General features: G+C 39.9%; 7 protein-coding genes, 1 non-coding gene and 1 pseudogene across 31 annotated transcripts; 5 read left to right on the top strand and 4 right to left on the bottom strand.

Moving 5' to 3' along the window:
• The first annotated feature begins 100,755 nt into the window (after window positions 1-100,755).
• Window positions 100,756-135,980, top strand: AADAT (aminoadipate aminotransferase). The gene is made up of 13 exons (XM_049864524.1): window positions 100,756-101,243; window positions 101,886-102,054; window positions 102,953-103,085; window positions 111,042-111,116; window positions 114,165-114,374; window positions 116,696-116,761; window positions 118,313-118,395; window positions 118,881-118,977; window positions 120,228-120,289; window positions 121,146-121,210; window positions 122,993-123,099; window positions 125,994-126,095; window positions 134,889-135,980. The coding sequence occupies exons 1-13, from the start codon at window positions 101,177-101,179 to the stop codon at window positions 134,928-134,930; spliced, it is 1,278 nt and encodes a 425-aa protein (XP_049720481.1). The 5' UTR covers window positions 100,756-101,176; the 3' UTR covers window positions 134,931-135,980.
• A 52,251-nt stretch (window positions 135,981-188,231) lies between these two features.
• On the bottom strand, window positions 188,232-189,347 carry LOC126064647 (translation initiation factor IF-2-like). Its single transcript, XM_049863823.1, has 2 exons — window positions 189,139-189,347; window positions 188,232-189,021 (listed from the first exon to the last, which is right to left on the bottom strand). Exons 1-2 carry the CDS (start codon window positions 189,345-189,347, stop codon window positions 188,232-188,234), a joined length of 999 nt encoding a protein of 332 aa, XP_049719780.1.
• MFAP3L (microfibril associated protein 3 like) lies at window positions 188,523-521,823 on the top strand. 3 transcript variants are annotated; one of them, XR_007514726.1, is made up of 5 exons: window positions 188,523-188,735; window positions 198,780-198,927; window positions 221,211-221,636; window positions 235,474-237,070; window positions 521,813-521,823. XR_007514726.1 is itself a non-coding variant. In XM_049864835.1 (4 exons), the coding sequence occupies exons 3-4, from the start codon at window positions 221,339-221,341 to the stop codon at window positions 236,403-236,405; spliced, it is 1,230 nt and encodes a 409-aa protein (XP_049720792.1). In that variant the 5' UTR covers window positions 188,523-188,735; window positions 198,780-198,927; window positions 221,211-221,338; the 3' UTR covers window positions 236,406-242,898. The 3 variants fall into 3 exon arrangements, 2 of the variants coding, with proteins under 2 accessions (XP_049720792.1, XP_049720793.1); XM_049864835.1 differs by lacking the exon at window positions 521,813-521,823 and having other exon boundaries at window positions 235,474-242,898; XM_049864836.1 differs by lacking the exons at window positions 198,780-198,927; window positions 521,813-521,823 and having other exon boundaries at window positions 235,474-242,898.
• On the top strand, window positions 466,563-490,305 carry LOC126065119 (histone PARylation factor 1). The gene is made up of 8 exons (XM_049864837.1): window positions 466,563-466,688; window positions 470,962-471,121; window positions 472,646-472,835; window positions 473,971-474,069; window positions 478,471-478,621; window positions 483,700-483,787; window positions 487,258-487,430; window positions 490,042-490,305. Exons 1-8 carry the CDS (start codon window positions 466,641-466,643, stop codon window positions 490,171-490,173), a joined length of 1,041 nt encoding a protein of 346 aa, XP_049720794.1. The 5' UTR covers window positions 466,563-466,640; the 3' UTR covers window positions 490,174-490,305.
• CLCN3 (chloride voltage-gated channel 3) lies at window positions 500,745-607,301 on the bottom strand. Of its 7 annotated transcripts, none has more exons than XM_049864827.1 (14): window positions 606,761-607,301; window positions 594,320-594,495; window positions 533,497-533,654; window positions 532,166-532,265; window positions 529,507-529,694; window positions 528,284-528,406; window positions 523,602-523,808; window positions 520,523-520,603; window positions 518,666-519,211; window positions 514,775-514,961; window positions 510,860-511,258; window positions 508,236-508,452; window positions 503,424-503,499; window positions 500,745-501,713 (listed from the first exon to the last, which is right to left on the bottom strand). In XM_049864827.1, the coding sequence occupies exons 2-14, from the start codon at window positions 594,477-594,479 to the stop codon at window positions 501,555-501,557; spliced, it is 2,601 nt and encodes an 866-aa protein (XP_049720784.1). In that variant the 5' UTR covers window positions 594,480-594,495; window positions 606,761-607,301; the 3' UTR covers window positions 500,745-501,554. The 7 variants fall into 7 exon arrangements, with proteins under 7 accessions (XP_049720784.1, XP_049720785.1, XP_049720787.1 ...); XM_049864828.1 differs by having other exon boundaries at window positions 606,913-607,301; XM_049864830.1 differs by lacking the exon at window positions 503,424-503,499.
• Window positions 607,302-621,078: 13,777 nt separating this feature from the next.
• On the top strand, window positions 621,079-815,101 carry NEK1 (NIMA related kinase 1). 15 transcript variants are annotated; one of them, XM_049864808.1, is made up of 37 exons: window positions 621,079-621,649; window positions 622,121-622,181; window positions 632,593-632,741; window positions 633,221-633,317; window positions 640,893-640,990; window positions 646,694-646,777; window positions 650,298-650,365; window positions 650,502-650,588; window positions 653,152-653,206; window positions 655,241-655,441; window positions 665,760-665,820; window positions 669,289-669,446; window positions 685,688-685,747; window positions 686,013-686,072; window positions 686,164-686,211; window positions 687,520-687,594; window positions 697,232-697,392; window positions 697,474-697,605; window positions 704,963-705,065; window positions 734,463-734,546; window positions 734,982-735,065; window positions 735,524-735,601; window positions 736,177-736,272; window positions 756,578-756,709; window positions 758,682-758,747; window positions 758,832-759,039; window positions 763,878-764,030; window positions 783,847-784,026; window positions 786,345-786,462; window positions 791,639-791,727; window positions 792,543-792,790; window positions 801,848-801,999; window positions 805,298-805,506; window positions 806,530-806,660; window positions 806,825-806,957; window positions 813,151-813,300; window positions 813,835-815,101. In XM_049864808.1, the coding sequence occupies exons 3-36, from the start codon at window positions 632,625-632,627 to the stop codon at window positions 813,252-813,254; spliced, it is 3,930 nt and encodes a 1,309-aa protein (XP_049720765.1). In that variant the 5' UTR covers window positions 621,079-621,649; window positions 622,121-622,181; window positions 632,593-632,624; the 3' UTR covers window positions 813,255-813,300; window positions 813,835-815,101. The 15 variants fall into 15 exon arrangements, 11 of the variants coding, with proteins under 11 accessions (XP_049720765.1, XP_049720770.1, XP_049720764.1 ...); XM_049864813.1 differs by lacking the exon at window positions 813,151-813,300 and having other exon boundaries at window positions 813,835-815,100; XM_049864807.1 differs by lacking the exon at window positions 813,835-815,101 and having other exon boundaries at window positions 813,151-813,812.
• Window positions 815,102-940,844: 125,743 nt separating this feature from the next.
• On the top strand, window positions 940,845-1,149,759 carry SH3RF1 (SH3 domain containing ring finger 1). 2 transcript variants are annotated; one of them, XM_049864825.1, is made up of 12 exons: window positions 940,845-941,139; window positions 942,698-943,179; window positions 1,074,711-1,074,986; window positions 1,076,016-1,076,111; window positions 1,099,931-1,100,233; window positions 1,109,585-1,109,695; window positions 1,120,307-1,120,458; window positions 1,121,624-1,121,794; window positions 1,124,362-1,124,621; window positions 1,125,482-1,125,843; window positions 1,135,865-1,136,229; window positions 1,147,355-1,149,759. In XM_049864825.1, the coding sequence occupies exons 2-12, from the start codon at window positions 942,793-942,795 to the stop codon at window positions 1,147,521-1,147,523; spliced, it is 2,652 nt and encodes an 883-aa protein (XP_049720782.1). In that variant the 5' UTR covers window positions 940,845-941,139; window positions 942,698-942,792; the 3' UTR covers window positions 1,147,524-1,149,759. The 2 variants fall into 2 exon arrangements, with proteins under 2 accessions (XP_049720782.1, XP_049720783.1); XM_049864826.1 differs by lacking the exon at window positions 1,135,865-1,136,229 and having other exon boundaries at window positions 940,848-941,139; window positions 1,147,355-1,147,492.
• On the bottom strand, window positions 1,057,031-1,057,719 carry LOC126065121 (leucine-rich repeat-containing protein 57-like; annotated as a pseudogene).
• A 1,030-nt stretch (window positions 1,149,760-1,150,789) lies between the features above and the next one.
• LOC126065273 (5S ribosomal RNA) lies at window positions 1,150,790-1,150,908 on the bottom strand. Its single transcript, XR_007514818.1, has one exon. It is a non-coding gene; the product is annotated as a 5S ribosomal RNA (ribosomal RNA).
• Window positions 1,150,909-1,153,433: the final 2,525 nt, after the last annotated feature.

The following is a 1,153,433-nucleotide window of genomic DNA, read 5'->3' as shown; positions in this document are numbered from 1 at the left end:
TTTTGAGGACTAAGGTATGCCTGACCCAAGCCATGGTATTTTCAATTGCCCCATATGCATGTGAAAACTGGACATTAAATGAGGAAAACCCAAGAAAAATTGATGCCTTTGAACTATGGTGTTGATGAAGAATATTGAATATACCATGGACTTCCAGAAGAATGAACAAATCTGTCTTGGAAGAAGTACAGCCAGAATGCTCCTTAGAAGCAAGGATAGCGAGATATCCTTTCACGTACTTTGGACATATTATAAGAAGGGACCAGTCCCTGGAAAAGGACATCATGCTTGGTAAAGTAGAGGGTCATCAATAAAGAGGAAGACCGTCAAAGAGACAGACTGACACAGTGGCTGCACCAATGGTGTAGCAATGATTGTGTGGATGCTGCAGGACCAGGCAGTGTTTCTTTCAGTTGAACCAACTCAACGGCACCTAACAACAACAGACTTAGAGAACTTGAGCTAGAAATATTTTGTTCTGTTTTACCTTTATGTGTCCCCCAGACAGTGGAGTCCTTTTTTTTTTTTTTTTGCAAGAATATAAAACTCATCATCAAATAAACCACCCCACTGCCATCATCAAATAAGTAAGGTAACATTTCATTTGAGATGTCAGTGGCTTATTCTGATTAATAAAAAAGTGAAAGGGAAACATTTCACCTTGGCTGTGCAAAAACTTGATGTCTTAGTTTATTATAAATTAGTGGTTTCCTTAACTCCCTATTCAACAAAAACAGAGCTTGTTATTTGATTAGATTTCTAGCCATCCCCAACCCCAACGCGCATGCACACATGCACACCCACCCACACACACACACAATTAAATTGGGGAATAGTATATGGGTAGCAATCTGTATTGTATTAATGACACTAATATTTGTAAATGTCCATAGCAGACATTTATCTGAATAGATATGAGGCCCCACTTCACAGGTGGAAGTCAGATAAGACTAAGCTATGCAATATTTTCTCTGATCCTCTAGAAGGAATAAATTCATTCACTCTTGAGAGAGGATAACAGGACTGAAAGAGGAAAGAACCTACCTTTCCCTTGTTTGCAAATCATATCACACGTTTCTCCTTCAATTCTTTATTCACCAGGTGTGCATGAACTCAAACACAAAGTATGCATAAGGAGTCCATGAGATATTGTCCTGTAGTGCACACCTCACCAGAAAGAGAGGCAAAATCAGGGTATCCTATGCCCAAATTCCAAAGGATACATCTATTCTGATGCATAAATGTGAACAGAATCAGGGTAACACAATGAAGTCAACAGAATGGTTTTATTTCCACCCATCTTTTTTTAGTAAGCATACTCTAACCACCGACACTTACAAGAGGTCATGTCTCTAAAGTGGTGAAGTGATGACTGAGAATTTCCTATATTTAAAACCTCAGTTGTCAAGAAGTTGCACAGGTGTGACCGCTGTAAATCATGGAACAAGACTGAAAATGAACTTGGCACACCCTTTCTGCCACACACAATAAAGATTTCTTTTCTCAGACTACAAAAATCATTGTTTGCAGAGCTCTTCAAGGCAAGCTGGAAAAGCATGTTTGGAAGACAAAGGACTTTTTAATTGCAGATGACATGAATAAACTCTCTGAAACAACATCTGTGTCTTGAGATTACAAGGCATGTGAGCTGGATGCAAAGCATCCCTACAAAAAAAGAAAGCCAAAGACACTTTTTATTGTTTCTGAAAATATTCCCAAGGCTGGGGTGCCTAACTTCAATTCCTGCAGGATGCAGCAATCATATGTTTTCAGAACGAAATTGAGAAACAACCTTTGTATTTTCTGTAGCTGACTTAAAAAAAAAAAAAATCTAGGTCAACAGTTGTTTGGGTAGAAGTAGGAAATCATTTGACAAGGTTAACCTTGTGCACAGCCTAAAAGTTGGTTAATAGCATCTGGCTATTAAAATATTGTCCCCAGATATTATTTCCTTTCTGTCTTTCTATTCATGCAATGTCTGCTGCTGGGTATAAATTATGGACAAAAGAACTCATTTGGAGAAATATTGACCCAGTCATACTTCATAGGTTTATTACTGCCCTTAGAGAAATGAACCTTGTGAAATTATAACTGCTGAACAATCAAGAGCCTTTCACAGATAGACCTCAAGGGGAAAGGAAGAGGAGGTTAAGGGTGAAGGAGAGGAAAATCAAGAGTACTTGAGGAAAGAAAAGGGCCATGGAGAGCGGAATTTAGTGAAAAGACCAAAGGATGTGACATCAAGGTAATTATTATAATACTATTTCTATAATTGTATTCATCAAGTAGCTTTATTTTAGACACCTAAGTCTTCAGGAGGGTAAGTGTTTCCACCGAAACTACATTCAAAATGTAATGAGTGTGCATTTTCCCGTTACCTTCATCAGATTCTGAAAATGTTCCATATACTAAAAAAGTTAAGAACCACTGTGCAGAAGATTAAAGAAAGTTGCAAAACCATTGACCATCCTTCCAAGGAGAAAAACCGGAAAAAACCAAACCTGCTGACTTGTAGTGACTCTACAGGACAGAGTAGAACTGCTCCATTGGGTTTCCAAGGAGTAGCTGGTAGATCCGAACTGCCGACTTTTTGGTTATTGGTTAGCAGTCAAGCTCTTTAACTACTATGCCACCAGAGCTCTCAAGGAGAGGTGGGACCTATTTCTCCTCCTCTTAGATCTGGGCTGGGCTATGACTCTTTTGACCAATAGGGAGCATCAGAATAGATGCCACTCCAGTTCCAGGTCCAGCCTGTAGAAGGACAAGTGGCTTGTGCCTTGGTCCTTTGGAGCCCTGAATTGCTATCCTGAGACCACTGTGGTATGTGAGAATCCCAGGCCACATGAAGAGGCCCTGGAGGATGAGACATTGTATGGAAAGAGAGAGAAGCCAAAGAGCACCAAGACACTAGATATGAAAGTAAAGAAGCCATCTTTAAAGTCAGTCCTCCAGCCCCAACCAGCCAGTTGTGGTGGAGTTGATTCTGACTCATAGCGACACCATGTGTTCACAGTAGAACTGTGCTGCATAGGGTTTTCAAGGCTGTGACCTTTTCGAAGTTGATCACCAGGCCTTTATTTGAGGGTGCCTCTGGTTGGTTTGAACTGCCCACCTTTTGGTTAGTACTTGAGCGCTTAACCATTTGTACCACCCGGGGACTCCCTTCTAGCACCATCTGATGCCAAATTGACCAGAGATGAATCACTCAGCAGGGCCCTTCCAGAATTTTTAACCCACAAAACCATGAACAAAATAAAATGGTTGCTTTAATTCATGAAGTTCAGGGATAAGCTGTTAAGGAGCAAGGAATAACCATAACACATTGTTTTAAAGGGCCTTAAGAATATTATGTATAACTGAAAACTTTTGGACAGTCTATGAAGTTATGAGCTAACACAATTCTAAGCCAAAGCTTTCCATAATATGTTCCTATACAATTGCTACCTCATCATATTGCTTAGTAACGAAGCATTTACAACTCTTTATGATCAAAAGCACTTGATAAAATAAAAACACAAAACAAAACGAAAAATCAGAACTCATCAATTCTCAAGCTACTTTTCTTCAATGAAAATGATTTTTAGTTTTTATCTTTCATAACTTTCCATCGGGCCTAATTTTCTGCAGGTCCCCTACCTAACTTCCTTGTATGTTCTTCTCACTGTTGTTCTTTGCTGACCTTACTTTTGATACCTCATTACATTATTTAGTCCCTAGCTGTTATAATGCTTTTGTTCTCAAAGGACTCACAGATGAGATTCTTTCTTGAATAACCTATAGATAGTTTACTGCCTCTTAGATAGTTATCACTTTATTTATTTTTGCTAAAGATTGGTCCGGGTAATTTGTTCAACACAAGGGAATAGAAATCCTGATTTTTTTTTAACTCATTCAAGTTTAGATCCTGCTACTTCTCCATGATTTCATATGACATTTTCCTTGTCCATTACTTTAAGTGAAACAAAAGGAAATATTAACTATATAATGCTCCCTGATTAAAGTTAATATACCAAAACCGAGAAACCAAACTCACTGTTGAGTCAATTCCAACTTGTAGTGACCTTATAGGACAGAGTAGAACTGCCCCATAGGGCTTCCAGGGAGAGGCTGGTGGATTCCAACTGCCGACCTTTTATTTAGCAGCCGAATGCTTAACAACTGCGCCACCAGGGCCCCAATTTCCTATCCTTCCACTTATCTGGAATGAAAACATAAGAGGTCATATAAATTTTGGATACTCTTAAATAATTAAAAAGTCCTAGAGCCAGTATGAAACTCCAACCACAGTTTGTTAAAAAATTTGATTGTTCAACTCCATATAACAATCAAAACTTCATCTTGGCAGAGCCAAGATGGTAGAATAGACAGACGCTTCCGGTGAGCCCTCTTTACAACAAAGACCTGAAAAAACAAGTGAAACGAGTATATTTGTGACAAACTGGGAGCCCTGAGCTTCAAAGGCAGGCTTAGAAAACGAACTGAGGGGCAGGGGGAGGGAGAGACTGTTCAGAAGCGGAGAGGAGTTACCAGACCTGAATCATGGGGAGCCCTCGAGCACCATTCCCAGAGCGGCAGCAGCAGTGGGCTGGTACTAGCGTTTGGCCGCAGTTTCCTCAGGTAGAAGCAGCCAGCCACACAGCCTACTCACACCTCCAGAACCTGAGGAGAATGGTGCTCTCAGCAAAAGCTAAGTACTTGCGTATATTGTGAGGCGCCCCCCCCCCCCCCCACAAACCGGCTTCAGCAGCTGAATTCCCTGGGCCTGAGATCAGCACTGTTGAGCACCAAGAGCCATCCTCCCAGCCTTGGGGAAGGGAAAAATTTGCATTTGGGGGAAAAGATAATTTGCTAGCTCCACTAACCGGGGGAGCTCAGGACAGAAGCAGCTCCTATCCAGGCATAAACCATCCGTGGACTTTGAGCACCTTTCCCTTCTGCTATGAGTCGTAATCGACTCAACAGCACTGGTTTTATGGACCTGTGTGGGCCTATTTTGGGAGAATAGGCCCTTGTTGGCAAACTCCAGTCATCTCAGCTGTGCAGAACAGAGGTGGGTGTTTGATGTTTGACATTGCTTTGCCTATTGAACAAGGTCCTCACCTACCCACATCAGGGACCTAAGGACTGGTACCTCCACTCAGGTCACCCAGTCACCAGAACAGGGGTCAAAAGATAACTGGTACCTCCCAGCCCTTACAACCAAAAACTTTGGGTGCCCATGGTCCGTCTGCAGAACCCACCCCCCTGCACGCTCTAGGCAACAGGGATTCGCTTTCCTCAGAGACACTCAGGGGTTGGTTCTCAGACCCCTGCCTTGTTCAGAGCGTGACTTCTTGATGCAATCAGATACCGGTATATATGCCAATCACCCCTGCCCCTCTAAGACTGTAGGACAGAGCCTGTACCACACACTTGACGATCAGCTACCTGGAAACCTGAGCTGAATTCATACAATAAAACTAAATGAACTCCTAGACTGATATACCTAATAACAACTCTAGCCATCTGGGGACAGGACATAAGAGCTCCAAAGGCGAAAATAATCAAACTAGCTCACTCAAGCAATCCATGGGGGTATACCAAAACAAAACAGAGCAAGAAGCTACGACACAGTAAGCAAGCATAAACTAATACAATAACTTATTGATGGCTCAGAGACAACAATCGATATCAAGTCACATAAAGAAACAGACCATGATCACCTCAACAGCCTCTCAAAACAAAGAATCCAGGGATCTTCTAGATGAAAGTGCATTCCTGGAATTACCAGATGCAGAACACAAAAGTTCAATATACAGAACCATTCAAGACATCAGGAAGGAAATGGACACTATGCAGAACAAGCCAAGGAACACACAGATAAAGCAACTGAAGAAATTAGAAAGATTATTCAGGAATATAATAAAAAGTTTGATAAGCTGGAAAAATCCATAGAAAGGCAGCAATCAGAAATTCAGAAGATTAACAACAAACTTACAGAAATAGAGAACTCAAGAGAAAGTCAGAGGAGCAGAACTGAGCAAGGAAAAGCTAGAATTTCTGAACTCGAAGATAAATCACTTGGCACTAATATATTTGAATGAAAATCAAATAAAAGAATTTTAAAAAATGAAGAAACCTTAAGAATCATGTGGGTCTCTATCAAGAGAAATAACCTATGTGTGACTGGAGTACCAGAACAGTGAGGGATAACAGAAAATACAGAGAGAATTGTTGAACATTTGTTTACAGAAAACTTCGCTGATATTGAGAAAGATGAGAAGATATCTATCCAAGATGCTCATCCAACTCCACATAAGGTAGATCTCAAAAGAAAGTCACCAAGACATATTATAATCAAATTTGCCAAAACCAAAGATAAAGAGAGAATTATAAGAGCAGCGAGGGATAAACGAAAAGTCACAGACGAAGCAGAGCCAATAAGAATAAGCTCGGACTACTCAGCAGAAACCATGCAGCCAAGAAGGCAATGGGATGACATATTTTAAAAATTGAAGGAAAAAAATTGCATGCCAAGAATCACTTATCCAGTAAAACTGTCTCTTAAATATTAAAGTGAAATTAAGACATTTCCAGATAAACACAAGTTTAGGGAACTCATAAAAACCAAACCAAAACTACAAGAAATACTACAGGGAGCTCTTTGGTTAGAAAATCAATAATATCAGGTATCAACCCAAGACTAGAACACTGGGCAGAGCAACTAGAAGTCAACCCAGACAGGGAAATCCAAAAGAACAAAGCAAGATTATTAAAAAAAAAAAAAAGCTCAAAAAAGGGTAATAGCCATGTTATTATATAAAAGACAACATTAGAATAATAAAGAGGGACCAAGAAATGCAATCATACACATTCCATATGGAGAGGAAGATATGGCAATACAAAGAAATAAAAGGTTTAAATTTAGAAAAATAGGGGAAAATAATAAGGTAACCACAAAGGAGACAAACTATCCTACACATCGAAATAAAATATGAGAAAAAAACAGAGACTCAGCAGAAACAAAATCACGAACAACAAATATAAGGAAAGGACAGTATATAAAGATAATCTACTCAGCACATAAAATTAAGTGGAAAAAAGAAACTATCAAAAACACAAAAAAAGACATCAAAATGACAGCACTAAATTCATATCTATCCATAATTACCCTGAATGTAAATGGACTAAATGCACCAGTAAAGAGACAGAGAGTGGCAGAATGGATTAAAAAACAAGATCCGTCTATATGCTGCCTACAAGAGATACACCTTAGACTTAGAGACACAAACAAACTAAAACTCAAAGGATGGAAAAAAATATATCAAGGAAACAACAATCAAAAAACAGCAGGAGTGGCAATATTAATTTCTGATGAAACAGACTTTAAAGTTAAATCCATCAGAAAGGATAAGGAAGGACACTATATAATGATTCAAGGGACAATACACCAAGAAGATATAACCATATTAAATATTTATGCACCCAATGACAGGGCTGCAAGATACATAAAACAAACTCTATCAGCATTGAAAAGTGAGATAGACAGCTCCACAATAATAGTAGGAGACTTCAACACACTACTTTCGGTGAAGGACGGGACATCCAGAAAGAAGCAAAATAAAGACACAGACAATCTAAATGCCACAATCAACTAACTTGACCTCGTAGACGTATACAGAATACTCCACCCAACAGCAACCAAATATACTTTCTTTTCTAGTGCACATGGAACATTCTCTAGAATAGACCACATATTAGGTCATAAAGCAAGCCTTAGCAGAATTCAAAACAACAAAATATTGCAAAGCATCTTCTCTGACCATAAGGCCATAAAAGTGAAAATCAATAACAGAAAAAGCAGGGAAAAGAAATCAAACACTTGGAAGCTGAGCAATACCCTGTTCAAAACAGGCTGGATTATAGAAGACATTAAGGATGGAATAAAGAAATTCAGAGAATCCAATGAGAATGAAAACACTTCCTATCAGAACCTTTGGGATACAGCAAAAGCAGTGCTCAGAGGCCAATTTATATCAATAAATGCACACATACAAAAAGGAGAAAAGGCCAAAATCAAAGAATTGTCCCTACAGCTTGAACAAATAGAAAGAGAGCAACAAAAGAAAACCACAGGCACCAGAAGAAAACAAATAGTAAAAATTAGAGCTGAACCAAACAAAATAGAAAACAGAAAAACAATTGAAAGAATTAACAAGACCAAAAGCTGGTTTTTTGAAAAAATCAAGAAAACTACCATTGGCCGAATTGACAAAAGAAAAAACAGAACAGAAAGAAAATCACCCGAATAAGAAATGAGATGGGCGATATTACAATAGTAAAAAAAAAAATTTTTTTTTTTTTTACAATAGACCCAAGTGAAATTAAAAGAATCATATCAGATTACTATGAAAAATTGTACTCTAACAAATTTGAAAACCTAGAAGAAATGGATGAATTCCTGGAAACACACTACCTACCGAAACTAACACAAACAGAGGTAGAACAACGAAATAAAAAAAAAAAATAGACCCATAAAAAAAGAAGAGATTGAAAAGGTAATCAAAAAATTCCCAACAAAAAAAAAAAAAAAACCTGGTCCGGACAGCTTCACTGCAGAGTTCTACCACACTTTCAGAGAAGAGTTAACACCACTACTACTAAATGTGTTTCAGGAGCATAGAAAAGGACAGAATACTAACAAACTCATTCTATGAAGCCCCCATATCCCTGATACCAAAACCAGGTAAAGACACCACAAGAAAAGAAAAGTATAGACCTATATCCCTCATGAACGTAGATGCAAAAATCCTCAACAAAATTCCAGCCAATAGAATTCAACAACATATCAAAAAAATAACTCACTATGACCAAGTGGGATTCATACCAGGTATGTAGGGATGGTTCAACATTAGAAAAACAATCAATGTAATCCACCACATAAATAAAACAAAAGATAAGAATCACGTAATTTTATCAATTGATGCAGAAAAGGCATTTGACAAAGTTCAACACCCATTCATGATAAAAACTCCCAGCAAAACAGGAATAGAAGGAAAATTCCTCAACATAATAAATGGCATTTATACAAAGCCAACAGCCAACATCACCCTAAATGGAGAGAGCCTGAAAGCATTCCCACTGAGATGAGGAACCAGACAAGGATGCCCTTCATCACCGCTCTTATTCAACATTGCGTTGGAGGTCCTAGCCAGAGCAATTAGGCTAGTTAAAGAAATAAAGGGCATCTGGATTGGCAAGGAAGAAGTAAAAGTATCTCTATTTGCAGATGACATGATCTTATACATAGAAAACCCTAAGGAATCCTCCAGAAAACTACTGAAACTAATAGAAGAGTTCAGCAGAGTATCAGGATACAAGATAAACATACAAAAATCAGTTGGATTCCTCTACACCAACAAAAACATTGAAGAGGAAATCACCAAATCAATGTCATTTACAGTAGCCCCCAAGAAGATAAAATACTTAGGAATAAATCTTACCAGAGATGTAAAAGACTTATACAAAGAAAACTACAGTACATTTCTACAAGAAACCAAAAGAGACTTACATAAGTGGAAAAACATACCTTGCTCATGGATAGGAAGACTTAACACTATAAAAATGTCTATTCTACCAAAAGCGATCTATACATTTAATGCAATTCCAATCCAAATCCCAATGACATTCTTTAATGAGACGGAGAGACAAATCGCCAACTTCATATGAAAGGGAAAGAGGCCCCAGATAAATAAGGCATTTCTGAAAAAGAAGAACAAAATCGGAGGCCTTACTTTATCTGATTTTAGAACCTATTATACTGCCACAGTAGTCAAAACAGCCTGGTACTGGTACAACAACAGATACATAGACCAGTGGAACAGAATTGAGAATCCAGATATAAATCCATCCACATATGAGCAGTTGATATTTGACAAAGGCCCCAAAACAGTTAAATGGGGAAAAGACAGTCTTTTTAACAATGGTGCTGGCATAGCTGGATATCCATCTGCAAAAAAATGAAACAAGGCCCATACTTCACTCCATGCATAAAAACTAACTCAAAATGGATCAAAGACCTACAACATAAAATCTAAAACAATAAAGATCATGGAAGAAAAAATAGGGACAATATTAGGAGCCCTAATACATGGCATAAACAGTATGCAAAACATTAAGAATGCAGAAGAAAAACTAGATAACTGGGAGTTCCTAAAAATCAAACACTTATGCTCATCCAAAGACTTCACCAAAAGAGTAAAAAGACTACCTACAGACTGGGAAAAAGTTTTTAGCTATGACATTTCCGATCAGCGCCTGATCTCTAAAATCTACATAATACTGCAAAAGCTCAACTACAAAAAGACAAATCACCCTATTAAAAAATGGACAGAAGATATGAATAGACACTTCACTAAAGAAGACATTCAGGTAGCTAACAGATACATGAGGAAATATTCACGATCATTAGCCGTTAGAGAAATGCAGATCAAAACTACAATGAGATTTCATCTCACTCCAACAAGGCTGGCATTAATCCAAAAAACACAAAAGAATAAATGTTGGAGAGGCTGTGGAGAGACTGGAACACTAATACACTGCTGGCGGGAATGTAAATGGTACAACTGCTTTGGTAATCAATTTGGTGCTTCCTTAAAAAGCCAGAAATAGAACTACCATATGATCTAGCAATCCCACTCCTTGGAATATATCCTAGAGAAATAAGAGCCTTTACACGAACAGATATATGCACAGCCATGTTCATTGCAGCACTGTTTACAATAGCAAAAAGATGGAAGCAACCAAGATGCCCATCAGCGGATGAATGGATAAATAAATTATGGTATATTCACACGATGGAATACTATGCATCTATAAAGAACAGTGAGGAATCTGTGAAACATTTCATAACATGGAGGAACCTGGAAGGCATTATGCTGAGTGAAATTAGTTGCAAAAGGACAAATATTGTATAAGACCACTATTATAAGAATTTGAGAAATAGTTTGAACTGAGAAGAAAACATTCTTTTGTGGTTACGAGAGGAGGGAGGGAGTGAGGGTGGGAGAGGGGTATTCACTAATTAGGTGGTAGATAAGAACTACTTTAGGTGAAGGGCAAGACCACACACAATACAGGGGGGGTCAGCACAACTGGACTAAACCAAAAGCAAAAAGTTTCCTGAATAAACTGCTTCGAAGGCCAATGTAGCAGGGGCAGAGGTTTGGGGACCATGATTTCAGGGGACATCTAAGTCAGTTGGCATAATAAAATCTATTAAGAAAACATTCTGCATCCCACTTTGAAGAGTGGCATCTGGGGTCTTAAATGCTAGCAAGCAGCCATCTAATATGCATCAATTGGTCTCAACCCACCTAGATCAAAGGAGAATGAAGAGCACCAAGGACACAAGGCTATTACGAGCCCAAGAGACAGAAAGGGCCACATGAACTAGAGACTACATCAGCCTGAGACCAGAAGAACTAGATGGTGCCCAGCTACAACTGACGACTGCCCTGACAGGGAACACAACAGAGAACCCCTGAGGAAGCAGGAGAGCAGTGGGATGTAGACCCCAAATTCTCATAAGACCAGACTTAATGGTCTGACTGAGACTGGAAGGACCCCAGTGGTCATGGCCCCCAGACCTTCTGTTGGCCCAGGACAGGAACCATTCCCAAAGCCAACTCTTCAGACATGGATTGGACCGGACAATGGGTTGAAAAGGGATGCTGATGAGGAGTGAGCTTCTTGGATCAAGTGGACGCTTGAGTCTATGTTGGCATCTCCTGCCTGGAGGGTAAATGAGAGGGTAGGGGGGTTAGAAGCTGGCGAAATGGACACGAAAAGAGAGAGAGGAGGGAGAGAGCGGGTTGTCTCATTAGAGGGAGAGTAATTGGGAGTATGTAATAAAAAAAATGTTTTTTTAACAAGGTGTATGTAAGTTTTTATGTGAGAGACTGACTTGATTTGTAAACTTTCACTTAAAGCACAATAAAAAGTATAAAAAAAACTTCATCTTTACTTTTAAATTAACTTTTCATGTATTTAGTTACAGCTTGCTGCAAACAAAAAAAAGCCTGCAAATATCTCTGCTCTGGCATGTTCTTTCTTTCCCACCTATTTTTCCCTTAGCCAACTATCTTTGGCTTCTTCATCTTCCAATTAGGTAAGGAAGATGTGGAGGGAGGGGGGTGTGGTGAAGTATAATTCTTACCTGATTAGTTTTGTTTAAAGTTTATACTCTCTGGACCTGACAAGTTTTTATAGCTCATTCTTTGTTCCATGGCTACTTTTAAGGGTTCTTCAGAAATTCCCTCATTTCTGCAGCTCCCTTGATGTGACCATGTACTCCCCTCTGGTTCATCGTATGCTCTTTCCGAAGCCTCCTAGAAATCTAAGAGTCCACCTCCAGCATCTTCTGCCAGTTCCCATCTACCCTCCAGGAATCTCACTCATATAGGATCTTGGACAATTCCACGCTGGACCTCTCATGAGCTTGGCCTGCCACTTGTTCACAGAAAACACACATTCTTCACCCAGATAAACTAAAGGAATCAGGCCTCTATTCAGCTGCCACAGGCCACTTTGATCAGCCTCTCACCTTTGGGTTCCTCACATGTGACCCAGACACCCAACCACTAAGTCTCTTAAGCTACAGGAGACACGCATTACATTTCCTTAACAGGAAACTTAATAGGTGAGAGTGAGACATCCTCATTCCTTATGTATTGAAGTGGGGGTGCTCACTGTACACCTAACACTCTCTCCAAAGAAATTGCCTTTGGAAACTCTTCTCCCTTAATCTCCAACTGACCAATGCCTTTATACTCTCAATGTAGATAAGAAGTTTGAGAATCTGAAATCTGAATTTTGAATACTTCCTTTACAAATTTGTTATTTGCTGTGACACTCACTTTGAAAAGTCAGATCTACTGCAGAATGGAAACCCTGGTGGCATAGTGATTAAGTGCTACAGCTGCTAATCAAAACGTCAGCAGTTCAAATCTGCCAGGCGCTCCCTGGAAACTCTATGGGGGAGTTCTACTCTCTCCTATAGGGTTGCTATGAGTCAAAATCGACTAGACGGCAATGGGTTTTGGGTTAATTGCATCGGAATAATTCAGTTGATATTTCCAACTTAACCTTCCCCCCAAAAATACAATTGCTAATAGATAAAACTCATGACAACCCTGCACTTACCAGAGTAAAACTGTACTCTACAGGGCTTTCAATAGCTGATTTTTTGAAGTGGACTGCCAGGCCTTTGTTTTGAGGTGCCTCTGGGTAGACTCAAACAACAAACCTTTCCGTTAGCAGCCGAACATGTTACCATTTGCACCACCAAGAGGCCATAGCTGTATTTCTTCTTTTACCTAACCATGAAGATTTGGATACCTATCTATATAACAATGCAGTGCAATTCCACTCCAAAATGTGTAAAATTATACTCGTATAATGCAACTACCATTATTCTTTTTCTTTCTTACTGCTATTTGGCCTCCCCCAAATTTTTCTCCTGCAAATAAATAATACTTACTGTTCCTGGTGGCGAAATGGTTAAGACCTCAGCTGTAACCAAAAGGTCGGCAGTTAGAATCCACCAGCCACTCTTTGGAAACCCTATGGGGCAGTTCTACTCCCTTTGAATTGGAATCGACTCAACGGCAATGGGTCATGGGTCATAAAAGGTTACATGATGACATTTTATAATCTGTGTTTAGTGGTATTGTGGGTCCACAGAGTTAATGTCAACTTAAAACCAATCTTTAGAGTTGGTTTTAAATGGCATTTCAATCATGATGTTGGTATTTTCAACCCTTTAACTTCAGTGTACAATTCCAATTACCTTGGCTGAGAAAAAGGTATAATGAAAGATATCTGCTAACCTCACCTTTCCTGGAACCAGTGCCTTGCACAAATATGTCTCTACCAGCTGCACAGAGGAAGTTCTAGGGAAAGCATTTCTTTTCATTATCTGATGATAGCACCTAAGGGAGACAGTTAACAAAAATTATGCTTTATCTCTCTTACTCAAACTTCGTTTTTTTTTTAATTCTACAAGTAAAAATAAATATTATGTGCACTTTCAGTCCTTTGGTGTTTTTCTACTCAGTATCAAAGATGGTGATTTATTTTCAGCACCTGAAACATGACACCCGTGTTGTTGTGGTGGTCATGTACCGTCAAGTCAATTCCAACTCATGATGACCCATAGGACAGACTAGAACTGCCCCATAGGGCTTCCAAGGAGGGGCTAGTGGATTTGAACTGCCGACCTTTTGGTTAGCAAGCAGCCTGAGCTCTTAACCACTTTGCCACCAGGGCTCCAACACCTGTATTAGCACTGTGGAATTTCTTGGTTGCCTTTTTCATTTTTCGCAGACCTTCTAACCCAACATGTAACATTCTCCAATGAAAAACACTTATTAAAACACTTATTGTTATTTAAGTTCTTCAAAAACTTTGTTACTCTTCTTGATAGAGAAACTTGTAAGAAACTTCTTCAACATGAAATAGCTATCTTTATCAAAATGCCAAGAATTTGAGTCTTCATATCTCATATCTTAACCTGATTTGACATGTTCAGACCACTCTTTAAATTATGAAAATATAGGAACTCCATCCTTCTGATGAAAGAAATATCATTCCCTTTTATGTGTTCAAGTCAAGAGATGCTGATCTTCAAAATCTTTTTTCCAAACTCAAAGAATTCAAATTCTACTTGTTTTCTTTTAATATAATGTGACAATGTATATCAAAAAAAAAAAAAAGACATAAATATGTTCCCTCAGCAATTTCATACCTGGTAATTTATTAAGAAAGTAATTTAACAGAAGGAAGAAGCTACTGGCAAAATATATTCATGACAACATTGCCTGTGGTAGAAAATTTCTAAGTGCCCAACGATATTGGAAAGGCTTGATAAAATACAATACTTCAACATAATGGGGTATTCACAATCACATTCTCTGTGGAAACCTGGGAAATGTTGATGCTACATTAAATTAAAAAGAATATAAAATATTATATGCATAAATATTAAAACAGTTTAAATATGGAAAAGAACTTCAAGGTAATATAAAAAGTAAAAAATACTTGTGTCAATTGATTTTTTATAAGTGTTCCAGGATAATTTAAAGGGGAAAGAATATCCTTTTCAACAACTGAATATACACATGCAAATAAATGAAATTGGATTCTTACACCATACACAAAAATTAACTCAAAATGGATCATGGACATAAATGTAAAAGCTAAAACTGCAAAACTCCTAGAATAAAAAATAGGAGTAGATCTTTGCAACCTTGGCTTAAGAAAATGTTTTCCTGATTTCTTAGGCAAAGTCCAAATGACAAGAGAAAAAATAAATAAATTGAATTTCATTAAAATTAAAAAACCTTTGTGCTACAAATGATACTACCAAGAAAGTGAAAAGACAACCCACAGAATGGGAGAAATTATTGGGAAATCATATATCTAATAAGACACTGGGTTTAGAATACACAGTGGTCCAGTGGTATCATTTTCGCCTTCCATGTGGAAAACCTGGGTTTGATTCCCGACCATTGCACGTCAGGCACAGCTACCACCCTTCTGTCAGCGGAGACTTAATGTGTTGGGTCAGCAGTTAAGCACTCGACTGCTAACCAGAAGGTCAGCAGTTGGAACTCACCAGTCCCTCCGAGGGAGAGAGATGTAGCAGTCTGCTTCAGTAAAGATTACAGCCTTGGAAACTTTATGGGCCAGTTCTATCCTGTCCTATAGGATTGCTATGAGTCAGTATTGACTGGTCAGCAATGGGTATGAGATTGAACAAGTTTTAGTGGAGTTTTCAGATTCAAATGGACTAGAAATAAAGACGGCTATTTCCTTCTGAAAAATCAGCCAATGGAAACCCTATGGATCAACAATGGTTTGATCCTATTGTTCGATTCCATTGTGCATGGGGTTGTTGAGTCAGGAGCCAACTTAATAACAGCTAACAACAACTGAGGAACAATTTAAAAATGGGCAAAGCATCTAAATAATCCTTTCTCCAAAGAATATACAAATGGCTAGTAAGAACATGAAAAAGTCATCAGGGAAATGAGAATCAAAACCACAGTTTGATACTTCTTTATACTCACTATGATGGCCGTGATCAAAAAGACAGACGGTAACAAGTATTCCTGAAGATTTGGAGAAATTGGAAACCTCATGCATTGCTGATGGGATTGTAAAATGGTGCAGCCATTTTGGAAAAGTTTGGTAATTTCTCCATATGTAAACATGGAGTTATATATGATCCAGCAATTCCACTCCCAGGTATATACTCAAGAGAAATGAAAACATATGTCTACACAAAATCATGTATGCAGCATTATTTATAATAGCCAAAAAGCATGTCCATCAACTGGTGAATGGATAAAGTGTGATAAATCCATACAACGGAAAATTATTCAGCAATAAAAAGGAATGAAATACATCTACAACATGGATGAGCCTCGGAAACAATATGTTGCACAAAAGAAGCCAGTCACAAAAGACCATGTCGTGCATTGAATTGTGTCCCCTAAAAATATGTGTCAACTTGGTTAGGACATGATTTCCACTATTGTGTGGTTATCTTCCATTTTGTGATTGTAATTTTATGTTAAACAGGATTAGGGTGGGATCGTAACACCCTTACTAAGGTCACATCCCTGATTCAACATAAAGGGAGTTTCCCTGGAGTGTGGCCTGCACCACCTTTTATCTTACAAGAGATAAAAGGAAAGGGAAGCTAGCAGAGAGGGGAGACCTCATACAACCAAGAAAGTAGTGCTGGGAGCAGAGTACATCTTTGGATCTGGGGTTCCCGCTTCTAGTCCAGAGGGAGATTGACAAGGGCCTTCCTCCAGAGCTGAGAGAGAAAGCCTTCCCCTGGAGGGGATGCCTCGAGTTTGGACTTCTAGCCTACTAGAACATGAGAAAATAAATTACTCTTTGTGAAAGTCATCCACCCGTGGTTTTTCTGTTATAGCAGCACTAGGTGACTAAGACAGACCACATATTGGATGATTTCATTTACATGTAACGTCTTGAATATCCAAACAGAATATAGATTAATGGGTGTCTAGAACTGGAGGGACTGGGAAGAATGGGGAGTGACTGCTAGTGACTACAGGGTTTCTTTTGAAGGTAATAAAATGTTCCAAAAAGATGGCTAAACAACTCTGTGAATATACTAAAACTCACTGAGTTATACACTTTATGTGGACGAATTTTATGGCATGTGAAATATACCTCAATAAGGCTGTTTTTAAAAGATGACAGATGGTTGTTTTGTTTTGTTTTGTTTGAAATGTTCTTTAAATTTTATGGAATCATATGTATTAATCTACATCACTATATGTAGAAACAAAAGTACACTGGTCACTAACATCCTAGAAGTCTATCTTTTTTTTTTTTAATCACTTAGTAGTAATTAGAAAGTTTGCTAGCAACTTAAATCCACAAAAATAAAAATATAAGAGAAGTCTAAGCTAGGTTTTGATGGAAAACTGAGGGCAATGAAAATATGGACTCGGAAAATTGGTTGTTCTAAAAATATGTAAGTAAAACTGTTTCATTCATGCAAAATTAGAACTGGCCCATAAAAAGTGGCAATGGAAGAAATGTAATGGCATTAAAGGGGCTGCATTCTTCCTTCCCTTCAGTCTTGCCTTCTTCATTACTTGTGGGCAGTCATATTCCACTATGCACTATCCCAATTTCCCACCTCTGTGTCATAAGGCCAGTTTCCTGTCTACATAATTTGCTGCCTTGGCATTCATTAATTCCTCCTAGTTACTCTTTCACCCAGTTCTGACATGGCCATTCCTATGTTATCACACAGCTTCTTAACAGTTGTAGTCTCTAACTGGCCCTCCCAGGCATGCCCCATACGGTCCCCTGTGATACGAACCCTTTGGTAATCTTATAGCCCACTCTTACTCCTTGCCCCTCCAGGTTGTATGGCTCCCATGATTAAAACTTCTCCCTTTTACTGCAGTAATGCACTAGAAATGTTTAAGCTGACCTATAAGACTTCAGCACGCACCAACCCCAAGACCCAATACATAAGCCCTGCTTGCCACACATAAGCCCTCTCCTACAGTTCCAGCTTATTGTCTTGTCCCAGTTGGAAACCCCTCCCCTACCCCTCCAAGTGTCTCCTCACTGAGGCGTGCCACAGTCTCCTCTCTGGGACCTCTGAGTACTAAATTCTATTTGTTTTCTGGCCTTCCTGTGCTAGCCCCACTTCATACCACACCTTGAGAGACCATCCATGACACCCACAGACCCTTTGGGTCAAATTAATACATTCTGTTTTACCTATGCTATTAGAAGATACAGCGCCCAGATATGATCTAGTCAGCATGGAACAGAATAGGGTGGTTACCTCTTTTGATCTAGATTAGCAGGTTGGCAGATGAAGGGCATGTATGTCACCACTCTCCTATCTCACATCTGTGCCTATAATATTCCTTCCAGAGGAAGTCTTCTAACTAATTATCACTGTCATATGCAACTAACTTCTGTCTGTTGATTTGTATCTGGGTATTTTTACTGAGAGACAGCTGACTGAGGGACAGGGCTGGGTTTAGCCTAGGGCCTGAGGCCCATGGAAATAGGGGCGCTCTGGGCACAGATGGCATCCCTTTCCTTGGGTGATAGCGTTGACGGTTTTTGAGACCTCGTATGTTGTTACTCTTGAGCTCACGGGCATAACTCAGCAATTTTCTGGAGAGAAGAGAGAACCCCTAACATCCCTCTGGGCAAGCTCTCGTTGGTAGGGGGACTGAGTAGGACAACTTGAAGTGACTGGATGATCACCATGGCAGCTGGAATGCATATGGATTCAGGCAGGGAATATCAGATGTTTTGAAAAGATTAATGCCATTTCTAAAGGAAGTGATCCACATGAAACTGAGACCATGAGCTGCTTCATATATGAGCAAAATTGCTCTGAACATGCTCTTTGGACAATTAATCGTAAGTACATCTGTTTCAGGGTAACTAGTATCCACTGAAAAGGGCATTTTCACATGACAAAGACAACGTGCGGTACCCAGGCAATAACTGTGTTTGATCCTTTCTGCCGGTAGTACAGTTGCAGTCTATCACAGTGAACCTGTTGGAGCTTTGGCCACTTTCTTTAATTTTCCCTTCAGCTCTGTACTCTCTTGTTTGCATATCTGACCTTCCTTCCTTGTGCCTTTGTCTTTGCTGTGTCATGGCTTGCCGCAGAGCCAGGCAGCTCTGCAGGGAAGTAAAATAAAAGAAATCTTAGATCTCGAGGATTCCCAAAGGCTAACAACTGACAAAGAAGGAAATGGCGGGGACGGGATGATCATTTCATCCAGTGAGCCATACCCTGTCCTACAGAAATGTCTATGCGCCAAAGATACGTGACCAGAGGTCATGACTCCCACCATCAGGACAACAGAAAGGGCCTTAGAAGTCAGCTCTTCCAACTACCACATTTTACAATGAGGAAACTAAAGCCCAGAGAGATGTAAATTCTAGTTACATAGCTAGTCAGCAACAGAGTTAGTGCTAAAATCTCTTTGTTTAACATACTCTCAGAAAATGTCCACTCTTACCACCTCACTCACACTGAGACCTGGAGGTGATCAAGACACGTACTAAGGGGCTGCTTCTCAATTTTTATGACAGCAGAAATTGCAGAGATACTACTCCATGTTCCCAATTATAGTCCCCATGTCTGTACAGACACCTTTATACACCAAAGGTCATAGGCCTAAACGTCCAAGGAGCACTTTTGATTTTTCCTTTGTATTACTTTTTAAGTCCCATCGGGACCAGTGGAGTAGGGGTCATTACGGTACTTGATTTAAGGGATAAGGAAATATTCTTGATGCCAAAGCATCTTCCTTACTATTCTGTGATAGTGTGTCATAAGAAAGTAAGTCCCTTAGGTTACGAACTAAGCTCTCCAGGGTCATCTTAAATACAAATCAACTGAGAAAGGTCATATATTCTTAAAACCTCTGTGTCATATGAATCAACCTGAGATTCTTGGGAGGAAAAAAAAAAAAACAGAATGTCCAAAGTAGGGCAGCTCTGAATAGGGGGCAATATGGTGTGATGGGAAGAACATAAGCCTTGGAGTTACAGAAATCCCAATTTAAATTGTGGTCCTGCAGTATGGCTCTGGGAAAACCGTTTACTTCTCTGAATCTCATTTCCTTATCTATAAAGATATTAATCTCTATCTCGCTGGGTTCATGTAATGGGTATAGATAATATATTGAAAACGTGTAGTTCATTCAGATATACAATAAATTAATGTGTTCTCTTGATACTATCATTATTATTTTCTTAAATCTCGGTCTGAGATAAAGATCATGGTGGAGAATCTAATTAAGTCTTCTCAGTTCTTCTCCTGTATTGGAATCGTGAAGCAGAGAACAGGGTGCTCTGCTTGGCTCTAGGTTTATCTGTCCTGGACGAATACACATTTCAGGAGGCTATCAGTGCAGGGATGGATGTCTAGCTGAATTCTGTCACTTAGACAGGGTTTGGTACATAGTAAGCAGTTAAAAAAATACTTGTTGCTTGTTGAATGTGTGCTACAAAATCAATTTTATTAGGGCTCACGATCTGACAATCATTTAAAATGGACAGATTAAAGATTCTTGTTCTAAAATACCACTTATTTTTGCCATAAAGGAGCCACAAGTACAAACTTCATCTAAGTTTATCTGGACTCCATCTTAAAAATAAATTGCATCACACTAGAATTTTCCCAAACCAACGCTGTTCTAATGACACGTTCCTTACCATCATATTTTAAAATAAATCAGTCTTCTGGACATAGAGACTAGGAATGGAATAGTCACACTTTTGGATGTCTTTTAGCCCCAAATTTGCATTCGAAACTTCCAAATACTCGTTCTCCTTCACATAAGCTCAGCTGCCTCCGATTTTAGATTGGAAATCTTCAAAGAAAATGCAACACACGAAAATTCAATACTTAACAACATAGAATGGAATCAAAACTAGTTACTGGGTGTTATTTTACTTGATTCTCAAATGCTTCTTTATGTCTCTTGCGTCTGTGTCCCAGTATATAACTTTAGGGTGTGCAGTACTTACTGTACTCATTCAGTTGTATCTCGGTTATATCCATTTCCTAACCGTAACACTCTCATCACCGTTATTTGAGGACTGTGACAAACAACCAAACAAAAAACCTTGTGAAAACACCGGAGCAGTCTTACTGTGGCTTTCAACAAAAACAGCTGAGAACACTGTGGTTGACTGCCATCTAGAGAAGGTTAGAGAGAGTGAAGTAAGCCAATGTAATCTAACATCTTGATGGATTTATTTTCTCTAACTCTTTGGCTAAAACCCATAAGGAAAGGCATTTTAAACAAGAAATGTCGAAAATATTTAAATGCTGGATTGTGGTTCAGGATAGTGTCATTAATTTTCTTTTTACAAAGCAATTTGCAGCTATTGTCTTGTTCTAAGGAGAAATGACACTATTAGCGATTGCAATCTGCTTGCCTTTGAATTGACTGTATGGATTCCTTGTAAAAATATACATCAAAGTAATGTAATTATTATATCTGTACATTTGGAATGCTGTAATTAAAACTGGGTGGTTGCTCACATTAAATTCCCTGGATTATTTGGGGTTTACTTCCTCCTGGCATATGAGTTTTCATCTTACAACAGATTTCAGAACCTCTCTATGTTGTTCTTGTTATATTAATATTGATAATACTAGACAATTTCTCTAGCTGTGTAACACTTTTTTTTTCAGCAATTGTATCATGAAGTGGCTTCAATAAAACCTAAAGTCACAGGAAATTTAAAATATGATTTCTCTCAGAAAATCGCGCCAACGTATCCTCTGCTTATACACACCAAATATGTGGCTTATCTGCTGCTTCTACTACCTACAAATCTAAAAGAGCCTGAGGCATTCACCGTTTTTTATACTACCCTAGGAATTATCAGTTACTCCAGTTCCAAAGAGTCAAAATGTGGGCTTATTGAAAGCCACGTTAAAATTCTCTATCATTTCCACAACAGGCTTTCTGTTTCTCACAGTCCTCAGATAGAGCGTTACGTTTAGAAAACGGACATAAGTGCTGCACACCATAAAGCTGTACATGGCGACATGGAGGTAGGGGACACAAAGAGGCCTTAGAGAATCAAGCAGAATAGCCACGAGCCAAATCTCAATCCCATCCTATGTTGCCAAGTATTGCATTTTTGTGCACTGGGGCCTCTTTAAGATTTCAGATCTAAAATCTGAGGCAGCTGAGCTTACATGGAGAGCAAGTATTTGGAAGCCTGTGGGTACAAATTTGGGGCTAAAGGATACCCAGAAAGTGTAACTATTCCATCCCTAGTCTCTATGTCCAAAAGACTCTGACTTGATTTTAATAAAATATAATTCTAAGGAAAGTGTCATTGAAGTACCATTAGTTTTGGAAAATTCCAGTGAGATGCAACATATTTATATGATGGAGCCCCAGGTAAACTTAGATGAAGTTTATATGTAGGGCTCCTTGATAGCAAAATTAATCTGAATTTTAGAACAGGGGTCGGCAAACTTTTTCTTGAAGATCCAGATAACGAACAGTTTTGGTTTTCTGGAAGACACAGCTGTGACTACTCAATTCTGCCACTGTACCATGAAAGCAGACTTAGATAACAAGTCAAGAAATGGATGTGGCTGTGTTTCAATAAAACTTTGTTTACACAGACAGTCATAGTTTGCGAACTATTGCTTCAGAGTAAGAATCTTTAACTTGCCCATTATGGATTGAATTCTGTCCCCTCAAAATATGTTTTATAAATCCTAAACCCCTACACCTGTGGAAGAAATCATATTTATTATGTTAATAAGATATCAGTGTAGAGTATGTGTTAAGCCAATCATCTCTGAGATATATATATAAAAAAAAAAAAAGCACATTGGGCGACAAACCAAACCCACGGCCATCCAGTCAATACTGACTTATAGGGACCCTATAGGACCAATTAGAACTGCCTCATAGGGTTTCCAAGGCTGTAAATCTTTATGGAAGCAGACTGTGCCACATCTTTCTCCCCCGGAGCATCTGGTAGGTTTGAATCGCCAACCTTTTAGACAGCAGCCCAGTGCTTAAACAGTTCTCCACCACGGCTCTTAGTAGATTAGGGGCAGAGATGTGTTATATTGATCATGCAAAGGTATTCGACAACTGTGTAGATCACACCAAATTATAGATAATGTTGTGAATTCCAGAACACTTAATTGTGCTCATGTGGAACCTGTACATAGACCAAGAAGCAGTCTTTCGAACACAACGAGGGAACTCTGCATGGTTTAAAATCAGAAAAGGTGTATGTCAGGGTTGTATCCTTTGACCATGCTTATTCTATCTGTGTGCTGGCCAAATAATCCAAGAAGCTGGATTATATGAAGAAAAATGGGGCATCAGGATTGAAGAAAGACTCACTAACAACCTGCGATATCCAGATAACACAACCTCACTTGCCGAAATTGAAGATGACATGAAGCACTTACTAGTGAAGATCAAAGACTACAGCCTTCAGTATGGATTACACCTCAACATAAAGAAAACATAAATCCTCATAACTAGACCAACAAATAACATCATGATAAACAGGGAAAATATTCAAGTTGTCAAGGATTTTATTTTACTTGGATCTACAATCAATATCCATGGAAGCAACAGTCAAGAAATTAAATGACATATTGCATTGGGTAATTCTGCTGAAAAAGACCTCTTTAAAATGTTAAAAAGCAAAGATGTCACTTTGATGACTAAGGTACACCCGAACCAAGCCATGGTGTTTTCAACCACCACATATGTATATGAAAGCCGGACAATGAAAAACAAAGACTGGAGAAGAATTGGTGCATTAGAATTATGGTGTTGGAGAAGAATATTGAATATATCATGGCTTGCCAGAAAAACAAATCTGTCTTTGAGGAAGTACAGCCAGAATGCTTCTTAGAAGCAAGTATGGCAAGACTTCGCTCGTGTACTTTGGACAAGTTATCAGGATGGACCAGTCCCTGGAGAAGGACATCATGCTTGGTAAAGCAGAGGGTCAGCAAAAAAGAGGAAGACCTTCGATGAAATGGATTGACACAGTGGTTGCAATGATGGGCTCAAACATAGCAAGTATTGTGAGGATGGTACACAACTGGGCAATGTTTCATTCTTTTACACGTAATGTCACCATTAGTCAGAGCTGACTCAAAGGGCAACTAACAACCACAGCAGGCACAGAGAAGGCAGCACATATGGAAGGGAAGATACACACCACTTGAAGATTTCCAAGGAACCAAGAACAGGAGCTGAAAAGAGACAATGACTTTCCTGCAGAGCCAACAGAAAGAGAAAGCCTTTCCCTATATCCAGTGCCCTGAATTTGGCCTTTTAGCCTCCTACACTGTGAGAAAATAAATTTCTGCTCTTTAAAGCCACCCACTTGGGTTGTTTCTGTTATGGCAGCACTAAGAAACTAAGACATTGCCCAATGTCATTGATTATCAGATTGTGAAGCCTAGGAATTACCAGTTATTCAAGTGCCCAAGGGCCCAAGGAATCAAAACTTAACATAGGAGACTAAGAGCAAGCTGGCATAAATACACCAGCTCTAACCCACCAGAAACTATTCTGAATTTTTTGTTCACACATCATAGTACATTTTCTAGCATTATCAAACTTAAAATGCTCTCAGGAAAAACAATTTTGCCCAGATAATGAAGAATTTAACCATGTACACACACACATACACACACTTTGATTAGTAACGGCAGCATAAGATGACAGATAAGTAAACACGAGGTAGAAATGTACTTTATTTATATTTATCTCCAAATTAATTTATTACTATTATCCTATGACCAAATTCTATATGAGGCATCATATACATTTTAAAATTTAGCTTCTGTTTTACAGTTGGCATTCTCCCATAAACCATGCCTATGAAAAAGACCATGGGGGGAGAGAAAGGGACTTTCACATAACAATCTAAATAGTCAAGTAACTGTGCTATGCTGGGAATTCTGCCCTGGTGCCTTCACAGCTGGTGATATGACATGGAACACATATTAGAGGTCAGGCTTTGGAGAAACAGAAACCAAGTCAGAGTCTGAGAGTTCTGCTTTAATCAAGTATGAATGTTTTTCTGGTTTTTTCAGACTGCTTTTCAGTGTGTCTTAACCCCTCAGGGATGGTAAAAGAAAACATGATTTCCAGTTTAAAAGACTAGATGTTCTGTCTTTATCTTTCCCCTTTATTTATATTATACTACTTGTTGTAAGTGTTTTGCCTGTTTTGTCCATAATTGCTCTTCTCCTCCATAAAGGTACATCACTGTGAACTCCCATAATCCTTCCCCAGTGACACTTTTTTCTCTCTGTATTTGAGTGGCCACCGTAGTATGCAGGAAGTGGACAGACTTTGAGTAGGACAGACCTGAGTGGAAATCCCTGCTCCCCTTCCTGCTGCCCTGTGGCCTCGGGAGTGCTACTTAACTACTCAGTTTTGTCTCCATAAAATAGAGATGAGTTTATGTACACTGCGAGACTACTATTCAGAGTAAACGAGAACATTTGTGGAAGACCTTGCACGTTGCTCAATAAATGTTATCTCTTCTCTCTCTCCCAGTCCCTCTCTAAGCTGGAGCATGCTGAAGTCAGGAACTGATTTATTCATGCCCTAAGAGCCCTGGTGGTGCAGTGGTTAAGAGCTTGGCTGCTAACCAAAAGCACAGCAGTTTGAAGCCACCAGCCACTCCTTGGAAACCCTATGTGGCAGTTCTACTCTGTCTTACAGGGTCACTATGAGTGGGGCCTCACAGCGTTGGATCTTGTTTTTGGTTTGGACCTACCAATAGTATCTGCAGCTACATTAGACACAGAGTAGGTTCTTCATAAATGTTTCCTGAACAAGCAGTGGGTTGTCATATTTTCCTTTACTATTGAAGATCTTACCGTACTAAACTGCTATGAAGATATGAAGATGAGTCAAAAGATTCGTTTGAAATTCTGAGTCTTAAAAACATGTTTCATAAATCCAAAAACAGAAGAACCCACTGATAATGCTGGTATGCTGTACATAGAATAAACCTAAACCAAATCCATTGCTGTCACGTCAATTCCGACTCATACCGACCCTATAGGACAGAGTAGAACTGCCCGATAGGATTTCCAAAGGGTGGCTGGTAAATTTGAACTGCTGACCGTTTGGTTAGCAGCTGACCTCTTAACCACTGCACCAACAGGTCTCCGTACATAGGGTAAAAAACCAAAAAACCAAACCCGTTACCGAGGAGTAGGCACTCAAATATTTGTTGAAAAATGATGACACCTAAGTGTGTGGGCTGCATTAAAGAGATACATTCACCATATTACCCCCTGCTCTTTTGGAAGATGATTTGACCCACAATATTATCAAAAGTGTGGGAGAACAAGGTGCTTTATCATGAGGTTTTATTGCCTATTGATAACTTCTGTAATTCTCATTACGATCTATCGGTCATATTTACATACTATTAGCATTGCCCAAGGAATCTTTTTGTTAGCCTTCCTGACAAAACCAGACTGACATTTTTATTTTATTTTACTCTATAGAGTTCTGCGTGCTGAAAAGTTTGTGGAAATGCCATCAGGGAATCATCAAAGTAAAAAAAAAACCTAGTAGTTGTGATTAATTTGTGGTCATCGGGCAAAGGAGTTTTAGTCAAAAGCAGAAACTGAGGTAAAAAATCTTCTTTGAGGGGTAAAAGTAGAAAGAGAATAGGACACAACAGGTTTTTAAGGGCAAGAGGAAAAGACATGGGAACAGGCTTTTTGAGAAAATTAAACAAATCACTAGCTGTGGGGCACATGAACAGAGAAGACAAGATGTCAATAAAAATAAAATGGGATTCATGAAATAGGAAAAGAGTAGATATAGAGTAAATCATTTAAATAGGAGTTTCTTCTTTGCTTTTCTATACCTATTCTGGCTCTAAGGTATAAACCCATTGCCATCGAGTCAATTCTGACTCATAGCGATCCTATAGGACAGAGTAGAAGAACTGCCCCATAGGGTTTCCAAGGAGTGGCTGTTGGATTTGAACTGCTGACCCTTCTGTTAGCAGTCAAAACCGTTAACCACTGTGCCACCAGGGCTCCACTTTAAGGGATAGGACCCGAATTTCTTTCCTTCCCTTTACTTTATCAGTTCTGTAAGACACTTAAAGACAAAGGAGAAGTAGTTTAAAAGTGATGAAAACAATATTGTTGTTGTTGTTAGGTGCCGTCAAGTCGGTTCCGACTCATAGCGACCCTATGCACAACAGAACGAAACACTGCCCGGTCACGCACCATCCTTACAATCGTTGTTATGCTTGAGCTCATTGTTGCAGTCACTGTGTCAATCCATCTCATTGAGGGTTTTCCTCTTTACCGCTGACCATGTATGATGTCCTTCTCCAGAGACTGATCCCTCCTGACAACATGTCCAAAGTATGTAAGACGCAGTCTCGCCATCCTTGCTTCTAAGGAGCATTCTGGCCGCACGTCTTCCAGGACCTGTTTCCAAGATTTGTTCATTCTTTTGGCAGTCCATGGTATATTCAATATTCTTCGCCAACACCACAATTCAAAGCCATCAAATCTTCTTCAGTCTTCCTTATTCATTGATTGTCCAGCTTTCACATGCATATGATGTGATCGAAAACACCATGGCTTGGGTCAGGCGCACCTTAGTCTTCAGGGTGGCATCTTTGCTCTTCAACACTTTGAAGAGGTCCTTTGCAGCAGATTTACAATACGTTTTTAATTAGTCACTTTTAAAACTTGAATTTTTCCCATAAAATATAGCTGCTGCCTATCCTAAGTATCACAGCATATACGATTTTCTGGAATATCAGCATAACAATAAAGCAAAATGTCCTACAAGTATGCTAATTATATTAACAGCCTTAAAAAGCTTGTATAGTCCATACTCCGCAACATATCCAACAAGGTCCCAATCTGGCCATAAAAGCCAGGAGATATTAGGAAAAGTGGTTTTATTTACCAATAATTATATATTACTGGGTCAGTTTTTAAAGATCAATATGTTCTCAGGTATATTTAAGTATGCAAAAAACATTAACACAATCTCCTGTCCCCCTGCAAGAATTCTAGCTGTTCACACCTCTCCCTGACTATCTAGAAGTCATCGTGCCGTTGATATCTAAACCACTAATTGAAATCATATCCTCTTCCACCATTTTAAAACTAACTAAACATTGCTTCTTTAAAAAAGCTTTCCCAGATTGGATAAAAATTGGATACCTTAATGGAAGAGAGGACCCAGGAAAGAGAAAAATTACAACCTTATCCACTGACAACTCTGCCTAGGAATAGTCATTTTTCCAGAGAAGTAAAATTCAATACATTCAGAAGACAGTCATTCAATATTGGCTATTCATACCAAATTCTTCAGAAGAACTCTGATATGTCCTCATCAATTTTCATCTACAATGATAAGAGCTATTACCTATTAAGATGTACTATGTGTCAGGCACTGTTTTAAGCACTTCATGCACCAAGTCATTCAATCCTCATAAGGACCTCATTAAAGCCAGAAAATCAAACCCACTGCCGTAGTCAGTTCTGACTCATGGCAACCCTACAGGACAGAGGAGAACTTCCCCATAGGGTTTCCAAGCAGCAGCTGGTGGATTGGAACTGCTGACCTTTTGGTTAGCACCCATAGCTCTTAACCACTGCACCACCAGGGCTCCAAGAACCTCATTAAAAAAAGGTTATAATTGTTGTTGCAAAGTACCTTCTGATTGGCTCTGACTTGTAGCTACTTTATATATAACAGAGAGAAATGTTGCCTGATTCTACACCATCCTCACAATCTTTGCCATGTTTGAGCCCACTGGTGCAGCCACTGTGTCAATCCATCTCTTTGGGAGTCTTCCTCTTTCTCAGTGACTCTCTACTTTACCAAGCATGATGTACTTCTCCAGGAACTGGTCCCTTCTGATAACATGTCCAAAGTTAAGTAAGACAAAGGCTCATCTTCCTCACTTCTAAGGAGCATTCTGACTGTACTTTCTTCAAGACAAATTTGTTTGTTTTTCTGGCAGTCCATGGTATATTTAATATTCTTCTCCAACATAATTCACGTGTGTCAGTTCTTCATTGGTCTTTTATCATTGTTGAGCTTTCTAATGTATATGAGGTGATTGAAAATATCACGGCTTGGGTCGGGTGCACTTTAGTCATCAAAGTGACATCTTTGTTTTTCAATGTTTTAAAGAGGTCTTTTGCAGCTTTTTTTTTTTTGCAGCAGATTTGCCCAGTGGAATATGCCAGTTGATTTTTTGACTGCTGCTTCCATGGGTATTGATTGCAGATCCAAGTAAAATGAAATCATTGACAACTTGAATATTTTCTCTGTTTATCATAATGTTATTCATTGTTCCAGTTTGAGGATTTTTGTTTTCTTTATGGTGAGGTGTAACCCATACTGAGGGCTGTAGACTTTGATCTTCATCATTAAGTACTGCAAGTCCTCTTCACTTTTGGCACGCAAGGTTGTGTCATCTGCATATCACAGGTTGTTAATGAATCCAATTCTGATGCTGTGTTCTTCTTCACAGAGTCCAGCTTCTCGAATTATTTGCTCAGCATACAAATTGAATAAGTATGCTCAAAGGATAAAACCCTGACACACACCTTTTCTTATTTTAAACCACAAGTATACCATTGTTCTGTTCAAAAGACTGCCTCTCATTCTATGTACAGCTTCCTCTTGAGCACAATTCAGTGTTCTGGAATTCCCATTCTTTGCAATGTTATCCATAATTTGGTAGGATCCACACAGTCAAATGCGTTTGCCAAGTTGATAAAACACAGGTAAACATTTTCCGGTATTCTCTTTCAGCCAAGATCCATCTGACATCAGCAATGATATCCCTTGTTCTACATCCTTTTCTGAATTCAGCTTGAATTTCTGGCAGTTCTCTGTTAATGTACATCTACAGCCATTTCTCAATTATCTTCAGCAAAATTTTGCTAGCATGTGATATTAATGATATTGTTCTATAATTTCTGCATTTTGTTCGATCACCTTTCTTTGGAATAGGCACAAATATGGATTTCTTCCAGCTGGTAGGCCAGGTAGCTGTCTTCCAAATTTCTTGGCATAGATGAGTGAAAGCTTCCAGCATTGCATCTGTTTGTTGAAGCATTTCAATTGGTATTCATCAATTCCTGAAGCCTTGTTTTTCATCAATGCCTTCAGTGCAGCTTGGACCTCTTCCTTCGGTATCATTGGTTCTTGATCATATGCTACCTCCTGAAATGGTTGAACGTCGACCAATTGAATGATGCAGGAATCATCCAAAAAAGATTAAAGAAATACACAGAGTCACAGAGGTTATAATTACTGTCTTCATTTTACAGATGAAAAAACTGAAGAAAATGATTAAGTTAAACTTACCCAAGCGCACACATCTTCTAACACAGTCGGAATAGAACCCAGGCATCCCTGCTCCAGAGTTCACATCTTAGCGCTGTGCTCCTGGGCAGACCCCTGGAGGCATCTAATATCTTAGGTTCTTAGAAACCAGTTTAGTAGATATCTATCCCTTGTTCTCGTAGGGCAGTGGTTAAGAGCTTGGCTGCTAACCAAAAGGTCTGCAGTTTGAATCCATCAGCCACTCCTTAGAAACCCTATGGCGTAGTTCTGCTCTGTCCTACAGGGTCGCTATGAGTCCAAATCGACTTTACAGCAATGGGTTTGGTTTTGGTTTGGTGTCCATTGCACTAAAATAAAAATCTTCAAAAATAGCAAGTTAGCTAGATTTAACATCTTTCTAATATGGTCCTGTAAAGAAAGAACTGTGGTTGGTGGATAAAGGAAAAGTCTTTACCGTTTGTGTAATGCTATACAAATTTCTCCTAAAGCCTATGAGTATTTTGCCTTACAACATCATGACCAAATTTCTGCGTGTCTTTAAATTAACCCATACTTCAGTATAACATAAAATGTACCACAACTAAGTGTCCTGAACTCTTACAAAATAGACCACAAACACAAAAAGGGCAAACTGTATTTGCTACCTAGGCAACACAAGAAACCAAACTGTGAGGGTTAGAATTAACCAAAGACCTTAACTCAAGTTGGTTAATCAGCAACTATGAATTCTTTTTTAAAAGATTTATTGTTTAAAAAGTAAATAATGGAGAAAGATCTACCTGCCCTTTTTCAGTTGGCATTTAACCAGTGCTACACAAATTTTTGGAAACCCTGGTGGCATAGTGGCTACATGCTACAGCTGCTAACCGAAAGGTCGGCAGTTCAAATCCACCAGGCGCTCCTTGGAAATTCTATAGGGCAGTTCTACCCTGACCTGTAGGGTCACTATGAGTCCGGAATCAACTCGGCCGCAAGGGGTTTACATAAATTTTTATCAACAAGTTCATCAGAGGTTTAAAGAAAGAACTCAGGCAGGTGAAAGTAACTTATTTCAAACTTAATTGCTTTTGAAGAGATACGTTTTACCCATAGCTTATTTTTTTTCACTTATGCCCTCTTTTTTTGAACAGGTGATCTCTTTTTATAAAACATTTTCAAGGAATTTTCCAATAATAATGATCTTGAATCTCCAAATTATGGTCTCAGCCTTGTTCACAGAATTCTTCCAACTGAATCATTCTGCATTGTTACACAAATGGAAAAAGGAACAATTACCCTCCATAGTATCCAAAAAACTCTATGTTGGCCCTGATTCGGGCTTGCTGCCAGATTAAACTAAGTAGTAGCTCCAAGCATATCAATCCTTTGAGCAAAAAAAGCTCCACTGAACTCCCACTGTCTTCATGATGAAATCAAACTACTTATCCCAATCTTCACATGATTCCATTTTCATCATTAGTTCCCATCACACTCTTCTTTGCTCCCTTCATGCTAATCAGAGGAAACTCTCTAATTTTCTATACATGCCTGCCTTTTCTCATTTCCATCCTTATGTTCATGCTGTTCCTTTCAGTTCAAATAAATATTCTTCCTCAACTCTTTCTTCAAAGTCCAGCTCAAATACAATTTCTTCCAAAAACAAAGCAAAGCAAACATAAAAATCACCCTTTTTTCACCCAGCCATTTGTATAACACCCAGTGCCCTCCAGGTGTCCAATTTCTCTCCTGGACTATCAGCTCTTCAAAGGCAGTCATCTTTCTACTCTTCAAAGAGTAATGCATTAGAAATAACATGTATTTATTTCATAAATACTAAATGAAGGCTGAATGTTTGGCCAATTGAATATTTGGTCAGTGATTGAATAAATGTTTGATCAATCCACCTCCCAACTACCTCTTGACTTAGTTTTGTTTTGTTTTCTTTTCTTTGGCAGTTCACACACTTATCCTCTTTATCTGTACTATTTGAGATTCCTAACAGATGGCTCTGCTTCCAGACTCTTCCCACCCTTGCCCAAATATCCTTCATACTGTGACTTAGGTTTCTGTCCAGTGTGGGGGCATGTACACACACACAGACACATTACCCTTTACCATGAAGTCGGTTCCAACTCATGGCAACTCCATTCATGTCAGAGTAGAACAGGGCTCCATAGGGTTTTCAATGACTGATTTTCCTGAAGTAGTTCCCCAGGCCTTTCTTCCAAGGGGCCTATGGATAGACTCAAACCTTTAAGCTTTCTGGGTGAACTCTCAAACCTCCAACCTTTTGGTTAGCAGGCTAGTGCACTAACCATTTACACTACTCAGGGACTCCACACATGTATTTGTCCTGCAGTAGAATGTGCAATGGTTTTCCATTTCCTACATCCTCTTTACAGCTCTCATCCATATCCATTTGTCTTCATGGCAAGTAACATCTTACTAATGCCTCTTACAAAAATGGTCTTACTAAGTTATCTGGTTAAAAACAAGTTTGTGTGCATATTATTTATCTCATAATCACCAAAGATAGCTGAATAAAAAGTGATTTTAAGTGATTTCCACCTCATAAGAGGTGCCTTTTATTGTACCGTTCCAAGAGGCCTGGGCATTTGAGCTGCATGCTCTAATACCTTGGGAGCTTTATCTACATGACAAATTCTTACTTATCTTTAAAGTACCAGGCCAGATGTCACCTCCTCTGTGAAAGCTTTCTTTGCTTCCTCAATTAGGTACAGGTTCCTTCCTCTAACTCCTGCACATTTTTTCCATGGATTTGTTGGTGTGTTTGTCTGCCTCACTAGAACATGAGTTCTTCCCACTTTCACTTATCTTTTATTCCCTAACATCTAGCCTATTGTCTGAATAATCCCCCAATCTCCTAACGCATTTTTATGTTTTATGGGCCTGCAGGACTGTGTTAGCATCAGCAGTAAAGCCCAAATTTCTGGCTCTTCTTTGGGAATTCTTGCCTAAAACTAGGGGAAAAAAAATAGGTAACATGAAGAAACATCTGATGCTCTGCACTAATGACAGACTGAATTTCTCCTTTTTCATCTGAGCATTTTGTCATGGGATAGAACCAGCTGGCAGTTCTGAAATTATAACTTCTGAATTTCTCATGCTTATTCCTGCAAGAATTCAAAGTATTGTCGCTTTTTCATCTAAGAGGACTGTTATTAGTCCCATACAATGTTTATTTAAGGCATGCTTTGTGGTGTCACATGGCCAGTAGCCATGAGTCTGTCAAGTTAACAGGTAACACTATTCCCTGGAAGTGTTTCTAATGAGTTCTGTTGTAAATGACTAACTTTTAATGTGGCTGAGCACAAACAAAGCCTGGTATAAAGCTGGAACCTTGAGTTGACATTAGAACACTGTTCATAGACTTTAGGATACAGTCCATGTCATCATTCTCAGCAAAGAAGCAATTGCTTCTTCTCAATACCTTGACAGGTCTATGAGTCCGTAGATTATCCCTGCACTCAGAGCTGTTGATCATGTTTTAAATCTGTTGCAGTATGCTTCACAAAACAGGATGATAAAAACGAATCTGACTGGAGCTGTCTTTGATTGAAGATTCTGAATCATGCCCCAGACAAGTCAAAGATGAGACTAGAAAGGGAGCTGAGAGTTCAGTGCAGAAATGCTAGATACAGCAATGGATTAAGTACAAGATGACATGTCCGTTCAGTCAAGGGTAGATGGCACTTGGACCCAAAACAAAACCCACAGTGCTTCTAAGCTGCAGTTAGGGCAGGTTTTTGCCTCCGTAACTTCCTTGTACCTTGACAATCAAGGTGCTGTAATACTAGAGTATTAAGCCAGCTCCGATACTCCTCCATCTTTTCTGTCATATTTCAGGCTTATTGAGCTGTTCATGGCTAATACTAACGAGAGACATGGACTTTCAATTGTTGCCTCGAAAATATGCCAACCCTGTTCTGATGTGCTCTCCAGCATTGTCTAATTTTCCATCAAAGAAATAGAGCTGCAGCTACTTGACTGATTTCTCATATTGAACCTTGAGAAATCAGAGATGCTTCACGCATCTGCAACACTCAAGGAAATAAAGTAGCTCACACTTGGTCATATTTGATATCTGGATTCACAGCCCTTTCATTTTTAACATAATTCATTACTTTGCTTTATATTTTATTTCCTCTGGTCTTGATTCAGTGGCCGGATTTCTATTTTTTTTTTACCTCAGAAAATTCCAGACTATGAAAATTCCCAATACATCAAGGTGTAAAATTAACATCAACTCCAATTAATGTTGCAGGAACATGCGTTTGTAGTATGTTTTGGTTTGGTTCAAGGGTGAGTTTTGCTGAGGTGTTGTTTTGACAATTTTGGAATTTGTTTGCAGGGTTTTTCAACAAAAATAGGCTCTGTGTAAGTACCTGATGCTTATGAAGAGAAAAGAAAAAAAGCCTCAGATGAACAGTCACAGGTTCTGTTATTTCTGAAATGGAAGAAACTTGATTTCTTTACATTTAGAAAAAAAGTGACCATGTGTAACTTTGGTGAGCTTGACCCCTTCCTTTCCTTTGTGTGATGTATATGCACACAAGAATAGTTAATAATAATAATAGGGAGGCAGAGCCAAGATGGTGGAATAGGCAGACGCTTCCAGCAAGCCCTCTTACAACAAAGACCCCCCCAAAAAAGTGAAACGAGTATATTTATGACAAGCAAGGAACCCTGACCATCAAAGGCAAGCTTAGAAAATAAACTGAGAGGCAGGGGGAGGAAGAGATGGTTCAGAAGCAGAGAGTTACCAGACCTGAAACACAAGGAGCTCTCAGGCACCATTCCCAGGAGCATCAGCGGTGGGCTGGTACTAGCGTTCAGACGCAGTTTCCTCAAGAGAAGCAGCCAACCACACAGATTACTCACTCCTCCAAAACCAGAGAAGAACAGCGCTCTCAGCAAAAGTTAATACTTGGGTACATTTTATGGGCCCCCTCTCCCCACGCTCCCAAGCCAGCTTCAGCAGCTAATTTTCCCGGGTCTGAGGTAGGCCCAGTTGAGCACCTAGAGCCATGCTCCCAGCCTTGGAGAGGGAATAAATTTGCAATAGGAGGGAAAGATAATTTGCCAGCTCCACTAACTGGGAGAGCTCAGGACAGAAATGGCTCCTGTCCAGGCATAAACTGTCCAAGGACTTTGAATACGGTTCCCCTCTGCATGGACCTGTGTGGGCCTACTTCACGAGAATAGGCCCTTGTTGGCAGACTCCAACCGTTTCAGCTGTGTGGCGAAGAGGTGGGTGTTCAATGGTAGACTTTGCTTTGCCTATTAAACAGGGTCCTCACTTACCCACATCAGGGGCCTAAGGACTGATGGCTCCACTCAGGTCACCCAGCCACCTGCAACAGGGGTCCATGGATAACTGGTACCTCCAAGTCCTTATAACCAGAAACTTTAGGTGCCTATGGTCCGTCTGCAGAACCCACCCACCTGTATGCTCTAGGGAACAGGGACACACTTTCCTCACAGACACATGGGGGATGATCCTCAGCCCCCTGCTTTGTTCAGAGTGTGACCCCCTGCTGCAACCAGATACCGGTACCTACACCAATCACCCCTGCCCCTCTAAGACTGTAGGACAGAGTCTGTACCACACACTTGATGATCAGCTCCCTGGACACTTGAGCTGAATTCATACAAGAAAAGTGAATGGACTCCTAGACTGATATACCTGATAACAGCTCTAGCCATCTGGGGACAGGACGTCAGAGCTCCAAAGATGAAAATAAGCTAGCTCACTCAAGCAACCCATATGGGCATTTCAAAACAAAACAAAGCAAGAAGCTACGACACAGTAAGCAAACATAAAATAAACTCATACAATAATTTACAGATGGCTTGGTGAAAACAGTCAATATCAAGTCACATACAGAAACAGGCCATGTTCACCTCAACAAGCTCTCAAAACAAAGAATCAGTGGGTCTTCTAGAAGAAAGTGCCTTCCTGGAATTACCAAAGGCAGAATACAAAAGATTAATATACAGAACCCTTCAAGACATCAGGAAGGAAATGAGATACTATGCAGAACAAGCCAAAGAACACACAGATAAAGCAGTTGAAGAAATTAAAAAGAATATTCATGAACATAATGAAAAATTTAATAAGCTGGAAAAATCCACAGGTAGACAAGTAATCAGAAATTCAGAAGATTAACAAAATTACAGAAGTAGACAACTCAATAGAAAGTCAGAGGAGCAGAATTGAGCAAGGAGAAGCTAGAATTTCTGAACTTGAAGATAAATCACTTGGCACTAATATATTTGAAGAAAAATCAGATAAAAGAATTTAAAAAAATGAAGAAACCTTAAGAATCATGTGGGACTCTATCAAGAGAAATAACCTATGTATGATTGGAGTACCAGAACAGGGAGGGATAACAGAAAATACAGAGAGAATTGCTGAAGATTTGTTGGCAGAAAACTTCCCTGATATCATTAAAGATGAGAAGATATATATCCAAGACACTCATCGAACTCCACATAAGGTAGATTTTAAAAAGAAAGTCACCAAGACATATTATAATCAAATTTGCCAAACCAAAGCTAAAGAAAGAATTTTAAGAGCAGCTAGGGATAAACGAAAAGTCACCTGCAAAGGAAAGTCAATTAGAATAAACTCAGACTACTCGGCAGAAACCATGCAGGCAAGAAGGCAATGGGATGACTTATATAAAAAGCTGAAAGAAAAAAACTGCCAACCAAGAATCATAAATCCAGCAAAACTGTCTCTCAAATATAAAGGTGAAATTAGGACATTTCCAGATAAAGAGAAGTTTAGGGAATTTGTGAAAACCTAACCAAAACTACAAGAAATACTAAAGGGAGCTCTTTGGTTAGAAAATCAATAATATCAGGTATCAACACAAGACTAGATACTGGGCAGAGCAATTAGAAGTCAACCCAGACAGGGAAATCACAAAAATAAATCAAGATAAAAAAATGCTCAAAACAGGGAAACAGTGATGTTATTATGTAAAAGACAACATGCTGAGCTTGTTCTTACCTTTTGGTTTTCTGTCTCCAGGTATCTGCACATGTCATCATAATACTTTACTTTGTCTTCTGAAGTTGCCCTTTGTTATCTTCTGCTCAGGTTTACACCCTAAATAAGGGCTGTAACACGAATAGACATATACACACCCATGTTCATTGAAGCATTAGTCACAATAGCAAAAAGATGGAAATAACCTGAGTTCCCATCAACAGATGAGTGGATCAACAAATTGTGGTAATACACAATTGAATGCAATGATAAAGGATAATGACAAATCCGCAAAACATCTCACATGGATGAATTTGGAGGACATTATGCTGAATGAAATAAGTCAATCACAAAAGAACAAATACTGTATGGGACCACTATCACAAAGAAATAAAAAAAGGTCTACACATTAAAAAAAAAAAAAACTTTCTTTGATTGTTACCAGGGATGGGAGGAGGGAGGGAAAATTACCAAATAGATAGACAACACATATTAATTTTGGTGAAGGGAAAGGCAATACACCATATGGGGGAAGTCGGCAAAACATGACCAAGGCTTAGGAGGATACTGAGAGGAACGCAAGAACAAAGGGCAACAACAGTAATTTCTATAGCACAGACAATCCTGCAATAATAGCATTAACAAATATTAATTTATAAATGGATACATAGCTAGATAGACATGGCATGAGGTGTGGAAGGGAACCCGTTTGCCTACAGTGATGGATATGTCTACGTACATGACTGTAGGTGATGCTTCTACATCAATATATACCATACAGCACACAAGGGCCACACTCAGGGCAACTTCTTAGACGTAACCAAACACCTCGTGGGACAAAGTTCCTAGGCTCAAAGGCGAAGGGCCATAGACTTGGGGGACGTCTACTTCAGTTGGCACAACATAGTACATAAAGGCAAGTTCTGCATCCTACTTTGGTGAGTAGCATCTGGGGTCATAAAAGCTTGTGAGCAGCCATGTAAGATACAACTCTTAGTCTCTTACCATCCACAGCAAAAGAGAATTAAGGAAACCAAAGACCCCAGGGAGCAGTTAGCTCAAAGGACTATTGGAGTACATGAAGCACAGCCTACACAACACCAAGATCAGGAAAATTAGATGGTGCCCAGCTACTACTACCGACACTATCTCTGATTAGGATCACAACAGAAGGTCCTGGACAAAGGAGGAGAAAAATTGCAGAACAAAAAAAAATCAAATTCACAGAAAAGACCAGACTTACTGTTCTGATACAGAATGGAGGAATCACCAAGACTGTGGCCGTAGGACACCTTTTGAACTGGAACTGAAGCCATTACTGGATACCACCTTTCAGCCAAACCACAGACAGGACTATAAAGTAAACTACAATACCCAAGATAATCTATGATACAAGATCAGAAGGGTAATATTTGCCCAAAAACAAAGATGAGAAGGCAAGAAGGGGTAGCAATTCAGAACAAAAGGAAACAGGGACCCTAGGATAGAAATGGAGGGAGAGTAAGCACATTGTGGGGGATGAAACCAATGTTATGGAACACTGCGTACAAATTATCAAATGGGAAACTCATTTGCTCTGTAAAGTTTCTCCTAATCCACAATAAAAAAATAATAATTGCTTTTCAAAAAATAAATAAAATTATACACCATTGCTTTCAGAATTCATCACTCTAAATGTAATATACACAGTACGTGAAGACGATTTTTGTGGTTAGACTTAAGAGCTTTTTCAATAAAACCAAAAAGGTGCTAAATTTAAGTAGTAAAAGTATTAAGAATGGAAAAAATAATAAAAGTATTAACAAAGGAAAAAATAATATAAGTGTGAAATTACGGTGACATTTTGATTCCAGATAAGTAATGGAGAAAAAAATCTGGGAATGAAGATATCATTATAAGTCTGAAAGATGAAACTACAAGACATTATTGCTCATCTGCAAAATGACCCAATCTCAAATACATCTATGCAAGCAGGTGAAGAGTACTGTGTAATTCATTTAATTTCAGTAACCCTATAATTTAGATGGAAACCCTGGTGGCGCAGTGATTAAGTGCTATGGCTGCTAACCAAAGGGTTGGCAGTTCGAACCCACCAGACGCTCCTTGGAAACTCTATGGGGCAGTTTTAACCACTTCATGTGGTTAAAAACAGGACACTAAAATTGTTGACAAATAGTTCCTTTTTACACTGCAATTTTTGGACTATGTTCAGGTAGTAAAGTAGGTGGGACCATTCTTATCAAAAGATTTACAGCACAAAATCATTGTTAAAATCTCTGTCAAGTCAATGAACTGTCATTCCAAGAAAAAACTAGGCGGTCTTGACCCTGAGATCCTATGTGAGCTGTAAATTCTAGGGAGAAAATGGTTTATAGCTGACCAGCAATCTGAAACTATGGTTCCTCATAAATTTCAGAAATCTTGTATTGGTTCACAAATTTTCTCATCATATGAAGTCCACAAAGTCCTAAAACACTAAGTAAGAAGATACTTCCAATATTGTACATATTTGTATTTTAGAAATATCACTCTGGAAGTGGTTTAGAGACAATGGATTGCACGTGGAGAGATGACAAGCAAAGAAAGTATTGGAGGCTCTATGAGATACACTGGACTTGATCTGAAGCAAAGCAAGTGAGGACTCAGATGTCTAAAATGTCCCCTTTTGTGCCTTTCGAAACATTACTTTCTCTGTGCTCGGACCTCCCTCCGAATGAATTCCACTGCAGCAGAGGTCACATGTTTCCTATCAACAGAACTCAATTTTTTGATAACTTACAAATCAAGTTATCATTCTTAGATTCCACTGATATTACACAAAACAGGATTCAGCACTCTGAGAAGTTTCATTTGGTTTCATCCTAGTTTTCTCTATGATTTTCATTTATTCTTTCCCAGAAGGCAAGGTGAAATTAATTAATAAATAAACATCTAAGAAAAACATTCCCTTCTGCTAGTAATCAAACAATTTGATGTATCATTATTTAGCTGCTTAGCAAAAAAATCATTATTTCCCAAATGACATTCAATACTTCCACAGATGAAGGGAAGCTGGTAAGCTCCTATCTACTGACTAAAAACCAAACTCATTGCCGTCAAATCGATTCCAACTCATAGTGATTCTATATGACAGTGTAGAACTACCCCATAAGGTTTCCAAGAAGCAGCTGGTAGATTCCAACTCCCAATACTTTTGGTTAGCAGCCAAATGCCTAACCACAGCGCCACCATGGCTCCACTAAAATGTACAGATACACTATAATTTATATGATGATTTCCCATGGTTGGAATTTCAGTTGTTACCAATATTTGCTATTTCACATAGCCCTGTCATACTCATCCCTGCACACAAGCCTTCATGTACATCTCCTATGAATTTTCAATGGTTTATGGTAGAAAATGTCAAATAGATACAAAAGAGGAAGAAGAGTGAAATGAATTCCTGCCTACCCATTACCCAGCTTCAACAACTATAAACTCACGGCCAGTCCTGTTGTATATATACACTGTACCCCCTGGTTGTTTTGAAGCAAATCCTAGATGTCATTAACATGTCAATATTATCTCTAAAAATGAAGGACTCTTAAAATTATAGCAACTAATAATTGGTCTTAAAATTATCACACCTAAAAAATTCACCATAATTCCTCAATATATGATGCTTTTTTACAGAGTAGATTTTTAGAAGTGAATTTTAGAAAAGCTTATAAATTTTTACTTCCACACCAGTATATGCAAATTTCTTATTTGAGTCCTTGGGTTGAACAAATTTTTAGGCACTATACTACAAAAAAAAAAAAAGTTTTTTTATACTACTAGCCAAAAGATTGGCAGTTCGAACCTACCCAGAAGTACCTCAGAAGACTGGCCTGACAATCTGCTTGAAAATCCTATGGAGCAGTTCTACTACGCACACATGGCGTCACCGTGAGAACATTTATATTCATAAAAATGCCAAATGGAAGCTCCTCACCAAGAGCCAGGTGACTAGGTACATCTGACTGTCATGTTACCAGAAAGGGCATCACAGAGGAGTTGTTTAATATGCACGCCTGTCTTGGCATTAACTTCCAGCCAATAAGAATATTTTCTAGATCACTGAATTCATCCTTAAAGAGGATGAAAAAGTCCTTGTCTCCAATGATCACATGGCCTTTGAACATGTGGACTCAGCCAAATTAAAAAATATAAGTTTAATCTCACAAGGGCAGCTTCAGTAAGAGTCTGGACTTTAAAATCCCTCTCTTGGTAGGTATTAAACTTCACACTCTGTGAAGTTAAACTTCACACAAAAGTGAAGCAGCTCCTCCCTATACGACAGTGCCTCAGCCAATTGGAGCATGTTCAAGTTACACCCAGTTCCTTTTGTTGTTGCTGCTGCTGTTAGTTACCATCCAGTTGATTCCAACTCATGACAACCCCACGTGTTACAGGGTAGAACTGCTCCATAGGGTTTTCTTGGCTATAATCTTAACAGAAGCAGATCACCATGCCTTTTCTTCTGCTGTACTACTGGGTGGGTCGAAACTGTCAACCTTTAGGTTAGCAGTCGAGTACAAACTGTTTGTGTTACCCAGGGACCTAAACTTCATCTAGAGTCATTATATACGTATATAAAAATCATTCTTTGTTGATTCCTCGGCATATAATCTTGATTTGTGCGGCTTCTGAAATGCTCAAAAAATCTATAAGCTCCATAGGCATTTTTCTCACCCTTTATTAAAAAATCTTGTTAAATAAATCCTGACCCTCAATCCTGAGGATGGTTTCTGTTTACTATCCTCGGGGAACTATTGGTTTACTCATACAAATTACAAATACAACTGAGCATACTTTTGAAGGGTGAAGCTTTGACACACTTAATGATTGCTGTCTATCAAAACTCTTAAATGCATCTGTATCAAATATGAAACAAAAAATCTACTTATTGCCAAAGGCTTCAGGTTGAATGAGTTCATTTTGTGAGCGATGTCTTCAAACCCAATCTTGAAGTTTTTCTATCAGAAGGAAAAAGTGTAGAAGGGGAGGGGGAAACTAAATTATTAATGGTTATTCTTTTAAGTAAAAGTGAAAATTAGGAATTCTAAAGTTAAAATTCCTCTTAGCCACATTGTGTCAGTTAAGGGAAAAAAAAAAAGAGCTCTGAATCAGTAAATGAATCAGAAATGCTCAGAAATACATTTCCTTTTAGAAAGCCCAGAATCTTTATAAACCAAATTATTGGACATCTGGGCCATGGAAGATTTATATATTAAAGTTCATTCTGCAAGTAGGGTTTCCCTACAGTATCATTTTCAAATGACAACCTGAGATTTTGTAAAACAGCATTTGTCAGAAGAAGTCTTCCATTTTTCATGATTCATTTCATTAATACCTTCATTAATACCATACAGTATTGGATGGATACTTTCTGAATCTTGCTTCATCTAATTTTAACCTTCACAAAATAGACAAACATTGGTTTGAAAGATAAGTAAGTGTTGTAATCTAGTCATCATTGGCAATGGTGATAGCAATAATAAAATTATGGTTCGTTAGGGTGTGGTATTAAGGTGAGCTGAAAAGAATTCCAGATTAAGAATAAAGATTACTGTTAGGTGTAATATCTTTTGTGTATACTTATGTTATGGATTGAATTATGCCCCCCAAAAATGTGTGTAGGAAGATGGGGCCAAGATGGCAGAAAGCCCAGAGGCTTCCAGCAATCCCTCTTACAACAAAGACCCAAAAAATCAAGTGAAACAATTATATTTATGACAAGCTATGAGCCCTGAACATCGAAGGCAAAGTTAGAAAATGGACTGAGTGGCAGAGGGAGAGAGAGACCATTCAGAAGTGGACAAGGGGTGTCAGACTTGAATCGATGAGATCCATCAGGCACATTCCTGGAAGCTGCTACAGTGGACTGATGGTAGCGTTTGGCTGCAGTTTTCTCAGGGAAAAGCAGCCAGGTGCACAGCATACTCACACCTCCTGAGTCAGAGAAGAACGGCGCTCTCGGCAAAAGCTAAGTACTTGCATATATTTTACTGCGCCCTCTGCCCCCAAGCCAACTTTAGTGGCTATTGATTTCCCTGGGTCTGAGATAGCTCCACTTGAGTGCCCTGAGCCATGCTCCCAGTCTTGGAGAAGGAATAAATACACAACAGGGGAAAAGATAATTTGCCAGCTCCACTAAACTGGGGAGCTCAGGAGAGAAGCAGCTCCTGTCCAGGCATAAACAGTCTACAGACTTTGAATACCTTTCTCCCCTGCATGGACCTGTGTGGGACTATTTCAGGAGAATAGGCCCTTGTTGGCCGACTACAACTGTTTAAGCTGTGTGGTGGACAAGTAGGTGTTTGATATTTGACACTGCTTTGCCTATTAAACAGGATCCTCACCTACCCCATCAGGGGCCTAAGGACTGGTGGCTCCACTCAGGTTGCTCAGCCACCCGCAACAGGGCTCCAAGGATAACTGGTACCTCCCAGTACTTACAACCAAAAGCATTGGGTGCTCATGGTTCACCTGCAGAACCCACCTACCTGTATGTTCTAGGGAACAGGGATGCACTTTCCTCAGAGATACTTGGGGGATGGTGTTCAGCCCCCTGTCTTGTTCAGACCATAACCCCCTGCTGCAACAAGATACTGGTACCTACACCAAACACCTCTGCCCCTCTAAGACTGTAGGACTGAACCTGTATGACATACTTGATGACCAGCTACCTGAACACCTGAGCTGAATCCACACAAGAAAAGTGAATGGACTCATGCGCTCAAATACCTGATAACAGCTCTAGCCATCTGGTGACAGGATGTTAGAGCTCCAAAGACAAAAACATATCCATTGGGCATAGCAAAACAAAACAAAGCAAGAAACTAGGACACAGTAAGCAAACATAAAATAAACCAATACAGTAACATATAGATGGCTCGGAGACAACAGTCAATATCAAACCACATAAAGAAACAGACCGTGATTGTTTCAACAAACTCTTAGCACAGAGAATCAAAGGAACTTCTGGATGAAGGTGACTTCCTGGAATCACCGGATGCAGAATTCAAAAGATTAATATGCAGAACTCTTCAAGACATCAGGAAGGAGATCAGGCAATACGCAGAACAAGCCAAGGAACACACAGATAAAACAGCTGAAGAAATTAAAAAGGATCTTCAAGAACATAATGAAAAATTTAATAAGCTGCAAGAATCCATAGAGAGACAGCAATCAGAAATTCAGAAGATTAACAATAAAGTTAAAGAATTAGACAACTTGATAGAAAGTCAGAGGAGCAGAATTGAGCAAGTGGAGGGCAGATTTGGTGACCCTGAAGATAAAGCAGTTAGCACCAATATATTTGAAGAAAAATCAGATAAAAGAATTTAAAAAAATGGAGAAACCTTAAAAATCATGTGGGACTCTATCAAGAGAAAAAAACCTATGAGTGATTGGAGTACCAGAACAGGGAGGGATAACAGAAAATACAGAGAGAATTGCTGAAGATTTGTTGGCAGAAAACTTCCCTGATATTGTCAAAGAGGAGAAGATGTCAAACCAAAATGCTTATTGAACCCCACATAAGGTAGATTTTAAAAGAAAGTCACCAAGACATATTATAATCAAACTTACCAAAATCAAAGATAAAGAGAGAATTTTAAGAGCAGCTAGGGATAAACGAAAACCCATCTACAAAGGACAGTCAGTACGAATAAACTGGGACTACTCGGTAGAAACCATGCAGGCAAGAAGGCAATGGGATAACTTATATAAAGCATTGAAGGAAAAAAATTGCCAGCCAAGAACCATATACCCAGCAAAACTGTCTCTCAAATATGAAGGTGAAATTAGGATATTTCCAAATAAACAGAGGTTTAGGGATTTCGTAAAAACCAAACCAAAACTACAAGAAATACTAAAGGGAGTTCTTTGGTTAGAAAATCAATAATATCAGGTATCAACCCAAGACTAGAACACTGGACAGAGCAATCAAATGTTAACCCAGAAAGGGAAATCACAAAAATAAATCAAGATTAAAAAAAAGCCCAAAACAGAAAAACAGCTATGTCATTATGTAAAAGAGGACCACATTAAAATCATAAAGGGACTAAGAAATGCAGTCGTAGATCTTTCATATGGAGAGGAAGACAAGGCGATATAAAGAAATAAAAGATAGGTTTAAATTTAGAAAAACAGGGGTAAATATTAAGGTAACCACAAAGGAGACTAACTAACCTACTCATCAAAACAAAATACAAGAAAAAAATACAGACTCAACAGAAACAAAATAAACAACGAACAAAAGGAAAAGTTAATACGTAAACTATGCAGCACAAAAAAATTAAGTGGGAAAAAGAAACTGTCAACAACACACAAAAAAGACATCAAAATAATAGCACTAAACTCATACCTATCCATAATTATGCTGCATGTTTATGGACTAAAAGCACCAATAAAGAGACAGAGAGTGGCAGAATGGATAAAAAAAAAACCATGATCCATCTATATGCTGCCTACAAGAGATACACCTTAGACAGAGACACAAAAAAATTAAAACTCAATTGTTGGAAAAAAAAAAAAACATATCAAGCACACAACAATTAAAAAAGAGCAGGAGTGGCAATACTAATTTCTGACAAAATAGACTTTAAAGTTAAATCCACTACAAAGGATAAAGAAGGACTCTATATAATGATTAAAGGGACAATACACCACGAGGATATAACCGTATTAAATATTTATGCACCCAGTGACAGGGATGCAAGGTACATAAAACAAACTCTACCAGCTCTGAAAAATGAGATAGACAGCTCCACAATTATAGTAGGAGACTTCAACATACCACTTCCGGTGAAGGACAGGACATCCAGAAAGAAGCTCAATAAAGACACGGAAGATCTAAATGCCACAATAAACTAAGTTGAACTCATAGACATATACAGAATGCTCCACCCAACAGAAACCAAGTATACTTTCTTTTCTAGTACGCATGCAACATTCTCTAGAATACACCACAAATTAGGTCATAAAGCAAGCCCTAGCACAATCCAAAGCAACAAAATATTACAAAGCATCTTCTCTGACCGTAAGTCCATAAAGGTAGAAATCAATGACAGAAAAAGAAGGGAAAAGAAATCAAATACTTGGAAACTGAACAATACTCTCCTCAAAAAAAGACTGGGTTATAGAAGACATTAAGGATGGAATAAAGAAATTCAGAGAATCCAATGAGAATGAAAACATTTCCTATCAGAACCTTTGGGACACAGCAAAAGCACTGCTCAGGGGTCGATTTATATCAGTAAGTGTGCACATCCAAAAAGAAGAAAGGGCCAAAATCAAAGAACTATCCCTACAACTTGAACAAATAGAAAGAGAGCAACGAAAGAAAACCACAGGCACCAGAAGAAAACAAATAATAAAAATTAGAGCTGAACTAAATGAAATAGAAAACGGAAAAACAATTGAAAGAATGAACAAGACCAAAAGCTGGTTCTTTGAAAAAATCAACAAAATTGATAAACCACTGGCCAAACTGACAAAAGAAAAACAGGAGAGGAAGCAAATAACCCAAGTAAGAAATGAGATGGGCCATATTACAACAGACCCAACTGAAATTAAAAGAATCATATCAGATTACTATGAAAAATTGTACTCTAACAAATTTGAAAACCTAGAAGGAATGGATAAATTTCTAGAAACACACTACCTACCTAAACTAACACAAACAGAGGTAGAACAACTAAATAGACCCATAACAAAAGAAGAGATTGAAAAGGTAATCAAAAAAACTCCCAACAAAAAAAAAGGCCTTGGCCCGGAAGGCTTCACTGCAGAGTTCTATCAAACTTTCAGAGAAGAGTTAACACCACTACTAATAAAAGTATTTCAGAGCATAGAAAAGGACAGAATACTCCCAAACTAATTTTATGAAGGCAGCATGTCCCTGATACCAAAACCAGGTAAAGACACCACAATAAAAAGAAAATTACAGGCCTATATCCCTTGTGAGCTTAGGCGCAAAAATCCTGAACAAAATTCTAGCCAATAGAATTCAACAACATATCAAAAAAATAATTCACCATGACCAAGTGGGATTCATACCGTTTATACAGGGATGGTTCAACATTCGAAAAACAATTAATGTAATCCACCATATAAATAAAACAAAAGGCAAAAACCACACGATTTTATCAATCAATGCAGAAAAGGCATTTGAATAAAGTTCAACACCAATTCACTCACACCAAAAACTCTCAGCAAAATAGGAATAGAAGGAAAATTCCTCAATATAATAAAGGGCATTTATAAAAGCCAACAGCCAACATCATCCTAAATGGAGAGAGTCTGAATTTATTCCCCCTGAGATCAGAAACCAGACAAGGATGCCCTTTATCACCACTCTTAGTCAACATTGTGCTGGAGGCCCTAACAAGAGCAATTAGGCTAGATAAAGAAATAAAGCACAACCAGATTGGCAAGAAAGAAGTATAAGTATCTCTATTTGCAGATGACATGATCATCTACACAGAAAACCCTAAGGAATCCTCAGGAAACCTACTGAAACTAACAGAAGAGTTCAGCAGAGTATCAGGATACAAGATAAACATACAAAATCAGCTGGATTCCTCTACACAAACAAAAACAACATTGAAGAAGAAACTACCAAATCAATACCATTTACAGTAGCCCCCAAGAAGATAAAATATTTAGGAATCAATCTTACCAGAGATGTAAAAGACCTATATAGAGAAAACCGCAAGACACTACTGCAAGAAACCAAAAGACACCTAAACCGCCCCCAAAACAAAGACACCTACATAAGTGCAAAAACATAACATACCTTGCTCATGAATAGGAAGACCTAACATTGCAAAAATGTCTATTCTACCAAAAGCAATGTATAGATACAATGCAATTCCAATCCAAATTCCAACAATGTTTTTTAATGAGATGGAGAAATAAATCATCAACTTCATATGGAAGGGAAAGAGGATCCAGATAAGTAAAGCATTACTGAAAAAGAAGAACAAAGTGGGAGGCCTCACTCTACCTGATTTTAGAACCTATCATACCGCCACAGTAGTCAAAACAGCCTGGTACTGGTTCAACAACAGATACATAGACCAATGGAACAGAATTGAGAATCCAGACATAAATCCATCCACATATGAGCAGCTGATATTTAACAAAGGCCCAAAATCAGTTAAATGGGGAAAAGACAGTCTCTTTAACAAACGGTGCTGGCATAACTGGATATCCATCTGCAAAAAAAAAGAAGCAAGACACATACCTCACACCATGCACAAAAACAAACTCAAAATGGATCAAAGACCTAAATATAAAATCTAAAACGATAAAGATCATGGAAGAAAAAATAGGGACAATGTTAGGAGCCCTAATACACAGCATAAACAGTATACAAAACATTACTAACAATGCAGAAGAGAAACCAGGTAACTAGGAACTCCTAAAAATCAAACACCTATGCTCATCCAAAGACTTCACCAAAAGAGTAAAAAGACTATCTACAGACTAGGAAAATTTTTGAGCTATGACATTTCTGATCAGCACCTGATCTCTAAAATCTACATGATACTGCAAAAACTCAACTACAAAATACAAATAACCTAATTAAAAAATGGGCAAAGGATATAAACAGACACTTCACTAAAGAAGACATTTGGGTGGCTAATAGATACATGAGGAAATGCTCACAATCATTAGGCATTAGAGAAATGCAAATCAAAACTACAATGAGATTTCATCTCACTCCAACAAGGCTGGCATTAATCCAAAAAACACAAAAGAATAAATGTTGGAGAGGTTGTGGAGAGACTGGAACACTTCTACACGGCTGGTGGGAATGTAAAATGGTACAACCACTTTGGAAATCGATTTGGCATTTCCTTAAAAAACTAGAAACAGAACTACCATTCAATCTAACAATCCCACTCCTTGGAATATATCCTAGAGAAATAAGAGTCTTTACACAAACAGATATATGCACACCCATGTTCACTGCAGCACTGTTTACAATAGAAAAATGACGGAAGCAACCAAGGTGCCCATCAACTGATGAATGGATAAATAAATTCTGGTATATTCACACAATGGAATATTACACATCAGTAAATAACAATGATGAATCTGTGAAACATTTCATAACATGGAGGAATCTGGAAGGCATTATGCTGAGTGAAATTAGTTAGCTGCAAAAGTACAAGTATTGTGTAAGACCACTATTATAAGAGCTCGAGAAATACTTTAAACAGAGAATATTTGATGGTTACGAGAAGGGGGAGGGAGGAAAAGTAGTTTTCATTAATTAGATAGTTGATAAGAACTATTTTAGGTGAAGGGAAAGACAACACAATATAGGAGAGGTCAGCACAACTGGACTAAACCAAAAGCAAAGAAGTTCCCTGAATAAACTGAATGCTTCCAAGGTCAGCATAGCAGGGGTGGGGGTTTAGGGACCATGGTTTCAGGGGACATCTAAGTCAATTGGCATAATAAAATCTATTAAGAAAACATCCTGCATCCCACTTTGGAGAGTGGCATCGGGGGTCTTAAACGCTAGCAAGCGGCCATCTAAAATGTATCAATTGGTCTAACCCACCTGGAGCAAAGGAGAATGAGCAACACCAATTGCACAAGGTAATTATGAGCTCAAGAGGCAGAAACGGCCACATAAATCAGAGACTACATTAGCATGAGACCCAAAGAACTAGATGGTGCCTGGCTACAATCAATGCCTGTCCTGACAGGGAACATAACAAAGAACTCCTGAGGGAGCAAGAGAGCAGTGGGATGCAGACCCCAAATTCTCGTAAAAAGACCAAACCTAATGGTCTGCCTGATACTAGAATGGACCCAGAGGTCAAGGTCGCCAGACCTTCTGTTAGCCCAAGACAGGAACCATTCCTAAAGCTAACTCTTCAGACAGGGATTGGACTGGAATATGGGCTAGACAATGATGCTGGTGAAGAATGAGCTTCTTGGATCAAGTAGATACATGAGACTATGTTGGCATCTCCTGTCTGAAGGGGAGATGAGAGGGTAGAGGGGGTCAGAAGCTGGCCGAATGGACACGAAAAGGGAGAGTGGAGGGAAGGAGTGTGCTGTCTCATTAGGAGGAGAGCAATTAGGAGTATATAGCAAGGTGTTTACAAATTTTTGTATGAGAGTCTGGCTTGATTTGTAAACTTTCACTTAAAGTACAATAAAAATTTTTTAAAAATGTGTGTATTAATTTGGCTGGGCCATGATTCGCAGTATTGTGTTATTGTCCACCATTTTGTCATCTGATGTGATTCCTATATGTTGTAAATCCTGCCTCTATGATATTAATGAGGGGAATGGTCAGCAGTTGTGTTAGTAAGGCAAGAGTCAACCTACAAGATTGGGTTGTGTCTTGAGGCAATCTCTTTTGAGATATAAATGAGAGAAGTGAGCAGAGAGACAGGAGGACCTCTTATCACCAAGAAAGCAGTCCAGGGAAAGACTGATGAGGACGCAGACAGAGACATAGCCTTCCCCTGGAGCTGATGCCCTGAATTTGGACTTTTAGCCTCCTTTGCTGTGAGGAAATAAACTTCTCTTTGTTAAAGCCATTCACTTGTGGTACTTCTGTTATAAAAAAAAAAAAAAAAAGTCTGTTACAGCAGCAACTAAATGACTATGACAACTCACATCTTCTCATGCATGTGTATGAAGATAAGTAAAAGTTTACATAAACTGCTCCACAAATCAGGATGACTATATGGTCACATCTTTATTTTTCTAATTAACTAATAGCTTGAGCACCACTTACCATATTAACAGAAAGTCAAATATTTATTCACTCAATAAAATATTTATTGTGTGATTAATTTGTGCCAGTCTTTGTTCTATGAATGGAACACACCAGTAAAAAAAAGCATGCAGAAATCCCTGACATCAGTTAGAATACAATATAGTGGATCTTTATTCGGAGGCAACTAGGCAACTCTCTGCCTACATTAGGAGTCCCTGAATGGTGCAAACAGTTAAGTGCTCAACTAGTTGAAAAGTTGGCGGTTCAAATGCACCCAGATGCACCTTGAAAGTCTGGCCTGGCAATCTGGTTTCAAAAGTCACAGCCTTGAAAGCACTATGGAACAGTTCTACTCTGCACACATGGGGTCACCATGAATCAGAATCGACTGGACAACAACTGACAACAAGCCTTCCTGAATTACCCCGTTCTAAAATTAAAATGGAAGATAAGTTATTTGCAAGGAAAAGGAAAAATCCATTATTCAGAAACAGACAAACAACAGAAATTACTCAAGTGAGGGACACAGCTGATTGCCTCAAGAGCGAGATCAAATTGAGTCCTCCCACTGATTATTCATACACCATTTTACTAGGATAAAGAGAGAAGGAAAATCACTACTGAATACAATTTGCTTCGTCAAGATGAAAAGGGGATTTATCAATACGTAGACTGTTTTACAAAGGATCCTCTGTGGAGTAGTTGACCTTTTAACTCGTGATATACATGTGCTTAATGGCTGTATTTCTCTTTTATCTCAACCACAGGCTAGTCACAAGCTGTTTTGGCTACAACTACCAGTGTTTTCAGTGTTTTGCCTCAGAGAAAAGATCTTTGAGTTAAAAAAAAAAAAAAAACCTTTTATCCTTAGCCAGCTCAATCCAACAACCAAAACCAGTTTGATCAGTTCTTCTAATAAGTCTGATTGCTGGAGAATTTGCAAATTTCTTAATACAATATTCAATCCCTCCTTTTGATCACTGAATTATAGGAGGTACATCGATGATCATGCAAAAGATAATGCCATAGGCTAAGGTGGCTCTTAGATGGCAACCACAGCAGGTACTTTAAACTCACGGCTCTATTTAGCCAGATACCATCTACTTCTTTGCTAGGGTGATGAAAGGACCCCTCAAAGAGCCCGACTGTTTAATACAAAGCAACCAAGCCATCCACAGTGTTGCAAAAGTGGGCAGAATCCACATACATCATTTGTTTGGCACTTCGATTAGTTCCGGAGTTTTGGCAATTGGTGACACAAAAAAACAGTGCATTTAATTAAGTCAATTACTATTATTACTAAAATTAAAATAACCAATATGCCTTGTAAAAAGGAACAAGCCAATTCCCTGAGGCAATCACCCAAATAAGTTAGGGGTCTGTAAGGGAATGATATGTAATGAGTAGCTTGTTCACAAATTTGATTAATATCTTGTTCTACTTCTCCTCTGCTATTTAACCAAGTACAAAAGGAAATATTGGCTATTGCACATACTTCTCCTTGTGCCAATAAAAAATCCAAGACTACTTTAACTAAAGAAACTAAGGCTTTTTGTTGAGCCACTATTTCATCAACAATTTGAGCCATAAGAAACAAAAGCCAAACCCTTTGCCATGAGGTCAATTCCAACTCATAGTGACCCTATAGGACACAGTAGAACTGCCCCATCAGGTTTGCAAGGAACAGCTAGTGGATTTCAACTGCCATCCTTTCGGTTAGCAGCCAAGCTCTTAAGCACTATGCCACCATGACAATGGATAAATTTCGTAAAGATTTTTTTAATTCAACTATTCCATATGTGGAACCGTGGCGGGCCAGGGGTGAAGAGCTTGGCTGCTAACCAAAGGTCAGCAGCTTGAATTCACCAGCTGCTCCTTGGAAACCCTACGGGGCAGTTCTACTCTGTCCTATAGGGTTGCTATGTGTCAGAATTGATTCAACAGTAACGGATTCAGTTTTTTAGGGCTTTAATACATATAGGTATTAAAGCCCCTAAAAAATGACCATCCCCACCCTACATATTCTACTACAGGATTATTTATAATTTCTCTTTTCACTAGGTTCGTTACTTATAGTTTACTGGTCCAGTGTAAGGTATCACTATAGCTATGATTGTCTAAGAGCAATCCTAGAGATCCCAAAGTACATTGTCCCCTCATACGCTGCCCATTAATACAAGGAATAGCCCAGGTATAAGAATCGTCTTTAGGAAAAGGATCATGGATATGAGTACAATTTGAACCCACACATAAAAAAAGGTGTATCCATATGGGGCACATATCACTTGATCAGAATGAGGGTACAAAATAGAAAAATTAGCATGTGTTAACCAAATCTCAAGCAAAGAATTATCACATATGGGTAGGCATTTGAAAAGCAGTTCTTGCTGTGAATAATTATGTAAATGTTCATTGTAATAAAGCATAGGAACACGTTGATTAGTGGTTATGCGTCTGAGACAGCCTTCATACCAATAAGAATAATAGTGGAGAGTACTCAGATGCTGAGTCTGAAAATATTCTCCATTGTTACAGGGTAGATCTGGATGAACCTCAATAATAATTCATCGCAGCTGTAATCAGTAAGTCGGATGGCAGTTAAATTAAAACAAGGAATTGGTGGTGTATGAATAACGGTCAAGGGCTTCCATAATTTTACCCTTATAGCCCTCTTAAGGGCTGAGCTAGCATTTATAGCAGAAGATGATATTACATGATAATTCAAAACTGGGGAAGCTAAGGGATGAGAATTTTCTTTAACCAACTTAGGATTTTGGTGACAAATCCAGCAACTTGTAAGCTTACTAGCATTGGCTTCAAATTGAGATAACCTAATAAAGGTATTTTCCTTTCAAGAATTGCTAACATCTGTGATTAGTAACAAAAATGCAATTACTTTAATAACTAACCTGATGCTAACTGGAGAACAGGCTATAAACCAATAATCAAAATTATAGGTCCAAGACTCATATACACAATACCAATGATTTCATACCAATGCATTGATTGAACTATGCTTCCAATTAATGTATGAAAAGAGTAATAAATGGAAACAAGTAAAAGTTAAATCTAAAAGTTCAGCTGGAGGCAGAGTCAGTTCTTGAGTCCCCTGATGTTTCCACGGAGGGATTTTCTGCATTCAGAGCAAAACAGTTGGTTGTGGTCTTAGGACAATGCTTAAACGTCAGCTTCAATACGCCTGCTGGTTCTACTATCCAGTCGGCAACTTTTGCCTTCTTAAGCCGTGAAAAATGGACCTACAATTTAACTCATAATTTTGCAGCATAATTGTTAGTTAACGAGACTAAATATGGCCCCTTTCATCTTGGTTCTAATTGATACCTTTTCCTATATACAAAATTTCTAGGCTTTAGTCTTCTGAACCTTGGGTTCTCTGTAAGTTTGTCAGTGGAAAAAACTTGTACTTGGTAAGCATGCTGTGCAGCATAGTGGATCAACATCTGACAATATTTGAGACGATTAGGAGCAATTAGATTAGGGTCAGTGATATTGGCTCCATAAGGAAAGAACACTGGTTACCCAGTCATAATCTCAAAAGGAGTAAGTTTATGTGGTCCAAAAGGAGTGGAACAAAGATTCATTAAAAAATACAGGGAGTACTTGAGTACTTGAAACTACGGCAGCCCTAAAGACGCAGTCAGCTTGGCCAATTGTGTTTTTAGAATTCCATTTATTCATTCTACGAAACCTGATGGTTGAGGATGGTAGGGGCAATGTAGTTGCTGAAGAATTGGAAAAATTCCACATATGGCAGAGATTATTTGCCTGGTGAAATGAGAAACTCAATCACTACACAGCAGTGCTGCTGTTCCCCAAGTGGGAATGATGTTTTCCAAACGTTTTTGGGCCACAAAGGTTGTGGTGACATTCCTGCAAGGGAAAGTTTCAACCCAATGAGGGTATTTGCATATCACTACTAGAACTTTTTTTTTTTTTTTTTACTAGAACGTATTTATATCCATGGAAAGTAGTCAATTGTATAAAATCCATTTGCCATTCCAACATGGGACCAGTTAGAAAGGGATATCTTCCTGGAGGTGGTTGATAAGTGTATCCAGGTTAAATTCTGAACAAACAGCACAACTTCTAAAAACCTGATCTGCTGCTTTCTAAAAGCAAGCCCAATAAAATCCATACCTTGAATTCGTATATATTGTTACCGTCTGGAGGCCATCTGCAGGCCGTGGTTAAAGCTATCAGCTCAGCCTGTAAATGTCACTTCTGGTAAGGGACCACTCTCCAAAACTTCTATGGAGGTGGTGACAGCATATTTTCCTTGAACCTAGAACTTGAGGTATCAGGCTTTAAATAAGACATATCTACGAATAATATTAGGGACTTACTGCAAATTGAGGAACTACTATTCAATTAATGGTTCTTAATTCTTGTACAAATCACCAGCCTAGATTGTTAGGCTTTCTGACAGGAAGCACAAGAGTGTTACAAGGACTAGTGCACGGAATAATAAATTCTTTATCTAGAAATCCTTGAAGAATAGGCTCTAATCCTATCTTAGTTTCTGATTTTAATGAGTACTGAGTTACTCGAGGTAAAGGCTTGGAAGAGTCTATCTGTACCTTAATGGATTCAGTTGACAGCACCCATCCCACATCAGTGGAAGAGGTCGCCCACAGTTGGGAAGGAACTTGATCTATAATTTTCCTTCCTCCCTGTTTTCTTCTTCTGTTCTTTCCTCTATAAGCCCTTGAAGCAAGCACAAGCATTGTTCAACCTCAGGTAGAGGTTCTACCGAGTTCCCTTCAGGATTGGGAAAACTCCACAGAATTTCTCCTCCTTTGGTAAATTGTATATGAAGCCTCCATTTTGATAAAAAGTCTCTGCCCAATAAATTAATGGGGGTATCTTGACTTAAAATAAATGGGTGAAAATCTTCAACTGGACCTAAAGAAATAGATAAGGAATAAAGTAAAATAGATAAGGGATGAAGTAAAACCTGTTCTTGATTACAGACTCCCATGACCTTAGATGTTTGGGTACTCCAGGGAAGGGTCTTTAGCAAACTCGTGGGATTTATAGCAGACAGTGCTGCCCTCATATCCACCAAGAAAGTGCAAGGCTTCCCATTCACTCAGAGAGCATTGCCTCATCTTGATGATTGAGGGGTACCACTAACAAAACATCTAAGAGCTCCCCAGGACCTAGTCACTGTGTTACGTAGAGGTGGGGCCAATGCAAAAGCTCACGTTTTGTTCTTTAACTTGAGACACTCCCTCCTAAAATGACCAGGTTTTTTACAATAATTGCAAACTTTCAGCACATTTGGATCATCTCAGTTGTGAGTCCTTGATTTGGTCACTGGTTGAGGAACTTGACCATCATGTTATAATTACTACAGTTGTAAAGCCACCGGCTTATCTTTTTTCTCTTTAGCTCTTTGCTTGGCTTCCTTAGCCTTTCATTCTATGGTTTGAGTTAATTTATAGGCCAAAGTAGACAATTTAGAAGTAGCAATACTCTCCCAGTTAAGCTGCTGTCTCTTTACCAAGGCTGCTAATTCAGTTTTAAATCCTTGAAGAGAGAATTAAAAGTGGCCCTTGCTCGTTGGTCTTCTAATTTTAACCTTGAATGTTCTAAAAATAATTTAGTTGGCCTATTGCAGTAATCATAAGCATTTTCATTCTTTTCTTGGGTGCAGGTCTGCACCTTTGTCCAATTAATCTTTGGTGGGAACACAAGAGGAAAGACATCTGTCAGGATTTTAACCAAGGTCTTAACTCATGTTCTAATTTCATTTCCCAATGCTCCAGTGGAATGGACACACATTGTTTTGGATCTTTCCACCTAGCCTCTTCCATCCATCTATGGGCATCCCCTGGTCCCAAAAGAATAGTTAAAAAATTGTACACGTCCACTGGACCTGGTTTTTAAGTTTCGGTTAATATTCTAAACTCATGTATAAATTTTTTGCAAATATTCTCAGGGGTCAGGGAATTCTTTTACAATGGCACAAAGTTCACCCTTTGACCAGGAAGAAAAGGTGACTTCTGGGTTCCTGCCTCCTATCCTAGGTTGTCTAATGACTAATGGCATTGTGGTAATAGGGGCAACAAAACTTGTATCTAAAGACTCTGCATTGGAAAAAGGTAATTCAGACAGAAGATTGTAATTTGAAGAAGATAAAGCTGGATAACAAGAAGCAACCACTACACTTCTTCCTTTTGATTCAGAAAGAGGGGCATTATTTTGTCCCTTCTGTAACTCCTGAATTTGCTGAGCTTGTTTAGAAATTGTCACCTGTATAGAGGCAAATTTATCATCATGTCGTCAGTGAGAAGGCTCAAAACACCAATTAAAAAATATTTCCCATTGAAGCTGAGTTACCTGAGACCTTCTATGTTCCAATTTGCATCTTAAAAATACCAATTTGGATAATTCAAAACTCCCGTGCTGGTGCTATCGCTCTACCTCACAGTCCTTTATAATACGATGCCATTTTTCTAGGTATGAAAGTATATAACAGGCAGGAGTCCCAGGTGGAGGCGGGGAGGGAGTCTCACATTGCTACCAGTATTTCCCATGATATCAACTTAAGATTTAACAGGCTGCAGTTCTCAAAAAGGTCACTAGATGTCACCTTAACGCTAAGCTTAGAGAAATAAATACACCTTAACAAGATTCTTCAGTCCTGCAAATGATCAGAGTAGCAAATGATCCGGTTACAAACAAACAAACAAAAAAAATACTAACACAAATAAAACCAAACAAGGATGATTCATCTCCTCTTTCTATTACTTTGAGTTATAAAAAACACAGGCTCATTTTCCAAGAACACATACCCTCAACCAGAACTTCCTGAAGGGACTCGGAGTACAAGAAACAGGGTTTAATGAACCCATAGTGTAGTGGCTGGCGCCTTTTGTCATCTAGGTCTCTTCGAGGTTCCTGGAAGAAGCTGCTTCAGAAAACCTGCGGTGACTACACCATTACAGTTCTGGAATTAAAGTGGAAGACACTTCATTCTGAGACAAACAACACAAATCGCTCAAGTGAGGGGCACAGGCTACCTCTCCTAGAGCAAGATCAAACTGAGTCTACAAATTGATTATTCATTATATAATTTATATCATTTTACCAGGATAAAGACAGAAGGAAAATCACAATTGGATACAATTTTGCTTTCTCGCGATGAAAAGGGGGTTTATCAACGTATGTTGTTAGTTGTTAGGTGCGGTCGAGTCGGCTCGAACTCCTAGTGACCCTATGCACAACAGAATGAAACACTGCCCGGTCCTGTGCCATCCTTACAATCCTTGTTATGCTTGAGCCCACTGTTGCAGCCACTGTGTCAATCCACCTCCTTGAGGGTCTTCCTTTTTTCCGCTGACCCTGCACTTTGCCAAGCATGATGTCCTTCTCCAGAGAGTGATCCCTCCTGACAATATGTCCAAAGTATATAAGATGCAGTCTTGCCATCCTTGCCTCTAAGAAGCTTTCTGGCTGTACTTCTTCTAAGACAGATTTGTTTGTTTTTCTGGCAGTCCGTGGTATATTCAATATTGTTCACCACCACCACAATTCAAAGGCATCAATTCTTCTTCGGTCTTCCTTATTCATTGTCCAGCTTTCACATGAATATGATGTGATTGAAAATACCACGGCTTGGGTAAGGCGCACCTTAGTCGTCAAGGTGACATCTTTGCTCTTTGACACTTTAAAGAGGTTCTTTGCAGCAGATTTACCCAATGCAATGCATCTTTATAGGTTACTTTATAAACAAAAAGACCTCTCGGGATTGGCTTTTAAACTAATGACATCAATGTATTTAATGGCTGTATTTCTCTTTTCTCTCAGTCCCACAATAGACACAAGATGTTTTGCCTTAAACTACCAATGGTTTGCTTAAAACTACTGTTTTGCCTCAAAGAATCAATCTTTGACTTAAAAAATTTTTTTATCCTTAACCAGCTCAATTCAACAACCAAAACTAGTTTGATTAGTCCCTCTGTTATGCCTGATTCTTGCATAATTTGCAAATTTCTTATTATAATCTAAATGACCCAAGAACTAAAGGGCTTTCTCAGTGAGAATGGAAGTCCAACTTCTACATCCAAGCAAAGAGAACCTGTGTACTTGTAATAGTTCCACCATAGTCATTGCTTCTTATTGACACATGGTGGCTGATACCCCTAACCCCACACAGTTCAAAAGACGATGCTGATACTAGATCTGATTCTGAAGTTGTTGTCAAAGAGAAAATTAATAACAAATATCTTACTTTGATTTTAAGATCTTTTTCCCACAAAACCAAATATTAACTGTAAAAAGGCTTGACCCAAGCTACAGAAGCATTGACTTTTTTTTTTTTTCCCACTAGAAGCTGCTCTACAGCAAGGTAAATTTGTCTTTTCCTGCTAGAAAAGTCTAGTCTGTATCAGGACCATTACCTCATGTTTAATGAAAAAGACTCCAGCCTACTTAATTAAATTTCAAAAGGTCTCATGACTGCAGGGCGGGTGGAGGGCCAAACTTTTAATGGCCAGGCAAGAGACCACCTAGTAATTTCATATCAGCTGATTTCAGTAAAAGGGAAAGGACAGGATTCATTCAATCACATTAAATTTAGCCAGTGGTTGATCTTTTATTTTCTCCCTTTTCTTCCCTTCATAATCTTCTTTATAGTCTACTTTGGGTCATTTGCTTTTGTTTAGAATCAGAATGGTCTCCTCATTTTCATATAGAATAGCTCCCCAGAATAAACCTTATTTGAGTTTTTATTATTTTTAATAATTTTTGGTGTCAGAAGTGGGATCCAAAGATGATCACCACGGATCTTCCACTGTTTTGGTGACAGAGCATGTTAACATACTCACATGTGCCCTTTTTTGCCCAATTATTCCCTCACCATGGCTGGGAAACTTAGTAAATCTCTCCTGAGTTCGTGTTCCACTCCTTTTGTGTTGAACTATCTGGATTTATATCTGAGCAGTTATGGACATCCTTTCCTTGGTAAATCATCCTTTTGTTGTCTGTTTGGGGAACTAGGTTTCCATCTGCTTTGTCTTTTCCTTTTCACTTTGGGGAATTTCTATTTGGCACTCAGATTTCATAATGTGTTCTCATTTGTCTTATCAGAATACTCTCCTTGGACTGGGTCCAAGGGATATCGAACTGGGTCCAATAAAAGAAATTGGACTGAGTCTGACAGAGGCCTCAGATAGTTCTTATTTATTTGAATATTATCCTTGGACTGGATCCAAGGGAAACCAGACGGGTCTGAAAGAGCCCTCAGATAGTTTTTTATTCGAATGCTCTCCCTGGACTGAATCCAAGGGAAATTGAACTAGGTTAAATAAAGGGAAATCAGACTGGGTCCAACAGGGGCCCTGCATAGTTTGTTTATTTGTTCGTTTGTTTGTTTGTATTTAAATGAATTGACCTTACTGAAAACAGCTTGGAATTGCAATAGTTACTTATGTGTATGTGTGTCGTGTTGCCTTGTTCTGTGTTGTGTTGTTTTAAAAGCATTATGGTGCCACCGATTGTCATAAAAAGGAAAATCATAAGATAGAACACAGGTATAGACCCTAATCCTGTTGTTCATGCTGGCCCCACAGACCAGTGAATTTGTGGCTTTCGCGTCCACATGGACAAATTGTGTGCTGAATCACTCATAAAACTGGATGAGATTTTGTCTTGAGAGCTTTGGCATTGATCTAGAGAAAGCTTTCTGTTTGGGGTTTTTTTCTGCCCATTTTCAGGTAGCGAGTCTGGGGTTGCTTTAGTCTCAACTCTCTTCCAAGAAAAATTGCTACTTGCACCTATCTTATGATTTGGGCCTTCAATAGCTACTTTGAGAATTTTTTTTTTTTTAATAAAAATTGGCTCATTTGAAAAGCATACTGAAAAAGGATAGATTACTTATTTTGACTGATATAACAAACCCTCCAAAAGACAAAATTATTCTAAATTTGCTTCTCTAAAAGAGTCTTTAAAGAGCACAGAAGACAAGGTTTTGAAAATGTAATATTTTCCTACCTCTGGATGGTATTATTAAATTAGATTATAATATTCCTTCGAAGAGCTTTATTTTGATTGGTTTAGTGATAAATAAGTTCTGGTAAAAATTTAGTAGTTCTAATATTCACAGGAATTAAGTAAATTTGTTCTGACAAAGATTTATATGTCAATTTAAAAGCAGTTTAATTTTGTCTTAAAGTAAACTGGTAGTTCCAGAATCAGAAAAAGGGAAGCCTAAGACAAACCTAGATGGAAAAAATTTTAAAAATTAGCTAAGAGTTGAAAAATTTATCTATAAGGAAAGGTTATGTTAAAGAAGATAAGGCTAAACTGCTTATCAAGAGAATAGTAAAGAGAGTGTCAAAGTATCCCTCCCAACAGGGTAGAAATATTTGAATGGTATTTTTAAAATAGAATAAATAAGGTGGGCATTAAAGTTAAAGCAGGAAAAATACTGTCTTAACACAGTTATCAGAAATTGGGTGGATCCAAAAAAAGACCAGACTTACTGGTCTGACAGAGACTGGAGAAACTCCAAGAGTAGGGCCCTTTGACACCCTTTTAACTCAGTACTGAAGTCATTCCTGAGGTTCACCCTTCAGCCAAAGATTGTTGTTGTTAGGTGCCGTTGAGTTGGTTCCAACTCATAATGACCCTGTGTACAACAGAATGAAACACTGCCCAGGGCTGCACCATCCTCACAATTGTCATCATGCTTGAGCCCATTGTTGCAGTCATTGGGTCAACCCATCTTGTTGAAGGTCTTCCTCTTTTCCCTGGCCCTCTACTTTACCTAGCATGATGTCCTTCTCCAAGAAATGATTCCTCCTAATAACATGTCCAAAGTATGTGAGATACAGTCTCCTCACACTAGCTTATAAGGAGCATTCTGGTTGTACTTCTTCCAAGACATTTGTTCATTCTTTTGGCAGTCCATGATATGTTCAGTATTCTTCGCCAACACTACAATTCAAAGGCGTCAATTCTTCTCCTGTCTTCCTTATTTCATCTTCATTTGGTCCAGCTTTCACACACATATCAGGCGATTGAAAACACCATGGCTTGGGTCAGGTGCACCTTAGTCTTCAAAGTGACAACTTTGCTTTTCAACTTCAAAGAGATCTTTTGCAGTAGATTTGCCCAATGAAATGCATCTTTTGATTTCTTGACTGCTGCTTTCACGAGTATTGGTTGTGGATCCAAATAAAATGAAATCCTTGACAATTTCAATCTTTTCTCCTCTTATCATGATGTTGCTTATTGGTCCAGTTGTGAGGATTTTTATTTTCTTTAAGTTGAGGTGTAGCCCATACTGAAGGCTGTGGTCTTTGGTCTTCATCAGTAAGTGTTTCAAGTCCTCTTCACTTTCAGCAAACAAGGTTGTGTCATCTGCATAACACAGGTTGTTAATAAGTCTTCCTCCCAATTTTGATGCCTCATTCTTCTTCATATAGCCAAAGATTAGACAGGCTCATAAAACAAAACGAGACTAAATGTGTACACCAGCCCATGGGCAAGGACAAGAAGGCAAGAGGGAACAGGAAGTCTGGACAAATGGTATTGGGAAAGCTAAGGGTGAGAAGGGGAGAGTGTTGACACATTGTGGAGCTGGCAACCAATGTCACAGAACAGTATGTGTGTTAATTGTTTAATGCGAAATTAATTTGCTCTGTAAACCTCCATCTAAAGCACAATAAAAAAAAACATAAATTGGATGGATTCCCAAACATAAAGAACCATAAACAAGTCCTCTCTATTGCAGAGAATTTTTAAAAAGCAAAAAGATAAAAATCACAATGAGTCACACTTGAAATTGCCTGGTATTTCCATCCCTAGCCAGAGACTTAGGATTATAACAATACCAATAAACTGGTTGGGTTTAGCAGAGATTTTGTGATTTCCAAAATTAAGGTGATAAAATCTTAAAAGGGCTAAGGTTAAATTGGAAAAATATGGGAAATGGGGAAATGGAAAAAATTTGAATAAAATGTTAAAATATTTAAATGAACTTTATTTCAACAGTAACTATGTTTTGCGGTATGTAGGCTTGTTTTTTTTTAGGCTTAAAATAATCTTAAGCTCTTAAGTAATGTACTAGTATTAAATTGAGTTAATGGATACTTGATACAATTTAGGTTTATACTTTTTTTTTTAAGCCAGACAAATGAAATATATTTGGATTTGTGAATGAATGTGTTCATTTTTTGCCCCTTTGGTAATCTGTGCTATATGTGTGACCAAGGAAAGTTGTATTATGATTATTTATGAACCAACCGGTCTGCTACAAAGATTTGTGCGAGACATACAGTTCATAAGCATCTACCCCTCCACCTCAGTTTTCTCTGTGAAATACAACTTATTTTTCTTAACAGTTATAATTTTTTTAGTGGTTGAGACTATACTGAGGAGAAATAACTTCAGATATCGACTGTGTACATTATTCTGTTTTTTAAGAAAAAGTGTAAGTTTTTTCCCCCACAAAAGAAATATTTGTTTTATTTTATTTTGTTGCCAAATAAATTGGGAACTTTCCCGTCCTTTTAACATAGTGTACTTTGAAAACATGAAAACTTCTGTTGACTTCAAATACTTGAATCAGAGAAACGGTAGGTTCTTTTCTCATTCACAGAATATATTGGGAACATCCCAGTGCTTGTAACACAAGTGTTTTCTGATTACAGGTAAAACTCTTTTGACTTTATTTACTTGAAAGGGATAAATCGAACATTGTTTTCTCATTCACAGAATGTATAGGAAACATTCCTGTCCTTATAACACCAAAGTATACTTTAAAAACACGTAAAAGCTTTTTACTTCATGTAGGGAACAGAAGACTCTGTACGTCGTTTTCTCATTCACAGAAAGTATAGGTACCACTGCCGCGCTTATAACACAAAGTGCTTTTGATAATACTTAAAACTGTTTTAACTTTATCTACTTCAACGATAAACTGCATGTTGGCTTCTCATTTACACAATGTAGTGATAATTTTTCATCGTTGTAAAACAAACGGTAACTTGCAAACATGTAAAACTCTGTTGACTTCATGTACTTGAATGGGAGAAACATACATTGTTTTCTCATTCACAGAAATGTATTGGGAACATTCTTCTGCTTGTAAAACGAAGTGTTTTTTGTTTTTGTTTTATCACAGGTAGAACTCTTTCGACTTCATCTACCTGAGTGAGAAAAACCGTATATTGGTTTCTCATTCACACAATGTTTTGAGAATTTTCATGCCCTTGTAACAGAAAGAGTACTTTGAAAACACATAAAACCCTCTTCATTTCGTGTGCTTAAATGGGAGAAACTGTATATTGCTTTCTCATTCTCAGAATATATTGGAAATATTCCTGTGCTTGTAACACAGTGCTTTTTGATAAGGTAAAACTCTCTGATTTCATGTACTTGAATGAGAGAAACTGTATACTGGTTTCTCCTCTACACAATGTACAGGGAACTTTTGCATCCTAGTACCATAAAGTGTACATGAAAACATTCAACGCTCTTCTGACTTCATGTACTTGAATGGGAGACACTGTACATCATTCTCTCATTGAAGAAATGTATTGGGAACTTTCCCGTCCTTGTAACACAAAGTGTACTTTGAAAATATTTTAAACAATTTTGACTTTATGTACTTGAAAGGAAGTTAACTGTACATTGTTTTCTCATTCACAGAATGCGTTAGGAATATTCTCATGCTTATAACACAAAGTGGTTTTTTGTTTTTGTTTTTTTAAATTTTATTTTGCTTTAGGCAAAAGTTTACAGTGCAAATTCATTTCTCATTCAAAATTATACGTAATTGTCTTGTGACATTGTTGCAATTCTTGCAATGTGTCAGCACTCTCTCCCTTTCCCTTTATACTCCAGTTCCCTGTGTCCACCCAACCAGCTTTCTTGTCCTTTCCCACCTTCTCGTCTTTGCTTTTCAGTACATGTTGTCTATTTTGGTCTCGTATACCTGATTGAACTAAGATGCATGTTCCTTACTTGTGTTGTTTTATAGGCCTGTCTAATCTTTGGCTGAAAGGTGGACTTCAGGAGTGGCTTCGGTTCTGAGTTAGCAAGGTATATGAGGGCCATAGTCTTGGGGGTTCCTCCAGTCTCTGTCAGATCAGTAAGTCTGATTGTTTTTTGTGAATTTGAATTTCGTTCTGCATTTTTCTCTAGTTCTGTCTGAAATACTCTATTCTGATCCTTGTCAGAGTGGTCACTGGTGGTAGCTGGGCACCCTCTAGTTCTTCTGGGCTCAGGTTGGTGGAGGCTGTGGTTCATGTGGTCCATTAATCATTTGGACTACTATTTTCCTTCTGTTTTGGTTTTCTTTATTCTCCTTTGCTCCAAACGAAATTGGACCAAAAGATGAATCTTAGATGGCCACTCACAACCTTTTAAGACACCAGACACTACTCACCAAAGTAGGATGTAGAACATATTCTTTATGAACTATGTCATGCCAGTTGATCTAGGGGTCCCCTGAAACCATGGTCCCCAGCCCTCAGCCCCAGTAACTTGGTCCCTCAAGGTGTTTGGATGTGTCTAGGAAGCTTCTATGATTTGTCTTGGTCTAGTTGTGCTGATTTCCCCTATATTGTGTGTTGACTTTCCCATCTTATATACTATCTAGTTAGTGATTTACCCTTCCCACCCCTCCTCTCCCTCATAACCTTCAAAGTTTTTTTTTGTTTTTTTGTTTTTTTCTGTGTGTAAACCTTCTCTTGGGCTTTTATAATAGTGGTTTCATACAATATTTGTCCGTTTGTGATTGACTTATTTCACTCAGACTAATGCCCTCCAGATGCAACCACGTTGTGAGATATTTCATGGATTCATCATCGTACTTTATTGTTGCGTAGTTTTCCACCGTTTGTATGTACCATAAGTTGTTTATCCATTCAACTGTTGATGGACATTTATGTTGTTTCCATCTTTTTGCTATTGTGAATAATGCTGCAGTGAACACGGGTGTTCATATGTCTATGCATGTGACAGGACTTATTTCTCTAGGATATATTCCTAGTAACAGGATTGCTGGATCATATGGTATTTCTATTTTTAGCTTTTTAAGGAGGTCCCATATCATTTTTCATAGTGGATGTGCCACTTTATATTCCCACCAGTAGTGCACAAGAGTTCCAATTTCCCTGCAACCTCTCCAACATTTGTTATTTTCTGTTTTTGTTCTGTTTTGTTTTGTTTTTTAGTGCCAGTAATGTCAGGGTGAGATGGTAACTCATTGTAGTTTTGATTTGCATTTCTCTAATGGCTAATGATCATGTGTCTGTTAGCCACCTTAATGTCTTCTTTGGTGAAGTGTCTGTTCATATCCTTTGCCCATTTTTTAATTGAATTTTTTGTCTTTTTGTTGTTGAAGTGTTGAAGTATTCTACGGATTTTAGACATTAGACCCTTGTTGGATATGTCATAGCCAAATATTTTTCCCAATCTGTAGGTTCTCTTTTTACTCTTTTGGTGAAGTCCTTTGATGAGCATAAATGTTTAAATTTTTAGGCACTCCCAGTTATCTATCCAGTTTATATTCTGGTGTTTGTGCATTGTTAGTTATGGCTTGTATTCTATTTATGCCATGCATTAGGACCCCTAGCATCATCAATATTTTTTCTTCCATGATCTTTATAGTTTTAGGTTTTTGATTCATTTTGAGTTAGTTTTTGTGTATGGTGGGAGGTATGGGTCCTGTTTCAATTTTTTACAAATGGACATCCAGTTTTGCCAACACCATTTGCTAAAAAGGCTGTCTTTTCCCCATTTAATGGACTTCGGTCCTTTGTCAAAGGCCAGCTGGCCATAGGTGGATGGATTTATGTCTGGATTCTCGATTCTCTTCCATTGGCCTATGTTCTGTCATTGTATACCAGTACCAGGCTGTTTTGACTACCATGGCCGTATAGTAGATTCTGAGATAGAAACTGAGATTCTTAAAGCTTTAGCAAATACAGTGAATTGAGCGTATAATTCATGGTATGGTATCTTGCATTAGTTATGATGGCCTATGTTATGCTGCGGTTACAAATTAATCTCAATTTATATCACACTAAAATGGAAGCATTTTGTGAAAATTTGATGCAAGAAAAAGAATCCCTAAAGTGAAATTAAAACAAAGCCAACAACATTGACAAGAATATTACGTAAGTTAATGACCAACTTGAGTTCTAGAAATGGAGGTCCTCAGACACCTGGAGTGAAAATATGTTTTCCTGGCAATTCTGTATTCTTATTAGGCTACGTGTTTGTGTTTTATTATTTTTGCCTTTCTTTACAATAATGTTCATTTTTTTTATTTGAATACAGATCAAATAAGAGAATATTTCACGCATTAATGTATATCTTACCTCCCTGAGTCTAACTGATAGGAATAGCCAAGGGGTTTGTTATGGTGAGCTTGGGAACACCTTCTGTCATTTCTATATCATATGAGGACACATTCCTTTTTCTTGGGAAGAAGATGGAATTAACAATCTATGACATGTAAGAGTCACAAAATTGTTTTGAGAAGTCCCTCCCTCCCTGTCTAGAAATTGTTTGTATTTAATATTTCTTTTAGAGAAGAGAGAGGACAGAGAGAGTTGTGCCTCTTGTTGCCTCAAATGAGGTAACCAAAACCAAGCCAAACCTGTTGACTTCAAGCCAATTCCGATTCATGATGACCCCATGTAGTACACAGTAGAGCTGCTCCTTGAGGTTTTCTGGGCTGTAATTCTAACAGAAGCAGGTCACCAGGCCTTCTTCTGCAGCACCACTGGTGAATCTGAACTGCCAGCCTTTAAGTTAGCAGCCAAGTGCAAACAATTTGCACGACTCAATGGCCTTTCAAATGAGGTAAGACCCTTGTTATTGGATACTACCATTGAACCCTGGCTCAAATGTACTTATAATGGAAATGGCAACTGAATGTCTTTTGGGGACCACGTTCCCCTCTCCCCCCAAAGGATATGATGAAAGTGGTCAGAACACTTTTCTCTTAGAACCTGTTACCATGGCCCTTGGTTGTGGGCTGCAGGCAGAACTCTATCCTCACCCCCTAGACCACCCAAGCCCCCAGCTTAGGGGTCCTGTTGGGCCGGAAGCATAGAGCTCTCTACCTTCATGCAGCAGGCAGAAGTGATGAGGCAGCAAGGGCATTTCTAGAATAAAGGGACTGGAAAATTCTCTTGCCCTGCCTCTGCTCCTGGTGTCCAGAAGTGTCTATTTCAACATCCTAGAGAAGAGAGCCAGTGCTGATCTTGGTTTCAAAACAGTGGAGCTCTGTAACCTATATGTAAAAAATCAGAACCTTATTTCAGACCGGGAAACCTACTTTCTACCACAGTGTGCCAGTGTGCCAATACAGTGCGTGTCTGCTAATTACATCGTATGATCTCCCAGAATCGTCAATTCTCACTTCTCTAACTGCATTCTCACATTCTAACTTCATCTCACACACTTTGAACATGTTATCAGAAGGGACCAGTCATTGGAGAAGGATATCATGCTTGGTAGAGGGTCAGCAAAAAAGAGGAAGACCTTCAGTGAGATGGACTGACACAGTGACTTCAACAATGGGCTCAAGCATAACAACGATTGTGAGGGTGGTGCAGGAACAGGCAGGGTTTCTTTCTGTTGTCACTAGGGTCGCTATGAATCAGAACCAACTGGATGGCACCTAACAACAACAAAAACAACAACTGCATTTTGTTAGAACACAGCCAAGCTTAATGTTTCAGACTAAGGTAGTAAATTCTTTTCAGAAGCCAGCATTTAAAATGCTTTTATGTAGGGAAAGTGAAGGAACTCTTTCCTGAATGTGTACCCGAACTTTTTTGAGTTAACGACTCCTTAATATGGTATAAAGATACCTGTACTGTTGAACATGGTGGCTTTATTGGCTCTTGAGTTCTATCCACATGTGGCTACGGAGAACTTGAAATCTGGATAGTCTGAATTAAGACATATTGTATGTATAAAAAAGAGCCCTGTGGCGGAGTGGTTGAAGCGCTCCACAGCTAATCAAAAGGTTGGCAGTTTGAATCCACCAGCAACTCCGTGGGAGAAAGATGTGACAGCCTGCTTCTGTAAAGACTGACTGCCTTGGAAACCCTATGGGACAATTCTATTCTGTCCTATATGGTTGCTATGGGTCAGAATCAACTCAATGGTAATGTGTTTTGGTTTGGGTCTGTGGTAAGCATAAAATACACACCAGATTTCAAAGCTTAGCACAAAAAAGTAAAATCCCATTAATATTTTTTATATTGGATATATGTTGCAGTGCTAATGATGGCATCAGTATGTCCTGAAAGAGCCTAGTTTACATAAAGCTTGCTGAGAACAAAACAGCAACTCCCTATTAAACTTTTAGAACAATAACCGCAAGAGGCCAGCTGTCAAATATCAACCTCGGCACCAGAAGCTTGAGCCCAAAGATCAGAAAATGGCTCATTAACATAGTAAAACTCACTCCCTTAGGTGGAGACGTAACAGGAATAATGAGACATGCTAACACTGTAATGAGATTAGGACTGTATGCCAGAAAATATAGAAAACTGTGATTGCATGATTTTTTAAGAACGTCCTCCTTCCTCAGAGTATAAAAGATCTGACCCGCGTAACCCAAGACAGGGCAGAATCTGAGGACTGCATTCCTCTCTGCCTCAGTTTGTGCACAAGCTCAGAATAAATCCTCTCTTTGTTCCTCACCCTGGTGGTGTCTTTATTGGCGAAAGTCGCACTGAGCTTGAACCCAGAACTTGAGCTGGGTAACAATAAATTTTAGATATATTCAGATATATGGGTTAAATAAAATACACTATTAAAATTAATTTTACCTGTTTCTTTTTACTTCTTATTGATGTGGCTATTGAAAAATGTAAAATTATGTATGCGCTTCGCGTTATTATATTTCTGTTGTGCTGGTACAGAGTATTAAACCACGACACTGTGAATTTATATAGCCAATGGCATTTCAGAATTCTAAAGAATGTATACTGGAAATGATGCTTCTTCGCTATTCCTCGTCTTCCCTACCACTGACTTCAGCCCCTCGACCCCCACCTGAAGCCCATCTGGTCCCCAGAATCTCGGCCTCGTTTGGCCAAATCCATCTTCTCCTTACAGGAGAAAGGTGGGGAGCGCTTTTCAGATACGAGGAAAGGGTGCCCTCATTATACTTGGGAACCCCTTTTCTCTCTTAGCATCTCCATCCTATAGGAGAGCTGAAGCTGCTTCTTAGGAAACCCAGAAAACTAGTTCTTTTGGAGATTTAGAAACCCAGGCATTCCTCATTTATTTCCTGTGTTAGCTACATTTTAGTATTTCTGGTCTTGGTTAAACAAAATGAGCATATTTGCTAATTAGACAAGAGTTCCTTTTCTTTTGATTAATTCTCTTTCTTCATCTCAACTTCGCAGATCCTAGAAAGTCCTCTGTTAATTTAACTTCATAAACTAGTGTGACTGCTGGATTATAACCTACGGCTTTCAGGTTTTTAACAAAATGGTCAGTAATAGGGAATCAGGTGTGTTCAGATTAGGTTAACAGTGTTTTGTATCAAAATACTTCCTCATTGTCAACAATTAAATCCACATTGCCTGAATAATAAGATGCCTATTGTTTAAAGGAATGCAACTGAGAAAGCTTTAAGAAAAATAAATGGATGAAGATAGTCAAAGAAGATCCATTTCATATCAACCTGTAAGTAGAGAGAAAGGGAGACTGTCAATACTTCTTAAATTACCTTCCCTGGTTTCCTTATACTTTCTTATAAGAAGTTCTTTTTGTGAAGATGCAAGCTTATTACTTTTTTTTCCTGTTTTAAAATTAAAGGAGATATTCAAATCATTTCACACAAAGGGAATTGTTCGGTGAAGAGGATATTCTAAATTTTAAATTTAGGGAAGCTTACAGTTCTCTCAAGAACTGCTATGGTTATTTTGCTGACTGGCTTTAGCTTGAACCAAACTCCCAGCTAAAATGACCGTGATATTTCTAAATTTATGATGCCTGCTGGCAGATTCTGGCTTTGGTTGTTGGAATGAAAGAAGAGGCAACTACCCCCTAAGACGCTGGGTCAGCAATTTTGTCTGAGAAGTGGTGGGAGCCCAGCAACCTGAGGTGAGCCAGGCGTCACAGGGCCTGATAGTTCCTGGCTGCCACTTACTGCTGTGCTACTGTGGTCAAGGGCTTTCATCTGAGCCCATTTACTTCATTAGTAGGATCACTATGAGTCGGAATCAGCTTGACGTCAATGGGTTTGGTTGTTTTTTTTTTTTTTTTAAGAAGAAAGGACAATGGGAAAATAGGTAGCATTAAAGTCACTGTGAACTGCTGTAGGCTTTGTAAGAGGAAGTTTGAAAATATATATCAAAGTTTAAAATCAGCATACTTCCTATTTTACCAATTCCACTTCTAGTAAGTTAAGCTTTGGAAACAATCTAGAATTATGCAAAGTGTCTTCACCAAGGTTTTTCCCTGAAGTGTTGAATGTTTTTAACAGTGAAAATTTTGAAACGATAATATCAATCAAAAGGCTATCGGTTATATGGATTATAGTACATCATTCAATTGAAGACTCACCAGCCATTAAATGATGTGTAGATTTATATTTATTGATATGTAAGGCTATGCAGTAGGACAAATTCTGAGATGGTCCCCAAGATTTCTTGCCATCAGGGCCAGATTAAGGCCTGTGAGAGCCCTAAACACTGCTAATCTGTGGTGCCCCCTCCTCTGCTTGAGTATTTGAACTAGATATGTGAGTTTTACATATGTATATAACCAAACCTGCTGCCATGAAGTCGATTCCAACTTACAGCGACCCTATAGGACAGAGCAGAACTGCGCCATACGGTTTCCAAGGAGTGGCTGGTGGATTCAAACTGCCAAACTTTTGGTTAGCAGCTGAATTCTTACCACTGCACCACCTATATATATGTGTGTGTGCATGTGTCTGTCATAACAATATCAATCAATTTCATAAAAGAAAGTCTATCTGAAGGGAAATAATAAAATACACTTATATAATTTTTATTATCTAAATGTTAATTTGGAAACCCTGGTGGCGTAGTGGTTAAGTGCTATGGCTGCTAACCAAACTGTTGGCGATTCAAATCAACCAGGAGCTCCTTGTAAACTCTATGGGGCAGTTCTACTCTGTCCTATAGAGTTGCTAATTGTTCAGTTTCCTTACATGGAGATACCAATGTAATATTCTGATAAATGCCCTTTTTTGCTTTCTTTTAAGACGAATTCAGAAATATTCATTGCTGCAAAACAGAAACATTTTTCATGATAAATACTGAATTTTGCATACTCTTAATGTGCCTAATTTTTTTTAATGTGCCTAATACCTCATTTATTAGCACGTATAGAGTAATATCAAGTGCTGTGTCCCACTCGACAAACAATAAAAAACAAAACTCACTTGATACGTAAATTAAAACTTTTTGTGTTAGATAAATATTAATATTTACATTATTTTTTGGACATTGCTATGTTAGTGTTATATTATTACCCATGTTACCAAAAACCAAAACCAAACCCAGTGCCATCAAGTCAATTCCCACTCATAGTAAACCTATAGGACAGAGTAGAACTGCCCCGTAGAGTTTCCAAGGAGCACCTGGTGGATTCGAACTGCCGACCTTTTGGTTAGCAGCCGCAGCACTTAACCACTACACCACCAGGGTTTCCTTACCCATGTTAGCATTATATTAAATTTACACTAGATTGCATCCACATATATGCCAAACATTTTAAAGTTAAAAATATTGTTTACAAAACTTAGGACATAACTTTACATGTAAATGCTGTACAGTTAAAAAGTAACTTGACTGAATTCCTGAATTCACGGCAGTGGCCACCTTATTCGAATTTCCTTGCTTTTGTGTGTCATCTGGGACTGGAGTTCCATCCGTTGTTTACCAAGACGTGCACAAGAGCATACTTGTGTGTTTACATCACGGTATTGATGGCCCACCTGGCTGGAGTTGCGAGGTCAGCAGACACAGACATATTAAGACAGTTCTCGCAGAATGGATTAGAGACCTGTTACTATTAATATAGTCTGTCCTTGCCCAGTAACCACTCACGTTGGATCTAGTTGCATATTCCGTGAATGTAGCAAGAGTTAGACTCGAAAGCCCACCCCCACCTCTTGTTTGTTTATTAGAAAAAAATAGTATACTCCCAAGCGACCTGCTGAGATAAGGAGTTTCAGTTACACAGGAGGGGACCGTAGGAGACAGATGTAAGTGAAGGTGTTGAAGTGGTAGGGGCTTCATAGCTCAAACAATCTTGCACATTCTTGTGACCCTACATGAACTATATTCCCAGCTTACAAATTCTCACACACAAAAGCTGGTATCAGTTTCGTTTAGTGCCCTGTCAGTTTCCTTCCAATGCTGTGTTCGCTTTTCCTTGTGCCCTGTCTGCTTGGCATCTATGGGTCTTTGCTGTGGGTAACCGGTGCCCCTGTTTTGTTGATGCCCTAAGCACTTGCTTACCTTGTTTATTGGGTAATGCCTCCCTGCTTGCCATAATCACTGAGACAGTGAATATGATAGATGTCCCTGGGTGGCACAAAAGTGCTTCACTGCTAGGTTGTTGGTTCAAACTCACCCAGCCGTGTCTCAGAAGACAGGCCTGACCATCTGCTTCAGAAAGCTCACAGCCTTGAAAACCCTCTGGAGCAGTTCTACTCTGCACGTGTGGCTGCCACGAGTCAGAACTGACTCAAAAGCAACTAACGACAACTGTGCGATTATGTTACTTTACTGGCAAAGGGGATTTTTCAGATGTAGTTAAGGTTACTAATCAGTTGGTTAGTAAACAAATATCATCTGGGTGGACCTAACCTAATCACATGGGCCCTTTAAAAGCAGAATTTTTTCTGCCTGTGGCATAAGCAAGAGTCAGAGATTCGAAGCACGGTGCTGGCTTGAAGATGGAAGGAATCACATGGAAAGGACTTGAGAACCACCCCTGGCCAAGTGCCAGTAAGAAAATGGGCACCTCGGTCACACAGCCCCAAAGAACTGGAATCTGCCAGCAGTAAGAATGAACTTGGAAGAGGATTTCTCCCCAGACCTCCAGATGAGAATTCAATCTGGACAACACCTTGATTTCTGCCTGTGAGAAAACAGAGGACCCAGCCGTGCCATGCCAAACTTCCGACCTCCAAAACTGTGAGCTAATAAACGGGTGCTGTGGTGTTTTGTTACACAACCATAGACAACTAGGCGCACATGGTTAATGTACTCAGCTGCTAACCGAAAGATTGGAGATTCAAGTTTACCTAGAGGCACCTCTGCAGAAAGGCCTGGTGATCTCCTTCTGAAAAATCAGCCACTGAAAACCCTGTGGAGCACAGTTCTACTCTGACACACATGGGGTCGCCATGAGTTCAAATCGACCCTACAGCAACCGCTGGTGATGGTGGTTATAACCAGATGCCATGTTATATATATCACATGCATTGACACGGAAAAATATCTCAAAGGATGGATAAGAAGACTGTGACGGCAGTTATTACTGAGTGGTGAGAGAGTGAGTGGTTTTTATTTACTTCACTCTTTATACTGTCTGGATTATCTAAAAATTTTAAAATGAGCATAAACCAAAAAAAACAAAACAAACCCACTGCTGTCAGTCGATTCCGACTCATGGTGACCTTATAGGATAGAGTAGATCTGTCCCATAGGGTTTCCAAGGAGCGGCTGGTAGATCCCAACTGCCGACCTTTTGGTTAGCAGCCAAACGCTTAACCACTGTGCCACCAGGGCCCCTTTTTAAAATGAGCATATATGACTTTAATGATCAAATACAAAAAATAAGATTTTTAAAAGAAGGAAAGAAAATCATCAAAAAAGCAAATCCTAAGTGTCTCACAGGGTTGTAGTAGATTTAAACTATATAGCAGATAAGAACGTGTTTCTGTGAATCATGTAGTATTATGGAAATACACTGTAGTTTATTTTTTCTAAGCCTATGATCTCCCCTCCTTACTGAGAACAAATTGGTCTGATTCCTTGAGGTATGTTTAATTTCAGAATTCTTCTTAAAGAGATTCATGTGGTATAACATAATGTCTGTTGTGCCCTTACTGAAAGACATTTATAATGGTCAAATTCTAACAATTTTAGCACATGCTCTCATCGAAATTTCCTACATATAAAAAAAGAACATATGTGCCATATTTAACTCAATTCTTTCCTTGAAATTTTAGAATAATTCATTGTAATATGTTAGACTCAAAGAAAATTTGTGTGGAGCTATAAAGCACCTCCAGAGTCCTTTACGGTAAAATCCAAGATAAGAATAATTTTTACATGCTGAAAATTTGTTACAAGGTATAAATGGATTATAAATATATTTTGACAATCTGAGAGATTGAAAGGCACTTTAAAAATTATATAGTTAAATTACAGATATGATATAATCGATTAAATCTAATTTGTAAGTCTAACACCACTCATCATTTCTTCTGGCCAAAACATAGAAATATTTTATCTAAAAAACCCAGTAGTTTTGATTAATTTGATTTCTTCATAAAGATTCTTTTATAAGTTGGGGAAATCTCTGGAAAGCCTAAAATAGAAAAGAGGTAAGAATTGATGAAATTAGGATGCTACTCTGCCATAATGTCAGAAATTCAAACAAAGAATATCCTTCTTAGGCTGAGATAAGGAAATGAAAAGTCAAGTTTAACGTTGGCTCTATCTGGGTAGGGTGCCGTCATATCTGCTCACATATGGAGAAATAAGCATACAGATTTCCAAGGGGGGTGGTGGGGGTAGGGGGGTGGGGGTGGGGGTGGTGTTGGGCCCTTGAGATCATCTTTTTTTCTCCCCTCCAAAAACCAAATTATTTTTATATAATCTCATAGAATTTTTATAGAATCTTATTTCATAGAATCTTTCACCTGCATGTGTACTTTACACAGTTTCAATTGTCCAGCTCTACTGATACATAAAAGCTGAGTGAGCTTGTGAAAAGTATTCTTAATGACACACAGAAGTGAGTGAAAAAAGCCCACACCAGAAAGGACCATCTCCAAGGACAACCACATACTCTTCTCAAAGTTAACAGCACTGTTCAATTTAGGGCTTTTCCGCTCCAATTCCCAGACACACAGTTCTTAGGATCTAGTTTATTTGCTTCTTGTTATTTTGGTTAAAGCTGGGTTTTGTGATTACCAGTTTCCGTCCAGTCAGCTCTGACTCGCGGTGACCCTTGTGTGTATCAGGGTAGAACGGTGCTCCTCAGGGTTTCAGCAGCTCATTTTTCAGAAGCAGACGACCAGGTCTTTCTTCTGAGGTGCCTCTGGGTTTACTTGAACCCCCAACCTTTTAGTTAGCAGCCGAGCACGTTAACCATTTGCACCACCCAGGGACTCCTGACTTTGTGATTGACTTAAGAATATTTTTCTATTTAACCCTAGCTGATATTATTTTCTTCAGAGAAAGGGACTGACGACTACCATGAATTTGTACTTTTGGTTCATGTTAATTCCATGAAGGAAAGAAGAGTTTTCTAGAAAACATGTTGGTAATCTCCAACACCGTAGCTTCTGAGAGTTTATTCACGAAGACAACAAAATTTAACTCCAACTTGTTCTCATCATTTGTCTACAGAAGTCTGGCAACAAAGTAAAATGTGTCTTTTCATGGTAGTTCATGACTTTTCAACTAATATTGGTTTTAGAAATCCAAGAAGACATTAATAATGTTGGAACTCACAAAATGAACACATGCACCAAAAACCACAATCGATACCAAGTGTTACTTGAAGCAAATCCTGTACTTACCATCTGCTCTGGAGAAGCCAAGGAGAAGGACGCTCGAAGGTAAGGGCTAGGAGCCAAGCGATCAATGAAGAAAGTGTATCTGGGTATCATTAACACCTGAGGGAGTTTATAGAAAATAAGTGGTTTACCCCAAAAGAAAAACTAAAAGAAAACATAGGTAAACCTGATGTCAGAGTAGGGAAGTACTTTATAAATTTAAAAGCAATTGAAGAAACCACAACAGAAAAATCAGTTTCTATAAAAATTCTGTATATCATACCATAAAAGTACAGAAAAGTATATCAGAAAAATATTTACAACAAATATGGCAAATGCTACGTCTTTACCATTTGTACAAAGTGCACACAAACTGGTAAGAGAAACACTGAAATTCTAGCATTAATGGGTAAGGACAGCTTACGAAAGAAATAAAACGGTAATAAAGATGGATAAATGTTTAACACGACTAGAAAAGTGATATCTATTCAAACAATTAGATAATGATTTTAAGTTACCAAATGTGGGAGTGACGTTCAAGCTGGGACCTGAAGGATAAGCAGGTACAGGCTTGGCAGAAAGAGGGAGAAGAGTGTTTTAGGGAGAATATATTGCATGTAAACGCCCTAGAATTCAAGAAAATTGGTGCATCAAAGAACTAGAAGAAGGTAAGCAGTTATGGACATAGTGGGAAGGAAGGAAAATGTTCAGTGAGTGCTGCAGGCAGTGTTAAGATGAGTGGTGGGAAAACCTGTGACCCCTGGTGGCAGAGACAGCTCGCTGGTTGCCAGCTTCACGTCCTCTTCTTCCTGACATGCAAACATACTCTGTTCCTCAGTCTCCCTCTCTAGCCAGGTGTGGCCCCGTGTCATCCCCTAGCCAGCAGATGTGAGCAGAAGTCATGTGTGCTACTTCTAGGCCTGGCGGCCCATAAAAATCTCCCCAGTGTGACCCGCCATGCTCCTTCCAATTTGCAGACCTTGGGATCCACGTGTTGAAGACTGAAGGGCAACAAGAGGAATCACTGCTTGGAGCAGAGCTGTCTGCAGATCACATCTTTGAGTTTTATATGAATCAGAAATAAACTTTTACCCTGTTGAGCCTTGGAGATTTGGGGTTTATCTTTTAAAGCAGTTAGTGTTAACCTGTATAATCATGATCTGCAAAAGCATGAAGTAACTGCTTGTTGTTACAACCTAGACACTGTCTGCTAAAACACGGTGAGTTGGGACTGAAATGATTTGGGACATTCTGGGGATAAGATTTCTAAGCAGAAGATGAGCTTCTTTGTCCTGAATAACAACAAAAAAAAAGCCATCATCTTCCCCAGTAGAGAGGAAAAGTTTGGGGATGTACTGGAAGCAGGGAGCAGGGAGGAAAACGGTAATCTCTTTGTAAAATGATCAAAATCTGGGCTACGGTAGTGGTTTTAAGGTTGGAGATTATTTGGAAAAAGCAAAGGCATAAGCAACAACGTTATGGAACAAGTGAAGAGAGCTGAAAGAAATTATAATACAATATTAAGTTTACATCCATAGCATCTAGCTGGGAGATACATGCAAATAGCCACTTACCAAATGACAGCCATAGAAAAGCAAACAGAGTATCAAATTGGTTACATTACAATATATTTCTCTGAAATAAGTCAGTTAAATATTAACTACCTATTATGTGCTGGTATGCTATGAGTCAAAATCGACTTGATGGCAGTGCATTTTTTTTTTTTTTTTGGTATGTGCTCTTACTAAGGAGTCCTGGTGATGCAGTGCTTAAGTGATCAGCTGCTAACCGAAATGCTGGCAGTTTGAAACCACCAGCTGCTCCTTGGGAGAAAGATGTGGCAATCTGCTTCCATAAAAATTACAGCCTTGGAAAGCCTATGGAGCAGTTTTGCTCAACCCTATAGGTTTACTCCCCCACATGTCTGTTAGTTTGTTATACTGTGGGGGCTTGCATGTTGCTGTGATGCTGGAAGCTATGCCACTGGTATTCAGATACCAGCAGGGTCAACCATGGAGAACAGGTTTCAGCTGAGCTTCCAGACTTAAGACAGACTAGGAAGAAGGACCAGGCAGTCTACTTCTCAAAAGCATTAGCCAGTGAACACCTTATGAATAGCCGCGGAACACTGTCTGATATAGTGCTGGAAGATGAGCCCCCCAGGTTGAAGGCACTCAAAAGATGACGGGGGAAGAGCTGCCTCCTCAAAGTAAACTTGACCTTAATGACATGGATGGAGTAAAGCTTTTGGGGTCTTCATTTGCTGATGTGGCATGACTCAAAATGAGAAGAAACACCTGCAAACATCCATTAGTAATTGGAACCTAGAATGTATGAAGTATGAATCTAGGAAAATGGGAAATCACCAAAAATGACGTGAAACGCATAAACATCAATATCCTAAGCATTATTGAGCTGAAATAGACTTGTATTGGCCATTTTGAATCAGATAATCATATAGTATACTATGCTGGGAATGACAACTTGAAGAGGAATGGTGTTGCATTCAACATGAAAAAGAACATTTCAAGATCTATCCTGAACTACAACGCTGTCAGTGGTAGGATAATATCCATACACCTACAAGGAAGACCAGTTAATATGACTATTATTCAAATTTACGCACCAACCACTAAGGCCAAAGATGAAGAAGTAGAAGATTTTTATCAGCTGCTGTAGTCTGAAATTGATTGAACATGCAATCAGGATGCACTGATATTCACTGGTGATTGGAATGCGAAAGTTGGAAACAAAAAGGATCAGTAGTTGGAAAATATGGCCTTGGTGATAGGAATGATGCCAGAGTTCGAATGATAGAATTTTGCAAGACCAACGACTTCTGCATTGCAAATAACTTCTTTCACCAACATAAAAGGTGACTATACAAATGGACCTCGCCAGATGGAACACACAGAAATCAACTGAATACATCTGTGGAAAAAGACGATGGAAAAGCTGAAAATCATCAGTCAGAATAAGGCCAGGGGCTGACTGTGCAAGTTCAAGCTGAAACTGAAGAAAATCAGAACAAGTCTACGAGAGCCAAAATATGACCTTGAGTATATCCCACCTGGATTTAGAGACCATCTCAAGAATAGATTTGACACATTGAAGACTACTGACCAAAGCCCAGACGAGTTGTGGAATGACATCAATGACATCATACATGAAAAAAGTGAGAGGTCATTGAAAAGACAGGCGAGAAAGAAAAGACCAAGATGGATGTCAGAGGAGACTCTGAAACTTGCTCACAAACAACAAGCAGCTAAACCAAAAGTAAGAAATGATGAAGTAAAACAACTGAAGATTTCAAAGGGTGGCTCAAGAAGACAAAGTAAAGTATTATAATGACATGTGCAAAGAGCTGGAGATGGAAAACCAAAAGGGAAGAACACGCTTGGCATTTCTCAAGCTGAAAGACCTGAAGAAAAAAATCAAGCCTCGAGTTGCAATAGTGAAGGTTTCTATACGGAAAATATTAAATGATGCAGGAAGTGTCAAAAGAAGATGGAAGGAATACACAGAGTTATATACCAAACAGAATTAATCGATGTTCAAACATTTCAAGAGGTAGCATGTGATCAGGAACCGATGGTACTGAAGGAAGAAGTCCAAGCTGCTCTGAAGGCATTGGTGAAAAACAAGGCTTCAGGAATTGATGGAATATCAATTAAGATGTTTCAATGTACAGATGAAGCACTGGAGGTGCTCACTCATTTATGCCAACAAATATGGAAGACAGTTGCCTGGCCAACTGCCCAGAAGAGAGCCATATTTATACCTATTGCCAAGAAAGGTGATCCAACCAAATGTGGAAATTATAGAACAATATCATTAATATCACATGCAAGCACAATTTTGCTGGAGATCATTCAAAAATGGCTGCAGCAGTATATCGACAGGGAACTGCTAGAAGTTCAGGTTGGCTTCAGAAGAGGATGTGAAACCAGGGATATCATTGCGATGTCAGATGGATCCTGGCTGAAAGCCAAGAATACCAGAACGATGTTTACCTGTGTTTTATTGGCTATGCAAAGGCATTTGACTGTGTGGATCATAACAAATTATGGATAACATTGCGATGAATGGAAATTCCAGAACACTTAATAGTGCTCATGAGGAACCTTTACGTAAATCAAGAGGCAGTTGTTCAGAAAACAGATAAAGCAAATGAAGAAATTAAAAAGATTATTCAGGAACATAATGAAAAATTTAATAAGCTGGAAAGTCCATAGAGAGCAATCAGAAATTCAGTAGACTAACAAAAAAAATTATAGAAGTAGAAAATTCAATAGAAAATCAGAAACAGATTTGAGCAAGTGGAAGGTAGAATTTCTGAACTTGAAGATGAAGCACTTGGCACTAATATATTTGAAGAAAAATCAGATAAATGAATTTTAAAAAATGAAGAAACCTTAAGAATCTTGTGTGACTCTATCAAGAGAAATAACCTACGTGTGATTGGAGTACCAGAACAAGGAGGGATAACAGAAAATACAGACAGAATTGTTGAAGATTTGTTCGCAGAAAACTTCCTTGATATCATGAAAGATGAGAAGATATCTAAGATGCTCAACGAACACCACATAAGATAGATGTTAAAAGAAAGTCATCGAGACATAATCAAACTTGTGAAAACCAAAGACAAAGAGAGAATTTTAAGAGCAGCTAGGGATAAATGAAAAGTCACCTACAAAGGAGAATCAATAAGGATAAACTCAGACTGCTCAGCAGAAACCATGCAGGCAAGAGGGCAATGGGATGACTTATATAAAAAAATTGAAGGAAAAAATTGCCAGCCAAGAATCATATGTCCAGCAAAACCATCTCTCAAATATGAAGGTGAAATTAGGACATTTCCAGATAAACAGAAGTTTAGGGAATTTGTAAAAATTAAACCAAAACTACAAGAAATGCTAAAAGTTCTTTGGTTAGAAAATCAATAATATCGGGTATCAACTCAAGACCAGAACACTAGGTACAGCAATCAGCACTCAACCCAGAAAGGGAAATCAAAAAACTAAATCAAGAAAAAAAAAAAAAAAAGCTCAAAACAGGGTAACAGCAATGTTATTATGTAAAAGAAGACAACATTAAAACGATATAGAGGGACTAAGAAATGAAATGTAGTCAGATCTTCCATATGGAGAGGAAGATAAGGTGATACAGAGAAATAAAAGTTAGGTTTAAATTAACAAAAATAGGGGTAAATAGTAAGGTAACCACAAAGGGGACATGCTATCTACACATCAAAATAAAATACAAGAAAAAAATAGAAACTCAGCAGAAACAAAATCAACAACAATGAATAAGAGGAAAGGACAATATATAAATATACTCAGCACATAAAATTAAGTGGGAAAAAGAAACTGTCAACAACACACAAAAAAAGACATCAAAACGATAGCACTAAATCCATACCTATCCATAATTATGCTGAATGTAAATGGACTAAATGCACAAATAAAGAGACAGAGAGTGGCACTGTTGTAGCCACTGTGTCAATTCATCTTGCTGAGTCTTCCGCTTTTTCACTGACCCTCTACTTTACCAAACATGATGGTCCTTCCCACATCACCTAGCACTAATCATATATATTCCATTTGACTGTATCATATTCCATTGACTGTTTCATTCATGTTAATTTTGACTCTGCACCTAGACTGTAAGTTCCTTGGGGCCAGACCATATCTTACATTTCTTAGCAGTCCTCACAGTATTTAACACAGTAGGCTCATAAATAGGAGCCCTAGTGGAGCAGCGGTTAAGAGCTCAACTGCTAACCAAAAGGTTAGCAGTTCAAATCCACTAGCTACTCCTTGGAAACCCTATGGGCCAGTTCTACTCTGTCCTATAGGGTCACTATGAGTTGGAATCCACTCGATGGCTATGGGTTTGGCCCACAAATAAGCATTCAATAGATGTGAAATTAATGAAGGGATGAATGGATGGATGGAGTTACATAAACAGTTTCACATCTTTCATCTACCTCTCCAGCCAGGAAGTTACAAATGAATCCTCTTGCTTCCAGAATGCATGCAGGCAGGCCTCAGGAGGAAAGAGATCCTAGAAAAGTGAATGTCAGCGTGGGATTCCCTGAGTCTCCATCTGCCAACAGTGTGCTGACACCTTTATTGCTCAAGCTGACCATATTCTCCCAGCTGAGAGGGCTGAAGAAGGGGAGACCCTGAGAGTTCCTAGGCACGTGTGGAGCCCCAGCATCCCTTCCTCCCCGATCGCACTGCTTGGTGGCTAAGTAGGCCTTCCTCTGGCCCAGGCGACCAGGTATGCTTCTGCTAGTGGTCTGGAAGTGCTTTCTCCCACCCAGACTCCCAGGAGGCCTTGAGAGAAGCAGAGTCTAGAGAGAGAATGTGGGCTGCTCACCGGCTCCTGGTGTCTGAACTCTGAAACACTAAGCAGATCCATGGCTGAGATAGGCCAGGCTTGCTAAGTGGGCTGACTGCGGACCTTGGGAGGGAGGCAAGGAAGAGGAGCCGAAGAAGGACCATTGAGAGATCTATCTCTTTGTAAGTTAGAGTGAGGCTTGCCTGCTGATGGAGCAAGGCTTTGAAATAATTCCTCTAGTTAGAACGCCTGCTGAGAATTTGCATTTCTAACAAGTTCCCAGGTGATGCCAATCCTGAGACCCACTAGTAAATCAGTGGCTCTCCACATTTATTATACATAAGGATCACCTGGGGATCTTGTTAAAATGTTGATTCTGACTCAGTATACCTGGGGCGGAAATGCACATTCTCAGCAGGGGTTCAAACCAGAACAAACCAGGTCGAAGCCCAGTGACAGAAGCAAAAGGAGGTGGGGCCTTCAGCAGAGGCTGCAGAAGGTCAAGCTGTGCACCAGACCGGCCTGCACTTGAACGTTGACCCAGCAGCTCATTGTATGACTTGGGCTGTTCCTTCCCATCTCTGAGCAGAGGATCAGAACCTGTATAATTGCGGGGCCCAGTACAAAATGAAAATGTGGGGCCTTGTTCAAAACTATTAAGAATTCCAAGACAGAGACAGGAGAACATCAAACCAAGTGCAGGGCCCATCTAAGCACAAGGCCCTGGGCTGCTACACATGTCTACACACCCACAAAGCTGGCCTTGTGTGACAAAGGTGTGAGAGGGGCTATGTTATTGTTGTTGAGTGCTATTGAGTTGATTCTGATTCATAATAACCCCATGTGACAGAGGAGAATTGCCCCATAGGGTTTCCTAGGCTGTAATCTTTACAGGAACAGATGGCCAGGACTTTTTCCCATGTACTCACTAGGTAGGTTAAAACCACTAGCCTTTTGGTTAGCAGCCAAGTGCTTAACCACAGTGCCACCTATAAACCAAAAAACCAAACCCACTGCCGTCGTGTCGATTTCGACTCATATCAACACTATAGGACAGAGTAGAACTGCCCTGTAGAGTTTCTAAGGAGCGCCTGGTGGATTTGAACTGCCAACCTCTTGGTTAACAGCTGTAGCACTTAACCACTACGCAACCAGGGTTTCCGTGCCACCTATAAAAAAAAAAAAAAGAGAGAATTCCCTGCTCCGGCAACTGCTCTTCAGTTAACCCCAACCACAGGCCTTGAAGGCAGGGACTTTCTTTCTTGGCCTTCCTCCCTGGGATCCAGAGGCACTCACCTCTGATCAGGGTGGGGGAAGGTGAGGAGATTTTTAGTCTGGTTGGTCCTGTGTGTGGTCTGAATCTACCATGACAGAGGCGCTAGGACCTAGAGTCTAGGTTGGAGGTCAAGCCCCGAACTCCCAGTGCCTTTTGGTTGAGTGAAGACACTACGAAGCCCCCTTTAAAATGTAATTTACCTGACTACCAAGGAAGGGGAGCCCTGGTGGAGCTTGGCTGCTAACCAAAAGGTCGGCTGTTCAAATCCACCAGGTCCTCCTTGGAAACCCTATGGGGCAGTTCTACTCTGTCCTATAGGGTCGCTATGTGTCGGCATTGACTCGACAGCAATGGGTTTGGGTTTGGTTTCTTTGGTACCAAGGAAGAGGTAACGTACTAGTCCCTTAGTGAGTAGGAGTCTACAAAATTGTTGCAAATGATCCATAATTATGCTGCAACTTGAACAAATAGAAAGAGAACAACAAAAGAAACCCTCAGGCACCAAAAGGAAACAAATAAGAAAAATTAGAGCTGAACTAAATGAAATAGAAAACAAAAACAATTCAAAGAATGAAAAGGACCAAAAGCTGGTTCTTTGAAAAAATCAACAAAATTGATAAACCACTGGCCAAACTGACAGAAGAAAAACAGGAGAGGAAGCAAATAACCCAAATAAGAAATGAGATGAGCGATATTTCAAGAGACCCAATTGAAATTAAAAGAATCATATCAGAATACTATGAAAAATTGTACTCTAACAAATTTGAAAACCTAGAAGGAATAATAAATTCCTAGAAACACACTACCTACCTAAACTAACACAAACAGAAGCAGAACAACTAAATAGACCCATAACAAAAGAAGAGATTGAAAAGGTAATCAAAAAACCTCCCAGCAAAAAAAAAGCCCTGGCCCGGAAGACTTCACTGCAGAGTTCTATCCAACTTTCAGAGAAGAGTTAACACCACTACTACTAAAGGTATTTCAGAGCATAGAAAAGGACAGAATACTCCAAAACTCATTCTATAAAGCCAGCATATCCCTGATACCAAAACCAGGTAAAGACATCACAAAAAAAAGAAAATTACAGACCTATATGCCTCATGAACACAAATGCAAAAATCCTCAACAAAATTCTAGCCAATAGAATTCAACAACATATCAAAAAATAATTCACCATGACCAAGTGGGATTCATACCAGGTATGCATGGATGGTTCAACATTAGAAAAACAATTAATGTAATCCCTCATATAAATAAAACAAAAGAATCATATGATTTTATCAATTGACGCAGAAAAGGCATTTGACAAAATTCAATATCCATTCATGATCAAAACTCTCAGCAAAATAGGAATAGAAGGAAAATTCCTCGACATAGTAAATGGCATTTATACAAAGGCAATAGCCAACATCATCCTAAATGGAGAGGACCTGAAAGCATTCCCCTTCAGATCAGGAACCAGACAAGGATGCCCTTTATCACCACTCTTATTCAACATTGTGTTGGAGGTCCTAGCCAGAGCAATCAGGCAAGGTAAAGAAATAAAGGGCGTCCAGATTGCCAAGGAAGAAGTAGAAGTATCTCTATTTGCAGATGACATGATCTTATACACAGAAAACCCTAAGGAATCCTCCAGAAAACTACTGAAACTAATAGAAGAGTTCAGCAGACTATCGGGATACAAGATAAACATACAAAAATCAGTTGGGTTCCTCTACACCAACAAAAAGAACATCGAAGAGGATATCACCAAATCAATGCCATTTATAGTAGCCCCCAAGAAGATAAAATACGTAGGAATAAATCTTACCAGAGATGCAAAAGACTTATGCAAAGAAAACTACAAAGCACTTCTGCAAGAAACCAAAAGAGACCTACATAAGTGGAAAAACATGCCTTGCTCATGGATAGGAAGACTTAACATTGTATAAATGTCTAGTCTACCAAAAGCAATCTACAGAGTTAATGCAATTCCGATCACATTCCAACAACATTTTTTAATGAGATGGAGAAACAAATCACCAACTTCATATGGAAGGGAAAGAGGCCCCAGATAAATAAAGCATTACTGAAAAAGAAGAACAAAGTAGGAGGCCTCACTCTACCTGATTTTAGAACCTATTATAACACCACAGTAGTCAAAACAGCCTGGAACTGGTACAACTGATACATAGACCAGTGGAACAGAATTGAGAATCCAGACATAAATCCATCTACATATGAGCAGTTGATATTTGACAAAGGCCCCAAAACAGTTAAATGGGGAAAGGACAGTCTGTTTAACAAATGGTACTGACATAACTGGATATCCATCTGCAAAAAAATGAAACAAGACCTATACCTCACTCCATACACAAAAGCGAGCTCAAAATGGATCAAGACCTAAGTATAAAATCTAAAATCATAAAGATCATGGAAAAAAAATAGGGACAATGTTAGGAGCCCTAATACATGGCATAAACAGTATATAAAACATTACTAAGAACGCAGAAGAAAACTAGATAACTGGGAGCTCCTAAAAATCAAACACCTGTGCTCCTCCAAAGACTTCACCAAAAGAGTAAAAAGATTACCTACAAGACTGGGAAAAAGTTTTTAGCTATGACATTTCTGATCAGCACCTGATCTCTAAACTCTACATGACACTGCAGAAACTCAACTACAGAAAGACAAATAACCCAATTAAAAAATGGGCAAAAGATATGACGACACTTCACTAAAGAAGACATTCAGGTAGCTAACAGATACATGAGGAAATGCTTATAATCATTAGCCATTAAAGAGAAAGGCAAATCAAAACTACAATGAGATTTCATCCCACTCCAACAAGGCTGGCATTAATCCAAAAAACACAAAATAATAAATGTTCAAGAGGCTGTGGAGAGATTGGAACACTTATACACTGCTGGTGGGAATGTGGAAACCCTGGTGGCGTGGTAGTTAAGTGCTACGGCTGCTAACAAGAGGTCGGCAGTTCAAATCCACCAGGCACCCCTTGGAAACTCTATGGGGCAGTTCTACTCTGTCCTATAGGGTCACTGTAGGGTCGCTATGCGTCGCAATCGACTCGACGGCAGTGGGTTTGGTTTTTTTGGTGGGTGGGAATGTAAAATGGTACAACCACTTTGGAAATCGATTTGGCACTTCCTTAAAAAGCCAGAAATAGAACTACTATACGATCCAGCAATCCCACTCCTTGGAATATATCCTAGAGAAATAAGAGCCTTTACAGGAACAGATATATGAACACCCATGTACACTGCAGCACTGTTTACAATAGCAAAAAGATGGAAGCAACCAAGATGCCCATCAATGGATAAGTGGATAAATAGATTATGGTATATTCACACAATGGAATACTACGCATCGATAAAGAACAGTGATGAATCTGTGAAACATTTCATAACATAATCTGGAAGGCATTATGCTGAGTGAAATTAATCAGTTGCAAAAGGACAAATATTGTATAAGACCACTATTATAAGAACTCGAGAAATAGTTTAAACAGAGAAGAAAATATTCTTTGATGGTTATGAGATGGAGGAGGGACGGAGGGTGGAAGAGGGGTATTCACTAATTAGATAGTAGATAAGAACTACTTTAGGTGATGGGAAAGACAACACACAATACAGGGGAGGTCAGCACAACTGGACTAAACCAAAAGCAGAGAAGTTTCCTGAATAAACTGAATGCTTCAAAGGCCAGCATAGCAGGGGAGGGGTTTGGGGACCATGGTTTCAGGGGACATCTAAGTCAATTGGCATAATAAAATCTATTAAGAAAACATCCTGCATTCCACTTTAGAGAGTGGCATCTGGGGTCTTAAACACTAGCAAGTGGCCATCTAAGATGCATCAACTGGTCTCAACCCACCTGGATCAAAGCAGAATGAAGAACACCAAGGACACAAGGTAATTATGAGCCCAAGAGACAGAAAGGGCCACATAAACCAGAGACTACATCAGCCTGAGACCAGAAGAACTAGATGGTGCCTGGCCACAACCAATGACTGCCCTGACAGGGAACACAACAGAGAACCCCTGAGGGAGCAGGAGAGCAGTGGGATGCCAACTCCAAATTCTTGTAAAAAGACCAGACTTAATGGTCTGACTGAGACTAGAAGGACCCTGGTGATCATGGCCTGCAGACCTTCTGCTGGCCCAGGACACGAACCATTCCCAAAGCCAACTCTTCAGACATGGATTGGACTAGACAATGTGTTGGAGAGGGATGCTGGTGAGGAGTGAGCTTCTTGGATCAGGTGGACACTTGAGACTATGTTGGCATCTCTTGCCTGGAGGGGAGATGAGAGGGTGGAGGGGGTTAGAAGCTGGAGAAATGGACGCGAAAAGAGAGAGTGGAGGGAGGCAGCGGGCTGTCTCATTAGGGGGAGAGCAATTGGGAGTATGTACCAAGGTGTATATAAGTTTTTGTGTGAGAGACTGACTTGATTTGTAAACTTTCCCTTAAAAAAAGCACAATAAAAAATTTTTTTTTTAATTTACCCCTATTTTTCTAAGTATAAACCTAACTTGTATCTCCCTATATCACCTTGATTTCCTTTCCATATGGAAGACCTATGCCTCCTGTATTTAGTCCCTCTTTATTGATTACTGTCATCTTTTCCATAATGACATCAGTGATTCCCCATTTTGAGCATTTTTTTTATTAATCTTATTTTATTTTTGTGATATCAGGATGCTCTGTTCTGTATTCTTGTGTTGTATTGATGTCTGACATTATTGATTTTCTGACCAGAGAATTTCCTTTGGTAATTCTCATAGCTTTGGTTTGGTTTTTGCAAAATCTCTAAGCTTGTGTTTATCTGTAAATGACTTAATTTCGCCTTCATATTTGAGAGAGAGTTTTGCTGGATATATGATTCTCAGCTGGCAATTTCTCTCCTTCAATGCTCTATATATGTCATACCATTGCCTTCTTGCTGGTATGGTTTCTGCCGAGTAGTCCGAACTTATTCTTATTGATTCTCCTTTGTAGGTGACTTTTCGTTTATCCCTGGCTGCTTTTAAAATTTTTCTCTTTATCTTTGGTTTTGGTAAGTTTGATGATAATATATCTTGGTGATTTTCTTTTGGGATCTACTTTGTATGGGGCTCTATGAGCATCTTGGATAGATATCCTTTCATCTTTCACAATGTCAGGGAAGTTTTCACCACCAAATCTTCAACAATTCTGTCTGTATTTTCCGTTATCCCTCCCTGTTCTGTAATTCCAACCACACACAAGTTATTCTTCTTGATAGAGTCCCACATTATTCTTAGTGTTTCTTCTTTTTTTTAATTCTTTTATCTGATTTTTCTTCAAATACATTGGTGCCAATTGCCTTATCCTCCATCTCCCCAATTCTGCCTTCCAACTCCTCAATTCTGCTCCTCTGACTTCCTATTGAGTTGTCTAGTTTTGTAATCTTATTGTTAATCTTTTGCATTTCTGAATGCTGTCTCTCTATGCATTCTTGCAGCTTATTATATTTTTCATTATGTTCTTGAATAATCTTTTTAATTTCTTCAACTACTTTATCTGTGTGTTCCTTGGTTTTTTTCTGTACATTGCCTGATTTCATCTCGGATGTCGTCCCTGATGTCTTGAAGCATTCTGTATATTAATCATTCGTATTCTACATCTGGCAATTCCAGGAATAGATCTTCATCCAGGAGAGATCTTGATTCTCTGTTTTGGGGGGTTGTAGAAGCAATCACGATCAACTTCTTTATGTGATTTGATATCGACTGCTATCTCCGAGCCATCTATAAGTTATTGTAATAATTTATTTTATATTTGCTCACTGAGTCCTATCTTCTTGTTTTGTTTTGTTTCAGTATACCCAGATGGGCTCCTGGAGTGTGCTAACTTGATTATTGGAGCCTTTGAAGCACTAATGTCCTGTTACCAGATAGCTAGAACTGTTACCAGGTATATGAGCCTTTGAGTCCAGTCACTATTCTTGAATAGAATCAGCTCAGGTGTCCTGACAGATGGTCACCTAGTGTATTGTGTAGGCTCTCACCTACTATCTTAAAGGAGTACTGGTGATAGTTGTATGCACTGGCTTCTGGTAGCAGCAAGGGGTCACACTCTGAGGAGGGCAAGGTGTTGACAGCCTTCACCCAAATGCCAGTGAGGGAAGAGTGTCTCTGTTCTCTAGAGCATTCTGGTGGGTGGGCTCTGCAGCTATACCTTAGGCACCCAATGCTTATACCTGTAAAGGCTGGTAGGCACCACTATCTTCAGACCCCTTTCACTGGTGGCTAGTTGGTGTGGATCCTCAGCCCTCAGTTCCCTGCTGTAAGTAGGTAAGGGCTCTGTTTAATAGGTAGAGAGGTGTCAGATCTCCAAAATCTGCCTCTCCACCGCTCAGCTGAAACAATTACAGTCAGACTTCTAACGGATTTGCCTCTGCATTATAATAGCCACCTGGATCCATGTGTAGGGGTGAAAGCCAAAGTCAGTGGATCTGTTACATGTGGACTGGAGCTGCTTCTGCTCTGATCTTCTAGTTTAGGGGTGTCAGGAAAGTATTTTTTCCCTGATTGTTAATTTGCTGCTTTTCCCAGTCCAGGAGAATGGGTCAGAAAAAATAGGGCACTTCTATCTCAGGCCAAGGGAACTTGAATGTTAATGAAGCCAGCTGGGGCAGGGAGGGGAGGGATCAGATAGACAGGAGAGAATGAAAAAGAAAAAAAGGGAGAGACTAGCAAGGTAAAATAGATAAATCACTTATCTTACGTAGAGATCACTGTTTTATCTGAGGTTCCAGAAGCGTGTGTAGCCTGTGTGCGCTGGCTGGGTCCCCTCCAAGATTGCCCCAAGGGGTTAGGGCTGAGTCCCCCCGTGCTTGCTGTGTCTCAGGAAACTAACATCAGTGCCACTGCATTTGCATCAAAGAACAGCACCAAGGAATCAAAGCTGGGGCACTGTGCGGGCTAGGCAACTAGTCACTGCTTCTGCGTGGTCCCTCACTCCCCTGTCACTCAGGTCGATTCCTTAGTTCTCTGTTTGATGGTCAGGGTTTGTAGATTGTCATATATGTAATCAAGTCACTTGTTTTTTCAGGTCTTTGTTGCAAGAGGGTTCAGCTGAAGCTTCTGCCTAGTCAGCCATCTTTGCCCTGCCTCAATATGATAATATTTAATCTTGTAGTAATCCTATAAGAAAACTGATGCAAATAAAGGTTGAGTAACTTGTCCAAAGATCTAGATAAGAACAGAGGTGTCTCCTTGGCCAATCTACTGATATCTAGACAACAGCCATTTGCCAGTGTGTCAATACTCACCCAGGAAGTACTTGATAAATGTTTACTGAATGAATGCATCCAGGTCTGAGTTTGTTTCAGATAAATGGCTTTTGTATACCCATCTAAGACAAAACAAAGAGATTGTCTCAAAATCTCTCATCAAGTGCTCATGTGGGACCCTGTGCATTATATTTTAGTGATTCAAGGAGAAACAATCACAGAAAAAGTTAGAGGTGAAGAGGAGGGACCTTCTTGAGAAAAGAGCGCAAGGTGCTACAATCAAAGAAATCCACTTTCAACCTAAGTCTTCCATAATGAAAGGTCAGAAAAATCCAAGGTGAGGGTAGCCGTTAAAATTTGAGGAGACCCGGTGGGGGCCAAGATGGCTGACTAGGTAGACGCTACCTCGGATCCCTCTTGCAACAAAGACTCGGAAAAAACAAGTGAATCAATCACATACATGACAATCTACAAACCCTGAGCAACAAACACAGATTTAAAGAGTTGACCTGAGTGACAGAGACGGAGAACCAACAACTAAGGGGAAGCAGCGACTGTTTTTGGACTGTGGAGCCAGCGTCCCAGTCAGGTAACCTTGGCGCCAGGCTTAGGACTGGGTGCAGGGGAGCTGAACACAACATCCTGTGACAGCGCAAATACCAGGCGCAGCGCTACCCCCCTAAACTGACCCCGGGAGGGGGCCCAGCTGGTCCACGCAGGCGGCGTGGTGACGTGGCTGGCGGGAGAAGTCACCGGGAGCCAGCGACTGATTTTGGAGCCGGGAATGCAGCGTCCCAGCCAGGGAACCGTGGCGCGGGGCTTAGGACTGGGCGCAGGGGAGCTGAGCAGGACATCCTGTGAAAGGGCAAACACTGGGCGCAGCCCGACCCCCCTGAACTGACCTCGGGAGGGGGCCCAGCCAGTCCGCGCGGGCGGCGCGGCTGACGGGATGAGAAGTACCCGGGAGGCAGCGACTGGTTTTGGAGCCAGGACTGCAGCGTCCCAGCCGGGGAACCTTGACACTGGGCTTTGGACTGGCAGCCAAGGAACTGACCGCGGCTTCTGCGGGCCAGACCCTTGGGGGCAATCCCTACCCAGCCAGCACACATAGGCAACACGCCCCTCGGGAATCTCAGATAAAATAGTCATCCCAAGCAAGATAAGCAACTTTGTCTATATTCCAGGGTGCTACTCTCTCCTGTTTTTCTGAACCGTCCCCCCTCCTTCCCAGGCAGCTTCATTAACATTGGAATTTCCTGAGCCAGAGGGAGAACGGCTCTGTGGCTTTTTTTTTTCCCCTCTTTTTTTTTGTTCTTTTCCTAACCCATTCTTCCGGCCTGACAGAAGCAACCAAAACAAACCCAGGGACCAAAAATCCTTCCCTAATTGGACTAAAAACACAGAACCAGCTCCAGCCAAGCATATGTGATCCATATCTCGGGCTTTCATCCCTACAGGGAACAAGGTGGCTATTATAATGCAAAGGCATTTCTGATAGGGATCTGACTGCATTTTTTTTTTTAGTGGATTTACTGGAAAAACAAGTTTCCCAGGTCTGATATCTCTGCGTATTCAACAGAGCCCTCACTGATCCACAACAGGGAACTGAGGGCTGAAGCTCTCCCCAGTCCACCTAGCCTCCTGCCTTAGGGGTCTAAAGAGGGTGACACCTACCAATCTGCAGAGGTACTTGCATTGGGGGCCTAAGGTGCAGTTGCAGAGCCCTCCCACCAAGGTGCTTTAGAAATAGAGGCACACCTACCTCACTGCCACTTGGGGGAAGCCTATCAGCATCCTGCCCCCCCGGAGTGTGAACCCCAGCTGCGAATAGAATCTGGTGCACACAACTATCACCACTACTTCTCAAGGTGGATAGGTGTTAGGGTGCAGCACACACTTGATGACCCAAAATCAGATTCTACTCAAGAATAGTGAATAGACTCAGGCATAAATATCTGGCAACAGCCCAAACCAGCTGGTAATAGGTCATGAGTAAGTCAAGGGCTACAACAACCAAGACAGCACAATCTAGTAGCCCATCCACGTATATTGAAAGAAAACAAAACAAGATAAGACTCAGTGAGCAAATATAGAATAAATCACTACAATATCTTAGTGATGGCTCGGAGACAGCAGTGGATACCAAACCACATAAAGAAGCAGACCATGACAGCTTCTACAACCCCCCAAAACAAAAGAATCAAAATCTTTCCCAAATGAACATACAATCCTGGAATTATCAGATACAGAATATAAAAAACTAATTTACACAATGCTTCAAGACATCAGGGATGACCTCAGAAATGAAATAAGGCAAACTGCAGAAAAAGCCAAGGAACACACTGATAAAACAGTTGAAGAACTCAAAGAGATTATTCAAGAACACAGTGGAAAAATTAATAAGTTGCAAGAATCCATAGAGAGACAGCATGCAGAAATCCAAAAGATTAACAATAAAATTACAGAATTAGACAACGCAATAGGAAGTCAGAGGAGCAGACTCGAGCAATTAGAATGCAGACTGGGACATCTGGAGGACCAGGGAATTAACACCAATATAGCTGAAAAAAAATCAGATAAAAGAATTTAAAAAAATGAAGAAACGCTAAGAATTATGTGGGACTCTATCAAGAAGGATAACTTGTGTGTGATTGGAGTCCCAGAACAGGGAGGGAGGACGGAAAACACAGAGAGAATAGTTGAAGATCTGCTGACAGAAAACTTCCCTGACATCATGAAAGACAAAAGGATATCTATCCAAGATGCTCATCGAACCCCATTTAAGATTGATCCAAAAATAAAAACACCAAGACATATTATCATCAAACTTGCCAAAACCAAAGATAAAGAGAAAATTTTAAAAGCAGCCAGGGAGAAAAGAAAGGTCTCCTTCAAGGGAGAATCAATAAGAATAAGTTCAGACTACTCAGCAGAAACCATGCAGGCAAGAAGGCAATGGGATGACATATACAGAGCACTGAAGGAGAAAAACTGCCAGCCAAGGATCATATATCCAGCAAAACTCTCTCTGAAATATGAAGGCGAAATTAAGATATTTACAGATAAACACAAGCTTAGAGAATTTGCAAAAACCAAACCAAAGCTACAAGAAATACTAAATGAAATTGTTTGGTCAGAAAACCAATAATATCAGATACCAGCACAGCACAAGGTCACAGAACAGAACATTCTGATATCAACTCAAATAGGGAAATCACAAAAACAAATTAAGATTAATTTAAAAAAAAAAAAAAAGCTCAAAACAGGGAATCATTGAAGTCAATATGTAAAAGATCACAATAAATCAAAAGGAGGGACTAAATACAGGTGGCATAGAACTGCCATATGGAGAGGGATACAAGGCGATATAGGACAATACAAGTTAGGTTTTTACTTAGAAAAATAGGGGTAAATATCAAGGTAACCACAAAGAGGTATAGCAACTCCATAACTCAAAATAAAAACCAAGAAAAACGTAACGACTCAGCAAACATAAAGTCAAATACTATGAAAATGAGGGATCACACAATTTACAAAGAAAAACATCTCAGCACAAAAAAGTAAGTGGAAAAATGAAATTGTCAACAACGCACATAAAAAGGCATCAAAATGACAACACTAAACACTTATCTATAATTATGCTGAATGTAAATGGACTAAATGCACCAATAAAGAGACAGAGAGTTCAGACTGGATAAAGAAACACGATCCATCTATATGCTGCCTACAAGAGACACACCTTAGACTTAGAGACACAAACAAACTAAAACTCAAAGGATGGAAAAAAATAAGCAAACAATAAGCAAAAAAGAAGAGGAGTAGCAATATTGATTTCTGACAAAATAGACTTTAAACTTAAATCCACCACAAAGGATAAAGAAGGACACTACATAATGATAAAAGGGACAATTGACCAGGAAGATATAACCATATTAAATATTTATGCACCCAATGACAGGGCTGCAAGATACATAAATCAAATTTTAACAGAACTGAAAAGTGAGATAGACACCTCCACAATTATAGTAGGAGACTTCAACACACCACTTTCGGAGAAGGACAGGACATCCAGTAAGAAGCTCAATAGAGACACGGAAGATCTAATTACAACAATCAACCAACTTGACCTCATTGACTTATACAGAACTCTCCACCCAACTGCTGCAAAGTATACTTTTTTTTCTAGCGCACATGGAACATTTTCTAGAATAGACCACATAGTAGGTCATAAAACAAACCTTTGCAGAATCCAAAACATCGAAATATTACAAAGCATCTTCTCAGACCACAAGGCCATAAAAGTGGAAATCAATAACAGAAAAATTAGGGAAAAGAAATCAAATACTTGGAAACTGAACAATACCCTCCTGAAAAAAGACTGGGTTATAGAAGACATTAAGGAGGGAATAAGGAAATTCATAGAATGCAATGAGAATGAAAATACTTCCTATCAAAACCTCTGGGACACAGCAAAAGCAGTGCTCAAAGGCCAATTTATATCAATAAATGGACACATACAAAAAGAAGAAAGAGCCCAAACCAGAGAACTGTCCCTACAACTTGAACAAATAGAAAGTGAGCACCAAAAGAATCCATCAGGCACCAGAAGAAAACAAATAATAAAAATTAGAGCTGAACTAAACGAATTAGAGAACAGAAAAACAATTGAAAGAATTAACAAAGCCAAAAGCTGGATCTTTGAAAAAATTAACAAAATTGATAAACCATTGGCCAGACTGACTAAATAAATACAGGAAAAAAAAAGAAAAGGAAACAAATAACCCGAATAAGAAACGAGAAGGGCCACATCACAACAGACCCAGCTGAAATTAAAAGAATCATATCAGATTATTACGAAAAATTGCACTCTAACAAATTTGAAAACCTAGAAGAAATGGATGAATTCCTGGAAAAACACTACCTACCTAAACTAACACAATCAGAAGTAGAACAACTAAATAGACCCATAACAAAAAAAAGAGATTGAAACGGTAATCAAAAAACTCCCAACAAAAAAAAGCCCTGGCCCGGATGGCTATACTGCGGAGTTCTACCAAACTTTCAGAGAAGAGTTAACGCCAATACCACTAAAGGTATTTCAAAGCATAGGAAATGGCGGAATACTACCTAACTCATTCTATGAAGCCACCATCTCCCTGATACCAAAACCAGGTAAAGACATCACAAAAAAAGAAAATTACAGACCTATATCCATCATGAACATAGATGCAAAAATCCTCAACAAAATTCTAGCCAATAGAATTCAACAACATATGAAAAAAATAATTCACCACGACCAAGTGGGATTTATACCAGGTATGCGAGGCTGGTTTAATATTAGAAAAACCATTAATGTAATCCACCATATAAATAAAACAAAAGACAAAAACCACACGATTTTATCAATCGATGCAGAAAAGGCATTTGACAAATGCCAACAAATGTCCAACACCCATTTATGATAAAAACTCTCACCAAAATAGGAATTGAAGGAAAATTCCTCAACATAATAAAGGGCTTTTTTTTTTTTATATACAAAGCCAACAGCCAACATCATTCTAAATGGAGAGAGCCTGAAAGCATTTCCTTTGAGAACGGGAACCAGACAAGGATGCCCTTTATCACCACTCTTATTCAACATTGTGCTAGAAGTCCTAGCCAGAGCAATTAGGCTAGACAAAGAAATAAAGGGCATCCGGATTGGCAAGGAGGAAGTAAAATTATCTCTATTTGCAGATGACATGATCTTATACACAGAAAACCCTAAGGAATCCTCCAGAAAACTACTGAAACTAATAGAAGAGTTTGGCAGAGTCTCAGGTTATAAGATAAACATACAAAAATCACTTGGATTCCTCTACATAAACAAAAAGAACATCGAAGAGGAAATCACCAAATCAATACCATTCACAGTAGCCCGCAAGAAGATAAAATACTTAGGAATAAATCTTACCAAAGATGTAAAAGACCTATACAGAGAAAACTACAAAGCTCTACTGCAAGAAATTCAAAAGGACATACTTAAGTGGAAAAACATACCTTGCTCATGGATAGGAAGACTTAAAATAGTAAAGATGTCTATTCTACCAAAAGCCATCTATACATACAATGCACTTCCGATCCAAATTCCAATGTCATTTTTTAATGTGATGGAGAAACAAATCACCAACTTCATATGGAAGGGAAAGAAGCCTCGGATAAGCAAAGCATTACTGAAAAAGAAGAAGAAAGTGGGAGGCCTCACTCTACCTGATTTCAGAACCTATTATGCAGCCACAGTAGTCAAAACAGCCTGGTACTGGTACAACAACAGGCACATAGACCAATGGAACAGAATTGAAAACCCAGATATAAATCCATCCATATATGAGCAGCTGATATTTGACAAAGGCCCAGTGTCAGTCAATTGGGGAAAAGACAGTCTTTTTAACAAATGGTGCTGGCATAACTGGATATTCATTTGCAAAAAAATGAAACAGGACCCATACCTCACACCACGCACAAAAACTAACTCCAAGTGGATCAAAGACCTAAACATAAAGACTAAAATGATAAAGAACATGGAAGAAAAAATAGGGACAACGTTAGGAGCCCTAATACAAGGCATAAACAGAATACAAAACATTACCAAAAACGATGAAGAGAAACCAGATAAGTGGGAGCTCCTAAAAATCCAACACCTATGCTCATCTAAAGACTTCACCAAAAGAGTAAAAAGACCACCTACAGACTGGGAAAGAATTTTCAGCTATGACATCTCCGACCAGCACCTGATCTCTAAAATCTATATGATTCTGTTAAAACTCAACCACAAAAAGACAAACAACCCAATCAAGAAGTGGGCAAAGGATAGGAACACCCACTTCACTAAAGAAGATATTCGGGCAGCTAACAGATACATGAGAAAATGCTCTCGATCATTAGCCATTAGAGAAATGCAAATTAAAACTACGATGAGATTCCATCTCACTCCAACAAGGCTGGCATTAATCCAAAAAACACGAAATAATAAATGTTGGAGAGGCTGCGGAGAGATTGGAACTCTTATACACTGCTGGTGGGAATGTCAAATGGTACAACCACTTTGGAAATCTATCTGGCGTTACCTTAAACAGTTAGAAATAGAACTACCATGCAATCCAGAAATCCCACTCCTCAGAATATACCCTAGAGAAATAAGAGCCTTCACACAAACAGATATATGCACACCCATGTTTATTGCTGCTCTGTTTACAATAGCAAAAAGCTGGAAGCAACCAAGGTGTCCATCAACGGATGAATGGTTAAATAAATTGTGGTATATTCACACAATGGAATACTACGCATCGATAAAGAACAGTGATGAATCTGTGAAACATTTCATAACATGGAGGAACCTGGAAGGCGTTATGCTGAGTGAAATTAGTCAGAGGCAAAAGGACAAATATTGCATAAGACCACTATTATAAGATCTTGAGAAATAGTATAAACTGAGAAGAACACATACTTTTGTGGTTACAAGGGGGGGAGGGACGGAGGGTGGGAGAGGGTTTTTTACTGATTAATTAGTAGATAAGAACTGCTTTAGGTGACGGGAAGGACAATACTCAATACATGGTTCCTGTCCTGGGCCAAGAGAAGGTTTGGGGACCATGACCTTCAATACATGGAAGGTCAGATCAACTGGACTGGACCAAAAGCAAAGAAGTTTCCAGGATAAACTTCAAACGTCAGCGGAGCAAGGGCGGGGGTTTGTGGACCATGGTTTAAGGAGACTTCTAAGTCAATAGGCAAAATAATTCTATTACGAAAACATTCTGCACCCCACTTTGAAATGTGGCTTCTGGGGTCTTAAAGGCTAACAAACGGCCATCTAAGATGCATCAATTGGTCTCAACCCACCTGGAGCAAAGGAGAATGAAGAACACCAAGGTCACACGATAACTATGAACCCAAGAGACAGAAAGGGCCACATGAACCAGAGACTTACATCATCCTGAGACCAGAAGAACTAGTTGGTGCCTGGCCACAACCGATGACTGCTCTGACAGGGAGCATAACAGAGAACCCCTGAGGGAGCAGGACAGCAGTGGGATGCAGACCCCAAATTCTCACAAAAAGACCATACTTAATGGTCTGACTGAGACTAGAGGAATCCCGGCGGTCATGGTCCCCAAACCTTCTGTTGGCCCAGGACAGGAACCATTCCCGAAGACAACTCATCAGACATGAAAGGGACTGGACAGTGGGTAGGAGAGAGATGGTGATGAAGAGTGAGCTATTTATATCAGGTGGACGCTTGAGACTGTGTTGGCATCTCCAGTCTGGAGGGGGGATGGGAGGATAGAGAGAGTTGGAACCTGGCAAAATTGTCACGAAAGGAGAGACTGGAAGGGCAGACTCATTAGGGGGAGAGCAAGTGGGAGTATGGAGTAAGGTGTATATAAACTTATATGTGACAGACTGACTTGATTTGTAAACGTTCACTTGAAATTCAATAAAAGTTAATAAAAAAAAAAATTTGAGAAGACCCTCAGCAATTCTTTGAAAATATGTATCAGCACTCTATTCTCATCCTAAGCTGCTCATTTCTCGGAGAAAGTGACGTGTGAATTCATTTGGGTCGCCTTGGTGGCCTCCCAGAATAGGGCCTACAGTTTGACTGGTGAGAGGACAACGCTTCCCACAGCAGTGGCTGAGGAGATGAATGAGTCGCCCGCGTTACCCCAGGGGGCGTCGGAGCGCAGCGTGCAGCGGCAGACTCAGCGCAGTTTAAGGGGCCTACTGCAGTGCACGGACGCGACCACCAGATGGTACCCAAGGATCAGGCTCACGGGGGACTTAAGCTTCCCACCACCCCAGGCGAAATCTTCAGTTAATCACACGGCAGCGCCTGGGCCAACCGGGACGCTTTCTTGCGGCGACTCCCACCCACGAGGTTGAGTCCTGCTCACTCGGAATTACCTCTAAAGGTGGCGTAGCGGGCTGTCGTCACCCTGCACGCCCGCACGCCGAGGGCAGCGACCTGGGCCCGGGCGGGGCGCGGGCCGGGCTGTGGCCATAGGCTGCGGCGCGGGGCGGTGCCGGGCTGGGTCTGCGGGGGCCCTCCGCGTGCAGCGCGGGATCGGGGCGCTGACCCTGAGGCGGCGCGGGACCTTGCTGTCTGTGCGCCCGCCGTGGCCCGTGTGGGCGCGGAGACCAGACGCAGCGGGCGGGCGGCTAGCCCGGCGTCTGCAGAGGCTCGGCTTGACGGGGCTCTTGGCGGCTGAAGAGGGAGCGCGGCGCTGGGGGGCCGGAGACATGAATTACGCGCGGTTCCTCACGGCCACCAGCGCAGCGCGCGAGCCTTCTCCCATCCGTGTCCTGTGTGAGTAGTGGGGACGGCGCCCTCCTCCGGGCGGGGGTGGCCTCGCGGGTCTCCAAGGATGGTGCCTACAGCCACCTCCTGGTTGCATTCATTTCATTTGAGAGCTCACGGTGGGCCGGGGTCTGAGTGCAGGAATTAGGCACGGTGTTTCTTGTTCTCAAAGAACTCAGGCTGGAGCGGGAGACGAGTAAGCGTGGTTTTCTGCTAGAAGCGCAGGAGTAGCAGTGATAGAGGCGCACAGGCTGTTGTGGGGCGCAGCCTGAGAGGGGTGGGGGGTGCCGTGGAGAAAGGATGCCCAGTGGGGAGGGCTTGGTGAAGGGGGAGGTGAAGGGATGAGGGATGAAGCTTGACGGGCGATGGGATGGATGGGGGTCACATGGCAGAAGCCCTCCTATTATTGTGGCCCTTTGCTTATCTTCCTGATCTCTCTGCCTTTGTGTTTGTTATCCCTATACCTTAGTACCTGTACCAGTAAAGTAGGCCCAGAAAAAAGTTATTCTAAATGTTCATTTTAGACCAGCATTCTATCAGTGTTCACTGTTAAACTTAATAGTTTCATTGACCATAATGCACACTGAGCTATTTCCGTTTGTGACTGTGTTCAATGAAAGTGCTTCTTCTTCTCTTCCCTGTTTATTGTAGCTGAAATAGTGAACAGGGCACCAAAATCGCTCATCTCCTTGGCTCCTGGATTTCCAAACCCGAACACTTTTCCTTTTAAGACTGCTAGTATCACCGTAGAAAATGGAAAGACCATCCAGTTTGGAGAAGAGATGATGAAGCGAGCTCTGCAGTATTCTCAAAGTGCTGGGTAGCTATCCAGCGATGCTACACCTTGGTCGGGTCGTTTTCGTGAGCAGTAAAGTGAGGCCCACTGATAGAGCGACTTGTGTCTTTTAACTAAGTGTTCAACAAGTAGGACGGTTTGGGAAAGAGCTCCCAAAGAATGAAAGCTCAACAGGGATACTGAATGCTTTTTAACACACTTCTCAATGGCTGCTTTTCTAGAAGGAAATGCCATTTGAGCTAGTCTTAAAAAATAAGATAGCTGGGTGAAGAAACAGGTTGGGAGAAGGAGGAGAAGGGTGATCCAGGAAGTGGCAACAGCAATTTTAAGCCCAGAGGCACTTTTCTAATAGTAATTTACTCTTTCTAGACAGACAGCTATGTGAATACATTGCCTTCATAGGCTAAAATTTCATTCTTCTAATAATGAAGGATATTTTATGGACTATCTCTAAATTATCCTTTATTAAAGCCTTTGTTCTGCTATTAACAAGTGTATTGAAATACTCTATGTATATGTATGTGTATATGTCTATATATTACTTATAAAGGCTTTTCTCTCATGATACAAAGAACATTTTGAGCCTGAGCTCAGCTAGGCTATGAATTTTTCTACGGAGAGCAAAGACTTGATTATGCAGTGAATGGTGTAGACTGAAAGAAAGAGTGCAGGCTGCAGAGTAAGAAAAATCTAGATTCAAATCCCAGCTCATTCGATCACTGGCTGAATGACTTTATGTGAACTTCTTAATCTCCCTGAGTCTGTTGCCTCATCTTTTAAACAGGGATAGCATTACTGGCTAGAAGTGTTTGAAAGTTAAATTGAAGGTATACAGAGCCTAGTATAAAGCAACCATTTATTTCTGTCTGCTGCTACTATGATTTTTACTACAATCAACTTAAAAATACACTTTATGTTTTAGAATTCCAGAACTGTTGGCCTGGCTAAGACAGTTACAGGTACGATTGCATAATCCTCCCACTGTCCATTATCCCCCCAGTCAAGGACAAATGGAAATGTGTGTCACATCTGGCAGCCAAGAAGGTCTTTCTAAGGTAAGACGGAAAGAAAAAAGTGCTCCATGGGTAGAATCAAATATGATCATAAATATGGGTGTCTTTCACCTACCCACAAGACGGCGGTATTCTGTAGATTGCAAGAGTCTTTCTTGTCTCCGTCTAGCTTGTGGACAGGGAGCTTAAAGACAAGACATAGGATGGGAGGGGTGTGTGTGTGTGTGTTTTGACTGTACTCAAAAGCCAGGTAGAAATACTTTAAGTTAATCTATCAGCGTTTCCCTCTAGTTTCCCTCATTGTGAGCCCACGGACTTTCAGAAATCACTGTTGTGTGCCACTGAGTCAGTTCCACCTCACAGCAACCCTATATAACAGAGTAGAAGTGTCTATAGGGTTTTCTCAGTTGTAATCTTTACAAGAGCAGATCATTACGCCTTTGTCCTGTGGAGTCACCGGGTGGGTTCAAACCACCAACCTTTCAGTCAATAACCATTGCCCTACGAGGACTCCTTTTTTAATCTACCTGTAATTTCGTTCACCAGCCTGATATTTCTTAACATATGTCATATGGTCAGTGACCTAGAGCTATGGGTCATTAAAGTAGGTTTCCTACTGAGGGAATACCCACCTCCTATGAAAATCTTAGTGAAAACTCAAAAACTTGTGGCCCTCGTCAATTCCAACTCATGGCAACCCCCATGTTTTACAGAGTAGAACTGCTCCGTAGGCTTTTCTTGGCTGTAATCTTTATAGAAGCACATCACCAGGTCTTCCTTCCGTGGTGTCACTGGGTGGCTTTGAACCACCAACCTTTAGGCTAGTAAAAGCCTGTTGCCGTCAAGTCGATTCCAGCTCATAGCTACCGAGTGCAAACCGACTGCACCACCAAGTGCTGCCACAGAGCGTAGTGAAGCACTGCTTTGTTTCGTCTGGCCCGAAGGCTCAGGTTCTATCAGATAACCTCCTGTAGTTATGAAAATCCCTTGTGATTTTTAAATTTCTTGGAGGGTATATCCTGATACTCCTGAGAAGAAAACATTCCTTTGCACATCTGCTTATGTCATCTGTGCCCATCATTTCTTGTATCTTGACTTCCTTTTGGCTTCTGCTTCTCTAGATCTCTGTCTGTCTGGGCCTCTGGCCTCTCTGGGTTAGTTCTCGCTCTCAGTTATCCCGTCTGTCTCCCTCCTGGGCCTCCTTTTCCATCCCTTCTCTGTCCCTCTTCCTCAACAGGACACAATGTAATCCTGAAATATATTTTATTTTTGTATTTAATAAATGAGTCTTTGTGTTACCTGTTCTTCATTTAGGAAGAAAAAGTAGGATATTTTATAATTCTGTCTACATCTTAATCTAGAGGTAGTCGGCAGTGAGACCTGTAGGCATAGCCCACATTTTCTTCAGGAAGGAGATCTGAATACATTCTATCCCTTGAACTTGGTTGAAAATCCAGAGATCCTCACACATGGCAGAAGTGGCCTGGATCAAAACATATACAGAGTCCACGACATCTGTGCTGTTTTCCCGGGGCTGTTGTAACACAGTACCACCAACTTGGTGGCTTAAAACAACAGAACATACTTTCTCACAGTTCTGGAGGTGAGAAGTCTGACATTAGGGTGTTGGCAGGGCCATGTTCCCTCTGAAGACGCTGGAGGACGGTTCTTGCTTTCTCTTCTAGGTTCCGGTGGTCCCAGGCATTCCTTGGCTTGTGGCAGCGTAACCCCCATTTCTGCCTCTGTTTTCACATGGCTGTCTTCCCTTCTGTCTCTGTGTCTCTTCTTTTATAAGGACAGTAGTCCTATTGGCTTAAGGCTTCTCCAATATGACCGATTGTTAACTAATTACATCTGCAAAGGCACTGTCACCAAACAAGGTCACACTCAGAGGCTTTGGACCAAAACATAACACCATCTATTGGAAGACATTTGAAAAACTCCACCCATGCACCCTCCAAGTAGTGAGCTTTCACCGTCGCTGCCCCCGATGCACCTGCGAGGGTGAACCGACTGAGGAATATTAAGTAACTCAGCAAATTATCCTGCTCTTTGGAGTAATTTTCTGTTGGCAGTTTAAATGTTGAAGCCTGTCTGCCAACAACAGTGATTTTGTTTTGTCATAGTTAATGTTTAGCCCTTCTTTCTGACAGTAGATAATAACAGCTGACATCTGCTAAACACTTGCTTTGTGCAGGCTTTTTCCTAGGCACTTTGAATATCTTCATTTAATCCTCATCACAAACCTATGTTGTGGAGACTGTTAGTAAGTAACCTCAGACATGGATCCCTCATGTTGCTGTTAGTTGCCATCAAGTCGGCCCTAACTCAGGACAACTTTATGTATAACAGAACATTGTGTTGCCTGGTCCTGTGCCATCTTCAGGATCAGTGGACTACCATTGATATTTCAAATACCAGCAGGGCCACTCATAGTAGATAGGTTTCAGGAGAACCTCCAGACTAAGACAGAGTACGAAGAGAGGCATGGCAGTCTACTTCTGAAAACCGTTCAGTGAAAATCCAGTGGGTTACAATGGAAACCCCTCATAGCAAGAGGAATTAACTTGACCTCTGCCATCTGTGTATCTCCCTTTATGCCAGATAAGGTTAAATCCTTAATCTTTGAAGGAAAGGGATGTGTCCCTTGCTGCTGGTGATATCTTACACATACCATTACCACAGATTATCTATGTCGATTCTGACAGTATCTTATTCTGACTGAAATCTAGCCTTTATGTCTACAAAATAATTCAACTTTGAACAGGGCCTCCTGTTTGTTGAGGAAACATAGAATTAATGCAGAAGTTTGGGAACACCATCCTAGAATTAATAAGAAGGTTGGAAAGGCCATCACAGAATTAATACAGAAGGTTGGGAAGGCCATCATGGAATTAACACAGAAGGTTGGGAAAGCCGTCATAGAATTAATACAGGAGTTTGGCAAGACCACCACAGAAATAATGCATAAGGTTAGGAAGGCCATCCTAGAATTAAAAAGAAGGTTGGGAAGACCATCACAGAATTAATGCAGAAGGTTGGGAAGGTCACGATACAATTAATGCAGAAGATTGGGAAGGCCGTCATAGAATTAATGCAGAAGGTTGGGAAGGTCACCATAGAATTAATAAGGTTGGGAAGGCCATCATAGAATTAACACAGAAGGTTGGGAAGGCCGTCATGGAATTAATACAGATGGTTGGGAAGGCCATTGTAGAATTAACACAGAAGGTCGGGAAGGCCATCCTAGAATTAATGCAGAAAGTTGGGAAGGCCATCACCAACAAAGAATCCTGAACTCTCCTGCCAGGGGTGTGGTTATTATCAGAGCTGAAACCACAGGCCTGAGCTTTCTGCTTCACGTATAAAGGTAAGTAAAAAAAACTTAAATAAAAAATAAAAGGATGATACTAGTACAAAAACAGTAAGATGGAACATTAAAAACAGACATGATAAAGAGGAAATGAGTTTAAGTTTACAGATAATTTAAAAGAGAACTAGTTAAAGATAAGCACTGAAAAAGAATATAAAATAACTTAGTAGATTAATGTATAGTAGTCAGGCTGACCCATTGCCATCGAGTCAGTTCTGACTCATAGCAACCCTACAGGGCAGAATAGAACTGCCCCATAGGGTATCCAAGGAGCGGCTAGTGGGTTTGAACTGCCGACATTTTAGTTAGCAGCCGAACGCTTAACTACTGCACAGCCAGTCAGGCTGAGAGACCCACAAATGTGTGACAAGCTTTCTAGTTAGATGACTTCTCAGCTATTCCGAACAGGTATCTTAAAATCTGAGAACAAAATTCTTGGCCTCTTGTCCCTTTCATAACATGTCTATTGGTGCTTTTATATCTGCTGACAGTAATAGAAACCGTGCTCGGAGCTCCTAGGTGAGCTGGCTTCAGGAACTCCACAGACGTGACATCTGCTTGGTGTTTCCCCACAGTAAGGAGACTGCGCTTACGGTCGCCAGCTTCCTCTGTTTGTTTTTCTTTTATTTTTTCATGAATAATTAGTCCTTGATAGAGATTCTTTATATTCAGTCTTCACATCTAGATTGAAATACGATTCTTATTTCTCTTAAACAGAGTAACTTTCTTTTTCTTTTTTCATGTAAATGTGAAAGCTCTAAGCTGGTTAGCTTTAATTACATTTTTATTATAGAGTAATACATTATAGCAATTAAAGTCTTTAGGATTTTTCTTCCCTCTTTTTGTATTTAATTAGGAAAAATAAAATCATTTGTTACTGTTTTAGATTTTGCTTGAAGAGAGACATTTGTGATCCGATGGACTGATATTTTAAAAGATCATTTCAGTGAAATTCTTAAGAAATCATAGTCTGAACTTTTCTTCCAGAAAGATGCTCAAGACTGTAGCTTCTTTTTCTGCCCCAACTTCAGTCATATCACAGAAGGAACATTGCAGGATGGCCAGATACATCAATCATGTTCTTATTCATGACCCAAAACACCCACTGCCATCGAATTGATTCCAGCTCGTAGTAGGCATGCCCGTTACAGGGGCCTTGGTGGGAACCTGTGTCTAATTTTTCTTCAGCTTTGTTCTCCAGGATAGGTGTTCTTTTGGGCTCCTGTGTTTCTGTCTACATCTATTAAATGGTAGTGCCAGATGATAAACACCCCTCCCTTTTAATTTAGATTATTTGACATTCACATGTCTCCTAATTGACATGGAAAACGTATATAATTAGGCTTTCATTTGCTCTGTTGATACTGTATGTGCCACCCAGGTAATTTCCTTGATCCCAGGATAACCTGCAAAGCCTGAATCAATTAGAAACTTTTCAGGAAATGACACTGTTTGTCGTAGGATGCCAAAAGCTCATAAAGAAAAGGTGAAATGAACACCCCAGGACAGACTGGGGAACAAAAGTCATTGATAGCTGTTTGTCATGAGATGGGAGTTATTAAAATGACAGGAAGGGGAGGCTTGACCTGGGGATTATGAACCGTCACAAGGTAAGAGGGATTATTCTGTGATTATAAGACTTAGTCATAGTAGACCCCTTTTCTTTAGGCTGGAAAAATCTGTTGTCTGGATCAGTGATGTCAGTAGGCATCAATTGTCTGCAGAACCTCCTAAGATGTGTCACACGCTTGTCTTCTTGTCCTCTGACCCATCCTTGCTAGAGCACTCTTGTCCTCTGGTCCCCCAGCACCCACGGTGTGGCTCTCCTTCAGCCACTTGTTCTGCTTCCCCTGTAGTGTCAGCCTCCTCCATCCAGCCATTATCTACTGGAGCTCCTCCAGGCTCTGTCCTGGACCTCTTCTCTTCTCAATCTGTGCACTTTCCAGGGTGCCTGCCTTCACACCCATGTGATCAGCCACATGCTAGTAACTTCCAAGCTCCTCTGATCTCCAAATCCATTTCCATCTGTTCACCAGACACCCTCCCAGGATGTCCAGGTCCATTTGTCCATCTGTCCACCAGACACCCTCCCAGGATGTCCAAGTCCATTTGTCCATCTGTCCACCAGACACCCTCCCAGGATGTCCAAGTCCATTTGTCATCTGTCCACCAGACAGCATCCCAGGGCATTCAAGTCCATTTGTCCATCTGTCCATCATATAACATCCCAGGATGTCCAGGTTCATTTGTCCATCTGCCTACCAGACAACAACCCAGATTGTCCAAGTCCATTTGTCCCTCTGTCCACCAGACACCATCCCAGGATGTCCAAGTCCATTTGTCCATCTCTCCACCAGACAGCATCCAAGGATGTCTATGTCCATTTGTCCATCTCTCCACCAGACTCCATCCCAGGATGTCCAAGTCCATTTGTCCATCTCTCCACCAGACACCATCCAAGGATGTCCATGTCCATTTGTCCATCTGTCCGCCAGACACCATCCCAGGATGTCTAAATCCGTTTGTCCATGTGCTCACCAGACACCATCCCAGTTCACCTTAGACTGAACATACCCTGAACACACTCATCATCTTCTCCCTCAGATACAGACTTTTTTTGGTTCTATTTTTCAGTGAGTGGCACCACATCTATCTAGTTCTATAGCCAAAAATCTTGAGTCATCCTTGACACCTTCTTCCTCACTCCTCTCAATTGTACCATCATGGTGGCACAGTGGTTAAGAGCTTACCTGCTAACCAAAAGGTCAGCAGTTCAAATCCAAACTGCCGCTCCTTAGAAACCCTATGGAGCAGTTCTACTCTGTCCTAGAGTTGCTATGAGTCGGAATCAACTTGACAGCAACGGGGCAGGGATGGGGGATCCTTAACCGTCAACACGAATGTGGCAATGACTTCCCAAATAATCTTCCCACATGTGTCCTCACTCTATGTTCTTTCATACTTTAGCCAGAGTGATCTTTTTAAAATGTATATCTGGTCATGTGACTCCCCTTCCTCATTTCTTGCTGAAATTTTCACGGGCCTCCCTTGGCCCATGTGACTGCATGGTATGGTCTCTGCCTACTTCTGGCTGGTCTCAGTCCACTCTCTGCTTCATGCTCTGCCTGAAGCCACAGAATCCTTTGGTTCCTCAAAATGTACCTATTGTCACTCCTTACGCTGACCCATCTCCTCCCCAGGGAAGCCTTCCCTGAAGGCCCCGACTGTGGCAGGTCCTCCTACAGGTGAGCTCCTAAAACACTGTGCTTCTGTACTTTGCAGCACCCACCTCTGTTTTTAATTAAGCCTTGATCTGGGTGATTGTCTGATCAGTGCCTGCCTCTCTCAGTGGACTGTTAGTCCATGAGGGTAAACACTATGTCTATTTTGCTCACTGTTTTCTCTCCAGTACCACACACAGGCCTAGCTTATTTTAAAAAAAAAGTTGCCATTGAGGAGACTCCAACTCATGGTGCCCCCATGAGTGTCAGAGTAGAACTGTACTCCACAGAGCTTTCAATGAATGGTTTTTCAGAAAGAGATCTCCAGGCCTTTCTTCTGAGGCACCTCTGGGTAGACTCAAACCACCAATCTTTCTGTTAGCAGCAAGCATGTTGATCCTTTGCACCACTTGTGGACTCCCACCTGGCTTATAGTAGACATTTAATAAATATTCAAAGAAGAAATGAATCTTAGAAGCCAAACCAGCTGTGTTGTTTTTCACATTACCCTAAAGTGTAGGGGTCAGCAAATGATGGCTCAAGAGTCAAACCCAGCCCTTCTGATTTTCTAAATAAAGTTTTATTGGCACCAGCCATACCCATTCATCTCCACATTGTGGCTACTTTTTCACTACAGCAGCACGGTTGAGTAGGTGCAAGAGAAACATACAGCCCACAATGCTAAAAATATTTGCTGTGGGCCATTTATATAAAAAGTCTGAGGCCACATAAATCAGAGACTACATCAGCCTGAGACCAGAAGAACTGGTTGGTACCCGGCTATAACTGATGACTGCCCTGACAGGGAACACAACAGAGAATTCCTGAAGGAGCAGGAGAGCAGTGGGATGCAGACCTCAAATTCTCGTAAAAAGACCAAACTTAATGGTCTGACTGAGCCTAGAAGGACCCTGGAGGTCATGGTCCCCAGACCTTCTGTTAGCTCAAGACAGGAACCATTCCCAAAGACAACTCTTCAGACAGGGATTGGACTGGACTGTAAGATAGAAAATGATACTGGTGAGGAAAGAGCTTCTTAGATCAAGTAGACACATGAGACTATGTGGGTAGCTCCTGTTTGGAGGGGAGATGAGAGAGCAGAGGGGGACAGAAGCTGGCTGAGTGGATGCGGAAATACAGGGTGGAGAGAAGGAGTGCTATCTCATTAGGGGAGGAGCAACTAGGCGTATATAGGAAGGGGTATATAAATTTTTATATGAGAGACTGACTTGATTTGTAAACTTTCACTTAAGCATAATAAAAATTTTTTAAAAATAAAGTTTTCGAAAGAAAAGAAAAAGTCTGTGAACCCCTGCCCTAGAATCCTACTGAGTGCAAACTAAAAAAGGGGCTTCTGGGGATGGAAACAATACTGTCTGAGCTAACCTATACTCCTTTTGTTAGGTGTTTGAAATGCTTATTAATCCTGGAGATAACATCCTTGTAAATGAACCGGTTTATTCAGGAACACTTCAAGCTGTGAGTACCCATTTTTACAAAAGGCACCTCTCTCTTAAATAAGAAGAAATGATTGCATATTTAGAATTATCTCTGTCCACCAAAAAATAAAATGGCTTCTTCCATCAGTCAACAGGAGAACCCTAAATGATACATGTATACTATGATAAATGTACCCACATGCTATATGAGTATGTTTGTGGTGGTGGTGGTGGTGGTGGTTATACTCACAATTGCAGTTCATTACAGAAAGGACACAGAGTAAGACCAGCAAAGGGAAAAGGCACAAAGGCTGGCAGAAACCAGGTGCAAGCTCCAGGTGGTCCCTCCCAATGGAGTCACCTGGGAGGGGCCCAGCATTGGAAATCCAAATGTATAGATGCTAAAATTACATTATGCAAAATCATGTCCAATTTTCTTAATATTTTACTTGAAATTTGACTTAATTTATAAAACCTTAGTTTTTCATCATCATCTTTTATTACCCTCAGTGTAAGTATTTTTGTTGTCAGGTGCTGTCAAGATGGTTCCGACTCATAGTGACCCTGTGTCCAACAGAAGAAAATACCGCCTGGTCCTACGCCATCCTCACAATTGTTGCTATGTTTGAGCCTATTGTTCCAGGCACTGTGTCAATCCATCCCACTGAGGGTCTTCCTCTTTTTCATTGACCCCCTACTTTACCAAGAATGATGTCTGTCTTAGGCTGGGTTCTCTAGAGAAGCAAAATCAGTAAAGCTTATAAATATACATAGAGCTATACATCAAGCAAATGGAAAATCCTAAGTCTGTGGTTCAGGCTGGAGGCTTCTCCTGCCTCACGCACCTGTAGAGGCTGGTGAACCCAAGATTGGCAGGTCAGACAGCAGGCCTCTGGTTCACAGGCTGTGGAGGCCAACGAATCCCAAAACTGGCAGGACGGCAGGTAAACTGCTAGCTCAGGCCCCAAGAACTGGAGGTCAGATGAACAGGAGCCAGCTGCAGGATCCAGAGCAAGCAAAAACCCATGAGCTTTGCCAGAAAATCCACCTATATTGTATGTGGATCACACCCCCAAAGAAACTTCCTTTCAACTGATGGGCCATGCACAACAGATCTCACTATCGAGGTGATTGCATTATATCAGATCTCATCATGGAGGGGATTACATAGCTGCCAAACTACATCATAACTGCCAAGTCACTGAGAATCATGGCCCAGCCAAGTCGACACTGAACCTTAACCATCACAATGTGCTTCTCCAGGGACTGGTCCCTCCCAAAGTACATGAGACGAAGTCTTGCCGTCCTCGCTTCTAAGGAGCTTTCTGGCTGTACTTCTTCCAAGACAGACTTCTTTGTTCTTCTGGCACTCCATGGTATAGACAATATTCTTTGCCAACACCATAATTCAAAAGCATCAATTCTTCACTCTGCCTTGTTCACTGTCCAGCTTTCACAGGTATATGAAGCGATAGAAGACACCTTGGCTTGAGTCAGGTGCCCCTTAGTCCTCAAAGTGACATCTTTGCTTTTTAACACTTTCAAGAGGTCTCTTATAGCAGATTTGCCCAATGCAATACATCATTTGATTTTTTTTGTATAGCTATAAAGTCAACTTAATATAACTATAAACTAATGTGGCATTATTAGGACTACCCACCCAGTATTAAATCAATGGACTGTTATATCCGAGTGAGGAAGCTGGTTATCAGGCTCTGCAGTGCGCTTCTCAGACCCCACTGCTAATGATTAGGTTCATTTGGCGTCCTGTCCTGGATTGAATTGCGTCCCCCCAAAATATGCATCAACTTGGCTAGGATATCATTCCCAGTATTGTGGGATTGTCAACCACTTTGTGATCTAATGTGATTTTCCCATGTGTTGTAAATCCTACCTCTATGATGTTAATGAGGTGGGATTAGAGGCAGTTATATTGATGAGGCAGGACTCAATCTACAAGATTAGGTTGTGTTTTAAACCAATCTGTTTTGAAATCTAAAAGAGAGAAGTGAGCAGAGAGTCATGGGGACTTCATACCACCAAGAAAGTGGCGCTGGTAGCAGAGCATGTCCTTAGGACCTGGGGTGCCTACACCTAAGCTCTTAGTCCAGGGGAAGATTGATGACAAAGACCTTCGTCCAGAGCCGACAGAGAGAGAAAGCCCTCCCCTGGAGCTGACGCCCTGAGTTTGCACTTCCAGCTTACTAGACTGTGAGAGAACAAACTTCTCTTTGTTGAAGCCATCCACTTGTGGTATTTCTGTTATAGCAGCACCAGGTAACTAAGACAGGTATCATACCTCAGGATAAAGATGTACACAAAGTAGGAGTCCCTGGGTAGTGCAAACAATTAACACTCTTATCTGCCAATGGAAAGATTGGCAGTTGGAGTCTACTCAGAGGCACCTTGGAAGACAGCCTGGTGATCTAGTTGTGAAAAATCAGCCTTTGAAAACCCTACAGAGCGCAGTCCTGCTCTGACACACATAGGGTCACCATGAGCTGGAATCAACTTGATGGCAACTGATTTGTTTGTTTTTATGAATGAGCTCTAATTATGAAGATAATCCAGTCAAAAGAAGCTAGGTTATGCTATGTAGCAAATGACCCCAATATCTCAGTGGCCCACAGCTACAAAGGTTTATTTCTCACTGAAACTCACACTCCATGTCCACCTCAGGTCAGCCACACCTTTGTTCCATGTCATCTTCATTCCAAGCCCAGAGTTGTGGAGCCATCCTCTCTCTGGAACACTGTCTGTCTTAGAGCAGAGGAAAACGAGACAAAGAGAACCACAGGCTGGGTCTTAAAGCTTCTGTTTGGAAGGGACACGTGTCACTTCTGTTCACGATTTATCAGCCAGTGCAAGACACATGGCCAGGCTGAACACAGTGAGGGAGAGAAGTGTGCTCCTTCCTCTAGGAGCACATACAACCTTGACCATCTGTATCTTCGAGCTGAGTGCAGGTTCATATATGTTTAAGGGTATAGATGGTAAGGTTCTCAGTTAGTAAAAGAAAAATCAGTGGCACTTAGATTTCATAATCATGTCTGAATCTTGGGTTTTCTTTTTTCTTTGTGCTCAACAGCTGCATCCAATGGGCTGTAACATTATTAATGTTGCCAGTGATGAATTTGGGATTATTCCAGATGCCCTCAAAGAAGTACTTTCTAAATGGAAACCAGAAGATTCACAGAAGCCCGAGAAAAACACCCCCAAATTTCTTTACACCGTCCCAAATGGCAACAACCCTACTGGATCCTCACTAACAACTGAGCGCAAAAAGGGAGTCTACGAGGTATTTTAGGAGAATGGGTCACGTGACCATATTCCTGTTTCCTTTTGACATTGTAGAATAATGCTGTGCAAGTTCCCATCTGCTTAACCTTTTGTTTTCACGGAAGATAATTTTTAATAAAAAGAAATCATCTATGCCAAGGATCCTAATACATTTAGACACAACAGATTACTGTATTCTCTGTTAACTATTGATGAGATTTTTCCCTTTCCCTTAATTGATGTTTTTGTATAAAAGAAATATTCTTGTTCTGGTGTTAAATTTTATGAAGTTATTAATATTTAATCCCAGTATTGATTTTCAGTGTTTTATGTGTGTTCTTAACTTGTCTTTTCTTCCTAGCCCTTGATGCCTTAGGTTACAAAGAAAGTCTTTAAGATATGAGGGGTTCTCCTTTTATAAACTCTCTTTCAGGTACCCAACTATGATGCCTAGCTTCTCACTATTAATATTAAGAAAATAAGTATCAAACAGATATTCAGCAATGCAGAAATCTTTTAAAAAGAAAAGACATGTGCCTTTTGTGAAGCCTCTTTTATGTACCTGACTCTGCTTCCTCTCCCTTCATCATAAATAGCTTTTTAAAATGAGTACCAAACACATGTTACGCTATGTGGAATCTAATCACGTGAAGTGGAATCATAAGAAAGACTTCAAACAATTCCTTCTACTCATTTTATATATGTACATATATATGTATATATATATTTATGTATTTGTTGTTATATCCCATCAAGTCGATTCCAACTCATAGTGAGCCTATTGGACAAAGTAGAACTGCCACCATAGGGTTTCCAAGGAGTGGCTGCTAGATTTGAACTGTCAACCATTTGGTTAGCAGCCTGAGCTCATAACCACTTCACCACCAGGGCTCTGTGTATATATATATATATATATATGTATATATTCAAAATATGATCTTATTCTTGTTTTGCACGCTCTCCAGGGCTCTGTCCTGAGTTTTCTATTTACAGCCTCCCCCTAGACAGCCTCATCTACTTCCACGGCTAGAACTTCCGATCTCTATCGTGATGGTTCCACATTGCCTAGGCCCTACCTTGCCTCTGAATTCCTGACTTCCGAGTCCAACTGCCTACTTGATAGCTGCAGTAGATGTCCAATAGCACTTCAGACTTCACATGGCCAAAATAAAACTCTTGATTTTCCCCAACCCCACCCCAGTCCTCCAATCCGCACCCATTCTCCAGCTCCATAAATAGTGTACTAGGAATTATTCCTATCTTTCCCTTCTCTCTTCCCTCCACCCCATTCAGTCCATACTGTGGACTCTGTCACCAGGCTTTTCCATTATGTCTCTCAGCCACATCCTTCTCTCACTGGACCAAGGCACGGGCACCCTCGCTACCCCTCCCTGCATTCTACTCTTGATCTCTCTCAGTTCGCTCTCCACCACCCCCCTGCCCCCGCAGCTGAAATCTCCCTGTTGAAATGTAAGTGGAAAGCCAGTCTCCTCATCCCATCCCCCTGTTTAAGGTCCTCTAGTAGCTTCCTCCTGCACTTAGAATAAGATCCAAATTCCTTCATCTGCTTTACAAAGCTCAGTGATCTGGCCTTCTGTTCTCTGACCTAGCTTCTGGTTGTCCTTGTTACTTCCAGCCATGCCTACTAGCTCCAGCCATGCTGACCTTCTTTCTGTTTCTTAAACATGCCAAGATTTTTTTTCTCACCCTGGTGCATTTACTTTCCCTTCCTTCAGTCTAGAATCCTCGTCCCTGATATTTGCACAACTAGCTCCTTCCTGTACTCTGAGCTCCAGCATTACCTCTTCCCGAGGGGCTTCACAATGATTCAGTCTGAGATAGTTGCCCTGTCACTCTCTCACACATCACGCCATTTTAATTAGCTGCTTAGGACCTAAAACCCGGCCATTTACTTTTCTTCTCTTTGTTACCCATTGGCTTATGTGTATCCTGTCTCCCCTTATTAGAGACACTGAATATAAATTCCATGAGAACAAGAGCCTTAGTGTCTTATTCATCTTTATCCTCACTTGTCTAGCACACTGTTGCTGTTAGTTGCCATCAAGTCAGCTTCGACTCTTGGCAACCTCACATATAACAGAATGAAACATTGTCCCGTTCCTGTACCACCTTCCTGATCATTGGTGTGTGTGAATTCATTGTTGCCGCTATTGTGTTAACCTATCTCGTTGAGGGTTTCCCTCTTGTTCGTTGTCCCTCTATCAGTTTCAGTAAATACTTGTTGAGTGAATGAATCTGTTAAAAAAAAATTACAATTCCACATGATTCTAACTTTAGATGGTTCTTGAGATAATAATTATATTACTTTAACTTTCTTAGCTGGCAAGAAAGTATGACTTCCTCATAATAGAAGATGATCCTTACTATTTTCTCCAGTTCAGCAAGGTAAGTGATGATATGAACTAATTTCACTGTTAGAAGTTAAGTTGTCAATTATTGCACTATATTTGATTTTAGCTTGGTCATTAAGTCAGAACTAATCTACTCTTAAATTGAATTGAAATAAATTATTATTTGCTGCTGTTGTTAAAGCTGCTGTCAAATCAGCCCCCGACTCATGGAGACTCCCTGTGTTTCAGAGTAGACCTGCTCCGTGGGGTTTTCTTGGCTGTAATCTCTACAGAAGCCATTTGCCAGGCCTTTCTTCCACAGACCCACTGGTTGGGTTCGAAGCATCAACCTTTAGGATAGCAATTGAGCACAAACCACTTGCACCACCCAGGGTCCTTATATTAATTTGCTACCACTTAGTTTTTACTCTTTTGGTTTTATCAAAGAATTTGTACTTTTCGTTTTTGGTATTACTGCTGTTTCCAGAAATTACTTACCTTCAAAACAGTAGCTGGCTCTCCATACCATGCATTTCAGGGTTCATGGTCTTCTTGAACTCAAATTCTAGTTCTTAGCTTCTGAAACATCATACCAGGGATGTTGAATGAGTTTCATCTTGGGTGTCACCTTTAGCCTCTTGGTAGTGGCTGACAGAAATACTGTCTAGAGTAGTATTAGGAAGCTGTGTTCAAGCTGAAGGAGAAAGGGCTGTGCTCGGTGAATGCTATCCACCAGGGAAATAAAAAAAAAAATAGGAGAGAGATATTCCAGGCAGCCTTCCCCACGTCCGCCATCCTTGTCATTTCCCTCCTGGATCTTGTCTGCAGAACTGCAGGTTTTCAGGGGTTTTTTCTTACCTTTTTTGCCTCCTGCTTCCTAATAAGACACTGTGGTGGTGCAGACTCCTAACGCCTGATTCCTCAAAACCCAACACCATGCATTCACCGTCTTTATTTGCGGTCAGTATTACGGAGGATATATATTTGGATTCCATCCTCCCTTTAAATTCCTGAAAAGAATCAAGAACTGTACGTTTCTCTGTAGAGTTTACCTGAGTATCATGTCTGCCTACCTTCCCTCCCAGCCTCAGCACAACCATGGCCCCTTTCCTGTTTGCATCTACTTTAAAAGTAGACATTGAAGTCAGTGTTCTATACTGACTAGATTTCCCATCTTCATTTTTATCTTTTTTGCCTTTCTAGTTGGTCCTGAGAATCAGCACTACCTCTGTAAGCTGTCCTGAATACTGCTGCCCTTCTTCATTTTGATCTTATCCAAACTAGTTTTTCTAGATCCTTCTTTCTATTAATCCTGGATTCCAACCCTTGGGGCAAGAAGGGACTGTTTGGGGTTTCCCTAAATTCGTAACAATGGCATCTTGAACAAATGAGAAATTCCTGGTGTGTGCGTGTGTGTATTTGGCAGAAGAAACCATGAAGACAGGCAGATGCTAATAAAAGACTGTGCGTCTCTGCTTCATATTCCTTTCTAAAGGTCATAGATTGTCCTGCTGTTATCCCAATCCACCCCCGCTCCACTCTATACATAGTATTTATACAGTGATTATCAGAGTTCTCAAACCGACAGTATTTTTTTTTTTTTCAGCCCTGGACACCAACATTTCTTTCCATGGATGTTGATGGCCGTGTCATCAGAGCTGACTCTTTTTCCAAAGTCTTCTCCTCTGGGTAAGGCCCCATGTCTCTAACTTAGGGTTCTGTGTAAAAGAGATAGAGCCTGTACCTCAGTGTCTTTTAGTCCACATAATTTTTTTCATTTACGATATTTGTATTCTACTTGCCTTGAAACACCAGTTTGATTATTAACATGAACACAGGCTTTTCCCCCTGTATTCACCTCCAGGAGCCAAAGGTACTAATCTGAAGTTGTGGTAGGACTGGTCAGGTTTTTGAGCTGATACATGAAAGAGCCAGTTGGAAATAATTAGGTCGGACTTGCATTATATTTTAAGTGTATGCTAAAACTTAAATTTGTATTTTAAATATGAAGTGGTTTTCTTCAAATGTTTTAATTGTCTAGATCAATTCATTCCCCAGGTCACAACTCTCTTCCTAATGAAATCAGGAGAGAGATGTGTATTGATTATTAATATGTGTAAATATATGATCATTAATTATTAATATGTGATCATTCCTTTTGTCTTTTTGAACAGGTTGAGAATAGGGTTTCTAACAGGTCCAAAACCCTTGATAGAGCGAGTTATTTTACACACACAAGTTTCAACACTACACCCCAGCACTTTTACACAGGTAAGGATAATTCAGGAAGTAGAATTTTTTTCTCTCAGATCAGAATAGAAAATAGATGTTGGCAAGTAAGGCTGAGTTACAGTGGCAGGGAGGAAAAATCACTGATATTGTGTCTTCAGTTCCAGTGTGGACTTAATTAGAAGACCAGAAACCACAGATGTTTACTCTAAAGAGCACATGAGAATTAAATTATCTTGGCGTTATTTAGAGGCATAGACCAAATTCCCTGATGGTCAAGGGAATCTTTTCACTGTGTATCCTTAGCATCTGGCCTAGGAACTCCATAAAATTTTGTTGAAATGGACAAGATGGAACTGAGCTTGGTGAAGTAGTTTAACTTTAGCTTCATTGTCTTGGAATCTGTAAGGAGGGCTAGGATTGCAGACTTGTTCAATGACTAATTGTTTGTTTTCCCTACACATGTACTAACCTCTCCTGAAGACACAGATTGGAATATATTTTAATGAAAATAGAGGAAAATTAATTTTTGAGAATGTATAAATTTCCTGACAAGCTTTGAGAGATTATTGAGTCCACCCCTAGTGCAATCTTGAGAATCAGATCTTAAGGATAGAGTTGCTACTGAAGAACTCAAAATGAATAGAAAAGTTTGTGTAGAATAGAGCACCTGTTTGATGTTGTGCGTTCCATAAAGTGCAAATGTCCATGAATCTCTCTGTGCTTTACCAGGCCGGGGACTAGTTCATATTTTTTGAATCTGCTATCAACAAAACTTCACTGTCTGCTTCTAATATTTAGAACTTCCAAATCTAAAATGTATTTGGAGATAAAGAAATCTCCAAATACATTTTACAGCTTTACATATGTATTAGATATTTTATATTTAGAGCAGCAGTGTGGTATGGTAATAGTAACATCTCACTTTGAATCAGGCTCTGACACTTGCTGTGTGCCCTTGGGAAAGTTAACCCTTGTGCCTCAGTTTCCTCATTGTAAACTAGAAATAGCAACCTGCCTAATATGGTTATTATGAAGATTAAATTAGTTAAAATATATTACTATATTAGAATAGTGCCTGGCACATAACAAGTGTACATATTTGTTATTGTTGTTGCCGTTGTTATTAATTAGCATTGATTATCAATCACTGACTGCTCTTAAAGCTAGGTTCAACATGTTATATCCTCTTATGGAGAATGACAGGTAATCGTGAGTGATTTGCTTTTACATTTGGCAAAAAACACATTCTAGGGGATGAACCGTGACGTGTGTTGTTTTATCTCTTTTAGATCCTGGTATCACAGCTGCTACACCAGTGGGGAGAAGAGGGCTTCCTGGCTCACATAGATAGGTACTGAACCATTTGTTAAAATGCTTATGAACAACACAGGAGCCCAGTGGACACGTACGCAGCCCTCCCTTCCTAAGTATCCTAACACTGAATAATAGGAAAAGTCCATTAGAAGCAAAAAGTCTTTACATTTTACTAGCTCCTCACCTACAAAGTCTTCTCAGGAGCATCAGGGTTGGGGTGGAGGGCGTATGGTTTGAAAGCAGGCCCTGAAATTCTCTCAAGTTAAGGTTCACTTATTTACCTGGTTGAGATGGTACGCACATGAGCACACATGAGTTTTGTATATAATAATAACAGTCAACCGTGAGGGACACAGGACCCAGGAATTGGCTCAGGTAACAGATGAGTGAGGACACAGTTTGCTTAAATAATCGGTATATTGGTGCAAGTTATGAATTACTTCAGTTATGGAAATGTGGCGCTTCCTAGGCCATGCTGAAATAAGGAAATATGGGGAATCCTTATTCCCAGAGCAGTGATTCATCATTTCAGGTGTTTTCTTTGATCCTAAGAATTCTCCTACCCCACAAATGACAATAATTATTTTGGAGAATGGAACAAAAAGATGGACCCTGCTACTTCTGTTAGAACTGCACTTTAGGTTCCGTATTTTACTTAGAAATTGTCTTTGCTTTACTTTTCATTTTTTGAATTATTCCACAATAAAGGAAAAAAATGCAATTGTAAAAAGTTTACCACCGGACAAGTCAACTAAACATACCCTGGTCTCTTATCAAGCCTTTAACATTTTAACCAAGATACAAAACAAATTCTTACAAATTGGGCCCCAGAGCCTTTTTAGTACCTATAGTCAATATACTGAAGACATCCTTTTCCTTGTTTCCTCTTCTAGGGTTATCGATTTCTACAGGAAGCAGAGGGATGTGTTACTGGCAGCTGCAGACAAGTGGTTAAGTGGTGAGTGCACCACATATCCGCCCCTGTGATGAGCAGTAGCACCTATATGAGGGGTGGGGAACACTGCATACTATTGCTAATAGTCCCAGTGGGGAAGAAACAAGAGCCCAGGATTCTTCTTGCCAAGAAATCATTATCTTAAAGATGATCTCAGAAATGACAGACGGCAAACCCTGGCTCAGCTCTGCCACCCTCTGTTCTACCTGCCTCCTGCAAAGACTTGATGGTTAAAAAAAAATTGGTTAGTTTAAAAATCAACCAGCAATAACTTAATTAAAGAGAAATAATGTCTATATGCAAAAGGTTTTAGGGTTTTTTCAAAATTTTCCCTCAAATAGAAGAAGAATTCTCAAACAAGCAATATACTCTGTTTCATATTAGGCTGTGTAAAGGCAAAATAGGCCTGACTACCACTACCAACTGCTCTGACTGGGTCCACAACAGTAGATCATGGACAGTGGGAGAGAAATGCAGAACAAAATTCAAACTCATAAATAAGACCGGACTTACTGGTCTGATAGAGACTGGTGGAACCCCCAAGTCTATGGCCCTTGGACACCCTTCAAACTTGGAACAGGTATCACTCCCACAGATCACATTATAGCCACACAACAGACAGGCCTATAAAATGAACAGTAACACCAGTGAGGAATATGCACCTCAGAACAATCAACTGTACGAGACCTAAGGGCAGCGTTTGCCCAAAAGCAAAGTTCAGAAGGAAGGTAGGGGCAGGAAAGCTGGTCAAATGGACACAGGGAACCCAGGGAGGAAGCGGGGAGAGTGCTGACACATTCAGGGTTTGCAACCAGTGTCACAAAACAAGCTGTGTATAAATTTTGAATGGAAACGAATTTGCTTTGTAAACTTTCACCTAAACAACAATAAAATGTTCCAAAAAAAGACAAAATAGGACAGTCTAAGGCAAATTCTCTCATTACAAATGATTTGCCTTCTAATCATTCACCTTATTTTTTGTCTAATATTATCTATTACTAATTTGATTGCAGAATGGTTTAGATTTAACTTTCTATTATGGAAGGAAGTCAAATGAATTACATGGCTTTAATGATATCAAAAATGCTTTCAGTATGAATAATAGAAACCAAAAAAAAACAACTCATTATTATAATCTTTTTAATAAGATTCTACCACTTTAAATAGTGTTAAAGAAAAAGTTTTAATCCACAGCAAGTTTTCTTTTTAAAAAAGATAGTAATTAAAATTGAAATAATTATCCTTCCTTCTTGATTTCTCTATCCTAATACTTAATGAAACAGAAAGTATACAAATACATCTGGAATTCTTGAATTTTAAGTACTTCTTTTCATAATTACCTTCTGATAAAAATTCTAATCCATTGAACTTTTAAGCTATTACATACATGCTAGGATTTATTGACACATTGGAAGATTCTAGAAAGAGGTCAAGAATCCTCCTGTAAAGTTCAAACAGCCGTATTTGTCTTAGGTGTAGTACTAACTGAGGGAAGGAAATATAGGCACTAGATGTCAAGGCTAAAATTGTAAAGACACACACATAAACTGCTCAGTCTCCATCCCTCCTTTCTCTCTCTCACCCCTGAACTCACTCCCATTTTGAAATAAAAACCAGAACATTAATTTTCAGAACTTACACAATTATATTTTTTAAAGTGCTATCATTGAAGAAACTTTTTCAGAAATAGTAGTTTACAATTACTGCCCTAATGTCATTAAGAGATATATTTGATATCATCGAAAATGGCTCCAGGGGATAGTTCTTCTCTTCTTTCGTCTATAGATTTGGCAGAATGGCATGTTCCTGCTGGTGGAATGTTTTTATGGATTAAAATTAAGGGCATTTCTGATACGAAACAGCTGATTGAAGAGAAAGCCATTAAGAATCAGGTAAAATGGGGGAAAAGGCCTAAAAAAAGTTATAGTTTTTTTCTTTAAAGTAATTCTTTATTTGAATAAAAATGGAGAAAGGTGCCCATTCGCCCAACTCATAATGTTTTAATATCATATATGTTACCTCATTATTAAATTCATAATCAATTTTGGGGCTGCATAATTATTCAGCTGGTCTACATTAATGGGAATACAGTCCTTAACGTCATTTTGACTATTGAGTAGCTTAGGGGTTAAAATCACAGTCTCTGGATATGGGTTTGAATCCTAGCTCCACCCCTTACTGGCTGTGTGGTTTTGGGTAAGTTAATTACCCTCTCTGTGCCTCATCTGTACAATGGAGATAATAAGAATCCTTCTCTCATGGGGTTACTGTGATGATTCAATGACCTAACATGTGTAAGTCACTTAGACTAGTACCTGACACACAGTAAAGGCTTGAAAGGTGTTAACTATTAGTATTTAAAATGGATTGGAAGGTAGTCTCTCACTGGCAAATTTGGAAAATGCATAAAAGCATAAAGAAAAATTTTAGAACAGCCCATAATTTCATCACCCAGATATTGAGACTGTTTGTGGTGTATTTTCTTGAAGAGCTTTTATATATTTTTCTAGTGCTTTTACTGCACAATTATTTTATATGGTTAAAATTACATAGAAAATTTTGTTTCCTGCTTTTTGTAACTTAAAATTAACCCACGAAAATCTCTCATAGGATTTTTATTTTCTCCTTTTGTACTTAGATCATAAATCTACTTAGAATTCATTTGGGGCATTGACTAAGCTGAAAAATCTAAATATTTTTCTGTGTTGATATCCAGTTTACCAAACAAATTATCCCTTCCTCATTAATTAAATCCTTCATCACGTTTTCAGCTGTTTGCTACACTCAGATCTGTTCCTAGAGTCAGTCTTTAAAAAAATAAGCAATGTTAAAGAGAATGGACCGTGTTGACAACGGCGTAGTGCCATCATAGTGCATACAAGATGAAGGGTATAGAGGTTAGACCTAGAGACAGACCGCCTGGACGTTAGGATTGGCCCCACTATCTTGGGGAAGTCATTATCCTCTAACCAGCTTACTGAAGGGCAGGCCTTGTGCTTTATTAATTAATTGTTGTAATTTCAGTATCAGCACATGCCAGTTGCCATCAAGTCAGTTCTGACTCACAGCAACCCTATAGGACAGAGTGGAACTGCCCCACAGAGTTTCCAAGGCTGTAATCTTTACAGAACCATTGCCATCCAGTCAATTCCGACTCATAGTGACCCTATAGGACAGAGTAGAACTGTCCCATAGGGTTTGCAGGGAGTGGCTGGTGGATTCCAACTCCTGACGTTTTGGTTAGCAGCCAAGCTCTTAACCACTGTGCCACCAGGGCTTCTAAGAGCACATAGTAGGTACTTAATAAATATTTAAGTGCCTTATTTCAGAGAAATACATTGTAATGTGATCAATCTGATACCCTCTTTGCTCTTCTATCAATGTCATTTGGTAAGTGGCTATTTGCATGTGTCTCTGAGCTAGATGCTATGGATATAAACAACATTTTATTATGATTTTTTTAGACCTCTTCATTTATTCCATTATCCTGTTGCTTATGCCTTTGCTTTTTCTAAATAATCTTGAAAACACTACTTTAGCCCAGATTTTGGTCATTTTACAGACATTACCATTTTCCTCCCTGCTAGGGAAGATGATGGCTTTTATTTTGTTGTTAATCAGGACAAAGAAGCTCAGCTTCTGCTTAGAAATCTCATCCCCAGAATGTCCCAGATCATCTCACTCCCAAATCACCCTGTTCTAGCAGACAGTGTCCAGATTGTAACAGTTACTTCATGCTTATGCAGATCATGGTTATACAGGTTAACATTAACTGCTTTAAAAGATAAAGCCCCAAATCTCCAAGGCTTAACACAGTAAAAGTTTATTTCTGATTCATATAAAATTCAAAGATGTGACCTGCAGGCAACTCTGCTCCAAGCAGTGATTTCTCTTGTTGCCCTTTAGTCTTCAACACATGGATCCCAAGGTCTGCAATTTGGAAGGAGCATGGCGGGTCACACGGGGGAGATTTTTATGGGCCAGGCCTAGAAGTAGCACACATGACTTCTGCTCATATCTGCTGGCTAGGGGATGTCATGGGGCCACACCTGACTAGAGGGAGACTGAGGAACAGAGTGTGTTTGCATGCCAGGAAGAAGAGGACATGAAGCTGGCAACCAGCAAGCTGTCCCTGCCACAGCCGCCACCAGAAGTCACAGTTGTTCCCACCACTCATCTTGACACACTGCCTGCACTGCTCACTGAGCGTTTTCCTTCCTTCCCACTATGTCCATAACTGCTTACCTTCTTTGAGTTCTTTGATGCACCAATTTCCTTCCAACTCTAGGGCTTTTCACGTTGCATCTCTTCCCTTTCTGCACAGCCTGTACCTGGTTATCCTTCAGGTCCTGGCTTGAAAGTCACTTCCACATTTGATAACTTAAAAACATTATCTCATTGTTTGAATAAATGTCACTTTTCTAGTGATGTTAAACATTTTTCCATGTTTATTACCATTTGTATTTCTTTTGTAAGTTGTCCTTTACCCATTAATGCTAGAATTTTAGTGTTTTTCTTATCAGTTTCTGTGCATTTTGTATACCTGGAGAAAAGGTAGCTTTTGAATATTTTGTTGCAAATATTTTTCCAGTATACTTTTCTGTACTTTTAGTTTTGTTTATTGTATGATATACAGAATTTTTATAGAAACTGATTTTTCTCTTGTGGTTTCTTCAACTGCTTTTAAACTTAAGAAGTCCTTCCCCACTCCAAGACTAGGTTTACCCATGTTTTCCTTTAGTTTTTCTTTAGGAGTAAGCCACTTATTTTCCGTAAACTCTCTTAGGTATTGATGGTACCTGGATGTGCTTTCTTCATTGATTGCTCAGCTCCTTGTCCTTACTTTAGAGCGTCCTTCTCTTTGGCTTCTCCAGAGCAGATGGATGTGGTAAGTAGGTGATTCACTTCAAGTAACGCCTGGTATCAATTCTGTTTTTTGGCACATGTGTCCATTTTGTGAGTTCCAACATAATTAAAGTCTGCTTGGGTTCCTAAAAACCAGATATTAGTTGAAAAGTTATGCATACCACAAAAAGACACATTTTCTTTGTTGCTAGACATCTGTACACAAGCAATGAGAACAAGTTGGAGTTAAATTCTATTGTCCTCATGAATAATTTCTCAGAAGCTATAGTGTTGGAGATTACCAGCATGTTATATAGAAACCTCTTCTTCCTTCCTTCATGGAATTAACATGAACCAAAGTACAAATTCATGGTAGTTATCACTCTCTTTCTCTGAAGAAAATAACATCAGCTAGGGTTAAATTCTTAAGGTAATCACAAAGCCAGGAGTCTCTGGGTCATGTAAACAATTAACGTGCTTGGCTGCTAACCAAAAGGTTGGAGGTTCAAGTCCACCCAGAGCCACTTCAAAAGAAAGGCCTGGTGACTTACTTCTGAAAAATGAGCCATTGAAACTCGTTGGAGTACAGTTCTACTCTGATACACACAGGGGTCATCGCGAGTCAGAGTCAACTGGACAGGAACTAGTAATCACAAAGTCCAGCTTTAACCGAAATAACAAGAAGCAAATAAACAAGATCCCAAGAACTGTGTATCTGGGAATCCAAGCAGAAGAGCCCTAAATTGAACAGTACCGTTAACCCTGAGAAGAGTGTGTGCTTGTCCTTGGAGATGGTCCTTTCTGGTGTGAGCTTCTTCCACTCGCTTCCATACGTCACTAAGAATACTTTTCATAAGCTCACTCTGATTTTATATATCAAAAGAGTTGGGCAGTTGAAACTGTAAAGTGCGCATGCTGGTGAAAGATTCTATGGAGTAATAAGATTCTATAAAAATTCTGTAAGACTTTATAAAAATAACTTGTGGAGGACTTTTAATGGCTTTCAACCCTGCCTAGACCTGCATGGGCCCATTCCAACAGTGTAGGCCCTTATTAGCATAGTACAACAGGGTATATACCTGAAGCCTGTTTTCAGCTTCAAAAGCTAAGAAGGTGTGGCAGATTGGTGACATTTGACACCACCCTACCATTTAAGCAGGTTCCTCATCTACCCACATCAGGGACCTGAGGACCAGTGGCTCCACCCCCTCCAGCTAGCCCCATGACAGGGGTCCACGAATAAGTGGTGCCTCCCAGGACTTAAAGCCAACAGCATTGGGTGCCCAAAGTCCGGCTGCAAAACCCACCCATCTATGAGTTCTAGGGAACAGGGACACGCCTTCCACCCAGGCACTCAGTGGCCTTGCTTGGCACATAACCTCCTACTACAGCCAGATACCTGTGCCAGCTCCAGTCACCACTACATAGCCCTGCCCATCTAGAACTGTAGGTGAGAGCCTGTACCACACACTCTGTGACTGACAACCTGGACACCTGAGCTGAATCCACACAAAAAAAGTAAATGGACTCCTGGTCTCACATACCTAGTAGCAGCTGTAACCACCTGGTGACAGGATGTGTGAGCTTCAAAGATGCCAATAATCAAAGTAGCTCACATGAACAGCCTATCTGGGCATATCAAAACAAGAAGCTAGAACATTTTCTTTTTTTTTTTTTTAAGCAAATATAAAATAAATATATACAATAACTTATTGATGGCTCAGAGACAGCAGTCAATATCAGATCACATAAAGAGGCAAACCATGATGGCTTCAGGAAGCAACCAAAAGAAAAAATAGAAAAACCTCCTGGAGGAAGAGGAGGTCTTGGAATTACCGGAGGTAGAATTCAAAAGATTAATATGAAGAGCTTTTCAAGAGATCAGGAAGGAGGGCAGGCGAAACACAGACCAAGCCACAGAGGAAGTTAAGGTTATACAAGAGCACAGTGACAAACTTAACAGGCTGCAAGAATCCATAGAAAGACAGCAAAGAGAAATCCAAAAGATTAACAATAAAATTTCAGAATTAGACAAGTCAATACAAAGCCATAGGAGCAGAATTGAGACAAGGGAGGTCAGAATTAGTGAGATTGAAGGTAATACCCTTGACACCAATTTATTTGAGGAAAAATCAGATAAAAGAATTTTAAGAAATGAAGAAACCCTGAGAATTATGTGAAACTCTGTCAAGAGGAGTAACCTATAAGTGATTGGAGTACCAGAACAGTGGGGAATAACAGAAACTACAGAGAGAATTGTTGAAGATTTGTTGGCAGAAAACTTCCTTGGTACCATAAAAGACGAGAAGATATCTACCCAAGAAGCTCATTGAACCCCACACAGGATAGATCCCAAAAGAAAGTCAACAAAAAAAACAAAAAACCAAACCCGTCGCCGTCCAGTCGATTCCGACTCCTAGTGACTCTATAGGACAGAGTAGAACTGCCCCATACAGTTTTCAAGGAGCGCCTGGTGGATTTGAACCACTGGCCTTTTGGTTAGCAGGCGTAGCTCTTAACCATTATGCTACCAGGGTTTCTGTGAAAGTCACCAAGACATATCATAATCAAACCTGCCAAAACCAAAAATAAAGAGAGAATTTTAAGAGCAACTAAGGATGAATGAAAAGTCATCTACAAAGGAAAGTCAATAAGACTAAGGCCTCACTACTCAGCAGAAACCAAGTAGGCAAGAAGGCAACAGGATGAGATATGTAGAGCCTTGAAGGAAAAAATTGCCAACCAAGAATTATATATCTAGCAAAGCTGTCTCTCAAATACAAAGGCAAAATTAAGGCATTTCCAGATAAACAGAAGTTAAGGAAATTTATAAGAACTGAACCAAAATTATAAGAAATACTAAAAGGAGTACTCCAGTTAGAAAATCAGTAACATCAGATAACAACCCAAGACTAGAACCCAGGACAGAACAACCAGATATCAACCCAGATAGGGAAGTCACAAAAATAAATCAATGCTAAAACACTGAAAATACGGAAACAGAGACATTAATATCTACAAGATGACAACATTAAAACAAAAAAGAACTACATAATGTAGTCACTGAATTTTCATATGGAGAGGAAGTCAAGGCGGTATCCAGAAATAAAAGATTGGTTTAAAGTGAGAAAAATAGAGGTAAATATTAAAGTAACCACAAAGGAAATAATAGTCCTACACATCAAAATAAAAAAGAAGAAAAACACAAAGACTCAAGAAATATCCAAATCAACCATGATGAGAAAGATGAAGAGAAGATACATAAAGAAAAACAACTCAGCACAGAAAATTAAGTGGAACAAGAAACTGTCAACAACACACATTAAAAAAAAAAAATCAAATGACAGCACTAAACTCACACCTATCAATAATTATGCTGATTGTAAATGGACTAAATACACCAATACAGAGAGAGTTGCGGAATGGATTTAAAAAAAAAAACCCAAGCCACCTATATGCTGCCTACAAGAGACACCCCTTAGACTCAAAGACACAAACAAACTAAAACTCAATGGAAAAAAATATATCAAACAATCAAAAGAGAGTAGGAGTGGCAATATATTAACCTCTGACAAAATAGACTTTAAAGTAAAATCCACCACAAAGGATAAGGAAGGACACCATATAATGATTAAAGGGCCAGTACACCAGGAGGACATAACCATAATAAATATTTACTCACCCAATGACAGGGCTCCAAAATACTTAAAACAAACACTAATAGCATTGAAAAAAGAAATAAATAGCTCCACAATAATAGTAGGGGACGTCAACACACCACTTCTGGTGAAGGACAGAACATCCAGAACGAAGCTCAGTAAACACATGGAAGATCTAAATACCACAGTCAACCAACTTGATCTCATAGATGTATACAGAACAGTCCACCCAACAGCAGCCAAGTACACTTTCTTTTCCAGTGCACATGGACCATTCTCCAGAATAGACCGCATATTAGGCCACAAAGCAAGCCTTAACAGAAACCAAATTGTTGAAATATTACAAAACATCTTTTCTGACCATAAAGCCATAAAAATAGAAGTCAATAACAGAAAAAGCAAAGAAAAAAAATCAAACGTATAGAAACTGAACAACATCCTGCTAAAAAACTACTGGGTTATAGAAGAAATCAAGTATGGAGTACAAGAAGTTCACAGAATCAAATGAGAAAGCTCAGAGGTCAGTTTATAGCAATAAATGCACACATTCACGAAGAAGAAAGAGCTGAAATCAAAACATTACTCCCACAAATTGAACAAATAGGAAGAGGGCAGCAAAAGAAGCCCATGGGCACCAGAAGAAAGGAAATAATAAAAATTAGAGTGGAAATAAATGCAAAAGAGAATCAAAAAACAGTTGAAAGAATTCACAAGACCAAAAGCTGGTTATTTGAAAAGAGCAACAAAATTGATAAACCACTGGACGAACTGACAAAAGAAAAAGAGGAAACGAAGCAGATAAACCAGATAAGAAATGAGATGGGTGATATCACAACAGAGCCCATGAAATTAAAAGAATTATAACAATACTATGAAAAATTGTACTCCAACAAATTTGAAAACCTAGAGGAAATGGACAAATTTCTAGAAACACATTACCTACCTAAATTAACAAAAACCAAGGTAGAACAACTAAATAAACCTATAACAAAAGAAGAGATTCAAGGAGTAATTAAAAATCTCCCAACAAAAAAAGCCCTGGCCCTGACAGCTTCACTGCAGAGTTCTACCAAACTTTCAGGAAAGAGTTAACACCACTACTACTAAAGGTATTTCACAGCATAGAAAAGGATGGAATACTCCCAAACTCATTCTATGAAGCCAGTATAACCCTGATACCAAATCCAGGTAAAGACATCACAAAAAAAAAATTACAGACCAATATCCCTCATGAACATTGATGCAAAAATCCTCAACAAAACTCTAGCCAATAGACTTCAACAACATATCAAAAAAATAATTCACCATGACCAAGTGGGATTCATACCGGGTAGGCAGGGATTGTTCAACATTAGAAAAACAATCAATGTAATCCATCACATTAATAAGGCAGAACATAAGAACCACATGATCTTATTAATTGATGCAGAAAAGGTATTTGACAAAGGCCAACACCCATTCACGATAAAAACTCTCAGCAAAATAGGAATAGAAGGGAAATTCCTCAACCATAATAAAGGGCATTTATACAAAGTCAACAGCCAACGTCATCTTAAATCAAGAGAGTCTGAATGCATTCCTCTTGAGGATGGGAACAAGACAAGGATGCCCTTTATCACCACCCTTATTCAACATTGTGCTGGAGGTCCTAACCAGAACAATAAGGCAAGAAAAAGAAGTGAAGAGCACCCAAATTGGTAGGGAAGAACTGAAAGTATCCTTATTTGCAGATATGATCTTATACACAGAAAAACCCAAAGAATCCACAAGAAAACTACAGAAACTAAAACAAGATTTCAGCAAAGTATCAGGATACATGATAAACATTAAAAAAAATCAGTTGGATTCCTCTACACCAACAAAGAGAACTTTGAAGAGGAAATCACCAAATCAATACTGTTTACAGTAGCCCCCAAGAAGATAAATCTAACCAGAGACGTAAAAGACCTATACCAAGAAAATTACAACACATTACTGCAGGAAACCAAAAGAGACCTACATAAATGGAAAAACATACCTTGTTCATGAATAGGAAGACTCAACATAGTGAAAATATCAGTACTATCCAAAGTGATCTACAGATACAATGCAATCTCGATCCAAATTCCCATGACATTTTTAAATGAGGTAGAGAAACAAATTACCAACTTCACTTGGACAGGGAAGAGATCCTGGATAAGTAAAGCATTACTGAAGAACAAAGTGGGAGGCCTCACAGTACCTGATTTTAGAACCTATTATACCGTCATGGTAGCCAAAATAGCCTAGTACTGGTACAACAACAGATGCATAGACTAATGGAACAGAATTGAGAATCCAGACGTAAATTCATCCACCTGTGAACATCTGATATATGACAAAGGCCCAAAGTCTGTTAAATGGGGAAAAGACAGTCTCCTTAACAAATGGTGCTGGCATAACTGGATATCCATCTGCAAAAAAATGAAACAAGACCCATACCTCACACCATGCACAAACACGAATTCAAAATGGATCAAAGACCTAAATATAAAATCTAAAATGATAAAGATCATGGAAAAAAAAAATAGGGACAATGCTAAGAGCCCTCATACATGGCATAAAGAGAATACAAAACATAACTAACAATGCACAAACACCAAAAGAGTAACTAGATAACTGGGAGCTCCTAAAAATTAAACACTTAAGCTCATTGAAAAACTTCATCAAAAGAGTAAAAAGACAGCCTACACACTGGGAAAAAATTTTTGGCTACGACATATCCCATCAGGGTCTAATCTCTGAAATCTACAAGATACTGCAAAACTTCAACAAGAAAAAGACAAATAACCAATTAAAAAATGGTCAAAGGATCTGAACAGGCACTTCACCAAAGAAGACATTCAGGCACCTAACAGATACATGAGGAAATGCTCATGATCTTTAGCTATTAGAGAAATGCAAATCAAAACTACAATGAGATTCCATCTCATTCCAACAAGGCTGGTATTAATCAAAAAAAACACAAAATAATAAATGTTGGAGAGGTTGTAGAGAGACTGGAACACTTACTACACTGCTGTTGTGAATGTAAAATGGTACAACCACTTTGGAAATCAATTTGGTGCTTCCTTATAAAGGTACAAGTACCATACTATACAGCAATCCCACTCCTTGGAATATATCCTACAGAAATAAGAGCCCTCACATGAATAGATGTATATATACCCATGTTCGTTGCAGCACTGTTCACAATAGCAAAAAGATGAAAACAACCTAGGTGTCCATCAACGGACGAATGGATAAACAAATTATTGTATATTCACACAATGGAATACTATGCAACGATAAAGAACAACGATGAATCCGGGAAACATCTCATAACATGGAAGAATCTGGAAGGCATTATGCTGAGTGAAATTAGTCAGTGGCAAAAGGAAAAATATTGTATAAGACCACTATTATAAGAACTCAAGAAAAGGCTTAAACACAGAAGAAAACATTCTTTGATGGTTTATGAGGGTGGGGAGCGAGGGAGGGAGGTATTCACTAAGTTGATAGTAGACAAGAATTATCTTAGGTGAAGGGAAAGACAGCACACAGTACAGGGGAAGTCAGCACCATTAGACTAAACCAAAAGCTAAGAAGTTTCCTGAGCACAACCGAATACTTGGAGGGACAGTATAACAGGGGGCGGGGGCCTGGGGACCATGGTTTCAGGGGACACCTAGGTCAATTGGCATAACAAAGTTTATTAAAAAAATGTTCCACCCAGCTACAACCGATGACTGCCCTGACAGGGAACACAACAGAGAACCCCTGAGGGAGCAGGAGAGCAGTGGGATGCAGACCCCAAGTTCTCATAAAAAGACCAGACTTAATGGTCTGACTGAGACTGGAAGCATCCCGGTGGTCATGGTCCCCAGACCTTCTGTTAGCCCAAGACAGGAACCATTCCTGAGCCAACTCTCCAGACAGGGATTGGACTGGACAATGGAATAGAAAAATGATGCTGGTGAGGAGTGAGCTTCTTGGATCAAGTAGGCACATGAGACTTCGTTGGCATCACCTGTCTGGAGGGGAGATGAGAGAGTGGAAGGGGTTAGAAGCTGGCGGAATGGACACGAAAATAGAGAGTGGCAGGAAGGAATGTGCTGTCTCATTGAGGGGAGAGCAATTAGGAGTATATAGTAAGGTGTATATAAATTTTTATATGAGAGACTGCCTTGATTTGTAAACTTTCACTTAAAGCACAATAAAAATTTTAAAAAGTGTTCTGCATCCCACTTTGGTGAGTGCTGTCTGGTGTCTTAAAAGCTAGTAAGCGGCCATCTAAGATGCATCAATTGGTCACAGCCCACCTGGAGCAAGAGAGAATGAACAACACCAAAGACACAAGGAAAATATTAGCCCAAGAGACAAAAAGGGCCACACAAACCAGAGACTCCATCAGCTTGAGACCAGAAGAACTGGGTAGTGCCCGGCTACCACCAATATCCACCCTAATAGGGAACACAACAGAGAGCCCCTGATGGAGCAGGAGAAAAATGGGGTGCAGAACTCAAATTCTAGTAAAAAAGACCAGATTCGATGGTCTGACTGAGACTGGAGGAACCCCAGAAGGCATGGCCCCCGAACTCTGTATTAACCCAGAACTAAAACCATTCTGGAAGCCAACTCTTCAAGGAATAGACTGGACTATAAAACATAAAATCATACTTGTAAAGAGTGTACTTCTTCATTCAAGTACATACACAAAACTAAATGGGCAGCTCCCATCCAGAAGTGAGATGAGAAGGCAGAAAGGGATAGGAGCTGATTGAATTGACACAGGAAATCCAGGGTGGAAAGGAGGAATGTGTGGTCACATAGGGATAGCAACCAGGGTCATATAACAATGTGTATATAAAATTTTGTGTGAGAAACTAACTTGACCTGTAAACTTCCACCTAAAGCACAATAAATGAATAAATAAAAATCTGTGGAGGGGGACAAAAAATAATCTTGAGGGCCAAACAACAACAAAAAACCCCTGGAAATTGATATGTTTATTTCTACACACGTGAGTGGATATGACGGCACCCCCGACAGAGCCAATGTTCAACTTGACTTTTCATTTCCTTGTCTCAGCCTAAGAAGGATGTTCTTTGTTTGAATTTCAGGTCTTATGGCAGAGTAGCACCCTAATTTCATCAATTCTTATCTCTTTTCTATTTCAGGCTTTCCAGAGAATAGCCCAGCTTATAAAAGAATCTTTGTGAAGAAATCAAACTAATCAAAACTACTCGTGGATTTTTCAGATTAAACATGTCTATGTTTTGGCCAGAAGAAATGATGGTGTGGTGTTCGATTTACGATTAGATTTAATCAAATATGTCATATCTGTAATTTAACTATATAATTTTTAAAATGCCTTTATTTTTTTTAATCCACCAGAATGTCAAAATATATTTATAATCCATTTATACCTTTTGATAATTTTCAACCTGTGAAAATGATTTTTATCTTGGATTTTACTGGAAAGGACCCTGTAGGTGCTTTACCCTCCCACTGCCATTGAGTCGATTCCGACTCAGAGTGACCCTACAGGACAGAGTGGAGCTGCCCCATGCTAATGTTGGTGTATAATCCAGTGCCATCCAGTCGATTCTGACTCCTAGCAACCCCTACAGGACAGAGTAGAACTGCCCCATAGAGCTTCCAAGGAGCGCCTGGTGGATTCCAACTGCCGACCTTTTGGTTAGCAGCCATAGCTCTTAACCACTACGTTACCAGGGTTTCTGTAGGTGCTTTATAACTCTCCACAAATATTCTTTGAATCTAATATTTTACGAGGAATTATTCTGTAATTTTAAGGAACAAATTAAGTTAAAAATGGCACATAATGTGTTCTTTTTCTGTTTGTAGGAAATTTTAATGAGCACTTGTGGTAAGATTGTTAGAATTTGACCTTATAAATGACTTTCAATGAGGCTACGACAGCCATTCTATTCTGCCACACAAATCCCTTTAAAATAAAATTCTGAAATTAAACATACCTCGAGGAATCAGACCAATTTGTTCTAAGTAAGGAGGGAAGATCATGGACTTTGAAAAATATACTACATTGTATTTCCATAATAGTACACAATTTACAGAAAAACGTTCTTATCTGTTATATAATTTAAATCTACTACAGCCCTATGAGACACTTAGGATTTGCTTTTTCAATGATTTTCTTTCCTTCTTTTAAAAACCTTATTTTTTCATCTGATTATTAGTCATATATGCTCATTTAAATTTTTCAGAAAATCCCAGAAAAGTATAAAGAATGAAGCAAATAAAAACTACTCACTCTCTCACTACCCGTAACACTGCTGTCAGCATTTTATTATCCATCTTTTGAGACATTTTTCTGTGTCTACGCATGTAATATATACAAGAGTGGGATCTCATTATAGCCGCCACCACCAACAGCTGCATTGAGTCCATTCCAACTCATGGCAACCCCGTATGTGTCAGAGTAGAACAGTGCTCCATAGGGTTTTCAATGGCTGATTTTTCAGAAGGAGATCACCAGGCCTTTCTGCAGAGGTGCCTCTAGGTAAACTTGAACCTCCAATTGGTTGATAATCAGCTGAGCATGTTAACCATGTGCTCCTAGTTGTCTGTTGCTATGTAACAAATCGCCACGGCACTCATCAGCTCACAGTTCTGTGGGTAGGAAGTCTGGCTGGATTCTCTGGTTACTCACAGGCAGAAATCAAGGTGTTGTCCAGACTGAATTCCCATCCAGAGCTCTGGGGAGAAATCCTCTTCCAAGTTCATTCTAACTGTTGGCAGAATCGAGTTCTTTGCAGCTGTGTGACTGAAGTTCCTGTTTTCTTACTGGCATTTGGCCAGCGGTGGCTCTCAAGTCCTTTCCACATGACCCGTTCCATCTTCAAGCCAACAACGTGCTTCAAATCTCTGACTCTGGCTTATGCCACAGGCAGAGAAAATTCTGCTTTTAAAGGGCCCATGTGATTAGGTGAGGTCCGCCCAGATAATTTCCCTATTTACTAACCAGCTGATCGGTAACCTTAACCTCGTCTAAAAAATTCCTTTTGCCATGTAAAGTAACACAATCACAGGAGCTGTTGCTGTTCGTTGCCGTTGAGGCAATGCCAAGCCTTGGCAGCCCCGTGTGTGCAGAGCAGAACTGCTCCGTAGGGTTTTCAAGGCTGTGGCCTTTCCGAAGCAGATCTCCAGGCCTGTCTTCTGAGACGCTGCTGGGTGGGTTGGAACCACCCATCTTTTGGCTAGTAGTCAAGCCCTTAACCATTTCTGCCATCCAGGGACATCCATCGTATTTACAATCTCAGTGACTATGGCAAGCAAGGACGAATTACCCCATACACAAGGTAAGCAAGTTCTTAGGGCATCAACAAAACAGGGGCACTAGTTGTCCAGAGCAAGGGCCCATAGATGCCAAGCAGAGGCGACACAAGGAAAAGCCAGCACAGCATTGGAAGGAAACTGACGGCGAAGAGAAAACCAATACCAGCTCCAGGGCTTAAGAATGTGCCAGCCAGAAATAAAGTTCATGCAGGGTCACCAAGACGTGTCTACGTGCAAGGTCGTCTAAGCTTTGAGGCCCCCACCACTTCATACTCCTTCGTAGACATCTGTCTCCTAGGGTCCCCTCCCATGTAATTGAAACTTTTTATCTTGGCAGGACTCTTGGGAGGATACTGTTTCTTTCAAATAAACAGGAAGTAGGGGTGGGCTGTTGAGCCTAACTCTTGCTACATTCACTCAATATGCAACTGGATCCAACATGAGTGGTTACTGGGCAAGGATGGATTATATTAATAGCAACAGGTCTCTAATCCATTTTGAGAGAACCGTCTTGTACATCCATGTCTGCTGATCCAACAGCTTCAGCCAGGAGGGCCAGCATCTTTGCCATGATACAAACACACAGGTGCGCGCTTGTGCACGTCCTGGTAAACAACCAACGGGAACTCCAGTCTCAGAACTCAAATAAGGCAGCCCTTGCAATGAATTCAATGAAGTTACTTTTTAATTGTGTAGCATTTACGTACAGAGTTATGTCCTAAGCTTTGTAAACAATGATATTTAAAACTTTCAAATGTTTGGCATACACGTGGATGCAATCTAGTGTACACTTGATATAATACATTTTTTAATAGTATAATACTAACATAGCAAATGTCCAGAAATACTGGAAATATTAATATTTATCTAACATAAAAAGTTTTAATTTGTGTATCAAATGAGTTTCATTTTTATTGTCTATTGTGTGGGCACAGCACTTGATATTTATGCTAATAAACAAGGTATTAGACACATTAAGAAGACACAAAATTCAATATTTATCGTACAAAATGTTTTGCAACGAGTGCGTCTCTAAATTCATCTTCAAAGAAAGCAACAAAAGGCATTTACCAAAACATTATATTTATATTTTATCAGAATATTTACGTATCTCCACGAAAGGAAATTGAACAATTCCTTGAGGAAATATTTAGATAATAAAAATTATATAAATGTATTTTATTTTTCATTTCCCCTCAGACTGACTTTCTTTTAAAGAAATTGATATTGTTATGACACACACACACCAATTCAATGGCATCACTTCTTCAGTCTTCCTAGTTCATTGTCCAGTTTTTGCGTGCATATGAAGCAATTGAAATTACCATGGCTAAGGTCAGGTGAACCGTGAACCTTAGTCCTCACAGTGACATCTTTGCTTTTTGACACTTTAAAGAGGTCTTTTGCAGCAGATTTGCCCAATGCAATACATCACTTGATTTCCTGACTGCTGCTTCCATGGGCGTTAATGGTGGATCCAAGTAAAATGAAATCCTTGACAACTTCAGTATTTTCTCCATTTACCATGATGCTGCTTATTGGTCTAGTTGTGAGTAAGCAGGGGAGGGGGCACAACAGATTATCAGTGTTTAGGGCCCTCACATGCCTTAATCCAGCTATAATGTCAAGAAGTCTTGGGGACTGTCTTAGAATTTAGCCTACCGCATAGCCTCACATATCAATAAATGTAAATCTACACATCATTTAATGGCTGGTGAGTCTTCAATTGAATGATGTACTGTAATTCATGTAACCAGTGTCCTTTTGATGAATATCATTGTTTCAAATTTTTCACTGTTAAAAACATTCAACACTTCAGGAAAAAGCCTGGTGAAGACATCTTTGCACAATTTTAGATTGTTTCCAAAGGTTAACTTCCCAGAAGTGGAATTGCTAAAACAAAGGGTATGCTGATTTTAAACTTTGGTACATTTTTTCAAACTTCTTTCTTCAAAACAAAAACAAAAAACAACTCAGTTGCTATCGAGTTGATTCTGACTCTTCGCAACCCTATAGAACAGGGCAGAACTGCCCCCGTCAAGTTCCCAAGGGGCGCCTGTTGGATGTGAACTAACGACATTTTAGGTTAGCAGCCGTAGCACTTAACCTCTAGGCCACCAGGGCTTCCTCTTCCTTCAAAGCTTACACCTATTCACACTGACTTCAACACTACCTATTTTCCCATTGTCCTTTATTTATAGGTATTATTTACTAATGAAGTAAATGAGCTCAGACGAAACCACTTGCACACAGTAGCACAGCAGCCGGTGGCAGCCAGGATCTAACAGGCCCTGTGACCTGGCTCACTGCACGGCACTGGGCTGCCGCCACTTCCACTCCTTCTCAGACAAAACTGCTGACCCAGCCTCTTAGGGGATAGTTGCCCCTTTTCATCCCAACAACCAAAGCCAGAATCTGCCAGCAGGTGTCATAAATTTAGAAGTACCAGGGTCACTTTAGCAGGGTATTTGGTTCAAGCTAAAGCCAGTCAGCAAAATAACCATAGCAGTCCTTGAGAGAACTGTAAGCTTCCCTAAATTTAACATTTAGAATACCCTCTTCACCAAACAATTCCCTTTGAGTGAAATGACTTGAATTTCTCTTTTAATTCTAAAGCAGAAAAAAAAAAAAAAAAGTAATAAGCTTGCATCTTCACAAAAAGAACTTCTTGTAAGTATAAGGAAACCAGGGAAGGTAATTTAAGAAGTATTGACAGTCTCCCTTTCTCTCTGTGTACAGATTGATGTGAAATGGATCTTCTTTGACTACCTTCATCCATTTATTTTTCTTAAAGCTTTCTCAGTTGCATTCCTTTAAACAATAGGCATCTCATTATTCTGGCAATGTTGATTTAATTGTTGACAACAAGAAAGTATTTTGATACAGAACACTGTTAACCTAATCTGGACACATCTGATTCCCTGATTACTGACCATCTTGTTAAAAACCTGAAACCCGTAGGTTATAATCCAGCAGTCACGCTAGTTTACGAAGTTAAATTAACAGAGGACTTTCTAGGATCTGGGAAGTTGAGAAGAAGAAAGAGAATCAAAGGAAAAGGAACTCTTGTCTAATTAGCAAATATGCTCATTTTGTTTAACCAAGACCAGAAATACTAAAATGTAGCTAACACAGGAAATAAATGAGGAATGCCTGGGTTTCTAAATCTCCAAAAGAGCTAGCTGTGAAGTTTTCTGGGTTTCCTAAGAAGCAGCTTCAGCTCTCTTATAGGATGGAGATGCTAAAAGAGAGAAAAGGGGTTCCCAAGTATAATGAGGGCACCCTTTCCTCGTATCTGAAAAGTGCTCCCCACCTTTCTCCTGTAAGGAGAAGATGGATTTGGCCAAACGAGGCCGAGATTCTGGGGACCAGATGGGCTTCAGGTGGGGGTCGAGGGGCTGAAGTCAGTGGTAGGGAAGACGAGGAATAGCAAAGAAGTGTCATTTCCAGTATACATTCTTTAGAATTCTGAAATGCCATTGGCTATATAAATTCACAGTGTTGTGGTTTAATACTCTGTACCAGCACAACAGAAATATAATAATGCAAAACACAGATAATTTTACATTTTCTAAAAGCCACATTAGTAAGAAGTAAAAAGGAACAGGTGAAATGAATTTTAATAGTGTGTTTTATTTAACCCATAATCTAAAATATCATTTCAACGTGTATTCGACATAAGAATTATCAGATATTTTACTTTTTTGTGCTAAACTTTGAAATCTAGTGTGTATTTTATACTTACCCAAAACTCAAAGCAAACCCACTGCCATAAAGTCCAACTCACATTGACTCTACAGGACAGAGTAGAGCTGCCCAAAAGGATTTCCAAGACTGTAAATCTTCATGGAAGCAGACTGCCACATCGTTCTCCCGTGGAGCAGCTGGTGGGTTCGAACCATTGACCTTTCTATTGGCAGCCAAGCGCTTTAATCACTGTGCCACCAGGGCCCCTTTTTATACTTGCAGTACGTCTTAATTCAGATTATCCACATTTCAAGTTCTCAGTAGCCACATGTGGATAGAACTCAGGAGCCAACAAAGCTGCTATAGTCAATAGCACAGGTCTCTTTAAACCGTATTGAGGAGCCATCAACTCAAACAGCGCAGGCACGTATTCAGAGAAGAGTTCCTTCACCTGCCCTACACAAAAAGCTTCATTAAACTCTGCTTTCTGAAAAGGATTCTCTACCTCAATCTGAAACATTAAGCTTGGCTGTGTTCTCAAACACTTTAGTTCGTGAAGTGAAACTTGGCAATTCTGAGCGATCATAAGATGTGGTTAGTGGTGCACACTGGGGTAGAAAGCAGGTTGCCTGGTCTGAAATAAGGTTCTGATTCTATACATTTAGAATACAGAACTTCACTGTTTTGAAACCAAAATTAGGAGTTGGTCTCTTCCCTAGGCTGGTGAGGTGGACACTTCTGGACATCAGGAGCAGAGACAGGCCAAGGGAGTTTTCCAGTCCCTTTATTCCAGAAATGCCCTTGCTGCCTCCCCACTTCTGCCTGATGCATGAGGTAGAGAGTTCCATGCTTCCGGCCCAGCAGGACCCTTAAGCTGGGGGCTTGGGTGGTCTAGGGCGCAAGGATTGAGTTCTGTCTACAGGTTCTAAGTAACACGTTCTAAGAGAGAAGTGTTCTGACCACTTTCATCATATCCTCTGGGGGGTGGGGGAGAAGTGGTCCCCAAATGACATTCAGTTGCAATTTCCATCATAACTACATTTGAGCCAGGGTTCAATGGCAATATCCAATAACAAGGGTCTTATTTACAAAAAAAGGAAGGAAAATGTAGAAAAAAATCTTGAAAAATCTAAATATCCACCTTGTTGAGGGGAATTCAAAACGCTGAGATTTTTGTGAACTACTTCCGGACTGGGGCCCTTTTCCTGATTGTGTTTTCCAAGCACCATTCACAGTTGTGCGAATTGTTTGTGCTTGGCTGTTAACCAAAAGGTTGGCAGTTCGAATCCTCCAGCTGCTCCTTGGAAACCCTATGGGGCAGTCCTATTCTGTCCTGTAGGGTGACTATGAGTCAGAATCAATTTGACCATAATGGGGTTGGGTTTTTTGGTTTTGGAGAGTGGAGTGCTGGTGGTGTAGTGGTTAAGAACTCAGGCTGGTGACCAAAAGGTGAGCAGTTCGAATCCTCCAGCTGCTCCTTGGAAACCCTATGGGGCAGTTCTACTCTGTCCTATAGGGTGGGTATGAGTTGGAATAGACTTGACAGCAATGGGTTTATTTTAAGGTATGAGCAGAGAATAGGTAAACCACAAGGGATAGTCCAAACACAGAGGTTAGTAAGAATAGAGCACCATTACCATCTCTAGGGATGAACAAGCAAAGGGGAAAGAGGAATTAGCAGGACCCAGAGAGAAAGGGTTATATAGAGAGAACAGGCTATATCGAGAGGGTCACCTAACAAGATCTGTAACCCTCAGTAAAAGGACAAAGTCAGGAAGAAAGCTGAGGAACAAATACCCAACTTCACTCCACATTTCCCTCCACACTCTGGCTAGTGCTCTACATTGGGCAAACCCAAATAAAAGCTGGAGGGCAAGGAAACCCATTGATATAGTCCATGTAGATTAGACTCCAGGGGCATGGACCTGAGTGGAAAGAAGTACAGAGTGGTGCTATATGAGTAATCAACAGAAGGTCATAACCTAGTGTTGGGGCCCAGGGCCGGGCTCTCTCAAAGTGGAATTTAAGCTGAGTCCTGTAGAATGAGTGGGAATTTTGTAGGTGAAGGGAATAGGACTGGGTGAGCAGTGGATGAGAGGCTGGTGTGACTGGACATTTAGACTGATGAAGGTCTTTAAATGACTCCCCTAAGAGAAATTCCTAGAGCAGAAATTGCTGGGTCAGAATGTATGCAGGTTCTCCTCACCTCCCTCTTTCCCTTCTTTCCTCCTTCCCTCCTTCCTGCTTCACTTTTCTTTTTTAAAAAAAATGTTTTGCTATGAATTAAGTTCAAGAATGATGGTAGTTTAGGTGTCCAAAGAATCCCAGGTCACTGATTATTTGGTTGCTTCCTTCTGAGATGGTTCAGACGGGGACTAGGAGAAAACCTTTGCCAGCTGAGGTTGGAAGTGAATTGCAGTGCCACAAGCGTGGGGCTCCTCAAAAGAGCTAACGTTCAAATCAGGTTCCCATAGTCCTGAATTATAGTAAGAAATGTTTTCATTTTCCTTTTACCTTCCTTAAATGTAAAATCACTAAGAGCCCCATTAGATTCTAACTTGATTGCTTTCTCAATGGCTCTAATGAATACGTTACTGCAGTATCTGGCCATCTAGCAATTTAAACACTAAGTGTTGCTGAAATGATGACCATGTATCAGGTTAGTACTTAAATTTTCCATTTCAGTTTTAAATTCCACGTAGAAAAGGCAATGAAGCAGCTAACAAAAATTACAATCAAATAAAATGGGAGCAGAAAAAAACTGAAAGTAGGGACAAGGAAAGAAAAGGGAATTGGGCAAGACAAGCTGAAAAGGGAAAACAAGATGAATTACATATTCAAGTTATATGAGAGGAAAAATTATGTAATCCTTGTTATTTTGCCTTACATTCGTTAAGTAGGTGCTTTATATTCAGTTTTTATTAAAAAGTGATTTTGCTTCTCTCCTTATGCATGAATTGTTCTTCCGTTTATTCAGATCTCACCTTAAATGTCAGGTCATAAGTCCAGTCTTTCCAGGTCACCTGGATTAAAACAGAGGCTTCCTCCCCGGACTTCTAACTGGGCTCCCAGCTTCTACCCCTGCTCAGCCCATTCTCAGTCCACTCTGGTCCATTGGCCAGGCTGCAGTCAGAGTGAGCTTTTGAGATCCCTGTCAGTGCATACTATTCTCCTGCTTAAAATGGCTTCCCATTTCCCTCAAAATTATATTTAAATTCTTGCATGGCCTGCAAGGCCCATCTGGTCAACTCCAACTCTCTGACTTCATCTTTTACCATTTTCTTTTATATAATCTCCTTCTTTTAGTCACTCTGGAGCCCTGGTGGTGCAGTGATTAAGAAATTGGCTGCTAACCAAAACGTTGGCAGTTCGAATCCACCAGCCGCTTCTTGGAAACTCTATGTGGCAGGTCTACCCTACCCTATAGGGTCTCTATGAGTCAGAATTAACTCAATGCAACAGGGGTTTTTGTTTGTTTGTTTTCTTTTTTTTGGAACAACAACATGTTTATTGTTAAAACAAAATAAAAGTGTGGTAATGGCAATGCATATGAAAATGTTAACAGACAATATTCTCTGAGTGACAAGATTAAAGGTAAGCTTTTTATTCTTCCCCTGTATCTTTTTGCTTCCTCCAATCCTGATGCCACACCCTTCCTCATATAGTCAAGCTTCTCGGATTATTTGCTCGGCATACAAATTGAATAAGTATGGTGAAAGGATACAACCCTGATATACACCTTTTTTGACTTCAAATCACACAGCATCCCCTTGTTCTGTTCAAACAACTGCCTCTTGATCTATGTGCAGGTTCCTCATGAGCATTTCAATGAAATGCTCTGGAATTCCCATTCTTCGCAATGCTATCCATAATTTGTTTTGATCCACGTAGTCGAATGCCTTTGCATAGTCAATAAAACACAGGTAAACATCTTTCTGGTATTCTCTGCTTTCAGCCAGGATCCATCTGTCATCAGCAATGACATCCCTTGTTCCACATCCTCTTCTGAAGCCGGCTTGAATTTCTGGCAGTTCCCTGACAGTGTACTGCTGCAACCACTTTTGAATGATTTTCAGCAAAATTTTACTTGTGTGTGGTATTAATAGGAAACCCTGGTGGTGTAGTTTGTTTTTTATTTGTGTGTGTGGTTTTGTGGTATTAATGATATTGCTCGATAATTTCCACACTTGGTTGGATCACCTTTCTTTGGAATGGGTACAAATATGGATTTCTTCCAGTCGATTGGCCAGGAAGCTGCCTTCCAAATTTCTTGGCACAGACAAGTGAGTGCTTCCAGTGCTGCATCCATTTGTTGAAACATCTCAACTGGTATTGTCAATTCCTGGAACCTTGTTTTTCACCAATGCCTTCAGCGCAGCTTGAACTTCTTCCTTCAGTACCATCAGGTCTTGATCATATGCTACCTCCTGAAATGGTTGAAAACTGACCAATTATTTTTGGTACAATGACTCTGTGTATTCTTTCTATCTTCTTTGGATGCTTCCTGCATTGTTTAGTATTTTCCCCATAGAATCCTTCAATATTGCAACTTGAGGCTTGAATTTTTTCTTCAGTTCTTTTAGCTTAAGAAATGCTGAGCATGTCCTTTTCTTTCCGTTTTCTCTCTTCAGGTCTTTGCTCATTTCGTTATAATACTTGATTTTGTCTTCTCAGGCCACACTTTGAAGTCTTTCGTTCAGCTCTTTTACTTCATCATTTCTTCCTTTACCTTTAGCTACTCTACATTCAAAAGCAACTTTCAGAGTCTTTTCTGGTATCTATTTTGGTCTTTTCTTTCTTTCCTATCTTTTTAATGACCTCTTACTTTCTTCCTGTATGATATCCTTGATGCCATTCCACAACTTGTCTGGTCTTTGGTCATTAGTGTTCAATGTGTCAAATCTATTCTTAAGATGGTATCCAACATTAACAACCTGCGACACAACCTTGCTTGCTGAAAGTGAAGAGGACTTGAAGCACTTACTAATGAAGATCAAAGACCACAGCCTTCAGTATGGATTACACCTCAACATAAAGAAAACAAAAATCCTCACAACTGGACCAATGAGCCACATCCTGATAAAGAGAGAAAAGATTGAAGTTGTCAAGGATTTCATCTTACTTGGATCCACAATCAATGCTCATGAAAGCAAGAAGTCAAATGATGCATTGCATTGGCCAAATCTGCTGCAAAAGACCTCTTTAAAGTGGTCTTAAAAAGTGGGTAAAGTGTTATAAAGCAAAAGTGTGACTTTAAGGACTAAGGTGTACCTGACTCAAGCCATGGTGTTTTCAATCGACTCATATGCATGTGAAAGCTGGACAAATAAATAAGGAAGAATGAAGAAGAATTGATGCCTTTGAATTATGATGTTAGCAAAGAACATCGAGTATGCCATGAGCTTCCAGAAGGATGAACAAATCTGTCTTGGAAGAAGTACAGCCGAAATGCTCCTTAGAAGCAAGGATGGCAAGACCACATCTGACATACTTTGGACATGTTATCAGGAGAGATGAGTTCCTGGAGAAGGACATCATGCTTGGCAAGGTAGAGTGTTAGTGAAAAAGAGAAAGACCCTCAACCAGATAGATTGACACAGTGTCTGCAACAATGGACTCAAGCATAACGAAGGCTGTGAGGATGGCACGGGACCGGGTGGTGTTTCACTTTGTTGTTCATAGGGTCGCTATGAGTCTGAACCAACTCCAGGGCACCTAACAACTACAACCTTTTTGCTGATTAACTGAAATGAGATTAAGCCCATGCTCTGCTTTTATAAGTAAAAATAGACATTATTAAAACCTCCCCCTCTAAATGCTTCAGCCATTGACCAGTGCTGACCTGAGGCTGGCTTTCAATTCCCAGGGGCTCAGGTCTAAGAAATAGGAAGTGTAGATAAAAGGCCCTGGGTGTCCCTTTCAGTTCCCAGACATCCGTTTACCTTGTCCTTATTCCTAAGAAGAACAAATTATCCACATCTTGTCTGCTGTTCCCAAACTTAAATTAATGAGCTTTTCAAAATTAAATGGTACCCTGAGAGCTTGGAAATTCATTTCAAAAATTCAATATTTCAAACAAATATTTGTGGAAGACTTTCTATGTAGCAAGAGCTTGCTAAACACTGCATTTAAAAAGATGAATGTGCTTCCCCAAATGCACATGAACTCTGTTTATTCGGAGTAACCGGAAACCCATGAGTCAGATGTACCTGTCAGCTCTACTGTAGAGAGGAGGCAAATGGAGAAAAAAATCTTGGAAAATCTAAATCTAAAAATCTAAATGTTACATTGTGTAATACCAACCTTGTTAGGGAGATTCAAAACGTTGAGAGATTTTTGTGAACTACTTCTGGACTGCGGCCCTTTTCCTGATTGTGTTTTCCAAGCACCACTCACAGTAGCTGCATGGAGTTAGCACTCAATTAACATTCATCACCTCACCTTCTCTTGCTTACTGAAATCATCACAATGATCATCTCCACTTTCTAGCAAATGCAGTTAGGTTTAATGAGCACAGACTCAGTCACAGACAAGTAAACAAGTCATCCAGGAGAAGCTTCAGATGTTCAAAGGACAGACGTGTACATTTCTCCCAGCCTTCAGATAATTTCTTTTGGGCTAACGTTGATGCTCTGAATTCCAAGTCCCGGGGATTGCAAAATCTATGTGTCAGTGAAGGGAAAACAAGATGCACAAAAGGGAAGAAAATATGAATAAGAAAAGTATTTGGCAATACAGATGAAAGAAAACTTCACATTGTCATATCTTGGTGACTCTTCCAACTACAGATAATAGGGGTGACAGGAGAATCGTTTAAAGCTTATGAAAAACAACAATGAATCCAAGCGTTTCTCATGCACTGCCTAATTTAATTCTCAAGACAACTGAATGCTGACTGATTAGCCCTATTTTACAAACGAGGAAATTGAGGTTCTGGGGGTTGCTACACTGGTAGCCAGGGTAGATAGAGTAGGTTTTCAAACTCAGGTTATCTGACCCCAGAGTCAAGATGCCAGACTGCCAGCTTCAGAGGTGAGCTGAGGAGGGCCTGTGTGATGGGTGACCACAGGGCTGGGCTCAGAGCTAGCCAGAGGAGTGGGAGGAGGCCGCAGGCTGGGATCCAGAAGAGGGCAAAGTGTTACCATTATATTTGTCAAATACTGGTCAGAAAAGTATGATTCTGCAGCAGGCTTAGCGACAGATGGATTCTCAGCTCACAGTTGCTCAACAGGAAGGAGCCTGAATCAAACTTCACCCACAACCAGCTGGCATCGTGTCAATTCTGACTCATGACAACCCCCTGTGTGCCAGACCTTTCTTCTGAGGCATCTGGTGGGCTCAAACAGCCAATTTTTTGGTTAGCAACCTAGAGCATTAGTCATCGGCACCACTCAGAGATACTGAACTGACCTTGTTAGATGCCAACTCATAATGACCCTGTGTATAACAGAATGAAACACTGCCTGGTCCTGTGCCATCCTCACAATCATTGCTATGTTTGAGCCCATTGTTGCAGTCACTGTGTCAATCCGTCTCATTGAGGCATTCCTCTTTTTCACTGACCTTCTACTTTAACAAGCATGATGTCCTTCTCTAGCAATTGGTCCCTCCTGGTAACATGTCCAAAGTAAGCAAGATGAAGTCTTGCCATCCTTGCTTCTAAGGAGCATTCTGGCTGTACTTCCTCCAAGACTAATCTGTCCATTCTTCTGGCAGTCCACGGCATACTCGGTATTTTTGGCAACACCACAATTCGAATGCATCAATCCTTCTTCAGTTCTCCTTTTTCATTGTTCAGCTTTCTCATGCATATAAGATGATCGAAAATACCATGGCACGGGTCAGTCGCACCTTAGTCATCAACGTGACATCTTTGCTTTTTTAACACTTTAAAGAGATCTTTTGCAGCATATTTGCCCAATGTAATACATCATCTGATTTCTTGACTACTGCTTCCATGGGTGTTGATTGTAGATCCAAATAGAATGAAATTCTTGACAGCTTCAATTTCTTCACCATTCATCACGATTTTGTTTATGGGTGCAGTTGTGAGGATTTTCTAATCAAACCTAGCTATCTCTATATTGAAGTCTCAGGAACACATAGCCAGAGATTCATCATTAGTCATCAGGAGTGTTATAGATCTAATTGTGTCCCCCCAAAATAGCTTTCAATTTGGCTAGGCCATGATTCCCAGTATTGTGTGATTGTCCACCATTTTGTCATCTGATGTGATTTTCCCATGTGTTGTAAATCCTATCTCTATGATGTTAACAAAATGGGATTACCAGCAGTTATATTAATGAGGCAGGACTCAATCTACAAGATTAGATTGTATTTTAAGTCAATCTCTTTTAAAATATAAAACAGAGAAGTGAGCAGAGAGACATGGGGACCTTCCTACAACCAAGAAACAAGAGGCAGGAGTAGAGCACATCCTTTGGACCCAGCATCCCTATGCTGGGAAGCTCCTAAACCAAGGGAAGGTCAATGACAAGGACTTTCCTCCAGAGCAGACAGAGAGAGAGAAAGCCTTCCCCTGGAGCTGGGACTCTTAATTTGGACTTGTAGCCTCCTAGACTATGAGAGAATAAATTTCTGTTTCTTAAAGCCATCCACCTGTGGTATTTCTGTTATAGCAGCACTCGATAGCCAAGGCAAGGAGGAAAGAATGGACATGAAAGGCTTGTGGGGATGACAATCTCAGAAAGCTCAAGCTTCGGTAATGTGTAGCAACCTAGGAAATCTCAAAAACCTGTGTGTATGACTGTTTCAAATTGTATTATGTTCCTATGTTGTAGTGAAAAACTCCAAGTTTGAGACGCAAAATAAAGTAGCACACCTTGACCAACAGGTGGCAGGCTTACTTCATGATGATATCTTTTAAAACTTACAGAAAGGATTATAATAAATTTTTTATTCTGAGTGATATTAAAGAAGTCCAAATATAACTCATATTTAGCAGAAATTATGAACACAGTATTATTTAATTATAATATTGCCTGGATTTTCATGACTAATGTTGACAAAATCTGTTCATTCAATTAATTGCAAGAAAAAAAATTTTTTTTAAGACTACAAGATAAATACAGATATTAAGTGAGTTCGTCATCAAGACATATTTCTGCCCACTAGATATAAAGTATACTGTCTATGCTATCTTAAATGGCAGGGGGAGGGTTAAGGCATATATTTAAACGTTGGTTTTCTCATTGAAATATTTAATATATCTTGCCTTCCTAGGCATACTCCTACAAGCCTTTAAAAAAAAATGTTTAAGTTTTAATCCATTCTAAAGAAATTTAAATCTTATTTTCAACTTATTAGAAAGGTTAATGTATGATTGTAATTTTTACAAAATTTAAAAGTATATTTCACATACCATTGAAAATTGGTAAACCATTTGGTAATCATGTTAAATTTATGTTTACTCTTGAAGTATTACTAAGTCTATTACATTAAAATAGCACCTTTTTTACGTTAAGAAAATCTCTCACTTCACAAATGAATGTAATGAATTAATAAGCACACCTCTGCCCCTGGCATTATGTTGAGCGCTAAGAAATTAAAGAGCTAGTTCCTGCCTTCAAGGAGTACATAACTTTGTTATGAAGACAAGACCGATAGTTTTATATCCTTGGAAACTTCCTAAATACATGATTGTATATACAATCCTAATAAGATGCTTACATCATCAAAATAGAATATGGAAGCTGGTTTGATTTTTGGATAACGAATCGGCAGCTAGGCACTCACTTATTAATCTCATTACTCATTACCACTTCACTCCGCAACCAACCTCCACACATTCATACATCTACTCTTTAACATCCAGAAGCTTCAAACTCTTATCTCAGAAAAATTCCCCGTGACTAAGTATCAGAGTCCCTTTTAATAACAGAACCAGACAGTATTAAATCTACAAATGTCAGGAGTCTAGTAAACTCATGGCATGATAAATAATATAAGGTGGCATATATGTTTCAAATGTCGATTACTGAAAATTGAGAGGCAGAACAGTTCTACTTACTAAGAGTTAGTGGTGCCTATTACAAGGGCAGAGAGTGGTGTGAGGTCTCTGCCAGTGTAAACAGTTAAAGAAGATTTCCTGATGGCCACGAAGGTAAGCTGGAGCTGAAGTGATGGGAAGAATTTAGAGACAGAAAGAAGAGAGACATGAGAAAACATGAAAGAGCTTTAACCATTATGGAACATTTGTAGGACCTTTACTTAATTTTATTTTTAAAATAACATGCACTTGACTGCTCAACTATCTCGTATACAAAATGAGAGAGTTGTACCCAAGGATCTGCCAGGATCCTACTGATGCTTAACCTCCATAAATTGTTTATCTTCATCCTAGCCACACCAACCCAAATTCACTATCTTTATCTCAACATTTTGTAAGTATTAACATACACAGGAAATTCAACATAAGTATTCAGATGTAATCAGCTCCTTAGAATTGCAGAGCAGGGAAAAAAACTGCTTGTCTTAGGCTGGGTTCTATAGAGACACAACACCACTGAAGCATATATATAGAGAGAGAGAGATTTATCTCAAGGAAATGGCTCACAGGGTCGTAAAGGCTAGCAAGTCCAAAGTCCATGGGTCAGGCGTCAGCCTGGAGGCTTCTCTTGACTCACGTAGCTGCAGGAGCTGACAAACTGAAGACCAGCAGGTCAGATGACAGGCTGCTGGCTTATGGGCTGTGGAGGCTGACAAACCCAAGATCGGCAGGTAAGATAGCAGATTGCTGGCTCATAGGCTGCGGAGGCCATTGAATCCCAAGATCGGCAGGCAATACAGCAAGCAACTGGCTCAAGTCCCAAGAACTGGAGGTCAGGCAATGACAAGCTGGATGCAGGATTCAGAGCCAGCAAAAGCCAGCACTCTTTGTCAGAATGTCCATGTGTATTGAATGCAGGCCACACTCCAGGGAAACTCCCGTTACAACTGATTGGTGGACAACATCAGATAACATCATGGAGATGATTACATTATATCACAAAATGGAGGATAACTACACCATTTCATAATTGCCAGATTGCATCATTCCATAACTGCTAAACTGCAGCATTCCGTAACTGCCCAACTACATCATTCCATAATTACCAAATCAATGAGAATTATGGCCCAGCCAAGTTGACACACAACCTTAACCATCACAGTCCACCCCTTGTCAAATTGGCACCTGTACACATCTCCTTAAACCATGCACAATCTCTAAATAAAGACAAACACAAAGTCATACTTCCACCTAACAATGATACAACTAACACACATACAACCACAAACACACTAGCCCTGTTTACATCTTACATTCCATAAGTGAAGAAAACAAAAATATTTGGTGCATGCATACAAGGAAGGAATACTCATGACAATTACAGTCCTCTTCCGTAACTGGTCAAGTGGTTGTAACTGGTATTTAGAACTACCTTCTTCTACCACCCATTCTGTATTCCCTTCGCCCTCAGCAAGTACCTCAGCTGGTCATGGTTCTTTACCTGGTGGGGTGACCCAAACCTTCATTCCTGAAGGAGCTGGGCCATCGGTAGTCATGTCAGAATTGAGTTGCTGTAGTTTTCCATTGACTTTAATCACAGGGCATTGTAGTACTCAGAAACACCCTAAGGGACCTGCTGCATTCCAGACATACTCTTCTTTATCTCCATTTTGTAATATCAATCCAATTTCCTCTTGGTAATCAGGATCAATCACACCAACCAGTATGGTAACTCCCTTCTTTGCCTGTTGATCTAGAGGCATAAGGAACCCAAAGTGGCCAGGTGGCATTCTTAACTTACAGTTCAGTAGGATCAGTGTTGTGTCTCCTGGTGGGAGCATTCCTCCTCTTGGAACTAAGACCTCTAGAGATGCAGCGCATAGGGTCATGGGGACAGGAAGCAAAAATTTTATGGGAGGGGCACGAGGGATAATTAGTGAAAGATGCCACCCCAATTTCCACCCCTTGATACCTGGAACCATGAATCATGACTATGGGAGAAACAGCACCATATAGTGGATGCTAGTTTAGAGCATATACAGCCTCCTGGAGAACATTACCCCAGCCCTGCAAGGTATTGTCACCATAATTGTGTCTTTAAAAGGCCATTCCATCATTTTATCAAGCCAGCTACTTCAGGATGATGGGGAACATGATAAGACCAGTGAATTCTATGAGCATGGGCCCATTGCTGCGAGGGTCCCTTGACCCAAGGGGATGTTGTGTGGGATGCCATGACAGTGGATAAGGCATTCTGTAAGTCCACAGATGGTAGTTTTGGCAGAATCATTGCATGCAGGGAAGGCAAATCTGTGTCCAGAGTGTTTATTCCAGTGAGAACAAAATGCTGCCCTTTCCATGATGGAAGCAGTCCAATGTAATCAATCTGCCACCAGGTTGCTGGCTGATCACCTTAAGGAATGGTGCCATATCAGAGACTCAGTATTAGTCTCTGCTGCTGGCAAATTGGTCATTCAGCAGTGGCTGTAGCCAAGTCAGCCTTGATGAGTAGAAGTCTGTGGTGCTGAGCCCATGCATAACCTCCATCCCTGCCACCATGGCCACTTTATTCATGATCCCATTGAGCAATGACAGGAATGGCTGAGGAAAGAGGATGACTGTTTTCCACAGAACGTGTCATCCCATCCACTTGACTGTTAAGATCCTCTTTTGCCGAAGTCACCATTTAATAAGCATTCACATGACACAAATATCTTCACTTCTTTAGCCAATTCAGAGAGGTCTATCCACATACCTCTTCCCCACACCCCCTTGTCATGGATTGAATAAAAACCAAAAAAAAAAAAAATACCCATTGCTGTCGAGTTGATTCCGATTCATAGCAATCCTATGGGACAGAATAAAACTGGACCATAGAGTTTCCAAGGAGCGCCTAGGGGATTTGAACTGCAGATCTTTAGGTTAATAGCCATAGCACTAAACCAGTACACCACTAGGGTTTCCACGGTTTGAATAGTGTCCCCCAAAAATATGGTCAACTTGGCTAGGACACGATGCCAGTATTGTGTAGTTGTCCTCTATTTTGTGGTCTGATTTAATTTTCCTATGTGTTGTAAATCCTAATCCATCCCTGCCTGTGGTTAATGAGGCAAGAATAGGTAATGGGTGCAGCACTCTTACTCAGGTCACAGCCCTGATCCAATGTACGGGAACTTCCCCAAGGGTGTGGACTGCATCACCTTTTGTCTTACAAGAGATCAAAGGAGAGAGAAGTGAGCAGGGAGATAAGGAACTCCTACCATCAAGAATGAGGAGGCAACCCAGCAATCCCACTCCTTGGAACATATCCTAGAGAAATAAGAGCCTTTACACAAACAGATATATGCACACCCATGTTCATTGCAGCACTGTTTACAATAGCAAAAAGATGGAAGCAACCAAGGTGTCCATCAACAGATGAATGGATAAATAAATTATGGTATATTCACACAATGGAATACTATGCATCAATAAAGAACAATGATGAATCCATGAAACATTACATAACATGGAAAAATCTGGAATATATTATGCTGAGTGAAATTAGTCAGTTGCAAAAGGATAAATATTGTATAAGACCACTATTATAAGAACTGGAGAAATAGTTTAAACAGAGAAGAAAATATTCTTTGATGGTTACGAGAGGGGGGAGGGAGGGAGGGAGGGAGAGAGGGAGGGGGTCTTCACTAAAATTAGATAGTAGATAAGTTTTATTTTAGGTGAAGGGAAAGACAACACACAATACAGCAGAGGTCAACACAACTGGACTAAACCAAAAGCAAAGAAGTTACCTGAATAAACTGAACACTTTGAAGGCCAGCGTAGCAGGGGCAAGGGTTTGGGGACCATGATTTCAGAGGACATCTAACTCAATTGGCATAATAAAATCTATTAAGAAAACATTCTGCATCCCACATTGGAGAGTGGCATCTGGGGTCTTAAACACTAGCAAGTGGTCATATAAGACGCACCAATTGGTCTCAACCCACCTGGAGCAAGGAAAAATGAAGAGCACAAAAGAAGGTAATTATGAGCCTAAGAGACAGAAAGGACCACATAAACCAGAGACTACATCAGCCTGAGACCAGAAGAACTAGATGGTGCCTGGCCACAACCAATGACTGCTCTGACAGGGAACACAACAGAGAACCCCTGAGGGAGCAGGAGAGTAGTGGGATGCAGGCCCCACATTCTCGCAAAAAGACCAGACTTAATGGTCAGACTGGGACTAGAGGGACCCTGGAGGCCATGGTCTGCAGACCTTCTGCTAGCCCAAGACAAGAACCATTCCCAAAGCCAACTCTTCAGACAGGGATTGGACTGGAATATGGGATGGAAAATGATACTGGTGAAGAACAAGCTTCTTGGATCAAGTAGACACACGAGGCTATGTTGTCATCTCCTGTCTAGAGGGGAGATGAGAGGGCATAGGGGGCCAGAAGCTACCCGAATGGACACGAGGAGAGAGAGTGGGGGAAGGAGTGTGCTGTTTCATTAGGGGGAGAACAGTTAGGAGTGTATAGCAAGGAGTATGTAAATTTTTGTATGAGTGACTGATCTGATTTGTAAACTTTCACTTAAAGCACATTAAAATTACTTTTTAAAAAAGAATGAACATGTAGGAATGGAGCACGTCTTTGAACCAGAGGTCCCTGTGCTGAGAAGCTCCCAGACCAGGGGAAGATTGACGACAAAGACCTTCCCTCAGAGCAGACACAGAAAGAAAGCCTTCCCCGTGGAGCCGGCACCCTGAATTTGGACTTCCAGCCTCCTAAACTGTGAAAGAATAAATTTATATTTGTTAAATCCACCCACTTTTGGTATTTCTGTTATAGCAGCACTAGCTAACAAGACACTCCTTGTCTCCAATTTTCCAATCATATTCCTTCCAAGTCCCTGACCATTCAACCAAACCGTTGGTCACAGCCCATGAATCAGTATACAATCGCACATCTGGGCATTTCTCCTCTCAAGTAAAGTGAACAACAAGGTGTATTGTCCAACGTTCTACCCATTAGGATTTGCATTCATGACTGTCCTTCAGGGAGGTCCCACTTTTGAATGGTGCCTGCATATTGTGCAGAACCATCTGTAAACCAGGCACAAGTTTTCTCTTCCTCAGTCAACTAATCATAAGAAACGCCCCTTGAGGCCATAGGTGCCGGAGAGGGGAGGTAATGTGGCAGGAATGGAGACCATGGCATTTGGGCCACTTCCTCATTCAACTTACTTGTGTCTTTAGCCATGCTCAGGCCTGATCTCATATAGACCACTTCCATTTAACAATGGAGTGCTGCAGTGCATGTATGACTTTACGGTTCTGTGGCTCAGCTAACACCCAGTTCATGATGTGCAAGTCAGTCTGCATGGTGATTTGGTGGCCAATGTTTAAGCATACAATCTCTACTAAGGACGAATAACAAGCCAAAAGCTGTTTCTCAAAAGGAGAGTAGTTATCTGCAGAGGATGGCAGAGCTTTGCTCCAAAATTCTAAGCCTGAACCGTGATTCACCAATAGAGGCCTGCCAAAGACTCCAAACAGCATTTCTATCTGCCATGGACACTCCCAGAACCATTGGATCTCCCAGGTCATATGGCCCAAGTGGCAGAGTGGCTTCCATCGCAGCGTGAACCTGTTGCAGAGCCTTCTCTTGGTCTGGGTTTCATTCAAATCTAGCAGCTTGTTGAGTAACTTGATAAATAGACCAGAGAAGCATGCCCAAATGAGGGACAGGTTGTCTCCAAAATCCAAAGGTGCCCATCAGGCATTGTGCCTCCTTTTCAGTTGTGGGAGGAGCCAGATGCAATAACTTATCCTTCATTTTAGAAGGAATATCTCAACATGCACCACACTACTGGACCCCTGGAAATTTCACTGAGGTAGAAGGCACCTGAATTTTTGTGGGATTAATTTCCCACCCTCTAGCATGGAAATGTTTTACCAAGAAGCCTGGAGTCATTGACACTTCTTCCTTACTAAGTTCAATCATCAATATAATGGGACAGTATGTCTTGTGGAAGAGAAAGGTGATCAAGGTCCCTGTGGACTAAATTATGACATAGAGCTGGAGGTAGGACAGTGAAGGTATATTGCCGGCCTTGCCAGGTAAAGGCAAACTGCTTCTGGTGATCCTTTGAAACCATAATTTAGAAAAGGGATTGGCTAGATCAATAGCTGCATACCAGGTGCCAGGAGATGTACTAATTTGCTCAAGAAATGAAACGACATCTGGAACAGCAGCTGCAATTGGAGTCATCACCCGATTAAGTTTAAAATAATCCACTGTCATTCTGCAAGATCCATCTGTTTTTTGCACAGACCAAATAGGTGAGTTGAATGAGGATGTGGTGGGAATCAGCACCCCTGCACCCTTCAAGTCCTTGATGGTGGCAGTAATCTCTGCCATCCCTCCAGGAACGCAGTATTACTTTTGGTTTACTATTTTCTTAGTTAGAGCAGCTATAATGGTTTTCACTTTGCTTTTCCTACCATAATAGCCCTTACTGCACGTGTCAGGGGTTCAGTGTAGGGGTTCTGCCAGTTGCTGAGTATATTTATTCCAATTATGCATTCTGGAACTGGGGAAATCACTACAGGATGGGTTCAAATCACTGGACCCACTAGGAGACAAACCTGATCTAAGACTCCATTAATAACCTGACCTCCATATGCCGCCGTTCTGACTGATGGGCCACAGTGACATTTTGGGTCTCCTGGAATTAGTGTCAGTTCAGAGCCAGTAACCAGCAATACCTGAAAAGTCTGATTATTTCCTTTACCTCAATGAACAGTCACTCTCATAAAAGGCCATAGATCCCTCTGGGGAAGGCTGGGAGAAAGATTAACAATATAAATTTTTGGCAGTGTAGTGGGCTCCTCCTCGAGGGGACTTGGCCCTCACTTCATTCAAGGGGTTATGGGTTTGTAAACAGGCTGAAGTCTGGAAATTGATTGAGGGGCCATGACTCCCTGTTCTGGTGATTGGAGTTAGACTAACATTCACTTGACCTAGAATTCTTCCTTTTGTACAGGTCAAGTAAATATTTAGTAGATTTTCCATCCATTTCATGTCTAGGGACCATAGCTAAGTAGCCAATGCCCTAAGTCCGTACAAGTCAGACTATTCTGATTACTGCTTTGATTCTGCTGTCCATCACAGTAACCACGCCCACCTTGTCTTTGCTGCCACTTGGGCCCTACCACCATGGAGTTCAATCAGTCCCACTGTAGTTAGGTGTCTTAATTCAGTTAGTGCAGTTCCCACTGTCAAGTGTGACTTACATAAAATAATAGTTACAGCAGTCTTCAAGGGGGCTGGGGCTCCTTTCACAAATCTGTTCCTCACTGTCGTGATATAAGATGTGTCCTCTAGGCACTCCATTTGTAGGTCTGTGTGTCTAACCTGATAAATTCACTTAAACATGCCAATTTCCCTAAGCCTTTGGATACCTTCTTCTACAGTACACCAAGGCAGGGCTGGCACTTCAGCTTAATTTAATGAAGGACACTGTGTAACCCATGCTTCAGTGAACCTAAGATGTAAACTATTAGATACTTTCCCAACTTCTCAAGCTGAAACAGTGAATGAAGAATCTGTGCTTAGTGGGCCCATATCTATAAATTCAGACTGATCCAATTTTATGTTCCTTGCATCATCATCCTACACCCTTAATAGGCATTCCCACATATATTCCCCAGGTGTCTGTTTGTGCATATTAGAAAAGTCAAGCAGTTCTTTTGGAGTGTAGCACACCTCCTGGGTCATACTTTGTACTTCACCTTTTGGGGCTCATTGGAACTTAAGTCTCTTTATAGGTCTAAAAGCAAATATGGGTGGTGGGGGTGTGTTCTGACAACATTCAGTAATGTCTTGTAAGGCTTCTGCCTCAGGCAATGCCCCAGGCAATGATTCAGATGCCTCCCCAAGCAATGAATGAGACAAAGGCTCTTCAGACACAACTGGGTTAAACTGATCAGATGAGGGTGGAGGGGCTAATGGTTCTACTGGGGAGGATGGCTTAGCAGACAGAGATGGAGTAATCTTTTAAGATGGGAGTGAGAGGGCTGGTTCTGTTGGCAGAAGCGATTGAACAGAATTCAGGGGCTCATTGTCCCCAGCCTAGCCTGATTATCTGCCCATATGTCCCCATCCCAGGTTTCAGGATCCCATTTCTTCCCAATCAGTGCCCTCACTTTAACTTCACACACCATTCAAGTTTTGGAATTCAATTAGGTTGTAATTCAGCCGCTCTTATGATAAGTCTCTGGGTTTGATTTTCAGCAAAATAAGCTCTGTTACTACAAGAAATAAGGCTTTCTTTCAGGGCACAAGTGGCAACTTTGAGGTTGTTTATGTGGCACATGAGCTATGATTCTGAAGTCCTGAGGTCATCTCTCTTTCACCACTTTTTCTAGCGAAAGTAGGACCAACCAACCAGCTTTCTTATAGCTCTCATGATTACAGACTTGTAGAAAAGTATCAGACATGTGATTCAGAGCCTCGATTCTCATCAATACTTGATCTCTTGCTGGTGATATTTTGTGTATTTCTACTGCCACTTCACATCATGGATTTGCAGCACCCTCTTTACTACTGGAAGCAGAGTCATCAACATCTTTAAGACTAAGCAGACTCTTGAGAACCATTTTAGAAAACTCATCCTTATAATTTTGTTTCTCTAGAACCACTCGTGGTACCAAGTGTCTTAGGTTGGGTTCTCTAGAGAAGCAAAACCAGTGATGTAGGTATAATACGTGTGTGTGTGTGTACAGAGAAAAGGGAGATTTATCTCAAGGAAATGGCTTACATGGTTGTAAAGGCTGGCAAGTCCTAAGTCTATGGGTCAGGTGTCAGGACGGAGGCTTCTCCTGACTCACATAACTGCAAGGGCTGACAAACCCAAGACTAGTAAGTAAGACAGCAGGCTGCTGGCTCACAGGCTGTGGAGGCTGACAAATCCCAAGATCTGCAGGCAATATGGCAGGCCACTGGCTCAAGTTCCAACTATTGGAGGTCAGATGGTAACAAGCTGGATGCAGGATCCAGAGGAAGCAAAAGCCAGTGAGCTTTGCAAGAATGTCCATATATATTGGATATAGGCCATACTCTCAAGGAAACTCCCCTTAAACTGATTGGCTGATCACATCAGATCAAGTCATGGAAGTGATTACATTACTTCACAAATGGAGGATAACTACATCATTCTAAAGCTGCAAAACTATTTCATTCCATAACTGCTGAACTACATCATTACATAACTTCCAAACTACTGAGAATTATGGACCAGCCAAGCTGACACACGACCTTAACCATCACACTGCTTCATGCAGAAACCGTTTAAATTCAAAGATTCTGAGTAAATCCAGTTTTGCCAATTTGAAATTAAACATGGCTGATTGTTAAGGACAGTGAAAAAGCAAAAGGGGCAGGATGACTTTTCACCAAGAAATACAGCTGGCCAACAAGCACAGGAAAAGATGCTCAACCTCATTAGCCATGAGAAAAAAGTAAATCACTTAACTTCCACTAAGATGGCTATAGGAGTCTCTGGGTGGTACAAACGATTAACATACTTGGCTGCTAACTAAAAGGCTAGAAGTTCAATTCCATGCAGAGGTGCCTCCGAAGAAAAACTTGGCAATCCACTTTCAAAAAAATCAGCCACTGAAAATGCTATGGATCACAGGTCTACTCTGACACATGCAGGGTCACCAGGAGTCAGAGCTGACTCGACTGCAGCTGGCTTTTTGAAAATTTTTTATGACACTGACCAAAATGAAAAAAGGAAAACAACAGATATGGGTGAGAATGTGGAAAAATTGGAATCCTTATCCATTGCTGGTGGGATTGTAAAATGGTACTGTGGAAAATAGTTTGGAGGCTCCTCAAAAAGTTAAACAGAGGAGGCGGAGCCAAGATGGCGGACTAGGCAGACGCTACCTTGGATCCCTCTTACAACAAAGACACGGAAAAACAAGTGAATCGATCACATACATAACAATCTACGAACCCTGAACAACAAACACAGATTTAGAGACGAAGAACGAACTAATATGGGGAAGCAGCGATTGTTTCCAGAGCCTGGAGCCAGCATACCAGTCAGATACGGCACAAGCACAGAGAGCTGCTCCACCCCCCGGAACTAACCCTGGGAGGGAGACCAGCCGGTTCCGTGGGCGGCGTGGGACGCAGCCGGTAGGAGAAGTCCCCGGGAGGCAGTGACTGGTCTTGGAGCAGGAAGAGCAGCGTCCCAGCCGGGGAACCGTCTCACCGGGATTTGGACTGGACGCAGGTACAGTATAAACACGGAGAGCTGCTCCACCCCCCTGAACTAACCCCGGGAAGGGGCCCAGCCGGGTCGCGCGGGCGGCGTGGGATGCAGCCGGTAGGAGAAGTCCCCGGGAGGCAGCGACTTGTATTGGAGCAGGGAGAACAGCATCCCAGCCGGGACACTCAGTCAAGGCACAAGCACGGGAAGCTGCACCACCCATCTGAACTAACCCCGGGAGGGGGCCCACCTGGTTCGCGGGGGTGGCAGGGCCACGCGGCTGGAGGGACGAGAAGTCCCCTGGAGGCAGCGACTGATTTTGGAGTTGAGAGTGCACCGTCCCAGTAGGGGAGCCTTGACGTTGGGCGTGAGGCTGGAAGCGGAGGATCTGACCGTGACTCCAGCGGGCCAGACCCCCCGGGGGCAATCTCCACACAGCCAGCACACATAGGCGATGCGTCCCGCGGGAATTTCAGATATAATAGTCATTCCAAGCAAGACAAGCAACTCTGGCTATATTCTAAGGTGCTACTCTCCTATCTCTCTGTTCCCTCCCCCACCCTCCCCAGGCGGCTTCATTAACATCCGAATAGCCTGAGCCAGAGGGAGAACTCTGATAGGGGTCTGACTGCATTTTTTTTTTAGTGGATTTTCTGGAAAAACTAGTTTCCCAGTGATGGCTCGGAGACAACAATCCATATCAAACCACTTAAAGAAGCAGACCGTGACAGCTTCTCCAACCCCCCAAACAAAAGAATCAAAATCTTTCCCAAATGAAGATACAATCTTGGAATTATCAGATACAGAATATAAAAAACTAATTTACAGAATGCTTAAAGATATCACAAATGAAATTAGGATAACTGCAGAAAAAGCCAAGGAACACACTGATAAAACTGTTGAAGAACTCAAAAAGATTATTCAAGAACATAGTGGAAAAATTAATAAGTTGCAAGAATCCATAGAGAGACAACATGTAGAAATCCAAAAGATTAACAATAAAATTACAGAATTAGACAATGCAATAGGAAGTCAGAGGAGCAGACTCGAGCAATTAGAATGCAGACTGGGACATCTGGAGGACCAGGGAATCAACACCAACATAGCTGAAAAAAAATCAGATAAAAGAATTAAAAAAAATGAAGAAACCCTAAGAATTATGTGGGACTCTATCAAGAAGGATAACCTGCGGATGATTGGAGTCCCAGAACTGGGAGGGGGGACAGAAAACACAGAGAAAATAGTTGAAGAACTCCTGACAGAAAACTTCCCTGACATCATGAAAGACGAAAGGATATCTATCCAAGACGCTCATCGAACCCCATTTAAGATTGATCCAAAAAGAAAAACACCAAGACATATTATCATCAAACTCACCAAAACCAAAGATAAACAGAAAATTTTAAAAGCAGCCAGGGAGAAAAGAAAGGTTTCCTTCAAGGGAGAATCAATAAGAATAAGTTCAGACTACTCAGCAGAAACCATGCAGGCAAGAAGGGAATGGGACGACATATACAGAACACTGAAGGAGAAAAACTGCCAGCCAAGGATCATATATCCAGCAAAACTCTCTCTGAAATATGAAGGCGAAATTAAGATATTTACAGACAAACACAAGTTTAGAGAATTTGCAAAAACCAAACCAAAGCTACAAGAAATACTAAAGGATATTGTTTGGTCAGAGAACCAATAATATCAGATATCAGCACAACACAAGGTCACAAAACAGAACGTCCTGATATCAACTCAAATAGGGAAATCACAAAAACAAATTAAGATTAAATAAAAAAAAAATACACATAACAGGGAATCATGGAAGTCAATAGGTAAAAGATCACAATAATCAAAAAGAGGGACTAAATACAGGAGGCATTGAATTGCCATATGGAGAGTGATACAAGGCGATATAGAACAATACAAGTTAGGTTTTTACTTACAAAAATAGGGGTAAATAATAAGGTAACCACAAAAAGGTATAACAACTCTATAACTCAAGATAAAAGCCAAGAAAAACGTAACGACTCAACTAACATAAAGTCAAACACTATGAAAATGAGGATCTCACAATTTACTAAGAAAAACGCCTCAGCACAAAAAAGTATGTGAAAAAATGAAATTGTCAACAACACACATAAAAAGGCATCAAAATGACAGCACTAAAAACTTATTTATCTATAATTACGCTGAATGTAAATGGACTAAATGCACCAATAAAGAGACAGAGAGTCACAGACTGGATAAAGAAACACGATCCATCTATATGCTGCTACAAGAGACACACCTTAGACTTAGAGACACAAACAAACTAAAACTCAAAGGATGGAAAAAAGTATATCAAGCAAACAATAAGCAAAAAAGAAGAAGAGTAGCAATATTAATTTCTGACAAAATAGACTTTAGACTTAAATCCACCACAAAGGATAAAGAAGGACACTATATAATGATAAAAGGGACAATTGATCAGGAAGACATAACCATATTAAATATTTATGCACCCAATGACAGGGCTGCAAGATACATAAATCAGATTTTAACAGAATTGAAAAGTGAGATAGATACCTCCACAATTATAGTAGGAGACTTCAACACACCACTTTCGGAGAAGGACAGGACATCCAGTAAGAAGCTCAATAGAGACACGGAAGATCTAATTACAACAATCAACCAACTTGACCTCATTGACTTATACAGAACTCTCCACCCAACTGCTGCAAAATATACTTTTTTTTCTAGCGCACATGGAACATTCTCTAGAATAGACCACATATTAGGTCATAAAACAAACCTTTGCAGAGTCCAAAACATTGAAATATTACAAAGCATCTTCTCAGACCACAAGGCAATAAAACTAGAGATCAATAACAGAAAAACTAGGGAAAAGAAATCAAATACTTGGAAAATAAACAATACCCTCCTGAAAAAAGACTGGGTTATAGAAGACATCAAGGAGGGAATAAGGAAATTCATAGAAAGCAACGAGAATGAAAATACTTCCTATCAAAACCTCTGGGACACAGCAAAAGCAGTGCTCAGAGGCCAATTTATATCAATAAATGCACACATACAAAAAGAAGAAAGAGCCAAAATCAGAGAACTGTCCCTACAACTTGAACAAATAGAAACTGAGCAACAAAAGAATCCATCAGGCACCAGAAGAAAACGAATAATAAAAATTAGAGCTGAACTAAATGAATTAGAGAACAGAAAAACAGTTGAAAGAATTAACAAAGCCAAAAGCTGGTTCTTTGAAAAAATTAACAAAATTGATAAACCATTGGCTAGACTGACTAAAGAAATACAGGAAAGGAAACAAATAACCCGAATAAGAAACGAGAAGGACCATATCACAACAGAACCAAATGAAATTAAAAGAATCATTTCAGATTACTACGAAAAATTGTACTCTAACAAATTTGAAAACCTAGAAGAAATGGATGAATTCCTGGGAAAACACTACCTACCTAAACTAACACATTCAGAAGTAGAACAACTAAATAGACCCATAACAAAAAAGGAGATTGAAACGGTAATCAAAAAACTCCCAACAAAAAAAAGCCCTGGCCCGGACGGCTTCACTGCAGAGTTCTACGAAACTTTCAGAGAAGAGTTAACACCACTACTTCTGAAGGTATTCCAAAGCATAGAAAATGACGGAATACTACCCAACTCATTCTATGAAGCCACCATCTCCCTGATACCAAAACCAGGTAAAGACATTACAAAAAAAGAAAATTATAGACCTATATCCCTCATGAACATTGATGCAAAAATCCTCAACAAAATTCTAGCCAATAGAATCCAACAACACATCAAAAAAATAATTCACCCTGATCAAGTGGGATTTATACCAGGTATGCAAGGCTGGTTTAATATCAGAAAAACCATTAATGTAATCCATCACATAAATAAAACAAAAGACAAAAACCACATGATCTTATCAATTGATGTAGAAAAGGCATTTGACAAAGTCCAACACCCATTTATGATAAAAACTCTTACCAAAATAGGAACTGAAGGAAAATTCCTCAACATAATAAAGGGCATCTATGCAAAGCCAACAGCCAATATCACTCTAAATGGAGAGAACCTGAAAGCATTTCCCTTGAGAACGGGAACCAGACAAGGATGCCCTTTATCACCGCTCCTATTCAACATCGTGCTAGAAGTCCTAGCCAGGGTAATTAGGCTAGACAAAGAAATAAAAGGTATCCAGATTGGCAAGGAAGAAGTAAACTTATCACTATTTGCAGATGACATGATTATATACACAGAAAACCCTAAGGAATCCTCCAGAAAACTACTGAAACTAATAGAAGAGTTTGGCAGAGTCTCAGGTTATAAAATAAACATACAAAAATCACTTGGATTCCTCTACATCAGCAAAAAGAACACCGAAGAGGAAATATCCAAATCAATACCATTCACAGTAGCCCCCAAGAAGATAAGATACTTAGGAATAAATCTTACCAAGGATGTAAAAGACCTATACAAAGAAAACTACAAAGCTCTACTACAAGAAATTCAAAAGGACATACTTAAGTGGAAAAACATACCTTGCTCATGGACAGGAAGACTTAACATAGTAAAAATGTCCATTCTACCAAAAGCCATCTATACATTTAACGCACTTCCGATCCAAATTCCAATGTCATATTTTAAGGGGATAGAGAAACAAATCACCAATTTCATATGGAAGGGAAAGAAGCCCCGGATAAGCAAAGCACTACTGAAAAAGAAGAAGAAAGTGGGAGGCCTCACTTTACCTGACTTCAGAACCTATTATACAGCCACAGTAGTCAAAACAGCCTGGTACTGGTACAACAACAGGCACATAGACCAATGGAACAGAATTGAGAACCCAGACATAGATCCATCCACGTATGAGCAGCTGATATTTGACAAAGGACCAGTGTCAATTAATTGGGGAAAAGATAGTCTTTTTAACAAATGGTGCTGGCATAACTGGATATCCATTTGCAAAAAAATGAAACAGGACCCATACCTCACACCATGCACAAAAACTAACTCCAAGTGGATCAAAGACCTAAACATAAAGACTAAAACGATAAAGATCATGGAAGAAAAAATTGGGATAACCCTAGGAGCCCTAATACAAGGTATAAACAGAATACAAAACATTACCAAAAATGATGAAGAGAAACCCGATAACTGGGAGCTCCTAAAAATCAAACACCTATGCTCATCTAAAGACTTCTCCAAAAGAGTAAAAAGACCACCTACAGATTGGGAAAGAATTTTCAGCTATGACATCTCCGACCAGCGCCTGATCTCTAAAATCTACATGATTCTGTCAAAACTCAACCACAAAAAGACAAACAACCCAATCAAGAAGTGGGCAAAGGATATGAACACACATTTCACTAAAGAAGATATTCAGGCAGCCAACAGATACATGAGAAAATGCTCTCGATCATTAGCCATTAGAGAAATGCAAATTAAAACTACGATGAGATTCCATCTCACACCAGCAAGGCTGGCATTAATCCAAAAAACACAAAATAATAAATGTTGGAGAGGCTGCGGAGAGATTGGAACTCTCATACGCTGCTGGTGGGAATGTAAAATGGTACAACCACTTTGGAAATCTATCTGGCATTATCCTAAACAGTTAGAAATAGAACTACCATACAACCCAGAAATCCCACTCCTCGGAATATACCCTAGAGATACAAGAGCCTTCATACAAACAGATATATGCACACCCATGTTTATTGCAGCTCTGTTTACAATAGCAAAAAGTTGGAAGCAACCAAGGTGTCCATCAACGGATGAATGGGTAAATAAATTGTGGTATATTCACACAATGGAATACTACGCATCGATAAAGAACAGTGACGAATCTGTGAAACATTTCATAACATGGAGGAACCTGGAAGGCATTATGCTGAGCGAAATTAGTCAGATTCAAAAGGACAAATATTGTATAAGACCACTATTATAAGATCTTGAGAAATAGTAAACCTGAGAAGAACACATACTTTTGTGGTTACGAGGCGGGGAGGGAGGGAGGGTGGGAGAGGGTTTTTTTATTGATTAATCAGTAGATAAGAACTGCTTTAGGTGAAGGGAAAGACAACACTCAATACATGGAAGGTCAGCTCAATTGGACTGGGCCAAAAGCAAAGAAGTTTCCGGGATAAAATGAATGCTTCAAAGGTCAGCGGAGCAAGCGCGGGGGTCTGGGGAACATGGTATGCGGGGACTTCTAAGTCAATTGGCAAAATAATTCTATTATGAAATCATTCTGCATCCCACTTTGAAATGTGGCGTCTGGGGTCTTAAATGCTAATAAGCAGCCATCTAAGATGCATCAATTGGTCTCAACCCACCTGGAGCAAAGGAAAATGAAGAACACCAAGGCCACACGACAACTAAGAGCCCAAGAGACAGAAAGGGCCACATGAACCAGAGACCTACATCATCCTGAGACCAGAAGAACTAGTTGGTGCCCGGCCACAATCGATGACTGCCCTGACAGGGAGCACAGCAGAGGACCCCTGAGGGAGCAGGAGATCAGTGGGATACAGACCCCAAATTCTCATAAAAAGACCAAACTTAATGGTCTGACTGAGACTAGAGGAATCCCGGCGGCCATGCTCCCCAGACCTTCTGTTGGCACAGGACAGGAACCATCCCCGAAGACAACTCATCAGACATGAAAGGGACTGGTCAGCGGGTGGGAGAGAGACGCTGATGAAGAGTGAGCTAATTATATCAGGTGGACACTTGAAATTGTGTTGGCAACTCTTGTCTGGAGAGGGGATGGGAGGATAGAGAGAGAGGGAAGCCGGCAAAATTGACAAGAAAGGAGAGACTGAAAGGGCTGACTCAAGAGGGGGAGAGCAAGTGGGCGTAGGGAGTGAGATGTATGTAAACTTATATGTGACAGACTGATTGATTTTGTAAACGTTCACTTGAAGCTTAATAAAAGTTATTAAAAAAAAAAAGTTAAACAGAATTACCAAATGATTCAATAATCATATGGGATATACCCAAAACAATTGAAAGGAGGAACACAAACAGATACATGTGCACCATTGTTCATTGCCACACTATTCACAATACTAAATAGGTGCAAACAACCTAAATGTCCATCAACAGATGAATGAATACAGTGTGGTATATATACTCAGTGGACTATTATTCTGCAACAAAGAAAAATGAAGTTCTGATACATGCTATAACATGGACAAACCTTGAAAACATTACACTGTGTGAAATAAGTCAGTCACAAAAGGAAAAACATTGTATGATCTCACATGAAATATGTAGAGTAGGCAAATGTATAGAGGCCAGAGTCTACCAGAGGTTACCAGGTGGGGTGGAGAAGGAAAGTGGGTCGCACTGTTTGGTAGACACTGAGCTTCTGATAAGACTGATAAGAAAATTTGGAAATGGGTAGTGGTGATGGTTGCACAATGTGATGAAAGTAATTTCACCATGTATGTGTAAAAAATGCTGAAATGGCAAACTTTTTGCTATATATATTGTTGTTGGTTAGCTGCTGTCCAGTTGACTCTAACTCATGATGACTCTAACTCATATAAACAGAACAAAATGTCACCTTATCATCAATGTCACAATCACCAGTATGTCAGAGTCCATCGTTGTGGATATTGTGCCAATCCGTCTCACCAAGGTTCTCCCATGCCCTCATTGGCTCTCTACTTCACCCTACATGATGTCCTTCTCTGGTGATAGACCCCTCCTGCTGACATGTCCAAAGCAAGAGAGTCAGATAATGTTCTGCTGTTATCCATAAAGTTTTCATTGGCTAATTTTTGGAAGTTGATCCCAGGCCTTTCTCCCTAGTTTATCTTAGTCTGGAAACTCTGCCAAAACCTGTCCACCATGGGTGACCCTGCTGAAGTACTGATGGCATAGTTTCCAGCATCATAGCAATACCACAATGCAACAAACTGAGAGGTGTTGGGTTTTAACATAGTTTTGAAAATAATAATACTTTTTAAAGGGGAGAAGAGGCCAGAGGAGGGCTCTGTCTAGGTCCTGCCTTATGTGGAAGACTGGTTATGCCACCACTCTATACACCATCAGGTGATTTGGAACACCAGGCCAACGCTGGGTATTCACACTGGCTTTACTTCAGTTGCTTTTCTTGTTCTGGATCAAACAGTGCACCAGCGGCATACGTACTGCCTTGTGTGGTGGAGCTGGGCTTTCACCTCCGACTGGCAACCGGGACACGGATGCAGAATGTTCCTGAGCCTGATCCTCAGACGTATGACTCTCCATCTTTGGTGGCAGTACTGTGTCAATTCTGGAAAAAACTGTCCATATCACCTTGTTCATGTGGTGTGCTTATTCCATTAATGGCAGCCCTATTTCTGAAAGGGACTTCAGATCATCTATGATAAAAACACCTGGTCAAGATGTGCGTTATAAACCACGTGGTCTGAAATGAGAAATAATAAACTACATAGAGGAAGTATACAAGAGACAGGGTAGTTACACATTCCATGAAGTCTCATTTTATAGACTTGTAAGGTCTATGCAGATACCTAATAGCCATGTACACCTGGTCTGTCCCATTACAACAACAATCACTTTCAAAGCCCGAAATAAGTTTTCTTTGTCATGGCGTTATACCCTTATGCATAGGAGATAATGAAAGGTAAATCAATCAGTTAAAATAGCAGAAAAAAGGTAAATAATAATAATAATAACAGTTTTAATTATTGGCTGACCATATTTCCCCATAATTTGAAACCTAAACTCCAAACACAATATATGCCTTCTGTGTGAAAACTCATTTCATGGAAAAAAAATATATTTTCTTTTCTGTGTTTCTAATCTGTTCTTCTACAGTCCCTAAAGGCAATAGAACTTCTAAAGATTAAATGAGACAGATGAAACTGTGATCAGAACCAAATACATAACAGGAAACAAAAAAGAAATCAAAACAAGAGAAATAAGTTAATTAAATGAGTATCTAAATAATGTTGTATTTTTTCTAGGGAAATAACTATTCAACCACTACAACTCTTTACAAGTTTTTTTTTACCCAGGGAAAACACACACACACACAGCTCAAGAAAAGAGAATCATTTCAGGGTGGGGGTGGGATGGGAGTGGGGAAAGACTTATAAACTTTAAGAAAGAAAAAAATCAGAGCCATAGAATTTATTTCAATAAGCACAAATAATCACAGGAATTTTCTGTAAGCTGTCTTCTGAATTATCCTTAAGTACCACCCCCTCAAAAAAAGGACCATTTCTTCAAAAGATAGAAAATGGTATGTTTGCATTTGAGCCACAATTCCGCATACGCCACCTACAAATTACTCAATGGCAACCTAGCATGCCCTGCTTGGAAAGCTTCACTGAATTGCAACCCTACAAAAAGGAAAACTTCCCAGGCCCTCATGCCAGCAGTACATTGCACTGATGTGACACTAATGTCAGCTCCTTCTTAAATTATTAATCAGTTGTCCTGCTATAAGCTGATTTTCATATACTGGAAGACATGAGACAGGTAAAAACTAATGAAAGATGACACTGTTTCCAGACAAATGTTTCCTAGAAACACACAGGAGGTATCCAGTTCTGTCCCCCTTTTGAAGTCCTCTTCCTTATGAATTACTCATGTGAGCACAGTACACAACTCAGCAGTCCTCAGATCAAAGGCTTTTTCTTCTGCGCCTCAGACTAAGATGGCGTAGCACATACTGCCACAAAAGTGAACGTACAATTTTGTGTAGGGCTTTACAGTGTATGTTCAGAACAGTACATTCAGCACTTTCACACACATGATGCAAGCATTCAAGGGAAGGACGGTTATCCTCCTTTTGTAAATGAAGAGCTAGCTACTCAAATGGTGGGAGTACACAGGTGGGCGGAAAGAAGTGTCCATAGCAGGCTGGCCAGAGGATGCTGGCAGGGTACACGAGGCATGAACACTGTTACCCCTGAGAATTCAGTGCATAGAGGTCCAGCAATTCTTCCACCAGGCAAAGCTAGGCCTGTCAGGAAAGAATCCATTATATTCCCCTCTGCCATTATTGTTGTTAGATGCCATCAAGTTGGTTCCAACTCAGGGTGACCATATATACAACAGAAAGAAACTTTTCCTGGTCCTGTGCTATGGCTGCTAACCAAAGCGTCGGCAGTTCGAATGTGCCAGGTGCTCCTTGGAAACTCTACAGGACAGTTCTACTCTGTGCTATAGGGTCGCTATGAGTTGGAATTGACTCGACGGCACTGGGTTTTGGTTTTGGTGCCATTCTCGTGATTGTTGTTGATATGTGTGAGTCCACTGTTTGTGCTATTGTGTCAACCCATCTCATTTAAGGTTTCCCTCCTTTTCACTGACCATCTACTTTCCCAAACACAAGGTCTTTTACCAGTGATTCTTCTACAATAAAAAATAGGTTGGAAATATTAAGTATGATGAAATGAGAAGAGTACAAAAATTTACAGAGCCCACAGAATCCATGGCCTCCACCGTTCAGTTCTTACTCAACAATATAGCAAGCATCAGTGTTCTTGCGACCCCCTCAAAAAAAAATCTTGAAGCTGCAGCTCTCCATAGTACTGTCAAGAATAAATCTAGGTAGGCCATCATGGCCATTGTTATTTGGGGCCTAAACTTAAGTCAGCACTCCTGGCATCTTAAGAGTCAAATTATGTGTAAACCTTGCACCAGCTTTGATCATCCAGGTTCCTTATGCAAGTTACAAAACAGGGCCCTGGATGGCACTTACATTAACAAGGCTATCAGTGAAGGAAGAGCTGAGAAATATACAGTATACTCCTACAAACACAATACAAATAATATACTCCTTTGCTCAAAAACATTGTTAATGATGAAATTCAGGCATATCATGAATTTAAGATTGCCCACCAGATTTTATAAGTTCTTTTCTAATAGTGGTGACAAATTAGACTAATCTGCTATGCCCTGCTTAATCCTCCTTGTGACTAGCAGAAAACTTTCATGAAATGGTTCAAAAGGCTTCCTAAAACCCAGAACAAAGTGAGATTAAACTCCAAACATAAATGATATTTTCATTTTACTACTACACCCTAGCATATTATGATCCAAGAGCCGTAACCAACCAAATAGGCCTCCACCCAGCAGTCCTTTACTGGAGCAAAATCTCTCTGCTCCAACCCTGCTCCAGGAGGCTAAGGCATAGAGCCACAGCAAGGCTGAAATAATTTAATTCAACCAGAGAATCACCACAGACTTCTGGTCTCCCTTCATATCAGATATAACTATATTTATACAACAAAGGGCAATAGAATCCTGGACATCAGTTGCTGTTCCCTCCCTACACTAACTAAAAAAAGTCCCTACACTAGATACAGAAAATGTTACTCTTTACCATGTATTAAAGTTAAAAAAACCAAAACCAAACCCATTGCCATCGAGTCAATTCCAACTCATAGCAACCCTATAGAACAGAGTAGAACTGCCCTATAGAGTGTCCAAGGAATGCCTGGTGGATTCAAACTGCTGACCTTTGGGTTAGCAGTTGTAGCACTTAACCACTACACCACCAGGATTTAAAAGCATTTATGTTACAAAGGCTTAATACTAACACAAAATGGAGTAAACCCTGCCAGCAAGCAGGAATCCCTTAAATATCTCTCTCTTGCTTGTTTTCACCTGGGCATTTGATAGGCATTATGAAGACAGGTCAGTCTGACTTCATAATGCAGTCTGACTAGCCAGACATCTGCATAAAGACATTCCTTTGGAAATTTTCTTTCCCCCCTTTGGAAATTTTTGTGTGCATAAGAACTAGTGTATGGACTGTAAACCAAACAAGTACATTAAGTGCTATGGTCAATTTAATGGATTTTCTAGATCAATTTTTACTACGTGCTGACTCAGGGACCTAACCGACATGAGAAGCCACCTCTCTGAACACCAACTTGCTTATAACCACATAATCATTCTAATTTTCAGGTAAACAACTATCCAAAATGAAGTCATTGCATTTCTTTCATATACCTCCTTTCCTGATATAGGCTAATGTATTCGAAAACTGTATAAATCACTGATGAGTTCATATTTTCATCAACAGACATTTAGTGAGTATCTATTACGTGTTGTTACGATGCTGAACAGGTTTCAGCGTTGCTTCCAAACTAAGACTAGGAAGAAAGGCCTGGTGATCTATTTCTGAAAATCAGCCAATGAAAACCCTATTAATCACAGGGGTCCAATCCACAACTGATCATAGGGGTGGTGCAGGATGGGGCAACGTTTTGTTTCATTGTGCATGGTGTTGCCATGAGTCACGGGCCAGCTTGACGACAGTACCGGCACTATGTGTGGGGTGATACCCTGGGTGCAGAGGCTGAAGGAACATGAGCCATGGCTTCTACCCTTAAGGGGTTTTAGCACTAGTTTGGGAAGATAGGCAATATACGTTAAATGCGGTTATCATAATAAAACAATTTTGCATGTAACACCAGACAAAAAAATAAAATCGCCTATTTTGCTCTCTAGTAAAATTCTTCAGACTAAAAGAAAATGTAAAATTCCTTTTAATTTTACTGTCACTGGTATTTGTTCTGGCTGTAATCCTGTCACTGGAAATTCATTCATCATGCTTAATATTTTTATTAATCCTCCACCATAGATAAATCATGGGCTAAGAGTCACTTTCCAATTTGTTGTATGGCTTTAAAAAAAGACATCCTAGTTCTTTCGTAAATGAACCGTCACTATAAATTATGCAATGTTCCTAGATTATTAGACAAATCTGGCATATTTATTTTACAATAAATTAAAATGTGTGTTAGACTTGATTTTCCCACTTATTCACAATATTAGTTTCACTGGTCCAAAATATCCTATCTACTGCATTCCAAAACTCATGAATTATATGGTTAATTCCTTGTGGTGATTTTAAAAGCAAATCACACTGAAATTCACAGAACATTGCCTAATTTACCACTTCATCCTGGACCTGGGGGTGATCTTAATTTTCAAAATGATGAAGTCTGATGGTTAATGCAACAAATGAAAAATAGCCTCACCCTAAAATGAGTAATACTATACCATACCCGTCACCATCAAGTCAATTCTGACTCATAGCAACCTTACAGAACAAGAGCAGAATGGCCCCACAGGGTTTCCAAGGCGCGGATGGAGGATTTGAACTGCTGACCTTTTGGTTAGCAGCCAAGCTCCTAGCCACTTCGCCATCAGGGCTCCAAATGATCAATATACATTTATTTATATTAAAGATATTGATTGCATTAAAAAGTTGCACCAAGTTGACAAGAGTATAGAATGAAGATATACATGTTTTATTAGCTGCTGTTCAGTGGGCCCCTGACTCACGGCAGCCCCATGCTCAATGGAATGAAATACTGCCTGGTCCTGCACCATCCCCGTGATCAATTGCAGATCGGACTGTTGTGACCCACAGGGTATTCACTGTTTGATTTTTGGAAGTAGATCACCAAGCCTTTCCTCCTAGTCTGTCTCAGTCTGGAAGCTCCCTGAAACCTCTTTAGCTTCATAGCAACATGCAAGCATCCACTGACAGATGGATGCATGGCTGCACGTGACCTGCATTGGCTAGGAATTGAACCTGGGTCTCCCATATGAAAGGTGAGAATTCTACCACTCAACCATCAATGCCCCCATGAAGATACCTGTCTTTTGCCACTCCATGGTGCCACCGCTAGCCCTCTCCCAAAGAGCTCACTGCTTTAACTGTACCCCCAGTTAGGGCTGTAACTCCAAGAGGCCTACTGGCTTTTGGAGGGGCTCTGTAGAAATCCCCAGGGATTATCCACAGGACCCCAGGTATCTCTTATAGGACCAGGTCAGGGGTCTAGGGTAACAGTGTCTCAGCAGTAGAAACTAGTGGATCACCAGTCCACGCTTAGTGAAGCAGGGACAATAAATTAGAGGACAAAAGGAGGGTCATTTCCACCCTACCACCAGGCTTCAACCTCTGATGACACACCACAAGGAGTTGGGAGGCTGAGGATGGATTTCAGGGTAGTGGCAAATGGTCACTACATTCTCCCATCATCCTCAATCCTGATGACAGTGAACAGGGGCCAGGAAGTAGCTGGAACATGAAGCATGACAGGACGCGCCTGACCAGAAGGCCCCCACTGCCCTGGTGCCCGTGGCTTCAGCCTCCTGCAGAAAGGTGCACTCAAACCATGGCTTTCCTCCTACAGGAATTAAGACCCAGTTGTCAGGAAGGGAGAGGTTGAACAAGGGAAGTCTAAAAAGGGTGCTTGATAATACAGCAGCCTCTTTGAAGCTGGCAATACTGCTTTCTTAAAATGGTTTCTTGGTGAGTAAACACATTTTGTAAGTGGACTTCACAAATACAAAAGAGGAATGTCTTAGTTTCCCAGTGCTGCTGTAACAGAAATACCATAGGTAGATGGCTTTGAAGAACAGAAATTTATTTTCTCACAGTCCAGGAGGCTAAAAGCCCTAGGCCATGTCAATTCCTTCCTTATTGTAGCCCCAGGAGTTCCTTGGTTTCTTAGCAATTCTCTCATGGTATCTGTTTCCGCCTGTGTGCCTGCATCTGTCTAACCTAACCTACTCTTTTCCTAACTCAGAAGGGATTAGATTTCAAACCTGAACTACTGAGGTATGATCTAATTAACATAACAAAGAAAATCCTATATCTATACAGGATTACGTCACAGGTATAGGTATTAGGATTCCAACACATAGTTTTAATACATACTAGACGCCATTGAGTCAGTTCTGACTCAAGGTGACCCCATGTGTGTCAGACTAGAATTGTGCTCCATAGGGTTTTCAATGGTTGGGTTTTCAGAAGTAGATCACCAGGCCTTTCTTGCCAGCAGGGGTTATATTCAATGTAGGTCAAAAAGCCCGTGAACCTTGAATTATGTAAACTCTGCATTCCTGACTTGCCCATCTGATCTTATTTTTAATGCTTTAGATTACAGAACAGTGCTATTTTCCTATCTTAAGGAAATCTATGCCTAAGCCAGTATCTTATAAGAAACTTATATTCATAGGAAATAAATCAATTCGACCACTTAAGAATTTGGTTTTGAAAACAGCCCTCAAAGTCAGACCAATAGGAATGCTGTTTGAGGGTTACAGTCTGGATTGCATCTGAGAAGTCCCTCGGATTCTTGCAGGAATGACTTTGGCTCTTTATTTCCCCATTGTTCTTCTCATGAGTCTTCCCCCCAACTATATGAAAGGAGACTTTTATAAGACTCTCAAGAAAAATAAATACGAGCAAAAACAAGAGGCAGAGACAGAAAACCAGATTAAGACCTTTAGAACCCAAAGCATCCCAGTACTGAAACAAGAACATACCAAAACCAAACCAAACCCACTGCCATCGAGTCAATTCCGACTCAGAGCGACCCTATAGGACAGAGTAGAACTGCCACATAGAGTTTCCAAGGAAAGCCTGGTGGATTTGAACTGCAGACCTCTTTGTTAGCAGCCGTAGCACTTAACTCCTACGCCACCAGGGTTTCCGAAACAAGAACACAGGCACTTTAAAATCCAAGCAATTACAAGCTGCAAAATGAGTGTAAGAAAGGGCGGGGGGGGGGGGGGGGAATGTGTGTGTGACTTTTCTATAGCTGATCATTTTGGTGCTCGTTTGTAACATTTTCAGAGCTGTCTTTGGTTCCCCTGCTTTTCTGGTGCCCTAGGCAATGGAGGGTCCTGTGCTTGTTGTCTCTTGTGGACAATAAGCAACAGTGGACTTTTAATGTAATTAAATGTAATATTCATGTCACAGTCAAAGATTCCTGAAGACTGGCTGCGTAATCCCCTTGTCAAGCTTAGTCCATTTCCAGTAATTAGTACTACAGACCAAAAGTACACACAGCATTCTAAATCACGGCGATCAATCATGTCCAGACTCTCACAGTCATTGCTAGCCAATGTCATTATACTTATTAGCAATTCTTAGCTGCACCTCTGAGCCACTTCACCCTACATTCCATACTTTTGAGAAACCAAAAAACCCGTTGCCGTCGAGTCGATTCCGACTCATAGCGACCCTATAGGACAGAGTAGAACTGCCCTATAGAGTTTCCAAGGAGCGCCTGGCGGATTTGAACTGCTGACCTTTTGGTTAGCAGCCGTAGCACTTAACTACTATGCCACCAGGTTGCTTTTGGGAAGCAAATTGTAATTTCCATTCATCTTAAGGAAACTGCCTTTATTTAGCTCATAAATACAATCACAACAACCGTCATGTGTCAGGGATGGTTAATTTCAACAACTTTTAAAATTCTTATCAAAGCGATAAGGAAGGCTCACTGAAATTAATAGCAGAAATGCTAATTTATCCTAACAGGGAGCCCATGAACCATGACAGGGAAAAGATAGCCACTAACCTATTTCCTAGTAACCTGCGTTTGTCCATACGTTCATCCAGGATTTGTCAGCAGCTTTGTCTCTTTGCTGGCTGACCCGGGTCAGAGAGAACACATCGCGTTGGTGGCTGACCTGAAAGGCTTCGACAGGAACAAAGGCGGAATCAACATCGTACAGACTGGAGGCCAAAGTCTGGCATTTCAGACCAGCCAAGTATGGGTCTGGGTAAGTATACGGGCCGTTCTCTGTGTTTTAAAATGCCTGCCTCCAGGATAATCCAACATGTAATCCTCACACCAATTTCCATCATGAAATGCAACATTTGTTTATTTATTCCATCTATTTTTTTATTATGTGCTCCTTGGAAACTCTATGGAGCAATTCTACTCTGTCCTGTAGGGTCGCTATGAGTCGGAATCGACTTGACGGCAGTGGGTATTATGTGCCAAGGAGCCCTGACGGCGCAGTGATTAAAAGCCTTGCTGGTATCCAAAAAGTCGACAGTTCAAATCCACCAGCCACTCCTTGGAAACCCTTTGGGGCAGTTCAACTCCGTCTTATAGGGTCACTATGAATCTGAATCAACTCAATGGCAACAGGTTTTTGTATTATGTGCCAAAAACTATACCAGATTTGATACAAAAGACTACTGTAGTGACGCTGCGGAGTATATGACTGAGAGTAATATCACACCAACCACACCCTCGCTAAGTAAAAAAAAAAAAAAATCAACAAAACAAAAAATTATTCAGAAGCGTATTCATCTATGATGGAGAACAAACCAAACACAATTGTTCTTGTAATTATGGGTGGAAATTGTATTTATTATTCGAGAGGGGAATAAAAAGAAGATCACGCTGAAAGTGAGCACATCTGGGCTATGTATTTTTGATACCGAACCTGAACCCGTTGCCATTGAGTGGATTCTGACCCATAGCGACCCTATGTAGGGAAGAGAAGGGTTTCAATTTGTTAGGAAACTGCAAGCCAAAATTGCAACGTCATCAAAGTCAATTTCAGTGTGGTCTCTTCAACCCTGTCAAATCCCCTTGTAGGTGTCCAGAGCCTGGGCGCTCCCAACTCTAGAGCCTCTCAGGGTGGAGCCTCGGCTTTAGGCAGTGGCTCCCTGCTCTCTAAAAACCTGGTCCAACAAAGCCATTGTTAGGAGTAAATTGTGTCCCTTCCCCACAAAACTATGTGTTGGAACTCTAACCCCTATACCTGTGGGTATAGCCCTGTTTGGAAATAGGGTTTTCTTTGTTATGTTAATTAGACCCTACCAGAGCATGGTGAGTTCTAGATCAAATCACTTCTGAGTTATATGAAGAGCAGATTAGACACGCAGACACGCAGACACACACACACACACACACACACACACACACACACACACGGGAAGGTAGAAGCCAGGTGAGGATTACTGTCATGGATTGAATTGTGTTCCCCAAAAATGTGTGTCAACTTGGCTAGGCCATGATTCCCAGTATTGTGTGATTATCCACCATTTTGTCATCTGATGTGATTTTCCTATAGTTGTAAATCCTACCACTACAATGTTAATGAAGCAGGATTAGAGGCAGTTATGTTAATGAGGCAGGACTCAATCTATACAATTAGGTTGTATTTTAAATCAATCTCTTTTGAGATATAAGAGAGAAGTGAGAAGAGAGGCGGGGGACCTCATACCATCAAGAAACAAGAGTCATGAGAATAGGGCCTCCTTTGGACCAGGGGTCCCTGCACTGAGAAGCTTCTTGGTTGGGGAATATTGATGACAAGGACCTTCCCCCAGAGCCAACAGAGACAGAAAGCCTTTCCCTGGAGCTGTCACCCTGAGTTTCTAGTCTCCTAGACTGTGAGAGAATAAATTTCTCTATTAAAGCCATCCACTTGTGGTGTTTCTGTTATAGCAGCACTAGGTAACTAAGACAATCACCGAGGAACCAAGGAACGCCTGAGGCTACCAAAGGAACTCAATCTGGCCCAGATCCTGATTTAGACTTTCTGCCCCCATAATGGTGAGTAAGTAAATTTTGGTTCTTTAAAGCCACTCACTTGTGGTATTTCTGTTATACCAGCACTGGGAAACTAAGATGCCCGTATAAAGCTTCTTTGTCATCTTAGCGTTCTTGAAATCCTACCAAACAAAAGCTGACTCTCTCCACCTACTTGCCAGGCCAGCATCTTCCTCTCCCCATTTCTGCTTCTGTAAGTTCGCTCAGCACGACAGGCCCGCTAAAGGGTTTTGTGCTCCCCTTTCCTGCTTCATCCGCCTCAGCCTCTCCCTCGCTGCCTCGCCACACCTAGGGGCTTCTTCTCAGCCTTTGCCTATGCAGGAGCCCTGGTGTCTACACGGAGACTTTTGTTGTCGTATTTACCCAAAAGATAAAATGTAGAATTCCTTTTCCCTTCTCTTAAGGGAAGCTGAGAAAGCAACTACTCAAAACAAGAGAGAGGTGTGGAAATCACCAGCACAGAAAGTTACAGGTCAACATTCCAGCTTTACTTTGGAATTCTCATCATGCAGAAAAGAAGTCACGGTTTTTCCTGCTGAGGCCACAGTGAAGCCTCCAGAACCTCACTGGCTTGGGATCCCTCTGTTCTAAGTGTCTTTCCAAGGTGGGTGGTGTGGCCGTCCTGTCAAGTCTCGGGACAGAGGGTTCTTTTGAGGATCACGATCCTGGAGAACAGGATGCAGTTTTTTCTAGTTTTTTCCCTTGTCAACCACTGGTTTATTTGTTGTTGTTGTTTGATTGCTTGGGTCACCCAGTTTTGACCTCCTCTATTTTTTTTTTTTATCCTATGAGGGAAACCCTGGTGGTGTAGTGGTTAAGAGCTGGGCTGCTAACCAAAAATGTCGCCAGTTTGAATCCACCAGGAGCTCCTTGGAAACCCTATGGGGCAGCTCTACTCTGTCCTATACGGTCTCTATGAGTCAGAATCCACTCGATGGTAATGAGTTTCGTTTTTTTGCCTGGGGAGGGGGGAGAGTTTATTCTATGATGGATATGGCCTTCCCAAGGAAATTAAAAGTTAGAAGAAAAGAACTTCAAGTTATGTAACAGATACAACTTTTCCAGAATCCAAGGGAAAGGCAGCTGAGAAGTCAAATTCTTTAGAAAGGGGTCCCCTCTAGGGCTCACCCAACCTTCCCAGTCAGGTTCCCCAGGTTTCAAATCTCTCTCATTAAGAGTTTCCTTCTTCTGATCTTCCCATGCAAATATCCACCCCCCTTTCAGGAAATTCCTCCCCACCACACAGGAGGTGATGTCCCAGATTCATCCCTTCTCCCTCCAAAAATTCCTGCCCCTAAACTTGAGTCGCTGTCTGCAATGAAGCCCTGGGGAGCTGGGGTGGAGGGTCCAGCTCTAATGGCCATTACTCTCTCAGGTTGGCAAACAGTCCAGGAGAGAAGGGCATTGGTGTGGTCTCTCAAGGAAGATCCAGGAAGGGTGTGACCCTTCAAGGTGGGCCTTTTGCTTCCTATGAGATTCAGGCAGGACATTTAATTTTCTGATTTTTCCAACTGGGTAACCAGTTAGACCACACACATGCACACACACCTCTAAAGGACCAACATCAGTCTAAACCCAGAATGAGGAAGGAAATATTTTTCTAATACTGACTCATATTTTTCAAGGGGCCTTGCTCTCTCCAGCCAGCAAGTCACAAGATCATACACAGAAGTATTTGCTTCCTTTCTTCTGCCTTGTCTCCCTCCCGAATTGGACCTCTGCAGACTCCCAGGAATAAGGAAAAAGCCTAATATAGGATTTTACCTCTTCATATCCTCTTCTAGGAAAGACATAAGGTCAACACTTCCACTGTCCCACTCACTCTGCTAAAACAGGCGGGATTTAGCACAGAGGTGCTAGAGAATGGCTCCTGGCTCACATCGGCATCGGCAATCGTGTAAAATCCCTGTGTGGTTCAATGAGTGGAAAGACAAGCAGCGACGTGACTCCTATATATTCTCTAAAACAAGCAGAGGCTGCTTAATAAGCACAAACCTGGTTAAAGCTTTTAAAAATTGACTGATACCCCCTCCCACCCACATACATCTGTCTGCGAAAGAAACCAATTTAGGGCTATTTAAAGTTCTAGGTCAACAGCGACGATTTTTCCTTTTAGCCACATGACTTAGAACGTCTCTTCTCAAATATATTGTTTAGAATCACCTGAAGGGCTTGTTAAAATTGCTGCCTCCTGGACCATGATATTCAGGACATCTGGGATGGGCTTCTTATCCCCCAGGTGGTTCTAAAGCAGGTAGTCATTCCCCTAGAGTTAGTACTTGATGCTCTCAGCAGACAATATGAGCTGGTACAATTGTAAAAATTATGATAACTCCTAAATGGTTAATCTGCTCGCCAGGAGGGTAGGTACCGTGTTTTGAACAAAAATAAATAAACAAAATTTACACCCACAAAATCTATTCTAAGGAGTAAACATATAATTAAACACCAAATTCATCGCCGTCGAGTTGATTTGGACTCATAGTGAACCTATAGGACAGGGTAGAACTGCCCCCTAGGGTTTCCAAGGAGCAGCTGGTGGATTTGAACTCCTGGCCTTTTGATTAGCAGCTGAACGCTTAACCACTGCACCACCAGGGCTCCAAACGTATAATTAGAAGGTTATAACTAAGCTGTGGAAGGAAACACAGTGATGGACAGCAAGGGAACTTGTGGACTAATTAGCAATACAATGCTGAGCTTTATGTCATTAAAAAAAAAAATTGGAGACTGATAAAACAAGTATGGCAAAATGGCCCACAAGACACTTCCTGACTTCTGAAGCTGAGTGAAATTCTTTGGGTATTAGGAGGTCAAATCTGAGATTGCTCTTGCATTATGCCAAGAAGCATAACCATTACAGTGGTTTGTATATGATGTGACTTTGTGTTCTGATATTTTTATTTGCAATCTATTCACAATTCTTATGAAGAATTTAAAAAATTAATAAGGCTTAAATATTATATGAATGCATACGACTATCATTCCTGTATTAAGTAAACTTTTATCGAGGACTAGGAACCAAAGACACAAAGAAGGTTGAGACATACCCTTGCTTTCAAGTTGCCTAGTGTTAGCAGAAATGAAGGTAAATAAATCAAGGCTAGGTGTCAAAATGGAGACAAAGTACATGGTTTGTTGTTGTTGCTAGTTGTGACTTATGGATTGAATTGGGTCCCCCAAAATACGTGTTGTATATCCTAACCCCTATACCTGTGGTTGGGGCCCTGGTAGCTCAGCAGTTAAGAGTTTGGCTGCCAACCAAAATAAGTAGTTTGAATCTACCAGCTGCTCCTTGGAAACCCTACGGGGGCAGTTCTACCCTGTCCTATAGGGTTGCTAGGAGTCAGAATCGACTCAACACCAACAGGTTTTTTTTTTTTATATATATACCTGTGGTTATAGTGTTATTTTGGAATAGGTTTTGTTCATTAAATTAATGAGACAGTATTAGTATAGGGTGTATCTTAAATCAATCTCTTTTGAGATATAAAAGAGCAGACCAAACAAGCAATCAAGCCAGCAAGCACAGATGGATGAAGATAGATGTCACACCCCATGAGGTCTCCAAAGAACCGAGAAACAGAAGCTGAAAAGAAACAAAGACCTTCACCCAGAGCCAAGAGAAAATCTTCCCCTAGAGCCAGTGCCCTAAATTTGGACTTCTAGCCTCCTAAACTGTGACAAAATTAATTTCTGTCTGTTAAAGCCACCCACTTGTGGTATTCTGTTACAGAAGCACTAAATAACTAAAACAGTGACCTTATGCATAACAGAGAAAAACATTGCCCAGTCCTGTGCCGTCTTCATGACCATTGGTATGTTTGAGTCCATTGTTGCAGCTGTTGTGCCAATCCATCTCATTGAGGGCTTCCTCTGCCTTTGCTGGCCCTCCACTGTAGCTAACACAATGTCCTTCTCCAGTGATTGGTTCCTCCTGATGATGCATCCAAAGTAAGCTAGTCAAAGTCTCAGAATCCAAAGTCTCCGCCATCCTTCCGACAGTTTGGCGTGCATGCTGCTGTGATGCTGGAAGCTATGCCAAAACCCAAACCAAACCCGTTGCCATTGAGTCGATTCCAACCCATCGTGACCCTATAGGACAGAGTAGAACTGCCCCATAGAGTTTCCAAGGAGCGCCTGGTAGATTCGAACCGCTGACCTTTTGGTTAGCACCCATAGCACTTAACCACTGCGCCACCAGAGTTTCTGGAAGCTATGCCAGTAGTATTTAAATACCAACAGGGTCACTCATTGTGGACAGGATTCAGTGGAGCTTACAGACTAGGAAGCGAGGCCTGGTGATCTACTTCCCAAAATTAACTATGAAAATGCTATGAACCACAGACTATTGCCCAAACTACTTGGTACGAGTGCAGCATTAAAGAAGAAATCATCTTGGGGAGGTCAGAGGAGACTTCACAACTTATGTGGCCTGAGCTGGGTCTTGAAGATTTAAGACTTTACCAAGTGAGCAAGGAGAAATTAGAGACAGAACTTACAGGTGTGGGGGCATGGAGGTGTTAATTCACATGGCAAGTAGTTTGGATTGATTAGGATATGGAAGGAAACCCTGGTGGCGTAGTGGTTAAATGCTATGGCTGCTAACCAAAAGGTTGGCAGTTCGAATCCACCAGGTGCTCCTTGGAAACCCTATGGGGCAGTTCTACCCTGTCTGATAGGGACGTTATGAGTCAGAATCAACTCAACGGCAACGGGTTTTTTTTTCGGTGGGTTAGGATATGGAATACAAGGGGGACACTTCTCTGATTGGGAAGATGATGTTGCGCAGTGTAGGTGGCAATGCAAGGGGAGGGTCCATAGTCAGAGATACAAAGGCAAAACGGACAGTGCCAAGTGACTACCTAGATGTTGGAGAAAAGCAGATGAATGAGTCTAGGATACCATCCAGACTGTACATAGGTGGCTGACAACATGGAGGTTCCCATAACCAAGCTAAGAAATACAGATAGAGGAGCAGCTGTTGCTCATGAGTTCTGTTTGGGACTAGTTGAGTCCACATTTCCTAAGGGATATACTAGTTAAGATAATGGGTCGATTATATATAAGGGGCTGAATTCAGAAAGATGAGGAGAGGAAGATATGGTTTGGGGAAAAATGATATTCTAAAAATTAACAACTACTATGGAAAAATGGAAAATCCTGGTGGCATAGTAGTTAAGTGCTATAGCTGCTAACCAAAAGGTTGGCAGTTCAAATCCACCAGGTGCTCCTTGGAAACTCTGGGGCAGTTCTACCCTGTCCTATAGGGTTGAAATCCACTGGACAGCAAGAGGTTTTTGGTTTTTATGGACAAATAGGTCCCTGGGAGCAAACAGTTTGCTCTTGGCTACTAACCAAAAGGTTGGCAGTTTGAACTTGCCCATCAGCACCATGAAGGGCAGAACAGGTGATCTGTTTCTATAAAGATTACAGCCAAGAAAATCCAGTGGAGCACAGTTTGACTCTGTAACACATGGGATCGCCATGACTCAACAGCAACAAGTTTGGTTTTTTGTTTTACGGACAAATAGTACAGCATACATACTGAGCAAACAGAACAGGTGCCTGGTCAACCAGAAAGTATTCCAGCAATAAACAACACAGCCATATGGGGGAACTGTGGCTGAATACCACCCTTGGTACTGACAATCATCAGAGTGAACAAGTGCTCTCAGGGAAAGCAGAAGAGAAGAGGCCACAGGAAGAGAACTTAGAGAAGGAGGGTGAGAAGGCATAGTCAGAAAGGTAGAACCTATAAAGTCTCCTATTGTAGAAGACTAAAGAGCAGAAAAGCTTTAGACAGCATGAGTGGCAATATGGGCTGTTGAAGAGAGTTTAACCATTCTTTCCCAGGCTAGAACTTTTGTGAGTGTGGATGTCTACAGGAACCTGGGTAAGTTCAAGAGCACTGCTCAAGAGGTACCAGCAATGATGGCTGAAGGCACCCCAGCCAGCACAAGTTTAGATTCTAGGGGAAGCACCTAAACAAACTTCTTCCCAGGAGTGACCTTTCACTAGAGACGATGTCTTCAACTATGCTGAAGCCGAACTGGGATGGGCAAAGGTTGAAATGAAGAGAACCCTTCCTGAGGGTATTCCCACATACCAAGCCTCAGGTGGGCAGCTGATCTAACTGCTCATCTTCCCCTTACTCAGAGAGAAAATAGACAACCATTCCGCTCATGTGCCTGGGCTCAATGAAAAGCTCTCTCTCAGTTCTTGAGTTTATTAATCTGAAGTCTATAAAAATCTTTCTCTGTAATCCTTCTCTTGGCGAAGAATATTGAGTATACCACGGACTGCCAAAAAAACGAACAAATCTGTCTTGGAAGAAGTACAACCAGAATGCTCCTTAGAAGCAAGGACTGTGAGACTTTGTCTCACGTACTTTGGACATGTTATCAAGACAGACTGTTACCAGAATAAGGTTCTTGCCTCTCACTGGTCAAGAATGAGCAGATAAGGCATGTAGAGTTTTCCACACGAGCAAAGCTTTATTGAAGAGGCTTGCAAGCGGAGATGAGGAGGGCCTAAAGCAACACTAACCTTTGTCTCACAGAACAAAAGACTAGCCTGGGTTTTTAGAAGTTCTTCAGTGGGAAAAGATTCATGTTTATTCACAGGCATAGGTGGGGATATGTTAACGATGTGCCCGCAGCAGCTTTCCAAGAAGGCCCCTGTCCCGGAGACCTCTGGGATTCGTAGCAGGACTTGGTATGGGGTGTCCTGCCTGCACAGTCTCCTGGCTGCTGCTGCAGCCCCTCACTGCCCTTGGTAGAAGGTCACACAGCCGTCACAGGTGGATGTTCTGTGCAAGTTCCTGGGGCTGGTTTTCTCCAGCTGCTCTTGAAAGACAGCTTTAAAGAAGTTTGCGGGCTATTTTCTGATACCTTGCCCCATTGCTCTGGGGAATGGCTTTGTTTCTGCACTCTGGCCCATTTCTTGTCACTTTGTTTGCAGATTTGGGGGGCCCTCTGTTCCCTGTCTTTACTACCAGTCCCTGGAGAAGGACGTCATGCTTGGTAAAGTACAGGGTCAGCAGAAAAGAGGAAGACCCTCAGTGAGACTGATTGACACAGTGCCTGCAACAGTGGGTTCAAGCATAACCACCACTGTGAGCATGGTGCAGGACCTGGCAGTGTTTCGTTCTGTAGTACATAAGATCCCTATGAGTCCGAACGAACTCGATGGCACCTAACAACAACAATCCTTCTCCATTTCTGCAATCTTTGTAAAAGAGGATTAAAAGCAAGTCCCCCACACAAAGTGTTTCTAAGATAGCACGAGAGCATTTTTACAGGTCACGTGACGATTTAAAAAGGAAGGGGACCGGAAAAGAGTCTAAGAGTGAATGCAGAATTGCCCTAGAAAAAGGGGGAATATAATACTGCGGAATTATTTGAGAGTGAGCACAGAGTTCATCTTCTGTTGAGGAAAAAAAAGGCTAAAACGTAGTGATCTAGTGCAAGTGTAGAGAATGTTTATTGAATACTTGAAAGACAGAAGGCTTAGGCTTCTTGAAAAAAAGACGGGCTGAGATTTCTTGGAACAAAACGTCCTATTATTACAGGTGCCATAAAACTAATTTTAAAATATGGTTTCTAATTTCAGTCTCTAGGATAAATCGGCTTTGATTCGTTTGTAAACCAGAATCCTCTACTGCAAAATGGCCCTCTGCATGAGTAACCTGTTCACGTGTGGAAGCTATCACGCACCTCTAGAGCCCTGCTTCCACCCCGCTCCAGACCTTCAACGTCGCGATGAGTTGGTGAGCACAGTTACATCAACCTTGGACAACCTGAAGCAGCCGCGTGTGGCAGCCTGGCACTGCCCGGAGCATGCTCAGTGGGGTCTTGACCCACTTTTACGGGTCGGAGCTCGGGGCGAGAGGTCGTGGACGCTACTTCGGTTAGTTTGCCATAGAAGGAGAGAAGGAGAAAAACTGGGAGTTGCTTAAAGCCTCCCCTCTCCTTGACAGCAATTCCTGACCAGGCGGCGGAATATGCCCAGTCTGGCTGCACGAGCCACTAGGAACGTCAGTCTGTAAAAATCCACTTTTCCGAGTTTTCAGAGCAACCAAGGAGGAAGAGGGAGGTGCTGGAGCGAGAGGGACGGGGCGGGGCACAGGGGGCGTGGCCAGGGGAGTGGTTTGAGTGAGGGGCGGGGCGAAGACAGGGGGCGCGGTCAGGGGCGGGGCGAGAGGAGGAGCCGATCCAGCCCCAGAAATTGACCAGCTCTCCGAAGTGTGAAAAAAGGCCGCTTTCAATATTTTTTTTTTTCATTGCAGAACGTGCTGCCAAACTTCTGCAGGTGCCTTTTTATAGTTTTAGAATAATCTTTTTTTTTCCTCTTTGTTTGTTAAAAGAGCAACATATCGTTCACTGAAGCCCTGGTGGTGTAGGGGTTTAGAGCTACGGCTGCTGACCAAACCGCTGGCGGTTCGAATCCACCAGCTGCTCCTTGGAAACCCTATGGGGCAGTTCTACTCTGTCCCATAGGGTCGCTAAGGAGTCGGGATAGACTGGATGGCAACGGGTTAACGGGTTATATTGTTCGTTAGAATTTGGAAACTACAAATAATCTAAAAATAGCCCCCCCCCCGGGGTTCCACCACGTAGAAGCAGCCAGTGAACGTACTTCTGTGTTTCCTTCCATCCCCTCTAGCTGTGGGCTTCACTTTAAAACGTCGTTTAGATTTAACCCCGGCGTCCCGGGAACGGCCTGAGAAGCTTTTAATTGCAAGGCGGCTTGACAAGCTGCCTGGGAGACCGGGTAGGTTTGGGGTCGGAAGGTTGGCGAGAACTTTGTTTCCCGTCCCAGGGTGGGACCCTTAGAAGTCTTCTCCCGGGTGCCCTCGAAGGCGACGCTCAGAAAAGTTGCGGCAGCAGCCCCGCGAGCACCCTGCCTACCGACCCTCTGCAGCCGCGCCGCCCCGGCAGGACGTCTGCGCCGAGCGCCCCGCCCACCCCGCCGGGAATACCTGGGCTGCTCGCGGCCCCGGCGGCGTGACGGACGGAGACCCCCCGCACCGGCCCCGCCCCGCCCCTGCGGACGATCCTGGCGCTCCTACTGGCTCGCCCTGGCCGCCCGCCCCGCCCCGCCCTCGGCTGCCACGAAAACCCGGTGGTAACTCCGGCCCGGGCCCCGCGCCTCCGCGCCGCCCGGCGGTCGCACTGGGCATGCTCGGCAGCGGCCGGCTCCAGCCCCGGTAGGTGGGAAGCTCCGCGCTCCCGGCCGCCCGTGGCGCAGCCCGCATCGCTGCGAGCACCCGCAGTAGCTGCTGTCGGGCCCCGAGCGCGGCGGTGCGGTAGCTCGCAGCTGGCCATGGCGAGGGGCGCACGGCAGCCACCTGAGTGGCGCGGCGGCGTCAGGTTAGCTGGGGCGCCCCATGAGCCAGGGCGGCGGGTCGCGGGCGGTGGGAGCCCCGCACCGAGCCGGCGGCCGAGTCTCTGCCGCCGGCGGTGCCTGGGCAGGGGCGGAGAGCTCTGGCCGCGGAACTTCGGGGCGTTGGGCTGGCAGAGGGGGCTGCGCGCTGGGAGGCGCCCGAGGTCCCTGCAGCGGTTCCTGGGGGGTCGCTGGATGCTGGGCGATCCGCGCGGGGCGGGACCCGGGCCGGTGGTTTGGGAATGGCTGCGTCCCGGGCTCGTGCCGTAACCTCTGGAAGGCGGAAAGCCTGTTGTCCCCCGCGCGCTGCGGGGGATCCTCCAGGTCTCCGGCGCGCCCGACGTTCCCCCACCCCCACCCCCTCGAGCAGCGGCGGGGGCCTTCGCTAACCTCCGATCGCTAGCATCCTCGTGCCTCAGTTTCCCTTGGGCAAGGGGAAGTGTCGCGGGGAGGATGTGCTGATGTGGGGGCCGAAGGCCGTGGGTGCGGGTGTAGCGTCGGGAGCCAGGAGGGCACCACGTCCCGATGCCGCAGGAGCGCTGAAAGCTGTGGTGCCGCGCGCCGCCGCCTCCAACTCCAGCTCTCAGAGTTTGTCGCATTTGACTCTATAGCAAGTTGACATCAAATTGCTTCCTGGCTTGGAACGGGAAAACATGCTTCATGGGCTTAAAAGACAAAGTAATTGCAGAGCCGATTTATTTTAATCTCCACCATTAACCTGCCCCCTCCAAAAAAAAAAAAAAAACTTGAGCTTGCATGCAAGTTGCAAGATTTAAAAAACAAGGTGGCAAAAAAGAAGAAATGTTTTCAAGATCATTATCTGCTCCCACTGTAGAAATTAACCTATTTAAGGTTGAATTGGTACTGTTTTTTAAGGGTACTTGAACAGAAACGTTTGGCTTCTGTACCAAAAAAAAAAAACCCTTGCCATCGAGTCGATTCCGACTCATAGCGATTGTATAGGACGGAGTAGAACTGCCCCATAGGGTTTAAGCAGTCTTTATTTTGTGTTATCTTAGTTTATATTAAAAGCTTGGAAATATAGCACTGCAGAAGCTTAATGTTTTTTGTAAAGTTTTCTCACTTTGTTTCTAGATGAAACACATTTTTTTCTCAGTTGCTACTATGTTGAACATAGTAAAATTGTTCAGGATGAAATGCAAGATGGAAGAAGATTGATTTTCAGAAGAGAATTTAAGTTAGAACAATGTAGTTCTACTGGCATTTTACTTACACAGAAAATTCAGTTTGTAGGTCCCACTGGGGTTTCTACTATGGATTCTACCTAAAACATTTAGCACTGCTACCACTGTTAGAATTATTGGATCTAATAGGGGCAAGAAAAACAATCTGTGTTCTAGTGGGAACTGGTTCTGTGTCTTACTGAAGCTAAATTCTTAAACGTCTGTTTCCGTAAGTACCACTTAGTGGGTTCAATTGTTTTATTTATTAAGCTTATTACAAAACTTCTTGTTTGCATTCTTAATAGAGCTTAATAAATGCATTGACTTTTCATTGGATTGTGAATAGCTTTTAATGTTTGTTCTTGCTTGTTAGCTCTAGCTCCAGTTCCAGATACATGGGTGATTTCCCCAAGTGGCTTCTATCCTGTGGTCATATATAACTAAGATCTAATAATAGAAAAGGCTTGAAATGTCCAGACAACACGAACAACATGGTCACTATTTCTACAAATTAGACCTTATAACCTTCATTTTAGCCAGATAGGTTGGTTGGTAATCTTCATTGTTTCTAAATGTATTTTCAAATATGTTCACAGAAAAAAAATTGAACTTTGTAAAATCCAACACAAATGTTGGGAAATTGTCCTCCCCTCTTCTGTAGGGGAGGGAGTCCTGGTGGTGCAGTGGTTAAGAGCTTGGCTGCTAAACAAAATGTTGGCAGTGTAAATCCACCAGGTGCTCCTTGGAAACCCTGTGGGGCAGTTCTACTCTGTCCTGTAGGGTTGCTATGAGTTGGAATCAACTCAATGGCAATGGGTTCTTCTACACGGAAGCGGATGGTGTTAAATGCATCGAGTTTAAGATCTGCTGTGAGGTGCTGTACGTATGTACAACTTCTGTCTCTTGTGAAGACTGCAGTCCCAAGTGGAATTCCATCAAGCCTCTTCTCAGCTTTGAGTTCTTGACTTAGAGGAAGCAGCTAGGCCTGTTTCCCTTTTGTAATGTGAAGTTTAACGTAGACCAACAGGCCCCCCTCTGGATTAAAAAAAAACTGTTTTCTGAGTGTTAGGAAAAGACAGTGGAGTTTAACAAAAGCCATATTTAAACACCGCTCTTGATTTCAAGAAGTCCACATTCTTCTAGGAAACCCTGGCGGCATAATGGTTAAGTGCCACAGCTGCTAACCAAAAGGTCGGCAGTTTGACTCTGCTGGGCACTCTTTGGAATTTGGTTTGCTTTTTTCTTTTTTTGGCATTCTTCTAACTTAACCTAAAACTAACAAAACCAACAGGATTTAAGTTGCTAATGAAGAAAAAAGAATAGCAAAGTACACTTAATATTCAAATTGGGAAACAGGCAGTAATCTCCTTTGAACTTTCTGTTGGGTTTTTGTAGTTGAGTGGCTAGACACATATTTTTTAGTTTTATTTTCTTGTCTTTAGATTTATATACTGTATGGTGTTGTAAGTGACATGAGAAATTCATAGCAAGTTCTTACCTTTAAAAGTATATCTTCCCCCATTCACGTGATCTCGATTTATTCAGCTCCTTTCTTGGCTGGCCGTGTATTTGAGCCTATTTAAACACTGCTTAATTTGGACTGTTTAATTATTTATTGATCTGAGTGCAGGGACTCAGATACTGGAATAATACCAAATCAATATTGTGGCAGAGTTGCTTTTAACTTCCAACACAGCTGAGTCAGATTTGTGAGGCCCGTGTCACTTTTTTGGAATTCATAAATCATACACATAATGTCACTTCCCCAGCCTGACCAAGTGCATGGGCCAGGCGGTATGCCCTTTCCTAGCCCGGCTCAGAAGGGTGATGAAACTTTGTCAACGTTTTGTGATCCGTGGTGAATGACGTTAAAGTTAGAAATAGATGCAAACGGCTGGTTTTAAGGTTGCTGTATATAATGCAGAATCCCTGGTGGCATAGTGGTTAAGTGCTGTGGCTGCTAACCAAAGGGTCGGCAGTTCAAGTCCGCCAGGTGCTCCTTGGGAACTCTATGGGGCAGTTCTACTCTGTCCTATAGGGTCCCTAGAGGTCGGAATCGACTCCACAGCACTGGCTTTGGTTTTTTTTTGGTTTGGTATATAATGCCTCCGTAGCTACTGCTGCTAACCAAAAGGTATGCAGTTTGAATCCGCCAGGCGCTCCTTGGAAACTCTGGGGCAGTTCTACTCTGTCCTGTAGGGTGGCAGTAAGTCGGAATCGACCCGACGGCAACAGGTTTGGTTTGGTTTTTGTTTCTATAATTGCCAGAGGATTAAGATGTTTGATTGATTATGTGATACTAACCACTTAAGAGCTGCCAGAAAGTTTCTTTAAGTTATACTCAAAGTAGAAGTCCTGTGAATTTATTGGTCTTGCCTCAGCCTCCACTTGAGGCCTGTACTTATTAAAATATCACATTCTTTTTTTTTCCCACGAACTTTAATGGTTAGGCCTCTGGGGCTGCAAAAATGAATAAGACAGAGTGACTCACGACCTAGTCAGAGAGATGTGCTTCAGGACAAAAAATTGGAGTACCAGGTAGTGCTGCGGGAGGGGGAGTCCTATGTACACTGGGCTGAGGAGACAGACAGGAAGGAGCCCCTGAGGCTGGAGGAGGAGGCAGTGGGCAGCCTCATGGAAGAGGTACCATTTCTGTGGGATTTTAACATGTGCCTGAGGAATGGGTAGGACTCGTCTCGGCAGTGAAGTGGATGCCCCAGCTCGAAGGAGCAGCATCATCGTGGTAGGCAGAATAGTGACACCCCCAAAGATGTCCACTTCTTAGTCCCTGGAAACCGAATATGTTACCTTACGTGGCAAAAGGGACTTTGTAGATGTGATCAAGTTGAGGATTTTGTGGTGGGGAGATTGTCTGGGATCATGTAGGTGGGCGCAGTGTAACCACAACGACCCTTTTAAAAAGGTCAGTGTCAGAGTGATGTGATGTGAGAATGGTGTGGCTGGCCATTGCTGACCTTGAAGATGGGAGGGGGCCACAAGCCAAAGAATGCTGGCAGCCGCTAACCAAAACCAAACCAAACCCAGTGCGGTCGAGTCGATTCCAACTCATAGCGACCCTATAGGACAGAGCAGAACTGTCCCATAGAGTTTCCAAGGAGCGCCTGGCGGATTTGAACTGCTGACCCTTTGGTTAGCAGCCGTGGCACTTAACCACCACGCCACCAGGGTTTCCTGGCAGCCTCTAGAGGCTGGAAAAGGCAGGGAACCAGCTTCTCCTCTAGGGCCTCCAGAAGAAACTCAGCCTGCCAGCACTTTTTCAGCTCAATAGAATGTGTTGACTTTTACAGAACTGTAAATTTGTGTTGTTTCAAGCCACTCAGTTTATGGTAACTTGTGGCAGTGGCAATACAAAGTTAATACAACCATATATAAACATAGAATTTGGTGTTGAGGGAGTAGTTGGCAGGGGAAGGAGAAGAAGGATGAAGGGGTCCTTTCACTGTGATGAACTGGATGTTATACCAGTCATGCCAGGGAGCCCTGGTGGTGCAGTGGTTAAGCACTCTGCTAACCAAAAGGTTGGCAGTTCAAATCTACCAGCTGCTCCATGGGAAAAAGGCCCGGCGATCTGCTCCCATAAAGACTGCAGCCTAGGAAACACTATGGGACAGTCCTACTGTGTCTAATAGGGTCACTAGGAGTCGGAATCGACTTGACAACACACAGCAACAGCAAAAGATATTATGCCAGAGAGCTTGGACTTTAGTCTGTTGTAGGTAGACAATGAGAAAACAGATAAGGATTATCAAATGGGAACATGACCTGAATAGATTGCTGCCAGATTTATCTTTCTAAAAAGCAAAAAACCAAACCCACTGCCGTCAAGTCGATTCCAACTTATAGCGACTCTCTCTGTAGGACAGAGTAGAGCTGCCCCGTAGAGTTTCCAAGGAGCGCCTGGCGGATTCGAACTGCCAACCTTTTGGTTAGCAGCCGTACTACTTAACCACTATGCCACCAGGCTTTCCTCTAAAATGCAAAGTATAGCTAAACCCCAAGTTTCCTAGAGCAGTTTGACAAAGGGTGTCTAGTCAGAGGTGGTCAGCAAGTTAATTGTTGTGAGATGCTGTTGAGTCGATTCTGACTCATAGCGACCCTATGTACAACAGAGGTCTGGAATCTCTATTGTTACATGTTATAATTCAGTTCTCTGTCTTGATCTGACATGACAGCATTTGTATGTGTGTGTGAAATTAACATCTTAAGAAAACTTTTATTCACAATTAGAAGTAACACCAGGCAGTAGAAGGACCAAGAAAGTAAAACAGAAGGGCAGAGTCCCCGTTTGACTACTTTGATTCTGCTTGCTTGTTGTCTGCTTGCACGCCGTCTGCATACCATGCAGACATGAGCAGGGAGCTGGGACAGCTGAAATGTCCATTGGGAATGATGAGGTCTCACCTGGGCCAACTCTGACCGCTTGGCAGTGGCCGCTTGCAGTGCCTGGGGACTTCTACTGGCTCAGCCGAGAAAGTGCCACAATCAGTTAGCACTCTCTGGTAAGGGCTCCGTATTTGGTGAGATGGGAACTGCCATAATGCTAGATGGCCTAACTTCCTTGTTCAACTATAAGTAATACAGTTGTTATTTCCAGACGTTTCCATGTAGTTTGTTTTATGTGCAAGGCCCCGATACCTGTCTTGTAAGAGCTTAAGTCCGGTTAAGTTGACATCTCCGTGTGTCTGGAAAATGCAGACTGAAGAAATCTTCCACCTTGGTGTTAAAACAGTGGCTCTGTCTTGAAACTGAACTATATGTAAGAAAAAATGAGTAAGAGAAAAACCAACTTTTCAGACAGCCTGGCAGAGGAAGCCCTGGACTAGCAAAATCTGATATTTGAAATTCTGGAAACAAGAGCAGTAAGTCTTAAGATTTATCTTAATAAGTTAGACAAAACTGGATCTTATATCCACGTAGTATTGCTTCCCTTACATAACTTCATAAGATTTTTGTTGAAACTTCCTTATATACAATGCAATAATTATTTTTCCACTGTAAAGGACTAGCTCAGTGTCAACCATTCCCTCTTTCTTGAACCTTTTCTGCCTTGGCCTCTGGGATTCTGTACCTTTAGTTCTCCTTGTGCTCTTTGGACTCCTCTTTCTTAGTTTCTTTAAGAGTCTGTCGTCTCTTTTCCCTCAATTCTAGTCTTGGTGTTCTCAAGTTGCGGCCCACTGTGCTCTCCCTGGGGACATATTTTTCTTCTTGACTGTGTCAGTGACGCACACACCAGTGTCTCCAAATCTGTATCTTTAGACCAACCTCCTTCAGGTCCATATTCCATCCACTCATTTAATTCATCAGTTCAGTCAGCAAATATTGAGAACCTGAGAGCTTACAGTCGAATGGAGGGCCAGATGTGCAGACAATTACAATGAAAATATGTGCTGTGGGTAAAGATAAAGGAGCCCTGGTGGTGCAGTGGTTAAGCACTTGGCTGCTAACCAAAAGGTCAGTGGTTTAAACCTACCACCTGCTCCTTGGGAGAAAGATGTGGCAGTCTGCTTCTGTAAAGATTACAGTCTTGGTGTCTTGGTTATCTAGTGCTGCTTTAACAGAAATATCACAAGTGGATGGCTTTAACAAGGAGTAATTTATTTTCTCATAGTCTAGTAGGCTAGAAGTCCAAATTCAGGGCATCAACTCCAGAGGAAGGCTTTCTCTGTCAGCTCTGGAGGAAGGTCCTTGTCATCAATCTTCCCCTGGTCCAGGAGCTTCTCCACACAGGAACCCTGGGTCCAAAGGATGCACTCTGGTCCTGCTGCTGCTTTCTTGGTGGTATGAGATCCCCATGTCTCTCTGCTCACTTCTCTCTCTCATATCTCAAAAGAGATGGGCTTAAGACACAATCTAATCTTGTAGATCTCATCAGCATAACTGACACTAATCCATCTCATTAACATCAATCATAGTGATTAGATTTACATCACATAGGAAAGTCACATCAGATGACAAAATGGTGGACAATCACATAGTACTGGGAATCATGGCCTAGCCAAATTGGTACACATATTTTTGGGGGATGCAATTCAATGCATGACATTCCACTCTTTGGCCCCCCAAAATTCATGTCTTTGCCGCAAGTAAAATATATTCACCCCATCATATCATAGCAGAAGTCTTAAATCAACTCCAAGCCCAAAATCTAAAAATTCTTCCTCGTCTGTGAAATCTAGAATACAAGTTATCTACTTCCAAAGTACAATGGTAGAACAGACACAAGCTAGACATTTCCATTACAAATGGGAGAAATTGGAGGGAAAGAAGGGATAACAGGCACAAAGTAAGTCAGCAGAACACATTACATTAGCCGTCAAGGCCTTGAAAACAATCATCTGTTCTCTGAGACCATTATATAATGGCCGGCCCTGCCCTCCAGACTCTAGATATTGGCCACACTCTCTGGATTGTTTATGGAGTCCACCTTGGCCCTGGGCTTCAGCTCTGCCTTCTAGCCCACTGGAACGGCAGCTCTGGTTCTTTGACTTTAGGTGCACCATTGTCTTAGTCTATCTGAGTGGTGACTACACCCTTAGAAACACCAGAGGCCATGGCTCCACCCTTTGAGACCCCAGAGGTTGTGGCCATGCCTCCTGTGTTCCTTGTTTCTTCACCTTCTGCTTCTTGGTTCTTTGGCCTCTAGGTCCTCACTGCCCAAATCTGCCCTGCTGGGGCAAGTGTTCCAGAGCTTTGTAGCTCTACCGCTAAGTGCCTGGAGGCACCTCACTTTACTAGTAAACTTCTGCTGGAAGGCACTCAGCTCTCTTGCTCCATGGGTCAGCAAGCCTAGCTCCTCCGATAAGTGCCCGGAGACACCCGACTCTGCCAGGAAGCCTCCTGCGCACAGGCAATGAACTCTCTCACTCTGTGGGCTGGCTGGCTCCAGCACTCTCTGGCGCTGGTCTCCTGGTTCTGCTGCTTCCAGTTCTCTTCTACTGTTGGTTCTCTGCTGCTGATTCTCACCATCTGCACCTTCTGTCTCCAGTGTAGCAGCTCTCTGTATTTCCTTTTGAGTCCTCTATCTATTCAGTTTCAAAACCGCTTCCACGTTTTCGGTATCTGTTAGAGCAGCACCCCGCTCTCCTGGTACCAAGTTCTGTTTTGGCTATTTAGTGCTGCTTTAACAGAAGTACCACAAGTGGATGGCTTTAACAAAGAGAAATTTATTCTCCCACAGGCTAGTAGGCTAGAAGTAAAAATTCAGGGTGTCAGCTCCGGCGGAAGGCTTTCTCTGTCAGGTCTGGAGGAAGGTCTTTGTCATCAATCTTCCCTTGATCTAGGAGCTTCTCCATGCAGGAACCCCAGGTGCAAAGGACAACCTGCTCCCGGTGCTGCTTTCTTAGTGGTGTGAGTTCCCCCTGTCTCTCTGCTCACTTCTCTCCTTTATATCTCAAAAGAGTTTGGCTTAAGATACGATCTACTCTTGTAGATCTGATCAACACAACTGCCACTAGTCTATCTCATTAACATCACAGTGACAGAATTTATAATGTATAGGAAAATCACATCAGATGATAAAATGGTGGACAATCACTGAATACTGGGAGTCATGGCCTATCCAAATTGATAGACATATTTTCGGAGGACACAATTCAATCCATGACACTTGGAAACCCTATGAGGCAGTTCTGCTCTGTCCTATAGGGTTGCTATGAGTCGGAACCGACTTGACAGGAATGGTTTAGTTTTAGGTTGGGTAAAGATAAGTGAGAAAAGGGGTGTCTGGGGCTACCTGGGGAAGTCCAGGAGGGCTTCTTGGTGGAGACAACTTTCAAACCTAGATATGAAAGCTAAGTAGTGGTTTGCCAGATACGTAAGATAAGAAAGGGAGCAGAGCCAGAGGCACAGAGGTGCTGTGGAGAACAACAAGGAGTTTTAGGAAAAGATATATGATATCTGGGGGGGGGGGGGGGGCCAGAAATTAGGAGATGTAAGTCCTGCTGAGGAACTTTGTTTTATACCATTGGCAAAAAGAAGACATGGAGTATGTTTTAGGTCAGGTCTTTTAGAGTCAGCTGACTTTAGCAACCGCATAGTGTGTGGATGGGAGGCAAGCAAGGCTAGAGGCAGATCAACCAGAAGGCAGCATCCTAGAGTGGTGCCAGTTAGAGATGATGTGAGCACATGAACCAGGAACTTGGTAGCGGGACATTTAGTACTGAGTTCTGGGTGGCATGAACAGTTAAGCACTGGACTACGAGCTGAAAGTTTGGTGGTTGGAACCTACTTAGGTGCTTCGGAAGACAGGCCTGGCAGTCTGCTTCCAAAAGGTCAAAACCTTGAAAACCCCGTGGAAGAGTTCTATCCCGCACACATGGGGTCTCCGTGAGTTGAAATCGACTCTAACCACAACATCATCACTAGGACAGGTCCCTGGGTGGCACAAACCCTAGAGGTTGATGGTTCCAACCTACCCAGCGGTGCCACTGAGGAAGGGCCTGGCGATCTGTTTCCATAAAGTGTACAGCCAAGAAAACTCCTTGGAATGTTCTGCTCTGTAGCACATGGGGTCACCATGAGTCAGAATCGACTCGATGGCAATAGCTTTGGTCTTTTTGGTTGTTGCTAGGGCTCGGTGAATTAACTAAATCTGGGCAGGGAAGGAAAGGGGGGCGTTTTAGGCAATTCTTACATAATTGAATTACCTGTGTCAGGTGCTGCAGAAATTCTGAATGCAAGCCACCTTGTGGCATTGCAGGTTTAGAGCTGTTCTCAGGTGCTCTCCTGCTGAGGGCAGGACTTTGCAGCACCAGAAGGGACTTCAAGCAGGGGAGGAGCAGTAAGGCCCAAACACACAGAGAGTAAATCGAAACTTTATCATCGCAGGGCTCAGGCATTATAAGAAAGGCAGAGAAGAAAGAAGGAACTCATTCCCTGATGGTTCTCCAGCCTCTCAGTAGAAGCAGTTGGGCTTCCAATGAGATGGCAAGAAAATTGGTGTCTGGGGAGTCTTTCCTAACCCTGGATTCAGAAGGTAAGTGATTCCAAAATTGGACTGCAGTTGACTTTTTGTAATCAGTGGGAAAGAGGAGGCTTGCTCAGCAGATATTTAAATATAATTCCAGGCCTTTCCTTCCACTGAGGATTTGAGATGGCTAATGGCAGGACTCGAGGGCAACGGGTATGGTAATGGCAGGAGAAGGAGAAGGGCAAGGTTTGCTCCTTGAGGAAGTAAATGGGTTAGAGTAAAGTGCTCTGAAATTATCCATTGAGGGGCCCACCCACTTCAGACGGGGCTGGAGGCCACAGGCTGGGGCTAATTTGAATTATTTTCATCTGTTCATTTAAGCAGTATATCTCCTAGACAAGATGGGACATGTCTGTACTCATGTCTCTGCCTTCCTGTAGCCTCTTGAAACTAGTGAGGGCTCTGTAATATCTGTGGCAGTGGGGACCATGCCAAGGAGGCCAGCCAATTCTTCTCTTCCCCAGAGGCCAGGCTCCCCTATAAGGAAGTAGATTGATATATAATGACTGTGTTTTCTTACAAATGTAAAACTCGTTCTCCCTGGTCCTGGGCAGGGGATAGAATTTGAGTGAAGGTTGCATTAGTGTTTGGCTCCACCCACCTTCACCCAGGACTTCCTTGTGGGTATTTATGTGCCAGGATAGCCAACAGCTGCCAGTAGCTTGAACTTCTAGCAACCATTGAGTTTTCCAGCTTCTCAACGGCTATTGGTGATCTCATTCTGTAAATGTCTGTTTACCGTCTGAAGCCGAGCACTGGGCTATATCGCCCTACTGCCTGCTTTTGTCCCTTCCCCACCCTGTCCTCCTGTTGTTCTTGTTGGCAGTCCCAAGGTGGAAGGAAGGCTTTTTCGTTTTTTCTTGAAGATTTGGACAACCCTAGATTGCTTGATCTCTGATCGAGCCCAGTTCAAGTTAGACTTCCCAAAGGCAACCTGCTTTTCTCAATTTTAAAACGCTTTTGAGGAACTTGAAATTCATTTCCAGGAAACATTAGAGGATCACCAATCCTTTGTCTTGTTGAGGGCTGAGCATTTCTTCCTGTATGTATGAACCCAGGTCCTGCAATGGGCCCTTGATCCCTTCTTGCCTTCTTAGGGCATCTCATCCCTACCTCCAGGTTATGGCCGTCTTCCCTTCTTTCACTTGGGTGTTAGTTTTTTTCTCTAAATAATGGACCATCTTCCCCAGAAGTCCTCTTCATCATTTCTGCTAAGAGGCCCAGGGTCCCAGAGTTCTTGACATGGACATGCACAGCAGATCCACGGAAGGAGCCTCACTAAAGCATTCCCACGTAGATTTGTATTTTTAATTGGCATGCCGAGTTTATTTCCACCCTTGCTTTTCTAAGCTAAGCTATCACTTCTGCTGGGAAAGCTTTCCAGTCCTCTTTACTCATCTTTCAGGACTTGGCCAACCCCAGGGAACATTCTGTGACCTTTCCAGCTTGCCCTTCTCTGAATTTCAGTGGCATTTACCTAGTTTAGTACCTAATTATATACCTTGTCTTGGATGCTGGTATCACCAAGATTCTAAAGTACGTTTAGGGTAAAGGTTTAGTCTTAAACTTGGTTAACCCCCACAGCAATTGTATTGAACAGGTAACAGTGGCCTCATAAATACTTTGAATTCAGTTTAACTGATGTGGCTGGCTCCTAATGGTTTTTATCACTTAGACAAATCTGACTGCCCAGGTGAGAAATCATTGTGAACACCTGGGAAGCGCACACACACAGCATAGCAGTACCCTTTCCCATCAAAGAAGAGAGAAAAGCAAAGCTCTTTCCTGTGAAAAAACCATTGAATCCATATTTCAGCTTTCCTCTCATGTTTTCATTAATATCATCTTTCATATTGTCACAATGGAGAACATCTAACTTTGGTGCAAGACTGACGTAAGGACGTGCATTAAAATCAGAAAGTTACTCAGATCCAACCACATTTTGAAAAGCATTGCTTTTATGTACAAAATTTTTAAATAACAGTTACCTGGACGTTTATGACAGTTTAGATATCGATGGCATTTAGAAAGTTTGCCCAGGCTGTGTCATTTCACGCATCGATAACTATATAAAGGTTACCTGAGCCCTGGGCCACAAGTCAGAAGACATGGGGTCCGCCAGGGTCCCTTGCACTCACGGGCTGGTGGCTTGGCCTCCCAGTCCTTCACCGTAATGTGCACAGAACCACGCAGACCCTCCGTGTCAGAGGGTGGTGGTGAGGCTCGGATGTGATCATGCCTGGAGGGAGTTTTGTAAATGGTAAACGCTGGTGAATATAAGGAAGGTTATTGCCACTATCTTATTAAGAATTAAATCAAGTACAGTTGGAATTGCAGGATCTCTACTGATCTGTTTTTTCAGTAAAATCTAGTTTTCAGTGAAAGAGGCTATAAAAGCATGACCCATGTGGGATTCAGAAGTGTTCCTTAGGCAGCTCCACTTTATGATAATGGTGTGGGTAAAGGAGGAAAAAGCTTATTTAAATACCCTCTCCAGTTATCAAGCACATTTTTTTAAGTAGATGAAATTTTATTCCTGTGAAAGAAGAAACCGCGGGTGATCAGTTCCTGTGCTGTGAATATGAATGGCCTTAATCAAACAACCAGACAGACAGGGAGCGAGGGATTGTTCCTCATTTTGAATTATAAATTAAGTGGGTGATTGCTTTTCATTTCAACAGTAATAATAATAAAAAAAAAAAAAAACCCATTGCCATTGAGTCGATTCCGACTCACAGAGACCCTGTAGGACAGAGTAGAACTGCCCCATAGAGTTTCTAAGGAGCACCTGGTAGATTCAAACTGCTACCCTTTTGGTTAGCAACCATATCTCTTAACCACTATGCCACCAGGGTTTCCCCAACAATAATAAGAATGTATATTTCAGGCATGATAAACATTACTTGCTTCAGGCAACAGCCCAGAGTTTTCCAACAGATCAGATTTCTGCAGCTTTTGCTTCCTCTTCCAGGTTACATTGAGTCCCTGCTCTCAAGAAAACCTGTTGCCCTCGAGTGGATTCTGACTCATAGCGACCCTATAGGACAGAGTAGAACTGCCCCGTAGAGTTTCCAAGGAGCGCCTGGTGGATTCGAACTGCCAACCTTTTGTTAGCAGCTGTAGCACCTAACCACTATACCACCAGGGTTTCTATGTCTAATTTAAAGGTATAAAAATACCGTAGAGGGTAGTGGTGCTTCACTGGTAGAATTCTCGCCTTCCATACAGGAGATTGGGGTTAAATTCCCTGCCAGTGCACCTCATGCAAGACCACCACCCTTCTGTCAGTGGTGCCATGTTGCCGTGATGCTGAACAGGTTTCAGTGGAGCTTCCAGACGAAGATAGACTAGGAAGAAAGGCCTGAGGATCTACTTCTGAAATTAAGCCAATGAAAGCCCTGTGGATCGCAGATGTCTGTCATTGTGCCTCGGTTTGCCATGGCAGCTAACAGGAACAACAAAAGTAATATAAATTCACTTGGTAGATATCGGAGTGCTTATTGTGAGCAAAACATTTTTCTAGATACTGGGGATATAACAGTGAACAATGGCAACAACAGAAGCCAAGCCCTCAGGCACTCACATTTAGTAGGGACAGACACAATACATAAATATATAGTAGTCAATGCTATGAAGGAAAAGGCAGGGTAAGGGGGGGAATGAAGAATGGCGGGGGGTGGTGACCACCAGATCAAGGAAGGTCTTGCTGAAAAGTTGATATTTGAACAGAGGCCTTAGCCAGGAAGTTTGGGAGTGAGCCTTGCAGGTATCTGGGGACTCATTCCAGACAGAGGGTATAGTAAACGCAAGGGTTCCGTGTGCCTGGTGTTTCCCAGGAGTATTGCCAGTAATTCCACTGTGGCTGGTGGGGAGTGAGGGAGAGGTAGAGAGGTTGGAAACAATGAAGTCTGCGAGGCAGCCAGGGGCCAAATCTCAGAGGCCATGTGTGGTAAGGCCGGCTTCAGCTTCTACACTGAGTCAGGTTAGAACTGCCGGACAATGTACGTTGCAACCATTGAAGAGTTTTGGTGTTTTAATTATCTTTGAGATATTCCCTGAGCACAAAGTGTTACTAATCAGAGGGAGGGAGGGAGGGAGGAAGGGAAGGGAAGCTAAGCATAGCAAAGGAAGGAGAAAAAAAAAAAATGAATGCTGCTGAGTCCTGGTGGTGTAGTGGTTAAGCTCTCAGCTGCTAACCAAAAGGTCAACTGTTTGAACCCACCAGCCACTCTGTGGGAGAAAGATGTGGCAGAATGCTTCTGTAAAGATTGACAGCCTTGGAAGCCCATGGGGGCAGTTCGACTCTGTTCTATAGGGTTGCTATGAGTTGAAATCTACTCTACGGTTTGGCAAGTTAAGCCCAGTCAACAAATATTTGAGCATCAACTGCATTTTGTTATGGTGAAATATTGTTAATGATAAAAATTAATCCCCAAATTGCTCGTGTAGGCCTAGGGCTTCTCTGTAGTGAATTATCAAGTAAAATGAAGATTTCAGGACCCAAAGTGGGGCAGTGGTGTGCCTCCGTCAGCCTCTCAGTGGAACAGCAAAGATGCACACAGCCAGCGGTCCTTGGTCTGAAGAGGAAAGGTTAACCAAAACCAGTTGCCGTCGAGTCCAGCTCCTGCCGAACCCATGTGTGTCAGAGTAGAAATGTGCTCCGTAGGGTTTTCAGTGACTAATTTTTGGAAATAGATCACCAGGCCTTTCTTCCAGGGCACTTCTGACTAGAACTCCCAACCTTTCAGTTAGCAGCTGAGCCTGTTAACTATTTGTATTGTGCAGGGACTCCAGAGAAAGGTTAGGTCGGCGACATGGCCATGTGTGCTAGGTTAATCGTCTGTTAATCCAGGTAGCACAGTGAGAGCTGTGAGGCTTAGCCTTACTCCTGGAGTGGGGTTGAAGGGAGAAGCCCATAGGTGTAGCCACGAGGAACCTCCCACCCTGGCAGCCTCCCACCCGACCCTGCCAGCCCATCCTGCCTACACAGAAAGGAACCCTGCAGGAATCTGGGCTGGTTCATAGCTGCAGGTAGATAGCATCTGGAGGAGGGGACTTCCAAATGCTTTTGGAGCTCGGGTCAGTTTTCTCCTTCATGTTATTGTCCAGGATGTAAGGAACACACACAAGAAGTTGCATCCTTATGGAGAACAAGTTATCACGTGCAGTGCAGTCTCTGTGGGCCATCCTGTAAGTCACAGACGGTTTGGTGATCACAGTACTTTACTCTGGTGTGTTAACTGCAATGGGACTTTTATCTGTGCATGAACGACTCCCTTGCTCTTTCCCTCTTCTCTCCACCCCTCAGTGTTTCTTCCCTTCGCCAGCCCCCCTCACCTCTGTGGTTGTCATGGTCATAGAATGGTAGAACTGGAAGGGACCTCAGTGTTGGGTCTACAGCTCAGAGGGATCAGCTGACTCCCAGAGATCACCTACTAGTGAACGGCAAAATTGAGGAAAGGACCTGGTATCCTCACTCCCAGCTTGGGTGTCTTAATCCTAAAATGCTAAACTGGTCCCCTCTTCGCCATCTCACCCCAGAACTTCTGTTCTTGACAACTTCAGGGCCCCATCCCTTTTCTTATCCAGAGAACCGGATTCTACCCCTATACAGTCTCAGCTTCCAAGCTACAGGGTCTGTGCAGTGTCTGGATCAGCATGAATCCAATCCCCAAATGGGGAGATGGTTCCAGTCCTCCCATTCCCTCATTGCCATTCACCCCACAGCACTCACTCTCCCTTTGACTCTAGTCACCCGCACTAGGTCAGAGCTCACCAGTTAAAAGGAAACTGTCCTTCAGACTGCCATCTTGCCAGCTTCAAGTTTGGTGAGTCTACATGACACCCCAACTTTCTGACCTGCTGGCCACCAGTTCAGGGCTGGTTTCCCCCATCCCTTCAAGATGGCAGCCGAAAGCTCGGGAGTCCACACAAAACCCTTACTTTCTGACCTGCTTGCTCCTGCTGCCCCTTTGGGTTTGATAATTCACTGGAACTACTCACCAAACTATTCACCAAACTCACAGAGCATGTACTGTATTCACTACTACAAAATTATTACAGCCGAAAAGTATACAGATGACAAGACACATAGGGCAAGGTCTGGGAGGATCCCCATTGGGAAGCTTTCATGTCCCAAGGGATACACTATCCTCCCTAGAGCAGTTGCTTGCTCAACAACCAGGAAGCTCTCTGAGCCTTAGGATTCTGGGCTTTTATTGGCCAGTCCTACATGACAGGCTAAATCATGCCTCTTGAGGGCAGTTAATATCAACCTCCCAGGTGAGTCTTTTCTGGTCTGGCCAACCCCCATGTGCCAGCACAAATCCTCAGGTGTAGCCTGTGAGTTTCAGACCAAGGCACCCCAGTTACTCCAAGGGTTATTTCTCAGGAGCCAAGGGCAAAGGCCACCTTAAAGGGGTAACACTAGGTCCTTTACCCCCACAAGGTCCAATACCAGAGCCTGAGATCTGAGCAAATTGTTCATACTGGCTGCCACTTGGAACACAATGTTTTCTTATTACTCTGTGTCTCGGTGGGACGTTATACTATCCTACAGGTTCATAATGAGTTAAATAGTTTTATCATGGGCTGATATACCCTAAAATAGCCAACCACCATAAGATTTTGGTGGGGGGGGGGGGCGGGGGGAACTGCTCTCCCAATTCCGGAAAAGTGAGTTACATTGGGAAGCTATCTACATTCAAGTTGAGAAAAAAGAAAATTGAGAAAAGGCATTTTGTTACCAGGGCCTTACGAGTTTACAAAGTATAAGAACTTGCAGGGAAACAAACTTGTAATTGCTGCAGGATATGAATCATATTAAGGAAAACGTGTTGAGAATATAGCTCTCAGATTTATAGACCAACGTGCTGTGCAGGCCACACAGAGGACGTGTGCTAGCCTCCTTCAGGCAGAGCACTGGCCATCCTACTTGTGGATGGGCAGCCTGGGGTCAGCACCTTAAAAAGACATCTCTCTGATACGTGGGATCCTCTGGCCATCTTTCCAGGGCAGAGAAGGATTCCGACTCAACTGATGTGTCCAGGCTTTCAGATGTCCATCTGCTCCTGCCTGGCTTCCCCTCCAGATGTAGGAGCTTATCTACTAAATACATCAAGAGTTTCTTGGGAAAAGAGCTTGAGGTAAAATAAAAACAAGAATTGGAAATTGATGGAAGTCATGCTGTAGATTAGCAGGTGGCATGACCATCCAATTGGACTAGAATGAAAATTTTAATCTCCCTCTCCAAATGAGTAGGGAGAATATTTTGAAAGGACACAATTTTTTTTAAGGGTAGAAAATGCTGGAAGAAATATTCTAGTGGCAGAAGCAGCTGGAGGTCTTCTGGACAAACTTGAGGCTAAAAGTGCAGTCTGATAATGATAGTGTCAAAGATTAAAGAAAAATCCCAAGACAGCATCCTAACCTTTTTATCTGTTTTGAGCATTAACCAGGCAGCATAAAGACACCATCTATCCCATCTGTATTCTATTCCCAGGTTAAGTGGATTCCCTCGACCACCAGATTTCTGAGGAAATGTCTCTCTGATCAATGAAGGATTTACATTCATTGGGCCAAAAACTATTTTAGGCTGTTTGTTTGGAATGAAAATTCAAAGAAAATTAAATACGTGCTCAGGCATCAATAAATGCTTCTAAAAATATACTTGGGATTAGAACAGCCTTCATTGTTTCATTGCAGGTCTCAACTGCTGGAACAGCTTAAAAATTGCTTTTATTTTTTTTTATGGAACATAGAGATTTTAACATAATGCCAGACATGATGTGGGCATGAATAGTCACTTGCTTTTTATTCTGGCTCTCAGTCACAAAATTAATTGTGTGACCCTGGACAAAGCATCTCTCAGCCCCCTCCCTTCTCATCTTATATAAAGAAAAACCTTTATAAAGAGACATTCAGGGTTTTTTTCAAGTTTAATATTCTAATTCTGTGGATAAATATATACAATAGACTTGTTTTTATCTTGTCTAATAGAAATCATATCTGTAAAGAAAAGCCGTTAACATAATTTTTTTTTCTCTTCTCTAGGGGGGTTTATGATTCTTTTTTTCTTTAAAATACTGTAATAACAGTTCCCTTCAGGACATCCTTTCTGATGATTGGGGTTAACTGACCCTTGTATTTAATAGGGTATCAGTAATATCACACCCTGCATATTAAAGCTATTTTTTTTAATGAGCTGATGACCCTGAGTAATTTAAACACTGTATTTCTGAGAGCTCTATTTTGTACCGTTTTTGCATTTAATTATATAAAACTTAACCATGTGGAAAAAAATGTAATGAAGATCCAGGAATGGTTTCTTAATACTAAGCATATTAAAAATGAAAGTGTTAAAAAGATGGCACCTCTAAGCTTGTAGTTCATTTTCGGGTTTGAAAAACAGTTTGAAACATTATATAATGATTAAAGGGACAATCCACCAAGAAGACATAACCCTAATAAATACCTAGGCACCCGATGACAGAGCTCCAGAATACATAAAACAAACTCCAACAGTGTTGAAAGAGAAATAGCTTGACAGTAGTAGTAGGAGACTTCAACAGACCATTCTTTGTAGAGGACCGAACATCTAGAAGGAAACTCAGCAAGATACAGAAGCTCTAAAGGCCACAATCAACCAACCTGACCGTATAGTCATATACAAGACACTGTACCCAACAGCAGCAAAGTACACATTCTTTTCCAACATACATGGAACATTCTCCAGAATAGACCACATTTTAGGTCACAAAGCAACCCGGAATAAAATCCAAAACATTGAAATAATACAAAGCATTCTCTCTGATCACAACACCATAAAAGTAGAAATTAATAACAGGAAGAACAAAGAAAAAAAATCAAATACATGGAAACTAGAGTAACACCTTGCTTAAAAACAACTGAATAATAGAAGAAACCAAAGAGGGAATCAAAAAATTCTTAGAATCAAATGAGAATGAAAACACATTGTTATAGATTTAATTGTGTCCCCCAAAAGTGTGCATCACCTTGGCTAAGGTGTGATTTCCACTAATTGCGTGGTTGTCCTCCATTTTGTAATCTGATATGATTTTCCTATGTGTTGTAAATCCTAACCTCTATGATATTAATGAGGCAGGATTAAAGGCAGTTACGTTAATGAGGCAGGACACAATCTACAGGATTAGGTTGTATCTTGAGTCAATCTCTTTTGAGATATAAAAGAGAGAAGTAAACAGAGGAAAGGGACCTTCTACCATCAAGAAAGAAGAGCTGAGAGCAGAGCAGACACTTTGGACCTGGGGTCCCTGTACTGAGAAGCTCCTAGAACAGGGGAAGATTGATGACAAGGACCTTCCCCCAGAGCCAACAGAGAGAGAAAGCCTTCCCCTAGAGCTGGAGTCCTGAATTTGGACTTACACCCTCCTAAACTATGAGAGAATAAATTTGTTAAAACCGTCCACTTGTGGTGTTTCTGTTATAGCAGCAGTAGATAACTAAGACATACATCATACCAAAACCTTTGGAATACAGCAAAGGCAGTGCTCAGAGGTCAGTTTATAGCAATAAACACACACATTAAAAAAGAAAAACAGGCCAAAATCAAAACATTAGCCCTACAACTCAAACAAGTAGAAAAGAATAGCAAAAGAAGCCCACAGGCACCAGGAGAAAGGAAATGATAAAGATAAAAGCAGAAATGAATGAAATAGTGATCAGAAAAACAATAGAATCAACAAGACCAAAAGTTGATTCTTTGAAAAGATCAACAAAATTGCCACATCACTGACCAAACTGACAAAAGAAAAACAGGAGAGGAAGCAAATAACCTGTAAGAAATGACACAGGGACCATTAAAACAGACCCAACTAAAATAAAAAGAATCATAGTAGAATACTATGAAAAACTGTACTCTAACAAATTCAAGAACCTAGAGGAAATGGGCAAATTTCTAGAAGCACACTGCCTACTTAAACTAACACAAGCTGAGATAGAAAATCTGAATGGATCCATAAAGAGAAGAGATCAAAGAGATTGAAAAAGCCCTGGCCTGGACAGCTCAACAACAAAAAGAGAAATAATCCAAATAAGGATATGAACAGACACTTTACCAAAGAAGATGTTCAGGCGGCTAACAGACACATGAGGAAATGCTCCCAGTCACTGGCCGTTAGAAAAATGCAAATCAAAACTACATGGAGATATCTTCTCACTTCGACATTACTGGCACTAACCAAAAAGCAGAAAATAACAGAAGTTGGAGTAGTCATAGGGAGATTGGAACTCTTAAGCGCTGCTGGTGGGAATGTAAAATGATGCAACCACAATGGAAAACAATATTGCACCTTCTTAAAAAGCTAAAAGTAGATGTACCATACCATCCAGCAATTCCACCCCTAGGAATACAGCCTAGAGAAATAAAAACCATCCCATGAATAGGCATATGCACACCCATGTTCACTGCAGCATGATTCACAATAGCAAAAAGATGGAAACAACCTAAGTGCCCATCAGCAGGTGAATAGATAAATTATAGTACACACACACAGTGGAATGCTACGCAACAATAAAGAACAATGACGAATCTGAGAAATGTAACGGATGAATCTGGAGGGCATTATGCTGAGTGAAATAAGTCAGTCATGAAAGGACAAATACTGTATGAGACCACCATTATAAAAACCCAAGAAAAAGTTTATACACACACACAAAATCTTTGATGGTTATGAGGGAGGGGAGGTTTGGAGAAGGGAAATTACTAATTAGGTAGTAGACAAATGTTAACTTAGGTGAAGGGAAAGACAACACAGTATAGGGGAAGTCAGCACAGCTTGACCAAGGCAAAGCCATAGAAGCTTCCTAGACTAATCTAAACACATTGAGAGACTAATTACTGGGGCTGAGGGCTGGGAACCATGGTTTTGGGGGACATCTAAGTCAATTGGCATAATATAGTTCATAAAGAAAATGTTCTACATCCTACTTTGGTGAGTAGCGTCTGGGGTCTTAAAGGTTTGTGAGCAGCATCTAAAATACATCTATTAGTCCCATCACATTCAGAGCAAAAGACAATGAAGAAAACCAAAGACACAAGGAAATGGACCACATAAACCACAGCCTCCACCATTCTGAGCCCAGAAGAACTAGATGGTGCCCGGCTACCATCACCGACCGCTCTGATAGTGATCACAATAGAGGGTCCCAGACAGAGTGGGAGAAAAGTGTGGAACAAAATTCAAATTCACACACACACAAAAAAGACTTACTGGTCTGACAGAGACTGGAGGAACCCCTGAGACTATGGCCCCCACACACCCTGCTAACTCAGAACTGAAGCCACTCTCAAAATCTGCCTTTCAGCCAAAGATTAGACAGGCTTATAAAACAAATAAAAGACACTTGAGAAATGTACCTCTTAGTTCAATCAAGTATATGAGACCAAGTGGGCAACACCTGCCCAAAAGGAATGATAGGAAGGCAGGAAGGGACAGAAACTGGACGAATGGACATGGGGAACCCCGGGTAGAACGGGAAAGGGGGAGAGTGCTGACACAATGTGGGGATGGCAGCCAGTGTCACAGAACAACCTGTGTATAAATTTTTGAATGAGAAACTAATTTGTGCTATAAACTTTAACCTAAAACACTATAAAATTAAACAAAAGATCAGTTTTTGAAAAATGTATTTTTTAACAAAAAAATTACCAAAGCATAAAATTTTATAGAGACCTTAACAATAGTGTAGCCAATACAGTAGTAATGAAACCTTATGTTCTAAACAAAAAAAAAAACAACCCCATTGCTGTAGAGTCGATTTTGAGTCGTAGCGACCCTATAGGACAGAGTAGAACTGCCACAGGACTTCCAAGGAGCAGCCGGTGGATTTGAACTGCCAGTCTTTTGGATAGCAGCTAAGCTCTTAACCGCTGTACCATCAGGGCTCCTTATGTTCTAGTTCCTCTAAATTTCTCAGTAAGCTTAAACATCTCGTCTGCTGGCCATTCACAGCAGTCCAAGTCAAGTTACATATTTTGTTCTACACGTTAAGTAGCTGGAAATCGCCTACCGCTACAAATAAATAAATGGCATAGCAAGAGTACTCCTTTTCCTTCTAGGGGCTGACGACTAATGAAACACCCCTAGTTCTTCCCATGGCATGCTTTCTTATAGCTATACATTTGTGATAGTTTATAAACTTAAATGTCATTACCACTGCCTGGCCTCACAGTATACTCCATCAGCCAGGAGTCCTTTCCTGAGTGAAGCTAAAAGGAGGGTTGAATAAAACAGGCAAGAGCTTTCATGGGCTCCCTTAGGCCACTGCTAGCAGACAGACCTTCATCTGACTGTGTCAGTGAGTTGGAAGTGCTGCCCAAGGGAGTTGTTAGTTGAAATTCTTAATCTAAGCAGTCATTCAATACATACGGAGCACCTAAGGGATTCCAGTTATGGTGCCGTCATTGTTAGCAGCCGTGGAGTCCATCCTGACTCATGGCGACCCCACGTGTGCAGAGTAAAACTGCTCCATAGAGTTTTCAAGGCTGTGTATAACCTTTGGAAGCAGATCATTAGGCTGGTCTTCTGAGGTGCCTCTGGGTAGGTTCGAACTGCCAACCTTTTGGCTAGTAGTCTAATGCTTAACCATTTGCACCACCCAGGGACCCCCGTTGCAGTGCTAGGTGTTGGTTTTGGCAAATGAAACACTCCTTTCCTCAGAGAGCTCTCAGACTAAGCATAGGCACCACTGTTTGGGAGGTGAGCTGTTGCCTCAGTCATTAAATCCTGTAAATTCTAATTCCTGTTCTCTCTTTTGAATCTTCCCACTTCTTTTTTCCCCCCACTGCTTTTGGTTCAGAAGTCTCTGGGTGGTGCAAACAGTTAAGCACTCAACTACTAACCCAAAAATTGGCAGTTCAAAGCCACCCAAAGGCAGCATGGAAGAAAGGTCTGCCAGTCTGCTTCTGAAAGTTCACAGCCTGGAAAACTTATGTAGTGCAGTTCTACCCTGTACATATGGGGTCACCGTGAGTCGGAATCAACTCAATGGCAACTGGTTTTTTTTTTTTCGTTTTTAAATCAGACCCTTGTTGGCCCTTTCTTTCCTGGATACTGCCGTAGGCTCCTTAACCACCTCTACACCATCAGTTAGGCTTAGGGTGATGTTTTAAAACACAAAACAACCATATCTCTTACTGTGAGTGCTCCCCATCCTTGGTGTTACATCTTAACCCCATCGTGATCTGGACCCAGCCTACCGTTCCCACCCTCTTCTGTCTCCTTTCTTCCACATGTCATCTAGAGGGCCCTGACAGTGTACCGTTGCCCCAGCTCTGCCAGCTTCTCTCTGATCACCGTTTTTTTGAAGATGCTTTTACACTTTTCGGGTCAGCTTCTTCTCCTTATCCACTTTAAAATTAAACCGAAGGACCATTTCTTCCAGAATGTCCTTCCTGGCCCTTCCAAGCCAGCTAGGTCTCTTCCCCTGTACCCCTATGGATCCTTGACCCCTCTCTGATGGAGCAGTTGTCACACAGTGTTGTAATTGTTGAGTTCCACCTCCCTCTCCCATGAGATTCGGGGATGCTCAGGAGTAAGAACCCTTACCTTGGCCCTGCTCACACCTGGCAGTGTGCCTGGCAGCAGGCAATTTGTCCATTTAATGTATATTGATTTAGATTGAATTGATCCCCTCTGGGTGCTTCTAAAAGTAGCCTAAAAAGATGCCCTTCCATGCTTTCATATAATGATTGCATTTTCCATCTCAGTGGGAGTTTACCTGTGTGTGATTAGAGACAACAAGAAGACCAAACAGACTCTAGAACATGTGTAGGGAAGAAAGGACAGGAAAGAAGACTAGATTCTCTTTCTGTAATAAAACTTTGGATGTTGAGATGAAACCTAGTTGATCTAGCACTTAAATGATTTGATTCTGGACTCTGGTAATTGCTACAGGAATAGTTTTCTTCCACAAACTTTCTGGCCTTTGAATTTGGATTTCCATATTCCATGTTCAGACATCACCTTAACTACCTACAAAACTTGTGGTATGTTGATCTTGAAAGAAGTTAGGGGAGAAAGAACAGACTAGTGAGAATTTTGTTGTCATTTTTCTAGAGAATTGCAAAAGAAAATCATTTTTAAGTTTGGCATATAAAAAAAAGGCTTGGGTGGATATTTTTCATGACTTACAGGGGAAGGGAAATTGCAGACATGAATCCATAAACTAAAATGGCTTCAGCTGACTACCAGCTGTGAAAGTTAGCATTTGTGATTTAATGAACGTTTTAGGGCCTCTCTCCATTTTGTGTGAAGTTAGGATTTCCCCTCCTCGTCTCATGAGTAGAAAGCCATCAATGTGTCCTAAACTGAAGACAGCTTTTGTGCCTGCGATATCTATCATTCACGCACAAATAAAAATCCTGGTAACTCTCAGTAGATGTTGTGACAAAATCCAGTCATATAACTATACAAATTACTCATCACAGCTGATAGGAAAATACCAGCATTAACCCTGCCAAGGAGAGAAGAAAAAAACAATAACCCATATTCATTTAGTTCAAAACACCCTTAAACAAAAGAGGTCTTTTTCTCCAAGTTTAGAAGTACATGGTCAGTAGTAATGTTTTGTTGTAAGTACAGAAACAAGAAATAAGACTCAGCAAAGCATTTGATCAGACATTTATGGATACAATTGTTGAGAGTTGGCAAGGGCTCATGTTTAAGGGAGAAATTTTGATGTTTGATAAGTATTTTTTCTTTTGTTTATGTATAGGAAATAAAGTATTATAGAAAAGGGTTTCCAAAGGCCAAGAGCAGACACATAAAGCTCAACAATTTGTCTATTGTAGCTTTTGTTAAACCCTTGTTTTGGAATCTGGGGGCTTTATTCTCGTATTTTGAAGGACTGCATTTTAAGCTGCTGGATTATCGTACTTGTGGTTTATTTCTTAGCGATGAAAATGCTTTTTTGCAATGTTATAGTGTTATTAATCAAATTTTTCCTGATGTCTGTAAGATCCTGATCTGACAAGCTCAAAAAACAACATTTGTAGAATATTTCTCCTGTGTCCAAAGTCACATGGTGTCTTATGGTTTTCAGGCAGCTCATTGTGAGTTTCCTCTTAAGCAGTTGCCCTCGGATTCCATGTAAGTGTGGCTTCATATGGCAAGGACACAAGCATTGCCTTAGGTGCCCAGTACTGTGCCGAGTATTAAGAAGACCCTCCAGAACTATATGCCAGAGTCCCTGCCATCAAGGAGCTCTCTTTGTGATTGAGAAGAAATTTCCTCAACACAAAACTGAGAAAAATACAAGATGATATAGCAGGGGAAACCCTGGTGGCGTAGTGGTTAAGTGCTACAGCTGCTAACCAAAGGGTCGGCAGTTCGAATCCACCAGGTGGTCCTTGGAAACTCTATGGGGCAGTTCTACTCTGTGCTATAGGGTTGGTATGAGTTGGAATCGACTCGACGGCACTGGGTTTCGTTTGGTTTGGTTTTGATATAGCAGGGAAGAGTGGAGAGTGGTATCAGCTGTAAGTGCCATGGGAAGCTTAGAAGGGCTGGAATCTCTGAGCAGTTGGACTCTCAGCCTAGGTCCTTGCAGGAAGGGAAGATGGAGGGAAGGGTGGATACTGAGTATAGGCAGTCAGCAGATATTGACTGTCACGCAGACTGGCCAGTACCCCTTCTACCTACCCACCCCAAGCCCATCATACCCTGAGCATATATTGACCTTATATCTCTCTCCCCAACTAAAGTGTAAGTGGATGGTGCCTATGACTTACTGAGCTTTTTAGTATGCCCTATGCCTGGCACCCTGGTGGCATAGTGGTTAAGTGCTACAGCTGCTAACCAAAGGGCCGGCAGTTCATATCTGCCAGGCGCTCCTTGGAAACTCTGTGGGGCAGTTCTGCTCTGTCTTACAGGGTAGCTATGAGTAGGAATTGACTCGACGGCAGTGGATTTTTTTTTTTTTTTTGGATGCCTGGCACATACTAAATTCTTTTTTTTTAAACATAAACTGAAAGGGCATGGTCTGAGATACAGTGAATTCTTACTTAAAAACTATGAGTTCATTTACTTTTCATCAATTCTCTGCTTTATTTTAAAAAAATCTTTTTCATAATTTTAGAGTAAAAACCATTACAGCCTGTAAATTATGCATTGTTTTCTGTACCTTCATAACTTATCAAAAATGAGAAAGGATGGAAGTGAGAATGGGTGTGGAAATCTGTTTGCTAATAGAAAATCCAGCATTAACATGAGAATTCCTGCCTCTGTACATCTTAAGGTCGCTAAGGGAACTAGTCGCTGTTTCAGAACGGTTACTGTGTTTCTAGCCCAAAGCACCTACTGACATTATTAGATAAAATGTTGTTAGGTGCCATGGAGCGGGTTCCAACTCACGGCAACCCTATGTACAACAGAACGAAACCTGCCCGGTCCTGCGCCACCCTCACAATTGTTGCTATGCTTGAGCCCATTGTTGCAGCCACCATGTCAATCCATCTCATTGATGGTCTTCCTCTTTTTCACTGACCCTCAACTTTACCAAGCTTGATGTCCTTCTCCAGGGACTGATCCCTCCTGACAACATGTCCAAAGTATGTGAGACATAGTCTCACCATCCTTGCTTCTAAGGAGCATTCTGGTTGTACTTCTTCTAAGACACATTTGTTCGTTCTTGTGGTAGGCCATGGTATATTCAATATTCTTCGCCGACACCACAATTCAAAGGTGTCAGTTCTTCTTCAGTATTCTGTACTCATCATCCAGCTTTCACATGCATATGAGGCGACTGAAAACACCATGGCTTGGGTCAGGTGCACCTTAGTCTTCAAGGTGACATCTTTGCTTTTCAATGCTTTAAAGAGGTCTTTTGCAGCAGATTTGCCCAATGCAATGCATCTTTTGATTTCTTGACTACTGTTTCCACGGTGTTGATTGTGAATCCAGATAAAATGAAATCCTTGACAACTTCAAATCTTTTTCCCCGTGTATAACAGAACGGCAGTATCCCTTCTCTTTATTTTGCTAACACAGTGAGTTTGAAAGTGGAAAACCAATGTGTCTGACCTTTGTCTGAAAAGCGCTCTTGGAGTAAGCATTTTAAGACTCAGCTTGATCTTCCATTTGTTGCATAATGGAATTTTTTCATAATTTTCCCTAATGATGAAAAAAACTTACAGTGTATTTACTGTACATATTTATTAGAACCTACCTCTCATTTTGTCCTGCCTCTGATTCTCCCCCAAGGTAACCAGGTGTCTGCTCTGGCCTAGGCATGAGGGAGTCAAAGAGGAGTGACCCCAGTTCTTTCCTTCAGGATACTCTGCAACGTACGCCTTTTCATGCGTTCTCAGACTTGAGTCCCTGCAGAGATACTCAGTGCTGAAAATCATTTGTAATTGCTTCTGGTGGCGGGATAACATTCAATAAGATATTGAACAGAACCAAACACAAGTTATATGTTTTATATGATATAATTTAAAATCAAAACAGACTCAAGAGGCATAATTTCAGTAAAAGATATTTTATACTTCACCGATATCATTTCTCAAGCAGGGCAGTGTGCAAGTGCTTATAGACAGTAGATCATGGCTCCTTGTGATTGTCCTGTATTTGGTAAATGCTTGACCAAGAACACATAGCCAGCAAAGGTGGTTAGATCCAGAATCCTGGCCCGGTCTGTCTAAAACCTGAGTCCATGTCCTTAACCACTATTCTGTATTGAATGTATCAGCTCTATATCTACTCCATTAAAAGGAAACCACACATTTTGCCAAGTAAAGAAAAACATTCACAAAGTCATAGCAGGTTATCTGTCATGCCGTTGCAGCCAGGGCTGTCTCCCTTAGCCACGTGATTTCTGCTTGCTGAGTAATGCACTGGCCTTACTAGAGGCAGGAAAGCACTCGATTGCAGAGGGGAGTATGGAAGTCTATGACACTAAGAAAACTCTTTTCTTTCCCACTAAATAAATATATAACGTTACACTAATTTGTCATAATCTCTGCCTTTGGAGAGAGCCTCAATCATTCAGCAGACAATCCACTGAGCATCTAACGGGTCAACTCTAGACACTGCAGATACAAAGGTAAATGAGCACAGTTCTTTCCCTCAACAAGCTCATGGACCAGTGGAGTAAACAACTTATAAGTAAATGAAGGTATTTAAACACACACACACACACACACACACCATTGCTATCGAGTTGATTCTGACTCTTAGTGACCCTATCAGACAGAGTAGAACTGTCCCATAGGGTTTCCAAGGAGCAGCTGGTGGATTTGAACTGGTGACCTTTTGGTTAGTAGCCATAGTCCACTGTAGCTCTTAACTACTGTGCCATCAGGGCTCCAATGATGGCATTGGAGTGTGATATGTACTCTTGTGGAGGCCTGTAGGAAGCACAATAGGAACACAGCAGGGAGCACCTGAATCTACCTGAGAGGAAAGGGAGCAGTCAAGGAAGGCTTAACAGAAGAGGTGATTGAGTCACGTCTTAAAGAATGAGGAGATGTTCACTAGGATTAAAAAAAAAAAATGAGGAACAGTATTCCAGCCAAGAGAGAAGCCCATGCAGAGTAACATATTCATTAAAAAGCATGACTTGTGTGGGAGTTGAGGAGTAGCTGGAGGTCAGACTACATGGGGAGCAGCAAGGGATGAGACCAGCAAGTGAGTGAACTCCAAAGAACCACAAAGTCTGCTTCTAAAGCCCTCAGTCTGCCAGCATGTGAAGAGTATTTTCTACTTTCTCTTTTGTTATAGTGGATACGGTTTGTTTTTTTTAAGAAATTTTAAATATTTTTTTGAGCTGGCATTAACTTTTTTTTTTTGTACTTTAGATGAAGTTTGCAGAACAGACTAGATTCTTATTAAACAGTTAGTATATATTATTTTATGACATTGGTTACCAACCCCATGACATGTCGACACTCTACCCTTCTCTACCTTGAGCTCCCTATTACCAGCTTTCCTGTCCCCTTCTGCCTTCTCGTCTTTGCCCCTGGACTGGTGTGCCCCTTTAATTGCATTTTGTTTTATGGGCCTGTCTGACTTTTGGCTTAAGGGTTAACCTCAGGAGCGACTTCATTACTGAGCTAAAAGGGTGTCTGGAGACCATATTCCCAGTGGGGGTGGCAGGGGGGCTTCTCCAGTCTCTATCAGGCCAGCAAGTCTGGTCTTTTTTTGTGAGTTAGAATTTTGTTCTACATTTTTCTCCAGCTCTACCCTCTATTGTGATCCCTGTCAGAGCAGTCAGTGGTGGTAGCCGGGCACCATCTAGTTGTGCTGGGCTAAATCTGGTGGAGTAGATGGGGTATTTTTGATTCCACAAAGGTCAACCAACTCCCAATTCTTTCACCAGCAGAATTTCTGTCCTACAGTGACTCCTTGCTCTCCTGCCTCATCAGGTTCCCTTCGTGTTTGGAATATTCCTATCAATATACAAACAACCTCTAATATCTAATTAAAAATAAATTAAGCCTTCTCTGGATCTCTTATCTCCTTCAGTTCTTAAGAAAAACTCCTTTCTCTTTGCTTCTTTGACTTGCCACATACCTAGTTTCTCTTCTACTTCATCGGTGGCTTCTTCTTGAGTTTCCTTTATTGGTTCCTCCTCCTTTGCCAAGTTGGGCCCTCTTTTCTCCTCTGGCCACAGGCTTCAAACACGTCACCACCACCAGCAGCCCAGGTGGTTTCATTTAGTGCCCATCTATGTAGATGACTTTCCAGTTCCTGTCCTCATTCCTTACCTTTCTCCCCTGCTCTGTGTTCATATATGTTATTTTCTACTTGATATTTCCATGGCAGCTAACCCTAAGATGACATTCTAAGGGGGATGAGGGAAATTGTTGAATTGAGGACTATACCCATGCATACTTGGGTAGACAGTGTGCCCTGAACTGAAGTAAAGGGTTCAGGAAATGTCGCATGTTTAATAGACAAGATAACGGGTTTGTTTTTGGAGTGTTAAATGTGAATCACCAGCAGAACATTCAGGAAAGATGTCCAGTAGGAAGTTGGTAACATCAGTCTGAAACTTAGGAAAGAGCTAAAGACATTGATGGGAGTTATTATGTTATAGGTGGTGTCTCGGTTATCCAGTGCTGCTGTAACAGAAATGCCACAAATGGATGGCTTTAATGCACAGATTTATTTTCTCACCGTTTAGGAGGCTAGAAGTACAAATTCCATGCACCAGCTCTAGGGGAAAGCTTTCTCTCTCTGTTGGCTGTGGAGGAAGGTCCTTGTCTCTTCAGCTTCTGCTCCCTGGTTCTTTGGAGATCTCCATGTCTTGCCATCTATCTTACCTGCCTTCTCACTTGCTTAATTTTTTGTTAATATCTCAAAAGAGATTGACTTAAGATATACCCTAGATTAATCCTTTTCATTAACATAACAAAGACAGCCCATTCCCAAATGGGATTATAACCATTTATAATCCTTTATAAACAGTTATAATCCTAACCTCTATAACAGGCATAGAGGTTAGGATTTACAACACATATTTTGGAGGGACACAGCTCAATCCATAACAGGTGGTAATCCAAGGCATCAGAATGGAACGTTAGGCAGAGCTTGTGGATGAAAAGAGAAGAGGGTTGTGATGGAACTCGAGGGGTTAACTCACATTTAAGGAGTGGGAAGAAGAGCAGGAACTAGTAAAGAGTAATGAGAGCAAAGGGGAGGGTAGGAGCAAATATGGAAGCCATGGAAAGAGAGAGCTTTGAGACATGCCAGTTAATGGCGACTGTCACAGAGACTTGGTAAGAGGAGGAGTAAAAACTTGACAACTAGAAGTCACTCATTGGTGACCTAAGCAAGAGTTTCATTAAAGAGTAGGCAAAATACAGAATGTAGTATTTTGAGGAGTAAATGGCCGATGAAAAAGTTAGAATAAGATAGAGTAAGCTTTCCAAAAAAGTGGGAAGAAGTATAGAAGGAATTCATGCCTGCAAGCCTGAAGGAGAAAGGTCTGTTTTTGAGAAAGAGGGGACTACAATGGGCTACGGTTCTTGATTAGAAAGTTGAAGATGTGTAGAGGCATTATAGAAAGACCATACTGAGCCATCAGAGCCCTGATACACAGATTGCCAGATGTCACTGAGGGCTAGGCTAGGGTTAGAGATCATTTATGTATTTCAGCAATAATTACATGGTTGTGTGATTCTCTTAGTAGAAACCCTGGTGGTGCAGTGGTTAAGAGCTTGGTGCTCCAGCCTCCAGGGTATAGGAGCCAGGACAACAAATGATCAACTTGATCAAGGTTATAGACTGGCAGAGTAATTGTGGCAGAAAAACAAGGGGCAAGGATGTTGGGGATTGGGCCCAGACTGAGTAGCAGTGAAGCATGCAGATAGGGTTTGGAAAGAGAGGCAGACAGAGACTAAGAGAAATAGAAGGGCTGGAAAGCCCAGAAAGGCCGAATAAGGGAAGTGAGAGATGTGGAAGAATGGTAGGTTGCAGTTAAAGATGGTTTATGTAGAACTTCAGAATTTAGAATTTCGAGAGGTAAAACGGCTAGGTGTGGCTGTAGGATTAGAGGATGACATGGAGTATGGAGGGCTAGGTGAAGGTTAAGTATTTGAACACAGAAGTGCAGTCACCTGTAAGGTCACCACATGCAATCTTGATGTTCCCCAGCCTCAGAGAGGCAGATGAAGATTGAAACCAGGTAATTCAGTGAGTGATCAAGCATTGATAGGTAACAGTAGCACAGAGCAGAGAGAGAGATGATGGTGAACCCAAAAGGACCATGGGTTATTGTGCGAGATGGAGGAAGGAGCACCCTGGAAGCCGAAATGGGGATTTAGGAGAATGCCAGCCTGACTCTGGTGGAGCTCTTCCAAATGCCAGCAGAGCCCAAGCTGTGACCCCTGAAATACACTGGAAGTCACGCTTATTGGAAGAGGTTAGGGAACTTCCCAGGTGAACAATCAGGTCATTCCAGATGAAGACAGGTGATGGGATGAAAAAAAGACCTTGTAATATGAAACGAAGGGAGCCCAGATTGGTTTTTGAACTCCACAAAGAAATGTGAAACACACTTAATGTAAGAAAGAAATATATTTTTTCCTGTAAAGAACTGTATGTTTCAATTATTAAAAATCAGAAAATTATATAATTATGATTTCTGTGAGAAATGTAACTTAATGCTTGGAACTGCTGAATTTGTTCTTTGTTTTAAAATTACTTAGGTTTGTATTTTTGCTAAACTGCTAAGATTTTATAAATAACATCTTTAAAGTGTGATTGCTAATATTTATCTGGCTGTATGTTTTTGTTTTTTAACAGGTTCTTAATCAAGTACCAACTCTGCGAATCCAGGACAGGTTTGTCCCATGGCCCCTGAACAGTCTGTTGTCTAATAGAAGATTCCGTTGGCAAACCATCTCTATTGCCTTACAGAGAAAGCAAAGAAGATGGATCGACTGAAGAGCCATCTGACTGTGTGCTTTTTACCTTCTGTGCCCTTTTTAATCCTAGTGTCCACTCTAGCAACTGCTAAGAATGTGACCAACAGCACTTTAAATGGCACTGATGTGGTCTTGGGATCTGTACCCATAATCCTTGCTACAGTGGACCATGTGATAGTCAAGGAAGGGAACAGTGCCTTGATTAATTGTAGTGTTTATGGCATCCCTGGCCCACAATTCAAGTGGTACAATTCCATTGGCAAGCTGCTGAAAGGAGAAGAGGATGAGAAGGAGAGAGGAGGAGGTAGGCTTTAAAATTGTATCAAATGTTGTAAAATATAACTGTGGCCTTTGGAGCCAGCATCTTTCACTAGGCACCCTTAATGCTAGTTGTTCTTATCCTTCTCAGTTTTAAAGATCTCTTTTTGTCTTGATTTTCTAAGGCAGGAGAGAGGAATATATATCTTTAAGGACTCAATAATGAATTCAACCTTTTTTTTTTTTTTTTACTCATTGGGCTCAGAAGACAAAGATCGAACATTATGTCTTGAAATTTTGTGGTATGTGTACAAACCGTTATGGGGACAAACGTAAAATGGGCTTTGACTAAGTGTATGTACCAGCTACAAAGGGGTTTTGTTTTACTTAATGGAAATAGCTTGAATAAGGAATTGTTTATAGTTAAATGTCAGTTGAATTCATTGACTACGGATTTAAAGGCCACACTTCTTAAAAGTCTCTGTGGAAGTTCTCAGTCGGGATGCTTCTGTACCCCTGGAGACCTGACTGAAGTTCCCCGACTACTGTAGCTGAGGCCAGGAAGGGAGGAGGAGGAGGCAGTGCCAAGAAATAACACGTGGCAATAGAATGCTTGGTTTTCAGTGAGTGAGTTGCTGGTGTTAGGCAGTGACCTCCTGGCCAAAAAGTGTGAAGCGCCTAGCTTACTTCAGGAAAGACTCCAGCTGCAGAGAGGACTGGGCCATCATGAATCGGTACCTACCACTGAACACATTTCTTGTTTTAGATGTGAGAAGTGATTGTCTGGAAACCCAAGCCTGATCTGATTGTGGTCTGAAGGAGCTAATGTACTTTCCTAAGCACTTAATGTGTGGTGAAGTACGGAATTGGAGATGGGGGAATAACAAGACCATTGTCCTGAGGTAGCAGGTTATGAGTTTCTATCGCCTTTTCATTCATATTGTTCTCCCCTTCCACAACCCTTTAGCCTATGAATGATCCCCAGAAGAGTTTCTGCTCCAGGAAAACCCACATTTTTCATCTCTTTTCCTCATTTTATCTTAATTGCTCGGGAAGGGAATAGAGGCTAACGCCTTGTGTCTCCTTGGGAGCTAAGTGAATGGAGTGTTAAGGCCATTACACACTTCTGGCTCACAGCTGTGCTTCTAGTGGCCAAGGCTGCTAGGAGTCTAACTTCTATGTGGGGTTTTACTGTAGTGTTGTCACTTGTGTAGGCTTTTGGTTGTAACCGGGCTACTTCTTCCCTGTAGTCAAAATATTATATATTATTCATGCTAACCTATTAGAGGGAAACTCTTTCCCTACAAAGTACAATTATGGTACTGTAGAATTTTTAGATTAGAAGGAACCTTAGAGAAAATGTAGTCCAAATCCCTCTTTTGCTGAAATTTGCCCAAGGTTCTGCTGTTACTAAGTCACAGAGTTACACCTAGAACCTTTACTACAGACAATAGAAGAATAAGGGCACACCACCTCTAGCCCACAACTGGTTTCCATTCCTATAGCTCCTTCTTCCCCGACTCCAAGTCAAGAGGAAGTGACATCACACTCGTAAAGGGTAGGTAGTAACCATGGCAACGTATACACACTCAGGTCAGGCCCCTGCACCTCCTCAGGTCTTCAGCAGGGCTGGGCCACTGCTAGGGATGTCAGGGTCACAACTGAGGTGAACGCGGACTCCAGGCCTGAATCTACTTTCACATGGACCCTGAAGCCAAGGTTATCCCTGGGTATTAAAAAGTCAGGGCTGGGGCCCTGAATCCTTGAGTCTTAGAGAGTAGGAAAACCATGGGAACAGCGTAGTGCTGGGGCCTGAGCTTCAGTCCCAGCATTTTGAGTATTGTCCCAAAGTGTAGTGCCTTACTGCTTCAAAGAGATACATGTGCTGTCTTAACTGAAAAATGCATTATAACTGTCGGCTCAATCTTGGCAAGTACAATTTGGACCTTGCCCTCTTCATCTGTCTATTGAGGTCGTTAAGTTAGATGACAGCCAGTCAGAAGCCTTTGGCACAGAGAGCTGTTCCCTTAGAACTCAGGACTCCATCGCATTTGTAGCCAGCAGCCTTGCTGATGAATCAATTAGCTATTTTAAAATCTCAGAAGATGTACTTTAGATTTTAAAAAGAACTCATGATATTAGTACTGGATGGTCCAGTTCAGTATAATAATAGTAATTTCAGGGGATAATTACCATGGGATAGTATACAGAGCACTGTACCTAACAGCTAAGCAAGACATGGAAAACAGCAAAAACAAGAATTTTAGTGCTGGAATGGCCTTTTGGAGAAGCCCTAGGCTAGCCTTCTTCATTTCTGATAGGGAATGCCCATATTATAACCATGGACACAAACTTCCATTTTCAGGAAGATAGGCTAGAAGTTTTAATGTAGCGGTGTTTAATGTATAACTCAACAAGGAGGTGATTGAATACAGGATGAAAAAAAGTATATTGATATCTCTTACCAGGAGAGGCTGGAACTACTTTTAAGACCAAACTAACAACATTGCTATAATTTTCAATAACCACTGCCATTTCCTAAGCCCCTATACCAAGTTACATGTATTATTTCTAATCCTTATAGTAAGAATGATAGTTAAGTATTATTAATCCTCACATATACAGGAGAGAAAACTGAAAAGGATATTCCATAGCCAGAGTGGGCTGAGCTGGTATTTAAGTCCCTGAGTAGCACACATGCTTAAGCACTTGACTACTAGCCAAAGGCTGGATGTTTGAAACCACTCAGAGGTACCTTGGAAGAAGGTCTGGCGATCTGCTTTCAAAGGCCACAGGCTTGAGAACACTGTAAAACCCCATACCCGTGTTGCTGTCAAGTCGATTCCGACTCATAGTGACCCCATAGAGTGGTTCTCTGCACACATGGGGTCACCATGAGTCAGAGTCAACTCAACCGCAACTAAGAACAATATGCCTGACTAGCATCTCCTTATCCTTCAGGTCTTGCCGTAACCGCCCTTTCCTGGGAGAAGCCTTCTGTGACCACATGCCCTCCAGACTAGGATGGTTCCCAGTGGTGTCTCCTCCCATTGAACACTATGCCTGACTAGCATCTCCTTATCCTTCAGGTCTTGCCGTAACTTCCCTTTCCTGGGAGAAGCCTTCTGGGACCACATGCCCTCCAGACTAGGATGGTTCCCAGTGGTGTCTCCTCCCATTGAACACTTAGCACAGAAGTAAATACCTGTGTTGTCTCGGATTAGTGCCTGCCTTCCTCATTGGATGCTAAGGATAGGGAACTTGTTCTTCTTGTTCACTCCTGTCTCTCCAGTGCTTAGTACAGTGTGTCTGAGACATAGTAGGTGCTCTTTAAATGTTTGTTGAGTGGCTTAAACCAAATAGTTCCCTTTTCAGATATATTTATTTGCTCTACAGATATTTATTGACAACCTGTTGAGACAAGCACTTTGGTGGTTGCCAGTGGATATAAAGGCAAACAAGAAGGGTCTGTGCCTACGATCGAATGGCAAAGACAGATAAGGAAACACAGTTTATGACAATCAGCAGGCAAAAAATGTTGAGGAACATCTAACCTAGACTGGGTGAATGAGGGAGGAATTCTTAGATGGAAAGTCACTGTAACCATCAACCTCAAAGTTAGTGTATACATTCCCAGTTATCTAGTGAGTTACTCTGGAAGGAGACTACTACCATTCAGTTTGTGATTAGCTTGGAAAGGAACAATTTCATTTCTTGTTCAGGCTGAAAAAGTGAGATAGCTATTATTCATGCCAGCCCCGCTGGTCCTAGAAAGAATGGGGTTATTTCCTGTCATTGGCAGGAGCAGTAGCTGCTGGTTTGCTTTGCTTCCCCAGTGCTTGTCACTTCAATTCCACATGGCCAGAAGAGGCTAATGTGCAATCTATTTCTAGGGGAAGACTTTTTTGGCGGGGAGAGGGGGTGGTAATTCACCAAAGGACATGTTTGAGGTATCCCACTAACTATTACAGAACTAACTCAGAATTCAAAGAACATCAATAACCACATATAGCCATGAAATTTACTGTTTTCAGTTTGTTAGAGGTGTGTAGACATGTATATAAACCTGTTGCCGTGGAGTCGATTCCGACTCATAGCAACCCTATAGGACAGAGTAGAGCTGCCTCATAGGGTTTCCAAGGAACCCAAAAACGCCTGGTGAATTTGAAGTGCCGACCTTTTGGTTAGCAGCTGTAGCTCTTAACCACTGTGCCACCAGGGTTACATGTATATAGTTGCCAGAAAGTATTATGAGAAAGTCCCAGTTATTTCAGGCACTAATTACCCAGTATGTGTCTGCTGTGGCTTCCTACTCTGGTTTCAAACCATTTAAATGCACGTTAGCACCTCTATCCGATGATAAGTAGCAAGCATTTCAAGAAAGTCAGCTGATATGGGCCCTTGGAAACACTTCTGGCTTGTTGAAGACTGAGTTTGAAAATGTTTACAGTTAGCTCTTGAATTGTTCTGTGAATTCCAGTTTTCCATGCTCCTGTCACCAAACACAGAGAAGCTAAGTGAATTATACAAAGTTCACGATTGTCACCACATCTACTCGAGTTTTGTGGAATTCATTGTTATAAATTTTGCATTTAGTTTACATTGCTTTATGGTTTTTTCTCTAAGTTTGCTAAATTCTCTGGATAGTTTGTGAAATGCCTTTTAACTGCTTCTGTGAGGGACAACAAGAAGCTATGGCAGCCAAGTTTTAAAACCATAGTGTGTCATCTCCATGCCTAGTACATCATCTATAAGGAGATCAGTTTCCACAGCATTGAGTGTAGGTTATCCTTTACCTCTGAGATCAGTGTGAAGTAGCATATTAACCTGTGAAGATACTGTACCGAGTACGCTTTTAGTACATTAAATATTTGAGATTAAAAAATCAGTTCATCAAAAGGCATTAAACAAAACTTATGTAATTATGAATGTATTATTGGAAATTCGAAAGAATCTCACTATAGCCATCTTTGAGCCAGCTTCTTAACTTTTCTGAGACATCATTTTCTTACCTGTAAATGGGGATAATCCTTTTTTTACTACTAGGTGGGGTTGTGAGTAATGAATAAAGTAACCTGTTAACTCATTGAACTCATTGCCATCGAGTCGATTCTGACTCATAGTGACCCTACAGGACAGAGTAGAGCTGCCCTATAGGGTTTCCAAGGAGCAGCTGGTGGATTCAAACTGCTGACCTTTTGGTTAGCAGCCTTAACTCTTAACTATGGCATCACCAGGGCTCCAATGCATAAAGTATTGTATATTAAATGCTTAGCGTAGTACCTGGAACATACCAACCTCTCAGTGAATGGCAACTGCTATTATTGTTGTTATTGTTAATATTGAACTATATTCTCACAATAATAGATTCCAAATATGTAAATCCCTGTATAATGCAGTATGTTGTATAAAAGAAGGAGGTAGTATTTTACTGTTTATCTCAATTTCTCAACCTTTTAAAAACTCAATAAGTTCACACCATATTTTTCTGCAAATATTGCCAACAGAGCCCTCCCCCTGAGGTATTTTTGTAAGCACTGCTATGCCAATTTTTTTTTGCATGCGTTGCTGTTAAAAAAAAAAAAAAATTAACATAGTGGTGCTTAGGAAGATACATGGGGGGGGCTCAGTTGGCAAACGTAGAAAGCATACGCTATTTGCATAAAAATACAGTGTGTGTGTGTGTGTGTGTGTGTGTGTGTTTATATATATACCTATATAGGTATATGGAAACCCTGGTGGTGTAGTGGTTAAGTGCTACAGCTGCTAACCAAGAGGTCGGCAGTTGAAATCCACCAGGTGCTCCTTGGAAACTCTATGGGGCAACTCTACTCTGTCCTATAGGGTCTCTATGAGTCGGACTTGACTCGATGGCAGTGGGTTTTTTTTTTTAATATATATATAAAACCCAAATATGTATATATATATGTGTGTATGTGTGTGTACATATATACACACACAAAAAACCAAAACCAACTCATTGCCATCAAATTGATTCCAGTTCATGGCAGCACTATGCATTATTTAAAAGATATATATTTAAAGGATATATCCTTTAAATGTTATTTGAAATTTCCCAGTGGTGTTGTGACTACTATAACAGCAAGTTTAGAATGCTCTCGTCAGTCAGCAGCCTTCCCATTCTCAGCACATCACTTCTGGGTACAGAAGGCCTGTTGGTGTCCAGTGTGCTTCTACCTCTGGAGAAAGCACTGTCTGTGGAAATTACAAAGTATGTACAGAATGAACTTTGCCTCTGCCTAACCCAGTGGTTTTCAACCGGGACCTATTTTCCTTTCAGGAGACATTTGGCAAAGTCTGGAGTGTTTTTCGTTGTTCCAGCCTGTGGGGAGGAGCTGTGTGCTACTGGCATCCAGTGGTTCTAGAGGCCAGGGATGCTGCTAGACATCGTGCAGTGCACAGGACAGCCCACCACTACAAAGAAGTATGCAGCCCATAATCACAGTGGTGCCAAGGTCGAGACACGTTGGTCTGACCCGAAGGAGCGCTCCTCAGCTCACCAAAGAATCATTCCAAAGTAGATTTTTGAGTCAGTTGTTTGAACCCATAATGTATTTTCCCATAAAAGTGGTTTAATATATGAAGTTATTGTTGTTAGGTGCCATCTAGTTGGTTCTGGCTCATAGTGACCCTGTAAGACAGAGTAAAACTGCCACATAGGGTTTTCAAGGAGCAGCTGGTGGATTTGAACTGCTGACCTTTTGGTTAGCAGCCAAGCTCTTAACCACTACACCACCAGGGCTCCTAATGTATGATATTTAGGCTCGTTTTCTAAATTGAGCCATATCATGAGTCAGTGTAAGCTGACTGTTTATAGTGTTTTTTAATGAGTTATGTTCCAAATGCTGAACGTGAGGCCAGATAGCTTCAGCCTTAGCAGTGGAAAGACCTTTTTCAGATCCATCTCAGATAAGAGCTGAGATTCCCAAAATGGAAGTTATTTACATGAATCGGGTGTAGAGTGGTCCTGTCTTGGAAGACCATCTGTAGCTATGCTCAGAAAAGACTACTGCTAGCCAGCGTGGAATTCGATGCGTGGCAGTTTCTTTAAAGTTAAGATTACCAGGTCACATTAGCCGAAGGGTCAGATGTTTCCTATTTGCTACGAAATAAAAAGACAGCGGGTTCTTTTCAGATTCTATTTAATACCTGCAAGCAGAGCGTAACTGCAGAATCTGAACAGCAAAGCCCTCCCACCGCTCTTCCTGATCTGAAAGCTGAGCTAAGCCTGTGTTATCCCAGGCCACCTTTGCTCCCCATGATATAGGAAATAGCTTATTAGAGAGGCCCTAGTACTCTGAAAAAAAAAAAAAAAAATTTTTTTTTTTTTTTAGTACTCTGAGAAGATGTGTCCGGGAGGGTTGGGGCGAGTGGAGCAGGGAGCGGGGTGGAATGTGGCACCAGAAGCTTTGCCCTTGCAGCCTGCGGCGTTCATAACCTGACTCCTTGGGTGGCTTCAGAGAGCCGTCATCTGCTACGGAAGCTCCGTAACAGGTGCAGACATACAGTGGTGAATTCATTTTTGAATTATGTTTTATAAAAAGGCATGGATCCTTTCTTTCTGTAGCCTATATTTCACATATTGGAAAATATGCACCACATTTATAGACACAAACAAACACACGCACACGTTTTGTTCTTATTTGAAGAACGCCCGTTCGGTGTGTTACTCATTCAAGTAAATGTTGTATTTCATTTATGTTTGTATTAGCATTTACTGGCATTCTTGCCACCTGAAAAGTTTTATTTAGGTAGGTTTCAAGAAAACAAAATTCTTGTAGAGTGAACTTTCTTTGGAAAGCATGGGTGTGTGAAATTAAGAACCGAAAGTAAAGAGGGTTGTGAATAGAGTTTTAATTTTTTCGTGTGCTTTAGATGAAGGTTTATAGAATAAATTAGTTTCTCATTAAACAGTTAATACACATTGTTTTGTGACATTGGTTGCCAACCCCGTGACATGTCAACACTCTCCCCTTCTGGACCTTGGGTTCCCCATTATCAGCTTTCCTGTCCCCTCCTACCTTCTCATCCTTGCCCCAGGGCTGGTGTGCCCCTTTAGTCTTGTTTTGTTTTATGGGCCTGTCTGATCTTTGGCTGAAGGGTGAATCTCAGGAGTGATTTCAGTACTGAGTTGAAAGGATGTCTCAGGGTTTCTCCAGTAGAGTTTTAATCTTTTTTTAATGCTCACTGGGGACATAGACAAACCATCAGCTTGTTTGGAAACACACGTTCACAGAAAGATGTCTCTAAGGAAAAAGAAATCCTTTTCTTCTAAGTAAATTGAGGGAAATTCTCAGAGCTTAGTATTTAAGTATAATGTTAATTTTTAATGCTCTGTAATCGTCAGGAAAAGCTGGCAAGATTTAGGATTTCAGTAGACAGGGTGTTTGGAGAAAAGCTATAATTACAGCATCTTTAAGGCTTTGCTCTCACTTTTCCTTGTGGCCCTTCAGTTCCAGAATTACTGATGCTACCCATTTCAACACAGCGGTAATTGGGTCAGATGCCATTTGTATGAGCAGTAGTTCTGATCTATATAGGGGGTCTTCATTGAGTCCCAAGAGACCCTGTAGCACAGAATTCCTTGGTATTTACAGTTTACCTGAAATCAGATGATACTGTTGATCTACTTCTCTAATTGCTAGATGGTCTGCCTGACGCTGTCCACTGAAATGACACGTTGTGCTGTGCCATGTGCCCTGCCCCCATGGTGAACACAGTGGTACAAGGTAGCCACCTTCCTGGTGTGGGACCAAGGCTATGGCTCATCCCGGAGAAGGCTGGCAGGAAGGAAAGCTCTGGAGCTGTATCACTGGAGAGAAAAACTTCTGAAAACCTTTGCCCTCATTTTTTAAACTCTCAGATTCACTGGCATCTGCTTCTGGACTTTGAGTTCTTCTCCACTGATTCAGTCAAGGATCAGAGAAGACTTTCTCAGGGAGTGAGGTGTCTTAACTGGGTTAAGAATGTGCTGGGTGGGGGACGTGGAATGTGATAGGGTGGGGGAGCTTTCCAGGCAGGCAGAGAGGAAGTTTATGGGAAGGTCCTGAGGCAGGAGTGAGCCTGGCACCTCTGAGAAATGAAATATGGCAAATCCGTCAAAAGAAAAGTCATGTAAGTTGAAATTCTATATTAGTGGGGCTCCAGTTCTCCCACAGGATGAGTGTGAAGCTCTTGAATATTTGGAGGGCTGCCTGTAATCTGGCCCTACACTCTTCTCAAGCCCTGACTCCATTCAAGCCTTCTTGGTTTCCTTCCGCCACACACAGGGTGTTCCCCTTTGCTCATATGCTCCCTCCCTTCCAACTTCCCTCTCTGGCCTTAAAGTGCCTTTCTCTTGACTCCCATTCCTCTCCCACCACCTGCACCTCCCTACCCGACCTGGCTTAGCACTGCCCTTGTCTAAGAAGTCCTCCCACTCTGTCCTGCACACCCCACTGCCACATCCCATCCCGTCACATCTGCCACATGTTACTGTCACCCTCTCTTGGAGTCGGGCTTCCTCTTTGGGCGGGAAGTTTTATGCAGCCCCGGATCATGTGTCACTCATCTTTGTGTTCTCAAAGTCTAGCATGGGGTCTGAAACGTAGACAACTTATTCCAGAATATTTGTTGACTGAGTGTACAAGGTAAAAGCAGATCGCCGCCCTTCTAAAAACGTCAGCTTTGTTGTGCAGCATGGCACATACACTGGGGTACAGCTAAGAAAGGACATCTGCTAGCTTTTCTCTTTGCAAAGGAGAGGTTGTCACCACAGGGGTCCTGTTTGTGTGAGGGAGATTTGCACGTGAGATGATCGTGCCTGGGGTTTCTTGGGGAAGACCGCGGTAGGTTTCCGGACCATCTCCAGTCTCCAGTAGAAATGCAGCGCCCTTCTCAGACTGCGTGTGTTAGTGTTTTAGCCTAAAGCCTTCAGGTGTGACCACCTTACAGGACGGGAGAGGGAGGGGAAGAGAGAGGAAGGGCATGGGGGGTACGATCCGGGCAAGGCCCAAGAAGTGAGGACGAGCATGGGGAGTGTTAGGTGAACATTTGACACGTGATCTTCCATATTATATCCAGAAGGTCGTGGTTAAACCAGAATGCCCTGCCTCTTTTATTTCCTCCAAAACCGTTGCTTGTGGGAGAGCTGACTTGGTCTCAGCCACTGACATTTCAGATGTTCATTTGTGCTGAAGTGATACAGTGTGATGAAAACTCAGCGCACAACTTTGATATTCCCACTCAATTATAGTTTAAAACACACAGGAAGAGCCCTCATATACCTCCTGCATTTGGGCAGCCCTGAAGGTTTCCTGTGACAGTTGTCGTGGGTGTTTTCATTTCTTTAACTTCCTGACGGCTAAACTCAGGACTCTTCCAGGAGGAGTCACGGGATGAGGTGTCTATAGACCGAGGTGAATGGTGGCACGCAGAACAGAGTGTTCTCACGCTCTCCTGGCTGGATGGGGCCTGTGGAGAGTCTTCTGAGCCCTGGTCAAAAGCTCATGTGGGAAGACCCCCAAAATGGAATTGGCGTCAACTTCATTGTTCTCAGGGCTGCGTGTGGTAGTAGACCATGCAGAAAAAAAAATTTTTTTTTTCAATAGTTAATGGTCAAGCCGAGGCTGAGAAGAAATATTTGGAGCCTGAGTTTCCAGAAAGGAATGAGTGTGTCAGCCTTTAATACAGAAAATACAGAGGAACAGAATCTCCAGGGGCAGAATCTCAGCTCCTCCAACTTTATGGTTTTTGGAAGTGTGTGTGTGTTTTGGCTTCCAAAGACTTGCTTTGCGGTCTGGTAATAGAAAAACCAAGGTTACATTTTCATTTTACCATAACACACCTGAGAGGGGGCCTACCTGGCATTCGTATTACCTTAATCCATGAAATAATTATGATCTTTGTCTCAAGAGGAATCTAGAAAGGGACTGAAAGCTAAAAAAATATCTCAGTGTCCTTGTCCTAGATTGGAAACAGGATATTGCTGGCAGAGAGAGATGTGATCTCAGTCATTTAACTGGGGCACTACAGCTCATATTATAGGTAATTACTCAACTGTGCTAGGATCATAAAATAGGTGTATGTATGCATATTTGTGGTGTTTTAGAGTTAAGGAGTTGAGTCCTTGAGTGGCACAAAGGGTTAAGTGCTGGACTGCTAACCGAAAGTTTGGCAGTTCAGACCCACCCGGAGGCATCTCAGAAGAAAGGCCTGAAGAACTGCATGCAAAAGATCACAGCCTAGAAAAGCCTATGGAACCATTCTACTCTGCACACACAGCGTTGCCAAGAGTTGGAATGGACTCAGCGGCAACTAACAACAACAGGAGTTCAATAAAAGCCATCACTTCAAAGATACATGGCTGGGCTCTGAACTCTAAGAGCAAATGAACTTAATTGTTGGATGAAGTATATAAAAGGTGTTAGTCTAAGAAGACACTGTCCAGGGCTCCCAGTAATATGATATAATAGTAATATGCGCCCCAATAATAAGTAAACTGCTGAACATCTCACAAGTTTCCCTGAACAAGTCACAAATGTCACCTAATCAGGTTGCGTTTGATCTTAAACTATGCCCCTTTTAACAGTGTGACAGGAAACTTTGAAGGTGGCCAAATTGTCACCTAAATTGAACCGCTTGATTCCAGAATGGATAAGTGCATGTCAGTAGACAGTTAAAAGCATGCCTGAAGAAAACTGTGAAGTTCAAGTTCAGATCTATTTTAAATATTCAATAAAGTATTGGTTCATTGTAATTGGTATGTTAGGATTTTAGTTTTCTGTAACATTTCCTACTAAAATTATTATGCAGGTGTAGGAATAAAGCTATCTGTATTATCACCAGATGCCTGGCTTAGTTTAGTATTTGCTTCTACTTGTCTTCTCTACCCAGGTGCTTCCTATATTCTTGCATTTACCCATAATTTTTCCACAAAAGGGGCAGGAGTGGGAATAGATTGACCTTAGCCACTCTCCATGCAAATAAACCCACCACCTTAAACCATTACCCTTCTCTACCCATTTCCTGCTGTGTTTTCGAATAAGTGATCAAAGGTAAAAATGAGAAACTACTACAGGTATTGTCTAATTCTCTGGAACCCAGTACCTTCCATATATAATACATTTTCAATCAACTAGTTTTTGTTTTGTTTTTTTTTTCTGTGCTTGCTGTAGTCTACTTTTATGAAACATACAAATTTAAAGAAGATAAACTGATAAAGCAGTTTCCCTGGCCGCAGGTCATTGTGTATTCGGATAATTCTGTAGCTGAAGTATCACAATGGTCATGTTCAGGGAATGAGAGGGATGGGAGGCTAGCCCATGCCTCGTCTGAGTGAGAGAAAATCTCACAGGCCCCATGCCAGGTTTGTCTGCGTACACATTCACGAGAGGCTGAGAATTCACTCCATTTTCCAAACCAGTGTTTTGTGCTCTAGGGGGAAGTACACTGGCTGAATTGTTAGAAAAGGGTTACTCAGGGACACCAGGAACTACTCTTCACAGATGTTCTTTCAGAAGCAAAGTAATGCGACAGCATCTCCAGAGAGAAACCCTGCCAAATTCACCACATCTAGCAAATGCCAGGAATTGTAGGGCCCTAGAAGGTACCTCATTGCTCTGTCTAGCTTCCTCTGTCATGCTCCGAGGAGCAGAGGATGCTGGAGTAAAGAAGGCCCTGTGTTGCCTCATTATACAGCCCATTGAGACATGAGATCCCCCCCCCCCAAAACAAAAACAAAAACAAAAAAAGAAACACGTTGCTTTCAGGAAATATTAGACTAAAAGGAGCAGAAACAAGTTAAAATACTGTTCAATAATTAGATCCTACAAGGATTTATGTGTTAAATTGCCCTATCAGGAGATAGGGCTTAGGAGACTAGACTGGTTTTATAAAGAATTATCTGCCTGCTCAGTAGAACCTCCGAGAAACTTGACCTAGGCCCTCCTTCTCTGTGGGACAGACTGGGGAGGTTATAGGATTTCAGAAAGCCTCATGCCCAAGACCCAAAGTTAAACTTAGAATCATGTTTCATAAAGGTCCTCTGACCTGTGGGTACACAGACAGACTAAGAATTAATCCAAACTAAACAGTTTCACCAGATTTAGATCCTTAGTCCCTAGTGTGTAGCTTTAAGTAATATAGACAATTCATTGTTGATTCTCAAAATTAATAACCCAAGTTATGTTTTAATTAACTGAGGTCACTCAAGGATAACTTTTATCTCAAATATGAAGAAGCCAGATAAACAATTAGAATTTAATGACTGACTGCAGATTTTAAGTTAATTCTAAAATACGTTATATTCTGAGAGGCTGTAAACTTTTTTAACCCTGGTGAACATATATTCAGGAGTCATGCTCATAAGCCCACTAGAATATCCGATGCTACAGTTAAGGCTGACACAGTGCTTTCCAAATTGTTTATTTTTTACTAGGATGTGGGGAGTTCCTGGGTGGCGCAAACAGTTAAGCGTTCGACTACTAACTGGAAGGTTGGTGGTTCAGACCTACCCAGGGGTGCATTGTGCAGTATAGTTTGATGGTTAAGAGTGTACAGATACTTGAGCTTGAGTTTATCTTCCAACTCTACTACTTCTAAACTGGTGACTTTGGGAAGATTGTTTAACCTAATTGTGCCTCAGTTTCCTCACCCTGTATTAATACCCACCCACAGAGTCGTGGTGAAGGTTAAATGAGTGAATATACACATAAAGCACTTAGATGCGGTCTGGCACGCAGTAAGCAGTTGAGTAAATGTTCATTGTTACTGGTAGCAGTACTGTGGTAGTCGTAGATGGTGTTAGGAATATAGAACAGCTTGTAGTAAGTACAGCGGGAGTTGTATGTCCTTGGTTGAATCCTCTCCTCTCCCTCTGACAGGAAAATGGCAGATGCACGACAGCGGCCTCCTGAACATCACCAAGGTGTCGTTTTCAGACCGAGGTAAATACACATGTGTCGCTTCTAACATCTACGGCACTGTGAACAACACAGTGACCCTGAGAGTCATCTTCACCTCCGGAGACATGGGCGTCTACTACATGATCGTCTGCCTTGTGGCCTTCACCATCGTCATGATCCTCAACATCACCCGCCTGTGCATGATGAGCAGCCACCTGAAGAAGACTGAGAAAGCCATCAACGAGTTCTTTAGGACAGAAGGTGCAGAGAAGCTGCAAAAGGCATTCGAGATCGCCAAGCGGATCCCCATCATCACCTCAGCCAAAACGTTAGAGCTCGCCAAAGTCACCCAGTTCAAAACCATGGAATTTGCCCGCTATATTGAAGAGCTGGCTAGGAGTGTGCCTCTGCCTCCTCTCATTATGAACTGCAGGACGATTATGGAGGAAATCATGGAAGTGGTTGGGCTGGAGGAGCAGGGGCAGAATTTTGTGAGACATACTCCGGAAGGCCAGGAGACCCCCGACAGGGATGAGGTTTACACAATCCCAAACTCTCTGAAGCGCAGCGACTCTCCCACCGCCGACTCAGACGCCTCATCCCTACACGAACAGCCTCAGCAGATTGCCATCAAGGTGTCTGTCCACCCACAATCCAAAAAAGATCACGTGGATGACCAAGAGGGTGTGCAGTTTGAAGTGAAAGATGAAGAGGAAACCGAACCATCAGCCGAACATTCCCCAGAAACTGCAGAACCTTCCACAGATATAACATCTACAGAGCTAACGTCTGAAGAACCAACACCTGTTGAGGTACTGGATAGAGTATTGCCACCAGCTCACCTGGAAACTACAGAGCCAGCAGTGGTGCATGACAGAAACACCTGCATTATTTATGAAAGCCATGTCTAATCACAACTCTGAAAAGCTATGCATATCAAGAAAATCAGGGGCTGCTCCTTGTAATAACAGTTGTAGTACGTACTTGCCGCTAAGCCTTACCAGGAGACTCTCGTCCACTAGGCAGGAGTGATGCCATCTTAAAAGGGGAAACACCTGTGTGCAGTTTACGTGACTGGAATTTCCCCAGTAGTGAAGGGTATGAGAAACATCAGGGTACAGGATTGATAATGCTGACAAAAGATGTCTGTTCACGTAACACGAATCATACAGGCTATTCTCTGCCAAATTCCTTAGTTGGTGATGCCTTTTTGCAAAGAGTACACTACTGTAAGATATTCTGAGTTCAAGAGCCCTGTCCAGTGCACACTGCATTGCTTTCCTTTTAAAAATGATTAAGTCTCCTACAATAGCAAATGCACGTTCGTGGGTTCGTCGCACTTTCTTCTCAGTTTTCCTTACTTTCACTGTTCCCTTGTATTGGAGTAGCTGTTATATTAATATTAATTGCCTTTTCTGGCTTAGTCATCTTTGTCATTTTTGTCCTTATTTTGCCCTAGAACATTTACCTCAGAGGCTTTGCTATCAGTCACCACTACCAGGGCTGATACCTGCAAGTCATTTGTAATGTTCCAAAATAGTTACTAGGCTCATTTTGTTTGTTTGTTTGTTTGTTTGTTTATTTGTTTCCCAGGCCTATTTTGATACATTGCTTTTTTTGTTTCCAATGAAGCTGCTATTGTGAAACTGAGAGAAAAAAAAAAATTTTTTTTTTTTTTTTTGGCCCAGGAAATAGCACTTTAATAGCCAAATAAAAATGCGTTTACTTGTCCAGTTCTGGGAGCCTTTGGTGAGTTCAGCTGAGGTGTGGAGGTTTATGGTAAAAGGCTCCATACACCACCTATGTTACACATGAAAACTGCTGTTTACATTTAAGTAACATCATCCTCCAAACAAAGACTTATTCTTTACCTGGAAAATGTGTTGCTTCCAAAGACAGAAGTGTTTGATGAGTTCCAGTAAGTTACAGAATACGGGCTTCCCAGAAGGGCTTGCAGGAACCAGTATGCCCCTGAGCAACTCAAACGTGATTTGGGACGGCAGATATAAGGATGTGTGAAGTCGTATACCCAGGTCCCCTTTTGTGAACTGTGAAGCCAACTTGTTGGTCCTTAAAGGGGAGCGTAAAGGCATAGAGAACTGTACCATCAAATTTCATGCCGAAATTATTGAATTATTATTCAGGCCCACAAGAAAGCAGCTATATGCAAGGCAGCATGATGATATAGCGAGAAGACAAAACTACTCATCCAGAGGCTTAATACCTTCCACAACTGTGCCAGTAATCAGCTGCCTGGCTTTGGGCAAGTCTGGGCCTCAGTTTCCTCACCCATAAGAGAGGGCAGACTGGATGAGTGCTGAGCACCATTTAAACGATCTCGCGCTCTCACAGAACCAAACTGTTGTATCATCCTTGCTCTCTTTCGCAGTTACTTGGAAGACGTTCATCCCTGGGTTTGCCTAATGTTCTCATGCTGCATTACTTATTAAAATAGAACACATCCATTTCAAAAAATCATGGCATTTTAAACAAGTGGGTTACCCTCCCCCACCCCCCAAAAAACTATCAGGACCACTTCCATTAAGGGATTTAATGGTGGCAAGAATGAGGGACATTTCATTTTCATTTATGAGCAGGAGATACAATAACTGTGAAGTAGTCCTCAAGTTCTCAGGGTCACGGCCACAGGGAGGGACAGATCATGATGGAGGTTATGCAGGGCACTTTGGTGATAAGGAAGTAGATTCAGATGTGTACTCCTCACTCAGTCACTGTCGGGGTGAGTGACCTGGGACAACTATTTTTTCCCTCCCTGGGGTTTAATCTTTGTCATCTGTAAAATATGCAGGTTGTACCTGATGGGCCAGAAGATCTCTTCTAGCTCAGACATTTAGTTTTATGGAAAGCTTAGAGAGCTGACGGCGAAGTGGTTAAGAGCTCAGCTGTTAACCAAAGGGTGGGCAGTTCAAATCCACCAGGTGCTCCTTGGAAACCCTGTGGGGCAGTTCTACTCTGTCCTATAGGGTTGCCATGAGTCAGAATCGACTCAACGGCAATGGGTTTGGTTTGGTTTGGGTTTGGGAAGCTTGTAATCTCCCACGGTGGCCCCCATTGAGACAAGCCCTTTTGGGAGCAAAAATGGGTACAAGACTGGATGTGTTTGCTGTCCAAACATTACAGCAAATGTATCTGGCTCTGTAACTTAGTGGGACTGGGCTTTACTGCAGAGGTAACCTTATAGATAACTGGTGTGACAGGTCCCTGGGTGGTACAAATGGTTTGCACACAGTTACCACCCTGGTGGAACAGTGGTTAAGAGCTTGGCTGCTAACCAAAAGGCTGGCAGTTCAAATCCACCAGCTGCTCCTTGAAAACCTTATAGGGCAATTCTGCTCTGTCCTATGAGGTCGCTATGGGTTGGAACCGACTCAGTGGCAATGGTTTTTTGTTTTTGTTTTTGTGATAGGCAATCTTACAGGCATGGAATTTGATTAGACCTTTCTTGACAGGGAATGAACTGTTGGGATCAGTTAGAAATGTCTTGGATGGTCACTTAAAGAAATTAGTAGTGAGCAATCAAGAGAAACTGCAAATCCTGTTTGAATTCTCTGGACCACGATTGCATGTATTTGGGTTGCAGGAAGTTTTATCTCCAGGTCTTAGAATATAAATGTTTTCCAATTGTGATGGAGGTCAACAAAATCTCACCATGGATCTATACGTCCAAAGCAGCAGCAGGGACTTACGAGGCTTGTTTGGCCATATTGTGTGTAGTTTTCCCCGTTTTGTTGAGTTCTCATTCCACCCAAACCCATGTGCAGAGTTCCCAGAAAAGAAGTGCATGTAGGCATTCGTTCTGTCTAGACATTGATTAGGGAGCAATACTAAGCTAAAACTGGCATATTTTTTACGAAGCAGAAGCAGAAATACATGACCAAAGAATGTTTCCAGATTGGTTTTCGCTTCTGTAGACTGGGGTGGGAGGAAAGGGCACACATAGATTCTCAAAGTATTTTCTCCTTAAGGCATCAAAATGCTTTTGATATAATAATAGCCAGCTGAAAGGGAGATTGTCTTATAAAGGGGATTTCTCTTTCCAGAAATTCTATACTCTTCCTTTCCATCTGATAGCTTTTTTTTTAAAAAAAAAAAAAAAAACAAGGGAGGCCCTCCTGCCGCATATGAAATGCAGAAGACATCGTGACTTTCAGCTGAATTTTCAAAAGACACGGTGAACTGTTAAGCTTCGTAGAAATCATAGAAGTATGACTGTAGCTGTGTGTGTCCGTGTGTGAGAGAGAGAGAGAGAGAGACTTAATTTGGACAGTTTTAAAACCTTAACACTAATCCCAAACTATGCCCTTTGGGTTCTATGAAGTCATTCTTAAAATGAAACCATTTCTGGTTTCTGAGTCATCCCATTCATATCTCTAGTGATTTTTTTTTCCTTGACGTTCTGAAAATGATTCAGCTGTGTGTGTATATTTGATTCACTTATATTAACTGTAAGCTCGGATGGTATTTATTCTAAATGGAAAAACACAGAATTTTATACTGAAAATCTATGTAATTTATAATGGTTTCATTTTATATATTATATTTTCATATCTTTAGGGCACATCTACTACTATTCTCATCTTTTTGTATATCATACTTGGCAAAAAGAAATACTAATACTTGACTAAGGAGCCCTGGTGGCACAGTGGTTAAAACGCTTGGCTGCTAATTAAAAGGTCTGCAATTTGAACCCACCAGCCGCTCCACGGAAGAAAGACATGGCAGTCTGCTTCCGTAAAGATTGGCAGCCTTGGAAACCCTATGGGGCAGTTTTCCTCTGCCTATAGGGTCGCTCTGAGTCAGAAATGACTCGACGGCAGTGGGGGAATACTTGACGAAAATCTCTAGGAACCAAATGTGGTCTGTAACATATAGAAATTTCTAAAAATACCTGAATGTTATCATTCATCGCAAGCATTGTTGTGCTGTCGTTACATCTGTAACGGTTTGTCTCAGATGTTTATGGGCATTCCTTTTTCAAGACTAAGACTAAATTTCAAGGCCTGACATCCCACACTGTGGATTCTGGAATCCTCTTTCCTTCATTATGGTTTTATTTGTTTCATTTTGAATTGTAGAAGTTTGCAAACTTCCCTTTGAAGGGCAAATGTGAGACATCAAGAAAGCAACTTTATGGAAAGACTGAATTTCACTGGCTTTGTACATTATTTTCAAGGACTGAAAACATGCTTGAATTGTTATTTGTTGGTGATCTAGGATCTGTACCTGGCTCTTTGGCACACTCTAAGAAGAAAATGTAAGGTACGAAGAATATTTGCATGTTCTGGACAGGAACGCTCTGCATGTTCTGCAGCCCACACGAACCAGCTTACCTGCAGACACGCCAGTCTCAGCCACTGGAGAAGACATGTTAGGAAGGCACATCGGACGCTTCTCATCACATGTATTGAAATACAGGTCGCATCAGTGCTCAGTGCTGAAACTCTTAATTGGCAGTCCCTGCCATCCCGTTAACTAAGGGTAGTTTTCTCAGTACTTCGTTTGGTAAGAAGAAAATGGCACCTTTGGCTTATCTTTCAAAGACTGTCTTTTCTCAGCACAGCTCAGCTACTGTCCTGTACCTGGCTTCACACATCCCTTTGGCAATCCTTTAAGATATAAACCCTGTTTCTATTCTTGATACTAATTTAAACTATTGATTATCTTTAAATACCTACCAAATCTCATCATATATTCACACATCTTTTGAGCATCTGTTATCCTCAAGATATTAATCACTTTTACTTTCAGTATTCATTTAAATATTCTTCAGTAGATCACAGAGTTTATTTCCCTAATGGCTTTGTATGGTTACCACAGTGATTAGCCAGGTTTGGATTAAACAAATCAGTGATGGGGGAAAAAAACAAATACAACACAATTGCTTATTATATTTTCCAAAGGATCAAGTGTTCATCTGTTATGCAAGAAAATATTACATGAGGGTGATAATGGTATTTAATGAGATTTTTTAGAGACGGAGTTTATAAAGGGGCAAATACTAAGAATGTCACGATTGAAATTGAAGCTAGACAATATGAAAATAGAAAGCAAATAATTCTAAGAATATTCTAGCGTAAATTATTTTTTATTTGACTAATAGTAGTAAAAGCTTTCAAATGTGTCTCTCAGATACCATGAAGCTGCTAACTGTGAGTTAGGGGCAAAGAAAACCCTTGCTTTTATGCTTGGTTTGCTGTATTTCAGTAATTCTGGGTGTCCTTTGTTAAAACTGGAAAATGAAAACATTTATCTGGGAAGAAATGTCAAACTGATGATTTTTGTGAACTATAAACTGTTCACTTTTTAAAAATAATTTAAAGATGTAAACAAATGCCTAATATTTAAGTTGATGTTACAGCCAAAAAAAAGTGATCCATCTTGTACTTTTAATTGTTGCTTTAATAAAGGGTTTGCGCAGGTGCATGGAGTGTGTGTTGTGTCCCACCTGAAGGGCATGCAATTGTGGCCTGATTTACCTTTTCCAGCAACATGGAACCTGAAGTCATTTCTTGTCCCTGCATAGTGTATCTGTGGTATTAAGAGGAAAACGAAATAATTTTTATGTAAAACTACAAAACCTTTTCCAAATCCAGCAGGCTTAACTCCCTCCTGACAAATTTTATGGCAATTTATTTTTATCTATATCGAGAAATAATTTTTTAGCGCATAACATCAAGCTTGCTCTAGAGAATCCAAAAGACCAGGGAACTCACATACCAGAACATTCCACAGGGAGAAACACTAGTAGCAGAATTGCTATGAAGCACGTTACCCAAACCCAGTGCCGTGAAACACGTTAAAAACGTTAGAGGACTCCAAATCCAAGTCAAGTCCAAGAATGTGCTTAGTAGGTTTCTTTGGTAATAGGAAACTGAAAGCTGAATTCTTCTTAGGTAGGATGAGATATGGGAAGTGTCAATGAACCAAGAGAAAAATACTTTCAAATGGAAAAGTAAAGACAAACGAAAAAGGCAGAAAGTCCGTGTTTTACTGTAGACAGAAGAAGCAAATAAAACAGCTGAGTGAGTTATACAATAAACTCTACATATAATCATCCATAGGTTCCCTCAAACAAAGAAGGGTTTAAGAGAAACACGTTCACATTAATGGAAAAATTAGCACTTTTGTCATCATAAAAAAGGGAAGTTTCATCCTGACTGGGAAATGTTGGCTGGTCCAGATTATCAAGATACGGAACAAACAGTGCTAATTTGTTTTTTTGTTGTAGGTTTTGGAATGCCATGTTCTGCATGGGCCTTAATCAAGGAGCTAGGTAAGGCTTAATGTTAGTTTGAGTGTTATCGAAGAAGTGAATTGTCTCACAGTTGGAAAATAAGTGCCAGGGTATCTGGTTTACAAATCTTTTCTACACTATCCCTAATAAATAGTAGTTCAACTCTGCTTGAAAATATCTGATAATGAAGAGATCATCACCTCACGCAGTAGTATATTCTGTTGTTGATGGGTTTTAAGTACTAAGTCAAAACCTTAAAAGTGCTACCCAACTGGTCCTTGTTGGGCCAGCTGGAGCTGAAAGCATGAGTACATCCTGCCACAGGAACGTTATCTTCTTCACTGTCAATGCAAAACTGAAATTATGACAGTACTCCCGATATACTACTATGTTAATTGTATGCCATGTGGTGCACACCCTTTTGCATAAACGATGTCTGCTAATAGGAATGTCGGGACAGAAGTTGGGTGCATCAGCTATTTCCCCTGCCCTGAGATGCTCTGAGCCTATAAGACCAAACCAAACCTGTTGCCATCGAGTCAATTCCAACTTGTAGCAACCCAATAGGACAGAGTAAAACAGCCCCATATGGTCTCCAAGGAGCGGCTGGTGGATTTGAACTGCTGACCTCTTGGTTAGCAGCTGAGCTCTGAACCACTGTGCACCAGGGCTCCATAGTGCATTAAGTAGATGACTAAATGAATGAAAGCATAGGTTTATTGCCTCAGTAGACTACCCTGTTTTTGAAGACCATTAGAATCGACATCCTGGACATAGGTAATTTTAAATAGTAATTGAATTATAGAAAAATTATAGCTGACATAAATTGCATTTACCCTATTAGGTAAAATGAAGACACCAAGGGTAGGATAACAATTTCCCTGTGATATTAAATAACTTTAAAAATATATATGAATGAAGGTTGATACAGAATATGTATTTTTCAAAACCAAATTTCTCACTACCCCTGTATTTTCTACCTCCAGCCCAGTGTTCATTGGGGTTACATGGGGTCACCATGAGTTGGAATCCACTCAGTGACAACAAACAACAGCCCAATGTTCATTGAAAAGGCAAGTTATTTTGGTGAGCACTTGGAACTGACTAAACAGAGCAGACTTTATTAAAACTGACTCATGTTTTAAAGTTGATTATGAAATAGGAATCCCAGTAGACATAAAAAAAAAAAATTATCTGAGCATAGAACTCTAACAAAATTAGGGGGCTTTTTGTTGTTCACTGTAAGAACTGTACAGCACCTATTTCCTCAACATTTCTTTTTTGACTCATATAAAGCTGGTGTGTATTAAAAACCCCATTGCCACTGAGTCAATTCTGACTCATAGCGACTATATAGGACAGACTAGAACTGCCTCATAGAGTTTCCAGGGAGTGGCTGCTAGATTCGAACTGCCAACCTTTTTTAACAGCCATAGCTCTTAACCACCAAGCCACTAGAGACCCCTAAAGTGATCAGTGCCTCTGGTTTTAAGCAAAAGAAGGCCTGATTCTTATGTGTGCTTGTGCTACAGATTTCTAGACATTCGGTGATGTGAACAAAGTTTGTCTCAAAGCTGTAAGAGGATTCATAATCCTAAGCATCAAGATTTTTACCTATAATGAAAAAAAGACAAATTTACCTGAAGGTGGTAAAGTTACTCTGTAACAGCTCTACACATTGCGGTCATTGTTGAATGTTGTTTTTTATTCTCTTGCCTGCTAAGATTACCTCAGCTACTTGCACAATATAAAATACTGTGGTCATAGAATGGATTCCGTGAGAAAATTCATCTGCCATGTAGTAGACACTTTTATCAGCTTAATATAAAACAGGTAAATTTTAATGTTGGTCATGTCTGAAACTATTTTAAACTGAAACATTACCAAAAACTGTGACTGAGTGTTATATTTGTAAGAATTTCTTCATATAATGAAGAAAAAAATTTGAGAGCTTTAAGATACCTCAGAAGAATGTAATTGCTTGGTCTTACACTATTTTGTAGGAATAAAGTGAAATGACAATGAATATAGAGAATCTGTGATTCTTAATTTTTTTTAATGCTCAAAATACAAGTTTCAGTATCAACTCACCCTAAATTCTTTGTCTTCACAATAATTTTTGAGATACGTTGATATTTCTGAAACCCTGCCAGATCCTGAAGAAATGCCAAATTTAAAAACTATATTATTCTTGGATCTTGCTATTGCGTATTACTTTTTCTCATTCCAGAATAGATTTGAGGTGATAGAGTTAAATATATTTTTATATTCTAAGAATTCTTTGAAGTTTAGGGAGTTTGCAAAAACCAAACCAAAATTACAATAGATACTAAAGGGAGTCCTCTGGTTAGAAAATCAATAATACCAGATAACAACCCATGACTAGAACACAAGATAGAGCAACCAGATATCAACCCAAATATGGTAGTCACAAAAATAAATCAAAGCTAAACACTCAAAACAGATTAACAGAGATATCATTATGTAAAAGATGACAACATTAAAATGAAAAAGAGAGCCTAAAAAAATGTAGTTATACTCATTCTATAAAGCCACCATATCCCTGATACCAAAACCAGGTAAAGACATCACAAAAAAAGAAAATTACAGACCTATATCCCTCATGAACATAGATGCAAAAATCCTCAACAAAATTCTAGCCAATAGAATTCAACAACATATCAAAAAAATAATCCACCATGACCAAGTGGGATTTATACCAGGTATGCAAGGCTGGTTTAATATTAGAAAAACCATTAATGTAATCCACCATATAAATAAAACAAAAGACAAAAACCACATGATCTTATCCATTGATGCAGAAAAGGCATTTGGCAAATGCCAACAAATGTCCAACACCCATTTATGATAAAAACTCTCACCAAAATAGGATTTGAAGGAAAATTCCTCAACATAATAAAGGGCATCTATACAAAGCCAACAGCCAACATCACTCTAAATGGAGAGAGCCTGAAAGCATTTCCCTTGAGAACGGGAACCAGACAAGGATGCCCTTTATCACCACTCTTATTCAACATTGTGCTAGAGGTTCTAGCCAGAGCAATTAGGCTAGACAAAGAAATAAAGGGCATCCAGATTGGCAAGGAGGAAGTAAAATTATCTCTATTGGCAGATGACATGATCTTATACACAGAAAACCCTAAGGAATCCTCCAGAAAACTACTGAAACTAATAGAAGAGTTTGGCAGAGTCTCAGGTTATAAGATAAACATACAAAAATCACTTGGATTCCTCTACATCAACAAAAAGAACATCAAAGAGGAAATCACCAAATCAATACCATTCACAGTAGGCCCCAAGAAGATAAAATACTTAGGAATAAATCTTACCAAAGATGTAAAAGACCTATACAAAGAAAACTACAAAGTACTACTACAAGAAACTAAAAAGGACCTACTTAAGTGGAAAAACATACCTTGCTCATGGATAGGAAGACTTAACATAGTAAAGATGTCTATTCTACCAAAAGCCATCTATACATACAATGCACTTCCGATCCAAATTCCAATGTCATTTTTTAATGTGATGGAGAAACAAATCACCAACTTCATATGGAAGGGAAAGAAGCCTCGGATAAGTAAAGCATTACTGAAAAAGAAGAAGAAAGTGGGAGGCCTCACTCTACCTGATTTCAGAAGCTATTATACAGCCACAGTAGTCAAAACAGCCTGGTACTGGTACAACAACAGGCACATAGACCAATGGAACAGAATTGAGACCCCAGATATAAATCCATCCACATATGAGCAGCTGATATTTGACAAAAGCCCAGTGTCAGTTAACTGGGGAAAAGATAGTCTTTTTAACAAATGGTGCTGGCATAACTGGATATCCATTTGCAAAAAAATGAAACAGGACCCATACCTCACACCATGCATAAAAACTAACCCCAAATGGATCAAAGACCTAAACTTAAAGACTAAAACGATAAAGATCATGGAAGAAAAAATAGGGACGTTAGGAGCCCTAATACAAGGCATAAACAGAATACAAAACATTACCAAAAATGACGAAGAGAAACCAGATAACTGGGAGCTCCTAAAAATCAAACACCTATGCTCATCTAAAGACTTCACCAAAAGAGTAAAAAGACCACCTACAGACTGGGAAAGAATTTTCAGCCATGACATCTCTGACCAGCGCCTGATCTCTAAAATCTATATGATTCTGTCAAAACTCAACCACAAAAAGACAAACAACCCAATCAAGAAGTGGGCAAAGGATATGAACACGCACTTCACTAAAGAAGATATTCAGGCAGCTAACAGATACATGAGAAAATGCTCTCGATCATTAGCCATTAGAGAAATGCAAATTAAAACTACCATGAGATTCCATCTCACTCCAACAAGGCTGGCATTAATCCAAAAAACACAAAATAATAAATGTTGGAGAGGCTGCGGAGAGATTGGAATTCTTATACACTGCTGGTGGGAATGTAAAATGGTACAACCACTTTGGAAATCTATCTGGCGTTATCTTAAACAGTTAGAAATAGAACTACCATACAACCCAGAAATCCCACTCCTCGGAATATACCCTAGAGAAATAAGAGCCTTCACACAAACAGATATATGCACACCCATGTTTATTGCAGCTCTGTTTACAATAGCAAAAAGCTGGAAGCAACCAAGGTGTCCATCAACGGATGAATGGTTAAATAAATTGTGGTATATTCACACAATGGAATACTACGCATCGATAAAGAACAGTGATGAATCTGTGAAACATTTCATAGCACGGAGGAACCTGGAAGGCATTATGCTGAGCGAAATTAGTCAGAAGCAAAAGGACAAATATTGTATAAGACCACTATTATAAGATCTTGAGAAATAGTATAAACTGAGAAGAACACATACTTTTGTGGTTACGAGGGGGGGAGGGAGGGTGGGAGAGGGTTTTTTACTGATTAGTTAGTAGATAAGAACTACTTTAGGTGAAGGCAAGGACAATACTCATACATGGAAGGTCAGCTCAACTGGAGTGGACCAAAAGCAAAGAAGTTCCCGGGATAAACTGAATGCTTCAAAGGTCAGCGGAGCAAGGGCGGGGGTTTGGGGTCTATGGTTTAAGGGGACTTCTAAGTCAATTGGCAAAATAATTCTATTATGAAAACATTCTGCATCCCACTTTGAAATGTGGCGTCTGGGGTCTTAAATGCTAACAAGCAGCCATCTAAGATGCATCAATTGGTCTCAACCCACCTGGATCAAAGGAGAATGAAGAACACCAAGGTCACACGATAACTATGAGCCCAAGAGACAGAAAGGGCCACATGAACCAGAGACTTACATCATCCTGAGACCAGAAGAACTAGTTGGTGCCCAGCCACAATCGATGACTGCCCTGACAGGGAGCACAACAGAGAATCCCTGAGGGAGGAGGAGATCAGTGGGATGCAGACCCCAAATTCTCACAAAAAGACCATACTTAATGGTCTGACTGAGACTAGAGGAATCCCGGCGGTCATGGTCCCCAGACCTTCTGTTGGCCCAGGACAGGAACCATTCCCGAAGACAACTCATCTGACATGGAAGCGACTGGACAGTAGTTAGGAGAGAGATGCTAATGAAGAGTGAGCTAATTTGTATCAGGTGGACACTTGAGACTGTGTTGGCATCTCCTGTCTGGAGCGGGGATGGAAGGGTAGAGAGGGTTAGAAGCTGGCAAAATTGTCAAGAAAGGAGAGACTGGAAGGGCTGACTCATTAGGGGGAGAGCAAGTGGGAGTATGGAGTAAGGTGTATATAAACTTATATGTGACAGACTGACTTGATTTGTAAACGTTCACTTGAAGCTCAATAAAAATTAAAAAAAAATGTAGTTACAGATCTTTCATATGGAGACGAAGTCAAGGCAATATAAAGAAATAAAAGATTGGTTTAAACTTAGAAAAATAGGGATAAATATTAAGATAACCACAAAAGAAACTAACAATCCTACATATCAAAATAAAAAATAAGAAAAACATAAAAAGACTCAGCAAATACAAAACAACAATGAAAAAGAGGAAAAGAAAATATGTTAAAAAAAATGATTCAGCACAGAAAATTAAGTGGAACAAAAAACCTGTCAACAACACACAAAAAAGACATCAGAATGACAGCACTAAACTCATAAAAAAAAAAGAGTCTTCTTTTTCTTTTTTTTAACCTATCAATAATTATGCTGAATGTAAATGGACTAAATGCACCAATAAAGAGACAGAGAGTGGCAGAATGGATAAAGAAAACATGATCCGTCTATATGCTGCTGCTTATAAGACACACATCTTAGACTCAAAGACACAAACTAAAACTTAAACGATGGAAAAAAATATATCAAGCAACCAACAATCAAAAAAGAGCGCAAGTGGCAATAGCAATCTCCAGCAAAACAGACTTTAAAGTAAAATCCACCACAAGGATAAGAAAGGATGCTATATAATGATTAAAGGGCCAATACACCAGGAGGACATAACCATAATAAATGTTTACGCACCCAACAACAGAGTTCCAAAATACATTAAAAAAAAAAAAAAATCTCTAACAGCATTGAGAAGAGAGATAGCTCCATAATAATAGTAGGAGACTTCAACACACCACTTTCGGTGAAGGACAGGACATCCAGAAAGAAGCTCAATAAAGACACGGAAGATCTGAATGCCACAATCAACCAACTTGACCTCATAGATGTATACAGAATGTTCCACCCACCAGCAGCCAACTATACTTTCTTTTCCAATGCGCATGGAATATTTTCCAGAATAGAGCACATATTAGGTCATAAAGCAACACTGAACAGAATCCAAAGCATTGAAATATTACAAAACATCTTTTCTGAGCATAAGGCCATAAAAGTAGAAATCAATAACAGAAAAAGCAAGGAAAAAAAAAAATCAAACACATGGAAATTGAACACCTTGCTCAAAAACTACTGGTTTATAGAAGAAAGTAAAGATGGTATAAAGAAATTCATAGAATCAAATGAGTATGGAAACACATCCTACCAGAACCTTTGGGACACAGCAAAAGCAGTGTTTAGAGGTCAACTTTTAGCAATAAATGCAAACACTGCAAAATATAAAAGGGCCAAGATCAAAACATTAACCCTACACCTCAGACAAATTGAAAGAGCAGCAAAAGAAGCCCTCGGGCACCAGAAGAAAGCAAATAATAAAAATTAGAGCAGAATTAAATGAAACAGAGAATAGAAAAACAATTAAAAGAGTTAACAAGACCAAAAGCTGTTTTTTTGAAAAGATTAACAAAGTCAATAAACCATTGGCCAAACTGACAAAAGAAAAAGAGGAGAGGAAGCAAATAACCCAAATAAGAAATGAGATGGGCGGTATCACAACAGACCCAACTGAAATTAAAAGAATCATAACAGAATACTATGAAAAACTGTACTCTAACAAATATGAAAACCTAGAGGAGATGGACAAATTTCTAGAAACACACTACCTACCTAAACTAACACAGACAGAGGTAGAACTACAGAAACCTATAACAAAAGAAGAGACTGAGAAGGTAATTTAGACACTCCCAACAAAGAAAAGCCCCGGCCCTGATGGCTTCAGTGGAGAAATCTACCAAGTTTTCAGAGAAGAGTTAACACCGCCACTACTAAAGGTATTTCAGAACATAGAAAAGGATGGAATACTCCCAAACTCATTCTGTGAAGCCCGCATATCCCTGATACCAAAACCAAATAAAGATACAACAAAAAAAGAAAATTACAGACCAATATCTCTTATGAACTTAGACACTAAAATCCTCAACAAAATTCCAGCCAACAGAATTCAACATATCAAAAAAATTCATCACAACCAACCGAGATTCATACCAGGTATGCAGGGATGGCTCAACATTAGAAAAGCAATCAATGTAATCCATCGTATAAATAAAACAAAAGACAAGAACAACATGATATTATCAATTGACGCAGAAAAGACATTTGACACAGTTAACACCCATTCAGGATTGAAAATCTCAGCAAAATAGGAATAGAAGGGGAATTCCTCAACATAATAAAGTGGGTTTATACAAAGCCAAGAGCCAACATCGTCTTAAATGGAGAGAGCCTGAAAGCATTCCCCTTGAGAATGGGAACCAGACAAGGATACCCTTTATCACCACTCTTATTCAACATTGTGCTGGAGGTCCTAGCCAGAGCAATTAGGGTAGAAAAAGAAATAAAGCACATCCAGATTGGTAAAGAAGAAGTAAAATTATCTCTATTGGCAGATGACATGATCTTATACACAGAAAACCCTTAAGGATCCACAAGAAAACTACTGCAACTAATAGAAGAGTTCAGCAAAGTATCAGCATACAAGATAAACAAAAATCAGTTGGATTCGTCTACACTAACAAAGATTACGTCAAAGAGGAAATCACCAAATCAATGCCATTTACAATAGCCCCCAAGGAGATTAAAAAACTTAGAAATAAATCTAACCAGAGACGTAAAAGACCCATAAAAGAAAACTACAAGACGCTACTGCAAGAAACTAAAAGAGACCTACAAAAGTGGAAAAATATACCTTGCTCATGGATAGGAAGACTCAACATTGTGAAAATGTCTATTCTACCCAAGGCAATCTATAGATACAATGCAATCCCCATCCAAATTCCAATGGCATTTTTTAATGAGGTGAAGAAACAAATCACCAACTTCATTTGGAAAGGAAAAGAGGCCCTGGGTAAGTAAAGCATTACTGAAGAAGAAGAAAAAAGTGGGAAGCCTCACACTACCTGATTTTAGAACCTATTATACCACCACAGTAGTCAAGACAGTCTGGTTTATGTACAGTAACAGACACATAGACCAATGGAACAGAATTGAGAATCCAGACATAAATCTATCCACATAGGTGCAGCTGATATTTGACAAAGGCCCAAAGTTTGTTAAATGGGGAAAAAAACAGTCTCCTTAACAAATGGTGCTAGCATAACTGGATATCCCTCTGCAAAAAAAAGAAACAAGACCCATACCTCACACCATGCACAAAAACTAACTCAAAATGGATCAAAGACCTAAATATAAAATCTAAAAGGATAAAGATCATGGACGAAAAAATAGGGACAATGCTAGGTGCCCTAATACATGGCAAAAACAGTATACAAAACATTACTAACAATGCACAAACACCAGAAGAGAAACTAGATAACTGGGAGCTCCTAAAAATCAAACATTTATGCTCATCCAAAGACTTCACCAAAAGAGTAAAAAGACAACCTATGACCTGGGAAAAAAATTTTGGCTATGACAAATCTAATCAGGGTCTAATCTCTAAAATCTACAAGATACTGCAAAACCTCAACAACAAAAAGACAAATAACCTAAGTAAAAAATGGGCAAAGGATCTGAACAGACACTTCACCAAAGAAAACATTCAGGCAGCTAACAGATATATGAGGAAATGCTCATGATCATTACCTATTAGAGAAATGCAAATCAAAACTACAATGAGATACTATCTCACTCCAACGAGGCTATCATTAATCCAAAAAAACACAAAATAATACATGTTGGAGAGGTTGTGAAGGGACTGGAACACTTTTACACTGCTGGTGGGAGTGTAAAATGGTACGACCACTTTGGAAATCAACTTGGTGCTTCCTTAGCAAGCTAGCAATAGAGGTACCATGGGATCCAGCAGTCCCACTCCTTGAAATATATCCTAGAGAAATAAGAGCCCTCACACAAACAGATATAAGCACATCCATGTTCACTGTAGCACTGTTTACAATAGCAAAAAGATGAAAACAACCAAGGTGCCCATCAAGGAATGAATGGATAAACAAATTATGGTATATTCACACAATGGAATACTATGCAACGAAAAAGAACAATGATGAATCCTTGAAACATCTCATAACATGGAGGAATCTGGAAGGCATTATGCTGAGTGAAATTAGTCAGTTGCAAAAGGACATATATGAGACCACTATTAAACGAACTCAATAAAAGGTTTAAACACAGAAGAAAACATTCTTTGGTGGTTATGATGGTGGGGAGGGAGGGAGATGGGTATTCACTAACCAGATAGTAAAAAAAAATTTTTTGTTTTTTTTTTTAGATAGTAGACAAGAATTATTCTAGGTGAAGAGAAGGACAACACACAGTACAGGGGGATTCAGCACAACTGGACTAAACCAAAAGCTAAAAAGTTTCCTGAATACAACCAAGCACTTCAAGGGACAGAGTAGCAGGGGCGGGGGCCTGGGGACCATGGTTTCAGGGGACATCTAGGTCAATGGGCATAACAAAGTTTATTAAGAAAATGTTCTGCATCCCACCTTGGTGAGTGGCGTCTGGGGTCTTAAAAGCTAGCAAGCAGCTGTCTAAGAGGTATCAACTGGTCCCAACCCACCTGGACCCAAGGAGAATGAAGAACACCAAAGACACAATGAAAATATGAGCCCAAGAGGCAGAAAAGGCCACATAAACCAGAGACTCCAACCTGAGACTGGAAAAACGAGATGGTGCCCAGCTACTACCAATAACTGCCCAGACAGGGAACACAACAGAGACTCCCTGATAGAGCAGGAGAAAAGTGGGGTGCAGAACTCAAATTCTAGTAAAAAGACCAGGCTTAATGGTCTGACTGAGACTAGAGGGACCCCAGAAGACGTGGCCCCTGGACTCTCTATTAGCTCAAAACTGAAACCGTTTCCAAAGCCAACTCTTCAGACAGAGATTAGACTGGATTATAAAACGAAATCACGCTAGTGAGGAGTCAGCTTCTTAGCTCAAGTAGCTATATGAGACTAACTGGGCAGCTCCTGTCCGGAGGTGAGATGAGAAGGCAGAGGGGGACAGGAGCTGGCTGAATGGACATGGGAAATACGGAGTGGAGAGGAGGCGTGTGCTGTCACATTATAGGGAGAGTAGCTAGGGTCACTGAACAATGTGTGTGTAAGTTTTTGAATGAGAAACTGACTTGCATTGTAAACTTCCACTTAAAGCACAATAAAAAAAGTCAAAAAAATAAAGTTAAAAAAAAAGAATTATTTGAAATTGATAATCCCTGTTGCATATAAATTCAGTAAATCTCAGTAACCAGACAACTTTATCAATTGAATATTCCACTCCCAGTTGTATTTGAATAAATGAGAGATTTACAGTATGATTATAAAAGCAGATCACTGGCTACTCTCTATATTTTTTTCTCACCTGTAGTTTAAAGTGGGACACTATGCTATAAGAATAAAACACGGTTATGCTTGCTCACAAACAGAATGCATAGTGGAGGGCAGGATGTGAGAACAAATCAAATAGGCAACCAATTTTCCTCCAAGTCCTCACAGATGGGTTTGGATTTTCCTTTTTAAACTTTTTTCATTATGAGATTTTTAAATCACCTCAATTTAATAATCAATACAGATATAGAATTATAAGCCATCAGACTTTTTTCCTTCTTCATTACATATTTACATTCACCAGCATAGGAAAATTCCAATATAGTCATGATTTTCTTGTTTGTGTGAGATCGAAAAACAGGATGGCTGTGCTTTATGGCACCTAATTTCAATTTGGTCCGTTATCCAAACATGAAATTCTCATTCCGGTTGAAAGCAAAAATGTATATGTACCCACTGTGATGGGTGAATCTTGACTACTGTGGTGAACTTAGGGTTTCCTTGTATGATGCACGTGTGAATTTTATCTAAGTACTCTGAGCCTGGATCATATAACACATTTTTAATTAGATTTCTTATTTTGAAATAATTGTGGATTCATATGCACTTGTAAGAAATGTTGTGGAGAAATTTACCTACTTTTCCCCAATGGTAACATCTTGCGAAACTATATCACACTATCACAATCAGGATATGGACATTGATACAATCCATCAACCTTTTTTCATATTTTCCAATTTTATATGTACCCATTTGTGTGTGTGTTCTATACATTTTTATCACATGACTAAGTCATGTATTTACCACAAGATCCAGAACAAAGATCCCTCATGGTGCCCTTTTATAACCACACCTCCGTCCCACCCCTAGAACATTTTTCTAATCAGTAAATTCTTCTTGATTAGGTAACTGACGTTTATCTGGAGCCAACAATAGTTAACTGTGTTTTTCCATAAAATGTGCCATCTATCCATTTCTTGAAGCCTGATTTCTGTCACATTGGAATGACTTGTACAGTGAAGACAAAGAGGAGGTTTCTGAAACAAAGGAAGAGAGATATTCACGCATGTGAAATCCTAGAAAACCCTGGAGAAGTAGGGGACCTGAAGCAGCAATAGGACACAGCCTTCTGGTAAAAGAGCTCTTGGACATCAAATTCACATCCTAAACTTTTACAGACAAGAGATGCAGATGATGGAACACAGTCATGGTTTCTACATATCTTTAAGTCTCAAAGAAAGAGTCTCCAAGTATCTAAAATGTCTAGTATCACTATCATTCCAGAAGTTCCAAAACTGACGCCATAGAGTGGTGGACAGAAGATCATGGGTAAAGACTCCTACAGCCTCCTTGATGGTGGTGCATACCGTGTTACCCCTGCATTCTTCTCCCTTGGATAAGGCAGGAGTAAGTATTAAATGCCTAGCACCTAGGCAATAACGAGTTATCTATTAATGGTGCTGTTATATTAAGAAAGCATTAAGGGCCTTGGTAAAAACTTAACGCAACTCACCATCCCAAGTATTGAAATTAAGACAACTGGCCACAGAGCTGAGAGAAAAAACCCTCAGCTCAAACTCCAAAGAAGACGGCAGGAGGCAGATTTCTGGATGAGGTCATGTGAGGAGTGCAGAGAGGCTGTTATTTGAAGCCACTGAAATGCCACCATGAAAGATTCATTCCTTCAGAGTAACATTTTTCTCATACTATGCAAATACCCTGAGCCTATAAAGACAATTAGCCCCTCTTGAGTTTTATTAATGTATAGTACGAATTGGTTTAATCCTATGACTATCTAAAACCGGCAGAAATACGAGTGCTAAGGGGGCAGGAGCTGAAGAGGATAGAGGAGAGGGATGAGTGATGTCAATTCCCCCAGCTGGAGATCTTGGGCAGCCAGAAAGCACCATGAATACAGACCTGGGGAGCATGGGAGGAGTTGTATAAGGGAAGCATGAGAAAACTGAAAAATAACTTCTACTTCATACCGTTACCCAGCCTAGCCATGCCCAGGGAAGAGTGAATTTTTTAAATATGGCAAACACTGTATATATCAGCTTATGTAAATTCATCATTAAAATGGAAAATGATATTCATTACCTAATTTCTAGTCAAGAAATTCCTCTAGTTTTAGTCCTGGTCATTTCCTCAATGACACAAATGCTTAAATCATTTTGGTCTAAGCTAATTTGGGTCCTGTTATAAAAATCAAGTTGTTGAATCATTTCCAGGAAATGATTCAACAACTTGGTTTTTATAACAGTTAAATCATTTCAAAGAAATGATTCCCAACGATGGTGGAGGGCAAGATTAAGCATCCTTATTTGTTCTAAGTGTGATGTATTAATTAGGACACTTTATTCCCATCAAGCTCAAAGATGTTCTTAATAGCCATGTTGCCACAGAACATTGCTATTCTGAATTTTCCCCCTCAAAACTCAAGACTATAAACAAAATGAGGTACTTACAGACAGTGCAATACTATACAATGATAAAGAATAATGATGAGTCTGCAGAACATAACATGGATGAACCTGGAGGACAATATGCTGAGTGAAATAAGTCAATCACAAAAGGACAAATATGATATGATACCACTCTGATAAAAAGTCAAGAATAGGTTTACACACAGCAACATTCTTTGATGGTAACCAGGAATGGGAGGGGCAAGGAGGGAGAATCACTTGCTAGACAGTAGGCATGTGTTGATTTCGGTGAAGGGAAAGGCAATACACAATATGGGGGAAGTCAGCACAACATGACCAGGGTAAATGAAGACACTGAGAGGTCTGCAAGAATAAAGGACAACTACTGTGGTAAATATTATAACACATACAATTCTGTAACAATAATAGTAACAGCCAAAAATTTGTGAGCGGTTACACAGGTAGTTACGTATGCTGTCTGGGTGTGGGAGGGCATATGGGAGTACCCTCACGTGCATATATAGGTATAGTTGTGGGCATATATATATATATATCTGTGTGTACTGCATATATACTCATATATATAATAGAACACATGGGGGCACAGTTATGGAAACTTCTTAGAGATATCCAAACACCTCATGGGACTGAGATACCGGACTTGAAGGCTAAGGACCATAGTCTCAGGGAACATCTAAGCCAACTGGCATAACATAGTTTGTTAAGGATAATGTCCTACATCCTACTTTGGTGAGTACTGTCTGGGGTCTTAAAAGCTCGCGAGCAGCCATCTAAGGTACAGCTATTGGTCTACTCCTGACTGGAGCAAAGGAGAGTGAAGGAAACCAAAGACTCAAGGAAGCAATTAGTCTACTGGACTAGTGGCCCACATGAATCACAGCCTCCTCTAGTCTGAGACTAGAAGAACTAGATGGTGCCCAACTACCCCTACTAACCACTCTTCCCAGGGACACAATAGAAGGTCCCAGTTAGAATGGGAGAAAAATGCAGAGCAAAACTCAAATTTATAAAAAAAAGACCAGTCTTACTGGACTGATAGAGACTGGAGGAACCCTGAGATTATCATCCTAAGACACCCTTTTAACCTGGAACTGAAGCCACTCCCAGAAGTTACCTTTCAACCAAATAATAGATTGGCCTATAAAATAAACAATAACATCCATAAGGAATGTGCTTCTTGGAACAACCAACAATAGGAGACCAAATGGGCAACATTTGCCCAAAAGCAAAGATGAGAAGGCAAGGAGGGGCAGGGAAACTGAAGGGATAGAAACAGGGAGACAGGGTGGAAGTGGGTAGTATGCTGCCACATTGTGGGGATAGCAACCAATGTGACGGGAACAATTTGTGTATGAATTGTTGAATGAGAAACTAATTTGCTATGTAAGCATTCACCTAAGACACCAAAAAACGTTTAAAAAAATAAACTCAGGACTAGGCATAGAAATTGTACACCATGCTTGAACCATGGCTTTCAGTTTAATTCTGAACTAAACTTTGTTTTCTTTTCTCTGCTCGTGACATATTTCACAGTCTTACAAAATCATTTATATTCATTTACCAAAAACAGGATAAAACATTTCCCATCCTTTCTGTATCAAAAAGCATTTAGATAAAGCCAAGTAAACCCTTAAGTCTTTTTGTTTTCCCCTCCATAATAGTACACACCCATGTTCCTCTCTTGAGCAGCTTAAGCTCAAGTGAAAGATGGTTCCATGTTCTAAAGAATAAAATATTTAATTTTTCCAAGGCCATAACATCAGTTACCATCGAGTCAGCTCCAACTCATGACGACCCCATCTGCGTCAGAGCAGAACTGTGCTCCATGGGTTTTCAGTGGCTGATTTTGGGGAAGTAGGTCACCAGGCCTTTCTTCTGATGCGTCTCTGGGTGGACTCAAACCTGTAACCTTTAGGTTAGCAGCTGAGCTTGTTAACTGTTTGTACCACCCAAGGACTCCAAGACCATAATAGCAAGTCCACAATAGATTGTACAGCTACTAGACTGAGCTCTGTAAAGACAAGAATCACATCCCACAGTGCTTCCCAGAGAAACGTAATTCTGGCCTTTAGTAAATGTTAATTAAATAAAAACAAATATGTCCTCCAGCTAATTAGGGTTTATTGAAATTGGATTAAATGTCTTCATTCATAGGGCCCTGTGAAAGTTAAAAAGTAAATGTTGAAGAATCTCTTTGCACTTAAAAGGGCACTTGTACAGACCTCTAACCCCAGGATGGTTTTTTCAGGTGGATTTCCTTTTTCTGGGTAGATTTCCTTTTTCCAGAACAGAATATAACTTTACATTTTTTCCCATTTTTTTTCTTTGCCACTTTAAACCAATATTTGAAAGGAATATTTAAAAGGCTTATGTCCACCCTGGTTCTGTCATGGTAAGACAGTTTTCTACAATTAGAACTCTACAGTGTACTCACGAGAAAAAAATTCTGACATTGAAATTACTTCTGTGTCATTATATGTCACGTTCTCTGCAAGCACTTTACAGTCACTGTGGAGGATCGAGCAAAATAAAACCACATCCTTTCTGCAGTGCAGGTATTGGCAGAGACAACAAATGCGTCCGAGGTAGAGTTTAATACACTAACTGTCTGGAGTGTCCTGTTTTTGTTCTAGTTTTTGTTTACCTCACAAAAAACAAGACAAAGTTCTAAGCAAGTGGGAGGAGGGAGTAAGATGTATGTAAACTTACGTGTGACAGACTGATTGGATTTTTAAATGTTCACTTGAAGCTTAATAAAAATTAATTAAAAAAAAAAGTTAGATCTGATCAAAAAAAAAAAAAAAAACAAGACAAAGTTCTAGTGAAAAATAGGGTTGGAGAATCTGGCTCCCAGGCCCTATACTTCTTGTTCTTAGTTGCCATCAGGATGGCTCCCACCCATAGCAACCTTATGTATAACAGAAAGAAACGCTGCCCAGTCCTGCACCATCTTCGTCATTGTTGGAATGTTTGAGTCCATTGTCGTTGCTATTGTATCAGTCCATCTCATTGAGGGTTTTCCTCATTTTTGCTGATCCTCCACTTTACCAAACACGATGTCCAACTCTAGCAACTGGTCTTTCCTGATGACATGTCCAAAGTCTGCAAGCTGAAGTCTTGCCAATTTTGTTTCTAAGCATTCTGACTGTATTACTTTTAAGGCTGATTTGTTCATTCTTCTAACAGTCCATGGTATATTCAGTACTTTTCACTGACACTTCAATTTGAATGTGTCAATTCTTCTTCTGTCTTCCTTTTTCATTGTCCAGCTTTAGCACACATATGAGGCAATTCAAAAGACCCTACACTACCTCCTCCTTAATCTTCGCCAAGGCAGATGCCTCTTTCTCCACAGATCTGAGAAGGCTCCCCAAACAGCTGATGAATTTAAATCTTCCTTTCCTAAATGATAAGGTAAGGAGCCCTGGGGGTGCAGTGATTAAGAACTCAGCTGCTAACTGAGAGGCTGGTGGTCCAAACCTACCACCTGCTCCATAGGACAAAGATATGGCAGTCTGCTCATGTAATTACAGCTTTGCAAACCATATGTGGCCATTCTACTCTGTCCTGTAGGGTCACTATAAATCAGAATCAACTCGATGACACACAACAATAACAAATGATCAGGTGTTTATCTTCCCATATTTGCTTTCAAACAGGGTAGCACTGCACCTAGACCTTGTCACAGGAGCAGAACATGCAACTCATATGTTAAGTAAGGGAATTATTTCAAGATTGAGAAGAGAGAGGGGATATAAACCCAATAACAACATACCAGTTTAAATGTATTGGCTCCCAAATCCTGAGTCAGTGCGTTCCAGTGTTGTCTACACACGTTCCACTGTATACTGTACACTGACCCTGCATGGGGAGACCAAGGACTTCAGCTTGCTGCTGCTTTATTTTCTCAAGGAGTTACCACTTCCTCCTCTTCCTGCTCCCTCAGATAAGTCCAGTTTCCCCCTCCCTTTTTATGCCTGTCTCTCTTGGTCTTGTTATGGTACAGGCTGGACCAGTCATCTGGTGTTGGCCTCAGTCCCCCATGGATAATGAATATCATGTTTTCCTCCTATCTCACAATTAGCCAGATGCTCCCAGGTAGGCTAGTGCTCAAATCTAGACAGTCAACAACTGAATATACCCTAGACAATACTACCTTTTACTGGTTCTCATATTTCTGCCATAATTATCTCTGGTCACCTCAGCCATTCTTAGTCATCCTGTGCATCTGCCAACACACGTAAACATGTCCAAACATTAACTGTTTTTCAATGCTTTGGATTAACTTTTCCACCATATTGTACAAGGACCTTTGAAAGATAAGCCTGCACTGGCATAATTCCACCTCTTTTTCTAAACTTCAGAACTAACCAGGCCTCGTTCACCTCCACTAACCTGATTCCTCCCTACTGTCTGGCTCCCTGGACCTCACAAACTTATTCTCCCCTTCTTGAGCCTACTGTCCACCACCATCAGCCTCCTCTGAGAACATCAGTTCTTCCTGCCAGTCATCTTTGTTCTCAGGACATTGAGCAAACCCCTCTTGGAGCTTCAAACTTTTGGGCCCTGAATCATTCCCCAATGACATTAAATGCTTAGGTACCCATTGGGCCTACTTCGCCCCTCACACCTGCACATCTGTTCATGTGTTTGCATGTACAGACTTTCATGTCCTCATGATCTATTCTGATCATTTTCAAAAACTAACTATGGAAAATCAAAAGAACTCCAAATACTAACAGCATTCTTTAATGAGATGGAAAAACTAATTGCCAGCTTTATATGGAAAGGAAAGATACCTGGAGAAGCAAAGCATCACTGAAGAAAAAGAACAAAGTAGGAGTCCTCACACTACCTGATTTCAGAACCTACTATACAGCCACGGTAGTCAAAACAGCCAGGTACTGGTACACCAACAGACGCATAGATCAATGGAACAGAATTGAGAACCCAGGTGTAAATCCATCCATCTATGGTCAACTGATCCATTAAATGAGAAAAAGACAGTCTTTTTAACAAGTGGTGCTAGCAAACTGGATGACCATCTATAAAAAGATTAAACAGGACTCATACCTCACACCATATACATAAACTAACTCAAAATGGATCAAAAACCTAAATATAAAACCTAAAATTATAAAGATCATGGAAGAAAAAAATAGGCAAAATGCGAGGGGCCCTAATACATGGCACAAAGAGAATATAAACCGTAACAAACAATGCACAAACACCAGAAGAGAAACGGGATAACTGGGAGCTCCTAAAAATTAAACACTTATGCTCATCAAAAGATGTCACCAAAAGAGTAAAAAGAGAACCTACAGCCTGGGAAAGAAATTTTGGCTCTGATATATCCATCAAGGGTCTAATCTCTAAACACTTCAATAACAAAAAGACAAATAATCCAATTAAAAAATGGGCAAAGGATATGAACAGACATTTCACCAAAGAAGACAGTCAGGCAGCTATGACCCATGAGGAAATGCTCGCAATCATTAGCCATTCCAAACCAAACCCCTTGCCGTCAAGTTGACTCTGAGTCGTAAAACCATAATGAGATACTATTGCACCCCAACCTTACTGGCAGTAATCAAAAAAACAAAATAACAAATGTTGGAGAGGTTGTGGGAAGATTGGAGCTCTTATGCACTGCTGGTGGGAATGTAAAATGGTACAAGCACTATAGAAAACGATATGGCACCTCATTAAAAACCTAGAAATAGAAATACCATACAATCCAGCAATCCCACTTCTAGGAATATATCTTAGAGAAGTAAGAGCCATCATATGAATAGACATATGCACACCCATGTTTACTGCAGCATTATTCACAATAGCAAAAAGATGGAAACAACCCAAGGTGCCCATCAGCAGATGAATGGACAAATTATGGAATACTGGGCAACAATAAAGAACAATGAGGAATTCTCAAAACATCCCACAACATGGATGAATCTGGAGGGCACTATGCTGAGTGAAATAAGTCAGTCACAAAAGGACAAATATTATATGAGACCACTGTTATAAAAACCTAAGAAAAGGCTTACACACACACACACACTCACACACACACAAAATCTTTGATGGTTATAAGGGAGGGGAGGGATAAGAAGGGGAAATCACTAACTAGATAGTAGACAAGTGTTAACTTTGGTGAAGGGAAAGACAACACTCAATATAGGAGATGTCAGCACAACTTGACCAAGGCAAAGCCATAGAAGCTTCCTAGAAACATCTAAACACCTTGAGGGACTGATTTACTGGAGACCATTGTCTCGGGGGACACCTGGTCAACTGGCATTAAGTTCATAAAGAAAATGTTCTATATCCTACTTTGATGAGTAGCATCTGGGGTCTTAAAAGCTTTCGAGTAGCTATCTAAAATACATCTATTGGTCCCATCCTGTTCGAAACAAGAATGAAAAAAACCAAAGACACTAGGAAAATATAAGTCCAAAGGACGAATGGACCACACGAACCACGGCCCCACCAGCCCAGAAGAATTAGATGGTGCCTGGCTACCACCACCGATCGCTCTGACAGGGATCACAACAGAGGGTCACAGACAAGGTGGGAGAAAAACATAGAACGAAATTCAAATTCACACAAAAAAAGCCCAGACTTACTGGTCTGACAGATACTGGAGGAACCCCCGAGACTACGGCCCCTGGACACCCTGCTAACTCAGAACTGAAGCAACTCCTGAAATCCACCTTTCAGCCAAAGATTAGACACGTCTATAAAACAAAGTTGTTTTTTTTTTTTTTATAAAACAAAGAGTACAGGTGAGGAACGCGTTTCTTAGTTCAGTCAACGATACGAGACCAAATATTCAACACCTGCCCAGGAGCAAAGATGAGAAGGCAGGAAGAGGGACAGGAAAACTGGAGGAATGAACATGGAGAACCTGGGTGGAAAGGGAAAGGGGGAGAGTGCTGACACATGGCGGGGACTGCAACCAATGTCAGAAAACAATTTGTGTACAACTTTTTGAATGAGAAACTAATTTGTGCTGTAAACTTTCACCTAAAAAACAAGAGAATTAAAACAAAATAAGAAAAGGTGGAAACAAATCAAGTGTTCATCAACAGATGAATGGAAAACAAAACATAGCATATACATACAATGGAGTATGAAACCAGTTGTCATCAAGTTCATTTTGAGTCATGCGACCCCATGTGTGTCAGAGTAGAACTGTGCTCCACAGGGTTTTCAATGGCTGATTTTTCAGAAGTAGATCGTCAGGCCTTCCAAGGCACCTCTACCTTTTGGTTAGTAGCCATGCACGTAAACCATTTACACCAGCCAGGGACTCCATTGGAATATTATTCATACATAAAAAGGAATGAAGTATTGATACATACCACAACATGAATGAACCTTGAAAACATGGTAAGTGAAAGAAAAAAAAAAAACCAAACCCATTGCCAAAGAGTCGATTCCAACTTATAGCCATTCTATAAGACAGAGTGGAACTGCCCTATAGGGTTTCCAAGGAGCACCTGGTGGATTCAAACTGCCAGCCTTTTGGTTAGCAGCCATAGAACTTAACCACTACACCACCAGGGTTTCCAAGTGAAAGAAGCCAGGCATGAAAAGTCATATATCGTATGATTCTATTTATATGAAATATCCAGAATAAAAAAAAAAAAAAATAGGTACCATAAAAACAGAAAGCCGACTGGTGGTTGCCAGGGGCTGGGGAGAGGAGGCAATGGGGAGGAACTGCGTAATGGGTATAGGGTTGTATTTTGGAGTGATAAAAATGTTTTGGAACCAGATAGAAGGGGCGTCTGCACAGCATTGGGAATTTACTAAATGCCAGTGAATTGTTCACTTTACCATGGTTAATTTTATGTTACAAAAATTTCACTTCAATTAAAAAAATGGAATCAAAAATAAAAAAGAGTTCTGATCTTATACTGGCAAACAAACAAAACAAAGCTCTAGTGGAAAATAGGATTGGCAGAACCACATCACTGTGATCTGGCAACAGCATGAATGACACCTGCAACCATGAAAATCTACCTATTCTCTCTCACGTCCTCAAAGATACACCATGTAGACCGAGATGCAATCACCCCCAAAGTGGCCAGTCCTTTTTCTTGGCACTAATACTACCCTACCATCCTAAAGGTTAACAAGCGTCTAAGGCAGAGGTGAGGGTGGAATTTGGAGCCAGATTCCAAAGCATTATTTCTGCTAGAGTTCGCTTACAGCCACGCTGTCCCTCCCCTGACTGGCTGAATTCCCTAATTACATCTCCGCAAATCTGAGAAGGCTCTCGAATCCTAGGGCTCTGTATCAGTCTGGCATCTGGCAGTGTGGCTCAGCTGCAGCTTTCTTACATAACAGCCTGACCACTCTCACTGCAAATCCTCTTTACGGCATTTGCAGAGTCACGAGAGGCTGGACCCTAGGTGTTGTTTAACCAAGTGGTAGAAATCCTTTTGAACCTTCTTTATGTCATTTCTTTCTTCTTATTTGCTGTGTTTCTCTGAGCTCCCCTCTGCCTCTTTATAACCACCTGATAAGGACGTGTTAGAACCAGATATGGAAAATGGGGAGCCCAGTTTTTTATTTTTATGAGACTATTGTGCAAATAAAATCTTAATCATTCTTGCGAAATACTCAGGAATTTAATTTTGCAATTGTGGAATGCATACTTTGTAAACTATCTTTAAACTCCGTGAGTCACAACAAATTCTATTATGGAATAGAGTTGCATTATCTTCTTACCCAATAAGCACTAAGTTCATGGAAATAAATAGGGCACATTTACTACACAAGTTTCCTGGTCTAATAGCCTCTGGATCTATTTCTATTTCACATGGTGTATTAAATTTAAGCTAAGTAGCAGGAAAACAACTTAAGGGTAAGAACATGTAGAGAGTAATCCCAGATATTTTTCAGGATCCCCGCATACGTGGTTGTGTGTTGCATTGTTATTCTGCAGACTGGCTGATTAGGAATTTCCGAGATTCAGCAGGCCCTCCCTTGTGTTAATTGGTAACCAGGTAATTGCACATCTCATTATGATACCTGCACATGAACAGCAGCACTCTCTCCTTGAAAAGTGGAAAAGTCTGCCCACGGAAGACACAGGCATTTCAGTTTATATATACCCAGTGATTAAGAGCTAACCAAAATGTCGGCAGTTTGAATCCACCAGCCCCTCCTTGGAAACCCCATTGGGCAGTTCTACTCTGTCCCATAGGGTAGCTATGAGTCAGAAACAGGTTTGGTTTTTAGATCCCTCCCCTTGAGAATGAGGAATATGATTTCTTGACACATTGAAAACAGTGTATTTCAGTAAATAAAAACAATCATTCTTTTGTAAAGGGGAAGTAATAATCTTCAGACGAAAGGCCAAATGGTACTTTGGGGAATATCTTGAAGTATGTATTTGCTATTTAAACACTCCTTCAGATTAAGAGTATCTCTGACATAAAAAAGTAATAGGTTATCTATTGTACTTGGTAGTTGACATGATTCTGAATTCATCTCTCTCCAAAGCACTCTCCCTTATGTGGTCTATTACTGACCAGCTGACTCAAATCATTTCCTCCTTTTTCAACATTTTATTAATTAATCCTATGATGATAAGGTTTGGACACAGAAGAAGATGCAACGGAAAGTCAGTCATTCCTTAGTAACTCATCAACTGTATTGGGCACTTGGTAACACTCAAGGAATTTTTAGGTGCTCGAAAGGTTAGCAATTCGAACCCACCAGCTGCTACTGTGGGAGTAAGATGTGGCAGTCTGCCCCCGTAAAGAGTACGGCCTTGGGGACTCTATGGGGCAGTTCTACTCTGTCCTATAGGGTGCTACGAGTCAGATTCCACTTGAAAGCAAAGAATAAGAACACAAATATGAACACAATCTGGTTCCTTCCCTCAAAGACTTCACCATTTTGGAGAGGGCGTAAGATTTGTAGAAAATTTCTTTAAAAAAAAAACCAGTTGCTGTTGAGTTGAGTCTGACTCCTGGCAACCTCAAGTGTGTCAAAGTGGAACTGTGCTCCACAGGGGCTTTCAATGTCTGGTTTTTCATAAGTAGATCACCAGGCTTTTCATCCAAGGCACCTCTGGGTAAACTCAAACCTCCAACCTTTGGGTTAGTAGCCAATCGCATTAACTATTTGCACCACCTAGGGAAAGATTTTAACTATACCAGATAGTAAAATGCAAAAAATACCTTCATTGGTAGATAAAATCCTGTCAAAACACAGAGGAGGGATAGCATACTTTCGACTGGGGGAAATCAGGAAAGCTTTGTGAAAGAAGAGAATAATTTCAGATGACCTGTGAAGGATATTTAGGATTTGAACAGATGAAGATAAAGGAAGGCATTCCAATATAGTGGCTCAATGTGACATAAGGGACCACGGTAATAAAAGACAAAGGTTATCTTGGAACAGAATATAGTAGAATGCCAGGCAGGCAGCTATGAGAGGGAAGGTTAGAGAGATGGGTTGGCACCAGCTCATGGGACTTTGAGAGTCCTGGTGTGGTACAAGTGGTTAACATGCTCAGCTGCTAACCAAAAGACTGGCTGTTCAAGTCTGCCAATAGGCACCTTGGAAGAAAGGCCTGGTGGTCTTTCTCAACAGCAACTGGTTTGGTTTTGGATGGGACATTGAATACTAATGTGCGGAGCTCGGTCTTTGTTCTTGGGCACTGTGGACTTAGTAAGGAAAGAGAGTGCATGACATACCTCTGCTTCAGAAAGAGAACTGGAGAGAAAGTAGAGGCACAGGGAGCCATTCAGGAGAGCCTGATAACTGTCTGACCTAGGTTAGTGGCAGCTGGGGTGGAACAAAAGGAAGGCATGTAAGAGAGGTAAGATGGCATCACTGGGGACTTGGTCACGGATTGTTTTTGGAGCAAGAGAAAGGGAGGGGCCAAAAATAAATCAGAGATTTTAAGCCTGAATGACTGAGAGAATGATAGTACCATTAACAGGAATTGGGAGGAGAACATAAAGGAAATAGAACATTTTGGAACAATTATAATTCATTAATGTTGTGAATTTTAAAAATCCATTTTAGCTGCTTCAGACTGACATATGTGTGTACATAAACACGTAATGTGACAGATATGTTTCGCTCTCTCAGTACATTTGGGATTACTAAATACCTTCTCCACTGGACTCCTTCACATGGCAGGACTTTGTTTTAAGAGCCTGCTGTGATATGTAAATATACAGTGGCATTTTGTATATTGAAAATAAAATACAAATAACATTGAATTCTCCAGCACTTAAAAAATAGAAACAATAATGTGTCTTCTGTTGGAAACAGACACCATATTTGAGATCTTGGCATATTAATTACAAGGTCTTATTATACTTCAGAAGTCCCCAAGCCATTGGAGAGAAGGGAATTATAAAGACATGTTGAGCAAACAAGTAGAAATGAAATGGTTCTGTTAGGATGCTTTGGGCTGCCAGTAGGAGAGAACCCAACTCAAAATGGCTTAACCAATAATGTTGTTAGTTGCTGTTGAATCGATTCTGCGACCCCATGTGTTCAGAACGGAACTGCTCCATAGAGCTTTCAAGGCTGTGACCTTTCAGAAGCAAGTCACCAAGCCTGTCTTCCGAGGCACCTCTGGGTGGGTTCGTTCGAATTGCCAACCTTTAGGCTAGTAGTCGTGCACTTAGGGTTTTTAAACCTCGCATAACAAGAACTCTGGAGGTGGGGAGGTTCCAGATTGGCTAAATCATCAGCATACTTGACTAAGTACCAAGGTTTTCTCCAGCCTTCAGCAGCGCCATTTTTTCTTGGTCCTCCAGCTAGGTTCCTTCATGGCTTCCAGATGGCAAAAGCAGCTGCAGGTATGGCCCCTTCACTTGCCTTTTGGAAACTAGAAACACAAAAGGGCTATTTCTTCTTATTCTTTTTAGTTTGTTTAAAGAAGGAAATGCTGTCTCATAAGTTCCCCTGACAGACCTCCCCGCACATCTCATCGTCCAGGACTGGGTGAAATGTTCATTCCTAAATCAATACACTGGCTTGTAGCAACCATAATAAAACACCCTGGGGTTGGGACCAGTCTCCCCTGAAATCCATAACTGTGAAGAGGGCTGAATAAAATCCAGATTATGTTAGAAAGGAGGATAGTAGGGATGAATGGTAGTTGAGGGCCAACCAATGGTATCTGCTACCATTTCTATGGTGGGTGTGGGGAGGAGGGAGAGAGAGAAAAGAGAGACTGCCCAGAGAGAAAACAATCCACTTGAGAGTGGATTCAGAGGGTGTGTTTTTTTTTTTTAACATTTATATCAATGAATTCAGAAATTGAGAACAAGCTGCCTTTATTTTCTGTCACTGTTTCAGGGGACTTTCGTAGCCATAGAAACTAGGACTGATTGGAATAAAGGTCTTGGCCTCTCCAGCCACAATCATCATTGGGAAGCAACTTCTAAGTCACCAGAGAGTTAATGCTTATTCTTGGGAGAATGTGAGAGCGAACCCTCTTGCTGCCAAACTGGCCCGAGATACTGCAGACATTCTGCAAACGAACAGTGTACAATACGCAAGCCGAGGGAGAAAGCTTAAAGTTCTAAATGCACTCTTGAGGGAAGAAAGAGGCAGTTCCTGGGAACAGTGAACAAGCGTTGTCAGAAAAGCGGACTCATTGAATGACTAAAGATCACTGTGGTGTGGTTTGGAATAGAAATGCAGCTTCTGCAGCCCGAGGATCTATCAGCCCTATCTCTTGTGATATCCATTTACAGTCGCCTGATAAAAGCGTCCTGATAAATTAGACTTGATTTGTTTAAGAGCGTCCATCTCAGATTCATGCAAGTATTTACCCATGAATCCAATTTCCATTTCTATTTGTGGCACCCTGGGACTTCTCTCACTCAATTAGAGATGGCTGATACATGTCTAAGGTTTAAAAAAAAAAAAAAACCAAACCCGTTGCCATAATCGAGTCGATTCTGACTCACAGCGACCCCATAGGACAGAGTAGAACTGCCCCCCATAAAGTTTCCAAAGAGCACCTGGTGGATTTGAACTGCCATCCTTCAGCAGCTGTACTACGTAACCACCACGTCCCCAGGGCTTCCATCTAAGGTCTGGGTAAGGTAAATGTTGATAGGCAGATGAGCTCTTGGTGTCTTCATGTCAATGCACCTGGAACTTTCAGCACACCAATTTTATGGATTTATGCATTTGCCATAACTGGGTTGCTATGCGTTGGAACCGACTCGTTGGCACCTAACAACAACAACAGGCAATGTGGAAAGCCCTGGTTTACAATGGTTAAGAACTCAGCTGCTAACCAAAAGGTCAACAGTTTGAATCCACCAGCTGCTCCTTGAAACCCCTGTGGGACAGTTCTATTCTGTACACAGGGTCATTATGAGTCAGAATCGACCTGACAGCAATGGGTTTGGTTCCAGTTTTTAGGCAATATGAAAACCTTAAAATCATCAAATCCATGCCATAGTGTCCAAACCTAACTGACCGGGCACCTGTCTTTACCCAGCAAGTTAACGGTCTGCCCTGTCAAGGATTACTACTCACTGAATCACATACAAGCACTACTACAGCTGGGGGTCAAGGACATCCCGGCTGACTTGCTGGCAGTACCATTCTCCATTCTCTTCTATCCAGGTTTTTTGTAAATCAATATAAAGAATATATATCAACACACCAAAATCAAAATATGACACCACAGTAACTAATAATAATTGTGATAATCATCATTCATTCATTTAACAAACTTTATTGAATGCCCACTAACTGTATGTGCTAGGTACTTTCTGTGTGCTCGAAGCACAGCAGTGAACAAGGCAAAGCTCCAGCCCTTGTGGAACTTACACTCTGGTCAAGACAAAGAGAAACGCATAACCCAATTTTAGAAAGCAATAGTGCTATGAAGAAAATAAATCAGCATAATGGTATGCTGTTATTGTTAAGTGCCATCAAGTTGCTTCCGACTCAGAGTGACCCCATGTACCACAAAACAAAACACTGCCTGGTCCTGAGCCATCCTCACAATTGTCGCTGCTATGTTTGAGCCCATTGTTGCAGCCTCTGTGTCAATCCATCTCACTGAAGGACTTCCTTTTCCTCGCAGACCCTCTACATTACCAAGCAAGCATGAAGTCCTTCTCCAGGGACTCGTCCCTCCTAATAACATGTCCAAAGTACATGCGACCAAGTCTCACCACCCTTGCTTCCATGGAACACTCTGGGTGTACTTCTTCTAAGACAGATTTGCTCGTTCTTCTGGCAGTCCATGGTATGTTGAACATTCCTTGCCAACACCATAATTCAAAGGCATCAATTTTTCTTCAGTTTTCCTTATCCATTGTCCAGCTTTCACATGTATATAAGGCGATTGAAAATATCATGGCGTGGCTCAGGCGCACTTTAGTCCTCAAATTGACATCTTCGCTTTTTAACATGTTAAAGAGGTTTTTTGCAGCAGATTTGCTCAATGAAATACATTGTTTAATTTCTTGACTGCTGCTTCCATGGGGCATTGAGCGTGGATCCAAGCAAAACGAAATCCTTGACAACTTCAATATTTTCTCTATCATGATGCAGCTTACTGGTCTAGGTTTTGTTTTTTTTTAATTGTACTTTAGATAAAGGTTTACAGAGCAAATTAGTTTATCATTAAACAATTAATACACATACTGTTTTGTGACCCTGGTTGCCAACCCCACGACATGTCAATGCTCTCCCCTTCTCAACCTGTGGTTCCCCATTACCAGCTTTTCTGTCCCTTTCTGCCTTCTCGCCCTTGCCCCTGAGCTAGTGTGCTTATTTAGTCATTTTGTGTTATGGGGCTGTCTAATCTTTAGCTGAAGGGTGAACCTCAGGAGTGACTTCAATACTGAGTTAAAAGGGTGTCTGGGGACCATACTTTTGAGGTTTCTCCAGTCTTTGTCAGACCAGCAAGTCTGGTCTTTTTTTGTGAGTTAGAATTTTGTTCTACATTTTTCTCCAGCTGGCTGGGACCTTCTATTGTGATCCCTGTCAGAGCAGTCAATGGTGGTAGCCAGGCACCATGTAGTTGTGCTGGACTCAGTCTGGTGGAGGCTGTGGTACTTGTGGTCCATTAGCCCTTTGGACTAATATTTTCCTTTTGTCTTTTGTTTTCTTCATTCTCCCTTGCTCCAGACTGGATGGAACCAGTGGAGTATCTTAGATGGCCACTCATAAGCTTTTAAGACCCCAGATGCTACTCACCAAAGTAGGATGTAGAACATTTTCTTTATAAAATATGTTATGCCAATTGAGCTAGATGTCCCCCAAGACCATGGTCCCCACAGCCCTCAGCCCAGTAATTCAATCCCTTACGGAGTCTGGATGTGTCTATGAGGCTTCTATGACCTTTGCCTTGGTCAGGTTGTGCAGACTTCCCCAGTATTGTATACTGTCTTACTCTTCACCAAAGTTAACACCTATCTATTGTCTAGTTAGTGTTTTTCCCTCCCCTCCCCATCAAAGATTATTTCTTTCTGTGTATAAATCTTTTCATGAGTTTTTACAATAGTGGTCTCATACAGTATTTGTCTTTATGTGATTGGCTTATTTCACTCAGCATAATGCCCTCAAGATTCATCCATGTTGTGAGATGTTTCACAGATTCATCATTCTTCTTTATCATTGCGTAATATTCCATTATGCGTATGTACCATAGTTTGTTTAGCCATTTATCTGTTGATGGGCACTTAGGTTGTTTCCATCTTTTTGCTATTGTGAATAATGCTGCAAAGAACATGGGTGTACATATGTCTGTGTGATGGCTCTTATTTCTCTAGGATTTATTTTCCTAGGAGTAGGATTGCTGGATCATATATTTCTATTTCTAGCTTTTTAAGGGAGCGCCATATCATTTTCCAAAATGATTTTAACATTTTACATTCCCACCAGCAGTGTATGAGAGTTTCAAGCTCCCTGCAGTCTCTCCATTTGTTATTTTCTGTCTTTTTTTTTTTTTTTTTAATTCTTGCCAGTAATGCCAGGGTGAGATGGTATCTCACTGTAGTTTTGATTTGCATTTCTCTAATAGCTAGTGATCTCAAGCATTTCTTCATGTGTCTGTTAGCTGCCTGAATATCTTCTTTGGTGAAGTGTCTGTTCACATCTTTTGCCCATTTTTTAATTGGATTATTTGTCTTTTTTGTTGTAGAGGTGCTAGATTTTCTTACAAATTTTAGAGATTAGACCTTTGTAAAATTTGTCATAGCCAAAAAAAATTTTTTTCCCAGTCTGTAGGCTCTCTTTTTACTCTTTTGATGAAGTCTTTTGATGAGCATAAATGTTTAATTTTTAGAAGATCCTAATTATCTAACTTATCTTCTGGTGTTTGTGTATTGTTAGTTATGGTTTGTATGCTATTTATGCCATGTATCAGGGCCTCTAGCATTGACTTTATTTTTTCTTCTATGATCTTTAGAGTTTTTGGTTTTATATTTAGGTCTTTAATCCATTTTGCATTAGTTTTTGTGTATGATGTGAACTATGGGTCCTGTTTCATTTTTTTTTTACAAATGGACATCCAGTTTTGCAAGTACCGTTTGTTAAAAAGATTGTCTTTTCCCCATTTAATGGACTTTGGGCCTTTCTCAAAGATAAAGTAACTGTAGGCGGATGTATTTACATCTGGGTCTGGATTCTGTTCCATTGGTCAATATGTCTGTCCTTATACCAGTAACAGGCTGCTTTGAATACCATAGCTATATAGTAGGTTCTGAGGTCAGGTAGTGCAAGACCTCCTACTTTATTCTTTTTCTTCAATGCTGGTTTACTTATTTGAGGCCTCTTTTCTTTCCATATAACGTTAATGATTAGTTTTTTCATCTTGTTAAAGAATGCTGTTGGTATTTGGACTGGGATTGCATTTTATTTGTAGATTTCTTTGGGTAGAATTGACATTTTCACAACGTTGAGTCTACCTATCCATGAGCATGGTATGTTTTGGACTTTTGTTTTCTTTATGTTGAGGTGTAGTCCATACTGAAGGCTGTGGTCTTTGATCTTCATCAGTAAGTGCTTCACGTCGTCTTCACTTTCAGCAAGCAAAGTTGTGTTATCTGCATATCACAGATTGTTAATGAGTCTTCCTCCAAACTTGATGCCACGTTCTTCACATAGTTCAGCTTCTTGGATAATTTTCTCAGCATACACATTGAAAAAGTATGGTGAAAGGATACAACCCTGACTCACACCGTTCCCAGTTTTAAACCCTGCAGTATCCCCTTGTTCTGTTCACACCACTGCCTCTTGGTCTATGTACAGATTCCACATGAGCACAATTAAGTGTTCTGGAATTCCCATTCTTTGCCATGTTATCCATAGTTTGTTATGATCCACAGAGTCAAATGCCTTTGCATAGTCAATAAAACACAGGTAAACATCTTTCTGGTATTCTTTGCTTTCAGCTAAGATCCATCTGACATCAGCAATGATATCCCTCGATCCACGTCCTCCTTGAATCTGGCTTGAATTTCTGGCAGTTCCCATAATGGTACAGAAATTTATAATAATAATTACAACAATAGCATGACCTGTTGTCTGTCTCTCTGTCTCCTTCGGACATACACACACACACTTGTGTAGAAATGATTACTAAAATCCTTGTTACAGATGTGCATGCTTCTGCATAGACACCTCATCTGAGATGGCCCAAATTTAAGACTTTATTTTACAACAATAACCAGTTTCCTCAGACTAAAGGCATCATACCTAACGGTTCTTTAATTTATTCAACAAACTGAGTACCTGCTATGTGCCAGGCACTGTTCTGGGCAGTGAGAACACACAGTGACCAAAACAATGTGCCATCATCTTCGTTCCTCCAGAAGCAACAGTGGCAAGGTCCTGTGTTCTCATCCATGCTGGCACATATGATTATAGTGGTACAAGTTGCAGGGTTTATACCCAGCCACAGAGGCGGTAGCACTGCTGTGGTTATCTAATGCTGCACAACAAACCACCCTATGACAGCTACTTTATCATACTCACAGATTCTGTTGGTCTGGAATTTGGACAGAGCACGGTGGGGGTGGCTTGTTTTTGTTCTGTGATGTCTGGCCTCTCAGCTGGGACAATATGGTTGTCTGGGAGTGATAACATGTTGTTGTGGTTAAAAAAAAAATTTTTTTTTTTTTTTTTTGTTGCTGCCATCAAATCAGCTCGTAATTCATGGTGACCTCACGTGTAAAAGAACAAAATGTTGCCCTGTTCTGTGCCATCTGCATGATCACTGGTATATTTGAATCCATTTTTTTGGCTATTGTGTCAATCCATCTCATTGAGGGTTTCCCTCATTTTTATTGGCCCTCTTCTTTACCAACCATGATGTCCTTTTCTAGCTGTTGGTCCTTACTAATGACGTATCCAAAGAAAGTGGGCCAAAGTCTCATCATCTTTGTTTCTAAGGAGAATCTGGATGTATTTCTCTAAGACCGATTTGTTCATTCTTCTGGCAGTCCACAGTATATTCAATATTCTTTGCCAACACTACAGTTTGAATGCATTAATGCTTCTTGTGTCTTCCTTTTTTATTATCCAAATTTCACATGCATAAGAGGCAACTGAAAAGACTATGGCTTGGGTCAGATGCAGCCCCGTCATCAAAGCGACATCTTTGGTTTTCAAACCTTGAAGAGGTTTTTTGGAGCAGATTTCCCCAGTGAAATGCATTGTTTGATTTCTTGACTGCTGCTTCTGTGGATGTTGATTGTTGATCCAAGTAGAATGAAATCATTGACAACTTCAGCTTCTTCTCATTTACCATGATGTTGTTTCTCGGGTTGATATCAGCACACAGTAAATGAATTTTGGTTAAATAAGTGAAAGAAATAGGCAATGAGTTTAGTGTCTGATTGGGTTTGTGCTAATTTATCCCAACCCCTTAATGCTTAAGTGGACATAGAAAAGCGTGAAATCACCAAAGCCCATCAGTCCCTTGGGTCTTAGCCTTTTTAATACAGAGAGCGAGCAGTTAATAAATAATGACAGAGAAAGTGTTGAGTAAATAATGGCATCTTCCTCTGCTGGAATACCAGAGGGTTTATGACAGTTCGCTGACTTCTGTGCTCTTCAGAAGACTTGAATTCTCTAAATTCAAGGCATTCCTATTACCATTGTCATCCCTGGAATTAGTTCATAGTTTTTGTAACTGTAGAACCTAGGGTCTATGAAAAGATACGTATTTTTTCTTGTCTCTGATCTAGCATTTTGACCGAAACAGCTGCCTCAGTTGCTACTGGAATGAAAAGAATTTCCAAAGGTCTCCACCAGATTTAAAACCTCCTTCCGTCTTTGCTGTGCCAAGCCACATAAACAAGCCACCTCAAGACAGCTGTCAAAGGACAACTCTTGGTCAGATTATTAGGTCCAAGAGCACAGAAACTGAGAATCAGTTGAAACAGCAGAAATTAAAAAAAAAAAAAAAAACAGGAAACTAGGAGGACATGCTATACTTTTTAACTATTCATGAAATTTAAAAGTTAACCACTCTCGTACAAAGAGCAAGATTTTACAGGGAGGCTCAGGGCTTTAAATCCTGTGTCTCTCCAGATTTATTATTTATGAATGGCTTTCCACTTAGATAGCCCCGTGATTTGTCTGGAAAAATGGCATTATCTCACCATTATCTTGTACTTCTCAGGGATAACTGTCTTAATGATCAGTGAGCAAATATAACTTGTCAGACAACATGAGCGCATAGAATATTAGAGATTTGTAACATTATCAACCAGGATTGTGACCTTTAATCTAAAATGCCGGAAAAAGCATGCTTTTTTTTGGTTTATTTGCGTGTGTGTGTGGTTTTGTTTGTTTGTTTGTTTTTGCCAATATAAGTATAAAAGTAAAAAATCAAGGAATAAACACACAGATTCACCAGATTGAACTCTCTCAGAGGCTGAGACACATTTCCATTGGTTTCTCATGTAACTATTTTAGACCATAGTATTTCTCAGTGATTGCATGCTTGGGACTTGTGCCTAACCATACAATCAGACTGCTTCTACCACCCAGATGCATATGGGCAAAAATAGTAATTCCACACCAAGTTATTATTAGCTTTTTGATGCCTGAATCATGGCTAGGATCTATTTGTTTTTAGAAATGATATTGACATAATCAAATTAGAACTAATTTGAATATCTTCTTCTCAGTTTGTGCTCCCATTAGCAGGTCTCAGTCAGAAATCCTTTCATAAATAACAACTATCATTCCTTAAGCATTGTCAGTTTCCTCATAAAACTTGAACCTTTAAGGAAGTCTGACCTACTGTGTAAGTCACAGTAACATGCTGTCTGTTTTAAAACATTGGTGTTAGATATAAGTACTGTAAGTCCTTGGCTCATAACCGAAAGATCGGCAGTTTTGAACGCACCAACTACTCCACAGGAGAGAGATGTAGCAGTCTGCTTCCGTAAAGATAACAGCCTTGGGAACCCTACGGGGCAATTCTGCTCTCTCCTATAGGGTCACTATGAGTCAGAAACTACTTGAAGGCAATGGCCTAGGGATGTAAAGTTGAAGCCTATCACCCAACAGGATAAGTGGTGAGAATTATACATTATAAAAGTATTAGAATTGGAACAGTCAAGTCCATGGTGATAGCATGACGATTGCTCTTTATCTAACAGGAAACATTAAGTACAGTTATCACTAAATAAATGTGAAGTATGAGAGTGTGTGTGTGTTTGTGTGTGTGTGTGTGACTGAAGTGATTGTCTGGGAAGTGTTATTTTATTTAGCTTTTTATAAGCTTCAAGTCTTAACATAACAATCCTGTTGTTGCTATTAGGTGCTGTCCAGTCAGTTCCAACTCATAGTGACCCTATGTCCTACAGAACAAAACACTGCCTGGTCCTGCACCATCCTCACAATCATTTTTATGTCTGGGCCCATTGTTGCAGTCACTGGTTCAATCCATCTTATTGAGGGTCTTCCTCTTTTTCACTGACCCTGTACTTTACCAAGCATGATGTCCTTCTCCAGGGACTGGATAATATGTCCAAAGTACATGAGACCAAGTCGTGCCATCTGTCATGGATTGAATTGTGTCCCCCCAAAAATATGTGTCAACTTGGTTATGCCATGATTCCCAGTATCATGTGGTTGTCTTCCATTTTGTGATTGTAATTTTATGTTAAGAGGATTAGGGTGGGATTGTAACACCACCCTTACTCAGGTCACCTGCCTGATCCAATGTAAAGGGAGTTTCCCTGAGATGTGGTCTGCACCACCTTTTATCTCTCAAGAGATAAAAGGAAAGGGAAGCACCAAGAAAGCAGCACTGGGAGCAGAGTGCATCCTTTGGACCTGGGGTCCCTGTGCCTGAGAAGCTACTCAACCAGGGGAAGATTGAGGACAAAGACCTTCCCCCAGAGCCAACAGAGAAAGCCTTCCCCTGGAGCCAATACCTTGAATTTGGACTTTTAGCCTACTTTACTGTGAGGAAATAAATTTGTCTTTGTTAAAGCCATCCACTTGCGGGTATTTCTGTTATAGCAGCACTAGATGACTAAGACACCATCCTCACTTCCAAGGAACACTCTGGCTATTTCTTCCAAGGCAGACTTGTTCGTTCTTCTGGCAGTCCATGGTATATTCAATATTCCTTGCTAATACCATAATTCAAAGGCATCAATTCTTCTTCAGTCTTCCTTATTCATTGTCCAGCTCTCCCAACCATATGAGGCAATTGAAAATATCATGGCTTAAGTCAGGTGCACTCTAGTCCTCAAAGTGACATCTTTGCTTTTTAACATTTTAAAGAGGTCTTTTATAGCAGATTTGCCCAATGCAATACATCATTTGATTTCCTGACTGCTATTTTTTATTTCCATGAGGGAAACCCTGGTGGCGTAGTGGTTAAGTGCTACGGCTGCTAACCAAAGGGTCGGCAGTTTGAATCCACCAGGCGCTCCTTGGAAACTCTATGGGACAGTTCTACTCTGTCCTATAGGGTCACTATGAGTCAGAATCGACTCGACGGCACTGGGTTTGGTTTTTTGGTTTGTTTCCATGAGCGTTGACTGTGGATCAAAGTAAAATGAAATCCTTGACAACTTCAATCTTTTTTCCGTTTATCATGATGTTGCTTATTGCTCCAGTTGTGAGGATTTTTGTTTTCTTTATGTTGAGGTGTAATCCATACTGAAGGCTGTAGTCTTTGATCTCCACCAGTAAGTGCCTCAAGTCTTCTTCGCTTTCACCAAGTAAGGTTGTGTCATCTGCATATCGCAGGTTGTTAATGAGTCTTCCACCAATCCTGATGCTACATTCTTCTTCATATAGTTCAGCTTCTTGGATTGAATAGATATGGTGAAAGGATCCAACCCTGACACATACCCTTCTTGATTTTAAACCATGCAATATCTCCTTGTTCTGTTCGAATGACTGCCTCTTCGCCCATATATAGGTTCCACATGAGCACAATTAAGTGTTCTGGAATTCCTGTCCTTTTTATTCACAGTATGATAATATTATTCACAGTATGACAAACTGACAGATGCGTGGTGGGTGACAATTCTAAGCCACTTAAAATCTTTTCTACTGGTGGACATAATCTAAATATATTAATTGGAAATATAGCTATAATAACAAAAGGTGTTTTTCATTATTCTGAAGGTGTGAGTTGGGTGTTACTTTTAAAGATAGAATCTGGTGCTTTCCCAGACTAGCAGTTCAGGTTTAACATGACTTACTGGCCCAACTAACCTTCTATTATGAAGTAGCTCTTGGTGGAAATCATGCCAAATTTAATACACACACCAATGAAAACCATACAAATTCTGGGAATTCCATGAGTTTCATTAAGCAATTACTATAATACTCTGGCTACATGAAGAGAACAGTAATCTAGTTACTTCTGAGCCTTTCCCCACAGAATGTTATTGGAAGCAGGAGTCATCCAAGGCTCAGGTAGACTTGGCTTGCCTCCTTGTCCTTGTGGCATAGCCCTCCCCAGCCTGAGGACCAGACCAGGCGAGGAAGGTGAAGTACGTAATCTTTGGTTTTGTCACCTTTCCATTTTCCCTTTCATTTTTCCCTTCATTCTTGATCCTCCTGCCCTCACCAAATGCCTATCTTGTACCCTGCTCCTATTCAGTCTTATGTTTATCCAGCAAATCTTTGTTTATATTCAAATCAAATAACTTTTAAACAAAATATTCAGAGAAATATTTCTAAGTGGAATTTCAAGCAAATAATTATAGGCAATTGGACCCTGTGATGGTTTGGATTGTGTGTCAACTTGGCTGGGCCATGATTCTCAGTGTTGTGGCAGTTGTATAATGTTGTCATCACCTCCGTATTGAAATTTGATATGTGATCACTCCCACGATGAAATCTGCTGAGTGGTACCAGTGAGTGCGGGGCCTGTGGCAGCTCACTACCTCCTCATCCTTCATCTCTCCGCCCTCTGCCACCAACCTCCTTCCTACTCGCCTTGCCAAGGCTTTTGGCTCATTCTGGATCCTGCAGCTTCCTCTTGTTCGTCCGACCTCTAGTTCTTGGGACTTGAGCTAGCAGCTTGCCTGCCAATCTTGGGATTCGTCAGTCTTCACAGCCTTAGAGCAAGAGCTCTGCTCTCTGACCTGTGGATCTTGGGTTTGCAGCTACGTGAATCAGGAGAAACTTCTGTCCTGATCCATGGACTTGGGACATTCCAGCCTCTACAATTGTGAGAGCTGTTTCCTTAATACAAACCTCTCTCTCTCTCTCTCTCTATATATATATATATATTTATATGCTTTACTGGTTTTGCTTCTCTAGAGAACCCAGCCTAAGACAGACCTAGAAGAGGTGGCCGGAGGGAATTGAAGAAGGTTTTGAAACCTGGCCCTTCTTCCTCATTCTGCCTACTCTTAAATTATAGGGGTATCATGGATTGAATTTTGTCCCCCCAAAATATGTGTCAACTTGGTTAGGACATGATGCTCAGTATTGTGTGACTATCCACCATTTTGTCATCTGATGTGATTTTCCTATGTGTTGTAAATTCTACCTCTATGATGTTAATGAGGCAGGATTACAGGCAGTTAAGGTTAATGAGGCAGAACTCAATCTACAAGATTAGGTTGTGTCTTAAGTCAATCTTTTTTGAGATATAAAAGGGAGAATCGAGTAGAGGGACACTTGGGACCTCATACTATGAAGAAACAAGAACCAGGAGAATAGTGCATCCTCTGGACCCGGTGTGCCTACAGTGAGAAGCTCCTTGACTGTGGAATATCAATGACAATAGCCTTCCCTCAGAGCCAACAGAGATAGAAAGTCTTCCCCTGGAGTTGGCACCCTGAATCCGGGCTTCAAGCCTCCTAGAGTGTGAGAGAATAAATTTCTCTTTGTTAAAGCCATCTACTGGTAGTATTTTTGTTATAGCAGCACTAAATGACTAAGACAAGGGGTAAGTGATCAAGAATGCTAAGAACACTCCTGTTTTTGCCTATCATGAGCTTTCACCAGACTAACATGTCCCCAATGCTCTTAAAATAGAAAAGCTCAAGACATTGGCTCACCCAGACCCATCATTCTTCTGTCAATAAAAATATTTTTAATAACTATAAATAACTTAGAAAGCAGTTACTGGGAAAAATGGCAAGGCAAAGAGCTCATTCTGCAGTGGCAGATAAACGTAACATTTTAAATTAGATCAGGTTGAAACACTGATAACTTTTAATAAAATGTTTCTAAGCAACAGAGTAGAAGAATCAGTTTCAATAGAGCTGACTTTAATAGAATAAAAAAAGAATCCAAAAATAGTCCCTTTTTCTTATAAGCAAGTCTCCCTGGAAGGTAAAAAAAACTTCTTCCCAAAACTCCATCTATTTAATGATAATCTCTTTCCAAACATGGTCTCAGCAAGAAGTAACTATGTTAGTAGCCAAGCTTTAACGTGTATGAAAAACTTGGAGAGTACTGATAAACAGCGATAATTTACATGCCCTGGCCACACAATAAACCCTTCCTCAATCCTTGAGTATTAATATAATTTACAAATAAAAAGGAATGCTCAGTATTCCCTTTTATGTATGCCTTGGGCTCATCTAAGTAGAACTTTTGATGTTCCATTGCTAGCTTTCACAGCAGGAAGATTTTATAAAGAGAAACCAAAGTATCTATAATAATCCTGAACTAATAGAGTCTCGTCTAGAAGAGAATATGTGATCTTCTCATGTTACCTTAATGCCACAAAACCAAAAACCCTTCAATACTTTGTAGATAAATTTTCCCAGCACTGTATCTTTGGAATCACAGCTTAGAAATCGGTGAACATTCTCATTACTTTATCCAAGAAGGAGAACAGTGTGTATGAATGTCCTTTTCAAAGAAGTCTGTAGAGAAGGCTTGTGGAATACAAATGTGTATTCTCAACGGTCTTGTACTCTACACACACACACACACACACACAAAACATGCACAGCAAGTCCAAGAAAGACAGAAAGGAGGCCCCTGTGCTGGGCATTGGTCTGGTTCGAAAACCAGGACTGGATACTTTGGTTTCTCCATTTCTGCTGCCAGCTGGACGTGGGTGTAGAGAGTCAGGGTGGGTGACTGGGCAGATCGTCTTATTAGAGAAAAAAGAACCGTATCTGAAATAAAGTGAAAAGTATCTCACTTTATGTGAAATACATTCATTCAAAGCATCATTTAAGAGTTGTTTGTTAGATGATTACCCATTTTTTTAGAACACTCACCCCCAAAATAATAAATTTGTGTGTGTGTACCTAAGCTCACCAGAGATGATCTGTAAGGTTAAGGGCACATGGCTTTGGTCCTACCCAAATTCCAGCCTAGTGGTTGCACAACTGCTACCAAATGAACTTGACTTTTCTCCCACATCATGTCTTTAAATAACCTACATACAAATTCTAGAACTATTGTTTTGCTTTTTTAAACTGCCTTCAATTTCTAAAGTCATCGGTATAACCTACTCCAGTCTTCTCTGTGAGTCTTCTTGGTGAACATTGTTGAGACAAGAGTTTGATATTATGATTTACATTATTTTTATCATTCCTATCACTTTTCTCTACCACCTGTCTGCCAGTTTATCATACTATGGTGGCTTGTGCATTGCTGTAATGCTGGAAGCTGTGTCATCAGTATTTCAAATACCGACAGGGTCACCCATGGTGGACAGGTTTCAGTGGAGGTTCCAGAATAAGACAGTCTGGGAAGAATGGCTTGGCAATCTACTTCTGAAAATTAACCAATGAAAACACTATGGATTGCAACAGAATATTGTCCATATGGTGCTAGAAGACAGCCCTCCTAGGACAGCAGGCACTCAAAATACACAGTGGATGCAAACATGCCACTGACCATGAAGACGGCACAGAATCAGACAACCTTTTGTTATGTTGTACGTGCAACTGCCATGAATCAGAGACTACTCGACAGAACTAACATCACTTTCTACTACATCTCAGTGAAATTTTAAAGTCATCACAAAGTAAAACATTTAAATTTCTTACAGAAAATGATTATCACAAAAGCCATTTAAAATCACTTCCACAAAACCCAAAATTAAGCTACCAACTTTCTCTACCATTTTTCTGGGAAAGCTGTTACAGTGTGCCCCCACCTTTTTTTTTTTTCCTTAACCGTCATGGGTCTTAGATTCTATCGTAAGTACGTGAGGGAGTCGGAGATGTGAGATTGAGTGCAAGGTTCATGTCTGACTCAGCTTCCATCCCTGATACTCTGCTTGCTGATATGGCCATTTTTCATTTAGATAACATAATAGTGTTTTCATTCAGGCATACTGCCTACATTAACACTGTCTGCCCTGATACCAGCATGTATATTTAAACGGCACCAGGTCATTCAGCAAAATATTAGGTCAGCTACCACTCATAGGGAAACCCTGGTGGCGTAGTGGTTAAGTGCTATAGCTGCTAACCAAGAGGTTGGCAGTTCAAATCCGCCAGGCACTCCTTGGAAACTCTATGGTACAGTTCTACTCTGTCTTACAGGGTCACTATGAGTCGGAATCGACTTGATGGCAGTGGGTTTGGTTTGGGTTTTTTTACCACTCATAGTAGGAAAAAAAAGGTGCTGAATGGATTAAGAAATCATTAAATTGCTCCTAATTACACACTATGTTTCATCTTTGAGAGTCAAAGTATAGAAGCATGCTTTGGGTTGTTCAAATTACCCATCAAACATCTCATTTAGGTGAATTGATCTAACCTGGGGAGTACCCTGCACGTAAACCTGAAAGCATCGCTAGGCTCTTCAATCATTATTTACATGATTCAGAAGTGGTGCTGAACCATAAAATACTCTCTCCGGGCACAAAAGCTTCAGGGAGTAGTGAAGAAGACTGAACTAAGAAGCAAGAGACTTGTTTTCTTTTCCGGCTCAACCAATAACTAGCTATGTGATCGCAATTTAGATCACATTTATTGCCGTTTTGAAGGCCTTAAGTGGCTCCCAGTTGCCCTGCGGATCCCATTCGAGCTCCCAGTGTGGCCTTCGGTTTCAGCCACTGCTCCGTTCCAGTTGTCTGAGAGGTCGCCCCTGTAGTGGTGAGGTGCCTAGATTCTGAAGCCAGACTACTTGCATTTGAATGCTGGGTCTGCAACTGACCTGCTGTGTGACCTTCATCAAGTTAATTAATCTCTCTGTGACTCAATTTTCTAATTATAACAATACCCCCACCTGGTGGGGTCGCTATGCGGTGAAATTGAATCACGGCATCTCAGCAGGTGGGGGTGTGGTAAAGATTGAGTGAGCTGAGACTGTCCTGCACAGTTCCTGCCAAAGCCTAAGTACTAGCTAAGAGTTTGTTAAATGAAAAGCAGTCCTTTTTATTTTAAATCCCGACAGTAAACCCATCTGTCTTCCACAATGCTTTCCCAGGTAGATGTATGTGGTTTAGAAAGCAATGGACAATTGTTGAATTGAGTTAGCTCAGCCATGTCGATGTAGACAAGGCGTCTGAAAGCAATGAAGCTGATTTTTCTTTGATGCTGGGCACTCCACAGTCGCTCCTTGTATTCCTTCTTGTATTTCTGTATGTCCTCTGTGTGTGTGTCTGTGTGAACCTGAATCATGTTGTTCCCTCTGGAGAATCACTTTTCTCCCACCCCAGCCCACTTGTCCTGGCAAATTTACTCTCCTCTTTCAAAATGCAGCACAAATGTCACCTCTTCTGTGGAGCTTTCCCAGACTCCCTGAGCTAGGAAGGTACTCCTTTTTCCCAGCAGTTTTTAAAAATGGCCACAACATTTTTTGACACTTCTCCCGCTGAGAGTTCCGGTCTACGTCCCTTCCCCTTGAATCTGGATGGGCTTGTAGCTACATCATCCATATGGCATCCGGCAGAAGTGACGCTATCGCCTTATGAGGCTGGGTCACGAAAGGAGATGCAGCCTTCACCTTGTTTGCTGGAATTAGCACTCCTGGAGCCCTGAGGTCGTGAGGCTATGAGGAGGCCTGGCCAAATGGAGAGGCCGTGTGTATGTGGCCTTAGTACTAACCATCATGTCGTCCCAGACATTATGGAACAAAAACAAGCCATCCCTTCTGCGTCTCTTCTCTGCCCTGTCCACATTCCTGACTGACCAAATCTGTGAGAATACTAAAATGATTGTTTTATGCCACTATTTTAATTATGTTCTAGGCTAATTTATTATACACACAAGTAATTGGGACAATTTTCTATGATTCCAAAAGATTTTTTATACACCAATGTAACAGTACTCAATCGCATTGCAGAATAATAATTTTTATGCATCCCACTCACTGGATCACAGGAACTGGGCTTTATTCGTCTTTGTCTGCCTAGTACCAAATATGGTGCCGGGCGCATGATAGATGCTTGATATATATTTGTAATAAGTTATTCCTTTGAGGATACAAACCTCAAATGATATTAGATAATTTATAATGAAATTTATATTTGTAATCACCAGGAACTTTTGTCCAGTGCCTCAAACTCTGTGAATTCTCAAAATTGCATGTACTAGATGGCAGTGCATGTAAATTTGTACACATGTGAATATGTACACATAGTTTATGTTGCTCTGTTCCCTCCCTGCCCCAGCCCCACCACCACCTCCATATTTATTGGGCTCTTCAGCACCTTGGAAACCCTGGTGGCGTAGTGGTTAAGTGCTATGGCTGCTAACCAAAGGGTCAGCAGTTCAGATCCTCCAGGCGCTCCTTGGAAACTTAATGAGGCAGTTCTACTCTTTCCTATAGGGTCACTATGAGTCGGAATCGACTCGGTGGCAACAGGTTTGGTTTTGTTTTTTTTTTGTTGTTGTTTCATTCACCTAACTTGGACTAGCTCAGAAAAAACTCTTCTTTCTTTCCTGCTACATAAACTGTACCTGAGCTTAAAGCCCTCTGTGAAGTCATCCCTGCTAGACGAGAACAGAACATGACAAAGAGCTGGCCTCTGGGCACCCGCACCAAGCAAGCAGTCACACTGTCAGACTCTTAACAGGTGATTTCATGGGAGTTGCACACACCCTTTAACTAGCAGTGGTTTGTACATTGTTCTTTTGATTGTCAAACACTATTTTTATTCAGCTTGGGTAAGCCAAGAAAGTACAGTTTTTGTTTTTATTGCCAGCTTTAGCTGACTATATATAGATACACATTATCTGCTCATATAGATAAGCAACATATATATGTATATTCACACTGAGTCTTCTCCATCGGGTTTGCAGCCTGATTTGGCTCCACTTTGTGGCTTAAAGCTCAGGGAATGCTGTTCACTTGCTCCTTCATGTGCTATACAGGAAAAATCTGTGCCAGCCATGCTAAATGCCAAGCCGAAGCTTCACTCTGGCTTACTTATTTATTTTAAATTTGGGGTGAGTCTTTGGTTCAGTGTTCACGTACAAACCAACTATGCCACTTTTCAGATGTCAATAGCATTGCAAGACACCACCTACGTCAACAAGCCGTGTACAGGGGCTGAGATTAAAATATGCATGAAATCTACACCAAATTTAAATCACAGACCCTGAGAGTTGGATTTATGGAGGGATGCCAGCTCATGAACCAGGGAAGTGAGAGGTAGGATTTTCCGGGACAGGGAGGTGTTGGGACCATCAGGAACACAGTGATAGAAGGTGGTGAGCCAAGCTGAAATGGAGACAGAGCCCGTTGGTAGAGCAGCCGTGACTCTGTGGCCTCTGTCTTGAAAAGAGTCCTTATCAAGAAGCCTGGCAAATTACGTGAAGTAAAAGAGGGGTCAAGCATTCATAGAACACCACTTAATTGTGTGCCAGGTACTTTACATGTTCTTTACCCCCATCCCCAATGGCCAGTCATTTGATGCCTCTGGAGCCTGTTTCCTCATCTGTCGTGATGGCTGTCCCTACAATGGTTATTCCACCCACTCCCACCTTCACTTTTAGCAATAATCTGCCCTCCCTTCACTGAGGTCAGGGCTGTCTGGTGTGAACTCTCTCCACTTTCGTATTCTGCATTATCTTTACTCATGTTTGTTGCCGTTTTTCATTCATAACTCCAGAAAAGCTTGCCAAGCCTCCATCCTTGATGCCAATTTTCCTCTTTCTTGTATCCTCAAACACCATGCCTATACTGCCCCTTTCCCTTCAACCTATAAATGTTGTCAAATCTAGAAAAATCTCAATTAACTGCTATCTCCTCCAAGAACTATCCCTTCATTGTCTACTTCAAGAAATATTGAACCCCTGAGCATAATGTTCAAAACCAAAAACCAAACCCGTTGCCATCAAGTCGATTCCGAATCATAGCAACCCTACAGGACAGAGTAGAACTGCCCCATAGGGTTTCCAAGGAGCGCCAGATAGATTTCAACTGCCGACCTCTCAGTTAGCAGTGGTAGCACTTAACCACCACGCCACCAGGGTTTCCGCATAACGTTCAAGGCACTCTAAATATGGCGGAAAGAATTTTACCAACCGAATCTTCCTCTTGGAGTCGCTGAATGGGGCAAATAATTAAGCACTTGGCTGCTAACTGAAAGGCTAGGATTCGAGTCCACCAGAAGTGCCTCAGGAGAAAGGCCTGATGACCTGCATCTGAAAAACCAGCCACTGAAAATTCTGTGGAATACAGCTCTACCCCAACACACATGGGGTCACCATGAGTCAGAATCGCCTCGACAGAAACCGGTTTTCTGGGTTATCTTCCACTTCCCTTATGCCTTATTTTTTGAATATATCAGATGACTTGTTATTCTGTACCCTGTGCCCCAAATGACTGATTTTGCCCACACCTATATCTTTACACATATGCACATACTATTCCCTCTGTCTTCTGTCCACTTAACTCCTACTTGCCCATTACATATTGAATCGTGTCCCCCAAAATAATGTTGTAAATCCTAACCCCTAGACCTGTGGTTATAATCCCATTTGGGAATGAGTTGTCTTGGTCATGTTAAGAGGCCACATCAGTGTAGGGTGTGTTTTAAGCCAATTACCTCTGAGATATACAAACAGCAGATTAGGCATAGAGAAGCAAGCTGAGATGGAGGAAGAGAAATGCCACAACATGTGAAGATCGCCCAGGTGCAGAAGCTCAAAAGAGAAAAGGACCTTCCTCTGGACTCACTACCCTGAAGTTGGACTTCTAGCCTCCTAAGCTGTGAGAAAATAAATTTCGGTTTGTTAAAGCCATTATAGCAGCACTAGATAATTAATACATTACCCCTCAAAATAAATCTCATATCGTACCTCCTCCCAGGATACTTATTCAAGATCTGCCAAAAAAATGAAATTTCTCTTTTCCACAAGCCCACCCAAATTCAAGCAGAAGGGACATAGACCCTAACTCTTACTGGGATAAATGGGTATCAAACTATCTCAGCGTGATAACAAACAACCCCAAAATCTCAGTGGCTCATTAAATGTAGGTTCTGGGTCTTCTCATTCAGGGACCCAAACTAAAAGAGCAATCTGATTTAGGTCATTTTTGGGATCGAAGGAAGAACATGGGAGCTGGTGGAAACTCACAATGAGTCTTTCTTCTCTGCTTGGAGATGACACATGGCTAGTTCTCCCACATTCCATTGGCCAAAGCATATCACATGGCCAAATCCAAAGCCTGGGGGTAGGGATGTCTAATCCTCTTGCAGGGAAAACCTGTTGCTGTCAAGTCCATTCCAACTCATAGCTATCCTATAGGAGAGAGTAGAACTGTCCCCCTAGAGTTTCCAAGGAGTGGCTGGTGGATACGAACTGCTGACCTTTTGGTTAGCAGATGAGCTCTTAGCCACTATGCCACCAGGGCTCCTTACAGGGAAAGGTGAAGTAAATGCCTGTAAAACTCCTACATATGATCTCATTGTATTTTATTTTAGGATCAAGGACAATTTACCTTATTTCACTTTCATTTGAGCTAAGAACTGAGTTTTTATCATCTTCATAACCTCCATATTTGTCTTATATATTGAGATATTGAAACAGAGACTTTAAATCAGTGTAATTTGCTCAATGTAATGTAAATGTACCACAGGCATACAAGGTGTTAATAATAGGAGAAACAAAGCTTAGGCGGAAAGGGGACATCTGGGAACTCTGTACTCTGCACAATTTTTCTGTAAACCTAAAACTGATCTAAAAAATAAAGGCTATTAAAAGGGGGGAGGTTGGAAGGGAGTGTCTGAGGGAGGCCACATTAGATACAGTGGTCACTAAGGGCCTCTCTGAGGATCATTGTAATTCCATTTCCTACATGTTTTAGAAGAAATACAACCATAGTGCTCCCTGAAAGCAAGAATGGCAAGACTTCGTCTCACATACTTTGGACATGTTATCAGGAGATACTGGTCCCTGGAGAAGGACATCATGCTTGGTAAAGTAGAGGGTCAGTGAAGAAAAGGAAAACCCTCAGTGAGATAGACTGACACAGTGGCTTCAACAATGGGCTCAAACCTAACAATGATTGTGAGGCTGGCACAGAACGGGGCAGTGTTTTATTCTATCGTACACGGGGCCACTATGAGTCAGAACTGACTCGACAGCACCTAACAAAAACACATGATTGAGTGTTGGGAACCCAAGTTTTCTGCACTGAATTATATAATGCTTTGAAAACTAAATATTATGATATTGGCTAATATTTATTTATTTCTCCTTAAAATAATATTAATGTATATTCCTGTTTTTTATGACTTTGGGCTAAGCTTCAGTTTTAGGTAGTAGGCAAGGAAATATAAACTTATACTTTATTACAATCTGTCATACACTGAATTAACTTGTATTTTATATCCTTAAAATATGGATGTTCCAATATAGAATTCATGTTATGTGAATTAAAATATATGCAAAATAATGTAAAGCTGTGTATCATCAGGATTTACTGGAAGGGCATAATAGTGTTAGCATGAAACAGCATGCAAGGTAGGGACCAGGCAATCATCAACTGTACCCTACTGCATTACAATTCCATCAACAGAACACAGAAATAACCCCTATTCCTTCTTCCTATATTCGGTTCCCATTGTGCTTTCGCTATCTATTGCTGTGTAACCAATCACCTCAAAACTCCATGGGTAAACCAAATGTGGCATATCCACACAACAGAATATTATTCAACAATAAAAGAAATGAAGTACAGATACATGCTACGATGTGGATGAATCTTGAAACATTATGCTAAATGAAAAAATCCACACTCCAAAGACTACATATTGTATGATACCATTGATACGAAATGACCAGAATAGGCCAATCCACAGAGACAGCAAATAGATTAGTGGTTGCCAGGGGCTGGGGAGGAGGGAATAGAGAGTGACTGCTAATGGATATGGGGTTTCTTTTAAGGTGATGAAAATGTTTTTGAATTAGATAGTGGTGATAGTTGCACATTTCTGTGAATATACTAAAAACCATTTGTATGCTTTAAGAGGATGAATTTTATGGTATATGATTTATATATCAAAAAAAACTTATTTAAAACAACTTAATAGTGGAAAACAATTTATTGTCATTTCTCACAGTTTTGTGGGATGACTGAGCTTAGATGGGCCATTCTTACTTGGGGTGATCAACAGCACAAGGCTGAGTCCCATGAGACAGAGACCAGACAAACCTCCTCTCTCTCCGCCATCCGTACCAATTCTGACACCTCCTACAGCACTCTCTATTTCCCTGCTGGGTTTGATAATTCATTGCAATGGCCACACAGAACTCATAGACAATACTAATGATTATGGGGTTTACTAGGGAAGTAACACATTACAATTCAGGTTCGGGAACACTCAGGATACAGTTCTTCCATCAGGACAGCCTCTTCCCAGTTGTGCTCACAGGCACACCTGTCCCTGGCCCTAGGCCTCTGCCCAAAGACATTAAACTTTCTCTCTCTGTGGGCTGGGAAGCCTACCACACCATCTCCTGGTGCTGGGTCTCTGCTACTGAGTCTCACTGCCTTCAGTGTTACTTCTCTCTCTCTGGTTCCAGGAGCTTCTCAGAGCAGGGATCCCAGGCCCATAGGCTGTGCTGGCTCCTGGCTGTTGTTATTCCTTGGTGGTGGTGGAATATTCTCTTTTCCACCTCTGGAGTGGCTCATTTCAAGGTCAGCAGAATGGCAAAACTGACCAGTCCCGTTGGTGGGCCACAATTACCCTATCAACAGTCTCGCCCAATCATCTGGATGGGAGTTACGAGACCATGGCTAGAAAGGCCACACAAAAGTGATCTGTGGCACCACACTCAGTATACTCAGGGATAGCATTCCTCATAACTCCAAAACATTTTCAGGCATTTCTCTAAGACTTTTGCTCAATGGCCAAAGTTCTAGCAGGTTACAACTTCAAGGACATAACCAGTTACCAGTTGCCTCAAGTCGTTTCCAACTCATGGTGATCCCATGTGTGTCAGAGTAGAACTGTGCTCCACAGGATTTTCAATGTCTGATTTTTCAGAAGTAGATCACCAGGCCTTTCTTCCAAGGTGACTCGAATCTCCAGACTTTTGGTTAGTAGGCAAGTGCATTAACTATTTGCACCATATTCAAACTCAAGGAAATATCTCAAGCATTTTCCTACCTTCGAAAATCTTAGGAAGAAAGGGTTCATGAAAGCTAACCTAAGTAGAACTCCAATTCAATAAAATACTTAGAGGTACATTGACACTCACCTGAAGCTTGTTTTGCTTGCATAATCACAACTTCTAGAGTTAAAAATACCATGTTGTTGTTGCTACGTGCCATCGAGTCAGGTCTGACTCATAGTGACCTTATATATACAACAGAGCAAAACGTTGCCCAGTTCTGCACCATCTTCACAATCCTTGCTAAATTTGAGCCTGCTGTTACAGCCATTTTATCAATCCATCTCACTGAGTGTCTCCCTCTTTTTTGCTGACCCTCTACTTTACCGGAAACCCTGATGGCATACTGGTTAAGTACTACAGCTGTGCTACCCGAAAGATCTGCAGTTCCAATCCACCAGGCACTCCTCGGAGACTCTATGAGGCAGTCGTACTCTGTCCATTGGGTCGCTATGGGTTGGAATTGACTCGACAGCAACAGGTTAATGGGTCCGCTTTACCAAGCATGATGTCTTTTTCCAGGGACTGGTCCCTTCTAATAACATGTCCAAAGTACATGAGATGAAGTCTCACCATCCTCACTTCTAAGGAGCATTCTGGCTGTACTTCCTCCAACAGAGATTCGTTAGTTTTTCTGGCAGTCCATGGTAAATTCAATATTCTTTGCCATCACCACAATTTGAAAGCATCAATTCTTCTTTAGTCTTTCACACGCATAGAGGCGATTGAAAATACCATGGCTTAGGTCAGGCGCACCTTAGTCATCAAAGTAACTTCTTTTTAACCCTTTAAAGAGTTCTTTTGCAGTAGATTTGACCAATGCGATACATCATTTGATTTCTTGGCTACTGCTTCCATGAACATTGATTGATTGACCCAAGAAGAATGAAATCCTTGACAACTTCAATTTCTTCGCAATTTATCGTGGTGGTGTTATTGGTCCAGTTGTAAGGACTTTAATTTTCTTTACGTTCAGATGTAACCCATACTGAAGGCCGTAGTCTTTTACCTTTATCAGTAAGTGCTTCAAGTCCTCTTCACTTTGGACAAGCAAGGCTGTATCATCTGCATATCTCAGATCATCAATGAGTCTTCCTCCAATCCTGATGTCATGTTCATCTTCATATAGTCCAGCTTCTCTGATTACTTTTTCAGCATATAGATTGAATAAGCAAGGTAAAAGAATATAGCTCTGCTGCACACCTATTCCAATTTTAAGCCAGGTCGTTTCACCTTCTTCTGTTTGAGCAACTGCCTTTTAATCCATTTACAGTTTCCATGCGAACACAATTAAGTGTTCTGGAATTCCCATTCTTTGCAATGTTATCCATAATTTGTTATGATCTACACGGTCAAATGCCTTTGCATAGTCAAAAAAACACAGGTAAACATCTTTCTGGTGTTTTCTGCTTTCAGCCAAGATCTACCTGACATCAGCAATGATATCCCTCATTCCATGTCTTCTTCTGAATCTGGCTTGAATTTCTGGCCATTCCCTGTCAGTGTCCATTTGCAGCTGTTTTTTTAATTCTCTTCATCAGAATTTTGCTAGCATGTGATATTAATGATATTGTCCAATATTGCACAACTCAAAATGAGAAGCAACAGCTGTAAACATCAGTTAATAATCAGAACATGGAATGTATGAAGTATGAATCAAAGAAAATTGGCAATTATCAAAAATGAAATGAAACAGTTGAAGATAAATATATTAGGCATTAGTGAGTGAAATGGACTGATATTCACCATATTGAATTTGCCAGGAATGACAAGAGGGACAACATTGCACACTCCCATGATTCTCAGTGTTTTGGGAGTCATATAATGTTCTGATCACTTCCCTGTCGAGATCTGATATGTGATCACCCCCATGATGGGATCTGCTGTGAGGTGCCAATCAGTTGAAGGGGAGTTTCCTTGGGTGTGTGGCCTGCATCAAATATAAGTGGACATTCTGGCAAGGCACAGGGGCTTTTTGCTTGTACTGGATCCTACAGCTGTTTCCTGTTTGTCTGAGCTCCGGTTCTTGGGACTTGAACTAGCAGCTTACCTGAGGTCTTGCCTGCTGATATTGGGGTTCATCAATCTTCACAGCCTTTGAGCAAGAGCCCTGCTCTCTGACCTGCCGATCTTGGGTTCACCAGCCCCTGAGGCTATGTGTATCAGGAGAAGCCTCTATTCTGACCCACAGACTTGGGACGTTCCAGCCTCTACAACCACGTGAGCCATTTCCTTGATATAAATCTCTCTCTCTCTCTAGCCTTTACTGGTTTTCTTCTCTGGAGAACCCATCCTAAGACAAGGAGTTTCTCAGCACAGAGACCCTGGGTCCAAAGTATACACTCTGCTTCTGGCTCTTCTTGGTGATAATGAGATCCATCTCCTCTCTGCTCACTTCTTTCTCTTATATCTCAAAAGAGATTGATTCCAGATACTACCTAATCCTGTAGATTGTGCCCTGCCTCATTAACATAACTGCCTCTAATCCCGCCTCATTAACAGCATAGAGGTTATGATTTACAACACATAGGTAATTACATCAGATCATAAAATGGAGGATAACCACACAATACTAGGAATCATGGCCTAGTCAAGTTGACACACATTTTGGGGGGACACAATTCAAAACAGTTAACATCCACATGCCTACAAGGAAGATGCAGCCCTGGTGGTGTAGTAGTTAAGAGTTCGGCTGCTAACCAAAAGGTCAGCAGTTCAAATCCACCAGTTGCTCCTTAGAAGCCACATGGGACAGTTCTACTCTGTCCCATAGGGTCACTATGAGTCAGAACCGACTTGACAACACCAAACAACAATAACAAGAAGACCAGCTAATACGACAAGTATTCAAATTTATGCATCAACCACGAATGCCAAAAATGAAGAAATTGAGGATTTTAATGAGCTACTGCAGTCTGCAATTGATCAAACGTGCAATTACGATGCATTGATAATTACTGGCGATTGGTATATGAAAGTTGGATACAAAAAAGAAAGATCAGTACTTAGAAAATGCAGCCTTGGTGATAGGAACTATGCCAGAGACTACACAATAGAATTCTGCAAGAACAATGACTTATTCATCAGAAATATTTCTTTTCAATGACACAAATGATTACCATACACAGGGACCTCACCATCACCAGATGGTTTACTTAGGAATCAAATCAACTACATCTGTGGAAAGAGTTGAAGGAGAAGCTCAATATTATCAGTCAAGACAAAGCCAGGGACCGACTGTAAAACAGACCATCAATTGCTCATATGCAAGTTCAAGCTGAAGGTGAAAAAAATTAAAGCAAGTCCAAAAAAGCCAAAGCATGACCTCCTGCCTGAATTTAGAGACCATCTGAAGAATAGATTTTATGTACTGAACACTAAAAATACAGTAATATGCATAATGAACAAGAAGCCTATCTTATTATGCTTTGGTGGTGACAGCAAAAACCATTTTCTCTTATGAATCATTTATTTAAATGATCACCCCTCTATACATTCCATTTTCTAACCTATACACTGAAATCTGGATTCTGACCCCCCTCCTCAACTGAAAGTGTTCTCAGTGTGGTCACCTAAACACTGACTATACCAAAATTTTAGGAGAGCAGGAAAGGTCTTCACAATCTGACCCGAGTTTAGTCTAGTCCCTACTGCAACCACTCCTGCTCTGACCCCTATATTCTAGCCATACTGAACTACTATGGAAAATTCCCAATACACCTTTCATACTTTCAAATCTTTGCACATGATATTCCCTTTACCTAACATTCCCTTCCTGTACTGGTTTACCTGTTGAATTCCACCTTAAGGACCAGTGCCAATGTTACATCTTCCTTTTTGCAGCTCTCCCTATTAGCTCCTTCTCTACCTTATTCATTGCTCCCTTATCTATGTTTCCTGTATTTTATATATACCTTTATTCTACCACTTATCACATAGTATTTTAGCTTTTTATATGCTTCTCACACTGCATAACACACAAAATGATAATGATTAATATCGGTTGAATTGAATTCATGCCTCCAGTTTTTGTTTGACTGAAAGTAACTGCCAGCACATTTTATCCTTCAACATCCAGTACCCAGTCTCAATAGGGAAGATAAATGTGAGTCCAAGCATGCACACATAGGAAGTATCTTAATCTCCAGTTTCATGGGGGGCAGAAATGCTAGAAGAAATTCTGCTTTGAACTGAGGTACATTTACCTTGTGAGTTATTGCAGTGAACGTAAAAAGGAAGTGAGATAATTTTTTATAGCTTGGGCTAGAAAAATAATGACACAGAAACCCAAGATGTGGGATGGTGAAGCAGGAACTGAGAGAGGTAGTAGCCACCTCCTGCTGTGCTTCAAGCACTATTGTATTAACCCAATTGCATTCAACATGAAGACACTAGTTGACTGGAAAAGGTAGCCATCATGTTTTTTCAGGGCTACCATTCAGTGTTCTAAGTTCTTCACCAACATACTTACAGAATTTAACTTCTAAAGTTAGCTCAGTAGAAAGCCTTTTGACAGAGGAGAGTAGAAAAATAATTTTAAGCACCTCTCTCATCTCTTGTAAGAGTTTGGCTGTTATCTAAAAGGTGGGCAGTTTGAATCTACCAACCTCTCCTTGGAAACCCTATGGGGCAGTTGTACTCTGTCCTATAGGGTCGCTGTGAGTTGGAATCTACTGGATAGCAACTGGTTCAGTTTTTTGGTTTTTTTTTAGTCCCTTGTAGGGAGCCCTGGTAGTACAGTGGTTAAGCACTTGGCTGATAACCGAAAGGTTGGTGGTTTGAACCCACCAGCAGCTCTGTGGGACAAAGATGTATGTGGCAGTCTGCTTCCTTAAAGATTACAGCCTTGGAAACCATATGGGGCAGTTCTACTCTGTCCTATAGGGTCGCTATCAGTCAAAATCAACTAGATAGCAACGGATTTGGTTTATCCCTTGTAGTTACTATTCATGCAAAAACCCAGCCCAGTGTGGTTCTCAAATATAGACTGCCTCACCCACAAAGATTCTGATTCAGTAGGCCTGAGATAGGGCTGGAAAATTCATATTTCTAGCTAGCATCACCCCAGGTGATGCTGATGCTGTTGGCTGCTAGTCCAGGGTCTTTGAGAACCACTGCCTTAGTTTTTCCCCATACTGACCTCCAGGCAGGATCAAGTAGGTCTCCTCTCCCAGGTCTGCATGCCTGCCAACCTGGTCTGATGGGAGGTAATGCCAGGCAGCAAGGATCAACAACAGCCAGGCAAACTGCATCTAAAATGACAAAGAGACAGAACTATGAAAAAGAAGTGAGGGAAGACATACATTTAATTAGTAAGAAAGAAAACAAAAAATAGATACTGCATGAATTTTTCAACAGCAAAGTGTCTTCCTTTTAGCTCCTCTGTAAAGACTTGCAAAATTATCGCACTCATAAGATTTCCGTTTGGTTCTTTACCTAAATATATCAATAACCCTTCTTCCAGGCCATCTATTGCTCCACCTAAAAACAACGCTGAATGTCTTGCAGTCATAATAATAATGATAACGATTATCACAGACATACATTGGATTTTCACACCTTGGTGTCAGCCGGTCTCACTTTGCGCTTTGATATTTAAATAAAATTGACTCAAATCACCAGCTCATATATTGTAGGAAATCCTCTGAACCTTCTAATGTCTCCATGGACTTCATGGTCTTATCTTTGTTTAGTTACCTCTAGCTACCATTTTCTCTTCTACTGAATTCTACGTCCCTCTCATGCCTACCTCTTGAATTTGATCACTCAAATGTGGAATACAGCTATCGCACCTAAATTTCCTCCCCAACTCTATTCATTGAAGGCTTTCTTGTATTATAGATTCTACTGAAGACTTATGGGTAATAGTAGGTTAGTAGTTTCATGACATAATGTAACTTAAAACTGAATATAAGACATCTGTTTTCAAAATGTGAAAAAGTTATCAACACGGAAAAGATGGGGGGAGTGTGGAGACACCCACAGATAGAGCTCCTCCTTTGAACTCTATCATTGCTTTGAATTGTCTTACCTCCAAAATACATTCATTCATTTATTCACAAATATTTATCGAGCAACTATGAAGCAGGTACTATAGAAGATGTAGCAGGTACAATATGATAGAATAGTATTGGAAACAGACAAATGAACAGGTTATTACTGGAGAATGTGATAGGATCATATTCCATAAGAGGCTGAACCTAGGTTTAGGGAGGCTTCTTGGAGGTAGTAACCTCTAAGCTGATTGTTGAAGGGTGAGTTGGAATGAACAAGGTGAAGAAGAAGAAATAGATAGAGATGAGGCTGGAGAGTTACACAAGGACCACATATGGAAGGTACGAATACACCATGCTAAAAGATTTGTGTTTTAACATATAAAGTCTGAATCATAGTGCCTGGCACAAAATAAAGTCTCAATAAATACCATCTTCCATTATTTATCATATAAGGTAAATACAGGAAGTCAATGAAGGATTTTGAATAGAGTAGGGGGGAATATAAAGACGAGTGTTGACATAATAATTGTCTTTTGCAAGCTCCCTTTCACTACAGAGGGGAAAATAGATTGTAGCCAATCAATATTAGAAATAGTGATACAGCTTAGAAAAGTGGCAATATAGAAAATAGGTACAATGCTGTAGATGGCATGGGGTGAAGAAAAGGTTGGTATCAAGAGTGACACTGAGTTTCCTGGTTGATGAAATGAGTGGATGGTGGTGCCATTCACTGAGATAGGGAACATTGGAGGAGCTGAAGGAGGAGGAGGGTGGGAGAGAAATGATGTTTTCCATGTCCAGCTTTGGTTATCAGGGGACATATAAGTGGGGACGAACAGAGGCAGCTAGGCTTAGGCTGAGACTTACGAGAAAATATGGACTAGAAATGTAGCTCTTAGAAGTTGGCAATCTTTGGAGAGTAATTAAATCCAGGGGAGTGAATGAAGTCACCCTAAGAGGTTAAGAAGAAAAGCAGGCCTAGGGAAGAACCCCAAAGATCACCTCCATTTGAAGGATGGGCAGACGGACAAGAGTGGATGAGCAAGACAAAGATTCTAGAGAATAGGTAGAAACCCGAGAACGCCTGTGATGGGAGCCAATGGAAGAAAACATTTCAAATGCTGCTGAAAATTCAAATAAGATTAAGAATTTTTAAAATTCTGTCTACTCTCACACTTCCTCAGTCTTCTTGAATCTATCTACCCTTTGCCCTCATGTGAATCTTCTGCCCTTCAAACTCTGTATTCTTACTTTTTTTTTTTTTTTTTGTACTTGACCTCATTTCCCTTCTTAAATAGCTAAAATCTCACATCCAGCCACTTTAACACTGTACCTAGCATTGCTGGCAAAAGTATAGAAATCTGGCCAACAGTTTACAGCATTTCACGTTGTACAATCTAAATTTGCCCTGTCTGCCATATGTAATCCTCCCTTCCCCCTATTTTCACCTGCAATCAACATCTATGACACTCCTATAGTATCTGTTTCAAATATTTTCCATTTTCCTCAAAGCACAAATTCCCCCTCAACTCTTAGACTCAGTGAATAACCCTGGCTCCTGCTTTATTAGAAGTTAGAGGGGCTTTCATATGAGCTTCGTCAGCAACTTAACCTCTTTCGCACTTCAAAACTTATCTTCTCCCGTTCCTTCGCTCTTCCTATATATTTAAAAAAAAAAAAAAAAAATCTCTCTTTCCAAGTCTAACTCTCTCACATATAACCTTGATCTCCATCTACCAGTTTTTCCCTGGCCTGTGCCTTAAGATGGAGCTTCCCTCTTCTGTGGCCATTGTCTTCTAGTCTGTGAACAAATTCAAATCTTCTGTGTTGGACAGACTCTAATGTGACCTTCATGACACCCAACTCTTGGTATTCGTGCTATTGTATGGTCCTTATCTTGAGTGTAGGTGGGACCTGTGACTTGGGTCTAATAGAAATAATACACCAAAGGTAACAGGATATATGTTACATAACGTCTATTTTGTGACAACACTCCCTGTGTCTTGCTGGCATTGAGGAAGCTATTGACCATGTCAGAAATGCCCATGTGGCAAGCACTGAGGGTGATCCCTGGAAAAACTGAAGCTCTTTGTGTAACAGCTCACAAGGAACTGAATACTGCTAACAACTACATAAGCTTGTTTGTATATCTTTCCCCAGTTGTGCCTCAAAGGAGACCAAAACCTCAGCTGACACCTTGATTGTATCTTTGTTAGCCCCTAAGACAGAGAATCCAGCCAAACTGTGTGCAGACTCTTGACCCACAGGGACTATGAGATAATGAATTGTGTTGTTTTAAGCTGCTAAACTTGTGGTAATATTGCTGTTGTGTGCCCTTGAGTCAATCTGGACTTGTAGCAACCCTATATGATAGAGTAGGCCTTCCCACAGAGTTTCCAAGGCTGAAATCTTTATGGGAGCAGATCACCAGGTCTTTACTCCCACAGGGTGGCTGGTGGGTTCAAAATGACCTTTCAAATAGCAGCCAAGTGCTTAACCCTAGCACCATAGCACTACATAACTATTGCATCTCAGAAAAAAATTACCTTAAAAAGCCCTTCCCTAAAAACTTCTGTGCTGTCAAACAATTATCCTTGCTCTTTTTTTCCTTTATCATGAACTTTCTTGAAATAATCTATATTAGCAAAATATAATCTATATTAGATAAATCCACATTCCTATCTATCATCCACCAGACAGTGATATAAAAATGGCCTCATGTTCTTGGCCGCTTCTCTCACTGAGAGGCAGAATCTATTCCCCCTTACCTTGAATCTGGGTGGGCTTGCTTTTATTAACAGAATGTGGTTGAAGTGATACTACGAAACTTTAGCTTTGACTTCTGTATGGTTGGAACACACCTTTTGAAATCCTGCCACCATCCTATGAGAAGCCAAAGCCCCCTGGATAGACTGTTTGCAAAATAATTAAGACTCTCTGGTCAACAGCCCCAGCTGAGCCTCAGCCAGCAACCAGCACTCACTGCCACTCATGTGAGTGAGCTATCTTGAACCAGGGCTTCGAGCTCCTTAGTTCCAGGTTCGAACCCCTACTGATAATTTACATTTCTAACAAGTTCCCTGGTGATGCTAATGCTGCTGGTTAGGACCAATTCCGAGAACCACTAGTAGAGCAGTGGCTCTCAAAATTTATTATATATAAGTACCACCCAGGATCTTGTTAAAATGTAGATTCTGATTCAGTATATCTGGGATGGAAATGCAAATTCTCAACAGGAATTCCAACCAGAACAAACAAGTTCAAAGCCCTGTTTCAGACATTCCCTCCATCAATCTTCCAGATGACTGCAGCCTCCCCATACCCCAGCTGACACCACTTGGAGCTGAAAAATCACTCAGTAGAACCCAGTCATCCCACAGAAATGTGAGAAATAATAAATGGTGTTGTGTTCTAAAACTTTACATTCTAGGGTGGTTTGTTAAGGAGCCAAAAATAGCTCAAATGCCCCCTTATAGTGATGTTCATCTTTACTTTTCTAGTGAAACAATTCCTCTGAAAGATCAATAATGACTTCAGTCTCAAAGTGCAGTGGCCCCTTCTCAAGGCTTACATAAGAAAAATGATAAATTTGTATGCATTCTGTGAAAGATGGAGGAGCTGCACTAGTCAAAGACAATTGGCCTGACGACTCTGGCCTCTCCAGACCCTGTTCAGCCCCCACCCTTGGGGATGATCAATATCTAGGCCCATCAGCCCATTAGTGGCACACCAATGGGAAACTCTAAGGTAAATGGTATTAATAGTGTCCTTATTTGTGGTCCTTAACTCTCTCCTGGGCTCCAGGCCCACAGTAACAACTCTCTGCTGGACACCTTCCACCACCCCATCCCAAAACCAGATGGTGGTTCTCAAAGTGAGGTCCTCAGGTCAGCAGATTTAGCCTCACCTGGGAACTGGTTGGAAAACCTGGTGCCGTAATGGTTAAGTGCTGCCGCTGCTAACTGAAAGGTTGGCAGTTCGAACCCACCAGGCACTCCTTAGGAACTCTATGGGGCAGCTCTACTCTGTCCTGTAGGGTGGCTATGAGTCAAAATCAACTCAACGGCAATGGGTTTGGTTTGGGTTTTTGGGGGGGAACTGGTTAGAAATGGAAATTCTCAAGGCCCACCCTGATCTATTGAACTGTGAGGATGGGGCCCAGCAACCTGTATTTTAAACCCTCCAGGTGATTCTGATGCAAGCCAAAGTTTGAGAACCAGTGACTTGTAGTGATCTCAGCTCTGAGCAGCCAAGCCTGATTCTTCCCCTTTGCTCCTTATTTCAGTTAATTACTTTCACTACCCTCCCAGCTGGGGCCCTTGTGGCGAAGTGGCTAAGAGCTTGGCTCCTAAGCAAAAGATCGGCAGTTCAAATCTACCAGTGGCTCCTTGGAAACTCTATGGGTCAGTTCTACTCTGTCTTATAGGGTCGCTGTGAGTCGGCAATGACCCTCCCAGCCACCTGTGCTCAAAATCTCAGATTCATTCTTGTATCCTCCATCCTACCTGTCTTCCACATGTAATCAGTCACCAATCCTATCCTTGCCTCCAAAGTTATTCACACCTCTTCCTTTCCCTCTCTGTTCCCCCCACCACTGCCCTAGAGGAGGAGCTAGCCAATTTCTCCAAAACCAATTCACTTAAAAGCCAATCTGCCTACAACCAATTTCACTAACAGCCAATTAGGATGAAGCTAATGTCTTTAATACTTAATTCCACGCAGTCAAATCCGTCCATTATTTTTCTTCATGAATTCTTCTTCCACGTCTATGTTATTAAGTCTTTTTCCTTCCAGATGTTTGATAAATGCCTGAGTCTGTTTTTGTGGTTTCTCTACACCTTAATTTTCTTACATTTAACTCTTGAATCATCTGGGGTTTGTTTTGGTTTGTGGTATAAGTGAAGGTCAAATTGGCTGCCTTCTGCTCAAAGAAGGTACAGTGGTTAAGAGCTATGGCTGCTAACCAAAAGGTCAGCAGTTCGAATCCACCAGCTGCTCCTTGGAAACCCTATGCGGCAGTTCAACTCTGTCCTATTCGGTTGCTAGGAGTCAGAATCCACTTGAGGGCAACAGGTTTGGTTTTTTGTTTTTTTTTTTTTTTGGCTCAAAGGAGAAAAAACTCATTCACACTTCTAAGTTCTGAGCTCTTAGCCATTTATAACTTGACTCTCCTCCAGGCCAAACAGAAAGATCAAAGAATATAACCAGAAGCTTGAAGCACTGAGATTGTTGTTTTACCAGGGAGCGACTGTCCCACTTCCTGCATGTGACTGACTTTATCTGAAGGACCTCACTTTCTTATTTGTAGCTTGAAATGGGCTTATTTGCTAGAAATTTAGGCAGAAGTGTCCTCCAACCAATTAATTTGAAAATCCTTAAATGCTCAAAAAATTAATGTAATGATATCTTTCAGGGTGACCCAGAAGGATCACCCCTTACTGTGAGGTGGTTTCTCTCCCTGCTCAACTGTCATTATGGCCTCAGGGAGGAGGCAGGAAGAAGGACAGATGGAATACAAGTCCCAACCAGATATGAAGAGAAAATGGCCGGCTCACCCCTTGTGCCCTACAGAGCGTGTGAAGGAGGAGGTAGTGATCGTGGAGACAGAGGTCAGATGCATTTGAGAAGACTGCTCCCCACCAGGCCTAAATCCTGCGGGGGTGGGGGGGGGGATCATAAACTTGTTGCTGTCCAGTGGATTCCTACTCATCGTGACCCTATAGGATAGAGTAGAACTGCCTCATAGGGTTTCCAAGGTTGTAATCTTTACGGAAGCAGACTGCCACATCTTTCTCTCGATCAGCATCTGGTGCGTTCGAACCACCAACCTTTCAGTTAGCAGCTAAGCTTTTAACCACTGTGCCTCTGGGCTCCTTTGAAGGGGAGCAACCCAAAACCCAGTGCCGTCAAGCCGATCCCAACTCATAAGCAGTATTATTACGTAAATCTCGGTGGAAAGTCAAAAACAGAGGGGAGCTCTGTGGAGAGGAGTCTGCTGTGCAGGGTGGTTCCAGGCAACATGGGCAGCTGTAGCTGAGTGAAAGGGGTAGCCTCTCCTGGTTGGACGGAGGGGAGAGCCTGACTTACCTTGTCCCAGCTACCTTCGGCTCCTCTGTGACAGGAAAGTTCCCTCATGTTCCATGATAGAGAGGAAGGTACTGAACTGGGAACACTGAGCCTGCCCTGAAAGCCCACGTGATGAGGGGAAAAAGGCTTCAGAGCAAAAATCTAGCTGAGGGCTTGGTGGAGATGTAGCTGAGACTCAGAGCAGTGTCTAGTACTCACAGGACTGGCGTGGTATCCAGTGTCAAAAGAAAAATCTGATCAATAAGTCAATTAGAATTAGAAGGTTTTATTGGGTGGGGAAAAAAAACTTTTCAAAAGCAGAAAGTATCTCCGGAGAGATGAGCTGGTCACATTATAATTTTGGTCAGCTTATACACAGTACCCTATAGGGTCACTATGAGTCGGAATCAACTCGACGGCAATGGGTTGGTTTTTTTTATTTTTTATATATAGTACAGACTGTTAGGGAGGTTTTCCAAAATGGAAATTTAAAATGATTGGTTGTCATTCAGTCGACAGGAGACGGCTTGGATTGGATAAGTTTGTACGTCTGCATTCCATAGGCTAGTTATGGCTTATCTCATTATTTAAACTTTTCCCAGGACTGTCTTTACCATACATCCCTGCTGGCGCAGTGGTTAAGAGCTTGGCTGCTAACCAAAAGGTCGGCAGTTCGAATCCACCAGTCGCTCCTTGGAAACCGTGTGGGATAGTTCTCCTCTGTCCGATAGGGTTGCTATGAGTCGGAATCAACGAAGGCAACGGGTTTGGCTTTCTTCTTCTTCTTCTTTTTTTTTTTTTTTCAGTCTTTATCATGAGTTTTTAGTTTCTGGGAATGGTTGAGAGTTAAGTTTAAACAGGGTGGTGTTGGGGTGGGGGGCATTTTCTTCAACACCAGTCAGCAGAGGAAACCCAGCTGGAGCTGTTGGAACCAGGAGGAAACCAGCAGTTCCCCCCTTTTCTCATGGGCACGGACCAAAGGCCCCTGGGGCCAACAGCCCTGTCCCAGACACCAGCAAGGCTCCAGAGAACAAGGTCTAGACTTGAGTTTTCTTCCCCCCATGCTCCATATACCCAGGAAATCAGGGGAAGGAAGAGGACGTCTAAAAGACCAAACATTTCCCAAAAGAGAATGAGTTACCTAAAAAAAGACAGTTAAAACCTACAGAGGAGCCTATTAAAAGACCTGACTGTGTCCCCTGTCCCCCGTGCCCAGCAGGGTAAGGATGGATTAGGAAAACTAGATCATTATAGAAAATAAAGAGCTGGTTTTCTTTGCACGTCTGAGTAGAGATTTGTAAACTGGCAGCCCCTACAACACACTAAAAATTTTTTTAAATAAAAATCTAAAAAAATCTAAATTTGTAAAAACTCTGAAAGGGCTGGAAAGTTGCTACCATAAATGAACTCTGTTTTTTTCCCATAAAACAGTACTACTTTATTTGAATTTTTTAAATTTTTAAATAGTAAGTAAATAAAAATAGTATTTATTAAATATATGTAATATATGAAAAATAGCAATTCAATAAAAACTCATGTACCCACAGACCCACTTGTAAAAAAGGACACCCCCTACCATTACTGAACATTTTGATCAAAGATTCTATAGAAATATCCTGATCAAAAGGGGGGATATGCAGAACAGAATTTCAAATTCCCATGGAGTCCATATTTTCTAGAGTCATGGAGGCTGGATGAACACCTGAAATTACTGCCCTGAGACAATTTTTAAACTTAAACCTTAAACAAAAAATATCCCTGAAGTCTCCTTAAAATCAAACAATAGTTTAGCATAGCCAGTAATGAATGTCTGCTTTGAGCATTGTGCTCTTTTAAGATCTATCTATACAGAATCAAATTGACAACAGCAACTCAAAAGATTAGATAGAAAACATAGGGGGCAATGAGTTTATGTTAATGGGGGAGTGTTATGGATTGAATTGTGTCCCCCAAATATATATAATTCCTAACCTCTATGTGTGTGGTTATAATCCCATTTGGGAATGGATTGTCTTTGTTATATTAATGAGGCAGGATTACTGTAGGCTGTGTCTTGAGTCAATCTCTTTTGAGATATAAAAGAGATCAAACAAGCAAGGGAGCTGGCAGAGATGGTGGAAGAGAGATGCCAAGCCACATGAAGATCACCCAGGAGCTGAAGCTCAGAAGAGACAAGGACCTTCCCCCAGAGCTGACAGAGAGAGAAAGCCTTCCCCTAGAGTCCAGCACCGTGAATTCGGACTTCTAGCCTCCTAAGCTGTGAGAAAATCAATTCCTTTTTGTTAAAACCACTCCCTGTGATATTTCTGTTACAGCAGCACTAGATAGCTAAGACAAGGGGGAATAACTCAGAAAAAGAGGGTGAGAATGGCTGCACAACTTGAAGAATGTAATCAAATGTCACTGATTTGTACACAGAGAAATTGTTGAATGGGTATATGTTTTGCTATATATATTCTCAATAGCAATAAAAATAAATACATTATTAAAAAGTTGTTTTTGTTTTTTTTTTAAGGGACACCTCCATAACTCTGAGGGCCCTTACTCTTCCCCCTCTGAGGAACCACTGAGTTCTCTGTTCTCTTCTCCTTGTTTTGCTTAATAGTTTTACCACAGATATTTGTCTCCCTGAATAAAATGTTTAGCTTTGAATTTTTTTTTAACTTTATATAGAATCTTTATTGTATGCATTTGGGGGGTGGGCTTTCTCTTGGGACAGCATTAATTGTAATCCGTTCACTTTCACTGCTGGTTAGTATTCTAGTGCATGCCTATACCACAATTCATTATTCATCCCCATTTGAGCTGTTCCAGTCTTTTGCTATTACCAGCAGCCCTGCCATGAACATTCTTGTATATGTCTTGTGTGCACGATCCAAGGGTTGCTCTAGTGGATATGCCCAGGAGCGTCGGCTCCATGCTGTGCAACCTGTACAGTCACTCAGGGCCCCACCTTAGAAGGACCCTGTGCTTGGTTTAAAGGTTTATTCTCACGGTCTTGAATTCTTAATTTTTGAATAAGTGGTCTTGCATTTCCATTTGCCCTACAAATAATGTAGCTGGTCCTGTACCTAGGAGAAGACTTTCTGGGTCACAAGGTCAACTTTAATAGATCATTGCACAATTGTAAGTTATGCAAATAGTTTCAAAAAGTATTAAACACATTTACATTCCCATCAACCATTGGTAGACGGAAGTTCACATTGCTCCACATTCTTGCCTACATTTATTGTCCCACTTTTTAATTTTGTCAATCTGGTGGATATGAAATGCACTTCATTGCATTACTTTTTAATTATACTTTTAATTTGAGATAATTATGGATTCACAAAATTTTTCAGAAACAATACAAAGAGATCCTGTGTACCCTCCAGCCAGCTTCCCCCCAATGGCTACGTCCTTGCAAAATATAGTACATTATCACAGCCAGGACACTGAAAGATACCATCTACCAATCCTACTCAGAGTTCCCCAGTTTTACTTGTACTGATTTGTGTGTGTGTGTGTGTGTGTGTGTGTGTGTGTGTAGCTCTATGCAATTTCATCACACATATAGGTTCATAAGGTTCCATCACCATAAGGATCTCTCCTGCTGCCCTGGCTGAATGCATCCACAACCTTCCCATTTCTCCCTTACCCCTTCCCTCATCCCCACACCCCCATTCTTAACCCCTGGAAAACACTAATCTGTTATCCATTTCTATAATTTTTTCATTTCAAGAATGTTATATAATATAGATGGTATATAACTTCAGGAGATTTTTTTTGTTACTCAACATAATTCCCCCAAGAGCCATTCAACCTGTTGCGTGTACCAATAGTTCTTTCCTTTTTGTTGCTGAATAGTGTTCCATAGTATGGATGTACCACAGGCTACTTATACATTCACCCACTGAAAGGCAACTGGGTTATTTCCAGTTTTTGGCTATTGAGAATAAAGCTGCTATAAACATTCATGTACATTTTTTGTGTGAACTCTCTTGCCCATTGTTCTTTGGATTCAAGGAATTTTTTTGTAGATTCTGATTCTAATAGTTTGCCAATAATACATGTTACAAACATCTTCCAGATTATATCATGTCTTTTCTCTCTATAGTGCTTTTAGACAAAGATAAAATTTTTATTTTAATGTGATTAGATGTATCCCTCTTTATAGCTTGTGCTTTTTGTGTTCTGTTTAAGAAATTATTCCTTACTCCAAGGTCATAAAGATAAGCTACACTGTCTCATAAAATTTTATAGTTTTGTCTTTTATGTTTAAGTCTTTAACCCACTTGCAATTTGATTTGTATGAAGAAGTTACGCAAAAGTCCAGTATCATTTTTTAAACACAAATACCGAATTGTCCCAGGACCATTTATTAAACAGTCTGCTCTTTCCCAGTGATCTACAAAGCCCCTTCTTTTACGTATCCAAAGGCCATATATTCTTGAGTCTGTTTCTGGGTTCTCTCCACTTGGCACTAAAAATGAGAAGGTTTTCCTTGCATTACCTCTGGGCGAGGGAATGGTGGAAGGAGAAGGGAAGATTTATTTCTAGGACCCTCTTAGTCCAAGGATGTGGCTCTTTGGGGTCCTAGCTTTAGACAAGTGGCAGGAGCATCTTTTTTTAGAATCCCTACCTTCAGAGGGCCCTGGGCTGTGTCTTCTGTCCACTATGTCTCAAGAGAGCCTCACAGTTCCTATAAATGTTCTTCACACGAAAATCAACTTCAGCGGTCCACTTACCTCTCTGGAAACTTGCTTCCACTTCATTTTGGCCTCTCATTATTCTACCTTCTTGCCAATTCAAGGATTTTTTAATAAAAATTTTTCTTCCTTCTCTTTTGGCTGTTTTCACGGGGCTCACTTTCAGGGTAGTCTGCCATGCTGCCAGAAACAGAAGCGAAGAGTGTCAATATTAAGCCAAATTGACAGGTCAACTGATTTTGTGAGACCTGATGTTAGACGAATTGATTTAGAGCTCCCTATATCTCTTTTTTTATACGGCTGCTAACCAAAAAGGTCGGCAGTTTCAAATATGCCAGGTGCTCCTTGGAAACTCTATGGGGCAGATCAACCCTGTCCTATAGTGTCACTATGAGTCAGAATCGACTCGATGGCAATGGGTTATGGGTACTTCAATCTCTTGTTATTCTCCTTTTGGGTCTTTTGAAAGCCTCCAGCCTCATCCCCCAATCTCTGATTTCTCTCCAGTTAAACCTGTTATACCCACGGCTGCCAGATTAATCTCCTTGAAGTGACTTCTTATCAGACCACAAACCTCTCCTCCGCCCTGTCCTCTCTCAGCTGCCAGGCAGCTCTAATGGATCTTCATTACTTCTAAAAGGAAGTCCAAACTCCTCAGCCTGGTTCCTGGAATTCAAATCTGTAGTGATGTTGTCCTTCCCACTAGTGCTGTGGTAACAGAATAGCTCCAAAAGATGTGTACGCCCTAAACCCTGGAGCCTGGGAATATGTTGCTTTGCGTGGCATAAGGAACTTGGCAGACGTATTCGAGGTTAAGGAATTTAAATTAGCGAGATTATAGGGAATTATGTGGTGGGCCTAATCTAATCACATGAGTCCTTAAAAGCAGAGACTTTCTCCAGCTGGAGGTAGGGGAGATGAGGCAGATTGGGAGGTTAGAGAGACTGGAAGCATGAGACGGTCACGCCTGCCATTACTGACTCTGAAGATGAAAGAGCCCGAAAGCCAGGGGTTGAGGAATGCAGGCAGCCTCCAGCAGCTAAGAATGACCCTTGGTCAACAGCCAGCAAGGAAATGCAACCTCACCACTACAACCACATGGAAATGACTTTTGCCAACAACCTGAATGAGCATGGAAGCAGACTCACTCCGAGCCTCCAGATAGTCCAGGCCAGCCAACACCTTCATTTCAGCAATGTGAGACTTGGAGCAGAGAAACCAGCCAAGTCTACCCGGACTTCTGACCTACAGAACTGTGTGATAATAACTTTGTGTGGTTTTAAGCAGCTAAATCCATGGTAATTTGATACTGCAGTAACAGGAAACTAATACAAGTCCCTATTAGTGCGAAGCCACCTCCGTTTGTCAGTTTGGTGTACTGTGGTGGTTTGCACATTACTGTGATATTAGAAGCTATGCTGCCAGTATTTCAAATACAAGCAGGGTCACCTATGGTGGGCAAGTTTCCATGGAGCTTGAAGACTAAGGCCAGGAAGAAAGGCCTGGCAATTTATCCCTGAAAATTAGCCAAAGAAATCCCTATGGATCACAACAGAACATTGCCTGACTTGCTTGCTTTGGACACGTCCTTAAAAAAAAAAAAAATTTTTTTTTTTTTTTAAGGAGGGATCAATTGCTGGAGAAGGACATCACATTTGGTGAAGTAGAGGGCCAATGAGGTCATAGGAGACCTTGAGTGAGATGGATTGGCACAACAGCCACAATGATGGGCTTGAACACGCTAGCAATTGTGAGGATGATGCAAGACTGTGCAAGGTTTTGTTCTGTTGTACACAAGGTTGCCATGAGCCAGAGTTGACTCAACAGCAGTTATCAATCTGTCTTTCTATCTGTTCATCTATCTATCTGCCTGTCTATTAATCGGAAGAGCTCCTATCTCTGTCATTTACTAACTATTGAACATCTGTGAACTTTTGTTTCTTCATCTTTACTCAACTTTAAAGAGTGAAAATTTCTATCTTGCGTAGGTCACAGTGTTTCTAAGAGGATTCAGTGAGATAACTTACATAACTCGTGATAGGTTTGCAAGGAACGACCTCCTCACACATGCCACACTCTCTCACCACCATGCTTTTGTCCATGTGGTCTCTCTGCCTAGGGTGCTCTTTTTTCATGTCTACATGCCACCCATTCTTCAAGCTGGAATGTCACCTGCCATGCAAAGTTTTGGTAATCTACTAACTGCAAGGAATGTCTTTCTCCTAAGAATTCTCACAGCATGCCATCTTTATTTGTCTCTGTCAGAGCAAGAGCTAGAACTTGGGCCTTCTGAATCTCACACTCTTTTCTCTGTGGACCCTTGGGAAATAACAGGAAATTTTTATGTTCCTATTAGGAGCCATTTGTTTCACACTGGGCTCTGGAAGGATGTGTAAGGTGTCTCAGCCCCTGAGGCAATGGCTCTACATTTCCTGAATCCTAAAAAAAAAAAAAAATTTTTTTTTTTTTTGATCATTGCCTCTCAGAGTCAAAACTATATATTAGGATTGGGAAAGATAAAACTACAGAATAGACATTCTACAATAGGTCATTGTTCAATAATTCATAAGGCATTGTTTAGAGTTGATTTATGGATTTATATTTAGGAATTTACATTTTTTGAAAAAATACATTTTATATCTATATCTATTTATCTATCATCTATCTATCTATCTATCTATGCTCTGGTGGCATACTGGTTAAGTACTATGGTTGCTAACCAAAAGGTTGGCTGTTCAAATCCACCAGGCACCCCTTGGAAACTGTATGGGGCAGTTCTACACTGTCCTATGGGGTTGCTATAAGTTGGAATAGACTCAGTGGCAACGGGTTTGGTCTTTCTCTGTCGGCTCTGGGAGAAGATACTTGTCTCACCTTCTGCAGCCTTGGCATTTCTTGGCTCCTTGGCCATCTGCACGTGCCTTCTATCTTTCCCCCATTGTGCTTGCTTCTGTGTCTAATCTGCTCTTTTTATATCTCAAAAGTCATTAGGTTTAAGGCAAACCCTACACTGACATGGCCTCCCTTACATAACAATGAAAAACCTATTCCTAAAAGGTCGGCAGTTCGAATCCACCAGGTGCTCCTTGGAAACTCTATGGGACAGTTCTACTCTGTCCTATAGAGTCCTTGAGTCAGAATCGACTTCACAGCAATGGGTTTGGTTTTTTATTTTTTTTATTTTTGGTTAGACTTTTGGAGCCCTGGTGGCACAGTAGTTAAGAGCTTGGCTGCTGAACAAAACGCTGGCAGTTCGAATCCACCAGCCACTCCTTGGAAGCCCTATGGGGCAGTTCTACTCTGTCCCATAGGGTCGCTATGAGTTGGAATTGACTTGATGGCAACAGGTTTGGTCAGACTTTCAGTTAAGCCTATGTGGAAGAATTAATAAACCCACCAGGTCTTCTTGTTCTCTTGGGAACGAGCAGTCATCTCTCTCTTTTTGCATGGGCACCTGAGCCGGCTGATCATTGCTCTAGGTCACTGTACCATAATCAGAAGAGAAGACTGCAGGATTTCAGTATTTAAGCTTATGAAGAAGTAAAGGCCTTAACATTAGTTTGTAGCCTCTGTTCTAGGAGCACAGACATCACATAACAATGAAGTGTTTCTTTGTTTAGGATGAAAAGAATACACCCCTTTATCATAGCCAGTTACTGTACAGTTTATTCTTTCTCTTTGTGCCCCTATCTGTATATGGCATGCTATAGAAAGAAGCTGGAAAATATCTGTTGGTCACACAACTCTCTCTGGAGGCTTATTTTAATATTGTCTCCCTCTAGCTCATGACTTTGGGAGCTGCCAGTAATAAAATGTTTCCTGGATTAGAAACTAAAGATATCTGAACCCTTGCACGGCGTGGCTAAACAACTTTTCCATCAGGTGATGCCATCCATGTTGGGGGTATCATGCTTAGACCAGGCTTAAAAAGTTGGTGCTGTTTCCAAAAGCAGGTTGTCTATTTCTTATTTAATGTTGTTCTTTGTATGAATAGCTCCTTTAGGAGCCCCGTAGGAGGAGTTATCCTCTAGCTAAATACCATCAAATAGCATTCAGTTTCTGACCTCATCCTATCGCACAGCTGATATTATTTTCATATAACATTGTACAATTGTCATTAACATATATCATGACTAATAACTATCAGAAAACAAAATACTAAATTGTGCCTCTCATGGACTACTTGCAAAATAATTTAAAGAAGCTTTATAATTTTTTTAAATGAGCCAGCAGTTAATCTAGGTTGTGGCAAATAAACACAAGCATAATTGTCATTTTGGAATAATCTAATAACCCTTTAAGGAGCCCTCGGGGCACAGTGGTTAAGCACTCCTTGCTAACCAAAAGGTCAGCAGTTCAAACCCACTAGCCGCTCAGCGGGAGAAAGACGTGGCAATCTGCTTCCGTAAAGATTTACAGCCTTGGAAACCGTATGGGGCAGTTCTACTCTGTTCTGCAGGGTCACTATGAATCGTAGTCAACTCGACTACAAGGGGTTGGGTTTGGTTTAGTTTGGAATAACCCTTTATAAAAACATCAGCCACAATTAAAATAGCAATAAGATACCACTACACACCTATTGTTTTGTACTGGCTAAAATCCAAAACACTGACAACACCAAATGCTGGCATAATGTGGAGTATCAGGAACTCTCTTTCAGTGGTGGTAAGAGTGCAAATTGGTACAGCCACTTAGAAGACAGTCTGGCAGTTTCTTACAAAGTTAAACTTAGGCTTACCATATGACCCAGTAATCACACTCCTAGGTATTTGCCCAAGTCAGTTGAAAACGTATGCCCACATAAAAACCTGTACACAAATTTTTATAGCAGTTTTATTCATAGTTGCCCAAAATTGGAAGCAACCTAGATGTCCTTCAATAGGCGAATAGATAAAAAAAAGTAGGGTACATCTGTACCGTTATGCAGCAATAAGAAAAAACCAGCTATCAGGCTATGAAAAGACATGGAGGAATCTTAAATGCACATTGCTAAGTGAAAGAAGAAGCCAATCTGAAAAAACTACATACTGTATGATTTCAAGTTTATTACATTCTGGAAAAGGCAAAACTATGGAGAGTGAAAAAAAAAAAAAAAGATTACCGTTATTTTACACAAATAACGTGCACTTCTATGTTTGTTTGCCAACTGCACCCTCCCCCCATAATGTATTTTTGTAAGCACCACTCTGCCAATTTTTTTTATCATATTGCTGTAGAAAATTAGCACAGCATGCTGATGAAAATACCTTGCAGGGGGAGGTCACAGCTGGCAAACAAACATAGAAGGAGCACGTTATTTATGTAAAATGCAGTCGTGGTTGCCAGGAGGTGGAGAGGAGAAGAGGGATGAATAGGGGGAGCACGGGCCATTTCTAGGGTGCTGAAACTATTCTGTGTGGTACTCTAATAGTGGACACATCCCTAAGACTGTACAACATAAAGGATGAACCCTAATGTAAACAATGGACTTCAGTTAATACTAATGTATCAATATTTGTTCACCAATTGCAACAAATGTGCTATAAGGGATGCAAGATATTAATACATAATAGAAGAAGAATGCGCAAATGTATATGGGGACTCTACCTTCTGCATGATTTTTATGTAAACCTAAAACTGCTCTAAAAAATGTCTATATGTTTTTTTTTTTAAAAAGCCACTAATTCACAAAGCCAATAGATTGAGAAAAGAAATATCAAAGCAAGGACAATGTAACAGCTTCTTGGTTATTGACGGGCATTTGGTGTTTGCATTTGCATATGGGATTTGCATGTATATTCCTAAATATGCATACATATTTGTATATATATGTGCACCTACATCAATATTTTTCATACCCACTCCAAGCAAAAGCCCTTATTTGAAATAAATTGAAACCCTCTCTCTTTATCTTTCCCCAGGTTCTAGAGGCTAAGGCCATGTTCAGTCAAACCTACCAGATGACTTAATAAACGCAGTATCAGGGGAAAAAATTAGGCAAGGATCCACCTCCCCCTTTACAAAAAGATCAAAATGGAAGTCTTCTCCAAAGGAGGCTCGACAACACCCCTCAGCAAGAAGACGTCCATTCTTTTCCTCGTATCAGCAGTTCGTGCAGCAACTCACATTGTATTTCAAGAAACTGTAGAGATTTTTCTGTTCCAAAGGCCTGAGGAAAATATATTTGGCATGAATCCTTATAGAAATAAGAAGTTGTCTTTCTCCATGGCCTAGCATATGTGGTTCCCCTCCTGAAATATCCCAGAATGCAAGGCAGGGCTTGGGACCTACTTTTCTTACACTCTGGAGGTTACTACTCTCACCTGGCCCCCTGAGTCTCTGCAAAGATTTAAGAGTTCTGCAGGCTAGTCTTCGCAGTTTAGCACCAACCCAGCCTGATTTTGATCTACCTTTCCCAGTTCTCCATGTCTTTTCTCCTCAGTTTGTATCAGCCACTGGTCAGTGTTTCATATCCTTTATTTCTCACTGTTGTCATTGTTAGCTTGTGCCATCTAGTTGATTCCGACTCATGGCAACCCCATGTGTTAGAGTAGAACTGCTCCATAGGATTGTCTTGGCTGTAATCTATATGGAAGCAGATCACCAGGCCTTTTCTTCCACAGTGTAGCTAGGTGGGTTTGAACTGCCAGCCTTTTGGTTATCAGCTGAGTGCAATTTGCGCCACCCGGGGATCTTATTTCTCACTAAACATGGCATTTTTCCCTCCGTATTTATACTTGAGGAATTCATTCAACAGTGTCAAAGCTTGTGGTGCAGATACAAGAAAATAACTCCCCACCAGGTCACTCCAGCCCACTATCTCCATCACTATCTCCATCCCAGGGCAATCTAAGTGAAGTGCTTCTCTCCGTACCCAACTTCACTCTTTAAGGAGATGATATCTGAGATCTCAGAGGACATTCTGAGTTTCAAGCTAAAGCCTAATTCAATGGAAGGGGAAAAATGAAAACTAAGAGCTTCTCTGTGTTTGCGGTTTTGGTATTTACACCTCAGCTAAAGCGGTGGCGGTATGACAGAAAGCAAAGCAACTGCTTGGCCCTACTTTTTATTGGTATTTTACAGCTCGTCGGGAGGCAGTCAACTGTGCCATGCCTGCCTCCTTTCCTTTCCACCTCAAACTAAAAATAACTTCTCTGAAAGCCAGCCTTGTCTTGCAGGTGTTACGCAATGTTGTTTTTAATGTAATTTATGTGGACGGATAATTATGCCGTGGGCATCTCCTTTGCTTCACGGTTGTTCATCGTACCCAAGTATTTGTTGGTGATAATGTGCCACTGGAGACATAGAGGGTTTCTATTTCAGTAAAGACCGAGAACGTACTAATGTTGGTCCCTGACTTTGATGGAGCAGAGGTCTAGATGCCATCAGAACAGAAATACAGGCCACGTTTTTGAAAGCTATCCCAGGGGAAAAACAAGCACACAACAGTAACTATTAAAAGAAACAAAAACACCTTAGCATTTATGCTATAAATATTAATGGTATCTTCTATTTGTATAAGCACTTTACGGTTACAACACCCCTGCCATAATGGAGGAAAAGCTATTATTATTTCTATTTTCCACATGGTACGACTGTGGCTCACAAGCCCAAGGTCCTATGGCTGGTAAGTCGCCAGAGCTTACTCGGCAGGCCCTGTAAGTTGGTAGAACCTAGGTCTAGCGTTTTTTCACCACATCACTAATAATGTGCTGTCCTTCAAATATGAGACCAAGGTCTTTATGCTGCTTTTTCCAGTAATCATGATGGTTCGTGATGAGCTATAAACATTCTGTAGCCCAGTTATCTTACATGTCCAGTGATGCAAATTGCTTAAAAGGCCATTCCCAGTTGGGAGTTCAGTCTATAAATGTGAACTAGATTGTTTTCTCTGGATGGCACTAGCTGGCTCATGGAGAGATCAAAACTGCGACCTTGGTTATATTAGCACCATGATTGAGCCAGAATATTTTTTTCCAGATAGCTAAAATAGCTTTATAGGTATCTATCCACATTCCTGTTGTGATGCAAATTTTTAACAAGAATGAAGATAGAATCTCTGACCAGAATGGAAAAACATGGGATTTCACTTACCACCGTAAGTATCAAATATTTGTGATATTCTGTTGAGATCGTGGGCTGTCTTAGTCAGTGATACGTACATATCACTAGTTCTGTACCTCTAGAGAAACCTGAGACAGTCCCCGGTATATACATGTATATATTTATAGAGAGAAAAAGAGAGAAATTGACTTCAAGGAGTCAAGGAATTGACTCACACAACTGAGGGGGAGGGGAGAGGACTGGCAAGTCCAAAATCTGTAGGGTAGGTGTCAGGCTAAAGACCCCTGCTGGCTTGCATCCCCAAATCTGTGAACGAGAAGAGTGAAGACTAAAATTGTTCTGGCAAAATGTCTATTTAGAGTACGGAGGCAGAACATACCCTAGGAAAACTCCCTTTTTGCTCTTACGGCCTTCCCCACATTAGGGAAGGTAATCTGCTTTACTTGAGGACAGCTGATTTAATCACACAAAATTACTTCATAACAGCAACTATGCTACTGTTAGATCAAACAGCTGGGCACCAATTTGACACATAAAATTAACTGTCACAGGGTCCTAATGGTACAACAACCTCCTCTCATCATCATCCACATTAACCAAAGAAGTATTTTAAAACCATTCTGCCCATCCGAATAACCCACAGGGGGAGAATATATTGCCTGAGAGTGCTCTTCAATGGATGGTAATTAATGGAATTAGAATTATGCTCACACAGGCTACAGAGACTTACCTCCCTTGACAGCACTCTTACAATTCTCTAGTTCTATGTATTTCTTCTTGCCAGAGAAGGCAACTGGTAATCATCTGCGTTCCATTTTAACTTAAAATACTGGTCTCCACTTTCCCCCTATTTCACATGTGGGATTATGTATTCTTCTCCCATACTTAGGTTGACCATTACTGTTGTTAGTTGTTATCCAGTCAGCTCTGACTCGCTGCAACCTTCTGTGTAACAGAACAAAACGTTGCCCAGTCCTGTGCCATCTTCATGATCATTAGTATGTTCGAGTCCATTGTTACGGCTATTGTGTCAATCTATCACATTGAGGGTTTCCGTTGTTTTCACTGACCCTCTACTTTATCAAACATGATGTCCTCTTCCAGCAATTGCTCTTTCTTGATGCTTGTCCAAATTAAGAGAGCCAAAGTCTCGCCATCCTCACTTCTAAGGAGCATTGTGATTTTTCTTCTAAGACTGATATGCTTGTTCTTCTGGCAGTCATGTTATATTCAATATTCTTTACCAACACTGCAATTCAAATGTATCAATTCTTCTTCTGTCTTCCTTTTTCAATGTCCAGCTTTTACATGTATAAGAGGCAAAGCTGACCATAGACAGGAAATAATACATGGGTGCAAATGATACCCTTGGTACAGGATATTCTTGAACCTATTTTGGATATTTCTAAAGCTCATGAAGGTCACAGGATACCTAGAAAAGGAGAAGAAAACAGTATTGGATACAATCTCTGAATTGAAGATAAAGCTGTATTTGCAGCTTGATTTCTCCCACCTATTTTAATAAGTCAATTTTTATAGCAGAGGGGCTAGGAGGACTATGCAAAAATATTTCCATAAGGAAAAAGTTTAACTTATACAAAAGTTTGTCAAAATATTCCTTTGAACTGGACGTGGGGCTTCACCCTGCTGCTCCCGTGACACCGGTGGACATCAGGAGGCCAGTCAATGTCTCTGACATCCCATACGCCACCCTGGTGTCTGCCCTCACTTTCTACTCTAGAACCCCATGGAGATTACAACAAAGGAGAAAAGATTTCAGCAGTGGAAACTGAATCCCTTTTTTCGATGGTGTAGCAGTGGGGAAAGAGAATAGGGATTCGTAGAGGAAGGAAGAACTCTGGGGGAAATGTTAAAAGTCTCAGAAGTGTTCTAAAGCAAGTCAAGATCAAGGTCACTGCCTGTGCTAGTTTTGCACCTAGAAACAGGCCAAAGAAGCAATCAAAATACAAATTACTTCTTTCTATGCATGTGAAAGCTGGACGATGAATAAAGAAGTCTGGAGAAGAATTGATGCCTTTGAATTGTGGTGTTAGAGAAAAAATATTGAATATACACCATGGACTACCAAAAGAACAAACAAATCTGTCTTGGAAGAAGTACAACTAGAATGCTCCTTGGAAGCAAGGATGGTAAGACTATGTCTCACATACTTTGGACATGTTATCAGGAGAGATCAGTCCCTGGAGAAGGACATCATGCTTGGTAAAGTAGTGGGTCAGGGAAAAAGAGGAAGACCCTCAATGAGATGGATTGCCACAGTGGCTGCAACAATGGGCTCAAGCATAACAACAATTGTGAGGACGGTGCAGGACCAGGCAGTGTTTCGTTCTATTGTACATACGGTCTCTACGAGTCAGAGCTGACTCGATGGTACCTAACAACAACAACATAGTAATATTCGGAGCCCTGGTGGTGCAGTGGTTAAGAGCTATGGCTGCTTAACCAAAAGGTGGTCAGTTCAAATCCACCAGCAGCTCCTTGGAAACCCTATGGGGTAGTTCTACTCTGTTCTATAGGGTCACTATGAGTCAGAATGGACTCAACAGTAACAGGCTTTTTCTTTTTTTGGTTTATAGTAATATTCATAATTATAACCACCATACGCTGAGCAATTACTGTATGCCCTGTACAAAGCACTTTACATGGTTTATTTCATTTAATTTGCACAAGAAGTCTATTAGTTAGGTGTCACGATTATCCCCACTGTACCAATGAGGAAAGCAATCTAAGTAACTTGCCCAAGGTTACACGTCTAGTAAGTTGGACAGACTCCTATCAATTCTGTACATTCCTGATTCTGGAGTCTTTGCAGCCTCCCACTAAACTTATGTCAGAGGATGTTTCGCGTGAGATGCTTGTGCTCTGTGAAGCTTTCCTAATTTGTGCCCTAAATACTGAGGCAGCTTCCCAGGCTTTAACCCTCTGCTGGGACTTAGATAAAAGTCAGCGATAGATCAGAAAAAGGCTCAACTAAGAGCCAAAAACCTTCATTTCCAGTGGCTTCGCTTAGTAGACACATGAACTTAGCTAATCATTTAGCCCATCGGAGCCCCAGATGAAAGATGGAGACAATATTTTCCAACTAACATGGTTACTGAAAAGAGCACATGAGAGAATACTGATAAGTGAACAAGCTTTAGAAATTATGAAGTGCTATCAGTGTATCATCAGTGTGAGAATCCGAGTGGGTTTGAGGCGCTCATATCTGCTTGGGTCATCTTACACATGATGCCTGCTAGGTGGGTAGCTTCTAGTTATTTCAAGCAATTCAAGGAATTTCAGCTGAAAATAAAGGCCAAATCGGGGCAGTCTTAGAACAGTAATGTACTCGATTCATTTATCTTCCTTCTTTTCCCTAATATTTCCTTAATGAAAACTGGTTGAAAATATTAAGAATCAGATCCAGAATGCTAGATGTGAAAACTGTCTTGGGCTTTTCACTTAGACTTCCTCTTGATTTCCTTATCTGCCAAATGAACATGATGAGCCACATCTCACCGTGCAATGCAGAAGTCATTAGCCACATGTGGCTATTTAAGTTGAAATTAAGTTAAATTAAAAAATCAGTTCCCCAGTTGCACCAGCTACAGTTCAAGTGGCTACATGAGGCTAACGGCTACCATATTGGCAGCAGACATACAAAAACATTTCCAACATCTCAGAAAGTTGTATTGGACAGTGCTGGTCTGGATCACTTATAAAGGCCAATCTAGCTCTAACTCTTATTAAATTATTTGAATTCATTAATTGTTTTTTATATGCTTTGAGTCAGGTCCTCCTGCATTTGATATATAAATATCTATGCACCCTGTATCAAAGGAGATGTTGATAGTTTAGTCAACAAAATAGATGATAACAACCTTGGTATATTATATATATTAAATTTTTTAAACTTCTAATTAAAAAATTTCAGGCAATATGTTTACATTAAAATTCTGAAAGGGCACTTTTACTGTGCTTAGAAAAAGATTCCTTATTTATAACAATTTTTTTCTCACTTCCTTTTGAACCTCGAAGGGGAGTTCTCTTATGTGTCTTTGTCATTCAAGTAACCTAACTCTATTTCAGAAAATAGGTAACAGGACCACTCTGTCAAATAGCCTTGTAATATAAAACCTGTAGCAGTTCTCTGAGAAGCAGCTGCTTCATCCCAAGGGGCATAAGGCATTTTTCAGTTACACTGGAGAAAAAAAGAGTGCATCCATTCCTATTGCATTTTCTAAAATGCTGATGCAAACATCACTCCGTCATTCATAAACAGAAAATAAACAAAGCATCTCTGTGTACTTCAAGACCAAAAGTCAAATGTTTAAAGTTTTTCAAGACAGTCATACCAGATTTTTTTCCTCACTATGCTATCTGACAACACTTAGGAATGTCCAAAGACATTAATATCTTTTTTATTCTCATTTATTTATTTTAATCTTAATGTTGATTGAGCTTATTTATTTATTCTGGTTACATCCTTTGCTTTCAAAAATTATTATAGACATAGTAACACCACATTATGGAAAGTTTTCATTTCACTTAGATCCATAATCAATGCCCATGGAAGAAGCAATGAAGAATTCAAACAACATATTACACTGGGCATATCTGCTGCAAAAGACCTCTTTACAGTGTTAAAAAGCAAAGTGGTCACCTTGAGGACTAAGATGTGCCTTACCCAAGCCATGGTATTTTCAATCGCCTCATATGCATGTGAAAGCCAGACAATGAGGAAGGAAGACAGAAGAAGAAATGATGCCTTTGAATTATGGTGATGGTGCAGAATATTGAATATACTAAGGACTGCCAGAAGAACGAATATGTATGTCTTGGAAAAAGTACAGCCAGAGTGCTACTTAGAAGCAAGGATGGTGAGACTTCATCTCATATACTTTGAACGTGTTATCAAGAGGGACCAGTCCCTGGAGAAGGACATCATATTTGGTAAGGTAGAGGGTCAACGAAAAAGAGGAAGACCCTCACCGAGATGGATTGACACAGTGGCTGCAAGAATGGGCTCAGACACAGCAATGATTGTAAGGATGACGCAGGACAGAGCAGTGTTTCGTTCTGTTGTACTGAGGGCCGTTATGAGCTGGAATTAATTCGGTGGCACCTAATAACGATGGAAAGTTTGGAAAAATAGAGAAAATGATGTGTATTTTGGGGGGGGGGGCATCTGTAACCCCACTACTCTTTCATGACTGCGATTAGCACCGTGATCTATTTCTTTTTAAGTGTTCTTACATAAATACTTGGTGTTTTGTTTTTGTTTTTTTTCCTGCAAGGCTATCATTACAATCTGCATACAACTGTATGGTACCTTTAAAAAAAAAAAAAACATTTCTGCCTATTTTTTACATTAATGAATGTAAAAGCTCTAAATAGAGTGCCTATTTTTCACTCATTCTTTCTAAAAATAGCCCTGATGGTTAGGGAGAGAACAAGAAGCACCTACCCCTCCTTCCGAGCAACATTTACCCAGATAAACTGCATGTTACAGACTTGCTCAAGTCTAATGTTGCCACACCACTAGATGGGCTTTCTTTGCGGGAAAGGAATTTCCCGCACTTGAGAAAGTATTATGGGTTCAGAGTGGTCAAAAGAAAGTATAGCCATTTCCCACCCACCTCTAAGAAAACACAAGGTCAGTCATAGACAGCCAAAGTATTTATTCAGATTCTCACTGGGTTAGTCCAAAACCCACAACTTCCGATGGTATATGTGGGCTGCAACTAGAACTCTTAAAGTTTTCAGTGGATTTTACTTAAATTTAGAGTTCAAATCTGCATAGTCCTCTCCTTCATCCCAAGACGCTTATATAATTAAGGTTCTCTGGGTTGCAAATAACAACTCACTTCTGGCTAACTTGATCAAAAATGGGATGGGGAGTTATTGGGAAGATACCAGAGTAGCTCATGAAACCCAAAGGTGAGTTGCAGTTCATGGATCTCCTCTTTAGACAGCTGCCATTGTCTCGGCTCTGAAAACTCCCAGACTCTGTGCGTCTCAAGTCCAAATTCCAAACTCCCAGGCGAGAAATTGAAACAGTTCAGAGGGTTCCAGACAGAGCTGGAGATAAATGTAGAACAAAATTCTAACTCCCACAAGAAAAGATTTACTAGTCTGACAGAAACTGGAGAAACCCTGAGAGTATGGCCCCTAACACCCTTTCAACTCAGTACTGAAGTCATTCCTGAGGCTCACCCTTCAGCCGAAGATGAGATAGATCCATAAAACAAAATGAGCCTAAAGGGGTGCAACGACCCAGGGGCACGGGCTAGAAGGTGGGAAGAGACAGGAAATTAGGTAATAGGGAACTCTTGAGAAAGGGAGAGTGTTGACACATCGTGGGGTCGGCAACCACTGTCACAAAACAATATGTGCATTGTTTAACGAGAACCTAATTTTCTCTGTAAACCTTCATCTAAAGCACAATTAAAAAAAAAGAAAGAAATTGAAACAGTTCAGTTAAAGTCATGCATGGATCTTATATTAACCAGCCTGGGGCAGGAGCAGTGTCATACAGAGCACCTGTGGGCACTGGAAGCTGCTGACTCCAAATGGACAGTGACCCCCAAGGATCAACTTGTATCTATCCTCAGAGAAAGAGTTCCATCTTATCCTGAACAACATATTTTATATTGGGTTTTACTAGACCTTTACGTTAGGCTAAATATAAATATTCACCATCCGTCTGCCGGTTTGCTGTACTCTGGTGGCTTTCACATTGCTATAATGCTGAAAGCTATGCCACCAGTATTTCAAATGCCAGCAGGGTCACCCATGGAGGACAGGTTTCAGCAGAGCTTCCAGACTAAGATAGACTAGGTAGAAAGGCTTGGTGATCTACTTCTGAAAATTAGCCAAAGAAAACCTTATGGATCATAACAGAACATTGTCTGATAGTGTTGGAAGACGAGCCCCTCAGACTAGAAGGCACTCAAAATAGACAGCGGCTGCAACGATGGACACAAACATACCAACGATCATGAAGATGGCTCAGGAGTGGGCAATGTTTTGTTCTGCTACACATAAAGGGGAGCCCTGGTGGCACAATGGCAGAAGTGCTCAGCTGCTAACAGAAAGGTTAGTGTTTTGAACCCACCAGCCATTCTGCAGGAGAAAGATGTAGCAGTCTGCTTCCATAATGTTTTACAGCCTTGGAAACCCTATGAGGCAGACCTGCTCTGTCCTGTCGGGTTGCTACGAGTCAGAATCGACTCAATGGCAACAGGTTTTTTTGTTTTGTTTTGGTCCAAGCTCTGAAGGGCATGCATTCTTGGACATTAAGAGTCAACACAGCAAGTTTCATTCAAAACCATGGTGCAGAGAGGGGAGTACCTGATAGATGGTGTCCCACTGGACAGGAATCTTGCTAACTAATATACCCTGAGATTACATTCGCATGTATACTACATGTTAGCTTCAGAATCCAAACTTATTCTTTCAGTCAGTACTTGGATATATTCTCATTTTAGGAGCCTGAGCAGTATGTGATTACAATAAAGATAATGGGGAAACTTCTTTCCCCAGTGGGTAATTTGCTATGCCACGCAGGCAACAGGCTTTGTCCAAATTGGTCATCGCAGCTGTCTACATTATCGTCCATAGCATTTGCCATTAAATATACCCAAGCAGGAAGAAGGATAACTTTGTATTTGTAAAACGTAATCAGAGACTATCTTTATGACCATTCTGCATCATTATCATCAGCATAATTATTACTTTAGATGACTATACTCATACATATGTGTAGTATAAATATCAGGCAGTCAAATACAGAAATGTAGATGAGCAAGGAGTAAGTGCCTGTGAAAATTCTACAGAAGCTGTAATTGTTGTTGAAAATTAACCAATTCACATAAACAACTTTGTATAGGATATTGTTAGTTCAACGGGTTCAACAATGAAGAAAAATTGAGACAATAAAAAACAAAACAACCTTGCCCAGTACATCGATGCCTGGAATTCCACAATTAGAAGTTAAGCATCTTTTGTGGGTTTAAGCATTCATCTCCAGTTAAAGTATAAACCTCTTTGGATTAAGATGTGCACTGAACCCCAGAGTGGTCACTCGTTAGTATCTGAGTATGCACATTTATATTGTGAAAGAGACTTGATATTCTGATACTTCCCTTCCTCATTTTCTTACAAATGACATTCCCCCTCTTCCACCAGAGGACTCTTATTTTGCCTTAGGGAGAATTAGACTCACCACTATGGGAATACAAAGAGACACAAAGCTTTTGACTTCCAGAATAGGGGTCTGAAACCCACAGAAACAAAATAGTCTTGAAAGCCCAGAAGCTGGAGAAAGAAAAGATATTGCTAAAACCTTAAATGCTTTCTTTACATCTCCTGAGCGGAGCTTGCAGGTCCGATCATAATTTTACTAGAAGCCATTGGCAAGAAGAACTTAGCCATAAAGTTCCAACCAAAAAGAAAGGCTTGCACTTAACATGTTGTTTTGCAACTATAAGTTTACGATGGGGGAGCTGTGAGAATTAATGAGATAATGTGCCTGAAGCATTGAGCACAATTCCCAGCAGATGGCAAATGCTCACTGGGTAGTATTCTTGTGCTCACCTAGTAAATATTACCTATTATTTCCTTGTCTGTTACTCTCCCGCTAGACTGTAAATGGATTTACTTTGGAATCCTGAGCTCTTATCACAGAATTGGTGGTCAGTAAATACTTGCTGGGTAAATGAATCTCACTGGCTCTCTTAAACAAAGATTAGATAGGCAGAAATAGTGAAGAGCCATGCTTGCTCTTTGTCATACATCAACATGACACCATCACTCAAGGCACCACCAGCCTTTGGTGGCTTGGGTAAAAGAAACAAAATACCTAAAATTAATCATCTGAGTTTAGATTGGATACAGAAGAGTGTTTTTTTTTAACTCACAAAAAAATGTAGAGGGCTCTTTATCCTTAGTAGGTCCTTGAAGTGTCAATCGCATCTGTATTGGGTGATTTCGACATTGCCTTGCCTCACTGGAGAGCTGTACCAGATCATCTCTGAAAGTGCCTTCAGCTCTATTATCCTACCATTCTATTAATCAGTTAATATTCACATGTTATTCACTGTTAGGCATGTGAAAGCTGGACCATGAATAAGGAAGATCAAAGAAGAATTGATGCCTTGGAATTGTGGCATTGGTGAAGACTACTGAATATACCACGGATTGTCAAAAGAACGAACAAATCTGTCGTGGAAGAAGTACGATCAGAACGCTCCTTAGAAGCAAGGATGGCGAGACTATGTCTCACATACTTTGGTCATGTTGTCAGAAGGGATCAGTCCCTGCAAAAGGACATCACGCTTGGTAAAGTAGAGGGTCAGCGAAAAAGAGGAAGACTCTCAACAAGGTGGATTGACACAGTGGCTGCAACAATGGGCACAAGCATAGCAACGATTGTGAGGATCGTACAGGGCTGGGCAGTGTTTCGTTCTGTTGTGCACAGGGTCACTGTGAGTCAGAACCAACTTGACGGCACCTGACAACAACAACAAGTCACTGTTAACCAGTTGTTGTACAGTCTGTCCTGACTCACGGCAAGCCATGTGTGCAGAGCAGAGCTCTGCTCCAGGGGGTTTTCATGGCTGTAACCGTTCAGAAGCAGATCACTAGGGCTTTCTTCCCAGACACCTCTGGCTGGGTTCAAACTGCCAACTTTTCAGTTAGTAGCAAGTGCTTCATCACATGTGCCACCCAGGGACTCCTAGCGACATCCCAGGTGCTTACATAGCACACAATGATGTAACATTAATATAATACCACGGAACGCCTCTGCTGCCTCCACCAAGGTCACTGATTAGCAACGCCGAGTAGCTACTCAAGGCCACCTTCTTTTCTTCAGCTAAACAAAGACGTGTCTATTATCTGCAGTGTGGCTTTAAATCAGAACATAACACACCCTTGATACTTATTAAAAATTCACCTGGAGTTTCAGATACTTCATTCAGCAAATTCTTGTTTTCTGCTTTCATCCCATCCAAATTATATTCTTTTTTGCTGTTAAGAATTAAATCAATTGCTAACCATAAGTGTTGGGTCAAAAATCTGAGTGCTACCATCATACTCCAAAACGTCTCAAAATGCCGGAAACTCACTGTAAGCCCGTGTAGACCTTTCCTCGGTAGCCCAGGCTGATGTCACCACCTCTGGTGGTGTAGTGGTTAAGAGCTTGGCTGCAGACCAAAAGGTCAACAGTTCAAATCCACAGGCACTCCTTGGAAACCCTATGGGGCAGTTCAGCTCTGTCCTATTCTGTCCTATAGGGTTGCTTTGAGTCAGAATTGACTTGATGGCAATGGGGTTTTTTTTTTTTTTTAGTCTAGAGAAGAGAATTCCTAGAGTCAGAGGATCAACATAGCTTGGTAACTTGTTTCTTTCCCACTCCCCAAACTTTTATCATATGAAAGAGCGATTAGAACTGATTTTTTAAACCTATTGAGACAATAGATGTCATGGCTTCACAAAATAGCTGAATTTTCCCTGAGAATTAAAATCTGTGTGGATCGTTTTGAAGCCTAAGTCAAAGGTGGTGCTTTCATGCCAACAACTTACACACTGTTCCACTTTGCCTCTGCTGGTCAGGTCGTCTTGACACCTTATAAATCAGGTGAATGGACATTCAGTGATAAAAAGAATAAGTACCATGTATTGGGTGTCTGGTCCCTGGGTATCGCAAACCACTAAAAGCTCAGCTACTAACCAAAAGGTTGGTGGTTCGAATCCACCCAGAGGCACCTCAGAAGAAAGGCCTGCTGATCTACTTCTGCAAGATTACAGCCATTGAAAACCCTGTGGAGCACAGTTCTACTCTGACACATTGGGGTTACCATGAGTCAGAATCAACTGGACAGCAGCTGTTTTTCTGGCAGGGGGGAAGGATTGTCTAACATGCACACGACCCACTAACCAGGGCCACTACACAGAGCCGTCCCCTGCATAATCCAGGAGTCCCGCTCACATCACAGTTCACGTGGATGGCAGCCCTGGCGGGGAACGGTGCTGTAGCCGGGCCCATCGCATAGCCATTTCATCTGATCCTTATAATCTTATAGGGTATTATTATCATTCCCATTTTACAGAGGAGGAAACAGGCTTATCCAAGGTAACTAAATTGACCAGGGCTGCAAAAGGAGTAAAGAGCAGAGCTGGGTTTGAAACTCAGGTCTGATACCAAAAGGTTGCTATTGCCCGGTATTGTCTTCCCCACTGTGGGATTCAAAAATAAGGAGGTGGGCTGGGTCTTTAAGAAACCTGAAATGCAGTTAGAGAAAACCGGACAGATTCATGTAAAATTAAATAGCAATGAAATATTGAAATAGTGGTTCAGGTCAAAAAAGGACATTTGTCACAAGGCAGAAGACCGTGATTAGCTGTTAGATGGATCATCGGGCCATAATTGACACAGCTGGTTAACGGAAAGGGCGGTCTGTAAATATTTTCAGGCATTGGTAAACACAGTCCACGTGTTAGGAGTTTCTAAATAAATCCCTAAGACTGGAGCAGGACAAAGGCAGAGAATAAGAGAAAAAATATGACCTTGTTCCTACTGTAAAAGGACTTTGTGGCGAGAAGGCAGGGTACAGTTGGCGGGGAAGAACAGCAAGATTTTGGACCCCAGGATTTGTCTGACTGATGTGATTTCTTTTCATTCTGAAAGTTTGGATTTCAGATTTAGCTGAAGGCTTTGAGAACTCAGTATTTAAAAGATGCAAAAGACATTATTTGAAGTGAGAATGTGGTATATACTTTGGGTTTTATTTCATAATTTTAAACAAAATTAGCTGAAAGAGCTGTACTTCTCAAAAAGGGGTCTGGAAGGATTTTTGTCTGTAAGTAGGAGTTGCACTGGTAAACTATAATTAGTGACTTCCCATTTCATTCTCATTTTGATGGATGTAACAAAGCATTGTGCTCTTCCATGATCCAGTCATGCGGGGAAAGGAGAAGCTACGACGTTACCTTTTAAATCTGCATGGCAGATAGTGGTCACGTGCAGTTTTGCCCAAGATCAAGTCAACTAGGGTTTATAAGAAGCCTAGAAATAGAACGCCAAATTTAGATGTGAATTTTGATCCCTTCCTATGCCAGAACGGTATTTCCTTTAAATAGTTCCCAAAGTGGTTTGTTTAGCAAAACACATTACAGGATTACTCAAAACCATGGGAGCAGTGATAAATAATAATGAATATTTAAAGTAAAATAATAAAAATCTATTATGAAAAAATATAGTCATAGATGTCCAAAGAAGAAGGGATAATACTTTATAGACCTGAGTATGCAAATCACTTGCTTTTCACACGCATTTAACCTTCACAGCCACCTCTGGGGTAAATATTATTATTAGCCCCATTTTATAGATGAGAAATTGAGCTCATAGAGTTAAATGATTTACCTGCTAAGTTGCAGAACCATACTTAAACTCATGTGTCCTGATTCTAACTCCAAGGGCTCACCACAGATCCTTGAAGGAGACTTATCCTATTAGAAATATACACGCCTCTTCTTAATTTCCATTTACTGCTGTGGAAAACTCTAGTAACACTTTTAGGCCAATATGCTAGGGATTGCTTCATCATTCAAGAGAAAAGGGGTTCCAAAATGTAGTTGCTTCCTGATCCATGTAAAGATTCAAAAGGAATGAAATTGGAGACAAGTCATTAGTGGTTAAAAAATACTGGCTGTGACGTCAGAGTGGGATCTGAACCTAGCCTCCAACTTTTACTAGCAATGTGACCTTCAGGAAGTTGTTTTCTCTCTCTGAGCCTCAGTTATTGCATATGTAAAATAGGGAGGATAGGACCTAACTCAAATGACAGTTTGATAATTAAAGGAGTTAGTGTATACCAAGAGCTTAGACCTTGGAATATACATGCTCAGTAAGTGGTCAGTCTACAGCCATTATTTATTAAAAATATTATATTGCATAATAGAAGATGGGAACATGGAAGGAGAAAATGTGGTTCCTGCTTTCATTACTACTTTATTTTACTCCCAGTCATCTCCACAATTTTTATCATGAAGCCAATTTTTAAAAAATTTCCAATAACCATCATATATATATTATAAAAAAATAAAATAAAAACCCATTGCCATCAAGCTGATTCTGACTCATAGCAACCCTAGAGGACAGAGTATAACTGCCCCATAGAGTTTCCAAGGAGCAGCTGGTAGACTATTCTAGAACAGACGATTCCAAACGATAAACTAGTAAATAAATACTGTAGTAAGTACCATGAATGAAACATAATATTTAATACAATGGAGAGTAAAGGAGAGGACACCAACTTTAGCTAAGGTGGCCAAACCAAACCAAACCCAAACCTGTTGCCATCCAGTCCGTTCCAACGCACAGTGACCCTATCGGACAGGGGAGAACTGCCCTATAGGGTTTCCAAGGAACAGCTGGTGGATTTGACTTCTGGTTAGCAGCTGAACCCTTAACCACTGCACCACCAGTCAAGAGGGCCACACTTGAGACTTGCAGGATGGAAGGAGGCAGTCCTGGGAAGGGCAGGAGGAGACCTTCCAGCAGAGTAGCGTGTAAACACGAGGTCCTGGGGTGGGAAAGAACTTGCTTGTTCATGCACTGAAAGGAAGCCCGAGTGGCATGAACTCTGAGTGAGGAGAAGGGTTCGGTGTGTTAGATGAGATCTGTGAGCCAGGCAGGAGCCTGTTTTGAAAATGATTTCCATGAAGTAAAGCATTCAAGGCAGAAATGTAGTTAGAGAAGATAAAATCAGCAGATTATACTCTTAGGAATGTGGACAAAGTGAAATAACATCTAGAAAGTGATGGGTCAAGGGTTGGCTCCTGGGGGTGAGGGTAGGGGATAAAAGTTAAAGAAAATGAGATTGTTTTGATTATGTCCTCAAGCTATTTAAGATAATTATTAAACCTATAATTTCTTTATTGCTTTTCAACCTTGAAATAAAATCATCACTGTGGCACAGGCTGGTTTGACTTTCATTAACAAAACCAACTAAGTTTAGAACAACATCCTCATAATCCCACATGTTCATTATCTAAAAGTTTATTCTCTTCAAATTAAAATTGCATTAAAGTGTCTTCCTTGGGAGACTATGCAAGAAGTGGAAAAAGTGATTGCCTCCAGGGAGGGCAGCTGGGTGTCTTGTCCGTGAGGTGGGAGAGAGAAGATACACAATGTATCCTATTGAACCTCCTGAATTTTGAACCTTTAGACTCTAGTACTTATTCAAAATCAAATAAATAAAAATTAACTGGATTTGAATTTTGAAGTTACACTTATTTTGTACAGCTGCAGAAAAGTGAAACTGTTCTCCAAATATTTATTTGACTGGGAAAAGCTGGCAATTTTGCCAATCCAATACTTTTTTCAAAACATGATTAAGGAGGCTAACAACTTTGCCAAGTGTGTATATATAGGGAACAGCAATGTGATACTTGGAAAATGTATAATTAATGAAAACGCTCTAAGAGAGAATGGAAGCAGAACAAGTAGTACTTTAAAAGTCAGCTTTTTTGTAAAACAGTTCAGCAGTTCCTCAAAAAGTTAAAGTTACCAACCATATGGCTCAGCAATTCCACTTCTAGGTATATGCCCAAGATAAATGGAAACATCTGTCCACACAAAATTTGTACACGAATGTGCACAGCAGCATTATTCATATAAGACAAAAAGTGAAAACAACTGATGAATGGATGAATAAAATCCACCCAATGGAATATTATTCAGTAATAAAATGAAAGGAAGTACTGATACATACTACAGTGTAGACGAACCTTGAAAATACTAGGCTAAGTGAAAGAAGCTAGCCACAAAAGATGACATATTGTATGTTCCATTTATATGAAATGTCCAGAAAAGGTAAATCCATAGAAAGAGATTAGTGGTGGTCATAGGGTCGCTAGAGTCAGGATCGACTCAACGCCAATGGGGTGTTTTTTTGGTTTATAGGGCCGCTATGAGTTGGAATCGACTGGTCAGCAACGGGTTTGTTTTTTTTGTTGTCGTTGTTGGAGGGCAGATGGGTAGGTGTCGGGGGGAGGAGAAAAGATGGGGAGTTTGCTAATGGGTCCAGAGTTTCTTTCAGGGGAAACAAAAGTGTTCTAAAATTAGATTGTGGTGATAGTCACACAACCCTAAAAACCACTGAATTGTATTGAATTTATATGGGTAGGTTGTATGAGAATTATATCTCAAAAAAAGGTTTGAAAAAGTCAACTTATAAGTCCTCAAGCACCATACTGTAATTTAAGATCAGGTGAATGGTCACTTAAAAGAAAAGACTAACGATTCCAATCTGTGAAGACTTGGGTTTATAAAAATGGAAACCAACAGGACATTTTTTGTTATGAAAATTTTAGTTTGGCTTTCTTGCCTCCTTGTATTGAGAACACAACCTCGTGAGTGTAGCTATCTGGGACACATCAAGTGTGCAGTGATCCTCTTCCCTAACTGCCCTTGGTTGTGCAAAGTATTGGGCTAAAGAGGTGAACACATTATGAAACTATCAACAGTCCATAGTCAAGGTGGAACAACCTTTTAGCAAGCAGTTTGCTACACACAGATACTCAATGCGTGTGTGCCAGGACAGCAATTTCCTGGTGCCTGTGAAAGGACACAGGTCCTGAAACTGAGTCCCTGCAGAAAATCAGCAAATAGAAAGTCTACCCATGAATGATGGCAAACTGGGAGCGTTGCGTATTTACAGCAGATTCCTGTAAAGTGCCCTCCATTCCTGACAGGCTGTTTTCCTGCCAAAGATGGGCAGTAGTTTTCTTTGTGTTATAAAAAAGATTCCTGTTATTTTACTTTCTACAGTCTTGTTTTGCCAAATTAAAAAAAAAAAAAAAAAACCCTAAAATTAGCCTTAGAGAGATTCATATGGTGACTGGTACCAGTATATACTGTCCCTAGTAAATCTATTTTTACCATATAAAATAATTCCAAATCAGTTATCATACAGGTCACATTGATATTATTGAAATCCCCTTTATGAGAATTATCTGGCTAGCAAGGAATCCAATTATTCTTCTCTCTAAAGCTACATTTTTAAAGACTTCACTCAGTCTTAATTTCATAATTTTCTAAGAGTATATGGTTTCAGGAATAATTTGTTCCAAGTATTTTTCAAACTTTTCACAGGCAGAATTGCAAGCCAAAACATATGCAAAGGTAGAGAGGTATATAATGGGAAGGAACTTGCTATAAATGTTGAGCAGAAATCTTACATTTACCATCATACCTGTTAATCTGTTGCCAACGAGTCAATTCCAACTCATAGCAACCCTACAGGACAGAGTAGAACTGCCCCGTAGGGTTTCCAAGATGTGGCTAGTGGATTCAAACTGCCCACCTTTTGGTTAGCAGCTGAGTTCTTAACCACTATGCTACCAGGGCTCCACCAATATCATAAGTTCATAGCTATTAAAAAGCAAATGATGACTTACAGTAGCCCTCATAAAATAATATAATCTATCATTTATATCTTTGGTCTGGTCCTCTTTTCCACACACCAGATCCATACATCCAGCTGCCTATGTGACATCTCCACATGGCTGTCTGATAAATATCTCAGTCTTCACATGCCCAAAGCACAGCTGCTGGTCCTTGCCCCCCAAACCAGGTCCTCCTGAAGTCTTCCCCACCTCAGTTAAGAACAACTCAATTCTTTCAACTGCTTAGACCAAAAACCTTGGTGGCCATCTTTACTCCTTCTCTTACACCACACATCCAACCTGTAAAAAAACCATTGCTATCAAGTCGATTCCAAATTATAGCGACCTTTATACGACAGAGTAGAACTGCCCCATAGGGTTTCCGAGGAGTGTCTGGTGGATTTGAACTGCTGACCTTGTGGTTAGGAGCTGAACTCTTAACCACTACACCACCAGGGTTTCCACACCACAGATCCAGTCTGTAGCAAATCCTTTCAGCTCTACTTTCAAAATATATACAGAATTTGACCACAGTATTTTCCCCACTTCCACTGCCACCTTCCTGATCCGAGCCACTATAGTCTCTCACCTGCATGTCTGCAATGGCCCCCTAAAGGACATCAGTGTTTCTCCCCTTGGGCCCCAGCAGTGCATTCTCAACAGCCAGAGTGAACTTGTTAAAACATAATTAGACCACACCCCTCCTGTTCCCACTCAAAGTAAAGGCCAAGTCTTTACTCTGACCTCAGAAGCCTACAGAAATCCCTGGGTGGTACAAATGGTTAACTTGCTTGGTTGGTTATTGAAGTCCATGCACAGTCGATGCAGAAGAATGGTCTAGAAATCTACTTCTGAAAAATCAGCCACTGAAAAGTCTATGGAGCACAGTTCTACTCTGACGTATGGGGTCACCGTGAGTTGGAGTAGTCTCAACGGCAACTGGTTTAAGAGGCCCTACATGATCCACTCCTACCTCCACCTGAGCTCTCTGACTTCACCTCCCTCTGCTCTCCCCCTTGTTAATGTTGCACTGGCCCCATTGTCTTCCCTGCTATTCTTAGAACACTCCTGGGGCAATACTCCTGCCCCAGAGCCTTTGTACTTCCTGTTCCCTCTGCCTGAAATGCTTCCTCATTTCCTTTAGGCCTTTACTTAAAGGTTACATTCTCAGGAGGCTTTTCCTGGCCACCCTAACTAAAATCTAACCCCCTTCCCACACTTCACATTGTTATCTTTGCTTTACCGTTTCTCCTTAGCACTTACTACTAACAGGTTACCACTAGCCTATACGATGCCTTTGCACAAATTACAAAAAGACATCCTCTCCCCAAGATGAAGCCCTGCTGGCACAGTGGTTAAGAGCTCAGCTGCTAATGAAAACGTCAGCAGTTTGAATTCTCCAGCCACTTCTTGGAAACCCTATGGGGCAGTTCTACTCTGTCCTATAGTGTTGTTACGAATTGGAATCAACTCGACAGCAATGGGTTTGGTTTTGGGGTTCCCCAAGACACCTACTTCCATCTGCCAGAACACTGTAGTAATAACCATGTAAAACTTGACATCTGCAATGCCATGGTCCTGCCTTTAATGTAACACCCTCACGCAGAGCACAACCTGCGTAATTGTGCAAGACTATCTTACTTTTAGCATATTACAGTTTTCCTTATTTATCTTGTTTGTGAGGACAGGGTTGATTTGTGTGTCTTACTCACTGTTGTACCTACAGCACCTAAACAGTGCCCATAATGTCATTGTCAGTTGCCGTTGAGTTAGCTTGAACTCATGTCAACCCCATGTACAACAGAACCAAATGCTGCCTGGTCCTATGCCATCTTCATAATCATTGGTATGTTCCGACCCACGGGTGAAGCCACTATGCATTTTTGAGTGCCTTCCAACCTAGGGTGCTCATCTTTCAGCACTGTATCAGGCAATTTTTCGTTGTGATCCATAGGGTTTTAACTGGCAAATTTTCAGTAGTAGATCATCAGGCCTTCTTTCTATTCTAAGTCTGGAAGGTCCACTGAAACCTGTCCACCATGAGTGACCCTGCTGTTATTAGAAACACTGATGGTACAGCTTTCAGCATCATAGCAACATACAAGCCACCACTGTATGACAAACTGACAGGTGCTAGTGGCTCATAATAAATACACAATAAATATTTGTTAAATGAATACTGAATGAAAATGTCCAAGGAACAAAAAGGTCACATCCCCAAAACCCCTGGAATTGCATCATCAGAGAATGCCCTAAATATTCTGAAATTACTTGATTAGATGCACATCACCGAGTACTATTTATGTGGAAAGGCTATTCGAACACAGGGCTTCTTTGGGTCATCAGTTTCCACTGCAGTGAACATTGCCCTAAAGAGAAATGTTCAAGCTTTTAGTAATTTATAAGCCCCAACTTTGCGGGTGGCAAGGTGTAACGGAAAGAGAGCTGGACTGGGAACTGGACAACAAGGACTCCCACGTCCAGCGCGAGGATAAGCATGGAGGCTAAAGACTGTGCTGTGATGAATGGAAATCCAGTTCTTCCACAGGAGAGGGGCAGGGCAAGTTGAGGATAGAGAAGCCTCAGAAAAAGTCACTACATCTAGCTGTGACCTTTAATGATGCTTTACTAAAGATTATAAAATTGAGGTAGGAAGAAGTGCCATAAACAATAAACAAATGTGTTTCCAATGCTAATAGAGTTTATCCTAAGTCTGGGAGTCTCTGGTGGCACGAATGTTTAAACACTTGGCTGCTGACCAACAGGCTGGTCTAAATCCGCCCAGAGAAGCCTCGGAAGAAAGGCCTGGCCATCTGCTTCTGAAAGGTCACAGCCATTGAAAACTGTACGGAGCACAGTTTCACCCTGACACACACACACTGTTGCCATGAGTCGAAATCAACTCAACAGCCAGCTGGTTTGGGTTCTTTATTATTGCTGCTGTTTTTCAATCTTAGGGCCCCGAGGCCCAACCTGATCCTTATGTCTGTACCGCGCTCTCAGCTGACCAATTCAACCTCCACTGAAAGGATACCCCTGCCGTCATCCATATCAGCTCTGCCAACACACACACACATTTATTTTTGAATTCAAATGTCTATTTTTGGGTTATCTTCCCCAGAATGATTGACAGTGGGAACAGTCAACCCCTACAAATAAAATCCCACCTTCCCCTCTCAGAGGTCTGAAATAAGATGGAACAAATAAGACAGTGTCTCCAGAATACTCCTCAATGTCTGAGTTAGTAACACCGCAAGGGATACCAGCATCCTAGCCCTACTTCCCTGCACTTGTCAAGTTCTTCTTCCTAAGTGCCTTGAAGAGCTGAAGGCGGCATATTTCTCCAGCGATGCTCTAGCTTCAGAACCCCTCCCCATGTGCAAGTGCCTAGAAAAAGAATCCATCAGCTGTCCAGATTTGGTGGGTGGGAAGGGTGTTCCTAGTTCTACAGGGGTCTCATCCTGTTAACATAATGTTGTTGTGTACTGTCAATTCTGACTCATAGTGACCCTATAGGACAGAGCAGAACTGCCCCACAGGGTTTCCAAGGAGCAGCTGGTGGATTTGAACTGCCAAACTTTGCCACCAGGACTCTAACATAATGGAGGCCGTATAACAGCCCTTAAAAGAAGAATAATCTCCTCAGAAATATACTGCATTAATGTCATTTCTCTTTTGCCTGCTCAGATGCTTTTTAACATATAATTTCACTAGCAATAATCTTATTCCTACAGAATGAATAATGGAAGCATGGCGAAGAGCCGGGACTTATCCCAAGTCGCACAGTTAATCAGCATCCATGCTGACTTCGACCCACTGTTACACTGAGTATACCGACGAGACGTTCAGGGAGCCCTTGAATTTCCATCCAGGATGCCATCCACTGAGATATTATTTTCATAAACGAAAGATAAGCCAATCCTAACTTTTGGGACCACTAGGAAGCAGAAGAAAAAAGAAAAGTAAATGTTAAATATAAGATCACCCCAGAAGTGAGAAATAAATAAAGTAAGTAAAAATTTTAATCATTCATACCAGAAAAGCATTACACTTTTATGGGCAAACATTTTTAGCAAATAATGTTCTCGCTGATGTTTTATAAAACACGAAACCCCATATACAGTATTTCTCTAGCCTCAAGAAGTTTCGTAGATCAATTATTTATAAAGCAGCGCTTTCTACAGCCAGCCTTCTCCCCTTTATTTCGTGTTTGTTTTTCCCAGGGATATATTGCCAAGGTTTTCTTTCACGCTAAAAAAAAAAAAAAACCTAGTAACTCTGCAACTGATGTCCCAGGGTCCCAAAGTAAATACTCTCAGATAAACAAACACAGACTATGTAATACTGCATGATATAAAACATTTGTCAGGAAAAAACATTAGTCTGATCTGGCATATCCAGGTGTATCAGGGGCCATAAATTTTGCTTTTTTCATCCATTAGGTTTTCTTCGTAAGTTTTTTCTCAAATAGACAAATGGTGGTTTCGACAAATAAACTATGTCTCTGCAACCACAACTTCAAGTACTGTCTGTCTCTCTAGGAAAAGTGAGCTGACTAAGCTTGAGCTTGTTCTTTCTATGCTTAGATTCCTTTCTTTTTTACTTCCCGACTTTCCCCATCCTCCAACGTCATCAGGAAGGAATCACGTAAGACAGAAATAAATATTTGTTCCAATGGCGTTTAGTAGGGATGGGTTTTGTTCTCAGACAGACAAGAGTATATCAGATCCAGCAACCCCAGGTGCTAATTAGACATGAATTTACGAGACACACAGAAGTGCACACGCTCACGTGTTCATCCCATAAACTGAAACAATAAGGAAGAAGGTCAAAACATCCCCCCTCCCTCAGGATACAGAAAATGTGTAATTAAAACAACAACAGCCCAAAGGTCCGTGTGTTCTTCTGTTTGTTTTTTCCTTTGAGCATCTCACTGAAAACTGATGTTTTTGTTATAATTTTATATAGGAGATCCCTGTACCTCTGGCTCAAGAAAAGTCACAGAGATGGACTTGGGCTAGAAAACTCTTGAGTTGTTGAAAACAGAGGAGATTAATTAAAATCGTATGTCAACCACAATGAGGTACCATTTCACACCCACTAGGAGAGCTATAATCAAGAAAACAGAAAATAGTTAAGTGTTGATAAAGATGGGGTGAAATTGGAACCCTCTGACATTGCTGATGGGAATGCAAAATGGTGCAGCTGCTGTAGAAAACAGCTTGGTGGTTTCTCAAAATGTTAAACAGAGAACTGCCGTAACCAAAAAACCCAAACCAAACCCAGTGCTGTCGAATTAATTCTGACTCACAGAGTAGAACTGCCCCATAGGGTTTCCAAGGTGCGGCTGGTAGATTTGAACTGCCGACCTTTTAGTTAGCAGCCATAGCTCCTAACCACTGTACCACCAGGGCTCCTCGAGTTGCCATATGACCCAGCAATTCCACAACTTGGTACATACCCAAAAGAACTGAAAATAGGCATTGAAACACATATATGCACACACATGTTCAGAGCAGTACTATTCACAATAGCCAAATGGTAGAAACAGCCCAAATGCTCATCAACGGGTGAACAAATAAATTGCAGTGTACACACAGTGAAATTATTATTCAGCTATAAAAAAGAATAAAGTACTGATACATGCAATGACATGAATGAGTCTTGAAAATACTATGCTAAGTGAAATAAGCCAGATGCAAAGGTTATATATTGTATGACTCCAATTATATAAAATATCCAGAATCAGTAAATCCATAGAGACGGAATGCAGATCGGTGGTTGCCAGGAACTGGAGAGATGGTGAACGACTAAAGAGCACAGAGTTTCCTTTGGGGGGAGGTGAAAGTATTTTCTAGATAGAGGTGGTGGTTGCTCAACATTGTGGACGCATTAAATGTCACTGAACTGCTCACTTTAAAATGGTTAGTTTTACGTTATGTAGATTTCACCCCAACTTATGAAATCCTAAACCAAGTTGGAAATCATAGGCATCATTTATTGGGCATTAACAATGTGCCAGGCTCTGTACTAGGGGCTTGTAGAAGCTACATCCTTACCAAAATCTACGAGATAGGTATCATTAACCTAACTTACAGATAGGAAGTCACCACCCATCTGACAGTTCGTCACTCTGTGGTGGCTTGCATGCTGCTATGATGCTGCAAGCAGGGTCACCTATGGTAGACAGGTTTCAGTGGAACTTCCAGACTCAGACAGACTAGGAAGAAAGGCCTGGCAGTCTACTTCTGAAAATTAGCCGGTGAAAATCCTATGGATCACAACAGAATGTTGACCAAATAGTGCTAGAAGATGATTCCCCTTGTTTGGAAGCCACTCAAAATTCACAGTGGTTGCAGCAAACATACCAGAAGCTTCGCTTTGGTCTGAATTTTGACAGTAGAGACAGCTTGATTTGTCCCTTTGATTGTTCCCGTTGAGAAATAATCCACCCTTTCAAGTCATCCTCCAATTCAGGCTATTTCTTCTTGGGTCCACGACGACATGAGCATTTTCATAGATTCATATTCTCCAGCCCCTTCTTCTCCTTTCTCCGTTCACAAATAGGTGGCTCTCTAACCTTGAACTCTTTCAGTGACTGACCATCTGTTGTTTGTTTCTTCCGTCCTCACAACGATTTTTCAGCTTGAAGTCGGTGGTGCAGGACTTGCATTTAATACCTGCTGTGATCCTAAAGCGTTCTAAGATTTAGGTTTATAAACTGAAAAAACATGCATAATATAATAGATAACTGGCTGTTTCTAGTAAAGAGATTGTAAAATTCAAATGTGAGGTGTACATGAAAAGTCTTTTTATATGCTGGAAAGCAAGAGTAAGGTGACTCACGATTATTGATCAAAGACATTGGCACTAGTAAGACATAATTAGACTATGAAATAAGCAGACCTCACATAGCTTAATGGTTTCACTTAAGATCACCTGATAAGGTTTTCCCATTCAACTGTTGAGCCAAGAGCGATCATGTATTAGTTTACTCCTCCAATTAAAAGCCAGAGTAGGAACATGACCGTGATAATTAAGTCAGTGCAAACTGAATCGAGGTCCCCATTGATAGTACTCAATGCCATTTATGCCAGTGCAGGCTTCGTTTTGTTTACACTTCCAGCTGATAGCACACGATTTATGGACAGGCTCCAGTAGGTTCAAGGTTCCCACTGATGACTCAAAAGCCATGGGGATATAATTATCAACCTACATTATAAAAACAACGGTACAGTTTCAATTGTTTATTTTCCAATCACAGGGGTACTACCAAACTCGATCCATGACTTCTTGACCATGGCTTATACCTTTATGATACAAATATGATCAAAGGTAACATTTCGGATTATTGAATGAGAATGAATGAGACCACAATTCACTTCTAGAAATGTCACAAGGTCTGCGTGGTATACACCTGGGTACGCTATGCCAGAACTTTTTACATAATTTTGTCATTTCCACACGTTATATGTATGCAGGTTATTCATGTGGGTGTGATATTTGCAAAAAACACTATACTTCATCCCATGACTCATACTGGAAGGGTCCTGAGTTTAGCTGTCAGGAAGTTAAAGAAATAAAAACATCCACAATGACTGTCACAGGAAACCTTCAGGGCTGCACACGAAGCAGGTATACAAGGGCTCTTCCTGTGTTTTTTAAACTATAATTGAGTGGGAATATCAAAGTTATGTGCTCAGTTTTCAATAAGCTGCATCATGTCCGCACAAATGAAAACCAAAAATGTCAGCAGCTGATGCAAAGTCAGTTCTCCCACATGCAATGGTTTTGGAGCAGAAAGTTTGGTTTAATCACTACATTAAAAGGTCATGTTTTGACCCTTTTAGCTCAGTAATGAAGTCACTCCTGAGGTTCACCCTTCAGCCAAAGATTAGACAGGGCCATAAAGCAAATCGAGACTAAATGGGCACAGCAGCTCAGGAGCAAGGACAAGAAGGCAGGAAGGGACAGGAAAGCTGGTAATAGAGAACCCAAGGCCAAGAGTGTTGACACATCGTGAGGCTGGCAACCAATGTCACAAAACAACTCGTGTACTAATTGTTCAGTGAGAAGCTAGTTTGTTCTGTAAACCTTCGTCTAAAGTACAATAAAAAAAAAATCATGTTTTGGTTTAACTGCTACGTTGAAAGATCACATGTGAAATATTCACCTAACACTCCCCATGCTCGTCCTCACTTCTTGGGCCTTGCCCAGATTGTACCCCCCATGCCCTTCCTCTTTCTTCCCCTCCTCCTCCTGTCCTGTAAGGTGGTCACACCTGAAGGCTTTAGGCTAAAACACTGACACACGCAGTCTGAGAAGGGCACTGCATTTCTACTGGAGACTAGAGATGGTCCGGAAACCTGCCGCGGTCTTCCCCAAGAAACCCCAGGCACAATCATCTCACGTGCAAATCTATTTTAGTGGGAAAAAAAGACAATAGACAAACAAATGTGTGTGTGTATACATAGATAGATATAGATTATATATGTATATAATATTTATATATGTAAGGAAACCCTGGTGGCGTAGTGGTTAAGAGCTATGGCTGCTAACCAAAGGGTTGGCAGTTCGAATCTGCCAGGTGCTCCTTGGAAACTCTATCGGGCCGTTCTACTCTGTCCTATAGGGTCGTTATAAGTTGGAATTGACTTGACGGCACTGGATTTGGTTTTTTCGTTTTATATAGAGTAAAATCTGCGAAAGCCGGAACCTATGTAGGGCAGAAATCTGTCCGAGAAGGAAACTTGAATATTTTCCACTAAAATGAGCAATAGAAAAGTGGTAACACTGCATCCTGTCAAAGGTGGAAAACTCAGGCCCAGTGAATTCCGGCTCTCACAGGTTTCACTATATATATACACATAGTGGGTTTAGTTTATTTCTATACATACACTGTATATATATGTGCGTGTGTGTATATATGTATATATAAAGAAACTAAACCCATTGCCATCAAGTCAATTTGCACTCGTAGTGATCCTATAGGACAGAGCAGAACTGCTCCTACAGGGTTTCCAAAGAGCGGCTGGTAGATTCAAACTGCCAACCTTTTGGTTAGCAGCTGAGCTCTTAATCACTGCACCAAATATATATATATATATATATACACATTATTTATATACATATATGTATACATACGTGTATATGTATGTGTGTGTGTATACACATAAATGTATGTATATATTTCCTGGGGTGGTGCAAACAGTTAAGTGCTTAACTACTAGCCCCAAAACTGGTGGCACCTTGGAAGACAGGCCTGGCCATCTGCTTCTGAAAAGTCACAGCCTTGAAAATGCTACGGGGCAGCTCTACTCTGCACACATGGGGTCACTGTGAGTGCAAACTGACTTGATAGCAACCAACAAGCAATGAGTGTGTGTGTGTGTGTGTGCGCGCGCGCACGCGCGCAGAGAGAAAGAGAGAGAGGGAGAATCAGGGAGTGAGGATTACCACAAAGAAAAATAAAGCCGACCGAGGGGAGGAGAGTGATGGAAAAAGGGGTGTGATTTTGCATGGTATTGCCAGGGAAGGCCTCTCTAGGGAGGCAACATCTGAGCAGGGCCTGAATGAAGGGAGAAAAAGAGTCATGTAGGTATCTGGGGAAAGTGACTTCCAAGCAGAGGGAACAAAAAGGGCAAGGCTGTGATGTGGTAGTTGGATATGTTAGAACAACAGCAAGAAGGCCCACTGACTGGCTAGAGCAGTGAGCAGGAGTGAGCAGGAGACGAGGCTCAGACACAGCCAATAGAAAGAACTCTGGATCCTAACATAACTGAGGAGAAGCAGTGGGGGGATGTGAGCGAGGTAGAGATGATCTGTTTCACCCCAAAACCAGAGCCCTCTCTTCTCTGCTTCACTTCCATCCCCAGAGTAGACAATTAGCCCTTCCGCCTGCCCAGTACCTGCTTCTCTGAAATTCATTCTAGGATCCAGACTGTGTTGGCCACGGGCCTGTTTCCCTGACCTCAGTCTTAAAACTACGGGGTCACTGAGGACTTGTTATTGTTACTCTCCCTTCTGCCCTGTGAAAACTTACAGGCTTCATATCTCATCCACTAAGGGCAGCTTTGTGGGTCCTCTTCTGGAAAACACCAACCCATGCTGACCAAAGAAGACCAGAATAGACTCTCCAAGACACAGCCCCGCTACTTCCGCTTCTCTGTACCTAAGGCATTTGTTCACCCAGCGTTTCCTCCCTGAGCCCCTATTATGCTCCAGATACCCCCAGGAGTTGGGGAAACAAAACGAACTCCCCCTGCATGGAGCTTACAGTCTATGTGCATCTGTGTAGCGATTCTCAATCAGGAAGAGGGGGCGGGAGGGTCTCGCGTAGCCTGATGAAGCGAATGAAACAAAGTATTGGCTTGGGGTTTAGACATAACACGTTTATTTTAAAATATTAAATAACAGTAAAATAAAACCAAACCAAACCCATTGCCATAGAATCAATCCTGACTCTTAGTGACCCTATTAAAAATATTAAAAGAGCGCATGTTTTACGTTGGCCCAGAGGCAACTGTTAAAAGGTTGACAAACAGTGGAATAGGAAGCTTTAGTAATATCTTAATAATACCCTCTAATGGGGGGATTTCACATGATTAACGAGGGAAGGAAATGTCATGATACACAGCTAGAGGGGATGATCTGAGGGTAAGCAGAGTCTCCTCAAATCACTCATGGACTCCTCTATGTATGCAAGGGCTGGCCCCATTCAAACAGAGCATTTGGGGTCCTGTCTATCCTTTTGGGAAACCCTGGTGGCGTAGTGCTTAAGTGCTATGGCTGCTAACCAAAGGGTCGGCAGTTCAAATCCACCAGGCGCTCCTTGGAAACTCTATGGGGCAGTTCCACTCTGTCCTATAGGGTTGCTATGAGTTGGAATCGACTCGACGGCACTGGGTTTGGTTTTGGTTTTCTATCCTTTTGAGAATCCCTAACTCAGGGTCAGACCTTCTGTTCTTACTGTTAGTGCTTCAAGTTATTCCCTAGAAAGGACCTAGATGTACCCAAGAAGTGCTAGTCACCTTTTTTCTTTATTAAAAACTGCTACTAAGTGCAGGACAATCTGGACATCTCATCCCTTCTGTTCATCCTTCAGAGCACCTAGCACAGGGCAGCCATTCAGCAGAGGCCCCCAAATTATTTATGACTGGTTTCGTCACCTACTTGTCAACTTCTTAGAGGACTCTGTGTGTGCATGATATATAATAAACCATGCAAACTATCAGTTACATGGGTGTGTATATATGACTGTGTACGTATATACACACCTTCGCGTGTATATATCTGTGTAAATATACCTCATATTCAGGAACTTTTTTTGGTCAGCATAATTTTTTTTCTTCATCAGAGCTGAAACTCCCTTTATCCTCTGGCATTGCTCATTATCCCCACAGATTTTGTGCCTTGATGTTTTTCATCGTGGAGTAAAACGAAGTCAGGTTCACAGTCACAGCCCAGCCATATCTTCCAGGACAAAGGACAATGCTCAAAACCACTGTTTCTCCATCACGTTCTAGCATGGCAAGGCATCTTGTGGATATTGACCAAAAATTTTCTTTCTTGCTTCCTTTCAGAAACAAAATATTGTCAAGGAAGACTTCCCAGTCTCTAAGAGCCTTGGGAGGGGTTGAGGTAGAGGAGGGGTTGAGGTAGAGGAGGTGAAGGGTGGGCCTCTGATCCTTGTCTTCCAAGGGACAGTAATGGAGAAGCTCTCTGCCACGCAAGGCTCCCCGAGTCCAGGAATGCAAGCATAAACCCAACCTACTCCTGAGAGAACTAAGCCCACAGGAAGGGCAGCCCAAATGGTCAAGGACCAGACAGACTGACGCCTGAGAAAGAAGGTTAAACAGGGACAATTTTACCCTTCAGCTGTTGGATGTGGAAACAAAGACGCATTCCACTATCCCCCAAGACAGGTGAAGACATTTCATAAGCAAATGGTCAGCCGGTTAGCCTGGGAGAGTTTCCCCGACCCCTCTACATTCCTGCTTCTCGCTCCTCTTCTTTCTGGCAGTAAATCCTTAGCCCCACCTGTTCTCTGTGACTCACCTTCCACAAATATTTATAGAGGAACCCTCTATGTGCTTGCTATCATGTGACTATAAAGACATTTACCAAAGACGCAGTCCCAGACTTTGAACTGCTTGCATTCTAGCTGGATGAAAACAAACAAACAAATAAGAAACAGATACTGAATCTGTAAAGTAGTGACAGAAAGGAGGCCAAAAGGATGGATTAGAAGGCATGTGGAAGACAGAGACCTGCTGGATTTAGAAGTGTTTGTGTCCTGGGGTGGCTAGACGGACATTCCAAGGGAGGCAAGAGTCAAGGACGAGCAAGATGATTGGGAAGGACAGTGCCTACCTTACCTGATTCCACCTGAGGTTACAGCATTGATGTTTGTGTATCTGTATGTGTGTAATTTGTGATGGCTCAATGGTTTTTACTCCTCTCAAGAGGAGATGAATGGAAGTGCACAATGCAGAAGGATTCATATCTTCTAGGGGAGGAGTGGAATAATTTAATATGGACAGAGATCCCGAGCCAGCACCATCCCCCCACCCCACCCCCAGGCCACCCCCGAGAAAGGCACAGAAACTCCTCAAAGTGAAAGACAAATCAGATAGGAAGGACCTTTCAACTGTGAATCTCACTTGGTTTATACACCCTTCGGGGCCTACATTTGTAGATGTTACTCTGTCCACAAAGCACCCAGAGGAAATTCCCCGGGTATGTGTATTTACTCCCCTCTCCTCTCTTTCACTCACCTTCACTGAAGAATGTTTGGCTGCCCTCTGGGCCTGCTCTTATTTTCTGCTTATATATCTCACCTATTCCTGTATCGTTTCAGTGAATATACATAAACTCTAAATCACAAGACTAAAATGCGCACCATTCCAAGAACCTAAATGTGCCTTGGAGATTCACAGCCAGGATATGTAAGCTGAGCTGAAAGCAAGAGCTGGAGTTCTTTTGTGATCTTGTTTAACACCTGCACCTTCTCACCCTCAGAATAGACTATTGTACGTCTCTGAGCTCCACGATTCACCAATCCTTGCACATAGATTGAGTTTGTTCTTTTGGAAGGGATTTTTTTTCTTTAGTGGGGGGAGGGAAGTCTGGAAACTCCAGGCAATAAGGAACTGCTAAAGCTGTACAATTTTTCAGAAAGTGAGAGCAATTCCCCCTTAAAATGTGACTAATGGCAACACCACATTGATTTTATCCAACTTGTTTTGCTAGTAAATGACTGCTAGATCAGCTGTGGCTTCTTCCTCCCTCACTGAAATCAGTTCTGGGCTCAAAGGGAAGAAATTCTGCTTGACCAGTGTCATGGATTGAATTGTGACCCCCAAAATATGTGTCAACTTGGCTAGGCCATGATTCCCAGTATTGTGTAATTGTCCACCATTTTGTCATCTGATGTGATTTTCCTATGTGTTGTAAAATCCTACCTCTATGATGTTAATGAGGCAGGACTCAATCTACAAAATTAGGTTGTATTTTAAGTCACTCTCTTGTGACATAAGAGAGAGAAGTGAGCAGAGAGACACGGGGACCTCATACCACCAAGAAAGCAGAGCAGGAGAAGAGCGCATTCTTTGGGCTCGGGGTCCCTGTGCTAAGAAGCTCCTAGACCAGGAGAAGGTTGATGACAAGGACCTTTCTCCACAGCCAACACAGAGAGAAAGCCTTCCCCTGGAGCTGGCATCCTAAATTCAGACTTCTAGCCTCCTAGACTGTGAGAGAATAAACTTCTGTTTGTTAAAGCCATCCACTTGTGGTTTTTCCGTTATAACAGCACTAGATGACTAAGACAACAGGTAATTAAGGAAACTGACAGGAATAACATTTGGCCTCTTTTAGGTAAGCTACAGTTTGTAAAAAGTGATCCAAATCTAATTTGCCCAAACCCCAGATGGCAAAGCTCAGAATAGCATTGCTCTGCATTAGGTTGATATGAAGTTGATCTTTCTTTACCTTTTATTATTCTTTAAATTTTATCTTTAACATAAGAAGGAAGGATGAAAATTCTGCAGAGCCTGAATTTGGAACGCAGTGGTTTCTGGGCTACTACTGGATATAAGAAGTGGAAACATTGATTGAGAATGCAGACTGCCTGGCTGGAATTGAGACTGGATTTACCAATGTCAAAAGAATAAGAGTTCACCCATGATGCCGAAGAATGAAGGAAGAAAGCAACAATTAACTGCAATTGCAGGAATAAGGAAAGAAATCTGTTTTAGGAACTTAGCTTCATCTTAAGTAACAGGAAAAGAAACACTATTGGTCCCATCTGCAAACCTCTATGGGGAGTTTTCCTATTCTTTCATCACTGTTAGGCCTGTCGATCTGCTTCTGAAAGGTCACGGCCCTGAAAGCCCTGTGGAGCAGTTCCACTCTGCACTCATGGGGTCGCCATGAGTTGGAAATGAGTCGACAACAACTAACAACAAGATGGTGGAAGAAAAGTATCTCATTCTCATGTGTGAGGAAAGAGTTACTTTTCAAAATTTTGGTCTCTCTGTGCATTCAGGAAACCCTGGTAGTGTAGTGGTTAAGAGCCATGGCTGCTAACCAAAAGGTCAACAGTTCAAATCCACTAGGTGCTCCTTGGAAACTCTGTGGGGCAGTTCTACTCTGTCCTATAGGGTCACTATAAGGTTGCTATGACTCACCAGCAACGGGTTTGTTTGGTTTATTTTCTATGCATTCAGGGGCCATATGGCTCAGATCTTCTAAAAAGGTACCAATTTCAGTTATTCAGATCGGGCCCCAGCTAGGACAGGGAAAGAGTGGGTTGGTAAGTATGCTGCTCGTCAGTCTGCTCACTGTCCCCAGTCACAGCCTACCTCTGTCTTTTGTTGTTAGGTGCTATCAAGTAGGTCCCAACTCATAGCAACCCTGTGCACAACAAAGCAAAACACTGCCGGTTCCCTTACCACCCTCACAATCGTTATGCTTGAGCCCATTGTTGCAGCCACTGTGTCAATCCATCTCATTGAGGGTCTTCCTCTTTTTCACTGACCCTCTACCTTACCAAGCATGATGTCCTTCTCCAGGGACTGGTCTCTCCTGATAACATGTCCAAAGTATGCTTTTTATCCCATTAAAAAACAAAAACGCTGACCGTCAAGTCCATTCAAACTCATAATGAGCCTGTGTGGGTCAAAACAGAACTGTGCTGCATAGGACTTTCAGTGGTTGATTTTATGGAAGTAGATCACCAGGCCTTTCTTCTGAGGCACCACTGTACGGACTTGAACTTCTAACCTTTCAGTTTGCAGCCAAGCAGGTTAACTGTTGGCCCCACCCAGGGACTCCTTCTATCCCACAGAAGTGGCTTCTTGCCCCACTTAATGTTAAGGAGAGACTCACTGGACACTGTCAGACACAGGTTCAAGGCTCCTGATAACTAAGGACAGGGTGGCTGTGCACTGCCTTCCCTTTGCTTGGGCCTGCAAAGCCAGGCGAGGAGAACTACAGTCCCCATCCCCAGGACCTTTGGGTGCAAGTAAGGGGGAAAAATAAAAAACTAATCTCCCTCTAGGTGTTTTTTATTAAATCTAATACATCAACATTGTGTCCCTAACCTAGGAGAAATTACATGTTATCACCAAGAGGAAAGTCATACAGTACCAACAGCTTGCTTTACAGAAAATATGTTTTTCTTCCTCATGACAGCTTTGTGGGAGAGCAAGATCTTGGTAGGCTTTGGGGGTGATCTAAGTTTTCATTTAAACATTACTGTTTGGGAGTGGCAAATAAGGTGATAGTCTTCTGTTTTAATGTGGGAGCCATCTGTTTGTCACCTTTCCTGTTGTTCCCCTTAGAAGGTAGAAGTGTGTGAGTGCCACTGCCAAGCCCATCAGCAGAGACAGGCTCAGATACCTCAAGGGACCACCCCTCCAAACCTCTGGCCCTCTCACAGGAAAGCAAACAGATCTTCAGGAGAAAAGAAAGAAGCAAACTCAAAGCACCCCCTCTCCACCTTCTCTGCCTCATGGAAGGATCTGCACCACGTTCTCTGCACCTTTGAGGGCCATGCCCACACTATCCTTACAAGTAGGTGGTATATATGGGGTCTCCTTGCCCACAGCATGATACCAAATCACCTGTGGCTGCATCATTAAGGCTTCTCTCTTTGAAAATTAAAGGATCTCCCATTTCAGAGTTCTCTATTAAAATTCAGAACCCTCTAGGAAAGGTGACAGCTTAAATTATTATCAGCTACTACCTTAAATATCAGTTAACACCTCAGCAAGGAAAGACAGCCAGCTGGCAGTAAAAGACTGTGACAATGGAAGTGTGTTGGAAAGTGAAGACATTGACTTGGAGGAGAGTGAAGGACCCTAAAGGGAAGCAACAAGCCCAAATATAGCACAGGAGAAAACACCAAAGACTGATTCTGCCTATTCCATGAGTAGAAAACTCAGAACTGTACAACTGTGAAACAGTAATAATAGCAGTCCTTGCCTTACAAAATCGTGGTATAGAAAGAATGGGATAATGCATATTCTAAAACTTTGTACTGTAATGCTATGTCAGTATTGGTTATCATGCTAATTATTTTTAATTTTATTTTAATTTTATTTTAATTCTACAACTAGCCCTTTTCTACCACTTAGGATCATCTTGCGGCCCTAGTGGTGAAGTGGGTAAGCGTTCACCTGCTAACGAAAAGGTCAGCAGTTTGAATTCACCAGCTGCTCCTTAGAAACCTAATGGGGCAGTTCTACTCTGTCCTATAGGTTCACCATGAGTCAGAATCGACTCGACGGCAAGGAGTTTGGTTTTTTGGTTTAGAATCATATTACTTGTCTTTGCTTGCCAGCCTCTCTTTGGAGAAAAAGATGACTTATATTTCAAATATGTAATTATATCACACAATCTCTTGGACTGATTCTTAACCTAATTGTAAACAGAATAAATGATAATACATTTAACTATTTCTTGTCTATATATGGAAACCCTGGTGGCGTAGTGGTTAAGTGCTACAGCTGCTAACCACAAGGTCGGCAGGTCGAATCCACCAGGCACTCCTTGGAAACCCTATGGGGCAGTTCTACTCTGTCCTATAGGGTAACTATGAGTTGAAATCGACTCAATGGCCATGGGTTTGGTTTGGTTTTGTCTATACATGTATATAAAACCCATGGCCATCGAGTCAATTCTGATTCATAGTGACCCTACAGGACAGAGTAGAACTGCCCCACAGGATTTCCAAGGAGCGCCTGATGACATATATGTATATGTCATATGTGTGTGTGTGTGTGTGTGTGTGTGTGTGTGTGTGTGTATATATATATTTTAATTAGATGGCTGCAAAAATGGCAGCTCCTTATATTCAGGGTATTTTCAGTGCCCATTTTAGTAAGGTGTCTGGGCAATTCTACTCTGGTGGATGGCCATCCTCCATCTTGCATAATCTTTCATCTGCACCACATTGATTGATCTTTGGCTTCTGACTATGGGCCGTAGCACTTATCATGCTTTTTATAACAAGAGACGGCCAGTGGACACCCAATAGCCTCCATGAAACTCTGCTTCTCCTTGTGTGCTTTTTATTTCCCATAGCAATTAATAACTCCAAACATTATGAACATTTCTGCCTCCCTGACCTTTCTCCCACTCTCTATCCTTGATGGAACTCTCTTTCCCATTCTTTATTACTTTTACAATTGAAAGAGCAAGAGCTTTCGGTTTCAGACAAAACAGGGGTTTGAATCCTAGCACAGTCACATGATACTTCTATGACTTCAAGCAGGTTACTTGACTCCCCTGAGCCTTTGTTTCCTCACCTGTAAAATGGGTTACTGTGGGATAAGGAGGAGCTCTGGTGGCACAGTGATTAGGCACTGGGCTGCTAACCAAAAAGTTTGAGGTTCAAATCCACCAGCAGCTCTGCAGGAGAAAGATGTAGCTGCCTGCTTCCATACAGATATACAGTTCTCGAAACCATATGGGGCAGTTCGGCTCTGTCCTATAGAGCCTCTGAGTCCGGGTCACTATGAGTCAGCATTGACTCAACAGCAGTGAGTTTTTTGGGTAGGATAAGGAAGGAAAGACCAAGTACTAGAAAACTTTACATGTTTTGTAAAGTCAAGGGTTAGTGAAAACAAGGGAAACCCTCTGTGAGATGGACTTACATGGTGGCTGCAAAATGGACTCAAACATACCAACAACTGTGAGGATGTCTCCAGATCAGGCAATATGTTGTTCGACTGTACATAAGGTCACCATAAGTCACAGCCAACTCTAGCAACAACAACATGAGATAAGAGAGAGACATAAGACAGATAACAATACAAAGCCAACAGAAGACACTCGATACACTTTAATTCTCTCCTTCTCTCTGACACCTCCAAGAAACTTTCCCTTACTGCTCCAGCATTCAGGGACCTCTCTCTCTTACTCTTTCTCTCTTTCGTCCTCTCTCCTCTCCCTTGAACCCCTCTATTGTGTACCATTTGCCTCCTTAATTCCATTCTGTGTATTTCGAGAGAAAAGACATGTGTCTTGCCTTTCTTCAGGACTGTTTGGTGCTTTACATGTAGTAAATTATCAACAACTGGATTCTGTTTATCTTTTTAATGATGATAAGTCATATCACTGTCCTCTGTCCACACATTCCTAAAGGTTGTCTCTTTCTCCATATTTTCCCCCCAGAAATACCACAAATAGTGAGAGCTGGACCAGTCAGAGCCACCGCAGGAAACAGTGCAGATACATAAAATGAAGAATCTTTAACAAAGGAACTACTTCCAGTGGTGGTTAAGGGAACCAACAAGGTGTTGAAGCCAGAGACTAGCAAAGGCAGGAAGCCACTACCACCCTAGGGCTGAGAAGGTAAGATGAGCTGGGTAAAAGCAAGAGCAGCGGTCATGGACACAGTCACTGCCAAAGACATGGGCTTAAGTAAAGTAGTGAGGGTGCAGGGGAATAAATACCCTGACCTCTCTCCTCCCAGCCTTTGATCTTTTGCTGGTACCTCCCATTGGCTGAATCTAGCCAGAAACCAGGAGGCAAAGGAGCCCAGCTGATGCAATCCACAAAAAGTAGCCTCCCAGGGAATGGAGGGGCCCTGGTGGCACCGTGGTTAAGTGTTTGGCTGCTAACCAAAAGGCCAGCAGCCCAAATCCACCAGCCTCTCCTTGGAAACCCTATGGGGCAGTTCTACTGTGAACTATAGGGTTGCTATGAGTTGGAATCAACTCGACGGCAATGGGTTTTCAGGGTATGAAACAGCAAAGAAGTACAGAGAATGCATCCACGATGGGAAGCAAATAGAGAAAAACCAGTAGAGGGCCACCTTCAATTTGTGAGTCTGACAGTCTCAGGAGTTACAGTTTTGCCTCACACTATGGAATAGAAAGCAGAATCTGAAGAACCTAGCCAAAGTTAACATCACACCATCTTGTGCCTCCTGAGGCAGTGTACCAAGGAGGACACAGCCTCACTTCCGTGGTATTCCTACCAAAAATCATAACCTGGATCTTACCATGAGGCAACATCAGGCAAACACAAACTGAGGGACATTCTACAAAGTATTCTTCAAAATTGTCAAGTTCGTGAAAGACGAAGAATGACGGAAGTGTTCCAGATTAAAGGAGACTGAAGAGATATGAAAACTAAATATGACATTTCTTCCTGGTTTGAATCCTGGATCAGAATTTTTTTTTTCCCTTTTGGTCTGAAAAAACACTAGTGGGACAACTGGCAAAACTTGAATAAGACCTGTAGATTAGATAAGTGCAATATCATTTGTTAATTTTCCTGATTTTGATAACTGTACTTTGGTTGTATAAGAGAATGCCCTTGCTGTGAGAAAATACACACTGAAGTATTTCATTGTAAAAGGCCATGATGTCTCATACTTATTCTAAAATAAAATGAAAGCTACTGCCATTGAGTCAATTTTGACTCATAGTGACCCTATAAGATAGAGTAGAACAGCCCCATAAGGTTTCCAAGGCTGTAAATCTTTACAGTAGCAGACTGACACATCTTTCTCCCACGGAGTAGCTAGTGGGTTTGAACTGCCCACATTTTCATTAGCAGCCAAATGCTTTAACCGCTGCACCTCCAGGGCTTCTCTACGCTCAAATGGTTTAGAAAAAAATGCTATATATATATGTGTGTGTGTAAATATATATATATATATATGTATGTATGTTGTGTGTGTGTATATAGCACACACAAGAGAGAATAACAAAATAAGCAGCTAGAACGTAATGTAAACAATTTGATAGATTTTGGTAAGGAATATTCAGGAGCTCCTGTTCTATTCTTGCAATTTTTTCTGCATGATGCTATATTTTAAGAGAGCAAGACAGACAGACAGGCAGACAGCTACTGGCCCAGGAAAAGGATGATGGTACCTACAGTGTCTCGTTCCCTGCAGACTGTTCCTGGGCACCCAGTATTTTCTCCTCTCGTTGAAGAACTCCCATAGGGATTTCTGTTCCTTTCACGAGGATTTGTTCTGTTTTTGTTTAATGGTCTGGCCTCAACATTTCAATATTGGAAGCTGCCTCTAATTCTCTTTATAAGTGTAAATTATCACTTTAAAATAGAAAGAGCCAAGTAAAGCCCAAAGCCATACCATGCCATTGGTGGAAGGCTTGGCATGAAATCGTGGAATTTTATGGCACCTCTGTAAGCAAGTGAGTGAGCGATGTGCACAATACTTATGCCAGCCTTGAAAATGGATCATTTTCCTCCTAGGGAATAGAACTGTTAGTATAACATTGGCTTTCTGAGGGAATGGCAGCAATTTGTTTGTTTCCCCACAGCCTCATCCTGTCCTCTGAGCGATTGCTTGAAAAGACTGTGATCACATATACAGTACACACATACGCCTTTCTGGATGTCTTAGGAAAAATATAACCGCAATGGTTTTTAATGTGTGAAAGACAACACTAAACCTATTACAACTTCAAGGAAAGTTAGACAATGATTCCAGATTTAAAGAATTCTGATATCGAGTGGGGTGTTTTGGTGGCGATTGCTTTTTGTTTGGAGAGACTGGGGCTGGGAACATGACCATGTTTTTCAGCATGCTATCTATTTCACCCAATTAATTTTACCTCAGGACTCTAAAAAAATGAAGAAATTCTTCATAAAATTGGAAAAAACAAACAAACAAAAAAATGGTGGTTCCAAGGACTAATGTTTTTGCTTTTAAGATTTAGACTACTACGCAAGTATCACTAGTTTAAGTGCCATTATTTTATGATACCAGAATTTTAGTGTGTCATTAACTCGACAAACATATATTAGATACCAATTGGGTACCATATACAGGGCTGGATTAAGGCATGTGAGGGCTCTAAACACTGATAATTTGTGGTGCCCCTTCCTCTGCTTCCTCACGCCTTTGAATGGGATACTTGAGTTATATATATATATATATATATATATATATATATATATATATATATATGTATGTGTGTGTGTGTCTTAGCTGTTGTGATGCAACTTTTTTTTTTGAGTATTGAATAAATTGTTTATTATTGTATTTAGATGAACGTTTACAGAGCAAACTAGTTTCTCATTAAACAATCAGTATACATACTGTTTTGTGACATTGGTTACCAGCCCCACAACATGTCAACACTCTCCCTTCTTGACCTTGGGTTCCCAACCACGTGTTCCTGACCCCTCCTGACTTCTAGTCCTTGCTCCTGGGCTGGTGTGCACCTTCAGTTTTGTTTTGTTTTATGGGCCTGTCTAATCTATGGCAGTGGGTTTAATCTTTGGCTGAAGGGTGAACCTCAGGAGGTACTCCATTACCGAGCTAAAAGTGTGTTTGGGGGCCATACTCTCGGGGTTTCTCCAGTCTCTGTTGGGTCAGTAAGGCTGGTCTTTTTCTGTGAGTTAGAATTTTGTTCTGTATTTTTCTCCAGCTCTGTTCAGGATCCTCTATTGTTATCCCTGTCACAGCAGTCAGTGGTGATAGCTGGGCACCATCTAGTTGTGCTGGACTCAGGCTGGTGGAGGCTGTGGTAGTTGTGGTCCATTAGTCTTTTGGACTAATCTTTCCCTTGTGTCTTTGGTTTTCTTCATTCTGCCCTGTTCCCAAAGGGGTGAGACCAGTAGACTATCTTAGATGGCCACTCACAGGCTTTTAAGACCCCAGGCACTACTCACCAAAGTAGAATGTAGAACATTTTCTTTATAAACTATGTTATACCAATTGAGATAGATGTTCCCTGAGACCATGGTCCCCACAGCGCTAAGCCCAGTAATTCAATCTCTTAGGGAGTTTGGATGTGTCTGTGGAGCTTCCATGATCTTGCCCTGCACATGTTGTACTGTCTTCCCCAGTATTGTGTACTGTCTTACCCTTCACCAGAGTTACCACTTATCTATTGTCTGTTTAGTGTTTTTCCATCCCCACTCCTCCCTTCCCTTGTAACCATCAAAGACTGTTTCTTTTTGTGTGTAAACTTTTTCATGAGTTTTTATAGTAGTGGTCTTATATGATGTTTGTGCTTTTTGTGATTGACTTATTTCACTCAGCATGATGCCCTCCAGATTCATCCATGTTCTGAGATGTTTCACAGATTCGTTATTGTTCTTTCTCATTGTGTAGTATTCCATTGTTTGTATATACCATAGTTGGTTTATCCATTCATCTGTTGATGGGCATCTAGGTTGTTTCCACATTTTTGCTACTGTGAACAATGCTGCAATGAACTATGTGTGTGCATGTGTCTATTCGCGTAACGCTCTTATTTCTCTAGGATATATTCCTAGGAGTGGGATTGCTGGATCATATGGTATTTCTATTTCTAGCTTTCTAAGGAAGCACCATATTGTTTTTCAGAATGGTTGTATCATTTTCCATTCCCACCAGCAGTGCATAAGAGTTCCGATCTCCCCACAGCCTCTCTGACATTTGTTATTTTCTGTTTTTTTGATTCATGCCAGTAATACTGGGGGTGAGATGGTATTTCATTGTGGTTTTGATTTGCATTTCTCTAATGGCTAGTGACTCTGTGTATTCCTTCCATCTTCTTTTGATGCTTCCTGTGTCGTTTAATATTTTCCCCATGGAATCCTTCACTATTGCAACTCAAGGCATGAATTTTTTCTTCAGCTTTTTCTGCTTGAGAAATGCCAAGCGTGTTCTTCCCTTTTGGTTTTCCATCTCCAGCTCTTTGCACATGTCATTATAATACTTTATCTTCTCGAAAGGCCCTTTGAAATCTTCTGTTCAGTTCTTTTACTTCATCAATTCTTCCTTTTGCTTTAGCTGCTCGACGCTCAAGAGCAAGTTTCAGAGTCTCCTCTGACATGCATCTTGGTCTTTTCTTTCTTTCCTGTCTTTTCAGTGACCTCTTGCTTTCTTCATGGATGATGTCCTTGATGTCATTCCACAAGTCCTCTGGTCTGTGGTCACTAGTGTTCAATGTGTCAAATCTATTCTTCAGATGGTCTCTAAATTCAGGTGGGATATACTCAAGGTTATATTTTGGCTCTCATGGACTTGCTCTGATTTTCTTCAGTTTCAGCTTGAACTTGCATATGAGCAATTGACGGTCCATTCCACAGTCAGCCCCTGGCCTTGTTCTGACTGATGATATTGAGCTTTTCCATCGTCTCTTTCCACAGATGTAGTCAATTTGATTTCTGTGTGTTCCATCTAGTGAGGTCCATGTGTATAGTCGCCATTTATGTTGGTGAAAGAAGGTATTTGCAATGAAGAAGTCATTGGTCTTGCAAAATTCTATCATTTGATCTCTGGCATTGTTTCTATCACCAAGGCCATATTTTCCAACTACTGATCCTTCTTCTTTGTTTCCAACTTTCGCATTCCACTCGCCAGTAATTATCAATACATCTTGATTGCATGTTCGATCAATTTCAGACTATAGCATTATACCAAAAAGAATTAGTCGATATTCAACCATTTCAAGAGGTGGCATATGATCAGGAACCAATGATACTAAAGGGAGAAGTCCAAGCTGCTCTGAAGGCACTGGCGAAAAACAAGGCTCCAGGAATTCATGGAATATCAATTGAGATGTTTCAACAAACAGATGCAGCACTGGAGGTGCTCACTCATCTATGCCAAGGAATATGGAAGACAGCTTCCTGGCCAATCGACTGGAAGAGATCCATATTTATCCCTATTCCCAAGAAAGGTGATCCAACCAAATGTGGAAATTATAGAACAATATCATTAATATCACACACAAGCAAAATTTTGCTGAAGATCATTCAAAACCGACTGCAGCAGTATATGGACAGGGAACTGCCAGAAATTCAGGCTGGTTTCAGAAGAGGACATGGAACCAGGGATATCATTGCTGATGTCAGATGGATCCTGAATGAAAGCAGAGAATACCATAAGGATGTTTCCCTGTATTTTATTGACTATGCAAAGGCATTTGACTGTGTGGATCATAACAAACTATGGATAACACTGCAAAGAATGGGAATTCCCGAACACTTAATTGTGCTCCTGAGGAACGTTTACATAGATCAAGAGGCAGTTGTTGGGACCAAACAAGGGGATACTGATTGGTTTAAAGTCAGGAAAGGTGTGCTTCAGGGTTGTATTCTTTCACCATATCTATTTAATCTGTATGCTGAACAAATAATACGAGAAGCTGGACTATATGAAGAAGAATGGGGCATCAGGATTGGAGGAAGACTCATTAACAATCTGGGTTATACAGATGACACAACCTTGGACTTGAAGCACTTACTAATGAAGATCAAAGACCACAGCCTTCAGTATGGATTACACCTCAACATAAAGAAAACAAAAATCCTCGCAACTGGACCAATGAGCAACATCATGATAAACGGAGAAAAGATTGAAGTTGTCAAGGATTTCATTTTACTTGGATCCACAATCAACAGCCATGGAAGCAGCAGTCAAGAAATCAAAAGACGTATTGCATTGGGCAAATCTGCTGCAAAGGACCTCTTCAAAGTGTTGAAGAGCAAAGATGTTACCCTGAAGACTAAGGTGCGCCTGACCCAAGCCATGGTATTTTCACTCACATCATATGGATGTGAAAGCTGGATAATGAATAAGGAAGATCAAAAAAGAGTTGATGCCTTTGAATTGTGGTGTTGGCGAAGAATATGGACTATGCCATGGACTGCCAAAAGAACGAACAAATCTGTCTTGGAAGAAGTGCAGCCAGAATGCTCATTAGGGGCAAGGATGGCAAGGCTGCGTCTTACATGCTTTGGACATGTTGTCAGGAGAGATCAGTCCCTGGAGAAGGACATCATGCTTGGCAGAGTACAGGGTCAGCGGAAAAGAGGAAGGCCTTCAACGAGGTGGATTGACACAGTGGCTGCAACCATGAGCTTAAGCATAACAAGGATTGTAAGGATGGTGCAGGACTGGGCAGTGTTTCCTTCTGTCGTGCACAGGGTCTCTATGAGTCGGAATCGACTCAACGGCACCTAACAACAACAATAATGGCTAGTGATCTCCGGCATTTATTCCTGTGTCTGTTGGCCGCTTGAATGTCTTCTTTGGTGAAGTGTCTGTTCATTTCCTTTGCCCATTTTTTAACTGGGTTATTTGTCTTTTTGTTGTACTGGTGTTGGATTTTCTGATATATTTTAGAGATTAGACCTTTGTCTGATTTGTAATAGCCAAAATTTTTTTCCCAGTCTGTAAGTTCTCTTTTTACTCTTTTGGTAAAGTCTTTTGATGAGCTAATCGTTGATTAATTTTTGTCTTTCCAACTAGAATGTAATTTCCGTGACTTTTTGTTTGCCATTTTATCCTGGTAACTAAAACTTGCTCATAGCAAATGCTCAATACATTTTGGTTCATGAATGGAGAAATGAATAAATGAACAGAATGGGAGATGAAGAGAGAGTAAATGACTCAAATCCTACATAATATTTTCTTCTTTCCCATTTTCACTGGTATTTTCCCACAAAACTGCCACCTATTTATTCTTATCCAGATAAATTTTAAAGTTAAAAATGTATATGTATTTTATTTGTGCCCATTAGCTGGGGAAGGCAGTAAGATTCAGTATGCTGAAGTAAAACCCAAAAGTTGACAGAGGGCCATGGTAAGAAGCAGGGCAGAGGGTTGGGACTCTGGGCCCAGAAACGGCATCCAAAGCAAGAAAATAAGCAAGGCTTTCCCCTTGGACTATGCTATTCAAGTTCCACGTATTAGTCAGAATGAGCTAGGTTATGCTGCACTAACAAACTACCCTTAAAACGTCAATGTCTTAAGACAAGAAAGGTTGGCTTCTAATTCACAATACATGACCACTGGTGCTCAGCTGGGAACTGTACTTTATACCACCTTCACTACAGGACCCAGGCCAATGGAGCAGCCACTGTTAGGGACCTTGCTAGTCTTTATTCCAGAGAAAAAGGGAATTATGGGAAGTCTCACGTCATCAGTGAAAATGCTCTGGCTTAGATGTGACTCTTGTGATTTCTGCTTTTAACTCATTGGCCAGAACTAGTCACACAGCTCCACACAACCACAAGGGCACCAAAAAATATGATTCTATCACCTGCCCAGAAGATAGAGAACTGAACATATTTGGCAAATAGCACAAATGACTACTAGTGTCTGCAGCGATTACGTCTCCTGCTCAGCAATCTCTACTATAAATTGGGTTTTATAGAATGGACTGATAAACGATAAGAATTTTACAGAAGCTCAGAATAAAGTCTTTGATTTTATTTACTCAAGTCCAAGCATTTTCTACCCACCTTATACTTCTCACCTCTCTTTGTTCTATTGCTTCAGTGACATCCCTAGTCATGCCCAGAAAGATTTAATTTTTAAAAGAAAGTATAACTAAACATTTGTTTGAAATTTTTTTAGTATTTATATTCATCCATGCATACATTCAACAAACATTTATAGCACACCTACTATGGACCAATAGAATAAGTCTTTCTCATTGCCAAAAATTAGCTGTAACAGCTGATCATTTCAACTCTAGTTTTTTAAACAAGATAATGACGTGGTAAAGCAGGAACAATCACTGCAGCAATTGGCTTTAATATTAGTATTAGATTTCAGATGGTAACTTCCATTGCCAAAGTTTGGTTATTTTAGTCAAACCAAATCATACTGAACTAAATCTCTAACAAAAACAGATAAGATCACAATTATAATCTTGATTTCTGTTTAATCATATTTGCAAGGCACAGCAAAAGCAACATTCAATACTCTTTGGCTGTGATTAGGCAGTAAACAGAAATAAGAACTGGATAATATTTACAGGTTTCAGTGGAGCTTCCAGGCTAACACAGACTAGGAAGAAAGGCCTGGCAATCTACTTCTAAAAATCAGCCAGTGAAAACGGTATAGATCACAAGGGTCCAATCCCACCGTACGTGAGGTCACCGTAAGTCTTGGTAGCTAACAACAAGAGAGAAACTTTTAATTACAAACATAAGGATTGTGGCAATTATCATAAAGCAATTGTTAAAGAAGAATTACTAACTTAGAAGAGACAATGCTTAAACATTTTAATTTCAAACCAGAAATAAAATCCTATATTACTTCAATAAAAGCTAAGCATTGAGTAACAGAAGGAGGAAATGAGTAAGAAACGATAAGCTTCTCATCTTCACAGTGACAAAAGAGGTTTCAGATATTGTTTAAATTTTTACTTTGCTAGAGAAATATTGTTCCCCCAAACAAGTATTAAAAATGTAAGCATATCCACTAGTAGAATAGAATTAGAATATATGATTTCCAAATGTCTAGAGAGGGAAAAGAAGAATAAAAAAGCATAATAAATCCTGGAAGAGTGAAAAAATCAAGACAGCATTATAAATACAAAACAAAAAAGCGTAAGACAGCAGAAGTAAGTGAAGTCATATCAGCAGCCAAAATAAACATGGATAAAGGCTTATATTAAAGGATGCAACAAAATCCAGGTACATTTTTACAAGATATACCTAAATCAAATGAGACAGGTACATTAAAGGAATTGAGTTTTTTTTAATATTCTAAACTAATACAAGAAGGGCAGCAGAAGTCAGCAGATTACAATCAAAATAGAATTAATTAATTTTCAAAGGGATGGTTGTAGTGATAAAAGTTACAATCTACCAAAACAGCATAGAAGTTATGAACTCTTTTGTACCAAGTGACATTTCATTGTTGAAAAACCGGTAGAATACAAGAGAATGATAAATTCACAATTGTATTTGGAGATTTTAAAGTACCTCTCTCAGAATTTGAATGATTATTCAGAAACAAATAAGGATAGGGAAAATGTGAAAAATAAAATTATCATTCTTGATTTCAAGGCTATATTTGGATTTTTTTAAATCAGCAAACATACAATTTTTTCAACTACCTATGTGACTTTTTTTTTATGTGACATTTATAAAAGTTGATTGTAAGTTAAGCTACAAGATAATCACAATAAATTATGGGAGAAAAAAAGACCATAGTGTATGATAAGACCATATTGTAGGACCATAATGAAATGAAGTGGAAATAAACACAGAAATAAATTCAGAAACATAAACCACTAGAAAATATAGATATTAGAATATATTATAAATTTATAGAAACTAAAAGTGTTTAGTATTGTCAATGATAGGGTGGATCAATATCAAAATAAAAATGAGAATAAAAAGTAGCATCTGAGAAGCAAATGAGTTAAGGTAAAAAAGTTATTCATTAAATTATGTTTTATAATTTATTATAGTCATCTGGGGATAAAAAGCTAGATTCCTTTCTCACCATTTACTTCACAATAAATTCCAAATGGATCATCAATTCAAACACCAAAAAATGAAATGATAAAATTACTAGGAAAAATATGAAAGTCGAATGAAGGCTTTTCTAACAAAACATAACAAGAAGGGATAACGAAAAAGATTGACAAATCTGACAATAAAATTTTTTTAATTTTTATACAAAAAAATGCAATAAACAAAATAAAGTAAAAAAAAACTGGGGGAATTTTTACAACATTTATGAAGAGAAGGAGTTAATTTCCTTAATATACAGGGAGCTTGTAAGTATCTGTAAGAGTAAGTCCAAGAAACCAACCAAGAAATTATACTAAAGACATACTCAATCGGTTCAAAGCAAAAAAAAATACTGTTAAAAAAAAAAATGCTGAAAATCATTTGCAATTAGAAACCAAAAAAAAAAAAAAGAGCAGAATGTAAAATTGTTAAAGGCAGATCTTTTGAAAATACTAATAAAATAGATAACACATTGCCGTCGAGTCAATTCTGACTCATAGTGACCCCATAGAACAGAGTAGAACTGCTTCATATTGTTTCCAAGGAGTGCCTGGTTGATTTGAACTGCTGACCTTTTGGTTAGCAATGCAGCCCTTAACCAGTATGCCAACAGTGTTTCCAATAAAATAAAAGACCATAATCCACCTAACACACAAATACACACCATAATCTATGTATACGATTTTACACCAATAAATTTGAAAATCTAGAAAAACTGGATCGTTCAAGAAGTGATTAGACCAATACACAGAAGCAATCAAAAAGGTTGTCAAAGTTCTAACCCTCAAACAATATCAAGGACACATGGTTTTACAAATGAGTTTTAAAAACCCTTCAAGGGGCAAATAATTCTTACATAAATTTAGTAGTTCAAGAGCATAAATCTTTTTTTTTTTTGGAAAGTGTCTCAATTCCCTTTATGACCACAATTCCAAAATCTGATAGAGGTGACTCAACGAAACTATATACCAGCTTGACTTATAAGTGTATATACAAAAACATTAACAAGTTTAATCAGAAATATGTATTTTTAAATACACTAAAACCAGTTCTGATTTACATCAGGGATACAAAATAGTTTTAATACTAGAAAATCCACATGTTCATGACAAAAATCACAACCAAACCATATATGCTTAAAAGACGTTTGATGTAATTTAATACTCATTACTGATTCTTTTTAAATTTAATAAATCAGGGATAAAGAAATACTATATCTGGATAGGAAACCCTGGTGGCATAGTGGTTAAGTGCTATGGCTGCTAACCTAAAGGTCAGCAGTTCAAATCTGCCAGGTGCTCCTTGGAAACTCTATGGGGCAGTTCTACTCCGTCCTATAGGGTCGCTATGAGTTGGACTCGACTCGATGGCAATAGGTTTTTTTTGATATCTTGATAAATAGTATTTATAAGAAACCAGAGCAAATGTCATAATACATGGTGGAGCAACAAAGCCATTTTCTTCCAAAGCAGGAACAAAACAAGGAAGCTCTCTATCATTCTATGCCTAATAATTCCAGTATCTGGCATCTCTGTAAATGGTTTTCCTGTTGGTTGTTTCTACTGATTCTTGCTCATGGAGTCTTATATCTTGTGAGTCTCCTCCTGATCATATTCTGGCCATTTTATTTGAAAAATTATTGGTAGAAACAACTTGAGACCTAAAATGATGTTATCGTTCTTCAAAGATTATTTTTCAAGGATCATCTTTGCCAAGCACCCAGGCACTAACAATCCAGGAGATCTCAGTCCAAGTACAGTGTGTGAGACTATTCTGGGCCACCAAGATCACTGGAATCTGGGCCACAACCCATGCAAGTGCTGGACTTTATCTGATTCTTTGCTCTAGTCGGGCAGTCTTTGAAGGAACCAACTCAAAGTGAAGGGTAGTTGACCAGGCCTCCATGCTTGGCAAGTCCTTTTAACTCCATGAGGGTGCCCTGGTTGCATAGTGGTTAAGAGCTTGGCTGCTAACCAAAAGGTTGGCAGTTCAAAGCCACCATCCTCTCCTTGGAACCTTATGGGGAAGTTCTACTCTGTCCTACAGGGTCACTGAGTCAGAATCTACTCGACAGCCATGAGTTTGATGTTTTTAACCCTATAAGACTCCTGAAAACACAGGACTCCTGAAAACACAGTTCAGCTCTCTGCTGACTCTCCCTCTAGACAAAAGCGGGATCGAGCGCCAGGCTTAACTTCTGGGTTCTCCTTCCGAATTCCTCACTACCTTCTTAGCCATTTGATGCTTTAGGAAGACTTTTGTTTGCTTTACATAGATTTTTTTTATTAGTCTCCAGAAAGAGGATTGGTCTGAATGACCAGGAAAAGTCTTATCATTCTATATTTCAACATTTTTCTGGAAGCTCTGACCAATGAACTAAGATAGGAAAACATTGTAAAAAATATAAATATTGGAAATGAAAATATTATTGTTTGAAAACTAACAAAAAACACTATTAAATACAATAAAAACACATGGTCAGTGTTTTAGTCATCTAGTGCTGCTATAACAGAAATACCACAAGTGGATGGCTTTAACAAAGAAAAGTTTATTCTCTCACAGTCCAGTAGGCCAGAAGTCTGAATTCAGGGTGCCGGCTCCAGGGGAAGGCTTTCTCTCTCTGTTGGCTCTGGAGGAAGGTCCTTGTCTTCAGTCTTCCCTTGATCTGGGAACATCTCAGAGCAGGAACCTCAGGCCCAAAGGACATACTTGGCTCCCAACACAGCTTTCTTGGTGGTATGAGGTCCCCATGTCTCTCTGCTCCCTTCTCTCTTTTCTATCTCAAGAGATTGGCTTAAAACTACCTAATCTTGTAGACCTCATCAGTATAATCGCCACTGATCCATCTTATTATATCATAGTGATACGATTTCCAACATATAGGGAAATCACATCAGAAGATAAAATGGTAGACAATCATACAAGGGAATCATGACCTAGACAAGTTGACAGGTACTTGGGGGGGACACAATTCAATCCATGACAGTCAGGTACAAGGAAAATATTCAAAATTCACTTGTTTTTCTATTTAAAATCAATAATCTAAAATATAGTGAAAGATCTAGAAGAACAAAAGCACACAATGTAGGTGTGATTGTCTTTTTGATGTGTTAACTTGGATAAGCTAAAAATCCCAGTTATTGAATCGGACACTAACCTGTTGTTGTTAATTGCTCTCTAGTCAATTCCAACTCATAGCCACCCCACATGTGCAGAGTAGAGCTGCTCCGTAGGGCTTTCAGGGATGTGACATCTGAGGTGCCCCTGGGTGGGTTCAAACTACCAACCTTTTGGCTAGTAGTAGAGTGTATAACCATTTGTGCCACCCAGAGACTCCTAAACACTAACCTAGGTGTACTTTGAAGGTATTCTGTAGATGTGATTAAAGTCCACAATGAATTGACTTTAAGTAAGGGAAATTATTCTAGATGATTTTGGTAGGCCTGATTTAATCTATTGAAAGGACTTTGTCTTAATTATCTAGTGCTGCTATAACAGAAATACCACAAGTGAATGGCTTTAACAAACAGAAATTTACTCTCTCACAGTTTAGGAGGCTAGAAGTCCGAGTTCACTGCACCATCTCCAGGGGAAGGCTTTCTTTCTTTGTCGGCTCTCAGGGAATCCTTGGCATCAATCTTCCCCTGGTCTAGGAGCTTCCTCAGTGCAGGGACCTGGGGTTCAAAAAACACATTCCACTCCTAGCTCTTCTTTCTTGGTGGCTGGAGGTCCCTCTCCTCTCTGCTTGCTTCTCTCTTTTATATCTCAAAAGAGATTGACTCAAGACACAACCTAATCCTGTAGATTGTGTCCTGCCTCATTAACATAACTGCCTCTAATCCTGCCTTATTAACATCATAGAGGTCAGAGTTTATAACACAGAGGATAATTACATCAGATCACAAAATGGAAGACAACCACACAATACCGGGAATCACGGCCTAGCCAAGTTGACACATATTTTGGGGGACAAAGTTCAATCCATGACAGCCTTAAAAGCAAAGCTAAGGATTTCTGGAAGAAAAAGAAATTTCAGCTGGAGGACAGCGGCTTCAGCTCGTGCCCTAGAGCTCCACCTTCTGATTCCTGATATCCTGCTTCACCACCACCCCCTGCCCACACACACACACACATAATCACATACTCCAATACCTTAAAATAAGTCTTTTAATATATATCTCCTACTCATTCTGCTTCTCTGGTTGAATCTTGACTGATACACTAGATAATAAACTTAGGAATTTGTATGGGGCTTTTATAAAGAAAAATGTAAAATATTGCTGATAAATGTGAAAGTAGATAAAAAGATTTGTCAAATTTCTGGGCTGAAATTTCAAAACATTCCAAAAACAGTGTGATTAAAAGTAAAACCCCAACAAGGCTTTTTGGGGAATTTAACAAGTTTCTTCTAAATAAAAAATAGTTATGGTGGTGCTGGGGATGTTAACCTATCAAATAATAAAGCATGCCATAAAGCTACAATAATTTTGAAAGTGTGAAGCTGGCAGAAAAAGAGACAAATAGATCAAAGGACAGAATAAGGAACTCTGAAACAGACACGTGTAAATAGGAATTTAGTGTGTGTTAAACGTGACATTCAAATCGTTATGGGTAAGATGGATGTTATGGGTAAGATAGCTACCTTTTGTTGAGTAATAAACCACCCCAAAACCCACTGGATTAAAATAAGAATCTTTTATTTAGTTAACAATTTTGTGGTTTGGCAATTTGGGCTGGAGTAAGCTGGATGGATCTTTGGGTCTTCACCAAGTTTCTCTGATCTTGGTTGAACTCACTCAACATTTCTGCAGTTAGCTGGTAGGTCAACTGTAGCTGACCAGTTTTAAATGGCCTCACTTATATGTCTCCCAACTGACTGGATATCAGTGAGGAATAACAGGGTAGGTTGGGCCACACGTCTCCTATCCAACAAGGTAACCTGAGCTTGTTCACATACAGCAGAATTCCCTGAGCAGCAAAAGGGTAAGCTCAATTGCACAAGAACTTTTCAGGTCTTTGTACCATGTTTGCTACTGTCTCATTGGCCAAAGCAAGTCACATGTTCAAGTGCAGAGTGAGTGTGGGAGGGTACTACCAAAGGGCATGGAAACAGGAAGCAGTGGGCAAATTGGGGTCATTACTGTAATCAACCTGCCACAATGAATTATTCAATAAATGGTGTTGAGAATATTCAACCATTTGAGGGAAAGGTAGATGTCTATATTACACCAAAATAAATTCCAGATATATTGTCTTTTAATGCAAATATTACCATATTTTAAAAACAAAGTGTCAATGTGCAGAGAATATTTGCAAAATATATGACAATGGATTAGTAGCCATAATATACGAAAGATGCTAGAAATAAATAATAAAAAGAAAAACACCTCTGTTGAAGCAGTGAGGGAAGAATATAAACAGACAATTCATAGAGGAAATACAAATGGACGTTACACAAAAATATGCTCAATAAATTAAAGAATCACAAATTGGAATAAAACTGAAGTATCGATCTATGCCAATTAGTTTGAAAAAATGTATTGGTGTGTCTAGGTGAAGGGCTGATGATTATGTAGGAAATAAACCCTCTCCTTGCTTATCGACATGGTTAGGTTCCAAATACCAGGTCATTATGTAAAATTGACATTATACAAAAGTGGAGGATGACCACATCAGATCATAAAATGGAGGATGACTACATCACTACATAACTGTCAAACTACATCATTATATAACTGTCAATCCACTGAACAATCATGGCCCAGCCAAGTTGACACAAAACCTTAACCATTACAGCCCGTGTTACTCTTGCCTTACACCTTGGCATTCGTTATTGTCAGACATACATTGTTAATGCACAAAATAGTCAGGTAGTAGGTGTCTTCCTATTGCTGTCAATGCAAAATGTCAGATAACAAGATAGTCAATAAGTGAGGAGAAGGTGTAGATACTCTCACATACCGTTAGTCAGAATATAAATTGGCATAAAATATCTGGAGGTTAAGTTAGTACTATATACCAAAATCGCCTCGTATGCATCCAAAAGCTGGACAGTGAATAAGGAAGACTGAAGACGAATTGATGCCTTTGAATTATGATGTTGGTGAAGAATGACTATACCATGGACTGCCAGAAGAATGAACAAATCTGTCTTTGAAGAGATACAGTCAGAATGCTCCTTAGAAGCGAGGATGGTGAGACTTTGTCTCACATACGTTGGACATGTTATCAGGAGGGACTAGTCCCTGGAGAAGGACATCATGGTTGGCAAGGTAGAAGGTCAGTGAAAGAGGAAGACCTTCAACAAGATGGATCGACAAAGCAGCAGCAACGATGGGCTCAAACACAGCAAAGATTGTGAGGATGGCACGGGACTGGGCAGTCCTGTGTTCTGTTGTACATACGGTCACTATGAGTTGGAACCAACTTTATGGCACCTAAGAACAACAGCATATATCAAAAATTCTAATGTATATATCCTTCGATCCATCAATTCAATTTCTGGGAATTTATTAAAAAAAAATTTTTTTTTTTTTATCCAAAGGGTAAGTGTGAAAAGATCTGAACGAAAGATATGTATATATAATAATATTTATGATAGCCCTTTTTAAAAAACTAAAAATTAGAAATAACCAAATTTCCATCAATAGGATTAAAATCCTACATACAGTGGAATACTATGCAGCCTTCAAAAGCATAAAATAGATCTTTATGAATTGCTACAAAAAGATGCTCATGATAGATTACTGAGGCACATACTTAACTTACAGAAAATATGCTCTGATTTATATGTAAGTTTTTGCATTTGCATAAAATTATGGAAAAATATTAACTAAACTATGAATCATGGTTATCTCTGGTAGGAAGGATTGCAGGGATCTTTCACTTTCCTGATTCTATTCAATTTTTTTTTTTTTTTTTGTAGCAGGTAACTATGAACAGAAAAAAATATATTTTGCAATGAAATTTAATTATATTATTTTGCTTTAAAAAACACCTCACAGAATTCTTGGACAGCAAATACTTTTATGTTACAGCATTCTGGTGATTTTTAACAATGTAGTTAAAAGATCTGTGAAAGTCTGCAGATAGAAACTACAATCATGGGCTTGTACAAATGGCTGCTCATGGTAGCAAAGCAGAAGAACAATGTTTGATGGTCTTGAAGATTACAGTTACTGCATTAAAAGAAAAGAAATTTAAAGCAAGTAAAAGCTAAAGGCCAATGAGAGGCTTTGGCTCATAGAACAGGAATCATCTTACCATTAAGTGGGCCTTAAATTCACAGAAATTAAGTCCCTGGGTGGCACAAATGGTTAAGCACTCAGCTACTAACCAAAAGTTTGGTGGCTGGAATTCAACTGAGGGGGCCTTGAAGAAAGGGCCGGTGATTTACCTTAGAAGGATCACAGCCATTGAAAATCCTGTGGAGCATAGTTCTACTCTGAAACACGTGGAGTCAACATGATTTGGAATTGACTCGATGCAATTGTTTTTCTTTTTTTTTTTTTGTAATTCACCCAAGGTGGTTACGATTAGGAGTGTAAAGAAGGGACATTATCGGAATCTGATCTTTCAGTGAAGTCTGTCTATAAATCTCTGCGGCACCTTTGGGACTCAAATTTCCATTCATCTCTAAAGACTGTGAGCCAGTTAGGGCCTACGTGTGTGAGCTAAACACAAATTCATGGCCCTAAAGAATTCCTTAAAGTCAGTCTGCACTTCCATTAACGCCAGAGATGCTTTGAGCACTGATGAAATATGTCTTCTCTCTCTTTTCAGGAAAGAGAATTTGCCACGTCATAGGAAATTGAGGGTTTTCAATATAGGTCAAGAACCACATTCTTCTATTTGCTTAGGCACAGGTCCACATTGATCAGGCTGCTAATTCATAAATTAGGAAATGACTGCCATGGGGAAATAAAGACCTCATCAGTCACGTTAACAAAGGGCCAAACTCTGTACCATTTACTAAATATGAACAAGATTTATAGAGGAGGAAGGTGCACTGCTTGGCAATCAGGATGAACCGAGAGTGACCCAAAAGGGCAATTTCATTTGAATAGCCATTGTGAATTCCCTGTGTTTCTGTTTTATCATTACCATTTATCAAGTGAGAACATCGCTCATTTTTAATCTACATGAAAGACTTGGAGATTGCTTTCTCAGCCTTTCACTTTTAAGAGAAAATGTCATGTACTGGGAAGATCACAAACTTGGGGATCCGAACCTGTGCCCAGATTTCCTCTTCTGAAAAATAGGAAAAATAATATCAACTTTACAGGATGCTATGAAACTCTATATATCCATAGGGTCCAACATATCATACATATTTAGTGACTGTTTTTCTTTCCTTTCTCTTCCTTTAGCCATTCCCACTTACTTATTAGAACTTCCAGGCTCTTCTTTGGCTATTCACACCCTACCCATACTTCAAGGCCCTGCTGAAAACCTACCTCTTACGTGTAGTTACTTTCCCTTCTCGTTTAATGTATGCACCACAGGCACTGTATGCTAAGAGGATGGGGAGAAATTCTTTTATTAATTTATCAAATACGTAATGAGCTCAACTTCATTGCCGGTATGGCCATATCTCTTCAACCAGATTATAAATTTGCCTTGCTTTGGGATATTACCTTAAACTTCTTTGTATTCGCCCACAGCCCCTTGCACATAGTAGATATCACAGATTAAATTGTATCCCCCAAAAATATATGTTGAATTCTTGGCCCTTGTACCTTTGGATGTGATCCTGTTTGGAAAAAAGTTTTTTAATTTTTTTATGTTAATAAGGTCATATGAATGTGGGGTGAATCCTAAACTTAAACACTTCTGATTTATAAATAGACCAGAACAGACACAGAGGCAAAGAGGGGGAAGATGGATGCCACATGAGGATCTTCTACAAGCCAAGGAATGCCTGGGGCTACCAACAACGAAGGCATAGACATGACCAAGACCCCGATTTAGACTTTTAGGCCCCAGAACTGTGAGAAAATAAATTTCTGTTCTTTAAAATCACTCACTTGCGGTATTTGTGTTACAGCAGCACTAGGTAACTAAGCTCCCCCCCCCCGCAAAAAAAACCAAACTCATTGCCATTGAGTCGATTCCAACTCACAGCAACCCTATAGGACAGAGTAGAACTGCTCCATAGAGTTTCCAAGGAGCGCCTGGTGGATTTGAACTGCCAGCCTTTCAGTTAGCAGCCGTAGCTCTTATCCACTACACCACCAGGGTTTCCATAACTAAGACAGTAGATATTCAATAATTAGTTATGAGCTTGATTGACTGAGAGATTTTATATAAAGCACCTATAACATTTGGGTAAATATTTTAAAGGTGATTTGGTATATCAATAAGGTCATTGTTAACCTCACGTACCAAAGCTATATGGATAGTTTGTGGAAAAAGAAAGAAGCCAGTTTTCAGTCTGTTCTCATGAAATGATAACCAAACCATGATCCTTTGAAGCTCTCTTTTCCTTCAATATGATTAAATGTTTCTCACGAAATCTCCTATATGTTTCTAAGGTTTGAGTTTCAGTTCCATGAGATTTACATAAGGGCTCTATATATTAATACTTCTTTCAAGTAATATGTTAGAAAAAATATTTTAATGTAACTGAAGGACTGTTTTTGAACATATATTATAATCATTGACTTAAAAAATAAACTATTAATCCAGAAAAATGAAAATTTTTTATAAACCTATTTCAGAAATTATATTTCATATGTAAATTTTATTAACCAGAATTTTTATATTTTCCATTAACCTAATGAAAAAGGCAAAAACAGCAATCTAGACATTGTGCCAACATTTTAATGATCATTATATAACAGCTATATCTACTAGAGCAACATCATGATAAAAGGAGAAAAGATTGAAGTTGTCAAGGATTTCATTTTACTTGGATCCACAATCGACACCCATGGAAGTGGCAGTTAAGAAATCAAACGATGCATTGCATTGGGTAAATCTGCTCCAAAGGACCTCTTTAGAGCGTCGAAAATCAAACACGTTACCTTTGAAGACTAAGGTGTACCTGACCCAAGCCATGGTATTTTTAATTGCACCATATGCATGTGAAAGCTGGACAATGAATAAGGAAGATCAAAGAAGAATTGACGCCTTTGAATTGTGCTGTTGGTGAAGAATATTGAATATACCATAGACTGCCAAAAGAACAAACAAGTCTGTCTTGGAAGAAGTGTGGCCAGAATGCTCCTTAGAAGCAAGGATGGTGAGACTGCGTCTTACATACTTTGGACGTGTTGTTAGGAGGGATCAGGCCCTGGAGAAGGACATCATGCTTGGCAAAGTACAGGGTCAGCAGAAAAGAGGAAGACCCTCAACGAGGTAGATTGACACGGTGGCTTCAACAATGAGCTCAAGCAGAACAACGATTGTAAGGATGGCACAGGACTGGGCAGTGTTTCGTTCTGTTGTGCATAGGGTTGCTATGAGTCAGAACTGACTTGGCAGCACCTAAAAACAACAACAACAAAAATATGTACTAGTGTCACAGGATTTGTACCTTGGCTTTTAAATGTACTGTTCATTACCTAGATATTTAATTTTTAGTTTTACATTTCCTATTTATGCTATGACTAATTAAGAGTAGATATTACCAAAGAACATTACAGAACATATCGTGTTGGCTAACTCTCGAGGACTAAGGTGCACCTGACTCAAGCCATAGTATTTTCAATCGCCTCATATGCATGTGAAAGCTGGACGATGAATAAGGAAGACTGATGCCTTTGAATTACGGTGTTGGCAGAGAATACTGAATATACCATGGACTGCCAGAAGAATGAACAAATCTGTCTTGGAAGAAGTACAACCAGAATGCTCCTTAGAAGCGAGGATGGTGACACTTCGTCTCACGTACTGGCCCGGTCCATGGAGAAAGTCATCATGCTTGGTAAAGCAGAGGCTCAGCAAAAAAGAGGAAGATCCTCCATGAGATGGACTGACAAAGTGGCTGCAACAACAAGTTCAATCATAGCAAAGATTGTGACGATGGCACAGGCCTGGGCAGTGTTTCCTTCTGTTGTACACAGGGTCACTATGAGTGGGAACCAACTCGACGGCACCTAACGACAACAGCAGCCCTTTAGCTATCAGCCTACTGAAGGATAAGCACCCAGCCATGCCAAATAAGTAAGCGAGTGTCTTTCTGTTAAGCAGTGAGGATGTTTCCTGAAAGCGAGTTCTGGGACAACGTACAGCAGCAGATCCAGGAAGAAGGGCCAAGAGTGAGATGAGGCTGGGGTGGAAGAATAAATTGAAAAACCAGTCCAAAGACTCAAAACCAGGATCCACTTTCAGCACTGAGGTTAAAAGAACATAGTGAGGAGTGTGTAGAGCAGGTGAACAGTGAGAAATCAGATTAGCTCTTTTAGGATGAGTACAACCGTTATAACGAAGACTCTGGGGAGTGGAAAAAGCTCGGATAATGGAGTTGGGAGGCATTTGGCATTCAAGAAGGAATATTTTAAAACATGCATATACAAACACAATTGGGTTGTAGTTGAAATAGCACTAGACTTGGCATCAAAAGAATTAGGGTCAATCCATAACTCTGGTCTTGATGACCTCTCTGAGGCTTACTTCCTTGCTCTGTGAAATGAAGGGAATAATACCTGCATCATTGAATGAAGAGAAGTAAATGGATCCTTGGGAAAACCCTTTATAAACATTTATACAGCATTGCTTTTTGTTTCTAATTGTATTTCCAGGCTACTGTCTGCTCCTCCTGCTCTCTTCCTTCCTCCTCCAAAGGTGGGTCATGGTTAAGGGCAAGGGAATTTTATTGGTTCTTGGTGTTAAGAAGTGGTATTTTCCCCATGAGAAGCTGAAGGATTAAAGCTCAGTCAATATGAGTGCAGTGAAAACAATTAATCAATGGACACTTTGGAGCCCTGGTGGTGCAGTTGTTAAGCACTCAGCTGTAACCAAAAGGTCGGCAGTGCGAATCTACCAGCAGCTCCTTGGAAATCCTATGGGGCAGTTCTACTCTGTCCTATAGGGTAGCTATGAGTAGGGATCTACTTGACGGAAACAGGTTTGGTTTTTAGTTTGTTTGGACACCATAACTCCAGTCATGCATCTTATAATTCCTTTGGCTTTTTAAGCAGTCAAATCATCTTGACAGCTTATATTGAACTTATAGTCATATAAAATTGTAAAGACTTTCCTTTTTCTAAGAAATCACCATACTTGTGATGCTTCTATACTTATGCTGATATTTAAAATCAATGTGCAACATTTTTATTCCTGTTACATTGTGTTTTACTGACTGCACCCTAGGGCCAGCCAGCTGAGGTCTGGCATCTTAAGTATTAGCTTACCCTCCCAGATGTGTACCATCCACGAGAGGCAGCAACTTTCCTGGAAAAACTGTGAAACAAAATAAAATAAAATGGCAAACTAAGTTTGATAAACACTCCATCCTGAATAGCCCTCTCGGAGAGTCACGATGCACATTACATATTAAAGGCCCTGAGATGATCTTCAGTAAAGGCACCTAGTTAGCTGTGTCTAACTTAATATTTCCTAATTTTATTGGACTAAAGGATACACTTAAGGAAATTCATGGCCTCATGGAATAGTGAAAAAAGGAGACTTTGGTATTTTCCTCTTTATTGCTTATACGGTATAAAGTATTTACATTGAGAATGTATAATAATTTGCTTCATAAACAAATTTTTTAAACTATAGGATGGTAGGGTAAAATGGGTCAATAATTTAGTCAGTGGTTATACATAACTACATTATTATATAGAGTGCCTGCCCAAAATATAATCACAGAAATCAAATAAATATGCATCTATCCTTTCTATAAAATCAAAACCCAAAACTGTGCTTCCTTCTCCAGTTTCTGAAGATTAGTAAATAAAGCTTTGTGAGACCAGTTGAACCTTTTTATAACATTTGGTGGAAAATATCTCTCACACAGTTTATTCAGATAAAAATCTGGGGACTATGTGATTCTTACAACCTGCTTGGCTGAGAATGATAACTGAAATATTAAGACACCAAAAAAAAAAAAAAAAAAAAACCCCAAACTCATTACCATCAAGTCAATTCTGACTCATAGCAACCCTACAGAACAATGAACAAATCTCAAAAAAAAAAAATTACTAAAGATTTAAATAAGAGGGCTTTGTAGAGAAGTGCAAAGAACTGGCTTTGACACTGGAAACTTCTGGGCTCAAATCCAAGTTCATTACTTGTTATCTGTGAGACTTTTTGTCATTGGAAGGAGCCCTGGTGGGGCAGTGGTTAAGTGCTTGGCTGCTAACCAAAAGGTTGGCAGTTCAAACCCACTAGCCACTCCACAGGAGAAAGATGTGGCAGTCTGCTTCATTATAGATTTACAGCCTTGGAAACCTATGCGCCAGTTCTATTCTGTCCTATAGGGTCATTATGAGTCAAGATCAACTCGATGGCAGTGAGTTTTTGAGTTTTTATCATCTATAAGATAGGGTTGTTTATATTCAACACTTTCCCCTTATAACAACTTCCTGTGTACCTTTTCGGAACAGGCTAGAAGTCTGAGAAAAATAGACCTCTCCTGGCAATGAAACCAAAAGAGAGACATGGAATCCAAGAAAAGCCATTTGAGTTTCCTTCTGAACAATTATTAATAGTAACGACACAGGGTTTACCAGTGAGTCATGGGTGAAAGAGGTCCGCCCTGCTAAACTCAAAGCTGGTCTCTGGGTCCTTGGTTATAAAACTCTGAATTCTTATGGAGGCAGCTGACCTGCTTGGGCCCTGGAAATGCTATACCCATTTCAAGTGAAATTAGAGCCTGTCATAAGTTGAATTATGTCCCCCGAAAAATGTGTGTATCAACTTGGTTAGGCCATGATTCCCAGTATTCTGTGGTTGTCCTCCATTTTGATTGTAATTTTATGTTGAGAGGATTAGGGTGGGATTGTAACACCACCCTTACTCAGGTCAACTCCCTGATCCAATGTAAAGGAAGTTTCCCTGGGGTGTGGCCTGCACCACCTTTTCTCCCTCAAGAAATAAAAGAAAAGGGAAGCAAGCAGAGAGTTGGGGACTTCATACTACCAAGAAAGCAGCACCAGGATCAGAGCGTGTCTCTTGGCCCTCGTGTCCCTGTACCTCAGAAGTTACTTGACCATGGGAAGATTGAGGACAAGGACCTTCCTCCACAGCTGACAGAGAGAGAAAATCTTCCCCTGGAGCCAGCACTCTGAATTTGGACTTTTAGCCTACCTTACTGTGAGGAAATACATTTCTCTTTGTTAAAGCCATCTACTTGTGGTATTTCTGTTATGGCAGCACTAGATGACTACGACGGAGCTAAAGATTCCAGAACCACAGCAGCTACACAAAAATGTGTTTATGAGAACACATGAGTTATGGATTAAATTGTGTCCCCCAAAATATGTATCAAATTGGGTAGGCCATGATTCCCGTTATTATGTGATTGTCCTCCATTTCGTCATTTGATGTGATTATCCTATGTTTTGAAAATCCTAACCACTATGATGTTAATGAGGCAGGATTAGAGGCAGTTATGTTAATAAGGCAGGACTCAATCTATAGGATTAGGTTGTATCTTGAGTCAAGATCTTTTGAGATATAAAAGAGAGAAGCCAGCAGAGAAGAGATAAGACCTCATACCACCAAGAAAGAAGCACTAGGAGTGGAAATGCGTCCTTTGGACCCAGGGTTCCTGCACTGAGAAGCACCTAGACCAGGGGAAGATTGATGACAAGGACCTTCCCCCAGAGCCAACAGACAAAGAAAGCCTTCCGCTAGAGCTGGCACTCTGAATTCAGACTTCTAGTCTCCTAGGCTGTGAGAGAATAAATTTCTGTTTGTTAAAGCCATTCACTTGTGGTATTTCTGTTATAGCAGCACTAGGTAACTAAGACAACATGTCTTAAGGGCTCCTTAACAAACGCAGTATATCTTTCTCAGGCTTTTAGGAACATAATAAGATGAGGCACTAGCCTAGAAGGATGAGAAAGAAATCAAAGAGGAGAAAAGGACTGGATTTATGAATGACCTAGGGGATCAGGACAATGAAAAGTAGATCAAAGTGGTCAGGGGATTGTGACTTAAAATGAGTACAAGCCAAAAGTCATGAGGGAAAAAAATTTTGATTTCAAGAAAGTAAATAAGAATAGTTTTTTTTTTTAAGTTCTAAATTTTAAAGAACGATGGATTCACCTCGATTAGCGTTAACTAAAAGATGACTTAAGATAGACACTTACGTGTTTCTGCTTTTTATCAGCCCTATTTTATGAATCTTACTGTCAACTTAAAAACCTAACCCTGTGGGAAGAAGAGCATCACTTCAAGGCATTCGGTAAATTGCATGTAATTTCTTCTCACAAGGACAATGGACTTGGGAAACTTATGTTCTTCTGAGCTACGGAGGTAGAGTCACGTTGCCAGGGAGACAAAGTGGTATCAGGGAAGAGCCCCTCCTAATCAGCCTTCATAAATGCTTCTTGTGATGAGGGGGCTGCATTGCCAGCACTGACAATCTTAGGGAACTGATCTGGGTATAAATTACCCAGGTTGAGGATTTTTCACTGCAAAATTTTTAAGCTAACTGTTTTTGCTGTTGGGTACTGTCAAGTTGAATCCAACTCGTAGCGACCCCATGTGACAGAGTAGAACTGCCCCCATAGGGTTTCCTAGGCTGTAATCTTTACAGGAGCAGATCACCAGGCCTTTTCTCCCACGAAACTGCTGGTTCAGTTTGTACCAACAACCTTTCGGTTCGCAGACAAGAGCTTAACCACTGCACCATCGGGGCTCCTTTTTGAGTTACCTTGTACCTCATATGGAGCCCTGGAGGTGCAGTGGTTAAGAGCTCAGCAGTTTGAATCCACCAGTTGTTCCTTGGAAGCCCTATGGAGCAGTTCTACTCTGTCCTGTAGGGTTGCTGTGAGTTGGAATTGACTCAACAGCAGCTGGTTTGTTTTTTGTTGTTGTTGTTTGTTTAGTCACTCATATATACCCCTAAGCACCTGTCATCTACAGTCAGTGCTGCTGAGGGGAAATAACAACTTGCCCTCCCGAGGTTTCCACAGGGGAGATTTTCCCCAAGTCTCTCTCTACCACTTATTCTGTCTGCCCTTAGGGAGCTGGAGGGATTTACTGACTGGTAAATTTAGGGAGTATATCATCATCTATAGCTTAGCTCTAGTTCCTCCTTTCTCTTAGAGGGAGCCTCCCTTCAAGAACTTCTCTTCCCCTCTCTTCTTCCAGGCCTTAGGACTCATCCTGGCTGAACTTGCAGCATGAGACACCAGCTCTTGTCAGGACTGCAGGGACCTAGATTGGTAAATCGGGATCATTCTGGGGTTCAGTTAGAAGAATGGTCTGGCTTTCCTATTAAGCCACATCCTCCAACTTGGCCTCTATTAGTAATACTTTTTTTAATGTTATAAAATTGTTGAAAGACTGGGTGGACAAGAGCCATGCTACCGATTGGAAGACTTCTCATAGACCCTAACAAAGGTGCTCAGAATTATGAATTTATTTTCATTCTAGCCCAAATACCACACAATTTAAAAGGTCTTTACCTGATGTTTTCGGATGGGCTCAAAGAGGTCCATGAAGATTCTATCCTAAAACTGAATGAACATCTTTGCATGTAAATGCATTTTTCTGTTCCTGAAAAGACTGAGAAACATCCACCTAATTATTGGCAGTAATTTTAAAAGGTCCTAAATAAAACCCTAATTATTGGCAGATATTTTCAGCAAACCTACCATTTTAGGTTATTCTCACTACCTCAAAGTTCCAAAAATACATAAAATCAGAAGTGATTCTATTTGTGCTACGTTTATGAATATAAGGCTTAGCTAAATGCTTCGTAGAAGAGAGCCTCTTTTTTATTTTTATTCAGCCTATAGCAATCTTTTTTTTTTTTTTTAGTGATGGATTCTTGTTCAATTTTTTATCATCCTCAGGATAAATAAAGTAAGGAGTTCTTCCTTAAGTTTTGGGAGTTTGATGGTTTTTGTTTTTTTGTGTTGTGAGGAAAGACCAAAAAATAAATCGTTGGCTGCATACTTTAAGATTACAATGCAGACATAGAGAATGAAAGACTCCAATTTCAGCAAAATTTGTATACAATATGCAGATTAAAATATACTTCACTGCTGTGGAGTCGATTCCAACTCATAGCGACCCTAGGGGACAGAGCAGAACTGCCCCATAGGGTTTCTAAGAAGTGGCTGGTGGATTTGAACTGCCGACCTTTTGGTTAGCAGCCAATCTCTTAACTACTGTGTCTCCAGGGCTCCAAAATATACAGATGAATTATATACAAATATATAATTACATATATTTGATCTATATCAAACACATACACAAGATGATCAAGTTCCTGAGGAGATCTTGCTCATGTCCTTGCCTGACAATGAGTCTGAGATCACTAACTTCTTCCTGGAGCCATTTCTTGAGGAGAAAGTCCTAAGGATGGCACCCTTTCAGAGACATAAAAAAGGTAACCAGCAAACCAATTTCAAGTATGCTTGGCTACTGGGGACTGTAATACTCATTGGTCTGGATGTCAACTGCTGAAAAGAAATTGCAACTGCCATGAAAAGTGTCATCATCTGGGCAAGGTATCCATTATTTGAGGCAAGACTACTGGGCAAACAATCATCCAGCAAACCCTCCTCTCTCCTTGCAAGGTAGCTGGCTGCTGCGGCTCTGTGCTTATGTATCTGATCCCTTTCCCCTGTGTCGGCATTCTATCTGTACTTATGCCCAACACACTGCTTCTGAGAGCTGATATTGATTGCTACCACCCTGGGTGACTTGGCTAAAGTCACCTTTAATACCATCTCCAAGACATGTGTGATGGTTACGGTTGTGTGTCAACTTGGCTGGGCCATGATTCTCAGTGTTTTGGCAGTTGTATAATGTTCTGACCACTTTCCTGTTGAGATTTGATATGTGATCACCCCCATGATGGGATCTAACGTGATTAGCCAATCAGTTGAAGGGGAGTTTCCCCGGGCATGTGGCCTGCATTGAGTGTGGGTGGACGTTCAGGCAGGGTTTGGGGGCTTTTGCTAGTTCTGGATCCTGCACCTTGCTCCTGTTCGTCTGATCTCTGGTTCTTGGGACTCGAGCTAGCAGCTTACCTGTGGTCTTGCCTGCTAATCTTGGGATTCGTCCGTCTTCACAGCCCGTGAGCAACAGTCCTGCTTTCTGGCCTGCTGATCCTGGGTTCACCAGCCCCTGCAGCTATGTGAATCAGGAGAAGCCTCTTTCCTGATCCATGGACTTGGGATCTTACAGCCTCTATGACTGCATGAGTCATTTCCTTGATATAAATATCTCTCTCTACATATTTATTTAAACGTTTTACTGGTTTTGCTTCTTTAGAGAACTCAGCCTGAGTGCGTCTGTCTTGCTCTGGGCTCTGTGAAGAGACTGCACTCAGGAATTCCCTGATCATCTTAAAAGATCCACACCCAGGTGTCATGGCAAAGAGCCCAACATCCTGCTGTGCCACTACAACGTATTTTTTTACACCAGCAAAATAAAACAAATTAAACCCAAGTGGGAAAAACAACATGTACCAGGCAAATTTTAACTAAGAATGACTTTTGGACCAAAAAACACAAGTAGGAAAGGAAAGGTTCATAACATGATGACAGGAAAAATTCACCAGGCAGATATAATAATCCCAAACCTGTGTGCTTCTAAGAAGTAGGTTCAAATTTTTTCAACGCAAAAATGGACAGAATTACAAAAAGAAATGGACACATCTACTATCTCATAGAAGTTTAATATACCTCTCTCAGCAGTAGATAGAACAAGTAGTCAAAAAATAAATGATGACATAAGAATTGAAAAACACTAAGTTAGGAACTCCCAGATAATGCCCTGTTAATGCCTTTTGAAGAATTTCCTGAGGAGAACTAAGAAAGGGCTAGACTTCACAGGACTAGCCAAATGAGGCCAGTTTTTCCTTGTGCCGCAGGCAAAGTAAGGACTAGAAATCTTGTGAGTCCCTGGATGGTGAAAACAGTTAACACACTCGCCCGCTAACCAAAAGGTTGGGGGTTTGAGTCCACCCAGAGGTGCCCCAGAAGAAAGGCCTAGTGATCTACTTCGGAAAAATAAATCAGCCACTGAAAACCCTACGGAGCACAGTTCAACTCCGACACATACTGTGTTGCCATGAGTTGGAATCAACTCAAAGGCAACTGGTAGAAACCCTCCTGTTGGTGGTTTAAGAAGCAACCTTAAAAGGAAAGCCCCGAGCCCAGCTGGACACCATAACAAATGAATAGTGACCGCAGCATTTCAGAAGGAAGGTCAGCACCCACAGACTCCATGGAGCGAGGTCTCTAGACCAATGGAACATGGTACTGATAGGTAAAGGCAATAGGTCTCAGGCTGACCAATCATGTCCCACAGAAGTTCAATTAGAAAGGGTGATTTGCACACTCAAGGCTAGGCCCTGGGGGATCATCTGAGTAGAACAGACACTTCCCGGAGAGGAGAGTTTACAACTTCTGCAAATCAGACTGAAGTTTCTCTTCCCATTTCTTTTCCCTAACCAGGCTTACAGGGAACAATAGATTCCTGGAAAATGGAGATTTTCATTCTTAACATACCACAGACTCCCTCTTTCCTGGGTCGCCCCAACCAATCTCTTAGAATACCTCACTTTAGAGCCAGGAAGAGGCTGACATGCTTTTATTACAGTCTTTAAACAGATGCTGGAATTATTAACTCAGTGAAGTTAATCCTGTTGTTAAAGGATCCCAATGATGTGGGGAGGAACAATAGGTTTTCAGACAGAAGGTGGGAAGGGATAAAGTTTGGTGGCCCTACTCCCACACCCACAAGCTGTGCGTCTCCAAACTCAGGTTACAGGAAATTAGGGCATAGAGAGATTCAATGTCTAGGTTAGCCATTGACCTGCACAGCCAAGATTAGAACTCCAGGCTCCCTGAGCCACTTCCCGCATATCACATGGGTTGCCTTATTTCCTGTTTTTCCACTCAAGCTAATCATTACTTGAAATTTGAAAACCATTCACTTGGCTGAAGAATGCAAAGCTTTCAGGTAATTAAGAGTGATATTTATAAAGAGCCAAGAGAATGCAATCTATACTTAAAATATTTCCTCGTATGTAAAATAAATAAATTTGAACTTCCTGCTTCATAATACATTTAGTTGATATTTCACCAAAAAAACAAACATGTTTTTAGTGAGTGAAATATGCTGAAGTGTTTTTTTTTATTGTTTTTAACTCTTCAACAAGACTCACTACTTGAAATGACAAGAAATGAATGAATCAATCAATCAATACACCAATCCAGGACTTATGTATTTTTGTCAGAGTAGAATTGCCCCATAGGTTTTCCAAGGAGCAGCTGGTGGATTTGAACGGCCAAACTTTGAGTTAGCAGCCAAGCTTTTGACCATTGTGCCACCAGGGCTCTGTAAACACATAGTAACTACAAAAAATAATAATGAATTCCCAACAGTAGCACCCTTAGACCTAGGGAAAGGGGCTCCTGCCTTCACACACTTAGAAAACATTTCAGGTGTCCAGGAGTACATGGTACTTCAGTCACTCAGGATCTGGGGCTCAGTGTTGCTGCAGTGTGTAGCTGGTAACCCTGAACTTACACTTTCTCTCTTGTATGAAAACGGGTCTTTACACCCAGGAGTATCAAGCGGCCATTTTCTTCCTTCTGTTCATGTTCTTATCCGTGATTTCGGGGTATACAGGAATTAGCACAGCATGCTTACCAGTTTATATTACTCTTAAATTTGTATGTACAGATATAGATACATATATCACACATGAAGCACGATAGTGATTCTTTACATTACTATGTGGTCCCAGATACTGCTTTAAGTGACAGCAAAAATCACAATATAAATGATAGCAATTGCCCTAGTTACCTAAGGCTGCTATAACAGAAATACCACAAGTGGATGGCTTTAACAAAAAGAAATTCATTCTCTCACAGTCTAGTAGGCTAGAAGTCCAACTTTAGGGTATCAGCTCCAGGACAAGGCTTTCTCTCTCTGCCAGCTCCGGAAGAAGGTCCTTGTCATCAATCTTCCCCTCATCTTGGAGCTTCTCCGTGCAGAAACCTTGAGTCCAAAGGACACGCTCTGCTCACGTGCTGCCTTCTTTGCTCACTTCACTTTCCTTTTATCTCTAGTAAGATAAAAGGTGGTGCAGGCCACACCCCAAGGAAATTCCTTTTACTTTGGATCAGGGATGTGACCTTAGTGTGTTACAATCCCACCCTAATCTTCTGTAACATAAAATTACAATCACAAAATGAAGAACGACCACACAATACTGGGAATCATAGCCTAACCAAGTTGACACATATTTTTGGCAGACACAATTCAATCCATGACAGCAATATATGCTGAAATTCAAACATTTCATAATGTTTCCTATGATGACAGTTTATCATATGTGACCCCACTGCAATATTTTATAATGCTGCCTGTGATAAAGATAGTTTATCATACGTGACCCATTGCAATATCTGAACATGGTATGGAAAATTCATGACTTAATTCCAAATCTAAGTGCTTACGGCTTAAGAATTCTACTGCCAATCCCAGTTGCTGTCATTTCAGTGCAGCAAAGTTTCTCCAAATTGATTAAAATTAATGAAAAAAAAAAAAAAAAGACTAAGAACTAAAATGGCTGAGAAAGGTTGTCTAATCTGGCATTATTGCCAACAGGATATAAATTATATGAAAATCTTGACTAGAATTAAAGAATCAGTGGTTTTGCAAACTGAAGCTGGGAAATATATATATGTGTAGACACAGCAGCTGCAAAAATGGGCTCAAGCGTAACAACGATTGTGAGGATGGCACAGGACTGGGCAGCGTTTCCTTCTGTTGTACACAGGGTCGCTATGAGTAAGGACTGACTCAACAGCACCCAACAATAACACAACATGAAATAAATAGGTAATAGTTTATCAGTTATGAATGTCCTGTTATTCATCCAAACATTCCAAACCTAGGTTGGTGAATCAGTTGAGCCAGACATGTATGATAACAGTGAAATGCCATCGTCTTTGAAATTTTGCTGGCTTTGAGTCATACAAAAATTATAACTTTGCATGCATTTTTAAATTTAGTTATTATAAATGTATACCTGTAAAAGTGGGAGGACAGCACATATTTTATTTGTGTTTGTTCGTTTCATTTATAGCTTTTAAATATTGAGACACATAACATGTGTGTCTCCATTTGAACTCTTGCCCTAAACCCTGCAAATGTTTGGGGCAGGCCTGATTCCGAACCCAGCCCAGTGCCTTTTACTATTCGGTAAGTATTGATTGGCTATGTGAAGTATTCAAAGTAGCAGCATCAGACGGAGACAGCTGATTCTATCAAAGAATTTTATTTTAGCTGAAGAACGCTAAACTAAGAATAGTCTGCTTCTTCTAGCACCTTGCTATTCCAAGTGTGGCTGCAGGACCCGAAGCTTCAGCATCACCTGGGAGTGTATCAAAAATGCAGAGTCTTCAGTCCCACCTTAGATGTACTGAATCAGAATCTGCATTTAAACAAGATCCCAGGTGATTTGCACAAGCTTTGAAGTTTGAGAAGCACTGTTCTGTATATTCATTCAGGTACCCAGGAGGGCCAACAACAAACAACTTAATAATAATATGTCATTGTTGTGTGTCGTTCTGTGGATTCCCACTTATCCAAACCAAAAAAACCATTGCCATCGAGTGGATTCTGACTCATAGTGACTCTACAGGACAGGGTAGAACTGCCCCATAGTTTCCAAGGAGTGCCTGGATTCAAACTGGCGACCTTTTGGTTAGCAGCTACAACACTTAACCACTACGCCATCAGCGTTTCCTGGCTGTTATCTTTATGGAAGCAGATCTCTAGGTCTTTTCTTCCACTGAGCGCTGTCAGGTTCGAACTGCTGACCTTTCAGTTAGCAGCCAAATGCTTAACAGTTGTGCCACCATATAAGTAAACTTCATTGAGTTACCATGCGTCAAGTACTTTTCAAGTGCTTTTCATCTATTATCTTAATTTACACAGCAAAAGGGCAAGGTGGGTGTATACACTTTTCACAGTTGAGAAAACTGAGGCACAGAAAGGTTATTTGTAGAAGGTCACAACTAGTAAGTGGTAGAGCCAGGATTTAAAGCCAAGAAGTTTGAAAACAGAGTCTTTGTCCATCACATGATATTCCATCGCTTAAAGGAACTAATAGCACGGGATCTGCATCATCGTATCCCCCGAGAGACACTACACGGCTTAGTCCTCTATCAGTCGCCTCCTACATCTCAGGCACATTACATCAATATTATTCCTAATTTTAAAAAGATTAGAAGAGTGACTTTTAATTCTCCATTTACAGAGAGGTTATAATTCGTGCAAGTCCTATTTAGAAGGTGGAGCCTAAACTCAAACCCAGCCTAACTCCAAACTCTGCTTCTTTTATCAAGATGCCTCCCATGTCTCCTCAAATTTCTCGGTCTCCTTGGTTTCCAGTGAAACAGTGACCTTCCCCCCGGGGTCTTCCCACTTTCACGATGGTAGAAGAATGTCTGAAATATGCAGCTGATGGGATAGCTATGTGAGAGCAAGGTCTGGGCTGAACCCAAGGCAAGGTCACAATACAGCAAGAGGCCGGTGCTACTTCATGTGTACTCCAGCCTTAGAAGTGACTGTTGGGCATGGAGCCACTATCCAGAGAGGCCTGTTCTGATGAATTCATCCCCTAATTCTATTTGTGTTACCTCTGTGTTTCTCATACTGAGCTTCGGAGTTCATATTCTCAAGGGACATAGGTGCTAAAAGAAATGTTTAACTTTGTATTTTCGTTTTGATAACTTTTAACTTTTTATATAAGATATTCTGGATGGTTTGGATGAGCATATTATGGTCAAATACTCCCGCAGATTTTTCCATGAGGTGTGTGCTCACAATCACATTAGTACTGCTAGGTGACTGGCAAGTGACACCATTTAGGGTTAAATCATTTAGGGTAGAGTCCGTGGACATGTATTCTAAGGAGTCTTAAAGTTCTTGGTAGGCTCCTCAGTCGTCTTCCTCACTTGCAGATAAGAATAACAACTCTATTCTTACCCCAGCAGTATTATCTAGAAGAACATCAAAATTCTATAAAGGATTCTGTAGAAAAATAGAGATACACCATCTTCCTACATCATGCAGACTATATGAATATTTTTAATTGTCTGGAGAAAAAGGCAGAAGTTTAAATGATGACACATTGACTGCCATTAATCTAAATCTTAAATGAAGTAGGTAACCATTGGGCAGTAGGGGGATTCATCTCCAGGTCTGAAACTTCCCTCTAAGTGGAAGGGAGCTTCACTAGTGAAACACTTCCAGTCTTCTCGTCAGTGGTGTGGAAGGAGTCACTGTCAGGTGTACCCCAGGCACTTCCCTGTCCCTCCCCTCTCCCACAGCTAGCCTACCTCCTTGAGAGAGGTTGTACAGGGCTAGGCCTGAGACTGGGTGGTTAGGTCTGATCATTACGGGGTTCAGTGCTACCAAGCCCACTTTTCACAGACATATACTACATTTTCTGGAATCCGATTTGGATCTCCCACCTGCCTTACTATTTTGTCATATTTCTCTCATTTCAGAACTTGACCTGAGACGAAGCATTCATTTTCTCAGGCTTTCTCAAACCCCAACATTCATCAAGAAACACACATTTTAAATACTACTTATTAATCACGTTTATAAAATTTCAAAGTATCAAGAATCTTTATACCAGCGACTCAGTGGAGAGAAGGCTTTACGCTCACCTAAGGATGATGCTTGACAAAAGATACCGTATCCGGTCACAGGGAGATGGCAGTGCAGGTTCCCCTCAGTTTAGATATGGTACGACATAAGAAGTGGTGATTGTTTTCACTCACATCCGCAGGAGACATTTATTTGCTTGCTAAGATGATACAGCAGGTGCAATTTATCGCTGTTGTGTAAACCAATTCTTCTGCATAGTCTTAAAGGGTTAACACAACCTCAAAACCAATTTATTTGAGGTGCACCTGCCTTAACAATCCAGGAGTAAACAAAAACAACAAAAAAAAAAAAATCCAGGAGTAGGGAAACCTTTTTTCTATGCGAATTACTGTGACTTAAAGGGTGTCTCAAGTGCATTGTATAGAGTTTACAACCCCAGTATCACAGGGTTGGAAGCAAACAACGGGTTAGCTATCAAGGAAACATACAAGAATTTGTTTGTGTGCTTGCTAAAAATTAAGATTAAAGGGCATTACATAGCTTTTATTTCTTCCAATTAAAATGGAAACAAACGAGGTGGTTTTTTAGTACCTCAAGCATTAGAGGTGTAGTCTTTTGGCTAGGACAATGATGATGTAAACATTGATGGTCACACAGTCAAGATCAGAGGTCACACTGCCAAGAAGCAAAAGGAAAGACACTAGAAGAATGCTTGATCAATGAGAAACTCTGCCAGTTTCATTTTTCTCCTGGATGATATAAGAGATAAAGTGAAACCCCAGGAACTAAGTCTCCCCAGTGCCTAGGTGAGAGACTAGGGAACGTCAAAGGGTCACAATCATATCGTTGCAATTTGTGAGCAGTCTTGAGGGGAGAAAACTTATTTTGGGGCTGTTAAGATTACAGAGGACATGAAAAGTAAGGGAAAGACTAAAAGCAAGCAATTAACACCTAAGGAAAAGGAAGCTTCCAAAGGATCTCTTCTTCATAGATAATCAGCTCTGTGGGGGAGCAGGGATCATTCTCATTGTGGCTGGATTCCCTGAATATAGTTATTTCCAAACTGCCCAGAATGCTCCTGGGCCACTGTCGCTATGAAACAAGCCATCAGAGATTGCTAAGAAAAAAAAAAAAAAAGCTAGTTCTGATGTTAGTCAAACCAAGTACCTGTTTCCATCCAGTAGATTCCAACTTACAGCGACTATATAGGAGAGAGTAGAACTGCCCCAAAGGGTTTCCAAGGCTGTAAATCTTTACGGAACCAGACCGCCACATCTTCCTCCCGTGGAGCAGCTGGTGGGTTCGAACCGATGCCATTTCTGTTAGCAGCCAAGTGCTTAACCATTGTGCCACCAGGGCTCCTTGATGTTAGCCAAAGTCATCAGTAACTATCAAGGTAAATCTGCTTGAAGAAAGATGTACAATGTATTCTCCACATCAAATATAAATGATTTGGGGAATATACACGCTGGTGTTTTCTTTTGGTAGCTCTAGAATGAGATCTTGCAATCCATATATAAACGCTGCTTCTGTAGAGACCTGCCCACAGACGACACCTGTTGCTGTGGGGTCAATTTTGACTCATAGCGAGTGACCCTACAGATGTTAGTACCTACTATTGAGTGGCGTCATTAGGGCCGGTGTCACCCAGTGTATTAACTCACGGTGTCACCCTCCATGGACTTCCTCCCATATCAGACCGTACAGAATCCTTAGTCATGTTTTTTGTACTAATGTTACTCATAAATTGTAATCCCATATATTACTACTTTTCCTTTAATACTTCACTCTCAAAAAGTTATTTATATAAGTTCACAAATTCTAATTACTACAATACTGTAGCTAAAACACCAGAAAATTTGACAACAGTGCGTGCTTGTAGCATGTGCAGATGCAACCACGTGATTTGAAGCTCACTGTAATTGGGTACTGATAACAGTTCTGACTGGAGGGTATTAGGAGGTGCAAGAAGTAAATTAGCATAGAGTTTGAGCCTTGTAGGTATATTGATTGATACACGTAAGTGAGCCCATGAAAAATGTTTTTGTTGTTATAACTAAGGACAGGGATATTTTTATAAAAAATAATAAATTTCTGCTGAAACACGCACAGAAATTTTATAGACGGTCCTTTTGGTGTCACCCCCTCTGACAGTGTGACGCCACTGCTACTGTTTATTGAAAGGAGTCCCTGGGTGGTGCAAATGGTTAAGTGCTCGACCACTATCTGAAAGGTTGGCGGTTTGAACCCACCCAGAGGTACCTCAGAAGAAGGGCCTGGCAATCTGCTTCAGAAAGGTCACAGCCTTGAAAACCCTATGGAGCAGTTCCACTCTACACACATGGGATCATCATGAGTCGGAATGGATTTGATGACAACTAACAACTATTTATTGAACACTTTGGCACTTTCAAGGAGCCCTGGTGGTGCAGTGGTTAAGTGCTTGGCTGCTAACCTAAAGGTTGGTGGTTCGAACCCACCAGCTACTCCAGAGACGAAAGATGTAGCAGACTGCTTTCATAAAGATTGCAGCCTTGGAAACCCTATAGGGCAGTTCTACTCCATCCTGTAGGGTCGCTATGAGTCGGAATTGATTCTACGGCAACAGGTCTGGGGTTTCTTTTTGGGGGGTGCGCGGTGGTTTACTTTCATTCATCTCCTTTAATTTTTGTCACATTTGCTGAGGGTAGATTTTATGTCCATTTGACAAATGAGGAAAGTAAGCCTCAGAGAAAGTTGGAAAGTTGACTGAAAATGCAGAAGTAGAAACTTGTGGAGCCAGACAGGCCCAAGGCTGCCGATGCCAAAGCTTACGCACTTTCAGCTCCATCAGGAGCCACCACGACATCTGCTATTTAGTGCAGATGAGTTATGCTTACTTCTTGAAAGGAAATATGCAATAGGTACGTGCCTATCAACTGCATAATGATTCCCACTTGAAAGAGGATTTCAGTCTCAAAATATGAAAATTGCACAAAAAAATGCCTAAAAAGACTGCATTTGTGAAATGTATAAAACTTGGGAAGAATGGAAGCCAAGAAACAGGTTTACTTGTATTCTTTCTTTAGCAGAATCATCAGGACAATAACATGATTTTCATCCCAGTCATACACTTCTTCGTTCACCTCCTCCCCCGAGAGCAGAGCCTTCTTCCACTTTCCTGACCACAGAAGGGTCTCCAGCTCAGGTCGACCAGCTGACTTCACAGAACTAGTTCTTCTGAGTCTCTGCTAGTCCTGTTTCTAAAGAATTCATTCAACCCATGCTTGCTGCAAAATTTCCATTCAGGAAGGGCTTAGAGACAACAATCTTGACCAGAAGAGGGATTTGAATTTCCAGTATTGTAGCAATTTACATAAGATGAAAAAGGCATCAATTGTCTTCATCTAAAGAAGGATTTGGAGCCCTGGTAGCAGAGTGGATAAACGCTCGGCTGCTAGCCAAAAGGTGCAGCTCAAATCCACCAGTTGCTTCTTGGAAACCCTATGGGGGCAGTTCTACTCTTGTCAATGCGTTTTGTTTTTTTTTTTTTTTAAACACCTCCTTCCTTGACCATAGCTCTCTCCTCTGCTCTCTTTCTTCACTTGTTGCCTCCCTCCACCCAGCACCTGAATCCTGTTCTTCTTGTATAACTATTTACATTCCCAGACTTGTTAAGATGCTGAGAGAAAAACAAGGTCAGAGCAATGTGGTAGGCTCCACCCTAGCCCTGCCTTTCTGGTTTTTCTTGAAAATAGGGGTAGCTCAGCCTGCAGTGATCAACAATACCTAGAGAAAGAGTCATCGCTTCCATCTGCTTCCCCTTCACTCTGCAAGTTTACTTTAAATTTTGATTTTCACCAATCTGCATACTTTCATTACCCGAAAGTTGTGTACACAGACTAAAAACACTGAAAATGTCCTCCCAGCCCAATGTGTCAAACGACCAAAGTCATTTCCTCCTAAAGCTGCCACTAGCCCCCTGTCCTTTTGGGTTCATCTTCAGTGTCTGCACTAGAACAGCCCTTTCCCCAGTGGCACCCACTACAAGGCTGAGAGGGGGACTGTGCTGCCCACCTGCCTGACCATCACAGAGCGGCTGCATGACCTTGGACAAGCTACTCAACTCCTCCAGCCTCAGTGGCCCAATCTGTCAAATGGGAGTATTAATAGTCCCCATCTCATAGAGTTTAGTTGTGAGTGTGACATTAAAGAGTGTCCCTGGAAAAGACTTAGCCCAGTACCTGGCACATGTATGAGCTCAATAAATGCTGCTATGATTAGTCATCAAATGGACATTTTCTAAAGTGTCCAGTAATAACTGATGCCGTCTATGAAAGAGGTGGGTGAGCATAAGCCAGTTTCCAATGAAATGATGCTTTCCAGTTCTGACTTCTGCTTTCTTTGGGGGCCAATCTCATATGTACATAAATGTTTTCAGTTCTACCAAGATTTCCCAGCCCTGTGAAAGTTAATCTCCCACATACTATTGACCCCTGAAATTCCTTTATATAAGAGCCAAGTCCTTTATCCCTTAATTGGAGATAATGCTTCAGTTATAAAAATGCCCTACCTGTCTCCCCCCACCACCATCATGAACAGAGGTGATCCTTTCTTTCCTCCTAAAACTAGTACAGTGAGTGAAGACAAGATGGGAGTTTAAAGGAAATAAATGAATACTCCACTCTTACCTGCCTCTGAATCTCTCTGCCCTGTTGCCCCTTCTAAGTGTTGTCCCTTCCCTTCTGCCTGTCATGGTTAACCCCTTATGATCATAAATGAGGAGAATCAGCCATTTCTTTTATTATAAGGAAGCTCTAAAGGGAGGCTGACCATTCTAAGAAGATGGTAAAAACCAAAAAAATCAAACCCGTTGCTGTTGAGTCAATTCTGACTCATAGCAATCCTACAGGACAGAATAGAAACTGCCCCACAGGGTTCCAAGGAGCACCTGGTGGCTTTGAACTGCCGACCTTTTGGGTTAGCAGCCAAACTCTTAAATGAGGGTGGTTCAATGAGGAAGATGTTATCTGGGTAAAGGAGCCAAGATATTCTCCAGGTCAACCTGGAGATCTCTGTGTAAGTGAGCCATTATTGACTAAAGCAGAGACTAAAAGCACAAAAAGCCTGAGGTCCCTGTGATGGTGTGAGCAGGTCAGGGCGGGCACATGCAAGGTGGGGCAAAAGGACAGAGAAAACAATGGCAGGAGGGAAAAGGGAGGGAGAGGCTGCTGGGACTTGATAAACTCTGCACCAGTCAGATTTTCACATAGTCCCAACCTGTGTGAATACCCAAGATTTACAGGTGTTTTAAACTCTTCTGGATGAATCTTTTTTTCTTTTATTGTGTGTCTTGTAAGAACAGAAATTTACTTATTGTGTTTTAGGTGAAAGCTTACAGCACAAATTAGTTTCTCATTCAAAAATTTAAACACAACTTGTTTTGTGACATCGGTTACAATCCTGCAACATGTCAGCAGTCTCCCCCTTTCCCTTTCCACCCAGGTTCCCTGTGTCCATTCGTCCGGTTTTCCTGTCCTTTCCTGCCTTCTTGTCTTTGCTTTTGGGCAGATGTTGCCCGTTTGGTCTCGTCTACTTGACTGAACTAAGAAGTATGTTCCTTGCATGTTATTGTGTTTGTTTTACAGGCCTGTCTAGTGTTTGCGGGAAAGGTAGACTTCAGACACGACTTCAGTTCTGAGCTAGCAGGGTGTTAGGGGTGGGTGAAACGAGTAAGAGCACATCTAGGTAGGTAGGGCCTGACAACACTCGCAAAAGTAGCTCAACTAGAGAGTCTTCATTTCCTGAGAGATGCCAGGAGAGTTGGAGATGAGGGATGAACAGTTTAAAGACACTCAGGAATCAGAACAGCTGAGGGATTTTCCTTAATGGAGAACAAAAGTCACCTCAAGGGATATCATTAAAATCTGAAGACAAAATGACTTTAAGTGTACTTTTTATTTAAAACTAAAACGTTACATTACATATGTTATTCTTCCTTAAAGGAGCCCTGGTGGCACAGTGGTTAGGCACTAGGTTGCTAACCAAAATGTTAGCAGTTCCAACCCACTAGTCTTTCTGTGGAAGAAAGATGTAGCAGCCTGCTTTCGTAAAGATTACCCAGGCCCACTGCCATTTAGTTGAATTCTGACTTGAAGTGATCCTATAGGACAGTGTAGAACTGCCCTATAGGGTTTCCAAGGCTGTAAATCTTTACAGAAGCAGACTGCTGCATCTTTCTCCCTTGGATAGGTGGGCTTGAACTGCCAACCACTGTTCCATCAGGGCTCCTTCCCCGTGAAGATCACAGCCTTACAGACCCTATGGGGAAGTTCTACTCTGTCGTATAGGGTCACTATGAGTCTGAGTCTGAATTGATTCGACGGCAATGGGTTTGGTACTAACCTAAAGGCTGGTGGTTTAAACTCACCCAGTGTCATCATGGAAGAAGGCCTGGCAATCTGCTTCCATAAAGATTACAGCCAAGAAAACCCTTTGAAACAGTTCTACTCTATAACAGATGTGGTCTCCTTGAGTTGGAAACAGCTCAACAGCAGTGGGTTTGGTTATTTGTTTGTTTTATTTTCTTTATTAATAGCTTTCAGAGAAGGTTTCACCCTGTGGTAAAACTCTAGGAGTCATCTGGACAGAGGCAATGAGGTTTAGGCCTAAGAGAACATTGTTCTCCACCGTTCACACAGTGCAGTTGTTCCTTGTGTCTCCCCCCCTCCCCCCACCTTTGGGCTGTAAAGAAATGCATCCTGCATAGATAAAGGAATTCCCAGTGTTAAATAACAGGAAAAAGTAACAATCCTGGAGCATTTGCAGGTATAGTAGAAACTTAATTACCAAAACAGTATGGTCTCTAATTTTAGCTACTTCCTTTTTTTCCTTTATTGAAGCCCACTTGCCCTTCCCTTCACCTATTTTTTTTCCCATAGTAAAGACTGCAAGTGCAGCTGTTTTAGAGTTAGTGACCCTCTATCCCACTAATTAGATTTATTTTGCCATTGGCTAAGGATAACACATATAAAGTTTTATTTTTTAAAAAAAAAGTATATTTAAACTCAAATGTCTTCAGATTTTAATGATATCCCTTGAAGTGACTTTTGTTCAGCAAAACCATATTGGGAAGCACTGGTAGAGTATATATTTGTTGGGTATCTTTCTGATTTTCTTCTTCCAGAGGAAATTTCTTTGAGGAACACTGTTACAGCTCTGCATTCCCTGACCCACGATTCCATAATACGAAGCACTCTGGCTACAACTGGCAGCAAAACCTGATCTGCCCTGGGCTCATCTGAATGCAAAACCTGGCCTGCGCTGGCATAAGCTTATTTGTAGTTTTTATTTATCCCACAACTTAGTGTGAATATAAATGCATTTCTCTGCAGGAATATTAATGTGCTTTATTACATGGTGCTGCTCTGGACCTCATTTTACATAGCATATGGGACATTAACGGTGTAAATCTGAAAAAAAAATTTTTTTTAAATTCTGACACACATCCAGCCCCAAGAGTTTTAGATTAGAAATCGTGCTCCTGTAAAGATTTGTTGAATAAATAACTGTGAATTAAGTGCTCGATGAGTGTATGCTTTCTTGTATTAACCCCTGACTTTATCTTCTGTTGAGCAATGTCTATGAGCCCCCTTGTCCCCTGGGTTCAAAAATATTAGACATTCATCTGAAGAGGAGCTCTGAGTCTTTGAAACTGCCTGGGGTTACTTTGGTTTCTTTTTTCAGGTTTAGTGATGAATGGCGTTTGAGCCCTGGGCGTTCATTGGATTGTTATACTACTTCATCCACTTATCCGCTCACTCCTCCTTTCATCTACCAAATATTTAAGTGCTACCAATAGGCAATATAACAGCATAAGAAATACAAAGATGAATGAGACAGTCTCTGCCCTCTAAAAACTCCTATTTTTAATATTAATATTATAAAAGGGAATGTTAGAACTCCAAAGTTATCTTCTCCTTTATGAAATAGTCACCCGTTCTTTCCAACAGACACTAAGGATACAAAAATGAACAGACCTTGCTAGGTTGCGTGTTGCTTTCTGGTCGGGGAGATCAACGTTCATCCTTTTGCAGCCATCCTTACACAACGGGCAGGAAGTGCCTATCTCTGACCAAGAAGGGTGGAAAGCTACCCCATAAGGAGGTGATATTTGAGCCAGAATGGGTGCTTATTTAGGGAGAGAGCCAGGGAAAGGTACTCTAAGGAGAAGGCTCAGCAGGTGGGAAGGCATTGAGACTACAAATAGCCTGGCACATAGAGCTCGAGTGAGTTTGGAATGGCTGGAGCTCAGGATACATGTGAAAGTAGAACATTTTGCAAGGTAGAGGGAAGCGAGATCATAAATGAGTTATGTTCCAAGCTGAGGAGTTAATACCTTTATCTATAGACAATGAACCTATACACAAGGAATCACTGGGTGGCACAAATGTTAAGCACTCAGCTACTGACCAAAAGGTTGGCAGTTAGAGCCCACCAAGAGGCATCTGGCAATCTGCTTCCGAAAGGCCATAGCCTTGAAAACCCTATGGTGTAGTTCTACTCTGCACATATTGGGTTAGCATGAGTCAGAATCTACTCGATGGCAACTGGCTTTGTAAACAATGACCACCTGAAGGATTTTAAAATGGATAATTGACGTGATCAGATTTACACCAGAGGAAGATCAGAATAGGAAATAGGTTAGAGGGGAAGGAAGAGGAGGATACTGAATTTCTGTTTTGTGCAAGATACCCTGAAAATATACAAGTAAGGGATGTTTGTGTCTTTGCAAGGCTGGCGCTAAGTGAAAGGCATGAGACCCCACATGAAACCATGCAGAAAACCAAGTGGATTTTATCCACCCTTCCACCATCCATGTCCCTACCTCTCACTTTCCCACAGAGGTTCTTAATGACACTGTGATGCCCAAACTAGCCAAGCTGCCTTGAGAAAAATTGTATGAAAATAGCGCTGCTGTGTCCCCTCATTCAGAGAGTGCTATAAAAACCAAAAACCAAACCGATACTATCAAGCCAGTTCCAAATCATAGCAACCCTATAGGACAGAGTAGAACTGCCCTATAGGGTTTCCAAGGAGGCAACAATTCAAACAAGTCTCTGTCAATCCCTCGATGTAAATAGGGAACAAATGTGTGTTATGTCTCAGGTAGAGCCCAGAGGCACTCAGGGGAAGTAAATATATATTTGCATCCTTTGATGGGCAGTATTTAGCAATGACTGTTCTTATTCCTTTGGCGTGAAAACTCACTCTAGCCTGTGACTGGCTTCAAAAGGATTGGGTGTGACCTGCAGAGCCTTTGTCACTTGGGTGGCTACTGACATGTGCACACATTGATAAACAGAATGAGGTTACTGATACGGTTTGATATGAGATGCTGTCCTGAATCATTTTCTTCATCTGCGTGCCATTTGGCACCACTGAAATTAGAAGTATTGCCTTCTTTATGTGTTCTCTTTTAAAGATATACATACTCCGGAATGAGTCCTACATGAAGCCTATCTTAGTCATCGAAGACTGCTATAACAGAAATACCACAAGTGGATGGCTTTAACAAAGAGAAATTTATTTTCTCACAGTCTAGTAAGCTAGAAGTCCAAATTCAGGGCATCAGCTCCAGGCGAAGTCTTTCTCTCTCTGTTGGCTCTGGAGGAAGGTCCTTCTTATCAATCTTCCCCTGGACTAGGAGCTTCTCTGCACAGGAACCCTGGGTCCAAAGGATGTGCTCTGCTTCCAGTGCTCCTTTCTTGGTGATATGAGGTCGCCCACTCTCTGCTCCCTTCCCTTCCCTTTTCTCTCTTGAGAGAGAAAAGGTGGTGCAAGCCACACCCCAAGAAAACTCTCTTTACATTGGATCAGGGATGTGACCTGAGCAAGGGTGTTACATCCCACCCTAATCCTCTTTAACATAATCTAACCTTGCCTCATTAACCACAGTCACAGAATAGGATTTACAACAAATAGGGAAATTATATCAATCACAAAATGGAGGACAACCACACACTATTGGGAATCATGGCCTAAGCAAGTTGACATATATTTTGGGAGGGACACAGTTCAATCCATGACAGAGTCTCATCCAGAGAGGTTGACTAAGTGGCTTAGAGTCACACCGCTAACGTGGAAAAGACCAAAATCTAGGCCGATTTTGGTCTTTTCCACGTTATTTATCCATTTGTTCGATTTGTTATTTATCCATATACTTCCTATTGTCTGATTATAACCTGAGGAAGAAGCCTCAATAGGAAGATGTTTCAAGACTCAAAGTTATGAAAAATATTTACTGAGTGCCCCATTGAATACGAAGCACTATTAGGTGTGGTCTTTACTCTCACAGATCTTAACACACATCTACTACCTGTCAACACCATGAATATAATTCTTCATCTGAGCTCTAGCTGGAAACAACTCAATTCTTCATAGAATAGTTTACATCAGGGGATGGCAAATTATAGCCCATGGACTAAATCTGATATACCAACTGTTATTGTAAGTAAAGTTTTATTGGAACACAAATACACTTATGTACTATCCATGGTTGCTTTAATGCTACAATAGAGTTGAATAAGTCCTTAAATATTAACTCTCTGGCCCTTTGCAGAAAAAGTTTGACAGTTCCAGATTCAGATGATCATTGTTTATGCGCAGAAATTTGCAGTATAGCCGATTTTTAAAAAATATCTTGTTCAGGAATAGATCTCAGGCTGGGCAGAAGGCCAGTTCTGGTAGAAGAATGGGACACAAAGAACGCAAACCTTTGATTCACCCAGTTGCATGGTAAACACTCAGGAGCATGTTGGAGTCGTGACCAGCCACTTACACCTGGTGGGTCTCTGGAGTAGTTGAGAAGGATCAGGAAGGAATCGAATATAAAAATAAATAAATAAATAGTAAACTTGAAAATGCTAAGGTATGAGTGTCTTACAAAAACTGACAGGAGCTTTCCCCTAAATGGCTGTGTACCTCACGGGAATTGGGGAACCAAATGGGCAAATAATTCAGATTGGGAATCCGCTGCTAAATTTCTTGCTCTGAGACTTCATCTTAGTGCATCTATGCCCAAATACTTTTTTTAAATTTAGATACAGTAGGATAAAGTACGCAACTCTCAAGTATTCACCTCGATGAATTTTTATCTATGTATACACCTGAGTAGCCAGTACCTAGATCAAGGCATACAACACTTCCAACCCTCTCGGACAGCTTTCTCAAGTCCCCACTCAGTTGATAACCCTCTAAAGGTACCAAATATTCTGATACCTACCACTATAAATTAGTTATGCCTGTTTTCTGAATATCACATAAATGGAATCAGATCACATATACTCTTTTGCGTCTGGCTTCTTTGCTGCAGACAAGCCACATGAATTTGAGATGGGTCTCTCTCTCCTGGCTGTAAAGGCAGTTTGAAACAATCCAAGTACAGAATTTGGGGCAGTCAATCCACATTGCCTACCTAGGTCTAGCACTGTCCCTTAACGCTAAAACCTCACTAGTGATCTTTAGCTCATGCAAAAATCAGCTGCATCATGGAACAGAATTTCAAATTCTCAAGGAATCCAGACTTTCTGGAGCCATTGAGGCTGGATGAGCCCCAGAACTACTGCCCTGAGATAATCTTTAAACCTTAAACCAAAAATATCCCAAAGTCTTCTTTGAACCAAAAAAAAAAAAAAAGCTTCTTTTAATCAGTAAAGTACACCTGCTTTGAGCACTGTGCTCTTTTAAAGAATTATCTAAGTGAGAGCAAACTGACAACTGCATCTGGAAGGGTTGGATGGGAAAGTTAGGAGGCAGTGGGTTCAAGATAATGGTGGTGGGATAATGTAGAATAGGATAGGGAGAATGGTAGCATAACTGGAAGAGTGTAACCAATGTCACATGTAGAAATTGTTGAAATGGTATATGTTTGGCTGTGTATACTTTCACCAAAACACACACACACAAAAAAATTTTTTTAATTAGCTGCATTGCATTTTAAAAAGAATAAATATTGGTCCGTTCCCTAATGGCTAGAAGGTCGTAAGGGAAAACTCTTTTCCCATTAATCAAACGCTTGCCCCTGCCTTCCCTGCTTAGAATAAAAACTGCACCCGCAGCAGTCTGCTCTCTAAGATTCTTACGGATTTGCTGAAGGCCCCCGTCTCCACTTACACCCTGGCAACGGCACCTCTGCCAAGAGAAGCGTGATCACCTTTATAAAACATGATCACCTTTATAAAACATGATCACCTTTATAAAACATGAGCCCTTTGCCAGTAGATGAAGCTGCCAAAAGCCACAGCCACTCACCCAGGTAAAATTCAGCAGCGAGTACAGAATGACTAAAGCTAAAGCCACCCAGCAAGTCAGAAGCCTCAAACCTCACACGGTTCTTTCCTCATAAACTACACTTCTTGCTAATGTCTTGAGACTCACAACCTCTCGACTCAGAAATGTTTGGGTCAGTGAGGTGGTCCGATAATGGGACTTCCTTCCCCGCTAAGTCCTGAACCAATTGAGAAATAAGACAAAAGAGTCAGTTGATGGAGAACCAAAATATCATATGTTTTACTGATAAAGTCTAGGTTGAAGGATGTAGATTATATTTGCGGGCAGAAACATTTTCCTAATACTGAACCTGAGTTGGGATCAACTCAACAGCACACAAAAACAACAGAGGACGTCACGGGTTCAGTGGTAGAAAACTTATTCTCCATGCTGGAGACCTGGGTTCAATTCACAGCCAGTAGACCTCATGCACGGCCAACACCTGTCAGTGGAGGCCTGCATGGTGCTACGATGCTGAACAGGTTTCAGCAGAGCTCCCACCCTAAGATGGACTAAGAAGAAAAGCCTGGCAACCTACTTCCAGAGATCAGCCAAGGAAACCCCTGTGATCCACGACAGCTGGATCTCAACTGACCTTGAGGGTAGTACAGGACCAGGCAGTATTTCACTTTGTCGTGCATGGGGTCGCCATGAGTCAGGGGCCGACTTGATGGCACTAACAACAACAATACCAAACCCTAGAATGAGACTTTTACCCATCCAAACACAAACAACATCACCTCAGGCCTTTCCTGACAGCATGGAAAACCTGAGGAGCATGTTTATTCTCTGTGGGCAGCGTTCTCTCCCTGGGAAGGGAAAAGGAAGGAGCTGGGTTATACTTGCCCAATTTCTCCTTCCAAACTCACCGAACAGATTAAATCGTTCTTCCTCCCTGGGGAGAAGTGAATGAGAGGGTGGAAAGAAGCTAAAAGCTTTATTATGAGTGGAGTTTCCTCCACATACAGGATAACATTAGAAGGGAGGAACAAGTATTCCTTTAATAGAAATGTAAACTACGAACAAACTGATAATATACTATTAGTGACTGTTAACACTGCTAAAATGTCAGACCACGTTTGTAACATGGAGTAAATACTAGCAGGAATATTTTATTAATTAATTCAAAACTCCTTTCACTGACTAATATAAATAAGAAGTTCATCATTTTACAAGTGGCTTTAGATATTAGAACAACAAAATAACTTACAAATAGGACATCTTATCTCAAACACACTATACTCATTTTCGGAGCCCTGATGGTGTAGTGGTTAAGAGCTACGGCTGCTAACTAAAAGGTCAGCAGTCTGAATCCTCCAGCCATTCCTTGGAAACCCTGTGGGGCAGTTCTACTCTGTTGTATAGGGTCACTGTGAGTCGGAATTGACTCAACGGCAACAGTAACAGGTATATTCATTTTCTGGACCCATTTTAAGAACGAAACTTTCTTTTATAAATACTTTCTATAAAATAGGAGATGGAGATCTAGAAAGGCCCCCAGGGACTAACTCCTCATTATAAGAAGAATTCAAAGAATTAACCTTACTTTTACTTAAATATTTTCATCAGCAATTATGGGTAAGAAATAAAATTGCTATATCGAATCAAAATATCCTTTAGATATTTCGCCATTTCAGCAAGTCTGAGTTCTTCATTACAGTCTAACCTGAACACATTACAGGGAAACCCTGGTAGCGCAGTGGTTAAGAGCTATAGCTGCTAACCAAAAGGTCGGCAGTTCACATCCACCAGGTGCTCCTTGGACACCCTCTGGGGCAGTCCTACTCCACCCCATAGCGTCACTGTGAGTTGGCAGTGCCTCCACAGCAAAAAGTAGTGACAGTACAGTCTCTAGAATATAACTTCACATCTAGGATGCTAATTATTCAAATGATATTTGTAAGACAACAATTTCCTTTGTTCAAAGGCAATCTCAAGAGATACCCTTTAAGAACAAAGAAAAGGGAGAAATGCTAAAATGTAAAGCCGGCCCCATCAATTCCAGACACTATAAGTGCAGTAAGCCCTATGTAATGTCAGGAACGTGGACTAGATTTTCCAATTTTGCACCTACTTTCATTACCCTGGTTCACCTTTACCTCTTTCTTTCATTACAACAAATGTGTATTATTCTTATTACTCTTTCTCTTTAATGCTTCAAGGAAAAAAAGAAACCTGTTCTTGGCTTGAGTCAAAGAGATATAATGAATTTTCTGTAATATCTGCAATTCCTAAAATACTTTTGAGCATATTACAAGGAACAATTAAATTACAATAAGTGAGTGTACAAGTAACGAGGTTTTTCATGATCAGTGAGTGCCTGTTTTAGTGGAAAATAAGGTTTGCTAGTAGTCCAAGATATCAGTTAGTTGTTCATTCAAATGTTATCTTTTTTTTTCCCCAGGAAAAAAACTTTATTTGTAACACTTTCTCTTCAATCAATATTACTTGCCCTTTATTCTCATTTTGTAAATTATTCTTGCCAGCATCACTTGGCCTTTTTTCATGCCACAGATTTTATAATAGCAAAAAATACATTTCAGATTTTAAAAAAATCTATTAATACTGTCCTTGAAGACAAAAGCCATTTTTCTTTTCTGTACCTCTTTTAAGTCATCCAGAATTGCTGAATACTGTCTACCAAGTCTAAAAGTTTGAATCATCTGCTCCTTAGAATTATAAAAATGAGCTTTTCATCTGCAAGCTTCAAAAACATTTTTTACATCTTTTCTTCCCAAGGCAGGTGGTGTTATACAACCTCCCACACTTAACTGTGAGACTGGCAAGAGTCTTGGTGAAGTGCCATTATCCTGGTTATCTAACATAATGTAGAATTCTGACATCCTCAAGGATCCAGAAACACAAGAAAATGAAAGTAACCAATCACCAGTATATGCAAAAATCACTGAGGAAAAGATAATTTATAATCAGTATATTGTTTATAAGATGCTGGCTTTGAATAATATATTTTTAGCTATCTCATAAAAAAACAAAAGTTGACAGATAAAACTTTGGCATTAAAGAGTTAAATACCTTCTACCAGATATTTAGTAGTCTGCCTTATTCCCCAACCATTTCAGAAGATTGAAATATTTAATTTAGTGAACAACATTTAAGTTCTTACTACGTGTCAAGCATTGAGCTAAGCACTAAAGCTATAATTGTGAGCAAGATGGATGGAGCTTCCAGTCCACCTGGGAAGACGGAAAATTAAATAAGCCACAGCAGTGAAGTGTAGGAAATGTGGCTGAAAATGCTACTATGCACGGGTCTGCCTTACACCACCCATTTCTTTTTCTTTATTTGTTCAAAGAATATATTCAACTTAACAACAAAAAGACAAACAACTCAATCAAAAAGTGGTCAAAGGACTCAAACAGACATTTCTCAAAAAAAGATATAGAAACGGCCAATAAGTCAATGAAAAGATGTTCAACATCATTAGCCATTTAGGAAAGGCAGAGCAAAACCACAATGAGATACCACTGCATACCCAATAGGATGGCTATGATCACAAAGTAACAAATGCTGGTGAGGATGTAGAGATATTGGAATACTCATGCATTGCTGGTGGGAATGTAAAATGGTGCAGCCTCTCTGAAAAATAGTTTGCTGGTTTGGTTTCTCAAAAGGTTAAACACGACCCAGAAATTCTACTCCTGGATATATACACAAAAGAATTGAAAGCAAGGGCTCAGACGGAAACTTGTATACCAGTATTCATTGCAGCATTATTCACAATAGCCAAAAGATGAAACAACCCATGTCTATCAACAGACAAATGGAAAAACAAACGTGGTATATATGTGAAATGGAATGTTGCTGTTGTTGGTAACTGCCGTCGAGTCAGCCCCGGCTCATGGCAACCCCATGCACAACAGAACAAAGCACTGCCCAGTCCTGTGCCATCCCCATGATCAGATGCAGCTCAGACCATTGTGATTCATAGGGTTTTCATCGGCTGATTTTCAGAAGCAGATCACCAGGCCTTTCTTCCTGGTCCATCTTAGTCTAGAAGCTTCATTGAATCTGTTTAGAATCATGGCAACATCCAAGCCTCCACTGACAGATGGTGGTGGTTGCACACTGGCCAGAAATCCTACCTAGGTCTCCCGCATTAAAGGCAAGAATTCTACCACTGAACCACTGACGCTTCACAATGGAATATTATTCCCCCATAAAAAGGGATGAAGTTCTAATACATGCTACAACATAGGTGAACCCTGAAAACATTATGCTAAGTGAAATACGCCAGACACAAAAGGACAAATATTGTGTGAGCCTATTTATATGAAATATCTAGAATAGATAAACGCAGGGACAGAAAGTAGATCAGTGACCACCATGGGATGGGGATGAGGGGAGACAAATGAAGAGCTGATGAAATGAGTTATATGATAATAGCAATTGCTTAACACTCTGATTGCCTAATAGTAAAGAGCTTCTGTACGGGGTGATGAAAAACTTTGTAAGTACTGATGACGGTTGCACAATATTGCAAGTGTGATTAATGTTATTGGACTGCGTACTTGAAAATGGTTAAAATGGCAAATTTTATGTTGTGTATATTTTACCACAATAAAAAAAATTTTTTTAAGGATATGTTATAAGTATTTTGTTAGTCCGTCCTTTTTTTTTTTTAATATTTTACCACAATAAAAAAAATTTTTTAAAGGATATATTATAAGTATTTTGTTAGTCCATCCCTTTTACCTTACCCCTTCCCCCCATGTCACCATCGTACGACATGTCCCCATCATTTCCCACCCATTTGTTTCTTCCCAAATCCATCCTCTCCACCATGCTAGTGAGATATTTTAAAAATGGAAATCTGACTTCCACTCCTTGGCTGTTAATACTCAGACATAAAGTACGGCGTGTTTTCCCTCATCATTTCCCACATCATTTCTGGACTCTGCTTTCCTTAATTCTGACACCATTCAATTCTGTGGGCCATTAATGCTCCACGGTTCAGAGACTGTGAACTTGGGCCCCTACTCGACCACTAATCAGCTGTGCTTTCAGACTGAAAGCAGGGACTTAAATAACTCTAGCCCCCTCTCTCTAGCCCCAATTTCCTCATCAGTAACATGAAGTCAGGAGACGAGATCATCTTCAAATCCTTTTCAGCTCTTTGATTTGGCAAAACCAGTAAAATATAAGTAAGGAGGAACAGATTTAGTTGCCAATTACTAGCTATGTGACTTTGTTAAAGTCGTTAAGCTCCTTTACACCATTAGTTTCATCATAGGTAATACGGAAATGTAACAATACTTTCCAAGCTGAGTTCTGAAGAAGATGAAATGACTTACATGATAATAGCAATTACTTAACACTCTGATTTCTTTTTCCAGTCAATCCTTGTCATAAGATCAATTTCATGCTCTATGTATTATCTGAGGAAATTTAGGGCTTTATATTCCTACCCCACAATGAAGCATGAATCACCAACAGAAATATTAAGTACCATAGTGTGGGAAATGTGAAATGTCATGAAAAAACATATACTTTGGGGGAGGTGGGTGGATGGGAATCTCTCACTAACTCCTAAACCCCAATAAAATCATTTTTGGATTATCTGTTATTTTAGATTACCCATGATTTGTCCTTTATTCTGTTGCAAACAATTAAACATGAACTACCTTGTCTAATTACCAAAATTACAATATTGGGAGTGATTCATTATTTAAGCATTGGTTGTAGATGCCATGCCAGATTCCGGGCCCATAAAACAAATGAGACACAGTCCTCGCCTTCAAAGAGCTCACAGCCTAAAATGCTGGTAGTCATGGCGTAGAATTACAAAAAGCACAATTCTGTCTTTCGAAGACTTGAAAACGGTATTAAAAATTGACAGCACAATTTTCACATCTATGGGAAAGATGCACACGGGAGTTTGAACTAAATGACATTAAGAACACTTCGAACTTCAAATTCGAATTCTGTGATTCAGCCTACATATCAAATGACCGAAAACAAACCTGGAGCACAATAGTCTTAAAATCACTAACCGGCTTTTCTGAAAGCAGCTGCCGGAGAAATATATTTCATGTGCTCTTCTAGGAGAAAAGAGAAAGGAAGATAGGATAAATGTACAACAAGCTTCTAAGTGGAAACGACCGTTTATCGATCGACATTTGAGGGATTTAAGAGTACTTTGAAGTGGTCCCTCAATGCCTTTATCCTTGACCTATTTGCTAACCAAAACTTCAGGGACTTCCTGAATGGGTAAACTTGATGGTTTTTATCCCCTGGGGCTAAAACTCTAAGAGAGGGTAATTTTTTTTTTTAACCTGTGATCTGCAAATTTGCCTTTTAATGCCAAATTAAGATCAATTAAATAAACCTGTTAAGGACTCTTTCATGCTAGAAAGTTATCCCTAATGGAATTAAGGAATTAATCATTCTTCTGAGCTATAAACGTATAACTGCATGTACGTACATGTGCATATATACACATGCATATGTTCTTTGCTGTGGTGATATGCTGTTCATAAGCTACAGATACAGCTTCTACTAATATCAATTGGACTTAAAGTCTACAAATGCTATTGTAAGAACGATAGGTAGGTAAAAAGCAGTAGGTATATTATTACCATTTTGTAGATTAGAAAACTGAGGTCAGAAGGGCTCGGAAACTTGTCCAGGATCACCAATCCTACAGAGCCATGTTTCAGAGCTGTCTAGCTCCAGACCTCCTGCCTTCTTCACTCCACCAAATTGTGCTTCCTGTGGAAGTGCAGATGGCCTGATGGAGCATTTCGTCCATTTGCATAAAAAGCCAGGACCTGGTGCAAAGATCATGCATAGAATGGGCAGATCATCCATGCATTTATCATTCATTCATTGAACAAATACTTTTAATGAGCCTACAATGAAAAAAACCAAACCAAACCCACTGCCTTCGAGTAGATTCCAACTCATGGCAACCCTATAGGTCAGAGTAGACCTGCCCCATACAGTTTCCAAGATTGTAATGTTTATGGAAGCAGACTGCCACATCTTTCTCCCACAGAGCGGCCGGTAGGTTCAAACCACTGACCTTTTGGTTAGCAGCCAAGCAAGTGCTTAACCACTGCACCACCAGTGGCTACCATGAGCCAAACACTGTTCAAGGCACTGAGTATAAATGGGTGAATAACAGACAAGGAACTTGCTGTTCTGGAGCTCATAATTCAGTAGTGAATGTTAGGCACTGGAGAGGAAACAAATAAGTGAACACAAAAAGTTCAATTAGTTCTAACTCATAAAAAAAGACCAGATTTACTGGCCTGACAGAGACTGGAGAAACTCTGAGAGTATGGGCCCCAGACACCCCTTTAGCTCAGTAATGAAGTTACTCCTGAGGTTCACCCTTTAGCCAAAGATTAGATAGGCCCATAAGACAAAACAAGACCAAAGGGGCACAACAGCCTAGGGGTGAGGACTAGAAGCCAGGAGGGGACAGGAAAGCTGGTAATAGGGAGCCCAAGGTTGAGAAGGGAGAGTGTTGACATGTCATGGGGTTGTTAACCAATGTCGTAAAACAATATGTGTACTAACTGTTTAAAGAGAAACTAGTTTGTTCTGTAAAGTTTCATCTAAAGTACAATTTTAAAAAATTCAGTTAGTAGTAACTATATTGAAGAAAACCAAAAGAGGTGATAAGACAGAAATTACTTAGATAGGGGAGCTACTTAATCATATAAGGTGGTCAGGAAAGATCTTTCTGAAAGGGTACCATCTGATCTGAGGCCTGAATAACAAGGAGTAACTAAACACTTAAAGGCATGGGGAAGAGAAAACTGCAAATGCAAAGGCCCTAAGACTGGACATGGCTGGGGTAATCCATGTGGCAGGAATGTGGTAAACGAAATGGGAAGAGAGGTAGGAGATATAATGGGAGAGGCAGGCAAGGGCCAGCTAACATAAGGCCTTGTGGGCCACAGTAAGGAGTTTGTGAAGAGAAATCACTGGAGAGTTTAAAGCAGGGGAAAGAGGACCATGAGCTTACTTACATTTTCAAAAGATGGTTCTGCTACATAGAAAATGATCATAGGGGCAAGAGCGGAAGCATGGAGAGCAACTAGGAGGCTATCGCAAGACTCCAAACAGGAGCTGATGGTGTACAGATATGAGATATATTTGAACTAATAGGACTTGATGATGGATTAAATGTGGGGAATGAGGGAGAGAGAGAAACTAAAGATCCTCCCTTGGTTTGGGGCTAGAGTAATTGGATGGATGGTGGTGCCATCTACTAGAATGGAGTAGAAGGGGGGAAATTACATGTCCTGTTTAGGACATATTAAGTTTAAATGCCTACTAGCTATCCAAATGCGCACATTTAATAGACAGGTATCCATGTCTAAAAGTAGGTGAAAAGATCAAGCCGAAAGGTATAAGTTTGGAAGAGTCATTGGCATATTAATGGGTTTAAGAGCCATGAGAGATCTCTCAGAAATCTCTTGGAAAGAAGGGAAGAAAGAATCAGTCCCAGGACTCCAATGCGTTGTTAGGTATACTTACTTCCTCAAAGAATTTCTCATTTATCGCTGATTTATAAGATGTCCCACATCTCTGAAAGCCACAGAGCATGCCATTTGTCATTTGATATTAGAGACATTTCTTCTACATCTTGATCCAATAATATGCAATTTATAATTACAATTGCAATGCTGCAGTGTTTTTAGCATTTCACATTCTTTAAATAGTTGCACAATGTCATATTAGTTGAGCAAAACTTTTTCATAGCCAAAAGTTTCTTTTAGTTTTCTTTTTTCAAGTCAGTCAGCTTACCAACTGTCAAACACATCATCTTTGTTTTTATTTACATATTGTGACCAAGTCTCTTCGCCAGATGCTAGCACTTCTCACCTCTTTCTCCATATACAGATATGGTCATGAAAAAGTATGAGGTGATTTTGAATATGTTGGCGTAAAAAAATAGAATTGTAGCAATTGTTTGAAAAGGTCTGTATAACCAAGGGGAAACTTAGAAAGTCTATCCCACACATTCTCAGAACTTTTAAATACATATGACAGTAATAGGCCCAGGACTTTATATTACACTCTGGGCAACTAGGTACCCTAGAATGTATCTACTTGATACCGTCCTTCAAAAAACTAGAAGTCAAGACAAGGTTGTACCTACCTTGTGGGCATTCATTTATTCTTTTAATAATTTACTATACTAACAATTATTGAAGAGCTAACATGTGCTGGGCAAAAAGTCCTAATCTGTGAGTTTACAATCTAATGTGGAGCACAGAGAAATAATCAAACCATCCATTCAATCTTATGCGATAGGTACTGAGATGGCACCACAGCCAGGGTGTGATGAAAGCATATCAGTGGAGGATCTATACAGGGGGAGGTCAAGGCAGACTCAGATTTAGCTTAAACTTTAGGACATCTCACTTGAAGAGGTCCCTTTCAAGACTCTGGCAATTTATTCACATGCTTATATGTTTTGATAAAATTTGCAAAAAAAAAGATATCTTTGTATTCTTTATCTTAAAGATCTTATAAAGGACTCCCAACATTATACAAGTTCATGCCCATAAAACCTAGATCTTCCCCTAAGTAGAGCTCAGAAACATCTTCTGAAAGAAGACGCTGGGTCCTGATGAGGATGAGTGTGTGGGAGGAGAAGTGGGGATGAATGGAGCAAACTGGAGAGGGGCATTGGCACATGGGGGAAGGTGTTTCAGGCAAAGAGATTAGCATATGCAAAGGCCTGGAGGGAAAAGCACGTGGCGCAATTGAGAGATCTGTTGGTATTTTACTATGGCTTTTCGTGGGCTGCAAGATGGGAAATTAAACATGAAGCTATAAAAGTAAGCAGGGACTGGATGGTGAAGGGCCTTGTATACCATCTAAGGAGTATTCTGAGGCTTCTTTAAAGGTCTTCAACAGGGGAGAAATTTAATCATATTATTTTTAGAAATATGCCTTTGAATTGTGGTGTTGGTGAAGAATATTGAATACACTATGACAGAAGAATGAACAAACTTGTCTTGGAAGAAGTACAGCCAGAATACTATGCCCCTTAGAAGCGAGGATGGTGAGACTTAGTCTCATGTACTTTGGACACTTTATCAGGAGGGACCAGTCCTTGGAGAAGGACACCATGTTTGGTAGAGGGTCAGCAAAAAAGAGGAAGATCCTCAACAAGATAGACTGACACAGTAGCTACAACAATGGGCTCAAACATGCCAATGCTTGTGAGGATCAACAGGACCGGGCAGTGTTTCATTCTGTTGTACATAGTTGTCACTATGAGTTAGAACTGACTCGATGGCACCTAACAACAACGACAACAACAACATTTTTAGAAAGATCACTTTGGCAACAGGATAAAGGACGGGTTGGAAGGGAGCAAGAATAGAGGGCACTGGTGAGTTCAGAGAGGTTGCTGAAGTAGACTGAGAAAAAATGATGGATGACTCACAGATTTCTGTTTGAGCCTAGCTGGTGAGAGAGTGATTCATTGGTATCCTGAATTCAGGAATAAGGACATAGAAATTATTTTATTGGGGGGTGTGAGTATAAAAATGGTATGGGAGTGTCATCTGACCTCCTCTAACTTCACAAGGGCGAAGCAGAATCAAGATCAACAGCCGAAGGCTGATTCCTATGAGGCAGAGGTCAGACATGCCTCCTCTCTCCACTATCTCTACCAATTCTGACACCAACTGTCCCTCCCACAGCACTCTCTACTTCTCCGCTGAGTTCGATAATTTACTGCAATGGCCATACAGAACTCACAAATAATACTCACAATTGTGGGGCTTATTAGGGAAGCCACAGGCTACAATTCAAGTTCATGCAGGCTCAGGATACAGTTCTACCATCAAGACAGCCTCTTCCCAATCGTGCCTGCAGGCATACCTCTCTCTGGCCCCTTGGCCTCTGCCCTGCTCAGGCAAGTGTTACAAAGCTCTTTTAGCTCTCTGAGGCACCCTACTCCACTGGTAAGCCCTGGCTCGAAGGTGCTCAGCTATAGATCCATGGGTTGGCAAACCTAGCTCCACCAAGTGCTTGGGGGCACCCTACTCTGCCAGCAAGCCTCCTGCCTGAAGGTACTCAGCTTTCTTGCTCTGTGGGCTGGGAAGCCCACTGTGCCATCTCTTGCTGGTCTCTCCGGCAGATTTCCTGCCTCTGCTGCTACTATTTCTCTGTCACTGCTTCTTGCCATCTTCAGTGTTACACCTCTCTCTTTCTCTCTCTCTCTCTCTCTTGATCTCCTGGTTCCAGGGGCTTCTCAGTGCAGGGATCCTGGGTTCAGAGGACTTGTTCCACTCTTGGCTCTTCTTTCTTGGTGGTGGTGAGATCCTCCCCTCCTGCCTAGGGAGTAGCTCGTTTTAAGCCTAGTAGCATGGCAAAACCAACCAATTCCCTCATTAGGGTTCCATATACCTTATTAGCATGGTCCCACCTGATCATCTGGTGGAGTTACAAAGATTATGGCTAGAAGGGCCATATTAAGTATTTCATGGCATTGCAGTGAGTGAGACAGATAGGAGTCCCAAATTGTATATGAAGGTTTCCAGATTCATACGTCTAGTAAGAAGTAGTACATAGGGTCCTGGAGGTTAGGGGATAAATCTGTGCTAGAGGTAACATAAACATAGGAGCCATTGTCACATGGATGGTAGTTAAAGTCATGGGAGTAGATATCTTACCCATAGGACAGTGTAGATCTGAGGTCAGCAAACCAGGACGTGAAGACCAGATCTGGCCTGCCCCCTGTTTTTTGTAAATAATGCTTACAGGAACACAGCCATGACAATCTGTTTACATATTATCCACAACTGCTTTCATACAATGACAAAGTTAAATTGTTGCAACAGAGACTATATGGCCCACAAAACCTAAAAATTTATGAACTGGGCTTTTATAGAAAAAAAAGTTGCGAGAAATTGGTAGAATCAATGGTGTCAGACTGTAGAAATTAGCCAAAGAGTTACAGCATCGAAGTAAACACTGAGTCAAGAAAAAGGTGACATATAAACATTAGGAAAGCATCGGTTCTCCACCCATGCACATCCCTCCCTGACTTGGCACAGGCATCTTGGGGCAGCTACATTGGCCAGCAGATCCAGGCAGGGAATCTGGTGTTGGAGCAGCCACAGTGGGTACTCCAGAAGGAGAGCCTGGGTTGAAGCAATGACAACCAGCAGTCCCAGACAGGAAGCCTGGTATTAAAGTGGTGACAGCCAGCATTCTCAGAGGGGGATGCTAGTGTTAAAGCAGACAGCTACAGCCTTCAACAACTGAACAAGAAGAAGAAGAAGGGTAAAAAGAGCAAATCCTGGGGAACAGGAAGAATCTGATTCCAGAGTTACTACATTATAATAATCAAATGTCCCAGTTTCAACAAAAAATAGTAAGCCATACAAAGAATAAAAAAAGTATGGCTCATGCAAAAGAACAATATGCTGTTATTGTGTGCTGTTGAGTCAATTCTGACTTATCGCAACCCTTTATGACAAAGTAGAACCACCTCATATGGTTTTCTAGGCTGTAATCTTTACAGGAGCAGGTCACGAGGCCTTTTCTCCAACAGAGCCACTGGTGAGTTTGAACCACCAACCTTTCGGTTTGCAGCTGTGTGCTTAACCATTGTACCACCAAAGCCCTTTAAAGGAGCAAAATAAAGTGACAGAAACCACCCCTGAGGAAGGAGAGATAATGGACTTACTAGAGAAAGAATAATCTTGTGAAGGTTGATATTAACGAAAAGCAGAAGTATTTGGTAGGGGAAAAGAACAGAAAAGAGTCATTCAAGAGGGCCAGGCTTTGAGGGAAGCCTGAAGAACTGTTCCAGGGTTTGAGAAGAGTCATGGAGAATCCTGGACAAAAGGAAATTCAAGAGCTGGAACCAAGTCAGCTTCGCATAGGGGCAGAGTCTACATTTACCCAAAGCCTTGGATCAGAACAACTAAATCATTCTAATAATCATAGAACAATAGAGATAAAATGTAATTTTTCATAATAAATGTGGCTTCTTGTTGTTAGGTGCTGCTGAGTAAGTTCTAACTCATAGTACAACAGAAAAAAATGTCATCTGGTCTTTGAAACCTAACCAGGTCAGTAAGTGAGGATAATACTATGTCTCAGAATTGTAAACATAAAAGAATATTATGACTGTAAAACACAACACAGTGATTGGTACATAGATAAAAAAAAAAAAATTGTAAACATAAAAGAATATTATGACTGTAAAACACAACACAGTGATTGGTACATAGATCCCAGATAGCAATAAATAAATAGCATCCACACCTAATCCTCACTTATTGACCTGGTTAGGTTTCAAAGGACAGGTCGTTATGCAAAAATGCATGACCACGCCAGATCACAAAATGGAAGATGACTACATGATTACGTAACTGCCAAATCACATCATTACATAATTGCCAAATCACTGAGAATTATGGTCCAGCCAAGATGACACATAACCTTAACCATCACAGCCAGTATTACTCTCCCCTCGCACCTTGGCATTCATTACTGTCAGACATACATCGTTAATGCGCAAAATAGTAGCAAATTTTTTACTAATGTTGTGAACACAAAATGTTGGATAATGAAATAGCCAACAAATGAGAAGTAGGTATATCATTATTAGAAAAAAATTATTTTCTTTAAGTCTTTGCACTTAATACTTTTAAGTATTTCCCAAATTGTCCCCATGTAAGGGCGTCTATTATTTTTATAATGAGAGAAAACATAATCTTAAAAGACAATAAATATTTTTAAAGCTATCCTCAGGCTTGTAGAGGTAATAAAAATATTGCTAAGACACTGGGGACCTCTTTCAAATTTTATTTTGCATGTAGCTTACCAACCTGGTCAAACGTATCTCAGTTATTTAACAATCCTCCTTAAATCATGATCTAGAAGGGTGGCCCCTAGGTTTGTGCCAATATAAAGCCAATCTTAGATAATCAACAAGCAACAGATAAGAGGGGTAAAACCACTGTCTTCAAGACGCCCAGGTAAGATTTACAGGAGATACTCAGAAAGCAAAAAAGACACAAGTAGAGTTAAAAAGCCTCTCATTTCATCTCATACTTTTATAATCTCATCAGTATAGGACGGAAATGAAAAGAATTTGATATGAATCACTTTCCAGCCCTAAAACATATATCCTAAGAGAGGTGAAAGGTGGAGTCGTAGCAGACTAACGATCAAATAGTTTGTGGTGTTGACTTCAGAGGTCAAGATAGAAATAAAATTTCTCTCAGACTTATGTTTTATCATTCAGTATTTCCAAGTTATAATCTATAAGCGTACTTAGAGAAATTTTCATCTCGTGTCAGAACCACTTTCCTAGGAAAATGGCAGGTGCCAAGCAGCTGGAGGACTCAGCCAAGCTTGGAAACGAGGAAAGAGAAGTAGGAATCACGACTCTGGAATCATACATGCAGGGTTTGAATGGGCCTGAAGTGAGATGCACTTAGAGTTGGTCATCTTTGACGAGGATTTACACAGATCTGAGAAAACTTACGCTGATAGGAAATTGGATGTACCTTCTCTTGGTGTGGCATCTTATGGTCACCAGCACCTCTCTACCTGGGTTTAGAATGTGTACATTCCTACAAGCTCCTCCACGACCAGAATTCTCTGAGTTTTTCATGAGCAGGAGCCTGACACTGTCACAAGTACTTTGGCATAAACGTTCAGAGAACTTGGTTTCCTCTTTATCTTACAGATGAGTCCATTCAGGCTCTGCCTCCAGGAGCTTTTTATCTAATAGCTTTGAGGAGCTTCAAAGCCAAATCAAAGATTCATATGATTTGTAAGGCAGGCTTGGTGGGGGAAGGGGTCAAATCTAATCTAGAATATGAAGACTTCCCTAGACACCCCAAAGGAAAAGCTGGATCAGCTTCTTGAGCAATCATTGCTAAAATAATTATTCTCATTGTGTTCACTTATGTGCTAAATATTAACAGCTAACAGAGACTCTGTGAACATTACTTTCTTCTGCTAAAATCTCTCAAATTGATTTCTAGCACTTAGACTAGGAGTCAAATATGTTTCAATTAAATAAAATAATATCTGCAAATTTTAAACTAATTCAAAAGTCTGGCCCAGAGAGATGAGTCCTCTAGTATCCCCAAAGGGCTGGTACAAGATTTGGCTAAAAATCGTTTTTAGATAATATTCTTTTCTATAAAGCAAATACAGACGCTACTAACAGAAGTGTTAAGTAAAATTCTGCTGACAAGAGGGTTGTCTTAGTTATCTAGTTATCTGCTATAACAGAAATACCACAAGCAGATGGCTTTGACAAAGAGAAATTTATTTTCTCACAGTCTATTAGGCTAGAAGTACAAATTCAGGGCATCAGCTCCAAGGAAAGGCTTTCCCTCTCTGATGGTTCTGGAGGAAGGTGCTTCTCATCAATCTTCCCCTGGACTAGGAGCTTCTCTGTGCAGGAACACCAGGTTCAAAGGCGCTGCTTTCTTGGTGGTATGAGGTCTCCCACTCTCTGCTTGCTTCCCTCTCCTTTTATTTCTTATAAGATAAAAGGTGGTGCAGGCCAGACCCCAGGGAAATTCTCATTACATTGGGTCAGAAATATGACCTGAGCAAGGGTGTTACATCCCACTCTAATCCTACTTACCATAATCAACTTTGCCTCATTAATCACAGGCAGAGATTAGGATTTACAACACATAGGAAAATTTTATCAATCACAAAATGGAGGACAACCACATAATACTGGGAATCATGGCCTAAGAAGTTGGTACATATTTTGGCGGACACAATTCAATACATGACAAGGGTAAAATAAAGTGAGGAAATCTCATGAAATCTAAGGTAACTAAAAAAAAAGGCAACTAGAACCTAGTAAATACATGAATCTATTCATCAATTAATATATTCATCTATACTGTGAAGTGAACTGCCCCAAAATATAACACTTCTCAGGGTATGGGTTTTTTGAACACACTTTCATCAAATCACCTTTCTGAAAATTTTAGAGATTAAAATTTACTTTCCACTCTGTTAAAGAGAAAAACAAGAAATTATTCTAAGACCAACAAAACCAAACCCGTTGCTGTCAAGTCGATTCCAACTGATAGTGACCCTATCAGACAGTGATTCCCCAATTCTTAAACCCCACTCCCAGAGATTCTGATCCATGTTATTTTAAAACGTTCCCTCAGATGACCCTGATACAGGGCCAGATTTGGGAACTAGGGTGTAACTAGGGAAGTTGTCTCAGCACATGGTGTCCCAGCCAAAAGAGGGGCAGGCCAACTGAAGCATAGAGGTTAAGCAAAAGCAAGTGAGGCATACGTCAGACCAGGTGAGGCAGGATGGAGCTTAAGCAGTAGGGGTGGTCTCCTCGTGAACGGAATGGCAAGTGTCAGAACAAGCAGAGCAGCAAAATAAGTACAGAGGGTCAGATCCACATGGTCAGCAAGTGTTGACAAAGAGTGCAGTAGCCTGGATAGATCCCTATTGGCAAAACTGATTCAAGCAAGTGTGAGGTCTTCTAGCCTCAGAAACCAGGGCTGATACAATAGGCTCTACCCCCAGGGGACCATGTTTGGCAAGTGAAAGAGCCTCACACATAAGCCAGACATAGTTCCTGCAGCATAGGAGAATTCCACTTACCACTAAAAGGGGAAGCAATCACAGGATTCCAGTGGGATGGCCAATAGCCTCAGGGGGTGAACATGTCTGCATTTCAGGGTACGTGGGAAATTTATCTTCATAGGGTTGTATCTTTCCTAGTTGAAATCCAGGCTCTGCCAGATTGTCCTTCCAATGACCTTTAACGCTGTCTCAAAAATATAACTGCTAGCTGAAGGATCAATATGGATAAATTGATACCGGGGCAGGTTTAATCAAGGATAATCATCGATCATGTCCAATGACACCTTCATTTCAATGGCAGGCCTCCAACTGAACAAAAGAGATTATGGTATGGAAAAGCCTCTTAATGAAATATAAAGGCTATTTTCACTATTCTCTCTCACACACACAAAAATACTGTTTTAGAAGGACATTGATATGGAAGCCCAAAAAGAGGCAATGGTTTTCTAAACACAGCATTATCTCCGAGTCCAGAGCCTTAAATATGAATGTATTACAGAGCACAGATATTCACAATGACAATTCAAACAGTAACCTTTTGGGTCATGTTTGTTCTCCTAACAGGTTTTAATTCAGTCTACAGCCAGCAGGCGATGTGATACAAACCAGAAAAAAGACTTATTTTGGAAACTGAGTTCCTGGAATAGGACTGTTAGTACTTAGCTCTGAAAAATCTGCTACCTCTCATGAAACCTCTCAAACAGTAATTGCTACATGTAATTTGGCTTGGAGACAGTGAATTCATCTTTTTAAGGATGCTTCATTTAAATAGGGTGGTAATAGGCCCAGATATTTTGAATGTAAAAAAAAAATTCTATAAAGTCATGATAGCCAAGAAAATGTATTTATAGCACCTCTAACAAAGCATGGAATGAAGAAAGAGACCAGCGTCTTCATATTCATAACCTTCGTAGTCTTCTCCTTCAGTTACCCTATTAAAGCAAAAGCCTAGAAGATCTGATCAGCCGCAGGTTTAGTCCCAAGTGGAGCAAACATAAATGAAGAGTGAAATCCATCTTTTGAAAACCCTATGGGGCAGTTCTACTCTGTGCTATAGGGTCACTTGAGTGGAAATGGACTCAATGGCAATGGTTTTTTTGTTTGGTTGTTATTCTGTTTGCATTGATTCTGAATCATAATCACCTGGTGTGAAATTAGCTGATTCCACTCCATTTTCTGGAAAATGTATAAAATCACCTCCATTCTGCCTATAATACACACTGATGATTGTGCCAGAAATAGCAGTACAGACACTGAGCTGACATTTGGAACACTAAATTATTGCCAAGGGGAACTGTCTACATCACTGCTGCCCATGCTGACACCCACACACTTGGGGCTTGATGGGGGGAGGGGGGCTTCTGTAAGTATTTAATTTGTGAAAACAAGTTCTTCGTCATCATAACTGATTTACATATTATTACCAACACTCGTTGGTTTACTAGTTTGAACAGCATTGGGGCCTTTGTTTTTTTACTATTTAGATATAGCATTTTATAATATACATTTTTAATTTTTTTCACATCCTAATTACTACTCAATTATAAGAGGTTTCCACCACCCAACCATCAGTTTTTCATACTGTAGGAGTTTGTGTATTGCTATGATCCTGAGGCTATGCTACCATATCTCAAATACCAGCAGGGTCACCCATGGAGGACAGGCTTCAGCAGAGCTTTCATACTAAAACAGACAACGAAGAAAGGCCTGGTGATCTACTTCTGAAAATTAGCCAAAGAAAACCTTATGGATCATAACAGAACATTCTTCAATTTGCTTGCATTGGACACGTCATCATAAAGATCAGTCGCTAGAGGAGGATACTGTGTTTGGTGAAGTAGAGGGCCAAGGAGGGTGTGAGAGACCCTCAGTGAGATGGACTGGCATAATAGCCACAAGATGGACTCGAACATGCTGGTAAGGATGATGCTGGACCAGACAACTTTTCACTGTGTTGTACATAAAATTACCATGAGTTGGAGTCAACTTGACGGCAGCTGTACATCTATCTATAAAAGGTTTTTTTTTTTTGAATTGTCAACCTGTTTATAGGGTAGCTGTACTGAATTTGATCACCACATCCACACAGTTTCCATGAATGGAATTGTTAATAAAACCTTGGCTGGTTTTATGTGATAACCATCATTTCACGACAGTGCTTCTCAAAGAGTAGTCCTCCAATGCCTCCATCAGAATTAGCCGGGATGCTTATTATACATGCAAACTCCTGGCCTCTGGCCTAAACTTACAAAAATCAGAGCTTCTCAGAACAGAGCCTGAGGAGCTAGGATTTTAGAAAGCTCCCTAGGGGATTTGTATGCACAGTCATATTTGAGGCCCATGGATATGAAGGCTGGGATCAGCTTGTGCTCCTTATTCGCTTAGCATCTTACTCATACAATAAAAAAATAGGGCTAACAAAAAAAAAAATTTAATGCTATACTTAAAGTTGTGCCTGCCTTGGCTTTTCATTTACTTATTCAACAAGTATTCACTGTGTAACCACCATGAATAAGGTACTTGGCTAGGCTCTGGAGAAAAAGCAGTACGCAAGAAAGAAATGTTCCCTAGAAGCATGAGGACAATTCTATCAGGGAAGACAAGCAACAAATGATTTCATGACTAACTGCTCAATTACAATTTTGACAGGTGCTACTAAGGGAAATAAAAGGTGTTAATACCAAGGGAGCTGACCTGGGGCTCACGGAGGGCTCCTTGGGTAAGAGGTGACTAAGGCCAGACCTGTCCAGGAAGAGCATCCCAGGTAGACAGATCCTGTGCCAACGCTCTAAGGAAGGACTGACGTGAAGTACCAAAGCAGCAGGAAATGCAGCTGCTAGGGTAGGCAGGGACTGGATCCTTTGAGCCTTTTGGGGATTTCAGATTTTATCCTAAGAACAACAAGGATCCATTTGTTGCTGCTCCTAGTTGCTATTGAGTCAGCTCCGACTCACGGTGACCCCACGTACCACATAACAAAACGTTGTCCAGTCCTATGCCATCTTCACGATCATGGGTATGCTCAAGTCCACTGTCACAGCCACTGTTTATTTTGAGTGCCTTTCAACCTAGGGGGCTCATCTTCCATCACTACAGCAGACAATATTCTGTTGTGATCTATAGGGTTTCATCGGCTAAATTTCAGAAGTAGCTCACCAGGTCATTCTTCCTAGTCCATCTTAGTCTGGAAGCTCCAGTGAAACCTGTTCACCATGTGTGGCCCTGCAGGTATTTGAAATACCAGTGGCATAGTGTCCAGCAGCATGGTAACACGTAAGCCACCACAGTAGGACAAATGACAGAAAGGTGGTGAAAAAATCCATTAGGGAGTTTTAAGTACATCTGCTTTGTCAGCCAATTTTGCAGTATGTAAATGAAGGAAAGGGACAGGAGCAGTGAGAATACAGTGCAGGCTCAGGCAGGGTTTGCCTAAGGGCCAAAGTATAAAACTACACGATACAAACCAGGCTTACGAGGGAAGACATTCAAAGTGTGTCCGATAAAGGCCATGCCCTGGACCATTTTAAGGATTTTAAATCTCAACAACCTAATAGTACTAATTTTAAAATAACTCTAACAACATACACTGCCCTTAATAATCAGTGACAGTTGTTCATGTGAATGAAGCTAAAAACAACAAGGCACATCCAAATTGTTCATTCCATCCTGTGTCATAGGAGGGTTTTATGTGGTTTGTGGTTTCAGCCTGGGCCTCTCAAAAAGAGGTTAGGTTTGGTTGGGGCCCCCTGTAGGGCCGGGAGTGCCACCCCTATTAGTATGCAAACAGTAATCACAGTAGAGTCGACAGAGCACCCAGACCCTGGAACCTATTATTGTACAGAGTCAAACACAGGTTTAAGTCAAAAGGCAATGTGTTATTTTAAAAGAATCATCTATCACTATTTTAGTCAAAAACACTGAGTTAGAGTAACCAGACAGCAGCTTCAAAGGAAACATGGAATGAAATCATTCTGGAGCTTCTAATCTACAATAGGTCAGCCCCTCTTTTTATCCTGGGCTGTAATAAACAACAAAGCCCTTTACTTTTCACCCTCAGCACACTGATAATGTGGTTTGAAACCTTGATGTGGATTATACGCTGAGATAGTTATACTCTGAAAACACAGTCAACCGCCATTGAGACTCTCTACTGATCAACACGTATTTATAACAACCAGACTTCAGAAACAACTTCATTTATTTGACCAGGACTAACTCCAAAGCTGTGAGATCCAATCTGATCTGAAGCTTACATTTTAAAGGATTATAATAAAAAAAGCTTATATTAATCAAACTTCTAACATGAACAAGATTGGAAGAAGGATGTGTGAGAATATATTAAAATAAGAAATAGTTTAAGAGCAGTCACTGAAAAAGCAATTAATATACTATTTACATTTATTTAATACAACAGGGCCAGTGAGATCTCTAATAAAGTACCTGAATATTTAAGAAGATACAGCAGGTTTTCTCTTATAGCCAGAATTAGATCATTATTCTAATTAAACATATGTACGTATATATATAGACTTGCCATGTATCCCACAAAGAAATTACCAGTTTCTGGAAAACTGAACAATAAAAAATATTATTTCCAGAAAACCATCTGAACATAATTGAACCTTCTTTTTTACGATTTATGTTTTTTGGTGTTCAGTTCGATGAGCTATAAAACATGCATAAATTCTTGTACCCACCATCACAGGATGGAGAACAACTCCAACACCTAAAGAATTTCATTGCGTTGACCCTTGAAGTCAGGCCCTCCTGCCCACTCCTAATCCCTGGCAACCACTCAACTGTTCTGTGCCCCTGTGGTTGTGCCTTTTTCAGAACGCCATATCAAGGGCTTCACACAGTAGGTCATCTTTTGACTATGGCTTCTCTCACATGGAAGAAAGCCCTGGCGATCTGCCTCTGAAAACTCAACCCCTGACAACCCTACGGGGCGCCGTTCTGCTTGGACACACGTGACGTTGCCATGAGTCAGAGCCGACTCCGCACCAACGGGCGGTTTTCCTCTGCTTAGCCTAATGCCTCTAAGATCCACCCGTGTCATTGCGTGTATCTTTTTTGATGATCCCCTAAGCAGTAGTTAAGAAGCCCTGGTGACACAGTGGTTAAGCGCTCAGCTGCTAACTGTAAAGGTCAGCAGTTAAAATCCACCAGCTGCTCCTTGGAAACCCTATGGGGAGGCTCTACCCTGTCCTATAGGGTCGCTATGACTCGGAATCAACCCGATGACAATGGGTTTGGTTTTTAGTCTGAGTTACGTAGTAGTTTACAGCCCCTCGTGCCGTTGATAGGTACAAGTTTTACATATAAAGTGACAAGCATGTAGAAAATGTAGAAAGTGCAGGAGAATTGGTGTAGTTAGTTCTGTGACACAACTTAATCGTTCTTTACGTGGACAAGCTCTCTATACCAGCCAGCTTGTTTGCCATTTGCTTCTTTCTAATAAAAGTGTCACAAAGAAAAACAATGCTAGTGATTTCACTGCATATCACCCCTTGCTTGGCTCAACAACTTTCAGGACTCCCCCGCTGCCTATCAAATTAAGCCCAAACTCCTCCTCAGCCAAAGTTCTCTCAGGGCATCTTTTCAATCATATCTTTACTGACTCCCCTAAATAACCTACTTTTCAGCCAAAATGCACTGTTCATTTGTCCCTGATACACTTCTCAGCTTGGCAACATTGTGCCCACTCATTCTTCAAGGACCAGTTTAAGTGCCACCTTCTATACGCAATCTTCCCTAATGCCTCCCTTTCTTTCCCCAAGGCTGGGCCCAAACTGGATTTAATCTCCAATTCACAAGGCATGTTTAGGTCTCTCTCATGGCACTATTTATACCCTGCCGTGTGGTAAAGGGATCATGGACCTGTCTTATCCCCTCCTTCCCCAGCCCCTCTGTTGCTCTCCCCTCCTCCTCTGCACCGTGTGCTCCTTTAGGGAAAAGGCATGTCTTTCTCGTCTTTGTAAAACACAGAGCACCCAGTATAGCATCTGAGTTCTTATTATATAAACTGAAGGGTCATATTACAAATAAATGTCTCTGGAAATGTCACGGCTCTAGAAGACATGAAAGAAAAGAACAGACATCTGAAAAAGAAAAAAAAAATGACAATCATGATTATAACACCACTGAAAAATATTCTGCAGCATATTCTCAGTATAATTTTTTGACAGCAATTCCTGGGCAAAAATTTAAAAATTATAAAAAAGTGTCTGTAAACTATGCTGTTTTATTTTTTTATTAAAGAAAGTCAGCTGTCAAGTTAATTCCGACTCAAGGCGACCTCAGGTGTATTAGAGTAGAATTGTGCTCCATAGGGTTTTCCATGGCTGATTTTTTGCCAGGCCTTTCTTCCAAGCCATTTCTGGGTGGACTCAAACATCAACCTTTTGGTTAGCAGCCAAGCTCTATTAAATAAGAAGCTCACACACTGGAGATGCTTAACCTCTTTATAAGCCACACGTGCCATCTCAATGGGACCAAACAGTTTTCCTCACTGGAGGGACTCACAGAAGCTGCTTCACCTGGGGATCAAAAAGATGGGCTACACTCAGGTTCTAAAACACCATTTAGCAGCTGGTTGCCTATAACCCAGTAATTCGTCATCCTCTCATTGCTCCCTGTGCGATTGTTTTTCCTGCCCCACTGGTTTATAAGCACGGTACAGGCAGGAATCATGATGTGGGCTTCTCTTTCATCTCTCACAGTGTCCACTGAAACCCTCCCTGTCCCAGCCTCTTCCTACAATATCCATCACCCATACATGCCCATTTCACAAAGGGATAAACTGAATTTAAAAATTACCCTGACTCTTAAAACATTTGGGCATTTAAAGTACAATCCCAACCACCATTTCCTAAGTTTACACTTGGCCCTGCAAGGATGATGGATGCTTCCTCCAGCTCCTCCTCTCCGAGTTTAAGTTCTCAGAGAATATCAGCTTGGCATTTGTGAAAGGACGGCAACTGTCATCTCACAAGATGAACAACAGCCTGGGCGACAAGAGAACAGGTTCTGATTCCAATTCCACCACTAACCAGATAGATGACCTTGGGGAAATCCCTAGAACATTCTAGGCCTCAGTTGCCTCATCTGTAAACTGACAGGTTATATTAGATGATGTATTATGTTGTCTCATTCCCGTTTCAATATATTCTGGTTCCAAACTTGGGGCATTCGTGCATCTCTCCGGAGCAGACACACCTTCACATTTGCCCTTGATCTTCACCCCTATCTAGGTTTTTCTCTGGACCAAACTCATCTCAAAAACTAGATTCTGGGCTGGCTTTTCCGTTCTCTGGCCTTTGCATGAAATAGAGGAATAGTAATGCTCTGCTCTGATGGCCCCATAGAGCAATCTCTAGAGTAAATAACAGGATGGAAAGGAAACTTCTATTTCTTTTTGTCCTGCTTTTCATGATTCACAGTTAGAAAACCGATGACAGCACAAAAGCCTCATCAATACTGCAGACACAGAGCTCTCAGGAGCTGCAGATCTCAGCGTTCACAAATCTTCAACATCTCAGCTATTAATAGATAATAAAGATGATTAGACCTTAAGTTCCTATTCAGTTGTCCCTTCTGACAAATCTGGGGCTCTGTATGAATAACTATTCTCCATAGTACAAAAGTCCCTCTCTAGGGGTGAAGGAGCCTCTTGGGCTCATTCATTAACTCCTGAAGGAGCCTCTGAGGAACTGTTTAGACAGCTGCCATATTCATCCCCAATAAGAGGGCCCCAGATCCTTTTCCTATCAACATCTGTGAGTAAGTGAGAGCTCTGGGCATTCTAGAGAGTGGTGGTGGCACACGCAATGTCATGGATTGAATTGTTTTCTCCAACAATATGTGTCAATTTGGATAGGCCATGATTCCCAGTATGGCGTGACTGTCCTCCATGTTGTGATCTGATGTAATTTTCCTATGTGTTATAAACCCTAATTTCTGCTTGTGATTAATAAGGCAAGATTCGATCATGTTAAAGAGGATTAAGGCAGGATGCAACACTTTCACTCACATCACAGCCTTAATTCTATGTAAAGGAAGTTTCCCTGGGGTATGGTCTGTATCACCTTTTATCTTACAAGAGATCAAAGGAGAGAGAAGTGAGCAGAGAGATGGGGGACCTCATGCACCAAGAAAGAATCACCGGGAGTGAAACATATCCTTTGGACCCAGGGTCCATGCGCTGAGAAGCTCCTAAACCAGAGGAAGATTGAGGACAAGGACCTTCCCCCAGATCCAACAGAGAGAGAAAGCCTTCCCCTGGAGCTGACACCCTGAATTTGGACTTTTAGCCTCCTAGACTGTGAGAGAATAAACTTCTGTTTATTAAAGCCATCCACGTTTGTGGTATTTCTGTTACAGCAGCACTAGATAACTAAGACAGGCGTGTAACCTGCTCAAAGGACCCAAGACAAGACTAGAGGCTCTTTAGCTCCATATTTAACAAGCCCTCAAGTCTCTCCCAACCATAGAGTAGATCTTACTTTTTCATACACCATTGAGCCGCTTGACCTTGGCCAAAGAACTTACCTTCCCTGGACTCAGAATCTTTGAATAAATGTATGTAATCAGAATATTGAGAAGAAACTCTATACTAAACCCTCTCCCTCTGTCTTCCTCTGGGTACTTTTTAAAGACCTAACCTTGGTAGTCATAGGACAAGGTGCTGTCTTCAGACCTCTATAATCCCTTAAAGCAGATGAAAGAACGTATATTCTCTGCCAGGTGTTTTCAGTGTCCTACCTCATTTAGTTCTCACAATAACGACATAATACTGTCCGCAGTTATTATCCCCCCAACTTCAGAGATGAGGGACATCTTTAGAAATCATCCCCAGCATTATCACCATCATAGCAGCTAACATTTGTTGGGTATTTATTTTACTCAATTACTAAGTGCTTTGGCATTAAATCATTTAATCCGGATAACAAACCTATGAGACGGGCGGGTTCTATTATTGCCCCTACTTTACAGATGAGAAAACTGAGGCACAGAGAAGCTAGGTAATCAGCTGAAGTTCACACAGTTGGCAAATCATCCCAGAGGTCTGGTCTCAGGGTCTGTAGTCTTAACCACTAAGCTGCATTGATCAGTGAGAGGAAAGAATGGGAAAGTAGAGCTGCCAGATTTAGTAAATACAAATACAGGATACCCAGTTAAATCTGAATTTTGGATGAACAATGAATAATTTTTTTAGTACAAGTATCCCTCCATATAATATTTGGGACATATTTATACTAACTACCACCAGTCGGTCAGTTTCTTGTATTCTGGTGGCTTGCATGTTGCTATGACGCTGGAAGCTCTGCCACCAGTATTTCAAATACCAGCAGGGTCAACCACAGTGAACAGGTTTTAGCCGAGCTTCCAAACTAAGACTTAGGAGAAAGGCCTGGCAATCTACTTTTGAAAATTAGCCAATGAAAACCCTATCGACCGCAACAGAATAGTGTTTGAAACAGTGCTGGAAGATGAACCCCTTACGTTGGAAGGCACTCCAAATACACAGTGGCTGCAACAATGGACTTGAGAGCACCAAAGATCGTGACGGTGATACAGGACCAGGCAATGTTTCATTCTCTTGTACAGTACATGGGGTCACCATGAATTGGAACCAACTTGACAGTAACTAACAACAACAACACTTATACTAAAAAATGATTCATTGTTTATCCAAATTTCAAATTTAACTAGGGATCCTGTATTTAAGCTGGCAACTCTATGGAAAAAGGATGCCCAAGATTTGAGCCAAAGCCTGTCTGGTCCCAGAGAAATTTTCATTCCTGCTGCCATATTTCAACACATGTTTCAAAGGTTAAAAACATAACGCAGTCCTGGTCCTGGTGCTGCTCTTGGTCAGCCACTGAAATTAAAAAGGCAACCAAGCTTTATCTTGCATTAACAACAGAAAATGTAGGAATCCTACAGCACCATGATTTTCACTCCCTCTTAAAAACTCATTCAAATTCTGTGTCTGGTTCATGAGAAACACTTGAGTAGAGGCCTGAGGAGACATTAATGGAAAGTAAAGGATGAGAAGTGGGTCATTTATTTTTATATTCAGGAATGACATTTTCTCATAAATACTCTGACAATAAAAATCAGCAATTTTTCTAAAGTACTTAGGAATAGAGACAAGGGAAAATGTTATGGATTGAATTGTGGCCCCCCAAAATGTGTGTCAAGTTGGCTGGGTCATGATTCCCAGTACTGTGCAATTGTCTACCATTTTGTCATCTGATATGATTATCCAATGTGTTGTAAATCCTATTTCTACGATGTTAATGAGGCAAGATTAGAAGCAGTTGTATTAAATGAGGCAAGACTCATATCTACAAGATTAGGTTGCATTTTGAGTCAATGTCTTTTGAGATATAAAAGAAGTGAGCAGAGAGAAGGGGGAACCTCCTACTACCAAGAAAGCAGAGCCAGGGACAGAGCACATCCTTTGGACCTGGGGTCCCTGAGCTGAGAAGATGCTAAACCAGGGAAAGATTGATGACAAGGGTCTTCCCCCAGAGCTGAAAGACAGAAAGCCTTATCCTAGAACCAGTGCCCTGAATTCAGACTTCTAGCCTCCTAAACTGAGAGTAAACTTCTGTTTGTTAAGGCCATTCACTTGTGGTATTTCTGTTACAGCAGCATAAGGTAACTAAGACAGCAAGGGTAAGGAGAAAATGCAGGAAGACAATAGAGGTTCATTAGAGGGAAGATTCTGGGCTCCCTTTCTCCCCATAACATATGGGTCACGGCCCTGCTCAGAGCCAGTGAAACAACATTTATGATTCTGTTCATAGAACATATTAGAATATTTATTCAAAACGTACGCTCAGGTGCTAGGACGATCAGACTACAACATAGCGTGTTTTAAAAATTTGTTTTAGAATATCTTCATGCCTTCTCCTTTAACATTAAATGACGTATGTTCTTCATTCTCAGATAAGTGTGTCTATGTTCCCATGTGGCTTGACATCACAGGAATGAGTCAGCAGAAAGCCATCTTTACTGCATTTACTGTGTACTGACAGCTTCCTAGACCAGGGCTTCACACTGGTTTGTTCTGGTTTGGCCCCCTGCTAAGAATTTGCTTTTCAACTCCAGATATTTTAATAAGTTCAGAATCTAGTTTAACAAGGTCCCCAGGTGATTCTTACGTATACATGCTGGGGGTCTTGCTAACATGTGGGTGCTGATTCAGTATATCTGGTGTGGAAATGCAAATTCTCAGCTGGGGATCTAACCGGACTCAACTGGTTCAAAGCCCTGTCCTAGATACATATACCGGATACAACTATAAAAGCTTTCCTCTCTCCTCTCAGTACCAAACATTTTAGGGGAAGAAGAGAATCTTAGCAGAGCCCTGGTGGGACCAAACAGTTTAGGGGAAGAAGAGAACTGTGGCAGAGTCCTGGCGGGACCAAACATTTTAGGGGAAGAAGAGAACTGTGGCAGAGTCCTGGTGTTCAAAATAAGGATAACAATGTGCAGATTTCATGCATTGTGGGGAGAGAAGACTTTTATGCAGAGGCCCAAGGATGTGACCCAACGATTAGTCAGATTTGCTAATTCATTAGAATTCCACTTTGGGAGCCTTACCCTGAATGGGGATTCAAATCCTGGCTCCACCACTTAATACCTTTGTGATCTTGTGCAAGTCACTTAACCTTTCCCTCTAAACCTCAATTTTCTCATTTATAAAATGAAAAAAATAATAGTAGCTGCCACACAGGGTTGTAAGGCATTAGTGAGTTAGTGCGTGCAAGATGCCTAGCACTGCGCCTCCCTATATAGACACTCAATGAACGTTACTGCTGTTTTGTTGCTGTCGGGCATTGACTCCAAACAATGCGCCTGTGTGCCCCCTCACTTGCCCCCTCAGTAGAAAAAGATACATCCGCCCTTCAGTCAGGTGCCTTTTTACAATTTAATTGCATTCTGAGGGTGACCATAAGTGTTGTCACTAAGGTATAACAGAATTAAATTAGTGGTATGTAAATATGTCTATAACTAGACTTCAGTGGTCTTAATAAATGAGTTCTCAAGCCATAATTTGTACATTTCTTTTAAAATATCTGATGATTTGCACAGATATTTAAATATTTTAAATCTTACAGGCTTATAATTACTGAAAGAATAGTATATACATATTTTATAAAAGCTTATTTATTCATGAGGCTATTTATTAATAGAGTATTTTGGAAATAGATTTTGTTTGAAAGGAGCTTTCATCTCTTTGTCACTTACTTGAATACATACACTTTTTCACACTAGTTAAATTAGGCTTAAAATTAGATTTTTAAGCAAAAACAATTCTCAGTCATTAAAAACACTATTCAAAATGCAAATTATGTTGCAGATAAAAAGAATTGGAATTTATGTAGTTGAAAAATAAATGGGATTCCAGAGTCAATGTCATATAAATAGGTGTCCATCTGGCCAACCTTATGATTGCCAAATCTCTTACAATTGTTTCCTGATGTTTAAAAAGAATTTGAGCAGCTCCCTCTTGTGGCCTAACAAGCCACTAGCAATCCAGAGTTTGGTCAATTCCTTTTCTGTTTTTTCAGTCACTGCACATTTATTTAGTAAATTTTTTATATACTGTGTATTTGCTACGGTGTTGGAGGAGGAGAGGAGGAACACGGGGCTGGGATGAATGCTGCCCGTAGATCTTACATGGACATGGTCAGCTTTCAAGTTTCAAACTGGAACTCTGGTGTGGCGCTTACCCTGCTTCTAATTCGGGGACTGTATTTCCCTAAAATGAAATATTGAGTTTTGGCCACAGCAACGCATTAAGTGCCTGGCTAGTTGATTGAGCTGCAAGGTGCTCATAAATTCTAAGACCAAATCTACCTACCTTCAGTGGAAAAGCTTCAGATTCAAAAGGTGTGAATGAAAAATCCTCTTAATAAATAGCCTGGTAAAATTTATCACAGCCCCTGACATTCCACTCTAGCCAGCTGTTCATTCCAGAAATATTTTTAGGCTGCCATATGTGTCAGGCACTGTGCTAGACACTGCGGATACAATAGTAAACAAGCCAGACATGGCCCTGTGGTGCTGCAGTCTAGTGGGAAGACAGGCATTCAACAAACAATCATGCAATAAAGATGTTGGTGTTAGGTGTGGCAATCAATGCAAAGGACGGTGACGGATGATTTCACGTAGACGGATACATCAGAGAAGGAGGCCTTTCCGGGAAAAGGCGGAGTAGGAGTTTTCCAGACTAAGAGGGGAGGGAGGGAACTATTCCAAGTAGGAAAAATAACACGGATCAAGGCTGAGAATGGGGAAGCGCTTGACCTTACTGAGGAACTGGAAGAACAGAATAGGGCTGGAGAAGGTGGTACGGGAGGGGACGGGAGAGTGTCAGGCAGAAGCCAGGTCACGCAGGGTCTCCTAGACCACGTGCAGGCTTTGGGCATTATCCTAAATGCACTGGGAGCCCATGAAATGTCTTAAGTCTGTGACTGGCATGATATAATTTTTTTTTTTTTTGAGTGTGTAGAAGAGATGGGAGGGAAGCCAGAGTGGAAGTGAGGATACTTCAACAGAAGACTCTTGCATTACTCCAGGGAGAAGTACTGCTGGCTAAAATCTGGGTGCTGACTGAGGAGGGGCAGAGGAAGATTTTAGATATATTTTGAAGATGACATTGACAGGAGTCAACGAAATAAAAGGTGAGGGAGATGGTGGTTTAAAAATGACTCCCAACACAGCAAAGACAATGAGCGAGCTAAAAAAATCAAAAGCACAAATGGATCTCCCAGATGATGCTGAATTGAAGAGCCAGCCAACAACAACAACAAAAAAAAAATGCCAAATACAGAAGAATATGTCACTGCAACTTCTACCACCTCCCCTCTCTGAAGCTGCTGGGTATCTAGTCAGGGGCTGCTTTGTGCAAGTCTTGTCTGTCTTGCCTTCTCCAGTCACTCCAAAGACAACTGACATGGAAAAATTAAAGCCTAGCATTGGAATGGTAAGAGCCAACCAACCAATGAAGAAATTTCTGTTTAGTACCTTCAATGTCCAAGGATCCGCTTAAGCTCTGAGCAAGACACAAACAGGGCATTCTTTCAACATAACATAACGTGAACATTCTGCTCAACAGGCTAAGGGAAGGGAAAAACAGAATTCACATATTTTTCTATAAGGATAGAAATGCTTCATGTGAATATCTACTATTACGCCACACAAAACCGTGAGAAATACTACTTTGAATTTCCTGCTTATTTTGTACCCATTGTATCACAAAGTTTTCAGTTGCTGGTATAAAATCAAAATAGATGTTCTGGTCCCAATGCAGAAGGCTTCTCAAGTCAGGAAAATGAACACCAGCCTTTTAAACTGTCTGAGCGCTAGGATTAGTTTGAATAAGGGGCCCAAGTCTTCCAGCTGAGGGAAACATGTGTGAATGTGGCAGTTCATTTGAGGACGTTATCCGAGAATTTCCCACAGAAACATCTGACAAGAAGGGGGAAGAGGGAGAGAAAACATCAGTTCCATATGAAACAAGAAACAAAATATAAGGAAGAGAACAGGAAGTTAACTGTGCACTTTGGTGGCTTAACTCGTAATTCCCTTGGAAAGTAGAGGAACATATTTAAATGAAAGTTTTTAATTTGTTCTAACAGTTCCCTCACTGAATCAGAAAGCTTTATCACCGCAGTCCCATAGACAGGAAAATTGTCTTTATCAGAGCACGAAAGAAATGTTCTTCTATTGACTTTAGAATGGGTATTGAGTCGCCCGCTTTCAGATTTTGGTACACTTGTCTCACTCTTCATATGGGTCTTCAGGAATAAAAGAAAAGCAAGAATATAAATACTCAAACAGAAGCTACAAAGAGAGAGGCTTAACAATATCATGACCCATTTTACTTACAACATTTAACATCACAAGCTGGAATCTCTTGTGCACCTGCTGGTTTTAAAGCAAAATCCCAGAAAAGCAAAATGGAGATGTAGTGGACCTGTGATTTGCCGCCCTAACCCCCCTTCAGGACTGAAGCCCCCATTCACCGAGCTGCTGGGAGAGCTGGCTGCTCATAGCCCTCATTGGAGTACCTCTCTGAGAATGATCTACAGCTGAAAAGAGCTACTTCATTCAAGCTCACGCTCTTCCTCAGGACAGCCAGTATCCAATGATTGATCAGCGTGGGGGTATAAAGGTCCAGCCCCCACCCCCACAACTTGGGAAAATGCAGAAGGGCCATCCCAGCTCTGCAATTCCTCATTAGGTCAGCTGAGGCCTTTGTGAAGACTTCATTACAGACTAACACAAACCATGGCCTCTTCTAACCTGAGAGCAGAAGAACTAGATGGTGCCCAGCTACCATTACCAACCATTTCTGACCAGGGACACGATGGAAGGTCCCAGATAGAATGGGAGAACAACGTAGAACAAAACTCAAATTCCTAAAAAAGGCCAGATTCACTGGACCAATAGAGACTAGAGGAACCCCTGAAACTATCGCTCTGAGATACCACTTTGAATTTGGCACTGAAGCCACTCCTGGAAGTCACCTTTCAGCCAAATAACAGATTGGCTTATAAAATAAGCCGTGAATATTGTGCTCCTTAAACACTCAACTATATGAGACCAAACAGTCAACGTTTACCCAAAAGCAAAGATGAGATGGCAAGGATGGAACGGGAAGCTAGATCAAAGGATACAGAAAAAACAGAATGGAAATAATGAAAATGCTGACACATTGTGAAAACTGTATCCGATGCCATAAAAATTGTTAAATGGGAACCTAATTTGCTCTGTAAACTTTCATCTAAAACACAATATTTTTTTAAAAGGCTTCATTAAGGCCAACTTCTTCCTTTGCCCAATCCTGCTTCTTTTCCTTCCTGTCCACAGGTGTAAATCCTAAGAGTACCCCCTGATAAATGTCCTATCTTCTAACCTCCATCCCAGAGTCTGCTTCCCAGGGAACACAGCCTGCCACACTGGAATTACCAAACTGGTGTTGTTTGTCTGACTAGATATTGGGGTAAGGAATGGGAGATTTTTAGGCATGACTTCTAATTGTCCTTCATTTTCATTTTCTTTGGGGAATTTGGAGGGGTGGAATTACAAGAGGTTCCACTTAGGAAAACATTCAGAATTAACTTTCATGTGATTCCAAACCCAGACAATCCTCAGTCTGTAAGATAAATCTCTATAAAAACAAGGACTCATCTGATACTGCCCTCCTTCCTGAAATTTGTTCTTCCTCTGGCCGCCATGACACTGGCATTTTCCTTCTCTCCTCCTATCTCCACGACCAACTATTCTTTTGTGCCTTTTCCTCTTCTCACCCTCTAATGTTTCTAAGGTGATAACTAAATCATCTTAAATTCTTTATACTCTCTTCCGTGGTGACCTAATCGATGGTTTTAACAATCATCTCTTGTGATATGATCCTCAAATCTATACAAGTCAGGACTCTTTCAGCTTCAAAGAACAAAAAATTAAAAAAAAAAACAACTGAAAACCAGAAACAGGCTTAAGGAAAAACAAACAAGCTGATTTTGTTTGTGAACATTGCAGTCTCTCTCCTCCTCTGTTTTAGAAGGTTCTGTGCTCAGGCAGGCTCTCTCCTGGAGGCAAAATGCCTGCAACCTGACTTGCGTTTTCTCTTTTAAACTCCAGTAGAAAACCTTTTAAAATGTTTCTTACAGTTATCTTCTTTTTCATTTCCATTTTCACTGACCTAGTTCACATTCTCACTAGCTTTCACCTGGACAGTGGGAATAGCATCTTGACCAGCCTCATTCATGGCCATTCTCTCACCTCCCTTGTACATCCTACACACAGCTGCAATATGAAGGGGTTGCTTTTATGGTCTGGGAAAAAAACAAAAACAAAAAACATAAAAAGTGTTCATACAAAAGAAAGAAAATCAAACCTATCCATCCTTCAAGGCCCAGCTCAAATGCTCTATCTCCTATATAATCTTTCCTGCCCTCCTGCACCTTCTCTTTTGCTCTTTACATCCAGGCTGGACCAAGCTCTTTTCTTTTTAATTTCTGTGACATTTTGTTGGCAATATTCTCTTATAGCGCCTCCTTTATTTTACCTCAAAAAAAAATTTTTTTACCTCATCTCCTAGTAATTTGCATACATGTTTTATCTTGCCTAAAGCTCCTTCATGGTAGGGAGTATAATCATTTCTTAAATCTTCCTGGGTTTCTACCCCCTACCCACTATTGCGAGCAGTCTTGCACATTGTAAGTCTTCAAACACTTGATAAACATTTTTAACAACTATTGGAAATTACTTCAAATGTACCATGATTTATGCATTAAAAAAATAAACCTGTTGCTGTTGAGTAGGTTCCAACTCATAGCGATCCGGTGGGACAGAGCAGAACTGCCCCATAGAGTTTACAAGGCTGTAATCTTAATGGAAGCAGTCTTCTCCCACAGAGCAGCTGCGGGATTCCAACCACCAACATTTTTGTTTAGCAGCTGAGCACTTAACCACTGCGCCATCAAGGGATCTTATGATTTATGCATAATATTCCCTTTTTTTCCTCTTCATCCTTTGATACTAAAATTGACAACAGGTTTATTGAGTTTTAATCTACATAGCGATGGGAGAATCCATTAGTATTTTATATTTTTAGACTCAGTTATAAATTAATGCTAAATTACTCAAAATTACACAGAATCAGTGAAAACGTTAATTTTGATACACAGCTATTACAACTTCTCCTTCTTCAGCATTGTCCAAATGATTAAAAGAATGCCTAAGTAAAGCATTCACTCAATTAACACTTATACACCAAACAACTATAGTGCCATGGTGGTTTTGAGTTTTGTAAAGAGATGTGACTAAGGAATATCCTTGCCCTTAAGAAGTTTAAGGTCTTGTACAGAGGATCTCAACCCTATCAAATTAAACATCCCCTTTTTAAAACAAACTTTTAAAAAGAAAACATGCTACTGTTATGATTCTGAAGGAAAATTCATAGGTAACAAAATCTACCTACAATTAAAAAAATAAATTAAATAATGCCTTAATTTACTATAAAAGATAAAAAGAAAACAGGTTGTAATTTTTTTAAATGTATCCTAATATGTAGATGCTACAAAAACGATCAGATGCCTGTGCCTTACACAGTTGTTGTTGTTGTTAGGCGCTTTCGAGTCGGTTCTGACTCATAGCAACCCCATGAACAACAGAACGAAACACTGCCCAGCTCTGAGCCATCCTCACAATCTTTGCTATGTTTGAGCCCATTGTTGCAGCCACTGTGTCAATCCGTCTCATTGAGGGTCTTCCTCTTTTTCACTGACCCTCTACTTTACCAAGCATGATGCCCTTCTCCAGGGACTGGTCCCTCCTGATAATATGTCCAAAGTATGTGAATAAAAGTCTCCCCATCCTCACTTCTAAAGAACGTTCTGTCTGTGCTTCTTCCAGGACAGGTATGTTCGTTCTGTTGGCAGTCCATGGTATATCCCACGTACTTTGCCAAGGCCATAATTCAAATGCATCAGTTCTTCAGTCTTCCTTATCCATTCTTTCTTTGCATAGTAGCACCTTCCAATCATTGCAATAGCCAAAAACTTCCAACCATTTTCTAAAATGCTCCCAAGGGCTGTTCTGCCCTCATTGTACAACACTGGTTTAACCATTTAAGAGGAGAAATTATTTGCTATGTGTTTGAAGATGGTATCTACAGCTAATTCCTTTCAAATTTATGTTCGGAGCTTAAGTATCTTTGATCTAAATCGAACAGGATTAGAGAGGGACAACATCTTCAAATAACAGTCTACATGGGACTCGGGAGGTTCCAATCGTCCTAGATCTCTTCCTGTCCAGTGAGAAGGATAAGGAAGGGAAAGGATTTAGAAGGATCACTTGAGTGGAAGTAGAGGTGTAGAAAAGAAGCCCTGGTGGCGCTATAGTTAAGCACTCAGCTGCTAACCAAAAGGTCGACAGTTCGAACCGCAGCTTTCGTAAAGATTAGATTACAGCTTTGGAAACCACATGGGGGCAGTTCTACTCCGTCTTATAGGGTTGCTATGCGTCAGAATCAACTCAATGGCAATGGGGTTCTTTTAAGACGGGTAGGAGGGCAGAATGGCTTTTTGTTTTTAAAGAATTGCTTTGCCTCCTCTTTTAATTGAGGCTTGAGTTCCACATTTGGAAAAAGAAAGGCACAAACCTCACAGAGAAGTCTCTGTTAACAGTAATTCCTATGTCAGAGCAGTAGAAGAGAGCAATTGTGAGCCAAACTCCAATTCTCAACCGCATTCTGAAAACGTAGTGCACGTAAGGACACACAAGGGGCACGAGGCAAGTAAATGTCTCATATTTGTATGGCTAGCAAAAGCTTACTTCCAGCAAAATTAAAAAAAAAAAGAATGAAGTACACTTAGTGTACACATGAATTGACAAGGACCCATCCGTAAAGACTTATTTTTTTGTTTCTGCATCCTGATCGTTGTGATCCAATCGGTGACAACCCATCCGACTGTCATCGCATTTTGTATATTTGCATCATCACCTCTGATTCACAATAGGTCTGAGCTGAACGACTGAAAGCCTCCTTCCTTACAATCAGCTTGCCAGCAAATCTTCACTCCTGGTGTCAGGATCACTGGCATGGCAGTGAGGTCTGTCTTCAGCATGTAGTAATTCCATGCCACCCACATTCCAGTGGGAGGGATGGAGAAGTGAGGGCGGTCGGTGGACTCATCTCTTCTACAGTTGAAATAGTACACAAACAAGAGGAAAGGGAATGCTACCTGAACTGAAAGGAAAGGAAATATTTGCTCCGTTGAGCTATTTCATTTTGCAGAAACAATTAAATATTAAGTCTTTATTATTTAGTACCAGTACCAGTTGCCACGGAGTTGATTCTTACTCATGGCAACCCCATGTATGTCAGCACAGAACTGTGCACCATAGGATTTTTAATGTCTGATTTTTGGGGAAGTGGATTGCCAGGTCTTTCTTTCAAGGTGCCTCTAGGTGGACCCGAACCTCCAACCTTTCGGATGGCAGCCAAGCACATTAACAGTTTGCACCACCCAGGTACCTGCTTCTTACATTCTGTTGTTGTTGTTGTTAGCTGCCTTCAGGTTGGCCCCTGACTCATGGCAGCCTCGTGCACAGCTGGGTCAGACCATTGCGATCCACAGGGTTTTCCCCTGGCTGATTTTCAGAAGTAGATTGCCAGGCCTTTCTTCCTAGTCTGTCTTAGTCTGGGAGATCTGCTAAAATCTCTTCAGCATCATAACAACAGGCAAGCCTCCACTGACAGATGGGTGGTGGCTGCTCATGGGGTACATTGGCTAGGAATCAAACCTGGGCCTCCGGATAAAACCAAAAACCCAAACCCGTTGCCACTGAGTTGATTCTGACTCATAGTGACCCTGTAGGACAGAGTAGAACTGCCCCAGAGAGTTTCCAAGGAGTGCCTGGTGACCTTTTGGTTAGCAGCTATAGTTCTTAACCCCTATACCACCAGGGTCTCCAGACAGAAGGTGAGAATACTACCGCTGAACCACCACTGCCCTCTATTATGTTCTGCTAAAGGGTGCAGAAATACTAAAGAAACATAAAACATGACTCCTACCCCTAAGACGTGACCATCTATCTGACCCCAGCACATATGAGGCAATTATTTAGAGAGCAATTAAATGCTAAACTCTAAGATACTGATCATAGGTCTACTGTGATGGGGGGGATCAGAGGCAGGATCAATCCTCAAGCCTAAAGAGTCAGCTCCTTCACTCAACAAGGAGCGTATGATTGAAGCACACCCAGATCTCTTCATGCTTACTATGCGTTGAGATGACACCTGTTAAAGTAAACTACATCGTTACAGTAGCAGCGAACATGTAAGCATCAATCATTGCTCCAGAGTTGCCTCAGCTTTGCTAATGATATCTCTGTCAGCATGTCCCATGATTTTACTTTGTTAAGAAGTAAGTACTGAATACGAAAGTAAGGGAAGTAGATCTGAGAGCTACAAGATGGAATCCCAAACCCTGAGCAGTAGCAATAAGTAAACAGCTTCCCAGCCTAGTTGTTGATCCTCATGGATGAGACCAATAAAGAATTTAAAGCATAGCTATTCATGGAACAACTCTGTGGTCTGGAAGGGATGAAAAAGATAATCTATTAAGAAAAGGAAATGAAAGCTAGAGCTCCAAAGAGCTACTCTTCAGGGTCAATTGATTTCATTAGACCTCTTTTAGTAGATAACTGGAGTCTCCCAAAGCCTTGCCAACCATTGCATACTGATGGGTCACATCAGGTTATAACTCAGGTAAAACGGATTCCTGTCCCTACCCTTACAGTGCAGGGCTTTGGCCCCTGAAACATTCCCCTTAATTTATTTCTGAGAGTCTTGGGGGATAGCTCATTGCGCATAGACAGGCCTTTCAAGTTCTTCTGTTTTGGCTGCCCTCACCAGCACTGGTTCTTCACCACCAGCTGGTGGTCTCTCCTGAAATCTGTACTCTCTCCTGAGGCTCCCAAAGTGACACATCCTGGAGGTTCTAAAGCTGGGAGTCTTCATGGAACCAAAATCGAAATCACCATATTCCTCAAGGTAACAAGAAAAAAATCCCCTTTCCTCTCTGAGTTCATACTTTGTCAAGTAGGAATAGGAACAGGGCTGCCCACACCCCTACATCCCACAGAGTCCCTCTTCTTACCCAGCAGAGAAGAGAGTCCCCTGGAAAGGGCTGGAGAAACAAACACTAGTACTAACAGCTGCCACTTACATTGCACATAATACGTGTCATGTACTGTTCTTTTTACACAAATTTTAATCCCTCTTCCAACCACCTCCCCCGCCCCTGCCAAGAGCATGTTACTACTAATGTCCCTATTTTACAAATGAATACAAGGCACAGGAGATTAAATAATTTGTCCAAGGTCGCCACCAGTCCCTAAGTGGTAGAACCGGGACCTGACCCCGGGCCCTCTGGCAGCAGAATCTGTGCTCTGAAACACCAAGCTTGACAAACATCAAACTGTCCTTGGTATTCCTATCTTTCCCTCAGGAACCCACACAGAAACCGATCTCCTCCAGCCAAATGCCTCATGAGCATAAATTTCTTGGGGAACCAACTCAAGCTGGCTGGCATCTTCCAGAGTTTATTTTACCCACTACAATTTAAAAACAATTCTCTCAAGCTCCAAACGTCATGCATTCACCCATTAACATTCAGTAATTGCCTGATTTATACGTCATATTTCCTAAGCACTAGTAAGTTACAATGGGAGGATGAGAAAGCTCTGGAATAGGGGCCACGGCCCAGAAAGTCCACCACCATCTGTCAGTTTGTCATTCTGTGGTGGCTTGTGTGTTGCTACGATGCTGGAAGCTATGTCACCAGTATTTCAAATACCAGCAGGGTCACCCATGGTAGACAGGTGTCAAGTGGGGCTCCCAGACTCAGACAGACTAGGAAGAAAGGCCTAGTGATCTACTTCGGAAAATCAGCAAGTGAAACCCCTATGGACACAACTGAATATCATCTGATATAGTGCTGAAAGATGAGCCCCTAGACTGGAAGGCACTCAAAATACACAGTGGCTGCACGAGCATACTAACAATTGTGAAGACTACGCAGTACTGGGAAATGTTTTGTTCTGTTGTGCACAGGGTCACCATGAGTCAGAGCCGACTCAACAGCAACTAACAACGACAACCCAGAAAGTACAAACTGACAGGGCTCTAAGGTAGGGAATCATGGGAAGCAGTGGCGACTGGTGAGGCAAAACAAGGCACAGATTGAAAAGTGGAGAGATGGCAAAGCAAACACTCTACCTTTGGGCACAGAACCAGTTGTTATTACGCTACAGCCATACCTCGTTTCTGTAATTATTACCCAAAACCCCCGGGAATTAAATGAAAGCAAGTCTACCTAGTTCCTATCTTCACGAGTCCTCCAAACACATCTTTGCTTCCCCAGGCCGATCCTGATCAATGGTTAAGTGAGAGTTCATAATTTCACCTGTAATAATTTGTGGGCGCCAGCCCGATGTGAATCTCAGGTGCAGATGGTAAATGGTTAAATCTCGAGGGCTTGCCAGCTAGAGGTGTAACCTGTAAACAATCTGGTTATAACAGCAACTCATTCTGTCACAGACACTGCATGATGACTTCTGTGAAAGCATCCCACAGAGTAAAAGGTCTCTGTTTGCACAGAATACCATGGCAACAGACAATTACATCCCAGTGGAAACATAAGAAAAACAATCCAGTAGAAATCTGAAAGAATCAGAACTCTCCTAAGAGCCTAGTAAGTTGGAGTGCTTGCTCCTGGCTCATGCTATGGGGCCCAAGAAGCAAAAGCCGGCAGTGACTCAGGGTGGTAGCTTGTAGAGGGAGATGGAGATGGATCTATTGCTTGGTAGCGGGAAAGACAGAGGGAGAGAAGTAAAAGATGACCATCGGTGAACCCATCCCACATCCAGGTACCATCAAGGCCATTGGATAGGGTGAGCTCATCCTAAGGCCGTGCATCAGGTGGTCCTTTCCCTTCTACAAAGACCTGGTCACCCTTTCACAACATCTCCTTCCTTCTAAAGGTTCTTATTCCCCTCATTGCAAATGCTTCTACTTCTAGCTGCTGTTCAACAGGCCAAAGGCAACGCTAAGTCAACCTCACGGAACTATTATATTAGCAAGCAGGACTCCTGGGGAGAAATCAGAAAACAATGTTGTTTCTTTCACTTCACCATTCACATCCACTCTGTTGGCTGGTTCTTCCTCTGTGTTTGGATGAAAACTAGGGAGGATCACATAGCTCTTACAGTCACTCTCAAATAACAAAGTCTTCCAGTGACTTCAAGTCATTAAAAATAGTTTATATTCACTAATGAGTACATCCAGTCTGGTGCAATAAGTAAAATTTCAAATCTTTATTCAAATTTAAAGTCTTTCCTCCTAGCTAGGGGCTTGAAAGTGGGGCTTGTCCTTTCTCTCTCCTTTCTTGGCCTCCCATTTCTATTCCTGGGCACCTACTCACTCAGGTGGGTGGCTCTGGCTCCCCAAGAGTTGAGTTCTCCAAAAATCTTCTTTCCTCCTAATCTTCTGCTCCAGACACTTTTATATCCTCCATGTGGGTAATGGATTAAGCATTTCAAAATGGGTTTTAACCACCGAAATCACTGATTCACTCAACCAATTCTTCAAAATATTCATTTGACTTTTTGATTTTTAATACTCATTTATGTGATTTTTCTGTATACAGAACACTGTACTACATAGTGCATAAGACACACTGCCTGCTGTCCAGAAATTTGCCCTCTAGTTCTGGTGAGAAAACAGTAAACAAAACCCAGACCTGAAGGCAGTGTATACTAAAGCTCTATTGGTCATGAGGGAAATAAGTGCTACATGAAATCAGCAAAAGAAAATATCCTTTTCAACATGGATTATCAGAGAAGACTTTAGGAAGAAGAGAAATTTGAACTTGAAGCTTGAAGGCTGTGTAATAATGATAATAATAATGTTGTCATTGTTGTGTGCCATCAAGTCGATTTCAACTCATAGCAACCCTATAGGACAGAGTAGAACTGCCCCAAAGGGTTTCCAAGTAGCAGCTGGTGGATTTGAACTGCTGACCTATTTTGGTTAGCAGCTGAGCTCTTAGGAAACCCTGGTAGCATAACAGTTAAGAGCTATGAGTCACTATGTGTCGGAATCAACTCAACAGCAATGGGTTTTTTTTTTTTTAAGTATGATGTATAACATGCATATAAAACACATAATGATAAGAATAATATAAAACATAATAATAATAGCTAAATATGATGTGTTTCGTGTGCATGTTATTACTTAATTTCTACAAAAACCTCATGAGGCAAGTACTATTAGTTAAGGATAACTGCAGCTTAAAAAAAATATATACAGAGGAGGAAATTAAAGCCTAGCGATATTGAGTAACTTGTCCAAGTCCACATAGCTGGGAAGTGAAGGATAGATGATTCAAATTCAGATTGTTGACTCTGGAGCCCTGGAAAGAACTTTCCAGGGTAGGAGGTGGAGATGGAGAAGAACGTGAACAAAAGAACAGAGGGAGGGAAGGTTAAAAGTATGGGCTAATGTAACATCCCATCTTGACCAAAGGGAGTAATCTCAGTAGGGTACTGGGAAATAGCCTAGAGAGTTAGATGAGGCAGTTTGAACTCAGTAATATCCCAATCTGGGTAGCCATTAAGAAGAACCTTTAACAGAAGACCATTATCTGGCAGGTACTTCCCATATTCATTTTCTCCCAACTCCCCTAGAGCTAAACACACAGTAAATTTTTTTCAAACTCAAGCCTGTCTTGATTTCACCTCTTCATTTCTTTATTACAGCAGAGGGATTTGATCTGACAGTTCGCATCTGAGGAGAGTCTATTTGTGCACTCCTGCGTTCAGGTACCTGGGCTGCTCCTTCTTGTTCCTCTCCTTTTCCACAACCCAGGTACATAAAAACGCCAATCAAAAGTCTCCAGTAGAGAAGTCTGCTTTAGTTTAATCTTTGGTGTGTTTGAAGAGGGAGGGGGTGGAGAGGAATCCAAAGAGTCATACTGGGAAATAAAATAGTGGGGTGACCTGGAGGTTACAGAGCTGTCAAAAACATAATTTATCTGCCCAGATGAAGACAATCCCTTCAGATTTGCTCCAGATTCTTAGGAAGTGTGATATGAACTGCCATTTAACCCAAGGATGCCTTTTTAGTTTAAGAGAACTGGATATTTCCTATTTGGTGATTTATAGAATGATGTTCTTGCAAAATGAGGACTAGTAGTTTTTCTTTAAAATCCAACAGTTCAGTGTCACACACTTCCATCTCTCCAGCATGACTATTTCACCCCCCAGAGCCAGTGTCTATCCTCCCGAGATTTTAATCCTCAAACATAGTCATATACGTTATTGAGATTTTGGTATCTAATGATCCCTCACGAATTTGACTAGACTCCTTGGCTAATTTTTTTTTTCCTAAATTAAAAAGAAACAAATAAATTGGCATGTGTAACCAGCGGCATCACTAGGGGCGTGCGGGGGGTGTGGGCCACACCAGGTGACACTGTCAGAGGGAATGACACCAAAATGACTGTCTATAAAATTTTTCTGGAGTGTTTCAGTGGAAATTTATTATTTTTATAAAAACATACCTGGAATTAGTTATAACAACAAAAACCTCTTTCATAAGTCCAGATTACATGTATCAATATACCTACAAGGCTAATTTCCTTTTTGAACCTTCTAAGGTGCTGCAGTCAGAGCTGTCGTTACTACCCGATTATAATGACACTTCGCAACACGTGGCTTCGTCTACGTGGGCTACAAGCACATGCTGTTGTTTTCATTGCTGTCGGTGTTTTTATGTCGCTGATTTTGTCAAGTTTTCTGGTGTTTCAGGTACAATGTTGTAGTAATTATTTGGGAACCTATATCAATAACTTTGAGAATTAAGTAGTAATTGAAGGACTAGAAGGACCCAAAAAAAAAAAAGGCTTTCCACTCAGTTACTAATACAGTTGTAACCAATTATGTTGTAATTCAACATAGAAAGAGTATACAAAACAATTTTGTTGTTTGTATTCATATAATCTAAGAAATATTACATTTAAGCAATTACAACTATATTTATTGTATATTATTCCATGATTAAAGTTGATAATAAACATTACTAAGGATTCTGTATGGTCTGGTACAGGAGGAGGTCCACAGTGGCGGGTGACACCGTGAGTTACTGCGCTAGGTGACACCAACCCTAGTGACACCACGGTGTGTAACCCTCAACAGTTGCAGAAAGAAGGAGCTAGAACTTCAAGACTTTGTGCATCCAGGTTGTTGCTGCGTCTAGTCCTATTATTATAATTCCTGTAGGGGATGCTGTAACTTTTCCAGCCAGTAAAGTGAAGAGAAAATGCCAAAAGCATCTGGCACAGATCAATTTATATTTTTGATTGTGGTTTCCACCAATTTCTCAGAAAAGATGAGGTCTCAAATTTTGGATTCTCTTTTCAGGCATCTTTTCCTGATACAGCAACTTTTTTAAGACCTGCTTTTTGTTCCTAAGAATTGGCAAATGTTTGAGGTAAAAAAAAAAAAAAAAAAAGTGAGTAAAATGTCCTTCAAAGGGATTCACAGTGAGGCGCTGATAAGTTCGTAGTAAAGAAACATGTTCAATTTTGTTTCACCTCCCATTTCCCACACTCTTCCTAGTAGCTATTATCATCCTGCGGAGCCCTAGCGGTGCAGTGGATAAAGCTTGGCTGCTAACCAAAATGTAGGCAGTTCGAATCCACCAGTTGATCCTTGGAAAGCCTACAGGAAAGTTCTACTCTGTCCTACAGGGTCGCTATGAGTTGGAATCGACTTGGAGGTAACGGATTTGGTTTTTTGGTTTTTTATTATCATCTTGTAGACACACGTTCAAAAGTACTGTTATAGATGAAAATAAAGACATGCAGCATCTGGCCCATCAGATTAGATTATAATTAAAGTCTTTTTGGCTGACAGGAAAAAAATGGATAATACATAACCGTAAGTGTATTTTTCATGCATTAGATACCTATACGTTGCATACCTGGCAGATAAAATGTTGCTGTGAATTCTCATATGCTTAAGATAAAAATAAATAAATCAGAGCTTATCATGTCAAGTCTCATTTTTATGCTATTTCCCACAGAACTATACTCTAGGTTTCCAGAAATTTTTTCAATGAATGTTCTGATAAAGATTTAACAAACATATTAATGAATGTTCTAAGTGTACCTGAGCTACCTGCTCCAGCTTCTTACATCACCTTTATAAAGAGGTCTGGCCATAGGAAACTGCAGAGATAACAACTGTGCGCCAGGAAAGCCCAAGTACAGAATTTTTTTCCCCAGAAACTGCAATGGGGCCCTCCTGTGGCTAATTTAATGCAGCAAAATTTCCCTGATCCAAGCAGAAAAGCATATCAAGAAGCAGCTTTACTGCAGCTATAGCCATGACAATGTGCTTTGAGTCTAAGAGCCCCGGGAATTACTAGGAATAAACAGCCCTATGACAAATACATATTTCCTTAAGAAAGAGGAAATAAAGCCCAAGGATGGATGGAGCCTAAGCTACTTCTTTACTCTGCAGACAGGATCTGAAGCTATTTTCATCCGTTTCACGGTAGAAGTTACCAAAGAAAAAGGCCTGGGATTTGGGAGCTCTCTGTGTCAGTAGTGGGAGAATAACAACCAGCTGCCACAGAGTCAGCTCCGACGTACGGTGACCCCCACGTTACAGAGCAGAACTGTACACCAGAGGGTTTTCAAGGGCTGGTTTTCAGAATTCGATCACCGTGCCTTTCTTCTGAGGTACCTCTGGGTGAATGCAAACCACCAACCCTTCAGTTAGCAGCTTAGTGTGTTAACTGTTCGTACCACCCAGGGATTCCAGTGGGAAGACAGATGTACCTAAACGAGGAATACCACTTATTTCCATGACTTAAATTTCCCAAATATTAAAAAATAAATAAATTATCCTTTTATCCAGAAATAATTTATCTGACCAGCCTCAATTTATCCAAGATACAGTTTAACACCAGGAGATGAGGTCAGAAAACCAATTCTGTCCTGCACTTGACTGACTTGGTGGCTGGTCCTTGTTAAGGGCAAGAAAAGGGCACTTCCGTCTTGCCTGGTGAGGAGCATCTGAGGATCTACTCAAGCATCTGCAGCATAAATGCAATGACCCGCTCCTCACCTAGTATTCCACCCTTCTCTCAATCGCAGCTCACTTTCTAATGATGTTTTCTAATCTCTTAGCTCAGTGCTTCTGTGGACTACACTCACAATGTCTGGATTCATTCCTGCCTGTGGAGAATCCTCTTACGACAAGCTCACTGCATGTGCAGTGGCCTCCCCCCACTTCTCTTATTTAATCTGTACGAAAGTGCATAAAAGGCACAATTTTGAAATCTCACCTTCTTCCTAGGGAAAGAGCCCCTAATAAGTCCACCTGGGGTGAACTGGGAAACCCTGGTGGCGTACTGGTTAAGTGCTACGGCTGCGAACCAAAGGGTCAGCAGCTCAAATCCACCAGGCGCTCCTTGGAAACTCTGTGGGGCAGTTCTACCCTGTCCTGTAGGGTCGCTATGAGTCGGAATCAACTCGATGGCACTGGGTTTGGTTTTTTTTTTTGGGGGGGGGTGAACTGCTACTGATTCTAGGTAGGGTGGTATTAAAAACAGAAAGAAAACAAAACCCATTGCTGTTGAATGGATTCTGACTCATAGCAACCCTACAGGACAGGGTAGAACTGGCCCATAGGAATTCTAAGGCTGTAATCTTTATGGAAGCAGACTGCCACATCCGTCTCCTATGGAGCAGCTGGTGGGTTCAAACCACCAGCCTTTCAGTTAGCAGCTGAGTGCTTTAACCACTGTGCCACCAGGGCTCCTTAGGGTGGTATACAGGGGCTAAATCATTTTGGGGGTCACTTAGATGTGTTTAGGAATTCATACAGACCAATTCACAACCAACAACATCAGACAACAACCCGAATCTGGCACAAAAGACAGCATCAGCCAGATACCAACCTAGATAATGAACTCTCAAGGATAAAACAAAACTAAAAAACTCACAACAGGGAACCAGAGACGTCAATCTGTAAATGACAACAACGTCAGAACAATAGAAGAGGGAATAAACAGTGTAGGTATAGAACTTTCATATGGATAGGAAGTCAAGGAGTTATCAAGTAATAAAAAACTGGTTTAAACTTAGGAAGATACAGGGAAATTTCAAAGTAACCACAAAGTTAACAAACATACTCATCAAAATAAAGAAGAAAAACCTAAAGTCTCAGTAAACATAAAATCTACAAAAATGAAAAACAGAAAAAAAAATGTAAACAAAAGGAATTCAGCACAGAAACAAAGAAAATGACAGCACCACACAAAACAATCACTACAGAATGTCAGCAACCAACCCACACTCATCGATAACCACGCTGAACACGAAAGGCTTAAATGCACCCACAAAGAGACAGAGTGACGAACGGATAAAAGAACAGGATCCATCAGTACGCTGTCTGCAAGAAACACACCTTAGTAACATAGACACAAACTTATTAAAAATCAAAGGATGGAAAAAATATATCAAACAGCTACCAAAAAAGAGTAGGAGTGACAATACTAATCTCAGATAAAATAGGCTTTAAACAAAATCTGCCATAAAAGACAAAGAAGGGCATTATATAATGATTAAAGGGACAATCCATCATGAAGACATAACCATAATAAATATCTACACACCCAATGACAGGGCTCTAAAATATACAAAACAAACTTTAACAGCACTGAAAGAAAAGAGAAATTTATAGTTTCACCATAATAGTAGGAGACTTGAATACGCCACTCTTGGTAAAAGTCAGAACATCTAGAAAGGAACTCGACAAAGATACAGAAGATCTAAAGGCCACAATCAACAAACTTGACATCGTAGACATATACAGAACATTCCAGCCAACAGCAGCAAAGTACACATTCTTTTCCAACGCACGTGGAGTGTTCTTCAGAATTGGCCACATCTTAGGCCACAAAGCAACCCTCAACAAAATCCAAAACATTGAGATAATATAAAGTATATTCTCTGATCACAACCCCATCAAAATATAAATTAACAACAGGAAGAGCAAGGAAAGAAAATCAAATACATGGAAACTGAATACCACCCTGCTTAAAAACCACTGAGTAACGGAAGAAATCAAAGATGGAATAAAAATTCATAGAATCAAATGAGTATGAAAACACATCATGACAAAACCTTTGGGACACAGCAAAGGCAGTGCTCAGAGGCCAATTTATAGCAATAGATGCACACATCAAAAAAGGGGTAAAAACAAAACATTAGCTACACGACAAATAGAAAGAGAACAGCAAAGAAGTCCACACCCACCAGAAGAAAGGAAATAATAAAGAGCAGAGCAGAAATAAGTGAAATAGAGAGTAGAAAAACAGTAGAAAGAATGAACAAAAACAAAAGTTGATTCTTTGAAAGGATCAACCAAATTGACAAACCATTGGCCAAATTGACAAAAGAGACCAATTCACAGTGCCTCACATGTAAGACGCTCCCAATGAATATTTGTTAAATGACTAGCTGGGTTGGTAGATGGATGGATGAAAACGTGCTGATCGGTGTTAGACATCAATTTTATTCATTAATTTTTAATTAATCCATTAACTTACTAATGCTCACTGTGATACACGGTTTCTACAGCTAAAAATATAAAAAAGAATAGGTTGGTGCTTCCATACCTGATAATCTTTTATGTGGATGCCTGTACTGGATAGGAGGCCCTGGGGTGGTACAAACAGTTAAGGTGCTCGGCTGCTAATAAAAAATGTGGAGGTTTGGGTCCACCCAGAAGTGCCCCAGAAGAAAGTCCTGGCCACCTGCTTCTAAGAAATGACTCACTGAAAACCTTACGGCGTCTGGCTCTGCTCTGACACTCACAGGGTCATAGTGAATCAGAGACTACTGGATAGCAACTGGTTTTTACATTGGATGGGATAATGGTAGCTGCTATAACAAATGACTCACTGAAAACCTTACAGAGTCTGGCTCTGCTCTGACACTCACAGGGTCATCGTGAGTCAGAGACTACATGACAGCAACTGGTTTTTACATTGCACGGGTAATGGTAGCTGCTATAACAAATGACTCACTGAAAACCTTACAGAGTCTGGCTCTGCTCTGACACTCACAGGGTCATTGTGAGTCAGAGACTACATGACAGCAACTGGTTTTTACATTGCACGGGTAATGGTAGCTGCTATAACAAATGACTCACTGAAAACCTTACAGAGTCTGGCTCTGCTCTGACACTCACAGGGTCATCGTGAGTCAGAGACTACATGACAGCAACTGGTTTTTACATTGGACGGGTAATGGTAGCTGCTATAACAAATGACTCACTGAAAACCTTACGGAGTCTGGCTCTACTCTGACACTCACAGGGTCATCATGTGTCAGAGACTACATGACAGCAACTGGTTTTTACATTGGACGGGATAATGGTAGCTGCTATAACCAATTAATGACATTTCAGTGGCTTAACATAATAGAAGTTTACTTCTTGCTTATGAAACAGTCCGATCAAGTCAGACAGCTTTCCTCCACACGGCCCAGCTTCCTTCTAGCTTGTGGCTCTGCCACCCTCTGGGGCCTCAGAGTCCCTTTCATTCAATGAGAAGACAGGGAACAGAAAATAAGGAGGCACATGTGCTTCTTAAGAAAACCTGCCTGAAGTGACCCCCATCTCCCCTACTCAGGTTCCACCAGCAACCGTTAGTCAAGTAGCCACACCACGATGCGAGGCAGGCTGGGGAATGTAGTCTCTGGCTGGACAACAGCCTCCTGGCCCAAACTCACGCTGTGGAAATGAGAGCACAAACTTTGGCTAGCTATCTCTCCTGATCAACCTCAATGTTAAAGAAATTGGTCTTTACTCACCTGGAGCAAAAGAGAGAGAAGGAAACCAAAGACTCAAAGAAGAAACTAGTCTATAAGACAATATGTTTACACAAACCACAGCCTCATCTATCCTGAGACCACAACTAGACGGTGCCTGGCTAACACTACCTACATTCTGACCGGGGACACAATAGATGGTTCAGGACAGAATGGGAGAAAATTGTAGAATGAAACTCAAATTCATTAAAAAAAAGAAAAAAAACAGGGCCAGATTTACTGGACCAGTAAAGACTAGAGGAATCCCTGAGACTATGGCCCTGAGATACCCTTTAAACTTTGAACCGAAACCTCTCTTGGAGGTCACCTTTCAGCTAATAACCAATTGGCTCATAAAATAAACAGTATCACCTATGAATACTGTGCTTCTTAAAAAAAAAAAAAAAAAATCATCTATATGAGACCAAATGGTCAACATTCACCCTGAAGCAAAGAAGAGAAGGTTGGGGAGAGGGAAGGAACAGGCAAGCTAGATTAATGGAAATGAGAATGCTTAGAACACTGACATAATCTGGAAAATATAATCAATGTTACTGAACAATACATATTGAAATTGTTAAATGGAAATCTAATCTGCTGTATAAACTCTGACCACAAAAAATACATTAAAAAAGAAGAGAAAGAAATACAAAATAAAATAATTAGCAAATAACGAGACTGCCCAATGCTGGTGTGAAAAGAGGACTCTCATATACTGCTTCTAACTGATTAAAAAAAAACAAAAAAAACACCTTTTTGGTTTTAACAAAGCAATCTGACAACGTATATCACAATACTTCTTTTTTTTTTTTTCATTTTGAATCAGCAATTCTGAGAATCCATATTAAGGTAATTTTCAAAAACATTTTTTTAAACTTATATATAAAGAAGGAATCCCTGGATGGCACAAATGGTTAAGTGCCCAACTACTAATTGAAAGGTTGGCAGTTTGATCCCACTCAGAGGTGCCACAGAAGACAGGCCTGGTGATCTGCTTCCAAATTGTCACAGCCTTGAAAACCCTATGGACAGCATTTCTACTCTGCAACACATGGGGTCACCATGAGTTTGGCAATTGATTTTTTTTATTTTATGCATAAAGATTTTTATCATAAAGTTATTACAGCAATGAAAAATTAGTAAATGTACAAAAAACAAACTTATTATTAAGAACAATTAATTACATTATTGAACATTTATCCAATGTTATATTATGTAATATCCAATGGTATTATTGTGTATATTGTGTTATGTAAGGTGCACCTGGCCCAAGCCATGGTATCTTTAATAACTTCACATGCATGCAAAAGCTGGACAATGAATAAGGAAGACCAAGGGAGAACTGTGGTGCTGGTGAAGAATACCTAATATACTAGGGAACGCCAGAAGAATGGACAAATCTGTCTTGGAAGAAGTACAGCTAAAATGCTCCTTAGAAGCAAGGATGGCAAGACTTTGTCTTAGGTACTTTGGACATGTTACCAGGAGGGACAAGTCCCTGGAAAAGGACATCATGCTTCGTAAAGCAGAGGGTCAGGGAAAAAGAGAAAGACTCTCAACAAGATGGATTGACACAGTGGTTGCCAACAACTGGCTCCAACATAGCAACAATTATGAGGATGGGCAAGACTGGGCAGTGTTCCCTTCTGTTATATGTAGGGTTAGACTCGCTGCCACCTAACAACATATAACGTACCCACTAAAATGTTTATGAAGCATTTCTAACAATGTTTATTTGTTATAAAGTTTTCTTTTTAAAGTAGATTACAAAATTTTGTGTGCATTATCTTGATTACGTAAAAAATATACAAAACTACATAGAAAACACTGAATATATCAAATATTAACTGAGGTTACTTTTAGGTAGCAGGGTTATGGTAATTTTCTTCTTTATATTTTTTCATACTGTTCAAACTTTCTAAAATGAATGCATATTATTATTTCATAATCAGAAAGAAATTTGGAGGATGGGGCAAATCAACTTGGACGAGACAGATATTACCTGGCAGAATTTGGTTGGATCTCTCTAGTAACTGCTCCCCAGGCTACCATCTTCTAGTTCCTTGGCAGTTTTTCCTATTCTTTGTTTTTATTTATTTATTTTTAATTGTGCTTTAGGTGAAAATTTACAGCTCAAGTTAGCTTCTCAGTCAAAAATTTATAAACATAGTTTCGTGACATTGGTTGCAATCCCCACAACGTGATGGCACACTCCCCCCTTCCACCTCAGGTTCCCTGTGTCCACTCATCCAGTTCCCGTCCCTTCCTGCCTTCCTGTCCTGCTTTTGGACAGGAGCTGCCCATTTGGTTTTGTACATTTGATTGAAATAAGAAGCATGTTCCTGTGTGTGTCATTTATATATATATATATATATATATATATATATATATATATATATATATATATATATATATATGCCAGTCTAAACTTTGAAAAGTGGGCTTCAGGAATGGTTTCAGCTCTGGGTTAGCAGAGAGTCCCTATTCTTAACCTTGGCTGCTACTTATGATGTTCCTGCTATCATCCGCAAGGAAACTCCTGGTATCAACTGAGGCTGCTCCCTGCAAAAATGCTCTCTTTTGTTGGGTCATTTGTTATTTCCCGGTACTACTACTACGTGCTTAGAACTTCAGATCTGATCAATTGCAATGCCCAAGGAATAAAATTATTAGAGCAGTGCTTTTAAGGAGGCTGATTTGGAGCAATGTGTCTGGAAGATTGGACTTACATGATTCTTAAACCTCTTTTATGTAAACAACCTGACTAGTGCCTGTACAACATTTAGTCTTTAGTACTCTTCTTCAGTAGACTATGAGCTCCTGGAACACAGCAACTGTATCATTTTGGTCTCTCTGCTTCAAACCTGGTAGTTCCATTTCGAAACCCTGCTAAGTATTTGCATTTCTAACAAGTTTCCAGCTGATACTAATGCCACTGGTTAGGGACCAATTTTGAGAACCAGTAGTAAGGCAATGGGTCTCAAATTTTGTTATACGTAAGAATCACTTGAGGATCTTATTAAAATATAGATTCTGATTCAGTATATCTGGAGTAGAAATCTAAATTCTCAGCAGGAGTTCCGACCAGAACGAGCCATGTCCTCTGTGCCTAACAGAGTTCTGATACGTAATTGACACTTAGTAAATGTTCTTGAATGAATAAATGACTGGACGGATGGAAGGATGGGTAACTAATAATGGTGATTGCTATCCACTATTGGATGTCAGCCAGTCAATATTTATTTAGCATCCATTATGTTTTTTTATGTACCAGTTTGTTCCTGGAGCTAGAGATTTCAAGATATTGTAGTAGGAAAAAAGTAGATTGGTGAATCAGCTGTACATTTCATCAGTGTAAATTAAGGAACAAACCTGTGGTGCCTTCAAAAGATGTGTCTGGATCATCTAGCTAGCGCTGGCTAAAGGCTACATAATCCACGGCTACTGGTCTGGATTAAACATAGTTGGGTAGACCAGTAGATCTAGCTTTAGTCGGGCGATTTCCCAGAATCAAGTGGTCACAGATGGAGTCAGAGTGTGGTGACTAATGCCACAGTCTCCTCTGCAGCCCATCAGTGTGGCAACCACCGAGACCAGCTGTGCCTGAGGCTTCTGCTGACTTTTAGTCTGGAAATTTACACTAAATTTTACCCTTCCCATCTCTCCATTTCCTCTTAATACAACCACCTGGATCTCCCCAATAGGTCCCTCACTATCAATAACCCCTAAAAGGAGATCTTTATTGGATAAACCAAGATTGAATGTCCTAGGGGCTCTGAGCCTTCTCAAAACTGCTGTCATCTTCCAGGGGTTCCACCTCATTCCTAAATGCCATGATGAATGGTTTCCACCATTCAGAGCCTTATGAATGAAATTGTCTAAGGCTGCAGTTCCTTAACATGTTCCACTCGAGGTGGTTACCATGTCCTGAATGCTACTCCAATGGTGCTACACTCCAAGACTGGGAATCCTACACAACATCCTGTCTTGTCTTTAATTTTCAGCAGCTCTCATAACAAAGACAGAAATATATGTTTATCCAAGAAGCTGGATATGACATATGATCTTGAAAGCATGCAAAAGATTGGGAAATAAATACTGTTTTATGAAAATTGCTCTTTGACCAGGAGGATAAGGTTAGATGAATACAAGAATCAGTCACTCTTTTAAATACATAGGACTTCTGGATTCTATTTTCTATGTCTTTTGTAAATCCATGTTTCAGTAACAGTAACAGTCTACCACCACATAAATAGTAAATCTAAAAGAGATATATATTTCATAACTACCACTGTTGCCGTGTGTATTTTCTAAATCTGTATTGTGGCTAGGATCCATTTCTTTTTACCATTTTATTTAGTCTAAGAAGCTTGAGCTGCTTCATCTTAACATTTCACTTATTCTGCTTATCGCTATGTAGCTCTGGTAGCCTACGCTTGAATTCTCGTTCTTTAGAATTCTACAGACTCATATTCTGTGTATCTTCTTTTACATAAATTTCTACAGAAACATTTTTAAAGTTTTTTTAATTGTAAATATATATATAACACATTTGTCAGTTCGGCATTTTTCACATGTACAATTTACTGGTATCAATTATATTAGTCACATTGTACAACCCTCACCAATAATTGTTGCCAGCTTTCCATCACCATAAACAGAAATTCACTGCTTCCTAAACAATGGCTCCCCTTTCCGCCTCCCTCCTGCCCCTGGTAACTACTAATAAAACTTTGGTCTCTGTTCCTTTGCCTATTCTGGATATTTCATATAAGTGAGGTCAAACAATATTTGTCCTTTCATGATGGATTTATTTCACTCAGCATGTTTTCAAGGTTCATCCCTATTGTAATGTGTACCAGGACCTCATTTCTCTTTATGGCTGAGTAATATTCCATAGTATGTATGTACCACATTTTGTTTATCCATTCCTCTGGTGATGGGCATTTAGGTTGTTTCCGCCTTTTGGCTTGTGGTGGATAATATTCAAACATTGGTGGACATGTGTCTGTTTACATCTCTGGTCTGCAGTCTCTTAAGTATACACCTAGGAGTATAACTGCTGGGTCATATGGTAGTTTATGTTTAGCTTTTTGAAGAATCATCATATTGTTTTCCACAGCAGCTTTACCATTTTACATTCCCACCAGCAATGGATAAAGGTTCTAATTTCTCCACAACCTCACCAACATTTGTTTTCTGTTTTTTTTTAATTTTAGCCATCCTAGTGGATGTGAGATGGTATCTCACTACGGTTTTGATATGTTCCTCCCTAATTTTAATGGGGAGCCCTGGTGGCGCAGTGGTTAAGAGCTACGGCTAGTAACCAAAAGCTTAGCAGTTTGAAACCTTATGAGGCAGTTCTGTTCTGTCCTGTAGGGTCACTGTGAGTCAGAACCAACTCAGTGGCACCTAACAACAGCAACAATGGCTAATGAGGAGCCCTAGTAGCACAGTGGTTAAGTGCTCTGCTGCTAACAGAAAGGTTGGCAGTTCGAATTTACCAGCCACTCCTCAGGAGAAAGACGCGGCAGTCTGCTTCTACAAAGATTTCAGCTTCAGAAACTCTATGGGGCAGTTTTACTCACTATGAGTTGGGATTAGCGTGACAGCAACGGGTTTTAGAATGACTAATGATGTTGAACATCTTTTCACGTGCTTGTTTTCCATGTATATCTTCTTTGGTGAAATGTCTATTCGAGTCCTTTGCCCACGTTTTGATTCGGTTGTTTGTCTTTTTGTTTGTTAAGTTGTAGGAGTTCTTTTCTTATTCTGGATATTAAATCTATATATGACTCCCCCAAATCTTCTTCAGGTCTGTCGGTTGCCTTTTCACTTTGCTGTTAAAATTTTTTGATGAACAAAAGTTTTTAATTTTGATGAAGTCCGATATATTTCTTTTCTCTTTTGTTGCAAAAACATATATTTTGAAATATGATATTATAATTCTTTAAAGGAAACGCAGAAGCACTGGCAATCACTAGTCAAATCTCCTGTTTTCACACTAAGAATTTTTCTGTAAAAGTTTACCATCAACATTTTTATTACCACAAAAAAAATGACTTTAAAGTATGTACATGATAAGCTGTGTTAACCCAGACTTCGCAAAAAAAAAAAGGAAGAAAGAACCACCACACAAATATAATTAACTCTCCCAGCAAAGTCAACAATGTTACACAGTTCTAGGAACATAAAAAAAAAAACTTTGGATTGCCTCATTGACAAACTTCTATAAAAAAAAAAATCTCAAAGATGCAAGTTTCAAAGGAGGATCTTATTTATGACGAACTCCCTAAAGCAAAACAAAGTGTTAGAGGGAGGATAAACAATTTGTAATTTCCAACCACCTCCTCTGAATTTTGAGAATTTTCCAGTAATCACGGGAAATGACTAACCTGCACTAGTGGCCAAAAAGATGTTATTCTCCCCAAAGTGGTAACAAAGAAGTCCCCGAACAACTTAGAGGGCAGCAGAAAATAATTGCTGTATAATCTCATTTCTTTTCTTACTATTTGGAAAACACGAGACCCAAAGTTTGTCTACCCTCCTAATTAAAGGGCAAAACAGAGGATGCAGTCAAAAAGATGCATCTTTTAGATACAGATTTTCTAAGTTAATTAAAATAGGATATGAAGGGCAAGTGGCTCTCAGCTACAGACCTTATGTAGTGCAATTACATAGCTCTGTAAACACCACTGATCACTGTAGAGACGGCATTACGTTGTGTAGAGAATACCCTGCAGCCTGATAATGTAGGTTTGAATCCTACCTCCAACACTTACTTGCTGTTTGACCTTGGACAGCTCAACCTCTCTCTGTTTCAACTGCTTCATCTGTAAAATGGAGATAAAGATAGTAATTACCTCATAGGGTTGTTAGGAGAATCCAAAAAGTTTACATATAAAGCCCTAAGAACAGTACTTGTTGCATTGTTGCTGTTGTTAGATACGTCGAGTCGGTTCCAACACATAGCAACCTGACAGGACAGAGTACAACTGCCTCATCACCTGCTAACCAAAAGGTTAGTGGTTCAAATCCCCCAGGTGCTTGCTGCATAGTAAATATTATATTATCATATACCAATATTAATATGCCAAATTTCACTGAATCCTATCAAAAACTGCTATACTTGTGCCTAATGGAAAATGTTTAACAATAACTACTTTGTTTCAAAATGGTGTACAATGATACCCTGAAGAATCATACCAAATTTGGTAAAATCTATCAGCTCCTTCAAAATCATTGTGAAATAAATATACAACAGAAAGAAATATACTAAATTCCAAATGTTTGAACTAAAATAGAAATTCCACTCAATTTCTATCAAAGGTGGTTACAAAATTATCTGGACAATTATTCAGAGCAAAGTGTTTAGGTGTGACCTTGAGAGCGGATAGTAAATGAGTTTCAATTGCCAACCCGGTGCTATTCAACTAAAAAAATAAAACCCAAAACCCACTGCTGTCAAGTCAATGAGATTTGAAATTCTATGAGATTCCAACTCATAGCAACCTAAATGACAGAGTAGAACTGCCCCACAGGGTTTCTAAGGCTGTAATCTTTACAAAAGCCAACTGCCACATCCTTCTCCCGCGGAGCGGTTGGTGGGTTCAAACCGCTGACCTTTTCAGTTAGAAGCCAATCGCTTTACCACTGTGCCACAAAGGGGTTAACATAGAATACCAAAAACTTCCATTTTCTTCCACTCCTTATGAAACCTCACTAAAATAATAATAAAGTGGATAAAGAACAGCAGAGGTCAGATACTCACAAGAAGAAAGGGAACAGAGAAAAGACAAGGGCAAAATGCCTAGAAAAGTTTTTGTTGTTAGTTGTCATTGAGTCAGCCCCAGACTCATGGCAACCCTATGCACAACAGAACAAATGCTGTTTGGTTCTGCACCATTCCCATGATAGGCTGTGTGGACTGAATCGTTATGCTCCATAGGATTTTCATTGCCTGAATTTTAGACGCAGATCACCAGGCCTTTCTTCCTGGACTGTCTTAGTCTGGAAGCTCCACTGAAGCCTGTACGGCATCACAGAACACTTAAGTTTCCACTGACAGATGGGTAGTGGCTACATATCAAGTGCCAGGAATTGAACCTGGGCCTTCTGCACGGAAAGCAAGAGTTCTACCAGTGAACCACCAATGCCTCCCACAAAAGTTTGGAAACTGGTAGACAGACTAGTGAACACTTATTCAGCAGACTAGAGAAAACTGAAATCCAGGTGTTTCACAAGGGGAGGCCGGCAAACAAGCTAATTGACCTTGCAGAACTTCATCAAGGCTCAGAAATTAGAAGCACCGTATCTTCCAGGTGGGGTGAGCGCAAAACAGACTGTTAAAAGCTCCAGAAAACCACTTCCGGCCAACATGGTGCCACAGACAGAAGCCCCACACTGTCTCTCTACATCAAAGACCCGAAAAACTAAGTACAACAGAGACAAACGTCATTCCTAGAACCTGAAGTGTCAAACGAAGAGCTAAAGAACTCAGCCGAGCACCAAGTGGAATAAGAAACTGACAGAGGACAGAGAGACACCTGTGGAGGGTGCCATCTCTAAGGCAGCACAGATCCGCCATTTTGGACGGGAAAGCAGCTTTGGGGAACTCCCAGCAGGAGACAGAGCACCAGGTAACCAGTGATACACGCTTTCCCACCCCATTCTCTCCCCGCTGCTCTACCTCTGAGCTTCCTGGCTGGCTGCAGTGACTCAGGCGGCCGGGAAGTTCAGCACCCCTGCCACTCGGATTCACCCCACGCATGTTGGAAATCCGCAGGTAGGGAGTATGGGAAAGCAGCTTCACCAAGTCCCCAGCAGGAGACAGAGCACCCTGTAACGGGTGATACACGCTTTCCTAACCCCCTCTCCTTCCTCCCCACTCCGGCCTGCTCAGCTTCCCGCCAGCTGCAGTCTCTTGGCCGAGAGGCAACTGCTTTGACCTCAGGCTGCTTGGATTCGCCCTGCCCACACTGGCCGGGCTCCTGAGCTGGTGTTGGTTCTTTCTGTCTCTTCTGGTTTCTTCTGTGCCTCCTACCACCTCCCCCTCCTTTCTCTGTAATACCTGGCTCCGTGTGTTATCTTTGCTTCTTCTTGAAAGGCTGTGAAGCCACGCTCACTGGGGAACCACACCCCCAGCCCGTGACACCCCACTGGTGGGATCCCTGGGGCTTTTTTTTTTTTTTTGCCGTGTTTTGCTTTGTTCTGTTTGTTTTCTTTTTCTTTTCCCAGCTTCGGAGCCCCTTCGAGCCAGACTGCACTGCCCGCTAGGAGCCACTCCCCCAATCTGCGCAGCGGTGTAGGTGGGATCCCTGGGGGCATTTCTTTTTTTTTTTTTCTTTTCTCTCTTTCCTTTTCTGTCTGTCTTCACTTCTCAGTTCTGGTCTCTCTACACTTACCTTCTTTTCCTGTCTCCTGAATACCTGGTGCTGTGTGACATCTATACCCCCTCTAGCCAGGCTATACCATGTAGCCTGGGAGCCACTTCCCCGCTCTTAGCACCCCCACCGGTGGGACTCTGGGACTCCTGGGGGCTTTTCTTTTTTTTTTTTTCTTTTCCAAATTTTTATCTAGTTATTTTTTTTCTTTCTTTTTTTTTTTCTTTCTGCTTTTCTCCATTTCTCGGATTCTTTTCTCTCCACGCCAACGGTAAGCTCCCTTAGCACTCTTTTTTCCTTCATTTATTTGTTTTTAGCTCCTGTTTCTCTCTCCTCTCTACCCTCTTTCCCATACCCCTATTAGCGCCACACATCACAACCTCCCCCCTCTTTCCTGCCTACCTGCCCTGTGCACTGAACATCACCCCCCCACCCCCCTGAACAGCACAGGCATGGCCTACTGGAACCTGCCCAGCAATGATTCCTGGCCTGCCCTGTTGGCCCTAGTACGTGCCACAAACAACCCATCCCAGTCCCTCCCCTTCAGCTGGACCTGCCCTGCTGCACCATAGCTGAATGATTGCCCCTGCCCATTGGACAAGGAGGTGAAAAGTACTGTGACTACAGATGAGCAAACAACAAAGAACGCACAGCCCACCTGCTCAGACATAACCAAATAAAACAAAAAAGCAGGACGAAACAAATCTGCAGTCAAGAAATGAAGAAAATAACTACTGAATGTCCCAAAGACAGCAGACAATATCAAAACATATAAAAAAAAAAAAAAGACAGGATGGTTTTAGTAGGGGTCCAAAATAAAACACCAGATGACTCTCCAGTAGAAGAAAAGGCACTAGAAATACCTGATGAGGAATTCAAATCTCTATATCCAGAGCAATCCAAGATTTGAAGCAAAAAGCAGACAAAAATGAGGAAAAAATAGACAAATTTATGGAAAATACAGACAAATTTATGGAAAATACAGACAAAAAAATGGAACAATTCAGGAAAGTAATACAGGAACAAAATGCCAAAATAAACTCACAACTAGAAATCATATGAAAACAATTATAAATCCAAAAGATAAACAAGATTTCAGAAATGGACGGTGTCACAGAAGGGCTGAGGAGCAGGTTTGAAATGATGGAAGACAGAATCAGCAAAATTGAAGATAAACACTTGGCTACAACTCTGAGGAAAAATCAGAAAAAATACCAAAGAAAAACGAAGAAACCCTGAGAATTATGTGGGATACAATCAAAAGCAAAAATTTGCAAGTGACTGGAGTTCTAGAATAGGGAGAAAAAATGGAAGACACAGAAAGGATCACTGAAGAATTGCTGACAGAAAACTTCCCTAATATCATGCATGATGAAAAGCCGACCATCCAAGAAGCTCAACAAACCCCATATAAGATAGACCCCAAAAGAAAAACATCAAGGCATATCATAATCACACTCGCTAAAACAAAAGACAAAGAAAAAATCCTGCAAGTAGCTTGAGAAAAACAAAAAGTCACATACAGAAGAGAAACAGTAAGACTAAAAAAAAAAAAAAAATTTTTTTTTCTCTGATTATTCAGCAGAAACCATACAGGCAAGAAGGCAATGGGATGACAAATATAAAACCTTGAAAGAAAAAAAATTCCAACCAAGAATAATATATTCTGCAAAACTTTCATTCTAATATGATGGTGAAATTAGGACATTTCCAGATAAACAGAAATTAAAGGAATATGTAAAAACCAAACCAAAACTACAAGAATTATTAAAGGGAGTCCTTCAGTCTGAGAACAAACAACATCAGATCACAGCCCAAATCTAGGAGGCAAGATTGTACCAGCCAAATACCAACCTAGGAAATGAACTCTCAAGGACTATCCAAAACCAAAACAATTGCAACAGGGAACCAGAGAGGTTAATCTATAAATGACAACAATGTCAGAACAGTAAAAGAGGGAATAAGCGGTATAGGCATAGAACTTTCTAAATGAGAGGAAGGCAAGGTGATACCAAATACTAATAGACTGGTTCAAACCTAGGAAGATAAGGGTAAATTTCAAGGTAACCACAAAGAAAGTTAACAAACCTACTCATCAAAATAAAGAAGAAAAACATAAAGTCTCAATAAAACCAAAAGAAAAAATCTACAAACAGAAGGAACTCAGCACAGGAGAGTAAGAGGAACAAAGAAAATGTTAACACCACAAAAAAAGCACTACAAAATGACAGCAAACTCATACCTATCAATAATTATACTGAATGTAAATGGTCTAAATGCACCGATAAAGAGACACAAAGTGACAGAATGTATTAAAAAACAGGATCCATCAATATGCTGTTTACAAGAGACACACCTTAGAAACAAAGACGTAAATTTACTACAAATCAAAGGATGGAAAAAAATATATCGAGCAAATAACTACCAAAAAAGAGCAGGAGCGGCAATACTAATCTCAGATAAAATAGACTTTAAAACAAAATCCACCGTAAAAGACAAAGAAGGGCACTATGTAATGATTAAAGGGACGATCCATCATGAAGACTGAACCATAATAAACATCTACGCACCCAGTGACAAGGCTCCAAAATACGTAAACAAACTCTAACAGTACTGAAAACAGAAATTGACAGTTCTACGATAATAGTAGGAGACTTCAACACACCACTCTCAGTAAAGGACAGAACATCTAGAAAGAAACTCAAAAAGATAAAGAAGAGCTAAAGAGCACTATCAGCCAACTTGACCTCATAGACAAATATAGAACACTCTACCCAACAGCTGCAAAGTACACATTCTTTTCTAACACACATGGAACATTCTCCAGAATAGACCATATCTTAGGACACAGAGCAACCCTCAACAAAATCCAAAACACCGAGATAATACAAAATATCTTCTCTGACCACAAAGCCATCAAAGTAGAAATTAAGAACAGGAAATACAAGGAAAAAAAAAAATCAACTACATGGAAACTGAATAACACCCTGCTTAAAAACCACTGGATAATAGAAGAAACCAAAGATGAAATCAAAAAGTTCCTAGAATCAAATGAGAATGAAACCACACCATACAAAAACCTTTGGGACACAGCAAAGGCAGTCCTCAGAGGTCAATTTATAGCACTACATGCACACATCAAAAAAGTAGAAAGGGGCGAAATCAAAATATTAGTTACGCAACTTGAACAAATAGAAAGAGAACAGCAAAAGAAGCCCACAGCAACCAGAAAAAAGGAAATAATAAAGATCAGAGCAGAAATAAATGAAATAGAGAATAGAAAAACAATAGAAAGGATGAATAAGATAAAAGTTGGTTCTTTGAAAGGATAAACAAAATCGACAATCTACTGGCCAAACTGACAAAAGAAAAACAGGAGAGGATGCAGATAAGCCAAATAAGAAATGAAATGGGGGACATTACAACAGACCCAACTGAAATAAAAAGGATCATAACAGTATTATGAAACACTATACTCCAAAAAATTTGAAAATCTGAGGAAATGGACAAATTTCTAGAGAGACACTACCTACCCAAACTAACACAAAATAACATTGAAAATTTGAACAGACCCACATCAAAAGGAGATTTAAAAGGTAAAAAAAAAAAACTCCCAGCCAAAAAAATCCCTGGCCCAGATGGCTTCACTGGAGAGTTCTACCAAACATTCAGAGAAGAGTTTACACCAGTACTGCTCAATCTATTTCAGAACACAGAAAAGGAAGTGATACTTCTGAATTCATTGTATGAAGCCAGCATAACCGTAATAGCAAAACTAGGCAAAGACACCAAAAATAAATAAATAAAATTACAGACCAATCTCTCTCATGAACGTAGATGCAAAAATTCTCAACAAAATTCTAGCCAACAGAATTCAGCATCATATCAAAAAAAATATACACCATGACCAAGTAGGATTCATACCAGGTATGCAAGAATGGTTCAACATTAGAAAATCAATCAACATAATCCACCACATAAATAAAAGGAAATAAAAGAATCACATGATCTTCTCAATCGATGCAGAAAAGACATTCGACAAAGTCCAACACCCATTCCTGATAAAAACTCTCAATAAAATAGGCATAGAAGGGAAATTTCTCAACATAATAAAGGGCATCTATGCAAAGCCATAGATGCCTTTGGCTTTGCATAGATGCCCTTTATTAAAGCCAATGGCCAACATTGTTCTCAATGGAAAAATGCTGAAAACATTCCCCTTGAGAACAGGGACAAGACAAGGATGCCCTTTATCACTACTCCTATTTAACATTGTGTTGGAAGTCCTAGCTACAGCAATAAGGCAAGAAACAGAAATAAAGGGCATCCAAACTGGTAATGAAGAAGTTAAACTCTCCCTATTTGCGGATAATATGATACTAAGAGAATCCAAAAGACTCTACCAGAAAACCACTGGAACTAACAGAAAGGTTAAGCAGAGTAGCAGGATACAAAATCAACATATAAAAATCAGTTGGATTCCTATATGCTAATAAAGAGAACAATGAAAAGGAAATCAGGAAAACAATACCATTTATGATAGCCCCTAAAAAAATAAAATACTTGGGAATAAATCTAACCAGGGATGTAAAAGACCTACACAAAGAAAACTACAAAATACTACTGCAAGAAACAAAGACATCCACATAAATGGAAAAGCATACCATGCTTATGGATAGGTAGACCCAACATTGTGAAAATGACAATGCTACCCAAAGCAATTTACAAATACAATGCAATACTGATCCAAATACCAACAACATTCTTTAAAAAGATGGAAAAACTTATCATTAACTTTATATGGAAAAGGAAGAGGCCCCAGATAAGTAAAGCACTACTAAAGAAGAAGAATAAAGTACGAGGACTCGCACTACCTGACCTCAGAACCTACTATACAGCTATGGTAGTCAAAACAGCCTGGTACTGGTACAATGACAGACACATTGACCAATGGAACCGAACTGAGAACCCAGATGTAAATCCATCCACCTATGGTCACCTGATCTCTGACAAGGGCCCCAAATCCATCAAATGGGGAAAAGACAGTCTTTTTAACAAATGGTGCTGGCAAAAGTGGATGTCCATGTGCAAAAAAATGAAACAGGACCCATACCTCACACCGTATACAAAAACTAACTCAAAATGGCTCAAAGACCTAAATATAAAGCCAAAAACTAAGACGTTCATAGAAGAAAAAATAGGATCAACACTAGAGGCCCTAATGCACAGTATTAAGAGGATACAAATCACAACCAACAACACACAAGCTCCAGAGAATAAGCTAGATAACTGGGATCTTCTAAAAATTAAACACTTATGGTCATCAAAAGGCTTCACTAAAAGAGTAAAAAGAGAACATACAGACTAGGGGAAAAAATTTGGCTATTACGAATTAGACAAAGGTCTGATATCTAAAATCTACAAGAAAACCCAACATCTCTACAACAAAAAGACAAATAATTTAATTAAAAAACAGGCAAAGGAAATGAACAGAGACTTCACTAAAGAAGACATTCGAGCGGCCAGACACATGAGGAAATGCTCATGATCTCTAGCCATCAGAGAAATGCAAATCAAAACCACAGTGAGATAACATCTCACCCTGGCATTACTGGCATGAATCAATAAAACAGAAAATAACAAATGTTGGAGAGGCTATAGGGAGATTGCAACTCTCATGCACTGCTGGTGGGAATGCAAAATGATACAGCCATTTTAGAAAATGATATGGGATTTTCTTAGAAAGCTAGAAATAGAAATACCGTATGATCCAGCAATCCCAGTCCTAGGAATATATCCTAGAAAAATAAGAGTCGTCACATGAATAGATATATGTACACCCCTGTTCATTGCAGCATTGTTCACAATAGCAAAAAGATGGAAACAACCTAGATGCCCATCAACAGCTGAATGGATAAACAAACTGTGGTACATACACCCAATGGAGCATTACACAACACTAAAGAACAACGATGAATCTGTGAAGCATCACATAACATGGATGCATCTGGAGGACATTATGCTGAGTGAAATAAGTCAATCACAAAAGGACAAATATTGTATGAGACCACTACTGTACAAACTCATAAAAAGGTTTACGTACAAAAAGAAATAATCTTTGATGGTTATGAGGGTGGGGAGGGGTGGGGATGGAAAAACACTTAATAGACAAGCGGTAACTTTGGTGAAGGGTAAGATAGTACACAATACTGGGGAAGCCAGCATAGACTGTACAAGGTAGGGCAGTGGTAGCTCCACAGACACAAACTCCCTGAGGGACCAAATTGCTGGCCTAAGGGCTGTGGGGACCATGGTCTCAGGGAATATCTAGCTCAACTGGCATAGCAGAGTTTATAAAGAAATGTTCTACTTTGATAAGTGGTATCTGGGGTCTTAAATGCCTGTGAGCGGCCATCTAGGACACTCCACTGATCTCACCCCTTTGGGAGCAAGGAAGAATGAAGAAAACTAAAGACACAAGGGAAAGATGAGTCCAAAGGACTAATGTACCACATCTACCATGGCCTCCACCAGACTGAGTCCAGTACAACTAGATGGTGCCTGGTTACCACCACTGACTGCTCTGACAGGAATCAGAATAGAGAGTCCCAGACAGAGCTGGAGAAAAATGTAGAGCAAAATTCTAACTCAGAAAGAAAGACCAGATTTGCTGGCCTGACAGAGAATAGTGAAACCCTGAGAGTATGGACCTCGGACACCCCTTCAGCTCAGTAATGAGGCCACTCCTGAGGTTCTGCCAAAGACTGAACAGGCCCAAGGAACAAAACAAGACTAAAGGGGCACACCAACCCTGGGGCAGGGACTGGAAAGTAGGAGGGAACAGGAAAGCTAGTAATAGGGGATCCAGGGTTGAGAAGGGACGGTGTTGACGTGTCATGGGGTTGTTAACCAATGTCACAGAACAATGTGTGTACTAACTGATGAGAAACTAGCTTGTTCTGTAAACATTCATCTAAAGTTCAGTAAAAATAAACAAAACTCCAGAAGACTAAGATTCCCAGATTCTCTCCCCTACCCAGCATGATCGGGAGAATATTCCCTCATCTCCCATCCCCAACCCAGAAGCTGCAGAATTATTCTTTCAGGAGATATTGAACCAAGAGGATTTTGGATTCAAGGACATTAGGCACAGCTGAAGGCAAAGATGCTGTAAGGGAATAAGTAAATGTGTATATGCTGAAAATATTAGACTCCCAACCTCTTTCTCCCATTGGGCTCCAAGGAAGCTGCAAGTAGACCAACAGTTGGGTCCCTGCCCTATCACCATAAAGAAAAGTCCAGCAGATAACAAGCCCTGCCCATGTACCCAGAGCACCAATTTTTTAAGAGTATCACTTTTATATATAAATTGACAGCCAAGGATCACCACACAGTTAGGAATGCCTTTGGAAGAAATGACAGAAACCAAATATAAGCAAAAGTAAACAATGAAAGACTCAAAATAATTAAAGTCAATGCAGAGTTATAAAGAAAGCATTTTTAAAACTGTATAATATATATTGTCAGAGCTAAGAGAAGACATGGCCATGAAAAAACAAAAACATGATGCTATAAAAAGAACAGAAAGTAGAGTGCTTAGAAATTAAAGTATAATAAAAGAAAATAATTTGATAGAAGAATTGTCTAATAAAGTTGAGAAAATCACCCAGAAAGTAGAACAAAAAAACAAAGGGATGGAAATTAGAACAGTAAAAAAACATGTCAAGAAGATCTAACATAAGAATAACAGGCATTTCAGAAAAAGATGAGATACAATATGGAGGATGGGGGGAGGGGGAATTATCAACTAAATAATACCAGAAAAATTCCCAGAACTGAAGAACATAAAAAAGAAGAGAGGAAATTATCAAATAGATAAAACCATAAAATTTCCTAGAACTAAAGAACATTTGTTTCAAGACTGAAAACAGGCAACCAAGTGCCAGCTCAATAAAAATGAGCTAAAACCAAGGCATATCATTGTGTCTCAGAACACCAAGAATCAAGAGCAGATCCTAAAACTTCTTGACAAAAACAAAACACAAACAAGAATAGGTTACATACAAAAAAAAAAAAAACCACACACCTATAAATAAACAAGAATCAGAATGGCATGGGGTTTCTCAATGGGAACACTGGAAGCTAAAAGCCTGTGGAGCCAAGAGTTCCAATATTCCAAGTGAAAATAACTTTTGACATAGAAGAATAAAGAGAGTTATAGACACATGCCAACCAAAAACCAAACCCAGTCCCGTCGAGTCGATCGGGACTCACAGCAACGCTATAGAACAGAGTAGAATTCCCCCATAGAGTTTCCAAGGAGCACCTGGTGGGTTCAAACTGCCCACCCTTTGGTTAGCAGCCTTTGCACTTAACCACTACACCACCAGGGTTTCCTAGACACATGAAAGATCTTAAAAAAAAAAAAAGTAAAAACCAAACAAACAAAAAACATCGGGGGATGTTTTCCGTAAAATGAGGGTGTATAATCAAGGAGGAAAAAAAAAAGTAGAGATTCAGAAAACAGAGTAGGCATAGAGAATCTCAGGAATGAGGCAAAGGACATTTCCAGAATGGCGGTGAAGGAGACCCTGAAGACAACATTTAAGAAAAGTGCCTTTCAAACTTCAGTGTGTGTAAGAATCTTGTTAAAATGCAGGTTTCGATTCCATAAACTGCGGTAGAGCCTGAGATTTTGCATTTTTAACAAACTCCCTCAAGACGTTGATGCTGCTGGTGCAGGAACTTCCCTTCCCTTACAGGGGTGTAGAGAGCAAACGGTCTAGAATGTAACAAGGAGACAGAGCACACAGAAGGAGTGAGAGACAAACTGGTTTACTTCTGAGAGAGAACTGAGGATGAATTAGTGCTAGGCAATAACAGTACTGGGAGGAAAGGGAAAGATTTATCTTTCCAATAAGAAAAAAACAAAACCTCAGAAAAGGAGGGTGAGGGTGGTTGCATAACTCGAAGAATATAATCAATGTCGCTACATTGTACATGTAGAACCTGTTCAAAAAGAGAATGTTGACAGATTATGATACATTTAACTCTCAAATGGGAACCTAACTTGCTATGTAAACTTTTACCAAAAACTTAATATTTTTTTAAAAAGCAGGCTGGAGTGAGGGCAGCGCCATATACCTGTGGGGCCGTCAGAAAACACCTGAGGAGTAAGGCCGGACCACCTGAAGCCCATAGCCATGGAGTGGAGTCGGAGTGACAGCTACTGTACAGGACAGAGTAGAGGTGCCACATAGGGTTTCCAAGGCTGTCAACCTTTACAGAAGCAGACGGCCACATCCTTCTCACAGGAGCCCCTGCAGGGCTCCATCTGCTGTCCTGTAGCTTAACGGCTGAGCGCTTAACCACTGCGCCACCAGGGCTCCTTTGGGCCACGTTAAGGGACCCAAATTCCGGTAAAAACTCTCCGGAGCATCATCGCGAGGTCCTCACAGCAACCTTGGTACCCTGGGCAGGGGCGTCTACCGCGCGTGTGGACGGCGCACCTACCTCCGGGCGCCCCCACCTCCGGGCGCCCCCGTGAGTGGGCGGAGCCTCAGCAGGCTGCAGGTTCAGGGCTCGAGGGGGCGGGGCGTGGACGGGGCGGGGCCGGGGGCGGGGCCTCTTCCCTAAACACAGCGCCCTTGGCGGCGTGGGGGAGCGGATTGGCGGCTCTTGAACCCGGAAGTAATCGGCCGCGCTCGGAAGCAGCGGCGGGACCCCGGGTACTGCCGGCGCTGGTGCTGCAGGATGGTCGGCGGCGGCGGGAAACGTCGGGCCGGCGGGGAGGGGCAGCAGGTACTGCCGGAAAGGCTGTGCGGCTCCGCGGCTCCGCGGGGCGATTCGTGTGTTACTAGCCTCGGCACTGAGGGGCAGCCCATTTCATTCATCCCGGAGCCCTTGAGCGCCTGCCGTGCTCCCGGGGACGGCGATCTGTTCGGGGACCGCCTTGGGGTCGCTCTTTCCCGCTCTGCTGGGGGCTGGGCCAGGGACGTGTTGCCTTTGCATCTTCTCCCGACCTGTGCCCCCGCGGATCCTGAGGAGCCGATTAAGGCGACCAGCGGCGACTCAGGCATTCGCTCAACCAGCCGGATGGCCTGGGGACAGAGTGCGTGCCCGGCACTGGCGCGCTGCGGTTGGCAGTCCCTGCTCCACTAGAGCCCCAGTCCAGGGAGGCAGAAGTGTTGAATTTTACTGTAACTTGTTTGGTATTAACATAGTGCGTAGAAAGAGCTGTGGAAACACTGAAGCAGGATTTAACAAATCATAAGGAGCCCTGGTGGCGCAGAGGTTAAATGCTCGGCTGCTAACTGAAAGGTCAGGGGTTGAGCCCACCAGCCGCTCCTACCAGCCTAGGTGGTAGAAAGATGTGGCATTAGACTTCCGTAAAGATTGACAGCCTTGGAAACCCTATGGGGGCAGTTCTCCTGTGTCCTATAGGGTGGCTATGAGTCGGGATCCCCTCCACGGCAACGGGTTTAAGGAACGTTAAGGAAGACTAGGGGCAACTCAGTGTTTGAAATGTTCCTTAAAGAGTAAGTTGAAGGTGCACAGGGCAGAATGAGAAATAAGCGGATCTGAAACGTAGAAGTGTAGGAAGTGTTTGGAGCACAGCAGAGAGTTTGGCCTGGCTGCAGTCTGAGAGATGGGAAGGTAGGAGGGAGCCGATAAAGCTGTAATTGTATGCTGGGACCAGATCGTAAATGTACTACTGAGGCTGGGAGGGAAGTTCAGATTTCAGAAGTTCTATAACCACTGGCATAGCAATGAGGGAGTCAGACAGGAAAGAAGTGTCATTATGAAAGTAAAGTTTGGAAAAGTTACTCCGGCTGTGTTATAACTGAGTAAGGTGAGACATTGTTAGAGGACTTGATCGTTAGAGGGCTGTGGTTATGGGTTATGGGTCATCCTTTCTGGGAGCACAGGAAAAAACGGTAAGTGTTGCCTCTGAAGGAGACACTTTCTGAATGCTAGCAGTTAACGGATTTTGAGATGCTTGAACTAGTGTGGGGTAGAGCTGGAAAACCCTTCTCTCCTCTTGAGGGTGCTCTAAAAACTGCTTTGGCAGAATGATGGAATTAGGAACATATTACAAAAATTGAAGGCAACTCTGTAAAGAATATTAAAAAAAAATGTTGCTGTCGAGTAAATTCCGACTCATAGCAACCCTTCCCACAGGACAGAGTAGAACTGCCCCATAGGGTTTCCAAGGCTGTAAATCTTTACGGAAGCAGACTGCCACATCTTTCTCCCACAGAGCCGCTGGTGGATTCAAAGTGCTGACCTTTTGGTTGGCAACTGAGCGCTTTAACCACTGTGCCACCAGAGCTTCTTCATTATTTTTACGTACAGTAACACATTTATTCCTCATAACCACCCTGTTTGGTCTAGGTACTACATATGCCCTGTTTGTAGGTAAGAAAACCAGGCACAGACAGGTTATATAACTTGCCCCAGGTGATAGAGCCAGGAGTCAGCCCTTGCAGTCTGACTCTGGAGACCTAACCATTATGCAAAATTGCCTTTCAGCCCAGCAGATAAGGCTATTGTTGCTAATAGCAATCATTGAAAGTATAGCTAAAGACAGGTATAAAAACAGAAAAGAGGCCCAGGGTATCCACTAAGAAAAAAAAAAAAAATTTTTTTTTTTTTAAAATAATAAAAAGATGGCAGTGGGGGGAAAGACAGAGGAGAGGGCAGGTCAGTATTCCATATGTTCCCACTGTTCTTTATTTGTAGTTGTGGAAGCACCTGATTTGATAGTTAAGCGTGCACTCTAGAGCCAGCCCACTTGGGTTTAACTCCCACTTCTACTTTCTAGTTCAGGAACTGTGGGAAGTTACTTAATTTCAGATTCCTTGTTCGTAAAACGTGGGGAATGGTATCTAGTTCAGATTGTAGTTGTGAGGATTGAATGAGTTGATCCGTGGAAAGTGCTTACAACTGTGGCCTGACACATATTAAGTGCTCAGTAAACGTTAGCTACTATTGCTATTATTACCAGCATCCATATAGCCTCTTGTTTAATTTTTTCTAAATGACTTCATATAAACACAATCAGCTTGACCATAATCCCCGGCGCATGATAAACTGACATCATTGGTCAGTGCTGGGCCTTGTTACCGTGTTTAATATAACAAACACCTATGAACCCATCAGCCAACCCCAAAACCAAAACACTGACAATAACTTTATATCTATTTGTATCCCTCCCCATGCTTTCTGCCTAATTTATCACCCTTGCTCAATGTAGCTACCAGCCTGAATTTTGTGTTTTTTTGTTCCTTTGCCTTCTTTTTTTTTTTTTAAGCTTTGTCATCTACGAATGCATGCCTAAATGATACTTAGTTGTTTTTTAACTTCACAAAATGGCTATCATGCTACATATAATCTTCAAGGGTTTTCTTTTATCATTCAGCATTATTAAGATTGATCAGCATTTAAAAAAAAAAAAAGTGTGTAAAAAAAAAAAAACCAAACCCACTGCCATCGAGTCGATTCTGACCCTATAGGTACCTGTGATTCCTTTTCACTAAGTATAATATTCCGTTGTTTGACAATCCGTTAGGTATTTCCTTTTAGTTTTTTGTTCTTAGAAATAGTACCGTCATGAAAAATTCTTGGTTTTTGTTTTCTGATTTGTAAATACCTTTTGTAGACTTTGAATCACTGAACTTGAGCCTCCTGGGAAAAAGGAAGAATATAAATACAGGAAACACCTAGGTCAGGGTTTTTCAATCTTGGCACTGTTGACACATGGGGCTGGAGAAGGATTTGTAGCAGGAGCTGTCCTGTGCATTGTGGGATTTTTAGCAGCATCTCTGGTTAGTAGCATTCCCTCCTCCTGCTCCCCCCCCCCCCGCCCCCAGTTGTAATAACCAAAAATGTCTCCAGATACTCCCAGATATGCCCTGGGGCAAAATCGCCTCCTATGGAGAATCAGTGATCTAGGTGGAAAGGAAGAATAAAGAGGAAGGAACTCAATCCGAAAAGAAAGGTTCTGGATTCCCAAAAAGTCAGATTGCTACTTAAATAATTAAGGGTGAATAGCCTCCAACTAAGTATCTTTGTAGAAATTTGTCAAATATTTATTAGGCATTGTAAAATGTAGCACACTTATATATTGAAACCTATGTTGCAGAGGTACTAGAGAAAGATGAATTTTATAACCTTATCCTGTTTTTTTTTTTTATCCTGAAGTAGAAGGCCTTTTCTAGAATAATTGGGTTTGGGGACCCATAGTTTACTCTAGTGCTACTCTTAATTTTGTTTAGGGACTGTTGGTGCTTGCAGCAGTTACTAACCTTCCCCCTGTTTTCATTTGAAATGTCAAAAGAGAGGTACCTGTTCTTAAGTTGAAGTCTGAGTAATAATGATAGTAGTCCAACTCTGGTTGGACTTTTTGAAGAAACAACTTTTTTTTAATGGTTTTAATTTTTTTTTTTGTATTTTAGATGAAGGTTTACAGAGCAAATTTATTTCTTGTTAAACAATACATGTACGATTTTGTGACGTTGGTTGCCAACCTCGTGACGTGTCAACACTCTCCTCTTCTTGACCTTGGGTTCCCCTTTACGAGCTTTCCTGCCCCCCTCCTGCCTTCTCGTCCTTACCCTGGGCTGGTGCGCCCATTTAGTCTTGTGAAGAAACAGCTTTTTAACTGGTAAATCTCATTCTGTCCAATTATTTCTGACAGTCTGTTTCTGATGTGATCACTGAATCTGTCAAAAAAAAATGTTATGATAACATGTTGTTTAGCAAAAGAGGGCAAAACCTGCCTTCTCTTCATTCCTCTTCCTTTTTTACTTTTTTCTTCTGTGTTTCCATTATGTTAGAGAAATATATTTAAAGACTTGTTATGTGGGTCCCTCTTGCCCATCATTTGTTGTAAATTCTTCTTTATCTTCGTCTAAAAGAATCTCCAGATTTTACTTAGGAATACTACTTACCGAGTTTTAAAGAAAGCATATGTCTAGAAGAGTTGGGTGCACAAGAATAAACAATATCGTTATGCAAGGAGAGCTATTGAAAGTACATTTGGAGAACTAAAGTTTCGTATGCCAATTTTCAGTGTGAAAAAGCAGTTGATGTGAAGAAAAGTAAGTCCTGTGAAGCTGATGTCTCCAGTGACCTCCGAAAAGAAGCAGAAAATCATTATAAGCTCTCTCTGCCTGAAGATTTCTATCATTTCTGGAAGTTCTGTGAAGCACTTGATCCAGAAAAGCCAGCTGGTGAGTTGCTCCTGAATCATTCTCCTACAGATGGAAAAGACAATAGGAAACTGGACCAAGGATATAAATAGTTAATAGAAAAGGAACAATTTTAAAGGTGTTTCTAATAAGAGAAATACAAATAAAAGCCAGAGTGCTACATCCCTGTCATCTATTATTTTGGCAAAGGTAAATAATTTTACTGTATGATTTGATGAGGGCTTAAGGAAAAACAAGCTGTGGCTCTTAACCACTGTGCCACCAGGGTTTCCAGAAGGCAGGTTATAAAACAACATGATCTCACTTAAAATTTTTATGTATTTATATCTATTCAGGAGCCCTGGTGGCACAGTGCTTAAGTGCTTGGCTGCTAACCAAAAGGTCAGCGGTTCAGATTCACCAGCTGCTCCTTGGAAACCCTGTGGAGCAGTTCTACTCTGTCCTGTAGGGTCGCTATGAGTCGGAATTGACTTGACAGCAAGAGGTTTGGTTTTTGGATCTCTAATCAATTTTTTTAATCATAGGGGAAAGAAAGTGTGGAAATTTTTTTCTGTATATTGAACCCCTATTATCTCTGGCTAGTAGAAAATAGGTGGTTTTAGTTTTCTTGTTACTTTAAAAATTACTGTATACTATTCTCAGCTAAGATGAACTATTTTTCCTCCTTGAAGTAGACTCTCTCCCTGCCTTTACTAACATTGTTAACCTCTTCCAAGAATTTTCTTCCTCCAGGTTCTGCTTGGAGTGCATACCTTCCTCTTAGAAACAGGGAAGACCCATCTGACGTTAGAAAATTATACATTTGAACAGACCATGTGACTGTGTGGTTTTATCTAACACTGTCCTTCTGTGATCTGTGAATAGAGAAAGATGGAATCACCCAGGCCAAATAAGTTGTCAAGGAGGCAAGGGAATCTGGAGTGATAATTAGCTGACGCAGAGGGAAACCAGGTGCCATCCAGTGTATACCAATTTACGACAACCCCATGTGTGTCAGAGTAGAACTGTGCTCCACAGGGTTTTCAGTGGCTGACTTTTCAGAAGTAGATGAGTGAGCGGTTGAGCCTATAACCATGCAGGGAAGGGAAAGGAAACATTTTTTTACCCTCCTTAATCCATACTCATTTGCTGTTTGTCTCTCCCTTAACGTGTGTTTTTTTTTTTTAACGTGTATGTGCTACAAGTATTTGAGGCTAACAGCAGTGTAGTAGTGAGACCAGGCAAGTGTGTACACCTCTGATATGCCCATAGGACCACAGACAGTCTTGCTTTGGCTAAAATAAGGGACAGCAGGAATGTATGAGATGTTAAGCTACTTCAGTGGGAAATTTCAGAGGAAATCCTAAATGTAAATCCCTCTCTGGCTTCTTTTCCATTGAGTGTTTATAGCTAACATCTTCACATGGTAACTGAAGCTTTTTTTTTTTTTTTTTCTAAACATTAGAAAATTTTATAAAACGATTAGAAATAGCTTGCTAATGAAAGACATTATTTCCTCTTTGCCTCCAGAAAGATACTGTCTAAATAAACACATTCTATTTATAGATTCCCTTTCTGCAAGCCTTGGACTTCGATTAGTGGGTCCTTATGATATCCTTGCCGGAAAACATAAAATGAAGAAAAAATCAGCAGGCCTGAATTGTAGCCTTCACTGGAGGTTCTACTATGATCCCCCTGAGTTCCAGACCATTATGGTTGGAGATAATAAGACTCAGTACCACATGGGGTATTTCAGGTAAAGATCTTTTCTTCTTCTTCTCTAAAATATAACTAACACTGCCTGGACATTCACTGGCCTCCCCCAAGGTGAAGGGTGTATTTTCCCCCTGTTGGAGAATGGGCCATCTCTTGTTCTTGCTATTGCCATTTTAAATGGATAAACTCTAGGATGGGTAGACTCTTTAGGTTTACCTCACTGGCTTTTCCTTGGTAATTATAAACTTTGTCTTTGTTTTTCCTCTTTTGGGTTCAGAAGAGCCCACTTAGCCCAAAAAAGATATTTTAAAGCAGCTGTTATGTAAATAAGCCATGTATTCCAGGGGCCAGAGTGACAACTGGTAGTTAAGAGTGGGCTCTAGAGTCGACAGCTTTGTGTATAAAAAATGGGGATAGTAATTGTACATACCTGATAGGAGTATTATGAGAATTAATACATGCAAGATGCTTAAAATGTTGAGGAATAGTGGTAGTTTGAGGGAAAAGACCTTATCTTCTTATACCAGTAGAAACATTGCCATTTTGTGTGGAGATCAACTATAAGAGAATAGAGAAAGTAGAGGAAGAGTTCCCAGGGAGAAGTGAATACAGCAGGTGCTTGTAAAACCATCGGAAGGGCCGACGGAACAGTGGTTCTGGTGGAGGCAGGAACTGTGCCACGTGGGTTCTGCTTCCGGCTTTCCCGTGAACTTACTGTGATCTTGGTGAGGGCACTTGATCTCTCTGTATAGGTTTCCTTAATCATAAAATAAAAGGATTTGGTTATATACATGAGTAAGATCCTTCATCTAATGTTTTGTAACTCTGTCCTGTTTCTTTTCTGTTTTTCCTTTTTTTAGAGACTCTAAAACTGGGAAAGAGATGATGGTATATAATTTCCCCTGCAGCTTTGACAGGCCTTCGTTCGTCCACTCTCCTTTGTATTTGGATGTGAAAGTACTAGGGTCAAAAAATCTTAATTTTAGTTTCTGTTATATAAATAAGATTTGTCATAGATATTTCTAAGAAACCTAGAGCTTAAACCTGGGAAACTTATATTCTAATTAAAAAAAAAAAAAATACAAGTATAGATGGTCATCCATAGACCTAAAATTCTGCCTGCCAGATAATAAAAATTATGATAAACTAAATTAATAATACCTTTCGCTTAACAGGGATTCTCCTGATGAACTTCCTGTGTTTGTTGGTACAAATGAAGCGAAGAAAAATTGTCTGATTGTTCAAAGTGGAGATAATGTGTTTGCTGCAGTCAAGTAAGAAAATATTTCATTTCAGTCCCTCTTCTAATTACTATTAAATATGTATACAATTTTTGTACTGTATCATTCCATTATTAAGGGGCATAGAGGTAAGCCAAAACTTTTATAATTCTAGAGATCATTTCCATGACTTTACAGAATAGATGTGATAGTTTTACCCACTTACTCCTGTTCTGGTACTTTCCACTAAAAAAAAAAAAACTCTCGTATAACTAATTATTTTATTTCATGAAAATTTTAATCTCCACCTCAGTTGTTCCACAGCAAAATCGGAAGATTGACAAGCCTCTTTTAGACATCTGACTTTAAGTACTGTCATTAAGGGTTCAGTGTAAGAACTCACAGTAAACAGTCCAAACAGAAAGATTTAGTAGAGGAAAGCAGCTACTTGGAAAATCACTGAAAGGGCTGACAGAGCAGGCTGAGTTTCCGGGAATGACAGTTGTGTGGCAGAACTGGCTCATCAATGGAGTTCATGTCTCTGCTTCTATCAGGAAGCTGAGACATCAAGACTGCTTGCACAACAGAACTGCCGATTTCCTAGGAGTCAAGAGCTGCTGTCTGTGCCAGGACCGCAGTGTCTGTGGTACAGCTTGTGCCGGTAGAGTGATGCCCGGCCCCTACCTCTCAACACCCATGAAGCTAGGGACCAGATACCAAGATCTCCCTCTACAGCTGCTACAGAACAACCAGATGGTACTCCAGCTGTGCTCACTGGTGGACGTAGCAGAAGCACAGCCTCTACCTGTATCTCTTCTGTCTTTCCGATTTCAAAGATATGCATCTGCTTGCGCGAGCTAGCTCCCTGTGGAGCCTGAGCCAGAGAGCAGTATGGGAAATGCACAAGCTCTCATGTGTACAGTTAGGGGATTGGAATGGAGTCGAGTGAGCCAGGCTACACTGTATCAAGCCACAGACGTGATCTGAAGACATTTGTCACAGTTATGCAGTTTACATTGTAATAAAATGAAGAAAACATTTTTTTATTAGTTTAACTGTAATAAGGAGATTGTGTTTTATATGACCTCTTTTAATAACCTACTTTCAAACCAAAAAAGAAAAAAACCATGGCCATTGAGTCGATTCTGATTCATGGCGAATCCATATATTTCACAGTAGAACTGTGTTCCATAGATGTTCAGTTATTATCGTCTTACAGAAGTAGATTGCCAAGCCTCTCTTCCTCCACTCTGCCAGGTGGATTCAAACTGCCAACTTTCCGGTTAGTAGTTGAGCGTAAACCGTTTGTGCCAACCAGGGACCTTATCCTACCTTTAAAAAGACTTGTATTCCCTGTAATTTAATAGTATTTGTAGCAGAATGCAAACTAAGCCAATTTAGTGCTACCACTAAACTGTCCCATGTACATACCTGCGTATCACTGCATTGTAGATACGCATAGAAAGGCTCTTCTCCGATACCTCTAAGGTTCATATAAGATGCTGTGTAGTATTTGTAATTTAGAGAGTTCTTTTAAACCCTTTAGATTTATCATTCAGTTTAAATTGGTGCCATCTTTATGAGAAACTATAGTTGTTTATTTGCTGTCTTTCCCTTCCACTAACATCTAAGTTCCATGATGTCAGAGCTTTATCTCATGCATAATACCTGCCACTAGTAGGTGCTGGATACAGAATTTGTTAATTCTACGTGGACCAAGGTAGTTTCATTTTTTTTTTTTTTAATTTGTCTTGTTTTATTAAAATTTTTTTCTTAAAACAGAAGATAACGTAATAGTGGTAATCTGAAATGACCCAAAACCATTCTGGTGTCTCTTCACCTTATAGGAGAACACAGAAAAGGAAAAGGAAAAAAAATGCGTTGGTAGTATGGTTTATAATTTAGGTGAAGAACAGCAAGTGAATATTTGGGGAGCTAACATTATTTCATGCAAAAATAGTTTTTTGCCTCCAATAATCTATCTCAAACATAGAGGTAAAAGATTACTTTGAGATATAACCATTTTTGTACTTTTTAATTATTATAACTGTTTTAGTTTTGGGATAACCTTCCTTTACTTGAATCAGCTATCAGACCTTAATTTTTTTTTTTTTTTAAACCAGCCTAAGTAAGGTCTTTCAAGACAGATCATTTGTTATAAACAAATTATCTTTATGTTCAGGGAGATCAGTTCTCTGTGTAAGATTTATAGTAGCCAAAGAAACGCAAATTAAGCCAGCAGAGATTTCGTAAAGAATGGTAATAATGGTTCGGGTGTAAGAAACCTCACTCATAGAAGTGTTGGCTGGTAAACCCTTTACAGGGAGCAGTTAGGGAAATGTTTCAACAGCCTTAATCCAATAATAATGCGAGCTAAGATTTCTTAGCAGTAACGTAACGCCAGTATCATTTAAGAATGTCGATGATAAAATTTTTAAATCTCCACCATCACGTACACATCTTTCTAATATTCCGTGTCATGAAATGGAAAGTACGTAGAAAGCGCTTCTGCACATGAAAGACTATGATTTGTCTGAAGGGAAAAGCATTTGTGTGAGTCAGTTGTGAGCTGAACTTTTTTCTGCTATTAAGAGAATGACTGACAGTCAAGTTCTGGTCATTCAGACATGGGTATTTGGCAGACATTTCCCGAGTAAACCAAGGCAGCCTGTCAAAGCGAACCAGGGAAAACAGCTGAGTGCATTCGTTGCAGTGATAAAATTTAAACTTTCAAGCAAAAATTGGAATTGAAGAAACTTGTAACCACCACTGTGAGCTTGATGGCCTCTAAATACCTAAGGACTTTTCTGATAAGATGGGGGTAATACTAATGAATGTGATTTTTTTAATATTGTGATATAATTAAGTTAATTTGATATAATGAAAATTCGTTTCAAAATTTGAAAGATAAGTGTGACAGTGTGAGCCAGTATTTTCCAAATGACCCTTGGATGATGCTCTAAGATCCATGCAAAGTTCAAGGCATTGCAGTGGAATTAATGTAACAGAGTACAGAATGTTCATTGATATGGTTTCAATTTCTACATTGCAGCTAACCTTTAAGCATCACAAAACAGTTCTGGAGAATAGGTTTGAAGCTGAGAGACAAAAGCTTAGTGCATGGTACAGGGATAGCCATGATGTGTTAAGTATGGGGAGACAGCTAAGTGCCTTGAAGAGTGGTGGAAATCTTCATAAAGAGGTTATTTCATCTGGACCTTGATAGATGCATAAGAATTTACTAGAAAGAATGAGAAAAAGCGTGCTCCAGATGAGGGAACAGTATCCACTTTAAGATATGGGAATGAGTGGCACAGAGGACTTGAAGGGACGATGTGCTACGTCAGAGGCTAAGGAAGAGTGAAAAGATTGACTCCTCTGGGCCTGACATCACATTTGCCTTTTATGGTTAATTTAAATATATTCTCTTGGTACAGCTGGTTATAACTGAAGGTAACATTTAATATAACCAGATACACTCTAATTAAAAGACAATGATTGTAGTGCTCTTAAGTTCCACAGTTTCTGTGGTACTTTAATCCATTCTTAATATCTTCATTTTACTATTGATTTTCTTCTTACTCTGCTGGCAAAAATCTTAACCTGTTTATGATAAAATATGAAATTATTTATCATCTGTGCCTCAGTTTTCTGATCTGTAAAATGGAGATAACAGCACCCACTGTAAATGTTCTGAGTCCTTCACAGTGCCCAGCCCACAGCAAGCTCTCAAAGGTTGAGAGTGAGAATAGATGCCAGCTTCCTCCTGGGAGTCCTGTACTGACTAGAGAGGAAGGAGATTGCCTTTTCCATCCTCCCCAGCTGAGTGCTGGCAAAAATCTTAACCTGCGTATGAGAAAATAAATGGTTTCTTAGCTGGCATTAGCAATATATTGTAGTATTCACATAGCTTTAAAAATCACTTTGGATTGTGCTTTTATATAAGCTTATAGCTTTGCTTCCTTTTTACATTTTCTACGTTTATCTTAACATAAATTTCAAAGGTAACATTAACAAAATGCTGACTTTAAACATTATAACAATAGGCTCTGACTCTTTAAAAATTCCTTTTTGGTGTCTACATGCTACTTTGTTCTCTTACGCCAGACTTCTCCAAAGTGGTACGCCATATCAGGTATGCCACAGGTACTTTATAACGTGACATAATTTCAGCTTTTTAAGTATCCCTTCTCTCTTTATTGCAGACATTACAGGGATACTACAAACTTGAATTGTGTTTGCTCCTTCTGTGACTGGCAGCTTTTTGTTTGTATTGCCTTTCCCATGTTTGAAGACATCTCTTAGTGATTTTGAGGGAACTGCTGGGATAGCGACTCTGTGGACCTTTTCTTTCCTGGAATTTCACGTTTTTCATTTCATTCCTTTACCATCCAGTGGTCTGTGTACTCAGCACAGTGGCCTGCAACATAATGAGAGCCTTTACTTCTTTTTCAGATTATTTTTGATGAAACAACTTAAAGAAGTAACAGATAAAAAGAAAACTAGTCTTCTGAAAAGCATAGATGAGCAACTTACAGAAGCAGCCAGAGACCTGGGGTACTCACTGGAGCAGAGAACCATCAAGATGAAACAGAGAGACAAGAAAGTATGAATTCACCTGTTGGCCTCTGTTTTCTGTTTAACGGATTTTTCTTCTCTTGATTCCTTCTAACCTTCACGTCATTCTTCTCTGCTTTAGCTCCAAGCTAAAGAGAGCTGGAGGCCACCCCTCAGGGTCTCCTCCAGGGCTGTCCCAGTACCAGGACTGCTGGAAGGCTAGCCCTGAAGCAAGAATCAGACGGTTCCTGAAGGTTGTTAAAAAGGCTGAGTCAGCACCATTCTCAAAAGTGAACCCTAATCTGCCGCGTTACTGGTGGTCCGCTCTGTGGTAGCCTAACTCATGCCAGTGCTTACCGCTCTTAATCTTTCCTTATCAGCTAATCATTTCATAAGGTTAAGTGAGAACAACTTTGTACATAATGGCATTCACTCACAAAACAATTTTTATTTTTAATGGCCAAGGTGCCTTGATTTAGTGCAAATTATTTTGGGGGGACAGTTTTGTAAAGATATGCCTTCAAGTTGCTTTAATTAAAGGCCTCAGCTACAGTTCTCTTTTGGGAAGCAATGTATTAAGACCTCACTTTTCCTCCAGTAAACGTATGTAAGCAGCCTTACCCCCTTCTTCCTTAATGACCCCATCAAGATATTTCTGCTCGTATCTCTCCTAACGCCTGCAGTGTGACAGGATTGTTCTGTAAAGCAATAAATACTCTTAGATTTTGGGTTCTTTTTGTTTTTCAGTTATAAACTTCTGAGTTAGGTGACAGAAAAACTTAAAAAATTCTGCTTTGGGGGAAAGCGCCTGTTAAGACTCTCATTTTCCCCCAAAGCAGAATTCTTCAAGTTTTTCTGTTAACTTACTCAGAAGTTTATAACTAAAAAACCAAAAGAATCCAGAATCTAAAAGTACTGACTGCTTTACAGAACAATCCTGTCACACTGCAGGTGTTAGGAGAGACACAAGCAGAAGTATCTTGATGGGGTCATTAAGGAAGAAGGGGGTAGGAGAAAACGGGAGTCTCACAGGAGTTTGGAAGCCCTGGTGGTGTAGTGGTTAAGAGCTATAGCTGCTAACCAAAAGGTCAGCAGTTTGAATCTACCAGGCGTTCCCGGGAAACCCTATGGGGCAGTTCTCCCCTGTCCTGTAGGGTGGCTGTGAGTGGGAATCTCATGGCAATGGGTTTTATAGAAATTTGTTCTTAGAATCTGTGGGCGTTTGTAACCTTATGTGCAGTGAAGCCTCCCTGGCTGCCTGCAGCTCTCACTATTGTCTCTTGTGGCTTATCTGAATTTCTAGGCCGAGTGAAGTACTCGTTATTCCTGAGTAAATAGGCACACTACCTTCCAGTACTTGGCTGTTGAGAAGCCCACTTCAGTTCCTTCTCTGACCTTGGTTCCGTTGGCAGGGGTGATATTCTCATAAGTTGTGGGCACTAAAATGCTGTTTTACCAATCCTCTTTCTTTAGTACTAAAAATGGAAATAATTCCTAACTATGTGTATATTTTCATGAAATTCATTTCATCTGGTATTCTTAAATTATTTTAGGATTTTATATTGCTGCTACCTCTCTGGCTGTCGTAGGGAGCCTTTCCCACCTTATGGACAAAATAGCTGTTTCCAAATTCTTTCAATCAGAGCCCTGTTTATTTTCTACCATCAACTATAATTTGTTTCAGGGAGTTTTAGGATGCTATGATTGGGGTTAAATTTTATAGGTATATTTATCCTGGCCTTTCCCCTCCCAAGGTATGTATATATTTGCACATTTTTTACATATATTAACTGTAGTAATGACCATAGCAGCCCTGGTGGTGCAGTAGTAGTCAAGATCTCGGCAGCTAACCAAGAGGTTGGCAGTTCGAATCTACCAGCCGCTCCTTGGAAACTCTATGGGGCAGTTCTACTCTGTCCTATAGAGCTGCTATGAGTTGGAATCAAGTCGATGGCAGCAGGTTTTGGTTTTAATGACCATAAGGGATCCCTGGGTAGCATGAACAGTTAGGCCCTTGGCTGTTAGTTAGACACTTGGCTCCTAACCAAAAAGTTGACAGTTCATATCCACCCAGAGGCACTTCCGAAGAAAGGCCTGGTAAACTACTGGAAATCCGCCGTTGAAAAGCCTGTGGAGCACAGTTCTACTCTGACACACACAGGGTTGCCATGAGTTGGAAATGACTCCACAGCGGCTGATCTGGGGGGTTTTAATGACCATAAAGAGGAATCAATTGCTAGCAAATCATCAGAATCCTATTAGTAATTTTATCATGAAGAATTACCAACTTTGGAAAGTTGTACAGGTGGGTGACATCCTGAGGCGTCAGAATCAGGTGGATGGGATGATACACCTCCACTTCCCAGTACCACTGAATCGATATTCATTTTTATTAAAAATGAAGAAATCAAGGTATAAAAAAGCGAATTATCTAATGGCATATTGCTAATTACTGGTTCCTTTTTTGTTCGTGTTCTCTTTACAAAAATAGCTGGTAAAACAGATACAAATAGAACTTATAAGCTAACCATGATTTCATTCCTCCAAAGACAACCATTGTTAACATGCAGGTAATTATGCTTTTATACCCTTTTCTATTGTGTAAATAAGTTTGTTCTTTTTATTGTGAGGTCCTCATTTAGTTCTTTCTATCCCTGAGAAACTTAATCCATGATAAAAAAGAAAAAAAAAAAAACTTTTTTAGTATGTGAGTTAGTGACTTTTTATAATGACAATACCTTATGGTGTTTTTGAATGTGAAGTTCTTATATGAATTACCTCATTTGATCCTTACAACAAATCTGTAAGCAAAGTAGGAGTTGTCATCCTGTTTTATAGATAAGTAAACTGGGATTTACAGAAGCTTTGTACCTTGTCTGAAATCACAAGTGACAGGGCTGAGACTAAATTCACATCTTCCACACTTAGAATCCTTTCCGCCTCATCTTCTCACTAATTTCCTGTTATTCTGTTGGGTGAATCCCTTTGCCTTTTTTATTCCCAGATTTCTTCATTTTTAAAAATGAACATTGGTTTAGTGATACCGGGAAATGAGAGTATATTTTATTCCATTCACCTCTGACTGATTGTCACCCACCGAGATATGGGGTTTTCCTCAGTTTATAGTTCTTCATAATAAAATTACTAGTAGAATTCTGATGATTTGCTGGTAATTGATACCTTCTTATAAAAATTAGGACAGTTAACCATCTGTGAAAATACATACAGACCATGGTTTTTGTTGTGTGTCATTCAGCCTGATGGGAGGAAAGATAAGAAATCAGCATCCTTCTCATCTTTCATTATCACTGTTTATTGACCTGTTTTTTTCACTTATTGTGATATTGTGATTATCGTTTCATCTTGCTAGATTGAAGATCTACATCATAATTTTAAGTGGCTACAGAGTACTGCGCTTATGTTCAAGGTTTAGGTTGTTTAAAATTTTTCAGACATCCCTGCCATAAATATCCTTTTATATCATTATTTGAACTCTTGTGTGATTATTTCCTTGGAAGAAATCCCTAGACGAAGTATTGCCAGGTCCAGAGTAGTTTAAAGTGGTTGTGTGTGAATGTGTTTCTTTATTTGCAAAACTACCCTTCGTAAGAGTTAATACCGGTTTACATTTCTGCCAGCAATGTATGAAAGTGACTCTTTTCCCCATACTATTTTTTTTTTTTATTACCAGAGCTGGGTAAAAAAAAAAAAAAAGGTATTATCAGTCATTTAATCTTTTCCATTCTGATGGGTGTAAAGTGACACCAATGTTTTAATTTTTTAATTTAATATGTAATTTAAATATTTTTCATACATCTCTTGGCCATTTGTATTTTGTGAACTGCCAGAACTTTGCCCATTTTTCTATGGGGGTTATAAAATTATAAATCTTATAAAAATTATCATTTTTCTCACTTGTATTTTAATTTGGGTGTTCATTTTTTTAGTTATTGGTAAGTATTTTTTGTAGTTTAAAGACATTAATCTATTAATTTTACTGTCATATATATTACAGGTACTTTTCATCAATTTGTCTTAAATTTGTTCTTAATTTTTACCTTATAATTTTTTTTTTTGGTAGTCAAATCTGTAAGTTTTTTCCAATCCACGAATGTAAAAAATTTGCCCTTATTTTCTTATATTAGTCTTCTGGTTTTATTTTTACATTCAATCCTGGAATTCACCTGCAAATGATTTTAGTATGAAGAATAAGGTATTTGGCTGTGACTTCCTTTTTCCTCCCAAATGAAGAACAATTGTCTGAAAGCCTCTTTTGAATAATCTGCTCTTTCTGGTGGCTTACTAAAAGATGATGAAAGAAGCAAGAGAGTGGGGTTATTAGTTTGAAATACGTTTTAAGACAAAGAGACTTAGGCAAGAGGACTTTACAGTTAGAGTTTATTTTTGAGGCTGTGTCCTTCCATCTTGGAAGTTTTCACACGATTGTACCAAGGCGTGGCATATTTGAAGCAGATGTTTCATTAAGGAAAGACCTGACTAAAGTCAGAACTCTGCCACTAATGTGAATAAAGGGAAGACTGTAGACGAAGGGTTGTGGTGGTGGCTGTGGTTGGGCCTTTGTCTCTGAAGGCTAATAAAAGCTCACCTGTTAGATGACTTGCCTCCATAAAGGGCACAACGAAACTAGAAACTGCCCTACTTTGAGGAAGTTTGCAAACAAGTCCGAATAGTCCAGAGAAAAACGGCATAGGGACTGAATTTGGCAGTATGGATGAGAGGAATTCTGTCCTACCACATCTTCCGCTACCAGAAACTATCCCTTCTAGCTTGTTTTTAGACCCAGGGTTTTATGCTTTCTACCTAGAAGATACGTCATGAATTTGATGTTCTGGCTTGCCTCCAGTAATAGGTTGCCTTGGGTTTCTCCCCTAACAAAGCAGGATGCAGACTTCTAACTGACCAATACAATTAAATAATAAATTTATTTGTTTTATAATTATTTCAAGTGCTTGACTTTAATTTTGCAGGGGAAAAAAATATTAAACTTTTATTCTAGTGTCCAAATGTAGTGAAATAAAATGTCATTAAGTTATATTTTGGTAGAAATGTTGGGTTTTTTCTTTGTTTACTATGATTAAATTTTCTGGGTTTTTTGTTTTTTCTTAGGTTGTGACAAAGACCTTTCATGGTGCAGGCTTGGTTGTCCCAGTAGATAAAAATGATGTTGGGTACAGAGAGCTCCCTGAAACAGATGGTAATACATTTCATATGTAAATACATGAATGTTTGAATATATATGTTAATAAATGTACGTGAAGGTTCTTCTTATATAGGGCAGTAGGTACATACATATGCCTCTCGTGGGACCTCGGTGATTCACAGCCAGCCAGTTTGGCCTGAATTAAAACTATCATATCTCTGGTTCCTTGAGCAAGTTCTTTAATTTTTTATTGTTAAAATTTTTTTGTTCCTTTTTTTTAACATGCCCCTGGGGTTACACTGCTTGAATTTTAATCACACCTTCCCTATAAGCAGGTTTATTCCTAATCAAATACCTCTTTGAAGCTTCCTACAATAACATTTTAACCTGGCGAATGAGATACCGTGTACTGAGCAATTCTGCAGTGTCCTGATTCACTGTACCAAGTAAATGTCAGTACTCACCCGGCTCTTTACGGTAGGTCTTACCCTGTTTTACAGAATGGAAATAGATCCAGAAAGGTCTACCCACTGCCATTGAGTCGTTTTGACTCATAGCGACCCTACAGGACAGAGGAGAACTACCCCATAGGGTTTCCAAGGAGCGCCTGGGGGATTCAAACTGCCGACCTTTTGATTAGCAGCCGTAGCTCTTAACCACTACACCACAAAGGTCTAAACAAAGGTCTAACAGGTAGTAAATGGGGGAGCTGGATCTCCAACTAGGGTCTTCCTGACTTTAGAGTACATGTTGTTTTTAGGTGCTATCGGCTCGATTTCGACTCATAGCAACCCCGTGTGATGGGGTGGAACTGTCCCGTAGGGCTTTCTAGGCAGTAATCTTCACAGGAGCAGATCGTCAGGTCTTTGTCCTGCAGAGCCACTGGACGGGTTCGAATCGCCAGCCTTTCAGTTAGCAGCTGAGTGCTTAACCGTTGTGCCACCAGGGCTCCTTCCCCAAAGTAAGAATACTTGCTCGATTAGTTGTGTAAGTACTCCACTGTGGCTTAGCTTAATACTCAGTCCAGTAGCAGCAGGGGTAAAATAAGGGTTAAGTATTAAAATTCTTAAATCATTAAATGTTAAGTAGCAAAATTTAAGACTTAATTTTTGAGTTAATTAAAGCCTTATTTAGATACTCATTAAGCTTATTCTTATAAGTTTTATAGAAATTCTGTTAAGTGGATTTCTATGAAATGTTTTATTATTGGTAGAAAAACATACTTCTCATATTGGTGATGAGCTGAATATTTTCACCTATATTCTTCGGTATTTTATTAGGTTAGTAATTCTCCTAAGTTTGCCTGCTCTTTTCTAGTTCATATGTGACTTGCCAGGAGAAAAACTAGAAAATATAATACAGTAAAACCTGCAAAAGCTGGAACCTGTGTAAAGCGGAAACCTATCAGAGAAGGAAAACTCAAATATTTTCCACTAAAACAAGCGATACGAAAGTGGTAAGACTGCATCCTGTCAAAGGTGGAAAACTTGTGAGACCAGGAAAAACAAGGCAGTCCTGTCGAATTCCACCTCTCACAGGTTTCACTCTACTAGAAAGTAATAGACTGTAAATCACTTGCTGACAGAAGACAAGTAGGTCTTAACTTGCATGCCAACCTGAATTGACTTGTAGTGGCTCCTGGAGCACTGTGGGGAAAGAGATTCTAAGGGCCCAGTCAATTAGTTACATATCTTTTAAGGGTATAAGAAGGAAGCACTTATTTGCCCATCCCTAGGAAAAGAGACTTTTGGAGGAAGCCCAGTCTGTTTTCTTGAAATGATTGGCATTGGGTTTTCTGGAGGAGGAAGAAAAGGGAAGGTCATGAAGCTAATATAAAATCATTTAACTTTTTTAAAGTTTTCAAACCAATAAATATATCACTACTATATAGTCAGGGACATGGGTGATAAGTATTGTCATTTGTCTGATGTGATAATGACCTACCAAAGTTGAGAAAAGGAGCAAAACATATTTCGTAACCTCACAGACAGCGTGCGTTCTACGTGGACATCATGACTGAATCAATCAAATAATATGTGTAGTCTGAGGTTAAAAGCCCTGGTATTTCTTTACCCCTTTGATCAAAGTATACCTTGGTGGTGCAGTGGTTAATCACTTGGCTGCTAACCAAAAGGTCGGCGGTTCGAACCCACCAGCCGCTCTGCGGGAGAAAGATGTGGCAGTCTGCTTCTGTAAAGGTTGTTGTTGTTAGGTGCCGTTGAGTTGGCTCTGACTCATAGGGACCCTATGCACAACAGAATGAAATGCTGCCCATTCCTTGGCCATTCTCAACAATTGTTGCTATGTTTGAGCCCATTGTCGCAGCCACTGTGTCAGTCCCCCTCGTTGAGGGTCTTAGGCCTGGGAAACCCTAAGGCACAGTTCTGCTTTGTCATGTTAGGGTCACTATGAGTCAGAATCAACTCGGCAGTAATGGGAAAGAGAGAGATTTTCAGTTAATATAAGAATATTGTGCTTCATATCTCGTAATTACATCATTCTTAAGTGTGATTGTTAATGTTTTAACCAATCTTCCTGTTTCCCAAAATAGTAGCCATCTTGTTTAGAAATGTGTTCTGTGGCCTTGTTTGGTAATATCCACTCTTCATTAATGGATTATCCACAAGGAAGTACTATTTGTTGAAAAGGACGTCTAATGAGATGTTGATTAGAGCCTTCATCCTCATCCATCCTGAGATCTGATGCACACTGGCAACCAGAAAGTAGTGAACAAAAACATTGAAGCCAAAACAACAATATTATGTCACTGATTTTTTTTTTTTCTTTAGCTAACTTTTTATTAGATAGTCCCTCGAATTTCTGTTTTTACCTCAAATTACACTTTGCCCATGGCTGCACTTCCCCTGCTTTGGTAAAGGTTTACTTTGCAGTGATTTCTTATCTCTTGATGTCGTCATTTTCTGTTTGTTTTCAATTCACAAGTCACTGATGTTTTTTTTTTTTTTTAAATGAAGTACAGCAGGGGAGAAAAAACTGTAAACTTTGTCTATTTGGATTTTTAAAAATTCCAACTCCCAATACAGTGTGTGAACTAGCCCAGAGGCCAGGTAGTAAATGGTAGGCTTCACAGGCAATGTAAGTTCTCTGTGGTATAGTCTCCTGTGTGTGTGTGTTTTCCCAATAAAAAGTGGGAAGACCATCCTTAGCTTGAGGGCAATTCAAAGATGGGGGTGAGTGGGCCAGGTTTGGCCTATGGGAGTAGTTTGCCACAACTCCTGGCCTAGCCTACTGACGATCTTTGAAAGCTTTATATAAAATCATTGCAACTAAATTTATTGTGAAAGTCGCATTTTGTAGTTAATACAAGAAACCTTTTTTGTTCAAACAATTTTTATGCTTGAATCCTAAGGAGAAAAATTATAAAATTGCCATTCTAGATTATAGTGCTGTAGATGACTACCCCAAAAAAAAAAAAAAAAAAACAGCATTAATTATACTGGTAAAGTCATAGGAGGAAAACCCCAGCTTTCAGCCTTTTTGTGTGTGTCATTCATTTCCCTCAGCCGACCTCAAGAGAATTTGCAAGACAATTGTCGAGGCACCAAGTGACGAGGAGAGACTTAAAGCTTTTGCTCCCATCCAAGAAATGATGACTTTTGTGCAGTTTGCCAACGATGAATGTGATTATGGCATGGGGCTTGAGTTGGGAATGGACCTCTTTTGCTATGGCTCCCATGTGAGTGAAAAAATCTCCACCTCTCAGTCACCATCCACCCCTGCCCTGCCCCACAGCACATAGCCACACTCAAGCATGTACGTTTGAAATCCCCAAGTTCAAGCATAGGTGGGCTATGGATTCAGATTGTATTTTAGAATGAACTTTTTTAAGTGATTTAAGCAACTGTTCTAAGAATATGTTTTATTTGAAATTCATTTTGTGTATTGGTAAAGGTGAGTAACCAAGATTATTTGCATTCAGGTTTACATTAAAGTGGTAGGGATGTGCCCTTCAGTGTTTCACTTAAGTTTCTGTGTTTTAGTGTGGGCATGCATGTGCATATGGATGTGTACATACACCTTTCTTTTGGCTCCATTTTTTTCCCATTTTAGTGGAATGCTTGTTACTGTGTTTGAATTCTTAGATGAAGAATGAATACTACTTTAAATTTGCTTTAAATTATTGAGAGATATGGCTTTATCCTTAACTGTTTGCTCATAAAAAACATTTACTTACTGTTTAATTGGTGCTCAAGGGCAGTGGAGATTTAGTGGTCATAGTCTCACCTACCATGCAGGAGGCCAGGGTTCGATTCCTAGCCAGTGCACCTCATGTACAGCCACAAGCCATCTGTCAGTGGAGGCGTGCCTGTTGCTGTGATGCTGAACAGGTCTTTTCAATGGAGCTTCCAGACTCAGACAGACTAGGAAGCAAGGCCTGGGGATCTCCTTTCAAAAGTCAGCCAGTGAAAACCCTATGGATCCCAGTGGTCCCATTTCTTTGTGTACCAACAATGATTCAGTGCTTACTCAGGTGCTGCTGCCTCGGGGTCAAAGGGGTGTTAAGGCGCAGTGGCCGAAAGCCTCTGGAGTTACAGCGCTTCATGTTTAGATCACAAAGAGGTGTTAAGGCGCAGTGGCCGAAAGCCTCTGGAGTTACAGCGCTTCGTGTTTAGATCACAAAGAGGTGTTAAGGCGCAGTGGCCGAAAGCCTCTAGAGTTACAGCACTTCGTGTTTAGATCACAAAGAGGTGTTAAGGTGCAGTGGCCGAAAGCCTCTAGAGTTATTTGTGTTTAGATCACAAAGAGGTGTTAAGGTGCAGTGGCCGAAAGCCTCTAGAGTTACAATGCTTCATGTTTAGATCACAGCTTCCCTACTTATTAGCTGTGTGAGATAGGGCAGTTTTTCCAACAGCTTTCTGTCTGTTTACTTGTAAAATAATCCTCGCTTGTGCACACGTCCACACATGATTTACTTCTCAATTCACCTGCAACTTAACCGAGGAGATACATAAAGCATCTTGCTCCAGTTCACACACAGCCAGTCTGGTTCCAGAGTCAGTGTTTAAACCAGTAATTCCCAAATTTTAAAGTGCATATGAACTGCCTGGGGATATTGTTAAAATGCAGACTTCCGGTAGGCTGGGGTGAGGCCTGGGACTCTGCCCTTCTAACACACTTCCTGTGATGGTTATGCTGCTGCCCTGCAGACCACTTTGAGGAGCAAGACTAAAGCATCGGCTAACTTTAGCGGGCTTGCTAAAACATAGACTGCTGTGCCCCACCCCCTGGGAATTTGCATTTCTAACAAATTCCCAGGTGAGGTTGATACCACTGGTCTGGGGACAATTTGAGAACCTTGCTCTAACCATACACTTTCTCTGCCTATCTTATATGTGGTGGTCGTCAGTAAAAATAAGGACTTAAGAGCCAGTTATGACAGCCATTGAACTGTCAGGATAGATGCTTGACCTGCCAGAAAGGACTCTGCTCTAAATATACAGAGCAGACAGTGTGAACCAGCTGAGTAGCAGACTTGATGTGAGAATTAAATGAGACTATATGAAGAAGGTTTAGCAAAGTGCTTGCCACATAGTTAAGTACTAAATAAATGTTTATTATTATCAACAAAATACCGTATTGCCAGTTTTTCAACTGGTATATATGTAAAAGCAGTCTGAATTGCTTGATAAACCTAAGGCAGTGGCTCTTAACAGGGATAGGGATTATGTGGAGAGAGAGACGGAATGTGGGAATAAAGGCGAGCGAGTGTGACTTGAGAACTTACATTCAGCATTCTTACACTATCCACTAAGGAAAGTAATGCTTAAAATCTTGACTGCTGGGGATAACGAAGTGAAAGAAAAGGCATTTGAGGGCATAGTTTAGGGGGAAAAAATTGATAAATCATACCTAAGGGAAGCTTAAAATTTAACTTTGTTTTCTTCAAGAAACGCCAGTAGTCTTTTACAGCTACAGGACTGCCTCTTGGACAGAATGTCACATGACTGTCCCAAAATTCACTGTTCCTAATCGAGAGAGGAGCTGAAGAGATTTTATTTAGGAGTCAATTTGGACTCATAGCGACCCTATAGGAAGAATAAAACTGCTCCATAGGGTTTCCAAAGAGCAGCTGGTGGATTTGAACTGCCGACCTTTGGGTTAGTAGCCATAACTCACCGTAGCTCTTAACCACTGCACCAGCAGGGCTCCAATTTTAGGAGAAAATAAAGTAATAATTGGATTTTAGGAGTCAGCTTTGTTAAATAAGTGTCGTGTGAGGTATTTTCTGCTACTTACTGGTCATCTATTGTATTATCTGCTTAATGTAACATTCTTTTATCTTTCAGTATTTTCATAAAGTTGCTGGCCAGCTTTTACCTCTTGCATATAATCTGTTGAAGAGGAATCTGTTTGCAGAAATTATTGAAGATCATCTGGCAAACAGAAGTAAAGAGAACATAGACCAACTTGCAGCATGAGTAGAGTTGGCTTTGTTTGGTGTATATTTTAAAACATTAACAGTAAATTTGTGTGACTTTGTTTGTTTTTAAGGAATACAGAAAATAAATCGATGGAAACATTGGCTAAAAAGTTTTATGTTTTGGCCTGTGGGTTTTCTTTTTTTTTTTTTTTTCCCCATGTGCAAATAAATGACTGTCCAATCATCCAAATGGTGAGACCCTAGTCTCATTTTGGAAGACAATGGAAGCCGTGTCAGATGAAGCTGCTGCCTACTGCCTGTGGATAACTAGACTGCCCTCCTCCCGGGAGTCCTGTTTTAGTATTTAATGTTTGGACAACTAACTGTTTCTTCCCTCTGAGCCTTGAGTTTGTAGTAGTGGCAGCTTTAAGGACTCGGTTTACAGGGGAGTGGGGCACAGGGTGAGTCCATCTAGAAGGAAATTCATGAATTCATGACACTGTATCTAACAGTCTCCCAGAGAGCCCCACCCCAGACCTACCCAAACTGCATTTAGCAATATCTTCAGGTGATTCATATGCACTCTTCCAGCAATCCAGTTATCCCAGTAGATATATTCTTTACACAGTTTTTCTCCTTTGACTCAGTCTTTATTTACTAATCCCCACAGTATAGTGGTATATCAATACAGTATTAGTACTGATATATTATTAATACACTATGAGCATACTAATATATAGATACTAATACTATTAGCATACTAACCCACACCTCTGTCAGTTTCATACTGTGGTAGCCTGCATGTTGCTGTGATGCTGGAAGCTATGTCACTGGTATTCAAATACCAGCAGGGTCACCCATGGTGGACAGGATTCAGCTGAACTTCCAGCCTAAGACAGACTAGGAAGAAGGACCCGGCAGTCTACTTCTGAAAAACTTAGCCAGTGAAAACCTTATGAATAGCAGCAGAACACTGTCAGATATAGTGCTGGAAGATGAGCCCCTCAGGTTGGAAGGCACTCATAAAGACTGGAGAAGAGCCATCTCCTCAAAGTACGGTCAACCTTAATGACGTGGATGGAGTCAAGCTTTTAGGACCTTCATGTGGCACAACTCAAAATGAGAAGAAACAGCTGCAAACATCTATTAATAATTGGAACATGGAATGTATGAAGTATGAATCTAGGAAAATTTGGAAATCATCAAAAATGAAATGGAACACATAAACATCGATATCCTAGGCATTAGTGAGCTGAAACGGACTGGTATTGTCCATTTTGAATCGGACAATCATATGGTCTACTATGCCAGGAATGACAACTTGAAGAGGAATGGTGTTGCATTCATTGTCAAGAAGAACATTTCAAGAGCTATCCTGAAGTATGACGCTGTCATTGAGAGGGTAATATCCATACGCCTACAAGGAAGACCAGTTAATACGACTATTACTCAAATTTATGCACCAAACACTAAGGCCAAAGATAAAGGAATTGAAGATTTTTACCAGCTTATGCAGTCTGAAATTGATTGAACATGCAATCAGGATGCATTGATAATTACTGGTGATTGGAATATAAAAGTAAAGTTGGAAACAAAGAAGATGGGTAGTTGGAAAATATGGCCTTGGTGATAGAAACGATGCTGGAGATTGCATGATAGGATTTTGCAAGACCAATGACTTCATTGCAAATACTGCTTTTCAACAATATAAACAGCAACTATACATGTGGACCTTGCCAGATGGAATACACAGGAATCAAATTGACTACATCTGCGGAAAAAGACAATGGAAAAGCTCAATATTGTCAGAACAGGGCCAGGGGCTGACTGCGGAACAGACCATCAATTGTTTATGTGCAAGTTCAAGTCAAAGCTGAAGAAAATTAAGTCCACAAAAGCCAAAGTGTGACCTTGAGTATATCCCACCTGAAATTAGAGACCATCTCAAGAACAGATTTGACTCATTGAACACTAATGACCAAAGACCAGATGAGTTGTGGAATGACATCAAGGACATCATACATGAAGAAAGCAAGAGGACATTAAAAAACAGGAAAGAAAGAAAAGACCTAAATGGATGTCAGAAGAGACTCTGAAAGTTGTTCTGGAATATCGAACACCTAAAACAAACGGAAGAAACTATGAAGTAAATGAGCTGAACAGAGGATTTCAGAGGATGGCTCCAGAATACAAAGTATTATTATGACATGTGCAAAGACCTGGAGTTAGAAAACCAAAAGGGAAGAGCGTGCTCAGCATTTCTCAAGCTGAACTGAAGAAAAAATTCAAGCCTCGAGTTGCAATACTGAAGGATTCTACAGGGAAAATATTAAGTGACACAGGAAGCATCAAAAGAAGAAGGAATACAGAGAGTCACTATACCAAAAGGAATTGGTTGACATTCAACCATTTCTGTAGCATATGATCAGGAAGAGATCCAAGCTGCACTGAAGGCTGCACAAAAGACAAGGCTCCAGTAGTTGACGGAACACCAATTGAGATGTTTCAACAAACACATGCAACGTTGAAATGCTTACTCGTCTATGCCAAGAAATTTGGAAGACAGCTACCCGGCCAACTGACTGGAAGAGTTCCATATTTATGCCTATTCCCAAGAAAGGTGATCCAACCAAATGGGGAAATTATGGAACAATATCATTAATATCACACACAAGTAAAATTTTGCTGAAGATCATTCAAAAGTGGCTGCAGCAGTACATCAACAGGGAACTGCCAGAAATTCAAGCTGGATTTGAAGAGGATGTGGAATGAGGATGTCATTGCTGATATCAGATGGATCTTGGCTGAAAGTAGAGAATACCAGAAAGATGTTTACCTGTGTTTATTGACTATGCAAAGGCATTTGACTGTGTGGATCATGACAAGTTATGGATAACACTGCAAAGAATGGGAATTCCAGAACACTTAATTGTGCTCATGAGGAGCCTGTATATAAATCCAGAGGCAGTGGTTCAGACAGAACAAGGGGATACTGTGTGGTTTAAAGTCAGGAAAGGTGTGCATAAGGGTTGTGTCCTTTTATCATACTTAATCTATCTGTATGCTGAGCAAATAATTTGAGAAGTTGAACTATATGAAGAATGGGGCATCAGGATTGGAGGAAGACTCATTAACAACCTGAGTTATGCAGATGACACAACCTTGCTTGCTCAAAGTGAAGAGGACTTGAAGCACTTACTGATGAAAATTAAAGACCACAGCCTTCAGTATGGAGTACACCTCAAGACTAAGGTGTGCCTGACCCAAGCCATGGTGTTTTCAATTGCCTCATATGAATGCAGGAGCTGGACAATGAATTAAAAAGACGGAAGAAGTATTGACACCTTTGAATTATGGTCTTGGCGAAGAATATTGAATATACCATGGAATGCCAAAAGAATGAACAATCTGTCTTGGAGGAAGTACAGCCAGTATGCTCCTTAGAAGCAAAGATGGCGAGACTATGTCTCACATGCTTCGGGTATGCTATCAGGAGGATCAGTCCCTGGAGAAGGACGTCATGCTTGGCAAAGTAGAGGGTCACCAAAGAAGAGGAAGACCTTCAAAGAGATGGATTGACACAGGGGCTGTGAGAATGGGGTCAAGCATAACGATTGTGAGGATGGCACAGGGCCAGGCAGTGTTTCATTCTGTTGTACGTGGGGTTGCTGTGAGTTGGAACCAACTCAACAGCACCTAAGGGCAGCAGCATACTACGGTATACTAACCAATATACCATTATTTTCGACTTTAAAGTTTTCCTTTGGAAATTGTTTTATTGGGTTTCTAGTACAAATCTGCAGATAACTGTTTTCCTAAATTTCTGTGTCCTCCTTAAACCTGGCCGTTAAGATGTCCTTCAGCTTAAAAACAGAAAGCAAACGATATGGCACATGAAAATAGCAAACTTTGTGCTAAAGAGCTTGTAAGCTTTTCCCCTTCATGCTCCAGGTAGAAAAGCCATCAAGTCATAGTTTAACCTCCACGTTTTGTACAAGATTGACTTTATTTACTCAGAGAACTGAATAACCAGTAGTTTTCCAAAGTTCTTACTGTCAGTTGTCTCTTTAAACCAGACTTGAGGTACTGTTTTTTAATATACATAAGGTACGAGTAGACTATTGAAACAGGAGTTTCAGTACGAGTAGCTGTTTCATCTCCGCAATTAGGCTGTAAGCTTTTCAAGGGCATGTATTTTATGTGTATATGTATTTCCCCCTTAGTAACACAGAACTTTGAATGTGCACGCAAGTATTTGTTGAATAAAATTACTGTATCCCCTGCCTCTCACTAAGTGCCCGAGAAAACAAACTAGCAATAGTTGAGAAATTATTTTGATGAGCTGCCATGCATTAGGGGTTCTTGACTTCTCAGACCGTCTTCTGGGATCACTAATCCCCTCTGCTGTAGCCTAGATGTGTGTGTTCCCTTGCTGCCTCTGGCCCATTCTGCCTTTGTAGAAAGTTAAGATGCTTTCCACAAGGGAGGCTATTTTTGTATAATAGCCAAAACAAAATTGAAAAAGATCTTTTCCTTTCGGTTCTGATGGGGAGATGAGAGGTTTTAAGGAGCTGCCATGTTTCAGTTATCTAAGTAGCTGCAGATCCTGCATTCATCTGAACTATTGTTTTATGTAAAAACATTACCGTAATAATTCGCTCACCCACCCTTTGATTAAGAACAATGACCAGATCACACTGGTCTTAAATAATCTAAAAATTTAGAAACTCTTGTGCTTTTTTTCCTCAGACTCTAATTGGTAAGGTATCACTTATCAAATATCTCTAAATACTGTCCCCAGTATTAATACTTACATCCGTTAAAGATTGACTGTCCAAAGAAACTCAAGTATCTTTCACTGAAACAAAGATTTGCTTAGCTAGAAATACTAGATTCCTTTAATTTTGCCACTTGTTGATCCAACAGCCCCAAAACGTACAGCTTGTAAGATATGCCTTCTTGTTATCAGTATTATGGATTCCAACAGGATTTTTTCTCAAAGAACAAATGAAAGAGGACAAAAAGGGTCAGTTTTTCATCCTTTCCTTATACAATCCTAACACAAATGTGTTATCTTCAGAAAACTGGGTATTTCAGAGCAAGATAGAAATTGGAGACCAATGCCAAGAATGTGGCAGTTATAATTTGGATACCATAGTTGTGGGTGGGGGCTTCCTGAAGAAAAGACTTGTGAAACATCATTTAAAAAAAAAAAAAGATTTTCAGTCTCAACCCTCAACCAGTTATGTCAGAGGGCTGGTAACATGTTCCCGGATGCCTGACTACTGAGCATTTTTCATTAAAGAGCAGGCTCCTATGTTAGGGTACCAAATCTTCCTTTTTTACTTTTTTTCTTCACTTAACTGCATAATCCATGTAAACTTAGTTTACTAGGTATCTTTGTCTACCTGTGATTTGGCCACTTCATCTAGGCTCTTTCATGAATGAAGTACCTACCCAATTAGGATTTAACAGAAAACCATTGCCCAACTCAAGTTGAGCTAAGCTCACCTCCTGAAGATCAATAACTGACCTTTTCTATATAACCTTTCAAATGTGTATGTAAAATGATATACCCAAAGGAAAATGAAAGCTGTAAAACTTAATCCAGGAGGTATAACCTACTTCTTGGTAATGCCATAAGACCTGACCTCACTGGCTTAATGTCATTCTGTATAAATTACTCCTGTTACAATTCTTATTAATTTCAGTATCTGTGTAGATGGATCCTTTCAGTACCCTGAGCTCTCAATTCCTTCCTCCCTTCTCCGCCACTGGTCTAGACCAGGGGTCAGCAAACTAGGCTGCAGACCAAATCTAGCCCTTGCCTGTTTTTGTAAATAAAGTTTTATGGGCGCACAGCCACGCCCATTCATTTGCATTTTGTATATGGCTACAACAAAAAGTTCAGTAGTTGTGGCAGAGGCTGTAGAGCCCACAAAGCCTAAAATATTTCACATCTGCTGTTTACAGAAAAAGGCTGCTGACCCCTGATCTAAACCACTACTCCACTTCAACTCCCAAGTCATCCCCTAGCCCTTGTGAGGACCAATAATGCTAATCTTCCCTAATCTTAATTTCAAGCATCCTATTGCCCAAATATCATCACACATCTATGATACTTCATCTACTACCCCAACCCAATAATTCTTCAGCCCCACCATATCCTGTAACTCATTGATCTTTTTAGTATTTTTCTACTTGATATTCTTCCTTCTTCACCCAGCCCTTAGATGCCGTCTCCATTATAATCACTTCTACCTACTCAGCTCCGTTGCCTCTCTGTGTTGTACTCATCTGTTAGAATCTTAAACCTGATTAAAAAAAAAAAAAAAAAAATCTGCCTATTCCTTTCTTGAACCTGCTCAGCAGCATGTGGCTGGAGAAAAAAATACAACCGTGGAGACTAGTCTCGTTTAACCTTAAGTTGGCCATGTTGCTGCCCATGGATCCTACTCCCTCATCTGTCTGAAACCTTCAAATACCTCCTCCCTTGTCCTCAGTTTATTTCACTGAGAAAATAGAAGCAATCAAAGTAACTTCCAGAAAATTTCACACGTACCAACTACCCATTGTACCAAATGCCTTTCTCCATTTTGATGAACGCTGCTTAATGTCCCACCAGTTGCCTTAGATCCCATCTTCTCTTGCCTACTCAAGGACATAGTGCTCTCTCTCATTCTCTTAAGATCATCAATTTTCTCTCTTGAGCATTCTCATCATTAACAAAAAAGCTACAATATCCTGCATCTTTAAAAAAAGCCCTTGAACCCATATTCCTTTTCTAAAAAACTTATAGGAAGAAGTGTCTATATTAATTGTCTTCAATTCCTCTCCTTCCAATTTCTCTGAAACTCACTTCAGGCAGCTTTTGTGCACGACCATTTCACTGAACCTACTCAGGTCAAAGACATCAGTTAGCTCCACATTGGTCAATTTTCAGTCCTAATATCAGCAACACCTAACAACCCATCACTCTGAAACTATTACTTGGCTTAGGGGAGGGGAGGGAACTACCCTTCTCTTAATGGCACCACCCCCACCCGACCTCACTGGCTGCTCCATCAGTCTCTCTTGCTGGCTCATCTCCTCAAATCTAAACCTAAATATGCGGCAATGCTCAGTCCTTGTACCTCTTCTCTGTTCACACTTACGGCCATCTCCTAGTGATCTCGTCCTGTCTCAGGTTGACACCTCCCATATTTAAACTTTCCAGCGAGACCTTTCTCCCGAATTCTAGTTTCAAATATACAGCTGCCCACTTGACACCCCCATTTGGATGTCTAAAAGACAATTGAAACTTAATGTCTTAAACCAGAATTCTTCTGTGCACGCTCCCAAATCTATTCCTAAAGTCTCCTCCAACTCAGTAAATGGCCATTATACTTAGGCCAGAAACCTTGGTGTCATCTTTGACCCCTCTCATCATACCCCACATTCAATCCATTAGTAAGTCCTGTCTACCCTACCTTCAAAATACGTCTAGAATCGACCAGTTTCAGCCAGGTTCAAGCCTCTATCATATCTCACCTGGATTATTCCAAGAGCATCCTAAGTGGTCTTCTCTGTCCCCTTATAATCTATCCCCTAACAAAAAGTCGGGGAGATCACATTAAATTACATCATGTCACTTTTCTTCCTCACTGGTTTCCTATTTATTACATTCTCAACCTCTCTTCTCTCATCTCTGACATCTTCCCCTTTTCTCCAGCCACAGTGACCCACCAGGTCTATCCCCTCTCAGGTCCTTTGAATATATTGTCTCCTCTGCTTGGAACATTACTCTTACAGATAACCAGACCACTCCTTCATTTTCTTTAGGTTTCCGCTCAAACGTCACCTCGTCCCTGAGGCTTTCCCTGATTATTCACTATAAAAATAGCACACCTCCCCACATCACGTCACTGTTTCTCTACTAGAAAGCTCCATTAGAGATTTCCACCTGATTCATGTCCACCTAGGACACTGTGTGGCATAGAGAAATAATTTTTAGTTGCTGAAGTAATGAATCCATGGTATTTATCACCATCTGACCTACTATGTATTTGTCTGTCTTTCCCTACTGGGATGTAAGCGTCGAGAACATAGAACAGTACTGGCACACAGTAAGTGCTAAGTGTCTACTGAATGAACAAATAAATGAATGGTAAAAAGATCTCCTCTGGGTTTTTTAGTAAAGGGTTTCCTTCTCACTACAGGTTTAATTTTAGAAGGCTACTGAATTTTTTTTTTTTTTAACCATTCAAATACCATCCCCTTTTAGGCAGTTTTATTAGTAAATTTCAAATGTTTAATTTTTTTATTAAAAAGCATGTCAACCATTTATCTGTTTTCTCTTCATGCAGACAGCACAATTTTTCTTTGGAAAAAAATGTTTTTGAAAGGGAACTGAAGTTACATCTTTCTGCAGACCCTGCAGCTTTCACTGATGAGCCGGGGCCATGTACTACTGCTGGCTGCACCTACGTCCTGCGTGCACCCTGGCAGCCACTCTCCTGTTGCTCCCTGCTTGCAGAGCATAGGAATGGCTTCGTAACCTGAGAGAAGGCTGCTTGTGCCAGGCACACTGGCCTATGCTGCGCAGGGCAGGAGTAAAAGCGGGAGGACTGTTACAGATACAATTAAAGGCCAAACCACACATCGTCATATAGATTTTAATAGAGTCTGATTAACGCATCACAGTAATCATTTTACTGTCATGATATGCGGCTTTACTACACTAGTATAAGTAAAAACAGATAGATACAGTTCTAGGCAATATCACAGATTAACAAACTAGGCATTCTTCATGAACCAAAACTGAAAACAATTAGGAGAAGATGCTGACACCCTTGCCCATTCTCACCATACCTTCTCAAAAAGGGTACTCAAATAAGGCGCTATACTTTCTACATTGGTCAATTAACTTGCCAATTAGCCAGGCACATGTATTTCACCGTCTCCACTATTTCATCGTTTGGTTGAAAAGAAGACATACCTCAATGTATCAAAAACTGGAACAGATAGTAATACCAAAGAAAACTGAATGCATTAAAAATACGGCACTTTTCCTGTATTCCAGCAGTAAGATACATCAGGAATGCAAGTGTTACACCAAAGAAGAAAATTAGTGCTTTAATATCCACCCTGAAATGTCAGTCTCTAAAGCAGGATGGGCAGTGGAAGTTAAGACCTGAAGTCAAAAAAGGAAACATGGAAAATAAAATGTGTGTAAAGTTGAGTCTAAGGTACCAAGCTATCTGCAAGAAAACTGGTCTCTCCTTTGAAGGCTTGTAACTTAGGACAAGAGATTAAGGTATCCAGTAGCCATGCTGAGGGGTTCATGCCCTAGCAGTGCCTAGCACACGGCAAATACACTGAAGACAAGTTGGAGGTATACAGAATTATCATTTAGAAATATCTGACTCTGGACAGCCAAAATGAACTTTGAAAGGGCTATGAAGAAAACCTGACGTCTGCCAAAGGAGTGTGTAATTACAACAAGATACTAATTTTAGGCAGACAGCGCAGTTAAAAAAGTTTCAAAAAATTCCTAAAGTTTTGCTTAACTTTTGTCATTCTAATATACCTTCAGGATCTTATAAATCTTCACGATCTTACGTTGTTATGTGATCTCAGAGATACATTAAGAACGAGGAAGTGAAGAATCACTTCCAAAACTTCCAGGAAATTAAAAATGGTTAATTTCTTGCTGTGTTTCCGAAAACATGTCTGCAAAACTTCCTTTCCCTACCAAAGATGCATACTCTCAGAATATTTAGGACAGTCCCTTTGAGTATATTGCCTTTGCTGATAGTGAATTAAGACCATGATTAAGACACATTTCAAAACACAAAAATCCCAAACACACTCCAGTATGTTTTCCACTCATTTTGCAAAAATGTGCACTGTGGGTATTCAAACCATCGTAGAACACTTTGAAGTATGGATTCCATCTACCCAAAGATTCAAAAGTTAGGCTAAATTTTTAACTGCTACCTTTGCGATTCTATTATTTTTGTTTTTATTTAAAGGTTAACACTATTTTAACTTCCGGTTGTAATTTGAAAAGTGATCTGTAGTGTTTCAAGTTTCCAGTTAATGAGTCAAAATGGACAGATCAGAAGCAATAATCCAGGAGATGGCAGTGAAAGATCAGGAAAAGGAGTATGTACACACGGGGTCATAGAGAAATAACCACCACTTCTTTTTAAACCCTTGTTCCCAGTGTAAACTTTGTTCATATCTCCATGTTTGTATGTCTGAATTAGTCTATAAAAATCACATTAAAAAGGTAAAATTATTTAAGTGAGATATTAACTGATCTGTATTTTATAAATTTTAATCCATAAAAATATAAATAAGAATGGTAAATTTTTTAAGAAAAGAAATATACATTTAGTGCAAGTTATGAATTACATTTCTTCTTCAGTGTCAGCAGTAAAATATCTTGAGGAAAGAAAGAAAAAAGACTGACCTAATTTCAAGAAAAAAATTCCAGTGTTTTAACATGCAAGTAATACCAGATGCAGCTAACAGAACGCTTCCTTCTCTTTACCGTCAAAGCAGCAGCACTTTGTTTCCTCATGCTGAACAGCACTTGTCTATCATAGAAGTTTCAGAAATAGAAAACCTGCAGAAGACCAGTTCACATTATCCATAAAGTTTGAGATGAAAAAAAAAACAAAAGAAAGCAAGCTCTGTTTCTCCTTAAACGTGAAGTCTCATTATCGATTTGAACCACAGCACACAAGCTGAGAGATTTCACTCATGCTTCCTACGAGACGTGACCTGTCTGGCCAGCCTTTGTGTTGGTGCATGTGCCTGTTCTGAGCTTTTAGTGATGGTACACGCTACACGGTTAATGGCACAAGAAACACTCCCTTCTTGTGATGAAACCTCAATAAAATCACAGTACATCTCAATATGAGAAAGGACTGCTTCCAAAGGGCACACCAGTTTAAAGAGGCTTTGTTACAGCTCAGGAGAGAGAAATAAAAGCTCTTCTGGAATGTAGAAAGATAATGGTTAACTAACAACTCATGAATTAAACAGGACAGTTTTGATTAAAAAAAAAAAAAAAGAGCAAGACCTTGCAGTCTTATAGATGGCTCAATTCAAAGTAATCCCTCCAGAAATAGGGACTGATAACACGTCTTTGCAATAGTGGAGTACCAGGCTAGTTGCTCGAGAACTCCGATGTCATCCCCAGGGAGGCTCAGCCTGCACCATCCGGCAGACCCTCAGCTGAGTCATCCAGTGCAGAACAGGAGCTGGTGTGCTGCACTCCGTCAGGCAGGGAAATACCTCCTTCCTCCTTTCCTTCTCTCTCTCCTCTCCCCACACAACTCCTTCATTCCACTAGCACTGTTTGCAAACCATGTTTTCAAAGTCCAGCTTTTATATTTCCTTTTTTTTTTTTTTTTTTAGGAGGAAAAAAAAGTAGACGACTCCCTCAGGCTAAAGAGTTGTGCTATTCAACAAACAAACTTCCTCTTCCGTTTCCTCTCTCTCCTCATCTGTGAGGTTCAGTTGAACATTATTGAAGCGGGGTCTTGGTTTGCCGTCTGGGCCATATGACGGAGGATATCTTTTTTTGTTATAATGCCAAGGAGGCGTCTGAAAGGGATAAACAGAAGACTGCTATTAAAACAAAAGGGAAATGAAAAAGAGAAGCTAAATCTACAGCTAAATCCTTTTTGTGACAGAAGTAGAGCAAAGCAAGCAGCCGGATTTTGTATTTTCAAAAAATTACTGGTAAAGATAATTATCAGCAACCATCATATAATATAAAAAGTACTATGGTCACTAATAGTATGGTGTCCTTTCTACTGAGATGAGGATTACATGCCTCATTAAAGTATAGCTATTTTAATGTATGCCAACAAAAAGTAACAAAAAAAGGGAGGATGTATGAACAGGAAATTATATTGATCCCCTTTGAGAAGGAGAATTCCTTCCCATCACAACAAAAAAGCAACAAAATGTCTGATGACCAAATCCCTCAATACTCCTCTTTTTATTTTTTAACCAAAATTAATCACAAAAAACCTTAAAGATTGCTCAGTTATGTGTAGAATCTTCATGAAAGCACATACATTTGAGATAAAATGCATATAAAATGGTTAACACAGAACGTCAATCCCAAACTTCAGAACACCCAAGAATAAGTCTAAAAAACAATCCAAATTTCTAGTAGATTCATCAATGTTTTCATTTTCATACCCTGGCCAAAGAAGATTAAGATACAGTGCTTTTATGAAAGTCTTATTTGTTAATGCTTATATTAAAAGACAGGTGAACGATCAAGAAGCAGTCCTGAAAGATTATCACAGCTGAAGCAGGAAGCAGAATGAATGAGCAGCTACTACATTGTTCTGGTTAGTAGTTTTTAAAAAAGGATGCATGAAACACTTGTGAAATATTAGCATACAACGGGAATACACAATCAGTTGTGTACTTAAAAAAATGGGATAAGTTGCACATAGATGACAACTGCATGGCAAAATAATTTCAGGCAGTAACTGCTAAAGCCAGACAATTTGTATGTTATAATGTAAGCTCATTCAAAATTGACCTTTAGTCGTGAAAACACTAGGACATAACGCCAGTGAAAACAAAACACATTCGACCCCAAAAGCTGCTTATAGCTTTCTAGAATCATCATACAAAGGGGCACACATATAATCTAGGTACAATTCACTAATGAAATGACAGGACACACATTCTCGACTTTGAAGGTATGCAAGGGATAGCAGAAAAAGAACAAATGCTATGATCACAAGTATATACACATTTTGCTCTAGTTAGTGTGACCATTAAAAAATCCAGTGGGGTTTTCTGGTTTTTTTTTTTTAACTGATCAGCAATTCTAACATTGCTAAAATCATTTAAATCACTTATGAGCTTAGATTTACCACAAGGCTACCACAGATTAGGAAACAAAAAAGAAAAAGGGTTTGGGGGATGGGGCAGATATTGTTAAGCAGTCGGGTGTCTTCTGAGACAGGTGGACCCACTAAGGTAGACAGATCTGTCATGTTCACTTTATGAATGTCCAATGATACTTTACTCATCCAACTACTAAGCTGTTTACAGTTCTTATATCGGAACTTGTGATTCTGCTTACTTTCTATGAATGGAGTTTTACACATCATCTAAATTTATCTCACAGACATATTATCAGACACAGATGGAACTGGCTGCATAGTAGGATGTGTCTGTCTGTCTGTTCAGCAGGTCTCTGGGAAGGAGCACTGAACAGTTCACATGTTTCATGCTTCCTGACCCCTAAGGTGTCTAATGAGGAGATCTGACACAGCTAATCACCAAGGGCTCCACGTGCCGCTTTCGTTGCTCGAGGTGCTCTACTATGTTCTTCTTTGTGATGATCCCCAAGACAGTCCTGAAACAGATCATGTCATGCTAATAACTGTGTGAGAAATTAAATTAAAAGAGGTTCCAATCATAGTGATAAAGAATGAGAGAAAAAAATTTAAACAAACTATAAAAATGCTTTTAATGAACTTAAGAAAAAAAAAAAAAGATTTGAAATCCTGGGTTCCTTTGGCATAAATTCTACTGACTTTCAAAAGTGAGTGATACAATATGACTCTTAAATATTGGTGGGTGGTTTTCCTTTTTACATTAAAAATTAAAATATAAAGTTCATAATGAAGATGACTACAAAGAAAAGTACAGAAGAAACTTAACGGTGATACATAGCTACAGATGTCTGACATTTAGGGTTTCATTTGCCGTATTCTTTCCTTAGAGGAAAATATTTTTTCCAATTTCTGAGACAGCATTTGGGTCTACCTCAGCGCTCAAAAGACAGGAGGAGAAAGCTTAGCTGTCACTGCCTGTGAAGAGACTTGGACTTCACTTTACAGGCATTAAAATTAAAGGCAATGCCCACTAATAATGCCACAACAGACACACTCTCTAATTTTCAAGAATGATTGCTACTTCTTAAAATAAGCTAATAAACATGTCTATAAAAATTTAAAAAATAAATTTTTTTTTATATAATTAGGAGGCAAAATTACTTTCGCTTTATACATTTTTTAAAACAATGATTTCTCTGTTAACAATATTACAACATCAAGCAAAGTGATGGGTATGAATTTTTAAAAAGTGGATTCTTGAAACTAATTAAATTGCTTTTAATTACTAAAACAAAATTCTGGTTATTGATTTTATAATGGACGTCAATGAATTCAATTACAATATGTGGAAATACAGACACTGAAAGTAAAAAACCTTAAAAAGCTTTAATCTTTAAATCCTAGAAGCCCTCCAGGGTCCTTGGGCATTTGGTGATCTGGTTGAGCCAACTTTCTCTGGCAAACTGAACATTCCGACTTCTGGAAGAACGTCACTAAGGGACTGCACTTAGTCAAAGTAGTCTGTTCTCGTGGATGTGTCAGTTCAGCTGCCTGAGATGATGGGAGTGGGAGGGGGGCAGCCTGTCTCTGCTAAGGTTTGGTTTCTTTTTCTTTTTAATAATGTACTGATCCTTAATAATAACAATAAACGGCAAAGATCTCAGGGCATGGGAGCAACCTCCTCCTCCAAAAAACTCAAATAGTGCACTACATAAAATCAGCATTCAGTCGATGTTCTCGTCCAGATCACTTGAATTTACGGCTGGAATCAGGCAATGTAAAAATCTTGATGACACCAGTTTAATTCTTATATTTTTCTATCTAATATATATATATATACACAATGATTAAATTCAGGTTACAGTGTGTGTGTGTGTGTGTGTGTGTAAAAGCTCTGCCAGATCACGATGAGGAAAGTAACAAATTTGTAAAGACTAGGCAGCAACTTTCGAGCTTTCCAAAATAATCTTTATATTTACAAAGTCACAACCCTAAAGGAAGAAATATACACAGTTCTCTTTAGCTAATGAACAAGAATGTCTTGAAAATAAGGCAGGCTCAGTACTAATATTAATTTCAGGGAGTGGAACTAAAATCAATGTAAAATGTGACTCATGCAGAAAATAATTGCGGTTTTCTTTGGAACTAACATGCAATGATGTATCCTAGCATCTTCCCAAAATATGTCCCAAGAAACACCAGTACCCTGAGGTCTCCCCACCACCAAAAGTTGCATGTTCAAGTAAGCTTTGAAAACTATTGCTTACTAGTATCCTCTCTCAGGAAATGTCAAAGCCAACATTTTAAAACACTGTGAGAAGTTCCACAGTAAAGAAATCTCAACTGCATTTAATCCAGTACTCTCCTAACTCATATGGTCCCAGAACTTTTTTTGAGTAACACCTATTAACATTCTGCTAGTTCCACAAGGAAACCTGGTGGCATAGTAGTTAAGAGCTATGGCTGCTAACCAAAAGGTCAGCAGTTCGAATCCACCAGGCACTCCCTGGAAACCCTGTGGGGCAGTCTTACTCTGCCCTATAGGGTTGATATGAGTTGGAATCGACTTGATGGCAATGGGTTTGGGTTTTGTTTTGGTTTAGTTCCACAAAACTGAACAATTCTGAGAAATTCTGCTAAATTAAAGTATAAGATGTGGGAAATCAATAACTAATTGACATCTTTATATTTTACAGACACATTCCTCCCTCACCTCTCCATTCTTTTTTTCTCCTTGTATTTAAGGTTCTAGATTTGTTGTGTCTCTTCCCCCAAATAATTATTTTCTACCTCTAGGGAGCTGGTATAAGCTATAAAAGGTTGACGGTTATCCAGAACTTTATACTCTCCAATAAAAACCAGGAGACATGACTTCTCTGGATTTACATCATTTAACTTAAAGAGAGAATAAAACACTCTTACTTCCTTACATAAGAAGCCCTGGAGGTTCAACGGTTAAGCGCTAAGCTGTTAACCAAAAGGTTGTTGGCTCGAGCCCACCCAGCAGCTCCACTGGAGAAAGACCTGGTTGGTGATCTGCTTCTGTAAAGATTACAGCCAAGTAAACCCTATGGGGCAGTTCTATTCTGTCACATGGTGTCGCTATGAGCTGGAATGGACTCGAAAGCATCCAACAACAACTTCAAATTACAATATACATCAAAGAAAATAAAATCCCAAGAGTCATCTCTCCAAATAACTTCTTTTTATATGTAATATATCAATTTATTTTCCTTGAAGGACAGAAATAAGCAAAATATGATGAAGGCAATTAAAAATATTCCCTTAGAAAAAAGCATCCCTCCCCAAGCATTGGGTAAGATTTTACCTGGCTACTCTACACTAGCCCCTCCCACTTTTTAATTTTACACTTTCTTTTAAACATTTTCCTTTCTAATATCCATGCTGCAAGAACCCTGGGAATTAATCAGCAAAGTAAAATGCGGAAACTAACCCACCTAGCTTTATGATCACAGTTAGTCATGATGCAACAATTACATTTATATATGTTAGTACAGAAAAGCACAAAAGCACAGAGAACAACTTGAAGCAAATAAGAGTTTACAACAACCTTGGTTAGGTTCTAATTGAGCCATTTAACAAGTAAAACGGCCCAAGGACCAGTAAAACTTTATGAGAAGTTACTCCATTTAACATGTACTAAATAAATTTTTAAACAATGAAGTTGGGTACAATTATTTTTTTAATTAAACAATATTAAATAAAAAATAGTAACCAAAATATTTTACTACATAATGTCTCCTTTAATCATTCAAATTTCAAACTCCCTGCCCTTAATTAACAGCTTTATCCCTTTAGCGATTTATTTCATATTCCCTAAGAGTTATTTTAGTTGGTTGGCACAGTGAAGAACACTAATCGTCAATCTAATCCCCTAGTTTTATACTCTTCTTCCCAGCCCAATGTTGTCTAACGGATTATCCTAGAAAATGTTTTAGTAGTTTAAGAATCACAAAGGAAGAAGAGGATACAGCCTATCACTCAATTACAATATAATACAGTAGCAAGAGAATGGATTTTAAAGTTAGAAAGACAGTTTAATTTTCTGCACTTCAATTACTGTAACTGTCAAGTAGGGATACCACCTCTGCTTTGCACAGGTGCTGCAAAGCCACACGAGAAAACATGAGGAAGGTGTTCAACAAACATGAATTGCTTTCCTTTTTATTCCCTTTCCTTCTCTCTCTAGACTGGAGTCATGTGTTCACTATCATCCATGTACTTTGTACAAAATGTACAAAAACCCCTGTTGGAATTCTGTTTAGTATTTTAACCAGCTTCAAGCTGTTCCGGGTTAATCACCCAGTTCACGCGGAACCCAAGAACAGTCTCTGTTTCTTGTTTCCAGGCTTTCTGTCATCTGCCTTCAGATGGAACAATGTGCTTAACTATTTCATCCAGGAACGGTAATATAACGGAAATTAGTTATTTAAGGACTAAAGGGATTCTGGGTGGGAAAACCGAGCCCAGATCCAGGCAAAGAGGAGTGCAGTGGTGATGAAGTAGGAGTATGTGTGCTGAGGCAGATGGTGCGTCAAGTATCCACACGGCCTTTGACATCTGTCACTTCCCTGTGGTCCTATCATGGAAAACACTGAAAGTTTATGTGTAAAGGTAGAAAGATAATCAGTTAATACATTTTAAGTACATGAGTGTTTTATTTGTCACTAGCAGTTTATGTAAATGATCTATAGACAGAGAAGGTAGACAAAAGGAAATAGCATTTGCTAAAGGAGGCTTTAATTATATATTCTTTCCCTCGTTACATGATAAATCAAATATTGGCTGAAATAGTAAATAACAAAATATCTAGAAGGTTATTACTGTACTAGAACTATCTATACTGAAGTTAAATCCTTACAAAAGAAAACAGGCTTTTGCAGCGCTCCATGCGGGGTAGGTCTACGATCCCTCTATGAAAGGGAAAATCCTGAGCTCGAGGTGCAGTTTGTGTTGGAGACATTTCAGTATCTCTTTTCCAGCTTTGAAGTATTCCTTGACAAACCCCACTTTAGATTTTAAGAAAGAGTGACAGTTGACACCTTTCTTACCCTTTGGTAAGTATGAATTTGACTGACCGATCCTGTATTTATAACCCACTAAAAGAAAGACTTGCCCATTTGGGAGGTGACTTATATCTTCTTATACCCTCTCCTAATAAGTACATACGAATTTCACTAAAAAGGACCATAAATTCTGTTACGTGGACTGATTTCTTTGATACCAAACTTACCCATTGTGAGTTACAAGGCACTGCCTCAGACCCAACTTTCGGAAAATATCCACCACAATCTCCATTGGGGTGTGATCTGTCACTGTAAAAGGGCTCATGTCAAGAATGCTTCGAAGTTTCAATGGCCGAGGACTTTCTGCCGGAAGAGATGGGGTGTGCTGTGCAAAACACACCCGAGAACTGCCAACAATACCTTCTTGCTTTTTTCTGGCACTTTCTGAAAGGAGACAGAGAACAAAATTGAAAAAACACTAGTTGATAGGTTTGTTTTATGGGCAAACCTACTTATTCAGAGATAAGACTTCTGGTCCTTTCACTTTTTCATCTTCTCCCTAAGCAAGACAGGAATTTTAACTGAAAAGCCACTTACTAAGATCTTATGACAGAACTGGAGTCCACCAATAACAAATCGTCCTCATAAAAATAAAGTATAAACGTTACCTATTTTGCATGGAGGTGGGACTAGGGAGCGTTTCATCCTTGCTCTGACTACACCATGTACTCTACCCCTGTGAATTAGCTGGTTCTTTTTCTTTTCTAATGTTAAAGTACAATTTTCTGGATTACTCATGAGCTCTACAGATGGGTTCAAGCTGCAATTATGCACATAATGGATATAGACTGATTTGCTCAGGTTATTTTATTTGTTAAGGATCCCTTCAGTGTGTTCTGTTTTAAGAGCCTCTGTCCTTTAAAAGTTTTTAAAAGTGCAAGGGCATAAAGCAGTTGTGTTATTCAACTCTGCAGGAGGATCTCTGGCGTCTGCAGATTCAGTAGTCATAGTTTTAGCTATTCCCAATCAACTCCTGAGGTCAGTAACACGCCAACACAATGGGGAATGGGGATGACGCCCCAATCAGGTTTTTATAAAGACTAGTTGAGGCAGTATCTTTAAAGGTTGAATTTGAATCACACACAGTATGGGAAATCGTTTAGTTAGGGAATGAACCTAGCCAAATGCCTAATTATCTCCATCTCAGAGTAGTTTATGTGTGGGTTCGCAAAGAGTAGAAATTTGTTCTACTGTACTTAAATATCATTTAAGTGACATTTAAGTAACCTTGAGGGTTTCAGTTAAGCCACAAGGGAAATCTACAATTCCAGAGTAATACAGAAGTCTTTCTGTGTTCGCCCTTACCAGTATGCCCACAGAATCAGAAGTAAGGTAAACTTTCATTTTCCCACTTTCTTCTTTATTTCTTTTCTTCCTGACTTTTTTTTTTTTTTTCCTTTAAGTCTCTATGTAAATTCCAAAATTCTGACCTTATTTCCTTTTGACTACCAGTAAAAGCTGAAGAATAGGAACCTAAACAATTCTCTTGGCTGTAGCTTTGGTCATGGTAATAGCTTAAAAGCTAAAACACTTGACATAGGCCAAATCTGGCACACACTTGGCCCTCTCTGCCAACTGCTATTATTCTGTTTCCTAAAGCATAAAACAGAATGTTGGGCTTGCTAGTTTTTGGAAAATTTTCTTCCAATGCTGCGGACTCTTCCTGAACTACACAGGACGTTCTCCGTAGGATTTTTTTTTTTCTTTAATTCCTTTTGCAGATTGAGAGTTTCCAGTTTGATTTGAGAAATACTCACAGGAATGACCTTCGTGGACAGGCCAACCGCTCCACATCTCTAGCTCAAGGTCCTCTAGTAAAAACCGAGGTGTAACAAAGCATCGGCTTGATGTATCTACCTTCTACCACCTTGGAGGGAGGCGGAGGATACAGACTGTACTGAAAAAGACTAAACGTCTTACCAGCTTCCTCAAAAATATGGCAGGAAATATGGGGGGGAATACGCAAATTTGGGAAGAACACAATCGCTTCCTCCTCAAAAAGAGTTAATCTCCAAGAAATAATGTAGTAAGGCTAATGTCTTCATACTATATTTTCAGGAATCTCAGCATAAAATATAATAGGACTGATAGACTTTTTTTCCATCTGGCATTTGACCAAAAATAAAACAAAATCTCAATTTTTTTTTTCCCACTTTAAACAAGATATTACAGTTAATATTGTAAACTTAAATCCAAAGACTGAACAGCAAAACCTTGTGACTCGAATAGTAAAGAGACCAATGAAGATGGGATTTTCAGTAACTTGCATTCAAATAAGCCAACTTTATTTAAATACAATAATGTATTTAGCTGGATGCCGGGGCACTTACTAAGATCTTACATCATGTGCTATTAAGAAGAGCTAATATCTACACTGGAAACCCTAGTGGCGTAGTAGTTAAGTGCTGTGGCTGCTAACCAAAAGGTTGGCAGTTCGAATCCACCATGTGCTCCTTGGAAGCTCTTTGGGGCAGTTCTACTCTGTCCTATAGGGTTGCTGTAAGTCACACTTGACTCGACGGCAATGGATTTTTTTGGTTTTTTTTTTAGTATCTGCTTAACAAGGCTTATCTGAAGGACAGAAGGAAGAATCTGACTTCAATCTCTGATAAATATGTCAAATGGAAAGGTAAAACCATATTGAGCAGAAAACAACCCATCAAAGAACGTAAGACTTTAAGGGACATAAAACATACCCTGTTTCCCCATAAACCCAACCAGTTATATTTTATTGCTTTCATTTCTTCTAGAAATCTATCTTATACATGTTCATTTTTTATTAAAAAGGTACCTATTGCAATTGTCAGGTCTCTTCTGAGTGCAAAGCCCACTAATCTCTGAGACTCTTTTGACATTATGACAGGAAAGCCATTGTAGCTGGTTTCGTTGATCATGTTTTCTATGTCATCCACTGTCATATTGTCCTGTGTCAGCACAGCTAAAGGCGGATCATTCCTTCTAGGTCTCATGACGTCAGCAGCCAGGGTGGTATGAGTGAATTCTTCTTTTGCATCCAAGAAAGGGTAGCCATTTAATCGGATATGCGCTTCGTAAATGCCTTCTCTACCAAAGGCATCTCCAACCCATTTACTTGTCATCACTGCAGCCATAAGGGGGACAATATATTCCAAGCCTCCAGTAAGCTCAAAAACAATAACCACCAGGGAGACAGTCATCCTTGTCACACCACCTAAAAATATAAGCATCACTTGTCAGAATGCCCAGGAACTTAGCCATTACGTTGCTAGAATTTTTGCATCAGACATGAACACAAAATTATAAATAGAACCTAGTCAATGAAAAGCATTATCATCAAAAACCACCATTTCCTCACTTAAGAAAAAAGTCATTTCTTTTAAGAAGATCTAGAGAAACACTAACCTTTTTATTTTATAACATTAGATTATTATAATAACATTTCAAAACTCATTCGCTTCATTAAAAAGAACAGATGTCTAGCTAATAATTTTATTATCTTGGTCTACCCTTATAAAAAAAAAAAACCCTTATAAAAGCTTATTAATTCTTAAGGAATACGGTGAAGCAAATCACAGCTATCTTGTTTGCTACCAATTTACAAACACAACTGATTATATAGGTAGGATTATGATTATAAATCACTGATCATATGATTTAATAAATTTCTCTCCTCTAAATCTTTTCAAAATCAGTAAAATACTGTGATACCTTGTGATTTAAGTTAACAGTGTAAGTAACATTCCCTCCCTTAGAAAACTCATCTTTTCACTTATGCAAATATTCATAATTCTTAACAATCACGTCTGTGCTGATGTGTTCCTAATCCACATCTCTCCACTCACTGCCATGGTTGTCCAATGTCTCACTGTCTCCTTTTCTAGCTATAAAAAGACTTGTCATGTGGATGATCTACTGGCATTAAACACACACACATATACACAGTTAAAATCAAGTTCCTTTCTTCCCCAAAGAGTTTTCCATTTCAGTTGACCTGACTCCAACACTAGAAACCACACTCTTCCTGACAATTCTTGGTTCATCTCTTTGTTTTATTCCAACATCTAGCCTGTCATCTACCCAAAAACCCAGTGCCGTCAAGTCTGTTCTGACTCATAGCGACCCTATAGGACAGAGTAGAACTGCCCCATAGAGTTTCCAAGGAATGCCTGGCGGAATTGAAATGCAGACTCTTTGGTTAACAGCCGTAGCACTCAACCACTATGCCACCAGGGTTTCCGCCTGTCACCTAGTCCTACCTAATTTCCTCTGCGAAGTATCTCATATCTATAGTCTCTTTCTCCAAATCTTCACTGTTGTCAATCTATCCAGACCCTCAAGACCTTTCTCCTTAATTTTAGTACAAGTTTTATCTTACCTTCTTGACTCCAGGCCCTATTCTCTCAATCCACTTTATAATTCATACTCCTATGTTAATCCTTCTAAGTACTACTATTACCACCGTGCTCTTTTGCTCAAAAACCTACCAGGGACCCCCAGTTCATACTGTAGTAAGCTTAAACTCTTCCTTTTTAAAAAAAAAAAAAAAATAGAAAGGAGAAAGAGTCTAATATATATTAAGTATCTATGCCAGGCATGTCCTAAGCAGCTTACGAAGGCTAATAAGACTTTTTTAAAAACTATATACCAAGCACTGTGCTAACTGCTTTATATGCATTTTATCTCATATACTCCTCAAAACAACCACAGGAGATAGGCAGCTATTATTTTCATTTTATAAATGATAAAATTAAAAATCAAATCAGTTAAGGAACTTTCCCAAAGTTATAAAGCTAAAAATGGCAGAGTCAGAACTTTGTCACAGATCTGACCAATTGCAAATATAAATTCTTCCTAAATCAGGTTGCTTTTTTTTTTTTTTCATAATCTGGCCCCATCTGACCAATGCAGCTTCATTTCCCGAAAGTACCCAAAATGCACTCTCTTCTTCAACAGTCCATTCCTTCGATGCCCGAGAACTAAACTTATTCCCATTTTAATTCCTTTGTCTTCATGTTGCTGTAATCTTCAACAACGTCCTCTCTTTTCTCTAAATTCTTCCATCTAAATTTTACTAATCTTTTAAAATAAAGCTGATTTCTACCTTTTCTAAACTACTTTCTTTCTTCCTCCAGATTCCTACAATAGTTACAGACTCTACCATTGAGTTTAGTACTAACCCAGTGCCGTCGAATTTAGTACTATATATAATATACTCTTACTATACGTTGCTCACTATTGTTTTCTTTGTGTTGGTCTTATCTCCCCAACTTGATTGTACTTGAGCTTGGGCTCATGTCTTACACTTCTTTTTGGAAGTATGAAGTATTTAGCACCTTGCAGTATGCTAAAAAGAAAGTACACGTTTGACAAACTCTTGCTAACCAGCTGCCGTGGAGTCAGTTCCCACCCACGGCAGCCTCCCGGGTCTCGGTGCAGAACTGCACCCTAGGATTTTCACAGCCATGACCTTCCAGAAGCAGGTCACCAGGCCTTTCTTCTGAGGAGCCTCTGGGTGGGTTCGAACCACCAGCCTTTCAGTTAGTGGCCAAGCCATTAGCTGTGTGCACACACAGGGAATCTGAAATACTACTTGGGTGGAAATCAGCCGGTCCTTTACTTTCATTTGCTATTACACTTCTTCAGATCAATAGTCACTGTACACAATCGTGAATTACTTCTGATCCACTGAACAAAAATAACGGTCAAAACAGCAACTATTATTAAGTATAGTAACCAAAGCTTAGCTGGCACTTTAAATAATAAAAAGCAATAACTTTTCGTATCTAAGAAGCCAACAAACAGGCTCCTAAGAGGTCCCTGGTGGCAGGAATGGTTAAGCACTGGATAACTAGCCTCAAGGTCGGCGGGTAGAACTCACTCAAAGGCACCTCGGAAGATAGGCCTGGCAATCTGCTTTCAAAAGGTCAGAGCCTGGGAAACCCTGGGGTGCAGTTCTGCTCTGACACACACGGGGTTAACATGAGTCGGAATCCACCAGAAGGCAACCAATGACACATATTTAATGCAGATATTTTGCTTTTCATTAAATGAGTACTTTTTCTCATTTTGCTATAAATGCATCTTAAAGAGAGAAAGGCTAGAAAATTAAAATTTTACTCAGGCTAACAACAAACTGGAGCCCTGGTGGTGCAGTGTTTAAGAGCTCAGCTGCTAACTAAAAGGTCAGCAGTTTGGATCTACCAGCTGCTCCTTGGAAACCCTAGGGGGCAGTTCTACTCTGTCCTATAGGGTCACTATTAGTTGGAATCGACTCGATGGCAATAGGTTTGGATTTTTTGGGCAATGACAAATTTATGACTGTAGAGCATAAAATAAAACTATTCTGAAGCTTTGCTGTAATACTAATCTTAGGAACCATGTTACAGGTTATTACAGGTAAGTCAAGATCCCTGACAATGAAAAACCAGAAATATTCCTGGACAGGGTTCGAGTTAAGCCTATGTTGTACTAAGATGTTTTCTGTCATAAAGTATTATGGGATACCACAAAGATGCTATGCATTAAAATGTTACATTAACAAATGTTCAAAGACAGGTAAAATGGAAACTAGTACTATATAATATACAAAATTAGTATACCCGTTTTATTTCTGGTAAAACATTTTCTTCCTCTATGCTCCCTCAGTCCCTGGGCCGATTAAACATGGGTGCTCCCGCTCCCTCTTCCCTCTCTCCGACGTGCAAACGCCGTACGTTAGTTATGTTACCTAAGCATGCAGCAGCACCAACCATGGCATAAAGGCCAGGGGTGATGCAGTCGGCCCCAACTTCACACCACTCCTTAAAGATAAACCAGTCGTGGTGGTAGTACGCCAGCTGTTCCACCGCGATGCCCACGATCCTTCCTGCGATGGCGCCAATGGCCATGCTGGGGATGAACAAGCCTGAAGGCACCTGTGAGGACGGCAACAGGACTCTTAATGAGGCAGATCCTCCGGCCACATGCTCTAAACATACATTCCATGGATTTGTTTCTAACACTTTTGATTCTTTTCATATTTTATTTACACGGCAAAATCCTAATACAAATAATAAGACAGCAAAATCTTGTTACAACAGTATCTTAATTTCAGGACCAAACCTTATTCCCTATAGCAAAGAGATAATAACTCAAGAGTTATTAATCCTTTAGCTCAGGGGTTCCCAAATGCTAGTCCCTAATAAAAAATTTCATTAGTCCATGGTGAAGTGAAAGGTGGGGGAAAAAAAGAGGGACAATGTGACATGTTTTTAATAAAGCCAAATCTATTTAATTGGTGGTACTCCAAGGTGATATCCTTCCTACATATTTATCAAATAATAGAAAAATTAGATGCTATTCTTCTTAAGTGGTAGAATGTAAAGTTGGCAACCTTATACAGGTTCCCCAATATTTTTAGTGATATACATATGAACTGATTAAAGGGAGAAAAATATTTATCAGTTATATTGGATGAGGGTCATAGGAACAGTAAACATCCTAACGGAGATCATTTAAGACTAGTGAAAGGTTAACAGTGCTAAACTATTTCGGATATGAACAAGTCAAGCACAAGATGACAGACAGCACGTTGAAGAGTACATTAGGATCATTAAGGCACTAGCCAAGTACAAAGCATCAAAATAGGTTTTCTGCTCTCCTGCCAGTTCCTATTTCCTCCTCCTCCTCTGCCCTGAGCTGACTATAACGAGGGACTTAATAAAGGCCTGTTGATTGCCGCTGGCTTCCTATAGCTCAGCTGACAGTAAGAAAGTTGGAATTTACGGAAAACCAACTTATTGTAGAAAAAGAAGCTTTATCAGCAGTATGTTACTGCTGATAATATACTTTAACTCAACCCTAAAAAAAGGGAAGTAAAACTTCAAGGCTTGCTTTTCTATTATTTAACTCTTGATACTCAATGGACTAAGCATAAAAAGGACAACAGAATAGAGACCGTACTTCAAAAACGAACACCATACCACTGCAATTTTGTTGAAATAAAGCTGTTATCTCACATAATTTTCATTTCTGAAAGTACACTCTCACTAGCAAATGTTAACTAGGACATGAACGCAGGTATGATGTAAAGAACAAGGATTATCTGAAACCTGTTTCCCCATATACATCACTGAGAGTCAAATAAGAGAGTTATTTAGATTTACTGGTAGATTCCTAATTAACAGATGTCATTCTCACTTTTACATAAGTTCAAGAGAAACAACGCTCCAGGGCGTAAGGCCTGATTGCCTTAAATCCCTGATGGAAAAAAGGCAGGATATTCACATGCCTTAGTAACTCTGAGTCTACAGTGTTCTTTCAAATAACATCCTGTAACGGCAGACAAAATAATGCCCTCCTCCCCACCCCCCACCCCCCAAGATGTCCATATCCTAATTCTCCGAAGCTGTGAATGTTACGTTACATGCGAAGGAGGAATTAAGATTGTAGATAGAATTAAGGTTGCTACTCAGCTGACCTTAAAATAAGATTATTCTGGATTATCTGGGTGGGCCCAAAATAATCATAAAACCTATTGCTGTCGAGGCAAATTCCAACTCATAGTGACCCTACAGGACACAGCAGAACTGCCCCATAGAGCACCTGGTGGATTCCAATTGCTGACCTTTTGGTTAGCAGCCGTAGCTCATAACCACTATGCCACCAGGGTTTCCAGTGACCGTACAAACCGTACCCATTGCCTTAGAGTCAATTCTGACTCATAGCAACCCTACAGGACAGAGTAGAACTGCCCCAAAGAGTTTCCAAAGAGCACCTGGTGGATCTGAACTGCCAACCTTTTGGTTAGCAGCCACAGCTCTTAACCACTACACCACCAGGGTTTCCAGCGACCCTGTGAGGGTCCTTTAAATGTGGAAGAGGAAAGGCAGAAGAGTTAGCATCAGAGTAATGCCATAACAGAAAAACCTGACCGGCCATTGCTGGTTTTAGAGCCAGAGGAAGGGTGCCACAAGCCAAGGAAAATGGGCAGCCTCTAGAAGGTGGAAAAGGCAAGAGAACAGATTCTCCTCTAGAGCAAAAAGAAAGAAATGCAGTTCTGTTGACACCTTGAGATTTTAGCCAGTGAGGCTCAATTTGGACTTTGCCGTTGTTGTTCACTATGTGCTGAGTCGGCCTTCGACTAATGGTGACTTCATGCAAAACAGAACCAAACGCCGCCTGGTCCCAAGCCATCCCCGTGATTGGTCAGAACCAAACGCCTCCTGGTCCCAAGCCATCCCCGTGATTGGTCAGAACCAAACGCCGCCTGGTCCCGAGCCATCCCTGTGATTGGTTACGGACTGCACTGTCGTGATCTATACAGTTCTTACTGCCCGATTTTCAGACGGAGATCACCAGGCCTTTCTTCCTATTCTACCTGAGTCTAGAGTCTGTTCAGCAACAACCAAGCCTCCACTGACACATGGGCTCTCTGCACATGAGGTGCACTTTTAAAAAACAAACCCATTGCTGTGGAGTCGATTCCAACTCATAGCTGTCCTATAGGATAGAGAACTGCCCCACAGGGCTTCCAAGGAGCGGCTGGTAGATGCAAACTTCCGACCTTTTGGTTGGCAGCCGAGATCTTAACCACTGCACCACCAGGGCTCTTTTTGGACTTCAGACCTCCATAAATGTTAAGACAATAAATTTGTGTTATTTTAAGCCGCTAAATTTATGACAATTTGTTACAGTGACAATGAATACAAGTGGTATTAAAAACTTGACCATAAATTCTCTGACACACTTCTCATGAAGAGGTAGAGTGTATGTCCCATCCCCTGCATACGAGTGGGCCTTTGGGACTGTTTTGACTGACAGAATGCAGCCCAGATCACGCTGTGTGACTTCCTTGGCTAGGTTAGAAACGGTCCTCTTGGGACACTCGATTTTAGAGCCCTGAGCTACCATGTTAGAAATTCAGTGACCTTGAGGCCACCATAGGTCCCTGTGTAGCAAACAGTTTTCTCTTGGCCACTAGCCAAAAGGCCGACAGTTTGAATCCATCCAGTGGCACTGTGGAGGAAAGGCCTGGTGACTTGCTTGCTTATGTAACGTTACAGCCAAGCGTTTCTACTCCGAAGCATATGGGGTTACCATGAGTCAGAACTCACTCGACAGCAACGGTTTTTTTTTTTTTTTTTTTTTTTTTGAGGCACCATGCTAACACACACACGCATGCACGCACGCACACACACGTCCCAGGAGCTCAGATGTTCCAGTCTCAGTTGTCTGAGTCTTCTCAGCCAGGTGCCAGACATATGGTGAAGTCTTTGAGATGACCAGGCCCAGCCGAGTCTGATGGTAATCATATGAGAGGCCCCAAACAAAAACTGCCCACCCAAGCCCTTCCCAAATTGCTGCTGAACCAATATAAAGAGAAAGGGGGTAGGGAGGGAAAGACTGCCTTAAGCTGCTAAGTTTTGGGGTAATTTTTTATACAGCAATATAACAGGAACATGCTCAACAATATGTTCTAAGAAATTCTTTCATCACTTAAAATTAAACCCAAAAGATAAACTTTTCAACTTACATTTATGAAACAACCACCTTTAGATGAAAATTTCATTTCTTTATTCCATCTATAAGATCTGAACATGCTAAGATTATTTAAATACCACCTCACATTAGCACTTACCTTGATACCGAAAGTGAATACTGTCATTATGATTTTGAATATGAGTGCTAAGCACAACTGCCATATAGCTGAATATACTCCAAGGCCTGCTGGACGGTCAGGAATATCATCAACAATTTTACTGGCATTCATGTCATTTCTGTAGTCACAAAGAGAAGAGGATTCCAGGGGACCACAGTCTGTAAAAAGCTCCTTAATCAGTTCACTGGTGTTGAGTCTGGTGTATGGATTGGGGAAGGCTATCACAGCAGTAATGGCTGCAACGATAATGACTTCAAGAACGGGATACTTCCCAAATTTAGTGGATTTGCGTCGCCGACACCAGGCAATATTTGCCCTAATGAAAAAGGCTCCCCAAAGCCCTCCAAACACCCCTAGGAGAATGAAAGGGAACAGTTCAAAAAGGTACCACGGTGTATGATACTCCACGTAAAAAAGGACAAGGCGGCTGTTACCAAATGGGTTGATGGACCTCAAAACAAAGGCGGCCACTAAAGCGGCAAAAAATGACCTCCATAAAGTTTTGAGAGGAAAATAATAGCTAACCTAAAAAGGAAAGGAAAAGGAAAATTAATCCTTCAATTTTATAAAATGCTTTTTTTTATTACTTGAATGCTAAGTATCAACATTAGCTCTAAATTTTGCTGTAGCTAGAACTCACATGTAATGAATTTTACTGTAGTAAGAAAAAAAATTGATGTTTCATTATCTTTGGCTATCACATCATTATAAATTTAGAATATCAGTGATCATAAATGCCTAGTAATTATCTGAAATACCTAACACTGTTTTATATTCAAAATAAGCTTTATCTCCAATGTAATCATGGTAGTTTAGAATAAATGTACCATTACCAAATCTTCTTAGCTTATGAAAACTTAATTTCTATTTAATTTGTCTCCTCTACATCAAAAGAAAAAAAACACAAACTACAAGAAAAAAGCAAATTTAAACAAAACCTTTCCTATTCACAGATATTAAAGGAAAATGTCTTAAGCACTTCAGAGAAAATTAAAATACTCCACCTAAGTGACTAAAATAATTTTCTTAAATATCAGTAACTCTGTATCAGAAATAGTCACACATAAAAAATTTAAAAAGACAACTTTAGAATTGATTAAAAGTTTCTAAATAAAAATAAGCTATAAAGATACAAAAGAAAAAAAAACAAAACACTGCCATCAAGACGATTCCAACTCATAGTGACCGCATAAGACAAAGTAGAACTGACCCATAGGGTTTCCAAGGCTGTAAATCCTTATGGAAGCAGACTGCCAAATCTTTCTTCCATGGAGCGGTTAGTGGGTTCGAACCGCCAACCTTCTGGTTAGCAGCCAAGCACTTACCCACTGTGCCACGAGGGCTCCACCAATGGCAATAGTTTGCTTTAAATTATCTCCTATTGAGTTCAAATTTGCACTGCTTACTTTTAAATACATCAACAAATTAAATTTTAAATAATCACTAATGTTTATACATGAATAATGGATTTTAAAAAGACTTTTCTCAAGGGTATATAACATGTATATTACTTTCTACATAACAATGACAGAAAAATAAGAATAACCGTAAGGCTCATATTTGCATACAGAAACTAGGATTCCTAAGGAACTGATAAAGTGGTTTTGGCAGGGAAGAAAAAAGACAGGCGCAAGGATGGAGTAACGAGGCGGTATTACCAATTTAAAACTAAGTACTTTTAAAAGAGGATATGAACAACTTCATGAAAATAAATCTGAAAACTTAAAAGCAAAGTCTGTATCTATTATAACCAGCTATAAAATTGAAAAGTACGCCAAAATATATTTGTAATGGCAATTATATATAATTGTAATTGTTGTACTTTTTTTAACCTACCTCTTCCAGGCTAAAAAGAACTCCTCCAATCGGTGCACCAAAAGCTACAGAAACACCTGCAGCCGAGGCAGCTGACAGCACCTAGAAAGAGGATTGTGGCTTATTTTAAATTTTCGTATACACTCAAATACAGCACAGAAAACTTCATGTTATTTAATTTTCCAAATGCCTCTTCTGAATTTAACTCACCTATCTGTCTCCTCCCCAAGCAAAAAAGGACAACTATTATTTCTTCTAAATTTTTTTTTCTCTTTTCTTTAATCAAAAGGTCATTCATCAACATTCAGTCAAAAAATAGGAGGCAATGGATACAGACAACTTTCAAAATGTTTGTGTAGGGAAGAGAAGACAGCGGTAATTGGGGTTAGGAAAAGAGCTTTATTTATTGATTTTTAATAGGATATCATCTCTTCTGATTTTAGAGCTAACTGCCTCAGCATTGATTCTTACTCTACTTCAAATTGTTGCAAGATATCCAGGAAACTTAAAGCCTATTAAGTTTCCCTATGTTTTCACTGCCCTAAGCCAGAAGGACTCAAACATACCAGTGATCATGAAGATGGTACAGGACCAGGCAACATTTTGTTCTGTTATACATAAGGCCTCTGTAAAATGGAACTGACTCAACGGCGACTAACAACAACTAACAAGACCTCTGAATATACTTCTACCACAAATACAGAGAGCCTCATTCTGAAAGCACAAGCAATAGCTATCACCCAAGTTACGGTCTCACCAAAAGAACTACAACTTTAACAATTAATTAAGTTAAAGGAAGAGAAAAATTCACACTCTTCTAGGTCTGTCTTCCAACTGCCTCTTCTGTCACTTGGTTATTGCCCACTGCCTACCCGAGTGACACCAACTACACATGTAATTTCACGAGACATTTATATATTTGTAATTATTTTTCTAAGAATCTTTATTCCTTTCACTACTTTCCTCCAGTAAATTATATCTGAGGCTCCCCAAAGCATTCCTCAAATATTCAGTATTTACATTTCTGGAAGAGAAATTAAAAATAATCAAAATTAAACTGTACATGGTTAAAGGCAGTGATGCCAGTCAGGCTGCCTGGGTTAAAATCTTGGCTTTTCCACTTATTAGCTGTGTAACTTTGGACAAGTAATCTAACTGCTCTGTGCCTCAGTTTCCTCTTCTCTGAAATAGGGATGTGAGAAGTACCTAGCATAGGAGGATTGAGTAAATACATATAAAGTGCTTTGAATGGTGCCTGGCATCCAATAAGTACTTTATAAAGAAGGCTTGGTAAATTAAAAATAAACAAAGATTTGTTTCCCTTAAATTGGACCTGGCCTTAGAATGTCTGCTTATTTGGGGGAGAAGAGCAAATATAACTTCCTATTGTGTTTTTCTTCCACTAATATATTACAGACAACACACCTGTTTCACTGAATCCCCAACTGCATATTTAACAGTATTTTACAATCAAACGAGTAACCTTCCAATGAACACACACATTCCTATAACTCATACACACATTTTAATGTTTCATAAGTATTGAAAATCATTTAATTTAAAACTGCAAAAGTACCTTAAAAGCACAGAAACAGGACTGGGGAGACAAAGGCTATAGTTTCTTCCCTGCCACTAACCTGCCATGATATAACCCATTGCCGTCAAGCGGGTCCCGACTCACAGCGACCCTAGAGTATGTCTTTTTATTTTAACACACACCCACACCGTAGGAGCAGTAGTGACAGTAGTAGTCTAGTAGTTCAGAGCATAGTTTGGAGTCACAGAAAAATGAATTCTAATCCACACTCTGCCTCTAACTAGCTTTGTGGTCCAGGGCAGGTTAGTTAACCTTTGTAAGCCTTTGTTTCCTAGACTTTAAATGAGGATAACGAACAATGTCAAATCAACAGGGTAATTGTGAAATTAAATTTTAAAATGCTGGTAAAGTACTTGGTTCAGTACCAGATACACAGTAACTAATCACTAATGCTAGCTATTTTTGTTTTATATATATATAGTATTTTTATAGCATTGGAATATCATGACTATTAGACTATGATTCTCTACCTGTCCCACTTTAGAGCACCTACAGCCCATCTAAGGACAACATTTCATGTTAACATTAAAATGAACTAGAATTATTTCAATTGAAGAATTAAACATTTTATAATCCTTTACTTTTTTCACTAATGTCACATGGTGAAAAGGTCCTTTGTTGGGGCCAGAAACCCTTGACCCTTGAGTTCTCAATACTAAATGAGATTTGTTTTTAAAAAAAAATCATCCCTTAAAAAGACAAAGATCTCTGTACTATCTAGGGGTTCAGACTGAGATTGGGAAAACTGGAAGCAGTTAGTTTTGGGTTCTCAAAGACCAGAGGTAACACGGAAGGCTTCATGAGCCGTTTTTCTTCTAGAAAATATCCAGAGCAATCTAAAAATATTTGGGGAACTCTGTAATATTTGAAGTTCAAAAGTCTCCTAGAAGATCTTAGGCTGCCCTGAAAAAAAAGAAAAAAGAAAAACAGTAAAGGAAATTGCCCTATAACTGAATAAATATGATTCCCTGTGCTCCCTTTAATGTGAATCTCTGACTTAAACCTTGGAAAGTCCTAAAGGCCCTCAGAACTTCCCCATGGTGCAGGATAGCTCTCTTCAGATCACACACCACATCCGCTCCAGGAGGAAAACACAGCTGTTAGATCTTTCAACCCTAAAGAAATGCTGATGATGAGAAGCAACAGTAAAGACAATGTTCCATTTGAAAAACATTTCAGAGTGGGAACAGTGTAAGGCAAAGTGAAAACAAATGGAAAGACCTTTGTAAAATTCACCCAAAACCCAAGAAGCAGTCCAGCTAAAGCACCTCTGAAATACAGGAGTACCATTTCAGCACGGGGGGTGGCTTCTAGGAAGACATTAGAGATTATTCAAAACAGGAAAAAGAAGCGTAAACTAATCCCAAGTGAAATTTTTAATCTGAATACAGAATTTATCCAAAAAGTAAACGTAAAATGTGATCTTTACACTAAGAAGTCCTTCACTGACAGAAGTCTGTAACACATACTCTTCCGCCAAATGAAACTATAAAAGACACTTACCTCCCTTTTTTTAGCTTCATTTGTGCTATACTTCGGAAAGAGGTAGGAAAATATATTTCCACAGCAACAGGCAACATGTACCAAGGGGCCTTCTTTCCCTAAACTCAAACCTGATGCCACGGCCAGTACTAACGTGATGGTTTTAATCATTAAAGTCCATTTTCCCAAGTAACCTCTGATGATGAATCCACTCAAAATAGTTTTAATCTACAAAAGAAGATTAAGTCATCTTAATTTTCTTTAAAAGCCAAGAGAATTTAACTTAATAAATTGTTAATCATGCTTTAGTCACAAAACTACTTGCAAACTTTAATGAATTATCGGACAATTCACAATTAATTTTTCAAAAGCTTTAACTATTATGCTACATGTAATAAGTCTATATCATATTCTAATTCTCTACCCAAGTAAGGATAGAAGGCAACCCCATCTCACAAACAAAATTAAAGCACCAGGCCACGTTAAAGTAAACACAGACCTTAATTATAAGGATTACAATTACATAACCAGGAACAGGCAAATTATAGTATTTCTGTTGTAGAAATAAACATATATTTACATACCTTCTGGACATTCTGAGTCAGACAAAGATATTACACTTTCTCAAAATATGATAATTATGGGGTTTCTTTATGTATCAAAAAAATGAGGGACAACTGCCGAATACTATACAATTATTGCTACCTATTTTTTTCTCATCAATAATATTCTTAATACAGCTTTAAAAATCGCTGCAATCTCATCTTAAAAGGAAATGCATTGGAAAAGGCTAGTAATCATTTAAGTACAGTAAAATAAAAAGAGGAAAGAAAGGAAATGAGTTCCTATCAAGTTCAATCGTAAGTATAAAACCCAAAAAACCCATTGCCAGCAAGTCGATTCTGCCCAATAGAGTTTCCAAGGAGCACCTGGTGGATTCGAACTACCGACCTTTTGCTTAGCAGCCATAACACTTAACCACCACGCCACCAGGGTTTCCATTCTAAGTATATTTACCTTTAAATTACTGTTGATAAGAAATAAAACCTAAAGGTTTATACTATTCAACCACTGTAATCAAGTAAAGTATGAAATCGTTGTAAACAGCTGCCAAATTGAAGCATTATTATCTAATCAAAACTTAGTCATGAAAAGAGAACAAATGTACTAAAAAACAGATTCACCACAGCAAAGCATCAATTAATCAAAGAACTTTAAGCCACAAGGTATTTTTCTGGGCATTTGGTGTTTATGCAAGTTTTCTGATAATTTGTTCAGCAAACCACTACATTGTTGTTGTTGTTAGGTACCATCGAGTCGGTTTTGACTCACAGCGACGCTATCTACCACAGAAAGAAACCCTGCCCAGTCGTGCATCATCTTCAATCCTTGTTATGCTTCAGCCCATTGTTGCAGCCACTGTGTCCATCCATCTCGTTGAGGGTCTTCCTCTTTTCTGCTGACCCTGTACTTTATCAAGTATAATGTCCTCCAGGGACTGATCCCTCCTGAAAACATGTCCAAAGTATGTAAGACAGTATCACCATCCTTGCTTCTAAGGAGCATTCTGGTTGTACTTCTTCCAAAACAGATTTGTTCATTTTTTTGGCAGTCAATGGTAGGTATATTCAATATTCTTTGCCAATACCACCATTCAAAGGCATCAGTCAATTCTTCTTCAGTCTCCCTTATTCACTGTCCAGCTTTTGCATGCATATGAAGTCATTGAAAATACCAAGGATTGGGACGGATGTACCTCAGTGTTCAAGGTGACACCTTTGCTTCTCAACACTTTAAAGACGTCCTTTGCAGCAGATTTGCCCAATGCAATGCGTCTTTTGATTTCTTGACTGCTGCTTCCATGGCTATTGATCGTGGATCCAAGTAAAATGAAATCCTTGACAACGTCATTCTTTTCTCTGTTTATATGATGTTCCTTATTAGTCCAGTTGTGAGGATTTTTGTTTTATGTTAAGGTGTAATCCATACTGAAGGCTGTGGTCTTTGATCTTCATCAGTAAGTGCTTCAAGTCCTCTTCACTTTCAGCAAGCAAGGTTGTGTCATCTGCATAATGCAGGTTGTTAGTAAGTCTTCCTCCAATCCTGATGCCCCGTTCTTCTTCATATAGTCCAGCTTCTCAGATTATTTGCTCAGCATACAGATTAAATAGGTATTGTGAAAGGATACAACCCTGATGTACAACCTTCCTGACTTTAAACCACCACACAGTATCCCTTCATCCTTTTTGAACGACTGCCTCTTGATCTATGTACAAGTTCCTCATAAGCTCAATTAAGTGTTCTGGAATTCCCATTCTTTGTAATGTTATCCACAATTTCTTATGATCCACACAGTTGAATGCCTTTTCATAGTCAATAAAACACAGATAAACATCTTTCTGGTATTCCTGGTTCCATGTCCTCTTCTGAATTCAGCCTGAAATTCTGGCAGTTCCCTGTTGATATATTGCTGCAGCCGATTTTGAATCATCTTCAGCAAAATTCTCCTATGTGTGATATTAATGATATTGTTTGATAATTTCCACATTTGGTTGAATCATCTTTCTTGGGAATAGGCATAAAAACAGATTTCTTCCAGTCGGTGGGGCAGGTAGCTATCTTCCAAATTTCTTGGCGTAGACGAGTGAGCACTTCCAGCACTGCATCCGTTTGCTGAAACATTTCGATTGATATTCTGTCAATTCCTGCAGCCTTGTTTTTCACCAATGCCTTCAGTGCAGTTCGGACTTCTTCAGTACCATCAGTTGCTGATCATATGCTACCTCCTGAAATGGTTGAACGTTGACTAATTCTTTTTGGTATAATGACTCTGCGTGTTCCTTCCACCTTCTTTTGAGGCTTCCTGCGTCATTTAGTATTTTCTCCATAGAGTCCTTCACTATTGCCACTCGAGGCTTCAATTTCCTCTTCAGTTCTTTCAGCTTGAGAAATGCCGAGCGTGTCCTTCCCTTTTGGTTTTCTATCTCCAGCTCTCTGCTCATGTGATTATAATACTTCTTTACTTTGTCTTCTTGAGCAGCCCTTTGAAATCTCCTGTTCAGTTCTTTTACTTCATCATTTCTTCCTTTTGCTGTAGCTGCTCAACATTCCAGAGCAAGTTTCAGAGTCTCTTCTGACATCCATTTTGGTCTTTTCTTTCTTTCCTGTTTTTTCAGTGACCTCTTGCTTTCTTCACGTATGATGTCCTTGATGTCATTCCACAACTCACCTGGTCTTCGGTCATTAGTGTTCAACGCATCAAATCTATTCTTGAGATGGTCTCTAAGTTCAGAGGGGATATACTCAAGGTCGTACTTCAGCTCTTGTGGATTTGTTCTAATTTTCTTCAGTTTCAACTTGAACTTGCATATGAGCAACTGATAGTCTCTTCCACAGCCAGCCCCTGGCTTTGTTCTGACTGATGATATTGGGTTCTTTCCACAGATGTAGTCAATTTGATTCCTGTGTATTCCATCTGGCGACGTCCATGTGTATAGTCATTGCTTATGTTGGTGAGAAAGGCTATTTGCCATGAAGAAGTCATTAGTCTTGCAAAATTCTATCATATGATCTCCGGCATTGTTTCTATCACCAAGGCCATGTTTTCCAACTCCCGATCCTTCTTCGTTTCCAACTTTCACGTTCCAATCACCAGTAATTATCAATGCAATGCATCCTGATTGCACATTCGATCAATTTCAGACTGCAGAAACTGATAAAAATCTTCAATATCTTCATCTCTGGCCTTAGTGGTTGGTTGATAAATTTGAATAACAGTCATATTAACTGGTCTTCCTTGTAGGCCTATCAGTATTATTTCTATCACTGACAGCGTTGTACTTCAGGATAGATCTTGAAATGTTCTTTTTGACAATGAATGCAACACCATTCCTCTTCAAGTTGTCATTCCCGGCATAGTAGGCCAGATGACTGCCCAATTCAAAATGGCCAATACCAATCCATTTCAGCTCACTAACGCCTAGAGTATCAATGTTTATGCGTTCCACTTCATTTCTGACCATTTCCGATTTTCCTAGATTCATACTTCATACATGTCAGGTGCTGATTATTAACGAATGTTTGCAGCTGTTTCTTCTCATCTGAGTCATGTCACACCAGCAGATGGAGGTCCTGAAAGCTTTACTCCACTCACATCACTAACGTCGAGATGAGGAGGCAGCTCTTCCCCAGTCGTCTTTCGAGTGCCTTCCAACCTGGGGGGCTCATGTTCTGACAGTATATCTGACAGCGTTCTGCTGCTATTCAGAAGGATTTCATTGCCTAATTCTTTTCAGAAGTAGCCTACCGGGTCCTTCTTCTTTGTCTTAGTCTGGAAGCTCAACTGAAACCTGTCCTCCATGGGTGACCCTGCTGATATCTGAATATCAGCAGCATAGCTTCCAGCATCACAGCAACACGCAAGCCCCCACAGTATGACAAACTGACAGACACATAGGGGAACCGCCCCATTAGTGATGAGAAAAGGGAAAAAAAAGAAAATCAGCCTCCACAATTAATGATGAAATGAGTACTGGAGAAAAATTTTTTCAATGTTGTCTACAATGGGTTGACATTTACAAATTTTTCTTTTTCATATTACAAACCATTTTCCCAGAAAAACTACTTTTCCCCCCTCATGACAAGGAGATACAAATCATAATCATTAATAAAGGTTTAGTGATACTAAACACTGCATGGCTCACCTCTGGAATTCCAGAGCCACAAGCATATGGAGCAAACACCTTTACTAGCGAAACTGCAAGAAAGGCAAAACTCAAGGCCCAGAAGATGTACATTATGTAGTTCATGATGTAAGAACCAGGACCCTAGAAAGCAAACAGTTTAAAAGCATGAATTTTAATTTGTAGTGTATCTCTAAAGCAAGTTTTTGCCACATAAGAATCTTTATTAAAAATTGTAACCAACTTATTTACACAATAATAAAAGCTTTACATTAAGAAAATACTTACGTAGTGTACCAAAACATATTCCTAGACATACCAAGGAGCCTCAAGCCCATTTTTTTCCTAGCTCTTTCCTGATCCCTAAAACCTTGTTAGCAGGGCATCTCAACTGTACTCCAACCTCTGCCTACCCACAAAAGATCCTTGGAAACAGCTGGTGGGTGCCAAATTGCATTAGCAAAGCATTCAGACTTATTCTGCTGCAATTCTCCTGAAAATCATTAAATCAAATGCAATTCAATTAGGCCAGGTGAGAAACGGCATGCCGTTCATCTTAAAAGTGGATACATTCTTTTTCGTTCTACAGTTCAGCTATAGCAAAATTTTAAAAATATATCTATATATGATAATGTCACTACACATACATACATACATGTTCTAAGTTCTTGAATGTTCTTTACTATAGAACATCAGTATAAAATAATCAAATACTGTAATACCACAAAGAAAAATTAATTTCTTCAAGAAATCTCCACTTAAAAGGGTTATTTTACAAATTTTTTATAAGTCATACTTTCTTTTATTAATCTATACAACCTTAGTGAGGTAGTATATTAAAGTTTCAATAACTTGACTTCATATTAACTTTCTGTGGTTATATGGATCATATATTCCAGTGGCTGTCACTTCCTTTTTACCACAACTCAAATAAAAAATACATTTTATATCATAACTCAGGATGCTTGTATATTCCTACGTAGTTAATACAGAATCTTCTTGAAATAATGCTTCTTTATTGCTGCAATATACTCTCATATTTCCCATTTTATTCTATTCCAATTTTTTTCTTTAATGTGGGTTACAACCATCTAAATTGGTTTCATGACTCCCTAGCAGTTCTCATTTTGAAGAAAAAAAAAAAAACTGCAGTAGAATATGTGGTTAATTCTATAGTTACATGAATTGGAGACTGATTTTGCTATATCAACTATTATTTCACCTTAAGACAAAGCAAGGCTTACCTCTGCTTGACCTATGATCAATTCTGCCCATGTTTTCCACTCTGGACACTTATCCCTCTCTTCAAATGTTGTTTCATTAGATCCCCAACAACACTGTTCATGGTTATACCACAACGCACTGAGACAAATGCCCTCTTTTAGGTCAGTCATCCAATCGGCAGCAATGTCTATTAATCCAGCCAGTGCTCCTGTAAAAGACATGTTGGAGGGAGTAAAATAAACACATCCATTTTTTGGGAGGCTGCTAAGAACGATCAAGTTAAGAGGTTCACGGAAAGTAGACAGACTCCCTATAAATAAAGCATAATATAGTGTATACTACATAAATTAAAGATTTTTAAAACTTTAGTTATAAAGAAGCTTATATTTAAAACACTGTAAATAGCTTTTCTTTAAAATAAAATTTATATTCTTGGTTTGAATCTAAAGTCAGTTACACCAATCAAATTAATTGTGATCCAACAAAACTGTTTAAAAGATTATTTAAAACAATCTTCAAAAGACAGGTACCTGAGAGGAGGTTCATAAACCTGGTTACTGACTTCAAAGTTTTTACTAGTGTGTTTCAATCCAAAACTTAACCAACAGATTTACAAATGTTATCAACCTTATTCAGATGTAATGTCCATTAGCAACAGTGAAACCCATAGCATTTATGAATTACTGCTGATAGACTGGTAGTTTTTCCTTAAATATCAGAAAACCAAATATATCCAGATAATTTCACTCACAGACTACCAAAAAAACACAAATTTATGGTCAAAAGCTGGATCTTACTCATCATGTAAAAACAAGAGTCATATACACACTGGCCACAAAATTCTTATGCATGCCAATTAGAGTTATTCACACTTCTGTCAATTCTCCACGCAAATTTTAATTTTTCCTCATGTTCTTCCGGATATAATCTTTCACGGTGGAAACTGAAAGTCATTTTAAAAAAACCCAACCAAACCAGTTGCTTTCGAGTTGATTCCTACTCAGAGTGACCCTACAGGACAGAGTATTACAGCCATATAGAGTTTCCAAGAAGCGGCTGGTGGATTCAAACTGCCCACCTTTTGGTTAGCAGTCAAGCTCTTAACCACTATGTCGCCTGGGCTCCGAGCAGTCCTTAATACTTGTTTTCAGATCTTCAACTGCTATTTCTTAGACTCTCACACACAGGGACTCTGTAGCCACTCTGTATATCCTGGGGGTTAAAGCTGCAGGCTCTTGAGCTAGACTGCCTGAATTCAAATCCTGCCTTGCCCACTTTCTACCTATGTGACCTTACGCAAATTACTTAACTAATCTGTTAATCTGTGCGTCAGTCCCCTCATCTGTAAAACGGTGATAATAATAGCACTTAAGTCATACAAGTTCTATGAGTTTTAAAATACGGTAAACCTTTTAGAACAGTGCATGACGCACAGTAAGGATTCAATAAATATTAGCTACTTATGATATTAACATCAAAAAGTACTTTATTGATCATCTGGTTCAAACCACTTATTTTATAGATACAGAAACTGAGCTCACAAAGATCAATCTAGCTGGACAAACACTTCAAGTGACAAAGCCAAGACTAGACTGTAAAGCCTCCTGCCTCCTAGTCTTATGTTTAAGGAAGATTTTTTAAGAGAAAGAAAACAATTTTTTTTTTTAACTTTTATTGAACTTTAAATGAAGGTTTACAGAGCATTTTTTATATATATATATATATATTGTTTCATGACATTGGCTAAACAATCCCATGACATGTCAGCACTCCCCCTTCTAGATCTTGGATTCCCTATTACCAGCTTCTCCGTCTTGCCTTGCCTTCTAGTCCTTGTCCCGGGGCTGGCGTGCCCCTTAGTCTTGTTTTGTTTTATGGGCCTGTCTAATCTTTGGATGAAGGGTGAACCTCAGAAGTGACTTCATTACTGAGCTAAAAAGGGTGTCCGGGGACCATACTCTCAGGGTTTCTCCAGTCTCTGTCACACCAGTAAGTCTGGTCTTTTTTTGTGAGTTAGAATTTTGTTCTACATTTTTCTCCAGCTCTGTTTGAGACCTTTTACTGTGATTCCTGTCAGAGAGGTCAGTGGTGGTAGCCCAGCACCACCTAGTTGTACTGGACTCAGTCTGGTGGATGCCATGGTAGTTGTGGTCCGTTAGTCCTTTGGACTAATCTTTCCCTTGTGCCTTTGGTTTTCTTCATTCTCTCTTCCTCGCAAAGGGGTGAGACCAGTGGAGTATCTTAGATGGCCACTCATAGGCTTTTAAGACGCCAGACACTACTCAGCAAAGGAGAACGTAGAACATTTTCTTTGTTATGTCAGTTGAGCTAGATGTTCCCCGAGATCATGGTCCCTACAGCCCTCAGCCCAGCAATTCAGTCCCTCAGGGGGACTGGGTGTGTCTATGGAGCTTCCATAACCTTGCCTTGTACAAGTTGTGCTGGCTTCCCAAGTGTTGTGTACTGTCTTGCCCTTCACCAAAGCTACCACTTATCTATTGTCTATTTAGTGTTCTTCAATCCCCACTCCTCCCTTCCTCGTAAAGAAAAAAAAATGTTTTTAAAAATCCAACATTACCTAAAAAAAAAAAAAAAAAAAACTGAGGTAAAGAGGGGAGAACAATATTCATAGTCCAGTTCTGTTCACCAAAACAGGATTGCTTTAAAGTGTTTCTTTACCTGATGCCAGCCCTGTTAGCGTCACCACCAGCCATCCAGACCACGCGTCATACAAGCTTTTTGTCATTTCCCATGCCGATTCTTTCTTTTTGCTGTTGATCTGAAATTAGAAATGTTTGTGCTTCATCTTTCAGACCATGAATAGAGGCCACGATTTTTTAATCTAACAATTTCTCCCAAATACCATACATGGGACAGTACTTTCTGAACTAAATAATGACAAAGTTGAGTTTTGGGCAGAATCACTGTTAGACAGTTGCTACACCTGCACTCCAGATGACAAGTGTTTATACAAGTGATCTGCATTTTTAACAAGAATTTCAGAGGGTTTGAGTGCAAGGGGTCCACAAACCATATAACGTCTGACCTAGATCACTTTAAAAGGCCATAGTCTCAGCCTAGAACTTCAGTGCTCAACTGCTTGTCCCGTAGCAGCGCTACAGCTGAAATTCAATGCCCTGGTCTATTTCAAGCAGCTAGTCTATTTCAAGCCACAAGGCTCCATGAAAAAGACTCAGGAAGTTCTAAGTTGAATGATACTCAAGCAACCAAATGCAGTTATTAGCCATTCTTTAGGAATGAAGATATTTCTCTCACAAATAATCACTAAACCCCATGTAGCTTTTCCTCAATAAGTATAGCTATAATGTTTAATAAAATATAATATGAAGTCATTTTCAAACTGAGTCACTGCAGTTCTCTTTCTATCACCACTTGCACAGTAGCACAGAAAGGTACTTCACAAACGTGCTTGATACTGACCATATGCCAAATGTACAAACATACATGTGTGAAAGAATGTTCACTGTACTACTGTTCCTAACGAAATACGGAAATCATCTAAGTGTTCATCAATATAAAAACCCAAATCATTGCCATGGAGTCAATTCCAACTCATAGCGACCTTACAGGACAGAGTAGAACTGCCCCACAGGGTTTCTAAGGAGCGCCTGGTAGATTCGAACTGCCGACCTTTTGGTTAGCAACCACAGCTCTTATCCACCATGCCACCACGGTTTCCGTTCATCACTACTGTACTGGGCAAATAAATTGCAGTACATCTACATAACAAACTCTACAACCATTAAAAAAGAATGAGACAGATACAGTATTACATGAGAAAAAGGTAAGATGGATAAAAGTATGTATAGTATGTTATCCTTTATATAAAAAAGACAAGAATATAAATATGCATTCACATGTGAAATGCAAAAATTTACTTAAATTTATCTTAATGTATAACATTTTGGCAACCTATGATCGGTGGCACAAATGTATTACTAAGTCGTCTAATTATGCACTGTATTAAAAAAGCTACTGAAAACACTTACCCGTCTATGCCTTTCTCGGTCTTTACATTTCTCTCGCACCCAATCAATAGTGTGGAAATCATCATATGTACCAACACCTGGAATTGGTTCATCTAAAAGATCCAGTAAGTGCGTAGAGCTGTTAATGCTGCCTCCATTTGTCATTGTATAATGAGTTCCTACAGACCAAAAAGGGAAGATAAGTATGTTTTATAAAAGCAATGGCTAGCTAGGTAAACTTAGACGTTCACTGGTAAGTCATAGAGAAACAGTACCTCTTGAAAAAATGTCAATATATACAGGAAAATGTTAAGAAAATTATCCAAAACTTGGAAATTTTTTGGAAATAGGGCAAAAAGATTTTGCCACGTTCTTTTAAAGTCATACTAAGTATCAACAACAAGCCTGCCTAAGGGTCATTTGATGCTCCAGCAAAAGAGAACTCGGACTTAGTATTTACTACCGCTTAAAAAAATAAATAAATAAATATTTTTTTGGGGGGGAGCATAAGCCCCCAAAACCTGTTGCTGTCGAGTAGATTCCAACTCATAGCAAGCACTCTATATGACAAAGTAGAACTGCCCCATAGGGTTTCCAAGACTGTAAAGCTTTATGGAAGTAGATTGTCACATCTTTCTCCCACAGAGCAGCTAGTGGGTTCCAACTCCTAACCTTATCGTTAGCAGCCAAGTGCATAACCAGTGTGCCACCCTCCTCAAGTTGGGGGTACTCAACCCAACTTATATTTTAAAACCAAGTTCCAATATTGAAGCGTTATAAAACAATTTCAGTCATGTTGTTGTTAACTGCTGTCATGGCAACCCCATGCAAAATGGAAAGAAACACTACACAGTTCTGCGCCACCCCCATGACTGGTTACAGATCAGACCACTACGATCCACAGGCTTTTCGTTTGGCTGATTTTCAGAAGGAGATCATCAGGCCTTTCTTCCTAAGCCATACAAGTTTAGAAGCTCCACTGAAACTGTTCAGTATCATAGCAACACACATGCTCCAATGACAGACAAATGAGGTGCACTGGCAGGAAACTGAACCCAAGTCTCCAGCATGCAAGGCGAGAATTCTACCACTGAACCACCAAAGACTCATTTAGTCATTACCACGGATTGAACTATGTCCCCAAAAAATATGCGTCAACATGGCTGAGCCATGATTCCCAGTATTGTGTAGTCGTCCTCCATTTTGTGGTCTGATATAATGAGAATCAGAGGCAGCTATGTTAACGAGGCAGGGTGTAATCTACAGGATTAGGTTGTATCTTGAGTCTATCTCTTTTGAGTTATAAAAGAAAGAAGTGAGCAGAGTAGAGTGGGACCTCATACTACCAAGAAAGAACTGGAAGTGGGGCACGTCCTTTAGACCTGGGGTCCCTGTGCTGAGAAACTCCTAGACCCAGGGGGAAGATTAATGACAAGGACCTTCCCCCAGAACCCACAGAGAAAGAATGCCTTCTCCAGGAGCTGGTGCCCTGAATTTGGACTTTTAACCTCCTAGACTGTGAGAGAATAAATTTCTGCCTGTTAAAGCCACTTACTTGTGGTATTTCTGTTATAGCAACACTAGGTAACTAAGACAGTCACGTTACCTACATTTAATTTGTTATAAGGAAATCTTTGGACAGTAGTATCTGAAACTACATGGATTAATCTAGGAAAATTTCCTGGAGATTACGAATTTTGAATTGTAATTTGAAATAACAAGGCTATGATTTCACAATGAGATATTATAGTTACACATTCTATGTTATATATACTTACATCCATGCCTGAAAAAAGGAACACATGATGTGAATAATGTCTGTGAAAGATAGTTTATATTACTATTGGAAAAAGAGTCTGGAGGAAAAAAGCTAGCTAAGAAATATTTGTTAATCCAAGAGTGGAAATTATAGGACTTATGTCTTACTTTGATTTTTAGAAATAAAGATCGATACAACTATTTTGAGAGGCAATTTAGAAATATGTACCCAAATATAAAATAATCCAGAAATTCTATTTTTGGGAATTGTTTCTACAAGTGCATAAAGACTTGAATGAATTATATTTATGCAATGGAACACAATGCAGTAGTTAAAAAGAATGAGGAAGATCAATATATAGTGGTAGAGAAAGTTGGCTAACAATACATCTTGCAGTTAAAAAAAAGGCTAGTGGCAGATCAGCATGTTTAGTATTTTTGTAAAATTTGTCTTGGTCTCATTGGCTTAATTACTTTACAAAATTTATTTTGGTTTAAAAATTACGCTTACCTATAGGCTTATAAATACAGAGAAAACAGTATGAACAGATATAACACCTTAAAAATGGGTACTTCTGGGGTGTAGAATTATTAGAAAAAGCAAACAATAACATTTATTTTCTACTTCACACTTATACATTGATATATAATCAATTCTCATTATTTGAGGTAGTTATAAAAATCAGCCAGTGAAAACCCTATTGGATCACAACGGTCTGATCCCATTGTGCATGGGGTCGCCAGGAGCCGGGGACCTCAACAGCAGCTAATAACATCAACAAATCTTATAAAGTTGCTGTGAACACTGAATTAGCAAATACAGAGCCATTTCTCCAAGGGGAAATGCAGGCTTAGGTTTCTGGGAGCCTCTTGAAAAAAAAATTTTTTTTTTTTTCTTGTCACAACATTTTTGTCAAGTGAACAATACATAATTTTTTAAGTGTGTTTCTGTTTAAACACACCTTATTTTTATATTTTATTTAATATACATATATATTTCTTACAAATAATTAGTCATATGCAGTATTTCTAATAAAAAAATACTCCCAAGAAGGGTTTAACATTCTCCTGACCCTGGGCCATGTGACTTTAAAGTTCTTGGCTTTCAGTCTCACAACAATGCTGTCCACTATGCTTTTTTTTTAAATCAGTCATCTCATGATTTCACAAATTTAGGCCCTTTGTGGACTAATTTTCCATTGCTTCATCACACACTATAGATGTTACTTTAGCATTTTCTGGAATCAGCCAACCCTCTTCCTTTTTCTGGATGTAGTGTCCTACCGCTGCATTAACAGTGAACTCATGACTAACAGCACTGTAACTCATGCCTGAACAAAGCTTACATAACATATGTATTTTCCCTGATAGGCACATTACAGCCTTCTTGTGCCTAAATGTGGCGCTCGGCTGACCGCGAAAAGGACACGTATTTATAGTATGAAAGCTGAAACAAAAAGGCAGCACGTAGCTCTGTTCAACATAACTGGGGACGTGTACATCAAGTGAGCCAAATTTTCAGCCCCTCTATGCGTGTCCCTGAGTAACAGTAAAAATGCATGGGATATTGATTTTGTGGTTACAAACAAATTTTAGCTAGTAGGCGAATTCACATATACAGACTCTACAAAAAATGTGAATCGACTGTATATTTCACAATGAAAGTTACTTTTCTATATAAACACACACAATATATTTTAGTAGTTACTGGGATAAATTGTGAAAATAGAGAAATTCTAATGGAACTAACCATTATATAGAAAAGAGCAACAAAGTAGCCCCAAAGACCCAGATTCTAGTCTCCACGGCTATTTAACTCTGGACAAGTCATCCTTACCCATCAAATACATAGATAGCAACAACAGCCTTGAAAACTATGATACACGCTAAGGTTTATAATAACAATGTATGAATAAAGAAGCATTTGAAATTTTTCCAAAGCACTGAAAACTTTAAAAAGCTCGTACATAAATTCAAACAGATGATTTTATTATACATGATTACAAATTACATTCTCAAATTACTTAGTAGTAATATAGATTTTATGTAAAAAATAATAATCTAGAGATTATTTAGGAGCTGTGCAATTTTAATGAAAATGTAAATAAGCATTTGCTGGGTATAGAATATAAGGAGTGGCACTATACCAAAGTAACACTCCATAAACAAAGCAGAAGAGACTTGTTTTGTTCTATGACTTGTAAGGAATAAAGCGAAATTTCCAGACCACTCCTGTAGTCCTTCAGATTGCTTAAACTGACTCATCTCTTTTTATGTGCAGATAAACAAGCAATCAGAAAGAGTAAGTCACTTAACAAAACTATTATGTAGCAAAGTCAGAATGTGAACTTTCCCCTAACTACTGCAAACACTCTCAAGACTAGGGCAGAGACAATCTTAAATCATTTCAGGAGGGGTGAACACAGGTGGTGCAGTGGTTAAGAGCTCGGCTGCTAACCAAAAAGTTGGCAGTTCAAAAATACCAGCCGCTCCTTGGAAACCCTATTGGGCCGTTCTACTCTCTCGTATAGGGTCGCTATGAGTTGGAATCAACTTGATGGCAATGGGTATGGTTTTTGATTTTTGGAGCACAGCGGGGAACACAAAGAGGAGACATCATTCTAATATTACGGGCTAATTTTATTATTATTAAGATGTAGACTAAATAAACTACACCATAGGTTATAAGCCCTGTTTCTTGGTAATTCAAAGCAGCAGTAGAAATAAGACATTAACAAGGGGTTAATTTTTTAAACAGTGTAATAAATAGTGACTATATAGTTAAGCACTGGACCGCTATCTGAATGGCTGATAGTAATTCATGGCGACTCTGTGCACGAGGGAACAAAACGCTGCCTGGTCCTACACCACCGCCATGATCAACAGCAGATTGGAACACTGTGATCCGTAAGGTTTTCACTGGCTGATTTTCCGGAGTAGATCACAAGGTCTCTCTTCCTAGTCTGCCTTAGTCTGGAAGCTCCGCTGAAACCCGTTTAGCATCATAGCAACATGTAAGCCTTCACTGAGGGATGAGTGGTGGCTACACATGAGATGCACTGGTCAGGAATTGAACCTGAGTCGCCCACATGCAAGGCAAGGATTATACCACTGAATCACCAATGCTCGCCCATCAGAAGTCAAAATATCCTTTATGTTGTTTAAGCCATTTGGAGTTGGATTTTCTGTCACTTGTATTTTATTGAGCACAGTGGAGAGAGGTAAGCCTTCTTATCCATTCAGAAGCAAAGACCGAATATTTGGAGTTAACTTTGCATGCTTGCTGAGGTGAAGACAAAGAACTTTCTCCAAAACAGTAAAAAGGACTTGATACGAGGAGGCAACTAACACATGAGTGACACCGAAGAGTAAGAATGAAGGGAGTCGCATGAATGAAGAGAATAAGCTAAAACTGGGAAATTCAAAAAAAAAGAGACCAAACTAAACCACAATGCAGTATACTACCTTAGCCAGAATGAATAAATTTTTAATAGGCCTTTTGTGAAAAAGAATAAGAAATGATTATCAGAATGAATCCCGTTGTAGAGTACATAATCCATTGTGTGCATTTCTATTTGAACTATTAAAGTTAATAATTTCCAAAGAAAAAAAAAAGGCTGGCAGTTCAGACTCGCCCAGTGGCTCTATGGGAGAATGATGTAGCAATCTGCTTCCGTGAAGATTAAAGCCTAGAAAACCCTACTCTGTCACACGGGGTCATTATGAGTTGAAAATCGCCTCAATGGCACACAACCATAAGAACAACACTGTACTAATAAACTTACATCTATTTGCTTCTACCAGGTAGAAGAGAGGTGTCACTTACCTCACTATTTAATACTTTTGAATGTTTGCTTTGGAAAGGTGTAAAGTTTCTAAAAGGAAAGCAGTAGTATATTGATTTCAGTGTTTTGGCAGAAGCATTCTAGGAATAAATAATTTACCTTTCTTGGCCATGGATTTAAAGGCCCAACCTTACATTGGACTGTGTTCATTTATACAAAACACACATTCTAAACCGTATACTTAAAGCTTTAAATACCGCAGTTCTTTCTTCCTGATTTTATTCAATAGTTTCCACTTTGTAAAAGCTAACTAGAAGGCCATAATTTTTTTTAAAGAAAATGCAATGGAGGAATAAATACAATATAGGCATTTATCATTTCTTGACAAATCTGGCCATCTCTGATTCTGCTTTCCAAACCATAGTATTAAAACTGGTAATTTAAGAAATATTTTTGGAGGAAGAGTCAAGAGTCTCTTATGGCCTCATGGTAGGATGTACAGCACTTCTGTGGTATTCCAGCCAAAAATGCATAAACTGAATCTTACCATAAGAAAAAACCAAGGAAACCTACACAGATCAAAGTTCTAGAAAATAAATGGCTTGTACTCTCAAAAAATGCCAAGGGCATGAAAGACAAAGAATGACAGGGAAACTGTTCTACATTAAAGGAAGCTGAGAGACAGGACAACTAAATGCAACATGTATTCCTGGATTGGCTCCTGGACGGGGAAAAACAATGTTTTTTCCTTTGTACTAAAAAATATTAGGACAATTGGCAAAATCTGAAAACAGACTGTAAGGTTAGATAATAGTACTATAACCCGTTGCCATCGAGTCGATTCTGACTCATAGGGACCCTATGGGACAAATTAGAACTGCCCCACAGGGTTTCCAAGGAGCGGCTGGTGGATTCAAACTGTCGACCTTTTGGTTAACAGCCAAACTCTTAACGAGCTCTTAACCATACTATATCAATGCCAATTCCCTGACATTGTGGCCACAGGGTCACTATGAGTAGGAATTCGACTCCACAACAATGGGTTATCGTGGTTATACAAGAAAATGTCCTTTTTTAAAGGACATACATATACTTACGCATACCTATTTAGGGGTATAAGTGTATTATGTCTGCATCTTACTCTTACATAGCTCAGGAAAAAAAGTGCTGTATATATGTACCATATATACATATATATAAAATGTTATATATTACATATATAATAGCATGTATATAGTATGCATGGGACAGAACAAGAGAGACAGAACAAACAAATGTGTAGAATGCTAACATTTTGGGACTGTAGATGAAGAATATATGGAATTCTGTAAACTATTTTTTCAACTACTGTAAATCTGAAATTATTTTTAAATGTTTTGCAAAAGCCTACTGTGAAATATTCTACAAACTTGCAATTTTTCCCTTATGTTGCACTTATCCAGGTAGAGTTGAAAGACACAAACTACTGATCTCAATTGTTACTCTTTTATGCAAGAAATAAGAAGCAAAATTTCTGTATCTCTCTACATGCATTCATAGTAAGTCACCAGCTCAATGATAAGAATTTCTAAGCTGTCTGGACCACAAAGATAATAAGTAAACTAAATATGCTGTATCTAAAATTCCTCTAACAGACTTGTGAACTAGGAGGAAGAAAAGCAGACGACTATTCTCATTTATGATAAAAAAAAAATTTATAGGTAGAGAATATTTGCATTAGGCATGTGTCTTGCCTTCAGTAACTTTCAAATAATTACTCTGTAGAAACGACTGCAGCCTCTAATTTACAAAACGATGTGATTTACAATATCTGAAAACTGGAAATGAATGTTTTAAACATTTACTTTAGTATGTGACATTTCATATACCTTTTTTTAAACTGTACTTTAAGTGAAAGGTTTACAAAGCAAATTAGTTTCTCATTAATTAATACACCCACTGTTTTGTGACACTGGCTGCCAAACCTGCAATGTGTCAACACTCTCCCCTTCTTGACCTTGGGTTCCCCATTTCCATTTGTCCAGCTTTCCTGTGCCCTCCTGCCTTCTCGTCTTTGCCCCTGGGCTGGTGTGTACATCCAGTCTCATATACATGGTTGAATTACATGCACTACTGTCTAATCTTCAGCTGAAGGGTGAACCTCAGGAGTGACTTCAGTATTGAGTTTAAACAGTGTCCAGGGGCCATATTCCGTCAGACCAGTAAAGTCTGGTCTTTTTCTGTGAGTCTGAATTTTGTTCTACATTTTTCTCCAGCTCTGTCTGGGACCCTCTACTGTGAGCCCTGTCAGAACAGTCAATGGTGGTAGCCGGGTACCATCCAGTTGTGCTAGGCTCAGTCTGGTGGAGACTGTGGTAACTGTGGTCCATTAGTTACATACCTTCTTTTATAGGCATTACCTTTGTCCTACCAAACATGGAAATCTGAGTAGTACAAAAGAAGGGGGTGAAAAGGAAAGAAATCCAATGCTACTGTAGACTGGGTAGGGAACACTGCACTTCTTATCTGATCACAGAAATGCCTACATATCCTACAAATACCTACATTAGGAGTGATTTTAAAGGAATTGTGTTTCCTAACAACAATGGTTTTAAAATATTCCTAATGTTTATTAGTTTATACTAGCTTCTTTATGTTATGAGATTTATGTAAGTTTCATGGCAACCTATATTTGTATAAGGTTTAAGCTATATATGTTAAAATTAGATGACTGCAAATAAATTATGTGTGTGTTAATAAAAATTTTAAACATGCAATAGTGTAAGATATAAGGAATCCAACTTCACTCCCAACTTCATCTTATACATAAAAGAAGCATATATCTTTTAGGTATTGCCACAGCACAAATTAAAGTTCTCGCATACATAAAGTACCTCACTCCTTTCCTGGAATACTACTGGAAGAGTTGGTTACTTAGGAAATGTTATGTCTTTCCTAAAACTGATGTCTGGAATAGAGCTCTAGGAGACAAAGAGGTCCTTAAAAAATCACTACAGGATGAAATAAAGGTGTTTTAAGACCACCACTTCCCTGATTGGGCCTTTCTTTACACTGGATTTTATTAGCACAAAATGACACGAATTACTCTGGCCTTTCCATTTCTCAAAGCATATATAGCTCATTTATTTATCTGTGAAGACAGTAATGAGGACGTAACAGAATACCTTTTGGAAATATTAATGACAATTCTCACAACACACCACCCCATTTCTTTGCCCTTGCCCACACACCTCCCTCGTACCAACTGAGTCAGAGACAACCACTGCCACAGGAAAAGAAACACACAGCACGACATTAAGAATGAGATTCAACATCCAAATTCAGACTTTTGGAACGCACAGAAAAGACAAAATCTTAAAAGCCAGCACCTCTGAATTGCAAGAGTTGAGTTTCTTTCTTTCAAAAGGCTTTAAGTAAAAGGGCTTAGAGTTTCTGCGATAAGCTACGGATTGGAAAAAGAACAGATAAAGAACCATTTCTACCCAGCTACATAAGCTCTGCTAGAAAAAGAAAGGACAAAGAATAAACAAAAGAGTAAGAGACTTAAATTGGTGAATGAATTTTCAGCCTATAGCATTTTCTGGAAATGAGACATAGTTGAAGTCATACTAAAACCAGTGGTCACCGAGCCAACTTCAACTCATGGGAACTCCATTGGTGTCAGAGCAGAACTGCGCTCCGTGGGGTTTCCAATGGCTGATTTTTCGGAAGCAGATCATCGGGCCTTTCTTCCGAGACACCTGTGGGTTGACTACGACCTCAAATCTTCCGGTTAGCAGCCCAGCACACTAATCACCTATACCACCCAGGAAGCAACACTTATTTACGCTGATTTTTTCATTACTTATTATACTTTCTAAAAATCATTTCGTGTTATTAAATGTACATGCACATCATTTTCAATGACTTATGGCTTATGGTTAGTATGTTTAATGGTGAGAATAACCCAGTAATTTAAACAAAACTTTGGCTTAGTTTGCCTTTACAAACAGTGCCTGCGGCGAACATGTGTGTATCTGCCTAGCTATCCTCTTTTTCAAATTAATTTTTAAAGTTTTAAGTCTTTTCTTATTCTTTTAAAATGCTTTCTCAAGCCCACCTCCAGGTATTCAATATTAAAAGCCAGGTGTATCTCCAAACTTAAAATAACTTTACTCTCCAGTTTGAGAGTAACTGCCATCAAACTGAGGTTATTATTTGTGTAATAGACCCTTTTTGTTTTAGCCTACCTGGTATCCCTTTCCCTTTCTTTCTGTAACAGAACCCAATTATTTTTGGGAAATTTCTATCCGTCTATCTCCGCATACAGTCTTGGTGAGGGTGTCGGGTGTCAATCAAGGTACCCTCCCCTCCCCAGCAAAGAAATAGGTACATGACCCAAGTTAGACCAATCAAAACTCTTATCTCCTAGAAATATAAATCATGAGCAGAGAGATGTGAAAACAGTTAGAGCCAACTAATTTTAGTGGCTGAACCTTCACAAGGCTATAGAGCAATTCCTGCTACCTAGATGTCCCAGAGCATGGATTGTAAGAAAGTATGATCTAAAAGTAGTACCTCTCAAATTTAAGGCAAGAAAAAAATCAAAAACCATTCCACCCCTAGTAAACAAAAAAAAAAAAAAAAAAAAACCCAGTACCGTCGAGTCGATTCCGACTCACAGCAACCCTATAGGACAGAGTAGAACTGCCCCACAGAGTTTCCAAGGAGTGCCTGGTGGATTCGAACTGCCAACCCTTTGGTTAGCAGCCATAGCACTTAACCACTACACCACCAGGGTTTCCCACCCCTAGTACCTAATATAATGACTGACAGCTGAAAAGCAGCAAAAAAAAAAAATACCCTGGAGAAGAGATCACTTTTCCTTCAGAGTGGCCTGCTACAGAAATTCCTTAATGTGCTTTGAGGTCAGAAAGGCCTAGAGTCAAATTCAAGCTCCCACCTATTAGCTGTGTGATCCAGCACAAGTTACTTATTAATCACTTTGAGGTACACCTTGGTTTTCTCACCTACTTCTACAGTATGGCCTATAGGCTGGAGATAAATAATGTAGAACATCTAATATTACACCTGGCAAACAGTAGGAAATCAATGAATACAAGCTATTATTTCTGGTCAAGTATTTTGGTTAAACCTTCGTCTGGCTACTTACTGGACTAGTTGAGACTAGAGGACTCCTAGGAGACTCCTGCCCTGAGATACTGCATAAACCTTGAACTAAAACTACCCCAGGTCACCTTTTAGCTAAATGACAGATTAGCTCACTTAAATGAAAAAGTTTCAAACTGGAGGCTCTCACATCAGACCAAATATGATGGGACAAATGTAACATTTTCAGGAAACAAAAGGTCAGGATGTAAACCATTTGTGAAGAATGTGTAAACAATTTGCTCCCAGAACTGACTACAATCATGAATAGCTGACTACAATTCTATAATCAATTATAGCCCAACATGCCGGTGCCTCCCACCTAAGCAGTGACTCACTCCTCCTTAGCCAAACAACTGACCTTTACATTTAAAAGGACTTCAAGCTGAAGCTAATCTTACCTACAATCATTAACCCCTACCCGTCCTTTGTTCTCTATGTATATAGACCCCCTCTCTCCACATGAACAGGTGGAGCACTTTGTACTTTTACCTAGCTGCCCAGGTATAGCTGCTCTATTCCTCAATAAAACTCCTTTTCCTTAACTCCTAACAGACTACAAGGTTTTCTTCATTGACACTCATAAATATGAACAATGAGTACTGCACACCTTTAAAAAAAAGCTCAATAATTACTCTTAAAAAAAGATGAGAGGGTAAGAGGGCAGGGAAACCAGATTACTGGAAATGAAACACGCAGGAGGTAATTAATGAAAACATTAACACATTGAGAAAAAAGTAACCTGATGTCTCTGAACAATCTGGGTAGTAACTGCTAAATAGGAGCCTAATTTGCTATGTAAACTTTCACCAAAAACGCAATTTAAGAAAAAAAAAAAAAATCATCTAGCTGCATTATATTACACACATGGTATTAATCCTAACCAAAAGATCAACAATATGACACCAAAGAAAAAAGTTTACAAATTTGGGTAATGAGCTCCTCTATAACTGTAATAACTGTATATTGAAAAAAAAAAAAAACCTCTAGATTTTTAATAAAAACCCAAACCCACTGTCATTGAGTCAATTCTGACTCAAAGAGACCCTACAGGACAGAGTAGAGCTGCTCCATAGGTTTATAAGGTTCTAATTTTTACAGAAGCAGACTGTCACATCTTTCCCCCTTGGAGTGGCTGTTTGGTTTGAACCACTGACCTTCTGGTTGGCAGCTGAGCACTTAACCACTGCACCATCAGGCCTCCTTAGATTTTTAATAGATAACTTAAATCAGAATATCTGATATGAACACAGAAACAACTGCTAAAAGACACAGTCAATGACCAAGCTTTCCCGTTATGGAAATTTCATACTTCAAATATTTTTTACCTCAGCAAATAAAAAATAAAAAAAATCACCACAACAAAATGCTGTAACTGGTTTGCAGTTTTCTTTCAAAAATAACTTTATTGATAAAGAACTTTTTGCCTTATTTTTTTTTTTCCCCTGGCACAGAATTTTATAAAATTCAAATACACCTTGGGAAATACAAATCCATTATTTACTAATACCTACAATTTAAACAGAAGGTCTTTCTAAATTATCTGTAGGAAAATTAGGCTTAAAATTATTAATTTTTTTTAAAAAATTGTTTTGCCAATGGTGAAAGAATATTCTTTTTCAAAAAACTGTGCTGGGACAACTGGATATCCACATGCAAAAGAATGAAGTAGGATACCACACATAAAAATTAACTCAAAATGGATCATAGACCTAAAGATAAGAGCTAAAACTATAAAACTCGTAGAAGAAAACATAGTAGTGTATTTTTGTGACCTCAGGTTAGGTAATGGTTTCTTAGATGTGCTGCCAAGGAGCCCTGGCGGTATAACGATCAGGCTCTCAGCTGCTAAGTGAAACGGTTGGTGACCCGAATCTACCCAGCAGCTCAATGGGAGAAAGACCTGGTGGTCTGTTTCTGTAAAGATTACAAGCCAAGAAAACCCTGTGGGGCAGTTCTTCCTGACATTACAATAATCCAGGCCACCAAAGAAAATGTGGTGGAAGAAAAAACGGATTTAAAATAATCTTCCCCTCCTAGAGGTCAGACATTGTCATCTAGCTCCCGTCCAATAATAATAGTAATAGAAACAATTGACATTGAGTACTTATTATGTGCCAGACACTGTTATTCCCACTTGACATATATTAGCTCATTTAATCCTCACAACAACTCCATGAGATAAGGCACCACAACTTTGTTTTATAAATTAGGAAAACGAGGCACAGAAAGTTAAGATGACGAGTAAGTAGTGAATGAAACAAGTATACAAACTTAATCCGCTTGATTCCAAAAGCACTTCCTACCACTATGCAATACAGTCAGTCCCTGGGTTACATTCAACTCCCGAACAACTCGTAAATAAGAACCAATTCCCGTAAAGCCTGTGATATTAACAATTCAAGGTACGGACAATGATTGTAATAACAAATGGGCACTACCTTACAATGTGCGTCAAAACATTATTATTATTACTGTATTATTATGTTACAGGTGTTTTTGTGTACCTGGAAGTGATTCCTCAATGTTTTCTGTGCACTGAAAGGTACACTTTATACTACGTACTAAGATAAACATTTGACTATCTGACCTTAAATACCAATCGTACCTAAATGTTCTGACTTACATACAAATTGAAATTAAATACAGACTTAGGAACAGAATGCATTCGTAATCCGGGGACTGCCTGTACTGCCTAAAAAATAGTTTACTGGTTTGTCTGCTTCTATATTTTAGGATACGTGGACGTGCTTCTCCCATAGTAGGTTAAAAACTGTTAGGTGGTACCTTCTCCCAAACCATGTATATGTGCGCAGTTACCTTTCAGACCAGCTCATGCGGAACCTGTACGTAAATCAAGAGGCAGTCATTGGAACAGAACGATGGTACACCGCATGGTCTAAAACTGGGAAAGGTGTGTGGCAAGGTCATATTCTTTCACTTTACTTATTCAATGTATATGTTTGTCATGGACTGAGTTGTGTTCCCCCAGAATGTGTCAACTTGGTTAGGCCATGACTCCCAGTACTGTGTGGCTGTCCTTCATCTTGTGATTTTCCTATGTGTTATAAATCATAATCTCTGCCTGTGGTTAAAGAGGATTAGGGTGGGATGTAACATACCCTTGCTCAGGTCACATCCCTGATCCAACACAAAGGGAGCTTCTCTGGGGTGTGGCCTGCACTACCTTTTATCTTACAAGAGATAAAAGGGAAGCAAGAAGAGAATTGGGGACCTCGTACCACCAAGAATGAAGTACCAGGAGCAGAGCGTGTCCTTTGAACCCAGGGTTCCCGCGCAGAGAAGCTCCTAGTCCAGGGGAAGACTAACAACAAGGACCTTCCTCTAGAGCCAACAGAGAGAGAAAGCCTTCCCCTGGGGCTGACGTCCTGAATTTGGACTTCTGGCCTACTAGAGAATATAAATTTCTCTTTGTTAAAGCCATCCACTTATGGTGTTTCTGTTATAGCACCACTAGATAACTGAGACAGAATTAAGTACTGAGAGAGTGGGGTGCTGCTCTAACAGACACCTACAGTGTGGAAGCGGTTTTGAAACTGTGAATGGGGAATAGAAGACTCAGAAGGAAATGAGAAGTGTTAACACCAGAGAAAGTGCAGATGGTGAGAAACAGCAGCAGAGGACCAGCCTGAGCAGAACCAGGAGGCCAGCACCAGACAGCGCTGGAGCTGACCCATGGAGTGAGACAGCTGAATGCCTCTGCGCAGGAGGCCTCCTGGTGGAGTGAGATGCCTCTGGGCACTTATCCGTAGAGCTAGGCTTGCCGATCTATGGAGTGAAAAAGTTGAATGTCTGTGTGCAGGAGGCTTCCTGGCAGAGTGAGGTGCCTCCAGGCACTTATCGGTGGAGCTACAGAGCTCTGGTACACTTGCCCCAGCATGGCAGATGTGGGCGTGAGGCTCAAGGGCTAAGAGGCCAAGGAACCAGAAAGCAGGAGCTGAAGAGACAAGGAACACAGGAAGCCAAGCTGCCTCAGTCTCAAAGGGTATGGTCACAACCTCTGGGGTTTCAAAAGGTAGAGCCATGGCCTCTGGTGTTTCTAAGGGTGGAGTCATCAATCAGATAGACTAGGAGAATGGAGCACCTAAAGGCAAGGGAGAAGAGTTGCTGGCCCGGTGGGACTGGAAGTCAGAGCTGAAGCCCAGAGCCGAGGGGCCTCCACTCAGAACCCATAGAGTGTGGCCAATACTACAGCCTGGAGGGGAGGGACACCGTGTAATAGTCTCAGAGAACAGAGGATTACTTTGAAGACTTGAAAGCTAATGTACTGTGTTCTGCCAACTTGCTTGGTGCCTGTTCATCCCTTCCTTCCCTCCCTCCAGTTTCTCCCACTTGTAATAGAAATGTCTAGCTTGTGCCTGTTCTGCTATTGTACCTTGGAAGCAGATAACTTGCATTCTAGATTTCACAAATGAGGAGGAATTTTTGGATTTGAACATGGAGTTGATTTAAGACTTTTGCTATGGTATGATGGGGTGAGTGTGTCTTACGTGTAGCAAGGACATGAATTTTGGGGGGGCTTTTTTTTTTTTAGGGGTGGAATATCATGGGTTAAATTGTGTTCCCCCAAAATATGTGTCAACTTAGTTAGGCCATGATTCCCAGTATGTGTGGTTGTATTCCATTTTGTGATTGTAATTTTATGTTAAAGAAGATTAGGGAGGGATGCGATACCCTTGCCTCAGGTCACATCCCTGATCCAATGTAAAGGGAATTTCCCTGGGATATGGCCTGTAGAGAAAGTAGGGACCTCATACCACCAAGAAAGAAGCACTGGGAGCAGAGCATGTCCTTTGGACCTGGGGTTCCTGCACAGAAAACTTCCTAGTCCAGGGCAAGACTGACGAGAAGGACTGTCCTTCAGAGCCAGGAGACAGAAAGCCTTTCGTTGGAGCTGACACCCTGAATTTGGAATTTAGCCTACTAGAATGTGAGATAATAAACTTCTCTTCGTTAAAGCCATCCACTTGTGGTATTTCTGTTACAGCAGCAGTAGATGACTAAGAAAATGCTGAACAAATAACCTGAGAAGCTGGGCTACATGAAAAAGAACAGGGCATCAGGAATGGAGGAAGTCTCGTTAATAACCCTCGATATGCAGATGACACAACCTTGCTTAAGCAAAACGAAGATGACTTTAAGCACTTACTGATGAAGGTCAAAGACTCCAGTATGGATTGCATCTAAACGTGAAGAAAACAAAACTCCTCAAAACTGGGCCTGTAAGCAATGTCATGATGAATGGTGAAGAAATTGAACTACTCAAGGATTTCTTTCTACTTGAATCAACGATCAGCACCCATGGAGGCAGCAGTCAAGAAATCAAAGGACGTACTGCATTGGACAAATCTGTGGCAAAAGACCTATCTAAAATCTTTTAAAAAGGGCGGGGCCAAGATGACGGAATAGGCAGATGCTTAAGGCAATTGCTCTTATACCAAAGACCTGAAAAATCAAGTGCAACGATTATATTTATGACAAACTAGGAGCCCTGAACATCAAAGGCAAAGTTTGAAAACGGACTGAGCGGAAGGAGGAGGTAGATTTGGTTCAGAAGCAGAGAGGAGTTACCAGACCTGAATCGCTGGGATCCTCAGGCACTGTCACCAGAAGTGGCTGTGGCAGGCTGGTAGTAGTACCGTTCGGCCACCGTTTCCTCAGGGAGAAGCAGCCAGCTGAACAGCCTACTCACACCTCCAACCCAGAGAAGAACGGCACTCTCGGCGAAAGCAAAGCACTTGTGTATATTTTACCATTCCCCCGCCCCATCCCCAAGCCAGTTTAAGTGGCTGTTGATTTCCCAGGACCTGACATAGGCCCACCTGAGCACCCTAAGCCATGCTCTCTGACTTGGAGAAGTAATAAATTCACAACAGGGAGAAAAGATAATTTGCCAGATCCAATAAGCTGGGGAACTCAGGATAGAAGTGGCTCCTGTCCAGGCATAAACGGTCCGTCGACTTTGAATACCTATCCCCCCTGGATGGACCTGTGTGGGCCTACTTCAGGAGAATAGGCCCTTGCTGACAGACTGCAACTGTTTAAGCTGTGCAGTGGAGAGGTGGGTGTTTGGTATTTTACACCACTTTGCCTATTAAACAGGGTCCTCACCTACACACATTAGGGGCCTAAGTATGTGGGCAGGTGACTCAAGTTACCCAATCACCCATGAAAGGGGTCCAAGGATAACTGGTACCTCCTAGTCCTTACAACCAAAAGCATTGGGTACACGAGGTCCGTCTGCAGAACCCACCCACCTGTGTGCTCTCGGGAACAGGGATGCGCTTTCCTCACAGACACTCAGGGGCGGTTGTCAGCCCTGTGCCTTATTCATAGTGTAACCCCTTGCTGCAACCAGATACCAATACCTACACCGAACATCCCTGCCCCTCTAAGACTGTAGGACAGAGCCTGTACCACACACTTGAAGACCAGCTACCTGGACACTTGAGCTGAATCCACACAAGAAAAGTGAATTGACTCATAACCTCATATACCTGGTAACAGCTCTAGCCATCTAGTGATAGGATGTCAGAGCTCCAAAGGCGAAAATAATCAAGCTAGCTCACTCAAGCAACCCATTTGGGCATAACAACAAACAAAAAAAACACCAAGAAAGTAGGATACAGTAAGCAAACATAAAATAAATACAATAAATTATAGATGGCTCAGAAACAGTCAATATCAAACCACATAAAGAAACAGACCATGATTGCTTCAATAAGCTCTCAAAACAAAGAGCAAAAGGATCTTCTGGATGAAGGTGCCTTCCTGGAATCACCGCATGCAGAATCCAAAAGATTGATATACAGAACTCTTCAAGACATCAGGAAGGAGATAGGGCAATACGCAGAACAAGCCAAGGAACACACAGATAAAACAGTTGAAGAAATTAAAAAGGTGATTCAAGAACATAATGAAAAATTTAATAAGCTGCAAGAATCCATGGAGAGACAGCAATTAGAAACTCAGAAGATTAACAATAAAATTATAGAATTAGACAACTCAGTGCAAAGTCAGAGGAGCAGAATCGAGCAAGTGGAAGGCAGAAATGGTGACCCTGAAGATAAAGCACTTGGCTCTGATATATCTGAAGAAAAATCAGATAAAAGAACTAAAAAAATGAAGAAAACGTAAGAATCACATGGGACTCTATTAAGAGAAATAGCCTATGAGAGATTGGAGTACCAGAACAAGGAGGGATAACAAAAAAATACAGACAGAATTGCTGAAGATTTGTTGGCAGAAAACTTCCCTGATATTATGAAAGAGAAGATATCTATCCAAGATGCTCACTGACTCCACATAAGGAAGATTTTAAAAAAAAAAGTCACCAAGACATATTATAATCAAACTTACTGAAACCAAAAATAGAGAATTTTAAGAGCAGCTATAGATAAAGAAAAGTCGTCTACAAAGGACAGACAAAGAGAGAAAGCTCAGACTACTCGACAGAAACCACGCAGGGGAGAAGGCAATCAGACGACTTATACAAAGCTTTGAAGGAAAACAATTGCCAGAATCATATCCAACAAAGCTGTCTCTCAAATATGAAGGTGGAAATTAGGACACTTCCAGATAAACAGAACTTCAGGGAATTCGCAAACACCAAACCAAAACTATAAGAAATACTAAAGGGAGGTGCTTGGTTAGAATACCAATAATATCATGTATCAACCCAAGACCAGAACACTGGACAGAGCAATCAGATGTTAACCAGACAGGGAAATAACAAAAATAAATCAAGACAAAAAAATGCTCAAAACAGGAAAACAGCGATGCCATTATGTAAAAGAAGACCACATTAAAACAAATAAAGAGGAACTAAGAAATGCAGTCACAGATCTTTCATATTGAGAGGAAGACAAGGAGATATAAAAAAATTAAAGGTAGGTTTATAGGGGTAAATATTAAGGTAACCACAAAGGAAAATAACTATGCTACTCATCAAAATAAAATAGTAGACAATCAGCAGAAACAAAATCAACAACAATGAAGAAGAGGAAAAGACAATATATAAACTACTCAGCACAAAAATTTAAGAGGAAAAAAAAAACTGTCAACAACACACACACACACACAAAAGACATCAAAATGACAGCACTAAATTCATAACTATCCATAATCACACTGAATGTTAACGGACTAAATACACTGATAAAGAGACAGAGAGTAGCAGAATGGATAAAAAAAACACGATCGGTCTATATGCTGCCTACAAGAGACACACCTTAGAGACACAAACAAACTATACCTCAAAGGATGGGAAAAAATATATCAAGCAAACAACAATCAAAAAAGAATAAGAGTGGCAATATTTATTTCTGACAAAATAGACTTCGAAGTTAACTCCACAAAAAAGAATAAGGAAGGACAATATATAAGGATTAAAGGGACACTATTTTTTATACCCAGGAGGATACAACCATATTCAATATTTATGCACCCAATGAAAGGGCTGCAAGTACATAACACAAACTCTAACAGCACTGAAAAGTAAGATAGACACCTCCACAATTATAGTAGACTTCAACACACCACTTTCGGTGAAGGACAGGACATCCAGAGAGAAGCTCAATAAAGACATCGAAGATCTAAATGCCATAATCAACCAACTTGACCTTATAGATATACACAGAACACTCCACCCAACAGCAACCATGTATACTTTCTTTTCTAGTGCGCATGGAACATTCTCTAGAATAGACCACATATTAGGTCATGAAGCAAGCCTTAGCAGAATCCAAAACATTGAAATACTACAAAGCATCTTCTCTGACCATAAGGCCATAAAAGTAGAAATCAATAACAGAAAAAGCAGGAAAAAAAAAAAAATCAAACGCTTGGAAACTACACAATACTCTGTTCAATAAGACTGGGTTATAGAAGACATTAAGGATGAAATAAAGAAATTCACAGAATCCAATAAGAATGAAAACAGTTCCTATCAGTGAAAGCAGTGCTCAGAGGTCAATTTGTATCAATAAATGCACACATACAAAAAGAAGAAAGGGTCAAAATCAAAGACCTATCCCTACAACTTGAACAAACATAAAGAGGGAAACAAAAGAAAACTTCAGGCACCAGAAGAAAGGAAATAATAAAAATTAGAGCAGAACTAAATGAAAGAGAAAACGGAAAAACAACTGAAAGAGTTACCAAGGCCAAAAGCTGGTTCTTTGAAAAAAATTAACAAAATTGATAAACCAATGGCCAAAATGACAAAAGAAAAACCGGAGAGGAAGCAAATAACACAAATGAGATGGGCAATATTACAACAGACCCAACCCCGAAAAATTGTACTCTTAACAAATTTGAAAACCCAGAAGAAATAGATGAATTTCTAGTAAGACACGACCTACCTAAACTAACACAAACAGAGGTAGAACAACTAAACATCCCATAACAAAAAAAGAGATTGAAAAGGTAATCAAAAAACTCCCAACAAAAAAAAAAACCCTGGCCCAGATGCCTTCACTGCAGAGTTCTACCAACCTTTCAGAGAAGAGTTAACACCACTACTAGTAAAGGTATTTCTGAGCATAGAAAAGGACGGAATACTACCAAAATCATTCTATGAAGCCACCATATCCCTGATACCAAAACCAGGTAAAGACGGCACAAAAAAAGATAATTACAGACCTACTTCCCTCATGAACTTAGATGCAAAAATCCTCAACAAAATTCTAGCCAATACAATTCAACAACATATCAAAAAAATAATTCACCACGACTAAGCGGATTCATACCAGGTATGTAGGGATGGTTCAACATTAGAAAAACAATTAATGTAATCCATCATATTAATAAAACAAAAGACAAGAATTACATGATTTTCTCAACTGATGCAGAAAAGGCATTTGACAAAGTTCAACACCCATTCACGATAAAAACGCTCAGTAAAACAGGAATAGAAGGAAAATTCCTCAACATAATAAATGGCATTTCTACGAAGCCAAGAGCCAACATCATTCTAAATGGAGAGAGTCTGAAAGCAGTCCCCTTGAGATCAGGAACTAGACAAGAATGCCCTTTATCACTGCTCTTATTCAACATCGTGCTGGAGGTCCTAGCCAGAGCAATTAGGCTGGATAAGGAAATAAAGGACATCCAGATTGGCAAGGAAGAAGGAAAAGTGTCTCTATTTCCAGGTGACATGATCTTATACACAGAAAACCCTAAGGAATCCTCAAGAAAACTACTGAAACTAACAGAAGAGTTCTGCAGAATATCAGGATACAAGAAAAACCTACAAAAATCAGTTGGATTCCTCTACACCAACAAAAAGAACATCGAAGAGGAAATCACCAAATCAATACCATTTACAGTAGCTCCCAAGAAGATAAAATACTTAGGAATAAATCTTACCAGAGGTGGAAAAGACTCATACAAAGAAAACCACAAAACACTTCTGCAAGAAATCAAGAGAGACCTACATAAGTGGAAAAACACACCTTCCTCATGCATAGGAAGACTTAAAATTATAAAAATGTCTATTCTACCAAAAGTGATCTATACATTTAATGCAATTCTGATCCAAATTCCAATGACATTTTTTAATGAGATGGAGAAACAAATCACCAACTTCATATGGAAGGGAAAGAGGCCCCGGATAAGCAAAGCGTTACTGAAAAGGAAGAACAAAGTGGGAGGCCTTATTCTACCTGATTTTAGAACCTATGTATACCGCCACAGTAGTCAAAACAGCTTGGTACTTGTACAACAACAGATACATAGACCAATGGAAGAGAATTGAGAATCCAGACATAAATCCATCCACGTATGAGCAGTTGATATTTGATGAAGGCCCCAAAACAGTTAAATGGGGAAAAGGCAGTCTTTTTAACAAATGGCGCTGGCATAACTCAATATCCATCTGCAAAAAAATGAAAGAAGACCCATACCTCACTCCATGCACAAAAACGAGCTCAAAATGGATCAAAGACCTAAATATAAAATCTAAAACGATAAAGATCACAGAAGAAAAAAATTGGGACAACCTTCGGAGCCCTAATACATGGCATAAACAGTATATAAAACATTACTAACAATGCAGAAGAAAAACTAGATAACTGGGAGCTCCTAAAAATCAAACACCTACGCTCATCCAAAGACTTCACCAAAAGAGTAAAAAGATTACCTACAGACAGGGAAAAAGATTTTAGCTATGACATTTCCGATCACCTGTCAGATCTCCAGAATCTATATGATACTGCAAAACTCAACTACAAAAAGACAGATAACCCACTTAAAAAATAGGCAAAGGATATGAACAGAGACTTCACTAAAGAAGACATTCAGGTAGCTAACAGATACATGAGGAAATGCTCACGATCGTTAGCCATTAGAGAAATGCTAATCAAAACTACAATGAGATTTCATTTCACTCCAACGAGGCTGGCATTAATCCAAAAAACACCAAATACTAAATCGTGGAGAGACTGGAACACTTATACACTGCTGGTGGGAATATAAAATGGTACAACCAGTTGGGAAATTGATTTGGCGCTTCCTTAAAAAACTAGAAATAGAACCACCATACAATCCAGCAATCCCACTCCTTGGAATATATCCTAGAGAAATAAGAGCCTTTGCACGAACAGATATATGCACGCCCATGTTTACTGCAGCACTGTTTACAACAGCAAAAAGATGGAAGCCATCAAGGTGCCCATCAACGGATGAATGGATAAATAAATTACGGTATATTCACACAATGGAATACTACGCACTGATAAAGAACAGTGAGGAATCTGTGAAACATTTCACAACATGGAGGAATCTGAAAGGCATTATGCTGAGTGAAAATAGTCTGTTGCAAGAGGACAAATACTGTATAAGACCACTATTTTAAGAACTCAAGAAATAGTTTAAACAGAAAAGAGAATATTCTTTGACAGTTATGAAAGGGTGGAGGGAGGAAGAGAGGGAGAAGACTTTTTACTAATTAGATAGTAGATAAGAACTATTTTCGGTGAAGGGAAAGACAACACATAATATAGGAAAGGTCAGTACAATTGGACTAAAGCAAAAGCAAAGAAGTTCCCTGAATGCACTGAATGCTTCAAAGGCCAGCGTAGCAGGGGCAGGGGTTTGGGGACCATGGTTTCAGGGGACATCTAAGTCAACTGGCATAGTAAAATCTATTAAGAAAATATTCTTCATTCCATTTTGGAGAGTGGCGTCTGGGGTCTTAAACGCTAGCAAGCGGCCATCTAAGATGCATTAATTGGTCTCAACCCACATGGAGCAAAGGAGAATGAAGAACACCAAAGACACAAGGTAATTATGAGCTCAAGAGGCAGAAAGGGCCACATAAACCAGAGACTACCTTAGCCTGAGACCAGAAGAACTAGATGGTGCCTGGCTACAATTGATGACGTCCTGACAGGGAACACAACAGAAAACCCGTGAGGAAGCAGGACAGCATTGGGATGCAGACCCCAAACTCTCGTAAAAAGACTGGACTTAATGGTCTGACTGAGACCAGAGGGACCCCGGAGGTCATGGTCCCCAGACCTTCTTTAAGCCCAAGACAGGAACCATTCCCAAAGCCAACTCTTCAGACAGGGATTGGACTGGACTATGGGATAGACAATGATGCTGGAGAAAAATGAGCTTTTTGGATCAAGTGGACAGATGTCTAAAAAAAAAATTTTTTTTTTTTTTAGACATATAAGACTATGCTGGCATCTCCTGTCTGAAGGGGAGATGAAAGGGTAGAGGGGGTCAGAAGCTAGCTGAACACTAAAAAAGAAGAGTGGAGGAAAGGAGTGTGCTGTCTCATTGGGGGAGAGCAATTAGGAATATATAGCAAGGTGTTCATAAATTTTTATATGAGAGACTGACTTGATTTATAAGCTCTCACTCAAAGCACAATAAAATAAAAAAAAAAAAATCTTAAAAGATGTCACTGTGGTGATTAAGGTACGTCTGACCCAAGCCATCACATTTTCAATTACCTCATTGGCATGTGAAAGATGGACAATAAGGAAGTCTGAGAAGAACTGATGCATTCAAATTACGGTGTTGGCAAAGAGCATGGACTGCCAGAAGAACAAACAAGTCCATCTTGGAGGAAGTACAGCCAGAATGCCCCTTAGAAGCCAAGTATGGTGAAATTTCCTCTTGCTTACTTTGGACACATCATCAGGAAGGACCAATCATTTAAGAAGGGCATCATGCTTGATAAAGTAGAGGGTGGCGAGAAAGAGGACACCCTTAATGAAATGGATTGACACAGTGGCTGCAACCATTGTGAGGACAGTGTACACATAAGGTCACTTTGTGTTGGGACAATTTGATGGTACCTAACAACAATCCTGTCCTATCTCTGTCCTTCCTTGTCTTTAGGTTCCAGATCACCTGGCCCTATATTACTTATGAAACGTTGCAATAACAGCCACAGGCACAGCTTTGCTACCAGGACTAACACACTACCCTCCCTTTGCTTTATGAGAGATCTATAACAGCAGCAGCCCCACCCCAGACTCAGGTTATTCCAGGAAGCCCATCTTCAACCCAGACAGAGCTAATTACCCCTCCAGGTGCACCCTTGGAAACTGGTATTTAAACTTATTTAGACAGAATATACAGACAGTTGACTCTCCTATGTCTCTGGGTTCCAAACCTGCAGTTCAACCAACCACAGATCAAAAAAAAAAAAAAAAAAAACTTAGAAAAAAGTTACATTGTTGCTGACATGTACTATGTAGTTAGGTCTAAGATGGCTGCACCTGTACTGAATACCTACAGACTTGTTTTTCTTGTTGTTTTTCCCTAATCAATACAGTATAACAACTATTTACAAAGCATTTGCCTAGTACTGGGTATTGTAAGCAATCTAGAGGTGATTTACAGCATACAGGAGGATGTGCACAGGTTATATGTAAATACTACACCATTTTATATAAAGGACTTGAGCATTCGAGGATTTGGGTATCTGCGGGGGGTCCTGGAACCAATCCTCCCCATGGATACCGAGGGGTGACTGCATGTAACTAAGTAAAACCAAAGTTTAGTAAACAATACTTACCATACTACTTGCCATTTACTTTCTGATATTTTTCTTTCTACTTGTCACAACCCAATTTGTTTCATAATCAACTTGTTAAAACCTGCAGCTGACAAACACTAAACTAGAGGATATAGATATTATACTGAAATTACCTGGTTCCACCAAAATAAAAACCTTGTCTTATTTGTGTTTACATCCCTACCCACTAGCCCTCAACAAGAAGCCCTGGTGCCACAGTGGCTAAGTGCATGGCTGCTAACTGAAAGGTCAGCAATTCAAATCCACCAGCAGTTCCACAGAAGAAAAGCCCTGGTGATCAGCTCCCATCAAGGCTGCTGTTGTTAGGTGCCATCCAGTCGGTTCTGACTCATAGTGACCCTATAACTGCTCCATAGGGTTTCCAAGGAGCGGGTGGTGGATTCAAACTGCTGACCTTTTGGTTAGCAGGCAAGCTCTGAACCACCGTGCCACCAGGGCTCCCTCCCCTAGCAAACCCTACGGGGCAGTTCTACTCTGTCATATAGGGTCAATATGAGTTGGAATCAATTCGATGGCACGCAACAGCAACCCTCAACATATACTTGTTGAACTGAGCTGATAAAAAGTACTTAACTGCTGTACCTTAAACTGTCACACATTATCTGCAGCCTGATAAGTTTTTTCTCAAAAGGGAACATCCAAATAATAGCTTTATGTGAAAAAGCAGGCATGTATTTATTTAACAAGACTTCTACTTACACCTCTGGGGTCAATCTCAAAGGATGATGAGAACAGTGGCCCTTTGCCACTGAAGCTCATAATGTAGATTACCATCCCACCACACACACACAAAACACACATACTTTTTTTTTAGTTATGAAGAAGGGAGGCAGAAATTTAAGAATTTAGGTATTCCCTGGACTATCCAGGGCTTTGGTGTATTAACAGCAGGAAGTGTAATCCCCATGCACTTGCTTTCCCTCTCTGTGACCTTACTGATAAGGAATGGTCACCTCCTGAGCGAAGGGCAAAGTAAACGTTGTAAATTCATCGTGGAAGTTCCAGGATGTTAACAAGACTCCCAAGGCAAAGAATAAGGAGGAGTGGTAAGCATCCTGCCTAGCACTGAGTACGCCGCTGGATGAATGAACAGGATAAAGTATACGCCTGCACATTCTTTTCTGCAGTCCAGTGATATTTAACTGCTATCTATTTAAATTACAAAGACTTGGAAGTTAATACTAAATTTCCAGGAAGTTCACCAAGGACACATAACTAGTCAGCAGCAATGCTGCGCCCAGAATCCAATTCACTATTTTCTTCTCTGTTCCACTGCCACCCCATATTAAAGGCTGTACCCTTAGACAGAGATGATAAAGTGGGTATTAGGACATTTGTATAAACAGAAAAAAGCTCCACGTTTATTTATTATCTCTGCATATAAGATGGTTTGTCTATTGCAGGAATAAAAAAAATTTGTGAACTTTTCTTTCTTAAATGGCAAAAAGAGTAAACCGACAGAAAACTAAAGTAAATCCATTTTTCTGGCCTAATCAAAGTTATAAAGGACTACAAAAAAACTTCCACAAATTAAACAAACGTTTATTCGCCCCCCTCCCCAAAAACATTTAAGCACAACTTAAGCCACCTGTGTAGGCACAAAGCAGAGCCCTCAGTGGCGGAAAAATAGGCAAAATTACAAGCCTAACCTCTGTGGCAGGAGATGTGCTCACACTCTAAAATCTGGACACACAAAGCATTTCTGACTTATGACAAGTCACGAGTTCAGATAAAATTAATCAGAGTAAAGTGTCAGTTATTTTTAGAAAATGGAGCTAGAGGTAGCAATGAGACATTAAGGTTACGAACCAGGTGATTATGAACCAGATATCATCAAAGATTTTAAATTAAGATATTGTGCGCAAAATAAATTTTGTAACAGGCTGTATTTTATACCAGTGTTTTAGAACACAAGAAATTTCTGACATCAAATAAAAAATCTGTTTTCTCTTTTAATTTACAGACACTTAAGTGAATTAATTTTTAAGAAGAGATTTCATTTTCTACTTCGCTACAACATTAGGGGTAACAGAACGCAGTAAGGACCTGAATCTTAAAATTACTTTACGAAAAGCGTACAGAATGTTCCTCTGGCAGTAGGATCTCATCCAACACCTGGATTTCCCTGGTGGGAAGCAAAATCCACAAATTCATCTATTATAACAGAAACAAAAAAGAATTATCTAAATATATCTCTGAGCAAACGGAATGCCAAAAATTATTACAGTAGAAACTTGACCGAGTAAGACCCCGAACCTTTATTTCAATGGTAAGGCTCACTTTTTGTGGTCTGAAACGATCCTCAGTGTGGCATTCTGGTCCCTCTAAGATCTGGCACTCTTCCACCTCCCACCTTTCTATGCTACCCCCTTTTACTGACCCACGGAGAACACAAAACCAACCTGGGGTCGAACCGTATACTAGGCATGTACTACTCCCTTCACGGCATTACTCCTTCTTTGCTCCCCACCAAGAATGCCCTATCAAATGCCCATGTGTCCTTAAAGACTCTGCCTTCTTTGATAACGCTTATCAAAAGGAGACTGATCTTTTCCTCCCCTAAAGTCCCACAGCACATATTCCATTCCCCATGCACCTACGCCATTCACTAGAAATTTATTCACTTTCTTTGTTTTTAAATTTACAATGGCTTCTTATAACCCTACCAGACTCAAAAATACCAGCTTATTACAGATACATACATTGTGAGAAGGATACCCTTACAATTACAGCAGGAGCCAAACTATCTGGATCAAATCCTAACTACTAAATTATTTAATATTTCTGTACCTCAGTTTTACTAACTGGAAATTGGGGATTAGGGTAATAGTACCTACTTCACAAGATTGCGATGAGGATTAAAATGATTTGATACGTGTGAATGACTGATACACACGAAGCACGTAGAACAGTAGCTGTCAAACAGCAAATTCTATTAAGTAACAGCTATTACTAATTATTATTATTATCATCACATCATTCTCCACAATATCTAGTAGTACTTGATATAATAGAGGTCAATAAACACTGTGAATGAAACAATTTAAAAAAAAATTTTTTAACGTCCCTCATGGAGTATAAACGGAGGCTCAAGGCCCAAAAAACCAAACCCACTACGCTGTTGTTGTCAACTGCCTCGGAGTAGGCCACCAACTCATGGCGGCCCCATGCACCATGGAATGAAACAATGTGCCATCCCCACAATCGGTTGAGGGTCTGACTGCTGTGATCCATAGGGCTTTCACTGGCTGATTTTCAGAAGCAGATTGCCAGGTCTTTCTTCCTAGTCCGTCTTAGTCTGGAAGCTCCCCTGAAACCTGTTCAGCATCATAGCAACACGCAAGTCTCCACTGACAGATGGGTGGGGGCTCTGGATGAGATACACTGGCCAAGAATTGAACTCAAGTCTCCCGCCTGGAAGGTCCTACCACTAAACTACCAATGCCTGGTAAAGGAAAAGAATTCGACTCCCAAAACTACTTATTTAAAATTCACGAATTAAGAAGAAAGTTAAAGTATAAAATTAACAGCCCAAATAATCCAAGTTCCCTGTTCTGATAAAATTGGAGGAGACATTTTATAAGAGAACTTGATTGTTCTTGATATAGAAAATTTATCCCAAAAGATGGCTATTTCTAAAATGTCATCTTAATTTCTAATCCTTAACAATATATTAACTAATCCTATTTTGAATTAACTTACCTTTTCAGCGTATGTATTATTCACTTGAGTAGTTAAGCTTCATAATTTACCATCTTACCCTGAAAAACAGTATTTAGTTTAGCCCATAAAGGTAATCTCTACCTCCAGTACTCAAGGATGTAGTAAACATATCTGTGTTTGCCTTATTGATACCCTTTGCAATTTTATATTTTGAGTACTTGCCTTTTCACTCTTTATCAGCCTGAAAACGTATTTCTAATCGTTGTATTTTGTCCTCACAGGGAAGCTGATTCAGTTTCTTGACTTATATTAGCTGCCTGTCGTCATATCTCCAGTTCCTTTGCATGGACCCATGGCTACAATGGGTCATAAATTATGGAAAACAATCTTTTACCCACAGATATTGGGATACTACAGTATGTTTTAGGTAATACCATATAGTCAAGTAAACTGAATAACTGGCTGATCTGTACCACAAGAAGACAATGTTACTTAAGGTAACGTTGGCTTATATTAACTGAGTTAAGTCTCCTCAAGGGATAAGGAACTTATTTGGGCTGCCAAGAGTGGGACTGATTTAGACCTTTAAAAACACTCCTAAAGGATTATTTGTGAAAATATAATAGAAATAAAAGCTTCTATTTTGGTGATAACAACATCAGAAGCCACATTTACTCTCAAACAAGTTATGGCTTTTTTTTTATTTGCATATTTTATATAGAGATGGAGGCTCTAAGTAAATTTTGTCAAAGACTGTCAAGTTTCATATTGGGGATTTAAATTTCTCAAGCTCGGGTCTTCTGGTTTATGATCACAGACAAACGGACAGATGTCATAGCTTAGAGAAAACACTGCTAGTCTTGTTTTACATTTGACTACTGATTAACAAATAATGTGACATTTGAACAGTCACCACTCGTTCACCTGGCTTCCGGTTTAAAGGAATTCTTGCCACAAAGCTGGTGGTGGGAACATAGGAGAGTTTATGATCACAACGTTAAAAATTTAAAAACTGGGTAGTGAGATTACCGGAAATTTTTATTTCCTTCTTTATGCTTTTAGGTAGTTCCTCAAATGTTCTAAAATTATACACATACATACACAGAGAAAGAGATTTTTACTAAGAGGGCAACTCTAAGAGAAAGTTCAATAATATAAGGGGAACCTGATATAGTTTTTCTCAAAATCTGAAAAGCAATCTTTTACTAACTATAGAATACTACAAGGAAATCATGTTACAAGTGTTCAGAGCCTAGGGCAGTGTCTAGCAGACACAATGCAATTAATAAATATTTCTGAATACACTTAAAAATGTAATTCTAATAGAATACTAGATTTAAATAGTATTCCAAATACAAAGTACATTTTAAGTAGTAACAAACCAAAAATGCTTAAGAAAATCAACATTCTTTATTTTCGTATGTAAACAAAAGTTTGAGTTAAACCATAAAGTAAGTTTACAATATCATGCAGTTATTCAAACTAATATGGTTCATAAATGAAGCCACCCAGGTAAGAGATTTTTCTTGAAGTTCAATCTTTTTTCTAGAACAACAAATGCCAACTAACCTATTTTTAGAATAACCAATTTAAGAAAAATGCAAAACAGCAGTTTAACATGCCATTACTTTAAGGAGACCAAGGAAGCGCCTGCTAAAAGATCTACGTGAATGCTGGGTGCTTTGCCGGTTTCACAAACTATTAACTATTATTTTTTCTGATGTGCAAAAAGCACAGTGAATGTTTCCATCACACCAATTTTTCAAAGTATCTGTAGAAGAAAACGTAGTACGTTAATCAGCTAAAATGCATATTAAATGAAAAACATATATATAAATATTTTCATTCTGACTGCCATTTTAAGTACTTTAAAACACAGGTAGAGCTTTTACTGTAAATTTACTTTATGGTGTAAAAGCTAGATGGTAACTGAAAAGAGATGAAATATAATGGTATATACACACACTTGATTTCTCTGTAAATTTAAGGAAATACTTGTAAGTTTTCTCAACAACAACAACAAAAAAATTACTTTTTTAGGTGTGAACCAACATGACTTAGTTAGTTGTAAAAGCAGATTTTCAATTTCGTAGTTAAATAGAAAGAGGATTTTTCACAGAGAAGATGGAGTCGGAGGCCAATGTGATCTGAAGCAGTACTAATCTGCACAGAGAAAACAATCAGTGACGACTACAGAGCCATTCGAAAGGTTGCATTTTCCCCTTACTAACAACCCAGGGCGACTCGACGACGTACTACAACGTTTAAAGGACAAACGTGAACCTGTTTAATTAAACTAGAGAACTGCCGGCTGCATGAAAAACATACCAACAGAGGATTCATAGCAACGGGATGGTATTACCTCTTTTATGTAATTCCCTGAGGGGAATACTGTCTCCTCCCCCGTCATAAGGCAAATAGGGATCGGAAGAAGCATCCATGATTAGAATTTTTAAAAAGCGGCAGCAAAAGAAAAAGAAAAGCTTGCTAGCTTAAAAATACAGTGGCATTTCTTCTACCCCTGCTGCAGCAGGCAAGGGAGATGCCATATTTGATGAGGATTAGAACTGTAGTTCGACTGGCTGAAGCAACTGGGTTCTTCCACAGCCGATGATGTCATCAAAGGGAAATTATTGCAGGCTGGTTGCTAGTGGCTACAATCTAGCTAGGCTTAGAGGCAGGACAGGCGTCTTAATCAGGTCCTGCTACGTATGATGATGACTAAGCTCCAAGTATAACAGAAAAAAACTGGTTCCAGAATTTTAAAGCACTCAGCAGTATAGCTTCTATAACATCAGTGGCAACTATGCTAAGACAACAGAAACATTGCTTCATTTTTAAGATAAGAACAAAATATTCAATACAGAAATGTGAAAAGGAAATTTTGGATACAGTCTATGCCCTTTTTCATTTGTAATATAGAAACCTAGGGATAACACTCTAATATGTTGTATGATTTTATAATGTAAATGTACTTATTTTATACAGTAATGTGATGTGGGTTTATGAAGACAAAAGAAAATGTAATGCCATACAGAAAAGACTAAAACATACCAAAGGTGAGCTGTTAATAGTATTTTTTTTAATTAACTAAAATATACAGCAGCCTTTTGTTGAGGATTAAAATACTAACCAGTTGAAGGCGTTTCTGTTTTTGTTTTTTTTATCTCATTGATCCCCTCCAGCAGCCCTCTTGTTTGTTCCCTCGAGGAACTAGCTAGTCAGACATTCTGGCTTTGAGGAGAAAAAAAATTTACCTGCATACTGGGAAACTTCATTACAGTTTGTAAAGCCAGGCAACAGGGCACTTAGTAGGAAGGAGTCTTCATACCTCTCAACACAAAGGCTTTTTGCTTAAAGGCGCACAGTAAAATGTGTCCAAAATTAGGTATTCCAATCATCTCTTTGCTAGAATTTTTTTTTTGTAAAATTCAGAAATAAAGCAATTCATTTCGTTTAAAACTGCCACTCTAAAAATCTAATGCTCAGAGTTCAAACTTTTACAGTTACCATTCTTTCAAGTGTTTCCACTAGACCACTTGCTATGGTGCTAAATAAAAACTTGCCATTCATTAAGAGCAATTCCATCGGACTCAGGAGTTCTGTGTAATTTGTTTCTAGGGCTTCGAACCTGCGAATTTACTTTTCCATCCCAGATATACTGAATCAGAATCTACCTTTTGAACAAGATCCCCGGGTGATTCTGGTGTATAATATATTTTGAGAACCATTGCTCTGCTAGTGGTTCTCAGAATTGGTCCCCAACCAGCAGCATTAGCATCTCCTGGGAACTTGTTAGAACTACTCTCAGCAGGAGTTGGAACCAGAACAAACCCGTTTGAAGCCCTGTTTCTTTCCCCAAGTATTGAGCGGGCCAATTTCTAAGATCCACTCCAACTCAAACTGTTTATTCATGAATGTGGGGTGAGGGATGCAAGTAGAGATCTCAAAGAGTAGGAAAGAGGAGAAATACATTTCAGTTACCTGCAGTTTTTTAAAAAATTGTTTAAAGTTTCTATACTTCAAAAAGTTTGCACTTCAGTCAGACAGAACTTCTTAGAAAATTCCATCTGGGATTTGGAAGGAACGGTTCTGGAAAAAGAATCTAAACTAAAATTACTGCTACAGGCATAGTCTATCTAATCCTGATTCTAGCTACTAATATTTATGATGGGACTGTAAGTTTTTTTTCATTCTGTTGTATTTTTCAAATTTTCTTGGAAATAATTTTTTAGACAAGAAAAGCATTGACAAGAGCTAATTTTACATACTACAGGTAAAACTGGTCATTTGGTATGTTCTAGTACCATAAGATTTTTATTTTAAAGACATGTTTTACGGCATTTACAAATGATTTAGTTTTTAATGATACCATTTATGTCCTTGCATGGTTTCACATAAAATGAAAATCAATTTACAAGTTTTTCTGGTATTTGTAGGAGCTCTCTCAACTTGTTTCACCTGATCTACAACTTTGTCAGAAATGAAAAATGAACCTGATAGTTAACACTAACTAGAGAAGTTTGTTTTCAAATATTAAGAATACCCTCCCTATAAAACATACTGACAATATTACATAAGTAAAAGTTTTGTAGAAAAGCATACAGATTAAATAGGTATGGTGAAAGAATACAACCCTGACGCACACCTTTCCTGACTTTAAACCAATCAGTATCGCCTTGTTCTGTCCGAACAACTGCCTCTTGATCTATGTAAAGGTTCCTCATGAGCACAATTAAGTGTTCTGGAATTCCCATTCTTCGCAATGTTATCCATAGTTTGTTATGATCCACACGGTCGAATGCTTTTCCATAGTCAATAAAACACAGGTAAACATCCTTCTGGTATTCTCTGCTTTCAGCCAGGATCCATTTAATCTGTAGGCTGAGCAAATAATCTGAGAAGCTGGACTATATGAAGAAGAACGGGGCATCAGGATTGGAGGAAGACTCATTAACAGCCTGCGTTATGCAGATGACACAGCCTTGCTTGCTGAAAGTGAAGAGGACTTGAAGCACTTACTAATGAAGATCAAAGACCACAGCCTTCAGTATGGATTGCACCTCAACAATAAAGAAAACAAAAGTCCTCACAACTGGACCAATGAGTAACATCATGATAAACAGAGAAAAGATTGACGTTGTCAAGGATTTCATTTTACATGGATCCACAATCAACAGTCGTCGAAGCAGCAGCCAAGAAATCAAAAGACGCATTGCATTGGGTAAATCTGCTGCAAAGGACCTCTTCAACATGTTGAAGAGCAAAGATGTCACCTTGAAGACTAAGGTGCACCTGACCCAAGCCATGGTATTTTCAATCGCATCATACGCACGTGAACACTGGACAATGAATAAGGGAGACCAAAGAAGAACCGACTCCCTTAAATTGTGGTGCTGGCAAAGAATATTGAATATACCATGGATTGCCAAAAGAACGAACAAATCTGTCTTGGAAGAAGTACGGCCAGAATGCTCCTTAGAGGCAAGGATGGCGAGACTGGGTCTTACATAATTTGGACACGTTGTCAGGAGGGATAAGTCCCTGGAGAAGGACACCATGCTTGGTAGAGTACAGGGTCAGTGGAAAAGAGGAAGGCCTTCAACGAGGTGGATTGACACAGTGGCTGCAAACAATGAGCTCAAGCATAACAAGGATTGTAAGGATGGCTCAGGACCGGGCAGTGTTTCGTTCTGTTGTGCATAGGGTCGCTATGAGTCGAAACCGACTCGACGGCACCCAACGACAACAACAAAAAGTTTTGTAGTCATATTTAAATTATTTTTAGCTAAGGACCAAAACTGGTGTGTATGTGTGTGTGTTTATAAATGTATTATATACATAACATATAATTATTTTCGTATAGAGTTAAGGAGCCCTGGTGGTGCAATGGTTAAGCCTTCGGCTGCTAATCAAAAGGTTGGTGGCTCAAACCCACCCAGCTGATCTGCAGAAGAAAGACCCAGCAATCTGATCTTGTAAAAATCACAGCCTAGAAAATCCTATGGGGCAGTTGTTCGGTCACCCGGGGTCACTATGAGTTGAAAATCAACTCAACAGCGCTTATTAAAAACAAAAGAGTTACGTTTAGAATGAGACACACCAAACTGTTAACCAAACTGTTATTGCTGATGAATGGGATGGAGGTGGGAAAGAGGGAGGGGCATTCAGTTTTTACTTTATATTCCTCCACACTGTTTTAAGATTTTAACAAATACATTATTTTGTAATAATCTGAAAATTTTTTAAATGTCAAAGTAAACAAATCTCTCATGCTTGTGAGGTCAACAGCTGCTACCTTCTCTTAATGAATCATTCTCAAGTTAAAGTGATTTCCAATTATACTTTAGAAAAGAACAAGCTATATTGGAAGGTGTGGCAAAAAAGGACTTTGACATAGAATTAGGTATTATAGTTTAATCAAGTTGATTATAATTTGGGTGGGGCCAAAGTGGAAAGAGAGCAGAAAGACAAAGAATTTCTAGGCACAATTCTGGGAAATGGCTCAAGATGAAAATCCAAGGAAACAAACACACTATACCAGCAGTACATATAAAACCCAAACCAAATCCGTTGTTGAGTCGATTCTGACTCATAGTGACCCTACAGGACAGAGTAGAACTGCCCCATAGAGTTCCCAAGGAGCGCCAGGTAAATTCGAACCGTTGACCCTTTGGTTAACAGCTATAGCACTTAACCGCGATACCACCAGAGTTTCCGGCAGTACATTATAAGGCTTTAAAAATTCACAAGGGGAGGGTATTTTTACTTTCAAACACATACTAGGTTCTAACCCCGATTTGATGTATAATTCTGGAATTACAACTTCTTTGGAATGTGTTTACTTATCTTGACACCAGGTGGACAGTCTTGATGACAATAAAAAAAACAACCAAACCAAACCCGTTTCCATCTATTTGATTCTGACTCATACCAAACCTGTACGAAGGGTAGAACTGCCCCACTGGGTTTCCGAGGCTGTAAATCTTTACGGAGGCAGACTGTCACATCTTTCTCCCGCAGAGCAGCTGTTGGGTTCAAACCCCCAACTTTTTGGTTAGCAGCCAAGCCCTTAACCACTGCGCGACCAGGGCTCCTTCAGATGACGATAGCGTTACAAACAGAAATCTTTAAGCCCCTCCTAACACTAATGGCCCAAGAAAACGTACATTTTATGTACTTAATTTAAAAAAAAGAAAGAAATTAAAAATGTTTTTTGTCTTTAGATCTAACTGAATTTACAGGAAATACAAGAAAGAAGGAAACATGTTAAATGATGCCAAAGAAATGCCATCAGCCAAATTAGGTCAAAACCAAGTCTCAATAAATTTTAAAAGACTGAAATCATACAAAGTATCTTTCCTGACTACAATGGAATGAAACTAAAAATCAATTAACAGAAGGGATACTGGAAAATTCATAAATATTAGGAAAATAAACAACATATTCTTAAAACAGTTCAGGGTCAAAGAAGAAACTGCTATGAGAAAAATGAAAACTAAAATACAATATACCAAAAAATATGGGAAGCAGCACCTTATGGAAAGCAGTGCTGAAGGAAACTTATACATTAAAAAAATCTCAGATTAATAACCTAGCTTCACACCTTAAGAAATTGGAAAAAGAAGAGGAAACTAAACCCAAAGGCAGGAGAAGAAAATAGTAAAGACGAGAGGAGAGATAAAAGAAAAGAAAAAGAAAATCAATGAAACCAAATGCTAGTTCCTTCAAAAGATCAACAAAATTGACAAACCTTTAGCTAAACTAAGAAAAAAAGAGGTAAGACTCAAATAACTAAAACCAGAAAAGTGGGAACATTACCATTGACCTTACAGAAAGAAACGATTTTAAGCAAATAGTATTGACAATTGTACACCAACAAATTAGATATGTGAGACAAACCACCAAAACTGAGATGTACGTAGAGGTTGCCTCCCAATTCTAAACTGCCAGAAGGCCATTAGGAAAAGGGCACGGACCACTAATAATGATTCCTCCGTGAATATTCCATCCTTCCAATCAGAGTCTGTACATTCCAGACGTTCACAGTGTTAGTACGTGGAAAGTAGCTTTTATTACTTACAGAGCCCACAAAGCGTGTTACAGGGCAAATATCAGGCCTCGAGGATGGGGAACACCAGAGGCCTCATCACACCACCTCACCCGCTGAACCAAGTGATGAGTTGAGCACTCCCAATTCATTTAAATATGTTTAAATGTGGCCTAGATGTTTTAGGGAAACTCTGGTGGTGTAGTGGTTAAGAGCTATGGCTGCTAACCAAAAGGTCAGCAGTTCGAATCCACCAGGCACTTCTTGGAAACTCTATGGTACAGTTCTACTCTCTCCTGTAGGGTCGCTATGAGTCGGATTCAACTCGATGGCAGTGGGTTTGGTTTGGTTTTTTAGCTGTTTTAGAAAGGAAAAGAACACATCAGTTGTTCAAGCTATTTTCAGAAAGCAGAGACAAAAGGCCAAGTTTAGTTCTTTGTCCACGGATAATCCAGATGAAATAAACAAATTCCTATAAATAAATTGCCAAAACTGACTCAAGAAATAGAAAATCTGAACAGACCTATAACAAGTAAAGAGATTGAATCAGTAATCAAAAACCTCCCAACAAAAAAAATTTCAGGACCAGATGACTTAATTTCTGAATTCTACAAAAATTTAAAGAAGAAATGACATCAATCCTTCTCCAACTCTGAAGGAAACACTTCCTTATTCATTCTATGGGGCCAGTGTTACCCTAATACTAACGCCAGACAGACATCACAAGAAAATAAAACTACAGACCAATATTCCTTATGAATATATGTGCAAAATCCTCAACAAAATACTAGCAAACCATATCCCACAGCATACTAAAAGGATTATACGCCATAAACAAGTGACATTTATCCCAGGAATGCAAGAGTAGTTCAATATAAAAAAATTAATCAATGTAATACATTAAACAACACACTAAGAATGAAAGAAAAAAAAAAAAAAGATCATCTCAATTGATGCAGAAAAAGCATGTCAGAAAATCCAATACCTCTTCATGTTAAAAATGCTCAGGAAACTGGACTAGAAGGGAAATACCTCACCATAAGGGACATTTATAAAAAACTCACAGCTAGCATCACATTCAATGATGAAAAACTGAAAGTTTTTCCCCTAAAATCAGTAACAAGACAAGGATGCCAACTTTCACCACTGCTGCTCAACATTATTGTAGTAGAAGTTCTAGCCAGAACAATACGGGAAGAAAAAGAAACAAAAGACATCAAATTAGAAAGGAAGAATCAAAGCTATCTCTATTCACAGACGTCATGATGCTATATATAGCAATTCCAAATACACACACACACACAGCCCTTTACTAGAGCTAATAAATGAAGTTCCAGGGTACAAAATCATCAGTTGTGTCTCTACACATCAGCAATGAACAATATAAAATGAAAATTAAGAAAACAATTCCATTTACAATAGCATCCAAAAGAACAAAATATCGATAAGTAAATGTAAGGTGGTGAAAGATTTGTACAATGAAAACATTTATAAAAGAAATTTTTTATTTCTTTTATCAAAACATTGATAAAAGAACTAAAGAAGACCTAAATAAATGTAAAGGCATCCCATGTTCACGGACTGCAAGACTTAACATTGTTAAATGTCAATACCACTCAAAGCCATCTAAAGATTCGATGCAAACCCTATCAAAATTCCAACAGCCTTTTTTGCAGAAATGGCAAAGCTGACCTGCAAATTCACATAGATTTGCAAGAGGCTGTGAAGTGCCAAAACAATCTTGAAAAACAAAGACAAAGTTGAAGAACTCACACTTTCTGCTGTCAAAACTTACCACAAAGCTACAAAAATAAAACCGATGTAGTGGAATACAACAGACATTTAGACCAATGGAACAGAATTGAGAAGCCAGAAACAAATGCATACGTCTATGACCAGTTCATTTTTGACAAGGGTACTGTTATGGATTGAATTGTGACCCCCAAAAATGTCTGTCAACTTGGCTAGGCCATGATTCTCAGTATTGTGTGACTGTCCAACATTTTGTTACCTGATGTGATTTTCCTATGTGTTGTAAATCCTACCTCTATGATATTAATGAGGCAGGACTCAATCTACAAGATAAGATTTTGTCTTGAGCCAATCTCTTTTGAGATATAAAAGAGAGAAGTGAGCAGAGAGACATGGGGGACTCATACCACCAAGACAGTAGCACCTGGAACATAGCACATCCTTTGGACTCGGGGTTCCTGTGCTGAGAAGCCCCTCAACTGGGGGAAGATTAATAAAAAGGACCTTCCCCCAGAGCTGACAGAGAGAGAAAGATTTCCCCTGGAGCTGGTGCCCTGAATTTCGACTTCTAGCCTCCTAGACTGTGAAAGAATAAATTTCTGTTTGTTGAAGCCATCCACTTGTGATACTTCTGCTATAGCAGCACTAGATAACTAAGAAAGATGCCAAAATCACTCACAATGGGGAAAGAATAGTTTGTCAAACAAATGGTGCTGGGACAACTGGATGTCCACATACAAAAGAGTGAAACTGGACTCCTACTTCACACCATACACAAAATTTAACTCAAAATGGATCAACGACCTAAACATAAGGGCTAAAACCATAAAACTCTTAAAAGAAAACATATGGATAAATCTTCATGACCTTGGACTTGGCAATGCATCCAGAGATATGATACCAAAAGCACATGGGGAAAAAAAATACATATATTGGATATCAACAAAACTAAAAACTTTGTGCACCAAAGGACACTATCAACAAAATGAAGAGACAACCTACAGAATGGGAGAAAAAAAATGGACCCATTTATCTGATTGGGTTTAATATCCAGAACATATAAAGAACTGCTGCAACTTAACAAAAAGACAAACAACTCAATCAAAAAATGGCCAAAGGACTTGAATAGACATTTCGCCAAAGAAGATATACAAAAGGCCAACAGGTACAGGGCGAAGACGTTCAACATCATTAGTTGTTGTTGTTAGCTGTCACCAAGTCAGCCCCGACTCATGGCAACCCCATGTACAACGGAATCGGACTGTTGTGATCCACACGATTTTTATTAAGAAGTACATCACCAGGCCTTTCTTCCTTGTCTGTCTCAGTCTGGAAGTTCCACTGAAATCTGCTCAGCATCATAGTAATACACAAGCCTCCACCGACATGCGCTTCAAGTGTGTTGGCCAGGAATAGAACCCACATCTCCCGCATGGAAGGCAAGAATTCTACTGCTAAAGTACAACTGTCTCCTATTAGTCATTAACCCCCAAAAATAAACCGACTGCCATGGAGTTGATTCTGACTCATAGCGACCCTATAGGTCAGAGCAGAACTGCCCCATAGGGTTTCCAAGGCTGTAATCTTTATGGAAGCAGACTGCCACATCTTTCTCCCGTGGAACGGCTGGTGGGTTCGAACTGCTGATCTTTCAGTTCACAACTGAGCACTTAACCACTGCACCACCAGGGCTCCTTCATATTAGTCATTAGGGAAATGCAAATAAAACCACAATGAGACATCACTTGATCCGCACTAAGATAAAGACTACCAAAAAAACTGGAAAACAACAGGCACAGGCAAGGATTTGCAGAAAATGGAATCCTCGTCCACTGCTGGTGGGATTGTAAAATGGTACAGCCACTGTGGAAAACATTTTAACGGTTTCTCAAAAAGTTAAACATAGAATTACCATATGACCCAGGGATTTCACGCCTAGGTATACACCCAAAAAGAACTGAAACAGGTACTCAAATACATTTAAAAACAAAAAAACAAACTGGTTGCCATGGAGTTAATTTTGACTCATTGAGACCCTATAGGACAGAGCAGAACAACCGCAAGGCTATAATCTTTACAGAAGCAGACTGCCCTGTCTTTCTCTTGTGGCGCTGCTAATAGGTTCAAACCGCTGACCTTTCAGTTAGCAGCCAAGCACTTAGCCACCGCACTACCAGGGCTCCTCTCAAATACATACTTTTACACAAATGTTCGTAGCAGCACTATTGACAATACCCAAAAAGTGGAAACAAAGCGAATGTCCATCAGTGGATGAACAGATAAACTGTGGTACGTTCATACAATGCAATTTAATTCATCCATAAAAAGGAATGGAGTATGGATACATGCTACAACGTAGATGAATCTCAAAAACATTGCGCAAAGTGAAAAAAGCCAGACACAAAAGTCAAACACTGTATGATTCCATTTACGTGAAAATGCCCAGAATTGATAAATCCGTAGAGACAGAAAGCACACTGGCGGTCGCCAGGAGCTGAGAAGAGGAGGAACGGGAAATAACTGCTTATTGGGGATGGGACTTTATTTTTGGGTAATGAAAACATTTTGGAAATAGATAGCAGTAGTGGTGGCACAGCATTGTCGATGTACTAAATGTCATTTATTGTTGACTTTAACATGGTTACTTACATTATGGGAATGTCACCTCAATTAAAAAAAAAAAAAGACTCGAGGACAGCCAAGACACTCTTAAAGAAAAATAAGGGTGAATGGACTCTTTACCAATTAACGAGATTAAAAAGTTATAGTAATTAAAACAGCATGCTTTTAGCTTAAAGCTGGAAAAACTAATCAATAGTTCATAATAAGGACTCTAGAAATAGATCCTCTATATACGGGCCCTTGATATACGTTAGAGGTAGCACTACAGAAGTGTGGGTAAAAGATGGCTTTCTTACTAAGTGAGGCTGGGACACATCTATGTGAAAAAATATGAACTACCCCCTTATCCTACATGACACACGCAAAAAAATCACAGATGAATTATAGACCTAAATGTGAAAGGGCAACAACAAGGCTCTTACAAAATAACTCAGGAAAATATTTTCATGACTTCAGGGTAGAAAAAATTTTCTTAATCAGGACACAAAAAGCATTAGCTATAAGGCAAAAGATCAACATGTGGACCACATTACAATTAAGAACATTTGTTCAAAAAGCTTATGTTCAGAAAATAAAGAACTTCTACCGATCTATTTAAATTTTTTAAAAACCAAAGATGTCACTTTGAGGACTAAGGTGTGCCTGACCCAAGCCATGGAATTTTCAGTTGCCTCACAGGCTTGTGAAAGCTGGACAATGAATAAGGAAGACCAAAGAAGAATTGATGCCTTTGAACTATGGTGTTGGCAAAGAATACTGAATATACCATGGACTGCCAAAAGAACAAACAAATCTATCTTGGAAAAAGTACAGCCCAGAATGCTCCTTAGGTGCAGGATGGCGAGACTCCATCTCACATACTTTGGACATGTTATCAGGAGGGATCAGTCCCTGGAGTTTATCATGCTTGGTAAAGTAGAGGGTCAGTGAAAGAGAGACCTTCAAAATGATGGACTCACACAGCGGCTGCAACAATGGGCTCCAGCATAGCAACACTGTGAGGGTGGTGCAAGAGCAGGCAGTATTTCCTTCTGTTGTACACAGGGTTGCTATGAGTCAGAACCAACTCAACAGCACCTAACAACAACTCAGGTGATCAAACCACAAGGAAAGGCAAGAAAATTATGAAAACGAGAGCAGTATTTCCCTCTGGGGAAAGGGAAGGACATACGCGGAGTCTGCTGGAGTAAGTGCTGCTTTATTCTTAGCCTGGGTGGAGCTGCACAGGTACTTGTATTTTATAATAACTCAAGAAACTATACAATTGCATTGTTGTTGTTGTTGTTTCATTATTCATCCAAACATACAGGTAGTCTCTGACTTGCAATGGGGTTCTGTTCTGATGACTCCGTCATTAGTTGGTTCTGATGTTGAATCAAATGCCCCATTTTTTTTGTTTGTTTCATTATTATTACCTTTTGTTATGAGTATCTTCATAAATCCCACCTTTGTCTTTGGGGGCTGGAAACATTACATATAAGCTCACAGATACGGTGACATCAGCGACCTACAGGCTACAACACTGCACACAGTACATACTACTACGAAAAATAAAACTCAAAAACAGACAGTCACAGGTGTGGCTGATCATTAACTCAAACAATCAGTCGGTGAATGCCTGGGTTTAACTGCGCAACAGCTGTGCCCCTGGCACGATGCTACTTCACACTGACTTATTCAATGGCTGCTTCTGACCTCAGACTAGACAGTCAGTCACCACTTGTGCCACTCACACTCATTTTTTTTTTTAATGTTTTAAAATAATTTTAATTTTTTGGATAAGACATTCATATAGTTCAAACAGAAAAGCATGTAAAAAAGCTGGAAAAATGCCCAGGATGTGCAAAGTCCTACACCCATGCCTGCCCCCGTCTCCATATTCCCTCTTTCGCTCACCACATTTATTAGATTTTTGGTTGTCCAAGGTTTCTTTATGCAAATACAAAACCAAAAACCAAACCCGTTGCCGTCGAGTCGATTCCGACTCATAGCAACCCTACAGGACAGAGCAGAACTGCCTCACCGCGTTTCCAAGGAGCACCTGTTGGATTTGAACTGCTGACCTTTAAGGTTAGTAGCCGTAGCACTTAACCACTACGGCACCAGGGTTTCCGTGCCAATACAAGCATATGTTCACTTAGCATTTATTTAGTACTTATTATATGTCAGGCCTTGTTCTAAATTATTTTTTTGTTTCAAGAATATTTTATTGGATTTCAGGTAAAAGTTTACACAGCAAATTAGGTTCCCATCAACAATTTCTACTCAAATTATTCAGTGATGTTGGTTACATTTCTCACAATGTGTCATCATTCTCAGGTTTAAAGTGTATCTCAGGATGATAGTCTTAGGAAGTCCTCTAATCTCAACCAGCCCATTAAGTCTGAACTTTTTAAGAATTTGAGTTCTGTTCCACCTTCTTCTATAAGAATCCATCTATTGTGGTCCCGATCAAAACAGTCGAGAGTGGTAGCCAGGAGCCATCTAGTTCTTCTGGTCTTGTGCAATTGTTTTTTATGCATTTTCTGGTATGTGTTATATTTCACATTCAAAAGTCATTTTAAGTTAGAAATCTATCCTAAAAAACTACAATTCATCTTAGTAGTACCCAGTGGTGATCTAGTATTCTTTCTTCTTACTCTAAACCCCTCCAGTCTAATCTTATTTACAGTCCCAAAGAGTTGCAGATAAGTTTTTTAAGTACCTGTAGTGACTTAAAATTGTTTTAAGCACTGCTTCTTCCAAGAAATTCCCTGTAAATGTTAACATTTCAGAACTGTTTTAAACAGGTTTATAAATTGTTGTTAGGTGCTGTCGAGTCAGTTCTGACTCATAGCGACCCCATGCACAACAGAATGAAAGGCTGCCCAGTCCTGCACCACACTCACAGTTGTTATGTTTGGGCCCGCTGTTGCAGCCACTGTGTCAATTCATCTCATTGAGGGTCTTCCTCTTAACCCTCTAGTATTTACTGTATGTATTACGTATATGTGGAACATACAGCTTACGATACCATAGGCTTAGCTCATAACTCCTGAAGTCTTTTCAACTGGAATTCTTAATCGGAACCAAAACACAAAACACGATTTGGCTAGCAACTTTCTCAATTCTTCAAAGGATGGTTCGTTCGTAGGTAATATTCTATACGCACAAAAAAAAGTCAACTCATTATACCCATGACATTAAGGCCAAACTCTCTCCCAGGTTAGAGAAGTAATGAATATACATATGAAAAATTCTTCATTGACTTAATAACTTTAGTTAACTTTCTTTGGAATTTAAAAAAATTTTTTAAATAACAATCTTTTTTACAGAACAATGACCAATGATATTTTAGGTAAAAATCACTAGATTCTGTATATTACAAACAAAATTAAGCTCACTTCTTTCCAGTGGCCTTTCCGAGGACACTCATTCAGTATTCAATTGGCTATCCACTGATATCATAGGCTAATTTTACCAAGCCACTAGTTTATTAACACCAAGTTCTTTTTCCCCGTTCATTAGTGCATGGGAATATATAACAAAATCCTCACTTCTCACACCAAGTGAGTAGAAAAATCAAATTCCACTTTTCCCCTCTCTGCCACTTCTGCTCTGACACCAGCCGCACATGCAGTGCTTCTTCCTCTGACCCTATCCACCGGGAGCTACATCAGACCTCACAAGTTATAAGACAGTCCTCCAGAAGGCCAAGTCAGCCAAGACTGCAGGAGCCAACCACAAGCTTAGGAGTCCACATGATACCCTGACGTCTGACCTGTTGGCTACAAATTCGAGGTTCTCCCACTACTCCTTCAGGATGTCAGCTGTAAGCTGGAGGCCCCAGGACTCACTCACTTCTGAACTTCTGGCTACAAATTCTAGAGTCCCTTCTACCACCTCAGGATATGAGCCATAAGCCCAGGAGTTTGCAGCCCCCTTCACTTCTGACCTGCTGGCTCTCACTACTTACTCGTGTTCAGTAATTTGCTTGAACAACTCATAGAACTAATGCAAAGCGCTATAAAGTATTTTTATGCAAATTAACATGCATATTATACATTTTTTTGCCAATCACACCCTTCCCCGCAAGGTATTGTCCTAAGCATGCTATGCTAATTTTTTTACCTGTTGCTGTAAAAAAATTAGCATAGCACACTTATGAAAATACCTGGCGGAAGGGCTCAGTTGGCAAAAAAGTATAACGTGCATTATTTGCATAAAAATATGGTGCTTTTTAAAATTACAACTACAGTTTCATTCCAGCAAAAAGGATACAAATGAAGTGGCACAGAGGGCAAGGTCTGGGAGAGTTCCTGTCATGGATTGAATTGTATCCCCCCAAAATGTGTGTCAACTTGGTTAGACCATGACTCCCAGTACTGTGTGGTTGGCCTCTATTTTGTAATTTTCCTATGTGTTATAAACCATAAAGTCCACCTGTGGTGAAAGAGGATTAGGCTGGGACATACCACCCTTGCTCAGGTCACATCCTGATTCAATGTAGTTTCCCTGGGGTGTGGCCTGCACCACCTTTTATCTTACAAGAGACAAAAGGAAAGGGAAGCAAGCAGGGAGTGGGGGACCTCACACCACCAAGAAAGCAGTGCCGGGAGCAGGGCGCCTCCTTTGGACCCAGGGTCCCTGCGCAAAGAAGCTCCTAGTCTGGGGGAAGACTGATAAGGTCGACAGAGAGAGAAAGCCTTCCCCTGGAGCTGATGCCCTGAATTTGGACTTTTAGCCAACTTTACTGTGAGGAAATAAACTTCTGTTTGTTAACGCTATCCACTTGTGGTATTTCTATTATAGCAGCACTAGATGACTAAGACAGTTCCCAACACGAAGGTTCCATGTCCCCTCTCACATGCCATCAATGTCTCTCACCAACCAGGAACCCCATGAAGCTTCAATGCCCAGAGTTTTTATTCGGAGTCTTATTACATAATTCAAGCTCCAGTCCCTCCCTCCCTGACGTCAAAATCCCAAGGTGATCATGAGGGTGATATCACCATGTGGGTCCTTCCGGCCTGGCTGGCCCCCAACCAGGAGTTACTTCATTAGCACAACCGATTAGGTTAGGTGTGACCTTGAGTCTTTATCAAAGAGATGTATGATTACTGGGAAAATTCCAAGATTTTAGAGGTCATCTCTCAGGAACCAAAGACAAAGATTAAACTGTAAACCCCACAATTAGTAATATTTTAAATTACAGTACTCCATAAACTTAGCATGGGTTGTTTTTAGTTACTGAGGAGTCAATGCCAACTCCTAGTGACCCCATGTGTTAGTTTTCCCTAAATGCATTACCTTACTCTTACATGAACACACAATTTGGGATACAGGCAGTTCCTTTATTCCACACATATTAAGTAAATTGAGTAGGCTGCTCTGACTGAAGTAGCCTAGAGATGAATGTGCAAAAAATGTTTACAAAGTAGTTGGTAACAGCATATGAAAGGTGCCAAGTGTATCAGGAACATGACCCTGCTTACAGCAAGTATCAGATAAGCCTTAGAATTCCGTTTATTTCTAAAAATCATTTTGAATAGACTAGTAGAGAAAGATTTTGACCTTTTTCCAACAGACACTATTAAATGGTAGTGGTAGTGTTTTGTTAACATTATTTTAAGAATTTCTAAACACCCGTTTACTGAAGACTCACAAAGTAACCATCCCACGCTTTTAAAAAAGTTTGACGTTTCTTGTCAAATTTGACCGTAGAGCCAAAGGTCTTGCTCGTTACGACAATACCACCAATGTTATTATTCTAAATCATCATGTTGTAGGTAGACACAAATAAAACAATAAAACTAAAAACAACTTGTCATCAATGGAAGACAATATGCACAAACACAACCTTTGAAACACTGCAGCAAAGTTGAGTTATTCTAATCTAGAATATTTTTCTTGGATTTCTCAGCTACACAACTTTACACTATCAAAAATTTATTTTTGCTTATAAATGCACAAACAAGGATGTTATGCTTAAAAAAAAAGAAAAACTCTTTGATTATTCAGTAAATGTTTTTACCTGCAATTGATACCAAATAAACAGCTTCACTCTTATTCACAGAACAAACCAACTCCAAGTACATTTAGACTTTAGCAGCAAATTCTACCACCAATTTTCAAAACACAGCATTCACTATATATAGACAGATGTTTAATAAATGCCTTCCTCCCAGTAATTTTATTTCTAGGAATTTAGAATACATTCATGTATTAGAATACGATGCAACCATCAAAAAATTATTAAGATGAGGTTTTGTACCACAAGGCAATACTTTATTAGTATTTTTACTTTAAGTAAAAAGGGATATAAAATTGAATATGACCTCAAATGCGAACCACAAGTTTCTCAAACCGGCATGCCCAAAACACATCCAAAACTGAACTCTTAATCCTCAGCCACCTAAATTTTCCTACAGTACTGCCCATCCTGTAAACGGGGCTACCAGATGCATACGTCAGAAACACAGAACACGTCCCTCTCCTGTTACCCTCCACCTCACCTCCGAGCAGTCAATACATCTGGCTCATTTTATCTCTGACTGCTTTGAGTCTGTCTACTCCCCGCTGTGCTCTCACTACGCTAGTCCCAGGCACTATCGTTTCTCTCATGGACTGCCACAATTACCTCCCTACTCTCACCACCTACCGATCCATTTGCCCACACAGCAGCCCAATGATCTTTCGAAATTACAGAGATCATATTACTTTCCTGCTTTAAAACCCTTCAATGAATGGTTTCCCAGCACTCTTAGGAAAAAGTGTCAAAACCTTAACATGCATAATTTAGCCCTTGATTACCCTCTTAAGCTTCAGTCCCTCCAATTTACAGCTTTCATCCTCTACACTCCAGCCACAGTTCCTCTAATGCCCCAAGCTCTTTCCTACCTGAGGGCTTTCTCGTAAGCTCTTCCCTCCTCCAGCAACTCTGCCCTATATCCAAGCTCTCAAGCAGCCCCATTCCACTGCTGTCTTCATTTGCCTAACTTGTACTCATTTCTTAGTTCTCACCTTAAATGACTCGTCTTAGATTCCCCACTTATATGTTCTCACAACCATATTTCCCCTTTAAAGCACTCATCTTTTCACAATTATAATTGTTTATCTATAGGGCTATTGTCTATTTTAATAGCTCGCCCTTTCTTACTAGAGTGTAAACTCCAAAAGACAAAGACTTTGAATGTCATGGTGTAATCTGTTTGATGGCTGCACAAAGCACAAATATGTTTAAACTCTGGGCAGGAGTCCTTGCGTGACAAACGGGTTAAGCACTCAACAACCAACCAAAAGGTTGGCTCTGAAGACGGGCCTGACGATCTGCTTCCAAAAGGTCACAGCCTTGAAAATTCTATGGAGCACCGTTCTATTCTAACACACACGGGACTGTCATGAGTTGGAACCGACTCGATGGCAACTAACAACAAACTCTAGGCACCCAAATGAAAACTGCCACAAAGGACTCTCACGTATAACAGCAACACTTCCACCATTGCTTCTACCATATTCTTTTATTTCCAAAACTGTTCTGCTTTGGGTTGGTAGGGTAGAAACAGAGATGATGACATTGACTAATTTCAGACAGCTAGATATGTTTTTTAGATATTAATATAGCCAATATTTTCTGTAGTTTTCTCCTGGCTTCCCATTCGGTGCCTCTTTCCTCCTGGATCCGAGACTACCATTTTGGTGGACTCTCTCTGTACAATACAGCTATAACCATATAGGTAAACAGTTCTTGCGACTCCACTGAATATCCAACCCGGTTACAGCTATCTGGTTAAGTCAAAACTCTTCTCTATATGTTCTTATTAGTGCAATAAATAAAAAGGGAAACTCTCCAGAAGTTCCAAAATATGACCAGCCAATATGTTAAACAGATTTATATTTTATGAAACACCAAACTTAGTAAGTTCCTATTGTGTGCATACCAATATCAGACACCGAAAGGAGGGATAAAACAACCAGCTCATATGGCTAGCTACAATATGCTAAGACCCCTCCCCACAAAATTTAGAAATAAGGAAAATAAAATTACTCATCAAGAGCTAAATTATTCCCCCAGACACCCTGCTAACTCAGAACTGAAGCCACTCCTGCAGCCCGCTTTTCAAAGATTATACAGCCCTATAAAACAAACAATAACACACATGAGGAATGTGCTTCTTAGTTCAATCAAATATATAAGACTAAATGGGCAACTCCTGACCAAATGCAAAGAAGGCAGGAAGGGACAGGAAAGCTGGACAAATGGACACAGGGAACCTGGGACGGAAAGGGGGAGAGTGCCGACACACTGCAGGGGTTGCAACCAGTATCACAAAACAATTCGCGTATAAATTTTTGAATGAGAAACTAACTTGCACTGTTAACTTTCACCTAAAAGACAATAAAATTATTTTTAAAAAGAATCTAATTATATAATCAATATATGATGAATCTACTCTAAACAGAACTATGTAAATGGGGGAGGGAGGAGTGGTGAAAGAGTTTACAAGCCAACAGCCTTGCTAAAACAATTATACTGAAAGAATGTATGTCTTAATCTAGGAGGAGGCAGGCTGTAAACAAGTAAGAAGGAAGTCAAGAAACCAAACACAATAGAAGCAATGTCCTTTACTACCTAGGAGGGGCCTCCAACCCAGACTTGAGGAGTCAGGTAAACCTTCTGGATAGAGTGAATTTCACCTAAAAAGCAAAGAACAAGTAATAATCTGTATTACAGACAAAGGATACAACAAGTACAACCTGTCACCGTCAAGTCGATGCCGACTCACAGCAACACTACAGGACACAGTAGAACTGCCCCGTCAGGTTCCCAAGGAGTGGCTGGTGGATTTGAACTTCAACCTTTTGGTTAGCAGCCGAGCTCTTAACCACAGCACCACCAGGGCTCCATGTACAAAGGCCTGGAAAGACGGCAGCTAGGCCCAAGTTTAAACCTAACATTTACAAGTCCCAGGATAAGAGTACAAAAGAAAGCCCATTTACCACATGATTAAATATTTAAAAGTTATAAATCAAATTAGCACTCTGTTCAATGAAATATGGTCCATTCTCCTACATTTACAAATGCACCCTAAAATGGCCTGGATGTTCAGGTTCCATTTTATAATTTGGCAGCCAAATTGGTGACAATTTGGGAAACAATGCAAAGCACATAGAAAAAATACTAAGTACCTGAATTCCAACAGCAACAGAAAAGCCATTATTTTGGTCTATTTCCCTCCAACATTTTTTCTGTGTGTGGCTGTATAACATTTTAAGAGCGTTGGGATCATATTATACACACAAATTTTATTCTTTCTTAATATAAGTACTGCATTCTCACGGCTTATAACAATATAGTAAGCCACCTCATTCGGTTACTCAGTGTACATTTTGCAGCTAGCTTATATTAAAACAGCAATTCTCAAAGTGTGGTTGGTACACTCCTGGAAATCCCTAAGATCTTTTCAGGGGGGCCTGTGAGGTCAAAAACATTTTCATAATAATACTAAAATGTTTGCACCCACTTCCTATTGCTGTTGTAACAAATTACTACAAACTTAGCGGTTTAAAATGACACATTTATTCTCTTACGGTTCTGGTGGTGAGAAGTCTAAAACGAAAGGATCGGCAAGGGTGCGCTCCTTCTGGGAAAAACGCATTTCCTTGCCTTTTTATCTTCTTCATTCCTTGGCTCAGGGTCCCCTCCTCACATCACTCTAACCTCTTGCTTCATGAATCTGGCTTCCTCATCACACCCACTGCTGACTCTGCTCCTCCAGCCTCCCTCCCGCGAGGACCCTTCCGACGTCCAGGAAAATCTCCCCACGTCAAGATCTTTGTCTTAGTCACATTCTCAAGGTCTCTTTTACCAACTAAGGTAACATATTCACAGGTTCTGGGAGCTATAATGCGGACACCTTTGGGGGGTCATATCATTCAATCTTTTTGTATTATTATTCACAGCATTCCTTGTCCTTTTCATTGTACTGACATTTGCGTTTCTACCGCAAAAGTAACAGCCGGTAAAGCTACCGGCATCTTCATACAAATCAAAGCCCTGGCACCAAGTGCTAACGACCATTTCACTGGATTGTTTACCATCCTGTACGCTCAGGGAAATTTTTTAAAAAGTCAGTTTTACTTTCGAATGCCCTTGGATAAAAAAAAAAAAAAAAAAAGAGTAAAAATTATTCATTTTATTAAATCCCAATCTGGTGTATACATCTTTTAAATATTCTATGTGACAAAATGGAAAGAACACATAAAACACTTCTGCTCATACAATGGTTGTGGGGAAAAAAAAAAAAAACACTTGTGTGTAAATGTCTGAGTTGTAAGCTGAACCACGACTTCCAAAGAGCAGTTGGTAGAGTCGAACTGCCGAGCTTTTGGTTAGCAGGCAAGCGCTGAACCTCTGCGCCACCAGGGCTCCATGCACAAACACCCGGAGAAACGGCAGCTAGGCTACTTTTCTCACGGAACGCCATTTTTGTTTGAAGGAACAACTGACACACAAACTATGGACCTTGAGACATTAATAGCTAGCAGATAATTTCTCAAGAGGAACGGAGTGAAACTGTCTCTTCAAGTAAAACAACTGACAGTAGTGATTACCAAGAACGATCTGGAGCTTTCCAGGGAAAATCAAATTTCGGAAAACCTGTACACACAACTGCGAGCTTGACAGCTTTCCAATATTTAAAGACTCTTCTGATGAGATTGGTGACGATATTAACAAATGTAATTTTTTGATTTTGTGTAAATGAAATGTGTAACCATTTAGAAGACCTGCATAACCAGCCCATCAGTGTTTTCCAAGTGACCAATGCATGATGTTACAGGCTCACGCGTTGGTAAAAGATCCGTTCAAAGTACAAAACAGGCCAAAGAACTATAATGCAACAGAGGATAAAATGTTCATTAATATGGTTTCAGCTTTCACATTGCAATTAACCTTTAAGAAATTATCACCATTTGCCAAGTTTTGGTGTAGCATCAAAGAAGACTATGCAAAATAATCTGAAAAGCTATTAAAATATTCCTTCCTTTTCTAACTACATATTTTCGTAAGGCTGGGTTTTTGCCTGTATTTCTTACATATAGCAACCAGAACACATATTACAACAGATAGAATGGATAAGCAGACATGAAATCTAGCTGTCTGCCATTAAGCCAAAAAACAGATATATACAAACATATGAAACAATGCCCCTTTTCTCGCTAAATTTATTTTTAATTTGGAAAATAGGTTTTCAGTTTTTTTCCCATAAAAATGGTATTAATATTATATGTAATAAGTTTATGAGTGTCATTTTTTAAAGGACACATTTTTGGAAATTTTTTGTTTTAATACTGAATGTTTAATATTATGGTAAATAATCACAGCTATATACTACATTTTAAAAAATCATTGGGGTCCTCTAACATTTTAAGAGTAGAAAGAAATCTTGAAAGAATAGAAGAAGAACAAAAAGTTTTATAACGGCAACGTTAAAAAATGTACTAAGCTTTTTGGTGGTTTTGAGGTCTAGAAGATCCAGGTCAGACCAGTCATCAGACCTTATCGTCCCCACCCCTTTGGCCCCTCAGAAACTGCTTAATAAAACAGTTTAATTCCCTTTAAAAGAAACAAAACAAAAGATATATTAAGAAGTATTCCAGGCATTCTATGGATATTTGGGGGAATGCTTTATTTATTTTTGTTTTACTTTTTTTAATGCCTGTGGTAGGTATTTCCTTTAAAATTTGCCATGCTTGAAATTACAGTGGCCTTCCCATGAAACCCTGGTGGTGCAGTGGTTAAGTGATATGGCTGCTAACCAAGAAAGAGGTCAGCAGTTTGAATCTAACAAGCGCTCCTTGGAAACTCTATGGGGCAGTTCTACTCTGTCCTACAGGGTTGCTATGAGTCGGAATCAACTCGACAGCACTGGGTCTGGTTTTCAGTTTTTGCTATATGGAATACAAGTTAACCATTTAACTGTGTACTACGGCAGAAAAGGAAACCCTGCTGGCATGGTGGTTACAAAAGGTCAGCAGTTCAAATCCACTAGGCGCTCCTTGGAAACTCAATGGGGCAGTTCTACTCTGTCCTATAGGGTCACTATGAGTGGGAATTGACTTGATGGCAATGGGTTTGGTTTGGTTTTATGGCAGGAAAAAAATCGTTTTCAAAGAAGACTCCTGATCCTGCCCATGGGCACAGCTTCCACTTTTCTTAGAAGGGACTTTTAGTGACTCCTATTCAGTCTCTGGAAGCCCTGGCAGTACATGGTTAAGAGCTTGGGTGCTAACCAAAACGTCGGCAGTTCAAATCCACCAGCCACTCCTTGGAAACCCTATGTGGCAGTTCGACTCTGTCCTATAGGGCCGCTATGAGTCAGAATTAACTTGATGGCAACAGGTCTGGTTTTTTTTTTTTTTTTGGTTATTCAGCCTCATGTCTTTGTTAGGCTCCTTGATTTAAGAAAAGGTAGCTGAATGTTAAATACATAGCTCTGTTATAATTCTAAAATCACTGCTATTTAATATATATCAAACCTCAGTAGGAAAATCACATATACTGACGACTCCCTGAAACTATCTATACAGTCCATCTATTCCAACATACTTATAAAATACATCTGTGGACCCTGCCAGGCAATCTTAAGTCAGCAATGCTTATGCCATATTAGTGCCCTTATGGAATTGGGTATTGTGATTCAATTGGTGATATTGATGAATGTTACAACAAAAGTCCTGTGGAAAGTATTACTGCTTACTCCATGCATATCCCTTAAAATCACTGTTTAATACATTGGATGGTAACCACTTTATAATGTCACCAGAACATTTACTATTTAATATCAGTAATAGGGTGTCTGCCGAGCAACTGTTTTTTATTCTCTTATAAACACCATAAGCCATTTAACTAAATAGGTTCCCTCATTTCATTTGCTATTACAAAAGCTCAGAGCCAAATTTGTAGTATTCCCTTAGAAAGTATATTGTAATATCTTTTTATTGATCTCATTGGTCTCTCCACTTTATGTCTTTGTTTTCCCTTGCTTCATCCTTTCAAATACTTATGTTAATTATTGAATTTTGTGTACCCGCAGTTCAGTGGTAGAATTCTCACCTCCCGATATCCAGGTTCGACTCCTGGCCAGTGCACCTCCAAGGTCACTACTCAACTCTGGTTGAAACTGGTTTCAGTGGAGCTTCTAGACTGATAGGACGGATTAGGAAGGCCTGGCAGTAAGATGGATTAGGGAGGCCTGGCAGTAAGGCGGATGAGGGAGGCCTGGCAGTAAGGCGGATGTGGGAGGCCTGGCAGTAAGGCAGATGAGGGAGGCCTGGCAGTAAGGCGGATGTGGGAGGCCTGGCAGTAAGGCGGATGAGGGAGGCCTGGCAGTCAACTTCTTTGGAATAAAGTAGAGTATTAGTATATTTCTCGCTATCAAAAAACTGCATTATGGTTTTATCCAACAAGTTCTGGAACTCTGGTTAATATGAATCCACTTCTCTCGATGACGACACCATGCTTCTGTGTCTGCACGACAAAAGGCTGGACCCTGGACTGAGATGTTTGGCTCCACCCCGAGAGGAGTCCTAGCATGGTCACTGTGTATCTGCTTCACTAGGCTTTTTCTGAAATTTCTAGTGTGTACAGTATTTATGAATATTCTATGCAGAAGGAAGATGAGATTAATAAAACTACATATATTTTCAATAAAGTAAGTCTGAGAAGGGGTATTACTACAACAATAGTGCTGGAATCTCTTAACTAGCTCGGAAGGTATGTTAAGTTTCAGCACAGATGGAAGGGCCACAAAGACTTTGAACAAAACAATCCACCCCTAATCTTCATAAGCCATGTAGCTTTATGTGACTCAGAGTTCTCCTATAGCTTACGCTGTGATATATGGGAAATGGGTTATACTACGCCTGTTGCCATCAAATCAGTTCTGTGTATGTAAATATCCGTGTATTCCATTCACATCCCAGAGCTTTTTAAAGGTTTTCCATAGGCAAAAAACTGAGATAATTTGGAGTAAGCATTCTCAGCTTATCGCTTCTCTCACATTTTCTTTCTCAGTATGACACTATCGTCACGATACAGCCATGCTGGAAATGTGGGACTAAACCTTGACACAGGCATGTAAGCCATGTTACTCACAATCCACATATGACGTCAAACCTCACTTCTAAACGTATTAGTTAGCATGATTAACACAAATGAACTGTTGAAACATTCGCTAAATAGGTGGCTGACTATACCTTACACCCCATAAGCCGATCTCAGGCATTTCTGTTATTTCAAGTGAACAAAACAGTACTAAGAGTAATACTAAAGTTGTACTGATGAACAGTCATATGCTTCATTTTCAATGAGGGAAGGACCATACAGTTCTCTCTAATGAATGCAACTCCAGCAACGAAGTATTGGCCCTCACTCTTTGCTACCTGGAATGAAAAATTTTGCATTTTCCGCAGAATTTGAATTATTGACTAAAATGACTTATTCAAATTAGATATATTGCATATAAATACATATTAAGCTTAATTTTTTCAGTTCTTCACTAGTTTAAATTTTTAACTGATACTGCTAAATAGTTGTAATCAGAGAGAACTTTTGTTTTTTAAATCACAGTGCGTTCTGGATTATTTTGTATTCATACAGCAGATAAAACTAACTCTGTTTTGGGGATTAGCAGGTCTATATCTTTAAATTACTTTTAAAACAAGAACAGGAACAAATAACTACTCACTGAGTCAGTGGAATCCAAAACAGTTTATCCCTATAACCTAAATCCTAATCTGGATGTCACATATAAATTTTAGAGCTATATCCTTTCATTAATGTTATTGAAAATGTTACTGACATTTCCTCACTTGAATGTTGTAAGTGAAAGGAAACTGCTTGTATTCTAAGTTGGGGGACAAAGTCTAATACACCCAAAGGAAAGGAACATAGAAAGAAATACGATGGACTGACATGATAGCCACAACAATGGATTCAAACACGCCAACGATCGTGAAGATGGCACAGGACCAGGTCACCGTTCAACAGGTATTCTGTTAACATCTTCCTGAGAAGATAACTGATACTTCATGGAACATAAAGCATGTAAATGTTTCTTAAATCTTACCCCCACCACTATACCTTGCACATGGCTCTACATAGATAGACACTAAATAAATCCTTAACTTTTTCCATCTATCTCTTGCCTACCCTATATACTACATAAAAAAGTCCAGGCTTCACTGTATTTTGTAATATGATTATTGATTAAATCTTTTATTCTCAGTTGTCCAAGGCTAAACAATGCCAAATACTTATTTTACAAAACATTCTGAGGTATATTGTGATAAAAACAAGCATTTTAATATTAAATTAGTGCCTGAGTAATTTCTCTAAACTATTTAATTACAGTCACACTGGATTCAAACACCACTAAAGGAAGCAAGTATAGCACCTTGGTTCACACTGCTGACTCCAGAGTCAGATGTTCCGGACTCAAAGAACAAATGGCGTAGTTAATAAAAGCCATTAGCACAGAGCCTGGTATACAATAAACCTTTTATAAATATTTGTATTGTGATTAGTCAATATGCTATGGACTGAACTGTGTCCCCCAGTATTTGTGATCATGACCTTGTTTGAAAACAGGGTCTTTAAAGATGTTATCCATTAAGTTAACATGAGGTCAAGCTACAGTGGTATGGGCCTTAATTCTACATAAGTGGTATCTTTATGAAAGAGCAGAAAAGACACAGACACACACAGAGGACAGTCAGCCAAGACAGAGGAAAAGGCTGGAGTGATCCATACACCAAGGACCACTAAGGACCGCTAGCCATCAGCAGAAGCTAGGAGAGAGGCATGGAATAGATTCTCCCTCAGAAGGACTCAACATGCCAATATCCTGACTCTGAATACCCGGCCTCCAGAACTATGGGACAATGTACTTCTGTTCTTATAAGCCACCCCATTTGTGATGCTTTGTTATGGTAGCCCCAGGAAACTAGTACAGATTCTGGTACTAAGAAGTAGAGTGTTGCTGTAACAAATGCCTAAAAATGTGGAAGTAGCTTTGGAAATGGGTAATAGATAGAAGCTGGAGGAGTTTTGAAGCACTTTATAGTAAAAGCCTAGGCTACCTTGATGAGATTATTGTAGAATTATGGGCATTAAAGACAATTCTGGTAAGATCTCAGAAAAAAGGAGACCTGTAGAGAAAGCTTCTATTGTCTTTGAGAATACACATACACACACACACAGTATTTTTACAAAAATAACACACATCTTCTACCTTTGTCTGCGAACCACGCCCTCTCCCTGCAAGGTATTTTTATAAGCACGCTATGCTGATTTTTTTACAGCAACATGTAAAAAAAATTAGCACAGTGGTGCTTATGAAAATACCGTGCAGGGGGCAGGGCATGGTTGGCAGACAAACGTAGAAGGTGCGTGGAATCTGTGTAAAAATTCAGTATATATCATCAAGAACAGAATGTTACTAGAAATATGGATGGTAAACGTGTTTCTATCTGGCTTAAGATGAAAGGAAATGATGAATATGTTACTGGACACTGGAGGAAAAGCAATTCTTATTATAAAGTGGCAAAGAACTTAGCTGAAATATGTTCAAATGTTTAGGAAAACTTACAAGTGACAAACCTAAGATATTTGGCTGAGCAGACTTCTAAGTCATACCAGAGTAAGGTGGTTCCTCGGCCTAATCTCTTCTTAGTGGTGGCTTATAAAAAGGGAGAACTGACAGAGAGAGAGACACAGGGGAAAGACACCATGTGACAATGGAGGCAGATGCATCTATAATCAGCAAAGGAATGCCAAAGATTGCCAGCAGAAATATTCCTACCATAAACCCCTCTGAAGGAACCAAAATGGCTAATACCCTGATTTGGACTTTTAGCCTCCAGAACTGTGATAAAACAAAATTCTGTTCTTTAAAGCCGCCCTCTTTGTGGTATTTTGTTATGGCAATCCTAGGAAACCAAAACAAAGCCTAGAAAACTAAGACAGTGGTTAAGTAACAATATCTCCTTTGAAAGGACTAAATTTGTAATCATTAAAAATCATATTTCAGAAGACTACCTATTGGTATAAGCAAATGAACAAATGTAGTTAAGAAAGCATGATACAAAACTATGAATATGGCACATAGAGAATGTAGAAAAATATTTACTGAAGGTTACTGATTAGTATAACCCTAATTTTTTAAGTATATATATACATATAACAAATATGTTCATGCTTACACAAACTAAAAGGAATGAAAAAAATGCAACAAAATGTTAACTGTTGCTTCCTCTGGGCGATTTTTGTATTTTTTAAATTTTCTTCCTTAAGTTGGTATTATAACAAGAAAATCACACAAAAAAATTTTAGGTTCTTCTAACACCACCTCCAATTTCTTCAATTCAGGTCTGTAATCCTGCAGTTAGTAAACAGCCCTGAAAAGTTCACAATGCCAGGTCTCTATCTATGAATAGGATACCCTTCTTCCCTGTTCTTACCTAGATTTTATTACTGAAGCATTGATGAACTATGTGGATACAAAGTACTAGCTTCTGAGACACTGTGGTGCAGGAGCTTGGCAAACTGCAACCCACAAGCCAACCTTCACTGATTAACAACAGCAGAGTTGGATACTTTTGACAGAGGCCATACTGCCTAAAAACCTCAAATACCTACCACCTCCTTTTTTAAGAAAGTTTGAAGGTGCCTGCTGTGATGGATTCAATATGGCCCCAAATTCTTTGCCAATTTGTTCATGAAATGATGATGTCTATTTCCCCTTCCCTTTAGTCGGGTTGGACCAGTGTCTTGTTTTGACCACCAAATACAGTGGAAGTTACACTGGCTAACTTCTGAGGCTAGATCTTAAAGAGATCTACAGCTTCCTTTTTTGTATATTTGGAGCATATCCTCTCAGAAACCACCGTCATGTAAGAAGTCTGATTACCCTGAGATCACCATGTTAGACAGAAGCTCAAGCAGCCAGATGGAGAGGCCCAAATGCAGAAGACCCAGCAAGTAAGTGAGAGTATTTTGGACCTCCCAGATGTCACAGCACCCCTGCTGACAGACACCATATGAACCTGAAGAACTATTCAGTGAACACACAGAATTACTTGAAATAACAAGTAATTACTGCTGTAAGTCATTAATTTTAAAGTAGTTTTTAAGCAGCAATAAATAACTAAAAAAGACACCCTTCTCGGTCAGTCTGAAGACAAGTGAGATGTATAAAAACCCAAAACCCGTTGTCATTTGAGTTGATTCCAACTCACAGCTACCCTCATAGGACTGAGTAGAATTGCCCCACAGGATTTCTAAAGGTGTTAAATCTTTATGGAAGTAAACTGCAACAACTTTCACCACAGAGCAGCTGGTGGGTTTGAACCACCAACTTTTAAGTTAGCAGCTGAGCACATTTAACCACTGAGCCACCAGGGCTCCTGAGATGTGTAAGAGAAGGTGTCATTCCGTTTCAACAGAATTTCAGAGCTTCTCCTTCATACTACAGATCAATCCTACCCTATCACAAGCTGCCAGTGCCCTTTCCCATTCCTATATAAGAGGCTGTTCACTTCCCCCTACTGCCTTTCCATGAAGGTTACAGCCAAGAAAACACTACGGAGCTCAGTCTACTCTGTAACACATGGGATCACCATGGCTCATAGTACCTCAATGGCAACATAAAAGGCCAAAGAGTTATTTAAACAAAGAAAAAAATGGGGAGGCTGTTAAATTGCACTAATTTTTCCTATTATGAATGCAAGCATTTGGCTTACAAGTTAATACGTAAAATTAGGAAAAAAATGAACGATAAAGATAGCAAATTACTATTAACAATAGCAAAATACAGTATTTATTCTTAAAATTCAGCTTTGGGACTTCAATTCCCAGCTAGGATGGGAAAACTTATATCGAACCAATCAACCCAACAAAAACAAATCTAAAGGCTGAGTAAAATACAAAAAAAAAAAAAGCAGAGCACATACAAGGCAGCCAGAACTTGAGAGGCCAAGATTCTGAAAAGAAGTGAAACAGAGAGGCAAATCCAACAAGCTCCACCACTTTACCCCCGAGCCATTTCCTCATGGGTAAGCAGAGTGACTGAGAGGTCCGACAGAAGGTGAAGGTTGCGTACTTTGGGCAATCTCATGGAGTAAGGGAGATAAAAGAGCTTCAAACCACCAGTGCAAATTGGTTCCAAGGTCATTTTTCTGGAGAAAAGAGACAGAGAGTTCATTCTATGCTACTTTTCCCCTCAAGGTAGTTACAATTTCTAAACCGCATGGGCAAGAAGCTGAGAAGCCAAGAAAAGGGTAGAACTGGCAGTAATTTCTATGTCACAAAGACGAAAACTAACTTTCATTGTCCACCAAAGAGGAGTCTTAGTTAAAAATCCCAGGCTTTCTACTGAACCCTCAAGGGCAATGCCATAAAACTAAGGTTGAACCAAAAATAGGTCAGTCCTCAGAAAGTCTGAAACTCAGCTGGAAATTCTCTCAACCCGTGATGGGAATCAAGCTAATTCACTCTAAGTCTATATAAACAACCCAAACCAAATCCATTGCCATCAAGTTAATTCTGACTCACGGTGAGCCCATGTGATATAGAACAGAACTGGGCTCCATAGGGTTTTCTTGGTTGTAACCTTAATGAAAGCAGATCACCAGGCCTTTCTTCTGCAGTGCTACTGGGTGGGTTAAAACCTTCAACCCTTAGGCTAAGAGTTAAACTGCATTTGCGCCACCCAGGGACCTTCCAAACTCATATATCTGACAGAAAAGCGTAAGTCCACTCTGGTAAAGATATCATCTTCCACAGCTTCTACAATTTTTTTATATACAATGTCCAGCATTCAGTCAAAAATAACAAAGCCCACCAGAAGTCAGGGTCAAAAACCTCAAAAAAAAAAAAAAAAAAAACAACGGATATATTTATTAGATACTATTGACTGAAAATATTAAAAGTCGTAATGCCAAACTTACCAACTGCTGCGTCACCATCTAACAAATTGTCATCCTCAGAAGTCTGAAAGTCCATAATAACACCTGCTCCATCTAAAAGCTCCTCATCACTGCTTGCGCTTGTTATACTGTTGTAGCTGTTCCTATAGTAGCCTCTATGGAATAGCTGCTCAGACTCCATTTAGCTGTCTGATTATCTGAAGAAAGGGAAAAAAACTGATTTAACACTTTCCCAATATATAATAAAAATCATCCAGTTTAATATCACAAAAAAATTAATGATTTCTGTATTTTTTTTTTTTAGTACTACATTCATTCACAGTACCACTAGCTAATTCTATTATGCTAAGTATTTTGGGGGTGATAAATAATTATATTCTCACTACACAGCTGTAAAAAAGAATGAAAAATTTCTTCATGCAAGGGCATAAAACAATCTCCAAGGTGAATTAAATCAAAAAACAAAGTACAGAGAAGTGTTTATGGTATGCTATAATTTATTTTTGTTTCTTTTTTTCCAAAAAGAAAAAGGGAAAAGTATAATACATAATTGCTTATGCATACATAGCTATTTCTGGAGGGATTTCCAAGAAAGTGGCAAAAATGGCTGCCTACAGGGAAGGAACTGGGTGGCTAAAGAAGTAGGGCTACAACAATGGGCTCAAGAATAACAATTATGAGGATGGCACAGGACCGGGCAGTGTTTGGTTCTGTTGTACACAGGGTCACTATGCGTCGGAACCGACTCAACGGCACCTAACAACAAGTAAATGACCAAAGGACTTTAAAAAAAAATAAGCATTACTATAATAGTTAAAGAATCATTTTAATTTTGATCTATCAAAACACGCATGCTGGGATTTTTCGAAGAACACACATCACTTCTTAACTCGATGATCAGACTAAAACCAAAAAAAACCCAAACCCACTGTCTTCGAGTTGATTCCGACTCATAACTACCTTACAGGACAGAGTAGACCTGCCCCATTGGGTTTCCAAGGAGCAGCTGGTGGATTTGAACTGCCAACCTTTTGGATAGCAGCCGAGCACTTTTAACCACAGTGCGGCACAGCACTGAGAAGTCTCTCTAAAATAATTAAGTCTTTCAGTGTACTGGGACCTCAGTCATGAAGTTCCAACACATCTCCTTCATTTGATCCCTAGAAGTCCCTCAAAAACTGATACTTGGAAACCTCTTTGACACTATTTTAAAAATATTAATTTCACTAATACCTCCGAGACCTCTAGTCTACTGTACTTTCGTTATAACAAGAGCATTCAACTCTGTTCGAAATAAATTAATTAAACTCAGGACTACATAGGTTAGCATTTCTGTACATTCAGTTAAAAAAAAAAAACCCAAACCCACTGCTGTCGAGTCGATTCTGACTCATTCACAATGACCCTGTTGGACAGAGTGGAACCAGACTGTAAGGTTTTCAAGGCTGTAAATCTTATGGAAGCAGACCGCCACATCCTTCTCCCGCAGAGCAGCTAGTGGGTTCAAACCACCGAGATTTCAGTTAGCAGCCAAGCACTTTAACCTCTGCACCATGAGGGCTCCTTATAAATTCAACAGCTTAAAAAAAAAAAACTATTCCTCTTATTAACCAAGAAACTTACAGAGCTGCATTGTCTGATATGGTAGCCACTAGCCACATACAGAAACCCAGGTGGCATAGTGGTTAAGTGCTATGGCTGCTAACCAAAAGGTCAGCAGTTTGGATCCACCAGGCGCTCCTTGGAAACTCTATGGAGCAGTTTTACCCTGTCCTATAGTGTTGCTGTGAGTCGGAATTGACTCAACGGCACTGGGTTTGGTTTTTTGTTTTATAGGGTTGCTATGAGTCAGAACTGACTCAACGGCAATGGGTTTTGTTTTAGGCACATATAGGAAACCCTGGTGGCATAGTGGTTAACTGCTACGGCTGCTAACCAAAAGGTCAGTAGTTCAAATCCACCAGGCGCTCCTTAGAAACTCTGTGGGGCAGTTCTACTCTGTCCTACAGACTCACTATAAGTCGGAATCGACTTGATGGCAACAGGTTTTTTTTTTCAGTAGCCACAGATAGCTAGTGAGCCCTGAAATGTGGCTAGTCCAAACTGCGATGTGCAGTAAGTGAAAATTATCCCCCAGATTTCTAAGACTTAATGTAAATAAAGCTACATATTTCATTAATAATGTACCAACTACATACTGAAACCCATTTCAGACATACTAGGTTAAATTAAATATACTGTTAAAATGAATTTCACCAGTTTCTTTTCACCTATTTAATGTGGCTACTAAAAATTTAAAATTATATATACAGTTAACATTTGTAGCACACATTTTTTTGAACAGCACTGCTATAAAATACTCAAAATTCTACGGCAGCAAAAAGGAAATACAACAGAAGAAAGTCTGGGTATCAGTGTTAAAACATTTTAGGTTCTAAACCTGATTCCCAGGCTTGCCCACAAAAGGCTATTTAAATCATAACACAGCAGCTGAAATTCTGCATATTTGGACAAAAAAAGAAAACAAGACCATGTCGCTTTTTCCTTTTAAATTGTCAAGACATATATTTCAAAACCATGTCAAAACACTTTAACAGATACACAGTAGCTTGTGAACATAGCCTTGCAGGGTTATGAGGATTAAAAAAATTAATTAGAAACCTATAAAACTCTCCAGGGATAATGCCTGGTCTACTGTAGGAGCCCTGGTGGTGCAGTGGTTAAGAACTCGGCTGCTAACCAAAAGGTCAGTAGTTCGAATTCACCAGCCACTCCCTGGAAACTCTATGGGGCAGTTCTACTCTGTCCTATAGGGTCACTAAAAGTTGGAATCAACTGGACCGCAATGGGTTTCTCTCTTTTTTTTTTTTTTTTAACTGCAGTTAAGTTCCTAAGTGGTCTATGTACAATCACCTTGACCCCTTCCAATCTGATTTGCACACAGCAAACAGCATGGTCTTTTAAAAAAGCAAGTCTGATCAGTAATCCCTCCCAATTCTGTGGATTAAAATCTTTTTAATCATTTCCCACTCCCCTTAAGAGACACGGAGCCCTGGTAGCACGGTGGTTGAGAGCTATGGCTGCTAACCAAAAGGCTGGCAGTTCGAACCCACCTGCCACTCCTTGGAAGCCTAACTGGTCAGTTTTACTGTGTCCCAAGGCTCGCTAAATCGACGCGATGGCAACTGGTTTGGTTAATAAACTCTTTAACATGGCAGACAAAGCCCTGCGTGGTCTGGTCTCTAACTAGTTCCCTAGCTTCATTTTGTAGCATGTACTTCCTCTTAGTACTCTTGATTCACTGATGTTTCCATCTTTCAACCCTACCAGGCTCTTTCCTGTCTCCTGACCCAAAGCCTTTGCTACCCTTTTGCCTGAACACACCCTCTCCTCTTCATGTAATTAACTTTCTTACTCATTCTTCAGACCTTGCATCAAGTATATTTTTATTTAACAAACTCTTAAACAGAGGTTACTATATGAAAGGCACTAGTCAAAGCACTTTACAAACATTAACATTTAATATTTCTATTAAATACAATCACAATGCTAGGGCTCAGATACTATTTAAGAGAGAAAGAAACTGAGGCACAAAAACTTCCCCAAAGTCACACAGCTAGTAAGGAAAGTCTACCTGGCCTACTTACTTCCTGGGTCAAATCTTCCCTGACTAGGTCAAATTTTCTGATTATTAGCTCTGATAATGTTATATATCTCTTCATTATAGCACTTATCACAGCTGTAATATTACATTTATTTATGTGATTATTTGACTACGATCTGTTTTCCCTCCTAGAATGTGTGCTGAGGTCTGGCACTACGTCAGCTTTTGCTCAACACTTCATATTCAATGGATAGCACAGTACCTGACACATACTAGGTGTTCAATTAATTTTAATTAAGCTTTTTATTTTGAGATCATTGTGGCTTCACATGTAGTTGTAATAAATAAAACAGGGATCCTGTGTACCCTTTATTAGTTTCCACAAATGGTAACATCTTACAAAACTATAGCATAACATCACAATCAGGATATTGACATTGATACTGTCAAGATCTAGAACGTTTCCATCACCACCAGGATCCCTGATATGGTCCTCGTATAGTTACCATCCAGTCAATTCTGACTCACACCAACCCCATGTATATCAGAATGCTCCTTAGAAGCAAGGATGGTGAGACTTCAGCTCACATTTCTGGACAAGTTATCAGGAGGGATCAGTCCCTGGAGGAGGACATCATGCTTGGTAAAGTGGAGGATCAGGGAAAAAGAGGACGACCCTCAGTGAGATGGAGTGACACAATGGCTGCAACAATGGGCTCAAACATTACAACGACTGTGAGGATGGCACAGGACCGGGCAGTGTTTTGTTTTGTGGTGCACAGGGTCGCTATGAGTCAGAACGGACTTGACAGCATCTAATGACAACAGTGGCTAATGATATTGAATACCTTTTTACACACTTATTTGCTATCTTTACATCCTCTTCAGTGAAATATCTCCCTGGTTTTCATCTACTTTCCAACCGACTTTTTTTTTTTTTCACTATTGAGCTTTGAGAGTTCTTTATATATATCACAGATATTATTCCTTTTTCACACATGTGGTTTGCAAATATTTCCTCTCACTCTGTAGCGTATCTTTTCATCCTCTTAACAGGGTCTTTTGCAGGACAAAGGTTTTTAATTTGATGAAGTTCAATTTATCCATTTTTTTTTTCTTTTATGGATTGTGCTTTTGGCCTAAGAACCTTTGCCTAGTCCTAGATTCCACAGGTTTTCTCCTATGTTTTTAATCCTAGAAGTTTTATAAGTTTTACATTTTACATTTAGGTCTGTGATCCACTCTAAGTTAAATTTTCATATAAGGTATGAGACTTAGGTCAAGGTTTTGTTTTGTTTTGCCTGTGGATAACCATGTATTGAAAAGGCCATTCTCATCTACTGAACTGTTTTTGCAACTTTTCAACAATCAGTTGGGTATATTTTAGAGTTTTCTGTTGTGTTCCACCACTCTATGTGTCCATGTCAGGCCAATACCACAGTTTTGATTACTGTACCTATATAAACCCAAACCAGTTGCTACTGAGTCATTTCCAACTCCTAGCGACCCTACAGAACAGAGCAGAACTGCCTCATAGGATTTCCAACGACCAGATGTTGGATTCGAACTGCCAATCTTTTGGTTAGCAGCCAGCCTCTTAACCACTGTACCACCAGGGCTCCATAGCTAGAGATCTTGAAATCAGGTAGACTAGTTTCTCACACTTTATCCCTTTTCAAAATTGTTTTAGCTCTTCTAGTTCCTCTGCCTTTCTGCACTGATAGCACTGAGGAGTAAGCAATGCTGCTTGGGAATAAGTATGAAAACTCAACAGAGGGAATGTTTAAGCTGAGTTTTGAAGGATGAAGTTGAGTTAATGAGGCTAACTATGAGGTGAACAGTCAATACAGACAACGACAACAAAAAAAGTATACAAAAACGCACAGAAATATAAAATAACGAAATCTGCTTGGATAGCTTATGTAACAGTTGGCTAGCTAGAGTGGTGGGCACAGACCAGATGAAAGGAGGGGTTTATATGTCACGCTAAGGAACTTAACATACTCATTTATAGACATAGGAAACCACTAAAAGTTTTTAGAAGAGAAACCACATGATCGGATAGGAATTTTAGAAAGTCAATGCTAGCAGCAGCGTGGAGGAAGCTAGATTAGAAGAGCAAGAGACTAAAAGACTAAAGAGAAAGAGAGGTGCTGAGTGAGAGCAGACAAACAATTCTAGAAATAGTGAAGGCCTAACTAAACTACCCAGTAACCAATACCAAGGAACTGACAGAGCTTTGAGAAATATTTAAGAGGACTTGGTAACAGATAAAATGTGGGGAACAGTGATGAAGAAGAAACCTAAGAAGTAAACAAAGTTTCTGAAAACCGATTTAAAACAGTTGGACAAAACAAATTTCAGTCTTCTCCAGTTCATAGGGCTCAAAACCAGAGTATTCTTTCCAATCCTAGCTTTAGTTTCCATTCAAGGTCAGACCACAATGAAGCACGTGGTCACCTTCAGCATACCAATCTAGCCCCAAAGCCACAAACACCAAGCAGCACACCACAGGGTGAGGTAGCTACCCTAATTTTTCATAGCTCTCAACAAGTTTTGCGGTAGGGATGAGAACCACAGCTAAGTGCCAAAGGACTGTCAATTGGCTATATGGCTGGCCAGAGAGTTAAACAGAAAAGTAGGCACAATCTGGGTGAAAGAAGAAATGAAAATTCTCAGTGTTAGCAATGGGAGGGGTGGAACAAAAATATCAAGTACAATGATGGCAGGGAAGCGAAACCCTGGCTGACATAGCCTTTTGAAAGTTAAGGTACACTGTGATATAAATATTTTAAGAACTGTAAGTGCTGAGTACTGGTCAAAGAGTAAAATGTAACAATGAATTTAAGCATAATCCCTAATTATTTATTTACCAATTTTACAGAATAGCTACCGTGTGCCAAAAACTGTGGTAAATGTAAACATAATTTGTGTAGGCCTTTCAGCTTTCAGTAAATTTAAGCATAAATTACAGTTTATGCTTTCCTCAAGAGAGATGTTATAATATTTTTTAATAGCTTAGTACACATAATTATAATATGCTAAATGTTTCCATAATAAAAGGCAGTATGTACAGATGTCACAGAAGACACAAGGATTACAAGAGCTCAGAGAAAAGACCACATCCCACGGTGGTTCATTACGAGAAGCCTTCTTTGGAAGAGACACGTACAAGTTGGACCCTAAAAGTTAAGTAGCATTTTATGGGGCAGAGATGGGGGAAGTCGTTATCTGAGGCAAAAGTAAAGGCATGAGTCAAGCTACAGAGTCATGAAGGCAATGAAAATATTTGAAGATGAGTAAGTGCACTCACTAGCCCATTAAAAGTTTCTGTGGTCAAGTAAGTTTGGGCAATAAAGTATACCTAGTCTATACTGTAATGGCTAACAGCATGTGAAAAACCCTGTAGTAAATATTAACTTCATAAACAAAATTTATGAAAAGTTTCTCAAATTTATTTCAGTAGGAATTGACTCCTCCACTCCACATAGTATCTTTTAACAGCCTACGGTACTAAAATACCTTAAAATGCACTTTGGGAAATGTTGGCCTAGCACATGAGGCATTGAGGCTATGCTGGAATAGACTGAGAGAGAAGGCTAGGCAAAGAAATCACAGCCTAATCATGACAGAGCTTGAGAAGGAGCAAAGGAATGATGCAAACAAAGCTATTTGCTGAGTAAAATGGTACTTGTGTAAGGAATGGGCCAGCAAGAGGCAGTAAAGCAGGGATACCACCAAGAAAGTTTTGGAACTGTTCCAATAAAAAAACACTACAGGGAAAAAGAAAGAAACAATAGAGGATCTAAAGTCACAGTGAAATCAGAACTTACATGTTATGGGGCCATAAAGGATGATCAATAGATCTGGGTACATGGGGTACTAGAGAAAGGTAAACGTTAATCACTCTAAAGTTTGTGTTTCCTCTGTTTTTAATGAAAAGACTTCTTTGTCTAGAAACTGGAAAGTCAATAAAAGGAGAAATTTAGAAAAAAAAATGCAGAGGGTAAATAAACCCGAAACCAAACCGGTTGCCATAGAGTCAATTATGACTCATGGCGACCCTGCAGGACAGAGTAGAAGTGCTCTGCGGGGTTTCCAGGGAGTGCCTGACGGCCTCCAACTGCTGACCTTTTGGCTAGCAGCGGTAGCTCTTAACCACTACACCACCAGGGTTTCCAGAGGGTAAATAGGTGGGCATATCACATATGTGATGACACCAGGATCTCTGAATGGAACCATGTATCTAGCAGGCTGTTGGATCCACTGGATCCCCATCGAGAATATGTGCTGTATTCTTTTTTCCATATGGTTTCATATCGGGGAAGAGATCTTTTTCTCCTTTTTCTGAGTAATTAAAATGCAAAGATGGGGAAGAAAGTGGCTAAATTAAAATTATACAGAGCTATTTGCTAATTAATACTAATTAACTAGATACAAAACAATCACATTATTATTTCAAAGTCACTGGAAAATTCCAATAAAACATAAAGCACACATCTTTTTAATACACTAAATATTCCAATCAATTTAAAATATATCGAACTGATGAGAACATTGAGGACAATATTTATAAGGCCTTCACAGTAAAATAAAACGTACATATATAGACTTGAAGAAATTTACTCAATAGTTTAAATAACTCAAAGACAATGTAATACAGAAACCCAAATCTACAAACATGAGATAAGACAGGTTACAAAGGTCACTACCTGCCACAGAGATTGAGTGTGGTTTACTGATTACATAAACATGTGGGCAGGGTTCAATTTAAAACTCCTCAAGGTACCCAAAGTAAAACCAACATAATTCTTGCTACACTGATTTGATTTTAAACTGATTTCATAGGATAATTTTTCTTCCTTTAGATACTGTGATTCATCTACTGCACTAAAGATATAATCAAAATCTGAAAGGACCTACTATACACATCAGCGTTAATGATTTATATCAGTAACATTAAGCAAAATTATGAATAAGTATTCTCTCGTTTTGGTGATACAAACATAAAAACTCAAAAGCTGTATTCTAGGTAGAGATACGTTAAGCAAATTATTACACTCCACCTCTTTCCGGGAACCAAGTGAAGTGTCACGATAAAAGATGCATATATGACAAGACTCGTTTACAGAAAAAAAAAGGCAAAAGATCAAAGTCAGACAGAGGAAAGGGTGGAAAACCAAACCAAATCAAACACACTGCCATCGAGTCAATTCCAATTCACAACAACCCTACAGGACAGAGAAGAGCTGCCCCATAGGATTTCCATACGCTGGTGGATTTGAACTGCTGACCTTTTGATTAGCAGCTGCATTCTTAACCACTGTGCCTCGAAGGCTCCAATTAGACCCACCGGGTTACTGAAGCAGCATGAAATTTAGATCAGAGCATCACAGTGGTAAGAAAGGATTTATTCTCAAATCGTCAACACATACTAGACATGACAACAAAATAATGAAACTGATTTCTCAAAAAAATTAATTATACTTTTCATTTTATTTTATACTTTCTGCTCATTCACACTAGCTGCATGTTCAAATTACTAGGCCTTCTGTATACATTTTTCTTCAGAAGTAATAACAAAAAACCTACTAAAGAAAATAGCTGTCTACTCTGAAAATTTTCTAGACTTATAAAATCTTTTAAGCCATTCAAAACTTAAATGCTAGATTATGTTACAAAGGCAAAAAAATACAAATATAAGGCTTAGGCAACAAAAAGAAATAAAAGCAAAACAATAATCCAATGAAAAGACGCTGTGTCTTGGGGAATATCTAGCTCAACTGGCATAACATAGTTTATAAAGAAAATGTTCTACATTCTACTTTGGTGAGTAGTGTCTGGAGTCTTAAAAGCCTTGGAGCGGCCATCTAAGATACTCCATGGTCTCACCCCTTCGAGAGCAAGGGCGAATGAAGAAAACTAAAAACACAAGGGAAAGGATAGCCCAAAGGACTAATGGACCATAACTACCACAGCCTCCACCAGACTGAGTCCAGTACAATGAGATGGTGCACAGCTACCACCACTGACTGCTCTGATAGGGAACACAACAGAGGGTCCCAGACAGAGCTGGAGAAAAATGTAGAACAAAATTCTAACTCAAAAGAAGACCACACTTACTGGCCTAACAGACTGGAGAAACCCTGAGTGTATGGGCCCGTACATCCTTTTAGCTCAGTAATGAAGTCATTCCTCAGGTTCACCTTTCATCCAAAGATTAGACAGGCCCATAAAATAAAGCAAGACTAAACAGGCACACCAGCCCAGGGGCAAGGACCAGAAGGCAGGAGGGGACAGGACAGCTGGTAATAGGGAACCCAAGGTCGAGAAGGAGAGAATGTTGACAAGTCATGGGGTTGCTAACCAATGTCACAAAACAATATGTATACTAACTCTTCAATGAGAAACTAGTTTGCTCTGTAAACCTTCATCTAAAGTAAATAAATAAATTACAAATACAAAAAAAAAAAAAAGATGCTGTGGAAGACTGAGACTTTGAAAACTTGAACCTGTAAGGGCAAGAACTAAATTTATTTAATTTGGTCCCAGTCAGACTTGCAGATCAAATCTCTACATATATCAGCAATGCAAACAGACAATTTCCCCTCATGGGTTTGTCTTCCATTTTAAAGTTAATTGAAGAACATTTGTCTTTAAGAACCAAAATGAATTGCAGCTACAATATTTATGTACACATGTAGATATGCATATTAAAAGATATAAAGTTTGTTAGGGTAGTAGAATTATGAGTGTGTTTAAAAAAAAAAAAACCCTCTATCTTCCAGAGTTTCTTTAATTTTACATTACCTTGACAAAAATAAATAAGCCTGTGATGTCATGTCTTTTCTTCTATCTGTCCCTTTGTCTAGCATTTTCTCTAGTCTAACCTGCAGCCATTAAGAGGGAGGAATCTGAAATCACACTGCATGCGTTCTGTCTTGGATCCACCACTTACTGCTGCGGGACCTTGAACAACTTAAATTAAATCCTCTGTGCCTCAGTTTACCTGTGAAACGGGAAGGGTAAAAGTACCTACCACATGGGATTCATATGAGGATTGAGATAATTCACAAAAAAGCACTTAGGACTGGGCCTGAACCATAGAAGACACTCAATAAATATTAACAATTACTATATTATACTTTCCAGATGCCTGCTGACAAGTTTGACTACGAACTAAGCTGAGAAGTTCTACAAAGCAATAACAGTGGCCAAACAACCCCACAGGATACTGCTTTGATATCTGATCCCCACAGAGATGAAATCTGGCTTCCTGAGTGGTCTGAAAATTATCATCAACATGTCACAACAGGAAATGGAAAGTCTATCACCAACATGACTTGGAAAATGGCCAATTTACTGATATAAATCCATAACCTCAGCAAATCTGCTCTCCTGAACTATATATCCAAAGACAGGTTTAACAACTTTATTCCTGATAAGCTATGAATGATTGGAAACACAAACTAAAGCACAATTTCCAAGTTAAAAAACAAAAAACTATTATATCCATCGATATTGATCTCTTCAACAAAATAACCTGACTTGTTTTTCAAACAACGTATCATTCTTTGAAGAGTGTGTGAGTGTGTGTGTGAGTGTGTGTGAGTGTGTGTGTGTGTGTGTTGGGGGGGAGGAGGGGAGGGAATTCTATCTTCCCAGAACCAATCTGTGATAGATTCTGCCAACAGAGGCTGCACCTACTAGCCAGAGGTCATATAAGCATACTCAATTTGAGAAAATTATCTATAGGTCACACACGTGGTTTTCAGTGACATCATACAAGAAAACAATCATGAGCAGCACCTTTAAGATGAAAGTCAACAACACATACATAAGCATTTTAACAGCCTGATGTACTCTTGATCTACAGAGATACTATTTTATAATGACTCATGTAAAATTGACTGACATCAGTTAAATTATTTCCATACTAACTGCCTCTAGAAAATAATCTTCTAAAGTAAGAGATGAAAGAAAAAGCACTTCTGAAAAGATTTCAGCAATCATATTACACAATGACGCTGCAGTGACTGAACTGCGAGCCTCAAAAAAGTTTGTCTGCAGAACTAAACTTTTGAATTATACATATTAAAAAAAAAAGGGTGACTGTTGAAAGATTCAATTCTCATAAATAGGATTTTTTTCCAAAGAAAACACAAATCTCATTTTCTTCTATGCATAATGTTTCACATTTTTAAAATACCATACAAAGCATTAAAAAAATAAAGCCTACCATATGCAAAATTAATTTCTGAAATTCTGAGCTAACAGCCGAACAGCTTAAGATCACAACAAGTAAATATCATATAAACAAAAAAAGTTTTATAAACACACAAGTCTAAACTAATGCTAGAAAAACTGAAATATTAACTTTAAATGTGGGCAAATTTAACGAAAACCCACTGAGTTTGAAATTAATCTTTTCCTAGAACCTACTTCCATTCTATTCACACGTCCTTCGATGCTTCCTTAAGGAAATGGGTGAATTTTTTAAAAACTTCCTCATGTTATACATAATCAGGGTGGGTTTCACAACATGTAGGTAGATCTGCTATAAAGGAAACCAAGATGCGAGTTCTGGCCTCATACCTTAAAAAAACCTAGTGCAGTCCAGTCGATTCCGACTCACAGCGACCCTATAGGACAGAATAGAACTGCCCCCGTAGAGTTTCCAAGGAGCGCCTGGCGGATTCGAACTGCCGACCCTTTGGTTAGCAGCTGTAGCACTTGGCCACTACGCCACCAGGGTTTCCAAACTATCATAGTTTGACCTCATCCAAAAAACCTCATAGGTGACCCAAAATGCGTGAACGTGGCAGCTCACGAACCTTCGTTCATACAATGCAACTCACCTCGCAGCTCAGAGACATAGCAAAATCGGTGGCTGTTTTTTGCGCTGCCTTTGGATTCTGCATCTGTTTCAGACCTAAAACCTAGCGACCCTGGGAGCTTCACTTGATGTAAGCTTGACACACAACGAAAACTACCGCGATTGAAAAGGTACCTGGTGTTTTCTACTGAAGATGTTACGGAAATTTTGCCAGGTGGGACTTTTTTTGTCCTCCTTCAAACACGGGAGCAGCATTAAGTCCTTCTTGCTTTGGAGGGTCCTAATGTCAACTTGTTTCGACCCAAAATTAAAAATAAAAATCCTCGACCTCACTTCCCACTTGAAAGACTAACACTCAACCCTGATCCAACTCGGGAGTGAGGTAGGATGGCTTTCAACCCGCCACACCTCCCTTCCTCAATGCCAGCCCGAATCCGGGACGCGGGCGGACTAGGACTCTGAGTAAGGGGCTGTGGATTTCAAACCGCACCGGCCCTGACCCGCGGAAGGAGAAGAGAACACAGCAGGAGTCAGGTGCCCGACAGGTACGTCCCCAGCGTCGACGCATGACGTCAGCGCGTCGACGTGAACGGCCGTTCGGCGTCCGGCCGCCCTGACACCGCCCCCTCGCGCCTCGGCCGGAGTGGCGTCGGCGCCTATTGGGCGGTTTGGGAACGGTGGGCGGGCCGGTGCTGGGACGCCGGGCGGGGCACGGGGGCGAGCGGGCGTGAACCGAGGCGACGCGGTGGGTGGGCAGCGCTGACTTCGCCGAGGCTTGGCGACTGACTCGCGTCACGCGCGCGTTGCTCCTCGCCCTTCTGGTCTCCCAGCGAAAGGCTAAGAGGTAGCCGCCTTGGGAGTGGCGTCTTGGGAAGGCGTCAGGAGTGCGCCGGCCTCGGGGTGTTCGCGAGGCTCGGATTCCACGCTGGGGAGGGAAGACGGGGCGTCTGGGAGCGGCGCGTGAAACACCGCGTGCCTCGGCTTCGAAAGTGAACAGCGAAGGCAGCCGGCGACGAGCAAGAGTTTCTAAAACTTACATCGAGAGAAATGTGACTCTTCGATTTTAAACCAGCACCACATGGTCGCGGCCTGGGAACGCAGGTGTCACCGCGCCTCATTTGTGCTTAACGTACATGTAAAGGAAACTGATAACTTGAATTTAGCCGTCACGCGTTTTCAAAAACAAATCTTGGAAATTAAATATTTTGGAAAAAAATAATCTGAGGTTTTGATACGGTCTGAATTGAGTGTATTTCAGTTTAGCAGACATTTATGGACCTCCTAATGTGTGCTAGTCACCGATTTCACTGAATCTGGTCTCCTTAAAAGAGCTGTATTCCAATGCAGTAGTAAATGAATGCTCAAAAAAGAAACACGCCTTTTGAGAGAATAGAGTGGGAGGGAAAGTTTAGAGAGAAATTGATGTCACATCTGAATTTTGAAGTTGAAAAAAGTTTGGGGAGTGTAGGGATGATGGCAGACTGTCCCTGGCAATAATTCCAGTCCAGAGAGGAAAAAATGTAAAATTATATGTTGTCCTGGTATTACTTGAATATAATGTGCAAGATTTAGGGTGATAATGAGGTGAGATGTAGATGCAGAAATTAGCAGCTATACTAAAGAGTCTGTATCTTATCCCAGATAAAAAGATTATTCTCTAGGATAATGTATGTCATAGGGAGCCATTGAAAAGTTTTGTCGGTAAGTAGTTTTGTCCCCAACTCTTCTATTATGAAAATGTTCAAACATCCAGAAAATTGGAAAGGATAATACGTTTATACTCATACATGGGTTTTCATCTTAAGTTTATATTTTTTAAGTTTATATGGTAAATGCTCTAAAAATTTATTTTTTTAATTCTAAATTCAACTTACTCTTATAATAACTATACATATAAGACTGAAGGGTTTTAATCATGGATATGACATCAGAATCACATAGATTCAAAAATTCTGCAGTATATATTTTATCTATATTTGCATTTTTTTTTTTCCTGAAGCATTTGAAGATGGAATGAAGACATCGTGGCACTTATTCCTAGATACTTCAACATGCATCTCCTAAGAATTACAACCTTCTCCAACACAACTGGAAATCCTGGTGGTGGTGTGGTTAAGAGCTACAGCTGCTAACCAGAAAGTCAGCAGTTCAAATCCACCAGGCACTCCTTGAAAACTCTAGGGGGCAGTTCTGCTCTGTCCTATAGGCTCACTGTGAGCCAACACAATCACAATACCACTATCACAGCTAAAAAAATTACTAATAACTCCCTAACATCTATAACCAGTCCATATTTAAATTTCATGAATTATCCCCTCAGGATGCCTTTTGCAGCTTTTTTGTCTTAAACCAGTATCCAATCAAATTTCAAGCACTGCATTTGGTTATGATGTTTCTAATTTTTTTATAACATTGACTTTTTTAAGAGATCAGGCAAGTTGTAGAATGCCCCACTTTGAATGGTTTCTTTTTAAATTACAAGCATAAGACTTGGCTTAACCCAGGGCTTCAGAACTGGTTCATTTTGGTTTGACCCCATACTGAAAATTTGCATTTCTACCCCAGATTTACTGAATCAGAATCTACATTTTAACAAGATGCCCAGGTAATTAATCTGTTAAATTCAATTAAATGTTTTACATTGTGTTATATTTGAAATGGAAATAGGAGCCCTGGTGGCACAGTGGTTAAGCGCCCAGTTGCGACCATCAGTGGTTCAAACCCACCAGCCGCTCCGTGGGAGAAAGACGTGGCAGAATGCTTCTGTAAAGATTTACAGCATTGGAAACCCTATAGTGCAGTCCTACTCTGTCCTATAGGGTTGTTACGAGTCAAATCAACTTGGTGGCAACTGGTTTGGTTTTCTGGCTTGGGGTGGAAATGCAAATTCTCAGCAGGGGGTTGAACTAAAATGAACCATCTCAAAGCCTTCCTTAAAACATTTTGAAACAGCACAAACAGTACAAAATGAAAGTTGAAGTTGTTTTGCACGTTCTAGTGCCACTTTATACAAAAAAAAACTACTCTTAAAAACTAATTATGTCTTGGGTATCTTTCCAGGAACTTTCTATGCATATATAAAGATATTATACTCATGTAAAAAGATGGAGGAAACTATTCACCAGTATTTCTCATAAAGATATCTGCCTTGGCTTGACCAAACATTTTGCTACATGTTAGGGGTAAATAGCCTAAATGTGTATCAGCTGTTTCCTAGAATTCAAGGAGGCATGTGAAGCTGTTTTGCACGAAGAGTGGAATTGGTTTCCCTTTTGAGAGAGACAAGGGAGAGAAAGGGGACATAGACCCTGGGAGAAAGGTTGGTGCTAAAGTGTTGGAGAAGAGTTTGTTTTCATGTGTTTTGCAGTGGGGTGGGCAATGGAAATTTCTTTGCTTCCCTACCAAATTTTCATTAAACTCTACGTTGCGCACTAATGCTTTTTGACTATGTACGTTCTTTTGGGCCCTCCAGTAAGAGCGTAAGAGAGTAATGAGAACGAAGAGACAAACAAGAAAATGGGAGAAATAATTTAGGAACCATCTATCTGATAAAGGTGTAGTATCCAGAACATATAAAGAACTCCTACAATTTAACAACAAAAGACTACCCAATTAAAAAATAGGCAAGAACTTGAACAGACATTTCTCCAAAGAAGATATTCAAGTGACCAATAAGCACATGAAAAGATGCTCAGCATCATTAGTCATTAACCAAAACCCAAAACCAAACCTGTTGCCATCAAACTGATTCTGACTCGTAACCTATAGGACACAGGAGAACTGCCACATAGGGTTTCCAAGGAGCACTGGTGGATTTGAACTGCTGACCTTTTTGGTTAGCAACCAAGGTCTTAACCACTGCTCCATTAGTTGCTAGGGAAATAAGGGTCAAAATTCCAATAAGATACCATTTAACCTCCACTAGGATACTGATGATCAGGAAAATGGAAGTAAGTGTTGAAAAGGATTTAGAGAAATAGAACCCTTATCCACTGGATTGTAAAATAGTGCAGCCCCTGTGGAAAATAATTTGCCAGTTCCTCAAAAAGTTAAACATAGAGTTACCATATGATATGACTCAACAACTTCACTCCTAGGCATATAGCTGAAACAATTGAAAACAAGGACTAAAACAGATACTTGTACATCCTTGCTCACTGTAACACTATTCACAGTAGCCAAAAGGTAGAAACAACCTAAATGTTCATCAACAGATGACTGGATTAAGCAAAATGTGGTATATACACACAATGGAACATTATTCAGCCATAAAGTGAAATGAACTTCCAATACATGCTACAAATTGGATAAACCACAGAGACATTATACCAAGGAAAATAAGTCAGATACAAAGGACAAATATTTATGATCCCTCTTATATGAAATACCTAGAATTCATAAATGTGTAGAGTCCAAAGTTTATCTTGGGTTCCAAGGCTGAGTGGGAGAGGGAAGAGGGGATGATAATGCTTAAGGGGTTCTGAGTATATGTTAAGGGTGATAAATAAATTTGGAATACATAGTGGCAATAGTTGCATAACCTAGTAAACAAAATTAATGTCATGAATTGTACATATAAAAATGGTTGAAATGGAAATGTTACATATATTTCACCACAATAAAACTAAAATGAGTAATGAATATCTGATTTACATATTATGGATTGAATTGTGCCCTCCAAAACAATATGTTGAAGTCCTAACCCCCAGTACCTGTAAGCCTGACCTTGTTTGAAAATAGTCTTTGAAGTTACTATCACTAAAGTTAACATGAGGTCATACTGGAGTAGGGTGGATTCTAATCAATACGAGTGACGTCCTTATAAAAGAAGAGAATAGACACAGAGACACAGAGGGTAAAATGGTCATGTGAGGTCACAGAGATTTGGAGGAATGAATCTACAACCTAAGGATCACTGGCCATCAAGGAAAATCATACACAACATATCTTCGTATCTTTGAGGCACAGCGTGCTTAATTCATCTTTTGACCACAAGTTTTAGAATCCATTTTTTTAATGCCCTCAATATAACTATTCTCTTGACAGATCATATAAATTTCCTATTTGAAGTCCACTCTGGAAAGGGCAAAATTTTGAGAGTTCCTTGAAAGCATCTCTATATTCTCAGCATTTGACATAGTGACTGTATAGTATACTGTGGGTGGACAATAAAAGTTAATTTTTTAATTCAGTTAAGGAGCCCTGCAGTGGTTAAGAGCTCAGCTGCTAACCAAAAAGGCGATGATTCAAACCCACCAGCTGCTCCGCGGAAGAAAGATGTGGCAGTTTGCTTCCATAAGATTAAAAAAACCCAATCCAAGATTACAGACTTGGAAACCCTATGGGCAGTTCTACTTTATCCTATAGGGTCACTATGGGTCAGAATCAACTTGATGGCAATGGGTTTGGTTTGGATATACGGGGTATTTGGAGGCAGAGAAAAATAAATTATATGAATAGGGTCAGATTCTTCTACTTTAAATCAATTTTTTTGGGGGGGGTGGGGGCTTAGTACTGAGCTGAAGCCATAATAACAAAACCTCTCACAATCAACATTCAAATTAACTTTACTTCCTCTTCCACAAACCAACCAACCAACCAACTTCTAAAAAAAAAAAAAAGCTCTCAAGGAAAGGGAAAAAAGAATAAAAAGGCAAAGGTAATTAACCTATAGTGATAAGAGTACACCTGTTTCAACTATGTCTAGGAGAGCTTGTTGACTAGTCTTGCTGGTACCCCAGCCAACTTAAACAGACAAAGAAAGGGTGGACACTGCCAGTGAGTGCATGTGCTGTAAGCCTTTCCCATCTGCCAGCAATTCCACCACTCTAGGAGTGGCAGGTTGTGTAATGTCATTTTTAGAACCAGCAAAACAAGTCAAACAGACCACTGGGAATCAGACCTTGGTTTCTCCTAGATTCTTGCTCCCAGTACCAGTGAAGCTGCTCTAAGCCTTCCTTGAAGTAAAACACCCAGAGGTGGGATTATTTCCCACAACAAAAAATACATTTAAAACAGTTCCAAAGAAAAAAACAGAGAAACAAGGCTGTACAGATATGCTTTACGTTTTTGTGAGCTGTTTCAGAAAAAGAACTTTGATTTTATCCCTGTGTCTCAGACACATTGAAAAGAAAATGTGAAAGAGATTAAAATATGTTCTAATAGGGAAATAGTGGCATAGGTCTAGACTAGGATTTCTCCTGATTCCACCACTATCAGCAATGTAGCTGAAGATGACATTTTCTTGTCCTTTGCCTTTTCCATAAAAAAAAAAATGAAATTATCTTGAATAGATTATGTTTTTGAAGACTTTGAAATGGCAAACAATCTCCCAGTTTACAGTTTCATGCAATTCTCTCCTACCAAACTCTTATCTGTCAGTGGAACTTAATACACTAAGGTATTTCAACCAATCAAATCCTCAATTCAGTGTCGTGCTAGTACTCCTTTCTCAGGCTTTGCACAGCTAAGGGCTCAATGCTCTATTTCACTCTTCTAGAAATAGATGATAACCACCCTCTTCAGAGAGCTGACTCTTTTATGAGCCCTTGCAGGTAACCCAATCCAGAAATTTAAGAACTGGCTAGGTATGTTTTATCTTTGCATATTGAGCTGGGCCTACCAGGTTAAGATACAGAAATGTATCAGGCTGCTACAATGTTATTTAAGTGCAAGTTACATACAGCTAATGGTTAGTTGAAGCTATGTAAGACTAGATAGAGCAGATTTCCAGAAGTGTGGCTTAAAACTACAAACTCTTAGAACTAAAATTCTCTTATAATCTAGCAAAATGGAGCCCTAAATACAAGGAGACCGACTTGTCAGTTTTCCCCCCTGGATTTAAATATTACATGTCTGCAAGATATCTGGATTATAGAGAAATTCTAAGAGAACGCTTTTCCTCACATTTAAGGTTTTAGGCACTTCTTTCCTCAAATCACAAAGGATTGCTTATATGTCAAGACAGTTTGATCAAATACATACACCTATATGAACACTGGTCTTAGAATAAAACGATCATTTACATAATAACTTCACAAAGGGAAAATATTCAGTAACTGTACTATCAACTGTTTGATTTGTTTTACTGTGCTTCTGTTACCGCAAATTGTGGGTTCGAGCCGCCTGCAGCAAAGCCAATACTGAGACAGGAGGAGGTAAGCAGTAAGAAGGCTTTATTGAATACCAGTATTCAAGAGACAGAGGGGGTTAAATTTCTCCCAAATTCTGTCTGCCCTAAAGGGTTGATGGGAGGGTTTTATACAGGAAATATCACGGTTACCTAATATTTTGAGTATGTAGTCCACAGATGGTCTTATACATCACAAAACAACTACAAAAACTCTTTATTAAACTAAAGATAAACATGTCAGGCACCTTGGACTCTAATCAGTATATTTATAACAGGCTGAAAAACTCTCATAAGAATCTCTCAGCTAGTGGGGCTGTTTTGCCAAGTCCACTGTGGCTGAGATAGGGAGCAAGAAAGAAAGCCTTCTTGTCGGTTTGCAGGCTGAAGGCCATTTCTCAAGAGAACAAAGAAAGGAGAAGAGACACCAAGGCCACAGGAGCTGAGATAGCTCCACGCCCCTTTGGAAGAGACTGGTGCAGCTGGTGCAATTAAAAAAATGTTCAGGGATTACTTAGAGCATCATTATGGCGTTAGTCATGTCAAGCTGTCAATCGCCTATTGCGAATAGGGGAAAATATGTTGTAAGGTATTAGGGTGTTTGTTATGTTTACGAGTGGAACAGGCTGCTCAGCTATATTTTGAACAGAGCCTGCACCATTTTCCAAGGACTAGAGATTAATGACAGTTTATACAGCTATATTAAAACAAATGAGAAAATATATTCTGCCTAATATTAAAATACTAAAGAAAAAGCACTACTTCACTTTAAGTGAAAGTTTACAAATCAAGTCAGTCTCTCATACAAAAATTTATATACATTTTGATATATACTCATAGTTGCTCTCCCCCTAATGAGACAGCACACTCCTTCCCTCAACTGTCTATCCTCATGTCCATTTGGCCAGCCTCTGACCCCCTCTGCCCTCTCATCTCCCTTCCAGACAGGAGCTGCCCACAGTCTTGTGTGTACTTGATCCAAGAAGCTCACTACTCATCAGTATCCTTTTCTATCTTATAGTTCAGTCCAATCCCTGTCTGAAGAGCTGTCTTTGGGAATGGTTCCTGTCTTGGGCTAACAGAAGGTCTGGAGACCATGACCTCCAGGATCCCTCTAGTCTCCGTCAAATGAGTCTGGTCTTTTTACGAGAATTTGAGGTCTGCAGCCCACTGCTCTCCTGCTCCCTCAGAGGTTATTTGTTGTGTTCCTTGTCAGGGCAGTCATTGCTTGCAGCCCCGTACCATCTAGTTCTTCTGGTCTCAGGCTGATGTAGTCTCTGGTTTATGTGGCCCTTTCTGTCACTTGGGCTCATAATTACCTTGTGTCTTTGATGTTCTTCATTCTCCATTATTCCAGGTGGGATGAGACCAATTGATGCATCTTAGATGGCTGCTTGCTAGCGTTTAAGACCCCAGACACCACTCTCCAAAGTGGGATGCAGAATGTTTTCTTAACTGATTTTATTATGTCAATCGATCTAGATGTCCCCTGAAACCATGGCCCCCAAACCCCTGCCCCTACTATGCTGGCCTTCGAAGCATTCGATTTATTCAGGAAACTTCTTTGCTTTTGGTTTAGTCCAGTTGTGCTAACCTCTCTTATACTGTGTGTTGTCTTTCCTTTCACCTAAAGTAATTCTTGTCGACTATCTACTTAGCGAATACCCCCTTCCTCCCTCCCTCCCCACTCTTGTAACCATCAAAGAATATTTTCTTCTCTATTTAAACTGTTTATTGAGTTCTTATAATAGTGGTCTCATATTGTATTTGCCCTTTTGACTAATTTCACTCAGCATAATGCTTCCAGATTCCTCCACGTTATGAAATGTTTCACGGATTCATCATTGTTCTTTATTGATTGGAAGTATTCCATTCTGTGACCATACCATAATTTATTTAGCCATTTATCCGTTGATAGGCACCTTGGTTACTTCCATCTTTTTGCTGTTGTAAACAGTGCGGCAATGAACATGGGTGTGCATATATTTGTTCATATAAAGGCTCTTATTTCTCTAGGATATATTCCAAGGAGTGGGATTGCTGGATCCTATGGTACTTCTTTTTCTAGCTTTTGAAGGAAGTGCCAAATCGATTTCCAAAGTGGTTGTACCATTTGACATTCCCACCAGCAGTGTATAAGTGTTCCAATCTCTCCACAGCCTCTCCAACATTTATTATTTTGTGTTTTTTGGATTGATGCCAGCCTTGTTGGAGTGAGATGAAATCTCATTGTAGTTTTGATCTGCATTTCTCTAATGGCTAATGATAGTGAGCATATCCTCATGTATCTGTTAGCTACCTGAATGCCTTCTTTAGTGAAGTGCCTGTTCATATCCTTTGCCCATTTTTTAATTGGGTTATTTGTCTTTTTGTTGTTGAATTTTTTCAGCATCATACAGATTTTAGAGATCAGATGCTGATCAGAAATGTCTTAGCTAAAAACTTTTTCCCAGTCTGTAGGTAATCTTTTTACTCTTTTGGTGAAGTCTTTGGATGAGCAAAGGTGTTTGGTTTTTAGGAGCTCCCAGTTATCTAGTTTCTCTTCTGGTGTTTGTGCATTGTTAGTAATGTTCTGTATACTGTTTATGCCATGTATTAGGACTCCTAGTGTTGTCCCTATTTTTTCTTCCATGATCTTCATCGTTTTAGATTTTATATTTAGGTCTTTGATCCATTTTCAGTTGGTTTTTGTGCATGGTGTGAGGTATGGGTCTTGTTTCATTTTTTTGCAGATGGATATCCAGTTATGCCAGCACCATTTGTTGAAAAGACTGTCTTTTCCCCATTTAACAGACTTTGGGTGTTTGTCAAATAACAGCTGCTCATATGTGGATGGATTTATGTCTGGATTCTCAATTCTCTTCCATTGGTCTATGTATCTCTTGTTGTACCAGTACCAGGCTGTTTTGGCTACTGTGGTGGCATAATAGGTTCTAAAATCAGTTAGTGTGAGGCCTCCCACTTTGTTCTTCCTTTTCAGTAATGCATTACTTATCTGGGGCCTCTTTCCCTTCCCTATGAAGTTGGTAATTTGTTTCTCCATCTCATTAAAAAATGTTGTTTTGGAATTTGGATTGGAATTGCATTGTATCTGTAGATCGCTTTTGGTAGAATAGACATTTTTGCAATGTTAAGTCTTTCTATCCATGAGCGAGGTATGTTTTTCCACTTATGTAGGTCTTTTTTGGATTCTTGCACTAGTGTCTTGTAGTTTTCTTTGTATAGGTCTTTTATGTCTCTGGTAAGATTTATTCCTAAGTATTTTATCTTCTTGGGGGCTACTGTGAATGGTATTGATTTTGTGATTTCCTCTTTGATGTTCTTTTTGTTGGTGTAGAGGAATCCAACTGATTTTTGTATGTTTATCTTGTATCCTGACGTTCTGCTGAACTCTTCTATTACCTTCAGTAGTTTTCTTGAGGATTCCTTAGGTTTTTCTGTGTATAAGATCAAGTCATCTGCAAATAGAGATACTTTTACTTCTTCCTTACCAATCTGGATGCCCTTTATTTCTTTATCCAGCCTAATTGCTCTGGCTAGGACCTCCAGCACAATGTTGAATAAGAGTGGTGATAAACGCATCCTTGTCTAGTTCCCGTTCTCAAGGGAAATGCTTTCAGACTCTCTCCATTTAGGATGATGTTGGCTGTTGGCTTTGTATAAGTGCCCTTTATACAATCGTCACATTTTTAAAAGTTAATTTAATGTTGGCAATTTTTTTTTAAATGGAAATACTGTTACAGTATTCCTGATTATAAAAACAAACTTTTTTTTTCAAAATAATGAAGAGACAAACAGGGAATTGGTAAATGGAACAGAAATGCAGAAATAGATACAAGTACAAATGGTAGTCTTAATATATGATAAAGCTTACATTTAATTAATGGTCCTGGCATAATTGGCTTTCCTGCAGAAGAACAGAAAGCTAATCTCCCTATTTAATCTTATACAAAAGTATATTTCAAATACATTAAATATATTTAACGAAAAAATATAAAAACATTTAGGTTATCTGGTTAACTTGGGCCTGAAGGAGTATCTGCAAGGCTAGAAACCTAAATGACAAAGGAAATACCACATAAAAATTTACAATTTTCTGTATGGCCAAAGACATCATAAAACAAGTCAAAATTTGAGTCAGAAACTGGCAGAAAACATTTGTCCCACAATATGACAAAGGATTAAGTTTTGTATCTTACAAATAATTCCTATAAATTGATTTAAAAAAAAAAAAAGGCAAAGCATATGAAAGGCAGGCAAGTCACAGTGGAGGACATTCAAATGACTAATGTGAAAAGTGCAACAGCAGATTGACAAAATTAAGAGAAAAACTTTTAGTGTAGTGGAAACAGGTACTTTTTGTATAAAGCTGCTGATAGTGTGAATTTTATTATGAAAAGCAATTCAGTGGGTAGTAGATAGACTCCAAAGATGGCTATCATGATTCCTCCCCTCTCCATGAATCTTGCTTGGCCTTGTGACTTGTTTTGACCAAGAATGTGGCAGAAGTGATACCTATTCTGGGCCTACCCTTTGAAAATGGAAATATTGTTACAGTATTCCTGACGGCTTCTACTTCTTCTCTATTCAAAGCCAGCTGCATGTAAAGGATATGACTACGATGTTGTGATCAAGCCCAAGATGGTAATATGGAGAGAGAAACGTCATATGGCGAAGCACCAAGACACTAGATACGTGAGTGAAGCTTCTTGGATCATCCAGTCCAGTACGGTTGCTAGCTGAATAAAGCTAGGTGAGTGATCCCAGCCAATGCCGTATGGAGCAAAAGAACCACCCAACAGAACCCTGCCTGATTTCCTAACCACAAAATTATAAGAAATAATCATTGTTGTTTTAGGTCACTAAGTTTTAGGGTGGTTTGTCACATACAATACATAACTAAAGTAGGGTTATCTATTAAAGTGAAAAAGAAAAACAAAAACAAAAAACCTCATGACCCAGCAAACCCACTTTTAGGAACCTATCTTTCAGAAATAACACCAACTGGGAACGTTCGCTATGTCTTTTGGAGGGACGGGGTATGGTTGAATAGATTTGGGTACATCCACACCATGGAACATTAATATCATTTGGAACAATTAGTTGATCCCTGGATAGATTTTCATAATATATTATTAAATTTAAAAGTCCAGTTTGTAAAATAATGTATGTTCTATAATCCCATTAAAAAATTAAGAGTAATATATATGAATAGAGGCTTAGTTATGATTTTATGCACTTAGAGAAAAATGTAGATGGATATTCATGAAACTGTTAACACTGGGTTTCACGGAGGAGTTGAGTGCCAGGTTGAGTTCAGAGAACAAAAACTCTAGGCCTTATCTTTGTACACCTATGCTACTGTTTTGCTGCAGGGAACAAAGACTAGCATAGTTGTTTAAAAGAAAAATGCAATACATTTTTTAAAGGGAAAGAATGAAAGATATAGAAAACCATTCCTGTTAAAGGAAAAGTATGGAAGTATATAAGCCAGAAAATGAAAGCATCAATTAATCCTCTTAACCCAGGTTAGAGTGACCTGCTTTGTATATTCAACAATACATCAAAGGCACCTGTGTCAACAAAATAGGTCCCCATCACCCTTTGAAATGGTTCCAGATTATTCCACTGTTTGGAAAGGCTGTAATTTCTTTAATTGACTTCTTATTGTTAGACATTCACATTGTAATTTTTCTGGCTATAAACAACAATGGTTATCCTTGTATACACATCTTTTATCAGTTGTTCTAAAACTCAAATTACTGAGTCAAAGCATACGCATGTCTTCTAGAAAGGCTGTAGCAGTTTCTATACTCGTTAACAGTTACAACAGGCACCTAAAGAATTATCTAAGGAGGTTTCTGACTAGTTCTTTATGCAAGCAGCAAAAAAGAATTTGCTCAGATTAGCAATTGGGAATGTTTTCATGCTGCTTCGCTTACAGAGGGAAGTGGGTAGAGCTAGAATTATTGTGCACACAGCAGAATTCCTATTGACTAACTGGGGGTGGGAAAGGTCACAGAAGGTTAGCCCAGAAGTTAGACGAATGAGGAAAACAGACCTTGTGTAGCAGCATGGAGACCGAAGAGGACATAAACCAAGGCAGATTTTCTCCAGCTTGCCAGGTTGGATAACTTGCAGTGCCATCTTCTGGCAAAAAAAAAAAAAAAAAAAGCCAAGTCTTTCAATTTGCATGCTAAATCAAAGACCTAGACACAAGAACCCAAGGATGACCTCGGGTGTGTAGAGTGTTGAGGAAAGGAGGTGGGGGAGAAGGGGTGGATTTTTTTGAAGCAAAAATCTGAATCATTTCACCTCTGAGGTCTCCGGCACAATCTGTGGTCTTTCCAACGTGGCTGTATACAACACACGGACAACTTGTACAATACAGAGTGCAACAACTAAAGTAGCATACAAAGCCGTTGCCATCCTTCGGCTTGACACCTGGATTCCCTCGGAGTGCCTCGGAGTTACTCCGTGTAAGGCAACCTAGCTGTAGGGCTACTCGGGACAACACCCGACTTGATCCCTTGTTACAGCTTCAGGGGAATCTGGTCCTATCTCCGGAGAACTTGCAGTGAAGAAAGGTGCTTAGAATACTATACACTGCCAAGCGGTTCAACATACAGGCAGGTAATTTATATGTACACACACTAGATGTCAAAGCGTAGGAAACAACATTACGCCTTTCAACTTTTTAAAATTTCAAGGTTTAAGAATACTCCCTTGCTTTGATCATCCAAACTATACTAGAAAAAAAAAAAAAACTAGCTTTTTAGGCAAAATTATTTTTTAAAAATGTGGCACCCTAAGTTGTATACTATTAAGTACTTTTTTTTTGCTTGATAAAATTCCTTTGAGTAGTGTGTGTGGGACAATTTTATGATACGCTGTATTCCAAGTTAGCTTCTATTTGGGAGCTTTCGCCCTTATCTCTATCTTACTTCTTCCATCTTTACACTCCTACTTTTCCACCTTCTTCCACATTTACTTTCCTTCCCTGGTGGCTTCTCAGGTCAGCAGAGCCCTGACAACGTCTCGCACGGACTCCGCCGGCTTCCGCCCCGCCCCGCCCCGAGGCCCCGCCCCGTTCCCAGAGGCTCCGCCCCGTTCACGGGAGGCTCCGCCCCGCCTCGCCGCTCGCTCCGGGCCACTCCACAGACACGCCCCCTTCGTGCGTAGACGTCACACGCCGGCGCCAGTGACGTACTGACCGCTCCCCCTGCCTCCCGGCACCAGGGTTCTGTTGCGCTGGCGTGCGGAGTGCCCCGCTCGGAGTCCCAAGCACTTTCCCCGCGTTGGTCCTCCGCGTAGCCGGGAGTGTAGAGCCGGCGTTGCGAGGCCGCAGGACGCCGCAGGCAGGTAGCCTCCCCGGACCAAACGCTGCCCTCCCTCCCACTCCGCTGAGGCCGCTAGCAACCACCTCTGAAGTTGGAGATGCGGTAACGGAGTCACTCCCCCCGCTGCCGCCTCCCGTTTCCAAGGGGCTCCGAAACCAGTTTGTTTTATCGGGATAGTGTGGAGCTGCCTCACAGGGCGTTGCCCGAGGCGGGACGTAGTCAAGCCCGAGGTGTCAGCCAAAGGGTGGTGTCAGCTGTGGGACTCTCCCAGTCCCCCCTTTCTGGGCTGTGAGCTGCTGCTGGGTAGATCCCTTTCAGGATGTCATTTTCAAAATGCGGGATGATACCTCTGCCTTAGTAGGTCCTTTGAGAAGACTGCTACACCTAGACTAATGCTTATCGATCATCACCGTTATTCCTACTAAAGCCCTGTGTCATTGAGGTGAGTTGCACTTGGGGGAAGCAATGGCATGCAGAATAGTGAAATGATAATGAAAATGAGAAGAAAGACCGTGCTTAGACTTGCTTACATAGAGATGGAACGGAGTGTTTACATAGGAAACACTTTCATGTCATTACAATTTAATTCTCTAAGGAAAAGTATGTATTTAAAAGCAATCATTTGACATTATTTAAGAAGCCGTACTGATAATGAAATTAAAATAATAATAGAAATTTTGCTATGGATAAGGTATCATTTAAATTGCTTAAATGCTGGTTGACTCTGATCTTAAAGTAGTGGTCTCTGATTTTAATTAGGAGTGGGAAAAAATGAGGTAGCAAGTAACATGTTACTCTAAAATCTTACATTTCAGTTTTCATGGTTTGACACAATTTCCGTATGTAAGACATTAAAAGTTCTACTACTTTCAGTATGTATCATAACTCATTTCTTATTTCTTTTTGCTTATAGGCCTGTTTTTTATTCTCGAATGTAAAATTTGTCTCCAGAAGCAGAATTTTTTATTGCCTTGGTAAGTTACATTAGAAATGTTTGTGAAGGATTAAAAGTAATGTTCGGTATAAGTTAATATGTTATATCGCGCAGCACTGTTGTAGAGATGATGGAGAGGAGCCAAATGTAGAGAGAAATAGCCTTCTGTTTCCAGTATGGATTTGTCTGTCTGCAGATCTGTTTCATTTAAAATTGCCCGTTGTTCTAGGTGAAATGTAAGGAGCCTGTTTTGTGGGAAAACAGGTTTTTTTTATACAGTAAGTGTCACCGTTTGGAGTTTAGTAAAGATCATGAAACTTGGCTTCAGGAGTTCTTTTGAGGTCAAGTTAATAATACGTCGACATTGTATTCCAAGTGTATTTTACTCTTTCTCATCTTCTGTCTTCTGATCTAAGTAGTGAACATGACACCTTCTCCTGAATATACATTTTTTATTTACGTGTCGGTAGTTTCCACTACAGAAGCTGTTAATTGTTGTCCGAATGAACTTAGAAAGAGGAAAAAACAAATAGTTTCAAAAAAGTCTAATAGCATCCCATTTTTGCTTTCTATGTTTTTCCATAATAAGTAATGATTACACCTCAGTATAAAGAAAACAAAAACCCTCACGACTGGACCAATAAGCAACATCATGACAAACGGAGAAAAGATTGAAGTTGTCAAGGATTTCATTTTACTTTGGGTCTGCTGTCAACACCCATGGAAGCAGCAGTCAGGAAATCAAATGTATTGCATTGGGCAGATGTGCTGCAAAAGACCTCTTTGAAGTGTTCAAAATCGGAGATACCACTTTGAGGACTAAGGTGCACCCAACCCAAGCGATTGGTATTTTTAGTCACCTCATATGCATGTGAAAGTTGGACAATGAATAAGGAAGAATGAAGAAGAATTGATGCATTTGAATTATAGTGTTCATGAAGAATATTGAATATACTGTGGACTGCCAGAAGAACAAAACTAATCTGTCTTGGAAGAAGTACAGCCAGAATGATCCTTAGAAGTGAGGATGGTGAGACTTCGTCTCATGTACTTCGGACGTGTTTTCGGGAGAGACCAGTCCCTGGAGAAGGATGTCATGCTTTGTAAAGTAGAAGGTCAGTGAAAAAGAGAAAGACCCTCAACAAGATGGATTGACACAGTGGCTGCAAATTGGGTTCAAACATAGCAACAATTGTGACGATGGTATAGGACTGGGCATTGTTTCGTTCTGTTGTACATAGCATCACTAGGAGTCAGAATTGCCTGGATGGCACCTAACAACAACAACGATAAGATGTAATGCAGCAACTTTCCTCACTGAGAGGATAAATTCACACTGTGTCACAATTTATAATGGTATTTATAGTTTAGAGAGAACTGTATGTATTGATTGTAGCTACAGATAGTACCATAAGGATTTCTTGAATCTCTTGATCTTCCTTTATCAATGTTTTTCTTCAGGACAGCCTGTCCATCAAATATGTGAAACAGCTGATGAGGGCATCATACTGTCAGATTTGTGCGGATATAGTTTTTGATTCATATAATCTGACATTTTTCATGTCTAGTACACAAAATTTTTATTATGTCAAACATTGCTTGCTTATGGCTTTAAAGAAATTCTTAGTAGAATGTGACGGAAAATGTCTTTAATTTGCCTAGGATATCTTTTCTAGACCATAGTCGACATACTTGAAAAGTAGAGTGATACCGTGTAGAAAAGCCTTGAATGTCAAGGTGAAGAGTTTGGAAATGAACTGTTCAAGAATTTTAACCAAATTAATTTAGCTAGGGTTCTCTCTACTTCTTTCTATCAGTATTTATTACTCTTTTTGACATTTATTTTGTTGTTTTCAATAGATAATACATTCATATGGTTCAATATTGAGAAGGTACAAAAGATTGAAAAAAATCTTTGCCCCATCTACTTAATACCCTTCCCTGAAAGCAGTCAATATTACCACTTTATTGTGTATCCCTCCAGAAATGATATTTACAAGGAATTGCGTGTATGTGTATGTGTGTGAAAGCAGGTTTTTATATAGTAAGTCACTGGTAGTTTATTACCGAATCAGTTGTCATCAAGTCGATTCCCAGTCATAGAGACCCCATGTGTATCAGAGAAGAACTGTACTCCATAGTGTTTTCAGTGGCAGATTTTTCGGAAGTAGGTATCAGGCCTTTCTTTGGAGATGTCTCTGGGTAGGCTTAACTGAGTGCGTTAACTGTTTATGCCGCCCAGGGACTCCATTTAGTAGCGTACATACATATACATACGTGAATATATGTAAAAAATTAAGCATTTTTTCCATTAATACATAAATGGTGGTATGCCATATTTATTATTCTGGTCTTTTTTTTTTTTTAATCATCCAACACTATGTCTTAGAAATTAATCCGTATCAGTATAAAAATTTCCTCTTTTCTCTTGTTTATGAACATATAAGTTTTGTTGTTGCAGTATTGTAGAGGATAGCCTTGTTCAAGAATAGTTTTTATACATTTGAAAGTATTTATTGGATAAATTCTTAGAAATGGAATTGATGTATCAGAGTGTATATACATTTATAATTTTGGTGGTGGTGTTAGGTGCTATCAAGTTGATTCTGACTCATGGCAATGGTACCAAATTATTTTCCATGGCATTTGTACAATGTTATATTTCCGCCATATTTTAACCAGGGCCCGCCAACTCCAGTATGACCTTATATTAACTAATTACATCTACAAAGACTCTATTTTCAAATGAAGTCACGTTTACAAGTACTGGGAGTTAAAACATCAACATATCTTTCTAGCGGACACACGTCAACCCATAAAAGCCCTTTACTGATAACTCCACATCTGAGGCATTTGAATCTTTTTCTGTTGAGGTTTTTCTTTTGGATTTTGGTGGTTCCTGTTTTTTTTTTTGTTGTTGTTGTTGTTTGGTTTTTAACATGCCTTGTAATTTTTGATTGGATGCTACACATTGTGAATTAAAAGTCATAGAGACTCAAATGTCTGTCTTCCAAAAATGGTTAAGTTTTGTTCTGTTAGTCTGATGGAGTACAAGTGGATAGCTTTGATCCCGTCAACGGTTGGTTTTAGGCTTTGTTAGGGCTAGTCTGTCTCAGTCTTGCCTTGTGTATGTACAGCTTAGAAATGGGCTAATTGACAGGAGTGGAATTTATATGTTGACTTTTGGACTCTTTCTATTCTGTTTCCTCTTTTCCGGGATATTGTCAACCCTGAGCGCTGACCTCTCTCTCCTCAGCCCGGTAAGACCGCTACTTTCTGCTTGAGTTCCATTTTGCTGTTCCGCAGTTTGGAAAATGTGTTCAGGAAAAAAGCTAGAGTGAATGTGGAACTCAATGTTTTCTCTCCTTTCAATAATTATAGCCCCTCCACTCCTGTTTTTTTTATTTTTTATTTTTTAATTTTTTCAGTTTTTGTAATTGTTTTTGGAGGTCCATTGGTCTCATATGAGCTACACCATTGTGGTTGAAATGGAGAATCCCACCATTTGTTATATAGATTTTCACTTAATTTCCCAGGTATCATATAGAATTCCCATCTCACCTCGTGTCCCCAGTCTAGAGGCTTCTCTAGTCTTCTAAGATGGAAGAGGGATGGTCACGTGACTAGGAGGAGTAGATAAAGCAAACTATGGGTTTAACTTCTTCTTACACAGATTTTCAACCAATTCTCCTGTTTTTAGCCTGAATATTATTTCCACTTTCGGCAGCACCTAGTGCTCCCGATTATTGAACAATTTTGCCATGAAAATTGACTTTTTTTTTCCCCCTACTGCTGACCTAGGCTACAGCTTTCTCTAGTCTTCTAAGCCAGTTGCTGCTCATTCTTGTGTTTGCCATCTTCCACAATTTTGCTGCTGTTGCCCCTCTTTAAAGTTATATTAGATTTGGAGAGAGAGTGCAGTTAAATATGTGTGTTAAATCTGCTATGTTTAACTGTAAGTTGTAGGTTATTTTTTTTAGTTTTTAAAGAATTAGGCTAAATATCAAAATTCTTTCCAAATTCTTTTGATTTTTCTGATGAAAAGACTTTGGCTGCATTTCTGTTATTCTCACTTTCTGTGGCAATTGTAGAACTCTAAATGGTGCTGAAGTTTCTTATTTTCTGATCTCCTTAATTTTTTACTTCCTTCTGTTTGAGCCATAGACTATTAAGAGTTGGTAGGGGTCTTAAGATATCATTATGTTTAACTCTTCAGTGTTTTCAGAAGAAGAAATTGAAGCCCAGAGATATCAGGAGGTTTACTTTTTGTCACACAGCTGGTCTCTTCTCCTGATTCTCAATCCATTGCTTTCTTTGTTATATTACATAACTCTTTGCAAAGCCCAAGTATCAAAAACATCTTTGATTTTATGTTTGAGTACCTTCAACATCAGGTATGTGTTATAGAGATGAAATTAATATAATTGTTAGAGACTTTAAGAATACTGTGGAGTGTGTCAAGTTGGTATTGTGATTTTCATTTGATGTTGGAAGCTGAAGCATAGAAAAGGCAAAAATTTATTTATAACGAGTTTATTATCATAATGAGATACTTATGTTCGTTCAGTTACATATTACAGTGATTTTGGATATGTAAACCTGTAGTACATTTTGCTATTATATTTTATTTGGCTTAAGAAAATCTAAGATACAGCTCAGTTGAGAAGTCTCACAACTAGGAAGTAAGTAGCTCTGTTAAATATGTTGTGAGACACTGAAACTAATCCATCTTTTCATATTTTCCATTCACTTCTTCTAGTGTATATTGACTCTACAGAAAAGGCAGGATTGTCAGTTTTTCTGAAACTCACCCATCCCGTGTCTTTCATTGTTCAAAAAGATGTCTGCAGTTGTCATAGCTTGATGGCATTTAGACTCATCTTTCTTAGCCAACGGGCAGGTGTTCACCTACTTTACCGAGTTAGAACAACAGTGCTCAGTGATGTGGTAGGCAGTAGAATGAGTACTCTTGGAGCTTCCATTTTGTTAGAGTAGTTTCTAGAACGGAATTGGCAACTAAATTTAGTGGCAGGGCCATATTGACTAATTTTGTTTTTCTCTCTTGGCAGAAAGTCACAAAATAATGATGATTGTGAAATAACGTCATTATGGGTTATTATATAATGTAATTACATTTATGAAATTTAGTTTTCTAAGATGATTTTATCCTAATTTTTTTTTCCTGTGTAGCATAGTAATATAATATACTGTACTTTCATGTCCTGGAGAAATCATTAAATTCTGGCTGGTGCCCAGTTAGGTAGTATGCTTATGCCAGATGACAAAACCTGGCCTTGTAAATGTGTTTGGAATGACTTTTCTCCTTTAACTCCTGACGAGTGCTATGGTAATAGTTCATTTCTTGTATTCTCTTAAAGTTACTGGGAGCATTCTCATTTCCTACAGAAATTTTGAAGTGGAAATTGGTTATAATATTTTCCATGTGAGGAAAACTCTTTCCAAAAATATTTTATAAGGCACCATAATCTCCAGATCTCATTATCCAGTCATTACCCCAACCCAGGCTGGGCTTTGGCCTTCCTTCTTTCAGGCCTGGAATTTGAATTTTTTTTTTTTTTATTGTGCTTTAAGTGAAAGTTTACAGATCAAGTTAGTTTCACATACAAAAATTTATACATACATTGTTATGTGACCCCAGTTGCTGTCTCTATAATATGTCAGCATACACCATCTTCCCACCCTGCATTTCCTGGTCCATTCAACCACCTCCTGTCCTCCTTTCTGCTGTCTCATCTCACCTCCAGACAGGAGCTGCCCAGAATTTGAATTTTGTCATTTAAGGAAATTACATTCTTTTTTAGAGGCAACGTCTTCATAAATTAAGTATTGATGGGTGAAATGAAAAATAGATTTATTAATTTACAATGAGAAATATGGTAAACTGTCACAGGAATTTTAATATATAGTCTTTACGACAAACCCCTTTTTTCCTAGAAAAGAATCAAACATTGAAAGTCAGCTTGCTGTGAATGTAAATAGAAAACAAGGGGTTCGGTGAATTTAGTATTTACTTTAGACTAATATAGTGAATTCGTGCATCTCCACAATAAGGATTGTCTTAGTTATCTACTACTTCTGTAACAGAAATATCACAAGTGGATGGCTTTAACAAAGAGAAATTTATTTTCTCACAGTTAGTAGGCTAGAAGTCTAAAGTCAGGGCATCAGCTCCAGGAGAAGGCTTTGTCTCTGTGTTGGCTCCGGAGGAAGGTCCTTATTGTCAGTCTTCCCCTGGACTAGGAGCTTCTCTGTGCAGAGACTCTGGTCCAAAGGATGGGCTATATATATTGCTGGCGCTTCTCTTAGTGGTATGAGGTCCCCCTCTCAGCTTGCTTCCCTTTCCTTTTATCTCTTGTAAGATAAAAAGGGTGGTACAGGCCACACCCAAGGGAAACTCTCTTTACATTGGATCAGGGATGTGACCTGAGCAGGGGTGTTACATCCCACCCTAATCCTCTTCAACATTATACAATCTTGCCTCATTAACCACAGGCAGAGATTAGGATTTACAACATTTAGGAAAATTATATCAATCCCAAAATGGAGGACAGTCACACAATACTGGGAATCATAACCTAACCAAGTTGACACATATTTTGGGGGAACACAGTTTAATGAATGACGTGGGTAATCTTGCTAAGAGTCGTGACTTGCCTTTGTGATTCCTCCCTCCTTAATCTCCCTTCCCCCTTTGGTTTTTTTTAGCTTTCATTACCTAGCCTATTGTACTCTGGCTTTTCTCCTGAAATTGCTGTTGCTAAAGAGACTAATTACCTTAATTATTTTGATACTGGAAAAACATGACTATGATACCAAAGGCAGAAATACAAAGAAAAAGATTGATAAATTTGTTCACATCAAAATAAACTTTTATCTTGAAACAAAATTAAAAGGCAAATGGCATGTGTGGAAAAATACAGTATTTTTGGCAAATAAGGGCTAATACCTTTATCGCATAAGGAGCTTTTACAAAGTATTAAGAAGACTCTCCCAGTAGAAAATGGGCAAAGAACATGGGTGAGTCATTCAAAAGAGAAGAAATACAAATGTTCAGTAAATATGAAAAAAAAAAATTTCAAGGTCACTGGAAAACAAAAGAAATGGAAATCAAAATAAGACATTCTCTCCCATGAAATGTAGTAACAAGAAAAACGAATAGTGACACAGAACTCGCTATGCACCAGCACTGTTCGTAGTACATTACTTAAATTAACTAACTCAACAGTTAGGTAAGAATGTGCTATTGTTACCATTATTTTACAGATTAACAAAACCCAAAACCAAACCAAACCCGTTGCAGTCGAGTCAGTTTTGACAAAGTGAAGCACAAAGTGATGAGTAATGTGCCCAAGATCACATTACAAATAAGGCGTGCAGCCAGGATTGAAGCCCAGGGTCTTTGACTTTTAGATTTCAGTGCTCTTTAACTACTACCCTTTATTACCTGTCAGAGATTTTAATAAAGTATAAGCAGTGTTAATAAGGGTACCTAGGAGCAGGCACTTTTTTACACTACTGGTAAGAATATAGACATTTCTGTAGAACAGTTAAGCAATATGTTTGAAAAGCTTTACCAAGTGTATATGTTTTGAACTTGGAATTAATCTTAAGGAAATCCTTATAATAAGTACATTAAAAATATATGTACAGAATTTCATATGGAAGGGAAAGAAGCCCTGGATAAGTAAAGCATTACTGAAAAAGAAGAAGAAAGTGAGAGGCCTCACTCTACCTGATTTTAGAACATATTATACAGCCACAGTAGTCAAAACAGCCTGGTATTGGTACAACAACAGGCACATAGACCAATGGAACAGAATTGAGAACCCAGATATAAATCCATCCACATATGAGCAGCTGATATTTCACAAAGGCCCAGTGTCAGTTAATTGGGGAAAAGATAGTCTTTTTAACAAATAGTGCCGGCATAACTGGATATCCATTTGCAAAAAAATGAAACAGGACCCATACCTCACACCATGCACAAAAACTAACTCCAAGTGGATCAAAGACCTAAACATAAATATTAAAACGATAAAGATCATGGAAGAAAAAATAGGGACAACGTTAGGAGCCCTAATACAAGGCATAAACAGAATACAAAACATTACCAAAAATGATGAAGAGAAACCCGATAACTGGGAGCTCCTAAAAATCAAACACCTATGCTCATCTAAAGACTTCTCCAAAAGAGTAAAAAGACCACCTACAGATTGGGAGAGAATTTTCAGCTATGACATCTCCGACCAGCGCCTGATCTCTAAAATCTACATGATTCTGTTAAAACTCAACCACAAAAAGACAAACAGCCCAATCAAGAAGTGGGCAAAGGAAATGAACACACACTTCACTAAAGAAGATATTCAGGCAGCTAACGGATACATGAGAAAATGCTCTCAATCATTAGCCATTAGAGAAATGCAAATTAAAACTACGATGAGATTCCGTCTCACTCCAACAAGGCTGGCATTAATCCAAAAAACACAAAATAATAAATGTTGGAGAGGCTGCGGAGAGATTGGAACTCTCATACACTGCTGGTGGGAATGTAAAATGGTACAACCACTTTGGAAATCTATCCGGCGTTTTCTTAAAAAGTTAGAAATAGAACTACTATACAACCCAGAAATCCCACTCCTCGGAATATACCCTAGAGAAATAAGAGCCTTTACACGAACAGATATATGCACACCCATGTTTATTGCAGCTCTGTTTACAATAGCAAAAAGCTGGAAGCAACCAAGGTGTCCATCAACGGATGAATGGTTAAATAAATTGTGGTATATTCACACAATGGAATATTATGCATCGATAAAGAACAGTGACGAATGCGTGAAACATTTCATAACATGGAGGAACCTGTAAGGCTTATGCTGAGTGAAATTAGTCAGAGGCAAAAGGACAAATATTGTAAAAGACCACTAATATAAGATCTTGAGAAATAGTATAAACTGAGAAGAATACATACTTTTGTGGTTATGAGGCGGGGAGGGAGGGAGGGTGGGAAAGGGTTATTTACTGATTAGTTAGTAGATAAGAACTACTTTAGGTGAAGGGAAGGAAAATACTCAATACACGGACGGTCAGCTCAACTGGACTGGACCAAAAGCAAAGAAGTTTCCAGGATAAACTGAATGCTTCAAAGGTCAGCGGAGCAAGGGCGAAGGTTTGGGGACTATGGCTTAAGGGGACTTCTAAGTCAATTGGCAAAATAATTCTATTATGAATACATTCTGCATCCCACTTTGAAATGTGGCGTCTGGGGTCTTAAATGCTAACAAGTGGCCATCTAAGATGCATCAATGGGTCTCAGCCCACCTGGATCAAAGGAGAATGAAGAACACCAAGGTCACATGATAATTATGAGCCCAAGAGACAGAAAGGGCCACATGAACTAGAGACTTACATCCTCCTGAGACCAGAAGAACTAGATGGTGCCTGGCCACAACCGATGACTGCCCTGACAGGGAGCACAACAGAGAACCCCTGAGGGAGTAGGAGATCAGTGGGATGCAGACCCCAAATTCTCATAACAAGACCATACTTAATGGTCTGACTGAGACTAGAGGAATCCCGGCGGTCATGGTCCCCAAACCTTCTGTTGGCCCAGGACAGGAACCATTCCCGAAGACAACTCATCAGACATGGAAGGGATTGGAGAATGGGTTGGAGAGAGATGCTGACGAAGAGTGAGCTACTTGTATCAGGTGGACACTTGAGACTGTGTTGGCATCTCCTGTCTGGAGGGGAGATAGGAGGGTAGAGAGGGTTAGAAACTGGCAGAATTGTCACGAAAGGAGAGACTGGAAGGAGGGAGCAGGCTGACTCATTAGGGGGAGAGTAAGTGGGAGTATGGAGTAAGGTGTATATAAACTTATATGTGACAGACCGACTTGATTTGTAAATGTTCACTTAAACCTCAATAAAAATTATTTAAAAAAATCCAAAAAAATATATGTACGGAAATTTTTATCTGAAGTTGTTCTGTGGTAGCAAACATTGTAAGCAATTTGAATATCTACTAGAGAATTAGTTAAACAGGTTTGAGAAACAGTGTCTTATGAAGCTTGCATTCTTCCTGGAGGTAGTAAAGTCTGCTAACAATTAATTCATGTAAGAAAAAGTTTAATTCATGTGAGAAAAAGTTTGCTTCTTTCTAATATATTCATCAAGTACACAGTATTTTGGCTCTCCAAAGTGTTCTTATAATATTGAATTGTCACTCTTTGGTTTTCTCTTTTTAGCTATAACTAGGTTGCATGAGTAAAACTGATAAAGCTTACCTTTCAGTAAAGAGTTAAATATCCTTAAAAAATTTTTTTAAAGTTAGCAAATCACTAAGGAATTAGAATTTGAATTAAACATAATATTCTGTCGTGATGTTGTCATAGAAGAGACACTTTATTTAACTGTTGTCTTTTTATATCTAGCACATCTGTAAGAATGCCTTAGAATAAGAACCATGGAGAAGTATGTTAGAGTACAAAAGATTGGAGAAGGTTCCTTTGGAAAAGCCATTCTTGTTAAATCTAAAGAAGATGGTAGACAATACGTTATCAAAGAAATTAACATCTCAAGAGTAAGTTTTCATTGTTTTTTAATATGCGCTTTCTCTCTTTGATTTTGTTTTTTTTTTTTTCCTTGTCATCACACTAAGATGTTTTGGTTCATATTTTTAGTGTGATTATGCAAGTACAATTAGAACTCATTGTGGGGAAAAAAAAAGTCATAGCAGTGTGTAACGTAAAGTGAAAGATCACCATAATCCCAGAGAGAACACTGATTTCAGATTAGTCTGTATATCCTTTCAGATTTTTTCTATGATGTGTGCTTGTTTGTATGTGTTTACGGAAATATAACACCTACTTTGTAACTTAAGCTAGTTTGGGGATCTTAAAATATTTATAGATTCAACTCATTGTTTTTAACTTCTTGTTTTATTTTGTTGTCTGGATTGTATTCGTTGGTATCCTTATTTACTTAACCACTCCTTTCTTGACAGACTTTTAAGTTGTTTGTTGATTGATTAATTTAATGTCTTTTTTCCTCCTGTTTAAGATGTCCAGTAAAGAAAGGGAAGAATCAAGGAGAGAAGTTGCAGTGTTGGCAAACATGAAGCATCCAAATGTTGTTCAGTATAGAGAATCATTTGAAGGTCAGATAAATTTTTTATTTTATTTTTTTATGTGCTTTAGGTAAAGGTTTACAGAGCAAATTAATTTCGCATTAAACAATACACATACTGTCTTGTGACATGGGTTGCCAACCCTGTGACGTGTTAACACTCTCCCCTTCTTGTTCTTGGGTTCCATTTCCATTCGTCCAGCTTTCTCGTCCTTGCCGCTGGGCTGGTGTGCCCATTTAGTCTGGTGTACATGATGGAGCTATGTCTATTGTTGCTTGTTTTATGGGCCTATCTGGTGTTGGGGTGAAGGGTGAACCTCAGGAGTTACTTCAGTACTGAGATAAAAGGGTGACTGGGGGCCATATCCTCAGGGAGGTCAGATACGTTTTACAAGAGAGTTCAAAAGAAGTCTTAAGCCCTTAAGCCATATGATATGAGTATATTCTCAGGAAGAGAAGAATATCATTTTTGTTTCAATATCATATGCTATGGGCATCAACTTGATTCTAGGATAATACCGACACCACACTATCCCTGTGTATGTTGTTGTGATTGCTTAAGAAGACGCAGTGTGGGAAGTAAAAGAATTGGGGACAAAGCAAGAAAAGTAGTTTACATCTTTTTAAATGCCAAGTGCTGCCACACTAAGAAAATGTTCTGACCTTCAGAAATTATCCTACCCATTAGTGTGCCGCTGTGCCTCATTATTACATTACAAGGTGTATTAAAAATGTTGTCAAGTTCTTAAAATGTTATAAGTGCTTTTTTGGGAAGTAGATACCATTATATTAGGTAATGTAGGGACTAAGATGAACCTGGCTTCTTTAAAGGCAGGTCAGAGTGGTTTCTTGAGGTCTTATCCAAGTATCAATCCAATAAAAAAAAAACAAACCCAGCGCCGTCAAGTCGATTCCGACTCATAGCAACCCTATAGGACAGAGTAGAACTGCTCCATAAAGTTACCAGGGAGTGCCTGGTAGATTCGAACTGCCGACCTTTTGGTTAGCAGCTGTAGCACTTAACCACTGTGCCACCATGGTTTCCATCAATCCAACAGTCATCTAAATTTCTGTAACTTACAAAACAAAGATAATCTAGATTGAAAGTAGGAGATAGTTTAAATAACTGTTTCAGGGACACATCACAGATCAGTTTCAGAGTCTGAATTAGAGCTAAAGTATCTTCGTTTCCAGATGAATTCAGTATCTACTAAAGTAGAAAATGGGTAAAGTAGGAAACACTTAAAAAAAAAAAAAAAAAAAAGAAACAAACACCCTATGCCCCCCGTATTTCAATTAAAGAATTGTATTAAAAAAATATAATCTTTTTATTTTTTTTTATTATAAGGTACTCAGTTTATTGTTATATTTTTATGTTGGTAGTGAAGTGAGGATTTATACCTCACGTAATGGAGTACAATTTTAAACAACTCATCCATCCCAGGACTTTGACTTTCCATTGTCTTTCCCCTAGCATCTATTCTTTAGTTTCTTTTTTCTTTCATCACCAAGGTTTCAATTTTTGAAGTTAAAAGGTTTTGGATGCACATTGACAAATATCTAAATTTACATTCTGTGCTGTCCTTAAATGAAATCTTGGTGGCATAGTGGTTAAGAGCTACAGCTGCTAACCAAGAGGTCGGCAGTTTGAATCCGCCAGGCGCTCCTGGGAAACTGTGGGGCAGTTCTACTCTGTCCTATAGGGTCGCTATAAGTCGGAATGGACTTGACAGCAGCAGGTTTGGTATTTTTGGCTGCACTTAAAACTGAACATAGAAACATCTGAATGATTCAAAAGGAATGACACATTCTTTTAATACGATTTTAATATTACTGCTACTTAATTTTAAATGATAAACATTTGAAGCACAGACATCATGAACTAAAATTTTTCCGTTCCCTCCTATTACACACTCATTCCCACTCCCTAGGGATAAGCACTGTTAGCAGTTTGGTGTTTATCTGTTACTGTGTTTTCTATGCCTTTATGAAACAAATGTGTACGTTTAACTATTTAAATTTAAAAGCAGATGGGATCATTTGTGTATATTTTTATGTTTTGTTCTTTTCACTTTTCACTTACATCTCATGGAATCTTCCTGTGCCTTATGTATTCTGCACATCATTTTTTATGACAGTTTTGTAGCTGAGTTGTATCCCGTAGTATGCATTGTATGGCTTTATTACCATTTGTTAATAGCCAGTTTTCTGTTACGGACACTTAAGTTGTTTTAATTTTCTACTATTACAGATAACGTTTTATTGAATGCCCTCATGCAGGTGTCTTTGTGTATTCCAGCGGTATCTCCATAGGAGTGGAATAGTTAGGTTAAAAGGAATGAGAGTTCCTATGTCTCACAAGCTTCTGACCCTGGTTTATAAATTTATTCTACAGTTTCCATAGTGTAACTTTATTTAGTGATTCTGTATCTTTGGTCATAGTCCCTATTTCTGCCTTACCTGAATAATCGCATTCCATGTAGCCCTTTGGATTTCTCTTTAGTTTCCCACAGAGCTTTTGGGAACTCCGAAACACAAATATTTAATTATTTCCTGGAATGATTTAAAATAATTTACATAGGTAAAATTTTTAAATCTGTCAATTTTTAAAAATAAGTACATTGGTTAAAAAAAAACTACTTTGACAGTACTTTCCATGTCTTCTGTAAAAGATGAGGGAATTATTTCCACTTCCTCCTCACTGATTTTTGTTTATCTCTACATGGCAAAAATAATATGTTTATTTTGTTCTGAAACCATAAATTTTACAGTCGTTTAGCCCTGTATTTGTTGTTGTTGGGTGCCCTTGAGTCGATTTCCTACTCATAGTGGCCCCATGTAACAGAGTAGAACTGCCCCGTAGGATTTTCTAGGGTGTAATCTTTATTTTTTATAATTGTGCTTTAGGTGAAAGCTTACAGCACAAGTTAGTTTCTCATTCAAAAACTTATATACAGATTTTTTGTGACATTGATTGCAGTCCACTCAATGTGACAGGACTCTCCCACTTTCCACCCTGGGTTCCCCATGTCCATTCGTCCAGTTTTCCTGTCCCTTCCTACCCTCTCGTCTTGCTTTTGGGCAGGAGTTGCCCATTTGGTATCCTATGTTTCTTTGAACTAAGAAGCATGTTCCTCACATGTGTTATTGTTTTTTTTATAGGCCTGTCTAATCTTTGTTTGAAAAGGGGGCACTGGGAGTGGCTTCACTTCTGAGTTAGCAGGGTGTCTGGGGGAAGCCGTAGTCTTAGGGATTCCTCCAGTCTTCGTCAGACCAGTAAGTCTGGCCTTTTTGTGTGTGTGTGACTTTGTATTATGTTCTGTGTTTTTCTCCTGTTCTGTCTGGGACTCTCTGTTGAGGTCCCTGTTATAGTAGTCCATGGTGGTAGCAGGCACCGTGGTCTAGTTCTGGGCTCAGGCTGGTGGAGGCGGTGGTTCATGTTGCCCTTTAGTTCTTTGGGCGAATATCTTCCTTGTGTCTTTGGCTTTCTTCATTCTTCTCTGCTTGGGTGTAATCTTTATGGGAGCAGAGGCAGAACTTTCTCCCACAGAGGGCTGAGCGTTTTTGGAGCCCTAACCTTTTGTTTAGTAGCCAGGTACTTAGCCGATGTGTTACCAGGACTCCCTGGTTCTATATTTAAACAGATTTAATTCCTGTTTTAGTTCTTTTATACCTTATCATCCCCCCATTCCTGAGTTATCTGAATTCATCTCTTGGTTAGCTGTATTTTATCAATTTTTTTTTTATCATGAAGAGCTTATGTATGCTTTACCTTCTCAATCAATAATATTTGCATTTCTGAGAGTATTTAACCGATGCTTTTATATGTGAATAAGTATCTTTGATAATCAGTTTCCCGTTAGAAGCCCATTTTGTCATCTGGCATTGGATGTTTCTATAGAAAACTGGGACTGTGATGGTTTTCCTCTTCTGGCAGGTAATTTGCTTTCTCCCTCCGTGATGTCAAGGGCTCTTCACAACTGAAATTTACCAGAATGTGACTTAGTATTAGTAATTCTGAATCTGCTTCTCTTGGAATGTTTTGTATTCTTTCTCTCTGCAGATTCTGATTTTTCTTTGTTGTAGGAAAGTTTTCATTTTGTTATAATTTTTTAAATCCATTTATACCTTAATATAAGGCAAAGCTTTTCAAAAATGATTTGCCAGAGATTTGTCTTACCTTATAAATTAATTCTTCCTTATAAGTTGTCTTATATTACAGAGTATGCTTTTAAAATTTTTTTAATACATTAAGTAGCAAAATGTTTTGAGGGAGAAGGCTTCAGTGAGTGTTACTTTTGGATACTTATAGAGTCCCCAGGCAGAATCAGTTTAAAAAAGGGGCATCAAAGGAGTTTGATATCAGTGTCATAATTGCAGATACTAGATGCCATTTTAACTAAGCCTTCTTAAAGTCACCGAAAAGGCAGTATGATTATGTTATGACAGTCATGCATATGATCTCATATGATGATTTTTTTTAAAGTCTCAATATTATGCATATGAGCATTTGTGGCATGGGAAAAAATTACAGTGACAGGATAGATTGAAAAATACTCTCAGATAACTTAAAAGAAAATGAAGATCAAGTATACTGGAAAAACTAATGAATCAATAAATGACGTTGATATTAAAGATATATGTGGAGAGTTTAGATAAAATTGTTTCATAACATGACAGTGGGAGAAAATAATATTTCTCTATATAGATGATTAAAAATGTATATATAATTAGATCAGAATTCTGAGTGTTATAATTAGGTACTTGTCTATTTCATCTGTATAAGTTAAAATAGGCAAAAACTATATCTTATTGGGAAAATATTTGGACGTATGTGTATATGTGGTATATGTTTTTATTTTCTCTATTTCCAGTCTGTAATTTCATCTTCTAATTACTTTAATTTTTTGTCTTTATTTTCCTATATTCTGTGTTTTTTTTTCTCTTAAGTTTGAGTTTTATTTTCTTACTGCTTCTAAAATGATTTTATATCTTTAATGAAAACTTCACCATCTCATTGGAGCCCTGGTGGCACAGTGGTTAAGAGCTCAGACTGCTAACCAGAAGCTCAGCAGTTTGAATCCACCAGGTACGCCATGGAAACCCTATGGGGCAGTTCTGCTCTATCCTATAGGGTTCCTATGAGTCCGATTCAACTCAGTGGCAACAGACTTAGTTTTTTTTTTTCTTTTTGATGCCATCCTATTGGCGTACTATTTGTTCCCATTGCTGCTGTCAAAATCTAACTTCTCTATCCTCCTGAAGAAAGCTTTTCTTTGAGGCTAAGTTCAGATTGCTTTTGGCTGTAGGTAACAAAAATCTTACCAATATTGACCTAACTGAGATATTTACTTCACCTAACAAGAATTCTAAGAATAAGCATCCCTGTAACAATTCAGGACATGTGATAGCTCAGCAGTGTTAAGATCCTGGCTCTTTCTACTCTGCCATCCTTCGTGTGTTTCTCATCCTAACACTTTCCCCCTTATTCCAAGATGGCTTTCAGATGTCTGCAGAAAGAAGGAGGAAGTGGTGGCACTAGCAGCTCTTCTCTTGAATCTGTCCCTTTAGTTGAAAAGGCAAATAGTTTCTCAGAAACCACTCTTCAGATTTCTTCTGTGTCTCACTGTCCAAAACAGAGCAGATGACCAGCTCTAACTGTAGGAGACTTAAAAGTAGAAAATCTGGCTTTTCTTCAGTGTCTAAAATTAGAGACGGTAAAGGGAAGAGAGTGTTGGGAATGGCTGTTCAGTTAGTCATCAGTAGTTCACGCATTCCCATGTGGTTGTATGCCACATACTCATTACAGTTGTCTGTTAAACTCTGGGTCATTCCCTAACACACGTTGAGGCGTCATCTCTTGGCTTAGCCTTTCTGCCCCAACCTCAAGCAGTTTCTAGGTTGTTATTGGTGGTTTTTGTTTTTTTGGAGAGTCTTTCTGCGTTAGCGTGTGAGTCCTTTGGTGACAGGCCTGATGTCTTATATTTCTGTATCCCTAACATCTTGTGCAACGTGCTTGGCAGAAAGTTGGTGCTCAGATGTTTAAATAAGTGAAGGAAGGCAGAAGAGATGAATAATTCCCTCATGGAGAAGAGACTTTTCTGTTAACTTTTTATTTTAGGTAAGGATTTGTCCCAGAGGATAAATGTTTTTTGTTTCCTAAGAAAACATTATAGAGTTCATGTACTAAAACTCAGACGTTTTACTTCTAGGATTGCTTCTCCATCCCGTTTTCAGGTCCTGTTTAATCTCTCTCTCTCCCTCGCTCACACATACACACACATGCATTTAATTTTTGTTTTTATCTCTTAATACTTTTGTTTTCTTTTGATACATGCACAGAGTACACAATTCTAAAGTGGCAAACAATAAACAGTAAAAAGTTTGTATTTTATGCCTACCTTCAAGCCACCCATTTTCCTTTCCTGCAGTTAACCACTGTTACCACTATCTTGTGTTTTCCTCTAGAAATACTCTAAGCATTAAAAAGCATACGTAAATGATAGCATACTGTACGTAATTTCTGCTTTTTATACTATGTAAATGGTCACATATTTTTTATAGTGGGTTGTACTTTTTCTGCTTTTCTTTTGTGCATTGTTTTTCTCATGTCGTAATATATTTGGATAATCTTTTCGTAACAGTCATACGGAGTCACACAGATTCTCAATTAGCCTGATCATGTAGGTTCCTAATCCATGGCACGTTAGAAGCAGTGTATCTAAAGGGGATAATGAGGAGTATGAATGACAAGACCACTACCACAGGTGCAAGAAATGTGTACTGCTAAAAATAAGGAAGGAAATAAAGGCCATGAATGCAGGTAGTAAAAGAAATGAGAAGTCGGAAGACTGGCCTTTTCGTTTCAATAGTCCCACGAGTCAATAGTGATTCAGCAGATGTTGGGTGTGATATCGGCTACTTTTCCTTTCTTGAGGGGGTGGAGAGAGAAGTGTTCTAGTCCTGTCTGCTCATGGGAAGAGGTATGGAAGTACTCTTCTCAGTGGACTGAAAGATAAAGGCGAATAGGGCAGCGTCACATATTAATGGTTGTTCATGCATTATATACAGCTGTAAAAAGGGAGTAAAATTAAAGACTGCCCTAAGAGAGTAGAAACTGTGTCTTACTCACTGTTGAATCTAGAGTTCATCATAACACCTATTATTGCACTTTTGTGATAAGTAATTAAAAAGTAATTAAGAGGATGAAAAAAGCTGAAAATAACCCATCTCTGAAAAATAGGTAGGAAAACATGATTTTCTACACATCTTTTAAACAAATGTATCTATCGAATGAAATCAAATATATCTGTTTGCATTTCTGTGCTCCAGGGATGTTTAGGTCAGTGTGGAACACATAGCTATCCAATTGAATGGTATATTCTTGGTAGAAAAATTATTAGTGATGGAGTGGCCTGTTAACGTAAGCCGTTGTGCAGTCTGTATGACCAGTATATCTTGACTTTGCAACCTAATTCTTTTGAGTATGGTTTTATTTGTTTGTTTGTTTAATGGCTACTTTTTAGTAAATGTTTAATTACTTTTAATTTAGCTATCCTCTTGATACACATTTTTAAAAGTGGAATGTAATTTTTATATTTTATAGAGAATGGCTCTCTCTACATAGTAATGGATTACTGTGAAGGAGGGGATCTGTTTAAACGAATAAATGCACAGAAAGGCATTTTGTTTCAAGAGGATCAAGTAAGTTATCATGTAGATTGACTTTTACTTTATAATAATATTGAGGAGTTCAAAATGAAACTCGTCCGAATTTATGTAAGATTTTATTTTTAAGCACAAATGCTAATTGTAATTAATTGTAATTATGAGGGCTTCTCAGTATCATGGAAACTCTGGTGGTGTAGTGGTGAAGTGCTGTGGCTGCTAACCAAAAGGTCAGCAGTTCATATCCATCATGCGCTCCTTGGAAACTCTACGGGGCAGTTCTACTCTGTCCTATAGGGTCGCTGTGAGTCAGAATCGACTCAAGCGAGTTTTTTTTTTTTTTCTTAAATCAGCATCATGGATACCCTGGTGGCATAGTGGTAAAGAGCTACAGCTGCTAACCAAAAGGTTGGCAGTTTGAATCTACCAGCTGCTTCTTGGAAACTCTTATGGGGCAGTTCTACTCTGTCCTGTAGGGTCGCCATGAGTTGGAATCGACTCAACGGCGACAGGTTTGGTTTGGTTTTGGTTATTAGTATCATACCCAATATTTTATCAGTCACATTAACTTTCACCTTAGTTCAGTTTCCCATCTCATTTCCAGTCTGTAATAATTCTGTTTTATGTGTAATATGCATTATGTCTTAATATGTTGTGTGAGGAGCCCTGGTTGAACAGTGGTTAAGCACTCAGGTGTTAACTGTAAGGTCAGTGGTTTGAACCCACCATCTGCTCCTTGGGAGAAAGATGTGGCAGTCTGCTTATGCAAAAATTTTCAGCCTTGGAAACGCTATGGGGCAGTTCTACCCTGTCCAACAGGGTTGTTATGAGTTGGAATTGACTGGAGGGAAAGGGTTTCATATGTCGTATATCTGTATCTATAGCCTAATTACTACTTTAACCTGTTGGCTGTCGAGTTGAGTTGCGTCCGACTCATAGTGACCCTATAGGGTTTCCAAGACTGTAAATCTTTACGGAAGCAGACTGCTGCATCTTTCTCTTAGAGTGGCTGGTGGGTTGGAACTGCTGACCTTTTGGTTGGCACCCAAGTACTTTAACCACTACACCACTGCAGCCAGGCCATATCTTCCTAAAATGTGACTTTTGCCAGGCAACTCCAGCTCTAGAAGCCTTGCATTGGCAACTGCATTAAATTTAGTCTTCTCTGCTTGATTTCAAGGATCTCTAAAATATGGCCTACTCTACCTAAGCATCCTTATTTTTTTCTGTTATTCTCTAATGTACACTCCTTTTTCCGTTTATTTAGCAGCTGTTTATTGAGCTTGTACTTTGTGTTAGACACTGGGCACATGTACCTTTGTATATCTCACTCTCTTTCATGCATATTTATTCTAATTATTTATTTTATTTTGATAATGTGTTCCCCCAGCTCTCTGCTATTAATATTCTGCCTTTTTGTTGTTTTTTAAAAACATGGTTCAAGTCCCAACCTCTCTTTAAATTTTCTGTAACTACTCCAGTCTTCTGGACCTTTTCCTTCTCCAAATTCCTGTTTTATTTCTCACTGCCAGTCATTCTTAATTTTAATTGCATGCCTTTACATAGAGAAATGGGAGGCGGGGTGGTACTGTGGCTGGAAGTGTTGGATTTGTTTGTCTCCTTTAATTTTCATAACCCTATAAGTGGTGTAGTTTCTCTATTTAAAAGATAAATCTAAAAGAGGTTAAGTAACTTGCCTCAAATCACAAAGTGTTTGAACCTGCTTTTGTCTAACTACAAAGTTCTTAAAATTTTCTTTTTGCAAACATAAAATAAAAAGTTCAGAAATGAAAATCTTCTTTCCCCACCAGCCCATTCCAACAAACTGTTTTAGTTTGGTGTATTCTTCCAGCACTTCTTTTGCACAGTTTCACATGTACCTATAGAGAATCCAGACACATGCGTTAAAAAAAAGGTATATATATCATAATGTATCTTGCTTTTCTCACTTAAAAATGTATCTTGACCTTCTTCGCATTGTCAGTCCGTATAGATCAATTTGTGTTTTTTTCAATTAATAGCTGCATTAAATTCCATTTCAGGGAAACCTGTACTTTATGTATCCTCATACCTCATTTCCCTTCCCCTCCCCTCCCTAAATAGCAGTCATACCAATGTGTTTAATGAATACATATATGCGTTTTTGCAGAATGGCTATGGTTGTTTTGTATACTTCTAAACGCCTGTATGTTGTACTGTATTTCATTCATTTTACTTTTTCCTTAAGTACTGTGCTTCCTGATCCATCTCTTTTGTGTGCATTTGTTGCTTCTGACTGCTCTGTAATGCTTCATAATTGTCATCCAAGCCTACACTTAGCGTTGCTACATCATGCACCCTTAATTGTTCTGAATAATTTCACATTAGAATTGTTTCCCCAACTAGATTATAATTTACCATAAAGCAGACATCACAGTTTTTAATTATGTCCCATCAGGCTGTTTAGCAAAAGCTAAGTCTGTGTTAGGCACCATGTTGGCACAGCTTATCAGTTGGTTGATGATACTGTACAGACGGGAACTTTCAGGTTCTTGGCAATAACTCATAAATATGATAAAGTGAGATCTCGAGTTATGTTTTAATTAAGTACTCCTGAGCGTAAAGTCAAATTTCTCAAGCTTTACTCACCTCGTGTTTCTACGGTGAAGCCCACCGGAAGGCATGCAGAACTTAAAGTAAGAAGACTTGGATTGAGTCCTTGCTCTACTGCCTAGGAGCTTAGTGATTGTTAACAAGATACTTAACTGTCCGGAGACTGTTTCCTCGTTCATTGATAGGGATGTACCTACCATGTGGCCTGCTTCACTGTTGTGGTGAAGGTCAAATAGTAATGTATGTTAGTGTATAAAGTGCTATTTTTGTTAGCATCTTGTCATTGCTTGTGCTTATTTTCACTTCATTTGCTATTAAATGCAGTGACCTTCCATTGTAAAATACATGATACTGGTTCTACTGTAGGACAGAATATCCTCGTATATAGTAATTGTGTGTGTGGGTGTGTGTGTGCATGTATGTGTATATATCTTGTCATCCTAGAAATTGTTGTGAAGATCTATATTATATAATTTTATCCATCTTTGAGATTATCCATAGTAACTATAAAAATTTGGTTCTCTTTTTTTTTAAGTTAACAGCATTTTTTCCTACTGTTTTCAATAACAAGTTTTATTAGCACAAATAAGGACATTATTTAATATACTTGAAATGAGACAAGGCCTTTAAAAAAAAAATCCTACTACTGGGCTTTGAAACAGAAAAACTTAGAGGATAGAGCCTAACTCCGTTTTAGGCTGTAAGTTAAGATCAGTTGAGATGGTTTTGTCCATTTCTAGAAGGGAAGTGGGGAACAGGAAGACCCACGAAACCAGGTCATTATCTAAATGCTCAGGGTGTTCTTTTCAGTGATACTTCCTCGTTTGGACAAAAATCTGCAAGTTAGTAAGGAACTTGACTAAATCTGTCACTTCCAGTCAGTAGACAACAATGAGATAAACTAAGTCCATTCCCCTAGACAATTCTTCAGTGGCCTTTGCCCTCATGTGTTATTGAAAAGATGGTCCATGGACTATTTTTACCTTATTTCCAAGATAGGAGTGAGGTAGAGATTGAGCCTTTTTACTTCCACATGGCCAACTCCAAAGTGTGTCTGTGTATGGTGGATGTGGGGAGAGAAAAAAAGCCACAGATACATTCCAAATTGCCAGGCTGATTTTTTTCCTCTTGTGATTTTTATTTATATTCATATTATAAATTATATTTTTAAATAATTGTAGAAAAAAGTATATGTAAAATAACAAAGAAAGTCATTCACAGCCATGCTACTATTAAATATAAATTATTGCCGTTTTCTTCTCTTGTCTTGAAGTTTCCTTCTATATTTGTTCTGATTTATAAGAGATGCTTCAGTAGCATTCTCTTATACTTTAGAGTTAGAATTTGCCCTGCATATATTGAGTGCCATTTGTCTTGAGTCTCTGTTTCATGTTAAAAACCCGAAAAAACCATTGTCATCAAGTCTGTCCCCGCTCAGCAACCCTGTAGGACATGTGTACATGTCTCCTTTCTAAATTACAATTGCTTGAAGTAGAAACATGTCTCACTCATTTCTGTATCTTCAGCACCTAACACAATATTTGACCAAAAATAATATTATTAAACTGGGAAATGATTGGCAGTTCTAATTGTCCACCAAAATTAAAATTGCCTGTGCCTGCCAAAATTTGAAACTCCCACCAACCTATGTTAGTCATGTCTACCAGAAAACCAAACCTGATTCCAATTCATGGTGACCCTATGAGACAGAGTAGCAGCCTTGCCCCACAGGGTTTCCAAGGCTGTAATCTTTACAGAAGCAGACTGCCACATCTTTTTCCCTCAGAGTGGCTGGTGGATTTGAACCGCCAACCTTCCGGTTAGCAGGTGAACGCTTTAACCACTGCACCACCAGAGCTCCTTCTATTTATGTTAGTGCTATACATTAAAAATAAATTATAACCTAAAACTATTTTAAAGAATTTCATAACATGGAGGAACCTGGAAGGCATTATGCTGAGTGAAATTAGTCAGAGGCAAAAGGACAAATATTGTATAAGACCACTATTATAAGATCTTGAGAAATAGTAAAAACTGAGAAGAACACATACTTTTGTGGTTACGGGGGGGAGGGAGGGAGGGAGGGAGAGGGTTTTTTATTGATTAATCAGTGGATAAGAACTGCTTTAGGTGAAGGGAAGGACAACACTCAATACATGGGAAGGTCAGCTCAACTGGACTGGGCCAAAAGCAAAGAAGTTTCCGGGATAAAATGAATGCTTCAAAGGTCAGCGGAGCAAGGGCGGGGCTCTGGGGACCATGGTTTGCAGGGACTTCTAAGTCAATTGGCAAAATAATTCTATTATGAAAACATTCTGCATCCCACTTTGAAATGTGGCGTCTGGGGTCTTAAATGCTAACAAGCGGCCATCTAAGATGCATCAATTGGTCTCAACCCACCTGGAGCAAAGGAAAATGAAGAACACCAAGGTCACGCAACAACTAAGAGCCCAAGAGACAGAAAGGGCCACATGAACCAGAGACCTACATCATCCTGAGACCAGAAGAACTAGTTGGTGCCCGGCCACAATCGATGACTGCCCTGACAGGGAGCACAACAGAGAACTCCTGAGGGAGCAGGAGATCAGTGGGATGCAGACCCCAAATTCTCATAAAAAGACCATACTTAATGGTCTGACTGAGACTAGAGGAGTCCCGGCGGCCATGGTCCCCAGACCTTCTGTTGGCACAGGACAGGAACCATCCCCGAAGACAACTCATCAGACATGAAAGGGACTGGTCAGTGGGTGGGAGAGAGATGCTGATGAAGAGTGAGCTAATTATATCAGGTGGACACTTGAGATTGTGTTGGCATCTCTTGTCTGGAGGGGGGATGGGAGGATAGAGAGAGAGGGAAGCTGGCAAAATTGTCACGAAAGGAGAGACTGAAAGGGCTGACTCAATAGGGGGAGAGCAAGTGGGAGTACGGAGTAAGATGTATGTAAACTTATATGTGACAGACTGATTGGATTTGTAAACGTTCACTTGGAGCTTAATAAAAGTTAATAAAAAAAAATATTTTAAAGAACTTATTCCCCTGAAACCCAGATATTCCTGCAACCTTTTAATGATCAAAGAAAGACTGCTTTGCTAAGAAATGTACATTTTAAAAGAAATGACAACTGTGATTTTTTACCTCCCCCCCAGATTTTGGACTGGTTTGTACAGATATGTTTGGCCCTGAAACATGTACACGATAGAAAAATTCTTCATCGAGACATAAAATCACAGGTATGCTTATTTTATCACTAATTACTTCTAAATGTCTAAGGACCTGGGGTCTGCGTTGCCTTGGGCTGCGAAGTTTTGTTCTTTCTTTACTTTGCCACCTTCACTATAATTCTGGAAACCCTCTGCAGCCACATCCTGTGGTAGGCCTTCTGATTACTTCCCGTGTCTTCTTCTTTCTTGGTTTACTGCCCCGTTATGATGGAACAAACCCAAAAAATGGGTGCGTGGAATATACTCCAAGATGCATTTTTTTTTTATTTTTTAATTTTATTATGCTTCAGGGGGAAGTTTACAGCACAAATTAGTTTCTCATTCAGAAATTTATACACAAATCGTTTTGTGATATTGGTTGCAATCCCCACGGTATGTCAACACTCTCCCACTTTCCACCCTGGGTTCCCCATGTCTGTTCATCCAACTTTTCTGTCCCTTCCTGCCCTCTTGTCTTTGCTTTTGGGCAGGTGTTGCCCATTTGGTCTCGTATACTTGATTGAACTAAGAAGCACATTCCTCACGTGTATTATAGTCTGTTTTATAGGCCTTCGTGGACTTCAGCAGTGGCTTCAGCTCTGCGTTAGCAGGGTGTCCGAGGGCCATAGTCTTGGGGATTCCTCCAGTCTCTGTCAGACCAATATGTCTGGCCTTTTTTGTAAATTTGGATTTTGCTCTACATTTTTCTCACACTGTGTTTAGGACCCTTAATTGTGATCCCTGTCAGAGCAGTTGGTGCCAGTAGCCAGGCACCATCTTCTGTGCTCAGGCTGGTGGAGGCCGCGGTTCAGGTGGTCTTTCCATCCTTTGGACTGATATTTTCCTTGTGTCTTTGGTTGTTTGCATTCACCTTTGTTCTATACGGGATGGTACCAGTAGATGTATCTATCTTGGCTGCTCATAAGCTTTTAAGACCCCAGACGCTACTCACCAAAGTAGGATGTAGAACATTTTCTTTGAGCCAAGTTATGCCAGTTGACCTACATGTCCCTCGAGACCATGGTCCCCAGCCCTCAGCCCCAGTAATTCGTTCTCTCAAGGTGTTTGGATGTTTCTGAGAATCTTCGATGACTTTGCATTGGTTGAATTGTGCTGACTTCCCCTACATTATGTGTTGTCTTTCCCTTCACCAAAGTTAACACTCATCTACTATCTAGTTAGTGATTTCCTCTCCCCTCCCTGATAACCATCAAAGATTGTTTTTTTTCTGCGTGTAAATCTTTTCTTAAGTTTTTGTAACAGAGGTCTCATACAGTATTTCCTTTTGTGATTGACTTATTTTATTCAGCATAATGCCCTCCAGATTCATCCATGTTGTGAGATTTTTCTCGGTTTCATCATTGTTCTTTATCATTGCATAGTGTTCCATTGTGTATATGTACCATAATTTGTTTATCCATTCATCTGTTGATGGGCACTTAGGTTGTTTCCATTTTTTAGCTATTGTGAATAATGCTGCAATAAACATGGGTGTGTCCAAGATATATTTTTGGGGGGTTTTGCATGTCTGAAGGTGTCTTTTTTCCATTTTTTCACTTTAATGATAATTTGGATATAAACTTATAGGTTAGACATTGCTTTTCTACAGGATTTTGAAGATGTTGGCTCATTTGTCTTCTGGATTCTTTTCTTCCTTTTTTAGGAATTTAAAGCCATTATGATTTCTTATTTTTGTCTCTAGTGTTGACTTGGTGAGGTTCAGTTATCATTGTACTGTGTGTACTTTTGATCTGAGGATGTATGTTTCCTCATTTCTGGAAAAAGTTCAGCTGTATTTTATCAGATGTTGCTTCTCTGTGTCTACCTTCATGGTCTTTTTCTGGATCTCCTTTTAGACATATTAGAACTTCTTGACCTATTCCTTCAAGGATCTCATTTGCTCTTTCATATTTTATCTCTTTGTCTCTCTGTTGCATTGTAGGTGAATTCCTCAACCTGACTTCTCATACACAAAATCCCTTTTCAACTTTGTGTAAATTAGTGTTTATCCCATCTGTGTACCCTTTTATTGTAATGACTACTTTTTCTCTCCAAGATTTCTAATTTTTTTACATATTGCTTATGTTTTTATTTATGCTTGGTTTTTGCTTCATAATTTCTTGTTCTTTTTAAATGGCTATTCCTTCATTTATCTCTTTCTGTAATTTTAAAGTTTTCGTTGGGCTTTTTGTAAAACTAATTCTATCTGGAGTGAATTGTTCAGATTATTGATTTTATTGGCTGTTTTTGTTCACATTAAATTTCCTCCTGTGTTAGGGTTTTTTTTTTTTTTTAAACACAGGTTCACCCTTAGAGGTTTCATGGCTGCCTCACTTGGGCCCTCTGGGTTCCTACAGTGGGGACTGCAGAGGGGGGTTAGTTTCTGGTGTCAGCACTATGTGTCTGTTTGTTTATTTACCTCCCTAGGCTTGCAGCTTTCTACAAAGCCGTGAGCCCAGGATGAGGAGTGGGAAGGAAAGGAACTATGATTGCTAACTCTATACCCCCGTCTTTCCTGCCCTGAACAGTACACGCCATCTAATCCTATTTTACTGCATCTAATTCCATCTCATCTAATTCCTGACTTAAGTCTCCTCAGTGATATGGGGTTTCGTTTAGTTCTTGTTCCTTCGCAAACCCCTGGCTTCTACTGTATCATAGAGCTTTGAAGTTTTATATTTTGAATGGAAAATAGTTGGATAAATTATTGGAAAAATTTAAGACTAATTTGTTACATTTAGGCTAGTCAGGAATTTATACAGTTTTATTTTTAGGGGGAGGAGATCTAATTTCATTTTTTTAAAAAGCTATATGCAGATATAGTTCACATACCATAAAATTCACTCATTTAAAAAGTGCAGGTTAGTAATTTTTAGTATATCCGTGGAGCTGAGAAACCATCACCACTGTTGAATTCCAGAACATTTTCGTGATTCCAAAAAGAAAACCTGTATCCAGTAGCCGTAACCGTCCCATTTTCCCCACCCTGAGACCTTGGTAACCACTACTCAACTTTTTATCTCTATGAATTAGCATATTCTGGACATTTTCTGTAAGTAAATGTGCCTTTGTCCATTTTTAAATTGGGTTCTTTGTCTTTCTGTTGTTGAATTGTAAGAGTTCTTTGTATATTCTGGATGCAAGTCTCTTGTCAGATATGTAATTTGCAAATATTTTCTCCCATTCTGTGAGTTTTTTTTTTTTCTTTTCATTTTCTCAGTGGTGGCGTTGTTGCGCAGTTTTTAATTTTAATGAAGTCCAGTTTCTTTTTCTTTTGTCATTTATGCTTTTGGTAACATATCTTAGAAGCATTGCCTAATCTGAGGGCACAAAGATTAACTCCTGTGTTATTTTCTAGAAGTTTTCTAAGCTTAATTCCTACATTTAGGTCTGATCCATTTTGAGTTAAGTTTTCTGTGTGGTACGAGATAGGGGTTTAAATTTGTTACTTGTGTGTGGGTATCTTTTGAACTGGATTCATTTTTATGAAAAAAGTTGTTGACTCAAAACTGAACTGTAACATACTTCTGTTTCGTTCTGTCTTTTACAGAACATATTTCTAACCAAAGATGGGACAGTACAACTTGGCGATTTTGGAATTGCTAGAGTTCTTAATAGGTAATATATCTATTATAAACTTTGCATAGATGTAATGGCTTCAGTTAAATTTTAATTCATGATAATGCATATCCGATCATTTTATAATATCTCCTCAGCTTCTGAAGCTTTTATAATAATTCTCTTTTTCTTCTAGCACTGTTGAGCTGGCTCGCACTTGCATAGGGACCCCATACTACCTGTCACCTGAAATCTGTGAAAATAAACCTTATAATAATAAAAGGTATTTAAAATGATATTCATTGTATGATGTATTTGTCTTTAAAGCATTCTCTATTATACTGTATTTATTAACCTTCAGAATAGTATTGTAGCATCAATAATATACATATGCATATTACTATGTATAAATAAATATGTAAATGTAACTATATATACTATATATAATGTTTATGCATATGTAAGTATATATGTAAATGTATAAAACACCAAAAACCAAACCCGTTGCCATCAAGTTGGTTCCAACTCCTAGTGACCCTGTATGACAGAGTAGAACTGCCCCATATGGTTTCCAAGGAGTGCCTGGTGGAGTCGAACTGCCGACCTTTTGGTTAGCAGCTGTAGGTTTTAACCACTATGCTACCAGGGTTTCCATGTGAATGTATAACACATGTAAATATGTGTGTGTGTATATGTTTTAGTATATGGCAGGGGAAAGAAGGAACCATAGAATTGTGTTATTATTTAAGTCATAATTAAGCCCTGGTGGTGTAGTGGTCAAGAGCTCGGCTGCTAACCAAAAGCTTAGCTATTCTAATCCACCAGCCACTCTTTGGAAACCCTATGAGACAGTTCTGCTCTGTCCTATGGGGTTGCTATGAGTCAGAATTGATTCGATAGCAATGGGTTTGTTTTTATAAGTCGTTATTGGAAATTAAAGCACTTTCTTTAGTTTTTCTCTTTGTAATTGTCACTTCCTAGTGACTATATAAAAGCTAGCATTTATTGTATGCTCAGTATATTCAAGGCACTGTTTTGAATGCTCTGTTTTAAACCTTACATTAACCTTGTGAGATGCAGGTATTAACCATTCCTCCTTTCCTTATAAGGAAGCCATGTGTGGAAAGAGGTAGAGTTAACTTCCTTGAAGTCCCTAAGCCTAGTAAGTGGTGGAATCAGTGTCCAAACTAAGCAGTCTGACCCCCAGTCCCATATTCCTAATCATTCAAGTATGCTGTGGCTAACAGATTGTAATATGGGAGTAGTAAGAGGGATCTTGCCATTGAATTCCAGTTATCCTTTATCTCACTCGAATTGAAAAATCCAAAAAAAATTGGTCTTAATTTTGAAGGAACTCACATAAGCTGAAAGGAAGAAAGCAGTAATGTCAGTAGTGCATATATTCATGGTTGCTGCCTCCTCCTCTTCTTTTTTTGAGGGTGGAGGAAGAGGTGTATTTCAAACCTGAGAAGCACAGGCCGAGGATATGATTCTAGCAATGTATTGTTTTAATCAATTTTGATTACAGTGCAAAGATCAGTGTAGTTCATGGGATTTATCACTAGTGAATATCCTAAAGGATAGCAGCATTTCCTTTGAGCTAGTGTAATTTTACATTTTAACGATATTTTTGTGTCTCTTATGGATAAGTCAACTTTAAAAATATCAGGCTTTAAGTTAGATATAGGTTTATTTATCCTTTGGGGAATTTTAGATACAATTAATTTGGGGGTAAAGTGTTTTGAAAAAGGAAATGGGGGAAAAAATGTAATGGGTGAGCATCACTGATTATACTGATTAAAATGCATATTTTCCAAATGCAAGATTCTAAAATGTTATTAGGGTCATTAGTTTAATGTTTATGTTATCCTATGTGGTTTGTAACATGTACAGATTACTGAAAAAACCAATAAAACCAAACCCCTTGCCGCTGAGTCAATTCCAACTCACAGCAACCCTGCAGGACAGAGTAGAACTACCCCGTAGAGTTTCCAGGGAGCACCTGGTGGATTTGAACTGCTGACCTTTTGGTTAGCAGCCACAGCTCTTAACCACTGTGCCACCAGGGTTTCCAGTTACTGAGTAGCTTAATTATATTTAAAAAAATTTTTCCAGTTGAACTTCAAAGTTATATTTTTGGGGTTACAAAGTTTATATGTTTAGATCGTAAGAGTTTAGATGAAGGGAACCTTAGGATTTCAAGAATGGGTTTTAGTCTTTTCAAAAAGTTTGACTTTGAGGAGTCGTAGTGCTTGCTTTCTTTGACTTCTGAGGAACCATAGCTCTGAACTCTGATGAGTCTTTTTTTTCCTTAAAATAGAAGTAGCTTTATTATTTTTTCTGATTATAAAAATACTTATTTTAAAATATAAGGGAGAGGAGGAGAGACCTTGTATAAAGAAGGTAAAGTAAATAAGTTTTTAAAGTAGGGTTAAATTAATATATTTACTCTTTCATAATATTTCAGTTGCTATCACAGGTTTATTTCATGCCAGTTTTAGTAAATTGCTGTTCATGTACCTTAAAGCATATTTTTCTAATATGATTTTTTAAATATATGGCATTATGAAAATTGAATAAAGCTGTTTGACTTTTGCTAAATAAAAATTAAGCTTCTTTAATGAAACTTTAAAATAATTGCTTGACCAACCATCATTTTTCTAATGTGGAACAGCTGCTTTTGTTATTTGGTTGTGGTCCAGATTTTGAGTTTTAAAGGAAATGTTATATAGAATGCGTATTTTTTCCCAAGCATTTTCATGTTGCTTTTAGTTTCTTTTAAATTAAAAAAAAATTAAAAAGTAAATTCTGATACTTAGGAAATTTCTCGTTTTTCTCTTCTTTAGTGACATTTGGGCTTTAGGGTGTGTCCTTTATGAGATGTGTACACTTAAACATGCAGTAAGTATAAGTTTCTGAAGTATTAGAAAATTACTTATATCCAAAAGTATCTATAATATTTTTATTATTTTTAATTATATGTCATCTTTCAGATAACCCTCTAGTATGATAAATTCTTCTAAGGTAGCTTTTAAATTTCTCCTCTCTTTTATAAAGCCTGAACTTAAAATGATTTTCCGTTAACATATGTGCATGTGTCATATATACATGTTATGTTTGTTATTATTATGCGTATTTCATATTTTTTCCATAAAATTATTTCTAAAGGCAGGTTTAGAAAGTTAAATCTCCTTAAAGTTAAATTCATCTACTATGAATTTTTAAGTTTTAGTTTGGAAATTTTATTAGTTTCATTTTGGCAAATTCTGTGAAAACATCCAAATTATTTGAGTTTGGAATTGAAATTATTTAAGTAAGTTCGTCCAACGTATTCACTGAGGGATTTTGTCATTTTAAACACTCTCTAATTCAGAGGAATTAAAATTTTCACTTTTGAAGTTATTTGAGGTAGCATATTAACACATCAAGGAGTGAGAATTTTTGTTCTCAGTAAGTTGAGTCTAAATTCTGCTTAAAAATGTGCTTCTCCGCTGGTTAAAACAATATTTTCATTACAGAAAATTTTAGAAAATACATAAAAATATGAAGAAGTGAATAAAAGCTGAACAGTTCGTCTAACCAAATGACTCCTTGCAATATTTTGTTGTTTTCTTCTAGGCTTTATTTAGGCTTGTTTATAGAATATTTTTTTTTCCAAAAGTTTGATTAGACCGTATAAACAGTTATATAGCCTTTCTTTTATTGCTGTCTCCTTAAAGTTAAATTCATCTACTGTGAATTTTTAAGTTTTAGTTTGGAAATTTTATTAGTTTCATTTTGGCAAATTCTGTGAAAACATCCAAATTATTTGAGTGTTTTTTATAAGTATTTTTTCTTGTCATGCTTGTTAATGGTTGTATACTCTTCTACCGTATTCCTCGGATTTTATTTTTCTTCCTTAAGTATAAAAAAACATACAGACTGCCAAAGTGATGTGGGGTGGTGGTTATTAGAAATGTCTTTGAAGGACTTGGTCAGGTTTTCTGTGACGGTTGTTTTAGGTCTAAACCAGCGTACCCTTTTTGTTTTTTCCCCCATCTTCTGACCTACATTGTTCTATCACCATTGCTTCTGTGTTTTGGAATTGTCTACTCTTAAATGGTCAGGTTAAATGATATACTTCAGCACTCTTTATTTATAAGAGCTTGTCCACTGAGAGATAAATGAAAATTCACTGGAGTCAAAGAATAAAGAACCAGATGTTTTTACATTTAGAATTCCTTTTTAGCTGCCTAGATACTTCTAGAAGATCGAATTGTACACAGATTTTTATAAATTGTAGTTACATAATTAAAATGTGCTAGGAAGAGCTTACCACTTAACAGAACTCTTATAATCTATATAACCACTTTTATAATCGATATAATTTAAAGCATGCTTTGCCTTCTTAATGTAGTACTCAACTGTTTAAACCGTTTTAGCAAAACAGTCAAAAACTTAATTTTACTTTCTTTCAAAATGAAATCATTAGATTTTAAACTGCCTCACCTCTGTTTTCTTTTGATTTCAGTTATAGTTTATATTGGGTTTCATCCTACAATACATATTCCAGTAGATGTAGCTTGTATTCCCCCTCAGGATATTTTCCACCTTGCTGATTACATGGCTTTTAGGAGCATAACACACACAAGATAATAATAACGAACAGAGGAAAGTAATACAGAGAATTACTGTTTTTATGTATTGTATTTCCCCCAGTACTTTTAGTTCTGTAGTTAATTTCTTGTTTTAGTTATTACACCAGGGGCATTTTATTTTATGAAGACTGATACTCTCTTTGGAATATGTTAATAGATAACCAAGTGAACCTTGCTCTAGAGAACATATTGTGATTAAAATATTGGAAGAGGATTATATTGACAGGAAAAGAACTAGTTCTCTTTGCTCTCAATTTATGTATGTTTCATGTATGTTAATTTATTTTCTGGATTTTAGTTTGAAGCTGGCAATATGAAAAACCTGGTACTGAAGATAATATCTGGATCTTTTCCACCTGTATCTTTAAATTACTCTTATGATCTCCGCAATTTGCTGTCTCAGTTATTTAAAAGAAATCCTAGGGATAGACCATCAGTCAACTCCATATTGGAGAAAGGTTTTATAGCCAAGCGCATTGAAAAGTTTCTCTCACCTCAGGTATGCTTTTTTTTTTAATTAGAATTTAACTTTAGGGTATGCTGTTTAGGAGATGCTAACCCTTTTGAAGGGCAGAACATCAGAACCTTGGAGGGATAGACTGCCTTTTTCAGACAACACTGGGGTTACTTTCCTTTCTGATAAACCCTTCCCCTACCTATTTGCTTTCCAGTTGTGAATCATTCCTCTGTCTCTTGGGTTTCTGACTGTAAAATTATGAAATCTTTCTGTGCCTCACTTTCTGTACATCTGAACAATAGGTATTATAAATATATTTATATCATAAGGTTGTTATGAAAATTAAGTGATAATGTATGTAATCCCTAATATATAATAAGTGTTCAAGATATTCAATATCAATATATCAACATATCCTATTATAGGTATAACTATAGTAATCTAATAAGAAAATATTTGGAAACCGTTGTTCTGCAAGCTTTTATATATACATATTGTAGATGACTGGCTCATATTTTTTCTCTAGAACTTGCATAGAGGTACATAATAAATACTGGTTGAGTTAAATTGAATTTTAATTTGAACAGGATTTATAAGAAATCTATATCAAACCTTTAAAGTGTAAGTTATTCATACAAATGTGATCAACTGAGATTCAAATTATTTCATGTTTCTGTTTAGTGTGGCCTTTGCTGATTTAACTGATCACTATGAAATGCTTCCGTAAATACGATATCTAGTAAAATCATAGTCTTGTTACTTTCATATGTTGTGGGAGAAGAACGACGCGTCATATCCTGACTTAACAGAAAATTCATCTAAACAATTGCTCTTTGGAACACAGAGATGTGGATTTAACTGTTACTACCAGGAGAATATATTAGTAAAACAGCCAGTCAGAATTTGAAGGTTAAAAGTTACTTGTGTAGGACATGGCAACAGCCTCTGAAACGTGGGTGCTTCACAAGACTTCTTATTGTAAATAACATTTGCAAGGACAGCTTTATGGTGCAATACACTCTTGCTTTTTGGCAGCTACCAGAGAACAAAGAATGGCTTCTTTTTATCTTGCTGAACCCTCTCTCCCCAATACAAGCTGTTAGGACATACAGTTTCAAGGCTGAAGCATTAGAATTCAACTAGCTAGCAAAGAAAGAGAAACAATTAAAGTCTGACATACTCAAAACTTAAAGTATGGGGGAAAAAAAGAGCAGATTGTGATTATTAACAATGGCGTATTTCACATTAGATGTTTAGTATATACATGTTCCCTCATTATTATAACACCACTTAGATTTACTTTTTTTTTTTATTGACTTTTATTAAGCTTCAAGTGAACGTTTACAAATCCAATCAGTCTGTCACATATAAGTTTACATACATCTTACTCCGTACTCCCACTTGCTCTCCCCCACTGAGTCAGCCCTTTCAGTCTCTCCTTTCGTGACAATCCTGCCAGCTTCCCTCTCTCTCTATCCTCCCATCCCCCCTCCAGACAAGAGATGCCAACACAATCTCAAGTGTCCACCTGGTACAATTAGCTCACTCTTCATCAGCATCTCTCTCCCACCCACTGACCAGTCCCCTTCATGTCTGATGAGTTGTCTTTGGGGATGGTTCCTGTCCTGTGCCAACAGATGGTTTACTTTTTAATGAAAACTTTTTTATCTTCTTAAGATTTATTTTCTACTATGTATAATATGTATTTAGTATCCAGGTGAGAAAGTTTGTGATACTTTTTTTTTTTTTAATTTTTATTGTGCTTTAAGTAAAAGTTTACAGATCAAGTCAGTCTTTCACACAAAAACTTATATACACCTTGCTACATACTCTCAATTGCTCTCCCCCTAATGAGACAGCCCGCTCCCTCCCTCCACTCTCTCTTTTCGTGTCCATTTTGCCAGCTTCTAACTCCCTCTACCTTCTCATCTCCCCTCCAGGGAGGAGATGCCAACATAGTCTCAAGTGTTCACCTGATCCAAGAAGCTCACTCCTCACCAGAATCCATCTCCAACCCATTGTCCAGTCCAATTCCTCTCTGAAGAGTTGGCTTTGGGAATGGTTCCTGTCTTGGGCCAACAGAAGGTCTGGGGGTCATGACCACCAGGGTCATTCTAGTCTCAGTCAGACCATTAAGTCTGGTCTTTTTATGAGAATTTTTGGGTCCGCATCCCACTACTCACCTGCTCCCTCAGGGGTTCTCTGTTGTGTTCCCTGTCAGGGCAGTCATCGGTTGTAGCTGGGCACCATCTAGCTCTTCTGGTCTCAGGCGGATGTAGTCTCTGGTTCATGTGGCCCTTTCTGTCTCTTGGCCTTGTAATTACCTTCTGTCCTTGGTGTTCTTCATTCTCCTTTGATCCAGGTGGGTTGAGACCAATTGATGCATCTTAGATGGCTGCTTGCTAGCATTTAAGACCCCAGACGCCTCTCTCCAAGGTGGGATGCAGAATGTTTTCTTAATAGATTTTATTATACCAGTTGACTTAGATGTCCCCTGAAACCATGGTTTCCAAACCCCCACCCCTCCTACACTGGCTTTTGAAACATTCAGTTTATTCAGGAAACTTCTTTGCTTTTGGTTTAGCCCAGTTGTACTGACCTCGCCTGTATTGTATGTTCTCTTTCCCGTAACCTAAAATAGTTCTTATTTACTATCTAGTTAGAGAATACCCCTCTCCCACCTTCCTTCCCTACCCCATCTCGTAACCATCAAAGAATAATTTCTTCTCTGTTTAAACTGTTTCTCAAGCTCTTACGATAGCGGTCTTATACAATATTTGTCCTTTTACAGCTGACTAATTTACTCAGCATAATGCCTTCCAGATTCCTCTATGTTATGAACTGTTTCACAGATTGATCACTGTTCCTTATCGATGTGTAGTATTCCATTGTGTGAATATACCATAATTTATTTATCCATTCATCTGTTGATGGGCACCTTGGTTGCTTCCATCTTTTTGCTATTGTAAACAGTGCTGCAGTAAACATGGGTGTGCATATATCTGTTCGTGTAAAGGCTCTTATTTCTCTAGGATATGTTCCAAGGAGTGGGATTGTTGGATCGTTTGGTAGTTTTATTTCTAGATTTTAAGAAAGCGCCAAATCAATTTCCAAAGTGGTTGTACCATTTTACATTCCCACCAACAGTGTATAAGTGTTCTGTTCTCTCCACAACCACTCCAACAGCTCTCCAACATTTATTATTGTGTGTTTTTTTGATTAATGTGAGCCTTGTTGGAGTGAGATGGAATCTCGTTGTAGTTTTGATTTGCATTTCTCTAGTGGCTAATGATTGTGAACGTTTCTTCATGTATCTGTTAGCTACCTGAATGTCTTCTTTAGTGAAGTGTCTGTTCATAACTTGTGCCCATTTTTTAGTTGGGTTATTTGTCTTTTTGCAGTTGGGTTTTTGCAGTATCATGTAGATTTTAGAGATCAGGTGCTGATCGGACATATCATACCTAAAACCTTTTTCCCAGTCTGTAGGTAATCTTTTTACTCTTTTGGTGAAGTCTTTGGATGAGCATAGGTGTTTGATTTTTAGGAGCTCCCAGTTATCTAGTTTTTCTTCTGCATTGTTAGTAATGTTTTGTATACTGTTTATGTCATGTATTAGGGCTCCTAACATTGTTCCTATTTTTTCTTCCATGATCTTTATCGTTTCAGTTTTTATATTTAGGTCTTTGATCCATTTTGAGTTAGTTTTTGTGTATGATGTGAGGTATGGGTCTTGTTTCATTTTTTTGCAAATGGATATCCAGTTATGCCAGCACCATTTGTTAAAAAGACTGCCTTTTCCCCATTTAACTGACTTTGGGCCTTTGTTAAATATCAGCTGCTCCTGTGTGGATGGATTTATGTCTGGATTCTCAGTTCTCTTCCATTGGTCTGTGTATCTCTTGTTGTACCAGTACCAAGCTGTTTTGACTACTGTGGTGGTATAATAGGTTCTAAAATAAGGTAGAGTAAGGCCTCCCATTTTGTTCTTTTTCAGTAATGCTTTACTTATCCAGGGCCTCTTTCCCTTCATATGAAGTTGGTGATTTGTTTCTCCATCTCTTTAAAAAATGTCATTGGAATTTGGATCAGAATTGCATTATAAAGGTATAGAGCACTTTTGGTAGAATAGACATTTTTATAATGTTAAGTATTCCTATCCATGAGCAAGGTATGTTTTTCCACTTATGTAGGTCTCTTTTGGTTTCTTGCAGAAGTGTATTGTAGTTTTCTTTGTATAAGTCTTTTCCATCTCTGGTAAGATTTATTCCTAAGTATTTTATCTTCTTGGGGACTACTGTAAATGATATTGATTTGGTGATTTCCTCTTCGATGTTCTTTTTGTTGGTGTAGAGGAATCCAGATGATTTTTGTATGTTTATCTTGTATCCCGATACTCTGCTGAACTCTTCTATTAAGTTTCAGTAGTTTTCTTGAGGGTTCCTTAGGGTTTTCTGTGTATAAGATCATGTCATCTGCAGAGATACTTTTACTTCTTCCTTACCAATCTGGATACTCTTAATTTCTCTATCTAGCCTAATTGTTCTGGCTAGGACCTCCAACACAATGTTGAATAAGAGCAGTGATAAAGGGCATCTTTGTGTGGTTCCTGATCTGAAGGGGAATGCTTTCAGGCTCTCTCCATTTAGGATGATGTTGGCTGTTGGCTTTGTATAAACGCCCTTTATTATGTTGAGGAATTTTCCTTCTATTCCTATTTTAATGAGCGTTTTTATCATGAATGGGTGTTGAACTTTGTCAAATGCCTTTTCTGCATTATTGGATAAAATCATGTGATTCTTTTGTTTTATTTATGTGATGAATTACATTAATTGTTTTTCTAGTGTTGAATCATGCATACCTGCTATGAATTCCACTTGGTCATGGTGAATTATTTTTTTGATATGTTGTTGAATTCTATTGGCTAGAATTTTGTTCAGGATTTTTGCATCTCAGTTCATGAGAGATATAGGTCTGTAATTTTCCTTAATTGTGGTGTCTTTACCTGGTTTTGGTATCAGGGATGTCGTGACTTCATAGAATGAGTTTGGGAGTATTCCGTCCTTTTCTGTGCTCAGAAATACGTTTAGTAGTAGTGGTGTTAACTCTTCTCTGAAAGTTCGGTAGAACTCTGCAGTGAAACCGTCCGGACCAGGGCTTTTTTTGGTTGGGAGTTTTTTGATTACCTTTCAATCTCTTCTTTTATTATGGGTCTATTTAGTTGTTCTACCTCTGTTTGTGTTAAGTTTAGGTAGGTAGTATGTTTCTAGGAATTCATCCGTTTCTTCTAGGTTTTCAGATTCGTTAGACTACGGTTTTTCATAGTATTCTGATATGACTCTTTTAATTTCAGTTGGGTCTGTTGTAATATCAGTCATCTCATTTCTTATTTGGGTTATTTGCTTCCTCTCTTTGTTTTGTCAGTTTGGCCAGTGGTTTATCAATTTTGTTTGATTTTTTCAAAGAACCAACTTTTGGTCTTGTTAATTCTTTCAATTGTTTTTCTGCTTTCTATTTCATTTAGTTCAGCTCTAATTTTTATGATTTGTTTTCTTCTGGTGTCTGTGGGTTTCTTTTATTGCTCTCTATTTGTTCAAGTTGTAGGGATAATTCTTTGATTTTGGCCCTTTCTTCTTTTTTGGGTGTGTGCACTTATTGATATAAATTGACCTCTGAGCGGTGCTTTCTCTGTGTCCCAAAGGTTCTGATAGGAAGTGTTTTCATTCTCAGGATTCTATGAATTTCTTTATTCCATCCTTAATGTCTTCTATAATCCAGTGTTTTTTGAGCAGAGTATTGTTCAGTTTCCAAGTGTTAGATTTCTTTTCCCTGCTTTTTCTGTTACTGATTTCTACTTTTATGGCCTTATGGTCAGAGAAGATTCTTTGTAATATTTCAGTGTTTTGGATTCTGCTAAGGCTTGCTTTATGACCTAATATGTGGCTGAATCTGGAGATTGTTCCATGTGCATTGGAAAAGAAAGTATACTTGTCTCCTCTTGGGTGGAGTGCTCTATATAGGTCTATGAGGTCAAGTTGGTTGATTGTGGCATTTAGATCTTCCGTGTCTTTATTGAGCTTCTTTCTGGATATCCTGTCCTTCACTGAAAGTGGTGTGTTGAAGTCTCCTGCTATTATTGTGGAGCTGTGTATCTCACTTTTCAATGCTGTTAGAGTTTGTTTTATGTATCTTGCAGCGCTGTCATTGGGTGCATAAATATTTAATATGTTTATATCTTCTCGGTATATTGTCCCTTTAATCATTATATGGTGTCTTTCCTTATCCTTTATGGTGGATTTAACTTTAAAGCCTATTTTGTCAGAAGTTAATATAGCCACTGCTGCTCTTTTTTGATTGTTGTTTGCTTGATATATATTTTTCCATCCTTTGAGTTGTAGCTTGTTTGGGTCTCTAAGGTGTGTCTCCTGTAGGCAGCATATAGATGGATTGTGTTTTTTAATCCATTCTGCCATTCTTTGTCTCTTTATTGGTGCGTTTAGTTCATTTACATTCAGCGTAATTATGGATAGGTATGAATTTACTGCTATCATTTTGATGTCTTTTTTTTGTGTTTTGTTGACAGTTTTTCCTACTTAATTTTATGTGCTGGGTAGATTATCTTTGTATATTGTCCTTTCCTCATATTCATTGTTGTTGATTTTGTTTCTGCTGAGTCTCTATTTTTTTCTTACATTTTATTTTGATGAGTAGGATAGTTTGTCTCCTTTGTGGTTACCGTATTATTTACCCTTGTTTTTCAGAATTTAAACCTAACTTTTATTTCTTTGTATTGCCGTATTTTCCTCTCCGTATAGAAGACCTATGATTACATTTCTTAGTCTCTCTTTATTTCATTTTAATGTTGTTTTCTTTTATGTAATAACATCGCTGTTACCCTGTTTTGAGCTTTTTTTTTTTTTTAATCTTGCTTTGTTTTTTTGATTTCCCTGTCTGGGTTGACTTCTGATGGCTCTGCCCATTGTTCTAGTCTTGGGTTGATACCTGATATTATTGATTTTTTAACCAAACAACTCCTGTTAGTATTTCTTGTAATTTTGGTTTGATTTTTATGAATTCCCTAAACTTCTCTTTATCTGGAAATGTCCTGATTTCACCTTCATTTTTAAGAGACAGTTTTGCTGTATGTATGATTCTTGGCTGGCAAGTTTTTTCCTTCAATTTTTTAAAGAAGTCATCCCATTGCCTTCTTGCCTGTATGGTTTCTGCCGAGTAGTCTGAGCTTATTCTTATTGGCTCTCCTTTGTAGGTGACTTTTCGTTTATCCCTAGCTGCTCTTAAAATTCTCTCTTTATCTTTGGTTTTGGCAAGTTTGATTATAATATGTCTTGGTGACCTTCTTTTAACATCTACCTTATGTAGAGTTTGATGAGCATCTTGGATAGGTATCTTCTCATCTTTCACGATATCAGGGAAGTTTTCTGCCAACAAATCTTCCACAATTCTCTCTGTATTTTCTCTTATCCCTCCCTGTTCTGGTACTCCAGTCACACATAGGTTATTTCTGTTGATAGAGTCCCACTTGATTCTTAAGGTTTCTTCATTTTTTTAAATTCTTTTATCTGATTTTTCTTCAAATATATTAGTGCCAAGTGATTTATCTTCGAGTTCAGAAATTCTAGCTTCTACTTGCTCAATTCTGCTTCTCTGACTTTTTATTGAGTTGTCTGCTTCTGTAATTTTATTGTTAATCTTCTGAATTTCTGATTGCTGTCTATGAATTTTTCCAGCTTATTAAATTTTTCATTATGTTCCTGAATAATGTTTCTAATTTCTTCATTTGCTTTATCTGTGTGTTCCTTGGCTTGTTCTACTTATTGCCCCATTTCTTTCCTGATGTCTTGAAGGGCTCTGTGTATTAAACTTCTCTATTCTACCTCTGGTAATTCCAGGAATGCACTTTCATCTAGAAGATCCCTGGGTTCTTTGTTTTGAGAGCTTGTTGAGGTGACCATGGTCTGTTTCTTTATGTGACTTGATATTGACTATTTTCTCCAAACCATCTATAAGTTAGTGTATTAGTTTATGCTTGCTTACTGTGTCATAGCTTCTTGCTTTGTTTTGATATGCCCACACGGTTTGCTTGAGTGAGCTAGCTTGATTATTTTTGCCTTTGGAGCTCTGACGTTCTGTCCCCAGATGGCTAGAGCTGTTATCAGGTATATCAGTCTAGGAGTCCATTCACTTTTCTTGTACAAATTCAGCTCAGGTGTCCAGGTAGCTGATCATCAAGTGTGTGGTACAAGCCCTGTCCGACAGTCTTAGAGGGGAAGGGGTGATTGGTGTCTGTACCGGTATCTGATTGCAGCACAGGGTCACGCTCTGAACAAGGCAGGTGGCTGAGAACTGACCCCCGAGTGTCTCTGAGGAAAGCACGTCCCTGTTCCCGAGGGTGTGCTGGTGGGTGGGTTCTGCAGACAGAACATGGGCACCCAATGTTTTTGATTGTAAGGACTGGGAGCTACCAGTTATCCTTGGACCCTTGTTGCGGGTGGCTGGGTGACCTGAGTGGAGCTATCAGTCCTTAGGCCCCTGATGTGGGTAGGTGAGGACTTTGTTTAATAGGCAAAGCAATGTTAAACATCAAACACCCACCTCTTTGCCACACAGCTGAAACGGTTGGAGTCTTCCAACAAGGGCCTGTTCTCCTGAAAGAGACCCACACAGATCCATGCAGAGGGAAAAAGTATCAAAGTCCATGGACCGTTTATGCCTGGACAGGAGCTGCTTCTGTCCTGAGCTCCCCTGGTTAGTGGAGCTGGCAAATTATCTTTTCCCACAATTGCAAATTTATTCCTCTCCAAGACCGGGAGGATGGCTCTAGGCAGTCAACAGTGTCTATCTCAGGCCCAGGAAATTCAGCCGCTGAAATCGACTTGGGGGTGGGGGTGGGCGGACGTGGCAAAATATATGCAAGTACTTAGCTTTTGCCGAGAGCACCATTCTTCTCTGGTTCCAGAGGTATGAGTAGGCTGTGTGGCTGGCTGCTTTTCCCTCAGGAAACTGCGGCCGAACATTAGTACCAGTCTGCTGCCGCTGCTCAGGAATGGTGCCTGAGGGCTCCCTGCGATTCAGGTCCAGTAACTCCTCTCCACTTCTGAATTGTCTGTTCCTTCCCTGCCCCTCTGTTTGTTTTCTAAGCTTGCCTTTGATGCTCAGGGCTCCCAGCTTGTCATAAATATACTCGTTTCACTTGTTTTTTCGGGTCTTTGTTGTAAAGAGGGCTCACCGGAAGAGTCTGTCTATTCTGCCATCTTGGCTCCACCTCTCTGTGATACATTTCTTAAGGCTACAGTTTTAAAACAATTTATGAGCTTTATTGCAGCATGTGAACCATGAACTATCATGTCCACTATAATACTCTGTACAGTGTTTTCCCCTTGTACATTGTTTTCACCCCTAAATTCACTCATTTCCATTAGCCAAGAATCATGGCCTACTTCTCAGTTTTGTACAACCTGGCACCTTCTTGGATGTGGCACGACAAATCACGGACAAGGTCTTACTCATAGGAATATGGGTGCAGTATGTCTTGTTGTTTAGGGTACAGATCCTTCTTTTCTTGTGACTGATGTGGTATCTAGAACCATGTGATTCTACAGGCTCATAACCTTAATGTCCACTGTCTCAGTAGTGAGTAGGTTTAGAGATGTGGTTATTTCATTATTTTCAGTTCCATCTCTCTAATAGGACATGAAAATCCCATATGATGGAAATGTCTTTCCCCTTAGCTGTTGTTCCTGGATTATCATAGGTGTTATGAACTTCTCTCCTAGAAAGAGCTGAGAGGTGATGCCAGGCAGGGGTGATATACTCTTATATACAAAGAATCAGACCAGTCACATGGCAGCCATGGGTTAGCAGGTGTTCCACAGATGAAATAGATGCCTTTGCAAGTTACCATACCTTCCTCATTAAAGCAGCAAATGCCAGTCAAAAGCTCCGTGTCATTATACTCTGGAGAGTCAGTAGCTTTTGATGAAGAAGTAACTAGCAGTTGTGACGTTAATGAGGGGTATGGTTATGCATGGAATAGGAGGTAGTTGTGGTAAGTTGCTGAGAGGTGGAATAGATAAGCAGTGTATGGGGGACTATGTGGTGTGTTAGATTAATTTAAGAAGAAAACTTGTCTAGGAAAGTAATAAAAATACGTTGGTAAGTTTGGGAGGGAGTATCGTGAGAGGAATTTGTTGAATGGATGAATTGGTTTTAATTAGTACAGTTCATTAGACAACATAGCTGACTAAAAAGGATGAAAATGTGTTCTGATTAATGGGGTGGTTTTTTATTTTGGAAATCTGACACGTTTTGTAACCTTTTTTTTTCCCTTCCCTTTCAATGTAAGCTTATCGCAGAGGAATTTTGTCTAAAAACATTTCAAAAGCTTGGAGCACAGCCTGTACCAGGTAAATGAAATTTAATTTGAGACCTTTTACCTGTTTGCAACAAGCAGAGCTAATTATACTGGAGATATTTGTAGATATAATAATTTGGGATAATTGTAGGATAAATTTGGAGCCCTGATGGTATAGTGGTTAAAGCGCTGCGCTGCTAAACAAAAGGTAAGCAGTTCAAAACCAGCAGCAGCTCTGCAGGAGAAAGGTGTGGCAGTCTGCTTCCATAAAGATTTACAGCCTTGGAAATCCTATGGGGCAGTTCTGCTCTGTCCTATAGGGTCGCCATAGGGTCTCTATGAATCAGAATCGACTCAATGACAGTGGATTTGGTTTGGATTTGGCAGGATAAATTTAAGTCAGAGGAAAAGTACCTTTAAAGTATTTGATATATGGCTATAAACAACATTCTTTGATGAATTAATAACAAAATTTCCATTTCCTGTCTGTCTTATATAAATGAAATTGGTCTTATATCTTTATCAGATGCTTAGCTGATATTCTGAGAATCTTGTTACAGGATGTTATAAAATATCCTAGTTAGGTATAAAATCTTCAGGTAGAATATTTTCCTTTGAGAGATAATTTATATTTTAAAATTTTAAAAAAGTAAATGAATGTGAAGTCAGGCACCTTACTAAGGCTAGATTTTCTTTTAATGTGACCAATTGTATTAGAATATTTGTAGACTTGTGGGTGTGGTTATATACTCTGTGTAGTGTATATATACGTCTGTCAGAAATGATATTTTTTCTACGTATGATTTCATAATGAATTTTTAAAATCAGTGGAAGTTATTGAAGATTTAAGGAGTGTAATATTTTTCACATAAAATGCTTTGCATGTTCTAGTGTATTTTGAGTTTGAGTCAGTTAATAAAAATAAGTACCCCTCCATAACCATGAAGCCATATTAACTGGAAGTGATGTGACAGTGTGTCCTCAGGAAGGTAAGCTGCACCTGGCCCTTCTTAAAGGCACTTTGTTGTTGTCGTTAACTAGTTGCTGTCAAGTCGATTCAACCCCAGGTGTGCAGAGTAGAACTGCTGCTTCATAGAGTTTTCAAGTTTGTAACCTTTCAGAAGCAGACTACCAGGCCTGTCTTCTAAGGCACATCTGGGTGGGTTTGAAGTAACAACCTTACTTGTAGCAGTTGAGCACATAACCATTTGAGCAACCCAAGGACTCCATTTAAAGACCCTTAGGCCCTTTATTTTCTCCTGTTTTGTGCCATCAGCTCCTTTTCTGGCATACACAGTGTTTCTTTAGCTATGTTAATACATTTAGCCAGGTTACAGTATTGTTACTTTGTATGTCTATGCTTTGATTTCATCTTATAGTTGAACTCTTAAGGGGAAATCTTTTTTTCTTTCATATTTCCTACTTCCTGGTCAGGACATGTAAGAATATCTGTTTGGAAAACCTTACCTACTCCACTGTATTGTCTTACATGTTGTCAACACAAATTACTTATGAATCTCTAAAAGTGCCAGCAAAATGGCTGATATTATTCTTGTGTTTATAAGAATTTACTAAGCTATATGAATAATATGTGTTCATTTTTAAAACTAAAAAGGAGAAAATAAAAATTATCCCCAATCTCAACACTCACTGTTATATTCGGTGTATTTTTTTGTGTGATGACGTATGAAAAGTGGGATTGGGGATAATTTTTTATTGTTTCTTTTAACTAAATTATCAAAACAGATAATTTCTGTTTTGTTTCTTTTAACTTAAAATAGTGTGTAGCAAATATTTTCTAATACAGTTAAATATTCTTTAAAGAACTGAGTTTAATGGTGGCATCTCATAGTGGGCTACGAATTAAAATTTTCCTCTCCTTTGACCTAAGCGGAAGAGTGCCTACTGGAGAAAAAAATTGATTTAAATTGATTTTGCGCATAATAAAATCCTAAGATAGAGAGCAGGCTGGAAGAGGAAGAAAGCTGCTACTTAGGCTGTGAGGGAGTTTAAGCAGAGGTACCTTAGCAGCTGTGGGAAATAGGAGAGGAACGAGGATTTTGGTACAGGTTGATGTAGACTCTACTATTTGAACTCCTTTAATGTCTGTTGAGAAAACCCTGGTGGCATAGTGGTTAAGAGCTATATCTGCTAACCAAAAAAGATCAGCAGTTCGAATCCAGCAGGTGCTCCTTGGAAATTCTATGGGGCAGTTCTACTCTGTCTTCTAGGGTTGCTATAAGTTGGATTTGACTTGATGGCAATGGGTTTGGTTTGGGTTTGGTTTAATGTCCTTTGACAAATGTGAATAAATAGTAGCATTTCCTTTTAATTGTTGTTGTTTGCTGGCATCTATTTGGCCCCTGACTCAGGACAACTCCATGTGGTACAGAATAGAACTGCTCTGTAGGGTTTTCTTGGCTGTAATCTTTATGGAAGCAGATCTCCAGGAATTCATTCCGAGGAACTATTAGGTGGGATTCAGCTGCCAACCTTTCTGTTGGCAGCCAGTCATAAATCATGTGTGCCACCAGGCTCCTTTTAATCAGTTTGTTATTCTTGAACTTATCATTGCTTTAAAACTGAGCCATGTCTAAGAATCAGTAGGATTAAATAAGTAATGCTGCAGGGTTTGTCCTTGTTTTATAAGTTTTTGTGTTTCTCTGGTTCTTTAGAATCAGTTTTCGATGTAGATTGACCTTCAAAAAATTTGTATTCCCACCAGCAGTGTATAGAGGTGCCCATTTCATGGGACTCTTATAATGATCGTGTTAAATATTCTTCAACATGTGTGTAGATATAGACTATATTCAGAGTATATAGGAAAAAAACATTAAAGTTGCTCATAGTAATGGGATGAATATTTAACGTAGTAGTGGTGTTGAAGTTTATATTCTGATTTTGAAAGCATTTTTCTAAAACAATGAATGTTCTTTTTAAAAAATAATTATTTAGCAAGTTTATTGAGACGTAATTCACATACTGTATAATTGACCCATTTAAAGTATACAATTCCCAAAGTTGGGAATGTACTAAATGCGTAATCGTCACCACAGTCAATTTTAGGCATTTTTTTTAATGTGTGAGAAATTTCAACGTTTTAGAGAAATGTGGCTTTTTGCTTCTTTCAAAATGTGACTTCAATGTAAAATAGTTACAATGAAGGCATTTACATGTGCTAAGGAATGGAGGCATGGGTTGGAAACCCTGGTGGCGTAGTGGTTAAGTGCTACGGCTGCTAACCAAAGGGTCGGCAGTTCAAATCCGCCAGGCGCTCCTTGGAAGCTCTATGGGGCAGTTCTACTCTGTCCTGTAGGGTCGCTTTGAGTCGGAATTGACTCGACGGCACTGGGTTTGGTCTTTTTTTGGTTTAAGGAATGAATAAGGTTTTTGATGAGAAGCTTGAACTTAAATGCTGCCAATGATTGTGAAAATAAAAAAAGTGTTTTCTTGAATCTTCAGATTAAAGATTTAATATTAGGAACTTCTGAAAAAAAATTATTTATGTCTTTTTATATAGCCAAAAGACCAGCTTCAGGAAAAAGCTTAGCTTCTGTTGTACCTGCTCAGAAAATTACAAAGCCTGCTGCCAAGTATGGAGTACCTTTAACATCTAAGAAATATGGAGATGTACCTAAAAAATTATATGAAAAGAAACCACTTCAAAAATATAAACAGGTATGATCATGTTACACACTGTATGTCAGTAACAAATCAATTTGACCTCACTTCATTGCAGCTCAGTTCAGTTATCTTGTGTCCATAGGATTGTTTATATTATGTTACCAAACAACATTGCTATTCACTGCTTCACCAGGGTTCTAAAAGTGAGAAGCCTTATAAAAGTCATAAACATTAGGTAGATAAGTAGTAGAAACATAAGTAATTGGTTTAGTAAGAAGAAAATGACAAAGTGAAATAATTTTGGACAATCTAAGCAAAACCGTTTGTTTTTGTGTGTAAAAGACATACATGATAAAAATCTGGGGACATTTTGTATTTGAGAATTCACGATCAGATAAATAAGTCAAAATCATAGAGCTGTAAGGCACATGATCGTGTAGCCTATTCTGTCATATTTCAGATGAAAAAATTAAGACCTTAGCATTTATGGGACATGCCCAAGAATACACAGAGTGTTAGTTGCAGGAATTTGAGATTTTTTTTCTTGTCAGTGTCTGCATATGTTGGTGTATGGGGCTTGTTTTGTATTTATATAGAAAATATACATATATGCACACACACCCATATATATATATATACACACATACTTAGATACTGTTAGATAAGCTTCATACTGCTGTTGGATGAATTTTACAATAGGAATGATCAGTCACTTTGGTTAAAATTTATCAAAGAACAATTCAAAATGATTACTGTAAATTGGTCTTCAGGTAAGTGTCAGTCAGCATCTAATCAGGAAACTTAATGTAAACAATAATTTGTATAGGGAAATTTTGATATAAATAATGATTATTTTGGGGGGATTAATCTTTTAAGAGATACAGAGAACTCTAAGGAATACAGGAATAGCAGATACAGGAACCAGCCACTATTACTAGTGCTGAACCAGAGTACCCAAAGAGGGGGAAAGGTTTTGGAAGACCCCCACAACCCCACCCTTAAGGCTGTGATTTAGACCTTATTGGAGAAGGTATGGCTGTAGCCCACTGGATGATGGAGCTCACTGAGGTGCTGTAGGCAGACTGGAAATGACTACTACATTGCTGATGAAACGCACCAGGAAGCCATGCGGGATATTGCTGAAACTCTCTGGGCAGTTGTGTGGAATGCTGGTGAAATGTACCACGAAGCCAGTTGGGGGGCCGTTGAATTTACTGGGAAGGCTGCTGGGGTGTCAGTGGAACTGGCTGCGACGTGGACTTTGGAGATACTGCTGAGCTCGCTGGGAAACAGGCTGTGGTAGTGTTGCTGAAACTCGCAAAGCACCTGACTGGAACACAAGCAGAACTCCCTGGGAAGTCATGCCCGGGAGTGCCACTGAACTCCCTGGAAAGCTGGCAGAGACACTGGCAGAACTCTCCTGGAAGCTGCCTGCGGGAGTGGGTGCACCGTGTGTCCTGCATGTTGCAGGAGGAAGAGAGGAAAGCACACCATAATCAGGAAGAGAAGCCCTTTCCTATTACAGTGTTCCTCCAATATCATCTATTAACAAAGCTTAACATCACGTTGGGGGCATTGGTGGTTCAGTGGTAGAATTGTCACCTTCCACGCGGGAGACCCGAGTTCAATTCCTGGTCAGGGCACCTCAAGCGCAGCTACCACCTGTCTGTCAGTGGAGGCTCGTGTGTTACTGTATGATGCTGAACAGATTTTGGTGGAGCTTACAGACTAAGCTAGACTAGGAAGAAAAGCCTGGTGTGATCTACTTTTGAAAAATCAGCCAGTGAAAATCCCATGGATCACAACAATCCAGTCTGTAACCGATCATGAGTGCCAGGCAGCATTTTGTTCCGTTGTGCATGGGGTTGTCTTAGTCAGGGACCTGGCTCATCCAGCTCCAGTATCACAAGCAGGACAGTGAAGGGTGGTTTTGGAGCTGAGGGGTAATACCTCGATAACCTGTTTGCCTTAGTCATCCAGTGCTGCTATAGCAGAAGTACCACAGTGAATGGCTTTAACAAACTCAGATTTATTCTGTCACAGCCTAGGAGGCTAGAAGTCTGAATTCAAGGTGCCAACTCCAGGGGAAGGCCTTCTCTTTCTGTCGGTTCTGGGGGAAGGTCCTTGTCATCAACCCCCCGTAGTGTAGGAGCATCTCAGTGCAGGAACCCTAGATCCAAAGGATGTGCTCCACTCCTGGCTCTTCTTTCTTGGTGGTCTCTCTCCTCTCTGCTTGTTTCTTTTATATCTCAGAAGAGATTGACTTAAGATACAACCTGATCCTGTAGATTATGTCCTGCCTCATTAACATAACTACCTCTGATCCTGCCTCATTAACATCATAGAGGTCAGGATTTCCAACACACAGGATAATCAGATCAGATCACAAAATGTAGGACAGCCACACAATACTGGAAATGATGACCTAGTCGAGTTGACATACATTTTTGGGGGGACACAATTCAGTCTGTAACACTGTTTTATCCCTTTTTCTGAGGGAGCAGTTATATTCTTTCAGGCCTAAACAAACCATTTCCAGCATTCCCTTTATTCCTATTTATTCACTACAAGAGGCCAGAGACTGCAGGTGTTACTTAACCTAGACTCTCATCTCCACAAGCCTCAGGCCATCTCCTAGTCTGGCCTGCATTTTCCTGCATAGCTCCCTAAACTCTTCCACAAGACCTTCTTAATACATTATCAACAAAATTCCCGTGTTCTGAATTTCTAAAGAGGAGTCCTGGTGGCACAATGGTTAAGCCCTTGGTTGCTAACCAAAAGGTCAGTGGTTCGAACCCACCAGCTGCTGCAGGGGAGAAAAGACCTGGTGATCTGCTCCTGTAAAGATTACAGCCCAAGAAACTCTATGGGGCAGTTCTGCTCTGTCCTATAGGGTTACTATGAGTCGGAATCAACTTGATGGCACACACCAACAAACTTCTAAAGATTGTCTTCACGTTTTTACTCTAAATATTGACTCATTCCTGAACACACTATCCTGCAGTTCTCTACAGTGGTGACTGTTTTCTCTCTGATCCCCTTATACCACTGAGTCTAGAGGTGAAGGAGATGTTTTCCTTGCTTCTCGTTGCCAGACTGTCTGTGCTTTTTAAACCCCCAGCTTTGAGCTTTTGCTACCTGTCTATATCACCTGATATCCCTTCATGATATACCTGACAAACCGTCACTCTTCCCAACACTGTCAAAGCTCTTGGTGATTTTGGTATCAAAAGGACGATCCTTCTGATAGTATGTGGCCTTTTTTTCTTGATCATTCTTTCAGTGAACTTCTCTTTCATCATAGAACCCTCAACCATAGTCATGCCACTGAATTTGTCATTATTAATAACAGCAGCTTTTCAGAGTCTCAATTGTAAGCACCCTGCTTTTGGAGCACTATTCCTACACTTCCAGCTCATTCCTCCAGGTCTGTGCTCCCAAAACTTCTTTGCTTCATTTGGATCCATCGATCCTACCACTTTTTGCATTGTCCCTCATCTCCTTCTTTTTATTTTCCTTACCCGACTTTATTTCCATGTTCTCTCATTGTAATTTCCAAAACCTCACGTCTCTTGCCCCTCTCTTCCATTATTACATATCATCTGGCAAAAACCTAAGCTGGTGAAGTCCAGCTCTTCACTTCTTTTGTACCTGAACCTAGGCCGTGGAATGTGGCTGGAGAAAGCAGGCAGCAATTCTGACTGATCTCACTTTAAATTCATAACCAGCGATGTCAAGTGAGCACCTTCTGGCCACTTATTACATTTCATTAGCCTTCTACCACTTTGTAGATGATTAATTCTTACCTTCTGTCTTAGTCACGTAGTTCTGCTATAACAGAAAGACCACAAGTGGATGGCTTTAACAAAGAGAAATTTATTTTCTCATATACTACTAGGCTTAGAGTCAAGATTCAGGGTATCAACTCCAGGGGAAGGCTTTCTCTATTGGCTCTGGAGGAAAGTCTGTGTCATTAGTCTTCCCTTGGTCTGGGAGCATCTCAGCGCAGTAACCTCAGGTCCAAAGGATGTGCTCTGCTCCCAGTGCTGATTTCTTGGTGGTATGAGGTCCCCTCGTCTCTCTGCTCACTTCTCTCTTTTATATCTCAAAAGACTTAAGACACAATCTAATCTTGTAGATCTCATCAATATAACTGCCACTAATCCATCTTATTACATCATAGTGATCAGATTTACAACACATAGGGAAATCACATCAGATAACAGAATGGTAGACAGCCAGACAACACGGGGAATCATGACCTAGCCAAGTTGACAGATAATTTTTGGGGACACAATTCAATCCATGACAACTTTCTTTAGGATAATGACCATGCGTCCTGTTTTACTAAGAAAATAGAAGCACATGGACGAATACTTCCCCACCACCACGTCTGTCAGTGAGTCATATCTGTTTGCAAATATCTTACCGTTTTTTCTTTTACTTTAAATGAACTGTCTTTATTCCCCTCTAGGGTCATCTCCACCACTTGTATGCTATGTACTGTTCTCTTTTGCCTGTAAAGAACTTTACTTTTTTGCTCCTGCATCCCTGTATCTTTCCCTCTCTACTGAATCATTCCTGTTAGCAAGCAGATATGTTGCATCTTTATTCTTATAAGAACACCTTCCCTTATTTCCCACATGTCCTATAGCTACTTTCCAATTTCTCTTCTCCCTTCAACAACAGGACTTCCCAAAACATTGTCATACTGTCTTCAGTTCCTCTTCTTCCCATTTTCTCTTGAACTCTGTCCACTCAGGGCTTTCTTTCCCACCAAACCAGATCAAATCCATTGCTGTCAAGTCGATTCCAACTCACGGCGACCCTACTGGACAGAGTAGAACTGCCCCCATAGGGTTTCGAACAGCTCCTGCAAAAGAGGAACCGTGATGGTACAATGTTAAGGTCTTGTTAAGGATGTCAGTGATCTCTCTCTTGCCAAATCCAGGGATCAGTTCTCTTCTTCCTTGGGTTTTTATTCACTTGATTACACCCTCCTTCTTGAAACATCTTCTTCAGTTGAGTCCAAAGTATTATTCTTTCGGTTCTCCTCCTGCCTATTTGGCTGCTGCTTCTCAGCCTCCTTTACAAGTTCCTCCCCATCTCCCTGACCTCTGAATGCTGAAGTGCTCAAGAACTCAGTCCTCGGACATCTTCCCTCTTGTACCTGCACTTGCTCTCTTCTGCAGCCTATTGATGTGATGGATTACATTAATTGGTTTTCGAATGTTGAACCAGCATTGCATATCTGGAATAAGTCCTACCTGGTCATGGTGTGTAGTTCTTTTTATACTTTGTTGGTTTCGGTGTGCTAATATTTTGTTGAGGACTTTTTGCATCTCTGTTCCTGAGAGATACTGGTCTGTAGTTTTTCTTTTTTGTAATGTCTTTATCTGGTTTTGGTATTAGGATAATGCTAGCCTCATAGAATGAGTTAGGAAGCGCTCCCTCTGCTTCTGTTTTCTGAAGAGATTGTAGGGAATTGTTATAATTTCTTCCTTAAATGTTTTGATAGACTTCACCAATGAAACCATCTGGGCCTGATGCTTTCTGTTTTGGAAGGCTATTAATTATTGATTGAATTTCTTTAATAGACATAGGCCTATTCAGATTACAGATTTTTCCTTGTGAGTTTTAATAGATTGTGTCTTTCCAGGAGTTGGCCCATTTAATCTGATTTTGGGGCATAGAGTTATTAATAATATTCTTTTAAGAAGAATCATAAATGAAAAATTTTTTTGGAAATATCTTGTTTCTTATAATGGAGGTCAGTGAAATATGGATTCAAAGTAATGATATTTCCTAGACTACTTTTGAGATGCCTATTTATTCCAAAATTGTTTTTATAAATGCAGTCCATTTTAACATTCATGTACATCTGCAGAATCTCCAGTTCTACCAGGGAATGAAAGTGCTATGGGGAGCAGGGGTGTATTTATCCTTATGTCGTTAGATCATTAAGGAATGCACACTCAGGTGAACTTGTGAACATAATGTTGTCTTATCTCTTGGCCAGGTTTTATCCTGACCGAATGGAGAGATCAGAACTCCTGGTGAAACAGAAGTTCACTAACCTTTGGGCAGGATTGTAGCCAAGAGCATATCTGTTCTTTCACGTTGCTTATAGGATCATATATATATATATATATATGTATTTATACATAAACGTGTATGTGTATATGTATGCATATATATATATATACACACGTACGTATACATACGTATACGAAAACAAAACCAAACCCAGTGCCATCGAGTCCATTCCGACTCATAGCGACCCTATAGGACAGATTAGAACTGCCCCATAGAGTTTCCAAGGAGCACCTGGCGGATTTGAACTGCCGACCCTTTAGTTAGCAGCCGTAGCACTTAACCACTACGCCACCAGGGTTTCCATACATGCATATATATTATATATTTTTTGTTTAATGTTTCCCTCATTTTTAATTAATATTTCTTTAGTACCCAAGAGCAGCATGGCACACAGTGTGGAATTTTGAGATTCTAGTTACTAATATGGAAACCCTGGTGGCGTAGTGGGTAAGAGCTACAGCGCTAACCAAAAAGTTGGCAGTTCAAATCCAAGCTCCTTCAAAGCCCTATGGGGCAGTTCTACTTTGTCCTATAGGGTCGCTATAAGTGGGAATCGACTCAATGGCAGTGGGTTTGATTTGGTTTTTAGTTACTAATATACCGAATAATATGTGCCATTCTGTCAAATATTATGAATGATAAATGATTCAGATGATGTTATAAATCTCCTGAATTTCAGGCCAGGCTCTTGCCCTTAAACTGTTTAAGACAGATAAATGTGATTTTCTAAGCCAGAACAATTCAGAACTAATTACTGATCAGCACTTAGAGTTTCATATAGCTTCTTTTAAAACATTAACTTAAAACTCAGTTACTAAATTATTTTTAAGTGTGATCTTCTTAAACTTTTCCCTTAATCTTTATATGACTTATATTTTTTTAAGAGTTTTTCTTCCCCCTGGAAACCCTAAAGCATTTTTTTATATTCAAATTCACAATTGCTTTTTGGAATTTTTAACATTCTGTCAATCTTGAAAATAAGAGCTTTGTAAGGAAAACCATAACCACTTAATGGTATTATCTATCATTTTTTAAATGGCACAATTTTAAGTTAATTTGTATTAAGTTGTTATTACTCACATACCATAAAAATGTTTGCATATCATAAAAACTTTTTTTGCTCCAGTTTCTGTAATAATTAGTTATTTTTTAAAGGCTTCCATAAATTAAAGGAATGGGGTTTTTAAGCCACCAGAGGGAGCTCTTTGAATATATTTCAGTGTTTTGATTCCAATATTAAATAAATACAAAGCAAAGTAGTTCTTAACATGAATAATGATTTAATGTTACCGTAATTTTCTCTTCTACTATGTAGAAATTACATTCTAAAAATAGTGGCATAATCTCAGAGGAACAGCTTGATGTTTTTATTTCACAAATAATTGAGAATCTTTTGTGTAAGGCAATATGGATCATCAAAAGATAAATACAGTCTTTGCCTCTTTGTAACTTACCCGAGTATATAGGTGCCCTAGCTAAATACTCTGTTCTTACTCCACATTATTGTGTAATCTCCTTAAAAGTTAGTCATTTGTGGAGATGCTATATTCCCATTAATTTTTTTCTAAATTGTATTTATTTTGTTGTTGAGAATGTACACAGTGAAACATACCCCGATTGAACAGTTTCTACATGTACAATTTAGTGACGTTGATTATGTTCTTCAAGTTGTGCAACCATTCTCACCCTCCTTTTCTGAGTTGTGCCCCCCTCATTAACGCAAACTCATTCCCTCTTAAGGTTCCTATCTAATCTTTCGAGTTGCTGTTGTCACTTTGATCCCGTATAGGTAGTTCTTAAAAGAGTATAATGCTCAAGACAGACCTTTTTTTACTAGTTAAGCTAAACTATTGTTTGGTTTTAAGATGACTTCAAGGGATATTTTTGGTTTAAGGTTTAAAGATTATCTCTGGGCAGTAGTTTCAGGGGTTCATCCACCCTCTATGGCTCCAGAAGGTCTAGAGTCCATGAGAATTTGAATTTCTGTTCTAATTTTCCCTCTTTTGACCAGGATTCTTTTGTGGAATCTTTGATTAAAATGCTCAGTAATGGTAGCTGGGCGCCATCCAGTTCTGGTCTCATGGCAAAGGGAGGCAGTTGTTCATGGAGGCAATTAGCCACACATTCCACATCCTCCTCCTGTTCTTGACTCTTCTTCTTTCTCTGTTGTTCCAGGCAAATAGAGACCAATTGTTGTGTGTTAGAAGGCTGCTTGCAAGCTTTTAAGACGCTAGGGCACTACACGTCAAACTAGGAGGTAGAACAGAAGCACTTAATGTGTTATTAGGCCAATTAAATGGAATGTCCCATGAAACCCTGACCCTAAACCACCAACCAAGAAACCGGATCCCGTGAGGTTTTGGTTGTACATAAGCAGCCTCAGCAGCTACTCTTTTTTTTTTTTTTGGCATTGTTGTGAATATATGTATCACCTCTTAGCTAAAGTTTGCACATTTAGGTCCTTAATCCATTTTGGGTTTGTTTTTGTGTATGGTGTGCGATGTGAATCCTGTTTGACTTTTCTGCATGCAGAAATCCAGTTTTCTCAATACCGTTTATTGAAGAGTCTCTTCTGTCTGCATCAAATGCACTTAGCGTCCTTGTCAAAATCAGTTGGCCATAGATGTGTGGGTTTATTTCTGGACTCTCAGTTCTATTCCATCGGTCTAATGTGTCTATCGTTAAACCAGCACCAGGCTATTTTCATTACTGTAGCTGTGTGGTATGTTTTAAAATCAGGAAGTGTGACTCCTCCTACTTGGTTGTTTTCTTTCAACATTGAGCTATTCAGGGCTTCTTGCGATTTTATATAAAGTTGAGGATTGGTTTTTGTATTTCTTTAAAGAGGGCTGTTGAAATTTTGATCAGGATTGTGTCGAATCTACAGATTGTTTTGGGTAGTGTTGACATCTTAACCATATTAAGTCTTCCAATCCATGAACATGGAACATCTTTCCATTTATTGAAGTCTTCTTTAATCTCTTTCAGCAGTGCTTTATAGTTTTCATTGTTTAAGTTCTTTACATCCTAGGTATATAGATTTATTCCTAGGTATTTTATTCTCTTAGATGCTATTATAAACAGAATTATTCCCCTAATTTCTCTTTCAGATTCCTCATTGCTGGTGTGTAGAAATGCAAGTGATTTTTGTTTGTTGTTGTACAACTTTGTTAAATTGCTCTATTACCTCTAGGAGTTTTCTGTGGACTCTTCGGGATTTTCTATAGATAGGATCATATCATTCATGAATAGAGATAATTTTCCTTCTTCTTTTCCAATCTGGATACCTTTTATTTTTCTTGTCTTATTGCTCCAGCTAGGACTTCTAATACAATGTTGACTAGAAGTGGTAAGAGTGGGTGAGAAAAAAGATTTTTTTTTTTTTTTTTAATAGTGGGTAGCCTTGTCTTATTCCCGGTTTCAAGGGGGAAAGCTCTCAGCCTTTCTCCGTTAAGTATAATGTTGGCTGTTGGCTTTTCAGATATACTCTGAATCATATTGAGGAATTTCCCTTCTATTCCAATTTTATTTAGGGTTTCACCAGGAAAGGATGTTGGATTTTATTAAATGCTTTTTCTGCATCCATAGAGATGACCATGTGGTTCTTTTCCTTTGTTCTATTGATGTGGTGTATTACTTTGATTGATTTTTCTAGTGTTGAAACATCTCTGCATTCCTGGAATAAATCTCCCTTAGTCATGGTTTGATTCTTATTATGCAATTTGATTCCATTTGCTAGTATTTTGTTGAGGATTTTTGCATCTATGTTTATAAGAGATATTGGCCTGTAATTTTGTTTTCTTGTGTCTTTGTCTGGTTTGAGTATCCAAAAGAAAAAAAAAAACCCACTGCCCTTGAGTGGATTCCGACTCATAGCGACCCTATAGGACAGAATAGAACTGCCCTATACAGTTTCCAAGGAGTACCTGGCGGATTCAAACTGCTGACCCCTTGGTAAGCAGCCATAGCATTTAACCACTACACTACCAGGATTTCCGGTTTGAATATCAGAGTTACGTTTATGTCATAGAATGAATTAGGGAGTATTCCCTCCTCCTCTATCTTTTGGAAAAGGTTAAATGGTATTGGTGTTAATTCTTCTCTAAATGTTTGGTAGAATTCCCCAGTGAAGCCATCTGGTCCAGACTTTTTGTTGTTGGGAGGTTTTTGATCACTGATTGGATTTCTTCACTTGTTATGGGTCTGCTGAGACTTTCTATTTCCTCTTGAGTCAGCTTGGATAGGTTGGGAGCTGCTAAGAATTTGTCCATTTCATCTAGGTTATCTACTTTGTTGTCATACAGTTATTCATAATATTCTGTTATAATTCTCTTTATTTCTATTAGGTCAGTTGTAATGTCCCCTAAGAGTCATCTGTGGAACTTGTCAAAATGTGGAATGCAGGACTCTATGTCCTGAGGTTGTGATTCTGCAACTCTTGGAAATATGTGTTTTTTAAATAGCTTTTTAAAAAGTACAGTTCACCCATTTAAAAAAAAGTACAGTTCACCCATTTAAAAAAAAGTATAGTTCACCCATTTAAAGTGTACAATTTAAATTCTTTTAGTGTATTCACAGAATTGTACAACCATTGCCATAATTTTAGAACATTTTCATCACCCCAAAAAGAAATTCCATTCCCATTAGCATTCAGTCTTTATTCTGTACCCTTGACGCCAACGTGCAGCCTCTAATCTACTTTCCGCCTCTATAGATGTGCCTGTTCTGGACGTTTCATCTAAGTGAAGTCAGCTTCCTTCACTCAGCATAATGTTTTCAAGGTTCAGTCATGTTGGTAGCATGCATCAGTAGTCCATTCCTTTTTATTGCCAAACAATATTCGTTTGTATGGAAGGAGTATTTATTTTTACAAAGCTCCTGGGTAACGTTCCCCACTAGTTTAAATTCTTTATGCATAGAACATGCCTTAAAATATTAACTGTGCATTGGCAATACTGTGGAGAGCATTATATATGATTGCATTTTTGTCCTTATGGTTCAAGAGTAGTGCCCCAGAACTTTCGCTTGACGGTTTTAAAACTGAGCGTTGCTGTTGGTTAGTGGTGGCAAAGTTATTTTAGTGAGTGGAAACCAGGGACTTTCTTTCCTTTTTTTTTTTTAATAGACTAGAAAATAGCAGACTTACTGCACATGTTGCTGTGGTTGTATGCCGTCGAGTCAATTCCAGCTCATGGTGACCGTATACGTCAGACCGGAGCTGCTGCATAGGGCTTCTAAGGCTGCAGATCTTTACGGGAGCAGGTTGCCAGCTCTTTTCTCCCACAGAGCCACACTGCTGGCTTTGAACTGCCGGCCTTTTGGTTCGCAGCCGAGTGCTTAACCATCTCACCGCCAGAGCTTACTGTGTCTTACACAGACGAATGGTGTGGACACTTGATATGTATATATGTGTGTGTGTCTTTACTGGGTCTACATGTGAAATGTATTTCTTACTGGGGGTGGGTTTTAAAAAAAGTTTGAAAGCTACTGACCTTAAAATATTTCAGTATTATCTTCGTCTCATCAACCCTAGTGTGTTTTCTGGGGGGTTGGGTGGTGATAGATGGTTAGCTTAAGTGAGAGTTGAATTGAAAGAACAAGCCAAAGTCAGAGATTAGGTGTCAGGAATAATAAGGCAGTGAGGGTGTGGGATGATTCTGGGCTCTGGAGAGTAACACTATTTAGCAGGTCCTTTTGTCAGGGAACTAAATATTTAGTTACTCCTTCATAAGAGAGGAAACAGGTGTGAGAATTAGCACTGCTAATGGCATTGGTGAAGAATACTGAATATACCATGGACTATCAGAAGAACGAACAAATCTGTCTTGGAAGAAGTACAGCCAGAATGCTCTTGAGAAGCAAGGATGGTGAGACTTGGCCTCACACACTTTGGACATGTTATCAGGAGGGATCAGTCCCTGGAGAAGGACATCATGCTTGGTAAAGTAGAGGGTCGGAGAAAAAAAGGAAGACCCTCAACGAGAGGGATCGACACAGTACAACAATGGAGCTCAAACGTGGCAATGATTGTGAGGATGGTGCAGGACTGGGCAGCGTTTCGTTCTCTTCTACATAGGGTGGCTATGAGTCGGAGCCGACTTGACGCACCTTATGACAACAGCATCACATTGTTGATGTAGGCTTGAGTTAAATTATACTGTATCAATAAAATTGACTTGGTTTGTAACGGTCATTTAATAAAATGCCCAAAATGCATTATAAGAGAATAATTATTCTCATTTTATAAGTTTATCACCCAGTTGGTCTTATTACATATTCTGAATATCTCAGTTTTACTGAGCTCATATTAAATGATATATGTATTAAAGTGACATATTTGGATTTCATAGAAAGGAAATATATAGTTATTATATATTATGTTACTCCTTAAAGTAGCCAGAAACTTTAAATATCTTTTTGAATTCTTTTCAGTGAAAGTACTGACATTTCTGTTCCTTTCTAGTTCTTTTTATATAAACCCAAACCAAACCAAACCCATTGCCATCGAGTCGATTCTGACTCATAGTGACCGTACAGGACAGAGTAGAACTACCCCATAGGGTTTCCAAGGAGCACCTGGTGGATTCGAACTGCTGACCTCTCGGTTAGCAGCCGTAGCACTTAACCACTACGTCACCAGGGTTTCCTCTTTTTATATATATAATGAGCAATATAATATTTTAACAGTCACTATTTCTTAAATGAATTTTAACTAATTTTGTATTCTTTGAGGATCCTGTTTATTTTATAATAATCTGAATTTGTTCTTCAGAGTTAGAATTTTGGTGCCTATTTTTTATATGTTATGGCCACTTTACAAGACTTAGAAAATTGAAGCAATGGGTAATACATAAAGGTAGTTTCATAACATTGATGTTTGCTAAAATATAACTACTGTTGAAATGGAGTTCTTAGTAGAGACAATTTTTAATCACTTAATGAAATGCCGAATTATTTTGGTAATAATGTAAATGATCACTGAAGTGATTTTTTAATGTAGCATGCTTCCCTTTTTATTGAAACCCAACACAGGTGAATAATTTTATACAGTATTTCTTTAAAATATCTTTTCTAAGTTAGCTGAAAATGTAAAAACAGGTACATGATAGATAACCTATGAAGAATTATCTTTTTATTTTGTATATAGAATTACACACGGAATTTCCTAAAAAATTTATCATGTATTAGGCTTAACCCGGACTACAAATTGATTAGCACACAAAACAAAATAAATGAAAGCCATACATCAATATTACTATGAACATGCAGAAACCCTAAAAAAGGATTAAAAATAATAATAATAAAAGCAAATCATATTACGTATGCATCAAAAGAATAATCTAATGATTTATCAAATAGGATTCATTCCAGGAATACAGGGGTGATTCAGCAGTAGGAAATCAATTAGTGTAATTTTATTGTGTTAACAGATTAAAGGAGAAAACCATATATAAATCCTCTCAATAAATGCTGAAATAGTAAAATTTAACACTAATTCTTGTTTTAAAGTCTCCTTTAATTCAAGAAATAGAAGGGGAGGTTAACTTGATATAGTATATGTACCAGAAATGAGTGCCAAGCATTATACACAATGCTGAGAAACTAGAAGCATGATCACTAAAGCCAAGAACAAGACAAGGATGTTTGCTGTTAGTGCTGTTGTTTAATATTATGCCAGAGGTCCTCACCAATTCAATTCAAAGGAGAAAGAAACGAGACAAATATTAGAAGAGAAGAGAAAGCATAAACATTATTTATGGATGATATGATTACCTATGAGAGTATCCTACTGAAGGAGCAGAAAATTATTAATTAATTCAATAGAGTGGCTTGATAGCAGGTCAGCATACAAAAAGGAATAATCAGCTAGAAAATAAAATGGAAAAAAGTAGCAACAAAGTCCCAAAATATTCTAGAATAGAACGAATGGGAAAAATACAAGATAATTGTGAAAGGATGGTTCCAACATCAGTGCAATGCTGTGTATAAATGAAGAAACCAGATAAAACTATAAACAACATGGATAAATCTTAAAAACCTGGTGTTGAGCAAAAGAAGCAAGATACAGAAGAATATATATTGTATGATTTCATTAATATAAAGCTCATCCACAGAAAAATGCCCTAACTACATTGTTTAGAAAGAAATATATATATGTGGTAAAACCATTAAAAAAAAAAAAAGCAAAAGAATGGTTTTCACAAAAGTTAAGATGGTGGTTCCTCTGCGGGAGAGGTAAGGGTTCATGATTGTGGCAAGGCACGTGGAGGGCTCCTAAGTATTGACAATTTACTATTTCTTTCCCCGGTTGGTGATTACCTGGATGTTTCCTTTAAATTTACTAAACTCTGTGCATATGTTTTATCTGCTTTTCTGTAGGTGACTTTGTATCACAGTAAAAAGATACAAAAAGGAAAGAGAGGAGATGGATAAGTGGAACAGAATATAGAGTCCAGAATCTGACCATCTCTGTGGGGGAATTTATTATATGATGAATGAGGCATTTTAAACCAATGGGAAAAAAGATGTATCAGCTGATAAATGGTTACAAGATATATTTTTCTAGAGAAAAAAAAAATTAAATTGGATTCCTAGCTCATATCTTAAAAATTTATTCCAGATAGATTAAAGATCTAAATGTAAAAATGAAACTATGTGTCAGAAGCAAATATTGAGGTCCGTCGGGAAAGCTGGTAATAGGGAATCCAAAGTCGAGAAGGGAGATTGTTTACATGTCGTGGGGTTGTTAACCAGTGTCGTAAAACAATATGTGTACTGGTTAATGAGAAGCTAGTTTGTTCTGTAAACCTTCATCTCGGGTATAATTTAAAAAAATATACTGAGGTCTAGAATGTCTTCCTAAGCAAGACAGTTTATACAGATATCATAAAAGAAAAGACAGGCAGATTTAACTACATATTAATTACAAATTCCTGTGCAGTGAAAGATACTGTAAACAACAATTAAACATAGAAGACAGACAGGGAAAAATATTTGCCAAATCTTTATTAGTCTTATTTTCCACAGTATATGAACAGCTTGTGAAATTTAATAACTCCAAAATTAGGTGAACAATTAGCATATAGAAGAAGAAATGTAAATATACAATCTGGAAAATATTCTCAGCCTTTCCAAGAAGCAGAAATTTGAGATGGATCGATAAGAATCAATATTTGTGACACTATAGGGAAATGGACTCTTTGGTGGGAGTATAAATTGGTACAGCCTCTTTCTTGGGAGAGCAGTTTCTCTCAACATTTAAATTATATTTGTACCCTATAATTCCATGTCTAGAAATTGCCTTTCTGAAAGACTTGCATATGGCACAAAGATATATGTATAAGGAAGGTCCTTCTATAGAGTGGGAAAAATTGGAACCATCTCATGTCTATCCTAGGGGAATGATTCAATAAATTAATTGTATTCATAATACCCATAACAGTTGGAGTTATTAATTTGCTTACCATGTTGTATAAATGTCAAAAGACAATGTTAATTAAAAAAAAAAAATTTCCCATTGAATAGCACATTGTCATACGTTTATGTGAAAAGCATATAAAGTTCTATGTATGTATATATTTACACATGTACTTAAGTGTGTAAAACAGTGTCTGGAAATGTATTCATGAAAACATTACCAGTAGTTACTTCTGGAGGTGAGAAGTGAAGTAGACTTTTTACTTAATTACTCTTGTCTGAATTATATATAGTAAACATATGTATTGCAAAATTTTTTTTTAAGAAAATGTTCTTTATTTTTGGGCTTTTGAAACAGCATTCTATTTTTATAGTATTAGAAAACTATTAAAATTAACAGCCATATCTGAGCACAAAACTTTGTGATTGACAACTGGGGAAGAACGCTTTCCATAGTCTACTGAGTTTAATGAATTTCTTTTTGTGTTTAACAGAAGCATATCAGACCAAAAGGTCGGCAGTTCAAATCCGCCAGGTGCTCTCTGGAAACTCTACAGGGCAGTTCTACTCTGTCCTGTAGGGTCTCTTTGAGTCGGAATCGACTCGATGGCAGTGTTTTTTTTTTTTTTCAGACATGGTGGATCTTCATTTTTGGAGATATATTTTGAAGGAGAGTTGTAGCAATATTGGCTTTTTCCTTTTCCTTCTTTAAATTTCCATAAATTTGGAATGTTCACATGGTGCCTCAGAATCTCTAATTTTTAGTTTTACTTTTTGTCCAGGCCCATCAAACTGCAGTGAAGAAGGTGAATCCTGGAAAAGAAAGGAGGAAAATGTTTGAGGTATAAAGATATCCATCAGCTTTTTTAAAGCATTGCAAAAAACAATTATTTAAAAAAAAGGAAACAAAATCTTAAACAGTGTAAAACCTCCAAACCTTTCCTCCTTATTTCTTTCAATCAAATACCTCTAACTTTTTTTTTTTTAAAACTTCCCTGGACATTCCTCTGCCATTGGTATACTAACTTTCCTGATAAAATAGAAAAACTAGGAATTATTATTGATGAAAATATTCTCTCTCTCTCTTTTTTTTTTTTTTTATTTAAGGAAGCAGCAAGAAAGAGAAAGTTGGAATTTACTGAAAAAGAAAAGAAACAAAAGGATCAGGTAGTTTTTTTTTTGTTGTTGTTCCTTTGCCAAGACGTAGATTTTCATAATTTTAAGAGTTCTAAGAAGTTTGTCTTTAAAATTATTACAGATTAGTTTAATGAAGGCTGAACAGATGAAAAGGCAAGAAAAGGAAAGGGTAAGAGGATAATCTGTTTTTCCTTGGCACATTTTTCCTCCACACACATGCACACACTCTCTCGTTTTAAAAATATTATTTTATTTGTATTGTTGAGAATATACACAGCTAAACATACACCAATTACACAGTTGTTGCGTGTACCGTTTAGTGACATTGATTACATTCTTCAAGTTGTGTAATCATTCTCACCCTCCTTTTCTGAGTTGTCCTAACGCTACTAACATAAACTCACTGCCCGATAAGGTTCCTATATAGTCTTTCCAGTTGCTGTTACCAATTTGATCCCATATAGGTAATTCTTAAAAGAGCATCATGCTCAAGGCAGACTTTTTTTTACAAGTTAAGCTAAATTGTTGTTTGGTTTTAAGAAGACTTCAGGGAATATTTTTGGTTTAAGGTTTAAGGATTATCTCAGGTCAGTAATTTCAGGGGTTCATCCAACCTTCATGGCTTCAGGAAATGTGGAGTCCATGAGAATTTGAAATTCTGTTCTTCGTTTTCCCCCTTTTGATCAGGATTCTTCTATGGAATCTTTGATCAAAATGTTCAGTAATGCTAGCCAGGCACCATCCAGTTCTTCTCGTCTCCTGGCAAAGGAGACGGTTATTCATGGAGACAATTAGCCACACATTCCATGTCATCCTCCTGTTCTGACTCTCCTTTTTCCTCTGTTGTTCCAAGTAGACAGAGACCAATTGTACTTGGAGGGTTGCTTGCAAGCTTCTAAGACCCCAGGCACCACAGATCAAACGAGGAGGTAGAACAGAAGCATTAAACACATTATTAGGTCATTTAACTGGGATTCCCATGAAACTAGGAACCCAAACCTCCAAACGAAGAAACCAGATCCCACAAGGTATTTGGTTACTGGGTGGATTTTTTAAGCAGCTTTAGCAGTTGCTCTTTCTTTGGTCATTGTTGCAAATCTATCTGTCACACAACTTTTTCAATTCAACTTTTTACAGGTATACAACTTATTAACAATTACAATAATCAGCTGTGCACCCCTACCCTTAATCAACACGATATTTCTGTCACCACTAGCCTCCTCTTTCCCCCTCACTCTGGACCTTGGTAACCACTAATATATTTTTTTCTCTATGCATTTGCCTTTTCTTGTCTTTTTATATAAGTGCAGTCATAGAGTATTTGTCCTTTTGTGGTTGACTTTTTTTACTCAGCAAAATGTCACATACATTTTTTTTTTAAATAAAAAGGCATACTTTGATTTCCGTTTCATTGTAGATGTATTTCATGAATTTTATATTAAATACTTGACACAGTGTTTTGTTTCTTTTCCAAAAGTTGGAGAGGATAAATAGGGCCAGGGAACAAGGATGGAGAGATGTGCTGAGCGCTGGTGGAGGTGGCGAAGTGAAGGTAGGCACCTGAAACAATAGAGTTACACTACTATGATTTTTTTATTCTAGTTTCACCTTGCTGTTTAAAATCTATGAACTGTTTTTTTTTTTTTGGTTCACAGTTAATTTTTATTTAGAATCCTTCAGCATCTATTATAAATTTTTATCTTTTCTGTGTGTGTTTGTTATTTTACTTGTATTGATAACTAATATGTGACACTGTTGCAGCTGCGTAGAAGGCTTGATGTGAATGAAGGCTGTGATACACTGTTCCTGCTAGAGGAATCTTTTTAAAATCAAATACAATATGTCACACCTCTGCCTAATATCCTTCCATACTGCCTTAGAAATGAAGTTTTCAGAAGACCCTTTTTTTTATTTAATTTTTTTTTTTTGGTAAAAACATACACAGCAAAACTTGCTCCTTACAGTTTCCAGACATAATGCTCAGTGACATTGGTTACATTCTTCACATTGTGTCAACATTCTCCTTATTTCTGTTCTAGTTGTTTCGTTTCTATTTACTTAATCTCCCTGTCCTCAACATTCTCATCTATGCCTTAAAATAGCTGTTGCCCCAAAGATTAGACAGGCCTATAAAACCTGGCTCCAGGAATTGACGGAATACCAATTGAGATGTTTCAACAAACATATGCAGCGCTGGAAGTACTTGCCTGTCTATGCCAAGAAATAGAAGACAGCTACCTGGCCAGCCGACTGGAAGAGATCTGTATTTATGCCTATTCTCTAGAAAGGTTATCCTGCTGAATATGGAAATTATCCAACAATATCATTAATACCACACACAAGTAAAATTTTGCTGAAGATCATTCAAAAGCAGCTGCAACAGTCTATCAACAGGAAACTGCCAGAAGTTCAAGCTGGATTCAGAAGACATGGAACCAGGGATTTCATTGCTGATGGCAAATGGATCCTGGCTGAAAGCAGAGAATACCAGAAAGCTGTTTACCTGTGTTTTACTGACTATGCTAAGGCATTCCACTGTGTGAATTATAACAAATTATGGATAACATTGCAAAGAATGGGAATTCCGGAACACTTAATTGTGCTCATGAGGAACCCGTACATAGATCAAGAGGCAGTGGTTTGAACAGAACAAGGAGACACTTTGTGGTTTAAAGTCAGGAAAGGTGTGTGTCAGGGTTGTACCCTTTCACCATACTTATTCAGTCTGTATGCTGAGCACATATGACTATATGAAGCTGAGCACATATGACTATATGACTATATGAAGAAAGACGGGGCATCAGGATTGGAGAAAGACTCATTAACATCCTGAGACATGCAGATGACACAACCTTGCTTGCTGAAAGTGAAGAGGACTTGAAGCACTTAATGATGAAGATCAAAGACCACAGCCTTCAGTATGGATTACACCTCAACATAAAGACAACAAAAATCCTCACAAGTGGACCAATTAGGAACATCATGATAAATGGAGAGATGACTGAGAATGTCAAGGATTTCATTTTACATGGATCCACAGGCAACAGCCATGGAAGCAGCAGTCGAGAAATCAAAAGATACATTGCATTGGGCAAATGTGCTTCAAAAGACCTTTTTGAAGTGTTGAAAAGCAAAGATGTCACCTTGAGGACTAAGGTGCACGTGAACCAAGCCACGGTGTTATCAGTCACTTCCTATGCATGTAAAAACTCAACGACGGATAAAGAAGATTGAAGAAGAATTGATGCTTTTGAATTGTAGTGTTGGAGAAGAATATTGAATGTACCATGAACTGCCAAAAGAACGAACAAATCTGTCTTGGAAGAAGTACAACCAGAAAGCTTCTTAGAAGCAAGGATGGCGAGACTACATCTCACATACTTTGGACATGTTGTCGGAAGGGATCAGTCCCTGGAGTAGGACATCATGCTTGGTAAAAAAGTAAAAGAGCAGAAGACCTTCAATGAGATGGATTGACACAGTGGCTGCAGCAATGGGCGTAAGCATAACGATTGTAAGGATGTCACAGGACCAGGCAGTATTTCGTTCTGTTGTACATAGGGTTGCTATGAGTTGGAACTGACTCGACAACACCTAACAACAACATAAAACGATAACACAAATGAGGAACATGCTTCTTAGTTCAGTTAAGTATATGAGGCCAAATGGGCAACACCTGCCCAGAAACAAAGAGGAAAACACGGGAAGGGATAGGAAACCAGATGAATGGACATGGGGAACCCGGGGTATAAAGGGAAAGGGGGAGAGTGCTGACACATTGCAGGGATTGCAATCAATGTCACAAAACAATTTGTGTATAAATTTTTGAATGAGAAACTAATTTGCACTGTAAACTTTCACCTAAAACACAATTAAAAAAAAAAAAAAACTGTTGCCCATTTGGTCTTATGTAATTTTTTTTAAGTAACACAGTATTCAAGGGTGACAATCTTTACTCTTTGGGCCAAACTGTTACTGGTACGTAGTTTAAAGATGACTTCAGGGGTTAGTTTTAATTCATGGTTTGAAGAGCAACTCAGAGCCATAGCCTCAGGGACTCCTCCAGCCTTAGTAGGTCCAGTAGAGAAGACTTCATAATCTGGCCTCTGCTAGTCTCTCCAAATTCATCTCTATCCATTCCCTACCCCATACGGTCTGTTCTAGTCATGGTGAACTAAAGACGGTACTTACAGTTTCTGTACTGTGTATAGCCTGCCGGGTCTGTTTTCACACCTGCATTTCTCTTTGTTTGAAATTCCCTTCCTCCCTTCCATCCTTACCCCCATCTCGGACTGGTTTCCCAGATAACGGTTTGCCTAGATGTTGTTGTTGCTAGGTGCTGTCAAATTGGTTCCGACTCATAGTGACCCTGTGTGCGACAGAATGAAACACTGCCCAGTCCTGCGCCATCCTCACAATTGTTGCTATGCTTGAACCCATTGTTGCAGCCACTGTGTCAATCCATCTTGTTGAGGATCTTTCCTCTTTTTTGCTTTTTTACTAAGCATGGTGTACTACTCTGGGGACTGATCCTTCCTGACAGCATGTCTGAGTATGGGAGGCGTAGTCTTGCCATCCTTGCTTCTAAGGAGCATTCTGGTTGTACTTCTTCCAAGATAGGTTTGTTCATTCTTCTGGCAGTCCGTGGTATATTCAGTGTTCTTCTCCAACAGCACAATTCAAAGGCATCAATTCTTCGTTATTCATTGTCCAGCTTTCACATGCATAGGAAGCGACTGAAAACACCATGACTTGGGTCAGGCACACCTTAGTCCTCAAGGTGACATCTCTGCTTTTCAACACTTCAAAAAGGTCTTTTGCAGCAGATTTGCCCAATGCAATGTATCTTTTGATTTCTCGACTGCTGCTTCCGTGGCTGTTGCCTGTGGATCCATGTAAAATGAAATCCTTGACATTCTCAGTCGCCTCTCCATTTATTATGATGTTGCTAATTGGTCCAGTTGTGAGGATTTTTGTTGTCTTTATGTTGAGGTGTAATCCATACCGAAGGCTGTGGTCTTTGATCTTCATCATTAAGTGCTTCAAGTCCTCTTCACTTTCAGCAAACAAGGTTGTGTCATCTGCATGTCTCAGGATGTTAATGAGTCTTTCTGCAATCCTGATGCCCCGTTCTTCTTCATATAGTCCAGCTTCTCGGATTATTTGCTCAGCATACAGCTTGAATACGTATGGTGAAAGGATACCATCCTGAAGCACACCTTTCCTGACTTTTAACCATGCAGTATCCCTGCATTCTATTTGAACGACTGCCTCTTGATCCATGTACAGATTCTTCATGAGCACAATTAAGTGTTCTGGAATTCCCATTCTTTGCAATGTTATCCATAATTTGTTATGATCCAGACAGCTAAATGTCTTAGCATAGTCAATAAAACACAGGTAAACAGTTTTCTGATATTTTCTCCTTTACCTAGGTATGTTAATTCAAATGTCCCTTTTTGATGGATTCAGACTATGTAACCTGGGACAAGTTACTTAATTTTTCTGAGCTTCAGTTTCTTCATCTTAAAAAGAACATATGAAAAGTTCTAAGAGTTTGACTAATAAGAACTTATGTTAATTTCCTTTTATTTATTTTGCCAGTCTGTTATATACTTCTTCTTTTGCTTCTGTAGTATCCTGTATATCTCTGCCTGTGGAAGGCAGAATTCTAAGATGGTCCACAAGATTCTGGATACCCAGTGTACACACCACCTTATATTATTCCCTCCCCTTGAATGTGGGTGCGTCCTGTAGGTGTGATCCTATAGTAGCCTCTTTGATTAGGTTATGTAACATGGCACATGGTGATGGAATGGCCACTCTCGTAACTATGTTGCTTTATATAAGACTCAGACTGGAAGGGGAGAAGTCACAGAAGTGTGCTTCGTGGTCTAGGGGAAGGCAAACATCCATGTTGTAAACTGCCTGTGGGGGCCTCGTGGAGGGAACTGTAGGTGGCCTCTAGGAGCTGGTCATGTCCTGTGGCCAGGAACTAGTGAGAAATGGGGATCTCAGTCACGCAGCTGCAAGGAAACGAATTCTGCCAACAACTAGCCAGCCTAGAAGAAAATCCTCAGCCTCAGTTGAGAATTGCAGCTTCAGCTGATACTTTGGTTTCTGCCTGGTGGGATTCTATGCAGAGGACCCAGGTAACTCGTACTCAGACTCCTGGGCCAACGAAACTGAGATAATAAGTGGGTATTATTTTAAGCTTCTGAGTTTGTGATGAAGCCCTGATGGCGCAGTGGTTAAGAGCTCAGACTTCCAACCAAAAGGTCAGCAGTTCAAATCTACCAGCCACTCCTTGGAAACCCTTTGGGGTAGTTCTGCTGTGTCCTGTAAGGTTGCTGTGAGTTGGAACTGGGTCGATGGCAATGGGTTTTCTTTTTTTTTTTTTTTAAGCTTGTGGTAAATTCTTATGCAGCAATAGGAATATAATTCTGCGACCTCTGTATTATAATTTTAATTTGTATCATTGAATTAACTGTTAATCAACATGTCGTTAAACTGTGAATTCCCTTTACCCATCTCATGAATGTTTTTTATTTAGGTACGAAATAGACATTTGTGAAGCTGAATTGATTACCGTTTTTGCTCATTTCTTTTCCCCAAAAGCTGTAGTTTGTAAAAGAGCTTGCTTGTGGCACAAAGGGTTTGAACTCAACTCCTAACCTAAAGGTTGGTAGTTCCAACCCACTAAGCAGTACCAAGGAAGAAAGGCCTGGTGATTTGCTTCCAGAAAAGAGTACAACCAAGAAAACCCTATGGAGCAGTTGTACTCTATAACACATGGGGTTGCCATGAGTCAGAATTGACTTGACAGCAATGGGTTTGGTTTTTGTTTCTTTGTTTTGTTTTTATCTAGACATATCTATTGTGTCCTGGCTCTCAAGTCTCTTGAGATAAAGAAGTTTTTCATATTACGTATCAGTAATTGGGTAAAAGTCACTTTTTCCAATTCTGTATTAAGGTAGACTTATACAGCTTTTTTTTTCTCTCTTTTTTTATTATACTTTTGAAGGTTTACAGAACAAACTAGTTTCTCATTAAACAGTAAACATATTGTTTTATGACATTAGTTAACAACCTCATGACATGTCAACATTGTCCCTTCTCAACCTTGGGTTCCCTGTTACCAGCTTTCCTGTTCCCTCCTGCCTTATAGTCCTTGCCCCTCATTTGGTGTGCCCCCTTTAGTCTCCTTCTGTTTTACGGGTCCGTCCAAACTTTGGCTGAAGGGTGAACCTCAGGAGTGACTTCATTACTAAGCTGAACGGGTGTCTGGGGGTTATACAGTTTTTAATAATCTAATTTTATCCTCATATTAAGTAGAGGAGTCCCTGGGTAGGGCAAACAGTTAAGCACTGGAACACTAAAACTGCCCAGAGGCACCTTGGAAGACAGGCCTGGAGATCGCTTCTGAAAGGTCAAAGCCTTGAAAGCCCTAAGGAGCACATTGTACTCTGCACACATGGGGTCACCACGAGTCAGAATCAACTAGACGGTAACTAACAGCAGCATTCAGTAGAACTTATTACCTCTCGAATGATAGATCAATATGGACTCAGAATTTGGCCCTTTCTAAAATAACTAACCCCATATCTTACCTGACTGGACAGTGAAAACTTACCAGACATTTTGTTTCAGATGTGTGATAATTGTTGAAAATTTGCTTATTTTATCTTCTCCTTTGCTTATATCTCCTTATATGCAATAAAATCATATCCCTTTTCTATGATATATAAAGTAGTATTGTAATCCTGAAAGTCTAGTTTTACCAATGTTGTTTGATAACCACTTGAGACACTTTTTTCACCATTGTTAGATCGTATGTGCTTAGTATATTTCTGCTTCACTTTACAAGCTTTTGTAATTCTTTTGTTGAGGGTTACTGAAACAATTTTGTTTTCAAGAATTTAAAGAAAATTCTGTTTTTCCCCTATACTTACTCCTCATAGTTTTAAATATTAAACTTGTTAGGCTATTTGATTTCTGTACAGTTGGTAAGGACCTGAGGGCCAGTGTAATGTGAAGCAAATTGAGGCGATCTCCCAAATTTAGGTAAAACAAAAATTAAGTATCACAATATTAAGGGCAGTATTTCAAATTTAATAGCATTATTATATGCCTCTAAGCAATAGATGGAAACCCTTGTGGCGTAGTGGTTAAGTGCTGTGGCTGCTAACCAAGAGGTTGGCAGTTCGAATCCGCCAGGTGCTCCTTGGGAACTCTATGGTGCAGTTCTGCTCTGTCCTGCAGGGTCGCCATGAGTCAGAATCGACTCAGCGGCGGTGGGTTTGGGTTTTTGAAGCAGCAGATGTTGTTATTATTTGCGATATAAATAACCAACTCTTTCGTGTAATCCATTCTTTGGCGTGTCTTTTATAAGTATGTATTTTCATAAAAATGATGTTGCATTCCAGATATAGTTTGAACACATGGTGATTGTTATATATAAGAGGTGTACCTGCCGTTTGAAAATACACTGGAATACTATCCAGGGATGAAAAGGAATAACCTGTTTATACATACAGTAACATGGGTCAGGCTCAACATTATACTAATTAAAGGAATCTAACACAAGAGTACGTGTTGTATGATTGCATTTATATGAAATTATAGGCAAGGCAAATCTAATCTATGGTGACAGAAAGCAGATCACTGGTTGCTCAGGTGACAGGCATTCACTGTGGAGGGACATGAGGGAACTTTATGGGGCGATGGAAATGCTTTTGATTGTGGTAGTGGTTACATGAGTGTATATATTTGTCAGAACTCATCAACTTGTTAATAATTGGTGAATTTTATTGCGTATGAATTATACTTCAATCAAGTTGATTTTAAAAAGATCATATTTCTTCGGTATTCTAACACAATATTTTCAGTTCTTTTGAGTATAGGCATCTTCAGAGATGTTTACATAAAACGTTTACATACTTTTTGATAAAGACATTAAAACACTGAAATTCAAGTTAAGATCTTATTAGCACCGGATTAAGCTTAAAGAGTCACAGTGTAATGGGAGATTTGACCAGGTTTTATCAGAATTCTGATCCTGGTCTTGATTTGAGATGCACGTTTTGAGGATATGTGTGAGGACCCCCTTGATGGAGCCTTCTGTCTAGTTACTCATCACCCCTGTTTCCAGCAACTTGAATCTCTTGTTGTTTGAACATCTTATCAGTTATCTGAATTTATCTTGAGATGATTTTTTTTTAAATCATGGTTTCTTATAAAATTATATGCAACTTACTATGTCAGGGTGTTAAAACAATTGTTATCTCGTTGGGTTACACTCAAATTTCTTTTATTAGATGCTAATATATCTCTTTGTATCTTTTCTTAGCCAGACTTCTTCCTTAAGGTGTTATCACCTGGAAGTTCTTCCTTCTTTATTCTCAGTATTCTGGTATTTGCACTCATCATTTTATAAAAAACTGATTTTTTAAAGGCTGCTACACAACTTTAGACGTATCAACCTGCTTATTCAGTGCCATTTGACCTGCATTTGAGGTTATTGGTTTCCTCTCTTATGTTACCATTTCTTCTGTAGAGTTTGTTGTTGTTCTTAGGTGCCATTGAGTCAATTTCTGGCTCACAGCGACCCTACATACAACAGAATGAACACTGCCCGGTCCTGCGCCATCTTCACAATTGTTGTTATGCTTGAGCCCATTGTTAAGCCCATTGTAGCGTTATACACTTTTATTTACTATTTTTATCCTTTTCCGACAGTTTTATTTTCTAACTATGGGTTTTCCAAGTGGCTGATTGTTATATCTCTGTAGTTGAGCCCTTATGTCTTTGTCTTTATCCTTTGTCATTCCAGGAAAGAATCAACAACTCCCTCCAACTTTTACTTTTTCAATGGTCGCCTTTATTTCTAGGCTTCCTGACTTGGGGTCAGTGCAGCATCAGCCTAATTAGTCATTCTGTCTTAGTCTCTCGTTTATTCCTGCTTATCATGCTTAATATTCACTTTTTGACCTTTTTAAAAGCTGTTTGGTATACTACTGCAAGAAAGTTTATAAATGCTTTCTGTTGTTTATTATGTGAACTCAAAATACCCAGGCCTGATAGCGGCTAGCTCTACCAACCTTTTACTGCCAAGCTTAACACTCCCCATTTGCCTTCTTTGTAATCATGTTTTTGTTGACGCTATCCTTCGTATTTCCTTCCCCTGCCCCGCTGCCAACATCCAAATACATATATACATTGCTTATTTTTGCATTAATACCTCGGCTCATATTTACTCTCTCTTTGTTACATTGCTTTCAAGGCTAGGCTCAACATTTATCTTTCTCTAGGTATTTTAAGGAAACACTGGGGGTGTAGTGGTTAAGCACGACAGCTACTAACCAAAAGGTCGGCAATTTGAATCCACCAGGTGCTCCTTGGAAACCCTATGGGGCAGTTCTACTGTGTCCTGTAGAGTCGCTCTGAGTGGCAATCGACTCAACGCAATGGGTTTGGTTTTTGGTTTTTAGGTACTTTAAAACTATTTTTATGGATTTTACTTATCATTTTTTTCTGCTTTGTGAATTTGTTCAGTGCTTACTACTTAGAGTATCCCTCATTATCATTCATTTACCACAGGCTTGAGATGTTTTTCTAGTTTTGTGTTTTCTTTCTCAACTGGATTGTAAATTCCTTAAGCATAGATATGTTTTGCTGCTTTCATCGATACATGAGGTATGTTTTCATGGCATTTTAACCTTAATATCTGCTTGCTGAACTGAAGGATTTGGGATGTATTAAATGCCATATCCGAATGCTTTGGTTAAATATAATTTTGAGGGTTGTAAAAACAGGCTCTGCTTTAGTTAGAAACCATACATATTTAAGCTTAATAGAACAGAATCATACGAAATGCATATTAGAAGCTTGTTTCAAAACTTGAGAGTATTTTCCCATATTTAAATGATTTAGTGACATTTTACTGTTTTCGTCTGTCACATTAAATTATGCATTATTATTAGTGACAAAGTGTACTACTTTTGGATTGTTAATGGTTAAAATCTAGTAGAAAAACATTTTGCTTTGGGTTGTGTATGTATTACTATGTTAAGTTAGATAATTGCTGTTTTAAAGTCACGTGTTGAAACTTACTTTTTTCTTTTGAGGATAGTGCAGGCCTCTTAGGCCTTATGAGATAAACATACGAGAGCTCTTTGTTTAATTCCTAGGCTCCCTTTTTTGTCAGTGGAGGGGCAGTGGCTCCATCTTTTTCTCCTCGTGGGCAGTATGAACATTACCATGCTATCTTTGATCAAATGCAGCAGCAAAGAGCAGAGGATAACGCATCTAAGTGGAAAGAAGAAAAACATGGCCGAGGGCTTCAGGAAAGGTATGGCTTACGTTCTGCAGAAGTTGCTTATGCTTTGCTTCAGAGAAAGTCCTGAAAGTCACTGTGCATATTTATCTACAGAGGAATTTCACCTGGAGTACGTCCAGGATTTCCTAACGGGGCTGCAGGTCATCACCGTTCCCCTGATGCTGATGCTATTAGAAAAACTTTGAAAAGATTGAAGGCCATGTCTAAACAAGCCAGTGCAAGCAGGTCGGACTGTGATGGTCTGTGAACTCATCCTCGTGTCTACTTTTGTCTTACGTGTAGCTTAGTACCTACACTGTCTAGATGTTTTCTGCATTATTACATAGAATATTTTTTGCCTTCTGGATGCAATAATTTTCTCAGGTGTAAATCTGGCACTTGATTACATTGTGGCAAGCATGTAGCTCTTCAGTTCAGTCTAATTTTTGTGGCTTATTTATGTATTATAGGCTAAATATACTATTTATAGGAACATTTGGTAACTGACAGCCAACATATGGTTGTAATAATTTCACCTACTTGCTTTAAATAAATCAGAATATAAATTTAAATTGAGTCACACTTCATACAAAACTTCAGACATGTTTTTTTTTGTCTTCCTTTTCCTTATCACTTAGAACCCCACTTTTCTGTTTGTTGTCTTAGTACATCTTCTCTTCACATTCATCTTTGATGTGTATCTCTATGATCCTATTCATCAGATTTTCCCTCTTCACCATTGAATTAATTTAATAATGGTAATCGTCAGTGGTTTTAATTTGCATAGTTCCTTTTTTTTCAAGTGTGCATGTATGTCTTCTTAGGCATTTGAACTTCCTCTATAAAACATTCTGGTAAGTTAAGGAAGAACAGATAACATTTTGTGAAAATTTAGATACATTGCCTTTTCCTTGTGATTTTAAGGACAGTGCCTTTGAATGTTACAAAAATCTTTATGATGCCTCTTGATTATAAAAGGTGATTAAGATATAGTTGAGCAGAGGTATATAAGTGAGGTAAACATAAGTTAAAATTATGAATTATTTACAATAGCCTGAATGTTAAGCTAATTGTAGATTTTACAAGGCTACAGAGTCACACATATGCATGTTTTTGATGAGGTGGGGAAGCAAATTCTATGTGAGGCTTTTATCCTCTTTTATTATTGAGCTTTCTAGTATATATTTTGATTGGCTTTATTTGTTTTTATTTTAATCAGAATCTTATAAAATAAATGTAGTTGTGAGGTGTAGAATCACCTTGCAGAAAGCCATTTGGCCTTTAGTCTTGTTCCTGTGGGCCCCAAGGTCAGAGGCTCACCTGGGGCCTGATACTGACTAAGCCTCAGGGGCATGATACAGTCATGGCCGTGTTGTGAGGCCAGTAAAGGCCTTGGAAGATGGAAGCTTAGAGAGCTTCCTGGTTGGTGACCGTACACCGGAGGGAGTAGTACATCCTTCTTTAGCACGTGGAAGCTCCGTGCTGTGACCTCTCCCAGACCTCCCCCTATACTTTTCTTCAGTTGTACCCTTTTTTGTTATATTAAAACTGTTATTGCAGGTATGGTGTTTCCCACAAGCTCTGTGGTTTATTACATTGAATTTTTGTACCTAAAGTAGCAGGGCGAGCCGGCTGGCCTGAAGTGGAAGGAGTCATGTGGACTCCTAGGCCTGCAGCTGATCCTGAAGGGGTAGAGGAAAACCCCAGGTTTGGAGCCTGCTGGTCTGAAGTGGAAACAGTCATGTGGACTCCCAGGCCTGCAGCTGATCCTGAAGGGGTAGAGGAAAACCCCAGGTTTGGAGCCTGCTGGCCTGAGGTGGAGGGAGCTGCCGACCCAGCCCTAGGTGGCTGGGTGAGCTGTATGGGCAGCTGGGATCTAAACTGAACAGGGAAGGGAAACTCAAATTTCCATAGGACATAGCTGGCATGTGGGGTGGGATTTGTTATCTACCACACAGTTTGGCATCAGAAGTGGGTGATCTTATTCTCCTGGACTGGTCTGCACAACTGGCACTGTAAGCAGTATTTGCTAGAGCCGACTTTGGCAGTGCAATTGTGTAAAGAAAATAGGGAGAACTGTTTTATGCTTCTTCACTCTGCTCATCTTCCAGAATGCTGCTTGGTTTTTCATAGTTGCAGTTACAGATAACTGACTACATTAGGTCATTTGCATCAAACTCCTGAATAAACTTGAAATATTTGTATGTGTTCATAGTTGAGTTTTAAATTGTTTTTAAGGGCTGTATATCTCAGTTACTTCTTCTAGCGTTGCACACCTTCCATGAAAAGTTTGAGCATCAGATATAATCTCCACTATTTTGATTTTCTGTTTTTAAACAGTATGTAGTTGTGAGATCATTTAGCATTTCATTTGAATCAACTCTAGTGTGCTTAGCAATACTTAAGCATACTATACTTTTTTTTTTTAAATCTTACGCTCAAGTTGTTACTGACGATGCCAGTTTAAAAAAAAAAAAAGTTGCCATCGAGTTGACTCAGACTCATGACAATTCCATGTATGTCAGAGTAGAACTGTGCTCCCAAGGGTTTTTAATGGCAGAGATTTTGGAAGTAAATCACCAGGCCTTTCTTCCAAGGCACCAATGGGTGAACTCAAACCTCCAACCTTTTGGTTAGCAGCTGAGCGCATTAACCGTTTGCATCACCCGGGAACTTCTACGTGTATATGGTTGTAGACAATTAAGATCACTAGTTCAAAGTGTGGGTAGTAAGCTCTTTGCTTCCTTAGCTTATAAAGCAATTTTATTTTTATTCTTAGTTCTTTTTTTCACATCGAAATACTTACTGCATCTTTCTCCATCCCTCTGTTATTGGCACAAATTATTTCACACTTTTTGCCCCTGTTTTTTTTTTAATTGCTTTTTCTAGACATAGCCAGAACATTCTTTCCCTGCTCTGAACTGAGTTATTAAATTGCAGTGTATTTGGTGTAATCTTTAGAATTTGTTAATTTGTTGCCAAAGAAAAAGAGGTGTAGTTGTTTCCATTCTCTTTCATGGAGGGTGGTACGGGGACAGAGGTGCATATCAGGCAGCAGGGCTTTCCTAGTGGCACTGGAGATTGTGGGAAATGGTATTTTATATTATTTAAGGGCTTTTATTTGATTAAAGACAGACTAGATGGAAAGACGTGGTGATCTGTTCCAAAAAAATCAGCCAGGAAAAACTGTATGGGTCACAATGGTCCAATCCCATTTTGCATTGATTTAGGGGAAAATTTGACAGCAGCTAACAACAACATTAGATTAAATAGCAAATAATGTATATTTGCATTTTAATACTTTAAAAAGACCTATTTTCAACCATTGTTCTTGCATTCATTAAAACTCTACGTAAGTCAGTAAACTTTCTTACAAATTGTTAATTTCGGGAACCAAAGCTAAGCAGACAGGTAAACTGTTAATTTTGGTTGTTATTCATCTGTCACCGGCATTCATTGGTATTTAGTTTTTAATTGTAACCCAAGTATAAGGTGATTATTTAAAATTTTGTGATTAAGCTATTAAAATATTAACCATAACAATCATATCATTAGCCTTTTTGCTGCTTTTTTTTTTCTGTTGTAGCCAGATATAAAGTCAAGCTTGGCAAACTATGGCCCACTGGCCAAATCTAGCCAGCCACCTGTTTTGGTATGCCCCATTATCTAATAATTGGTTTTAAATGGTTGAAAAATCTAAAGAATGATATTTTGTGACATAAAAATTTTATGAAATTTAAGTTTCAGTGTCCATAAATAAAATTTTATTGGAATACAGCCACACTCGTTCATTTATGTATTGTCTGTGGCTGCTTTCATGCTGTAGCGGCAGAGTTGAGTATGACTTGCAAAGCCTAAAATATTGGCTCTCTACCCTTTACAGGAAGAGTTTTGCTTTTTCCTGATTCAGAAATTAAAATACATAGGTCAGAAGTTCTAGGAAAATGTTAGTAATACAACTTAAAACACTGAACTTCAAGATGTCCAGGAATTATGAGGCTTAAATTTTTGCTACTTTATAAACTGTAAAAATGAAATATTCGAAGTGTCTTATTTAATATTAAATCTGGAATAACTGCTTGCAGGTATCCAAATTCATAGACTTGGAATTTTTGACCTAAAAGGAATTTTAGGATGTAATTCTCCCTCCGTGTTTTAATGAATGGTTTCCTAAGATACCATGATAAAAATATTTATACTGAGATAACAGATTTATATATAAATCACAGGATGGGTTGGGCAGCTCGTGTCTTCTACTTTAGAAGCACATGTTTTAATTGCTGAATGTGACTAATGGTTCTTTTGTAAATAGAATCATATAAGCTTCTTGACGCCTGATTTCATAGGCAGTGGTATTTAATTTTTAAAAAATTCTCTCATGTACACTGGTCCACTTTAGAAAGGTTTATTTTACCTTCTGATACTGCCAAAACATAATCCCATCACCTGCTGAAGTTTTTCCTCAGTATTCTCATTGCTTTCTAATCATACCTAAACCATTTTATCCTGCTTGTTGTACCTCCCACGTATTTCTTGACTGTCTCTTTTTTTTCCCCAGTTCTACCACCATTACCAGCTTTAGGCCTTCTTCATTTTTCATCCATGTTACCTCCTCGCTGACTTAAGTTTTCTTTTTTAAAATGATCTTTTTAATGGAATTATCTAAAATGCAAATATTTAATCATTTGTATCTCCTGTTGCTATGACTATGAGTCAGAATCGACTCGACGGCATGGGTTTGGTGGGTGAGTTTGGAACTCTACAATGGCTTCCCACTGCTTACAGTAGATCTTAGCTGTCTCTCTGATAGTCCCTGCCTTTTGTTTTATTATTCCGAGTCACTGAACTGCTTATAGTTCCCCAAATCACACTATTTCTTACTTTGATGTCTTTATTCTTGCAGTTAGCCCTCTCTCTCTTCATCTAGTTAATGTATATTTGTCCTTTATGGTTTCTTGCAGCATTGTCCAGGGAGTCTTCATTTACCCTACTTCATTATTACCTTTTACATGTCTATACCACTGTGTTTATCACATACACTTTTTGTCCCCATTTTAAAAAATAATTTTATTGGAGCCTATTTTCATATATCATATACTTCACCTATTCCAAGTGTAAACTTCAGTGCTGTTTTAGTGAATTTTCCAAGCATCATAAATCAGTTTGAAAACATTTTCATCACTAAAGTAAGATACCTCATGAACATCTACTCTTAGCTTCTGCCCTAGACAACTGCTAATCTACTTTCTGTCTGTATATTTACTATTGACATTTCACGTAAATGGAGTCATACAATATGTGGTCTGTTATGTCTGGCGGCTTTTACTGTACATAATGTTTTTGAAGCTTATCCATATTGTAGCATGTATCTATAGTATGTTTCTTTTTGTTGCTGAATACTGTTGTGTTATACGGATACATATACTCTTACCATATATCCTTGTAATTGTTAATTTAGTAATCTGTGTCAGCTACTAGGCCAAGTAGGAACTCTGTTTCATTTATCTTTATAACTTGAGAGATGGATATAATGTTGGCAGATAGTTGGCACCTAGTACATATTTGTTTAGTAAATGAGGGGAAAAAAGAAAGATACTAAACATAAATTACTGCAGGTTTTTAATTAGTGAAAGTAGTCAGTTTTGTAAACCTACTGATTTAAACTGGCTTAGGAAATGACTGTGAAATGAAGCAAAACTTATACTGTAAATCATATAAATAGACAGGGCAGATGGTACTATTTTATACATAAGTGGTGTGAAAGCATGTATGAAAATCTGTAAATCAAAGCTGTTATATATATGACCAGGTTCTTAGTAAAATAATTCTGTACCGTGGCTTTACTAACATATGTCAAGCACTGGACACAGACAATATATTTGGATGAAAAGTCAAACAAGTTTTATTTCTACAAAGGTTAGAAAAGGAAGTCTAATGCAGCCAGGATACATCTTATCCAGCAATTTTATCCAGTTGCTAATGGAGGTATGAACCTCTGGGACCTCCCAAAAAAAGAGACTTACCAGTAGACGTAATAGTTTCAGATGATATGTTGGAGGGTCTCATCATACCTCTGAAGGCTCACCTGCCCTCCTCATGCTCTGCATGGTATAAATGGGGCCATAGCAGACCAGGATGCTCCTTGCCTGGATATATGCAGGAGATACATTGCATCTTTATTCACCTCAGAGTTACACAGTACATGATGTGATGTGATTGCTGGGGGCACCGCATGTGTGGTACAGAGGCATGAATAGATTTCTCAGTCATTGCTCTCAGCCTGCTCAAGCTAACGCGGCTTGATGATGTGGAATGTGATTAAGAGTTACTTACTCAGACGTATCTGAAAATCAAAATAGTAGGCCCTTAAACCACCTGTGGAGATGATCTAATCCTAGAAGATGCCAATGGTGGAAGTTTCATGAGAATTTAAGTACCCTGTAAGTTTAATGCCCCTAGACCACTATCATTCATAGCTTTTTGGTGGAACATATTCTAAGTTTTTAAAGCTTACTTTCATATTTAAAATATTTTTTGTTCCAGTTAGTAGTACTTGACATAAAATGTAAGGGAGATGATTATTTGGGGTTTGAGAGTTAGAAGTGTTTAAATCTTAACTGGAAGATGGAGAAGGTTTTATTTCACGTTATTTTTTCACAGCATAACTCAGTGTGATAGCCCCAAAGAGAGGCTAGGCTGTAGGAAGTTTGTGTACCTTAGCAGCCAAAATCCCAGTGGAAGCAGAGCCCAAAATCTTGTTCATCTTTCTTCCTCATGGCCAAATTTAGCTAGAGGTGATTTACACTGTGAGTTCTCTGATTAGTGGGACTGGATTTTATTTATTTTTGTGCCTTTAATAATTAACATGGTAACTGACACACATACGTAGTAGATGTTCAATATATGTTTGTTATTGATATTTTTATTTGCAATCTAAGATCAACATGTTTAAATTCTTTTATAATTGTCAAATAAAGATAACAGAAATACAACTGGAAAAGATTAGAACAAATAACTGTGCTTTTAATTTTTTCTAACCTATCCATTTCAGTTTTTCATAATTGTGATGTTTAAGGAATTCAGACAGAACTTCTTACTATATTTTTAAAAACTCACACCCAGCAAATGAACTTTTCATTCTTTTTATTCATTTTTGGTACTACTACTGTACCACTTCCAGTTAACTGTAATATTGATTAAAGAAGCATCTTAGATATATTTGATACAGAATTCTGAAATAAGTTTAATGGCTTAGGAACTGTGGAGATTCTTCTATAGTTAAGTACAGTCTAAAATAAGTTCTGTGTCTGTAACTAGAACAGATCTAATACGTATGAGAGAAACCTTCCTGTCAAGATTTAGAGTAGTACTATAGATTTTACTTTTAATTAATAGTAAAGAATGTGAAAAAAAAAAAATTAGGTAGTAGATGCCAGTAAATACGTAGCCATTTCTTCATTACAGATTAAGGTTTTATTTCATAACAACTTTCTTCATGTTCTGCAACCAAAAAAAAAAGTATTTAGATTAAGTATAGCTTTTAACTTTTTGGAATTTTAAATGTTCAGAATGGCTGACTTTGTTGTTTGTCCAAATTACTTAGGCAAAAAGGACAATTATCTGTGGAAAGAGCTAAACAAGTAGAAGAATTTCTGCAGCGAAAATGGGAAGCTATGCAGAATAAAGCTCGAGCCGAAGGACATATGGTATGTTTTTTGTTTGTTTGTTTTTGAGATTTTGAAGATGTTGGTATTTTAAAGTGAAGGTTTGGAGTAAGGTAAGTATAAATTAAAAAAAAAAAATCTATAATCTATGCATTAGAATAAGAAATATACTCAAAAGTAGAGTATACAGTTTTGATATATTTTATGTTATTTAACCTCTCTTCTGCCACATCTTCCCTGCCAAAGGTGAGATTCTCTTTTTGCTTTGGTTAATTGAGAGTAAGTTCATAGCTGTATTCTTTCTATAATAAGAGTAGAAATGGATGTTAAAAAACAAAACAAAACCTATCGCCGTCAGGTTGATTCAGACTCATGGTGACCCATGTGTTACAGAGTAGAGCTGCTCCATAGGGTTGTCTTCACTGTAATCTTTTATGGAAGCAGATTACCAGGCCTTTTCTTCTGCAGCACTGCTGGGTGGATTTGAACCACCAAACTTTTCGGTTAGTAGTTGAGTACAAATCATTTGCTTTACTCAGGGACCTTAGAAATGGGTGTAGTAACCCAGATATTTATATTAAATAAATTCTTACACTGTTTCACCCCACCCCCCCATATGTTTTTCGGTTTTAAATGCTTTTAAGTAGCAAAGCATTTTAAAGAAAAATGGGAAATAAATATTTGGGTAAAATATATGTGTAGTTATGCATTTGTTCAAAAGCAGATTAGAAACATAATTATATTCAAACATCTACCTATGCCAATTAACTAGATCACTAATTAAGTCATTTATTCAAGAAAATATTAAATTTCTAGGTAATCATTGCTGTTGGTGCCGTCAGGTAGGTTCCGACTCATAGCAACTCTGTATACAACAGAACGAAACACTGCCCGGCCCTGCGCCATCCTCACGATCGTTGCCATGCTTGAGCCCGTTGTTGCAGCCACTGTGTCAGTCCCTCTTGTTGAGAGCCTTCCTCTTTTTCTTTGACCGTCTACTTTACCAAGCATTATGCCCTTCTCCAGGGACTGATTCCTCCTAATAACATATCCAAAGACATGAGACTGAGTCTCGCCATCTTCTCTTCTAAGGAGCATTCTGGCTGTACTTCCTCCAAGACAGATTTGTTCATTCTTCTGGCAGCCCATGAAGTATTCAATATTTTTTGCCAACACCATAATTTAAAGGCATCAATTCTTTTTCTGTCTTCCTTATTCATTGTCCAGCTTCTGCATGCATGTGAGGCAATTGAAAATACCATGGCTTGGATCAGGCACACCTTGGTCCTCACTTTAAAGAGGTCTTTTGCAACAAATGTGCCCAGTGCAATACATCATCTCTTGACTGCTGCTTCCATGGGTGTTTTGTTTGTGGATCCAAGTAAAATGAAATACTTGACAACTTCAGTCTTTTCTCTGTTTATCATGATATTGCTTATTGGTCCAGTTGTGAGGATTTTTGTTTTCTTTATGGAGAAGTGTAAACCATACTGAAGGCTTCAGTCTTTGATCTTCATCAGTAAGTGCTTCAAGTCTTCTTCACTTTCAGCAATCAAGGTTGTGTCATCTGCATATCACAGGTTGTTAATGAGTTTTCCTCCAATCCTGATACCGTGTTCTTCTTCATGTAGTCCAGCTTCTTGGATAATTTGCTCAGCATATAGACTGAATAGTGTATGGTGAAAGAATACAACCCCGACACACACCTTTCCTGATTTTAAACCACACAGTATCACCTTGTTCTGTTTGAACGACTGCTTCTTGGTCTATTTACAGGTTCCTCATGAGCACAATTAAGTGTTCTGGAATTCCCATTCTTTGCAATGTTGTCCACAATTTGTTATGATCCACACAGTCAAATACCTTTGCATAGTCAATGAAACATGTGCAAATATCATTCTGGTATTCTCTGCTTTCAGCCAGGATACACCTGACATTATCAAGTGTGTGTAGATAATCATTATAGTAGTTAAAACCCTTAATAGTTTTGACTTGTAGTGGTACACAAATACTTTTTGACCCTTAGTTCATAGAACATCTGATGATTGTTTCTTTCAGCTCAGCACCCCATGAAGCATCATGCTCACAAAGGAAATAAGTCAGTTATATGGTAGTATATTTGGTTAGGCTTGTAATATTTCTATAGTTATAATCCGAGTTCATAAGTGATATCTTTGTGAGTTAATTTAATGTGGTCATTCCAATGTAGAATATTTTTTCTTTGAAATAATGTCATAGAAAACTGCCATTGTAGTTGAATTTTTTTAATGGTGACCTTTTATATTTTTAATACGCACTCCCATTTATGTTTTTCTAATATCTCAAATTTACCTGTATTTGTATTCTTCCCATAAATAGTAGAAGAGAATGCCTTGCATTCTCCCTTGCCTGACATCTCCCATGATAATAGCATCTGGAATTTTAGTTACATATTTTTTTTTAATTGTGCACTAGGTGAAATTTTACAGAGCAAATTAGTTTCCCATTTGATAGTCTGTTTCATGACCTTGGTTTCATTCCCCGCAATGTGTCAGTACTCTCCCTGTTTCTGCTCTTGGTTCCCAGTCCTTTCATTTTCATTTTCTGCCCCTTCTTGCCTTCTCATCTTTGCTTTTGGGCAGATAGTGCCCTTTTGATCTTGTGTAATTGATTGTTCTGAGGAGTACATTCCTCTCGGGTGTTATTGTTTAACTTATGTGCTTGTCTGTTGTTTGGCTTCGAGGTTGTCTCTGGGAATGGCTCCATTTACAGGTCAGAAGGGTGTCTTAGGGCCATAGTCTCAGAGGTTCCTCCCATTCTCTGTCAGATCAATAAGTCTGGTCTTTTTTGTGAATTTAATTTTTGTTCTACAAAATCTTTGGTTTTCTTCACTCTCCTTTGTGCTAGGTGGAAAGAGACTAATGGTTGCATCTTTGGGGGCCACTTGCAAGCTTTTAAGACCCTAGATGCTACTCACCAAAGGAGGATGCAGAACGTTGTCTGGATGAACTGTGTTGTGCCAGTTGATATAAATGTCTCCTGAGTCTGTGGCCATTTGTCTTCTAGCCTAGGAACTTCATCCTGCAAGGTGTTTGGTTATGTCTCAGAGGCTTCCCAAACTGTACACCTTGTGTGCTTTATATGAACTGCACCTACAGTCATGTATGTAGAAGTATCCACCAACTAACCTATATTTGCTGGTGTGCGTGTTCCCTTACATTCTCCCACACTTCTTGACGCGTCTATCTGCCTGTTTATCTATTTGTGAATTATTTGTTAATACTACTGTTGTCTTGGTCATGTTTTGCTAACTTCCACCATACTATGTATTGCCTTTCTCTTCACCAGTATTAACTCATATCTTCTATCTCACTAGTAATTTTCCTCCCCTCTCCCTCTTTTTTTTTTTTTTTTTCTAGTCCCTGGTAACCATCAAAGAATGTTTTTTCTTTTCTTTTTTGTTCCTGTGTGTAAACCTTTTGTTTTTACTTTATAATAGTGGTCTCATACAATATTTGTCCTTTTGTAACTGACTTATTTCACTCAACATGTTGTGTTGTTGTTAGGTGCCGTTGAGTCAGTTCCGACTCAAAGCAGCCCCATGTACAACAGAATGAAACACTTCCCCATCTCATGCTGTCCTCACAATCGTTGCCATGTTTGAGCCCACTGTTGATGCCACTGTGTCAATCCATCTCATCAAGGAGCTTCCTCTTGTTATCTGACCCCCTTCTTTACCAAGCATGATGTCCTTCTCCTAGGACTGGTTCTCCTTCTAATAGCATATCCAAAGTACGTGAGATGAAGTTTCGCCATCCTTGCTTCCAAGCAGCACTCTGGCTGCATTTCTTCCAAAACAGACTTGTTCGTTCTTCTGACAGTCCATGATATATTCAGTATCCTTTGCCAACACCATAATTCAGAGACATCAATTCTTCTTTGGTCTTCCTTATTCATTGTTGAGCTTTTGGATATATATGAGATGATTGAAAATACCATGGCTTGGGTCAGGCTCACCTTAGTCCTCATATGACATCTTTGCCTTTTAACACATTAAAGAGACCTTTGACAGCATATTTTCCCAATGCAGTACATCACTCAGCAAAATGTCCTCCAGATTCGTCCGTGTTGTGAGATGTTTCACAGATTTGTCATTAGCGTTCATTGTTGCGTACTATTGCATTGTGTGTATGTACCACAGTTTGTTAATCCATTCATCTGTTGATGGGCACTTAGGTTGTTTCTATTTGTTATTGTGAATAATGCTGCAGTGAACACGGGTGTGCATATTTCTCTTTGTGGTCATGGCTCTATTCTTTAGGATATATACCTAGGAGTGGGATTGCTGGATCATAAGTTATTTCTATTTCTAGCTTTTTGAGGAAGTGCTATACTGTTTTCCAAAGTGGTTGTACCATTTTGTATTCCCAGCAATAGTGTGTAAAAGCCCCAGTCTTCCCACAGCCTTGCCAACATTTTTTTTTTTTTACTGTATTTGCTTTTAGATGAAGGTTTAGAGAGCAAACTAGTTTCTTATTCAAAAATTAATGCACATATTGTTTTGTAACATTGATTGCTAACCCTGTGACATGTCAACACTCTTCACTTCTCAACCTTCAGTTCCGTATTTCCATTTGTCTAGCATTTCTGTTCGCTCTTGCCTTCTTGTTCTTGCCTCTGGGCTGGTGTGCCCATTTAGTCTTGTATACGTGGTTGAGCTACATGTATTATTATTTGTTTTATACCCAAACCAAACCAAACCCAGTGCCGTCAAGTCGATTCCAACTCATAGCGATCTTATAGGACAGAGTAGAACTGCCCCATAGAGTTTCCAAGGAGCGCCTGGTGGATTCGAACTGCCAACCCTTTGGTTAGCAGCCATAGCACTTAACCACTACTCCACCAGGGTTTCCATTTGTTTTATGGGCCTGTCTAATCTTTGGCTGAAGGGTGAACCTCAGGAGTGACTTCAGTACTCTGTTAAAGGGTATCCGGGGGCCATACTCTCGGGGTTTCCCCCACTTCTGCCAGACCAGTAAGTATGGTCTCTTTTTTGCAAGTTAGCATTTTGTTCTACATTTTTCTCTAGCTCTGTCCGGGACCTTCTACTGTGATTCCTGTCAGAGCAGTCAGTGGTTGTAGCTGGGCACCATCTAGTTGTGCCGGACTCAGTCTGGTAGAGGCTGTGATAGTTGTGGTCCATTAGTCCTTTGGACTAATTTTTCCCTTGTGTCTTTGGTTTTCTTCATTCTCACTTACTCCAGATGAGGTAGAGCCAGTGGAGTTTTGTTTCTTAGATGGTCGCTTAAAGCTTCTAAGACCCCAGACGCTACTCACCAAAGTAGGTTGTAGAACATTTTCTTTATAAACTATGTTATGCCAATTGAGCTAGATGTCTCCTGAGACCGTGGTCCCCTGCCCTCAGTCCGGTAACTCGATCCTTATGGTAGTTTGGATGTATCTATAAAGCTTATATGACTTTGCTTTGGTCAAGTTGTGCTGGTTTCCCCGGTATTGTGTACTATCTTACCTTTCACCAAAGTTGCCACTATTTTGCTGAGCATTTTTATTAGGAAACAGATTTTTAGTAAAAATACGTTTTTAAAAATTGATAGACTTAATCAAGACTTACTAGTTTCTTTCCTTAACAGTGTTCCTGACATCCCACTGTTTTCCCTCAGTTTATTTTTCTTTGTGTTGGATAATGTTGTTGTTGTTAGTTGCCTTTGAGTCAGTCAATTCTGATTCATGGTGACCGCATGTGCTAGAGAATAAAAAAAAAAAGAGAGAATATCCTCTGGTAATTCCTTTGGGGAGAAGCTTTCCAAGATTTGTTGGAAAATTCTCTTATTTTGTCCTCATTCTTAAATGACAATTTGTAATGGTGGTCTGCTGGTGAATTTGTGCAATGTTTGTATATCTGAGTAAGTCTGTATTTTACCTTTGGTTTCGAAAGGCATTTTCACAGAGTATATTATTCTAGTTTGAAGGGTTTTTTTCTTTCAGTACTTCAAAGATGTTAATTGGAAACCATTTGATTCTTTCGAAGCTTCCTTTTTTCTTGGTCAGGACAGTCTTTAGGGCTAATTTTGGCTCCACTGCTAAGGCGATACTCTTCTGAATAACCAGTCTCCATCAAACTGGAGGCCTTTTCACTCTGCCTATTTGCAACTTGAAGTATCTTCAGCCCTGAGTAAGCTTCAGGCGTTGTTCTACTTCCCCTGGCCTTGGGTCATTTTCGTGTGTGTGGGCGTATGTATTGACACTCAGCAGGAGACTTGAAGGAACCCTCTGCAGATCTCCAGCACTCTCTGTGCATCTCTCTCCTCTTTGGTACTCTGCCCCACAGACCAGTGGTCTTCAGCTTTTCAAACTCTGAAAGCTGTCTGCTCAGCTCAGGGAGACTGCCACATTCTGTTCGGTATCCTCTCCCTGGAAACTTTCTCCACGCAATAACTTGGGGTAATTATTCCTCTTACTTCATCTGTTTCCCTTCTCCTAAGGGTTACTGTCCTGTGCTGCCTGTAATCCAGTGTTGGAAAACCATTGTTTTATATATTTTTTTTTCCAGTTTTTTTAGTCGTTTAAGGTGCAAGGCGTATATCTGGCTGCCGTTACTCCATGATGGCTGAAAGTAAAAGACTAGAATGATAATTTAGCTGGATAAAGAAATCTAAGTTTAAGGTTCTTTTTTTGAAGGTATTGCCTCCTCATCTTCTTCCTTTATTTTTCTAATGAGGCATCTGATGTTTTTCTGGTTTCTGTTTCTTTTTAAAGAATTTTCTTTCTTTACTCTCATTCATGACTATTATCTCTAATAATTGATGTTCTGAAATTTCACTTCAGTATTTCTCAGTTTTTTTTTTTTTTAATTGACCTGGCTAATCTGAGTATTTATCTTCAATCTGGGACATTCTCAGTTTTCATTTCTTTAAATATCGCTTCCTCTCTTTTTTCTCCTTAAGAGAACTCCTCTTAGACTGGCGTTTTGGAACCTTTGCATCTAATATCCTTTTTTTTTTTTTTTTAAGGCCTGGACTTTGGATGTTTATTTTGTGTCAAAGACTTCTTAACAGACTTTAGCCAGGCATTTATTAATTTCGTAACCATTCGTCCCCTATCCCTCTTTTTTAAAATTATTATTGTAAGAATACAAATAGCACCACATTTGCCAATTTGGCAACATTTTTCACATACACAGCTAGTGAGATTAATTACATTAATCATGTTGTGCAACCATCACCAGTTTCCTTTGCTAAATTTTCCATCCACATAAACAAAGCTCAGTGCTTGCTGAACGCTAATTCCCCCAAGTTCTTCTTGCTTCTGCCCGTCATCACTATTGAGCTCTGATCTCTGTGTATTTACCCTTTCTCTGTATTTTGTATTAGTGAAATCATGCAATAGTTGTCTTTTTGTGATTGGCTTATTTCATTCAGCGTAATGTTCTCAAGGTTCATCCATGTTGTGGCATGTATTAGGACTTCATTTCTCCTTATGGCTGAGTAATATTCTATTAGGGGCCACGGGGGTGCAGGGGTTAAGGACTCAGCTGCCACTGAAAGGTCAAATCCACCAGCCGCTCTGTGGGAGAAAGACATAGCAGTCTGCTTCTGTAAAGATTTACAACTTTGGAAACCCAGTAGGGCAGTTCTGCCTTGTCCTGTAGGGTCGCTATGAGTTGGAATGGACTTGACAGCAACGGGTTTAATATTCCATTGTTTATATATACTACATTTTGTTTATCCATTCATCTGTTGATGGATATTTGGGTTGTTGCCACATTTTGGCTATTGTGAGTAGTGTATCTAATGTCCTTTTTTGTGTACTTTTCTTTCATCCTTTTTTTTTTTAATCTCTTTATCCCTTTTTACTCTGCTCTGGAAGGATTCTAGGCCTGATATTCCAGCTCACTAAAGCATATCCTTTATTTTTGTCTGCTCTGCTGTTGGTCCCATCCAATCGGTTTCTTTTTATTTCAAAAGTTTGTTCATTTCATGTCCAACTGTGGTTAGTTTTTCTCTGAAACTTCTTGTTTGTGTTCCCATTTCCGTGATATTAATTACAGTTACTGTGAAATGTTTGTAGTATCTGATGGCTATCTTTACCTCAGTTTCTTCGACTTTTAAGTTTGTTATTTATTTTGTAGTGTTAGTACTCTTCAAATGTTTGATACTCTTGATAGTATGTTTGTGTTTCTAGTAGGCACTGTGTATTATATGTATTAGTTTTCTATTGCTGTGTAACAACAAAAAAAACAAAACCTAGTGGCTTAAAACAACACAAATTTATTATACATGGTTTCTGTGGGTTAGGAATCTGGCACATTTTAGCTGGATCTCTGCTCAGGGTCTCATAAGAGTGAAGTCACAGTGCTGGCTGGCTGCGTCCCTTTCTGGAGGCTTGGAAGAAAGATCTTCTTCCCAGCTACCTCAGGTTGTTGCCAGAATTCAGTTCTTCGCTGCTGCAGGACTGAGGTCTCAATTATTTCGTTGGCTCTCTTCCAGGGACTGCTCTCAACATTAAGAGACCACGCTCAGGTCCTTGCCATATGGACCCCTCCTTTGCATTGAATTCCTTTATGCTTCAAACCTCTCTGACTTCCGCTTCTACAACCAGCCATAGAAAATTCTACTTTTAAAGGTCCCATGTCATTAGGTCAGACCTCCAGGATGATTTCTACTTTAACATCAGTGCTGCCGTATAACATAACCTAATCGTGGGAGTGAAATCCATCATTTTCACAGCCCTGGGTATTATGCAGAGCTTGTACACCCAGGACTAAGAGATGGTGAGAAATCTTGGAGACCAACTTAGAATTCTGCCTACTTTTACAATGTTAGAGACTATCTCTGAGAACCAGACTAGGTGGAGGGAGCTACTGTTAAATCTGTCTTTAGCAACATGCTTGATAGAACATACTACCTCCAGAGTTTCTCCAGATAAGAGCTGTTTTTTTTTTTTTAAATAAAAGTTTAATGAGATATATTTTAAATACCAAACCAAAAGACAAACCCATTGCTATTGAGTTGATTCCAGCTCACAGCGACCCTATAGGACAGAGTAGATTCACCCCATAGGGTTTCCAAGGAGCAGCTGATGGATTTGAACTGCTGACCTTTTGGTTAGCAGGTGACCTTTTGGTTGACAGCTGTAACTCTTAACCACTATGTCACAAAGGCTCCATTTTAAATACAGCAAAAATTAAAATACAGTAAAATACGCTATTTCTAAATGTGTATCTCAATATGAGTATTGACAAATATATGCTGTCATGTAAATCACTGCCACGATCATGATATAGAACTATTCCAACACCCATAGAAGTTCCCTCATACCCCTTTGCAGTCAGTCTCCTCTCCAGCTACCACTGGCCTTAGACAACCACTGATCTGCTTCATGTTACTATCATTTTGTCTTTTCTAGAATTTCATACAAATGTAACCATACAGTGTATAGTTTTTTGAGGCTGGTGTGTATGTATCAGTAGTTTATTTTTTTTAATTCCTGAGTTACAGTGCATTGTATGGATTTGCCACAATTTTTAAATTTATTCCTCAGTTGATTGACATTTGTGTTGTTTCCAGAAGAGATGCCTTTAAAGCTCACTGAGTAACGTGATCATTAAATTCACTGTTTGTAAACATGCCTGTTGTCTTAGTTTTCGCAGGCAGCCATAACAAAATACCACAAAGTGGGTGACTTTAAAGAACAGAAATTTATTGTCTGATAGCTTTGGAGGCTAGAAGTCCAAATTCAGGGTGTTGGCAGGACCGTGCTCTCTGTTAGTCCTAGGGTAAGATCCTTCCTTGTCTGTCTCGTCAACTGGTAGCCCCGGGCGTGTTTTGGCATTCTGTAGCTTTTAGACGCGTCTTTACTTGGCATCTGGTCAATAAATAAGGAAGACCAAAGAAGAATTGATGCCTTTGAATTATGGTGTTTGAGAAGAATATTGAATAATAGTAAGAATATTGAAGAGCAAACAAATGTGTCTTGGAAGAAGTGCAGCCAGAATGCTTCTCATAAACAAGGATGATGACACTTCGTTTCACATGCTTTGGACATGTTAGATCAGAAGGGATCAGCCCCTGGAAAAGGACATTGTGTTTGGTCAAGTAAAGGGTCAGCAAAAAAGAGGAAGACCCTCATGAGATGGATTGGCACAGTGGCTGCAACGATGGGCTGAAGTGTAACAGTGATTGTGAGGATGTTGCAGGACCAGGTAGTGTTTCATTCTGTTGTACTTAGGTTTGCTATCACTTGGAACCGACTCTTGGGCACCTAACAATGGCGGCACCTAACAATGACAACTACATGCTCCCTCTAGAGCCCTGTTTTCCGAGTTGACGTAGCCCTTCTTATTAAGTATTACTGAACTAGCCACTGTTTTTACACTCAGGCTTAATCAGCGCTGCTGTAGAAAAGTAAAGCTGTGATGATTAATACCGGTATCACTTCCTGGTCCTCAGTTTCAGCCAAGCTGTCAGTTCTATTCGGCACCTTTTTTTATCTTCTTCGTCAGCGGCTTCTCCCATTACCCACAGTGGGAATACTCCTTGATGGTTTTGTCCTTCATCCTTCTTTCTGGAGATGAGCATTATTTCACAGAGAAAGTTGGGGTTATGAGCCCCAAATTCCCTCAATTTTCTGCCTCCATGACTATGAACTTACCCACAGCTGTACCCAATCTTTGTTTTTTCCGTTCTCAGAGAAGGGTGTGTAACTTCCCCTGTTCAAAAGTTAACCTCTTCCATTCCTTCCTATTTAATGCCAATAAAAATTGTTAACATTTGTCATTTATTGCGTGCTTACTATTTGTTAGGCAGAGTTGTCAGCCTTTTTTTTTTTCCCCTATGGTAACTCAGTTCTCACAGCAGTGCTTGGAGGGAGGTCCTGTTATTATTCCATCTTACATCTTATTGAAGCATAAAAAATTAAAAGTAATCTGCTTAAGTTTTACAACTACGAGTGGTAGAGCAAGTATTCAAGTTCCTACAGTCTGCCTTTAGAGCCTCTGCCTTAATTGCCTTATTTTCTATGCCATAGTGTCTCTTTTCTTAAGACTTTATTCCATCAATTATTTCTTCTCTCTTCTGAACATTACTTCTTGATGGTACACTTTTATAGCCTATAAATATATTCATGCTTCTCACATTATTAACTCTGCATTTCTCTGTATTCACCATTCTTTCTCTTTTTCCCTCTTTATAGCTAGATTCCACAAATGAAGGAAGCACCCACTGTGTCTAGTTACTTGTGTTCAATTTTCATTTCGTTGTAAACATCACTACACCACTATATTGAAACAGAAGTCTCCATTGTCCCTTTTACCAATTCTAATAGAGTATTTTTGATCCTTTCCTTAATCTTTCCGTGACATTTGATCCCATGGGCTACTACTTTAAAATTTCTCACTCGCCTTCTGATACAGTGCTCCCTTGACTTACCCTTTACTTCTCTGACCACTCTTTCTTAGTGTCTTCTACAGAATTCTTTTTATCTCAGTCTTTAATTCTGATATTTTCTGCACTCTATCCTTGGTTACCTTCTCCCTGTACTCTCCTTGGGTGATCTCATTTATTATTCTATCTGGGGACTAATGACTTCAAAATGTTTACCAGTAACTCAGACTGCTCTCCTAATCTGTCCTGTCTAGCTAGCTGCCTTCTGGACATTTTTTCCTATTATTGCATTGACATCTTCCTTTTTAAAGTTTCTTTTAACTTTTTAAATTATCATACAGGAATATTGACTTTATTTTTCTTTTCCAGTTCTGTGAATTTTAAGAGCTTTATGTATGCATGTAGCTACCATGACAAACAGGATGCGGGACAGTTCCATTACCCCAAAAACTCTCTTGTGTTATCCCTCTGTAGTCATACCCTTCCCCAATCCTTGATACCTGAGCAACCACTGATCTGGCTTCAGAGCTATAGTTTTTTCTTTTCAAAAAGTCTTATAAATTGAGTCATACAGTATGTAACCTTTTGAGACTGACTTCTTTTATACACCATAATGAGATTCATCTAAGTTGTTGGATATATTAATAGTTCATTCCTTTTTATTGGTGAGTAGTATTACACTGTATAGATATACCACAGTTTATCCATTCACTCATTCAGGGACATTTGGATTGTTTCCAATTTTTGGTAATTATGAATAGAGCTTCTTCCTTTGGCAATTATGAGCAGGTCTACTATGATCGTTTGTTTACAAGTTTTCATGTGAACATAAGTTTTTATTTCTCTAGGATAAATACCCAGGAGTAGGATTGCTGGGTCATATGGTAAGTGTGTTTTACCAGATGAAAAACTGACAAATTATTTTTTTAAGTGGTTGTGCCATTTTACATTCCCACCAGCAATGTGCAAGAGTCATGTTTGCTCCACATCCTTGTCAGCACTTGGTACTGTCAGTATTTTTTTTAACCCATTCTTATCCATGGAGTAGTCACTCATTGTGGTTTTTATTTGTATTTCTCTAAATGTTAATGCTGTTAATATCTTTTCTTGTGCTATTGCCATCTTTATATCCTCTTTAAAGAAGTGTTGTCTGTTTAAGCGCTTGTTCCCTTTTTAATCCAGGTATTCTTATTGCTTCGTTTTAAGAATTCTTTATATATTCCAAAATACAAGTCTTTTGTCAGATAAGTGATTTGCCAATATATTTTCCCTAGTCCCTAGCTTGTCTTTTTAGTCTCTTAACTATATCTTTCACAGAGCAAAAGATTTTAATTTTGATGATATACAATTTGTCAATTCTTTTGTTTAAAGATCATGCTTTGGTGTAATGTCTAAGAATTCTTCACCTAACCAAAGGTAAAGATTTTCTCCTATTTTTTTCTTTGAAAATGTTTATAGATTTACTCTTCACATTTAGATTTATGAACCATTTTAAAAAAATTATAGTGGTAAAATACATGTAACATAAAATGTAAAATGTACAATTCAGCGTCATTAAATACATTCATAATGTTCTGCAACCATCACAACTCTCTGGTTGCAGACCTTTTTGTCACCCCAAATGGAAATCCTGTACCATTTAATAGTCACTCCCCACTTTCCCCTTTCCTTAACTCCTGGCCACCATTGTCTCATACTTTCTCTCTATATGGATTTTGCCATTCTGGACATTTGGTATAAATGAAATCATACAATATGTGGCTTTTTGTGTCTAGCTTCTTTCACTTAATGCTTCAAGGCTAATCCATGTTGTAGGATGTATCAGTACCTCATTCCTTTTTATGTCTGAATAATCTTCCATTGTATCCATATGCCACATTTTGCTTATTCATTCATCTCTTGAGGGATATTTGGGTTGTTTCCTCCTTTTGGCTATTGTGAGCAGTGTTGCTATGAGCATTCATGTACAAGTATGATCCTTTTTGAGTTTATTTTTGTATAAGATATGAAGTATAGGTTGAAGTTCATTTTTTTTTTTACATATGGATGACCAGTTATCCCAACATCATTTTTTAAAAAAGACTGTGCCTTTTCCATTGAAATACTTTTGTGCTTTTGTCTAAAATCAAAGGCTATGTCTGTGTATCTATTGCATTGGTATATGTATCTTTCTTTGCCAGGCAAAGGTCATGTTTGTGTATCTCTTACATTGATCTATGTATCTGTTTCTTTGCCAGTACCACACTGTCTTGATTGCTATAACTAAAAACCAAACTTGTTGCTGTAGAATCAATTCTGACTCATAGCTTCATAATAAAAAAAAAATAACTTCATAATAAGTCTAAAAAACCTGATACTGTGATTCTTTCAACTTTATTCTTATTCAGTATTTTGGCTCTTCTAGTCTCTTTACCTTTCCATGTAAATTTTAGAATAATCTGAAAAAAAAAATTCTTGTGGCAATTTGATGGTTATTAATCTATAGATCAATTTAGGGAGAATTGATGTCTTTGCTTTTTTGAGTCTTCATTCCGTGATAACAGTATGTCTCTCCACTTGTGTATGTCTTCTTTGTTTTGTTCATTGTTGTCTTATAATTTTCAGCATGAGATTCTGTGCATGTTTTGCATTTAATTTCTTTTGATGTAGTTATAAACAGTATTTTCTAAAAGTATTTTGTTTTCTAATTTCATATTGCTAGTATGTAGAAATATGATTGCCTTTGCTGTGTTGACTTTGTATCTTGTGACCTGACTAAATTTATTAGGAGTTGTTGCGTGTCTTTTCTGTGATTTTCTATGTACTCAATTTCTTCCTTTTCAATCTGTATGGCCTTTATTTCTTTTTTCTTGCCTTATTTCACTAGCTATGACTTCCAGTATGATGTTAAATAGGAGTGATGAAAGTGGACACCTTTGCTCTAGAGAGAAAACATTCTGCCTTTCACCAGATAATTATGATGTTAGCTAGTGGTGGTTATAGTTTCCCTTTATCATATTGATGAACTTGCTTTCTATTTCGAATTTACTGAGAGTTTTTACAATGAATAGGTATTGTATTTTCTCCATATAAAATCTGTTGAGACTATCATAAGGTTTTTCTTATTTTTTCTATTAATATGGTAACTTGGATTGATTTTCAAATATTGAACAAGTATTACGTTCCTGGATAAACTGTACCTACTTGTGGTGTATTATTCTTTTTATATGTTGCTGAATTTCACTTACCTTTTTCTGCTTTTGATATCAGGGTGATCCTGGACCCATCAAATGAGCTAGGAAGTATTCCCTAATTGTGTAGTTCTTCTTTAAATGTTTAGTATAGTTTGCCATTGAAACCATCGGAGCCTAAGATATATGTTTGTGTGTGTTTGTATAAAATGTTTAACTATGAATTCAGTTTCTTTTATAGCTGTAGGACTATTTAGGCTGTCTATTTCTTCTTCCATTTATTGTGGTACTTTGCAGTTTTCAAGAAGTTGTTCCATTTCATCTCCTTTATTCTTTTAATATCTTTCAGGTAGTGATACCTCTGCTTTCATTCCTGATATTGGTCATTTTTTTTTTTCATCTTTTTGCCCTTAATTAGACTTGCTAGCAATTTATTAATTTTATTAATCTTTTCAAAGAGCCATTTTTAATTGATATTTCACTGATTTTCTTACTATAGTTTCATCAATATCAACTTTTTTCTATACTATTGTCTTCTGTTTGATTTCTATTTGTTTTGCTCTTTTCTAGTTTAAGATAGAAGCTTAGATTGTTGAATTAAGACCTTTTGACTCTATGACACCTAGCAGCAACATCTCATGCTATAAATTTCCCTCTATGTACTGCTTTAGCTGCATCCCACAAATTTTGTTTATGTGCTGCTGAAGTGAACACTAACAGGTTTTAATATGTTGTATCTTCATTTGGTTCAGAATAAGTTCTAATTTCCCTTGAGAAGTTCTCTCTGACTTATGGATTACTAAGAAGTGTGTTGTTTAATTTTCAAGTGTTTAGGCATTTTTCTTTTGTTTTCTAGTTTAAATTCATTATGGTCAAGATTTCAATGCTTGGTATGATGTAATTCTTTTACATTTGTTAGGGTTTGTCTTTTGCTTTAGGATATAGTTTATCTTCGTGAATGTTCCTTATGCACTTGAAAAGAATGTGTATTCTGTTGTTGGGTGGAGTATTATATATATATATACACGGAATCAACTTGATGGCACTGGGTTTATATATTTATATATAGTGTAAGGACCCCTGGTGGTGCAGTGATTAAAGCGCTCAGCTGCTAACTGAAAGGTCAGCAGTTTGAACCCACCAGCTGCTTCACTGGAGAAAGATGTGGCAGTATGCTTCTGTAAAGATTTATAGCCTTGGAAACCCTATGGGGCAGTTCTGCTCTCCCCTGTAGGGCCGTTAGAAGTCAGAATTGACTTGATGGTAACGGATTTTGGTTTGGTAGAGATACAGCAATAAGACATGAGCCTTTCCAAGAGTTTATTGGCTTATAGTCAGTTGGGAGATAGATAAGAAATGAATGCATTTCTTATCAATTACATAGAGTCTGGATGTTGAATAGAGTGATGTTGAATATAGTCCATATTTTTTGAACCATCGGGCTTTTATAAGTGCTCCAAATGTGAAGAAAATGACTTATTGTGGAGTAAAGAATAATACTGCTGTTGTAGTGAAGGAGCTGCCCTGATATGATGACTTATGATTGGTTTGTTTATCGTACAGAAATAAAGGAAAATTCTGAGCAACTCCCTTTGTTTGTGAGGCCAGTCATTCTGTATAAAAATGGCACAGGAGAAATACCAGATAGCATTCACCAGGAAATAAAATGATCAGAAAGGGAAAGAGAAACATGAGGTGGTGAGAAGCTACGGCTACACACTAACAACAAAGATATATCTGATGACTGGAAAAGAAGAAGATTAAATGGCAAAGTATTCTTAAAAGTCTAGCTGTAGCTTAAGGAAACTCTCCTTTTATTAATTAAGTAATTAATTAGTTAATTTATTAATTTGAGAGGCTTAGGGAGGAGAGAGGGAGAGGAGTTTGGTAGAGAACTTACAGAGTGCTTAGAGTCTGCTCTGAGGACATCAGAAGTCTACGGGTCGAGTTACTTACCAGTGTGCTAAGCCATTCAATCCTATGGCATGTGTAGGAGACCCTCTTTAACTCAGCATTGTTGATACTGGGTAAAGGCCACTTAAAGTAAATGCAGCTAAAATAGAGAGTCACGTATTTTAGTACAGAGTTTTAGAAAGGTTTGATTGAATTTTTACCTTGAAAAATGCAATTTAAAAGTTACTTTGTATTTATCAGAATTTTGGTTATATTTGTAACTATGTTAATTCTGAAAGCAATTGATTTGGAAAGGCTGATAATTTTTTTTTGATGGTATTATATGTGAAATACTACCTGTATGTTACTGAACTAAAGATACAACTGAGTGTAAAACTCATTATTTTATATATAACTAAAAGAGAAAAATGCTGCCAATTTAACTATGATACAATCTTTTTTTATTACTTAATCTTTGTAATTTTATACTTGATGAAATGCCTGTTTTAGACTTAGAGATTTTTATTATATTATTCTGTGCATACATAAGAAGGAAAATATGAATGAAAATTGGTAAAGGTATTTATTCTTAAATCTACTTCACATTGAAAACTTAACATCCCATGAGTCATTTAAAAAAAAAAATTCCTCATGCTTTCTCACATAACAGTGTCCTCTCTGCCATCAATTGTATTGAAATTTCAGCATTTCTTAAAAGTATTCCAATTTTGTCTCTAAGGTTTTCTCTTAAGGAGTCAGCACCCAGTCTGTAAGTTTTGATGCTAGCTAGCACTTTCTTGCTCTTACCAGAAGGCATCCTGGAAGCTTTTTAACAAAAAATGGGACCCATAATTCTCCTTGAAAGAGCCATTAAGTGATTTTTGATTGAGACTTTGAGGGGTTGAAGTTGTCCAATAAGGACACTGAGAAAAAAAAAACAAAATTCATATATTATTCAGGTGATAACATTTACATTGGAACCACTGCCTGGCCAACAGTGATTATAAGATGCCATTGATTATAAGATGCATTTCAGAGTTGTTAAAATGTAACAAATATGCATGATAGAATTGATGAAAGATTGTATACCCTCCACTCTTGACGTATTACTCTTACACCTATGTTATAAAAGAGCCATTTTTGCAAAACTGACCAAGGCTTTGTCAGTTTTCCAAGACCATTCCTTAATTTTTGATACCCAGATGACTCCGAAGCACCAACATTATCATTCTTTGCAGTTTTCTCTTACTCTGTTATTAACTTATCTAACCCTGTCATATTTGTAAATGGCTTTGCATGGGATTTCAACAATTTTCTTTATGAAATCCTTCATCTTTGGCAAGATTTACTGTTTCAGCTGGCAATCAGCTTTATTAGATTTGCATTATATTGTCAAGTATTTACAAGATCCAACAATCTGGGAAAGATTTACCAATAGGCACACTGATCCAATGAGTATGAAGAGAAGCTGGTGTTAAGCGAGGATTGAGGGATATTTGGGGACTAGTTTTTTAGTGGTCAGTTCATTAATGCATAATTTTGGGTTATGACAACTTTTGCTTCTCATTTTAACATTGTAGCTGCTGAGACTTTCATGTAACAGCTGCACTTATACAGCACCCTACAGTAATGGATGTTTTTTAATAATGACCCTGAATCTTTCAGGAAAAATATCAATATCAGTGATTTAAGACAAAAAAAAAAAAAAACCCATTGCCATCGAGTTGATTCTGACTCACGGTGACCCTGTAGTTTTTTCATTGATAAATATTAATATCTACAATTTGTACAATTTAAAACACATATTTGCAGTGTGGTTTACTTTTATAACTCTTATAACACCTCATAAAATATCCATTTGTAAAAGATGAAGAGATGGAACCTTTTTTTTTTTAATTTGTCAGCTTTCTTATCTAGAGCTGACTCAAAATTTGACCATTTTACTGTGAAATACACAAGAAGTTAGTGCCTTCACATTTTCTCTTTGTATTGAATCACTGCCATGTGAATTTTATAAACTATGCATTCATACTAAAAAGATAAAACACAATGTCATCTTGTCCTGTTGTGCTTTTCAGTTACAGGAGCAGTGATATGCCTGCAGTTTTGTGACATGCTGCGCTAGAAACATCTTTATCGAAGAGAGTGCATGACTGAGTGTGTGTGTGCTTGTGTGAATGTTTATGCACGACCCTTGCAGACTGTAGTGGTATTTCTGTACCTGTGTGTGAACACTGGTTCAGTTGATTAGATCATGGGTACTCTTTGTTTGCAATAGTTAAGTCTCTGAGTGAATATGGACCTGTTATTGACTAAACTGTCTTGAAATAAGAAAGTTTTACACATGCACACACAACTGGTTCCAGTGCTTAGGAGAGATAATCAGAAGTGTTGTGAATTGATTACTTATTGGACAATCTTAAGTATACTAGGTAGGTAGATAGATAAATAGATAGCTGTCTTTGAGTCTATTCCAACTCATGAGAACTTTATGTACAACAGAATAAAATATTGCCAGGTTCTGTGTCATCCCCAGGATTGCTGGCATGTTCAAGTCCCTCCTTATGACTGTTGCTCCAGTGCATCTCATTGAGGTTCTCCTTTGTCCTCACTGGTCCTCTACACACCAAACATGAGTTCCTCCAGTAACTGATCCCTCCTGATGACATGGCCAAAGCAAGCAAGTTGGAAAATGTCCTGTCATAAGGTTTGAGATGCAGTTTTAAAGAGATTATGATAGAACCAGGTCTTAAATGTACCATTTGCTTTCTAATACTTTTGAAAAATCACATTATAAAAAGCAAAATCCCAACAACTAAGTTCTGAGCCTTAAGGATTAACACCATGGAAATGGAAAACTTCTGAAGTTAAATATTTGACCAATACTTTTTTTTTTCTGTGAAAATATGCCCAACAAAACATTTGTTAGTTCAACTATTTCTGCATATATATTTCAGTGGCATTTTGGTCAGTACATTTTTATCATCTGCCTTGGGAAGCCACTGTGAATTGTAACATTGTTTTTATAGCAAAGTAAAATCGAGTCCCTGGCCTATGAACAGGCATTTGGAATATAAACAGTTTTTAGGTTGAATTGTAATTTAAAGAAGTATTGATTTCAAAATAATTTCATGTGAATTCAAAATTTTCCTGTTCAAGTAACTGAAATCTTTAAAAAATGTAGGTTGGAGAAACTCTAACAAGGAAAAGGAAGAGTTCAAGCCAAATGTTTGCTTTTTAAAAAATCTGACCAGTATTGATCCACATTAACTGAATTTACTGAGAGTCTAATCCTGACAATACCCCTCTGGGGTGGATATTATCGTTCTAATTTTATAGGTTTTAAAACTGGCTTAGAGTCATTAGTATTTTGTCCAAGATCACAAAGTATGTCTACAGGCAGGATGCAGGCCCAGCATGTTTGGCTTTTAAAGTTATACTTTTAACTATTTTACTATGCTAATTTTTCCTTTTAAATTTTCATATTAGTATTTGCTTTTAGGTAAAATTTGTAGACATGACAATATTACAGGGTAGAGGTAGGCAAACTTCTTCTGTAAATGACCAGATAGTAAATAGTTTAGGTTTTATAGGCTATATGGTGTCTTACACAACTACTCAACTCTGCGGTGGTAGCAAAAGTCTAAACAAATGGGCGTATCTGTGTTTTAGTAAAACTTTATTTACAATTTTAGATTTGGCCTTTGAACAGCAGTTTACTTATCATTGTTATACCAAGAGAAAAACCAAACCTGTTGCCATCAAGTCGATTCCAACTCATAACGACCCTATAGGACAGAGCAGAACTGCCCCATAGGGTTTCCAAGGAGCAGCTGGTGAATTTCAACTACCAGCCTTTTGGTTAGTAGTGCCACCAGGGCTCCAATAAAAAAAAAAGTAGGCTAGAAGCTGTGTTAAACCTAAACACAGCAACTGCCTGCTAAAATACACATAGGATACATAGGAGATATACATAGGTTCAAGAGTTTTCTGACATAATAGCCAAATTTCAGAATATAATAATAAATTAGTCCTCATGGCACAGTGGTTAAGGCCCTCGGTTGCTGATCAAAAGGTTGGCAGGTCACACCTACCAGTCACTCCACAGTAGATAGTCACTTTACATAGCAATCTGCTTCCGTAAAGATGTACAGCCTTAGAAACCCTATGTGGCAGTTCTGCTCTGCCCTATAGGGTCACTATGAGTTGGGATCGACTCAACGGCAGTGGGTTAATAAGACATTGCTCATTATACCAAGAGCCAGAAAAAACACAGTTTGAATGAGAAAGGACTTTGAGCTAACGCCACCACTTCCAAAATGAATCAGATGTTGGAATTATCTGATGAAGATTTTAAAGCTGCTGTCATAAAAATGCTTCAACAATCAATTATAAATTTTCTTTAAATGAATGAAAAAAAAAATCAAGGACAGTCTCAGCCAAGAAGTAGAAGTTATAAAAACTAAATGGAGTTTATAGAACTGAAAAATACAAGAAATGAAATTTAAAAAACTAACTGGATGGATTCAGTAGTAAAGATGACACAAGATAGTCAGTGAACGTGAGAACAGATCAAATGTATTTACTTAATCTGAACAACAGAGAGAGAGAAAAGACTTAAAAAAAAAAAAATCAGAGCCTAAGGGACCTATGGGAAAGTAACAGAAGATTTACCATTTGTAATCACTGGAGCCCCAAAGGAAAAGAGAAAGAGTGTGTGACTTAAAAAAAAAAAAAGGTATATGAAGAAATAACAGTTGAAAACTCCCCAAATTGGGTGGAAGACAAAGGTTTATCTATGGACTCAAAGCTGAAAAACTCCAAAATAGGAAAAACTCAAAGAAATGCATATTAAGAAATATCATAATTAAACTTCTGAAAACAAAAGACAAAAAAGAAAAATCTTAAAAGCCAGAGAGAAATGACGTATTACCTGTAAAGAAATACCAATTTCGGTGACAGCAGCTTTCTCACCTGAAACCATGGAGTCCAGAAAGAAGTGGCATAACATTTTTCAAATGCTGAAGAAATACGGTCAACCCTGAGTCCTGTAGATGGATAAGGGGGAAATAGACATTCTCAAACAAAGGAAAACTAAGAGAATGTGTTGTTAGGAGAGCAAATAAAATTACTAGAGACAAGGAGCCAGACAAAGATATTCTATTACATAATAACAAAAGGATCAGCCCACCAACAAGATATTATAACTCCAAATCTCTATGCACCAAGTACCTGAGCTTCAAAATATGTGAAACAAAAAACTAATAGAGCTAGAAGGAGAAATAAATCCATAGTATAGTTGGAGACTTCAACACCCCACTTTAGCATGTGATAGAGCTGCTAGACAGAAAATCAGAAAAGATACAGAAGGACTCAACATCACTATCAACCATCAAGATCTAATTTAATATAACGAACACCGAACAGTAGCAGAATATAAATTTTTTTTCTGAGCATCAAAGGAAAATTTACCGGCGTAGACCATATACTGGGTCATAAAACAAACCTTAACAGATTTAGAACTAAAATTATACAGAGCACATTCTCAGAACATAACAGAATGAAGCTAGAAATCTTTTACAGAAAGATAACATGAAAATCTCCAAATACTTGGGATTTAAACAGCATACTTCTAAATAATCCGTGGATCAAAGAGGAAATCTCAAAGGGGAAAAACACACACACTCACACAGAGAACTGACTGAAAATAAACACACAACATACCAAAATTTCTGGTATGCAGCTAAAGAAGTGCTGTGAGGGAAATTTGTAGCAGTAAGGAAGAGTGGTCTCAAATCTATAAGTTTCTACCTGAGGAACTAGAAAAAGAAAAGTAAAATAAACCTAAAGCAAGAGAACAAAAATAATCAAGAACAGAAATTAAAAATGAAATTTGAAACAGGGAAACTACTGAAAAATTAATGAAACAAAAATTTGGTTCTTAGCAAACAATGAAAAAAATGGATGAATCTCTGGTAGTATTGACAAAGATAAAAAAAAAAAAGACACAAGCCATCAATATCAGGAATGAAACAGGATATTACTTGTAGCTATTAAAAGGATAATAAGGGAAAATACGAATAATGTGACACTCATAAATTCAACAACTTACAGGAAAATGACCAGTTCTTCCAAAACCATAAACCACTAAAACTTAGCCAAGATGAAGTAGATGACCTGAACATCCCTATAAGTATTAGAGAAATTAAATTTGTAACTGAAAAGCTGTTGAAAAAGAAATCTCCAGGCCTCAGTGGTTTCACTGGAGAATTTTACCAAACATTCAAAGAAGAATTTATATAATGTCTTCCAGAAAATAGAAGGGACAACTTCGCAACTCATTTTATGAAGCCAGTATTACTCTGATACCAAAACCAGAAAAAAGTACAAAAAGGAAAACTGTAGACCCATAAATATCTCTCATAAATTTTGATGTAAAAATCCTCAGCAAAATTTCAGCAAATTGAATCCAACCACAACCAAGTGGAATTTAGTCTAACAATGCAAGGCTCTTTGAATATTTGAAAATCAATGCCATCTACCATGTTGACTAAAAAAGAAAAATCATGATCATATGAGTTGATGCCAAAAAATCATTTCACAAAATTCAGTACTCATTCATGAGACAAGCTATCAGTACACTAGAAATTGAAGGGTAACTTCCTCATCTCCAATAAAACTTTATACTTACAGGTAAAAGTAACATTATACTTATAGGTGGAAAGCAATATTTTTCCTCTACAATCAGGGGAAAAGGCAAGGATGTTTTCTGTCATCACTCTTACAGAACATAGTACTGGAAGTTCTAACCACTGCAATAAAGTAAGAAAAAGAAATTTAAAAAATACACACACACACACACACACACACCTGTTCCTCAGTATCCATAGGGAATTAGTTCCAGGCCCCCCGTGGATACCAAAATCCGAAGATGCTCAAGTCCCTTATATAAATCGCACAGTATCTTCATATAACCTATGCGCATCCTCCTGTATGCTTTAAGTCATCTCTAGGTTACTTATAATACCTAATACAATGTGAATGTTATGTAAATAGTTGTTGTATTGTTTCGGGAATAATGACATGACAAGGAAAGAAGTGTTTTTATTTTTTTCTTTTGAATATTTTCGGTCTTCAATTGGTCAAATCTGCAGATGTGGAACCTGTGGATACGGAGGGCTGACTGTACAGGCTTGAAAAGAAGAAATAAAACTATTTCTGTTCCCAGTTGATGTGATTATCTGCATAGAAAATCCCTAGGAATATACAAAGAAAAAAAAAACTAGAACTAAAAAGCGAATTTAGCATATTCACAGGATACAAGATCAACGCTCAAAAGTCACTTGCATTTTTATGAATTGACAACAAGTAAAAAACGATACCAAAAAATGCGATACCATTTACAAGTGTTCCATATGGGGGAAAATATAACAAAACACGTGCAGGCTCTGTATGTCAAAGTACCTATGAAATAAATCATAGAATACCGAAGTACTTGGAAAGAAATACCATATTCATGGATTGAGAGACTCCATGAAGAAGACAGTTCTTAAATTGACATATAAGTTTAACACAGTTTCTACCAGAATCTTGGCACAGTTTTTTTTTTATAGGTATAGATAAGCTTGTACTAAAATTCATATGGAAAAAAAGGCCTTAAAACAAACAAAACAATTTTGAAAAAGTAGAATAAAGCGGAGGAAAGACTTTTCCTATTATTAAGACTTACTATAGTAATCAAGACAGTATAGTACTGGCAAATGGATAGACTGACAGAAAAATGGAACAGTATGGAGAAACCCAAATTAGAACCACACAAAGTTGCTCAATTGATTTTTGACAAAGAAGCAGTTCAATGGAGGGAAAGCCTTTTCAGTAAATAGTACTGGGGGAATTGGACGTCCGTAGGCAAAAAGTGAATCTCAACCGAACCTCACATCTTACAAAACAAAACAGATTATGGACTTAAATACAAAACTTCTAGGGAAAAAAAAAGAGAAAATTTTGGGACCTAAGACAAGGCAAAGAGTTCTTAGACTTGACACAAACAGCACTATCCTTAAAAGGAAAAGTTGATAAACTGGACTTGATCAAAATTAAAAGTTTTTGCTCTGTGAAAGACCCTGTTAAGAGGAAGAAAATACAAATTACAGACTGGGAGAAAATATTTGCAAGAGGAAGAAAATACAAATTACAGACTGGGAGAAAATATTTGCAAAACACATGTTAAGTAAAGGACTTGTATTTAGAACATATAAAGAGCCGTGTAAACTCGAGAAAGCAAAGAATCCAGCTAGAAAACTGGGAAAAAACTTGACAGACGTTTCACTGAAGAGGATGTACTGGTGGCAGATAAGCACATGAAAAGATGTGCAGCGTCATTAGCCATTGGAGAAATGCAAACTGAAACCACAATGAGCTTATCACTACACACCTATCGGAATGGCTAAAATAAAAAATAGTGATAACACCAAATGCTGACGTGGATGTGGAGAAACTTGATCACCACTACATTGCTGATGGGAATCTAAAACTGTACAGTCACTGTAAAATCATTTGGCAGTTCCTTTTAAAAACTGAAACTGTATTACCATGCTTTGCAACAATTGCAAATGAAAACTTATTTTCACTCAAACTTGTACATGAATGTTTGCAGCAGCCTCATTCATAATAGCCAAGAACTTGAAAGCACCCAGATGTCTCAGTGGGGAAATGGATGAGCAACTGTGGCATATCCATACAATGGAAAACTATTCAGGAATAAAAAAGAATTAACTATTGATGGATGCAACAACTTGGGTGGACCTCGAGGAAATTATACAGAGTGAAAATGGCCTCAAAAAAAATACATAATGTATGATTCTACACGTTGTTGTTAGGTACCATTGAGTCGGTTCCAACTCATAGCAATCCTATATATAGCAGAACAAAACATTACCTGGTCCTGTTCCAGCCTTAAAATTGTTGCTATGTTGAGCCCTTTGTTGCAGCCACTATGTCAATCCAATTTGTTGAGGGTCTTCCACTTTTTCACTGATCCTCTACTTTACCAAGCATGATATTCTTTTCCAGGGATCAGTCCCACCTGATAACATGTCCAAAGTAAGCAAGAGGAAATCTCGCCATCCTTACTTCTAAGGAGCATTCTGGCTATACTTCTAAGACAGATTTGTTCGTTCTTTTGGCAAAAAAAAAAATCTAAACCCGTTGCTGTCAAGTCAGTTCTAACTCATAGTGACCCCATAGGACAGAGTAGAGTTACCCGCAAAGAGTTTCCAAGGAGCAGCTGGTGGATTTGAACTGCCACCATTTTGGTTTGCCGCCAAGCTCTTAGCCACTGCACCACCAGGGCTCCTGTTCTTTTGGCAGTCTGTGGTATGTATATTCAGTGTTCTTCACCAACACCACCTACTCTCATGTAACTCTAGCTATTCCCGCTTGTCTTTTCATAATTCATCTCACGTCTCTTTGCCTGGCCCTGCCTATTTCTTCTTCCTTTATCTCCCCTGCTCTCTGACTGTATCACAAAAGTTCAAATATATCATACACACGTACATGGACACATAAATGCATGTGTAAAACATTACCGAAATAATTGTATAAATGGAGAACAGATTAGTGGTTGACAGAGGTTAGTCATTGGGGGTGTCACTGTGGCTATGAATGCTTATGGTGCTGGTACAGTTAAGTATCTTGATTACGATGGTGGTTACATGAAGCTATACATAATGATAAAATTTCATTAATACACACAGATGCATATATGGCATGTATAATAGTGAAATCTCTGTGGTTTGTACTAGTGTTGGTTTTGGTGGCATAGTGGTTAAGAGCTCAACTGCTAACCAACAGGTCACAGTGTGAACCCACCAGCCGCTCCTTGGAAACCCAATGGGGCAGCTCTAGACTGTCCTGTAGGGTCACTATAAATTGGAATTGACTCGATGGCAGTGGGTTTTTTGGTTTGTAGTTATGTAAGATGATAAAATTGGGAGAGGCTAGGTAAAGGGTGCATGGGACTTCCCTGTACATTCCTGTTCACCTTCCTGTGAACCTAAAATTATTTCATACTAAAAAGTTTAAAAAAAAAAAACCTTCAGAGTGACTGTAATACTTATATTTTTCTAAGACCGTAATGGGAAGATACAGACTATAGTAATACTTCTTAAAATACTCAGTTCTCCAGTACACACCCACCCCATTGCCACTGAGTCAGTTCTGACTCATAGTGACCCTACAGGATGGAGGAGAACTGCCCCCATGGAATTTCTAAGGCTGTAATCTTTCTATGGAAAAAGGCTGCCACGTCCTTCTGCGGTATGGCTAGTGGACTGGAACTGCTGACCTTTTGGTTAGCAGCTGAACACTTAATTACTGAGGCACCAGGGGTCCAAAATAGAAACTAAAGGGTTAAGTTATAGAGTTACTAGAAGGTTATCATTGGTAGGTGCTGTTGAGTCAATTTCAGCTGATAGCAACCCCATGTGACAAAGTAGAACTGCCCCATAGGGTTTTCTAGGCTGTAGTCTTTCCAGGAACTGATTGCCAGGCCTTTCTCCTGTGGAGCTGCTGGGTAAATTTGAACTGCAAACCATTTGGTTAGCAGTGAAGCACTTAACAGTTGTGCTTCTGGGGTTCCTTTATTAGAAGGTAGAGTTGGTACTTTTGCAGTAAATTTTACATAGCGGATAAGAGAGAGGAGGCAAAGATAGCTCTGAGGTTGCCAACTTTGGCGGCTGATCATGACCAATAAGTGACACAGGAATAGGGTCATGTAGTAAAAGGAGTGACGAAGTCAGGGTTCTGAATTGTTTGGGGTAGGTTTGCTGTATAACAGAGTGGCGTTTTCTAGATGTCAATTAAATATATCCAGAATTCTCTAGCTCAAAAGAAAGGCCTGTGAGGTTGGTTTAATTTTAGGGATTAGCAACATATGTTAAAGCTGGAGGACGATAAGAGAAGGAGGACTGAGAATGAAACTCTCGAGAACATTTAGTGATGAGCCAAGGAGGAGAGGAGCCTGTGAAAAATACTGAACTATTGGAAGAAGCCAGGACAGAGTGCTGTTATGAACACTGGTAAAGAAGAGAGACTTTTTGTTTTTATTTTTTTGTGTGTGTTGAAATATAGCACACTTATAGAATATTATGGATATTTTCATTTATATTGTGAGTTAAGATTAATGTTTTTATGGAATATTAAGTGGATATGGGAAGACACTCAGGATATGATATTAAGTGAAAATCAGGGTAGCTATAGTAGAATACTTTGTAAAAGTAAACATATGGGTATTCATATGTATGCATAGAAGGAAATTTGGAAGGGATACCCTTAAACTTTAAGTTTTTCAGATGGTAGAATTATGATTGATTTCTATTTCCCTTATAAGTTTTCCACAGTAAGTTTATTTCTGTTATGACGGAAAGTATATATAAATTAAATGGACTTAGTCAAAACTAATTTGCAGTTGAAATATTAAGTGCCAAAATTTCTGAAAAGGGCCCATCTGAATTTTGAACTAGAAGGACATTGTTGACCTTAGAGAGAAAAGTTTCATAGGCATAGTGGGATCAGAAACCAGTTTGCAGTGGGTTAAAAAAATAAAGGGAAAGCAGGAAAATGGAGACAATAAACATAAAAAGTACTAGGCTTTTAACAAGCTGGTAAAAATGTAGTATTTGTGGGCAATAGACAGGGAAGTGGGGTTGAGATAATTTTTTTAAATTGAACTTGAAGCATGCTTTTCTGATGAAGGAAGAGCAAGATAATTTCACAATGTGATAGTTTTATTGAAGGATATTAATAATTTCTAATAAGGAGGTACAATCGATTCTCATTATTCATGTAGTTATGTTTTATAGAGTTGCCCCAAACACTGAATTAGTGAATATGGCACCATTGCTTCTGGGGAAATATGGAGTTAGTTTCCTGCAAGCCCCTGTTCACAACACTTTCATTAACCAATCGATACATAACCTTATTTTATGTGTGTTTCTCTTTAAAGAGTCCTTATTTAAATATTTGCTTATTCATTAACATTGAACTCTTGGCCAGCAGCTCTGTAACTCATGCCTGAGGGAGGCTCATCCAACACACAGATCTTGTCCTTAAGGTATATCACGGCCTTCTTGTGCTTAGGAACACTAGTCAGCGCTTCAGTGCTATGCTGGGGTGCCATTTTAAATAGCGAAATGGCCAAAAAAAGTACAAAAAAGTGCAGAAAACATGGCATCAGCTACACCACGAAAAGGTCACTTGTTTACAGTGTGAAAGTTGAAACAAGGCAGAGCATCACATCACCTTGTTCGGCCCCAGCTGGGAGCATACCCAGCAGGTGACTCACGTATTTTGCTGCTCTGTGTGTGTCGGTATGTGGCTGTGAAAGCGTCACAAGTATTGATGTCAGGGTTACAAATAAATTTAAGCAACTAGGCAAATCCCCAAATGAGGATCAACTGTAGTTCTATGTTTATGATAAACTGTGTTAAAAAATGAGTCAGTTGGTGATGTGCTATGATCATTCATAGTACAGCACCAGGATCTGCCTGAGTGCAAAGAGTTTGAGTTAGATCTCATAATTAATGTACAACACATTTGTTAATTCAGAAGCAGTGAGCTCAGATATATTATTGTGTGTGTATTTAGTATATAAACGTCTGTGTAAGTGGATTGGCGCCTTGTGGAGGAAATATTTGATTTGAGGTTTAGCTAACCTCTGAAGCAGTTTTAAAAACCTGTTTACTTAAATGCCTAATAAAAACATAGCTGGTCTGTGTTTTCAATAATTATGTTTTGAGTTTAATTGCTTCCTTCTGTTCTCACTGTATGCGTTTGTTAAATGGAGAGAGAAAAATGCTAGGGTTTGTTATGAGAGTTTATGTGCTAGAAATAATCAGTATTTGCCAAAAGCAATAAAGTGGCACCTGGATATTCCCAGATAGGATGATGATGTAGCCTTAGTCGTTCTTAAACTTAGTACATTAAATGATGAACAGGGACTCCTGCAAAACCTGGCAGCTATGTATGGAGGCAGGTCCAGCTCTTCGAGAGGAGGGAAGCCGAGAGACAATGAGGAAGAGGTATGCTTCCTGCATGTTCTCTACCTCCGTCACATAGCCATTTTTGAGTTTATTACCTTCTTTTCTTGCATGGTTTAAATTCTTAACAACTGTTTGAAGATTTTGTGGGTCTGTAGGGACCTCTTAATATATTTTATTGACATACTGTTTCATAATTTTGCCCCGTAACTGCTCTTCAGTATTCTCAGTTGAATTTCTTTTCTTTTGATAAAATTTTAAAAGTATAATGTCCTTCTTTTCAGAAATAAGTTGATCTAAATTAAACACTCGAAAGCTAATATAACATTTTTCATTAACCAAATTTCAAAATTATGATTTCTTGTTTTCAGATTAACATTTTTCCTTAAATGAAAAGAAATTTTTTTTTTAGCAGTTAAAAATGTTGATAGGTTTTGTATTAAATTAATATGTTGCTTTTTTTTTTTCTCCTTACAGGTTTATCTAGCAAGGCTAAAACAAATAAGACTACAGAATTTCAATGAGCGCCAACAGATCAGAGCCAAACTTCGTGGTGAAAAGGCAGGTTGAAAATCAATATTTTAAAAAGTAATCGGATAACATTATAATATATTAAGATTAAACATGTTTGTGCCACTAACACAAAAATAAAAAGCAATGAAGAAGTGAAAGTGAGAGAGCAGAAAACTGTACATACAGTTAAAGTAAATGTTATTGATATGATTTGGAATTAATAAGACCATTTGTTCTTGAGGAATTCTGAGTGGAAGTTGTAATTACTGCTCAAGGAAGAAGGGAAGTATGTTTTATACCATCCTCTTTTTTTAATCTTTTTGTCCCATTGTCCCTAAGGGTTGATAGTTGTAGAGAGTTCACTTGTAGCTGTGGGAGAAAAAATGAACAGCATTGAATGATTTCCCATTTTTAGATGTCAGTTTATTCATATTATCCGCTATAGAGCTCTGCACTGGATGTGACCGTCCTTTCCTGAATGGTTTGCTCATCTACTTATTTTTTAGAAAGAAGCTGATAACTTCGAAGGACAAAAAGGAAGCGAAGAGGCTGACATGAGGCGCAAAAAGATTGAAGCACTTAAGGTATGACTAGAAATGATACAGGTGTTTTTGTTATGTTTTAGAAAAAAATTAAAACTTGAGATACAGATTTATGTTGTTGCATAGTTAAGTCACCTTACTCTCTTACCCTAACTTTTCTTTCCCCTCTATTCCTCACTTTTTGGTTTCTGAAAAATAGCATTTTTCACTTTTTTATATTACATACTTATGAACAGCAGTTAGATGAAACCACGGCATAAGTACATGAAACTGTCACATAGGTAACCTTTAAAAAGAAAAACAGTAGATGAAAAATATACCATTGTCCACTTCTTGAAGATAAATAAAATGAAGCCCAGGTATAATAATCATTGTTTTAAATTTTCCATCAGAATGCACCTGTTATTTATTTTTATTCAGTAAATATTTATCGAGCACTTGCTATGAGAGTGAGCTTACATTCTTACTCTGGAAACGTTTGACCCACCCCCATCCCCCCACCTCACTACACACTTCTTTTTTGGCTAAAAACTATGTATTATCTTTGTAGACCTGAAAAAGTCCTAAACGCTTCCCTCTGATAACTAACTGTGTTGATTTTTCGATTGTGTTTTCAGTCCCAAGCAAATGCACGTGCAGCTGTACTAAAAGAACAACTGGAGCGGAAGAGAAAGGAAGCGTATGAAAGAGAAAAGAAAGTGTGGGAAGAGCATGTAAGGTTTAGCACATTTTTTTTTTTAAGTATTGCTTTTTAGATGGAGGTTTACAGAACAAAATAGCTTCCCATCCAACGATTTGTACGCAAAATGTTCCAAGACGTTGGTTGCGTCCCCTCAGTGTGTCAGCACTTGCCCCATTTCTGCTCTGGGCTCCCTGTTACCTTTCATCCAGTTTTTCTACCCCTTCCTGCTGTCTCATCCTTGCTTTTGGGGAGATTTTGCCCTTTTGGTCTCATATAATTAGCTGTTCTAAGGAGCTTGTTCCCCTCGGGTGTTACTGTTAATTTTGTAGGCCTGCCTATTGTTTGGCTGAAAGATGGTCTCCAAGAATGGCTTTAATTCCATGTTAGAAGGGAGTCTCAGGGCCATAGTCTTGGAGGCTTCACCAGTCTCTATCAGACCATTAAGTCTGGTTTTTTTTATGAATTTGATTTTTGTTCTACATTTTTCTCCCACTCTGCCTGGGACCCTCTGCTGTGATCCCAGTCAGAGCAGATGGTAGTGGTAGTCAGGCACCATCTAGTTCTTCTGGTCTTGGGGTCATTTAGGCTGTGGTTTATGTGGTCTATTAGTCCTTTGGACTAATTGTACCCTTGAGCCTTTGGTTTTCTTCACTCCACTTTGCTCCAGCCGGGACGAGACCAGTAGTTGTGTCTTATCTGCTCACAAGCTTTTAAGACCCCAGATGGTATTCATAAAGTGAGATGTAGAATATTTTCTTTATGAGCTATGTTATGCCAGTTGACAAAGATGTCCCCCATGTCTGTGGTCCTCAGGCTTCAAACCTAGTAACTTTGCCCTGTGATTGTTTGGTTATGTCTCGGAGTTTTCCATGACTATGCCCCTTGTGTGTTCTTTTGTCTATATTAATATACATGCAGCATCTACGAATGTATACGTAGTAATATTCACAACCCAACCTCTATCTGCAGGTGGGAGTGCTCTCTTGCACCCTCCCTCTCCTGTTTAGCATACCTTGCTACCTATATATCCATTTGTAGATTATTATTTGTTAATATTGTTATAGGGTTGTCTATGTTACAGTAATTACTGTGATTGCCCTTTGTTCTTGCGTTTTTCTCAGTGCCTGCCTTTGCCTGGGTCCTGTTGTCCTGACTTCCCGCCTGTTGTGTAATGTCTTTCCCTTAACCAGTATTAACATGTCTTCTTTCTAGTTGGTTAGCACATATTCTTAATCTTGGTTGTATTAATGTTCTTACATCTCTTCAAAAAACCAAACCTATTGCCATCGAGTCAATTCTGACTCATAGTGACCGTGTAAGACAGAGTAGAATTGTCCCATAGAGTTTCCAAGGAGCAGCTGGTGGATTTGTAATAGGCCTGTTGAATTCTCTCCCAAGACTTGAAGCTTGAGCAGAATATCAGAAGATTGGAAGTTGGAGTTTATTTAATTTAATAAGAGAACCTGATGAGAACATAAATTAGTTTCTGCTGTCTAGATCCATATAGCTATCCTCATTCTTCTTCTTTTGGAGGGCTTTCGTTTGCTTCTGTAACCTTACTGATCTTCCCCCCTCCCTCCTTCCATCTTTCCCTTTGTCTCTCCCTCCCTCCTTCTCTCCTTTCCCTTCACCTTTCCTTTCTCGCTTCCCTTCCCTCCTCCCCTTCCTTTTCCTCTTCTCTCTCATCATCTCCAGTCCAGCCCCCTCCTCTTGTTTTTTTCTCCAGAGTTAGTTTCTACCTCTTTCAACCAAGGAACCTTAGCAGATTTACCCTCTAAAATGGTTAGCATGGTGCCTTGTGAATAACATTAATAAGTAAGTTCTTTTTGAATTCTGCGGATCATATTTCAGAGCTATGCATAGAGAAGTATTTAGTAAACATTCGTTTATTGGATATACCTGGTGTAATGACAAAAAATTAAGCTAGGAATCAGAATACCTGATTTTTAGTCTCAGCTCTGCCAATTAATTAGCCTCCTTCTAGAATTGGCTTAATGTTTGTAAGCTTTTGTTTTCTCACCTCCTAGGTGAAAGGCTTGATCTCTAATGTTGCTCTGTCTAAACTGGCTAGAAAAATAGTTTTTATAATGTAAGTACCTACGTCCAGCTTAATCTATAGAAAATGGATTAAAGTTATTTTACCAAGTAGTTATTTCAGCAGAAAGTCTAATATAGCATAATCCACATGTAGTATAGAGGTTTCATATGCCTCTATTTTCTCATTGACCATCACTCTAACACAGGAATGGTTAACATGGTATTCAGAGCTGGAGTTAAGACTATTAAACTTCCTGAAATTAAAAGTTTGCTTGTACATAAGTTGGTGCGTTTTTTCAGTAAGACACATCTCTTTCATTGGATCCTCAAAAGTACCTTTGATGTAACAAAGGGCAAAAATCACTGCTTTCGTTTTTCTGATTCTCTGACAGTATAGATCCAAGTTTCCTCTTTGCCACATTTAATCTTAAAATAATGTACTAAGTAGGACTAAAACATGGAGAATGGTTTTCATGTGAGAGGATTTTTGTTTTTCCGAATAACGTAGTGCTGCCTTTCTTAACCAGTGTGTATGCACAAATTGTGAATAAAACATGTAAGAAAGACAGATTCAATTAAAAAAAAAAGGTAGCAGTGTATTTAAAAATTAAATATGGGGGGGCGGAGCCAAGATGGCGGACTAGGCAGACACTACCTCGGATCCCTCTTACAACAAAGACACGGAAAAAAAAGTGAATCGATCACATACATAACAATCTACAAACCCTGAACAACAAACACAGATTTAGAGACGGAGAATGAACTAATACGGGGAAGCAGTGATTGTTTCCAAAGCCTGGAGCCAGCGCACCAGTCAGGTACGGCACAAGCACAGAGAGCTGCTCCACCCCCATGAACTAACCCCGGGAGGGGGACCAGCCGGTTCCGCGGGCGGCGTGGGACGCAGCCGGTAGGAGAAGTCCCCTGGAGGCAGTGACTGGTCTCGGAGCAGGAAGAGCAGTGTCCCAGCCAGGCAACTGTCCCGCCGGGATTTGGACTGGACGCAGGTACGGCATAAACACGGAGAACTGCTCCACCCCCCTGAACTAACCCCGGGAAGGGGCCCAGCCGGGTCGCGCGGGCGGCGTGGGACGCAGCCGATAGGAGAAGTCCCTGGGAGGCAGCGACTGGTATTGGAGCGGGGAGATCAGCGTCCCAGCCGGGACACTCGGTCATGGCACAAGCACGGGGAGCTGCTCCACCCATCTGAACTAACCCTGGGAGGCGGCCCAACTGGTTCGCGGAGGCGGCACGGCCACGCGGCTGGAGGGACAAGAAGTCCCCGGGAGGCAGCGACTGATTTTGGAGTCGAGAGTGCACCCTCCCAGTAGGGGAGCCTTGACGTTGGGCGTGGGGCTGGAAGCGGAGGATCTGACCTTGACTCCAGCGGGCCAGACCCCCCAGGGGCAATCTCCACGCAGCCAGCACACATAGGCGACGCGCCCGCGGGAATCTCAGATATAATAGTCATTCCAAGCAAGACAAGCAACTCTGGCTATATTCTGAGGTGCTACTCTCCTATCTCTCTGTTCCCTCCCCCACCCTCCCCAGGCCGCTTCATTAACATCCGAATAGCCTGAGCCAGAGGGAGAACTCTGATAGGGATCTGACTGCATTTTTTTTTTAGCGGATTTTCTGGAAAAACTAGTTTCCCAGTGATGGCTCAGAGACAACAATCCATATCAAACCACTTAAAGAAGCAGACCATGACAGCTTCTCCAACCCCCCAAACAAAAGAATCAAAATCTTTCCCAAATGAAGATACAATCCTGGAATTATCAGATACAGAATATAAAAAACTAATTTACAGAATGCTTAAAGATATCACAAATGAAATTAGGATAACTGCAGAAAAAGCCAAGGAACACACCGATAAAACTGTTGAAGAACTCAAAAAGATTATTCAAGAACATAGTGGAAAAATTAATAAGTTGCAAGAATCCATAGAGAGACAACATGTAGAAATCCAAAAGATTACCAATAAAATTACAGAATTAGACAACGCAATAGGAAGTCAGAGGAGCAGACTCGAGCAATTAGAATGCAGACTGGGATATCTGGAGGACCAGGGAATCAATACCAACATAGCTGGAAAAAAAATCAGATAAAAGAATTAAAAAAAATGAAGAAACCCTAAGAATTATGTGGGACTCTATCAAGAAGGATAACCTGCGGGTGATTGGAGTCCCACAACAGGGAGGGGGGACAGAAAACACAGAGAAAATAGTTGAAGAACTCCTGACACAAAACTTCCCTGACATCATGAAAGACGAAAGGATATCTATCCAAGATGCTCATCGAACCCCATTTAAGATTGATCCAAAAAGAAAAACACCAAGACATATTATCATCAAACTCACCAAAACCAAAGATAAACAGAAAATTTTAAAAGCAGCCAGGGAGAAAAGAAAGGTTTCCTTCAAGGGAGAATCAATAAGAATAAGTTCAGACTACTCAGCAGAAACCATGCAGGCAAGAAGGGAATGGGACGACATATACAGAACACTGAAGGAGAAAAACTGCCAGCCAAGGATCATATATCCAGCAAAACTCTCTCTGAAATATGAAGGCGAAATTAAGATATTTACAGACAAACACAAGTTTAGAGAATTTGCAAAAACCAAACCAAAGCTACAAGAAATACTGAAGGATATTGTTTGGTCAGAGAACCAATAATATCAGATATCAGCACAACACAAGGTCACAAAACAGAACGTCCTGATATCAACTCAAATAGGGAAATCACAGAAACAAAAAAATTAAGATTAATTAAAAAAAAAAATACACATAACAGGGAATCCTGGAAGTCAATAGGTAAAAGATCACAATAATCAAAAAGAGGGACTAAATACAGGAGGCATTGAACTGCCATATGGAGAGTGATACAAGGCGATACAGAACAATACAAATTAGGTTTTTACTTAGAAAAATAGGGGTAAATAATAAGGTAACCACAAAAAGGTATAACAACTCTATAACTCAAGATAAAAGCCAAGAAAAACATAACGACTCAACTAGCATAAAGTCAAGCACTATGAAAATGAGGATCTCACAATTTACTAAGAAAAACGCCTCAGCACAAAAAAGTATGTGGAAAAATGAAATTGTCAACAACACACATAAAAAGGCATCAAAATGACAGCACTAAAAACTTATTTATCTATAATTACCCTGAATGTAAATGGACTAAATGCACCAATAAAGAGACAGAGAGTCACAGACTGGATAAAGAAACACGATCCATCTATATGCTGCCTACAAGAGACACACCTTAGACTTAGAGACACAAACAAACTAAAACTCAAAGGATGGAAAAAAGTATATCAAGCAAACAATAAGCAAAAAAGAAGAGGAGTGGCAATATTAATTTCTGACAAAATAGACTTTAGACTTAAATCCACCACAAAGGATAAAGAAGGACACTATATAATGATAAAAGGGACAATTGATCAGGAAGACATAACCATATTAAATATTTATGCACCCAATGACAGGGCTGCAAGATACATAAATCAAATTTTAACAGAATTGAAAAGTGAGATACATACCTCCACAATTATAGTAGGCGACTTCAACACACCACTTTCGGAAAAGGACAGGACATCCAGTAAGAAGCTCAATAGAGACACGAAAGATCTAATTACAACAATCAACCAACTTGACCTCATTGATTTATACAGAACTCTCCACCAAACTGCTGCAAAATATACTTTTTTTTCTAGCGCACATGGAACATTCTCTAGAATAGACCACATATTAGGTCATAAAACAAACCTTTGCAGAGTCCAAAACATCGAAATATTACAAAGCATCTTCTCAGACCACAAGGCAATAAAACTAGAGATCAATAACAGAAAAACTAGGGAAAAGAAATCAAATACTTGGAAAATGAACAATACCCTCCTGAAAAAAGACTGGGTTATAGAAGACATCAAGGAGGGAATAAGGAAATTCATAGAAAGCAACGAGAATGAAAATACTTCCTATCAAAACCTCTGGGACACAGCAAAAGCAGTGCTCAGAGGCCAATTTATATCGATAAATGCACACATACAAAAAGAAGAAAGAGCCAAAATCAGAGAACTGTCCCTACAACTTGAACAAATAGAAAGTGAGCAACAAAAGAATCCATCAGGCACCAGAAGAAAACAAATAATAAAAATTAGAGCTGAACTAAATGAATTAGAGAACAGAAAAACAATTGAAAGAATTAACAAAGCCAAAAGCTGGTTCTTTGAAAAAATTAACAAAATTGATAAACCATTGGCTAGACTGACTAAAGAAATACAGGAAAGGAAACAAGTAACCCGAATAAGAAACGAGAAGGACCACATCACAACAGAACCAAATGAAATTAAAAGAATCATTTCAGATTATTATGAAAAATTGTACTCTAACAAATTTGAAAACCTAGAAGAAATGGATGAATTCCTGGAAAAACACTACCTACCTAAACTAACACATTCACAAGTAGAACAACTAAATAGACCCATAACAAAAAAAGAGATTGAAACGGTAATCAAAAAACTCCCAACAAAAAAAAGCCCTGGCCCGGACGGCTTCACTGCAGAGTTCTACCAAACTTTCAGAGAAGAGTTAACACCACTACTTCTGAAGGTATTCCAAAGCATAGAAAATGACGGAATACTACCCAACTCATTCTATGAAGCCACCGTCTCCCTGATACCAAAACCAGGTAAAGACATTACAAAAAAAGAAAATTATAGACCTATATCCCTCATGAACATTGATGCAAAAATCCTCAACAAAATTCTAGCCAATAGAATCCAACAACACATCAAAAAAATAATTCACCCTGATCAAGTGGGATTTATACCAGGTATGCAAGGCTGGTTTAATATCAGAAAAACCATTAATGTAATCCATCACATAAATAAAACAAAAGACAAAAACCACATGATCTTATCAATTGATGCAGAAAAGGCATTTGACAAAGTCCAACACCCATTTATGATAAAAACTCTTACCAAAATAGGAATTGAAGGAAAATTCCTCAACATAATAAAGGGCATCTATGCAAAGCCAACAGCCAATATCACTCTAAATGGAGAGAACCTGAAAGCATTTCCCTTGAGAACGGGAACCAGACAAGGATGCCCTTTATCACCACTCTTATTCAACATCGTGCTGGAAGTCCTAGCCAGGGCAATTAGGCTAGACAAAGAAATAAAAGGTATCCGGATTGGCAAGGAAGAAGTAAAGTTATCACTATTTGCAGATGACATGAAAACCCTAAGGAATCCTCCAGAAAACTACTGAAACTAATAGAAGAGTTTGGCAGAGTCTCAGGTTATAAAATAAACATACAAAAATCACTTGGATTCCTCTACATCAACAAAAAGAACACCGAAGAGGAAATCACCAAATCAATACCATTCACAGTAGCCCCCAAGAAGATAAGATACTTAGGAATAAATCTTACCAAGGATGTAAAAGACCTATACAAAGAAAACTACAAAGCTCTACTACAAGAAATTCAAAAGGACATACTTAAGTGGAAAAACATACCTTACTCATGGATAGGAAGACTTAACATAGTAAAAATGTCTATTCTACCAAAAGCCATCTATACATTTAACGCACTTCCGATCCAAATTCCAATGTCATATTTTAAGTGGATAGAGAAACAAATCACCAATTTCATATGGAAGGGAAAGAAGCCCCGGATAAGCAAAAAAAGCACTACTGAAAAAGAAGAAGAAAGTGGGAGGCCTCACTTTACCTGACTTCAGAACGTATTATACAGCCACAGTAGTCAAAACAGCCTGGTACTGGTACAACAACAGGCACATAGACCAATGGAACAGAATTGAGAACCCAGACATAGATCCATCCATGTATGAGCAGCTGATATTTGACAAAGGACCAGTGTTAATTAATTGGGGAAAAGATAGCCTTTTTAACAAATGGTGCTGGCATAACTGGATATCCATTTGCAAAAAAATGAAACAGGACCCATACCTCACACCATGCACAAAAACTAACTCCAAGTGGATCAAAGACCTAAACATAAAGACTAAAACGATAAAGATCATGGAAGAAAAAATTGGGATAACCCTAGGAGCCCTAATACAAGGCATAAACAGAATACAAAACATTACCAAAAATGATGAAGAGAAACCGGATAACTGGGAGCTCCTAAAAATCAAACACCTATGCTCATCTAAAGACTTCTCCAAAAGAGTAAAAAGACCACCTACAGATTGGGAAAGAATTTTCAGCTATGACATCTCCGACCAGCGCCTGATCTCTAAAATCTACATGATTCTGTCAAAACTCAACCACAAAAAGACAAACAACCCAATCAAGAAGTGGGCAAAGGATATGAACACACATTTCACTAAAGAAGATACTCAGGCAGCCAACAAATACATGAGAAAATGCTCTCGATCATTAGCCATTAGAGAAATGCAAATTAAAACTACGATGAGATTCCATCTCACACCAGCAAGGCTGGCATTAATCCAAAAATCACAAAATAATAAATGTTGGAGAGGCTGCGGAGAGATTGGAACTCTCATACACTGCTGGTGGGAATGTAAAATGGTACAACCACTTTGGAAATCCATCTGGCGTTATCTTAAACAGTTAGAAATAGAACTACCATACAACTCAGGAATCCCACTCCTGGGAATATACCCTAGAGATACAAGAGTCTTCATACAAACAGATATATGCACACCCATGTTTATTGCAGCTCTGTATACAATAGCAAAAAGTTGGAAGCAACCAAGGTGTCCATCAACGGATGAATGGGTAAATAAATTGTGGTATATTCACACAATGGAATACTACGCATCGATAAAGAACAGTGACGAATCTCTGAAACATTTCATAACATGGAGGAACCTGGAAGGCATTATGCTGAGCGAAATTAGTCAGAGGCAAAAGGACAAATATTGTATAAGACCACTATTATAAGATCTTGAGAAATAGTAAACCTGAGAAGAACACATACTTTTGTGGTTACAAGGGGGGGAGGGAGGGAGGGTGGGAGAGGGTTTTTTATTGATTAATCAGTAGATAAGAACTGCTTTAGGTGAAGGGGAAGACAACACTCAATACATGGAAGGTCAGCTCAATTGGACTGGACCAAAAGCAAAGAAGTTTCTGGGATAAAATGAATGCTTCAAAGGTCAGCGGAGCAAGCGCGGGGGTCTGGGGAACATGGTTTGCCGGGACTTCTAAGTCAATTGGCAAAATAATTCTATTATGAAATCATTCTGCATCCCACTTTGAAATGTGGCGTCTGGGGTCTTAAATGCCAACAAGGGGCCATCTAAGATGCCTCAGTTGGTCTCAACCCACCTGGATCAAAGGAGAATGAAGAACACCAAGGCCACACGACAACTAAGAGCCCAAGAGACAGAAAGGGCCACATGAACCAGAGACCTACATCATCCTGAGACCAGAAGAACTAGTTGGTGCCCGGCCACAATCGATGACTGCCCTGACAGGGAGGACAGCAGAGGACCCCTGAGGGAGCAGGAGATCAGTGGGATACAGACCCCAAATTCTCATAAAAAGACCAAACTTAATGGTCTGACTGAGACTAGAGGAATCCCGGCAGCCATGGTCCCCAGACCTTCTGTTGGCACAGGACAGGAACCATTCCTGAAGACAACTCATCAGACATGAAAGGGACTGGTCAGCGGGGGGGAGAGAGATGCTGATGAAGAGTGAACTAATTATATCAGGTGGACACTTGAGATTGTGTTGGCAACTCTTGTCTGGAGGGGGGATGGGAGGATAGAGAGAGAGGGAAGCCGGCAAAATTGTCAAGAAAGGAGAGACTGAAAGGGCTTACTCAAGAGGGGGAGAGCAAGTGGGAGTAGGGAGTGAGATGTATGTAAACTTATATGTGACAGACTGATTGGATTTGTAAACGTTTACTTGAAGCTTAATAAAAGTTAAATAAAAAAAAAAATTAAATATGAAAAATACAACTAGGGAAACTCTGTCTTGGTTATCAAAGATTATATTTTGAATACAGTGGGTTCTTTATTTTGTTAAACTTTTTCTTGTGTATTCCATTTCCATTTCTGTGTTTGTCCCATTCTTTGGACCTCGCTGGGTAGATACACTTTCCCCTTCTGGCTACTTTGGACTGTTCTTATCCTTACACTTTTTTTGTTGTTGTTTAATTGTGCTTTAGGTGAAAGCTTACATAGCAAATTAGCTTCTCATTAAACAATTAATGGACAAATTGTTTTGTGACATTGGTTGCCAACCCTGCGATGTGTCAACACTCTGTCTTTCTCTACCTTAGGTTCCCTGTTTCCATTTGTGTGGTTTTCCTGTCCCTTCCTGCCTTCTCATCTTTGCTTTTGAGTTGATGTGCCCATTCGGTCTCATATATGTGATTGAACTATGAAGCATATTCCTCACATGTGTTATTGTTTGACCTAGAGACCTGTCTAATCTTTGGCTGATGGGTGAACCTTGGGAGTGACTTCAGTACTGAGTTAGAAGAGTGTCCAGGGGCCATACTCTTGAGGTTTCTCCAGTCTCTGTCAAACCAACAGTCTAGCCTCTTTTGTGTCTGTGAATTTGAATTGTGTTCTACATTTTTCTCCCACTCTGTCCAGGACCACCCTGTATTGTGATTTTTGTCAGAGTAGTTGGTGTTGGTAGCCGGGCACCATCTAGTATTTCTGGGATCAGTCTGGTAGAGGTTGTGGTAGTTGTGGTCCATTAGTCCTTTGAACTAATCTTTCCCTTGTGTCTTTGGTTTTCTTCATTCTCCTTTGCTCCAGCCAGGATGGGACCAGTAGATATATCTTAGTTGGCCACTCGCAGGCTTTTAAGACCCCAGTCGCTACTCACCACAGGCAGGTGTAGAATGTTTTCTTTATAAACTATGTTATGCCGATTGAGCTGGATGTCCTCCAAGACCATGGCCCCCAGCCCCCAGCCCAGTAACTCAGTCCCTCCGGAAGTTTGAATACAACCGTGAAGCTTCTATGACTTTGCCTCGGTCAAATTATGCTTAGTTCCCCAGTATTGTTTAGTGTCTTATCCTTCACCAGAATTACCACTTATCTGTTGTCTAGTGTTTTTCCCTCCCCATCCTTGCCCTCCTTATTAACCATCAAAGTTTGTTTCTTTTTGTGTGTAAACTTTTTCATGAGTTTTTATAATAATGCTCTCTTACTGAATTTGTCCTTTTGTGATTGACTTATTTCACTCAGCATAATGCTCTCTAGATTGATCCAAGTGGTAAGATGTTTCACTGATATGTCATTGTTCTTTATCATTGTGTTGTGTTCCACTGAGTGTATGTACCATAGTTTGTTTATCCACTCATCTGTCGAAGGGCACTTAGGTAGTTTCCATCTTTTTGGAATTGTGAATAATGCTACAGTGAACATGGGTGTGCATGTGACTATTAGTGTGATGACACTTATTTCTCTAGGATATATTCCTAGGAGTGGGATTGCTGGATCATATGGTATTTCTATTTCTAGCTTTTTAAGGAAGCGCCGTATTGTTTTCCAAAATGTTTGTACTGTATTGCATTCTTACCAGCAGTGCATAGAAGTTCCAGTCTCCCTGCAGCCTGTCCAATATTTGTTATTTTCTGTTTTCTTTCTTTTGATTTATGCCAGTAATGTTCGGGTGAGATAGTATCTAATTGTAGTTTTGATTTGTGTTTCTCTAATGGCTAGCAATCACAAGAATTTCCTCATGTGTCTGTTAGCTGTTTGAATGTCATCTTTGGTGGTCTGTTCATATCCTTTGCCCATTTTTTAACTGGATTATTTGTCTTTTTATTGTAGAGGTATTGGATTTTCCTGTGAATTTTAGAGATTAGACCTTTATTAGATATATCATATCCAAATTTTTTTTTCCCAGTCCATAGGTTCTCTTTTTCCTCTTTTGCTGAAGCCTTTTTGTGAGCACAAGTGTTTAATTTTTAGAAGATGCCAGTTATCTGGCTTATCTTCTGGTGTTTGTATATTGTTAGTTATAGTTTATATTCTATTTCTGCTGTGTATTAGGACCCCTAGCATTGACACTATTTTTCTTCTTTGATCTTTATTGTTTTAGGTTTTATATTTAGGTCTTTGATCCATTTTGAATTAGTTTTTGTGTGTGGTGTAAGGCGTGGGTCCTGTTTTTTTTTTTTTTTTTACAGATGGACATCCAGTTTTGCCAGCACCATTTGTTAAAAAGACAGTCTTTTCCCGTTTAATGGACCTTGGGACTTTGTCAAAGATCAGGTTACTGTAGGTAGATGGATTTACATCTGGGTTCTCAATTCTGTTCCATTGGTCAAGGTGTCTGTCGTTGTACCAGCACCAGGCTGTTTTGACTACTGTAGCTATATAGTAGATTCTGAGGTCAGGTAGTGCAAGGCCTCATACTTCGTCCTTCTTCTTCAGCAATGCTTTACTTATCCAGGGCCTCTTTCCTTTCTGTATAAAGTTAATGATTAGTTTTCCATCTTGTTTAAGTATGCTGTTGATATTTGGATTGAGGTCGCCTGGTATTTATAGATTGCTTTTGGTAGAATTGACATTTTCACAATGTTGCATCTGCCTATCCACGAGCATGCTATGTTTTTCCATTTATGTAAGTCTCTTTTGGTTTCTTGCAGTAGTGTTTTACAGTTTTCTTTGTACAGGTCTTTTATATCCTTGGTTAGATTTATTCCTAAGTATTTTTTTTTTTTTTTTTAGGGGCTATTATAAATGGTATTGCTTTCCTGATTTCCTTTTCATATTTCTCTTTATTGGTGTATAGGAATCAAAGTGATTTTCATATGTTTATCGTGTATTCTGCTACTCTGCTGAATCTTTCTATTAATTCTAGTAGTTTTCTTGTTGAGTCTTTAGGGTTGCCTATGGGTAGTATCATATCATCCGTGAATAGGGATAGTTTTACTTCTTCCTTACCATTTTGGATGCCCTTTATTTATTTTTCTTGCCTTATTGCTCTAGCTAGGACTTCCGTACAGTGTTAAATAGGAGTGGTGATGAAGTGAATCCTTGTCTTGTTTCCATTCTTGGAGGGGATGTTTTCAGCGTCTTCCTTTGAGAACAATTCTGGCTGTTTATTTTGTATAGATGCCCTTTATTATGTTGAGGAATTTCCCTTCTATTCCTATTTTATTGAGAGTATTTATCAGAAATGGGTATTGGGCTTTACCAAATGCCTTTTCTACCTCATTCGAGACGATCATATGATTCTTTTGTTTCGTTTATGGCTGAATTATGTTGATTGATTTTCTAACGTTGAACCATCCTTGTGTACCTGGTATGAATCCCACTTGGTCGTGCTATATTATTATTTTTTGTTTATATCATGCTGAATTCTATTGCCTAGAATTTTGTTGAGAATTTTTGCATCTATATTCTTGAGCTATATTGGTCTGTAATTATCTTTGTGTGTGTGTGTTGTCTTTGCCTGGTTTTAGTATCAGGGTTATGCTAACTTTCTAGAATGAATTTGGAAGTATCCATTCCTTTTCTATGTTCTGAAATAGTTGAAGTAGTACTTCTCTCTGAATGCTTGGTAGAATTCTCCAGCAAAGCCATCTGGCCAGGACTATTTTGTTTGGAATTTTTTTTAATTACATTTTCAATTTCTTCTCTGGTTATGGGTCTGTTCAGATTTTCGACTTCGGTTTGTGTTAGTTTAAGTAGGTAGTGTGTTTCTAGTCATTTGTCCATTTCCTCTAGGTTTTCAAATTTGTTGGAGTACAATTTATCATAGTCCTTGATATAGTCATTTTTATTTCAGTTGAGTCTGTTGTAATGTCCCCCATTTCATTTCTTATTTGGGTTATTTGCCTCCTTTCCTGTTTTTCTTTTGTCAGTTTAGTCAGTGATTTGTCAATTTTGTTGAACTTTTCAAAGAACCAACTTTTAGTTTTGTTGATTCTTTTCATTTTTCTATTCTCTGTTTTGTTTATTTCTGCTCTGATCTTTATTATTTTCTTTCTTTTGGTGGCTGTGTGCTTCTTTTGCTGTTCTCTGTCTGTTCTAGTCGTAGGTCTAATGTTTTTATTTTGTCACTTCTTTTTTTGATGTGTGCTATTGCTATAAATTGATCTCTGAGCATTGCCTTTGCTGTGTCCCAAAGCTTTTGGTATGATGTGTTTTCATTCTTATTTGATTCTAGAAATTTTTTGATTCCGTCTCTGATTTCTTCTGTTATCCAGTGGTTTTCAAGCAAAGTGTTACTCATTTTCCATGTTTTTTTTTCCTCCTCTTGCTCGTCCTGTTATTAATTTCTGCTTTTATGGCTTTATGATCAGAGAAGATGCTGTGTATTATCTCACTGTTTTGGATTTTGTTGAGGGTTGCTTTGTGGCCTAAGATGTGGTCTGTTTTGGAGAATGGTCCATGTGCATTGGAAAAGAATCTGTACTTTGCTGCTGTTGGATGCAGTGTTTAATATATACCATCTTGAGGTCAAGATGGTTGATTGTGGCCTTTAGATGTTCTGTATCTTTGCTGAGTTTCTTTTTAGATGTTTTGTCCTTCACCAAAAGTTGTGTGTTGAAGTCTCCTACCATTATTATGTAACTGTCAGTTTCTTTTCAGTGCTGTTAGAGTTTGTTTTATGTATTTGGAGTGCTTCATTGGGTGCATAGATATTTATTATGGTTATGTCATCATGGTGGATTGTCCTTTTAATCATTATATAATATCCTTCCATGTCTTTTAGGTGGATTTTGCCTTAAAGTCTGTTTTATCTGAGATTAATATTGCCAGTCCTGCTCCTTTTTGGTTGCTGTTTGCTTGATATATTGTTTTCCATTCTTTGATTTTTAATATATTTATGTCTTTGTGTCTGCGGTATGTGTCTTGTAGACAGCATATTGATGAGTCATTTTTTTATCCGTTCTGTCACTCTGTTTCTTTACAGGTGCATTAAGCCATTTACATTCAGTGTGATAATCGATAGGTATGGGTTTATTGCTGTCATTTTATAGTGCTGTTTTTCATGGTGCTGAGGTTTTCTTTGTTCCTCTTACTCTTCTATGCTGAGTTTTTTTTGTTTGTGGAATTTCTTTTCCTTTCTTTTGTTATTGTAGATTTTGTGTTTACTGAGACTGTTTGTTTTTCTTCTTTATTTTGATGAGTAGATGTGTTAACTTTCCTGTGGTTACCTTGAAATTTCCCCTTATCTTATCAAGTTTGATGTCACCTTGACTTCCTCTCCATTGGAAAGTTCTATTCTATACGATGTATTCCCCCTTTTATTGTTCTGACATTGTTGTCTATCTTTACACATTCCAGTAAAAGCATTTTAGTTTGGAAAAACTATTCAAATGCAAATACATTTATATCTATTGGTTCTTCTAAAGCAGGGTTTTGAGAAGGTAACATGAATTTGATAAAATGTGGTCATGATGTACGTTAGACTATTTAAAATTGTGTGTGAAATTGTACTGTGTATTCTGGATAAGAAATCAGGCCATTGAGTAATTTTGCTAACTTGCATTAAATCCTTACTAATAATTCAGCATATAGAGATGAAATAGTATTTGTATTGATCTTTACCTCAACAGGAAACCCTGGTGGCATAGTGGTTAAGTGCTATGGCTGCTAACCAAGAGGTCAGCAGTTCGAATCCGCCAGGCGCTCCTTGGAAACTCTATCGGGCAGTTCTACTCAGTCCTGTAGGGTCGCTATGAGTTCAGTTTTTTTTTTTTTTTTACCTCAACAGTAGGTAAACTGAAGGTTTCATATGTTTATAAACCTAACCTCACTAATTAGTGAAATTTTGAGTTTTGTCATTTGGTGGCAGTGCTGATTAGTGTTTCAGCAAATCGTAACAATGAAATAGAAGCAGTTTTGCAATGATAATTGAAAACCTTTTGTGGAGATGTAAGCAGTGTGGAAAAGTTTAGATTTAGGAACCTTGTGAGAAAATGGCTACAGAAAATAAAAAACAAGCTTCTAAAGCAATTTTTTAACCTGACTTATCAAACTTTGATCTTTTATTCCTGTTGCAGATTTTGTTTGTTTACAACTGCGATCGAATTTTGAAAAACCTGTGCTTAGAATGAAATATGTATTCTAGATTTAATAAAGTTGGGTCAGTTTTCGGGTTTGAGGTTATATGTTTTTGTTTTCTAGGAACTTTGTTTCTTAGCTAATTTAATTTTTGTGTTCTTTTGTCATATTTGATCAACTCTCTAAATTAAGGGCTCAGTCTAATCTTTTCTCTTTAGACAGTTAAAAATAAATTTTCAATCTTGGTTCTATTTAATGTTGAACAACTTCAAGGTCTAATTATAAAAAATATATCTGTGATGTTTACACAGAAGGCCCAAGTTCTGCTATTCTAGTAAGTTAGAGGTATGTATTACCCTTGCCTTGTAATGGCGTCATCTCAGTATAACTACCTTTAAATTTCCAATAACTGTGACTTAGCTTGGTTAGGAAATAATTGTAGGAGTTAGTAGGATGGTCTGTTCTCCTTTGTTCTTTGGTGGAGATTTCACACATCTGAATTTCTTTCCCTGCTTATTATTTCAGATTCTTCTGATATGTTTAGTTTAGGCGACCCAGGAGATAAGAGTAGCATTACATTTGGATTATAGAGGATAAGCTTTTAGTGAAGGCTACTGAAGATTGTTTTTATAAAGGTGCCGATAAATTTGTCTTAAGAAAATCTATGTGTCAGACACCTTGGATCATAGACTGTATACCAGTTTGGCCAGAAAGATTTTAATTAAATATAATGTAAATTTTTAATAATAATATATGACATGACAATTTCATTTCCTTCATTAAGAGTCTCCTGTTAGTTTTTTTAAAAAATTGCTTCTAGTGGTGCTAAGATGTAGTGTGAAGATAATTTAATAAAGCTTTATCTAATCTTAGCATAACCAAATTAGTACTGAATTTGATCACCTTTGGTCTCATATCTGGTTCAATGCATATCTTGTCAATAAATAGGTTCTCTTTTACTTTGGATTTCTCTTAAGGTTTAGATTAATATAGAAATTCCTCTATTCAATATACCTTATAAGTCACTTAATATAAAGTTCAGATGAAGGGTTTTCCATCCCTGTTTTTAACTTCTGCCGTTCTTTAACTGAGATCAGATCTGCCAAGTATTCCCTGTTGTTGTGTGCTGTTGAGTCGATTCTGACTCATAGCGACCCTATACGACAAAGTAGAACTGCCCCGTAGGATCTCGTATGCTGTAATCTTTGTGGGAACAGATCACCAGGTCTTTTCTGCCACAGAGCTGCTGGTAGATTTGAACTGCCAACATTTCAGTTGGCAACTGAATGCTTAATCATTGCGCCACCAGGGCTCCTTCAGATATTCCCTAGAGGCTTTTAAATTTTTCTTAGGCCCCAAAAACCTGTTGCCAGTGAGTCGATTCCAACGAGTAGCAACCCTAAAGGACAGAGTAGAACTGCCCCAGAGGGTTTCCAAGGAGCGGCTGGTGGATTTGAACTGCCGACCTTTAGTTCGCAGCGGAGCTCTTAACCACTGTGCCACCAGGGCTCCTTTCTTAGGCCATGTGCCTACAGTTTCAGATATTTGTGGCAATGCCCTATTTAAGTTGGCTAAGAACTTTTTTTTTTTTTTTAAGAACTATGTACCCATATGGATAAGAAAGAAGTGAAAAAGGAGCATAGGTGAAGGAAGTGCAATTAGTTGGAACAGTGGGTGCATAGGTGATTTTTTTTCTTTTATTATGAATTTCTTTAATGTCCCTACTATAGGTACCTGCCTAATCATTTTGGAAATACCTTTGAGATAATCTTTATGAGCATAAATGTAAATTGTATTGTGGGCTGAAAAGTGAAGCTGATGCTGTGCTTATTTCAGCCAAAGTAGTTAAATCCATATTATCTTTTCTATTTAGTTATTTACAGAATTAAATTACTCTTGATTACATTTTCTTTAAGTCTTAGTTTTGAGTATGTGATGTAAAGCTCTTGTCTTTCAGGTTTCTGCTTCTTGATGACGTCTGTGTCGTAAAACCTCCTTTTACGATGCCGAATTTTAAACCCTTGATCATGCATAGATGGAAGGTTACTGGCTTTGCACGCCTTCTGGAAATGAAACACTGGGCTTTGGACAAGTTCCTTCATTTTGGTTTTGTCAGGGACTAAAACCAGACTTTTGGCATTTAAGCAAAGTAGCCTTATTTATAGTAGAATCTAAATTAAATGTTTGCTGAGCTATAACAGCAGTTTGAATCCACCAGGGCCTCCTTGGAAACTCTATGGGGCAGTTCTTCTCCGTCCTGTAGGGTCGCTATGAGTCGGAATTCGACTCGAGGGCACTGGGTCACTGGGTGGAGCTGTAATAATTGCCACCAAATATTAGGCACACAGCTGCGCACTTTACATAAACTGTCTCATTTAATCTCTATGGCAGGGAGACAATGGGTGCACCATTCCCATTTTAGAGGGAGAAAATGTTGAGGTTCAGAGACGATAAGACACTTGATGAAAAACCACAGGATTAGTACGTGAGAGCTTTGGGATTAAAGCGTAGAACTGTCCTACTGTTTTACGGCCTCCTCGAACAAAATGAACAGCCCTTCTAACACTGGCTACTCTATAAAGGCTGCTTTGACCATCCTTCCTCCTGGCTTTCTCTGGTTTTTGTTTTGTTTCCCCAGATTGTGTAGCACATCTCTACTTTTATTTGTCTGTAACATAATGGTTGATTTATATGTGTCCCTTTCCTTCTCAGTTTATATCCTTTGAGAAAAGGCTTTGTGTTCTGTTCATTTTGGTTATCCATTATCTGGCACTGTGCATGGCACTTAATAGGTACTCAATACATCTTTAAATAAGTTGATGAATTAATTTTTATCAGATATTGTGTATTTGTTTTCTCACAAAATCATGTCAGATTTGTTTATTAAGATAGAAATAATTTCTCTAAGTGAATTAGTATAATACAACTGATAAATATGGTATTTGCACAGTGGCAGAAAACTAATGACTGATTTAAATAAAAATAGCAGAATGTGTACATCCAAATTAATTTTGTTCCTTCAAAATAATCATCTAGGTAAATAATATACTTGTTCTAAATGTACTGCTGTTCCGAACAAATTTAGAGCTTGCTTTTATTTCCTCAGAATCTATGATACTTTCGTTTGGATATGCTCTGTGGTAGAAGAACCATCATAGAAGAGTTTCAAAATATTTCTGTATAATCTTTGAAGGTGATAATACTTGGTTGTGGAAGCTCTAGATATTTAAATAGTTACTTGTAGTCACATATTAAACATCAGTATATCTTTTAAAAAATGCTAAGGTATGGGATTAAAGCAGAGTTTTCATGTTTGTAAAATGAAACTTGGGAAGACTAAATATTAGAAGTGTATTTAGTACTTTATTTCTTAGAAGATACTTAATTACTCAAGAAATATTGCATATGAAATGTATACTCAAAAGAAATTCTTGTTCGCTCCTTTGAGGAAAAGGTAGAAGTAGGGAGTGAAATTCCTGCCATGCTACTGTTACCATAATATAAATGCCCGTTCCTTATAGGTTCAGAATCTTCATGTTGTTTAGAGTCCAAATAGCAAGATAGAAACAAACATGTATGAAGTTAATACCTTACCTTACCCCTACCCACTGCCGTTGAGTTGATTGCGACTCATAGCGACCCTATAGGGTAGAGTAGAACTGCCGTGTAGGGTTTCCAAGGAGTGGCTGGTAGATTCAAACTGCTGACCTTTTGCTTTAGCGGCTGTAGCTCTTAACCACTGCACCACCAGGACTCCATGAAGACAGTACCTGATGTTTTTAGTGAAGTAAATCTTTCTATTCCATGTATCTGTCACTCTTTTTATTCTCATTTATGTTGACATTTTTATAATAAGGGCTCTTATGTTGGGAGATTGACATTCAAACTTTAAGGAGATTAGGCCAAGGCTTCCAGAAACGGTGGAAGAATTTCTTTTTGAGGTGAAAATTAATAAACTGTTTTTTCTTCATATCAAATGTTGTAATGGATTGAAATTAAAGGGAGAGGACTAATACTGAATTTTTCAGAAAACAGGATCATTTTATGAAACATTGATAGTGCAGGGGAAGGGAGTGATTTAGGACTATATGACACTTGCTTATGTTTACGTCTGAGGCCAGGGGCATTTCTCTGTATTTGCTGCTCTGTTCCTAGCACCTAGCACAGTGCTTTGCTAAATAAATAATTGAAGAAGAATGAAAAAATTACATGTGGACTGAGTAGATACAAACAGTGATCTTATATATGCCATTTTATTTCTTTATGCAAATATAAACTTTCCCATATAATTAAAATTTTTTATTATAGTTGGTGGCTAAAGGAGTAAGGAATTCTGATGTGTCTCCGCCTTTGGGACAGCGTGAATCAGGTGGCTCTCCATCAAAGCAGCAGATAAGACCTGTTATTTCTATGACTTCAGCCTTGAAAGAAGTGGGTATGGTAAGTTTTCTAAAATTCAGAACTCCTCAAAGTCAATTAAATTTAATGAAATCACATTATTTCCTAATGTTTTCTTAGTTTTTTTTTTCCCTAGGAAAAAAGCTACCTCTTAAGATTTTTATGTGTGGGTTACTCGGAACATAGGAGCTTTGCCCCTCAGAGGTTCTGTATCTAGGACTACCTGAGACATAGGAATATATGTTGAATAAATATAAATAGGAATGTACTGAAAATAATGGAACATTCTTATATCCCACCTGTCACATGTAACAAATGTTCACTTTTTAAAAAATACCTTCTCTTTGGTACTTAAGTAACTAACTCTAGGAATGAAGTCTCAGACATGTTTAGCTTTATTTGAAATTTTGTGAGATAGCAAATTTGAGAGTGAAGACCCATTATAAAAAAAAATATTTTTTTACTATAATTACATTTAATTCATTAATAGTTTCTTTTACCCTCTGCTTCTGAATTTCAATCATGCCATATGGATAGTAAAGCAAAGAAATGTGGGCAAGAAAAAGTTTAAACTTGGAATATGTGTCAGGTATCCATCTAAAGTGTGAAGGCTGTGTTTTAGGGTCAAGAGAAATAGGCTCATAATGTGGAGTTGCAGCCTAGAGTTCAACAGACAGAAGGAGAAAACCATGCTGAGTCGTGTAACACATTAACCAAATTTTCCCCCTTCTTGACAATTGATGTCTGTCTTTTATCTGTGGACTATCACCAAGTTTTTGGAAACAACACTGAAGTTGTTGGTAGACTTTAATTGTTTGCAGCCTTTATGCTCATCTTGAGTAGTAAGACTAAGTGGTAAAATGTAAGTTTCTTGATCATTCTCAAGAACTTCATACAAGAAACTCTCGTTCTTCAAGTAGGTTTGGTCTCTTTTTCTTTCTGACAATGACTTTGCATGTGCTACGTGTTCACTTCGACTTTAGATACCACTGTGTGGTGCCCTTCCTGGTACCCAGTCTCACATCTCAAGTAGCTGTTCGTCTCTCTGGTTGTAGTGCTGCTAATTCCTGACTACTTTACTGGGTAAAATGTTCTTTGTCTCATTTACACACATCACTTTACAACTGACCACTATACTCTTTTGTATTTTTCTCAAATATTAAAATTTTGAGATATTCCGTGTAACCAAATGGTTTTTCTTTCTGTGTTTTCTTAGTAAAGATCGCTTACTTAAAACTTGGAAAAGTGCTCTTACTTTGACTCCGAGACTTCTAGATACCTTTGCTTTCACAGCTTTTGTCACTACTAATTTCTTGTTTTTATGTATTTTTAAGTTGTATGTGGCCTAGATTACTCTGATTAGACTAATGAGAAGACAAAATGTTTGTTTGTAATGGTACAAATGACTCAGAACTCATTCTCATTACCTCCTTTGCTTAGAGAGAAAGGCCTATTCTCAATTATATTTAGTCGTATGGATTAGCAAGAAGATATATGTATGTGTATATGTGAGGTTGCTATGAGTCAGAACCGACTCGACGACAGTGGGTTTGGTTTTGGTTTTGTGTGTGTGTGTGTGTGTGTGTGTGTATATATCTCTGAAACAGAAAGAGAACTTCAGAAGAACAGATTCCACCTTGAATTACCTTGTCCATCAAAACTTTCCCTAGCTCTAATTAAGACAGTACATGAATTAATTTTTTTTCTACCACTGATTAAAGATTACCAAAAATCAGGTACCAATGAGAAAGAGGAGATAGTTAAACCTATAATCAAAAAATACGACAAATAATTGAGAATTGGCCCTTCTACTATATGATATGTCTATTAGTTGATAATATTTAAATACTCCTCATTGCTGATAACAAAGGAAGCTGTGTTAACATTTTACAGGAATTAAAAACATTCACAAGAAGCAATTTAATGAAAAGTAAAACATAACAACAGTATCATATTTTTTAAAGTAGACTTTTAAAATAACATTGTTTCTAACTGCGTAACTCTGTATTTAAAGGACAGCTTAGCTGATGATACCCGGGGTACCTCAGAAGAAATGCAAAAGACCAACAATGCTATTTCAGTAAGTGTAGTTTTCTAAGTTTCTCTGTCAATCATTTTACTTTATCCATATACATAGTAAAATATAAGATTGTACCTGTTTCAGAGTAAACGAGAAATACTACGTCGATTGAATCAAAATCTTAAAGCTCAGGAGGATGAAAAAGGACAGCAGCGTTGCTCTGACGCTGAAGATGCCAAAGAGAACGAAGAAAAGCCAGTTCCATCTGATCGTAAGAAGTGGGGCACAGGCGGTCAACTTGTGGTTCCTCTGGATGAGTTAACGCTGGATGCATCCTTCTCTGCAGCTGAAAGTGTGTATGAAAATTCGATAACCCTGTTTTGGTCTAGCCCACGTGTAAACCACTCGAAAGAGGAACACTTAGAGGAATTGATATGGGGGTGGTAGAAGTACCTCCCCACCTAGAAATGTGTGAAGAGTGGAGGAAACTATTCAACCATAAGAATTGCAAAGATTTTTACTGCAAAAGTATGTATTGTGAGAGAGGAAACTGTTGATACATGTTTAAATTGTATTCCTTTAACCCTTTATACCAAATCAGATTAATCTCTTAATAGGAATGATTATTGATGAGAACCAGAGTAGTGAACTTTGATAAAGTCTCAGAAAATCCTTTAGGCATTTATTTAGCAGGGGTATTGAGAAGATCTGACTTACTGATTCATTCATTTAACAGATAGTTATTGAACACCCACTATATTTCATGTATTGCTCTAGGTACTGGAGATACAGCAGTGAACAGAACAAAAATATAAATGCTCTCGTGGAGTTTACATTCTAAAATGGCAAGTCTGACCATCAGAAATAAATAAGATTCTAAGTAATTTTTTTGATGAACTGTTTTTTGTAGAATTTCTTCTTGCATTGGAGAAAAGCCCAAAGACTTGATGTTGTTGTTGTTATTAGGAGTTGAGGAGTCTGTTCTGACTCATAGCGACCCTGTGTACAACAGAATGAAACACTGCCTGGCCCCACGCCATCCTCACAAAGACTTGATCGCTTATTTATTCAGCAATTCTTAAACCAGTGGGTATACAGTAGTGGTTAATATATTACAGTCTGTCCCTGTAAGGAGCCTAGGGTCTAGTAGGAAAGAAGGCAAGTAAACAGGCAATTTCAGTTCATAAGTAATATGCCAGAAATAAGCATTGGCTACTCTTAGAATAAAGAATACATAAAACCAAAAAAAAAAAAAAAAACACGTTGTCCTCGAGAAGAATTCCACCTCATAGTGACCCTGTACATAGGAGGACGTACGTCATTCTTCTAAGAACCAAGGGAAAAAAATTCTAGAAAAATTGATGGCTGGAAAAATAAGTAGTAGTTAGCTAAATGAAAAGGCAAGCGAAGAGTTTCCTGTCGAGAATGGCAAGGGCCCAGATTTGAGAGAGCACTTCCAGAACAGGGAGCTCTGTGTAATTCAGCATGGCTAAAATTCAGAATCGAGAGAGACAGAGAGTGACACTGAGGAAGGCCAAATCATGAAGGTTCCTCAGCACTGGCTTTGCTAAACAGTGTGGACTTATTCTCAGTGCAGAGGGGAGTCTTTAAAACAAGAATCAACAAATGTTTTTTTGTCAATGGCCAGATAGTAAATATTTTAGTCTTCCATCTCTGCCAGTAACACAGAAGCAGCAGTAGATAATATATAAATGCATGAGTATGGCTGTGTTTCCAAAAAAAGTTGTATGTTTATAGCATTGAAATTTAAATTTCCTGTACTTTTATATTTTGTTTCTTTTTTCAGACTTTTTGTTTTTGCATAGCTGTCAAGAGTACTCATAATTGTTTCCTGGAGCATTTTATAATAGCTGTTTAAAACCTTTGTCAGATAATTTCAACATCTGTGTTAATATTGACATTGTCTATGGATTGTGCTCTTCCATGAAAGTTAAGATTTTCCAGGTTCTTATGCTAAGTAATATATATATATTTCTTAAAGCAAAAAGAAAGTTTTATTTGGCATATATTCAAAAACGCGAGAGTGGGAAGCAGACACGTTATACTGAGTAATCTTGAACTGTATACTGGACATCTTGAATATTACCTTAGGAGACTGTGGGTCTTGTTTAAATCCTATGGAGAATGTTGATATTTTTGTTTTAGCAGGCAGCTGACCTACGTAGATTTAGGCCACAGTTCCTACCTGATTTGTGTGGGCTGTGGTTCCAATTGATGGGTTCCGTTTTCAAAGCCAGTCAGTGCCGTTGGATCTATCTAGAATGTGCAAGAGTAATAGATACGAGCCCTGGTGGCACAGTGGTTAAGAGCTTGGCTGCTAACCAAGGGGCTGGCTGTTTGAATTCACCCGCCACTCCTTGGACACCCTCTGGGGCAGTTCTCCTCTGTCCTAGAGGGTCACTATAAGTTGGAATCGACTCAAATGCAATGGGTTTTAGTATGTGCAACACCAGTAACTAGTCTGGGACCTAGGTGGTGGTGTATTTGTTAGATCAGCTCTCAAAGTTTTTGATATCCTGAATAGGATCAGATCCATGCACGCACAGATGGCGGATGAGCCCAGGTAATCATTAATAACTAGCAGGTCACTTTCCTAAGTTTCTTTGTCTTGTCTATCTCTCTGGTGTTTTTGTTCCTCTTTTTGGTTGTCTAACCAGAAAGCTGAGGCTTTAGTTACCTCACTGTACTGTGCACTTGGCCAAGCAGCCGGAAGATGGGGGAAAATAGCAATGGGGATTGGCAACAGTCTCTTGTTACCACATCTCCACCAAACAAAGGAAGGAACCTTCCTCTCCCTCAGTTTTGTCTCCTGTGGGTTCCCATTACCAAATGCTGCTCCCACCACCATGCTTTTTTTGTGGGGACTGGAAAACAAGAGGAGGGAGAAAAGAAAGAAAAAAATTCTGGGGGATTTCCACAGTCTCTCTAACCATTAGGAGTTCCATTTCCCACTGCTTGGGCTGGAACTCTACAAGGCTTCTCCTAGAGGGGGAAAAAGCTCTGGTGTCGTATTTTTTCTGCCTGAAGGACTTCCATTAACATTTCTGGTAGTACAGTTCTGTTGGTGATGAATTCTTTCAGCATTTACAAGTCTGTCAAAGTTTTTATCTTGCCTTCCTTTTGCAAAGATATTTTTTCTAGATGCAGAATTCTAAGTTGTCATTTTATTCTTTTAGTACTTTACAGATGTTGCCCTACTATTTTCTAGTTTGTGTTGCTTATTGACATCTTCTGTTGTTCTTATTCTTGTTTTTATCCTTCTGTATGTAACGTGTTTTTTCCCTCTAATGGCATTAAAGATTTTCCCTTTTAGCTTTGGTTTTAGTGAATTTGATTAGGATGTGCCTTGGTCTAGTTTTCTTTGCATTTTCTGCCTTCCCTTTTAGGAGTTTGATATGGGTTTTGTTAATAGCCTCCTTGTCTCTTTTTGGTCTAGTTTTCTTTGCATTTTCTGCCTTCCCTTTTAGGAGTTTGATATGGGTTTTGTTAATAGCCTCCTTGTCTCTACTTATCATGCTCGATCTTTGCTCTAGCTTGTCGAGCTTGGGATTCAGTTGTAATGACAGTTATAAATATGTCCTTATCTACTAATTTCATTATCTCTGTCATTTTGGGGTTGGTTTTGATTGCTTGGTTTTTTTCCTTCTTCTTTATTATAAGTTGTATTCTGCTTCTTTGCATGGTTGATAATTTTAGTTTGGAGGCCCGACATTGTCAATTTTACCTTGTTGGATGCTGTATACTTTTGTATTCGTATAAATATTCTTGAGCCCTGTTCTGGGACACAGTTTATTTACTTGGAATTAGTTTGATCCTTTTAGGTCTTGCTTTTAAGCATTGGTAGGTAAGACAGCTAATCTTCCCTCTTTAATGAATCAAAATCTTCTCTGATGCCTTGTGCATTATAAGATTTTCTTTTATGTCTGGTGGGAAGAGCCACTATTTTTGATCCTGTGTGAACTTTGTTGTTCCTTCCACTGCTTTTGAGTGTTTTTTTTTTTTTTTTCTTTCTCTAGACTACAGTAATTTCCTCACATGCGTGTGCTGATCCATACTCAGCTGAAGACTCAAGGGAGCAGTGTACAGTTCTCCTTGAGTTCTCTCTCTGTGTAGCTTTGTACTCTTCAGTAGTCCATACTACAAGCACTAGCTGGGGGCCTTCCCAGACTGCCAGTTCTGTCTCCTCACGTGACTTTGCCCTCCCAGCATCAAAGAAGTCTAAGCTCATTTAGATGGATGGATGGATGGATGGGTGGATGAGTGGATGGATGGAGGGAGGGAGGGAGGGATGATATAGCTATATAGATATTCAGTTATTTCCATTTCATTTGTTAAAGAGACTTTTTCCTCATTGGATCGTTTTGATGTCTTTGTCAAACATCAAATGACTGTAAAGCGTGGGTTTATTTCTGAGTTCTCTACTCTATTTTAACCATATTTTTTTAAAGTAGTTCCCTAATGGTAATCATTTAGCATGTTCAAAGCTGAGTATTACCTGCTGAATCACATATACTTATTTTCAGGGAACTGGTACATAATTTTTTTATTAATGTGTATGCTGTTACCATTGAAAGTCTATGTAACATACCCCATAACATTTGATGTTCTCTCTATTCCTGCTAGGTGGCTATATGCTGCAGGTATTATTACTGACTGTTCTAAAGATATCAACATTTCAAAGTTCCATGAGAATTTTCTGTTTTTGGTTTGCTAAATTTTATTAAAATATTTTAACCAAAATTGTTATTTTGGTTAAATGTCAGTTGCCTACTTATAAGACATTTTCTTAGAAATACTTTTCTCTGCTTTTGAATCCTTATGCTTTTTATCTTAAGATTTATGTCCTATTCTTTTCAATTAAATTTATAAAAACATAATTTTTTTTCCTATTTTTATATTCTCCCAAATTAGGATTTAATTCATAAGTACCCTGAAGGCAATTACAGATTTATTTTTTTTATGGCTGGTTACGATTGGTTCCATTCTTGCCATCAGTCATTCTCCATCTCTCTTTTTTTAAAGCATCATCATCATATGCTTTTTGTAATATGATTTTTTTTTTCTCATGAAGCATTTATTTGGATAGAAAATCCAAGATCTGCCTTTCAATACAATGTTGTTATTATGTTCTATCATTGAAAATTATTTTTTTGTATCATTTTCTTATAGAACACACAGTGGGAGAGGTTATTAAATTAGATCCTGGTGAATCTCCAAGAAGACTCTGGGGAAAAAGTCCTGTTGATTCTGTTCTGAAGATACTTGGAGAAGCTGAACTACAACTTCAGACAGAACTATTGGAAAACACGACTATTAGAAGTGGTAAGCAGAGACTAGTTGTTTTTCTATACTAGCAGTCAATGTTATTAAAAATAGAAATTTTTAAAAAATGTTTTCACTTTAAGGAATTATTTGTAATAGATAATCTTTTTGTTATCATAATTTTCTACTTAAATGGAGAATGAAAGCATTTTCTTGTGAGTTGTCCCTAATGGGTAGTCTTGAGTTTTGACCTCAGATGACCTGGATGGAATCTAAAAATAAAAGGCAAAGAAAATGTGTATGAGTGGTGTCTGAAAAGCAGAACAATTAGGAAGATGTAATAAATGAAGAAGGACATAGGAGCAATCCCGCCAGATTATGTTAATGTGGATTCAGGAATTTAGACTGACTAAAAGATATCTGTAGTTGGTATGACAGACATTATCCTTGATTGGAGAGGGTGAGTTGTGGTGAAGCAGGAGGAAAATATTCATGATCCATGAGTGTTTTGTATCCGGGTATTGCAATTACCACAAGAGAAAGAGGTGGCAGTCAGCTTCCATAAAGATTTACAGCCTTGGAAACCCCGTGGGGCAGTTCTACTCTGTCCTATAGTGTCACTATGAGTTGGAATCAGCTTGACAGCAATGGGTTTGATTTTGGTTTGGTTATTGCAGCTATGCATAAAGAAGAGGGTCCACATATCAAACAGGCATTTTCAGACTCAACAGTTTATTCAAGTGATGAGGAAGCAGAGTGTAGTTTTTGTCTTTTTGGAAGTTGTGCCTAAACATGAAAGTGTATATATGTCACTTTTGCATACTCTCTCTCTCTCTCTCTGTATATATATATCTGTTTATCTCTGTCTGTCCTTAAAGCGTAAAGCGAAACTCATCTCCAAACTCCTATCCAAAGCTGGAGGAAAAATAACCTGTTCTGTGCTGGAATTAGCGAGATGCAGAAAGCAGCCAGATGTTTATAACGAGTCAACAAAGTGAACCTATGTGTATGTTACTGAACTTAAAAAAGTAGGTTGCTAGTTCCTTACCAAGGGTAAATCTCCTAGGCATTAATCACTCTAGTATTTTCTTTGATATCAAAGGAAAAAAAAAAACAATTTGAATTAAGCATACATATATATAATCAGTTGTTTGGAAAAAGGACAGAAGCACGAAGTGTGTGTATTTGTAATTAATTCGTTCACACTCTTGTGTCAGTAAATTGTGCAATTGTATGTGAAGGACTAAAAAAAAAAAAAAATTAGTAACTTAATATTCTTAACAGTCAGTCTGAGCCTGTTCTCATAATGCCCCAGGGCTTTATTTATTTATTTAGGACAAAAACGTCTTGAGGCCAAAATCATTTTAAAACATAATGAAATTTCAGATTATTTTGTAATCAAGAAAAAAAAGTCCAACGCATGTTCATGCCCATTAGAAGTATTATTTTTAAAACATCACATTCTGATTTCTCTTATGTAAAATTTTTATTGATTAAATGTTTGTAATTTGATGTACAATAATATTTAAGCAGTATGAAAGCAAAGCTTTTTCATTCTCCAGTAATAATCTATCTGAATAGAATTGGAAGTAAGAAGTAATATATTTTATAACCTGTCTTCCTTTTTTAAATTAAATTTACCAACTGTTTATCAGGTGTAGCCTCTATTGTATATTTGGTTGTAAGGTTACAGAGAAAAAGAAAAACGTCATTCTTGCTCTCAGAACATAAACAAAAATGAAACCAAATGATAACATTGTATGAAAAGGACAAGAATAAAAATATGCACAAGTTCAGAGATAGGGCAGAGAGGTTTAAGTAATTAAATTTTTCTTGGATAGTCAAGAAAGGCTTCCCAGAATTAACATCTGTCCTCTTTTAAAAATTTTCCTGAACTATATTTACTTGGAGCCCTAATGGCACAGTGATTAAGAGCTTGGTTGCTAACCAAAAGGTTGGCAGTGCGAATCCACCAGCTGCTCCTTGGAAACCCAAGGGGGCAGTTCTACTCTGTCCAGTGGGTTGCTGAGTTGGAAACAACTGGACAGCAATGGGTTTTTATACTTACTTTAAAAGAATATGCGCTATACATGGATTTTAAGACAATTCACACTTCTTACCATCAAGGAAATCACGTATGGCAAAGTCCATGTTAGAGGTATTGTATCTGAATTGCTTTGGGGCCACAGATGAAGGAGCTTTACTCTGGAAAGCCACAGAGAGAGCAAGTGACTTTTGAGGTAGGCCAAAGATAAAAAAGACCTCATTGGGTAGGTACAGGAAAAAAAGAAATTTCAAGCAATACGTATAATATATGCAAAGACAAAGGTTTAGTTAATGTATTTGTGGGACCAGCTTAATGCCATGGAAGGGGGAGTAGGCTTTGATTCAAATTCTGGCTCCACCACTTCTTCAGCAACCAAGGGCAAGTTCCTCTGACTTTGATATTTGGTTTCTCTGTCTGTAGAATGGAAACACACTTATCAAGGATTGGTGAGTGTATTAAATAATTAAATATAAAGGACCTGTGATGATTTTTAGTTTTCCAATCCATTAGTCTTTTAGTCATTTTGGTTGTCTGATGCTCATTTTCTGATCAATTCCTTAGTAAGGGTTCATGCGAACAGTACTCTCAAAGATTTTGCACGTTTACAACAGTTTGTCTGAAGACTTTCTTCTTGAAGGTCAGCTTGGTTTCATATAAAATTCTTGGGAGAGTTCTGACACATTGTAGGGATTGCACCTAATGTCACAAGAGCAATTTGTGTATAAAATGTTTGAATGAAAAACTAATTTGTGCTATAAACTTTTACCTAAAACACAATAAAATTTAAAAAAGAGAGAAAAAAAAATTCTTGGCTTACATTTTTCTTTCTTGAACGTCTTTAATAGATAACTCTGTTGGCTCTGGAATAAATGATTGTTCTCAGAATGTCCAATGGTAATCGTATTTTCTTTCCCTTAAGAGTGACTTGGTCTTTGCTTAAATACTCAAAGAATATTTTTCTTTTTCCTTAAAGTCCAATAGTTTTCTAAAAATATATCTCAGTGTTGTGTTTCTTTTTCTATACATGCTGTATCTTTTTTTAAATTGTTGTTGAGAATATACACGCAGAACATACACTGCATTTTATTATAATACTTTGTCTTCTTGAGCCACCCTTTGAAATCTTTGTTCAGCTCTTTTACTTCATCATTTCTTCCTTTCGTTTTAGCTACTCCACGTTCAAGAGTAGGTTTCAGAGTCTCTTCTGACATCCATGTTGGTATTTTCTTGCTTTCTTGTCTTTTTTTTTAATGACCTCTTGCTTTTCTCATGTATGATGTCCTTGATGTCATTCTACAACTCGTCTGGTCTTCGGTCATTACTGTTCAACGCATGAAATCTATTCTTGAGATGGCCTCTAAATTCAGGTGAAATATACTCAAGGTCATACTTTGGCTCTCTTGGACTTGTTTTAATTTTTTTCAGCTTCCACTTGAATTTGCATTTGAGCAGTTGATGGTCCTCCACGTGTCTGTCAGTTTGTTCTACTGTGGGAGCTTGTGTGTTGCTGTGATGCTGGAAGCTATGCCACCAGTCTTCAGATACCGACAGGGTCGCCCATGGAGGACAGGTTTCAGCTGAGCTTCCAGACTAAGACTAGGAAGAAGGACCCGGCAGTCTACTTCTGAAAAGCATTAGCCAGTGAAAACCTTATGAATAGCAGCAGAACATTGTCTGATATACTGCTGGAAGATGAGCCCCCCAGGTTGGAAGGCACTCAAAAGATGACTGGGGAAGAGCTGCCTCCTCAAAGTAGAGTTGACCTTAATGACGTGGATGGAGAAAAGCTTTCGGGACCTTCATTTGCTAATGTGGAGCAACTCAAAATGAGAAGAAACAGCTGCAAACATCCATTAATAATCGGAACTTGGAATGTACGAAGTCCGAATCTAGGAAAATTGGAAATCATCAAAAATGAAATGGAACACATAAACATCAATATCCTAGGCATTAGTGAGCTGAAATGGACTGGTATTGGCCATTTTGAATCGGACAATCATACAGTCACCTATGCTGAGAATGACAACTTGAAGAGAAATGGTGTTGCATTCATCATCAAAAAGAATATTTCAACATCTATCCTGAAGTACGACACTGTCAGTGATAGGATAATATCCATACACCTATAAGGAAGGGCAGTTAATACGACTGTTATTCAAATTTACACACCAACCACTAAGGCCAAAGATGAATAGAAGATTTTTATCAGCTGCTGCAGTCTGAAATTGATTGAACATGCAATCAAGATGCATTGATAATTACTGGTGACTGGAATGCGAAAGTTGGAAACAAAGAAGAAGGATCAGTAGTTGGAAAATATGGCCTTGGTGATAGAAACGATGCTAGAGATTGAATGATGGAATTTTGCAAGACCAACGACTTTTTCATTCCAAATACCTTCTTTCACCAACATAAACGGCAACGATACACATGGACCTTGCCGGATCGAACTCACAGAAATCAAATTGACTACATCTGTGGAAAGAGACGATGGAAAAGCTCAATATCATCAGTCAGAACAAGGCCAGGGGCCAACTGTAGAACAGACCATTAACTGCTCATATGCAAGTTCAAGCTGAAACTGAAGAAAATCAGAGCAAGTCCACGAGAGCCAAAATATGACCTTGAGTATATTCCACCTGAATTTACAGACCATCTGAAGAATAGATTTGACGCGTTGAACACTAGTGACTGAAGGCCAAACGAGTTGTGGAATAACATCAGGGACATCATACATGAAGAAAGCAAGAGGTCAATGAAAAGACAGGAAAGAAAGAAAAGACCAAGATGGATGTCAGAGGAGACTCTGAAACTAGCTCTCGAACCTCGAGCAGCTAAAGCAAAAGGAAGAACTGATGAAGTACAAGAGCTGAACCGAAGATTTCAAAGGGCGTCTCAAGAAGACAAAGTTTTATAATGACATGTGTAAAGAGCTAGAGATGGAAAGCCAAAAGGAAGGAACACGCCCAGCGTTTCTCAAGCTGAAAGAACTGAAGAAAAAATTCAAGCCTTGAGTTGCAATAGTGAAGGATTCTATGGGGAAAATATTAAACAACGCAGGAAGCATCAAAAGAAGGTGGAAGGAATACACAGAGTCATACCAAAAAGAATTAGTCGGTGTTCAACCATTTCAAGAGGTGGCATATGATCAGCAACCGATGGTACTGAAGGAAGGAGTTCAAGCTGCTCTGAAGGCATTGGCGAAAAACAAGGCTCCAGGAATCGATGGAATATCAATTGAGATATTTCAACAAAGAGGTGCAGCGGTGGAGGTGCTCACTCATCTATGCCAAGAAATATGGAAGACAGCTTCCTGGCCAGCTGACTGGAAGAGATCCATATTTATGCCTATTCCCAAGAAAGGTGATCCAACCGAATGTGGAAATTATAGAGCAATATCATTAATACCACATGCAAGCAAACTTTTGCTGAAGATCATTCAAAAACACCTGCAGTAGTATATTGACAGGGAACTGCCAGAAATTCAGGCCGGTTTCAGAAGAGGACATGGAACCAGGGATATCATTGCTGATGTCAGATGGATCCTGGCTGAAAGCAGAGAATACCAGAAGGATGTTTACCTGTGTTTTATTGACTATGCAAAGGCATTCAACTGTGTGGATCATAATAAATTATGGATAACATTGTAAAGAATGGCAATTCCAGAACACTTAATTGTGCTCATGAGGAACCTTTACATAGATCAAAAGGCTGTTGTTCGGACAGAACAAGAAAATACTGACTGGTTTAAAGTCAGGAAAGGTGCGCGTCAGGCTTGTATTCTTTCACCATACCTATTCAATCTGTATGCTGAGCACATAATATGAGAAGCTGGACTATATGAAGAAGAATGGGGCATCAAGATCAGAGGAAGACTCATTAACAACCTGTGTTATGCAGATGACACAACCTTGCTTGCTGAAAGTGAAGAGGACTTGAAGCACTTACTGATGAAGATAAAGACCACAGCCTTCAGTATGGATTGCACCTCAACATAAAGAAAACAAAAATCCTCACAACTGGACCAATGAGCAACATCATGATAAATGGAGAAAAGACTGAAGTTGTCAAGATTTCGTTTTGCTTAGATCCACAATCAATAGCCATGGAAGCAGCAGTCAAGAAATCAAAAGACACATTGCATTGGGCAAATCTGCTGCAAAGGACGTCTTTGAAGTGTTGAAGAGCAAAGATACCACTTTGAAGACTAAAGGTGCACCTGCCCCAAGCCGTGGTTTTTTCAATCACATCATATGCATATGAAAGCTGGACAATGAATAAGGAAGACCGAAGAAGAATTGATGCCTTTGAATTGCCGTGTTGTTGAAGAATACTGAATATAGCGTGGACTGAGAAAAGAACAAACAAATCTGTCTTAAAAGAAGTACAACCAGAATGCTGCTTAGAGGCAAGGGTGGAGAGACTGCATCTTACGTACTTTGGACATGTTGTCAGGAGGGATCAGTCCCTGGAGAAAGACATCATGCTTGGCAGAGTACAGGGTCCGCGGAAGAGAGGAAGACCCTCAACGAGGTGGATTGACACAGTGGCATTACAATGATTTTGAGGATGGCTCAGGAGCGGGCAGTGTTTTGTTCTGTTGTGCATAGGGTTGCTATGAGTCGGAACCGACTCGACGGCACCTAACAACAGTTGATGGTCTGTTCTGTAGTTTGCCCCTGGCCTTGTTCTGACTGATGAAATTGAGTCTTTCCATCATCTACTACTTGTAATCTAGTCTCCTATGCTGCTATTTAGAAAAATGCATTCAAGGAAAAAGCAGAAGATGATCCTTGAGCTCATCTCATGTGCTTGCCTGCTCTCTTCAGGACTGTAGCCTATCAGGCCCTGCCTGCACAGATTGTTTTCCCAAGACTTCAAACAGTTTTTTTATGTTTTTTTGCCCATCATTTGTACCTATTTTTGGTGAGAGATTAATCCAGTATGATTTATGCTATCATGGCCAGAAACAAAAGTCCCTCCGCCACATTATTTGTTTTTTTCTTGACTATGTTGTTGTGTGTCATGGAGTCGATTCCAACTCGTAACAATGCTATAGAACAGTGTAGAACTGCTCCTGTAGGGTTTCTTAGGCCATAGTCTTTATGGGAGCAGATTGCCAGGTCTTTTCTCACGTGGAGCGGCTGGTGGGTTCGAAGTACAAACCTTTCAATTAGCAGCCAAGCGCTTATCCATTGCACCACCAGGCTCCTTTCTTCACTGTAATAGTAGATATTCATTGTAAAACATTTAGAAAGTACAGAAAACTATGCTGTCGAAAAGTGAAATTACCCCCAAACTCTGCTATCTGAAGACTGAATTTCTCTATTCAGATGGATCTTATTCTTAATTTAAAACTCAGTATTATTGTTTAAAAAAAAAATTATCTGTACATGTAATTCAAAATGCCCAGTAGCCCTGGAAGTCCATTACCAAAAACCGTAGTCCCTGACCCCAGTCCCCACCCTATTTATTTCCTGCTGCCAGAGTCAACTACTTTCAGCTCTTCTAGAAACTACTTGCTTCCTTAATCGTTAACATAGTTCTAAATCAAATACCTATGCCACTACTCCCTGATATTTTTAAGCATTTTTTTTAATCTGAGTATCTCAGAGGCGGCCACCTCCCGTCTATCAGTGAAGGCTTCTAGACTAAGATGGACTGGAAAGAAAGGCCTGGTGATCTACTTCTGAAAATCAGCCAGTGAACTCCCTGTGGATTTCAAAGGCACGAGCCACATCAATGGCGTGGCTTCAGACCTGGCAGTACTTCGTTTCATTGTGCACAAGGTTGCCGTGAGTTGGGGGCCAACTCAACGGCAGCTGACAATGTTGACTTCTTACTTTGAAAAATAAGGATTTAGCTTCCTTTTCTGTTCTTTGCCGATATCATTGTATACATGTACACTTCCCATCCCTACATCTTCCAAATATAATTATAACTTTGGTTAAATCAGGATTCAGTGTTAGTAGTGTTATGACCATATATATGCTAATCAAAGCTAAGCATGTATTGTTTTTTTGTTTTCTTAAATAATGATTTATTTTTTATTTACTTTGTTTTCTATGGAGCCGTGGTGATGCAGTAGTTAAGAGCTACGGCTGCTAATCAAAAGGTCAGCAGTTCGAATCTACCAGCTGCCCCTGGGAAACCTATGGAGCAGTTCTGCTCTGCCCTAAAGGATCACTATGAGTCGGAATTCACTCAATGGCCACAAGTATTTCTTTATTTCTAGCGTATTGCCACACTGTCCCGTAGATATGTTAATCTTTTCTCAGACCATCCAGATACCTTAGCTATTTTATCAAAACAGCCTTCCTTGATGCATTTCTTTGGATTGCCTTCTGACCTGCTCCAAACCAGACAGGGTTTTTACTTGGACTGCTATAAAGATGTCATCCTTACCTTCCCCTTATTAGATCTCTTCTTGCCTGGAGCACATGGTTTCCTTTTTCTTGATATATCTCTGCATTTTGCTTACATCCATTGAATGTGATTTTTGTGTGTATGTAACCATGTGTGGTGAGGATTGCTGTTGTCCTGCAGTATCCAGTTTTCCCCTCTTCCTTTTAGTAATACGCTCTCCCCCTGCCATGGGTTTTTGCTGGCCACATGCTTGCTTAGCCACAGACTACATTTTCTGCTTCCTTTGCAATTAGGTATGCCCATGTATAAAGGCTAAATATAAAAAAATAACCATTAGGCACATCTTAGGCTGGATTCTGTAGAGAAGCAAAACCAGTAAAGCGTATAAATATACAGATAGATTTATATCAAGGAAATGGCTCGCATGATTGTAGAGGCTGGAATGTCCCAAGTCCATGGATCAGGATAGAGGCTTCTCCTGATTCACGTAGTTGCAGGAGCTGGCAAACCCAAGATCACCAGGTCAGAAAGCAGGGCTCTTATTCACAGGCTGTGAAGATCAGGAATCCCAAGATCAGCAGGCAAGACCGCAAGGCTTCTCCTGATTCATGTAGCTGTAGGGGCTGGCGAACCCAAGATCAGGTTGGAGAGCAGGACTCTTGCTCACAGGCTATGAAGATTGACAAATCCCAAGATAGACAGATAAGCTGCGAGCTCAAGTCCCAAATAACGGAGATCAGACAAACAGGAGGCAGCTGCAGGATCCAGAGCAGGCAAAAGCCAGAATGTCCACTTATATTTGGATGCAGGCCACATGCCCAAGGAAACTCCCTTTCAACTGATTGGCTGCTCAGAGCAGATCCCATCAAGGAGGTGATCACATATAAACACTGAGAATCATGGCCCAGCCAAGTAGACACACAGTCTTAACCATCACAAGGCACTGTATAGATATCCTCTTTTTGAAATGCCTTAAGGGTCACTGGAAACTCTGGTGGTGTAGTCGTTAAGTGCTACAGCAGCTAACCAAGAGGTCGGCAGCTTGAACCCACCAGGCACTCCTTGAAAACTGTGGGGCAGTTCTGTTCTGTCCTAAAGGGTCACTATGAGTCAGAATCGACTCAATGGCAGTGCGTTTGGTTTTTGGTTTTATAGGGTCGCTATAGGTTTGCTTGATGGCAAAATTGGCTTGATGGCAGTGGGGTTTCATGTTTCTTGCCCATTTTTCCGTTGTGTTTTTCTTGTACTTTTAGGAGTTCTTTGTATAATCTGGATGAATGTCCTTTGTTAGTTGTATATCTTAGAAATAGATTTTGTCTTTCACTGGCTTTTTATGGAATAGCATTTTTTTTTTAATTAACTTTTATTGAGCTTCAAGTGAACGTTTACAAATCAAGTCAAACTGTCACATATAAGTTTATATACACCTTACTCTGTACTCCCGCTTGCTCTCCCCCTAATGAGTCAGCCCTTCCAGTCTCTCCTTTCGTGACAATTTTGCCAGCTTCCAACTATCTCTATCCTCCCATCCCCCCTCCAGACAGGAGATGCCAACACAGTCTCAAGTGTCCACGTGATACAAATAGCTCACTCTTCATCAGCATCTCTCTCCTACCCACTGTCCAGTCCCTTTCATGTCTAATGAGTTGTCTTCGGGAATGGTTCCTGTCCTGTGCCAACAGAAGATTTGGGGACCATGACCGCCGGAATTCCTCTAGTCTCAGTCAGACCATTAAGTATGGTCTTTTTGTGAGAATTTGGGGTCTGCATCCCACTGCTGTCCTGCTCCCTCAGGGGTTCTCTGTTGCGCTCCCTGTCAGGGCAGTCGTCGATTGTGGCCAGGCACCAACTAGTTCTTCTGGTCTCAGGATGATGTAGGTCTCTGGTTCATGTGACCCTTTCTGTCTCTTGGGCTCTTAGTTGTCATGTGACCTTGGAGTTCTTCATTCTCCTTTGCTCCAGGTGGGTTGAGACCAATTGATGCATCTTAGATGGCCGCTTGTTAGCATTTAAGACCCCAGACGCCACATTTCAAAGTGGGATGCAGAATGGTTTCATAATAGAATTATTTTGCCAATTGACTTAGAAGTCCCCTTAAGCCATGGTCCCCAAACCCCTGCCCTTGCTCCGCTGACCTTTGAAGCATCCATTTTATCCTGGAAACTTCTTTGCTTTTGGTTCAGTCCAATTGAGCTGACCTTCCATGTATTGAGTATTGTCCTTCCCTTCACCTAAAGCAGTTCTTATCTACTAACTAATCAGTAAAAAACCCTCTCCCACCCTCCCTCCCTCCCCCCCTCGTAACCACAGAAGTATGTGTTCTTCTCAGTTTATACTATTTCTCAAGATCTTATACTAGTGGTCTTATACAATATTTGTCCTTTTGCCTCTGACTAGTTTCGCTCAGCATAATGCCTTCCAGGTTCCTCCATGTTATGAAATGTTTCACAGATTCGTCACTGTTCTTTATCGATGCATAGTATTCCATTGTGTGAATATACCACAATTTATTTATCCATTCATCCGTTGATGGACACCTTGGTTGCTTCTAGCTTTTTGCTATTGTAAACAGAGCTGCAATAAACATGGGTGTGCATATATCTGTTTGTGTGAAGGCTTTTATTTCTCTAGGGTGTATTCCAAGGAGTGGGATTTCTGGGTTGTGTGATAGTTCTGTTTCTAACTGTTTAAGATATCACCAGATAGATTTCCAAAGTGGTTGTACCATTTTACATTCCCACCAGCAGTGTACAAGAGTTCCAATCTCTCTGCAGCCTCTCCAACATTTATTATTTTGTGTTTTTTGGATTAATGCCAGCCTTGTTGGAGTGAGATGGAATCTCATCGTGGTTTTAATTTGCATTTCTCTAATGGTTAATGATTGAGAGCATTTTCTCATGTATCTGTTAGCTGCCTGAATATCTTCTTTAGTGAAGTGCCTGTTCATATCCTTTCCCCACTTCTTGATTGGGTTGTTTGTCTTTTTGTGGTTGAGTTTTGACAGAATCATGTAGATTTTAGAGATCAGGCGCTGGTCAGAGATGTCATAGATGAAAATTCTTTCCCAATCTGTAGGTGGTCTTTTTACTCTTTTGGTGAAGTCTTTAGATGAGCATAGGTGTTTGATTTTTAGGAGCTCTCAGTTATCTGGTTTCTCTTCGTCATTTTTGGTAATGTTTTGTATTCTGTTTATGCCTTGTATTAGGGCTCCTAAGGTTGTCCCTATTTTTTCTTCCATGATCTTTTTTTTTTTTTTAATAACTTTTATTAAGCTTCAAGTGAACGTTTACAAATCCAATCAGTCTGTCACATATAAGTTTACATACATCTCACTCCCTACTCCCACTTGCTCTCCCCCTCTTGAGTCAGCCCTTTCAGTCTCTCCTTTCTTGACAATTTTGCCGGCTTCCCTCTCTCTCTATCCTCCCATCCCCCCTCCAGACAAGAGTTGCCAACACAATCTCAAGTGTCCACCTGATATAATTAGCTCACTCTTCATCAGCGTCTCTCTGCCACCCGCTGACCAATCCGTTTCATTTCTGATGAGTTGCCTTCGGGGATGGTTCCTGTCCTGTGTCAACAGAAGGTCTGGGGAGCATGGCCGCCGGGATTCCTCCAGTCTCAGTCAGACCATTAAGTTTGGTCTTTTTATGAGAATTTGGGGTCTGTATCCCACTGATCTCCTGCTCCCTCAGGGGTCCTCTGCTGTGCTCCCTGTCAGGGCAGTCATGGATTGTGGCCGGGCACCAACTAGTTCTTCTGGTCTCAGGATGATGTAGGTCTCTGGTTCATGTGGCCCTTTCTGTCTCTTGGGCCCTTAGTTGTCTTGTGGCCTTGGTGTTCTTCATTTTCCTTTGCTCCAGGTGGGTTGAGACCAATTGATGCATCTTAGATGGCCGCTTGTTAGCATTTAAGACCCCAGACGCCACATTTCAAAGTGGGATGCAGAATGATTTCATAATAGAATTATTTTGCCAGTTGACTTAGAAGTCCCTGCAAACCATGTTCCCCAGACCCCCGCCCTTGCTCCGCTGACCTTTGAAGCATTCATTTTATCCCGGAAACTGCTTTTGGTCCGGTCCAATTGAGCTGACCTTCCATGTATTGAGTGTTGTCTTTCCCTTCACCTAAAGCATTTCTTATCTACTGATTAATCAATAAAAAACCCTCTCCCACCCTCCCTCCCTCCCCCCCTCGTAACCACAAAAGTATGTGTTCTTCTCAGGTTTACTATTTCTCAAGATCTTATACTAGCGGTCTTATACAATATTTGTCCTTTTGCCTCTGACTAATTTCACTCAGCATAATGCCTTCCAGGTTCCTCCATGTTATGAAATGTTTCACAGATTCGTCACTGTTCTTCATCAATGCATACTATTCCATTGTGTGAATATACCACAATTTATTTATCCATTCATCTGTTGATGGACACCTTGGTTGCTTCCAGCTTTTTGCTGTTGTAAACAGAGCTGCAATAAACATGGGTGTGCATATATCTGTTTGTATGAAGGCTCTTGTATCTCTAGGGTATATTCCCAGGAGTGGGATTTCTGGGTTGTATGGTAGTTCTATTTCTAACTGTTTAAGATAACGCCAGATAGATTTCCAAAGTGGTTGTACCATTTTACATTCCCACCAGCAGTGTATGAGAGTTCCAATCTCTCCGCAGCCTCTCCAACATTTATTATTTTGTGATTTTTGGATTAATGCCAGCCTTGCTGGTGTGAGATGGAATCTCATGGTAGTTTTAATTTGCATTTCTCTAATGGCTAATGATCGAGAGCATTTTCTCATGTATCTGTTGGCTGCCTGAATATCTTCTTTAGTGAAATGTGTGTTCATATCCTTTGCCCACTTCTTGATTGGGTTGTTTGTCTTTTTGTGGTTGAGTTTTGACAGAATCGTGTAGATTTTAGAGATCAGGCGCTGGTCGGAGATGTCATAGCTGAAAATTCTTTCCCAATCTGTAGGTGGTCTTTTTACTCTTTTGGAGAAGTCTTTAGATGAGCATAGGTGTTTGATTTTTAGGAGCTCCCAGTTATCGGGTTTCTCTTCATCATTTTTGGTAATGTTTTGTATTCTGTTTATGCCTTGTATTAGGGCTCCTAGGGTTGTCCCAATTTTTTCTTCCATGATCTTTATCGTTTTAGTCTTTATGTTTAGGTCTTTGATCCACTTGGAGTTAGTTTTTGTGCATGGTGTGAGGTATGGGTCCTGTTTCATTTTTTTTGCAAATGGTTATCCAGTTATGAATAGCATTTTTTTTAAAGAACAAAAATAGTTAATTTTATTATAGTCCAATTTATTCAGTCTTTTTCTTCATAATTAGCATTTTTTGTATTCTCTTTTAAAAATCCCAAGCAACCATGATGATATACTCCTGTGTTATCTTCTAGAAGCCTTATGGTTTGCTTTCTAATTTGGAGCTGCGGTTCTACTCATGTAAGTTTTTCTGTGAAGTATGAAAAAGGAGACGGTTCATTTTTTTTTCTTCCTCCTGGTCTGGATAGCTAGTTAACTCTGCTCATTAATTTAAAAGGCCTTTCTTTTCCTAAGGGTTATGACAGAATTAGCGTTGGAGAGATTTGCTGACAGTGAGCTAGAACTAGAAAGTAAAACCTTCAAGGAATAAACGGGAGTGATTTGGGTGAGTTGTAGATAACTGCAAGAATTCGGTGTGAGGTAAATCCACTCTCTCCTGGCATTGATTAAAATATGGAGACTTGTAGAGCAATTAGAAGTAGAAATTACTACGAACAAACAAAAAAAAATTAGTTAATAATTTTAAAAATACTGTTTTGATACATATATATTGATTTTGAAAGGGAAAAAGAAGCAAACCATATATTATCCACCCTGGAAACAATTACTGTATACAAATGAAATTCGACTATGATATACCTCAAGCACTTGTTATTTTTTATTATCTAACAGAGGTTAATGAGTAATTACTTGTAGGGCTGCATTTTTTAAATTGTTTTATTGTGGTAAATATATATGTATCAAAACATTTGCCAATTCAACATATTTTACATGTACAATTCAGTGACATTGGTTATATTCCTCTTGTTGTGCAACTTGGCCACTATCCGTTTCCAGATTATTTCACCACTGTTAACAGACACTGAGTGCCCCCTCCCTCACTCCTCGTAACCAATAATAAGCTTTGGTCTCTGTGCATTTATTCGCCCATTTCATATAAGTGGGATCATATAATATTTATTCTTTCATTACTGATTAATTCAATCAACATAATGTTTTTAAGACTTACCCTTATTGTACCATGTATCAGGACTTCATTTCTCTTTATGACTAATACTTCATTTTTTTCTTTTTTTTTTATTAAGCTTCAAGTGAACGTTTACAAATCCAGTCAGTCTGTCACATACAAGTTTACATACATCTCACTCCCTACTCCCACTTGCTCTCCCCCTCTTGAGTCAGCCCTTTCAGTCTCTCCTTTCGTGACAATTTTGCTGGCTTCCCTCTCTCTCTATCCTCCCATTCCCCCTCCAGACAAGAGTTGCCAACACAATCTCAAGTGTCCACCTGATATAATTAGCTCACTCTTCATCAGCGTCTCTCTCCCACCCGCTGACCAGTCCCTTTCATGTCTGATGAGTTGTCTTCGGGGATGGTTCCTGTCCTGTGCCAACAGAAGGTCTGGGGACCATGGCCGCTGGGATTCCTCTAGTCGCAGTCAGACCATTAAGTTTGGTCTTTTTATGAGAATTTGGGGTCTGTATCCCACTGATCTCCTGCTCCCTCAGGGGTCCTCTGCTGTGCTCCCTGTCAGGGCAGTCATGGATTGTGGCCGGGCACCAACTAGTTCTTCTGGTCTCAGGATGATGTAGGTCTCTGGTTCATGTGGCCCTTTCTGTCTCTTGGGCCCTTAGTTGTCGTGTGACCTTGGTGTTCTTCATTTTCCTTTGCTCCAGGTGGGTTGAGACCAATTGATGCATCTTAGATGGCCGCTTGTTAGCATTTAAGACCCCAGACGCCACATTTCAAAGTGGGATGCAGAATGATTTCATAATAGAATTATTTTGCCAATTGACTTAGAAGTCCCTGCAAACCATGTTCCCCAGACCCCCACCCTTGCTCCACTGACCTTTGAAGCATTCATTTTATCCCGGAAACTTCTTTGCTTTTGGTCCAGTCCAATTGAGCTGACCTTCCATGTATTGAGTGTTGTCTTTCCCTTCACCTAAAGCATTTCTTATCTACTGATTAATCAATAAAAAACCCTCTCCCACCCTCCCTCCCTCCCCCCCTTGTAACCACAAAAGTATGTGTTCTTCTCAGGTTTACTGTTACTCAAGATCTTATAATAGTGGTCTTACACAATATTTGTCCTTTTGCCTCTGACTAATTTCGCTCAGCATAATGCCTTCCAGATTCCTCCATGTTATGAAATGTTTCAGAGATTCGTTACTGTTCTTTATCGATGCGTAGTATTCCATTGTGTGAATATACCACAATTTATTTACCCATTCATCCGTTGATGGACACCTTGGTTGCTTCCAACTTTTTGCTGTTGTAAACAGAGCTGCAATAAACATGGGTGTGCATATATCTGTTTGTATGAAGGCTCTTGTATCTCTAGGGTATATTCCCAGGAGTGGGATTTCTGGGTTGTATGGTAGTTCTATTTCTAACTGTTTAAGATAACGCCAGATAGATTTCCAAAGTGGTTGTACCATTTTACATTCCCACCAGCAGTGTATGAGAGTTCCAATCTCTCCGCAGCCTCTCCAACATTTATTATTTTGTGATTTTTGGATTAATGCCAGCCTTGCTGGTGTGAGATGGAATCTCATGGTAGTTTTAATTTGCATTTCTCTAATGGCTAATGATTGAGAGCATTTTCTCATGTATCTGTTGGCTGCCTGAATATCTTCTTTAGTGAAATGTGTGTTCATATCCTTTGCCCACTTCTTGATTGGGTTGTTTGTCTTTTTGTGGTTGAGTTTTGACAGAATCGTGTAGATTTTAGAGATCAGGCGCTGGTTGGAGATGTCATAGCTGAAAATTCTTTCCCAATCTGTAGGTGGTCTTTTTACTCTTTTGGAGAAGTCTTTAGATGAGCATAGGTGTTTGATTTTTAGGAGCTCCCAGTTATCGGGTTTCTCTTCATCATTTTTGGTAATGTTTTGTATTCTGTTTATGCCTTGTATTAGGGCTCCTAGGGTTGTCCCAATTTTTTTTTCCATGATCTTTATCGTTTTAGTCTTTATGTTTAGGTCTTTGATCCACTTGGACTTAGTTTTTGTGCATGGTGTAAGGTACGGGTCCTGTTTCATTTTTTTGCAAATGAATATCCAGTTATGCCAGCACCATTTGTTAAAAAGGCTTTCTTTTCCCCAATGAATTGACACTGGTCCTTTGTCAAATATCAGCTGCTCCTACGTGGATGGATCTATGTCTGGGTTCTCAGTTCTGTTCCATTGGTCTATGTGCCTGTTGTTGTACCAGTACCAGGCTGTTTTGACTACTGTGGCTGTATAATAGGTTCTGAAATCAGGTAGAGTGAGGCCTCCCACTTTCTTTTTCTTTTTCAGTAGTGCTTTGCTTATCCGGGGCTTCTTTCCCTTCCTTATGAAATTGGTGATTTGCTTCTCTATCCCCTTAAAATATGACATTGGAATTTGGATCGGAAGTGCGTTAAATGTATAGATGGCTTTTGGTAGAATAGACATTCTTACTACGTTAAGTCTTCCTGTCCATGAGCAAGGTATGTTTTTGCACTTAAGTATGTCCTTTTGAATTTCTTGTAGTAGAGCTTTGTAGTTTTCTTTGTATAGGTCTTTTACATCCTTGGTAAGATTTATTCCTAAGTATCTTATCTTCTTGGGGGCTACTGTGAATGGTATTGATTTGGTGATTTCCTCTTCGGTGTTCTTTTTGTTGATGTAGAGGAATCCAAGTGATTTTTGTATGTTTATTTTATAACCTGAGACTCTGCCAAACTCTTCTATTAGTTTCAGTAGTTTTCTGGAGGATTCCTTAGGGTTTTCTGTATATATAATCATGTCATCTGCAAATAGTGATAACTTTACTTCTTCCTTGCCAATCCAGATACCTTTTATTTCTTTGTCTAGCCTAATTGCCCTGGCTAGGACTTCCAGCACGATGTTGAATAAGAGTGGTGATAAAGGGCATCCTTGTCTGGTTCCCGTTCTCAAGGGAAATGCTTTCAGGTTCTCTCCATTTAGAGTGATATTGGCTGTTGGCTTTGCATAGATGCCCTTTATTATGTTGAGGAATTTTTCCTTCAATTCCTATTTTGGTAAGAGTTTTTATCATAAATGGGTGTTGGACTTTGTCAAATGCCTTTTCTGCATCAATTGATAAGATCATGTGGTTTTTGTCTTTTGTTTTATTTATGTGATGGATTATATTAATGGTTTTTCTGATATTAAACCAGCCTTGCATACCTGGTATAAATCCCACTTGATCAGGGTGAATTATTTTTTTGATGTGTTGTTGGATTCTATTGGCTAGAATTTTGTTGAGGATTTTTGCATCAATGTTCATGAGGGATATAGGTCTATAATTTTCTTTTTTTGTAATGTCTTTACCTGGTTTTGGTATCAGGGAGACGGTGGCTTCATAGAATGAGTTGGGTAGTATTCCGTCATTTTCTATGCTTTGGAATACCTTCAGAAGTAATGGTGTTAACTCTTCTCTGAAAGTTTGGTAGAACTCTGCAGTGAAGCCGTCCGGGCCAGGGCTTTTTTTTGTTGGGAGTTTTTTGATTACCGTTTCAATCTCTTTTTTTGTTATGGGTCTATTTAGTTGTTCTACTTGTGAATGTGTTAGTTTAGGTAGGTAGTGTTTTTCCAGGAATTCATCCATTTCTTCTAGGTTTTCAAATTTGTTAGAGTACAATTTTTCATAATAATCTGAAATGATTCTTTTAATTTCATTTGGTTCTGTTGTGATGTGGTCCTTCTTGTTTCTTATTCGGGTTATTTGTTTCCTTTCCTGTATTTCTTTAGTCAGTCTAGCCAATGGTTTATCAATTTTGTTAATTTTTTCAAAGAACCAGCTTTTGGCTTTGTTAATTCTTTCAATTGTTTTTCTGTTCTCTAATTCATTTAGTTCAGCTCTAATTTTTATTATTTGTTTTCTTCGGGTGCCTGATGGATTCTTTTGTTGCTCACTTTCTATTTGTTCAAGGTATAGGGACAGTTCTCTGATTTTGGCTCTTTCTTCTTTTTGTATGTGTGCATTTATCGATATAAATTGGCCTCTGAGCACTGCTTTTGCTGTGTCCCAGAGGTTTTGATAGGAAGTATTTTCATTCTTGTTGCTTTCTAAGAATTTCCTTATTCCCTCCTTGATGTCTTCTATAACCCAGTCTTTTTTCAGGAGGGTTTTGTTCATTTTCCAAGCTAATACTTCATTTTATGGATGTACTACATTTTGTTTATCCGTTCACCTGTCGATGGACATATAGGTAGTTTCCAGCTTTTGGCTCTTGTGAACAGTGCTACGGTGAACATTGACATATGTGTTTCTGTTCCTGCTTTTAATTCTTTCAGGTATATACCTAGGATTGGGATTGTTGGGTCATATGGTAGTTCTGTGTTTAGCCTTTGGAGGTGCCTTTAAATTGTTTTCCATAGTGCTGTGCCATTTCGCATTCCCTCCAGTAAAGGACAAGCTTCTGATTTCTCCACATTCTCGCTGACATGTTATTTTCTGGTGTTTTGATCATAGCCATTCCAGTGGGGGCGGTTTTGATTTGCATCTTCCCTAATGACTAATGGGAAACCCTGGTGGCATAGTGGTTAAGCGCTATGGGTGGTAACCAAAAGGTTGGCAGTTCGAAGCCACCTGGTGCTCCTTGGAAACCGTGTGGGGCAGTTCCACTTTGTCTTGTAGGATTGCTATTAGTTGGAATCAACTCGACGGCATCGAGTTTGGTTTTCTTTTTACAAGTCCCAGGGTGGCACAAATGGTTAAGTGCTGGGCTACTAACAAAAAGGTTGGCAGTTTGAAACCACCCAGAGGTGCCTTGGAAGACAGGCTTGGAAGTCTGCTTCCAAAAGCTCACAGCCATTGAAGACTCTGTGGAGCACAGTTTTACTCTGAAACACGTGGGATCACCACAAGTCAGAGTCAACTCAACAACAACTGGTTTGGTTTTTTGGTTTAACGGTGTCGAATATACTTTCATGTGCTTGTCGGCCATTTCTATGTCCTCTTTAATGAAATGTCTGTTTCTTTTGCTGTTTTTTGATTCGGATATTTGTCTTTTTACTGTTAAATTGTAGTGTTCTTTATATATTCTGGGTATTAAACCCTTATCCAATATATGGTTCCCAAAATTTTTCTCCTAATCTGTAGGTTGTCTCTTCAGGATGTAATTTTTGAAGTTTGCTCTAAATGCTGTCATAGGTAAAATTCAAGCCATTTTGAGAACCTAGCATAATTTTTCATCTTTTGTTTTTACAGAGATTTCTCCTGAAGGGGAAAAATACAAACCCTTAATTGCTGGAGAAGAAAAAGTACAATGTATTTCTCTTGAAATACACCCCTCAGCTACTGTTGATTCTCCTCCTATTGAGATAAAAAGTCCACAGGTTAGGGAGTCATCTCCACAGATGTTACTGATACCAGAAGGAAATTTGGATGGTATGTTTTAATGGATCAAAATGAGCTGTATTTGACTTAAAAGTGCTTAAATTTCTTCTTTATAAACAGGCTCTATAAACAAATCGTCAAAATTGTATATACGTCTGGGTGATCCATCTCAAATCTGCATGTTTTCAATAACTGTTCTTGTTTTCTATTGCTACATGAAAAATCACCCCCAAAAACTTACTGTTAAAACAACAACTAGTTAATTTATTATACCTCATTTTGTATGTCAAGAATTGAGTCAGGGCATAGCTAATATGATTTTTGTAATCATGTGCTTTAGTCTGGGGTCACTTGGTGATTGATATTCAGCTGGCAGCTAGGCTAGTCTGAAGGATCCAAGATGGCTTTACTCCCATGTTTGGCATCTTGGCAGGGCTCAGGTGGGCCTGCTTAGCTAGGTCCCTCTCCTTCTTCATTTTAGTGTCAGGGCCTTGCCACCTGGTCTTTCTAGGATAGTTAAACTTCTTCTCATGGTGGCACAGGCTTCTAGCTACCAAGGTGGAAGCTGCTAGTCCTCTTAAAAACTGGGCTTGCAACTGGCATAGATCACTTCTGCTACACTGCATTGGTCAGGGCAATCACAATGCCCGCCTAAACTCAAGCGAGGGAAACAGAGCCCACCTCTAGATGAGAGGACCATCAGAGACCTTGTGACATGTGTGACCATGTTTAATTCACCACAATAAGTTAAATTGCCTTATTAAAATCATGGTTATTAGGTGTCTTAAAGTAGGTATCTTAAAAGCATAGTTACTAGCTACTTTTTCTTAAAAAAAAGTTGGACATTTAATGGAGGCTGTATAGCCTAATGCAAGGGGTCAGCAAACTTTTTCTATAAAGGACTAGATAGTAAATTCAACACCCTCTGTCCAAGCTATAGGAGCCCTGGTGGTGCAGTGGTTAAAGTGCTTGGCTGCTAAATGAAAGCTCAGCAGTTCGAACTCACCAGCTGCTCTGCTGGAGAAAGATGTGGCAGTCTGCTTCCATAAAGATTCATAGCCTTGAAAACCCTATGGGGCCGTTCTTTGTCCTATAGAGTTGCTCTGAATAGGTATCGACAGCAGTGGGTTTGGTTTTTGTGGTTTGTTCCAGGCTCTAAGGAGCCCTGGTGATGAGTGGTTAAAGTGCTTGGCTGCTAATTGAAAGGTTGGTGGTTCGAACCCACCAGCCACTCCGCAGGAGAAAGAGGTAGCAGTCTGCAGCCTTGGAACCCCTATGGGGCGGTTCTTCTCTGTCCTGTCGGGTGGCTATGAGCCAGAATCAACTTGACGGACGGCAGTATGCTTGGTTTGGTAGTAAATATTTTAGGCTTTGTGGTCCATATGATCATATATCTAGCTTGTAAAATGAGAAAAAGTCACATTTCTATGATTAAGGTACTGGAGGACAGAATTATTCATAAAATAAAGTAAAAGAGGATTTGCTCCCAGAGTACTTACTTACCTTGTATGAGTGACACCCCTCCAAAAAAAAAATTGAATAAAGGAGAAAACCTTTAAGGATTGGTACAATATCAATTATTTTTCTGATTAGAGCACGTATTTGGAAAAGGAGAAGGAAAGACTGGATTTCAGAAAAAAAGAGGAGGTGGTGGTGAACAAAATGGTATTGATAGTATTAACTGGAGAGGAAAAGAGAAGCTAAGCATTTAAAGAAAGAAAAGCTCGTGTTTTTATCACTGTTTGCTTTACTTTAAAAAAATATCAACTAGGTAAAAAATGAGCTTCTGCTAGAAAAGAGATTTTATTTATTATTAATAAATATTACTATTTTGAGGGCCTGGGAAAATAGGCTTAGTGTACCTCAATTATGTTTTCAAAATAAGTCCAGGTAATATTCTTTTGTTTGTTTTCTTTTATGGTTGCTGAAGATAGATTTGAATGGTCCTTTTAGTCACTATTCAATGTTACCACAGCCTATTCTCCCACATTTCTATCCACATATACTTTTATCCTTTAAGCTGGTTTTTATATCTTCTTTAAACCATTTCACATTATCCTGAAGTTTTAGTAAAGAGAAAAATTTATGTAGTAATAAAAAACCCAGAGTACGCAGTATTTCCTCTGTAACGCAATTTCTATTGTAGTGATGAAACAGAAGGAAGATCCTGTTATTTCAGAAAACAGTTGCCTTAGAGTGTCGAGCACAAGAACAGGATGAGAGGCCTACAGATAAAATGTTTAATTTTTCTGTTATAACTAATGTATGAGCCTAAAATTAGGTAGCGACAATTTATAGAAAGCTCATTTGGTTTTCCCAACACTAGTTTTGCTTTCAGACATGTTTCTTGTTCTGTTTTTGCTTTGCAGAACCTGATGATTTGGAAACAGAAGTTCTACACGAGCTAACTGGAATAAAAAAAGATGGTAGCTTGCCCTGTCCCGTTACTGATGTGTGGGCTGAGGAAAAGGAAGCAAAGGAGACTGAGTACGGTACCTGTTTTTCCATTTCAAAACTGAGGTTCCTTTTCGTAATAGCATTTAAAAAATAATGCAGGACCCTAATATTGCAATATTATATTATAATATTAGCTTATAAGTTGATTTTTTAGAAGGTATTATATTCACACGGTCTGGAAACCAACAAATATATAAAAATGTGAAGTAAGAAGTCTCTGTCCTGCCAGTTTCCACTTTCTCCTTCCAGGTATTGATATTGTGATCCCAGTTAGCATTGTGATTGCTTTGACCGATATTTATACATAAAAATGTAAATATTTTTAATACATACATAAGCAAACACGAATAGTCACCCTCCCTTTCTAAATACAGTTGTTAGCATAATGTATGCAGTATTCTCCATCTGGTTTATTTTTACTCATATAATAATAAATCTAGGAAATTTTTTCATATTGATCCATCTGTGTTATGGCTACACGTTATTTCCATTGTATGAATGCACGGTGACTATTTGATGGACATTTATTGATGTGACAATGATGGTGCAATAAATAACCTTTTACACAAGGTAATTTTGCAGATACAGAAGTATATCTGTAGGTTACAGACATAGGGGCGGAATTGCTGGGTCAATTGCATTTTCCCCATAGCCTTGCTAAACTTTCGTTATCAGACTTTCTGATTTTTGCCAATCCGATAGGTAAAAGATATATATCCATTTGGGTTCATAGTTCATCTATCTCTTATCATAGGTGAAGTTGAGTACATTTTTTCAAATGCTTGTGTCATTTGTATTTCCTTTTCTGAATTTTCTGTCCATATTTTTTACCTTTTTTTTTTTTTTTTTTAGTTGGTTTTGGTCTTTTATAAAAGAACTCTTTAAATATTTTAGGTATTGGCCCTGGTTGTTACATGAATTGTTGCATGAGTTTACAATTTATTAAATTTATTCCACCTTCCCCCACAAAAAAAAATCTGTTGGCATTTTATTGGATTGTTAAATTCGTACATTACCGTAAGGAAAATCAACATACTATGTTTTTCCTGTTCAAGAAGAACGTGCAAGCCTCTCTCTTTGATCAGGCTTTGGAGTTTTGTAGTGCCTTTCATTGAGATTTCATACTTTTATTAGTAAGCTAATTTCTAGGTATAGTATGTCCTTTTTGTTTGCTCTTCTAGGTGGTGCCTGTTTTTCTGTGAGATCTCGTAACTGGGCTTTGTATGTGTCAAAGCTATGCATTTCTTTACATTGATTTTGTACCCCCCTACCTGTGGAATTGCTCATATAAATGTTTTCCCTTATCTAATATTATAATGAATTATATTACTAGGTAATGTAATACTGAGCTGTCTGGCATTCCTTCAGTGAGCCCTCCTTGGTTATGATACGTTACCAGTTCAATGTACTAATGTTTGATGTTTGATGATACTTTATTTAGGATTTTTTTGTTAATCCTTGTGAGATTTACCTGTAGCTTCCTTTTATTGTGGAAATCATTGTTAGAGTTTGGTATTCTTGTTATACACACTCTTCACAAAAAATCACTAGAAGTTTATTCCTTTGTGATGCTCTATAGCAGGGGTTGGCAAATATTTTCTGTAAAGGGCCAGATAGTAAATATTTCAAGTTTGCAGACCATATACTCCGAGTCACAGCTATTCAGCTCTGACATTGTACCGCAAAGCAGCCATAGATAATACATAAACAAATGAGCATGCCTGTTCTGATAAGACTTTATTTACAAAAACAGGAGGAGAGTGGGACTTGACTTTTGGGCCATAGTTTACTGACCCCTGAGTTACAATTGTTGAAGTATCAATGGCATTATCTCATCTGGAAACAGCTGGGCCTGGTGATTTTTTTGTTTGTTTTGTTGGGTGAAGTGGTTGTTCATTGATAACTTTCTCTCTTTAAAAAAAAAAAAAGGGTCTGTTTAGAGATCCTAATTCTTCTGGGATCAGTTTTTAAATAATACTTTCCTAGAAAATAGATAACTTATCCACGTTTTCAAATTTGCCTGAAATTAAGCAAAATATTTCTTTTTATTTCTGTTATTTCCCTTGAAACATTTTTTATTATGCTTTCTCCCATTATTTATTTTCTTGACTAGGCTAACTATAGTTTATTTACTTTATTTTTCAGTGAGTTGATTTTGGTTTTTAATTTCCTTAGTTTTAGTGTCCCTCTGCTTTTTAACTCTTTAATTTCTCTTAACACCTTTCTTCTGCTTTTCTTCAATTTATTTCGTTTTTTTCCTACTTGTTGATGAGATGCTTATTTGTTTTTATTCTTTATTATTTATGCTTTAGGTCTCACATTTTTCTATGGGCAATCCCTTAGTAGTATCCCATAGATTCTCATATGTATTGTTTTAATTGTTACTACTTTCTAATGATTTCTGATTTCAGTTTCTGTTTCTTTTGACCCAATACTTGTTTAACAGAAAACTATTGAGTTTTCCAGGCATAACCAAAACCAAACAGGTTGCCATTGAGTCAATTGCGACTCATAGTGACCCTATAGGACAGAGTAGAACTGCCCCATAGGGTATCCAAGGAGCTGCTGGTGGTTTCGAACTGCCAACCTTTTGGTTAACTGCCATAGCTCTTAACCACTACACCACCAAGGTTCCAAACCAAGTATAGGTTGGATAGACGCCTGTCATACCAGGGAGTGCTCTTACATTCCGGAAAATGTCTTCTTCCTGACTCTTTTTGAGATCTATCACTGCTCGTCCCTCTCTCCAGAGCTTTGTGTCTCTACTTTCTTCCATGCAATTCCTGCTTGATGTCACATATACTTTGAAGTCTGGAGATTATACATCTAATCTCCTAATTTTGCCAAAAATGGTGTTTGGGCTCCCTTCCCCCCCTCCTCCCTGCCATCTTCCCACTCCCCAGCTCTTTGTTGCTTTTGAATGATTTTCAGGACACAAAGACGAGGTGGTGATAATATGCAGCAAAATTCTTACCAGAAATCTTGTAATATCCCTTAAAACCATTACCTATATGTTTATTAACCTCCCTTAAATTCTTTGAAGATAAAGACTTTAGTCTTTTTTTTTTTAACTTTTTTATTATGAAAGTAATATAAAATCAGAATTTGATCCATGTATGTATGAAAATTTGATACATGATAAGGAGGGTATTTCTGATCAGTTGGAAAAAATTATCTACACAATACACACCATTGAAAGAAATCAGGAACAATTTGGAAAAAAAATGAAGTTCTAATTTTGAGACCATTCAACAAAACAATACCCAATTTGATACATGATAAGGAGGGTATTTCTGATCAGTTGGAAAAAATTATCTACACAATACACACCATTGAAAGAAATCAGGAACAATTTGGAAAAAAAATGAAGTTCTAATTTTGAGACCATTCAACAAAACAATACCCAGTGGATTAAAGACCTAAATGTTAAAAAAAAAAAAAAAAAAAGAAGGGGTTATAGTAATTATACCCCAGCCCCTGGCAACCACTAATCTGCTTTCTCTCTCTATGGATTTGCCTGTTCTAGACATTTCATGTAAATGAAATCATATAATGTGTGGCCTTTTCATATCTGGCCTCTTTCACCTAGCATGTTTTCAAGGTTAATCTTTCCTTTTCATGGATGAGTAATATTCCATTATATGGATATACTAGATTTTGTTTAACTGTTCATTAGTTGATAAATATTTGGGTTTTTCCACCTTTTGGCTATTTTGAGTACTGCTGTTATAAACATTTCTGTAGACTCTTCTCTTCGAAAACCTGTTTTCAATACTGTTTGGCTTTATACACAGGAGTGGAATTGCTGGGTCATGTGATAATCTTGGAGCCCTGATGACGCAGTGGTTAAGAGCTTGGCTGCTAACCAAAAAGTTGGCAGTTCAAATCCACCAGCCTCTCCTTGGAAACCCTGTGGGAAAGTTCTATGCTGACCTATAGGGTCGCTATGAGTCAGAATTGACTCCACAGCAGTGGGTTTGGTTTTTTTTTTTGTTATGGTGATCTTATGTTTACTTTTTAGGAACCAAGGAACATTACATTTTGAATAAAGTCATGTATTACTTGTGTAATTAAAAGTTCATGAAAACTTAAAAATATAAAATTGTTCAAAATTTGAAACTGATTGAAAAAGTAGAGAATTTGAAATTGATTGAAAAGTATTAAGAAAATAAAAACTACCTATAAGCCAACAACACCCCCTACCCCGAGATAAATTATTGGTACCTTTTAGAATATATTCTTCCCATATTAAAAATTCTTATTAAAACTTGGAATACCTAAATTTAATAATTTCAAACTGTATTGAGTAAAAAAGTATGGGTTCTTCTTTACTTTTTGTCCTCAATCTTAATTCCCTCCGTGTGGGGCTTAAACATTTTTGTGCATATCATTCTATTTCTTTTTCTGTGCTACACACCATTTTTTTCAAAAACAAATACCATATGATACACACTGTTCTGCAAATTACTTTGTTCACATTGTAATATGTCTTGGCTGTTGTTCAACATCAGATTCATATAGATCTCTGCTTCATTCTCTTTAACATTTAATACATGATTTTCTGTAGTATTAGTATATCATAATTGTTTTATATTTTCCACTGTTTATTTCAGTTCTCATAAAGCAGTGATTCTCAAACATTAGCATGCATCAGAATCACTTCGGAGTTTATTAAAACACAAATTTCTGGGTCTTACCGCCTAGAGTTTCTGATTCATTGATTCAGAATGGGTTCCCAGAATTTGCATTTCTAACATGTTTCCATGTATTGCTGCTGTCTGGGGACCACACTTTGAGGACCACTATCATAAGGCGTAAACCCTGGTGGCATAGTGGTTAAGAGCTATGGCTGCTAACCAAAAGGTTGGCAGTTCGAATCCACCAGGTGCTCCTTGAAAACTCTATGGGGCAGCTCTACTGTGTTTTATAGGGTCGCTATGAGTCGGAATCGACTCAACGGCAACAAGTTTGGTTTGGTTTATCATAAGACATGATTTTTGTGAATGATTAATGATTGATGAGGGTTTGAACAGGATAAAAAATACAACATGCTTAGGAGAGAAAGTATGTATACAGGTGAGAAAGGTATCTGGAAGAGGAATCTCAGGATGCTAGGGAACTTATGTTCCATTTTGTATATTTTAGAATGTTTTTATTTCCAGTAAACTTTTTTTTTTTTTTTTTCTGGTGTACTCATTTTTGGCAGGTTGGAAGATAGGATCACCATTCAGCAAAATGAGGTTTCTGAAGATGAAATCCTGAGGAATGCGGACCAACTTAGTGCAGTTCAGATAGGTAAACATAATTGTATAACTCTAGTTACTTTCTAGAAGGTTGTTAGTACCAACCTGTTTTATTTGTGCAACATATAAATACTGAAAATCCCTTATCAGTCACCTCAATCATTTAGAAAATTTAATAGGCATAGAGCACTGAATGCATTGGTTAATAAGCCTGGATTGTATGGCAACTTTGACAGTAAAATTTTTTTTGTCAATTATTTTAATGAATATTCAAGTTAAAAATAATTGACTGCCAAAATTCAGTCAGTGTACTTAAGACATTAAGTTGCCATCTCGTTTTTAATAGTACTAGGAAATGTACATTTTTTTTCCCTAACTAATGTTATTAGTAGCTGTCAGGTTGATTCCAGCTTAGGGTGGCTTCACGTGTGCAGAGTAGAACCGCTCCATAGGGTTTTCATGGCTGGGACCTTTCCGAAGCGGATTACCAGGCCTGTCTTCCGAGGCACCTCTGAGTGGGTTCAAACTGCCAACCTTTCAGCGATTAGTCGAGCACTTAACCAGTTGTACCACCAAGGGATAACCAGAACTAATTATGAGTGGATAAACAGTGTATTTTTTCATATTTCCTTGGATTCATGCCTACATTTTAAAACTTCTAATATAATAAAAGTATTTAATATATTAAATCTACTTTCTGAAGATAGTCTATCATGTTAATGGTTATTTTATAAAGTAATAGAATTACACACCTTTTAACTTTCTGGATAGACTTATTTGCTAGAATTCATGTTAAATACACGCATTATCACTGTCACTTAGAAGTATATCATATAAATTCAACATCGTTTCTTCCTTATACCACAGAGCCTGAAATCGATGATTCGTCGCACTTCAAATGTGATGTAGATAAACCTATGCCACCAGAACCATTTTTCCATAAAGTGGTTCAATCTGAAGACTTGAAAATAGCCTCTGAAGTTCAGTCAATTCAGTGTTCACCAGAAGAGTCCTTTCCACTTCGTTCTCGCTCTGATTCACCACCAAAAAACAAAAGCAAGAATTCATTGTTGATTGGTCTTTCAACTGGTCTATTTGATGCAAACAACCCAAAGGCAAGTATGTTACTCAAATGGAGAATTTTTCCATTTGATATTTTTATTGATTGTTTTTCATTGAAAAACCATAGTGTTGAGTTGTAATTCCTTAAAAATGTAAACACATACAAACACACATACGTCAAAATGAACAAAAACACCAAAAATTCTCCATCTCCTTTTCCGAGACACTGAAAAGAAATTGCCGTGGAGAGTACGGCTAGGACAGAGACTGTTTCACCCTAGGATGCTTTTCATACTTCTACTTGCATAAAAGATCTTCCTTACACTACCCTCTCCCTTGGCCATACCCTACCCAACTCCTACTTTTAATATGAGATTAAGCTAAAGCAATATATCTTAAATGGGCAGAAGCGCCACATTGCCTGGTTTGTATGTAAAAAGATTAATAGATGTTTATATGCACTTTCCGGCTTTCAGACCTCTTATTTCTTCTCACTTGTTATTTTTAAAAATATATAACCAATTAGAACATTATCCTCTGTAGAAAATTTTAAAATACTAGTAAAAATAACATACTCTTTTCTTGCATTACTTTTCATATATGTACCAATAAATAACTTTTTACCAAAATAGCATATTATACAAACTCTTTTTGTAACCTGCTTTTCTATTTAATATATATTATAATATTACAAGCATTTTGTCATTTTGTTAAATATTCTCTCACATAACTTTTAATGTCTGTATATTTCATTGTGCTGCTATATCATAATTCTTTTTAGTTAATCCTTTTCTATTGTTGGGCCTTTAGGTTTCAATTTTTATTATTGTAACCACCTACCCACAGCTCTGGAGCCATGGTGGCTCAGTGGTTAAGCATTCGGTTGCTAACCAAAAAGGTCAGCAGTTCATATTCATCAGCCACTCCTTCGAAACCCTGTGGGACGGTTCTACTCTCTCGTTCTTCTCTGTCCTATAGGGTAGCTATGAGTTGGAATCAACTCAAAGGCAACAGATTTTTTTTGGTACTCACGGCTGTCTTTGTGCATATCCCCAATTATTTCCATAAAATGAATTTCTGTAGGTAGAATTCAAAAAAGTTCTATTTAATGTTTCCTAATTCCTCTCTAGCAAACTGTTTATACTGCTAGAATGTGAGAGTGCATCTGTTTCTCTATACCCTAACTAGCAGTAACAATTATTAATTATTTTGAAATTGTCTTTTAATGGATGAGTAATGGTATTAATTTTTTTAAATATGTATTTACCAGTGAGATTGAGCATGTTTTCATATATTTGAGCTGTATATATGAGTTATTTGCCCGAATTCTTTCATCCTTGACTCTTTTTAAAATGTCATTTTGATTTTCAGTTTAATTTCAGTTTTCTAAGTGGGTGTGCTTTTTATTTTATGGAATACTTTCTTATATTTATCTTAAATGTAGAAATTGTTAAAGTTCTTCGCTTATCTAGTAGCAGCCAGATTTTGGAAGATATAACCTGCCAAAAGAAATTTATGATCTTGGGAGTTAGATAAAAAGACCTATTGGTGGGACAGATAGGACTATGGTGTCATTCATCTACTTTCTTTTATAGGTAAGAAGTATAGCTGTCTTTAGCCCAGAGCTTTTTTTTGTGCTGTATATAAGATTAATATTACTTGCATAATACATTGGGTTATTTGATTTCCCTTCATGTCCTCAGTTCAGCCTTAATCCTTCTGTGGCTGTACTTCTTTCCTGTAGATTAGCACAGCAAATTGGAGGTAACGATACAGGTTTCATGTACAGGACTTTGAGGGAAGAAGCCAAAAAACAAAACAAAAAAACGCCACAGGAAAATCACAGCAATGTGTATCCGTTTAAGGCAAAACGGAAATCCATCCCTGCCTATGCCATGATTCTCTGAGATCATTAGAATTCATCACCAGGCCAGAATAGTAAATAATCAATTCTCGTAATGGTGGTTGTGAATCATGAAGAAATAGTAAAAATTATTCATAAATATTTGTAAATTCTATACTGAGACAGAATAACTGAACCTCTTACAAAATTTTTTACTAAAAGTTCTTGAAAAACTTCCATATCGTGTCTTTTTTTTCTATTAAAGGAAATTCTTTTTGTGCTCTGGATCTCAGCTCTTCCACCTTCTCAAAAAATTCACTCCTTTACTTTCGTCACTCTAATCTGTACCATCAACTTCCTCCTTTATAGTGGATCATTTACTCAGCATATATATTCTCATAAACCGCACTGTAAACAGCAAACTTCCCTTGAGCACATGCCCTTCTCTCTTCTACCACTCATTTCTCTGCTCCCTTTCACAAGCAAACATCTTTAATGTGTCTTTGCAAGGTCCATTTCCATTCACTTCCCAGTACATTCCAATATGGCCTTCATTCTGCTTCACTAAAACTGCTCCTGTGAGAATCAGAATCATCAATTACCTGTACCATTGCTCTGTCACCTTACTTGCTTTTTTAATCTTCAGAGTTGATAGACACCTTTCTCTTTAAATCATTCTGTCTGTTGGTTTCCTTTGTATCATACTCTCCTAGTTTTTCTCTGAATTCATCAGTCACTCCTTAGTCTCCTTGGCTGCTGGATTCTACTCCGACAGCTTTTTTGAAAAGGATGTGTATTCTTTTGTTGAGTGATGTGTTCTATAAATGTTAGTTAAGTCAAACTGGTTGATACTGTTTTACACGTATGCTCTGTCTTTACTGTTTTTTGTTTGTTTTGGCATACTTGTCCTATCAATTCCTGAGAAAGATTGAAATCTTTAGATTTAATTGTGGAGTTGTCTATTCCTTCTTTTAATTCTATCAGTTATTGTTTCATGTGTTTTGGAACTCTGTTATTGGGCGAATACAAATTTAGGATTATTATGTCTGCTGGGTGAATTGATCCATTTCTCACAATCATCTGTCCCTCTTTGTTTGATAGTGTTTAAAACCAAACCAAACCCATTGACATCAAGTCAGTTATGACTCATAGTGACCCTACAGGACAGAGTGGAACTGCTCCATAGGGTTTCCAGGACTAATCTTTATAGAAGCCGACTGCCAGCGGAGCAGCTAGTGGGTTCAAACTGCCACCCTTTCAGTTAGCAGCTGAGCACTTAACCACTTGTTTATCAATTACTAAGAAAGGGGTGTCAAAATTTCCAGCCATAATTGTAAATTTGTCTACTTTTACTTTCAGTCAGCTTTGTTTTATGTATTTTGAAGCTCTTTTACTAAAAAAAAAAAAAAATTTTTTTTTTTTTAATTAAGATTTGTTATATTTTCTTGGTGAATTGACCTCTTTATCATTATGAAATGACCTGTTTATCACTGTTCTGAAATTTACTTTGTCTGATTTTAATATAGTCATTCTAGCTTTCTTATGCTTAGTGTTTGTGTGTATTTTTATATCCTTTTACTTTTATTGAAACTATAACTTTAAAGTAGATTTCTTGTAGTGAACATATAATTGGATCTTGCCTTTTTTTAAACCTAGTCTGACAATCTCTGCCTTTTAATTGAAATAGTTAGACCATTACGTTTAATGTAATTATCAATATGATTTCATTTAAATCTACCCTTTTGCCATTTGTTTCATCACTTTTTCCTTTTTTTTTTTAAACTCTTATTCTTCCTTCATTTGAATTGAGTATCTTTTAGCACTGGGTTTTATTTCTATTTGCTTATAAGCTGTCTTAGTCATCTAGTTCTGTCATAAAAGAAATACCACATGTGGATGGCTTTAACAAAGAGAAATTTATTTTCTTACAGTCTAGTAGGTTACAAGTCCAAATTCAGGGCGTCGGCTCTAGGGGAAGGCTGTCTATCTCTGTTGGCTCTGGAGGAAGGTCCTTGTCCTCAATCTTCCCCTGGTTGAGGAGCTTTTCAGGCACAGGGACCCTATGTCGAAAGGACACGCTCTGTTCCCGGTGCTGTTTCTTGGTGGTATGAGGTCCCCAACCTCTGCTTCCTTCCCTTTCCTTTTGTCTCTTGAGAGGTAAAAGGTGGTGCAGGCAACAACCCAGGGAAACTCCCTTTACCTTGGATCAGGGAGATGACCTGAGTAAGGGTGGTGTTACAATCCCACCCTAGACCTCTCAACATAAAATTACAATCAGAAAATGGAGGACAACCACACAGAACTGGGAATCGTGGCCTAACCAAATTGATGCACACATTTTTGGGGGGATATAATTCAATCCCTGACATAAGCTGTACCTCTTTTTAAAAAAATATTTAGTGGTCATTCTTGGTTTTCAAGAAACATCTTTAGCTTCTCACAGACTTTCCTCAAATAATATACCACTGAACATGTAACATAAGAACTTTAAAGAGTATAATCATTTCCACCCTTCTGCCTGTTCTTTATGGTATTATTGTCCTATAGTTTACTTTCACATATGTTATAAAATTCAAAATACATATTTGTTGTTTTTGCTTTAAACATTCAGTTACCTTTTGTGGTTGTTGGTAGGTGCTGTCAAGTCAGTTCTGACTCATAGTAACCCTATGTACAACAGAACAAAACACTGCCTGGTCCTGCGCCATCCTCACAATCGTTGTTATGCTGAAGCCCGTTGTTGCACCCACTGTGTCAGCCATCTCATTGAGGGTCTTCCTCTTTCTTGCTGACCCCCTACTTTACCAAGCATGATGTCCTCCTCCAGGGGCTGATCCCTCCTGATAACATGTCCAAAGTATGTGAGATGTAGTCTCACCATCTTTGCTTCTAAGGAGCATTCTGGTCATACTTCTTCCAGGACAGACTTGTTCGTTGTTTTGGCAATCCATGGTATATTTGGTATTCCCCATCACCACAATTCAAAGACATCAATTCTTCTTTGGTCTTAAAATTAAGAATATATTTTATATTTACATGTTTACCATTTCTGACATTCTTCATTCCTTTGTGTAGAATTCAAGTTTCCATCTGGTATTATTTTCCCTCCACTTTAAGAACTTCCTTTAACACTTCTTGTAATGTAACCCTGCTGGTGGTTAATTTTTTCAACTTTTGTTCGTATGAAAAAGTTTTTGTTGCATCTTTATTTTAGAAGGGTGTTTTCACTACATAAAGAATTATTTTGTCTTTTGGGTTGCATTGTTTCTGAGAAGAAATTTGTGGGCATTTTTATCATCATTTGGCTGCTTTTAAAACCTTATCACTTTTTTTTTTTTTTAACAATTTTATGCAGTTAGGATATGTTTTGGTAAGGCTTTTGGATATGTGTACATATTTGTCCTGCTTGGGGTTCACTCACGTTCTCAGACCTATTAGTTTTCATCAACCCTTCTTCTCCACAACATGCCCCACACTACTGGACCCCTAGAAATTTCTCTGAGGTGGGAGGCTCCTGAATTTTGTCAGGTGTATTTATCACTCTCTGGCATGCAAATATCTTCTGATAAGTCTAGGCTACTTGCTACTTCTTGCTCATTAGGTCCAATCAGCATGATGTCATCAATGTAGTGAACCAGTATGATGTCTTATGGAAATGAAAGGTAGTCAGGGTCCCTGTGGATTAAATTATTGCATAGGGCTGGAGAGTTAATATGCCTATGAGGTGTGCCAGGGAAGGTATATTGCTGGCCTTGCCAGCTGAAAATGAACTGCTCTTGGTGGTCTTTGCTAACAGGAATTGAAAAAAACGCATTTGTGAGATGGGTAGATATGTACCATGTACCAAGAGATGGTATTAATTTGCTCAAGCAATGATACTATATCTGGAATAGCAGCTGCAGTTGGAATTACCTGATTAAGTTTACGATAATTCACTGTCATTCTCCAAGAACCCACGTGTTTTCTGCACAGCCCAAATAGGTGAGTTGAATGGGCATGTGGTGGAAATCACCACCTCTGTAGCCTTAAGTCCTCGATAGTAGCACTAGTCTCTGCAGTCCCTCCAAGATTGCAGTATTGATTTTAGTTTACTAGGTAGGGGCAGTTCTAGTGACTTCCACTTGGTTTTTCCTACCACAATAGCCCTCACTCCATAGGTCAGGGAACAAATGTGGGGATTCTACCAGTTTCTAAGTATGTCTCTTCCAATTATGTGTTCTGGAACTGGGGAAATCACCACAGAATGGGTTAGGGGACTTACTGGACCCACTGTGAGATACACTTGAGCTAAAACTCCATTGATCACCTGATCTCCATTTACGCTTACTCTAAGTGGTGGGCAATAGTGATGTTTTGGGTCTCCTGGGATTAGTGTCATTTCAGAGACAGTGTTCAGTAATCTTTGGAAAGTTTATTTTCTTTTCCCTAGTGCATAGTCACGCTGGTAAAGGCTGTAGGTCCCTTTCAGGAAGACTGGAAGAAAGATTAACAGTATAAATCTTTGGCAGTGTAGTGGAGTCATTCCTCAAGGGGACCTGCCCTCCCTTCATTCAAATGGTGTGGGTCTGTAAGCTGGCTCAAGTCTGGGAATTGATTGAGGAGGCATGATCCTCTGTTTTTGTGATTCAAGTTAAACTTCTTTTAATCTAGGACTTTTCTGTTTATATTGAAGTGAAAATTTAGTAGACTTCCCATTTATTTCACTCCTAGAGATATAGAGACATAGGTCTCTGCAAGTCAGGCTATTTTGATTACTGCTTTGACTCTGCTGGTCATTATGGTGACTACACCCTTGTTCTTGACAATTAAGCACTAACAGTTGGCCACTGCCAGTCCAGAATCTAATCATCCTCATTGCATTTAGTATTACTAGTTCAGTGGTAGCAGCTCCCACTTTTATATCTGACCTACAGAGAAGAGCAATCACAGCACTTTTCAAGGATGGTGGGGCTCCCCTCACAAATTTATTTCTCACAGTTGTGGTGAAAGGTGTGTGCTCTGGGCACTCGCTGGGATAGGGGATGGGTCTAACGTGATAAATCTGCTCTTAATGTTTCAGTCTCCCTAAGCCTTTGGATAACTGCTTCTACAGTATACAAAGGCAGTCCTGGCATTTAAACTTCAGTTAGTGTAGGCCACCTTTTGGTTCCTGTTTTAGCCAACCACCCAACCAAACCCATTGAGCTGAAACGTTTGAATGCAGAATCTCTGCTTAGCCATTATCTTCAATTTGTCCATTCCCAGCATAGTAGACCATATGATTATCTGATTCCAAATGGCCAATACCAGTCCACTTCAGCTTACTAATGCCTAGGATATCAATCTTGAAGTATTCCATTTCATTTTTGACAACTTCCCATTTTCTCTGATTCATACTTCGTACATTGCACATTCCTATTATTAATGGATAATTGCAGGTGTTTCTTACTCTGAGCTGTACCACATCAGCAAATGAAGATTATGCAAGCTTGACTCCATCCACATCATTAAAGGTGACTGTACTTTGAGGAGGCAGCTCTTTCCCAGTCATGTTTTGAGTGCCTTCCAGCCTGAGGGGTTCACCTTCCAGCACTACATCAGACAGCGTTCTGCTGTTAATCAGAAGGTTTTCACTGGCCAGTTTTTTCAGAAGTAGGCCACCAGGTCCTTCTTCCTAGTCTGTCTTAGCCTGGAAGCTTCACTGAAACTCTCCCCCATGGCTGACCCTGCTTGTATTTGAAACACCAGTGGCATCACTTCCAGCATCAAAGCAATACGCAAGCCACCACAATACGACAAACTGACAGAGGCGTTACATGGTGCTTATTTTGCATACTAATGGTTTAAGATATACATGGTTTGAACCATTTAAATATTAGATAAGCCACGGGTAAATTCTGCTGACAGTGGGAGATTAAGCAGAAGGAGATACTTTCAGTACCATTATGTAGTGCTTTAACAAGCAGTATATCTTCACCAACTTGTAGTTCATAAGCATTTTTTCTCAAGTGCTATAATATGTAAATTATGTTCAAATGATGGAAACCTATACTTTTTTATTCTTAAAAACAGATTGTACCAATAAAAAGGCCAAGTATATAAATTTTCATTAATATGCTAAGCATTGTTTTCCTCATAGTCCCCCCATCTGGTGTTGGGTTCTTATCCAGGCCTTAGTATTCATGTTCCAAATCTCAAGGATTCCTTTTAGAGTTAACCCTGCCCAGAGACTTACATGTATAGACATTTTTTTCATAGCCCTGTCTACTGATAATATTCTAGTTGTTGAAAAGTGGTCGGACAGAGGCTATTCCTATTATTCTTGGTCTTACTCAACACAAATTCACATTGTCAACAACTCAGTCGTACACTGTCTTTTCTCATCTCAGTTTGCGGAGTTCCTTCTCACCCCACTGCTGTAAATGATCCTCAGCGCAGACATCAAAATGCCTGTCTTTGCAGCCTTCTGTCATAGTAGAAAAGACCCCACTTACAGCCCCATGCTCTGGGAAGCAATGCTAGGCTTTTCTTTGTAATGATTTCAGGCCTCTGATTTGAACAATGTTGACCACAACTCCTAGGATTAAAGGATACAAAGGCCCACCAGTTTCATGTGATGGTGCTTAGCCAACTTCTAACTCACTCACTCTAGGATTTGGGCAAGAAAATATGGAGAGGGCTGGCCATAGCAAATGAGAGGAACACTTAACAGATATTATGAAAGAAGGACAGTATATGCCATGAGTAATGAGAAGTAAGGAATGGATGGTTTTTTAGCAAGGCCTAATTCCTAACAGATTTCAAAATTCCATTCCATGTGTTTTCTTAAAATAAACACCTCTCCGCATCTTTTAAAGGCCATTTAAATGAATCTCTGTGTGTTGTAACCCAAGCATATAACCAACTCACAAGTTTAGTTTTCTTGGTGAAAAAATAACTGAAATTCAGAAGAATTAATGTTCTAACGTTGGGCAGGTCACCTCTGAAGCTTCTAGTTCTAAGTATATGATTTTTATATATAAAATATAAATTATTATTAGCCTTAATTTTATAATTTTCTCCTCATTTTTATTTTCTAATTCCTTTACTCGTAACGGAAACTCTGGTGATATAGTGGTTAAGTGCCACGGCTGCTAACCAAGAGGTCGGCAGTTTGAATTCACCAGGCACTACTTGGAAACTATGGTGCAGTTCTACTGTGCCCTATGGAGTTACTATGAGTCGGAATAGACTTGATGGCAGTGGGTTTACTGCTAATAAAAAGTCTGCTTATTTTTTTTTTTTTTAGATGTTGAGGACATGTTCACTTCCAGATCTCTCAAAGCTGTTCAGAACACTGATAGATGTTCCCACTGTAGGAGACATGCGACAAGACAATCTTGAAATAGATGAAATTGAAGATGAACACATTAAAGAAGAGCCTTCTGATTCTGAAGACATGTGAGCATAATGTTATTAATAAATGCACTTAAAAATTTTCTGAATTCGTATATAAGTTTTAGACATGGTGACTTACCTAGACAGTTTTAAAAAATGATCTGTGGCTGACTTTTTTACTCTTTTAACTTCTTAAAACTTATTTAAAGTGCAGTCATGCAAATTGTGATAAGTATATTTGCCTCTATTATATTAGCTTAAACTCCTTGAGGAATATAAGAAAATAGTTCCTATTTATCTTCTCTGTCTTGTTCATCACTGAGCGTCCAGCACATTGTCTTGCACGTGGAAGGTACATAATAAATATTGGTTACATGGATGAATGTTAGCAGAATGTTGTTGTCAGTTGCCATCAAGTGGGTTTCAATTCATGGCAACCTGTGTATAACAGAATGAAACACTGCCCAACCCTGCACCATCTCCATAATCTTTGATATATTTTAATCCGTTGTTAAGGCTAGTTTGTCACTCCATCTCATTGAGAATTTTCCTTATTTTCACTGACCCTCTACTTTACTAAACATGGTATCCTTTTCTAGGGACTGGTCTTTCCTGATACTGCTGATTTACAGTATATGTGGTGTCATGGATTGAATTGTGTCCCCCCAAAATATGTGTATCGATTTGGCTGGTCCATGATTCCCGGTGATGTGTGATTGTTCACCATTTTATCATCCGATATGATTTTCCTGTGTGTTGTAAATTCTATCACTATGATGTTAGTGAGATGGATTAGCGGCAGTTATGTTGATGAGATCTACAAAATTAGATTGTATTTTAAGCCAATCTCTCTCCTGAGAGAGAAGTAAGCAGAGAGACAGGGGGACCTTATACCACCAAGACAGGAGCACCAGGAGCAAGGCATGTCCTTTGGACCTGCGGTTCCCGCGAAGATTGATGGGAAGGACCTTCCTCCAGAGCCAACAGAGAGAGAAAACCTTCCCCTGGCGCTGATGCCCTGAATTTGGACTTCTAGCTTACTAGACTGTGAGAGAATAAATTTGTCTTTGTTAAAGTCATCCAGTTGCGGCATTTCTGTTACAGCAGCACTAGATGACATATGGTTTGGACCATTAAAATAATACACAAATAAAATGTTAATTCTGCTGACAGTGGGAGACTCAGCAGAAGAAATAGAAATGTCCAAGTGTCAGCACAAGTGCCCAAACTAACCAAGATGAAGTCCTGCCATCCTCACTTCTAAGGAGCATTCTGGTTGTATTTTTTTAAGACTAACTTGTTCTTCTGGCAGGATAATATTATTTAATAGTGAAGCACCACTTGATGCAATGGGGAATTGTGAAGTACTTAATACTTCACATTTCCCCCAGGAAAATGACCTGAAAGCTCCACATCTGTTTCCTGCAATATATGATTTCAAAGCCATGGCACTGGGGGGTTAGCAGGTAGACCAGTTGTTTTATTTGTTTATGTATGTGTGTGTTTTGTATGTGTCTTAGTTATCTACTCCTGCTATATCAGAAATCCACAGTGGGTGGCTTTAACAAACAGAAATTGATTTTCTCACAGTTTAGGAGGCTAGAAGACCAAATTCAGGGTGCTGGCTCCAACGGAAGGCTTTCTGTCTCTGTTGGTTCTGGGGAAGGTGTTTGTCTCTTCACCTTGTTACCTGGCTCTTTGGAGATCTCCATGTGGCTTGGCATCAGTCTTTTCCCGTCTCTGCTCTGCTCACTTGTTTAATCTCTTTAATAGCTCAAAAGAGATTGACTCAAGGTACGTACTACACTAATCCTGCCTCGTTAACATTACAAAGACAATCCATACCTAAATGGGATTTTAACCACAGGTATAGAGATTAGGATTTAAGACACGTATTTTGAAGGGACACAATTTAACCATAACAGCATGTCACTTGATTATTCTCACAAAATTCCTTTCTTGTGTTCATGGGGAATCCAGGAAGAAAATTTAAACAACACTTCTGAGAGCTGTGGGGAGTGATGCCCCCCTTAGATATTAATACTCCTTTGCTTTCTCTGACAACGTCAGCCCCTCAGATAAATGTTTATAAACTTTGGGGGGAAATAAAAGTAGAATACTCTGCAATAAACGGAGAAGGCAGAGAGTCTTTTTTTGAGAAGGCAAAATTCAGAGTCAGGAGAATAAGTTGCAAGATAATAGAATTTGTATGACTTATATTTTAACTTAATCACTTATACACTTAATCAGCTCTTTTGTCCTGTTTAGCACCACTTTTCTGGGGGATGAAATTCTCAATTAGGGCACATAATCTCTTTCAGAACTCTTCATACATCTAAAACCTCAACTATTAACTTTTAGTCTACAGACTTTTCCGTTTACATGCCACTTTAGGAGAAAGAAACAAATTACGAGAGAAAAAAAGTTGATGACTGTGTTTTTTGGGTTAACTACATAATTGGTTACGAGACCTAGACTGCAGTCCAGCATTTGCAATGTATTGACCGTGTAACCTTGAACAGATCTTTTAAGTACTTGATTTATAGTTTCCGTGTCTCTAAGGTAAGTTTAGTTTAGTATAGATAAAATTTAAATAATAGTATAAAACTGCTTAATAAAGTACTGTATAAATGTATAACATATAATTTGTGTAAATAAGACCATTCCAACATTGTAATGTCTTGAGTAACGCCTTGAAAACAGGATTCTTCAATTAAGATTATTATGGTCAGAATACTCTGCTTATACAGGCAATTCTACTTATTTTCTATTTTAGAGACATTTTCAAGAATAAGCAGCTAATGAAGTTTCTGGTGACCATTTTATTCATTACATCTTCCCATTAACCTGAGCATGTAATTCCCTGTGTATTTTCATTTCTCAGAAAGGTAGAGAAAATCCTTTGTATAGTGTGCAACTATTATACATCCATACCAGTCTTTTGCTGAACTTTCAAAATTACGTAAGAGAAAAATTTTTGAGTATTTGTTTTTAGAAAGCAAATGAAAAAACTTCTTAAGCCTGGCTTCTTAGAATATTGACCCATCATTTTAAAATTTAAGCATTAAGTAATAATGTGGTTCTCTTTGGTAGATCAGGATCATTTTAAGCAAGTCATCTTCTGGTTTATGTGTTCCAGAATGTGTACCATAGACTGTGTTTATTGATTGTATTCATCCTCATTTCCTTCGTTTACAACTATGTACGGGTTTTTTGTTTTGTTTTATTTTGTTTTCAGATTTCTTTTTATCAACTATTAGTATTTTTTTCAGTAGCAGGGAGTACATATGCATATTGAATTGAAATAAAATTTTAGAATCAAGGTAAAACTTTACTTGACGTTTACTTTTTAAAATTCCAGAGTGTTTGAAGAAACGGACACAGACTTACAAGAGCTTCAGGCCTCGATGGAACAGTTACTTAGGGAACAGCCTGGTGAAGAGTACAGTGAGGAGGAAGAGTCAGTCTTAAAGACCAGTGATGTAGAGCAGACTGCGAACGGGACAGACCTGGCAGACGAGGATGACAATCCCAGCAGTGAAAGTGCCCTGAATGAAGAGTGGCACTCGGGTGCGTGATTAGAGTTGTGGACCTTTTTACTTTTCAGTCTGTACAAATTTTTTAAGTAGAGTATATTCTTCTGACATCTAACCTGAACCATTTCCAGCTTTTAATAAAAACCAAGGCACACTTCTGTGTCTCTGCCTTTTATTCAGAGATAGTTTTTATACAAATGTGTAAACACAGTTTTTCCATTCCTTTCCCATTAAATTATTTTTTGGATTGTTTTTATGTTGTTAGCTGTCTTCCGTTCTTGTCTTTGTTTTCCAGTAGGGAATACTATAACTTAGTTTTCTTAGCACTCTCTCTTTGACAAAGAGCTTCCACATGCCATGGTTAATCAGCAAGATTAATAGTGAAAGTAGTTTTCAGCACCTTGACATTTTTTCTTGGTTTAGAAGTAATTTTTTCTTCATAACATTACTCCTAAGATGCATAGAAATTTTTAGTATTTCAATAACAGTATTAGTTTTATTTGGAAAGAAAGGCTAATGTGAAAAGAAAAAAATTCCTCAGTAGTTTTGTCTTTGACTAGAGTTTTTCAAAGTATCTTGGGTATGTGCATGACATAAGACATATTTGGCATTGATGATACCTTTATAGGTACTTCCCTAAAATTTTATGATATATATCCTAGGTGGTCAGCTTTCTGCATGCTTTTTATGTTATGGCCCATGTGCAATATCAACTTTTAAAAATAGTACTTAGGATGGATTGCTTCAGAGCCAAACATAGATCCATGTTTTTATTAAATTAGACGACATAGCCAGGAATGTTTCTATTCTAACTTGATTTACTGTTTCTGTCTATAAGACTTCCAAAGTAACATTCTCCTTAAGGCAGATTTATATATACTTTGAAATAAATGAAATATTTATAGAAACAAAAAACTGTTTATATTGAAAGTAGTCTCCTTTATTGGCAATTTATTCACTTACCAGAGAATTTTAACCTATTCGGGTAAAATTATTTTAGCCAGTCTTATTTTTTAATCGTAAAATATCTCCATTTCATTTATTTTTATGTTTTTAGATAACAGCGATGGTGAGATTACTAGTGAATGTGAATATGATAGTGTCTTTAATCATTTGGAGGAGCTGAGACTTCACCTGGAGCAGGAAATAGGCTTTGAAAAGTTCTTTGAGGTTTATGAGAAAGTAAAGGTAAGTAAATGTCAGTTAAAACATTTACTTTTAAAATGCACTCTCCTTGAGGTCTAGTGAGATGTTGATCTTTACTGGTCAGTAAACTTATATATAAATAATAAGTCAAGTTGCCAATTAGAAAAGTTAAAATTCAAATATTTGTATTTGGAAATTTGGTATAGGCTATTCATGAAGACGAAGATGAAAACATTGAAATTTGTTCAACAATAGTACAAAACCTTCTGGGAAATGAACATCAGCATCTCTATGCCAAGATTCTTCATTTAGTCATGGCAGATGGAGCCTATCAGGAAGGTAGGAATTCCTCAGATACCTTTACATTTTAAATAAATGTGAGAAAAGCAAGGTGACAAAACGTGAATTGTGGTAAAACCTGTATTGGAACCGTATCTAGCACTTCGAAGGGATATAACATTAACTCTGTCATACATTTTTACTAGCATTACTTAAATCCTTTAAGTCAACGTTTTTTATTTAATTTATAAGTAACAAATAAGATTTTTTTTTTAAAGAATCCTTATTGGACAGAAATTAGAACAATTTTAGAAATTTGAATAATTCTTACCAAGGATGCAGCATTATACTTTTTAGACACGTACCCTGCAGCAATGTGTAAAACCTCTCCTAAATGTGTGTCTCTTCCATTCAGGGTGAGTGGGATTCATCTATAGTGAGTTTGAATGTGAACTTTTTTTTATATTGGGAAAATATTTACCTATAGAATCACCCAAAATATGTTTGAGTTTTATTAAGTTACTGAAATTAAAAATTGTTTTTCTTCTTAAATTTAGTCAGGAGCACTAAACACAGAATCAAGAGGCCAGTTACAGCCCTGACTCTGCAACAAACTAGTTACGTGACATTAGTGACTTGTTTTCTCTTTAAGTTTCAGTTTCCTTTGCTACAAAATAAAGCACTGATCCCCCATGTCATGTACTGTGATTGTTCCTTAAAGTATTTATTCAGAACCTCTTGGGCGCCTAGCACTTCATTACTATGGGCATTAAAAGACAGTCTTAGCTTACATGTTGTTGACAGTTTCCTTGGGGAAATGAGACATAAATACATGAAACAATTAAAGGGTAAAACTATATAAAAGTGCTCATCCTAAAATAGTTTAAATATGGTAGGAACTAGAGAAGGGGATGTTGACCCATGAAAAAATAGAAAGAAATGTAGGGGGCATAACTGTATGGGAAAAACAGAATGAACCGGTAACCAATGTGTATTAAAAAAAAAAAGAAACCAAACCTGTTGCCGTCGAGTCGATTCTGACTCATAGTGACCTCAGAGGACAGAGTAGAATCGCCCCCCAGGGTTTCCAAGCTGTAATATTTAGGAAGCAGACGGCCACATCTTTCTCCCACAGAGTGGCTGGTGGGTTCAAACTGGCTGGCGAGTTCGAACCGCTGACGTTTCAGTTAGCAGCCAAGCTCTTTAACCACTGCGCCACCAGGGTTCCTCCAGTGTGTATTAGGAGGATTAAATTGACCACATCGAAGCTTCTTGTTGTGAGTTCGTTTGTGGGATTAGGCACTGCAAAGTGCTGGAAGTGCAGAGAGAAAATCAGTAAGAGTTTTTGAACTGAAAAAACTGATGTGGTTAAAGAGGTGCTTTATCAAGTTGAATCTGGCAGCAATTTTCGGGTTCGGAGAGTAGAGAGACTGGAAATAAGAAGATTGGTTGTGAAACTATAGATGCGTGTAGGCACGAAACGACAAGTACCGGGGTTTAGCGTCCACGGGAATAGAAAGTTGTTATTTAGTGCCGCTATTTCAGAGCCAGGCTTTTTACAAAAATGTCTGATAATTTTGACTCATGAAAAAGTAAGTGTGCTAAAATCAAATTTAAATTTTTTGTTTTGGGAGTAACTTCATCGTTATATAGACTTAATTACATTGGTCATAAAGCTCAGCAAAAAATTTTCGTGAATTGCTTTAATGACAGTAAAAGTCTTGTTTAAAAAATCTAATAGTTATTGTTAAATCAAAAATAAATCTTCAGGAATAGTAAGTATTTTTGTCTCATAGATTCAAACACCACTGCACTTTTATCACTATTCTTCTTACCTTAGCAGAGCACTAACTATCAAGAAAGAGTTAGTCATTAGTAAAGATTTGATTGATGATAAGCCAGTCCTCCTTCATATTAATTAGTTCTGCGTTCTTCTTTGTGGTTTTCTTTATCCCCGTTAGTACTTAAGGTTATCACAAATAAACAGGTGAAAACAGAATAGTATTTCATCCGTATGGTGGTTACTGTTAATAGAAACTTAAGGTCACTCTTTTCTGTAGAAAAAGTGTTAAGGAGTATAAAATACCCCCACACTGGGGGAAAAAAATGTCAGGACTTATATATCCAAATAGGTATTAGCATCTTCAAAGTAGAGCTATAGGTTTAATGTAATGAAAATGATCCATTAAACAAAATATTTGGAAGCTTCTCTTTTGGAGTTGTCCTCACATGCTCTTTTGATTGCCCTTTTTGATACAGGTCTTTGCTCTGAAAGCATTTAATTTTAGGGGGGTGTAATATTTCTTTCTATAGCTTAAAGTTACTTGAAACCAAGTTTAACAGATAATCAGGATAAATCATATGTGGTCTTTTTGTTTTAAAGTATTTCACAGTGAAGTAATAAACCTAATTTTTTAAATGAATTTATAAACTGCTACTGAATATATTGAACAAGAATTTATTTCTGGAACATTTGTCAAATAATCCTGTTACTTTAGAGGTAGGATTCATAGACTATAAAATATGCTGGTGCTTAATTTTAGCAATATAAATTTTCTCGAGATTTATTTACATTCTACCTTGTAAGTTAAAAGCATGTGTTTGGGAGAAGTCAATATATTGGGCAAATGTGAACAAGCAACGTAATACGAAGCCAGGAATGGAGTAAGAATACAAAGTTCTTGTTCAAAGGGTTTCTACAACTGCGCAAAGTAGGTCACAGATTTGGCACTGGTCCTTCTAGCAAAGCAGGAAACCTAATTAATTACATGAATCATACTGTTCACGAGATGAAACATATTAGTTGCTCAGAAGGATAACTATTTTGATATTGAAATCAAAGGGCAGAATTTCTCATGATCCTTACAAAGAAGGCGCTATAATAAAATATACCTTACACTTGAATAACATATGGATCCTTTTAAGGGGGAGGTTTTTTTCAGACCCTAACAATCCAGGTGCCCATAGACTCCACTGAGAAACTAAAGCCTTGGTTGTGAATTATTACTGTAAACCATGTTTTATTTTTATAAATATTAAAAGATTAAATTATTATCAAAATGAAAATATAAAAGTTAAACATTATCTAGAATTTATGGATTCCTGATTTCATTGAGATTTTGGACTGTTTTACAAAGCAGTATGTAATGGAATGAAAAATATCCCCAGTAATTTTTGTAGTATTTGGGTTCCACGGAGCTGTTTCTCATAATATAGCACAGTGTAAGCTGTTGGCACGGGGCCAGAGAATGGCTGCATTGAAGTAAATCTGTGGAGAGTATCAAACCAATTCTGTTCGACCGTTAATCCTTCAGGCAGTTCTCCATTAGGATTGTTGCAGTTGAGCTTTTCATAAGTATTAAGCAACACTGTGTTTGAGGTCCAGTTTTGCTTGACAAGTATCTGGAGAGCTTTTATAATGTATCACCCCTAAATGGAAAACTATAACAATCAGCTGAGCCACAAGGTAGAATTGATACCCTCTTTTGACAGCTGAGTGGCTTCAAAAAGACGCATGCCTGCATAGAAAGCATTCCCCCTCCACAGGGCCAGGGATCAGGCTAGGCTAATATACCCCTCAAGAAGCAATATCAAATTTTCTCTGGCATGCAAATGAAAAGGAGATGAGGGCCACAAAGTTCTGTATCATAGAGCCTGGCACTAATTCCTGTAACTTAGAAATAATGTAAAAAAAAAAAAAAAAAGCAAGTAAAAAATTTCCACCCTGGCAACCTTTTTTAAAAAAATTTTTTGTAAAGCCTCTAAAACTTTATAACTTAATATTACACCCACTAAGTAAACTGGTTTTAAAATGTATATTGGCTTATCTGAATAAGTTAGCTTACTTTCTTGCAGTTGTTAATCATAAGACAGTTAAATGCTGGACAATGACTAAATTTAGAGTAACTGTTTTGAAGTCCTTGTCGGAAGTAATTAGACCCCAGAGCTAAGTTCACATCTAGGAGGTAGTAATAAAACCGTGTCATCTGCATATGATGGTTACATCCTTTTATTCTCCATGTTGGCAGGATGGGGGGTGTAATAAAGGGAGAAGGTGGGTACAATTCTATCTGATTCACCTAGAAGAGGTATCAAGTCAGTAAGGTACAAGTTAAAAAGAAGGTTATCTAAAACTCATTTCTGGTTTACTTCATTCGAACTCTTTGAGTTCTCAAAAGACTGTCTCAGCTGCTCCCCCTCCTGATACTGCTACAGTGCATGCTGGGTAGAAGCATCAGTAAGTGCCGCTGCGGGTGAAGTTAATGCAGCTTACTCCGTGGCTAGGCGCTACGCAGAGTCAGAAGTCAAGTGGGGCCCGTAAAGTCTGTAACCTCTTTCATATTGTTTAGAACAGATTCCTCCACCAGGAGGCTGTGGGTGTAACAGTGGTCAGTGGTCGAATGGCAGAGACCAGCAGGTCCTCATGGAGAACCTGACCTTGCCAGCCCAAGATTGCAGTCTTTAGAAGGAAAGACATGCTTTTCCCTCCACGTTCATCTCAGATAGAATATTGTGCTGTGTTTATGTAGATACACTTTGTATGGCAGTTCAAATGAATGAACTAAATTTCCTACTTTCAATATGGGTCAGCCCCACAAATATGATGAGTTGAATAAGTATTATGTGATACCATTTGTATAATGTCTAAAACAAAAGGTTTGTTTATATATGTATATAGATAGTAAAAGTAAAAAGTCATGGGAGGGTAGGATACACATCAATTTCAAGATACTGAAAGTGCCCCCAGGGATGAAGAAAGCACAATAAGGTTGTGAAGAGTAATTTCTAGCTGTAGTTTTAAAACAATATGGTAAAATTTTATTTTTATTAATTCTAGGTATTAGGTATATATGTGTTCATTATATTATTCTCTGTATTTTCCTGAATATTTGAAACATTTTGTAATTGTAAAAAATCGGTAAATTATAGCACAATCTGGTAAGTGTAGCAGTGGAAGCAATAAAATATATGTAAATCACATAAAGTAATGATCCCGCTATATTGGAAAGGGAAAGCTGGGCGTGAAAGTCTTCCTAGGGGAGAGGACACCTGAGTTGAATTTTGAAAGATGAATGGAAATTTGCCCAAACTCAATGTATCTACTTACACATAAAAAAAAAAAAAAAACCTCACTGTCAAGTCGATTCCAACTCATAGTGACCCTACAGGACAGAGTAGAACTACCCCATAGGGTTTCCAAGGAGCAGCTGGTGGATTTGAACTGCCGACCTTTTGGTTAGCAGCCAACCTCTTAACCACTGCGCCACCAGGGCCCCTACTTAAACATAGAGGGAAGCAAAATGTTGCCGTAGGGGAACTATAAGCAGTTTGGTGTTCCTAAAGCGTAAATGATGGGGGCAGTTGGGGAAGACAGGAAATGAAAGTACATAATGCTGAAATATTTAAAGGCAGATGATAAAGGGCTCTGCAGTTCATATTAAGGAGCACGGGCTCTATCCTGCGTTTGGGGAGCTAGTGAAGGAGTTGAAGCAGTACAGTGACTTGAGGTGACACTTGAATTTTAATGAAAGATCACTTTTGCTAGAGTATGGAAGAGAGGGCTTGTTATATAAGATGAAATTAAGCAGGCTATTTAATTCATTCAGTGTTTTCTAGAGTAAAAAAAATTAGAAATAATCAAATTGCCTATGAACAGGAGAATGGTAAATTTAATTTAATTATGCCATACCATATAATAGAATACTATGCACCCATTGAAATTGGCATGGAATATAAAACAAAAAACCAAATCCATTGTCATCAAGTTGATTTCGACTCATAGCAACCTTATAGTACAGAGTAGAACTGACCCATAGAGTTTCCTGTAGAGCAGCTCATGGATGTGGACTGCCAGCCTTTTGGTTAGCAGCCGAGCTCTTAACCGCTACATCACCAGAGCTCTGGCATGGAATATATCCATGATCTATTTTTTTCAACTTGTTGTTTTAAAATTTTTATCATGTATAAAATTCTAAAGAATTCTTACAGTTACCCATATACCCACAACTGGGATTCTGCAATTTACATTTTATAATCTTGCTCTATCACTTATCTATCCATTTTTCCATTATGTTTTTTAAAGGGAAATTACCCATGTCTCAAAGCAGCATTTTGGTTTGATTTTTAAGACTATGTGTGTATTTGTGTATACATGGAAAAGCCATCTGAGAAGATTTATATAAAATCAACATTGGTTATACTTGGTTTAGAGTGCCTGGGTGGTGCAAATGGTTAATATGCTTGGCTGCTACAGCTGGAGTTTCAAGTCTACCCAGAGGTGCCTCGGAAGAAAGGCCTGGCAATCTACTTCAGAAAATTCAGCCACTGAAAACCCTTTGGAACACGGTTCTGTTCTGACACACTTCGGGTCGCCATGAGTCAGATTCAACTCAACAGCAACTGGGTACTGGCATTTAGCTTATGGGTGGTTTTTATTTTTCTTTATACATTTTTGTATTGTCTAAATCTTTTACAATGATCATGTATTATTGTTGTATAATCTACATTTAAAACTACATTAAACTGAAACCAAAAAAATCTCCTGAAGTCTTCTTAAAACCAAACAATAGTTTAACTTAAAGAATGTCTGCCTAGAGCATTATGCTCTTTTAAGAACTATGTGGGATCAAATTGACAAAAGCAACTTGACAGATTAAACATGAACCTTAGGAAGCAGTGATTTTATGTTAATGGGGAGGACAAACTCGGAAAAGGAGGGAGAGGATGGTTACACAACTCAGAACGTAATCAGTGCCACTGAATTGTACATGTAGAAACCGTTGAATTGGCGTGTGTTTTGCTATGTATATTCATAATGGCAACAATAAACTATAAAACAACTACATTAAAACTCTTTTCCTTTAGTGTGAAAAAGAATGAAAAAATACAATTTGATTTGAAATGAAACGATTTAACTTTTTTCCTTTTTTTTCTGCAGATAATGATGAATAATGCTCTCTCAGAAAATACTCCTTAAGCCTCACCTGTATGAAAGCATTCGAATTCAACTTACCACAATAACAAGCTTCAGTGGGAAATGTAGCAATTATTTATATCTAAGGTATATTCAGATTTAACACAGGCATGCTGTTTGCATGAAAAAGATGGAGAAACATGCCTTTTTCAATTAAGAATGTAGTATTTTATGTTTTATTTTGTTCAGTGAGCTCTATAGTTACCTCCTATAGAATATGCGCTTTGTTAAATCATCCAACCAAAGCTTAAGAAACGCTGACCCAGAAATGGACTTAATGATTTTAAAGAAGATTTATCATGCTGTAAGGTCATCTTGACTTTCAGCAAATGTCTTTAAGTTGAAAGAGTTGCCTGTGTCATAAAAGACCTGCCTCAATGATTTTCATTTAAGGATTTAACCATGACCTTTTTTCCGTCTAGTCCGTGTTTTCATCCTGGCCAGCAAGTCTGCATTAAATAACCTTGTCAAGGGCTCTATTTAAATCTTTACAATTTTGAGGATGGAATTTTAAGTCTTAAAATTTATACAATCAGTCCTTTTTAAACCAGCGTATCTCCTAAACTAGCTCAGTGCAAACAGGCTATGGAAACAGCCTTAGAAATCATTGAAAGATTTGTTTATGAAAGAATCATAAAACTATATATCCTGATATTTAAAAAGTTGGTAAATTACTTCTCTTTCTCTTTAAGGACCAGAACCAGGAATATTATATCCAAAAATTAGTCCTTTAATTTTAACATTGACCAAGCATGTGGCATAAAGTTGCCCCTTTGGTTTTTAACTTCATTTCATGCATGTGCTTCAAGGACACTATGAAGTTAAAAAGGAGAAAGAAATCATTTTTATTTTGACAACGGTGACAGTTTTAGTAAGTAGTATCCCAAAAGGGAGAATGTTTGCCTCGTTTACGTATGGTGAGAGGAGCTAGGTCGTGAAGATGATGGCCACGCAGCTTCCGTCGCAGTAGTCCAAGTAGTACGTGGTTTCATTAGACACGTCTCAAGTCCAGATGATTTTAGTGATGAGAGCTGAATTTCTGAACCTCCAAGCACCAAGCAGCCAGGTTGGCACAATCTCGAATTTGAAAAAATAAAATCATACCTTGCAGCATTATCAGTACTATGTTGAAGTGGTTACATATATTATTTCTAACAACCAAAACTAAATACTTGATTTTTATATATTTGTTTATTTTATGATATTACTATTAAAATTTTTATTATCTATCTGAAGTATAACTATTGATTGTCTTTTATTTATTGGCACTATTCTCAGTAGATGCTTGCCTCAGTGCTTTTACAGAGCTGGGAATCTTTTTTTGCCTATTCTGTAGTATATTGATTAAGACCCTCTTTCTGTCCTCCTAATACAATGTTGTTCTATAGCTGATTATTTTAGTGTTTTTTTCCTAATGGAAAAATATTTGAATTCTGCACTTTAGCTCTCTACAATCCTGAATGCTGGGAATGATCTTTTTTTATGTTAATTTATAAATTAAAATGGAGTCCTAATTTCCATTTTAAAAATTACAGCCATTAGAAAAGCAGATAAAGGTATAACACAGTAGAAAACTATTTTAGCCGTATTTCCAAAAATGTCATATATACTGTAATAGGGATGGCAAATAGGATTTGTGCCATTTCCAGTCAATTTGTAGTGAGTGGTTCTGGAGTGTCGTTATAGAAAAGTTGTCTATGCCAGTGAGGGAAAGGGCTATTATCATTCAACAAGGTCTGTTATAAATGTTGGAGATGAAGTATGGAAACAACTATAGAGTCATAGAAAGTTAGAGCTAGAAAGAGCTATCGGAATAATGTAGTCTTATCCCCCATTTAACAGACAAGAACAGTGAGTTGTAACATGAACTAAGTCACTTGTGTAAAGGGCCAGGGTTAGACCAGTTTCCAGGTATTTATACAGTGCTATTAGTTACATATACTTCTTAGAATTTTTCTCTTCTAGAGAGTGAAAGAGTAGATTCAGCAGGAAAAAGTACATTTTGCATTAATGCATTAAGAATTCTAGAGAGATTTTTCTATTTCTGGGACTATTTTAATTACCTGTTTTCTATTTCTGGGACTATTCTGCTTAACTCTAATTAGTCTAATTAGACTCCCAGTTGAAAATAATCTAAAAATGCTGGATAAAGTTATTTTCCCCTCATAAATTAACACATACTCTACCCCTTATCACATTGATGAGGGATCTTTCAAGACTGTGTGTTTTATATATATACTTATATATACATAAATGTTAAAAACACTGAAGAGGTAAAAAGATCATTAACTACAATGCCAAAACTGTGGAGAAGGCCTCAGCCTAGAGAGATAAGTGGAATATTGAAGAGGAAGAAAGCCACTTTTGACCTGAGAGCATTTCCAATACCTCACATTTGTGCTCATAGGACAAATAGAGTGCAGGCCAAGGGCCTGTTGAAGTTGAGGAAAACCTATATTAAGGTGAGAACTCAAAAGGTTACATCCTCACAATAAAGGAGAACCAGAACTAAAACTGAGCTCCAACTCAAACTGTTGAAGGGTAAAAAAAATCCCTGAGAAGTTGTGGCCACAGACAAACCCTCAAGTGGTTTTGTACCTTGAGCACCCGTAACCGCCGTGGGCCAGGGAACTTCAGGACTGAACATAATTTGAGGTGAACTTCAACTGGTAGTGCTCCATGAACTTAGCAGAAGCCATGTCACTGCCTTGCTAAAGGAGGGCACATTTATTCTGTGTCTTGAAAATCACCCATACATAAATTTTCAAGAGAAATGCTGGACATGGAGTCAAAGATAAATAGTACACAAGAAATCAAGACAATATGATTAGAAGATAGCAGTGACAGGACCCACACAGGCTTTAGATACTGGAATTCTCAGAGAGAGAAAACAATTATGTTTACTGTGTTAAAAAATGATCAGCAAACTTGGAAATATTTGTAGAGAGAAAAAATCTGAAAAGTGATATGGTAGATATGAAGAAGAACCAGTAGCATCCATATACATGAAAAACACAATAACTCAATTTTTTAAACTCAGTGGACATGCTTGGCAGCAAATCGCATGCAGTAAAAGAGAGAATTAAAGAACTGAAGAAATCATCCATAATGTAGCACAGAGAGAGAAATAGACGGGAAATACTGAAGAGAAGGTAAGAGGCATAGAATCAGTTAGAAGGTCTAATGTGTGTTTCATTGGAGTTCCAGAAGGAAAAGAAAGAATGGGGTAAAGTCACTTGAGGGGATAAAGGATGAGAATTTTTCAAAACTTTTAGAAAACACAAGATTGAAGAAGCCTAGTGAACCTCAAGAAAAATAAAAGAAATGCACACCTACTTTCTTCAAAGTGTAACTGTGGGCAATCAAAGACAAAAAAAAAAAATCTTAAAAGAGTCAAAGATAAAAAGGCATGTTATCTTCAAAGGGGATGTGAGAAGGACTAACAGCTGGCTTTTAGCAGTGGTAATGGAAGCCAGAAGCCATTGTAATCATAGCCTCAATGGGCAGAAAGAAAATAACTATCATCCCAGGGTTATATGCCTACCAAAAATGTGTTTCAACTGTCCAAACTTACTGCACAGAAATAGCACAAGGAGGTGAAAGCAGCTAGAATTCACAGAGCAGAGTACCAGAAAGGAGAGATCTGTACAAGACAGCTTCAGAGATCTGTAGATCTCTCGTGTCTTCTTCAGCCAAATAATGGGCAGTGCATCATGTGAGAAAACTACCCAAGCATTGGGGAAAGAACAACTAGAAAAGAGCAGGTGCAATAATCCCTGAATATAGCACATGGCCAGGAATAGCTTGTATTTTCACCAGCCTGAGTGGAAAGATCTAGCATCTAGGGCACAGAGTACATAAAGGCTTTGCCTAAGTAGTGGGGCCAAATTATCCTTAGATAAAGGTTATTGTGACCCTGCTTAACAAAGCTTAAAAACAAGCTTTGAAAGGATCATTGTCTTTTCTAAGAACTTAACAAAGCTCAAAAATACTTAAAGAAATTCCCAAAATGTCAGCACTCAACCAAGTAAAATTCACAATACCTGGCACCCAGTCAAAAATGACTAGGCATTCAGAGAAGCAGGGAAATGTGATTTATATTTGACAGGAAATCTATTAATGTTAACAATGCAGAAATTATAGAAATAATGTAATTAGTAGTCAAGGATATCAAAACAGCTATTATAAATATACTTCATACATTTAAAAAGGAAGAAGAAAGTGTGAGTATGAAGAAGAGAAGAGGCATGGCAGTTTTATACACACACACACGCAGACGTTGCCGTCCAATCAATCGTGACTTACGGCAACCCCTTGTGTGCAGAGTAGAACTGTTCCATAGGGTTTTCATGGCTGTGACTTTTCCAAAGCAAATCACCAGGACTGTCTTCCAAGGCACCTCTGAATGGGTTCAAACTGCCAATCTTTCAGCTAGTAGTTGAGCACTTAACTGCTTGCACTACCCAGGGACTCCAGATAGATAGAGATAATAGAAATTATAAGGATGAAAAACTACATCTGTAACAGTGGATTAGCTACACAGAAGAAAACAGTAGTGAATGAGAGCCAGTTGACATTTATAAAACACCCCAGTGAAAACAACAGAATACATTGTTTTCAGGTGCACAAATGCTTCATTTACCAGGATAGGCCATATTTTGAATGATAGGAATATATCAAATGTTAAAGGATTCAAATCATACGGAGTATGTTTTCTGACCACAATGGAGTTAAATAAGAAATCAAAATTTTTTTAAAAAAGGAATTCTAGACTATCCACAAATATTTGGAAACTTAGACATAGAATAACTTATGGATCAAAGAAGAAATCACAGCCAAAATTAGAAAATATTTTGAACCGAATGAAAATGAAAACGATATATCTACATTGTGGGATGTGGCTTAGAGCTTAGAATGAAATTTATACCATTAAAGTCCTATAAAAGAAGCAATCCAATGATTTAAACATCTGCCTTACAAATACCTGGAAAAAAGATGAGGAAATTAAGCCCAGAGTAAGAAAAGAGGAAATGATAAAATAGGCACAGATATCAATAAAACAGTAAAAAAAAAAAAAAAAAAAAAAATCAAAACCTGTTTTTTTGAGAAGTTCAAGAAAACTCTGAATTCCTTAGACTGAAAAATAGGGAAGGCATAAGTTAGAAATATCATGAATTAGGGCACATTAGATGAATAATAAGGAATATTATGAGCAAATATGTCAATATATTTGACAACTTAGGAAAATTGGACAAATTTCCTGGGAGACAAAAACTACCAAAGCTCACTCAAGAAGAAAGAAAAATCTGAATAGCTCTATATATATAGTCTAGAAATTGAACTTATAGTTAAAAACCATTCATAGACAAACTTTTGGGCCGAGATGGCTTTAATGATGAATTCTACCAAACATTTCTGGGAGAAATAATAGCAATTCTACACAGGCTGTTCCAAAATAGACAGTGGAGGGGGCATTTTCCAACTTATTCTGTAAGTACAGTACTATTGTTCCCCAAACCAAGAACAGGGTTTTAAGGAAAGTGAACTACAGACTCATGTACCTTATGAATATTAATTAAAAATTCTTAACAAATTTTAGCCATTCAAACCCAACAATATGAAAAAGGGTAACATTAACAAAGTGGAGTATATGCCATGAATGCAAGATTGTCTTAACATTTGAAAATTTAATTCACCACATTAAAACCTGAAACCTGTCATCATTGAAATGATTCTGCTTTATAGCAACCTTATAAGACAGGGCAGAACTGCCCTGTAGGGTTCCCAAGGTTTTAACTATTACAGAAGCAGACTGCCACATCTTTCTCCCACAGAGCAGCCGATGAGTTTGAACTGCCGACTTTTCAGTTAACGGCCGAGTGCTTAAGCATTGCGCTACCAAGGCTCCCTAATTCACCACATTAGCAGTCTGAACAATAAAAAAAAAAAAATTTTTTAATTTTTTTATTCAGATAGAAACTATATAATCATCTCAATGCAGAAAAATTTTTTCCAAGGAAAAAACATTTAGCAAACTAGAAATAGAAGGGATTGCATCAATGTGATAAAAGTCATTTAGGAAAAACCTATATCTAACATAATGATGAAAACAAAGTCTTCACCTTAAAATTGGGAAACAAAGATTTCTGCTCTCACTGCTTGTGTTACTTTGAACTGGAGGTCCTAGCCATTGTAGTAATGCAACAAAAGGAATAAATACACCTACAGTTTTGTTACAGATTGTCATGTCCCTCCCCCAAAATTTGTTGTAAATCCTAACCTCTGTACCTGTGGTTATAATCCCATTTGGGAGTGGGTTTTCTTATGTTAATGAGACAGTATTGGTTTAGGGTGTATCTCAAGTCAGTCCCTTTTGAAACATAAAAGAAGTTAAGAAGGTGGTGTCAAGATGGCAGAGTACTCAGACGCTTCCAGCGAACCCCCTTACAACACAGACCCGAAAAAACAAGTGGAAACAATTAGATTTATGACAAGCCAGAAGCCCTGAACATCAAAGGCAAAGTTAGAAAACAGACTGAGCAGCAGGGGGAGGGAGAGACTCTTCAGAAGCAGAGAGGAGTTAGCGGACCTGAATCGCCAGGATCTCTCAGGCACTATTACCGGGAGCGGGGGTGGCAGGCTGGTAATAGCGTTCGGCTGCAGTTTCCTCGGGGAGAAACAGCCCACTGCACAGCCTACTCACACATCCAGAACCGGAGAAGAACAGCGCTCTCACCAAAAGCTAAGTACTTGCGTGTGTTTTACCATCCCCTCAGCCCCAAAGCCGGCTTCAGCGGCTGTCGATTTCTCTGGGCCTGAGATAGGCCTGGTTGCATGCCCTGAGCCATTGTCCTGGCCTTGGAAAAGGAATATATTCACAACTGGGGAAAAGATAATCTGCCAGCTCCACTAACCTGGGGAGCTCAGAACAGAAGAGGCTCCTGTCTCGGCATAAATGGTCCATGGACTTTGAATACCTTTCCCCTCTGCATGGACCTGTATGGGCCTATTATCAGGAGAATGGGCCCTTGTTGGCAGACTGTAACTATTTCAGTTGTGTGTTGGAGAGGTCGGTGTTTGATGTTTGACGCTCCTTTGCCTATTAAACAAGGTCCTCACCTTCCCACATCAGGGGCCTAAGAACGGGTGGCTCCACTCAGGTCACCCACCCACCCGTAATAGGGGTACAAGGATAACTGGTAACTCCCAGTCCTTACAAGCAAAAGCATTGGGGGCCCAAGGTCCATCTGAAGAACTCACCCACCTGTGTGCTCTAGGGAACAGGGACACGCTTTCCTCACAGGCACTCGGGATGGTTGTCAGCCCCCTGCCTTCTTCAGAGAGTGGCCCCTGCTGCAGCCAGATATCCTGTGCCTACAGCAATCACCGTTGCCCCTCTAAGACTGTAGGACAGAGCTTGTATGACACACTTGATGACTAACTACCTGGACACCTGTGCTAAAGCCATACAAGACAAGTAAATAAACTCCTAGGCTCATATACCTGGTAACAGCTCTAGCCATCTGGTGACAAGGTGTTAGAGCTTCAAAGGCAAAAATAAGCTAGCTCATTCAAGCAACTTATTTGGACATATCAAAACAAAACAAAAGAAGAAGCTAGGATATAGTAAGCAAACATAAACTAATACAATAACTTATAGATGGCATGGAGTCAACAGTCAATATCAAACCACGTAAAGAAGCAGACAATGATCACCTCAACAAGCTCTCAAAGAATCCAGAGATCCTCTGGATGAAGGTGCCTTTCTGGAATTACCAGATGCAGAATATAAAAGGTTAATATACAGAACTCTTCAAGACATCAGGAAGGAGATCAGACAATACGCAGAACAAGCCAGGAAACAGATAAGGCAGTTGAAGAAATTAAAAAGGTTATTCAGGAACATTGAATATTCAAGAACATGGAAACCCTGGTGGCATAGTGGTTAAGTGCTACAGCTGCTAACCAAAAGGTTCACAGCTCAAGTTATTCAAGAACATAGTGAAAATTTTAATTAACTGCAAGAATCCATAGACAGCAATCAGAAATTCAGAAGATTAACAATAAAATTACAGAATTAAACAACTCAATAGAATGTCAGAGGGCCAGAATTGAGCAATGGAAGGCAGAATTTCTGAACTTGAAGATAAAGCACTTGGCACTGATATATTTGAAGAAAAGTCAGATAAAAGAATTTTTTAAAAAATGAAGAAGCCTTAAGCATCATGTGAGACTCTATCAAGAGAAATACCTATGAGTAATTGGAGTACTAGAACAGGGAGGGATAACAGAAAATACAGAGAGAATTGCTGAAGATTTGTTGGCAGAAAACTTCCCTATTATTGTGAAAGATGAGAAGATATACCCAAGATGTTCATCAAACTCCACATAAGGTAGATTTTAAAAGAATGTCACCAAGACATATTATAATCAAACTTGCCAAATATGTGCCCAGTAACAGGGCTGCAAGACCCATAAAACAAACTCTAACAGCGTTGAAAAGTGAGATAGACGGCTGCACAAATATAGTAGGAGACATCAACACACCACTTTCGGTGAAGGAAAGGACATCCAGAAAGAAGCTTAATAAAGACACAGCTAAATGTCACAGTCAACCAACTTGACCTCATAGACATATATAGAACACTCCACCCAACAGCAGCCAAGTATACTTTCTTTTCTAGTGCACATGGAACATTCTCTAGAATAGACCACATATTAGGTCATAAAGCAAGCCTTAGCAGAGCCCAAAACATTAAAATATTACAAAGCATCTTCTCTGACCATAAGGCCATAAAGGTAGAAATCAGTAACAGGAAAAGCAGGGAAAACAAATCAAACACTTAGAAACTGAACAATACCCTGCTCAAAAAAGACTGGGTTATAGAAAACATTAAGGATGGAATAAAGAAATTCATAGAATTCAATGAAAATGAAAACAGTTCCTATCAGAACCTTTGGGACACAGTGAAAGCAGTGCTCAGAGGTCAATTTATAGCAATAAATGCACACACCCAAAGAGAAGAAAGGGCCAAAATCAAAGCATTATCCCTACAACTTGAACAAATAGAAAGAGAGCAACAAGAGAAACTCTGAGGCACCAGAAGCAAGTAAAGTTAGAGCAGAATTAAATGAAATGGAAAACAGAAAAACAATTGAGAGTTAACAAGACCAAAAGCTGGCTCTTTGAAAAAATTAACAAAGTTGTTAAACCACTGGCCAAACTGACAAAAGAAAAACAAGAGAGGAAGCAAATAAACTGAATGAGAAATAAGATGACTGATATTACAACGGGCCCCACTGAAATTAAAACAATCTTATCATACTACTACAACACATTGTACTCTAACAAATTTGAAAACCAGAAGAAATGGATGAACTCCTAGAAACACATTACTTACCCAAACTAACACAAAGAGAGGTAGAACAATTAAATAGACCCATAACAAAAGAAGAGATTGAAAAGATAATCAAGAAACTCCCAACAAAAAAAAAGCCCTGGCCCAAATGGCTTCACTGCAGAGTTCTACCAGACTTTCAGAGGAGAGTTAACACCACTACTACTAAAGCTATTTCAGAGCATAGAAAAGGACAGAATACTCCCAAACTCATTCTATGAAGCCACCATATCCCTGATACCAAAACCAGCTAAAGACACCACAAAAAAAGAAAATTATAGACCTATATCCCTCATGAACTTAGATGCAAAAATCCTCAACAAAATTCTAGCCAGTAGAATTCAACAACATATCAAAAAAAATAATTCACCATGACCAAGTGGGATTCATACCAGGTATGCAGGGATGGTTCAACATTAGAAAAACAATTAATGTAATCCACCATCTAAATAAAAGACAAGAGCCACATGATTTTATCAATTGATGCAGAAAAGGCATCAACAAAGTTCAACACCCATTCATGATAAAAACGCTCAGCAAAATAGGAATAGAAGAAAAATTCCTCGACATAATGAAGGGCATTTATACAAAGCCAACAGCCAGCATCATCCTAAATGGAGAGAGTCTGAAAGCATTCCCCATGAGATCTGGAACCAGACAAGGATGCCATTTATCACCACTCTTATCCAACATAGTGCTGGAGGTCCTAGACAGCAGTTAGGCTAGATAAAAAAATAAAGGGCATCCAGATTGGTAAGGAAGAAGTCAAAGTATCTCTATTTGCAGATGACACAGTCTTATGCACAGAAAACCCTAAGGAATCCTCCACAAAACTACTGAAACTAATAGAAGAGTTCAGCAGAGTATTGCGATACAAGATAAACATACAAAAATCAGTTGTGTTCCTCTACACTAACAAAAAGAACATCGAGGAGGATATCACCAAATCAATACCATTTACAGTAGCCCCCCCCAAAAGATGAAATAGTTAGGGACGAATCTTACCAGAGATGTAAAAGACCTGTACAAAGAAAACTACAAGACACTACTGCAAGAAACCAAAAGAGACCTACATGAGTGGAAAAACATACCTTGCTCAAGGATAGGAAGATTTACCATTGTAAAAATGTCTACTCTACCAAAAGCCATCTATACATACAATGCAATTCTGACCTAAAATCCAATGACATTTTTTAATGAGATGGAGAAACAAATCACCAACTTCATGTGGAAGGAAAAGAGGCCCCAGATAAGTAAAGTATTACTGAAAAAGAAGAACAAAGTGGGAGGCCTCAGTCTACCTGCTTTTAGAACCTGTTATAACGGCCACAGTAGTCAATACAGCCTGGTACTGGTACAACAGACACATAGCGACCAATGGAACAGAATTGAGAATCCAGACATAAATCCATCCACCTATGAGCAGCCAATTTTTGACAAAGGCCCCAAAACAGTTAAATGGGGAAAAGACACTCTTTTTAACAAATGGTGCTGGCATAACTGGTTATCCATCTGCAAAAAAATGGAACAAGACCTATACCCCACACCATGCACAAAAACTAACACAAAATGGATCAGAGACCTAAATATGAAATCTAAAACAATAAAGATCATGGAGGAAAAAAATAGGAACAACCCTAAACCCAGTGCCCGGTGCCGGCGAGTCAATTTCGACTCACAACCCGAGGAGCCCTAATACATGGCATAAACAGTATACAAAACATTACTAACAATGCAGAAGAGTAACCAGATAACTGGGAGCTCCTAAAAATCAAACACCTATGCTCATCCAAAGACTTTGTCAAAAGAGTAGAAAAAAATTACCTACAGACAGCGAAAAAGTTTTTAGCTATGACATTTCTGATCAGCGCTTGATCTCTAAAATCTACATGATACTGCAAAAACTCAACTACAAAAAGACAGCCCAATTAAAAAATGGGCAAAAGATATGAACAAGGCACTTCACTAAAGACTTTCAGGTACCTAACAGATACATGAGGAAATGCTCAGGATCATTAGCCATTAGAGAAATGCAAAACAAAACTACAATGAGATTCCATCTCACGCCAGCAAGGCTGGCATTAATCCAAAAAACACAAAATAATAAATGTTGGAGAGATTGTGGAGAGACTGGAACACTAATACACTGCTGGTGGGAATGTAAAATGGTACAGCCACTTTGGAAATTGATTTGGCACTTCCTTGAAAAGCTAGAAATAGAAGTACCATACGATCCAGCAATCCCACTCCTCAGAATATATCCTAGAGAAATAAGAGGCTTTACACGAACAGATATATGCACACCCATGTTTATTGCAGCACTGTTTACAATAGCAAAAAGATGGAAGCAACCAAGATGCACATCAATGGATGAATGGATAAATAAATTATGGTATATTCACACAATGGAATACTATGCATAGATAAAGAACAATAATGAATCCATGAAACATTTCATAACATGGAGAAATCTGGAAGGCATAATGGTGAGTGAAATTAGTCATTTGCAAAAGGACAAACATTGTATAAGACCACTATTATAAGAACTGGAGAAGTAGTTTAAACAGAGAAAAAAAAAATTCTTCGATGGTTACGAGAGGGGGGAGCAAGGGAGAGAGGGAGAGGAGTTTCCACTAATTAGATAGTAGACAAGAACTATATTAGGTGAAGGGAAAGACAACACAATACAGGAGAGGTCAGCGCAACTGGACTAAACCAAAAAGCAAAGAAGTTTCCTGAATAAACTGAACGCTTCGAACGCCAGCGTAGCAGGGGCAGGGGTTTGGGGACCATGGTTTCAGGGAACTTCTAAGTCGACTGGCATAATAAAATCTATTAAGAAAACATTCTGCATCCAGTGGCATCTGGGGTCTTAAACGCTAGCAAGCGGCCATCTATGAAGCATCAGTGGGTCTCAACACACCTGGAACAAAGAAGAATGAAGAATAGCAAAGACACAAGGTAATTTTATGAGCCCAAGAGACAGAAAGGGCCACATAAACCAGAGACTACATCAGCCTGAGACTAGAAGAACTAGATGGTACCTGGCTATAACCGATGACTGCCCTGACAGGGAACACAACAGAGAACCCCTGAGGGAGCAGGAGAGCAGTGGGATGCAGACCCCAAATTCTTGTAAAAAGACCAGACTTAATGGTCTGACTGAGACTGGAAGGACCCCGGAGATATGGTCCCCAGACCTTCTGTTAGCCCAAGACAGGAACCATTCCCAAAGTCAGCTCTTCAAACAGAGATTGGACTGGACTATGGGATAGAAAATGGAACTGGTGAAGAATGAGCTTCTTGGATCAAGTAGACACATGAGACTATGTGAGCATCTCTAGTCTGGAGGGGAGATGAGAGGGTAGACGGGATCAGAAGATGGCCAAGAGTGGAGGGAAGAAATGTGCTGTCTCATTGGGGAGAAAGCAATTAGGAGTATATGTTGTTGTTGTTAGGTGCCGTTCAGTTGATTCAGACTCATAGCGACCCTATACACAACAGAACGAAACACTGCCCAGTCTTGAGCCATCCTTACAATCCTGGTTATGCTTGAGCTCATTGTTGCAGCCACTGTGTCAATCCACCTCGTTGAGGGTCTTCCTCTTTTCTGCTGACCCTGTACTCTGCCAAGCATGATGTTCTTCTCCAGGGACTGATCCCTCCTGGTAACATGTCCAAAGTATGTAAGATGCAGTCTTGCCATCCTTGCCTCTAAGAAGCATTCTGGCTGTATTTCTTCTAAGACAGACTTGTTCATTCTTTCGGCAGTCCAAGGTATATTCAATATTCTTCGCCAACACTGCAATTCAAAGGTGTCAATTCTTCTTCGGTCTTCCTTATTCATTGTCCAGCTTTCACATCCATATGATGCGATTGAAAATACCATGGCTTGGGTCAGGCGCACCTTAGTCTTCAAGGTGACATTTTTGCTCTTCAACACTTTAAAGAGGTCCTTTGCAGCAGATTTACCCAATGCAACGCGTCTTTTGATTTCTTGACTGCTGCTTCCATGGCTGTTGATCGTGGAACCAAGTAAAATGAAATCCTTGACAACTTCAATCTTTTCTCTGTTTATCATGACTTTGCTCATTGGTCCAGTTGTGAGGATTTTTGTTTTCTGTACGTTGAGGTGTAATCCATACTGAAGGCTGTGGTCTTTGATCTTCATTAGTAAGTGCTTCAAGTCCTCTTCACTTTCAGCAAGCAAGGTTGTGTCACCTGCATAACGCAGGTTGTTAATGAGTCTTCCTCCAATCCTGATGCCCCATTCTTCATGTAGTCCAGCTTCTCATATTATTTGTTCAGCATACAGATTGAATAGGTATGGTGAAAGAATACAACCCTGATGCACACCTTCCCTGACTTTAAGCCAATCAGTGTCCCCTTGTTCTGTCCGAACAACGGCCTCTTGATCTATGTAAAGGTTTCTCATGAGCACAATTAAGTGTTCTAGAATTCCCATTCTTCGCAATGTTATCCATAATTTGTTCTGATCCACACAGTCGAATGCCTTTGCATAGTCAATAAAACACAGGTAAACATCCTTCTGGTATTCTCTGCTTTCAGCCAGGATCCATCTGACAACAGCAAAGATATCCCTGGTTCCATGTCCTCTTCTGAAACCGGCCTGAATTTCTGGCAGTTCCCCATCAATACACTACTGTAGCCGTTTTTGAATGATCTTCGGCAAAATTTTGCTTCCTCATGGTATTAATGATATTGTTCTATAATTTCCGCATTCGGTTGGATCACCTTTCTTGGGAATAGGCATAAATATAGATCTCTTCCAGTCGGTTGGCCAGGAAGCTGTCTTCCATATTTCTTGGCATAGACAAGCGAGCACCTCCAGCGCTGCATCTGTTTGCTGAAACATCTCAATTGATATCCCTTCAATTCCTGGAGCCTTATTTTTCACTAATGCCTTCAGAGCAGCTTGGACTTCTTCCTTCAGTACCATCGGTTCCTGATCATATGCCACCTCTTGAAATGGTTGAACATCGACTAATTCTTTTTGGTGTAATGACTCTGTATATCCCTTCCATCTTCTTTTGATGCTTCCTGCGTCGTTTAATATTTTCCCCATGGAATCCTTCACTATTGCAACTCAAGGTTTGAATTTTTTCTTCAGTTCTTTTGGCTTGAGAAATGCCAAGCATGTTCTTTCCTTTTGGTTTTCCATCTCCAGCTCTTTGCACATGACATTATAATACTTTGTCTCCTCGAGATGCCCTTTGAAATCTTCTAGTTAGCTCTTTTACTTCATCAATTCTTCCTTTTGCTTTACTGCTCAACATTCGAGAGTAAGTTTCGGAGTATGTGAGGCGAGTCTCACCGTCCTTATTTCCAAGGAGTACTCTGGCTGTACTTCTTCCATGACAGAAGTGGCAGTCCATGGTATATTTAATATTCTTCACCAGCACCATTATTCAAAGACAGCAGTTCTCCAGACTTCCTTATTCATTGTGCAGCTTTTGCATGTATATGAGATGAATGAAAATACCATGGCTTGGTCAGGCACACCTTAGTCCTCAAAGTGACATCTTTGCTTTTCAACACTTTAAAGTCTTTTGCAGCAGATTTGCCCAATGCAATATGTTGTTTAGTTTCTTCACTGCTGCTTCCATGGGCACTGATTGTGGATCCAAGTAAAATGAAATTCCTGACTTTAGTCTTTTCTCCGTTTGTCATGATGTGCTTAATGGTCCAGTTGTGGGGATTTTTATTTTCTGTATGTTGAGATGTAATCTACATGAAAGGCTGTAGCCTTTGGTCGTCATCAGTAAGTGCTTCAAGTCCTCTTCCCTTTCAGCAAGCAAGCTTGTGTCATCTATATATCGCAGGTTGTTAATGAGTCTTCCTCCAATCCTGATGCTGTGTTCTTCTTCACATAGTCCAGTTTCTTGGATTATTTGTTAAACGTGTACTGAATACGTATGGTGAAATATTACAACACTGCCACACACCTTTCCTGATTTTAAGCATGCAGTACCCCCTAGTTCTGTTCAAATAGCTGTTTCTTAGTCTATATACAGGTTCCACTTGAGCACAATTAAGTGTTCTGGAATTCCCATTTGTTGCATTGTTGTCCATAATTTGTTATGATCCACACAGTCAAATGCCTTTGTATAGTTGATAAAACACAGGTAAACATCCTTCTGGTATTCTCTGCTTTCAACCAAGATCCATCTGACATCAGCAATAATATCCCTCCTCCCACAGCCTTTGATGAATCTGGCTTGAATTTCTGGCACTTTCCTGTTGATGTAGTGCTGCAACACATTTCAATGTGTGTGATATTAATGATACTGTTTGATAACTTCCTCATTGTGTTGGATCACCTTTCTTTGGAATGGGCACAAATATGGATCTCTTCCAATCAGTTGGCCAGGTAGATTTTTTACAAATTTCTTGGCACAGACAGACAAGTGAGTGCTTCCAGCATTGCAGCCATTTGTTGAAACATTTCAAGTAGCACTCTGTCAATTCCTGGAGCCTTGTTTTTTGCCAGTGACTTTGGTGCAGCTTGTACTTCTTCCTTGAGTACCATCAGTTCTTGATTATATGCTTCATCCTGAAATCATTGACCAATTCTTTTTGGTACAGTGTTGACCAGTTCTTTTTGGTACAATGACTCTGTGTATTCCTTCCATCTTCTTTTGATGCTTTCTGTGTTCAATTTTTTGCCCACAGAATCCTTCAGTATTGCCACTTGTGGCTTAAATTTTTTCTTTAGTTCTTTCAGCTTGAGAAATCCTGAGCATGTTCTTCCTTTTTGTTTTTCCAGCTCCGGGTCTTCACACATTTCATTATAATACTTTACTTGAGCTGCCCTTTGAAATCTTTCTGTTCAGCTCTTTTACTCCATATTTTCCTCCATTCGCTTTAGCTACTACTCTACGTTCAAGAGCAAGTTCCAGATCTTTTCTGACATCCATTTTAGTCTTTTCTTTCTTTCCTGTCTTTTTAATGACCTTTCACTTTCTTAAAGTATGATGTCCTTGATGTCATCCCACAACTTGTCTGGCCCTCAGTCATTATAGCTCAGTGCTTCAGATCTATTCTTGAGATGGTCCCTAAATTCAGGTGGGATATTTTTTAAGGTTGTACCTTGGTTCTCATAATCCAAAAACCAAAAGCCCGTTGCCGTCAAGTTGATTCCAACTCATAGCGACACTGTAGAACAGAGTGGAACTGCCCCATAGGGTTTCCAAGGAGTGCCTCATGGATTCAAACTACTGACCTTTTGGTCAGCAGCTGTAGCTCTTACTGTGCCACCAGGATTTGTTTAAATTTTCTTCAGCTTCAACTTGAACTTGCAGCCAGCGCCTGGCCTGTTTCTGACTGATGCTATTGAGCTTCTCCATCATCTCTTTCCACAAGTGTAGTCAATTTGATTGCTGTTTATTCTGCCTGGCAAGGTCCATGTGTATAGTTGTTGTTGAAAAAAGGTATTTCTGCTCAATGAGTCATTGGTCTTGCAAAATTCTATCATGTGATCTCCAATGTCATTTCTGTCTCCAAGGCCATATTTTCCAACTACTGATCCTTCTTGTTTCCAACTTTTGCATTCTAATCACCAGTAATTTTCAGTGCATCTTGATTGCATGTGGTCAATTTCAGACCATTCAAGTTGGTAAAAATCTTTAATGTCTTCATCTTTGGTGTTAGTACTTGGTGTATAAATTTAAATCATAGTCCTGTTAACTGGTCTTTCTTGTAGGCATATGGATATTTTCCTATTGCTGACAGTGTTTTACTTCAGTATGGATCTTGAAATGTCCTTTTTGATGATGAATGTGACACCATTCCTCTTCAATTTGTCATTCCCAGCATAGAAGACTATATGATTGTTTCAAAATGGACAGTACCCATCCTTTTCAGCCCACTAATGCCTAGGATATTGATCTTCAGGCGTTCTATTTCATATTTGACAACTTACAATTTTCCTTGACTTATACTTCATACATTCCAAGTTCCAGTTACTATTGAATGTTTGCAACTGTTTCTTTTCATTTTGATTTGTGGCAAATCAGCAAAGTGAGGTCCTGAAAGCTTTATTCCATCCATGTGTTTAAGGTCAACTCCACTTTGAGGAGGCAGCTCTTCCCCAGTCATATTTTGAGTGCCCTCCAACTTGAGGAGCTCATCTTCCAGCACTAATCAGACAATGATCTGCTGATATCCATAAGATTTTCCCTGGCTAATTATTTTGGAAGTAGATCGCCCTGTCCTTCTTCCTAATCTGTCTTAGTCTGGAAACTCTGCTGAAACCTGTCCCCCATGGGCGACCCTGCTGGTATTTGAAGTACCAGTGGCATAGCTTCCAGCATCACAGCAATACAGAAGCTGCCACGGTGTGACAAACTGACAGAACCAAACACCTCGCAGGATGGTTTTTCTGAGCTTGAAGGTTTAGAATCATAGTCTCATGGGACATTTCAGCCAATTGGCATAATATAATTTGTAAAGTTATGTTCTTCATCCTAGTCTGGTGAGTAGTGTCTGGGGTCTTAAAAGCTTGTGAGCAGCCATCTAAGGTATAACTACTAGTCTCTACTGTTCTGGAGCAAAATTGAAAGCAGAAACTAGTCTACAGGACTAATAGCCTACACGAAGAAGAAACTAGTCTACAGGACTAATAACCTACACGAAGAAGAAACTAGTCTACAGGACTAATAGCCTACACGAACCACAGCCTCATCTACCCTGAGACCAGAAGAGCTAGATGGTGCCTGGCTGCCACTACTGACCATTCAGATCAGCTTCACAATAAATGGATCCTGATAGAATGGGAGAAAAAGGAGAGAAATGTGGAATAGAACCTAAAATTCTTAAATAAATAAATGAAACAACTTACTGAACTGGTAGAGACTGAAGGGTTCCCTGAGACTATTGCCCTGACATACTTTTTAAACTTTGAACTGAAACTTGCCCTTGACGTCACTTTTTAGACACACGACAGACTGGCTCACAAAATAAAGAATATCACCTGTGAGTACTGTGCTCCTTTAAGAAATCATCTATATGAAAGCAAATGGTCCACAATTACTTTAAAACAAAGAAGAAAGGGTAAGGGAGCAGGGAAACTAGGTTAATGGAAACAGAACAACCAGAATGGAAATAATGAGAATGTTCATGCATTGTAAAGAATGTAACCAATGTCACTGAACAATTTGTGGAGAAATTGTTGAATATGAACCTAAACTGCTGGGTAAACTTTCACCAAAAACACAATAAAATACTCTTTTAAAAATACACTAGATAGGATTAATAACAGATTAGGCATTGCAGAAGGAGCCCTGGTGGCACAGTAGTTAAGCTCTTGGCTGCTAACTGCAAGTTCAGTGGTTCGAACCTGCCAGTCACTCCATCGGAGAAAGATGTGACAATCTGTTTCTGTAAACACTATGGGGCAGTTCTACGCTATCCTATAGGGTAGCTATGAGTCGGAATCAACGGCAACAAGTTTGGTTTAGACATAGTAGAAGAGAAGATGAGTTAATCTGAAGACATTAGAGTATAAACCATACAAAAAATTATAATAACAATAGAAAAAAGCATCAGTGAGTTTTGGAAGAAATTCACGTTGCCTAATGTATGTCTAATATATGTTCCCAAAGGAGAGGACATGGGGAGAGTACAGGAAAAAAATTTCTTTTGAAGAAATCATGATTAAAATTTTTCTAAGTTTGATGAAAACTAAATACAAAGACTCAAGAAATTCAATGAACCACAATCACAAGAAACATAAAGAATGCTACACCAAGGAATATCTTAACCAAATTACTTAAACTAGTCATCAAGAGAAAAATCTTAAAGCAGTCAGGAAGAAAAGATGTGCTACACACAAAGGAACAACAATAAGAATGACTTAAGAGTTGTTGGCAGCATAAATAGCATAAAAACTATAACTAACAATACACAAACACCAGAAGATAAGCTAGATAACTAGGATCTGCTAAAAATTGAACACTTATGCTCATCAAAAGACTTCACCAAAAGAGTAAAAAAAGAATCTACAGACTGAAAAACATTTTTTTGGCTATGACAAATCCAACAAAGGTCTAATCTCTAAAATCTATAGGAAAATCCAACACCTCTACAACAAAAAGACAAATAATCCACTTAAAAAATGGCAAAGAATATGAGCAGATATTTCACCAAAGAAGACATTCAGGCAGCTAACAGACACATGAGGAATTGCTCAAGATCACTAGCCATTAGAGAAGTGCAAATCAAAACTAAATGAGATACCATTTCACCTCAACATTACTGGCACAAATCAAAAAAACAGAAAATAACATGTTGGAGAGGCTGCGCTGAGCTTGGAACTCTTATGCACTGCTGGTAGGAATGTAAAATGATACAACCATTTTGGAAAACGATATGGCACTTCCTTAAGAAGCTAGAAATAGAAATACCATACAATCCAGCAATTCCACTTCTAAGAATATATCCTAGAGAAATAATAGCTGTCACATGAATAGACATATGCACACCTGTGTTCATTGCAGCATTATCCACAATAGCACAAAGATGGAAACAACCTAAGTGCCCATCAAGAGATGAATGGATAAACTATGGTACATACACAAAATGGAATACTATGCAACAATAACGAACAGTGATGAATGCGAAACACCTCACAGCATGGATGAATCTGGAGGGCATTATGTGGAGTGAAATAAGTCAATCACAGAAAGAAATACTGTATGAGACCACCATTTCAAAAACTCAGGAAAAGGTTTACACACAGAAAGAAACAATCCTTGATGGTTACTAGGGAGAGGAGTGGTGGGGAGGGAAAAACCAACTGGACAACAGATAAGTGGTAACTTTGGTGAAGGGCAAGACAGTACATGATACTGGGGAAGTCAGCACAACCTGACCAAGGCAAGGTCATGGAAGCTTCACAGACACGTCCAAACTCCCTGAGGGACCGAATTACTGGCTTGAAGGCTGGGGACCATGGTCTTGGGGCACATCTAGCTCAACTGGCGTAACGTTTACAAAGAAAATATTCTATATCCTACTTTGATGAGTAGTGTCTGGGGTCTTAAAAGCTTGTGAGCAGTCATCTAAGATACTCCACTGGTCCTGCCCCACATGGAGCAAGAGAAAATGAAGAAAATCAAAGACACAAGGGAAAAATTAGCCCAAAGGACTAATGGACGAAAACTACCTCAGCCTCCACCAGACTGAGTCCAGCACAACTAGATGATGCCCAGCTACCACCACCCACTGCTCTGACAGGGATCACAATAGAGGGTCCTGGACAGAGCTGGAGAAAAATGTAGAACAAAATTCTAACTCACAAAAAAAGACTAGCCTTACTGGCCTAACAGAGACTGGAAAAAACCCAAGAGTATGGCCCCCGGACACCCTTTTAACTCAGTACTGAAGTCACTCCTGAGGGTCACCCTTCAATCAAAGATTAGGCAGGCCCATAAAACAAAAAAGACTAAATGGGCACACCAGCTCAGGGGCAAGGAGGAGAAAGCAGGAGGGAACAGGAAAGCTGGTAACAAGGGAACAGGAAAGCTGCTAATGAGGAACCCAAGGCTGAGAAGAGGAGAGTGTTGATGTGGGGTTCGCAACCCATGCCACAAAACAATATGTGTATTACTTGTTTAATGAGAAACTAATTTGCTGTGTAAACCTTCATCTAAAGCACAATTTAAAAAAAAATTAGAAATTATTTTAGCCAGAAGATAGTGGAGTAACCTCTTTTAATCACCTAAAGAAAAACCATCAATCGAGAATTCTCTACCTAATGAAAATATCTTCAAAAAACAAAGGGGAAATGAAGACATTTTCAGATATACAAAAGCTGAAAGAATTTATCACCAGCATACGCACACTATATGAAATGCCAGAGGAATTTCATTGTAAAGGAATAAAGATTGCCAGATTTGGTAAATTCATCATGAAATGTATAAGACACTTTCCTTATTTAAATTTCTTTAAAAGACAAGCTATTTAAACAAAAATAACAGCAATGTAGTGTGGTGTTTATAACATATGCAAATGGAAAATGGACAAAGACAATAGCACTATGGCTTGGAAGGGAGAAATGGGTGTAGTATCGTTAGAGTCTTATATATGAAATGATAAAATATCATTTGAAGTAGATGCTGATAAAGGTATACAGTATAAATGCTAAGGCAGTCACTAAAATAACAAAGTAATTTATAGCTAATCAGCCAACCAATGAAATCATGAAAGATACTTAATCCAAAAGAAGTTAGAAAAAGGACAAAAGCGATTGAAGAACGCATAGGATAAATAGAAAACAATAACGAAGATGATACGTTTAAATCTAACCATACTAATGATCACATTAAATACAAATGATCTAAATATCCACCATTTAAGGGCAGAGATTGCCAGATTGGATGAAAAGGCAATACTGCTACTTAGAAGACTCTTCACATGTAAAGACACAAATAAAACTAAAAAGAAATACTAAATGATCATCTCAATAATTGCACAAAAACATTTGAGAAAATCCATCGTCTTGCACTTCCTCAACTTGATAAACAACCCCTGTGAAGATACCTATAACTAGAGGTCATGCTTCATGGTGAGAAATCAATGCATCTCCTCTAAGATTAGGAACAAAGCAAGGATGCCTACTTCTGTTTAACACTGTACTAGAGATTAAATCAGTGCACTATAGCAAGAAAATGAAATGCATCCAGATTCAAAAAGAAGAAACGAAACTGTCCTTATAGGCAGCATGATTGTCTATGTATAAAACATAACAATCTACAAAATTGTTATTATAACTAATAAGTGAGTTTAGCAGGATTGCAGCACGTTGTTGTTAGGTGCCCTACTGTCATGTCCGAAGTATGTTATCAGGAGGGAAAAGTCCGTGGAAAAGAACATCATGCTTGGTAAAGTAGAGGGTAAATGAAAACAAACAAATCTCTCTTGGAAGAAGTACAGCCAGAATGCTCCTTAGAAGCTGTACTTCTTCCAAGACAGACTTGTTTGTTCTTTTGGCAGTCCATGGTACATTGAGTATTCACTGCCAATACCATAACTCAGAGGCGTCAGTTCTTCCTTATTCATTGTCCAGCTCTTGCATGCATGTGAGGCAATTGAAAACACCATAGCTTCGGTTGGGTGAGCCCTAGTCCTTAAAGTGACATCTTTGCTCTTTAACACTTTAAAGAGTTCTTTAGCAGCAGATTTGCCTAATGCAATGCGTCGTTTGATTGCTGCTTCCATGGACATTAATTGCGGATCCAAGTAAAATGAAATCCTTGACAACTTCAATATTCTGTCCATTTATCATAATGTTGCTTATTGGTCCAGTTGTGAGGATTTTTGTTTTCTTTATGTTGAGGTGTAATCCATACTGAAGGCTGTGGTCTTTGATCTTCATCAGTATGCGCTTCAAGTACTATTCACTTTCAGCAGGCAAGGTTGTGTCATCTGCATAATGCAGGTTGTTAGTGAGTCTTCCTCCAATCCTGATGCCCCGTTCTTCTTCATACAGTCCAGCTTCTTGGATTATTTGCTCAGCATACAGATTGAATAAGTATGGTGAAGGGATACTACCCTGATGCACACCTTTCCTGACTTTAAATCATTCAGTATCCCCTTGTTGTATTCAGACAACTGCCTCTTAGTCTAAGTCCTCATGAGCACAATTAACTGGTGCTAGAGAATAGGGTATATGTGTGTTCTGTTTTGTTTTAAATTGAACTCCAACCTCACATTCCATGCAAAGACCAATCCCAGGCAATATGTTAGTATGAAAAATGAAACTAGAGCTTTTAAATGTAAATATAAACAGCAGTGGGTTTTGGTTGGATAAGACTATCTCATCTGGACTTTAGGGTAGGGAAGAATTTTTTAAGCAAAATTCAAAAAACACTAACCATAAAGGAAAAGACTGATAAATTCAAGTATATAAAAGTTAAGAATTTTCATTCCTTAAAAGACACCATAATGAAAGTGAAAAAACAAGCCACAGAGTAGAAGATTTTTGGCTACTGTCCAGAATTCATAAAGCTCTCCTTCATTCCAGTAAGTAAAACACACATTCCAGTGGAAAAATGGGCACAAAACACTTGAATGTACACTTAAGAATAGAGGAAATCCAAGTGGCCAATAAACATATTACAAGATGGTCAACCTCATTGGTAAACAAGGGAATGCAAATTAAACCATAATGTGTTACCATTACACACCCATCAGATTGGCAAAAAATAGCCAGACAAATTCAGCAATTGGGACAATAGGAACTTCCGTATCTTGTGGTGGGAGTACAAATTGGTACAATCCTTTTGAAATTCAATTTGACATTATCTGATGATGTTGAAGATATGCATCTCTTATGACCCAGTAATTTCACTCCTGGGTATACAGCCAAGAAATGTGTGCACAGGTCCAGTAGAATTCATGCACAAGAATGCTCATTGCAGCATTGTTCTTAGGAGCCCCAAAGTGAACCAACTCAAATGTCCATCAGCATTAAAATGAACAATTTGATGTATATTCATATGAAGGAATATTACATAACATTCAAAAACATGAATGAATCTAATTAAAAAAAATTTTTTTTAACTTAAAGAAGCAAGATAACAAAGAATACACCCAGTGGTATTCCATTTATTCTGAATTTTAAACAGGTATTGTTTAAGGAAGCAATCATAGAGGGTAAAATTATAGAGAAATGACAGGAAGTAAATTATAATAGAAGAGGATGTAATCAGGAAGGGACACATGGGCCAGGAGCGAGGTGGTAGCTCCTGGCTTGCCTGAACTGTTCTAGGCAAGTGACGTAGGTGGTAATTGCACAGATGTTTCCTTTGTAACCATCAGATAAACTATACGGGTGTATTTCGTGCACTTTGGATATTAAATGGTTTTAAAAGGGGGATTCTACTTTTTTTTTTCCAACTTTTTTTTATTAGTTTATTTGTTACATCCCACAAAGCTTTTGAGGCAGCTAGTAAAAGTATATAAAGACTATAGAATACAGAGAAGAGGAAATTAAGGTAAATGAAAAAATTGGAGGGGCAATATAATGAGGAATATATTTCACTCGGAAAAATCCATTACTATATTAACCTGAGAAAATACTAAAAGTAGGACAAAGTTTGAATCTAAGGTTCCTAATCAAAGCAAAGAAAAACTTATATTCTGCTAGTGTTGAATGAAAATCCTATTTGTTAGAAGCATAGATTTCCTGCTATTGAGACCCAAGGGTTTTCACAAAGAGGACACTGTGTACTGTTGATAATACTGTTAGGTGTTTCAATATTTCTGGAAAATCATTTGTCAGCATTGTTGTTGTTGTTAGGTGCCTTTGAGTTGGTTCTGACTCATAGCGACCCTATATACAACAGAATGACACACTGGCGGGTCCTTGGCCATCCTCACAATCATAGTTATGCTTAAGCCCATTTGTTGCCGCCACTGTGTCAATCCATCTCATTGGGGGTCTTCCTCTTTTTTGCTGACCCTCTACTTTTCCAAGAATGATGTCCTTCTCCAGGGACCGATTCCTCCTGACAACATGTCCAAAGTATGTGAGACATAGTCTCACATCCTTGCTTCTAAGGAGCATTCTGGTTATACGTCTTCCAAGACAGATTTGTTAATTCTTTTGGCAGTCCCTGGTATATTCGATATTCTTCTCCAATACCACAGTTCAAAGGCATCAATTCTTCTTCAGTGTTCTTTATTCATCATCCAGCTTTCACATGTACAGGAAGCGATGGAAAACACCATGGCTTGGGCCAGGATATAAGTGCCTTAAAATATTCATAATCTTTAATCTATTTTGGGTAATATAGGCTTGAAAAACCAAACCCACTGCCATCGAGTCAATTCCAACTCAATAGCGACCCTATAGGGCAAAGTAGTTTCCATATAATTTCCAAGCTTGTAATCTTTACAGAAACAGATTGCCACATCTTTGTGCCCCTGGTGGGCTTGAACTGCCAACCTTTCAGTTAGCAGCCAGCGCTTAACCACTGCACCACCAGGGCTCCTTAACATAGCCTTAGGAAATATTAAAAAATGTTGCAATTCTACTACCTTAAAAAAGATTTTATACTATTACTAATTTGGAGTTCCTGAGTGGTACAGTTAAGTGCTTGACTACTGACTGAAAAGTTGGCAGTTCAAACCCACCCAGAGGTGATGTGGAAGAAAGGCCTGGCAACCTGCTTCAGAAAGGTTGCACACCCTTGAAAATCCTATGGAAGACAGTTCTAATCTAAAACACATTGGGTCAGAATGAGTCAGAATGAACTTGACAGCAAATGGTTGGTTTATTACTAATTCACACTAAAGAGGAGAATCACATAAGAGAATTTTTAAAAATGCTTTGCACTCAACTATATAAGGAGCCCTGGCAACACAGTGGTTAAGCTTGGCTGCTAACTGAAAGGTCAGCAGTTAGAACCCACCAGCTTCCCCGAGGGAGACAGATATGGCAGTCTGCTTCTGAAAAAATTACAGCCTTGGAAACCCTATAGGGCAGTTGTACTCTGTCCTGTATGGTCGCTATGAGTTGGAATCAATTCCACTGCAATTTTTTTTTAATATAAATGTATATTATATTATGGTGTATATATACACACCAGAAGCCAAAGAAGGCAAGTACTGTTAACCAGTAAATATTGTGAGGTGATCTTCCTAGGCAGTTAGTATGCATAAGTATAAATAGATTTCTAAAGAGCTTAAGGGTACTTGAAAACAAATTTTCTAAGCAGTGACTCTCTGAGGTTTTATGCTGTTATTTCATGCCATACTTAAATGAGTGTTAACAAAAGCAACTCACTATGCAAATTAGTGTAGTTATGTACACTTAAATGCTCTTTATCACTTCCGGGATTCTAGTCCTTGCCAGCCATGCTCTTTATGGATCTGCAGAGCATCACAGAAAAGTGTGCTTTGCAGAACACTGAAAAGTTCACTGGGTTCCCACAAGCATCATCAAGTCCCTGGCTGGCAAAAACAATTAAGCACTTGACTACTAACCGAGAGGTTGGCAGTTTGAACCTACCCAGAGGTGCCTTGGAAGAAAGGCTTGGAGATCTGCTTCTGAAAGGTCACAGCCTTGAAAACCCCACATAGTGCAGTTCTACTCTGAAACACATGGGGTCAAGTGGGCAATGTAATGCCTTAAGTCCTACCCTCAAAAGCACACATTGACCAAATTTTATATTGGTTTAAAAACGTCTCACATTGCAGCATTTTCATAATCCCATTCCATTGAGATTCTACATTACCCCCTTGGACATACCTATCATTGTAACAACCCATATCCCATGAGAAATGATAAAGCCATTCTCTTGTGTCAGAAAAACAAGACGAGTAAACCTGCCAAGTCACAGATGTTTGGCATCCGAAGTCTCATCTGGTTATCTTCTTATGGGCTCTGGCTTCTGGTAACATGAAGCATCTACCCAAGATCACTGAAAGCTTTCCTGGATGGGCCTGGGTGCTCCTGAGACCTTGGCATCAACTGTAATTTTTAAGTCCTAAAAAGGCTGCCTTAGACCTTAACTGTACGTGATCTTCGGCCTCAACATCCATGAACAACTGCTGCTGCTTTCTGTCTCAAAAAGGGAGAATCTAATTGCCCTTGTTCATCTTTGAGCTGGGAAATAAGATGTTGCATACTATTCTGTTGCTTTGGGTGAAGCATCCACCCGGTCCAGTTAACCTTGGCGAGGAGATGCAGCATCGTATGGAAAAAAACGTGATCATACCTCATCTACAGGGACAATGGGAGGGGGCCGTTTCTGTCGTGGGGCAGAGGAGGGAGAGAACAGATAACCCAGGCACACAAAGACATTCTGAGTGCAAACTGGTTTTGAAGGAGGGCAGTAAGTTCAAGGTTTGAGATGTTTAGTTTCAGGGCAGCCAGCTGAAATCATCCTGCTAGTAAGATACATAGGAGCCTGCCTTGAATGTGAGCCAAGGTTTTGGATTTGTCCAAAGAGTTACAAAAGGTTACAGAATTGATGGCATCTGAAAACTTGCTTTAATTAACAGTGTTCGTCATGTTCGTGCTACCAGATTTGGCTCTGCATGTTTATGCCTGTGAATGTAATGCACCAAAATGCAAAATGAGTAGTTGTATATGCTTATTTAATTTTCTAGCTGGGTATGTGGTGAGAAGACCTGAATCCCAGGCCTGACTGCCACTTGGTTAACTCATTTTACCTCTCTCAGTCTGTTATTCAACTGCAAAGCCAGTCCTAGGGTGGTTTTATCAAAGGAGAAGATATCTGTGGGGATGTTTCATAAGCTGTAGCTCTCTGAAAACGTTAGCAAATTTATCTCTCTTTTAAAAAATTGTTTTAAATGCACTAACGGCCTTTGCTTTGTTCCCATTTCAACTTTTTTCTTTTCTCAGTATAAAGCTGAGATTTGGAGAAGTTAGAGAAACATTATTCTTTGCCAGAAACCATGAGGAGTGCGGTGTATCTAAAACCTTCAATCCGGAGTTGATGCCTCACTTTAAGGCAGTCTCCTTGCAGCATTAACTGCACCTACGCAGATGCCGAGTGGTTTTTAAAAATACACGAATTTGGTCTCTAGAGAGAAAAATTGCAGATTCTATTTACATAATTAAAGTTAACGCAAGCCATCAAACCCAAACCAAACCTGGTGCCGTAGAGTCGGGTCCAACTCATAGCAACCCTAGAGGACAGAGTAGAACTGCCCCATAGAATTTCCAAGGAGCGTCTGGTGGATTTGAACTGCCAACATTTTGGCTAGCAGCCGTAGCACTTAACCAGTACACCACCAAGGTTTCCATGCAAGCCATAGTTTCTTAAAATTGTATCTAATATTACATATTAAGATTTGCAAATTATAATTGTTGAATTGCATTTAAAACAGAATTCCGAATAACTAGAAGGGAAATCAAGCCTAATGGGATTGCTTTTTATGACAATTATAATAATTTTGTAAATTATTCAAAAGAAATCATTTTAGAGAGTTAACATTAAAATGTTGGTTTCATGTGCTGAGTAATGGCTCTAGAAAAGAAGTTTATGGGCCTGTCTTAGCTTTGAAGTTAAATTTGCTTTTTCACTTGGTTCCTTACTTCTGGAAATTCTAAGCCTTGAAATTGCCCAGGGATGGAGTTAGCATTACCGGGTTGCATTTATCTATACCTGACAATTAGCATTGGAACACTTTTTTCCCCTATGTTAAAGCAATACAGGACTCTTTCAATATATATTTTACTTGGTAGGGAGCCCTGGTGGAGCAGTGGTTAAGAGCTATGGCTGCTAACCAAAAGATCAGCAGTTCAAATCCACCACCTGCTCCTTGAACACCCTATGGGACAGTTCTACTCTGTCCTATAGGGTCGCTATGAGTCGAAATAGACTCGAAGGCAAGGGGCTTGGTTTGGTTTGATTTTACGTCGTAGAGAGATCATATTCTTTTCATTTCCCAAATAGCTTTGCACATTCGAATCTCATGGCCATTATCAGTGTTCCTTTAAAGGTAAACCATTGAACTTTGTTGCTAAGCAGGGTGCACCTGATAGTTGTGACTCCAGAGCAGAGCACAGTCATCACCAACTTCAAGTGAATTAGACTTGCAGAATGACACATTCCAGAGATGTAGCCTGGGAATATAAAACCGTCTGTTGTTCTTACCTCATGTCCAGCAGGAGAGTTCTGAGATGGACTATCTGTTTCCTCAGGTTACATGTGGACCCTCTCCAAGATGTTAAGTCTCTTATTTAGTATTTTAACTGTCTGTACAATCTACAATGTCTCTACACAGAATTGTATTTTTATCTTTTTCTTAGAATGGCACAGAATTCGACAAGTGTCGTTTCCTCTTCTCACAGTTACCATCTTTCTAAAGTGAAATCAGAACCAGATTGTGATGGTTAGTCTTATGTGTCAATTTGGCTAGACTATCTATTGTTGTTGTGTGCCCTCAAGTCAGTTGCAACTCATAGTGACCCTATATGACAAAGTAGAACTGCCTCATAGGGTTTGCTAGGCTGTAATCTCTATGGGAGCAGATTGCCAGGTCTTTTCTTCTGCAGAGAACTTGTTGGGTTCAAACTACCAACCTTTCTGTTAGCAACCGAGGAATTACCTGTTGCACCACCAGGGCTCCTTGGCTAAGCTGTAGTACCCGACTGTTTAACCAAACACTAATCTAGGTGTAAGGAGCCCCGGTGGCACAGTGGTTAAGTGCTCAGCTGCCAACCAAACGGTCGGCTGTTCAAACTCACCAAGTTCTCCGTGGGAGAAAGATATGGCAGTCTGCTTCTATAAAGATTACAGCCCTGGAAAATCTATGGGGCAGTTCTAGTCTGTCCTATAAGGTCACTATGAGTCAATATCGACTCGACAGCAATGGGTTTGGCTTTTTCGTTTTGAATCTAGGAGTTCTTGTGAAAGTGTTTTGTAGATGTGGTTAACATTTACAATCAGTTGACTTTAACTGAGGGAGATTACCCTCAATAATATGGGTGGACCTCATCCAATCAGTTGAAGCCTTAAGAGAAAAAAACGAGGTTTCCTAGAGAAGAAATTTTGCTTCAAAACTGCAATATAAAATCCTACCTGATTCTCCAGCCTGCCAACTTGCCCTACAGATTTTGGATTTGCCAGCCCCATAAACAAATATGTGGGCCAGTTCCTTTAAAAAATCTCTCTGCCTCTCTCTCACTGTACACACACACACACACACACACGCACCCTACACAGTTGGTTCTTGCTATTCCCACTAGTTATAGTCTATAAAGTCCCAATGAACACTGAATTAGTGACTATCAAACCAGCTTTGTTCAGCCTCTGCTGGGAATTTTCATTGCTTTGTGCATGTGCATGCCTGTGAATGTCTGCAAAAGCAACAAATATTTTTAGAAAATAGATGAATTTGCGAATATGGAATTTGTGAATAATGAAGATCACTGCACATATATCCTGTTGGGTCTGTCTCTCCAAATGACTAACTGGTAAAGATTTTGGTACCAAGAGTAGTTCTAGAGGAACAGAATCTTTACAGATACTTTCCTGAATTGGTTCAGAGGTTTCTGAACCAATGATTAATGATTTTGTTTTTTGCTGAGTCTTTAATGTTTTTCTTGTAATTTATTTTGAGGTGTAGGATTGTTGGTCTCCGTTGTGGTTGCTTTAATATTTATCCCTATTTTTCTAAGTTTAAGCCAAACTTTTATTTCTTTATATCACCTTGACTTCCTCTCTATATGAAAGATCCATGACTACAGTCCCTCTTTATTGATTTAATGTCATCTTTTACAAAAAAAAAAAATTTTTTTTTTTTTTTTTTACATAATGACATTGCTGTTTCCCTGTTTTGAGTGTTTTTTTAATCTTGATTCATTTTTGTGATTTCCCTATCTGGTTTGATATCTGGTTGCTCTGTCCTGTGTTCTAGTCCTGGGTTGATATCTGATGTTTTTGATTTTCTAACCAGGGGACTCCCTTTAGTATTTCTCGTAGTTATGGCTTGGTTTTTGCAAATTTCCTAAATATCTGTTTATCTAGAAATGTCTTAATTTTGCCTTCATATTTGAGAGACAGTTTTGCTGGATATATGATTCTTGGCTCGCAATTTTTTCCTTCAGTGCTTTATATATGTCATCCCATTGCCTTCTTGCCAGCATGGTTTCTGCCAACTAGTCTGAGCTTATTCTTACTGACTTTCTTTTGTAATGACTTTTCATTTTAAAATTCTTAAAATTCTCTCTTTATCTTTGGTTTTGGCAAGTTTGATTATAATATGTCTTGGTGACTTTATTTTGGGATCTACCTTATGTGGGGTTCAATGAGCATCTTGGATAGAATTGTCTTACTCATCTAGTGCTGCTATAACAGAAATACCACAGGAGGATGGTTTTAACAAAGAGAAATTTGTTTCCTCACAGTAAAGTAGCATGAGGAAGTGACCCAAATCCCTACAGTCTCCATTACTGTCACATTACCTTCCCCCTCCCAGTTTGCACCTATAGCCTTCTGGGGAGTTCCTTATGATCAGTTAACTGAGGAAGAGAAAACTTGTGCCTGGTTTACAGATGGTTCTGTGTGATATGCAGGCACTCCTCGAAAGTAGCAGCAACACTGCAGCCACATTTTGGGATCTCCTTGAATAACAGTGGAGAAGGGAAATCCTCTCCATGGGCAGAACTTCAATCAGTAGTGCCTGGTTGTCCACTTTGTTTGGAAGGCGAAATGGCCAGATGTGTGATTGTATACTGATTCATGGACTGTGGCTAATGGTTTGGCTGGACTTGGAGGAACATGATTGGAAAATTGGAGACAAGGATATATGAGGAAGAGGTATGTGGATAGACCTCTCTGAATGGGCCAAAGAAGTGAAGATATTTGTGTCTCACGTGAATACTCACCACAGGGTGAGGACTTTAACAATCAAGTTGATAGGATGATGCGTTCTGTGGAAACCAGTCATCCTCTTTCCCTAGCCACTGCTGTCTTTGTCCAATGGTCTCATGAACAAAGTGACCATGGTGGTAGGGATGGAGGTTATGCATGGGCTCAGCAACATGGAGCTCCACTCACAAAGGCTGACGTGGCTACAGCCAATGCTGAGTGCCCCATCTGCCAGCAGCAGAGACCAACGCTGAGTCCCCGATATGGCACCATTCCTTGAGGCAATCAGCCAGCAACCTAGTGGCAGGTTGATTACTTTGGACCGCTTCCATCATGGCAAGGGCAGTGTTTCATTCTTAGTGGGATAGACACCTAGCATTCATGTACTCAAAGAATGCCTTATCCACTGTCCTGGTATCATGCCTGGCTGCTTTGGGCTCCTTATGCCTCTGGACAACAGACAAAGAAGGGAGTTATTGAATTGGCTGGTGTGATTAAGCTTGATTACCAAGGGGAAATTGGATTGCTATTACATAATGGAGGTAAAGAATAATGTGTTTGGAATACAGGAGATCTCTTAAGGCATCTCCTAATACTACTATACCCTGTGATTAAAGTCAGTGGAAAACTGCAACAACCCAACTCTGACATGACTACTAATCCTTAATGAATGAAGGTTTGGGTTACCTCCTCACACGAAGAACCATGACCCCCTGAGGGTAAAGAGAGTACAAAAAGGGTGGTGGGAGAAGGTAGTTCTAAATACCAGCTGTGACTATGAGTCTGGTTGCCAAAATGAGGACTGTAATTGTTATAAGTTTTTCTTCCTCGAATGTGTGGATCAAATATTTTTATTTTCTTCACTTATAAAATATAAGGTTTATATAGGGCTTGCATTTTTTCAGTTGTACATGTGTTAGTGTATCATGTTAGGTGCAAGTATGACTTTATAATTGTCTTTATTTAGAGATTATGTATGGTTTAAGGAGATGTGTACAGGTGCCAGGTTGCCAAGGGGTGGACTGTGATGGTTAAGGTTGATGTGTCATCTTGACTGGGCCATGATTCTCAGTTGATTTGGCAGTTATGATGTAGTTTGGCAGTTATGTAATGATGTAGTCATCCCCCATTTTGTAATCTGATGTTGGCAGCCAATCAGTTGAAAAAGGAGTTTCTTAGGGGTGTGGTCTGCATTCAATGTCTAAATGAGTGTTCTGGCTTGCTGTGGATCCTGAATCTGGCTAGTCATCATCTGACCCCTGGGTCTTGAGACTTGAGCCAGCAGCCTGTGTATTGCTTGCTGATCTTGGTATTCATCAGCCTCTGCAGCCTGTGAGCCAGTGGCCTGCCGTCTGACCTGTCAATCTTAGGTTTGCCAGCCCCTGCAGCTACGTGATTCAGGAGAAGCCTCCAGACTAATGCCTGACCCAAGGATTTGGGACTTGGCAGCATCTACAACTGCATGAGCCTTTTCCTTGAGATAACCTCCCTGCTCTCTGTGACTCTCTATCTCTCTCTATATATACAGATACACTTGGCTGGTTTTGCTTCTCTACAGAACCCAGCCTAAGACAAGGGGTTAGAAGGAACTCTAACAGTTTGGTTTGTTGGTTGGTTGGCTGAAACATGGACCAAAAGTTGGCCCACACCAAATGAAATTGAAATGCCAGAACTACCTTGGTATACTGTAGATGAATATATCCAAAGACTTAGGGAGATTGAAATGTTAAAGTAGATTTATCATGTAAGATCTCCACCCCCAACCCAGGAGTGTCCAGTAGACATATTTTTTCAGACTTCAAGGAACAAATTTGTGAAGGGAGCCCCAGTATCCTTGAAGAACTCTGTGATTGCTCTTCTCTCTAGGTCAGATATTAGAGTGGGAACTGCTGCCACTGAAATGGGATACTTAAATCAGTGGGGATAATTGGATCCCAGAGTGGCAGGGCTAAGTGGCTGCACTTAGTCACCAAAGGGAAGGGAGTGTCGTTACTGTAATGAACAGCAAAGTCAACATAATAATCAGAATACTCTAAATAAGAGACCTATGGTGTTGGCTAGTTGATCATGATGTTCCTAGAAGGGAGACAAATGGTCAGTCTATTAAATTCTTAATTTGTAGGAGTGGACGATTTCTAGGTCAAGTGGTCAGAAATTTAATCACCAAAATGGAGAGTCACAACCCCTAATCACTTCCCAGACTTGAGCCAGTTTACAGACCAAAATGCCTTTAATTACAAGGAAGCTAGATACCCTTAAGAAAGAATGCTGCTACACTGCCAAAAATTTATACTGTTAGTCTTTCTCCTAGCCTCCCCCAAAGGCACCTATAGCATTTTACTAGGGTGACTGCACATTGGGGAAAAGAAGATAATCAGACTTTTGGAGGATTACTGTACACTGGCTCCAGGAGACCCCAAATGTCACTGCAGTCCACCAGTCACAGCAGGGGCGTATGAAGGTCAGGTGATCAATGGAGTTTTAGCTCAGATGTATCTCACAGTGGGTCCAGTGCATCCCCTAACCCATCCTGTGGCTATTTCCCAAATTCCAGATTGTATAATTGGAATAGACATACCCAGAAACTGCCAGAATCCCTTCATCGCTCTCCTGACTGTGGAGTGTGGGCTATTATGGTAGGAAGGCCAAGTGGAAGCCACTAGAAGTACATCTACATAGGAAAATAGTAGCTAAAAAGCAATATTACAGTCACTTAAATAGAACAAGGGAATACTGCATGATTTAAAATTGGAAAAGGTGTGTGACAGGGTTGAATCTTTTCACCTTACTTACCCAATCTGTATGCTGAACAAATAATCAGAGAATCTGGATGATATGAAGAAGAGCATGGCATCAGGATTGAAAGAAGACTCATTAACAATCTCCAATATGCAGATGACACATCCTTACTCACTGAAAATGAAGGCAACTTGAAGCACTTACTGATGAAGATCAAAGACTACAGCCTTTGGTATGTATTACTCCTGAACATGAAGAAAATGAAAATCTTCACAAATGGACAGATAAACAACATCATGATAAAAAAAGAAAAAATCGAAGTTGTAAATGATTTCATTCTACTTGGATCAACAATCAGTGTCCATGGAAGCAGCAGTCGAGAGATCAATCAACATACTACATTGAGCAAATCTCCGGCCAAAAATCTCATTAAATATTTAAAAAGCAAAAAGGTCACTTTGATGATAAAGTACTCCTGACCCAAGTCATGGTCTTTTCAGCTACCTGATATTCCTGAGAAAGCTGGAGAATGAAAAACAAAGACAGAGGAAGAATTGATGCATTCAAATTGTGGTGTTGGCAAAGAATACTGAATATACTGTGGACTTTCAGAGAATTAACAAATCAGTCTTAGAAGAAATACAACCAAAATGCTCCTTAGAAGTGAGGATGGTGAGAGTTCAGCTCTCTTACTCTGAACATGTAATCACAAAAGACCAGTCTCTAGAAAAGGACATCATGGTTGGTAAAGGGTTATTGAAAATAAGGAAACCCTCAATAAGATGGATTGACCTAATAGCCAAAACAATGGACTCAAACATACCAATGATTATGAAGATGGCACAGGACTAGGCAATGTTTCGTTCTGTTATACATAAGGTCTCTATGAGTTGGAGTTGACTCGATGGCAACTAACAACAACACAACATCACATATATATGTGTAATAAGTATTAAAATATGTATATGTATACATATATGCAATTTATAAAGCATGATAATGAAATAAACACACATATACCCAACATAAGAAACAAAATGTTGTCATTATCATTAAACTAACTGTGCCTCTCTCTGATCACATTCCCTACCTCTTCCACAGAGATAACCATCCTCCTGAATTTTCTCATCTTTGTGTTTTGCTTCATATGGATTTAACCTAGAATATGTGTTGTGTAGTTTTGCTTGTGTTCGAGTATTGTATAAGTAATGTCATATTGTGACACAAAACCTATGGAGAAACAAAGATAAGAATTACGGCAGATTTCTTGTCAGAAATAATAAAAGCCAGAAGAAAATGGAACAATATTTTTAAAATCATCTAGAAATCTATGCCCAGAAAAAACATATATTAAGCATAAATGAAAAGTAAGGAATTTTTCAGACATACAAAAGCTGAAAGAATTTATTATTGGAAGACCTGCACTATGAACAATGTTAAGTCTTTCAAGAAGAAAGAAAATATTACTAGATAGAAATATTGGTTACACAGAGGACTGAAAATCTCTGCAAATGATAAATATGAGGATAAGGATAATTATAAAAGATTTTTTATTTTAAAATATCTTTAAAGGATAATTAACTTTTAAAAGCAAAAATAATCTCAATGAATAGTGGAATTTGTAATATAAGCAAAAGTAAAGCCTGACAATAATAGTACAAAGTCTGGAAGAAGGGAAAGTAAATATACTTCTGTCAGATTTTATATTCTATGTGAAGTGCTATAATATCACTTGAAGGCAGACTATATTAGTCACCTAGTGCTGCTGTGACATAAATACCATGAGTGTGTGTTTTTAAAGAACAGAAGTTTATTTTCTCTCGAGTTAGCCTAGATGTCCAAATTCGGGGTGTGGCTCTATGGGGAGGTCCTTTCTTGCCTATTTCAGCTTTGGTAGCTGCCAGCAGTCCTTGTGGATATATCTGTCTCCATCCTCTGTGTGTGTGTGTCTGTGTCCATTCTTCTCTCTTTACAACTCAGAAGTGATTAGATTTAGATCCCTCCCTACACAGGTATGACCTAATGAACATAACAACAATAACAACAAAAACCCTATTTCCAAACAAGATCATATTTACAGGTATAGGGGCTACGATTTCAATACATATTTTGGGAGGATATAATTCAATTCATAATGGCAGACTAATAAATTACATCTTCCAGTTTGCTATTTGTTTTTTTATACATCTCGTGTTTTATGTCTTAACTTCTCCACTACTGCCTTCTTTTGTGTTAAATGGAGATTTGTTACGTAGTGGCAGAATATTTGAAAATTGTGTCCTATAGTTACGTAGAAAGCAGAACTCATAAGTGATGAACTTGGATATTTAGCTAAGGAGATTTTCAAGCAAAGTGCTGAAGGTGTTGCCTGATTTCTTCTTGCTGTATGTAGGAAACAGTAAGAGGAAAGAGACAGAATTAGGGAAGAGTCGTTAAGAATTGTTAAGGATGATTTGGGAAGTTCTCAGCCTACCCAGATGGCAAAGATGCAAAACTTCAGAAATGGCTGTTGAGACCATAACATAGGGGGAAAAAAAATGCTGAAGGTTTGACTTTCCAAACCTTTGCTGAAACCTTAGATCAAAATGTCAGAGTACTCATTCATAAGAGATTAAGAGTGTGCCTCAAAGATCTCAATCAAAACTAGAGGGCCTCTAGGAAACCTAAGAGCATTGTCCCTCTGCCATCTCAGGAGAAGCCAAATACAGAGAGGGATTACCTCAAAAAGATCTGTGCGTTTAGCTCTTGTCTAAAGGAGTGAGTCTATTCAAGATCCACATGGTTCTTGAGAATTTTATACCAGCAGAAACACTTCTTTCTTGGACTGAAAGAGACAGACAGTATACAAAATGAAAGGATTTGTCAGTCAGGCCCTCAAGAGTCTGCTGGCAGAAAGTAGGCTGATACAACCACTTGGAAGAACAAAAGGAAAAAAAAAAAGATGACTCAGGGAGTGGAACCAAGAGCACAGAGACGAGCTGAGAGCCCAGATGGCAGAGCTAAGAGATATGGATGATTATCCTCGGTTCTTAAAACCTAATCAAGGTACTCCAGCTGGAATTTTCCCAACTGGATTTCAGAATGGTGTTTTGACTGGAGACTCCTTTTTATTCCTCCCCTCCCCTCCACACACACTTTTTGAACTGGAAAATCTGTGACTGTTATCTTACGCCTGTCACACCATCGTATATTGGAAGTGTTGGGTACAGATAACTTGTTTCTAGTTTCACAAGTCCACAGATAGAGAATTGTTCCCCATGAGTTGTACTTAGATTCTACCCAGACCCTCACCCACATATAACTAAGATGGTTTAAAAACAATGGTTTAGATGATGAGATTTTGTACGTTTGAGCCAATGGTATAATGGGATGAGGCTTTTGGAGACCCTCCTTTAGGGGTGAATGTGTTTTCTGTGTGGGTTGGATGTGAATCATTTAGGCCATAGGGCAAACTGCGGTAGGCAGATTTCTAAGAATAACCCCAACAACCCTCATCCTTGTATAATCCCTTTCCTTTTGAGTGTGAGTGGAACCTGTAAATATGAATAAATATCACCCTCATGATTATGTTGTATATGGCAAAAGGGAGATTATCCAGAAGTGTCTAATCACATGAGCCATTGAAAGCAGAGTTTTCTTTGGTCACAGAATGGGAAGTCATAAAAATTCAGAGTACAAAGAGGATCATCAATGTGCTGTTACTGGCTTGAAGATAGTGGGAGTCAGGTGGTGAGGAATATGGACAGCCTCTAGAAGATGAGAGTGGCCCCCAGCTAATAGCAAACAAGGGAATAGGGACCTCAGTCTTACAACCACAAAGATTTGAATTTTGCCAAAAATCCAAATGAGCTTGCAAGTGAATTCTTTCCCAGTGCCCCAGATAGAAGTCCAGCTTGGTCAACACCTTTATTTCAATCTCGGGAAGCACTAAACAAAGAACCCAGCCATGCCATGACTACTGACCTACAGAACTATGAGATAATAAAGGGTTATTGTTTTAAACTGCTAAATTTATGATAATAGTCTTTTTTTTTTCTGTGACTGCATTTAAGATTTTGTCTTTACCAGAACAGAAATTTATTGTCTCACAGTTCTGGAGGCTAACAGTTAAAATTCAAGGTGTCAGTAGGGCTATGTTCTGTCTGAAGCCTCCAGGGGAAGACCCTTTCTTGTTTCTCTCAGCTTCTGGTAGCACCAGGTGTCCCTTGGCTTGTAGCTGGAGCATACATCTGCCGTCACATGGCCGTCTTTGTCTGTTTCTCTGTGTCTCTTCTCTTTTAGGAGGAGTCACTCAGATTAGATTAGGACCCACTCAACTCTGGTATGATCTCATGTTAACTGATAACATCTTCAAAGACCCTATTTCCAAGCAAGGTAATGTTCACAGGTAACAGGTTACAACTTCAACATTTTTGGTGGGGGGGGGGGAAGGGGATGGTGGGACAGGGACATAATTCAATCCATAACAGCTGTGTTCCAATACAACTGTATTTACAAAACTAGGTGGCGGGCTGTATTTGGCTGGCACACCATAGTTTGCAATCTTTTTTCTGTATGACACCAATTAGTCAAAATTTGTCGAGATATGCTTTTGCCTAAAAGAATGTACATTCTGCAGAAGTGGTATCAAGGTTCATACATGTATTAGGTAAAGCTTTTAATTTAGTGTTATTCAATTGTCAAAATCTATTGACTTTCTGTATTATGAGAAAGATGTGTTAAAATATCCTATTATGATGATGGATTTGCCCATTTCTTATATTTTTGTCCATTGTTGCTTTATATATTTTGAACCCTTCTTAGGAGGTACGTATCTCTTTGTAATTTGAACCTTTTATGATAATATAGTAATTTTCTTTTGAGAACTAGAAGGCAAAAAGCATATCTTGAGTTAAAGAAAACTAGTGAACTTTAAGGTAAAAAGGAGGCCTGGTGGTACAGTGATTAAGAGCTCAGCTGCTAACCAAAAGGTCAGCAGTTTGAATCCACCAGCCACTCCTTGGAAACCCCATGGGGAAGTTCTACTTTGTGTGTTGGAATTGACTTGATGGCAGCAAGTTTTAGGCTTCTTAAGGTAAAAAGCGTTACTAGGTTAATTCTTTCATCAGTGGTATCTCGTTGGTGTATTGGACCTGGCTTATTCCGTCGTGTGAAATCTGATTATTAGACATTCAGGACTTTTATGAGCTGGTTGTTAACCCATTGATAACCTGTTTCTATCTGGTTCTGGCCACTTGAATCTTTTTTGACCTTCTCCATGCTCTTCTACTACCTACCCCAGGACAGTGCTAGTTCCTCCTCCCTCGTGAACCCCTCAACACTTCATGTGCACTGCCAGTTTTTATACTTTTTACATTGCAGAAAAATTATTTCTTACATATTTCTTCCCTAAAGGCTTTGTGAGATTCTAAGGGCAAGGACTGTGTCTTATTTATCTTCACATTTCTAGCCTCTGGTGCAATGCCCGGCTTACACTCCGTATTCACTAGATGTTTGTTGAATGAATGAATAAATTCTTCGCAGCCTATGGAGATTCTAGAAAATAACTTTTATCTTCAATATAAAGTTTATATACTTTTATTAATTAGACAGAAGCAATTAAAATGATAAAGGCCCTCTGGCATACCAATAAAGTTACTGAGCCTCATCAGATAAACTTTTACATTTGGCACAGAAATGTTCTTACCTGAAAATGGAAACTTAAAACGTTAGCTGGGAAAAGCATTCTTGATTAAGAGCATTTGATTAAAAAGAGCTCATTAATGAAAAACAATACTGTTTTTATAAGGACCAAGCTTCTTTTATCTTTCCCTGGTTTCATTTCACACTTCAGCAAATAGCACCGTTTGGCAGTCACAGCTCCTTGCACTGCCAAACGCAGGCTTTGTGACTCTGGCTATCCTCTTCCTCGAACAGTTTTGAAGAGTTCATCAGCTAATTAGCTGCATAAGCAGGTCATCCTTCTTGTTTCCCAGCCCCAAGCTGTGTCATGTGGTGGAATCATAATGACTTTTTAAAAAATAAAAATGAGTTGTTTTTTTTTTTCCCTGATGGCACAAAAATGTTTCTCGGAACATTGACACTTAGGACAATTCTAATGGAATGTATTTGTTTAAAGAGGACCTATAGATACGCGGAAGAGCAGGAAAAAGTTGCTTAGATAGGATGACAACTTTTGGCTTTTTCTCCGGATTCCATAAAACCCATTGCCGTCAAGTCGATTCCGAGTCATAGTTTCTTTTTCTCCAATTTTACTTTTTTTTTTTTTTTTGGTGAAAAATAGTGAATTTATTATACAAATAATTAGATTATGCAGTGAATCATTAAAGAATTAACATTTAGGGCCTTTTCTCCTTTCTTGAAACATTCCACTTCCCACTCATCACTCTAATCTCAATGAATGCCTACTCAGAAGAGGGAAAATTTCTGAATTTTTATATGTACAGTCATTAACACATCACTTTCTTTTATTCTTAGCATTACATGTCTAGGTGTCTGAAATGATCTTCACTTAGTATTGGTTTAACTCTGTATTGTCTATTTCACGGCAGTAGAATGGGAGCTTCAGGAGGGCAGAGCCTGTTTCATCACAGTTGAATGATTGGAACCTAAAACATTGTGGGTAATCAGTAATTATTTTTGAATAAATGAATCTGCCTTGACTATCCCACGGAATGTTTAGAGAATCAAATAAAACAATTAACAATGACAGTGGCAAAACCCCCTGACAATTATATACTCTATTTTCAAACTACAAAATCAGTTTATACCTATTCTCTCATTTGAATTTCCTGTCTGTGCTATGAAGGAAGCTTGGCATGATTGAGGAAGCGAAAGCTGAGGTAGATCAAGTGACTTCAAGGTCACAAAATAGTAGATAAATAACAGCAAAGCTGAAATGGAAGTTCAGATCTTTAAAGCACAATATGACTCTTTTACTATACTAAATAAATATTGATTTCTTTTTAAAGTTCACATTTTTAACTTTGTTTCATACTCTTAGAATGCGGCTAGGTGTTGGCTGGACTGAATGGAGGACGACTTTGGGTCTCATCCGTCAACACTTTATCTGCTGTTCTTCCATGTACTGCTTACTGGTTCTTCTCTCAGAAGTGAAATTTGTTTTCTAGGTGCCTCTCCTCATGTCTCTCTTCCTTTTTCTCTAAATAGCCAACACCTCTACTCTGCCCCTTGTCTGCTCAAACCCCTCACCCCACCCTCAAGAGATCTTGGTTGTTAGTTTTCCACTTGTCAGGACTTTGTTCTGTTGTGGCACAGTGCTTAAGAGCTATGACTGCTAGCCAACAGGTAGGCAGTTCAAATCCACCACCTGCTCCTTGAAAACCCTGTGGGGCAGCTCTACTCTGTCCTATAGTGACCCTGTCCTATAGGGTCACTATGATGTGTTTTTTTACCTAGTCAATTTAAAATCTATTATTTATATCTATGTAAAATCTTTTTTAAAGTTGTCTTAGATAAAAGTTAATCAAGGAAGAAACTCTGTGAGCATATTAGGCCCTGTGGCAGACTAGAAGGGAGGGTTCAGAAAAGAAGGAGAATTAATTTTGAAGGGACTCCATGAATTATATAAGTAATTACATAAGCATTTTAGGTCTTAGTCCCTTCTTGATGCCTCTGCCTGGGAATGAATTTCCAATGCATAACTTTTAGTTTTGAAGAATTAAAAAAGAGTCAAATAATTCATGATTTTAGCCAAAGCTCATTGCAAAGTACAACATAGGCTTTAAGTAATAAAACAGAATAAAGACTAGTGGGCTTAGAAATTTGTAACCAAATTCTCAAGCTTATTTGGAATATATACTCACCTAATCAAAGCATCACAAGGAAAAACTCATGAAATTGCGAGTTCCATTATAGGGGAAAGAACTATATTTAGTTTTCCTTTGTTTCCCTGGAAACCCTGGTGGTGTAGTGGTTAAGTGCTACAGCTATTAACCAAAACATCAGCAGTTTGAATCCACCAGGTGCTCCTTGGAAGCTGTATGGGGCAGTTCTACTCTGTCCTATAGAGTCACTATAAGTTGGAATCAACTGGATGGCAGTGGGTTTTTTTTGTTGTTTGGTTTCCCCAGGGCGTCCGTCATGGGGCCTCTGAAATTTGTTGAATAAATTTTATTATTATTACTCTTAAGGAAGTTAATACAAAGAAGAGGCCTCTTTGAGTCACAAAATTTTACATAAAACAGCAATTTACCCCGAGGAAATCACATAGTAATGGAATTTGCTCTAGAGAGGTCATTTCTAGCCTGTTAACCTAGCTGAAGTTACTTCTCAGCCTGCCCGTCTTTAAATGGAACTACCTGAAAGGACTGTTGATGTTAAATGAGGTAACGTAAAATGTCTTGCATGGCATCAGGCCCACAGTCAGCACCCAATATACGTAAGAGTTTATTTATTTTTTTCTTTCTTTCAAGTTTGATCTTGAACAGCCCCAATTTACATCTTTGCAGATTTATGAGCAAAATGCCAAAAACAAACCAAACTCATGGTCATCGACTCACTCCCAATTCATAGCGACCCTATAGGACAGAGTAAAACTGCCCCATAGGATTCCCAAGAACCAGCCGGTAGATTCAAACTGCAGACTTTTTGTTAGGAGCTCAGTGCTTAACCACTGCACCACCAGGGCTCCATGAACAAAACAGAAGAGTAAAAGCTATTCCCTAACTCAGGCACTCCAAACATGGCTATTTCAAGCACTAAAAATACCCTACAACCCTTTTTTGTTAAGATGTGTGCTCATTTTATTACTTTGTCTCATATCACCCTTGGAAAAATATTTGTTCCAGTCTTAATATTAGAAATAAATATGTTTCTCACAAACAGCTAGATTTTGTTTTTCTTGCACTATGGATTGCATAATTTATCACATTTTCCTCTTCCTGTTGTCCAGCAGAAACCTTAGAATCAAAGTTGTTGCTTAACCTTTTGTAAGCATATAGGCTTCGTGGTATATGTTCTTGCATTAACGTCATTGCTGGTTCTATTTTATATCTCTATCATTTTGACCATTTGCAAAACATTTTTATCTACATTTAGTTAATGTGATCATAAACCAAAAAAAAAAAAACAAAACCAAATTTGTTGCTTTCGAGTCAATTCCAACTCATAGCGACCATATAGCTCAGAGTAGAACTGCCTTGCCCCATAGAATTTCCAAGGAGTGACTGGTGGATTTGAACTGCCGACCTTTTGTTTAGCAGCTGTAACTCTTAACCACTATGCCCAGAGTTTTGGTGGTATTTATATCGTATTCATCTCTTTCTCTATAAGCTGTTTTAAATCCTTATGGAAGAGAATAGAAGCCCTGGTGGCACAGTGGTTTAAGTGTTTGGCTGCTAACCAAAAGGTTGACAGTTCTAATTCACTGGCCAGCCCTTGAACATCCTATGAGGCAGTTCTACTCTGTCGTATAGGATCACTATGAGTTGGAATCTACTCGACCACAGCAGGTTTGGTTTTTTGGTTTCGGAAGAGAATAGGAGACAGGAAGAAAGAGAGAGAAAGAGAGAGAGAGTAATCTCTCATCTTCTCTGGAAACAAACAGGTTGAAAAAAGAAGTCAAAAAAAAAAAAAACCCAAAGCACTTTGTCCATTTCCTTTGCCAAAACCTAATAATGGAAAATGTCCTGTGCAATTTTCCACCTCAAAGCATATTCATCAATATTGGTTGCTCAGCTTTACTATTCTGGGTTTTTTTTTTTTTATTACACATAATAGAAAAGGAATTTATTTAAAGGATGGGGGTAGGTCATGAAGTCAGGGAGTGTTGCAAAACCACAGCCTAAATCACGCCCAAGAGCCAGGGCAAAGAGGATGCTGCCGCTCTGAACTGTGGCTACCTCTGCTAGCCCCATCTCTTTGTTGCTGTCATTGCTGCCAACAGAATGGATTCTCCACAGCCTCCTTTTCTTTCCTGATTCAAAATTCTGGGTGGGAGCCTCTCATGGACTGTGCCTAGGCCACATAATCATTCTCTAGTTGCAAGGGAGACTGAGAAAGTGAGTATCTGACCTCGTCAATCTTTAGAGTGGAAAGAGGACTCTGCTCCTTTCCATACCCACTCGATGGAGAGTTACCCACCCAAACATAGAAAGAAGGTTCAGATCCTGGCCAGGGAAAACAAGGACAGGGTCTACTTCTGTTCACTCCTTTGCCTATTTAACATCCACATACTCCTTTCAATTCAAACCTAAGTTTTAAAACATGGCTACTTACCTAACCAAAACACACAAGGAAACCACATTTCCCCTCTCCCTGACTGGATATAACCCAAATCCTTGTCGGTCACTGCGGGCAGCTTCATGCCGAGTATCTATGGCGGACACACATTTTCACTCTAGTTTGGGCACAACCTTGTCCCATTAGTCTAGAACCTATTTAAGCTTCACTATCCACAACACACCAAGCAAGTTGGAGAAATTTGGATCAATAAGAATCTTGGTATCTTATTAAAATTAAAAAAAAAAAAAAACATTGCTGTCAAGTTGATTCCGACTCATAGCAACCCTATGGGACACAGTAGAACTGCCCCCATAGGGTTTCCAAGGAGCAGCTGGTGGACGCGAACCACCGACATTTTGGTCAGCAGCCGAGCTCTGAACCACTGCGCCACCAGGGGTATACACACATAAAAACGAACTTTAAAACTGTTCATTTCAAATATGGTTATAATTTATCAACAGATACATAATTCTGAGCTGCAGTTTGGTCTTGATGGAATGTTATGTGTTTTGGGGATTTATGAGTTCATTATTCCTGTAGATGATTTAATTATACAGTCTTGCCTATGGCTTGCACACAAAATTTCAATAAGCAGGACTTCCAGGATTATAAGGGTTCAAAATGCAGCATTAAAGCTGTGATTTAGCTACATAAATAATAACCTCTTGCAATATAAAAGATATGTACTTACTAAAAAACAAACATACCCGTGCCGTCAAATTGATTACGATTCATAGTGACCCTGTAGGATGGAGTAGAACTGCCCCCATAGGGTTTCCAAGGAGCAGTTCATGGATTCAAACTGCCAACCTTTTGGTTAGCAGCCAAGCTCTTAACCACTGCACCACCGGGGCTCTTATATACTTACAGGTGTACGTAAAATACTCATCTTCAAGGTGTCTGGCTACTTAGAATAAAATAGTAAACATACATCTCCCCAAAATTGAATAGGATAGGATTCTGACGTTCTTTTAAAATACTGGAATTAGCAGACATGTGACATGTCTGCCCTAGAAAAGTATTATTGTCACAAACATTTGATTCCCCGTTATGAGCAAAAGGCTGCACTAGATTCCCTAAGTGTTAAAGCTAGAGGGAACTTTTGAGATATGTAATCTAGTCCAATATCCTCTTATTACAGATGACAGCAGTGGTCAATAGGATGAAATTAATTTCCCAAGGACCACACTGCTAGCAATAGCAACCATTTTTACTCACAATTCTTATGATAGATTCCTCTTGAAATCTTTGTCAGAGATAATGGTTGTAGTAGGGTAGAGGACTAGTGAAGCATGATCCCTCTCAAGAATCCTATCCTCTCACAGACCCTCTGTCCACATCTCTGACTCCTCAGGACCTACCCTCTGTGGTCCTGAGTTGTATGTTGGATAATGAGTTGGAATTAGATGCTGTGGTCCTTGGATTGGAACTTTATGGATCCATGACCAGAATAACATTAATAATGTCTTATTTTACAGAACATTACCAAATATTTTATTTAAAATCACAGAATTTTTGAGTCAAATGGTGACTTAGACAACTCTTCTAGTGGTTTTAAACTTAGCTGCATAGTGAAGCTGTAAAAATCGCTGATGCCTGGGCCCCAAGCCTTAGATTCTGATTTAATTGTCTGAGGTGTGGCCTGGGCATTAGGACTTTAAAATTATTCCCAGATGATTCTAATATGCAGTGAAGGTTAAGAACCTCTGATCTAGCCTAGCTCCTCCCTCATGCTTCTCCACATTCATTTTGTAGATAAAGCTTGACTTGTATAGTTTATGTGCCTTGCTCATAATCAGTCAGTGGGTTAACGATATTTAGTTCAAAACATCAATTAGTGCCTTTTCCCAGCCTAAGGATCAAGGCCAGTGGGTGAACTTGAGACTTCCACCAGCAAGACTCCTTTAGACTAGGTCAGAACACTACGAACCATCTGTCCCTGAGGCTTCTGCAACCATACCGTACCGTAGACGCCTCATTATTGGATCCAGTGTCTCTGTGAGGTTGGCATGAATTAAGCCCATTTTGTGGATGATGAAATTGGTTTTCACACAGATTTTCATAAGGTCACATAGTTATATCAGGTTCTATGGGAGCTTTAGAATAAAATGCTGTTATAATTACCCATAAAGTACATCCAAATTATTTTGCTATGTTATTAGAAATTATCCCTTATCTCAGCACTTGAAACTTAATTGCTTCCCAGCCTCACTTATGAATTAAATGAAAGAGAGCATTCTTAAAATAAAAAGAGAAACATATTACTGTTTGAAGAGATAGCACCTTTACTCTCATGGACACTTGTGGTTAACTAGGTTTATTATATCAATAACTTATTTACAATGCCATTCATATAAGAGAATTTTTCTTATAGTAAAATTTCATAAGGAACATAAAATCTCATGGGAAATACTGAATAAGCGTGAGTGTTTAGAAGGCATGAGATCATGCGTAAAAGGATTACACATAGATAAGTGTCTTTGTAAACCACCGTTCTGGAGTGGGAGGTAATTATGGTTTCACTAGGAAGGCCTGTTTGAGTTAGCATTGACCACTCAGCCCACTGACATTTGGAATACTGCTGGCAGAATTCGCCTTTCACCACCAGAGCTGTGAGAAAAGCCTGGCATCAAACAGAGGAGGGGAGTACAGAGGAACAGTGCCCTTGGTTGGGGGGGGGTAGTGATGTGTAGGAAAGAGCCAACGGTGACTGCCTAATCCACAGTGACTCATGCTGTGACTGATGAGTCGGTCTCACAGTCCACGCTGCCGCTTCTAACATCTTTTTGTCATAGACCAAATGATGATTGAAAATGCACTACTCTTCAGGGGCAACCACTTCCCCAGCTCTCCACCATCATTTCAATTGCTGGTCAAATCCAGAGCTAGTGGGTTTGCTGTTCTTTCAGCCCCTGTAGGAACTGCTGGCTATCTGCCTGCTGTGGGACTGTCCCTATGGCTGTGGGTGTTGTCGTCGTGCATCATCAAGTTGATTCAGGCTCATAGTGACCCCATGTGACAGAATAGAACTGCTCCATAGGGTTTTCTAGGCCGTAATCTTTATGGGAGCAGATCATCAGGTCTTTCTCGCTGGGAACTGCTGGGTAGTTCAAACTGCCAACCTATTGGTTAACAGCTGAGTGTTTAAACGTTTGTGCCACCAGTGGGTACATGGGGTGATTATAATCAGCTATAGGCTTGGTGATTTGACAAAATGCTCATAAAACCTGCTACTAACCTCTTAGACTCTCCCTCCCATTGTCTTTCTCTACTAGAGGTGAGAGAATCCCTCTGAAGAATTCTAGCCTCTCAGGTATAAGAATTTCTGATCCTTACACTGCAATTACAGATATCCAGAATGTAACAAAAAATATTTATAGATAGATTATAAATAATAATGGTTTTATCTCCACCCTCTCAATCTGCCTCTCTTAAGAAAAAATATTGAAAAGATATACACCACACTGGTAATAATGGCTGCTCTGGATGGTAGGATTATACGTAATACCTAATTTTTTCTTCTTGTTTACTTGTTACTGTGCTTCCTATAACAGCTGTTATATTTACAAAATTAAAGTCTAAAATATTTTCTTGTTGTAAGTATAAATCATTTTATCCCTTTGGTCTGTGGCAAACAGTCTCATTAGCTAATGCGCTAACTTACCTAAAACCCAGAAAATGAGTTAAGACCCTATTTCTTCCTAGATAAAATGAAGGATGTAATTAGTAAGAAAAAGTATATTTAGATAAAATTTAACAAGTCACCACAGAGTCGACTCCAGCTCATGGCAACCCTATGTGTGTTAGAGTAGAACTGTGCTCCATATGGTTTTCAATGGCTGATTTTTTTGGAAGGAAATGGCCAAGCCTTTCTTCTGATGCACCTCTGGCTGGACTCAAACCACCAACCTTTCAGTCAATAGCTGAGCACGTTAACCATTGGCACTACCTTGAGAAAAGATATTGCTGGCTATAAAAGTCCTGGTGGTGATGGAAATGTTCTGTGTCTTGACTGTACCTCTGTCAATTAAAAAATATTATCCTGGTTTTATTATGGTTATTCTTTAGTTTTGCAAGATGTTACCACTGGAGGAAACTGGATGAAGGATACATTATCTCTTACAACTGCATGTGAATCTGCGGTTATCTCAAAATAAAAAAAAATTTTAATTAAAAAAAAAAAACTGTTGCTATCAAGTCAATTCTGACTTGTAGCAATTCTATAGGATAGTGTAGAACTGCCCCATGGGGTTTCCAAGGAGTGGGTGGTGGATTCAAACAGCTGACCTTTTGGTTAGCAGCTGTAGCTCTTAAGTGCTGCCCTACTAGGGCTCCAATTTAAGAAAAGCACCCCCAAAATACTGCTTCGCTATTTCTTACGTGGGTTACTGGCAGAAAGGCTTCATCATTATTACCCATCTCAGAGTCATTCTGGTGGTGAATACTTAATATTCTCGTCTCATGATTTAGATGATAAAAATTTTTAATTGCATTGTGTTTTAATACTTTAGGTCACAGAAATACATTTCAAAATAACTGTGAATGATTGGAAGAGTATTTTGTCAGATGACAGCATATCATTGTTAGGCAATTCTCCATGCGTTTCTTGTGTACCTGCATCTCTTAAGAGCAAGGCAATGGCTGCCCCTTGTCATGGACTATCTCTTCAAGGATGTTTGTTTAGCAAACAGCCTTGAAATATATAGTGTCACCCTTCAGAGCAAAGAGAAGACATGCTTATTGCCCATTATAAAATATTTAGGTTTCCTAAGCTCAGGGTTCCTTTCCAACCCACTGTATGTGCAGATGTCATCTGGCCCTCTTTGTGTCACCCTATAGGAATTGGGGCTCAGGGAACCAGTGCTAAAATGCTGATAGTTTGCCTACTGCCATTGCTGTGAATAATAAATCATCCTTTGTCTCTGTCCCAGAACTCTCATGTTTTCTACCAGCATCTATGGAACGGTAGCAAGCTAACTTGTTAGTTTTCAAGTAGGATAAAATCTCAGACCCTTCACAGTTCATGACAGTTTTGGTGATGAAGATGGGAGGCTGACAGAGATGTGGATTTCTGGAATAGGAAAGATGTGGGCATTATAACACAGCTAATGGAATCTGACAGAAGTCCATGGGAATCAGTAGTAAGCACGCTAATCAAATTTTATGGTCATTGGGCAATAAATTACCTTCCATTTTATTGCCTGTTGTTGTTGCTGTTAGGTGCCTTCAGGTTGGTTCTGACTCATATGGACCCTATGTACAACAGAATGAAACATTGCCTGGTCCTGTATCACCCTCACAATTATTGCTATGTTTGAGCCCATTGTTGTAGCCACCATGTCAATTCATCTCCTTGAGGGTCTTCCTATTTTTCACTGACCCTCTACCTTACCAAGCATGATGTCCTGCTCAGGGACTGGTCCCTACTGATAACAAGTCCAAAGTGTGGGAGATGAAGTCTCAGTATCCTCACTTCCAAGGAATACTCTGGCTATACTTCTTCCAAGACAGACTTGTCCATTCTTCTGTCAGTCCATGGTATATTCAATATTCTTTGCCAACACCATAATTCAAAGGTACTGATTCTTCTTCGGTCTCCCTTATTTAATGTTCAGCTTTCACATGCATATGAGGCAACTGAAAATAACATGGTTTGGGTCAGAGACACCTTAGCCCTCAAAATGACATCTTTGCTTTTCAGCACTTTAAAGAAGCTTTTTGCAGCAGATTTGCCCAATGCATTGTGTAGCTTGATTTCTTGACTGCTGCTTCCATGGGCATTGATTGTGGATAAAGTAAAATGAAATCCCTGACAACTTCAATCCTTTCTCCATTATCCTGATGTAGTTTATCGGTCCAGTTGTGAGGAGAAATTGAGAAGGTGGTTGCAGGCTAAATACCAGGAAGTAGGCTCAAGGACAGCTGCTGGAATAGTGTGTGCCCTGGTTGTTGCTAACTATCCACAAAATGGAGGACTTCCTTGCCAAATCAGCCTCAGGTCCACACTCCTGTAACAACTAAACTGATTTGTTCTTGATGTTTTGCATCCCACTTTGGTGAGTGGCGTCTGGGGTCTTAAAAGCTAGCAAGCAGCCATCTAAGATGAATCAATTGGTCTCAACCCACCTGGAGCAAAGAAGAATGAAGAACACCAAAGACACAAGGAAAATATGAGCCCAAGAGACACAAAGGGCCACGTAAACCAGAGACTCCATCAGCCTAGGACCAGAAGAACTAGATGGTGCCCAGCTACCACCAATGACTGCCCTGACAGGGAACACAACAGAGAATCCCTGATGGAGCAGAAAAGTGTGATGCAGAACTCAAATTCTAGTAAAAAAAGACCAGACTTAATGGTCTGACTGAGACTGGAGGGACCCCAGAGGACATGGCCTTCAACTCTCTGTTAGCCCAAAACTAAAACCATTCCCAAAGCCAACTCTTCAGACAAAGATTAGACTGGACAATAGGAGATAAAATGATACTGGTGAGGTGTGTGCTTTTTGGCTCAGGTAGACATATGAGACTATGTGGGCAGCTCCTGCCCGGAGGTGAGATGAGAAAGCAGAGGCGGATGGGAGCTGGTTGAATGGACATGGGAAATACAGGGCGGAGAGGAAGAGTGTGCTGTCACATTATAGGGAGAGTGACTGGGGTCACATAACAATGTGTGTATAAGTTTTTGTATGAGAAACTGACTTGAATTGCAAACTTTCACTTAAAGCACAATAAAAAAAAGAAAGAAAAAAAAAGATTTGTTCTCAACTTGAAAGGGGTGAAATGTTCTTCCCTCCCTCAAGTAACAGTTCCTGAGGTATACACTATTACAGATTGAATTGTGTCCCCCCAAAATATGTCCTTATAAAAGACATACAGAGTGGAATTATGGGAAGATGGTGGTGTAAACAAACCATTGTTCCAACCCTGCTTCACAAATACAACAACAAATACAACAACAAAATTGTGCTCAACTTTGAGAGACTCTGAATCGAAGAGCAGAGGAAAGCAGTGGAAAACTGCAGACAGGCAAGCATCAACAAATCAACAAGTCACATACAGTAGGAAAATCACTTATCTCACCATCCCTGCCCCTCCCCCAGCCACACCAGCCCCTGGCTGCTGTGAGCTGGGGTGGTGGCTCCAGAAAAAGAACCTGCTCTCCTAACAACTGTACCTTCTGCCTGTAAAAAGAGACAGAACCCCAAGCTTCTGTCCTAAAATCAACAAAGTAGACCACCCTGGAGGCCTGTTTAGTGTATGCTAGCACCTCCCCCCCCCAGACACTGTTGGTTGCAAGCCTACTGCAAATTGCTACAGAAGACTTGTACAGTGGAGTCTGTTCTCATAGTCAACACTCTGCCTGCCTCCCTGCACACCCCATAGCTCAGGCCTTTGAAACCAACAGGACAGATCTCCTAGTGAGTCAGTTCTATTCTGTCTGCTCCCTGTTTCTGTCAGTGCTGAGGACTGCTGACTGAGGCTGCTGTGTGCTACAAATCAGGCATCTTTAGTGGCGGCTACACCCATAACCTTTTGTGTCATTTCACCATAGTTTTTTGTGTTCTTTCACCATACTTATTCAATCTGTATGCTAAGCAAATAATTCAAGAAGCTGGACTATATGAAGAAGAATGTGCCATCAGGATTGGAGGAAGACTCAACCTGTGTTATGTAGATGACACAACCTTGCTTGCTGAAAGTGAAGAGGATTTGAAGCACTCACAGATGAAGATCAAAGAACACAGCCTTCAGTATAGATTACACCTCAACATAAAGAAAACAAAAATCATCATTAACTGGACCAATAAGCAATATCATGATAAAAGGAGAAAAGGTTGAAGTCGTCAAGGATTTCATTTTACTTGGATCCACAATCAACACCATGGAAGCAGCAGTCAAGAAGTCAAAAGACACATTGCATTGGGCAAATCTGTTTCAAAAGACCTCTTTAAAATGTTAAAAAGAAAAGATGTCACCTGACCCAAGCCATGTTGTTTAAAATCTCCTCATATGCTTGCAAAAACTGGATGATGAATAAGGAAGACCAAAGAAGAATTGACACCTTCGAATTGTGGTGTTGGTGAAGAATATTGAATATACCATGGACTGCCAAAAGAATGAACAAATCTGTATTGGAAGAGTCAACCAGAATGCTCCTTAGAAGCAAGGATAGTGAGATTATGGCTCACATAATTTGAACATGTTATCAGGAGGGATCAGTCCCTGGAGAAGGACATCATGCTTGGTAAAGTAGAGGATCAGTGAAAAAGAGGAAGATGCTCAACGAGATGGATTGACACAGTGTCTGCAACAAGGATCTCAAGCATAACAATCATTGTGAAGATGGCCAGGACTGGGCAGTGTTTCATTCTGTTGTACATAGGGTCACTATGAGTTAGAACCAACTCAATGGCACCTAACAACGACAACAACACGTCCGGAACCAATATACTCCAGGAGAGGCTCTGATAACAACAAGACAGACCTCCCTGGAGGCCCATTTGGAGTGTGCCAGCACCTCCCCTACCTGGACATTGCTGGCTGCAAGCCTACTTCAAATTGCTGCAGAAGGCCCACGCAGTGGAGTCTGCTCCCATGACAAACACTCTACTGGCCTCCCTATGCACACCATAGCTCAGGCCTCTGAAACCAGCAGGAAAGACCTCCTGGGCATCCAGTTCTGGTCTGTCTGCTCCCCTTTTGGCTTGGTGGTGAAGACTGCTGACTAATACTGCTCTATGCTAAGAAGCAGGCAGCTTTAGAGAAGGCTGCACCCACAGACAACATACTACGAGGCAAGCTCTTATAGCAACAAGGCAGACCTCCTTGGAAGTTTGTTTGGAACATAACAGTCCCTCTCTCACTTGGACACTGTCACCTGAAAGCCTGCTGTGAATTGCTTCGGAAAGGCCCTGCAGTGAAGTCTGTTCCCATAGTCAGCACTCTGCCTGCTTCCCTGTACATCCCATAGCTCAGGCCTCTGAAACTAACAGGGCAGGCCTCCCTGGGGGTAGGTTTGGGTCATCTTCTCCCCCTTACAGTTGGCACTGAAGACTGCTGACTGAGGCTGCTGTGTGCTAGGAAGCAGACATCTTGAGTGGAGGCTACACCCACAGCCAACATACTACGAGGTGGGCAGACCTCCCTGGGGATCTGTTTGGAGTGTAACTACCCCTTGCCCAGTTGGTAACTGTTGGCTGCTGGGCTGACACAAACTCCTACAGATGGTTTCCTACAGTGGAGTCAGGAGGTGGGTCACCTAAGTGGAGACTGATCCCCCAACCATCATACGGGGGGCACTGGGGCTCTGAAACCAACAAAACAGATCTCTCAGAGGTCCTTTAGGGGAGTGCCAGCCCCTCCTCCTCCTGAAATGGAAGAAAGGCTGCCTGTACTTCCCTGAATGGCAGCTCAGATATAAGGAGCCCACACAGAGCAGGGAAGGAAACCTTGGGCAAAACTGCAGGGAAACATGCAAACCCAATGGGGGGGAGGGGTTGCTGGGTATGGGTTTTCTGACCAAAAAAAGTGATTGCAAAAACAGAAAAGGAAGGGAGTAATAACCAGAGAGATGGGACTGTGCCCCCTAGTGAACAGGTTGATTAGCACATGATATCTCACCTGAGTGCCAGTGCCTGCCAGTGGACGGACAGACCATAGTGTGTTCTCTGGTGTGTTTGGGAGACATTGAAGGTTGAAAAATGAGATCTGGAACTTTCGAGTCCCAATTAAACCAGGGAGGGAGAAGTAACTATGACAGAAAGGGAGAGGAAACAGTAAGCTAAGGCCAAAGGCTCTGCCTACCTAAGAGTTTCCTACAGAAAGTAGCATGGGCAAGAACACCAAATACTGGGGAAAACTGAGAAAGTTAACACCCTTGAATATTCCAATGCCTCAACAAAAAAATCACAAGACACACAAAGAACAGAGAAACAATGACTCATCCAAATGTACATGACAAAGGAGTGAAAGCAAATCTAGGGATGACCAAATAATGAAAAAAGTGGAAGAATGTAATACAACAACATTAAACAAAATTAAAGAATTAAGGGAAAACACAAAGGGCTAAGAGAAATAAGGAAAACAATGCAAGAACAAAATGAGGGTCTAAAAAAGAGATATTGCCACTGAAAGGAAGAATAATTGAAATGAGAAACACCATAGAAGGATTTACCAACAGATTTAATCAGGCAGAAGAATTAGAGGATAAGACAGTTAAAACTACAGACGCTGAAGAACAACAAGAGCAGAGGCTCAAGAAGCCTGAGCACAATTTAGTGATATTATGGGACAACGAGAGACCTAATATACACATCATGGGAATTCCAGAAGGAGATGAGAGAGAGAAAGGGACATAAAGAATATTTGAAGAAATAATGACAGAAAATTTCCCCAATCTAACAAAGAATAAGCTACAAATCCAAGAATTTCAAAGAACCCCAAGCAGGATAAACCCGAGGAGATCTACACCAAGACACATCATAGTTAGGCTCTGAAAAATTAAAGAGAGAATCCTGAAAGCAGTGAGAGAGAAGCAAATAGTCACATACAAAGTATCCTCAATAAGATTAAGTGCCAATTTTTCCTCAGAAACATTGAAGGCCAGAAGGCAATGGAATGATATATTTAAAGCACTGAAAGAAAAAAAAAAAAAAAACTGTCAACCAAGAGTACTATACCTAGCGAAAATATCCTTCATGAATGAGGGTGAAATTAAAACATTCCCAAACAGAAGTTGAGAGAGTTCATATCCACCAGATCAGCCCTATAAAAAATACTAATGGAAATTCTGTAGATGGAAATATATAAGACACTGGAAAGTAATTCGAAGCTATACATAAAAAGAAAGATTCTTAATAAAAGGAAATGCATGGACAAGTATAAAGGCTAGTAATAAGGTGTTCATGCTTGATAATTCTAAATGTTTTGTCCTTCATATTTTTAATAACAAATATATAGAAGGCAAGGATAAAATTATGTTATAGGGCACATGAAATATAAACACATAATTAATGATAACAATAAAAGGGGAGAGGAATGGTGTAGATTTAAAATGTCTTGTGTGTTACTAAAGTTAAATTGGTACCAACTTACCCTAGAATATTGTAAATACAAGCTCTTAAATGTAGTATTCTTGGAAAGCACTATGTAAAAAAAAAAAAAAAAAAACACAAAAGAAAAGAAAGGAACCAAAAAGGCTCACTACAATACGCCAACAAAACACAAGAGTACTAAAGGGCATAGACAAAGAAGGCTTAAGGCAACAAAAAACAAATAACAAAATGGCAGAGATAACTCACTTCTAATCAGTAATTACAGAGAATATAAATGGACTAAATCCTTCAATCAAAAGGCAGAGAGTGGCAGGATGGATAAAAAAACATGATTCACCTATATGGTATTTACAAAAGACACACCTTAAACCCAAGAACACAAATAGGTTTAAAGTGAAAGATTGGAAAAAAATATCCCATGCAAGTATTAACCAAAAGAGAGCTGGGGATGGCAACCTTAATAACACACGAAGTAGACTTGAAGACAAAATCTGTCAGAAGAGATAAAGATAGACGTTGTATAGTGATAAACCCAGTACCCAGTGCCGTCGATAAAAGGGTCGATTAATCAAGATTTAACAATAATAGCTATACATGCACCCAACATTGGGTCACCTAAATATATAAAGCAAATGGTGCTAGAATTGAAGAAAGAGATAGATAGTACTACAATGAGAGTGAAAAGGAGCCCCAGTTGGTGCAGTGATTAAGAGCTTGGCTGCTGTCATGGATTGAATTGTGTTCCCCCCAAAATACGTGTCAACTTGGTTAGGCCATGATTCCCCGTATTGTGTGGCTTTCCTTCACTTTGTGATGGTAATTTTATGTTGAGAGGATTAGGGTAGGATTGTAACACCACCATTACTCAGGTTACCTCCCTGAGCCAAGGTAAAGGGAGTTTCCCTGGGTGTGGCCTGTACTGCCTTTTATCTCTCAAGAGATAAAGGAAAGGGAAGGAAGCAGAGAGTCGGGGACCTCGTACCACCAAGAAAGCAGTACCAGGAGCAGAGCATGTCCTTTGGACACAGGCTCCCCACGCCTGAGAAGCTCCTCGACGAGGGGAAGATTGATGACAAGGACATTCCTCCTGAGCCGACAGAGAGAGAAAGCCCTCCCCTGGAGCCGACATCTTGAATTTGGATTCGAAACCTACTAGACTGTGAGAAAATAAATTTCTCTTTGTTAAAGCCATCCACTTGTGATATTTCTGTTATGGCAACACTAGATGACTAAGACAGTTGCTAACCAAAAGTCAGCAGTTTGAATGCATCGGCCACTCCTCAGAAACCCTTTGGGGCAATTCTACTCTGTCCTACCGGGTCACTGTGAGTTGGAATCACTCGACAGCAACTGGTTACAACGATAGCTGGAGACTTCAATACACCACTTTCAATACCGGACAGAACATCTAGAAAGAAGATCAACAAGGGAACAGAGGACCTGAATGACATTATAAACCAACTAGACTTAACAGACATGTATAGAACACTCCACACAGAAAGAGCACAATATACATTCTACTCCAGTATATGTGGATTCTTCTCCAGGGTAGGCCACATTTTAGGCAAATCTTGATCAATTTAAAAAAGATTGAAATCATACAAAGTATTTTCTCTGACCGCGACGGAGTCAATAACAGAAAAAACCTGGAAAATATACAAACATATGGAAATTAAACAACACACTATTGTTTTTCCTAACATTTTACTGTGTTTTAGGTGAAAGTTTACACAGCAAATTAGTTCCCCATTGAACAATTTATACACAATTTGTTCCATGACATTGGTTGCTATCTGCACAATGTGTCAGCACTTTCCCCATTTTCACCGTCTTCTCTGTTTCCATCCCTCCGGTTTCCCTGCCCCTCCTTGCCTTCTCATCTTTGCTTTTGGGTAAATGTTGCCTGTATGGTCTCCTATAATTGATTGTTCCAAGGTGCTCATTTCTCACTGGTGTTAGTGTTTATTTTATAAACCAATCTATTATTTGGCTGTAAGGTGACCTCCAGGAGTGGCTTCAGTTTCACATTAAAAGGGTGTTTTAAATGATAGTCTCAGGGGCTACTCCAGTTCAGTCTTTTTTTTTAATGAATTTTTTTGTTCTACATTTTTCTCCCATTCTAACCGGGACCTTCTATTGTGTCCCTGGTGAGAGCAGTCAGCTGTGGTAGCTAAGCACCACCTAGTTCTTCTGATCTCAGGCTACAGGAGGCTGTGGTTCTTGTGGGCCATTAGTCCTGTGGAGTAAGTAATTCCTTTCTTGAGTCTTTGGTTTCCTTCGCTCTCCTTTGCTCCAGATGGGAAGAGACCAAGAGTTGTATCTTACATGGCCACTCACAAGCTGTTAAGACCCCAGACACTACTCACCAAACTAGGATGTAAAACATTGTCTTTATGAACTATGTTATGTCGATTTACCCAGATGTTCACCAAGACTATGGTCTTTAACCTACAAGGCCAGTAACAGTCCTAAGGCACGTTTGAGTATGTTTATGAGGTTTCCATGTGCTCTATTACATATATGAATAGATGTGCAGCACATACAAATATGGTTTTACAAATGCCTGCAACTATACCTATATACGCACGTGCATGTACTCCTACGTGCCCTCCCACACCTAGAGAGCACGCATAGCCACCTGTGTAACCACTCACAAATTTTTGGTTTCTCTTACTGTTTTGGAGCCCTGATGGCACAGTGATTAAGAGATTCGTTGCTAACCAAAAGGTCAGCAGTTGAAATCCTCCAGCTACTCCCTGGAAACAATATGGGGCAGTTCTCCTCTGTCCTACAGGGTCACTATGAGCTGGAATTGACTCGACAGCAACGGGTATTACTATTATTGCAGAATCGTATATGTTATAGCATTTACCACAGTAACCCAGACCCAGTGCCAGTAGTTGTCCTTTATTCTTGCTTACCTCTCAGTGTCTTCATTTACTTTGGTCGTGTTGTGCTGACTTCCCCCATATTGTGTACCGCCTTTCCCTTAATCAGAATTAACATGTGGTGTAGTGGTTAAGAGCTATGGCTGCTAACCAAAAGGTTAGCAGTTCAAATCCACCAGGGCTCCTTGGAAACCCTATGGGACAGTTCTACTCTGTCCTATAGGGTTGCTATGAGTCGGAATAGACTCAATGGCAACAGTTGTTTTGTTTTGTTTTGTTTTGTTACTATCTAGTAGGAGCCCTGATGGAACAGTGGTTAAGAGCTATGGTGAGCTACGGCTGCTAATCAGAATGTTAGCAATCTGAACCTACCAGCTGTTCCTTGGAATTCCCACGGGGCAATTCTACCCTGTCCTATAGGGTCGCTGTGAGTTAGAATCAGCTTAAAGGCAACAGGTACTATCTAATAAGTAATTTTTCCTCCCTTCTACTCCTATCCCTGGTAACCATGAAAGAATGTTGCTTTCTGTATTTAACCTATTCTTGACTTTTAATAAAAGTGGTATCATACAATATTTGTTCTTTTGTGATTGACTTATTTCACTCAGCATAATGTCTTATGGATTCATCTATGTTAAAAGATGTTTTGTGGACTCATAATTATTATTTTTTTATTTTTATTGTGCTTTAAGTGAAAGTTTACAAATGAAGTCAGTGTCTCATACACAAATTTATATACACCTTGCAATATACTCCTAGTTGCTCTCTCCCTAATGAGACAGCACACTCTTCTCCACCCTGTATTTCCCTGTCCATTCAGCCAGCTTCTGTCCCCCTCTGCCTTCTCATCTCCCCTCCAGACAGGAGCTGCCCACATAGTTTCATGTGTCTACTTGATCCAAGAAGCTCACTCCTCACCAGTATTATTTTCTATCTTACAGTCCAGTCCAATCCCTGTCTGAAGAGTTAGATTTGGGAATGGTCCCTGTCTTGGGCTAACAGAAGGTCTGGGGACCATGACCTAAGGGGCTCTTCTAGTCTCAGACCATTAAACCTGGTCTTTTTAGGAGAATTTGAGGTCTGCATCCCACTGCTCTCCTGCTCGTTCAGGGATTCTCTCTTGTGTTCCCTGTCAGGGTAGTCATTGGTTATAGTTGGGCACCATCTAGTTCTTCTGGTCTAGATGTAGTTCTGGTCAGGCTGATGTAGTCTCTGATTTATGTAGCCCTTGGGCTCTGTCTCTTGGGCTCATAATTACCTTGTGTCTTTGGTGCTCTTCAGTCTCCGTTGCTCCAGGTGGGATGAGATCAATTGATGCATCTTAGATGGCTGCTTGCTAGCGATTAAGACCCCAGACACCACTCTCCAAAGCAGGATGCAGAATGTATTCTTAATAGATTTTATTATGCCAGTTGACCTAGATGTCCCCTGAAACCATGGTCCCCAAATGCCCACCCCTGCTACACTGGCCTTCAAAGTGTTCAGTTTATTCAGGAAACTTTTTTGCTTTTGGTTTAGTCCAGTTGTACTGACCTCTCCTGTATTGTGTGTTGTCTTTCTCTTCACCTAAAATAGTTCTTTTCTACTAATTAGAGAATACTCCTCTCCCTCCCTCCTTCCTCACTCTCGTAACCATCAAAGAATATTTTCTTCTCTGTTTAGACTATCTCTTAAGTTCTTATAATAGTGGTCTCATACAATATTTGTCCTTTTGCAACTAATTTCATTCAGTATAATACCTTCCAGATTCCTCCATGTTATGAAATGTTTCAAGGATTCATCATTGTTCTTTATTGATGCATAGTATTTCATTGTGTGAATATACCAAAATTTATCCATTCATCCGTTGATAGGCACTTTGGTTGCTTCTATCTTTTTGCTATTGTAAACAGTGCTACAGTGAACATGGATGTGCATGTATCTGTTCATGTAAAGGCTCTTGTTTCTCTAGGATATAGTCCAAGGAGTGGGATTGCTAGATTGTATGGTAGTTCTATTTCTAGCTTTTTAAGGAAGCACCAAATTGATTTCCAAAGTGGTTTTACCATTTTACGTTCCCACCAGCAGTGTAAGTGTTCCAGTCTCTCCATAACCTCTCCAACATTTATTCTTCTGTGTTTTTTGGGTTAATGCCAGCCTTGTTGGTGTGAGATGGAATCTCATTGTAGTTTTGATTTGCATTTCTCTAATGGCTAATGATGCCTGAATGTCATCTTTAGTGAAGTGCTTGTTCATATACTTTGTCCATTTTCTAATCGGGTTGTTTGTCCCTTTGTTGTTGAGTTTTTGCAGTATCACGTAGATTTTAGAGATTAGATGCTGATCAGAAATGTCACAGCTAAAAACTTTTTCCCAGTCTGTAGGTAATCTTTTTACTCTTTTGGTGAAGTCTTTGGATGAGCATAGGTGCTTGATTTTAGGAGCTCCCAGTTATCTAGTTTCTCTTCTGGTGTTTGTGCATTGTTAGTAATGTTTTGTATACTGTTTATGCCATGTATTAGGGCTCCTAATATTGTCCCTATTTTTCTTACATGATCTTTATCGTTTTAGATTTTATATTTAGGTCTTTGATCTATTTTGATTTCATTTTTTGTGCATGGTTTGAGGTATGGGTCTTGTTTCATTTTTTTGCAGATGGCTATCCAGTTATGCCAGCACCTTTTCGTTAAAGAGACTGTCTTTTCCCCATTTAACTGACTTTGGGCCTTTGTCAAAAATCAGCTGCTCAAATGTGGATGGATTTGTCTGGATTCTCAATTCAGTTCCATTGGTCTGTGTATCTGTTGTTGTATCTGTACCAGTCTGTTTTGACTACTGTGGCGGTATAATAGGTTCTAAAAGTGTGAGGCCTCCCACTTTGTTCTTCTTTTTCAGTAATGCTTTACTTATCCGAGGCCTCTTCCTTTCCGTATGAAGTTGGTGATTTGTTTCTCTATGCCGTTGGAATTTGGATCGGTATTGCATTGTATCTATAGATCGCTTTTGGTAGAATAGACATTTTTGCAATGTTGAGTCTTCCTATCTATGAGCAAGTATGTTTTTCCACTTACATAGGTCTCTTTCAGTTTCTTGCAGTAGTGTCTTGTAGTTTTCTTTGTGTAGGTATTTTACATCTCTGATAAGATTTATTCCTAAGTATTTTATCTTCTTGGGGGCTACTGTAAATGATATAGATTTTGTGATTTCCTCTTTGATGTTCTTTTTGTTGATGTAGAGGAATCCAACTGATTTTTGTACGTTTGTCTTGTATCCTGATACTCTGCTGAACTCTTCTATTAGTTTGAGTAGTTTTCTTGAAGATTCTTTAGGGTTCTCTGTGTATAAGGTCATGTCGTCTGCAAATAGAGATACTTCTACTCCTTACTAACCTGGGTGCCCTTTATTTCTTTATCTAGCCTAATTGCTCTGGCTAGGACCTCCAGCACAATGTTGAATAAGAGTGCTGATAAAGGGCATCCTTGTTCATCATTATTCTTTGTTGTTGCATAGTATTTCCTTGTATATATGTATATATATATGCACAATATATATCTGTTGATAGATAGGTTGTGTCCATCTTTTTGCTATTGTGAATAATGGTGCAAAGAACATGGGTGTGTATGTGTCTCTTCATGTCACTGCTCTCTTTCTTTAGGATATATACTTAGGAGTAGAATTGCTGCATCATTGGTATTTCTATTTTGAGCCTTTTGAGGAAGTGCCATGCTGTTTTCCACAGTAGTTGTACCATTTTACAATCCCACCAGCAATGTATAAGAGTTTCAATCAACCCACAAACTCACCAGCATTTGTTATTTTCTGGTTTTTGATCAATGCCATTCTTGCAGGGGTGAGATGGTATCTCATTGTAGTTTTCATTTGCATTTTTCTAATGGCTAATGATCTTGAGCATTTCCTCATGTGTTTGTTAGCTTCCTGAATGTCTGTTCATGTCCTTTGCCCATTTTTTGATTGAATTGTCTGTCTTTTTGTTGCTGAGGTTTTGAAGTTTTCATATATTTTAGAGATTAGACCTTTGTCAGATATGCTGACTGGATTATTTATCTTTTTGTTATTGTCAAGGTTATACATATACATACATACATACATATATATATATATACTTTGTTGTTGTTGTTAGGTGCTGTCGAGTCAGTTCCGACTCATAGCGACCCTATGCACAACAGAATGAAATACTGCCCAGTCCTGAGCCATCCTTACAATCCTTGTTATGCTTGAGCTCATTGTTGCAGCCACTGTGTCAATCCACCTCGTTGAGGGTCTTCCTCTTTTCTGCTGACCCTGTACTCTGCCAAGTGTAATGTCCTTCTCCAGGGACTGATCCCTCCTGACAACACGTCCAAAGTATGTAAGACGCAGGCTCACCATCATTGCTTCTAAGGAACATTCTGGTTGTACTTCTTCCAAGGCAGATTTATTTGTTCTTCTGGCAGTCCATGGTATATTCAACATTCTTCGCCAACACCACAATTCAAAGGCATCAATTCTTCTTCCGTCTTCCTTATTCATTCTCCAGCTTTCACATGCATATGATGTGATTGAAAATACCATGGCTTGGGTCAGGCGCACCTTATAGTCTTCAAGGTGATATATATTGGTTATTAGATTCTTGTTGGATACATGGTTTCTGAAGATATTCTCCGAGTTGGTACCTTGTCTTTTCATGTTTTCGGTAGTCTTTAGATGAACAAACATTTTAAACTTTTATGAGGTTCCATTTATTTATTTTGTCTTCTGGTGTTTGTGCTTTTGTTATCATATTGGATAATCTGTTGTTGAAAAATAGGCCTAACAGCATGGCCCCTACTTGTTCTAAGAATTCTGTGCTTTTAGTTTGCACATTTAGGTCCTTAGTCCATTTTTTAATTTGTTTTTGTGTATGGTGTGAGTCATGGGTCCTGTTTCGTTTTCCTGGATTCGGAAATCCAATTTTCCCAGCATCATTTATTGAAGAGACTTTTCTCTCCCCATTGAATGGACCTAGCCTCCAAGTTAAAATCAGTTGACCATAGGTGTGTGGGTTTATTTCTGGACTCTCCATTGATCAATGTGTCTATCGTTATACCAGTACCAGGCTGTTTGCATTACTGTAGCTGTATAGTAAGTTTTAAAATCAGGAAGTGTGAGTCCTCCTATTTTGTTCTTCTCTTTCAACATTGTTTCGGCTGTTTGGGGCCTCTTACCACACCATATAAAGTTGAGGATTGCTTGTTCTATTTCTGTAAAGGAGGGTGCTGGATTTTGATTGGAATTGTGTTGAATCTATAGATTGCTTTGGGTATACTGATTTCTTAACAATATTAAGTCTTCCAACTCATGAACATGGAACATCTTTCCATTTATTTAAGTCTTTAATCTCTTTTAGCAGTGTTTTATAGTTTTCATTGTATAATTCCTTAACATCCCTGGTTAGATTTATTCCTATGTATTTTATTCTCTTAGATGCTATTATAAATGGAATTGTTTCCCTAATTTCCCTTTCAGATTTCTTATTGCTGGTGTATAAAAACCCAACTGTTTTTTTTTGTTGACTTTGTACCCTCCAATTTTGCTAAATTCCTCTATTAGCTCTAGATGTTTTCTTGTGGACTCTTTGGGATTTTCTATATATAGGATCATATCATCCACAAATAGAGATAATTTTACATCTTCTTTTCTAATCTTGATACATTTTATTTCTTTTTCTTGTCTTATTTCTCTGGCTAGGACTTCTAATACAATATTGAATACAAGTGGTGAGAATGGGCACCCTTGTCTTGTTTCTGATTTCCAGGGGCAAGCTCTGTCTTTCTCCTTTAAGTATTATGTTGGCTGTTGGTTTTTCATATATGCCCTGAATCATATTGAGGAATTTCTCTTCTATTTCAATCTTCTTTAGGATTTTCATCAGGAAAGGATGTTGGGTTTTATCAAATGCTTTTTCTACATCCATAGAGATGATCATGTAGTTCTTTTCCTTTGTTCTATTGATGTGGTGTATTACGTTGATTGATTTTACTAATGTTGAACCATTCCTGAATACCTGGAATAAATCTTACTTGGTCATGATGTTTGACTCTTTTAATATGCTGTTGAATTCTGTTTTATAGTGTTTTCTTCAGAATTTTTGCATCTGTATTCATAAGACATTGTGGCCTGTAGTTTTCTTTTCTTATAGTGTCTTTGTCTAGTTTGGGTATCAGGGTTATGTTTGCTTCATATAATATGCCTTACTTCTCCATCTTTTGAAAGGGTATAAACAATGTTGATGTAAATTCTTCCCTAAATGTTTGGTGGAATTCTCCAGTGAAGCCATCTTGTCCAGGACTTTTTTGTTGTTGTTGAGAGGTTTTTGATTACCAATTCGATCTCTTCTCTTTGTTAGTGATCTGTTAAGACTTTCTTTTTCCTCTTGAGTCAGTTGGGGTAGGTTTTGTGCTTCTAAGAATTTGTCCATTGCATGTAGGTTATCCAGTTTGTTGTCACACTTTTGTTCAAATTTTTTTTTTTTTTTTTTTTGTCCTTTAGGTGAAATTTTACAGAGCAAATTAGTTTCTCATTCAATACTTTATCCACAAATTGTTTTGTGACATTGGTTGAAATCCCCATAATGTGTCAATAGTCTCCCCTTCCACACCCCAATTGCCTGTTTCTATCCACCCATTATTCCTGTTCCTCCCTGCCTTCTTTTCATTGCTTTTGGACAAGTGTTGCCCTTTTGGTCTCACATACATGCTTGAAATAAGAAGCCTGTTATTCACATGTGTTATTGTTTTATAGACCTGTGTAATCTTTGGCTGAAGGGTGAACTTCAGAAGTGGCTTCAGTTCTGAGTTAAAAGGATGTCCAGGGCATTCACAATATTTTGTCATAATTCTCTTTATTTCTATCAGGTCAGTTGTAATGTCCCCTCTTTCATTTTTTATTTTAGTGATTTGCATCTTTTTGCTTCTTTTCTTTGTCAGTCAAGTTAAAAGTCTGTCAATTTTATTGATCTTTTCATAGAACCAGCTTCTGGTTTTATTGATTCTATTGTTTTTTATTTTATTTATACTCTGATTTTTGTTATTTCCTTTCTTTTGGTAGGTTTAAGCTTAGTTTGCTCATTTTCTAGTTCCTGGAGTTGTTAATTTAGGCTGCTAATTTGAGGTCTTCTTTTTTTCATGTAAGCATTTATTGCTATAAGTTTCCCTCTGAGTACTGCCCTCACTGCATCCCGTAAGTTTTGGTATGTCATGCTTTCATTTTCATTTGACTCTAAGAAACCTGTGACTTCTCTTTTGATTTATTCCTTGCCCCATTGACAGCTTAATAGTGTGTTGTTTTGGGGGATGGCCCAAGATGGCAACTTACTTAGACATACCAAAGACTGAGAAGCCAAGTGAAAGAGATATAGATGACAATCCTGAAATCCTGAGCACTAAATGGAAGGATAGAGAATTAGATCAAACACCCATTGCAAAAGAAACTGAAGGAAAAAAACAAGTGAGGAGAGATACAGAGTGGAGGTGCCCTGCCAGCTGGCCCAGCACAGCATGACTATCTTGAGACAAAGCCAACAGCAATCCTGGGTGAGGAGCACAGAAAGGCAACTTCACAGAATCCCCAACAGGAGACAGAGAAAATGTACAGACATACCTGGAGTGAAGCAAGGTGACCAGAACATAAACCAGATCTAAGGAGGGAAAGTACAAGAAGGAGGGAGAAAGTTCAAGGGCTCTTGGCAACCACAGAGTGGGGAGGGATCTGGGATCCAGAGACAAGATTACTCACCAACTGTGGTCCCTAACAACTAGGGTGGGTAGCACACACAGTGTGTCAGCAGGAGTGCCACTCTGCACTCCTGGTTACCTGCCATACTCCCTGCCCATTGCCCCAGCCACCTGATGAACAGCAGAGACCCACTCTATCAGTCACCCACACACCCCTGTCTGCTGCCCAACCCACCCCATGAGGAGCAGAGAGTGCCTGTGCTTCTGTTCACCTGCCACATCCTCCACCCACTGCCTCCTCACCCAGTAAGTGGTAGTGAGCACCCCACAATCCCAGTTACTTTGTCCCTCCTGCTCACCTGGCACGCGGTAGACAGTGCCCTGTGCACCCAGTCACTCATCACACCTCTTGCCCATCCACCCACACACCCAGTAAGTGGCAGACAGTTCTCCATCTGCCGCTTGCCCACCACACTCTCTCCCACCACCCAGCCCCTGCAGTGAGCTGCATGGAGCATTCCCATGCCACTGGACCAAAGACAGGTGGCAGCGTATGGTCGCCCAGCCCACCCTCAGCCAACCAGCATGCCTGGTGAACAGCAATACATGCTTGCCTTGCCTGGCACTGCTCCACCCACCCAGATAGGTGGTGAGCACTCCTGTGCCACCAGACAAGAGATCACCAGAGCATAACTGCCCTGCACACCCTGACGTATAAAAACAAAACAAAATGAAAAATTGGGATGAAACAAATGAACATACAATTTATCAATAAATACATAAATAAATAACACCTTAATGTCTCAGAGACAACAGAAAATAACAAATCGTATAAAAAACAGGATAAGATGGCTCAAATAAGTGAGCAAAATAAATGGGCAGAAAACCTTCCTGAGAAGAAATGGTAATAGAATTACCTGATAAGGAATTCAAAAGACATATATAGGATCTTCCAAGAGATTAAGGAAAGCACAGATAAAACCCTAGTAGAATTCAGGAAAAAAAATACAAGAGCAAAATGGCAAAATAAATAGACAATTAGAACCCATACATAAACAACAATTAGAAATCCAGAAGAATAACAATAAAATATTAGATAGATAACGCAATGTAAGGGCATAGGAGTAGTATTAAATCAATAGAAGAAAGAATCAGCAAATAGAGGACAAATCCCTTGATACCAATTTGTTGGAGGAACAATCAGAAAAAAGAATGTAGAAAAATAAGGAAAACCTAAGAGTTATGTGAGACACTATCAAGAGGAAGAATTTATGTGCAATTGGAATTCCAGAAGAGGAGGACAGGAAAAAAAAAAGCACAGAGACAATTTTTTAAGATTTACTGACAGAAAACTTTCCTGATATCATTAAAGGTGCAAAAGTTTCCATCCCAGAACCTCGACGATCCCTATACAGGTTAGAATCCAAAAGAAAGTTGCCAAGACATATCATAATCGAATTTCCCAAAATCAAATACAAAAAAAGAATTCTGAGAGCTGTTCATGAAAACAAAATATCACCTTCAAAGGGACACCGAAAAGACTAAGCACTGATTTCTTGAAAGAAACAATGCAGGTGAGAAGACAGTGGGATGGCATATATAAAACCCTGAAAGAAAAGACTTGCCAATCAAGAATCATATATCTAACAAAATTGTCTTTCAAATACAAAGGTGAAACTAAATATTCCCAGATAAACAGAAATTAAAAGAATTTGTAAAAACCAGACCAAACTTACAAGAAATACTAAAGGGGGTCCTTTGAACAGAGAAAAATGATATCACACAACAACCTGAGGTCAAGATACATGACAGCATCACTCAGATACCAACCCACACAAAAAATTTTCAAAAGTAAAATAAATCTGCAAAACTGGGAAACAAGGAAACCAAGGATGTCAATCCATAAATGACAACAACTTCAAAACAAAAGGGGGAATATGTAGTGTAGTTATAGAACTTCTATATGGAGAGGAAGTCAAGGTGATATCAAGATTTAACAGACTATTTTAAACTTAGGAAGATAAAAGTAAATTTCAAAGTAACCATAACAAAAATTAACAAATCTACTTACCAAAATAAAGAACAAAATCAAATAGACATGGTAAACACAAAATCAACAACATTGAAGGATATGAAAATAAAATCCATAAACAAAAAGAACTCAGCACAGAAAATTACATGAAACAAAAGAACCATTAACACCATACACACACACAAAAAAAACTTAACAAAATGGCAGCAGTAAATTCATACCCATCAATAATCACACTAAATGTAAATGGTTTAAATGTACTGGTCTAGAGACAGAGAGTGGTAGAATGGATTAAAAAAAAAAAATGACCTATTAATATGTTACCTACGAGAGACACACCATAGACACAAAGACATAAATAGGTTAAAAATCAAAGGATGGAAAAAATTATACCAAGCAAATAGTAATCAAAAGAGAGCAGGAGTGGCAATAATAATCTCTGATAAAATAGGCTTTAAGTAAAAATCCACTATAAGAGACAAGAAGGGCATACATAATGACTAAAGTTTCAATCAACCAAGAGGACATAACCATAATAAATATTTACACACCCAGTGACCCAGCTCCATAATACATGAAACAAACTCTAACAGAATTAAAAAAGAAATAGTTCTACAATAATAGTAGGAGATGTTAGCACACCACTTTCAGTGCTGGACAGAACAATTACAAAAAAAAAACTCAGCAAAGATACAGAAGATCTAAACAACATAATCAACAAGCTTGAACTCACAGACATATAAAGGACACATCACCCAACAGCAGCACAGTACACATTCTTCTGCAATGCTCATAGGTCATTCTTCAGAATAGATCATATTTTAGGCCACAAAGCAAGCCTCAGTAAATTCAAAAACATAGAAATAACACAAAGCATCTTCTCTGATCATAACAGGATAAAATTAGAAATCAATAACAGAAAAAACAAGAAAAAAAATTAAGGACATGGAAACTGAATAACACCTTACTTAAAAACTATTGTGTAACAGAAGAAATTAAAAAAGAAATTAAAAAATTCTTAGAATCAAATGAATATGAAAATACAACATACCAAAACCTTTGGGACACAGCAAAAGCAGCACTCAGAGGAGCATTTATAGCAATAAATGCAATCATCAGAAAAGAAGGGCCAAAATCATGAAAAGGAGCAGCAAAAGAAAACCAAGGTTACCAGAAAAAAAGAAATAATAAACATCAGAGCAGAAATAAATGAAAGAGAAAACAGAAAAATAATAGAAAGAGTCAATAAGACTAAAGTTGGTTCTTTGAGAGGATCAATAAAATTCACAAATCACTGGCTAAATTGATGAAGGAAAAAAGTGTGAAGATGCAAATAACTAAAATAAGAAATGAGATGGGTGGTGTTACAACAGAACCAATGGAGATAAAAAGGATCATAATAGGATATTAAGAAAAATAACAGTCTAACAAATTTGAAAATCTAGAAGAAATGGACAAATTTCTAGAAACACACTGCCTACCAACGACAACCTAAACTAGCACAAACAGGCCAAACCAAACCAAACCAAACCCAGTGCTGTCGAGTTGATTCTGACTCATAGCGACCCTACAGGACAGAGGAGAACTGTCCCACAGAGTTTCTAAGGAGCACCTGGCAGATTCAAACTGCTGACCCTTCGGTTAGCAGCCGTAACACTTAACCACTACGCCACCAGGGTTTCCAAACAGGGAGAAAACGTAAAACACACCCATAACAAAAGAAGAAGTTGAAGATGTCATTAAAAAAAAAAAAATTCCCAACAAAAATAAAAAGCCCCGGCCCAGATGGCTTCACTGGAAAGTTCTACCAAACATCCAGAGAAGAGTTGACACAAATTCTACTCACATTATTCTAGAACATAGAAAAGGAAGAAATACTCCCAAATTTATTCTATGAAACCAGAATAATCTGATACCAAAGCAAGGGAAAGACACCACCAAAAAAAAGAAAAAGAAAATTACAGACCAATATCCTTCATGAATATAGATGTAAAAGTTCTCAATGAGATTCTAGCCAACGTAATTTAACGGCATATCAAAAAAAAAATAATACATCATGATCAGGTGAGATTCATACCAAGGATGCAAGGGTGGTTCAACTTTAGAAAATCAGTCAACATAATTCACCACATAAGTAAAACAAAGGAAAATAATCACATGACCATCTCACCTGCAGCAGAAAAGGCCTTTGATAAAATCCAACACATTTCCTCATAAAAACTCTCAGTAAAATAGGACTAGAAGGGATATTACTCAATACAGTTAAGGGCACACGTGCAAAAGCAACAGGCAACATTATTCTCAACGTGGAGAGATTGAAAGCATTCCCCTTGAAGACAGGGGCAAGCCAAGGAGGCCTATTATCACCACTCTTATTCAATATTGCATTGAAAGTCCTAGCCAGAGCAATAAGGCAAGACGGAAATAAAGGACAATCGATGTTGTAATGAAGAAGTAAAATTATCCCTGTTTGCAGATGACATGATCCTATATATAGAAAATCCAAGACATTCCACAAGAAAGTTACTGGAACTAACAGAAGGGTTCAGCAAAGTGTCAGGGTACAAGATCAACATTCAAAAATCATTTTGATTCCTCTACACCAACAAAGAGAACTCCAAAAAGGAAATCAAGAAAACAATATGGTTTACAATAGCCCCCAAAAGAATAAACTACCTAGGAAAAAAACTAACCAGGGTTGTTAAATGTTTGTACAAGGAAAACTACAAAACACTACTGCAAGAAACCAAAACAGACCTACATAAATGGAAAAACATACCACGCTCAAATGGATTGAAAGACTCAACATTGTGAAAATGTCAATACTACTGAAAGCAATCTATAGCTATAATGCAATCCTGATCCAACAACATTTTTTAACAACATGGAAAAATTATTCTCCAACTTTATACGGAAAGGAAAGAGGCCCCAAACAGCTAAAGTATTGTTGAAAAAAAGAACAAATCATAAGGTCTTGGACTTCCCAATCTCAGAACTTACTATACAGCCACAGTAGTCAAAACAGCCTGGTGCTGCTACAATGACAGACACATAGATCAATGGAAGAGAGTTGAGAACCCAGGAGTAAATCTATCCAGCTATGGACAGCTGATCTTCGACAAAGGGTGCAAGTCCATTTAATGGGGAAGAGATAGTCTCTAACAAATGGTGTTGGCAAAACTGGATATCCATTTGCAGAAAAAATGAAACAGGATCACCTCACACCATATGCAAAAACTGACTGAAAATGGATCAAAGACCTAAATGTTAAACCTGGTACTATAACATAGCTAAAAATGCATATATTTTAGAGATTAGACCTTTGTCAGATATGCTGTTGCCAAAAAATTTTCCCAGCCTATCTTTTCTCTTTTTACTCTTTTGGTAAAGTCTTTTGATGAGCAAAATACTTGCATAGACATTTCACCAAAGAGAACATTCAAATGGCCTCCAAACACATGAAAAGATTCTCAGCATCATCAGCCATCAGAGAGATGGAAATCAAAACACAATGAGATACCATTTCACTCCCACTAGCATGGCTAAGATTTAAAAAGAAAAAAAAGAAAGAAAGAAAATAAATGTTGGCAAGGATGTGGGGAAATTGGAATCCCTATCCATGGCTGGTTTTTCTGGTTAGAATGCAAAGTGATACAGCCATTGTGGAAAAGTGTGGCAGTTTCTCAAAAAACTAAAAATAGAACTACCATATAGACTTGAAAGCAGACTCAAAAAGAAACGTGTACACCGATGTTCATTGCAGCATGATCCACAATAGCTAAACTGTGAAAACAACTGAAATTCACATCAATGGATGATTGGATAAACAAAATGTGATACATACGTAGAGTATACATATATACAGCCAGCGGAGAAAGAGAACCTTGATACATGCTACAGAATGGATGGAGCTGGAAGACATTATGTTGAGAAAAATAGGCCAATTGCAAATAGACAAGTATTGTATGACCTCACTTATATGAAAAGACAAGAAAAGGCAAATGTATAGAGAAAAAAGTTTATTAGTAGAAACCCTGGTAGCGTAGTGGCTAAGTGCTACGGCGGCTAATCAAAGGGTCAGCAGTTTGAATCTGCCAGGCACTCCTTGGAAACTCTATGGGCCAATTCTACTCTGTCCTACAGGGTTGCTATGAGTCAGAATCGACTCAACAGCAACAGGTTTTGGTAGTTTACCAGGGGAAGGAGGGAAGGGATAAGGGGGGTTAATGGTGATGGAAGAATTGCATTAAGGGTAGGGTTGGACAGCCGAATATTATAATTGTTGTCAATAAGTTGTATACCTGTAAAAAGTTGAATTGGCAAAAGTCATGTGATAGATATACTTACAACAATGACACACACAAAAAAAAAGTAGCTGCTGAACCTGCTTATGTACAACCAAACACCTCATGGGATTGGTTCCTTGGTTTGGAGTAACAGAGGAAGAAGGAGAGTCAGGAATAGGAGGAGGAAATGTAATGTGTGGCTGATTGCCTCCACGAACAACTATCTCCTTTGCTGTGAGACCAGAACTGGATGGTGTCCAGCTACCAATACTGAACATTCTGATCAACGATTACGTAGATGAATCCTGATCAAAAGGAGGAAAATGCAGAACAAAACTTCAAATTCTCTTGGACTTCAGAATTTCTGGAGCCAGAGAGGGTGAATGAACCCCTGAAACTATTGCCCTGAGATAATCTTTAAACCTTAAACCAAAAATATCCCCTGAAGTCATCTTAGAACTGGACATTAGTTTAGCTTAACTAGTAAAAAAAAAAAAAAAAAAGTCTGTCTTGAGCATTATGCTCTTTTAAGAACTGTCCATATAGGATCAAACTGACAACAGATTAGATAGGAACCTTAGAGCACAGTAAGTGTATGTTAATGAGGGAGGAACAACTCAAAAAAGAGGGACAAGAATGGTCACACAACTCAAAGAGTGTAATCAATGTCACTAAATTGTATATGTATAAACTGTTGAATTGGTATATGTTTTGCTGCGTGTGTTCTCAACAACAACAAAATGAATATGTTTAGGAGAAGAGGAAAAAAAGGAACAGAAACATACAGAGGAAAAACACAGGAGAGAGGAGAAGGCCATTTGAAGACAGAAAGAGATATTGGAGTTATGCAGCCACGAGGCAAGGAATGCCTGGAGCCACCAGAAGCTGGAAGAGGTAAGAAAGCTGAAAGAGCCTTTGGAAGGAGCACAGCCCTACTGACAGATTTATTTTAAACTCTTGGCCTAAATTGTTAGAGAAAAAGTTAATGTTGTTTTAAGCCATGTAGTTTGTGACAATTTGTTACAGCAACCTGTGAAAACTATTACAATGGTGTTGAAATGAGAGGTGAATATTGTTGGGAAAATTTTTTTCATGTATCTTTTGTGTATCTGAAGTGCTTATGTGTTACAAATGGTTAAAAGCTGGAATGCTAACACAAAGGTTGGCAGTTCAAACCTACCAACAGGCACCTCAGAAGAAAGCCCTGGCAATCTGTTTCCAAAAGGTCACACCCTTGAAAACCCTATATGGAGCACAGGTCTACTCTGAAACACATGTGGCTTTCATGAGTCAGAACTGACTCAAAACCAACCGATTTGGTTTTGATTTTTCTTGTGCATCTAAATGTCATGCATTTGAGGCACTGAATGCCCTTTGTTCTGGATTATGTTTTTGTTTAATGAACAGCCTGGAAGATATCGTGCCTCTCTTCAAAGCAAAGAACAGGTATGATTACTTCTCACTATAACAGGTTTGGGTTTCTTGGGCTCAGGGTTCCTCCTACAATGCAATCCACTGTGTGTGCAAGTGTCACCTGGCCCTCTTCATGTCACCCTGTGGGAAGTAAGGCATGGGGAACCAGTGCAAAATTGCTGATACTTTGGCTACTGCTATTGCTATAAGTAATACATTGTCTTTTATCTCTGACCCCAGGAGTCTCATGTCTTCTAACAGCATTCATGGAAAGGTGAAAAGCAAATCGTTAGCTTGAATGTTGGTTAAATTTCAAACTCTTAACAGTTATTGACAAGTATTATACTTAAATCTTCTGTAATTAGGCTGTGAGTACCAATTTACCTCCCTCACCCCTCCTGTAAATGCTTCATTTCATTCCTATCCTCTCACTTACAATTCTCTAAAATTAGGTGAACATTATTGGTCAAAGAAGCAGATAAATTGTAAAGAGACTCTCAGCAGAAACCATGCAGGCAAGAAGTCAATGGAATGACATATATAAAGCCCTGGAGGAAAAAATTTCCAGCCAAGAATTATGTATCCAGATAAACAGAAATTTAGGACATTTGCAAAAACCAGACAAATTTGCAAGAAATGTTAAAGGGAGTCCTCAAGTTAAAGGACCAAAAACATCAGACAACAATCTGAGATTAAGATACAGGACAGATCAAACAGATACCAACCCAGATGAAGAACTCTCAAAAATAAAACAAAACTAAAAGGATGAACACAGGGAATGAGAGATGTCAATACGTAAATGAAAACGTCAAAACAAAAAAGGAGTAAACGGTGTAGTTATAGAACTTCCATTTGGAGAAAAAGTCAAGGCGGTATCAAGAAATAAGACTTGTTTAAACTTAGGAAAATAAAGGTAAATTTCAAGGTAACCACAAAAGAAGCCAACAAACCTACCCATCAAAAGAAAAACATATTTACAAACATAAAATTAACAATAATGAAAGACATGAAAAGAAAATCCATCAGCAAAAAGAGCTCAACACAGAAAATTAAGCAGAACAAAGGAACTGTCAACACCAAAAAAAAAAAAGAAAACAATAAAATGACAGCAGTAAACTTACACCTTTCTATAACACTTAAATGTACCAGTAAAGAGAGAGAGAGTAGCAGAATGGATTTAAAAAAAAAAAAAAAATCATGTATTTGCTGCTTACAACAGACATACCTTAGAGATAAAGACATAAACAAACTAAAACTCAGTGGATGGAAAAAATATATCAAGCAAACAGTAACCAAGAAGAGTAAGACTGGCAATATTTATCTCTGATAAAATAGACCCACCATAAACGATAAGGAATGATTAAAGGGTCAATACACCAGGAAGACATAACCATAATAAATATATACCCACCCAGTGACAGGTCTCCAAAATACATAAAACAACCTCTAACAGCACTGAAAAGAGAAAGAGACAGTTCCACAACAATAGGAGACTTCAACACATCACTTTTGGTGAAGGGCAGAACATCTAGAAAGAAATTCAGTAAAGATACAGAAGATCTAAATACCACAATCAACCAACCTGACCTCATAGATATATACAGAACACTCCACCCAACAGCAGCAAAGTACGCATTCTTTTCCAATGCACATGGAACATTCTCCAGAATAGACGACATTTTAGGCCACCAAGCAAGCCCCAACAAAATCCAAAACATCGATACAATATAAAACATTTTCTCTAATCACAATCCCATAAAAGTAGAAATGAATAACAGGAATACCAAGGGGAAAAAAATCAAATACATGGAAACTGAACAACACCTTGCTTCAAAACCACTGGGGAATAAAAGAAATCAAGAATGGAATACAAAAATTCATAGAATCAAATGAGAATGGAAATACATCTTACCAAAACTTTTGAGAAACAGCAAAAGCAGAGCTTAGAGGTCAATTTATAGCAATAAATGCACACATCAATAAAGAAGAAAGAGCCAAAATTAAGACATTAATTTGACAACTTGAACAAATAGAGAGTAGCAAAAGCAGCACCAGAAGAAATACTAAAGATTAGAGCAGAAATAAATGAAATAGAGAACAGAAAAAGAATAGGAAGAATCAACAAGACCAGAAGTTTGTTCTTTGAAAAGGTTAAGAAATCGACAAACCATTGACCAAATTGACAAAAGAAAAGCAGAAGAGCAAGCAAATAATCCAAATAAGAAATGAGATGAGTGATATCACAACAGAATCAATTGAAATAAAAAGGATCATAATCAATACTGTGAAAAACTGTACTCCAAAAAATTTGAAAATCTAAAGGAAATGGACAAATTTCTAGAAACACACTACCTACCTAAAATAACACAAACTGAGGTAGAAAAACTACACAGACTCATAACAAAAGAAAACATTGAAGCGGTAAAAAAAAAAAAAAACTCCCAACAACAACAACAAAAGCCCTGGCCTGGAGGGCTTTACTGGAGAATTCTACCAAACATTCAGAGAACAGCTCACACCAACACTACTCAAACTATTTCAGAACATAGAAAAGGAGGAATATTCCCAAATTCTTCCTATGAAGCCAGCATAACCCTGATACCAAAGCCAGGCAAAAACACCACAAAAAATAAAAATTACAGATCAATATCCCTCATGAATACAGACTCAAAAATTCTAGCCAATGGAATTCAACAGCGAATTAAAAAAAGATCAGGACCAAATGGAATTCATACCAAGTATGCTAGTATGGCTCAACATTAGAAAATCAGCCAAGGTAACCACCAGATAAGTAAAACAAAAGAATCACTTGATCATCTCAATCAATGCAGAAACAGCATTTGACAGAGTCCAGCACACATTACTGATAAAAACTCTCAGCAAAATAAGAATAGAAAGGAAATTCCTTGATATAATAAATGGAATTTATACAAAATGAACGTTCTCAACGGAGAGAGACTGAAAGCATTCCGTTTGGGATTGTTAACCAGACTACGATGCCCTTTATCACCATTCCTATTCAACATTGTGCTGGAAGTTGTAGCTAGAGCAATAAAGCAAGAAAAAGAAATAAAGTGTGCCCAAATTGGTAAGGAAGAAGTAAAACTATCCCTATTCACAGATGATATGATCCTATACATAAAAAACCCCTAAGAATCCACAAGAAAGCTACTGGAACTAACAGAAAGTTTCAGCAAACCATCAGGGTACAAGATAAACATACCAAAAAATTAGCTGGATTCCTCCACACCAACAAGGAGAATTTCAAAATCAGGAAAGCAATACCATTTACAATAGCACCCCCACCCCCAAAAGATAAAATACTTAGGAATAAATCTAACCAGAGATGTAAGAGACCTATACAAAGAAAACTATAGAACACTGCTGCAAGAAACCAAAAGAGACCTACATAAACGGGAAACCACATGATGCTCAGGGACAGGAAGACTCCATATTGCAAAAACGTCAATACCACGTGTTATAAATTGAATTGTATCCCCCAAAAATGTGTGTCAATCTGGGTAGGCCATGATTCCTAGTATTGTGTGATTGTCCACCAGTTTGTCATCTGATGTGATTTTCCTATGTGTTGTAAATGCTACTTCGATGATGTTAATGAGGCGGGATTAGAGGCAGTTATGTTAATGAGGCAGAACTCAATCTACAAGATTAGGTTCTGACTTAAATCAATCCCTTTAAGATATAAAAGAGAGAAGAGAGCAGAGAGAAGGGGACCTCATACGACCAAGAAACAAGAACCAGGAGAATAGTGTGTCCCTTGGACCCAGGGTCCCCGTGCTGAGAAGGGGAAGATTGATGACAAGGATCTTCCCCCAGAGCCCACAGAGAGCTTTCCCCTGGCACCCTGAATTTGGACTTCTAGCCTCCTAGACTGAAAGAGAATAAATTTCTCTTTGTTAAAGCCAACCACTTGTGATATTTCTGTTGTAGCAGCACTAGATGTCTAAGACACTACTCAAAGTGATGTACAGATATAATGTAATACCGACCCAAATTCCAACAGCACCATTTAATGAAATGAAGAAACTAATTACCAAATTTATACAGAAAGGAAAGAGGCCCAGGATAAGTAAAGCATTATTGAAGAAGAAGATCAAAGTACGAGGCCTCACTCTATGTGATCTTAGAAACTACAATACAGCCACAGTAGTCAAAACAGCCTGATATTGGTACAACAACAGACACATAAACCAATGGAACAGAATTGAGAACCCAAATATAAAACCATCCACCTATAAGCAGCCGATACTTGACAAAAGGCCAAAGTCCATAAGGTGGGGGAAAAGACAGTCTCTTTAACAAATGATGCCGGCATAACTGGATCTCCATTTGTAAAAAAATGAAACAGGACTCATACCTTACACCATACACAAAAGCTAACTCAAAATGGATCAAAGCCCTAAAGATAAAACCTAAAATGATAAAGATCATGAAAGAAAATAGAGACAATGCTAGGCACAATAATAAAAAACCATAATACATTGCATAAATACAATATAAACCATAACTTACAATGCACAGACACCAGAAGATAAAGTAGATAACACTGGGAGCTCCTAAAAATTAAACACTTATGCTCATCAATAGATTTCACCAAGAGAGTAAAAACAGAACCTACAGACTGGGAAATATTTTTGGCTATGACATATCCAACAAGGGTCTAACCTCTAAAATCTACAGAATATTTCAAGACCTCAACAACAAAAAGACAAATAATCCAATTGTCAAAAGATGAACCACGGATATGAAAAGACACTTCACCAAAGACGTCAATCAGGTGGCTAACACATGAGGAAATGCTTGTGTTCATTAGCCATTAGAGAAGTACAATTCAAAGCTACAACGAGATTGTATTGGTACATGTTGAACTTTCTGAAATGACTAATTGGTGCCATTTGTGGTTAACGTTGTAAATGCATCATGTCAATACTTCTGTCATCATTCAAAACTAGGCAAGAGAAAGGAATAGGAAAATGCTTCACTTGACAAGCCTAAGCCAGTCAGGGCAGGCTGTAGGCAAAGTCATGAAACTGTCTCCAGCACCACCCAGTCCTTTTCTTTCACCAGGATCTTCATGCATTCTCCTGGCTGCCTCAGTCCATAGTCTGCAGTGCCAAAGCCTCAGTCCTCCCCTGATCCCTGGTATACCAGCAAAGCTTACCTGTCCAGGGATTTCCAAATCGTTGCAAACTAACAGCACTTCATTCATCCTTCCTAGCTTTCCAGTTAAATCGCTCATGAAGAGTTACCGAATGACCCAAACAGGCAACATTATAGATTGAAAGCCATTTGCCAAATTCTAGGAAACTGTATCTTTGATGGGTTAACTTGAGATGTCAATGTCTACATTGTGTACACTCTGTACTTGGCATCAAAGAAAGAGGGAGGGTGATAGGGAAGCAGGAAAATGCTTAGATCTTGTTGCAGTCTTTCCCTGTTTTTGTTGTTGGTTGTCGTCCAGTTGATGCCGGCTCTTGGTGACCCCGTGTGTGCAGAGTAGAACTGCTCCATAGGGTTTTCAAGGCCGTGACCTCTCAGAAGCAGATTGCCAGGTCTGTCTCCCGAGGAGCCTCTGCGTGGGTTGAAACTGCCAGCCTTTCAGCTGGTAGTCAAGCGCTTAATCTTTTGCGCCACCCAGGGACTCTTTAATCTTCTCCTAGATTTGGGTTTAAAAAAAAAAAAAACCTGAACCAGTTGCTGAAGAGTTTATTCCGACTCATGGCAACCCCCTGTGTGTCAGAGCTGTGCTCCATAGGGTTTCAATGACTGTGACCTCTTGGAAGCAGATTGCCAGGCCTTTCTTCTGAAGCACCTCCAGGTGGACTTGAACTGCTAACCCAAGCACTTAACCATTTGTCCCACCCAGGGACTCCAGCTGTGAGACAAAACCCACTGCCGGCAAGTCGATTCCGACTCATAGCGACTCTATAGAACAGAGTAGAACTGCCCCATAGGGGTTCCAAGGAAAACCTGGTGGATTCGAACTGCCAATCTTTTGGTTGGCAGCCAAACTCTTAACCACCGTGTCACCAGGGTTTACGCTCTGAGACAGAGAGAGTGTAATAACCAGAGGACCAGGCAGCCAGCCCATGCTGTAGAGCTCCCTTCTTAACCACGCGCACAGTGCACCTATTGACTCAACTCTCACACATTCATCCTGTGACTTCCATCCCTATAAGTGTAGAATGAAGAGGATGGGTGCATGGGGCCTCTGGAAAGGCTCAAAGGCAGTGGTGGCAGTACAAGTAAACAGAGCCACTGTGCATCAGTCCCAGGTACATTTCTAAGTAGACAAACCAACCCACTCTCAATGGACACTGACATTTAATGAAAGGAGTAACCTTGTATTTATCAAGACTCTTTCAGTCATATGGGACACAAACCCAAATCAAGCTAGTTCAATTAAAAATGGATTTACTGACTCACATAAAGTCCAAAGGTGGAGTTCAATCAGAGTCTCAAGAGATCCCAGTGATGCCAGCTGGTTTCCTCTCTCTCGTTTCTTCTGTATGCCTCTCTCTCCCCTCTGATTTTCTCTGTCAGCTTCATTCTCTTCCGGTGCGGAAGGCCATCTTTCCTGGGGTGGGAGATCAGAGGGCTTCAGGCCAGCCATTCTAGAGGAGAGAGCGTGGTTCCCTTCAAGTGCACAGGTATAAAATCCAAGATAAGGACGCTCAGTTCCAGTTTAGGTCATGTACCCATTTGGGGACCACTTTCTGAACTAATAGTGGGCGGGCCTGTGTTATGTGCTTCATGGAATGAGCAAGTGTCAGCTCCCCTAAAAGCTGATGGGTTTTTTTGGGTAAGGGGAGACTGGGAGAGTGAGAGGGAGGGGATTGGAGCCAGATCTAAAAATAGATGCTCGCATTAACGAAGTTACACAGCTCGTTTATGTCTGGGTGCTTTCATGTCTGGACAGGTGGTTGTTCAGGTGGTTGGTTAATCAAGCACACAATTGGCCTGGGTTTAGTTTGCCAATCTCTGGAGGTTTGGTCAATTTCATATCATTGTTGTCTAGGGCCAAAATAAGCCATGTCCACTGCCAAATAGCATTGGGCTGTGTGGAACTGAGTCATTTATAAGCTTCAGTGAGGCCAGGGCCCTTTAAGTATTGCTGACTATTGATTGTTATATCTTATGCCACACCTGGCAGTCATTAGGATAGAGGGAGCAAATATGTGATATTCATTCTGCCACTCCCCGCCCCCATGTCCCTATCAGATATAATTGCTCAATCACAGCATTCTTTCCCACTGATCCAGAAAGGGCTTCAGAATCATTCTCAGAAGTTCTCCAGGCAGCTACTCCTAAACAACTGGAGCTGGCGTGTGAGATGAGATCCATCTATCCATGCACTATGGTATCATGAGTCAATCCATTGATGATCTCTTTTCAGGATGCTTTAGCCAACCAGCAAAGGGAAGACATACATGAAATTCAAATTCCCATTGGTAAGATTGCATACGGACTACTTGAATTTGGAAAAGCAGTGCGGGCCTCCGCACTTTGTAGAATATGGCAAGCTCTGGGCATTATGACAAAGACTGTCTTCTTAAGACTGTGTGCAAAATATATCCTAGAATTACATATAATCTTTTAGTGTTATTAAAGATAACAAATATGCAGAAGATATCCAGATACTTTCCAATAGACAGGATAATTATTTAATTATTTATTTAAGGATAAATAAACCAAAACCACAATATAAGGACACAGAACGTCTTTAAAAGTATGAAGACCATGGCCCTGCAGATGCAGAGCAAATACATACTTTGAAAGAAGATTTACTATAGAAAAATGGAAGTCAACCTTGAAAAGCAACTTCTTTGTGATCTCAGACAATTACAAAATGATTTGGAAAATACACAAAAGCATAGTAAGGGTGCAGGCTGAGATAAAGTGAAGTTGGATGAAAAGGAGGAAACAAAAGTAAAACATGATCAAGTTACTGAAGACAGCATAGAGTGATAGTACATAAGACAGAATTTGAAATGTAAAAGAATCTTTAAGAATCTTTCCAAGAATACAAGGACATAAGATAAAGGGCTGAAAATAATGAGAGACAAGATAATACATGTGGAGAATAGAGACTAGAAAACCAAACAATGGGTGAAAACTGTCACTGAAGCTTAAAGCTAACAGTCGATCAGAAATAATTGAAAAAAAAAATTGTTTTACTTAAAGAATTTTGAATCTGCAGAATAAAAAAGTTGAGTGTGTTCTCAGCAAATTTTCTGAAGACACCTACACCTAGAAATATTCTGAACACATTTTTGACTTTGAGGAAAGAAAAAAAAGTTCTTTAAGATCCAGGGAAGACAAAACAAACACCATGTTATCTACAAAGGGACTTAGTTTTCTACTCTATGAGGCTAAATGGTAGTGTTCAATGGAAAAGTGCCAACAGATACTTGAGGGAAAATGATTGTGATCCAAAAGATTTATAGCAAGTGTCAGTGCCCCCAGCCAAAGACCACCAGGAACAAGTTGGGTTTATTACTCATTGCAGTGAGAAGAACTCACACCATATGGAACTATAGAGGATCTCAGTAAGACAGTGTTAGAAAAGACTTACTAAAGGATTTGGAATTTGGGCGGTTGGTTCAGAGGAGGGTTTAAGGAAGTAAGGAAACCCTGGTGGCGTTAAGTGCTATGGCTGCTAACCAAGAGGTCAGCAGCTAGAATCCACTGGGCGCTCCTTGGAAACTCTGTGGGGCAGTTCTACTCCGTCCTATAGGGTGGCTATGAGTCGGAATCGACTCGACTGCAGTGGGTTTGGTTTGGTTTTGGTTAAGGAAGTAAGGCTTTGTTCTGAATTGGATACTGTCAGGAAGGGGAAGCAATTTTATGACTGGGTACCTCAATAAATTTAATCTACGGGGAGGGCAGACTAAGCGAGGTGAAAGCTGTAATTAGGAAAGAAGTAGCAGTCACTCATATTAACTGGAAGAAGGGAATGTCTGGTCACTTACATGACTTGGACAGTGACTGTTTTATCTGTGTTCAGGTATGATTATGGAACGTTCTTGCTTTTGTCTTGACCCGTCATGATCACGCCATGGCCTTGTCTGATCCTGATGTTCTGTGAAATTGTTTATGCTCACCAGGAGAGCACCAAGGCCTAGCTGTGAGTGCCAGTCCAGCTCCCATATGTCAGGGGCTGCTTTTCTCTTTCGCACAAGTCAAGTCGATTTTCATATCTCTGAGAAAATAAAGTACAATCTCACATTTCCAAATGCACAGAAAATGTACATCTTATGTACTCATTTTAAATAGCTTAATAGTAGACAGTCTGACTATCTGAAACATAAATAAGAGATAAAGACTAAGAAATGGATGATTCAGATTACCAAAAGATTGGCAGTGAATTCTGATGCGAGTTTAATGTCAGACTGATTTAGAATTGTAAATCTCATGACAAAATTAGGTGCAAGAGTAAAAATCATATCTTGAAAAAAGGGTATGTAATATAAAAAAAGAATAATGGTAATAATTTAGTTCTTCAATTCCACATTAAAATAGGAAGTTCTCATAATACATAAAGCAAAATTGGACAGATTATAAAGAAAAATGAACAAATCCATCACTGTGAAGAGACTATTAGTGCAGTGGCTAAGGGCACAGTCACTGGGGTTGATTTCTTTGACTAACCATGTGGCCTTGGACAAGTCACTCAGCCACTCTGTGATTTCCTTTTCTCATCTGTAAAAACAACAGAATCTAACCCTTTGGGGGATTTTGTGAGACTGAAATGAGTAAATATATCAACAGGGCCTGGAACCTAGGAAATGCTGTATAAGTATCAGTTGTTATCATGGTGGAAGACTAACTTCTTTCAGTAACGGGTCAAGTGAGCCAAGAATTAGTAGCTACTTAACAAACTTCAGTTAATGGATCTATATACAAACCTGCCTTAGGTTCAGATAGTTTTATAAATGGGTTCTACCAAACATTTAACTAGTAGCCATGGAGCAGGTCCTGACTCATAGTGACCCCATGTGTGTCACAGTAGAACTGTTCTCCATAGAATTTTCAATGGCTAACTTTTCAGAAGTAGATTGGCAGGCCTTTCTTCCAAGGTGCCTCTGGGTGAACTCAAGCCACCAGCCTTTCAGTCAGCAGCCAAGTGCATTAACTGTTTTAAAGAATAGCTAATCCTTATCATATATACACCATTTTGGAGAATAGAATAAAAGGAGAAGTTCCCCCACTTCATTTTATGAGACTACATTATCCTCCATATCAAAACTAGACACAAACTGAGGAGAAAGGATAATTATAGGCGGACATTACTAATGGACATAGATTAAAATATACTAAATAAAATGTCAGTAAATCATGCATCCCACTTTGAAATGTGGCGTCTGGGGTCTTAAATGCTAACAAGCAGCCACCTAAGATGCATCAATTGGTCTCAACCCACCTGGAGCAAAGGAAAATGAAGAACACCAAGGTCACACGACAACTAAGAGCCCAAGAGACAGAAAGGGCCACATGAACCAGAGACCTACATCATCCTGAGACCAGAAGAACTAGTTGGTGCCTGGCCACAATTGATGACTGCCTTGACAGGGAGCGCAACAGAGAACTCCTGAGGGAGCAGGAGATCAGCGGGATGCAGACCCCAAATTCTCATAAAAAGACCATACTTAATGGTATGACTGCGACTAGAGGAATCCCGGCGGCAATGATCCCCAGACCTTCTGTTGGCACAGGACAGGAACCATCCCCGAAGACAACTCATCGGACATGAAAGGGACTGGTCAGCGGGGGGGAGAGAGATGCTGATGAAGAGTGAGCTAATTAAATCAGGTGGACACTTGAAAGTGTGTTGGCAACTCTTGTCTGGAGGGGGGATGGGAAGATAGAGAGAGAGGGAAGCTGGCAAAATTGTCACGAAAGGAGAGACTGAAAGGGCTGACTCAATAGCGGGAGAGCAAGTGGGAGAAGGGAGTAAGATGTATGTAAACTTACATGTGACAGACTGATTGGATTTGTAAATGTTCACTTGAAGCTTAATAAAAGTTAATTAAAAAAAAAAAGTCAGTAAATCAAATCCAGCAATATGTAAAACAATAATACATCGCGACCAATTGCAAGGATGTAGGGATGGTTTGACATTAGGGAAAATATAATTCAACATGTTCATAGATTAAAGAAGGTAAACCATCTCAATAAATCAGAAAATGCATTAGGTAAAATTTGACGTTCGCTCATAGTTCATAAAAAGAAAAAATTAGTAAACTAAGACTAGAAGGAAATCCTTAAAGTGATAAAGAGTTATCAGTCAAAATCTATATCACACATACTACTTAATGGTGAAATGGTAAATCTTCCCTTTTAAAAATCCAGTGGGTATAGTGATGGGAAATTTCATAATGATTATGGGTGATGGGGGTACAACATGATTAATGTCACTGATATCACTGAATTATACACCTGAAAAAAAGTTGAATTGGCAAATATGTTATATATATTTCCACAACAATAAAAAAAAGAAAAAACAAAATCAAGTACAAAAATGCCAACTAACAACACATCTGTTCAACCTTGTACTGGAGATCTTAATTGCACAGTAAGATAAGGAAAAAACAGAAGGAATAAAGACCAAACTGTTATTCCAAAAACCCGTTGCAGTCAAGTCAATTCCGACTCATAGTGACCCCATAGGATAGAGTAGAACTGCCCCATAGAGTTTCTGAGGAGCAGCTGGTGGATTTGAATGGCTGACCTTTTGGTTAGCAGCAGTAGCACTTAACCACTAGGTCACCAAGGTTTCTAAACTGTCATTATTCATAGATAATATCAGGTTCTACATAGAAAATCCAAGAGAACTCATAGAAAAATTATTAAATTTCATTTCGCACTTCATATTTTTTGTCTTATATGTCAGGGTGTGCATGTGGGCACCACACACAGACATTTAGTAAAGATCGTTGAATGCCTACCCTATGCCAGGCAAGGTCTTATATGTGGGGTATTCAGGGGTGAATAAAAGAGAATGGACCCTGCCTTCACAGCTTACAACCTAGTGAAGGAGGTAGGCGGTTAAACAAAAAGATAATAATAGAGTGAGATAATATTATTACAGGGGAGAATTTGAGATTGTAGCAGGAGTCTCTAATCCCATGCAGATAAGTCTTTCCAAATATGTTGAAATACGCGTGCAGTTAGAAGGCTGAGAAGCAGTTCGGCCAAGATGGTGGAGAGAGCATTCTAGCAGTGCACCTTGTTCAGAGGTGTGGGAGAGCAGAGCCTGCTCTGTGGAGCTGGGGGTGGGAAACTGTGAGGACAGGAGTAGAGACAGAAGAGGCTGGAGCGTGAGGTGAAAGGGCCTGGAGAGCCACGCTAAATAATTTGCACATTATCCCAAGGGCAATGAGAAGCCATACAAGGCATTTAGGCAGTTTACAGTTTAAGGAAATCTCTCAGGCTGCAGTGTAGAGAATGAATAGGGAAGGGGTTGGGTCAGACCGGAGCTAAGGAGACTAGTTAGGTAAGAAAGAATGGTGGCCTAGACGAAGGGGAGAAGCTGGAAGAAATTGGATGGATTTGGGATACATTCAGAAGATAGAATTGCTCAACTCGAGGGAGGAATGACATTCAAGTTCCTCCCTAAGGTATACCAAAAAGTCTGTATGTTAAAATGATCTCTCAGATGTGAAATCATGGATGCTTTTAATTTTTTTCTTAAGTTTTCTATAAAGTATTTATTACTTTCACAATCAAGAAAAGGTTATAAGTAACTATTTTCTTGTCCCTGCCATCTATCTGTTAGGTTTCAGCTCTCTTCTGGGAAAACTTACAACCCATGCTAACAGAAAAGTGCCATTCTCCCACGTAAAACATTTGGCTTTTTATTGGTGGTTTCTGAGGGCAATTTGTAATGTCAAACAAAGGACTGCATGCTCTGGAAGCTAGCAAGTAATACGAAAAAGTGGGGAAAGCCCAGGCTTTGTAGAAACAAAGACCTCTATTGCTTACCAGTTTAGCCACCTTGGGAAAGTCACTTAACCTCTCTGGAAATACCGTCTAGCACACTTTGAGCATCAAGTATAATTCTGTGTGTGAAAGCACTTATAAAACCCCATACAGACGTCAGTAGTTCTGTGGCATTGCTCACAGAGGTAAAGTTCAAACTTCTTTCCTGGCCTTTAGGTGTTTAAACAGCTTACCTAAATTAATCCTCCAGTTCTATCTTCTCACTCTTCTGCCAAATACTCCCCATAACTATACTTTCTTAACCCCTTGCACATTTGATTATTTGCAAAGACTGAGGTAGTAGTGCACGTGTATTCAAGATGATACCTTGTTGTTCAGGTAACCATATGTCCTGGTTTGCCTGTTGTCCTGGCATCTCACATTTTACCATTATCCTGAACAAACATGTCTTTTATTGTGATCAGCTTTAAGAATTTCGGTCCTGCTTGGTTTGATAAATTCAGGTGGATTTTGGGTTCAATCCCACGGGGCTTAGACCCTGGACAACTCACCTATCTTTGAATGACCTCAAATCAGAAATCATCTTCATGAAGTCCCTGGTGTATAATAAAAAACACCAAACTCATGCTGTCGAGTTGACTCCGACTCATAGCGACCCTACAGGACAGAGTAGAACTGTCCCAAGGAATGCCTGGTGGATTAGAACTGCTGACCTTTTGGTTAGCAGCCAAATGCTTTAACCACCACGCCACCAGGGCTCCAGCACATAATAGGTGCCCAATAAATTATTGTCATTATTCCAGAGGTGCTGTTGTATTAGTCTTATGATTTTGTATTTTCAAAAAAAAATTACATTATTGTCATCAATATGACCAACTTTTTGGTGAAGCAGGTGTACAGAGATATATTTAAAATCATGTGTTTATATTTTTCTATAAGGTATAATTTTCTGTGCCCCGTCTGTGTAATTCTTTCAATAATCACTGAATTGAACTCAATTGAAGGCCAACTATTCAATCAAAACAAGAACTCCCCCAAATTGTTAACACCCGTTGGGTAAATTATCTGGGAAAAAACTTCATTTGTTCACTCATTACTCCTGTCAGCCCATTTTGTAGTTCATGCTAGGTTTTCCGACGTGACAGGTAAAATTTGGCAAAGCTGGGGGGAAAGGACAGGCAGGGTGTTAACTCCCCGCCAAAAGAAAAACCATTGCCATCAAGTCAATTCTGACATGGTGACCCTATAGGACAGAGTAGAACTGCCTCATAGGGTTTCAAGGAGCACCTGGCAAATCTGAACTGCCAACCTTTTGGTTAACTGCCAACCTTTTGGTTAGTAGTCGTAGCAGTTGACCAGTACGCCACCAGGGTTTCCAGGGTGTTAACAACCAGAGGAAAATCTATCCATCAACATCCACTTCCTTCTTGTCATAGCGTGATTTACACATCTAATTAACATGTTCCCTGGGAAGTACAGAAGAAAATAGAACCAAGCATTGAGAAAATAAATACAAAATGCTTCTTCACCATCATATTAAAATTACCCTTCACCCTTTCAAACATACTGACTGTGGACTGGGCCTCAAACTCCTTAGGAGCTACTTCTTCCTTTGGGATAAGAACGTGGCAATAGCAGCCACTCTCAAGTGCTTCAAAACGCTGGACTGAGATAAGGCCCTGAGCTGCCTCAAACTGCATCAATCTGTCATCGGGGAGACCGAGGGCCTGGACACTCTAACTGACTTCTTAGCAGCGAGGGAAATCTAGAGTTGGACTTCTGGGGCACCATGACATTTTTCAATTGGCCTTTGGGGGAAACAAACAGTTTTTTGCCCTTTTTCAAGACCGTGGAAGCCAAATTCCTTTGTATGCTGGCCATAGAAATTCTTCCAAGAGTGTGCTGCAGGCATTCTGCCCTGGCGGGGGTGGTGGTGGGGGTGGGGGTGGGGGGGCATGCAACTCAGAAGTATGTTCACAAATAGTATAGGCACATATGATGTGAGGAAAACCTCAAAGAATCATTTGACATTGGCATAATCTTTCCTGCTGTTTTGGATTGAATTATGTTCCCCAAAATTATGTATTGTAAATCCTAACCTCTATACGGCACTGGGTACTGGGCTGGGGGTATGCCTGTGGAGGAGCCCTGGTGGTGCAGTGGTTAAGCATTTGACTGCTAACCAAAAAGTCAGTAGGTCAAATCCACCAGCTACTCCTTGGGAACCCTACAGGGCAGTTCTGCTCTGTCTTATAGGGTCACTATGAGTCTGGGTTATGAGTCGGAGTCAAGACAATGGCAATGGGTTGGGTTGGGTTGGGTTGGGTTTTTACACCTGTGGTTATAATTCCATTTGGGAATGGGTTTGTCTTTGTTATGTTAATGAGGCAGGATTAGTGTAGCATGTATCTTGAGTCAGTCTCTTGAGATATAAAAGAGATTAAACAAGAGAGCAGAGGAGAGATGGGATAACACAGATGCTAAGCCACATGGAGATCTCCAAGGAACAAGGAAGCAGAAGCTGAAGAAACATCGACCTTCTTCCAGAGCCAACAAAGAGAGAAAGACTTCTCCTAGAGCTGGTGCTCTGAATTAAGACTTCTAGCCTTCTAAAATGTGAGAAAATAAATTTGTTTGTTAAAGCCACCTACGTGGTATTTCTGGTATGGCAGCACTGGGTAACTAAGACACTCGCATAAGCAGCCATGTTCCTGGGGATTTTCCCTTCCCCAGATATCATTTAATCTTATCCCGTGGCAAAACAATTCCTTTCTTTATGGCTGCTTGGACAACTCTGTGAAAATAAGTCCAACTAACCTATTGGCATGGCCACATTAATCTTACTGTCATTATTCTGAGAGCTCTTGTTCCTCTTGTACATAATCTATTGAGTCATTTCAATAAATTATTTCCCTTCTTGTTTCTTTTTCTGCTTTCTTATGTCTCCCTTTGACACTCAAGACAATAATTTACAAACAGAAATCGTTTTCATTTTTTTTTTCTTCCTAGAAGAAAACTTTCCTGTATAGGCTGTGAATTAAGATAAACAGGTACACTGGTTCCCAGAGATGAACCTCCAGATTTTAAATGTCTTGGGGACTTTATATAGAGCTTTCAAGCCTCTCCAAACTGTGTCTCTATCTCAGCTCTATTTTTAGGGTGGGAAGGGTGAAGACACTTGTCTATGAAAAATGAACCGGGATCCTTGAGAATTAGATGTCAGTGGGTCTCCTGGACAGTACACTCTGCAGTAGGAACACAAGCATGCTGATCACTTGTTGAGGCAACAAGTCCAAGGGTGTTTGACTGCAATTCAAGTGAGCTTCTCTCTGGCCTGGAGCCAGAATCACAAGCTGCAGAAACTATTTGCACTTTGGACCAGAAAGTGTGGTGGATTGTGGAGCGTGCTCATACAAGTTCCCTCTGTAGGGTTCGCCTACTCCAGACCTGGACTCCACGATCACATGGTTTTTCTTTTCCAAGTCAATGAATGTAGGCCTTTTCCCATTTCTGCACTTGCATTTATAATGGAACAATCAAGATAATACCTATATTCCCATACTGCACTGCAAGAAAAGTATGTGCATGGATTTTATTAATTTATGAAAAACCATATAAATTGTTTATAGCTCCTTGGATGAGGCATGGAGTGGAGCATTGATATTTTCCTTGCATCCAAGGCCTGATAAGCGAGTCCTCCTGTTATGATACCTCTGTTTGATGACACCATGAAGAGACAGAGGGGGCAGGATATTTAAAAAGCACAGGCTCGAGAGACAAAATCAGCCTTATTTTTTATCAGCTGTGTGATGTCTGATAAGTTATTTAATTTCTTTGATGCTCACCTGTTAATTATAAGATGATAAGACCGAACTTGTTGTGAGGATCACATGGTAAAAATACCTACTCAGTAAACATAAAATAAAAATCAAACAATCCTTTTTGGATACCAGAAATGAAGAAGAGAAGGTAGAGTCCCCAGCGTGTTCTCAGCACTGTTAGACACACCAGGGTATATTTAAAAACTACAAAATACATAAAGAACTCTTCACAACTCAATAACAAAAAGACAAATAACCCAATTAAAAAATGAACATTTCTCCAAAGAAGACAACCAATAAGGACATGAAGAGATGACTGACATCATTAGCCATCAGGGAAATATAAATCAAAATCACAAATCAAAATGCATACCCCCTAAAACCCATCACCAGTGAGTTGATTGTGACTCAGGGTGGCCCCATATATGGCAGAGTAGAACTGCTCCATAAGGCGTCTTTGGCTGTAATCTTTAGGGAAGCAGATCACCAAAACTTTCTTCTGTGGCGTGACTGGGTGGGTTCAAACCTCCAACCTTTTTAGGTTAGTAGTCAAGTATAAACCGTTTTCACCACCTGGGGACCTGCCACACCCACTAAGATGGCTATAATTAAAGTAGAGATAATAACAACTGTCATCGAGGACGTGGAGAAGTCGACACTCTTGTGCACTGCCAATGGGAATGGAGAGATGGTGCGGCCACTTTGAAACACTCCAGCAGTTTCTCCAAAAGTAAAACATAGAGGTGCCATTTATTCTAGACATTTCACTCCGAGGTCTAAACCCAAAAGAAGTAAAAACATACATACACACAAAACGTGTACACTATGTTCATAGCAGCGTTATTCATGATAGCCAAAAAGTGGGAATAACTCAGATGTCAGCTGATGGATGAATAAAGAAATATGGTATATCTATACACTGGAGTATTATTTGACCACACAAAAGACTAAAGCACCAATACGTGCTACAACATGGATGAACCTTGAAAGCTTTGTGCTGACTGAAAGAAGTCGGTTATAAAAGAATACATTTTGTATGACCCCATTTATATGAAATGTCCAGAATAGGCAAATCTATAGAGACAAGCCTGGTGGCATAGTGGTTAAGTGCTACAGCCGCTAACCAAAGGGTTGGCAGTTCAAATCCGCCAGGCACTCCTTGGAAACTCCGCGGGGCAGTTTTACTCAAAAAAAATTTTTTTTTTTTTTTTTTTTATAGAGTCGCTATGAATCGGAATCGACTCGATGGCACTGGGTTTGGTTTTTTTTTTTTTTTTTGGTTATAGAGACAAGTAGACTAGTGACTGCCTAAGGCTGGGATCGGGGACAGAGAAGGAGTTTGCGGGAAATGAGGTGACTACAAATGAGTAACCCACAAATGAGTAGGGGGTCTTTTTTTTTTTTTAAATAATTTTTATTGTGCTTTAAGTGAAAGTTTACAGGGGGTCTCTTTTTGAGGTGATGAAAACCTTCCAAAATTAATGGTGGTGGTGATTGCTCGTATCTATAAATGCCCTAAAAGACATTGAATTGTATGCTTTAAATGGGTGGATTGTATGGTATGTGACTTTTACCTCAATAAAGCTGTTATTAAAAGACAAAACAAAACTATAAAGCATGGTCCCTACCTCCTAGTTAAAGAAACTAGTGTGCTCAAATCAAACCAGTGAGCAATAGAAGTCACATTGAATGAAAGAAATGTCAAGGCATGCTGTACGATGATAGATACTGTAGACGTTAAGAAAAGGAGAAGAATGAGAACAACATACTCTCCGAGAACTTCATAGATAAGGTGGAATTTAAGTGGAACCTTGAAATATGAGTGGAATTGAAACTTTTTTCTCTGGGGAGTTAGAATAACTTGAAATTCCCTCCATACCAAGTGCTCTCGTTTGCCTCTAGGCCTTTGCACCTGTTGTCCCCTCTCCTCTGAACATTCTCTCCCTCTCCCCTCACTCCCTGGGGCTAACTGCAGACCATCCTTCCCACTCCTTTGCTTAGAACCCACTGCACAGTGTCCCAGTGCTCACTGGGGGTGGGATGGCCTTGCCCTACCTGTGCCTCCCTGCCCAGGGCGGAGGGGGTCACTTAGCTAAATCAGAGATTTTGTGTGAGTTAGTTGATCCTGCAGGGAGAGTTGTCGGTTGGTCTTTTAGAAGCTCCACTGGGGAGAATCACAGAGACCAGCATCCTCTTATGCAGCCGGCAGTAAGGTTCAAGTCAGATCTCTGTCTCCAGCAAGAGCCAGGACTCAAGGCACGGGTACTGAAGAGGGTAGGAAAGTGCACGAAGGGGAGAGGAAAGGAAATGGAAGCCCGGAGACAACGATGATTCTCGGCTGGCCTTTGGGTTGATCCTGTATGGGCTGAAACAGATTTACTTCATTGGGGAGGGTACAGAATTGTTTTTGCATCATTTTCTGGACTCCATGTGGCTAATAGTAAGAAGATTTTCTTTCTGGCCTTGGCTTGTACCTGCAGGCCCTGTCAGATGCTATGGGCACAACTGAGATTTCGCCTGCTTGCCTGTCTGCACTTCCCATTTCCCAGTAGACCATAAACAACTTGAGGGCAGGAACTAAGTCTTCCTCATTAGTGTCTTCTGGACAAAGTGCATAAACAAGCAGAAAAACCAAACCCATTGCCGTTGAGTCGATTCTGACTCATAGAGGCCCTACAGGACAGAGTAGAACTGCCCCATAGGGCTTCCAAGCCTGCAAATCTTTATGGAAGCAGACTGCACATCTTTCTCCCACAGAGCAGCTCATGGATTGAAACCGCCGACTTTTCAGTTAGCAGCTGAGCACTTAACCACTGCACCACAGGGCCCCGCTCCTGGTGCATTAAAAAAACAAACCTGTTGCTGTTGAGTCCAACTCATAGCAAACCTACAGGACAGAGTAGGCCTGCACCATAGGGTTTCCAAGGAGCAGATGGTGGATTTGAACTACTGACCTTTGGGTTAGCAGTCATAGATCTTAACCACTGTGCCACCAGGGCTCCTCCCGGGGCATAGTGGCCCTTTAATAATATTCTGATGAGTGAATAGATGATTAGCAGTTTACTTCTAACTCTTAAGCACTGATTTTTGTTTTGTTTTACTTAATATATTTTTAACTTCTGAAGAACGAGTAAACAGATAAAGAGCTATTTTTATCCAAAGGTCAAGTAAAAAATAAGATAATCCATTAATAATTATTTTAAATAACACTGTTAACATTTCCTTAAGGCCATCGTTCTAATATTATGTATGATATTATCTCCTGACATATCATATCATATACCATTTGTTTAAATTTTCTTTTCTTCCAAGAAGAATATAGGGTGTTTTGCAAGAAATAACTTGAAAATGGGCCAGGCCTTCTCAAACTTAACTGGGCATTAGATTATCTGGGATGTTTCTGTAAAGTATAAATTTCTGAGTTCCACTCTTTTGGAGATTCCGATTAGTAGATTTGATGGTGGGGCTCAGAAATCAGCATTTTAAGCAGAACCTACGGCGATTCTGATGCACACTGTTCACAGAACACACGTTGAGAGAAATTGTAATAGAAACCTCAAAGTGAAAATCAGGAACAAAGAGAAAGAGCATATACAAATGATAGCTTTAAGTGGCTATCGTTGTTGTTGTTATTGTATGCCGTCAAGCCTATGCCAACTCATAGCAACCCTATAGGACGGAGTAGAACTGCCCCACAGGGTTTCCAGGGCTGTAGCTGGACAATGAATAAGGCAGACTAAAGAAGCATTGATGCCTTCGAATTATGCTTTTGGCAAAGAATACCGAATATACCATAAACTGCCAAAAGAATGAACAAGAAGTCTTGGAAGAAGTACAGCCAGAATGTTCCTTAGATGGCAAGACTACGTCTCACATACTTTGGGTTTATTATCAGGAGGGACCAGTCCCTGGAGAAGGACATCATGCTGGTAAAGTAGAGGGTCGGCATAAAAGAGGAAGATCCCCAATGAGATGGACTGACACAGTGGCTGCAACAATGGGCTCAAGCATAACGATCGTGAGGACGGCACAGCAGTGTTTCGTTCTGTTATACATAGCGTCTCTGTAAATCAGAACCAACTAGACTACCAAACAAGAATGTTCTTTACAGGAGCAGACTGCCATGTCTTTCTCCCAAAGAGCGGCTGGTAGGTTTGAACCACTGACTTTTCAGTTAGCAGCTGAGCTGCTTAACTACTGTGCCACCAGCACTACTAAAGTGACTGTAATTTAGCTTAAATGTATTTTGAAGTTCCTGGCAATTGGTTTAAAAAAAAAAGAAAAAGAGACAGTATGATAATTTACACGACTTTCATTACCGGAAAAGTGAAAGTGTGCTAATTCCTTAGTGGAGAACAAGTTTTCCTAACACTAAAACAAAAAAAACACTACATACTAAAAAATGGACCTTACTCAGGGTCTTACAGAACAGACGCCTAGGCTCACTCCTAGGGTTGCTTGCAAGGCTGTGTGCAGAAGGAGATGTTTGCTGAATGGGAGGTTGTTACTGGCAGCTCCGTTCTCAGGAATGTGGTGGCAGGAGCAATGATAAAGCCCCATGCAGATAAGTTCTGTTCAACAAATATTTATTAGCCATTTCCTGTGCCAGATACTCTGCTGGAATAAGACAGAGTTCTGCTCTGGAGAAGCTGACAGCCAAGTGACACAAGAGCTGGGAGGAGAAGCCAAAGGTTGTGAGCTGAGTAGGCAGCTGCGCTAACAAGCGGGCAGAGTTCAGATCTAACAAGTGGATTATAGGCTGTCCGGGGCGTTGCCTGATGTGTCAGCAGGACATGCAGAGACGTTTGGACTGAACAGGGAGCACCATCTCTCAGTAGCATGGGTTTCCATGTGGATCTTAGCTCACAGAAGCAGGGGCCCAGCCTGACAGGAGCCACACAAGCCAGAGAGGGCACCTCAAGTGATGCTGTTCTACATGATTTGTCTTCCACACAAGTTAGGTTCCAGATTAGAATATAAGGGGGATAAATTACATTTAATCAAAATTATCCTTGCCAAATCCCTTCCATTGTTCATAAAGTGAGGCATACCTATATAAACTGTATGTAGAAATGTGCGGAGCCCTGGTGGCTCAGTGGTTAAGAGCTTGGCTGCTAGCCAAAAGGTTGGCAGTTCAAATCCACCAGCTGTTCCTTGGAAACCCTATGGGACAGTTCTAGTCTGTCCTATAGGGTCACTATAAGTCGGAATCGACTCGATGGCAACGGGTTTGGTTTTATGTAAAATATAATGTTACAGTAGTTTAAACTACGTTGTTTAAATGATTTTCCTTCCCCTACTTTTTTTTACCCACTGCCCAAAAGCACATGTTGTTGCTTCATATAAGTTAAGTACATGTATGATTAGATGTCACGGTAGTGGCTCATATCCTCAATAGGATTTTTTTTTTGCAACAAGTGCAAAACCAGATTTCATATCAGTGTTGCTGACAGCTGTTTTCTATAAAACCTGAATGCTAAATATTAAAGTGTAACTTAAGTCAAGAGATTCTAGCACTGAATACTGAATTCAAGGAGTCTACAATACAGTTTCAATGGGCTAACATGAATCAAGGTAGAACATAGAGCATCTAGAATTGTTGGATTCTAAATACTTCATTCCTGTGACATTCCTAAAACATTGCCACTCTGGGGGGCTCTTTGTAAGAGTTGGATGGCAAACAGTTTAATTGTTTGCTTTCTGGTGAGGGCTGCAAGCAGTCCTGGTGTTCTCTATTTCTGATTCAGGTCACTTCCCTCTGGAAACTACAGGAGCAGATCGTAGAGGTAATATTCAAGGCTGAAAGTTGCGCAGTCTAGCCTGCGTTTTTTGCCAGAGTGGAAGAACGCCCTACGTTCACACAGAGGGCGGCCACACGAATACGGGTTTTCCTCACCCTAGTACTTAACTGTTACTGAGAACCTGAATTCCTTACCAAAAAGCAACTTGTAATTTGGATCTGCAAAAATTTGCAAAGTATGTCCTAATAGTTGCCCACCACGGACGTGGAGAACCTTCGGGAGTGGATTGTCTGATGGTGAGTAGCATGGCATATCTGACGTGGCTATTAGAATAAGTCAGTCATAAAATGTATTGGGTTTCTGACCCCAGTCTGTCACCAACTTGCTTTCTATTCGTGGTGGGGTTTTAGCCTCCTGTCCACACTCTCCCCGACACTTGAACCTCGGGAGTCCTTGTATTTGAGCCCTCCCATTTCAGTGCTGACAGCTCAGAGTGACCTCACTTTGTACAACAGCAGAGATAGGCTAGCTCCTTTAAACCTATAATCACCCATGAATGGAATTCCAAGACAACATTGTCCCAGAGAGTGGAGAATTACAGAAGGTAAGGCTCAAAGAGATTTTAACCACCATAGAGCAATGCTGTTACTTTCATGTATTCTTAACACAAATTCTCCGTGATTTGACTTACAAAAGAGGTTTACTTTATCATTTAATTTGAGAAGAGTGTGGCCTCAATTTACTTTTACACTTGCACATTTTACCAAGTTTGAGATATACATGTAAGTTGGCTGCTTTGAAGTCAACCTTCTGGGCCAGCCTAATGGTTTAGATTTCTATGGCAACTGCTTTGGGGTAGTCCTAGGGTCAGGACTGATGAGGCTCCTGGGCCAGTCTTAAGCTAGAGGCTTTCTTGGTATATGATCTAAAGCATGTGTGAGACAAGTCCAACGCAACAGAAGGTCTTGTCGTAAGTGGTGTAGGTGGTTCTAAAGCTATAAGCATTTTTCTAAGAGGTGATCGCTTATCTCAAAGACTATAGATAGGGTGTGGTTCCAGAATGTTTCTACAAATTAGTGATCCGATGTCCTTGGATTGATCTCTGATAAGCCTGGAGGATTGGTGACTGGTTGAATTCAAGTTGAACTGGTGAACTGCATCCACTCTAGAGCAGATAGAGTACCTAGGTGGTGCAAATTGTTAACACTCCCACTGCTAAAGATTAGCAGTTGGAGTCTACCCAGAGGCACGTCAAAAGAAAGATCTTGTGATCTACTGCTGAAAAAAACAGTCATTAGAGACCCCATGGAGCACAGTTCTGACACACATGGGGTCACCATGAATTGGAATTGGCTTGATGGCAACTGGTAGAGAGCAGACAGCACTTAGAGCTACTTGGAAGTTGCACGGAGTGCTCAGGGATGAGGACTGATTGTAGACCCGCTGGCATGGCACCTGAAAGGGCAAATGTGGACATGAATTAAATACTTGAATGCCCCTTCTTTTCTCTTCTTTGCCAAGACCTACTGCTGTCTACCATCCTGTCTGTTTAGAGTTAGGGTCCTTCACATGTTCTTTACATGAACCTGATGACATATGTAAGATTCCATACCTCATATGGATCAGGAAACTGAGGCTCAAGAAGATCAGTAATTTGCCCAAGTCATATGCCTAGTGGGTGGCAGAGCTGGAAATCAGATCTGGGTCTGTCTGACTCCACAGTACTATGCCGGCCTCTCACCCTGGAAATATTATAAGAACATTTATAAGCATCTTGATAATTCTAATAATAAACTAACAGATGAAAAAATACATATATGTGTGTATAAATACGTAGATGCTTATTGCTTACTCTCTAAATGTTTTCTGTAGGTTTTATTCACATGGGATGCTAGGCATTTGAAGGGTGTAGGCCGTGAATTCTACCATTCATTGCTCTTTCCCTCTAAGGCTTTCACAATAAATGGCCTAAATGTAGAATCACCAGTTAAATGTGAATCAGAGCATAAACTTTGTAAATGGCTGAGCAAGGTTTCCAGAAAGCTGTATCGGAGAACGAGGCTTAGATCTGAAGCTTTTTGGGGCTTTCTTCACTTTCCTAAAATCTAGACTTTTGGGTGGTTCAGTGGTAGAATTCTCTCCTTCCATGTGGGAGACCCAGTTTAATTACCGGCCAATGCATTTATGCTCAGCCACCACCTGTCTGTCAGTGGGGGCTTGCATGTTGCGATGATGCTGAACAGGTTTCAGCAGAGCTTCCAAACTAAGATGGATTAGGAAGAAAGGCCTGGTGATCTACCTCTGAAAATCAGCCAGTGAAAATTCTGTGGGTCTTAATGATCTGATCCCAGCAAGACACGGCAGCATTTTGTTCTATTGTGCATGAGGTCACTGTGAGTCGGGGGTAGATTCCAGGGCAGCTAACAACAATTTGCTTACACAGCGGCCACAGAAAACCTTAAGATGGCCTATCCTTCCAACTGCCAGAAGGGAGAAGAAGGAGGAGAAGAGTACTTTACATATGGGGACAGGAAGAGAGGTCACCGTCTGCCTGCTGGCTGGCAAGCCCATGAGAGCAACAGGCTGGGCCACCTGTGACCTGAGACTCACAATCCCATCTTCTAGTAAAGCATGGCCTGGGGAATGTCAGGCACTCACCCATCATATTAGCTGCCCCTTTCCCCATGGGAAGGAGAACAGGTGTCCTCACTCCGTACTCCCCTCTCATGGCAGGGAACAGCAAATCCTGTCCTCTTTGGAAACATGAACAGGGGTGATGAATGTTCCCCCAACTTGAGCTATGCCAAGAGCACAACTGAAAACCAGAAATAAACAAGAGGCTTTGAGCCACGATGAGGTCATGGTGATGATCTTGTTATCTCCAAGCAAACTTTTGCACTCATAGGACTTCAGGGTTTTGTGAGTGTCTACCCAGAAGCAGGTGTCATCATGTTCTCACACAAATTTTTTTCTTAGTATCTGTTTATTGGAAACCCTGGTGGCGTAATGGTCAAGAGCTATGGCTGCTAATCAAAAGGTTGGCCCTTTGAATCCACCAGGTGCTCCTTGGAAACCCTATGGGCAGTTCTACTCTGTCCAGTGGGTCGCTATGAGTTGGAATTGACTTGACGGCAATGGGTTTGGTTTGGTTTTCGATCTGTTATAAATTTCTATCCAGTTCGCTCTTACTGTTTCCAAGAAAACACTGAAATACAGTGTTTTCTTGGAAACAGTACAAGCAGACTATTGCTATGCAAAATGACCCCAAATACAACTAAGCTTACACTAATTTACACAATATTCGAATAGGTGTCAACATATAGAACATTTATTTTGCAGCTACTACCAAGTTACAGTGGAGTCCTTGGGGTGGTACAAAAGGTTAAGGCTCTTGGCTGCTAACCAGAAAGTTGGAGGTTTGAGTCTGGTCAGAGGCACCTTAGAAGAAAAACCTGGCAATCTGTAAAACTTTTGGAACCAATTATGTTTTTAGCTGATAACACATACATATTTTTCCTCATGAGCCAAAACTATATTTTTTGGTTTGGTTTTCTTAAGCTGGAATGAGTAGAGGCTTAAGTGGGAACTTAAAAATGGGAAATCAAGTTTAAAAATGAGTTACTTTAGAATGTCATAAGACTGAATTTGAGCAAAATTTATTGAATTGATGGACCTTTTACAAATATTCAATCTCATTCTTCAGAGACGAGTTTGATTTCTACTTGACCCTGGGGACATGAATCTGAATAAGACCAATTCTGAGTCAGATCCCTGAACTGAACAGCCCGGAATGATCTGATCACATTTCAAATAAAAGTTGATTGGAAGGATTTGGATTGTCTTTTATCATATCCTCATGTTTTTCCATGAACTCACAGATGCTATCTAATCTATGGAGCCCTCCCTTCTGTAGTCCTGGCCTCTACTCCAGCTGGACCTGATTCTGCTCCAGCCCAGCTGCACGGTGAATACACCCAAACTTCCCTTCACTGTTTTCTATGGTTTGACCCACACTTTCTCAAATCTCAATCTTCCTTCTTGCTTTACTACCTTGTTTGATTGAGCACATCTTCACATTACTGCTTCAGAAAAATACTTGAGAGTCTTTCTGAGTGCTTGCAAGTTCTGAAAATATTTTTGTCTAACTTCCTTCTTAACTGATAGACTGACTGCCTACAGAGTTCTAGGATAAGAATTTTCCCCACATATTCTCAGACAGTGGCCTAAAAGTACACCTCAGCTGCAATCTCTCCTCTTCCAACTCCATGTAACTGTGAACTCCTTGAGTGGAGCTCTGAAAATGGGCAGGGAAGCTATTCAGAGCTTTGGGTGCTGTGGGAATCCAACACAGAGAGATCCTGGACTGGATTTTGTCATCTTCCAGACCAGAGAGAGCCTGGGGCCTGAGAGAAGTGTCCTGAGGCAAAGGTCAGAGCTCCAGGGTTACTGGAGAGAGCTTGGCACACAAGATCCACGGAAAAAAGAAAGACAGGAGAGAGAGCAGTCATCTGACATATGTTGTTCTTGTTAGGGGCCATCATGTCAGGTCTGACTCATAGCAACACTCTCCACAACAGAACAAAACACTGCCTGGTCCTGTACCATTTTTACCATCATTATTATGCTTGAGCCCATTGTTGCAGCCACTGTGTCAATCAATCTCATTGAAGGTCTTCTTCTTTTTTGCTGACTCTACCAATCATGACGCCCTTCTCCAGGGATGGATTCCTCCTGATAATATGTCCATAGCACAGGAGATGAAGCCTCGCCATCCTTGCTTCTAAGGAGCATTCTGGCTGTACTTCTTCCAAGATTAGTTCATTCTTGTGGCAGCCCACGGTGTCTTCAATATTCTTCATCAACACCATAATTCAAAACCATCAATCCTTCTTCGGTCTTGCTTGTTCGTTATCCAGCTTTCCCATGCATATGAGGAGACTGAAAATACCCATGGCTTGGGTCAGGTACACCTTAGTCCTCAAGTGACATCTTTGCTTTTTAACACTTTAAAGAGGTCTTTTGCAGCAGAGTTGTCCAGTGCAATATGCTGTGTGATTTCTTTACGGCTGCTTCCATGGATGTTGATTATGGGTCCAAACAAAATGAAATCCTTGACAACTTCCATCTTTTCTCCGTTTATCATGATGTTGCTTATTGGTCCAGTTGTGAGGATTTTTGTTTGCTTTACGTTGAGGTGTAACCCATACTGAGGGCTATGGTCTTTGATCTTCACCAGTAAGTGCTACAAGCACTCTTCACTTGCAGCAAGCAAGGTTGTGTCATCTGCATAATGCAGGTTGTTAATGAGTCTTCCTCCAATCCTGATGCCCTGTTCTTCTTCATCAGTCCAGCTTCTCAGATTATTTGCTCAACATACAGATTGAATAAGTGTGGTGCAAGGATACAACCCTGATGCACGCCTTTCCTGACTTTAAACCAAGCAGTATCCCATTGTTTTATTCGAACAACTGCCTTGGTTTCTGTACAGGTTCCTCACAAGCACAATTAAGGATCCTGGAATTCCCATTCTTTGCAGTGTTATCCATAACTTGTTATGATCCACTTAGTCAAACGCCTTTACATGGTCAATAAAATACAGTTAAACCTCTTGCTGGTATTCTCTGCTTTCAGCCAAGATCCATCTGACATCAGCAATGATATCCCTTGTTCCACTTCCTCTTCTGGATCCAGCTTGAATTTCTGTCAGCTCTCTGTCAATGTACTGCTGCAACCAATTTTAAATGATCTCCAGCAAAACTTTACTTGTGTGTGATATTAATGATATTGTTTGATAATTTCTGCCTTCTGTTGGATCACTTTGGAATAAGCACAAATATGGATCTCTTCTAGTCAGCTGGCCAGGCAGTTGTCCTCCAGATTTATTGGTATGGATGAGTGAGTACCTCCAGCACTGCATCTGTTTGTTGAAACATCTCAATTGGTATTCTGTCAATTCCTGGAGCCTTTTATTTCGCCAGTGCCTTCAGTGCAGTTTGGACTTCTTCCTTCTGTAGAAAGTTCTTGATCATATGCTACCTCCTGAAATGGTTGAATGTCTACCAATTCTTTTTGGTACAGTGCCTCTGTATATTCCTTCCATCTTCCTTGGATGCTTCCTACGTTGTTCAGTATTTTGCCCACAGAATCCTTCAATACTGCAACCCAAGGCTTGAATTTTTTTTTTTTTCTTTTCAGTTCTTTCATCTTGAGAAATGCCAAGTATACTCTTCCCTTTCGGTTTTCTAACTCCAGGTCCTTGCACATTTCATTAAAATACTCTACTTTGCCTAGAGCTGCCATTTGAAACCTTCTGTTCAGCCCTCTTACTTCATCATTTCTTCCTTTTGCTTTAGCTGCTTGATGTTCAAGAGCAGGTTTCAGAGTCTCTTCTGACATCATCTTGTTTTTTTTTTTTTTTCTTTCCTGTCTTTTTAATGACCTCTTGCTCTCTTCATATATCATGTCCTTGATGTCATTCAACAACTCATCTGGTCTTTGGTCATTAGTGTTCAATATGTCAGATCGATTCCTGAAAATAGTCTCTAAATGCAGGTGGGATATACTCAAGGTTGCGTTTTGGCTTTTGTGGACTTGCTGTAATTTTCATATGTGTGTGTGCATGTGTGAGACATCCAGTTAAATTTGAACTTCAGATAAATAATGAATACTTTTTAGAATATGTATGTCCCATGTAATGTATTTTATTTGGCAACCCTACAGCTGGCACAACTGTTCCTGAGAGCGTGGACCTGCTGGTCTCTCTGGCCCTCAAGGAGTGACTGGTGAGTTAATGGGTGAGCTGAAGCCTCTGTGTCTTTGAGACTAGGAGACAATTAACATTTGGAGCTGAGGGAAACTGGGGAGCAGAGAAGCCTGGACAAGAAACTGAGAGTTTTCAAGCTAATACCTTGTGTCTACACAGGGCCAGAGAACACTGGGCCTCTCACAACTCATGACATTGCTGTTGCTTTAGACTCTGGTTCCTGGGGAATAAGCCTGCAGACAGACAGACGTCGCCAGAGAGGGGACGAGGAACAGAGCACCCAGGGCAGGCAGCTGCCAGCAAAATGGAACTGTTGGAGGAGGTATGGCAACTTGAAGAAAGCAGCAAGTAGTGTAATCAAGGGCTTCAATTAGAGCATTGAGCTGCTGTGATTGGTACTCACAGACATGATCTTTAAGTTTAAAAATTCAGCAGATGTGTTGAAAAAGAGTACCGGGGGCCGTTGAGAAGTGAACAGAGGCCTGGAAGATCAAGTAGAAGAAATGTCCCAAAACAGCAAAGATACAACAATGGAAACCCTAAGAGCAACTGTAAGAGAACCAAAAGACAGATCCAGAAATTGCAATGTTTAAATAAATCAGAATTTCAGAAGGAGAAAAAGGCAGTAGAAGAGGAGAGGTAAGAGTTAAACCAATAAGCGAAGAAAATTTTACAGCGCGAATGGAAGACTTGAATCTTCAGATGGAGAGGATCTTGTGAGTCCTTAGGAAGGTAGGACAAAAAAAGGAACGCACCAGAAAGATTCCAGTAAAATGTCCTATATTCAAGGATAAAGGCAAGGACAAAGTTCTACAGTCTTCCAGACAGGACGACTAAGTTATTTACACAGAAAAAATCAGAGTGGCTTTGGATTTCTATCTGAAACCCTGAAATCCAGAAGACAGCAGGATAACAACTACTGACAACTGTCAGTGTGGATTAAAGAACAAAACCCAACCACATGCTATTTAAGAAACCCACTTTACACAAACCGATAAAAGAAGGTTGTAATTGCAAAGATGTGCAAAGAGGTACCACCAGGTAAATATAAACCAAAAGAAATAAGGTATGGCAGTATTAATATCAGACCAAACAAGATCAATATGGATATTATGTAATGATAAAATAAAAATTTATAAAATATGCCTAACAGCCATAAACTATGTATACCAAATAATATAGTAGCTAGAAATATAAAGCAAAGAGTATTAGGAGAATGTAGTAAAATTATAATAAAACCAACCAACCAACCAAACAAATCCATTGCCTTCAAGTTGATTCCAACCCATAGTGACCCTATAGGAGAGAGTAGAGCTGCCCCATAGGGTTTCCAAGGAGCGGCTGGTGGATGTGAACTGCTGACCTTTTGGTTAGCAGCCACGCTCTTAACCACTGCGCCACCAGAGCTCCAAAATTATAATAAAAACCGAACCAAACCAAACCCATTTCTGTCAAGTCGATTCTGATTCATAGTGACCCCATAGAACAGAGTAGAACTACTCCACAGGGTTTCCAAGGAAAGGCTGGTGGATTTGAATACTGTGCCACAAGGGCTCCATGATTATAACAGGAAAATTTAATATGCCTTTTTCAGAATCAGACAAATTTGGCAGACAAAAAAAAAAAAAGAACAGAGGAATTCAATAAAACAATGAACAAGCCTGATCTAAAAGACGTATGGATTGTTACATCTCATTAATATATTTCTTTTGTGTGTGTTAGTGGGATGTTTACAAAGGTTTCCCAAAGGAATTCTTAACTGAGTCACAAAAGTAGAGATTTTATAGGTCCCATTCCCTGATCATAATCCAAAAAATGGGGAGGTGGGACTGAAGGGAAAGGGGAAATAAATAATAAAAAGGAATTACCCAAAAAAGCTAAAAACCTTCTAACTACTTGGAAATTAAGAAACATCCTAAACAACCCTGATCAAAGTGTAAATAAAAACTGAAGTTAAAAACCATCTAGAAAACAATGAGGGAGAAAATTTCGTATCAAAACATACATGACACAGCTCAAGTTATTCCTATTGGGAAATTTATAGCCTTCAATTCCTTATCATTAAAGAAAAAAGAGAAAAATAAACTTAGGGCTCCATTTAAGAGATTAAAATGAGAGCAACAAAATAAACCACAGAAATATTTGGAAGAGCAGATAAAGATAAAAGATTGAAATTAATGAACAGAAGAAGTAGAGTATAAAGGATGAATACAGCTTATGAAAGACTGCCCCAAACAGATCAAGTCCCAGACTGATGAAGGGAAAACAGAGAGCCAATGAACACAAGGGTAACAACAGGCTTATTGACTTCACCAGGCTTAACAGCAAGCAGGCAGTCAGAAAACAGCTTTGCTTTCTCCCGCAACCGCCTCAAACATTTTCTGTCAGAAACATTTCCTTGCTCTCAGTGACATTTCTGGTAGATCCCGTGACTTCTCAGCCACTTTTGATTCTAAGAATAGTCCCATTTTTAGATATTATGTAGCCTGGGCCAATCTAAATTAAAACTTCAATATCTCATCCAATGTCCTGCTCTTTTCCCAGCCGAAGCCTGATTCACAGCTTCCTAGACTAGTGGTGAGAAAGGGCTGTGATTTCCCATTTTACTTACTCCACTGGAGGTCTCTGGGTGGCCCAAATGGTTTGTGCTGGACTACAAATCTAAAGGTTGGCGGCTCAAATGCATGCAGCTGCACCTTGGAAGAAAGTTTTGGTGATCTGCTTCCGTATAAAGAAGACAGCCAAGAAAGCCCTATGGAGCACAGTTCTACTCTGTAACACATGGTGTTGCCATGAGTTAGATTCAAGTCCATGGCAATGGGTCTCTCCCCATCACTGATGTGGCTTTTCTAGAGCTGGGGCAGGAAGAGTGTGGCCAAGGAAAGGAGCAAAGGACTATCCAGATGGCACTATTTGTAGTTTTCTCTTGCCTGCCATATGCCCTCTCTCATGACACATTTTCAAATTCTGGTTCTTTTTTGGTGTGCAGAACTCTTTAGAGATTTTCCTCAGGGATCTCCACATACATCATTGCCTTTATCCACAGGCTTTTCTTTATTTTTGCTGGAGTTCACCTCACCCTGGCAGTTAACCTCTTTCTAGGAGTCCTTTCAAGACAACTCAAGCGCTACTTTCTTGTGGTACCATAAGCACCCTTAAGCTGTACATCTTATCCACTTGCAACCCTCTCTTTGCAACCCCAACCACTGATACAGGGCCTGCTGCAGTTGGCCTGTGTCATGGATTGAATTGTGTCCCCACAAAATATCTGTCACCTTAGCTGGGTCATGAGTCACAGTATTGTGTGATCGTCCACCATTTTATGTGATTTCCCTATGTGTTGTCAATCCTATCACTATGATGATATGAAATGGATTAATGGCAGTTAGATTGATGAGTTATACAAGATAGATAGTGTCTTAAGCCAGTCTCTTTGAGATATGAAAGAGAGAAGGGAGCAGAGAGACAGGAGAGATGCTCCCAGACCAATGGAAGACTAATGACAAGGACCTTCCTCCAGAGCTGTCAGGGAAAGAAAAGCCTTCCCCTGGAGCTGGTGCCCTAAATTTAGACTTGTAGCCTACTAGGCTGTGAGAGAATAAATTTCTCTTTGTTAAAGTCATCCACTTGTGGTATTTCTGTTATAGCAGCACTAGATGACCAAGACAGCTTGCTTCCTCCAGCTTCTCAAGGAAAGTGACAGGCACCAGCCTGTATTCACATGACACCTTCAAACTTCAGGGGACAGAAGCCGAGCTCTCCTGATGACCTCCTTCTGTGCTCTACCCTGGTCCCATGGCCAGGGTGAGAGATGCCTGTCTATTCTTCTGGTAAACACCACTCCTCCAAGTGTATCCTGAAGCTTGCTTCACTTAGCTTGCAGTGGGATGTGAGGGTGACAGAACACTCCACAGAGCTCCCATCTAGGCTCACAATTCTACCTGGATGAGCCTCTTCAATCCCACTTTGAATTTCTAGTTTTCTACCATCTGGAGGACTGTGATGAGGCAAGTGATATTGCACAACTGGCCATCCATCTGGAATAAAATGGTCAGTTTCATGCCATAATAATAAATAAACTTTAGAAGGATTAAAGACAATTGTAAATAAAAATGAAAAATTGGGGGAATATAACAGGATTTGAGGTAACCTTTCAAACAAGTCAGAAGAAAAATCTAGGCACTATAAAAGATGAACATATTCAAATACAGAAACATAAATAGCCCTTCCCCTTTTCCATTTCACTTCCCCTTCCCCTCTCTTCCCATCTCTTCTGTTCACTTTCCTCCCAAAACAATTCAGTCCTAAAGCCATTAGAAAGATGTCCCAGGTGGGATACGGAGGAGCTATGGTGGCCCAGTATGGGCTGTCCTAGCCTGAGTGGTGTGAGGAGGGGCTCCATCGCTAGGTGGTGGGGATGTACAGTTGTCCCAGTACAAAAGGACAGAGCCTGGGTGGGGTGATGATGAAGGCGTCCTAATGGAGGGGGAGACTGGAGTAGGGTGTCAGAGACCTAATGGGGTGAGGAGAGCTGCTGTATAGGGGGCAGCTAGAATGGGGTGTCAGAACCTGAGCAGGATAAAGGTGGCATCCACATGGAGGAGTGGTTAGGTGTGAGTTGTCAGAGGCCAAGCAAGGAAAAGAGCATGTCCGAATGAGAGGGCTTACACTGGGAGATTTCCCATTGGGGGTTGTTAGGGCCCGAGAAGATGAGGAAGGAGTTAGCATACGAGAAGGTGCAGGTGTGGAAAAACATTCAGGGTGAAGAAAGGACCCTCACAGGGCATTGCCCTGGCACAGGATGTTGGGGCCTGACCTAGGTAGAGAGGCTGTGCTTGTGGGAGGGGCTGTGAAGAGAGTAGGAGGGAAGAGCACAAGTGGAGTGAGAAAGGTTTCTTTAAGGGGGATGGGCCAGAGTAGGAGACGAAAGACTGGCTGCATACAGGAGGACTGATCAAATAAGTAAATATATTAAGGAAAACTGGCCTTGGGTGAAGGGAGTTATAAATATGACAAAGGAGAAAATAGAATAAGCCTTGTGGTATTGGATTGGAATTGGAAATATAGTGAACTTGCAGACTTCAACATATCATAGATATAGAAATAAATATGGATATAATTGTGTGTGTGTATGTGTTCCCTAGTCCATCCACTGAGAGGACATGACAGCAGTGATACCCAAAAAGCGGTAAGCACAATAATTGGTTTCTGAAAACCATTCTTCACTAAAAAGAACCTGGGCTCCTTGGTTAAATGAAAGAAAGATTCCAGGACCGGGGCAGGAAAGCCCAACAAGAGCATCTTAAAGTGCCAAAATGCAAGGATGTGCTCACAGAATTTGGGGCATAGCAAAAGAACACATAAGTCAGCTTGAAGAAGTTCTCACCGAACAAGTCTGGGACAAATTAAACATCAAAATGAGTAATGATAGTAACATATGTAACCCTTTGAATGAAGTTGAAAACCACGAAAAAACATATATAAATGCATGAATAAACGAAAAGCATGGTGAGTAACAGCATATTTGTTGTTGTTGTTGTTAGGTGTACAACAGAACGAAACACTGCCAGGTCCTATACCATCCTTGCAATCCTTGCTATGCTTGAGCCCATTGTTGCAGCCACTGTATCAGTCCACCTTGTTGGGGATCTTCCTCTTTTTTGCTGACCTTTTACTTTACTAGGCATGATGTCCTCCTCCAGGGATTGGTCCCTCCTGATAAGTTCAAAGTATGTGAGATGAAGCCTCGCCATCCTTGCTTCTAATGAGCACTCTAGCTGTACTTCTTCCAAGACAGATTTGTTCATTCTTCTGGAAGTTCATGGTATATTCAATATTCTTCACCAACACCATAATTCAAAGTCATCAATTCTTCTTGGGTCTTCCTTGTTCATTGTCCAGCTTTCACATGTATACAAGGTAATTCAAAACACCATGGCTTGGGTCAGGTGCACCTTAGTCCTCAAGTGACATCTTTGCTTTTTAACACTTTAAAGAGGTCTTTTGCAGCAGAGTTGTCCACTGCAATATGTTGTGTGATTTCTTGATGGCTGCTTCCATGGACGCTGATTATGGGTCCAAATAAAATGAAATCCTTGACAACGTCCATCTTTTCTCCGTTTATCATGATGTTGCTTATTGGTCCAGTTGTGAGGATTTTTGTTTTCTTTATGTTGAGGTATAATCCATACTGAAGGCTGCGGTCTTTGATCTTCATCAATAAGTTCTCCACTTTTGGGAAGCAAGATTGTGTCTTCTGCATAACACAGGTTGTTAATGAGTCTTCCTCCCATCTCGATGCCCCATCCTTCTTCATATAGTTCAGCTTTTCAGATTATTTGCTCAGCATACAGATTGAATAAGTATGGTTAAGATACAACCCTGATGTACAATTTTCCTGATTTTAAACCACAGGGTATCACCTTGTATTTGAATGACTGCCTCTTCTTGGTCTATGTACAGGTTCCTCATGAACACAATTAAGTGTTCTGGAATTCCTACGCTTCAAAATGCTATCCACAATTTGTTGTGATCCACATAGTTGAATGCCTTTGCATAGTCAATAAAACACAGGTAAACATCTTTCTGGTAGTCTCTGCTTTCAGCCAAGATCCATCTGACAGCAGCAATGATATCCCTAGTTCCATGTCCTCTTCTGAATCCAGCTTGAATTTCTAGCAGTTCCGTATTGATGTACTGCTGCAGCCACTTTTGAATGATCTTCAGCAAAATTTTTTACTTGCGTGCGATATTATGATACTGTTTGATAATTTCCACATTCTGTTGGATCACCTTTCCTTGGAACAGGCATAAATATGGATCTTTGCATATTTTCTTAGTATCAAAGTACCTCCCAAAAAATGCTTATCAGTTTCAGAGGGAAACACAGCTTTACAGTAGAGAAGACTAAAAGACATCATCTTAATCAAGTGATCAAAGTGGACAACACCAAATCCAAATCACCTTCCCTGCCCTGACAGGATACACTGAGAAGAACCCAACATCGCTTCTGCAGTATTTCTGCCAAACGGGCATAACCTGAACCTAATTATGAGGAAATATTATCAAATCCAAGTTCTACGAAATATCTGGCCTGTAATCCACAAAAGAATTCAAGAATGAGTTTTGATTTCCAAGACAAAGGATACAGAAGAGATGTAACAGCTAAATGCAATGTATGGACTAGATTTTATTTTGCTGTGAGAGATTTTATTAGGACAATTGACAAAAGTCAATGATGGTAATGTATGAATGTTTATTTCCTGATTTTGATGGTTGTATTGTGGTTCTGTGGAGCCCTGGTGGTACAGTGGTTAAGAGCTATGGCTGCTAAACAAAAGGCAGTTTGAATCCATCAGCCGGTCTTTGGAAACCCTGTGGGGCAGTTCTACTCGGCTCTGTAGGGTTGCTATGTTTTAGAATCGACTCAACAGCAACAGGTTTGGTTTGGTTTGGTTTATCGTGGTTATGCATGAGAATGTCTGTTGTTTGTTGGAAATACGTACTTGAGGGTGATGGGTTCATGTCTCAGATGGCTGAGGAAATTGAACGTTCTTTGTATTATACTCTCAACTTTCCTCTAAATTTGAGGTTGTTTCAAAATTTAAAAAAATTATAAAGTGGGGAGACTACACATTGGGAAAAATAGTAGCAATGCCAATGTCAGGACAGGAGCTAATATGTTTAATATACAAAGGAGTCTTATTAAATGTATAAGATAAAGACTAATAAACTCAAAGACGAGAAAATTGAAATGACAAGTAAATGAAAAGTGGCTACCTCACTTGTAGTCAGGGAAATGCGATTTAAAGTACAAGTTGGATATCATAAGGCACCTACCAAAATGATATAAAGTTAAAAAGAGTGGTGGCGAGCAAGGGGTATTTGAGGGTGTGGGATGGGTATTTTCATACTTTGATGGTGTTGTTGTTGTTGGTAAATGCAATCTAAATTGTTCAGTTTTTTTTTTTTTTGTGGGGCAGAGGGAGTGGGAATAAAATCTGGCAATATCTGTTAAAAATATACATTCCCCTTGACGCAGAAATTCCATCCTGGTGAATTACAGAACTAGAATATTTATTGCAGCTTTGTTTTTTAGTGGCAAAGAACAAAATAGTGAATGTCCATTATTTGGGACATGATTGGGATACAACCATTCCATGGAAAATTATGCAGCCGTTAGAAAGGATAAGTTAGCTCTACGTCACTTGAAGGAGCCCTGGCAGTGCGGTGGTTAAGAGCTATGGCTGCTAACCAAAAGATCAGCAGTTCGAATCCACCAACTGTTCCTCAGAAACCCTGTGGGGCAGTTCTACCCTGTCCTGTAGGGTCGCTATGAATCCTTGATGGCAATGGGTTTCGTTTTTGGTTTTTATGCCACTTGAAATGTCCCTGGTGGCACAAATGGCTTGCGCTCGACGCTAACTTAGATTGGCACTTCAAACTGTTATACTAGGGCCAAGATGGAGTCACTTACGCTAAGCCCCACGTCAGCAAACAGAAGCCTAGCTAGTTTCTATTTCCTGTAAATGTGTGACTTTACCAGGAGCTGAAACCTGAGTCAATCAATTGACTATCCCGGAAATGGAAACCTAAAGCTAATCAATTAGGACTTGCCTGCTCAGGGTAATGTAGTTCAAAATTTCCTCTTAATCCCAAGTAAAGAAAGGAAATGCCCGCCAGCCAATCCACAATTAGCCAATGTAGCTTTCTTGTACCTGTGCGTCTGTACTTAAAAAACCCTTCCACTTTGCACTGCTCTTGGGAGCTCTTGTCTGACTTCCAGACCAGATGCTCCCCTTCCATTCATGAATTGCAAATAAAGTTTATGAGTTTGTACACAAATTTAACCTTGTGGAAATTCTATTTTTAACAGAACCCACCAGGTGCTGCTGCTGAGGTACTTCCTTAAAGATTACAGCCAAGAAAACTCGATGGAGCAGTTCTACTCTGTAACACATGGGTCGCCATGATTCGGAATTGACTCAATGGCAATGGGTTTATGCCAGTTGATTCACAAGGATTTCCACAATAGAATTTTTAGAGGGGAGGGGAAATGCAGAGAAATATGTAAAGTATAATCCTATTTTTTTAAACAAAGTCATCTCCCTGGAACATGTACATGTATGTTATACATACTCACATGAGCATGTCGAAAGGTATGGAAGCATGCCCACATGGGCATTACATTGGTTTTGGTGGGGAGAGGGTATCTATCCAGATTTGAGAAGGAGCAGATGGAGAACTTAGATGGTATGGCTCCATTTTGACTAATTTCTACTGCTCTATACACAACTTTTCATCTGGGTTAATTGATTTTTTAGACCCTAGCAGTTGGGACAAATTAATTGAGAAAGACTGCGACTGTGAAAATAGTGAGAAGGAACAGCCTGTAGACCCACTGCCAAGCCCCAGCTGAGAAGGCTGGAATCTAAGAAAGCCAGCACTTGAAACAGGACAAGTGACTAACAAGCTCAAAAAAAAAAAATGTGAGAAGAGACTTCCAAGGAATGTAGAGTAAAAAATGAAGTCTACAGGTGAGAATTATTTACCAAAAGTGGGTGAGGACATGGTGAGTCAGAAAGGAACACTCCAAACCTAAGAGTTAAGCAACAGCAGGATACAAGAGGCCAAGGATGTGTAAAGGTTCTTATGGTCACAGTCAGGAAAATAGGAGAGGGGCATGGAGCTTAGTGATATCTCAGAGGAATAAAGGTGCTGACAAACCAGTATAGTTGGGGTAGGCCCTCAGGTACTCTTCCTCCCATATGGCACTTCCAAAGCCTCACCACAGAAAGGTTTGGGCAAATAAAGACCAATTGTTGTATTTGGATGGCCACTTGCAAGCTTTGAAGACACTACACAACAAACTAGGAGATAGAACAGAAGCACTGAACATGACATTAGGCCAATTAACTGAGATGTCCCATGAAACCACGGCCATAAACCTCCGAACCAAGCAATCAAAACTCATTAGGTGTTTGGTTGTATGTAAGCACCCCCAACAGCTGCTCTTTTTTGTTGTTGTTATAAATATACCTATCACACAACTTTTTGCCAATTCAACTTTTTACAGGTGTACAACTTACTGACAGCAACAGAAGAAGAAGGAGGGTCAGGAATAGGAAGAAGAAGTGGAATATGTGGCTAATTGTCACCATGAACAAATGCCTCCTTTGCCAATGAGACTAGAACTGGATGATGCCCAGCTACCATTACTGCACACTCTGATCCAAGATTCTGTAGAAGAATCCTGTTCAAAAGGGAGAAAATGCAGAACAGAATTTCAAATTCTCATGGAATCCATACTCTCTGGAGCCATGGACTGGATGAATCCCTGAAACTATTGCCCTGAGCTAATCATTAAACCTTAAACCAAAAATATCCCCTGAAGTCATCTTAAAACCAAACAAGTTTAGTTTAACTAGTTAGATGTCTGCCTTGAGCATTGTGCTCTTTTAAGAACAATCTATATGGGATCAAATTGACAGCACCAACTGAAAAGATTAGATATGAACCCTAGGGGGTGGTGAATTTATTTTAATGGGGGAGGAATAATTTGGAAAAAGAGGGTGGATTGGTTGCACAACTTGGAAAATGTAATCAATGTCACTGAATCATACATGTAGAAACTGTTGAGCTGGTGTATGTTCTGCTGCGTATATTCTCAACAAAAACAAAAAAATAAAATAAGTTACGTATTTTTAAAAAAGGTTTGGGCAGCTTCCAGTGCCTACAGAAACGGATGAAAGAGAAAAATTAAAAAAGATAATAAACACAGGATTTAAAAGTCTAGAATTCTCATGTCATTAAGAGAAAAATGCTACTGAATACCTCAATGTAATCATGTCAATATAATATTAATATAAACACTAGTTAAGCGTTACTGAGTTCTTATTGTCATGTAAATAGACTGAGCACTTCAAATGTATTATCTCTTTTAAGTTCACAACAGCCTGTGAGGTAGGTACCATCATCCCTGCTTCAAATGATGAAACTAACGTTTACATAGCTTAAATAACTTCCTTAAAGTCGCATAAGTGAAACTACTCAGATCCAGGTCTCAAAACCCAAGTTTGTCTGACTCCATGATCTTAATAACTCTGTCGTACAATAACTGAATTATAATGATGGCCCGAAGTCATCGATAAATGTTCATTTTTTTCAGTGCCTTTTATTCCAAAATCACTGAAAATTATATTTCAAATATTTTCATCCATATAAAAGTTGTTTCTCTACAGTGACCCAATCTTCAAAGACACTGGATAGTTGAAGGTTTACTGTAGCTTTTTAATTGGAGCTTTACAAATTGATTGAAATTGAGTTGCGAGTAAAATTTTTATGCAATGCTATAAAATATATTGGTTGTAAATTCTGAGTACTACATAAATTCTATCGCATTTCTTTGCAAATTTCAATTTAAAAAAAGTCTTTAATGTTTCTGGCAGGATTTTTTCTAAATAATGATTCAATATGGACTTTTTCTTGGCAATCCATGTGATTTCTTGGAAGTTTATGCTGAGTATACACTTACTATGTAAACAGAACACCTGATTTCCCCAGTAAAAGCATCGACCATTTGGAAATGCCAATAGGCTGTATAACAATTTGCAACCTGTGAGTCCTGTCACCCCTCTTTTTCCCATATGTTCTCTAATGAGTGTAGTCGGGACCATGGAACTCTTAGAAAGGCTGTTTGTGAATTCTTTTTTTGCTTTACAACCCCCCCTTGAATAAATATTCCTTCGTTTTCCAACAGGAAAGAACCTTATTTAAAAACTCTGGCCAGCTTACCTGATCACATTTCCTCTAATACGTCAACTTTGCCGTAACTGCTTTGAACATCTAACCTTCCCTTAACCCCCGTCATGTTCCTACAACTACACATAACAATATATACAGTTCCTTTTCATTTATCAAAAGAAAGAATCCTTGGGGAATAAAGATTTGACAGCTCCTGTTACAAGATAATTGTAATACTGAAAAAAAAAGAGAGAGAAAGGGAGATGAGACAGATGGTGTACGCTGGAGACATGTGGAAGTTTGCCTGAAAAACCAGCTTCAGAAATTGATTTGAGCCTGAAAAGAATTTATGCAAATCGTCATTTTTAAATAAAAGCATCATGAAAACAAGGAAATCATCTTAATCTTTAGTCTTCCACGATTTTGTCAAAGAGAAAGAACGTCAACTGGACTGATACTTATCTTAGTTTCCTGTTTTTAAAAACTCTACAGCTACTCATCTTGAATTCCCGGGGAAAGAGATTATTTTCAGTGAGATTATTAAAAAACATTATCTTCTTGGTGGCTAAACTTAGGTTTAATTTGATAATATCAACCATGAACATATTTTTGATGAGTGACTCGGTAGTTATTACATACTATACAATTTACACGGGGGATATTTTATAATCGGTTGATTAGCTATTCCATCGGATTAATTTATATGGCCCCAAAATAATATTTAATTTCAAAAATTATACTTTTTAAAAATAACTTTCAAATTTCTCTTTTAGACTTTGATATGCTTGCCCGATTCACATATACAATTTTTAAAAATATACAATTAAAAGAAAGAGGCTAAGAGGGTAGAAGTTGGGAGTGAAAATTTTTACAGTGTAAGTTTTTGCAGCGAATAAGAGTCAGAGAAGTAGTCAGAGAACTGATTGCAGTGAAAGGAGAAAAATGACCTATTGAATTCAGGCAAGTTTCTAGAAAAACAAGTTTGAAGTACAGCATGATGAGTACCTGGTGTGATGATGATTATGCTTTTAAGAATATGTCTTATTTAGGAGCAAGAAAGAGGCGAAGAGTTAGCTATAGACAGAAGAAAGTGTTCTGGTGGAGTCACTTTCCTCATTATAAAGTCATAACATATTGGCTTGTTTCTATCACACGTGTGAACTAGGGTGGAGAAATGGAGGAAGACCCACCTCTTTTGCCCAGTATTATAATGAAAAACAAAAAACACGGTTCATAATTTTTGAGTCTCTAGTGAATTCACACACGTATTTTCCTTGTGTTTGTGTGTTTTTTAAGTTGACCTATTTAAATCCATTAGAAAAGTCTACCTTTACCTTTAAATTCGATCAGGAAGAAAGAAGTCTGGAAAAGAGATAAACAAGCTTTAATATATAAAGATGGGTTATCAAGAAAGATTATGGAATCTCATTTTCCAAAGATGGTTAGATGAATTGATGAATATTATCTACTCTCTCTCTAATAACTTGGGTTGGGAGTTTGCTTGAGAGCAAAAAGACCACTTCAAGGTTTAAACTTTTAAAACAATAACGGAATTTGACAAGAGAAAGTATTCTTAACAGAAAGAAGAAGAAATCTTATTATTTTTTGCTCATGTAGGTTAAATTTACCTTTGAATGAATTCGAGTCAGAAATACATTGCTGTTGTTAGCTGCCATCAAGTTGACTCTGAATCATAGTGACCCTATGACCAGCAGATTGAAATGTTTCCCAGTTCTCTTATCTAGTGCTACTATAAGAGAAATACCACAAATGGGTGGCTTTAACAAACAGAAATTTAATCTCTCACAGTTAAGCAGGCTAGAAGTCTGAATTCAGGGCACCAGCTCCAAGGGTAGGTTTTTTTTCTTTGTCAGCTCTGAGGGGAGGTCCTTGTCATCAATCTTCCCCTGGTCTAGGAGCTTCTCAGTGCAGGGACCCTGGGTCCAAAGGATGTGCTCCTCTACTGGCTCTTCTTGCTTAGTGGTACTGAGGTTCCTCTCCTCTCTGCCAGCTTCTCTTTTATATCTCAATAGAGATTGACTCAAGATATAACCTAATCCTATAGATTGTGTCCTGCCTCATTAACATAACTGCCTCTAATCCTGCCTCATTAACATCATACAGATTACAACACATAGGATAAATATAACAGATCACAAAAATGGAGGACAACCACACAATACTGGGAATCATGGCCTAGCCATGCTGGTACACATTTTTGGGGGACACAATTCAATCCATAACACTGGCCCTGCATCATCTTCACAGTTGCCAGCATGTTCAAGTTCATCGTTGCAGCCGCTGTGCCAGTCCATCTCACCCAGAATCTCCCTTGCCCCTGTTGGTCCTCTGCTTCACAAACAAGATGTCCTCCTCCAGCAATTGAACCCTCCTAATGATATGTCTGGGGTCCTGATGGCATAGTGGTTAAGAACTCAGGCTGCTAACCAAAAGTTCACCACACCACCACCCACCCAGTGCCATCCTGTCAATTCTGACTCATAGAGACCCAATAGGACAATGTAGAACTGCTCCATAGAGTTTCCAAGGAGTGCCTGGCAGATTTGAACTGCCAACTCTTTGGTTAGCAGCTGTAGCACTTAACCACTACGCCACCAGGGTTTCCAAACCAATAGCTCAGCAGTTCAAATTCACCAGGTGGTCCTTGGAACCCTATGGAGCAGTTCTACTCTGTAATACTGGGTCTCTGAGTTGGAATCGACTCAATGACACACAATGACAACGATGACATGTCTAAAGCAAATGAGTCAGACGATATTCTGTTGTGATCCATAAGGTTTTCATTGGCTAATATTTGGCAGTAGATTGCCAGGCCTTTCTTCCAAGTCTGTCTTATTCTGGATGCTCTGATGAAACCTGTCCACCATGGGTGACCCTGCTGGTATTTGAAATACTGGTGGAATAGCTTTCAGCATCCTAACAACATGCAAGTCATCACAGTACAACAAACTGACAGATGGGTGGTGGAGAAATATATTAGGGGCATCTAATTTTCAGGCATGTTTTCCTTGAAGTTTAACAGTACAAAGCCATGAAGGACCTTCTGAGGCTTGATATGAGTGGCCCTGGCCTACATTTGGGATCCTGGGATGACTTGGAGCCAGTCATGTGTGTTTCTCTGGGCAGGTTACTATTTTGGCTCCCTTTTAAATGGACATTCTTTAAAAAAAAAAAAAAAAAATATGTCCAGTATTTATTAAGGGGAGAGGTTGAGCACTGCATGGTGGAGTGGGTCTTCCCGAAGGCCAGGACAGACCGGAATGAATGGAGATGACAACACTCAATTGTTCTTCTGTGGTCCCTGCTCGCAGCTTCTACAACCTTCTCAACAAAACCAAAGCTCTAGAGTGAGTCTTGTAAATTTGCTTCCCTAGGCAGCACCTGGGTCACCTCCCTTTTAATATGTTGTTGGGGCCTTTAGGTCTATTACGACTCATGGCAACCCCATGTGACAGGGTCAACTGCCCTATTGGGTTTCCTTGGGTGTAATCTTTACAGAAGCAAATGGCCAAGTCTTTCTTCCGCAGAGCCACTGGGTGTGTTCAAATCACTGTCCTTTCAGTTAGTAGCTGAGTACTTAACGGCTACCCCACCGGGGCTCCTTCCCTTTTAATATGGCTCTGGGTAACTCTAGGAAATATTTCTTAAATTATGGGTCCAGAACCACCTATGTTAGAAACACCTGATTCCTGAACCCACACTCCCAAAACCAAACCCATTGCCATTGAGTCAATTCCAACTGATAGAGATCCTATAGGACAAAACAGAACTGCCCCATACGGTTGCCAAGGCTGAAAATCTTTGTGGAAGCAGACTGCCACATCTTTCTCCCAAGGAGTGGCTGGTGGGTTTGAACTGCCAACCTTTCAATTAGCAGCTGAGTGCTTAACCACTATACCACCAGGGCTCCTACAGACCTACTAAGTCAGAATGTCTAGGGGTAAGGCTAGGGCACTTGCATTTTAACACGCTTTGTGGGTGATTCAGTTTGCACTAAACCTCAAGAACCACTCCCTGAAAGCTGGCTTAGAACCCAAGTAAGCTTAGAGAACTCCAGGTCTCTTCAGGTACTCAGCTGTCAAACACAGCTCCTCAAATGTTCAGACCTGTTTCAAGGAGGCTTGAGGAAGATGCATCATCAGTCTAACTTTCTCCCTAGCATCCATTCTGGTTGAACTGCAGTCCTTGGGGACTGCCTATAAATACTCCATCTGCTCAGATTTCTTGCCAGTCAGTGGAGTTTGCACCACCTTCCCACTACTGCAGACCAAAATACTTTCTTTGGGCTTGCTTGACTCCACTTGCTAAGAGCCCTGTTTTCTGACAACTATGCGGTCTCATAGCCATTTGGCTTTATATAGGGGATCCCATTGCCTTTACATGGCCTTTATGCAATTAGGATAGAAATAAACTTTTAAAGCTGGAAAGAATCTTAGAGATAATCCAATCCACTCCCTAACGATATGGAAACAGATGCAGACAGATACATATAAACGAAGGCAGGAAATAAACATTTCACAAGTCCCGACTATGGGCCAGAGAGACACTGTTCCAGGGTTTTATTTTTTTTCTCAACCTTTTACTTATTTATTTTTATTGTACTTCAGATGAAGGTTTACAGAACAAACTAGATTTTCATTAAACAGTACACAGATTGTTTTATGACATCAATTAAAAACCCCATGACAGGTCAACTCTCTCCCTTCTCGACCTTGGGTTCCCTATTACCAGCTTTCCTGTCCCCTCCGGCCTTCTAGTCCTTGCCCATGGACTGGTGAGCCCCTTAGGCTCCTTCTGTTTTATGGGCCTGTCTAATTTTTGGCTTGAAGGGTGAACTTTGGGAGTGACTTCATTACTGAACTACAATGGTGTCCAGGGGCCATACTCTCAGGGTTTCTCCAGTCTCTGTCAGGCCAGTAAGTCTGGTCTTCTTTTGTGAGTTAGAATTTTGTTCCACACTTTTCTCCGGCTCTGTCCAGGACCCTCAACTGTGATCCCTGTCTGAGCAGTCAGTGGTGGTAGCCAGGCACCATCTAGTTGTACTGGGCTCAGACTGGTGGAGGCCATGGTAGATGTGTGTGCCAGGCTTTTAAACAAGAGTTTTGTCATTTATTTTTTGCAAACTTTCAAAATAGTAATATTAACTCTGTATAGATAAGGAAGTTGAAACTCAGAAAATTAAAGAAATTTGAAGTCATTCACAGTTAGTGTATTCAGTATTGAATCTAAGTTTTAATAAAAATAACACTGACTATAATTTATTAAACACTTACCATGTGTGATGGTTAATGTTATGTGTCAACTTGGCCAGGCTATGATTCTCAGTGATTTGGCAGACACTATGTAATTTTTTTTTTTTTATGTAATTACCTTCCATTTTGTGATCCAATGTGAGCAGCCAATCAGTTGAAAGGGGGAGTTTCCTTGAGGGTATCGCCTGTTTCTAGTACATAAATGGATGTTCTGGCAAAGCTCATGCTTTCTCGATCCTGCACTCTTCTCATTGCCTGACCTCTGGTTCTTGGCACATAAGCCTGCAGAAGTCTTTAGCCTGCTGCCTGGCCCACAGATTTGGGGCTTGCCAGACCCCACAATTCTGTGAGTCATTTCCTTCAAGCGAATTTCTGTCTATTTATTTTATACATATGCTTCACTGGTTTTGCTTCTTTAGAGAACCCAGACTAAGACACATGTGTTGGACATAGTTCCAAGTGTTGTATAAAATCTCCACAACAGGTCTGAGGTAGGTAGTTCTATTTTGCCCATTTTACAGAAGAAACTCAGGCACAGAAGATTAGAAATTTGTGCAGGTTCACCCAGTTAGGAGGTGGTAGAGCCTCTGACTCCAAAGTTCTCTCCCTAAACAAGTGCCCTGAAAAAACTGGAAGCAGGAAAGTAGTTATTATTGCCCAAGTAGGAGATGTTATTGTTAGTTACCAACGAGTTTATTCCTCATGTGTGTCAGAGCAGAACTGTGCTCCGTAGCTGTGCTCCAAAGCTGTGACCTTTTGGAAGCAGATTACCAGGTATGTCTTCCGAAGCACCTGCCGGTGGTTTCAAACCGCCAACCTTTGGGTTAGTAGTCGGGTGCTTAACTGTTTGCACCACCCAGGGACCCTCACAAGTAGGAAATAATCAGTCCAGAAATAAGGCAGTGGTGTCACGATCAGAACAGATTTAAGAAGGAGTTCTGATGAGCCCTGGATCCTATCTATCTGGATAGGATGTGAGGATGGGGGAAGTAGAAGGACAAAGAGGAGCTGAAGGTAGTTATGCATGTCCTTGATTGCATAGGAAACTGGGTAGATGGTGATACCATTGACTAAGATAGATAACATTGGCACTGCATTTATTTTGTGTTACACAGCTGTCATTTAGATGTTTCTTTAGGTAAACTATGTAAGAAGAAGAATCGGTGATTTCATCTTCTACATAAAAACTTACTTGTTGATAGATTACAAGAAAGACCGTCAATGGAACCTGAACTTTCTCTAATTTCCTATCTGTTAAATACTAAATTATATGTAGCTTTGGGATGAAAACAAATAAAACTCTATGCTTGATTCAGAGTCCCTGAGTGTGCAAATGGTTAACACGCTGGGCTGCTAACTGAAAGGCTGGTGTTTGAGTCCATCCAGAGGTTCCTCGGAGAAAGGCCTGGCAATCTACTTTTTAAAAAAAATCAGTCTTTGAAAACCTGTGGAGTATAGTTCTACTCTGACCCGTACAGGGTCACCATGAGTTGAAATTTACTCCATGGCAGCTAGTATACTTGGCTCTTTACTTCTTTGAGAATTATTCACTGGCACCCACTATGTGGCCACATGCACTGGGTCGGCTGTTGAGAACACAATAGTGAAGATGACAGACCCAATTCCTGCCTTCAGGGAACTTATATTCAGATGTAGGAGACAGGCAATAAATAAGGAATAAAAAATTAGATTGCAAAAAAGTGCTGTAGAGGAGATAACAGGATGTCGTAAGAGAGCATGATGGTGGAAGGTCCAGGTGACAGGGTCTTGTAAGACAAGGAAGAAGTTGGATCTTTATTCTAATGGCGATGGGAAGAAATTGATGAGTTTTGAGCAAGACGGTAACTGATTTGTTGTGCATTTTTTGTAGCTCGCTTTGAATGTGACCACGTTCAAGGTAAGATTTTGGGGGCAAGAGTAGAAAGTGAGAGGCTAGCGGGACACATTAGGAGGGCCAGCGATAAGGGTGGCTTCAGCAAGGGACAATAAAGGCCAAGGGAATTGGGTGGAAATTGTGATATGAGGGTAAGCTGACAGACTTGCTGATGAAGATGGAGATGAAAAAGGAGAAATCAAAAGATGTGCCCTAGGTTTCTAGTTTGAACAACTGGGTAAATAGTGCTGCCATTTACCAAGATCACGGCAACTGGAGGAGGTACATGTTTTGGAGGAAAATAATTATCAGACACTTGTATGCATGATACCAAAGCTGACCAGCGAGTACTCTGGCCTGGGAATTAAAAGCTTGGGTTTGTGTCATAATGTCACCATCAGGAGCAGTAACTTTTCTACATCTCATTTTTTCCCATTTGAAACATGGGGATCATTACATGTGTCTTTACCTGCTTCAAAGGGAATGTTGAGAAGATAAATGAGATAAGGCATATGAAAATACTTTGAAATTTTGGTAGGATAAGAACGCTATAAATCCATGCTCTCCTTATGTTACAGGGTGTGTTTATATTTTTCATGTGCAAAGCCCCCGAGGTCATAAGTGTATCTTGCTTATATTCTTTCTTTCATGTCCAGTTCCTAGGAATGGAACGAACATGCTTCTCGTTCCTCAACTGTCCTTTCCCCAAGTATTCTCTTGACAGAGAATTTTTGATCTTGGTCTTCACTGTAATTATTGGTGTTGTCTCCAATTTTTTAAGACCCGAGGAAGAAAGAATTTTGCCCAGCATAACTATCTGGGTGACTCTTGGCAGATAATGATAACAAGGATACCTCACCGTAAGGTTAAAAAGAACCAGCATGTTGTCTCATTTAATCACCCAACAACAGCCTAAGACAGATATTATTTTTTCCCCATTGGACAGATGAAAGATGGCTCAGAAGTAATTTGCCTAATACTTCTGTACAACTTCATTTCACAGCTGGAGAAATTTAAGCTCATAAAAGAGCTGTGCTCTAAACTATGGTCAATTAGCAGCAGAGACGTTGAAAGAATTGCCACCATGTCTCAGATAACATTCTTGGGATGTGTATGTTGGCTTCTTTGACCACTGTAGTCTTGGGACACATTGTCTTCAGTTTTTTGAAAATGGGTGCAACCACTGATTTTCTTGCCTGAAGAGTTTTTTTCTGTTGTTGTTGTAGAGTACGTGGAATATTTTTTTTTAATGGTGCTTTAGGGGAAAGTTTACAGACCAAATTAGTTTCTCATTAAACAATTAATACACAATTTGTTTTGTGACATTGGTTGCCAACCCTGAAATGTGTCAACACTCTCCCCTTTTCCACCCCAGGTTCCCTGTTTCCATTTGTCCAGTTTGCCTGTCCCATCCTGCCTTCCCATCTTTGTTTGGGCTGATGTGCCCATTTAGTCTTGTATACATGATTGAATTACGAAGCACATTCCTCACGTGTGTTATTGTTCGCCCTACAGACCTGTCTAATTTTTGGCTGAAGGCTGAACCTTGGGGGTGACTTCAGTACTGAGTTAAATGGGTGCCAAGGGGCCATACTCTTGGGGTTTCTCCAGCTTCTGTCAGACCAGCAAGTCTGGTCATTTTTTTTTTCCTTAAGATTTTTAAGAATTGCACCATTCTACCCATGACCTTGTGCTGCTCTCTCTAAAAACAAACTAAAAACCAAAATAAGAACAACAACAAAAAAAACTGCTCCTTGCTCTCCAGAGTAATCTTTCCCTTGGGAGGAGGCACACGGCATTCAGTTTTGCTGAGGTAGGGGATATGATAACCCGAAAACCTGTTGCTGCCGAGTCAATTCTGACTCAGAGCAACCCTACAGGTCAAAGCACAACTGCTCCATACGGTTTCCAAGGAGCGCCTGGTGGATTCAAACTGCTGGCCTTTTGGTTAGCAGCTGTAGCTCCTAACCACTATGCCACCAGGGTTTCCAGGGGTTTATTACGCTAATGCACAAAAGAGAAGGCTTGGAGGTGGTAGAAAGAGTGCTGGACTCAGAATCCAGAGACCTGGAGTTGAGTCTTGGATCATTACTTATTGTGTGACCTGGGGAAGGAAGTTAACCTCTTCGAGCCTCAGTTTGACTAACTGTAAACTGGACATAATAACGCTTATCTGTTTATTGACTGTAACCTCCCAGTCAGCCCCACCTTCATTTGCACAGGTCCAGATGCAGAAGGAGGTACGCTGCCCGAGAAGTCACACTTTCAGGCTGCTATGAGTCAGAATCAACTCAGAAGCAATGGATTGTTTACAGATTAACCTATTGCCGACAAGTCCATTCCGACTAATACTGACCCTACAGGACAGCGCAGAACTGCCCCACAGGATTTCCAAGGGTGAAATCTTTATGGAAGCAGATTGCCACAGCTTTGGAGGAGGAGCTTGTGGGTTTGCAGTTAGCAGCCAAGCCCTTAACCACTGTACCACCAGGGCTCCTGTTTGCAGATCAGTGGATTAAAAATTCTCCTTCCCTTTCATTCCTTCCCTCTTCTTCCTGAGCTCAGATGCGGCATATCTGCTCACTTCTAATGAAGGGGAAATGGTCTTCAAGCAATATGACTCCCAGCGTATTGTTTAGAAAAAAACTGAAAAGAGGTGACATAGAGAGAGGGCTGCTGTGCGGACTGCATTAATACATGTAAAATGCTTAGCACAGTGCAGTAATTGTTAGTTGTTATATTTTTCTAACCGAGGTGATGCTCGTTTGCCTTGGATGGTTTAGCTGTGCCTCTGCTGGAGACTAGACTCCTCTTCTGTTTGGTAGGTGGCCTGGCAGGGATTTCTTGAATAACCTTTGTAGCCCTTTTTATCTTCTCCTGGTTGCTGTGGGAGGTATTCTGGGATAATTCTTTTTTTTTCTTTAACTTTTATTGTGCTTTAAGTGAAAGTTTACAAATCAAGTCAGTTACTCACACAAAAACTTATATACACCTTGCTACATACTCTCCGGAAACATTGGTGGTGTAGTGGTAAAGTGCTACAGCTGCTAACCAAGAGGTCAGCAGTTCAAATCCACCAGGCGCTCCTTGGAAACTTTATGGGGCAGTTCTACTCTGCCCTATAGGATCGCTACGAGTCGGAATCGACTCAACGGCAGTGGGTTTGGGTTTTTGGGTACATACTCCCAATTGCTCTCCCCCTAATGAGATAGCCCACTCCCTCCCTCCATTCTTTTTTGTGTCCATTCTGCCAGCTTCTAACTCCATCTACCCTCTCATCTCCCCTCCAGTGAGGAGCTGCCAATATAGTCTCAAGTGTCCACCTGATCCAAGAAGCTCACTCATCACCAGCATCCCTCTCCATCCCATTGTCCAGTCCAATCCCTGTCTGAAGAGTTGGCTTTGGGCTGTGGGCCAACAGAAGGTCTAGCGGCCATGACCACTGGGGTCCTTCTAGTCTCAGTCAGACCATTAAGTCTGGTCTTCTTACCAGAATTTGGGGTCTGCATCCCACTGTTCTCCTGCTCCCTCAGGGGTTCTCTGTTGTGCTCCCTGTCAGGGCAGTCATCAGTTGTGGCCAGGCACCATCTAGTTCTTTTGGTCTCAGGCTGATGGAGTCTCTGGTTTATGTGGCCCTATCTCTTGGGCTCGTAATTACCTTGTGTCCTTGGTGTTCTTCATTCTCCTTTGGTCCAGGTGGTTTGAGACCAATTGATGCATCTTAACTGGCCACTTGCTAGTGTTTAAGACTATTTTGGGATAATTTTTTGAGGAAAGATATTTGGGATAATTTCTTTGTAAATTGTAAATATAATGAGAAGTTTGACATCAGTGACAATTTTTAACTTGGTTTCCCTCTGAATTGTGAAGCACAAACCTCAAAACCTATGGATAACTGGATAACATGTTTTCCAAAACTACATTTCAGAGTTTACAGGTGTGTGCCTGGGACAACCAGAACAAAGCCTACAGGTGGCAGAGGCGCCTCTCAGCTATCTTTATGGTGCCAGTCCACCTGAGATCAGACTTTGAGTTCTCCCCATTCAGGGCAGGGGATCCCAAAGCCTTCCAAGGCTGAGTTTTAAGCCAACAAAGTTTTTTTTCTAGTCCCCTTTCCTTCTGAGTTTCTGGGCCAGCAATCTTCCAAGCTCGGTTGTGTTTACGTCTGAGCAGATGTGGGTGCAGTGCTGAGCGACCTAGACCCCGGAAGTCTGGCCAGTGGGCAGCTGCCCTGGAGTTGTCCCCCACTGATTTAAGACGCCACTCTTCGCCCTTACCCTACAATTAAGTATCTCTCCAGGGCTGGGCGAACAGACGCAAAGCAAAGCTGGGTCGGTTCCCGCCGGACGAGGCCCTCCCACGCCGCGGCCAGTCCGGGCCAGATGAGTCCGTGCCGGGGCGCCGAGCACCGCAAGGCAGGAGGGAAACGGGCCTCCCCATCCCCCGTGGCCCCCTCCTTCTGCACTCAGCCGCCACTGCCAACGCGCTCCCCCTCCGACTGCTCCATTTTTCAAGTGCGTTTTCCTCCGGGAAAGGCGTCCGCCTCCAAACCTTCCTTCTCGCCCTGCCCTGGGGCCCCGCTTCCCGGACTCTTTCCCCCGCCCCCCGCGCCCCCTTAGGCCGCCACCGCCCTTCCGCCCAGGGGCCGCGAAGTAGCGCGCGCAGGTACCTCGGCGCGGAGGGAGGCGCGGCGCGCGGCCGCCCGGGGTGCCGCGCCGCTCCGAGGGGAGGCGCTGTGTCGCGGGGCCGCCCCTTGCGCCCCGGGCGCCGGCAGCAGCCAGCCTCCTCCTCCCCTCCTCCGCCCTCCTTGGCTGGGAAAGTGGGCGGCGGCGGCGGCGGCGTGTGTGCGCGCGTGAGGGGGGCGGCCGAGAGGAGGCTCCGGTGCCGCGCGGCGTCAGAGGCACTGCGAGCGGCATCTGCATCGGCCGCCGTCGTCGCTGCGGGGCCGCGAACAAAGAGGACCAGCCGAGGCGCGAGGTAGGGCGCGCGGCAGGCGCGGGGCCGGGAGGAGGCGCGGGGCGGGAGGAGGCGCGGGGTCGGGGCGTCTCCGGACCCCCGCGCGGTGCTCGGTCTCTCGCTCCCACCACCCGGGTCCGCGAGGGTCGGAGCCGGGACCTGCTGGAGCGGAGCCCGCGGCCTCGCTGCCTTCTGCGGGCAGGGGACTGTCCAGGCTCCGTGCCGCTGTCTCCGCGGGCGCAGCCCAGCACCCCCAGCTCCCCGGATGGGCCGGGCTCTCAGGGCACTCCCGCTTCATCTCTGCAGGGTCACAGATCTGCGTCCCCATGGCACTTTGCGGGGCTAGTTTCACAACTTAAGACTGCGCAATTTTTTTTTAAGTCCTTGAAAACTTCCAGCAGTCGTGTGGGGGGATTTTCGTCCCCGGCCTGACCGAAGGGGAGGCGTAGATGAGGCTGTTAAATAACATCCCGGCTCCTGAACCAGCCAGCCGCGTCCCCCTCTTGCCCGCAGCACCAGCCTGGGACCCCCCCTCCCCCGCCGTGTACGGGCGACACCTGGCTCCGGGGTGTGTCTGCCGCGGCCGCCGCGCCTCTCTGCGGGGTCTGGAATACCTGTGCTTGCAGGCAGCATGGGAGAGAGGGGCGCAGCCTTGGAGCTCCCTCCGCCCCGACTTTGCCAAGAACGGCTGTTAATGCTTTCATCAAAATCTTTTTGCCCTTTTTCTCCAAAGCATTAGCATTTATTTTGTTGCAGAGAGAGCGGCGCAGTAACTGGTTTAAAGGCTTTTTCCTGAATGGCCCTATTTTCATATTATGCTCATAGTTTTCAGCCCAGCATTCCATTGTCAAATTCTTCTGGTGATAATTTTGCCAGATTTTGTGAATGGGATTAGGACAGGCTGTTCAGAGATCTTTTTCAGATTTTGTCAGCCGCTGCCCTGAAGGTTGCTTTTGTCTTTTAGCGGCTTTCAAGCAAATCTTTGATTGTGTCCTTTAGAATTGTCAACCTTCAGGTCTTTTTGGTTGGGCACGATTAAACAGTCCTACTTTTGAGACCAGTGAAGAAACATATGTATTTAGTATTGGGACTATTTCTGGTAAGCAGTCACCAGGCACAGTTTCTTGAACACTAAAGTGGCTTGAAAATTGTGGACTTTGTTGGATTTAAAAGTAATTTGAGGTAGAGGAAACTTTCAGTTGCTTCTGTTCACCTCATATGAGTTGAGGACTTTATTAATGCAACTAATATCACGTTGAAAGCTGAAGAAATTATGTTCTTTACTCCATTTCATAAATCCTATTTCTTGCAGAAACCCTTCTGCATGGTACTTAGCAGCTATATCTGAACGCTGAACTCCTAAATAGCTTTAGCGATTAATTTTGAATTGTTTAAAAGACCTATTTTGTTTTTAATTGTTCTCTTTTGGAGTTTAGGACCCAGATTCTCAAGTAATTTGGACTATTCAGAGGAAGCACTTTTGTGTCCTTTTTGGTTCTTGGCCCCTTTGTGAGCTTTCTTCCCCTGTGACAATACTAATTTTTCTTTCTTTCTCAAACCTCTCTCCCCATGACCCCAGAGCAAACTCTGAAATGGATGTTACATGAGTCGTTTTAAGGGATGCAGACAGCTATGAACGTTTCTGAAGCGTTTTTCTCAGTAAACTAGATAAAGATGGATGAATCTGCCTTGTTGGATCTTCTGGAGTGTCCGGTGTGTCTAGAGCGGCTTGATGCTTCTGCAAAAGTCTTGCCTTGTCAGCACACGTTTTGCAAACGATGTTTGTTGGGGATCGTTGGTTCCCGAAATGAACTCAGATGCCCTGAATGCAGGACTCTTGTTGGCTCGGGTGTTGAGGAGCTTCCTAGTAACATCCTGCTGGTCAGACTTCTGGATGGCATCAAACAGAGACCTTGGAAACCTGGCCCTGGTGGGGGCGGTGGGACAAACTGCACAAATGCATTAAGGGCTCAGAGCAGCACTGTGTGTAGCACAAAAGATCTGCAGAACTCGCAAGGTGGACAGCAGCCGAGGGTCCAAGCCTGGAGTCCCCCGGTGAGGGTGAGTAGTCTGCAGGAAGCCCTTTGGTGGATAAAGAGGGAGATGACCACATTTTTCTCTTTACCCTTTAGTTGGATATTTTCTGAATCAGCTCATTTTTGTAAATGACACCCCGGGAATTTTTTTTGTGTGTGTGTGGGTGGGGTGGGGGGGGAGTGAGATGGAATCTAAATAATAAATAAATAGAAATAATACATTTTCTTGTTTTTAAAATTCCAGACAGTCTCTATTAGTTTAAAGATAAATTTTGGGAAATAGGTAACAATTATTCAGTAAAATCTAAAATATGGCAGTTTTTTTGCACCCGTTTTTAAAATGGAAGTTTGGTGTGGTTTTACCCCCTTTTGATAGAGTTTGGAGAATCATGATTGTGTATGTATGTGTACATATGTATATATGTGTTATAAATATGTATATATGTGTGAACCATAAGTAGGAAATCAATGCTTAATTTAATTATGTTGCTGAGAGCCATTCTATTGGTTTTATGAATGCAGAGCACAGAATTTACTGGTTGGAGGAATTCTTAACAAATCATGGCTACAGGTAGCGGAGTTTCATTGCCATAGCAACCAAATGTCATTCAGAACTGCACTAAAACAGCAGAGAATCTAGCCTCCTGTTGGGTTTTACAGGGAGTGAAATGAAATGTTTCCATCAAAATGACTTTTCTTGGGCTTTGGGTTTGGGTTGAAATAATTTTTGAGTGAAACTAATATTTGGACAGTTACCATATCTTAAATCCCCAGAAGGTAAGCCTTGATTTTCTGAATGAACCTGAATTATGTTGTGGGTGATGGCTGCCCAATAAGACACGATTTTTTTCTCATTTTTGTAAAAAAAAAAAAAAAAAACTAGTCACAGAGGTCAGATAATTAAAACACTCCATTTTTTGTTGGAAGAAGCAGTTTTGATAATTGGCCAAATTGGTCAAGCCCAATTTTAAAGAACAGTTATTCAAGATGAGATTAAGTGACTGCTTAGTATTTACCCAGTGGGATGACGCTGCCCACTGTCTCGAGTCGATTCCGACTCATAGTGACCCTAAAGGACAGAGTAGAACTGCCCCATAGAGTTTCCAAGGAGTGGCTGGCTGGTGGATTCGAACTGCCGTCCTTTTGGTTAGGAGCCGTGTCTTTTAACCGCTGGGCCACATAAATTCACAGATGTGGCTAATCAGACAGCTTCAGCGGAGTGGCTTCCCTTATAACATTTTCTTACTTCCCTCTCAGGCTCATCATTTATTCACAAATGACAAAGTGTTTACATCACTAGATGTGAAGTTTGGAAAGCATTTGTATCACTAGAAGACGCTGATCACTAGAAAATAGTTTCATCACTAGACTGTCAGATTCCTTTTGATTCCTGTTTAATTTTTTTTTCATTTTTTTAAAAAAAGATAGAACTTCGGGTTAGGGAGGTTTTCTTTCCATATTTGGAGCCCACATGTTGTGAAACAAGTACACTGGCCTGCTTTTAATGGTTTCTTAGATTTTCTTTATTTTCTGGAGTTTATTGGTGCCTTGATTAGTATATGGGGACTCATGAATATTTTAACTGCAGAACTTGTAACCAAGTTGATCACTTCTGAGACTCCTGACTCAGAAGCTGGTCTGCTTAGCTTAATGAAGGGGTATGTTTACTTCTTTGGAGAGGTTTTCGTTTCTCTGTTAATTAGCCTGGGGTGGACATAGCTTCTGGCTATGAATAGAAGTATCTTAGTTGTTGACACATTGCCTTATCTGTTGTGAGGAATGCGTTGAATATTTGATGACTGATAAAAAGGAATTTGAGAAGAAGTCTCAAACATTCAACTTAACATCCTTGGAATTTCAGGTTTTCTTTCTGGTGTAGAGACTGTGCAGTGCTGTGTAAAAATTAATTCTCATTTATGTGAACTTCTGAGCTCCCAAAACTGAGCTTTACTTTTTGTAAGTAAATTGTTTTGCAGTTTTGATCATGCCAGTATTATTTTTCCGGTTTATCTGATTTTCCTACCTTACTTCCTGTCTCTTTGGTGTGGGAAAGATTACTAGCCCAGAAGTCCAGCTGAACTTGAGGTGTATCATTTGGGTGAAATATTTGAAGTGGATAAAACAAGAGATAAGTCTGACAAAATTAGCAAACAAGCAAAACCATCCTGAGTTTGATGCAAAATTTGCAATACTCATTAAAAGAAGAGCCTTTTCTCTGTTGTTGTTAGGTGCCCTGAGTCGGTTCTCACTCGTAGTGATCCCATGTGACAGAGCAGAACGGCCCCATAGGGCTTTCTAGTCTGGGATCTTTATGCGAGCCAGTCATCAGGTCTTTCTCCTGCGGAGCTGCTGGATGGATTTGAATCACCAACCTTTCAGTTAGCAGCTGAGAGCTTAACTGTTGCGCTATCAGGGCTCCGACCGACCTCTTCTCTAGTCTAAAATAATTACTCATTTACCAGTCCCTTTTGCTTTCAGGTATTCAGAGAAACTAACGCTGTACATGTAGCTCCAGTATCTGAAAGATGAACACATTCTAGAAAGTATACCTTTTGAAAAGTAAGAAGTCCATAACATACGGCTACACAGAGGCTGTAATGCACTCTTTTGGATATTTCGCTGAGGCGGGTGACCCTTGTCAATCCCACACACACGTCCTCTTCCCTTAGATGCTCTGACATGACCACGTGGTGTGGTGAGCCTGCTTCCACGTGTGGTGCAGAGCCGAAAGTGATAACATGTGGAATGTTGCTTCAGTTTAGTAGTTATGTTCTATCTAACATTAGAATCGTTACCATCTGGCTCCCTCATGCACTTAGCCCAGGTCGATTGAGTATTATCAGCAGATCTGAACATTTCCAAAGTGTGACACACATCTTGTTTCCAGAATTTTAGTGTTTCCTGCCTACTACGGAGGAGAAAATGAAAGAGTGTTGGGGTTGGAGCTAGCATGGGAATTCGTCAGTTACTGACTTAAGTGGAAGAATTCCTGTTGGTTTTTGGCCAAAGTCAAGCAGGGAATGAAGCACCTGGAGAAGCTGACTGCAGATACCTGTTTCAATGGACTGAACGTGTAACTGCAGAAGGTAGTAATATGGCTCCTAGGAGATTTAAGTTGTGGTTAACTGTTCAAGTGTTAGCTCCACTTAAAATATATATAAATATATATTACAAAATTACATGTGGAAAACACGTTTAAGTGGTTCCTACAAACTTACGCCCTAATAGAATAGTTAAATTTCTGCCTTCTCTGTGTGGTTCCTTTGGCTTAAGATCTGTGTATCTATCTATTATAGAAGACATCATTATTTAATGATTTCACACTGCCTCTACCTCAGAGGGAGCCCTGGTGGTGGAGTGGTTCAGCATTCGGCTGCTGACCAAAAGGTCGGCAGTTCAAATCCACCAGCCACTCCTTGGAAACCCTATGAGGGAGTTCTACTCTGTCCTGTAAAGTTGCACGGAATTGGAATTGACTCAACAGCAATGGGTTTGGTTTGGTTTGATTTCTACCTCAAAGTGAATAGAAAGAACCCTGGTGGCATAGTGATTAAGAGCTTGACTGTTAACCAAAAGGTTGGCAGTTCAAATTCACCAGCCACTCCTTGGAAACCCTATGGGGGCTGTTCTACTCTGTCCTTAGAGGGCTGCTGTGAGTCAGAATTAGCTCGAAGGCAATGGGTTCGAAGTGAATTTATTCAGCAAAAATGTATTCTGTGACCTTTGATCTCACTAATTTATACTTTTCTTTCCTTTATTTAACAAATGTTTATTGAACACTTACAGGGTGCCAGGCACCGCACTAGATGCTGAGTAGATAACCCCCATTGCCACTGAGTCGATTCTGAGTCATAGCGACCCTAGATAATGACGGAGAAAACCAGCCACAGATCCTGCTTATCGTCCTGCTTCTGAGCTCCAGAGAGTGTGGTCAGTCTAGGGGGAGAGACAAACAATAATAAAATAACAACGCACATATATAATTAAATGTGTAAGTGCTGTGACGGGCACGGAGGAGACAGGCTAGAAGAGGGACCAGGTTTAGCCTCATGGTGACTGTGTATGTGTGGTCTTCAAAAGCTTCCTCGAGGGAAAGGCGTTTGAGCTGAGATCATACGTGTGAATAGATATTGATTAGGAGAAAGGGGACTGGGCAGGGGAAGGGGCAGAGAGGAAGAGCATTCCAAAGGCCCTTCCCTAAGGAAGGAGGGGGCATGGCCCCTTGGAGAAACTGGCAGAAAATGAGTGTGAACTAAGCAAGGAATGAGGTAAGTGATGTAAGAAGAGGCCACGTGTGCAAGCCTAATCGAGAGCTACCACCAGGCCGCGTGGAGTTCAGGGTCGTATGAGTGGAGTAGATGGTAAATGCCTTGCATTGGGGAATGGAAAGACCAGTCATTGGAAAGACAGATCAAAGATCATCAGCAGGCCTTCAGATCAGAAATGGGACTGGAGCTTGGCATCAAAGGATTGAGAGGTGGAGGGAACTCTAGATGTGGGTGCACACAGGCAAAATTTCCAGTCCAGTGCGATGCTGAGTGTACCTTCGTTTCACCCCTCCTTTCTCTCCCGTTCCCCTTTGCTGACTGTGGACACGCTCCTGAAGGGGAGCCCCTGAGCTGCCTCGGTCCAGTGCCGATTCCTGGAGTCCTGGTTTTCCCTATAGACCTGCAGTGGCCCAGCGCTTCTGTGCTCTTAACTCCTGTGGTGGAATACAACCTTGAGAGGCTGTTAGTCCCCCCCAACTGCCCAAATTGCCTGATAGCCACAGTTTCATAAATAGGTGTGTTACAAGAAAACTGAGGTCTACGTGATCACATACCAGATACACTGAAGGTTTGGGGGAGGGAGGAGGAGATGTCGGGAGAGGAGAATTACTACCACTCCTTTATTAGCCCTGACAAGTGCGATGCTGCTGTAACTGGAGCGTGGAGGGCGCACCTTATAGAATTTAGTGGTGTCTAAGGCGTTACCCAAGGATCCTTGGGTGGTGCAAACGGTTTGTACTTGGCTCCCAACCAGAAAGTTGTTGGTTCAAACCTACCCAGTGGCACCACGAAAGAAAGCCTTGATGATCAGCTTCCGTAAAGGTTACAGCCAAGAAAATTTTATGGAGCTCGGTTCTACTTTGTAACACTTGGGGTCACCATGAGTTGGAATGGACTCGATGGCAGCGAGTTAAGGCATTACCGAAGGAAGGGCAGAAGAAAGAGCATTGAGGGAAGGATGGGGAGAAAGGCAAGACAGCAGAGTTGTTCTTGGTAAGGTGTGGAAAGCTATTGCTGGCTGCGAGTGGCCCCATGGGCCATCTTTGACATCCGATCAGTGAACAGGTACTTGTGGAGGACCTCTTACTGTATACTGGGATAAAGGTGCATTAATGCGTATTTCTGTTCAAAAAGAGCTTACGTTTTGGGGTGTGAAGCACATAAGGAACAGCAAATAAGGTGGCATATAGTGAAGCGCCAAACCCTGGGATGACATAGAGAATAAGAGTGTATCATGCAGTTCATGTTGAGTGGCCGCTGGGTTAAGTGGATGGTCAGAGAGAGGAGTGAGTGTGGATTAGAGTGGACAGGGACATGGCGGGACATGCCATGGTCCCTTGGTGTGGAAGGGTCAGTACAGACACTGACTGTAAAAGGGACTAACATCTCTACAGGTGGAGACAAGGGTTGGTATTAACCCACACTGGACCTAAGCATGGGGCCCTGGTGGCGCAGTGGATAAAAGGTTGGCTGCTAACCAAAAGGTCAGCAGCCTATGGACAGTTCTGCTGTGTTTTGTAGGGTTGCTTTGAGTTGGAATTGACTCAGTGGCAATGAGTTTGGGTTTGGTTTGGACCTAGGCAAGACATTTAAAGTGGTGGTTTGGATGAGGAAGACTTCTTGATGTTTCACAATGACCAAGTCAAAATAATAAAAGGTAAGGTTTTTTGGCTTATTTTTTGGTCATCCCAGGTTTGTTGCAGACATTTTTTTTTTTTAATTAATTTATATTGTGCTTTAAGGAAAGTTTATAAATCAGGTCAGTCTCTCATACAAAAATTTACATACACATTGCTATACACTCCTAATTGCTCTCCCCCTAATGAGATAGCACAGTCCTTCCCTCTACTCTCTCTCCTCATGTCCATTTGGGGAGCTTCTGGTGCCCTCAGCCCTCTCATCTCCCCTCTAGACAGGAGATGCCAACATAGTCTCATGTGTCTACTTGATCCAAGAGGCTCGTTCTTCACCAGTATCATTTCCCAGCCCAATCCCTGTATGAAGAGTTGGCTTTGGGAATGGTTCCTATCTTGGGCTAACAGAAGGGCTGGGGACCATGGCCTCCAGGGTCCTTCTAGTCCCAGCCAGACCATTAAGTCTGGTCTTTTTACGAGAATTTGGGGTCTGCATCCCACCGCTCTCTTGCTCCCTCAGGGGTTCTCTGTTGTGTTCCCCATCAGTGCAGTCAACTGTTGTTCGGGCACCATCTAGTTCTTCTGGTCTCAGGCTGATGTAGTCTCTGGTTTATGTGGTTCTTTGTCTCTTAGGCTTGTAATTACCTTGTGTCTTTTATGTTCTTCATTCTTCCTTGCTCCAGGTGGACTGAGACCAATTGATGCATCTTAGATGGCCACTTGCTAGCGTTTAAGACCCCAGATGCCAGTCTCCAAAGTGGGATACAGAAAGTTGTCTTAAAAGATTTTATGCTAATTGACTTAGATGTCCCCTAAAGCCATGGTCCCCAAACCCCAGCCCCTGCTACGCTGGCCTTTGAGGCATTCAGTTTATTCAGGAAACTTCCTTGCTTTCGGTTTAGTCCAGTTGTGTTGACCTCTACTGTATTGTGTGCTGTCTTTCCCTTCACCTAAAATAAAACTTATCTACTATCTAATCTGAAGGCACTGGGCTTGGTTTTTGTGACTATCTAATTAGTGAATACCCCTCTCCCACCTCTTGTAACCATCAAAGAATGTTTTCTTCTCTGTTTAAACTACTTCTCCAGTTTTTAAAATAGTGGTCTTATATTTGTCCTTTTGCAACTGACTAATTTCATTCAGCATACTGTCTTCCAGATTTCTCCATGTTATGAAATGTTTCATGGATTCATCATTGTTCTTTATTCATGCGTAGTATTCCATTGTGTGAATATACCATAATTTATTCATCCATTCATCCATTGATGTGCATCTTGGTTGCTTCCACCTTTTTGCTGTTGTAAACAGTGCTTCAGTGAACATGGGTGTGCATGTATCTGTTCGTGTAAAGGCTCTCATTTCTCTAGGATATATTCCAAGGAGTGGGATTGCTGGATCATATGGTAGTTCTATTTCTAGTTTTTAAAGGAAGCGTCAAATCGATTTCCGAAGTGGTTGTACCATTTTACATTCCCACCAGCAGTGTATTAGTGTTCCAGTCTCTCCAGAACATCTTCAGTATTTATGATTATGTGCTTTTTGAATTAATGCCAGCCTTGTTGGAGTGAGATGGAACCTCATTGTAGTTTTGATTTGCGTTTCTCTAATGGCTAATGATTGTGAGTGTTTCCTCATGTATCTGTTAGCAGCCTGAACGACTTGTTTAGTGAAGTGTGTGTTCATATCTTTTGCCCATTTTTTAATTGGGTTGTTTGTCTTTTTGTAGTTGAGTTTTTGCAGAATCATGTAGATTTTAAAGACCAGACACTGATCCGAAATGTCATAGCTAAAAACTTTTTCCAAGTCTTTAGGTAGTCTTTTTTTACTCTTCTGGTGAAGTCTTTGGATGAGCATAGGCGTTTGATTTTTAGGAGCTCCCAGTTATCTGGTTTTTCTTCTGCATTTTTAGTAATGTTTTATGTACTCTTTATGCCATGTGTTAGGGCTGCTAATGTTGTCTCTCTTTTTTCTTCCATGATCTTTATCGTTTTAGATTTTATATTTAGGTCTTTGATCCATTTTGAGTTAGTTTTTGTGCATGGAGTGTGGTATGGGTCTTGTTTCTTTTTTTTGCAGGTGGATATCCAGTTATGCCAGCACCATTTGTTAAAAAGACTGTCTTTTCCCCATTTAACTAACTTTGGGCCTTTGTTAAAAATCAGCTGCTTGTATGTGGATGGATTTATATCTGGATTCTCAATTCTGTTCCAGTGATGTATGTATCTGTTGTTGTACCAGTACCAGGCTGTTTTGACTACTGGGCGATATAATAGGTTTTAAAATCAGGTACAGTGAGGCCTCCCACATTGTTCTTTTTCAGTAATGCTTTACTTATTTGAGGTCTCTTGCCCTTCCATATGAAGTTGGTGATTTGTTTCTCCATCTCATTAAAAAAATGTCATTGGAATTTGGATCGGAATTGCATTGTATCTATGGATGGCTTTTAGTAGAACAGACGTTTTTACAATGTTAAGTCTTCCTATCCATCAGCAAGGTATGTTTTTCCACTTACGTAGGTCTTTTTTTTTTTTAAATAATTTTTATTGTGCTTTAAGTGAAAATTTACAAATCAAGTCAGTCTGTCACATATAAGCTTATATACACCTTACTCCATACTCCCACTTACTCTCCCCCTAATGAGTCAGCCCTCTCCCTCCTTCCAGTCTCTCCTTTTGTGACAATTTTTCCAGTTTCTAACGCTCTCTACCCTCCTATCTTCCCACCAGACAGGAGATGCCAACACAGTCTCAAGTGTCCACCTGATAGAAGTAGCTCACTCTTTGTCAGCATCTCTCTCCAACCTATTGTCCAGTCCCTTCCATGTCTGATGAGTTGTCTTTGGGAATGGTTCCTGTCCTGGGCCAACAGAAGGTCAGGGGGCCATGATCACTGGGGTCCTTCTAGTCTCAGTCAGACCATTAAGTCTGGTCTTTTTATGAGAATTTGGGGATTGCATCCCGCTGATCTCCTGCTCCTTCAGGGGTTCTCTGTTGTGCTCCCTGTCAGGACAGTCATCGGTTGTGGCCGGGCACCATCTAGTTCTTCTGGTCTCAGGATGATGTAAGTCTCTGGTTCATGTGGCCCTTTCTGTCTCTTGGGCTCATAGTTATCCTGTGACCTTGGTATTCTTCATTCTCGTTTCATCCAGGTGGGTTGAAACCAATTGATGCATCTTAGATGGCCGCTTGTTAGCATTTAAGACCCCAGACGCCACATTTCAAAGTGGGATGCAGAATGTTTTCATACTAGAATTATTTTGCCAATTGACTTAGAAGTCCCCTTAAGCCATAGTCCCCAGACCCCCGCCCTTGCTCCGCAGACCTTTGAAGCATTCAGTTTATCCCAGAAACTTCTTTGCTTTTGGTCCAGTCCAGTTGAGCTGACCGTCCGTGTATTCATTATTGTCCTTCCCTTCACCTAAAGTAGTTCTCATCTACTAGCTAATCAGTAAATAACCCTCTCCCACCCTCCCTCCCTCCCCTCCTCGTAACCAGAAAAGTATGTGTTCTTCTCAGTTTATACTATTTCTCAAGATCTTATAATAGTGGTCTTATACAATATTTGTCCTTTTGCCTCTGACTCATTTCACTCAGCATAATGCCTTCCAGGTTCCTCCATGTTATGAAATGTTTCACAGATTCCTCACTGTTCTTTATCGGTGCGTAGTATTCCATTCTGTGAATATACCACAATTTATGTAACCATTCATCCATTGATGGACACCTTGGTTGCTTCCAGTTTTTTGCGGTTGTAAACAGAGCTGCAATAAACATGGGTGTACATATATCTGTTCGTGTGAAGGCTCTTATTTCTCTAGGGTATATTCCGAGGAGTGGGATTTCTGGGTTGTATGGTAGTTCTATTTCTAACTTTTTAAGAAAACGCCAGATAGATTTCCAAAGTGGTTGTACCATTTTACATTCCCACCAGCAGTGTATAAGAGTTCCAATCTCTCCGCAGCCTCTCCAACATTTATTATTTTGTGTTTTTTGGATTAATGCCAGCCTTGTTGGAGTGAGACGGAATCTCGTAGTTTTAATTTGCGTTTCTCTAATGGCTTTTTTTAATGGCTAGTGATCAAGAGCATTTTCTCATGTATCTGTTAGCTGCCTCAATGTCTTCTTTAGTGAAGTGCGTGTTCATATCCTTGGCCCACTTTTTGATTGGGTTGTTTGTCTTTTTGTGGTTGAGTTTTAACAGAATCATATAGATTTTAGAGATCAGGCGCTGGTCTGAGATGTCATAGCTGAAAATTCTTTCCCAGTCTGTAGGTGGTCTTTTTACTCTTTGGGTGAAGTCTTTAGATGAGCATAGGTGTTTGATTTTTGGGAGCTCCCAGTTATCGGGTTTCTCTTCATCATTTTTGGTAAAGTTTTGTATTCTGTTTATGCCTTGTATTAGGGCTCCTAACGTTGTCCCTATTTTTTCTTCCATGATCTTTATCGTTTTAGTCTTTATGTTTAGGTCTTTGATCCACTTGGAGTTAGTTTTTGTGCATGGTGTGAGGTATGGGTCCTGTTTCATTTTTTTGCAAATGAATATCCAGTTATGCCAGCACCATTTGTTAAAAACACTATCTTTTTCCCAATGAACTGACACTGGGCCTTTGTCAAATATCAGCTGCTCATATGTGGATGGATTTATATCTGGGTTCTCAATTCTGTTCCATTGGTCTATGTGCCTGTTGTTATACCAGTACCAGGCTGTTTTGACTACTGTGGCTGTATAATAGGTTCTAAAATTAGGTAGAGTGAGGCCTTCCACTTTCTTCTTCTTTTTCAGTAATGCTTTACTTATCCGGGGCTTCTTTCCCTTCCATATGAAGTTGGTGATTTGTTTCTCCATCACATTAAAAAATGTCATTGGAATTTGGATCAGAAGTGCGTTGTATGTATAGATGGCTTTTGGTAGAATAGACATTTTTACTATGTTAAGTCTTTCTATCCATGAGCAAGTTATGTTTTTCCATTTATGTAGGTCATTATTAGTTTCTTGCACTAGTACTTTGTAGTTTTCTTTGTATAGGTCTTTTACATCTTGATAAGATTTATTCCTAAGTATTTTATCTTCTTGGGGGCTACTGTGAATGGTATTGATTTGGTGATTTCCTCTTCGATGTTCTTTTTGTTGATGTAGAGGAATCCAAATGATTTTTGTACATTATCTTGTGTCCACATACTCTGCTGAACTCTTCTATTAGTTTCAGTAGTTTTTTGAAGATTCTTTAGGATTTTCAGCATATAAAATCTTGTCATCTGCAAATAGAGATACTTTTACTCCTTCCTTACTGATCTGGATGCCCTTTATTTCTTTATCTAGTCTAATTGTTCTGGCTAGGACCTCCAGTACAATCTTGAATAAGGGTGGTGATAAGGGGCATCCTTGTCTGGTTCCTGTTGTTCTCAAGGAGAATGTTTTCAGAATCTCTCCATTTAGGATGATGCTGGCTGTTGGATTTGTGTAAATGCCCTTTATTATATAGAGGAATTTTCCTTCTATTCCTGTTTTGCTGGGGCGGAAGGCAGGGATAGGGCATAGAGTCTGTGGTGTGTAGTAACTGGTAATTTTAAATAAAGGAATGCTTTAATGACTTAATGATTCTTTTATATCACATGCAGTGTTATGTAACTGTTACCTCATATAGCTCTGAAGAGCAACCCTCTGGGGTTAAATGTTACTACTTAAAAATTTAAAAAGTGTAAATTTCAAAATTAGTACCTAAAAAATTCTGGTTGTTAAAAAGTCAGCAATATAGAAGTATGTGGCATAAAGTGTATATATCCTTCCAGATCTTTTCATATCCATTTACATGTATATAAGTATATGTAGTTTTTTGGTTTTTAATATAAATTAAATTTTATAGTCAACCTATTCGATGATGTGCTGTTTCATTTGGGAATTCTTTATACGTCTGAGCAGATAGATCTGCCTCATTAAAAAAAAAAAAACCTCAGTTTTAAAGTACAATGTACACACAGAAAAGTACATGTATTATAAGCATACAATTAATTGAATTATCAAGCTTCATTCTTTTTAAATATCTGTATAGTATTTTTCTTTCTCTTTTAAAAGTTAAAGGGAATGGTAGAAAAGGATGTAAAGGAGAAAATACAAAGCTTCCAGTCTCTCCACCTGTCTATTCCCAATCCCCAGGGATGACCACTGTGAAGAGATTTATGGCATTTTCTTTAAAAAAAAAAAAAAAGGATAATATCATACATGGTGTTCTGCACCTTGAGTTTTTTTAATTTAACGATGTATTATTACGTTGTTAAATTGTTCATTGTTTTTATTTAACAGTGTAGCTTTCCATCTGTAACCACTTTGATCTACCAAAAACCAAACTGGTTGCTGTGGAGTTGATTCCGACTGATAGCGACCCTACAGAACAAGGTAGCAGTGCCCCATAGGGCTTCCAAGGAGTAGCTGGTGCATTCGAACTGCTGACCTTTTGGACAGCAGCTGTAGCACTTAACGCCGCCAGGGTTTCCAGTGATTTACAAGTAAGCATTATTTACTACTGTTCTCACTTTACAGATGTGGAAACTATAGCTGAGAGAGGTTAAATAACTTGGCCACAGTCTCATAGCTAGTAAGTGATGGAGATAAGATATCTCTCTAAGTCTCTCTGATCCCACATCCTTCCCTCTCTCGTTGCTACACTCTAACTGGCAAACATTCTACCTGGGCCCTCAAGCTGCTGACAGCACAGCAGGTTGTAGCTAGTGGAGGTTGTAGCTAGATGAAGTTCTTCTCCCCTCGCTGTCCTTGCTACTTTTTTTTTTTTTCCTGACGAAAAGGGGACAAATGAAACCCCTTTACAGTGATAGTGGATCAAGAAAGCGCTCTTTAGCTTGGTGTGTATGGGAGGTCAGAAGGCATGGGCTCTGGCTTCAACACTGCCACCACCAGTGGGCTTCATAGCTTCTCTGGGCTTCATGTCTTCAGCACAAAAATGCAAAACCCTCAGGTGTTCAGCTACTAACCAAAAGGTCAGCAGTTCAAATCCGCCAGCTGTTCCTTGAAAACCCTATGGGACAGTTCTACTCTGTCCTGTGGGGTCGCTATGAGCCAGAAGCGACTCGATGGCAACGGGTAAGCTCATTGCAGGGCGGTGGCGGGGGGAGTGATTTTCTTCACTCATCTTTGACTCTTGAGAACTCTTCGTAGTACCTGACACATAGTACATACTCAAAAGAAGCTTCTTTAGTGAATGAAGTGAATTCAGATCACCCTCTAGGGATCTGTCATGGATTGAATTATGCCCCCCTAAAAATGTGTGTATCTACTTGGTAGGGCCATGATTTCCTAGTATTCTGTGGTTGTCCTCCATTTTGTGATTATAATTTTATATTAAAGAGGATTAAGGTGGGGTTGTAACACCCTTACCAGGTCACATCCCTGATCCAACATAAAGGGAGTTTCCTGGGGTGTGCCCTATAGCACATTTTATCTCTCAAGAGATAAAAGGAAAAGGAAGCAAGCAGAGAGTTGGGGACCTCATACCACCAAGAAAACAGTGCTGGGAGCAGAGTGTGTCCTTTGGATCTGGGGTCCCTGCGTGGAGAAGTGCTTAGTCCGGGGGAAGATTGATGAGAAGGCCCACAGAGAGAGAAAGCCTTCTGCTGGAGCTGTATTGCTCTGAATGTGGACTTTTAGCCTACTTTACGGTGAAGAAATAAATTTCTCTTTGTTAAACCCATCCACTTGTGGTATTTCTGTTATAGCAGTGCTAGATGACTAAGATGGGATCCTTAGCTGTACATCCTCTCAACAGTATATGTCTACTTAACCCCTTTCTCTGTGTTGTTTCCCCACGGCCTGAAGAATGGGGATAATGCTTGCTCTGCCTGTTAATCGGTAATCTCGTGGATAAAGGCAAGACTTGATAGGTAAACATTTAGACAATTGTAAAGTCTAAATGGATGTATCACTGTTGGTATTGTTATTATAAAAATAATTACCAGTCTTCGTCACAAAGGAATATGTCATTTCCGTTTGGGTGACAAGAACCGAAGAAAGTTAAAAGCAATTCAAAAGATCATAACATGTAGTTAGTGCTTGGATATAGAGCTATACAAATGGGGCCATGAGCTTAGTTAATTTGGTCCCTTACATGTGGGAAACACCCTGGTGAATGTCCATTCTCTTTAGTTACCCCTGGCGGTTTCTTTCCCCATTTCCCCCACTTATGTCACTGTTCCCCCAACCCTCTTGCTTATTTCTCAACTGGGTAACGAAATGAGAGGAGGGAAGATTGTTCTGTTGCTGCAGGCTGGGCCGGGAAAAGGAAGGTTAGATGAACAGGGAGGAAAAAAGAGAAAATCTAGTTTTGCTTTGGCTATAGATTTGCTGTTGCTGCAGCTCTCTGAAAAAGCCCCCTTCTCCCCCTCTCTGATTCTCTGCTCTTGCCCCTCAACCCTGACCCCAGCATCAGCTGGGGTGGAGCGTCTGAAGTTTGTTCACTTTCTTGCACTCTAAGCACTGTGCATTGCCCTGTCCTGCAACTAAGGTCTGCATCTTACAAGTGGCTCCAGGGGAAGATGGGAGAAATGGTAGAACAGAGAGCACAAGAAGGAAAGAGAACTCACGCGCCACTGCACTCCTTCCTTGAATTGGTTTTTCAGGTGGTTTTCTCAGATTATCCTTTTTGCCCCAGAATTAGTCTCTGGCCTCAGGGAAGGGGAAAAACAAGAACAGAAGTATAAAAAACAGGGATAAGATGGCGGTAGGAGTAATCTGTCAGCTCTGCGTCTGCCTGTTTTTCTGATGTTCGTGGTCTCGCTGCTCTTGACACCCCTCTCCTCATGCCCCCATCCCTTAACCCAGCTCCCCACCTCTGCCGGAAAGCACGCCTGCTTTTCCCCACTCTCCGGGCACACGCTCAGTTTATTAATCCATCCCCTGTCTGATCTATTACTTCTCATGGTTTAAGCAAACGTGAAACAATGTATTGTTGTTTTGGTGTGCCATCGAGTTGATTCCAACTCATAGCGACCCCATGAGACAGCAGAACTACTTCATAGGGTTTTCTTGGCTGTAATCTTTACGGAAGCAAGTCTGTATGCTGCGGAGTACCTGGGTAAATGAGAACCGCCAGCCTTTCTGTTTTCGGCCAAGCACTTAACCCTTTGGACTACCAGGACTCCTTAGACAAACATGACTTTTTTGTTCTAAGGTCAAAAGGCAGATGGCTTTGTAACTCATTTTGTGGAAGGGTTCTTCATGAGGATTCACAATAGGATGCTTCTTAGATAGCAACAGAGCGTGATGAGGTATGGAATCCCTGCCGGTTCAAGTTTAACCCAGAGGCATCTTCGACAGAAGGCCTGGCAATCTAATGAAAAATTAACCATTAAAAACCCCACGGAGCACAGTTCTACTTGGACACACACGGGGTTGCCATAAGTCAGAGTCAACTTGATGGCATCTGATTTTTATAGTGAGGTATACTTGTAATAGAAATATCACACCTGGAGACAGGTTTGCCAGTAAAGTTACTTCACTATGGAGCTTAGACTCCTCACCCTTCCAAAACTTAAAATTGTGAAGACTATGCATACCTTTCCTCTCCCCTCTTAATTTTTTTTTTCCAGAGACTTCTGAAAGTGGTAACCTTGAAAACAAAAATTCCGAGTGCCAGTCACCCTTTTTGTAGCCTTGCAGTCCCTTGCAGCATTGGTGTTTGCCACTGTGGTTGGAGCAGTTGCTTCATGAATGGGGACATATGGGTGGCTGTAAACACAGCCATTTTAAAGATAGCTGTGTGAGCAAGCCCTGCAGGGGTAGCTGGGAAGGGATTGGAGGTGCCTTTTCAGCCGGTTGACAGGAGCAGTTAAGTAGTAGGCTATTGGCGTCATGAAACGTGGAAAAGGGGAGCAATATGAGGGTATGCAAATGCATTTTTAAAGTTACATTAAATAGAGCGCTGAAGCGTTAGGACTGTCCAGTTTGAACATTTTTCTGTTAGCCGAAGGAAATTAAAAAAAAAACATTAAAATATTTTTGCAAGGAAAAAAAATCCTTTTGAGACACTGCATTTTCTCTGTTTATGATTCAGCACAGCGAGCTGTCATTTCTTTAAAATGTAATGTAGCAAGTGGCCCTACACTACATTACCTTTTAATGTTCGACAGGGTGGAACCACCCCATAGGGTTTCCAAGGCTATAATCTTTATGGAAGCAGACTGCCACGTCTTTCTCCCGAGGAGCAGCTGGTGGGCATGAAAAGCCGTCCTTTCACTTAGCAGCCAAGTGCTTCAGCCACTGCGTCACCAGCGCTCCTTAGCTATGTTATGTTGTTGTTGTTAAGTGCCTCTGAGTTAGTTCAGACTCATAGCAACCCCACTTACAACAGAACGAAACACTGCCCAGTCCTGCACCATCCTGACAATCATTGTTATGCTTCAGCCCATTGTAGCAACCACTGTGTCAATCCATCTCATTGAGGGTCCTTCTCTCTTTCGCTGACCCTCTGCTTCACCAAGCATGATGTCCTTCTCCAGGGACTGGTCCCAGCTGTGTTATAAGGAGATTCAATTTCTGTAGGGTTTAAAATATTCTGAAATTACTGATTACATAGTTGCTTAGTTTTAAAATCTCTTTAAAAAAAACTTTGAGTTTTTTAAAACATTAAACACATAGATTAAACATTAATATATGTAAAAAATTTCAAGCCCCAAATTTTCATTTGCTGAGCTTATTCAGAGTGACATTTACTTAGCAAATCTCTTGTTTTTCTCCGTTATTAAATTGTCTTTTAAGCACAGTCCTTGATAAACTATTTCCAGCATTTCATATGGTCTTACTCTCCCCCCGACCCCCCCACAGTTGAGCACAGTTGAAGAACTTAAGTTTATGAGGTGAAATATTTTTGCCATTTTAGGTAGGCTTAATTATTTTCAGTTCTGTCTCAATTGTTTTAGTATTAACACTTTCATTTTTCTATTTATTTTCATAAAACAAATCTAAAATAGTAGAAGATATTAAAAGTGTTGACACCGTTGTACAAAGATGATGTTGTTGCTGAAACTGATGTGTTGGTTGGAAAAGGCACCGTTATGTGACAGTTTGAAATGTTTACATACCGCAAAAGTCCAAATATGGCACCAGAAAAGTATGGAGTCTGTTGTGGGTTAAATTATGTCTCCCCAAAAGATATATTGAAGCCCTAACCCCCAGTGCCTATGAACATGATCTTATTTGGAAATGGGGTATTTGCAGATGCAATTAGTTAATAGGAAGTCATACTGGAGCAGGGCTGGCCCTTATCCATTATGACTGGTATTCTTATAAAAAGAAAAGAGACATAGAGACAGAGAAGTAGAAGGAGGACAGCCATGTGGAGATGAAGGCAGAGATTGGAGTACTGCTAGAAGCCAAGGAGTGCCTGGGGCTGCCTGTAGCTGGGAGAGGCATGGAAGTGTCAGCCCCTAGAGCCTCAGAGAGAGCATGACCCTACCACACCCTGAATTTGGTCTTCCAACCTTCAGAATTGTGAGGGATCACATTTCTGTTATTTTTAGCTATCCGTGGTGTGGTCTTTGGTTATGGCGGCCCTAGGAAACTAACACAGGGCCTCAGTGTGAGGGATGAAAACGTACCATGTATGACAGTCAAGGATCACCTCTGTGGTGGGAAGGATGAAGGAGACCTGACTTCTAGTCCTGGCTTCCCTGTGTTAGGCAAGAGATTTCCCTTCCCTGGGGCATGGTGTCCTCTTGTATAAAATGAGGATTACCTGATCTCTGTGTTCCTTTCTAGTCCTGAGATTTTTAAAATAATTACCCTAGCAAAGGCTAACTTCCATAATGAATATTTAGAACTTCTCTCCCTGCTCCCTGAGACTGGTGTCTGGATATCATCTTGGTGTGATGAGGAGTGTGTCTCTCTCAATCTCCCACGGATACCAGTGGCCTGTCTGCCTTTAATGACCCCTAGAAGCCTACCTTGTGCCTGCCATGAAATCCTTGGAACTGTTCAGTAATCTGTGCGTTTAGATGTGAGATTGAGCAGAAACTGAAAAGCAAGGACACCTTTTACCAGTTGATACTGAGTTGATTCCAACTCATGGTGACCCTAACGTGTGTCAGAGTAGAACTGTGCTCCATAGGGTTTTTTTCTTATTGTTTTTTTCATTTTATTTATTTCGTTTTTGAGAATATATGCAGCAAAACATACACCAATTTAACAGTTTCTACATGTACCATTTAGAGACACTGATTACATTCTTGGAGTTGTGCAACCATGCTCTTCCTCCTTTTCTGAGTTGTTCCACCTCCATTAACATACACTCACTGCCCTCTAAGGTTCCTATCTGATCTTCCAAGTTGCTGTTGTCAATTTGATCCCATATAGATAATTCTAAAAAAAAGCATAATGCTCAAGGCAAACATTTTTCACTAGTTAAACTAAACTATTGTTTGGTTTTAAGATGACTTCAGGGGATATTTTTGGTTTAAGGTTTGAAGATTATCTCTGGGCAATAGTTTCAGGTGTTCATCCATAGAATTTTAAAGAGCCGAAGTTAATTTCTCATACAAAAACTTATGCACACAGAAGAACTAGTTGGTGCCTGGCCACAATAGATGACTGCCCTGACAGGGAGCACAGCAGAGGACCCCTGAGGGAGCAGGAGATCAGTGGGATACAGACCCCAAATTCTCATAAAAAGACCAAACTTAATGGTCTGACTGAGAATAGAGGAATCCCGGCGGCCATGGTCCCCAGACCTTCTGTTGGCACAGGACAGGAACCATCCCCGAAGAAACTCACCAGACATGAAAGGGACTGGTCAGCGGGTGGGAGAGAGACGCTGATGAAGAGTGAGCTAATTATATCAGGTGGATACTTGAGATTATGTTGGCAACTCTTGTCTGGAGGGGGAATGGGAGGATAGAGAGAGAGGGAAGCTGGCAAAATTGTCACGAAAGGAGAGACTGAAAGGGCTGACTCAAGAGGGGGAGAGCAAGTGGGAGTAGGGAGTGAGATGTATGTAAACTTATATGTGACAGACTGATTGGATTTGTAAACGTTCACTTGAAGCTTAATAAAAGTTAATTAAAAAAAAAAAAACTTATGCACATATTGTTATGTGACATTAGCTGTAAACTCTGTAATGTGACAGAACCCTCCCCCTTTCCACCCCGGGGTTTTTTGTGTCCATTCAACCAGTTCCTGTCCATTCCTGCCTTCTCATCCTGCCTCCAGACAGGAGCTGCCCCATTTGGTCTGCTTGAACTAAGAAGCACACTCCTCACGAGAATTATTTTATGTTTTATAGTCCAGTCTAATCTTTGTCTTAAGAGTGGGCTTCAGGAATGGTTTTAGTTCTGGGTTAATAGAGCGTCCAGGGACCATGGCTTTGGGGGTTCCTCCAGTCTCAGTCAGATCATTATGTCTGGACATTTTACGTGAATTTGAGTTCTACTCCACACTTTTCTCCTGCTCTACCAGGGTTTCTTTGTTGTGTTCCCTGTCAGGGTGGTCATTGATAGTAGCTGGGCACAATCTAATTCTTCTGGTCTCAGGCTGATGGAGTCTGTGGTTTATTTGGCCCTTTTGTCTCTTGGGCTGATACCTTCCTTGTGTTTTTGGTGTTCTTCATTCTCCTTTGCTCCAAGTGGGTCAGGACTAATTGACACATCATATATGGCCACTCACAAGCTTTTAAGACCCCAGATGCCACTCACCAAAGTGGGATGTAGAACATTTTCTTAATAAACTTTGTTATGCCAGTTGACCTAGATGACCCCCGAAACTATGGTCCCTAGACCCCAGCACCAGCTACTCTGTCCCTCAAAGTGTTTGGTTGTGTTCAGGAAACTTCTTAACTTTTACTGTAGTCCAGTCATCCATAGGGTTTTTAATGGCTGATTTTTTGTAAGTAGATTGCCTTTTTTTATAAGGAACCTCTGGGTAGACTTGAACCTCGAACCTTTAGCAGCCAAGCACAGTAACCCTTTGCACCACCCAGGGACTCCAAGGACAGTTTAACTAACCCGTTGCTGTCAAGTTGTTTCCAACTCATAGTGACCCTATAGGACAGAGTAGATAGAGTTTCCTGTAGAGGTTCCAGGGAGGAGCTGGTGGATTTGAACCGCCAACCTTTTGGTTAGCAGCCGAGCTCTTAACCACTAGCCACCAGGACAGTTTAGGGAGCCTGACTAGGAACAGGCTCCAATTGGGGCTGGTTTACTTGATAGACCTCCTCTGCCTAGAAATATCTACCTGTGCTCTGATTATTATCTTCATGTAAATTTATCACACTGCCTGAAGTTATAACAATTAGAGTTTGAGTGTCCACATATTAAAATGTTTTGTTCTTTGGAAGGGTATAAATACTTTTAACCATATTGCTTTTCTCATTTTTATTGACTGAGAACATCTGCATAGATGGAAAGGATGTTTATGTTGAAAGGGAGGCATGAAAGGTTTCTTTGGGGTCATACAGGCCTGGATGGGGGAGCTGCAGGAAGGGGCTTGGGTAGGGCACTTTGGAGAGGGGAGAGGCCTGCTGTTGGTAATTTTGCAGGATCACCAAGAGTAAATCGGGACTGTCTGGGGCAAACAGGGCCATACAGTCCCCTAACTGAGGGCAGTGGGAGGAAACCCAGGATACAAAAGAAGGCTTCAGCAAGTGTGGGGAAGATGCCAAAAGAGATAGAATTCGCTTTCAGAAAATTTCAGGGGAATTGATTTCTTCCTCTGAATGCTCCGCTCTGTGCTCTCTGTGGTTTCTGCAGGGCAGGAAATGTGACGTAGGAGAAAAAGCACGGAACTTAGCATCAGGCAGACCTTTAACAAGTATCTGTGTGTGCTCTTGGGCAAGTTGCGTCCTCAACTTTTTTTGTAAAATGTGCATCTGCTTTCCAGCAAAGGGAGGATTCCATGAGATAAGGAATTGTAAGTGTTCAGGATTGAAAAAAACAAACAAATCAAACCTCTTGCCATCTAGTTGATTCTGACTCAGAGCAACCCTATATGATAAAGTAGAACTGCCCCATAGGGTTTCCAAGGAGTGCCTGATGGATTTGAACTGCTGACATTTGGCTAGCAGCCGAGTTCTTTACCACTGTGCTACCAGGGCCCCTGCCCAGGATCTAGTAAGTGCTTAGTAAATGCTGGTACTGGCTTCTCTCTTTCCAGAAATTAGAACTTTTATTACTATATCTCAGGTATCTTATGCAATTAAGTATAATCTGGTAATTTAATTAAACAACATTTATAAAGTTAATACCGCAGGACATTTTATTGTATTCTAAATGGTTAACTTAACTTCAATTTTAGGTATACAAAGGCTATTGACTACAAGTGATAGAAAATATGTGTATTAGGCCTTGTTTTGCCATTGACTAGTAGTGTGACGGAAACCCTGGTGGCATAGTGGTTAAGTGCTACGGCTGCTAACCAAAAGGTCAGCAGCTTGAATCCACCAGGCACTCCTTGGAAACTCTGTGGAGCTGTTCTACTCTGTCCTATAGGGTTGCTATGAGTTGTAATCGACTTGATGGCAATGGCATTAGTTTTTTTTTTTTTAAGTAGTGTGACACTGTAGAGTGAGCTTCTCTGGGCCCCATCTGTAAAAGGATACTGTGAGGAACGTTATCTCTCACACCCCTTCCTGTTCTCTTATCTGTGATAAGAGACTGAGCCAGTAAATTCATTACATATTAGACATCTGTGACAGTTTTCATTGTTTTTAATGATGTAGGGGAAAATTATAGCTAAAATAATTTTAAACACTTTTTTAAAAAATTTATTGTGCTTTAGGTGAAAGTTTACAGAGCAAATTTGCTTCTCATTAAAAAATTAATACATATATTATTTGTGACATTAGTTGCCAACCCCGTGATGTGTCGACACTCTCCCCTTCTCGACCTTGGGTTCCACATTTCCATACGTCCAGCTTTCCTGTCCCCTCCTCCGTTCTTGTCCTTCCCCCTGGGCTGGTGTGCCCATTTAGTCGCCTACACAGAGTTGAACTACCATAAACACCAATCTTTTGACTTAATTGTCTTGTATTGTGTTGAACAGACTCAAATCCCTAAGACTTCTGTAGAGGAGACTAGATATGGCTTGTAGTGCATTCTTAGTTTTTTGAAATGAATGTTAGGAAAGATTATTATGCCCTCACATGGGTCTTCTAATGCTAGAAAGAAATATAGGTATACTTGCTGCTGTAGAGTTGATAGCGACTCTGTAGGACAGAGTAGAACTGCCCCATAGGGTTTCCAGGGAAGGGCTGGTGGATTTGAACTGCTGACCTTTTGGTTAGCAGCTGAACTCTTAACCACTGTGCCATCAGGGCCCTATATAGGCATAGATATATCTGTATATATTCATTGGATAAAGAGTATGTTGGTTTTTTTTAATTTCTTTGTGGCTGATGTTTTTTACTCACTCCCTCCCCCTAAACCACCTTAAATAGATATTACTGGCCAGTTTATCAATACTTTCATTGTTTTTATATCTCATATCTAAAGTGACTTTTTTTGTATGTGTGACTAGAAACATATCTGCCTCAATAAATGCCTTCATATACTAATAACTTTCTGATGAATTTTGTAAATGCAGCAACAGTAAAGAGCCTTGCTGGGCTTCAAATTTCAATAAGTTTATATATATATATATATATATATATATATATATATATATATATATATATATATATATATATATATATATTTATTTTAATGGAGCTTCTGTCTATAGTTAAAATATTCACTTATACATTTTGTGACACACAACTTCAACCATCACGTAGGGTAAGAAGAGATACTGAGTGGACATTTAATGAGGACGGCCATCTACTGTGTTTAAAAAAGTCTCTTGAGAAGGACATTTCAAAAGCTTCTTGGTATCTTATTCCACTGCCTGGCAATCTTCATAGCCAGGAAGTTCCTTTTTGTATCAAATACAAATGCCTGTCCTTCAGATTTAGTCACATTCCTCTCGTCCAGCCCTTCATAGCCTTGTAGGCTGGTAGGCAGCCCGCCCTCCTCCCTAGCCGTCTTTTATTTGGGTGAAATAAGAATGTTTCCTTTGCATGTCCTCCTGGGACCCATTTCCTAACATTTTAATCTTTTTTGTCGCACTCCTTTGGGTGCTCTCTAACTTCCGTTCATCTTCCTTGGGTTCAGGTCGCTCATAGGGTGGTAATAAACTTCTGAACAGGGCTCCAGGTTGTGGAAGGGTTATCACGGGACCCTCCTGGGTGTGCTGCTTGTTTTTACATCCTGACATCGCGTGCCTGTCAAAATAAGTCACCACATTGTCGATTCATACTTTGCCTAAACAAAAAACCCTGTTGCCTTTAAGTCGATCCCAACTCATGGGGCCCCCATGTATGTCAGAGTAGAACTGCCCTATTGGGTTTCTTGGCTGTGATCTTTAAAGAAGTAGATTGCCAGCCCTTTCTTTTGTAGTACCGGTGAGTAGGTTCAAACCCTCAACCTTTAGGTCAGTAGTCCAGTATAAACAGTTTGCGTGACCTAGGGCTCTGTAGGGTTGCTGTAAGTTGGAATTGACTTGATGGCACCAAGTTTTTTGGTTTCAGGGACCTATACTTTGCTTCAAGGTCGGCAGTTCAAATCCACCAGCCATTCCTTGGAAACCCTAGGAGGTAGTTCTGCTCTGTCCTACAGGGTCTCTATGCGTCGGAGTCGACTCAGTGGCAATAGAATATTTTGATTTAATTCTCAGGCTTTCCCTTTTACGTACATAGATTCGGTTTTTCCCCGTCTCTTATTTGAGTGCATACTGTGTACTACCTTTCCAATTAAACTGCTTACTGTTGTTTCTGAAATCTTTGTGGTAGTGTCAGCAGTTGGCAGCTACCAATGGGAAGAAGTGGAAAATGTTAATCCAAAATGTTATTTTTTAGTCTTTAAACCTTGAACCAAAACTATCTCATGAAACCATTGTTAAATTAAACAACAGTTTATTTCAATTAGTAAAGAATGTTTGCCTTGAGCATTGTGGTCTTATAAAGAATTATCTGTATGAGTTCAAACTGACAACTGTTAATCTAAATCTGAAAACTTTAGGGGCCAGAGAGTCAAGATTAATGGCGATGAAATAATATGGGTAGAAATAGTGAGAATGTTGGCACAGCGTGAAGTTGGTAACCGATATCATTGAACTGTGCATGTGGGAATTGTCAAATGGATATATATAAAACCCAACCCACTGCTGTTGTGTTGGTTCTGACTCATAGCAACCCTATAGGACAGAGTAGAACTGCCCCATAGAGTTTCCAGGGAGCATCTGGTGGATTCAAACAGCTCATCTCTTGGTTAGCAGTTGTAGACTTAACTACTGCATCACCAGGGTTTCCATGGAGATATATCTCTCTCTATATAAAAAAAAAAAAAAAAAAATTTTTTTATATATATAATATATATATATTTGGTTGTGTATATTGCCACCAAAAAACAAAACAAAACGCTTAAGAGACAAAATGTTATTTTTTAATAAATATTTGTAATTGTATGGATTCTTGATCTTAAACATACAGGTAATCCGTTTGTTACATGTGTTTAGAGCATCCTCTGGCCCCTATTTGGTATTTAATTGTTCTCTGATTCATTGTGTTTTAGCTTTGCCTCTTGTACCAAGTTATTAGTAGCTTGAGAGCAGCGCCTCTGTGTTTTATCCCTGTTTTCTGGTTTTTGCTGTGGAAAAATAGTAGGTGTTGTTCAGTAAATACTTTTTGATGGGGTTGTTAGATTGGCTGCTTGGACTGCAGATTCCCAAAGTCACTTTGAACACATATCTTCATAAGTGAGAGGGCCTAACCACACTTTTATTTGTGATGAACTTAATCACATTCTTTTTTCCATTGTTTAAGTCAGCAATGAAAGTGTTACGCAAAGGCCGGGTAAACCTGGCGAAACTTGACCATAATTGGATCATGAGTCACACAGTACCTTGAGAACCACTCTACAGAGCTCTATGGAGCAGGTGTTCCCAAAATTTATTATACATAAGAATCACCTGGGGATCTTGTTAAAATGTCGATTCTGATTCAGTATATCTGGGGTGGAAAAGCAAATTCTTGATATGGGGGTGGAACTGGAATGAACTCGTTCAGAGCCCTGGTTATGATTCAGGTCAACTGTATGCTAAGTAACTCTTGCAGTAGGTAATCCTTTTAGAAGCACAGGTAATAATAGTACCTCCAGATTCCAAATCCCATGAGAAGCAACATGCACATTGAAAATTAAATTAAAATTCTTGAGAATGAATTGGGAAGGGGGAAGAATATGGCAGTTAGAAGGATAAGTTAGTCCCAAGGGACCCTTTCCAATTCTTAAGTCATAAGCCAGCCAGCTATGACATGAAACATGACCAGGACCCACAGGCTTGCTAGCTCAGACACCCCTAAGGCTGATTCTTTGTGGTTGTTAATGTATCAAATATTTAACTCTATCCGTGGAAATGCCTTGAGTTATTATTACCTCTCTCAGGAGACTGCGTGCTATTTGATACCTACAAGTACGTAACACTAGATCTGCCTAAGTTTTCATTATAGATTAAAGAGAATGGCAGATCTCGGGGAGTGACACGTTAGGATGGCTTGGTAACTTTAGAATGTGCCACATGGTGGTTTGTAGGTATGCTTTGAATGAAGAGCTTTGTGTGGAAGGGATGCAAATACTGCATGAATATGTGTGTAAATTTGTACGTGTAGCTAGGTTTATTTAAGCTTCTTTGTGATCCTTTCTTTAAAAAAAAACAAAACACAGGTTTTTTGTCCACTTTAAATGTAAAATGTTCAGCCCCCTCTGGTAGCTTTTTTTCTCCTTCCAATTTAGTGATGTCAGGTCAGTACCTGGGTAAAGGACACTCATCATTAACAATTAGCCGGTGTCTCGTCTCTGTTTGCCCTGGTGGTGTAGTGGTTAAACGCTCGGCTGCTAATCAAAAGGTTGGCAGTTCAAATCCATCAGATGCTCCTTGGAAACCCTATGGGGCAGTTCTGCTCTGTCCTTCAGGGTTGCTATGAATCGGAATTGACCCGATGGCAGTGGGTTGGGTTTGGGTTTGTCTTTGTTTGGAGCCCCTGGGTGGTCTCTGGTTAATGTTCTCAGCTGCTAACTGAAAGATTGGTAGTTGTAGTCCACCCAGAGGCATGTCAGAAGAAAGACCTGGCAATCTGTTTCCAAAAAGTCAACCATTGAGAACTCTGTGGAGCACAGTTCTGCTGTGACACACATGGGGTCTCCATGACTCAGAGTTGACAGCAACTGGTTTTTGGTCTTGACTTTTGTGTAACTGCAACCATGTTATAATCATGCCCTCCCCTCCTGTAACTGTGGATTGTTGGCCAGTTTAGGATTTATTTAACTTGGTCAGTGATATATGTTGAAATTTAGAGTGTATGAAAAAAGCTTGTTTTTTGCTCATGAATGGATCAACCCATCAGGACATTTATTTTCTGTGCCTGGACTGAAAAGTTGCTGTTTCTTGGCAGTGTTACCAGACAGACTGGTATATTAGGCCGGAGAATAGAAAAGGTAGCCTAAAGATAGATTGAGGTAAAAATTTATTTACAGTTCTGTGCTTAATTCCAATTTTCCTAATCTTCTGACTATTATCTGATGAGTATACACAGTTGCTAATTATTTCCAGCCGTGTACTGGATAATACAGCGTGCCAAGTTGGGAGTAATTAGATCACAACTAATAGTGGCTAAGAGCTACAGCTGGTAACCAAAAAGCTGGCAGTTCAAATCCACCAGGGACTCCTTGGAACTCCTATGGGACAGTTCTACTCTGTCCTATAGGGTGGCTTTGAGTTGGAATCTAGTCAGTGGCAACGGGTTTGGGTTTTTGGTTTATCTAGCAGTAGTTTCTTAGGATAAAAGTAGTAGCAATTTTTGTTTGACAGCAAGATCACTTTTAAATGATCATGAGATCATTTTAAGAGCTGATTTTATGGAATGATGTGCATCTGACTCAAGAAGGTAAGCTCTTCTTGGAACCATAGTGGTGATAAGGTTGCATAGCGCGATGAATGCAATTAATATCACCAAGTTGAACACGTAAAAATGGTGAAAGGGCAAATGTTCGTTATGTATAAACTTAACACGATTGAAAAAAAAAAAGGTAAATTCCTGACTACCTTACCTTTGGGAGGAGCCCTGGTGGCGCAGTAGTTAAGAGCTCGGTAGCTAACCAAAAGGTCAGCAGTTCGAATCCACCAGCCACTCCCTGGGAACCCTATGGGGGCAGTTCTCCTCCGTCCTATAGAGTCGCTATGAGTCGGAATGACTCCATGGAAACACGTTTACCTTTGGGAGAAATATGTAACAAGATGTCTTGAATATTGACAGAGTAAAGTAATATTTTAGCAACTCCGTGTTCTGTTTGTTGCAGCTAGGCTAGGCATGAATGAGTTCATTCTGTTTTCAAGGAACTTGTTTTGCATTGATATCACTGTTGGAAGAAAGGAGACTGTGATAAATTTCATAAGCTGGAAAACTCAACGTGCCCTAAAATGTGAAAATACAGGGCTTCTTTTTCTATACTAAATTCAGCCTGTACTATGGAGTTAATCACCTTTACTGTCCACATCTCACGTGGCTCTTGGGTCTCTAAACAGCATACTGGTGTCCTGAAGTCCTGTGGGCGTGCAAACTATGGTTCACAGTCCTCCATAAACAAATACACCTCTTTGGCACTGACACAGATGATCAAAGAACATCTGAACAATATATTGTTTGGCTCAATGACTTTTTCTAGTCAATGACTACACAGGCTGTTTCTTTGGTGTTTGGGTAAAGAATGGTATCCCAAACAGTTTTGTTAATAAAATAAACAGAGGTTAAAGACTGGAACTATTCCAGTAGACTCTGCAGCCCTAAATCATTCAGAGGTCATGAAGTAGTTTTCTGAAGCAGATTGTGTTTCCTTGAGAAGGAAGCCACCTTTGTTCCCTGTCACTGATGCATTCTTTATAGGTGAGGTCACTCTGCATTGCTGATATCTTTCTCCTTTCACGAAAGGGGGACTTCGACCGCTCCCAGTACATTCCATTTCTCACAGCCTGTAAAATAAGGCTCAAATGTACCTGTACGTTAAAAGCTTTTCAAGGACGAAAGCCAACCGCAGAGGCTTTGTGAACCATGAATTGACAATAAAAGACAGTGTACCTCTGTTTTTCAAATAGCCTGTTTAAGGACAAAAGAACTATTCACTCTTCTGTGACTTTCATGTAGTTAAAATAAAAGACATGAGGATGGTCGTCTTGTTTGTGCATGATTTAAGACTGGTTGAACTGGGATCATTCGAAACAATGGTTTTCAGTGATTCAAACTAATAAAGTCACGAAGAGGGATGAGTGCTGTCGAGTTTATAAATGCCTTTATGTCTGTTTCTTTAGATAGAATGAAACTTAAGAAGTTGCTTCTCCCCTCGCGAGACCTGAAGGGTGAAAGCAGTTAGAGAGTACCAGAGTAAGCTCCAACTATTGAAATTGTGGCTTAACCTAATCCCCCTGTTCCAGCTGTGCCTCCCGAGAGTCAGTGCCCTTGTACTTCAGTTAGTGTGACATGTCACTCGGCTCAAAACCATATAATGACCCATTAAACCAAAACCTGTTGCCATCGAGATTCCGACTTACAGTGACCCCATAGGACAGAGTAGAACCACCCCATAGGGTTTCCAAGGAGCACCTGGTGGATTTGAACTGCCGACCTTTTGGTTAGCAGCCGAGCTCTTAACCATTGTGTCACCAGGGCTCCAACGGCCCATTAGTCTCAAGCAATTCAGCTGAGCCCTTCCTTTTCCTCTGTCTTGTCTTCTAGGCTTATATAGTCCCTCCAGCCACGCAGGTGGCCGTGCTGTTTATCAGACCGTAAGGCCTGGTGACTTCGCTCCAGCTATTCCCTCTCCTTGGAGGGGAGATCTGCCTTTACCCAGATCTTGATACGTCTTGCTCCTTTATTTTAGCTTGGTCTTTTCTCAAATGTCAGGTCCTTAGAAGGGTCCTCTCTCTGACCACCATATCTTAAAAAAGCCCCTCACTGTCAATCTTCTAGCTTTATTTTTCTTTATTGCACTTTTATCCACCTAAAATGATCTATTTACTTGTTTATTTTCACTTCCCCAATAGACAGTAAACCCGATGCAGGCAGGGACTTTGACTACATTTACTGCTGTTGGTGTCAGTACTGCCTGGTACATGTTGTTAGCCGCGGTAACTCCACGCACAATGGGTTCAGGCTGTTGTGACACATAGGGTTTTCACTGGCTGATCTTTCGGCAGTAGTTTGGCAGGCCTTTCTTTCTAGCTTGTCTCAATCTGGAAGCTCCACTGAAGCCTGTTCGGCATCACAGCAACATGCAAATCTCCACTGACAGATGGGTGGCGGCCGAAAATGAGGTGTGTTGGCCAGAACTGAACCCACGTATCCCATGCGGAAGGCCTGGTACATAAAACCAAAATAAATAAATAAATAAACCACCCAATCCTGTTGCCGTCCAGTCAATTCTGACTCATAGTGACCCTGTAGGACAGAGTAGAACTGCCCCATAGGGTTTCCAAAGAGTGCCTGGTGGACTTGAACTACTGACCTTTTGGGTAGCAGCTGTAGCTCTTAACCATTATGCCAGCGGGGTTTCTGGCCTGGTACATAACCCATTGCCATCGAGTCAATTCTGACTCATAGAGACCCTATAGGATAGGGTAGAACTGCCCCTAGAGTTTCCAAGGAGTGCCCAGTGGATTTGAACTGCCGACTTTTTGGTTAGCAGCTGTAGCACTTAACCACTATGCCACCAGGGCTTCTGGCTAGGTTCATAGTAGGCCCTTGATAAGAATGTGTTATATTAACAAATAAATCAGTGATTGAATTTTACTTGACATCTGTTGATCCAGGAAACCCTGGTGGCCTAGTGGTTAAGAGCTACGGCTGCTAACCAGAAGATCGACAGTTTGAATTCACCAGATGCTCCTTGGAAACCCTGTGGGGCAGTTCTCCTCTGTCCTGTAGGGTCACTGTGAGTCAGAATTGACTCAGTGGTAAAGGGTTTGGTTTGGGTTTTTTTATACGTTGGTTCCAACTTCTCTGTAAGCTTCATGTTGAACAAATACGGCAAATATGAAAATGATCGTTAATTATTCAGATGTTTAAGGTGGAACTGAGAGTTTTTGTATAGATGAGTAAATTAAAATGTCATTTTTGCTTATCTAGAAATTCACTTTCTATTGTTCTGTGTCATGAAAATAAATATGGAATGATTTAAAAAATAATCTTACCACGATCCTTTTTTTTTAAACCAAAAAGATGAGCAAAATGATTTCAAACTTCAGCAGTATCTCTGTTTTTAGCTTTTGGAAATGAATACACATCCTTTGTAACTGACAGCGTTGGTGCACTTCAGTCCTCGCACTTTTAAAGCCCACAGAACATCAGATAATGAGAGCAGGAAGGGAACACTGTCTTTTTCATATATTTCTGCAAACTCCTGTGCTTCACATATTCTTGGGAAGAGAAGCAACATTGTTTTCTGTACCCAGAGCTGTTTAAAGAGTGGGCAGAAACACCTATTAATCTTGGCTGTGTCGTGACTTGAGCATATTTTCTCATAAGATGTAGTGTGGATTCAAATTAGCCTTCAGATGGCCTAGTTTTTTTTCCTTTGCAAAATAATACAACCCTGTTGTGGGTTGATTTTGTTGAGTGTCCTAAGCCTGATGATTAATGTCAGAAATGAATTTCCCTTTTCTAATACAATCAGTAGGAGTCCCCAAGACACAAGTGCTTAAGTGTTGGACTACTAACTGAAAGGCTGGCAGTTCAAACCCACCCAGAGGGACCTCTGAAGTAAGGCTTGGCAGTCTCCTTCCAAAAGGTCACAATATTGAAAACAATATGGAGTGCAGTTCCACTCTGCACACATGGGGTTGCCCTGAGTTGGAATCAACTCCATGGCAGCTAACGACAGTTTGGTCTTTTGGTGAAGAAATTGAAATTGTCAAGGATTTCATTCTTCGTGGATCATCAATCCGTGTTCGTGGAAACAGCGATCAGTAAATCAGGGGGTGTATTGTATTGGGTAAATATGCTGGGAAAGTCTTTTTTAAAGTGTTAAAAAGCAGAGCACTCAACTAAGGTGTGCCTGACCCAAGGCAGGGTCTTTTTAATCACTTCATATGCATACGAAAGCTGGACAGTGAAAAAAGGAGGGAAGAACTGACACATTCCAATTGTGGTGTTGGCAAAGAATATCGCATATGTGTATACCGTGGACTGTCAGAAGAATGAACAAATCTGTCTTGGAGGAAGTACAGCTAGGATGCCCTTGGAAGTAAAGATGGCGAGACTTCATCTCCCTTACTTTGGACATGTCATCAGGAGGGATCAGTCGCTGGAGAAAGACATCATGCTTGGCAAAGTAGAGGGTCAGCAAAAATAGGGAGTCCCTCAGTGAAACGGGTTGACACAGTGGCTGCAGCAGTGGGCTCAAATGTAACAACTGAGGTGTGATGGATTGCTTCTGTGTGGCCTTTCTGGCGTGGTCTTGTAACTCCCACCCAGGTGATTGGGTGGGGTTGTGTAGATAGCATAATTGTGGCCCATCAATGGGTTTGGTTTTATATATTGCATATAAAATTAATATAAATTTCTTTATGTAGACACTCGTGATCCTGACTGTAGTCGTGTTATCATCAGTTGCCTTGACCATACTTAAAATGTGCAGCTTATTTACTCAGAGAGTTACAGCTTCCTGCAAATTTACTCTTCCCATTGTTGTCCTGTGTATATCAAACAGGGGAATGGATCCTTGTATTTTTGTCCACTAACAGATAATTCTGTGCTTGGTCTGCTTTCCACATATAATTAGAGGATGTTCCCTGTATCGCTAATGAGGAATCACCAGAAACAATTTGGGTAGCTCCATGAGTTCACTGTCTGTCAGCAGCTCCATACAAGTTCATGCTAGTGTGTGCGTCTGGACAATCAAAGACATCTATAAGGTGAGCGGCTCTGAGCCCTCATTGGGAAACTGGACTATCTGCATGGGTGTTTCCCCTTTCTTATTTCTGTCCTTGTTGTCAGCCCTGGTGATGCAGTGGCAAAGCATATGGCTGCTAACCAAAGGCTGGCAGTTCAAATCCACCATCCACTCCTTGGAAACCCAGTGGGGCAGTTCTACTCTGTCCTATAGGGTCTCTCTGAGTTGGAATCCACTCAAAGGCAATGGATTTTGTTTCGTTTTTTTTTTTTTGTCAGCTCCAAAGTTTCCAAGATGCCATTATACCTCCTCAAACTCTGATCACAAGGTCACAAATCCTTTTGTTTTCTTCAGGGTGGTAGTGTTCTCTCTGGCCCCTAAGCACAAGGTGGTGTCCACCCCCTCCACGTGTGTTAACTCTCACTTGTCACATGAAGCCACCTTCTTCACCTCTCTAGCTAGATTCCAGTCTTCTTCCTGAACTCCTCGAGGTCAGACCTCAGGCATGGGTCATGGTAATTTTGAGTCTGCTAGCCTGGCTTTGGAAACCCCGGTAGTATACTGGTTAAGTGCTATACCTGCTAACCAAGAGGTCAGCAGTTCAGATCCACCAGGAGCTCCTTGGAAACTCGATGGAGCAGTTCTACGCTGCCCTGTAGGGTTGCTATGAGTTGGAATTGACTCGGTGGCAACGTTTTTTTATTTTTTTTTTTTTGGTTAGTCTGGCTTCCCATTCTCTAGACTAGCTCACACCTTCAGACTTGCCTCACATTAGAAGCCCTGCGGGTGCAGGTCTGTGGCTTCCCGCAATTACCACGTGTTAATCACCATTCTCTTGTTCTGGGTAGGTGCTGATATTGCTATGGGCACTTGTCCCGTTCATTCACTTAGTAAATATTTATTTGGGAGAAGATCTATGAGCTTGCATGTCTGCCTCTCTTGTTGACCTGCAGACATCTCTTTTTAAACTTATCGAAAAAAATTTTTTTTTCTTTTTCTGTCTTTTCACCTTTATTTGCCTTTTGTTGCCCTTCTTCACTACCTTCTCCAGGCCCCATCTCCATTTTCTGCATCTTAGTTATTGTCTTCAGTCACCCCACTTTCCCCAAACAACACATCATGTCTTACTGTGTTATATAGCGACGTAATGTCCTTTTAATTCCTTAACTACATTTGATTTGTGGTCGAACCACCAGTAGAGAAGAGAAGCACATAGTCAAAGATGGCTTTAACAGCAAACTTCTCTGATTTGCCTACAAAATGGAACTTTATCTCACCCCCCTCCCCTTTTAGATGAAGAGCTATGAGACTATTCAAGTTTACCTACAGTAATCTTGCAAGGTTGTCATATTTACTAGGGAATTATTTTATGATGAAAAAATTTGAATTGGCTTTTACTTTCAGAATAAAATAATTGCTAGTTAAATGATACACATTAGTGGCTTGGACCCAGTTAATGTAAGTTTGTGATGCTCCTAAAATAAAAGTTGAAAAATTAAATTTGTTCCTTGGCAATTTGATTTGTAGGAAGTGAGAAACAAAGGATTCCAAACAGGGCTTTGAAAATCCATTCTAATTAATTGCATGTGCAGATGCATCAGCTACGATTGGGAGACAATTAGTCTAATTATGTTTAAAATACAGTTGCACGCTTAAATAGATAATCACACCCTTAGGCCTGCCTATCTTTTTCTACTTTATCCTGTAGGCACGTAGTGAATGTTCCGGCCATTAAGCATGACCTCTTCAGTTCCTGTGGAGCAGAACCAAGGGGCAGAATGCAGATGAGCAGAACTGTACATGCTGCAGTTCAGAGTTTGATACCTCAGCGATAATACCTACCCAACACACCTAGGCGGAAATATGAAGATATGCTGGGGAAAATGAAAATTCTCTAGATAACCTTTTTCTTTTTCATCTTATTTTTGGAAATCTGAGCTCCCTCTCTGATTATCTTTCTCATTCTCCAGTTTGGAATGAACTGTGTTGTTGTTGTTGTTAGATGACATCGCTTGGCTTTGACTCATGGCAACCCTGTGTACAGCGATGCACCATCGCCATGATTGGTTGTGAATCAAACCATTGGGATCCATAGGGTTTTCAGAAGTAGATCACCAGGTCTTTATTTCTAGTCTATCTTAGTCTGGAAACTCCCCGGAAACCTGTTCAATATCATAGCAACACTCCAGCTTCTACCGACAGAGGGGCTCTGGCTGTGCGTGAAGTGCATTGGCCGGGAATCGAACCTGGCTATGCTGCAGCTGAATCTTATTCTGAATATTATGAAATAATTTGAGTTTTCAAGTAAAACTTGAATAAGTTGGACTTTGTCTAACAACATGCCATTAGCATGAAAGGCTCAGTCAACTTCAGGTGGTCAGGTAAAAGTGTCATCTGGCTTCTGTAGTAGTTTTATGTCATATCTTAAATCGTTGCAACTTAAAATGGATGTAACGCCTCTAACAAAACTGTAGCCTTCTTTTCTATTTAAGGTATTGATATTATACAGATGAATGGACGGTTGCCTTTCCTGTCTTTTGTTAGAAACTAAGGTGACCACTTTTCGGTAGATTCAGTTTTACTGGAAGAATCTGTCAAAGGTGGTCTCATACAAATACTCCCCAATTGCCCTTCCTTTGGTTTCTGGCAGCATTAAAAATGATTTACAGATTACATTTTCATTTTATAGGATATCCTGCAGTTACAAGACTACAGTCTTTATTAGTAACCTACCGCAGTGATTCGGTTTTTTTTTCAGCTGCATTTGCTGTATTTCTGGCCAAAAGGTGCCATATTTCTTGTAGCAGAAACTGAGGTTTACTGTCATGGATATATTTATAGCCGGATTATGTGGTTTTCTCCACGTAGGCAAGAATGGGATATTGAGGAGATAGCTGTTAAGACATTAGGCCAAGTGGAGCTTTGTCTGCTGGGCTGTTTTTGCTAAATCCTGATCTAAGAACACAAGTTCGCCTCATCTGTGTGCTATTAAAATACAGGTGGTCCCAGGATTACGATCGAGTTCCGTTCCCAAGTCTGTCGAATTTGTTTGTTAAGTGGGAAGTTATGTATGGTTCGTATCTAACATCAGTAAATGTTTGTCTTAGTATGTAGTGTATAGTGTACCTTTCCAGGAGCCCTGGTGGCACCATGGTTAAGAGCTATGGCTGCTAACCAAAAGGTCAGCAGTTCAAAGCCACCAGCCGTTCCTTGGAAACCCTATGGGGCAGTTCTGCTCTGCCCTAATGGGTCATTATGAGTTGGCATCAACTCAACAGCAATGGGTTTGGTTTTTGTTTTTGTACCTCTGTATGCATAAAAAACATTAAAGAAACTTCCAGGTACACTAAAACATCTTTAACATAATAAGGCAAGAATCATATTTTGTTATTATGGACCATTGTATGTACCTCGAATTTTTAATATGATAATACAGTAATAATAATGTTTTGATGTATGTTGTAAAGTAGAGCCCATTTGTTATTGCAAACCACTGTATGTATTGTACCTTGTACAAGTAAGTCCGACATTCGTAACCCTGGGACTGCCTGTATAACGGATTTAGGTGGATTACAAATTCAGATGGAAACTTGAAACACATACATTTGAATATGCAGATTATTTGCCAATATGGCCTATGCTCTGAGGCGAGTATGCACAGTCATCAGGGCCTTCTGTTCACATTTCACCCATAGACACAGGCTTAAATGCAGGCAGGCTTGTTCAGCAAAAACAGTTTTCTGTTTTCTTCCCTTTCTTTGAGGTTACCCGGTGAGAGTTGGCATAGTTAAAATTCCATTCGAGAAGCTTATTTTCTCTTTAATCTTTGAAACAAACTACGCTTCTTATTATGATAAACTCGAGCAACTTCTTTTAAAATCTAGACTAGTTCAGGGTTTGGGTTTGTACTAGCAGATGTTATTTGTTGCCAGTAGTGCAGGCATTATGACGCTGGTATCTGCTTACAGACTATGGGTGTGTATACTGCAGTGTGTTTGCTTCTGTATGTCAAGAAGGTGATCTGTAGAAATACGCAACTTGTGTTTTGCATAACTATTACTAAAAGCTGGGTGACTCAGCATTTTGGCTGTTATAATTTTAGTACATATCTCCACACAAGCCTTATATACAACTCTTTTTTTTTTTCCTATTCATAAAGCGTTAAATAATAAAAACATTGAAAGAATTAACAGCTTAAAACAACTGCTGAAAACCAGTGATAAAGCTTAGAAAAGCTCAGCACTGTGGAGTGGTCATTGTGTCTCGCTTAAAACACGTGCTAAAAAACTTAAATCATTCTTTCCAGTGTATTATTTTATTAGACATCCCTTCACGTATCAGTTTACCCTGAATATTCTCACGTGCACTTTGGTTAGTTTGGGCACTTAATTTTGTGTGTCTTTCTCCTTCAAGGAAGGCAAGTTTTAGTTAGATGAGTTTGATTTATTAACTTATGGTCCTGGAGAATTTAGATTGATTGACATTCTGTCACTGAGTCGCCCAGAAAGATATATTGTAAAGCTCTAGAATGGGGTAGAAAGAGATCATCTGTGTCCAGGCTTAAAAAAAAAAAAAAAAAAAAAACAACTGGGAAGAGCTTTTAGGAGAGCAGCAGGAAGCACTTACTGAATCAGCACTGGTCCATTGTATGGCGGGGTTTGCAGATTTTTAATTAAGCCGCTGAATACTTACAGTCCCCAATTCACATGGAAAAATTTTTAAAGGGCGATGGGAGCGCCTGTACTCTCTCTCTCTCTCTGTATTGGAGGGGCAGCTGCATGTAACATAGTGAGCTCCTAGCGAAAATTGGAAAGAAATAATTCTGTATGGAAATGGAATGTCTTAAAAAACAAAAACAGAGTGCTACAATGTGAAGTCACCCTGTGTCATTTTGAGATCAGACAAAGGGATGGCCAGATTGCAATGGGAGCATGTAGAAGCCTGTTGCTAAATCAGAAATGAACAGGAATGCAGTTCAGAACCTCATTTACTACTCTGCAGTCTGTTGCCCTAGAGACAGACTTAACATATTGACTTTGGCAACTCTGGAGCAGCTTGCCGTGTCTGCAGTTATTTAAGTGAAAATCTGAATTTGTGACTTAAAAATATAAGTCTAACCAGTCAAGGCAACACATGATATTTGAGGTTGGGTGGGAATTTCTAGAAGGTTCTATGTCAGCCTTTGGAAAAATGATGAACTTAATGGAACAGATAAAGAGTTCCGATTCCAAAAGTTCAAACAGGAAAACACAGTAACTGAAAGCAAGACTTCTTGAAAACCCAGCGCAAACCGCTCTGGAGACTGATTTGAATTGCAGGCATCAACTCACTTTGCAACATGAATTAGGTAACGGGAGAATGTAGATAACAAAATTATTAGCCACGGGAGTGCTTAAAACATTGTTTAAGGATTAAAATGAGAACCCAGTTCTAATTTTAAATGATTCCTTAGAGCAAGAGGGCTTTCGCGCCTTCTCTTACTCGGCTGTGCCTTGCCTTTTGGTATTATTGTTATTCTGTAGTTGTAGTGAGAGTGACATTTCAAAGGTTTTCCTTGAAAAACACTAATCCAATGAGGGGCTGGCTAAAAAGTGTCATATGAAAAAAAAAAATCACAGAGTTGGGAGAAGGGGCTTGAAGACAGGACAACCATCTTGGAAACAAGTTCTATTCCCTGCAAAGCTGTCCCTCAAAGTGTGGTCCTTGGACCAGCCACCTGCCTTAGAACTCCCTGGGTGCTTGTTAAAAATGCAGATTCCTGGCTCCACCCCAGCCCCATTGAATCGTATTTCCTGGGGCTGGAACCCAGGAAGCTGCATTTGGAACGAGTTTCCCTGGAGATTGTTGTGTCTGTTATTGCTTGAGGGAAAACACTTCCAAAATGCTGCTGCAAATTTCAGCTCTGAAGACAACGTGAATTCGTGCTCTTTCCTCTGGGTGTAATTTTAGAACTGATTTTTTTGATCGGAAAATGTTGCTTGATAGGATTACAAAGATGCTAGAATTTGGGCCACTGCACAAATGAGGTGTTTGTGTGGGAAGAAAAGCAGTTTTCAGGGGGAAGTTATTTATATTGGTGACTAAGTCATGCTTCTGATGAATGATTGAAATGGGTTTGGGCAGAGTATTCTCCCTTTGGGGAACAGTGACAGAGAATCTTTTAGCATTATAATTTTGACTCTTCTGTAAAAGAAGTCAAATCTATATATATATAGATATATCTATATAGGTATATATAGATATAGATATATCTTAAATGGAAATAGAAATATATTTCATTAAGCATTTATAGAATCCTTTCCTTCCCCCTAAAGGATCCTCTTTATAATATTCATTGGCAAATAATCCTCATTGTTCGTATAGAAATAATCACCAGATTCCATTCAGAATATGACTAAAGCTCTCCACTTGGGCAGATTTTCTAAAAACGTACTTTTCGATGCTACGCTTTCTGTTGCTTACCTACAGGCCCACAGACCTGGGAGCCGGGCCCTAGGAGCCAGAGAAGTGGGGAAGCCTGAGCTGACTGCCCATCATCAGAGGGCGGCACAGGAGGGAACAGGCTCCCACTTCCCCGGAACCGCAGCCTGTATCTCAGTATCACGCCACGGGCTGAGGTTGTTTCAGCAGAGTCTCAGCCTATGCTTTTGATTTTTCACATTAGAAAGATAGCCGCATTCTCCTTTTGATTTAGATGCCTTTCTTGAGCAGCTGAACTTGGACCCTGTCCTGGGCACGCTGGCTTTGTCAGTGTCTGCTCTGAGTGGCGCTCGGGGGCTGATGTCCGTGGTGGGCCCGGGCCAAAGCACATCTCCTTTGCTCAGATGCTTCCAATGCTTTTCTGTTCCTGAGGCCTTCACTTTAGAGGGCAGTAACTTAAAACACATACAAAACCTTCACAGACAGACCAGTAAACCCTCTACAGGATTGAGGGTAAAGTTCATTCTATCTGTCTGCTGCTGCACGTGAATTTGTTGGAGAAAGTCCATTTATGTTCCTTGTAAATAGCATTTAGCATGTATTTCTTGTGTTAATTTGGATATTTAAACTTGGGTCCATTTTGCATAGTCAGTGGCATAGGTTTAAAATTTTGAGTCCCAAGTTAAAAGGAAGACTTTACTCCTTTAAGAAGGCAACCCTGCAATGACTAAGGAGCCCTGCTGGTGCAACAGCTAAGCTCACACTGCCAGTTTGAATCCACCCAGCAGCTCTGCCAGAAAAAACCCTGGAGGTCTGCTCCTGTAAAGATCACAGCCAAGAAAACCCTACGGGGCAGTTGTACTCTGTCACATGAGGTCACTATGAGTTGAAATCTACTTGACGTCACCCAACAACAATGCCCTGCAGTGAGGGAAATGCTTGAGTGGGTCATTGCAGGGAGAGGGGCTCGTGTGGTGTGATGGGGTTAATGAATACAGCTGGCTTATGTCCTAAATTAGACATATTTTCTCAAGCTACTTTCTCCAGTAATTAAGTGTGCCTTGAGAAGTTTTATTGACTTTCAAGAAATGGATCGTCTCAAGTAATAGCCTGGTGGCTCCACTCTTAGATGTTCCGTTGTCCACTTGAGAGTTTGCGTTTTGCAGTTCTCAGTGCAGTTCTTAATTACTTTTAAAGAAAAGTTTTTCATTGGTACATCTCATGTTATAATTTTGCAGTTAGCTAATTGCAGTAGTTCTGAGTATTTCTTTAAACTAGTATACTTTTTTTCATTAAGCTGGAAATGTTTGAGAATGAGGTGGACATGGCTAAAGCTGGAATGGCTAAACTGTTTTAAACCTTACACTCTGCCTTTTGATTTCTTCAGAAGCCTTGGATAAAAGTTGACTTGAACAGTTATTTTAATAAAAATGCATGTATGCACGTGGGCTGAATAGCGGTGACTAATTTCAAGGGTGAACCTTGCAGATGTCTGTTTTGTTTTCTGAACAGCCCTTGTGATTCAGAGCCCACTTCATTAACCTCCCATTATTGCCCTCTGTGCTTGACTTCCTGAATGGCAGCTTTTTGTCTGTAAGTCACTTGGGCGCTTGGCCTGCAGCATATTCTTCGTGTTTTCATAGAAATGTGTGATGGTAACAAAAAATATTCCCTTTATACAAAGTAGGTGGATTTATAACCTGTCTTAATGGCATTGACTTGGCAGAAACAGTGATCCACATAGTTGTGAAAAAGCAAAAGTTCCAAATTGAAAAAAAAAAAAAAAATTGAAGAGGGAAGTAAATAAGAAAAAAGATAGATGAAGCATTACTTAAATGAGCCAGATGTATATAGTAAAACAACAACAACAAAAAAACCAAACCTGTTGCTGTCAAGCCGCTTCTGACTCATAGCGACCCTAGAGGACAGAGTAGAACTAACCCATAGGGTTTCCAGGGAGCACCTGGTGGATTTGAACTGCTGACCTTCTGGTTAATAGCCATAGCTTTTAACCACTAGGCCACCAGGTTTTCCAGTGTATATAGTAGAGCATCATATATTTAAGAATTGACCAAGGACAGTATAGAGCAAGTAAGCTATCATTTTTGAGAGTGCATGAGGGACTGATACGATACTGGGAAAGAGCAAGAGAGGGGGGAAAAAAATTAGCTTTGAAAATATTTACCTGTCAATTTTTATGCCCGAAAGAGTTAAATAAATAAATAGTCAAAAAACAAAGAGAAAGAAAAGGGATGTGGAAGCTGCAATCGAAGTGTTGGAAGAAAGAGCAGGGGGAGGTGGCAGAAAGATGATAATGATAAAAGGATTCTTTATAGCTTACAGGGATATACCAGGACAACCAAAATGTTTTCTGTGGAAGTGATCATTCACTGTACTGATGAGCCTGTAATAATTTTTATTTAGCGCCTAGATTATATGGAGGAGTAAACCTGGCAGTATGGTTGGCTGAGTTGTGGCGGATTTAAAGGCAATGAGTCTCTCCTCTTCAAAGGACAGAACTGATTCCTGATCTTACTGCTGCCAACTCCGTGATCTTAGGAAAGTCGTTTCACCCTGATAGACAACTGTCCGTAATTCTCAGCCGTCTGTAACTTATTTCTTCTCTGTACATCATAGGCATCTATTAGAAAAGATATGTAAGAATGTACCTGTGCGATTGGGACGGAAGCAGCTCATAACCAGTAACTAGTTGTTGTTGAGTCTACCCTGACTCATGGTGACCCCACGTGTGTCAGAATAGAACTGTGCTCCATAGAGTTTTCAACGGCTGATTTTTTTTTTTTTTTTCCTGAAATAGATTAACAGATCTTCAGAGGTGTCTCTGGGTGGACTCAAACTTCCAACCTTTGGTTAGCAGCCAAGCACATTGACTGTTTGCACTATTCCACGTCCATAGGTTCATGATATTGGTAGATTGGGAGGGCAGCAGAATACCTATGGTAGCTTAACATTCTGACTTGTTCGTAGAAGTGAAGGTGGCTTGTGAGGCCACCCTCCAATTGACCAGGGTCAGAAATTGCCACACGCCTTCCAAGCCTACACGACCTGGTGGGCTCGCTTCTCCCGCTGCTTGTGCTGATTTTTACCTGTGCAGGCCGGTCTTGGGCTACTACCCCAATTCTGGTCAGCTTTGGAGATACTCTCAATTCTGACTCAGCAAAATTTTCTTATTAGCCTCCAACTTCAATATAGTCATTTCTCACCAATCCCATTGTGGAAAGATTACGGTACTTGAGCAACATTGTCCTAAAGGTGCCCTGGAATGGTTGCCAAGTGGCTGGAGAGACTGTGTCGTCCTTCTGGCTCAACTCCTTGTTGTGAGGCTCAGTCTCTGATCATATAGTTGATTTTAGCTTCCTATCTTCTAGTTGCCAGAAGAGGACATTTCTGTTCTCTTTCGTTGTTGCCTCTGCTAGACCTTTAACATGGCCTAGAATGTCCAGAAACTCTTGCAATGTTTTTTCCTTTTACTTTGCTCAGAATTTATGTGAAGAATTGTCTACGTGAAGATGTATCTTTTTCTGGAAAGAGGGTTCACATACTTTTATCAGACTCTCACAGGGCTCCAAACACCAAAACCAAACCCGTTGCTGTCGAGTTGATTCCCACTCATAGCAACCCTATGGGACAGGGTAGAACTGCCCCGTAGAATTTCCAGGGAGCGCCTGGTGGATTTGAACTGCCAGCCTTTAGGTTATCAGCTGTAGCACTTAACCACTACACCACCAGTGTTTCCCAAAGGGCTCCATCACCCCTAAAAAGCTAAGAACTATGGGTTTTGAATAAGCTCTTTTCTTGTTTCTTCTTTAAGACTAGAGGTTAGTCTCTCTCTTCAGTACTACTCTAATTTTGTTACCAGTAACAGGAATCCGTCTTACCTGCATCTTCATTATCATATATCCTCTTGCTGACCCTCTGGTCTCAAAGTACTCTCCTTAATTTTCCCAAAACTCTCTAAAACGCACCACAGCTGTGCCTTCTGGATTTCATCACACCACACGTGATGTCATTCCCTTTCAGTAGCCACGTCCAGGGCCTTATAATTCAAATCTGTATTTAAAAATGTGTAAAGCCCCACATTTTATATACATTTTACAACACCAGCCTCCTGACTGGGATATTTTTTCAAGCCTGGCTCTCCCCTCTTCAAGAAAGTCTTTCTTTGTTTTCTCCACTAAAATTATGTCTCATAAAGACTTTCAGAAACTTGTGTTCGTAGCATGCTGGTGGTTGCTACTAGCAACCACCTTCTGGGCATATACAACCATTTTCCCTCTTGAAATCAGTTTTACTTTTCTCCTGAGGAAATAAGAAAGCACCCACTGAAAATCACCTTTGGAAGACTGTGCTCTTTAAAATGTTCCAAGATTCTAAGCATGACCCTCTTTGTAGTTAGATCACCTTCACGGTCTGTCTAGAAACATTCCAGGTTGGTTTTCCACATCACGACACTCTTTTGATCTGCTTATTGTCTTCCCATTTACTAGACGTCAGGGGCTGGCTCATTCGTAGACATTACTGTGTATGTCACACAGCCAGTTGGCACCACATTTTTGGTTCCTTCTGCTGAATCTCTTTCTCGTTGGCTGGCAAATGAAGTCTGTTTGTTGAGATGGGCATGTGTGTGTATATTTGTGCTTGTTTATGTGCCTATTACTGGCAGAGATGAGGCAAGAGGCAAAAGTTGGGTTCATTCAATCCGATCGGCTCTCGTCTACTTTCTGTTTTTCTTTCATGATAATTAGCGGAGGAGATCCTGGGTTTTGTTTATTCAGTCTTTGACGTTGGGTCGGTGAGCCAATTATTTGTTAGTGTTTAAGTCTGCGTATTTGGCATATTATTGCAATCATAAATAATATAGGAACAATATATATATATTTACATATCCATTCCTCATATTGTAGAGGCCTGTGACCACAGGATGGTATCTGTGAGTTAGCTCGCATGAGAGTATTTCAGGAGAATAATGGATTCTTTGTGTCAGGCGGTTTTCTGTGTGTTTCTTGTGTGTTAGCTGATTTAATCCTCACGGAAACACCATGAGGTAGTGTAGCCTAACCATTAGGAATGTGCATTCTGCAGTTAGGCTGGTGGTTTGGGTTGAAATGCCAGCTGTCACGGATTGCCTGTGTAACCATGGACAAGTTATTGAATCTCTCTTGCTTCAATTGTCTCATATTTAAATGGGGGATAATAACAGCACCTATCTTAGAGAGTTATTGTGTTGTTGAAAAGGATTTTGAAAATGATACATATGTATTTTATCTATACATACATACATATGTATATATAGCTATTAGAACAGTAAGTACAGAATACATAGTGTTAAGTAAATGTTACCTACTATATTTTATTAGAGGAGCCCTGGTGGCACAGTGGTTAAAGCACTTGGCTCCTAACTAAAAGGTCGTTGGTTCAAACCCACCAGCCACTCTGAGGGAGAAAGATGTGGCAGTCTGCTTCTGTAAAATTTACAGCCTTGGAAAGCTATGGAGCAGTTCTACTCTGTCCTATAGGGTTGCTGTAAGTCGGAATCTACTTGATGGCACAGGTGTTTTTTTTTTTTTTTTTTTTTAATGAATTTTGTCATGTCATGCCACAGAGTTAATGACAACTTGAAAAAACTAACTTTTAACAAAAATGGTTGATGATCAGACTAATTTATGAGGGTACACTGTGTTGGTATTTAATTCAGATGATCTTTATGCATGGGTACAGTTTAATGAAGATGACTCAGGACCGGGCAACATTTCATTCCGTTACACGTAAGGTTGCCATGGATCAGAGCCGACTCGTTGGCAACTAACAGCAACAGTTTAATGTTTATAAATTTCCGTTTGTGTTCATTAAGAACTAGAGAAATGTTGTATCGAGTCTAGTTTTCCACAGTAGGTTTAGAGGTAGAATTCTGCTTTAAGAATATCTATATAAAAGACCTCTTCAGTTTATGTATTAGATATATTTGTACCCAACAAACCCAATATATAAAAATCTAGATGTGGAAACTTATATTAGATAGTGATTTTTTTTAGTTCTAGAACAGTGGTTCTCAATGGGGGCTGGGGAGGGGGAATAAGTTTGCCCCAGGAGACATTTGGCAATGTCTGGTCCCATTTTTGATGGTCACTACTGGTGGTGGAGGGTGCTGTTTGTTTTACTGGAAACTAGGAAGTAGAGGCCAGAGATGCTGCTAAACATTCAACAAAGAACCATCTGGCCCCAAATTCAGTAGTCCCAGGACTGAGAAACCCTAGTCTTAGAAATTACTTTACCATAGATTGCTTTAAATAAAAAGATTCCTTAGAGTGCAAAAAAAAAAAAAAAAAAAAAAAAATACAGGTAAGGTTCCTGTTGTAGTAAATACCATTGCAATGACATATTCTTGGGAATAGTCTGAGGCTCTTTCCAAGTACTGCCAGACAACCCATTGTAGCAAAACTTTGCTGTGAAGTATTGCAAAGTCTATTAATGGAGAAGTCCAGTGTTAGAAACGTGTTAATAAGTCCTCCCTCATGAAATCAGTTACTAGGATATCTCTGTTTAGGTGTAGGAAATGTTCTTCACTACTTGAAGAGTTATATATTAATTTGCTTTCTGTGAGAACTGGAAGATTGCAGTCCTTGGTTTTGAGGCCGTATTTTTGACTAGGGTTTCTCAACCTGGCACTGTTAACATTTTGGTCTGGATGATTTTTTTAAATTTATTTTGTTGTTGTTGTTGGGAATATATACAGCAGAACGTACACCAAATCAGCAATTTCTGTATGAACAATTCAGTAATATTGATTACATTCTTCAAGTCGTGCTACCGTTTTCGCCCTCCTTTTGCAAATTGTTCGTCCTCCATTAACATAAGCTCACTGCCCCCTAAGTTTCCCATCTAATCTTTCGATTTGTTGCTGTCACTTTGATCCCATATAGTTTGTAAGAGAGCATAAGGCTTAAGGCAGACATTCTTTACTAAGTAAGGTAAACTGTTGTTTGGTTTAAGGAAGACTTCACGGGATATTTTTGGTTTAAGGTTTTAAGATTATCTCAAGGCAGTAGTTTGGGGGGTTCATGCAAGCCTCAGTGGCTCCAAAAAGTCTGGGTTCCATGATGGGTGGATAATTCTTTGTTGTGGGGATCTATCTTGTGTATCGTAGAATGTTCAGAGCATCCCAGGTCTCTTCCCTACTAGATGCCAGTAGCATGCTCCATTCCCCACCCCTCCTCAGGACAATAGAAGATGTCACCAGTCATTGCCAAATGTCCCCCAGGTGGAGAACCATTGCTCTAGAGTAATATGGATAGGGACACTACCTTCTCAGGGTGTTCAGGCGCAGTACGTGGGCAGAATGAGGTTTAGCAGAACGAGGTAGGCAAGGAACACTAACAGCAGCAACCCAGGAGTACTTTCCAGCTTTAGGGACCCATGGAGAATCAGAATGACGGTTGGAGGGTATCTCAGGATACAGGATGGGGAAGCAGAGACAGAAGATATTTTATAGCCGCTCTGAGGCAGGGGTAAAAATAGAGAAATGGTGGGGAAGGAAGACCTTCAGACATACCTGAAAGCTAGATTTTCAATTATGTCTCTTAATGAAATGTCAGCTTGTAAAGGCAGAGCTGACAAGTATAGAAGAGTAATGGTTCTGAGAAATAATAGGGTAGAGGGAGGTGGTTTGCTGATTAAGTTGCTCATTATCTGGAGGCTATGAAGAAAACCAGTCAATGAATTATTGTGGTGAAATAGAGCTTTCATTTTTCCAGAAGCTAAACAAACCCCCAAAAAGAGAAAGAAAAAAAATATCAAAAACAACCAGATTTGTTTTTCATGGTTTACAGTGACAACTCTTGTTTATCAATGAGTTAATGAAGTCAAGTGTCATGCATTGAGTTAATAGGTGCAAAACATTTAGAAAAGTTCCCGTCCCCTGGTGTGCTTTCAGTAAATACTAGTTATTGTGAACTGTTAAAATGAAGACCATGAATAATCAATATGGTTTTTGATGTTTGAATTATTTTATTCTAATGTTTTGAAAATTCATTCATCTTTTATGATATATAGACTACATGTTAATTTCCAGGTGACCAGAATCTTAAATATTAAATTAACCTGAACATCCCATTTACCAACTGTTCTGAGTAAGCCAGAGTTTACTGTCATCTGCTACGTAGTAAGGTTTAATATTGACAATCAGCAGGTTTACCACTGACCAGCAGATGAGTAGATCGTATCATGCTCAGAGGCTGGGGATTAAACTGAAGGCTTGCTTAGTTGTGGAATGTACATGAAGTTTATTTTGGGGGGTCTGAACACATCCCTAAAGAAGGGTAAAAGTCTAAAGCAGCCAATTTCAGGACTAAAGCACAGTTTATCAAAATTAACCAAATCAACTCTACTTTGTTTAGCTGTGATGCACGTACTGTGTTATTGGGATCAGGAAGTATCTAACTAAAAAAAAAAATCTAACTAGTCAACTTCAATTTGTTTGCACCAACTCAACCAGGCAACTACTGTTCTAGGGTGTGATGTGACCAACATTTGCCCTTCACTTTAACTTTGAGGGGCTGGGGAGACAGGGTCAGTGGAGTGCGAAGACTTGGATTCAAGGGACCATTTTAGTCATTTATTCACTACGTGACCCCGGTCATGGCTTTTGATCTTGTTGAAGCTCAATGTGCTAATCCATGCAATGGGGGTAATCATGTCCACTCCAAACAAAGCTATTGTAAAAATGAACCAGTTTTGAAGGCACTGTGGAAACCGTAAAGCTAGCTGCCTTGGTCTTCCTGCTCGTAGTTTCTACTTCCTCCCTTTCATCCTCCACACTGCCACAATGAGGATGTGATTATGGACGTCCTAGTTTAAATCCCTTCAGAGTGCCCTACTGAATGCAGAGTAAAGTCTTCAAGAGCCTGTTGGGTCTGATATTCAGCTACTCACTCGCTTTGCAGGTTCCTGCTTGTGCCCTTGCTGGCCACTAAGTATTCAGAATGCTCTAAGCTGTTTCCTGCCTGCCTGCCTGCCTTGGCACTGGCTGTCCCCTCTACCTGACCAGCTCCTCGGCCTGGCACCCTCTCCCCTAGCAGAGGCAGCCTGGCCTTTCTTTTTGCCAACACTCAGTCTCATATGTATCTCCATTCTAGAATTTTTTTAACTGTTGAAGAATATATATTTTTTTTCCTCTCTCTCTTTTTAGACTAAGAAGTTTTTAAAGCTAGGACCTGACACTTTTATATCTTTGTCTTTCTAACCCTAACAGTATCTGGCATGTAGTAGGCATTTGATGAATACCAGCTGAATGAAACAATATTTGAAAAGAGATCGTTCAGATGAAGAAGGCCCTGGTTGTTCAGGTGACTCAGAGGGTAACAGAAAGAGGTAGTTGGTGGTTTTGTGGGTGTTGGAATAAGTATTTTGTGGTAGCTTTGGGCAAAAACGGAAACCCTGGTGGTGTAGTGGTTAAGGGCTACAGCTGCTAACCAAAAGGTCGGCGGTTCAGATCCACCAGGCGCTCCGTGTAAACTCTATGCAGCAGTTCCTCTCTGTCCTGTAGGATTGCTATGAGTCGGGATCGACTCAACGGCAGTGGCTTTCGTTTTTCAGTTGGTTGGGCAAAAATGAAACTTGGTTATTTACAATATTGAGGGTAGGAGAAATTTATTTTCCCTTTTATGTATGAATAGCAAATTGGGGGCCGATCAGATAGAGTGTAATAAAAACAATAATAATAACAGAACACATTTATGTGCTAATAGTCTTCTAAGTGCTTTGAATATTTAACTCAGTTAATTCTCCCAACAGTCCCATGAGGCAGGTGTTCCTACCCTCTCCCATTTACAAAGGAAGACTCTTAAGCACTGAGAAGGTAAGTATCCTGCCCAGGACCCATGGGTGGTGTGAGGCAGAGCCGGGATCGGAACCAGGCTCCAGAGCTTGTTGTCTTTACAATACACTTAACTACCTCACTGAGTGGTGCAAATGCTTAACCTGCTCAGCTGCTAACGGTTGAAAGTTCAAGTCTACCTGAGGTGCCTCAGAAGAAGGGCCTGGCAATCTGTTCCCCAAAATCAGCCATTGAAAACCCTGTGAGGCACAGTTCTACTCTGACACACATGGGGTCCCCATGAGTTGGAATCAACTTGATGGCAACTGATTGACCACCTCAAAAGAGCAGGATTCTCATTGGCCAGAGATGTTTTTTGGTCCGTTGAACCAATTAAAAAAGAAGACAGAAAAAGAATTTATGTGTCTGAATTGTGGTGTTGGTGAAGACTATTGAGTATACCGTGGACTGCCAGAAGAAGGAACAAATCGGTCTTAGAAGAAATATAACCAGAATGCTCCTTAGAAGTGAGGATAGTGACACTTTGTCTTCCCAACTTTGGACACATCATCAGGATAGATCAATTGCTAGAAAAGGACATCATGTTTGGTAAACTAGAGAGTCAGCAAAAACGAGGGAAACCCTCAATGAAATAGATACAGTAGCCTGAAAAACAGGCTCCAGCACACCAAAGATCATGGAGGTGGCACAGGCTGAGCCGAGTTTTTTCTGTTAGACACAAGGTAGCTGTGAGTCAGGAATGACTTGATGGCAACTAGCAGCAATAACAGTGTATTGTTTATACTTACTGACTGTAAAGTTGAAGACTTATATTTCATTTTTACAGAACTTTTAAAAAGGAAGAGTAATATCTGAACAGTTGGCATTTAATGTTTTAAGCTTAAAATTGAGATTTTTAATATAGATGGAAATGTTTCTAGAATTTTATTGAAAACAAGGTGAAAACTAAAAGAAATTTCCCTTCCTTCAAAATTAACCTTCTCAGTTCATTTTAATTCCACATTATTTTTGATTAACTCAGTGGATGTAAGAAAAAAGCCCTTCAAAGTGCCTTTTGTAAATCTGCCAGGAGTTGCTCGTCTGTAGTGTTGAGACATCCCCGGCTCTGTTTGAGGGCCAGCATTTTGAGTGAGATATATTTAACTTTAAACATGGTATGGCTTGTTTAGACTTGCACCATTTAAAGTCATATTGAATTAAACATTGTTTCTTGTAAATGAAATACCCATATAAATACAATCGTAGACTAGAGTACATTTTCATATTTGTGTTGGTTCAAGTAAATCCTAGTCAGAGTTGCAGTTGGCATTGATTGTGCATTTGGTATTTGGAAATGTTTTTCTGTCCATCCTATTAACTCTTATAGGCTCAATAGGGGTTGGCTTTGTTCCCAATTGTGGTGACTACAACACTATGAGGAGCCCTGGTGGCGCAGTGGTTAAGAGCTTGGTTGCTAACCAAAGGGTCGGCAGTTCGAATCCACCAGCCACTCCTTGGAAACCCTGTGGGGCGGTTCTACTCTGTCGTATAGGGTCACTATGAGTAGGAATCGACTTGATGTCATCTAACAACAACAACACAACACTGTGAGTGCTTGTAAGTAATACTCTTTGAAAGTAGCCTTTAAGTGAGTATTCTCTTTGCACTCTCCCACCTCAGTCCAGGATATCTAAAGGGGTATTAAGAAAACTTTTTGAAATTAGTGGAGTTAAATAAAGTTTTAGACTTCAGTGCTTTGGGACTTGTTAGAGTCTTTAATCAGTTAATGTGTGCTGTGACCCTCAAAAAGAGGGGCATGGTATGTATCCGTTCCCAAATATATATGACCACTGAATAGGGCTTTTCATTTGACCTTTTTTTGGCACTCCAATTTACATTTCCCAGTGTTCTAAGCAGCACAGTTTGGGAGACAAGTCCTGTGTTTTAGAATCGGTTATTACCTATTTAGATTGGTGTTCTGAAGATTCAGAAAATGACTCTTCTGCCGGTTAGTTTTTTCAGGAAGGTGGCCAACATAAATATCAGTTGGGTTGAATTTGATGAAAAGAACCATTCTTAGTTAAATTCAAAAATTTACCAAAAAATGAATAAATAAATGTCTGTATTCTATGTAAGCCTCTTCTCATAATGAAGAACAGAGAAGAATGATAGTAAAGCCAAATAGAGATGAGCCTATTTTCCCACAGCTGAGCCTGGAGTTAAAATGTTACAATTTATTTTTATTGGAAAACAGTGACAGTTGAGACAGAATTCAGATCTCTTTGGTTAACCAAACAGAGACCCTAAGAGTTCCTGGAAAAACTCACTGTTTTGAGATAAAGTAAAATTAACCTAACAAAAGTGTAGCCACGGGTCATTCTGCCTACAGAAGAATGAATTATACTGTGGCCAGGAGCCATAGAACCTTTTTTGTTATTGTTGTGGGGTGATGTGGTGTCCCTTCTAACTCACAGCGACCCTATACAGAGTAGAACCGCCCCATGGGGTTTCCAAGGAGCGGCTGGTAGATTCAGAGTGCCAGCTTTTTGGTTAGCAGCCGAGCTCTTAACTCCTACTCCACCAGAGCTCTGAAATGTGATTTAGTAGATTTCAAACTATTTGTAAACCTAAGAAAGCTTTTCTCATGAGGACTTTGGTTTTTGTTGTTGTTATCAGATTAAGATATTTTCTGATTTCTACTCTTGGAATCATCTGGAATTTCTTCCAAGAACAGAGCTTTTGTTTTTAATAATATTTTAACACTATAAAGTTAGCAGAGACTTTTGTGGACACATTCAACAGAGTTAATTTAGAATTAATAAACCAGAGCAAGGAAATCTAAAGCGCTTTTTTGGCGTGTGGGTGTGGTGCACATCTGTGCGTCTGTATGAAAAAATAAAATGATGTGTCCTAATGGTGTTAATAGATGATTGCTCGTTGTGGTAGGCAAAATTATGCCCCCTCCCAAATATGTCCATGTTGTAATCCCCAGAGCCTGTAATTTTGTTAGGTTACGTGGCAAATGGGAATTAAGGTTATAGGTGGAATTCAGGTTGCTGATCAGTTGACTTGAGGTGGGAGATAATCCTGCATTATCTGGGTGACCCAATGCAAGCACAGGGGTCCTTGTAAGTGGAAGAGGGAGGCAGAAGGGAGTGTCAGAGTGATGTGATGTGAGAGTGACGTGATTGACCATTGCTGACTTTGAAGATGAAGGAAGGGGCCATCATCGAATGAATACAGGAAGCTTCTAGAAGCTGGAAAAAGCAAGAAAAAGGCTGCTTACATACAGCTTCTAAAAAGGAATGCAGCTCTTCTGGTACCTTAATTTCTGCCCTCCAGAACTGTGAGGTAAGAAATTTGTATAGTTTTAAGTTTGTGGTAATTTGTTACAGCATCCAGTGGAAACTAATAGACATGTGTACAGAACTCTGTTGAGGTAGATTACTTGTATTTGAAAACCACCTGTCTTTATAGCTGGAGCCCTCATGGCACAGTGGTTAGGAGCTATGGCTGCTAACCAAAAGGTTGACGGTTCGAATCCACCAGCTGCTCCTTGGAAACCCTATGGGGCACTTCTGTGTCCCATAGGGTGGCTATGAGTTGGAATCGACAGCAGTGGGTGTTCTGGTAGTCTTGTTGTTATTTTCTAGTGGGAATAGGTCGAACTGTCGTTTTTTAAAAATGTGTGTTTAGAACTTGTTACTAGGTAGTACAACTTAGAATTAGGTTTTTTAATACTCATTTATTCATTTAACTCCCCACCCAATCACAGTTATTACAAGACTTTAGCTACACTTACAGTTTTTGCCCACTTGTATAATATATATTTAGAAAGATAGGTTTTCACTATCTACAGTCAAAAAATGGATGGTGTCTTGTGGCCAATTTTTTACAAAGCTACAGATCTAAAGACATTGGCTGCCGATTTGTACTTTTTCTTTACCTCTCGCCCCCAGCCCCTGCCCTTTTTGTGGGGTGGTGGTGGTTCAGTGAGGCGAGCATGGGAAGTGATTATCTGATTACTGATTTCCTCTATGCATCCTGTTTTCTCTCATTCCTTTTCTATCAGTATCCATCACATTTGTCCTCATTACAACGTTCTATCTGGTCCACTTTACACTGTTAAGGAATGCCGGTGTTATGGTGACAAGGTAAAAACTTGATAAATAGGTAGAGCAACCACAGGGAAAAGTAGAAGCCTTTTGATTTATGAATTTGAAACAGAATTGTAATTGTCAAGTGATTGCAAAAGATAAACCAAGTGGGAGTTTAAATTACCTTACAATTTCAGAAACAAAATATACCATTTTATATATAGCGTGTTTGGCCTTAAGTCTGGAAGGTTCTTCTTCATTCACTTACAGAAGGTACTTAACCACCCACCTCCTTTATTCATGATAAGTGCACTAAACAAAGAGACAAACTGTGAGTCACAACAATTGGTTGTTCTGGTGGCACGACATTGACATTAGCTATAATAATAATGGCATCACTTAGAACATTGTTTCTCCTGAATGTGATTATCTGAAGCATGTTGCTATATATAGCTTTATTCCTTGTCTCACTGGGCGTCCACAGTTTCAAGTACTGACTCCAGCCTGTTAGGCTCAGAGGGGGCTGTCAGCAGTGTGCCAGTCCCGTGTGTCCCAGGCCTGATCAGCTTCGCTTTTCAGCCAGAGGAAAAAGTGTCCTTTCTCTTCAAAGGTAACCTGTCTGCCCATCTCTTCCGTGGTCTTGCTCCCGAATGGGTTGTTTCATACTGTAACTTCAGTCTTGCCCTCTCTACTGGGCCCTTGAAGCTCCCCAGATTGATTCTCACCCCTGACACACACACACGCACACGCACACACACACAACCTTCTCTCAACTCTGCTACTTCCTCAAGCTACCGCCCCTTTATCTTCCTTTTATAACCAAACCTTGAAACATAGTGTACACTCATCTATATTTGCTCAGTCTGACTCACTTCCTTTAACACTTTGCAGACACCTTTCTCTCATGATGAATCTGTACTCTGGACAGCTGTTGCCAGACTCCTCTTAGTCACAAAGTCCGCTGGCTTTTTTCCTGTCTTTATCCTCTTTACATCTGGGGATTTGACGTTCTTGTTAACAATTTGGTTCTTGGAACTGCCTCTTCACTTGGGTTGCCTGGCCCCTCTGGGGTTTACCCCCACCTTCCTGACCACTGCTGTCTTCCCCTCCTGCCTTCAAAAGGTAGGTGTCCCCACCATTCGATCCATGGTCTTCTCTGCTTGACCCCTCTGGTGGTGATCCTATTCTAACTCATGACATTTGCTGTCACCATCTTGCTGATGACTCCCAGATAATTATTTTCAGCCCAAACCTGTGCTTGAGCTCTGGACCCATATACTAACTAGGCTTTCCTACCTATGAGGTTGGCTGGCACCCAAACCCAGTATGTCCGAAACTGAAGCTGGACATACTACTTCTCTTCTGTAGTCCTCTCCTCCTCCTGATGATGCCTGCTTTTGTTCATGACTCCACCATCTCTCTGTTGGCCAGGGCTGAACCTCAGGGTCAACTAGTCATTAATTGGCACTACCTTTGTCTTTGGGATCCCTGGTGGCACAGTGGTTAAGCACTCAGCTGCTAACTGAAAGGCCAGCAGTTCAAACCCACCAGCGGCTCCATAGGAGAAAAGACCCGATGATTGGCTTCTGTAAAGATTACAGCCTAGGAAACCCTATGGGGCAGTTCTGCTCTGTCATATAGGGTCAGTATGAGTTGGAATCTACTTAACATACAGCAACAGCCTTTGTCTTTGTAATGTCTTTTCAATTAATCTACAAAGGGCATGGCTCCCTTTAAACCTAAGGAGTGCAGTAACTGGTCTCCCTCTCTGAACTGATCTCCCTCTTTTCACTCTCCCATTTAATTCACACTCTGCTGTAGGATTACTCTGCTTAATGCATTAAACCCTTCTTTGGCACCTGAGACTACAGAATGAGACATGAGACTCCATACCTTGGGCTGGCTCCATACCAGTGACCTGGCTCCAATTTCCCGTTCCAACCTCATCTTTGACTCCCCTCCTAAACGCTGTGGTCCAGTTGGCTGAAACCACATTAGGCAAATCTTGATGGCTCTGTCTTCAAAATACCTCTAATGTTACTACTTTTCAGCAGCTCCACTACAACCACCCCAGCCTAAGAGATGATAATGCCCTGGATTGTGGCACTGTCCTTGTAACCAGTTACCCTTGGCCATTTTTACCCTTCAAGATCCGTGTTTTTGTACAATAGACAGAGAAATCTTTTAAAGGTAAAAATCAGATTATAGCTCTGTAGAAATAGACAATATGTTATTTCCTCTGCCCACAACTCTTTAGTGGCTTTTTCCTTACACTCGAAACAAAATTCTATCAACTATGCCTTTGAATTATGATATTGGCAAAGAATATTAAGTATACTGTGGACTGCCAGAAAAACCAACAGATCTGTATCTCACATACTTCAGATATGTTATCAGGAGGGCCCAGTCCTTGGTAGAGTAGAGGGTCAGTGAAAAAGAGAAAGACCCTCAAGGAGATGGATTGACACAGCGGCTGCAATAGCAGGCTCAAGCATAACAATGATTGTGAGGATGGCTCAGGACCAGGCAGTGTTCCATTCTGTTGTGCATAGGGTCGCTATGAGTGAGAACCGACTCGACTATATCTAACAACAACAGCACGCATGATAACAACACCATACAGGATCTGGCTCAGTGGTTCTGCAGAAGTGATGGTGGTGGGACTGCCCCCTTTCTGTCACCCAGAGAAGCATTTGGAAATGAGTGGTGGGCTCTTTGTTACAAAGATAGTACTATTGACATTCAGTACCTTGAGGGCTGATGATGCTAAAAAGGGATAACACACATTATTCTGCCCCAAATGCTAGTATTGCCCTTATTGAGAAACACTGGTTCTCACCTCTCCTTACTTGTCCAGTGGCATCTCTTAACTCTCTCTGCTTCACTTATTCTGTTGTGGCCACACTGGCCTTCTTGAGATTCTTAGAACTTGGCAAATTGTTCTGCCACAGGGCTTTTGCACTTTTTTTTCTTCTCTGTTTGGATCATTTTATTCTTCACTTGATACAGGTCTGCGTTCACATACGCTTTCTCATCCAGCCCCCTTGTCGTTGTGTGCCATCGAGTCGATTCCGACTTACAGCGACCCTGTAGGGCAGAGTAAAACTACCCATTGGGTTTCCAAGGAGCGGCCGGTGGGTTTGAACTGTTGACCTTTTGGTTAGCAGCCCGAGCTTTTAACTGCTTTGCCACCAGGGCCCCCCCGCCCCCCTTATTCACTCTTTATAACCCCTCTTCACTCACTGTGACCTTATTTTTCTTCATTGTTTTTGTCATCGCCTGTCGTTAATGTCTGTATTCCTTTGTTGATCTCTTTGTCCATCCCCTCCGCTAGAAATTAAGCTCCATGAGAGCAGTAACTTTGCCTGTCTTGTTCACAGAGTATCCCCAGCACCTAGAATAGTGCCCATAACTGCGTAGTATTCAGTAAACATTGTCGACGGGGTGAAAGAGCAGATGAATCACAGATGCCTCATGCTGGGAAGTGTGACTCATCCCATGTTCCGCTCTTCCCTCTCGATTTTGAGTGCACTTTATTTGCACCTCCAATTCCTATTCATCTTTTTAGGACCATTTCAGCCGTCACCTCTTTCACAATGCTGTCTTCAGTCTTGCTAACTAGAGGTAATTTCTCTCCCCAGAAATCTCATAGAACTTTATCTGTATCTCTTATTATCTGTGTTGCATTCAGCTGGGAGGAGTGGTTATATTTGTTTACATTTCTTTCTCCCTTGGGGGTCTGCGTGCAGGGCGCGTGTCATCCTGGTATCTCCGTGTGCCAAGTGCAGCACCTTCCGCTCAGTGAGCATCCGTCACTTGTCAGTTGAATAGGTGTCCTTTTGTGTCTCCATGGGAGAAAGGCCCTCCTTGAGGCTTCATGCCAGGAAGGCCCTGGAGGAGTGCTGTAAAGTGATTCTCCATGTTGGAGGACTGATACCCCTTGGGAAAGCCGAGGACGTTGGATACAAATTGTTACGCTTTAACGTTGTGAAGAACTGAAGCTGGACAAGCCAAGGGGGGCATGACACTGCCCCTCATAAAAACCCACCCAAGGGCAAGGGTGCTGTCCGCACAGACATTTACCAGCAGCCCATTTGTCTCCAGAGCCAGATGGCTCAGAACTTTGCATTTTAGAGCTGCCTTTTCTCAGCCGAACTCATGTATTGGTGGTGTGGTAGGGAGCAGGAAGGAATAAATGTGTTCCATAAAAGTTAAAGTGTCACCAAGTAGAGAGTTGTTAACGTAAGTTCTTTCTCACTTTTACTTGTAAAATGCATTTTAGAAGGTGAAAGATTAACAAGGGAAGCAATAAACGGGCTGAAATTTGTCCTCAGATTACCCTCCCATTTTTATTTGAAGCAGACGTGGTTATTATTTAGTTATGGTATTTATCTGTGTTGTTAATTTGGAGTTAAACTCTCTTATCTTAAATTCCTGTTAGGAAGCTTGTCAAAATATGTAGACCGATCAACGATTTACAATTCAAGAACATATAGTAAACTCTGTGTTGCTGCTTTGTATTGCAGTATGTTTTGCCTTGGGGGAAAAAACAAGTCAACCTTTAAAAAAACAAAAAAAAAACAACAGATGGATTGAATATACTTGATAATCGCATAGTAGATATCTACACTTGGTAGAGTATTTTGGGAGAAAATGAGGGGAGGAAAGCTTACCTTCAGAAGTGAACAAATGTAGTTGTTATTGCAGCCTTTGTTCACTGCGTACTAAGATTATGCTGTAGCTTAATCTTATAGTTTTATAATCTTAATATAAAATGGAAACCCTATTGGCGTAGTGGTTAAGAGCTTGGCTGCTAACCGAAAGGTCAGCAGTTTGAATCCACCAGGCGCTCCTTGGAAACCCTGTGAGGCAGTTCTGCTCTGTCCTGCAGTGTCGCTATTACGAGTCAGAGTCGACTCAGCAGCGGTGGGTTTGGTTTTTGGTTTTTAATATAAACACTGTGTGTTTTATAATAAGGTTTTGGATTCCCCTAATAAAAGGCTGTGAGAATTGTAGAATTCAGATATTATTTAAATGGTGAATTTTCAAATTCAAATGAAAAATTTTAGGGGGTGATAGCTGAAGTGTGATATCACCTAGGATCCAACAGCTACTCTCTTTTGTGATAAGACAGAAGATGTTGCCTTTAACTGTGTATGATAAACTATTTTACAAGAAGTAATTGATAGAAATACAACCAGAATGCTCCTTAGAAGCAAGGATGGTGAGATTTTGCCTTGCTTACTTTAGACATGTTATCAGGAAAGACCAATGACTAGAAAAGGATGTCATATTTGGTAAAATAAAGAGTCAGCAAAAATGAAGAAAACCCTCATGAGGTGGATTAACAGAGCAGCCTAAACAGCAGGCTCAAACGTATCAAAGATCAGGAGATGGCGCAGGACCGGGCAACGTTTTGTTTTGAAGCTGACTCTGGCAACTGACAACCCCCGCCGACAGTGTTTACATACTGAAATGCATTGCTATCATAAAGAAGATCTTATAATGCGTGTGTTTGACTTAACCTTCTCTTCCAGTGTAAATTTTCTAAATTTTCTCAGAACAAAGTTGTCAGGAATTACTGTTTATGGTATATCCTAAGTTGTGCATTGTTTTCCTCTGATGGGAAATCAAAACCAGCAATTTGGGCACTTTTTTTATAGCTTTATTTTTGTGGCAGCTGGATCTTAGACATGCTTCTAAATCCTTGTCTGTGGGACAAGGACTCAGCTGGTTGGTTGTCTATCACAGTTTGTTGGAAAGACCTATGTTTTTTTTGCTATTCACATGCTGCTCCGAGTTCTGTTTATAAACATTGTCAGGAGCAGAGAGTGTTAGGAACCTTCTGCTTGAAGGGAAAACGACAAAGAATAAAATCATCACTTCACTTGCCGGTGGTTTTGTGCGCAGTCTCTCATTTCAATGCCGTCGAGGATTGCTCTTGCTCCCCAAAGAGCTCGGAAAGATGTGGCATCAGAAATGTAGGGCACACCTCTCATTTCTGGTTAACCACTCGAGACCTTTCGATATGAAAGTTAAGTTGTATTTGAACTATTTTGTCACATGACATTCAAAAAACATGTACTTTTAATTAAAGCAGAGTTGTTTGTCTCCTGAACTTAAGGCCTTAACAGCAAATTTAACCTGTGCCTAACCTTCAACCTCATTAGTGTTAACAATAATCAAGACCCCTTCAATGACTTTGTTTCGAAAATTAAAAATAAAATAAATAACTATAAACCTCCTAAAATGTGTGGATATGTAAATTCTTAGCCCAGGTCATAATTCCATGTAATTTCAAGCTGCTTAATAAAATAAGTAGTAATGACAGAGTATTAGTAGGTCCAACCAAGCTGCGTCACTGGAGAGTTCTGTGAGTTAGTTGTTGCATGGAGCTGTCCAGTGTCGTGAAAGCTGATCCCACTGGAGGTAGATGTCCCAACTCTTGAAAGGTCTGAGAATTGCTATAATCTTCAAAGGCCAAACAATGGCTGTCCTCTTGGAACCAAGCAAGTGCCTCCCCTCTTACCCCAGCCTCTGCTCCTCAATTGCCCTTTGCCTAAATATACACCATAAAAAGTACCAGAAAAAAAGACAACTCAGCCTCAAGAGAAGAAGATCACGCACAGGTTCATCTGGCTCGTTCATTTTTGACTGAGGAAAGCTAGAGTAAATATTTAATCATAGAACTTGTGAAGTAACATGTATTTAAAATGAACTTTTGTCTTGGTCAGTCTTCATGTGAAGACTCTGGTTAGCTGTGGACCCCGCTTGAGGTGTTCCTTCCAGTTGCATTTGTAAAAGTTCATTGGAAAGAAAGAAAGTTATGTCCATTTCAGTGTCATTATTATTACTGTCAAAATGATACACAGCTTACAATACAAAACGACCTTATTGTGGTTGCTTTGCTCTGAGTTATAGATAGGCAATGGAAAACGAGGCATGCTGGTAGATGGATGATTCCTTTTGACTGATTTGAGGTAATTTTAGTATTTCTTTGAAGCAGAAGCAAAAAGTTCCTCCTTTCCCTTTTGTTTTACCCCCACTCCCGTCTTTCCTCTAGTTTAGATTGCCACACGCTAATTTGAACTGATTCTGTGAAAGTTGATCGTTAATGACAAACTGTCTAAGTGTGTTTTTAGTGATCCTTAGACAAAATAAAGCTTGGGGAAGAAAAGCATGAGATTTAAGTGAATGAAATGATTTTACACAGGGTGACGAGTAAATAAGTGATTATGATGATTGCTTGATGAGAGAAAAGAGAAGCAGGCATGTAGGAAGAAATGTTCTCAACCTCAAAATGTGGAAACCTCTGGTTTCAGCAGTAAGAAGACATGAACGGGGCTCTTGAGTTTGAGCCCATTGAGCTGCAGAGCAGCCTCTCCTGGCCCTCTGTCTGCGGACAGGCCTGAAGGAAATAGAAAACAGTGGACAGAGAAGGGCAAACACAAGCTGCCCCTTAAACGCCATCTCTCAAATATTTAATAAAGGATTTCAGAGGGCAGCACATTCATTTTTTAGCAGATAATCTTTGATCGTATTGAAATAGTTTCTTTTAGGAAGAGAAAACTCGAAAATAAAGCAATGGCTCATTTATTCGATGTTGCTTAGGAAATGAGGTATTCTTCTGGGTGAATATTTAGCTAACTGACTTACTATGTCAAATGCCAGAACCCTTCTCATTTTTAATTAGATCTTTTCCTAAATACACGAAGTGCTCCCACTCTGACTGAACAAAGACTACGCAGCATAAATGAACCTTGGAGACCAACGTTACGCACGTTTGTTATTACACCATGTCTTAAAACAGTCCAGGGCCTGTTGGTTTTTCTGTCCTTTGTGGAGGTCGAATGTCGGTTCTCACTTCTGCCACTGTCATTACCCTTGCACTGTCGGCTCCTGTTCCTGATTTTTTAGGAGTTGAGAAAGGAGATAACTAAGCTTATTGTGAATCCTCTGTTGTGTAAGAAAGGCTACCAAGGCTGTGTAGAGTAGACGCCTTTGTGACAAGTCATATTTGGGTGGAAGAATGATGCTTCTTTGCTCAGAGCTGTGTTTTAGAGGGTGGAGTCTGTCAAAAGCCTGACTTCCAAATACTTATACATTGCTGTGTTTTTTAAGTACCTTGAAAGAATAGTTAACGCGTAATTGCCTGAAGCAAAATTTTAGTTCCAGATTACCTTTACTTCCCGTGTTTATTCTTAGATGCTTCCTTTCCGTTAATCAATTAATTCATGTGTTTGTTAAGCACTCCACTACTTACTTAAGGGCCATTGGTGGTTCAGAGGTGGAATTCTCACCTTCCACGCGTGCGCAAGACCCACGCTCACTTGCCGGCGACCTCACGCGCAGCCATGCAGGTCATGGTATCTTGTTGCTATGATGCTGAACAGGTTTCCACAGAGCTTCCAGACAAAGATGGACTAAGAAGAAAAGCCTGGTGAGCTCCCAAAAAATTAGCCAGTGAAAACTCTATGGATCACAACTGTCCAATCCCGTTGTGCATGGGGTTGCTATGAATTGGCAGCTGACTTGACAACAGTTAACAAGCAGAGAATACAAATGCATTTCAATATTAGCTTCAACCAGGTATAATTAGGCAGGTAACACTGCTCTAATTCTTAAATAGAAATCCCCGGGTTTGCAGATGGTTAAGAGCTCCATCACTAGCTGAAAGGTTTGTGGTTCAAACCCACCCAGAGGTGCCTTGGAAGACGGGCCTGGAGATCAGCTTCCGAAAGGTCACAGCCTTAAAAGCCCTATGGAGCAGTTCTGCTTTGGACACATGGGGTTGCCATGAGTCAGAATTGACTTGATGACAACTAACAATAACAACAATTTGTAAATTAACAATAAATGACTTTCCTTTATCAGCCTTTTTAATGAGAGATGCCATTTTTCCCTTTTGGTCCCGGCTCTTCAGCCCTCTGTCCCCAAGATGAGAGTGGCTTGACCCCCACTCCCCACACCACCGGGCTCCATCCTCTCCCAGACTCTGGGACCAAGCCTACCCTGGGGAAAGGAGTGAACGCCTCACCATCAAGTCACACCCGATGCCCATCCAGCTGGAATCTGTATCCCTTTGCTTTATCCCTTTGTCCCAAACCTATGGTTTAGTAACCTGTCTGGTAGGCCCTCCCAGTTTGCGCTTGCCTTTCTCTCTCCAGTGCCTTCTCTCCACCCTTCACTCCTTTTTGTTGCCTCTGAGTTCCAGATGAATGTCCTGGTCCCTCTTTGTCAGCCATTACTTGCCCTGATTTCCTGTGTCTCTGATTCATCACCTGGTGATAGACTTTGTTGGACCAGTTCTCTGTTGCTTAGCTGTTGGTTGTGTTTTGCCTGCTAGCTTCTAGATTTCTTCCAGGTGGATCTGTTCTGTCCACAACTGCCTTTACTCTTGGGACAGGTCCAGTCCTGATCCTGGTCCTGGTCCAGGTCCTGCCCAGCCTGCCCAGCTCAGGGTGGTTAACCAAGCCTTGCCTGATCTTATGTCCCCCCAAAAATGTGTGTATCAACTTGGTTAGGCCATGATTCCCCGTATTCTGTGGTTGTCCTCCATTTCGTGATTGTACTTTTATGTTAAAGAGGATTAGGGTGGGATTGTAACACCCTTACCAGGTCACATCTGTGATCCAACGTAAAGGGAGTTTCCCTGGGGTGTGGCCTGCACCACCTTTTATCTCTTAAGAGATAAAAGGAAAGGGAAGCAGGCAGAGAGTTGGGGACCTCATACCACCATGAAACCAGTGCTGGGAGCAGAGTGCGTCTTTTGGACCTGATGTTTCTGCTCCTGAGATGCTCCCAGACCAAAGGAAGACTGATGCATCACAAGGACCTTCCTCTAGAGCTGACAGAGAAAGGCTTCTCCTGGAGCCGGCTCCCTGAATTTGGACTTCCAGCCTACTGGACTGTGAGAAAATAAACTCTTTGTTAAAGCCATCCATTTGTGGTATTTCTGTTATAGCAGCACTAGATGACTAAGACACCATGTAAGATGATATCAGGCAAATTTTAAATTCTAAACTAATTATTTTATTGAAGACCATGGGAAGACTGATGTACAAGGTCCTTGTCTTAGTCATCTAGTGCTACTATAACAAAAATGTCACAAGCGATGTCTTTAATAAACAGAAATTTATTCTCTCACAGTTTAGGAGGCTAGAAGCCCGAATTGAGGGTGCGAGCTCTAGATGAAGGCTTTCATTCTCTGTCGGCTCTGGAGGAAGTTCCTTGTCTCCTTTCAACGTCTTTGGGCCTGATGTTCCTAGGAGGTCTTCATGTGTCTTGACATCAGCCTTTCCCTGGGTCTAGGAGGTTCTCAGAGCAGGGACCCTAGGTCCAAAGGATGTGTTCTGCTCCTGTCTCTTCTTTCTTGGTGATAATGAGCTCCCTCTCCCTCGGCTTGCTTCTCTCTCCTTTTATCTCTTACGAGACAAAAGGTGTAGCTCAAGCAAGGGTGTGACTTAAGTAAGGGCATGACTCAAGAAGCATCCCACCCTAATCCCGCCTCATAGAGGTTTTAGGATTTGTAACACATAAAATTGAGGATTAAAAAAAGCCCTAAGCCCGTTGCCATTGAATCAATTCCACCTCATAGCGACCTTATAGGACAGAGTAGAACTGCCCTATGGAGTTTTCAAGGAGTGCCTGGTGGATTCGAACTGCTGACCTTTTGTTTAGCAGCTGTAGCTCTTAACCACCACACCATCAGGGTTTCCAAAAATGGAGAATAATTATATAATAAAGTGGAGGATAGTTTCATTAGGTTGCAAAATAGAGCATAATTACATACTACAGGGAATCATGGTGTAGCCAAGTTGACACAATTCAATCTATGACAGTACAATTCAGTCTATGACAGTACTAAATGGTATTTTATTTTAATTTAACTAGTAGCATTGAAAGGTGAAAATGCCAAATTACTAAAAATATAAATAGGAGGGACAAGACTAAAGACTATTAAGTAGCTTTCTAGAAAAAAGTTTCAGCTTAGCAATTAATAACACAAAAAAGGATTGAAGAATAATTTTCTTTGATAAATTTGACTACATGTTTAAGAAACCTGTATTAGCCAAGGTTGTGAAGGTATTTTCCTGTGTTGTTTTATTGTTATTTATTACCGTGTAACAACCGTCACCAAACCTGATGTCTTAAAACAATTATTTCTCGTGTTGCTGTGGCTAGCTGGGCTCAGCTGTGCAGTTCTTCAGCTCCGTGTGTTGTCTGGTGGTATCACTCATAAGGATGCATTCAGCTGGGGGGTCAACTTGGGCTGCTGGAATATCCAGGATGTCTTTACCTTTGTGTCTGGTGCCTCAGCTGGGGCTGTCTTAGCCTTTTTCTCACTATGTGGTCTCTTAGTCTAGCCCTAGACTGTTTACATAATGGCTGCATCCCAGGAGAGTTTTTATTAACTCTTTATTATAACATTTTAAAACTTTATTCCTTACTTGATTTAGTTTACTGATCACTTTTTAAAGAAATAGCTAAATACACCCATGTAAATGTAATTGTTATAGATTGTATATAATATATATAAGAAATATATATATTTAATATATATTTTTTTCTGTGTATGTATATTATATATATCATATAGCTATAGCTGTGTTTCTATCTATATAAATAAAGAATTTTGCTTGGAATAACTGCCGTGGCTCCAGTTTTCTCCTGCTTTGCACATGTCAATATAATTTCCAAATGAATCACCCTCATGAGGTAATCTTCACGTATTAGAGTGTAACATGCACCTTTGATATGAAATATGAGGAGAAAACATTTCTTCTTTCTGAAGAATGCTCTATAGGAGTCATTGCACAGATTTCACTTATGGTCACAACTAAAAAAAGCAAGAGCAGTTCTAGAAAATTTTAGCTAAAAAATATAAAATTGCAAGAACTTCTAGAAAAATAGCTGAGCATCTTTAATTCAGGATTCGTGAAGGTAAATACTAAAATAATTTTTTAAATGCTGAAACCTCTGAATTTTAAACATTGTAATTTCCAAGTTTTCCTAAAGCTTTTTTAAGAATACGGGCTTTTAAAGATCCCTTAGTTATTTTTGACTGCCATAGAAATACTCATATAGACATATACAACATCTCTTGACTATTAGAAAACAAGTGAGTATCCTGCAAATTCATAGAGGATAAATCTGTAAGTTTGGTGTTTCTGAGAGAAATAAAATGCAAATTCAGAAAAAATACAAATGAAGAGAAAATACATAAGTTTTTGCTTAAATGTTGAAAAGAGTCATGAGGTTATTGCGTCCAGAGTTTGTGTATAGTATCAGTCATTCTGTTACTTCAAACAGAAATCAAATGACACTTTGCATTGGGCAAATCTGCTGCTAAAGTCCTCTTTGAAGTGTTAAAAAGCAAGGATATCACTTTGAGGACTGAGGTGTGTCCGACCCAAGTCATGGTATTTTCAGTCGCCTCACATGCATGTGAAAGCTGGACAGTGAATAAGGAAGACCAAATAAGAATTGATGCCTTTGAATCATGGTGTTGGCGAAGAATCTTGAGCGTATACCATGGACTGTTGGGAAGAATGAACGAATCTGTCTTGGAAGAAGTACAGCCAGAATGCTCCTTAGAAGCAAGGATGACGAGACTTTATCTTACATACTTCGCACACGTTATCAGGAAGGACCAGTCCCTGGGGAAGGATGTCATGTTTGGTAAAGTAGACGGTCAGTTAAAAAAAGGAAGACCCTTGACAAGATGGTTTGACACAGTGGCTGCAACAGTGGGCTCAAACATAGGAACAATTGTGAGGATGGGGCAGGACGGGGCAGTGCTTCCTTCTGTGGTATAGAGGGTTGCTGTGAGTCGGAGCTGACTCGACAGCACTTAACAAGAACATTACTTCAAACTAGAAACTTCTTCTTTGGTAAGGATTAAATATTTCAGGGAATATTTAGAAAGTAGAAAAATAAGATCGCAGAAACATTTCTGTGCGGCTAAAGGGATTTTTCTCATTTTTCACCAGTGGCAAAGTCATGGAATTAAAGGTGAAAAGATTAATTAGCTATGTTTGGAAGAAGCCTATAAAACTGACTTGCAATTCTTTTCATATTTTTCATTTACATTTTCAAACACATCGTAAGTTGACGTCATACTGAGGAACACTTTCTAAGCGAGATGGAGCCAGGAAATCAGGGGTCAGGGCATCTAGCGAGGTGACCGGGGACGGGGCCAGCCAGGTGTCGTGCCAGTTTCATTGGCACCTGGCAAATTCCCTGGCATATGCTTACACGAAACTGCTGAACATTTTCATCCACCAACCACACACATACATTTACATGTTTGTACATAGACTTTAATTGTTCCCCCTTTAATTATGAAAAATGCTGTAGAAGCACACAGGCCTTCGTTTGAATTGGAGGAACTCTCTCAGCACGCTTTGACCTAGTCCCTTATTTATGCAGTAGATACTCAGCTGGGAGCTCAGCTGGGGCTGGTAGACAAGGCTGATGTGTTAACCCACTTACCTGAGTTCTCCCCTGGAAGGTGGCAGCACTGTGATCCTGGATTTAGTTTCTCCTCTGGAGCATGGGTTGAAATTCTGGAAGGAGCTGCTCCCTAGTGGACAGTAGAGTGAAGACCCTTTCATGGGGCTTTGGGTTTAAGGACATAAGTTTTTTGTTTTTTATTTCATTGTGCATTAGGTGAAATTTTACAGCTCAAGTTAGTTTCTCATTCAAGAATTGATACACATATTGTTTTGTGACATTGGTTGTAATCCCCACAATGTGACAGTACTCTCCCCCTTTCCGTACTGGGTTCCCTGAGTCCATTCGTCCAGTTCCTGTCCCTTCCTGCCCTCTTGTCTTGCTTTTGGGCAGGAGCTGTCCATTTGGTCTCTTATATTTGAGTGAGCTTTGCAGGCCTGTCTAATCTTTGTCCGAAGAGTAGACTTTGGGAGTGGTTTCAGTTCTGAGTTAGCAGTGTCCGGTGGCCACAGTCTTGGTGGTTCTTCCAGTCTCTGTCAGACCAGCAAGTCTGGTCTTTTTTCATGAATTTGAATTTTGTTCTACATTTTTCTCTGGCTCTCTCTGGGACCCTCTGTTGTGATCCCTGTCAGAGCAGTCGGTGGTGGTAGCTGGGCACCATCTAGTTCTGGGCTCAGGCTGGTGGAGGCTGTGGTTCCTGCAGTCCGTTAGTCGCTTGGGCTAATATTTTCCTTGTGTCTTTGGTTTTATTCATTCTCCTTTATGCTGGATGGGATGGGCTCAGTAGATGTATCTTAGATGGCTGATTGCTAGCTTTTAAGACCCCAGACGCTATTCACCAAAGTAGAATGTAGAAGGTTTTCTTTATGGATTATGTTATTATGCCAACTGACCTCGATGTCCTGTGAGACTGTGTCCCCAGCTCCCAGGACATAAGTGTTTTGTCTTTTCTGATTTGCAGTGTCATGTGAAAATAAAAAATTCTGTTTTGAGGAAAGTTTCTTTTCTTTTTTCTCGAGAAGTTAACATTGAAGCAGCGTCACACAAATAAGAGCCGTTGTTTATGCAAAGTTAGGCATGTTATTAGCGACAGGAAAATATTTTGCATGAAAATTGGGGTTATGCAGTTATATTTCAGTGTTTTGTTTTGAATTTTAAACACCCCATTAGGCTTAGACTTTTTTTGGAGATAATAAACTAAAACCTGTATAATACTTTATTATAATTTATGAAATTATCATTTACTTCAATTTTTGCTTCATACTACAAATAATCATTGTTAAAACATACGCAGTGTATGAGTCAAGCAGTCATGTAAAATGTTTCATCCCAAAGTGAATTAGAAGGTAAGGGTCACAGTTTTCAAATGCAAAAGATTCTTTATGGTAAGAAGGTGAAAATAAACAGCAAGGGAAGTTTAGAGAGGAAAAGGGTAAGATGCCAGAAAGACACCCAGAGGGTGGAAATAGGGAGAGAGAATGGTGGAGGAAGAAGGAAAGAAGACACCTATCAGAATGGAGAGGTTTGAGGACTAATGAAAAGGCCCAAAGAAAGAAAAGCATTTAACATTTTTTGAATGCCCTGAATGTTGCCAGCACTTTCTGGCATGGTATAGTACTAGCTGTCTTGTTAGCTCCATTTTGCGGGTAAGGAAACTTAAATATCTTTAATTCACAGTGTGAATTAGTGGTGGAAACAGGTTTGAACTTCCACTATTTAATTTTCTACCGATATTTACTGCTTCTCACCATGGACAGAGCCCTGTACTTGATATGAGAATACTACCAGCACAAGCTGGGTGTGGTCCCTGGTCCCACACAGTGTATGTTCTAACAGGGAAGGTAGACAATCGCAACACAAGGTGATAAATGCTGTAGGTAGGGAAATGGCGGTAGGAGAATTTGGGGGTGTGGACGATTCAGACAGACTTGGCATCAGGGAAAGCTTCCTGGAGGAAGTGACTCCTTGTGTGAGAACTGAAGGGCAGGGTGACTGAAGACAAAGACTACTTTCTTTTCTTCAAACTCCTTCACTTTTTTTTTTTTTAATTTTTAATAGTAGAGTTCCCATATACCCCCCCTCACACTCTACGCAGTTTCTTCAATAATTAACATCTTGCATTCCTGTGGTACGCTTGTTACAATTGATGAACCAATACTGTCTTAGTTATCTTAGTTACCTAGTGCTGCTATAACAGAAATACCACAATTGGATGGCTTTAACAAAGAGAAAGTCATTTTTTCACAGTAAAGTCAGCCAAAAGCTCCAAGTCAGGGCATTAGCTCCAGGGGAAGGCTTTCTCTCTCTTGTTGGCCTTCTCGTCAATTTCCCCCAGACTAGGAGCTTCTCTGCGCTGGGACCCTGGGTTCAAAGGACATGCTCTGCTCCCAGCACTTCTTTCTTGGTGGTGTGAGGTCCACCAACTCTCTGCTTGCTTCCCTTTCATCTCTTGAGAGATAAAAGGTGGTGCAGGCCACGCCCCAGGGAAACTCCCTTTACATTGGATCAGGGATGTGACCTTAGTAAGGGTGTTACAGTCCCACCCTAATCATCTTCAGCATAAAATTACAATCGCAAAATGGAGGACAACCACACAATACTGGGAATCATGGCCCAGCCAAATTGATACACACATTTTTGAGGGAACATAATTCAACCCGTGACAAATACTGATACATTAACCCAGTGCCCTGGTTTCCAGTGATACATTAGGACCACTTATTGTGTTGTACAATTCTGTGTTCTTGTTAGTTGCTGACCAGTTGATTCTGAATGATTTTTGGCAAATGCATAAAGTCATATGTCCACTGTTAGAGTATCATACAGAATGATGTCACTGCCCTGAAAAATGCCCTGTGCTCCCCCATTCATCCCTCCTCCCTTCCCCTGACCCCTGGCAACCACTGATCTTCTCACTGTGTAGTTTTGCCTTTTCCACAATGTCATATGGTTGTAATCATAGAATATGTAATTTTTCTATTTTCTTTTACTTAGTATGCATTTAAGGTTCCTCCATGTCTTTTCATAAATTAGTAGCTCATTTCTTTTTATTGCTGAATAATACTCCGTTGTATGGATGTATCAGTTTGTTTATTCAGTCATTGAAGGACATTTCTGTTGCTTCTAATTTTTGGCAATTGTGAATAAAGCTGCTATAAACATTTGTATGCGGGTTTTTATGTGGACAGATGTTTTTATCTCATTTGGATAAATACTTAGGAGTGCGATTGCTGGATCAAATGATAAGACCATGTTTAGCTTTATATGGGAACTGCCAGACTGTCTTCCAAAGTGGCTGTACCGTTTTGCATTCCTACCAGCAGTGAATGAGGGTTAGTGTCGCTCCACACCTTGGCATTAGGTGTTTTAGATTTTAGCTAGTCTTATAGATGTGTGGTGACATCTCACTGTTGTTTTGATTTTCAATTCCTTAGTCACTGTGAGTCAGAATTGACAGCAACAGGTTTGGCTTTGGTTTTTTGGAGTGACATATTGTCTTAGTCATCTAGTGCTGCTATAACAGAAATACCACAAGTGGATGGCTTTAACAGAGAAATTTATTCTCTCACAGTCTAGGAGGCTAGAAGTCTGAATTCAGGGTGCCAGCTGCAGGGGAAGCCTTTCTCTCTCAGCTCTGGGGAGAAGGTTCATGTCATCATTCTTCCCTGGTTGAGGAGCTTCTCAGCACAGGGACCCCAGGTCCAAAGGATGTACTATTTACCTGGCTCTTGTTTCTTGGTGGTTAGAGGTCTCCATGTCTCTCTGCTCGCTTCTCTCTTTAATATCTCAAAAGGCACAACCTAATCTTGTAGATTGAGTCCTGCCTCATTAGCATAACTGCCTCTAATCATCATGTTGTTGTTAGGTGCCATCAAGTCAGTTCCGACTCAGAGACGCTATGCACAACAGAACGACATACTGCCTGGTCCTGCGCCATCCCCACAATCGTCATGCTGGAGCTCATCTTTGCAGCCACTGTGTCAATCCACCTTGTTGAGGGTCTTCCTCTTTTCCACTGACCCTGTACTTTGCCAAGTGTGATGTCCTTCTGCAGGGACTGATCCTTCCTGACAACATGTCCAAAGTATGTAAGACGCAGTCTCACCATCCTTGCTTCTAAGGAGCATTCTGGTTGTACTTCTAAGACAGATATGTTCGTTCTTTTGGCAGTCTGTGGTGTATTCAATATGCTTCGCCAACACCACAATTCAAAGGCATCAAATTCTTCGGTCTTCCTTATTCATTGTCCAGCTTTCCATTAACATCATAGAGGTAGGATTTACAACACGTAGGAAGATCACATCAGATAACAAAATGGTAGACAGTCACACAATACTGAGAATCATGGCCTAACCAAGTTTACACACATTTTGGGGGGACACGATTCTGTCCGTAACACACGATGTTGAACATTTTTTCGTATGCTCATTTGCTGTCTGTGTATCTGCCTTAATGAGGTTTCTGTTCAGATATTTTATAATTTTTTCCTTATTCTTGAGCTTTAAGAGTTCTTTGTACATCTTTGATACAAATCCTTTATCAGATATGTATTTCACAAGTATTTTCTCAGTCTGGTTTGTCTTTTCATTTTCTTAACGATGTCTCTCACAGATTCAAGTTTTAAATTTTAATGAAGTCCAACTTGTCAGTTTTTTTCTTTTACGGATCATGCTTTTGGTGTTGTATCTAAAAAGTTTTTGCCAGATCCAATGTCACCTATATTTTCTCCTGTGCTATATTCGAGAAAGTTGTATAGTTTTACATCTTACACGTATAATCCATTTTGAGTTAATTTTTGTGAAAGGTGGAAACTCTGTGTCTTCATTCATTTTTTTTTTGCATGAGGATGTCCAGTTGTTTCAACACCATTTGTGGAAAAATCTATCCTTTCTCCATTGAATTGCGTTTACTCCCTTGTCAAAGATGGTTGACTGTATTTGTGAGAGTCTATATTTGGGCTGTCTATTCCGTTCCACTGACCAGTTTGTCTTTTTCTTTGCCAATACCACGCTATCTTGATCATTGTAGCTTAATTAAGCTTCTTGATCACTATAGCTTTAAAACTTTATTGTAATAAGTCTTGAAGTCGGGTAGTATTAGTCCTCCAACTGTGTTCTTCTTAAGTATTGTGTTGAGTCCTCTGGGTGTTTTGGTTTTCCATATAAATTTTATAATTAGTTTGTTGGTATTTACAAAATAACTTGCTTGGATTTGGATTTCTTTGAATATATAGTTGGGAGGCTGGGAAGAACATGACATCTTAATAATATTGTCTTCCTACCCATGTACATGGAATATCTCTCTAGTAATTTAGATTTTTTATTTCTTTTATCAGGGTTTTGTAGCTTTCCTTATATAGATCTTATATATGTTGTGTTAGATTTACACCTAAATATTTCAATTTTTTTTTTGGTGCTAATATAAATGATGTTGTATTTTTAATTTTAAACAATCATTCACTGCTGGTATTGTAGGTAAGCAATTGACTTTTGTAGTTTGGTTTGTTTTTTTATCTTTTATTTCTTTTTTTTTCCTAATCCTTTTCTTATTTTTCTGCCACAGTATCTAGAGTTTTGAGAAAGGCTCTCCTATCTTTGTTCATGCCTGGGGATTTCTGCATGATTAGGGCTCAACCTAAACCAAATCAAACCAGTTGCCATCGAATCAATTCTGACTACTGTACACCCCATAGGACAGAGTAGCACTGTCCCATAGGGTTTTCAAGGAGTGGCTGATGGATTTGAACTGCCGACCTTTTGATGGATTTGAACTGCTGTCGACCTTTTGGTTAGCAGCCGGACTCTTAATGGTTAGGGCCCACAGCTGACTTTTGACTTTGTCCCTTGAATTAAAAATGACTGAAAATGACTGTTGGGTAGCTTTGCAGAAGGCAAGCCTATTGCAGCTTCAGTCTAGATGTGTGATGCTTGATTCAAAACTCAGTATCATTTTATTTTGCCCTTGGGGCTCTGGGCCAGGCTAAAATTTGTGTAACTGGTTTGAAATTACCCAGCTAAGATGGCTAATTGTCATTTAGTGGCCTGTTAGATTGGGAGCTCTTATTTAACAATTAGGAATCAAAATAATTATCTACTAAACCATTTAAGAAAGAAATATTTTTTTTTAGTTGATAGCAATTTTTTAAGTTTAGTAAAAACTAACATATAAAATCAGTCATTATGTAATGTATATATAAATACACTTTTTTTTTAGAAACTTCCATGTCTGTTGTAGTAAAAAGAAATACATCTTTGTGGCATTAAAATTTAATGTTTTTCCCTACCCAGCGATGACTGTTTCCCTGGCCCAATAAGAGAGTTTCTTGAGGGATATAAGAGTGAGAAGGAAAAAGAGGGCACAGTGGGCTTGAGTGGGCAACAAAAAGATGAATGGAATTCCTGTAGAAGATAAAGTGGGTGGAAGGTCAGAGGTCATTTAAATGCTGAACCGAAACTGCTGTGACTTGGGGTGGAAGGGTTAGTGAAGGAATGTGGTTTTCTCTGGGAAGGAAAAGCTTGATGCTTAACCAAGCAATTCTGAGTTCAATCTTTACATTTCTAGATAAAGTTCTCACAATTTAGGATGTTTTATTTTACCTACGGCATAGCATCCTGCACACCTGAAAACCTGGCCAATCTGACTAGAATTAATAGTCTGGTTTTGTTTTGGTTCTTCCCCAGGCCCCATTCCTCTCTGGTGCAGGACCCGCCCCACCCCCCGTGGCACCCTGTGGTGTCATTAGGCCTGTGATCTGAGTCAGCCCAGGGGAGGGTTGCTTCCTTTGGACTTGGCACCTGTGTAAACAACCCCAGCTCTTCTTTTCCTCAGCTGAGTTTTAGTGGGTTTTGACGCAATGGGAAAGGAGTTAGGGAAAATTCAGCTTCCTAAACAAGTGTCCTCCGTGGAGGTAGATAGGCTGGAACCGGCCCAGCTATCACCTTCTGCAGTTGCGTTTATCGTCACAACAAGCAGCCGGGACCTGGAGGGCTGTGCCTCAAGAATGAAGAAGGCCACCGAGGAGCTGGACCACATTTTATGGGTAGAGCTGGCTGAGCTTTTCAGTTCTTTTTAGTTTATTCAGTGGCCAGAGTATAATCCTAAAAGATTTTGGTATATCGATTTGAATTGTTCTAAAATGTGAGAATTTTGGTTTAGCGAATGGTATGAGATGCAGAAAAGATGGCATTGGTGGTTCAGTGGTAGAATTCTCACCTCCCGTGAAGAGACCTGGGTTCCTAGCCAGTGTACCTCATCCACAGCCACCACCCGTCTGTCAGTGGAGGCTTGCGTGTTGCTATGAGTTCGAACAGGTTTCAGCAGAGCTTCCAGACTAAAACAGACTAGGAAGAAAGATGCCTGCTGATCCGCTTCTGAAAATCAGCCAGTGAAAACCCTTTGCAACTAATCACAGGGACGGCAAAAGACTGGGAATCATTTTGTTCTGTTGTGCATGGGGTCACTGTGAGTAGGGGGCCCACTCAATGCTAACGAACAACAGTAACATAATATCCAGAAGTTAGCAGTTCTAATTTCTTTTTGGGTTACTGCCCGCTTACTGTTACTGATCTCAGTTTCTTTGTTTCCCATTGGTAAAATGAAAGCAGTACTAAAGGTGATTTTTTTTTCACTTCTCACATTGCTTGTCTATCTTCCACTGCCCACCCTATGAAGGTTGGACCTTCCAAGCCCACAAGGAATCCCATAACTCAGAATCCCGGTGCTATCTTTGCAGCACTGGGGACTAGTACTGTGTTAAACAGCCAGCTTTGTTGACTTCATTTATTCATGAGTTCCGTGAGCCATCTTTTTTGAACATTAGACTCTGGGCCATGTCGGCAGACCACTGGATGGAGAAGGGTCAGTCCATTATTGTTAGAGGTCATGAATCCAATGTAATTAAATGCATTGTCTGTCGACTGAATCACGTGCGGCACAGACAGAGGTGGCATTTCCAAATACTTGGAAGTGCTGTATCACTTATAGCAGTGAAGATTTCATAGGTTCTGTCATATTTCCTCAATGTTCTCTTGAAGTATTCTGATTTTAGGAGGTGCTGTTTAGAACCACTGCTCTAAATTCCTTGAGATTATTGCATCTTTGAGAGTTTCTAATGGTAGGTGTTATGTCAGTACTATTGCTGTGTTTGCAGAGTTCTGCAATTCTCTCTCTCTTTCACTTAAAAATATGAGGTAAAAGATTAGAATTTATTGCTGTTGTAAGGTAGGAGGGGAGGGGAGGAACCAACTGTAAGAGGCCCAACATTCTGAGCATAGCTAAAATGTAAATCTCCTTAATCAGCCCTAATTGCCTTTCCTAAGGCCGTTTTGCCAACACTAATTTGCGATCGCCTTTGGATATGGTTTGCTTGTTTTCTCAAGTCAGGATATGGGTTATTTTCATGTGTGTGTGTTTGAAGAAATTCTTTAAGTATTCCTGGGATTTCTTCTCCTTTCCTTGAGCCGGAGGAATCTCACTCAGAGTATGGGTGACTCTGGTAAATTTCAATAAAGAGAAAAATAAAAATGAATTAGTAGAAAAAAAAGTAGTAGAGTTAAGAATATCATTGGGCTTGTTTCACGGTTGCTGTGCTAACTGAGAAAAAATGCTGGAAGATTTTTCTGATGGGTGGGTTTTTGTCAGCACTTTAATGAGATCAAATGGCTTAAAAACAACCCAAGAAGGTTGTGCCAGGTGCTGTCCTGTGCCCCTCGGTTTGTCGTCGTGTGCCGTCGAGTCGATTCCGACCCATATACCAAAAACCCACTGCCATCGAGTCGATTCTGACTCATAGTGACCCTACAAAAAAAAAAAAAAAAAAACAGTGACCTGTATATCACGGAGTAGAACTGCTCCATAGGGTTTTCTTGGCTGTAATCTCAGGTCTTTTCTCCCGCCGAGTGGCTAGAGGGTTCGAACTGCTGACCTTTCTTTCGGTTCACAGCTGAGTGCTTAACCATTGCACCACCAGGGTTCCTTTGCCCCTCAGTTTAGAGCAGTATATTTGACATGCCAAGAAATTTGCCTACATTTTTAGGTGATTTGATTTTTTTAATACATAAAATCACAGTTATATAAGAGATGGTATGTGGGGAAGTTTGTCAAGCTTATTACTGTCTTATCAGTAGGATTACAAAAATATAAATTAGATTTTAGGATAGAAATCTGACAAGTCATTTCTGGGTCTCCAAAGCTGTACATGTGGTGTTAATTTTGACCTGATTCATAGGTCCTCTGATACCTTAACACACAGAAAGTGTGTGTAAAATAGCCAGACTTATTGGCGTTAACTTTCTTGCAGCTCTTGCCAACAAAGGGAATAGTATGTACTAAATTTGAGTCTGGTTTCAAAACAAATGTCAGAATTTTAAAACACTGGATTTACTGGAACGTAAATAGCATATTTAATGAAGCTGTTTCTCTGAACTGCCTTGTTAGTCTGTCAGCACTTCAGGTAGTGAGTTTCCATTTTAATAGATGACTGTTACCCTTCCTTAGGAGCCCTGGTGGCATAGTGGTTAAAAGCTCGGCTGCTGACCAAAAGGTCAGCAGATCAAATCTACCAGCCGCTCCTTAGAAACCCTATGAGGCAGTTCTAGTCTGTCCTGTAAGGTTCGCTATGAGTCAGAAGCAACTCAAAGGCACTGACTGGGAAAGAAAACTTAGTCCCCTTATAAAATCCTTTAGTAAGCAAATCAACTTCTCAATATTAAAAATTGCTTCAAATGTCAGAAGCAAGATAAATATGAGCCCAGGGTCTTCCAGTGGGGGAAGCTAATATCTATGGTAACCAAGCAAGCTTCCATCTTATTTGTGTAAATTAGTGGTATGTTAAATAATCAGCTTCATACTCTTGTTTTTAGCATATATAGAACATTTGCTTTGTAAAACATGCTTTACACTGAGAAGTTTTTTTGTTTGAAGGTTATTGGAGGAGAGATGATATTTTATCTTAAAAATACGCTGTTTTGATTTTGAGGATGGTACACCCTTTGTCATGAATTGAATTGTGTGCCCCCAAAGTATCTGTCAACTTGGCTAGGTCATGATTTCCAGTATTGTATGACTGTCTACCATTTTATCATCTGATGTGATTTCCATATGTGTTGTAAATCCTATCACTATGATGTAATAAGATGGATTAGCAGCAGTTACATAGATGAGGTCTACAAGATTAGACAGCGTCTTAAGCCAATCTCTTTTGAGATATAGAAGAGAGAAGCGAGCAGAGAGACATGGGGCTCTCATACCGCCAAGAAAGCAACGCTGGGAGCAGAGTGCGTCTTTTGGACCTGAGGTCCCTGTGCTGAGCTGCTCCCAGACCAAGGGAAGCCTGATGACAAGGACCTTCCTCCAGAGCCAGCAGAGAGAGAAAGCCTTCCCCTGGAGCTGACACCCTGAATTTGGACTTGTAGCCTGCTAGACAGTGAGAAAAAATTTCTGTGTGTTAAAGCCATCCACTTGTGGTGTTTTTGTTACAGCAGCACTAGGTGACTAAGACAACCTTTGACAGAGACTAGAGTAACTTAAGGAGATTGTGTGCTGGAAGTTGGGCTGAATTAACCAGTTGCCATTGATTTCGACTCATGACAAGCCCATGTGTGTCGGAGTAGAACTGTGCCCCATAGGGTTTTCAGTAGAACTGTGCTCCATAGGGTATTCAGTAGAACTGTGCTCCATAGGGTTGTCAGTAGAACTGTGCTCCGTAGGGTTTTCAGTAGAACTGTGCTCCGTAGGGTTGTCAGTAGAACTGTGCCCCGTAGGGTTTTCAGTAGAACTGTGCTCCGTAGGGTTTTCAGTAGAACTGTGCTCCGTAGGGTTGTCAGTAGAACTGTGCCCCGTAGGGTTTTCAGTAGAACTGTGCTCCGTAGGGTTGTCAGTAGACCTGTGCTCCGTAGGGTTGTCAGTAGAACTGTGCTCCGTAGGGTTGTCAGTAGACCTGTGCTCCGTAGGGTTGTCAGTAGAACTGTGCTCCGTAGAGTTGTCAGTAGAACTGTGCTCCATAGGGTTTTCAGTAGAACTGTGCTCCGTAGGGTTTTCAGTAGAACTGTGCTCCGTAGGGTTTTCAGTAGAACTGTGCTCCGTAGGGTTGTCAGTAGAACTGTGCTCCGTAGGGTTGTCAGTAGAACTGTGCTCCGTAGGGTTTTCAGTAGAGCTGTGCTCCATAGGGTTGTCAGTAGAACTGTGCTCCGTAGGGTTGTCAGTAGAACTGTGCTCCATAGAGTTGTCAGTAGACCTGTGCTCTGTAGGGTTTTCAGTAGAACTGTGCTCCGTAGGGTTGTCAGTAGAACTGTGCTCTGTAGGGTTTTCAGTAGAACTGTGCTCCATAGGGTTTTCAGTAGACCTCTGCTCCATAGGGTTTTCAGTAGAACTGTGCTCCATAGGGTTGTCAGTAGACCTGTGCTCCATAGGGTTGTCAGTAGAACTGTGCTCCATAGGGTTGTCAGTAGAACTGTGCTCCATAGGGTTGTCAGTAGAACTGTGCTCCATAGGGTTGTCAGTAGAGCTGTGCTCCATAGGGTTGTCAGTAGAGCTGTGCTCCATAGGGTTTTCAGTAGAGCTGTGCTCCATAGGGTTGTCAGTAGAGCTGTGCCCCATAGGGTTGTCAGTAGAACTGTGCTCCATAGGGTTTTCAGTAGAGCTGTGCTCCGTAGGGTTTTCAGTGGCTGAGTTTTTGGAAGCCGATGACCAGGCCTTTCTCCAGGCCGCTCTGGGTGGGCTTGAACCTCCAAGTTTCAGGTCAGCAGCCACCCGCATTAACTCTTTGTACCACCCTGGAACCCTTTTTGACAACGACGGGTTTGGTTTTGTTTTTGGTTAGAACACCTTCGCTGAATTAGTTTGATTAGAAGAGATGTAAACTTCAGTATTAAAAGAAGCTTCATACTCCAGACCTTTAGGAAGATGGACGGGGTGTAGTATTAACAGTCTGAAGAAACGAATTCTTTATTTTCTCCTATTCCACATAGGATTTGTTTTGGTTTCCCTCATCTTGTTTAATAGTCCACCGTGACATTTTACTTATCCATTGAGTTCCTTTTTCCTCGGGGCTTAAATTAGGATAAAGTAGAATGAATTAGGATAAATTAATTAGGATAAAGTAGAATGAAGGAGATGAGAAAAAAGACGGCTGGTATTTTTTTGACTGTCTGCTATGGGCCAGGATTATGCCTGGCACTTTCTTCACAATTGTCTAATGGGATACAAAGTTTTAATTCTCATTTTGTAAAAAGTAACCTCTCAAGGTCACACAGCTAGTTAGTGTAACCAGACTTTAAACCCAGATCAGTGTTTTTTCTGTTACGGTGAAGCTTCTAAACGTGTGCTTTCATGGAACCCCAGATCTCTAGCTCCTTTTGGAGTGTTTGGAAAAACAGATCTGAAGCGTTACCCCTTCGCTACAGTTAAGAAAAAATGTGGATTATTCAGTCACTCATTCAACAAATATTTTTATATACCAGGTACTGTTGTATATGCTAGGTGTAGCCTCAAAAAAGAAAAAACAGCTTGCATTCCTTTATATCATTTAGATATTCCACACATTTCTAGAAGATAATTCTTAGTTCTGGGATAGACCGTTGGGCACTCAGAGGACAACTGCAGGATGTTAAAAATTTTTTTCGAGGAAACTATAAAATGCAAAATATTTTGAGATGTGAGTGAATACTTTGTGATGCACTTCATGTTTCTATTAACTATATTAATATTTGGCATAATCCCAGAGTATTAAATAACAGCATTTCCTTAGGTGTGTTCTGTGAGGTGTTTGGTATCAAGCGATAAAAGGATATTCGGGCAGCTGATTTGGGGACATGCCTAGTTAAAGACAGGTTTCTTTACTGCAGAACTGCTCAGAGCTGTAATATGCTAACATATATTATGAGTCTTTGCAGTGTTTAACAAGCTTATTTGACATAGACCTTTTTTTCAAGGACCGTCTACCCCAAGTAGTGTTCAGGAGAATATGCATTTCTGTGTAGACACAGAATGCTGTCTTCCTCCTATAAGTTTTTTGCTTCCCTAGTCAGAAAGCACAGTATAAGTTCCACTTACTGAAGTGCTTCTAATGTTAAATCTATTAAGCTTTACTTCAGGTATAAAGAGTAAGTATATGATGGTTGTAATAACGTCTGAGGAAGTCTAAGGGGGTTAGGTTTTCATTTCACCATAAACTGTTTCTCCTCTGGTCATGAAGGTGTAGTAAAATTATTATGTTATTGCTACAGAAATGGGCATTTATGGAGGCTTGCAATTAACTGATCCTTTGGTTTCTGAAGGTTGGTATTTACTACCATTGTGTTTTCAGATGTTCAGACAATTGTCACTTCGCTGTGAGCCCAAATAGTAATTTTAAGTTGGCTACAAACTGAAGACATTTATTCACTTAAAATTATCCTTTAAAAAGAACCACATTCCCTCCTTCTGATTGAGATGGCAAATTGAAGTAGTCCTACCCACCCTGGACTTTATGCCTCATCTGCAGAGAGGCACTCTGCTTCAGGCTGTTAAATCTGTACTCTTCCTGCCTGGATGTGTGGGAATCAAGGTTACTGTCCTACTGGGAACCCACCTCCTATGCAGGGAGGCAAACATTAAAGTGAAAAAGCAGGATAAAGAAACAGTTTTCGTTAGGACCAGAGCACAAACCCTGGTCCTTATCTTTCCAGTGTGCAGAACACTGTGTGGCACAAATAGGCATTCAGTAAATACTTGCTGGATGAATACAAAATAACTTCTGCTTTAATCCTGTATCTTCTGATGAGAGATAACTGTGTAAATTCTGGGGAAAGCCAATCTTTATTGTTTCTTTTTTAAGCTCAAATTGCCAAGTACTCTACTAAGCGTGGAAACCCTGTTGGCTTAGTGGTTAAGAGCTATGGCTGCTAACCAAAATGTCGGCAGTTCGAATCCACCAGGCGCTCCTTGGAAACCCTGTGGGGTAGTTATGTTCTGTCCTGTGGGATTGCTATGAATTGGGATTGACTCAACAGCAATGGTTTTAATGGATTTTTTCTGTTAAGCATATATACGTTATCTCATTTCTCACAGAAGTTCTCAAAACAACACTATGAGATATTTTCCCTATTACACAATAGGTGAACAGAAGCTTGAGAACATTAAATACTGTGCCTTTAAAGACCTATAGCTTATAACTGGTATTAGTTGCCACTGAGTCCATTCCGACTCATGGTGACCCCGTGTGTGTCAGCATAGAACTGTGCTCCATAGGGTTTTCAATGTCTGTTTTTTTTCAGAAGTAAATTGCCAGACCTTTCTTTTGAGGTGCCACGGGGTGGAGTTGAGCCTTCAGCCTTTTGGTTAGCAGCTGACCACGTAAACTGTTTGCATCACCCAGGGACTAATAACTGGTCGACCTGGGATATGAACCCAAGTCGACTGACTTTGGTACTTGCAGTTTTCACCACTGTACTGTGCTACTAGCTTTCTTTACTTGCCTCTGTACTGATGATAGATGGAGTTCCCGTTTTAAGACCTTGTCCGCAGGACTCTTACTAGCAAACCTTTGATTTATTTTAGGAAGAATAAAATCAACACAGGATTTTGCCTGGCATGTCAGAGCCACAGAAGTCAATGGTGTTTTCTCTGTGACATCACAGGAAATTACCATGGAAACGATTATGGTATTATGAATCCAGAATTATAACTTTGAGTGGGAAATAAGCTGGAGACAAAATACTGAGACATAGCAAATTTGTTGTCCTGAAAGTACTTTTTAGATTTTGGATGAACAAACCTAGCACCCTGAGGTCTAAAGGCCTGGTCTATTTCAGCATTCCAGAAACAGCAGCGTTAAATTATTCTTTTAACTCTCCCTGGTTTGGGTACCATTTTCAGAACTTGCTGAAAGTAAAATAATTCCCATGTGTGCATATCTGTTTTTAGTTCAGCAAATATTGTTTTTTACAGATTCTCCCTCCCCCGCCCGCCCTCTAATCCTTTCTTCTAGATATTCCCAAGGGAGATAAACTGTTGCCTGGTTTTTGCATCCGCTGTGTTCCCTGTCGAATAAGTTAGCTCTGTCTGGTATCTGTTAATTGTTGAAGCCAATCTGGCAGTGGATGGAAGGGGATGTAGTAAAAAAGCAAGATGTTATTTTTCTAATAGAAGCGTTAATTCTGAATTCCGTTGTTACTATTCAAGGCCCAAACCAGACCCACTGCCATCCAGTCCTCAACTCATAGGAACCCTAGAGGACAGAGTAGAATTGCCCCATAGGGTTTCCCAGGCTGTAAATCTTTTAAGGAAGCAGACTGTCACATCTTTCTATGCGGAACTGTTGGTGGATTCGAACTGCTAACCTTCCCCCCAACCCCATTAGCAGCTGAGCACTTTAACTGCTGCACCACCAGGGCTCCTTTTGTTACTGATACTGCTCAATAAATTTATCCTTTCAAAATAAAAGAAAATGCTTATTTAAAAAAACATTGATCATACATATTAAAACCTTGTCATAAAGAGAAGAGGTTTTTCAGATTGGCAGTCACCAGAGATGGTAGCAATACTGCATTAGTGTTTGCTGTCTTAATTTCTTTGCACTTGGGATCCTCGTTCGGCTGACATTTTGTCCAGCCGGCTTCTGGGCACGTTGCAGACTTCTCTTCCCTTCACTGCTCTGATTTGACTTTGAAAGGGCTGATGATTCTAGAGAGAAACTACCTGGCTGTCTGGCTCACTAAACTCTGGAAACTTGCCAGTCTACCCATTTCAGTTACCACCACGAATTATTCAGAATCTGAAGTTCTTTCTCCCAGGTTACTCCCCAGATCGGGGAGCACAGATTAGGAAGGGAATGGTGAATAGCAGTGGAACTTTAAGTAAAAAGGAATTAAAAAATGGTAAAAGGAACACGTTAGAGGGTCGAACTGGTTTCAAATGAATGTGCCAGGGTATTAGATGATGGTAATATTTGATATATATGAAAGACTGTGAAAACTTGTCAGTTATGAAACTTACCTATACACTGGTGAACCTACCACTCAGTTTACGTCAGTGAGGTTATTTGTGTGTTCTTTCACTGCTCTAGCCCTCTACCAATTTATATTTATTATTTCACTTGTTTTTTTAAGAATAAAGTTGTATAGTTTACCACATAAAAAACACAGCTGTTGCCATTGAGTTGATTCTGACTCGTAGCGACCCTGTAAGACAGAGTAGAACTACACCGTAGGGTTTCCAAGGAGCGACTGGTGGATTCGAACTGCCAACCTTTTGGTAAGTACATATAATTTTATAAAAATGATAACATACTGATTGAAACAGTTTGTCTTTCCACCTAACGAATTACTGATTCATCCATGTGGTTGTGAGCTTATTGATGTATAAATTTCCTTTCCAATCTTTACTTTGATGCGTGGTTATTTTGAAATGATTTGAATTTCCCAACATGTGGAGACTTTAAGTTTATCTCTGTATTATTGATTTCTACCTTAATTGCTTTGTGATTAGGAAACATAGTCTATGTAATAATACCCATTTGTGGAAATTCTTTAAGACTTGTTTTGTGGCGTAGCACACAGAACGTTGATAAAAATGCGCGCATGAGGAAAATAGGTATTCTGTCATCACTTGGTGTACCACGTGTCCACTAAATCAAAATGTTTTGGAATCTCCCACTATATAATGGGTTTGTCAATTTCCTCTGTGTTTTTATTAAATTTTATTGTATATGTGGTACACATGTATAGGGGAAACCTGGTGCACAGTGGTTAAGCGCTCGGCTGCTAACTGAAAGGTCAGTTCGAACCCACCAGCCGCTCCGCGGGAGAAAGAGGTGGTAGTCTGCTTCTATAAGGTCCGTATGAGTTGGAATTGACTTGACAGCAATAAGATTTACCCATGTATAGAACCAGGGGACAGATTACCCAATAAGCAAGGTATGCACGGGTTTACTTGTACTTAGTTACTAATCTGTAGTGCACAGTTTCACCTGTTTTTCACCTGTACATCAAGCCCCTGTATGGAACTGTTAATCTTGTTAAGTTAAATTTTTCATCATTATGTGGGGGCCCTCTGTATTCCTTTAATGTTTGTTGTTGTTAAATCCATTAAAAAAAAAAAAAAGAACCGTGATATCAATTTAGGTATATAGCTTTATTTTAGTCAGTATTTGCCTGGTAAGAAGCCCTGGTGGTGCAGTAGTTAAAACGCTCGGCTGCTAACCAAAAGGTTGTGTCAGTCAGTTTTTGTAAAGACTTACAGCCTTGGAAACCCTGTGGGGTCGTTACGAGCTGGAATCGACTCAACGGCAGTGGGTTTGGTTTTGGGGATTTGCCTGGTACCTTTTTTTTTCCTGTGTGCTTCTCTCTAACCTTTCCATGCCTTTGTGCCTTAGCTGTGTCTCTTGTTAAAATCACTGGCTTTTAACTGGTAGGTTAATTTGCATTTATTGTGATTATTTGATGTTTGTTACTTTTATCTTGTATTTTCTCTTTGTCTCACGTTTTTGTCCTTCTGTTTTCCCTTTATTATATTTTTTTAATTGATTGAACTTTGTGTGCTAACTTGTTCCATTGCCCTGCCCCACTGATATGGAAGCTGTGACAGAGACTTCTAGGCTCTTTTATTCTTGAAACTACATTTCCCAGCGTCCCTTGCTGTTTGTTACACAGTACCATGCGGCCGAGCTTTATTTAGCCAATGAAATGTGGACAGAAGTGTGATGTATGCCATTTTGGGGGCAAGGCTTTTAAGAAGTGCCTGAACCTCTTTCGTGCTCTCTATTTCTCTTTTTTTCTGGATGCAGAAGATGCTGTGGTCCTAGGGGCTGGTGGAGCCCAAAGGTGGAAGGAGCCTGAGTTGCTACATTTCCTTATGGAGGAAAGCCACTTGTCAACCAAACATTGGACGTGTTACAAGAAATACTGTGCTAAGCCCCTGAAGTTTGGGGGCTTGTTACAGTAGCTAATGCTTTCCTTGAAATTGTCCATGTCTGCCTAACAGAGTCTAAAGTGAGACCTGAATTTAACCTCCTCTGAATGATATAAGAATCTCAGAACACAACTCCAGTTGCCTCGCTCCTACCTTAATTACTGTTGTTGTTAGGTGCCATTGTCGGTTCTGCCTCACAGCGACCCCATGCACAACAGAATGAAATGCCATTCGGTCCTTGCACCATCCTCAGAGTTGTTGCTATATTGAGCCCATTGTTGAAGCCACTGTGTTAATCCATCTCGTTGAGGGTCTTGCTCTTTTTCTGTGACCCTCTGCTTTACCAAGCACGATGTCCTTCTCCAGGGACTGATCCCTCCTGATAACATGTCCACTGTATGTGAAAAGTAGTCTCGTCATCCTTGCTTCTAAGGAGCATTCTGACTGTACTTCTTCCAAAACATGCTGTCCTTAAAAAAAAAAAAAACAGAAAAACTCTGGACATTATTATTGTTTTTTGATTGTTTAGATTTGCCTCCATTTTTACCAATTTGCAGCACTTCAGACCTTTCTTCTAGGGTCATTGCCTTTTTTTTGAAGTATGTCCTTTAGAAGATCTAGTGGGTAAAGATCTCCCGATAACAAATACTCTTGGGTTATATTTATCTGAATATGTCATTATCTTTCTCTTGTTTATACATAAGGTCGCCATGAGTCGGAGCTGACTCAGTGGCAGCTTAACAACAACATAAGTCTAGGTTGATGACTATCTTCCTAAGATATTATTTCACCAACGTTTACCCTCTGTCGTTTGTTTCTGTTGTATTTTGTTTTCAGCCCAATTGTCATTTCTTTGTTAGGCAATCTACCTTTTTTCTCTTTTTAAGATCTTCTCTTTGTCTTTGATGCTCTACAGTTTCACTGCAATGTGTCTAGGTATGGTTTCTTTGTACTTACTTTAGTATTCACTTTGCTTAATGCGTATATAGATTTATACGTATTAAATGATCTAAAAAAGATTGCTCATTTGGCTTATTTCCATGGAAAAAGCATTATTTTTAATAACAAATTTGTTTTCAGATATCATAGAAATCAGAAATCATGTGTTGGTGCATATATGTATTATAGTTGTTGTTAGTTGCCTTTGAGTTTATTGCAACTCATGGAGACCTGACGTGTGCTGAGTAGAACTGCTCCATAGGGTTTTCAAAGCTGTGACCTTTAGGAAGCAGATTGCCAGGCCTGTCTTCCAGGGCACCTCTGGGTGGGATCAGACTGCCAACATTTCAGCTAGTAGTCGAGCACTTAACCACTTGCACCACATAGCTTTTATACTTAGCATTATGTAAAATTTAGGGGCAGAAACAAGTACGTGCACATGTGCGCACACACACACAGTGGTATATGTTTTCAGATGCACGTTTATATTGACTAGCCCTGTGGAAAATTATAGCATATAGAAGAGTTGAAAACCTGGTGATTTTACTCTGTAGTGTGTAATGACTATGTGCAGTACAGAAGGAGAACACTAATCTTCATGTAGCCGGGGATGTTAAAAGTATTCTTTTTGCTGGTATTCTAAGAACTGGGTCTTTCATTTGTGATTTAAAGTGTTGAAAGGTACAGTGACCTGAAAACCAATTTCTGATTGTGGAAAGCAAATGAAAGGTGAAGACAGAGGACCTTGTTTTGGACCTTTCCACAAGGTAATTTACCTTTTTCTCCAGCCCAAGGATATTGCCAGAAAGGATGGAAAATCTTATTAGATGCAATATATGTACCAATTGATTTTTTAAAAGCACTATTGTATGAACTCTTTCCATTTCTCCTTTCAAAGGAGAACATTTTGATATTGAGGAGTCACTACATATTTAGCGGTCACTGTGGTATGTCAACTCTAAGGGCACAGTGGTTAAGTGCTCGGCTGCTAACCGAAAGGTTGGTGGTTTGAACCCCCCAGCCACTCCGTGGGGAAAGATGTGACAGTCTGCTTCCGTGAAGATTACAGCCTTGAAGAATCTATGGGGCAGTTTTACTCTGTCCTATAGGGTTGCTGTGAGTTGAAATCGACTCAGTGGCCATGGGTTATATCAACTAAAGCTTTCTTATACAGCCAAGAAAATAGTTTGAACATTTTATACCTCTCCTGATCAGTGTCCTGTAGTCAAAAGTTTGCTTTTAGTCATATTTTAAAGGGATATAATACTGTTCTAACCAAAAGTGCTAGAGAAATCTGATAATTTATTATAAGAATATTTAACACAGGTCTGTTAGTCTGTGATTTTAATACAAAATGTCAAGAATTTTATTTATGTTTAAAGGATTGCTATACCATTCTGGATGCAGTTCGTTTTATAAAAAAATACAAAAAGCACAGTTATTCTTGGGATGGGCTTTTGTATTATTAAAAATAAAAGTGATAGAATTATGGAAACTGTTTCTACTTTTTTGAGTGTTCTTTTTCAGTATTTTAAAAGTAAAAACTATTTAAAGAAATTAAGAAATAGAGAATAACATGTTTTCTTGGATGAAATTAAAGCAATAGTGTACTAACTCAGATATGGGTAGGCTTTGAGGATATGTAGTAAGGGAACAGCTTATTAAAGTGAAACACAGAGCCAAATGCTTCCTTAAGTAGTGGATAGGTAATTTGAGTTAATCCTACTGCTATGGAAGACTGAAAAAGAAAGTTAATATATAAAAAAGCCTGCTTGGAGACATTGGAGAGATAATAATGGAGGATCAGGACCAGGATCAGGGAGGGGAAAGACCCAGAGATGGGAAACCAGGATTGGTTTTCCTAGGGTATTTTCTGATTTGGGGATAGGGAGGGGAGGTTGTGCAGCTGAGAGGTGGTGTACTTTTTAACATCTTCACAGAGCTAGGAGGGCAGATTTTAGAATTCAGGGTCCACAAAGGAAGGCAGACCTTGGCGATACCTCCTTGCAGTAGGTTGAGATTTTACCATTTTGGTAAGGGCGACTTAGAAATGGACAGACTTTTGCAAGGAACTGTAGCCCAGCTTTTAATCATCCCATTCCCTGAAATAGATTAAGGTGATCCTGGAATGCTAGTCCTATAGGTGTCTGGCAGAAACAGGCTTTAATCCTCTCTAGAAAGACAGAATATTATTTTCTACTAGCAATTTTGAAATATAATATCTGACAGTCACAAATAAATGGACATTTGAGGAGGAAAGATAGCATTAGCAAAAACCAGAGAAACAATTGGAAAGATTCATATATGCTGGTGTTATCAGAAACGGACTTTAAAACTATTATGTTTATTATTTTCAAGGAAAGGCAAGATTTCAAGAGAAATGAAAAGTATCAAAAAACAACCAAGTAAAAATTCTAGAACTGCAAAGTACAATAACCAAAATTAAAAGCTCAGTGGATAGGTTAAGCAGCAGATTAGATACAGCTGAAGAGAGAATTAGCAAATGGAAAAAAAGGTAAAAGAAAATTTGCAAAATAAAACAAAGAGTCCCTAAGTTGAGAAAATACAAAAGAGAGGTAAAGAAACAAAGTATATGGTGAGAAGTTTTAAAGTACTTATCTTTGTAGTCTCAGAAGGAGATGAGAACTAAAATGGAGCAGAAGCAGTATTTGAATAGAACATGGCTAAGAACTTTCAATGTCATAAATGAACTCTTATCTACAAATTGAAAAATCCTCTGAATCCTAAGAAAGATAAATAATGGAAATTCATAGCTAGGTATATCTTAGTAAAACTGGTGAAAGCAAAAACAAAGAGAAAACCTTGAAAACAATCGGGGTGGGGAGGAAAGACAAACTACTTTCCAAAGAGCTGCAATTATACTACCACTGACTTCTTAACAGAAACAACGGAAGCCAGAAAGCAGTGGAATGATATCTTTAAGGTATGGAAAGAAAACACTGCCAGCCTAGAGTTCTGTGCCCAGCAAAAATAGTCTTCAAGTATGAGGGTGAAATAAAGATATTTTCAGACAAGCAAAACTTGAAAAATTTGTACCAACAGACTTTCATCAAAGAAAATACTAAAGGATATCATTTAGGTAGGAAAAAATTGTCCCAGATAGAAGGTCAGAAGTATGTCAGTAAATATAACCACCTGGGGAAATCTAAATAACCACTGACTGAATAACAGAATAACAGCAATGTCTTGTTGGGTTTAAAATATACATAAACTTAAAATACACGACAAATAGGCTTTTGAAAAAATGCTCAACATCATTTGTTACATGAGAGATAAAACCACAGTGAGATACCACTGTACTCCACCAAGTATGACAACGATGAGAAACAACTGGAGCTTTCTTATACTGATGGGGAACATGATTGTTCCAATGACTTTGGAAAACTTGTGTGATCTATCATAGTTTATGATACGAATACTGTATAATTCAACAGTTTAACTTCTTAGTATATACCTAACAGAAGTACATAAAAAAGACACCTTCAAGACCATTTATAATGGTGCCATTCATAATAACGAAAACCTGCAAGCAACTCAAATGTTTACCAAGATTAGATGGATAATTTGTAGAATAGTATGTACCAATGAAAAGGAATAATTTACAGCTACATGCAACCACATGAATACATTTTAGAAACATTACGTGGAGCAAAAAACAACAGCAACAACTAGACACAAGAATATAGATTGCGTGATTCATTTAAATAACATTTTATAAAGGCAGAACTAAACCATACTGTTTAAGAATGAATGCTTAGGTAAAAATCAGGATGGTGGTTGCCTTTTAGGAAAGGGAGGGGATAGTTATTAGGAGGGCTATGAGGAAGGCTTCTAGTTTCTTGACTGGTGGTTATATGAGGGTCCCCTTTTTGGTATATCTTTGACCTGCACATCTTTGTTTTGTGCTCTTTCTGTGTTGGCTATATTTCCCAATAAAAAAGGTTATAATACCCTCACACAATTACAGTACTAAACAGAAAATTTCTAAGAAGACAACTGTCTTAACTTCATACTACCTGAGTGTTTCTTTTATGCTCTTAAAAAAATACTTTGCAGGTTCTCAGCCTAGTTTTCCAGCAGATTTCATGCTGGCTATCAGGGTTTTTTTTTTTTTTTTTATCAGGGTTAGGCTAGTCCCCTTTTATAGCTCTGGCCTACACATGAACAAAATCCTGGCTCTTAAGTTGTCTTAACATAGCTGAAAAAGGAAGATTTTACCAAATGTTCAGGGAGGGAGAAAGGCAAGAAAAAATAATAGTACCAATGACAAAGACATATAAACATAAAAACAGTTCCTTTTGTATGGATTTTTAATCCAACCACAGTTGACGTATTCCCATGGCTCATGGACTCCGTCCTTGCCCATCACTCAGAGAGTATAGGTAGTCAGTCCCTGGGTTACAAACGTCTGATTTATGGACAATTTGTACTTAAGAATAGACTGCCATAAAGCCTATTGTACCTACTCCTTACTTATTGACTATCTTGTTATCTGACATTACACATTTATGACAGTAGTAAAAATCTACTATCCGATTATTTTGTGCGTTAATGACATACATCTGGCAGTAATGAATACTGAGATGGTGAGGCAAGAGTAAACGCTGGCTGTGATGGTAAAGGTTATGTGTCAGCTTGGCTGGGCCATGATTCTCAGTGGTTTGGCAGTTATGTAATGATGTAGGTTGGCAGTTATGTGATGATGTAGTCATCTTCCATTTTGTGATCTGATGTGGTCCTCCTCCATTTTCACATAATGCTGATTTTCGGATAACGACCTAGTCTTTGGAACCTAACCATGTTGGTAAGTGAGGAGTGGGTGTATATTAAAAATCTAAGTTAAATACAGTGGTTTGTAATAATGAATAAATGCTGTGTTGTGATGCTCATGAAAACATAGCACTGTTCGGGAGTGTTTCTTTAGTGTTTTATAAGCATACCTGAAACCCTGTTGCTGTCGAGTCAATTCTGACTCATAGTGACCCTGTCGGTCAGAATAGAACTGCTTCCATAGAGTCTCCAAGGAGCAGCTAGTGGATTCGAACTGCCATCCTTTTGGTTAGCAGCTGAACTCTTAACCACTGTGCCACCGGGGCCCCTTTACGTGCATACCAAAAAAAAAAAAGAAAAAACCACCAAACCTGTTGTTGTTGACTCGATTCCGACTCATAACGACCCTATAGGACAGAGTAGAACTGCCCCTAGAGTTTCCAAGGAGTTCCTGGTGGATTTGAACTGCCGATCTTTTGGTTAGCAGCCATAGCTCTTAGCCACTACGCCACCAGGGTTTCCTTTATATGCATAAACCCAGTGCTGTCGAGTCAATTCCGACTCATAGCGACCCTATAGGACAGAGTAGAACTGCCCCGCAGAGTTTCCAAGGAGTGCCTGGCGGATTCGAACTGCCAACCCTTTGGTTAGCATAGAAAGGTAAAAAATAGAAAGGTAAAATATATACTATGTACTAAGACAAACATTTGACTTACTGACTCTAAATAAGAACTGTATGCACCTATTCCAACTTACCTACAAATTCAACTTCAAGACGGGCTTAGGACCTGATCTTGTTTGTAACCCGGGCACTTCCTGTACTATAAACTTCTGGGCGAAGGCCTCATACTCAGTTCCAGTTCCCGAGCCAAGGGACCTTTTCTTCAGGTGACTGGCAGGGCTGCGTGGTGAGTCTTTGCCTCCTTATTATAAATAGGGAATGATGTGTTCCCTGACGGCACCTGTACTGCAGTAATTCTTTAGCTATATAATACGCATAGCTTCCATAACAGGGTAAAGTCTATTTATTTGTCCAAGGGGAAACAATTTTGGAATGACAGTTTTAACGAGCAGACTTAATATCTGTATATACTGAAGTGGAACGTAACAGCCCTGGAATAGCTACAGGCATTTACTTATGTTTAAAAGAGAAACTATCCCCCAAATAACTCTCTCGGGGTGGAGCCTTTGTCTGCTGAGGTCTGACCCATCTGCAGCATTTCTGCTGAAACGTAAAACTTAAACTTAGCTGGGAAAGGGAGAAAAGAAGAAATGCAGCAGATATCAGTAGTTCCAGGTACTTTACTTGCTTGTCTACCCTTTGGCCTCACAGCACCAAGCTTAAAGTGAGGAAACTTCAGGGAAGTTGAGCAACTTGCCTAAGAACACACAGCTATGAAGTGGTGACCTGGGATAGGAGCCCAGGCCTGTCTGGTCCCGTAGCTTGTTCTTTTCCTCTACACCCTACTTTCTCTTACTGTGTAAAGAAATGATGATTTTATTTTCAGTCTCTGATATTGCACTGGTTGTCAGTTTGTCCTACTGTGGTGGCTTAGGTGTTGTTTCGATGCTGGAAGCTATGCCATGGGTATTTCCGATATCAGCAGGATCACTCATGGTGGACAGGTTTCAGCAGAGCATCCAGGCTAAAATAGACTAGAAAGAAATGCCTGGTGATCTACTTCCAAAAATCAGCCAGTAAAAACCTTTTGGATAATGTGGACTCAGACATACCAACAACCATGAAGGATGGTGCAGGACCAGGCAACATTGTGTTCTGTTGTGCAGAAGGTCGCCATGAGTTGGAGCCAACTCAGGGCAACTAACAAGGGCAGCGTTACACTGGTGGCCTTACAATGGAAAATTTTTGACTGTTCAAATAGTAGGGGAGTCGCTGGCAGGGGAGATTAATACTGTCCCTGATTTTGCACCCACTTTTGTCCCTGTCTCCACATAGACCTTGTTCTGCTTTTTCACATCTAGTGCTGTGATGTGGAGTAAGAAAACTGCTGTACTCTGTCCCACCTTTTCCTCATGGTATTGGTCGAAACAGAAAGCCAGATCTTTAAAGGAGAGTGTTTTAATGGGACCAAAATAGCAGCAAAATAGCAGCACTGGGTGCTGATGGCTTTACTGCTTTATGACATAGTTGATTAATTGCAGGCAGCCCTTTCCAAATCGATTTAAGTGGTTTGGGAGGGTATTGCATTTGCTTGTTGTGATAAATGTTCGCTCTATTCTGGGGGCACTTGAATGTTGCATCAGTGGAAATAGAATTCTGAAAAGTACAATGTGCTTCATCCTAGACATTTGGAAAAGCTTTTACTTGAACTGGTAAGAGCCTCTTCAGAATACCTATTTAAGCCAAAGCTATTTTCACTAGAATGAGACAGTTGAATTTTATCCCCCCAAATTTTTATTTTTAGTATTTTTTCTTTTCTACTATATCTGCCCTGTTGAAAATGTCAAGATGGCTACATAATTCCATTGAAAAGTCAGTTACAAGTGATACACTGATAAACTATTTCCTTAGTAACTGCAGCCACCAAAATATGGGAGAAGAAAAGAGCATGATTAAACACTCCTTGCTGAAAGCTTGAAGCACCAAAAAAAATTGATATAAGGAGTAGGGAAGAAATTATTTTGCCAGTTTTTGGCCACTTCTGCACAAAGCTTTTCATTTAGAGTTTATTGAACTGTGGCAGGCAGGTCGAAATTGTTAAATAAGCCAGAAAATCTTTTAAAGAGTTTGAGTGTGTCAGTGTTTTTATATATGGCCTTTTTTCCTGTCAGATTTCCAGTGAGTTATAGTGATTACAGCTACATTTTTATTACTTTTTATACTGTAAATAAAGGAAGGATTTTCAGAAATGATTAGAGAAAACAGCATGTCATTACCTGATGGTCATTTCTTTTAGAATAACAAACTTTGCAGGACCTTTCGTTTTTGTAGTTAGATTTTGCTTTTGGAGGAGTCTGGGGGTACAAAGAGCTTCCTGGGTCTGTGAACAACGGTTTATAAGTGACAGTGATAAAGGAAATGTGGCGATCGTGTTGTTGTTAGTTGTCGTTGAGTAGATTCTGACTCATGGCAACCCCACGTGTGCAGAACAGATCTCCATAAGGCTTTCAAGGGGCCTCTGGGTGGGTTCGAACCATCAACCTTTTGGCTAGTACTTGAGCTCTTAACTGTTTACACCACTCAGGGACTCCAACTCTTTCCTTAACAAAACCTGTTGCCCTTGGGTGGATTTCGACTCGTAGTGAGCCTATAGGACAGAGTAGAACTGCTCCATAGGGCCTCCAAGGAGCAGCTGGTGGATTTGAACTGCCAACTTTTTGGTTAGCAGCTGAGCTCTTAACCACCGCACCGGCAGGCCTCCCTTTCCTTAACAGTCACATTACTTGATTCCCAGTTGTGTATATTTTGGGAAAGCTCAGTGTTCTCCCATTGTTTCTGAAGATTCTCGGGGAGGAAGTGGGCAGTGGAGGATATGTTGGTGGAGGTGTGTATGCAAGAAGCTTGCGACATGCATTTTTCTGGTCTCTATGTCCTTGGGATCCTCCTCACTGTTGGGTTTTTGATTACCCTGTATGCTTCTCCCCAGCTGTGGTTGCTGCCCTCTCTCTGACCTCATTGCCTCGAGCATAGAAAAATCCCCTCTTTCATTTCTCAAAGCACCATTTACGTTTACTCAAGGCTGTCAGGTGTCATAGACTTTACTGAAGGCTTGAGGAATAAAGGAGGCAGAATTGGAACGTTATTTACAAATGAGAGTTTAACACCTTCAAGTTCCTGTCACTCTTGAAACCTGCTTGGGCTGAGGCTGTGGTTATGATTTTAAAATCATATCCCACATCTAGACCCATCTTTCCACTTGCCTAAGCCTTTCCCTGCTCCTTCCTACCCCCTAGTTCCCTTCTGTGTGAGCTGAGCAAGATCTACTCTTCAATTCCTCTTACTTCATTCTGCAGAGTAAGTTAACTCTTCTTTTTCTCTCTGCACAGCAGCTGCAAGGGTGAGAGGTATTGTTAGCTGCCCTCAAATCATCCCTACTCTTAGCTCATGGCTTGCCCATGCACAAAGGAAGTAAAAGCTGCCTGGTCCAGCCTCATCCCTACCATCCATTGGGGATTGGACAGCCGTCAAAAACTCTATGGAGCACAGCTCTACTCTGACACACGTGGGGTCGCCACGAGTTGGATCGACTCAAAGGCAACTTTTTTTTTTATTTTTATTGTGGGGAAAATGTACATACCAAAACATGCACCAATTCCACGATTTCTCATGTGTAAAATTTAGTAACGCTGATTACATTCTCCATATTGGGCAACCATTATAACTCTCCTTTCGGAGTTATTCTCCCATATTAACATAACCTCCGTGTCCCCTAAGCAAAATCTCTCCCTTTCCCCCTCCCTCCCACCCCTGGTAACCACTAACAATCTTTGCTTTCTATATATTTTCTTATCTCATATATGTAAGATCATGTAGTATTTATCTTTTTTTGAACTGGTTCATTTTTAATCACCATATATGTCTATGTATTTGGGAAACCCTGGTGGCGTAGTAATTAAGAGCTACAGCTGCCGTCTAAAAGGTCAGCGGTTCAAATCTACCAGGTGCTCTTTGGAGGCTCTGTGGGGCAGTTCTGCTCTGTCCTATAGGGTTGCTATGAGTTGGAATCGACTCGACAGCAGGTTTTTGGTTTTTTGGTGGCATATATATATATGTATATATATATATTTTGTTTGTTTTGTTTCTCTGCAGCTGAAGAGGTTGGCTAAGATGACAACTCACTTTCAAAATTTAAAAAAAGTCTTCCTTTTCTCCCTACTACATCTACAATATTTTAACTGTTTGAGAAGGTTTGGAGTTGAAGGTTACTGTCTCCTTTCACCTCTGTTTCTTTCTTGGTCTCTGGATTTAGGTGGGGGTTCCCCGACCACAAAGGCTGTGTCTGCCTTGTTCATCACTTTATCCTCAGTGTCTAGCATGGGGCTTGGCATTTGTAGGTACCTGATAAATATTTGTGGGATGGATGAGAAAAATATAAGAAAACCCTCTTTATAATCTTAATATGTAGGAAAGAAGATCTTGAAATTCCTATGAAAACCTGTCCGTTTCAGTTGAAACTTACCACATAGGATGCAGATTATCTCTGATCACACTTGCAAGACATGCGGAGTAAGTAAGCTTTTTATCCTGATGGTCTCGTAACATTGGATAACTAAGATGAGGCACATAGAATTTGAGTCAGGAAATAAAGCCCTTATCTTGCACACAGTCCCTCACAAGTATGATCTTGTCCACTGCTGTCCGTTTCCCAGTGGTTAGTCCAGTTTAGTTTGGGTGCTGTTCAAGGTGATGCTATTCAAGATATAATTTAGATAGTACACCCTAAGGGCATAGACTTTGTCTTGGCATACTCCATACTTAGCTAGTGTGTAAAAAATAACACAGCTCTCTTACCCCAGGTAATTGGGAAGTTTGGAATCTTTTCCCCACCAGCCTTTACCATGCGGTGATAGGCATCTTCTTTCCTGTGGCTCACAGTTAATTAGGTTGCCGTGGACTGAACTAAAGGCCACCAGGCGTTGCTCTCTGCAGAATATTATTACACTGTTGAACTTGAGTGGCTCAAGAGGAAGAGAATAGCTACCCTTGTGTGAGGCTTGGAGCCCTGGTGGTGCAGTGGTTAAGAGTTACGGCTGCTAACCAAAAGGCTGGCAGTTCAGATCCACCAGCCACTCCTTGGAAACCCTACAGGGCAGTTTTACTCTGTCCTGTAGGGTCACTACGAGTTGGAATCGACTTGACGGCAAAAAGTTTGATTTTTGGTTTGGTGTCAGGCTCAGGGAGGTAAAATAAGTTGCCATGAAGTGAAGCAGCCTGGATTTAAGCCCAGGGCTGACTGACTTCACAGCCCATGTTGGTTACATGATGCTCCGTGGCCTCCCCATCTGGTTTTCTAGAATCTGAAAGTGTGGAAATTCAGATCTGTTTTGTCGTGCGCATGAATGGTGTGCTCCACGATACTGATGGAGCTAAAAACACCTTAACGGTTAGAGCTGAATGAAGAGTGTTTCCGTAAAGCAGACAGTAGATAATTGGCTCTGAAGATGCAGACTTATACCCTGTAAGAGATCTCATGCTGTACCAAATGGATTTCAGAGATACGAGTTGTAGGCTCAAGGAGGCCTGCTGATAGCTGTGCCCTGGTGTCCAGTACTTATTGTGCTTGGCACACACTCATGGGGGTAAATTTCCATTAGTCACCAACGATTGTTTGCTCATGCTGTCCGGCCTCCTTACCACTGCGTCCAGGTAACAGTTTTAGGCAGAAAGAATGGGCTAAGCTATTAAGGCTTTATAAAACAAACAAGCTTTCCTGTTAGCCCTGCTAATGGAGACAGCCTGTCAGCTTTATGTTTGTAGTTCAGTTAAGCTTCATGATTTTATGGAAACAAAAATCCTTTTCCCGCAGTTCTATTATTTTAGCAAAGGCTTCCAACAAGCAGTCGTATCCCAGCTCATTTGTTTCTTGTTGACATTTTGTTTCAGGGATTTTTTTTTAAAGTCTTGGGAAAAAAACGATTAAAGCCACCTCTTTTTTCCTCTTTAGTTACTAACACATCTACTTCTTAGGGCCACCTCTTTAATTAAGGAAGCAGAGTAAATTGTCCTGATATCTGGAAAGTCAGTGTATCCTTTATTCTTTTTACTTGGCCACCTTGCCTTCTCTAAGTCTTTTTGACTCAAAGTCAGGAGAGCGTACTAAGAAGAGGCAAGAAAGGATAGGTGAGCCATTAACAGTGAGCTGAAACCCTTTGTGTTCAGGAAAAAGGTATTTCCCGTAAACTCTTTGCAAGCCATATTAGAGCAAGCTTGGATCTAAAACCTTAAAATTAGCCTATGATGTTGGTATGATGTTGCTGTCATCTATTAGCTGCCATTGAGTCAGTCCCTGACTCATGGTGACCCCATGTGTTACAGACTAGAACTGCTCCATAGGGTTTTCTTGGTTGTACTCTTTATGGAAGCAGGTTGCCAGACCTTTCTTCCACAGAGTCACTAGGTGGATTCAAACCACCGAATTGAAAACTGCGTGTGCCTTCTGTGCTCCTTAGTCTCTGATGGAGACTAGTAAAATATCTCTTTTATTTTAAACTGAAGAGTTGGTTTTTATGTTACATTACTCTCCATACCTTCAAAGTCTCCATCGTAATATTTTTAAATCTTTTTGTTTTGAATTTTCTAGGTGGTGTTAAGAAATTAAGAATATTCTGAAACGGAAGATTATTTCAGCATGCGTCGCTAATTATACATGTGTTGGAATATGTGGATAGTGCTACACCAGATCCTTGTGTACGAGGAGTTGCTCAGTAAAATGATTTTTTGTCCTCCTTTTTTGTGAATGGAAACCCTGGTGGCGTAGTGGTTAAAAGCTACAGCTGCTAACCAAAAGGTTGGTAGTTCGCATCTACCAGGCGCTCCTTGGAAGCCATATGGGGCAGTTCTACTCTGTGCTATAGGGTCGCTATGAGTGGGAATTGACTCGATGGCAATGGGTTTGGGTTTTCTTTTGTGAGTGATTGCTCAGTGCAATGTAAATATACAGCGTTTTACTTGATTTGAATATAGGAATCAATAGTGATAAGTTATCCCAATTTTATTTCATTAATAGCATAAGACACAAGTAACTTTAACATTATTAAGTTGATTGCATTGAATCGAGGATATGAGATGTATGGCAATTATATTTGGAATTCCTGGAATAGTCTCCATTTCAAATACTTTGTTCTATTCTCCCACAAAAGCCATAGAAACTCCATTTAGTCATTCAACAAAAGCTATTTGAGTGCCTTCTATGTGCCAGGCACAGCTCTAGGCACTAAGGATTACAGCAGTAAATAAAATCTAATTCTTCTCCTTACTGTAATGGAAGAGAAAGACAATGAACCACAAAAAAGTAGATATCTAATAGAGTATCGTGTGTGTGTGTGTGAGAGAGGGAGAGAGAATGAGCGAGCACTAGCGAGAGAAAGACCATGTATAGATGTGCAATGAAATACAAGTATTATGAAGAAAAATAAAGCAGGGTGAAGGGATTTAGATAGTGCAGGACACACAAGTATCAGACCGTATTTGTCAGACCCTGCATCCATGCATACTAATTTTTGGTTTGAAAATTTTACTCAGGATATCCTGCGTGCCCTATGATTTTCCTGAGTACCTGAGTTAGGCAACATTTCAGATTTATTTTACCAGGAAAAGGATACAATATCCTCTAGTCCGTAGCACAAATGTGGGGGGGCTTGGGGGGGGGAAGAAAAGCTAGCTGGCAGGTAAAACTCTTCATCGGGTTAATGGTTATAAGGGAATGGCCTCTGGCAGTAGGATTGGTGAAACTCTGAAGGGAGGTGTGGACTCACTCGAGCCCCTGAGACCACCCCATTTGCAGGAGTGACCAGCTGGGTGGCAGCCGTGTTTCTAGCCCAAGAGCTGAAGAAGCATAAGGTCTCAGGTGTTAGTGTAGTGGCCCCAGGCTGATCTCCATTGCTCTCTTCTCTGAGCTCATAATCTTAGAAGACTGAGAATAGAAGGACAATAGAAGCAGATTCCAAAGGGACAGAGTGGGTACAATAGTGGATTTTTAAAATTGGGCAAGATAAGGAGCCAAATTTACATAAATGTAATAGGTAGTTATCCACATGGTAGAGATGGAAGAGCACTGGGGGTGTTTTACACACTCAGATATCCTCACGATTCCTCAGATTTCACCATTATTTTTATTTATTTGGGTCCAGAAGGATCCTACTAATCTTCAAGAACCCACTATTAAAAGGCTTTTCCAAAATGGGGGTTTGCTAAGAGAATTTTGGATATGAGAAATGAAGTAAAGAGGGATGAGAAGGAGCTGAGGCACCAAAAAGGGAGAAAAGAAACACAGGCTAAATTACACCGGAAGGCCATCATTTTCAATATGGCTCCATGAGTGGAACAGGAGCCTCTTCCCTCGTTCTGGCGCTTCCCCAGAGCAGCGACTGGAGGCATGGCCCGCCCTGGAAAGATTGGCGTAGCAGGGATTTGCGGTTTAATTGCAATAGAGGAGAAAAGATACTGCAATTCTGTTTCTTCCGTAAAACGAGAAGAGTGGACTAGGTGACCTCTTAAACTGCAACCTTCTAGATTTAATCACAGGACCATGGCCTCAAACAATTGAAGAGAATACTTGGCATCAGAATAGAAGGATTAAGCATTCTTGTACAGTGTGTTAGAGAATATCCTGCATGCCCTGTGTGATTTTCCTGAGTACCTGAGTTGGGCAACATTTCAGATTTATTTTACCAGGAAAAGGATACAATATCCTCTAGTCCCTAGCACAAATGTGGGGGGGGGGGGGGGGGAAGAAAAGCTAGCTGGCAGGTAAAACTCTTCATCGGGTTAATGCTGAGAATGCTAATAGGTGGCCGAGGTGGCAGAAAATTTTTTAAAAAGTTTAGTTTGTTGGTTTTTGTTACGGTTTAAGATGTTGAAAAATAAAAAAGTGTCTGATGCGTTTCAGTTGTTTTGGTTTAAGTTTAAGTTTAAAAAGTGGAATGAAAGTGTCTGAATGAAGTATCTGAAAGTCTTCGTTTCATTTACACAGAAATCTGAGGTAACCTATTGATCTTTTTTTACAATTTCACAGTGTATATGAAGTATTTATGCTGAATTTTATTTACATAAGTCAAAAACTGAAGCAACTAAATCAAAGCAAAAAACAAGTGGGAAAAAAAAAAAGGAAAAAAAAGCCCCTCAAACCCGAATCCTAGATGGGCAGACCCTTCTTGTGTACTCCGTGTCACTTTGCATACTAAACATTCGTCTCTTTCTTTCCTCGCCTTTGCTTTGAAGACCAGCACAGATGTAGCTCCTGATGGGCAATTCACTGGAGTAGTTAAAATTCCTCCAGTCGTGGCAGTTGTGTTAAGCTGTAGTGTTACTATTGTAAGTGGCTAATTATGCAATGTCAACAATTCCAGGAGGTGAAGGATCAGTATTTATACAAGTGGGACTTGGAACATGAGCCCTTAGATGCTCCGGTTTGGGCACATTTTTGTCATCTACAGGTTTTCAGTTTACCTCTTTTTTTCTTTTGTTTCTCCACAGTACTTTATTCTTCATGGGTAATCCCTTTCCCAGTAGAGACACATTACATTGGAAATTGGAAAGGAAAGAATTGTTTAAAGCTTGGGTTGCATTTTGCTGCCTTTGCTTCTTTGGCCATTACTTTTATACAGATATTTGGCTTTGGTTGTTCGGCACTCGTGCTACAAGTTCCTCCTTTTATTTCCTCTTGCCCCTCCATGCAATGGATGTGGCCAAGATTCATGCAAGTTTCCTTAGCGTTAGATTTAAGTATTTGATGTATTCACACCTTCCTTTAAGAAGCTTATTGCAGAATGGAAATCTAAGGGATTTTCGTTCCCATCATAATCTACCATGATTACCAAGACTTCTGGTATGACTTAGTGGGTGGAATATGTCTTAGGAAAAATACATAATTCTGACAAGATGCTTTTTGAAAAGTCCAACCAGCTGTTTCAAGTAGAACACTGTAAAATTTATTCAGAGTAAATTTTGTTTCACTTGGAAGCAAAAGTAGTTCCAAGAATGAGCTAAAGAAAACAGTGAAATTGAACTTAGTCAGAGTTTGTGCAGTGCTGTCTTTGTATAGGTCTTTCAGCAGCCTTCTTTTCTGTTGTCAAGCTGTGTAGCATGTGACTGAAGTTATCCTGGTGTAACCTGCGGAGTGTGGGAAGTTCCTTAAAGAGAGGAGTGATGTAAGACTAGGTCCGTTCCATGTGGCCTTGGATCTCTGACTGGCCAAGGGTTGAGAATGTTGGTATTGGTTCACATAGTGTATTAGTTGTCTCTTGCTGCTATAACAAGTTACTACAAACTCACTGCTTAAAGCAAATAAAATATATTATCATTCACTTCTGTAGATCAGAAATCTGACAATGGTGCTTACTGGGCTGAAATCGTGGTGTAAACAGGCTGTGTTCCTTTCTGGAGGCTCTTGGGGAGAGTCTGTTTCCTTGCATTTTCCACTGGTGCTGCAGTGGTTAAGAACTCAGCTGCTAACCAAAAGTCGGCAGTTCAAATCCACCAGCTGCTCCTTGGAAACCCCATGGGGCAGTTCTGCTCTATCCCACAGGGTTACTATGAGTCTAAATCAACTCGCTGGCCATGGGTTAGGTTAAGGTTAGAGGCTTCCCATATTCCTCTGGTCACAATCCCTTTCTTCTGTCTTCAACGCCAGCCATGTAGCATCTCTGACCTTCTTCCATAGTCACATCTCCCTCTGACTCAGCTGGGAAAGGTTCTCTGATTTTAAGGACCTTGTGATTACATTGGGCTAACCTGAATAATCCAGGATAATCTCTCCATCTCAAGGTGTTTAATTTAATCACATCTGCAAAGTAAAGTGACATAGTCACAGCGTCTGGGGATTAGGTTGTGGACATCTTTGGGGATCATTGTTCTGCGTATCACACATGGGCAGGGACTGTTACATTATACATTTTTCCTGGAACTTTCAGTGTTTACCAAGAAGTTTTACCCTTGTATTAAGATGCTAATGAGGTAATAATTTGACTTGGTTACTTCAAACTCTTGCATGCTACAAAATAATTTTCGAGGTACAAGCCATTACTTTTAGATGTTGCATTACTTATGTATCCGATGGAAAGGGGAATAGAATGGGAGAAATTTTAAGATATTAAAAAACCTCATTGCTGTTGAGTCGATTCCAACTCACAGCAACCCCATAGGACAGAGTGGAACTGCCTCATAGGGTTTTCAAGGCTGTAATCTTAACTGAAGCAGACTGCTACATCTTTCTCCCAAGGAGCAAGTGGTGGATTTGAAGCGCCAACCTTTCAATTAGCTGCCAGACACTTTAACCACTGCACCACGAGGGCTCCATATCTGAGATCTTAGACAACATTAAAGAAACACAAGTTTATTATGTAGGTGTATGTATATATACACATACACATACATGTATATATTAATACACATTTTGTATCTCTTTCTTTCTCTAGGTCTGATTGGACTGATTTCCCTAGACATTCAGGAGAGAAAGGCGATAGACTTAACCATATAGATTTTGTGTCAAGGATCCTGGTTTACACCCCATCCAAACTGGTTTGGGACAGTGCATTTGCATTCTCATAGCTTTGACACTCCTCTTGCCCATGATTGGTCAACACTAAAGTACCTGGGTTCTAGAACTCTTTCACACAGGTCTGGTCTGGTCCTGAGTCTTGGCTTAGCTGTTAACCAGCTGTGTGACTTTGGGCATTTACTTCACTTCCTTGTGTTTATTTCCCCAGCCCCGAAGTAAGGGTACAAGGCTAAATCATTCTTAAGGTCCCTTTTAGCCTTACCATCCTGTAATTCTGTGCCTTAAAACAGGAAGGAGTCTAATCTATAATTTGTAATTTTTTTTTAAACTATCAAGGCTCTCTCTGTGAGACCAAGGGTCTTAGCACCTTTATTTATCAGCTTTGTAGGTGTGTTTATCTGTATATATCTTCACATTATACACACACAGGGGCAGATTAACCATTAAGCAAGTTATGCATGGGTTTACTTGTGTTTCCTTACTAATCTGTAGTGAACCATTTCGCATGGGTTTCACCACATATGTAATGTGTTTCATTCAGCCATATGGGGAACTGTACTTATTTAACTACATGTACGATAGTTCCTCTTTTAGCCCCTTATTTCCATGGAAAACCTGTTTGCATATATGTAAGCAATATGAAAATAGAGAAATATTTGAAAACATTTGAATAAATACATATTCATTTTATTTAGAAAAAAATAGGTTACACAGTTAAAATGTGCCTAATTATGAAATTGTAACATACAAACATTTAACATTGATTACAAATATTCTTTCTTGTTTATTTAATAAACTTCCATTGCATTTGCAGATTTATCGTGTGTTCATTAAAATCAGTGTGAGGGTTTTTCAGTGCTTCATTTTCTAGCTTCTCTTTATTTCTATTCTTACAAGTATTGTTCTTTGCTTAGGTTACCTCTTCTTATTTAATTAGAGGATAAAAAAATGTCTCTTTTGATACAAGTTTGTGTTTACGAAGTTAAGATCCTCTAGGGTACAAGCTGAAGAAATCTTTAGGAAGAGATCTATGTTTTCTGAAAGAATTTAAAACTGGAGAGCAAAGAGATAAGCAAAACCCTAATTATAAGTACACTTATGTCTACCAGGCAGCTGTGTCCTGTGTAGACACAGGATAGCATAACATCCCTTATTGGTTTTGTAATAATCAAATTATATGCAAGCGTTGTACTTAAAGATGGTTTATCATCCTTTCATGTGTTACTAGCCAAGGCTGCTTTAAAGAGTTGTAAAAATTACCATTCAGTGTTCTTCGCTGTGGGTTTTAAGTAGGTGTTTAGATGGGAGAGGAAACGTATTGTTGAGGAAGAATGCTGAGTGGAGGAAGGGATGGACCTCCAAGCCCCCACCCAGTACAGCCATTTTCTGGGCAACACACTGACAGGTGGTTAGCTAGCTTCTACGTGAATACTTGCTGTTGACTTGGATTTCATTATTAGAAAAATTATTCCTTACGTTGAAAATGAGCCTGGCCCATTGTAACTTCCCTCTGTTGCTCTAATATTAGACCCTGGAGCTATAAAGAATAAGTCTACTTTTGCTCCCTTATGTCAACCCTTCAAGTTTTTAAAAAACTGTTTCCTGGTGGAAACAGTTGAGTCCAGTGGAGCTCTGGACTCTGACTGCACCACTTGCCAGCTGTGTGACTTTGAGTAGATGACACAACCTCTGTGGGGCTTGTTATCTATAACTCTTTAAGTGGGAAAAATACCTCATAGATGTATGGTACATATGAAGGTATGTATGACACATGAAAAATGTTCAACAAATGCCGACTAGTTTTATCATCACTTTCTAGATTTTCTTCTTTCAAGAATAAACTCTTAAGTCCTTCAGACAGATGGTCTCTAACATAATTTCTAGACCATTCACCAGAACTGTCATACTTCTGTAGTTAGAGGTCATTTTACCAATATTCCTCTTAAATTGGCATAGAAAGAACTGAACAAGATGCTCCAGATGTCACTGGTCATCAGGACATGGAAGGACTGCCCCTTTCCTTGATAGACATCAGTGTTTCATTTATGCAGGCTAATGTCCTCATTAATTTTCATGGCAGCTGTGTTACTCATGAAGCATATTGTAGACAACAAAAGCCCTGAAGTCTTCATTCAATCTGCCATTAAGTCAGGTCTTCAGTAGTTTTCCTGGACCTGTGCAAGTGGTTTTAAACAAAAAAAAATGCAAGAATTTATTCACATCCTATTGCATATTTGCTTTGTTTGGTCCATATTGGTCATCTGTGAAAATCTTTCAGAATCATATTTCTGTCATCCATATGAGCTGGCTAGCTCTCCCTTTCAGGTTTGTGTCACTGCAAATTAAACATGCTCTAAATGTCTTCATTCAAATTATTGATAATAGTGCTGAACAGGACAGACAGTTACGGGGCTTTGGGCACATCAACAGAGCTCTCCATCCAAGTTACTCTCTGTTGATTCATTTATTCATTTTATAAATATTCATTGAGTGCCTACAACTTGTCAGACATGGATATAGGCCTGTGATCCTACCTTGAATGAGACGAGCTCATTTTTTTGGAGCTTATGGTCTGGCGTGTTGGGGTGGGTGAATAACTGATACAATTTTAGGTAGCATTAGGTGCCATGAAGACAAATAAGCAAGATAGAAAGTGCAGCATGAGGAGGTGAGGGTGGGTGCTGGGTTGTGGTGGGATTATTCTGGGACAGTCAGAGAAGGCTGCTCTGAGTTGGCGTTTGATCAGAGCCCTGAATGATGTATACAAATATGCCCGTAAAGAAATTTTGAGACAGAAGGAAAAACAAAAGCAAAGAACTGAGGCAGGAAAGAGTATGGAGTGGCTGAGGAGCAGTAGCAAGGCCGTTGTGGCAGGAATTGGCAGGAGGGAGAGGTTGGAGATGGGGCCAGAATGACGGAAAGTCTTGGGGGCTATGGGAAAAAAAAAGGAGGGTTTAATTGTAAGTAGGAGGGAAAGACATTGGAAATGTAACAGGGGAAGTGTTGTGGAGAATAGACTTTAAGGGTTGAAGAGTGACAATATGGAGACAGTGTTGACTTGGCTTAGGCTTATAGCAATGGAGGTTGTGAGAAATGGATTGATTTGGGGATATATTTCAAAGTTAGAGCCAGCAAGCAGGCTTGCTGATGAATTGGATGTGGAATGTGAGAGAATGGGGAAAAAAAGGTGAGCCTAATCTTTTGGCCCAAAGAACTAAGTAAATGGTGGTGGTAGGGGTAACTGGGAGAGGAACAGGTTTTGGTGGGAGCAGATGGAAATTTAGAGATCTGCCTTTGACATGCCAACTTGGAGACACCTATTAGACATTCAAGAGGCATTGTGGAGTAGGCATTTGGACCTCAAGGGAGAGGTCGAGGCTGAGATCAGGTCTGGGAGACATCAGGGTGTAGATCATGGCTTTTAGCCCCTATGGGAGAATCACTGAATCACTGAGGAGCTTTCAAAAATGCGTATGACCCTGGCCCCACCATAGAAATTTTTACTTAATTGTTCTGAGGTGGAGTCTCAGAGTACATTAAAAGAAGAAGGAAAAAAAAAAAAAACTTCCCTAGTTAATTATAATATGCAGCCAGGGTTGATAACTGCTGGTATAAATGGTTTTAAAAAAAAGGGACAAGATGAGATCTCCTTGGGAGTTGAACAAAGAAAAGAGAAACTGTCAGAAGATTGAGCCCTGAGGCTACTGAGGAAAAAGAACTAGCAGAGAAAATTGGGAAGGAGAACAACCCTTTATTCTTTAGGTCCTCCAAATGGGGCTCATAGACTCAGCACCAGCATCACCTGGGAGCTGTTTAGACATGCAGAACCTTAAGCCAAGCCCAGACCTGCTGAGTCAGAATATGCAGTTAGACTCAGCACAGAAAATTAAGTGGAACAAAGAAACTGTCAACAACATACAAAAAAAGACATCAAAATGACAGCACTAAACTCACACCTACCAATAATTACGCTGAATGTAAATGCACGAGAAGCACCAATAAAGAGACAGAGCTGCAGAATGGATTTAAAAAACCACAATCAGTCTATATGCTGCCTACAAGAGACACACCTTAGACTTAAAGACACAAACTAAAACTCAAAGGATGGGGAGAAAAAAAAAAACAATCAAAAAAGAGCAGAAGTGGCAATATTAATCTCTGACAAAATAGACTTTAAAGTAAAATCCACCACAAAGGATGAGGAAAGACACTAAGTAATGATTAAAGGGTCAGTCCAAGGAAGACATAACCATATTACGCATTTATGCTCCCAGTGACAGGGCTCCAGAATACATAAAACAAACTCTAACAGCATTGAAAAGAGAGATAGACAGCTCCACAATAATAATAGGAGACTTCAACACACCACTTTCGGTGAAGGACAGAATATCCAGGAAGAAGCCCAACAAAGACACGGAAGATCTAAATGCTACAGTCAACCAACTTGACCTCATAGACATATACAGAACACTCCACCCAACAGCAGCCAAGTATACTTTCTTTTCCAACACACATGGAACATTCTCCAGAATAGACCACATATTAGGCAATAAAGCAAACCTTAACAGAGTCCAAAGCATTGAAATACTACAAAGCATCTTTTCTGACCATAAAGCCATAAAAGTAGAAATCAATAACAGAAAAAGCAAGGAAAAAAAAAAATCAAGCACGTAGAAACTGAACAACACCTTGCTAAAAAACCTGCTGGATTGTAAAAGAAATTAAGGATAGAATAAAGAAATTCATAGAATCAAATGAGAATGAAAACACATCCTACCAGAACTTTTGGGACACAGCAAAAGCAGTATTCAGAGGTCAATTTATATCAATAAATGGGCACATCCAAAAAGAAGAAAGGGCCAAAGTCAGAAGATTAACCCTACAACTTGAACAAATAGAAAGAGAAGTGCAAAATAAACCCTCAGGTACCAGAAGAAAGCAAATAATAAAAATTAGAGCAGAATTAAATGAGCTAGAGAATAGAAAAACAATTTTAAGAGTTAACAAGACCAAAAGCTGGTTCTTTGAAAAAATCTACAAAGTTGGTAAACCATTGGCCAAACTGACAAAAACAGGAGAGGAAGCAAATAACCTGAATAAGAAATGAAGTGGGCAATATCACAACAGAACCAAATGAAATTAAAAGAATGATAATAAAATACTATGAAAAATTGTACTTTAACTAATTTGAAAATCTAGAGGAAATGGACAAATCTCTAGAAGCATACTGCCTACCTAAACTAACGCAGAGGTTTAGATCAACTAAATAAACCTATAACAAAAGAGGAGGTTGAAAAGGTAATTAAAAAACTCCCAACAAAAAAAGAGCCCTGGCCCTGACTGCTTCTCTGGAGAATTCTGCCAAACTTTCAGAGAAGAGTTAACACCACTACTACTAAAGGTATTTCAGAGCAGAGAAAAGAATAGAATACTCCCAAACTTATTCGATGAAGCCAGCGTAACCCTGATACCAACCCCAGGTAAAGACATCAAAAAAAAAAAAAAAAAAATTACAGATCGGTATCCCTCATGAACATAGATGAAAAAGTCCTCAACAAAATTCTAGCCAATAGAACTCAGCAACATATCAAAAAAATAATTCACCATGACCAAGTGGGATTCATACCAGGTATACAGTGATGGTTTAACATTAGAAAAACAATCAATGTAATCCATCACATAAATAAAAGACAAGAACCACATGATCTTATGAATTGATGCAGAAAAGACATTTGACAAAGTCCATCACCCATTCATGATAAAAACTCTCAGCAAAATAGGAATGGAAAGGAGATTCCTCAGTATAATTAAAGGCATTTATATAACGCCAACAGCCAACATAATCCTAAATGCAGAGAGTCTGAAAGCATTCCCCTTGAGAACGGGAACCAGACAAGGATGCCCTTTATCACCACTCTTATTCAACATTGTGCTGGAAATCCTAGCCAGAGCCAGTTAGGCTAGAAAAAGAAAGAGCATCCAGATTGGTAAGAAGAAGTAAAAGTATCTCTATTTGCAGATGACACGATCTTACACGTGGAAAACCCGAAAGAATCCACCAGAAAACTACTGGAACTAATAGAAGAGTTTAGCAGAGTATCAGGATACAAGATAAACATACAAAAATCAGTTGGATTCCTCTACACCAACAAAGAGAACTTCTAAGAGGAAATCACCAAATCAATACCATTTACAATAGCCCCCAAGAAGATAAAATACTTAGGAATAAATCTAACCGAAGATGTAAAAGACCTATACAAAGAAAACTACAAGATACTACTGCAAATGCAGGAAACCAGAAGAGACCTACATAAGTGGAAAAACGTACCTCGCTCATGGATAGGAAGACGCAACGTTGTGAAAATGTCAGTTCTACCCAAAGTGATCTACAGATACAATGCAATCCCAATCCAAATTCCAATGGCATTTTTTAATGATATGGAGAAACAAATCACCAGTTTCATATGGAAAGGGAAGAGGCCCTGGATATGTAATGCATTACTGAAGAACAAAGTGGGAGGCCTCACACTACCTGATTTTAGAACCTATTACACTGCCACACTAGTCAGAATATGCACCTAACAGGGCTGTTCTCGCTATGAATCGGGGCCCTGGTCACGCAGTGGCTAAGCGTTTGGCTGCTAACCAATAGGTCAGCAGTTTGAATCTACCAGCTGCTCCTTGGAAACCCTATGGGCAGTTCTGCTGTGTCCTGTGGGGATGCTATGAGTCAGAATCAATGAGACGGCAAAGGATTCGGGTTTGGTTTTTAGGTATGAATCCAATTATATATGTATGGAGCCCTGGTGGCACGATGATTAAGTGCTCAGCTGCTAACTGGAAGGTTGGCTGCCAACCCACCCAGCAGCTCTGTGGGAGACAGACCAGGCGATCTGCTCCCATAAAGATTAAAACCAAGACCAAACCCATTGTTGACAAGTCGATTCCGACCCATAGTGACCCTATAGGACAGAGTAGAACTGCCCTATATGGTTTCCATGGAGCAGCTGGTAGGTTCAAACTGCCGACCTTTTGGTTAACATCAGAGCTCTTAACCACTATGCTACCAGGGCTCTCCTATAAAGATTACAGCATAGGAAACTCTATGGGGCAGTTCTGCCCTGTCACATTGGGTCACAGTGATTTGGAATTGACTCCATAGTACCTAACAACAACAGCCTTCAGTATGGATTACACCTCAACATAAAGAAAACAAAAATTCCCACAACTGGACCAATAAGCAACATCGTGATAAATGGAGAAAAGATTTAAGTTGTCAAGGATTTCATTTTACTTGGATCCACAATCAACACCCATGGAAGCCGCAGTCAAGAAATCAAGAGATGCATTGCATTGGGCAAATCTGCTGCAAAAGACCTCTTTAAAGTGTTGAAAAGCAAAGATGTCACCTTCAAGACTAAGGTGCACCTGACCCAAGCCATGGTATTTTCAATTGCATCATATGCATGCGAAAGCTGGACAATGAATAAGGAAGACCGAAGAAGAATTGACACCTTTGAATTGTGGTGTTGGTGAAGAATATTAAATATACCATGGACTGCCAAAAGAACAAATAAATCTGTCTTGGAAGAAGTACAACCAGGATGCTCCTTCAAAGCAAGGATGACAAGGCTGCATCATACATATTGTGGACATGTTATCAGGAGGGATCATGCTTGGTAGAGTACAGGGTCAGCGAAAAAGAGGAAGATGCTCAGAGATGGATTGACACAGTGGCTGCAACAATAGCCTTAAGCATAACAGTGATTGTGAGCATGGTGAAGAACTGAGCAGTGTTTTGTTCTGTAATACATGGGGTGGTTATGAGTTGGAACCAACTCGATGGCACCTAATAACAGCAGCAACAACAACAATATGTATATAAATATAAACAATGATTGCTTTCATACCTAGAGCAGCCCCAACACGGTATAAAACATGCATACAGATCCCTTGGAGTTCCTGTTAAGTTCGTATTCTGACTCAGCAGGTCTAAACAGCTCCCGGGTGATGCTGGTGCTGTGGGTCTATGAACCCCATTTAGAGGAGCTAAAGAATAAGGACTGTTCTCCTTCCCAATCTTCTCTGCTCATTCTTCTTTCTCAGTTGAATTCTGTAATAACTCAAGGGAAATTAAAATTGAAGTGTAATGCTATATCCCTAAAGTCAGATCTGTGGTGGTGATGGTGGAGTGCACTTATATTTCTAAAAGACTGTGAAAAAGAGGAAAATTCTTTTAAACATTTGCAAATCTTGTCTCTGGTTGACTAAGTTTTTATTATGGCTTAGGTTCCAAGAATTCATACTACTGTCAATTCGCTACCTCCCCTCTTTAAAAATAACTTGTAAGTGATTAGGTAGCTGGTCGTTAGCACTTTGATTTAAGTTTGCATAAGAAGCAGGTATTTTTGAAGGTGATATGTCAAGTGACTTTTACATATTTTGCAGGTTCCATAAACTGACCTTTCATGAATTGAAGGAAGGTGCTTAGGTTTGTATTATTTTCTCCAAAGCTAACACATTTACCCCTCTGGGCCCCATGATCTGCAGTGCCTCAGGATCACCAGCTCCTAGATGTGAACTCTCCAGGGGAAATCACACTATGTAATGGAATGACGAGGGCTTGCAGAAGCTGGGAGCGTGACTGTGGAGACGATTTGTGTCTTGGTTTTCTCTTTTTAACAATTGGATTTATTGTGTATATTTGCTACTTTTTATATTCATAAAGGAATTTAGAAGCCTGTATTTGTTAAAAGAGATGGCATCTAAATAACACGGGGATTTTGCTGGTTTTCTGTTGATATTGCGTTAACACACAGGAGTCAGTCAGTTGTTAGTGTCACTGAATGTCCTAATCAAGAATAACTAGGAGTAGCTGGGCGTGGGAGTAGGGGGTGAGTATTTAGGGACAATAGTCAAATCTACCTAGCTTTTTTTCTTTTAATTTTTTTTGTAAGTGCTAATTTACTATATGGTTACCAAAAACCAAACGCGATGCCATCAAGTCGATTCCGATTCATGGAGACACTGTAGGACAGAGTAGAACTGCTCCGTAGGGTTTCCAGAGAGTGGCTGGTGGATTCAGACTGCCCAAATACTGTGTTTCTATTTCTTGATTTCTTAGCCTTAGATAGTATCAGTTTTGGATACCAGACAATGAAATTTAGGTTCCTTCTTCTACCTCCCACCTCCCTTTCCCTAACTCCTGATTTCTGTTCAGTGTGTTGCTATGTTCATATTGTCAGCATTTAGAACATTCCATTCTGTCACTATAATGAGCTCTTCCTTACTCTATGTAGAGATCAATTCTAGATATTTAATCCCCACTCAGAAAAAAGTATTTGCAGTGTTATGATTATGTAGACATTATTCGCTGCAGTGTAGTTGGACCCATAACGAAGGACTTAGAAAATGATTGATCAGACGAATGATCTGTTGAAAGCTACATTTTAAGACTTTGAACCTGGAAGAGCTATATCGGATGGAATGAAGCAAGAGGCAACAGAAGAGCAGTCATCTAACAAAGAGCCTGAGCTGATTCTCCGTCAGGTGTGTGATGGGCTGTCAGGACACAAAGATGATTGAGACCCAGTCACCACCCTCAAGGAGCTCACAGTGTGAACATGGAAAACTAGTTGCTTTGCCCAGTGAACCTGTTAATTAAAACAATTTTTAAAAATATACAGAAGTAGTCTGTTAAAAATATACAGAAGTAGTCTGTTATATGGGTTTAAAACCTGTAATTTAATGGGTTGCCATGGCTAAAGATATTTAGATGATCAGTTTTTAATCATCTCAAATATTGTATTATTCCGAAGAGCCAGAATGTTCTGTCATCTTGTGCAGCATGTATTAAATGCTTAAAAAAAGTAGTCTTAGATGAACCGTATTATATGTAAATTATATTTCGATAAAGATATTTTTAAAAAGCAAACCGAGTAATCTCAGTGCATCCATGGACTCTCATTTGATTGTGTATTCTTTGCTGTGTATTATTTACAAAAAAAAAAAAAAAAAAACCCACTGCGTGAAAAAAGTGATACATCAGTTTTATGTAAATGATTTATTTTGGTGGAACACACCTGTAATTTATATCCTACTGTTTAATTATTTTGGGGAAGATATGAAGAATGCAGCATCAGAATTGGAGGAAGACTCATTAACAACCTGTGTTATGCAGTAATAACACAACCTTGCTTGCTGAAAGTGAAGAGGGCTTGAAGCACTTACTGATGAAGATCAAAGACCACAGCCTTCAGTACAGATTACACCTCAACATAAAGAGAACAAAAATTCTCACAACTGGACCAATGAGCAACATCATGATAAATGGCGAAGAGACTGAGGTTGTCAAGGATTTCATTTTACTTGGCCCCACAATCAACACCCATTGAAGCAGCAGTCAGGAAATCAAAGGACACATCCCATTGGGCAAATCTGCTGCAAAGGACCTTTTTAAAGTGTTGAAAAGCAAAGGTGTCACTTTGAAGACCAGCGTGCGCCTGGCCCAAGCTGTGGTGTTTTCAGTCACTTCATACGCATGCAAAAGCTGGATGATTCATAAGACCAAAGAATTGATGCCTTTGATTTGTGGTGTTGGTGAAGAACATTGAATATACCGTGGACTGCCAAGAGAACAAGTAAACCTGTCTTGGAAGAAGTACAACCAGAATGCCCCTTGGAAGCAAGGATGGTCAGACTGCATCTCACGTGCTTTGAACATGTTATCAGGAGGGATCAGTCCCTGGAGAAAGACACCATGCTTGGTAAAGTAGAGGGTCAGCGAAAAAGAGGAAGACCCTCGACAAGATGGATTGACACAGTAGCTCCAACAATGGGCTCAAGCATAGAAACGATTGTGAGAACTGAGGATGGTGCAGGACCAGGCTGTGTTTTGTTCCGTTGTTACACAGGGTGGCTGTAAGTCGGAACCAACTCAATGGCCCCTAACAACATCAAGAGTTGGATTTAGGCTTGTCTGATCTTACTTTTAGTAAACTTCGTCCCCATCAGTTGCTCTATATCTTATTTTTGGTAATGAATACACATGAATTGGAATACACTGTTTACTGGTGGTGCAGTGGTCAGAGCTATGGCTGCTAACCAAAAGATTGGCAGCTCAAATCAACCGCTACTCCTTGGAGCAGTTCTACTCTGTTCTGTAGGGTTGGTATGAGTTGGAATCGACTTGAAGGCAATGATTTTTTTGTTTTTACTAAAACTACTTGTTTTAAAATAACAATCTATTGGTAAAATTATTAATTGTAAATGGACATTTTTCTTTCTGGAAGCATTTTTTGAGCAGTCATATAATGGAGAAATTGGGGAGTATAGGCAATTAATATCTTCCAGCAACACTCATTTTAGTACCATAGAATATTTACAAACCATTTTTAAAAGTTCGTTTTCCAACAGACTTAACCAAGGATGAAAGATCCTAGTTGGGAAAACTTTAAGGTTGCCTCTGCACTCAGCTTTCTATTAATAGTTTTGTTTCCCATTAAAAATTCTTTATTTAGTATATTCTCTCATTCAGACAGAAAATAAACTTGATAAACATAGATTATTTTAAAATATCGTAGCAATGGTTTCTTCATAGGTAATTTGATTAGTAGAGTGAAAAATACAGAAAGGGCAAAGTGTTACTAGAAATAAGACATTATTTCTAACAAAATTTCAGGAGGATCTTGATGATCAAAATTCCTTTTAGAAGTTTTGCATGTATGGTTTTATCTCTTCAGAGACCTCTACCAATAAGGCACCTGCGATAGGAAAGAATTTGCCACTGCAGCCTTGGGGACCATCTCTTGGTGTTTCAGTGCTTCTCTGACAAAGCCCACATTTAAAAAATCAAGACAGATCATCCCATATTACTTAGATACATTATAAATTCTAAGGATAAACACTGCAATTGAACTGATGGACGGGAAAAAAATCATAAATCCTTAGACTAACCAAAGCAGCCCTTCAGAAACTATTTGAATTTCATGAAAGTATGAAGTATTAACACAGAGGTGGAATGGCAGTTGACTTTATGAACACTTCAGAACTAAACATGAAATTTCAAGTTGTGACGTGGAGCTATTTTGTTCCTAGGCTACACTCCCTCACCGTATAAATAGCAACTAGCTACTGGTTTCTTAAAGCCAAACTAACGATGGTTTAAAGATCAACATTGTCCTTTGCCCTATCCATGATTCAAAATGGAGGACTCTTCCTATGTCTTGATCCTTTTTCTTTTAGCTTAAGTGAGCCCTGAAAAGGACAAAGACTGTTGAGTGAAATTATCTCCTGGAGTGTCATCTCGTTAGTCTAGATATCTTTGATAATGACGGGAGCTTTTGATTCAGCCAGGTTCCAACAGAGGTTCCAAGTCAGTGTCCTGTAAGGTTTCTGTGCTCCTGGAGAACATCATGCAAACGTCTTCTTGGTGGCTGTGAACCTCCCCATGTACTTACCATAGCCTTCTAGTTCTCTAGGTTTCTTTGTCTCAAAAAGACTGCCTTCCACAGCCAGCAGACAGATCTGGGCATCACTAAGGATGCATGCTGAGCTCAAGAGAGTTCTCTTCCAGACACGGAACGTTGAGATGAGGACAGCAAGATACCATCAGTGAGATCTGAGATACCTGGTTCTGGTTGAGGCTGAGTTCCATGATCTGAAGCTCCCCCACTATATCACGTATACTCTGCATCTGGTTCTGAGAGAGCTCCATCACATCCAGGTGCCGTAGGCTATCCATATCCAGGTTGGTTCCCAGAGAGGCTCAGCGTCTTGAGAGCGGAGAGTTGCCCAAAGGGCCATGGTAGCTGTACCAGGTGATTGTTATTTAGGCTTAGTATTTCTAGTTTTTTCAGATTGCACAGCACATCAGGTAGAACAATTAGTTTGTTGTTGAGGGAGAGGTTCTTCAGCAGAGTGGACTTCCCTATCAGGATAGGCTGAGGTCTCTTGATGTTCTTGGACAAGTCGACAGTCCTGAGGTTGCTCGTCAGCGTCTGCAACTCTGAGGGGAACTTGGTCAGCCCACAGTCTTTGAGCTGAAAGACACCCGTTTTCTGCTTGGTCTCCACATGAATGTGGAGGCCACTGTTCCCCATCCTACCCCTCACCTCACAGTCTGCTCGGCAGAGGAAGACCCAGAGCCCCTCCGTTAATGCTTTTCGATAAACAAAATTCCAGAGCATATGCATATATATATATAATTTGCGTGTGTGTGTGTGTGTGTGTGTGAGAGAGAAAAGAGTCAGTTAATTTTTAAGACCTTAATTCTACCCTATTTATTTCACGGTGTTGGTTTATTTCCTTGTAAGATTATATTTCGAAGTAAGAGGACGTTACCCTGAACTAATAACTCAGTCTTCACTAAGTAAACTTCACGTTTCATTGACTATCAAAATACTCTTTTGTATGGTAGTAATGGTGATACCCACATATTTTGTATTAGTTCTTTTGACATAATCAAAAATAATGAGATGAAAGGCAGGTCGGTGAGCCTGACTACAGCTGCAATTGCTTCTACTTTTCCTGATGACTTTATGATAGGTTCTCGTAGACTAGAGAGCCTGGATGGTGCAGTAGTTAAGTGCTCAGCTACCAACTGAAAGGTCAGTGGTTTGAACCCACCAGCTGTTCTGTGGAAGAAAGATACGGTGGTTTGCTTCCGTAAAGATGTACAGCCTTGGTTGGAATCCCTATGGGGGCAGTTCTACTGTGTCCTACAAGATTGCTATGATTCAGAATTGCGTGACAGCAACGGGTTTGGTTTTTTTTTTTTTTTTTTTTGTGATAGACTTCTGAGTATTGAGGCTGGCTTGATTTGACTTCTATAGACTAATTCATATTCCCATTTTGTCTTCTTTCCAAATGTCTCCTCCCTGCTCACTCTCCCATACCTCACCGCTACCTTCATCTTGAGATTCCACCCCTAAAAAAGAAAAAGAAAAAGAAAAAAAAAAGCCCAAAGGGCAAAATCATCAAGAATAAAATTGCTCTTTCAAGTGATCTGATTTCCCAAGAAATCAGAGTACTACTAGAGATCATAAGTCATAATCTGCTCCTTTCCTTTGGGCAGAACCAAGCTCATGGGACTGCTCTATTTTGAAACATCTCCAGTGAAAGAGGGATCGTAATCATTGCAATATTTCACAACCCTCTCTCTCAGGAAATTCTTTTATGCAACTTAAATAATGCATGCATCAGTTTAAGCTTGTATTTTTTTGTCAGTGAATATGAAGCAGTCTTACTTTCCCTTGTATAAAACATTTTCATTGTATTTGAAGACTTACTCTAATCGTGCCCCACTGATATATCTCAGTTTTTACAACAGTTTTTTGCAACACTTTTAATCATCTTTATCTCTCTCCATTAAATATGCTGTAGTCTTCTGTTCCTTTTGTTTATGGGATTCAGAATGTGTGCTGGACATCTAGGGAGAGGCTGACTAGTGGTGGTAAGTATAGGGCCATATTATAACACAGGCCCTTGCGAAGTGTGATACCCCCTTGCAGTAAACAATGTGGCCTTTGTTCCTCGTTCATGAGAGCCAAACCAACATCCAGACCAGTGAGTGGGGCCTCATTAGATAGAGGGATGACCTGAGTGCCCATGTTATGGCCATATAGTGAGGCCAATAAAGGCCTTGGAGGACATGCTCAGTGGAGCTTCCTGGTTGGTGAGAGCGAACACCTACTCTTGGGAGGGTAAACCCGTCCTCCTGGGGACATAGAAACTCTGCATGGAGACCCTTCCCCTACCTCACCCTATGGTGTTTGTGTCCTTTTTTCTGCTAGTTTAAAGATAGCCCTTTCCCTGGAGGTTGTGAGTCAATCCAATGGATTATCAGACTTGAGAAGCAGAGAAGGGACTGGTACCAGCTGACATAACCCTGGGTGAATGGGGATGAGAGAGAAAGGGCTGTGCTGCATCTGGGGTGTGGACTGACCAGGGAAGGGAAGTTGAGATTTCTAAGAGATGCAGTTGTCATGTGGAGTGGGATTTGTTATCCACCACACGTTTGGTATCAGATCAAAACCTCATACCAGATGTGCAGTTCCAATTCATAGCAATCCTATAGGGCAGAGTAGAACTGCCCTATAGGGTTTTATGTTCTAATCTTTATAGAAGCAGACTGCCACATCTTTCTCTTGGCAGAGCACCTGGTGGGTTCAAACCGCTGACTACTTTTCAGTTAGCAGCCAATTACTTAATCACTGCACCACCAGGGCTCCTCTTTGGCATCAGAGATGAGGCATTTAGTTTCCCTGGACTGGTTTGATATAGTTGGTGATGAGGATGGGACTTGCTTGAGTGTTCTTCACTTTACAAAGCTCTACATTGCGTACACCCATTTCTGTACATCAGTGATGGATTTCCTTTTAGAAAGTAACCATCTTTCTAGGCATTAATTTCCATATTTCTGGACTTCAAATTTCTTACTTTTCCAGTTTTACCATTCTAAAGTTCTCTTGACAATTGACAGTGTAACTTGTTTTTCACTGTGATGTTTTTGTATCTTTTCCTCCATACATTGTCACATATCTGGTATATATGGCCATTTCTAAATTCTTTTTTCCTACCTGCCACCATCGGCTTATTCTTTTAAACGTTTTTATATTGAAGTAAAATTTGTGTTTGTGAACTGCACACAGATATAAATTTATATCTGTGAAATCATAAGTGCACAGTCCAATGAGTTTTGACAAATGTATACACCTGGATAACTAACATCTCAGTCAAGATACAGAGCATAGTCTAAATCTCAGTAAGTTTCCCATCTCCTTCCCTACTCCTCATAGGCAACCACTGTTCTGATTTCTCTTACAATAGGTTCGTTTAACCAGTTCTTTGGAATGTCATGTAAGTGTAATTAGACAGTACTTCTGGATTTTTTTTTCACTAGTGTATCAATAATTCCTTTTTTTTTTTTTATGGCTGAGTAGGATTCCATTGTTTATCTGTTCAGTTGGTGGACATTGGGTTGTTTTCATTTTTTGGTATTATGAATAGTGCTGCGATGAACATTTTTATATAAATTTTTGTGTGGGTGTATGTTTTCATATCTCTTGGCTAAACACCCAGGAATGGAATTGCTGGCTCATAGAATAGGTATTTGTATAACTTTATAAGAAGAAACTGTCAAGCATCTTTTTCCAAAGCATTTGTACCGTTCCACTAGCAATGTGTAAGAGTTCTAGTTGCTTCACATCTTTGACCACGTATGTTGTCAGGTTTTTTGTTTTTTGTTTTTGTTTTTTAATTTTAATCACTCTTACGGGTAGAAGGAAACCCTGGTGGTGTAGTGGTTAAGTGCTGTGGCCGTTAACCAAGAGGTCAGCAGTTTGAATCTGCCAGGTGCTCCTTGGAAACTCTATGGGGCAGTTCTACTCTGTTCTATAGGGTCGCTATGAGTCGGAATCAACTCGATGGCAGTGGGTTTGGTTTTTTGTAATGGGTAGAAAGAAACCCTGGTAGCGTAGTGGTTAAGAGCTATGGCTGCTAATCAAGAGGTCGGCAGTTTGAATCCACCAGGATTTGAAGTGTCTGTTCGTGGTGGTGTAGTGGTTAAGTGCTATGGCTGCTAACCAAAAGGTCGGCAGTTCAAATCCACCAGGCGCTCCTTGGAAACTCTGTGGGGCAGTTCTACTCTGTCCTTTAGGGTTGCTATGAGTCAGAATCGACTCGACAGCAATGGGTACGGTATGGTACAGGTTCAAATCCTTTGCCCATTTTTAAATTGAGTGTTGTTGATTTGTAAGGGTGCTTTACATTTCCAGATTTGAGTTCTTTGGCAGGTAAATGTATTGTGAATATTTGTCCCAGTCCGTGACTTTCATTTTTATTTTCTTCACTGTGTCTCTTGTTGATCAGGACTTTTAAACTTTGATGAAGTCCACTTGATCTGTTTTTATAGTTATTGCTTTCCTAACCTCTTTAAGAAATATTTGCCTATCCCATCACTAAAATAGACTGCTGTGTTTTCTTCGGGAAGCCGTACAGTTTATGCTTTTACATTTAATTCTGGGATTCTTCTCAAATTAATTTTATATATGGTGAGAGGTAAGGGCCAAGACTCATTTTTTTCCCTTTCTCCAATTAAATTGCCTTTTCACCTTTGTTGAATATTAATTGACTGTGTAAGTGTGGGACTGTTCCAGTGTTGTTTTAATTCTGAAATTGTGAACTATCTTTCACATTTAATGTCGTGTCTAAGTTATGTGAATATACTCTCAGACGAATACTAATGAAAACACTGGACAAGAAAATTAAAACTGAGCAATCGAATTAAAACGAGGCCTTCCCTATTTAATATCAAACCTCCCTATTTAATATTAAAACTTGCTTCCGCACACCCTGTCCCTTTGTATTTCTTATTCTCCTTAGGGATAAGGACCTCTATAAGGATAAGACAGGATGCTTTACAGAGTTCCTGGCACATGGTCATTCCTCCCGTCTGTTTCTCCCCGACTCGTCAGGATCAGGTGGAGCCCTGGTTACTCAGTGGTTAAGAGCTTGACTGCTAACCAAAAGGTTGGCTGTTCAAATCCACCAGCTGCTCCTTGGAAACCCTGTGGGGCAGTTCTACTCTGTGCTGCAAGGTCACTGTGAATCGGAATTGACATGACGGCAACGGATTTGGTTTGGTTTTCAGGATCAGGTGGGTGATTTGAGGCAGAGGCAGTGCAGTTTCTTTGCTGGGAATCAAACTGTTTTCCAAACATAGGTACAAACTTAGCTTTTTACCAGGAAATATATACCCCATAGTGTCATGAGCCCTCCAAATGGTAGCTTAAGTTACTGTAGGGAATTTTCCTGGTAGGTTTTCCTACTCTTTGCAAAACAGTTATTGGAGACCCTGGTGGCATAGTGGAAACCGTGGTGGTGTAGTGGTTAAGTGCTACAGCTGCTAACCAAGACGTTGGCAGTTCGAATATGCCAGGCGCTCCTTGGAAACTCTGTGGGGCAGTTCTACCCTGTCCTATAGGGTCGCTGTGAGTCAGAATCGACTTGACGGCAGTGGGTTCGGTTTGGGTGGGTGGCATAGTGGTTAAGTGCCATGGCTGCTAACCAAAAGGTTGGCAGCTTGAATTCACCAGGCACTCCTTGGGAACCATTTGGGGAGGTTCTCCTCTGCCCTGTAGGGTCGCTATGAGTTGGAATGGACTCGACGGCAATGGGCTTGGGTTGGTTTTTTTTTTTTTAATCTTAATTATTATGATTCCTGGCCAGTGCACCTCCTGAGCAGCCACCACCCCTCTGTCACGGGTGACTTGCATGTTGCTATGCTGAACAGGTTTTAGTGGCGCTTGCAGACTGAAAAGGACTGGGAAGAAAGGCCTGGCAATGTACTTCTGAAAAGCAGCCAGTGAGTCACAACAGTCTGATCCGGAACTAATCACAGTGATGGCGCAGGAGCAGGCAGCGTTTGGTTCTGTTGTGCGTGGGGTCTCCATGAGTTGGTGGCCAACTCCACGGCAGCTGACAATAACAAGAACAACAAACCTTATTATTAAACGTGTGGTGAAGCAGAACATTAATATTCAGTCCAATGAGTGATATGAATTCCCTGCATTCATTTTAGCTATCTCCCTGATAGCTGTTCGTAAGGTTTGTTTTCTTTAATGATTTGTCTGTCTATTGGGTACTCCCTTAAGGCCATCCAAGTAAAAAACTATGTATCAGCTACATGAGTCTTTCCTCATAACCACTAAATGAGTTTGTAAGAAAAACATCTGTTTGCTGTGATTTGCTACATAACTTCACATTTTTCAGATGCCGTCTATGTGCTAAATACAAAACACGCGACTGCCCCTTTCTAAAATATGTTGTTTTTAGATATGTTTCTGGTGCACCTTCAGGTGCACACTAGTGAACAGTACCAACTAGCTCAGATTTTCCCAGGTTTTTCTATAGCACTTTCCTGTGTCCCAGGCTTCTCAGCAACCTTAGGGGATAGGAAATGAAATTCCTCCTTCAGTATTTTCACTCCTTCCATGTCTCAGTATCAAGTACCCAGCATATGCTCTGTACTGTAGTAGGCGTGGTGACACAGTAGTTAAGAGCTTGGCTGCTAACCAAAAGGTTGGCAGTTCAAATCCACCAGCTTCTCATTGGAAACCCTGTGCAGCAGTTCTGCTCTGTCCTGTAGGGTTGCTATGAGTTGGAATCGACTTGACGGCAATGAATTTGGTTGATTTTGCTAGTAGGCACTAAGGACAGTTTCAAAAAGATAGAGTAACAGCATTTGAGGAGTTACTATTCATGAAGAGTACCTTCAAAGATGGTGAACCACACTATCCATAGAATCGTCTTTCCTTTGGATTTGGTATTTTTCCACTTAGCCATCCACATCTTAGCACCCAGCCCACCAGAGACAACCTTTAGTTTTTCATTTATTTGTACAGCGAGAATTTATTCACAGACACTGAGGTAGGTGCTTGTAATATAAAGATGAATATCACATGGTCCCAGACCTCTAGGAAGTTCAGGTCTAGTAGGAGGAGACAGTTTTGTAAACTGAGAGTTGTAATTCAGTGAAATAAATATCATGATAAAAGTATGCATAAGACATTCCAGGTGTACATGAGAGCAACACCATCTCCTGGACTGGGTGGTGGGAGGTTAGGAAGATCTTCCCCCCAGAGGGCAATGCCTGATCTGAGTCCTGAAGGACATGTGCTGGTTACATCTGGGAGAAAGTCCGTCATTCTGGATTTCACAAGAATCAGATCTCTGATCTTGGCCTTATCGACACCTTATTCCAAGCATCAGAGCAGTGGTCTAGACAGATATAAAAATGCAAATGAAAGAAATGCAACATAAATTATCAGCTGTAGGTGTATGAGGATATATATACAAGTGCTGGGGACTCAGGTGGGGAGGTGGAGAGAGAGATGGAATGTTCTGGATGAATGTTGGTTGGGGAGGAATGGCATGTTTCAGGTTGGAGGTGATGACAGCAGGCTGGTTTGCTTGCTGGGAGTGGAAAATATGAGGTGGAACGGTCAATTCAAATGGAGGGCCATAAAACTCATGATTTAGAACATTAACTTGATTTAAGAGGTAATTGGGAACTATCTCCAGATTGTAAAGACACAGGTGATGTGGACAAGACCATGCTCCAGGAATTATTCTTGCTACTGTGGTTGTATTCTCCTGGCTCTCTTCCTACCTCTGTAGTTGCTGGTTTTTTCTGTCCCCTAAATATAGGTATTTCCTAAATGATGCCCTGTAGTCCTCTTCTCCTGCTACAACATTGCCTTTCAGCCTGTGCCCCTAGGCTGTCCTGGAGAGTAGGAGGAGGAAACCAAGGAGGTGGGGCCTCAATCCCCACAGGTGCGCACTGATCTTTTCTCTATATTGTAGCTCCTGGGTGGGGGCAGGGATTAACAAAGGGTCTCATATCTTGTTTTTTTTTTTTTTTTGAAAGCTCAGCCAAGGGAAATTGGTGAGAAAGCTACTGCCTAGTCTCTTCTTCCTTACCCCTAGCATTTTGATTTTGTTTGTTTGTTTCCCTCTCTTTCTCAAATTATTACCAATGCCAAAACAAAGCTGAAAACTATAACTGCGTGATAGCTGTTCGGTCAAGAGTTGGGATAGAAACTGAGAATAGGTGGATTTGTGGAGTTTTAAGCAGGAGCTGATTGTGCACGGGGGGTGGATAGAGAGTGATGGAGTGTGTGCAGGAGCTGAGTGTGTACGGCAGGTGGATAGTGTGTGTGTGCAGGGGCTGTGTGCACAGGGGGTGGATAGAGCCTGTGTGTGGGAGTTGAGTGTGCACGGGGGGTGACTAGAGCGTGTGTGCAGGAGTTGAGTGTGCACAGGGAGTAGATAGAGCCTGTGTGTGGGAGTTGAGTGTGCACGGGGGGTGAATAGAGCATGTGTGCAGGAGTTGAGTGTGCACAGGGGGTAGATAGAGCCTGTGTGTGGGAGTTTAGTGTGCACAGGGGGTGGACAGAGTGGATGGAGGCTGTGCAGATGCTGAGTGCGCACAGGAAGTGGATAGACCGTGTATACAGAGGCTGAATGTACACAGAGGGTGGACGGAGGGGATGGAGGCTGTGCAGGCACTGAGAGTGCACAGGGCGTGGATAGAGCGTGTGTACAGGGGCTGAGTGTGCACAGGGGGTGGACGGAGTGGGTGGAGGCTGTGCAGGTACTGAGTGTGCACAGGGGGGTGGATAGAGCATGTGTACAGGGGCTGAGTGTGCACAGAATGTGGACGGAGGGGATGGAGGCTGTGCAGGTACTGAGTGTGCACGGGGGTGAATAGAGCGTGTGTATAGGGGCTGAGTGTGCACAGGGGGTGAATAGAGCATGTGTATAGGGGCTCAGTGTGCACAGGGGGTGAATAGAGCGTGTGTATAGGGGCTGAGTGTGCACGGGGTGAATAGAGCGTGTGTATAGGGGCTGAGTGTGCACAGGGTGGACGGAGCAGATGGAGGCTGTGCAGGCACTGAATGTGCACAGGGGGTGAATAGAGCGTGTATACAGGGGCTGAGTGTGCACGGGGGGTGAATAGAGCATGTGTATGGGGCTGAGTGTGCACAGGGGGTGAATAGAGCGTGTGTATAGGGGCTGAGTGTGCACAGGGGGTGAATAGAGCATGTATACAGGGGCTGAGTGTGCACAGGGTGTGAATAGAGCATGTGTATGGGGCTGAGTGTGCACAGGGGGTGAATAGAGCGTGTGTATAGGGGCTGAGTGTGCACAGGGGGTGAATAGAGCATGTGTATAGGGGCTGAGTGTGCACGGGGGGTGAATAGAGCATGTGTATGGGGCTGAGTGTGCACAGGGGGTGAATAGAGCGTGTGTATAGGGGCTGAGTGTGCACGGGGGGTGAATAGAGCATGTGTATGGGGCTGAGTGTGCACAGGGGGTGAATAGAGCGTGTGTATAGGGGCTGAGTGTGCACGGGGGGTGAATAGAGCATGTGTATGGGGCTGAGTGTGCACAGGGGGTGAATAGAGCATGTATACAGGGGCTGAGTGTGCACAGGGTGTGAATAGAGCATGTGTATGGGGCTGAGTGTGCACAGGGGGTGAATAGAGCGTGTGTATAGGGGCTGAGTGTGCACGGGGGGTGAATAGAGCATGTGTATGGGGCTGAGTGTGCACAGGGGGTGAATAGAGTGTGTGTATAGGGGCTGAGTGTGCACGGGGGGTGAACAGAGCATGTGTACGGGGCTGAGTGTGCACAGGGGGTGAATAGAGCATGTATACAGGGGCTGAGTGTGCACAGGGTGTGAATAGAGCATGTGTATGGGGCTGAGTGTGCACAGGGGGTGAATAGAGCGTGTGTATAGGGGCTGAGTGTGCACGGGGGGTGAATAGAGCATGTGTATGGGGCTGAGTGTGCACAGGGGGTGAATAGAGCGTGTGTATAGGGGCTGAGTGTGCACGGGGGGTGAATAGAGCATGTGTATGGGGCTGAGTGTGCACAGGGGGTGAATAGAGCGTGTGTATAGGGGCTGAGTGTGCACGGGGGGTGAATAGAGCATGTGTATGGGGCTGAGTGTGCACAGGGGGTGAATAGAGCATGTATACAGGGGCTGAGTGTGCACAGGGTGTGAATAGAGCATGTGTATGGGGCTGAGTGTGCACAGGGGGTGAATAGAGCGTGTGTATAGGGGCTGAGTGTGCACGGCGGGTGAATAGAGCATGTGTATGGGGCTGAGTGTGCACAGGGGGTGAATAGAGCGTGTGTATAGGGGCTGAGTGTGCACGGGGGGTGAACAGAGCATGTGTACGGGGCTGAGTGTGCACAGGGGGTGAATAGAGCATGTATACAGGGGCTGAGTGTGCACAGGGTGTGAATAGAGCATGTGTATGGGGCTGAGTGTGCACAGGGGGTGAATAGAGCGTGTGTATAGGGGCTGAGTGTGCACGGGGGGTGAATAGAGCATGTGTATGGGGCTGAGTGTGCACAGGGGGTGAATAGAGCGTGTGTATAGGGGCTGAGTGTGCACGGGGGGTGAATAGAGCGTGTGTATAGGGGCTGAGTGTGCACAGGGGGTGAATAGAGCGTGTGTATAGGGGCTGAGTGTGCACGGGGGGTGAATAGAGCATGTGTATAGGGGCTGAGTGTGCACGGGGGTGAATAGAGCGTGTGTATAGGGGCTGAGTGTGCACGGGGTAGATGGAGCGGATGGAGGCTGTGCAGGCACTGAGTGTGCACGGGGGGTGAATAGAGCATGTGTACAGGGGCTGAGTGTGCACAGGAGGTGAATAGAGCATGTTATAGGGGCTGAGTGTGCACGGGGTGGACGGAGCGGATGGAGGCTGTGCAGGCACTGAGTACATAAAGAAGTTGCCAGGACACCAGAGAAGTGCGAAGGCTGGCCTTGTTAGCCCATTTTCCGAAGCCAGAAGGGAATTGGAAACAGGTCTGGAGTAGAGGAGGAAGGCTGGCTGGCAAGAATCTACTGGAGAAAGCTGAAGAAAATGTGTAATTAAAGAGAACACTGTGACATTAGAATAAGGGCAAAAAAAAAAAAAATGTTTTTTCTCAATTTCTGGTTATTTGCAGTTACTATCCTCCAAATGCTGGTAGATTTGATTAAAGTTGGTCTGACTTTATGTAGCAAATTTGGGGCCGGGGGCGGGGGTGGAAGCTTAAGAAAATGATCACTGGATATAAATGGCCCAGCACACTACTCTCCACAAATAAATGTTAAAGGAAAGAACAAATAATACTTGGAATTAATGGGATTCTCAGTGTCTTCTGATATTGCTTTAGAAAGATAACTTGTATTACTCATCTTTGAAGTTCTGTTGAAGTTGAAGCATTTTCAATGATAGCCAAGTCATAATTGAGTGATTACCCAACTTAGACATTTTAAGACGATACTTGAGACTAACTTACTGTTAAAAAATCAGCATTTTCATGAAATGGTCTTACACCCTGATAAATATATCACCTTGTTGGGGGAAAGTCAGCATTTATTTTGTTGTACAAAGGACATTAAAAAAGAAAATCCTTTTCTCTACCAGTTTTACTCTTTGTTATTCTGTATGCAGTTTTTCTTCACACTGTGATTTTTCTCTGCCACAGCTCTTTCTGGAAAGTTTTTGAAAGTCAAATTGGAACCAGCCAGAGTTTGTGGTGATTTAGACATAACTAAATGATTGAGTGATACAGATTTTATAGCTATTCCCACTATAAGTATCTTCTCGATTTTCTATTTAGTAGGTCATTGAATCTTGTTACTTTATGGAGCGGTAAGAAATGCGTGAAGGAATTTGAATTTGACGATGCTGCCTAATGTATGTATCCGGGCTTTGGCATTTAGAGTCTATAAAATAAATTGGCAGTGGATGTTTTATTTACCTGTTAGGATCTCAGCTAAATCATCTAGTAGCGCTTTGCCAGCTGTATTGGAATACACTCGATGGCAAAGATATGCAAGCGTAAAAGCATATATTCAAAAATATGTGCGTGCAGCCTGCACGAGGATTACAGTGTCTTATAAAACAGCTGTATGTATAATTTAGAAGCAAAAAATTATTTGGAAAGAAAAGCTGGCCCTCCATCGTATTTATTCTTTTTTAAATGGGCAGAGTAGTCGCTGTTTATTGAAATGTATTTTTGATTAAGAATCCTCATGATACGTCGCCTGTCTCGATTGCCAGGCTTTTTGATAAAGCTGGCAGTGTGAATGACAGCTGCAAACCCAAGGTTAGACTGCAGAGTCGGTTTCTCTCTGGCTTTCGCTCCTTTTAAGCCTGCCTTTCATGTGTAGCCAAGTGAGAGCCTCCCAGTGAAATGTAAGCTCTGCAGATCTTCGGGGGGCCTGAAGAGAGGATACAGAAGAAAGGCAGCCGTTTGGAAAGCCTGCCGAAGGCACCGAGGGCAGGGGTGATGACAGGACTCCCAGCCCTTTCTGCAGAGATGAATGAGAAGGCAGGGCCTCGGTGGGCTCCGGACGTTTTTTACCCACAAGAGGAGTCCTAGGCTATCAAATCAATTGTTTTGGCTTTCTCCTTCAGATGTTGCAAGGGAAAATGCCTTCTTTTATTGCTCTTCCAAGCCGTTTAACCGTTTATCCTTAATCATCTGAGTCTGAGTGGGAATAAGTCTTTTAAAGATCACTGAACTTTGCTCGGTCTGAAATCAGAGTAGAATTCATTTTATTTAATGTGCGAAACCTCCTTGTGAGACTCTTGACACAAGCTGCCTCTTTTGCCTCTTAGAATTTAATTGAAAAGGAGCGCCGTAGAAAAATACAGCCAGATGTGCAAATGTCCCTTCGTGGATTCGATTGCCAGAGCTTCGTGATGCCTTCTCTGTGGTTATTGATCATTGAAATAACTTTAGCGGCCAAGACTTAGTGAGCCAGTGTAAAGGAATGTGTTTTTGGCGGTACCCACAGGGATGTAACCCTAGGCTCACCATAATGCACGTCACCGTTATCATAAAGTGTGTCCTTGGCACACGTTTTAAGGATGTTTGATGATTTTAGGAACACTTAATAGATTTGCTTTGGTGGAAAGGTAATAAGTCTATTAGGCCACTGGTGTGTGGAAGCGATCTTCGAAGGAAATGTATTTCTTTGGTTCCCGCGTCAGTGTATCACAAAAGAACCATACTGGGGCCATTTGGAATTTTGCAGATTTCTTCAAGGAGCATCAGGGAATGATTTCTAATAGTGCTAAATCTGGTCTTGGTGCATGGATTTGGCTGGCACAGATGTGGACAGAGTGGGCCAAACACAGCTAATTGGGGTGGGGAAAATTGAGAGAACAGGCCATAATGCTGAATAGAGCTGTTTGTCACTGGGTCTGTAATAGGATTTCCAATTAATTCCTGCAGGCTTCCAATGCCTTACATTAACCCTGTCAGGATGAACTACGGCCACATCTAAAACGCCATCCCCTATTTAACAGTGCATGTCAGTGAATTTGTAATTTCTTCTGCTCAACCAGAAGATGAATAGATTCTAGTCAGAAAACGAATGTGTGCTTCAGAAATGCACATTTCAAAGTCCCGAAGGCTACTTAGGAGGGAGGTTCTTTGCATGGTTATACAGTGAATCTGTATTAAAAATTTAATTGCTATGTGAATTCCCCCAAAAGAAAAAACATCCAGCCACGTAGAAACAAATACGTCGTCAGAGGCTCTCTGTCAGTGGTGAACAGGCTTTTCACACTGGGTGATGACGATGATGATGGTGGTGGTGGTGATGGTTTGTGCATGTAGCACTGACTTCCTGCTGGCTCATTTGTAGTGGATTACATACACTAACCACTAAACCTCACCACAATCCAGATGAAGAGGCTGAGGAACAAAGTGGTTAGCCTCCCCAAGATCACACTACTAGTAAGTGGCCCGGCTGGGATTCAAACCCAGGCAGTCTGGTTATGAAGTCTGTGCTTCCATCCTTACCCTCCTGCCTGGTCATAGTCTGATCAGCTATGTTATAGGAATCAGTTTAATATAGTACTTGTCAGTACCCTGGCTTGCTCGTGCTTGCTTTTTTTCTCTTTCTTGCTCTGTGTCTGTCTTCCCAACAGTAATATTTATTGCTGTGTTTATTTACTGTTACTTCCTCAAGGCTATCTTGTGAAATATTGTGTCCCTGTGATAACCAGACTGTAATAGATACATAGCAGGCTAGAGAAGGTAGTGAGGGGAGGCAAAAATGAGAACTCTCTTCCACAGAGTTGGGCACTGAGTGGAATATGACCAAAGTTCACAAGATTACGAAGGGCCAGAATTCTTGACGGGCATTTCCCTTCCAGTGAAATCAAAACGCACAGCAGACTTTCTCACGGATTAGGTCAAGGTTGAATATCAGGAGTTAGATGATTGGAGGCAGGCTCCAAGTCAGGGTCTAAAATTCAGAGGGCACGTAAGGGTGTCAGGACTTCTGGAAGGCCGGACTCCTGTCTTCCTAGGATATTGGCCTCTCAGCAGCACTGTGTGAACCAAGCCAAGACGAGATGACTGCCAATAGCATTTTGAGAGCAAGAATTGCTATTTCTCTTAAGCCAAACAAAAATATTTAGTAAAAAAGTTTGGCTATAGGTACGTCAGACTCTAAATCTCTGACAAGAAACCCAACTAATTTTTAAACACTGTATTATGATGTTCTATTGCTATCACAGATGTAAGACTTTGATCCACCTTTCTTGCAGTGGGGGTAATAATATGAATAATGCTAGTAATGTTCCTTGTTACTCTGTTTTATCTAAAAGATTAAACTTTTTGAAAAAAAAAAAACCAGCTAGTTTAGGCCTGTGCTTTGTACCAGGTGTCTGCCTGCCTGCCCCTTCATGTCCACCTTCCACACCACTACCAGGCTGACCTGGCTGATACACAGTCCTTACACCACGTGTGCTTCAGACCTGGGAGTGGCTTAGCATTGCCTGAAGGACACAGCAATTGAAACCCTTAACATGTCTCTTAAGACCCTCCCTAGTCTGACCTCTGCCACCTCTCCTGTGCTTTACGTTCTGTGTTCGTGTTCGTCTCTGGGAACGTTGCCTTCTTCGTAAACCCCAGGCGCTCTGCGCAGCATGCAACTTCCCACCTCCATGCCTTTGCCTGTGCGGTCACCCCTGCCTGCAGTGCCCTCACCTTTCTCTTTCATTCCTCCATTCCAGCTTTGCCTGGCTGACTGCAGTGTATCCCTTCAGATTTGGCTCATGTGTCACTTCCTCAAGAAGGTGTTTGGCTTTCTGATGCAATAGGCCCCAGAGGAAGTTCCTGGATGGTGCCGATGGCTAATGCACTTGGCGGTTTGAGGCCGCCAGAGGCACCTCAGAAGATAGACCTGATGGTCTACTCCTGAAAAATCAGCCATCGGTAACCCTGTGGAGCACAGTTCTACTCTGGCACGCGTGGGGCCGCCGTGAGTTGGAGTTGACAGCAACTGGAAGCCCTAGAGGACTATGCTCTCTGGCCCCATAAACCAATATCATCTGATATCTCCATCATTGTATTTATTACGTTGTATGTCTCATGTCTTATCCTTTGAGGACAGAACAGTACCCTATTCCTCTTTAAATCCTCGGCACTAACACATCCCCTGGTGAAATGTAAAAGCTCAATAAATGTTTTTTGGATGAATGAATCGATGCATAAGTACATGAAAAGCAAGACCCCTGTAATCTCATTCAGTGAATTACTATAGATATGTTTGATTTGCCATTTATCCTCTGAGTCACTGATAGACAGCAGTGCCCCACAGAGGCCAGAGATCTCCTTAAAATGCCAGCTAACCCTCAAGAATGGGAACCCTGCCCTGACAGGGAGCACAACAGAGAACCCCTGAGGGAGCAGGAGAACAGTGGGATGCAGACCCCAAATTCTCATAAAAAGACCAGACTTAATGGTCTGACTGAGACTAGAAGAATCCCAGTCATGGTCCCCAAACCTTCTGTTGGCCCAGGACAGGAACCATTCCCGAAGACAACTCATCAGACATGGAAGGGACTGGACAATGGGTTGGAGAGAGATGCTGAGGAAGAGTGGGCTACTTGTATCAGGTGGACACTTGAGACTGTGTTGGCATCTCCTGTCTGGAGGGGAGATAGGAGGGTAGAGAGGGTTAGAAACTGGCAGAATGGTCACGAAAGGAGAGACTGGAGGGAGGGAGCGGGCTAACATTAATTAGGGGAGAGTAAATGGGAGTATGTAGTAAGGTGTATGTAGGCTTATGTGTGACAGACTGACTTGATTTGTAAACTTTCACTTAAGGCACAATAAAAATTATTAAAAAAAAAAAAAAAGAATGGGAACCCTCCACGCCATTGAGAAGTGTCATATTTTATCCATTTGATGATTAAGTTGCGCTGGGGGTGTCCACAATTTGAAAACCTGTCATTTAAAACTATAATACAATACAGCAACATTTAGAACCTCATCTATTAGGATATCCGCCTAACAGTGTTGAATGATCTCACACAAATGGTAAAACACCATATGTTTGTACATTTACAGGTTATAAACTCTGAGAAGTCAGGGACAGTGACTATCTTACTCTCTGTTGTATTGCAGACCCTGGCACATAGTATACCTTCAGTAAATACTTGTTGAGTTCATGAAGAATTGTATCTACTGCCCACATTCAGAGTAAAAAAAAAACCAGGAAAAGCTCTGCCGGAAAGCCAAGCTCTTGTTTTTATCAATCAAGCTTAAGAGCAGTTAGTAAATTAATGAATTCTGCTCATGTTTAAAATATTCTTCTCAGTGCTTATCATATATCCTGATGCATAAAGTAGTTAGTAAAGGAAATGAGTTTGCTTTTATGAGGTTTTTTAATTTCATACCAGGAAATCGGGAATCCTTGGGCAGCACAAATGGTTAAGTGCTGGGCTAGCCAAAAGGTTGGCAGTTCGAACCCATCCAGCAGGGTCTTGGGAGACAGGGCTGATGATCTGCTTTGAAATGTCACAGCCTTGAAAACCCCATGGAACAGTTCTATTCTGCACACATGGGATCGCCAGGAGTTGAAATCAACTTGATGGCAACTAACAACAACTAGGAAGTCAGACCCAACAGTCGTATCTTATGCACTGATAACCCCAAACAGGGAAAAAGCTACCACTAAGTTAAACTTGGAGCCTTGTTGGCACAGTGGTTAAGAGCTCGGCTGCCAGCCAAAAAGTTGGCAGTTCGAATCTACCCGCCACTTCTTGGAAACCCTATGGGGCAGTTCTACTCTGTCCTGTAGGGTCCCTATGAGTGAGAGTCGACTTGATGGCGATGAGTTTGGTTTGGTTTTTGGTAAGTTAAACATGGAGACCCTGGGTGATGCAAAGAGTTAATACTCTCAGCTGTTACTGAAAGGTTAGAGGTTTGAGTCCACCCAGAGGCACCTTAGAAGACGAAGACGGCAAGCAGGTTTATTCCCTAAATTTAGGAATAAAACACTAATAGTGGATGGAGCATGGATGTCCTAACCGTTTTTATTTTACTGTGGGCATTGTGTTTGTATTTGCTATTTATTCTTATAGAGTGTTTTTATGTGAGATTTTCTTCAGAGTTTGAAATGTTAATTTGACCTTGTCTTTAAACAATAATAATGCAGTTACATCTTCAGGGGCATCATTGGACTGGTCTTTGATTAAAACCCATCTCTTTCTTTAAGGGCATACCTCAGTTACCATGTGCCAAAGCATTATACAACTACGAAGGAAAAGAACCTGGAGACCTTAAATTCAGCAAAGGTGACATCATCATTTTGCGACGACAAGTCGATGACAATTGGTACCATGGGGAAGTCAACGGGATCCACGGCTTTTTCCCCACCAACTTTGTGCAGATTATTAAACCGTTACCTCAGCCCCCGCCTCAGTGCAAAGCACTTTATGACTTTGAAGTGAAAGACAAGGAAGCTGACAAAGATTGCCTTCCCTTTGCAAAGGTAAACTGAGAGTGAGGCCGTTTTCCATATACCAGCTCAGCTGTTCCTTGTATTCCTGGGTACATAGACCATATGGCTTGTATTTCCTTTTTGCAAAAAGATACAATATTTTATATGAACTATCTCCTCTTCTAAAAATGCCTGCAAGTAGTGATGCAAACAGTTAAGCACTCAATTACTAGCCAGAGAGTCGGCAGTTAGAACCCACCCAGAGGTGCCTCAGAAGACAGGCCTGGCACTCCGCTTTTGAAAGGTCTCAATCTTGAAAACGCTGTGGAGCAGTTCTGCTCTGCTCACATGGGGTCGCCCTGAGTCGGAATTGACTCGACGGCAACTGACAACAACAGTCTTCTTAAAGTCACAAGAAAAGTAGTTTTGTTCTTAGGCTGTTCTTATATGAAGGATGACTTTGTTTAATATTTTGTGTGGCATCACGTTCGTATTTAGAGCCCAAATTTAATTCTAAGCCACTTTAAAGGGTGTGTGTGCTGCTCGGGGATTTTAAAGTACTGAATTATATATAACAAAACGAAATATCATTACTTCCATATTTTATATGGAAATATTTCTTTGCGTTCCTTAAATTGCGAAGGAATATATCTACTGAACTGACAATGGTTGGGAATTTTAAGTAGAATATTGCATTTTTATGTAAAGAAAAGCAGAAGGGCATGCATTTGGATGGACATTGAATCTGTTATCAGAAAGTGAGAAGCATCTGAGAATCAGTCTAAAACAGAGATTCAAGAAGCTGGAGTGGGTAGCATTTGAGATTGTAGTTTGGGACTCTGAACAAAATAAGCAGCCAGCCCCTTGCACAAAAGGACCTGATTCACAGCTGTCTGGAAGTACACCAGGTTGACTGATAGGTTCCCGTTTAGTTCATGGGAATGTTAGATTCCTGTACCAAAGCCGTGTCATTGCATTTTTGTTCAAGCACCCTTAAAACCTTGAACCCCTTTATTGAAAAGGAAAATTAAGTGATAAGCTTAATGGGAGCAGGTCGACTAATTGTTTGTCATTCCTCAGGATGATGTTCTGACTGTGATCCGCAGAGTGGATGAAAACTGGGCTGAAGGCATGCTGGCAGACAAAATCGGAATATTTCCAATTTCATATGTTGAGGTAAGTTAATCCGGAAAAAACTGGATCGAATTAGTATTTGGCTTAGTAGATAAGTCTTAACTATGCATTTGAGCATTAAGAAGCCCCCGGAGCACAAGGCACCAGGAATGCCCTGTTCCAGGCCATTGGATGGATCAGGGAAGAATTCCCCCATCCTGCCCTGTGAGATTGTGAAACTTGACTTTGTACTTGACTTTGTCCCCTGCTGAAAGCCTTCCTGTCTCTCGTTACCTGTTACTGTATGCTTTGTATCCACCACCTGTACTATTTCCAGGCGTTTTGTTCCATTGTTCAGCTTTGAGTCAGAAGGTTGATAAAATCTCTGTGTTAGGTAGAAGATTAGTTTGTATACTCCTTTTTTTTTTTTTAATAGCCTTTTCTTTCTTTCTTTTATTATATTTTAGATGAGGGTTTATAGAGCAAATTAGTAAGAAGAATTTCTTGCCGAACACAAAATTGGAGGCACTTTTAAAGAATGGAAGAGAGCCCAAAAAACTACACACGGCTAACTGGAGTTAAGGCTGGCTAGAGTCACGGGGTCGCTATGAGTCGGAAGTGACTCGATGGCACCTAACAACAAGGAAACCCTGGTGGCGTAGTGGTTAACTGCTACGGCTGTTAACCAAGAGGTCCGCAGTTCGAATCCGCCAGGCACTTCTTAGAAACTCTATGGGGCAGTTCTACTCTGTCCTATAGAGTCGCTGTGAACCGGAATTGACTCGACGGCAGTGGGTTTAACAAAAACAACAGTCACGGGAGGCTTCTGGAAAAAATTGAGGTCTTAGTAGATAGTGATAGACAGGTAGGGGTTAACCAGGAGAAATAGAAGAGTTCCTTTTTATGGCAGGAAGGAGAGCCAGGCAGGGAGACCAACATGTTCAAAAGCCAAAAAGTAAGAAAGAGTACAGATTGTTTGGGGAACTGGAAGTAATTCTGTTGTTTAAAACATCAAAGTGTATATCTTCAGCGTGTAAAAAAAGAAAACCCACTGTCCCTTGTCTTCTCAGCTTTTTATCTGAAGCATTTGTTTTGGCGTGGTTCTGAAAACTAAAATGACAAATTGTGTCATTGTAGCCAGCACTCACTTTTCCCCACAGACCATGAGATTGCCAGAGTTTTCATAAAAAAATCAGCTTGACTACCGTATATTCATGGAAAAGTAATTCAAACCATGTACGAGTCTTGAATTTTATCCATACCCTTCAGATGTTCCGTTTATTGAAATATTTTTTTTTCCTTCTTTGAAAGTAAACTACAGAAAAAAAAATTCTTACCTCTCAGGCAGTCGTTACTGTATATTATTATGTGTTCTAACTGTGGGTCCTGGAAAATTACAAGCATTTTCAAGTATTTGGGTAGTTACACCAAAGAGCACGGGTATGCACGCAATTAGTATACAAACCTGTCTTTACTTGTGAGGTATTGTCAGAGTCTGATGCTGATAGTTGGTTTGTGATACGTGATTGCCGTGTTTTTCTTATTGGGTTGTTGTGATTTGTTACTGGGCAAGTGTGGAAATGCACACATAGGCCTAAAAGATCCACGCGTGGCAAATCCAGAGTCACACAGAGTCACTCAAGTCATTATTCGCCCGGCCTTAAGTTGGAAAGCTAAGCTTCCACCCAAGTAGAGAGTGTTTTCCTTCTTCAGCCTCCTTGCTTTCAAATGAGCACTTTCCTGATTTGAACCAGGATTTTGTCCGTGGAGACATGGTAGCAAATGGTCCGTCTCTAGGAGACTGTGAACCTTTCTTTGATGTCGAGCCATCAGACTGAAGTTCCTTGGAGGCTGGTAGCCAGCAGAGCATCTGGGCATTAGTGATACCTGGGTTAGCCCTGAGGGGAATAAAATGGAAGCAGATTGAAATAGCACCCTCCCAAAATTCAACTGTCTAAACAAAATGTAGACTATCTTACGACCTCAGATGTGGCAAAGTCAAGCATAGGAAGCAAGAACTGTGGCTTTTTCCTGAATAATGGCCTCTCTCTTGCTCTATAAACCTATTAATATTTCTCCTGCTGCAGGCCCCAGGCAGTCTCCAATATTAAAATGGGCCATGTTACAAAAAATCATTTTCTTAGATCTTGTGGAAAAAAATTTCCATCTCCACCAAGTACGAGGTGCTTCTTCACAGTGCTGCCAAAATCTGTTATTCCCAGAGGTTTTGAGAAGATTGAATGAGATGATCTTACGCATACTGGTTTCAAGCTCAGATTAGAAAATAACCCATAATATGCCAGAGTATTAAGGGTCTCACCATCATGTATAATGAGGGAAAATGAGTTCAGGATTGAATTCTAAGGCTCCAGAGCTCATCTTCATTTGCCACAGGCCTGTCAGTAGAAGTTGGAGCTTGCCCTTGACTCCTGGTTGGTTGACGCTGGTAATAGAAATGCCCAAGGAACTTGTAGTAGCAGAAAGTCTAAACAGGGTGGACCTAGAATAGGGCTGTGGACCTGGAGCTGGGGACACTGGGGTTGGAGGTTCACATGTGGAACTGTCGAATTAGAGGTGGGGGAAGTGAAAAGGAGCTGAGCGCTGGAGTTGTGTAAAGGGAGGATTGGGTGGGAGGAAGGTGGTGAGAAATGCTGCTGGAATAATTTGCCCTCCCTATGACCCTTTCTCTTCTCCCTCTACATCCCACAGATACAGACTATGTTCTCCACCTGTACTGGAGTAATAATAAAAGAGCAGGGGTGGTTTGGTGACTTGCATATAAATAGCCTCTTAAAAACAAAAAAAACCTGCTGCCCGTGAGTCGATGCCAACTCATAGTTACCCTATAGGACAGAGTAGGACTACCACATACAGTTTCCTAGGATCGCCTAGTGGATTTGAACTGCCAGCCTGTTGGTTAGCAGTCATAGCCCTTAACCACTATGCCACCAGGGTTTCCAAATAGCTTCTTATTAAAGTAAAACACAACATTCTTCACTGTTTGAACAGAGAAGGAGGGTATCTGGTTGTTGTTAGGTGCTATCGAGTCAGTTCTAACTCATAGTGACTCTGTGTACAACTGAACAAAACACTGCCCAGTCCTGCGCCATCCTCACAATCATTGCTATGTTTGAGCCCGTTGTTGCAGCCACTGTGTCAGTCCATCTTGTTCAGGATCTCCCTCTTTTTCACTGACCTTCTACTTTACCAAGCCTGATGTCCTTCTCCAGGGCCTGGTCCCTCCAGATAACATGTCCAAAGTACGTGAGACCAAGTCTCACTTTCCTGCTTCTACAGCATTCTGGCTGTACTTCTTCTGAGACAGATTTGTTCATTCTTCTGGCAGTCCAGTATTCTTCACCAGCACCTTAATTCAAAGGCATCAATTCTTCAGTCTTCCTTATTTATTGTCCAGCTTTCACATGCATATGAGGCAATTGAAAATATCTGATATCTGGTTAGGGAGAGTGACTAGGGGGAGGAGTGGCTGTATAAGTGGCCCCCACTTCTCCTTCGGATTTCATATCTAGCTCTTAGAATTAGCGTTCTCTTGCTTTCATTCCTTTTACCCTTTTCCTGTGGAGATTCTCGTCAGACCCCTCTCGGCTCAAGCCATAAAAAGTGTGGATTCTATAGTATTTAGACTGGCTGTTCCTCCAAGATCGAAAGCAGTAATGGATTCATGTGGAAACCCAGGGAATTCTTTATGACATCATGCCAGGATGACCTTTTGTATAAAAGGGTATGTTTGTCAAGGACTGCCTGCAGTAAAAAAAAATAAATTAGTAGTCAGCTTCTTTCGTCGCAAATACCAATTTTTAACAAAACAGAATGGACAGTTTTAACAACCTCATCAATTCAGAGCTGACTCATTCAGGTTTAGCAGTCATTTGGGCAAGGATTATATGATTCTTAGCAAGCAAAAAGTTTGAATGAAGTAAGTGTTAAGTATAGGATTTTGAAAATTTTTCAAACATTATTTAATGTATTGTAGGCTTATGGTGAACTATAAATTTTTATTAAATTTTCATTTTGTTTTGATTCCTAGTCATTTGTTTGAAATATCACTCAGCCGGTTTTCAACAGAACTGTTCAGCAACTTGCTCCTCTACTATAGATAATATAAAGATAAATATTCCTTATGTGCAGATGGAAACCCTGGTGGCATAGTGGTTAAGAGCTACAGCTGCTAACAAAAAGGTCGGCAGTGTGAATCCACCAGGCGCTCCTTGGAAATCCAGTGGGACAGTTCCACCCTGTCCTGTAGGGTCGCCATGAGTCACAATCAACTTGAAGGCAGCAGATTTGCTTTGGTTTTTGGTACGTGCAGGTGGCATGAAGTAGGAGTGGCCTAAAAGACAACTATCATTACTCTTTATTTACTGCCAGAAAGAAGAGGTACATTGCTTATTCTGAGATGTCAGCTCAAATGTCACCTCTTCGGAGACACTTTCACTTACCAACTTATTTAGAGTACTTCCTCCTTTTCCAATTTTTTTTTAACCTCATACACATAAAAAAAATACACATAGTGGTGTGGTAGTGGTGAAAAGCTTCACCTCTAGAGCCAGAAAGCCAGGATTCACGTCCTGGTTCTGCCATTAATTATCTGAGTGATTTTGGGCCTCTGTCTTCTCATCTGAAAAGTAGTAGAACCAGGGTATAAACCCATTGTGGTCGAGTCAATTCTGACTCATAGCAACCCTATAGGACAGACTAGAACCGCCCCATAGGGTTTCCAAGGAGCAGCTGGTGGATTTGAACTGCCAGCCTTTTGGTTAGCAGCCGTATTGTTTAACCACTGCACCATCAGGGCCCCAGAATCACTGCATAGGGTGAGTTAATTCCTATGATACTTTATAATGCTGCCTGGCACCAAGGAAGACTGTGTACGTGATGGCTGTGATTATTGTCACCATTGTCATTCCTTCATAGCCCTTTTGCACTGTCTGTAATTATTTTAAGTTATTTGTTGGTGTGGTTACTGTCTCCCTACCCTGTCCCCCATTAGAATGTGAAGTCCAGAGGGCCAGCGCCTTGTCTCTGTAGTTTACCTCCTTCGCACGTAGACCTTGCATGGTGCCTGCATATAAGTTGCAGTCAACAAATACTGGTGAGAATATGAATGAATGAGCAACCAGAGAACCTTTAGAACTGAAGATTCTAAATGAAAAAATAACTGGTTTTCAAATGTTGCCAGCTTTTACATTTTTCAGCTAATAACTTCATCATTAAGTACCTAAGTAGGTATTTTATTATCAGTTTACCTTGGTGAATACGTCACAGTGTTACGTCTTTCCTTAAAGCCAGAGGATTTGTATGACATTAGAGATTTTTTCTTTCCAAAACCTAGACTGGATAAGTACTTGGTTATGCCTACTTTACAATTTTTCCAGACTACAGTAGTAGTAGCCAGACTCTGTGGATTAGATCTTGGAGCCTCTATTGATTATTTACCTCTAAAAGAGAGAAGACCCCCCTCTCGCTTTCTGCCTGAGATTATTCCCTTATTTTACTTTAAGCAGAGGTGGTGTTGTTAGGTGCCGGGGAGCCAGCTCCGACTCATGGCGACCTTGTGTGTAACAGAACAAAATGTTGCCTGGTCCTGCACTGTCTTCACGATTATTGGCACGTTTGGGGGCATTGTTGTGGCTATTGGGTCGGTCCATCTCATTGAGGGTTTCCTTCGTTTTTGCTGACCCTCTACTAACTGTGATAGCCTTTTCTAACAACTGCTCTTTCCTGACATGTCCAAAGTAAGCAAGCCAAAATCTCGCCATCCTTGCTGCTAGGGAGCATTCTGGTTGTTTTTCTTCTAAGGCTGATTTGTGTGTTCTTCTGGAAGTCCAGGGTATCTTCACTATTCTTCACTAGCTTCACAGTGTGAATGCATCAGTGCTGCTTCTGTCTTTATTTCTCACTGAGCAGAGGCAGAGTGGCCTTATTTTCAGGACCCTCATTTTTTCTTAAACAACTTTATTGAGTTAAAAGTGATATATAACAAACTGCATATATTTAAAGTATACAATTCGATGAGGTGTTATTTGTTGTTTTCAACTTTTAGAGTCAACCCATAGGCCAATCATCGGAGACACTTCTGTGGAATAGAGTATTTGTTATCAGCCTAAACAAAGGAAAATCAAGTATGCAGAGAGCACAGGAGGTCTTAAGGATGTGGCTTCCTCTGCTACCCAGTTAGAGAACTGAGGGAATGTCTGTGTTTGAAGGAATAAAAAGTGAAGGTTTGGGTACATACTTTGAAGTTGCCAGGGTGACCTTTGGAGGCATTAAGAATAGCAATGTTTTATTTCTTGACTTAAAACCTTTGCTCTAGAAAATATTAAAAACAGAAGACCAAATAATAATAGTCTTTGATCTAAAAAATCAGAGACTTGATTGAACTATCTAAAAAGATAATTTATCATTTATATTTTTGAATGTATTATTTCCCTTAAAAAGTGAACTCTTCAATTGATTGAAATAAATTAATTTATGTAAAAGAAATTTAGAGAAATTGTTGGAAAGAGAACTACTATATTATCACAGTAACTTTCCCTTCAATTTTGAAGTAAATTATTTTTTCTGAAAGAAATTTAAAGAAATCGTTGGGAAGTCAGAAGGGCAGAATTACTATGTGTCTGAAGTAAATTAACGTTTATATATGAAATTCAGAGATATTGTTGAGAAATCAGACAGGGTGGATGACTCCATTGCTTAGAATCATACTTGCATCTTTAATTCTGATTGAATTGTATCTGCTTTTGAGTAGCATTTTTTTGGCATTATGGAGTCCATCCCATGGTGCAGGTTTTTGTACTTTCTAACTGTTGTCAGCTTGATATAAGTAGTTGTTGTCCTTCCCTTTTCCTTCTACCACAAGAATAGAAGGATTAATGAACCCTGACCTCCAAAATTGTTAGGACAGAGGCAGGTCTCCTCTTGGGTTCCAGGAACAACTGCTTAATAAATAAATATGACTGGAGGCAAGTGGACTAGATTGAATCTAAAGGAATCCTTTAGACTCTGTACCAGCTGCCAAGGAGCGGATTCCGATTCATGGCGACCTCGTAAGTATCAGAGCAGAGCTGTGCTCTGTAGGGTGTTCAGTGGCTGTGACCTTTCGGAAGCAGATCGCCAGGCCTTCCTGCAGAGGTGCACCTGGGTGGACTCAAACCTTTCATTAGCAACAAAACGCCTTAACCGTTTGTTCCATCCAGGGACTCCTTTGTTGAATTGGTTTGATTAAAAGAAAAGGTATACTTCAAAATTAAAAGAAACTACATCCTCAAGTCTTTTAGGCAAATGGATGGGGACTGGTATTAGATTAGGTAAGGAGCTTTATTTGGGGTGGTTTGAACCCACCAGCTGCTCCGTGGGGGAAAGGTGTGGCGGTTGCTTCCATAAAGATTTACTGCCTTAGAAACCCTATGCACCGGCTCTGTCCCATTCTTTAGGGTCGCCATGAGTCGGAATCAGCTTGACAGCAGTGGGTTTTATGCTCCATCTGTTATTCAGCAGCCTCTTTCTGATTTAAAAGTTTCCTTTTGTTTTCTGTTAGGAAAACATTGAGGGAGCTGAGATTCTGAAGATCAGTTAATGTTTGTTGAGTACTCACTGCGTGAATGGAGAGTTTCCAGTATTCTGGATGGTTTTATAGAACATAAAAATGAACGTCTCCTACAAAGCCATAATCAAAAGCCAGGGGTAATGACTAAATGATGTCTAGCATCCACGTTGATTCCGCAAAGAATACCCAAGTTTTCTTAGCCTGGACATGTTTCCCTACACATAGCCAGGGCCCTAACTAAGTTGCATTCCTGGAAAACATACCTTAGAATTACTGCCTTTACAGTGTTGCTCCTGGCATTCCCCTCATCTGGAATATTTTTTTGCCCAAATATCTGCAGAAAGCCTACCCTTTCTTCAAGGTCAAAATAAGTACAGTGAAACCTGTGAGGGCCAGAAGTCGACGGAAATGCCTTGTTTTCCTGGGTCTCGCAAGTTTTTCGCCCTTAACAGGGTGCAGTCTTACCATGTTTCTTTCACTCAGTTTAAAACAAACAAACAAAAAACTAACCCATTGCCATCGAGTTGATTCTGACTCATAGCGACCCTATAGGATAGGGTAGAACTGCCCCTTAGGGTTTCTCAGGAGCAGCCCGTGGTTTTGAACTGCCAACCTTTTGGTAAGCAGCCAAGCTCTTTAACCACTGCGTCACTTGGTTTAGTGGGAAATATTTGCATTTTCCTTCTCTGACAGGTTTCCACCTTACACAGCTTCCGGCTTTCACAGGTCTTACTGTACTACGGTTTCTTAGGAAGCCTTTCTTCCCTAATTCTCTTATGCAAGAAACAAAACAAAATAAACCACCTGTTGGCGTCAGACTTCTACCGTACTCAGTACAGCCTTTATCCCTGGCACATACTAAGAGTGTATGGATGATTTAATCTTCTCTGTGTCCCTTGAGAGCCACATCCTCCATAACAACTATTTTAAATCATTTTATTTCTGTACTATAATCATATTCCAGAAAATTTGGAAAGAAAATGAATAATCCTGAGTCCCATCGCATATAATTTTGGTCGATATCCTTCCATTCTTTATCCTTATGCTGCGATGATACTAAAAAACCCACTTCCGTCAAGTGGATTCCAACTCACAGGGACCCTGTAGGACAGAGCAGAGCTGCCCCATAGGGCTTCCAAGGCTGTGATGTTTACGGGAGCAGGCCACCTCTGTCTCCCAAGGAATGGCTGGTGGATTCAAACCGTCCATCTTTTGGTTAGCTGCCGAGCGCTGAACCACTGCGCCACCAGGGCTGCTGTAATGATACTGCACACATGATTTTGCTTTTCTCCATGTTGTCAGTGTATTGCTAACCATCAGTTCTGGTGACTGCATAATAAGCACTCGAGTAGCTAAGCCGTGATTTAGTTAATTATTTTCCCCATTTTGGGGGACAAGTGTCTCGTTTAGGGATGCATAGCCGGTAATTGAAAAGTAAAGTATGGTCTAGCCTCCCCCTTTGCTCTAGTCTCAGAGCTTGGTGATAGCTAGTGTTCCCCACACTGGTATAGAACCACTGTTATTATCCAGCTTTGTTTAGGATAATATTGTTTGTATAGGAAGTTTTCATTCTCCATCAAAAATGATTAAAACGCTTAAAAGCTTAGTCTTCAGAAATGATTCATTACTCAATAATTGGAAATATCTGAGGTTGCCTTTTTAAGAGAAAAATCATAAATTAGTTAGAACAATTATCTCGAAGTCTTCCAAATTTTATTATTTTTAAAATTTATTGTGTTGCCATATACATTCTGAATTTTGTTAGTGACTAAGGCTTTCAGCAAAGTAGGCTCATTTTAAAATGGTTTGCATTTGACCACTAACCTACAGGTTGGCAGTTCAAACCCACCCAGTGGTGCCACAGAAGGGTCTGGTGATCTGCTTCCATAAAGATTATAGCCAAGAAACCCTATGGAGCAGTTCTACGCTAACACATGGGGTTGCTGTGAGTCAAAACTCAGAATCAACTCCACAGCAATGTGTTTTTTGTTTTGTTTTGTTTTTTGATTAGTTGTGGTTTTGCTTCCTGTGAAGAAGACACAATAAATATTTAATACTCATTCGGCTATGTGTGTTCATATGTGGCATACAGGTAGCATGAATGAAAGTATCTAATTATTAAGCCGGTGGGAAATAGAATTGATTCAACAGCTGCTGGTTTGTGGATGGTGGTGCGTTCAGACACTTGGCTGCTAACAGAAGGGTTGGAGGTATGAGTCCACCCAGAGCACCTCAGAAGAAAGGCCTAGTGATCTAATTCTGAAAAATCAGCCCTCGAAAATCCTGTGGAACGCATTTCGACTCGGGTACACGTGGGTTTTCCACAAGTCGCAGCTGACTTGATGGCAACTGCTTTTTATAATGAAATAGAATGGGTTTCAAGAAAATGTTTTCTAAATCTTGGAAAAAAACATGCCTTTCATGATAGACTTTAGTGGCAATGTACCTATTAAATTTCACATATGTGGAGAGTAATAATTTTTCTATATACCAAGAAGAAAGATTTTTAGACAAAAGTGCGGTCATGATGTCAATATCCTCAGTATCCTCTTTCGCTGTCAGATTTCTTCTTAGTGATCACTCTTCCCTCTCCCCCACACCCGCATCTACACACCCACACCCACACACTCACTCACTTTGGGTATCCAGGGGAACCACTGCGTTCCCTGATTTATTAACTGCTTACGCATCTCTGTGGAATGTCTGTCAATGTGTCATTTCTCACTGATTCATTTTTAGTTAGAATTTAATGACAATTCCATATTCTCAACCTCCCGAGATATGTGTCTACATTTTTCTCTATACTATTCCTACATCTGGTAGTGATATTGTTGAGAATAAAAATGTATCATTGCAATGTATCTTTTTGGTTAATAGACTTTTGTTATTTAAGGTGTGCATTTGGGGAATGAATACGAAATAGAAGCATACACAAAACCTAACGTACTGTCAGTTCCAATAAGCACAGTGAACTGAACTGAACCCAATTTTTACTTATCCATTGGTTCCGCTCCCTAGTACCGTAAGTAGATTGTGGATCTGTTCCCTCAGCAGTAAGGGGTGTTACCTACTGTTGTAGCCTTAACTTTCACGGCAGAGTTTTTCTCTTCATCTCGAAATCTTTCTGTGTCTTTAACTGTTCAGTTATTTCTCCTTCTACTTCGTTATGGGGATAAAGTGCTTTTCTCCTTCACGGAGCTCTTTCCTCCTCCCAGGCCTTTCGTCCTTCGGGAACTTGGTCACATCGTTTATATCCTTGCGTTTTTGCATTTCAGTTATCCCTTTTTCCCTTGTTGTTGTTAGCTGCCATCAAGTTGGCCCTCAACTCATGGCAACCCCATGCACAACAGTTTGGGACCGTGGTGGCCCGTAAGGTCTTCATTAGCTGATTCTTGGAAGTATATCGCCAGAACTTCCTTTCTGGTCAGTCTTAGTCTGGAAGCTCCGCTGAAACCTGTGTAGCATCAGAGCGATACTAGAGCCTCCACTGACAGACAGGTGGCAGCTGCCCTTGAAGTGCCTTGGCCTGGAATTGAACCTGAGTCTTCTACATGGAAGGCGAGAATTGTACCACTGAACCACCACTGCCCCCCCTTCTCTCAGATTTCCCCTTCACGTAGGAAAATGATCTGCTTTTTGCTCTCCTCAAAAATGTATTCCTGGACTGTACTCTCTTCAGGTTATGGTTCTACCTCTTTCTTTCCTTTTCCTGCCAGAATTCTTAGAAGATTCACACTCCCTCCCTGCCTCTGCTTTATTACTCCTTGCCGTTAGCCTCTGGCCCCTCCACTCCCTGAAATTGCACTCCTGGATAACAACTGCTTTTCTTAACCCTTGTTTTGTCTTCGTGGTGGCATCTAGCACTATTAATCACCCTGAAACTGTCTGTTTTTTCATATCTGGAGCATTGGTTAGACGGCTGACCTGGAAAACTTTGGAAGGTTGTTTTATAGCCTGAGATTCTCAGTGCTTTTTGGTTTTCTCCTACCCCTGGTATTTTGTTCTCTATTTTTTCTTCCCTAAATCAGAGACCACCAACTGTTACGACCCCAGATGACTTCTATGCTTGGCTGGCAGAATGGCTTTGTTTGTTTTGTTTTAATCAGTTGCTAAGATATAAAAATCCAGAGATTTTATTTAAGCTAATTTCTAGCTTTTCTTGAAAAATTCAGTGAAAAGACAAGCCAAAGACTGGGAAAAATATTTGCAAATCACATCTCAGATAAAGGACTTGTATCTAAAACATACAAAGAACCCTTAAACTCAAGAATAAGAAAGCAAACAAGCCAATTTACAAAAAGGGACAAAAGATCTGAACAGACACCTCACCAAAGATTATCCAGATGAAAAAAAATCCTCAACATCATATGTCACTAGGGAACTGCAAATCAAAACAACAATGAGAAGCCACTACACACCTATGAGAATGGCTGAAATCTAAAACTGACAACACTAAGTGTCAACAAGAGTGAAGCATCAGGAACTCCCATTCATTGCTGGCGGGGGTGTAAAATGGCACTGCTACCTTGGAAGACAGCCTGGAGTTCCTTACAAAGCTAAACATAGGCTTACCATACAATCCAACAGTTGTGCTCCTACTTAGTTGAAAACGTTCATCCACAAAGTGGCCTGCTCGTGAGTATTTATAGCAGCTTCCTTCATAATTGCTAAAAAGTGGAAACAACCAAGATGCCCTTCATTGGTGAGTGGATAAACAAACTGTGGTATATCCATACAATGGAGTATTATTCAGTGACGAAAAGAAGTGGACCATCAGGCTATGAAAAGAGATGGGGGAATCTTAAATGCATACTGCTAAGTGAAAGAAGCCATTCTGAAAGTTTACATACTATACGATTCCAATTATGTGACATTCTGGAAAAGGTAAAACTATAGAGACAGTAAAAGATAGTGGTCGTCAGGAGTCAGGGAGAGACGGGAAGGATTAATAGGTGGAGCACGGGGCATTTTTAGGGCAGTGAAACTATTCTGTATGGTGCTGTAATAGTGGACATTTGACGTTATAATTTGTAAAAACCCATTGGACTGCATAACACAAAGAGTGAACCCTAATGTAAACTATGGACTTCAGTTAGTAATAACGTGTCAATATCGGTTCATCAGTTGTAACAAATACCCCACAGAAATGCAAGATGTCATGGGAGAAACATCATGCAGGCAAAGATGGAGTTGCTGAGAACGCTCTACTTTCTGCCCAGTTTTCCTGTAAATCTACAGCTGCCCTAAAAAAAAAAAAAAAAACTGTTAAAATGAAGAAAAAGTCAGCTGATTTGGACAAGCAGCTGCCCTGAGAGACAGGAGACACGCCCAAGTTCAGCAGTATCCTCCACTCCTGGTTGGTCTCTGTCCGGCCTTTTTTATTTATTTTCATGATCTGAGCCCTGCAAACATGTGAATTGGCACCTTCTACTTTTCGTGTTATAAGTCCATCATGCTATTTCCTAGGTCCTCTTCTCTCATAAGTTGGTGGGAATGTTTTTCTTTTTCTCCTTTCTCCCTACCCAGTACTGTACCTGGCTTATAACAGTCAATCAACAAACATTTTGATGGGTAGACTGTCCACTTAGGTTTGATTCTGGTCACCATGGCCCTGAGGGGCTCTATTTCTGACATACAGGTCTCTGCCTACTATTTTGAGTGGATATTTTTGAAGAAAAGGTATTTGTACTTCACGTAGGCATGAAAGTTTCCAGCTCATTAAGTCCAGCTTCAGGTTACGTAGGAACAAGAGGAGACACACACCACGTAAAGTGACTTGCCCAAGGCAACAAAGCAAGTTCATAGTGCGCTGGGATTCTCTGTGAATAGTAAGAATAACTCACATTCGTATAGCACTTTACGGAGGAGCCCTGGTGGCACAGTGGTAAAGCGCTTGGCTGCTAACTAAAAGGTTGGTGGTTCACACCCACCAGCTACTCTAAGGGAGGAAGATACGGTGGCCTACTTCTGTAAGGATTACAGCCTTTCAAACCCTATGGGGCAATTCTGCTCTGTTCTATTAAAAAATTAAAAAAAAAAAAAAAAAACCAAACCCATTGCTATTGAATCAATTCCAACTTATAGTGACTCTGTTCCATAGGGTGTTGCTATGAGTCGGAATTAGACTCAATAGCAGTGGGTTTGGGGTTGGGGTTATAGATTATGAAGCACTTTAACCCATATTCATTTCTACCCGGGGTCAGCAACATTGGTATTAACAACAACAAAAACCAACCCTAACTCCTTGCTGTCAATTCCCGCTTATGATGACACTACACGTTACAGAGTAGAACTACCCCATAGGGTTTTCATGGCTGTAATCTTGACGGAAGCAGGTTGTCAGGCCTTTCCTCCATGGAGCCACTGGATGGGTTCGATCTGCCAACCTTTAGGTCAGCAGCCAAGCGCAAACTAATTGCAACGCCCAGGGATTAATTGACATCACCACTCCCATTTTAGGCAGCTAAGGAAGCTGAAGCCTGGGAATGTAAATGGCCCACCCAGTATTACTCAGTCAGGGAGGGGTAGACACTGACTCCAACCTTGACCTTTCGACTTCAAGCTCAGGGCCTTTCCTCCAAACCTCAGAGCGGTTTTCTCTAACCTTCCTTATTCAATTACCTAAGCTGAAATTATTTTTAGGTTTTCAATGAAGTGTGTGCATCCTTTCTTCCTCCTTCATATTTCAAATTCAGAAACTTGAAAAGGAAAACTGTAGTTTATTTATTTATTTTTCACAGCTAGGGCCAAGAGAGGTTCAGATAATTAGAATGAGTGAGGCGCTGACTAACAGATGTTTCACCTTCCTAACCCAGTAGAGTGGGGTGGTTACTTTGAACATCCTTTTCCCTTAACAGGATGGAGTGGGGTGTCAGGAGTCCCTATTCTTCACTGCTCTACTGCTTAAATAGATAACCCTTGTTGTCGTCACCAGCGAGCTACTTCAGGGGTCAGGAGGCTTCAGAAATGTGGGCCATGGGAGGTCAGGGAAATTGTTTCAGTCTTCCTTTCCCTGCTCAGCAAATTCTTTGTGCTTAATGGGCCCCAGGAGGACAGTGTGGGTCAGCTCCTTCCGCTTCTGAGCTGGAGGTCTGGAGCTGAGCTGTCCCGTACAGTAGCTAGTAGCCATGTGTGGCTCATTGAGCACTTGAAACATGAGCAGTCAAAGACAGATCTATTGTAAGCACAAAATGCACACTGGATTTTAAAGAGTATGGGGGAAGAAAAAGAATGTAAACCATGTCAGTAATTTTTTATATTGATTACATGTTGAAACAATAACATGTTGGATATACTGGATTAAACAATATATTATTAAAATTAATTTTACCTATTTATTTTATTTTTTTCCTTGTGGCTACTAGAAAATTTTCAATTATATATGTGGCTTACATTCCACTTCATTTGGACAGTGTCGTTGAAGGAGCAGCCCTTTCTTCCACTGACAGTTCGAAGACATAAGCATTTTTATTCATTTAACAAATATTTTACTGAGGCCTAAGTGGAGCTGCTACCTGAAGGAGGCTCGCTCCCTTGTCAATTTAAATAGACGCCTGAGTAATCCCTTCAATTTCTCTAATTATTCCTCTTCTGTGGGTGAGTCTTGTATTATAAATGGAGACTGAGCTTGCTTTTGTAGTTGGGTCATCCAAAACAAAAACCTTTTACCTAAATTTCAGGGAAGGAAGAATAAAAGACTTAAAAAAAAAAAAGACTTACGGGAATACAAATTCCTCATTGCCATTGTGTTAAAAAAAAAAAAAATTTTTTTTTTTTTTTTTTGCAAAGGACTACAGTGTGAAGCAAAATATTTTCATGTCAGCCAAGAGCATGTAAATGGGTAGGACTTCCTATCCGTGGCATTCACTGGTTTTCTTCAGAGTGTCTGACTCTCTGGGAAAGGAAATCTTGTACCTAGCAGAGCAGTAGAGTACTAAAGTGCTACATTTAAACATGGCTTTATCAAGGTGGTGTAGTGGATAAGTGCTATGACTGCTAACCAAGAGGTCAGCAGTTCGAATCCTCCAGGCACTCCTTGGAAGCTCTATGGGTCAGTTCTATGCTGTCCTATAGGGTCACTATGAGTCGGAATTGACTCGATGGCAGTCGGTTTTTTTTTTTTTTTTTTTATCAAGGTGGTTGTCTTAGTCATCTAGTACTGCTATAACAGAAATACCACAAGTGGATGGCTTTAACCAAGAGAAATTTATTCTCTCACAGTCTAGTTGGTTACAAGTCCAAATTCAGGGCGTCACCTCCAGGGAAAGGCCTTCTGTCTTTGCTGGCTCTGGAGGAAGGTCATTGTCCTCAGTCTTCCCCTAGCTGAGGAGCTTCTCAGGCTCAGGGACCCTGGGTCCAAAGGACCCGCTCTGCTCCCGATGCTGCTTTGGTGGTATGAGGTTCCCAACTCTCTGGTTGCTTCCCTTTCCTTTTTATCTCTTGAGAGATAAAAGGTGGTACAGGCCACACACGTGCCAGGGAAACTCCCTTTACATTGGACCAGGGATGGGGGGAAGGGGCAGTAAGTGTGGTGTTACAGTCCCACCCTAATCCTTTTTAACATAAAATTACCATCACAAAATGGAGGATAACCACACAATGCTGGAAATCAGGGCCCAGCCAAGTAGATATGCACATTTGGGGGAGACATAATTCAATCCATGACAGTGGTGTTTCTGACAATGAGGAAAAGATGGACCAGTGGATGAATGGTGATGGGACAATTGCTGAGCTGTGTGGCAAAACGAAGCGCCATCTCTACTTCTATTCTTTACATAAAAGCAGATGTTCGTATGACTCAAAGATTGAGATATAAAAAGAAAGGGGAAAAAAAGTGGGTGTCTTTAAAAATAATTATAGAATGAGAGGGTTTTTTTTGTAAGATTTCTTTTTATTGTACTTTAGTTGAAGATTTACAGAGCAAATTAGTTTTTCAATAAACAATTAATACACTTACTGTTTTTGTGACATTGGCTGCCAACCCCATGATGGGTCAACACTTTCCTCTTTACAACCTTGAGTTCCCCATTACAGCTTTCCTGTCCCCTCCTGCCTTCTTGTCCTTGCCGCTGGGCTTGTGTGCCCATTTAGTCTAGAACGAGATTTTTAAAGAATGTTGTTGAGAATCTGTAATGGAAAAGACTGATAAATTTGGTCCCATAAAATTAAAAAATATGTATTTATAACAAACATATATCAAGTTAAAAAACAAACTGGAACAGTATTTCTAACTTGATGGAAATGTATGTGTGTATGTATATATCATATATTATAACTCTATATTATGTAAAGAACACTTAGAAATCTCTAGAGTCACTGGGTGGTGCAAATGGCTGACACACTTGGCTGCTAACCAAGAGGCTGGAGGTTTGAGTCTACCCAGAGACACCTTGGAAGAAAGGTCTGGTGATCTTTTTTTTTTTCTTTTTTTTCAAAGTAAACGCTTAGGGCCCCGCGGGACACTCATTCTGAAAAATCAGTCATTGTAAACCCTGCGGAGCACAATTCTACTCAGACACACATGGGGTCACCATGAGTCAGACTTGACTTGATCGCAACTGGTTACTGGTTACAAATCTGTAAGAAAAAGACCAACAGCCTGATAGAAAAATGGGTAAAGTGTGGGAGGGAATAAGCAAATCCTAAAGAAGAAAAAAAAAAGATTAACTTCACTAACAATTAAGAAATACAAATTAAAACAATATAATATAGTTTCTTATCTCACTAATAGAGATTAACCAAAGAAAAAAGACTGATAACACCTAATATTGTTAACAGTGGAGGAAACAGGAACTTTTATACACTGTCGGCAGCAATGAAAATTGGCACCTTTTTGGAGAACAATTTGGTAATAAACATCAAAAAAAATGTTTTTAAGTTTATTGCGTGATGTAACAATTTCACTTTTAGGTGTTTACCCAACAGATATGCTTGCACTAGCGTGCCACCGTATGTTACATTATGACATCTGTATCCAATGGAGTACCATTCTGTCAACCTGTCTGTTGACACAGAAAGATACCCATGGGATCATGCTAAGGGGAAGAGGAGTGTGTATTGCTTGGTTCCATTTGTGTTAAAAACTAAAAGAAAAAAAACCCATTGCTGTCATGTCAATTCTGACTCATAGCGACCCTATAGGACAGAGTCGAACTGCCTCATAGAGCTTCCAAGGAGCACCTAGTGAATTCGAACTACCAACCTTTTGGTTAGCAGCGGTAGAACTTAACCACTATACCACCTGGATTTCCCAAAACTAATTAGGTATATGCATATTTAACAAAATCTACATAGAAAATACTTGGAAGGACATGTGTTAGACTCTTAAATGTAATAGATACATCTGAGAAATGTATTGAGGGAGGCAGGTTTGGAGAACTGTCTGAGGCCTTTCACTTGTTACTTCCTAATAGTCTATACTATTTATTTCCTTTTTTAAAAACAATAAACATATATTACTTTTATAATAAAAATTTTAAAGTCTTTATCTTTCTTTTATTGCAAAATTACTATGTTCAGGACACTCTAGTGGGTTGTGAATTAGACTTCTCTTCATACCTACTATTTATGTTCTCTAGTGCTCAAGGGAAACCCTGTTGGTGTAGCAGTTAAGAGCTAGAGCTGCTAACCAAAAGGTTGGCAATTTGAATCCACCAGGTGCTCCTTGGAAACTCTATAGGACAGCTCTACTCTGTCCTATAGGGTAGCTATGAGTCGGAATCGACTCGACAGCAATGGGTTTGAGTTTTTTTTCGTTTCATGCTCAAAAGCTGGAGTCGCAATCATCTCTTGTAAAGCTTCATATAAAATAGTGAATATTCAACTCTGCTGTCATTAAAAAAAGACATTTTCTGCATAAAAAAAAAATGAATTCCTCTTTTAAAAAGGCCTTATTTTCTTTAACACTGAGAGCAACATGCACACACAAAAAATTATTTTGATATTTCTTAAGCTGTCTTGTTATTTTTTGGTCAGTATTTCCTCTCTGATGTTTATTTATGCTTCTGATAATCCTCAAAAACTAGTTCTTTGTAAGTTTGAAGGCTTTCCCCACAATGAATGCTTTTAATGGTTGATGGATTCCTTTAGGTCCTGTTTTTAGCTCCAGTACACTGAATTTTACCTTTTATTTGACCTAAGTCTTGTCAAATGTTCCATAGCAAATGCACAGAAGAAGGTATTTTAGGATACAAATTTATTTTGCAGCTGATGAGCGTACTCCTAAACTTAAAGGTCATGGTTAGATAAATGTCACGAAAGGCCCACACTGTCGAGCTCAAACAAACATTCATAAATGAACTTTATCAAAATTCCATTAAAAGCTGTCAGATCCTTACTTTCCTATTGTTCCTGAAGGTTAACTTCCAACAAAAGGCTGTTTAAGTTTCTGCTTGATTTCATTAATGCCCCTACCAAATAGTCTTAACTTTATTATTTTCTCTGGCAACTATAAAGGAAGCAAGAAGGAGTAGTAGTTAATACTGACCTCTGCTGCTGTTGTTATTGTTGTTAGGTGCTGTCGAGTCGGTTCCGACTCACAGCAACACTATGCACAACAGAACAAAACACTGCCCGGTCCTGCGCCATCCTTGCAATCGTTGTTATGCTTGAGCTCATTGTTGCAGCCACTGTGTCAGCCCACCTCGTTAAGGGTCTTCCTCTTTCCTGCTGACCCTGTACTCTGCCAAGCATGATGTCCTTCTCCAGAGACTGATCCCTCCTGACAACATGTTCAAAGCATGTAAGACACAGTCTTGCCATCCTTTCCTCTAAGGAGCATTCTGGCCACACTTCTTCCAAGGCAGATTTGTTCGTTCTTTTGGCAATCCATGGTATACTCGATATTCTTTGCCAACACCAGAATTGTGGTGTTGTTGACCTCTGCTACTTACAGAAAACACCTAAAGTAATTTTAAAGTAGATAGCATCTTGCTAGCAAATGTAACAGTCGATGCATAAAAATGAAATGCAAGAAAAATATACTAGGCTATTTAGAGGAATAGAAATGAAAAAAATGAACCATGTCTGTTTAAAGTGAGCTTATGCATTATATACTGGAGAGCTAAAAGAGGCATAAAGATCGTGGCCTCCAACTTCCTCTTTTTACAGATGAAGAAGCTGTGATCATGAGAGGTAAAATGTCTTCTTCTGGGTCACAGAGTTAGTTAATGGTTGTGTTAGGGCGATCACTATGGTCTTCTGTCTGCCACTTTGCCTGGTTCCACCACACTGTGATGTGTCCACCTGCATACCTATGCTTTCTGTGTATAGCCTCTACTTTTCTAAACATACACTCACCTTATGGCCCAGCAGTCCCACTCCTGGGGACATACCCAATATCCAGATGAGAGCTCATGCACAAGACTGTTCATAGAAGCATTTCTGTTAATAGCAAAGTCTAAAGGAAGGAAGGGAGGGAGGAAGGAAGACCCAAATGTCAGTCAACAATCCAAACCTACCAAACCCACTGTCGTCGAGTCGATTCTGACTCATAGTGACCCTATAGGACAGAGTAGAACTGCCCCATAGAGTTTCCAAGGAGCACCTGGCAGATTCGAACTGGTCACCCTTTGGTTAGCAGCTGTAGTGCTTAACCATTACGCCACCAGGGTTTCCCAGTCAACAATAGAATGGATAAATAAATTGTGATATATTCGCATAATGGAACATTCCACAGCAATTAAAAAGAAAGAACGACAGATTCATGAAGCAATATGGATACTTGTACTGAGCATAAGAAGCCAGGCGTAAGACATTATGGAGAGCACTTGTGTTTTTTACGTCTGTTTCTCAGCTATTTAAGGGCAGGGACCATTTCTTTGCATCCATAGATTTTCTAGCACATTATCTAGTGCATAATTGGTGTTCAGTGTATATCAGACATGGAAAAAGACACGAAGGAAGTACCAATGTGGAAAACAGCAGGAAATACAGGGAACAATACTTGGATTCTCTGATGTTTATACCAGAGCACAGCATATCAAAACCTAAATTAGTAACACACTATAAACTGTAACTGACATTTGGTTAGATATGACCATGACCATGATGGTGATATTTCAGAACATTTTTAAATAGATACAGCCAGTGGAGCCTGTCATTTGATCCCTGAATTAATTAAGCCATGATATCAAGTAGAATTGATAGCTCTCTCTATTCATTTCTCTGGTGCCTTTGGGGAGGAAGTCCTCTCCTTCCCCTACTTCTTAATCAGTGGAGCAGGAGTGCTGAATTGATGGGTCAGATTTCAGGACACTTATCGGGTCATGTTTTTGAAGATTGGAGCCTTGGGATCTCAATGAGCTAACACTGTGTCTTAGTCACCTAGTACTGATGTAACAGAAATACCACAACTGGATGGCTTTAACAAACAAATTTATTCTGTCACAGTCTAGTAGGCTAGAAGTCCAAATTCAGGGTGTGAGCTCCAGAGGAAGGCTTTCTCTCTGTCAGCTCTGGAAGAAGGTCCTTGTCATCAATCTTCCCCTGGACTAGGAGCTTCTCAGCAGGGTCCAAAGCACTGCTTTCTTGGTGATATGAGGTCCTCATGTCTCTCTGCTTGCTTCTCCCTTTCATATCTCAAAAGAGATTGGCTTAAGACACAATCTAATCTTGTAGATCTCATCAACATAACTGCCTTTAATCCATCTCATTAACATCATAGTGATAGGATTTACAACACACAGGAAAATCACATCAGATAACAAAATCGTGGACAATCACAGACTACTGGGAATCATGGCCTAGTCGAGTTGATACACATGTTTTGGGGGCATACAATTCAAACCGTGACCCACTGGAAGAAGGCATTCTCTGTCTCCTTGTCCTCTGGCATTGCTGGGTGTGCCATCCTGGCATCTCATTCAGGTGATAAGTAAGTGTTGGGGAAATGGAGTGGCTCTTCTACCTGCTTTGATTCCAGACTACTTAGGGCCACCTGTGTAGGAAAGAGGACCCTGCCACCCCATAGTTCACTACAGTTTATCAGAACGCTACACTGAGGTTTGGGACACCCCTACCATAATAGTAAAATATACTTTGCTTCCTTTGTGTATTCAGTTCTCTTGGGGACCCTCTAGGAAGTAGGATGGCTAGACCATGGGAGGATTTGTAAATTGCAGCTCTCCTGGCCAGAACCATATGATGTTCTAATAAAGCCACGCTTTAGTAGCACCGTGTTCCTTCATCCCTGAACATATACCACAAGAAGTCCTTAGGATCCTTTGTTTCCTCACCATTGGTACTTAAGGCAGTCATAGGTGTTATTGTAGCTTGTGGCATTGCTGCTTGTTATTCTTGAAAGTTTATCACATGTAGAAACCTTGAAATCTGAAGAGAATATTTCCTTCTTGAAAAAGATTTACTCTGCTAATGATAGACCAGACAGACCAGCTAAATTCTAGTCCCTGGGAAGCCTCAGGAATAAATTGTCAGTCAATTTGCAATTGTCTTTAGAAGCACTGGCCACTGAGCTGCAATTAACAAACACAGTTTTGTGAGAAGTCAAAGCAACTTGATTTTGTTAAGTATTGACTGACAGGATTTCCATTCTTCTGGTGGGATGTTCTCATCAACAAGGTGGTAAGACATGGTCATAACCACTTAAACCCAAACCAAACCCACTGCTGTCCAGTCGATTCCGACTCATAGCGACCCTGTGGGACAGAGTAGACCTGCCCCATTAGGGTTTCCAAGGCTGTAATCTTTATCGAAGCAAACTTCCACATCTTTCTCCCTTGGAGAGGCTGGTAGGTTCAAACCATCAACCTTTCAGTTAGTAGCCAAGCTCCTTAAACCACTGCACCACCAGGGCTCCTCTTAAACCGCTTCGGTGGGTGGAAAATAACATTTGATGATGTTATTTTATAAAAAGGCATTTATGAAGTTCTGAGCATGTAATGCTCAAATGGGAAAATCCTTCGTTTATTATGGACGCAGATCCTGAGTATCACCTAAAAATGTTTCTTTTTCATCATACTATTGGTTTTGTTTTCATGAGAGGTTAAAATACGTGCTCAGTGTTTTCTCATTATTATAATATCTAGACAAGCTAATATGCAGCTTGTTAGCAGTGAAGTTTGAGGAAATGTTTTATTTTTCCTCAGGTAAAACAAAAAACTTGTGTTTTTTTTCTTGCTGATATTATCAGCCCAGTGTGTAGCTTTTGACCCCTTGCTTTACACTGAAGACAACTTTTGAAACAGACTAAATTAACTTACCAACAGGACTTGAATTTCCTGTCTTACTCTGTTATAATTTAAAATTTGAGCATATATGACAATAACTGGCACAGTGATGTGGTAAAAAATGTATCAGGAATTTCTACCCATTTTTTGGTGAAGTTCCCTGGAAATACATGGAGGCAGGAGATTAGTTTACATAAAAATGCATGAGTTACCATTTAATGACTTCCTTCTTTGTTTTCCAAATCCAGAATTTGCCCTCTCCATGTTTTGTTGTGTTTTGAAAAGATACTTGGTCATTATTGGGGAACATTGTGTGTTCAGTCAGGAAGATAATAATACCCTTTTGATTGCCTGGTCTTCACACTAATTTACATCTGTGAACTGAAATAAATCTTTGTTTGCAACTGGAAAATTTTTAAATTAGACATCCTGAGAATTTTTGGATTTTTTTTTTTTTTTTTTAATCTTTCCAGTCTTGCGTTAGAGGATATTGGTGGTTCAGTGGGAGAATTCTCACCTTCTGTGTGGAAGACCTGGGTTCTCTTCCTGGCCAGGGCACCTCATGCGCACGCACCACCTGTCTGTCCGCGGAGGCTTGTGTGTTGGTATGATGCTGAACAGGTTTCATCAGAGCTTGCAAACTAAGTCAGGCTAGGAAGAAAGGCCTGGCAATCTACTTTCAGCCAATCAAAACCCTGTGGATCACAATTGTTCAGTCTGCGAACGATCATGGGGACGGTGCAGGCCTGAGCAGCTGTATGTTCCCTTGTGCATGGGGCCACTGTAGGTCGGGGGTGAACTCTACAGCAGCTAACCACAACAACAGAGTATTGTATTGGGATTGCATAATCTTGACTTAACATCTACGTGCCACATCCAAAAAACCAAACCAAACCCAGTGCCGCTGAGTCGATTCCGACTCATAGCGACTTGCCACATAGACACCGTGAAATTGCCAGTATTGAAAGAGAAGACCTCTCACAATGAAAAAATAGATTCTTGCATATCAGACCTGAAAGTGGTGACTTTCAATTATAGATACAGAAAAAGATAATGGGATATTGAAAATAAATCTCAGTGAATCTCTGAGTACTGTCTAACCTTTTGCCAACTTGTTGGTTGCTTTGCAGTTTAACTCGGCAGCTAAGCAGCTGATAGAATGGGATAAGCCCCCGGTTCCAGGGGTAGACGCTGGAGAGTGTACCTCAGCAGCAGCCCAGAGCAGCACTGCCCCAAAGCACTCGGACACCAAGAAGAACACCAAAAAGCGGCACTCCTTCACCTCCCTCACCATGGCCAACAAATCCTCCCAGGCGTCTCAGAACCGCCACTCCATGGAGATCAGCCCCCCTGTCCTCATCAGCTCCAGCAACCCCACAGCTGCCGCTCGCATCACTGAACTTTCTGGGCTTTCCTGCAGTGCCCCTTCTCAGGTAAATCATAAAAAGGCATTAAAAAAAAAAAAAAAAAAAAGATTAACCACAAAATGATCTACTCACAAACATATTTTGCTCATTAAACCAAAAAAAAAAACCAAATCGGTTGCTGTTGAGTCGATTCTGACTCAATGCAACCCCACATGTATGAGAATAGGGTTGTTTTTTTTTCTTAATAATTTTTATTGTGCTTTAAGTGAAAGTTTACAAATCAAGTCAGTCTCTCACACAAAAACTTATATACGCCTTGCCACATATTCCCAATTACTCTCCCCGCCATGAGACAGCCCGTTCCCTCCTTCCACTCTCTCTTTTCATGACCATTTTGTCAGCTTCTGAGCCCCTCTACCTTCCCATCTCCCCTCCAGGCAGTAGATGCCAACATAGTCTCAAGTGTCCACCTGAACCAAGTAGCTCACGCCTCACCAGCATCCTTCTCCAACCCGTTGTCCAGTCCAATCCATGTCTGACGAGTTGGCTTCGGAAATGGTTCCTGTCGTGGGCCAACAGAAGGTCAGGGGGCCATGATCACCGGGGTCCTTCTAGTCTCAGTCAGACCATTAAGTCTGGTCTTTTTATGAGAATTTGGGGTCTGCATCCCATTTTCTCCTGCTCCCTCAGGGGTTCTCTGTTGTGCTCCCTGTCAGGGCAGTCATCAGTTGTGGCCGGGCACCATCTAGTTCTTCTGGTCTCAGGAGGATGTAGGTCTCTGGTTCATGTGGCCCTTTCTCTTGGGCTCGTTATTATCTTGTGTTCTTCATTCTCTTTTTTATCCAGGTGGGTTGAGACTCATTGATGCATCTCAGATGGCTGCTTGCCAGCATTTAAAAAGACCCCAGATGCCACTCTTCAAAGTGGGATGCAGAATGTTCTCTTAACAGATTTTATTATGCCAGTTGACTTAGATGTCCCTGAAACCATGGTCTCCAAACCCCTGCCCCTGCTTCGCTGAGCTTAGAAGCATTCAGTTCATTCAGGAAACTTCTTTGGTTTAGTCCAGTTGTGCTGACCTCCACTGTGTTGAGTGTTATCCTTCCCTTCACCTAAAGTAGTTCTTGTCTACAATCTATTTAGTAAATACCCCTCTACCACCCTCCCTCCCTCCCCCTTCTTGTAACCACAAAAGAGTGCGTTCTTCTCGGTTTAAACTGAGAATAGGGTTTTTGATGGCTGATTTTTCAGACGTGGATCTCCAGGCCTTTCTTCCGAGGCATTTCTGGGTAGACGTGAACCTCCAACTTTTCAGATAGCAGTCAGATATATTTGTACCACCCAGGTACTCCTAGCTGAAAAATACTGTTTGCTTTAGCCTTCTGTAGATAGTGGCTTGCCTGGGAAGCAAAAGCTTTTCTTCATTTTGTGGGTAGAAAAATGAAGAAGGAAAAGCCAACCTGAGTATATCCACCCAGAACGACTCAGTCATTTGCAAAGGAAAGCTCAGAACTCATAAAATGAGATAAATAAAATTTGGCCAGTTTCACCAAGCAGTCACTCAATTTTACAGAACGTTCTCACCATGTTGCTTTGGGAAGTCTGCCAGGTAAAACTTCATCTCCGTGCTGGAGCTGCCTTTATCCATGTCACTTACCTTGGTACTTTGGCTTCCTAGTCAGAGTTATAGAGAAAGAAGAGAAAAGACACAAAGAAATGTTTGATTTACATTAGAAATTTGCCTAGCATTTTTTCAAAGCTCATTAGTTTATCAAGGTTTTGGACTGTCTTAAAAATAATAGCTACACATTATTCTTGTGTTCATAAAAATATACATGGTGGCTGAGAACGTTCATTCATTTGGGAAATATTTATTGAGTGTCTGGTGCAGTGGTTAAGAGCTCGGCTGCTAACCAAAAGGTCAGCAGTTCGAATCCACCAGACACTCTTTGGAAACCCTATGGGGCAGTTCTGCTCTGTCCTGTAGGGTCACTGTGAGTCAGAATTGACTTGATGGCAACAGATTTAGTTTTTTCTTTTTTTTTTTGAGGTACTGTGAATACCAAGATAAGTAAAACATGGTCCTTGTGGACTTTTCTCTGTGTGGCCTTCATTCTGGAGTGCAAAATGAGCCTAATTGTTGCCCTGCCTAAGTCACGGGGTTGCTGTAATTACCATATTTTTTCACAAATAGCACACCCACATAAATAAAGTACCCCCCACACATAAAATATTTGGAAATGATGAAATTAAGTAAAACAGCTCTGGCATAACCTGTGTGTTATTTGCATTAAAATACGGTATTTAAGTAGATGATAACTGTATTTCTCTCAATCAGAAGGTTGGAGAGCCTAGTCCACAGCAGCCTGTTACAAACAGGAGAAATGTCTTTCAAATCTCTTGTTTTATTTTTATAATTCATGCAGATTTTATCTTCTACTCCACAATATAGCTGTGCTTTTTAAACTATAAAAATAAAATTTCTCCTAAGAAACACACACACACACGGTCCCAGTCCTCAAGAAGTTTACAGTTTAATAAGTGCCAGTTTGGGACTACAAAATAAAAAAAAAATTAGGATACAGTTTTTGGTGTTCCTTTCTAATTTTATTAAAAATTATCTTTTTTCAGCCTCTATTTGACCCCTGCTCCTATAGATTTATACTGCATGTTGTGAGTTAAAAGCATTCACTTTCTGAATGGGATTGTGGTTCACTGGTGTTTTTAGGTGGTGAGACCACGAAACTTTTGATCTTTTGAGGGAAATAGGACATACACACATACAACACACTATTAGAATATGAGTGTGGTAAGGCAGAGGTCTTTATTTTGTTCACTGATATACCCTGTCTCAGGCTGGGTTCTCTAGAGAAGCAAATTCAGTAAAGAGTATATGTATATATAGAGAAGTTATCTCAAGGAAATGGTTCATGTGGTTGTAGAGGCAGGCAAGTCCCAAGTCCGTGGGTCAGGGTCAGTCAGAAGGCTTCTCCTGACTCACAGCTGCAGGGGCTGATGAACTCAAGGTCAGCAAGTCAGATGGCAGGCCTCTGGCTCACAGGCTGCGGAGGCTGATGAATCCAAGATTGGCAGGCAATTCAGTAGGCAGCACAGCAGGCCGCTGGCTCAGGTCCCAAGAAGCAGAGGTCGCATGATGACGAGCTTGCTGCTGGATTCAGAGCAAGCACGTGAGCTTTGCCAGAATGTCCATATGTATATTGGATGTAGGCCACACCCCTGAAGAAACTCTTCTTACAACTGATTGCCTGATCATGTCATGGTGTATGACTACATCATTACATAACTGCCAATTATGTCATTACATGACTATATCATTACATTACTGCCAAACTACATCATTACATAACTGCCAAACTACTGAGAATCATGGCCCAGCCAAGTTAACGCACAGCCTGAACCATCTCATGTTCCAAAAGGTGACATACAATAAAAAAAAAGAACAATAAATACATGTTGAATGAATGAGTCACTTTAAAAATGGATCACGAGGAGAAGCATGTTATTTTATGTATATCTAATTATACCCCGCTGAAAAACAGACATAGAGTGAGGTAATCTGAAATGGTTCAAAGCTGCAGAATTTTTAATAAGGTTCTGAATAAAGGAGATAGTAACCAATGGCCATTCACAAATAGAACATTGAGTCATTTTGACTCTGTGTTTTTTATTGTACAACCTAGCAGCATTTGCACAATGATGTTTTCTTGAAATGAAAGATAAATAGTCCTGTTCAACTCAGAATAGGAGCAGCTTTAAAAGAACAGCTACTACTTTTGGCAGCAGATAGAAACTAAAAGAGAAAGGAAGATAAACTTAGCCTTCCATCTTTTGAAGAGAATTCAGCATTCAGGTGTGAGCATGTCTCTGTCTGATGCCTCCGCCCCAGAGCTGGGAATGAAGACTATAAAAGTAGAGCTATTTTTGTTTTGGTTTGAGTAGCTTAGGAGACAAAGCGCTTTCTGTATTCCATTTAAACAGTTTCCCCTTCAACTATTCCGCCCCTGTCCCCCGCCCCCTCCTCCATCCCAGCTCGTTCTGTTTTTACTGGTAGTGTGTTGCCTCAGGGAGAAGTTATTCCTAGAAGAGAATGGGAGATGTTTAAAGTGTTGCCTGGCTTCTGTAGCCTAGGTTTACAGAAAACACGACTGATGAGGGTGCTGTGTACATTGGAGGGACCACAGTCTACAGTAAAGCGCTGAGTATGTGTAGCACATGGAACATGCAAACACTGTCCTGACCATGGGGAAGACAGCTCCTGAGACTGCTTAAAATAGGGTTTTCCTTCTCCCCTGCCCAGCAAAGGACCTCTCAGTCCATCTGATTGAGGCCATTGCTGAACGTCTCCAGCTATTGGCCCAAGATCTGTTTTCCTTCATACTTGTGCTCACCTTTACCCTCAACTTTCTGTCTTTTTTTTTTTTTTTTTCCTCCTGTTAGTTGGGATTAGCTTGGGTTGCATCTATTAGAAAGTCCAAAATCAGGAGCCTGAAGAAGTTAGTGTTCATTTTTTTCCAAAATGAAATCCAGATATAGGCAGGTCAGGGCTGGTATGCTAGCTCTAGGAAGTCATGAAGGACCCAGGCCCCTTCCAGCTCACCGCTCTACCGTAGGGGAAGTTTCTCATCCTCGTGTTTCTCTGTGGCAGTTAGTGCTCTTACCATCACAACCAGATTCTAGGCACCAGCGTGGTGAGATAGACAGAAGGGAGCAAAGGGTGCTTTGCCTTCTTTTAAGTGGTTTCCTGAAAGCTGTCACACAGTGTTTCTGCTAACGTGGCATTGGCCCATACTTTACCACATGGCCACATCGGACAGCAAAGGAGGATGGCAGTACGGTCTTTTTCAGGCTGGTCATGTGACAAGCTGCAACCAGGGGCCTCTACTACTAAGGTAGACAGGGAGAGTGGGTATTGGAACCGACTAACTGTCTTTGCCACATCTCCCCCGTACTTTTCTGGGGGATTCTTTACCTTGCTGCTCCATCTTGAGCTAGGTATACAAACCCCTCCAGAAATTCTCCACGTTCTACACTGCTCTGTTCCTGGGTTGCCGTTAACCTGCACTGTCATCCTTAAAGCCTTGTTTCTTCCTTGTTTTGCATGACTGGGTTAGAGCTTTAAATACACCTTACAGACAATGGATCTGAAACTCAGAGACTGAATTGCTTGCCCAAGTTCACACAGTTAGTAAGTTGTGATTCAAGCCCTGGTCTGTCTGATTCTAAAGGCTGCAGTTCTGGTTAAATCCTGATTTATAACATCTTTTTTATTAAAAAGAGAAAATATTATCAAAAAGTAATGCTGTTACATGTGGAGCCTAATTCCCATGAGCTCTGCAGACTATTTTGAGGCCTAAATATGTGATAGAAATGAGTTCATCCCATTAATAATGACAGTGATAATACTAGATGTGTATATGTATTAAATACTTCTGGTGAGACCTCTTTAAAGTGGTAAAAAGCAAAGATGTCACTTCGAGGACTAAGGTGCGCCTGACCCAAGCCATGGTATTTTCAACCACCTCATATACTTGCAAAAGCTGGAGAATGAATAGGAAGACTGAGGAAGAATTGATCCCTTTGAATTATGGTGTTGGCAAAGAATATTGAATAGACCATGGACTTCCAGAAGAACAAACAAATCTGTCTTAGAAGAAGTACAGCCAGAATGCTCCTTAGAAGCAAGGATGGCGAGACTTTGTCTCACATACTTTGGATGTGTTATAGGGGGGACCAGTCCCCAGAGAAGGACATCATACATGATAAAGTAAAGGGTCAGTAGAGGAAGACCCTCAACAAGATGGATTGACACGGTGACTGCAACAGTGGGCTCAAGCATAACGATTGTGAGGATGGCGTAGGACCCGGCAATGTTTCATTCTGTTGTACTTTGGGCTGCTATGGGTTGGAACAGACTTAATGGTACCTAACAACAAGAAGTGAGATCACGAGGCATCCTGAACATCACCATGTGTTCTAGAGCCCCGAGCCAACATTTTACTATGCCCTAGATTCACCTTCCAAGTAAGTGGTATATAACTAAAGTATCATGGGATACTTGTTAGCTGACCCCATAGACAAGTCTTCTCCATTTATTTCGGTGTTTTGTTAATTGCCATTGGCACTTTTAGTATTTCTGAGAAGGGCATGTTTTTCTGGACTTTCTTGCTGTTGTATTTGATGACTCTTGAGTGACTGAACTTTCAGACACATAAACTGAAAGATAACTTATAAGCTGTGCTGACCAGGTGGCTCACCAGAACAGATGTGCACAAATGTCCGTGATTGTCATCTGCCAAAGCACAGGATGGCACAAGCGACGAAGACGTTTTGTCTACTCTTCTGACAACACCCGTGGCGGCCTTTTTTTTTTTTTTTTAACCTCTGCCAGCTGGAGGAGTGATTAATAATATTAAGTGTTTTTGTGGTATTTTGTTATTGCCAGTGGCCTCAGGGGAAGTGAGAAGGCCCGCCCACTCACTTGCCTTGCACTCCCAAGCTCTCCCGTCTCCACGTAGCCCTTTTTATAGAGGAGGCTGAACCAAGTTGCAGTTCTGTGTGAAAAGGATGAGCCCAGGTCCCTATTCGGGATATTTGTCTTGGATGTGCCCCACCTCAGCCGGTAGATTTCTGGTTCCGATCTCCTCTTTAGTCATTCTTTGATGACTTCTGTCTCCTGTTTACTCCTGTGCTAGGAGCAGCCCTGTTATGGATTGAATTGTGCCCCCCAGAATATGTCACCTTGCTTAGTGTATGATTCCCAGTATTGTGCAGTTCTCCACCATTTTGCCATCTGATGTGATTTTCTTATGTGTTGTAAATCCCGCCTCTATAATGTTAATGAGGCAGGATTAAAGGTAGTTATGTTAATGAGGCAGGACTCAATCTACAAGATTAGGTTGTTTTAACCCAATCTCTTTTGAGATATAAAAGAGAAGCAAGCAGAGAGACAAGGGGGACCTCATACCGTTAAGAAAGCAGCACCAGGAGCAGAGCGTGTCCTTTGGACCTGGAGTCCTGCACTGAGAAGCTCCAAGACCAGGGAAAGATTGATGACAAGGACCTTCCTCCAGGGTCGACAGAGGAAGAAAGCCTTCCCCTAGACTTGACACCCTGAATTTGGAGTTCTAGCTTCCTAGACCGTGAAAGAATAAACTTCTGTTTGTTAAAGCCATCCATTTGTGGTATTTCTGTTATAGCAGCACTAGATGACTAAGACAGGCCCTGTGTTAACCTGGTGGTTGCCATGATTCTCCCTGTTCAGTGCTTCACTCCTGTGTCCCTGACCACAGAGACCTGAGAGAGCCTGTGGTCCATTCCTCACTAGGTTCCGGAGATGTGAAGTGACTCATCCAAGACCACGAGCTATTAGTAGCTAGTTAGCCTGCATGTTGCTATGATGCTGAACAGGTTTCAGCAGAGCTTCCGGACTAAGACAGACTAGGAAAAATGGCTGGACAATCTACCTCCAAAAATCAGCCAGTGAAAATCCTGTAGATCTCAATGGTCTTACCTGCAACCAATCATGGGAATAGCACAGGACCAAGCAGCATTTCATTCTCTTGTGCATGGGGTCACCATGAGTCGAGGTCGACTCACCATCAGCTAATAAAAACATCCTGACTCCCAGCTCGGGGCTCTTTCCACTGTCAGAAGCTCCCTTGTTAGAGACACATCTGTCAATAATGACATCATTCTCAGGTATTTGTAGGGTTAGGTCCAGGAAGCTGTATTTCAGTACATTTTTTTCCCCTGTTCCAAATGTTCCTTGGTAATGATGTCCACCCTGACGTGAGCTGCACTGTGCCTTCTAAGAAAGGTTACTTTTGTGTGCTGCCAAGTTGCAGATGTCCTCAGAAGCATGTACATATAAATAGACCCATTGGAGAAAATAAAGGCTATTGAGTTGTATCCTAGAATGAAAACCAGCATGCTTCCCATTAAAAATTGATTGGAAATAGACTTTGGCTCACAGGAGAGACAGAAAATGAGGGTTTAGTGAAAAACTTTTAATGACATCCCCTGAATCTACTTAGGTTCAGTCAATATATGGACTAACAGATACGTGTTTTCCACGGATAACACCAGATTTATGTGTGGAAATGAATTGTACGCTGTCATGCTGATTATCCCTAGCCTTGGCAGAGCCTAACCCAGTGGGAAACTAAAAGTTTCCATCAGGACCTCTGGGAGATAATCTCTGAGCTTTTCTTTGTCCTGATAATCTTTTTCTTAATTTATGGGGATTGAGGAAACTATGCTTGGGATCAAGTTTTTATTACAAAAAGCCTAGCATTTTTGGTGTCTCGTTGTTTCCTTGGGAAAAAAGGTACCAGCCAACAGTACTCCTTCAACAGTGAGTTAAAAAACACCCGTTTGTATAGGAACCCCCACCCCTGCATTTACCGGACCAAGTTACATGCTTTCTGCGTTCTGCAGCTGGACATGAGAAGCAACTTAAGTGAAGTTGATGGAGTAACTGAGCATAGGCAATGAAATGACCTGAATAACTCAATTTCTTTATAGTAAATTAATCTTGGGTTGTATCATGGATAAGACACCTTTGAAAACACCTAATTTGGCTTGACATTGTTCCTTTAAAGGGTTTATAAATAATTGTCTGCTATAGGCATGTCCAGGCAGCTGCATTTTAATTATGTGTCCCCACTGAAAGGTAGAGTCATGAAAAATGATCCTGAAAATAGCAAAATACTTGAAGACTTTAACACAGATTTAACAGAGCAGTAGACAGCTGAGTGCTCAGCCACAACCACCTTGATAGGATCTTCAGGGAAAGCCTTAGCAGGCTGGTTGAGTTCAAGGTTAACCATCTGACAGGTCGCTTTGGTTTCGAGTTCAGGGTAAACCATCTGAAAGGTCAGCTTGGTTTACAGTAGCAGGGGAGGCGGCATGTTTCTGTGAAAGCCAACAGCAGTCGAATTCTGTGTGTAAAACATTGTAGTGACCAATATTTATCATGTGACTCTGCAGCATCTAGCAAAATGCCTCAAACAAATTATGCGGTCAGTAACTTTGAGCTGGAGACCCTCAGTGGTGCAAGTGGTTGACTCACTTGCTGCTAACCAGAAGGTTGGAGGTTCGAGTCCATCCAGAGGCATCTCAGAGGAAAGACTTGGTGATCTACTTGCAAAAATAAAATCAGCCCCCGAAAACCCTATGGAGCACATTTTTACTCAGACATGTGGGATTGCCATGAGTTGGGAGTGACTCAGCAGCAGCTGGTTTAAATTGGGCTTGAATAAACTGAAAGAGACTGTCTTTCCAAAATAGTAGAAGGTACAGATTAAAAAAAAAAAAAATTACGATTTGCCTTCCCGAGAGAAATCTGTTTTGTTAATTGTAGTCTATTTAGTAACTTTTTTCCTTTCGTCTTGGCAGGTTCATATAAGTACCACCGGGTTAATTGTGACCCCACCCCCAAGCAGCCCAGTGACAACTGGCCCTACGTTTACTTTCCCATCAGACGCCCCCTACCAAGCTGCCCTCGGAGTGAGTATAGTTTCCCCCATCTTTATTTCTCTTAGGTATTGAGTCATGTGAACCTGGCACACTCCAGCTCCCAACACCTGCAGCTTACTGTTGATACTTGCTACATGGGGTTGATCTCTATGTTTCATCTGTTATCTCTGTTAATCTTACAAAAAAAATTAGAAAGTCTCTTGCCTGCAGCCTGCAAAATTTTTAATAGTGATGATCTGTGGCCTGAAGCTATTAGAAGAGCTCTGAAAAATACTTTTAATTTTCATTCACATTCAGCCTGATTTTCTGAAGGGCTAGCCTTTATATCTTTTGAGTTTTTTTATCCTGGTTATTTCTTACAAAGACACATCTATAGAAATGCTGAGGAAACTGGTGTCCCAGAGGCTAAATGGTTTGCGTTGGCTCGCGCGATAGCTTGATACCAAATCTCTACATTTAGGATTCATCCTTCAGCTGCTGGTTTTCGTCTGTATAGCCCACAGCTGTGGCTGCCGAGCTATACCTGCAGTGTTGGAAGACTTCCTCACGTTATTTTGTTGATTTTCCTTCTGAAAACATGGCATCCTACAGATAGAGTTTAAACACTAATTGTTTCAAAACATCCTAAAGGGGGAAATTAATGAAGGGTATTAGGACATCCAAGGGAAATAAATACAAAAAATAAACACTAAGGACAGAAAATTAAAAGGGAAGAAATAAGCAAATGCAAGCTGTCTTAGTCATCTAGTGGTGCTGTAACAGAAATACCACAAATGGGTGGCTTTAACAAAGAGAATTTTATTCTCTCACAGTCCAGTAGGCTAGAAGTCTGAATTCAGGGCGTCAGCTCTAGGGGAAGGCTTTCTTCTCTCTGTTGACTCTGGAGAAAGGTCCTTGTCATCAGTCTTTCCTTGGTCGAGGGGCATCTCAGCGCAGGAACCTCATGTCCAAGGGACACACTGTGCTCCAGGCACTATTCTTGGTGGTGTGATGTCCCCATGACTCTCTGCTCACTTCTTTTATATCTCAAAAGAGATTGGCTTATGACACTACCTAATCTTATACACCTCATCAGTATAATTGCCGCTAATCTGTCTTGTTACATCATCGTGATAGGATTTACAACATATAGGGAGATCACATCAAAAGATAAAATGGTAGACAACCATACAAGCATACGAGAGAATCATGACCTAGCCAAGTTGACAGATATTTTGGGGGGACACAGTTCACAACCCTAGGAAGCAGAAACACAATAGTTTGATTTCCTATTTTTAAAATTGTAGGCAATAAACTTCAAGGAACCATGGTTGTGAGACATCTCTCATCTAGGCTAGTGCCTTGGCTTCTATACTCTTAGACTGTTTCTCTCAGCACTGAGCTGAGTGAGGATAGAAAAGATGATTAGATGAGAACACCCCCACACCTGCGCCACATTGCATTGCCCCACCTCAACTTTGTAAATTGTTTTTCAGGGTATCACCTGATTATAATCACTCCACCACCTGTGATTTTGTCGAGCTGTGGTGGCTTGCATGTTGCTCTGATGGTGGAAACCACAGGTATTTGAAATATCAGCAGGGTCACCCATGGGGAACATGGTTTCAGAAGAGCTTCCAAACTAGGAAGAAAAGCCTGGTGATCTACTTCCAAAATTAGCCATTGAAAATCCTATGGATCACAAGAGAATATTGTTCAGTATAATGCTGAAGGACAGGTCCCCTAAGTTGGAAGCCACTCAAAATACACAGTGGCCACAATAATGAACTTGAGCATACCAACGATCATGAAGATAGGGCAGGATCAGGCAGTGTTTCATTCTTTTGACCCTGAGGTTGTCATGAGTAAGAACCGACTTGAAGACAACTAAGAACAATAACATGATGCCTTCAGAGAAAAATAGTGCTACCCAATGATAGGGGCACAAGTCTGTGATGTGGCCTTGGAAAGTTCCTAAGCCTCAGAGTCCCTACCTGTAGAACAAGTCTGATAGTGACTACTTTGGAGAGTTAGCGCCATGCCTAGACCATAGAAAGGGGCGACTGTTATCGATCGCGTTGGTGGCCTCTACTGAGGATTGTCACAAGGTGGGCCTGTGACATGTGTCCCTAGTTTTACTCTAAGGATGCCTTGGAGGCCCTGATCATTTTGTTTGGTTTTCTCTGCTCTCTGTACCAAGAATCGTGAAGCTTCTAAGCAGCTGGTTTGGTTTTTGGTTGTGGGTTTTTATATACGTTGTAAAGATTATGTTTCCTTCTGCTAGAACGCTTAAGCCAGATTTATAGCCCCCCACCCCCGCTGCAGCTAGGACCTCACAACATATTAGTGAAAAATGTTGATTTCGTCTAGTTTTGTTGTCCTTGTTTTCCTTTTGCCTCATTTTCTTCTTTTATATTTATTTTGTCTTGATGCATCCTAAACAAAGTTGAGAGCTGACTTTGAAACCAAGTGGGATATAAATAAATGCAGAGTTACTACCTAGCCCGACGGAGTGACACTTTTGATAGAGTTAAGCATGTTCTTGTATTTAAATGGAAGTTAATAATGTCCTGGTTAGAGGTTAAATTTTCTTGTGTGTTCCCAGAACTATCACAGCTTCCCTGGTAGGACAGCTGTTTGGTGAAGGAGGAGAGGTTGTACCTCAGTTCCTCTGGCGGGTAGATGAAGTTCAATGAACTTTTATTGAAATGTGGTTTCCACGAGATTCTGTACGCCTCGGGTGTTTTGGCCAAAGCTGAGCTCTGTAATCGTCCTGCCCTCACATCTCCAGGGAATGCTCTCCTCTCCTCCCTTCCCTTCCCACCCCAATACCTACACACAGCCAGTTGGTATTTTCATTTCCAGATGACTACCTCACATGGACAAATTCTAACCTGATTTCTTAAGGGGAAAAAAAAAGACTCACTTTTCTGACCTTAGAGAAATTAATTAGTGAAAAAGACGTTAGGCTGGCTGAGCTTCAGTCCTTGCGGGCTGAAAAAATTTCAATATAGTGAAATGGCCAGTTGCTCTGATTTGTCGGCTCACTCTAGAGCAAATCAATGGGACAGGTCACAACAGAGCATGAATACGCAAAAAATAATGTACATTCAATCATTTTATCCTAGGATTATATAAGGAAGCCTGCACGTTAAACAATAAGAGGTTTATTAAACAGTATGTCTACTATGCCAGTTCCATTTAATGAGAAATTAATTATGAACAGACCTGTCTGTCATCCTCTGGAGAGGTCTAGATCCCAGAGTCCCTGGTAGGTTGGCGGAAATGTTTTAGATTTAATATGTTAGGTTTAAGTGGCAAAACCTCAGTAGTGTGTGCCCTCTGCATCTCACATTAATTGCAGCAAGTGTTCTATTTAAAATTTGAAACACTTCCCAAGGCTTTGAGCACGATCACAGCAATAGGCTGCAGCTTTGCAGAAAAGAAGCCATGCTTTTCCTGATGTCGGTAGGTAATAAATGCCACCACTAGAATAAAACCAAAAAGACTAAACCCATTGCCGTCGAGTCAATTCCAACTCATAGCGACCCTATAGGACAGAGTAGAACTGCCCCATAGAGTTCCCAAGGAGCGCCTGGTGGATTTGAACTGCCGACCTTTAATCAGCATGCGTTAGCTCTTCACCACCAGGGTTTCCACCACTAGAATAAGAAATGAAAATTATTTTCTAGTATTTTTTTCATCAATTGAGACTTTCTCATCTTTTGTGCAGAATGAAGTTATCAGCACAGTGTTCTGTACATTTCACGTGTAACAGTTAAAATGTTAGGTATCTACCATTACAAACAAAGCTGGTATTATGCCTAACTTGGCCATCAAACTGTTAATAGTTGTATTTTCTTTCCAATAATTTTGTGGGGAGAGGAGGTGAAAATCTTAGTCTCGTGTCTTCTGCAGAATGACAGGAGAAATTTGGAGCTAGGCAATTAATGCCCCCTAATTTTAATCAGACAGGTTTTTTTTTAATCAGACAGATGATTAGTAATCCCTGATCTGTACCAGCTGAGAGGTGTTGAGTTGCAGGGTGTCACAAGGTAGCCAGGTCAGTAAGGCCAGGTGCAGCCCACAGACAACTTATAAATGGATGCCTTCTAAATATTTATAACCTAATTTGTGTGAATCTAAAAATATATGTATATAAACACACACACATACATACGTATAGAATATGTATATGTGTATGTTTAAAGAAATAATTAAACGATGTCAGGTTCTCAGGATATCTAGTATATTTAGCTCATTGTAGCCCACTTGGAGGTTTGGAGAACTTGTTGCTGTTGGTAGGATCAGGGAAGAGCTCTGGAAGCATGGAGATAGGAACACCAACTTTGGTAGTTTGAGAGGTGGAAGTAGCATCTTTGGAATTGGCAGGAGTTCTAAAAATTGTGGCACTGAGTGAGATATGGCAAAGACGTCCACAGTGTAACACCACAGACGCCAAAGTCTCAGGAACCTAGACTTCTTGGTCCACATCAGATGGTTCCAAGCGGGAGGTGGGAGCACAGAACGTTTGTTCATGCATTTATTCACTCATGAAACCTTTATTGAGGATCTGTTCTCTCTGGCTGAAAACTGCTGTTCTTGTCGTTGGTGGCCACCAAATGGTTTCCACTCATGGCGACCCACCGTGCGCAGAGTAGAAATGCTCCGTAGGGTTTTCAAGGCTGGGACCTGTCACCAAGTCTTTCTTCTGAGGCGCCTCTGAGGGGGTTTGAACCACCAGCCTTTCAGCCAGTAGTCAACTGTTTAACTGTTTCCTTCACCCAGGGACTCCTGGTTGCAATGCGAGGTTCCAGCAATACAAAGAAAAGTGCCTGCTATGCTCCAGGGCACTGGAAAGGCAGCTTACATAAATAATTTCCTATTATTAACTCCATCTTACAGATAGATAGACCTTATATCATTTACACAAAGTCAATTACTAGTTTAGCATCTCCCTACTTTCTTACAAATCCAAATGTAAAACAATAAACCTAAGATTATAAAAGAAATTTCGTTCCTAGAGAGATTTTTAAAAATTACATCTTCCTTTTTACACATCGACGGCACTGGGTTTTACACATAAGCTTCTAAACATCTACATACACACCCATGGAGTTGTGGATTCAGCAAACCATGAATCGGAAGTATTCGGGGGGAGAGGAAACAGACTTTTTTCTTGTCATGATTCCCTAAGCAATACAGTATAACAGCTATTTACATAGCATTTACGTTGTATTAGGTATTATAAGTAACCTAGAGATGATTTGGAAACCCTGGTGGCGTAGTGGTTAAGTGCTACGGCTGCTAACCGAAGGGTCAGCAGTTCAGATCCACCCGGTGCTCCTTGGAAATTCTATGGGGCAGTTCTACTCTGTTCTGTAGGGTCGCTATGAGTCGGAATCGACTTGACGGCACGGGGGTTTAGAGATGATTTAAAGTATACGGGAGGATGTGCGTCGGTTATGTGCAAATAATACACCATTTTTTGTAATGGACTTGAGCATCCTTGGGTTTTGGTATCCGAGGGGGGTCCTGGAACCAATCCCCCAGATACTGAGAGAGAACTCTATGTAATATCTGTATTTTCTCTATTTTTTTCTTTTTCTTCACAGCTGTACCCACAATTGACTGACTTAAGTCTAGTGAGCATCCAGTGGCGTGGAAAAACTCACTACTTCCCATCTTTGCCCCAATTTTATTGAGTTCTGACACTTGTCTTTATTACTATTTTTAATCACTAGTATCAACACATCCATTTTTCCACTTCCCACTCATTGTTATGAAAAATGAAGCAAAATGCTTGAATACTTGCAGGAACACTGCTGTACACAGAGGGCAGTGCTGCCATAACTGGGAGCACTGCTGACTTCAGGGAGCATCACATGCTGTAGCTTGGACTGCTTCTTTACCAGCCAGCGTACATATATCTGAGTTCAGGATATAAAAGACCATTTATAGATGGTGATGTATAGTATTAAAAATTCAGCTTGATTGAAGATCAGATTTTGGAAAGAAATGATGAGGGGATTGGGGGCTATTAAATGGTTTTTGTCTGAGGGACCCAGAGATAGCCAAGCCCACCCTACCAGTCACGTTCCCATCTTGTGAGGTGTGTGAGGGAAATGAACACATAAGGGACAGCTGTCAGGAAAAGAGCCCTTTCCTGTTGGTTGAATGTGTGCCCTTGGCCCAAGCTTGAGGCCCAGTAGATCTTATCCCTTACCCTCAGCCAGAGCCAGATCCAGCTGTCTCTGGACTGGTACAGGAAGGCAGCGGGCAGAGAAGAGAGTTCTAGAGAGGAAGATCTCAGGCCCACGTACTCAACCTTACCACCACACCGTTTACAGCAACTGTGGCCTGTCAGTGACCTGGAATCCAGCACCCTTCTGTCCTGGGTCTTCACTGTCACAAAGGGGGAAGCTGAAGACTGCTGTAGGAGGCTGAGCCAGGCTTGGTACCCACATTTTTCTCACCCCAAAGCCCATGCTATTTCTGCAGTGTAAAGGTGCCCCTTACTTCTAGATCAGTGGATCTGGGGAACAGCACCTGGGCATGGCAACGTATTATATTTTACCTTAGCAGGTCACTTGTAAATCCTGTTTTTAAGACAGGCATTGTTTAGAAATAGTCACACCAGTCTCAGACTGTTACCGTGTACTGGTGGCCTGCTTCATAGGCTTGAGTCTATGAAAGCACAAACAGGAAGCACGGTTTTAATGAATATCAGAATAATATCCATTTTGGTGTGTCTCTATTTCTATGGACTGGACCTTAGCTATAGACATTTTGCTTTGGTAACATAGACCTGCTGCATTTCCCTAAAGTTAAACTACAAGTGATAAATGCTTTCCAAGCCCCTGTTAATTTAGCACACAGTATCTAGTGAAAGTGGAGCCCTGGTGGCACAGCAGTTAAGAGCTATGGCTGCTAACCAAAAGGTCGGCAGTTCAAATCCACTAGCCGCGCCTTTGGAAACCCTATGGGACAGCTCTGCTCTGTCCTATTAGGTCACTGTGAGTCAAAATGGACTCGACAGCAACAGGTTTGGTTTTGGTTTCTTTTCTGGTGAAAAGAAGTCCCTGAGTGGCGCAGATGGTTCTATTCCACCCAGGGGTGCCACAGAATAAAGATTTGGTGATCTACTCCCGTAAAGTTTACAGCCATTGAAAACCCTATGGAGCAGTTCTACTCTGATATACATGGGGTCCGCGTGAGTCGGAAGCAACTCAACAGCATCTTTTTTTTTTTTTTTTACACTAGTGAAAATGGCATTTAGTAAAGTATTGAGTTCTAAACAATATTAAGTTAATAAAATATTGTTAACAAAATGTGACATTTCTGCCAGGCCCATGGATATTTTTGCTGCTGATGAGAAGTGCATCTTAGCTTATGGTGCCTGGACTGGCCCAGACTGTGAAATAAGAGGCAGGTCTCCAGGTCAGCTGCGGGTGAATGCAGGGCTGTGGTTTGCTCTGTAGAAATTTCAGGTCTTGCAGGATAGCAGATTGCCTGAAGCACAGTACCCTAGGTGGATTACCTTTTGAACTTCTGTGTCACCAGATTATTTCAGTTTAGTTGTTTATAGAATAACCCACAGTACTTCCTAACCAGTCACAGCCCGGGACTCACCAGAGCCCTGTCATTTTACCAACCGCACAGGGCCGAGCAGCATCTAGAAATCTGATTTGAATCAGGCTTTCTCTCGTGGTCTTTTCCCTTGTGCTTTTATACACACAAGTACACACGCACACGCAAATGCACATAGACATACTTCCCAAAAGATCCTTAACCCTGCATTTGGGAAAAATCCGCCCAGTTTTTTTAAGACCAGGAACCTTGGTAGTGCAGTGATTAAGAGCTATGGTGAGCTATGGCTGCTAACCAAGAAGTCAGCAATTCGAATCCACCAGGTGCTCCTTGGAAACCCTATGGGGCAGTTCTTTTCTGTCCTGCAGGGTCGCGATGAGTCGAAATCGGCTCGATGGGAACGGGTTTGGTTTTTGATTTTTGGTATGCTTCAGTCAGAGGAGCCCTGGAGGTGTGATGGCCTGGGCTGCTAACTGAAAGGTTGGTGGTTCGAACCCACCCACCAGCTCTGTGGGAGAAAGACAGGGCAATCTGCTAGAAAACCCTGTGGGGCAGTTCTACTCTCGAGTGGGGTTGCTGTGAGTTAGAACCAACTCGGCAGTACATAGCAACATCAACAACAACATGCTTCGATCAGAAAAAAGACAACTATATTTTGTCTCAGGCACAACCTTTGGGATCTTTCAGAATATCCTTGCCACATTGCAAATGCCTACTAATTGTTACTCTTTGCAAAAATAATGTACATGGAACATTTGCTGTCTTTTTGAATTATAAGGGGTGACCTTTCTTTACACACAGAAAGGTCATTTCCTTTTTCTTCTTCGAGGCAACTAAGTACTCCTTCTGTTCTAATAAAAAAAAAAATTTTTTTTTTTGTTCTAATAAAGCTAAGATATAATACAAACAAACAAAAAACCAAACCTGTTGCCATCGAGTGCATTCCAACTCACAGTGACCCTATAGGACAGAGTAGAATTGCCCCATAGGGTTTCCAAGGAGCGCCTAGTGGATTCGAACTGCCTGCCTCTTGGTTAGCAGCTGTAGCTCTTAACCACTACCCCACCAGGGTTTCCAAGATATAATTGGCAGTTTTAATATCCTTTCCTCTTGAAAACCAAATTTTGCTTTGAGTGTGAAATGGGGCTTTTTGATTCTGTGCCTTGAATTCTATTTTCAGTCCTTCCTAGCTGTGATTATTGTCAGGCTCATTTCTGCCCTCCTTGTTGTACACTGGAAACCCTGGTGGCATACTGGGTAAGGGCTACGGCTGTTAACCAAAAGGCTGGCAGTTCGAATCCACCAGTTGCTCCTTGGAAACTCCGTGGGGCAGTTCTACTCTGTCCTGTTGTGTTGCTACGCGTCAAAGTTGACTCGACAGCAATGGGTTTGGTGGTTTGGTTTTTCTTGTACACTTATTTATGCTCTTCCTTTCCCCAAGCCATGCCGTTTTGAGATTTGAGCTTTTAGAAAGATTTCAATCAAGATCAGCTAAGTGGTAATTTTACAGTATCTCTGTGTGTCCCTGTATGTACAGCGTAGACTTGTTTTCTTACCTGTCAAGCCACTGATGTATTACAACCCATAAACCACCCAGGCCACACTTGCTGACTGCGGGTACCCAGGTGATCTTTATTTCCCTCTACTTTGCCACCAAAAGGAGGCCAAATAGAATGCATGCTTGACCTTCTCCTAGTTAAAGGTTTTGGTGCCATCGAGTCAATTCTGACTCATAGCGGTCCCTGCAAATTCTAGAGCTGAAGCGAATCCTAATGCTGTCATGTTCTGTATGGAGGCCGTGGCCGACTTTTTCATGAAGGTTCTCACTTTTGGAACTGACCTCTGCCTTGTCCACGTTAGCACTTTGTAAGCAGCTTTGCACCTGATTTATTTCTTCGCCAAATGTCCTGCCACAACTTCAGCGGCAAACTCCTTACTGAAAGCCACTTTAGCAAAAATTAAAAAAACGTGTGAAACAGTTGCAACATATATTTAGAAATTTGAATTTTTTTTCCCACTCAGTTTATTATGTTTCTAGAGCTATGTGCATTAACAGGCAGACGAAGTAAATGTTTGATGAGGTGCATATTTTTATTCCAAAAAATAGAAATGACTCTTATGAACTATATTTAGAAATCACTGGATTTTTCTTGTTAATACGCTGATGTGTCGAGCCTATTTATGCTTTCCTTGTTCATTCTCCTTAGTTCTCTTTGGATTCAGTGTTTACATCTCGTGGCTTAAGGGTTTTGGGAGGGCAAGGTAGGGGGCTTGGGCAGTCTTTGTGCGCCTGTTTTCCCAGGAGTTTCAGTATCAGACCCTCAAGAGTTATCTGGGGTTTATCGATCAGAAGGTAACAATTGCTCCATGGATTTTCAAAAGACATGGAATCCTGTAGGCAGAACCCCATTAGGCTAGGCCCATAAAGAAACCAGCAGCTTTTCACTGGTGTACTTGTTAAAGATTACCAGCCTTGATAGGACTAAATTTCAAAAGCTGGCGAAGTGAAGAAAAGAATATGCAAAAGTAGTAACAATAGCCCGGTGACTGTGGCTTGCTATTGTTTGGTCTTTTTGGAGACCAGGCATCAAAGGACATTTTCTTCTGAAGGAATGATTTGAGATCCACTGCAGCTAGCTTGTTTTGGGTTGCGTTTAAGTCTCAGGTTACAGAAATGATCACAAATTAATTCCTAGCAAGCGGTGTGACATGCTAGCTGCCCCTTGGAAAGACATTGGAATTCTTGTTCAAGTCTGTCCTTCAAAGTGCTAGTAATCTTAAAATTACATGCAACTGTTTCATTTTTCTCTATTCCTCCTCCCAAGGGTGATTACTTACCTGCTTGTCGGAAAGGTGGCTATGGCTGTAAGGTTTTAAAGTAGAACAAGAGATGAATAAAAAAGGGAGCTTTCGTAGGAGGTAGCCTGCTGGTTCTGCTCTGTGGGAATTCCACTGAAGTCGTTTTCCATGGATTTCTGGTTCCTTTTCCCTCTCACCTTAAAGAGAAGATATAAATAAACCTTTTTGTTCCTTTTTACCGCCTCTTTATTTCTTTATTTCTTCCTATTCCAGACCATGAACCCGCCTCTCCCCCCACCGCCTCTCCTGGCTGCTGCTGTGGCCTCCACACCGCCAGGAGCTGCCGCATCCGGAATGGGACCGAGACCCGCTGCAGGGTCCACTGACCAGATTGCACATTTACGGCCCCAGACTCGCCCCAGTGTGTAAGTGAGGGAGTCGTTTATGACTGCTCAAGAGTTCCTTTAAAACTCAGCCCAAGCACCAGAGGTCGAGAAACACCTTTCTGATCAGAGCTGGTGACAGGCTTATGGCCCGCCAAGTGGTTTGTGTTCTGCAAACTTCCACCCAGCCATGCATATAATTAGGAAACGGCTGAAACAAAATGGGTTTAATACATGAGCTTGCTAGGCAGCCATCCTGCTGAGCAAAGGCCTTTCATAGTGTAGGGAAGCAGAGCTGTGTGCTTCCCCACAATATTGTATGTGTTTAGAACTGCCTCTTTGTCCAGCTACTGTTCGAGCTTTTCACCTTCATTGTCATTCCCTATATTAGAATACTTAAGAATAGGAAGGTATTGCACACAAATCAGATCTAGTTGGAGTACGCACGTGGAAAGCTCTAAGTCCCTAGCAATTAGTATCCAGAAAAATTGAATTATCTTGTTCAGAGTTTACTAATGGCAGAAAATACAGCTGAATTTTTGTGGGTCCTTCATTGTGTGGGTTTATACCTTGAACTGCTCAGAGCAGCAACTGGTAGAAACTTTAGGTGAGTGTTGCCTGCCAGGTTTCCACATGTACTTGGGTATTTTGGGGTGGTTTTGCACTCTCCATGATCTAGACCCTCTTTTCCTTTGACTTCTTCAAATTCAGTATCTTTCCTGGTCGAGCACACAAAGTAGGGGTAGCCCAAGCCTCTAGGTTTGGTGCGTGTGTGGAAGACAGCTTGCTGTGCTTCCCAGTGGGATTTTATACCATATGTCCTCATTTGGGGCTACTTCCCAAGCCTAACAAGTGCCATTTGAAGAGCCCAGTTTTCCCAGTGGGTATCTAATCTCCAGGAGCAAGTTAGGCACTCTCAGAAGCTGTATTAATTCTTCCACACCACTTGAATACCATTTGGTGGGCTAGTCACTTTGACACTGGGAGGACCAGGCCCAGCAGTTCTTAATCACAAAGCATTCTGCTTTTAAATGTAGCCTGCCAAAACCTTCAATGGAGAATCACCAATGCTATTTACAGGTTAAAGGGTTATACTTTCTGTCTACATTTGTAGGAAATAGGAAGACTTTGGACCAAGGAAAATTTTCGAGCATCTTGGGGTTTGTCTGTTGCTCAGCCTGAAATCAGATATTCTTTTCTCTTCTAGATATGTCGCTATATATCCTTACACTCCCCGGAAAGAGGATGAACTGGAGCTGAGAAAAGGGGAGATGTTTTTAGTATTTGAACGCTGCCAGGATGGCTGGTTCAAAGGGACATCAATGCATACCAGCAAGATTGGGGTTTTCCCTGGCAATTATGTGGCACCAGTCACAAGGTATGGTTTTGAATAAATGGTTTACTAAACTCCGAACAGAGAAGCTTTGTTCTTTTCCATGGTTTTCAGCCTGTCCAGATTCCGTCTCACATTATAATTGCCTCTGTTACATATCCACAGGTTTTTAAGTCCATATTTCTGTCTGCTAAAATCACTTCTAACTCTAAAATTTTTAGCTGACTTTTCACATGGATATATGTGAAATTGTAGATTTCCATCAACAAATATAGTAGGTTTTAAGTTATTTGCTTTAATTTGTATGTGACTCAACTACAACATCTTTTGGGCAGAAAATAAAGAGCATAGTGTTTAATATAAACAAAAGCTATATTATTAGAACTTATATGTGTATGTAGTGCTTACTACATACTGTGGAGGCAGATTTCCAAATGCATTGCACATATTAACTCTTAGTCTTAAATGACTTATGGATATAGGTGCTATTTTTAGTAGATGGGGAAGTTGAGGCACAGAGAGAGCTTGCCTGAGAAGTGTTCAAACGCATGTGATCTGGCTATATAGTATAGCTTGCAATTAATTTCTAGGGTCCTGGTAATTTCTAGAATATGATCAGAAATAAGATTTCTGCTCAGCTGAGTACGATTTTGCTTCCCGGAGGACACTTGGCAAGTCTGGGAAATGGTTGTCACAATTTGGGGAGGGGAGAAGACTCTACTGGCTTCTAGTGGGTAGAAGCCAGGGATGCTGCTAACATCTTAAAATGCACAGGACAGTCCCCCACAAAAATAATTATTCAGCCCAAAATGTCAGTAGTACTGAGGTTCAGAGCCTTGTTATAGATGGTAAGAGGTAAGAGCTTTAGATACACAAAACTTACTTTATCTAAAGGTAGTCCACCCTCTGGTCACCGAGGAAAGTAGCCTTGGAGACTGAATGAAATGACTTACAATGGCATCAACTTGGAGAGGTCTCTAGTTTTTGACCACTGGGGCACTCAACAAATGGTCCAGGTTTAACTGTGTTAAATCATTCCTCAAACCCCCTGATTTTAAACAACTGGCTTAATGAACTGACATGTTTGTCAGCTGTTGGCCTTGATTTATGGGTTGGCCAGCAGCCTAATCAAATGAAAATCCCTATTGTTGCAGATGGTGACAGAATGTTAGCTTTAATTTGACTTGCAGATTTTTATTCAATATAAACCTACTTTGCTGTCTATGGTAAGTTCTACATTCAGGAACCAGCCCATCCAGAAATTGGCAGTTAGACCTTCCCTGGTGCAAAAAAAAAAAAAAACCCTGAGGGAAATAAACCAAAAAACAACAACAAAAATGAAGTTAATGAAGGAAAACATATTCATAAGATTCAAAAATGAATTATTAAAATTCTCACTGCTTGTTTGCCTCTGGAGAGAGGCGTATTTCCAGTAAATTCTCTGATATTCATCATAGTAAAGAATAAGGATGCTCAGGTTAATTAAGTATTCCATTTAGTAGAAAGTTACTCTATGCCAAATTATAGTTCAAATGATTTGGAATATCAAAAAATATATTTTACAAAACTACACCAAGAATAATTAAACTCAAGCAACGAATATTTGTTTAGCATTTGCTATACACCTATAACTGGGCAAATACTGGAGGAATAGAAAAGAGCCATCTTCACCCTGGTGCTGCCTTCCAGGAACTTATATTTTTACCAAGCCACCAGTATTTCATAAGTAATTTACTAAAAGATAATACACTACATTTTGTAATCAAGGACCAAAGTATAAATGATATGTGGAACATAGAAACAGAAAGAAGAAAGAAACCCACATGAGATAGAGTAGAAATAGAATGTCTTTGGTCTTAGCTGTAGGTAAAACCCAAAAAATCCAAACCCATAGCCATTGAGTTGATTCCAACTCCTGGTGACCCCATGTGTCGTAGAGTAGAACTGAACTCTGTAGGGTTTTCTGGGCTATAGTTTTTATGAAAGCGGATCACCAGGCCTTTTTTCCACGGTGCTGCTGGGTGTGTTTGAATTGCCAACTTTTCAGTTAGTAGCTGAAAGCAAACTCAGGGAGCCTTAGGAAAAGCTATCTTGAAATGATGAGACTTGTGCTGGATCTTGAAATGTAAATGAGATTAACATAGGTCAAGAAAAGCTAGAAAGAAGATTCCAAGAGTGTGTGTATATGTATGTGTGTCTTTGTGTGTAGGACCAAGTAAGCAGAAGTGAAGAAAGCACAAGGGAAGCTCTAGAAATGTGGACTTTATAACAAATCTAATTTCGTCTGTAGGTGAAACAAGAGAATCCAGGGCCTTGAAAGTCAGAGATACTTGGCCTTGGTATGGAAAGCTAAACTCAGTAACTATATTCTTGAGCAGAGTATGACGTGTGATTCTTGGGTGACTCAGAAAACATTTCAAGACCTTTCTGTGCCGCAGTGCCATCATTACTTTGAATTTGCTATTCTTAAACTTCATAAAAATAATTTCATTCATTTTTTTTCAAATGTTCTGTCTCTAACGCTCTGAGTCATTATTTGTCTTGCATTTAATTGTTCTGTCTCCCATTTTGCTGATGAATTGGGCTTTCCGTCTGTATTTCTGTCTTGACAGGGCAGTGACAAATGCTTCCCAAGCTAAAATCCCCATGTCTACTGCTGGCCAGACAAGTCGGGGGGTGACCATGGTCAGTCCTTCCACAGCAGGAGCGCCTACCCAGAAGCTCCAGGGAAACGGTGTGGCCGGGAGTTCCAGTGTCGTCCCCACAGCTGTGGTGTCGGCAGCTCACATCCAGACGAGTCCTCAGGCCAAGGCCTTGCTGCACATGGCTGGGCAGATGACCGTCAACCAGGCGCGCAATGCTGTGAGGACAGGTGAGGAGGATAGCGGGCTGGAACGTGTCAGGAGAAGGGCTTGCCTGCCTGCTATCCCATCTTCCGTGACAGATGTTTAGGAAAGCAGATGTAACATTAAAATGACGAATAACATTAGGAAATAGAAGCTGACAGTCTACTCAGCGGCACTTCATACAGTTTATCTGGGCTAATACCGCCCTGCTCGTTAACTCAAGCCAGATCTACGGATCAGAAGCCTGAAAGAAATTAGGCTGGTCCAAAGAATGTCAATAGTACTTGAGGATGTGACCTCTGGAATTGAGATCATACGATCTCAAATCTTACCACTATTAGCTGCGTGGGTACTGTGTGATACTGTGCTAACCAGGGCACTGACTATTATTGATGAACTTAGTCACAAGGCTATTTTCAACCCAGTGGGAGCTTAAACACATATCCAATGTCTTAGATAACAATTGTGAGACACACTAAAGGCTTATGAATTCTATCAGAAAAAAAAAAGAAGGAAAATAGCTAATAAAAAAAGGAGAACATAAAGAGAACTGAGGCGGACCTGGTTTGACACGGTTAGGTACCATCAGAAACGGGCAGTGTCTCCAATGCTGTAGAAAGTCTTTTTCCCTGCCTCAAGGGCCTCAGGCATATAGCTGAGCTCCCAGGCACTCAACAGACTCAGGGTCGAATCTGGAAGGAGAATAGTATCTAGGGACCCAGCTGAGATTAAGTGCTTTTAAACCACCATACATCCATTTTTTATTGTAATAAATGCAATAGCAGCCTTTTATGATGAGCTGATGCCATGCAGTGACTCAGGTATTGGTGAGTAGCATTTATTAGAAAATTGAATTTTGCTCTCTGCCCCTCCTGCCGTCTCCTAGTTGCAGCACACAACCAAGAACGTCCTACAGCAGCTGTGACGCCCATCCAGGTGCAGAACGCTACCTGCCTGGGCCCCGCATCTGTGGGCCTGCCCCACCATCCCTTGGCCTCCCAGCAACTTCAGCCTTCAATGGCAGGCCCCAGTGCCCATGTTGCTGCCGTCAGTATCAGCCGAGCCAGTGTGCCCCTGGCCTGTGCCGCAGCTGCTTCACTGACCTCCCCAGGCATCACCACTGCTTCTCTGGAGGCCGAGCCCAGTGGCAGGACAGTGACCATTCTCCCTGGACTTCCCACATCTCCTGACAGTGTTTCATCAGCTTGTGGGAACAGCTCAGCCATGAAACCAGACAAGGATAGTAAGGTAAGACCAACTTTCTGTTTCTCCCTTTGTCTTGTGTATCACGTTGTTGTTAGCTTCCCTTGAGCTGGTCCCCAACTAATGGCGACCCCGTGCACAGTGGAATGAAACACTGCACCATCCCCATGATCAGTTGCGGATCTGACCTTTGTGATCCATACAGTTTCACTGGCAGATTTTCAGAAGTAGATTGCCAGGCCTTTCTTCCTAGCCTGTCTTAGTCTGGAAGCCCCATTGAAACCTGTTCAGCACATAGCAACACGCAAGCCTCCACTGACAGACGGGTGCACTGGAGTGTTCTACCACTGGACCACGAGTGCTTGCCCATAGCTCATCCTGTGTCATAGTTTTGCTAATGAAAACTCATTGTTCAACAGTCCTTTAAGTGCCTTCCAGGCAGGTCACTGTCAGGTTCTGGGAATGTGACCGGGAGCCGGGGCGGGGGGAGTAAACTCAGGTACCACCCCTAGCCTCTTCCCCAGCTCTCAGTTTAAATACCCATGGGTTGCCAGGCCTCTGTTGGATGGTAGGAGAAACCACAATGAGAAATAGTCACTTCCCCTCAGGCAGACTGTAATCTGGTGGAGGAATTTTTTTTCTCCCTTAGTTACTCATTCTTTCATCATTTTGCTGTTCTTAATTCTTTCTGTTCAGTCAGTTTTATTTCTTGTTAGCAGTTCTGTAAAAAAAAAAACTTAATCTATGAGGAGTTGAAACTGTTGAACAAAAGTGTTATTTATGGATGTGATCACATTTGATTATAATGAGCATGGATTCTTGAGAGAAAGTTATTCTCTTGATTTGAAATAAAGGGAAAAATTATTTTCTAAATCCAGATATTTAAAAAAAAAAATTCTCATTCGGGGCTAAATTTCGAAGAAAATATAAAGGGAATACTGTTTGAAAGACTAACTTGTGGTTGAGTTTGGGGGTAGGTCGTGAGAGACAATGAAAATTGATAGTGATTAACTGTGAGTAGAAATGGAAGAGATGATAATAAGGCCTGGATAAACCCAGAACCTGTTGCCATCGAGTGGATTCCAACTCATAGTGACCCGATAGGACAGAGTAGAGCTGTCTCATAGGGTTTCCAAGGAGTGGCTGGTGGATTCGAACTGCCGACTTTTTGGTTAGCAGCCAAATGTTTAACCACTACTCCAGCATGGCTCCAAGGTCTGGATACCTGTATTACAATCATGACTTTGTCACAGCATTTCATTCATTTCTCTTACAGCTATAGCCCAGTTCTGGAAAGCTCTAGGTAATCATAAACTCTTAGCCACCTGGTTGAGTGGTAATGTATGTGGCTCTATTTAAACAGCTAGGTAAGCCTGTAAACAGGAGTTTATAAGGAAATAAACTTTACAGGCTAATAAAAAGTTAATATTTAATTGCTGGGGTAACATGAGAGTTTTTGAAAAAGATTAGTATCTGTTCAGTGTTTATAATTAACTGCATTAAGCTGGTACCCAAGTTGACATTTTCAACTTGGCTAATATCTTTAAAAGAATGATTTTTATAGTGTAGATTTTAAAATTTGGGGACAGTGTATCTCAGGGCCTTTTGTTACTGATGAGAACAGGGACTCTTCAGTCCCTGCCTTCCTCCCAGTGCAGAATCTGTTCAATCTCTGAGACAAAATAATGCCCTGTCCCCAAATTTATCCATCCCCTAGTCCTTGGAGGCTGTGAGTATATTACCTTCCAGAGCAAAGGAGGAGGCCTGATGGTGCAGTGGTTAAGCACTCCACTGCAGTTCAAACCCACCAGCCACTCCTCAAGAGAAAGATGTGGCAGTCTGCTTGTGTAAAGGTTTACAGCCTTAGAAACCCTATAGGGCAGTTCTACTCTGTCCTGTAGGGTCACTATGAGTAGAAATCAACTCAACAGCAGTGGGTCCATAGCAAAAGGGACTTCGCAGATTTGATTAAGTTAAGGATCTTGAGATGGGAAAATTATCCTGGATTATCTGGGTGAGCCCAAGGTAATCACAAGGGTCTTCATAAAAGAAAGATGGGTTAGACTCAGAGAAGGAGATGTGATGTAGGAAGCAGAGCTTGGAGTGAGGCAAGGCAGGGGCCACGAGCCAAGGAATGCTGGCGGTCTCTAGAAGCTAGAAGAGGCAAGGAAATCGATTCTCCCCAAGATCCTTCAGAAGGAACGCAGCCCTGCCAGTACCTTTTAGGACTTGATTTTACCACTAAGTTTGTGCTAATTTGTTACAGCAGTGATAGGAAACTAATATGAGACCTTAAGGGTCATCTCATTGAATACTCATCCCTGACAAATGTCCACTGGCCTCTGCTTGGACATCTCATTGACCCCGAGTGCCATAGCTTCGGGTCATCCTATACCATCTTCAGAGAGCTCTAACTCTGGAAGTTTATTAAGCACATATCTGTCTGTACCTTCCGACCTTGTTTTGGGGGACCACATAGAAAATGTCATTCAGTGTTCTATGTCATGCCTCTTGAAGTATTTATAGGGTTGTCCCCTTGCATATTGTTTTTTAAGCCTGCACACTTGGTTTTTTAAATTTTTAACCTACTCCTCTTGTCACAGATTTTAAATTTTCCTTTTCTAAAGCTACTACCTCATTTAATGTTCCAAGTCCACTAAGGAGACGTTTCCTGGTTGATATAAATGCAGCGATTCCATGATTGTCGTCACTCAGACAGTCATGAATCCTCATGTCTAGACTGTCACTTGGCCCACGTTTCTCTATCACATCCACAAGGTATCAGGAGGAACTTGTCAGATGCCATATTGAAACATCTTCCACACCCTCCCATCCAAATACTTCCTTCAATTACCCCATTATTTCTGCTATTATTTATTCTTAGCAGGCTTCTCCTGGAGGAGCTCCTGCTCAGTATCTCATTCTCTTTCCTAAGTGCTCATAAAATTTTCGTTTAGCACTCTCCCTAGAGCCTCTGTTTAGAATTTTCCAGACAGCCTGCAAAGTTCATTGCTGTCTTCTTTTTGAAAATCGGGTACATGTGCCTTGTTTGGCCTTGAGTGAACCTTGACCCCACATTCATCAGGATCTCTCAAAGGTTTTTGATTGCATTAAAAATTAATAAATTGTTGAGGTGAAATTCATAAAATTAACCATTTTAAAGTGAATAATTCAGTGGCATTTACAATCTATGCAACCACCACTTCTAATTCCAAAACGTTCCCTTCTACTGATTATGTTTTGACCGTTAATTCGCTCTGGACCCTGGAGTGAGACAAGCCTGTTGAGAGTAGTCATTTGGTCCCTAAATTTCAGTCCCTTGACCATTTCCCTCTCCTTAAGGTTTGTTCTTCCCTTCCAGTCTGAAGATTATTCTCACCTTTCTTCTTATTGGCTGTGAACCACCATCCACCCCAAACAGCAGGTCTATGCCTTTCTTGTTCTTCTTATTTCAAACATAACTTTAAAACAGCCTTTTTTTGGTCTTTAGCATTTTTGCAAGTTTAAGCTCATTCCGATCTTTAGCCTTCTTGAACTGCTGTGGCCCGTGTTACGTTCTTTGTTATGGGCCCTTCTCATGATCTTTTTTGTACCTGCCCTTTAAAAATTTGAGCCCATTAGGCTGCTCCCTGGGGGATCACATCAGTGCCTTGAGATGCCTCCAAGTTTTCATCTCCTGGAATAATTTGCAATTGTATGGTTAGAATTTCATGTTTGAAAGCCCTCCCATTCCTCTTGAAGCATCTTTGCTTTTGAGTTTCACGTCATGCATATATTTTCTTTGAACTTTTAAAATCAGTCCTTTTAAACATTCAAGTTCAAATCTGACTACAGTCAACTTCTCTTTGAATGCTTTCTTCCAAGTTCACAGTGTTCCTGATTTACCAGCCAGACCTCTCCATCCCTTGTCTGGTCTCTCCTTTCCCCGAGCTCAGCTTTCTGTGAGGTGAAATTATCAGCCAGTCAAGGGAAAATGTATCAGAGATTCTAGTTTTAAGCTGAGACTTCCAGCAAATACCTAGGTAGTTGACAACGCCCTGATTATTTCTGTCTTCCCCCCCACTTTTGTGATCAGCATCATTCATTTGCCATAACTTACCAGGCGGTGCATGGCCTATCTCCCAATGGTACCGTGTCTATTGCCCTGGTGTTCCACGCAGGATTATGACTTTTCAATGCACACCCAGGATTCCTGCGCCTCCTCTCTTACCTGGGCTATTCCTTTTGAACAATATTTTAGTTGAAAGTCCTGTCTCACAAAGTCCCAGGGGTTTCCAGAGGCTGGTTTTGTCCCTGGCCTAAAATCTCTAGCTAACTTTGATACCTGCCCTCTGTGCTTTGAAAAATAGGCACCTGAGACTCTCTGTAGTGTATCTTAAAACATCATCTCAGTTATTTCTTGTTTGAAATCCTGGACCTTTCTATAATTGTTGTTATTCTTTCAGTACGATCGCTGATACCTTCTACAGCTACCAGTTGAACAACTTTATCTGGACATGTTTTAACTTGATACTCAGTTCAGAGGCTTCATTATGTGATCATCTAGTTTCCAGGCAAACGTGTTTCCCAATCCTTACGAGATACTCAAATTTTTTTATATATGAATATATAATCTTTTTATTGTGTTTCCTTATAAAACATTTTCGATTATACATATTTATTTAGAAGCTGTAAAAAATTCAGAAATCCAAAAAGAAAATATAAGAATGACCCGAAATTTTAAAGAAAAGCACTATTAATGCTATGGTGTATATATATTTTCCCCCAATGTGCCAAAATGCTATTTTGTTTTATATGTTATCTTAGTATATGAGCTTTCATCAAACAGCCAAGTCCTTTTCTTCAGTACCAATTATGGAACTGACTGTTCCCAAGGCTCTAACCCTCACTTCAGAAAAAGAAACAACCCCTTGGGCCCCTCTCTTCCCAAGTGCTTCCATTTCCTCCTCATAACTGCAGAGCATTTAGACATGTTTTTTGAGTCTCCCCACCGCTGTCATTTATTCTCATACAAATCCACATGAGGGGGTGTTGGTTGGCACGCTCACATGATATCCTAGCTATGTTCCTGAAAAATAGCCTTCCTACCCAAAAACCAAAACCAAACCCACTGCTGTCGAGTCAGTTCTGACTCATTGTGACCCTATTGGACAGAGTAGAACTGCCCCACAGGGTTTCTAAGGAGCACCTGGTGGATTTGAAGTGCCGACCTTTTGGTTAGCAGCCATAGCTCTTAATCACTACGCCACCAGGGTTTCCACCTTCCTACCAGTAGAGCTCAAAAGGTCAACGTTTTGTAAACGTTCACTTAAAGCTCAATTAAAATTATTTAAAAAAAAAAAAAAAAAGGTCAACATTCAATGCCTCCAGTCCCCCATCCCAAAGTCTCAGTTGATTCTCTCCCTTGAGGAGCCAACCACAGGCTTTCTTCAATCAGCTAATGTTTGAAGACCTTTGTTATTATTCTTGATTTCCTTAAACAGAGGGTCCTATCCAGTTTTTAAACACCCATTTTCTTCTATTGTGAACACTCATCCTGAAGTCCTTGTTGTTAGGTGTCATTAAGTCAATTCCGAATCGTAGCGATTCGTAGAACTGCCCCGTAGGGTTTTCTTGGCTGTAATCTTTACGGTCTTACTCCCACAGAGCCACTGAGTGTGTTGAATCGCCAACTTTTTGGTTAGCAGCTGAGCTGTTAATCATTGAGCCACCACGGCTCCTTCTTGAAGCCCCTATTGATAATTTTTTTTTGCCCACATGACTTTCCTTCCTCCCAGTTCTTATTTTCCTATCAGAACAAGATACTCTGTGTGCTTCACCATGTAATTTTCTTAAGGAAAAGCCTACCTCCCTGTTCAGTTGTCATGGTCATTGTTCCTGCCCCTGCCAGCAGCTGGGCTGTGGACCAGATATTGACCGTGTACATCTGGCACTCACGAGTTCAGCCCTGAGCAACCATTATGCTCTACAGCTGTAAGGTAAAGGTAGGCATCTGCTCTTATTATTCCCCAGAGTAGATGTGCTTATAGAAATGTTGCCTGTGTTGAACTGAAGGAAGAGAAGAACATGGGCCGTGAGCTTGGTTCAAATCCCACTTCCACACATTACTAGTCATGTGATCCTAGGCAAGCTTAGAGGTGATGAAAATAATACTGATTTCCATCTTTTCAGGTTGGTGTGAGGAATAAATATGGAAACCCGGGTGGAAGCATTGAACAAGGTTCTTTAGCCCAGTTTTTAACCATCTCTCTAGAACACTCTTCTCCCCAGTTTTGACATGGCTCTTCCCTCCCTCTGTGCACTTCCTTCAAGAAGCCTTTGCTGACCTCCAGTCTCACACAGCACACAGCCACTCTCTCTTGCCTTACTCTGCTTATTTTTCTTCAGAGAGGATTTTTGTATCTCTGCTGAAGAGTGTGAACTTGTTCGCTGTTGTATTCCCAAAGCCTAGCACATAGCTGGGGTCATATTAAACCCAAAAGAAACAAACCCACTGCCGTTGAGTCGATTCTGACTCATAGCAACCCTGTAGGGTTTCCGAGGCTGTAAATCTCTACGGAAGCAGATTGCCACATCTTTCTGGGGTCATATTAGACACTGAGAATATATTTGTTGAACAAATGAGTGATTGTTAGACAATCATATGAATTATGTTTTTGAGATTCCTCACCTAAGAATGACTAATTGTTGGAGGCTGAATGATATAGACCCAGGAAGACTATTTCTCTTTTGCCAATGTCTTTATACACCAGAGGTCAAGCAAAGACAGAAATAAAGAGAAAAACTTAGTACATATAATGTTGTTAATTGTGGGTTGCTCAAATAAGATATATTTTGACTTTGGAAGGAACTCTGACTTGAGTTTCCCATACTGTACCTGTCCTCTGTTACATGACTAGTAGAAAGTTATTAAATTGATGTTCAGAAATTATTTTTATATGTAAAAATTACTCTTTCCAGTTACCATTTTCCTATTCAAATTGTTCTGTTTCTTATATGAGATGTTGCTTTAAATCATTAAGTCTTCAGAGGAGAAAATTATGGCTGTAAAAACATTATTTCATCTAGGAATAACTTCTTGGAACACCCAAAAGAGAATTATTATCAAGGTTTCTGTTGAAAGGTGTGCCTGTTTTTCATGCATGCTAGCCTTACATTTTAAAAATTGCTTTGCTCTCTGTTAATTCATCTGTAGTTTTCATTTCTGCTGTTGAATTTAGAGAAAACAAAGGTGCCCTTAGGTGATAAGTATCTGAGCTTGCAAAATTATCTCTCTCAAGTGGCACATTGTTCTGATAACATAGAAAACGTCAGAATAGGCTATGAAAATCACATCTCCTTGGAAAAAGAACGGCATCTTTTTTCTTTGAACACCCTCACCCCCACTCTCACCCCCTACCCCCGCACCCTGCCAGGATGCCTAATCAGCTGCCTTCTGCTCCGTGAGTAGTCAGCATAGGGTGATGATGATAACCCGTCCCTTAGAAGCCATTAAGGCAAGCTGTATTTAATGTGTTTAATCATTCTAGAGGAACCAAGTCATCTTTCATCTTAATCACTTTAGAGCCGTTCCTTGAGCACCATCCTGTTAGCTGATATTTTTCTGAGTGCCCAGAACTGAGCTTTTAAGAAATAGCTTGAGCTGTGACCTGCTGAGATGGTAATTTATCAATGGACTTGATGCCCCCGGTGAGCCTGTGGGAGTCCAGGGATCAGAGAGTGCGTTGTTAAATCATGGCAGGAATAGCTGGACTTTGCAGCTGGCTGCTACCATAAAGTGTAAACTCTTAGACTTTATTCTTTCCCAGCTCATTTGTTGTGTCCCCGCCCCTGGACCTCAGGCTCCTGAAAGGAAGTGTGGCAACCGCTGTGGCAGGTGTTTTGTCAGGCTACTTCATTGGGCATTTTGTAGAGGAAGGGCTTTGTTTCTACCATATTTGGGAAATCCAAAATATCCTCTTTTGTTTCCTTAGCCCTGGGACTAGCTAAATGTTTTTCCTTCCTCCCACATATGTGCTTGTCTGGGCTTTTCTGGACCTCTCAGCTTCGGTGGATGTGGGGCTCTGCTGTAGGCAATGGATGTATACATTGGGCTGTGTAAGGTACGGTCACTGCACTCAAACAGATAGTCCAAGTTCATAGGGTCATTTGGTTCATAGGGTCCTTTGGGAAATGTAAAGTTGAATGATTCAAAAGTCAGTAAGGTGAATTGAATCCAGGCCTTGAATCTTCAGCGTGTGTGTGTGCGCGCGTGCGCACGATTGATTGTTCTGCTCATCTGCAGCCTGAGCTGAGCATATACGGAGATGACTTTAGTGCCTCCCTCTACATATCCAGGAGTCCCTGGGTGGCTTAAACAGTTCAGTGTCGGCTACTAACTCAAAGGTTGGTAGTTTGAATCCATGCAGAGCCACCTCAGAAGAAAGGCCTGGAGCTCTGCTTCCGGGCTTCTGGGTTAACGCGTATTACAAGCAGCACTCAGTAAATGGGGCCTAGGGTGCAGTTTTCCTGGGATGCCTGTCGTCACCTGAGATATGACTGTTTTTTGTCTCTGCCCTTTTTCAGCCATTCTGTCTCTAATGGAACTGCGTTATTATATCATGGGTTCAGACTTTTCTCCAAGGGATTTTTACTGGGTCTGAACTAACTCATTCTCCCGAGAAAAATTCCTCAGTGTTCTATCTCCCTATGTGCCCCTCATAATTCCATTTCCCTGCTAATGGGCCTTAATAATTCCAATTTGCCTATAGTTCTCTGAAGAATTCTTTCTCTGTGAAATGTTTTATCTTCCACCAGTGTTTTCATTCGGAGGACTTAATGATATAGTGGACATCTCAGTAAAGCAATTTAAAATTGTGGTTGTTACCTGTGTTTGGTCCCCAGAAAGAACCGTTGAAGCTTAGGGTCTGGGAATGAAGGACAGTTAGCTGTGGATATGATTTTCCAACCAGAGCAAAGAGAGCATGTGTCAAAAGAGACAAAGATTCAAGAGATAGCTTCTGTGGCATGAGATTGCTGCGGACGCTCATATCTGGACATTTGCTTGCAAAAACAGGACATAAAAATGTTTGTGGATACGCTAGTGTTTTCCTTAAAATTTTGTGGAGGAGGTTTTGGCTTTCTCATCAGGGAGCAACTTGCACAGCAGACATGATTTGACTTTTGTTGTTACTGGCTTATTAAATTTAATGAAGATGGTGACATGTGAGAAGTGGTTTAGCCATTAACTCTGATCAGGGTATCACTACCTATAAATGATAAGGCTCAAGTCTGTGGGTGTAAAGTGAAGTGCTGTCAGGTTTAGGTTTAACACAGCTCACAGTTGGCTCTTACAGTGCTAGAGGTAGGAGAAAATAATACTGATTTCTGGAAATAAAATCCATAATCTGAAATTTTCATTAATTTCCTTACCTTACCTCAGCCGAAGATAACAATGAAAAATGGAATGTCCAGAACAAAAACACATGGCCTCATGGGAGAAGAGAGAGAAGCAAAAGGTCTAGTTAACACCACACAAATATTCGTAGCTAGCTCACGAGCTGCGAAATACTGAGAGAAATAATTTTAAAAAATCTGGTAAAAATAGAAATGGTAGGATTTTACAGATTGTAACAGCGGCAGTAATGTCCATCTCCAACTTTATATATATATATGTATAAACAACAACAAAAAAAAAACCATTGCCATCGATTCCGGCTCATAGTGGCCCTATAGGACGGAGTGGAACTGCCTGATAGGGCTTCCAAGGAGTGCATGGTGGATTCGAAGGGCCACCGTTTTGATTAACAGCTGTAGCTCTTAACCATTAGGCCACCAGGGTTTCCAGGGACAGTGGTTCAGCACTTGGCTGTTAACTGAAAGGTTGGCGGTTGAAACCCAGCAGTGGCTCTGTGGGAGAAAGATCTGGCGAGCTGCTCCCTTAACGATTTACAGCCTTGGAAACCCTACGGGGCAGTTCTACTCTGTCCTATAGGGTTGCTATGAGTCGGAGTCTACTGGACGGCACACAACAATATATAAATACGTGTGTGTGTGTGTGTATATATATGTATTTCCCCCCCCCCAGAAAGAAAAAAAGGGTTTGTTGAAGCTGCTTTCTGGAGCCTCCACCAAACGTAAGCCCCGAGTCTCCCCTCCAGCGTCGCCCACCCTGGAAATGGAGCTGGGCCCCGCGGGCGAGTTGCCCCTGCAGGGAGCAGTGGGCCCCGAGCTGCCGCTAGGGGGCAGTCACGGCCGAGCGGGCTCCTGCCCCGCGGACGGGGACGGCCCAGCGGTAGCGGCAGTGGCCGCCGCGACAGCACTGGCCCAGGACGCGCTTCATCGGAAGACAAGCTCCCTGGACTCCGCTGTTCCTATCGCGCCCCCTCCTCGTCAGCCGTGTTCTTCTCTGGGTCCTGTCATGAATGAGTCTCGGCCTGTTGTTTGTGAAAGGTAAGTCCAGTGTTTTCACAGAAGAAAACTAAGAAGTGAGCAGGTTTAAAGCTGGGATATCTGTTCTGGGTGTTTAAGATATTTTCCCATATTCTTGTTTTTTGATTGTTTTTTTTACTGAATTTGTAAAAACGATCTAGCACCAGCCTTCTTTTACCACACGCTGCAGCATCCTGTATTCTCCACTCTTCATTCTTCACGTTTGCTGGCTGGGTTAGGCCCCCAGCTTCCTTTTCCTTTATTTTCTCCAGAATCATGTCCAGAGGAAATTTTTCCATCGCTTAAGATTCATTCACATTTGCGTCCTTCGTCTTGCTTCTGTTCCATCACCAGCAGTAGCTCTCTCCTCTTACCCTTTGCCTTTTTTGAATTAAAGGTCTCCATCAGAAGCTGTGAGTTGAGAAGCAATAGAGAAATTTGCCAACTAAGAGAATTCTCTTTAGTATTACTGAGCCAGAAGAATGTAGCTAAGTTCTCAGAGACCTGAATCTCTCCTCCTGACCCAGTGACTTGGTTCAGTTATGCTCAGAACAGTGAGCCTTATTTAGTGACTCTGGTCATGAGGAATGATTTCAAATGAGAGGAGTCCTCTCTGATACACCCACTGGTGTTCTAGGAGTGTGTTAGAAAGAAAATATATTTAATAAGACAAATATCTACTAGGATTTCATAAACTAAAAATGAAATGCTGTTTGTTGCCTAGAATTACATTAGGAAGTATGCTAAAAAATAGCAGACCATTTTAACATAATGCATACATATATGAACAGAAGTTTTAAGCGTCGTCTATATTTACTGTTTCTGTAAGCTTCATTCCCTCTCTACCTGCATTTCAGAAATAAAGCAGATATCCGATTTGTGAAAGTATTGCGTTTTGGGCAGCATTTTCTGTGTTGCCCACTTGAAATCTTACTATGACATGTCATACTTTAATATAGTTTAGAGCCGGGGTACTTCTGTGTTTCGAATGGAGCCATATGAAATTTTGCAACCACCAAAATCTGAGGCCTCCATTTACATCATTTATTTTTGGTACCTTCTTTACCTAAAAACTACAAAAAATAGAAAAGAATGAACTTCAGACAACTTATGTGCATTAATTACGGAGTACAGAGTTTATTAGGACCCCGGTGGTGCAGTGGTTAAAGCACTTGCTAACCAAAAAGTCTGAGGTTCGAACCCACCAGCTTCCCTGCAGGAGAAAGATGTGGCAGTCTGCGTCTGTAAAGATTACAGCCTTGGAAACCCTATGGGGTAGTTTGACACTGTCCTGCAGGGTTGCTATGAATCAGAATCAACTCGATGCCGACAGGTTTTTGTTTTGTTTTTTAGTTTACTATGTATTTTTATATATAACATAATGCTCTTTAGAAGCAAGACTGCATCTTACATGCTTTGGACTTGTCAGGAGGGATCAGTCCCTGGAGAAGGACATCATGCTTGGCAGAGTACAGGGTCAGTGGAAAAGAGGAAGACCCTCAACGAGGTGGATTGACACAGTGGCTGCAACAATGAGCTCAAGCATGACAACTATTGTAAGGATGGTGCAGGACCGGGCAGTGTTTTGTTCTGTTGTGCATAGGGTCACTATGTGTTGGAACCGACTCCACGGCACCAAACAACAACATATATTTTTACAGTGGGGTGAAAAATAGTTTTCTGTAGCTCTAATCCTTATAAAACCTGTTTTGAAGTGAAACATTACCCTAAAAAGTGCCCCTTCCCTACAAATAAAACCACTGTCTTTCTGTCTCATCTGTTGTGCCCTTAAGAAAGCCTTGAAATTTTGTCCTGAATTCACTTGATCTTTTGTTTCTGAGATTCATCCTTCTCTGGCATTATTACTCTGCTTTCCAGGGATAGGGCCTTTTGTCCCTGGAGTTTGTCCAGTTACTAGTTTACTTTCTCTTGGTCGCGCAGGCTTTCTCTCCCAGGCATTGATCTGCAGTTTTTCCTTCATGCCTGGAGGGGACCTCTCTTCTTTCCCTGTCATTTGTGGTATTTGTGCGGCTGTTTTGAGTGGTGGTTTACTTTGCTCAGATGCTCCCTAGGCAGGGCCCGGGCATTGCTGCCTCCCCCATTGTGCATTCCTTTTCAGTTGCCAGATGTCCTCCATCTCTGTGGCTTCTGCATTCCAGCCCCTTTCTCTTCTAGGAGCTCCTTTCTAACAGCCGGTTTCTGCTGCTCAGAGCATCTGAGAGGAGAAACCACTAACACAGAAGGGTGATAGCATTTCAGGGAGCCAGGGATACCCATCAGATAGGAAACGAGGAGAATTTAACCAGGGCACAGATGGGCATGCTGGAGCTCGTGGCAGGTTGTTTATTAACAATTTCAATTTTTACAAGTGGGAAAGGGGACTTTGGAGAAGACTTCTGCCCATGTTTACATTTTTACAGTCCATATGCTTAATGGAATATTAAGTATAATAGCCAGCCTGCCCAACCAACTTTTCACAGGCCCTTTTGCCTTCATGCAATGATGGTAATAGTATTTATTTAACCTGGATTCTTAGGTCTGCCTGCCTATGATAACAACAGGGGAAATGTGTGAAAACAAATATGGTAGGAAAACATTCTGTTATCCACTGGGCAATGAATTTTTTTGGTTAATAGAAAGCTACCAAGTGTATCATTTAGGGATTACCTATTTAAATCTTTCAAACATTTCAACACAGTGAAAAAGGACTTTGAAAGTACGTTTCTCTAAGTAAAATGAAAAATGCTAAAAATGAAGGAAAGGTGAACTCTTACTTGTATCGGTATGATTCAGAAAGCATTTCAGGATCTTATGATGCCTCAGTTCACAATGTAAACATCGGCCACTCTTGCTTCGCCAAAGCACAGAAGCCTGAGATTCTTCTGGTAAAACTTTTACTGATCGGATGCCACAGAGTGGTTGTCTGTATGTAATATTGGGACAATATGAGATGGGATTCATCTGTGGATTATAATAATTATGAGCATGAAATTTCCTCTCAAACCGCGACCCTGTCCCGTAAATCTCCAGTAAAAGGACGTGATGGAAGCAGCCAGTGCTGTCAGTGGAGAGAAGCGTTCACATGATATGAAGGCTTGAGCAATCTCATAATAAGGAAGGATGAGGCTTGAAGTGTGTTGACAGGTCTTGGTGTCAGCTGAGAGAATTCTCTGAGGAACAAAAGGATCCTTTTGTGTTTGCTAGAGAGACCGGAGAAAACAAGCAAGAAGCAGCGCCGTATCCTGGAGGCAGAAAATGTAGAATTGATGATGGCAAAAATAATAGAATAAATGTGTTAGGCTCAATTTTAGAGGGATTGAGAACAAATTAGGAAATTACCGAGAGAAAAGTAGAAATAAAATATTTTAAAAGGGTGGGCAAATGAAAGTATGTGTGGCAGGGCTTTTTTTTTTTTTTTTTTAATCTCTTAAAAAAGCATACTGATAAAGGGTTTATAGGAACACAGCAAGCCCTCTCTCTAGCAGTGTATATATTTTTAAATTTAGGAATTAAACTGATAACCACATACCCATACACCCATCTTGTAATTGGGAAAGAACCTATGATCCTTGACCAGGGATTAAGCCAGAACACTTGGAAACATTCAAATTGGATAGAGAGAGATTTACACAAAGGCAGTCAGGCTTCACCAGCATGATTCATTTCTTTGAGTCAGTGACAATGAACCCACTGGGTAAAGCAATGGACATAATTTACTTGGACTTTAAGCAAGCTGCAAAGCGAGCTAGCATGGTTTTGCCAGCAAAATACTTAATTGGATATTAGATTGCTGTGACAACTGGCAGAAAGCAGTAAATGGTTACCCACCCAGACTGGGGCGATGGGCAGAGTGCCTCCCAGAGCCACAGGAGGTCCAATTTGGGCTATACCAGGGGAAATTAGAAAAGAAAATGTGTGAATTACCGAGAACACCGGAGAGGCCAGAAAGATAAAGAAAAAAGAATTGATGCTAAGAAAAGATTGCAACTTCCATTTAAATGGAAGCCGGAAAACTAGTCCAAAACAGGAGGATTGGCATTGGATGTCAGTGGACACATATAGTAAGATTCTTTGTCTGTCAAATTCCACCCTGTTAACTATTTCAAGGAGTCCCTGGGTGGTGCAAATGGTTAACATCCTTGTCTGCTAAACTGAAGGTTGGAGATTGGAGCCCACTCCAAGGCACCTAGAAAGAAAAGCCTGGCAATCTGCTTCCAAAACGTCAGCTGTTGAAAACTCTGTGAAGCACACTTTTACTCTCTCACAGATGGGGTCGCCATGAGTCAGAATCAACTCAGCAACAACCAGTTTCTGTTAACTGTCACCAAAAACCAAATTAAGGTCACACAGCCACCAAGAAGCAAAGAGGCCAATAAAGGGCTGCGTCTATAAACCACGCTGCCTCCAAAGCGTGTTTGTTCAAAGGAACTAGGGAGTGCTTTCCGACAACCAAGTTACCAGTCAGATTTAAAAACACTTCGTCATGGATTGAATTGTGTCCCCTCAAAATATATGTCAGCTTGGTTAGGTCATCATTCCCAGTATTGTGTGGTTGTTCTCCATTTTGTGATTATAATTTTATGTTAAAGAGGATTAGGATGGGATTGTAACAGCCTTACTAAGGTCACATCCCTGATCCAATGTAAAGGGAGTTTCCCTGGAGTGTGGCTTGTACCATCTTTTGTCTTACAAGAGATGAAAGGGAAGCAAGCAGAGAGTGGGAACCTCATACCATTAAGAAAGCAGTGCCAGGAGCAGAGCGCGTCCTTTGGACCTGGGGTTCCTGCTCGGAGAAGCTCCTAGTCCAGGGGAAGGTTGATGAGAAGGACCTTCCTCCAGAGCCGTCAGAGAGAGAGCCTTCCCCCAGAGCTGAGGCCCTGAATTAGGACTTCTAGCCTACTAGACTGGGAGAAAATAAATTTCTTTTTGTTAAAGCCATTTCCTTGTGGTTTTTCTGTTATAGCAGCACTGGATAACTAAGACCCAGTTTTTCTATACAATTAGGCCTTTTCTCTTTGTCATTTGACATCCTTATGAAGCCCTATCGTATGTACTATACTAAGTACTAAGAGAGTCAGTGAAAAAGAGGAAGACCCTCAACGAGATGGATTGACACACTGGTTTCAGTGATGAGCTCAAGCATAGCAACAATTTTGAGGATGGCGCAGGACTGAGCAGTTGTTTCATTCTGTTGTACGTAAGGTCACTGTGAGTCAGAACAACAATGAGAAGTACTAAGTACAGTGAGGCATGTAAATGCATGTACATTATCTCACCCTTCAAGCAGCTTATGGTCATTTAGTCAAGCATGAAAACATTTCAGCTGTGGGGGTAGAGGAAGATTTCACAGAGGAGCATTGGAGGCCAGGCTTTGAGAGATTGGTAGGGTATGGATAGGCCTAGATGTCGTGAAAGAGAATTTCAAGTGAAAGGAACCCCATGAACAAAGGTTTGAAACGAGGAAAGTAAAGGTCATATTTGGGAAACATGTTCGGGATTAAAGATGTGTTTAGTTAGTACATTCACGGAAATAGTAGTTGTTGTTAGGTGCTGTCAAGTCGGTTCTGACTTGTACAACACTATGTACAACACTACCTAGTCCCGTGCCATTCTCAAAATCATTGTTATGCTTGAGCCCATTGTTGCAGGCACTGTATCAGTCCATCTCGTTGAGACTCTCCATCTTTATTCCCTGACGCTTTACCAAGTGTGATGTCCTTCTCCAGGAACTGGTGCCTTCTGCTAACATGTCCAAAATAAGTGAAATGAAGTCTTGCCATCCTCGCCTCTGAGAAGCACTCTGGCTGTACTTCTTCCAAGGCAGATTTATTTGTTCTTTTTGTATATTCAATATTCTTCACCAACACCATACTCAAAGGCATCAATTCTTCTTCGATCTTAAGGAAATAGTAGTAGAGTTAGTTGTAAAAATAGATTAAGGCCAGATCACTGAGGGCTTTGGGTATGAGGCAGAAGGTTAACTTTACTTACAGGCATTGGGACATCATTAATGACTTTTGAGCAGTGGATAGCTAGAAATAGAGTTGCCACATAAGAATATTAATATGTCCATTCTCTATAGAATGAGTTGGGAACAAGATGAGATTTGAGGCTGAGAAGACAGGTAAATTATTTTACCAGGTGGAAGGTAGTGAGATTGTCAGCCAGGATGGCAACAATGACAATGAAGAGGAGTGGGTGAAATAGAGATTTTGAAGGTCGAATCAGCAAGTCCCATGGAGGACATGGGAGAGAATCTTTGACTCTCGAGGTTCAGAACTTCCAAAAAGCCCTATTCACATAAAGATGAGATAATCAGAGTGAGGCAGAGGGTGGAGCAGCAGATGTGAAGGGTCTCCGTAGCTGTGCTTTACATCTGTTGGTTGGTCTGTAAACACTCTACTTGGCTAAGTCTTTCAGTGTCTGAGCTAGTTGGCCTATTGTGCCCAGTATTTGGTCTAATCAGCCTGTACTAGAAGTCTGTGTGCAAACCGTCTCACAAGGCTGGAGGCCAGAACCTGAGCTGGAGAATTACTAAGTCAGTTCTGTTACTGCTGCACCTGGTAGTCTTCATATGATCCAGACTGTGTCACAGTTTCCATTATGCCCATGGTTTCTCTTTCCACCCGCTAGAGGTCTATAACTTAGCAATGAAAATTTGCTCCCACTGGGAACTTGGCAGGAAGATTATGTACTTAGCCCAGCAGTGGTGCTAGTTCAAAAAAATTTAACAAAATTGGTTTAGTGTGTTTTATAAAATGCCGATATTAATCTAATTTACTTTAAGTCTTTCAGAAACTATTTCTCTTCCGTTTCACCTTTAAGGCAGTTCACAGAGAGCCAGTGGGGAACACATTTCATGAGAGATCTACCCTGGCTATGCGATTTGAGCCACTTGTATGCTTTTTTCCAGAATTGTGAAGCTTTGCTCAAATTTTCACTTGCCCCAAGTGGCACCTATTTCCTTGCTTTTTTACAAGGATTTTTAGCATATTGGCATCAGACTGGAAAGAACCTGAAAAAATATTTTCATCCAGATTCCTTCCTTCAGATTAGTTCAGGGTGAAATTATTTGTTATGCTTTTAAAGATGTCCGGATAAGGGATTCCAAAACCCTGTCTCATTCTAAAGTTTGTCAAGTCTTGCTCTCAGGAAATTCATCATGAGGCTGTGGACTGAGTCCATATCCTCCACCACCTCGAAGCACCAGGTGCCCCCTGCTCTTGGTTAAGCCATATGATCATAATGCAAGCATTTTGTCCCCAATTCATTCTACACAAAACTGACATACTAGTATTCTGAAGTGGCAGCTCTGTTTCTAGCTATCCATTCCTCACAAATCATTTGGGATCATAATGGGAGCTAACCATGTGTCAAACGTCATACTGAGAACATCATACAGCTTCAGCCAAGGCTCACCATAGTCCTGTTGTGCAGATGGGGAAACAGAGGCAGAGAGACTTAACTGGCCTAAAGTTGAGCTGTGTGAACTCTAGCCCTCTGGATCACTATGCTTAACCTTTTCCCCAAATCTGTCATTTTGTCATGACTTTACCACACTCTCTCCTGATTCTTCTTTTCCTTATCAACAAAGATTATGTCATATGTCATAATTGACAGAAATTCTGTATATGTTCTGTTTAGAGTATATGAAGAAAGTGTGTGAAAATAGCTTGTTGAAGGATTTGACGTTTCTTGATAGTTAACGGTTTTATTCATAAAATATTGTCTAAAACCACTCAAAATTTGGAAAGTGTTCCCAATACTTTGCTCTGTTGGAAAAGTATGCTATGAAACACTATTTACACTAGAATGCTATTTAACAAGACTATATCTGCAGAGAGAAAAAAATTACTAGTATAGTACAGGCCAAAGGTTAACAGTGATAAGATCATGGGGAAGTTTTAATTTTTTGTTTTGTGCTTTTCCTGACTTTAGAGTTTTCACCATTGAACATATAATAATAATGCAGTTGAAAAACATAAGTTGGTATTTATTTTAAAGAAGCCAAACTAATGTTTGCATCTGGGTATAACTTAAAATTTTTCAGATTTTGAAGAATTAGATCTATTTTAAAGAATTTGGAAATTATAAGGAAGGAAAAAGATGACTGATAATCCCACCAACTTAATAAAAGTCGTTTTTGCTGTTATTGTTTTGATTTTTTCATTCCTTGATTTAGGATTTTGGGTTGGGTTGTTTGTAAAATGATCTTTAGATCTCTGTTCCACTCGTTAAATATCTATAAAGTCTGTTATTATTATTTTGTGTCTTGAAAACCAGAAATGGCTAAGATGTTGTGCTGACATACAACGATGTAGCTAGAATATGTTAGCCCTAAGCTAAATTTTCATAGACTCTTAATTTTAGTCAACTGCAGAAAACCAGTTCTAAGTGTAGAAGCTTCTTGATAGAAGTTGTAACTGTAGAGAAAGAAAGACGAAGGCAGCTGGCAGGAGTCTCTCCCTCTTGCTTTCTCTGACTTACTTCCTGCTGCCTTCTGATCTTTCCCATGGAGGCCAAAGCCCTGTGTTCCTGTTACTTGGCAGAGCCACAGGTGTTTTTATCTAATGAAAACTGCTGCAAGTTTTGAGTAGTGCAGACATTCCAGAATGTTAGACCTCTCAATGACCTAAAAGGCTATGTTGACCCCCAGACCAGGGCTTCTCCCACAAAGCCATGCCTCCTCCCTCATTCTATGCTTGATTGAACCCCGAGCCTTGAGGTCTATAAATACTTGTGTTTGAATTAACTGAGCCTTCCTTCGGAATGATAAGTCAGCCCCCATGCTGTGCTTTTGCTTCAGATCTTGGAGGGTTAATTGGTCCCTGTACCCCAAGAAGTGCGTGAATTGTTGGGGCAACCACTCAGCCTTTGCAAAGATGCCTTTGTCATAGAGTTACAGGCTAGGACCTCTTGCTAGGCTCCTTCTTAATGTAAGTGTATTCTGGGTTTTATGGAATGGAGATCGGTAAAACTAGCGATTTTCTGAAAGAACCAAGCTCTAGGGGCTTTCAGGAGTTTGGAGCATTTTACTATAGAGGTTTTTTCTGCCTATCATTTTGTAAGCCTTACTGTTCTTCACCTGCAGTCAAGGTGGGTCCTATGAGGCTATAAACTTATTTTCTGATTTTAAGAACCAAATGAAAGTAGAAACTCAAAATCACCTTTAAAACTGCATATTGATGGAGAAATTTGGGAATATATAAGGGTGATGTTGGACAGCATGATGAACATAATGTCACTGAACTACTGTACACATGAAGATTATTGAAATTGTAAATGTTTTTGTTATATGTATTTACCACCCAAAACCCCCTGCCTCCTAGCTGATTCCAACTCATAGCAACCCTATAGGACAGAGTAGAGCTGCCCGTAGGGTTTCTAAAGTTATAAATCTTTACAGAATCAGACTGCCACATTTTCTCCCGTGGAGTGGCTGGTGGGTTTGAACACTGACCTTTTGGTTAGCAGCCGAGTGCTTTTAACCACTCACTGTACCACCAGGGCTCCTTATAGTTGCCACACACACACACACACACACAAATCCCAAAACTGAATACCCACTATTTAGCATCAGAGATAGATTTATATCCACACTGATTTATTTTCTATTGCTGTGTAACAAATTACCCCCAAAACTTAGTGATTTAAAATACAAATAAACATGCATTATCTCACAGTCTATGGGGCAAAAATTTAGAGCAGCTTATCTGTGGGTGGTTCTGGCTTAAGGTATTCCTTGAGGTTGCAGTCAAGATGTCACCTTGAGCTGCAGTCATCTGAAGCTTGACTGAAGCTAGAGGATCTGCCACATACTGTTGGCAAGTTAGTTCTCGCTTTGTGAAAGAATTCTTAGTTCCTCACTAAGTAGTCTTCTCTATGGAGATGCTCGAGTATCCTTACAACACGGTGGCTGATTTTCCCCAGAACAAGTGATTCAAGACAAAGTAAAGTGGAAGACACAATGTCTTTTATGGCCAAGCGTCAGAAGTGACACACTGTAATTTTCACCATTTTTTTTGGTCACACAGTGTATATCTATGCATTGTGGGAGGAGACTACATAAGAATGAGAATATCAGGAGACAGACAAAGATCATTGGGGGCCATCTTGAAGGTTGGGTACCACACACCATATTTTCCCATTATCTCTTTTTTCCCTCCTTTGGTTGGGAAAGCAAGAGAGAAGCAAAGAAAAGTGATAGCACTGGAAAAATAGAAAAGAATAAAAGGATATGGAGCATAAAACAAGTCACCTCCCATAATTCTGCCTAGGAAAACTAAAGAGCATGGAAGCAGGGAGACAGATAATATTAAACCAACAAAGTTTCTGGGGTTCTAAGGTGATAGTTGATCACACCTTTCCTCACTAATATCTAAGTTGAGAACCAGTGGGGAAACAGACAAAGATGTTAGATCAGTGGAGATCAGAATGTCACCTTCATTACTGGTTGTATTGGCATGAATTGTGGACACAGTCTCCTCCCCTCTCCTAGACCTTGAAACACCCCTCCTGAGAGAGAATTTGTGTATGTAGGGCAGATGAACTTTTTTCAGAATTGCTGCCTCACCCATGTCAAGTCCTAATGTAGAGGCCTCAGAGAAAAGGACTTCTAGACCCACCTTAGAAGGCAGGCCTGACCCCTGGCCCCTGACCCCTTTGTGCTTACAGTGTGGAAGCAGGGGCAGAGCAGAGCCCACTCAGCTTGTAGGCAGGCAGTTCAGAGAGGGCTAAACCCACCTGCTCAGCTACTTCTCCCAATCTCACCAATCAATTAAATTCACTCCTCTCTTCTTAAAGGAGATATTTCTCTTCCTGGGAAATGGAACAAAGCTTTCCTTCCCTGCAGCCAATGTATGAACACTGGGAGGGGACAAAAATGGCTCTTTCTATAAAGGTGACTCAAACAAACCGGCTTGGGTCGTCAATAGTGGACCCATTGCCCATATCTGGACTCTGTCTTTGTTAATACCAAGTCTCCACCAAACAGAGGGTGGGTGTTTTCTGAGTTGTCCTGCAAACGTTCTAAACTATTTCATGCTACGTCTTGTTGTGTTCATATTTAAGGCTTGTGCAAACTAATAGTACACCATTTTTATCTCTACTTCAATACCCTCGATTGAAATATTTCTCTCCTTTTTAGGCACAGGGTGGTGGTTTCCTATCCTCCTCAAAGTGAGGCAGAACTTGAACTTAAAGAAGGAGATATTGTGTTTGTTCATAAAAAACGAGAAGATGGCTGGTTCAAGGGCACATTACAACGTAACGGGAAAACCGGCCTTTTCCCAGGAAGCTTTGTGGAAAACATCTGAGGGGACTAACATCAAGAAGGCGTGAAGTCACACCACACAACAAAACAGCACAAATCTATTTCACGGAAAGAGCACATTTGTGGACTTCCAGGTGATCAGGAAATGAGCAAAAGATTGGTGTGTGACTCCAGTGCCCCCCAACACAGTTACACCAGCGAACAGCGAAGAAGGTGTATATGTGGGCTTATCACTCTGGATTCTGATGTGTAAGGTGTGCCTTGTACTGTCTGATTGACTATACAGAGAAATCTTTGTTATTGTTGTTGTCCTAAAGATATATAGAATGGACAATTGTTTACAAGGCTTAACTAATTTATTTGCTTTTTTAAACTTGAATTTTTCTTGTAATAGATAAATTCTTTGGATTATGATTTTAAGAAATTATTAATTTATGAAATGATAGCTAAGGAGAAGCTGGATTCTCTCCTGTTGAAAGCAAGAGATTCTTTTTGCATAGAATGCGTTACCCCCATTCCCCTCCCCCCCCCAGTGTTATATTTTGCTTCTTTAAGACGGAAATGCTAGTGTTCTAATTTGTTTTTCCTCTCTAAATAATAAACATACCCCAAGAAATGTAATATTCTTGGGAAATCAAAACATACAACTGAATCAATATCAATAAGAGCCTGGGGATGGGGAGACACAAACTTGACAGAAGAGAAGTTAGTGGTTCCCTGTCTTTCTGGTTCAGTCAGGAATCGCTCCGTAAGATTTAGTCCTCGATTTAATTTTGTGAGTTTTTAATTTTCATAGACTGAAGTCAGTGAAGTGATAAAGACGACTAGATAAAGCACAACCCTTGAATAAAAATACTCAGAAATATAGTTTTATAACAGAAACAGTGCAGTTCATTGGTTGGAAATTAGGGAAAATTGAAGTTGTCGTGCTCACTTGTCTGAGAATGGCTATGAAATGTTACCTCCCATCTTACCCCCAGTGACCTGCATGCCCGGACACAATAAAACATTTGTCAGATAGTGGTGGTAAGTGATGCACTCGTGTTAAGGTCCAAGACTGTGAGAAACACTGTGAAAAGTTTACATTCATCCGTTGTGATTCTCTTCTGCCATCTTGCATGTATGACTGGATTCTGACAATAATGTAGACTGCGCATGGTGTGTCTACTTCATTGCAGTTTCCGGTTGAGCTTAGTTCACACCCAGGATTGACCATTACAGGAGGTGTAAAATAAATAGTACGGTCTTACCCACCCCAAAGCCACTGTAGACCAACGTCTCTGAGTGCACTCACTCCCTCTCTGGTCTTAGGCATACATTGGCCATTACACAAGTCATTAGAGAAAGTGGTCTTTTATGTCCTCTCAGCTGACAGACACAAAGGCTGAGTTTACCCAGGACACTGTTCCTGTGACTATACTGTTGCAGCACGGAGAGTCAGTGTGCCCACATCTTACACTTGTGGCAGGATCCAGCTGAGCATATCTTTTTATATCCATTCTTTGATGTTGTTGGCCTCATCTGCCACTTTCCTTTGTGGCGCCACGCAGCCATGGGTTTGGGTAGTCCTAACAGCAAAAGGAGGGAAAGCAGCCTGGTGGCGAAAGAGATTGTTGCCACAGTTTTCTCATGGGGGAAAAAAATAATAAAACCTTTTCATTTTTTTACTTTTAAGAATTACAACTGAGAAATAGAAACATAAACTGAAAGGTCTTCTTGCCGTAGCAAGAGGTTTCATGGTCTTAACAAGATATGCGGTTGAAAATGAAATCATTCCGAAAGAAACCATTTGTTTTTGTTTTACAAAAACTGTACATTGTGTTCCTGTGTGTTGAATTTAAAAAACAAAAAAAACTCAGACATTGATGTAATATATAAAGGTTTGATGAGATGAACTTTAGTTAGGAAAAAGCTGGCAGCAGCTTTCATCTGTGTAAGTTGACACCAATGTGTCATAATATTCTTTATTTTGGTAAACTAGTGTATTTTATAAAAAGTAAAAAGACTACTACAGGTTAAGATACTTTTTTACCTGTCTTTTCTCCATATCTTAAGCTATGTGATTGAAGTACCTCTGTTAATAGTTTTCTGGTGTAAAGTCGGTTAAAATTTCATCTGTTAATAGATCAATAGGTAATACAATGTATGGGTTTTCTATTGGTTTTTTGGAGGCAGTAGATGGAGATTTTGTAACAAGGGTTTGTTACACAGCGATACAGTAATGATAAAATTGCAGTTTATCATGCCTTTTCATGTTAATAATTTGAGGACTGGGTAAAAGGTTCAAGATTAAAATTTGATGTTCAACCTCTATGTGTCCCTTGTGTCAATCCTTAAAATTTTGCTTTAAAAAAACAAACCAACTTGGGACATTCGAATTAGTTTCTATTTCATTGTATTATTCATTTCTGTAAAGAGAACTCTTCATATACCTCAAACAGAAGACGTCTACAAGAATCAGGTTGGTAGTTACGATGCATTATATCTTTACAACTAACAAAGCTTATTTGCCTAGTTTCCCAAGAATCTCAGAAGTCTTTTTTTTAAAGTTTATGGAGTCTCACAAGGTACAGTATAACACTTCAGAGTTACAAATACAGCCTGGCAATGGTTGGAGATTGCACTTTAGCCAGAGAAGGAGTACCAGACCTATATCTGGTACTCTCTGTATGGCTAAATAGAGACCATAGGATAACCCCCAGATCTCTGCAAGCCTTGGGAACATAATCTTTAGACTCACCATGATTATAACGCTTCCATGAAAGGCCAACAAACCTTAACTTCAAAAAGGAACTTGTAAGTTATGTTTAAAAAAAAAAAAAAGTTTTCCAATTTAACTTTTGGTTACTATCAAATTATCAGAATTTTTAAAAAATCAAGAATTCTAGGCTTTGTCCTAGTTCTGTCCAAAATTATCTTCATAACCCCTGGGCAAGTCAGTTATTACTTAGTTTCTACCTGGTATTGCCCTGTCTGTCTCACTGAGTGAAGATGGAGAACAAAGAAGATAATGTCCTTTTTGTTTGAAGAATGTGTGACATTATTTTTCACTTCTGGTTTCAAATATTTCATTCCACTCACTTGGGGTATATTCAGAGAGTATCTTTACTGGGTCTAATTGGATATGGAAGGAACAAATTGAAGGCGATGTTTCCAAGTGCTCTGTGTTTGTCTATTCCTGTGATGATGATAAAAACCTATTGCCAGCAAGTTGGTTCTGACTCATAGCAACCCGCCTGGTGGATTTGAACTGCTAACCTTTTGGTTAGCAGCTGTAGCACTCAACCACTATGCCACCAAGGTTTCCAAAGCCTACAGCACCTGGTATTCCCAGGCGGTCTCCTATCCAAGTACTAACCAGGCCTGACCCTGCTTAGCTTCTGAGATCAGACGAAATCGGGCGCGTTCAGGGTGGTATGGCTGTAGACTGTGGTAATAGAACAGTGTTTTTGTACCTTAAGGTGAATAATTTCAATCCAGAACTATAAATGACATTAGAATTCAAGTTTGGAAGCTGCTTTTAATAGATGTTAGACTAAGTTAGAAAGCTCATTTTATGAAGCCATGTGGAATTTTTTTTAATGTATTTTGATCCAGTTAAACTATGTACTTATCAAGGTATCATCCTATTGAAAGTCCTCCTTCCTCTACCCCCCAATAAAAAAAATTTGCCAACATACCAGAATAAACGAGAGAGTGTTTACAAAAGAGATTAGCCAACGTCTAGACTTAGCAAGGGGAGCAACCCTTTATTAATTCCTGTGAACTCCAGGCTGTAATGGGTATGCCAGAGGACTTTGCTCTGCTCCTTGTTAGTAATTATCACCCAAGGCAGGAAGGAGCTATTTGAGTGGTAATCAGCCAGTGTGAACTTTGACGATTTTAAAGTGCCCCCTCTGTGGTTTACAGATGAACTTTTTTTCTCTCTCTCTTATTTCTTATTAATAACTTTCTGACTTGGCTTTCTAGACTTCCGTTTCAAAAGCACTGATTGCAAATTCTTATTCTTCAGTGATCTAGACTCCTGGTGACCATGTTGAAAGGACCTGCCATTGACATTAATATTTGAGCCACCATTCAGTACTATTATTACAGGGTCAGACCACTTTAATGGTACTGTTAAGTCTCCAAAATAATGGAATTATCCTGCTGGTAATCAGTGAGCCAGCTGCCATTGCCATTCCTTGCAATTTAGATAACAAATGTGGTTCCAAGAGGTCTTTGACCTTGGAGCCAAATCTTTCAAGGTCTGAATTCTCATAAAAGTACTAGAAGAAACTGTGAGAGACTGCTGAGTGAGAAGGCCCTCCTAAGTATGACTCAAAACTTAGAAGCCATTAAAGAAAACAATAAATTTGACTATAGAAAAATATCTGATAAAAACACCGTAATTAAAGTCATAAGAAGGTAACAGAAAAAATTATAACTTCTATAGCAGACAAAGAGATAATGTCCATTGTATATAAACAGTTTCTACAAATCAGTAAGGGTAAGAACAAAAACACAGAAGTGAAAATGCCCAAGGATTCATGGCAATATCCGTTTTCTTCATCTCCATCATTAACTGATGCCTGCACAATGTGCTGAGTTAAAAAGCGGCATTTTCCAGTCTCTTAAGGTTAGTTGCAGCCATGTTACTAAGTTCTTGCCAAGGTATACTCTGAAGTGTTAAAGGAAACTTTTGGTAAGGCTTCTTAAAAGAGGCTGCACATACCCTGTGGCCATTGTGCTTTTCACCCTTCCAGTCTGCATGTAGACAGGATGGCTGACACTCCTGCACTATCTTGAATCATAAAGTGACCTGTAAGATGGAAGCCATCTAATAGGGCGGAGGAGAAGGGAAGGAGGAACCTGAGACCCTGGCAAGCTTGAAGCCTTCCTGCCAGCCTGAACTACTCATCTCCAGATACCATTTATGTGAGGATAAATCCCTTCAGTTTGAACTACTGTGGTTTAGTCTCTTATCCAAAACCAGCCTTGCTGACACCAACACAAACCAATAGTTCATCAAAAGGAAATTCAGGCATTAAAAGATGTTCCATCTCATTCCAAATGGTGAAAAATGCACATTAACAACAATGAAATATTTTTCACCTATGAGAATGGAAAATTAAAAAAAAAAAATTGAAATCACTGTTGGCAAAATGAGGAGCCCTTAATATTTTGCTGATGAGAATGTAATTTGTTCAAACTTTGAGGGAGAGAAATCTAGACATAACAAAATTGCAAATGTATTTACCCATCTTCTAAGAATTTATCTCCCAGATACACATTCATCAAGTACAAAATGACAGTAATATTCCTTGCAGTATTGTTTACCTAGCAAAATATTAAAGAACTTAAACGTCCATCAATAGAGGACTAGTTAGAGTAAGTCTATGCCGCTAAATGGAAACCCTGGTGGCATAATGGTTAAGCGATATGGCTGCTAACCAAAAGGTCGGTAGTTCAAGTCTGCCAGGCACTCCTTCGAAACAACGGGGCAGTTCTACTCTGACCTATAGTGTCGCTATGAGTCGGAATCGACTCAATGGCAACGGATTTTTTTTTTTTTTTTTTAATGCTGCTAAATACTAACTAGGAGTCTCTGGAGTCACAAAGGATTAAACACTCAATTCCTAGTTGGAGGTTTGAACCCACCCAGATGCCCCTCAGAAGACAGGCCTGGCAATCTGCTTCCAAAAGATCACAGCCTTGAAAACCCCATGGAGCAGTTCTACTCTGTGCACACGGGCTCACCATGAGTTGGAATTGACTCGATGGCAAGTAACAACAACAAATACTAATTAGCCATAAAAAAGAATAGGGACGCTCTTTATAAGGAATGTGGAACCATCTCTGAGATATATAAACCAGTTGCTGTTGATTCCAACTCATGGCAGACCCATGTATGTCAGAGTGCTCCTCAGGGTTTTCAATAACTGATGTTTTGGAAGTAAATTTCCAAGTCTTT

This window comes from Elephas maximus, chromosome 21 (genome assembly GCF_024166365.1).
Source record: "Elephas maximus indicus isolate mEleMax1 chromosome 21, mEleMax1 primary haplotype, whole genome shotgun sequence".
NCBI lineage: Eukaryota > Metazoa > Chordata > Mammalia > Proboscidea > Elephantidae > Elephas > Elephas maximus.
This window is presented reverse-complemented; position numbering and strand designations above follow the sequence as displayed.

Bases quoted from the DNA above. Each gene is read 5' to 3' on its own strand.
- AADAT (XM_049864524.1), top strand. From the start codon at position 101,177: ATGAATTACGCGCGGTTCCTCACGGCCACCAGCGCAGCGCGCGAGCCT. The intron at 101,244-101,885 runs GTGAGTAGTGGG...TGTTTATTGTAG, and splicing joins TTCTCCCATCCGTGTCCTGT to CTGAAATAGTGAACAGGGCA. The intron at 123,100-125,993 runs GTAAAATGGGGG...AAACTCTCTTAG, and splicing joins AGAAAGCCATTAAGAATCAG to GTATTGATGGTACCTGGATG.
- LOC126064647 (XM_049863823.1), bottom strand. From the start codon at position 189,347: ATGCGACAAACTCTGAGAGCTGGAGTTGGAGGCGGCGGCGCGCGGCAC. The intron at 189,022-189,138 runs GTTAGCGAAGGC...TCCGCCTTCCAG, and splicing joins GAGGATGCTAGCGATCGGAG to AGGTTACGGCACGAGCCCGG.
- MFAP3L (XM_049864836.1), top strand. From the start codon at position 221,339: ATGGATCGACTGAAGAGCCATCTGACTGTGTGCTTTTTACCTTCTGTG. The intron at 221,637-235,473 runs GTAGGCTTTAAA...TCCCTCTGACAG, and splicing joins TGAGAAGGAGAGAGGAGGAG to GAAAATGGCAGATGCACGAC.
- LOC126065119 (XM_049864837.1), top strand. From the start codon at position 466,641: ATGGTCGGCGGCGGCGGGAAACGTCGGGCCGGCGGGGAGGGGCAGCAG. The intron at 474,070-478,470 runs GTAAGAAAATAT...CTTCTTTTTCAG, and splicing joins AATGTGTTTGCTGCAGTCAA to ATTATTTTTGATGAAACAAC. The intron at 478,622-483,699 runs GTATGAATTCAC...GTTTTTTCTTAG, and splicing joins TGAAACAGAGAGACAAGAAA to GTTGTGACAAAGACCTTTCA.
- CLCN3 (XM_049864827.1), bottom strand. From the start codon at position 594,479: ATGGAGTCTGAGCAGCTATTCCATAGAGGCTACTATAGGAACAGCTAC. The intron at 529,695-532,165 runs GTAAAGAAACAC...TGTCTTTTACAG, and splicing joins GCTAACAGGGCTGGCATCAG to GAGCACTGGCTGGATTAATA. The intron at 520,604-523,601 runs GTAAGTGTCTTT...TCCTCTTTCTAG, and splicing joins ATGAAGCTAAAAAAAGGGAG to GTGCTGTCAGCTGCCTCGGC.
- NEK1 (XM_049864808.1), top strand. From the start codon at position 632,625: ATGGAGAAGTATGTTAGAGTACAAAAGATTGGAGAAGGTTCCTTTGGA. The intron at 665,821-669,288 runs GTAAATGAAATT...CTTTTTATATAG, and splicing joins TGGAGCACAGCCTGTACCAG to CCAAAAGACCAGCTTCAGGA. The intron at 791,728-792,542 runs GTAAACATAATT...CTTATACCACAG, and splicing joins ACTTAGTGCAGTTCAGATAG to AGCCTGAAATCGATGATTCG.
- SH3RF1 (XM_049864825.1), top strand. From the start codon at position 942,793: ATGGATGAATCTGCCTTGTTGGATCTTCTGGAGTGTCCGGTGTGTCTA. The intron at 1,076,112-1,099,930 runs GTAAGTTAATCC...GTTGCTTTGCAG, and splicing joins TTCCAATTTCATATGTTGAG to TTTAACTCGGCAGCTAAGCA. The intron at 1,125,844-1,135,864 runs GTAAGACCAACT...CCCCCCCCCCAG, and splicing joins AACCAGACAAGGATAGTAAG to AAAGAAAAAAAGGGTTTGTT.